The following is a 1,153,433-nucleotide window of genomic DNA, read 5'->3' as shown; positions in this document are numbered from 1 at the left end:
GAGTGGAAGAAGGGGGGTGTATGTGTGTGTGTATGCGTGTGTATGTGGTTTGAAGTTGTGAGTTTTCTGTATGTGCAGAGTAAAACACCTAATAAAAGGAAAGGGAAGGTAAATTCAATAAGAAAACCAAGCATTTTCTTAAATAATTTAAGACTAATTTTCTTAAATAATATCAATATTATTTTAATATTTTATATATTATAAAATAGTCCTAGGTACAAATGTTTTATGGAAGCAAATTATATTATAAATTTCACATGTGAATGAATATATATTTAATTACTTGAAAAATTAAAATGTAAAGAACATACAAATTATGGATATATTTATCTATCTTTTAATTCTAGTTTTGAGCCTGAATTAATTGACTAATTCAGCTGATGTGTTTTAATTATATTTACTCTGAAACCTTTGGCACATGCTTCTACTGTGAGATCTATCCAATTTAAGATGTTAAAATAAACTAGGAGTTTTTTAAAATAATATTTTCATATAAGTATGTGCTACTGGTAATGGGAGTGTATGATTTTGATATTTCTATAGAAAAAAAGATATGAAAGGAGTAATGTGAAAATATAAATAAGCTATAAGAAAAGATGTTTATTAAGCAGCCTCCCTGAGGACCTAGAACAAGGATATTTGATGAATTGTCACCATCTCTTTTTATATCTTTAATCAATACTCTATTAAGCAGTGCTTCCTTTTATATATTAAATTTAAGTCAATCAACTTTATTTTGCATTTCATTTTCACATTCACTAGCCAGAAAATAATATTATTTTCTTTTTGTAGATGTAGTTCTTTTAGGTACCATCTACATAAAATCCTCATTAATCACAAATTCATTTCATGTTATAAAAACTCATCAAGGTAATAAATGGAATAATTGGAGCCTTTTCAATTTTCCCTTTCAATTCAGCAGAATGGGCCAAAGAGCCCAGAGCACTGTGCTCTGCATTTTTCATTTGCATCAAGTAATAGCCTCTACAGAAGAACTCCAGAGTCCGTCTTTCTGTTATTAACATTCTCTACAATTTCAATCTTTATCAGGGAATGCGTGTCTGAATAGGCAGTGTGTGACACATGCTCTCATCACTCAGCCAGGCAACCAGGCACATTTCTGTTTTACAGCTTGGGTATGATTTAGGAAAAGAAAATAATGGGGAATCAGTGATTTAAATTTCTGATATTTTATAATGAATATTGTTGCCTATCTATGATAATTTAAATTCATTTTTCCACATGATGTCACAATCTTATTCTCCATTCCTCTCCAAATCAAAGCATAATCACAGTCAAAGGCATTGGGTATTTTGGATGATGGAGAGAGATGTTTTTGTAGGGTTGGTAAACTTACATGGGAAGTCTCAGGGGATTAATTATTTTGCTCAAAAATATATGTGTAGATAAAATACAGTAATATATAATGTATATATTTGTACTTATAAATAGCTATTTAATTTTTAAAAAGGAAATAAGTAAGTAGTGATCTAATTTTAATGTATGCCAAATAAAACAAATTCTAGGAGTACATCAGAAATCATTTTACACATTAAAAAAGATTTTTTTTCAGGCTATCTTGAATTTGAGTACATAATGGGACATCCTGAAGATGCTTAAATTTAATAATTGGATATATTTTTTAATTTAGTGAGATAAATAATAATTTAATAATTCTGTTTAGTCTGGAGAAATTTGCAGAGCAGCTATTCTGTTACAGCTATTGATAAATCCAGGAACTAACTTTACAGAAAAGATGGACTATAAGTAGGAAGGGAAATCTTTCACTCATTAGTGTTCCTTATATGCTTAAATCATTCACTGTGTTCCTCTGATAATAACAAGGGTTGAGCTGTTATCCAGATACTGTTGTCACATTGTATCTTTAGTAGGTTCCATGGCCCAGAAATGAAGGCCCTCCAGATACTTATCTGCAGAAGGTATTGCTGCCACCATAGTAACACTAAGGTAGTGTTTTAGTGATAGTCATTGCTTGTAAACTCCATAGTGACAATCAAGGATATAGGAAATAACACGTCTGACCATTCACTTATAATTTTATTTAATTAAAAAAATAGAATAAATGAATAGCTAAGCTTGGCAATATTAGTCAGCATTGCTGAAACTCTGTTTTACAAAAGTAATACGCCTACTCCCAATTTCATCCCTTTAATTTGTTTTCTCCTAAATGGAGCGTGAGGCAAAAAAGATGTTTCCTAAAATAACTCTTACCAGAAAGCACATTCTGTTTAGAAGTACAGTGTTGCTTGTAGCAAATTCAAACCTTAAAAGTAAGCATTCTCTCGCCATAACTTATACACCAAAAACTGGATGTTCCAGTTGCTGCTTTCTCATATTGTCACTCACTTTTGCTGAGCTTTTCTGAATCACTTTCAAAGACAATGTTTCTTTGAGCTCTATCTGAAGCACTTGAGCCTTTTTTAAATCTCCTTTTGGAACCATTTTCATGGAAGATGGAAAAAAATTGAGATATAACACCTCACAAAGAGACAACCTCATATATGTTTACATTCTTAAGCACAAATAGAAGAATGCAATGCATGGGAGGTGATGCTGAATCCTAGCACTACTGTAGGGAACTTCTCTGAATGCTGGCTGAGCAAAGGAGTGAGTATCATGGCTGGATTCAGAACTAAGGTTTTTTCCTGCTTTGTTATTGAGAAAAAAAAATTTAAATGGATACAGGGTGTAATTATTCAGCAGTGCTATTCCCAAAATATCAATGCTTGTAAAGAAAGGGAAATTTATAGAGCTAAATGCCTAGGTTCAACTAGACAATTTTTTTTTCACTAATAATTGCTTTTCATTGTCTTAGTCATTTCAACTTCTGGATATAGACGGTAAATTGAACATTCACAATCACCTTTATTCTCTGTAAAGTCCCATTAAAAATAGCAAAGGGATTTATAACAAGATATGAAACCATTTCTCTTGAGAGCATGGAAACCTGGAAAGTTGTGATTAAGTAGTTACTAAGTTACAAGCTCAGAGCATATGATTGCTAGCCAGATACAAGGAAATCTGAGAAATGACCTAAATGAAAAAATTTGTTTTAAAAGGAACTTGGTCATACAGATCTTCTCCCTAATTTAGCTCATCCCTAACAGGTTGAATACTGGAGTTTATTTTCCTGAAAGCATAAAGCAGTGTAATGGGTAGGAAATAATCTTAAGGAAAGGCTTAAGTAAAAATTTTCACTGACAGTTGGAAAACTCAGCCATCTCCTTTTGTCTGGCAGATAGGTGTGCACTATTCATGCAGGGGAACTGATAAGCCCAAGATATGAACATATTTTTTTATGGCTACACCCAGGGCAGATGGAAATTCCTAGTCCAGGAACTGAATCCGAGGCACAGCTTATGCCCCAGCTGCACCAATGCTGGATCCTTTAACCCACTGTACCAGGCCAGGGATCCAACATGAGCCTCCCCAGTGACCTGAGTCACGGCAGTCAGATTCTTAACCCATTGCACCACGGCTGGGACTCTGATATGAACATATTGATGTTCAGGGCTCCTCACTAAACAGCCTATGGTGAAGAATGCAAATTAAAAGACCCTTGGCAGGCACAGTTTTCAATCATCTCTTTAGTACTCTAGAAATAGACCTGAGCTTACAGGTGGACATGACAATATATTTAAAGAAATGGTGTATGAGTGGCAAAGTCCAAAACTAAAAAATGGGAAAATAAATTCTCAGCTTCTTATATCACATAACACATAAAGAGTTTACTTTAGGGAAAGCATTGTTGTGAGTACTTTGTATGTATCAGTCTCTTAACTTTCAGAACAACTCGATTATATGTAATTTTTACAGATAAAGAAACTGATATTGAAGTGTTAGCTAATTTTCCCAAGGTCACTTAACTAATAAGTAGTGTGGCCTGGACTTGAATGCAGGCACATAGTTACTGGTGTCCATGCTGATAACCACTATATTATATGGCCTCTCAATTTAGAATAAATATAGACTTTTAAAGCCAAAGAAAATATTTAAAATATCATTACTATTTGTAGAACAATAAGAAAATGTACTGTATCAATTGCATAAGAAAAAAATGTCATAAAAGGAACATCTAGCTCTAAAAGTACGCTCTTGGAATTTAAGATCTCATAGAAATAAAAAACAAATAAAAGAATAAGAAGATAAGGTTGGAAAAATCTCCAGAAAATAGGACAAAGAGATAGGAATATGAAAAGCAAGAAAGAAAAGAGAAAAAGATTAAAGAACTAATCTAGATCATCCACCTCAGAATAGTACAATAGCTAGAATGAGAGAAAATAGAAAGCATAGAATAGAAAACCATCTAAGAAACAACTGAAGAAAAATATGCAGAAATGAATATTACTTCCATGATCTCTCCTGCAGGTGGATAGCATGTTGGATGAAAAACACACACTGGCCCATAAAACTCTGAAATTCTGAAATGCTACCAACAAGATGATCCAGTATGTCCATAATCAGAATGTCATTAGATAATCTTAATAGTTACACTGGAAATTGGGAAGTAATAGAGCAATGGCTTAATTCTGATGGAAAAATATTTCCTATCTAGAATTTTTATTTCCATATACAGGAAAATATGGAATGAAAAAACACAGTGCTCCAAAAAGAAGAAAAGCAAAGAAAATGTCAAGATACCAGCAAGAGAGGTTCTCAGGAAAACAATGATGCCTCTGATTCAGAGAACAACCAGGCTAATGCAGGGCAAATGGTGTTGGAAAAGATGTCTTTAAAAACATGAAAGTAATGTAATAACTAATTGTTTCAGTGTATTGAGGAGAGGCTTACACATCTTGTTAGGTTTAGGGGGTTAAATCAGTGGTAAGTACACAGAAAGCTAAGCAAAAAAGTGGAAAAAATTAACCTTGGGGAAAACAAAATCTTGTCCAGGAAAGCAAAAATAATCTGGTAAAGAATAGGTCAGCAGCGACAACCATGTATCGAGTAAAGAAAAACTGAGAATATTTATCTTAACTAAATTCAGAAGTTAGAGGGTTGGGAAATGTGAATGTGGGTGTGATGGCAAGAGCATTATCTACTTACTTCATAGTGCCTGATAATGGAAATAAAATTTAAAAGTATCACTATGAGCAACTATTTAGGGATAAGGAAGTGCATTTGAAAAGCTTTAGTTAAAATGAATCCTTTGGGGAGAGGAAATGGGGCACAAAAAGATTGCTTTTTTGTTTTTGTTTTTGTTTGTTTTTTTTTTTAAATCCTTTAGAACTACTTGATGCCTTAAATTACCAGTATACTTATCTTTGATAAAAAAATAAAAGCCAAATTAATAAAAAAAACTGTACTCTTGAGTTGTGATTCCTAAAAGATGAGAACTGTTTGAATATTTTCATCATCAGTTCATAACAATAAGAATTCCCTAGGCATATCTACTATTCGGTGACTTATTTTTCTTGGAATTAATATAACTATTTCTTGCACTTTATTGTCAAAATCTTTTTCAGATCTTAAAGAGGTCTCTGGAGCTTTAGTTTGATAAAACATCAGAAGTTTTTGCAGTTTCTTGTAGCTGGACGCATAAGTACTTTAGCTTGAAAAATAGCTTATGATTATTTTCTGTGACATGCAGATGCTCTAATAATTTCACACGTGTCCCAATTCTTTTGTCTTTATGATTTTATTTTTTCCTTTTATATAGTTAAATGAGCAGAGTATGCAGTATTTCAGGGTACAGATGATAGTTTGAGTTTCTCTTAAACAGGAGGAAATCTCACCTGCTTTTCTTCTTCTCTCCAAGAATTTTCCCTCTCTGTAGATCAAAATTTTAATAGGGTTTATTGTGAACTAAAATTTAATTATATTCATAGCAAATGAAACTTTTATAATTTTCTTATGGCATTGCTAAAAATGACAAATGATTTACCTTACGGAAATAAATAGCATTCTTGAAAGAACAAAATAGCATCCTTTTTTGGTAAATCTTAAGAGCAATATAAAATTATTAAAATATTAGCAAAATAGACTATTTCTAATCCCAGCCTCTTAACATGATTTTCAGTTTTACAAATTAACTGCCAGTCTTTTGAACTGTATATATTATGTAACTGGTCACAGTGTAAATTCCTCTTTTTGTTTATTTTTTCATTTACTTTACAATGTAAACTGCCTGAGTTTCTTCATGGTCTTCAAAATTATGATTCTAATGCACAGCATAATATTTCTTACAAGGTTTATGCTATGTATTATTCAGAAAATGTAGGAAGCATGCCTGTGTGTATTTGTAGTTAGCATTTGACAACCCCATGATGAGTTTCTTTTTTACCTAATGAGTTTTTTCCTTCCATTCAATTATCTTTATGATAAATTTCTGAGGTGACTTTTCCAGGACAAAATGAACATTTTTTTGTTCTTGGTATATATTATTATATTGCTTACCTTTAGGGTTTTTCAACTCAAACTTCAACAAACATTGTATAAGCCTATCTATTTAGTTCCTATATAAATAGCTCTGAGTGCAACTCCTTTCCCTGCAACTCGGTAGGATTAAAATGGTATTTTAATTGATTTTATATGCATTTCTAAGTTTAGCAGTAAGGATGAACTATTTTCATCTTTTCAGAATTTGTTTTTCCTTGGTTGCTAATGATCCATTCATAATTCTTGCCTTCATATCCTTTGGGATAAAGTATGATATTTAAAAAAAAATCATATTTTTTTAAAAACATGATGTTTAAAAAATATGATATTTTTCTCATAAATTCAAATGTAACCTATGCAGAATATGAACATTAATTCTTTGTCATACATGAACACTTCCATATAGCAGGCTGGTGCTTTCCTATGTCACTCAGTTTCACTGATCTTCATTGTAAAATGCTTTTGAAATTTTGAAACTGCTAGTCTTTCCTTTGTGACTTTTTCTTCCAAAAGCCAAGAAAATTATCACTGGTCTCCCAATCTGAAAAATATTTTACTGTATTTTCCACCAACTTTTCTATAATTTTATATTTATATTTCAATATTTTAATATATTAGTAACCACCTTTGGCACATGAGCAGTAAGAAACTAGGGTACTAGATCCTTTATTGACTGTACGTGAAAAAGAGAGCTAATTTTGGGGGGAATTAGGATATTTGTTATCTCAGTTGCAGATAAAGAGAGTGTTGTACATCCCTCGATGCAAATGTTTATTCAGGTATGGGGAGAACTTCTAAACTACTCTCAGTATAAATATCTAACCCACTCAATCATTTGAGGAATGTCTTTGGCCCAAGTGAGAGACCAGGACAAAAAATGGACTTTGTTGGGGCCCAGACCAAGCCACCCCAAAATATGCTTCAATGGCATAGTGATTATTTGAATTAAAATTACTGAAGGAACAGTTGATGTAGAAGTACATTTTGACTCTCTTCTTTGTCTCCTTAAAGCAGGAAATAAATCTCTCATGTGAAAGTTGCTCTCCTTACATCTGGAAGTAGAAGGACATTCATCACCAGAGGTAGGGAATTTGGGGCCAAGGACCCTGTATAAACAATTCTTGTGTCTTTAATTTTCTGCTCAAAGCCCAAACTCTGTTTAGATTCTTCACTAATCAAGCACCCAAACCTGAATTTCTTTGTCTTCTCAATTCCTCTCAAAATTATGTACCTGTGCCTGCTTTGACCACTTTTGAGGTCTCATTTCTATGAGGCTTCCAGGAAACACAAATTAAAATTTGCTGCTTTTTCTCCTGTTAATCTGTCTTGTGTCAATTTGATTATTAATCCAATCACAAGATCTTAAGAGAGGAAGAAGAGGGAATTTCCCCCTCCCTAACAGCTCTCTGTGGAAGGTCTCATGAAAATGCTGGAACAGATACATCCAACTTGAGATAATGGGACAAACTGGGTTTGGGGGAAGGAGAGCAGAGAAGAAATTGAAGGACCTAGCCCAAGTCCTGGATTCAAGGGACCAAAATCTCCAGACCAAGAAAAGCAGAAATAACTTGCGCATTGCAAGAACTGGTGGTCATTTTCATTCCCGTGGTGTCTAAAGATAAGTTTCTCCTAAAACTCTTTTTAGAGAGTTTGCAGAAGCCTACTTCATCATATATGAAACTCTTTCACAGAATTGGGTAATTTCCTGAACTTTTCATTTTCCAACATAAACAAATTAAAATAGATGCAGAGATAGTCAAAATTTTTTAAATATTTAAAATGGCTTAACCCTAGATTATTTTTTAAAATATGAAAATTCTCTGTAATGATGCATTTTGAAAATAAGTAGTGTTTGTAGTCACAGGGTATATGAGTTGTCAATTTATTAACTCTCAGCTCAAAACCCACCCCCTTTCTGCATTTTGTGACAGAGGAGCTGGATTTTGTGTGTGCTTCTCATTTTCCATCAAGCACAGTGTTTGCCTAATGGATAGACGGTCTTGGAGGAACAACGCAAGAGAAAGGAGCTGTTTTCCTCTTTCCAAAGTTTCTGGTTTCCCTCTTGGTCATAAGGCATGGCTCCCAACACACATACAAATTTCACAATTATTTGTTCTCATTCTGTGAGAAACATCACTGGTATTTTGTTAAGAACTGCACTGAATCCATGGATTGCCTTAGGGAGTAAGGTCATTTTAACATTTTAATTTTTCCAATCCATGAGCACAGCACATCTTTCCATTTGTTTGTGTTGTCTTCAGTTTCTTTCATCAGTGTCATACCTTTCTGAGTACAGGCCTTTTGCCTTCTTAAATTTATTCCTAGGTATTTTATTCTTTTTGATGCAATGTAAATGGGATTGTTAATTTCTCTTTCTGATAGTTTGTTATTAGTGTATAGAAACTCAACAGATTTCTATCTATTAATTTTGTATCTTGTCACTTTACTGACTTCATTTATTTATTTGAATAATATTTTGGTGGAATCTTTAGGATTTTCTAAATATAGTATCAGGGTGTCTGCAAACAGTGACGGTTTTACCTCTTCCTTTCCAACCTGGATTCCTTTTATTTCTCTTTCTTTTCTGATTGCTGTGGCTAGGACTTCCTGAATATTGAATAAAAGTGGCAAGAGTGGGTATCCTTGTCTTATTCCTGATCTTAGAAGAAATACCTTCAGTTCTTTACTGCTGAGTATGATGTCGGCTGTGGGACTGTCACAAATGATCTTAATTATGTTGAGGCATGTTCCCTCTATAGTTTTGTGAGGAGATTTTTGGTTACTGATTCAATTTAGTCCTCTTAATATTTTCTACACCTTCCTGATTCAGTCTTGAGAGATTTGGTGGGTTGTAGTAATGTATCCAATTTCTTCCCTGTTGCCCATTTCATTGCTGAATAATTGTCCATAGTTATCTCTTATGGTCCTTTTTATTCCTGTGGTGTCAGTTGTAACTTCTCCTCTTCCACTTGACTTTATTTATTTGGGGTCTTTCTCTTTCTTGATAAGTCTGGCTAAACATTTATCACTTATCTTACAGTAGATTCTTAGAATAATGTACAAGACCACTAGGAGAATTTGCTCCTAATTTTAATCTTTTGGTTTTTCATAAACTCTTCTGTGAACCAGACCATGGGCATTTAAAAGATCCAGTTTGTCGTTGACAAAACAAAGGGGAACATGTTCTTTTGCTCATTGCCCTCTTAATCGTGAATGGCTTCCTCAGCTCTTCAAGGATGACAGCTAAGATAGGAAACTTACATTTCTGTGATTTAAGAATGTTTCCTCTTTTCTTTTTTCTTTTTTTTTCTTTTTGTCTTTTTTTGCTATTTCTTGGGCCGCTCCCGTGGCATATGGAGGTTCCCAGGCTAGGGGTGGAATTGGAGCCGTAGCCACCGGCCTACGCCAGAGCCACAGCAACACGGGATCCGAGCCGCGTCTGCGACCTACACCACAGCTCACGGCAACGCCGGATCGTTAACCCACTGAGCAAGGGCAGGGACCGAACCCGCAACCTCATGGTTCCTAGTCGGATTCGTTAACCACTGCACCATGACAGGAACTCCTGTTTCCTCTTTTTCTCAGCTGTGTTTCTTCTCTACTGTGGCGAAAATTGTGAGTTTCATATGATCATCAATTCTTTAATATATAAACCATGCCCTGAAAAATTAATGATTTAAATACTTTTCCTTTAAAAAAACAAACAAACAAACAAACAAAAACTGGCTGACAATGCATGGTGATAGCTTCCCTCTACCATTTGGATGGAATGTCAAAGAAAATTTGAATTGATGAATATTTTTGAGCTTCAAGGTGCCACAAACACAGTAGCAGAAATGCCTTTGACATGTTTATTGCTTAAATGACATGACATATTAATCAATCAGCTGTGGTCCTGGTTAAAAATCGAAATTCAATCGCATGTATCAAGAGCCAATTTGTTTTATTCACTGACTCATAAAGCAGGCAGCATCCCATCTAGCCAACAGGGGGCTCCCTGAGAGGTTGTACCAAAGGGAGTTTTTATAGGAAGAAGGGTGGCACAAGGGAGCTATTAGCAAAATAAAGAGGATTTTCTTTAGGCCAGGACACTTTCTTTTGTTGCTCCTGTGTTTGGAGGAAGAGGGAAGGGACTGGGAAGGGTCTTAATATGCAGATTGCCTCTTCTTCCTCTGGGAAGGAGGATGTAGAGGCTCCTTGTGACAGATTACCTCATTGGTTCTGAGTGGAAATTTCCAAACTGGTTAAGATTACATTTCGGAGGAAGGCTGAAACCGCAATTAGGGTAGGTGTTAAATCTAGGATTGGTATCATGGGCTTTAGCACAAGGGACAGCATTTTAGGCCTGTGACTTTTCTCTTTGACCTCCTTCAGGGAGAGGAATCATTGACAGAGGTCTGTAGAAATCAGCCTTTCTAAAGGAAACAATCAGGGTAACCAGATGTAAGGTCTGGAGACTTTTAGTCATTCTTCTCCCAAATTGGCCCACACTTTTGTCTCTGTAGCGCCTCCTGTTTTACCGGTTTTGACCTCATTTACTTCTGTTTTCTTTTTATCATTTCTTGTAGGATGATTTTATGCCTTCCTCATTCTCTGTTCAGAATCTTGCAAGTTGCTGCAGTGGTTTCATTCCTTTTATGCTGCATTTTGCACTGAAACAGCATCCCATGTGCATATATTAAAAAAGTCTGTCTCAGGAAAAGAAAAATTCATTATTAATAATACACAGAGGAAATAGATATTTAGGACAGTTTTATAAGCATAGAGAACTGGCTGTGCTTCAGATGCCAGCATCATGGTTTCAGACCTAATAACATTATAAACCAGTTTGCCATTTAATAAACAGAAGAAGTGTAACTATTTTAAACTCTTGAAGTACTTGAAATGTAAAACTGAAATAACTTGCAATGAAAATTTAATGACCAGGTCCACTTATGAAGTGACACACTTTCTTTCTCTCTTTTTTTTCCCTCCTCTTTTCCTGCCTTTATCCTTCCATTTCCTACTCTCTTATCTCTCACTTTGTTTTCATATGTAAGTTATGAATATTAATGTATGAGAAAGAAAAAACAAACGTGGAGAGTCATTAATTGATGTCAGTTTGCATATATTCAGAATGCTGATGTTTCCTTTGAATTATAGTTACTACTGCTTATTAGTAAAAGAAAGAAAAAGAGAAAGAAAGAAAGGAAGAAAGAAAGAAAAAAGAAAGAAAAAGAAAAAAATAACAACAAAAAAGGAATATAAACTTTATCCAGTCTCTTATTTCTTAGCCAAGGTCTATCTTAAAATTAACTTCATAGAATGACAGAGAGAGATGGAGTAAGAATAAATGTTGATTCACATTTTTAGGGCTAATACACAAATAATCTTTTGATGTTGGATTTAAAACAGGTCTGTACCCACTTGAAACTTCAAGTAGTTTGGATATGTACTTTGTGAGATTTCAGGGATTATTGCATAATTCACCTTGATTTTGATGATTATTTTTTCCCTTTTTTTCTTTATTTTCTATTTTGGCTCCTTTGACTCAATTGTTCTGTGTTGAGCTCTTGTCATCTTTTCCTCTTCTCACTTCCCGTCATTTCTCTCCCTTCTGTCAGATGCTCTTTCCTCTGGGATTTTTTCAGAGGATGAGTGTGCATCATGTTCCTGTAATATTTAATTGCAAATTTAAGCATGTCTATCTCTGACGTATGAGCCAAAAAAATAGAAATCCGGATAGATTTGTCCATGAGGGATTGGTCTCAATGTAGTATTTCCATATCAGGTCCGTTTTAATTAAGGGAATCAATAGCTCCTGATTTTGGCATGGCGAGTAGAGATGTAGTGATGGGAATTCTGATTCTAATCAGATCTCCTTCATCTCTGCTTTAGATGATAGACATTCTTTGTTTGACTTCAAGGTGATTTTCTCTTTGACTGAAAGAATTGTGAGACTGCTTTGCCTTTCTTAATGTTTCTAGGCCAGATTTTTAAAACTAAGGAAGAGGAAGAAGAAATAAGTTACAATTGATTTCCTCTTTGATATATTATGTGAGAAGATGATAGGGTTAATTTTCATACTATATTGTGAAATGATACATATTCTGAAAAGAATATGAATAAAACTTTTTTTTTTGGTCTCCCTCTGATATGCACTTTCCGTTTTATTTCATGGTGATTTAGAAGAGAAGAGTATTCCTTTTATTCCTTCCACACCTCCTTTTCTCAAGATAAGTGTTGGCAGTTATCAGATTACGAGTGTCCTGAAATCCTTGAAGCTCAGCATGGGATGTGGGTTCTGTGACTTTCATAGGACACCCTGAGACATAAGAGTATAGTAAGGACAGATGCAATTCGACAAATGTTAACAAGCATATTCCTAATTTCTGTGCTTGCCTTCTCATCAGCACTTGCCAGCCGTGCTGTCTTTTTGTCCCTGGGGGGATCTCCTGTTAAGCCCTTCTCAGGCTGGCTGCTGGGGGTGTGATTTCAGTGAGTCTAGCCCTCAGATTTGACTCTAAACCCTAGACTCAAGCATGCTGGCTCTATTTACTGCAATATCTGAGATACGTCAGACTGCTTTTCACTCTACTACTTCAGTGTGGGCTTAGAAATTGTGAGGAAGCCCAACCAAAGACTTAGCACAAAGCAGGAAGGGATGAATTGTTCAATACAGATCATCCCTTTCCCTCTGCATAAAACTATGGGAAATGTGGTTTATGTAAGGCTGCTCTGCTGTCCAAATATTACACATTTTTAATAATATAGTTCTTAATAAAAATGCTCTGGTTTTTCCATTCTAGCATTTTCTTTCATGTAGTAAATATTTAATAGGGTTCTAGTAAATACCATGCACTGTGCAAAGTGATACATACCCAGTGGGGAACTAAACAGGTAACTTTTTCACTTCATTAGTGATTTCTTTTCCTTTTTGTAAGCTCTTCCTTCTAACCTAATTGATGCTAGTTGGAGAATTACTACATATAGAGAGCTTTGCTCTTCACAACACTGGCCACAATTGTAATTAAATAATTCATTGTATAATTCAGAGTAGTTTCACATCTCTGTCTCCTGGTAAAACATTAAGTTTATCTAGATAAGACTACATCAGTCTTTATTTCCCTTGAATCCCCACTTGTTAGCCCATGGCCTTGAAGAAAGCAGTTTTCAACAAATGTGTGCTGAATGGCTAGATGAATCCCTCAGCCTATAACTAATGAGGCTTAAATTCAGGATCAGTATAAAAGCTACTAAAGAAATGCTGCTCTCCAGTCCACGATACAGACATGGCACCTGAATTTTCTCAATAGCAATGTCTAGTCAGGATAAGCTTTAATTTGATGACCAAATAGTAAAATCTCTATTATCAAAGTTGTTAAAATTAACTTCTAAAGAGAACACTGAAAACAGGTTGTTTTGCTCTTAATCCAGTGAGGCTTATTGCTCACAAGACAGAGTCAAGAGGTGTACTTCCTAAGAACACAGAATCCCTAACTCATGTGAAAATAAAAGTTTCCAGTACTCACCCTGAGTGGGAAGTCATAGTGCTGAATTTTCTAAGGGCAGAGGGAGTATCCTGTCCTGTTTCCACTCTCTGTAGAACCCTGGAAAGTTTGTTCTGTCTTGTCTGATCAGAACAGGGCAGATATTTTCTGAGCACCATGCTAGAGATAATAGAGGTCTTCCAAAGATATCCATGTTCTAATCCCCAGATTTAAAAAGTTAGGCAACATGGAGTTCCCGTCGTGGCTCAGTGGTTAACGAATCTGACTAGGAACCATGAGGTTGTGGGTTCGATCTCTGGCCTTGCTCAGTGGGCTAAGGATCCTGCGTTGTTGTGGCTCTGGCGTAGGCCGGTGGCTACAGCTCCGATTAGACCCTTAGCCTGGGGACCTCCGTATGCCGCAGGAGCGGCCCTAAAAATGGCCAAGAAAAAAAAAAAAGTTAGGCAACATGGCAAAGGGGAATCGAGGTAGCTGATGGAATTGTTTGCTAATCAGGTGACTTTGAAATGAGGAGATTACCCTGGCCTCCAAAGGTGGGCTCCATGTAATCACCAGGGAAGAGTAGAAGAAGAGGCAGGTGGAAGAGAGAGAACCAGAGAGTATGCACTGTGAGAAGGACTCTGTTTAACACTGCTGGTTTGAAGACTGAAGAATGGGGCCATTAGCCAGAGAAGGTGGCTAATCTCTAGACCTGGAAGAGATAAGGAAACAAATCTCCCCTAGAACCACCAGAAGCAACTCAGGCTTACTGACATGTGCTTTTTTTAGCCCATTAAGACCCATTTTTGTCTCTGACATCCCAAACTGAAAGATGATAATTTGTGTTGTTTTAAACCACTAAATTTGAAGTAATTTGTTACAGCAGCAATAGGAAACTGATATAACCACATTTTAGGAGGTGCAAGAAAATTGTTACAACATAGGATGTATCCTGTTATCTCAGGTTGCCTTCATAAAGAACTATAAATCTCTCTCTCTCTCTCTCTTTTTTTTTTTTTAGAGCGAAACTGGTCTAGTAGTCAGGCGCTCGGCATTTTGGCTCCATATGGACATGTAGCCAGCTGATTTCTCCTCATCATAATCCTAAATGGGGCTACATAATTATTTTTCAAAGTTCAAATTTGCATTCATGTTCAAACTACTGCATGTTAATCAATTTGCATCATCTTAGAGATTTTTAACAATTTAGAGGAATGCAGGGGAATTCTAGAGAAAAAAAAATGGATGTGGGAAAAAGCTAACAGACTCTGAGAACAAGATTCAAAATAATTAAGAGGGGAAATACATATGGAATGAATGGGAACTTGAGTAATACACAAATATGACTTTTCTTTAAACAGACATAGTAGTGTTATTTTTAAAATGTTTTTAAATTTTATGTTTAAAGAAAAATTACAAAGACATTGTTATTTTTTCATGAAAATACATTCAAACATTCTACTCATCTGACCAATAGATGTTCAGTGTTATAGTGTCTTCTATGAGCCAGGAGGCAAAGAAGAAATGCATGAAAGCATACATAGCACATGAAAACAACTAAATAAAAATAGAATATGACTAAACCAACTACTCTAGCCTCTGTTTTCCTAATGGCATTTCTTGAATATGTTTAAAAAAAGCACTTTCCACTGTAATTTTTTCCATGTCTCTCTCACTGATTAGACAGTGAGCAATTTGAGAGAAGTCATTAAGCTTCATCTATTATTGACTTCCCTGCTACCTAGCACATAATAGGCACTACTCAGTCACTGTTTGAGGAACAATGCCAAAATGCATAGTATTAATAACGTGGTCCTTCAGAGGATGGGAGGATTGATAGGGGTTAGATTGCTACCAAAAAGCTTCACGAAGAAGAAGAGCTTGAAGAGGCTCTTGATGGAGGTGAGTCAACACATCAACCACTGAACCTATATAAATAAAGGAATGGAGGCAGTGTGAGCCTGGCTATTTGCAGGGAGGACATAGAGGACAAAAGTGTATTGACAATAGTTTATATTGAGAATGTAAGGCTTTGCTACAGAGAACACAAATGTACTTAGTATTATTGATATTATTTTAATTACTTAGTACTTTTGTGCCAAAAAGAGTTTTGCCCTCTCTGAACCTTTTGAAATCTTGACTTTTTTCTGCAAGCTCTGCATATTAAATATTTTAGTACATGCTGAAATTATAAGTATATCAATTCTATTTCAGCTTATCTCATCTGGAAGAAAATATTCTTCATTGAAACCTTGGTTATTCAGTAGGAGTCATATCGATTCATTCTTTGGCGGTGAATTCTTAAAATCTTGAATAAACTATTACATTGCTCCAGTGTCTTTAAATGCTTTAAAGATAAAAAAATAGGAAATTATAAATCAAAGATGTTTTGAAGTTCATATAATAGAAATTAAAGCTTTTGGTATGTTAAGAATTGATAACTATAGTTATATCTGTTCTGTCAACAGACATTTCATTAATAGATACTGAAGATAAACTTATTTTTTTTAACATTTGCAAGTATTATATGTACAATGTAGGTATTATTGGATTTTATTTACTATTTCCTGGGTTAAAAAAGTAACAAACGACAGCAAAGTCAAATATACACTTTCTTTGGTCTACTGCGAATAGATGTCTGAACCTACCACATTCACAGTGAAGTATCTATCCAGAACGCTTTTTTCACTTCTGCATATTAACCCCTACTCCTCTTTAATTCTCAACTTAAATATCATTTCTCAGAAGCCTTCCCTAAAATACCACATTCCCCGTCTCACCAAAACCTTGAACAGTTGAGGTGTCTGTCATGCACCCTGGGCTTATGACCAAAGCAGTAAATGGTACATCCTGTGTCGTATTTGCTGATTTACTTTATGTATGCTCCACTGATTTACTTTATGTGTGCTCAGAATCTACCACATTTCCTAGCACACATTAAGTATTCAAAACTGTTGTTGAATAAATGATTGGTTAAGCATTTGTTGAATAAATTTTGCTTTGCAGCAAAAAAAAAAAAAAGAAAGAAAAGAAAAGAAAAACAAGAAAATTCACAATAATTTATTGGTTTTGGATATAATACTATTCTAATTATACCATACTATCATTCTTTGCTTTTGGATTTTAAAAATATTTTAAAATTTTAGATACTTATCTTGGAATCTATCTCAAATATGGACAAAGGCATTTAAAAATGTTCATCTTATATATAAAACACTATAACCCAATAAACTATAAATTGAGAAATAAATTCTATTTAGACATTTTCCAAATATCTTAACAAAAATTGTGATTGCCGTCAGTTCCATGCTCTTTTCCCGCATATATATTGAAAAATTATTAGTATGAGGTAAGACAGGATAAAGGATAAAACTAAAAAACATAGAACTTGGAATAAAGCATTGTTTATTAATTGTAAGGACATGGACTATATTTCACATTAAGAACCACTTCCAAACACTGAATTCTGTTTATAGCCACTGAAGTGTGTTTGTTAGGTTCCTGAATTATTTGGGCTAAAGAGTGAACTTAGTTTTTTTATCAACTAAGGCTGAATCAAATAGCTTATTTCATAGTTGCATAATACATTCACAGATAAAAAATGTGCAGAACTGATAGGAAGAAAACAAAACTTTTTCTGATGTCCTGAAAAAAATACTTAAATAAAAATACTTTTTGAGAAAGAGCTATTGATTATAGTGAAATATTAATTTTCCCTAAACAAAACTGTAAATTAGACATAATCCTCATCAAATGTTGACTGGAAATTTTTGGAATTTGACAAAATGTTATACAACTTTATATGGCAAAATTCACATATGATAATATCTAACAAAATTACAATAGAGAATAATGATAGTTTTTCTATATAACAGACTGTTTTACAAAGCTACAGAAATTAAAGCAGTGTAATAGTAGTACAGAATGAGATGAATCAATGTGGATATTTATAAAAATAATATTTCAAACGAGTGAGTGAAAAGATGGGATATTTAAAAAATGGTGCTCAGACAACTAACTAACCTTGGAGAAAATAAATTGAAGTTTGATTCCAATTTCATTACTTACACTAAAATAAATGCCAAGAAGAGAAATGCTATGTTTTCTATTAAATATTTACGTTTAAGGTTTTGCTTTATTAAATTATTTTCTCAAGTTGGAAATGGATTTTGTATTCGAACTCTCATTCCTCTGTGCAGAATTACCAATTTTAGTGGCCTGGTCCATATGCTACTTCCCCATGCTTATATAAACATACACAAACATATAAACCCATATAAACTATGCTCTTATTTTTGCAATTGTTTGTTTTTATTAAAACTAGACCATTTAGTACACATTATATTGCAGCTTATTTTTCATTTTAACAGTATATTCTGGGTACCCTTCCATTTAATAGCTATTAATTAGGTACATACTTTTAAAATAACTGTTGACTATCCTATTGAAGGAAAGCAAGATCATTCGATGCAATCATTTACTTACTGTTCTCTATTTTGGTTGCTCTCTGTATTAATTTTTTCCTACGTATCATACTACAATATATGTCCATGTGTGTGTATGGGTATTCTTATATACCAATTCTTTTATTTCTATAGAAATGCTTCTTAAGCTGGGCAGGTTCAAAATATGCATTTAATATTAATTTTAATAGATATTCAAAGATTAATTTTCAAAGTATCTGCAGCAATTTATACTTGGACTACTAGTAAATTAGGATGTAAATTTATTTGTATTAGTACTGGATTGTGTATCTTACATTTCTGCCAATCTGATAGTTTTAAAATAGCATCTTATTGTTCTTTTATTTGCATTTCCCAGGCTAGGAATAAACTTAGAAATTCATAGAGTTATTGAATATTTGGATTTCTACTTCTATGAAATTCTTACTCATATCATTTTTTGATTTTTCTTTAGGTTGTTTATCTTTTTCTTCTCCATGTATAGCCATTTGGTGGTGGTTGGATTATTGACTGTTTATCTGCCCCACATTTTGCCAATATTTTTCTCAATCTATCACATATCTTTGGACTTTGTTTATAATATATAATAATCATACCCCTTTTTATTCCTTTTTATTTTGTATTTACATATTTTGGGTTTATTATTTTCATAGGAAGATTTTCTTCATTCCAAATTTACACTGATTATCTCCTGCCTTTTCTTTTAACATAGGAGAAGACCTCAGTGAAACAAACAATTGCTTCAAGAAGTAAATAATTTTCTCATTCCTTCAATTAAAAAAAAACAATGAACTAACCAATCCATTTATTAAATTAAACTTGTCTTAATTTTATTTTAATATTTTGTATACTGTAAAACACATTTATTAATGATATTATATATCTGATTCTAGTAAATGTTCATAACAACTCTCTAAGACAAAATAGTATCTTTTTCTTTTTTCTTTTTTCAGCTGCACCCTGTGGCACATGGAAGTTCCTGGGCTAGGGATCCAATCCAAGCCGCAGCTACAGTCTATGTCACAGCTGTGGCCATGCTGGATGCTTAACCCACTGCACCCTGCCAGGGATTGAACCTGCACTGCCGCAGAGACAACACTGGATCTTTAACCACCTGTACCACAGCAGGGACTTCAGCATCTTATTCTTCAAGCCTACTAAAAAATGTTTTCAGTAACATTTATCTTGCTAATTATTAAGTTGACCAATTCTCAAATGATAATACACAAACATCCATAATTAATGTATAGAGAGATAAGCAGAAATACAAAGAAATGTATTACAGAAGAGCTTGTTGGAATTTGTTTAGGAGACCAAGCTTTGAATTCCTATCACCTACTGCTGTGTATATAAAAGGAAGTTAATTTTACATGAGAATATTTAAATATAGTTTCTCTGAGATCTGCCATTCAGAATTTTCACAGGGTTCATTTTAAATTGAGAGCACCACTGTTATAGCTCTTCTCGATCTAGGCCACAGCTGTTCACTCAGCTACAATTTGGCACCGTTCCTTTACTTTTCATGTTGTGCTTCTCTTGATTCTTGAAACATTATCTGCTTTAAGCCTATACAGTCAGTGCTAAGCATTAAGAACTAAAAGCTCCTACTTAACTTTTAAAGACTATGAAGAATGTTATTTTCTGCATGGTTAAAAATATACATATATATATCTGAGGACATTCATAGCTCACTAAAAGGTGGTTGAGATAGAGGAGAATTAGTGGCAATGGATTCAGTGTACATTGATGAGAGGCACATATTGGGCTGGGTTTCAGGTGTGATAGTGAGAGTTAAAGGTTTCGAACCAAGTAAGTGGGTGTAAAGGAATGTATTTCCAGTTCTGAAGTTCAGTAAGGTTTGGAGCATCCACAAGGAGGTTAAGAATGCATTTCATTGTAAATCCCCCCAAAACTGGAAAAGCTTAAAATATAAGTACCTAAAGTTAGACTAGGAATTAAATCAAATTAGCAGAATGTTTGAAATAAACAAAACCAAATTAAACAATAATGACAACAACCCTAAGTTCAGATACACTATTGATGCAGAGATTACCAGGCTGGATGAATGGTAATGGTTCAAAGGGAGAAAAATGCTCTACTGTGTTGACAGGGTGCTTGGGGGAGAGTGGACCAATAGCAAAACGACCTTCCTTAATGGTAGTCAACCTGTTTGCTTCAACTTAGGAGACAGCAATAGGGATTTTATGTAATTCCTGGTAGAGCAGAATCCAGTTTAAAGTGTGACTTCCCTGGAGCCTAGAGCCGGAGGTAAGGAAGTAGCAATAACTCAATGGAGGCGGAATAAATAGGTGGAGGACAGTTAGATGTTCATCAATTACTTCTAATGGCAGGTCCTCAGAAATTTATTTTACCTATGGTAAAAATGTATTCAATGGTTCCTGCTTTAATAGAAACATTTCCAAAGAATATCGGATTTAAGAATGATAGTGTAAAGCTGGCATTTCTTCTTTTCGTACCCGAGAATTACCCAAAAGCATCAAGGAATACCAAAAGATACAAAATTAACAAATCAATTTTTGTGAAGGTAGGAGACAGCTAAACCCACAAAATAAAAAATGATAAAAGGGTTGACAAAGCCTGAGAGGGCATGTGGGAAGAAGAGGAGAAAGGATACTATCTCTGCAAGTTTTCAGAACAAGTGGTACACATGGTTCTGGAAGCTAGGGGCATCCCTGAGTTGCAAAACCAAGATCCTTTGTTTACAACAGCATGGGCAAGATGCTTGTTGGCTCTTGTAGTTGAAATTCCCCTAAACCAAGTCAAACTTCTAAGAACAGATGAAAAGAGACTTTTTGAGAAATTGTGTAAGCCATGCCTGTGAGAGTCTATCTGTATGCTTGACAACAGGGGAGAGGATAGTCTGGTGTCATGCACAGATCCACAGTAGAGGTTGTGGGTCATGAGGAAAAAAAATCTAGCTAGCTGGTAGAAAAAAAATCTAGCCTTAGCTGATGCCCAAATATTTAGTTGTGGCTTATTATGTGCTTTATATTAAGAAAGAACCCAAAATAAAGAGTCACAATATTTGGTAGACTCAGTCAAATGATTTTGAACAGGTCAAATGCCAGATGTCTGAAATTATTTTAATTATAACTTCTAATCCACTATTTTTCAAAATACAAATATAGTACTAGGTCCAAATGAATGTAAGTATTCACGCAATAATATTGAATTTGGATTTTAACCATAATAAAGAAAAATGTGTATATATATACACAAACATGGATGCATACTCCTTGAAAAATACCTATATAGTTAGTAATCGAAGGAAATGAATCCTTACAAGGTATCTGTTATTTGTGGAATACAAATGTAAATTAAATGGGAGAAAGAGGAAAAATGCTTCCTTTTGTAGCTCAAGTCTCAATGATCATGTCTCCATTCATGCGTAATGATTGCCTATTCTTCACATGTCTGAGGAAAGAGAAAAGTACGATATCATCCTTGGCTTCAAGTAGCTCACGACTTGAGAAATCAAAGTGTTTGCACACATAAACATTATTAAAAGCACAAAAGGTAAATGCCAGTATAGGATGTCTCACACAGTGGCATAAGAAAAAGGATCAAAGGATCAATTGTTTGTATATTTTTTAGATTAATCCCTTGTCAGTTGCTTTGTTTGCAAATATTTTCTCCCATTCTATGGGTTGTCTTTTAAGTTTAATTAGGCCCCATTTGTTTATTTTTGTTTTTATTGTCATTACTCTAGGAACAGATCAACATAAAAAAAAACCAAAAAACCCAAACAATCCAATCAAGAAATGGGCAGAAGATCTAAAGACACACTTCTCCAAAGAAGCCATACAGATGGTCAAAGAGCACATGAAAAAATGCTCAATATTGCTAATACTAATAATATTACTTAATAATAATTAATATTAATAACTACCATATGATCCAGCAATCCTACTCCTCGGCATACATCTGGAGAAAACCATAATTTGCAAAGATACATGTACCTCAATATTCACTGCAGCACTATTGACAATAGCCAAGACATGGAAGCAACCTAAATGTCCATCCACAGAGGATTGGACAAAGAAGATGTGGTACATGTATACAATGGAACATGACTCAGCCATAAATAAGAATGAAATAATGCCATTTGAAGCAACATGAATGGACTTAGAAATTATCATACTAAATCCCTAATGAAGTAAGACAGAGCAAGACAAATATGTGACATCGCTTATATGTGGAATCTAAAAAAATGATAAAATGAACTTATTTACAAAACAGAAACAGATTCATAGACATAGAAAACGAGCCTAGGGTCGCCAAAGAGGAAATGTGGGAGGAGGGATAGATTGGGAGTTGAAGATTGGCATATGCAAACTAATGTATAAGAAATAGATGGTCGGAGTTCCCCGTCGTGGCACAGCAGAAAAGAATCCGACTAGGAACCATGAAGTTGTGGGTTCGATCCCTGGCCTCGAGCAGTGGCTTAAGGATCAGGTGCTGCTGTGAGTTGTGGTGTAGGTTGCAGATGTGGCTCGGATCCTGCATTGTTGTGGCTCTGGCATAGGGCAGCAGCTATAGCTCGGATTAGACCCCTAGCCTGGGAACCTCCATATGCTGCAGGTTCGGCCCTAAAAAGACAAAAAAAAAAAAAGACAAAAAAAGAAAGAAATGGATGGTCAACGGGGACCTGTTGTATGGCACAAGGAACTCTACTCATTATCCTGTGATAACCTACATAGGAAAAAATCTGAAAAAGAACAGATAAATGTACATGTATAACTGAATCACTCTATTGTACAGCAGAAATTAACACAACATTGTAAATCAACTATACTTGAATAAAACTTAAAAGTATTACGATTCACTCATATATTTAACCTCTATTCTCTTCACTTCAAGGCAGTTTAGTTCTACCTATTGTCCTTTAAAAAATTCTATTTTAGTACAGGGAATTAGAATGACTGTTTAATTGAAGATATGAAGCCATTTGTTTGCTGCAACAGGGACTGCAATGTCAGAGATGGTAAAATGTGAAAAACATGCATCTTAGAATACAGCATTAGGCTCTTGGTCACCTGGCACATTACCCAATGTAGGTGTGGTGCCCAGCCTATAGTGGGTCCTGAGAGCATTGTTGACTGAGTGAGATTATCTGTTTTTTAAGCTGATCCCAGCCCCACTTTTCTACACTACCTTTATTTTATTTTTTTTAAAGACTGTTCATTTTTTTTTTTTTTTGTCTTTTTGCCTTTTCTCCAGGCTAGGAGTCTAATTGGAGCTGTAGCCACCGGCCTACGCCAGGGCCACAGCAACTCGGGATCCGAGCCGCATCTGCGACCTACACCACAGCTCAGGGCAAGGCCGGATCTTTAACCCACTGAATGAGGCCAGGGATCAAACCTGCAACCTCATGGTTCCTAGTCGGATTCATTAACCACTGCGCCACGACGGGAACTCCTTTACACTATCTTTAAATGGACCAGGTATTGTTGTCTGCATTTTACATGAGTCACTCAACCTGTATGAGACAGAGGACTTACCTAAAGTTCTTGACACAGTGCTTAGACAGAAACCAGATTGTTTTTGAATAAGTAATGTCTTGTTATAAATAGTCTTTCCTCTAAATATACACATGTATTTCCTGAAAGTCTTTTAAAAGATGAATAATAATAAAACAGCTAAGCTCTCATTTCACAAGTAAATTTTTGATAGTGCATGCATTTTCTGTGACTTCCTATTGTCTTGAAGTATCATATAATTTAACACTTTCCATCAAGTATGTGGTTCAGAAAGATATAAATAATATATATTAGTAGGGACTAATATAAAAGGAAGAAAATTTTGTAAGACTTATTTTTAAAATGTCAAAACAAATGGGAAAATCATATTAGTTCTAAAACATTTTGCAGTTGGATTTATTTAAAAACCCTAGTAGATGAATTTCCATTTGTTTTACTTGAAGGTCAAATTGTTCAACAGTATTGCTTATTTACTTAAACTGACAGTCTAGTAATAACCTTCCTGTAACAACTTAAAACTCTGCCTAACTAATAACGCATTATAATCAAGCTGCTTTCTCTAACTTGCATATGCAGCTCATTATGAAAATAAACATTTTTAAAAATAAAATGGAGGAGTTTCCATCATTGCTCAGTGGAAACAAATCTGACTAGTATCCATGAGGATACAGGTTTGATCCCTGGCCTCGTTCAGTGGGTTAAGTATCCAGCATTGCTTTGAGCTGCAGTGTAGGTCTCAGATGCGGCTTGGGTCTGGTATTGCTGTGGCTGTGGTGTAGGCTAATAGCTACAGCTCTGATTCTACCCTTAGCCTAGGAACTTCCACATGCCATAAGTGTGGCCCTAAAAAGACCAAAATAAATAAATAAAATAAAATAGATTTAAAAGTGATACGAAAGATGGTTTCTTCTTGTGATTTTTACCTACATAGCTTTATTCCCCCCCATCCAAAGTGTATAATTTATAACAAATAAATACCTGTAATGGTTTTCTTGAGTATACCATATAGAATCACAGGACTGTGAATTACTGACTTGGTTCTCTTCGACTTCATAATGAGTGTATGGGTATTCCAACATCAACGTTAATTGTTAATAGCATGTTTTTCAGTTCTAGCTTATAACATTGGATATTTATACTTTAAAGTTAGATAGGAGGACTCAGGGGGACCCGTAAGAAAGACAAACACATTTTTTTTTTAGATAGAGAAACCAAAAAAAAATATATTGGTTATGATTTTATTTCAAAATAAATTCTATTTGTAACCTAGCTAAGGTCAATCTCTATTACTAGTAATTTGGGAAGAATCAAATCTCTAGTTTCTACTAATTCCTTCGCTATATAGAGGGTCGGAGATCAATACAAATTAAACAACCTCGTTATTATGAGAAGATTGAAAAACTGTAAAAGACAAAGTTCTTTGGAAGATGCTTACATATGAGGGGTGATAGAAATAACAAATGACATTTTCTACAGCGTACATTATCAGTTTGGACCTGAATACGCCTGTGAATGAATTTGGAATGGCAGAAATTAATATCCTAATTCCATCACTGGAAAGGGGGAGATTAAGAAAGGTCCTCATTTGCATAAGGTCAAAGTATTCAATATTACTGTTTAGACTAAACTCAGAACACTTACCCCAGAATAAATTACTCAAAAAACATTTTAACTTATGATAGAGGAAGTCTAAACGGTAATATCCCTGTCCTTGAAATTTGTGAAATGTATGTTGTCAGATGTCAGAAATGAACAGAAGGTAATTTGAGGGAATGTAGGGGAGGTGAAATATAGTGAGTGTTTGTCTTTTGTCTTCATCTTGAGAACTAAATGAGAGTCATGTGCAGCAGTCAGAGAAAGGGACATTAAAATATCACTTTGGTAACTGACGCTTTTGGCTCTACCTTCAAAATGCATCCAGAATCCAACCTCTTTTCACCACTCATCTGCCACCACTCTAGAGTCCAAGCCATCCGCATTTCATGCCTGTGTTGTTGTAATAGCCTCCTCGCTAGTCTACCTGCCCAATATTTTCTCCCATGTTGAACATAAGAGCAAGAGCAAGGCTTTTAAAGTGTCATTGGTGGCTTCCTTTCTCACTTGGTGTAAAAACACATCCTCACAATGCTCTCATTCACTTTGTGCAGTCAACATGGCCCTCTAGACCATTCCCGATGAGTTTCTGTCCCAGGGTACTTGTGTTTGTGTTTGTCAAACAGTGCCTGGAATGTTTCAGTCATTCACATAACTTGATTCCTCATCGCTTGTCTCTTTATTCACCTTTTAAGAAAGGCCTTCCCTGTCAGCCCATCTAACACTGTAGCCCTCCTTCTTCCTATTGCCATGCTTTTTCTCCTTAGCATTTACCACCATTTATCATGCTGTCTAGTTCACTAATTTATCTTGCTCATTATTATTCTCCTACTTAACCAAAACTCCATGAGGGCAGACGTTTTGGCTGTTTAATCTGGTGATTTTATTCATTTTTATTCAGAGCCTAGGATAGTACTTGCCTTATACAGGCTGCTAAATATATCTCAATTGAGCATTAAAGCTTTATGAATACAAGAGTGTATGGAGAAAGAATGAGTTGAAAGCTATAAAACAATTGGTGTTTTAGCCTACTATATTTGAAGAATGGCATTACTGGTCTCCCCATGTCATTCAGCAAAATCCTAATGCCATGCAACACATCTTGAAGTCAAGCACCATCCCAAATCCCCATCCCTCTCTCTGAACCTTCATCATGTAGTTGACTTCTTTAGTGCCATTGGAAATTGTCTCTTTCTTTTCCTAAAGGAAATAAAGCTTCTAACATGAATTGAGCACTTATTATGCAATGCATTAATCACTTGATAAAAGTTTTCCCCATTAATTCCATATTACCCCATTTTTTTCAAATAGGGAAATAAGCTTGAAAAGACCTAAGCAACTTTTCAAAGTGATGTGACTGGGGTTTGAACCCCATACTGTCTTTTTCATAGCCTCAGCTTATAGCAATAATATTATTCTGCCTCCTGATAGAGATCATTTGGCATAAAATCCCACATGTTTCCTGATAATCTCTCCTATCTTTCTTTCCTGATATCTTAACAGAGATAGTATTCCTTCTGTTCCAGGGTAATAAATCACTCATCTTTTACAAGCCCATTCTTCTCATTATTTCTTCTGCTACCATGGACCTTCCATCTCTCTCTGTACACTGAAGCCTTTTAAGCAAAATATAAGCTGAAATGTTTCCCATTCCAAAATAAAACAAGAGAAAACATAAATAAACACTTTCGTTTCATTCTGCGTCTACACACTCTGCATCTCCCTGTGGTTGCAGGTTTTATTCACTAACTTCTTTTCACATCAAGCTTGAGCTTTATGTCTGGATCATGTCTGAACCATATGCCTCACTCTGTCATTGGGTTTTCCTTATCAATTCACTCGACTTATTCTGAGCCCAACATTCGATGAAACTATTCATATTTCCTAAGTATAAATGAATGACTTTATTTTACTCTTTCTGCACCCACTGTCTGCTACTGCTTACGGCTTTCTCTTCTGAGATCTTATCCTCCTTTTTATCTTGTGATCTCAATCTTTCCTAATCCCTTTTCTCTCTTTTTTTGACAGTTTATTCTTCATTATTCCAGCGTTATTATTCCAACATTTGCCCCATTCACACAGGGTAACCAGGGTTCAATCATCAGCTTGAAACTGTTCTCATATTATCTAACCTTCTTTGGCAGTCTCTTTGCTACCACTGTAGTTTTGAGTTCAAATTTTATGACTTCTATTTATGACTTCAAATTTTATGACTCAAATTTATGTCTCCAATATTCCTCACTCAGACCTTTCCCCTCAGGCCCACATCTATATTTCTCATTGCCTGTTGGACATCATAAACTAGATGGCAACAGACATCTCAGAATCAACAAGTCTAACAATAAACACATGATCTAGCCTGTCCTCCTTCCTCTAGTCAAAAAAAAAAAAAATGCACTTTTTCCTGTTGTTCCTGAATCTGAGAATGTCCCTGTATTTCCTGAATCTAAGAATGTCCACCTTTCCCATTCACCACAGACTCCTTCTTTTTATTCATACCCACATTAAGTTGATCCTAAAATAAATCCTGCCTCTCAAATATTTCTTTTCTTTTTCTTTTTTTCTTTTTAGGGCTGTAAGTATGGCACATGGAAGTTCCCAGTCTAGGGGTCGAATCCAAGCTGCAGCTGCCAGTCTATACCACAGCCACTGCAACACCAGATCTGAGCCGCATCTAAGACCTATTCTGAAGCTTGCAGCAATGCCAGATCCTTAACCCCGCTGAGCAAGGCCAGGAATTGAAATTGCATCTTCATGGATACTGTGGGGTTTTTAACCTGAGGAGCCGCAACAGGAACTCCTTCAAATATTTCTATATACTTTCATTTTCCCTTTTTTTCTCTGCTTTTCTCATTGTGATAAAGACACATAATATAAAATTTACTGTCTTAACCATTGTAAGTGACGGTTCAGTGGTAAGTATGTTCACATTGTTGTACAACTCACCACCAAGCATCTGCATGACTCTTTTCATCTTATTTCATTTCCTCTCAATGCTATCAGTGATAATTGAAGTACAATTATCTCTTGATTGAATTATTGCAATATCCAAGACCTCCTTACTGGTCTGCTTAATTTCATTTAGATCCATTCCCAATTTATCCATCCTTCACTGAGGTGTCAAAGTAAATTTTCCAGAAACCATCATTCTCCCTCCATACTTGCTCTTGATTGATCTCTACCTAATCTCTAGGATAAGGTCCAAATACCCTCTTGGCTATATAAGGCTAGTTTAACAGGTCATTTCCCTACTTACCTCTATAGATTTGTGTTTCATCACTTTGCTACTTCTATTCAATGCACAGAGCATAAAACCCACATAAGAACATATGTTAGCACACAAGTATATACTTCACATTCTAGCCATATTGAAATGAAATACAGATATCTGTATTTATCAGGTTATCTTTTTACATATAATTCTATTAGGGCTGTAACATTTCTGTTAAACCCGTTTCAAATCCTGAGCCCACAAATACATGCACACAATCCAAAAATAGAAATTTGGTATTATAAATTCTTAGGTTGCAGTACAACTCTGCTGTTTGCCCTAGAAAGAGTGAGCATTTATATTCTTGCTAGCCTGATTTTCAGTCCAACTTAATGTTGAGGATATGTCTTAGCCAATGATAATGGAACTGTATTGTTTATATAATCCTTTTGCTCTATGATAATCTTAACATGTGCAGTTGTTTTTTTTTTCCCCTGTCCTTTTAGAATATCAATTAATTTTGCAATGGATACTCCAATTCCAGACTTTTCCTGCTATCATAAATTCTGTCAGCAAACTGATTCACCACATAAAGCAAGGACATTTTTAGTGATTGTCCTCCGCTTCCGTAGAAACCATGATACTAATTCAAACTAATAAACAATAGGGGACACCAGAATCAGAAACAATAGATGACTTGTGTGTTGCTTCAACACAAATTCACCAGCCTTTGATTTCTTTTTTGTCTAAGCTATAGAAGGGCCAGATAGAAGACCTTAGAAGCCCTCCAACAGTGTCAAGGAGAGAGCAAAAACTGACAGTCTGCTAAGCTTTCCAAATAAAGAAGAGCTTTATTTATTTATTTATTTATTTATTTTTAAATGCAGGCATGGTATTCTCTTGCAACAAGTATCTTACTAGTTAAAGGTAGCATTAGTTAAATATAAATGTGCATTCTTAATTAAGAGATAGACAGTAGGAGTCACATTTCCTTCCAGGAAATCCAAAAAACGAAAATTTATTCACTTGATGGTTTGATGTTGGAATAAGTCAAATATGATGCTTTGCCATGGGCCATGGACACATGTACCCTCTCTCTCCAGATCTTTCTGAATAGACTTCTAAAATGCTCAGGTTCTGTATCATCCTGGCTTCTAGATATCCTTCTCTGACTCATATGAATTAGAAGACATCTTTTTATGATGCCTTTGTACATGTCTATCATAACATTTACTATACTGTGCCAGAAATTTTCATCAACTTTTCTCCTTTCTCCACCAGAATATGAAAAGATCAGGTATATTTAATTTGGGCCACCAGGTTCAAGCAGTATATAATTTTATACTGAGCACATGTACAATTGTTAGTAAGATTAAAAAGAGAGAATGATGCAGGAAAATGGGGAGAGAAGAAGGAGAGAAGGAGGACTGGAAAACAAAGTGAGAGTGAAGGAAGTTAGGAAAATGGATTTAATTCATTAAGGGTACAGCAATTCTCAAACTTAAGTTCCAAAGGCATCCTGACAGTAAATTCATTCCTGTTGTGATATCCTGACGTTACAATGTTGAAAATTACTCCATGGAACAAGGGTGAGCTCTTACTTCTGTTCTTCTGTGGACAGTTGATAGTTGTGATTATTTACCTTTATGTAACAGTACAATGAAGAGTAATAATTGTAGTTTCAAAAAAGTATTTAAGTAGATATTAGATGTCATACCATTACTCCACCAAAGTAACTGTATGGTCAATTAGATGAATAATCATTCCTTTAAAAAGTCGTCAAATATCTTTAATGATGACATTAATAGCTCCTTTGGAGCTGTTAGTTGGATCAATAATTTATATTTTAAAAACAGTCAAAGTACATATTTTTACATTAGATTATTAGGGCTTTCTCAGTCAATATCTTCTAAAGAAATAGATTTACATAGTTAGCAGTTTTGCAAGTAATTCAATATATTTCTATGTCAATCAAATAGACTATGATAATTAAGCAGCTCACTTCCTCTAAACTTCTCTGATTGATTATGAAAATAATAAATATGAAGAAACTCAAAAAGTAGAAAATTCTTATTGTATTTTATAAATAATTTTTAATGTTTAATCATTTTAAATAATCATAAGAACTCACAATATTGCTAGGTTTTAGTCAAATATTTCTTGAAGTAAATCTTTTAAAATAACTGATAGAAAAAGGTAATCAATGAAAAATACTTTACATTTTCTTTATAGGAATTTTCAAAGATGTTTTCAGTTATATATGATCTGTATTGATTCAATAATATGATTTTTATGAATAAGAGATGGAATCAAATTAGAGTCAAATAATTTGGATAGTTCTTATTTTTAGAGTTGTAAAAATACCTTTGCCTCCTTCCTTATTAATTACCATTGGTTTACATATTTTTTTCTGAGTGGTTTCTATTGTATTTCTAAGGATTATAGTCTTCTTACATTCAGCCAGCATTTGATTGCTTACTATGTGGAATATATTATGCAAATCTTTTTTCTTCAAAAATTATATACTTAACTAGTGTAATAACTCAGAATGTTCCATAGTATCTTGTTAATTTTCCTACTGAAGAAATCTTGGTTGGGAGGGCTCTAAATGACTCTCTCATCATCACTTAGTAGGTAATACCAGAACTTGGATCTAGTCTTCTGACCCCAGGTTAAATATTTTCTCACTAGTCCAAAGTTGCCTGGAATTACCCTTTCAGTACACCAGAAATTTCAACAAACCACTGTAAATCACTGCCAAGTGGATGAAGGATTTGGGGCTCAGCATTACCCCAAGTTCCCCTCTCTTTTCCATTTGAACAATGACATTAATGCAAAAGGTAGACTTTACAGAAGATTTTTCAAATATCTATATTGCACATCTTAACACAGATGACTTATAAAAGCTTTTATTTTCCCATCCAAATGTCCTCATTATCTGTGCCAATCCTACTTTGCTTCTTAAATTTACCATTCTTGCTGTTTTATGACTACTTGCCTATGTTCGCACTCCCTCTCTCTCTCTTTCTCTGTCCCCTCCCTTTCTCCTCCCCGACTTTCTCTGTCTCCTCCCTTTCCCCTCCCCGACCCTTTTTTTATCTCTCTTCTCCCGTGTGTTCCCTTCTGATCCAGTGTGCATTCTTCCTCTTTCTCCTTTGCTTTTGTTCTTTCTTCTCACTTTCCTCTTCTGCTTTCCAGATCTCACACTAACTCTGAGAATTTCATAATTCTTTATTTACTCCTATATGAAGCAATCGGTTCAGCTTCATCTTTTATTTCCAAATATCAATATCCAAATTTATCAGGGCCATTAACAAAGATTTTAAAGGACACTCCATTTAAAAAACCAGACACCTAAGAAAGCAGTTCAGTGGTATTCTTCTATTATTGAAATATCCTAGGGTAGCTAAGAACTAAATAAAAAATAAACAGAAAGAGAAGGAGGGGTAGATTTCCCCAAGGAAAGCATTATTAGATGAAATTCTTCTGTTCTTATTACACAATGTCAGTAAATATATCAAGAAATGTTAGTGCCAATGCAAACTAGGGTAATAGTTCATGAGGTGATTGCATATGTATCTAAGGTTTTTAAAAGGATGTATCCTTTGGCCTATTAAGTTCAATTTTAGTCCTATGTTCTTAGAGAATTATCAGACAAATCACACATTATCTAGATATCAGTGAAGCATTGTTTATAAGTGAAATTGGAAGCATTATCAATAAATAATTGGATAAATTATGATATAATCCAGAGAACGTAGTAATTAAGGTAAAAAAGTGTGTCTATATGTGTGTGTGTGTGTATATATATATATATGTATATATATATATATATTTTTTTTTAATGGCTATACCTGAGATGTATGACATTCCCAGGCCAGGGATTAAATCTAAGCCACCACTGCAACCTACACTGCAGCTATGGCAACACATGATCCTTCAACACACTGCACCATCTGGGGATGAAACCGGCACCTTCACAGCAATCTGAGCTATTACAAGCAGATTCTTATGCTATTGTGCCATAGCAGAAACTCTGATTTATATATTTGGATATGAAATTTATAAGAATTTATTTCCAGAAGGTTTTTTAAAATTATACTTCAAAAGAGTAACTGTGGTACAGTCCATTTCCAATGTCAAGATCATTAAAGACTATATTTTGACAGAGCAGGAAAATGAATATAATCATGGGCCAAAGAGACTATATGTGTTTTCTCATGCAGTAATAAAGAACTGCTTTTGATCCTCTTTATTGATAAAGATTTAGAAGAGTGCATTGATCAGATCAATATCTGCTTACCTAGTACCATGTGCCTCATTATTCTGTCCACTGAAGATACTTCGTTTTGCATGGCAGTGGTGAATGGGGCTGCCACTTGGCAAAATTTATGGAGCTCAATGTCATTATTCTTTTAGTTTTTGCAGGGCCCAACAAACGTATGGATTGAGGATATAATAGACAACTCACCTAAATCTTTTAAATTTTTGATGTTGGTATTAATTTCCACACTTTGGGATGTATATTGTTTCTGATTTACAATACTGCTGAGTGAGGGAAGTTTTAGGGACTTCATAAAAGGGGTTTCATGTTCTTTTTAGGTCAGAATTGCTGCATTCATAGTTACAGCGGAATAAGAGAATATTGAGAGGCACCCAAGTGGATCATTTGTATTTGATTCGTATTCTTTCCTGCCTCCATTTTGCAGAAAGGGCACTATGTCCTCCTGTTGGTTATGGTAAATTACTCCCCAAAAGAAGATGACTTCTCCTTTTGGTTCCTAGACACAAGGAGTACAAAGTATCCCCATGGCTTATAGTTCAACAGGACCTGCATTGTGTTCCCTGGCAACATAGCACCTCTTTTGGAAACAAGAATCTCTAACTTGGCAGAGCCGAGAGTTGTGAGACTAGAAAATATTGGGTTCCTCATTAAGGATAATATCCCTCTCCTACTTCTATTCTTTTGTTCCTGGACCCATGTTTTTTCCCTGTTGCGAAAATAGCACATGCAATGGTCTCTGATTGAGTGTATATCTCCCATCTTAAAGAATAGCAGACCATCCTTCCAGAATGTGGTACTGACCTAGCACTTCAGCCGTGTGTTTGGAAAGGCATTAATTACAGTGCTCTGTGAGGCTAGCTTCTTTAGTATGTGTAGTATGTAGTATGTGATACAATCATTTGATCCCATGGCAATGGGGTCACTCTCATGCTTTCTTTGCTGTGAAGTGCATGTCCTGTTGGGTGCTGTGTTGTACAGGATTACATGTTTGTGGATCAGGTGTTCCACAAGCCCTCAGACCATGGTGTTGGCTAAGATACTGAGGGAAAGAAGAGAAAGCACATGCCTGGAATAGGTAACTCTGCCTCCATGAGATTGAGCTTTTAGCCTTTCCAAACAGAAGAGAACCAATTTAATGTATCTTCCACTATAGCAAAGGCTCTATAGTGGTTTCTATTCTTGGTAGATTGAACACTGAGAACCAGCAGCATTAGTTACTTATTCCTAGGAGCATTAGAGTCCTTTCTGTTGGGCCCATATGTGGCCCCTGCATCTGCCACCAAGGGGCTCTTCATTCATCTACCCATTGCGCCATTTCTAGGATGCTTATGATGAAAGCAGCCTAATCATTCTGTCTATTTGGTGTTTATTGCATCTCCCTGATGTCTGCTTTCTGATTTTACAGAAGTCTGCCCATGATTTTCCAACTCCTGTTCATTCATTCTATTTCTTTACCAGCCCTCCTTATCTCCAATTTTTTAGCCTCCTCCTTTCAAGCAAATGCTCAGATGGCCATACCTCTGGTCACTTCTCAAGACAATGTTTATTCCTCTCTTCACAAGTTTCTTCTTCTACCCCAAAGAGCCTTTCTCACATATGGATGCCAAGAAGGTTTAGTACATGTCCTGTAGTGAAGCATTCTGGAGTTTCAGGACAGAAAATGAAAAGGTCATGGTATGGAGCTGAGGAAAGGAACTTCAAAATTTCATCTGATCAAAGCTTGCCAATTTCACAGAACTTGTGTTTGCTCCAGTGGCTGGAATAAAAGGTGGGGCTGAGAAGATCTGAAACAGTTCACAAGAAGTGTCCTGAGATATCACATGGAACAACCAACACCAAAATTAAACTGAAGTGTTATAATGCAAATGCATTTCTGAAAAAATTTGAATTTTGCCATTATTGGCTAAACTGGAAATTAACCACTGCCATGGCTAGTTTAGTTTGCTGAGAACAAGATTCTATTAATGAAATCTAGAAAGGTACTTGGTGAGAAAAAGAGAGCAGTATAAAGATGAAAAAGTCATATATTGGGAGAAAACAAGTAATGGCCTTTATCAACATTGGCATCATCTTGCCAGATTTACCTGTCACTGATTGTGGCCACTCTTTTCTATGCCTTATGTGTTTGTGTGACTGAGGTTGGTACACAGATTTTATGCAAACAGACAGAAAAATCTTTTTAAAATAGTTCTAATGGCAATTAAAGTTTTCTTTTTTTTTTTTTAATCCTGGGAGCATTTTTTTAATATAGCAATTGAAGAGAGATGGGTAAGGTCTCCAGGAATTAGTTCCTTCATAAACTAACCCTTACGCAGCCAAGAGTGGCTTGCATTTCCACATTACTCAGATAGTCATTTAATCGATGTGAGAGTGTCAGGGTTTTCAGAAAGTTTGAGGTGATTGGTCTTGACAATGACTTCCAGACTTTCCACATTGTAAATGGGATCATGTAAGTGAAATGACAGTTTTCACTGGGTTTGGAGAGAATCTTTCCATCATTTTGCTCTGCCTTGGGATGGCATAATTCCCATATCATTTAGGTCGCACTGCTTCACAAAAATTCAGTTAATTAGTTGTGATTGGTTGGGATTTGAACATTCACTAGAATTTGCATTTTTTTTTTTTTTTTTTTTTTTTTTTTTTTTTTTGCATTTAGAAGACAGTATCAGAACTGATTCCTTGGGCTTTGTAACGAGAGAAGAAATATCTCCGGGGGACTCAGAATTGCAATCGACATTCACCTAAAATGGTTCTACACGTATGTCCTTTTATCAAGTAGAGTTTCCAGCAGAAGCACTGTCAGAGATTTTTATGGTATGTTCAAAGGAAAATAATTCTCCATGAAGATGGTAGCAAATGTTTCTCTGAGATAAGCACATATGCGTCAGCGGTCCCTGAAGGGAGGTAGACAGATTCAGGGTTTTGATGCCACTTCCTCTTTATATAAACAGCTTACAGATATTTGCCACAAATATGGAAGGAAAATGCGACTGGCCTGACCCCTATGAAGTGACCTTCACTTCATGATACACCATTACTGGTGCTGTGTGGAGCCAGTTCACAGGCAACTGGGCCTGTGTCTCTTTCTGAAGGCTGGTGCTAGGTAGAGTCCATTGCTCCATGGGGGCTCTACGCAGTGTGGATCTGTCCTTTCTCCTGCTTGTTTGGCCTCTTGGATTTTATACTCAGTGGAAACCTGGACCCTGTGTTTATTCAATTTATAGAATACATGAGATCATCTATTGGCATGCACTTTGCATATTGTGAGGGAATGTGCTATAAAAGAGAACCATTTTTTTTTTTTTTTTCCCCGTCTTTTTGCCATTTCTTGGGCCGCTTCCGTGGCATATGGAGGTTCCCAGGCTAGGGGTTGAATCGGAGCTGTAGCTGCCGGCCTACGCCAGAACCACAGCAACGCGGGATCCAAGCTGCATCTGTGACCTACACCACAGCTCACAGCAACGCTGGATCGTTAACCCACTGAGCAAGGGCAGGGATCGAACCCGCAACTTCAAGGTTCCTAGTCGGATTCGTTAACCACAGCGCCACGACGGGAACTCCAAAAGAGAACCAATTTTATCAAAGGTTTTATTTGCTGTAGATTCAAGCCCTCCTCGTTTTTTCTACCCTTTTGTACACAATCCATGTAGAGCCTAATGACATGAAAGAAGAGTGGGCAGTTATACTCAGTACAAATAATCCCCGTGTTTTGCAGTACATTTATATACATGTTTATGTTGAAATTTTTTTATAAACAAGATAGAGTACAGTACTTTGGTCTATTATAGATTCCATTATCATTTCAAATATTGAGCAGGAAAATAATTCTCTTTTATCAAGTGGGCCAGTTGTGAAACAAATAATGTCATTTAGGTTCATTTGTTTAGATGTGTTTGATGAGTAACATGATGGTATTAAATTGAGTTCAATGGAAAGATTACTAGGAAGGTTGACTCTTTTTTGTGACCTGGAGGTTGTTTGCTTTTAGTCATCTTGTCCTGACAGAGCTGTGGTAAAGGTCTATATTTCTGTAAAATTAAATATTCACATTTAAGTAGTGCCAGAGACGTCTAGAAATGCATTTGTCTTGTCAGTCATTCTATATTCCAAATAAAGAGTATTTGCAACTGAAACTATAAGAAAAAAGAAAATTTAGAAAAGCAGGTGATTTTTTTTTTCTTTAAATGTTATTTTATTCAGTGACTTTTTAAAAAAGCATTAAATTCATCTACTGCTTTAAGTATATTTCTGCAAATATTTTGGGTTGGGAAAAAGACGACTTTTAGCAAAAATTATGTATTTTAAAATTCACATGGGAATTATTCGAAATTAGAGTGAATTAGTTTCATTCCACCTAGTTACATATTAGATGAGAAAAAAAATTAATGTTGTTACTGTCAATCTTTAATGCATTGATAGATAATGGAAGTACTAAGTATTACACTAAGTCTTACCCTCAAAGTATCCAAGAAAAATTAACTATGAATTGATCGTTGTAATTGATATTTTTGGAAAGCTACTGAAGTTCTGAGTTTCTAAATTTATTAGACACTGATCTTGAAAGAGAAGTAGTTGCTAGATATAGATCATGTTGTAACAAACTTATATCAGAATTAGTCATGAAAGGCCTTTTAGCATTGTACTCATTTATACAAAAATAGAACTCCAGTGGCTCAGTGGTTAACAAACCCGACTGGTATCCATGAGGACACAGGTTCGATACCTGGCCTCACTCAGTGGGTTAAAAAGGATCCAACATTGCCATGAGCTGTCGTGTAGGTCGCAGATACGGCTCAGATCTGGTGTTTCTACAGCTGTGGTGTAGGCTGACAGCTGTAGCTCTGATTCTGCCCCTAGCCTGGGAACCTCTATATGCTGAGGGCATGGCCCTAAAAAGACAAAAGACAAAAAAAATATATATATATATATATATATATATATATATAAATATATATATATATATATAGAACTCCAAACCACTGCTAGTTTGACATGAACAGTATTAAAAATTTGGTGAGGGGGTGGTGTGTCGGATATCAATGTATTGCCTCTCAGCTCTAAATTTACCCTTCATTGCCCTGCTTGTGGTACTGTATTTCTTCCTGGCCAGCTGGCCCAGTGTTAAGCTTTGCCAGTTGAGGGAGTAGGAGGGATGCAGCAGGAGGAAGGGAGTTCTCTTACTTTTTCTGCTGTGATGGGCTTCCTACTGACTGATCCTAAGTGGGCATGCAGAGCACCCCGCGGAAGAAGCGTCTCTGGGGAAGCCTTCCTGCAGGTTCCTCAGGTCCCACATCTGGTTTCCTGGTTGGCATCCCACACGGGCATCTTTCCTAGTTCCTCAGAACCCCTTTCCCCACCTTCTACCCCAGGGTGATTTCCAGGAGTTCCACGGTGTCCCACATGGCTTTCTGATAAGTTCAACATTTTCTTACTCCCTCCCATCCCTGCAGCTACTACAAATTCTGTGGAATTCCAAGCAGCCCCCTGGGGTGTCAGTCAGTGAACTTCATTAACACTGTCCGGAAGTTCCCCACCTACCAGCCTCAGAGCAGTGACTATGATGAGCCCTGGCTTTGGGGAATGCCATTAAATGTTCTTCAGTGTGTTTTAATCATACTCTTCCAAACAACAACTAAACCAGCCTTGGGAAAGGGTCCCCTCTCCTAGCCCCTTTTACCTTAGGTACTCTTTTTCAGCTCCAGTGTATTCTTTAGAATTTTCTTCTTATGCCTCTGAGTAGCTAATTATCTAGAAGTCGTTTATATTTTTTAATATTAAACCTTCCTTGTTCAAATTATTGTGTGATTTCTGTCTCCTGATTAGACCCTAACTGATAAGGGGTTGAAAAAAATTTAGTGGTAATTATGATAGTTCACTGAAAGCTTTATTAAAGATATGATGTGATTGTCTTGTTGGAAGAATTCAATTTCTTAATATAAAGGCATGATTTGGAAATAAGACTATATTTTAAAATGCTTTCAAAAACTAGGGGGAGCTAGATGTATTCAAACTGGAAAATCTGGCTATTTTACCATGATTGAAATCTTACTTTCTTATTTTCACATTGTCTATTACAATATCTTCCTGTTTTCTTCTTCTAACCTTTGATGTAAATCTGTATACTTTATGGTTCCTTTGTATATTTCACTATAACTTGCCTTCAAATGTAACAAAACTTTCTCATATATGAATTTTTCTCCTGCTAGGAAGACATATTCCCATTTCCAAAAGGATATTCTTGGTACTGTAGAAAAAAACTATCATGTAATGTACATGCTTTGAGAGCTCAAGGTTTTTTCTATGCAACTATATTAAAAAGTTATTCCTGACCTGCAGTCAGTCGTTTACTTAATATTAAAATTATTTTGATGTAATAAAAATGTAAGTAGTTTGTTCAACTCATTTTAGTAATACCTATTTTTTTTTAACAATGACCAATGATCTAGACTGATTCTAAATAATAAAAGCCAAAGGGTAAAGACAGGATAAACAGTCTGTTTACTGAAATAAAAAATTAACTCTGAACATATGTGTATTATGTAGACAAAGTAATTAAATGAAGACTTTCTTTTGTTTTGTTTTTCTCCTTTCACTGCTATACTTTCTTTTCAAAGCTGTCGAAACTGAATGAATAGACTCTTGCTGCAATAAGACCAGGTCGTGTCCACATCCAAATGAAGCTGCAGATACGACACAGCCCACATCATATTCAGGGTGTCTAAAGCTTCAGTTTATTTTGTTCTTTTTCAAAGCCATGTATTTGATCTTTTTTTTTTCCTTTCATTATTATTATTATTATTTTTTTTAAGTTTAGGGCCACACTTGCAGCATGCCAAAGTTCCCAGGCTAGGGGTCTAATCAGAGGTGTAGCTGCTGGCCTATGCCTCAACCACAGCAACGTAGGATCAGCAATGCTGGATCCTTAACCCACTGAGTGAGGCCAGAGATGGAAGCCACATCTTTGTGAATACTAGTCAGATTCATTACTGCTGAGCCACAACAGAAACTCCCCAATGCACTTGATCTTATTGGCTGTCCCCTTGTTACTTATCCTCCCACTTTGAGCCTGGTTTTTGACTCCTCATCCCATCCTTCAAATATTTGGTTCCTCCTTGACCAGGAGGTTATCTCAGAAGCAAACATTCCTGCACACTTTGCAACCTATACTAGAGACTAGATGCCACCCCTGTAGTTGGCACTTGGCTTTTAGCATTCCAGCTATAAAAGAAGGGGCTTTTGGCCAGGAGGCTATGTCTTAGAATACTTAAAAAATCATGAAGTCATGCAAACCAAACAAATGTCATGGTACTTGGATAAACGACCAAATTATCTAACTGTGCCATGTGTCTTTTGAACAAATCCAAAAGTGTGTTTCAAATACTTAGGATAGACACACATTCTTCCTTCCTTTCTTTTTCTCCCTCCCTCCTTCCTCCTTCTCTCAGAGATAGGCACACTCACAGACATACTCTCTTATACTTGTAGATACACACACACTGACAAAAACCCACAGACATTTGCCACTAACATAAATGCCTAGAATCATAAGTTTTCCCTGCTCCTTGCTTGGGAAAGTTGAGCTTTGAAGCCAAGAAAGTGGCCGTAATTTTTGGCCTATGGGTATATTGAAGAAATGCCTCAGCAAAAGTCAAAGAACAAGAACGGGGTGAATTGTTCTTCTGTGTCCATGGTTCTCATCCCTGGTTGCACATAGATATCACCCAAGGAGCTTTTAAAAATTAATGTCTGGACCCAACTCTAGACCAGTTAAATTAGATTCTCTGGTGGCAGGGCCTGGATATTAGCCATATTTTCCTTAAGAGCTCTCCAGGTACTACTAATTTGCAGCCAGTGTTGAAGACCACTGCTCTATTACCTTATAATTTTAATTCCATTCCCTCCAATTTTAACTTCAGCCAGCCCGCAGCAGCAGCAACCACCTTGTGTGTGGACTACCGCATATCTAATTTTGCCATTGTGTTCTTGCTTGCTAACAACTGGTCAGCAAATATCATCAAGCAGGTTTATGTGTGCACTTGCATGTCTGTGGCTTTCATTCACACAGATGAATGAAATAGCAAAAACTCTCTCTTTTTCAGCAGCGGGAGAAGGCAGGCAATAAACACACACATAGTGTGAAGGTAGTAATAACTGCTCATGAAGAAAAATCAGCAAGATTAAGGAGTGAGGGGAAGAAAAATTAGGTGAACTATGTTACATGGATGATGTCTTTCATAAGACGCCATTCAACAGAGATCTCAAAGAAGTGTATTATGAATCTTGCGGGAAAGGGAACTTCACACAAAGAGAGGTAGGAAATTAAAAGACCTTGAGGGAATAGACAATTTTTAAGGGATGCTAAGTGAAAAATGTTTAAATGGTAAGTCCACTAGGAATGTATGTTGTCTTTGTAGAAACTTTTGCCAATTTCACTTTCTTTTCTTCATCAACTTTATTGAGATATAGTTTATAATAACAAAACTCATATTAAGTGCATATTTTGATACATTTTGACAAGTGTATTTACCTACTTAATCATTACCAAAATAAAGTTCTCTCATATCCCTTCTTACTCAAATTCCCCAGCTTTACCCTAGGTTACCACTGATCTTTGCTCATTTACTAGAGATTCATGTCGTCTGTCTTAGAGCTTCACTGAAATGAACTCATTTTTGGGTCCCTGGTTTCTTTTAGGAAGCATAAATATCTGAAATTCATCTATGTTAATGTGTGCATAAATACTTGTTTCTTTCATTGCTGAGTAGGATTCCATTTCATAAGTATATCACAAATTTGTTTATCCATCCACATGTTGATGGATATTTGAGCTATTTTTGCTTTTGACAGTTATGACTAACACTGCTATGGCTGTTTGTGTATAAGTTGTTTTGTTAAGTTTTCATTTCTTTTGGGTAAATACATAGGAGTGGAACTGCTGAGTCATATGATAAATGTACATTTAATTTAATGGATATGTTTGGAATGGTTGTACTAAACTATATTCCCACCGCCAATGTATGAGTGGTCCACTTGCTCTTTATCAACAATTGGTATTGTTTTTGTTTTCAGGTTTAGCCATTGTATATTATTGTAGAGTTTTCTAGACTCCTAGGAAACTTAGTGGGCCTTAAGTCTTATATTGGTGGCAGAAACAGGTCCCTCGCCATTTCCACAGTAACTGTAGTGGCCTTATTTACATTGATTGCCTTAAGAATGATATTATTTCTGGAGTTCCCATCACGGCTCAGTGGTTAATGAATCCGACTAGGAACCATGAGGTTGTGGGTTCGATCCCTGGCCTTGCTCAGTGGGTTAAGGATCTGGTGTTGCCATGAGCTGTGATGTAGGTCACAGACATGGCTCAGATCTCACATTGCTGTGGCTGTGGCGTAGGCCAGCGGCTACTGTCCCAATTAGATCCCTAGCCTGGGAACCTCCATATGCCATGGGAGTAGCCCTAGAAAAGGCAAAAAGACAAAAAAAAAAAAAAGAATGATATTATTTCTGATTACAATTGCTTTTATAAGAGTACAGTCAGAATAAGAATGAGGGTAACAGTCTTAGCGTTCAACTTTTTGAATTTTGTTAAAGTTCAAAAAGAGATGAGGTCCATTCAGTCTCTGCAACTAACTGGTTATTAAGTTTTGTGTAAGTCCCTCAACACGTGTGAACTTAATTTTTTTCAACTGAAAAATTGAATTGATAAATAGCAGCTTGATGGTTTTTTTGTTCATATTACTTGTAATATATATGGCTCACATATAATGAAGAGTTTCTATGTTCCAGACATTATACAAAGTATTTAAAGTATATTAACTTGTGCCATTCTCAAAACAACTCTTTGAAGTATGGTGTATGATTATTTTTGTTTTCAGGCAGTAAGGCTGATGCACCAAGAGATGGTATGCTCAAAGTCATTTGGGGTGCAAGTGGTAGAACAGGTGAGAGCTGAAACCAAGCAGTTTAATTCCATAACTTGAACACCTGATCACTATATTTACTATCTCAACCTTTGACATAATCATTTTATTTAGTGAAAGAACAACTACCTTTGTTTATAAAGTAATGTCTAGAGAGCCTGAGTGAAGGGTGAAAAGCAAAATCTGCAAAGAAAAGATCAAAATCATTACACATGCAATTTAGGAGAGGACTGTTGTCTTTATCTTTCCACGGAGGTAAATGCGAAGAGAAGAGACAGAAGAGGGGAGAACGGATGACTGGAAGTGTGAATTGATTAAATGAGAGCATTTCTGGGATGATGTGGGTGAAGGGTCAGTGAGCCAATGCAATGTCACTGGATAGATGGCTGAAAGACATGTTGAAAGCAATGGTATTTTCCCGACTGGAGTTGTGATGCTAATACACATGCACTTATATCCTCACTTACTTAGTGCAATGTCACACATTAAGAGCTAGATAAGATTCAAGGTAAAGTACCTTTATTAATAATAGCTTACAAAATTTATGCTGTTAGCCAAGAGGGTGAACAGTGACCAGATTACCTCTTCTACCTAGAAATAGCTAAGATATTGGAAAACAATATATGAGACATTTGTTTTCAGATATTGGTGCTTTTCCTGAGTTGAGGAGATTGAGTTGCAAGCACAGTAAGGCCAAGGTAATTGCTATTCACATATCAGAGTAAAGTGTTTCATAGAGAATGAGAGAGAAGAGAGAGAAGAAGTTTCAGAGGTCTTCAGAGTCTCCCTAGAGTCTCCAGTCGAGCACCGATTACATGTCAGGAAACAACACAAAGGCTGGAGAAAGAACCACTTGAGAAGAACAGGAGGAACAAACAATACAAACTCACATAGGGCCATGGATGGTGATCCCACTTGCCAGAGTATAAACTCCTGAAATCAAGGTGCATTATGTAGAGTACTCCAAATGGTATCACCTCAGTAGTGAAGTAAAATCATCCCAAATAAAAGATTGCTCTGGTTCTTCCTAACAAAACTGAAAAACAAGCCTAGAAAGGACGAAACTGTTTCTGTACAGCATAAACTGTACCCTAGAAAATAGCTTAACAATCTGTAAAAATGCACTATTTCTAGACCAAGTCAAATATTAGCAGGTATAAAATGAAATAGGTAAATAAAACCCATAATGAGGATAAAAATCCATCAGTGGATACAGACCCAGAAATAACACTGATTTATAGCATTAACAGACATGGGCATTAACCCAATTTTATACTATGTCCCGTATGTTCAAAAAGGTAGACGAAAGATGAATTGCATTAAGTAAAAATGTGAAAGATATATATTTAAAAAAGATCAATGTTGAACTTCTAGAGATGAAAATTACAATGTCTGGAATGAAAAATATACTAGAAGAGATCAGTAGCCTATTAGACATTGCAGAAGAAAAGATGGATACATTTGCAAAATCAGCAATGGGAAACTATTCCAAAATGAAATACGAATTGAGAAAAAAAAAAAAGGAACATTCCATGTTCTTTCTAGACTCCTCTTTGGGGATTTTGCATATATTACCTCATTTAATCTTAACAAAATACAAAGAAGGCATTATTATTTTCCTCATTTTTACACATGAACACACTGTTAATTCATCATACAAATTCAGAGAGCAAATAAATGCCTGAGCTAGTGTCAGAACACACAGAGTTGGTGGTAGAATATGTAGCCTCACACCACAAAGGCAGAATCAGGCAGGGAAGAGTTAGTCTTAAAATAGAAATTGGAGTCCTGGAAGCTTCATTTAAATTCCTAAGCCAGTGGGTAACACCTAAACTCAGTGCAGGATGGTGCTGTAGGTTTGGAGTGGATTTTACAGACAGCAGTTTGCAGAGCTGTGTTCCGGGTGTGCTATATTTCCATTCACTAATTCTCTTGACTGTGCAAGTGTAAAGTTTTCCTAATTACTTCTAAATCAATAGCTTTATTTTCATTTCTGTGATTTTTATGGATTCTCTGTCACTTCTACTTATTGGTTTGTATCATTCATGACTTTGTTTCTGTTTTATGATCACCAGTGTTTCTTTATCACTACTACTTTTTCATATTAAATTCACTCAAAGGCAGAGTCTCCTGCTGTGGTGCAGTGGAAACGAATCCGACTAGGAACCATGAGGTTGCGGGTTCGATACCTGGCCTCACTCAGTGGGTTAAAGATCCAGTGTCGCCCTGAGCTGTGGTGTAGGTCGCAGACGTGGCTCAGATCTTGAATTACTGTGGCTGTGGCATAGGCTGGCAGCTAGAGCTCCAATTCGACTGCTAGCCTGGGAATCTCCATATGCTGCGAGCATGGCCCTAAAAAGCAAAAAAGAAAGAAAAGAAAAATTCATTCAATGGAATCATTATATTTAAGAAATGATAACACCTAAATACTCACCTCTCACTATAATTCCATTGGATGTCCTTCACTTTTGGAAGGCAAGGACATACATTAGCCATATGGATCATTACACCATGACTACATACATGCTTATATATGTCCTAGTGTGCACATTTATGGGCTTGTTTAGGGTATGTGCCTAAAAGTGGAATTTCTTGGTATATGGGATGTGAATCTTCAACTTTAATAGACAATACCAAAATGTCTTACAAACTCGTTGATCAAGTTACTCCCCCAGCGTATGTAACAATTCCTGATAATCCACATCCTCCACAGAACTTACCATTTTTATACTCTTCATTTTTTTCCACGAGTGAGAAATGGTGTCTGATTATAATTTTTGTTTGCAAGTTGTCTCTTCTTACCTTTGTATTCGCAGAGTCTAGAACAGTTCCACTGAGATTCAGTTGGCAGTCCCTGGGTATCTATTTGTTGAATGGATAAATGAAGTTCAGAATTCAGTCTGGTTGATGAAGAGAATGGTAATGCTGTTAATAGAAATGAAGGGGGAGAAATACGATGAGATTTTTTCTTTGAAGGTCAGGTTAAGATTTTTAAAATGAAATAAACTGAAAACTAGATTGTCAGTTGGAAGGCAGTGGCCAAATCAATTGAAAAAAGTCATATATTACTGCAGTCTCTTCATATGTTACTGGTAGTTATTACTGACTACCAAAATTGAATTCAGTAAGGATAGAATTATTTGCTACAACTTAGTTTTTAAGACAAATTGTTTTTTTCATAGTAGATGAAAAAAATCATCTTGTCTTACTTAAATATTTTAAAAATTGGCAAGAAAGCATAAGTAAATTAGATGTGTGTGTCTTTTTAGCCATCACTGATATTAAGTCATTGAATATTTTTTACGATTAAGACTGCATGCTGAGATAAATGAGTCATTTGTAAGAAATCTGTCCTGATGATGAATTACACGTTATTTCAAGGAGAAGATGTAAGCATTGTTAATGTTTCAATGTAAGAACTGTTTCACTATTAAAAAAGAAAGGGCCTTATGAGTAGAAAACAAAAGCAAAACCAAAACCCCTGAAGCTATAATAAGGTGACCTAGTCATTATGGCTTATAAGCAAAGCTGAGTTGTATGATCACCAGTGGGCTAATAAATGCTTGTGTAACTGGATATTTTAATTCACTTAATATATTTAAACTGGTTATGTGATGAACTCTGTGTTCAATGAATATTTGCTCAGACTTTCACTTTAATTTGGTTATGCCTGCCTGAGTCCACCAGCATGTCAGTATGTCATTTAGATTGTCATTTTCACACATTTACCTGTTTTATTATTGTTTTATTATTAAGTAATGGTTTAATACTTGTACTTGTCAGTGATGTTGTACTTGCCACTGTTAGTCAAAAGGATTCTCCAAACATACTCTGTGTGTTTTGTATAATCTTGAACCAAAATTGTCATCGCTTTAAATTTTTAGGCAAGAACTAAAGTCCTGTGTAGAATGAAGTTTGTGTTTTGCACAAAAAAATGATAAGCATTTATTGTGTATAGTTAAATTTGAGAAATGAAAAACAGCTTTGTAAGGTTCTTAAATAGCTGAATCTATTTGTATATTTGCAGAGTTGGCTTATTAGATCCATTAGTGCTAGAAAAGTGAATCTGAATTTCAGAGGATAAATCATAGGATCGGCAAAATAATGGAAAAAGGAAGTAGGAAAATAGAAAAAAAAACTAGTAGCATTCATACTTTCACTTATTCACATATTTTCTGATTCACTTTTTAATATCTCTCTTATGAATTTATTAAGTTTCTATTGCATTCAAAGTTTTCCATTAGGCATTACTATGGGTTGAATTATGTTCACCCCAAATTCATATGTTAAAGTCTTAATTTCTAGGAACTCAAAATGTAACCTTGTTTGGAATTAGGTCATTGCAGGTATAATTAGTTAAATTAAGATGAGGCCATACTGGAGTGGGCCCATATTCCTATATAACCGGCATCTTTATAAAATGAGGGAAATATGAACACAGACACATATGCAGGGAGAATGCCCTCTATTAGACTGGAATGCTAGCATAAGCCAAGGGACAATCAGTAGCTAGGAGAGACGTCTGGAACAGTTCTCTCCCTGGTACCTTTAGAGGCAGCGTAACCCTTCTGACACCTTGATTTCAGACTTCTGGTCTCCAGAACTATGAGAAAATGTTTCTGTTGTCTAAGCCATTTACTTTGTTGTACTTTGTTACAGTGGCCCTAGCAATACAAGTAGCTTTCTGACATAGAATTAAGGTCAACCAAAGCTGGTAGGTCCAGGTTTATAGACAAGATGAAACTTCATTTTGATCTGTGCTAAGATGAATGAGGGAAGCGCAGAACATGGAGAACGTATAGGGTTAGGGTGAGAAATCCATTTACCTAATACATGCAGTGTTAATTAATGAGAAAAATTAAATTGGAGAATTAAAAGCATTCATAAATATCCTGAGCATTTTATTTTAAACTGAAATATAAATGTATTCTTATCAATTTTTTGGTGCCTAACCAAGACTTTTCTTTTTCACTCACTGACATTCAACATCATTCTTTTCAACCACACTCATAAGGCCTTACCAAAGATTTCCAGTTTGAACATGTTTAAAATAGAACAAGGTCATAAGTATACAAAAAAAAAAAAAAATACTTGAGTGACTCATCTGGATATTTATGACCTTTTTTCCCTCCATCTTTTATGGTTAACAGCAAATAGCAATGTTTTTAAATATAAATGCCATTATCAAGTCTTTCCATATTATTCAAATTAGTTTTCACAGAAAAAACAGTTTTTCCCTTTCACACTCATATCATATTTATTTACATAAGAATAAATTACTTTATGTAATGACTCTGACTAGTCCAACTGATAGAAACAGATTGGAAACCAATGCTATTGATTTACAGGTAGAAGAAGTAAATAAAAATGCTAGCAAGTAGTCTAAACAGCTGGGAGATTTCAGTATTCTCTGGACAGCTGAATTTATAGAGGGAACAAATGGCATTGGTTAATCTGGAAAGTTGAGTTAGTAGAGATTTAATCAGAGAACTTCCACTAGTATTTAAAGAGGGCAGAGGTCTAAGAGAAAGGGAAACTGGTGAGCAGAAGTTCTGAACAAAATCTATAGTCAACTCACAAGTATGAATTAAGTGCATACTATGTTCCATGCATTAGAGTAACATGAGGAAAGGAAATGAGCTTATACTTTTTTTTGGCTAAGTCTGCAGCATGTGGAAGTTCCCTGGGCTCCAACTGGAGATGCAGTTGAGACCTAGCCATAGCCACGGCAACACCAGATCTAAGCCACACCTGTGACCTATACCACAGCTTAAGGCAATGCCACTGAGCAAGGTCAAGGATCAAACCCTCATCCTCATAGAGACAATGTCGGGTCCTAAACTTGCTGAGCCACGACGGGTACTCCTGAGTTTTTATTCTTAATAAACATATTACCACATAAATTAAACAATATGTGATGAAGCCTGAAAAGAAAAATAAAAGAGTAGGGAAAGAATGAAAGAGTGTTTTTTAGATGTTTCTGAATGAAGGCTTTTCTGATATTGTGAGATTTTAGTAGAGACATTAATAAAGTAATGGAGTTATTCATGAGGATAACTGGAGGATAGTCTTTCTAGGCAGAGATAGGAATTATTGGGCATTAATCATAGACAAGTAAGGAAACCACTGGAATAGAGGAAAGTGAGCAAGATGGGGACTAAGAGGAAACTGAGGTTGTGACTGCAGAGGCTGAGAATGAGGGTAGAATATGCAGATCATGAGTTTCTTTTCAGGAGGATGAGAATTCACTGGAGGGATTTTATCAGATAGTGAAATGTTCCACTTATATTTCAAAAGGGTCATTCTGTTGGCTGTGTGGAAAATAAACTGGAGATGAGAGCTAGCAATAGTGGAATTAGTATTTATGAACTTACTGTTAAGCCCAGATCATGCCTGTTTGTTCCCCATTCACAGCCATCATTAAGCTTCTCTGCCTCTCTCTTAGAATCCTCCAAACCTTTAATTCCAATGAATCCTATGTCCCTTACACGGCTTTCTCAATCTCCTTAGGTGTTGATAACATCAACCTAAAATTCATCCCTGACTTATCACTATCTCTCATTGCCCACATCATAAGTCCTGTTCTCTTCTGTCCACGACCGCTGAACAAACTGGTCTAAACTATGTAGAAGGCCCCTGACCTCCCAACATCCATGCTTGCCTCACTCTAACACATTTTCAACTCAGCTGCCAAGTGAAACCTCACAAATATAAGTCAAGGATTTTCCTAAAATGGATTCATTCTCCTGCTTAAAATGCTTCTCTGGCTTGCCATTTCTTGAACTATAGAGACCAAACTCTTTCAATGAGCCACATTTGTTCCTGCCTATTCATGCACTTCTGAAGTCTCATAGCCAACTACTCTTCTCTTTTTGTTTAGCATATAGCTACTATTTTTCTTTTAATAAACTTTCTAAATTCTTCCTTGAGTTATACCGTTCCACTTTAGCACAGAAGCATTCACTCCCCTAATCTCCTTTTCATCTCTCATTTATTCCATTTCTTAACCTCAGTTTTATGTTGGCAAGACTCCACTGACTTCTTATGTGGATCTGGAGTGCAACTGGGTGTTTCCATCATACCCTGTAGATGAACCTTTTTTCAGTGTGAGCTACATAAAACAAGGGCTCTATTTCTCTTGTTCCCCAGAATCTGTCAATGTACAGAATGTGACAGAGTGGTACTATGTGAATGAATGAATAAATGAATGTGGTTCCCCCTTAATCCTAAATCATCGGTGTTTATTGATAATCTCTATGATTGGATATGTCTATGATACTGTTTGGTAGCAATAATTTCTTTCCTCCATGAAGAGAACAGACTTTATCTGGCTTTATTATTTCTGAACGTTTTCAATACAAAATCAAATCCTGAATTCATGATTAGAGTAGACTGGGGGAAGAAATACAAGTATAATCATCATTATCATGCAATGAAATTTCCTCCTCATTAGCAGAACACTGAAGGAAGAAGGAAGGACCTAGACCTTATTCCTATAGTACCTTGCTAAAATGGCACCTTCTAGTGAATCTTTCCCTACCACATTATTTAAAATTGCCACTCCTGACATATCATCATATTCTGGCCAGCCCTAGACTTTTCCCTAAGTCCTTTTCTTCACTTAAGTGGAATTCCTAGGGTACTCTGGGCTCTACCTGGCAATTCCTGTATCCCTTGTGTACTTCTAAACCCTCTTCTCCTAGTTTCCTTGATCAGCTCTCTTTTTAGAACCCAAAACCAAGCCAGGACTTTTCCTCTATATGTTGGATTCTTTTTTCACACATGATCTTTGACTGTTCATGATAAGCTAGAGAGAGTATAGTGGCTCTGCCCCACAAAACTGTGTTTTTCCTGGCTTCCAGCTAACACCTATCTCCTAGTTCTAATGTTCATGGATGATTCACTGCACGGTCAGCACACTGATGCTAGGTGGTCTATGCACCAGAAGCCCTGCCAGGGGTAAATCCTTACAAACATTGGTATGCTTGCTCTGTGGTGCCTTTTCTAGCCATTCTAGCCATACCTGTAGGTTCCAACTTGCATCTAGTATATATTACTCAGTGGATTTATTGTGTGATCCAAAATATATCGTGCAATCAAAAAACCACTGGGGAAGGTTAGTTGGAGTTGATTGTGGGATGTTCACTGGGGTATATTATGAATCAATTGTGGAGATGCCTGTTTGTAAAAGGTGAGCATCTGTAGTTAGACAGAAGCAAATGAGGTCCCTGTAATAAGAATTGAGGGAAAAGTTACTGGGATATCCTACCGGGAGGAATCAAATCTTTAGCCTTGAGTAGCTTTTAATGAGCCAGATCTCCACTGTCACGTGGTTTCTTAATTAGTCAGTCATTCCAGCTTAGAGTAATCTCTTTCTCTTCTAAGCAGTCTATTGTTGGTTGAGTTATTTTACTATTTAATTTATATTACAAGTTTTATGGAATTGTATCTTGCCTCTTCAACTGTAACTTTTTAAAAGTAGGGACACTTCTAGCAGCAGAGTACATTTCACCTTATAATAATCAATAAGTACACTCTAACTTAATTCAGTACACTTTTGTGACAATCATGACTAGAGTATGCCCTTGAGAGGGGTAGTTGGGGGTAGGACGTAAAAGAGATGTCAAAGATTCACACTGCATACTATTACAGTTCACATAATTTTATTCCCATATTCGTGCATGCCTGCTAAGAAAGGCTATTCAGGAAATGCCACAAGGTCATTCAAAGCAATTCAGGGCTACTTGAGGGAATAAATGATTAAACCATTTTAAAGAGACAGTACTTAACGTCAATGCTTTCCTTAAGCACAATTTATGATTTTTTAAAAAAATTCACAAATAGAAAATGATGAAAGTAGACCAGTTTCACGTCTCATCATTTTAGCAAAAAAAAATATGCATATATATAAAAATGCCAAATCTAAATTTAATATATTACGTAAGAAATTATGACTTGTCCTACAGTAAACCTCTGACCTCTACTTCAGCCAAGCTACAAAATATAAAACACAGGATTTGCCAGTTCAAATTAAAGAAGCCCCGTTTCACTGAAAGGTTGCAAAGAGGTAATCGATTGAGTGCACAGGTTTTTAAATAAGAGTTTACTCATCTTTCTTTTTTCCTCATTGATTTTTTTTCTTTCTTTTTTTTTTGGCTGCCCTGCAGGCACATGGAGGTCCCAGGTCAGGGATCAGATCCAAGCCACAGCTGCAACCTAAGCTGCAGCCACAGCTGCAACCTAAGCTGCAGCCACAGCAATGCCAGATCCCTAACCTCCTAAGTCAGGGATCGAACCTGCATCCCAGTGCTCCCAAGATGCCACTGATCCTGTTGCACCACAGTGGGAACGCCCATTGATTTTTGTTTTTTTAATACCAGGAATGCTTTCAAACTTCTGCCAAAAATGAGTTTCTCTAAAGGGCCAGAGATCTCCTTCAAGTAGCATATAAAAGATATTCAACCAAGGTGGTATCGGTGGCCACAGAAGCATGGTTTTAATTAGACATACGTACATTTGCTTTTTACCATTCTTGCCAGTTATAATGTTTCTGTGCTTTTAGGTACATGTCTTAAAAATTAAAATAATACCTAAAGAAATTACACTGTAACATAATGCCTTAATGTAAGTAATGCTCCGGTAGGCTACAGCCTTAAAGGATTCTTGGATTCTTAACCTACAAAGTGGGCGCTAGTTGATACAAACTTGGTAACTAACATTTTAGCAAATACCTTGACTCCTGTTATATTTGCTTATATTCCCCCACCTCCCTGGGTAATAGCTTTAATCACTGGCCTGCTGTTCTTTGCCCCGTATATACTCCTTCCCTTAAATACCTCTTTTTGCCCCCAAAGCTTTGATCTCCTTTCTATACATAAGGTTCCAAAACCTTCATTAACAAAACTCTCTTCAATGCTCTAGACATATAAATATACTTGACATTTCTTATTACAAAACTACTCACCCCCTCAATTTCAAATGTCAAGACCCAAAGTACATATTGTATCTACCAATCTTCATTCCTTTTAAAATGGACTAATTACTGTTGATAATAATATCAAGGTGTGCTGTGGATCGAGATGGTGATAATAAGAGACAGTATTCTGGGGCCAGCCCAGTGTAATCAATCTGGAGTTCAAGGAACAATGGAAGTTCTAAAGATGCCCACCTTTTTGATCTGTGTCAGGAACATATCCATTCTCCTTATTCAACCAAGAAGTTAGTAATACACTTTCCCAATGACATCATCTCTATTTCTATCTCCTTTTATCTGAATCCATATGGTCACTCGTGGTTTCAACCATCAATTTTTGTATCTTCTAGAAGATGACGTTTTCAGAAAGAAAGGTCAAGAACTTACCAGATAATATTTTTAGCTAAAAAAGCCCCAAAACTTTTAATAAGTGTCCAAAAAATTAAAAGTTCCCCGTTACTCTTATGTAATGTCTTAGAACCCTGAGTACAATGCTCCTGGGTGGTTTTTTTTTTTTTTTTTTTTTTTTTCATTTAGGTAGAAATGGCTGTAGTATTTTCTCATGGAAATAGATATTTTAATAGGGAATATTCCTCTAAAGACATTCCAATTCCATCCCTTCCAGGTCAATGATCGCAAAGGAAGAATATTCACTATATTTTATGATTTCAAATTCAAATAATTTTATATATATATATACACACATGTACATATATACGTACATACATACATACACACACACACACACACATATATTTGTCTTCTGGGGCTGCACCCACAGCATATGGAGGCTCCCAGGCTAGGGGTCTAATCAGAGCTGCTGCCACCAGCCTATGCTAGAGCCACAGAAATGTTGGATCCGAGACCCGTCTACGACCTACACCAAAGCTCAGGGCAACGCTGGATCCTTAACTTACTGAGTGAGGCCAGGTATTGAACCCGCAATCTCATGGTTCCTAGTCGGATTCGTTAACCACTGAGCCATGATGGGAACTCCCGGTGAATAATTCTTAGTATTTCTTCTGTTATGATTTTTTATCCTATAGCATATGAGATGTTATCCATTTCTATTCACTTATTCGTTGAACCAATATTTACTGGGTTCAAGTGAGTGCCAGGAGCTAGGCTAGGTAATGGATAAAAAAAAAATGCAACTTCTTCAATCTAAAAAAAGATGCCCCAAGTTTAAGTAACAAAGTAAACAAGTAAAATAAACATTTAGGAAAAATATGATAAATACTTTAAGGTATCCATGAAGTTACCACACCATTTACAATAATATATTGCCCAGACCTATGTATTACCTTGTGATTAGTCAGGTCTCCTATAGAGTCCTTATTCCCAGGCTTCAAGAGATGCCGCCCATCTGAGTCATACTCCTTCCCTCTGAGATCTTAAGAAACGGCTGAGAAATGTCAATTTGGTTTTTTATTAGTGAGTTCCATGACTCACACGAAAACAAGGTTTACAGAGGACATCTATCACCCAGCAAACTGTTGGAGGCTAAGTTGAAACTGAAAGATTTATCTGAAATATCTTTTAAAGCAACTTTATCAAAGTGTAATTGACACACAATAAACTGTGCAAATTTAAAGTGTATAATTTGATAATTTTGAAATATGTATGTATTTGTGAAATACATACCATAGGCACAATAATGAGCACATCAACCTCTTTCAAATTTCCTTATGCTCTTTTGTGATTCTTCTCTTCTGCCTCTTCCTGTCCATCTCTTCTCATCCCACTCAACATGATTATTCTGAGATTAATCTGTGTATTTTCATGTATTAGTGTATTTTCATATATTTCATTTATTTTAATTAATAATATTCCAACATGTGAATATACCACAATTTATTTATCCATTCTGGGTTGTTCCAGTTTTAGGTGATTATATAAATAAAGCTGCTATAAATATTCATGTAGTTACCTTTGTATAGATATATGCTTTTCTTTCTTTTTTTTTTTTTTTTGGTCTTTTTTAGGGCTGCACCCACAGCATATGGAGGCTCCCAGGCTAGGGGTCTAATAGGAGTTGTAGCCGCAGGCCAATGCCAGAGCCACAGCAACGCGGGATCCAAGCTGCATCTGTGACCTACACCACAGCTCACAGCAACGCCAGATCCTTAACCCACTGATCGAGGCCAGGCATTGAAGCTGCAACTTCATGGTTCCTACTCGGATTCGTTAACCATTGCGCCGTCAAGACAGGAACTCCTGCTTTTATTTCTTTTAGATAAATATCTATGGAGTGCAATGCATATGGTATTTATGTTTAATTTTGTTAAGTTGCTGTCACACTGTGGTTGTACCATTTTACACTTCCACTAGCAGTATATGAGTGTTCCAATTTGTCTACATCCTTAACAATAGTTGATATGGTCAGCCTTTTTCATTTTAGTTGTTATAATAGATTTGCATTGGTATCTCATGTAGCTTTAACTTGCTTTTTCCTAATGGTTAATGATGTTAAGCATCTTTTCAAGTGATTATTTTCCAGCTATTTATTTGGTGAAGTATCTTTTAAAATCATTTGACTAGATAAGCAATGAGATCCTGCTGTGTAGCACTGGGAACTATATCTAGTCACTTATGATGGAGCATGATAATGTGAGAAAAAAGAGTGTATACATGTATGTGTGACTGGGTCACCTTGCTATACAGTAGAAAACTGACAAAACACTGTAAATCAGCTATAATGGAAAAAAATAAAAATCATTAAAAAAATAAAATTGACTACTTATTATGTCTTTTCTTTTTGGGTACAAGTCCTTTATTAGATATGTGATTTGTAATTATTTTCTCCCTATTGTTTGAATATGTGATTTTTTTTTTTTTTTGGTCTTTTCAGGGAAAGGAAAGACTGGGAACCTCTATGGCATATCTAGGGGTCAAATCAGAGCTATAGCCACTGGCCTACACCACAGCCATAGCAATGTCAGATCCAAGCCACATCTGTGACCTACACCACAGCTCCCAGCAATGCTAGATCTTTAACCCACTCTGTAAGGCCAGGGATCAAACCTGTGTCCTCATGGATGCTAGTCAGAGTTGTTTCCACTGAGCCATGATGGGAACCCCAAATACGTGATTTTTGAAAAAAAAATAGCATCTTAATTTTAATTATGGTTAACTCATTGGGTTTTTGTTTTGGGTTGGTTTTTTCTTTTTTTTTTTTTTTTTTTTTTTTTGCTTCTGATGTTGTATATAAGATACTAACTCCTCACCCAATTCCCCAGAGATTTTTTCTTATGCTTTCATTTAGCTGTTTTATAGCTTTAAATTTTATATTTAGGTCTATTGTCTTTTAATTTTTGTACATCATGTTTGAGGCCAGAATTCCTAACACATTTGACCTTTGAACAACACTGGTTTGAACAGCGAGAGTCTACTCATTCCCATAATTTTTTCAATGCGAGGTGTACCACTATACGATCTACAGTCTGCCTGGTTGGGTGAATCTGTAGATGCAGATTCAAGGGTACAGATTTGAAATTATACACAGATTTTCCACTGTGTGGAGGGCCACAGCCCTTAACCCTTATGTTGTTCAAGGGTTAATTTACTGTCTTCTAACCACTACCTTCATGTTAAAACACAATAAGCAAATTTAGGGAGCATGGGAAAATGGGAAGGTAAGAGAAACGTATAATAGAATCCTGATAGGAAAAAACCAGTAACATGCGTGACTGATGACTTTTATGTCGGATCCAATGAATTAAGCGCTTCAATGAAGGTTGGGTAAAATGTAGCTTGGTAGCAGAAATAAATATGGGCAAAATAAATGAGTGATTTTAGTGATCTTAAGAACAATAATAATAAGCCATTTCATGAACAGATACGTTATTTTGCTACAATATTAGCATATTACATGGAGTATTCAGTCTGTTTTCATCTTCTTTGCCAACTTTGTTTTCCAATCTTATTTTTCACAAACTCATCCCTCATGGATTCGCAGTTTTTCTTTAGCGTGCTGTATTGTTTTCCCCCCACATTCTGAACATTGAAAGATATGGTCTGATGTCATTCTCTTCCAACTCAGATATTACTAACCATCCAAGTTCAGATATTATATCCTATGGTGAGGATTTCTGTTTCACAAAAGTCATTCCTCTCTAGGCCGACTGAGTTGATGTTTTTCTATCTCTAGAACATTAAGTACATTTCTGTTACAACACTGTGTGTACCAAAGGGTTTAGCTTCCCTCCCCTACTCTACTTTAACGTAGAGGGGCCATATATTGAGCTCCACTCTTTAAAAGAGGATGTGACAGACCAAAGCTCAGTAAGAGGAGCAATGATAGTGAGAGGATTAAAAAACTCAGCTTTGTTCCTTTTTTTTTTTTAATGAATGGATCAAGAAGATACGGTGTTTATCTATATGCAATGGAATACCACTCAGCCTTATAAAAGATGAAATATTTTCATTTCTGAGAGCATCGATGGACATTGAAGGTATTTATGCCAAGTGAAATAAATCAGATCGATAAAGAAAATTACCATATGATTTCTCTCATAGGTAGACTATTTAAAAAAAAAAAAAAGGACAAACAAAAACAAACACATAGGCATGGAGAACAGAGTGGTGATTACCAGAGGGGGAAGGGTAGAAGGAGGGTGAAATGAGCAAAGGGGGTCAACTGTATAGCAATGAATGGAAACTGAATTTTTGGTAGTGAGCCCATTGTTAGTATCAACGGAAGTAGAAATATAACGTACACATGATGGGAGTTCCCATTTGGCTCAGCGGTAACAAACCCGACTAGGATCCATTAGGATGCGGGTTCAATTCCTGGCCTCACTCAGTGGGTTGAGGACCTGGTATTGCCACAGGCTGTGGCATAGGTTGCAGATGCAGCTCGGCTCTGGCATTGTTGTGGCTGTGGCATAGGCCAGCAGCTATAGCTCTAGTTCAACCCCTATCCTGGGAACTTCCACATAACATGGGTGCAGCCCTAAAAAAAGGCCCCAAAAAGGGAAGAAATATAATGTATACTTACATGATGTTATAAACCAATGTCAGCACAGTAAAAAAATAAAATAAAAAGCCCCTCAGCCTGCAAACAATTGAATGGGTTGAGGAACTTAATTTGTAGAAAATTTAGCAGAGGCTAGATTATCTGGAGGACACCGTGTATGGAAATGGGATCAGACTACACAGATTCAGACACAAATAAACATGAAATATTCCAAGTCCCTATAATGAGGAGTTTGCTTTTATACAGTTAAAGTTGCTTGAAGTAATGATATATTTTAAGAGGCTGTCAGTATTTTGTTCAATGAATATTCTAAAACTATTTGGCAGGAATGTAACAGAGGAAATTAAAACATTTGGTGAGTCTAGATGTAAGTCCACCTATTAAAATTTGTGATTATTTAAATTTGGAGACTTGAACTCTATTCAGAACTTGTCCAAGACTGGCAGATGTTTCACAAATGTATTTCCTTTCCTTGAGTTTCCCCCCGCTTACTTTCCATTATATTCCATTTCACTGCCATTACCAGGCCCTAAAAGAAAGAATTCTAGCAATCAATGCAGTTTAGCTTTTTAACAGGCATTTCTCCACCCAACGTATGTCTTTTCTAATTTATTATTTACAACAAAGAGATGTCCTGAAGACCTCGGCAACATGGTTTCCTCTTTCTATAGAATCAGATCAATGATGAAATTACTGAGCATGTACTAACAGCTTCCACCATCCATTGTCTCATTCATCTCATTTAATCTTCAGAACAATCCTGTGATGTATTAGTAATATCCTTATTTTACACTTAAGGAAATTTGCCCAAGGTCATGTAATCACTAAATGATGAAGATGGGACTCTTTGTGGTCTGATTCCAAAATTAAGCTGTTAAACACTCTTTACTTTCTCTCAAAATATCTTATTTGAACTCTCAAGAACTATATTTTCTTAAAACTGTTTACACACCCTTATTTTCCACTTACTATTGTCCTATATCAACTTATTTCAGACAAGTTGTTTAGTTCACTATCTCCTGAATGTTTCTCATGTATTCTTCATATGATAGCTTTCTTAGTTTTTCTGAACTTTAGTTTCCTTTTATGTTAAAGAAGTATAATAATACTACTTATTTCATAAGATCCTTGTGAGTTATTATTATTTTGTCTTTTTGCCTTTTCTAGGGCCACTCCCATGGCATATGGAGGCTCCCAGGTTAGGGGTCGAATCAGAGCTATAGCTGCTGGCCTACACCACAGGCACAGCAACTTGGGATCCGAGCCGTGTCTGAGACCTACACCACCACCACAACTCACGGCTACGCCGTATCCTCAACCCACTGAGTGAGGCAAGGGATTGAACCCACAACCTCATGGTTCCTAGTTGGATTCATTAACCACTGAACCACGATGGGAACTCCCCTTGTGAGAGTCAGATGAAAAAAAAAAAAAACCTGCATAAAGTACAGATCAGGCACATATAAGCTTTCAATAAATATTAGCCATTATTCTTATGATTATTATTCTTACATATTCTACTAACAATATGGGGAATGAATTGTATTTTAAAAATATATAGTAACAAGTACAATGCAAACTCACATTTGAACATGATAGGTGTTCATAAATACATTGTAGTCCAACTGTGAAGATTCCTGAATGTAGATCCATTGAGTTATTGCTAGTCTATCTTACACAGGTGCCTTCTACAAAAATTCCTTTGAGTGGCATTTACTTAAATTAGCCTCCATTAAAATACTGTCTTTTCACATTTATCGCTTAAGGTAGTATTAGCCTAACTTGTAGTAGATTTAAATATTGTGTATTGAATTTTAATTAGAAATTTAATTTCAAGATAATTTGACACTTCTTTCACTTGGTTTTAAGGCATATTGAAAAGAAATTGGTGAATCTTAATATTATAAAAATAAATGACAAAGGTATCTAATTCTAGAAGAATTAGAAAAATGTTAAGTAAACATGTATTCTGAATTAAAGAGTATAAATGACTTATTTAAACATTGTTTTCTTTTCTTTTTAGGGCTGAGCCCATGGCATATGGAGGTTCCCAGGCTAGGGGCTGAATCGGAGCTGCAGCCGCCTGCCTATGCCACAGCCACAGCAATGCCAGATCTGAGCCGCATCTGTGACCTACACCACAGCTCACAGCAATGCCAGATCCTTAACCCACTGAGTGAGGCCAGGGATCCAACTTGTGACCTCATGGATACTAGTCAGATTTGTTTCGACTGCGCCACTATGGGAACTCCAAACATTGTTATCTTTAAAGAAATCTAGGCTTTGGGTTAAAATGAAAGGGAAAGATAGTAACTTAGAAGTTTATATTGTCGAATTTTTTCTTTCCCCATTATGAGGCTTAAACCATGAAACACTAACCTACAAATAACAGGAAATACAAAGATATATCAAGTAGTTACAAAATGCAATGGAGCAAGATGTTGAGGTAAAATTGGCTGGAGACTGAAGTGGGAAAGATCAAAAGCAGAAAGATTCAGTCCTTAGAAAGTACATCAGAAGACTGTCAAATTTCACTGATATCTCAATTCAGCTTGTAGATTGATGGATGCTACTAACAATATATCAATGGAAATGTCTGCGGCAATACTGGATATGTTTTTATCAGTGTAAGAGAGGATGTCTGTAAAGATTGATATAAATATTTTGCAGTCTTCTCTCATTGCTCATAAGTGCTTTTGATCATCAATTACAGAGTTTAGACCTTACTCCCTTTGTGACTTTTCATTTGGAAATGGTATATGAACATGCTTAACCTGCTTTTTTTCTATTTCCCATACTTATTGTTTCAAGTTACATTGCAAGTGGTGTGTGAATGGTGTGTGTGCACATTAATGTGTATGCTTGTGCACATGTATGTGATATACACATATATGCACACTTTTTTTCATGTTCTTATTGGAGTCATTACCTGCAATTACTGGTTTCCATACAAGTGACCATGGCTTGATCTAGCCTTTGGCCAGATACATTGAAACTATTAGCAATGAAAGAAATTATTGTCATTCATGTGTTACATGTTGAAAAAAACATCTATAATACCTATGTGTCATAATACAACATGAGGATTTTATATGCTCAACTCAATAATCAACTGGGAAACAAAATAAGAAAACACTTTCAAGTCTTTTTTTTAAAGTAAAGTCCTACTCATAAAAAAATAACTCTCTGAATTGGAAGAAATCTTTAAGGCAATACTCAATGCTGTCAAAATCTTGCAGCAATCTGAATATACGTACATGGGATTTCCTGAATTTATACATTTACCTTTGGTGGACAGACTCAATTCTAAGAAACATTCATCATGTTGAGCTACTTCCATTTGGGCTGACAGTAAATTTTTCCTCTGAGAACTGTTTGAATGGATGAAATGAGCTCTTTTTTCATTCTTTATATTTAAGTGATGTTCACATGACACAACATATTTTAGAGAAAAAATGATCTTGAGTTTGTTGAATAGAAATAGAAGAAGGAGATTTCTGTTCAGTCTGATTTTCTAGTGAAAAACAGGATATTTTCCTTCTTAGAAAGGGCGGTGTAGCTCTTGCAGATAAGATTTTTCTATACATATTTATTATTAGGTAAAAAATATTTCATTTAAAGTAAATAATGGATGATAGAATGCATAAGTATTTTAGCATATTCAATAAATTGGTTTACACATTACAGCAAAAAGTTAAAAAATAACAGGATAGGAGTTCCCGTTGTGGTGCAGTGGTTAAAGAATCTGACTAGGAACCATGAGGTTGAGGGTTCTATCCCTTGCCTCGTTCAGTGGGTTGAGGATCCAGCATTGCCGTGGGCTGTGGTGTAGGTCGCAGACACGCCTGGGATCTGGCATTTCTGTGGCTGTGGTGTAGGCCAGCAGCTACAGCCCCAATTCCACCCCTAGCCTGGGAACCTCCATATGCCACGGGAGCGGCCCAAGAAAAGGCAAAAATACAAAAAAAAAAAAAAAAAAAAACCCAGGATAAATAACATTTAAAAATACTTGAAATTTGCTCAATTAATCTACAAAATTTTAATTAACTTTCTTGTGGGTTGAGCAAGGTGAAACAGATAATCCTGAAGATATTCTTCAAGTAAAATTAAAATTAGTATAAATCACATATTAATTTATCCCACCAAACAACTGGTTTTATTCCAATTTTACCAAACTAAAGGCAGGAGTTCCCATCATGGTGTGGCAGAAACAAATCTGACTAGGAACCATGAGGTTGCGGGTTCCATCCATGGCCTTGCTCAGTGGGTTAAGGATCCGGCGTCGCCGTGAGCTGTGGTGTAGGTCACAGATGCGGCTCAGATCTGGCATTGCTGTGGCTCTTGCATTGCTGTAGGCCAGCAGCTACAACTCCAATTAGACCCCTAGCCTGGGAGCCTCCATATGCTGTGGGTGTGGCCCTAAAATGACAAAAGACAAAAAAAAAATTAAAAAAATACAGGCAGAAAATACCGAAAATTCTTCCAAATAATATATTGAAATAATGCATAAAATACTAAAATTGGACTGCATGTTAAAGTCAAGTTCCTCAATAATGTATTCGTTAAATGAATCTGAATGAGAAAATAATTTACAAAATGTGAGGGATATTAACTAATTTTTTAAACACAGCTATTTAGTCTTGGCTGTGTTTACACTATGATTACTAAGACCTGCCCTTAGTTGAGAGATGTATCTGGAAACCCATTTAGGGAGTTTAGGAAAAAGGATTAGTCATCATGCTCATAAAGGCAGTGATGCCAGGTTAAAACTCCATGTACTCAAACAAGCAGAAATTCAATATAACACACAAAATGTCAGTGGTTATATGCACATCCTTTCATTTCTAAGTAAAATCTAAGCATTCAGTTTTGCTGGCGATATACTTAGCTGTTGGGAAAAAAAAAAATTATTTTTCCTGAAATTGTGAGGAAGGTTTTTTATTGAATAAAAATTCTAGGCTTGTAGTTTTCTTTCTTAGGCTCATTAATACTATTCCAATTATTTTTGGCTTGCTCTTTCTCATGAGAAATGTGTGACTATTATCTTTGTTTCACTGTGCATGGACAATGAAATACTTTTGTGGCTTCTGTCCAATTTTTTGTTTTATTTTACTTTTCAGCAATTTGATAATGATATTTTTAGTATGGTCTTTGTGTTTTTTGTATCTATTTATACTTTGCATTGAATTAGAAAGGTTTTCAGTAAGTATTTTTCCATATAATATAGTATCTATTATATATATATTTTTCCCCAAATTCTTCTCTATTTCCCAAATATTAAACTACATAATTCAGAATGCTTGATACTGTCACTTGGATCACTGAAAGTTTTCAATTTTTTCAGTCTTTTTCTTCCCTGTGCTTCATTTTGGATGGTTTCTTTTGCTATATTGTCAAGCTCACTTATCTTTTTCTCCTACAGTATCTACATAGCTGGTTAAAACTTTCATACATGAAATCTCTTATCTCTAAAAGATGCATTTAGTTTTTTTGTTATTTCTCTTTTCATTATGTGCAAACTTTCCTTTGTATTACATAGTTGTAATAACTTTTTTGAAATTCTTGTCTGGACACGAGCAAACTACCGGCACAGGGATTTCTACCCCTCAGCAACCCCCGCCCCCCAATCCCCCACCTATCTGCTCAGAAAATACCTTCACAAGAGCCAAAGATTCCAGGTGAAGGTCAGCAATAAGAAAGCACAGCAACAAGAGAAAGCACAGCAATAAGAAAGGCCCCTTTAAGGAGTGAAGGACAGCAATAAAAAACGGCCCGTTGCGGAGGATGGGAAAGGCAGATTCACGTGGGTTCCATCCCGCACCCCTCCGCCAAATCCTGGCAGTCCGCATGCTCATGCGCATGTGTAAGCGGAGAGACACCTGGCCCAGGGCGCCGAGTTAGGTGAGCTCTGGTCTTCCCTGCTGACCCAGCCGCTGCACATTCCGCCTACTCCCAACACCATGCCCACTGCCACAGCCTTAGGTGGCTCCCTCTGGGCTCCCAAGAACCTAGCCCAGCGCTTGCAAGCTCCATGACCCCCATGGATTTCACAGTAGAGCTCTCTCGGGGCTCCTGGAAAACCAGGCCCCATTTTCACCTGGCGCCTGCGGTCTGCAACCGCCCTAGGAGGCTCCCATCACACCAGGTCTCCAGCGGGCATCTATGAATCCAGAAACTGTCTAGCCCTGCGTCTCCCTCCCCCCGCCACCCCCGCCAGGCCTCGCCCCTTGCGTACCTGTCACTCCAGCAGGTGGCTCCTTGGCTCTATCAGGCCCCAGCAAATAGAGGCCACCGGCTCATCTCAAAGGAGGTGGGCTCCAGCAAGCCTAGGCCACTCGAAGGCACTAAGCCCGTGGTGGGCATCCACCAGCGCTTCAGCTCACCCTGACGCCTGCTGACCCTGTGGCCCCGTGAGTCTCGCGTGGATCAGGTGGTTACCCTCGAGGAGGGTGTGTTTTCACACCTGCGCCTGCTTCTTCAGCAGCCCCAGAAGCTCCGGACGCCGCTCCACGCAGTTCCTATGTAAGTTGAAGCTTCTTTTTTTAAGTCTCATAATGGAGAAAGTACAAAAGATCCAAGAAAATAAAGCTCCACTTAGTTACTGTTTTTCTCTTTCACTCTACCCCAAAGTTTAGATTTCTTTAAAGAAAGCAGCATTCAAAATAAAGACAATACGTCCTTCATATTCTTTAATTCAGAATGGGTTTACTAAACATTTTTCTATTTTCTCTACTTGTGCCATTCATTTTCATAATATTAAGACTTCAATTTTAATATGCATTTTTGTTTTAATATGTTTTAAAACTAAATGGAAAAAGTGCCGAATTATCTTGAAATTTAATTTTTTAGTTAAAATTCAATACACAATATTGTGAATCTACTACAGGTTACATTAATACTACCTTAAGCAATAAACATAATAGGGCAGCCTTTTAATGGAGGCTAATTTAAATAAATGCCACACAGAGGAATTTTTGTAGAAGGCACCTGCGCAAGGTAGAATAGCAAAAACTCAGTGGATCTACATTCAGGAATCTCTTTCAAAGTGAGATTACAGTGAATTTGTGAATGCCTACCAGGTTCAAATGTGATTTTACATGGTACTTTTTACTTTCTAACATGTACTACTTACCCCATTTGTGAGTTGTTAAGAGACGTGCAAGAATATTGTAGGAATGCTTTTTATTAGTGATAAGTACAAATCTATGTCTTATTGGAGTATGCTGAAAAGGCACATAATTTGTTTTGAGTTTATGATAAATTTTCCAGTCAGAATTTTATAGCATGCCTGTAGAAAAGCCCATTTTCTACCTTTTTCTCCTCTAGTTCTTTATTCTGCAGTAACTACATTCCTAAAATGTAATCTTTTTCAAGGTTGAGAGCAACCTTACATTTCATTCATTGTCATTAATGGGGAGTATGGGTGAAGGGTCTGTGGGTGGAGTGTTAATAGCAGTGTCGTTTGCTCAAAGGATGACCGTTCTTCATCTGGAACAACATAAAGCCAACCCAGTAAAGCATACCCTCAGCATATAGATTGGAGTCAAGAGAGGGCATAAGCAGAAGAGCAATGGTTTGAAAATTTTTGGAGGTTGGGGCAGGGTCACACCTAGAGGACTGCCTGACAGATGATCCTGTAGACATGATGAAGTAACTTCATTGGGAGCCAGAGTTAATGGTAGGATGAAGAGGGTCAGGGATACCTAATTCCACCTTACTACCCTCAGGTGCTGATGACTATCCACTACCTCACAGAGCTTCTCAAGCCCAAGGGTTGGTGGCAGCATTTCATCAGCCAGGAGATGATTGAACTCACCCTGTGTTCACCATGAGTGAGAATCACAACACATCAACACATAGGTACCACCTCGATGACTCAGTCTCATACAGGCTTGTGAAAGAAGGCTGTGTCCGTCTTTCAGGAGCAGCCCTCGGATAATTCCGTGAACATGAGTGTCAGAACTCCTTGTGGCATTTAGTGGATCCCACTCATGGCAAGGTTCTGAGAGCCCTGAACGGGAGACACAGAGACTGAGGCTCACACAATTTATGGCAAGGCTCAAGGGAACTTGACTTATATATTGCTATTAGTTTCAGCTGTTCCCGGGCAATGGAGGAAACCTTCCTTTGAAAAAGCAAAACATGGGAACCCCCTGAGGTTCCACATGTAAGGACGGTAATTCTACGCTGCTACAGAATTTCTAAGCTCACCACTATTGATTTTTTAGATGGATAATACTTTGCTGTGGAGGACTGTCCCATGCATTGCAGGATTTTTATCAGCATCCCTGGTCTCTCCTTTCCCAAATGGGAAAACCAAACATGTTTCCAGACAGTAGCAAAGGTCTCTGGGGAAATAAAATCATCCCTAATTGAGAACCACTGTTACAAAATTTGTTGCGCACCACTAATAAAGTATCACCCTTTTAGTGTTTCTCCTAAATCGTTTGGTATTGGAAGAATTCTCTCCTTTTTATTGGCCAGAACTTTATTGTATTCCAGTATTATATTAGCTCTGGAAGTTGTTTTACTTTCTTTCTTTTTTTAAATGCATTTTTTTTTAGAGTATAGTTGACTTCCAAAGTTGTGTTAGTTTCAGGTGTACAGCAAAGTGAATCAGCCATACATATACATTTATATCCATTCTTTTTCAGATTCTTTACCAATATGGGCCATCACCGAGTATTGAATAGATTTCCCTGAGCTATGTAATAGGTCCTTTTTTTTTACCAATCTATTTTGTGTATATTTGTGTGTATATGCCAGTCCCAACCTCCCAATCCATCCCTCCAGCCTAAGTTTCCCCTTTGGTAAATATGAGTTTGGTTTTGAAATCTTTGAGTCTGTTTATACTTTATGAATAAATTATTTTCTGTCATTTTTATTAGATTCCACATGTTAATCATCTCATATGATATTTGTCTTTGATTTACTTCACTTACTGTGATCTCTAGGTCCATCCATGTTGCTAAAAATGGCATTATTCATTCTTTTTATTGCAGAGCCATATTTCATTGTATATATGTACCACATCTTCTTTATCCAGTCCTCTGTTAATGGACATTTAGGCTGTTTCCATGTCTTAGCCATTTTATGTATTGCTGCAGTGAACATCAGGGTGCATGTATTCTTTTGAATTACGGTTTTCTCTGGGTTTTATGCCCAGGAGTGGGGTTGCTGGATCATATGGTAGTTCTGTATTTATTTTTTTAAAGAATCTTCACACTGCTCTCCACAGTGGTTGTACCAATTACATTCCCACCAGCAGTTTAGGGAGGTTCCCTTTTCTCCACACCCTCTCCAGCATTTATCGTTTGTAGACTTTTTGATGATGGTCAGTCTGACTGGTATGAGGTGATACCTCATTGTAGTTTTGATTTACATCTCTCTAATAATTAGTGATGTTGAGCATCTTTACATGTGTTTTTTTGGCCACCCCTATGTCTTCTTTGGAGAAATGTCTATTTAGGTCCTTTTTGATGGGTGGTTTTTTTGTTTGTTTGTTTGTTTGTTTTGATATGGTGCTTCATGAGCTATTTGTGTATTTGGAGATTAATCCCTTCTTGTTTGCTTTGTTCGAAAAGACTTTCTCTCATTCTGTGGGTCGTATTTTTGTTTTTGTTTTAAATGGTTTCCTTTGCTGTGAAAAAGCTTTTAAGTTTAATTAGGTCCCATTGTTTATTTTCATTTTTATTTTCATTACTCTGGGAGGTGGATCCAAAAAGTTATTGCTCTGGTTTACCTCAAAGAGTGTTTTGCCTATATTTTCCTCTATGAGTTTTATAGTATCTGGCCTTACATTTAAGTTTCTGGAAGTTAATTTTCTTAAAGTTCCCTGGCAATTTTTTTCAGTTAACTTCATGGAGTTTCTACCTATGCATCTGTGGCTTAATAGTCATCAGAAGGTTTGAGGAAAGCCCTATGCAGATTTCTTGAACTTTTCCCTTGTGTAGCTTCTTCCTCCACCCTCTCTCTCTTTGTTAATTTGTCCTGCACATTTCACCACCATCCTTTGCTGATTGCTCATCTCTATCTCCTCATCTCTGCCAGATTTTTTTTTTTTTTTGTCTTTTTGCCCTTTTTAGGGCTGAACTTGCAGCATATGGAGGTTCCCAGGCTAGGGGTCTAATGGCAGCTGTAGCCTCCAGCCTACGCCAGAGCCACAGCAACACAGGATCCGAGCCCCATCTGCGACCTACAGCACAGCTCATGGCTTCGCCGGATCCTTAACCCACTGAGCAAGGCCAGGGATAGAGCCCCCAACCTCATGGTTCCTAGTCAGGCTCATTTCTGCTGCACCATGATGGGAACTCCATCATCTCTGCCAGAATTTCATGAACACGCAGGATAGCTGTTTCTGCCAAGGAATGTCTAGTTTGAAAAGGAAGGTAAATACAGGTGTACCTCATTTTCTTCTGGGCTCACAGTGTCTCCTTGCCTCCTCACCAATATCTTAAAATGGTTGTTCCATATTCTATGTCTGGTGTTCTAGTTGTTTATGTTGGAAGAGTGTGTTCAATTCCATTTACTTCATAGTGGCTGGAAGAAGGGTCCCTTCCCCCACATCTTCTCTTAAGATGAACTTCTTGACCAAGTTATTAATGTTTTCAATGTCTGTTTTCTCACCTCCTACTTTGAGTTCAACCTACTCTAATCTATTTTTACTCTTACCACTCTGCTGAATAGTTTTGAGATTATTAAATGACTTCTATATCCCCCAAGCCATCTTGCATTTTTTCACTTCTTAATTTATTTGACCATTCAGCAGGGATAAGCATTTTTTATTGCAGTCTCCCTCTTTGGAAAAAACAAAAACAAAAGCAAAAATGAAATGGAGCAAAACCAAACCTTCCTTCCCTTGTTTACGTGCTATTTGGTGTCCTGGACTACCTACTACTTTGGTGACCACATCTTTGCAGTTGTATTCTTCTCCATCCTGTTATTAGAAACCTCACAGCCTAGACCTAGACCCTTCCACTGAGCTCAGAACAGAATATTCATTTGCTAATTTGACACTGCCACCAAGAAGTCTCAAGGGAATATCAGATGTGATATCTCACAGATAAAGCACTTGAGTTCACTTGCTCCAAAACAGGGTGTTCTTCCTGAGTTCCCTATCCCAATAAATGAGACCATTACTCATCTAGCTGTACCAAAAAAAGATATCCTTGACAACTTCCTCACCTTTACTTCCATGCCATTCATCACCGAGTCCTGTCAGTCAGTTGAACCTCCTAAATTTCCTATAAATTCATCAACTTCTCCCCCCTTCCAACCCTTGATTCAATCAGCTTTATATCTTCTGGTCTATTGCAATATCTTATTAAGTAATCTTTATTTGCACTGGCTTCTATATAACCTCTTTCCCACCCTGCAGCCAGAATGATCTTAATGCAATCTACTTATGACAACTCCTGTTTATGTGAGTTGCTTAGTATCCAAATGCCTTTAGAATAAAGGCTAAAATATTTAATATAGAAATACGGCATATAGAAACCTGCTGTATCCCCCTGCCTGTCTGTTTCTGTGTTCTAATAGTACGGGACTGTTTTCAGTTCCTGAAATGAAATGTTTGGCATATGCCTTTTTCTCTTACATTCACAGGTGTTTGCATACAGTGTCTTGCATACATAATTGCTTATGACCACCCTCTCTCTCCTATCCCTAACAAACATACACATATGCATTTATTACTTGCTCACCTGCATTTATCATGTGTCAAGTGCTATTTCCTAAGGAATGTTCTCATTGACTAGTCAGCTTCTTTTGTCTTAAGCTCTCATGGCAACTTTGTATATTCTATCCCTGTTTATGATCATTTAGTTTGTGTTTATCTCTGTAACTGTATAGTAAACTATATGGCAACCACATCTGTATCCTATTGTAGACATTTTTCTGGAGTAGTGCTTTGAATATGGAACATACTCAACTGCTAAATGGATGAAAGAATGAGTAAATGAATTATGGCATCTTGTTAACTGATGACAGTGGAAATCAAAACCGTGCATAAGCCCAGGATTATCTAATATATTTTATTTAAAAGAAGTAAATCATGTAATTGTGATATGTTTTAAAAATTGTCTTTAATGTACTCTGTAGAAAGAATTGATCTGACTATCCCCTGCTCTTTGTGTGCTTCTGATCCATGGTTTGGTCTGATATCTTGTTTCTGCTAAAAAACAGGAGAAAATATGTTTTAATAATCTGTTACTTAATGCCCTTAATGCAAAGATTTCTAGCTTCAATTCCTAAGCATCATCTAACTTACCTTTAAAGAGTCACTCCCAATGTTCCTTTGACTTCTCCCATTTCTTTCTCACTTGTTGATTCAGTTTTCTATCTGATTTTGTTTTCCCTGTACTCGTCTGCCTTTCTTAGTCCATCACTTTGTTTGCCTTTTGTTTCTATACCTAGCCATGATTAGCACTTTCATGATGGCCCTGCTATAAGTATCTAAGTTACTTTATGGCAGAATAGCCACCATTTCTGCTTTGTGACACAGCCCTGGTACTCATTCTGCCGTTGCTTTCTGTATTCCTCTCATCTCCCTGGCAGGTAAGTATAACTAGAAGTCATAAAATAGTGAGAAATATATATATTGTATTATGTCCTCACTGCATTTGAATAATTCTTTTATTTAGCTCATGTTGCTTTTGACCAACATGAGGAATTAAATGTATTCCCTTGAGCTTACTCTCTATTATTCAAGCCCATAATTACTCCAATCTTAAGCTCTTGTTTTAGGAAGTAGGTTCATGTCTTGTTCCACTGTATCCTCCCTTACAAAAATATTAAATTTGTCTTACTGTTACTGCCATTTTCCTAAAATATCTCTAAATTCCTATTCTCTCAATCTTTTATTTTTGAGAGCAAGCAGACTTGATACTTTCCAAATCATCCCTGCCATATGAAATTCTTTCCTAATCTTTTATGATTCTTTATTGTTCATGGCTTTCCATCATTTTTACAACATATATGTGTTGTGTATGTATATATCCACCCATTTGCCTAAACATTTGTCAGATTTCACTCTTTTGAAATAGGTATAGGTAGTGAGGGGCAATCTCTCCCTTATGGGAAAAAATTGCTTTTATTTCTGTGACTCTGTACTCACCTAGCATCATTGCCACCCTTCATTCTTGCCCATAAGATTTTATTCCTTCCTGTTGGCTCTTTTTTGGTATAGCTTTGAGGTCTCTGGTCTCCTCTATAGGCAACCAAAAAATCCTGTTGATTTGACTTGCATAATGTCATTTATTTCTGCCCCCCCCCCAATATTCCCCTATGCATTGATTAGGTTCTCATTATTCCTTATGTAGACTGATATTTGTATATAAGAGTGCTCTATTTGAGTGCCTTCCTTTTATTTTTTAAAACAGTTTTAATTCAAATATAACTTTCTGAAATATAGTTTTGATAGGCTGTTTCCATTGCTCAAAAAAGAAAAAAAAAAAAGAATGTTAACAATTCCCCCTTATCACTGAGAAAATACAGACGCCTCATCCCAGTGCATAAAGCTTCAAGTGAATGATCCTTCCTCACTTACCCTCAGCCCATTATACATGCCCTTTGCTTCCAATTACCCTACTCCCAGGTCTACGGACACACTCTGCTTCATACGTTGTCCTTATCAAGCTAACACTTTAAAGTCCATCTTAACGAGTGTCAGTAAATTCGTTTTATTACAGAACTACAAAACCCACATGGACAAAATTAATAACTTCCCCCTTTACTATTCCAGGGCCTTTGTTTTGTAGTAGTACTTATAATATGGTATTGAGTATCATTGTATAATTATTTGTCTTCCTAAATAAACTGTAAAGTTTTGAAGGCTGAAATTAATATTTACTCATTTTTGTTTTTCAGTTACTATCCAGCTCAATAACTGCTACAAAGAAAGCATTTAATAAATATTTTTAAAGTTTATTTAGTTGAAGCCATTGGGTACAATATTTTAGCTTCTAGACTCTTATGCTTATAATTAGCTAAGAACTAGAACTGATATATTTTGCTGCTTTATACCTAAAAAGGTATTGCTAAAATATTTGAGGATTCTACCTACAGGTTATTTTTAAAAATGATAATTATTATACAAAGGTTTTATTAGCCCTTACTTTTCTTAGTGCTTGAAACATATTCACTCATTTACTCTTAACAATAACCTGATGAAAGAAGGATTATCTCTATTGTAAATTGGAACCCGAGGTACAGAGACATTGAAGAACTTATATATGGTCATAGAATTAATAAGTAATGAATTTAGGATTCAAATAATTTTAATATTCATGCATTTACTTTAAATCTGTGTGCTTCTCTCCTATATTTAGAGTGAATGACATTTTTCACTAGTAAAATAAATCCATTCACAGAACTTTTCTTGCCATTGAAATGTTGCTATTAGATTGATTAATTTCTAAAAATATTTGACCAGAACACTTGGGTCCACTGGAGTAATACCCTCTGTTAATTGTGTTCTTATTTGCTTAATTAAATCATAAAATTAAGGTTACATTAATTACCACATTTTAAAAGTAACAGTTATTTTACAAACACAGTACTCTCGTATTTTGGGGATTTGGTACTGACCACTATAATGGGCTTTTTTTCTATTGGTATTTAGATTATTCACATAAAATTTAATTTACAAACATTCATTTGATTACGGACTTTTGGCCTACAGAACTATGAGAAACTAAATTTATATTATTTTCACCGAGTTTACAGTAATTCTTTATGGCAGCCATGGGAAACTAATGCAAAGAGCTGCGTTTATAAGATACCATGCAAAATTGAGGACTCCTTTTATCTGTTATTGTAATTTTTGTTTTTGCCCTTTTAATCTGGATCTCTGTTTTATGTTCATATCCTTCTTCATATAAAATGAACTTATATTACTTGTTTAAATCATCTCAGTCGATGTAAAACAAATTGTGCAGTTCACTAAATAGTATTTTGGTTTTGGGAAGGTTCTTCAAATTTTCTTTTGAGGCAAGCATTTTACACTTTGCTGTCTTGTCTGTTAAAATGGAAAACAGGAGGAGAACTAGTCACGACATCTGAGCTCTAAGTCATCCCTCACTGCCAGCTTATCGCCTCTAGGCCAAATGCTCCCAATTACTTTAAGCTATTCTAATTGGCATTATTTTCTGAGTATTTACTCATTATTCTGCTCTTCTTTTACCAATTGATTGGCTCTTTAGAGAGAGCATTCCCCAATCCATATTCATAGAGAGACAGGCATTTCAGAAACCATTCTAATTGCTGTCTTTGATATGCCCTTACCTAATCTTAGTTTTTCTATTCTGTGTAAATATACCATATGTTATCTAAAATATGTTTTTACTGGTTATGTGGATTGACCACATATGTTTCTCTTAGTTTACCCAGTGCTCACTAAATATAACCATAGAAAAGATGAAAATCCACAAAGATAAAATGGGAACAACATCTATAGATAAGAGACTTTATAAACTTTTGTACAGATAAGTGCAGCTATATAGAGGAGAAAGGCACAGAATATTCTCACACTGATATGAATGAGAAGAAAGTTGATTAGACTCACTGACTCCGAGAGATGTTCCCATCTCAAAGATGCTGCTCGATTCCACATTAGGTGATATTATTTGGTATTTGTCTTTCTCTTTCTGACTTATTTCACTTAGTATGCGAATCTCTAGCTGAATCCATGTTGATGCAAATGCCATTATTTCGCTTTTTATGGCTGAGTAGTATGCCATTGTATATATGTACCAAATCTTCTTAACCCATCATCTGTCAGTGGACATTTAGGTTGTTTCCACGTCTTGGCTATCTAAAATATGGCACAAGTGAATCTATTTACAAAACAGAAACAGACTCAGAAACGTAGAGAACCACTTGTGGTTGCCAAGGGGGAGGGGAAAAGGGGTGGGATGTATAACAAGAAGTTTGGGGTTGGTAGATGTAAGCTATTATATGTAGAATGGATAAGCAGTAGGGCCCTACTGTACAGCACAAGGAACTATATCCAATTTCCTATATCCAAGGGATACAACATGATAGTATGGGAAAAAGAATGTATATACATGTCATTATATGTATATATATATATGTGGGTCATTATACTGTACAGCTGAAATCAGCAAAACACTGTAAATCAACTATATATTAATAAAATAGTAAAAATAAAACAGATCAAGCTCAAAAACAATCCAAGAACAATGTGTACAGCTTGATAGCATTTATGTAGAATTTATAAAATTTATAAAAATAATACTATATTTTAGGCATATTCTAAATCTAGTAAAAATGTAAACAGTATGCCAATATACATACTATATGTATTTTAGACATGTTCTATATCTAGTAAAAATATGAACAATATACCCAATATACATCGTAATAGTCTGTTCCTCTGAGAAGGAACAGAAAGAAAGAAATAAGAATGAGAAAGGAAGATATCAAAGATATCAAGAAAGCATTACTTCTTTCATTAAAATAACTCTGAAACAAAGATGTTGCTTGAAACAGAGGGCAGGGACAAGTTAAATGAGTTAACATTGGAAGTAAATATTTGAAAGAACCAATATTTTCTCTCCCTTCACCTTCTCACTGAGTGACTGGACGCAGTTGACTACATTCCCACTCTGATGAAAATAAAGAAGGCAGTTCTCTAATCAGAGATGCCAGGTAGAGACCTGAAGGCAGAATATGGCATCTGGAGGTGAAAATAGAGACTTAAGTGAACGTATCAATATCAAATAGTTAACATATAAGATCTACACTCTCAACCCTCAAACAAAATGCCAGACACCTGGTATCTACTCTTTCCAGAGTGTCTGAAAAAATTGACATCTGAAAATTTGCTTAGTGAAAAAAACTTTTCCCGAACACACTTTACATAGGCCTTTTCTTTCTTCCTCAGAACTTCTGATCAGCTTTTTTTTTGTTTGACTATTTTAATATTAAATATAATGGATGAATCAGTGGTTACCAGATGTGAATAAACCCTTGAACATGAGCAATGGAGATTTAACAAAAAAATAGCAAAATGTGAACCTGGAAGAAATATTGTTATTTTTCAGAATAAAAGAAAACTTGCATCCTCTCTACCCTGCAAAAATTTAAGAAAATCCAATCCTAATGTTCCTTAGAGGTATATGAAGTAATTCCATATATAGGAAATATTATAACCTTATTTAAAATAACAAAGAGCAATTGGGAGTTTAAACTGTGATGGCTAAAAATGAAAAAAAATAGATAAAATCAAATAAATCTCTTAGAAAATAAAATAGATGGCAACTATGAGAGGAAAAATAATGACTGAGAAGATGAGATTCTGTGAGATTCAGATCAGAAGGGTAAAACAGAAAATGGAACAAGGGTAATTATCAAATATAGAAAAAATTACAGAACTGGTGCATGTCAGTCATTTGAATGATTTGACCCATTGAGAGCTTAGTGAATTGAATGAAATACACTAATTATTAAATGCATCCTGTAAAATTTCAAAGCATATAAAAATTCTAGGAGGAAAAGCTGCATGAAAATTAAGTAAGCATTTATCTTAATTTTGTTCATGATAGTTTAAAGGCTGATAATTTCAATAAGAATGATATAACCATATTGGAAAGATAGAGAGGAATGTGGGATTGGATATGAGCCAAATTGTCATCCATAATGATGGAAAATTGGTAATGTCTAATATTTATAAATCAAGAAATAGAAATATATTTTGTAGAAATATGGAGGAAAGAAGCAGGAAAAAAAAAAGAAAAGAAAAAGGGATTTCTTCAGAGTAGCTGGTCAGGGAATTGCAATCTTTGCATTATAAGTATTTCTGTGCTATTCTCTTTATATATTATTTTAATTTAGAATTTAAATAATGTGTGTAGAGGGAGGAATAGGAACACAAAAGGAAATGAAATGGGTTATTTGGAGGAAATATAAGTATTCAGGTTTGTAACTCTTATGTGAATGTCCATAGATTTTTATTTCTTACAGCAGCATTACTTCCTCCAGTTTCTCACTTGCCCTGGCACAAATTTGAATGATGAGTTACATAGCAGTACATTCAGCAAATACCAGAAAACCAGTCAAGCATCTTAAAAATGGACTTATGTTTTCTCATATAACAAGAATTCTGGGAGAGGGTAATGCAAGAATGGTATAGAAAATTGGTCATTCTCTTAGAGATCGAAGGCTGGTATTTTTTGCTCTTTTTGTTTTGTTTTGTTTTTTTTGTCTCTTTAGGGCCACACCCGAAGCACATGGAGGTTCACAGTCTAGGGGTCCAATGGGAGCTATAGCTGCTGGCCTACACCACAGCCACAGCAATACATGATCTGAGCTGCATTTCGACCTACACCACAGCTCACAGCAATGCCACATCCTTAATCCAGTGAGTGAGGCCCGGTATTGAACCCACATCCTTATGGATGCTAGTTAGGTTCGTTAACTGCTGAGCCATGATGGGAACTCCTCAAAACCTTTTTAAAAAGTCTTTTTGGGGTTCCTGTTGTGGCCCAGCAGGTTAAGGAAGGATGCAACATTGTCTTTATGAGGCTGTAGTTTCAATCCCTGGCCTCTGTCAATGGGTTAAGGATCCGGTGTTGCCATAAGCTGTGGTGTGGGTCACAGATGCAGCTTGGATCTCATGTTGCTGTGGCTTAGGCTGGCAGCTGCAGCTCTGATTCAGCCTCTAGCCTGGGAACTTCCATATGCTGCAGGTGTGGCCCTAAAAAGAAAAATAAATCTCGTTTCATCTTCTTCAGGATTTTAGCTTGTTGCCTAGTGATTGAAAGATGGCTGTCTATCCCTAGGTGTCACATCCATGTTTCAGGTGACAAGAAAGAAGGAAGGGGAGAGGCCTAGGCAGACTTACTCATACATTTCATTAGCCAGAACTGTGTCACATGGCCACTCCTAGTTGCATGAGAAGTTATAAAACTGAATTTTTCCCTCTTACAGCCTTAACAAAAAGTTGGACACGAGGGAAGGGATTTGGAGGAGGTTGAATCAGGTAATTACTTGTCTGCTATAGATTTCATGGTTGAAATATTTTATACTGGAGGATGAAGATGATAATGAATAAATTTTAAAAGGCATTATGCTATTGAGGTCAGCCAATGATTAGGATGGTTTTTCATTGGAAGTTGAAAATAGACTTCTTAAAGATAGAGGAAAACATAAAGTAAATTTTACATTAGTAAACTTATCAAATCCTTATATATATACATATATATATCCTCTTTTAACAGTGTAGTTACACAATATTATATCTTCATTTTAGAGATAAAAACATTTTAGAGTCAAATTATGTTAGGGAATACATCTAAAGTCACACAGTCAGTAAGTGCTATGGTCAGTGAGAAAACAAGTGTCTTCTTCCAGTATCTGAGCCTTTACTACTATAGTAGCAAATAACCGATACTTCAGGAATTATAGGGGGAATTTACTTATGGCTGTAGAAACTTCCATTTTCCATCCTATAAAGTAAAAACATAGAGCTTGCTGATTTGCTGTTTAGGAGTGTATATTCAGTGATAAATTCAGAGGTGCCTGTTATTCAGGGAGATCATATCCAACAAAAGGGTGAAGTGTCACAAGGAACATCAAAACTTCTGACTCTTAACCATTCTTCTGACACATGGTGGATAAGCACTGATAATCACGAAAGAGCGTGAATATAGTTCCAGTAAATTGAGAAGCCTGAGTATAAACTGAGGGATTTGAATTTAATGGTGTTATTTTCATCTTTTCCCAGCTGAAGTTCATTATTTTCAGTGGATGGTGGTTCATGAGGTAGAGAGGTGGTTATAAGTATGTAAATAATGAAAATAATTAATATTGAGTAGACTCTATGATTAAACACTCATTTATTCTCGGCTAAACTCTTTTGTGATAATACTGTTCTTCATTTTATATAATAGACTGAAAGTTCTTAAAGGATAAATGATTAGTTATAATTGGTAAGACATGATCTTAGGTCTCTAATGTCCAAGCTGTTGCCTTTAACCACTTAGCTATTTTTATATCAAAAACCTTCACTTTACTAGACCACAGATGAAACTCAGTTTGGTAAAATATTGCTAGGATATGAAGGAATGCCCGATGCCAATATGGTTGAAAGGAAGAACAGAGCGCAAAATTAGCAGCCTGTGGATGTTTTTTACTTTGAAATGGTGCACTGTTTTTTATAATCTCAGAAGAATAGAGTCTGAAACTATTAAAACTGATACAGACGAGTATCTCTGTGCCACTTATAGGACCAAAGCACAAAGTGACACACAGGGCTAAAGCCAAGGAATGCTCCTCCTGCTGATGGGGAACTGCTAGGAGGTGTGTTCATATAGGGCAGGAGAGCAGAGCAAGTCTCGTGGGTAGGAAGCAAGGGCTGGACTGAGATTTCAGTGTTTGAGAAAGATGAAGAAACAGCTAAGACTTAGAACTCTCACTACAGATTGTTTAACAATCCCCTCCCCCCGCCACCCCCACGCTTCTTGGAGGATGGGAGGAAGAAGACACAATGCAATCATCAGGATTTGGGTCAAGCCTCCAATACAGGAGGAGTTAAAGAAAGGTTCAGCATTGTTAAGACAATGAAGAATGAACACCAGAGAGAAAACAAACCAATAAACTCTCGCCTCAGTTCAACATACAGAGTCATTATTTTGATATACATGAAGGAAATTGACACTAAAAATGGTCATCACCAGTTTCAAAAGTCAGGAGAAGGATGTAACCAGATAAATGAAAAAGAAATTAGGGCCATCCGAAAGTGACGTGAAAGTCAATCTGCCAAGGATGGCTCAAGAGAAAACATAAACTGGTCAGAAATCTTAGACTAGGAAGAATCATTTACAATTACTAGAAGTTAAGCAAACGTTCTTTAAATGAAGAGAGAAATTTTAGGGGGTTTCTGCTGTGGCTCAGTGTGTTAAAGGATCCATTGTTGCTGCAGCTGTGGCATAGGTCCCCCAGCCATGTCTTGAATTCATTCCCTGGCCTGGGAATGTCCATATACTGTGGGTGCAGCCATTAAAAAAAAAAAAAAAGAAAAAAGAAAAAAAAGTACATAGAAGGCACAATTTAAATATATCAACATTGTAGTGAAAAAAAACCCCCTCATTTTAAATGTTTTGTTCTTTGGCAGGGCAAGAACATTTTGTTAATGAATTAAAATAGGCATGAATGATCAAGGCCCTCATTCATGCAGAATAAAAATAACTAAAATTTTAACCCTCCAATTTTTGCTTTTTCCTATTCTTTATTAAACAAGAAGATTAATAATGTAACAGTGTGCTTGTAACTTTTTTTTCTTTTTAGGGCCACAGCTACAGCATATGGAGGTTCTCAGGCTAGCGGTCCAATCAGAGCTGTAGCTGCTGGCCAGAGCCACAGCCACGCCAGATCCAGTCCGAATCTGTGACCTACACCACAGCGCATGGCAATGCCAGATCCCCATCCCACTGAGTGAGGCCAGGAATCAAACCCGCATCCTCATGGATGCTAGTCAGGTTCCTTAACTGCTGAGTCATGACGGGAACTACTGTACTTGTAACTTTTTATGGATAACTGACAGCATTTCTCCATAAACTTTTTTCCCCATATATTTGAAAGCTTTACTTTTTATGATGTTTTAGAAAAGAAATATTTTGCTAGATTAAAAAATTATTTATTTTTCCTTTCTGAAGGTTCTTGTTTTCTCTATTTCAGAATATTGTTGGCTTTTATCAGCTAGTATCTTAGAAATTCTAGCAGTGGTAATGGAAGAGGGAAGGTCTTTTGATAAGGGTTAGATTGTAGTTGTTTTTCCACCTTTTCCTTCTTGCATTGTGAATGCCTATTCAGTAAAGCCTAGTGAATGTGTCAACATATTTCTTGGAACACTTGAAACCGCTATTATTATCTATCCCTGAATTAAATATTTTTCTGTTTGTAATAGAAAACATTTTAATTACAATACAAATTACAGGGTACCTCCATGTAGCAGTAAACAAAGAACTAATTTGTGTTCTTTCTGTATTTATCATTTGTTGACTAATTAGTTTCTCTATGAGACACCAAGTGACTCTTATAAATGCAAACCTCCTGAGGATATAAAGGTTAATTTTGAAGTGATTACAAATATTCCAGTAACATTATAATTAATAGTTACATTTGTGATTCAGAAGTCTTCTAAAGCATCAGTGAGTAAGCTCTGTAAATTAGTACACATAGTTAGCATCATTTAGGATGTCTGCATTATTCCTTTCATTCAGTCGAGTTCCCGGGTAAAGTGGAATCAGATATTAAAACCATCATTAGTCTCAAACCATGACCCTATGTGTTTGCATCTGTGTGTGCCTGTGTGAGAGGTACATACACACCTGTCTCTGTGCATGCTATCAATTAATATTCTTAAGCTGAATTTGAACTATGACTGGACATGTTTTAGAATGATTTACTAAGTCCAGGACAAGAAGTCCATTTCTATAAAGGACTCAGATAGCTCTTGAGAGTGAGTTTGACCTATGGAATTGAGAGGGTTACAGAGCTTCTTTAACAAAACATGAATGGAAGGATGATTCTGAGAACAAATAGGTATCTAACATTCAGCTACGATTCTTATTCCAGCTTATGCATTTATAAATAGATCTTAGGAAGTAAAAGAGTCTATGATGTTAAAATTGAAGTGTTTTTTCCCCACTAAAATTTTTGAAAATTCTTGCAGTTCTAAAGCACCACTGATTGGATTTCACCTTATCTTTTCAGTTCTTGAGGTAATTGTTAAAGATGTCAAATGGAATATTTTTTTAATAATAGGTTTATTATTATTAAAAGTTTGGCACTGATTTAAGTCAAGTATTTCAAATTATTTTTACATTCATCTGATATTACATATTAGTAACCTTTCTTGAGTGGGAAAGAAAGGTGTCAGTCGACAAAAGTCATCAGAAATTTGGCATAATCTACAGCCTGTCTTGTCACTACTATAGCCTGTATTGATATATCATTAATATAGGCAATGATTACATAAAATTGCTGGGCTTTCTAGTAGTGATTCTAGGCTTACATCTCTTTTGTTAGTGGGTAGATTATAAATAAGAGAGAGCAAAGAGACTCAAAATGCATGATTTAATTAAATCTCTCCTGACCTGTTCCATTGGCATCTCAAACCTAATGAATCCAACTGACTTTCTGAGAATTGCCATCAAATCTGCTTCTCCTGCAATCTTCTCCATCTTAGCTGTTGGCAACCCCATTCTTCTAGATGTTCAGGTCAAAGACCTGAGACAAATTGGGTTCTTTCTTTGTTTCAACACATTTTTCTGTTATGTCAGGTAATGCTCACCCCTCTAACTTACAGATACATTTAAGAATCGAACCACTATTCCACCTTTTGGTCAGGCTTCCTTCACTCTTATCTAGATTATGGCAATCACCTCCTAATGGTTCTCACCGTTTGTATCTTTGCTCTTTTCCAAACTATACTCAGTATAGCAACCTGGGTGAACTTTTAAAATATAAGTTTGATTATATTTCTTCTTAGCTCAAAATCCTTCATATTTTAAAAATTCATTTAAAACTAAAAGCCAAACCCCTTTACTTTGTCCTAAAAGGCCCTATATGATATTTTCTCTCATTACTTCTTTGAACTCTTCTCCTACTTCACTCTTCTTTGTTCCAAGTGTTCTAGTCATCTTGCTCTTTAAAAAACCACCCAGGCATATTCCTCTCTGAAGTTAATTTTTTCAAGTGACCACCTTATGTAAAATTGTATCTGCCTCCCCTTCAACCCAGTAATTGATACTCACTTTCTCAGCTTTATTTTCCCTTGATACTTATCCCCAGTAGGGTATGTATTTTTATTTGTCTTGTTTTCTTCTGTCTCTTCCCATAAAACATAATATTTATGAGGGTAGGGGGTTGTGTGCATGTTCTTTCCCTATAAGCAGTGCTTCCCACAGAGTCAATGTTCAACAATTTTTTTAAATGAAAATATGTCCATCTTACACAGAGGATCGCTGTTAAAATGATTCCCTTAAATACAAATAATAATAATATTGGCTAAATCAAAGTGATCATGCACGATGCAGGTGAAAGCAGAAATAGCACTGTTACAGTTTAAAAAATTAATGAAATCTATGTGTTGTAATTTTGAGCAATAGTATGTTTTTAACATTTGTTCTTCAACTGTCAATACTTAGTCACTTTACTGGTCCTAGATGTGGAGTCATGAAAACATTAAAACTTACTGAAATGAATTTTAAAACTGTATAACTGAGATTAGCTACCCTTATTTATTTTTATTCACAGAATATCACTTTTTCTATCTCTCAACTTTTTAGTTATTTTCATGCTCATAAAATTAATTTTACAAGTAAAGGCCAAACGAGTAGTTTTTTACTTTCCCACCAAAAGTATCTTATTGTTTGATCAGAATGTGGTTATGTCCATAGGAGTATGTCATGTATTTGAGTATAATCTGCTATTTATATCACATGGTAAAGAATTACACAGAGCATTCTTCCCCCACCACCACAATTTGAAAGCAGGAAATCATGCCATTATCACTATTTTAAACTGTAAGTTTAGGGTGTACAGCATAATGATTCACATGCATCATTAAATTATCACAATAAACTTAGTGAACATCTGTCATCTCATATAGATACAAAATAAAAGAAAAATATATTTTTGAAAGATTTGCTCTTTTGATTCTCTTTTCTCTTTTTATTAATAGGAAATAAACATTATGCTATGTTGAATTTGAAAATATAATTAAATGTCACTGTCCATATAATGTGAAACTAATTGCTTTCCTTGGTTTTACCTTTCTTATATGTAAAGGGACCCCTCCTTTCTTTTTGTCATTCCCTTTTATTATTAGACTGGACATAGTTGTAATGAGGCTTAAGTAATACATTTATAACACTTAGAAAATTATAAAATCATACGTGAATGCAATAGATCATTCTGGATTAATTGGGGTTTTAGTACTTCTTCCAGGCAAGGCAATTGTGAGGAATGCAATTTTTTCATTAGGAAAAAAATTCTTAGGTGTTTTAGATAATTCAAACTCTTATTCCAAAGTATAACCTCTTTTATCTCCCCCTGCAAAAAAAATAAAAAAATAAAAATAAAGCAATCGAGTTTGTCATAATCCGCTGTGATGCTGATGGCCTGTGTAAGGGAAAGGATTATCTAGAGCTTGTTTAGCTTCAGAATCCTGTCTCAAGAAATCAGTCAGCAGACATATCCACAGTTTGCAGCTCTTTTTAAAACAGCAGTCATGTATGCTTTTTGTTGATAACTTCAGTGTTTAATTCTGCTCTTAAAAGTGCTCTGTTGGTTGCTTGATGTCATAATTTTGCTACCAGGGCAACTCCCATTTCAGTTACTTTAGGTGAATGTTTTGTCTGAAGAGTATTCGCAGTTGTAAGGGTGAAAGGAAGAATAGAAAGGTTTTATTTTATGAGAGTAAATTAGAGGTAGACTTTCTCTTGCGATTTACAGGCCAGTTGGAAGTAGCGGTGATCTCCATTATGCTACATAATAACTCAGGAGTGAAAGTAATCCTAAATACAAGAGGGAATGAGGCAGTTTAACTCAACATCCTGGTGAGGCTGAAAGTGAAAATAACACTTTCTCTCAAAGTGGCTGCCAGGGGGACATTCACTGGTAGCCACAATAAACAACCATACAGTACAATGATTTTTTGTGATGGAAGAACACTTTTCTTGTAGTTCTCAGGCTTCACGTTATTTTATTTAAAACGCAGGGCATCTTACAAAATTCCGTGGACTATAGTATCTCAGAGAACTAGGCTTTAGTAGATCATACCTACCACAGGGGAGGGCAAACCTCCCACCTTTCATTATTGTCTATTATTTGTTGATTGTTTGCTTGTGTGTGTGTGTGTGTTTTGGTGACTAATCAGAACATATATCACTAAAGCCATATAATTCATATTAATGTAATTATATTAATCATATAGATGCAGAATTGAGCCACTGTAAATAGCTTATATGTAAAAACAGAAGTTGAATCTAGGCAAATGCATTTTGATATTTCACAGCCACTGCAATTATAACTTCCCAAACTCAGATGACTTCTCCCTAACCCCTAAAAAAAAAAAAAACCTCTGGAAAATTCTAGATTCTCTATGCAGTATTTTATAATTATGTACTTGGGGTTCATTGAGGTTCTTCACTCCTGGACATCCCTGGAGAACCTCATGATGGCACGGTGGTTGGTTCCCACAAAGTTATCTCTGGCTTGCTGTGTGTCATGTTAGCAATGTGGTCCTACTTCAGACTTTTTCTCCTCTTGGGGTCACCCTGAGCCCTCAGTATCTCTTAGCTTCCCAGCTCTCTCTCTGAGATTTGATAGCAGATGGCTCTCTCTGAGCCTGTGTTTCTCTTTGTCTCTTAGACCCCAAAGTGATATTGAGTGTGAAGCCAGCTCCTTTAGCATCTTCTCTAACTGGACTTATTCTATAGTAACTTAAAGATTCCTGCCCCTTGGCGAACATGCCCTATTTAATCTCCCCTTGAGAGTGGAACCTGTGAATAGTATTCAATAATCATTCTCATGACCAGGTTATGTTATATGACAAAAGTGAGGAGATTTTTGCAGAGGTAGTTGAAGTCCCAAATCTGTTAATTTTGAGTTAATCAAAAGGGTAATTAGTCTGAGTGGGCCTAACCTAATCAGATAAGACATTTAAGAAAGAGTCTAGAAGTCGGTGATTCTCCTGTTGGCCTACAGTCCTCCATGAGTTCCAAGGATGCAAGGTAATGAGTTGTAGAAACAATAACATGGTCTTAGAATAGGACCCCCAGTCTCAGATGAAACCCTAAACCTGGCCAACACCTTGAACTCATTTAAGCTGTGTCAGACATTTCACCTCCTGAGATACAATTAATGGATGTTGTTTAATATTCTAAATTTGTGGTAATTTGTTATGCATCAATAGAAAGCAGAGATATCCCTTTTCATTTATAGCAACCTTAAAACCGACGAAAGGGGCCATGCCTTCTTAATTTTCTGTTCTTGCAACGTTCCTTTTCAGGTCTCTTCACAAAACATCTATTTTAGCCCTTGGTCTTCAGGCTCAGTCTTTCTCACTTTGCACTTAATAGAAATGGAAACTGGGACTGCTTCAATTTAAGTACCACTGCTGTCAACTAGTACGAAATACTTGTTATGTGCATTGTTGTCATAGATGCAGTACGGAAATGAGGACCCTATTTAAAAACAAGAGCTAGAAAGATCACTTGTTATTCTGAACAGGGTTAGTAAGCGGTGCTGCCACTGCCCATTCTTACACTCATGTCACACATTGGTAGTTGTCTTCACCTGTTTTCCCCAGTAAGCCTCAATACAGTCTCAGAATTTTTCTCATGATATCATTCCAGTTATCGTCTACTAATTAGGAAAGTAAGAAGGAATAAAATTTATATCAAAGATTTCACGTATATCCTAGTAAAGAAAAGAGTAGTCAATAATGCCATACATTTGTTTTATCCCCTCCCCAAATATTTGTTGAACACCTAGTACCTAACATGTGATAATGATGTATTAGGTACTAAGAGTACCATTATGAATAATATATCCTGAATTATTCTGTCCTTAAGGATGCATGTTATTTTATTTGCCTCATATATGAATATTAATTATTTAGTACTCAAATATATTTTATTTTCACAGAGTGTGAATAATTCCCAACTAATATTTTTTTTCTGTCTAGAATGTAACTTAAAAGGAGTCCTTGAGGAACTATGCCTGAATTTCTTAGACTATACATTATCCCTAATAAACCACTTGATAGGGAAACTTAAACTGCTTAAAATCATATGGGCCTCAAATTCAGTGTTCTGAGAGCTTATACAAGGTATAAAACTTTGAGGGCATATATCTTTAGGATAGGTCTCTGGTTTGGTCTCTAAAATAAATGGAAGCTATTGAAATATCACTAAATAATATTGATTTTCAAATGACAAATTTAATGTAAAAAGAGATGAAGTAAACTTGCTGATTTCAAACAGCCTTGTCCAAAACAGAGATGGAAGATCTCCACATTCTAGGTTCTGTAGAAGAGAGAAAGTAAATAGGACATCTCATTTGGCAAATTAAAATTCAGCCACTTTTTAAAAAGACCTCAATATTCGTAATGAAAGATGATCATACTGACAATCCTGAAATAAAAGCAAGCAAGAGAAGAAATGGCACAGCTGAAGGAAAGCCCTTGCCATGGCAGAAAGAAGTGATGCAAGTTGATGGAAAGAATGCAGGGTCACACAACAGTAGAGACAGTGGTATTCTCTGCACTTTTGACATTTTGGGCCCCCTGATTCTTACTTGTGGGGAGCTGCAGCTCCAATTTGACCTCTAGAGGTCAGCCCTGAAAAACAAAAAAGAAGAAATGTTTTAGATGAGTTAAATTTGCAGAGGCAAGAGGTACATTGAAGATGTTTCACAACATCCCTGCCCTCTACTCACCAGATACCAATGTCATCCCCCACTCCAAGCTGTGATAGCTATAAATATCTCCAGATATTGCCAAATGTCCCTGGGGAACAGAATCCCTGTTGAGAACCACTGCTATAGTTGTGTGATGTAATTAATTAACTAAGGTGGCAGTCAGTGTTGTCAGAGACAGAACTTTTGAACAAGACATTTTGTGATTAATTTATTTTGGAAGTATATATTCATTCCTTTATCATAAGAGATATTTGTTAAATGTGTGCTATGTACCAGGAGCTGTTTTTAGTGATCAGAACTTATCAGTCAGCAAAAGAGACAAAAATCCCCTCTCTCAATGGACCTAATATTAAATGAATCTTATAGTCTATGAAATGGTTAGAGGCACTAAGGGGGGAACAAAAAGAGTGAGCAGGATTAGGAGTGTTGGAGTGGTGGGGGAAGAGTTTGTGGTTTTAAATATGGAAATGATTAGACTATAACACTAGTAGATGAAAAAAAACTTGCAGGAAAGAACTTAGCATTTTTCTTCATTTTTTTTTTCATAAAGTTAATAGAATGGACAATACATGGTAGGACCACAAGATATTTACATCTTCATTAAGCAATTATTTATTGAATAGCTGTTGATTTTCTAGGCCCTGAGCTGAGGAGATAATGATGAGCAAAATAGACATGGTTTCTCCCCTCCTTACATGTACATACATGTAAAAGAGATAATGAAAACAGTCACAAAATAAGATAGAAGACTGTAGCTTGGATATTTCCATGAAGAAAAGACACATGGAGTTATGAAATATTAATCAAATGGATTTGATCTAGGTTGTGTGTAAGTAAAGACTTCCTTGAAGAAATGATATTTTAGGGAGTCCCCTTTGTGACTCAGTGGCAATGAAACTGACTAGTGTTCAGGAGGATATGGATTTGATCCCTGGCCCTTGCTCAGTGGGTTAAGGATCCAGCATTGCTGTGAACTGTGGTGTAGGTTGAAGGTGTGGCTTGAATCCCATGTTTCTGTGGTTGTGGTGTTGGCCTGCAGTGGCAGCTCCAAATCGACCTCTAGAGGTCAGCCCTAAAAAAAAAAAAAAAAAAAGAAATGTTTTAGATGAGTTAAATTTGCAGAGGCGAAAGAGGTACAGACAAAAGGTGTAAGCAGAAAGAAAAGCATATGCAAATAATCAGTGATAACTGGAGCTCAGATAATAAGTGGAAGAAATCCGGGAATAATATGAGGAATGAGTGGTAAACTTCAGCTACATCTTGTAGCACATGTTGTAAATTTATGTTAAGAGCTGTGAAAAGCCAATGACATAGTTTAAGTGGGGATGGGGAGGTCATGTGATTAGATTTGCATATTGAAAACAAACTCTAGCTGTAGGGAAAGAATTAGCATGGGAGGGATGAGATGGGATGGAGTATGAATTTAAAAGGCCTTTAGTGCTGCTACGAACATAGGGGTTCATGTATCTTTTTAAATCAGTTTTTTTCTGAATATATACCCAGCAGTGGGATTGTTGGATCATATGGTAATTTTATGTGTAGTAGAAGGTTTTCTGGGGAACCTTCCTACTGTTTTCTATCTTGGATGTATCAATTTACATTCCCACCAACAGTGTAGGATGGTTACCTTTCCTCCACACCCTCTCCAGCATTTGTTATTTGTAGACTTATTAATGATGGCCATTCTGACTGGTGTGAGGTGCTACCTCATTATAGTTTTTATTTGCATTTCTTTAATAATTAGTGATTTTGCAGTAGCCAAGATGTTGAAATAACCTAATTGTCCATCGACAGATGAATGAGTTAAGAAAATGTGGTACACATATATGGTGGAATACTACTAAGCCATAAAAAGAACAAGATAATGCCATTTGCAGCAACATGGATGTACCTAAAAATTATCATACCAAGTGAAGTAAGTCAGAAATAGAAAGGCAAATATCATATGATATCACTAATATGTAGAATCTAAAATAAGGCACAATGAACCTGTCCACAAACAGACTCACAGACATAAACGCACTTGTGGTTGCCAATGGAGAGAGGTGAGGGAGTGTGGTGGATTGAGAGTTTGGGGTTAGTAGATGCAAACTATTACATTTAGAGTAGATAAACAATAAGGTCCTACTGTATAGCATAGGGTACTCTATCCAGTTTCCTGGGATATACCATGATGGAAAATAATGTATCTATCTGAGTCACTTTCCTGTGAGGCAGAAATTGGCACAACATTGTAAATCAACTATACTTAAATTTATTAAAAAAGATTAAATTTTTTAAAAAGCATTTAGAGAGCTTGAAGAATGAAAACCGTTTGGGTTAGTGAGCTGGCATTTGTGCTTGGAAGAGATACTTGGTTTCTAAAGAAATTTAGAAGGCAAAATTGGTCAGACTTGGTGACCCAACTAGATGCGATTCTAAGGGACGCAAGAATAACTCTTTGACACCAACTACAAGTATCTTGGTGATTCCACTGCAAAGTACCAGATTTGGAGAAATAGTTCATGAGTTAAGTTTCGGTTCCATTCATCTTAAGGTGTTTTTTGAGACATTCTTAAAAGAAATGCTTAGAAAGTGCTACAGGAGTTCTCTCTGTGGCTCAGCAGTTAACCATCCTGACTAGGATCTATAAGGATGCGGGTTTGATCCCTGGCCTTGCCCAGTGGGTTAAGGATCCAGCATTGCCATGAGCTGTGGTATGTAGGTCACAGATGTGGTTTGGATCCTGCATTGCTGTGGTTGTGGCTATGGCTGTGGCTGGCAGCTGTGGCTCTGATTTGACCCCTAGCCTGGGAACTTCCATATGCTGTGGGTACAGCCCTAAAAAGCCAAAAAAAAAAAAAAAAAAAAAGAACTACTTATTATGTAAGAAACTGAAGCTCAAAGATAGTATTTTTAATTGAATTTAAAAATTATTAAAATAGATGATAAAAAAAATAATATCAGTTCCAGTAGTCTCATTTAAAAAGTTGTAAAACAGTCCTTTTGGAAGATGGCCAAAGGATGTATCTTATTTTGCCTGGGGAAATGTTTGTCTCGGGTACAACTTAGACCACTGGTCTTATGGCTGTATTAGTATCAACAGCATTACACTCTGCTTTCATGTGGTCCCCAGTGGCTTTTATTAAGGCCAGTGGTAGAGGAGAACCCAGAAACTGCAGTCTGAACCCACAGTTAACCTTTGCTATCAGCACTCAGATCATGAAGGCAGAACCAGCCTTTTTTTTCCTCAAGCCGCACATAAATGAATTGGCTGTCATATTTTTAACCAGTTGAAAACCAAATATACAAACATGTTTAGTTTTGAACACTTACTAGAATTTTGTGTAATAAATATTCCATAAGGGTCGGTAGTACTCATTACACTGTCGGTAGCCTATACATAATGCACTCTTTGCCGTGTGTTTATTTTTTGTTAACAATATTAAATTTTATTTATCCTACCCTTTGACGAGAATATAAAAGATTGTTAGAATTTGATAAACTTGACCAAAATGGAAATCATACCAAAGTCTGTAGGGAAATTATTTCACATGTGGAGAAACTAGGGAAGGAAACCATTTGTAAATAGTTTCCAGGAAGTAGTGAGAGAGGAAGAACTGGACGAAGATGCATGTGATAAACACACACGCACACAAGACTAGCAGTAACACGGAGTCACTTACGTGGCTTTTCAAACAATACTTATAAAGACATGACAACCTCAGGATAATTTGAATGGGAAAAATCCAAGTTTGAAATAAAATGTCAAAGCCTCATGTGTTGGGAGAATCTGAAACATGCATACTTCATTTCAGTGAAGTGTGTGAATTAAGAAAAGCTCTGAGTCAACAAAACAAGTTGAATTGTTATGTCACATATAACTTTGACCTCCATACCTGTCTACATAAGTAATAACTTTATTACATTTTAAAAATTGTTATTCTTTTGAACTTCAATCTATATGCTTTTATTAACTCTAGTCTTATAATTCAATTTAGCTACTTCATAATCACAAAAGATATTCAATAAGGTACAAAAGCAAGATTTTTCCATGACAGGTATGCTTTAACATTTAATGTTTAACTTTTTCTTGCTTTTACATAATACATAATAATTTATGTAGCTCTTTACAATTGTAAAAAAGTTCTTATGTGTATAGAGTGTATTTTTTCTTGAAGGCTTTATTTTTATTAGAAAATATGTTTTCCTTAATAATTTTATGAATTCAAATGAATCCTAAGCCAATTTTCAATGGATATTAAATGGATCTTACAAATTCAATTCATAGGTCCTTTAGACACAATGAGACTGATGAGGAAGAACAGTGAGAAGAGCTTTGCCTTGCCACAAAGCCAACTGTTATAAATTAGTTTCCCTATTTTTTCTTTAATTCTATCTTACTCTGTCTTCCCACCCATAATCTTATTCTATCTTTCCATACATAATAACGTATTTTGACAGATCATGTGAGAATAGAAAAATGGAGTAGGTCAGTGGAATGGAAGAAAAGGTTAAGAACGGTTTTGGTGTAAATTGGGAGTTAGGAATATGAAAACGTTGGTATTTATAAATCCTTAGGGAAAAATAGACTATTCTGTACATAAGTGAAGTTTGAGATAATTGGCTCTCTCTTTGGAAAAAATGCAGTCCTGCCTTAAACATAATAAATTAGAAGTTGATTAGAAATCTAAACTTAATACCATAAAAGGAAACAATTTCCTCTGGAAGTACACCACACCGAACTGATAAATGTGTTTTCCCCTAGGGAAGGGAACTCCAAGACTGAGGGTCAGGATGTCAGGGATCTTAATTGCCATTTTATAGCTTTTTGCATGGTTTAAATTATTTACCATTATTTGTATGTTAAAACAATAAATGCACTCTCAGCAGTGCCACTTTCAGAAACTAATCCCATAGAAATAAGACAAATATAAACACCATGAACATACACAAATACTAGAATACATTTTTTTTTTGTCTTTTTTTTTAGGGGCACACCTGTGGTATATGGAGGTTACCAGGCTAGGGATCAAATCGGAGCTTAAGCTTCCAGCCTACACCAGAGCTACAGCCACAGCAATGCCAGATCTGAGCCGCGTCTGCGACATACGCCACAGCTCACGCCACGCTGGATCCTTAACCCACTGAGCAAGGCCAGGGATTGAATGTGTGTACTCATGGATACTAACTAGTCAGATTCGTTTCCACTGAGCCATGACGGGAAGTCCATTTTTTAATCATGGAAATGGTCAGGATTTCCTAAGCATGCTATTAATATCAAAAGTGATAAAATAATAGTCAGATTTGACTTAAAAAATTAAGGTTTTATTTTAGTTGAAAAATATCATAAGCAAAGTTAAAAGAAAAGCAGCTCATTGGAAGAAGACCTTTTCAACTTAAGTAGAATTTCTTTGCCTTATTATATATTAGGGAACCTGAAAGAATTTAGGGAATTGCTAAACACTCATACTTTGCAAAGGCCAGTAAATCAGGACATCTCACACCCCGTATCAGAAGTCTGTGGCATTCTTTCTAAGGTCTTAGTAACAATGGGGCTTATAACTAACTGCTTCTGGGCTCCACATTCCTTCACTCAGAAGTCAGGCTGCCATGATAGAGAATGTGATTGGCCCAGCTTAAAGTTGTATCTCTCTCTCTTACAGCTATGAAAACTTTTTGTGACAATTCAGTATGGTAATCATTAACAACCCATGAATATTGAGCATGTGAAAGATGGCAAGTAAAACTGAAAAGAATTTTAAATTTTATGCAACTTCATTTATTTAAATTTAAAGAGCCATGTATGATGATTGGCATAGTGAATCCTGACTCTATAGGCAGCAGGGTAGTGATGTAGAGTTTTGTCCAAAATCTACACTACTACCTTTGTGCCTACATATATAGGATGGATAAGGCCACTAAGGAAATTCCAAAAAATGGGAAATTATTGTAAGCTTGGTCTATAAATAGATTTATTTCTTACTGATAGGTGGTAATACCAATATTTACCAGTTATTGACCAATACCCTCTGTCAAATATTTTATATGGATTAATTGAATTAATCCTTAAAGCAACTAGGACTTAAGGAGTATTATAAGAATTTTTATTATAAAACTGAGCCTTCGAGAACCTTAGTGACTAAGTCAAGGTAATACAGCCACTATGAGGCAAAGTCATTATTTTAAATCAGGCAGTCCTTAAGTGTAGATGACAGCTCTCTTTTTCCTGCTCGACCTGCAGTTCCTATTCAGTTCAACAAGCCTGCTACAAAGCTTTCATTCTGAGACACTGCTTTTCTACTCTTCTCTGTATTTTTCAGATGACTTTAACTGTCTTTACATATTTTAAAGCTGATTGGAAAGTCAGTTGCTTTTCTTTTTGGATTATCAGGTTCTAGGTTTCTTTTTTTCTTTTTATTTTAAGGATCATATGTGTAAGAAGCATTATGATAAAAGTTCAAAATATCACATGAATGAAAATCTGACACCCTAAATGTAGGTTTGGAATGTGAATTTATATTATCTACTGATAGGGTACCTTTAAAAAGAAGCTGGCCACTGAAGTGCTCTGCACTTTTCCCATGCCTGCAAAAAAGTACATGAAAAAAGGAATGGATTAAAAAATGTCCTTTATAATAAAGTACCAAAATGCTGCATCTGGCTAAGCACAGAAATGAAGAGAGTACTTTATTTTACTTATTTCCATCTTACTCTGTAAATTCTGTAAACTTAAAAGAAAATTTAAACAATAATATGTACTTTTAAATGAAAGAAAACAAAAAAATTAAAAATTAATAAGCTAAACGTGTAACTTAAGAATTTTGAAGAGAAAAAAGTCCAGCAGAATAATCTGAAGAGGAGTTCCCATTGTGGCGCAGTGGTTAACGAATCGGACTAAGAACCATGAGGTTGTGGGTTTGATCCCTGGCCTTGCTCAGTGGGTTAACGATCTGGCATTGCCGTGAGCTGTGGTGTAGGTCGTAGACGCGGCTTGGATCCCGCGTTGCTGTGGCTTTGGCACAGACTGGCGTCTGTCTACAGCTCTGATTTGACCCCTAGCCTGGGAACCTCCATATGCCGCGGGAGCAGCCCTAGAAAAGGCAAAAAGACCGAAAAAAAAAAAAAAAAAAAGAATAATCTGAAAAAAGTAGAAAAGTGGAAATAAAAACATAAGAAGGAATAATGATATAAAAATAAGGTAAATGGCATCAGTAATAAACATTTTTTGTTTTTTTAATGGCTAATGATATAGACAGAACTTTGGGAACATTAAGAAAAAAATATAATTTATCAACAATCATATTGAAAACTAAAGCAACTTTTCAGATATAATACATTTTTTAGAAATACATAGGAATACTATGACCAATTTTGGGTCAATGCATTTGAAATCTTGACAAAATAGATATGGGGAATGATTCTCTTGCTATAACAATCTCTGAGTAGTCATATTTTCTTGTCATTTAGATAGTTTTCATTTATTTCTACAGAAATGTTGAACTTTAATGACTGCTAGTTTCTTCTATTCCTTTTTTTGAAACCAAAGATTTATAATTTGTTATTTGGTTTCACACATAGCAATTTTTGGTTATTCTTTAAAACATGAATGTGAAAGTTCCCGTTGTGCCTCAGCAGTAGCAGGCCTGACTAGTATCCATGAGGGTTCTATTCCTGGCCTTGTTCAGTGGGTTAAAGGATCTGGCATTGCTTCGAGCTGTGGTATAGGTTGCAGATGCGGCTTGGATCCCACATTTGCTGTGGCTGTGGTGTAGGCAGGCAGCTATAGCTCTGATTCAACCCCTAGCCATGGAATTGCCATATGCTGCAGGTCCAGCCCTAAAAAGCAAAATAATAATTTTTAAAGATTTAAAATTTAATGTGTAATTTAAATTTGTGATATTGAAATTTTGCTTTTTCATAGTTTTTTTGTGGCTTAGAATATAATCTCTTTTTGTTAATTTTCTATGTGTACTTGAAATGGATGTGCATTCTCTGGCTATTGGGTGTAGAATTCTATAAACCTCTGAGAGCTTAGTCTCATCTGTTTGCGTTTTTTGCATTTTTTTTTTCTTGTTGCTTTCTAAGAGCATTGTGGTTGGAAAAAATGCTTGATAGGATTTCAGTTTTCTTATATTTACTGAGACTTGACTTGTTGTCCAGAATGTGACCTATTCTGGAGAATGTTCTGTGTGTGCATGAGAAGAACCTATATTCTGCTGGTTTCAGATGGACCTTTCTATAAATATCAGTTAACTCCGTCTTGTCTAATGCATCATTTAAGGCCTGTGTTTCCTTATTATTTTTTGTCTTGATGATCTGTCCATTGCTGTAAGTGGGGTGTTAAAGTCCCCCACTATTATTGTGTTATTGTAAATTTCTCCTTTGACAATAATGGCTGTTAGCAGTTGCTTTATATATTAAGGTGCTTTCATGTTGGGTGCATATATTTACAATTGTTATATCCTCTTCTTGGACTAATCATTTTATCATTATATAATGTCCTTCTTTGTCTCTTGTAACTGTCTTTATTTTAAAATCTATTTTATTTGATATGAATATTGCTATTCTAGCATTCTTTCAGAATGGGAAAAAAAATTTGCAAATGAAGTGACTGACAAAAGATTAATCTCCAGAATACACAAACAGCTCATACAGTTCAATATCAAAAAAGAAACAGCCCAATCAAAAAAATGAACAGACGTGGAATTTCCCATCATGGCTCAGGGGTAACGAACCCAACTAGTATCCATGAGGATGCGTGTTTGATCCTCGGCCCCAGTCAGTGGGTTAAGGATCTGGCATTGCCAGAGCTGTGGTATGGGTCACAGATGCGGCTCAGATCTGGCATTGCTGTGGCTGTGCCAAAGCTCTGATTTGACCCCTAGCCTGGGACACTCCATATGCCACAGTTGCAGCCTAAAAAGACAAAAAAAAAAAAAAAAAAAAAAAAAAAAAAAAGGCAGTCCTAACTAGATATTTCTCCAAAGAAGACATACAGATGGCCAAAAAGACACATGAAAAGATGCTCAACATCAGCAATTATTATGGAAATTCAGATCCAGCAATCCCACTCCTGGACATCTATCCAGAGAAAATCGTACTTTGTAAAGGTACATGCACCCCAGCATTTATTGCAGCACTATTTATGATAGCCAAGACATGGAAGCAACCTGAATGCCCATTGATGAGGAATGGATAAAGAAGCTGTGGTACATATATCCAGTAGAATATTACTCAACCATAAAAAAGAATGAAATAATGTCATTTGCAGCAACACGGATGGACCTAGAGATTATCATACTAAGTGAAGTTAGTCAGATAATGAAAGGCAAACATCATATGGTATCACTTATATGTGGAATCTGAAAAAGGGATACAATGAACTTAGTTGCAGAACAGAAACAGAACCATTTGAAACAAATGTGTGGTTACCAAAGGGGACAGGTTAGAGGGAGGGATGGACTGGGATTGGGATTGGCATATGCACACTGTGGTATATGGAATGATTGTAACTGCTGTATAGCACAGGGAACTCTACCCAATATTCTATGATAATATTTACGGGAAAGAATCTGAAAAAGAATAGACGTATGTAATGTATAACTGAATCACTTTGTGCAGCAGAAATTATCACAACACTGTAAATCAGCTCTACTTGGATAAAACTTAAAAAAAAAGAATCCATGATGAAACACAAAAGAACAAATATATATATGAGCTTAAAATTAATACTTGTACAGTTTTTATCAAAGATTGACAAACTTTTTCTGTGAAGATCCAGACAATAAATATTTTTGGCTTTGTGGGAGAAATTATTACACATTCTCAACTCTGTCATTATGCTTTAGTATCCATAAACAATTTATGAACGCATGAGTGTGGCTGTGTCCCAACAAAGTATTATTTACAAAAATATGTGTCAGGCAGGATTTGGCTCATGGTTTGCCAAACTTTGATCTACATTTATTAAAATTGCTCTACAGTGCCAGCTGTTGCTTGATATATTTTGAGGCTAATTTTTAGTTGCTTATATGATTATGGTAGTTATATTATTCTGCTGCACTCTTCCATTCAGAAGTATATGATGTCTGTCTTTTGTGATGTTTTGTCTTTTTTAAGATAGTAAGATTTCTTTTCTGGTGTGATTTTGGTTCATTTTTGCCTGTGTCTTTTTTTTTTTTTTTCATGACTTCATTTTTCAGTCCCAATATATATATATGGCTATGGTGTAGTTTGACAGCCAAAGCTTTGACGTGTGTGTGTGTGTGTCAAAACCACATACAGTTCAGCGTTCTTTTTCTTTTTTTAAAAAGGAAGAAACCATATGCAGTTCAGTGTTCTTCTTTTTTTTTTTTAATTTCAATTTTTTAAAATGATTTTAATTTTTTCCATTATAGTTGGTTTGCAGTGTTCTGTCAAGTTCTTACTGTATAGCAAAGTGACCCAGTCACACATATATATAAGAAATTTCAATTATTTTTACTTCTGTCTAGGAGTCTCTAGATTTTTTATGATGTTATTACAGTTAATTTACAAGGCTGTGATAATTTCTGCTGTACAACAAAGTGACGCAGTTATACATATACACATATCCATTCTCTCTCAGATTATTTTTCCTACGTAGATTATCACAGAGCTTCTAGATTTAATGGGTGAATTTAATTGATAGATAGCAATTACTCTTATATTGGAACTTATTTTTATCCCTTATTTGCAGATTTACTTACCTAATGTTTCTCTGCTATTGTTTCTATTTCTACTTACCATTGAATAGATGAAGTTTTATTCTACTAGCTTAAAATTATAAATGCTCGAATTTTATAGTAATTGTCCTTAAATTAAAAGTCAGGGCTTATTTTTTACTCTTCTATAACTTATCTTTCCTTATATTTCTGGATTTTTTTTTCCTTATCTCTAAACTTCACCAGAAGTATATTCAATGTAGGTCTTCATAAAACGAATCCTCTGAAATCATGAATGTATGAAGATACTTTTCTTATCTGACTTTCAAATAATAATTTAGCCAGATGAGAAGTTTTAGATTCAAAGTTCCTTTTATTCTTCAAAAATTATGCTCCATGATCATATTGCATCCTAAATTTTTATTGAAAAATATGTCACACATTATGATTACTTGTCCTTTCCAGTGTTTCTTTTTAATGTTTTTGGAATTATAAGCTACCACATGTCATGTTTTCTTAGCTGTTTATCTAGTAATAATTTGTTCCCATCTCTTTGCCAGAGAGATAAACTCTCTATACAGGCCAAACATATCAGACAACACAGGATGTTGATTTTTTTCTCTCATGAACATCTTTCCAGGAATCTTTTTCTGTCTGCACTAAGTCCATCATGCGCAATTCTCATCCTTGTGTTTCTCTTTACCTGTATCCTGATGATTTTCTCGAGTCACCTGTGTATTGAATTTCTATATCCCAGATATTATATCCTTTTGCTTTATTCACTCATTCTGAGGAGCACATTTCAAGCTTTTGTTTCATCATTTCTTTCTTATAATTCTTTTCTATAATACTGAGACACATGGTTCTCATTATGCATTACATTCGAACTTACTTGCCCAAACCTAGAGTATGTATGTATAAAATAGATTCAAAATTGTTAATCATACTGTTAAAAAAACAACTAGAGTATAATACTTTTGTATAGTTTTGTTTTTATGTTTAGAGAGTATATTCAAAATTCCAAGTTTATTTATATTGATTCTTCCCCTGCCCCTTCAATGAGTTATATTATTCATTTACAATACAGCCAGGTTCATTTGTTTTTCTGTTCCATGTTGGCCTCCAAACTCCAACCATATTGATTTTATTTATTTATTTACTTACTTATTTAAATCTATAAGATGTTAACATAGTTATGAGAAAGATTTATTTAGGTTAGTCAGTATGCCTCCTATGATTCCATCTAACCTGTTTTATTCTCCCATTCTTTCAACACAGTTTCTGTGCAAAAACCTGTAGACCCATATGAATCCCTTGACATATAACCTTCATTAGTTTCTAAATTACTTCCTGTGTTTCTATTTGCATAATTGAACAGATGCCTGCATGTGCATTTTATTATTTGCCTTTATTTCTTGCATTAAAATACCTTTCTTTTGCTTTATTAATATAGTAATTAAATCTAATGGAGTTCTCATTGTGGCTCAGTGGTAACAAATCTGACTAGCATTCAAGAGGATATGGGTTCCATCCTTGGCCTCACTCAGTGAGTTAAGGATCCAGTGTTGTTGTTACCTGTGATATAGGTTGCAGATGTGGCTCGGATCTGGCCTTGCTGTGGGTGGCTAGGCTGGCAGCTACAGCTCTGATTTGACCTCTAGCCTGGGAACTTCCATATGCTGTGAATGTGGTCCTAAAAAGACTAAATAAATATACAAACAAACAAAGAAACCTGAAATCACTCCCTACATGCTCATATAGATTGTCTTCTTTTCTTTTTCTACAACTATACAGTTCTTCATTATATATATTTATATATATATATATATATACACATACATATATACTTATATATGTGAATGTCTGAGTCACTTTGCTGTACAACAGAAATTAGCCCAATGTTGTACCACAGCTATAATTTTAAAAAGGTAAATGGATATGTGATTTCGATAGATTTTGCTAAATTGTACTCCAAATTTTTGCACCACTTTGCATTCTCACCAGCAATAGTCATATTTCTTTCTACCCCAAACCCTACACAACAGGTTATATTGTCAGACTATCATTGTTTTTGAATTGAGAATCAGACAGTCTGTGTAAGTTTTAGTTCAAATTATGAGTGTAATCAAATAAATTTTCTTTTTTAAGAATAAAGAATAATTTATTTTTAAAACTGTTTATATGTCTTTTTCTATTAAATTTTGGCCATTTCCTGCTGATTATTTTTATTGAAGTATAGTTGATTAACAGCATGATATTAGTTTCAGGTGTACAGCATAGTTCTACAGATTAGTTTCACAAATTATATTCCGTTGAAGGCTATTAGAAGATAAAGACTATTCACTGTACTGTACAGTATATATTTGTTGCCTGTCTACTTTATACTTAGTAGCTTGTATCTCTTAATCCCTTACTCATATCTTGCCACTCCTCCTTCCCTCTCCAAGCTGTTATCTACTAGTTGGTTAATCTATATTTGTCTGTCTGTTTCTGTTTATATACTCATTTGTTTTTTTAGATTCCACATATAAGTGATATCATGCAGTATTTCTCTTGCTCTAACATAGATCCATCAATGTAGCTGCTAATGACTCAGATTTCCTTCTGTTTGATGGCTGAGTGGTGTGTGTGTGTGTGTGTGTGTGTGTGTGTGTGTGTGTATAGATTAACTCTTAACTCTTCTTTGTCTGTTGGTGCTCATGTGGGTTGCTTCTGACTTGGATTGATTATTCTAAATAGTGCTGCTATGTATATTGGGGTGCATGTTCCTTTTTGAAGTAGTGTTTTACTTTTTTCCAGATATATACCCAGGAGTGGAATTGTTAGATCATATGATCTATTTTCAGTTTTTTGAGGAACCTCCATACTGTTTTCCATAGTGGCTGCACTAATTTACATTCCCAGCCACAGCATAAAAGAGTTTTCTTCTCCCCATCCTCGCCAACATTTTGATAATAGCCACTTTGGGTGGTGTGAGGTGATACATCATTGTGGTTTTTGTCTGCATTTCCTTCATGATATCAATGTTGAGCATCTTTTCATGTGTCTATTGGCCATCTGCATATCCTCCTTGGAGAAATGTCTATTCAGATCTTTTGACCATTCCTTGATCAGGTTTTGTTTTTGGTATTGAGCTGTTTATATATTTTGGATATTAACCCATGCCTGTCATATCATTTGCAAGTATTTTCTCTTATTCTGTAGGTTGTCATTGTGCTTTGTCAATGGAAATCACATTTTGCTGTGCAAAAGCCTTTTAAGTTTAGTTAGATTACATTTATTTATTTTTGCCCTTATTTCTTTTGTCTTTGGAGACAGATCAAAATAAATATTGCTACATTTTATGTCAGTGCTTTCCTTCTCTCCTGGGAATTACATGGTTTCAGTCTCACATGTAGATCTTTAACTCATTTTGAGTTATTTTTGAATAATGGTGTGAGGAAATGTTCCAATTTATTCTTACCAGTGCAAATTATTAAAGAGACTCTCTTTTCTTCATTGTGTATTCTTGCCTCTTTTGTCATGGATTAATTGACCATAAGTGCATGAATTTATTTGTAGACTCTCTATTCTATTTATTCTATTCCATTCATTTATCTGTTTTTTGACAGTATGGTGCTATTTTGATTACTGTAGCTTTCTACAATAGTCTTAAGTCTGGGAGGGTGATACCTCTAGCTTCTTTCTTTTTTTTCTCAAGATTATTTCAGCAATTCTGGGTCTTTTGTGGTTCCATATAAATTTTAGGATTATTCTCTTATATTTTTATTTATGAAAAATATCACGGATATTTTGATATGGATCACATTTAATTTGTAGATTGAGGAGTTCTCTCTGTGGTGCAGTGTGTTAAGAATCCAGTGTTGGAGTTCCCGTCGTGGCGCAGTGGTTAACGAATCCGACTAGGAACCATGAGGTTCCGGGTTTGGTCCCTGCCCTTGCTCAGTGGGTTAACGATCCGGCGTTGCCGTGAGCTGCGGTGTAGGTTGCAGATGTGGCTCGGATCCCGTGTTGCTGTGGCTCTGGTGTAGGCCGGTGGCTACAGCTCCGATTCAACCCCTAGCCTGGGAACCTCCATATGCCGCTGGAGCAGCCCAAGAAATAGCAACAACAACAACAACAACAACAAAGACAAAAGACAAAAAAAAAAAAAAAAAAAAAAAAAAGAATCCAGTGTTAAGGATCCACAGCTGTGGTGTAGGTTGTACTGTGATTCAGATTCGGTCCCCAACTCAGGAACTTCCAAATGCTGAAGATATGGCTGAAAAAGAAAAAAAGAAATGTAGATTGACTTGGAGAGTCTGATCATTTTAACAGTATTAATTCTTCTAATCCAAGAGCATGGGATACCTTTCCATATCATTGTGTCATATCTTTCTTCAGGGTGCTAACAACCTTCACTTGATAGGGGTTGGGGTTAGAGGTGAAGAGCTGACAGCTGGTGCCAGATGTGAGGCATGTCCTTCACTGCCCTCTTGGGGACAGGGTCTGAACCTAAATTACTGGAGCTGAAGTTTTGATTGTGGGCCATGTTGGTTCTGTTCCCTTTAAGTCTGTGTTTTCTCCTCTCTTATCACCAGGACATTTGCCCCAGTGTCAGGGAGTGCTGAAGCAAGTGGAGCCCATGCAGGCTCTCAGCTCATCTTGGCCACAGAGGTCTGAGCTGAGCTGTTCTTGATGTGCTGCCTGTGCATGTGCTCATAGTTGTTTCCCTTGGTTTGTTCTGATGCAAATTCCGTGCAAGTTCCCTTTGTCCCTCACAGCTGATGACTAACTCCAGCTGCCTTGTTGACTGTGACAGAGCAACCACTGTCGGAGATCTAGGCTGCTTTTGATGCATTGATTAAGCATCAGCAGTTGCCACCACCACTCCAACCATGCTCTGCCAGGGCCTGTTACCTCTGCATCCCAAAGCCAAGTCTTCTCCCTGGTTGTGGCTACCCCAGATCCAGTGCCACATTGTGGTGTGAAGTGAATGGGGCCAGAACATTTGCTCAGTTCCAGCTTGGTCATGTGCTGAAGTGGGTGTGGGGAAACTGGCAGTCACTAGAGCAGTCCTCTAATAGCCCTCTCCTTCCTACCACATTAAATCTTGGCACAGGAAAGATGGTAATATGGACTCCCTAGGGGCATAGCTTTAATACACATACATGAATTAGCTGATCATCCTATAACATAATCATCAGAAACTAGTCATGATTTCATCAATAAAACTGCAGCTCAATTTGTTTAGGACTCTTAATTTAGTGGAAGGTTTTATCCAAAGCTTGTGTAATTGAAAAGGTTGAGTTCAGGGTGAATTTTGCTACAGAAGGCAATTTTGGCCATGGGGGAAACTCTCATATGGTCAGGAAGTGAGTCGAATCCCATGACTTATTTGGCTTGGGTACTTCTTGCACTTTATATCTTAAATAGGTCAAGTCGCTGAACACCTGCTGTATACTTAATTGAATCCATATTAGTTAAAGTCAGGTTAAAAAAATTAATATGCTTCAATGAAGATGCTCTTTAAAATTTAGATATTACTATTTTTTCTTTTTAAAACTTCGAATTATACTTTTGAGAATATGTGCTTTGAATTAAAAAAAGACAATGTAATAATATGAATTTTGATTTTTACATATCTATTTTAACCATAAATAGCTCTATTATACTAAATTCTGTAATTGAAAATATTAGGGAGATCCCATTTTGGCTCATCAGGTTAAGAACCCCTGGCTAGTATCCATGAGGATGGAGATTTGATCCCTGCCCTCACTCAGTGTGTTAAGGATCCGACATTGCTTCAGGTTGTGGTATAGGTCGCAGATTTGGTTCAGATCCCATGATGCTGTGCTGACGGCTGCAGTTCCTTTTCAACACCTAGTGCGAGAGCTCCATATGCCACAGGTGTGGCCCTGAAAAAAAAAAATAAGAAAATACTAGTTGAATTTATAAAATAAGATTAATGAATAGATATTTTGCAGTGACTTCAGGCACATAACCTAAATTTATTTTTGTAAAAATTACACAGTTTTCTTTTATTCAAAACAATCTGTGAAAATATTGGGACTCCAATGATTTTCTTAGGTATTTAAGAAACTTTTGATAATAGTGAATAAGTGTAAGTGGAAGGCAATATGAAGTAACTTCTTGCAAATCGAAGAAATGAATAATCAGGTTCATTGTTTTGTGTGTTACTCATTGAAACTGAGGGTTAGATATCACATAGGTCCCTAGATCATTAATTATGAATAGACTTTTTACAAGTTGACTACTTTCAACTAATAAGAGATAAAGTAGTTATTTTCTTTTTTAAAAAAGTATTTCTTCAATTACAGGTGATTTTCAATGTTGTATTAGGTGTACAGCCAAGTGATGCAGACATGTATATATATCTGAATTATGTAATTATATATAATATATACTTTCTCAGATTTTTTTTCCATTATCGTTATTACAAGCTATTGAGTATAGTTCCCTGCACTGTAAAGTGGGTCTTTTGTTGTTATTCTGTTTTATATATGGTAGTGTGTATCTGTTAATACTAAACTCCAATGTATCCTTTCCTCCCTTGCCTTTGGTAACCATAAGATATTTTTCTATGTAAGTCTGTTTTCTTTTGTGAATAAGTTCATTTGTATTATTTTTGAATTCCACAGATAAATGATAGCCTATGATATGTCTTGAGCTTTCTCTCTCTTTGACTTCACTTAGTATGATGATCTCTGAGTCTATCCTTGTTGCTGCAGATAGCATTATTTCATTCTTTTTTATGGCCACACCCATGGCATATAAAATTTTCTGGACCAGGGACTGAACCAGTGCCTCCACAGACACCTGAGCCACTGCAGTTGGATCCTTAACCCACTGCACTAGAGCAGTAACTCCTATTTCATTCTTTTTTATGGATGAATAATATTCCATTGTGTATGTGTATACACAAACATATACTCACACACACACACCCCAAAGCTTTTTTATCCATCCGTTGATGGGTACTTAGGATAATTCCATGTCTTAGCTATTGTCAGTATTGTTGCTATGACCATGGGGGCAAATATATCTTTTCTAATTAAGAGTTTTCATCTTTTCCAGATAGATGCTGTAGAGTGAAATTGTTAGATCATATGGCAACTCTGTTTTTAGTTTCTTAAGGAACCTCCATACTCTTCTCCATAGCAGCTGTACCACTGTACATTTTCAAAAAATAGGGATCCCTTTTGTGTACATTCTCTTTAGCATTTATTATTTGTCTACTTTTTGTTGATGGCCATTCTGACCTGTGTGAGATGATACCCCATTATAGTTTTGATTTGTATTTCTCTAATAATTAGACAATTTTGAGCTCTTTTTTTCATGTTAGACCACATGTATGTCTTTTTTGGAGAAATGTCTATTTAGGTCTTCCGCCCATTTTTTGATTGGGTTGTTTGGTTTTTTTGATACTGAGCTGTATGAGCAGTTTGTATTATCTTGAAATTAAGCCCTTGTCAGTTGTGTGGTTTGTGAATATTTTCTCCCATTCCATAGGTTGTTTTTTCATTTTGTTTATAGTTTCTTTTGCTGTGCAAAAGCTTATAAGTTTTATTAGGTTCCATTTGTTTATTTGCACTTTTAAAGTCACAGATGTGGCTCAGATCCTGTGTTGCTCTGGCTGTGGCATAGGCTGGCAGCTACAGCTCCAATTTGACCGCAACCTGGGAATTTCCATATGCTATGGGTGCAGCCCTGAAAAAAAAAAAAAAAGACACTATTCTGTTGTGTCATTTATGGTCTCTGTTGTCTTAATGATTTTCCATAAGAAAGATCTGTTTGTTGATGTCATTGGGATTTTACAGCCTCCTACTATTATTGTATTCTTATAAATTTCTCCATTTATGTCTGTTAGTATTTTTTTGTGTGTATTTAGGTGCTGGTATATTGGGTCTATATGTTGACAAGTTTAATATCCTCTTCTTGATCTTTTCATCATTATATAGTATCCTTTGTCCTTCTTTATGGCTTTTGTTTTAAAGTCTATTTTGTCTGATACTAGTATTACTACCTCCATTTTCCTGTTATTTTCATTTGTAAGAAATATCTTTCCTATCCCCTCACTTTCAATCTATGTATATCCTTTGCCCTGAAGTGAGTCTCTTGTAGGCAGCATATTGTAGGCTTTTGTTTTATTATCCCTCTGCCACTTTATGTCTTTTGTTTGGAGCATTTAGTGCATTGATATTTAAAGTAATTATTGATAGGTATTATTTATTGTCATTTTATACCTTTTTTCCAAATAATTTTGTGTTTCTTCTTTGTTCCTTTCTTTCTCTTTTTGTGATTTGATGGTTTTATTTTGTATTGTGCTTGAGTTGTCTTCTTTTTGTTTTCGTAATCTATTGTATGGTTTTTATTTGTGTTTTCTCTTGGTTTTCAAACATGATAACCTATTGATACAGATACTTGCTTTAGACTGGTAGTCATATAACCTCAAACACATTCCAAAAAATCTACATTTTTTTACTTTCCTCCCTCACATTTTGATTTTGATGTCCTGTTTTAAAAGTTCATGTTTATCCTTTTGCTCTTATTGTAGTTATTTTATAGACTGTTTTTTTATTTTACAAAAAAATATGTATTGGGTTATTTAAGTGATCTACAATCCTTTTATATATTTGCTTTTCCTTTCATGTAGACTCTTGTTTCTTTTCTCTTTAGAGAACTTTTCAAGATTTCTTTTAGGATAGGGTTAGTATTGGTATATTCTTTTAGTTTCTTCATATCTGAGAAATTCTTTATCTCTCCTTTTATTCTGAGTGATAATTTTGTTAGGTAGAGTATCCTAGGTTGCAGGTATTTGCAGCTGTGGATGTATGAGATCTTTTGCCTATGTTCTGTGAGAATTCTGAGAAAATTGTACCACACATGTATTTTGGATGTATTTGTGGGAGGAGGTGAACTCCATGTCCTATTCTGCCATCTTGATTGCCAGTAAATAATTTGTTTTTACATTTTGTGAAGGTTCCAACAAATAAACATATATTTCCTGACAATTAGGTTTATATGAAGAATTAAGTTTACATGGCATGTCTAAAAAGATAGTATAGAATTTCATTTTGAAATTACCTTGATTGAGCAGAATCAAAATTCTTATGATAATGATATGTATATATAATGGTAGTTATTAAAATTTCAGATTATTATTTAAGCAAAAATAATATGAGAAATTCATGTAATTAAATATTATGAAAACATTTTACATATTATTTTTCTTTATCAATAACACTCCTTTATGGAGGTAATCCTCTCTTACATGGACCTCCTATTTTCTCCTCTCAAAGAGCAATGAGCATCTTTGGTTCTTTATCTCCTATACGTGGTTGCCTCTTTTCTCTGGGTGAGGTTTTCTTGACTCCTCCTAAGGCCACCGTGAATGCCTTTTCTCATCTATTTACAGGGTTATTGCTTGCCATCAATCAACTTTTTAGTATATAGAATTTACATGAATTTGTTTCTTGTTTCAAGTGTAGAAATTCATAACAGTGTTGTAAAAATTGCCGTTTTCAAATATTGGTTTATTATGAATTTACTTTGGTTGACTAGAACAGAATTTTACTGTGACATATTTGAAAAATATAGGTATCCCCCACTTTTCAAAAGTTTGCTTTTTGCCACTTCACTTTTAGAAAGAAACTATGTTACTACCTCTTTTTGCTAACTGAAAGAAATCCAGAGATTTTCACTTTTACTAAAAAAGGTAATTGCTTTTTTTCTTTATGCCATTTTGGCTTAAGCCAGGTTTCATAGGAACATTCTGCTCTACTTTTGGATAGTGGGGGAAACATGTAATAAAATTAAATTAAAATACATTCCCATTTGTTTCCAAGTTTCTGATTCTGAAGGAACAAATCTACTGAAGGAAAAAAAGCAGTTCTTAAGAACTGAATTATAAACTCCATATCTTCTAAAGTAATCATATACCTAGAGCAGAGTGTAGTAGTTGCTATTTAAATTCATCATGAGTCATCGGTAGAAGTTGATTTTGCTTAATATATTCTGTTTACCTGGAAAGAAGTATGTGTTAGAGCTAAGATTTTTATCAGATAATGTGAAAATTAATATTTTCATCAATTGGAAAATTCTCTCCTCTGAAACAAGGCATCGGGTCTTGATAGTCAAGGTCGGTGTTTTGATCAGATTTTTCTATGAATTCTGATGTGAACTGCCTAACTCATGTGGTAGAAGGCATATTATTTAATAATGCCCTTCAGCCAATCAAAGATCCACTTATTGATGCATCATAGATGCTCTTGGGATTGAAACAAAATGGTCTATTTAATACTTCCTTGCCATGATGCACTCATTAGTGGTCAAAAATAGAAAGTGTGTTTCAGTTAATACATTTAGTAATTTATCTATAAAATATGTTCCTGGTCAGACCACTCTGACTTTTAATATCAGATTTTCAGAAAATAAAATAAGATTCAAGATTAAATATTTTTTGAGGGATGTAGTTATATATCAAGGAGTTTATGACTGTCTTTTTCTTCTGTTTGTCATCTCCCTTCTGATAGTAGCAATTTAGTGTAATTTAAAAATGAAAAAAGGAAAAGAGCCTTATGTTTGGATTCTTGAATTCTGCTGCAGTATCAGCAGGGCCGCAGTTAGAAACTTTGAGGGGTGCTTTTAAGTTTGGTTTGTGTCCTCCTAAAATAAGTCTCCTGTAGAAGAGTTCTTGTTTTTGCTACTTTTAATGATAGTTTTAGAAAAATGGCAAAATGAATTAAGTCATTTAATGCTAGAGTAGACTGTTATATTGTAATTGAGATAAAATGATAATAAATATATTTTATTCTTAAAGAATTGTTTTATTGTTATTGACAGGCAAATTAACTACCAGTTACATAAGTATGGCAGGAATAGCTTAGTGAGACCCAAGAACCAAATTAAGTGCCTGGGTTTTATAGCTTCTTTAATAGCTTCCACTTCTTTTGAAACATGATTACCATGCTAAGAAAATGCAATTATTATGTCTAGAAAAATTAAAAATCAGAGTTCCTCCATTGATAGACTTTTATCATTAGTTTCAAAACAGAGGGCTTGGTTATCTCTAGCTAGGAATGAAGGAATTTCGGTCTACTCTATTCCTTTAGAACTTTTTAAATAAAAATTATAATAACATAGATTAGTTTGATTTGGATTCCAACAAATTTTCCTTTCCTAAACTACCCTCTGGAGGAAATTTTAGGTACATGAAAAAAAAAAAAAAAAAGGCCAATAAATAAGAGCAAGAACAGTGAGAAAAAAGAGCTTCAAGGAGCCTAGATCATTTATGTAATGTACAGCCCGACAGCCCCTAGGTGAACGAATATGGAAGATTTTGTGTTTCAAGCAGTGTTAAGGAGAAATAAACAACTTTTAGTTAAGAGCAAAACATTTACCATGAAGGGATTCTCAAAAACTTTGATGAAATATGAGGGCTTGGTTGTTGTGGTAGGAAGTTTAAGAAAAGGTTTAAAGCATAGAATATAAAATTGTAGATGATAATTTATGTTTTATATTGTAGTACATACAATATTAATTTCATATTGTTATAATTTATGTAATAAATTACTATTACTGCTATATTTTAAAAAAGGATTTAACAGTTAAAGAAAAAAATGGACTTGGCTTTAGCTGCATAGTAGCACAAATATCAGAGATGACTTTGAAGAAAGGCTGGGTCAAGTCACTGATTCAAAAGAATCAGTGACACCAGAATAGTTGTTCTTTAAAGCAAATATGATTTGGGGTCTAAGTCATATTTTAAAAACATTATTTTTTTGCATTTTATGGGAGTACATTTTATATGCAATATTGTATTTGTTTCAGATGTACAACGCAGTGATTCAACATTTATATACATTACAAATTGATAACCACATTACATGTAGTAACCATCTATCACCATACCAAACTATACAATATTATTTACTATATTCCATATGATGTGCATTTCATTATGTTATAATGAAACTTATGTTATAATTGGAAGTTTGTGCTTAATCCCCTGCACCCATTTTCTCCAGCCCTTATCCCCTTCCCTCTGGTAATCACCAATGTGTTCTCTGTATCTTTGGATCTGTTTCTGTTTTGTTTGTTCATTTGTTATGTTTTGTAGATTCCACACGTAAATCAAGTTATATGGTATTTATCTTTCTCTGTCTAACTTATTTCACTTGATGAAATACCCTCTATGTCCATTCATGTTGTTGCATAATGGCAAGATTTTATTCTTTCTTATGCTGAGTGATATTCCATTGTCCATATATCACATCTTTAGTTTAGAAATCATGAGGTTTGGCTTGGTAAAAGGGTGGGGAGGGCACCATTTTTCTGGAATAGTAAATGCTTCATCATTTATGTCCTTTTTGGGAATGCTAAATCCCACTGAGATTAATGGGGTAACATGGTATGGGTTGAAAGTCTGATGACAAGGGGTCAGTCAATTTAAGTTCCTAAGAAGGAAAGAGTAGATCTGTAGTAGTCCTCCAGGGAAGCTGGATACTGGATTAATGCAAAGAACCAGAAGTCAAGAAAAGAAAATGCCACCTGAGCTCCCACCCTCTGGAAGCTAACAGCAGTTTCAGCAACTTAGATTACAGTGTAGTTTTCTGAAATTGCCACACAATATAGCAAGAAGAGTAGCTCTCAGGAGCTGTTTGTAAGATTAATAAACCAGAGATTGTTTGCCAGGAGAGATTCTGTTAAGAATCTAATGGGACCAAAATAGTCGCTGGATACCAGACCCCATTTTTTGAAAGTAAGTACTTTGCTGGGAACTGGAAGCTTGTATGTGGATCTTACTTGCAAGTGATGATGCTACTACGTTTATTTGGGGTGGTGTGCACTGATCATTATATGTATTACTTTAGCGTTTATCGAAGCAGATAATAGGTTTATATTATATCATTGTTGATTTTTTTTTTCTTTTTGCCTTTTGTAGGGCTGCTCCTGCATCATATGGAGGTTCCCAGGCTAGAGGTCTAATCAGAGCTGTAGCCTCCAGCCTATGCCAGAGTCACAGCGATGCCAGATCCAAGCCACATCTGTGACCTATACCACAGCTCACAGCAACGCTGGATCTTTAACCCACTGATCAAGGCCAGAGATCAAACCCACAACCTCATAGTTCCTAGTCAGATTCGTTAACCACTGGGCCACAGTGGGAACTCCTTGAATTATTTTTAATACTGAAGTGAAAGACACTCTGAAATAAATTCAGAATAGAGAGATATATTTTAAAAAGTAAAACTGTCCCAAATCCATCTCCCTTCAGCTTGCCAACCAATTCTATTGGCATCACCATGGTTAATATTTTAAAGTGTATTCTTCCAGAGATTTTCTAAGCATATTTAATTTATTATCTCTGACTACTCATATACAATTTAAAAATATAGTCTTTTCAGCTGTTTGCTAGGTCTTTTTCTTTCAGTTGAAATTATACTAAGCACAGATTTTCCATGTCATTATAGACACACCTACTTTGGTTTTTTTTAACCACTACACGTTACTCCATTGCTTGGATATACTTGCATATATGTAACCAGAATTGCTTCCTTTGGGTTTAGGTTATTTCCAGTTTTTTTCCTTTTATGAAAAATTATGTCTTGAACATCATTTATTTATGTCACTTTTGCACACACATGAGAGTGCATTGATTAGCTCTTGTCAAATTTCCCTTCAGTTTACACTCCCAGTCTTAGTGTACAAAGTTCCTGTTTGTCAGCCCTTGCAACTCTGTTAGTTTGAGTTGAAATGTGGTACCTATTTTTGCTTAATTTACATTTTTCATTATGAATAAGGTGGACCAGTTTTCTTGTATTTATTTTCTTAGAACAATATTGAATGGCGGTTAAATGTTCAGGCTTTGGAGCTAGATTGTCTGAATCTCAGCTCTACTATAAAATAGAGATGTCACCATATCCTGGTAACTTTCCTGTGCCTCACTTTTTTCCTCTGTAAAATCCAATGATAGAGATACTACTTACCACTTGCTGTGATAAGTAACATATGTAAATCATTTGTAATTGTTTTTAAGATACAATAAACATATTAAACATTTGTCACTATTAATCATGCTTTTAAGGAAATTGGATACTTTTTTTCTCATTTCTTCCTGTTCAATTTGATTTATCTTTTTATTAATATGTTAAGTGCTTACTTGAAAGGGGCTGCTTTAAAATATTAATTTCCTCAAGAGTTATCTATCTCTGGATTTTAAATAACCAGCATATTTAAGTATTTTAGAAAAAAATTTCACTTATTCACTAATTCAGAATTTATTGATCCAGAGTATTTATTTTTCAGAAATTTGATAGCATCAAGAAATACAAGTGAAAAAATAAAGATAGGTGATCCTTGCTTTCCTGAAGGCATAGTGTGGAGACAGAGAGAAGTTGTTGCAATTTGGAAACAATGAGGTGAATGCTACCACAGAACTAATAGGAGAAACAAAATGCTGGATAGGCCAAAGAAGAGCCCTTAGGAAATCAGGGCATGGATGACATTCTAGCGCAATGGTAGTTTTTTGAGGAAGTATTAAGTTACTCCCTGATGATGACAGAAACACTGTCCTTTTGACCCTCAAGAATAAAATAGTTCAGAAGGACTCAATCCAGGGTGATTTCTATGTTCAGGTTACCATAGATTCAAATTCTCTCAAGTACAAAAACTCTTAACATCATTACTTGATGAGACATGGTCAAAGAAATGGAAATTCCCTTAGGAAAAATGAGGAGGAGATAGTGGCTAACACCATGAGAACTCGAAATCACTACCTGTCATTCTGTGAGGGGTGGAGTTGGTTGGATGTTCATAGGAACATTTGAATTTTCTTATTTTGGGGAAGAATTATTTTATTGATGACTTTTTATAGTTTATCATCTCATATCATTTTTTTACCATGATTTCAGAGTTTAGCTTTTGAAAAAGAAAAATAACATATCCAAATTAGTGCATGCAGCTTATGTAAATCACTAAACACTTGAAATTTTGGACTAGGTCAATGTTGAAGTAAACTTTCTTCAGTCTTGAAAAGTTTCTCTTAGGCTTACAGTCTTTATAAACTACAGGTACTCTTATGAGGAGTACCTGGATATATGGTTACAGGTACTTTAATTTTGAAATACTCCAGAATTAAAATGTTTTAGGATCAAATCTTCTTATACTTGGAAAGATTAAAAAAATGAATAGTTGGTCAAATATATAATTCATGTTATGATTTATAAAATATGTAGCAAATAACTATACAAATACAGAGCTTGAATTTACACATACCCATGTGTATATGCACATATCCAAATTCTACATTGTTTTATTTGGATTATTCTTTTGTAGTTGTTGAGAATAGTGTTTTCTTTTAGTCATTCCATTTCTATGGGATGAGGGGTGAAGGTCCGTCTTGTGTAACTGCTTCATGCTGACAAAAGGGTGCCATGTCCTCTGAGTGGAAGATGAACCACTCAGAGAGTGTCAGCCTGGATCTGTATCATCTCTTTGCTGACAAGTTTAGCTGCCTGCTTATGTATATGGACAGAGAAAGCTACAATTATTTTAATGTCCACAACGATAGATTATTATGAACAATCGTGTTATTCCCATTCTCTTGGAATTGTCAGTTCTTGGAATTGTGTTAGCCATAAACTCAGTACTGCTCAAGTTAGAGCAGTTTATGTCACAGCTACAGTCTGGTCATTGTGCAGTTAGCTTTTTCCCTCTGGTGGCAGTTATAGTATCTGTAATTTAGGAATGTGCTTCAGACACTGAGTTTGTGAGTCTGTTGTCCTAATCATTAACTGCTAGGCTTTGTACTGGGTTGGGGGGTATGGCCTGTAGGCTTCTGCTTGTTTCCAGTGGAATAATAAAGTCACTTGCAGGTTGCCAAATCTCAGAGGGACATCTGTAAAATTATTTCATTTTATAATATTTTAGGAGGTATATTTGTCATCAAAGGTATATTCCTATTAAAGTTTTCATTTAGTTGAAAAAATTATCCTTTCCCACTGCACTGTTCTTCCAAAATTACCTTTTTGGGAATGTCCTTTACTTCTTATCTACTAAGGGGAAGAAAAAGAAAAATATCTGCATAAATTTGTCACAGAAATCAATAAGTACATGGTTATAATCCAATATACAGCTTCAGCATGCTTGCTTTTGTTAGTTCTTCATTCATTTTTGTGTGCACAATGGCTATTAGCACCTCAATGATTCTGAAATTCCATTCCTTTAAATTCCTTATTTTCTCATGTTAGGATTTCCAATCCTCAAGGAGACTGCTCCTTATTTTAAGTTTATAGTGCTTATTTTTTTTTCTTTCTGTCTGGTAGATACCATTATATACTAGTTAACTTTCTGCAGTGTGTGATTTCTGGTTGAGCACTCAAGTTAGGAGGATCACAGGACACAAAGCTTCCCATTGTTGCCTATTCTGTCCTCTGATACAGATGTAGTAACAAAAATTATGACCAGTACCATACAACAAAATTGAGGAAGTATTGACAGTTAATATGCTACAGGCTATGAAATTATTTATTGTCTCCCTGACATTGTAAGAAGTTTATAGAGAAACCATGGTGTAATTTTGCTTATACAGGTGAACCCTGGCCCTCCAATATATAAATATATAAATTTTGTATGGGTTATAAAACAGAAAACAATATTCCTTTTAAAGGAGAAGCTAGAAGATACTTTTGTAGCCTCATGGATAGGCAAACATGGATAAAGTGATTGTGGTGTATTTATACAAAGAAAAATTGAACAGCAATGCAAAGGAATGAACTATGGTTATATGCAATGACACAGACAAGACTTAGAGATAAATTAGTCTTGAGCAAAATAAACCAGATACAAAAGAGTTATCTATTTTATAATTCCATTTATATGAAGCTCTAGAATAGGCAAAACTTATCCATGATGATAGAAGTTAGAATAGTAGTTACCTTTAGATGCTAGAGACATGGGAGGAACATGGGAGGGACCAACAAGGTGTGGCTAGGTATTCTTTTTTTGATCCAGAAGACATTACATGGAACCATCCACTTCATGAAAATTTCCCAAAAAGTGGACACTCATGCTTTTTGCACTCTTTATGGATGTTACCAAAAAAAAAAAAAAAATTACTTGCAGGTTTTTTCAGTCTCCTTTTCTTGACTGTGGAACTTTATTTGCACCAGAAATGAGAAGTCTATCAAAGAAAATATCTCATGTCTTCAGGCATGCTTGTAAGAACATGCTTCCTGTGTGACCTTGAACTCTAAGTACCCTATTCTAGACCTAGTGAGAGCTATGTACTTCAGCGTTGTATGGCAGTATGGTATGTCCAGTCCCAAGAAAATTTACAGTTCTTTCCCTAAACTTCCTTTTTTTTTTTTTTAAAAAAAAAAAAAAAGCTATGTTAACCCCCTCCACCTGTATTTCTGAGAGCTTCTTTTAACTCTCTTTTGGGTGATGCAGCACTGCCTTGCCTGGCAAGTAACAAATTGGCTTTTGCATTCCCAGCTCTAGCAGTCTAGTATTTTGATTGGCTAATTCACACATTTAGGTTCCCAAAACATTTTGTGGATCAGAAGTGTTCCTTAAAGCATTTTTAGTAACTGGCACGATATACTTCCAGGTTTTTTTTTATTAGTAGGTACTGACTTCATAAGCTAAATTGACTTAATCATTTGATGAGCTTGTTTTTGTTCAGGTATAGTTTGGAGGAAGTAAACGTCTTATCAGAAAATTTTAGTATTAGAAAATATTCAATAGCACCTGTTTACAAACTTAAAGTGGCTTTAATCGTGTTACATATGCTAACAATAGTTGATATAAAGTGAATAATATATTCTAGTTTCACCTGTACAAGTCTTACAACTTATACCACTGTTATACAAATTTAACATTTTCCTCACATTGATACATTTTTCTTATTATGCCAGGGCCACTAAAAAATATACTCATACCCACACAAATATAGTGTAAGAATAGTAGTATTGCTGATTTTGGCTACATTCCTACTCAAAAATGATGCCAAATATTAAAGAATTTGAGAATTCTGTTAATGAAAATTCATAGGGAATGAAGATTTGCTTAATTTTAAATACATTTTCTATAATATTGATTAAAATGACAAGTAGGATTGCTTTTTTTTGAAGCAAGTTGTGTCAAGGGCCTGCACTAACATATTATCTGATTTCAAGCAACAGTAACAAAAGATAAAGAGGAAAAAAGTCAATAGAGTAGTTGTTTAATCATCAAAAAAAGTTAATTTGCATTTTTATAGAGCCATTTGATTTTTTAAAACAGCAATTGATTATCTCCATTGATAATTGTAGCTTACGGGCCAACAGCTATTGGCTTTAGTTCATGGCAATTAAAAAGAGATAAAACTTAAATAACAATGGTTTATCTTCATTGGAATCAGTTAAGAGATATAAATTATTTTAGAATTTATTATTACTGTGGCATCATATAATTTAAACATTTCTATTATTGTATTTGAATGTTCCCTAATTTTACTGCTGTAAAATGATTGCACATGTCAATGAGAATTTTTCTGTGTTAAATAATCCCATATTAATTAATTAATATATTTCTTAAAAGACCTGAATAAAAAAATACATGAGCAGAATATGTTGCAGGATAGAGTGGCTTTAAAGACTCAGTGGTGTTTATTTTTAAAAACACAGCGTAACATTAGAAATGTTTATTTCATATTTCAAAGAAATGCTTTGGCCAAAAGAATTCTACAACCTTGATTTTACATAAATGTTGTTTTCCGATAATTTCACATAAATTTTTCTAATAGACCCTCATGAAAATGCTTATATCAAATTGTAAGATCCCTGACCTCTGTTAAATGAAATAATGCTAATTATGCTGTGAACCATTGAGCTTCCTCAGAGCATTTCTTGGAAAAGTCATGCTTTTTGCTTTGTCTTGTAGTTAACATTTCAAATCAGTTATAGAAATAAATGTTCCTTATTTAGCTTAAGGCTGTTTATGTGAATTCTGGACACATTTCAAAAAAAAAAATGTAAATTTTTTTTTTTTTTTTTTTTTGTCTTTTGTTGTTGTTGTTGTTGCTATTTCTTGGGCCGCTCCCACGGCATATGGAGGTTCCCAGGCTAGGGGTTGAATCGGAGCTGTAGCCACCGGCCTACGCCAGAGCCACAGCAACGCGGGATCCGAGCCGCGTCTGCAACCTACACCACAGCTCACGGCAACGCCGGATCGTCGACCCACTGAGCAAGGGCAGGGACCGAACCCGCAACCTCATGGTTCCTAGTCGGATTCGTTAACCACTGCACCACGACGGGAACTCCTAAAATGTTTTTAATGTAGTCCATTCTTATAAAACAGAGTCATTGTATTTTCTTTATTAACACAAATAGAAATTCCTGTTCACTAGAATTATTTGAATCTCTAAATGTTGAGTGACAATTGGCTGCCTAGCTTACAAACATACAAGCTGAGTTAACTTACAAGAGGTTATACCTAGAAATATCTTTCTAGTGCCAAAATGAGAGCTACTACTCTCCTGAGAAATGTGGAAAAAGCTTTACCCCATGTGGTCAAAATCAAGGAAAGGAGAAACACAAAAATTTGGAAGCACCACAGAGAGTTGACGTCAAAATTCTTCTCATAAGAAGAAACATACTTTCTTGTTTCTAACTCATAACCCCCAATGCATTTTTTTTCTCACATTACCTTAAAAATTAAAATTAAAAAAATTAAAAATTACTTTAGGGAAAATCTAATTAATTTATTTATGTGAAATAGAGTGTTCCTATAAGAACACAAATAAATATTACAGGGTTAAATAATATCAGTCATGTACATCTTAGTGTGAATTTTCTCCAATCAGATGATTTCTCTTCTAAAATTAGTATCAAGTCCACTCTATGTTCTTAATGTGGCTATAAGGGGCTCAGCATCTTTATGCCTTCCACTTGCAGTGCCACATGATTCCCTGCTTCTAACACTAAAATCTGAGTATTTATAGTAATTACTATAGTTAAACTATATTTTTGAGTTAAAAAGGCAATATTTCATTATGTACAACTTAGCTTTTATGAAAGAATATTTTACAGGATTATCTGCAGTTTTTTGAAACATAACACATTTTTACAGAGAGGGGTTCCTGTAGTGTCATGGATATATGTATTTTATTCAAAACTGTTTCGTTAGGGTACTATATAATAAAAACATTCAAAGATAAAATTATTTTTGTTGGGTAATAATGTATATGTTTACCTAATGATTTTACCTTCATATATTTTAATGAAAATTTGAAGGTTCTTAAGGAGAAAATTTAGATGCTTATGTTTAATGTATAAGTTTGCTTAAAATTCCTAAAGAGTTTCTGATAGGCATTAATAATACTTTCAGATGCTCAAGTCACTATTTTTTGAGAAAGATTACACCAGCTCACTCCTTAAATTAAGTGTGCCATGTATACATTTTTAGTTAATGTGGAAGAATTTCATAAGAGCAGAGGAAGCAGCCATCATTTCCAGAATTTTTTAGTCCTGTTCCTTCAATAACAAAATATTGAATCTATTTTAACAATAGGGAATAGCCCTGTACTGCAAATCTGTTGTTCTAACAATAAAACTTAATTGAAGTACATACAGTATTGTGATAGTTATATATTGTCATTATTTTAAAAAATTGTGACTATTTTATATCAATTGTTTCTAAGCCACATATTCAATTAAAGTAGCAATTAAATATATTGTAAGCACAAGGGAAAAATCTCTAGTATTGAGATTTTGTTACTTAAGTGAAAGAAACCTTGGGCTGTTCACAAACGGATAAATGCTCAGTTTACATCTCTTTTAAAATGGAGTTTAATACTTGCCTCACATAGCTGTTTGAAGGATTGAAAAAAAAGAGAATTTGTATATGTAAGGACTTGCATATTGTGTAGCACTATTATACAAGTGTGAAGCCTTTGTTTTCACTGCTTTTGTACAGCTTTTTAAGTAGGAATCAGAATTAATGTGTTAAAATTAACATTGTTAGTATAATTGATTAGTATAAGTTCAAAATTATCAGAATATTAAATTTTAGATATTTTGTAACATTTTAATTCTATCTCTTTAAATAAAATATGCATAAGTTTAGAAAAAATACCTAATGAGATGAAAATATAAAGACATCTATCAGCACTTTGAGATAATTTTCAGCTTTTATCAGCAGATTTTTCTTTATATGTGATTGTACTGGTTATGATAGCAGAATTCTTTTCTTTAGATGTGTAGCTATTGAAAACAACTTTTTTTTTTTTTATTGAGATCTTGATCCAAAATATGTCAGCACTTCTAAAAATAAGACTTTTTTTGGCTCTTAATTTTGGAGCAGAATAAATTGCTCTTGTTAGATGGAAGATAGATGAATAATGTCTTTGGTAATAAGTATATATTTCTAACATATTCATACAATGAATATAAGAACTTGGGGCATAACACAACATACAGTTCTATTCTGCTATCGAAAAACATGCCTTTTTTTGTTCTGAAGTTTTTTGTTTTTGTTTTTTTTTTTATCTTACTTTTTTTTTTCTCACTGCCTTTCTTCTTCCTTTGCACTTTGTAGAACAAATGAGCAGGGCATACTTTTCCTTAATAAAAAAAAGTTACTTGAATATTGGGTCATCACAGCAACACTGACTAGTATAACTGCCCAAGAGCATGGAATCCAGCTGCTAAAAGTCTTTTATTTATAGTTGTCACTTAGCAGATAAAGTCTCACTAGATGTTTTATTTATTTGAGAATCTTAAGATTTCTACAAATCTTAATGCTGTGAATTTTTTTGTTACCAGATGTTATGCCAGTAATACAAGTTATATAGTACAATTGGGGATATTTGAATTGTATTATGAAGACAATATATATTTTATATCATGCTCTTAGCTTTATACCAAGATTTTTTTTTCTGAGATGTCAAAATATTTTCTGAATATTGTTTGAAAGAATAAAGAATTGGAGTTTTTATGCTACTCCTATAAATATGTGACCTGATGTATATATATAAATATATATATATTACATGTAACATATATATATTGATTTACTCCATAAACAAATGCAGCTATTATTTTGGTGCTCTTTGTGGATTTTATGAAATGGAAAACTTAAAACAACACTGATAATGTGAACTGGAATCATCACTGCATTGTAAGAGGAGTCTAAAGCATACTATTTAGGATAATAATTATCTTTTAATATTTGGATGTCTTTTCCAAGGAAGACATAAACATGAGGGCAACAATCAGTATTATAATGTTGGCATTGCCCGTTCACTTTTATCACAGTTATTTTCCAAATGTAAGAAAGTGCACACTATGTTAACCTAAGATTATTTTTTTCAGTTTATTTATTTTATTTAATTATTTTATTTTTATTTTTTTAATTATTTTTTATTACTCAAAGAATTTATTACATTTACAGTTGTACAATGGTCATCACAATCCAGTTTTATAGTATTTCCATCTCATACCCCCAGCGTAACCCCCCACCTCCGCCAAACTGTCTCCTTTGGAAACCATAAGTTTTTCAAAGTCTGTGGGTCAATATCTGTTCTGCAAAGAAGTTCGTTCTGTCCTTTGTTCAGATTCCACATAAAAGTGATAGCATGTGATGTTGGTGTCTCATTGTCTGACTGACATCATTTAGCATGATAATTTCTAGGTCCATACGCGTTGCTAAAAATGCCAGTATTTTGTTCCTTTTAATGGCTGAGCGATATTCCATTGTGTATATGTACCACCTCTTCTTGATGCACTCCTCTGTCAATGGACATTTAGGTTGTTTCCATGTTTTGGCTATTGTATACAGTGCTGCAGTGAACATTGAAGTACATGTGTCTTGGCAAGTCGTGGTTTTCTCTGGGTAGATGCCCAGGAGTGGGATTGCTGGATCAAACGGTAGTTCTATGTTTAGTTTTCTGAGGAATCTCCATACTGCTTTCCACAGTGGTTGCACCAATTTACAATCCCACCAACAGTGTACTAGGGTTCCTTTTTCTCCACACCCTCTCCAGCACTTATTGTTTGTAGACTTTTGCATGGTGGCCATTCAGGCTGGTGTAAGGTGGTACCTCAGAGTGGTTTTGATTTGCCTTTCTCTAATAGTGAGTGATATTGAACATCTTTTCATGTGTTTTTTGGCCATCTGTCTGTCTTCTTTGGAGAACTGTCTATTTAGATCTTCTTCCCATTTTGTGATGGGGTTGTTTGTTTTTTTTGTTGTTGAGCTGCAGAAGGTGTTTATAAATGTTGGAGATTAATCCCTTTTCAGTCGACTCACTTGCAAAGATTTTCTCCTACTCTGTGGGTTGTCTTTTTGTGTTGTTTGGGGTTTCCTTTGCTGTGCAGAAACTTTGAAGTTTGATTAAGTCCCATTTGTTTATTTTTGTTTTTATTGTCAATACTCTAAGAGGTGAATCTGAGAAGATATTGCTGTCATTTATGTCAGAGAGTGTTTGGCTTATAGTTTTCAGAGTGTAGGTCTTTTTTCTCTTTAGGTAGGTTTACTGCTAGGTATTTTATTCTTTTGGATGTGATGGCAAATGGGATTGCTTCCCTAATTTCTCTTTCTGCTCTTTCATTGTTAGTATATAGAAATGCAGTCAATTTCTGTGTATTAATTTTGTATCCTGAGACTGCCAAATTCACGGATGAGGTCTAACCATTTTCTGGTAGAGTCTTTAGGATTCTTTAGGTATAATATCATGTCATATGCAAATAGGGATAGTTTTACCTCTTCCTTTCCAATTTGGATTCCTTTTATTTCTTTTACTCCTCTGATTTCTGTGGCTAGGACTTCCAAAACTATGTCGAAGAGTAGTGGTGAGAGCGGACATCCTTGTCTTGTTCCTGATCTCAGCAGGAATTCTTTCAGCTTTTCACCATTGAGAATGATGTTAGTGTGGGTTTGTCATATATGGGCCTTTATCATGTTGAGGTAGGTTCCCTCTATGCCCACTTTCTGAAGGGTTTTTATCAGAAATGGGTGTTGGATTTTGTCAAAGGCTTTTCTCACGTCTATTGAGAGGTTCATATGGGTTTTATTCTTCAGTTTGTTAATGTGGTGTATCACACTGATAGATTTGCAGATATTGAAGAATCCTTGCCTCCCTGGGATAAATCCCATTTGATCATGATGTACAATCCTTTTAATGTATTGTTTGATGCAGTTTGCTAGTATTTTGTTGAGGATTTTTGCATCGATGTTCATTAGTGAAATTGGCCTGTAATTTTCTTTTTTTGTGGAGTCTTTGTCTGGTTTTGGTATCAGGGTGATGGTGGCCTCATAGAATGAGTTTGGGAGTATTCCTTCCTCTGCAATTTTTTGAAATAGTTTCAGAAGGGTAGGTATTAGCTCTTCTCTAAATGTTTGATAGAATTCGCCTATGAAGCCATCTGGTCCTGGACTTTTGTTTGTTGGAAGTTTTTTAATCACAGTTTCAATTTCAGTTCTTGTGATGGGTCCATTCATCTTTTCTATTTCATCTTGGTTTAGTCTTGGAAGATTGTACTTTTCTAAGAAATTGTCCATTTCTTCTAGTGATCAAAGGATCAATCCAAGAAGGAGATATAATAATTTTAATTACCTATGCACCCAACCTAGGTTCACCACAATATATGAGGCAACTTATCAGCAAAATTTGGGAACCTCAAGCAAAGAAGTTAATGAGCTTATCTTGCAGTTTTACATTGTGCTACTCTTGACTAGGAAATGTGTTTTTGGATGGAATATACATTTGTGTTTATAGGATAACAATAGCTGGAAGTGATTTGTGTTTTAATCTTCTAAAAATGTGATATATTAATATTTTATAAACATTATTAATTGCTTAGACTTAATGGTAGACATGAAATGCAAGGAAAAATCAAAGTACTCATGTTTTTCATTATGATGGAAGTTTTAGTTCTTCCCATTCCACTTTCTCCTCAGGAGTTCTGTGGTGTGCTGTGCTATCTGAATATCTCAGGATTTCTGAATTTATGGCATGTCTTCTGTGCAATGTTTTGTTTGGATACCTCTCCTACCCCATCATCAGACATTCATAATAACATTCCAGGTGATTTGCACTTGGTTGGAGTAAAGATAATTTGGCAGATGCTCTGGTTGTTGTAAATTGGCTATGATTACTGAAACATTTGCTGTTTGGCCAATGCACGTTTGAGTGTTGACAGTTAAGAGATGTTGAAATGAAAAGAACAAAAGCACAAAGGAAATGAAACTACACAGGTGTCAAAGCAGAGTATAAAACATCAAGTTAGGAAAATAGGGCTTCCACAATAACCAGTTTATTTTTGTTTATTTTTTATTTTGTCTTCTTAGGGCCACACCAGCAGCATATGGAAGTTCCCAGGCTAGGGGTCGAATTGGAGCTGTAGCCGCCAGCCTACACCACAGCCATATCAAAGCGAGATCCGAGCCACATGTGCAAACTACACCACAGCTCATGGCAGCACCGGATTCTTAACCCACTGAGCAAGGCCAAGGGTCAAACCTGCATCCTCATGGTTACTAGTCAGATTCCTTACCACTGAGCCGCAATGGTAACTCTGACATTAACCAGTTTAAATGTAACTACTTAAACTTAAATTTATTAATATTTATTAAAATTAAAGGTTCAGTTCCTTGGTCATGCTAGCTACATTTCAAGCGTTTGGTAGCTTAATAGTCATCAGACAAATAGCTGTTACAGTGGACATCACAGTTATAGACCATTTCCATCAACACAAAATCTATAAGACAGCAGTGGTAGAACCCAACTAATCATGCAGAATAAGAAACGGCTAGGATGATAGTCTGTGTTAGACCACTTGCCTTTGTTAATGATACACAGTTCAATCAGAAAATTTAATCAAGTTTGTTTGAATGTTAATAACATTTTGAAGTCTAATAGTGAATGTTTTGAAATGATGATGGTGATGATAATAATGATAACAAAGGAGTAATAATATGCTCACTCTTTGTGTTCTACATTTTTTTAGATTTTATTATATAACTGACTTGTTTTGTCCACACACTTCACATCTTTGTGTGCGGCAATCTTTTCCATTGCTCTGTAGTTTAATATTTATTCCATTGTTAATGGACAGTTTGGACAGTTGGGTTAGAGTAGTCTAAAGATAATGATAATGTGAGTTGAAAGTAACTGTAGATGCAGACTGTTGCATTTGGACTGGATGCATAATGAGATCCTGCTGTACAGCACAGGGAACTATATCTAGTCACTTGTGATGAAGCATGGTTGAAGATAATGTGAGAAAAAGAATGTACATATATGTATGACTGGGTCACTTGGCTGTATAGCAGAAATTGACAGAGCATTGTAAATCAACAATAATAAAAAGATCTTTAAAAAGTAAAAAGAAATATGCTGCAAATCATATGCATAAGATTGCAGGAGTAACTATATTAAAATCAGACAAAATAGACATCATTAGAAAAAATAATTATCAAAGATAATGAGAGAAATTACCTAATGATTAAGGGGACAAATTAGGAGAAAGGTATATCACTCAGAGGTTTTATGCACCTAATTACAGAGCCTCAAACATAGGAAGTGAATATTTTTAAGAATTAAAGGGAGGAATAGATAATTCTACAATCATAGTTTGAGATTTTAATACTCATTTCAGAGAAATTGACATGACAACTTGTCAAAGAATCAGAAAATAATTGGAAGATTTGAAGAATTCTATCAATCACCCTGATAGAGAACAAATGCAGAATATACGATATCTTCACATGCATGGGGCATTTCTAACAATGGGAACCACCTGGCCATAATACAAACCTTTATAAATTTTAAAAGTTAAGCCATTAAAATTATTAGAACTTTGTTCTGTAATCATAACATCAATTAGAAATCAGTAACAATAAGATTTCTAGAAAAATTCAGTCCAAAATGGATAGTTAAAAATACTTTTAGGGAGTTCCCATCATGGCACAGTGCTTAACGAATCCAACTAGAAACCATGAGGTTACAGGTTTGATCCCTGGCCTTGCTCAGTGGGTTAAAGATCTGGCGTTCCTGGGAGCTGTGGTGTAGGTTGCAGATGCTGCTCACATCCTGCGTTGCTGTGGCTCTGGCATAGACCTGCGGCTACAGCTCTGACTAAACCCCTAGCCTGGGAACCTCCATATGCCCCGAGTGTGGCCCTAGAAAAAAGACGAAAAGACAAAAAAAAAAGCTTTTAAATATCTATAGCTCAAATATGAAAATTAGAGGGACATTAAAAATTCAAATCAAATAATTGTTAAAAAATAAAGTATAAAACTTTGTGGGATACAGTTAGAGCAGTGCTTAGAAAATAGTTTAGAGCTGTAGCTGCTTTAATTGGAAGGGAGGAAATGTCTAAAGTCAGTGGCCTAAGGTTGAATCCTAGTGATTAAGAAAATTAAAGCAAATTTAAATCAAAGTTAATGGAAAGAACATAAGAATAAAATCAGAGAAAGTAATGAAAGAGAAAATATACAAACTTTAGAAAAACTTAATAAAACCAACCTTTGGTTCTTTAAAAAAAATATTTATAAAAATGATAAAGCTTGAACTAGATTCATCATGGTAAAGAGAAGATACAAATTATCAGAATCAAGAATGAAAGAGGGATTAGCACTAAAGATCCTCAAAAAGATAAGAAAATATTATCAATATTATCAACAATTTTGTTTTATGAAAACTTGACAACTTAGATGAAATGGAATAACTTCTTCAACTATATACCACTTAAACTGACGTTCGGTGACAAAAATCTATTGTCCTTATGTCTAATAAATAAATACATCTTGTTATCACTTTCCTGTGAAGTAAACTTTGGATATAAACAGTTACATTTATAAGTGTTCTGATGTTTACAGCTTACTCTGAAATGCGGAAAAAAAAACCCATGAAGTTAAAAAAATTTAATGGATCAGGAGATTCTGTCATGGCTCAAGAAGAAACAAATCTGACTAGTATCCATGAGAACGCAGGTTTGACCCCTGACCTTACTGGTTAAGTACCTGGTATTACTGTGAGCTGTGGTATAGGTTGCAGACACACCTCAGATCAGATGTTGCTGCGGTTGTGGTGTAGGCCAGCAGGTGGAGCTCGCATTTGACCCCTAGCTTGGGAATGTTCATATTCCGCAGGTGCGGCCCTAAAAAGACAAAAAGATAAAATCAAAATTTTTAAAAATTAATGGATCCCAGTAGAAGGATGGATAGCTGGATAGATATGTGCTAAACATGTGTAGTAAAGTTTTAATTACAGAATATAGGTAGAGGACATATGAGTGTTTCCTGTAAAAATCCTTTTAGTTTTTCTATATTTTTGAAGTTTTTCATAATAAAACGTTGAAACAAACAATGGGAATAGTCTAGGTAAGTGAATTTCAAACTATTCAAATCTGACACCTTTTGTCAAATCTTCAAATCTTTTGCAGAACCATGATATATAAAGCATAGATTTTTTTTGACCAGCGATAGGAAATAATTAAGAATAATTCCTGTTCCTCTATTATTTCTCTCCATATACTGACATGCAAACATCTCTGAGACTTCCTTAAGATATTGCAAAATATCATTTTAAAACAATTTTAATGATTAGTCTCATCTCAGTGCCTCATTTGCTCCAAAATGTGCTCTTATATTTTCATCTGAGGAAAACTTTTGAGAACTGAGGCTTTATATTTTTATGTTACACATCTCTGAACATGTAAATTTTCATGTTCAGTAAAAATAAAACTGCTTTGTGTGTGTGTGTCCATGCATGTACTCATGTGTATCTATACATGCCCATACATTAGTTCCTTTTTAAGGTTATGGGGAAAATTTTGAAATCTGAAATAATGACATATTACCCACAAAGGATTTTCTTAAACACAGAAAACATTACTCTCTTCTGTTGATGATCTTTTCAGGGATTGCAGTCCTGGGAGTTTGGAAACAAAATCGGTGAATCTTTGCATTTCATGTTTTTTAAAAATAAATGTGTTAGTACCATAAATATTATGTGCTTTGGGCTTGTGCAGTAAGTCTTTATTGGGGAAAGCTGTATACAACTGAATTCTTATGGGATGGCCAACAAATTCTGCTCTTAAATATCTTGGATGTTCTTTTTTTCCACTTCCATACTCTTCCTTTTGCAATTGTCCTATTCATTTTCCAGTTCCATACTCTTCCTTTTGCGGTTGTCCCAGTCATTTTCTCTCATGCCCTTGACAGCAAGAAATCAAGAAGCAATAACAACCTTAATTGTTTTGTACATCATCATAAAAACCAGAGGGTGTTTTGGAAGGTTTTCTTACTTTGATCTTTCTCCTTTCATGAAACAAACAACTCTAAGAAACAAATCTGGAGTTCCCGTCGTGGCTCAGTGGTTAACGAATCCGACTAGGATCCATGAGGTTGCGGGTTCGGTCCCTGCCCTTGCTCAGTGGGTTAATGATCCGGCGTTGCCGTGAGCTGTGGTGTAGGTTGCAGACGTGCCTTGGATCCCGCATTGCTGTGGCTCTGGCGTAGGCCGGTGGCTACAGCTCCGATTCGACCCCTAGCCTGGGAACCTCCATGTGCCGTGGGAGCGGCCCAAAGAAATAACAAAAAGACAAAAAAAAAAAAAAAAAACAAAAAGAAACAAATCCTATGATTCAATATAGAATAATTTTCAAATTTAAAATGTAGAACCATATTGTGTATAGTATTTTACACAACAATTTACCCTGCACTTTAAAAAATCCCCTATTGTTAAAGATATCACTTTTAAAAACTGTGTTGTCATCCAAGTCTTCCTTATTTCATAGTATATGGTTTATGCAAATTTTTGCCTTCCACATATTGTTAAAATACTAAGATTACTGCCCATAACAATGTTCCTGTTTTTCTTAAGCTACCTGATTTCTGACTGATATTTTTGTATCTTGATCTCCATTGCTTATATGTTCCTGCACTTCTTCTGGGACTTTCTCTTCTCTCAAAATTAAAGCTTTTGCATGTTCAGCTCTATGCTATTCCTCACCCCCACTTAAAAAAATAATGAAATTTCACTCTACCAATGGACGCTCTCTTCTTCCCTGATTTTGAAACAGTGGAGAAACTTGATTCTTTCTGACCCTTTTCCATTTAACTCACAGAGTTTTCCTCTTTTCACATATTTAAACTATATAAAAGTATGCGTACACTATTGGCTGTCATACTTGTTTTAACTCTTTTTAGTGGTTATCCTGTCATTTCTATTCATTTGCTGATGTTGTCCTTTTGTTGAAGTACACAGAATCTTGGAATGCAAATTTGGAGAGCCATTTAAATATTATATTATTCTTCCAGCTTCTCTTCTAAAACAGGAATTCAGGCACAGGGCAGTTGGGCAAGTTGCCCAAACCTCTAGAATACTAGTTTCTTGACTGAAGCGCCTGGACAACATATGGGAAACAGTAGAAGCAATGATTGATTGGGATATAAAGTGTTATAACAGTTTTGGAAAACAATATGGCAGTTTCCTAAAATGTCAAATATGCATCTGCCATACAACACAGCCCTTCCACTCCTAGATGTTTACTAAAGGTAGATGAAAACAAGCATCTACACCAAGCCTTCTAAACAAATATTTATAGAAGCTTTATTTATAATAACCAAAACTGTAAACAACCTCAATGTACGTAAATAGGTGAATGCATAAATATGTTTTGGTACTTTAAAACATGGAATAATACTCAGGAATAAAAATAAATTATTGACCGTTTCAATTATATAGCTGAATTTCAGAATTATTAGGCTAAGTGAAAGAGGTAAGACAAAAAATAGTAAATACTATATGAGTCCATTTATTAAAATTTTAAATATTCAAACTAATCTATAGTGACATAAAACAGATCAATAGTTGCATAAAGAATAGGGGTATTTTACAATGTGGAGTGATAGGGAGAAGAACACAGAAACTTACAGAAATGAAGAGTTCATTGTCTTTAGTATGGTTATGATTTCAAGTTAGTATACATATTTCAAAAGTGATCAAATTGTTTTCTTTCAGTATGTGCTTTATTATATATCAGTTATACTGCAATAAAGCTATCAAAAATACTGGTACAAAAGAAGAAGCAAAAGTGGAATGGAGACTTTTGAAAGCATATATAATATTGTGAAGAGCCTTACAAATCATTCTGAGCAATTTCAATTTTATTCTTGGAGTAGTATGGTGGAAGCATTTTATTGAGAAACTGTTTTAGGTGTCTGAATAAGAGATAATGTTGGCCTTTCTTGGGTAATGATAGTGAAAATTAAGTAAATCAGATGTAGGTGAGATATTGCTTTCTACATAATTTATTTTACCTTTATTTTTTTAGAGTATGTCTTCTGAAATGACTTGGTCTTCATTTCCTAAGACACAGATAACGTGTAAGATTATGTGCTAAACTCTGCTGGATGTTAAACAGCAATTAAATATATTTCTTTCCAGTTGGGAACTGGTACAAAAATTGGTACAAAAATTATCTGAGTCCTCTGAATTATTTATTTTGCTGTCTTGACATGCTTCTTCATTATTAATATCTCTTGATATCAGTGTCAGTATTGATTTAGCTTTATTTGAGAGTATTATCATGTTGATGAGTGCCTTTTCTCAGGTATACTATTTTTGTAATAATATACACTGACATTCATTCAATAAATTCTACCGCATAAAATAATGAATTATGGAATTCCACTGTTTAGAACTTAACACTATATTTCACTATATTGTTATTCAGACATATGTACATGTGTATGTGTATATAATTCCCATGATATACAAGTTATCAGCAGTTTTCTAAGTACTTATATGTGCCAATATTTGTGTGAAGCAATGAATTTTTAATGTTATAAATATCTTATTCTACTCTCTTTATACATTTTACATTGAATGACTGGTATGCTCAGTAAATGCATGTTTTCCTACATTTTCATGTACTAACAAATGGAAAAGTGGAAAACCTGCCAAGATATTATAGACACATCAGGTCTTATCAAGAAGAAATCTGTCAGGCACCTCTATAAATTAGAAAGTGCTTTCTTAGAGACAACCATGCCATTACAATGCACGTGATAAGAACTTGAAACCCTTGAAATTATGACTGAGTAACCTTTTTATTTTTGTTGCCCTGAGAGATTGAAATTTGTGTTTTCCTGAATTTCATTTTCAAGTGGAACATCAGAATTAAAATATTAATTTAGATCATCTTAATCTCTTATATAGTTATTACACAACTCCGCTTTCATCTTGTTTTCTATTTCCTATTCTCCACTCTGTAACCAGAGAATTCTTTCTAGTACATTGCAACTATGTCCTTCCTGTGTAAATATCTTCAATTCTTTATTTTCTTTTTTCATTTTTGTCTTTTTCTTTTCTAGTGCCACACCCACAGCATATGGAGGATCCCAGGCTAGGGGTCTAATTGGAGCTGTAGCTGCCAGCCTATGCCAGAGCCACAGTAATGCGGGATCCGAGCCGCATCTGCGACCCACACCAATGCTGGATCCTTAACCCACTGAGCGAGGCCAGGGATCGAACCTCGCTCAGTGGTTCGTAGTCAGATTCATTAACCACTGAACCATGATGGGAACTCCCAATTCTTTATTTTCTTAGAAAAAAGTCCAACATAACTGAATTCATTTTCTATTGTCTTCTTTTCTGATTTCTTTTTACTCCTCTTCTCCCAGTTTTCACCATTTGTCACAGATGCTGTAGCTGTGCTTTAAGGTGCCTGAGTGCTTCATGTTTTCTCTCTCTTTTGCCAAAACTTTATCCCATTTATTTGCTCTGTACTTCTGCATGGATGAGTTGTCTATCTTTTTTTATTTCAGTTTTCTTTGGCTTAATTCAGTTTTGTTATTTTCCTCTGCTTACACTGCCTTTATGAAGTTCCTTTGACACTTCCCACATGACTGAGTTTGGTACCACTCTGTGCTCCCCCAAAGTTCTGTAGTAATACTTACACTGCCTTTAAATTGCCTGTCAAAATAGAGGTCTCTTTAATAGACCGTCACTTCCTTGAAAACTCAACTTTGTCTCAATAATCCAGTAACCATTTTTAATGCTTATTAGAACACAAAGCGTGTATAATCTAAGTTCTCTCTGTTCACTATTTTTTTTCTTGTGATTCTTCTTTATGCTCATTAATGCTGCTTTTGTTATATTTATATAATGAATTTTTTTTTCTGGGCTGGGCTTCTTTGATCAGTAATTTGCCTTACATAATTTTTATCACCTCTTTATTTTCAAAATTTTTATGTACTTTTGTGTACTCATTGTTAGGAGTATACATCTATATTTGTTCACAGTTCTACCTTTAATTTCTTATTTGTTTTACTTGTTTGTTTAATCTTAGGCTGTCTTTAAATTTGATTTTAACCTATTTATATTTTTGCTTTTACTAATATATTTTGGTATATTACTTTAATGTTATTTTGGGCTTTCTGATTAACACAATTTGCTTTGCTTACATTTTCTTTATTTTATTGAATTTGTAAAGTTTCATAAATTCTCCTTTCTCTACAGTGACAATATGAAAGCTATGTACTGTAGTTACATTTTTCATATATATGTTTAAAATAGCTAAAGGTATAAAGTGTCATACATGAAAGATGAATAAATTCTGGAGATTCAGGGTAAGGCATGATGATTATAATTAATAGCTCTGTATTTTATACCAGAAATTTGCAAAGCAAGTAGATTTTCAGGTGTTGTCACCACAAAAAAATTTTAAAAAATAAAAATAGGTTTCTGTGAGGAGATGGATGTCATTAGCTTGATTGTAGTAATCATTTCATTATGCCTATTATATCAAAACCATGTTGTATATTTTAAGCACATACAGTTTTATTGAAAATAAAAGAATTATACAAAGAAAACATAGACTAAAGTAATTCTCAAAAAAATGTATATTATAATGTCTGAAGTTACTAAGTATCTCTGTTCTCTTCTTAACATATATAGGCTTTGTCCCACTTTACCCAGTGAAAATTTTACTAATTATTGCAGCTTAGAGATTTAGTTTTAATTTTTACAAATCACATTTTTTTATTCTTGTGTCAGGAGTTGATTAATTTTTCCAAAATATCTCATAAATTATGTCCTTCTTAGGGCTTAATTTTTGTCTTGGTGAAATTAATTCTTGATTTTTTTAAATTTTAGTGCATATGTGATGATGGTCAAGTCTCTAGGTTTTTTGTTTTTTTTTTTTTTTTTGGTCTTTTTTTTTTTTTTTTTTTTTTTAGGGCCACACCCACGGCACATGGAGGTTCCCAGGCTAGGGGTCGAATCCTAGCTGAAGCTGCTGGCCTATGCCATAGGCACAGTAATGCAGGATCCGAGCCATGTCCGCAACCTACACCACAGCTCATGGCAACACCAGATCCTTAACTTTTTTTTTTTTTTTTTTTTGTCTTTTTGCTATTTCTTTGGGCCACTCCCACGGCATATGGAGGTTCCCAGTTTAGGGGTTGAATCGGAGCTGTAGCCACCAGCCTACGCCAGAGCCACAGCAACGCTGGATCCGAGCCGTGTCTGCAACCTACACCACAGCTCACGGCAAGGCCGCATCCTTAACCCACTGAGCAAGGGCAGGGACGGAACCCTCAACCTCATGGTTCCTAGTCGGATTCGTTAACCACTGCGCCACGACGGGAACTCCCTTTTTTTTTTTTTTTTTTCTTAACTTTTTTTTGTCTTTTTTGTTTTTTGTCTGCAATATTTCTTATGCCTTTACTCTTAAACAGTAATTATTGTTATTTGATGGGCATTATTTAAATAATAGAATGAATATAAAAATGTCAACCTGCAAATATCTTGACCAGAAGTCCTCATAGTCATCTTTTGTAGGTTCAGTAGTCTTTACCTCAACTATACGATGAGCTTTTCTCGAGCACGGGTGGGGAAAAGGACTTGTGAATCAGATATTCTTAAAACTGACATTTGGAATATTTTTTGAGTCAAGATAATAGGTAATGAAAATTGTTCATGGGATTTTTGTGTATATGTGTCAAAGTACAAATAAAACATACTTTTGTGACTTCTTTTTGAAATCCACCTTTCTTTTCCTTAACCATATGAACTTTTTCCCCTTGCTTCTCAAAATAATCATCTCAGATTTAAAACATATTGGAGAATACTTTAAAAAGAAACCTTAAAAAAATATGTTTCAGGTAATATACTAATAGACAAGGAAGAGAAGAAAGAGATAAGTAACATTAAAAAAATTAAACCTTCAATCACATGTTAAAAGTGATGAGCATAAGAAATTGTGTAGTTCTTGCAACCATAAATTGAACTTGATTGATAATCCTGATCATTCCAATCAAGAACTTTTGTTAGCTTGATATAAACAGATTTTTAAACAGCAGACAATTGGAATGCTTTGATTTCTCTTCAGGAATGAAATAAAGTTGAAACACATTAAAATAATCGCAACTGGGGCATTACTTGGATAACAATTTTAAATTGCCTTTGTTGCTGACAAGTTCAAATGGGCCAGTGTGACCAGTTCTTTTTGCATTGTCAGTTTTTAATACAATGAAGCGTCAGGGTTAGAGTAATATTAAATGGCTCTTATCTTATCTCTGTACTTAATGATGCTTTAAAGAGCCTAAGGCAGATGAAATGATTAGATTTTGTGTAAGTGCTGTAAAAAGTGACCATATATTTCTATTGCCTAGAGAACAAAAGAAAAGCTAAAACGTATTGGATTAATTTTACTATATATGATTTGATCAAACTATTTAGTTTTATACTGATAGTAGTTTGAATTTATTTGCTCTTTAATGGATCATTTTATTTATTGTAGAAGAACTAGAAAACTCATTCATAGAGCCATTTCCTCCAGATTTTATGTTTTTTTTTTCCTCAAAGTGCTATCATCTCATATAGAATCTTGTAAACAGCTCATCAAGTCATGTAGTGTATCTTGCCCAAGCTGTTTTATTATATTAATAAGTCGGTTTCTTGATTTTGAATAAGGAATAAGGAGTCAAGCTTGGGAGCAGCATGAAGTATATTACGAAGATTCTTGAAGCTTACAAATACAACATACATTGTCTGAGATTAAAAAGACAGTTTTTGCCAGAGCTGGCAAATGAATCCAAGTCTTCCTGACTCCATGTGCTTAACTTCCATCACAGTCCATGTTTTCATCAGCATTGTATTTGTCCAGGATGGTCTCTTCAAATATATTGCAAAATGTATTTGATGTCTTGGCTGGGTTTTATTAATCTATTCAACTCTTCATGTACACAGGATGCTCATAACATACTGCTTTCACATACTTGGTACTTTTGCCCTTTTTCCATCTCTGTGTGTATATTTACTGACAACCACCACAAACAAAAACAACCACCTCTGTTGTGCTCATATGATAAAACACCTTAGGTTTGAAGTCAGTGCAATTGCAGAGGTACAACGAAGAAAATTTCTCTGAAAGTCTACTGCCTGAATACATGTTGTTTAATAGCCTACTCTTCACTTGCTGTTGCCAACTTGTGTCCTCACTGGCAGTGAAAACTGATACTGCTGATATGAGTAAAGCTTAAATAATAAGTATAATACAGGTTTATACAACACATTGTAACTACTAAAGTGCACTGAAATACCTTATCTGTTCTATCCTCAACATCAAAAGGGTATGTAAGACTATTAATTTTATTCTCATTTACAAATATGCAAATCAAGTTTCAAGAAAAATTAAAAACTTATCAAAGGTTATGTGACTGGAGAATGGCAGATTCTGGATGAAATCCTTTGGCACCCATGTCAGAAATCTTTTAATTTCTTTTGTTCTTCAGGGGAAATTAAAGTTAATGATTTTTAATATGATATTAATATTAGATATTATAAACATTATGAGTTGCCTTAGGTGAAGACATAATACTTTTATTTAAATATTTTATTCTTGGAGTTCCTATCATGGCTCAATGGTTAACAAACCTGACTAGTATCCATGAGGACACGCGTTTGATCCCTGGCCTCGCTCAGTGGGTTAAGGATCCAGCATTTCCGTGAACTGTGGTGTAGGTCACAGACGTGGCTCAGATCCGCATTGCTCTGGCTATGGTGTAGGCTGGCAGCTGTAGCTTTGATTTGACCCCTAGCCTGGGAACCTTCATGTGCCGCAGGTATGGCACTAAAAAGTCAAAAGACAAAAATAATAATAATAAAATTAGAAAATTAAAAAACAATAAATATTTTATTCTTTTAAAATAGAAACCCAGCTGGGATGAAGTTGACTTCATTCTTCATCAGGGCTAAAGCCTATTTTTTTTGTTTGTTTGTTTTTGTTTTTGTTTTGAAGGGCCGCACCTGTGGCATATGGAGGTTCCCTGGCTAGGATTCGATTCGGAGCTACAGCTGCCAGCCTACGCCACAACAATGCTGGATCCAAGCTACGTCTGTGACCTACACCACAGCTCACAGCAACGCTGGATCCTTAACCCACTGAGCAAGGCCAGGGATCGAATTCGCAACCTCATGGTTACTAAGTCGGATTCGTTTCTACTGAGCCACAATGGGAACTCCATAAAGCCTCATCTTAAATGAGCTTTTGGAGTTGAGTTATATTTAAAGGTGGCCTATGATAAAATTTGGTTAATAATTCATGAGAAAATTGTACAGTGGGTGGGAAGTATTTTATGAATCATTCACTCACATCTAAAATCAGACATATAAGATGAAACAGCTTCTTTAGAATAATGTTGTGTCCAAATATAATGCTTGGAAGTTCTGCATCTTGTGATGATGAAAGGCAGCCTGACCATTCAGGATAAAAGAAGTTATGTTTTCAACAGTGTCTTTGAGTCCTCAAATTAACCAATCCTGTACTGACCTTACCTTAGATTCTATATTATATGAGAAAAGAAACAACCCTTAGACACACCTAAAAAGATGAGTGAGCCCTGTGTACCTGGAATAGTTCCTAGAAGTAAAGTTTTGTTTATTTTATAGAATATCTATGTAATTCAGTAATATGAATTGTTGTTTATTGACTGAAGCCTCAATGCTATTATGTTGGTATAAGTTGCTATTATGTTGCCATAAATATCTATATCTTCCCAGGTTAGTCAGACAATTACTATGTTTAATTTGAGTTTGGTTTCCTGAAGTACAACCTCAGTGGGATTCAGGAATGAGATGCTTAGGATTTTTTTAAAGATATTTATTATTTATGTGACTGAAATAGCTATGTGTAGCAAATATTGACTGACAGTTATATTCCTTAAAATATAGTCAATTATGAAAACCTGAAAGTCTCCCAAAGGGAAAAATGAAGCATGTTGGAAAAATTACATTTGTTTCATTCTCCCTAATTTTTATTTTAATTTATCATTTGGCTGGTTCAAACGTGATATTGTTCATAGTGAAGTCTTCCTATGACAAGCTTTTTTTTTTTTTTTTTTTGACGCATTTTGACTGAATTGGATTCAATTAGATTGCTAGTTAAAATATTTTTCCGTTGATTTTTAATGTGTGGGAATGTATGTAGAAGGTGAATCTTTCTTAGAAAAACTGACAGGTGAAGGGGCGTGGGTGGAAAGATAAAAAGAGTTTTTTACTGTATGTTGAAGTTTGTGTCGTTGTGATTAGAGGGTGTGGCTTTTAGTTCCATGTACTCTAGTACTTGGTAATGTTGCTGAAGATACGTAACTATTTCTCTATAAAACCTTACATATTTTAACCATTACCTTCTACTTTTTTGTGCCCCTTGGATAATTAATGGTCATAATTTCATTCTTAATTTAATAACAAACTGAAAACAGATTATTTTCAAATGTTTAGATATTATTTGGTGTTATCCTAAGTTACAGCCATCTATGTATCTCATTTCATGCCATTTCTTCAAATTGGTCTATTTTTATGCATCTTTTCTTACATTCATTATGATCACTTTGCTAAGATCTTTATGTGATCTTATCCAATTTTTTATAAATTTTTAAATTAAATTACCCAGTTGGTTGTTTCTTTTTCTGCGTGGAAGCTTTTTAATTTGATGTATTCCCATTGGTCTGTTTTTGCTTGTTGGAGGAGGTCATCAAAAGGACATGGCAGAAAGATGACCTGCAAGCTAGACCCAGGCAATTGGAAGCTCCTTATCTCCTCACCTGTTCTCGGAACGTATGTTCCACACACCATTCCAGTAGGAGCTGTTTCAAGGACATAGCCTTGAAAGAGTAGGTCTTTTTAACCTGGCCTGAATACATGACTGAATCCAGTTAAGGCTTCTCTATAAGCTTTTAAGATTCTGGTGGACAGATGCAGAGATCTATTCATCTTGTGGCCTTCCGAGACAAGGCTCCTCTGTAAGAGCCCTTGATGGGAATCCCAATTAGTGCAGCCATTGCAGAAAACAGTATGAAGGTAAAGATTCCTCAAGAGATTACAAATAGAACCACTGTGTGATCAGCAGTCCCACTTCTGGTTATACACTGGAGGGAAATGAAATAAAAATCTGTAGCAGATATTTGCATTTCCATGTTCATTGCAGCATTATCCACACTGGCCATAACATGGAAAAAGACTCTGTCTCCATATAGATGAATTGGTTTTATATATATGTAATGTGTGTGTTTATGTGTATGTATATATATATAATTGATATTTTATGTATTGAATATCTGAATGTAACATATGAGCATGTTATTTAGCCATAAGAATGGAGGAAATCCTACCATTTGGAACAACATGGGTGGATCTTGAGGGCATTATGCTCAATGAAATAAGTCAGACAGAGAAAGATAGTGTATGATCTCACTTATATTTGGAGTCTAAAAAAACACTATTCACAGATATGGTGTATTGAATGACAGTTGCCGGAGGCTGGGGTGTGTGTGTGGGAAATGGAAAGCTGTTAGTCAAAGGGTATAAAGTTGAAGGTATAGGATGAATAGATTCTGGGAATCTAATTACCGCATGGTGACTGTAGTCAACCATACTGTATTATATACTCGAAAGTCGTCAAGGGAGAACATCATAAATATTGACAATCCAAAAATAAAAGGTAATTATATGAGGAGATCGTAGGTTAACTAATCCTATTTTGGGTCATAAATTCAATAAAGGTGGAAAATTATATAGTTGCTTATTACTTCTTTGTACAAAAGCTCTGTGTTTTCATATTTTATCCTGTGATCTTATTGAATTCTCTTGTTATACATAATCATTTTTTAGCTGAGTCTCTCAAATGGACAGTTTTGTCCTCTACTAATAATAATGTTTCTCGTCTCATATACCTGGGCATCACTTCCCATCTTGTCAATGGAGACCTATCTATACTCCTTTTTTAATTACATCTCTTGATACACTGCATCCCTGCCACTCTCTCTCTCACTGCTCTTGGTTCTCTGACTAGAGTAGTTGATTCTGTCAGATAGACCCAGGTGGTGGAAAGTAAAAATTAGCCACACTGACTTAAGCATATGAGATTTTTTATTTTGGCACTTACTGTACTTTATAGTTCATATCACCCTCAGATTATATTACTTTTCAAAGCCTAATATTTTAGGCTTTAAATGGAACTCAGAGCCCAATTCTACTTCTAGTCCATGCTCACCACAACATAAAATATGTTGGTTTAGAATCCTCAGAAGTAAATTCTAGCAAAAAAAAAAAAAAAAAAAAAAAAAATGCAACCCACAGGTTTCAGGCTTAATCGAGTCTTTTCTGCCTTCTCTGAACCAAAACTTTATTGTGATATCTTTGTCAATCTCTATAGCTAGTGCAGAGTTTCTCCTATTTTAAAATTTAGTAGGTCATTTCCTTTAAAGGGTGATTCTGGGGTGGGAGGGAGAGGAGAATCAAATATTTATATTTGTATGTAGGTTACTTGTTTTCTCTAGAAACCTTCCTATGCATTTTGGAAAATAAAAACACTTTTAGGCCTAAGATGTTGTTTTCTCAGTTCAAATGTTTTATTAAAATACAGTTTCCCATTTGTTATCAAGCCATTTCATTTATCCTTCTTTTCTCCCTATCTCTTGAAAATACTATAAAAAAGTTTATAGTATTTTCTGTTAGTGGTGTATGCATAAATTCTGTATTCTCAGAAAATTATTTGAAAAGCCGTTGCTTTCAGACATTATTTTTAGAAATTCTCCCACTCAAACTTTTGAAATGCTCTCTCAATGCAGAGACCTCTAAACCCTGAAAAGGCTTTTGGGGCATCATTCTATCTATATTTTAAGCATTGACTTTTTTGTTTGCTTGAATTCATTTCAAATACATTTAGTGACAAACACAGAGAATTTTAATTCAACCAATTCAATAAAATATAATGATAATTTTAGCTCCTCACACTCATTCCAGTGTCTAGTGCAAAAAACTATAGTTTTTCAACTTTGCTTTGATTTAATACATTGAAAAATGATTTTTACAACTTAGAACAATTTCAGTAGAATTGCTGTTTTGACTTTTGTAATAGATCCACCATGATCTGAATAAAATATTATATGATAATCATTAAAGAGTCATTGGCTACTACAAAGTCTGAGGCATAATAGGAAGAATATTAACAAGGTAACCCATGACTATGATCAGAAATGGCTTGCATATCTGAATATGCTTATGTGAAATAAAAATAATTACAGTATCTTTTTTTTTTGTATTTGGGTTAGAAAAATGTGGAATGGATATCATTTGAGGCAGTACTTTATATGCATTTTGTCTGTCAAGGCAATAGGTATTTCATTCTATTCTCCCCCTCTTATTTTTCTGAATAAAGGAAAATAAATCGGATTCTACCTACAAGGATTTATAGTATTTTAGAGAATGTAAAGCACCAAGACATACAGATATCCATGTAGATAAATAACTTGTATATTTAAGGTAAAATACAGAAAATATTATTTATTATTTGGAGATGGGTGAAGGACATCCAGTTGAAGACAGATGATGGCTAAAATACAAAGGTGGGGACATGAGATACGTATTTTTAGCCACCAAAAAATTTAGTTTAATTGAACAAAAAAGAGAATAAAGTAGTGATATGTGTTTGTTATTGCTTTTTTTAGGGCCACACCCGGGGCATATGGATGTTCCTAGACTAGGGGTCGAATCCAAGCTACAGTCTCCAGAATACGCCACAGCCCAGCAACATGGGATCCAAGCTGCATTTGAAATCTATACCACAGCTCAGGGCAACGCAGGATCCCAGACCATTGAACAAGGTCAGAGATCAAACCCGCATCCTCACGGATACCAGTTGGATTCATTTCTGCTTGCCACGAGAACTCCATAAAGTGGTGATATTTGAAAGAGGTTTGCAAGGATAGCTCATGATCAGAGTGTGAAAGGCTTTGGGAAACTTCTATCTGCTGTTTATGTTTTTATTTCTTTTTTTCCCTTACTTTCAGTTTTACTTCAGCATTGTGGACATTTGTCACTCCATTGATAGTATTTAAACATAAATACCTGCTGGTTCTGATCTATGGTGATAGCATCTAGATCGAAGTTTTCACTCTAGGGATTTATGAAGGAATGCATTGGAATGAATAAATAATAGTTGTATAATTTTTAAAAGCTGGTATCTCCCTTTGTGGCTCAGGAGGTTAAGAATCTGACTAGTATCCAAGGAGGATGTGGGTTAAAGGACCTGGCATTGCCCTGAGCCGTGGTGTAGGTTTCAGATGCGGCTGGGATCCCATGTTGCTGTTGTGGCTGTGGCTCTGATTCAACCCCTAGCGTGCGAATTTACATGTGCCCCAGGAGCAGCAGTAAAAAAGCAAAAATAAAATAAAAAGTTGTAGGATTGCACATACAAAAATAATAAGCTTGCTAATGTGGTTGCTGCTCTCAATTCCAGGGCTTAATACATGGGCTAGATTCATTCCAGCTGATTTCTCTGTTAAATTTAGATGTTCAAAATTTTCTTTAGTGCCAAGCCACAGAGGTAGTTGTTCATAAATTTGGGGAAAAAATTTGAAGACGACAAATCAGTCTATTTCTAAGTTCCTAAAGCAGGACATCTTGCTATTTCTGGCAGCTATGCTCTGGCCCTGAAGTCTGGTCTGCTTTGGTGTTTGCCTTTCTTCTTCCTAAACCTGTTGAGAAGCTGTCCTTTTTTGTTAAGCATATAAGTCTTTAGGAAGTGTTCTCAGGAGTCCTTTCATTTGCATTTATCATTTTATTTGTTTGTTTGTTTTAGCAACATAGTTCATCTTGATTCAGATAAGCTGTGGACTGTGATTAATATTACTTTTAAAAGTTAAGGTATAAAGATACTGGCAAGAAAAACTGGGATTAATGTGTCTGTCAAAGTAGTTTACTATTGATTGAATACATAAATAAAGCCTATGATTATTGGAAATTCTTCTCTGTTCAGTGCGCAGGACATTGTCATTTTATAAGGCTCACGTCAGGGCCTTTCTCTCATGAAAGTATCAGAGGTGCTAAAATGGGACTTTTTTCAATAATATTGATTTTATTTATTTTTTCTATAACCTTTAGGTTATAAATTATCAAAGGAGATACTCTTGCTTGTGCTAAAGCTTGTTGAGGAAAATAATTAAAAACAAAATATTCCACTCCAGAAATCCTCGCCACAAAGGTAGTAGAGAAAGGAACACTTTTATTATTGAATATGCCTTAAAGCAGAATGTGACATATATCAAGGCAGTCTGCTAAGAGAGTGTAAAAACAGAAGGAAACCTCACACATTTATACAGCCAAGGAGACATAACCTGTTACGTATATGCTCTCAAGATAAACAATAAGTAATCCTCAAGTAAGAGGAATTGACAGCACCATTTGTCACACATACTTCCTCCTAAATTTACCTGGTAATTGAGGTGGCCATCTGTGTGAGCTAATTGGCTTAACCCAGAGGAGAAATCAACTTGTTATATCTTTATGACAGGAGGTAGTTTTGCAATTTGGAGAAAGGTATCTACCAAAATCCAGCCCCTATCCTCCCACAGACACAGAATATAAGAGTTCTGTCAACCTCAGTGTTTACATTTCGAAAGATGGTGCCCACGTCCTATGAAATACCAAAGACCAGATGACAAAAGTCCTCTCTCGTCTTCAGAAGTACTTACAAACACTTCAAAGATATGAGAAAGTATGTAAAATTACAAATTTTCTAAGGAAAAAATCTCTGAGAAAATGAAGGGGAAGTAATCTCTTCTCCCATTTTCATAGGGAGAATTAAGCCTCATTTTAAATTTATATTTGTCCTTATATTATTAATTCATCCATTCATTTATATGTTGTGATAAATATTGAGTTTAAAATAATTTTAAGCAGATTTTTTGAAAAAAATGAAAAAAAATATTTCTTTGTAAATTGTGGCCTTAAATGGAATAGGCATTCTTCCAGATGCAGAAAATAAATTGTGAATTAGTTTTATAGGAAGTTAAAAGAGCAGCAAAGATTAAAATATAAACAAAGACTTTAACCTGATATTGGCATTTATGACAATGCTTACTATGATCTTCAGTTTGCCTTTCAGTGATTCAATCAGGTTTGACCAAAACAATATATGAAGCTGACGTGAAATTCCTTTATTCTTCCTAAAGTTAAAAATAGTAAAAGGAATATAAATGCACCAGGCAACAGTGATTCGTAATACTGGAAGTAGTCACTGTTGAGAAAAATTAACAGGTAAGTGAAGAAAGAAAAAATTAGCAAGTTCAAAAGTAGCAATTTCTGTAGCTCTCTGAAGCGGAGCTAGCAGCGACATGTAGAACATGACTATCTAATTAACACTGCATCAGCAGGTGCATTTTTTTGTGCAGTTATGTTTTGCTGAACATACTGAACCTTACTACTGAGACTTCTCTATATAGATCAAATTATCTTGGAATCTATTACCATATTATATTTGTAATGTCATTGTTGAAGATATGCCGATAAACAAAAAATTAGATTTCATAAATTAAAAGATATTTTCTTAGCATAGAATTCAATGTAACATTTATAAAGCAATAGAATCCAAAATATGTTGCAAGCATTTATACTATTTATCTATATCATGTATGTCCTCAGTACTAAACAATACTGTTGTTAGTACTGTTACTAACTTGCTCAAAATTTATTTACTATTAACATCAGAATATGTAGTAATAGACAAATATTTTGAAATATTTCTTTAGGAGACTGAGTTTATGCTATTGGTACAAGTTTAAAAACAAAGTAAAAAGAGTTTGGAAATACAAAAACTGTTTCATGAGAAAATTCTTTCATAAATTAAGTTTCCTGATGGCCAGAATTATGTCTATTTCACTGTCATCTTCCAGCACCAAGTGCAATGTCTTGAACCAACAGACTCTCAATAAATATTGTTAAAAACTCAAGAATGTATCAAGTACTAAAGTGTAAAAAGGATATCTGTGAAATGTTTACAGTTTTATTGAAGAAAAATTTGAGAGTTATAAATTTACTTAACATAATATTAAACTTATTCCTATGCTAAAACTTATTTCTATCCTAGGCAAAGGATACATTTGAAAAATAAAACAATAATCTGAGAATAACATTTTTAATCTAAAGCTTCAACACTGTTTTGTGTTTCAAAACCTACATTATTTTTCAATATAATTTATTTAATGTAACTCTTTTGACTCACAACCAAATACATTATTTTCCAAAGGCTAATTATGACGTTGAATTTTTGAGCTAAAAGAATAGATGATAATAAAATCAGAAAATCTCTTTTTTTTTTTTTTTTTTTTGTCTTTTTTTATGGACTGCCCCCTCAGCATATGGAGGTTTGCAGGCTAGGGGTCCAGTTGGAACTGCAGCTGCTGGCCTACACCACAGCCACAGCAACGCCAGATCCAAGCAGTATTTGTGACCTACAGCACAGCTTACGGCAACACCATATCCCTAACCGACTGAGCGAGGCCGGGGATCGAACCTGCAACCCCATGGTTCATCGTTGGATTCATTTCTGCCGTGCCACGACGGGAACTCCTATCAGAAATTCTTTGAATCAGGGGTTGTGGCCTCAAATGCTTGAACTCCTAGAAGACCAGTGGATGAACTTCAGTAAATTTGTGAAATATGTAAAATTATTTGTAATATATTGAGTGTATATTATACATTATTAAAGTATAGGTCATGCCAGTAGCATTCTAATATTTAAAAAAAAAATGTTCTATCACTTTCAAAAGTTAAGATTTACTGGGAGTTCCTGTTGTGGCTCAGCGGGTTATGAACCCAATCAATATCCAAGAGGAAGTGGGTTCGATCCCTGGCCTTACTCAGTGGATTAAGGATCTGGAGTTACCAAGAGCTGTGGTATAGGCCAGCAGCTGTAGCTCCGATTCAACCCCTAGCCTGGGAACTTCAATATGCCTCAGGTGTGGGCTGCAAAAGAAAAAAAATTTATTCATTCAGTTCTGTGGTGTTCTTCAAAGCATGGTCTCTAGACCAACAGCATAAGCATACCTGGTGTTAGAAATTTAACATCTTGGGTCCCACCTCAGACTTAGTGAATAACCCAACAATGTGTATTTTAATTGCCTTCTTACTAGTAACTTATACTAATGTTTCAACACTGCTGGTTGGTCTCTAGCCCAGTAATTCGTAAGCCTGGATTCAAATTCCAATAACCCAGAGTTAAACCAGAAATCCCAAATCCTAGAACTTATCCTGAACTGGTAAAATCAGTATTCAGAGAGATGAGAGAGGTAGGGCCCACACATTGGTATTTTTTAAAAACTCCCCAGTGATTTAATATGCAGTAAATGTTGAGAATCACTGGCCTAGTTAAGTGTCTTTTTTTGTTATAACTGCTAATGTTTAAATATTGCTTTCAAATTAGCAAAATGATTTCAACCAGCAACAGGCCACCTGTGCACCCCACATTAGTAGTCTTAGGTTAAGACTATAAATATTCAAAATGTCTAAATATCCAGAAGTTATAAATCATCTAACTAATTATAAAATGCTATTTTTCTTTCTTGACAAACATACCTTCATAATGACAAAAACAAAATGCATAAACCCATATATATATTTTTAAATATTTTACTGACACTTTTTGAGCACTTACTTCTTATCTGGAGTTTACAAATACCATCACAATCACTCTTTACAATTATGAAGAGTGAATAATAGCCCCATTTAACATTTAAGGAAGCTGAAGCTCAGGCAAAGTTAGGAAATTGGCTCAAAGTAAAACAGCTAATAATCAAGCTCTAATTGATGTGATTGACCTTATCTCTCCATTTCACTTCCCATTCTTCAATATTAATAAAATAATATCATTTGACATTCATTGAGGGTCTGCCTATGGCAAGTACCATGTTAAGTTTTTTACGTACATTGAATTATCATGTAATAATCAGAATGAGTTCATTATCCCCATTTTACATATGAGAACACTGAGACAGAAGTTGGCTTGCTCAAGGTCACACAACAAGTTTTCCTTGGCTTGCTCAAATTTGAATCCAGGCAACATTAACCCTGCACTTGGGAAGAAATTACTAGAGATTTGTTACTGTAGGAAGTGAGAATGCTCTTAAAAACAGACCTGGAACTAACCCTTCAGATTTGCCATGACATATCTATCATCCTGTCCTACCTGAAATATGCCACAGGTGACAGCCAGATCACAGATCCTTTAGAACCCAGCTTTATGCTTGTCTCTTCACTTGGTTTTGAGCTCTGAGATTCTTCTTTTGATCCCCACCCAGTTCAGGGCTTCTCTTAGAATAAGAAAAGATACATCAGACTGCTTCATTGGCAATACTGTCTAACAAGCCTCTGCTGTTTTGCCCTAATTCTCTCCTAATATGATTTAGACCAGACCATGATGACAGCTTTTTCAGTGTTAAAGGATTCACTGGACTGTATATTATTTTAGGGTCAGTAGAATCAAATAGTGAGATATTTTGGGCCATTGAGGCACTTTTAATTGTATATTTGTCTTTTGTACCATAGATGGGAAGTAGTTACTGGCTTCCAGTTTCCATATTAGAATTTTTTTTTTTTTTTTTTTGCTGAGTAATATCCTTTGAAAGGAGTTTCTCTGTTTTTGATTCAAATTTAAGTTAGGCTTTAAATATTTTTGTCAACTCTAGAATGTTGCTTTGAAGTTGCTCTGAAGTAATTTAATTTGCTCAGCTGGTATTTATTGATACTTTTGGGGTATGAGGTAGAGAGGGATGGTGTGGAGTCCCTGCTGCCAGAGTTTATGGTCTGGTGGGCCAAGGATTGAGATGAGGTCGGTGAAGATGCAGTGCCAGAGGCTGGGCTAGAGTGTTCGAGAAATACAGAGTTCAGATCCCTTTCAGACTTGTGTTTATCACTGGCATTTATTCTTCCCCTTCTGTCATAAAAATTTGTCTTCTTAATTAATTTTTGGTTTTAACATTAGTTTCTCCACCCATTCCCCACCTGCGTCAAGCACCCATTGACTACTGGTAGGAGGAAAATTGGGCAGTTGGGGAGCACAGTCAGTTCCAAGCTTCTACTCTTTAGTTTCCTCTTCTGTAGGAAATGTTACCCACTTTCTAGGATTGTTTCCTTTGTCTGCTTAATCTTTTCTCATAAGGTCTGTTTTGTATGATCTTATTGAAGACATACATTCTCTGTTTTGCATTTGCTTGGAAGATCTTCTTTCATTTTTTCATGTTCAACTTAATCATATCCTTAGATCCAATGTAAATCTCCTGTAGATGGTACATAATTGGATTGTGTCTCTTCAAATCTCTTCTGGGAGTTCCTGTTGTGGCTCACTGGTAATGAACCTGACTAGTATTCATGAGGATGCAGGTTCCATCCCTGGCCTTGCTCAGTGGGTTAAAGAATACCGTGTTGCTGTGATTTGTGTTATAGGTCACAGACATAGTTCGGATCCAATGTTTCTCTGGCTGTGGCATAGTCTGGCAGACAGCAGCTGCAGCTCCTATTTGACCCTTAGCCCAGGAACTTCCATATGCTGCAAGTGTGGCCCTAAACAGCCAAAAAAAAAAAAAAAATTAATTAATAATAATAAATCTCTTCTGTCAATCTCTATCTTTTGTTTGGAAAGTTTAATTCATTTACATTTAGAGTAATTACTGATAAGGAGGAACTTATTTCTGTCATTTTGCTATATATTATTTTTTGTCTTTTTAGGGCTGCATCTGCAGCATATGGAGGTTCCCAGGCTAGGGGTTGAATTGGAACTGTAGCTGCTGCCTTACACCACAGTCACAGAAATGCCAGATCCAAGCCATGTCTGCCACCTACACTACAGCTCACAGCAAATGCTGGATCCTTAACCCACTGAGCAAGGCCAGCAATCAAACCTGCGTCCTCATGGATGCTAGTCAGATTCATTTCCGCTAAGCCACGATGGGAACTCCCCATTTTGCTATTTGTTTTCTTTATGTTGATAACTTTCCATTTTATGTATATAACACACTTTCTTTATCCATTTATTGGTGGACATTTGGGTTTCTTCCACCCTCTTAGTTTTAGCAAATAAAGCTACTATGAACATGAGTGTGCAAATAGTTCTTTGAGATCCTGTTTTTAATTATTTTGGATACATTCCCAGAAATGGGATCGCTGAATCATAATTCTATTTTCAACTTTTTAAAGAACCTCCATACTGCTTTCCAGAGTGGCTGCATCATTTTGCATTCCCATCAACTAACTGCACAAATTATCTTATTTTTCCACATCCTTGCTAATATTTCTTTTTTTTTTTTTTTTAGCAGTAACTATCCTAATAGGTATGAGGTGGAATCTCATTGTGTTTTGATTTGTATTTCCTTAATGATTAGTGACATGATCAGCTTTTCATATGCTTGTTTGCTGCTTATCTTTTTTGGAAAAACGTCTTTTCAAGTCCTTTGTCCATTTTAAAATTGCATTTTTAAAAAAATTGTTGAGTTGTAGGAGTTATTTATATATTTTGGATGTTAACCATTTATCAGATATGTAGTTTGCAAATCTTTTCTCCCGTTACGCTGGTTGTCTTTCACTCAGTCAATTGTTTGCTTCACAAAAGTTTTAAATTTTGATTTAGTTTTGTTTGCCTATGTTTGCTTTTGTTGCCTGTGCTTTTGGTGTCTTATCCAAGAAGCCAATGCCAAATCCAGTGTCATATTTCCCTATGTCAAATCATAGATGTATATCTCTAATCCATTTTGAGTTAATTTCTTTATGTGGTATAAGGCAAGGGTCCATTTTCATTCCTTTGCATGTGGATATCCAATTTTCCTTCAAGTTATAGAATCTGTATGGAAGAAACTGGCTTGCAATTTTCTTTTCTATACCTATATCATTTTAGTGGTTTATAAAAGTTATTTAATGTAATATTCTTAGAGTTCCCCAGTGGCTTGGAAGATTAAGGACCCAGAGTTATCACTGCTATGTTTCGGGTTGCTGCTGTGGTGCAGATTTGATCAGTGGCTTGGGAATTTCTGCATGCTGTGGTCATGGCCAAAAAAGGGAATATTTGAGAAAAGATGCCTTATTTTATTTTTTGGCATACCCTTCCTAATCAAATCTCATTGACATGTAGCTAAGGCAGACAACCAATTATTTACTAAGGAAAGTGAAATCTCAAAGAAAAAAGTCTGTTATAAAGGGAATTAAAACATTTGCTATTGCAAAACACACTTGCCTAAAGATTTTTTATTATCGAAATATAGTTGATTACAATATTAGCTTCGGATGTACAACATAGTGATTTAATAGTTTTATAGATCATAATCTATTTAGAGTTACATATAATATTGGCTATATATACCCAGTGCTCTACAGTATATCCTTGTATTTATTTTATACCTACTAGTTTGTATCTCTTAATCCCCTTCCCATATCTTGCCTCTCTTCTTAACCCTTACCCTACTGCTAACCGCTAGTTTATTCTCTGTATCTGTGAGTCTGTTTTGTTTTATTATATTCACAGTGGCTGCACCAATTTACATTCCACACTGACAGTGCACAAGGCATTCTCTTCTCCCACACCTTGCTAACATTTGTTGTCTTTTTGAGATTAACTGTTCCTACAGGTGTGAGGTGATATCTCCTAGTGGTTTTGATTTGCATGTCCCTGATGAGTAATGATGTTGAGCATCTTTTCATGTGCTTGTTGGACATCTGTATATTTCTTTGGCAACATGTCTCTTCAAGTCTTCTCCCCATTTTTACATCAGAGGGTTCGTTTTTTTGATGTTAAGTTGTATGAGTTCTTTCTATATTCTGGATATTAACCCCTTATCAGACATAGCATTCGAAAATATATTCTTCCATTCAGTAGCTTGTCTTCCTGTTTTGTTGATGGTTTCCTTCACATGAAAAAGTTTTTAAGAGGTCCCATTTGTTTATTTTTGCTTTTGTTGTCCTATCCTGAGAAAATTGAGCTCAAAAATTATTTCTAAGACTTATGTTAAGGAATGAACATCCTGTGTTTTCTTCTGGGATTTTTCTGACTGCTGATCTTACACTTAGATCTTTCATTCATTCGGGGTTTACTTTTGCATATGGTGTGAGAAAGTGTTCTAATATCATTCTTTTATAGCTATCTCATTGTTTGTAGATGACATGATACTATACATCAAAAACCCTAAAATCTCTATTAAAAAACTATTAGAACTAGTAAATGAATTAAGTAAAAGTGTTGGCTAACAGATTAATCTACAGAAATACATTGCCTTTATATAAACTAATAATGAACTATTAGAAAATCTAAGAAAAAGCAATCCCATTTGTAGTGTGTGAAAAAGAATATAATACCTAGGAGTTAACTTAACAAGGAAGATGAAAGACTTATAGTCTGAAAAGTATAAGACATTGATTCAGAAAACTGAAGATGATACAAATAAATAGGAAGATATTCTGTGTTCATGGATGAGAAGAACTACCCAAATAAGTTTACAAATTTAATGCAGTCCCTATCAAAATACCTACAGATTTTGAGGAAAAAAAAAAACAGTAAACACAGTTTGCTTTCCATTTGAATATTTACAAAACAAAGCATACAAAGTCAACAGTGAGTGTCATGATGGGCATATTAGGATTCTGTTGGACAAAATTTTAGGCAGTTTTCTTTCAGTGTGAGGTTAGAGTTTTAAATTGATGTAACTGTATAAACAATTTTATTTTTAAAATTGACAAAGGTTATGATGAAGATGTTAAATAAATAATTTTGGCTTTACTTAGTTTTTTTACTCTATAAAGCAAGCATTACGGTAAAATCAACTAAAGATTAATAATTACTAACACTGAGCACTTACTGCATGCCAGACACAGCCTGAACCTTTATAACTCTGATTCACACAACAACCCCACAGCATTGCTGCTGTTATCATTCCTGTTCTACAGATGATAAAACTGATAGAAAGAGAGAGTAGACACTTGATAGTAAGTGATGGAGCTGAGAAGTAATTGTCTGTCTGGAAAGAATAAATTTTCCTCTATCCTTTTAAGTTCTGACTTATCTAAGAATTAAATTGACATGAGACAGATTAGTAGAAGAAAATCAAACAAAAGTTTAATGACATGCATACATGGGAGAGATCCAGAAAAATGGAGTAACTTGCCGAAATGGGCAAAGCCCTCACCTTATGTACTATCTTCGGCTAAAGACAAAACAAGATGTTGAGAGTATTGGTTTGGGACTGCAAAGAGGAGGGTAGTTGACATAGAGATGGGAAAGCTAGTGTTTGGTAAACAAATATTTGCTGGGAGACAGTGGGACGCAAAGTGGACTGGACTCTGATCCCCCTCCCCCCGCCCCGCCAACCCCCAGAGCACCTGGTTCATATCCTTTGCAGATATCTCTGGTGACAGCTCTATTCTGGGAACAGGTCCTTTCTCCTAATTCTTTAGGCAGCTAAGGAGGAGAAAAAAAGAAAGACTTTCTCAGTCTTCTGTTCTCTTAAAAATAACTAGCCTAAATTAATCCTCATGCCAAAGAGACTCAGGGTGACAGACCTTGGTCCCCTATGTAATCTGCATAATTGAGTCTGTGTAGCTCATTAGTGATTGCTCCTAGCCTCCGTGCTATATTACATAACATTATTTAAGAAACTAAGAATTTTAAGTTCCTCTTGATGGGATATTTTTCTATGATCATACTCATGTTATTGTCTGAAAAGGATGAGGGTACTGTCAGCTCTTCAGACAAATCATTCAGGTAAATCACTAGTAGAATATGTACCACTGGAAAAAAATGTATCTAATTTCAGAAATTAGAAATTTTCTGATTCCAGAAATCGGTATAAAAATACTGTTTCTCATATTGTTTTATCTCTGTTACAATCTTTTAAATTCACTATGTAAAAGGCACAAATAAAAGAGAAGGTGTGTAACTAAGGAAGGTATTAATGCCAAGGAAGCTATTAACCCAATTCTCAACAGTTTGTTCTTCATATTCGTTCAGGACTTAGAGATAATGGAAGTAATCCTTCAGCTTTTAAATCACATAATGCTTTCAGTTTCAGAACAGTTTAGAAAATCTTTGCCAATTGTGTTTGATATTGTTGACTAAAGAAAATGTAACACCTAAAAAAAAAAAAAAAGAAAAAAGAAAATAAAGAAAATGTAACACCTACAAGTTGAAAACAAAGTGCTTTGGTTGTATTTTGTTTTTTATTTGGGGCATCACTGAGGACTATAGTCTGGCATTATTGAATCTCTGGACATCGTGAAGATTTGTTTATGAGATTCTTCTTTCAGGTTTTGTTGGCTTTTTGAGCAGTTACACATCCCTTGGAGGGTTAGTCAAGGATGTCTTAACACATGTAATGGATTTTACATGGGCAGGCAATTGCTAGGAAATGAAAGAAAACAGTAAAATACTCTTTTAGAATTAAACTTTTCTTTGAGATATGATCCTTTTCCCTGAGCATAGGGGTAATATGCTTTTAGGAAGTTTAAAATCAGTTACTTAGCTAAATCAAACAAAGTGTAACTATGTCTTAAATCTGTTTGAGGGAATTTATACTAGAATGTTATCTGGATAGCTGTCATACTTTTGAAGTTTCTCATAATTACGAGGATTTGGTAACCCTTGTTAGTGTGTTACTAAAATCCAGATCAAGATATTTTGTTCTGGGGTAGAGGATATAAGGAACTGCCAACAAATCCTGTATTAATTTCTTTGTGAAGAGAAAGTACTCATCCTGGGCATCTCTTTTGAGCCAGGAATGTTGCTAAAAAGATTTTAAGTGTTATCAAAACTACCTCTCAATAAATTTATGAGGCCCATTTTACAAGTTAGAAACCTGAGCCTTTAATTCCATAGCTGACAGCAAGACGTAGAATGTTTGATTCCAAAGGGCAATCCCTTTTTATTCCAAATCACAAAATCAGTTATCTTTATCACCCCATCATTTTTCTTGGATAGTTTTCATTACCTACTCTCTCTCTTATGGAACTTTCTCTTTTAATAAGCAATAAGAGTATTCTCTCTGTCTCTCTCTTCTACTCTTCTCCTAAAGTAAATTATTAAATTTCTTTTTTTTTTCTTGCTAGGCAACTTTGAAGTTATTTATACCCTTTTCCATTCTATTCATTTACTTTAAGTAGTCCATTTTCTTACATTTTCCTCTTTACCATAGGAAATTATCTTTTTTTTTTCTTCACTTAGGTAGCTCTGTAGCTTTCATTAAGATATCATTCCTTTCCTGTTATTTTTCTGTCAAAATAATTGGTTATTCTAGGATAAATAAGTATATTATTCTAACAAAGTTAAAATAATATCTGAATATAATATCTATGAAAATAATGACACATGAACACGCAGAACAATTATCCAGGGCCTATATTGTCCATGATTTCTCTAACCCCTTAAATTCTTGGGAAGATAAAATTTTTAATCTAGGAGATAATTTCCTATGTAAATGACCCTGATAAGCTTTTGATAAAAGTAGAAGTTCTGCCCTAGTCAACTTTACTATTTAAAGTATTATTCTATGATTCTATCCATCTATCAGTCCATCCATTTGTTTATTGTTCTATCAGTCTATCATTCTGTCATTTATGAAGTTCAGTGAATCTCAAATTGTTCATACTGTTATTTATAAAAAACTTTGAAAATGTGTCAAAATTTTGTTTTTTACATGATTACAGGTCACAGCTTCCATTTAGTAAGCAAAATCTAAGAATGCTAGAAGCTGCAATATATATTATAATATTTTTTATTACTCAATGAATTTATTACATTTATAGCTGTACAATGGTCATCACAATCCAGTTTTATAGTATTTCCACCCCACACCCCCAGCGTATCCCCCCACTCCCCAAAATGTCTCCTTTGGAAACTGTAAGTTTTTCAAAGTCTGTGAGTAAATATCTGTTCTGCAAAGAAGTTCATTCTGTCCTTTTTTCAGATTCCACATATAAGTGATAGCACTTGATGTTGGTGTCTCATTGTCTGACTGACTTTACTTAGCATGATAATTTCTAGGTCCATCCATGTTACTAAAAATGCTGGTATTTCATTCCTTTTGATGGCTGAATCATATTCCATTGTGTATATGTACCACCTCTTCTTGATCCACTCCTCTTTCAATGGACATTTAGGTGGTTTCCATGTCTTGGCTATTGCAAAGAGTGCTGCAATGAACATTAGAGTACATGTGTCTTTGCGAGTCATGGTTTTCTCTGGATAGATGCCCAGGAGTGGGGTTGCTGGATCAAACGGTAGTTCTATGTTTAGTTTTCTGAGGCATCTCCATACTGTTTTCCACAGTGGTTGCACCAATTTACAATCCCACTAACAGTGTAATAGGGTTCCTTTTTCTCCATACCCTCTCTAGCACTTACTGTTTGTAGACTTTTGGATGATGGCCGTTCTGGCTGGTGTAGGGTGGTACCTCATAGTAGTTTTGATTTGCATCTCTCTAATAATGAGTGATGTTGAACATCTTTTCATGTGTTTCTAGGCCATCTGTATGTCTTCGTTGGTGAATTGTCTGTTCAGATCTTCTGCCCATTTATTGATGGGGTTGTTTTTTTGGTATTGAGCAGTAGGAGGTATTTATAAGTTTTGGAGATGAGTCCCTTGTCAGTAGATTCATTTGCAAAGATCTTCTCTGATATTGTGGGTTGTCTTTTTGTTTTGTGTAGGGTTTCCTTTGCTGTGCAGAAACTTTTCAGTTTACTTAAGTCCCATTTATTTTGTTTTGTTTTGTTTTTACTGTCATTACTCTAAGAGGTGGATTTGAGAGGATGTAGCTGTCGTTTATGTCAGAGAGTGTTTGGCCTATGTTTTCCTCTAAGAGTTTTATAGTATCTGGTCTTATATCTAGGTCTTTAACCCATTTTGAGTTTATTTTTGTGTCTGGTGTTAGGGAGTGTTCTAATTTCATTCTTTTCCATGTGGCTGTCCAGTTTTCCCAGCCCTACTTATTGAACAGGCTGTCTTTTCTCCATTGTATATTCTTGCCTCCTTTGTCATAGATTAGTTGACTATAGATGTGTGGGTTTAATTCTGGGCTTTCTATCCTGTTCCACTGATCTATATTTCTGTCTTTGTGCCAGCACCATACAGTTTTGATGACTGTTGCTTTGTAGTACAATCCGAAGTCACATTATACTAATTTTTAATTTCTATTTTAAAATGTCAGGTAGAGAAAAAATGTTGACTTTTCTGTTAATTTGTTTAAAATTTTTAGTTTTTCTCAGTTATCACTGTTATAACCATAATGTTTTAAAAATAGAACATCTGTATTAAATAAATATTTTATATGGAGTTATACTGGAAAGCAGGAAAATGTTTATTGTATCTTGAAAAATTAAGCAAAATATTTAAACCCAGAATTTTTCACTAGAATGTTCATGAAACCTCCTGTAAAAAATACACATGATTATTTCTTATGGAAAGTGCACATTCCTATAAAGTGTTATAATCTATTCAGTTATGGGAAAAAATCTTGTCAAGATTATTAGAACTATTCTAGTATCATTATTTAAAAAAATCAAGTGGAAATTAATGAAAGATTACAACAATCACTGAAGTTTTCAGTAGATGCTATTATAAAATTAAGTGTAATCCTTTGAATAAATTACCTCTTGAGGTACACGCTGGCCATGGAGACTAATTTAAGTATCTCATCTCAGAGTCTAAGGACTTTCCCAAAAAAATGGCTTAAAAGTATTTTATTTGCTATTTGGTATTTGATGACATTTAAAATAAATCAATGAAATGTAAATAACAAGATTGAAATATTGCATAATATTATATCTCTCAGTTAAATATATTTAAAAATTTTTTAAATGTCTGTAAGAAAGAAAAAAAAACAGATAAACCTCATTAAAGTGAAAGGAAATCAGTGTATAACATCAGTATTAAAATGTCTTAATTTTATGTTGTCTTTACCACTTTTGAATTTCTGAATAATTTCTTTGATCAAAGCAATGTAAATTGCTTACATATTTATAAATGATTATAACTAGTGAGTAGAGGTACATAAAATGAAGTGTTTCACTGAATTTCATTAGTAAAGGTTGTTTTAAAACTATTTCATAAGGCCACAAATATTTTTTAAATGTTGATCAAAATATTATTAAAATTATATGCTAAAACTAGTTTTATAATATCTTTTGTTTCTCTAAATATTTTAAAATGTTTTTCATGCTATGAAAATTACCTGTTAAAACTATTTTGGGTTGCCTGATTTTCTAAATCTAATGTCTACTGAAAAACTTCTTTCTGGACACTGATAAACAATTTGCATTTTAAAAATTCATTCTGTAGTCCATTAGATGAGGGTTATGTATTAAAGTCTTTTAAATGTGGGAAACCTATGGAGTTCCTATCGTGGCGCAGCAGTAATGTACCTGACTAGTATCCATGAGGATGCGGGTTGCATCCCTGGCCTTGCTCAGTGGGTTAAAGGATATGGTGTTGCTGTGAGCTATGGTGTAGGTTGCAGATGAGGCTTGGATCTGGTGGTGCTGCGGCTGTGGCATAGGTTGGCAGCTGTTGCTCTTGACCCCTAGCCTGGGAACCTCCATATGCTGCAGGTGCAGCCCTAAAACAAAAACAAAAAACAAAAAAAAACAAAGATAAATAAATAAGTATGAGAAACTTAATGCATGCTTAGATTTCAAGATAGCAGATATGATGGGAGAGATGATAATCTAGGATTATCCTTCATTATCCCATGTCATAAACTAGTAAATTATTTTCACATTAGGCATAGAGATTAGACTTAGCTAATTTGTGAACTTAATTTTCTCATTTTCTCCAATTGTAATTGGTATGTTTTCCTTGACTGATATCATCTCTTTCACTTGTATTCAAGTATTTCATTATTTATTAATAATACTTATTCTAGTTTTTACCCTTAACCTGTTTTCATTTTCTTATACTTATTTCAAGGTAAGTTACTGATGTTAAATTTTTTTGTAGCCAAACTTGTTAAATATGAGTAGATGGAGGCACTTGACTACTATACTGTCTAGTAGTCATATTTAAATATTGATACATTGGAATAGGTAACTTTTATTATAAAGTATTCCTACTTTCTCCTTTATGTTAGATTTAAGATTTGTATTGATTTTTTTAAAGTTATATGTGTAGGTATTACTAATAAATTTTGTTTCAGATAGTAAAAGGGATATTACAAATACTTGTTTTAAAAAGATGGTGACCAAGAAGCACTGATCTCTTATGCATATACTTTAGTACTACTCAGCCTTAGAATCTAGCTGTAGGAGTTTCTGTCGTGGCTCAGCGGAAAGGAATCTGACTAGGAACCATGAGGTTGCAGGTTCGATCCCTGGCCTCACTCAGTGGCTTAAGGATCCAGTGTTGCCATGAACTGTGGTGTAGGTCGCAGATGCGGCTCGGATCTGGCATTGCTGTGGCTCTGGTGTAGGCCGGCAGCAGCAGCTCTGATTAGACCCCTAGCCTGGGAATCTCCATACGCTGCAAGTGGGGCCCTCAAAAAAAGACAAAAGACACACACACACAAAAGTGTAGCTGTAATCTCTGCACAAGGCCCACTATCATATGTTTAAACTCCATCCTTTGGAATTTATGTTGACCTTCTTGATAACCTTTCTCTTGGATTTTCTTGTTTTATGAATGAAAAATTCACTTAGAGTGTATTTATAAGGAGTAAAAATAACAGGAAAATTTATAGGGTATATTTAAAAGTACCTAATAATCTGATAATTTTAAAGGAAGTGCAGTTGCCTCAAGGAAGAAAATATTATGAAATGGTTTAAAATTTAACCATTTCTCTGACTCACATTTTAGCACCAGGCATGTCATAATAGTGGAGTTACATCTGATTATGTTAAAGGGAAATATGGAGCCTGTTCTCACAGCATGTGAATTAAGAAACCAAGTATTTTATTGTAGTCACTTGGTTGAAATAACTCTTCAGGTGAAAGAAATAAAATAGCATCTTTTCTGCTCCCATTTATCTTTACCAACTAAAGCAATTTTGGCTGAGATGCCAATACTACTTAACTTCTATTTGCAAATGATTATAATGTAATTTGGACTACTTGAGAAATAGAAGAGCCCATTTGATGAACTTTCTGCTTTTTCATTAAAATGTATCTTAGAGCAAATAAAAAAAAGAATAATGTTTTCACATGCACCAATCAGCTGTTCAAAAGACGAAGGGGAACTTTCTTCCTTCTCACAGTCATAACCCTTTCACAGTTCTGTGAAATAGTTTTTAGATCATCTTATATGCCAAGGGGCTTTGTGTTGTTCCTTTTTGTCCTTTGTGATCCTCAAATAAAATGGAAACTTTCTATGTTCATGACTTTCTTTTCATGTAGAGCTCATGGGGGCAGGGGGTCATGCTATCAATATATTTTTAAGCTTCACACAATTACCCTCAACCCCAGTAAAGCATAGAGCAGCAGGACAGTATTTATGACCTGTCCCAATGAAAACCACTGTCTCAGGCAGCCCCATGGGAGACCAAACATTATGCAGTGCTTATAAAAAAATATGAAGGGACAACATAGGGCTAACATATTTAAACATCCCATTACTGCACCTTTGAATATCAGTTCTTCCAGCCTGGATTTTCTGCTCTGAAGCTAAGCTGCATGGTTCCTCAGCTGGTGGCTGAAGTGGAAATTATTTCTCTATTTGTCTATCGCCTATTAATGTCTAAACAAAATTACCATCCTGCATTATATAAAATTGAGGGGTGGTTATTTAACCACACAGATCCAAGGACACTTCACAATATATTGCCACTTTGTTTCACTAAGCCATGCCATTTTGAGTAGTTTTGAAAAAACACAATCACATGTTAATGCACAGTTTTGACAGGAAATTTTTAGTTTCCAAGCCATTGTTCTCTGTGCCCTATTACATTAAAACTTCAATCTTTATGATTTTTCAAAAATAAAACTAACATAGCAAAACAAAAATAATCATTAACTGGCAAATAATATTTAAAATGTTTGAATTTCAACTCTTGAAAGTCTATTTCTGGAAAAATTCAGTTATTTCTCCAGGATATTATACCAAGTGTGGTTTTAGGCATGATAAGTAGCATGTACTTTCTACTCTGCCATTTGTCAGATGTGTTTTTTAGCTCAGCTGTTAGAGTAACCGTATGCCTTTAACAGGTGCACTTGACTAGTATCTGTCAAGTCAGTGTGGGTGTCATCAAGTTTTATGCAAATAATAGGCTCAATGTGATGCCTTTTCTTTTTCTTTTTCTTTTCCTTTTTTATTTCCCCAATACAATTTTTTTTCTACTGTACAACACAGTAACCCATACACATACATGTATACAGTCTTTTTTCTCACATTATCATGCTCCATCATAAGTGACTAGACATAGTTCTCAGTGCTACACAGCAGGATCTCATTGCTAAGACAGGTTTTTAGAGTGTCTGAAACTTAGAGCTTACTTTGAGGTCTCCTATGATGCTAAATATTCTCCTTTGCATCTAAGACATGGGATCTTTTCACGGCTGTCTCTGCTGGCTTACACTTTTGGATCAGTGTCACCCGAAGCTTTATTGGTTATGTATATGAAATGTCTGATCAAGAGGACTTTTTTCATTCCTCCTCAGCATTTGCATATATATATATATATACGTGTATATATATATATATATCTCACAATTAGAATAATTCAAGCACCCGTTATCAGGAATTCAGCATCTCTGAAGAATAGAATTTATGAAAATGAGGACACTGGGGTAGATAAATGACAATCCAGATTTGGAGCCTTGGTGGTTCCCCATCATTTTACTGTTATCAGAATGAAAATATTACAGTTCTTGATATAATTGTATCAAACTTAAAAATCACTCTTTTAATAAGAAAATGTTGTATACTATTGAATGGACCAGAATTCTGTTGTGATAGCTTTAAGAGATGGCAGTCTTGATTTTCAGTGTTACATGGTTAGAAGATTAATTGTAGCATATGGATGATTTCTGTGGAACTGATACATACTAGAAAATATTATCAGAACACATAACAATATTTTCCTTTAACTTTAGGTATTAAATGTGACTTGATCTTTTTAGTTATAAATAGATAATTCAATATTTTATACTAAGTAAAAGGAGGTGTTATGGAAAAACTAAGGATTTTGTCTTCAAATGATTTCCCTATTGTGGAAACAATGAAACAAAACCAATTAAAATATGCATACAGACATATACTATTTATCGTTTCTTGAAATAATTTGTAACTGGATTTAATATAAAAAAATTCGTTTTTCTTTCTTCTTTTTTTTTAGGGCTATACCCACAGTATATGGATGTTCCCAGGCTAGGGGTCAAATGAGAGCTGCAGCTGTCACCTTATGCCACAGCCACAGCAAGGCCAGATCTGAGCCACATTTGTGGCTACACCACAGCTCATGGCAAGGACAGATCCCCTACCCACTGAGCAGGGCCAGGGCTCAAACCCACATCCTCATGGATACAAGTCGGGTTCATTACTGATGAGCCACAAGAGGAACTCCAAGAAATATTCTTATGTAAAGGAATATCATCATTTGAAAATTGAAATTTAACTTAATTACAAAATGTTTATGCTAAAAACTTCTAAAAATATTAAATAAGCACAAATTTTAAAATGTCACCTATAATGCCAAACCCAGTGTATGTACTACTGATATCTTGATGTATTTGTGCCCAGTTTTTTATTCACATGCATATATAATAAACAGTATTTAGAAAAATAGGATCATACTTTGCAAACGGATCAAAACTTCAGCATCCTATGGATATTGTAAGTATGTTTTTTAGCCAAATGTAGAAGTAAATGGCTAAATTGAGAGATTTTCTTTCAGAAAAATTGTACCCATGATGAATGAATTTATATTTCTGCATCATCATCAGAAATGGATCATGTGGGTGCCACATGAGTGTGCATATATGTATTTGTATGTTCAGGAGCAAAAACTATATATACAGATATTTGCCAGTTGCAAAGGAGGAAAATATTTGCCTTTGTGTTTCAGGGCACATTTCCTTGATTGAACTTTTGATCACTTCTGAGGTTTCTCATTTTTTTATATGTTTATTGGTCATTTATAGTTATTCTGTGTTTGTCTTTTGCCAGATTTCCCCATTTTTCTTTTGGGGCTGCCCACTTATAAAAAATGGCTTGTAAGAGCATGTTATATATTAAGGGCATCACCCTTTCATCTATCATGCTTTAATTATTTGGCATATTTTCTTTTTGTTTTGCTTTACACTTGTTTTAAAGATAAAAAATTTAATTATTGCGTGCTAATGTTAGCTTTTGATTTATGAATTTTTCTTTTGCAGTTATATTCTGAAAGTTTTCCTCCAGGCTGATAGGAGGTAAGAATCCAGAAATTTTGGACTCAAAATTTTTTGTTTTTGTTAGATTTAAAGTCATTTCTAGGGTAGATAATATTGTGAGTTCATGATTGAAATTTCTCTCTTTGGCCCCAAATACATAACTGTGACAAAGATTAAATTAATCAAATATAATCTACATGTAATTATTAAGCATGTAATTTAATGTGTTGCATGGTGTTATTTCTGTCAATGATAGAAAAATCCATCTCTACCCCATTAATTATAAAATGCCTTTTTATCACGTCTTGGCTCTGGGTTTGAACATTTGCTCACATTCAAGTTTACATCATTGCATGGTTTTGATTAGTAAACATTTATAGTAGGATTATTATTTTGTAAAGAATATCCCTCCTCACATTTTTATGAGTGGGCAGAAAAAAACATAATTCAGACAGTAAGTTGGAAGAAAATTCAAAGAGAATAATTATTGTCATGTTTCAGCCTGTACAATTATTAGACAGTTGATTTTAGAAAAGAGACCTAATAGGCCCAAGGAAAAGTTTAGAAAGGTGTCTATACAATATTATATGTAAATATTTATAATCTTTACAAGAATTTAATGGCTTAACACTTATTAATGTCTTGGATTGCCAAGAAGTCTATGGAACTCGAGGCATTCTTTTTATATTTTAATATTCATAATTCTTGTTCTGGATATTGACTGGGCTACATGATCCAGCCATTTGATAAAATAATATAGCAGAAAAAAAGTCATATAAATTTTTTTTGACTATTTAGTTGGTATATTCTTGTTTTGGTAGCAAATTGAGTTTGAAATTATTCTATAAGTGCATTAGGCTCTTGTAAGTATAAATTTAGAAGACTAATTGAATAAGTGATAATTATTATTTATTTATCCTATTTTCTAGTAACAGTCTTCCCATACATTGGATTTTCTGTGCAGTATCTAGTTTATCATTTAATCATTAAAAAACCTCATATATTATGGTATTTCTGCCTGCACCTTCCTTCTCTGTGTTTTATTTATCTGTAAGTGGCACAAGACACTTTTCCAAGAATATGAGTTCATCATATATATAAAAATTGTGAAAATCAAAAACAAATAGTGAAAACTCCTGCCTCCAAATAAGGAATCATTTGTGACTTAATGCAGCATTTGAAAGTCATTCACAGAAGATAACTTGATGTTACTGTTTTTCAGTAAGCTTGACATGATAGGACTACGAAGTTTTAAAGTCTCAACTTGTGTAGTAGTCTAAGTACTACTACATGGAAATAGTAACACATGGAAATTACAGTTACAGCATGAGTTAAATTAATTTTCTAAAAAATAATTGGAAATTTTAAGCTACTAATTGCTGAAAAATTTCCTGATGTTTATATAGTTGTTTTGGCTAAGGTACTTAAAAGTAGTGATTCTTGACTTACGGGGCCACAGATGGCATATTTGACTTGTAATTCTAATGCTCACCATGTGGAATTTAATAATTATGTGTTTGTTCTAAAATCAGAGGTGGAGAGTGGATTACTGTGATACTGAGGCACAAAATAGCTGTGTGATTTAAATGTGAAATATCCTACAAATTAATGCCTAAATATATTTACACTTTTTAATAAATGTACCTTTATGCATTTATTTGTTACTTCTCTTTAAGGATAAAAGTACAGTTTGGAGGGCCATTTTAAATGCATGTTTATTCTAATGGCAACATGGAACTGTTAATTTATAGGCATGTGGAACTATGTGGAAATAACCTTTTGATAATGGAGTACTTTTCTTCTTTTAAAGTTTACCCCACATGTGAACTTTCCAGATATTTTAATTCAAGCAGTTTCTTTTACACTGTATATCAGAGCACTTAAAATGCCACTATTCAAAAAATTGATAATGGAAAGAATGGTGGCAAAATTACTTTCGGTTAAGATAAAGGAACTATGAGAACAAAGAGTGGCTTTTTGGGAGGTTATCTATGTGCTATTTTGCTATAGAGAGTTAAGGTTAAATAAAACCAACAGTAAAAAGCCTAATGTAGTATCTAAAATGCAAATTCTCTTAAATCTAAGCATTATACTTATAGGGGCTGTGACCTTGCACTTGTTAGAGTACAAGTAAAAACATACAAGTATTGTTATTCATTTTTATAGAAATGATGCAATATTTATGGTAATAGGTTTGCAGCATTTTCAAATCCAAATCAATGTACTATATTTCCCTTTCATACTTTTATTTCGGTCTGCCAAAAAATACTGACTAAGCAGCATTATTAAAACAACAATCTCATGATTGACTGGTAGTATATCAGAGGTGGAGACAGCCTGTTTTATTTTTTCAGTTGATTTTTAACTTTCCTGAAGATAAAAAGTGGAGGGACCAAAATTTGTGTGTGTGTGTGTGTGTGTGTGTAGATAGCTCAAACATGAAGTTTACAAATATGTGAGAGCCTAATTTATGTTCAAAATAGGAAAGTGTTGTTAATAAGTATATAGTTTCATAAGAAAGAATTATTTTGGAATAGAAAATTGAAACATACTCTTTCTGTATTCTTTATGTAGGGATGGAATACTTGGGGAAATTTTTAGAAATTATTTTTTTGACTTGGGTTCGTTCCTATCCTAAATTACATTAATGCTTTAACCTCACTTCCTCTTGCTTCCACCTATTTATACAATGACATCTTTTCAGTTCTCCCACACAAGTTGATAGGAAACAAACAAAAAAATATGGTACAAACAATTTATATATAAGATTAATAAAAATATGAGTGCACACTGCCAGCAGACATGTAAGTATGTTTTACCCCAGGATGTGTATTTCTTTAGTAAATTTGTTGATTTTGGTAGAATGGTAAAATATTTTAAATTGTCTAACTTTCAAATAATTCTAAAATCAGTAGAAAGGTACTATATCTAAAACTTTCCAGACTGTAATTTCTTTGAAAGTAGCAATAGGCAAAATAAATAATACTTTGCACAGAAAAGACTGATGAAGGCTTGCTGGATAAGATCAAAACAGAGAAGAAGTAAGAACTTTGAAAGAGAAGAAGAGGGAAGTCAAGGACTGATAAAAATACAATAATAGAATATATAAAGCTTGCAGGAGAAAGATAAGAACAACAAACTTAAGTTAATGTTAGAATCAGAGTAAGAAAATGAAGACGTTTATTGAGAAAAATCAGTAGAGCATTATAGGATAATCTAGTAAAAAATATCTAATTTCTAAATAATGATGAACAGTTATTTTTGTGCTATTTCCTTTATTTGTTGACTTAAAAGAAAAAAAATAGTGACTGCCTAACTGAATTTTAAAAAGTGCATATAACAAAAATAAAAATTATTGGAGATGAGATAGTATGTTTTTATTGTTAACGAAAAGGAAGTTTATCTAACAAAAAAGGGCTGTATTTAACTGGCTATTGGATAACAGTCTTCTTAAAAGAAATAGTGTATTTTAATTATCACAAGAAATATCAAAAGGTAACTATGGTAAGGCAGATAAGTAGACATGTAAATAATATATGTATGGTTTGAGATTACATTAAGTCCTTCTGAATAAGTGGTGCTAGAGCTTATTCGGTAAAGAAGAATTTGGGGGTGCAAAAGGTTTTTGGAGGGTGAACTCCTAAAAATTTGCAGAAATCCACATAGGATTTATAGATGATTAATGTATAGTTTTCACTTAGACAAATGAGCTTCAGGGTTCAAATCAACATCTGTTCTTCTTTTATCTGAATATATCACTGCAGCTCATCTCCATTTCATTCATCTTCCTTTTTAACAACTTTGAGATATAACTCACAAACCACATGCTTCACCAATTTAAGTGTAAATTTCAATTTTTTTTGTATTTTCACAGAGTTGTAAGTTATCATTGGAGTATAATTTAGAACATTTCCTTACCTCTAAAAGAAACGCTGTGCCCCTTACCAGTCATTCCTATTTCCCTTCAGTATCCACCCAACCAAAGTCAACCACTGATCTACACTCTACCCTTACATATGGGCATCTTCTGGATATGTTGCATAAATGGAATAATCCAACATATTTATTAAGGGGTGTGATTGACTTTTTTACTTAGCATAATTTTTTTGTTGTTTTCTTTTTAGGGCCGCACCTGTGGCATATGGAAGTTCCCAGGCAAGGGGTTGAATCGGAGCTGCAGCTGCTGGCCTACACCACAGCCATGGCAATGCTGGATCTGAGCTGTGTCTGTGACCTACACCACAGCTCACGGCAATGCCAGATCCTTAACCCACTGAACGAGGCCTGAGATCAAACCCACATCCTCATGGATACTAGTCGGGTTCGTTGCTATTTAGCCACAGTGGGAACTCCCCACTTTGTACAATGTTTTGAAGTATAACCTATGTTGTACTTCATTGTTTATTTCTTTTTATTGACAAATAATAAGTAATTTTACACATCACCTTTTGCTTATCCATTAACCAGTTGATAGACATTTGTATTATCTCTACTTTTTGAATATGGTAAATAATTATGCTTTGGACATTTGTGTACAGCATTGTGTACATTTATTTGTTTTATTTCTCTTGGGCATAACCTAGGAATGGAGTTCATTGGTATGGTAAATCTACATGTCACATTTTGAGGAACTGCCAAACTATTTTCCAAAGTTGATTCACCATTTAATATTCCCACCAGAAATGCATAAAAGTTCAAATTTCTCTGTATTTTTGTCCACAGTCATTATTGTCTGCCTGTTTGATTACAGCCACCTCAGTGGGTATGAAAGACATCATATTGTGGCTTTGATTGAATTTGACTGTTGAACATCTTTCATGTGCTTATTGGTCATAAACATCTCTGTGTAGAGAAATTTCTGTTCAAATACCATGCCATTTAAAAAATGTTATTTCTCTTTTTTTTTGACTTTGTGAAATGTAACTTGGTATTTGTTCTTTTTTTTATATATAATGATTTTTTTTTCTGATTATAGCTTGTTTACAGTGTTCTGTCAATTTTCTACTGTACAGCATTTTGTAAGAGTTCTTTATATATTCTGGATACAAGTTTCTTATTAGATATATAATTTGTAAATATATGTATTTCATTTTATCAGTTACTTTTTCACTTTCATGATGTTATCATTTGCAACATAGAAATTTTTCATTTTAATATTATCTCATGTATAATTTTCACTTTTGCCTTGTGCTTTTAGTGTCATGTCTAAGAAACTGTTGAATACTCCAGAGTCACCAAGAGTTATTACTCTTGTTTTCTAAGCATTTTATAGTGTTAGTCCTTAAATTTAGGTCTTGGATCCATTAAAAAATATTTTGTAAATGATTTTTAAAGATTATATTTACATTTATTGCAAAATATTGACTATATTCCTTGTGTTGTACAATACATCTTTGGGTCTATCTTTTACCCAACAGTTGGTACCTCTCACTCCCTCACCCCTTTATTGCCTCCCCACCCATCAACTGGTAACCACTAGTTTGTTCTCTGTATCTGAGAGCCTGCTTCTTTTTTTGTTAAGTTTACTGGCTTGTTTATTTTTAGATTCCACATATAAGTGATATATTGTCTTTCTCTGTGTGACTTATTCTACTTAGCATAATTCCCTTCAAGTCCATCCATGTTGCTAAAAATAGCAAAACTTCATTCTTTTTATGGCTGAGTAGTACCCCATTGTATGAGTATGTGTGTCTACTCACCACATATTCTTTATCTGTTCACCTGTTGATGGACAGCTAAATTATTTCCATGTCTTGGCAATTGTAAATAATGCTACTGTGAACATTGAGGTGCATGTATCTTTGCAAATCAGGGTTTTTTTGGGTTTTTTTGTTTGTTTGTTTGTTTTTTGTTTTTCCCCAAATATATACCCAGGCATAGAAATGCTGGGTGATATTATAATCCCATTTTTAGTTTTTTGGGAAAAACCTCCATAGTGGCTTCCCCAATTTACATTCTCATCAACAGTGTACTGAAGAGTGCCTTTTCACCACATTTGTTTTCTTTTGTTTTTTGCTTTTTAGGGCCACACTTGTTGCATATGGACTTTCCCAGGCTAGGGGTCAAATCAGAGCTACAGTTGCCGGCCTATGCCACAGCCACAGCATGTGCTATCCCCAACCCACTGAGCAAGGTCAGGAATTGAACCCACATCCTCGTGGATTCTAGTCAGGATGCATTTCCACTGCACCACAATAGGAACTCCTCCCCACATTTGTTAGTGTTCTTTTTGATGATAGCCATTCATATAGGTGTGAGGTGATATCTCATTGTGGTCTTGATTTGCATTTCCCTGATGATTAGCAATGTTGAGCATCTTTTCACATGCCTTTTGGCCATCTGCATTTCCTTTCTGGAAAAATGTCTGTTCAGTTCTTTTGACCATTTAATCAGGTCGTTGCTTTCTTAATTTCAATTTTGGAATGTTCATTGCTATTGCATAGAAAAAAAGTGTTTTGTTTTTTCTTTCTATATTGATTTTGTGTCTTTCCATCTTCCTGAATTTATTTATTAGTTCTAGGTTTTAAATTTTTTTTAGATTTTCTGTATAAAAGATGATTTTCTTTCTTTCTTTCCAATCAGTACGCTTTTTATTTATTTTTCTTGCTTAAATGCCCTTTCTATCACCTTTAGTGCCATGTTGAGTTAAATAGAATTAGTGAGAGAAAACCTCCATGTCTGGTTCTCGATCTTAGGGTAAAAGTTTTCACACTTTCACCCTTAATAATGTTAGCTGTGGGATTTAGATAGCCTTTTCAGAGTAAGGAAGTTCCATTCTACTATGGATTTGTCAAGTGCGTTTATCATAAAGGATGTTGGATTTTGTCAAATGCTTTTCTCTGCCTCTGTTGAAATGGCCATATTTTTTTTCTTTCATTCTATTAATTTTGTGTAACTCTTGGTTGATTTTTGTACATGAAAATAACCTTTCATACATTTCTGCGGTAAATCCCACTTGGTAATGGTACATAATTTTTTACATGTTGCTGGATTCTGTTTGCTGATATTTTTTGAAGACTTCACATCTATATTCATTAGAGGTTATAGACCATAGTTTTGTTTTCTTGTGATACTTTAACTGGCCTTGGCATCATGACAATACTGGCCTTAAAGAACAAGTTGAGAAAGATTTTCTTCTCATGCTTTTTTTTTTTGAAAATCTGTAATGGATTTATATTAGTTTCTCTTTATATTTTGGTAGAATTAACCATCAGTTATCTGGGCCTAAACCTTTCTTTTTGGATAGTTAGATTTTGTTTGTTTTCCGGTTTTTTGTCTCTTTAGGTCTACAACCACAGCATATGGCAGTTCCCAGGCTAAGGGTTGAATCAGAGCTATAGCTGTTGGCCTCTGCCACAGCTACAGTAATGCCAGATCCGAGCTGCATCTGTGACCTACACCACAGCTCATGGCAACACCAGATCCTTTAACCCACTGAACAAGGCCAGGGATTGAACCCCTGTCCTCATGGATATTAGTCAAGTTCGTTATCACTGAGCCATAATGGGAACCCTAATAGTTTTTAAATTACTAGTTTAATCTCAACTTGTAATCAAAATGTTTACATTTTCTATTTTATCTTAGATAAGTTTTAGTACTTTGTGTCTTTGTAGGAATTTATCCACTTCATCTTAGTTACTAATTTATTGGCATGTACCAATAAATAGTATTCTCTTATAATTTTTATTTCTCTAATGTCAATAGTGATACCTCTGAGTCATTAATTATCATTCTAATTAGAATCACCTCTTTTTTCTTATTTAGGTGAGGTAAAGTTTTGTCAGTATTGTTCATCTTTTTTAAAGAACTAGCTTTTCATTTTGTTGGCTTTCTTTATTGTTCTTTCGTTATCTATTTATTTTTATTTCCCCTCTGTTCTTTAATGTGCCTTTCCTTATCCTTGCTTCTTTTAACTTTGGATTAGTAAGTTTTTCTATTTTATGTTTTCCTAAAATGGAAGTTTATTGAGGTTGATACACCTTTTTAAAAAATTAATATAGAGATTTACAGGTATAAAGTTTCCTCTGAGCACTGCTTTTACTGCATCTGATAAGCTTTAATGTGCTGCATTTTTGTTTTCATCTCAAAGAATTTTCTGGTTTTGCTTGAAAATTCTCCTGATATTGGTTAGAGTGTATTAAGTTCTATGTAGCTGTCAGTTCCTAGTTTTCTATCTGTCATTGATTTCTAATTTAATTTCTTTGTGGCCCAGAAACATTTTTATATGATTTACATTCTTTTATATATATTGAGACTTATTTCATGCCCTAGCATCTAGACTACCCTGGAGAATTTCAATGTACATTTGAAAAAAAAAATGTATATATACACATACAGCTATTTCCTGTGTAGAGTGCTATAAAAATCTGTTAGTACTGTTTTCTGCATATGATATTTTTCAAGTCTTCTGTTTATTTGTTGACGTTTTACCTCTACCTTTTACTAAAGGTAGAATATTAACATCTTTGCTATTGAATTATCTATTTCTTCTTCCTCTCCTTTGAGTTTTATTACATGTAGTTTGGCCTTTGTTGTTAGGGGCATATGAATTTTTCAGTACTCCATATTGTGATATAATTGATACACAGTTAACTGCACATATTTAATGTATAAAACTTTATGAGTTTGGGCATATGCATATACTCATGGAACCATCACCAGTGTAGCAAGGAAATATACATATCAACCAAAATTTCCTTGTTTCCCTTTTTGGGTTTTTGTTACTTTATTTTTTGTTTGGAGGCTGTGGGTGGTTAATAACATTTAACATATTATCTATGCTCTTAAATTTTAAGTGCATAATGCCACAATATAATTATTGGCTATAGACACTATACTATGTAGCATTTCTCTAGAACTGATTTATAGCATATCACCAAAATTTTATACAAACAACTCCCAATTTCCCCCTTCCTCTGGCCCCTGATTACTACTATTCTATTTTCCATGAATTTGACTATTTTAGGTAACTCATATTTCACTTAGCATAATGCCATACAGGTTCATCCATGTTGTTGCAAATCACAGAATTTCTTACTCAGTGTATTCCATTGCATGAATATACCAGGCTTTCAGTGTCCATTCATCTGTCAATAGAAATTTGGGTTGTTTCAGCCCTATGTTGATTGATGTGTGTACAGATGGGAGAATGCCTCAAGTCTTCCTGTATCATGCTATGAATACTCCCAAGTAGTTGTAGTTTGACATATGCACACAGCCTTCCCACATTCTTCTTGGACATACCTTTCCTGGTTCTCTCTATGAAACTTCAACCTGCTTTGATACTTGCTCCTGTCTTGGAACTACATCTTTTTATGTGCTTTCAACAGCACCCTTAAGCAATGTGTTCTCGACTCTGTTCCAATTAAAGTCAGTCCCATCAGACAGAGACATGGAGCTCTTCATTTAAATGGCTCGCATTCTGCCTTGGGCAGATCCATGCACCCCTGTACCAGAACTGGAGGTGGTGACTCATTTTCCTTAAAGCAATATCCCCATTCTATAAGCTGTCATGGGAGGGAATGCCAAGCCCTGGTCTTCTGGGTTTGTCTCTCCTGGAGTGGATGCTTACTCTGTGAGCATGCTAGGGTAGGGGCAGTTGAAGTTGTTTTATTCTCAACCTTCCACATCTAAGGAGGGAGCATTGGTCTGTTTGGCTCTACATGCCTAGAGTGAAGTTTCAAGGACACAGAACTGGAGAAATAAGTATGATGGTCTGCTCTTCCCAGAGTGAAATATTAGCTCCAGTTTGGGGGTCTTGGAGGAACCCTATTTTCTTGGTTGCACTTGCACAGAGTAGAATGCCCTGAGTAGCTTCTATAAGATGGCACTGCGTGGGGGAGTGGTCAAACACTGATTCTCACTGTTCCTACTGAGATTTAGCATATTTTCTTCAATGATTATTTCTACATTTGTTCTTTCTTCATAGGACAATTTCCAGAGACTTAAATAGTTATTGATGCAAAAATTATATTAATCTGTTAAATTTGTTTTTGGTGGAAAAGTGTCTTCGTATCTCTTCACCACTTTGGAAGTTCTATCCTTTTCTAATTCTTACTCCAAATATACATGTTCCTCTTTTCAGTAATGAACATTCATTCTTCCTTCATTGTTATTCAGATAAAGCCAGTACAGCTAATGCCCCAAATGTGTTAGTTGGGTCATTGATTGTGGAGATTCACAACTGAATGAGATTATTTTTACTTCCTGTGTCAGAGTGTAGAACCATCTGGGAGACAGGCATGCCTGCATACTATACAAATACTATTACTACAAGTCTTCAACATTCCAATGGCTCAAATTGGGTAAATACAGACCAGAGACTTTAATAGACCCTCGAGTCAAACGTGACAAACTTGCAAGTTAGAGTGAAATAGTTCCTAAACATTAAAAAACAAATTAAAATTTCCCTCCATGAATTAACTTGAAAACAACAAGTATATATTACAAATAGACAGGAATATGCAAAGATACCATCAATAGAAAATAGATACCCAAACACAAAACTACATTTTCAGCATATTTAAATTTATTAATATAGCAATAAAATGCATATGAAATAATATTTTAAAGAGACCATAGGAATATAGAGGAAGTGACTCTTGGTGATGATGATTATTAGCAAGTAGATCCCATGTATGTCGACAATGCCATTCCCTGAGTTAACATGAACTGTGAAGAGATATGATAAAGTTTTAGTCACCTAGCTTTTATTATTTTCATTTTATTAACAAGAACATGTTTATTGTGTGATGGACAGTGTGTCTTTCTCAGCCTAATTAACTATTTGATTCAGTTAAATATCTGCTTGTATTTGGTTTCTCTGTTCATGAAGGAAATTATGATTATGGTCTAAATCCCTGTGTAGTTTTATCTACCAGGTGTGAGCAGACTTTTCTTGTATAAAGATACCATAATACATGCTAATTTTATTTCTGTTTTTTAATTATAGATTTATATTCAGGTTTTGTGTATCATTCATGCAATTATGGATAATGTAGGCATGCCTCTGAGAGATGAAAGTATATCCATTATGATGATAAAATTAGGTTTCTGTTCATGTAGAGTTGCATGTTAGATACTGAATTATGATGAGTGAATCGTGGTAAATTAAAGGCATTCTGCAAGGTCTCTTGGGAGAAAGTGAACTGCTAGAATTCCTTGAGAAAACACACTTCTTCACTTGCCACAAGGAAGGTGTTCAGTATACCTTTCTTAAAATTTTTATACAAATTAAATTGATAAATTAGGTGAAGGTGATGGTGATGACTGTTACTTTGAATGTGGTTGGGTCCCAGGTTATATGACAACACTTTTGTATCTCTCCCTATAAGAGAGTTAAACCCTATAAACTGATAAGATAGTTGATGATGAGGTATGTATTAATTTCAGTTATTGCAAAAATATAGCATTTTTTTATTTGTTTATGTTTGTCAGATTATGACATTAGCGGATTTAGTTTCCATTGAACTTTCAGTTTCTGTTTTAAAGCTTTCCGTATTTTGAGCTGCTCTGGTTTAGTTCCTTAGTGGATAAATAATGAAAGCATTAGGATGTTAGTATAAGCCAGGTTTGAAAACTTCACATTCAAGTTAGGGGAACATGCCATGGAGGATACTTCCTGATATTTACCCTTGGACACATGTGAAAATATACAACATACAGAAAAAATCACCGGCAAATATGGATCCCACCTGCAGGTAGAAAAAGACACACATATATGACACCTTCAAACTCACATAGATATAAAAACAAACTCAGACATGTACATCAAACACAAACCTAGATACACATATGGGCACACACAAACACAGAAACATATATACTTGCATATACTCAAAAACACATCCCTAGATGTATAACCACACACAAACACAAATACATACACACACACATATACACAGACACATGCACATACACACTTAAAATTCACCGTAAATACTTTCTCAAAGTAATTCAAAAATAATTTAAATAATTTTGAAATATGTAATAGGGTTTGCCTACTTAAATATACTTCATTAGTTCATGTTTTCTCTGAGATTATAATTTGAATAGTCACTTAGAAGCTGCAACTTCTTACAGAAATATTTGTGTTACCAGATGATAACTTTCACTTTAGGAGTTAACTCCAGTCATTTCTAGACTCAAGCCAAAATGATGACTGTCAGAAAACAGTTATTTCCTTCTGTAGGATCTGGTAAGATAGGTCTATCCAAGCATTTTTTTCCTGTATATAACCAGCAACCAAAAAGTAATTAAATAGCAAAATGAACAGCAAAGTTCTCAAAAAAATGATTATATTTTATGTTTATAACTGCACTATGTATAACTGTATGTAATTTTATGTCATGCGAAAAGTTTTACTTATATCAGAAGCACGTGAAAAGGGCAGAAATAGACATAAAAGAAAAAAGAAACCCTGTCTATGGGAGGACTGAAATTTGGTTCTTGATTGCAACTAACCAGCCTGTGATGCTTTGTAAAGACACATGCTTATTCCTTATGGTCCTCTTCTCTTAATTAGGGTGCTGAATTAGAATAATTTTTAAAATCTCACATTTTTGCCCACTTTACCAGAAAGTACATAAAATCAGCCATGGACTCCACGTAAAGAACCGCTAAGTTAGAGCTGGAAACCTGTTTTTCTCCTCTCAGCAGTGTTAAGCTACAATTGAAGCATAAACAAAGAGCATTAGCAGCAGTGAGGCTAGTGGAAAATGAGGCAGAAGATAATATTTTATATAATTTCAGGAGTTAACACATTTGGAGAAGTATATTCTATTCACAGTATACTTTTGCCTTTAATACTGAAATAACTAATCTTATTTCTCTTAGAAAATACTTCAGTGAAGATGATCTGGTAAACAGGAGAGTTAGATATTCTAGGCTTAAAATAACTGTGACACTGCTGGGTAACTCATTGTTCTATGGAGTAATTATTTTTCGTGCACTTTCAGAGTATAATTTCTGAAGAGTATTTGAATAAAATAAGGCACAGTGAAATTATAATTCCCATCCAAATCAGACTGTCATTAATATAAGAATCAGCAATTATTCAGATGAGAGGTAAATAGTAGCAGTTTGAGTCACTGTAGGTCTACATGGATGTGATATTTAGTATAACTGTTTATGTAAAATTCTTCTATACAACAGTACAACAATACAAAACACAACAAAAAACAACCTAATACGTGTCTAGACAGATAGAACATGCATCTGTGATATTGTATTTGTGCTAGTGTTGTGCTACCTCTGAAAATGACTGCAGTTCATTATATTATCTCAGTTCAAAATATGGACTCATGTATAAGTACATTTCTAGTTTAGGATAAGTAGTATTTTTATTCCACACTGTCCCAATACTTTTTGGTAACTAATCTTTCTAATGAATTTTGCTACTTTGAAATGATTTTTATGATGACCTCAATGAAGTTTCCCACCAAATTTAGAAACATAACATTTTCTGATCATTCCAAGAAAACTGCTTTTGCTGAGTGCCGGTGGTCACTTAGCTGCCAAACTCAAGAAGACATTTTAGTCCTGACTCTCTGAGTATTTATGCTCTGTTTTGATACTTATAGTACTTCTTAGCTCCTTAAAACTCACCTACTTTCCTTGGAACGACATCTTTCTAGTTTGTCCTGTGTTTACAGGATTCTCTTTCTTCAGTATGTATCATTTTCTGAGTTACTTTTAATATTGGTATTTCACAAGCCTTATTTCTTAGTCTGCTGGTATCTTACTCTCCCTGAGTAATCTTAACCATTCAGTTTTCCTTTCCTTTACTATATTTTATGGTAATGGTAATTGTCTTCATAATTTTATAGCTTTTTGGTCTGAAAATATATACCTAAATAGTTTATTATTTATTTAAAAAATAAATCTTCATATATACCCAATAACTCCACACACATTCATTCTGTCCATCAATTGTTATCTTCTATAATTGGCTCAGATTTAATGTGTTAGTTATTTTCCACATCATATTTTTATAAGCTGTGGAGCCAGTCTCCAGGTCTGCCTCAAGGAGATGGTAGTGAATGGGGCTTTCAGCTTGAGGAACAAAGGGGTGAAAGAACAAATGAATGTAGAGAAGCTCCCTTCCCTGTGGATCCCTGTGGCCAGAATAGTGATGAGGCTGGATACTCACTTTTTGAGAAGTCTCCCTCTCTCTCCCCCTCATCCTCTTTCTCTCTTTTTCCCTCCCTCTCTCTCTCTCTCTCTCCTGTTATATTTAAAATGGAGAAAATCCAGTCTCCAACCTGCAGCCTGCTTGCTCTAGATTCTCTAGAATACTCAGGGGGCATCAGAGAAGGAAGATGTGGAATGGATGGAGAGAGAAGGAATAACAAATTAGTGGGAAACAGCATGGCAAAGCTCATTAATAATCCCCCAAACTATAGTGGCTTAAGTGAGGTAAGGCTCTGTTTTCCTCATATAAAATAGTCCAAAATTGGAAGCTTCAGGGCTAGTAGGGAAATTCTGTCATCTCCAAGGTCATGCTACTCACCTTCATTTCCCAGCCACTGGGAAGCAAGGAAGATAGAACTACTCTTAAGGAGATGGTGAACAAGTTGTACACATCACTGTCAATTATATCTCATTTGTCTTAAATGGAGCCACATCAGCATAGCTAGCTACAAGAGAGTCCATGAAATATATTTTTTTCATAGGTAGTCATGTGTCCAGTCTAAACCCAGGAGTTTCTATTACCAAGAATACATGTGAAGGTGGTTAGCCATTATCATCTGAGCAAGGAAATTCAGAGTCAGTATATAGTCAGGAAAATATAAATTATCAAAATTTCAAATAGAGAAGGAGTTAACATGGGGAATTTATATGAAATACTTGAAAAATCTGGAGGACCCACAGAGGGGAAAAAAATCTTATTTTAAGATTAGGAAGCTCCTATCAGACCTGGGATATAGTGCAAAAGGGGGAAGTTATGTTTAAGAAATTACTGTTGTCTTGTGATAAAGGTGCAAAATGGGAAGAGAATGCTACCCTGAGAAGAGAAAGCTGCTGTTGTCCCTGAGTTGGCAACAACAAGCCCACACGCACTATAGAAGATGCTAGAAAATGGCACCAGTGCACCACTGTCATGATTTCTGGAGCTCCAGCCCATGCTTCTAACTCTGGCAGTTCTGTCATCAACACTGCTGAAATCACAGCGCTGTGGGCTGTTAGAAGGATCTCTCTGCTGTTAATGAACAGAAGCCATTGGTATTGCTGAGGCTACTGCTATCACTGGAAGCACCATCCAATGCAAAGTGGTCTCTACCTTTCCACCTTCTAATGGAGCACAAGTTGCCTTCCAGTAGAAGAAACAACTGAGGAATGAGCTGGCTGTGGACTGAGAAACATGGTTTGGAGATACCATAGATGTGTAGAGGAAAAAAGAAAGCCTTAGAGCTACACTCAGAGCTAACAGTTAACTCTGACACAGAACAATAGCACTCTTACATATTTGGTGGCCAGGAAAAACTTCTGTGATTAAATGACATTTGAGAAGACACCTGAAAGAAATTAAGGCCAGAATCATGTGAACAACTAAAGAAAATTAGTAAATGAAAGAAAGTAAATTTCACGAAGTACAAATATACATGGCATAGAGGACCTTGTGGCTGTCCCACAGTGAATAAGGTATTAAAGTCAGAGAGGCAGTTGAGGGCACAAACTTATAGGACATTGTGGTTGATGGCAAGGACTTTGGATTTTATTCCAAGTAAAATGGGGAGCAGTTTCAGGAAGGTAAAGAAACTTTTTAAAAAAATTATTGCTGTGAGGAGATGAATCATCATAGGGTATCAACTTAGATATTCAAGTATGTTACAAAGATTCAATGAATAATAACTGTCCATGTTATAAAATATAACATGTAAATGGAAAAGGTAAAAATATTAAAAAAAAAAAAACACATGAGAACCTAATACACAACAGATTAAAAAATTATAGGATAGTAGCTTTAAAATGGGAAATTTTCTCAATATGGATACTTTCTAAATTTATATCATTCTAATGGCTAACTTGTCAATTTGACTAGACTTTGATGGTTAGTTATTTGGCCAAACAGTAGTCTGGATGTTTCTGTGAAAGCATTTGTGGATGTGATTAACATTTACAATCAATTGACTTTAAGTAAGTAGATTACCCTCTGGGATGTGTGTGGCCTCATTCAATCAGTTGAGGGTTTTAAGAAAAAAAGATTTCCTGAAGAAGTAATTCTGTCTCAAGACTAAAACATCAAAGAGGAAATAAAAAAAATTAACTATAAACAAGTTACAAGGAATATACAAGGATCCAAAACATGTGATGCAGCAAAAGCAGTTCTGAGAGGGAAGTTTATAGCAATACAAGCCTACATCAAGAAACAATAAAAATCTCAAACAACCTAACCTTATACCTAGAGCAACTAGAGAAAGAAGAACAAACAAAACCCTGAATAAAAGGAAAATTATAAAGATCAGAGCATAAATAAATGAAATAGAAACAAAGGAAACAATAGAAAAGATCAGTGAAACAAAAATCTGGTTCTTTGAAAAGATAAATAACATTAATAAACTCTTAGACTCATCCAGAAATAAAAAGGGCTTAAATCAAATAAAATTAGAAATGTAAAAGAAGTTACAAAAGACATCACAGAAGTACAAAGGATTTTAAGAGACTACTATAAGCAACTATATATGCCAATAAATTGGACAACCTAGAAAAATGGACAAATTCTTAGAACAGTACAATCTTCCAAGACTTAACAAGGAAGAAATATAAAATATTAATATACCAATCACAAGTACTGAAATTGAAAAGGTGATTAAATAACTTCCAACAAATATAACTGTAGAGAGGGTTTGGCCTATGTTTTCCTCTAAGAGTTTTATGGTGTCTGGTCTTATTTCTAGGTCTTTAATCCATTTCGAGTTTATTTTTGTGTATGGTGTTAGAGAGTGTTCTAATTACATTCTTTTCTATGTGGCTGTCCAGTTTTCACAGCACCACTTATTGAAAAGGCTGTCTTTTCTCCATTGTATATTCTTGCCTCCTTTGTCATAGATTAGTTGACTATAGATGACTATAGTTGACTATAGATACACTGATAGATACTTCTTTGTGCCAGTACCATATGGTTTTGATGATTGTTGCTTTTTAGTATAGTCTGAAGTCAGGGAGCCTGACTCCTCCAGCTCCATTTTTCTTTTTCAGGAAGTCTTTGGCTATTCTTAATCTTTTGTGCTTCCAAACAAACTTTAAAATATTTTGTTCAAGTTCTGTAAAAAATGTCCTTGATAATTTGGTAGGGATTGCATTGCAGCTCAATACCAAAAAAACAAACAACCCCATCAAAAAATGGGCAGAAGATCTAAATAGACAGTTCTCCAAAGAAGACATATGGATGGCCAAAAAAACACATGAAAAGATGTTCAACATCACTTATTATTAGAGAAAGGCAAATCAAAACTACTATGAGGTACCACCTTACACCAGCCAGAATGGCCATCATCAAAAAGTCTACAAACAATAAGTGCTAGAGAGGGTGTAGAGAAAAAAGAACCCTAGTACACTGTTGGTGGGATTGTAAATTGGTGCAACCACTGTGGAAAACAGTATGGAGATGCCTCAGAAAACTAAACATAGAACTACCATTTGATCCAGCAATCCCACTCTCGGGCATCTATCTAGAGAAAACCATGACTCGCAAAGACACATGTATTCCAATGTTCATTGCAGCACTGTTTTCAATAGCCAAGACATGGAAACCACCTAAATGTCCATTGACAGAGGAGTGGATCAAGAAGAGGTGGTACATATACACAATGGAATATGATTCAGCCATCAAAAGGAATGAAAGACCGGCATTTTTAGCAACATGGATGGACCTAGAAATTATCATGCTAAATGAAGTCAGTCAGACAATGAAACACCAATATCACATGCTATTACTTATATGTGGAATCTGAAAAAAGGACAGAATGAACTTCTTTGCAGAACAGATATTGACTCACAGACATTGAAAAACTTATGGTCTCTGGAGGAGACAGTTTGGGGAATGGGGGGATGCGCTGGGGTTGTGGGTTGGAAATCCTATAAAATTAGGTTGTGATCATTGTACAGCTATAAATGTAATAAATTCATTGAGTAATAAAAAAACAAAAAATGAAAAACAAATATGTGCAGAACCAGACAATCTTGCAAATTCTATCAAACATTTCGAGAAGAGTTAACACTTATCCTTTTAATGCTTTTTCAAAAAAAATGGAGAGGAAGGAATACTCCAAAACTCATTCAATAAGGCCACCATCACCATTACCCTGACACCAAAACCAGTCAAAGATACCACAAACAAAAAAGGAAATTATAGGCCAGTATCGCTAATGAACACAGATGCAAAAATCCTCATCAAAATACTAGCAAACTGAACCCAGCAATACATTAAAAGGATCATACACTGTGATGAAGTGAGTTTATCCCAGGGATGCCAAGATTTTTAAGTATCCACAAATCAGTCAGTGTGATATACCACATTAACACACTGAAGAATAAAAACCATATGATCCTCTCAATAGATGCAGAAAAATATTTTGACAAAAGCCAACATGCATTTCTGATAAAAAAAAAAAAAAAACTTCCAAAAAGGGGTCATAGAGGGAACCTACCTCAGCATAATAAAGACTATATATGACCAAGTCATAGCTAACATCATTCTCACTGGTGAAAAGCTGAAATAATTCCCTCTAAGATCAGGAACAAGATATGGATGATGGATGTCCACTCAGCACAGGTTTTTTATTTTTTGTCTTTTTAGGGCTGCACCATGGCATATGGAGATTGCCAGGCAAGGGGTCCAATCAGAGCTGTAGCCACCTCCCTATGCCAGAGCCACAGCAATGCCAGATCCAAGCCGTGTCTGTGATCTACACCACAGCTCACAGCAAAACTGGATCCTTAACCCACTGAGTGAGGCCAGGGATTGAACCTGCAACCCTATGGTTCCTAGTCAGATTCGTTTCTGCTGCACCATGAGAGGAACTCCTTTTATTGTTTGTTTTTGTTTTGTTGTGTTTTGTTTTTTTCACTCACCGTTTTTATTCGCCATGGGTTTGAAAGTCCTAGCCATGCAATCAGAGAAGAAAAAGAAATAAAAGGAATCCAAATTGGAAAAGAAGTAAAATTATCACTATTTGCAAATGACATGATACTATATGTAGAAAATACCAGATGCTATCAGAAGAATGTTGGAGCTTATCAATGAATTCAGTAAATTTTCAGAAATACCCAGAAATCTATTGTGTTTCTGTATACCAACATTGAAAAATCAAGAAAGAGAAATTAGGGTAAAAAATTCCCATTTACCATCACATCAAAAATAATAAAATACCTAGGAATAAACCTACCTAAAGAGACAAAAGACCTGTACTCTGAAAACTGCAATATGATGATGAAATAAGTCAAATATGACACAAACAGATGTAAAGATATCCCCTGCTCTATAACAAATTTTTTAAAAATTTGTATAGAAACAAATAAGACCCCAAGTAGCCAAAGCAATCCTGAGAAAGAAAAATGGAGCTGGAGGAATTAGGCTACCTAAATTCAGACTATACTACAAAGCTACAGTCATCAAAACTGTATGGTACTGGCACAAAAACAGAAATATAGATCAGTGGAGCAGGATAAAAAGCCCAGAAATAAACCCATGCACCTATGGTCAACTAATCTATGACAAAGGAGACAAGAATATACAGTGGAGAAAAGACAGTCTCTTCAAAAAGTGGTGCTGGGAAAACTGTACAGCTATATGTAAAATAAAATCAGAACACTCTCTAATGCCATACACAAAAATAAACTCACAATGGATTAAAGACGTAAATATAAGTCTGGATACTGTAAAACTCTCTTAGAGGAAAATGTAGGCCGAACACTCTCTGACATAAATTGTAACAGTATCTTCTCAGATATACCTCCTAGAAAATGAAAATAAAAATAAAGTAGTGGGACCTAATTAATCTTTAAAATTTTGCCCATTAAAGGTAACCATAAATAAAACAAAGAGACAACCCACAGAATAGGCTAAAATATTTGCAAATGAAGTGACTGGCAAGGGATTAATCTCCAAAATATACCAACAACTTATACAGTTCAAAATAAAAAAAAACAACCCAATGAAAAAATGGGCAGAAGGCCTAAATAGACATTTTCCCAAAGAAGACATACAGATGACCAAAAAACACATAAGATGCTCAACATCACTAATTATAAGAGAATTGCAAATCAAAACTTCAATGAGGTATCACTTCACACCAGTCAGAATGATGATCATCAAAAAGTCTACAAATAGTAAATGCTAGAGAGGGTGTGGAGAAAAGGGAACCCTCCAGCACTGGTGGTGGGAGTATAAATTGGTACCACTACTATGTAATATAGTATGGAGGTCCCTCAAAAAATCAAAAATAGAACCATTTGATCCAGCAATCCTACTCCTGAGCATCTATCTAGAGAAAACTATGACTCAAAAGGACGCATGCACCTCTGTGTTCATTGCATTACTATTTACAATAGCCAAGACATGGAGGCAATCTAAATGTCCATTTGCAGAAAAATGGATAAAGATGTGATACATATATACAATGGAATATTACTCAGCCACAAAAAAATGAAATAATGCTCTTTGCTGAAACTTGCATAGACTTAGAGATTATCATACTAAGTGAAGTTAAATAGTGAAAGACGAACACTGTGTGATATCACTTATATGTGGAATCTAAATAAAAGGATACACATGAACTCATTTGCAGAATAGAAACAGAATTTAAAAACAAACTACTAGTTACCAAAGGGATGACAGGGGAGGGATGGACAGGGGGCTTGGGATTGGCATATACACACTGTTGTATATGGAATACCTGGCCAACAGGGACCTGCTATATAGCACAGGGAACTCTACCCAATATTCTGTGATAATCTTTATGGGAAAAGAATCTGAAAAAAAATGCTTGTATGTTTATGTATAACTGAATCACTTTGCTGTACAGCAGTTTTCATGACAGTAAATTAATTATACTTCAATAAAACTTTAAAAAATGAAAAAGAAATTCACAAACAAAAAAGACTTACCTGAATAAATATTCAGACTATCAGCCAGCCCCATAAATTTCAGACTTACTAGCCCCCACAACTGTGTGAGCCAGTCTTTAAAATTCTGTCTTACTCTTCTCCTATATATATATATATCCTATTGATTCTATATCTCTGGAGAACTCTATCTGCTACATTCTTCTTGTTATACACAAAAATTTTAGGGGGTTCCTTGTAGCACATCTGGTTAAGGACAGCAATGTCATTGCTGTGGCTTGGGTTTGATCTCTGGCCTGGAAACTTCCACATGCTGCAGGGCACAGACAAAAAAAAAAAAATTCCGATGGATTAACTGTTATATGTAAAAATATAAAATTGGAAAACAGTTATTCAGATTCTTCATATACAAAGTTTCAATGTAGTTTTAACAAGTAATTTAAATCCCAAGTAAAAAGATTAATGTATTTGATTCAATTTAAAAGAGAAAAACATTCTATATATGATCATTATAAATGTAAAGCTAACAAACACCTAGAAAAAATGATTAACATTTTTAATATGTTAAGAACTTCTAAAAGTTCCAATATACTAATATAAAAGTTACAGTATACAAATAGAAAGGCTTACAGGCACAAACATAAACTCTCCAAAAATAAAAAGATAAATTATTAATAAAGATGTAATAAAAATGGACTGTCATCTAAGCATTTATATGAATTATAAAATTCTTGACATACACTATTGGTTGGGAATTAAATGGTTGCCAATTTTTTGAGAAGCCATTTGGTAATATGTATTAAGGGTCATTGGCACAATAAATCTTTTAGAAATATATCCTAAGGAAATATACAGAGATATAGACAAAGACTTATGTATTGTGACATTCATGATAGAATTATTTATAATAGTACAAAATTGGAAGCAACTTGAAATAACCAACAACACAGAGAATGTTAAATAAATCATTATACTTTCAAGTAAGGGAATATTATAAAGACATTAAAAATCATGCCTTGAGGAATATGTAATGATATGGGAAATGCACAAAATGTAATGTTAATCAAAGTTCCTTCTTAAAAAACGATTCAGAAATTGTCTGGGTCAAGATTGTGATTTATGCTAACACATTTAATTGCCCTTCACCAAATTCAGACTGAAATGGGCAAAGAATAAAAACAGGTAATAACTTATTCCAGTATTGCAAAGTAGGTAAGAGAGAGAAATTGAACATTTTGTAGCAGGACATAAACATTCAGCATGAGAAGCTTAAGTCCTTTTTCTTCAGTTTTGCTGAAGAAAATATTTAGTTCAGATATTGTGCTTGCATGGTGGATGGGGTTAGAAGTTCCATCCTTTACTAGGATGGAGTATAAATATATCCCCAGATCGAAAAATGGTGTTTCTCAATGAATGCTTTCTCTGGACTTAAGGAAATAGGACTCTTTTTTTTTTTCTTTCCCCAATATTACCTATCATGCTACAGGTTATTATGTGATTTTTCCGCTTCCTGAATATGCGCTGTGAGTTAGTATGAAAGAAAAAAACACAGTAGAATGAAACGTGAAAGGGAGGGGATGCAAGTGTGCTAAGACACAGACACCTTTAAACGCCTTTGTACCAGTGTGGACTGAAGTTTCCCCAAACCCCTTTTAACTGGGTCTGTGTCTATCCAGTGGTCACTCAAGTCATCTAAAACCTTCCAGTTTCTTTGGCTCCCTCCAGAGTCTTAAATGTGTGGATATCTGATACCTCAATCTAATATAGAAACTCAGTGATCTATGAAATAGTGGGAAACTTTAAAAAATTGATCCTAGCTTAGAGCCTAGTACCACATAAAGCCAAAAGTGGAATCTCAGCTATTACCCCACTCCTTTTCTCCCCAATTCCAGCCCCATATTCTGGCAATGAAGAAGAAACAGCCCAGGGCACATTTGCAAGCACATGTTGCACAATAAACAGCCAGATCGTGTGCTATAATGCCTAAGGCCTTGAAATGGGTCCTTTCCTGACCTTAGAGTTGATTTCCCCTTCAAAGCTACTTGGAAAAGATGCTATCCTAAGAGCAATCTATCACTCACTTACTCAATCATTCAGTATTTATTATTATTGCTATGTGCCCCATGCTGCCAGATACTATTACATATATAATAGCGAATAAAACAAATATAAACCCTGCTCTCCCAGGGCCTACAGGGTAGTCTAAGCAGTGAGTAGAGCAGGCGGTAATGGTGGTGTGATAGAACTTTGGAGTCATACAAAAGACCTATAGGAAATGTGAAACCACTTGGATTTTATTTTAAATGAAGCAGGAAGGTATTGCCTTCATGGAGTTTTATTCAATAGGGTATGAAGAGACTTTCATTTTCAAAAGACCCCTCAGGCTTCTATGAGCAGAACGGATTAGAGTGTGGCAAAATCGAGCCAGTGAACAAGGAGGAAACCACAGTAATCCAGAAGCGGTAATGGATTGATTTAAGAAAGCGGCAGTCAAAGTGGAGAGAAATAGCTTTGTATAATCGACATAGAATCATCAGGACTTGGCAATAGGCTCATGTGAGAAGGAGAGGAAGGGTCAAAAGATGTCTTCCAGGTTTTTGACTTTGATGAAAAGAAAGAATGGTAGAACAGGATATAGGGGACAGATCAATACTTCATGGGAGCCATGTTAAAATGAGAGGTCTGCAGAGTAAGTGTATTTGTATATATACTGTCTAAAGCTCAGGAAAGAGGTTGGAGTTGGAAATAAAAGTGGGAGGCTACTGTCATATAGTTAGTGTTGAGAATAGATGTGATCATCTAGTGAGAGACTAGACCAGCAGGTAGGTTATACCTCTATCCTCCCTAAAAAACATTAGAAAAATCTTATCTCTAATTTAAGAAAACAAGCAATACTTTGTGAGGCTGTGAACATGGTTAAAAGTAACGGAAGAGAATTCAGTTATATTTCCTTAGGGAACATTTATTAATTCTGTTTTTCAGATTTTTATTATTTTTTTATTATTTTATATAATAAAATATATTATAAAAATTTATATTATAAAATTTATTTTATATATAAAATATAAAATTTTTTATAAAATAAATTTTATTGTTATTTTTATTATTTTGTATAATAATATATAAATATATATATAGGTCCTTTTGTCTTTTTAGGGCCACACCTATGGCATATAGAAATTCCCAGGCTAGGGGTCCAATTGGAGCTGTAGCCACCAGCCTACACCAGAGGCACAGCAGTGTGACATCCAAGATGTGTCTGTCTGCGACCTACACCACAGCTCACCACAACACCGGATCTTTAACCCACTCAGTGAGTCCAGGGACCGAATCTGCATCCTCATGGATGCTAGTCGGGTTCGCTAACTGCTGAACCACGATGGGAACTCCAGATTCTCTCAATATTTATTTCGGTTGTATCATTGCTTCAGAATTGGTAGAATATTTTACAGTCTTCTACTACTGCAAGGTTTCTATTAATTTTCTTGGTACTTCCCCACAATTTGATTTTAAATATTCTGAGATCGTGTTATCTATCCCTTAAGTCATCCTAGCTCTTCTGTCCTTCTTCTTAGCTGATGACAATCCCTATATCTATGCATTGGATTCTCACCTCTTTATATTTTCTCAGGGACTTAGAGCTAACATTCCTCTTCTTTAGCTTTAGCTTCCTCTCTGTACTTCAGCAATTAAATATCTTCAAGTTTTTGTAGCCCACAAAAATAAACAAGTTTGAAAGTAAATTCCTCCCACGGATCCCACATTCCATTCCTGCTTGAACTCTTTTCCTTTACAGCCATAATTCTTCACTCTAACACCTTTTCTCTGTCATTTGCCCCAACCACTTTACTAAACTGTGCTTGCTGTGTCACTCCAGATATTGCTGTTCCTAAATCCAGTGGACACATATCTTACTTGACATCTGTAAACCAATTCATAACTTCATTTCTTTGGTTTCAGTTCCATTAAACTGCCAATTTTATTTTTTCTGCTCAGTCTCTCCTGAATTTCAAACCCATATATTTAGAGAAAATGCACACTTTTCCCAAAATTTCCATAAAATCTCAAAAGATCATCATTGGAGCTCTGTGTTTATAGTATTATCTTTCTTGAAAGTCAACAAAAGTCAGTAAGAAAATTCACATCTTATGCAAATAGCTTTAGACAGATAATTCGTATTAGCTTATTTTGAAAAACTTTTGTAGATGCTACACAAAATTATAAATCAGTGTTTATTAATGAAAATGAGTTCAGCCTGAAATAATACATGCATGTGAGGTAGCTCTGGGTTATGACAGCAACTAATGTTCATTTTCATTATCTTATCTTGATAGAAACATTTACGTAAAATTAAATTTTACTTGGATTAATGGTTTGGAAGTAGCTGGTTATTGTTGTGCTTCCTGGTTTAGTGTAAATTATTTGAAGATGATGACCTCAAAGTATTATGGAATTCAGTAATTGCTCCCTGCAGAGTGATTGCTCGTTTCTCCTTTGCAGTAGCTTGTCTTAGAAAAGTGTATCATGCAGAATGCATGATCATTTCCTTTTATTTTACTCATGAGTTTTTAAGTCTGTGCAGTAAACTTAAAAATTATGTATTTATTCCACAGCAAAATGTTTTTTTAAAAAATACAGGAATTTCACAGTTCCCATTGTGGCTTAGTTGGTTAAGGATCTGATGTCTCTGTGAGAATGCAGATTTGATCCTTGGCCTTGCTCAGTGGGTTAAGGATCTGGCATTGCCACAGGCTAAGGCTCAGATCCAGTGTTGCTGTGTCTGTGGTGTAGGCTACCAGCTGCAGCTCCAATATGATCCCCAGCCCAGTATTCCATATACCACAGGTGCCGCCATAAAAAAAAAAAAAATTACAGGTATTCCAGTTATCACTGTTTGAAAGAGGGCCTGATTTTCCTTCTGAAATTGTGAATCATTGATATAAAATATACAAATAATTGTATTTTTCTCAGTTTCTTAACTGTTTGCTTTTGATCGTATTTTCAGTACCTCTAGTTTTATGATTTACTCCTCATACTTTTAATTATTAATGCATGCTTAAATTTAGCCTCAAATTCTTTGTTTTAATGTAATTTTTTTTTCATAATCTAAACTATGTTTTTTTGAATATTGAACATAATTTTTCTTTATTTAAAATACAATTATAAATAATATTACTATAGAACACCCAGATTATCTGCACCCTGTCAGGATCTATCACATTCCAACCATAAATATTGTGAATACAATAAAGAACAATCTATCCACTATAATCCTATTGGAAATAGCATAGTTTAGAGTAGAAGTTATTATCATATATGAAAAACTACTTGTGAATATGGAAACATTTTAATAAATTACTGTGACCAGATCTCATACCATTGAATCAGAATCTTTGCTGGGCGGGATCTAGACATTATTTTGCAAAATAAAATCCTACTGACAGTTTAAAAGTTTGCAGCACTTCCGAAACATGCACAGATTCACTTTAACAATAGAAAAATTAAATATTAAATTCAGCTTCTAGAGCACAGTTGCTGTTTAATACATGGTAAGTGGTATTATTGTCATCATTGTTGTCATCATCATCCTATCATCATTTTAAACTTTTAAATTACAAAAAGAAAAAGAAATACTAACTGTGCCAAATAAATAATGTGTGAATTTATTATAAAAATGAGACTTATATATGGAATTATTTATATATGTGAAAATAATAGCATACCTCAATGGAAAATACCTGGAATAAATATATACCCATTAGATGTATACTTTATTCAGTATTCTTTTGATTGTTCTCTGTGTGTATTCTAAGATCTGAAAGCATAAGAATTTTATTTCTCTCGAGCATTTTAGTTTTCAAATCTTATCTATATTCAGTATGACATAAGATATCAAACTTAAGCATTTGTGATTTTTCATTGGTGAATGTAATGACACATCCTATAATCTGTTATTGTCACATTAAACTTAGGTTTCATTTGGGGTGAAGCGGATATTAAAACATTTAGATTTAAGGATGTGAGGCCAATAAATGTATAATGGCTGAATAAAATAAACAAATTTATTTTAGGAAATTATTTTATGCATGGGAGGAAGACAGTTCTTTCTCTCCTTAATCCATCATGTATACAAATGACAAGGAAGATTCAATTAACACACCTCCACTGGGTAGACATTAAAATCTGGAGAGGGGATGGTGTCATTGTGATCTCTAACCAGAATGAAGCCTTATTTTCGGAAATTAATATTGATTTTCATGTTTAGTGGCATAGTGATGAAATCTTCAAAACATATAAGCCGAAGAGTTCATCTCAATTGTGGAATATTATGTTTTTCAAGAAATGCATTAGTGTCCTCCAGCTTTACCAATTATTAGTAAGGAATCAAAATCAAATACTTTATAACAGATATCAAGACACAAAATGAGGATGATACTTAAAGAACTGTTGTAAAATCTCCTTAATTTGGAACTAAAGGGTGATTCATGGTACATAGAAGTTTTGAAGAATTGGAATAGATTGTCACTAAAATCAGTATCATTAGGGAAACACAATTACTTAGAAGGTACTTTTTTATATTTAAGGGAATAAAAATATGTAGTGCCTATCAGAGTGCTTGCATCATCTATATTGTCAAATTTTTAATATAGTTAACTATGGAATCACTAATATTTAAATAAATGTAAATATCTTTCGTGTAAGGTTTTCAATAAGGTTTTCAAATCATGGCTACTGATTAGTTCACATTTCTTTAATTTATAAGCCTAGTTTTCCTTAGTTGTAAAACAGGATTGAGAATAACTAGCACATATGGTTTTTCAGATGATTAAATAAATGAAGGGAAAAATACAGACATTAATTTTAAATGTTTACTTTTTCGTCTGTTACACCACCCACAATTATGCTACCACCATTAACAGTCTGAAAAATTGTCAGAATGTATGAAACAACTGTGTCCAGAACAGCAGATATTGCAGAACTATGATCCCAAAGAGCAGAGAATCAAATGAACCAAGCCCCGTGATTGCTCCTACCTTTTGTCCAGAGCATTTTTCAGAATGGTGTCTAGAGAACAGTAATCAGAACATCTCAGTGACCTTACAGGCTTTAAGAGAGAGAGAGAGCCAAGTTAGAGAAGCAAGCTAGAGGGGAGAATACTAGAGGCAGCTAAACTAAAATGAAGGTTAACTCCAGAGACCTTCAGAGGGGTCTTAAAGTGAATACTGATATGTGCAGTCTTGGACTGATAACTTGATTAAGCAGAGAGAGAAACATCAGGAGGTGATAGGAAGAACAATTCACGTAGGGCTGGAAATAATAAATATTCCTACCAGCCAGAGTAAAGTAATTTCATAATAAACAGACCATTGGGTAGAATTCTCAGAAGGGTGTCTTAGACTATGTAGACTAGTCTAGGTAAGACTAAATTAAGCTTGTGGTAAATGCACTCCAATAGTTTTATTCTATAATAGTCTTTGCTGTAAAGAGAAAAGTTCGTGAAAGACTAAAGAACAATTCATCTGTGTGTATGTGTGTTTGTACACATACAAGAGAGAGGAGGAGTCATTATTTATGACTCTCTTCAGAGTTAAGAGCTAACGACGTCACAATCCAAAGTTGTATGTCTCAATGTGATCTAGGGTCAGGAACTGTATTAACTAGAATCATTTGAGGTACCGGATAAAAAAATACAGAATTCTGTACCCCACTTTTGATCTATTGATGCATTGGCTCTTAATGTCAAGCAAAAGGATATAACTTTTACAAAGTAAAAGTATAATGTCCCATAAAATTCTAGAACCCTCAATTTATCTTTATATTTTTATTTTACTTCCTATATACCTTCTGTTTCCATATAGCTTCCTTATTTAACTTTCTGTAATTGTTCTGTAGTTTGCATAGATTTTCCCATATATTATCAAATGTTATCCTTATAACAATGAGATAGGTAGCAGTAGTGTTAATTCCAATTTACTGATGAAAGACATAAAACTATGAACCTTATTTTATTCATACCATTATTCCGGTAGAACAGATCATTAGAGCCTGGAGAAGAAATGGACTCCCATCAACAGACCTTATCTAATACATGTACAGCAAGTTGTGTTTGACCCACTTCCTATCCTGATAGGCTATTTTACCTGGGGCTTATTATTTAGGAATAACTAACCATTTGAATTATTTCTTTTTTTTTAATATATATATTTTTTTTATTTTCCCACTGTACAGCAAGGGGGTCAGGTTATCCTTACATGTATACATTACAATTACTTTTTTTTCCCCCACCCTTTCTTCTGTTGCAACATGAGTATCTAGACAAAGTTCTCAATGCTATTCAGCAGGATCTCCTTGTAAATCTATTCTAAGTTGTGTCTGATAAGCCCAAGCTCCTGATCCCTCCCACTCCCTCCCCCTCCCATCAGGCAGCCACAAGTCTCTTCTCCAAGTCCATGATTTTCTTTTCTGAGGAGATGTTCATTTGTGCTGGATATTAGATTCCAGTTATAAGTGATATCATATGGTATTTGTCTTTGTCTTTCTGAATTATTTCTCGAATGATGTCTTTTTATAATTCTCCAATTTGATGTAGAGAGACCTAAGAGTATTCTGGCTCCAAAGAGCCAATTATTTCAAATTAGCCCCTGAAAGTGAAGTTTTGTGATATGTTTCAATCTTGCCTGTATTTGGTTCATCTGATAGCTAATCACTTCTTTTGGCTATAGTATGTTGGTCAACTTATTGCATGTAATCCATTATAATATTTTGATATATAGGTTCTTCTCTCAACTTTGATTCCACAGGAAAATATGAAATTCCTAGACTGAAAAAATTTTTCTCAAAATTACACTCAACCAATGATTCTTCTACTATTACTTGAAAACTTATACACATATGGGACATTTACTCTCTTTTCAGTTTTTTTTTGTGGTATTAATAAAAGTAAAACTAAATTTTACATAGAATAATGGCGTTTATAAAGAAATATATTCATATATATTAATTCATTTAGCTCTTATAATTCTTATAATAACCTTGTTAAGTTATATCATTACCACTGTTTCAAGATGAGTGACTGAAACTCAGAGTTGAGACGTGCACCACTGTGCTGGTAACTTGTATGGTTATGTCTTACGTCTGTTTGCTCTAATGAGTGTGTATTTGGCTGATGCTTGGCTAATGTAAGTCTGTCATTTATTTTGGAAACTATATACCACTTCTGATTTCTGTTGTTAAAAGAAACAGAGAATGTATTTAGTTGTCATGTAATGTAGTAAGTTACTATTTTATAACTTTAAGTGGCATGGCCAGGGCCTAGTGTAGATTATCCCCTGGAGGACGCTACTACATACAAAATGGAAATTCAAAAGTGGGAGAATCTGAATTATTGTTTCCTGATATCATGATTCAAAATATAAATCAGGTAAATGAATATATAGGAGTAGAAATATTGCTTATTAAAAAGTAAGAATTGGAGTTCCTGTTGTATCTCAGTGGGTTAAGAACCTGGCTAGTATCCATGAGGATGTGGGTTTGATCCCTGACCTCGCTCTGATAAGGATCTGGCTTGGCTGTGATATGTGGTATAGGTCGCAGATGCAGCTCAGATCCCACGTTGCTGTGGCAGTGGTGTAGACTGGCAGCTGCAGCTCCAATTAAACCCCTAGTCTGGAAACTTCCCTATGCCACAGGTGCAACCCTAAAAAGAAGAAAAGGTAAGAATTAATGCAAATAATGTATAAGATAAACTATTATGTTAGGACCTTAGAAACTTTGTTCTATTTTGTTTTAATTGATATGCAGACTTTAGAAAGAAGCCCTTTACTCATGTTTACTAATTATTTGTGAAAACAAATTTAATATTGTAGGGATTTAATTCATATTCCTAGGTAATTGTAAGTGCAGCTAGTAGTATCTTTCTAAGAATCCTAAAGTCTTTTTCCAACACTGAGTTTGCCTGCAAATATAAAATACTTCCTTTGGATAACTACTTGAAGGATACAAAAGAAATTTAAAGTAACTATTCCTCCTCCCCCATCACATGCATGTGTACACACACATATACTTGCCTATATACAGATTAATTTTTAAAGGCTTGATGTAATGAGAAGTTATCAAACTCTTGGATAATTGAGGAATAAATGAACTTGAGAAGACTAATTCTATTAATTGCCAGAGTTCGAGAGCCAGGAGAAATTCAGGTCAGTGGATTTATTACAGTACTTCTCTCTAATTGTGTGGTCCAATTTAATTGCACTCATCAATTTGGACACAGGCATGAAGAAGAAAGAGATGATCTCATCCATGTTTTGGGATTTTCATTAGTGGGTAAAGAAAGTTCTATGTATTTGTAAGATAGTGTTTGAAATGATGTGAAGAAGAGATGGAGTAAGGACTGGAGGGCCTGCCTGATGTATTTTAAAATTTAGAGGAGATGAGTACACTGGGAGAGTCAATGAGGATGAGCAACACAGAAATGTAAAGGAAGTTGTTTCAGAGAGCGGCATGCCTCAATCAGTGCTTTTAAGGTGAAACTGTGTGTTTGTGATGTGCCCATGTGTGTACATGTTTAGGTGGGTTGGAGATATTATTAAGTGGACCAAAAATTCATAACATCACATGAGGTGTAGATATGCAGATGCACACAGAGAGCCAAGTGCAAATACTTTAGTTAATGAAGATTTAAAAAAACAATGAGAAGCATTAATTAGACAGTGATAAAAACAAGTGGTATGGGCCTCTAAAAAAACAGGGACTTTCACTGAAAGGTGATGAAGGGAAGTTTTAAAAGTGGCATTGGGGATGCAGACTGAAAGCCTGATTTTAACTCATAGCTTACTACACATGGGTCTGAGAAAATAAGCTCATTGTGCTTAAGAAATCTAAAGGGGAATGTGGTTTTACACTTAAAGAGATGAAAGGATGCTCATAGAAAACAATTATGGTCTGTTGGGCAGATCACTCATTCCTCCCTCATGTTCCCAAGGAAAGGGTCATCTTTCAAAATAATAGTTCCGGTATTTCTATCTTATTTACTTTTGTTAAGGACCAAATTGACTTTAGTGGTGAATTTGGGAGAATAAGCTGTACATATGTGTCCTGGGCAGCCCCTCCAAACCGCTTGCTTCAGAGATCATCCCGGGCACACAGGACATATGACGGTCTTATTTTTCTGTGTAGTTAGTCTCACAAGGTAGGCCCTTGGGGAGAGGCATGCAGTTGTTTGGTTCAAAGTATGAGTAGGGTGTGTAATGCTAATTCTGGGGTGAAAAATTAGCAAGCTCACTTGCCTGAAGATCTAAGCAACAAATTCTCCAAACTTACTCTACTATTTGGATTTCCCAGCTATATTACTCATGTTTGTTTCATAATCTTTCACATATTTGAATATGAGAAGAGGGTTATTTGTTACTGTTCTGAAATTCTGAGGAGGACGAAGACTAAGGAAAAGATAACTGAAGACAAGCCAATCAATAGGCACCTTGTGAGAAATGGGGAAAGGGGTTCCGGAAAATGCGGGACAGTATTATCAGGTTGAGCTTATAGGAGAAAAAAAGGAGACTAAAGATGAGAATAAGGCATGTCCTAGAAGCAAGTGGCCTCTTGGGCCTCAAAAGAATTCAGTAAAGACTTAGGAGGAGCAGGGATCAACCTGGCTGAGAACACAGGCCTTTCTTTCTTTTTCCTCTTTGGACTGCAGTGGTGGTGGCACTTGCCAGTGAACCTTGCCCCTGCCATGGGCCTTTGTGCATTAGAAGTGAGGGTGGGAAGGAGGGCAAAGCTGAACATATTGGCCCGTTCTCTGCAAGGCAGGGAGTTGGGAAAAAGTGATCCCCAGCTTCTGAAAGTTTGGTGTCTGTGAATACTCCAGGTCCAATCAGTGCTCTGAGTTAAGTCAGTATTCCTTAGGGACCAGGATAGCACCTTTAGAATGAAGTCTAAACCCTTTAATGCATGAAAACCTATGAAACTATCTATACCTTAGCTTTTTTTCCTCTTCCTCTCTGTACCTATCCATAAACTCTAACCCAATCAATTGTGTTGTCCTTTATCAGAACCCACGTAGAAGATAATATATGCCATGCAGAAACTTCTCTATTGATTACTGCATAGATAGAATATCTGGGTTTGATGATGCATTGTGAGTATGTTACTTCTCTGGAACTGAATTTTGACAATTTGCATTTGGGGCATGGGGGGAGGATAAATTTCTTTTGAAGGTTTCTTAGCAAATATTGAGATTCCATGCATTCATTTTCTTCTTTCCCTAGTACCTCTGCCTAGAAACTAGTCATTTTTCTTATCAACCAAATTCCTCTTATTTATTTATTCAACTGTTTATTAAGCACCTCTTATCAGCCAGCTCTCATGAAAGATACTGAAGATGCAACACTAAGTACATATCTATTCTAGTGTAAATACCTACGTAAGAATCACCCAGGTGCTTTCAAAATGTACATTCTTGAGCTCTGTCCCAACCCATGACATCAAAACATCCTGGGATGAAGTTGAAGAAAAAAAAAACAAAAAAAAAACCCTGGACTTAAGTTTTCTAGATGATTGCTTTTAACTCCCAAGCTGGATAATCACTAAGCCAATGTGAAAGACAAACTGGCAATTAAAATTCAGCGACATGTGTCATGATAAGGGTGCATTTCATAACACCACGGTAGCTTATCTTGTTCAGTGAGATGAAATGAGACTTAAAATGGTATGTCAAGTATGTATGGTTCAACCTGATGAAGAGGCTAGGAGAGAAGAGAAAATGTCCAAAGCAAATTTGATTGAGTATGCAGTCTTAGCGATGAGAAAAAAGCATGGCTACCAATTAGAGGATCTGACAGTAGATCAGCATGGATAAGGTACAGGTTTGTGGAGATGTCGGGGAAAAACATTACAGAATAGCAAGAGATCCACCTGAAGAAATGGGCAGGGAGTAGCCAGCTCATAAAGGGGCCTTACAAAGCATCTTAAGGTCTTTGTATGTCACCCTATCAAGCAAAGGAAGACATAGAACTGTCTGAATTGAAAGAGGCTATGAACATGTTTACATTTTAGAAAGGCCCTTGTGTAGGGAGGATACAATCAAAAGCTATTTAACCTGGCAGGTGACTGTTTTAAGACTGTAGGCTAGTGGTTCTCCAAGTATGGCACGGCTTCCCAGGATCATTGCCTCCCTTGCAGAAAGAGTATTTGAGCTCATTTTTAACTTATTCTTGTGTACTTTCTGTTTTATAGTTTCTAACATTTAAACACTGAATCATGTAAGGTTACCTCATATGGTTTATAAACAAAGTAAATGTATACATTTTACAAGTAGTTGTGTAATATTTTTACCAATATATTCTCATGATCAATAAAGATTTGGTAAACGCTGCTCTAGAAAAGCGGTGATGTCAACTTGAACTAGAATAAAAGCATAAGGAATCGATATATAGATGATTTGAGAGGTGTTTACAAAGTACAGTTGGCAAGATACAGTAATTTATTGAAGTACGAATTAAGAGAGAAGGAGGAATCAAGCATAAATAAATCAAGCTTCCATAACTAAAAGAGGAATGAGAGGTGGTCATTTTGGACATGGGAAAAATACAAACCAGAAGTAGAAAAAATGTTCCAGATAGATGTGTCTTCAGGGAAAAGTGGGAAAATTAAGTTGTAATAGTTACTGGAATGGTGACTCTCACTAAATTTTGTTTTATGGTAATGTATCCAGCATTAAAAGTTTCAAATGCCTTTATAAGAAACTCAGGGCAGTTTGGGTATTTGTTCTAGTCTAATTACTAAGAAGCCCTGTTATACTCTGAATGTTGATTAATTGGAGTCTTATTGGAATAGAGTAACAGCCAATCACCACCCCCACCAACTCAGCATTTTCCTTGAATGTAATGAAACTAGGCTTTCATGTAAAATGACAGATGTCAGTTATTTATAAATTCGTATGTGAAAAACTGGGACCCAAACTCTTATTCTTGTTTACTTATAAAAACATATAGTGAACGACAGTAAAACTACAATAAGGGCATATGAGTGTATTTGTTTATATAATGTGCATATGCAAATTAAAATAACTCCTTAACCTGCTTATTTTTCTTTACCTCAACTAATAGATATTATACATCTAATATGTGAGAAGATTATTTACTCCAAATCAACACATTGTAGAGTTGTGGATCATCTTTCCAATTTTCTTTCCTGCCCACAGCATGATTTCTTTTAGGCTCTGAGCTGTGCTAATTTGCATGCCGAATTAAACTGCTTTATCACTTTGACTTTCTGTCTACAGGAGCATAGCTAGAGAGGAGTGAAAAAAGTGGACAGTGCAGCTAGGTGCTGGAGGCATGTCCTCCTGCTTTCATTGAGTTATGATAGTCTCTAGTGAATCGTGAAATTATAGAATGTTAGAGTTAGGCACAACCTTAGAGTTCATGACGGCCAACTTTTTCCTTTACCGGAAAATAGCCTGCATTCAGAATGGAGAAGTGACTTGTTCAGGCTCGTATAATCTCCTGACTTTTCCCCTGTTCTTTTCTTTATTGTCTTCAGACTTATTTCATAGACCTTTTTATTTCTGTTATCTATGTTTTGAACAACTTCATAGGTATATTTTATAGTAATTATTCACTCATTTGACAAATGCGTTAATATCCTGTTGTTACCCCACTCAGGTCTCGCTACTTGCGGCTTGAAAATCAATACCTGAGAGAGGCACATGTTGGGAACCAGGAAAGTTGCTTTTAATCAGAATGCTGGCAACCCCGGGAGATTGTGGACTCAGTGACCCCCCTAAAACTAAGTCTGAAGATTCTGCTTGGCCATGAAAGTTTTTAAAGGGAAAACAAGGAAGTAATCTCAGTTAATCACTGAGATAAGGGTCAGAGTCATACCATCCTCCACCGTGTGCAGGCTTGTTGTGCAGCCTTGTCAGCTTCCTGTGACCTTTCTTTCCATTTTGTCTTGTTCATACAGTTTGTTCAGTTTGTTTGGGAGGTTACTAAAGGAAAGCCGGAGAAGAGATCTGGTCATCTGTAGTCTTCGTTAGTCTTTGATCTGTGGAAAGAACCAACAGTGTAGGCAAGCTATTGTTGATCAAAAGATTTGAAAAGTGTGTTAGGACTGGAGATAAGTCATGAGTGTGCCTGGTTTAAGGTTAGTGACAAGACAGGGGGGGGCCTCCTGCAGAGAGCTCTTTCCTACCAAGAGCTCTTTCCCACCAAAAGCTGCTTACTTTATGAAGTACAAAGTATTTGGAGGGGTGATTGTGATATATAATGCCCCGTATTGTCATTGCATACCTTGCATTTCAATAGAAGAGGCAAAATACAAACAACTGTACAAACATGTGTGAACTGTGCTGTAAGCAAAGTACCTCAAGGTACTGAAGGGGTTTGGGGTTTAGCGAATATCATGATTATCTTGGGCTTGGAAAAATATTGAAAAATGAAATTTGAGTAAGGCTTTCTGGTATGGTGATGTAATAATAACTATATATTTGGTCTTCATTTCTGGTTCCTGGACAAAAGCTTCCCAAATCCTTGCGATTTCTTGAATGATAGGGATGATAGGAGAGCATCTTTTGGTATAATATTTGGCCTTAATTCTTGGTTCCTGGCACAAGAGCTTCTGACATCTTTGGAATCTGGCACTGTAAGAGTGTCCTTTTGTATGTTAATGAGATGACTTCTGCCTAGAAGCATTACATAGCTTTAGGATGGGGACCAGGTGTGATTAGCAGGTTGGAACTTTCAGCCCTATCTCCTGACCTTTGGAAAGTGGAGAAGGGCTGGAGATTGAATTAGTCAACAGTGGTCAGTGATTTAATCAATCATGCCTATGTAATGAGACCTCAAATCTACTAACTGTTGCATTCAGAGATCTTTTGATTTGGTGAACTCATCCCTGTACTGTGAAAGTAGGGCATCTCAACTCCATGGAGACAGAAGCTGTTATGCTTGTGACCCCTTTTGAACCTTGCCCTCTTCATCTTTATTATACCTCTTTATCTAGCTGTTCATTTGTATCCTTTATCTTATCCTTTATAATAAACTGGTAAATGTAGGTACAGCATTTCACTGAGTTCTATGAGCTGTTGTAGCAAATTACCAAAACTGAAAAGAGGAATAAGGGAAACCCCAATTTATAGCTGGTTGGTCACAAGTACAACTGACAGCTTGGGATTTAAGACTGGCATCTAAAAGATAAGCAGTCTTGTGGAACTAAGCCCTTAACCTGTGGGGTCTGGGCTAAATCTGGATAATTAGTTTCCGAATTGAATTTAATTGTAGGATACCCAGCTGATGTGTCTACACAGAGTTGGAGGATTGCTTGGTATGGAAAATTTACACATTTGGTACAGAAGTGTTGGTAGTAAAAACAAATCTCCATCTCAAAGAATAGTTACGATATCAACTGGCATGTCAGGAAGAAAAATCAATGTTATGAATAAAGATAACGAGATGGGGAAGGAACTGGCATGTTTAAGAAATATAACTGGAACATCTTCTGGAGCATATGGAAGTAAAGGAGTAACCCTGGAAAAGATAGATTAGGGCAGATTTTTGGAAAGCTTGACAGTATCCGTTTGACAGAGGAATGGTATGAGAATGAGTATCATACATGAAAGTGAAATTGATCTCTTAATTTCAAAAATAATGAAATTTGTAGTAGGGATTCTGGTAGGCAGGCTATGGAAAAGGCAGAGTTTGAGAACAAGGGCTCCTGATTCAGGATGGTGATAAAAGAGGCCAAATGAGACAGAAGAGAAGAACCTGATGGATATCTAGTTGACAGGAATTGAGGCTTTATTCTATGTAAGCAGGGAGGTAAAGAGAATACCTAGTATTACCACAGGATTTTGATCTGGAGACTGAAGAAATGTATTTGGCAGAGAAGGAGGAGGAAGAAAGTTTTAAAGAGGAATATGATTGAATTAAAATCTAGAAAGGTTGAGTTTAAGAAGTAAATGAGAAATTAATGTGTTTGTATCCAATAGGCAGATGACAGTCCAAGGCTTGTACTTGAGAAAGTTTGGAGTTATAATTTGAAGTCTTCTGCAGAGAGGTGTTGCCTAAAGTTATGGTAAGAGTGGAAGAAGACAGTGTAGAGAGTCAGTGGATGCACTCAAGCTTGGTGGGTAAAAGACCAGAGAGAGAACAACAAGGGAGATCAAAATAAAAAATACCCTGAAAGAGAGCTGGCTGCAGAGTGACAAATGAAGATATGGATTAATTACAAAGGCTGTTAATGATTTGAAAGCCATTGTTGACCTATGGTGAGTATTTTCACTTCTTTTCAATTCCTATGTATTTTTATCCAGTGGGCTAACTTATTTTCTGTTGTATTTACCAAACAACGGTCAGTTATACTGCTAAAGTTAGCTTCAAACTACTATGTTAAGGTATATCTGTCTCTAATATGCATTTATTCAATTTTAAAACTATATTGAGCGCATACTATGTATCAGTGCTCTAAGTGCTACGGATACCGCAGTGTACAAGGCACAGTGAATTCCTATACTTCTCTTTGTTTAGGTGATGCAAAAGTTCATCAACAAAATTATATTTTTTATGTGAGCTGATAAGAAGTGTTGGGGAGGGAAGGTATTTTTGCTTCAGTAGAACATTGCATTTCAATATACATATATGAGTATTTCAGTAGATTATGGATGATTTCAAAACCTTCAGAAATCAGGAAAATTATCAGTCAATAATCATAATGTTTCAGATATTTTTATTTAACTGAGAAATGATGTAAGGCCAGGACCTTCCTTGCATCCCTCTAATCAGACCGTGGAAGTGACATTAATTTTACCCTTTGCTTGCAAATTTCTTCACAAGTTGCAAAATGGAGTATCAAGAATTCAAGTATTTTGAATCCCACACTGAAATATACATTCATGACCTTTCCTTATAAGCAGTGCAGTCAAAGATTCCCAGGAAGTTGTTTATTTTGGTAACACTATCAATGTCGTATATAACGCCTCCAGTGAATAATGTATTATAATTTGGGGGTTTATTTTGGCCAATTACTCATTGATGCTCTTTATAAACAAGGAACAATTTTCCTTTTTAAACATAAGTACATATCTAAATATCATAATGTATACCATATTTAACCTAGGAAGTTAATTATTTAATGATTATTTGTCATTAGTGATGAAGGGTTTATTCTTATAATGTATGATTAATGAGGAATATTATTATTGACAATACAATCACAGTGCTGTAATTTTATTATGAAAACATTCACTATGAATGTTCACAAGTTATTCTTATATGCCAGCACACATATATGTATGTATGCATGTATGTATTTCTTTAAGTACTGATGTATTTTTTATGGAGATGTGAAGCCTCTCATGTACTTTCCTGGAAAAGGCAGGCATTTGATTAAAAAACAAGTTACTTGTTATATAGGAGATTTGCCTGTGCCTATTAGTTTCCATTTGTATGAAGCCTGCCTATATAAGGATTAAATCTAATATTTTGGCTTCTCATTGCATTGTATAGCAATACAATCTAATGACCCCAATTGATTTTTTTACAAAAGAATACTCATAACCATGCCATGAAGATTTGGTCCATCCTGACTGATTGCTAGTTAAGTTCCCTCTTGGTTACTTTGTAGTATTCTACATTAGAATCAGGAAGACTTTACAATGTTGATTTTTGCTTACTGTGAGATGTGAGGGGAGAGTGTGTGTGTGTGTGTGTGTGTGTGTGTGTGTGTAAGATTTTCCTAGGGAAATAATCTTTAAGTAGCCACATACAATAATTTGCCAACTTTATGACCTATTCTTGGACTTTGTGTCATGGGTAGGAAATAGTATACTGCAGAATAATATAAGGTATAAGGGTTCTATAAATGAATAATGCTAGTATATTCATGCTGATACAGACCATTATTACATGATCTTGCATTTCCATCATAGGTATATTTGGAAAGTCTCTTTTCACATATCTTTTCTGAGAAAATGAAAACTCATAAGAAAAGATATCTTGTGCCTCTTGACTGGAAAAATAGTGCAGCTACTGTGCAACTAGTTTTTTGTTTTGTTTTGTTTTTAGGCACTTTAGACCATGCATTGTTGTTTTTATGTGGTAATGTAGCAAGAGAGGCAAAATTACAGATAATGTGAAGGCAACTTTGGTTTGTTTTCCTCACGGGTGATAATTTGAAACATGTAAAATGTTGGAACTGTATACATTATGAAGGAGAAGACAAAATTTATAGGAATCTTCAAGATACATATGAGATAATTTTTTTCTTGCTTCTGCCTCTTAGCATCACTGAAACAGTATAAACACTCTTCAGTGGAGAATTACAAAAAAAAGTGATGAAACTGTTTTGTTTGCTTCCTTCATTTTAATTTAAAAAATAGCCCAGAAGTTTGAGCTATGAAAAATTTACACAAGAATTTTGACTACTAAATCTTAACCTTAGTTTCATCTTATATCTCCTTTTTGCTTTTCTTCAGATTCTTACTTTCATTTTATCTCATAATAACATATATATTATAAACTACTTCAAATACATATTTTTAAAGATAAGATGTAAAGAAAAAAAACCAAATATTTAGTTCGTTAAGAATATATAGCCAAAAAAAAAAAAAAAATGCAGGGTCAGAAAGAGTTAAAAGTTTGGTTCCTAGGATTGTAGCTGATGTTGTCAGTGATAAGGAAAAGGTGATGATGGTGTGGGAAACACACTTTCATTACTAATAAAATTACACTTGTTCTTATATGTAGTACCATGCTCTGGGGGTTGCAGCTACATGGGTGTTGGTGAAAGGATGCAGTTACCCTTTCACTCTCAGATTGTTAAACTCAATGAAATGGTATTAAAGTTGAGGGAGGATAATAGGATTATTGTAGCATCATCAATTCTTACAGCCCATCTTTCACAAATTCAACCTTTGCTACACCTCATTATTCCAAAATTGATATCAGGTTCACAGAACAAAATGATTTTGAATATCTGGGGCTATATTGTTATTTATACAAACAACTACATTTGTTCATTTTTAAAGATATTTTCTTCCTTTAGCCCCAAACTCTTATGAAATTTTGTCCTTGGTATTAATTTCCACTCTCTGCAGTTAGAGAATCTCTCTCAAATGGACATAAGTAAATAAATTCTAGGCTTTTAACCTACTTAACTAGAAATTTACAGTGGGGTTTTAGAATCACATTGGAATAAATTCTTGTGGAAAATAATAATGGGAGTTATTAATGCCCCTCATTCTAAATAGGTACATAAACACAACACACCTGAAACAAGAAAGTATATATTTTGCATTTCTTATGTCTTAATTTCTGTGAAAAAAACTTGTTTTATGTGAAAACATTTTATCATACATTCTATAAAAGCTCAACCTATTTATTGTCCAGGGAAAAGGTAACTATTGATATTGTCAACTAATTTGGATTTTTGTTTCAGTTTCCTGATTGTATAAGGACTAAGATCTCATTGTAATTATGGTTAACATTGGCTTTATCAGGGAAATTATGGGAAATAGTGAGAAACATTAACCTACAGAAAAGTTAACTAATATTTTTACTAGTAATATTTTATTATTAGATACTACTATCGAGTCCACTTGTTTTTCATTACCTATGAAAATAATCTTTTGTCTCCATTTGCAAACATAAGTTTCAAATGTATAATCATTTGTCTCATGCTTTTGGTATGCCAATGTAGTGGGGCGTCAAGTCAAATTTTCCCTCAAATTCTGGTATCTAGTAGTCAGCTACGTTCCTCTCTTTGCCCAGTAAGTCAGGCCAATTCACTCTGTCTCCTCTTCTGGTTAGTTTATATAAAATAATATAAAAATATCCTTTCTTGAATCATTTGAATTGTTCTCCCCCCTCTTTGATGAGTTGTATAAAACTATCTTTTACATATTGTCATGAGCCTACATTTAACTGCTGGCTTCCAAACTTGATGTACTTCATTTGGACACTTTCAGTTTTGGCAGCTTCCCCCTGACTTCTCGTTTTCGGCAGCTTTAAAATAAATTTGACATTGCTTATTTTTACTTTCAGTATCAGTCCTCAGCTCAATTTAATTCTATACTCTTCTGGAAGTTTATTCTTGGTTATACTAATCCCTATTTCTTCTCTTTCGCACTGGCTCCCTCTCCCTTACCCCAACCACAAAACATTGGGTAGAGGAGAATTTACTGGTAGGCAAAACCTCCCTGTCAGACTGAAGTTTAAAAGCAAAAATAATCATGAAAAATCCAACTTCTGAAGTTTCATGTGTAATCTAATAATGTTATCACTTTTAGGAGGAATAATATTTTCCAATAATGTACCTTTCCTCCAGCTGCCAAATATACCCCAACTCCGTAAGCTAGGAATATTAGGTAGGTGTTTTTCAATCTATGTTTGTTCCATGTCTGTGTCACAGATATGAAATCTCTTACCTTGAATAAATATTATTCTGTCTTCTTAAATCCTACTCCCACATTCTATCAAGCAGTTACATTAAAAATAAAAAGCAATAACAAAACAAACATCTTGATAAAATATTCTCATAACCCAAAGATCTTACTAATAAAAACTCAAGAAGTAACTTGAGTCAATAAACTCGCACAGAACCCAGCTTCAGTACGACATGGATCAAAGACATATGGGAAATTAGGGTGAGTCAGTACAGCTCTTTTAAGGGTATGTAAATAGGGGGAAAAATCATAACATCTTAGAGAAGATCCTGGTGCTTAGAAAGAGGAGAACCACTTTAGGAAGTTGAAAAGTATCCATTTGAACTAAATTTCTCTTTTAAAAGAGGATGTATTAGACTTATGTTCTCAACAAATTTTGAGACGATGTTGCATAAATGAGGCTAAAGTATATATCAAGTGTACATGAAGAATATAATATTTTGAGGTTAGCCAAAAGTTTCAAATCAGAAAAAAAATGTATGGATTAAAAATCACAATGATAGCATTAGGCAGAAGTTTGAATGGCATAGAGAATCAAATGACAATACTAGGAGATATATTAGAAAAATAGTCTAAAAACACAGATGAAAAGGATAAAGTAATATTATAATGGGAGAAAAGATAACTACCTTGAGAACAGACTAAGAACAAATAGAGAAGAAAGTATAATTGAGAAATAACAGAAGAAAGCATTACTGATTTAAAAAAAAAAAAATGACCATAGCATGAAAATGTAGAGTTTGCATATGTTTCAGGAAATCATAGTGAAAACAAACCTGTTCTAAAAACAAATAAACAAGCAAACAGATAAAAATCTCAGTTGGACTTACCAACTCTCCAGATAAGGGAAAAGATACCACAATAGTCTATGAATTAAAACTACTATTATATAAAAAGAGCAAAACTGGATTTGCCATTAACTTCTCCCATGCAATCGTGAATGGTATATCATAATGAAATAACACTTAGGAAGTAGCAAAGGAAAAAAAAAAGTAGACTTTTTTTATAATGGCCATTTTGACCAGTTTGAGGAAATAGCTCATTGTGGTTTTAATTTTCATTTCTCTAATGATTAGCGATCTTGAGCATCTTTTCATGTGCCTGTTGGCCATATGTATGTCTTTTTGGGGGGAATGTCTATTTAGGTTTTCTGCCCATTTTTGATTGGGTTGTTTTTTTTTTTTTTGACGTTGAATTTATGAGCTGTTTGTATATTTTGGATATCCGTCCCTTGTTGGTTGCATGGTTTGGGAGTATTTTATCCCATTCGATAGGTTGTCTTTTTGTTTTCTGGTGGTTTCCTTTGCTCTGCAAAAGCTTATACGTTTGATTAAGTCCCATTTGTTTATTTTTACTTTTATTTCTTTGGCCTTGGGAGACCTAAGAAAATATTGTATGGTTTATGTCAGAGAATGTTTTGCCTATGTTCTCTTCCAGGAGTTTTATGGTATCATGTCTTATTTTTAAGTGTTTAAGCCATTTCAGATTTATTTTTGTGTATGGTATGAGGGAGTGTTCTAACTTCATTGGTTTACATGTGTCTGTCTGGCTTTCCCAACACAACTTGCTGAAAGAATGTCATTTCTCCATGTCTATTCCTGCCCTTCCTTTTCAAAGATTAATTGACTCTACATATATGACATTATATCTAGGCCATCTTTTCTTTTCCATTGATCCTTATATCTGGTTTTGTGCCAATACCATACTATTTTTTTTTTTTTTATTTTCCCACTGTACAGCAAGGGGGTCAGGTTATCCTTAGATGTATACATTGCAGTTACAGTTTTTTCCCCCACCCTTTCTTCTGTTGAGACATGAGTATCTAGACATAGTTCTCAATGCTATTCAGCAGGATCTCCTTGTAAATCTATTCTAGGTTGTGTCTGATAAGCCCAAGCTCCTGATCCCTCCCACTCCCTCCCCCTCCCATCAGGCAACCACAAGTCTCTTCTCCAAGTCCATGATTTTCTTTTCTGAACCATACTATTTTGATTACTGTAGCTTTATAGTATTGTGTGAAGACTGAGGGGGTTATACCTCCAGCTTTGTTCCTTTTCCTCAGGATTGCTTTGGCAATTCTGGGTCTTTTGTGGTTCTGTATAAATTTTAGGATATTTTGTTCTAGTTTTTTGAAAAATAACATGGGTTATTTGAAAGGGATTGCATTAAATCCATGGATTACTTTGTGTAATGTGGCCCATTGTGACAATATTAATTCTTCCAATCCAAGAGCATGAGATATTTTCACATTTCTTTGAATCATCTTCAGTTTCATTTATCAATATTTTATAGTTCTCAGCATGTAAGTTAGAAGTGGGTATTAAAAACATTAATTCTTAACAAAATATGATAGCAAAACCCCAATCATTGACATAAAACTGCAAGATGTTTTGAACACTAAGTGCATTTTTTAGAGAGTACAGAAGAAAAGGTATTTCTCCTGTTATTTTGCTATTTTTTTTAATTTTTTGGTTAATATCAAATGTGATGTAATAAAAATTTTTGAACTTTAGGTCCAGACAGTATAAATACTTCATTACCATTTAATGGATTTGCACAAATCCTTCTCTAAAATTTAGAGGATTTCTCACTTGAGTCAGTCACTTTAATTCTCTCTGACTCAGTTTATTTGCTTGTAAAACAGTCAGTGAAAATATTTACTTTCCACTTGCTCTAGGAATTTAATTTAGGTAACGAAAGGGAAGAAAAAAATAAGGCAGGAAGGGAGAAAGGCAGGAAGAAATGGAAGCAGGAAGGAAAGAGAAAGAAGAAAAGAAAGAATTGAGCACCTATTTTTAATGGGCACTCGTGTTTTCTCCTTACCCATTTTACTGATTTTCTTAAGGAAAAATAAACATTTATTTAACAACTATTAAGAACTTTCCATAAGCTGAACATCGTTCTAGGTACTGTTAATATAAATAAGAATAGATGTGTGCTGTATATCAATCTAGTCAGCAAAATAAAAACCACATTAAGTTCTTCAACAGAGAGAATTTACTTTGGGGAGCTGGGCCATGAGTGTTGGAAGGCTGTAAAAGCAAAATGGGAAACTGTGTTTACAAAGAAAGCAAGCAGCAGCTGTAACTCCTGGGGCTGAATGAACAAAAGGAAAAGTAAGGCACTGTGGAGATGACATCCAGCCTTCTAAGGAGAGGATACAGCCCAGTTTTGGCTGGCACTACAAGGAAGTGGTGCCATAGAGTTCGAGCTGAGACTTCTGAGGAGAGGAGACTGCTTTGCAGCTACTGATGGCCTTGAGGGATGCAGTACGCCTAGCTTTGGGAGTGCAAAAATAAGCTGGTGGCTGGACCAAGAATGAAAGGTCATTGCCAGGGTCCTAATCACTAAAACAGGAAGTAAGTAGTTCTCCCCCCTCTCTTTCTACGTTACAATCTTCCTCTAGTGTTCCCTGCTAGCAGAACCCATCAAGAATGTAGCTGAGAAAAGAGAAATCTAACAACCGCAGGGTAACAACCACAGCATCATCAAAGTGTAAAAAGGTAGATTTGGAGTTGAGAGACAATACCCTGATAACTGATACCATTCTCACTCTCAAAATATTCACCATTTACACAGACTATGTAATTATTATAATTAAGCTATTGTTCAGGATATTTCCCCGAAACTGTAAGAGAAAGATGTTGGGTATTTGACTGGATTAACTTACTGAAGGTGCCAAGTTTTGCTACTCCTGAAAAACAATGCATAGTAATTTTTAAAATTTCATATGTAAACAAATGCTGTATTTACCTATACTTCAAATGAAATTGATTGTATTGCCAACTGTCATATGTTCAACATTCAGTATTTAAAGATCAAAAATTATTTGAGCATGGGTTAAATTTTGATTGCATATAAAAGTCTGATAATGACTTTTAAAAATTAACTTAATTCAAATCCTCTTTTAAATATTAATCAACCTGAAATCGATATCCTTACAGTGCCCAAATCACTACTGCTTAATGCTCTTAAAACTTGTTGCACAAAAACTAAAAATCAGAGATACATGTATTTTTGTTCCACTAACAGTATGTGATACCTTGCTTTTTGATCTTATGTATGTTGACTCAGCTTTCAAATTAAAGTATTTTGACAAATATCACTTTAATATTTAAAGTACATTACATTGAGTCTATAGTAAAAATGTAAAAACAAGCCTCAATTTATCTGTGTTATTTATTAATAATAAATAATAAAAAATACATAAGGTTGACACGTTTTTAAAGCCCGTAAAGCTGTACATTCATTTTAATAGTACTGTCAGATGTAATTAGGTTATACATTGCTGTGTTATTGAATCTGATTATGCATTATGTAAGAAATCAGAATACCAAGAATAGGCAGTGTTTTTGGTGATTGATTTCTTATATTTCACAGCTGCTTCTTTGAGTCATGAATACAAAATGTAATGGGCCAGTGAGTGTATAAAGAATTAAGTGTGACAATAAACTGTGTAACTAGAGTTACTTGACCACCCACAGCCCTTTCAGAAAACTTGAGGATCCTCTTCCTTCCAGCAAAGCCTGCAGAGGAGAACAGTCTGCTTCTGTCTCCTGTTGTAGTTACCAACACAGATTGCTGAGTGATTACCACAGCTCCTATCCAGAGAGAGAAAAAGTGAGGACAGTTACAAAAGACTATCATTATTGACTTTCAGCTTCTATTTGCCAGCTTAGTGACATTTAAGTTTCTTTCTCCTTAAGAACAGATACAGTTTTGCAGTAAAGTCCCAAGTTTCTTTCTCCTTAAGAACAGATACAGTTTTGCAGTAAAGTCCCAAGGAAAATACTTTAAAATCAGTTAACTGTTTATTCAAGGAAAAAAAAAATTATTATAAGACTTACTTAAATTTCATTTAAAGAATTTTCACCTTGTTATGCTGACAGAGTGTACCAAATCAACCTCAATGAAAGGCAGCTTAGCTTTACAACACTGATCAAAAGTTGAAAACAGAACAGTGAATGATACTGCTGAGTGGTCAGTCTGCTCTGGTTAAAATGGCTGTTGACCATCTGATTATTTTGGTTCTCCAAGAGAGTCTTTTGGCCAGAAAGGATATTTATTTCTGTGATCAATAAATCACCTTTCAACCTGGAAAACGGTCAAGTCAGTTAAGTGACAAGTCCCTGCTTTATGATGGCATAAGTCCCAACTAATTCCTATATAGCAAGCTGGAAAATTCTGCCCAGATCAGATTAATTATAGAATAGCCAATCATGACCATCTGCTTTAAAAAGCACAAAGTACTTTATTATACACCTTACAGAGAAAGTGTCCAATGGCTGTCCTTATTGGCTTAATTTTGACGTTTATGTTGACATATGAAGTATTTTGATTAGAGACGTGTGAATATTTGAAAGTAGGTACAATTGTGCAAAAAAATTAATTCCAAAAATACATAAATGTGTCTGTTTTGAGAATTATCTAGAACACTGAAGCAAAGTATAAAGATTTGTTGGAACTACTTTATTTGCTTTTTTGCTAGAGTTATCAAGCAGGTTTAAATTTCTCAATTTATAACTAATGTGTGCTTTCAATTTTGTGCTAGAAACACCATATCTGTTGATGAAGATATCTGCAAAACTTCATAAAATGCAGACGCATTTTCACAATTGTTTTTATAAATAATTGTTTTATCTGAATACACTTATAAAATGTCATAAATGCAACTACCTCTATGTTAAGATATGTGTTGTACATTTATTTTCTCTTTGTAATTGAATTTAATATAGTTCCACAGTTAAAAATTACCTCGAATCCTTTTTTTTTTTTTAACTGTGCATCATGGTGACCCAGTTACACATACACGTATATATTCTATTTTCTCACACTATCATGATTCATCGTAAGTGACTAGACATAGTTCCCAGGGCTACACAGCAGGATCTTATTGCTAATCAATTCCAAAGGCAATAGTTTGCCTCTATTAACCCCAAGCTCTCAATCCACTTCTCCCTCCCCATGCCCCTTGGCAACCATAAGTCTATTCTCCAAGTGCATAATTTTCTTTTCTGTGGAAAGGTTCATTTGTGCCCTATATTAGATTCCAGATATAAGTGATATCATATGGTATTTGTCTTTTTCTTTCTGACTTACTTCACTTAGTATGAGAGTCTCTAGTTCCATCCATGTTGCTGCAAATGGCATTATTTTGTTCTTTTCTATGGCTGAGTAGTATTCCATTGTATATATACATATATACCACATCTTCCTAATCCAATCATCTGTCAATGGACATTTGGGTTGTTTCCGTGTCTTGGCTATTGTGAATAGTGCTGCAATGAACATGCAGGTGCATGTGGTTTTTTTTTTGTTTTTTTTTTTTTTTTGTCTTTTTGCCTTTTTGCCTTTTCTAGGGCTGCTCCCATGGCATATGGAGGTTCCAAGGCTAGAGGTCTAATCGGAGCTGTAGCCACTGGCCTACACCAGAGACACAGCAATGCCAGATCCGAACAGCATGTCTACAACCTACACCATGGCTCATGGCAACGCCAGATCCATAACCCACTGAGCAAGGCCAGGAATCAAACCCACAATTTCATGGTTCCTAGTTGGATTCGTTAACCACTGAGCCACAGTGGGAACTCTGCATGTCTGTTCTTTAAGGAAGGTTTTGTCCAGATATATGCCCAAGAGTGGGGTTGCTGTGTCATATGGTAGTTTTAAGATTTAGTGTTCTGACGTACCTCCACACCATTTTCCATAGTGGTTGTGCCAATTTTTATAGACATCAAAAGGGGCATCGTATAGCCACAATCCAGTCACAGGAAATATTTACTTCTATGCTAAAGCTTACTCAGTAACTGTCCAGCACTTGTCAGTATAGCACTCCCAGATTCCTCCGAGTCATTCCTACCTGTTCTTTTAGTTACTCTCTCATGATAGAAAGCCCAATGGAAACATCATTTTGGCTGAGTCTAGATGAAATTCCCACTCCTTACTTGCCAAGTCACACGGAGAATGAATGTTCCTTGACCTCATATGGAAGTCTTAGTGGCAACTTGCCTCTCTCTGTTACTGTTCTCCTCTCAGAAGAAGGCTGTTCTCATTCTATCAGCCTAAAGATATAAATGTCCAAGTTACCCTCTGAATACTCTTCCATCCTAGTCTTTTAACACCATCAGTGATCTTCCTGTTGCCAAATAGGTGCATAATTTTCCATTCTCATCTTACTTGATTTTTCAGCTGTATTCCAGATGCCAGTTGTTCCATTCTTGAGATACACCTTCATATATATTTCGTTGAGACCAGGCTGTTCTAAGTGGACCAGCGAGTAGGCCATTGTTATTCTGCTGCTCCATCTTAGTTTCACTTGACTTGTTATCCTCTTCTATCCCATGTCTAAATGTTGAAATTTCTAGGCTTTGCCCTAACTCTCCACATCTTTCTTAACCATCCCTTTCTAATGGTTCTTTTCAATTTCTGTTTATTTTTTAAATACTATATGTGTGTGTATGATAAAGCTCCCTCACTTTTTACTTAAAGCTGTGTTTCTAACCACTAAATAAACGCTTATTTCCAGTTACTTCTCAGTGTCTTTTTAAACATCCCACAAGCATCTCAAGCTAATATATATGAAGCTTCATTCTTCCCTCATTAACCTGTGTCAGCCTAATTTCCCCCTGCTCAGGAGGTTGCATCACCACCACCATCCATTCAGATGTTTAGACCAAAATCTGGGAAATCCTAGGATTCTGCTTGTACACACCATGAAATCTGACTCTGGCTAATCGAAATGTGAAATTATCCTAAGTAAGCTTAGGCTTTCCAAATCAACTCAGTATTAGAAAACCAGACTTCTATCCAGTCTGGAAACAAGAACCACAGCATCAGTCTCAGGGTTAAGACTGCCCTCTAGTCAGTGAACTCTACTCCAGTCTTTACTACTCCTTCAAGATGAAGATTTCTGTGAAATTGCCCAGTGGGCTATGCTTCCTGAACCTAATCCCTGACGAATAAATTTGCGAGAAAGGATCTCATCCCTGACCAATCAATTTGGACAAAAGGAGCTTACAGGAATATATTCAATTTTCACACAAAATAGAATACATAGCTTTATTGTCCTATAAGTTCTGTACATTGTGGGAGTGTCATAATACTGTGAAAGGGAATTGGATGCTGTTAGAAAACAGGGATGAATCTTGCATGATCACAAAAAATGGCATCTACTACAAAACTCCAATATAATTTAGCACTGCATTCTCTTGAGTCTAAAAACTATGTGTTATAGCTCCAAACAAACTAATTTCTCTATTCTCATTTTCAAGTCACTATAATTCTTTACCAAGTCAACTGCAGTGGCCTAATAAATGATACATGTACTTTCCCTCTTACTTATTACTCCATCAACAGTCCACCTAGCGTGAAAGTGAACATGGAGGAGTTCCCCTTGTGGCTCAGAGGAAAGGAATCTGACTAGCAAGGGGACACAGGTTTGATCTCTTGCCTTTCTCAGTAGGTTAAGGATCCAGCATTGCCATGAGCTGTAATATAGGTCGCAGATGTGGCTCAGATCCCGCATTGCTATAGCATTGGTGTAGGCCAGCAACAACAGCTCCTATTTAACCACTAGCCTGGGAACTTCCATATGCCTCAAGTGCTGCCCTAAAAAGACCAAAAAAAAAAGGAAAGTGAACATGTAAGAATCTAAAATGGATTATGGCCCTTCTTAAAACTCTTTTGTGTCTTCAAATTGCTCTCACATAGTGTCTGAATTTCTTAGCATCACCTTTAAGATACTGAATGGTCCTCTATGAACTCGTGCCATTCTAGCCATTGCAGTATTCAGACGTTTTGATCATTTCTTTTTTTCTTTTTTTGGATCATTTCTTAAATTCTAATGTACTGGGGATTGGGACTTCAGATTTTCTTCTTTGGGGACACAATTCAACCAATAAAAATGAATGACAGTTAATGTATAAACTCACCTTATACTGATAACTGTTTTCTAAAGCAGAGTGAATCTTACCTATCCCAAGTCCTGGGGTGAAGTTATCATCCAGGAATGTTGATGAGCAATAAAAAATAGACTATGGGAGAAATAAGACAAGCAGGATTTCACTTGTCTTTCTCTATCAAAAACAGGAAATTGTGGTCAGAACATGGACCTTCCACCTTCCTAAGATTTTTAAACCTGGGTGTCATGTACAGAAGCATTTGCTGTATTATTTCCTATATTTTTCTCTTTGTCTGATATATTCTATGATAAAGGAAATGTCTGGGGAAAAATGGTAGCTGTGCCACATGCACTCAAGTGATAGGAGCATAGGGTCTGGTGGGAGTAAGGGGTCAAGCAGTTAGCTGAATTGGAATTGTAGAAGTATCAGGAAAGTTTAATAAATCTGTGACACTTTTCTTGTTTATCTATTAATCGATGATAGGTAATATTAAATATATCTCAGTTTGTTAAGAGTTCAAATAGTAGGATTTAGTCTAGCTCAATCTAAAAATCTGTTTTCTAGTACAGAAAGATTGATGATCAACCTATCGACTAATAAAAATTAGCCCAGTTTATTTAAACCTGTGGAGCCTTGGTAAAAATGAACCTTTCTATGGTAGCACCTTTATTCTATCATTTGTCCATAAATTTTTTTTTGGTTTTTTTAGGGCCATACCCTCATCATATGTAGGTTCCCAGGCTAGGGGTCAAATTGGAGCTGTAGACATTGGCCTATACCACAGCCACAGCAATGCCAGATCCAGGCTGCATCTGCAACCTACACCACAGCTCACGGCAATGCCAAATCCTTAACCCACTGAGTGAGGCCAGGGATTGAACCTGCATCCTCATGGATGCTAGTCAGATTCATTTCCTCTGAGCCATAAGAGGAACTCCCATAAATTTTAAAACATGTTTATTGAGGAGTTCCCGCTGTGGCTCAGAGGGTTAAGGACTTGATGTTTTCTCTGTGAGGATGCGAGTTTGATCCCTGGCCTGACTCAGTGGGTTAAGGATCTGGCATTGCCATAAGCTGCCGCATAGGTCACAGATTCAGCTCAGATCTGGTTTTGCTGTGGCTGTGGCATATGCCACAGCTGCAGCTACAATTTGATTTCTAGCCTGGGAATTTCCGTGTGCTACAGGAGTGACCCTAAAAAGAAAAAAGCAAAACAAAACATTTATTTAAAGTACACTAACCACTGTTTAAAAATTTCAATTCTCAACATTACCTTGAAAGCTGACTATACATTATTATACCAAAGTAATTTTTGTTAAGACCATTGCCAGTATTTCAATATTTACACATATCAGTAAAGATGGTTCCATTTTTAATTGTGTTTGTCTTCTCTGAGACACTCATCATTATTGCTTACATGCTCCTTTGAAACACTCATCTCGCTTTGATCCATAACACCTACTCTTCTAATTTCTCTTCTACTCTCTGACCAGTTTTCTTCACCAAGCTTCTTTTACTCTACTGATTTTAATATGTCCATGTTATATAATGTTTTAGACTAAATTTTCTTCTTTTCATCTACAAGTTATTAGTGAGAAAAAGCTTATGCTTTCTCATGGTTTCATGTTCCACCTACATGCTGATGTTTCCCAGATCTTTATTCCCAATCCAGATCTGTGTCCTGAGCTCCTGCTCCATTTAACCAGAGTTTCACTACGCTTGGTCTTGTAATCAGTATAGAAAATCTCAACTGGATAAATTATAATTCATCATTTTCCCTGTAAACTTTGTCATCCTGTAATATTTCAGAGAAATGCATAACCAACCAAATGACAAGTTACAATATCATTTTCTGTATCTTCTTCCTGATTCAGTTATTCATAAAATTTTGTCAACTTAAAATCTCTCTAGACTCTCTATTTTCATTGCCTCTGTCTTAGTTGTGACTCTTATTATCTTGAATTATTTCAAATTTTTTAATGCCTCAAATATAGATAGCCTCCAACCATCCACATAGCCTGAGATGTTCTCAAAATTAAAAAAAATTAAAACACAAATATGATAATATTTCTTTTTAGCTACATATTTTTCTATGTCTTTTATAATTTACTCAAAAGGTTTTGTGTGTGTGTGTATATATATATTAACATGGTGCTCACGTTCATTGTGTGACTTTTCTTTGGCCATTACTTCTTAATGCTTGCTGCTTATGAAAATCACTATTTAGTTTTGTAATACGAACTACTTGGAGTTTATTGCAACATTTCTTTTCTACCATAAATATATTCCATATTTTTACATAGAGAATTCCTTTTACTTGAACAACCCTTAACTTCCATTCCATCTTTCTTTACCAACAAGAGCTTGTGTTCAAAGCTCAAGAATCTCCTGATATACCCATTTCCACTATTGCTCCAGACTGGTTTACGTTTACTTCATTTTTGTTTCCCAAGAAGTCCAACCTTGTCTCCATCAAAGTCTTTAGCATTCGTCATAATCTACCCTCTGCATTAGATTATGAGTTCATGAGTAGTAGGAAGTATTTATTTTCGTTCCTTATCCTAAGCCATTTTCACTTCTGTAGCATTTTTCCAAAAAGTCAATATTTATTGACTTAAAGCTTAAACATAGTCTAACTTAAATGTGATCATGTTGTGATGTATCTCATATATAGGAAAGCGTTGTTAATGATGCTTATCGTTGAACAAATTTCTATTGAAGTTACAATGAATAAGAATATATAAAGCCTATTTCTATTACAAAAAAGTTAATAATTTTCCTGTTTTGTATATCTAATAATTATGTCATAAAAGAAACATTTGACCACAAGGAAATATTTTACTTGACAAAAAGTAACTAAGAGATTATTTGAGAACTGTTTCAAGTTTCTGAAGAGCCGTCATGGGAAAGAATGATTGAAATTGTTTAGTAGATTGCTTTTAAATTTCAGAAAAAAAATCAGCATTAATAGATGAAAGTAAGCTTACTTTGTTTCAATGGAGATCATAACTTTGTGAACGCCAAGACTATGTAACAATGAGGTGAGTATCATAGAGAAGGTGATGATAGTACAAGAATAGAATTGTGAAAATTGTAGGCCAGAGATACTATAGAATAAACTTCTACTATGGCTTGTAATTTGAATTAAATAACCCTTAGGTATTCTTATGCCTCTCTTACTTTATAACCTATAACTCAGAAAAGTTAAAACTGAAAGTGGTTTCAATATTTGTTAATGTTGTCATAAACATAAACTACAGAACCATTGATAGTAGAATTCCTCTTAATTCTTTACATTATTCTCCAAAATGTCATGAAATTGTATAATTTTCAGACACTGACAGGATATGTATGTATCCATGTATATATATTCTATATATATTTAAAATTCTGGGAGAGATAATAGAAAATTAATAAAAATTTTCTAAGTGATTTAAATGATAGAATTCTTTGTCTTACAGTAGAAAAAATTCAAGCAGGCGCATTAGAATTTTGACTTCAGAAACTACTCAACTTAACATATAGGTTAATTAGAAAGGTGATCAGAGGAGTTCCCGTCGTGGCGCAATGGTTAACGAATCCGACTAAGAACCATGAGGTTGCGGGTTCGATCCCTGCCCTTGCTCAGTGGGTTAACGATCCGGCGTTGCCGTGAGCTGTGGTGTAGGTTGCAGACGCGGCTCGGATCCCGCGTTGCTGTGGCTCTGGCGTAGGCCGGTGGCTACAGCTCCGATTGGACCCCTAGCCTGGGAAACTCCATATGCCGCGGGAGCGGCCCAAGAGATAGCAAAAAGACAAAAAAAAAAAAAAAAAAAAAAAAAAAAAAAAAAAAAAAAGAAAGGTGATCAGAAAAGGTATGCATGAGAGTGAGGTAAATTTTAGAGGTGTTGATTTTGATGGAGTTTGATACCAATGTGCCAGTGTTGATTGACTTGCAGACAGAACGAATATTCCATTTTGAGTGCAAATCATCAAATTAGAAAGAATTGCTAAATGTTTTATTCACCTTCGTGAGGCCAGAATAAAAAATTAATATTTGAAGATTTTTATTATTTAAAGATAGTAGAAAGGCTATTTTGCTTTGCATATTACTTCGATATCCAAAGTAATAGAACATAATAGAAGAATATAGTATATGTAATTTTGTATATTATATATATATCATATATGTCAATTATGTATCAGTTATGTATATCATAAAATATTATATCATAAAAACATTGTAAACATATAACATTATAAGCATATATATATAAACATATATACAAACATATATAATATATGTATATATCATTTTGAGGTCTATGTGTACAAGCAGCAAATTTAAATTTGAATTTTCCTCATTTCATAAATAGCAATTTAAGTGAATTAAAAATTTTTCTCCTTCTAAATGGAAAAATGTTCTAAACTGTTATGGAATTAGATTGTAATCTCATGAAGGCAGGTATCACTGTATGCACACACGCGCATGTGCGCATGTGTGTGTATGTGTGTGTGTAATCCCCATACCTAGCATAGACTTTTTAAAAATAGAGTAGATATTCAATAATAACAATGTTTGCTGTTCAGAGCAATTTTAATGAATGTCGTAATAATTATGTTAATATTTTGGTGGTCTTATAATTATTTTACTCTTTCATTTATTCTCTATCTTTGAAAAAACTTTTTAATTTGTATCTTTTGATTTGCCACCTACTGGAATATAAGTAACTCTTTGATTTTGTTTCAAGTCCAATCATCTAAAGGTGAATAATGTACTTACCAGGGGGATCAAAATAACTTTCTTCTAAGCATGTTCTTACCGAATTGAGCACTAGTAATTTTAACAAAGATAGAATGATATTTTCTCCTACATTGAAGTTTTGTGCTGTGAATATGATTTCTAATTCATAAAATTTAGCTTTAGTCATTTGGTTTTATCCTTAAGCGTTTCTTGGGGAGTCCAATAATATTCCAGTAGGAAATTATTTTACACTTGATTTTATGTTTTTCCTTTTTAGAATATTATTTATTGTTTGATGCTCACTGTCAAATATTTGACTCTTGCATCGTACTTATAGCTTTCAAATTGTAATTGTTATTTATTTATTGCACATGTATTTTTCTCAGAACCCACAGTCTTGCTTCACAATTTATATCTTTATTTACTTTTTCCTTTTTAATCTACTCTTTTTTACTCAAAACTCTTTTAATCTGTGATCAAACATATATGCATATATTTTATTCTCTTTTAACAAAATTATTTTTTCTAACATTTGAGAATTGATAAAACTTGTCATAATAACATAGCTATTCTTCGCTGCAAATTTTATTCTTAAAATTAAAATTTGTGTAATAAAGTAAAGTGCTGAAAATTCTGAAAATATTTCTTTGGGCATTTCAAAAACTCTCTAGTCTATTTGGAGATTATTTGAATTATTTTCAAATGTTCTTATAATCTTTTATAATTTAGCCCTTACAGGGAATAGGAAGAAATATTTACATGTAGGATATGTGTTCTAATTTAAAATTAATATTAAGGAGTTCCCTTGTGGCACAGCAGTTTAAGGATCCAGCATTATCATTGCAATGGCTTGGGTCATTGCTGTGGAATGGGTTTGATCCCTGGCCCAGGAACTTCCACGTACTGTGGTTGTGGCTGAAAAAAATAAAATTAATATTAAAAGTATGAATCAATACATGTAATTAAAATATATATATATTAAGTAGCACTTTAGCCAAAGTGTAATTAATCCATAGGTTGTAACATGTGCACAAAAAGAATAGCAAATTTCACTGTCATCAGTTTGTTGATTAATTTTTTTTCCACTGTAATAATTTCCTCCATTAGCAACACTCACTGTTTCAGTATCTGCCCCCTCAGAGGTTTTGCTAGTATCCATTATCTTACCTTCACTTATGAAAGGAGCTTTGGAGAAGATTTCCTCATGGTATTTATACTGATTTTGTGTCTATATTCAGACTCTTGGCTTCATTGTAGCTATTTTTTTTTTTTTAAGTTCAACACATTTCTTTTCCTTTTTTAAAAAAAGCCAGAGTCGCTCCTCTTCCGTATTCAGTTTTACTTTATTAGATAATTATAAGGTGGAAGGCTCTGCTTTGTATAAAATAAAGCAGAAATGTTGACTAGCTAGATTCTCCCATAAATTCTTTCCTCTCACAAGCTCAATAAGGGGAATGTGTTGAGGAATAATTCTGGCAACTCCCCCGGGCTAAGTACTCAAAATAGCCTTTGCCTGAAAGTATAGGTGGAGCAGGGGAGAATATTGTCTATGATAGATTACCCAATTCCTTCAAAGGAACCCATTTTCTAGTGGTAAAGTGAGAACTCCAAAGCAGTATTTCTGGGTTTAGTTCTTGGTTTTGCTATTTACTGAGTATTGGCAATTGACTTAACTCCTTTGTGCTAAAATATTAAAGAACATTATACCACTTTAAAAAAAGTTTCCTTTTAGCGATAATTTATCTCTTCCTGATCTTTACAAGTAGAAAAATATTAATCTCCAAATAACCTGATTTTGCTTTTTAAAATTCTGATGAACTCTTTCCTGCTCCAGTATCTAAGCTCATGATAAAGGAAATTGTGCCTTATCATAATACTTTGCATAGTATATTTGCAATAGATTAAATGTTTATTCTTCCCAAAGTTGATGTGTTGAAACCCTAATCCCAATTTGATGGGCTTGATAGTGGGCATGTTGGGAAGTAATTAGATAATAAAACTGGAGCTCTAATGAATGGGATTGGTATCTTTATAGCAAGAGACCTGAGAGAAAGCTTATCCTCCTTGCGTCATGTAAGCATACAAAAAGAAGTCTTCAGCCAGAAAGTGTGCTCTCACCTGAGCTAGTATGAGAGGTTTCACCTGATCTCCAACTTCCAGCCTCCAAAAGTGTGAGGAGGTAAATTTCTGTTGTTTATAAGCCATCCAGTCTATGGTACTTTGTTATAGTAGCCTGAACTAAAATAATATTTATTTGTATAACATATTAAGTACTTCATAATTTCTTAAGTATTTGCCTAACAAATTTATTAACAACACCTAAAAGATGTTAAGGTTCTTGACAGGCATCATTGAACACATTATCTCCTTCACTTTTTCCTGTAACAGTGGTAGTAACCGTGGTATTGGTTTCCGATGTACTACACTATGTCTTTCTGCTTATTCTCAGGTGTGCACAATGAGACTTAAAAGCAAAAATGTGAAAGATAAAAACTTTAGTTAGAACGAACTTTAAAAATCTGTGCCTAACTTAAGAACATATTTAAAGTTATAAAATTCTCCAGACTGCTAATGGAAATGATAGTCATTATAGCCTATCAATTCATGTAACAAAAGCAAGTCAAAATGCAAAGAAAATAATGTATTTAGAGTTTATAAAAATAGAAAGGGGCTTGGCTGTAAAAGAGGGTTTTGATTTCATTCTGGATATATAACATATAGAACAAAAGTGCATGCATTTAGTTAATATATCCCATTTTAGACAAGAATAATTGCATTTTAATTATAGCGTTTAGGAAAAGATCACGTTTTACAGAATCAGGTTCCCCAAGTAAAGGTTTTAACAAATGTCTCAGTTTAGAATTGAGTAAATGAGGGTTATTTCTAGGCAGAAGGAAGATCCCAGATGGCCAGCTTTGAAACAAATACAAAATAATATGGGGCTAAATCTTTAAACATCTTTTATGGCTCAAGTTTTATGCAGCTATAAATTTGAGATCATCTTATAAATACATGAAATTGTTGATGCAAGTCCAAAATAGCTCCATGGTTATGGTGCATTTTAGCTCTTATCTATAAAAATGGCCCTATATAATGTTAGTGATCAAGTGTATCCATCTGTTGGAGAGACCCTGGGAGGTCCAGATAATATGAACCTAAGGAGCCTGGAGGAAATGAAGAAAAATTGATTAAAAATTCTTAGGGAAAAAGAAAATCTCCATTAAGAAGAGTATGGATGAATCCTCATAGCCTGAGAGAAAATACACAAGTTCTACATGTTTGCTTGGGCAGCATCCAGAAGGACATTGTGGATGAAACAAACTTTAAGGGAGTCATTATACACTGAGTTCAATCCTAGCTACTTTGCAAGGGAGGAATAGCAATAGTAATGAAGATGATGATGATGATAATAATGTAATAACTTACGTAGAGCTTTTAATGGGCCATGTAGTATTCTAGGTGATTTATAGTGAATGTTCACAACAATCTTAGGAGGTGAAATTACTGCTTTAATTTACATATGATAAAAAATACAGTATGAAAGTAATTTGCCCTCGGACATACAGCCAATGCATAGTGGGAACAGAATATACATACTACTATATATAAAATAGATAACCACAAAGGATCTATCACATTTCTGTATCCTAAAGACATTGATTTTATTTTATTTTTTTTATGGTCACACCTGCAGGATATGGAAGTTCCTGGGCTGAGGTTATCTCCTTTTCCACAGCAACCCCAGCTGCTGCAGTCACATTCTTAATCCTCTGGACCACACAGGGAAAGCCTTAAAGACATTGATTTTTAAAGTTTGTCAAAAATAAAATTTTGGCCAGGAAGTTCTTTTTTGTTTGTTTTTGGTTTGCTTAAAATCTTTTGCTTGAGAATATTTAAATTTGCAATTTCCTTCTTTAAAATGTGCAGAGTAGGGCAGTTGTTAAAAACATGGGCTGGAGCCAAATAACCACAGTTGGAATCTAGATTCCACCTATGAATTGTCTAAAGCTTTTGCAAGTTAAACACTCTAAACATCAGTTTCCTTAGAGACAAAAATGGTACCTGTCTCATGCGGGTATTACCAGGATTGGAGGAATAAATAAATGTAATGTGCTTATTGAAATGCTTGACATATATCAAGACCTTTATAAATAATAGATATAATTATTTTAATAACATTTTACTTAAAGGCAGAGTCATTAAAATATTAGAAGCAGGTGATAGAAGTCATTTTTATTTTCTTTGAATTCAGTTTGAATTACCTTAAAATAATACTTTGACCTATTTTCTTTAAGAAATCACTAGCATCTTATAAAAATTACTTGAAGTTCAAGCCTGTAACTGCTGGAAATATATATTTGCTCCATATTTTTTTAATCTCTCCATTATTAGCACTTTCGCTTTCTTCCTTGTCTAAATTATCTTTTATGTTATTCATTGCTTTTTCTATGGGAGCTCAAATTGCTTTTTCAGTTCTCTCATTCTTTGTATAGCTACGGCTAGTCAACAATTCAAACCACACCTTGAGGTTTTATTTTATTTTTATTGTAAATTTTAGTGATTACAGTTTTCATTTCTGTATTTTGTTTTCCAAATCTGCCTGCATTTTTCTTTCTCTTTGAACATAGTAAGCTACTTATTTTTAAGTCCCCTTCATATTTTTTCTAATGTTTAGCTTCTGAGGGTCAAGTTAACCATTGTTTTCATCCTTCACTCTGCGATAATTCATTTCTTTGCAGTGTTTTAAAGTCTCAGAGTCTGAGTTTAACCTCGGCAAGCATTGCTTTCCATGGAATTGCTGTGTGCGCTCAACTGTGAGATGAACTCTAGAAGACAGTTTAGCATTCACCATGGCCAGGGCCATAGTGCTCTGGACTGGTGCTTGTACTAATTTCTTAGTTTTCATCATGTGAATTTAGACCCTGTAGTGAGAGGCTGCAATGAAGTTCCAGTTTTTCAGAGCTGGTAGATTTCACCTAAAGTCATAAAAAGATGCCAAGCACTCCTGCTACTTTCTAAGGTGGTAGATAGAAGTTGGTTTTTATGTTTTCATTTTTCTTGCTGCTGTTTTTAAGTCCCCATTCTTCATCACTTTGGTCTTTGTAGATAATTAAGCTCTATCTCACCAACGTGTCTACAACCTAAAGCCCTGACTTTTCCATGTCTCTGGCGGGCTTTTGTAACACTGTTAGGTGACGAAGTACTGGCTGTTAATCTCCTCTTCATTTCTGACACAATGATATTTTTTTCTCCTGCTATCAGATCCAGTTATGCATACACACTTTCCAAATTTTCTTTTGGCCAACATCTGTATTATTTAAAGCATAAGGTGGTTTCTTCACATCGGCTCACTCCATCATATTGACTGGAATTCTATAACCAGTTTCTAAGATTAGTTATAATAGGACTAAATTTATTTAAGGGTTATGGAAATGGAATTTACAGAGGTAGTTTAAGTGCTCATTTAACTTACCTATTGTCAAGTATTTAGAAGACTTTGTATTTTGAATTTGGAGAATAAACCTGATACCCGTTGAAGAGCTCTATGAAAAGGGACACTTTGTCCTTTAAAAATGTGCTGAATCTGTCCCTATTATGATCCTCCATCAGAAGTCAATGCAGTTCCTATGAATCTTAGAATGGTCTTCTCACTCTGTCTCTCTCTATATAATTTTATAATACAAATATGGGGGAATTATAAGTTTTTGTGATTGTAATGCTGCTCTCATCTGTTTTTGAGTTTATTATATATATTTTATTAATATAGTTATTCGTGTTTCATCTTTTTAAGATAGATTTTTAAGTAAATGGGTAGTATTATTCTTTGTTTAAAAGTTCTTATGTGATAGCAGAGGAGAGATTGATGGTAGCCAGAGATGGAGAATGGATGATAGACAAAAGAGGTGAAAGGAGTCAAAAGATAGAAGCTTCCAAATATAAAATAAGTAAGTTATAAAATAAGATGTAATAGGAATTCCCATTGTGGCGCAGAGGTTAATGAATCTGACTAGGAACCATGAGGTTGCAGGTTCAGTCCCTGGCCTTGCTCAGTGGGTTAAGGATCTGGCATTGCTGTGACCTGTGGTGTAGGTCACAGACATGGTTCGAATCCCGCATTGCTGTGGCTCTGGCGTAGGTCGGTGGCTATAGCTCCTATTAGACCCCTAGCCTGGGAACCTCCATATGCCACGGGAGCAGCCCTAGAAAAGGCAAAAAGACAAAAAAAAAAAAAAAAAAAAAAAGATGTATATCATGGAAACTGTAATTAATATTACCATATTGCGTATTTGAAAGTTGCTAAGAGGAGTTCCCATTGTGGCGCTATAGGATCCGGGAGTGGGAGCGTTGGGACACAGGTTTGATCCCTGGCTTAGCACAGTGGGATAAGGATCCGGCATTGCCGCAGCTGTGGCTTGCAGCTTGGATAGGATCCCTGGCCAAGGAATTCTGTATGCCTTGGGGCAGCTAAAAAAGAAAAAAAAAAAAAAAAAAGAGTAGATCTAAAAGTTCTTATCAAAAGGAAAAAACATTCTTTAAGTATGGGTGGTGAAAGATGTTAACTAGACTTATTTTTGTGATCATTTTGCAATACATGCAAATATCAAATCATTATGTTGGACATCTAAAACAAACATAATGCTGTCTGTCAGTTATACCTCAACGTAAAAAAGTTCTTGTTAATTCATTAACATCAAAGGCACAACATTTGCCTAAAACTGAGTGAAGTTTCATGGGACATAAGTCTGCATTAAATATTAAAACTGGAGTTCCCATTGTGGCACAGCAGAAATAAATCCGACTAGGAACCATGAGGTTATGTGTTCGATCCCTGGCCTCGCTCAGTGGATTAAGGATCTGGCTTTGCTGTGAGCTGTGGTGTAGGTCTCAGACACAGCCCGGATCTGGCTTTGCTGTGGCTCTGGTGTAGGCTGGCAGCAACAGCTCTGATTAGACTCCCTAGCCTAGGAACCTCCATATGCCGCGGGTGCAGCCCTAAAAAGACAAAAGACAAAAAAATAAAATAAAACAAAACCTAATTTCAACTTTAAAAAATTAAAAAATTTATATTATTCAATTTCTGTAGCTATTGAGTTGTTTTGAGTACTCACTATTCCAATTACATTTGCCTGAAATGTTTAAAATGATGCTTTCTCGGATGCCATTCAACATGCAGTGTCAGAGTATTCAGTGTTCCTTTCACATCATCCTATATTTAATAGAATTACAGAATAAAATTCTTCTTGTGCATAATTATATAATTTTCAGTTACCAAAAAAAAAAATGTGCGCTTTTTCAGCAACTAGGTATGAGGAGAAAAGACTCAGGAAAATAATAACTTTTCATGCATATGCTATGCTCTTATATCTCTTCTTGTGTCCCAAAGCAAAAGATCTGGAGGTGAAACCATCTTCTAAATCATATTATTTTGAAGAAGTGTATGCCCCAAGTCTTTTCTGACTCTTGTAGTTTCATATTGTGCTTTGAAAAATTTGTTTTTTGTCACCGGGAGTTCTACAAATTTTGGATCTGTAAACCATATGTCTGTAATTTTCTGAACTTTGAGAAATGACAAAAATGTTTATTCTCTAGCCCAGCATTGCTTTAGGTATAGAGTTTATTAGATTATTCTTTGTTTAATCTTGGTCAGGTAAATAGCTTGCTTTCTTTTTCAAAATTAGCACAAAAAACTGCTGTCCACCTTTTTTTTTTTTTTTTCTGTTGTACTCCCAAAAGCTAGTTTGATGGATGTTTAAGTAAATGGCTTAAGCTCCTTATAGTGCAATAAGGAAATGTTTCTAAAGATACAATACTTTACATTGTGACAAGACTAATCAGTATCTTTGCCACTATAAAATTCTGTGCTACTCTGACTACAGGTGTTGTAGCACAGCCGTTTGTATATAGAGATACAGTAGATGCTTCAATTCCACATTATTTCCTTTATAAATTCCATTCTGTTTCCTTAATATAGTAGAAGTAATATTGCAGGAAAATAATATAATGTAAATTAATTACAATAAAGACAAGAGGGTAATGAAATTACATTTTATTAATCTATATATCATGCAGGAATATATTGGTCAGCTCATGTAGGTGATGAGTAATTGCTTGTTTCCTTTGCATGGTATCTGTTATATGGTAAAAATCCTGAGAAGGAACTTTGTTTTATTTAAAGCTGTAATCTCATAGTCTGGCTCAGTGCCCAGTAGGCTTTCTATAATGAAGCAGTGACTCAATGGTAGAATGTTGAGATTAATTAATACCTGACATGCTCCTAACTTTTAATAACCATACCAGAGCTTTTAGGAGCATTTGAGATTCCAGATTTGGATATAATTTTGATCTCTCATCAAGCCCCTGTCCCATAAATATACAAATAGATGTTTAAACAAACTAGATAACTAAGCAATTAATTAACTAACTTTTGTTGTTCCTAGTTAGGGAATTATTAACATTTAACATGGGACCACCATGTTACCGTGTTATAGTTGCAGTGCTATAGGGTTACCCAAAAGGAGTGGGTCTTTGATAGCTATAAATCCTAAAGGTTTGTCTCTTATCTGTGAAAGAATTAAATTACCTGTAGCTCTCAGATACACTTCAAGCCACCTCAGGTGCCATGACAGCAGAGCCAGAAGGTCACAGAGTACAGGTGAACCCTCAACCAAGATGGCATTTTACTTCATTGATACTGCAGGCTTTTCCATAAAGTGATAGGCATACAGCAATGTGCCTCAAATCTCTTCCAGCATTCCCCATCTAAGCCTTTTACTGTACATTTCTTTTAACCACTTTTCCCCATAGAATTTTAATACCGTAGTTATAGTGTGTGTGTATACACGTGTGCATGTGTGTGTTTTTATATTATAAATATATTTGCGCTTTATCCCTAAAAAGGAATATTTTTTTAAACATGACAAGAACTCTTTTTTCCCCCTTTGAGACAAATCATCCTTGAGGATAAATGGTTAATATTCTAAAGTGCTGGCTTTTAGCAGTGTCAAAATGTTGTAGGTACCATTCTAAGACTGATGAAAACTGTGGCAGAGGGGCAAGAGCTTCTCTGTAAATGTATATTTATTTGAATGTAAGTGTTTATGTGGGTGTATGTCTGCACATGGAACTTTAATGGTTCATAGTGAAACTCTGGATGTGGTGGACAGGATTCTAAAAGCTTGAGGGCAGAGCATTGCTCTGTTTCAGTTGTTTATCAATCATGTAATATGCTATTTTAATATTATTCACTCATTAATTCACTGAAGAGATTTTGAATAATTTGCCAAGCCCTTTGCCCAGATGATGAGTATATAGAGGTAAATAAAATAAGTACCTATATCCTCAGAATGCACAATCTGTCAGGGAGGCAGAATCTCATATATTCTTAAAAGGAAAATACCTATTAATAGTGTGAAAGAAAGGACTGATATTTTTTAGGTGCTATGAATTTGATCCTTTACATAAGTCATTTCATTTTATTCCCACAAGAACCTGTGAAACAAGAATTGATTTATTTGTTAAACAAACATAAATATCTCTTTCTACATATAGGTAATATTCTAGGCCATTGACATAAAGCTATTGGCAAAGCAGACAGAAATGCCTTTTCTCATAAAGTTTACATCTCTTTGGGGGAGAGAAACCAAAAAAAAAAAAAAAACAGAATAAGTAAGCAGACTATTTATTGAATGTAGTGATGATAAGAGATTTGGAGATAAGGAGGATGAGAAAATTGAATTTTGAGAAGGTTGCAGGTTTAGCAGGGTGAAAGGGATAATTTTTGTTGTGCAGTATTTCATAATTTATTAGGTTATTATTATTAAATATAGAAGCCATGGCTCAAAGCAGATAAGTTAATTTGTCAAAGGTCACACAGGATCTAGAAGAGCCCAGATTTTAACTCAGATGGCTTGTTCCCATGACTGCCTGTTGTCGTTGCGACTTGTAACCTCTTTGGTGCCTTTTCATTGCCATGACACCAATTTTACATAGAATTTCATTCTAAAAACATGAAATCTATATCCCCTTAAATATCCTTTCATCAATTGTATTGAAAATGGGAATAACCCAGTGAATTGACTTTCCTATCAGCAGTGGAAAAATCTAGAGACCTTGGAGAGCATCAGAGCAAGAGCTCCTGATGCTTTTTTCTGATGTCCTTCTGTCAGTTAAGTGACTGATGTTAGGGTAACTTGCGGAAGTCCTAGTGTAGCATTGTGCTTCTGACATCTTGTGATTGCCTGCCTTTTCTAAGTAGAGCACAGCACATTGTAAGGCATTTCAAGCTTTCTACTTCCCTCTAAGTCACAACACATCCGGCAGCAAGACCAGTAAACTTGGCAGTCATCCAGCAAGTCAGACAGCAAATCCTTTTTGAGAGGCAGCCTGGTGGAGCGTGGATAAAGGAAGTTCACCGTTATGCGTATTTACCGAGTAACCTGCATCACCTTGATGTCCACTTCCTCAGCCCTCCTTATCCTGTCTTTATAAATTGGACAATGACTTCAAGTACCTCAGGATTTCTCCAACAGCTCTTATTCAACACTAGAGGATTAGCATTTTATTCTGACCAAAGCTAGTTGCCAGGTCACTCCTTAAGCCCCTCAGAGACCTCCTACCTGATTATTACTGCTGTTTTCCTCATATTATTGAAGGATCGGCACTCCCTTTTTGGCTTCCTTTTCCCCTATCCAGATTGAATGAAATCTGTTGGCCCAGGATCCCTCCTGTGAATTTTTCAGGTACTACACAGTGCCACATTGTCTTGAGTTAGTTAATCCTATAGAACACTTTTGGAAACCATTTGAAAAACTGTTATGGGGAAGGCCATGTAAAAACAAAGTGTACATTGTCATGTTTTCCAAAACATTGCTTAAGACCACCTCTGGTATTTCAAGTTGTGAACACTCTAAATGGGCTTATAATGGAAGAGAAAATCCTACTAATCCATTCCATCTTATGTTTTTTTCCCTGGTGGAACTTATACTTTCCGGAATTTGCTAAAGAACGGTCCATGTCTGGCACCACTGCTAAACTTTCTCTAGAGGAAGTTTGTTGCATTTATGTTCTATGTATTTTTGCATCTTCCTAATATTAATATACTACTACTAATATATTTCAAGTCAGGTTTTATAAACCATTTTATTAGCTTGGAAATACAATTTTATAATATGACAGATTACACAGCAATATAAGCTTGTCATTTCAGATGAGGGGCCATTAAAGTTACCTCAACTTTTAGAGTTTTAGTCAGTTTTACTGCCTGCTATGTCAAACCTCTCAAATTTCTAAATTTCCATAATGATTATAGTTCAATGACGACTTTAATGTTCCATGTTATGCTTTGAATCCCATCACAGTTGCATGAAGAGGTGATTGGCAATAAATGTGTGCCCTGAATTCATTTAAAAACTTGGTCTTGATGTCTTTATTTACTCACTTATCTACACCTTTCTGAATCCAGGGCAAGCTCCTGAAACTGTTGCCAATCAGAGAGCTGCTAGAAATCTGTGTGTGTCTGTCCTTTATCATTGGTCATAATTTTGGAGTCTCTCCCCATCATAGAATTTTAGAATGTCAAAGCTAGAAGTTTCCTAGAGGGATTATTTAATACAATTACTTGAATTTACAGATGAAGAGAGAAGTAAATTGCTCAAAGTTACACAAATAAAACATAATGGATATTGGACTGTATGTTAAGCAGAATTCTAAGGTGGTTTCCAAGATTCATACCTGCTGATATACATGCTTTGTGTATATAATTCCTGCATTTGAGTGCCAGTGAGTGAAATAATAAATTATCACTTCCTTTTTTCCCCTGCTTTTTCTTTAGGGCCGCACCTGCAGCATATGGAAGTTCCCACACCTAGGGGTCAAATTGGAGCTGTAGCTGCTGGCCTGCATCACAGCCATAGCAACGTGGAATCCAAGATTCATCTGCAACCTACCACAGCTCATGGCAATGCCAGATCCCCGACCCACTGAGTGAGACCAGGGTTAAAATTCACATTCTCAAGGATACTAGTTAGATTTGATTCCGCAGCACCACAAAGAAACTCCCAGTTATCACCTTCTTGATGAGGTTACAATATATGGCAAAAGTGAAGAGATTTTTGGAGATAAAATTCAGATCCCTAATAAGTTGACTTCAAGTTAATCAAGTGGAAGATTAGCCTTGTTGGTCCTGACTAAATCAGATGAATACTTTGAAAGAAAATCTAGAGGTTAGAGGTAAAATAAGCCAGAGAGATCAGAAGCAACAGAAATTCCTCTACTGTCATTGAAGAATCAAACGACTATATTGTAAACTGACCGTGGGGCATCTGTGTGGCCAGAACCTGAAGGTGGCCTGAGGGAACTGAAAGTGGTGCCCAACAATTGACAGCAGTTAAGATTAAGTGGGAAATTCAGTCCTGCAGGAAGCTGAATTCCGCCAACAATCAAGTAGTTTGGAAGAGCATCCTTAGCCCCAGATGAGTTTGCAGCCAGAATGACACTTTTACTTCAGACTGGTGAAACTCTGGGTGGGGCACCAGGTAACCTATCCCTGGATGCCTAACTCATGAAAGCTGTGAGATAATGCATCCGTATAAGTGTAAGCAAGTAAATGTTTGTTACTAATTACACAGCAATAGAAAAGTAATACAAAGTATAACACAAGTTTTTGTTTGTTTGTTTGTTTGTTTTAATTCCAAAATCAGTGGCTTTTCCTCTGTATGACCCAGGTTTGGTAATATCACATGTGTAAAAAAATGAGGGGCCACATAAATCAAATCTAGGTATTACTTCTTTTGGTGCAATTAACCATTATCTTCATGTTTTTGGAAATTTACTTCATATATCCAGGTTGTAACAGAATACAATCTGTCACAATCAGTGGATCCATATACCTTCTGATTCATTAATTTATTACTTAAAAGCAAAAATTATAATATGTATATTTTCTATATTTTCTAATTCTATGTTTTCTTTGCAGTGAAGTCAAAAGAATATTTGGTTTCCATTCAAGAGATAAATTTTATTCTTAAGAATAAATATAAAGTGAAAGGAAAGTATGACAGTTAATAAATTGATATATTGAACTCAGAAAAGGAAATCTTCCTTATTGCTCTCAATGTGAAAGCCTGATTCTTGTTTCAAGCAATACAGATCTGTACTGTTTTTCCAAATTTACCAGATACACCTTTAGGGAAATTAGGTCAGTTGCTTTTGACTTTGCTGGATTCTCTCTGTATACTGTATAAAAAATATTGCTTAATCTTTTTCTACCATACTAGTAAGCTTCAACAGACATGAAACTGAAACAATTTCCTATCGCTATAAACAATGTTTCTTTGAAAACATAACTAGGCCTAGACCCAATTCTAATTCATTTAAATACTAGGAGAAAAGCTATTTTACACAATACCTATACTTATGTAAAATTCGACCATGGTTGAAATCATTGCACCTGGAGTTGACATTCATATAGGAAGTAAAACTTAAAAGGAACGTGGGAGATTTATTCAGAAATTAAATCTACCTTTAACAAATGAGATCTTCAATTTAGTCAGAGGAAAATATGTGAAAATTCACTGATCTAAAAATAACTGTACTTTTGTAATGATAGCCATATAATCTTTACCTTTGTTTCGAAATTTATTTAGTGTTTTTCAAAACTCAGGATGTTATATATTAGTCTGAGACAAATAAGAATAAAAAAATTCAAGCCATTATATTCAAAAATATTAATCCTCATTTTAATTTTCCTTTTAATATAATCATTATATATTTATATATAATATAAATATTTTTAAAAGAAAACTTTTTATGTTGCAAGTGTGTCTCTTCTAGATATCATTTAAATAGAATGATATAAGACGTATACATCAGGAAATAGGAGTCTTTGATACCATCTGAGAATTCTGCTTACCATACCATCCAATATCCATTATGTAGCTTTGATCAGTTTATTCTTCTTGCCTTCTGTCTTCCCATCTGTAAAAATTAGGTAATTCAGTGAGTCTTATAATCAAACTCAAATCATTAGGAAATGTCGATGTGTCTAAAAGCTATAAATTTACAAGTTCGTCATCATAATGTAATATGCAGACCTGGATAGTAGTGTCCTGGAGCCCAGTTTTATTGGCTTGTGTGAGAGCTGGCTGTGTACATACACCATTATCCAAGTCTGCATTCAGTGATGTCATCCCAGCGGCTTCCAACTGGCCATAATGAAAGTATGTATGGTAAGTGGTAAATGTGACAAATCAGAATGTTGTTTCCTTTTTTTTTCTTTTAAATATCACATTCAAAACAAAACAAAACAAAAGAAGCAAATTAGAGGATTAGTAGGAAAGAAAATGAGAGCTACATCATGGTTCACTTAAACACTAATAGACCAATCTGCTCAAAAGAAACCCTAATACCATTCAAGAAGTATAAGAACTTATCTAAAAACAAAATGTGTGATGCTATTTTTAGTTACATTTTATTGTAGGGAACTATTTAACTCTTTTTAAAATAGACTGCTTTTACCAAAGTGAATTTATGGCCTATTTAGTATGTCTTTTCTTTCTTTTCCTCATTTTTTTCAAGCGCAGAAAAAAAAAAATGGTCTTTGACCAAAAAAAAAAAAGGAAAAAAAAGGTGGAGGTATATTCTGTCTTTCCATAATGTTGTTGCATTTTTATCCATAATGACCATTTCTCTCTCTCTCTCTCTCTCTCTTTTTTTTCTTTTTTTTTTTGTCTTTTCTTAGGGCCTCACCCATGGCTTATGGAAGTTCCCAGGTGAGGGGTAGAACTGGAGCTGCAGCTCCCAGCCACAGCCATAGCCACAGCATTGTGGGATCTGAGCCACGTCTTGACGTACACTGCAGCTCACAGCAATGCTAGATTGTTATTAACCCACTGAGTAGGGATTGAACCTGCGTCCTCATGGATACTAGTCAGGTTTGTTACTACTGAGCCACAATGGGAACTCCTCTTTCTTTTAAATGGAGTACATCTTCTTACTGGTATGTTTGTGTTTAATTTTTTAAATTTTGTGTTATGATTGATTTATAGCGTTCTGTCAATTTCTGCTGTACAGCACAGTAACTCAGTCATACATATATACACATTCTTTTTCTCACATTATCCTCTATCATGTTCCATCACAAGTGATTAGAAATATAGTTCCCTGTGCTATACAGCAAGATCTCATTGCCCTTCCACTGCAAATGCAAGAGTTTTCATCTACTAACCCCAGACTCCCAATCCATCCCACTTCCTCCTCCTCCCCCTGACAAGCATGAGTCTGTTCTACATGTCCATGACATGTTTTGTAGATAGATCAGGTGTGCCGTTATTTTAGACTCCACATGTAAGTGATATCATATGGTGTCTGTTTTTCTCTTTCTGACTTATTTCACTCAGTATGAGAGTCTCTAGTTCCATCCATGTTGCTGCAAATGGCATTATTTTGTCTTTTTATGGCTGAGTAGTATTCCATTATATATATATATAATGGTGTATATATATATATATATATACACCACATCTTCTAATCCATTCATCCATCGATGGCATTTAGATTGTTTCAATGTGTTGGCTATTGTGAATAGTGCTGTGATGAACATACAGGTGCATGCAGCTTTTTCAATGAACTTTTTGTCCAGATATATGCCCAGTACTGGGATTGCTGGATCATATAGTAGTTCTATATTTACTTTTCTGAGGTATTTCCATGAGTTTTCCATAGCAGTTGTATAAATTTACATTCCCACTGACAGTGTAGGAGTGTTCCCTTTTCTCCGCATCCTCTCCATTTGTTATTGGTTGACTTGTTAATGATGGCCACTCTCACTGGTGTGAGGTGGTACATTTTACTTTTGATTCGCATTTATCTAATAATTAGTGATTTTGAGCATTTTTTCATGTGCCTGCTGGCCATTTGTATGTCTTCTTTGATGAAATGTTTATCTAAGTCTCTTGCCCATTTTTCTTTTTTTTTTTTTTCTTTTTTTGTCTTTTTAGGGCTGCAACCACAGCAGATAGAGGTTCCCAGGCTAGGGTTGGATTCATTTCTGCTGCACCATGATGGGAATTCCATCTTGCTCTTTTTTTCAATTAGGTTGTTTTTTGTTGTTTTTGAGTTGTTATGAGTTGTTTGTATATTTTGGAGATTAAACCTTTGTAAGTTGAGTCATTTGCAAAAAATTTCTCCCATTCTATGGGTTGTCTTTTCATTTTTTAATGGTTTCCTTTTCTGTGCAGAAGCTTTTGAGTCTAATTAGGTACCATTGATTTATTTGTCTCTTTATTCTAGGAGGTGGATCAAACATGATGTTACTGTGATTTATGTCAAAGAGCATTCTGCCTATGTTTTCCTCTGGAATTTTTATAATGTCTGGTCTTACATTTAAGTCTTTGATCCATTTTGAGTTTATTTTTTTTTTGTATGGTGTTAAACAGTATTCTAATTTCATTCTCTTACATGCAGTTATCCAGTTTTCCCAGCAGCATTTACTGAAGAGACAATCTTTTGTCCATTGTATGTTCTTGCCTCCTCTGTTATAGCTTAATTGACCATAAGTATTTGGGTTTATTTCTGGACTTTTTATCCTGTTCCATGGATCTATATTTCTGGCTTTGTGCTAATAGCATACTGTTTTTTTTTTTTTTTTTTTTTTGTCTTTTGTCTTTTTTTTTGTTGTTGTTGTTGTTGTTGTTGTTTGTTGCTATTTCTTGGGCCGCTCCCACGGCATATGGAGGTTCCCAGGCTAGGGATCGAATCGGAGCTGTAGCCACTGGCCTACACCAGAGCCACAGCAACGCGGGATCCGAGCTGTGTCTGCAACCTACACTACAGCTCACAGCAACGCCGGATCGTTAACCCACTAAGCAAGGGCAGGGACCGAACCCACAACCTCATGGTTCCTAGTCGGATTCGTTAACCACTGCGCCACGACGGGAACTCCCAGCATACTGTTTTGATGACTGTAGCTTTATAGTAGAGTTTAAAGTCAGGGAGCCTGATTCCTCCAGTTCTGTTTTTTCTTTTCAATATTGCTTTGGCTTTGAGGTCTTTTGTGTATCCATACAAATTTTAAATTATTTTATTCTAGTTCTATAAACAATATCTTTGGTAAGTTGATAGGGATTGCATTGAATCTGTAGATTGCCTTAGGTAGTATTGTCTTTTTGGCTATATTGATTCTTCCAATCCAAGAGCAGGTATATTTTTCCATCTATTTGTGCATTCTTTGATTTCTTTTATCAGTGTCTTAGTCTTCAGAGTACAGGTGTATTGGCACTTTAGGTAGATTTATTCTTAGGTATTTTATTCTTTTTAATGCAATGGTAAATGGGATTGTTTCCTTAATTTCTCTCTCTGATCTTTTATTGTTAGTATATAGAAATGCAATTGATTTCTGTGTATTAATTTTGTATCCTGCAACTTTACCAAATTCATTGATGAGTTCTAATAGTTTTCTGGTAGTTTCTTTAGGATTTTCTAGGTATAGAATCATGTCATCTGCAGACAGTGATAGTTTTATTTCTTCTTTTCCAACTTGGAGTCCTTTTATTTCTTTTCATTCTCTGATTGGCATGGCTAGGACTTCCAAGTCCATGTTGAATAACATTGGTGAAAGAGGACGTCTTTGTCTTGTTCCTGATCTTAATGGAAATGCTTTCAGTTTCTCACCATTGAGAATGATGTTAACTGTGGGTTTGTCATGAATGGCTTTTATTATTTTGAGGTAATTCCCCTTCATGCCCTCTCTCTGGAGAGTTTTTATCAGGAATGGGTGTTGAATTTTGTCAGGGACTTTTTCTGAATCTATTGAGATGATCGTTTGGTTTTTATTTTTCAGTTTGTTGATGTGGTGTATCACATTGACAGATTTGCAGATATTGAAGAATTCTGGCATCCCTGGGATAAATCCTACTTGATCATGGTGTATGGTCTTTTTAACGTATATTTCTGTGTGTTTTGCTAATATTTTGTTGAGGATTTTTGCATTCATGTTCATCAATGTTAGTAGAACTCAGCTGTGAAGCCATCAGGTCCTGGACTTTTGTTTTTTCTAAGTTTTTAAATCACGTTCTCAATTTCAGTACTTGTTATTGGTCTATTCATATTTTCTATTTCTTCTTGGTTCCATCTTAGCAGGTTGTACCTTTGTAAGAATCTGTCCATTTCTTCTAGGTTGTCCATTTTATGGCATATAGTTCTATTTCTGCAGTGTAAGTTGTAACTTCTCCTTTTTCATTTCTAATTTTATTGATTTGGACACTTTCCCTTTTTTTCCTGATTAGTCTGGCTAACATTTATCAATTTTGTTGATCTTTTCAAAGAACCAACTTTTGGTTTCATTCATTTTCTCTATTGTTTTCATTGTCTCTGCTATTAATTTCTGTTCTAATCTTTATGATTTCTTTCCTTCTACTATTTTTGGGCTTTGTTCTTCCTTCTCGAGATGTTTAAGATGTAATTTTTTTATTTGCATTTTTTTCTTCTTTCCTGAGATAAGATTCTATTACTATAAACTTCCCTCTCAGAACTGCCTTTGCTGTGTTCCATAGGTTTTGGATTGTTGTATCTTCATTGTCATTTGTCTCTGTGTATCTTTTGATTTCTTCAATGGTCCATTGATTATTTAGTAGCATATTTTTTAGCTTACAAGAGTGTTTTTTTTTTCCTTTTCTTTTTCTCCTTTTTTTCTTGTTGTTTATTTCTAGTCTCATAGCATTGTGATTGGAGAAATGCTTGAAATAATTTCAATTTTTTAAAATTTATCAAGGCTTGATCTATGCCCCAAGATGTGATCTATCTTGGAGAATGTTCCATGTGCACTTGAAAATAAAGTATATTCTGCTGCTTTGGGGTGAAAAGGCCTATAGATATCAGTTAAGTCTATTTAGTCTAGTGTATCATTTAAGGCCTGTGTTTCCTTGCTGATTTTCTGTCTGGATGGTCTGTCCATTGCTATAAATGATGTCCCCCACTATTATTATGTTACTGTCAATTTCCCCTTTTATGGCTGTTAGTAGTTGCCTTATATATTGTGCTGTTCCTATGTTGGGTGCACGTATATTTAAAATTGTTATTTCTTTTTCTTGTATTAATCCTTTGATCGTTATGTAATGTCTTTCTTTGTCTCTTGTGACCTTCTTTATTTTAAAATCTATTTTGTCTGATATGAGTATTTCTATGCCTGCTTTTCCATAATTTTCATTTGCATGTAATATTTTATTCCATCCCCTCATTTTAAGTGTGTATATGTCCTTAGATATGAAGGGGGTCTCCTGTAGACAACATATATTTGGGTCTGGCTTTTGAATACATTCAGCTAGTCTTTTTCTTTTAGTTGAATCATTTAATCCATTTACATTCAATGTAATTATGAATACATATGTATTTATTGTCATTTACTTAATTGTTTTTTGGATTACCATTTTGGGTCTTTTTTCTTCCCTTCCTCCTCTCTTTGTTGTCTTTTCTTGCAATTTGTTGACCATGTTTAATGTTATGTTTAGCTTGGTTTTTCCTTATTATGTGTATGACCATTATAGTTACTTGACTAGTGGTTACCCTTATATTTTGATATGTCCATCTATATATGTGCAGAAATGTTTCATCTCTTGCTGGTATCCTTAATTTCAAATGTGTTTTCAATGTTCTTCATTTGTCCTCTCCTCTTCTCTTGCTTACTAGTTTAGACATCATACTTGTCAATGGGTGATTTCCTACTTTTAAATTATCTTTGCCTTTACCAGTGAGCATCTTCATTTTTAATATTCTAGTTTTTAATTGTGACTTTTCTTTTTCTGCTTAGAGAAGTTCCTTTAGTAGTTGATGTAGAACTGGCTTGGAGGTGCTGAATTTTCTTAGATTTTCCTTGTCTGCAAAGCTTTTGATTTCTCCATCAAATCTGAATGAGAACTTTGCTGGGTAAAGTATTCTTGGTTCTAGGTTCTTCCTCTTCATGAACCTAAAAAATATATTATCATTGTTCTAGGTTCTTCCTCTTCATGAACCTAAAAAATATATTATCATGCCCTCTGGCTTGTAGAGTTTCTACTGAGAGATCAGCTGTTATCCTTATGGGAATTCCCTTATGTGTGACTTGTTGCTTTTCCCTTGTGGTTCTTAATATTTTTTCTTTGAACTTAATTTTTGTTGGTTTGATTAGTATGTGTCTTGCTGCATTTCTTCTGTGGGTTATTTTGTATGGAAATCTCTGTGCTCCTTCCACTTCAGTCAGTGTTTCCTTTCCCATACTTGGGAAATTTTCAGTTATAATCTCTTCAAATATTTTCTCTGACCCTTTCTGTCTCTCTCCTTCTGGAACCAACATGATGCGATTGTCGATATGTTTAATGTTGTCCCAGATGTCTCTCAGATGCTCCTCACTTTTTTCATTCTTTTTTTCTTTATTCATTTCTGTAGCAGTGATTACTACCACTCCTTCACCACCCCCCTTATTCGTTCTTCTGCCTCCATTAACCTGCTATTGGTTCCTTCTAGATTATTTTTCATTCTGGCCATTGCACTATTCATTTTGCTCTTCAAATCCTCTAGCTCTTTGTTATACATCTCTTTTAAGTTCTCGATCTGTGTCTTCATTCTTTTTCCAGGATCTTGGATCATCTTTACTATCATCGCTCTGAATTCTTTTTCAGGTAAATTGCCCATCTCCTCATCATTTGGTGGGTTTTGTATGTTTTTGTTTTGTTCCTTAGTCTGAAAACTGCTTTTTTGTCATCTCATAATGCCTACCTTTCTGTTTATTGTCCCCTCGATAGGTGGTATGTAGATGTTGAAGCAGGTGCCCAGTCCTGGAGTTCTCAGGAGTGATAGTGGTTGACGTGTACCTTTTTGCTGGATGGGCTCTAGGGACTATACTCTGTAGATTTAGGAACAGGTGCTGTTGTTCTGCTGGCACTCTCCTTGCTTGGCCACTCTAGGGATCTCTCTGTAAAGCCCAGGGTGGGGGGCTTCTCCCTAATTGCTGCTTACAGGCTCTCTCTGTAGCTGCAGGATGTATGTTTCTGGCAGTCCCTCCCCCTGCCTTGCTGCTGGTGGGCATGCTCTCTGTCGCCCTGCAGATTGGAATGTTGGTTAATGGGCCTCCCCTGGCTCCCTTGGTGGGGAAAGTGTGCCACTGACGTGAGCCTTCACAGGGCCAGTGGCAAGGGTCCTGTATCTTGTGCTTTTCACCAATTGGACAGCCCACAGCTCCATCAGAGAGTGGGCGCTGGCAGTCACCTTGTGGAAATGGGCATTGCCACCAGCAGCTTTTCTGGTGCTGCTTTGCTGGCGCAAGCTTCTGCAGATTCTCTGCGTGGAGCCAAGGTGCCTGTGTTTTCCCTGATTGACAGGGAGCATGCACTGGCAGCCTTCTCACAGGAATGAGTGCTGCCATGCTGGCATGAGCCTCTGCAGATTCTCTGGGCGGAGCTGAGATGGCTGTGTTTGCCTGTGTTTTGCCTGCTCAAGCAGGTCATTGTTTTTGCAGGAAGTGGGCACTTCCGCCAGCAGTTTGCTGACACAAGCCTCTGTAGATTTTCTGGGTGGAGCCAAGATGCCTATGTTTTCCCTGATTGGCAGAGAGGGGCACTGGAGGCCCTTTTGAAGGAATGGGTGCTGCCTCTCTGGGCAGAGCTGAGATGCCCATGTTTTCCCTGCTCAAGCAGGTCATTGCTTTTGCAGGAAGCTGATGCTGCTGCCAGCAGTTTTTCTGGCATGTCCTGCTGGTCAGAGCCTCTGCACATTCTCTGGGTGGAGCCAAAGCACCTGTGTTTTCCCTCATCTCTCAGAAGATGAGCGCCTCCACTGCTGGCAGGTCTTCTGGCACAGGTTGGGCTCCATTAGTGCTGGCCCTCCACCAGCAGGAGCCTGGAACTTGTGTTATTTCCCCCAGGGCAGTTACTCTACCTGCTCCAAGAAGTCTGTAGCCCTAAGGGTGGGACTGCTTCCCAGAATTGCTAGGCAGTCACCATGGCCAAGTGGTCCCTGAGCTGAGGCAGGTGGTGTCCTGCAGCTTGAGAAAGCAGGCGTAGGGAACAAGGATGTAGTGGTGGATCCCACACCTTCCTCCAATACCCCCAAACAATGGCATCTAGTCTCTAAGCCTGACTGGATTTCCTCTGCTTAGATTCTGTCCACTGTGTTTGCCCTGTACTCTAGTCCCTCCAGGCTGTTTCCACACAGCCAACGCAGGTTTTTTCCCTCCATGTAGCCAACCCCAGCTTCCTATTTGGGTCTGATCTCTAAGACCAAAGTTTTAGTTGTCATCACCTGCTGGTACCCACCTATGGTTGCCCATTGCCAGTAGTACTGACCGTTTGTGGGGAACTGTCTCCTTTTTAACTGCTTCAGACCTTTTCCCTAGAGTTCCTCCTCCATTTTTGGCTGATCTCGTTGCTGGTAGGGGAATTTCCCGGGGTGCAGGCGCTGTTTCTTCCAGCTCCCTCCTGGGAGAGCAGGTCCCATCTCATTTCTTTTTGCTTCTTTTTCTCTTGTTCTCATTCTTTTTCTTTCTTATGTCCTATCTGGTTTTGTAATGTTTTTCTTATTCTGTCATAATCTTGAGGTCTTTTGTCTGTTTTTCACAAATTTTCTGTGTGAATAGTTCCGCATATAGTTGTATTTTCAATGTATTTGTGGGAGTAGATGAGTCTTACATCCTGCTACTCCATGATCTTAGACTTCCTCTGGCCAATATGATTGTGTTTAGATAACTATTTTACTGTTTAATTGCTGCTTGTGCATTTTTATGTCCCTCTCTCATTTTTTTCTGTCTTTTTTGGATTATTTCAATATATTTAAAAATTTATCAAATGATCTTTGGCTATATATATTTTTAACTATAATGGTAGCTTCAAGGAAAATTTTTGAAGTCTGTACTGTAAGTATCTTCTGATAAGTTCATTTCTTAATTTATCCAACTCTTACATATAAATATATGTATTTTTCTTTTTTTTTTGTCTTTTTGCCTTTTCTAGGGCCACTCCCACGGCATATGGAGGTTCCCAGGCTAGATGTCTAATTGGAGCTGTAGCCACTGGCCTATACCACAGCCACAGCAGCGTGGGATCCAAACTGCATCTGCAACCTACACCACAGCTCATGGCAATGCTGGATCCTAAACCCACTGAGCAAGGTCAGGGATCGACCCTGCAACCTCATGGTTCCTAGTCGGATTTGTTAACCACTGAGCCATGATGGGAACTCCAATATATGTATTTTTCTTGAAGAAAGCAGTATTTTCTTTAGAATAATTTAGATATTTATTTAGAACCTACCTCTATCATATAAATTACTGATAAGCAGATTTCTTAATCTCTACAAATCCTTAATCCCTATAAATATTCAATTCCTCAGTGGTAAAAGTGAGTTTGAAATAGCTCCTTCCTGACAATTGGAAGGAATTTTCAATAATTAAAAATTCTACTTTCTTCAAGAAAAATAGTACACGTGTATATATACTCAGAGAGTGTAACTCAGGACCATCAATTCAGAGTTGCCAGATTTAGTGGTATTGGGGGTGCCTAGTTAAATTTAAATTATCAGGAGTTCCCCCTGTGGGTTAAGAATATGACATCAGTGGCTTTGGTCACTGTGGAGGAGCAGTTTCGATTCCTGGCACAGCACAGTGTGTTAAAGGATCTGGCATTGCTGCAGCTTGTGGTGTAGGTCAGAGCTACAGCTGAGATTCAGTCCCTGGCCTGAGAACTTCCATATTCCATAAGTGTGGCCATAAAAGAAAAATCTGAAATATAAACAAAGAAATATTTTATAGGACATACATTCATATATTGTCTTTGGTAAGTTTACTTTTGGATTAAATTCTTTCATTTAGGTTTATGATCCATTTGAGTTAATTTCTGTGTATTATATGAGATGAATGTTCAATTTTGTTTTCTCTCAAATGAATATACTATTGTTAACAGCATTTCATTGAAAAGGCATTCTCTCTTGCATTGGATTGTCTTGGAAACATTTTCAAAGATCAGTTGACCATATATGACTGTCTTTCAAAACACCTCGGAATACTCCGCCATTATTAAGATTAAACTTACAAAATTTCCACATAGTTTTCATTATTATAGCTCTATATTTAATCTTTAAATACCCTTCAAATCCCCATGGGTCAGTGGGGAAATCAAAGAGAAAATCAGAAAAATACTGTGAGATAAATGAAAATAAAAACACAACTTCCTGGAGTTTCCATGGTGGCTGAGCAGGTTAAGAACCTGATGTAGTAGTCTCTTTGAGGATCCAGGTTCAATCCCTGGACTCACACAGTGGGATAAGGATCCGACAGTGTGACAAGCTGCTGCAGAATAGGTCAGAGATGCAGCTTGGATCTGGTATTTCAGTGGCTGTGGCTTAGATCTGCAGCTCTGATTCTACCCCTAACCTGAGAACTTGAATATGCTGCAGCTGTAGCCATGTAAAGGGAAAAAAAAATAGAGACCAAAAAAATAAAAAAGAAAAAGAAAACAAAGAGGAAAAAAGATCAATAAAACCAAAGGCTGGGTTTTGTTTTGTTGTTTTGTTTTGTTTGGAAAAATAAAATTAAAAACCTTTAGCCAAATTCAATGAGAAAAAGAGATTACAGAAATAAAGAAATTAAAGAAGGAAAATAAAGTCAGATATCACAGAGATACAAAAAAGCATAAGAAAATACCAAAGAATTATATGCTAACATACTGGACAAGCTAGAAGAAATGGGCACATTTCTAAAAGTATACAAATTCCAAGACCGAATCAGGAAGAAAAAGACAGTCTAAACAAACCAGTTCACTATTAGTGAAGTTGAGTTTGTAATACAAAAATTCCCAACAAACACAAGTCTAGGATCAGACAGCTTCACAGGGCAATCCTACCAAACATATAAATAAGAGCTAATACCTATCTTTTTCAAATTATTCCAAAAAATTTAAGAGGATGAAACATGACCAAATTCATTCTATGAAGCCATCATCACACTGATATCAAAACCAGAAAAGACACTAAAAAAAGAAAAGATTACAGGCTTATATCTCTGACAAATATAGATGAAATCCTTAACAAAATTTTAGCAACCCAAATTCAACAGTATATAAAAAAATGATACAAACATGATCATGTGAGATTTATTCCAGGGATGCAAGAATAGTTTAATATCTGAAAATCAACATGATAGAAAGGGCAAAAATTACATGATCATATCAATAGATGCAGAAAAAGCATTTGGCAAAATTAAACATTAAGTCAAGATAAAAACTCTCATCAAAGTTGGTATACAGGGAACATATTTTAATATAATAAAGGCCATTTACAACAAGCACACAACCAACATCTTACCCAATGGTGAAAATCTGAAAGCTTTTCCTCTAAAATCAGGACAGAGGCAGGGATGCATACTCTCACCACTTCTATTTGGCACAGTATTTATATAAGTCCTAGACATGCCAGTCAGATAAAAAGAAAACACATCCAAATGAAAGAGAAGTAGTGAAACTGTCACTGTTTGCAGATGGCATAATATTATATAGATAAAACTTCAAATATTCCAAAAGAAATATTAGAACTAATAAATGATTCTAGTAAAGATTCAGATACAAAAACAATATAGAAATCTGATGCTTTTCTCTACACTAATAATGAACCATAAGAGAAAGGTAGAAAACAATCCTGCTTAAAATTACATCAAAAAGCATAAAATATCTAATAGTAAACTTAACCAAGGAGGTGAAGGACCTATACTCTGATGAAAGTTTAAGGCATTGATGAAGGTAACTGACGATGGTAAAAAGGAATGTGAAGATATCTTGAGTTTATGGATTGGAGAAATTGTCAAAATATTGCTGTTTCTCAAAGCAATACACAGATTTAATGCAATCCCTATTTTTTTAAAAGACATTTTTTCACAGAACTAGAGCGAATAACCCCAAAATGTATATGGAACCACAAAGATGATAAATTGCAAATGCGTAACTGAGGAAAAAAATGTTCCTTGACTTCAGACTATCCTACAGAGTTAGCATTATCAAAATAGCGTGGTACTGGCACAAAAATAGACACATAGACCAGCAGACCAGAATAAAACGCTCAGATATAAACCTGTGCACTTATGATTAATTAATCTATAACAAAGAAGGCAAGAATATACGATAGAGAAAAGTCCGTCTTTTCAGTAAGTGGTGCTCGGAAAACTGGACAACTACATGAAAAAGAATGAGATTTGATCATTTTTTCATATCATATAAAAAAATAAACTCAAAACAGATTAAAGACGAAAATGTAAGACCTGAAACCATTAAACTACTAGACGAGACCATGGACAGAATGCTCTTTGACATTACTTGTAACAAATTTTTCGGATTTGTCTCCTAAATCAAAAGAAATAAAAGCAAAAATAGACAAATGGAACCTATTTACATTTAAAAGTTTTTGCTCAGCAGAGGAAACCATCAACAAAACAAAAAGACAACTTACTGAATGGGATAAAATGTTTTCACATGATATGACCAATGAGGGATTAATATCCTAAGTATATAAACAATCATACAATTCAACATAAAAAAAAAAAACTGATTAAAAACTGGGCAAACTAAATAGACATTTTTCCAAAGAAGGCATACAGATGGCCATCAGGCACATGAAAAAATGCTTAGCATCATTATCATCAGAGAAATGTAAATTAAAACCATAATGAAATATCATATCACACCTGTCAGAATGGCTATCAAGAAAATGACCACATATAACCAGAAAATGTGGAAAAAAGGCAACCCTTATGCACTGTAATATGGTGTAGGCATTAAAGAAAATAGTATGGAGTTTTCTCAAAAGAGTACAATTGAATTACCATACAACCCAGAAATTCCACTACCGAGTGTTTATCTGAAAAAAAAAATGAAAACATTAATTTCAAAAGATAATTACCCCCAATGCTCATAGCAGCACAATTATCAGGATATGGGAGCAACCTAAATGCCCATCAATAGATGAATGGATAAAGAAGACATACACACACAAGCATGTGCACATGCACATGTGTATGTGTGCACACATGCACGTGCTCGCGTGCGCGCGCGCGCGCGCACACACACACACACAGAAATATTATTCAGCCATGAAAAAGAATGAACTTTTGCTATTTGCAACAACATAGATAGACTTGGTGGGCATTATGCTAAGTGAAATAAGCTCAAAAGAGAAAGTTAAATACTAGGTAAAGAACCTGTGGCATATATATATATATATATATATATGGAATGTTTTATGTATATATATACATGGAATGTTATATATATATATATATACGGAATGTTATATATATATTTATATATATATAAATGGAATGTTCCTCAGATATTAGAATGAATAAAATTTTGCCATTTACAGCAATGTGGGTGGACCCAGAGAATACTGTTTAGTGAAATAAGTCAAACAGAGAAAGATGAACACCATATGAAACCACTTGTATATGGAGTCTAAAAAAAGGAAACCAACAAATGTATTGCAAGACAGAAACAAACTTACACATATAGAGAACAAACTAGTGATTTCCAAGTATGGAGAGGGAAGGGAAGAAAGGAACAATAGGGTCAGGGGATTGTCATTAAAAAAAATGCTCAGGAGTTCCCACTTTGTTGCAGCAGCTCAGGTTGCTGTGGAGGTGTGGGTTCCATCCCAGCCCTGCAAGGTGGGTAGAGGATCTCACATTTTGTCATAAGTCACAGCTATAGCTTACATTCAATTTCCATATTGTGGACTTCCGTATGCCACGGGTGTGCATTAAAAAAAAGCACAATGTGAGTACGAGGACTACAGCCCAGGAGGCAGGATTTCAGATAGCTCTGAGAAATTGCTTGCAAGTGGGCAGGGGGGGGGGGGCAAGAATATACAGGAGTTTTGTGATAACAGTCAGGTTATAGGAACAAAAGATAACTGTTTAATAAAAGAAAACCAGATATTTGAAGTTAAGGAATTTAGTAGATTTTCTGTTTGAGAAGATGCAAGGTTTTGGACTCACTGAACCTTTGACAGGCACCTCAGCTCTTTGAGGCCAGAAACCTGTGCTTTTTACATTCTGAGAGCTCACCATCTGGAGTTGCTACAATCTTATGGCTGCTAGATGGCACTTTGTTTCCTTTCTTAGTTCCCTTAAGGCTCAGTGGCTCAGAGGTGGCTGCAGTCAGTGATGACTGTGACGTCTTTTGTTTACTGATATAGCAGGCAGTATTTTATTTCTCAGGATTAAGAGATACAAACTTATTTGTATAAAATAAGCAGCAATTATATACTTTACAGCACATGGAAATATAGCCATTATTTTGTATAGCCATTATTTTGTATTAAAAATTAAAATATGACCTCTACCTTATCACAGAATGCCTTCAAATAAGATATTACATCCTTTTTATTCATTCCTCTGTTGATGGGCTTCCATGTCTTGGCTATTATAAATAATGCTGCAGTGAACATTGGGGTGCATGTATCTTTTCAAATTATGTATTTCTCCAGATATATGTCTGGGAGTGGGATTGCTGGATCATATTTTAGTTCTATATTTAGTTTTTTGAGATATACCATACTGTTTTCCATAGTGGTTGTACTCATTTACATTCCCACCAACAGTGTAAGAGGGTTACCTTTTCTCCACATCCTTTCCGGCATTTATTGTGTGTAGACTATTTGATAATAGCTGTCCTGACTGGTGTGAGGTGATACCTTATTGCAGTTTTGATTTGCGTTTCTCTAATAATTAGTGATGTTGGGCATCTTTTTATGTGCTTTTTGGCCATCTGTCTTCTTTGAAGAAATGTCTATTTAAGTCTTTTGCCTATTTTTTTTTTTGATAGGGTTCTTTTTAATACATGGAGTAAATGAGATATTTATGTATTTTAGAAATTAATCCCTTGTTGATCACTTCATTTGGAAATATTTTCTCCCATTTGTGGGTTGTCTTTTTAATGGTTTTCTTTGCTGTGCAAAAGCATCTAAATTGAATTAGGTCCCATTTGTTTATTTTTTTTATTTTCCTTACTCTAGGAAATGGATATGAAAATATATTGCTGTGATATATGTCAAAAAGTGTTCTGCCTATGTTTTCCTGTAAGAGATTTTAAAGTGTCCAGCCTTATGTTTAGGTCTTCAATCTGTTTTGACTTTATTTTTGTGTATTGTGTTAGAGAGTGTTCTACTTTATTTGTTTTACATGTAGCTGTCCAGTTTTCCCAGCACCACTTATTGAAGAGACTGTCTTTTCTCAATTTTATATTCTTGCCTCCTTTATTGTAGATTAGTTGACAGTAGGTGCATGGGTTTATCTCTGGCATTTTTATCCTGTTCCCTCTGATCTATATTTCTGGTTTTGTGCCAGTAACTTACTGTTTCAATGACTGCCGCTTTGTAGTATAGTCTGAAGTCAGGGATCCTGATTCATCCATTTCCGTTTTCTTTTTAACGATTGCTTTGTCTATTGGGGTACTTTCATGTTTCCATACAAATTTAATTTTTTTATTCTAGTTCTGCGAAAATTCCAATTATTTTGATAAAGATTGCATCAAAACTATAGATTTCCTTGGGTGATATAGTCATTTTGAAAATAGTGATTCTTATAATCAAGAACATGGTATATTTTTACTTCAGTTTGTGTCTCCTTTGATGTCTTTCATCAGTGTCTTATAGTTTTCAGATTATAGGTCTTTTGCCTCCTTGGGTAGCTTTATTCCTAGGTATTTTATTTTTTTGATGCAATGGTAAAGGGGATCTTTCTGTAATTTCTCTTTCTGATCTTTCATTGTTAGTGTATAGGAATGCAAGATATTTCTGTGTATTAATTTTGTATTCTTCAACTTCACTGAATTCATTGATGAGCTCTAACAGTTTTCTGGTAGCATCTTTAGTATTTTCTGTGTATAGTATCTTGTCATCTGCAAACAGTGATTTTTTTTACTTCTTTTCCAATTTGGATTACTTTTATTTCTTTTTCTTTTCTGATAGCCATGGCTAGGACTTCCAAAACTATATTGAATAAGAGTAGTGAGGGAGGATATCCTTGTCTTGTTCCTGATCTTAGAGGGAATGCTTTCAGCCTCCACTGTTGCAGCACTATTAACAATAGCCAAGACATGGAAACAACCTAAATGTCCATCAATAGAGGAATGGATAAATATGTACAATGAAATATTACTTAGCCATAAAAAGAATGAAATAATGCTATTTGCAGCAACATGGATGGACATAAAAGATTATCATACTAAGTGAAGTAAGGCAGAGAAAGACAAATATCATATGATATCACTTATATGTTTAATTTAAATTGACGCAAAAGAATCTATTTACAAAACAGAAACAGACTCATAGATTTCAAAATCAAATTTAAGATTACCAGAGGGGAAACATGGGGGAAGGAGGGAGTAAATTAGGAGTTTGGGATTAACATATAATACCACTATATATAAAATAGATAACTCACAAGGACCAATTGTATAGCACAGGAAAGTCTACTCATTATCCTGTAATAACCTATATGGGAAAAGAATCTGAAAAAGAATAGATATATGCATGTGCTTTTCTGATTCACTTTGCTGAACACCTGAAACTAACAGCAATGTTTTCAGTCAACTCTCCTCCAATAAATTAAAAAAATAATGTATCACTTTTTGAAAATGATGAACCTCCATTTCCTCCTTCTGTCTTCTGTGCAATTATTTTTGTATATTTTACATGCATATTAGAAACCGCATGTTAATTATTGATCAAATAATCCATTACTTCTTAATGGAATTTTGAAAGAGCATAAAGTCCTTTGTATTATCCATATATTTATTATTTTCTAATAGTTTTTATTCCTTCCTATTATTTATGTTTATATCTGATATTATGCATCATCATAAAGAATGTTCTTTTAATATTTCTTGTAGTACAGTATATACAGTGATTAATTTTCTCAGCTTTGGTTTTTCTTAAAATTTATTTTCATTTTTTTTTGGACATAGGTCTATGTTATTTTTTTTTCTCATCAGTGCTTTAAAATATTGTTCTATTGTTTATGACAAAAGTTATATTTTGTTTATTCTCTTGTGTGACTATTTTTGTATGTATCTTGTTTTGCATTTGTTGAGCAGTTTATATACATAAATTTATGGTTTTCTTAAATTTGATCAGTACAGAAATTTCTTAGATACAGTTTCTGTTACCTTCATTTCCGTCTTGAACTTGAACTATGCATATGTTAGATTTGATGATACTGTCTTACGAATCACCAAAACTCTATTAATACCTATAGTATTTTCCCTTACCATGCTTTCTTTTTGTTATTTTCTATTGGAAGATCTCTAAATTCATTGATCTTTTAAAGTGTTCAACCTGTGATTAAGCGCATCCAGTTATTTCTCTTTTAAGTTATAGATATTTTATCTCTCTCAGCTTTATTTTTCCTGTTCATATTTCCATTTCTCTTCTTTATTTTTATATTTCTTTTAAGTGTTTGACCATGTGTGTAATAACTTTTTGAAAGTTCTTGTCTGCTAATTCCATCTTTTTTTTAATTTGATAATTTAATTTAAATTTAAATTTAAATTAATTTAAATTTAATAATTTAATCTATTATTTCTATTATTTTTTAGAATTTTGTCTTATTTGCTTTCTTGGTTAATGGCAAATTTTCTTCCTTATTCACATATCTCGTAATTTTTATTCAGTGTTAGACACTGTGTGAGTCATTATATGACTGAATTTTTTTAAGATCATTATATTTTACTTCAGTGGGTAGTGTAATTACTTATGAACTGATATTTCCTTTTAACACTTGATTTTAGAAGTTTAATCGTTTATTCTAGGATTAATTTAAATCTATTAAGATATGACCTTCCTGCAGTTTCTGTTGACTTTCACAGGTATTCAACAATGTTTCTGTATTTTGGCTTCTCACCATTTGAATATCTCTCAGCCATGTGTTTACTCTGAGACTGTTAAAAATTAATTAACTTTAGTAGCCTTTTGGGGTTCACTCAATACATACACAATTTAGTATTGAGCAGAGTATTCAAGAGAATTCCTCTGTAGGTATTTGGAGCATTTTCTCTTCATACCTCCCTTAACCTGTTGTTTTCTCCCCCTCCATAAATTTTCTTCAGCTTTACCACATTGTGATCTCTATCTTCAACTCAGCAATTCTTCATGCTTTTTATGGTTCCTTCTTTCTCACTGCAGTATGTAAAATTCATTCTGACATAAAACTTAATGATGAGTTTATCTTGCTTATTTTCCTTCTCACACCAATCATAATCCTATGCACCCAGTTTGTAATGCCTTTACTTAGTATTATTAGTACATTTTTGTCCAATTTTTGGTAATGGTAAGAGGTTAGTCAATCATGGCCATATATGTCTTATTGGCAACAGCTGGTTAGAGTAGAAAATAACATTTTATTATAAACAAGTCATTGTTTGAATTTCTTCCTTGAGTTATTATTTTAGTGCTCATAAGCTGCACAATAGAACAGTTCATTCAATTAACATAAGTGTATTGAGTGCCAGTTAAATGTTTCAAACTCTTCTAAATGCATTAGACACACTACTGAGTGAAGCAGGCAGAGATTTCTCATGTTGTGGGTCTTTCCGTCAGGAGATAGAGAAAGTAAAAAGTGACCATAGTAGATAAATCATTGCATATGTTAAAATGTTAAATAGATATTATGGAAAAGCTTAAAGCGAAGTTAATTAAGGCATGTTGGGATGTGCAGACATGGGATGGTAGGAGCAAGTTTCAATCCTGAATAGAATGATTCATAGTAAACCTCATTGGGAAAATGAAATTTGGGCAGGTGAGGAATTTCGATGAGACACTATCAGCAAGTAGGAGAGAAAGGAGAGCATATTAGCGGTGATAACCTTCTGAAAGCTTCTAAATGAGGTAAATATCATACATGCTAGAGTTGTATGACCAGAGTGAGTTTTATGGAAAATAGAAGAAACAGAAAGACTAAATATAAATTACTCTTTCAAAGAATTTTGCTGATAAGAGAAGTGAGAAAGCGAATTAAAACAGTGCTTTTTAAAATATGGCAGCAAGTCCTCATTGGCCAATTATTCTATATACCACAGTGTGTTCATTGACTCTCTCTTGTGAGAAAAGTAAGCTTATGCTCAGTATTGGTTCAGTGTCGATCCCTTCTGATGAACCATCTGAAAGATTTCTGGGAACATGTGAGTGAATTAGACACCCGATATTTTGTATTCTAGGCCTGTCACTTACTAGGTGTGTAATTTGAAATACTCTTTCTTCTCTACTAAAATATGAAAGTAGTGATATTTGCCCCCTCAGAAAGTTATGAAGAATCACTTGCTATGGTAATATGGCATATATTAGGCGTGAACTAAAGTTCTATTTCCCATTTTATTCAGTTCACCTGTGGATTGCAGTGTTGCCTATAGGAAGTCTTAAACTTTTTTCAGAAGTCTGGGTGTCCTCAAGTGTAAACTTCACTGTTCATGGCATTAAAGATATGCCCTTGATTTGGAAGATGTTTGAAAAGTGCAGTTACCTATTGCCCACTTGTACTAACTCTTATGTCATTTAGTATTAAGCATTACTTCCCAGAAGTGTGTCTATTAGGAAAATATATCTGCAAGATTAAATACAAATATTAAATTTGTGAACATGTTAAATATGATATAAAACATAGCTGTGAATATGATATTTTGGACTTTGGCATGCTTAATATTCATTGCCTCATATTTTAAGTGAATTGTAATATTTCAGTAAATACTTACTGGATACATAATATACCTTAGACCTTGTTAACCTGTTACTGCAAAAATTATAAATGCTATATACTCTGTGCCCTTTAGAAGTTAACAATATAGTTGTTTTCTGGATGAAATTGAACCGCAGCTTGAACTATTTCATGAGACCATTCCTAGAACAAGATCAAAAGGCTATGGTATCAGAATATAAAAGTGTACTTATCTCCTGGTTTGCTAAGATATAAGGACATGCATTTAAATTGTTCACATATGAGGGCAAAATAAATAGAATGGATTAGTTAACCACCTCCCCTGTTCTAAAAATGGTAATTTTCTTAATATAGTGTAAGGTGACATTAGCTGCTCTGAGAAGAATATATCACCATGTTAGTCACTGTGTTAACTGTTGCTTAAAATCCCAAAGGTGATTTTTTTTCTTTTCTTTTCACACATGCTGCTGCTAAGCAACTTTTCCCCATTTTCTTCCTGTGCAATTGGATTTCGATACATTGAACTCTACCACAGCTTCATTCTTAGACCAAAAAAAACCCAAATAGATCACTGAATATAAGATTTCAACATATGTCATTAGATAGGTCACACAAATGAATTAATAGTCACAGAAAAGAAAAACAATGTTATTGCTAACATTGTATATCTGATGAAAATATGGACATATGATCTTGAAGAAGAGTACATTCCAGGGTCATTTTCTGAATTGCTGTGCTTTTACTACTTAAGCTTGAAGTTAATTCATATTAAAGTGAGAGAGCAGTCTTACTGAGACATATCTGGGTAATTGATTTTTTTTTATGAAATGTAGGTTATCCCTGAATATTCTGATATACTAACTAAGATGATAGACACACAGGCAAATAGATAATTGCTATTTGGTAATTTAGCAAACCCTGACACCTTTCTCTTGAAATGTCTTTGATTAATTTTGATACACTGAGTGATGCCCGTTTCTCAGGCAAAGCAATAGCAATCATTGGCTATAGGTTTAAAAAAATAAAACTTTAAATCATATTCTAGATCAAAGGTACATGTTTATTTCGTTTTATTCTTTGAAACATGGGTTTTAATGTGAAACTACATCTGGACAATGTTAGAGACTTAACTTGAAACAAAACCCAGAAAATATCTTTATTTTAAATTTTGATTTTGTCTAATATGGAAATCCCCCATATTTAACGTATCTGTTTAAATGAGAAAATAGTATGATCCAGACTGTTAATTCACTATACCCTTTCCTCTGTGTGCATTTGTGCGTTTGTGTGTATTTCAGTGCATTCACAGAATTGAACTAACTAAATACGTTTATTGCATGTTTTATTCTATGCTCCATATATGTCCTTCAACATATCTAGAGAGTATGCATTACATATACATTCTGAGACTATAACTATGTATAATAAAAATATCTTCAGAGAGGAATAAAATTTTCAGATGTTAATAATCAAGTTTTAATCCATTGATTAAATATATTACATTAAAGGTTAACTTCCTATTAAATGTATGACTATTTCAAGTTGACAAACACTGTATGTATCAGCTTCTTAATCCTTCTTAGCCATCATTTCCCTTGAATCTGTATCACCAATTCCTCCTGTTTGGATCTATTGATTTTTCTTGCCTGAAGACACATCTCATCTTAACCTGTTTGAGGTACAACAAACTTACTTAATTTTCTTTAGCCTTCCCTACCCCAAGCCTTTTTATAACTAGTCAGTAAGTATAGGTGAGGCCATAATTTGTTTTAATACTCCAAACCCTGATACTCCAAGTTCCTAATGTTTGATTTTGAAATCTCATTCTGCCTATGCAGCCCTGCTGTCATTAGAGTTTTACCTCGCTGTTTCTGTAGAAGGTTATTCACCTCCAGTTCCTTATCAGAGTTTTTGCACCCTATACTGCCTGGGTCTGAGCACGCCTCAGTCAATAGGAGTATGCAAAACTTGTCTCTAATTTCAGAAACCCGTTTGGGTTGCTACCATCTGGTCTCAGGGTGCTTCAGGTCTTCGATTAACTCAAACTGAAGCAGAATTTTTTTCTTCAGTTCTCCATAGTATATCTGGGATCAGAGTATGTTTTAAAATGAAGTAAAGAAAACCTTTTACTTTGTTAATTCTTTTTAGTTACTTTAATTTTGTTCTTTTTCTTCATTTTGTGTTTGAATACTTGAACACTTATTCTTTTATATTTGCAGATCAGGTCAGTGGTATTGTGGGAGGGAGTCTGGATCATATATTTTAATTATGTGTTTTGAGCCAGAAGAGTCTAAGTTCTGTTTTAAAAACCTTTAATGTAGAGAGAGGTCCTTATACATCTCCATCTCTCTTTTGGATTCTCATCTCCTATGAGAAATAGCTCAAACAAAAATACATATCTCCACAGAAGCAAACAGCTCTTTGTAGGCTCAGTAAAGTCCAAGTCAGTTCTTATAAAAAACACATATCTCTAAAGAAAACATGATATGCAGAGCTGCGTTTCTGCCTTCCACATCATTGGAAGATAGCAGAAGTTCTTGATCTGGTTTTATCAGCCCCATCCACCCTGTGAGGTTAATAAGTGAGAAGGTGCTTGTTTGACTCTGATGATAACTAAGTTGGAATCAGAAATCTCAGAGCTTGGTGTTCCCATCATGGCTCAGCGGAAACAAATCTGACTAGCATCCATGAGGATGCAGGTTCTATTCCTGGCTTTGCTCAGTGGGTTAAGGATCTGACGTTGCCATGAGCTATGGTATAGGTCACAGACACGGCTTAGATCTGGTGTTGCTGTGGCTGTGGCATAGGCCAGCGGCTACAGCTGGGCTTCATCCCCTAGCCTAGGAATTCCATATGCTGCATGTGTGGCCCTACAAATAGAAGAAAATCTCAGAGCTACTGGCATGTTGTGGTAAGATGGGGACATAGGAGAACTTACACTCCCTGTGACATTTGCAGTGATCTTACTCAATGCAGAAGGTGCCAGTATTGTCCCCGTTGGAATGCACTCTAAGACAGAAACTCTTCACAGTTTTGTTCATCATCCTATTGGTTTGTTTGCCTGCTTTTTTTGTTTGTTTGTTTGTTTACTGGTTTGTTTATTTTTGTGGTGGGCTCTGTTTGCTTATACTCTCCCAGACACATGGAGTTTTCAGAGACATCAGAGTGAGGTTTCAGTCAAGGCATTAGTTACACAGTTAATCCATCCTTCCTGTCTGATCCAGTAAGAAGTTCTGATAAGCAAGGTATTCAGGCCATAAATTTAGGGACACAAAAAATATTCTATTAAAAAACATCTGTTAAGTCAAAATAATTCTGACTCTCAACTCAAATACTGGCAGCAAGCAGAAAACTTAACCTGTCATGTTTTTGAGCCTACATCCCCAGAGTAGTACAAATCTCCCTGGATCTTAAACATATTGCCTTAAGTTTGGCAGAGCCATTCTAGTTAAAGATTTTGAACCTAAACTTACTACTTGAGGTCTATCCATGACTCTAGGCAGCATCATTAGTTTATTATTCAGTCCTGTGGCTCTGATTTGATGTGATAGGCTTGAGGGAAGAGAATCTGTGAGACTGAGAACTGCATAGATAATCGACTCATATACATTAATATTGTCGGTTTCTTTTTTCATTTGTGTGGTTTTGTTTTTCATTCTTCCCACATTCTCTACGTAGCCAATTGCTGAATTTTCCTACAAGTGTTGTTTATAGGACGTGTTTACAGTGATATACAACACTTAAAATAATGAGGTCATACTCTTGGGAATAATGACTTAGTAAATGTTGCATTAAAAAAAAATCTCCTATTTTTACTGACTCTACAACTCATTTCAGTATATATATTTTCTCAAAATAGTATTTTGTTGTGGAAAATAAAGTATTATACCATAGACAATATCCTTTGGTATGGTAAATATTCACTATAAGGTCACTTCTATTTTTTTCTAAAATCTAATTTAGTGGGAGGACTAGGCTGGCATTTGGTTATTAAAATACTGTATAAGATGCTTACCTAAAGTCTCCTTTTTAGGGTAAACTGATTTTATTGCATTTCCTGAAAGATGCAGCATTAGTTCACAACATCTCTTTAAGAGACTTCCCAAAGTACTTTATATGATTTTCAGCTATTTTCTGTTATTTTGGGCTCATACATTGATTTCAGTTTATATTGCTTTATAAGTATGTATTGCAGTGCATCCTAAAGTTCTCTCCTAAGTTACTTTTCTTTTAATAATAAAATTATTGTGAATAATCATTGTCAACATTGACTGGGTGCATTAATACTCTGTTCCAGGCACTAATGTAAATGCTTTATACATATGCAGTTCTCATTCAGTTTTTACAACTACCTATGAAGTAGCTGTTATCATTTTCACTATTTTATAAATCAGGAAGCAAACATGGAAGAGATTAAGCCATAAAATATTAAAGATGCGTTACAGGTCACTAGGTCCCCAACTGCATCTTCCACCATGACTGTTTGTTTCCACTCCTGATGTGAGAGTTTCACTGTGACTCAGATGCCTCCATTCTCAACGGCATTCACTCTTTATAAGCCTTCCTCCCAGTCCTGCTCCCATTCTTGCCTTCCCTTCTCCATCCCTAGGGTTCCATGTTCCTGGCTTTTGTATACTAGCTGGGTACCTTGGGGACGTACATGGATTCTAACAGCTTTCATTGTTGAATGTCCAGTATCTACCCTTAGATCTCTGTTCAACAAGTCCATGTTGTACCCTACAGTGTTCTGAGAACTACTGTCAATACAGGGGATGTAGCAGTGAATAAGACAACTATCTTGCCCCTTTAGATCTTGTGTTCTAGTGGAGAAGAAAGTCAGCAAAGAGTTGATGCGAAGGATAGATTTTTTTAAAAAATTAACCCATTATTAATGGAAAATCTGTTGAAAAACTATCTTGAAATTACCTTCCTTAAGAAAGGAAATAATTTTCTTCGTTTCTTCAGCCTCTATTAAAATGTCAAAGTATAAATCTGTCTTACTATATTAAAACAAAAATTCCATAGATAGGACACAAAATCTTTGATGCAGAATGTGTCTTAGCCGCTCTATGCTGTTTTATATAGTACTTCAGTAACTTTTTGTTGTTTATTTGATTGTAACAAGGTGGTGGATTTGGTATTACCTTAAACATTGAGAATTATCATTAGTTTTATTCACATATTCATTCAGGGCTTTATCCTCATCCTTCCCAGGAGTAAGGAAAGAAACAGGCTGAGAACACAGGCTGGTAGAAGCATAGAAAAGGTAGCTGAGTAACTCTAAGTTGCTGTTATAGATATCTAGAGAGCTACTGAATGATCAAGCAAGCAAATGCAATATAAACACAAGAAGGGCCAAGGGAGTCACTCAACACTCCTAAAAACCTGTTGAGTCTGGGTCAGCAATTGCCATCCTGAAAAATGCTCTCATCTGGAAACTTTATTTTGATGTTTTTATCCATCTCCTGGATTTGTCATGCATTACATATATAAGAATTAAAATATCTTCATGTTCTCAGTGTGTACTTTTGTGATATGGGAGACATAAGAGGAGATCCAGGGAAATTTGAGGCAATATATGATGTTCTCTGCTATTTAGGTGTTATGAAGTCGAGTACTGTCCCATGCCTCCTCCAGCTACATTCTAGGAAGGTTCAAAGTAAATGGTTCCAGGACCCTTCCTTGTCCTTTAATTTTGTTGGTTGCTCACAAAGATCTATAACCCAGTGAAGATGGAAGTGGTCCCAATAGGATGACTTAGTGTGCTCTAATTGTTTACTTAGATTTGTACTCATTTCTTCAGGCTGCTGTAACAAATTATCACACATTTGGCAGCTTAAAACACATACATTGATTCTTCAATTCTTTCACAATTCTGGAGGTCAGAAATTCAAAATCAATATGTCTGTCAGGTTTGGTTCCTCTTGGAGGCTCTCAAGAAAAATCTGTTCCATGCTTTTCTTCTTGTTTCTCACGGTAACCAGCAATCCTTGGTACCCCTTGGCTTATAGCAGCACAACTTCAATCTCTGCCTTTGTCTTTATAAACCCTTCTTCTATGTGTATCTTTCTGTCAAATCTCTCTCACCTTTATGTATAAATATATAGGGGAGACTATGGCTTATCCTAAATCTATCATAATCTCACCTCAAGATTCTTAATTTAATTGCATCTGCAAAGGTTCTTTCCAAATAATGTCATATTCATAGATAAATTGGGTTACTATTTAGACATCATTGGGGGGGGGTCACAATTAATATAATGCAGGAGTATCCTGATTTTCTTTTTAATTATTAATGGAAAATCTGGAGCTGAGGAAGGGACCAGCTTAAATTAAGATTTGGGATTGTGACTTTCCAAATGAATGAGAAAGAAAAATACTATTTTTTTTTCTGATGGTACATGAAAAAGAAACCCTGGATTCCAACTAGTGACTTCCCAGGAGTCACTCATAGGAAACAGCTACGTATTCCTTACACTGATTCTTTTTTATCTGCTTACTAGTTCTTCCTTCCTCCTTTCCTTCCTCTCTCTCTCTCTCAGTCTCTCTCTGTTTCTTTTTCTTTTTTTTTTCACTTCCATTATCTTAATCCTCTTTATTAATTTTTAACATTACCAGTGGGTTTACATAAGACACATTTTGTGATGCATTCCACATGTCCCATGGCAGGTATAATGGAGCCCATTCATGAACTCCTCATTCTGCATCCATTAAATTCCCATATTGTACACATTTTTTCCTGTCTTCCACACTCTGTTTCCTCCCATCACCTTTAGGGTTTAAAATATTAATGTCTTTCATTCCCGTTTCATCAGCTTCATCTTTATCTATTAGCTCATTTCTTTCAACATGCCCTAGTTTCTTCCATCTTAAAATTAAACTGTACAGGGTTGTTTTTTTTTTTTTTTTTTTCATCTTTCTCTTTCCCTTCACAACTAACATTTTTGAAAAAAAAATAGTTTACACATTTTCTTCTGATTCTGTGCCCTCCCCCAGTCATTCACTATTTCATTGCAGTCTCTGTTATGGTTCCCTCTACTCTGCAAACCTGCAACCACTGAAGTCATTACCAGTATGTTCCTTAATCCAATAGCTATTTTCTCATCCTCATCTTACTGTATTTCATGAAACAAAGAATGTTAGTATTCTTTTTTGAACACTCTCCTTCCTCAGTTTCAATGGCATTTTTATAATCATTATAAAAAATGTTATTTTTCTCCTTTTCTCTCATACTGGCTTTTAATTGTCTACTCTTCTGTTTGACTTATGAAATAATACAATTCATCTCAACTGGATACAAGGTGCTCTATTCTTTTCCTCCGTTCTCTATATTAGCAACATTTTCAACTCCTTTGGACTTACATGCCATTTATACATTGACAAGTATCGTATCTATTGTTTTCATCTCATTATCCACTTCTGCAATGTATGTGTATATTAAACGACCTCCTTGTAATCTCTGTTGGAATGTTGAATTCATATTTCCCACATCTGTTTTTTCCTTCTCCAGTCTTCTCCCTTTACAGTAAAGGGCACTACCATGAACCTTGTGGTCATAGCAGTAACCTAGAAGTCATACTTAGCATCTTCCTTTTGCTGTTGGCATTCAGTTCATTACCAAGTCTTATCATGATGTACTCTGAAATAAATTGAGATCCATTCAGATCACTATATCATTGCAGACAATACATCTTAGTTCCAGCCCCTTATCTTCTCTTACCAGCATACTGCAGTAGCTTACTAAAAGATCTATCAAGTGCTCCCTTATCATAACAGAATGATTTTTTAATCATAAAAGTTTTGTTTTGTCGTCTTTTTTTCTTTTTTTGTCTTTTTAGGGCCACACCTGAGGCATATGGAGATTCCCAGGCTAATCGGAGCTGTAGCCGCCGGTCTGCACCACAGCCACAGCAATGCCAGATACAAGCCACATCTGCGACCTACACCACAGCTCACGGCAATGCTGGATCCTTGACACACTGAGCAAGGCCAGGGATCAAACCTGTAACCTCATGGTTCCTAGTCAGATTTGTTTCCGCTGTGCCATGATGGGAACTCCTGTCATTTTTTAATTTAAATCTCTTCCATTGTTTCTTTCTTCTTCTTTTTTTTTTTTTTTTTTTTGTCTTTTTGCCATTTCTTGGGCCACTCCTGCAGCATATGGAGGTTCCCAGGCTAGGGGTCCAATCGGAGCTGTAGCCACAGGCCTACGCCAGAGCCACAGCAACGCGGGATCCGAGCCACATCTGCGATCTACACCACAGCTCATGGCAACGCCAGATCCTTAACCCACTGAGCAAGGGCAGGGATCGAACCCACAACCTCATGGTTCCTAGTCAGATTCATTAACCACTGCGCCACGACAGGAACTCCTTTTCCTTCTTTTAATATAAAATGAAAAGTCCCCAACATGGCTAATGAGGTCTTGCATCCTGTGGAGCTCAGCTCCTTTTCCATAATAGTCCTCCCTTACTGCAAGTTTGTTTACTACATTGCAGCCACATTGGCCTTATCTCTGCTCCTGAAGTGTGCCTTGTTCTTTTTCACCTCAGGGCCTTTGCTTGTGTTCTTTGCTCACATTGGCACATAATTATACCATTTATTCTTTGAGTGTGAACTCCCTCTTAATCCCCTTAGTTCTCAACATTTACTCCAAAAGACTATTCTTGAACACTTTTTGCCCCCTACCCTTAATTTCTTCCAACCCAGCTCACGCCAAGGTTTACCACATGACAAAAATAAACAACAACAACAACAACAAACCAAAGCAGTAAGAGAGAATAATTTGTGTTGACATATTTTAAGTGGATTAGGTCCACAGCAGTCAAATTCCATATTTTGATATTGTTGCTAAAGTTCGCATCTACTTATATACATTTCTCTATACCTTGTTATACACAGAGCATTTGTTACTCTTAGGCATACAAACAATGTCGTAACAATAAATAGAAGGCATATTTAATTGGTTAGTACATTATATAGAAAAAGCCATGGGCACAGATTTGATCCTTTAAGCCTGTCAGGTGGAGCTGCTTTAATTCATCATCACAGACTGAATATCCAAAATGGGTCACCTTCCCTAAGAATTCTTGACAGAGAACACTACAGAGACTTGTGGCTTCAGCAATATAATTTGGTTTTATGCAATGATTATACAACAGAGGGAACCACAAATGAACATATGGCTAGACAAATGATCAGTGTAAATCCACTATAAATGTAGAAGTAATATCTTAGGATAAAAATTATTTCAAGCAGATAGTTTGGTGCAGGAAATGATGCTGTAAGAATATGACTCTGCTGTGATCTAAAATAATCATACACATCTGTGATTAAAAGGATGTTTATTGCTAATTAGGGAATATATCATTTTCAACTCAAATAACTTAAAGATTTTAAGAAAATCCATGAACAATTTTACCAAATAGCTGGAATTCTTGATTTTGTGAATAAGAATGATGCATGTGTGTATTTGTGTGTTTGTGTGTGGGCAGGAGGTGGTGTTGGGCCAATTAAAAATGCAGTTTAGGAGATAGCATTTTGTAATTTAGTAGGTAGGTAGTTCTGAAGTACTTCTGTATGTTCATGCCTCACAGACTAGGAACTGTACTGTCCAATATGGATCAATAGTCACAGGCCACAAGTGGATATTTAAGATTGTATTTGAGTGAACTAACAATAAAAAAGTTAAAAGTCAATTCTCATCTCATTAGCCACATTTCAAGTGCTCAGTAGCCACCTCCGACTAGAGGTTGCAGTGTCAGCACAGGTGGAGAATGATTCTATCATCTGTCATCACTAAAACTTCTATTGGACTGCACTTCCTTGGAGGTTATTAATGCAGGATAATTGTGTAAAATATACCCAGTGCTGTCTTGTCATATCAACACCTTTGATTTATATAGAATATCTCAGACTGAAAATATTCTAGGAAGTGTAAAGCCACACGTGTAATTCAACTATTTTTTCAAACACATTTAAGCATGAGAAATGCCCATCATGTAGAAAAGCAAATACAAATTTGCATTCCCAAACCTCATTTTAACCTAATAATAGATTTCAAACTATAAAAGTCATTCTCGGAGTTCCCATCATGGCGCAGTGGTTAACGAATCCGACTAGGAACCTAGAGGTTGCGGGTTCGGTCCCTGCCCTTGCTCAGTGGGTTAACGATCCGGCGTTGCCGTGAGCTGTGGTGTAGGTTGCAGACACGGCTTGGATCCAGCATTGCTGTGGCTCTGGTGTAGGCCGGAGGCTACAGCTCAGATTAGACCCCTAGCCTGGGAACCTCCATATGCCGCCGAAGCGGCCCAAAGAAATAGCAAAAAGGCAAAAAAATAAAAAAATAAGAATAAGTAAAAGTCATTCTCTGAAGAGGCAGTGCCTATGATTGATTGTGAATTTATCATCTTTCTAACAATGACACTTTGGCTCCTTGAAATCTAAAAAAAAAAAAAAATCCCTTTGTCCTATTTCCCATATTAATTTTCATTGAGGAAATATTGAAGTTTGGATACTCAGGATCTTTCTTACGCTTTGTTATATTTTTCATCTCACTGTCAGTGTAGCTTTGGCTCACAGCTCACCAAACATAAGGTTTCATATATTTTATAATTCTTTGATGAATTGCAGATACACAAAGAGTTACTCTAAGGTGATTTAAAATATCAGAAATAATATATTCATATATATGAATTTACTTCATGAACATATTTGTCACCATTTTAAGGTACAATATACACATAATACATACAAGGGGAAACAACTTCCCCTTTCATTCAAGCAGTTCTGGGTCTGTAAACTGTCTCAGTCTGGGACTTGATTAAGGAAACGTGTTACTCTGTTTTGGTGACTCAAGTAAACTTCTGCTCATGGCACCTAGAACTCTTCTGCTTATACAGATCAAGTAAACTTTTAGAAGACTATTTCTCATGAGGAACACCATGATCAACTAGCCAATACCACAGATCTCTGATCAGATTATTTTGATTATTGCTTTGACTTCATTGTCCATTTTGGTAAGGACACCCACCTTACCATTGCTGATCAAGTCATGCTACTTGGTCCCTACCACTCCAGGATCCCATTATCTCCACTGAATTTAGAGATTCCCAGTTCCGTGATCGCAATTCTGACTGTAATTCAGACCTACAGAAAATAGTGACCATAGAACTTTTCAGAGATGCTGAGACTCCCCTCACAAAATTATTTCTTACATTCATGGTAAAAGGTGTATCCTCTGGACCCTCCCAGGATGGATAGGAAGGTCTTATATGATAAATACACTCCAACACATCAATTTCCTTAAGCCTTTGGATAACTTCTTATACCAAGGCAGTTCTAACATCTCAATTTCATTTAGTTTAAGCCATCTTTGGATACATGTTTCAGTTCACCAACCAAATATTTTTAGCCCTTTCTAATTTCCTGAACTAAAACCTTAAATGTATAATCTCTTCTTAGTTGGCTCGTATCAATACATTCAACTCATACTGATTTTATTTTCTTTCCACCAAGATCACGCAATTTTAAGATCCATTCCCATACACATTACCCAGATTTCTGTCTTTATAAATTGAAGACAAATATTGAAATGCTATTCTTGGCTGTGCACTTCCATACAGGTCATCACAGTTTCTTTAGGCAAAGCTGGACCAACTAACTCACAGATGGACAAGGGCATCTTCAACTGACAGTGAAAACCTGGCCATGGATTACCAGTGTCCTATTTATCACTGGAAATAGAATCATTAGTCCTTCATCTTTTTTGGGGGGGTTGTTTTTTAGGGCCGAATCCATGGCATATGGAAGTTCCCAGGCTAGGGGTCTAATCATAGCTGCAACCACTGGCCTACACCACAGCCACAGCAATACTGGATTTGAGCCGCATCTGCGACCTATACCCTAGCTCATGGCAATGCCAGATCCTTAACCTATTGAGCGAGGCCAGGGATAGAACCCACATCTTCCTGGATACTAGTCAGGTTCGTTGACTGCTGAGCCATGAAGGGAACTCCCAGAAGCATTAGTCCTTTAAACTGACCTTATTAGAGAATCAACTCCAGAAGACAAGATCCAATTCAGAAAATGTATCCTTAAGATCCTATTCGTTTAGAACCATCTCCAATATAAAAATTTAAACCATCTCCAGTATCAGCCAGCATTCTACACTAGAGGGGGAAAAAAAAAAAACCTACAAAAATATAGATATGTATATGGATACAGATATCTATTGCAAATAATTGGTTTATGCTATCGTGGAATCTGGCAAGGTGAGTCCTAAATCCTTAGAACAAATCAATAGGAAGAGCAGGCTGGAACTCTCCAGGAGGAGCAGAAGCTATTAACCACGGGTGAAATTTCTTCCAAGAAGCTCAATTTTGCTTTAAAAACCTGTCACCTGATTGAAGCAGGTCCATCCCACATTATCTTCCAAAATCTCCTTTGCATAAAGTAACCTGGTTGTGGACTTTAATCACATCTGCAATATAACTTCACAAAACCATCTAGAGTAATGTTTGATTGAATAACTGGAATCTAGAGCTCTAGGAATTTGACCCATAAAACTGACCACTGCAGAATATTTGACAAAAATCATTTGGCTTTGTATGGAAGGGACTGCTTCTGATCTCTTCATTAGGTTACTTGGTATGTTATTTAATATGACTATGTTTTTGCCATTATCATACTCTCTTGATTAATGTAGATTTATGTGAAGTCTTGAAAAATGGTAGTGCAGATTCTCTGATTTTTTTCGTTTTTTATAAAATTTCTTTTTTATTACTCAAGTTTTATTATATTTTCATAGTACTTTTAAAATCAGTCTACAAGTTTTAAAAAATCTTACTAAGTTTCTGATTGGGATTACATTGAAAAAAATTGATCAGTTTGGAGAAGCTTGACCTTTTAACAGTATTGAGTCATTTGCTCCCTAAACATGCCATATCTTTGAATTTATTCAAGTATTTAACTCCTTTCATCAGTATGTATAGTTTTAATTGTACAGATTTTGCACATATTTTGTTTAATGTGTCCATAAGTATCACTCTTTTTTTTGGTGCAATTGCAGTGATCTTGAATTTTCAAATTTCAAGTTTTCATTGTAAGTACATGGAAGTAGAATTTTTTAAAAATATGAATTTGTGTTTGGAGACATTATGAACTCACTAATTAATTAAATAGGTTTTATTGTAGTTTCTCCTAGGCTTTTTTACATAATCATGCTGTCTATAAATAAATTTATGTGTGTGTATATATATATGTGCAAATAAAGTTACATATGTACACACACACACATTTTATCCAACTACCTGACATTTTATTTCTCTTTTTTGACCATTTTTTACTTTCCCTTTTTTAGAACATTCAGGGAAATGTATAAAAATGAGGATCACTACTTGTTTCCAGTATTAGAGGAAAAGCATTCAGTCTTTCACCATTCAGTATGATAGTTGCTGTAATATTTTTGTAAATACTTTTTATCAAGCTGAGAAATTTCCTTTCTGTTCCATAGTTGAAGGTTTTTATCATGGTTAACTGATTTTTCAAATGCTTTTCTGTATATATAAAGATAACTACATATATATAAAAGATAATTGTTTTAGCTACCTTATGGTTAATTGCACTTGATTGATACTTGAGTGGTGGAATAGCTTTCATTTGTGAAATAACTTCCTTATGATATATTTTCCTTTTTTATATTGTTTTAATTTTATAACATTTGGTTAGGGATGTTTGTGTCTGTGTTCATGAGGGATATTGAACTGTGATTCTATTTTCTGTTACTATTTTCATCTGGTTTCTGTCATCATGGTGATGCTGGCCTCAATTAATTGAGAAATGTTTCATTCATTTCTATTTTCTGGCAGATTCCATGTAGAATGGGTACCTTTCCTCCCCAAATGTTGGTAATTCTCTGGGAAAACCATTTTAGGAAGTTTTATAACTAAACATTGAGTTAATTTGTGTGTGTATGTGTGTCTGTGTGTTTTCAGGTTATCTTGTTGCTTCATGAGTTTTCATACTTTTTCACCTTTCAAGTATTTTTTTTCCATTTCATCTAAGTTATCAAATTTATTGGTCCAAGTACTTTATTAGCTTTTTAAGGTCTTTAGGATCTGTATCAATGCCCCTTCAAATTATTTATGTGTGGGTTTTGTTTTGTTTTGTTGTCTTTTCTAGGGCTGCACCCACGGCATATGGAGGTTCCCAGGCTAGGGGTCTAATCGGAGCTGCAGCCACGGGCCTACGCCAGAGCCACAGCAACGTGCAGATCGGAGCTGCATCTGCAGCCTACACCACAGCCCATAGCAATGCTGGATCCTTAACCCACTGAGTGAGGCCAGGGATCAAACCCACAACCTCATGGTTCCTAGTCGGATTTATTAACCACTGAGCCACAATAGGAATTCTATGTGTGGGTTTTTTAATTCCATTTTTCTTCTGGTGATTCTAGTTACAATTTTGTTAGTTTTATTGCTAATTTCAAATAACTAGGTTTGGATTCCATTTTTTCCTGTTGCTTTTATGTTTTTGATTTCATCTGATATTTTCTCTTTATTTTCTTTCATATTTAAATGAAAAAGTTTTAAGTATTGCAAGGGAAAATTTAAAAACTGTCATTATTCACAGGTGACATTAATACTTACATGATATATTTGTCTAAACCAAAGATTTAAAAAAAGAGCATACAGTTCAGTTGTTGAAACTTATGGGAGTTGAACAAGATTATTACAGGGAAAATTAATATATAAACTTTAGTTGTATTTTGCATGTCAACCACAAAAAGAAAACTGCAATTTATAAATACTTTATACAGTAACCAAAAAAAAAAAAAAATGGGGTATGGAGGAACAATTGCAACAAAAATATGTGCATGAACTTTATGCAGAAAATTTTTAAAACTGCTAACGTTCAAAAGAACTACATAGGTAGAAATTCATAACATTTTCATGGCTAGTGGACAAAATACTGTAAAGGTACTATTACCTAACTAAATTATTCATTGGTATGATGCCATTTCAATCAAGGTTTCTTCAAAAATATAATAGAAATTTTCTTAAAAGTTAGAAGTATGATTCAAATACTGCCTAAAAGATAAAAAATACAAAGAGTAGCCAAAAAACTTTGTGAAAAGGAATACCTTTTAGAGTGAAATGTCTCCCAATAGATATTGAAATATATTTATTTAAATTTCCTCTCCCAGTTTTTGGTAGCTTAATTGTATCTATTCAGTAGAGCATATAATATTTACATACTATTCTAGCATATTTACCTCTATTATTTAGTCTTAAGGCTACCTTTATATATGTTTACCTTTTACCATCTATTCTTCTTTTGTAATTTTTGGTTATCTAAAGCTGATTTCTTTAGTAGCTTGTTTTATAATATTGGGTTAATTTTTTTCTCAATTACCATCCTGTTTTTCTGGCAATGTACCTTTATCATTTAAAAATTTTCTTTTTTTCTTATTATGTTTCTGTATTAGCAATTCTTTTATGTTACTTCTGTTTAAATCAGTTCTCTAGGTGGGAGCTGAAGCATGTCTGGGTGGATCTTTTAACTATTTACACCCCAGGGCACTTAAAAATATAGCTGTTTTTGCAGCCTCCTCCACTGTTCTGAAATCTGTGTCTTCTGAAACTCTCTCCATTTTTTTTAACCACCAATAATTCTGCCTATTAAAGTTGTATTCACCTTCTAGCAGATTTTCCTCAGGGAAATCCTCACCCCTGAAAATTTATCTTGTGTTTTTTTCCTGAAGTCATCAGGACTTTTTGCTGTGCCCTTGAAGTCTTTTGGCCAAGTTGGAGTAATCCAATTTATCTTAGTTTCACCCTTTGTTCTTAGGTCTACTTGCTGAATATTGAATTCAGAAAGAGAGAGGTCTGCTCCTTTTAGCATTGACTTTTTTGGGAGAAATTTCTGTTATTCAGTGTATGATTTACCATCAGAAGTTATTTCTCCTTTCTTTTCCATCTCTATTTGGCTACTAAATAAACCAGATATTTTCTGTCTCCAAACAAAGAGAACTTGCAATTTATTTAATTTAATTGTAATACATTAAATCAAATTCTTCAAATATACTTTCCAATTTATTAATTTTAGCATTAATTATCTTTAAGTTGTATATAAATATAAGTTTTTCAGCTCTAAGATTTCTATTAAGTGTTTTTTTCATTTCCAGTTTTTTATTGTAGCTTGGCCTGCTTATTTTAATCTGTATTTTTTATTTGAAAAAATATTTGATACTCAATTATTTTATATTCTATATATTATTAGAATATCTAAAGTCTATAAGAGTCTACACCTAAACATTTTTATCTTTGATTGCTAGCTAGTATTTGACTTATTTAGCAGATATTTTTGGTAGTGTCTTCACCCAAGAGGATTTGCCTTTGTGTGTATTGGGGGCCAGGGTCACTGCATTCTGAGAAGAGTTGACTATCTTTCCAGCCAGTATTCAGCAAGTGTTTTCATTAGGCTTCCCTACCATTTGGAAATTATTACAAATCATTATGCCTCCACTTTTAATTTTTATATCATTTTAATGGGGGAACTGATCTTGATAATTTTCCTTAATTACATCGTGAGAGCTCATCAATAAATTAAAATGTTTGGTTCATTTTTGTCCCATTTCTCTTTAACAGAAGGCTCTAAAGTCTATCTGGTGTGCCAAACTTCTCTATAAATGCTCTTTAATGTTTTTTTTCCTCTTATTGGATCACTTGATAACGTGGTTTATTCATACATAAGTGAATAAGTGAAGGATTCATATGATAACCTGGTTTATCTTCCTTGTATTGATATATTCAAGTAACTGAAAGTCAATGTCTACTGGCTCTTTTACTCAATGCATAGGATGAATTGAATAGATTTTACTGAACCTGAATTCTCTTAACTATTTTTACTGTTAACTGTCACAAAATCCCTGTGATTTATCATTACTTCTTTCAAAAAAGTGCTTTTTCATATTAGACATGTATTGCTCTAAAGAACCATTCTGTTAAATTCACTTTTGCACATCTCTAATATAAGTCATTTTAAGTTAATGAAATTTATTTTTAGAGAAGTTTTAGGATTACAGAAAAATTGAGCAGAAAGTACAGAAAGTGCTCATATACTCCTGCACCCCCTGACTCCCCTCTGTTACTCCTATTATTAACATGGTGCATTAATGTGATATACTTGTTACAGTGATGAAGCATTATTGATGCATTATTATTAACTCAAGTTTGTAGTTTTGGGTTCATGTTTGTGTTGTAGCCAATATAAAAATGTCCTGTGTCAACTATTAAAGTTATCATACAAAGAAGTTTCATTGACATAAAAATTCTCTGTGTACCACCTTTTCTTTCCTCCCTCTTCTAAACTTCTTAGAACCACTGAGCTTTTTACTCTCTCTAGTTTTGCTCTCTCCAGAATGCTGTTTATTTGGAATAATACAGTATGTAGCCTTTTCAGAGTGGCTTATTTCATTTAGCAATATGCGTTTAAGTTTCTTCCATGTCATTTTGTGCCTTTATAGGTCATTTATTTTTATCACTGAAAAATGTTTCATCACTTATATGCATGTACCACTGTTTGTTTATCCATTCTCCTATTGAGGCTATATGGTTTGCTTCCAAGTTTTTCAATAATGAATAAATTATTATAAGCATTCGTTTGCAGGTTTTTGTGAGGACATAAGTTTCTAGCTCATTTGGGTAAATACCGAAGAATGTCATTGCTGAATTGTGTGGTCAGACAGTTTAGCTTTGTAAGAAGCTGCCAAATTGTCTTCAAAGTGGCTGTACTATTTTGTATTCCCACCAGTGATAAATGAGAATTTGTATGGTTCCATATTCTCACCAGTGTTTGATCCTGTCAGTGTTGTATATTTTGTTCTAATAGATGTACAGTAGTGTCTCATTGTTTTACTTTCCAATTCCCTAATGATATATGATATTGGGCATCTTTTCATATGCTTATACCATCTGTTCAGCTTCAGTAAGGTGTCTATTCAGATCTATTGCTCATTTTTTACAGTTAGGTTGTTTGTTTTTGATTGTTGAGCTTAATGAATTCTTTTATATTTTGGATGTATACTTATCATCAGATGTGTGTTTTGCAATATTTTCTCCCAGGCTCTTGCATGTTTTTTATTCTCTTATCAGTATCTTTTACAGAACTTAAGTTTTTTAATTTAATATAGTCTCACCAATTATTTTCTTTCATGGGTTGTGCTTTGGTTGTTGCATCAAAAAACTCATTGCCAAAACCAAGGTCACTTGGATTTTTCTCCAGTGCTATTCTCCTAGAATTTTTGTGATTTTGTCATTTTCTTTTAGGACTGTTATCCTCTCTGAAATAAATTTTGTGGGAGATTAAAGGTCTACATCTAGACTGATTTTTTTTTTGGATGTTGATGTTCATGATTTCAGCAACATTTGTGTTGTTCATATATGAATATATATTTTTCTAAAAAATAGCTCCAGTATTAATTCCTCCAAGTAGTTTTATTTGTACAAAGGAAGAAAACAAAATTGTCTCATCAGTATCATTTCTCATAATGTTACATTTTTTGCCAGCAATAAGATATGTTACCACATGAAGAAAGGTCTTTACTGAAGTACCCCAAACTGTAAAACAGTTAAAGCTGCAAGCTTAAGTGACTTTCAATTTTTAATGTTTTTTTTAAGTTAAAATTTAATTTGTTATTTTATATTGAAGTAGTTGATGTACAATGCTACCTGAGTTTCAGATGTGCAGCAGAGTGAATCAGTTATACATATACATACATCCATTCTTTTTCAGATTCTTTTCCCATGCAGGTTATTATAGAATATTGAACAGAATTCCCTGTGCTATACAGTAGGTCCTGGTTAATTATCTACTTTATATATAGTAATGTGTATACATTAATCCCTAACTCCTAATTTATCCCTCCTCCCCATTTTACCCCTTTGGTAACCATAAATTATTTTCTATGTCTATATTTTGTTTCTATCTTATAAATTCATTTGTATCATTTTTATAGCTTACACATATAAGTGACATCGTATGATATTTGTCTTTCTCTGTCAAAATGACTTCACTTAGTGTGATAATCTAGGTCCATCCATATTGCTGCAAATGGCATTATTTCATCCTTTTTATGGCTAATATTCCATTGTATTTGTTTATGACATCTTCTTTATCAATTCCTCTGTCAGTGGACATTCAGGTTTCTTCTGTGTCTTGGCTATTATAAATAGTGCTGCAGTGAACACTGAGGTTCGTGTACATTTTCAAATTATTATTTTCTCTCGATATATGCCCAGGAATGAAATTGTTGGATCATATGGTAGTTCTATATTTAGTTTTTTAAGGAACTTCAATATTGTTCTCCATAGTAGTTGCATCAATTTACATTCTCACAAACAGTGCAGGAGGGCTCCCTTTTCTCCGACCCTCTTCAGCATTTATTGTTTGAAGACTTTTTGAAGTATCATGTGAAGTGATACTTTATTGTAGTTTTGATTTCCATTTCACTAATAATCAGCGATATTTAGTATCTTTTCATGTGCTTTTTGCCCATTTGTATGTCTTTTTTGGAGATATGTCTGTTTAGATCTTTGGCCTGTTTTTTGATTTGGGTGTGTTTATTTGTTTCTTCATGTGGAGCTGCATGAGATGTTTATATATTTTGGATATTAATCCTGTGTTGGTTGCCTCATTTGCAAAGATTTTCTTCCCTTCTGTGGATTGTCTTTTCGTATTGTTTATGGATTCCTTTGCTGCTCAAAAGCTTTTAAGTTTAATTAGATCCCCTTTGTCTATTTCTGTTTTAGTTTCATTACTCTAGGAGCGGAATCCAAAAAGAAGTTGATGCAATTTATGTCAGAGAGTGTTCTGCCTATTTTCCTCTAAGGGTTTTGTAGTATCTGGCCCTAAATTTAGGTCTTTAATCCATTTTGAGTTTATTTTTCTGTATGGTGTTAGAGAATTTTCTAATTTCGTTATTTTCTATGAGGGTGTCCAATTTTCCTAGCACCACTTATTGAAGTGACTATCTTTTCTCTATTGTATAATCTTGCCTCCTTTGTCATAGTTTAATTGACAATAGGTCGTTAGGTTTATTTACGGACTTTTTATCCTTGTCAGTGATCTGTATTTCTTTTTTTGTTCCAGTACCATACTGTTTCAATGACTCTAGCTTTATAGTATAGCCTAAAAACTGTGAGCTTGTTCCTCCAGCTTTGTTTTTCTTATTTAGGATTGCTTTGGCTATTTGGGATCTTTTGTGTTTCCAAACAAATTTTAATTTTTTTTCTACTTCTTTGAAAAGTGCCGTGGTAATTTAATAGGGAGTACATTGAATCTGTATATTGCTTTAGATAGTATAGTCATTTTGACAGTATACATTCTTCCAATCCAGGAGCATGGTGTATTTTTACTTCATTGTCATCTTTGATTTCTTTCATCAGCATCTTACAGTTGTTAGAGTGTAGCTCTTTTGTCTCTTTAGGTAGTTTTACTCCTAGGTATTTTACTATTTTTGATGCAATGGTAAACGCAATGGTTTCTCTGATTTCTCTTTCTGATTTTTCATTGTTAGTATATAGAAATGCAATGGATTTCTGTGTATTAATTGTTTTCTTTGTCTCAATTTCATTTATTTCTTATATGATCTTTATAGTTCCTTTCCTTCTGTTAATTTTGGGCTTTGTGTGTTCTTCCTTATCAAGTTGTTTTAGGTGTAATGTTAGGTGGTTGATTTGAGCCTTTTCTTCTCTCCTGAGATAAGATTGTGAGGCTATAAACTTCCCTCTCAGAACTGCTTTTAACATATCCCATATATTTTGGGTTGTTGTAACTTCATTGTCATTTGTCTCTAAGTATCTTTTGATTTCTTCAGTGATCCATCGGTTGTTCAGTAGCTTATTGTTTTGCTTCCAGGCATTTGTGTTTTTTGCTGTTTTTTTCCCTTGTAGTTTATTTCTAGTCTCATAGCATTGCTATTAGAGAAGATGCATGGGATAATTTAAACTTTTTAAAGGTTACCAAGGTTTGGTCTGTGGCCACAAATGTGGTCTATCCTGATGAATGTTGCATGTGCACTTGAGAAGAATGCATAATCTGCTGCTTTGGGATGGAAAGTTCTCTAAATATCATTTAAATCTGTCCAGTCTAGGGGGTCATTTATGGCCTATATTTCCTTGTTTATTCTTTGTGTAAATGATCTTCCCTTCATATAAGTGAGGTGTTAAAGTGCCCCACTATTAGCAATTTGTCCTTTTATGGCTGTAAGCAGTTTTCCTATATATTGAGGTGCTCCTGTGTTAGGTGCATATGTATTTACAATTGTTACATCTTTCTTCTTGGATTGATCCTTTGATCATTACATAGTATTTGTATTTGTCTCATGATTTTCTTTATGTTACAGTCTATTTTGTCTGATATGAGTATTGCTGCTTGCTTTCCTTTGATTTCCATTTGCATGTAATAGTGTCTTCCATTCCCTCACTTTCAGTGTGTATGTGTCCTTGAGTATGAAGTGGATCTCTTTTAAACAGCATATATATGGATTCTGTTTTATATGCACTCTGCCAGTCTGTATCTTTTGATTGGAGCATTTAATCCATTTACATTCAGTGTAATTGTGGATAAGTATGTATTTATTGCCATTTTGTTAATTGCTTTGAATTGTTACTTTGAGTTTTTTTTTCTTCCCTTTTTTGTTGTCTTCTCTTGATTTGTTGACTGTCTTTAGTGTTATGTTTGGATTGCTTTTTCTTTTTTATGTGTGTGTCTGTAATAGTTTTTGGTTTTTGGTTCCTATTAGATTTGGATATGACAAGCTATGTGTGTACAGAATTGTTTTGAGTTGTGATTCTCTTATTTTCTAAAGCATTTTCAGTGTTCTACATTTGTCTTCTCTTCTCATGCTTGCTAGTTTTGATATCATATTTGTCAATGGGTGATTTTCTACATTCATATTATTTTTATCCTTACCAGTGAGTTTTCTCATTAGAAATTTTCTTGTTTCTAATTGCAGCTTTTTTTTTTCCTTTTGCTGCTTCAAGAAGTTCCTTTAGTAGTTGTTCTGGAGCTGGTTTGGAGATGCTGATTTCTTCTAGCTTTTGCTTGTCTGAAAAGCTTTTGATCTCTCCATCAAATCTGAATGAGAGCCTTGCTGGGTGTAGTATTCTTGGTTCTGGGTTCCTCCCCTTCATCACCTTAAATTTATCTTTCCACTCCCTTCTAGCTTGCAGAGTCTCTGATGAAAGATCAGCTGTTATCCTTATGGGGTATCCTTTGTGGCTTTTAATATTTTTAATATTTTTTCTTTGTATTTCATTTTTGTCACTTTGATTAGTGTGTGTCTGCTATGTTTCTCTTGGGTTTATTCTGTGTGAGATTCTCTGTTTCCTCAACTTGATGATAGTTTTCTTTCCCATATTAGGGATGTTTTAGTCTATAATCTCTTCAAATATTTTCTCTCACCCTTTCTCTCTCTTTTCTGCTTCTGGAGCCCCTTTGATGTGAATGCTGGTGTGTTTAATTTTGTCCCACAGATCTCTTAGACTCGCTTCAGTTCTTTTCATTCTTTTTACTTTGTTTTTTCCTGTTGCAGTGATTTCCACCACTCTGTCTTCCACCTCACTTATTCATTCCTCTTGCATTATCCTGCTGTTGATTCCTTCTAGTGTATTCTTCATTTCAGATACTGTGCTATCCATCTTGTTCTTGTTCTGTGCTATCCATCTGCTTGTTCTTTAGGTCCTCTAGGTCTTTGTTAAATATCTCTGGTGACTTCTCTATCTCCATTTCTTCCCCAAGGTTTTAGGTCATCTTTCCTACCATCACTCTGAATTCTTTTTAGGTAGATTACCTATCTTCTCTTTATTTAGTTGTTTTTGTGTGTTTTTGTCTTATTCCTCTGTCTGAAAGCTATTTTTTTTTGTCATAGCATAGTGTCTAACTTTCTGTATTTATTGTACCCTTGATGAAATGTATGTAAATGCTGGTGCCTCATCTTGGAGTTCTTCGGGGCAGTAGTGGCTCATGTGTACCTAGAGCACTTGGTGGGAGCAGTGGTATTATGCTATTTTCCCTGAAGATGGGTGGCTATTAGGAATGGGGTCCATGAGAGTGTTGGCAGTGGTTCAGAGTTCACAGGATTGGTTTTGTGGTTGGGGGCTGTCAAGACTGCCTCCTGTGACCCCTCCTGCTTCCAGGTAGCTATCAGTATGTATTCCTATAATTGACAATATCAGCAGTTGATCCTGAAGTCCCTCCTTTTGTCGTGGAGGCTCTATGGACTGCTCTCTGTAGCTGGGGGTGGGGGTGGGGGAGGTGGTGCCCTAAGGAAGCATCTTCTGTAGCTCCAGAGGCAAGGGATGCTCCCTAACTGTTGTTAAGAGGCTTTCTCTACAGCTGTAAGGCCTTCCCCATTACAGTCGTCCCTCTTCTAACTGGTTTAATAGTAGAGTATTCTTTGTAGCCATTGTGATGTAAAAACATGCAGCAGTGGGCCCCTCTCAACTCCGTTGGTTAGTCATGCACCACACACTGCTTCTGCGGTCCCCTGCTTGATTGTTCACAGGGATCATGGAGCTTGTGCTATTCCCAGGATCACTCCACCAATCTGCTGAGCTGTTTGTATCTCCCAGGCTTTACGTATTGTTTCCAGGTTCACTTTGCCCCTTCACTGGGCATTTTGGGGCTTTCCACCTGCCCACCTAGCCTCTTGTGACTTTCAGAATCCTTTGTGCTGTTTCCAAGTTCAGTTTCTCTGCCTCCTATGCAGGTTCCTGCTCTTTGCCCACCCATTAGGCCTTTTGTGACTTCTAGGAACTTTTTCACTGTTTCTGAAATAGTTTTAACAGTTTAGTACACTTTTCACAGCTCTCCATTTGCCCAGAAGGCCCCTTGCAGATTTCCAGGATGTTTTGCACTGCTTCTGTGATGTCTTTCCTTATCCCCTGGGGAAATCATGGCTCTGTGCCCACCCAGGAGGTGCCTCATAGAATCCTGGACAGTCCACACTGATTCCCAAATCACCCTCTGTCCCCTAGGCAAATTGTGGCTCTGTGCCCACCCAAAAGGCACCTTGTAGCCTCCCAGGATCTTTCCCTGTTTCTGAGGTAACTTTTTCCACCTTGTAGGGAGATCACACCTTTGTGCCTGCCCAGGAGGCCCTATAGAATCCCACCCATCTGTGTTGCTTCAAACATACCTTTATCCATCCTCTAGTCAAATTTCAGCTCTGCACCTGCCCTGAAGGCCCTTTGCGGACTCACATGACCCAGAATCTTTTGTGCTATTTCCAAAATAACTTACTCTGCCCCCTATGCAAATTGAAACTCACCATCTGCTCAGGGGCCCCTTACAGAATCCTGCCTGCCCACACTGTTTCCAAAATCACCTTCTGTACCCTAGGGAAAGTGGGGCTCTCCACCCATACACTGGGTCATCTACATTCCCCTGAGCCTTCTGCATTGTTACAGCAGTTGCTTCAGTGTTTCCGTGCCCAGCTGCTGGCTGGGGTCCTCTGGACTGTGCTATTCCCTGGTTCCCTCTGTCTGCCTCAAGTGTTCCCTCCACTCGTTTCACATTTTCTGTAGCCTATGTGGGCTGCTCCACAACTGTTGCTAAGTAGCTACTGCCCGAGAGTAGATCCCAGAGCTGGGGCATTTGGGGTCTTGCAGTCTGAGAGTGCTTGCATGAGGTAAGGCTATAGTGGTGGATCCCACCCCTTCTCTCCAGCACCCCCTAACAATGGCACCTAGCCTCCAAGCCTGACCTGGATTCCTCAGCTTCAAATGTGGTCACTGTAGACTCCAGTCCCTCCAGGCTGTCTCCATCCTACCAATCCTAGTTTTTCTTGAGTCTGACTCCAAAGCTGGAGTTTCAGTTCTTGGCCCCTGTCAACCCCAACTTATTTTGGGGGAAGCACAGGGCAGTGACACTGACCATTTGTAGTGGACCATTTCCATTTTAACTGCTGTACACCAATGCTGTGTTCTCCTCCAATACTCCAAAGTTCTTCCTCTTGTTTCATCTGATCACATCACTGGTGTGGGGAACATCCCGGGGTGCAGTTTTTTTTTTTTTTTCTTTATCAGCTCCATCCCAGGGGTACAATTCCTGACCTGCTTTGTTTCTCCTTTTCTCTCCTCCTCCCTGCCACTTCTTTCTTTAGCCCTATGCAGTTTCATGAAGTTTGTGGGGTTTTTTTTTTTTCCTATTGGAATTCTAGGTTCTTTTGTTAGCATTCCGCAAATTTTCTGGGAAAATAGTTCCACAGATAGAAGGATTTGCAATGAATTTGTGGGAGTAGGTGAGCCTTGTGTCTTAATTCTCCACCACCATCTTTTTCTCTACATTCTTCAGGTTCATTTTGTGATATATCACACTGATTGATTTGAACAAATTTTTTTAAATTTGATTTGAAAAATCCTATGTCTCTGGGATAAATCCCACTTGATCATGGTATATGATCCTTTTATTGTATTGCTGGATTTGGTTTCCTAGTATTTTATTGAGGATTTTTGCATCTATGTTCATCAGTGATATTGGCTTGTAAGTTTTATGTGTTGTGTATATGTGGTATCTTTTTCTGCTTTGGTATCAAGGTGATGGTGGCCTCATAGAATGAGTTTGAGAGTGTCATTTTTGGAGTAAATCAGAGGAATATAGGATTTCTCTGAGTGATAGAATTTGCCTATGACGACATCTGGTCTTGGACTTTTGTTTGTTGGAGGTTTTTTAGTCACGTTTTTTATTTCAGTGCTTGTGATTGGTCTATTAATCTTTCGTATTTCCTCCTGGTTTAATCTTGGAAGATTGCACCTCACTAGGAATTTCTCCATTTCTTCTAGGTTGTCCATTTTATTGGCATATGTTGTTTGTAGTCGTCTCTTATGATACTTTGTATTTCCATGGTTCAGTTGTAACTTCTCCCTTTTCATTTCTAATATTCTTGATTTTAGTCTGCTCCCTCTTTTTTCTTGATGCCTCTAGCTAAAGGTTTATCAAGTTTTTAGATCTTTTCAAAGAATCAGCCTTTAGTTTCATTGATCTTTTCTATTGTTTTCTTTATCTCTAAGTCATTTATTTCTTCTCTGTTCTTTTTGATTTCTTTCCTTCTACTAACTTTCGATTTTGTTCTTTTTCTCTCTAGTTATTTTACATTTAAGGTTAGGCTATTTGTTTGAGATTTTTCTTGTTTCCTGATATAGGATTATATTGCTATAAATTTACTTCTTAAAACTTCTTTTGCTGAGTTCAGCATTATTGTGTTTTCATTGTCATTTGTTTCTAGGTATTTTTTTTTATTTTTCTCTTTGATTTCTTCAGTCATTTAGAAATGTCTTGTTCAGCCTCCACGTTTGTGGTTTTTTTCAGGTATTTTTTCTTGTAATTGATTTCTAATCTCATAGTGTTGTGGTTAAGCATCTTTTGATGTTTGATATGATTGCAATTTTCTTAAATTTACCAAGGCTTGCTTTGTGGCCTAGAATGTGATTTTTCCTGGAGAATGTTCAATGAACACTTGATAAGGATGTGTATTCTCCTACTTTAGGATGTAATATTTTACAAATATCAATTAAGTCCATCTGGTCTAATTTAAAGCCTGTGTTTCTGTTGATTCAAAACCTGTTTATTTTCTGTCTGGATGATCTGTCCCTTGATATAAATGGGATGTTAAAGTCCCCCACTATTATCATGTTGCTGTTGATTTCTCCTTTTATGTCTGTAGCATTTGTTTTATATATTGAGGTGCCCCTATGTTGACTGCATATATTTACAATTGTTATAGTTTCTTCTTGGATTGATCCCTTGATCACTGTGTAGTTTCCTTCTTTGTCTCTTGTAACAGTCTTTATTTTAAAGTTTATTTTATCTCATATAAGTATTGCTACTCCAGCTTTCTTTTGGTTTCCATTTCCATGTTATACCCTCTTCCATCCCTTCACTTTCAGTTTCTTTGTGTCCCTAGATCTGAGGTAGATTATTGATGACATATATATGAAGCTTATTCTTATTTGGTTGGAGTGTTTAATCCATTTACATTTAAGTTAATTATCGATATGTATGTTCTTATTGCCATTTTGTTGATTGTTTCAGGTTTTTTTTTGTCTTTTTTCCTCCCTTCCTCTTTTGTTCTCTCTCTTGTGTTTTGATGACTATCTTTAGTATTGTGTTTGAATTGCTTTTTCTTTTTGTGTATCTTTATCTATTGTAGATTTTTATTTGCACTTACCATGAGATTTTAATGTAGCTATCTATCTATCTATCTATCTATCTATCTATCTATCTATCTATAAGATTGTCTTAAAGTGCTTATCTCTTAATTTCAAATGCATTTCCAAGACCTTCATATTTTATTCTCCTTTTCTCACTATTGCTGGTTTTTGTGCAGATAATTTCCTGCCTTTGCTGTGTGTTTGCCTATTCTAGTGAGTTTTCCCATTTTAATTTAATTAATTAATTAATTAATTGCTTTTTAGGGCCAGCCCCATGGCGTGGAAGTTCCCAGGCTAGGGGTTGAATCAGAGCTACAGCTGCCAGCGTATGCCACAGCAACATGGGATTTGAGCTGAGTCTGTGACCTACACCACAGCTCATAGCAATGCAAGATCCTTAACCCACTGAGTGAGGGCAGGGAATGAACCTGCATCCTCATTGATATAGTTGGGTTTGTTTCTTCTGAACCACAATGGAAACTCCTTCCCATTTTTTATTTTCTTGTTTCTAGTTATTGCCTTTTCTTTTCTACATAGAGAAGTCCCTTTAGCATTTGTTAAGGCTGGTTTGGTGGTGCTGAGTTTTCTTAGCTTTTGTTTGTGTGTAGATCTTTTGATTTCTCCATCATATCTAAGTGATAGCCTGTGTAGAGTATTCTTACTTACAGATTTTTCCCTTTCATCATTTTAAATATACATGCCATTTCCTTCTGGCCTGCAGAGTTTCTGCTGAAAAACAGGTTGCAAACCTTGTGAGGATTCCATTGCGTGTTACTTATTGCTTTTCCCTTGTTGCTTTTAATATTTTCTCTTTAATTTTCACCAATTTGATTAACACATGTTTGAGTATGTTCCTCCTTGGTTTTACCCTGTATGGAACTCTCTGTGCTTTCTTGACTTGTGTAAGTGTTTCCTCTCCATTTTAGGAAGTTTTAAGCTATAATTTTTTTCAAATATTTCAAGTCCTTTCTGTCGCTCTTCTCATTTTGAAATCCCTATGGTATGAATGTTGGTGTGTTTAATGTTGTCCCAGATGTCTCTTATAGTGTCTTCATTTATTTTTATCATTTTTTTTATTTATTCTGTTCTGCAGCAGTGATTTCCACCAGCTCACTTTTTTATTCTTTTGCTTCATTTATTCTAATTTTGATCCCTTCTAGTTTATTTTTCATTTCAGTTATTGTTTTGTTCATCTCTAATTTTTTGCTTTTTAAATGTTCTAGCTCCTTGCTAAACATTTCTTACATGTTTTTGGTCTATGGCTCAATTCATGTTTCAGGATCTTGGATCATCTTTACTAGACTGATTGATTGCCTATTCCACTTCACTCAGTTGTTCTTATGGGGTTTTATGTTATTTCTTCATCTGAAACATACTATTCTGCTATATCAATTTTTCTAACTTTCTGTTTGTGGTCTTCATTTCTCAGTCTGTAGGACTGAAGTTCCTATTTCTACTGGTGTCTGCCCTCTTGTGATGAATTTGGTCTAGGGATTTGTTCAAGCTTTCTTAAAATTATTTGATCAAAATCAGTAAAGTGGATCCTGAGTGATGGTTTTTCATATGCAAGTTTTGAATCTTTAGTCCTTTTTCCTTTTCTTAGTGCTTCATCTAGTTTCATTTGCTCACAGGGGTTCCATGTGCAGAGGCCTTGCACTGAGCAATTCAGACCAGAGTTCCTCTTGCAAAATGGCTGCCTAACACCTCAGCTGAGCTGGTCGTGTGCAGAGATGCTGAACTTGGCCTGTGGATCTCTTAAGTGACTTTCATGTTGCCAAAATTTAGGGTTTCTATATTTCAAATTATGGTTCATAATTTGTCTTTTGGGGGGAGAGGGCTTTCCTTAAATTAATAATTAAGTAACATCTAATATATGGAGTTGAAATACGTACTGCACAGAATCTTTCCCCCTAAACTGGGTAGATTGCAAGGCATGTTAATATAGAGAATTACGTGAAAAATATTGCTTAATATACCACTTTTTATTTAGTTATGCAAGGAAATAATGTACTTTCATTTCTCTTCCCAAACTTTATTATTCCAACTAGTGGACTGAAAAAATTGCTTCTCTCTCTTGGGTCCAGTAACAGTTTAGTTCTTTAATTGGTCTTGTTAGATTTAAAAACCATGCCTTTTTAGGATAATGATTTTGTTTTCTTAATAATAATTTTTTTGCATTAGTCGTATACTGCCTGCTGAGTCATCAGCACAGAAACCAGAGGTTAATTTCATTCTTACTAAATGAAGCAGATAATCAGCCATCAGAGGATGGCTCCTATCCTGTAAATAAGTCTGGACAAGCTGAGGGATAGCCCAGTGCATTACTCAGGCCTATTCATGCCATCTGTTCACAAATTAAATCAAAGTAAGGATTTTAATTTGTTAATTTCAAAGGCTGTACTGACAAACCCATGTGGACATTTTAAATGGCAATAGATAACTGAAACACTTTACTAATATTCCACCGAGTCATGGGTTATTGTTTCTGTAAACTTCCTCTCCAGCAACCTACATGTGGAGAGTGTTTTTGACCAGATGCACAGCTAATGACTATCAAAGCAGATGCTTCTCAAAGCATTACACAAAGGAATTTTTTAAAAATCTAAGTTTTATCAACTTCATGGCATTAAAATTATATAATTTTATTAAAAGCAAGTTATACAGATGATTGGGATTGCTCTCAGCTTACTAGGAAATTATATTTATGAAATAATATTATCTCCCCCAAAGAGTTATGTATCATAAGCTAGCACTAGTACAGTGTAGGGTTGTCTCCTTCTGTGTAGGGAAAGTGTTTCAGATAATAGCGAGGTAGGGAGCTAATAATTCATTTTCTTGGAAAGAAGAACTTAGTGGATGTGTTACAGGAAATAGTCATGGCCATAGTAATGTTAGCTTCTGTTTGTCTAAAATTAAAAATAAATATGTATCTGTGTACATGTGTATATTTCACACAAATTTTATAACATGTTGCTGAAAGTTCTTTTTAATTCCAGTCCTTGAGAAAGGGTGACATTAATACAAAACTTATTCTTATTTGAAAAGCTTCAATAATTTATCTGTACAATTAATGTGATAACTGGTGAGATATATTTTTATCCTTCCTTAGAATATCTTTTATTCTCCCACCTCCTTTTTTTTTGGTAACTTTACTGGAAATATGTAAATCGAGAAAGATAATAGTTTATTCTTTTTGCTCTTATTTGGAATAGAGAGGAACATCTCTTACAAAATACAATTACATGTGCAGTGAGGTCTAGTAATACTTACAGACATATTTGCAGAATAGTTTCAATGAATTATCTGGCATGTCACACAATCTATTTACAGTTTGTCATTTGGGATGGTTCTCATAAAGTATAATCTGTATTATTTTCATCCAGTGCCTTTAAAACCTCTTTTCTTGATTTCTTAATAATGAAATTGATCCAGATAGAACATCCAATATCTGTATTTTACAGATGACTCACCTGAACCTCAGAAAGTTTTCCTTAATAATTATCTTTTTAAGTCTGATTTATTTTTCTTTACTTATTCCTATGAATCAACCAATGGATGTCCTGGCATATAGTAATTTTAATAAATTTTTCATAGGTTGGTTTGGTTTTTCCCTGTGTCATGTTAAGGACTCTAACAGATACCTAATTTCCAACCTAAATCTGTCCCTATTTTATTATTTTTATTTTATAGCCACTCCCATGGCATATGGAAGTTCTCAGGCCAGGGACTGAAAACCAGCCACAGTTGCAAACTATGCCACAGCTGTAGCAATGCTGGATTTTTTAACTCACTGCACCAGGCCAGGAGTCAAACCTTCACCTCTGCAGTGACCCAAGCCACTATAGTTAGATTCTTAACCTAATGTGCCATGGTGGGAACTCCTTTCCCTATTTTTAAAAACTTATTTATATATTTTATTCTTTATTTTTACAGCTACACCTGTGGCATATGGATGTTTATGGGCTAGAGGTCAAATCAGAGCTGAGGCTTCAGGCCTGTGCCACAGCAATGGCAACACCAGATCTGAGCTATATCTGCATCCTATTCCACAGCTTGTGGCAATCCTGGATCCTTAACCCACTGAGTGAGGCCAGGGATTGAACCCATATCCTCACAGACACCATGTGAGGCAGGGTTCTTAACCTGATGAGCCTTCATAGGTGCTCCCCCATTCCTATTTTAAAATGTTACCTTGTAGTAAAGAAAATGGGATTCTTCTGAGTTTTTTTTTTTTCAGAGTAAAAGAAAAATTTGATTTTTATTTATTTTAATACCTACTACTATCACCTCTTGTTAGAATATGGAAGAACTATATATACCTTAAGTTAACATCAGCAAATCTGTGATATAATTCAAGTTGAAGGGGGATTTAATTCCATATCATCAATCTAAAAGTATTCTTCTTTACCACTCTTATATTCCTTTGTTAACTTTTCTTTTGAAATTGTAGGAGAGTATGGAGCTTTGCGAGCAATTAGTACCAGAATTTACTGATATTGGGTCAGTTTAACATGTTGGTCAAACCTTAATTTACCAGACTCAAGTAAGAAATAGGGTGAGCAAGAAGATGAGGAAAAATTAAGTCAATCTTTAGAACTCACTTAAGGTCAAAGCTAGTAAGCAGAGTTCAGATTTGAAGTGGAAATGAAGTTAAACCCAAGAGGCCAGGCACTAGGTAAGACAGAAGTTTTAACTGTACAGAGTTGGAGCAAATCTTCCTTCCATTCTTTGCTTATAATGACAACTATGTATGAAAATATTTTAAAATTAAGTTTCAACAATTCCATTTCCTTAAATTGAGAGGATTTGAAATCATGAGAGAAAAAATAAAATTTTCTATAACCAGGAATTCCATGACTATCTGGACTTACCCTATAGAAATATTCAAGAAAAACTGGTTTGATTGGATATGGCTTTGTTTGTTTTTCAGATCTCTTATTTAGTGCAATAGGTGTGACTACTAAAATTTAAATTCTGTGCTTGGTTTGTTAACATTCCTTAAGCCTTAGCCTTGTTGTATAGAGTGTCAATCACAATGCAGTAGCTAAGAAAGATAAACATTAATGACACTGATATAAGTGAAATTCACAGGACTTTTCACTTTGAGAATTAAGTAACCCAAGGCAATTTATACCTTTTCCTTCCTCATGTGTTCTTGTTTTTAACTATCTACAGAGCCTTAGGGGCGGGTGGCCAAGAAAGATTTATTCCTGTAATTTTCTTCAAACTGTTCATATATCTTTCTTAAGCTATAACAAGAGCCTACGCTGAAGTTGGCTTTATGAACAAAGCCGTATTCTTGTCATGCTACATTTTATTGTTAATATATAAAAGTTTAATAAAGAGGTATTGTAATTTTTTTTGCTAGACTCCAAGATTTACTAATTGTGTATTATATTTTTGTGAGGCTGTGTTTTGTCTGATTTCTTTTTAATATCACATCATCAGTAGGCTATTCAAATGGAAAAGCTGGCCTTTGATCTAGAAGCAACAGGCAGGTGATACAACTTCATATTTTAATCAGCCCCTTAGCCTCTATTAAGTATTTATCCTAAATTTCACCTATAACAGCAGTATTAAACTAATATATTTTAATACAAAAATATATTTTTTTGGAAATTTCATGCAAAGATGATTATTAGAAAACTATATTTTTTTATATTTTATAAGTATAAACTATACACGAGTTTAAAAAATAACAGAAATGAATTCATAGACGTAGTAGAAGCATATGACAGGATTATTTATAGTTTTACTTTCTATTGTGTACTTTTGGTGTTCAAAATTTTTCTGCACTGTACATATATCATTCATTATATGCCTAAACAGAAATTCTATTATGTAAAATAACATTTCCACTTATGCAGTAAGAATTTTACCATCAGAATTGGTTTTTAATTGTTCCATTATTTTGAATAGGTTTTTCAAATCAACTTCACACTATTCCATTGTATGTTTAGAAGTTTTGTTGGCTCTAAAGATAGAGAAAGCACTTACATGACTTCTTTATATTATTTTTGACAGGTATCATATTGTTCTGGTAAACATGAAATTACCTTGTACGATGTGATTTCTCCCTCTCCACATTATGAATTTCTTGAGTCCAAGGAGTCTAAAATATGACACTCCTAATATATTTCCCCAAAGCTCTTAACACTCCTAATTTATTGCCTATAGTAGGCATTCACTAGCTTTCATTCTTAGGTAAACTACTCTAAGCCTGTTTGCTTTGTTGAACAGAATGTTTAGGATAATGGAAATAATGATGTAGCAAACTGATACAGTTGAGTGAGAAAATATAAAATAAATATTATGCATAAAGCACAGCATTTGGCACATATTAAAAATTCTTCCATGTGTAACAACATGGATGAGCTTAAAGAGTGTTATTTTTATGAAATAAGTTAAGAACAAAATGCTCTATGTTATCACTTATATGTGGAATCTAAAGTATAAAATAAATGTATATAATAAAACAACATTAGGTGTAGAGAACAAACTACTGGTTACCAGTGGGGAAAGGATAAGGGGGAAGGGCAAGATAGGAGTATGGGATTAAAAGATACAAACTACTGTATGTGAAATAGATAAACAACAAGGATGCATTTTAGTGAACAGAGAAATGCAGTGATTATTTTGTAACAACTTTAAATGGAGTATAATCTGTAAAAATATTGAGTCTAGTACTCTGTGCAAGGAACTAACATAATACTATAAATCACTATGCTTCAATTTAAAAAAAAATTATGGCAGCTGATAATAATTCAACCTGGTAATTGAATGTGTTAGAAAGATAGCTGTCTTTTATATGCAAACATTTTATTCATTTTATTTCTATAATAATTATTTTACATTTTTACAATTATTTTATTTCACCACAGTAGAATTAATAACATAAATTCAGTCCCCCTTATAATATGTAATTGACATATAACAATGTATAAGTTTAAGGTGTACATGTAAGTTTGATACACATACACATTGCAGTATGATTACCACAGCTAGCTAATACCTCTTCTCACCATTTAATTACTGTTTTGTTTCTTTTTTGTAGTGAGTAGCTTTAAGATCAGCTCTTTGAGCAAGTTTGAAGTATATAAGTCTTGTTGACTATAATCTGTCTCCTGTGCATAAGATCTCCAGAACTTATTCATCCTCTAGTTACAAGTTTGTACACTTTAACCAGCATCTCCACAGTCCCTGGTAACAGGCGTTCTACTCCCTGTTTCCACAAGTTCAGCTATTTTAGACCCTCTGTATAAGTGATATCATGCAAACTCATATGCTGAAGCCCTATCACCTAAACCTCAGAATGTTACTGTGTTTAGAGATAGACCTTACAGCGGTGTGATTAAGTTAGTACAAGGTCTTTAGGGTGGACCCTAATCCAATCTGACTGGTGTCCTAATATGAGGAGGAAATTGGGACACACTCACACAAAGGAAAGGGCCACCTGAGGACCCAGGGAAAGGCAAGAGGAGAGGAAGCCTCAGAAGAAATTAAACACGCAGACACCTTGTTCTTGGACCTCTAGCCTCCAGATTGTGAGAAATACATTTCTGTTGCTTAAGTCCCCCAGTCTATGTACTTTACGACAAACCCAGTAAACTAACACAGTGGTAGAACAAAATGATATGCCCCTGTCCCTACAGCACTTCAACATTATACTGTCCGCTGTCCAAGGTGCCATAACTGATGCAAAGGGGCAGACGTTTTAGAAAGGAAAAAAAGATGTTTCTTTTTATCTAGACAAAATGATTGTTTAGTAAGACTCTAATCTATTAATATGGCTGACTACAGCATCAACATATGAATAGCATTCCTGCATCCCAGCCACAACTTCTTAGAAAAACTATTAGTAAAATATGTGTAATAAAAACTACATGACATGGAAGAATAGATCTAACCAGAGATTTTTTTTAATCTTTAAGAGAAAATTTCAATTATTGAAACTCATGTAAAAATGGGCATGAATAAATGCAAGAGAACACAACCTATTAAAGGATGAAACTATATTAAAGATTCCAATTCTCACTGTGTTAAAATGTATGTTCAGTGCTATCCCAATAAAAGTACCAAAAGTTTTTGTTTTTAACAGAAGTTGATTAATTGATTCTAAATTTCATGTGAAATTAAAAGTAAAAGAATAATAAAGGGAATTTTGAAGGCTAAGAACAAGGGGACAAAGTTGCTTAAGAGATAAAATTTTATTTTCAAGTTGTAGGAGTATAACTGTAGCACTGGTAAAATAATAAAGGACATGTTCAGAAACAAGCATGTATATGGAATTTCTGCATACCATAAGTAGCATAATAAAAAAATCAAAAAAGGATCTAGTTCATAGTTGGTGTTGGTTCAATTGGCTTTACATATATAAAAAATAAAATCTGATTAGAACTATGGGGTACTACTATTTCACATCTCATCACTAAAAATCCCTCTTTGCTGTAAAAGAACAGGAGTTCCTGTGGATGGCTCAGTGGTAAAGAACCTGGCTAGTGTCCATGAGGATGCGGATTCCATCCCTGGCCTCACTCAGTGCATTAAGGACTCGGCATTGCTGTTGAGCTGTAGTGTGGATCACAAATGTGGCTCGAATCCCGTGTTGGTGACTGTGGTATATAGGCTGGCAGCTGTAGCTCCGATTCCACCCCTAGCCTGGGAACTTCCATATGCCATAGGTGCAGCCATAAAAAGAAAAAAAAAAAAAAAAAGAGAATAGAGACCTAGACTAGAAACAATCAAAAATAGATGTATTAATGGAGGGGGAAGGAGTGGGATGGACTGGGAGTTTGGGGTTAGTAGATGCAAACTATTACATTTAGAGTGGATAAGCAATGAGGTCTGACTCTGTAGCACAGGGAACTATAATATATCCAATCACTTGTGATAGAACATAATAGAAGATAATATGAAAAAGAATGTATCTATATGTATAACTGGGTCACTTTGCTCTGCAGCAGAAATTGACAGAATATTGTAAATCAACTGTATGATAAAAATATTTTAAAAATGTATTAGTGAAAATAAGAAACTACTTTTTTTAAAGCAAGCTGTATGAGTCTAACATTTTAGCCAGAAGCTGAATAATTTTTCATTTATATATTGCATCTATGGTGAGACATTGCAGTATTACAATTATCTGTTTCAGATGACTATAATTGTCAAAAATTAGATTCTCCCATTACATTTTCTAAATTGGTGTTAAACGGAAACATAAAATGCTTAATTCATTTTTCTGTAGGAGTAAAGACTTTCAATTATTAACTGTTTAAGAGAAATAGATCTAGTTGTAGGTAATCTTTTCACTTCATTCTATTTTCATATTATTTCATTTCACAGAGGTTTCTTAGGTCTCCTTGCTGATCCAATCATATTATGGTCTTTAAAATGAATGAATAGTGGGGATTCTGTTTTGTTATTAACTTTTGAACTTCTTTCTGAACTCCTCTCTCTATCTTCCAAACTGTTGAAGATAGTAAAATAGATGAATTCCTTTCTCTTCCCTACAGTCTACTGACAAAAATCATTGCTTCTATAGAGTGATTGTCACAATTTAAAAAATGAACTTATCTAAACTATTCTCTTAAACCTTCAAGAGAAACAGTGAATCAGTTGTAATGGGACCTAAAAGTTTATTTTTATTTATTTATTTATTTAAATTATGAAGATAAAAGTGTGACGTTCAATTTTAGATAACATGCCATTAGCTAATTATCTGATATATCAGATATTATCTGGGTAAATATATATAATATAGATCTAGATACTGGCATTTTTAAGACAACAGAAGTATCTGGAAACCCAAAGGAGGTAAAGTATCCTCAAAAGAGAAAAAAAAAAAAGGTTCTTTGGCATGTAGGCAATGCGTCTCTGTTAGTTCCTATAGCAACAAGCATTTCTAAATGCTCAAGGCTCATCTCTTGGAAATTGTGTCAACTTCAGTCAGTTGCAGCAATTACAGCAATAGGGAAAAAAAGGAGGAAGAACTCTTCTATAAACATAAGAACAAAAGAGTTAAGTAAACAAAATAAAGAACTAAAAAGCTGTCAATCTCTTCGAAATTTTTGGATTTAAAATTTTAAAAAATATGCTACTATACAAGTAATTGAGTATAAAAAGATCATAATTGACTAAATAAAACTGAATAACATTAAATTAATACAAATCAAAACTTGTGAGATGCAAATTTATTACCTTAAATACTTGGTTTAGACATAATAAAGCTTGGAAATTAATGAGAAATATTGATGTGATTAACCTGAGAATTTTAAAGTAATCAAAAAGATGTAAAATCAAAAATATGAGGAAATCATATCAGCAAAAGCAGAAAATTGTAATTTAGTGATCAACAAAATTAAAGGTTAGTTGTTTGAAAAAAATTGTTTAGTAAAATGGAAAACCATTTCATGAGATCTAAATGATATTGAAGATATTAAAGTATAATTTTAAAAGATAAAACCATTACTCTAGTACACATATAAAATGAATACATATAAAAGATTATATGCAACTCAATAATTAATGATGGAATTATTAAGATGTTAAATTTTCCAAAGTATTTTTGAGGAACTAGGTATGTATAGATAATTTGATATAGGAATATAGGTGAAGATTTCTGGTTATTGTCTTATAGGAACATAAATTATAAACTTTGGAGTTATCTTCCTGCCAGACAGAAGTTCTTTTTAACTACTAGATAGAAGTCTGCAAATTAGTTCTGCCTATTCAGAATGGCTAAAGAGCACATTAAATGCACAATGTATAAAAAGTACAAATCTTAAAGATGAAAGGACATTAATTTCTCATATAGTTTCAACTTTCAGATTATTTTATGATAAAGGTAGAAATTTTATTAAAGATTAAAAAGGTTATCCCTATAGAGAGCTGAAAAAATAATTTAATAAAAGATGAGAAGTAAAAATATATTTTTAAAGTAAATATATTGAGAAATGTTATCAAAATTGAGTCAAGATGATTAGGTAGCTTTTCACCTAGTAAACACATGCAACCATGTATTACATGAGGAGAAATATATTCATTAAAAATGTCAATCATTATTCAATCTGAAAATTTATTTTCCTATATGTTATGATACAATATTGAGTACACATATAAAATGAATACATATACTGTACAGCAGTTCACTCTGTGCTATACAGTAGGTCCTGGTTACTTACCTCTTTTATATATAGTGGTATGTATATGTTGATCCCAACCTGCTAGTTAATCCCTCCCAGCTCGCTTTTCCCCTCTGGTAACCATAAATTTGAAATATTTGAGACTGTTTCTATTTTGTAAGTTCTTTTGTATCAGTTTTGTTAGATTCCACATATTAGTTATCTCATATGATATTTATCTTTCTCTGACTTACTTCACCTAGTGTGATAATTTCTAGTTCTGCCCACATTGCTGCAGATGGCATTATTTCATACTTTTTATGGCCAAGTAATATTCCATTCTATATATGTACCACATCTTCTTTACCCATTCTATTTGCAGACTTTTTGATGACTGACATTCAGATTTTTATGATTGCCATTCAAAACTACATACCTCATTATAGTTTTGATTTGCATTTTTCTAAGAGTTAGCAATATTGAGTGTATTTTCATGTGCCTTTACCATCTGTATGTCTCTTTTGAGAAATGTCAATTTAGAGGAAAAGTATGAATAGAAACCTGAAAAAGGAACCCTGGGATGATTACTAACACAGTTGATTTTAATGGTAGTGTTCAAATAAATTGCTAACTCTGTATAACAAAAACTTTTATATTCATACATATTTAGTAAATATATGAAAATCTACATGAGAATGATAAACAGACATCAATGAGCTAGCTACCTTGAGAGAGAAAGAACAGGAAATGGATCATGGAAGATAGTGGGCCTCATCTATGTTTCCTTTGCTTTAATGTTTAAAAAGAAAAAATATTTTTGAACATATAGTAGAATCTTGTTAAGATTTGATGAAGTCAAATTCTGGATATGTGGGTATTTATGTTCTCTATTCCTGTATCTCTGGAATAAAACCATAAGGGATATAGGATATCTGAATGAGAAAAATTGAGAAAAGATAAGAGGCTACTGTGTAAAAATCTAAACTAAAATTATATTTTATGTTTTAAAAGGTTGATTCAGATTGCAATACAAACTAATCTGAACTTACAATGTAAGATCATAAAAAAGGCAGAAAATACATTTTCTGAGTTAAAAACTAACCTGAGGAGAAAAATTAAATTAGTATATATCAATTTCCTTGTCTTTAAAATAGATATTTAAGTCTTATTTTATGGAGTTTTGGTATGGTTTGTACATAATTAGAAGTGGATGGTCACGTGTAAACATTTTAGTGTGACTAAATATATTATTGGAAATCTAAATTTCCTTATTACTTGATTATCTGTGAATTTACTGTGTTTTCTTTTTATCTATATCTATACTATACTTTTATATTTATACTTTTATATTTATGTCTGCCTTACTTTCATTTTTTTCTGAGATAGATTTAATAACTGCCATTTGTTTGACTTAAACTGTCTAGTTCGTTGAAATATTTTACACAGTTTTGATTGTATTTAAAATTTAGGTTTTGCTGATTTGTAGCAATATGTACCTAGGAAACCTAAATTAAACCTCTTCATATATATCTATGTAGGCTTATAATTTCATCTATTTATATACCTATTTTGTGACACTAAAGCAAACCAAGTATTAATTTCCTTAGCTTATAGCTGTTGAATTATATGTACACCATTGATTTTACATAAGCATGCACTTGCTAGATACTGTAAGCATGATTTGAAATAGGTTCTGAAGTATCTTCAGCAGAACCAACTCAGAATAAATCCATGGAATGCAGGTAAACATCACTGTGTTTTTGCTTTTTTCCTAGACAGATACTCAGACCAAAGTAATCTTTGTAAAACAAACAATTTTAATTTAAAATGGGGAAAAGGTAGAAGGCACATGATTGCATATATTTTTGAAAGGAAAGAAATTTCTTTATCAAGAAGACTGGAAGACTAATGAACTTTTTAAAAAGTTTTCAATGTGACTTTCAAATAATTTTAATCCATTGCCAGTTTTACTGTGCTTATTTTAAATAATTTCTGACTCTCCATCTAGAACTAATCAAATTCCCTAAAGCAGTTGTCTTCAATTTTGAATTGTGAAAAAATATTTTCATTAACAACAAACATGAAAATAGAGATTTTGATTAAATAGGTAATCAAATTTAATTCCTTGCTTCAGGTTTCTGGGAATCATATCCTCTACCACAAATGATATAACTCTCCTTTTATATCAATTGAAGTTCTCCATTGACTCACATTATATATTACAATGGTTTTTTCCCCTATATTCTTAATTATTTTCAGCCTCACTAACCATTATTATGTTCCTTTCCCTTAAAGGTTAATTAGGTGCTTAATAAGTATTTCTTCAATAGACAAATTTTAGATAAAAATATCAAAAGATAAACAGATCATCTTATCCCTTCCTTTTATCCTTTACACTTGTTCCTCTTATATTTGAATACCGTTAATACGTATATCAATTTGTCCCAATGTAGCAAACACTTATTGCACATTTATTATGGACCATATTCTTCTTTGCACAGAGTAAAAGAATTTAAAAAGTGCATATTACCTTGTGCAAGTCATGTTTTAGGAAGGGAAATATATGAAAACTAATTAGCATGTATTCTAATAACCTAATTGTTAAGCATATTCATACATTTATTTTAATATCTTGCTCTAGACCTTGTTCTTCCTAGGTGGTCCATCCAACTTTATGAAAAAAGGAAACATGCTGTTTGCATGAGAATGTTAATAAAGATCATGTAGTCAAGAAGGTGTGGATACTTACACTTTTAGTACTCTAGTTTTCCATTTCTTTTATAAAACCATTACTTTCTTCAGGCTATAAAAATATTTTGTTTGTGTCCCAGAAAATAGCCCAGCGTATCACACATAAAAGCCTCCTGTAAATAATTTGTTGAAGAAATTTCGAGAAGTAGCTGACTACATACACATGAAAAAAAGTCACTGGAAAGGGTTGGGAACCCAGTTGAGGTTCATTCTACCTCAAATTTGGGAAATCAAATGCCATTAAATGGTAGTGAAACAAATTACAAGTGGAAAAAAAAAGATGGATGCGATATCTAGTTCTATTTAGCATTATTTGTAATTCCTAAAGTATAATAATATTGAGCTATGCTTCAGTTGATTACTGTAGTTCCTTAACTATCTAATTAGAAAAGTGTCATTAAATTTTAAATTTAAAGGACAGTAAGACTGAAAGACAAGGAGGCACATGTTCTGAATGATTTTGTCTTGGCTTTTGCATTTCTACATCCTTTTCTCCCTGTGTCTTTTTCCCTTTTCTGCCACTTTCAAATTAGCTTAAATGTGATCTAGAAGATTATTCATTCTGTTAACTGAACATCACTTGAACACCCTGCCCCCTACTTTTCCAATTTCCTCACACTTGATGAGGGGTTGCTAAGGAAATCTGCAAATGTGAGCTCATTTCCTCAAATTTTGTAATTGCCTTTCAGGGAGATATTGAAGGTGTGAAAATTTAATCTTAAAAGATAAGTATAGAGCGACTTGAAATGAGGTTCTAAGGAGATTCTAGATTCTTGTTATCTATCCTTGTAATAACTCCTCTTTATTATTCCTTCACCCAAAGGTTTTTTTTTTCTAAATGAGTGCCTCATCTGTAGCAAGCAATGTACTATGTGCTAACACAAGAATAAGACAACTTAACTTTCCAAATTCTTTGTAAATGAATGTGATACATACTTGATATATTTATTATCATATTTTTAAAAATTGCCTTCCATTTATTTCACTTACTTTTTCATTGTAAGCATTTTTGTGTTGATTCTTATTCCTTCCTCTAAAGGAGGAATAAACATGTGTCACTCTGGGCCACTCTCTGACACTTTTCTTAATATAGCTCTCATCATTTATGAGTAAATTTAATAGAAGTGCCTGTGTTCTCAGTTCAGTTCCATTTTTTTTTTTTTTCATGCTTTTGCGAATGATTCATTCATGGAGAAAAGGAGTTCTCTGTTTCCCTTATGTTTTAGGTTGTTGGAGGCTTAATCCTTTCCGAAAGTGTGCCAGTTCTGGTGCTATCTCAAACTTGCTGGCTCAGTCTACCTAATCTGGGACTTGAAAAGCAAGCTGAGCTGCTTTTCACATTAAGCATCATCCTCAAAGATGGCCTTTATCAATAGAAAGGATGTTCTATTTCCTCATGAAATAAGCTGCCAACTTTTAGGGTGAGGTGCATGTATGCCGTCATGTTCTATAAATATACATGGATTCCTAGTTGTTTCCTTAGTTTTTTTAATGTATTGGTGTTGAATTTTGTTGAAATATTTTTACTGTGTATCAAGATTTTTTTTTGACATTTCTCCGTCATCTGATGTAATTGGAATTGATGCTAGTACATTTGCTAATATTGAACCAATCAAATTCATTAAGGAACATGCTTGATTTTGACATGTTACCTTTTACTGGGATTTCAGAATCTGTCTCCTAATATTTTGTTAACTTTATTAAAAAATATATGTGGGAAAATGCACAGATCAAACCTATACAGACTGATTATGAATGTATAAAAACCAAAGAAACACATGTACTTGCAACCAGATTAAAAAATAATAACATTATCCCATAGTGGTCCTCATTATAATCTTTCACATCACTAACCCTTTCCCTGACTTAATTCAAGGATGATCATAACATAATTTGGTTTTGTCTTATATAAATGTAAGTGATATTCATGATTGGTTTTTTCACTCGGCATTCTGTTTTTGATATCTAATCATGTTGCATATAGTTTTAATAAATTCCTATAATCACTATTTGAAAGTCATATAAATATTCCACAAAATATTAATCAATTCAGTTGATTTATGGACACTCTGTTACCAGTTCGGGTTGGAATTAAAAAGGGCTAGGGAAAAAAGAGTGAGAGACAGAGGGTGCTATGAAACTTCTAGTAAACAATTTAGGTGAATATACAGCATGTCTTTTGAATTATGTACCTAGAATTTCTGTATCATGTGATGTCTCTTTGACTTGCATAAGTAATATCAAAGAGCCATATAAAGTAGTTGTACCAATTTATAGTTCATCACAATATCTGAGAGTACTAGTTGCTAATCAAAATCTGTACTTTTCTTTTTTGCCATACTGAAAAGTGTGTAGCGGTAATCATTGTTTTATGTAACTTTCCCTTGATGAATAACAAAGGTAAGTGCTGGTTCATGATATAGTAGCCATTTGTATATCCTCTTCTGAAATGATTGTTAAGGTCTTTTGCAATTTTCCTCCTAGGTATTCAGTATTTTTCTTATTGATGTGTAGGAATCTGTTATATATTCTGGGTGCAAGCCATTTGTTGGGTATATGTATTATAGTAACTTCTCTAATTTTGTTTGTCTTTTCAAAAACTGTTGTATTTCATTAATTTTTCTCCTTTTTTGATTTTGTTTTCAATTTCATTGAATCCTGCTATGATTGTTTTTATATTTTTCTTTCTGCTTCTGCTTTATTTGGGTTTGTTTTATTCCTCTTTTGTAGTTTCTTATGATCAAAACTTAGGTTATTAATTTGAGAATATTTCAATTTCTGATGAAAGAATTTAGTACTATATATTTCTCTCAGAGTACTCTTCTAATTATATATGGCATAAGTTGTTTTCATTCAGTTCATTTAATTTTTTTAGACTTCCTCTTTAACATGGATGGTTTATAAGTGTGCTGTTTAATTTCCAAATAAGTTGGAGATTTTCCTGTTATCTTTCTGTTATTGATAATCCAGCTTATTTCCATTATGGTCAGAAAACATACATGTTCTGTGCGATTTCAATTATTTAAAATATATTAATAATGTTGTTATGGCCCAAGATAGGAGCAGGTTTGGCAAGTGTCCCATGGGAACTTGAAGACAATGTGTATTCTGCTGTGGTTGTAGAGAGTATTCTATAATAATCCAATAGAATCTGTTGGTTAATGGTGCTGTTTAGTTGTTCTATATGCTTGCTACCCAGAGCCCAGTCTGAAACCTGGGCAGAATTGTATACTGAAGTTCACTTCTAAAACTTCTCACATGGTTAACTATTGTTGGTTCATACATTATTGAAATTGTTGTTCTGCTCAGGACTTAATGTTCAGTCTTGAAAATCTTTTTCTTTTTCTGGGCTTCTCTTTCTCATCTTCCGTCACTCATTGGTTGGAGGAGAAGACCTGATGTCTCGTTACTGAACGGTGTGGCTGATATTCAGGTCTCCATCCACATTCTCTGTGGTCAGGTTCCATGATGTATTTATTTAATTAAAAAAAATTATAATCACTAAGGTATAATGTAATGTTTTCAATACTTTGTAATATTACATAATATGAATACTAAAGTTTTTACACCAAATTGAGGTTAACTTGTTATTTTATGGGAAACTATAGTAAAAGCATAGTTGTTCTTAAGGTATTACTCATTTATTTCTTATGTAAAAGGAAAATTTTCTAATCAAAAAGTTACTACTAGCAACTGTTGAAAGATATTTTGTTACATGGAGAAGACTTAACATCAAATGTCCAGAAATATTTCCACTTTAAATTTATTGGCAAAATAAGTATAATTAACAAATTTTGAACATCTGCACACTTTAAGAATTAAAGATTCTTCCAAGTAGAGAGCTTTAATAGAATTTGAATTGAATTTTTAAAATATCAAATATCATATGATATCATTTATCATATGGAATGTAATATATGGCACAAATGAACCTATCTACAGAAAAGCAACTAACTCATGGACATGGAGGGCAGACTTGTGGTTGCCAAACAGGAGAGGGATGGACTGGGATGGACTGGGAGTTTGTGGTTGGTAAATGCAAACTATTGTATTTGGAGTGGATAAGCAATGAGATCCTGCTGTATATCACAGGGAACCATAGTTAATCACTTGTGTTGGAATATGATGGAGGATAATGTAAAAAAAAAAAGATGTATATAAATATATAACTAGGTCACTTTTCTGTGCAGCAAAAATTGACAGAACATTATAAATCAACTATAACTAAAAATTTTTAAAATACAAAAAAAGAATTTGGATTTTTAAGAATAAAAAAGACAGTAACTTAATGTAATTTTGAAATATTTTATGATCCAATTTGGTTCTTACTAATAATCTTTGGGTGGATAAACCAAGTAAGAGTTGATTTTTTTAAAGTAAACTATGATTAGGGCCATATGGGTGAAAACATGTTGAAGTAGGCTTTAATATTTCTAAATCCTAAAAGTACAGAATTGTGGCATTTAGAACCCTGTGATCCTCCTAAGAAACTGATTTGGGAATTCCCTGGTGGACTAGTAGCTTAAGATTCCAGTGTTGTCACTGCTGTGGCTCAGGTCATTGCTGTGGTGCAGTTTTGGTTCCTGGCCTAGAAACTTCAGCATGTCATAGACATGGTCAAAAAATAAAAACAAAAATATAATCTGTTCTGGGTAAACTCTTACTTATTTTTAGGCAAAAAACTTAAATGTAAGATTTGAATCCTTCAGAAACATTTAAACAATTTATTTACATATTATATAATTTATTATTGTGTAGTATACTGATGTATTTATTTTCTTATCTGATTTTCCACTAAAGTGTAAACTTCTCCAGGGCAAGCACATTGTCTTACTCATCTTTAAATTTCTATTACCTTACAAATTGCCTGGAAAAACAACTATGGAAGAATGAATAAATGCATACAAATAATGGGATTTCCTTCTTTTTTTTTTTTGTCTTTTTGCTATTTCTTTGGGCCACTCCCACGGCATATGGAGGTTCCCAGGCTAGGGGTCTAATCGGAGCTGTAGCCACCAGCCTATGCCAGAGCCACAGCAATGCGGGATCCAAGGCGCGTCTGCAACCTACACCACAGCTCATGGCAACGCTGGATCGTTAACCCACTAGGAAAGGGCAGGGACCAAACCCGCAACCTCATGGTTTCTAGTCGGATTTGTTAACCACTGCGCCACAACGGGAACTCCTGGGATTTCCTTCTTTTTAAGGCTAAATAATATTTGATATATTCTTTATCCTTTTATCAATTTTTGGGGAAATCACCATACTATTTTAATATCAGCTGCAACATTTTAAATTCTTACCTACATTGTACAAGCAGTCTTAATTTTTTATACATCTTGGCCAGTGTATTTTATCCTTTGATTCTTTTGACAATAGCCGTCTTAACAGATGTAGGGGATATCTCGTGGTTTCGATTTACATTCGCCTGATGTTTAGTGATGTTGAGCCCGTTTTTATAAAACCTCCCAACAAAGACAAGCCCAGGCCCAGGTGGCTTCACCAGATAACTTTTTAAAAAAAATTAATGCCATCTGGAGTTCCCATTGTGGCTCAGCAGGTTAAGAACATGACTAGTATCCATGAGGATGAGGGTTCGATCAATGGCCTTGCTAAGAGAGTTAAGGATCAGGTGTTGCCACAAGCTGCAGTGTAGGTCGCAGATGTGGCTGTGGTGTTGCTTTGGCTGTGGTGCAGGCTGGCAGCTGCAGCTCCAATTTGAACCTTAGCCTGGGAAATTTATACGCCATGGGTGCATCCCGAAAAAAATAAATAAACAATAAAGTAAATCTTCTCAAACCTTTCAAAAAAGTGAAGAAGAGAACTAGTTCTTCCAAAATAGTGAAGAGGAGAACTAGCCCTTCCAAAGTCATTTTTGCAAGGCCAACATTGCCCTGATAACAAAGACAAAGGTATTATAAGACAAAAAAAATTATAGGCCAATATCCCTGATGAACATAGATACCAAAAATGCTCAGCAAAGTACTATTAAAGAGAATTCAGTAGTACCTTAAAGGGTTTATCCACCATGACTGGGGGATTTATATCTGGAATGCAAAGATGGTTCAGCATAGGTAAATCAGTTTCTGTAATACCCCACAAGAAGGATAAAAATCATGGACTTCCCATCGTGGCACAGAGGAAATGAATCCAACTAGGAACCATGAGGTTGCGGGTTCCATTCCTGGCCTCATTAAGTGGGTTAAGGATCCAGTGTTTTCATGAGCTGTGGTGTAGGTTGCAGATGTGGCTCGGATCTGGTATTGCTGTAGCTGTGGCTGTGGCGGGCAGCAATAGCTCCAATTAGACCCGTAGCCTCAGAACCTCCATATGCTGCAGGTGCAGCCCTAAAAGGACAAAAGACAAAAAAAAAAAAAAAATGTGGTCATCTCATTAGATAGCAAAAAAAAGCATATGAAAGAATTCAATATAATTTTATAATAAAAATGTTCAACTAGCTGGGTATAAAAGGAATATACATCAATATAATAAGGAATATATTCATGTATATATCCAAAGGTAACATCATACCTGAAAAACTAAAATCCAGAAAGAAAAGTAAAGAAAAACAATAGGATGTAAACACAGTCTATGGAATGGGAGAAACTATTTGCAAACCACATATCTAATGAGGAGTTAGTATCAAAAATATATAAGAAACTCTTACATCTAGTAGCAACAAAAACATATGACCTGACTTGAAAAGGGCAAGGAAATTGAATAGACAGATCTCTTAAGTTTACATTGACTTGTGAATTGTCCAAGAATATGCTTGGACCAAAAAGCTACATATTTCAAGAAGAGACTTGAAAAGTACACATGCTTTGGGGCTTGCCCACTTCCTGTTTCTGGGAGTATTGCACCTGCCCTCATATAAATAAGCCCAGAGAAGCTTGTTGAATATATGTGGCCCATTCAACTCTGTCAACTCAGATGAAAACCAGTAACAACTAAGAGCACTAACTAACAGATACATGAGTGAGGCCATACTAAATCAATCAGCCCCCTGCTGACCCACTAGCTAGAGTCTGATGTGTGTTTTATACAGATACACACATACACATATAACTTCTGTATAGCACATATGTAACATATATAACCATTATAATACTTAACATCATGTCTATAAACCACTAACTGCTCAATTTTAGTCATTGCTCCTGCTACCTTTATATCACTATGTAATAATATCTGTGTTTTTTTAAAAACCAGAAACCTAATGAAAATGGAAAAGATTAGCTGAGAATAATATGGTTTCTATTTTTAATTATAAATATTTAATTATTATAAGTACCATAATATTTTTATTATGTCATCTATAGATATCTTAATGCATGTGTTTTGTATGTGTGTGAATATTTATATACATTACCATATAAATGAACATTTTTATGGTGTACAAATAACTATTTTTATTGAGGTACAATTGACATATTAATTTTGAATATACAGTGTAACATTCTCATATTTGTATATAATGTGAAATGATTACTGCAATAAGTCTATTTAACATGTCACCATACGGAGAAAAAAATTTTTGTGTGTTGATGAGAACTTTTAAGATCTATTCCCTCAAGAACTCTTAGCTTGTAAACCTATGCCAATATTTTTGATACTGCTTGAATTCTTTTATATGTATTCAGCATTGTTTTAATTAAAAGAAATTCTCCCTTCAAGTTATTTTATTGCAATCTCCAGTAATAGCCTCTTCCTAACCCCCAGCAATATTAGTGCACCAAATACAGAAGGTCACTATTTTAAATCTCCACTTCTTACTGAAGTCTAAAATGCTCATTATGAGCAGTATAATCTGAATTATATCATAGCACCTTGTCTTAATTTAACAGACAGAGGATGGCTTTCTTTAATTAGCACTAAATTAATTAGGCATCACAAGAAAAAAGTATTAATTGAATTATATCTCTGCCACCAATAAATGTGTCATGGTAGGTTGGGATATATCCAAGCTTTCCTTTCCAAGGCAAGGTCAGCGTAATTTTTACAGAAGTTAAAAATTTATTTGAACTAAAAAAGCATGAAGAGGATCTTTCATTCAACAAAGAGTGGAGTCAGTATATTTCAGGCAAAAAAAAAAAAAAAAATCCCTGCACAAAGGCTGGGATCAAATAGAAAATGATCCAGTTTGACCTATTGGTGATTTTCATTTGTTAATATACTTACTATGTTTTGGTAAATGCATTTCTTTTTTTAAAATATGTATACTTTCAGCCTATCCAGGCTATTGATAAAGTTGTACTGAAGAGAAATCTGATCACTGGTCATATAGGATATAAAGTATTTGAGAGTAAAATGATTAAATATTCCTGTAAATATGCCTGCCTCTTTTTTGGAAGAGGGTGGATTGAGAGTTTGATGGATCTTGAACAAGGAAGCCCAGCTGTTAATATCTGGTGTTTATTCACTGAAGTAGCTTAGAGCAAAAAGCATGTGCCAGAAGTTACATGCTTCTGGGGCACCACAAAGGAGGTCATTTAATTTGTATTATTTAGAATTTAATTACAGAATCACTTGTTTTGAAAGGAAAAAAAAATCCCAGTATTTCCAAAGCTGAATGTAGAATTTTCTGTTACAGTGGTCAAGCCTTATTACTGAAAGTCACCCACAAACTTCCAAAAAGTGCTAAATAAAGTGAGTTTGGGTTGATTATACTTCGACAGCTAGAACCAAGAGATATTATTTCTCAGCTTCTTGAACCATTTCAGTATTGCTGAGCCCATGCTGTCCATGGTGAATTATTAGAAATTATACCATGCTCGGTTTCAAAGAAAAATGTTCATTTCACCCAACCTCGGTACTATTGCTTTGTCTGGTTTTTATAGCATATAACAGATTTTGTCATCTGGAAATTTATATTGCTGCAAAACTGGCAGAAAAGTACTGAGGAAAGAGTATATGAGGCAGTTTAAAGCAACTCTGAATGATGCTAAGCTCTGTCAAAGGCAGACGCCCTAAACACCACTCATTTACCACTACCTTAGTTTCAGCTATTTAAAACTTACATCCACAGATCCTACATCTTATACACACACACAATTACTTTCTCTCATAATATCAATAGTAGTGTTTAACATAATTTAAATATATATATTAAAATATATGTGATATATAGCATTGAAATATATATCATATATATGTAGTTGGAAAGATGAACGACTGAATTTACCAACAAAAAGATTATCATCCCATATTTTAGTAAAAATGCATATAATTTCACACAGCTCCACTGTTATGTGTTAATATTCAGGATACATTTCAAGTAGGCATACTTCATTCTTTCCTTCAACTAAATGATGTGTTATGTACAGCTGCTTCATGCTATGTACTGTGCCAAACACAGAAGACACTTTAGTGAATGGAACATAGCCTGATCCTTGCACTGCTTATGGTTCAATACAAAGATGAAAGGATGCCATACTTCATTGCCAAATTAGAGCAATTGTCAGTGATGTCTAGGTTAACAGCAATATCCCATCCCTAGTTTAGTAACTTAATAAAAAATAAAAGAAAGAGGAAGAAGATGGAGTGGAATAGAAAAAGGAAAAGAGGAAGAATCCAAGGATGCTATATTTGAATTGTAGGTAACCAAATAAATTAATGATCCTTAGCTTCTCTATATTTAAGTGAAGAAAAATCATACTTGATTTCAGAAATTTAGTAAAATACATGAAAAGTTTACACAAAAATCTCTCTACTCCATTTAGATAGTATTTTGATATTTTGCAAGTGAACAGAGATACATGTTGGCTGGCTACAATGCATTAATTCCTGTGTTTGATCTAAAATGCATTATTCCTTTTTCTAGTGAGTGATTGTGCTTCCCCTAAGTTTAGACTTTCACGAAGAGCAATTTCCATATTTTATAACCACAGGGGTGGGGGGGAAGGTGCATAAACAAAATAAGGTACAGTAAAAATTTTTAATGACCTATTTTCTCTTTATTTTTTCCAATTAGAAAAGCCTAGTGTTTTATGCAAAAAACACTAGGTTTGAAAATGTGAGCCCATTTAGATGCCTCAAACATTTTTCAGTGCATTAGTTTAGTCTGTCATTTATTAAATAAACATGTATTGCAAACCAACTGTGTTAGTAGATAAGTAAAAGTCAAAATAAATTTTAAAAATTGTCTTGCTGTCAAGAAGTTTGCTATCCAACCCAGATTTTTATGTCAGTCATCCAAATCCAAACTGTGGCCTACTGGTATAGGATTATGATCGCAGGTTGGCATGCAGACAAAAGATATTTGAGCTATCATAGCATGGCAATGTAAAGGCGCAATCTCTCACAGGTTATTCCATCTCTGTAGGACTCAGACTCTTCTACATGGAGGACAAATACAAATGTCAAAGGAGAATAATAGTAATATATATCTTAAAACGTTATTGTCAAATTAAACGAGGTAATGGATGTAAAGTACTTTACACAGTATTTGACTTACACTAAGTATTTGATAAATGGTAGTATTTTTATATTATGTCAAGCACATATTTAATCATTTGTTCTACTTTATAGAAAGGAACGCTTCTAAAATAAAGAATAATAAATGGAGACAAAGAATTTCTGGATAATATGAAATGTTAGAAAAATTTTATATAGGTTCATTTTTGTCTTTCAGTCAGCTGTGAAAACTTGGAAAATTAACACGATTTTGCTAACATCATAAAATTGATGTCTTAAGGTTGCAGAAAAAAATCAGCGATGTAATGTAGGGAACCAGAAATCCTCTTAAGGAAAAAAAAGTGATCTTTGGGAAAATGTTTAAATAAATACTTTGAAGTAGCAGACGAGATGCTGAAAATGGGAATCCTTTTCCCAAATTTTCTTTGTGAGAAAACGAGAACTGTATTTATTCCTGAGAAACATTTGTATTTAATTCTGAGAAAAGACAAAATGGAGGACACAGAACTGATGGGCGGAAGAGAGGGACCTGATGTAACTATTTTCCGTAGTATTTTACATCATCAGATAATGCCGCTGCCTACTCGTTATTGTTGCTGTTAGTAAGATTGATTCAGTTTCCTCAGCGCTCCCATTTTAGTGCTGATGGCTCTGCACAACTTTGCTGCAAACTAAAAATTTTAAAACACTTAGCTTGATTAACATATGCAGCAAAATCTAGCTTATCTAATGACAAGGTAGTGCCTTGAAAAGGAATATTCAATCAGTTTTTGTTTGTCTTTATATTGTCAAATCAGCTTTCCTTCCTGGGGGAGAAATTCCCAAATAGACATTTTAATTGTAAGACAGTTCTGATTTCTTGTAATAATGCTTATGACAGTTATTAAGACCACTGTCAAGTCACTGAAATAAAATACGTGCAGAGAACTTTGGATGTTAACTTGTTCGAATTTTCCCACCATCTCAAAGAAGACTGGTAGAGCTGACCCTCCCTTCTGTCCCAAACAGCTTCATGTAGCTTAAAATTGCCTCCAAAAATAAATAAATAAATAAATAAAAGACCATCTCTGAAAACAATCTTCCTTTTCCAACTGATAACTTTTGGCTTTATACTCTTGAATTAATAATGAAATGAATAATTTGATGTATAAACACACAGAGCAAGGAATGAAGACATAGTATTTTGACTACACATTTATAATTTTCATGACAAAATGTTGCATTGTATTGAATAGTTTTATTAGCCAATACTATTGGGTATTATTTAAGGTGTAGGTCATTGAATGAAACAAATCAAATTATAATACTGTTATTAAGAATCAAGATTTTCCATATATTAGAAATTAAGGTATACTATAACATCAACGAAATAGAGGGGCTGCTGTCATAGAACAAAATTGAAAACACCAGCATTCACTTATGATTTTAATGTGAATATTTTTAGCTCTGAACAATAAAATCACCCTGTAAAGATGTTATCCTACCAGCATAAATATATATATGCTGATATAATGCCTTTGTTACGCAGATTATTATTTGCCGCCAAAAGGGACCGTGACTTTCTCATTTAGATGTAATGGTTGATTTTGTGTTTGGGACAGGATAGATACAGATAATGCTAGCATATCTCATTTTAGCAGAAAGCAAGGAATGTTAAGGTGATTGTGTCAAGAAACCTAGGAACCAGGTTGAAAGGGCTCATAGTAGTCAGGTGGTGATAAGGATGAAAATGAGAATAATGATTGCAACTGATGGAGAAATATTGAATCAATAAACTGTCATGAGTCCATAATCATACCACAAACATAAAAGATACCTCCAATATTTACTGCTAATATTTTTAATTTAAATAAATCTCTAGATTTAACTTTCAGCTGAATATATATTGAAATTTGATTTCAGTGTTATCTGGTGAGACAGTTATAAGGGAAGACAGCCTTAGCTCTTACACCATATATCAGTTTGATGGGCAGCAAATTAAGCACATACCAAAAAAAGTCAACGTTCTGTGAGTTTGATAACATCTCAGATTTTTCTCCTCTCCTTCTAAAAAGCTCCAAAAGGAGCTTCTATGAAAGTTTCTCTAGAAGCTTATTCCAATGGTAAGATTTAAGTATTTATTTTCCATTTGGAGTCCAATGAAACAGAATCATCCAAAAATCAGCTCCAGACGGGATCTCCTCAGAATCCCAACTGAGGTGCTATTGGGCTGTATATGCAGTTGGATGTAAGGTATCTTAAGGTCTTGTTCATAAGCAAATGACAATCTGTTAATGTATTTAGTCAATCCATCAGTATTCATTATCTCAAGTTTCATCAGTGAAAAAGAAAGTTTAATATCTACAATCATTCTTCATAAAGCCTCTGATTATAGCCAGTGATGCAAATTTTTATGCTACCTATCAAAAAGATTTTTCCAAAAAGAACCTAATAATTACAAATGACCAAATCACCTTAGCTTTGTTTATAGTATCTAGAAGATACTAATGAGCCTACACTCAAATTTTGCTAGGTTTCAGTCAAACTAGGTTTAACATCTAATCTTACTTCCAAGTGTTCCTTGCTATGCTGCATGAGATCCCCAGGCCACTGGTAACTGATAGGCAAGCTTCCTTTTTAAAAAGTCCGCTCTCCTGTTCATGGCCTTGGTTTTGGAGTTCCAGAGTACTCGGAATCTCTCCAGTCCCTAACATCACGATCTTTCATGATCTAGTTCAGAAAACTCTGAGGAAGCAGCCTTTGTGGCTCGCCAGGTGAAGCCATTGCCAGCTCTGTCCTGTGTGGTCACTACCAGGTTCCAGAACTCCCCTCTCCTTCCCAGGCTGCCCACTCCTCCCATAAATGAGGGAGGCTGTAGCAGGCAGAACAGTTTGGGTTCTTTAATGTCGAAACATTAAAACACCAAATGGGAATTTAAGAGAACCTCACTCTTTACTACTTAAGCCACTAGTGAGCCTTATTGACACCCCCTAAGTGTGTGCCTTGCACCCAGTATAAAATTAACTCCAAGTGGCCAGCAAAACGGAAACACCCTCCACCCCAACAAACAAACAAACGAAACAACGAGGCCCATTCTGGGCAAATGATACAGTACAGTCTCTTGCCGGTTATTACAAATAGGTCCTAAGTTACATTATTCCCTGGCAAACATGGAATTCCAATTATGTATTTATTGCATTGTAACATATAACCACCTAAGTTGGTGGTTAAAAGTCATTTTATTGTCTCTCATGGTTTCTGTGGGTCAGGAATATAGGAAGAATCTGATTGAGTGGTTCTAGCTTGGGTTTCTTTTATGATTGTGGTCAAGCATCAGTTACAGCTGGGACAGCTAAGAGCTGAAGCACTCAGGCCGGGTGGACATTTTTCTCTCTCTCTTCCTGTAGTATCAGGATTTCTCCATGAAGTCTCTTAGTTGAATTAGTTTGGGCTTCTTCATAACATAACAACCTCAAAGCAGGAAGACTCTTTAGAGTTTTAATACAATATCTGATGTTATTTTCATTCTGAGCAGCAAACAGTAATATTTGGGTGTGTAATTTTTAGTTTGTATTTAAAACTCTATAAGAGCAGCAGTTTAAAAATCTTTAATTAGAGTTGTATATTGTTGTCTGCTACTTTAAGACAGAAACCCTCAGCTCCACTCCACCTTTTTTGCTTGTATAACCTTGAAAAGTTTATCTAACTTCATTAAGCCTAAATTTCCTCACTTGTAAATTGCAAATAAAAAAGTATCTCATAGGAGTTCCCGTCGTGGCGCAGTGGTTAACGAATCCGACTAGGAACCATGAGGTTGCGGGTTCGGTCCCTGCCCTTGCTCACTGGGTTAACGATCCAGCGTTGCCGTGAGCTGTGGTGCAGGTTACAGACGCAGCTCGCTTCCCGAGTTGCTGTGGCTCTGGTGTAGGCCGGTGGCTACAGCTCCGATTCCACCCCTAGCCTGGGAACCTCCATATGCCGTGGGAGCAGCCCAAAGAAATAGCAAAAAGACAAAAAAAAAAGTATCTCGGAGAGCTACTGTGAATGTGATGCATGTCTCTCTTAACAATGACATCAGATAGCAGATCTCTGAATGTACAGGTAAGGAATTCAAGGTTCACAATAATGTGTTCTTGTGTAGGAATTTAATAAATGAGGCTCAGAAAGATTAAATAATTTGGCCAGATCATATAGAGAGCAACTGAAAGAGCCAGTAATGAATGATTGTTTTATTTATTTGCCTGTTTGTTCACTTTTAAAGCTTAGGTTTTTGGACTTCGGAAAACCTGTTTGTAACTTGGTACATTAATAATAGAGCTGGGAAGATTGGGGAGAGATTGTTAAAGAGTGTAAACTTGCAACTAGATGTTGAATAAGTTCTGGAGAGTTAATGTACAGCTTAGAGATTACATTCAATAACACTGTGTGTGTATATATATATACACACACACACTAATATATATTTGAACATATATAAAATGTAGTGTTTTATAAAACACTAGATATTAAATATTCTTACTGTAAACATAAATGATAATTATGTAAAATATTGAAGGTATTAGCTAAACCTCTGTTGGTAACCATACTGCTGTATACAAAGTTATCTAATCAGCATGTTTACATGTAAACAACATTATATGTCAGTTTACATCTCACTAAACATAATAGGGCTGGGGATGGGAATGAGAAACCATAAAGGGAGGATTTTGTAGAAATGGGCCATATGCATGGTAACATAATAATTATCCTTTGATCAAGCCAAATAGTGAAAAAATCTGTGTTATTTAGGCAGCACTGACCAGATCAAAACCTCATAGAAATGAGTCCCAGTAACAACAACAACAACAACAGCTAAAAATCATCAAACATTTCCAAGTTACTCTTTTTCAGCATTATTCCAATAGTATTGCATGTTTTAACTCACTTTACCATAACTCTATTAGGTAGGTTACAGTAATTATTCAAATTTTATAGATGAGGGAAACTGGAACCTAGATCTCTTAAGTAATGTACCAATGTCACAAAGTTAATAAGGAATGTGTTTCAAGTCTAAACCATTCAGCTCTAGTCCATTACATAAGAAATTACTGCCAGATACAACAGAAGCATCTTCAAGCATGAACAAAGAATAAGACTCTTCTTTAGTCTTCCTTCTATCCTTCGAGGCAAAAGTTAATGAAAGAATCACTCCTTATAAATTTAGAGATGACTACTAACATGGTTCCTTGCACCTGACCATGCCTGAACTGCTTTACAATGTGCTCCATCAGTGTGCGTTGCCGTCTTACCTAATCACTGGCTCAGGAGCCTTCTTACTGATTCAGTGCACATGCTTTCTTTATCTGAAATCTCCCAGTGTCTGTGTAGACTCAAGTTAAATAAATCTTAGGTCTCTCTCAGTGAATGATCATGGTTAGAAAAATGAGCTTAAACTCTGTTTCCAGACACGTTTATAAACTTAAGACTCATAATATTATGGTATTAGTATTTCTGTGTGATGGTATAACTGCCTGCTTGATTGCATAATTACTCTGTGGTACATCTAAAAGGTTTCCAAGTTAATTATGTCCACACAATATCTAGGGTAGAGATGGAAATCCACATGCTTGCACCCTTAGTGTCTAGCTACTTTGTTATTGCTCAAGGACTTTAAAATGTTTCTTCTGATGGTGAGTAGTACAGTATTCATAAAATTGCATAATAATTAATTCAGCAGCACAGAGTAGCCAAAAATAATAGTATTAGGACAGATTAATAGTTTTAAAAGTGAGACAAAACTTTCCCCAAGAGTAACATGGAATAAAAAACTCATTTTGAAATTTCTGTAGTGGCTCAGCAGAAATGAATCTGACTAGTATCCAAGAGGACACAGGTTCGATCCCTGGCTTCACTCAGTGGGTTAAGGATCCAGTGTTGCCATGAGCTATGGTGTGGGTTGCAGACATGGCTCAGATCTGGCGTTGCTGTGGCTGGGGCATAGACCAGCAACTGTGGCTCTGATTCTACCCCTAGCCTGGGAAACTCCATATTGCCGCTGGTGCAGCCCTAAAAAGACAAAAAAAAAAAAAAAAAAAAAAAAAAATTCATCTGTTACTAAAATTGAGTTTAAATATGAGTTAGTTCTTTAGAACAACATAACTGAAATGTTCATATATGATCTAATATTAGCCCTTCTCATATTATTTAAAATTTCTCTGGAGACTTAGTAATATAAATCCAAAATGTCAAAGATAAAATATATTTAGTGATTTTTTTCTCTTTTTTTTCCTCCTAGAGACCAAATTCCCCTCCTTCCATTTTTTTTCCTGCAAAGAATATTTACTTTGAGAAATAATGAAACAGTGGCTATTTTTTTTTGTTTTTTGGTTTTTTTTGTTTGGTTTTTTTTTGTTTGTTTGTCTTTTTGTCTTTTCTAGGGCCGCTCTCATGGCATGTGAAGATTCCCAGGCTAGGGGTCCAATCGGAGATGAAGCCACTGGCCTACCCCAGAGCCACAGCAACTAGGGATCTGAGCCACGTCTGCAACCTACACTACAGCTCATGGCAATGCTGGATCCTTAACCCACTGAGCAAGGCTAGGGATCGAACTCACAACCTCATGGTTCCTCATTAACCACTGCGCCACAACGGGAACTCCACAATGGCTAGATTTTTGAAGCTATAAGTTTTCTATAAATTATTTATCTTGAATGTGAAAAATTTAAAAAGCTGAGAATTTTTAAATTGGAGGAATTTTAGGGATAATGATAATCCTAGTGAGAACTATATAAACAATAATAAGAGAAGGTTTTACAGTTTCCATGAAATCTAAATAAGAATATACCTTACATGATAGTTGAAGTACCCAAAAGTTAATACCGTTTGAGTGTTGCTAAATGTTGGAAAGGATGTCTGAAACAGTTTGTAGAATTTACCTTTTGGATAATTAAAAAAAAAAAAAACTAGATCTGGTTAACATTCAATTCAAAGATTCCCTCTATCATCCTTTATTTGGGGTCATAGTCATATTGCTAGTATAACTCACTGATTGACTCTTACTTCATCCACTGCTAGTCCTTCTTTGGAAGTGAAAGATTCTTAAGTTAATGAATGTGTTCTTAAACTTTCAAAGCACAGGTTCTCAATAATTAACTTTTACTTAGGTATATAAGATAAAATCATTCTGCTTTACTGTCAGCTTTCTGGGTATACCATCATGATAATGAGTTGTGATAAAAACAATATTCAGTAACTGCTAAAAAGAAAGCTATATTATCATTCCCTCAATGTAATAATTTAACCTTATGTAGAGAGAGGTCCAGCCATTATCTTGGCTCTTGGGACCTAATCTCTTCTCCTGAGAAAAGTATTCTTGTCTGTCTGGGAGTCTTGAGTCAACTAGAGACTTAATGACATGAATTAGGGTGGAGGTCTTAGGTCACATGGTATCAGCTCAAATTACAGAGGGGTTAGAGATGGAAGTTAGCCACCTGGCCAGCCAACCAGGTTAATATGATCAAGCCCCAATACAGACTCTGGACAACAAGGCTCAGGAGAACTTTCCTGCTCGGAAATCCTTCATGCACTTTGTTACAAATCAGTGCTGCGAATTTAATGCTGTTTATGATTCTGATGTAAGAGGACACTAGGAAGCTCCACAACTGAAAATTTGCTAGATTCTGCTCCATATATCCCTTCTCTTAGCTGATCTTAATGTTCCTTTCTTTTCAGTAAACTGTTAAGTGCAAGTATTAAAGCTTTCAATGAGTTCTGTGAGTCCTTCTGGCAAATTATTGAACCTGTAGTTTTGGGTGAGCTTGAGCTTGCACCTGGTGTGAGAAATGAGGGTAGTCTTGAAGACTATGCTTTCTCAAACTCTGCAGCTTCCTACTCACAAAGGATCAAAGATTCTAACAACAAATGTTTCTTATTATGCCGATGCAATCCTACAGTGAAATCCCTTTTACCAGGTGGCTGTGAAAATATTCTTTGGAGAGACTTATTCATAGCCAAGGAATGAAAGAAATGGCTTTTCTCTTTTTCTTCTGATTCCATTAACTGAAACCACATGGAGATTATTTTTTAAAGGCTGTGATCAATATAGTTTAAAGAAACACATAGTAAGTTCCTAATTAGCTCTAAAATGAAACTGTAATGAAAATAAAAATGTGGTTAATATCTTGCCATAAAGAATTTATAAACATCTTAGATGATATGACATATACAAAGATCTGTTATTCTAGATAGAAATACAAGGCACAGGTGTGCGTGCCTTTTCTCCTCCTCAACACCAATACTTGCTTTCTCTTATCACATCTTTTTGATTATAGACATTCTAACAGTTGTAAGTGATATCTCATTGTGGTTTTAATTTACCTTTTCCTGATTATTAGTGACATTGTGCACCTTTTCATATACTTGTTGGCTGTTTGTATGTCTCTTAAAGAGTCAAGTTTCTCTGCCCATTTTTTATTCAGATTATTTATTTTTTGCTTTTGAATTGTTTGAGTTCTTTATATATTTTATAAACCAATGTCTTATCAGATGTATGGTATGTGAATATTTTCTACCATTCTATAGATTGTATTTTTATTTTGTTGATAGTTTTTTCCTATGAGGAAGATTTATCCTAATAAAGATAACCCTGGGATCTGATAGCTTTACTGATCCAACTTCCAGAAATTTGAAGAAGAATTAATACCACTTCTTCTAAAACTCCTCCAATAAAAAAGTGGACACTTCCAAACTCATTTTTATGAGGCCAGCATTACCTTAACACCAAAGCCAGTTAAGGACATTACAGGAAAAGAAAATTCCAGGCCAACATCCCTTATGAACATACATGCAAAGTTCTTAACAGATATTAGAAAACGAAATTCAGTGGTACATTAAAAGGATCATATGCCACGATCAAGTGTGGTTTATCCCAAGGATACCAGGATATTTCAGCATATGCAAATAATTCAGTGTGATATACTACATTAATGAAATGAAAGCTATAAATCATATAATGATCTTAATAGATGTACAAAAAGCATTTGGCAGAGATCCTGTTGTGGCACAACAGAAACAAATACAACTAGTATTCATGAGCATGTGGGTTTGATATGTGGCCTCGCTCAGTGGGTTAGGGATCTGGCTTTGCTGTGAACTGTGGTGTAGTTCTTGGACTTGGCTTGGATCCTGTATTGCTATGGCTATGACATGGGTTGGCAGCTGTAGCTCTGATTTGACCCCTAGCCTGGGAAACTTCTATAAGTCTAAAAAGCAAAAAAGAAAATAAAAGAATTTTTCAAAATTCAACATCCATTCACTATAAAAACTCTAAATAAACTTGATATAGAGGAACATATTTCAAAATAATAAAGTCTGTATGTGATAAGCCCAGAGCTAAAATCATACTTTTTTGTGAAAAGGTGAAAGTATTTCCAGTGAGATCAGGAATAAGACAAGGATGCTCACTTTTGCCACTTTTACTCAACATAGTACTAGAAGTCCTAGCCAAAGTAATTAGGCAAGAAAAAGAAGTAAAAACATCCATGTTGGAAAGGAAGACATAAAACTTTCTTTTTGTAGATGATGTAATCTTATATATAGAAAACCCTAATAAGCCAACCCCAAAACTATTAGAACTAGTAAACAAATTTAGTGAAGTTGCAAGATGCAAAATTGATATCCAAAAATTAGTTGTGATTCTACACACTAAAAATGAAGTATCAGAGAACATAAGAAAAAATATCATTTATAATTTTGTCAAAGAAGAATAAAATATCTAGGATAAATCTAACTGAGGAGGCGAAAGACCTTTACACTAAAACTCTAAGACATCAATGAAAATAATTGAGAAAAACACAAATAAATGGAAAGCTATTTAGTGCTAAAAGATTAGAAGAATAAATATTGTTAAAATGTCCATACTACCCAAAGTGATCTCCAGATTCAATGAAATTCATATCAAAATTACAAAGGCATTTTTCATAGAGATAGAAAAAAAAAAATCGTAAAATTTCATGGAACCACTAAAGACTCTGAATAGCCAAAGCAGTCTTGAGAAAGAAGAGCAAAGCTGGAGATATCCCAGTACTCATTCCATACTATATTCCAAATGTATAGTAATCAAAACAGTATGATATTGGCATAAAAATAGATATATTGATCAATGAAATAGAATATGGAACCCAGAAATAAACCCACTCATTTCTGATCAATTAATTTATGACAGAGGGAGCCAGAATTAGATGATAGGGAAATAATAATTTGTCTCTTCAGTAAATGGTATTGGGAAAACTGGACAGCCACATGCAAAATAATGAAACTGGGCCCTTCTTTTGTATCATACACAAAAGCCCACTCAGAATAGAGTAAATTCTTGAACATAAGATCTGAAAGTATAAAATACCCAGAATAAAACACAGTGGTAAACTTCTGAGATTTGCATTAGTAATGATATTTGAATTTGGGACCAAAAACAAAGGCAGTAAAAACAAAAAAAACCAAGTGGGACTAAGTCAAATTTAAATGATTTTACACAGCAAAGGATTGGAAATACTTTTAACTGAATGGATTTGCAAATAAATTGTCAGCAAGTAAGCTAAGAAGACTCAAATCTTCTAAATCCTCACTGTCCTTACAGAGAAGCCAAGCTTCTATGTAGGGTCATAAGGTGTGGCTTTGCCATCCATTTAAGGAACTCTACCACCCATACCTCCCATGAGGTGAGAGTGAATATCTATGACAGTGAAGGAAAAAAAAACCACTTGGTACACAGTTGTCAAAATTTGGTGTATCAGCTGCACACTGGATATGCTCAGTACATACAGATGCTCAGCACCTGGGGATGTTGGTAACCACAGTGCCAGGTTCTCTAATGGAAAGTAGGTATCCCTCCATAGGAGAACATAATCTTTACTTAATAATAATCTTTACATAATTCTTCCAGATGCTGTGTTTTCCATTATCTTCTCTCTCTTAAATATATTATTTCCTAAATAATTGTTTATTTCTCCACTATCACTATTTATTGCCTCTTGGAAAAATTTTTATGGCATTCTCTCAGGTCTGTGTTTTTATTTAAATGCATTAGCTTTCTGTATCTATGACTGCTGTCAAAGTTCTTAGAAGTCTGGCCTATTCATATCTCTAAAACCTTATATCGAAAAGAGAGATTTTCCCATTAAAGCAGGCTGTAGTCTCTGTAGGAATGTTGCATTTTGAATTTAGCCACTATCCACACACCCATTTTATGAATGTGTTAAACGTGTCTTTCTTCTTCAGATTACCCACTGTGGTACTCTTTGTAAAATAAGATACCCAATTAACCTTCTTTTAATGTCTTATGTTAGGCCTCACTCAGCTGTGTGGTGAAAAACAGCCAAGCTTCTGGTAATTTCTCCAACCAAGGAAGTATCAATATATCAACTTATTCCTTACTCAGACATTGTGATATTGTATATCTACCTGATTAAAAAAAAAATTCTGCACAGTACATTACTCAGCCCAGCCAGTCATATGGTGCCAAGACCAGCTCAGCAGGATGGGGCTGAAGAATGGGTGCTGTGAACATTAAGGAAAAAAGTTAACATAAAACAAGACACAGAGACATTTATCTTAAGTAAAGGTGGGAACTGGGGGGCTCAAGGTCTCAGAGACCAAGAGCTCTGCCTCAGGAAACCACACTGCTTTTATTGTGTTCTTTAGGATTACATCAAGTGAGAAGGGGGTTGTAGGTGTGGGGTGTAGGTTTTTTTAAGTTATTTTAAAAGTCACATAGCCAGTTGCTGATTAAGCTTTTATTCTGATCTTTAGGCGTTTAACAATCATTAGCATTTGAGGAAGCTTGGTGTCAGCTATCTATGCATAGCATCTAGAGAATCACCATTGTGCTTCTGCAGATGGCATGGCTAGCTTTTGCACCTAGGTTCTCCTGGCTAATGCATATCCTGCTAATGACCCCTCATAAACCCCTTGGGGCCATGAGGCTCCTCTTTCTTTTATTCTTAAGAGGACTTATCATGCTGTGCAAAGGGCGTGCTAATCTGCACAGGTTCATGTGCCTAGACCAACTCATTAAGTCCTCGTTCAGCTGACCCTATGAATAACTTATGCCTTTAGGTCTTTGTTCTTAAGCTTAAATCATTTACCAGCACTGTGACTGTTTTCCAAGCAGGAAGATGGGGTAAAGTAAAGCAGGACAAGATGGAGTTTTCAGCAAAGGGGCTAAGGAAATATTGTAGAAACATGTCTCGTGACCATATGGTATTCCATGGGGTGCTCTTTAATGTCCTTGTAGTTTTAGTCACTAGCACACAGCAAGATACATGGATTCGTAAGGAGAAGTCAGGAGTGAAATTAGGAGCAGCCTTCCCTTCCTCCAGGAAGGTAGACAGCTTAACAAGTCTAATACTGTTCAATAACGAGACAGCGCATATGAGTCTCTCTCTGAGAATGAATAAAAATATCTGTTGATTATGTATAGATCCCATATCTGAACCCCAAGAAAAATGGAGTGCAAATAATCACTCTTCATTAACGACTCTTTTTTATTTCGGGATAATTACCCAGATGAAGTTGTTTTTATTTGATAAATTCTGGGCAGCAGGGAATGCATTGTTACAAACACTAGATTGAAAGTGACCTTGGAATCTTCACTCTGATTTAGCTCTTAACAAAATACTTGGGACTGGGAATTCTACTTCTACATCAGGATGAATTTCATGGAAACTTAGTTTCTTACTAGACTAGCAGCCTTATCTCCATAACAGGAAGTAATATGTCTGATTTTTAACTACCCATTGACTCCAAGTTCTATAGGCATGGGGCAACTGGCTTACCTATAAACTCTTGGCAAATGATTTGGTACCAAGCAATGTGCTTATAGACTGATGGCAAGGTTGTAGTTGTTCTTGCCTCATGAAACGAAATCAACATGGTTAAATATAGTGTCTTCCTTTAGAAAAATAACCAATAGTATGTGCAGAAGTGTTCACTGGGCCCAGCAAAAGTCACTGTGGGGATTATGGTATGATTTCCCACCTATCTTATTAACTATATTTTCATCATTCATTTACACTTCTTTGCTTTTTCCCCCTTTCTCTGATATCCTAAATTAACAGCAATCACATTGTTAAATACCCCCTTAAAAAATCGATGTACCAAATGGAAGCTGAATGAAAAATGCACACCTAGAACTAAGCTGAGGATTACAGTTAAGGATGTACTTAAACCTCAATTGCTGTTGAATTCAGGTACTAGTTGGAATTTTTTAAATACTTATTTCTAGACTACCAGATAATTTAGTGAGGCATGTAAAATTCTTTTCAATCTGATCCTGTAATTACTGTACACTCAATATACATGTGATTAGAATATAATAAAATTAGGTCCTAGGTGTTTTTCCAGTAATGATTTTATTTTCTTGGCTATGGTATATTTTAAGGTGTTTTTAATATGTTGTCTTAATGTTTTTATTCAAAAATAAACATCATTACTCTCATAGTTTTAAATAGTATATTATTAAATATGTTATTTTTAAATATAGACTTTCCAAACTTAGAGTTTTTCAAGGGGTTTTGAGAAACAGTTTTAGATGCTTTTGGTCAACACAAAGCGATACCAGTGTTGACTAATTTCACCTTGACCAATAAAAAAAAATCATCAATGTCCCCGAAAGACTTTTATCTTCAATCTTCACCACACAAAACGATCTTTGTAGTCTACCCTTTCCAACTTTAAAGAGTTGTTCTTTAATTTATTTATTGAAGGATTAGGATCACTTTAGGCATTCAGGTCACAAATATTATCTACATAGCCAAAGTATTTTTAGATACTTTTAAATACATCAGATTAAATATGCTTCTAAGAAACCACCGCTAACAATAAAAAGGTTAGACCACTTTCTCATCATCTTCCTTTCTTCTCTATTAAAAAAAATATGGGTAATAAGTCATTTAGGTTCTAGTCCTAGGTATGCTGCTTAAAAATTTTATTACCTTGAAAAAAAATCACTTAATTTCATTTGGCTTTAATATCTCAACAATAATTTGATGCTTCTCTACTACATAATATTAACAAAGATAAAAGCAGTATTTTTGAGTTATTAATGTGAGGAAGCCACTAGTCTATATTTTATTTACCTTAATAACTGTATGAAGTAAGTAATATTATAATTCTCAATTTACAGAGGAAATTGAAGCAGATGTTTAGTACTTTGTTCACAGTTACGCATGTGTCAAAACTGGGAATCTTAAGCTCTCTGAATTCAGTGTCCATGCATTTCACCAGTGCCCCAGAGGAGTCTAAAGCCTTTTTCAATCTTAACATGTAGTCTTTCTAAATTCACCACTTAATCTATTAGAATTTAGATATAAATTTATAGCATAAACTTAAAGTGAAGCATTATTTTCTCTGAAGACCAAGTGTAAAAAGTGAGTTTTTTTTCTTATTTACATATTGAAAAGAAAGGTCACAGAGACCTAGAGATTTTTATTTTAGCAGGGGTGTGTGTGTGTGTGTGTGTGTGTGTATGTGTGTGTGTGTAGTTATTACCTCACAATAGAAGCTAATAAGACAGGAAATCACTAAAGATGTTTGAAACTAATTTTCTTGTTTACTACTTCTTAAATGCAATAACAGCCATACCTTTATTATTTTTTCTGCTTTTGAAATCTATAATTAGCTATGGCACTTGCTCAGTTAAAAGCATACCCTAATGAATGAAAATATAGAGTATATACTCTTTATTGGATTTAATATAATATGTATGTGGACTTTTCTGAAGTTGCTTTCTTTTCCCCATGCAAACTCATTAAACATTTCCAGATAGAAAGAAATGACTTGATGGACTTATCATTTGTTGGAATGAAAACTTTGGGATTGTTAATTAGGTTCTAGGTACAAATCAACATTGTATATACTTTACTTCATATGAAATAATGTTCTAAAATCTTGTGGGTAAGAAATGGGTAGATGTTCAATATATTGGTTTCCCTGTTATCTTTCTTATCTCTGGTCATGTACGTCTCCCAAGTCAGTGTCTAAGGGTTAATGATTTTCTTACAAAGCTTATAGAATTATTTCTATATCATTTAAAATTTCCCAATATTAAAAAAAATTAAACATGAGATACTGGTCTTCAATATAGTAAAATTATGAAAGACATGAAAGAAAGTAAATTAGGAAGTTACATCTCCCCCAGCAATCATAACTCAGCCCCTGTGCACAGATGGAACATTTTGGCAGGGCATATGTACTATAACGTGTATGTATTTTTATATATACTATATGTAGCCTGCCAGAGATATTTTCACTCTGGGAACTATGAACTGAAAATTTCTGACCCATGTATATTAATATTCAAGGTCTTAAAATCATAGTAATATAGTTTTTGGCAAATACTTTCTTTTTCTTGTTCTATTTTCAAAGTATATGCAGAAAATCATGGTATTGATTCTCAGAGAAATAAATTTATGAGATAGTTTTGGATAATGTTAGATACATAAACTTACATTTTATAACTGCCCAACTTAAGACCTAGGTTCAGTCAAGGGTCCAATAACTTGTTTTAATAAAGCAATAGTAAAACTACATGCTTTATGACAACAATTCCTTTTTCTCTAATATTTTGAGCCCAAATCGCAGCATTGATAATAATCTTACTCTCTAGCTAAGAGAGAAGTGGTAAAATTTGATCTACAGAAATATTTATCCCTGAAATTTGTCTACTCTTCTTTTTTTTTTTAATCTTTGTGAATATGAAGTGGATGTATCAGAATCAAGGAGAAGAGTTCTCCTTTATTGAGAGTTCTGTTTCTTAGAAACACAGATTTATTTCCTAAAGTGTAATATACCCCTAATATATAATCTGGAATGGTTCATTCTCCTTTACTGAAAACCATTATCCTTTTGGCTGGCCACGATTATAGCTTTACCATGCAACCCGAAAAAGGGACATGATACTGAGTGTTGAACTAAGTGGTCCTGTCTTATGTGCTCACAAATTTAAGACTAGAAGCATTGCTGCAGTGGTATTCTGGCAACTGATTAACTGCTGTTTCTTTGTGAAGGATTTTTAAAATTCATGACTTGTCAATTTCTATGGTATAAATACTCCCACCACTGTTAATTTCAAGGCAAACCAATTTACAAAATTCTTTAAAATTTAGCAATTAGCTCTTGTGACCCAGTAAGTGCTGGTTCTAGCATGCCATTGAATTGCCATCTCATGCAAAGACCCGTTTTGAATAATATAATTTTAAATCCACTTGCTGCCATAAAGAACATCTGCTGAAAGCAAGACAGTATTTAATTTGGCCTAATGGGTCTTTTGTATCCAATATTAATGAATCATAGGTTTCTTCATTTAACATAGTGCAATATTTAAAACTCTAAGAAAATGTCGTTTGTATGTCTCTTGGGACTTTAAAGGTGCTAGAGTATAGTATCTGGGGATAATTTTTATCTAAATTCTACCTGAGTGAACATTTTAGTAAATAAATAATGAATTCTCAGGTAATCACTACAAATTATGGACATTATTTTTAAGAGTGTAAACTTTCTGGATGTAGAACCTAGATCAGATTCATTCCTTTGATTTAGTTGATAATAGCGTATGTTTTTAAAAATAATGTGCTCAACAAATTCATTCAATTCTGAATGAATGAGTAAACAAAGGAATGAGTAAAAAATTGATCATGCTCTTTGGCCTTCTGACAAGCAAACATATGATAAGGAATAAGAATATGTTACTTGTGCAATAAACCTGAAATAATTGATTTTTTTCATCACTCTGACAGGAGAACAAATTTAATCTCTGATCTTTTATTTGTTTTAAAAATGAAGAATAATTTGAAGTCTGTAGACACTGTAGTGGTAAAGACATTTGTAAATAGAATTTGAGCAGTCTAAGAACTTATTGATTTAATAATTACAGCTTTGTTACAGTAGGTGGAACTGAAGGTCTCCACACTAACGCTGTTTGATGAAGAACAATGGAAAAGTGGACACAAACATTGTTGTATGGTAGTGTATCTTTCAGCCCTTCATGTATATGGTATCCTATTAAAAATTCAATCAACTATGCACATAATTAGACATTCCTGCTGTCACAATCAATCTCCTTTATCAACACTCTGATGCACCTTGACATGGAGACCTCAAGCTGGCTGGCTTGCCTCTAAATAAGGATCTGCTGACTAATTCACATAAACTTCTCTTGCATTTCTAATAGGTTCAGAGAAATGACTTTTCAACACAACATCTTCCGAAAATAAGAAGTGCCCTGATTTCAGATATTGCTTCTCAATGGAGGGATTTTGAAAATGTCAGGTGGAATGTCTTATTTTCACAATGGCTGTCATTTCATTCCATGTAGTGGGGCCCAGAGATGGGGTGGGTAGGAATGCTCAACATCCATGAATGCACAGATAGTTCCTGCTCAGTAAATAAATGTCCAACCCAAAAGGTAGACAAGGTCTGTGGTAGGCAGCCTCCACGATGGCCCCACAGATCTCCACCTCATGTTATTCATACGTTTGTGCCCATCTCACACTATACCAGGATTGATCTGTGTAATCAATAGACTATGGCAGAAAAATTGGTACTTCACTTCCAAGATTAGGTTATAATGAACTCTGCCTTCTGTCTTGGTTGCACTTTCATTTTCTCCTTCTCTCTCAGATATCTCACTCTGGAGGAAACCAGTTGTTCTGCCATTGGATATTCAGGCTGCCTAAGGTGAGGTCCACAAGTTGAAGAACTAATGCCTTTAGCCAATAGCCAGTGAGGAATTAAGGTCTGCCAATAGTAACATGAATGAGCTGGGAAAATTACCTTCTGGTCCCACTGGAGCATTCATAGGTATGCCATCCCATCCAAAAGATTTATAGCATTTTCATGCAAGACTATGAACCAGAAATTCAGCTAAGCTGCTCCCAGATTCCTGACTCTTAGAAACTCTGTGAGATAAATGATTCTTTATTTAAGCTGATAACTTTTGAGATGATTTATTATGCAACATTAAATAACTGATACAATGTCCCTACTGACAGGTCTGGTGGCAAATATTTTATTGATTTATCTGAAAAATCTCATACATATGGATAATTAGTCTAATTATATTCTGTATAAAACTAAAAATACTTCCTCCTGACAAGTAAGATTTTGATTCTTTTAATGTGGTCTTTAGCATAGTTTAGAAATGATGTCAAATGTAATATTTTATAGATAAGATAAAGATGTGATTTAGCATGTTCAGTGGTTTGAACAGTGTCTCCCCAAAACCCATATCTATCTGGAATCTTGAGCTGTGACCTTACTTGGAAATCAGGTCTTTGCAGATGTAATTAAGTAAAGATGAGATCGTATTAGAGTAAGTTTGCCCTAAATTCAGTAGCGTGTGTCCTTAGAAGAAAAGAAGATACACAGCAACATAGAGAAGGGATGATGTGAAGATGGGGAGAGACTGAAGTATTTCAGCCAAGGAAAGGAACACCAGGGATTGCCAGGAGCCACCTAGAAAGAGGCATGGAAGAATTTTTTTCCCTAGAGGCTTCAGAGGGAGCATAGCCTTGCTGACACCTTGATTTCATACTTCTAGCCTCCAGAATTAGGAGAGAATAAATTGCTGTTGCTTTAAGCCATCCAGTTTGTAGCACTTTGTTAAGGGAACTCTAAGAAAATAATACAGGTGTTAATGAGAATTATAGAGTAAAATAAAACAAGGAATGTACTTACGGAGTACTGGAGTTAGGAAGTGCTGCTAGTTTAAACAGTCATGGAAAGGCATTGATGATGAAATAACACTTAGTAAAATTATTGGTTGATTTGTCTTTTTTCTAAGTCTGGGCATTACACATTCAGTCTGTATTAACACCCTTTTCTTCCACCAGTAACCAGGGCAGTTTGAGAAGATAGGACCTCTCATCCACTGTCTGGGTTTCTAGTCATCTCAATTACACAGGATACAAGAGAAAGTATAAATCAGTTTTAACAGTTACAGCATTTTAAAAGAGTTGCAAAAGATGACATTCTTTTATTTCAAAAGATAATTATCTGATACAGTTGAAGTATACGCTAGTTTAAAAAAAATTTGTGATCTCATGCATGGTATTTAAAAAAAAAAAAAAAAAAAAAAAAAAAAAAAGCCTAGCAAATAGAGGCTGAGCCCCATGCAGAGCTGATCTGCTGAGAAGAAATAGTGGATAATAAGAGCACATGGAGGTAATGATAAAGTACCCATTGCCCATTTAGTGCAGACACACATAGCTATGTGTATCCATAAAGAGCCTGAGAACAACACTTGATTAAAGTTATATGTAAATTTTATATATAAAGATATACATGTGTGTATCTATGTTTACTCACTGTTTCTTTCTTTCATTTCCTCCTTATTTTCTTCATTCAAAATATCCCTAGCAAATCAAATGTCTAATATATAACACCTTATGGTTTTATGTTCATGGGTTTACTGGGCTAGAGATATTCATGAGAGGTTGGGATACTATAATGCATTCTTTATTATTTAAAGTGCCATGAGAAAAGAAAAGAGTAAATAATGTAGCCTGTATTGTTCTTGGAAGGAATCACAAAGTACTGATATTTGACCTGAACTTCTTGGAATATGTGAATTAAGCCATAGGACTGTGTATACACAAATCAAAAAAAAAAAAAAAAAGAGAAAAAGAAAAAATACAAGGATTCAAAAAATTCTGGGATGTACATAAGCAAAATTTTTCTCTCATTAGCTAGAACAGTTGTTCTCATCTCTGGCTGGACATTATAATTTCCAGGGGATCATTTAAAAGAAATTTATGCTTGTCCTACTGGGGACCAATTAAATTGGGAAATGCTCTGATGATGAGCCCTGAGTTTGTTTGTTTGTTTTTTAAAGCTCTCTAGGTGATTTAAATGCAAAGCCAGCATTAAATTCACTGGCTAGAAGGAAGTCTAAAATTGAGGACTCATGGAAGTTGATGTGAAAAGCTAGGTTGAAAGTGGAGGGCGAGTTACCTAGTGTCTCATAATAATGCATTTGGACATGATGTTTAAAATTATAAGCCTAGATGATTGAGGAAACTTACTAGGCAAGATGGCAGAAGAGTAGGGGAACGTGTTTGCCCTCTCCCACAAACACACAGACAAAAAAACCACATCTACATGTTAAACGACTTGCACAGAACAGAAAATGAATGCTGGCAGAAGAACTTAAACCTCCAAAAATGGCAAGAATCTCGTGACAAACAAGAGAAAAGAGGAGAGTGAGAGAAGGGAATCAGGACCAGACTAGCACCCCAAAAGGGAACTGTGAAGGAGAAAGGGAACCCACACCCTAAAAAGTCACCTAATTGACAGAAGGATCAACCGAGTTGGAGGTATCTCTAGATGCCAAGAAAAGTGCAGCAGAAGGTCTGAGATCTGAAAAGCAGAGAGCTGAACAGATCATTTGAACTACTGGCACAGTCACCAAAAACTGAGATGCTCAGGTGGGGGCTGGGCACAGAGACCTTGGCTCCGGAGGTTAGTCCCCAGGAGTGGGCTGGGGTTGGCAGTGCAGAGTCAGCCTGGGGGACTAGGAAGTGGTGCCTCACAGGTGGAGGGAGCAATGTGCTAAGGGCTGGGGAGTGGAAAGCCACGACAGAGGGAACCTGCGAGAAGGTCTGGACCTGCAGGAGAGACAAGGCACCAGTGTTGGGGAGGGGAAATGAGGGGGGTGGGCTGACATGAAAACCCCTTGTGTCCCAGTGAGCACACTTGCCCACCACCTAGCAGAGAGTATCCTCTGACTCCCCAACCTAAGGCCACCTGCCATCCTGGAGGACTGGCCTCACCACTTACGGGAAGCTAACCACCTCCTGGGCTTTCCCTGGCCTGACCTGCCCACCCTTTGGAGGTGCTGCACTCCTACAGAGAAGCTGCCCAGCACCACTCACCCCCTGGAAGAGCTCCATGGCCCATAAGCTCCAGGGTAAGCCCTGCCTGGCCACGGGAAGTCTGCCTCCATTGAGTGCGGACCTGCCAGTCCCATCTCCTTCAGGAAGTGCTTCTTTGTCTTAGAGCAAGCCAGCCAGCCCTGCCCACCCTAGGGAAGCACTGTACTCCAGCAGAGCAAGCCACCTAGCACCACCCATCCTCAGGGGAGCTCCACAGCACAGGAGCGCCAGGGCAATCACTGCCTTGCCCAGGAAGTGTGCCACCACCACTGTGGTCCTGCCAGTCCTGCCATCCCTTGGGAAGTCCTCCTTTGCTCCTACTAGCCCTTTCCCACCCTCGGGAAATGCCCCGCTGCTTCAAAGAAGGCCAGCCAACACTGCCAGCCCTCAGGCAAACCCTGCCTGGCCACGGGGAGTGCACTTCCACCACGAAAAAGAAAATAAAAAGCAAGATGAAGCTCAGAAACCATTCCCAGTTAAACCAATAGGAGAACTCACCTAAAGCAGTTAACAATGAAACAGACCTCTGCAATCTGTTTTGAACTTGGGGTTCAAAAGGGAGATGGTGAAAATACTGAAGGAATTAGGAGAAGATATGAACAGTAATGCAGATGCCCTCAGAAAGTAACTAGAAAATATAAGGAGGAGCCAAGAAAAACCAAAAAATTCATTTGCAGAGATACAAACTGAGCTAAGGGCAGTAAAAACCAGAATGAATAATGCAGAAGAACGAATTACTGACATGGAAGATATTTTAATAGAAATCACCCAAACAGGACATCAGACAGAAAACCAAATGAAAAAACATGAAAGCAATATAAGACACCTATGGGATAATATAAAGCAGGTCAATCTACACATAATAGGAATTCCAGAAGAAGAGAAAGAAAAGGGGATAAAAAATATATTTGAAGAAATTATTGCTGGAAACTTACCAAATCTAAAGGATACTGATTTCAAAATACAGATATTGAAAGGGCTTATCAAAATCAAAAAAAAAAAAGGGGGGGGGAAGAACTAGGATGAAGGAAACCACAATCAGAGAGCAGTCACTCAAATAAGTAAGCATACAGATCTAATCATGAAGATGTTTAAAACAAAATAAAATAAAAAAAGACATCAAAATCATAAAATGTGGGCAAGGGAAGTAAGGAAATAATAGATTATTTTTTAATTTTTTTTTAATTTTATTATGGTAATGAAATGTTTGAACTTACAGGACTATCAGGCTATGTTTTAGGAAGGGGTTAACATACTTAAAAAACAGGGCAACCAAAAATCAAAACCAAACATTACATTCACAAAAAATGAAAAGAAAAATACTCAAGCAGAAAATAATTGGAGACCATCCAACCAAAAAAATGAAAGGAAGAATGGAGAATCATAAAATCAACTGGAAAACAAGGTTTAAAATGGCAATAAATAATCATGTATCAATTATCACCTTAAGTGTCAATGGATTGAATGTTCCAATCAAAAGACACAGAGTGGCGAATTGGATAAAAAACAAAAACATTCAACACTTACTTTTTAGGAAAGAAATATATATACACACATATATTTTTAAATAGAAATAATTCTATTTAAAGGTAATTTAATATATATGTATCAGGTTTTAAATTTTTTAAATATGTATAACAAGTTTTAAAATACTGCTTTAGAGGTGGGGTACTAGAATGGAAGTAAAACAGAAGATGAAGACTCTGGGTAGTAATCAGCTCCATCATTTGTTAATTTTGTAAACTACAAAACAGTTAACTTCTATGAGACTTGGTATTTGGTCTGCAATATGAGATTAAGTATGCATATCCTGCAGGGTTATGCCAGTGATTTTGTGACTATTAAATGGGATCACTTACATTAAAGGAGGCAGAAATTAATAAATGCTAGATAACCATTTCTGGCTTCTTAATGATGGAAAAAATATGATTTTGGGGGAAATCTCATAAACACTATGAAACTGTAGTAACTTTCTGGATGTGCGTGTGTGGATGTGTGTGTGTGTGTTCATGTGTGTTTGTGTCTATGTTCAATGTGGTGGCCAAATGACATGCTAGGAAAGCTTCCAATGCCTTAAAGCACTTACCTTCTGTAATCTACAGACTATGAATCTCCTGACAATACCGAGAATAAATGAGAAGAGGTAGTGATTGACTGGGGAATACTCAGGCAAGAGGGCTGGGGCCAAAGCCTGCACATGGTGTTGGTTTTAATATTGTTCCATTACACACACTTCCTTTGGCACCAGTGAAACAAGGTTTGATTTATTTTTGATGGATCTTCTCCACATTGGAACTCTATTGCTTTCAAAGCTGTTGCTACAGCAACACCTGAAGTGATTTTTATCACTGCCATGAAAACATTAAATGATTTTAGATGCCAGAGACCTTTTTCAAGTTCTGCTGTTTGATAAGTGGAGTCAGTTGTTAAAAATGTTTTTCAGCTGCTTTACCTTTTGACATGCCCCTAGAAAATCTATATTCTATACATACTAGGTTGTTTCTTGCTTTGTAAATGTTTGGAAATACTGATAGATTGAGATTTGTGAGATATCTGTGATATGGTACATAGAATAACAAAGGCATTTAACCAAAATGTGGTCGCTGTTGTTTGTTGTTATTTTGTTTGGGGTTCTTTTGTTGGCTTTCCTGCAATTTTAGTAGATAAGAGTCTGTTTGTGAGAAAGTTGTGTGAAGATCGTGCGTTCTCTTTTCTTGCTCCCAATGTAGAGAACTAAAGGCTAATTATACAAGCATATCCCTCATTCATTAGGCAATTATAACTAAGTCAGCTAGGCAGAGGAATTTTAGTTGACTCTAATTTTAATGTCCTCTGGCACTGCTTGTTCAGTGTCCTACTGAGGTGGATTATAGTGTCTCTTCAAATCAGGTCACCTTCTAGAGAGTCATAGTACAAATGAGGGCCAGAGGTGTGTAGCTAGAGAAAACTATAAGGACCACACAAGAATTATGGCAGTCCCTTCTAAACTCATTTGAGGCTCAGATTTAAAACATTGAGAGCTAGTATTTAAAGGATTTGTCTAGAATACAATTAAATAATCAACTTTGTGGTAACAACAGCTTTCTCCAAAGATGGAATATGTTTCTCTTTTAAGATATAAATGCTAGCCTGAAGTCTACAGGCTTCCATGAGTAATTGAAACTATTTCTTAAAATTCTAGTAATTTAAAAAGGGAACATAAAGTAACTGAAAAATTACATCATAGTCTATACCCATGCCTGCATCTTCCTGTTTTCTCCTCTCAAATTTCCAAATCCAAAAGATAACTAATACCAACAAAAAAATCTATGTAGCTGTGATATCTCGGTTTATCTCTTTTGGAGTAATTCTTTGAGAATTTGTGTGGAAGTTCTGTCCATTGTGTATATGTGTGTGATTAATTACCTGGGCATTCGATCCAGTCATATGTGTATGCATACAAGAGGATAATGTGGGCAAAATGTTGGAAAAAGGAGCTGTCCTGGGAAATAAAAACTTTAAGGTAACTAGAGGTCTAATAACATAGTTGAGCACATTTTGACTTATATGTAGCTTCTGAGAGTTTGGGAATTCTAGAGGAATGCTCTCCATTTCTTCATGCAAAAAGATACTGTTCTTTTCCCTTCTTCCATTTTGCTCTCCTCATAGAGCATGAAAAATAAATAAATAAACCTAACTTCTATTATTTAAATGATTTCTTTTTCAAGGAACTGTTGAGTACATGGCAAAAATACACCAAAAAGTATTAGGTTCTAAAAAGAAAATAACTACAATGAAACCAAACAGGTTAAATCATAAAAGGGCTTTATTTTCCACACACAAAAAATTTGTCAACTTTTAAAAAACTTATAATGTTCTTAATGTACTTATTATAGAGTTATAAAGAAATACATGCCTTCTACATCAGAGGACACAAACATATAATACATCGAGAGAGATTTTGCTATACAAATTTCCAATGAATGTCTGAGGAAGAATGGTTGGCTTCTGAAGATAAAGGGTTTAGGAGATATCCATTAATTCATTCATACCTAATGAATGGAAACCCTGACTTGATAGACTACCCTATGCTTTCACCAACCACTGAAATGGACTGTATCCTATATTAGAGCTCCTTTCTGATGTGGCTATAGTGTAAAATCTCCCCTACTGATAGTTATAGAATACAGTGGTTTTGGTAGTAAATGATCAGTTGAGTAGAAAATGTTGCTGTATATATGGGGATATGATCCAGCAGTGAATGGAAAGTATATGAGCCTGCAAAAAAAATACATGTGTTGTATGTATGCTAGAAATTATAATTTTTCATTCCCCTCCTTTGACAATGTACAAGTTTGCAAGACACAAGACATGTAAAAAAATAAAAGAAGTAATCAATATGAGAATTTAAATCATTATAAAAACAGTAAGTAGCTAAACACTGCAGGATATTTAATCAATAATATGTAAGATAATTTGTATATTCTCTCAGAATGCAAAATGAAGGAGCAAAAGGAAAAATGGTACTGAGGTAAGTTAGGTACTTAAATTGTAAAATAGAAGGAAAAATTCATGTTTTTAAAGTAACTGTAACAATAAGGACAGAAGAAAAATTAGAATTGTATTAGCATACAATTTCACAGTGAAAGGTTGAAATGACTCAAAATAAAGCAGGAAAATAGTTAATTAAAAGAAACACATAATAAAGTGACATTTAAAAATCTCATGAATAAAGATTAATCCCATAGGAATTCAGGACTTGAAAAGTTGAAAGAAAAAAAGCCTCTCATGCTAAAGTATAAAAATTAGGAAGAGATTAACATATTCAGTGACATGAAATGCCTTCAGAAAAGGGAGTAATGGCTTCAGAATTCTGAGGAAAAATATTGTCAACAATAATTCCATACCCAGTCTAATTGTTATTATTCTTTCTTGGTCATAATGAAGAAGAACATATATGCATAAATATATACATATGTAAAGATAAATATAACAAAATATTCAGAATCAAAAGCTAAGATGTATACTCGCCATATATGTTTTTTCTGAAAAAATACACCTAGTTATCTATTTTGGTATTGCCGATTAATGGATTCAAAGGTCTTGGCGCGGTGGTCACTTGAAGGTCTTTCATGAAGTAGTAATTAAATATCAGCAGAGTACAGCATGGCTCAGCTGGGTGTTCAAAATGGCTCATTGATATGGCTGGCAATTTATTCTCCCTGTCAGTTCTAAGCTCATCTGGACTGTCAATCATAGCTACAACAGATGACTTCATTAGGTGGCTTGAGCTTCTGGCAGCCTGACATCTTGCTTCAAAGTGGGGACATCCCCAAATGAAGCATCCAGAGAATCAGCATTCTAAGAGGCTCAAGCAAAAACAATAAATATTTATCTAAACTGGCCTTGGAAATCATCTAGCATCAGTTGAACCACTCAGAAGTCAATAAATTCATTTTAAAAATACCCATTCACCCAGTGTTCATAGCAGCATCATTCACAATTGCTGAGATGTGGAAGCAACCTAAGTATCCATGAATAAATAATTGGGTTAAGGAGATATAGTACACTACTTAGCCATAAAAAAAGAATGAAACTTTGCCATTTGCAGCAACATGGATGGACTTGGAGGGCATTATGCTAAGCGAAATACGTCAGACAGAGAAAGACAAATACTGTATAATATCACATATGTACGATCTAAAAAAAATACCACAAACTAGTGAATATAACAAAAAAGAAGCAGACTCATAGATTCAGAGAAAAACTGGTGGTTACCAGTGAGAAGGGTGGAGCAATGTAGGGATGCAGAAATAGAAGGCACAAACTTTTGGATGTAAGATAGGCCCGTGAATGTATTGTACAACATGGGGAAGAAAACAAATATTTTGTAGTAAATGTAAATTAATGTTTACAAATAGTGAAATTTTTGAAAAGGAAAATAGGAGTCCCCATCGTGTCTCAGCAGATACGAATCTGCTAGTATTCATGAGGAAGGACCCAGGTTCAATCCCTGACCTTTCTCAGTGGGTTAAGAATCCAGTGTTGCCACGAGCAGTAGTATAGGTCACAGGTGCAGCTTGGATCGCATGTTGCTATAGCTTTGATTCAACCCTATGGTTCAACCCCTAGCCTGGGAATGTCCATATGCCATGGTATAGCCCTAAAATAAATAAATAGGAAAATAAAGTCCCTTTATCCATGTGTAAAATACCAAAGAATTTGAAACCAATTTTAATTCACACAGTATCCTTATTATTTAGGCTAATTGAGAGATAACTGTATCTTACCATACATGAATTAAAATTAAGCAACTGTAAACAAAGATTTGAGAGTCAAAAAAGGAAATTAAGATAGTTATCATAGATTGTTTAGGGAAAAGCTTCCATGTCAACAATATATCTCAACACTTGGAGAGGTTGCTAAAACAGTACCCAATGAAAAATGTAGATGAGTAGCTTTATTTCACTTTTAAATGAAAAACAAAAATAAGCGAATCAAATAAACAAAGTGGGACTACATCAAACTAACAAGTTTCTGCACAGCAAAAGTAATAATCAACAAAATGAAAAAGCAGCCTTTGGGATGGGAGAAAAAAAATTGCAAACATCTGATAAGGGGTCAATATCCAAAATAAGAAACTTGTAAAACTCAGAAAAAAAATACAAATAACCCAGTTAAAATGGCCAACAGGTACATGAAAAAAAATGCTTAACATCACTGATCCAGTAATTGTCAGGGAATTGCAAATCAAAACTACAGTAAGATATCACCTCACCCATGTAAGAATGGCTGTTATCAAAAAGTCAAAAGATAACTAGGGTTGGCAAGGATGTAGAGAAAAGGGAACACTTGTACACCCTTAATGAGTATGTAAATTGGTACAACAGCCATTATGGAAAATAGTAGGGGATTTATTTAAACTAAAAATAGGGAGTTCCCATCATGGCTCAGTGGTTAACGGATCTGACTAGGAACCATGAGGTTGCGGGTTTGATCCCTGGCCTCGCTCAGTGGGTTAAGGATTTGGCATTGCTGTGAGCTGTGGTGTAGGTTGCAGATACAGCTCAGATCTGGTGTTGCTGTGGCTCTGGCATAGGCTGGAGGCTACAGCTCCAATTGGACCCCTAACCTGGGAACCTCCACATGCTGTGGGTGCAGCCCTAGAAAAGACAGGAAGCAAAAAAATAAATAAATAAACTAAAAATAGGACTACCATATAAAAGAGATATCTGCAATGCCATGTTCGTTGTGGAATTATTCAGAGTAGCCAAAATATGGAAACAACCATAGTGTCCACTGAGAGGTGAATGAATAAAGATGTGATATATATGAAAGTAATAGAATACTACTCAGCCATTGAGAAAAGAGATCCTGCCCTTTGCAACCATACAGATGAACCTGAAGCACATTAGGTTAGATGATGTAAACCAGACCCAGAAAGACAAATATTACATGATCTAACTTATATATGAAACCACACACACACACACAAAGTCAAAAACTTAAAATAACAGTCGATGGGGTTACCAAGGGCTGGAGGGTGGGGCGATAATAGTCAGAAGGTACAAACTTTCAGTCATAAGCTGAGTATATTATGGAAACCTAATGTACAACATGATGGCCAGAGTTAATGGTAATGTATTTATACTTTAAATTTTCTCAGAGTAGATTTTAACTGTTCTTGCCCTTCCTCAAAAAAAGAAAGAGTGTACCTATGTGAGGTGATGGCAGCCATTATTTCATGATGTATACGTATATCAAAAACTTACATTGAACACCCTAACTTTATGTAATTTTTACATGTCAATAAAACGGAAGAAAAATAGAAATAGGAAAGTCTCTGTCAAAATCAAAATCAAATCTAAACAAAAGGAAAATATCTCTGAAAAACATCTCCAGTTCTGGATAGTTTTACTGATCTCTTCATTTTTTTTTCAAGCCTTCATTGCCTGCAATATAGATTGTACCAGTACGAAAGTAATATAAAAATCTCCAATATTAGTTTCTGAATATCGTAACTATTCCAAATCCTGATAAGCTTAAGATGAAATACTGTTTATAAAGATGTATTAGGTATTTTCAATAAAATAATGAAAATCAAGTCCAGCACAAAAGAACCATCATCAACGTAGGAGTACAGATTGATTTGGTATATAAAACATAAACCTTAAACATGTTTTTATTTATGGTAGTTTCTTCACTTTTAGAATTTTAACCTAAGCTACTAATGAGACACCCTTAATTAATAAATATAACTAATTTTATTGTATATTTATAATAATTGCAATGAATTAGTGATAAATTGGAGAAAATCAAGATATCCCACAGGGTATTTCTCACCCTGTCTGCAATGAGCCTGTTTTGATTGTAAACATTAGAAATAATCAGATAACTCATATATTAGAAAATATGTAATTTGTTATAATTAGAAAAATATTAAAATATTTTCTATTTCAATTACAATAGCTTTATCCTTAAGGGGGAATAATGATAATAGGGAGAAGATGGAAATTATCTCAATTATAATACATTAATTTTAGGCTTATTTTGGTGTTTCTGGAAAAAAAATACAGTAACATTTCTAAAAGGTAAGGCAGCTGACCAGTTGGAGACTACTTTAGCTCTTTGGAGCAAAAATAAACTGTTGTAGTGGCTATTCGCCAAATAAGCCTTGAACTTTCCCCACTCTGCTCTTTGTTCAAACTGTACTGAACACCTACCTGCTCATATCTACTCATCAAAATTGTACCTACTCTTCTACTCACAAAACACCTTGCTCTGCCTACACAGACACAAGCAGTCTGTTTTGTTCATCACTGTCTCTCTCATAACAGCATATAGCACAGTGCCTGACATTTAGCACGTGCTTGATAAATATGTGACATACAAATAAACATTGACTAATCTGGGTTTCTTGTCAGGATCTTGGCTTTTTAAAAAATTCCAGTATTCTAAAATTGTCAGAGAACTCAGCAATTCAGTAAAAGGATTAGAATTTGCAGTGAAAGGATGAGAATTCCTGGGGATGAAAGCCTGTCACAGATATTGCTAAATCACAGGGCATACTACACGAAGATGCTGTACTTATATTTACTCTATTTTTTCCCCCTTTTGTCTGTTTCCCATCAGCTCCGTTTCTGCCCTGTTGGATTCAGCTCCGTATTACGGGGGCTAGAATCCCGTGTGCTCCTATTTATGTTCTGCCCATGGGACTCACTGTCAAGAAGTTGAAATTGCAGAAGGAAAATTTGTATTTCTATTATTTTTCTGTTTTGACAACAGTTCTGATAAGACTGGAATACTAAGCCTAGCAGCAGAAGGCTGAGGAATCCAGCAGCACCAATGTTTGGGGCGATGCTAATGGTGTCAGTTATCTGTGGGCTTCCAGTGCTTTTGGAGATCCTGTTAGAAGCACGGGTGGTTTCATCAGTGGCATGATGTCTTATTCTGAATATTATCTCAGTGTAGAAACCTGTCTTTGTTTGGTCTGCTTTAACAAAATAACATAGATTGGGTGGTTTATAAACAATGTAAATTTGGAGTTCCTGTCGTGGCTCAGTGGTTAACAATCCAACTAGGAACCATGAGGTTATGGGTTCGATCCCTGGCCTTGCTCAGTGGGTTGAGGATCTGGCGTTGCCGCGAGTTGTGGCGTAGGTCACAGACGCAGCCTGGATCCCATGTTGCTGTGGCTCTGGCGTAGGCCGGGGCCTATGGCTCCGATTCAACCCCTAGCCTGGGAACCTCCATATGCCATGGGAGCAGCCCAAGAAATGGCAAAAAAACAAAAGAAAAAAAGAAAGAAAAGAAAAAAAGAAAAAGAAAAAAGTAAATTTATTCCATGTAGTTCTGGAGGCTGAGAAGCCCAAGATTGAGGGATTGGCTAGTTCATTGCCTCATGAGGGCCTGCTTCCTAGTTCACAAATGGCTGTCCTTTCCTTCACCCTCATATGGCTGAAGGGGTGAAGGAACTCATTGTGGGTTTTTTTTTTATTTTGTTTTTGTTTTTTTTCATCAGGGCACCAATCCTATCACCTCCCACACACCTCATCTCCATAATTATATCTTATTGGGGATTAGGTTTCAACATAGAAAGCCTGAGTTGCCACAGACATTCAGTTTATAGCAAAATCTAAGATCTGGATGTCAAAAGTAGGCAATGCCAAGAAAAATTAATGATGACCTAGGCATACTTGGTTAGTGCAGTATTGCCATTTATTTCCAGCAGTGGGCCAAGGAGGAAGTGATCTAGTGGATCTGAGGAGGGATGACAAGTATACACACTGCTTAGTTAGAGTCAATGAGTCTCTCTCTCCATCACGGCCACCACTGACTCATAGTTGCTGTTTCTCTGACCTTGACAAGATACCTTCCTGTCTGCCCAAGGAAACTGCACTTGCCTCACAGCACACTGGTACATAAATAAAATGAATCAGTGTTCCAGAGAATTGTGGGGAGATCAATGCTCGGAGATATAGGGTGGCCTGGAGTTTCCTGCTGAAATGATTATTCAGGGGTTGGTTATCCATTAGGCAAGGTACTAACAAACATGAATGCCTTTTTCTCAATCACAAACACATGTTTACATTGCTCATTGTTTAGGGTAAAGATGTATTTTTCAGAAAATAGTCCTCAAAAACATGTTCAAAAACAAGTGTCACATAAATATATTTATAGCATTTCCTAATAACAACTTCCTGGGAGTTCCCATTGTGGCTCAGTGGTCATGAACCCAACTAGGATCCATGAGGATACAGGTTTGATCCCTGGCCTTGCTAAGTGGGTTCAAGATCCAGTGTCACCCTGGGCTGTGGTGTAGGTCACAGAGGCAACTCAGATCTTGCATTGCTGTGGCTGTGACTGTGGCTGTGGCTGGCACCTGCCTGCAGCTCAGATGCAACCCATAGACTGCAAACTTCCATATGCTGTGGTGAAAAAAAAACTTCCTTACAGTTTGACAAATCTGGGCAAAAACACTGCATCCAAACAAGTTTCCTTTTGGTGGAGGTGAAGCAAATATTTTGTATACTGCTCACATCACAGGATGGTTCCTACCACGGGAGAATACCTCCCATAGTGTCGTTTTTGAGACTGCTGGGGGGTTTCCTTCAAGACCATCTTCTCTCTTTTGTTTTCCTTCCATCCAGAAAGTTGAGAGCTGCTTTCTGCACTTGCCTGTCTCTGGCCTTCCTCTCAGAATACCCAATTACTCCTTTAGTCCTTCCATCATTTTGATACCTAAATCTTTATAGTAATTCTCTCTGCTTCTTGACTTTAGAATGGTTCTTTCCTTCCTTCCTTTTTTCCTCCCTTTTTTCCTTCCCTCCATCCTTTTTTTAATTTTTTTTTATTGAACTAGGACAAATATGGATGAAGTATCTCACATATTTTAAATTCTTCTCAGTGATAACACTTAGGAGATAAGGAAAAGCAAATTAAAATAATGAAATGATTTGAGAGTTTAACTGACAATAGATTGAATACATTGAGCTAATATTTGAGACATTCCCATGAATTAGATACTGAAATGAGCATTTGACATAAACTTTACCATACCTCTATGATGATGGTGCTCGGAGAATATGTATTTTACATATGTAGTACTGGGAAATAAATAAGCTGAGGAAGTTCCCCAAAGTTGCACAGTTGGAGTAACATAACCATAACTCAGATTATTGATTAATCATTAGTCGATACTCTTAAATATCAATGTGTAATAAACATTAAGTTATTGATAAGAGCATATTTATTAGTTAATATATATTTATTAAATGCCTATTTTCAGACACCAAGTATGATTGTATTACAGCCCTGATGAAATTGAAGAAAAAATGGAAATGCAGCACCTAGCCCCTTAAAAATAATTTTATACTACTTTTCAAAGTAGGGAAAGAAAAGGTATAGTTATCTGCTCTTATCTCAGTCCTATTCTGATGATAATATATTTTTCAGAATTATTAGGTGTAGAAAAAATATTTATCATAGTAGCATTCCTTAAGGACTATGAGGTCATCTCATATTTGACTGTCCATTGGTAATACTGTATTTTAGATTTTATTTCCCTATGATATGAGTGCCCAAAGGGTGTTTTGTAGACCTGTGGTAATACCTATACCACTTTTAGAGTGTCTTCAATGTCCAAATTGTTTTTATAGTAATTTTATGACATTATATTACCTTTTATCTATGCCTTTTTCACTGTGTGGTAATTTCCATTGATACTACAACAACAATGGTGGAAAAACTTGCTGCAAAATTAGGACCAAACAAGGCAGTGACCCCCAAATATACTAGTATCATTATATTTTTTCTTTACTAGTATCATTATATTTTTTCTTTCTTTCTTTTCTTTCTTTCTTCATTCTTCCCTCCCTCCCTCCCTTTCTTCCTTCCTTCCTTCTTTCCTCTCTCCCTCCCTTCCTCTCTCTCTCCCTCTCCCTTCTTTCCTTCCTTTCTTTCTTTCCTTACTTTCTTTTTTCCATACCCATGGTATATGGAAGTTCCTGGGCCAAGGATTTAATGCCAGTCACAACTGAGGCATTGCCGGATCCATAACCTACTGCATTGAGTAAGGGATCAAACCCATGCTCAGCAGTGACCCGAGTTGTGCAGAAACAGTGCCAGATCCTCAACCCGAAGCACAGCAGGAACTACCTAGTATCATTATATTCCTTATCACCATAAACTTGAAGTAGATAAATTAAAAGCTCAGTTTCACTTAAGATTGTCCTTGAAGATATAGTAAGAACACTTAATTTTATTACATCTCAATATTTTATGTATATGTCTTTTTAATGCTTTGTGTGACAAAATGAGAAATATGCACACCGGAGTTCCCTTCATGGCTCAACAGTTAAGGAACCTGACTAGGATCCAGGAGGATGCGAGTTTGATCCCTGGCCTTGCTCATTGGGTTAAGGATCCGGCATTGCTGTGAACTGTGGTGTAGCTCACAGACGCAACTTGGATCCTGTGTTGCTGTGGCTGTGGTGTAGTCTGGTAGCTGCAGCTCTGATTTGACCCCTAGTCTGGGAACCTCCATATGCCACAGGTGCAGCCCTAAAATAGCAAAAAAAAAAAAAAAAAAAAAAAAAGAGAGAGAAATATGCATAAATCATTTCTACTCTATAATAAAGTATGATGACTAACTCAAGGAAAAGCACTTGTGCAGTTGTGCTACTAGCTGGGCTAGCTGCTTTTTTCATGAAAAATTGATTTTACTGGAAAAGAGAAAATCAGCAGACAACCTGTGGTTAACTAGAGTTGAGTATTTGACATACATTTTCTCAATGATGAATAAAAAGTCTGTAACATCAAGGAAAATAACTGACAGTACTTTTTTTTTCAGTGATAACAATGTGGGCCTTCAAGTGAAAATTAGAATTATAGAAAACTTGTATTAGTCCCTGGGGGTTTTGAAAGCTTCCAGATACTTAAAATGCTTTACAAATAAGATTGGTTGTAATATTAAAAATATGGCTTTTTGTTGCTGTGTAATGAAATGTGTCAGACATTTAGAAGATTTGCATAACTCAATGAACCAATATTTCTAAAATAATCAATGCCTGATGTTACCAAAATCATGCATGAATAAAAGACCCATGTAAAGTGCAAGACAGATCAATCAATTTTATGGACTGAAATGTGTGCTCTGTTTTAGATTGCTGACTTTTGCTGTGGTATCAATTATCACATTTCCTCAATTTTCACATCTCTAAGCATCTGTGCAAGGCTGGTTTCTGTATTTACCACAACCAAGACACAAGTTGAATAGAGAAGCAGATATGAGACAGCTACTATCTTCTATTAAATCAATCATTACAGATATTAGAAAGTATTTAATGCAATGCCAGTCTTCTCATTAAAGGTTTTGTTTGAGAAGTAGTTATTTTTTAAATTATTTATGCAAATGTGTAACATTTATTATTTTATAAGTAAATATTTCCCTCACTGTTAATTTCTAATATGATAAATATTAATAGATAGAGCCCACATGAACCCCTTCTCCTTATAGTCCTCGATAATTTTGAAACAGTTTAAAGAGGTGTTATTTTGCAACTTTGGGAGTTCTTTGGGTGAAATCTGAAACTAACCCCCATACACAGAGGGCAAGGACAGACCTGAGGAAGAGGCAGACCACTCCAGACTGGAGATGGCAGGTTTAACAAGCAAGGGAACTTACATATGAGGCTTGTCTTGGGTGATACAAGTAGATCTCTGCCCCTCAAGCCAGAATCTTACAGGTTATTTAGAGGCCTGGCCAGAGTTCGGTCATGTTTTCAGTCCAAATGGTCTCAACAGCACCTTACTTTCTCAAAGCTGTGTCCTTGAAACTGCTCCTCGTGTGGGAATGTTGGGCGGAACATACCTCCCAAGGACCAGAGTGCATGAGGCACCTTCAAGTGCCTGGGTCCAGCTTATGGATCAACTGGCAATTGCATCCTCTAGATGACTTCTTTTAACAAGGGTCCCAAGAACAAAAGTTTTGAGAATTGCTTCACTAAGCATTTATTAATAAAGTTATTAGTAGATTGTAGAATTAGCATTTGCCTGAAGTTTTCCTCAATTTAGTTCTTGGGCTAGAACATCACTCCATGTGTTTGCTAAATAGCAGAGCCATAATCCCTCTTTCTACAGATGGAATGAAATAAGCTATGTTTGCTTATTGAAAATTAACACATATAATGAGTTTCACATGGCTTCCAGAAGGAAGAACTGTTTAAAATAGGAATTCTTTTCTTCCTGTGGAACGTGGACTCAGCTCACCTTCTAGCCCCTGGCTATTTCTGCTTCCCTGTATTTATCCCTTTCGCCTCTTTCTTTTTAATTTTATTTGCAGCAGTTCTCTCCCTTCTTCCCTCCCTCCCCTATGCTACCCCTGCTCCAGACTTTCAAAATTTATTGAAGTATTGACAGAACCAGTTTAAAATCGCTTATGTGTATGATCAGTCTTTTAGGGAGCATTGCTCTTTGGAGAATTTTTAATTATATTATAGCCAAGATTATCTTTGTGTTTTAACCAATCCTATTTAATGGTGGAATAGGCAACCCAGTTTGCAATAACCGTATCATATAGTAAGTGTTTGACAGGAAAATCACAATCTTTTTGAGACATATAGTAGACTCCCAGGTGTAAACACTCAAGAGATAAGAAAATTCTTCTAAGCCTAATTTATAATAGGACAGTATACAATTAGAGCTTAAATTAAAATGCATTCATGTAACATGACTCAACGTGACCATTAAAATATATTAAAAACATAGCCAAGACTAATGCAATATTTGCATTATATGCAAGTGGCAAAATGATATGAATATTCAGAATGTATTTACATGCATAAAAAGGCACTAAAACGTGTAGAAAATATACTAAAATGTGCTGCTCTGGAGTTTGAATATTTACAAATGTGATAAATCTGAGTGAAAAGTGATCATGAATCCCTCTAAAAGAGAGCAAGGTACATGGCAGGATACTTCACTGCCCACTTGGCTCTGAAACAGAGTTCTAAAAATAGGGAAGCTACTTTCCCAGTTTTACTAGGTAGTCTATCGGAGTTATAAACTTATCTTGTTTTTACCAATCAATGAATTTATTACATTTATAGTTGTACATTGATCATCATAATCCAATTTTGTAGGATTTCCATCCCACACCATCAGTGCATCCCGCCATCCCCTAAACTGTCTCCTTTGGAAACCATAAGTTTTTCAAAGTCTATGAGTCAGTATCTGTTCTGCAAAGAAGTTCATTCTGTCCTTTCTTCAGATTCCACATGTCAGTGATAGCATTTTGATGTCTCATTGTCTGACTGACTTCACTTAGCATAATTTCTAGGTCCATCCATGTTGCTAAAAATGCTGGCATTTGTTTCTTTTAATGGCTGAGTGATATTCCATTGTGTATATGTACCACCTCTTCTTGATCCACTCCTCTGTCAATGGACATTTAGGTGGTTTCCATGTCTTGGCTATTGAAAACAGTGCTGCAATAAATATTGGAAAACCTGTGTCTTTGCAAGTCGTGGTTTTCTCTGGATAGATGCCCAGGGGTGTGATTGCTGGATCAAATGGCAGTTGTATGTTTAGTTTTCTGAGGCATCTCCATACTGTTTTCCACAGTGGTTGCACCAAATTACAATCCCACCAACAGTGTCATAGGGTTCCTTTTTCTCCACACCCTCTCTAGCACTTATTGTGTGTAGCCTTTTTGATGATGGCCATTCTGGCTGGTGTAAGGTAGTACCTCATAGTGGGTTTGACTTGCATTTCTCTAATGATGAGTGATGTTGAACATCTTTTCATGTGTTTTTTGGCTATCTGTATATTATCTTCATTGGAGAACTGTCTGTTTAGATCTTCTGCCCATTTTTTGATGGGGCTGTTTGTTTTTTTGGTATTGAGCAGTAGGAGGTGTTTATAAATTTTGGAGATTAATCCCTTGTCAGTCAATTCATTTGCAAAGATTTTCTCTGATTCTGGGTTGTCTTTTTGTTTTGTGTAGGGTTTCCTTTGCTTTGCTGTGCAGAAACTTTTCAGTTTACTTTAGTCTCATTTGTTTATTTTTGTTTTTATTGTCATTACTCTAAGAGATAGATCTGAGAAGATGTTGCTATTGTTTGTGTCGGAGAGTGTTTGGCTTATGTTTTCCTCAAGAATTTCGTAGTGTCTGGTCTCATATCTAGGGCTTTAAACCATTTTGAGTTTATTTTTGTGTCTGGTGTTAGGGAGTGTTCTAACTTCATTCTTTTCCATGTGGCTGTCCAATTTTCCCAGCATCACTTATTGAACAGGCTGTCTTTTCTCCATTGTATATTCTTGCATTCTTTGTCATAGATTAGCTGGTTGTAGGTGCGTGGGTTTACTTCTGGGCTGCCTATCCTGTTCCACTGATGTACATGTCTGTCTTTGTGCCAGGTTTTGATGACTGTTGCTTTGTAGTATAGTCTGCAGTCAGGGGGCCTGATTCCTCCAGCTCCATTTTTTTTTTTTTTTTTTCAGGATGTCTTTGGCTATTCTGGGTCTGTTGTGCTTCCAAACAAATTTTAAAATATTTTGTTTGAGTTCTGTGAAAAATTTCCTTGTTAATGGGATAACAGTTTTCAGGTAGAGTCTTTAGGATTCTCTAGGTATAGTATCATGTTATCTACAAGTAGTGATAGTTGTACTTCTTCCTTTCCAATTTGGATTCCTTTTATTTCTTTTACTTCTCTGATGCTGTGGCTAGGACTTCCAAAACTATATTGAAGAGTAGTGGCAAGAGCAGACATCCTTGTCTTGCTCCTGACCTCAGCAGGAACTTTTTCAGCTTTTCACCATTGAGAATTATGATAGCTGTGGGTTTGTCATATGTGGCCTTTATTATGTTGAGATAGGTTCCCTCTATACCCACTTCCTGAAGGGTTTTTATCAGAAATGGGTGTTGGATTTTGTCAAAGGCTTTTTCCACGTCTATTGAGAGGTTCACATGGTTTTTATTCTTCAGTTTGTTAATGTGGTGTATCACACTGATTGATTTACAGATATTGAAGAACCCTTGCATTCCTGGGATAAATCCCATTTGATCATGATGTACAATCCTTTTAATGTATTGTTGGATGTGGTTTGCTAGTATTTTGTTGAGGATTTTTGCATCTATGTTCATCAGTGAAATTGATCTGTAGTTTTCTTTTTTTGGTGATGTCTTTGTCTGGTTTGGTATCAGGGTGATGGTGGCCTCATAGAATGAGTTTGGGAGTGTCCCTTGCTCTGTGATTTTTTTGGAATAGTTTCAGAAGGAGAGGTGTTAGCTCTTCTCTAAATGTTTGATAGAATTCGCCTGTGAAGCCATTTGGTCCTGGACTTTTGTTTGTTGGAAGTTTTTTCATCACAGTTTCAATTTCAGTTCTTGTGATGGGTCCATTCATCTTTTCCATCTCATCTTGGTTTAGTCTTGGAAGATTGTACTTTTCTAAGAATTTGTCCATTTCTTCTAGGTTTTCCGTTTTATTGGCATGTAGTTGCATATGGTATATGATATTATGATCCTTTGTATTTCTGTGATATCCGTTGTTACTTCTCCTTTTTCATTTCTAATTTTATTGATTTGAGTTCTCTCTCTTTTTTTCTTGATAAGTCTGTCTCAGGGCTTACCAATTTTGTTGATCCTTTCAAATAACCAGCTTTTCGTTTCATTGATCCTTTCTATGGTTTTCTTCATTTGTATTTCATTGATTTCTGCTCTGATCTTTATGATTGCTTTCCTTCTACTAACTTTAGGTCTTGTCTGTTCTCTCTCAAGCTGCTTTAGATGTAAAGTTAGCTTGTTTATTTGAGCTTTTTCTTGTTTCCTGAGGTGGACTTGTATTGCTATAAACTTTCCTCTTAGAATGGCTTTTGCTGCGTCCCATAGGTTTTGGAGTGTTGTATCTTTGTTGTCATTTGCTGCTAGGTATTTTTTAATTTCCTCTTTGATTTCCTCAGTGATCCATTGGTTGCTTAGTAGCATGTTGTATAGTCTCCACCTGTTTGTGTTTTTTGCAGTTTTTTTCTTGTTGTTGATTTCCAATCATACAGCATTGTGGTTGGAAAAGATGCCTGCTATGATTTCAATTTTCTTACAGTTACCGAGGATTGATTTGTAGCCCAGGATGTGATCAATGTCAGAGAATGTTCCATTTGCACATGAGAAGAATGTGTATTCTGTTGCTTTCAGATGAAATGTCCTATAAATATCTATTAAGTCCATCTGGTTTAATGCTTCATTCAGGGCCTGTGTTTCCTTATTGATTTTCTGTCTGGATGATCTGTCCATTGCTGTAAGTGGGGTGTTAAGGTTCCCCACTATTATTGTGTCATTGTTGATTTGTCCTTTCAAGGTTGTTAGCAGTTGCCTTATATATTGTGGTGAACCTATGTTGGGTGAGTAGATATTTAAAATTGTTATATCTTCTTCTTGGATTGATTCTTTGATCATTATGTAGTGGCCTTCCTTGTCCCTTAAAATATTCTTCATTTTAAAGTCTATTTTGTCTGATATGAGTATTGCTACTCCAGCTTTCTTTTGATCCCCGTTTGTATGAAATATTTTCCTCCATCCTCACTTTCAATTTGTATGTGTCCCTAGAAGTGAAGTGGACCTCTTGAAGACAGCATATATATGGGTCTTGTTTTTGTATCCATTCAGCCAGTCTATGTCTTTTGGTTAGAGTGTTTAGTCCATTAACTTTTAAGGTAATTGTTGATATGTATGTTCTTAATGACATTTTATTAACTGCTTTGGATTTGTTTTTGTTGCTCTTTTTTCTTCCCTTCTTATCTTGTTCTCTCCTCTTGTGGTTTGATGACCATCTTCAGTGTTGTATTTGAGTTGATTTTTCTTATTGTTTGTATATCAATTGTAGATTTTTGGTTTGCAGTTATTCCGAAGTTTTGATTTAAGAGTCCATGTATATATGAGATTGCTTTAAGTTGTTGGTCTCTTAATTGCAAGTTCATCTCCAGTCTCCTGCATCTATACCCTCTTCTTCTCACGATTTCTGATTTTGGTGGCATAATTGTACATGGATGATTTTGTATCTTTACTGTATGTGTACCTTTACTGGTGAGCCTTGTCATTTGTGGTATTTTTGTTTCTGGTTGTGGCCTTTTCTTTCTTTTCTGCCTAGAGAAGTTCCTTTAGTATTTGTGATAAGGCTGGTTTAGTGTTGCTGAATTCTCTTAGCTTTTGCTTGTCATGAAGGTTTTGATTTCTCCTTCAAATATGAATGAGAGCCTTGCTGGGTAGAGTAATCTTGGTTGGAGGATTTTTCCTTTCATCACATTAAGTATATCAGGCCTGCAGAGTTGCTGCTGAAAAATCTGCCGATAACCTTATCGGGGTTCCCTTGTATGTTATTTGTTTCTTTTCCCTAGCTGCTTTCAAGATTTTTTCTTTGTCTTTAATTTCGGTCAGTTTGATTAATACGTGTCTCGGGGTGTTCCTCCTTGGGTTTATTTTATATGGTACTCGTTGTGCTTCCTGGATTGGAGTAAGTGGTTCCTTTCCCATGTTAGGGAAGTTTTTGGCTATTATCTCTTGGAATATTTTTTCTGTCCCCTTCTCTCTCTTTTCTCCTTCTGGCACCCTTATAATATGGATGTTGGTGCGTTTAACGTTGTCCCAGAGTTCTTTGAGACTCTCTTCATTTGTTTTCAATCTTTTTTCTCTTTTCTGTTCTGCACCCATAATTTCTACTAATCTGTCCTCCACCTATGTCTTATTCATTCTTCTGCCTCCTGTATTCTGCTGTCAGCTGCTTCTAGTGAATTTTTTATTTCAGTTATTGTATTTTGCATCTCTTCTTGTTTAAGTTTTATATCTTGTATCTCTTTGGTCAGTGTTTCTTGTAAGTTATCCATCTTTGCCTCCAGTTTATTTCCAATGTCTTGCATCATTTTCAGCATCAACAGTCTAAAGTCTTTTTTCTGGATGCTGAGAATCTCCTCATCACTTAGCTGATTTTCTGGGGTTTTTCCTTTCTCCCTCATCTGAGTTATAGTTCTCTGTCTTTTCATTTTTATAGGTTTTTGGTGTGGTGACCTTTTTGTAGATACTAGAGTTATAGCCTCTCTTACTTCTGGTGTCTGTCCCCCTTGTGGCTGAAGTCAGTGTGGGGGCTTGCTGTAGGCTTCCTGATGGGAGGGGCTGGTGCCTGCCCACTGGCAGGTGGAGCTGATTCTAATCCCTCTGTTGGGTGGGGCTTAGTCTCTGGATGGGATTAGAGGCAGCTGTGTGCCTGAGGGGTCTTTAGGTAGCCAGTTTACTGAGGGCTGGGGCTGTGATCCAACCTAGATTGGTGTTTGGCTTGGGGCTTCTCAGAGCTGAAGGCTCGGGGCCAGATTTTCCCAAGATGGCCACCTCCAAAGAAAGGCACCTCCAGAGAAAATCCCAAGAGATTTTCTTCCAATGTCCTACCCTCACAACAAGCCACATTCACCCCTGTTTTCCCAGGATGTCCTCCAAGAACTGCAGTCAGGATTGACCCAGATTCCTATGGAGACTTTGCTTTTCCCTGGGACCCAGTGCTTGTGAAAGTCTTTAAGAATGGGGCCTCCATCTCCCCCAGTCCCGTGGAGCTCTGCATACAAGTCCCACTGGCCTTCAATGCCAGATGCTCCAGGGGCTCTTTCTCCCAGTGCTAGGTCCCCATGCTTGGGGTTTGATGTGGGGCTCAAAACTCTTGTAGGTGAGTCTCTGTGATAGAGTTAGTTTCCAGTCTATGGGGCTTCCCACCTGGGAGTTATGGGGTTGCTTATATCATGTAATCACCCCTTCTATCTCTTGTTGTGGCCTCCTCTTTGACTTCTGGAGTTGGATATTTTTTGAAAGTTTGTTGGTCCATTTGGTTGAATATTGCTTAGCATTTGGTTGTAAATTTTGTTGTTTTTAGGGGAGCAGTTGAGCTCCAGTCCTTCTATTCCACCGTCTTAATCCCATCTCCCACAGGTATAAATGGATTAGGCTTACTTGCTCTTATTCTTCTACTGCATCAACTATTCCACCAATCTTGCGAGGAAGTTAATAGCAATTTGGAGAATAATTGTTTTCAAATAAGTTGTTTCTGTCAAGCCCAACCTGGTGCCTCCTGGGACGTCAGACTTTAGTACCAAACTTCAGTTCTTTTCCAGCAGCCTCCATCCCACTCTTACCCCGGGAGCTCTCTAAATTTATCTTGTGTAAGCTATCATTATTTTTCAAGAAGCCCCATCTTTCTTTAATGGGAAATGGTACTTGAAATCACAATCTTCAGGTGACATATGCTCATCACTGTGGGTGGTCATTGCTTATACATCTTTGTATATCATCTGCTCTTTTTGCCTAGAGATAGAAACAAATTTTTTTTCTTTTAGTACCCAGGAGTTTTGCTACATTAACAATGTCTTGTTCATTCTAAATTTTTATTTTCATGTACAGAGTGTGCTTTTTTGATGTGTACTTTCAAATCTTCAGTATTTCAGGAAAGTCTATGTTTTTATAATGGTTTTTAGTATTAACTCTGGTCCTTGCCTTGAATCTCTTCTTTTTTTTTTTTTTTTTTTTTTTTTTTTTTTGGCTTTTTGCCTTTTCTTGAGCCACTCCCATAGCTTATGGAGATTCCCAGGTTAGGGATCTAATCAGAGCTGTAGCCACTGGCCTATGCCAGAGCCACACAACGCAGGATCCAAGCCAAGTCTGCGACCCACACCACAGCTCATGGCAACACCAGATCCTTAACCCACTGAACAAGGCCAGGGATTGAACCCACAACCTCATGGTTCCTAGTCAGATTCGTTAACCACTGCATCATGACGGGAACTCCTTGAATCTCTCCTTGTATCTCCATGTTGTTGGTATTCAGTATTTCACTTTCTCTATTTTTATCTCTATATTCTTCATTTTTATATATAGTTATTCCTTCCTACCTTCTAGTTCTTTCAAAGCATTAACATTTTTGTTGTATTTATTTACTCTCTTGGTTCTTTTTCCATTTTCATTTATGGAATGAATTTTATTTTTAATCATATGAGTTCTGTTACCCTCCTTTCACTCTTTTTCTCCTATATTTATTTAGTTTTGATTACACTCCTAGAAGTTTCTTCCCAGTGTTGTGTCTTATCTTGGAAGGAGCCTGAAAACTCAGTTTAAGGATTTTTAAGGGTTAGGTGGGTCCAGCCCTCTTAAAAATCACTGGACACCTTCACACTTAGCATCTAAACAATGCAAGAACCCTTCTCATTTGCAGCTTCATTTCCTGAATCCTCCTGTCATGTTTTACCAGCAAATGCCTATTGTCTGCTTTAGGGTCTCCTGCTCTGAAGCACATAAGGTGTTAGCTTGCTTCTCCCTACCTCTTCCTGCACAGTGGCTGAGAACATTGCCTCTGCTGCTTTGGGTACTTCTCCCTACCTACCTGCATTTTGGACTTTCTATGGGACTTATTGTCATCTAGTTCTATATTGAAAAAAGAAAACCTCATCAATTTTGGGGTTTTTTTTATTTTATTAAAGACTCTGGAATCATATTATAGTTTTACCCCAATCGACTATGTAGTTTTTAGATTCACAGTTACTTGAGAAAGAAAAATTTAACCACTGGCTCTTACTTAGAACATTTGTTTTTATGGAGACAACATATGAAAATAATTATTCAAATTCATCCAATCAGATTCAGTTGATTTTGTCTTATTTTTCTCCTACCAAATGTAACAGTATTCTTTCCATCATACAAAATGAGCTATTGTGACAGTTGATTGTATTTGTCTTTTTTTGCAAATAATATTAAGAATTAGTGTGGTCATATTCTAGGATCCAAGTATAAAGTATGTATTTTCTATATAAAATTAGCAGATGCTGCCTAGCTCTATAGAAACTTTCTATAGATAGTCAACCTCAACACAGAATAAAACATCTTGTCATAACAAAAAAGAAAGAGAGAGAGAAGTATGGTTGGCAATGGTTTTGTGTTTTGTAGTGACCCATGACAGTGCTACTCTGATCCTTTTATTAGTCACTGAGATGACTGTCATGGTGTTTGGTTCCACACACAATACATAAAGTCAGTGTCATTTAGTTTCTCTTGAAGTGCAGAAATATAGAAATATTCACAAGGATAAAAATGTTATTCTTTATTTCTGGTATATTTTTGAAGTAAGTAGCTGCTTATATTCTACTTATTTCAGCTTATTTTTCTGTAGGCACTTAAAAGAATCTTAGCAAACTATAAATACTTTTATTCTTCTTCCACTTTTTTTGTTGTAATTTTGAAAATACATGAAGTATGGTGTTTTAGAAAAATTACCTCCCCTAACATATCTTATTTTTTCCTTAAAGTTGAGAAGTTTCTTTATATGTTGCTTTCTATATTAATTTGTTGTCTTTCTCCTCGAGTCAACTCCTTCCTTGGCATCAGAGCTAATCTTTTTGCATAACCACTTTAATGTATAAAATAGCACTAGGAATTATGAGAACAATGCATTACATTTATATATAACTGTAATCACATAGTACAGTTGGGCATATAGTATTTTGGTATTTGCAGACAAGCTATATCTACTTATTTTGGGAATTTTTAATGCTAGTAAAATTGTCAAGTTAGAGATCATGTTTCACGTTTTACTCTCTTACCATATATATTTAACTTTTAAAAATATAACTTTATTACAATTTCATTTTAAAGTTATATATCTAAATCCTTATTTAATGTTCCTTGGACACTCATGAACATAATACATATGTCCATCTCATCACTTACTTTTGTGCTTTTTAGAGTACCTAATAGTGCATGAAAAATATGAATGAATACATACATGAGTGAAAAATATTTTTAAGGTTTAGTTTCTGTAATTCTAAATACACATATAGTATTTGGGTGTTCTAATACACTTTTCTATAACAGATAAAACTTTACTTTTAGTGAAGTATTTTTAAACCTCTAAATAAGGAGTTTTCTGTATTTATTAATACTCAGTTAGATAAACTAATCATTGTAGGAGATTTGCACTTTGCTGACCTTCAGGAAATCAAGTGTCCCAGGTGGAAGCCTTTATGTTGTCCCTTCCCATGATGACTTTGGCCTTAGTTACGTGATTTGTTTTGGCCAAATTTTTTCCCATTTACTAAATGTATGAACTAGAAGAAATTACTTAAATTTGCTGAAGTTCAGGTACTCGATTATTCAAAAGAGCAGATAGTGTCCACCTTAGAAGTTTGGCCTAATGATTATACCTAGTTACTCCTATAATAATCTAATACTTCTGCCCTCAGTGCCTGAATTACTGGTAACTATGTTACAGACATTGGGAAGAATTGTGTCCAACATTTTAAAATAATTAAATAATTTTGACTTGCTAGAAAATACTTAGCTTACTATATAAATACTAGTAAATCAAAGCATTTAAGTTGAATGTGATAAATGGCATGATTATTACTTTTATATAATATACAGTATTGGTCTAAGCTACATTGGGGTTCTCATACATATATGTTTCCTGAATGTATACAGTAGTTTAGAAAAGTACCTCCGTTTTTTGTTTTGTAACTCTACAGAGAATTATGTTTGATAACATCAGTATGAAATAGGCCTGAAAGAGTGACCCAGTCTCATTGACCTTTTAAAATGAATTCTGAATTTCTCAGGAGTTCCCGTCGTGGCTCAGTGGTTAACGAATCTGACCAGGAACCATGAGCTTGCAGGTTTGATCCCTGGCCTTGCTCGGTGGGTTAAGGATCCGGCATTGCCATGAGCTGTAGTGTAGGTTGCAGACATGGCTCGGATCCCACATTGCTGTGGCTCTGGTGTAGGCCGGCGGCTATAGCTCCAATTCAACCCCTAGCCTGGGAACCTCCATATGCCATGGGAGCAGCCCTAGAAAAGGCAAAAAGACAAAAAATAAAATAAAATAAAGTGAATTCTGAGTTTCTGGTTGAAGCCATGGTGTCCTTGTAGGTAGGCAGGGTTACTAAAGGAGACTGCCGAGATGAAGAATAAGAAAGACAGTGTGTTCTTCAAAGAAAGCCTGGCTAAGTTTTGGTGGGAGCTAAGTGGCAGGAATCTAGTATCATTTTACAGTGATACTGGATATTTAATGGGGCTTTCACTAAAATTGTCATGCTGTCCTGGACTTATATTAAAAATAAAACAGGTATTCTTAGGATAGGTAATTAGAGGGGTATAACTTGTTTTTAAGGCACATAGCACTTTCCACCTTTAATATAGCTGTTTATATATATGCGTGTGTATTTGTCTAAGACACATAATCTGTTTGTCTTGGTTCAGACTACTATAACAGAATACCATAGATTGAGTGGCTTGTATTCAACAGAAATTTATTTCTCATGGTTGTGAAGGCTAAAGTTGAAGATCAGAGTGCCAACATGGTGGGGTTCTTATGAGAGTCCTCTTCCAGGTTATGTATATAGGTGGTTATTTTCTCATTATGTCACATAGCAGGGAGAGAATCCGAAAGATCTCTGGGATCACTTTTTTTTTTTTTTCCATTGGCACAAATTTTATTTTTTTATTTTTTATTTTTTTCATTTTTTTATTACTCAAATGAATTTATCACATCTGTAGTTGTATAATGATCATAACAATCTGATTTCACAGGATTTCCATCCCACAGCCCAAGCACGTCGGGATCACTTTTTAAAAGCCACTAGTCCTATTCATGAGGACTCTACCTTCTTGACCAATTACCTCTCAAAGGCCCCATCACTTCTGCTTTCACATTGTATTAGAATTTAAGCATATGAATTTTGGGGAGATACATTCAGTCCATGCAACTATTTTTCTTCATATATTAGACAAGTAGCAATTTGAAGGCAAGTATTATTAATTTTGTAATCTTCTAAGAATTATAAATATTGTACATATTCAGTAAATATAAAATATTATGAAAATAAATGTGTAAAGAACTAGGAAAAGAAAGTTATGAATGAGGGAGGGAAGAGAAAAGGAATGTGCATGTGAGTGTGTGTGTGTGTGTATATGTATATATTTTCTTTTATGGAAAAATATTCCTAGGATGACAAAGAGGTACATGTAACATCTTGCTGAATTCATTGAATCTTTGAAATGCTGCCTATGGCCAAGCAATTAGGACTGAAACACTTTAAATTCATGCATATTTTATAAAAATTTTGCCTTATTTAAAAAAACTTGGCATATTCATATCCATTGATCCTATAATGCCACTTCTAGAAATTTGCCCTGTGAAAATTGTATAAAATACATTTAATGATGCCAGTCCAATAATGTTTATTGTAACATTTTTAAGTAGCGAGGAATGAAAACTGCATACCCAACAATAAGTGATCAGTTTTACCACAAAAGGGCAAGAAGTATACAGTTGGGTCATATGTGGTCGTAAAATCATGTCTTAGATGAATACTTGATGATATGGTAAAAAAAGACTTGTAACATAGTAATTGAGGGAAATAAAGATCAGTGAGGTTGAATAGTTTTAAGGTCACACAATGTATATATGAAGAACTGGAAATAAAATCACATTTATTTAATAGTACATGTACATATGAAATCAGAATTCAATGGCAAGTATTTTCTATCTACTTGTTTTCAAGTTCATTCCATTCTTAAATTCAAAATGCCCTATGGGAGATATAGATATATATCTATCTACATAAAATCACCACATCATATACTTTAATTATGTGCAATTTTATATGTCAGTTATTCATCAATAAAGTTAAAAAAATACAGGGAGTTCCCATCATGGTGTAGTGGAAACAAATCCAGCTAGGGAATCATGAGGTTGTGGGTTTGATCCCTGGCCTCGCTCAGTGGGTTAAGGATCTGGCATTGCCATGAGCTGTGGTGTAGGTTGCAGAGGTGGCTGGGATCCCGTGTTGCTGTGGCTCTGGAATAGGCCAGCAGCTTCAGTTCTGATTAGACTCCTAGCCTGGGAACCTCCATGTGCCTCGAGTGCAGCCCTAAAAAGATAAAAGACAAAACAAAAAAAAAGTTAAAAAATACAAAAAAGTAAAAATTTAAGGTAGGAAAAGTAAAACCAATATACTGCATATCAAATTAAATAATGTGTAAATAAGGATATTTTAGCATATAAACTATCCAAATGTATACCATAAATCTTGCAAATTTTAGATAGTAAATTTGCTTAACAATCTGCAAAAAAAAAAAAAAAAAGCCCCATGGAAAAAACATTAGGAATATAAAATATCAATGAAAATGGTCGTTGATGTCATGAGAAGGAAACTGAAGTGACTAAACAAAATCTCCCACATATTTTACATAATGAATTATATAATTTTAGTGAAAAGTAATGAGAAAAAAACAGTAGAGTGATTTTGCTCTTAAATTACAGCCATTCTTTGAGAAAAATAAAGGCTATTACACTGGGTATTTGAAAAACAAAAACCAAAATCTATGGCTATGTCAGTAAACAACACACAGTTAAAAATATGTCCCATATATTAAACAATTTACTTTTATTTTGATGTTTATTTTTATCAAAATATTCTGTCACAGAGTTCCCTGGTGGCTCAGCTGGTTAAGGATCTGACACTGCCACTGTTGTGGCTCAGATCACTGCAGTGGTGTAGGTCGTCCCCTGGAACTTCTGTATCCCACAGGCACAGCCAAGAAAAATAAATGAATGAATAAATAAATAAATATTCTCTTACCCGATGTCTCTTTATACAGTATCTTATGATTTGGACCTTCCTGCCAAGAAGGCTTGAGGGTCACTTTGGAATCAAGCCTAGACCTTGTTATACAGCTGAGCTATAAATTAAAACTTGCTCCCCAGGAGTTCCCATCATGGCATAGCAGAAATGAATCTGACTAGGAATCATGAGGTTGCAGGTTCGATCCCTGACCTCGGCTTTAAGGATCTGGCATTGCTGTGACCTGCTGTGGTGTAGGTTGCAGATGCAACTGGGATCTGGCGTTGCTGTGGCTCTGGCATAGGCAGGTACAGCTCCGATTAGACCCCTAGCCTGGGAACCTCCATGTGCCCTGGGTGCGGCCCTAAAAGGACAAAAGACAAAACAAACAAACAAAAAACTTGCTTCCCAAAGTACAAAGTCAGCATATTGTTTAAGTCATGCCTGAGGGTGACCGAGCCAATAAAAGCTGAATTTGTAACTGTGTGTTTATATTTCTTCTTATGCAAATGCCGTCCATAATCTGCATCTACGTAGACTTTATTTAGGGCCAGCCTTGCGCTGTGCTGTAACTATGTCAATATTCCTCATATTTTTCAGTCTTCCAACAAAGTCATTTACTTCCTTCCAGGTAGCACAGCTTTAGACCTAAGTAATCTATATGTTTTCTTTTTTTCTTCTTTGAAAGGTAAATGATATAGGAATCTTTAGGAATACTCTGAAGACTCAGTATCCCTGGCATGATAATCTGATATAAAATACTAATTCAAATCAGTTTTTGACTAGTCAACCTTAAATACCATGAAGCAAGACATAATATCCTCGTAATCTTTATTTAGCACCATTCCACATTGTTATTTGTGTGGGTTCCTTGTTCAGGGCCTAGCTGTCAGCAATAAATAAATTACTCCCTAGCTAGTAAATCACAAAACTCTCCTGAGCTTCTCAGAGAAACAGAGCAAAATGATAAATCTGTAGCCCTAAGAGGTTTATTCATAAATATCCATTTTGTTTAAGGCACTTTGGGTCTACTCGTTGGAAGATCCTTTTTCTCCCATAAACCACTGGAAAAGTGTTTATCTAGAAAGAAACGCAAATGAAATAGTGTTCATTCTCTGATCTCCACCAAATTTCAGGATTTCCTTATGGCTTTAATAGAATGGAAAAATATTTTGACTTGTTTTGTTTTTTAAGTGAGGACAGATGTTTTAAAAACCAAAGAAAAGAAATAAAACCCCTCCCCCAACAAAAATTGAGTGATCATTGATTTTATTTCTCTCTCAGCCTTTCCCACCTTCAAGAAACAAACATTCCTAGATTTTTGGGGAAAACAATAGCTCTCATTTGTTCATATTTGAAGTGAAAAATAGAGAAAGTACTTGTAGTCAGGGCCATATATCTTAAGTGACTCAGATAATAGTTTTAGTAAGTGCCTTTTTCTTTAGAGATTCAAGCCCAGACCAGGAGCGACTAAAAGCCTTTCCTCACTGACAGTGTCTGGACTCACAAGGGAAATATATTCTGTCACTGTGAACTTATTCCTAAGTGGGATAAAATTTTCTGACTAGCATTTAGCTGTTTAAAATTCAGTTGACTAGATACAATATTTTATGATTGCAAAGCATAAATCATGTCAGTGAGGCAGCCCTATGTATTACTATATTAACTATTTTCTAAATTTTTAGGGAGGAGAGACCTACAGGAAAAATTATAGAAGATATTTTTGCATATAGTTTTCTCTAGGTCCACACTATCTATAGGTATGAATGCATAGAAGAAAGTAGCTAGCTGTATAATATAAAGATGAGTTAATTTGATATATTATGTAGACCAGTGACAATCTATAGCTGTCTTCTAGCTCTAGTTTTATCTTGAGACCTTTTGCCCAAGAATACTTAACCAATTAAAATCAGTACATTCTTTTCAAGTGATTTTGAAAAATCTCAAATATTAACATTTTATTTCAAATTAGGTTAAAATTGGTATTTCACTTACCTTAAAAAAGGATAGCGAGAAAGGAAGCAAAGACCTACATGTAACTTTTGTTGGGCATGTTGATAGTATTATCAAGAATGAGGAAAGCCCATGTATGAATTAAGGAAAAGAGACACAGCTTTGGGCCCTTATAAAAACAGAGTTCTTGGAGTTCCTGTCCCGGCTCTCAGCAGAAATGAATCTGACTAGCATCCATGAGGATGCAAGTTCCATCCATGGCCTCGCTCAGTGGATTAAGGATCTGGTGTTACCATGAGCTGTGGTGTAGGTCACAGACATGGCTTGTATCCTACATTGCTATGGCTGTGGCATAAGCCAGCAGCTACAGCTCCAATTCAACCCCTAGCCTGGGAACTTCCATATGCTGCAGGTGCAGCCCTAAAAAGCAAAAACAAACGAACAAAAAAATAGAGTTCTATAGATTTTAGTTCTGTTTTCTGTGGTCAGAATAAACTTTGCAGAACAATATTGATGAGGTAGTTGTTTTGTTCTTACATGAAAAACGTTTTTTATTTGCAGAATCCTGAGTTATTTGTTTGTTTGATTTCACCTCATAAGGTGAATGACAAAAGCTATTATTTTCATAAAGAAAAGGCCACTATCAGCTTTAACTCAGTGTCAGTGTGCTTTATTCATGGTCACTGGGGTTTATGTTTCCATTATTGCATCTGCTTTAGAACATAACTGAGGAAGGCATTTCAGAATTGAAACCCCAGAATTCAGTTAACCACTTGTAAGTTGTGTTGTATCAAATCTTATCTTTGGAGTGTAGGAAATGACATTCTGGGTCTGACAAAGATGCACTAATATACACCAAGATATTTTATGGAGCCCTTGAGAAAGTCATAAAATTAACTAACACGTGGTCTTGCCCTCAAGGAGTTTATCTGCAGGAGATTCACACCTGGCCATATATTAGAATCACCTAAATAACTTACAAAAATTACTAATGCCCAGCTACAAACAAGGATTCTGATTTATCTTGCATGCGGACTGGGTTGAGAACTACTCTTCTAAAGTATCTTAACCTTTAGTGCACACAAGAATCGTTGATGGATATGTTTAAAACAGAAAATCTGTTTGTAGGTCTGGGGTGGCCCCTAATATTCTGAATTTCTAACAAGCTACTAAGTGATGTTAGTTTAGATATAATTTATAAAAATAAATAAATGTAAATGAATGTTTCAGGCTCCCACTCCAAATAAATATAAGCAAAACTACATTGAATGTATTTGGGTCCTTAGCAGTGAAATATTTTTTTTTAAATTTAGTAACTTCTTTATTAGCCAGTGATTAACATCAGAATAAAGGGTCACAAAGGGAATGCAGAGTAATCTGAAAAATAGAGAAAATGATCAAAAAACAAAAGATGGAAAAGGAAGATAAGCAAATGGAAATTTTTTTAAGTATTGGGAATTTACATTAAACAAGTATAAATTAAGACATTTATCTTTATAAAGTCAACATTATAACTAGAAACTGATCTTTAACACAAACAGTAAGCTAGTAATAGATTTTTTGTGGTAGTATTTCTTTGCAAAATTTATAAGAGTATGATCATGGATAGAATGGTAAATTTGCAAGGTTGATTTTTACACTTTAATGTCAGTTTGATCAATTTTGTAAAATTATTTCACAATTTTATCAACGAATTCCCTTAATTTTTTGAAAGTCAAACCATCTTCTTTTGAAAAGACATCCTCATTTATATTTATTTTTTTCTACTTCAATTTTTAGCTGGTTTCATCATCAAACCTTCATTTGCCAAAATCTCTGTGTGTTATAATCTGTTCTCTTAGACCATTTCAGCAAATTTTAAGTTAATCCTAATTTTTTTGCAGGTATTTGCAGTTTCCTTTTGTTGCTATTTTCTGTTGGTATACTTTTTTTTTTTTTCCTATTTCTATAGTTTCCCCAAATCAAATAGAGAATGACACATACATTTTTTGGAAAGGGAGGTTATATTTTGGTTTAAGTGAGAAGAGAAATAATTGATAAATGATCGATTCTATAAGTGGTCCAAATTTTAGTAAATATTTTAGTGCTGTGACAACTTTGATTTCATCAGCACACCGAGGCTTGGCATATCGCCACTTAAGTAATGAAGGCCTTTCTGCTCTAGAGTTCCCTTATTCATATTCATCATTAATCCGACTACACTGTGAGTCTACTCATGGCATTCAGCCAAGTAGAAGGAACTAGTGCATTAAGACTCTGCCAGGTAACAGAAATTTGAGAGTCAAAAAAGAAGAAATCGGCCCAGTCCAAACACCTTTGCTTCTGTTTCATTCATCTACCCTGCATTTGCTCTCCTTACATAATCAGGCTTATTTCAGAAATGCTTTGTCTTTGCTTTTCATTTTCTGTTGATATCTTCTCAACTGGGTAAACTTTCACCTCTATTCTGTGGATTATACACATTGCTCTGACAGTGGGTAGTTGTTCCTAAAGGCTACTTATTAGTGCCTCATCGTGAGAGGAATGTTACAGCCAATTCCTCATGTAAGCGGCAAGGTTCCCAGAGGCCTCCACATCTACATTTTGGCATTACTGACCATTGCCATGTACTGTTTACTTCCTTAAAGGGTGAAGAGCATTGATCCTGCTGTTCATCCATCCCAGATAGAAATATCTGTAGTTTTTTCCTGCCCCTCTATAATATATATTCTGTTTCAAGACCTCATTCACATTCATAGCTTGAGAACATATACCTATATTCTAAATAGCCTAGATTTCAAGTTGAATCTGAAAGAGAACAGAGTCTAAAAACATAGCATCATTGTTTTTATTTATTTATGTTTTATTTTCTAACTTATGTATGTGTCAACATCTCATTGAACCAATAATTTTCACTTTTCTCATCACCTTTAAATGTTATGAAGACTAACTAAATTATGTACCAAAGCACTTTATTTAATTTTGTAAACACAACAGGCTATTTATAAGTACATTTCTGGAAGAATATGTACTTAGCTATGTATGCATCTCAATTTCTCTTCATTGTTTTGTGTTTTTGGAAAATGGGTTCAGAACATGTTTGCATAATCTTGGATTTAAATAATAGAAGAGATTTAGTAAGATAAATGGTAGTGCTAAATTAAGAAAATATTCCAGACATTTCAAGTTTCATAGCAGGTTTAGTTTTTGCTAACTACTTTAAACAAATGAAAACTTTTTTCTAATTACCCTGAACATTTCCTTATATCTTTGTTTCTACAAAATATCAATATCATATTATACATTTGAGAAGTAATAAATGCATTCTTGAATTTCAGAACTGGATAGATAGTCTTCCTTTCAGGAGTTCCCGTCTTGGCTCAGCAGTTAATGAACCCGACTATCATCCATGAGGACGCGGGTTCAATCCCTGGCCTTGCACAGTGGGTTAAGGATCCAGCGTTGCCGTGAGCTGTGGTGTAGATTGCAGACGTGGCTTGGATCCCACATTGCTGTGACTCTGGTGTGGGCTGGAAGCTACAGCTCCAATTCAGCCCCTAGCCTGGGAACCTCCATATGCCATGGCTGCAGCCCTAAAGAGACAAAAAAAAAAAAAAAAAAAAAAAAAAAGATAGTCTTCATTTCAGTTTGTAGTAATAAAAATGAAGTGTTCTGAAGAAAGCAGAAAGACTAGCAATTATCTATAACCATGTCTAGCCCTAGAGATGAGTTTTATAATGTACCAGGAATACTTTAAAAGTAGTATTTTAATAAACCTTTGCTGAAAGAAGAGTTATATGCATTCACATGTAAAAAAATAAAATTATGCAGTGTTAAAATATTGCTTACCTTTTGAATCATGTACATGTTATACTATGCTTTGACTTTTTTCTCATTAGAAATAATGTTTTTCTTTTAAGAATATCACTTTTTTCCAAGGGCTCCATACAAGGATAATTTTTTCAAAGATTTATTTTATTTTCAAAATTGTTATTTATGAAATATTTATCTAAATTTGATATATTTAGATTTCTACATTTATCTTTTGTTATTAGTTGAGATGACTGCAGAAGTTTCTAAGCTCATGATTTGGACATATTTCCATCTCATTGTCTGTTTTTCATTTATTTAAAAAAAATCCACATATCTAAAGTTTGCACAGTTTTATAGTACTATGTTTAATTATATCCATATCCATAGTTGTCTTCTGAATGTAACTCTTAGCTTTCACTGAATAACTCAGAGAATTTTTATTCCTCTGTATTCTATTTTCTTGTTTCATCACTTTATGAGTTTAAATTTTGGGAGTTCCCGTCGTGGCGCAGTGGTTAATGAATCCGACTAGGAACCATGAGGTTGAGGGTTCGATCCCTGCCCTAGCTCAGTGGGTTAAGGATCCGGCATTGCTGTGAGCTATGGTGTAGGTTGCAGATGCAGCTCAGATCCCACTTTGCTGTGGCTCTGGCGTAGATCAGTGGCTACAGCTCCAATTAGACCCCTAGCCTGGGAACCTCCATGTGTCGCAGGAGCGGCCCCAGAAAAGGCAAAAAGACCAAAAAAAAAAAAAAAAAAAAAAGAGTTTAAATTTTGAATCCTAAAGAGTTCCTGAATTCTCAGAAACCCATCAACAAGCAGAGACATCTGAATGCAATAGATCGCCTGTTGACTGAATCTCAAGGGTGTTTCTTCATCTGATGGACCTGTTCATGAGGCCTGCATTTGTTGTTAAGCTATCAACTATATATGTGGTTCTCCATCTTTAAAATTGCAGGAGATGGATTTAGTGCCTGAGAGTCATGATTAGATTCAGAAGTTGGGAGGCAGAGGGCCAGAACAGAGTTTTTACAGCAGTGAATGGTGTCTGCTGACTCAGCCACAATCCATCCACTTTTTCTGCCTGGCTTCATCTAATCCCATTCGGTTTGGGCACAAAGGGATTTCCTTTAGATGAACTAACGGAGTAACAAAGTCTCTTTATTCTTTTCAAGCTAGCTAAGTATTAGGAAATAAACCAAGATAATAGGAGTGATATTTCACTTTAAGCCTTTAATAACTAAAATCATATTGTTTTCAATTTCTGTTGCTACAGTTATATTTGAACTATATATGATCAAGTGGAAGATTCTAGGTAGATTTGTGCAGCTGGTTTCCTTTATTGCTCTAGTCTTATGCATTAAAATAGGTCTAAGATTAGAATTATTGACAAGAGGGGTATTAGTACTTAAATGTAGCTCAATATTATTGTAAGAAATATTGATGTCAACACTTAAAAGGCTGAATCTTAATCCCAGTTACAAAATAAGCCTTTACTCAGGGAAAAGTAATTAGTTAACTTTAACATAATCAGTACCTGAAACACAATTAGAAAATTGGGGGGGGGGTGATAATAACACTCTGATAAAGGTCAAGTTTCTATTAATAAGTTTTTGGACTGAGCCTCAAATTACCTATTAGATGACAATATCATGGGACACTTTCTTCTGGCATTGAAATAAAAACTAGGTATTATTATTCCATAATTGGATAAAAATGAGAGCTAATAATAATACTTTATAACCCATGCACATTTTTTGAAGCTTTAAAAATAGTGCTTTCTTCAAATTGTGTATTTTTGGATAGAACCTGCATTTTTAATGTAAATTCTCTAGGTATAATTTTCCCTCAATTTTGTTTTCACAGAAAGACAAAGTTGATTAATATTAGTTTTAGGCGATAGTACTTAAACATACCACTTAAGTCACTACACACTGATTTTTTTTTCCTGAAATTGTGTTATGTAATACTGATTTGTCTGAAATCTAAGTAAACAAAAGTGAAACTTATTTCTAATATTATCTGGACATCTTATTTTAAAATACTAAAATATTTTGATGCATTCATCATATGTTCACAGAGCATAAGCAATTTTAAGTGATGATTCAGTTTTCTATTAGAAATGTCACCAAAATTGATTTGATGGAGAAAACTTGATGATTCTTTTAGGGAATTGTTTTTAAAATTATTGTATGAAGATACAGTTTTAGCTAAGGGTTAGAGAAATGATCAAGGATAGGGTTAAATTTAGGGTTATGTTTATTTTTATTTTTTTATTTTTTATTTTTCTGTCTTTTTCTAGGGCCACACCCACGGCACATGGAGGCTCCCAGTGTAGGGGTCCAGTCGGAGCTGTAGCCGCCAGCCTACACCACAGCCACAGCAACACAGGATCTGAGCCATGTATGCCACCTACATTGTGGCTCAAAGCAACACTGGATCCTCAACCCACTGAGTGTGGCCAGGGATCAAACCCACAACCTCATTGTTCCTAGTCAGGTTCGTTAACCACTGAGCCACGACAGGAACTCCAAGTTTAGTTTTATGATTGAATGGGTTAATTTACTCAACACCCTATATTAAGAATGTTCTTTGAGCCTTATTCACATCATCTTTGGTCCTCACTTTCTTTCTTAGAAAAATAAAGAGTAGGATATAATTATTTATTTATTTCCAATTTATATAATAAAGTGAATTTCAAGAGCCCAAGCTCTTATCAGCATTACAAAATATAAGTTCATAGGATTTAGTGTGAAAAAAAATCTGGATGTATGTCCTGATTTTATTGCAAAATCACTATTTGAACCAAAGTAAGGTCTCTGTTTGAGTCTCCTTTGCTTCACCTTTAAAATGAGGATAACAAGTGATCTTTCATGCATATTTCTGAGATTATACTCCATGCATTTAGACATATTTTGCTTAAGTATTAGTCGCATTTTGGCCCCATTTGTCCTTATTGTGATTTTATCATATTGATATAGTTCACCATTTTATGAACAGAAATAATCTTTGTTATTTCATATATTAGATAAAGATCTACCCCATTCCAGTTTAAAAATATAAAAACAAATTAATAATAAAGGCTATGGGAGGAATCAGAGTATATATACAAGATGGTTGTGATAGTATCTTAAGGCTTTATTTCTATGTCAGTTTTAATGTTATATTTTTCATCAACTCCTCAAACAGTGGAAAATTAGATGTTACAGTTACCTAATATAGTGGAAATTTGTTGTTGAGGCATATCCCTTTTTGTTTTCTGCATTTGAGGATCTTGTAAGTATAACATATGATTTTTCTGGATTATATTGCTTTCAGTATGTGTTGGCCATACCCAGACCCAGATTAAAACTTTTCTTTATAAACAAAATAAATACTATTAGTGTAGTGTTAATCACTAGGAATATACATATCTACACACACACATACCTTAAATATTTATATTTATATTTAAGGTATATTTATAAGATATATATACATGTGTCTATAGTCCTCATGGTTAACAATAAACTAATATTATTATACATATATTATGTGTATATATATTTCATAAAAATACATGAATAAGTAAAGACATAAAGAAAACTAGTGTATAGAGAACATTTACCAATGCCAAATAAACTTCTCCATGGTCCCATCTGCCTGCCAGAAGTTTAAGATGAAGGGAATGACTTCTGTGCTCTACACAGAACGTAATCATAGGAAATCTACCTCACAAATAGGAACATCTGTTTTGGACTTGATATGAATCAAAATAAAATGGTATTGTGATAGTTGAGACTTTGTTTCATAGTATAAATTCTTTTTTTAAATTTCAGTTGGATATCAGAAGGAAACAAAAACTAATAGATATTCTCAATTCCACTTTCCGAATCCAGTACCTTTCTCACTTTGAGAAAATAGTCCCCTGCATTTCAGTTTATTTATCCATAATAAAAAATGCTTATATTAAATGATATAAATGGCTCCTTCCCGAACTGGTATTCTTTGATTCTATTGTTTAAATTTAAACAACATTATTTTAATGGATAGAATCTGTGGACAAAATAATCTTTTTGTTATTGAAGTATAGTTGCATACAGCATTATGTTATTTCAGGTGTATAGCATAGTGATTCAACAGTCAAATATATTACAAAATGATCACCACAAGTCCAGTCATCTCTGCAGTCATCTCTGCCACCATACAAAATTACTATAGTGCATTTGACTATATTTCCTTGCTGCATATTACATTCCTATGAGTTATTTATCTTATAAATGGAAGTTTGTATCTCCTAATCCCCTTTACTTATTTGCCCAGTCCCCTTTTGTCTTTCCCTCAGGCACCCACCGATTTTCTCTAAGACTGTTAATATTTTGTGATTCATTTATTTTGATTTTAGATTCCACACCCAAGTGAGATCATATGGTATTTGTCTTTCTCTACCTGACTTATTTAACTTAGCATAATACTCCCTAGGTCCAACTATATCATCACATATGGCAAGATTTCATTCTTTTTCATGCCTGAATAACATTGCATTGTATATATGCACTACATTTCTTTAACCTATTCATGTATTGATGGGCACTTAGGTTACTTCCATATCTTAGCTATTACATAGTGCTGCAGTGAACATAGAAGTGCATATTTCTTTTCAAATTAGTATTTTCATTTTCTTCAGAAAAATACACAGAAGTGGATTTGCCTGATTGTATGGTAGTTCTATTTTTAATTTTTTGAGGAAACCCCATACTATTTTCATAGGATCTGCACAAGTTTACATTTTCACTTACAGTGCACAGGAGTTCCTGATCCTCCTTATTCCCACTAATGCTTGTTATTTTCTGTCTTTTTGATAAGAGCCATTCTGACAGGTGTCAGGTGATATCTCATTGTGGTTTTTGATTTGAATTTCTCTGATGATCAGTGGTGTTGTGTATCTTTTCATGTGTCTGTTGGCCATCAGTATGTCATTTTTGGGAAAATGTCCATATAAGTCCTTATTCAGGGTCTTTCAAGGTTCCATACAAATTCTAGAATTATTTGTTCTAGTTCTATAAAAAAAATGCCATTGGTATTTTGATAAGGATTATATTGAATCTGTAGGCAGCTTTGTGAAGAATAGACATTTCAACATTATTAATTCTTCCAATCCATGACTACAGCATAATCTTTCTGTTTATTTTTGATATCTTTAATTTCCTTTTATCAGTTTCTTATGTTTTTAAGAGTTATAGATCTTTCACATACTTGGTGAAATTTATCCAAATAGTTTATAATTTTTGAAATAATTGTAAGTGGAACTATTTACTTAATTTCTTTCTAATAGATTGTTATAGAAATGCTACAAATTTCTCTATATTAATTTTGCATTCTGAAGCTTTACAGAATGCATTTATTCTACTAGTTTTTTGGTGGAGTCTGTAGGGTTTTCAGTGTAAAGCATCATGTCATCTGTAAATAGTAACAATTGTACTTCTTCCTTTCCAATTTGGATGCTTTTCATTTCTTTTTTCTTGTCTGATTGCTGTGGCTAGGACTTCTAAAATTATTTTGAATAAAATTGGAAAGAGAGGGTATCCTTGCCTTGTTTCTGGTCTTAGAAGAAATACTTTCAGCTTTTCACTGTAGAGTATGATATTAGCTGTGTTTGTCATATACTGTCTTTCTTATGTTAAGATATATCCACTTGATGCCCACTTTCTTGAGTTTTTATTGTAAATCGATATTGAATTTTTTTCAAAAGCTCTTTTTGCATCCGTGGATATGATCATATGATTTTATTCTTTGGTTTGTTGATATGAAAAACTCTGGTACCTATAGCTACAAGAAACAATAAATATAGCTCAACTCCTAGCCAGAATTAACGTAAATCCTTTAGTTCCCTACTACCCTAAAAACATGTCTATTTTTCAACAAAAATTACAAGTCATACCAAAAGAACACAATATGAAAGACAAAAGCAATCATAAGAACCAGAATTACACTTGATTTTTGATGTTAGAATTATTAAAAGGGAGTTTAAAATAAATATAAATATGTTAAGAATGCTAATGAAAAAAGTAGATAGCATACAAGAACAGATGAATAATATAAGCAGAAAAATAGAAACTCTAAGGAAGAATGAAAAGAAAATCTTAGAAATCAAAAGCTCTCCCAGAAATTAAGAATACCTTCAAGGGACTCCTTGCTAGATAACACATGACAAAGAAAAGAATGAGCAAACTGAAAAACATGTCAATAGAAACTTCCAAAACTGAAATTGAAAGAGGAAAAAAAGAATTAAAAACACAACAGCATATTCAGAAATAGTAGACCAGTTTCAAAAAAATGTAGCATATGTATATTAGAATATAAGAAAGAGAGAATGAAGAAGAAGAAACATTTGCAAAAACAGTGGGAAAGAACTTTTTTAAATTAATAGTAGAAATCACCGGGCAGAATAAATACCAGTAAATGATGTCTAGGCATATCATTGAATACTGCAGAAAAAAGACCAAAAAAATATGTTGAAAGAGGAGGAATAAAAAACATCTTACTCATAGAATGAAAGGAGTAAAAATTATAATTGACTTTGCATCAGAAATCATGTGAATGAAAAAGAGAGTGAAAGTTGAACAAATACCCCCCAACACACACACACACACACACACACACACACACTAACCTAGAAGTCTATATTTAGTGAAGTTATACTTAAAAAGTGAAAGAGACAAACAAAAATTGGTGGATTATATAACTTACATATGCAGCCTGCAATAAATAATCACACATATTTTTTAGGCAGAAGGAACGTAATATAGGTCAATAATGAATCTGCATAAAGAAAAGAGCATCAAAAAATAAAGTATAAAATATAAACTATAAATATAAAAATTTTAAAAGTATAAAATAAGTATACTATCATTTATTTTTCTTATTCTTAATCTGCAATATACTTGATTTTTAAAGCACTAAGTATAACAGGATATTTGGTTAATATATCATGTGGCTATGTCAAATAAAAAGCATCAATGTTAGAATATATTGTTACAAGATACCTACACTGTAGGTGAAGTGGTATAGTTATTTGAAAGTGGACTTAGATTAGCTGAAAAATGTATATTATAAATTCTTGAGAATCCTCTAATTTAAAAGATTAATAATTTTTACAAGTGTGATTGGTATGTGATTGGAGAGGAGATAACATGGAATCATATAAAATTTCAGTTAAAAATAGGGAAGTAAAGGAATCTATTAATCCAACTATGTCTATAATTAATTGCGAATGGTATAAATACATCAATTAAAGAGAGAAATTTTCATGGCGTCCCGGTGTGGTGCAGTGGAAACAAATACAGCTAGTAACCATGAAGATGCAGTTCCATCCCTGGCCTCACTTGGTGGGTTAAGGATCTAGTGTTGCCTTGAGCTGTGGTATAGGACACAGACACAGCTCAGATCCTGTGTTGCTGTGGCTGAGGTGTAGACGGGCAGCTACAGCTCTGATTCAATCCCTACCCTGGGAACCTCCATATGCCATCGGTGCAGACCTAAAAAGCAAAAACAAACAAACAAACAAACAAACAAACAAAAAAAACCCAGAAATTTTCAGAGTAGATAAAAAACACAGGAATTCCCTTTGGAGCTCAGCAAGGTAAGAATAGGACTAATATCCATGAAGCTGCAGGTTTGCTCCCTGGCCTGGCTCAGTGGGTTAAGGATCCGGCATTGCTGTGAGCTATGGTGAAGGTTGCAGACATGACTTGGATCCTGCGTTGTTGTGGCTTTAGAATAGGAAGGCAGCTATAGCTCTGATTCAGCCCCTAGCCTGGGAACTTGTATATGCCACAGGTGCTGCCCTAAAAAGCAAAAAAAGGCCAGAACCAGTTATATGCTATCTACAAGAACCATATTTTAACTGTAAGGCTCAGGTTAAAAGCAAAGGGATGGTAAAAATTAGCTATACTCTCATGAATCAAAAGAAGCTGGACTAGCTATATTTATTTTAGATAATGCAGGCTTCAGAAGAAGTAAGAGTATCAGGAATAAGAGGGACATTATATAATACAAAAAAATGATCAAGGAGTCATTTTTCCAAAAGGGCAAACAATGTAAAACCTTTGTGCATCTAAAGAATGTCAAATAGGTGTGGCAAAAGCTGATATAACTGAAATTATATTATTTTTATATCATATTATTGTTAGAAACTTCAACATCCCTCTGTCAATAATTGATAGGTCAAGAAGAAGAAAAATAGTATAGATGACTAGAACAGGACTGTCAATGAACTTGATCTAATTGAGACTTAATAGAATGCACCATCTAACAGCAACAAAATACATATTTATCTGAATCTATAAAAACATTCTGAACATTCAAGATAAATCACACTGGGGGCCAAAAAATCAAAAACATACCTTAACAAATTTAAAAGAGTAGAAATTACATAAGATATATTCTCAGACCACAATGGACTTAATCTAATAATCAATAACAGATAGATAGCTGGAATGTCACCAAATATATGAAAAATTTTAAAACATGCTTCACATATTCTATGAGTTTAACAACAGTATCAAGAGAAATTAATAAAACATTTATAACTAAATGAAAATTAAATACAACTTATAAGAATTTGTAGGATCCACCAAAGAAATAGAGGGAAATTATAGCATTACATGCATATATTAGAAAAAATTTACAAGATGTGACATCCATAACCTGAGCTTCCAATTTAGGAAACTAAAGGAAAAAGAGCAAATTAAGCCTTAAGCAATTAGATGGGAAGAACAAAAATTAATGCAGAAATCAGTGAAAATGAAAGAACAAATTTTTTAAAAATCAATAAAACCAAAATCTACTTTTTAAAAAATATCAATAAAATTAATAAGCTTCTAGTCTGGCTAAGTAATAATTAAAGAGAAAATACACATTGCCAATATTAGAAAGTAAAGGTTGTTCATCACTACTGATTCCATGGACATTTGTAGTGTAATATAGAAATACTATGAGGAACTCTTTGCCTACAAATTTGGAAACTTAGGCAATATGGACTAATTTCTTGATAAAGACAACCTACCTGAATAGTCCTATGTCTATAAAAAAGAATTATAATCAGTAATTAATAACCTTCCAAAAACAAAAGCACCAATATCAGATGATTTCACTCTATAACTTTAGCAAATATTTAAAGAAGACATAATACCATTTGTCTAGTATCTCTTCTAGAAAACAGAAGCAGAGGGAACACATTCTGTTTGTTTTCAGGAAGCCAGTACTGTCCCAGTATCAAAACCAGATAATAATATTATAGGAAAAGAAAAATACAGACAAATGTCTCTCATGAAGAGACATGCACAAATCCTCCACAGAATTTGCGCATTAAACCCAACAATGTATAAAAATTATACATTACAACCAAGCAGAATTTTTTATAGGTATGCGGTGGTTCAACATCTGAAAATGAAATCAATACACTATATTAACAGTATAATGAAGGGAAACCATATGATCAAATCAGTTGATGCAGGAAAACTATTTGATAAAATCTGACACCCATTCATGATAATAAAAATCTCTCATCAAACTAGAATAGAGTATGAATAGTGTCCCCCAAATATTTATATCCACTCACTAAAACTTTATTTGTAAATAGAATTTTTGCAAATCTAATCAGTTAAGTTAAAATGTAGTCAAACTGGATGGGGGGGGGGCAGAGTGCTAAATTTTCTTTATAGAAAGTGGGAAATTTGAACAAAAGGAAGAGACCACTTGAGGACAAAAGCAGAGACTGGAGTGACACAAATGCAAGCCAAGGAAAGCCAAGAATTGCAAGCAACCACCAGACGTCAAGAAGAAGAAAGGAAAGATTCTTTCCTAGATCTCTCATGGGTAGCATGGCGTTACTAACACCTTGATCTTGGGCTTCTTGCCTGCAGAATAGTGAAAGAATAAAGTGGTGTTTTTAAGCCACTTAATTTATGGTAATTTGTTACCATAGCTTTAAGAAACTAATAACAGAAAGGAACTCCCTCAACTTGATAAAAGATTATCTATAAAACAACCACACCTACACTACATGTAATGATGAGAACCTGGGTTTATTTATCTTAATATATTTTAAGAACAGGCAATGGATGTCTTTTCTTACCACTCTTTTCATTCTTTCTTTCTTTTATTACTCAATGAATTTATTACATTTATAGTTCTACAATGATCATCACAACCCAATTTTATATTCCATCCCATACCCCCAGTGCATCCCGCCATCCCCTAAACTGTCTCCTTTGGAAACCATAAGTTTTTCAAAGTCTGTGAGTCAGTATCTGTTCTGCAAAGAAGTTCCGTCTGTCCTTTCTTCAGATTCCACATGTCAGTGATAGCATTTTGATGTCTCATTGTCTGACTGACTTCGCTTAGCATGATAATTTCTAGGTCCATCCATGTTGCTAAAAAGGCTGGCATTTCATTCCTTTTAATGGCTGAGTGATATTCCATTATGTATATGTACCACCTCTTCTTGATCCACTCCTCTGTCGATGGACATTTAGGTGGTTTCCATGTCTTGGCTATTGAAAATAGTGCTGCAATGAATATTGGAAAACCTGTGTCTTTGCGAGTCATGGTTTTCTCTGGATAGATGCCCAGGGGTGTGATTGCTGGATCAAATGGCAGTTGTATGTTTAGTTTTCTGAGGCATCTCCATACTGTTTTCCACAGTGGTTGCACCAAATTACAATCCCACCAGCAGTGTCATAGGGTTCCTTTTTCTCCACACCCTCTCTAGCACTTATTGTGTGTAGCCTTTTTGATGATGGCCGTTCTGGCTGGTGTAAGGTAGTACCTCATAGTGGGTTTGACTTGCATTTCTCTAATGATGAGTGATGTTGAACATCTTTTCATGTGTTTTTTGGCTATCTGTATATTATCTTCTTTGGAGAACTGTCTGTTTAGAAACTGCCCATTTTTTGATGGGGTTGTTTGTTTTTTTGGTATTGAGCAGTAGGAGGTATTTATAAATTTTGGAGATTAATCCCTTGCCAGTCGATTCATTTGCAAAGATTTTCTCTGATTCTGTGGGTTGTCTTTTTGTTTTGTGTAGGGTTTCCTTTGCTTTGCTGTGCAGAAACTTTTCAGTTTACTTTGGTCTCATTTGTTTATTTTTGTTTTTATTGTCATTACTCTAAGAGGTAGATCTGAGAAGATGCTGCTGTCATTTATGTCAGAGAGTGTTTGACCTATCTTTTCCTCTAGAAGTTTTATAGTATCTGGTCTTATATCTAGGTCTTTGATCCAGTTTGAGTTTATTTTTGTGTCTGGTGTTAGGGAGTGTTCTAACTTCATTCTTTTCCATGTGGCTGTCCAATTTTCCCAGCATCACTTATTAAACAGGCTGTCTTTACTTCATTGTATATTCTTGCCTCCTTTGTCATAGATTAGTTGACTGTAAGTGCATGGGCTTAATTCTGGGCTTTCTATCCTGTTCCACTGATCTATATGTCTGTCTTTGTGCCAGGACCATATGGTTTTGATGACTGTTGCTTTGTAGTATACTGTGCAGTCAGGGGGCCTGATTCCTCCAGATCCATTTTTTTTTTTTCAGAATGTCTTTGGCTATTCTGGGTCTGTTGTGCTTCCAAACAAACTTTAAAATATTTTGTTCGAGTTCTGTGAAAAATGTCCTTGGTAATTTGATAGGGATTACATTGCATCTGTAGATTGCCTTAGGTGGTATTGTCATTTTGATGATATTGACTCTTCCAATCCAAGAGCATGGTATGTCTTTCCATCAGTTTGTGACATCTTTGATTTCTTTCATCAGTGTCTTATAGTTTTCAGAGTACAGGTCTTTTGTCTCTTTAGATAGGTTTACCTAGGTATTTTATTCTTTTGGATGCAATGACTTACCACTCTTTTACCATTGAACTCCAATTCTGAGCTAGTACAATGAGGCTTTAAAAATGAATACAAAGCATACAGATTAGGAAAAAAAGAACAAAAATGGTTTTATTCCAAGTCGACATAAATGTCTATGTATTCAAATCCCAAAAATCTAAAAGATGGAATAAAAAATTTCTGAAATAATAAGTAAGTATGGCAAGGTAATAGGATACAAGGTCAATACATAAAAGTCTACTGCTTTCTCACCTACAAGCCCAAAAATTGGAATTAGAAATTCCAATTAAAATGGCAATACCAGTTGTAATAATCCAAACCCAATGTATGAAATACTTAGGTATAAATATAACAGAATATATGTGAGGTCTTCATGTAGAAAAATGAAAAAAAAAAGAAGCAATGAAATAACTCAAAGATGGAAATAAATGGATATCAGTATCATTATGATGTCAACTCTTCTGAAAGTGATCTATAGTTTTCATGCAATACCAATCAAAAGCTCAGCAAGATCTTCTATGGATATCAATTAAATGACTTTAATTTTTTTTTGGTCTTTTTAAGGCCACACATGCAGCATATGCAAGTTCCCAGATTGAGCTAGAATCAGAGCTATAGCTGCTGGCCTGTTCCACAGCCACAGCAACATGGGATCCAACCCGAAGGTGCAACCTCCATCACAGATCATGGCAATGCCGGATCCTTGATCCACTGAGTAAGGCCAGGGATTAAACCCGTGTCCTCATGGATATTAGTCTAGTTTGATACCCCTGAGCTATGACAGGAACTCCCGATTTTAAATTTTTATGAAAATACAAAAATCTAGAATATCCATCACAATATTAAAGCAATTTTTTGTAAACCTAAATCTGATGTAAAATTAAAAGTTTACTAAAACACACACACACACACACCAATACTCTGACAATACACTAATTATCTGGAGGAGATTAAATCAATATTTATTCCACACACACACACACACACACACACACAAAAAAAACTGAAAACAAATGTTTCTCCATCGGGGCATATAAGTTTATCAGTTACTGCCATGAGACTGGATTCTCTTTCTGTGTTCTCTATGTTTCTGTTTCCCGAACTCTACATATTTTATAATAACATTTTAGTAGATGTTTGATGGATTATGCCTAATGTAACTGAGCTGGGCCCTGTGGGGCTCCTGGGCACAAAGGCCTTTCTCTGTCCCGCATTTCTTGTTCTTAGGCAATGGGCCTCATTCAGCCTCCATAACTTCCCTGAGTTCCGAGGGGAAGATTCAGACAGTTGCTCATCAGAGAATGAAGGGCATGCAAAGACAAGGAAGAACAGTCAAGCAAAAGTAGTACAGCCTTGAAGCAGGAACCTGGTTCCCTCTTAAGGGATATGCATGATGATGTAGGCATCTTATACATGTAAGAGAAAAGTTATATTCCTTAAACTTCTTTTAGAAATGAATACCTTAAAATCGAACAGCTTGGGGTCCTTCCTTATCCTTCTCCCTGGCTTAATTGAACCCTACACACAATCTCCCGTAAGCTAAAGTTCAGGTGCCCTGAGCACAGTTGCCTATGGGTTAAAGGTTATTAGCACATGATGTTATTCAGGAACTTTCCTAGTTTGTTCTAATCTCTGATCAAGGTGCCTTTTCACATGTACAGTTATTCTGTGAAATAACCCAGAAGACTGCCCTCATGTTCATGCTGAGATCTCCTGATTCGGCTTTGATGACTAAGATTCCCCCAAAAGAAAGAATGCATATCTGTCCCAATCCTGACTCCTATCTGACAACCTGTTTTTCTCTTTTTTATTATAAAATTCCTAGCAATTCTTCCCAATGGGCAGTCTTTAAGACATTAGGAAAAAAAAAAAAAAGACATTAGACTGCTGTGGCATCCTTTGCCTGGCAAAGCAATAAAAGCCATCTTCTTCTTCACCCAAAACTCTGTCTCCGCATTTCTATTCAGCACCAGTGGACAGTGGCCAAGTTTCAGCAACACTATTAGTGCGTTGGTTTATGATTTGCAAATTTTTAAAAGTACAGTTTTACATCTTTTTAGATTAACAGTTCGTATTAATAGCCAAAGAAATCCCAGAGAAGAAGTGAAGTTCAGCTGACTGACATCAGAGAAGTGACTGCTGGGAGCACTGAAAGGTTTACAGTTGTCTCAGACTTCAAAGGAAGGGTGTGCCACTAAGGACCAAATTAAAAATCTGCACTTACTGCAAGTGCATGATAATCTCTTTCAAAGGCGAGGAACCAACCTATCTGTTGTGACTCTAATAATTCTTAAAGTAATTGCTGATGTTTCTGGGAGTTTAACTCATTTCCGAGACAAATATATATCAGTGAAGGTAAGACTACTGTAAACTTTTGTTATATACTTCAGATGTAATGCTGAAAAAAAGTCATTCCCAAATTCGATATTAACATTTCTGTATCCTTCTTAAGACATTTGAGAGGAAATAGAGCTCTGCTCAAGGACCCCCCAGAATGTTTAATTAACATATTTTTTAAAGGGACTTCTTCCTTATTTTCAAGACATTTTCAAACTAGAATCCAATAATATCAAATCAATAAAACGTAGTTTGAGAATGAAGGGGATCAGGATATGGCACCTCAAAATACAGCACTTTGTTCTTGATTTTTTGGAGAAACTTCCATACAATTTTCCATAGTATCTGTACCAATTTATATTCCCACCAACAGTGCACAAGTGTTCTCTTTTCTCCACATTCCTGTCAACGCTTTTTATCTTTTCTGAATATATATACAAAGGAAATAAAATTAGGGTCTTGAAATTATATTTATACTCCCCTGTTGATTGCAGCACTATTCACAAGAGCCAATATGGAAAGAATCTGTGTATTCACTGACAAATGAATGGATAATGAAGATGTGGAATACACACCACACACACACACACACACACACACACACACACACACACACACACAGAGGAATATTATTCAGCAATGAGAAAGAAGGAAATCCTGCCATTTGCAACATGGATGGAATTTGAAGGCATTATGCTAAGTGCAATAAGTCAGAGAATGACAAATACTCTGTGATATCACTTACATGTAGAATCTAAAAAAAATCTAAACTCATAGAAGCAGAAAATGTAATGCTGTCTTTCAGAGACTAGAGGTTTGGTGAAATAGGAAGATGTTGGTCAGAGGGTACAAATTTTCAGTTATAAGAGACATAAATTTGGGAGATGTAAGGCACAGAATGGTGATTATAGTTAACAATACTATGTTGTATATGTGACACTTACTAAGAAAGTAAATCTTAAATGTCCTCACTACAAAATAAGAAATGATAATTATGTGAGGTGATGGAGGCTTTACTTATTGCTATAGTAGTAATCATTTTGCAGTATAAAAGCATATCAGGAATTCCTGTCATGGCTCCGTGGAAACGAATTTGATTAGCATCCATGAGGATCCATGTTCAATCCCTGGCCTTGCTCAGTGGGTTAAGGATCTGGCATTGCTGTGGCTGTGGTGTAGTCCTGCAGCTGCAGCTCCAATTCAACCCCTAGCCTGGGAACCTCCATATGCCACGGGTGCAGCCCTAAAAAAAAAGCATATCAAATCAACACATTGTATAGCTTAAATTTATATAATATCAATTATACCTCAATAAAGCTGGAAAAAATAAGGCCAATTGCATTAACTATACATTGCATTAAATATATACATATAAAATATGTTGGCTTAAGAACTACTTTGGGCTAAAGGTACTTGAGTTTCTGAAACTCCTTATCTGCCTAAAAACAGCCTCTGAAAATATATCAGTTGCTATAAACTCCCTACCCAAAAGCAGCTCTTAATTTTCTTCATCTCAGAGATAAGACGTCTGTACCACCCAGACAGACATTGTCACAAACTATCATATCTCCCATCTAGTCTCCTAAGGACCTGTTCATATTTCCAAAAGTCATTTGTTTTTCTTTAAGTGTCCTTTTCCCCTCAAAAGTTAGGTAAATAGATCCCAAATTCTAAGCCCTCCTTTGAGTTACTCATCACTGGGTATTCCTATGTGTATGCACTTTGCACATACTTTGTTTTTCTCTTGTTACTGTCTTCTGACAGTCAAAACTACAGGAACAAGCACATCTGACATACACATTTTCTCTCTCTAAACTTTAGAAGTGGACATTCTGGTAGAAAATGAAGGTGAGAGATGCTGTTACCTCCTAATTTCCTAGAGCTGCAGTAACCACAAACTCTGTGGCTTAAAAAATTAGAAATTTGTTCTCTCACAGTTTTGGAAGCTAGTAATCAAAAGTCAAAGTCTCTATAAGGCTGTGCTCTCTCTGAAGCTCCCAGTAAAAATCCTTCCTTGCCCTTTCCCAGCTTTTAGTGTTTACCAGTAATCCTTGGCATGTGTTTGTATGTAAAAGCACCGCTTCAACCTCTGCCTCTGTTGTTACATGGTATCATTCCTGTCTCTATCTTTTTCCTTTTCTTATAAGGATGCCAGTCATATTGGATTAGGACCCACTCTGATGACCTCACATTAATATGATTACATGTGCAAAGGTCCTATTTACAAATAAAGTCATATTCACAGGTACGGGGAGTTAGGACCGCCTTATATTTTGGGGTGGACACAATTCAATCCGTAACAGAGATTATAGCTGTAAGGGATAGGAAATCCCAAAAAGAGAGAGGAGAATTTTCTCTCCTATTGTGGAAGCCAAATAATCAGCTTGAGAGATACCTTGAAAAATGACTTTGTTCCCATGGTTCCCTAGAGAATGTTCAGACTTTGAAGACTTTTGAATCCCCTCAGGAAACAAAGCATTTGGTTGTGAGAATCTTTGAATAACATGTTGGGGACAGTACTGGTAGACAATAAATTATTCTTGGTCCTTAAGGTTGGAAAAAAGTAATTATAGACTACAGTACCTAGAGAGATTTTGAAGGGGGAAAAAAAAAAGCTTCCTCCCAAGGCACAACAAAAGGTCCAGTGATTTTTCAGTCTGTTTGTTGTATTAAAGAGGAATAACTTTTATTAAATAAAATCATTAAATAAGCGTCACTGGCTGATTTGAAGTTATTTGAAAGAGCCCAACAGATGGACTTGAGCATTGATCCTAAAAATCAATGCTTTGGAGGCCTACTAGTAATGACTGACTTAAGGAGACATTTATGTGAATGAGAGGAGTAGAATGATAAAGTAGATGCATTTCCACAGAAATAAAACTGTTGAAAGAGTTAGAACTAAAGTGTAGGCTCTTGAATAATACAAATTTCAGTGAGATACTGAACAATTTGATGATGGTTATTGAAAAATTATTTTTTTCCAAAAGATCAAATGAAAGGAATGTTTTAAAACACAGAGCAAAGTTAGAATAAACAATCATAACAGAAAAGATTGAAGGATGTATTCCAGATAAAACATACATACTCTAGAGACTTCAGAAGAAGGAAAAAGAAATACATGGAATAAATAGTATAACTAAATGAGAATTAGAAAAAGGTTTACCTTATCAAAAAAGAGTTAAGTGGAATTTAATTACTAAATATTCTTGGCACAGTTGACTCTTCACCTAAAAGATAAGTTTAGAGCTTTATCACACATAAAATTCAAAATTAAATCCCAGTTGAAATAAAGGTTAAAATGTAAAGTAAATGTTAAAAAGCTAGAAATTAAATTACAACTGAAGCAAGAAAAATTTTTAACAAAAACATTAAAATTAGAGAGAAATTATAAAATTTACGCAATCCAAATATAGTTTGGAGTTTCCTTTGTTAAAAAAATAATGAAGTATAAAGAAAAATATAAATGTATTTGTATAAAAAACATTTTTATGACAAAAAGTCAAAAGGCATACAGAAGTCAAAGCCTGATTTAATAATTAATGATGGAAATAATGTCCATAAATGCAGAAATTCCAGAAATTGATAAGGTTTCCCTGAGAATCAAGATTTTTAACTGTTGAAATATTTTGAAAAAAAATCATTTGCATATTTACCAAAATGTAAATTGGCAAAATTAAGATTTAATTTTAAGTAGGGAATTCCAGTTTATTGATATTGTTTCATTAATAAGAATCCAGTGTTAATGTGGACAAAAAATTATGTTCAAAAAAGGCTAGTAAAAACATAAATTGGTATAGTTTTCTGGGAAAATAACCTAGCAAAACCAAATAATATTTAAAAGGTACATCTCCTAAATTTACCCAACACCCTTCTGTATATTCTATGAAATAATGTACAATATACCTGTTATGTAACCAAACTTGGTTCTGCTCACCCACATGCAATAAAGCCAGTCTACTGACACCAGGTTGTAGTGAAGGAAAGTACAGTGTTTATTGCAGGGCACCAAGCAAAGAGTTCACGGTAGGTACTCCTCAAAACACCTGAACTTCTGGATGGGCTTTAGAAAAGCATTGTTAAAGCCCAGATGAAGAAGGGGAGTCTCAGGGTATGTGATCAGTTTGTGCACAATTCTCTGATTGATTGATGATGAAATAAGTAACAGGGTGGTGTCACATTATTGGTCCTCAGGCTCTAGTACATCTGAGGGCTAAATGCTCATGGTCATCAGGTAGTTAATTTCTACCATATGGTAGGGGTTTTAGCATATGTAAAACAACTCAGGAAATGTACATCAGATAATTATTTAGTTATTTCAAAGAGAGCTAAAACAGGGGAGAGCTCTGTCCTGGAAGGCCTCACAGGGTCCTGTTCGGTTACATACACAGCATCCTATATAATTATGGATGCTTTATAAGAAGATAATGAGACACATACACACACAAGCACACAAATACAAGATGGCGTAGTCAATTTTATACTTGTTCATAGGCTTGAAGTTAAAAAGCAAGATGTCTTGAAGAAATGAATGTGTCAGAGTAATAAGAAAATAAGAAATCAAACAAAAATATTTCTAAAAAATTGCAAAAATATGGGATTAATTGAAACTATGAAATACAATTTTTGAGAATATGAGAAATAAGATTAAATATCCTTATGTACAAAGACTAAAAGATTTCATGAATTATTGAAAGATATATTTTAAGTAATGGCTTATGAAGAACTTGTTTTTGGGTTTGAGAGAAGAAGCATTCTGATGTTAATTTTACCATAATACTGAAGTAAATATTAGAGTTTTTTAATGTATATTTGTAGTCACTTGTCCCCAAATCTAAAGGCTGTATAAAATATAATCTTTTTTATGAATGAGAAAATCAGATCTATATGTGTATGTAAACAACTACCTACATTTTGGGGATAATAGTGTATGATATAATCATATAGGGTGGTGATATTAAGTAATAAAGGGAATTTGGGCTTTTTGCTGGAGAAATGTCCATGTCTGAGAAAATCAAGCACTGCAGTTGAGATTGCTTTTCAGTGCTCAAAAGCCATTACTTAAGAGGCAGATGTTGGAAAGTACTGGTTGCTTTATTCAGAAGGCCAAAGTAGGGAGAAGGTGGACTCATGTCCAAAAACCAACTCAGAAAATTGTGCTCAACCATGAAAGTTTTTAAACAGAGAAAGGGACGTTAATCATTTGGGGAGAAGGTCCGTTATCTTCCACTGTGTCCAGACTTTCTTCTGATTGATTGATGGTGAGATAAGGCAGTGTTACAAGAATATTGTACTCAGCTTGAAGTTATCATCCTCCACTTGGGAGGGGGCCTTAGTTTCTGCAGAAGAGCTCAATGATATTGTTGTATGTACCCCCTGAGGAGGAACCAGGACCGTTTTTTGTTGCTGCACTATTGTTTCTTCACCGTTCCTCCTTTCTTTTGCATTTTCTCCCTTCCCTAATTAACAACTGTTTGAATCTGCCCTTTGGGACTCAGGTAAGGTCAAGGAGGCTGAATGAAGCCTGTTTCCTACAAACAAGAAAAGGGGGCAGAGAAAGGATTTGTTCTTGGGAAGGCCTCATAGGTTCCTGCTGAATTTCAAGTTGTCAAGAAAATTTTTAATGCCAAAGAAAAATTGCACATGACACAGTTAAACAAGCAAAAGTGTCCTTGTTTGGTGCTATTAAACAGGAATCCAACCTATTCTACTAGGGAAAAGAGTTTGAAGTCAATTCCCTATATAACCAAAAGGCAGGATGGGATTAAAACTTAATTCCAGATGCTTTTGATTCACTTAGCAATCCTTCTCAGAACAGTATATGTATGGGTGCTTTCATGGGGTTAAATAGCTAACAGATCTCCCGTTGCTAAGAAGGAACAAAACAATTACAGTAAAAATTAATATAACAAAATTTTACCTAATACATCTTCTTGAGGAAGCAATAGCTTCATCATTAATGGATATGGTCTGTGTTGTTTAAACATTTTTGAGATTATAGTAGCTATAGTTGATGGAAACAGGAATGACTCATTTGGATCCTTCATTTATATATGCATGTGTGTGCATGTGCTAATAACTATAGAGTCATAACCATTTATACCTTTCCCCCCACTGCTTAGCATGGACACTGTGAAATGCATGATTGGCCATTCAATTGTATTCATTAACATTATTTCACTTTTATAAGAGGTTCCTTCCTCTGAAATGGCTTAATTGTTCATTATAGGAAATTACAGGATGCTCCATCAGCACTTCAATGGAAAGCATCAACAGATGCCATCATGCCCTAACATTATTTGAATATTTCCTGTCAAAATCCTCTCCTTGCAGTCTCTGCCAATCCCATTGTTGATCAGGATTGATTGTCCAGTCCTAATCAAATTCACCCCATTCCTACCAATGAAAGATCTTCCTTGCCAAGCTCTTAATTCTCAATAAATTCAGAACTTGCTTTTCTCCCACCCTTCCCAAACATATCTAAAGCTCTCCAGAGGTGAAATTCTCACTTATCACAGTAAGCAATAAGCTCAGCTAAGTATTATAGAAAGGTTATGCTGAGATATTTTGGGGAGCCAGTATTTGACAACCATGTGGCTATCTGGAAAACAAACAAATACGTTCTTGTAGAATACTTATCAGAGGCAAAAAACAAACAAATAAACAAAAAAGCCGACCAAATAAACAAACAAAAACAAAGAATAGCTGAAATATGAGGATTAGAGGGAATGAAGGAGACAATGAACATTTTCCCCTAAACTGGAGTCAGGACTTCACTGACTTTACAGCAGAACTAATTGTAAAAGATTTAATAATTTATAAGTGTCAAAGACTTTTAGAGCATATATTAAGGTCTTAAAAATGATCACTTTTGTTAGTTTCACTTCACTTAGCTCCAGATTTTGTTCCCACAAACAAGTTTATTGATTAACTTAGACAAAATGTGCTCTTTATTTAAAGTGAATACCGAAACATAATAGGCCAGCTCCATGTGAAAAAAAATTATTTTGCTTTTTATGGCCACACCTACCACATAAGGAAGTTTCCAGGCTAGGGGTCCAATCAGAGCTGCAGCTGGTGACCTACGTCAAAGCTACAGAAATGCCAGATCCTTAACCCACTAAGAGAGGCCAGGGATCGAACCCACATCCTCATGGACACTATGTCAGGCTCTCAACCCACTGAATGGCAATGGGAACTCCTATGTGAAAATTAAATTGCTCCCCCTGGAGTTCCCATCATGGCTCAGTGGTTAACAAACCCCAACTGGTATCCTTGAGAACGCAGGTTTGATCCCTGGCCTTGCCAGTGGGTTAAAGATCCGGGGTTGTGATGAGCTATGGTGTAGGTCTCAGATGTGGCTCAGATCCCAAGTTGCTGTGGTGTAGGCCAGTGGCTACAGCTCTGATTAGACCCCTAGCCTGGGAACTTCCATATGCCACAGATGTGGCCCTTAAAAACATAAATAAATAAATAAATAAAATCAATTGCTCCCCTAATATGGTTGTTTTCAAATCCCATGAAGCCTATAAGGTTTTTGTTATTGTTGTTGTTTACCAAAATATTAAGCATTGGTTTTACAATATAGAGGCATTTTATCGGGTATTTAATCATAGCTTTTTTTAAAAAAGAAAGTCTCTCTGTGGGTACATAATTTAAAGTGACTGACTGGAGTTCCTGTCGTGGCTCAGGGGTTAACAAACCCAACTAGTGTCCATGAGGATGCAAGTTCAATCCCTTGCCTCACTCAGTGGGTTAAGGATCCAGTGTTGCAGTGAGCTGTGAGCTGTGGTGTTGTAGGGGAAAATGTCCTGACAAAAAGGTCGAACGGAGACACCCCGGCCATGATGACTAAGCAAAATCTGGCCAAACTGCCCCAACCCAGCCAACTACCTCTAACCACCCTTCCCCCACACATCTGCTTCTTTAAAACTCACTCCCGCATCTATTACTTTGCCAGTTCTCACTCCGGTCCGCCAAGCACAGACCTGGAAGAACTAGCCCATAAAAGCCTTGTGAAACCCCTCTTCGGGGCTCAGACTTTGGAGAGGGATCTCCTTAGAGCCCGCCTGTGTAGTAAACCTGAGTTCTCCAGCTCTCTGAGTGCTTGCTTGGTTTCTCACCAGGTGAAAGAGCTGCTGGAGCTGGTACACTGCGGCCACAGAGCCGCTGGAGCTGGTACACTGGCCATAGGACTGCCACCAGAGCTGATACACTCCGGCTGTGGGCTGCTGACAGCCTCCACAACAGTGTAGGTCACAGACATGGCTTGGATCTTGCGTTGTTGTGACTGTGACATAGGCCGGCAGCTACAGCTCTGATTCACCCCCTAGCCTGGGAACCTCCATATGCCACGAGTGCAGCCCTAAAAAGACAAAATAAAATAAATAAATAAATAAAGTGAATGACTGACAAGTTATAAATAAGTTTTTACAAAAGTTTTCTAATTCACTTGTTCCTTGTTTTGATTAGATCTGTCTGTTTTTAAATATAGAATCATACAAAACACCTATGCTGCTTCCTAGAGTGCCTTTCTCATAGGGGAAATAGAGTGAGCAAATTCACAAATGGTATTCACATAAATATGGTAGGAGGTTTTGGGATTAGAGGCAAGAGCCTTAACTTTTATCACTGGCAATTAGTAGGCATTGTGAATTGAGGCTACCCAGTTAATGCTTTTTTGTTCTCAGGAAATTACATCTCAGAAGGAATGCTGGCACTTTTGGTTTGCTAATCTGCATGGCTTTGTGCTCTAGTCTTTCTGCCACAATCAAATAATCATTTCCTCTTGTTTGTCTTCATTCATTTCCTGCCTGCCTCCTCCTTGGATTTAACTACCAAATGTCCTTTGCTTTTGACCAGAGGCTCTTCAACAAAAGCCCCCTAGTTCCTGACATCATTATTCTTTTGCTTAAAAAAAAAAAAAAAAAAAAAGAGTGCTTGAGCATATGGTTTCTTTTTCTTGGTCAAAGTTAAGTATTCAGCTTATCGCCCTGGTATTACTATATACTATGCAGCAGTCTTCATTCCATAACCATATCAGAAAGTGATTAGGAAAACAGGAGTTGTGAACAGACAATTGCATTGTGAATAACATTTTGATATCTCATCAAATCTGAAGTCCTCATTTTGTTTTAGGTTTATTTGTTTTAAAACAAACTATAAAATATAAAGGTATATATTATTTGTCTATCATCTATCTATCCATTTAATTTCTATTATATCTATCATCAATCTCTTTAAAATTACCGTTTTGGTTAAAATATTTCTGTGTTGGTAGCAAGGTTTTTGTTTTACAAATACCCACTTCCTACCAAGTCACAGTGCCTCCTGCCCAAGACAGCAATCTATAAACCAGAAAGGGGTGCATTTTAGAAGGGGTGTGTAGGAGGTATTAGAACAAATGCTGTTATACACGAACAGACTTTTTGCACATAACTCCCTCGCAGTTCTTTAAAAATGTACCCTTTCATATAAAAATATCTGCTTGAAAGCTAACAAACCAGAAAAAAAAAAAAACACCTTTTTTTTGCCTTTTTAGGTGCAATCTTGTCAATGCAACTCAAGCTGACGTTTCAAGTTACTCCAGAAAAATCTGCAAGTGTCCCAAGATTGTGTGTCTGTGTTCAAGACTTCAAAATATGCCACCCCAAAATAATTCACTTTGGCATATTGACAATTTGAGCTGAAGACACTTGAGAAACAGCAGATACAGGAAGGACTACTTGACCTCCTCTTTTCTACTTAAAAGTAGGTCATAAAATTTCCTAAGAGAAAGTTGTTCTTCCTGCACTAGGAAGACAGGAACATTCCTATTACAAGAGTTTGGAGGTCAATGCTGAAATGGATGTGTATAAACTAACCTACTGAAATAACCTTTGTCTTCCATTAGTTTTCCCCAAATATTTCTTAGTCAATTTCTCAGAATTTCCTCTCTCTCAGAACTGTAACCCACTTTTCCTTTGTATGGCCACTCGTTCATAATTTTAGCATTCTTTGCTAAAAGGTTATGTAAGCCTTAGTCCTAATCGCTTCTAAGAGTCTTCATTTTCCCCATAAAAGCCTTTCTATATGCATGTAAAAGTATTAAATAAATGTGTATATTTTTCTACTGTTAATATATCATTTGTAATTTCAATTCATAGGACCCAGGACCAAGGAAGGAGGAGAAAATTATTTTTCATGCTCTATTATAATGGTAACGAGGATGAAATAGCATTAGCTGGGACTCCCTACTCAGGAAGCTGTTGCTGAGATTTGGGGAACACCTGAAATACTCAGCAAAAGGTAAGTGACTCTTTCACTTTTTGTTTTGTGTACTTTTGGTTTTAATTGATATTTTCCCTCCCAAAGATGGACATTGTTTTCCTTTGTCTATCTTTTGTCTTATTTTTTGGAAGAATGACAAGCACAGGATGGAAGACAGGCATGGTTCTTCTAAGTCTATTGTTTGAGATGGTCTCACAGACCAGTGAGTTAATGGTTCTTGTTGGGCTATTGCCAGAATTCGGCCTCTTTCTGCCAGTGCTGAATTGAAACACAGAGGCAGAGTTTGGGGTAAAGGAGAGAAAAAAAATAGCTTTATTGCTTTGCCGGGCAAAAGAGGGTCACAGCAGGCTAATGCCCTAAAGACTGTGCCCCCCACTAGAAAGAATTGCAAGGAATTTTATAGCAAAAAGGAGAAAAACAGGTTTTCAGACAGGAATCAGGATTGGGACACACATATATATTCTTCTTTCTTTGGGGGAATCTTAGACATCAAAGTTGGAGGCAGGAGATCTCAGTATGATCATGATGGTGGTCTTCCGGGTTATTGCCTAGAATAACAGGACTTGCAAAAAGGGCATATTGATCAGGGATTCGAACAAAGTTCCTAAAAAACATCATGTGCTAATAATCTTTAACCCAAAGGCATTTATGCTCATGGTGCCTAATCTTTAGCTTATGAGTGATTGTGTTTAGGATGCAAATAAATCAGAGAGAAGGACAAGGAAGGACCCTAAGCAGTTGAATTTTAAAGTATTCATTTCTAAAAGAAGCGTAAGGAATATCGCTTTCCTCTTAGGTGTATAAGATACCTGTATTATTATGTGTATTTCTTGAGAGGGAACCAGGATCCTGTCTCAAGGCTGTACTGTTGTTGCTTAACTGTTCCCCTCATCCCTGATCAGCAGCTGTCTGAACCTGTCCCTAGGAACTCAGGGAAGGTCATGGAGGCTGAATGAGGCTCATTTCCTAGGAACAAGAAATGGGGGACCCAGAAAGGCTCTTGTGCCCAGGAGCCCCACAGGGCCATGTCTGGTTTCAGGACTGGAGTCTGTTTGGACAAGCTTTGCTCTGATTCACCAATAAAACTACTGGCTGAGTTTCTCCTTTCACCTTGTTTTGTATTCTGAGAGCTTGCCTTGTAACCTGCCTTCTGCTAGATAGGAGGTATCTGGTAGCTTGCCATCAGATTAAGAACATAGAACACAAAGTGTGCTAGAGGCATTTTATGTGTTGGACACTTCTGGCTCTAGGAGATTATGTCTAAATAAGGGGGTCTCAGCTCTTAAAGGCCCTTTGTTATCTCTACACTTATTGCCTGTCAGTGCTGGAAAAGTTGCATATCAGTGTGTTTCCCAGAATCAGATTATCAGATCCGGGCCTAGAGGTGTCTTGCTTTTGTGGGAAACTGGACATACAACTTCTCACAAACACTGTTCTTAACATTTGTGACAGCAGAGTTTTTGCTTTCTTTTTTTAAAAAATGGAGATAGAGTTGATTTATAGTATATTATTTTCAGGTGTGTATAATGTAGTTCTTCAAAAATTTTACAGATTATACTCCATTTACAGTTATTATAGAATATTGGTTATATTCCCTGTGCTATATAATGTATCTTTGTAGCATATGTATTTTATGCATGGTAGGTTGTACCTCTTAATCCCCTAACCCATTATTGCCCCTTCCCTCTTAGCTCTCCTCACTTGTAACCACTAGCTTGTTCTTTGTACCTTTGAGTCTGTTTTTGTTTTGTTATATTCATTGACTTATTTTATTTTTTAGGTTCCATCATATAAGTAATAACATACAGTATTTGTCTTTTTCTGTATGACTTATTTCACTTAGCAAGAGACCCTCTAGTTCCATGCATGTTGTCACAAATGGCAAAATGTCACTCTTTTGTGACTGAGTAGTATTCCATTACGTGTGCGCATGTGTGTGTGTGTGTGTGTGTGTGTGTACATTTTCTTTATCCATTTCTCTGTTGATGGACACTTGGGTTGTTTGCATATGTTGGATATTATAAATAATGCTGCAATGAACATCGGAGTGCATGTATCTTTTGAGTTAGCATTCTTGATGTTTTTGGATATATACCCAGGGTTAGAATTGTTGCATCATATGATAGTTCTATTTTTATTTTTTGAAGAAACGATTGTTTTCCATGATGACTGTACCAATTTACATTCTTTCCAACAGTCTGCTAAGGTTGCCTTTTGTCTACATCCTTGCCAACTTGTGCTATTTGTCATCTCTTTGGTGATAGCCATTCTTACAAGTATGAGGTGATATCTCTATGTGGTTTTGATTTGTATTTCTCTGATAACTAGCGATATTGAGCATTTTTTCATTTGCCTGTTGGCCATCTGTATGTCTTCTTTGGAAAAATGTTTATTCAGTCCTTCTGCCCATTTTTCAGTAGGGTTTTTGGGGTTTTTTGATATTGAGTTGTATGAATTGTTTATATATTTTGAATATTAATATCTTATTGATAATAAACATTTGCAGATATTGTCTCACATTCAGTAGGTTGTCTTCCATTTTTTTCAGTGATTTCCTTTGCTGTGCAAAAGCTTTTAAGTTTAATTAGGTCCCATTTGTTTATTTTTGCTTTTTTCCCTTTGCTTTAGGAGATGGATCCAAAAAATTATTGCTACGATGTATGTCAAAAAGTGTTGCACCTATGTTTTCTTACAGTGTGTTTATGGTTTCTGGTTTTACACTTAGATCTTTAATCCACTTTGAGTTTATTTTGCATACAGTGTGAGAATATTTTATAATTTCATTCTTTTATGTGTAGCCGTCCAGTTTTCTCAGCCTAATTATTGAAGGCATTGTCTTTTCTTTGTTGTTTATTCTCACTTGCTTTGTTGTGGATTAATGGAACATAAGTTTATGGGTTTATTTCTGAGCTCTCTAAGCTCTTCTGTTGATCTTGGTGTCTATTTTTGTTCCAGTACCGTACTGTTTTTTTTTTTTTTTTACTATAGCTTGATAGTATAGTCTTAAGTCAGATAATGTCTTTGCTTTCTTAAGCTATATTTGAGTGACTTTTTGAATCATGAGAGCTGTACCCACCCCCATGAGTTTCTCTTGTATTCATAATAAAAATTTATTATACTTCTAGAAAGTTACCTTTAGGTCTTTCTATGCAAAGGTTTATTGGATTTAGTCACAACTGAAAAGAGTATACATTTAAAAATTCTACTTGTCAATGGCAAAATGATGGATCCTTTTGATTTGAAAACAAAATTTTTTATTTGAAAAAAAAAGTTAAAAAGCTCTCATCCTAAACAAATGTCCTGTTGTAACTATAGAATGATCAAATTGAAGGAAAGACAGAAAAGAACATTATGGATAGCCTTATGGACTCTTAACAAGATTATAGAAAGGAAAAAGAACAAAAGTTAAATTTCACACCCACATTGAATTATTCTTCTTTATGCTCTTATATTCTCATTTATCCCTAACTCCCAGTTCCAACCCCCTAGAAGATCTTTTGGGTCTCCTGACCCTTGTCCTAAATCCCATGCTATCTCTTCAACAAATACCTTTAATCCCTAGAATTCCTTCTTCTTGCATAGAAAATCCCTTCAGTACCCAACTGACCATTTTCTTCTCTTACCCTGCAAAAATTACAAAAAATAATCCATCCTGTTCTCAAGGACTGGCATACAGGTTGCTTTTGTAAATACCGATGTGGGCCAAGAAATAACTGCAGCAGAGTTCCCAGGGCTGTGCAGTAGGGTTCATTTTGCTGTCCCTTATAATTTTACCTGTGTTCTGGGTATCTGTCTGGACTTCCTCTGCACTGTCCTTTGCGGGTGTATCCTGGACCCTCACTGCAAACAAGTCATGTCTCTTGGGCAGCAACAAATCTTTTAAACTACAAAGTCCTTTACTTTCACTTTTGAAAGAGTCTATCAAATTTATGAAGGAGTTGGAAGGTTTAGTGGCCATTCAACTGCCCCACTCATGGTGACCTCAACGGCTGCTAAGAGACATTCTTCTCAATCATGCTTACACTGTAGTTATAAGACAAACCAGATAGCCCCCAGGAAGTCTCTGTGCCCCTAACAGAGAAAACAGATGGTCGGAACCTCCTCTAAGGATCAGGAAATGGATCATAGGTATACCAATATTTGAGACCTGAAAAGCAATTATAGGTACCTTTCCTTCAAGGTGAATTGATCTAAGGTTGAGTTGCACTCAGAAAAAAAAGGAGAACATTCCAAGGTCTTTGTTGAATGCTTTTATATAGACTTTCCAAATGCACTCATTAAATCCCAATAACATAGAAATATTTTCATTTCCACCTTAGTAAAATATCTTCTCCCTAATACAAAAAAGACAAATCCAAAACAGTGTGGTGGGCTGTGCAGGATGATCTCTGTGTTATTATTTAAGTTGCTATTTAATTCTTTGATAATAGCTTGTAGGAACACAGAGGGAAAAATGAATTGAAATCAACAATCCTTGTCTTGCAAATTGAGTCTTTAAAAAACAGAAGTATGACTCTAAGGGTAAGCCAGTAGCCACCTATTTTTCTTGTCAACCACAGAGCCTGTCCTGTTCATCTCAAGATATTTACAGATGTTGTAAAAGGCCAGGACATTGGAAAGGCAGTTGTTTTGCATATAAAACAAAAGCTTAAATACACTATCCCTAGATCCCAGCAGCCTCATAGGATCTGTTTTTTTCTCTTTTGGGGGACAATTTCCCATCGATGGATGTCAGTCAATTCTTATTTGCACCCTAGAACCCAGCATTAAACTTTAAAAAAAGAATATTAGGAACTACACTTCTTAACTGGTGTGGGTGCACCTTTTTCTACCATTGGCTTAGAGGATTTATCTGTTTGTTGCCTCTAATTCTGTTCAGATTGTGGGAGAGTCTGAACAACCTCTTTCATTGTCAAATATCAGGCCACAGCAAAATCTTAAGGCCCTCTAACCACCCATCATATCTTTTGAGTTTCTGATTCTTCATCAGCAAATCTTTTAGGTAGAACCTTATTGAGTAAATTTAATGGCACCATACAATGTAATGAGAAAGATATTTTTATCCCTGCCCTCAGACCAAATCTCAAACTTTCTACTTTCCCTAATGGAGATTTATCTCAATTTAAAATCCTCTGAAGAGAATGCAACCTTAAAAGATGTCCTAATTAATCTCTGATCCTCACTTGCAGATGAGGTTGGATTGCTTGTCATTGTAGAGCCTTTGTGCATTTTCTGGAAAAGGAATAAACCTGTCCTAACAGTACCCCAATACTCTCCTTCTCAAGAAGCAAAATAAGGAATTGAACTTAGAACAGAGCCACGTGTTCTTATATTTTCTTCCTCACCCTGCACTACTTCAATCTTGTCAGTAATGAAAGAAGGGAACTTTGATTCAGTTGAGAATCAAAGTATTGATTTGCATAAAATGTAAGAGCCATAAATGCTTTCGTAATTCCTTGTCACACTATAGTCCCTATTCCAACTACTATTCTTACCTCCATTCCTGTTAACATAGTTTGATTTACAGTAACTGACTCCTGAACAACTTCCTAATTCTTTTGCACTTGACTCAAAATTTCTTTCTGCATCTACATTTTGAGGAAGATAATTAAAATGGACTAGTATACCTCAGAGATAGTGTAAGTCTCCCTCAATATTTTCCCATGTCCTTCAAGCTAGCTTAGACTTTTTTGTCTTTACCTAAGGCTCTGCTCTTGTTCAGTATGTTGATGGCCTCTTACTTTATAGCCAAACCAAGCAAAGTGTTTTTATAGATTCCCTCATTCTCCTAAAGGCATTAGCTAAACAAGGCTTTAAAGCCTCCCGATATAGACTTCAATAGGTACAGACCACCATTGCCTACTTAGAACATGACCTATGTCGGGGCACTCACAACTCACACCAAAGTGCCTTCAGTTAATATTGCCCATCTCACTCCTGAAAACAAAAACACAACTATGTAAATTTTTCAGGGCAGCTGATTTTGTTGCCAATGTGTTCCTAGTTTTGCTGCCCTTGCTAAACCTCTGCAGCCTGTCCCATTGCCCCTGCTCTTGGCTTACCAAGTTTTGACCTTTTCACCTATGTTGCCAAGAAAGTAATGGAATTGCTATGGGTCTTTTGGGACAAACTTTCCTTCTTAGGTACGTCCTGTAGTATATTTCTTATGTCAGTTAGACATTGTAGTGTCAGACATGCCCCCATGCCTGTGCATTGTAGCCACAGCTTCTACCTTAATTGACAAAACCCATTGCTCTTACATTAGGCTCCCATTCACCTCTAGGTTCCCCATCTCTTGCTTTTCCCTTACGAGTTCATAAGATACAGATCCTCTCTACATGGAGGCAGACTATGAACAAGCCCTGTTGACCAGTCCCTTCCTCATTTCACATTGTTTTAATACTTTAAATCTGGCTACTTTCATAACCCCTCCCAGATGATGGACAGCCCCACTCCATGCAATTAGAGAAATAATTTCAAAGACACAAAGAAGATCTCTTTTTGTGATATCCCCTTAGACAACCCAGACTTACCTTAGTTTTGTAATGACTCTTTTAAACAAAATTCTCAGGAAAACATAACTCTTTATAACACAGTTTTCCCACATGAAACTCCTGGGGCATACGTTTTACAAGCCCAAACTACTGAACCTTGGTAGAGCTTACATATTAGAAAAAAGGAAAACTACCAATATTTACACTAACTCCAGATCTGCCTTTGAAGTCTTCCGTGCTATTAGTACAATCTGTAAACCCTATAGATTCTTAACCTCTACTGATACTGCTATTGCAGATGGGCATGTAATTGTTACTCTTAGGGCTCTTCTCCCTAAGACAATGACTGCTATTCACACTCCAGCCTGTACTAAGAAAACTGATACTGTGATAGGGAAATATAAAACGGAGCCCACCTGTCCTTTGTCTAGCCACTTTATAAACTTGCCTTCCTCCTTGACTGATACCCCTCGACATGCCACCCAGCAATATACCACTTTGGCATCTCAGAAGGGCTCCCTGACCTCCCTTTTCTACCTAAAAGCAGGGCATAAAATTTCTTTTGATAAAGATGCTCTTCCTACACTGGGAAGAAAAGAATGTTCTTATCATTGGAGCCTGGGAATTGATACTGGGATGAATCTGTACAGAGACCTACTAAAATAACTCCTTTCTTCCGTTAGTTTCCTCCACATATTTGAGTCATTTTTTCACAACTTATCACCCCTAGAGACTTAACACTCTTTCCCTTTGTCTTGTCACTTCTCTACAAACTTACCATTCTTTGTTGAAAAGCATATAAGCTCTCAGTCCTATCTCCTTTGTATTTTCATTTTTCCTATGACTGCTCTTGTGTGTTTGTAAAAATATTACATAAAATTTGTATACTTGTCTCTTGTTAATACACCTTTTGTCAGTTCAGTAGATAGAGCACAGCCACAGAACCTAAGACAGTGAAAGAAAGCCCTTTTTCATCCCCTACATATGATTGTTTATGTCATATTTTATTAGATATGAAATGAAATTTAGATTAAAAATAAATGCAAATGTATACTCTTTTTTCTCCAGTTTTACTGAGATCAATTGACATACAGCACTACATAAGTTTAAGGTATAAAGCACAAAGATTTGACCTATGTACATCATGAAATGATTATTAAGTAAGTTTAAGAACATTCATCTCATGTACGTACAAAACTAAAGAAATGGAAAAAAGTTTTGTGTGTGATGAGAGGGTTTACTCTCTTAACAATTTTTCATATATAAGAACTTTCATATATAACATATAGCACTGTTAATTATATTTATCATGTTGTACACTAAATCCCTAGTACTCTTTTTTATCTTATAAAGTTTGTAGCATTTTCCAGTGTTACATCCAATCCCTCCTTCCCCTGCTCCCCACCTCTAGGAAAACAAATTATGATCTGTTTTTCTATGAGTTTTTTGTTTGTTTATTTTGAACTACAAATGACCTATAATACTTGTCGGTTCCTATTGCACAACAGTGATTTTTTTTCTATACATTTCAAAATGATCACCACACTTTCTGCTGACTCTGTCACCTTACAAAGACATTACTTTGTTATTGACTATATTCCCCACCCTGTACATTTCATACTCATGACTAGATTTATTTTACAACTGAAAGTTTGTACCTCTTAATCTCCCTCATCTGTGTCTTCCTTCCCCACAATGCCTTCTCCTCTGGTAACCACCTGATTGTGCTATTCATAATTCCATTTCTGTTTTGGTATATTTGTTCATTTGTATTTTATATTCCACATTTAAGTGAAATCATACAGTATTTTTCCTATTTCTGTCTGACTTATTTTACTTAGCATAATAGTTTCTAGGTCCATCCCTGTTGTCTCAGATGGGAAGATTTCACTCTGTTATATGGCTGAGTAATATTCTATTGTGTGTGTGTGTGTGTGTGTATATACATACATATATGTATTTATATATGTATGCCAAATCTTCTTTAATATTTATTTATTGAAGGGCACTTGGGCCATATCTTGGCTACTATAAATAATATCATTGTGAATATTGGGTTGCATAGTGTTTTCATTTTCTTTGGGTATATACCCAGGAGTAGAATCACTGGATCATATGGTATTTTTTTTTAATTGTTATTTCCCCAACATAATTTTTTTTTCTACCGTATAGCATGGTGACCCAGTTACACATACATGTACACATTCTATTTTCTCACATTATCATGCTCCATCATAAGTGACCAGATATAGTTCCCAGTGCTACACACCAGGATCTCATTGCTAATCCATTCCAAAGGCAATAGTTTGCATCTTTTAAACCCCAAGCTCCCAGTCCACCCCATTCCCTCCCCCTCCTCCTTGGCAACTACAAGTCTATTCTGCAAGTCCATGACTTTTTCCTGTGGAAAGGTTCATTTGTGCCATATATTAGAGAGAATAAAATAATGCCATTTGCAGCAACATGGATGGAACTAGAGACTCTCATACTGAGTGAAGTAAGTCAGAAAGAGAAAGACAAATACCATATGATATCACTTATATCTGAGTCAATGGTATTTTTAGTTTTTTAAGGAGTTTACAGCCTTCTTTCCATAATACTTGCACGAATTTACATTTCCACCAACAGTGCACAAGAGTTCCCTTTTCTTTACATCCTTGCCAACACTTATTTGTTGACATTTTGGTGATAGTCATTCTTACAGGTATGAGGTCATATCTCAGTATGGTTTTGATTTTCATTTCTCTGGTGATGAGTGATATTGAGCATCTCCTTGTGTGCCTATTGGCCATCTATATATTTTATTTGAAAGCTGTCTCTCCATTTTTTAATTTTTTTGGATGTTGAGTTGTATGTGTTCTTTGCATATTTTGGATATTAACCCTTTATTGGATAAGTTGTTTACAAATATCTTCTCCCATTGAGTAGGTGGCTTTTTCATTTTGTTTATAGTTTCCCTCACTATGCAGAAGCTTTTTAGTTTGCTATAGTCCCATTTGGTTATTTTTTCTTTCATTTTCCCTTGCCACATATTACAAAGGCTGATGTCAAAGAGAGTACTGCCTATATTTTCTTCTGTAAGTTTTGTGGTTTCAGGTCTTAACATTTAAGTTTTTTTTTAATCCAATTTTAGTTTATTTTTGTGCATGATATGAGAAAGTAGTCCAGTTCATTCTATTGTGTGTAGTTGTCCAGTTTTCCTAATACCATCTGTGGAAGAAGTTTTTTCCTATTGTATATTCTTGTCTCTTTTTTCTTTCTTCTTTTATTTATTTAATTTAATTTAATTTAATTTAATTTTTATTTTATTTTATTTTTTTCAGTGCCACACCACCCATAGCATGTGAAGGTTCCCAGACTAGGGGTTGAATCAGAGCCACAGCTGCCAGCCTATGCCCCAGCCACAGCAATGCTGGATCCCTAACCCACTGAGCAAGGCCAGGTATTGAACCTGCATCCTCATGGATACCCGTAGGGTTTGTTAACCACTGAGCCATGATGAGAACTCTTGTTTCATCCTTTTTCTATATTAATTGACCATATAAGTGTAGGTTCATTCTGGGATCTCTGTTCTGTTCCATTAATCTGTATGTCTGTCTTTTGTGTCCATACTGTTTTTGTAACTGTGGCTTTGTAGTTTGAAATCAAGGAGCATGGTATTTCCAGCTTTATTCTTTTTTCTTAATATTGTTTTGGCTACTTGGGGTCTTTTATGTTTCCATACAAATTTTAGAATTATTTGTTGTAGTTTTGTGAAAAATAACATTGTAGAGATTGCACTGAATCTATAGATTGCTTTGGGTGGCATGATCATCTTAATAATATTAATTCTTCCAATTCATGAACATGGTATATCTTGCCATCTGTTTGCGCCATCTTCAGCTTCTTTTGTCAGTGTCTTATAGCTTTGCAAGTGCAAGTATTTTACCCTTTAGTTAGACTTATTCCTGAGTAGTTTATTCTTTTTGATACAACTATAACATTGATTGCTTTTTAAATTTTTCTTTCTGATAGTTCACTGTTAGTGTATAGAAATGCAACAGGTTTCTGTATATTAATTCTGTATAAATTCATTGATAAGCTCTAGTAGTTTTTTAACTGGCCTCCCTGGTGGGTGGATCTAGTCCCAGAGCTTCTGACTGCAGGGCCCTGGGGGCCCTGGGAAAAGTGCTGGCATATTTTGTATGAGGTCCAGTCTTGGGCTCTTTGGTGGATAGGGCTGGGTCCTGGGGCAGCTGTGGGCTCAAAGGGTCTTAAGGAAGTGGTCTGGTGATGGGTTGGGCTATGTCTCTGCCCAGGTAGCTCCTTGTCTGATCCAGCCCAGTACTGGGTGCTGAAAGGCTAGTTAGTGGAGTTGTGTGTCATAGGTAATAAGTTAAAGGTAGGATTCCAGAATGGTGCTTGCCTGCACTAGTGTCCATGTGATTAAATGGGCTATGCTAAATGGCTCCCATTAGTATCTGTGTCCCCATAGTGAGTCCCAGCTGCTTTCTACCTCTCTGAGAGGCTCTCCAAGATCAGCAGGTGAGTCTGACCCAGGCTTCTTTCAAATTACTGCTTCTGCCCTGGGTCATGGAGTGTGTGAGATTTTGTGTGCACCCTTTAGGAGTGGAGTCTCTATTTTCCATAGCCCTCTGACTCTCCCAGCAGTAAGACGTGTTGGCCATCAAAGCCGAAGGTTCTAAGGGCTCATCTTTCCTCTTCAGGACCCCCAGGCTGGTGAGCCCAGTGTGGTGCTCAGACCACTTTTTCCTTGTAGAGAACCTCTGTAGTTGTAATTATCTTCCTGTTTTGGGGTCACACACCCAGGGGTGTTGGTCTTGACTATATGGTGTCTCTATTCCTCCTACCTATCGCCTAGTGGTTCATTTTAATATCTTTAGTTGTATAAGATCTCTTCTGCTAGTCTTCTGGTTTTTCTCATCAATACTTTTTTGTAAAAAGTTGTAATTTTGGTGTTCCCATGGGAGGAGGTAAACTCAGGGTCTTCTGCTCCATCGTCTTTGTCACAAGGTCTATAGTCTTTTATCACATAAAAATGTTTTCTTGGGATTTTTGGTATCATATCTTATAATGTTTTTAAATTAACTGATCAATAAACACCACAGCATTTCTTGTATTTTAGACCATGAGAAAACATTTATTTTCTTCCTTTTGAAATTCCTTTGAGAAATTAAGACATTTAACCATGATATAGATCAGTCTAATCTTTTGTATGTTATCAGAGTCTCAAAGGATATATTTCCCCAAGATATTTCAATTTTCAGCAACAAGTGACATTAAAATATCAGAGGTTATGGTATATGTATCCAAGACTGTAGGTTTCAGTGTTGAAAAAGAATGATCTAGGTTAGCTCTTAATATTGTGTAATACTGTTATTATGAAAGAATAACCCAGCTGATAGTAAGAGTAAATGAACAAGATATTTGCCACCTGAAAAACAGAGGGGTAAAATATCCCCATAGCAATACTACAAATGGTAGAGACTTTTGCAACCAACAGCTAAGTTAGGTATACACATGTAAGTATGAGCCATACTATAAATAAAAAGTAGCCTTGCTATGATCAAATAAATGAGGTATAGAATCTTTTAAAAGCTAATATTAAAAATGAAAAATCTCAAATGATTGTAAGATGAATAATGAGTCTCCAAAAGGTACCTGCATCAAATCCCTGAAATCTGTGAATATTACCTTATTTGGGGGGAAAAAAAAGACTATTTGAAGACATACTTAAGAATCTTGAGGTCCAGTCATCCTAGATTATAAGGATGGGTTGTGAATCCAATAGTATGTACCCTTCTAAGAGTGTTACAGAGATCAGGCACACAGAGGAGAAGATGATATGAAAAGAGAAACAGAGATTTGGGTCTATGGCCACAAACCAGAGCAGGAATGTTGACAGCCACCAGAAGCTGGGAGAGGCTGAGAAGGATTCTCCGCAGAGCCTCCTGAGAAAGTGCAGTTCCACTGACATCTTGGTTTTGGATTTTGGCCTCCAGAATGATATAAGAATAAATATCTGTTGCTTTAAGCCACATTGTTTTGGCGTTTGTTATAGCAGCCACAGGAAACAAATACAAGTAGAGAAACTGACGAAGAATCATAAAGATTACTAAAATCCATTTAAATATATTCTGTTGACAGTTCTGGTGGGATTTTTAGTCTTTTAGGGCCCGCTATCATAAAATTCCTTGATTTTTTTATTAGCTGCACATGATATCCTCTTTATTCTTACTGTTTAATAATGATGATGAATAAACATTAACTGTAATTTATAAATTAATGATTCTCACAATACAAAAGTACTATTACTAGCTTTGTCCTTTCTATTATGATTAACTTTTGGGATAGGAAATAAGACTTGGAAATGCTTTCTGTGGATCGCAAAAGTGCTCACTTTGTCTTGAACAGATGTTCCAAAATGCAGGCCATAGGATATGAGGAAAGGGTTACCAGGTCATGAAATGCCTCTTAGGCACGTAACTTCCTGACAGAACTTGGCAGTGCTGATGCTGAACTCCCTCAGCTCAGTCAGGAGCAGTGATGTAATGTGCAGTCTATAGCCTCTTACATACATATCTGTTATTTTTTCTCTCTCTCAGAAAATGATGGAAAGGGGGATGGTATGAGGGGAAAATAAGAAAAGTGGTTGCTGAAGCTATTTTTCAGTTTTTCCAGAGTATTACAAATGAAATGAAACAAGGTTAACTGAGGGCTTTTCAACCTTGGTACTGTTGGATAGACCAGATGTTATGTCAGTTTGGATGAAGCATGTCTTCATGTTGGGGTTATCTGTGCATTGTAGCATGTTTAGCAAAATTCCTGTCTAAAGGACAGCAGTATCTCCCCCCCCCCATTGTGATCATCAAAAATGTCTCCTGACATGGCCAATTATCCCCTGGGTGGGATTGGCAGGGGGGAGGGGGATTTCCTAGTAAAGACACTTGGTTTAAGCATATTGTTTTTATTCCTGTGTAAAATTTGAATTTTCATAGTGACTGTTTTAGGAGATCATTTGTGTTTCACTTTTATATTGTTACATACCAGGGTGGGGCGGGGGGAAGTGGTGAGCAAGTCATCTCCAGTTCCTGACTTCATGGAGCTTAGAGTGTCAGTGGAAAAAGCACACAGAAAGCAACTTATTATGAAAATAGGTACATACTAATAATGACGGCAAACACAGTTACTTTAACTCATAGCTGGTTCTCTCATCTTTACTGAGACCTTGACTTTGTTCTGGGTGACAAAATACTCACTTAGATGATGATGCATGTTGCTCTTTTCCAGAAGCTCACTTTATGTACTCCCTTCCGTTTGTCAAATGCAAGGGTAGTCATTTGTTGAATTCCATTGAATGAAGTGAAAGAAGTTGTTTTCTGGGCATTTAATACAAAATATTCTCATCTGTGCTATAAAGAAAGCTAATATTTTGCCCAATCCTCTACCTCCTTTTTTCCCCAAACTTTGGAGTTGTAGAAGGATGTGAGGCTGCATTGCAAGAGAGCCAGCTTGTTACCCTGAGGAATAAACCAAGAAAGTCAAAGCAATGTTGAGCTAGAGGCCTGACGTAATTTGATGCTAACCCCAAAATATTAACTACTACTATAACACAACTCAAGTCTTGTAAAAGTTGTATTTAATCAACTACTGTATCTCATGAAGCAAAAATATTCCTAACTAATTTGCAAATTGTGATAATTGTGGTGAAATATGAGGAGTAAGTAGGCATTAACTAAGAGAAAGTTAGGATAAGTTACAGTATGCTGGTCAGAGAAAGGAAAGGATGGTGCAAAGTCCCTGAGGTATAATTCCAAGGATAGAAGAAGACACTAATGAGCAGAGTTTGAACAACAGGAGTGAGAAATATGCGTCATTGGCTGGAAAAATCTAGGCAGGGCCTTGAAAGACATGGAGCATAGAAGAGCAAAGCAAAAGCAGATAAAGAGATACCAGTTTGAAAGATGTTACAAGGAATCAGGATGCTGGTGGCTGAGACTAGAAGACTGGAAGTGGTAATGGAGCTGACTTTTGTTTCATTTTCCTTTTATGGCTGCACCTGCAACGTACAGAGGTTCCCAGGCTAGGGGTCAGATCAGAGCTGCAGGCCTATGCCATCGCCACAGCAACACCAGATCCGAGCTGTATCTATGACCCATGCTGCAGCTTGCAGCAACACCAGATCCTCCACCCACTGAGCAAGGCCAGGGATTGCACCCACAGTGTGTTCTGCTCTTAACCTTCTGAGCCACAGTGGGAAATCCGCACTTCTGGTTTTAATCTGAAAAAATAGCTTGTTTAAAAAATAAAGCCTCGGAGTTCCCATCATGGCGCAGTGGTTAATGAATCCGACTAGGAACCATGGGGTTGCGGGTTTGATCCCTGGCCTTGCTCAGTGGGTTAAGGATCTGGTGTTGCCGTGAGCTGTGGTGCAGGTTGCAGATGCGGCTCGGATCCCGCGTTGCTGTGGCTCTGGCGTAGGCCGGCGGCTACAGCGCTGATTCGACCCCTAGTCTGGGAACCTCCATATGCCGCAGGAAGCGGCCCTCGAAAAGGCAAAAAGACAAAATAAATAAATAAATAAAATAAAGCCTCATTTTTTTTGGGGGGGCAGTTTTTTGCAAAGCCAGTTTTGCATAAACTCCATAGTCATCTACCAGTATAAAATTACTGAAACAGAAAATACAAGTTATGTTGCAGTTGATTAATACTCTTTTATTCATTCCTTCAGGTAAAGAAACCTTGCCCAATGCCATTCTGCCTAATATTGACATCACACCTCAATTACATGAAGATTGTGTCTATCTTTTCATCACTCTCTCTGCATAATTTTTAGTAGAAAAAAGATGAGGATAGATAACTAAATTAATAATACAAGTGTTACTCATGGAAAAGACAAAAATGTTTGGTGACTTAAAAAAAGAAAAAAAACTTTTGTGGAGGTAAAATTTACATACCAAAAATGCATTCTTTTTTCAGTGTGTGTCTTTTTATAGCAACACCTGCAGCATATGGAAGTTCCTGGGTTAGGGGTCGAATCAGATCTGCAGTTGCTGGCCACAGCCACAGCAATGCCAGATCCGAGCCACATTGGCAACCCACATAGCAGCTTGCTGCAGTGCCGGATCTTTAATCCACTGAGCTAGTCCAGGGAGTGCACATGCATTCTAATGGGTAATAGTTGGCTTCTTAACCCACTGAGCCACATCGGGAACTCCAAAATGCATTCATTTTAAGTGCACAGCTCAGTGATTTTTGGTAGATTTATACAGACTCCCATTTAAAAATATTATCAAGATGTTGTTTTTCCACAAATCTCTGAGATTCTGTTCATTTTTCTTTCATTTTTTTTCTCTCTATTCTTCAGATAGCTTAATTTCTATTCTATCTTCAGTTCACTGGTTATTCTGCTCTCTCAAGTTGTCTTTGAGCCCATCTAGTCAAGTTTTTATTTGTTATACTTTTCAATTCTAGGGTCTATTTTCTTTAGTTTTATTTGTTTACTGAGATTCTCCATTTGTTGTGTCATCATATTTTTTTTTCAGTGTTTAAACAGTTGCTATAAATCTTTGAATGTATTTATAGTAGCTTCTTTGAAGTCCTTGTTTGCTAAATCCAACATCTGGACTCAGAGTCTGTTTATATTGACAGCTTTTTTTTTTTTTTCCCCTGATTATAAGTCACAGTTTCCTGGAGTTTTTTTCTTTGTTTGTATGGATTTCTTGTAGTTTTTGGTTGAAATTTGTTTATTTTAACTTGAGTTAGTTATATACTGTGGCAAATCTAGACTATGATTTCTTTTGTTTCACTTGCCTGGTGTTAATCTCTAAAATATATCCCTTCTGTCATAGTCACTGATATCTATGCTCAGATTTATATTTCTTATTTTTCTGATTTTAGCTAATATCCTAAGGAGTGTCCCATGCCTTAATATCCAGCAAACAATTAAGGCAGAGGTTGTGCTCAAACACTGTGACCCCGTAAATCTTTCATTCTCTGCTGATCTATCCATCTGTGGGCTGGGAGACCTTTCACAGTTCAACCAGGTCTCAGGTTTGACCCTCTCAGGGTTCCTAGTACACAGATATAACTTAGTCAAACTGAGATGTATGGAGAGTTTGTAAAGCTAATAATTCTTTTGGGCCCCCTTATTTTCAGGCTCTCCCATTTGACTGTTTTCACCCTTCACCTCAATATGGACTGAAACTTTAGGCTCATGGAGAGCTGCGTATTTTGTCCATCCTTTCCTGTAGTATTTTCTGCTTTATTGAAAATTCTGCCTGTCGTGGTTTTTTTCGCCTTGTATCCCAAGTCAAGTCTATCCCTCTGGCAATAACACTGCTGGTTCTCATAGCAAAACCATGAAACTACGGCAGCAATTGAGTTTGGGTGGACTGCAGTAGCCTAGGCAAGAATACTGCAGACTCAGCTTTTTTTCCCTCAAAGTTCTAACAGTTTTCTAACTTGTTGATTTCTTTTCATCAACAGTGAGAGCCTTGAAATGCTTTTGGAGGACAGTTTTGTTTTGTGTATCATTTTTGGAAAAGAGTATTTTCCAAGCTCATCATATACTATCAGGTTGTTGCTTTGTAATATTCTGCCTCAAATACACATTCATTCTTGAGTGGCATATTTGGTATATCCATAATAATTGGATAACATATAGTAGTCTCTTTTGAATTTATTTGTTTTTATCTTATAGGCAAAAACTTTTTCAAGCACTATGTGAATGATTCTAATGTTTAGCACTAAGGAAATTACCTATTACTCTTTTTGGAATACTTATGTTTTTCTATTTGTTTAAATTATTTTTCCTACCATGCTTAAACTTTTTGACCTTATCAATGAGTTAGAAATCTACATGATCAGTTTAAAAGGTCTATTCTTCCTCTTGTAATAGCACTTCTTTCTTTGTTTCTGTATTTTTATCCTTTCATTTGAAAAACTGGCAATAATGGGCTTTCACTTTGATATATCCCAGGATTCCAGATAATAATGGATGTAGTAGCCATTGGCCATTTTATTACTACCCTGCAACTGAACATATCGATTTCAGTGGAATCATCCATTGTGTGGGTCTTGATAAGAGGCAAGACCTAGCTCTATCTAATTCTTAAAATCTAAGACATATGTATCAGTCCTGGTCTCTGCTGATTATCTGTTTCCATCCAAGAACTTGAATCCAGGGGAGTGATACAAAGATGCAAGGAGATTTAAAAATTACTTATCGGAGAGTCTAGTAATGAATTATTCAATGTTAAAATGATAATGATCACACAGTGATCAAATGGATATAGTAGTACTTTCCTTGTTGCCTAAAATTTTCATTTTATACCTATTAGTCTGTTTTTTTCCTCTCTCTCTCTTTTTTTTCTTTAAGTATAGTTGATTTATAGGTCTAGTTCTTTACATTCCTAACCATTTTGTGAGCCACTTAATATTATTCTAATGAAATATAAGTTAGCCAGAGTTCAGACTAATGCAATAAGTAGTTTTGAGATATGCTGCATTGAGCTATACTGGAACCTGAGGCAAAAGGAAATCTCAGTAATACTAATAATGTATTTGATGTTTTGTTCATCATGAATCTTTACACTAACTTTATTTCTTAAAACTTTTTCATTAAAATATTATTCATCTTGATTATTTGAGTTTTTTGGTAGGTCGTTAACATTTGTGCCCAGAATAAGTACTTCATCTCACCCTAAGCCCAGCCGTGGTGAGGTCAGCTCAATACCAATGCACTATATGCAAGAGGCCTGAGGAGCTGGACAAGCCCATCGAAGAATGATCCATAACAAATTTGATGTAGTTGTAGAGCCTTGGAGATTGTTACACACCAAAACATGGAAATACAAAATAGTGACTATTCTTTGGCTGAGTGTATATTATTATACTAGAACCCATTTCTTATCCTACATTTATTATTAATTTAATTGTATTAGAAATTAAGACCTACTCTCTGTAATATTTCTGTCATTTGGAGCAAATTAATCTGTTTATCATGGTCCCCAGATAAAGTATCACAGAATTATCATGTTGCCTCAATTTGTGACAATAGCAACAAACATCCAAATCTCATAATGTTCTTGATAGAATCCTGATTTAAAGGTTAAAAAAGGTTTTTTCAGTGGCCTGTTTAATAAACACAGGCTGTACAGTGTCATTGTTAATGAGAGTCTAACATAGATTCTTATTACATCTTAGTCATATTAGGGACACCGACTCATTATTTCAACATGAAAGGAAGTCTTCACAGTGGACTAGGATATGTCCTCACTAGGAGACATAGAACAAATTCTGCCTAGAAAACTCAAAAAGATGAGCAATTTATACGCATATACACTCACTCACACACACACTCACATTCAGAATGCTAACTTCTAAAGTTTCAGTGAGAAATATTATTATCATGGGACTGTTACCAGATGTACACTACCAGTCAAACCATAATAAGTTTGTGTGTAATCATGAACCACCCCTACCCTCCCTAAAGGCCAGGGGACAGGTGGTTGATCACCAGGGGGATTATAATGCAGTTAAGTTCCCTTCCTCCAGGTCAGTGATTGGATGGGCACCAACAGCGTTTGCCTATGATTATTTTCAATTATGTGCATAAAGACTCATCTACTTCTTATCTGACTCATGCAATCTTACTCATACAGGGTAATGTGTTCATTTTGGCCTCAGGCAAGTCTTGCTGGCCAGGATGGGTTTAGGCCTCTCTATTTGACTTTACCTGATTTTTATGATATGTAAGGAGAACTGTTATAATGTCTTAGAAAAAGAAAAACTATATTGTAACAGCCATGATTTGAAAATATAAAACAAGTCTAACTATAAATATTTTTTTATCTTTGTAATGTTTCTTTATTATTTTTTAATAGTTATTTCCCCAATACAATTTTTTTTCTACTGTACAGCATGGTGACCCAGTTACACATACATGTACCCATTGTATTTTCGCACATTATCATGCTCCATCGTAAGTGACTAGACATAGTTCCCAGTGCTATAAAACTTCAAAAAACAATTTGTAAGAGGATTAACCTAAAGTTATATATTGTGTGCACAAACTGTAAAAACTTTGTTTGTCATGTTGTTTATAGTTTTTAAAAAATAGACTTACTAGTGATCAACAGGGAATTATTTTTTTTAAAGGTTTTTTTTTTTTTTTAAAAAAAAAGGTTTTTTAAAAGGTTTTACAGGTGCTATCATTTCAGGGAAAATCCAATGAGCTTATCATTTTTTTTTAAGTTTATCATATTTAAAGCTGGATTTTTAATTTTTTTCCCTTAAAGATTAAATTTTACCTCAAACCCCAAATTACTTCCTGTTGGGCTAGTCAATATTTCTAGTGTTTTAGAATCATATTCTACAGTCATCAGTGAGTTCTGTGTTTAGATTGTTTAGTAGGACTCTGGATCACACGCATTCTTGAGTCACTTCTCTCTTCCCTCCTTTGTTCTTTCCGTCTTCCTTCCATTCTTCTCTCTTTTTACTTTCTTTCCCTCTCTTTCCTTTCTGTTCTGTAAGCCACCACTGTAATTTAGTAATCTCCTGTCTGCACAAAACTTTTTTTATGTTTGTGGCCTTAACTATTTGGGCTATTACTATTGGCTAGATAGAGTATGGAAGTAGTATTATACTATAGTATATCTTTAAGTATAATATATTTTTTCTTAAAAATGGAATACTTTTAAACAAAATTGAGTTGTGGCGATGGTGTAGGCTGGCATCCACGGATCCAATTCCCCCTAGCCTTGGAACCTCCATATGCCAAGGGTGTGGCCCTAAAAAGACAGGAAGAAAAAAAAAAAAAAAAAAAAAAAAAAAAAACTTTCAAAATATTATTTACCTCGTGATGAAAACAATAGCTAATATTTGTAACATGCCAGGCTAGGTGCTTAAGTTCTCTGTGTGTAATACTTCATTCTAATTTACTTTAGTTTTCCTGTGTGTACGATAGACTGCTATTATTGCTGTTAGAGGGAAAAGGAACCTAAGATTTAGTGGCTTATGTAAATTACTGAAGGTAATGTATCAAGGAAAGGGACCAATACTTGATTCAAGTTTTAATTCAAATCTAATGGTATTACTGCTCAGTGGAGAGGATCTACCAACCAACCGTATGTTCCCCTGGCACCTAGTGCATAACATTCGATGTAGAATAAAGAAAGCCTTCACTTAATGTCCTAGTGGGGGTATGAAATGTCAGTGTGCTCTTCAACTGTGCCCTCTTTAGAATGAGAGAAATTTCATAATTAAAAATAATCACAAGAAGTTACCTTCCTGACACCTAATGGGTTTGGATCCCAAAGAATAGGCTATCCTCCTTTAAACTAGGATAAGATATCACTGGATAAAGTTCTGATTAATAAGTGTAGTAGTCACTATTCAGTCCCCTCTCTAAGAATGTCGCCAGCTAACCTCTTCATCAAGAAGTACATATTATTTAAACTAAGAAAACCTTAGCATGAAGTCTCAGGAAAGATCTTTTGGGGTTTTTTGGGGTTTTTTTTGATTCAGATAATTTTGGTTTACTAGTTTGATAATTCTTGTCCATTAAGCCCTCACAACAGCTAAGGGAAAGAGTAAGAGTGCTCTGAACAGATTTCTTATTCAGTACAACTATTACCCTGGCATAAACATTAAATAGCAATTAAATAATTACCTATGCTATTAGTAATCATACCTTTACTCACAACTTCTGATTACTTTCTTGGTGTAATAAAAATATGACCTAATGTTTGCTATCAAGTTTAATAAATGGACTCAAATTTAGAGAATATGATAAATATAACCCAATTTGAATACTATGATACTTATAGCCAAAATTTTCTAATTATTGCTGCAAAGTACTAACCTTCTTCATATATCTAAGTCTTGGCCCCTAATATTATCTGTTTTGGTGACTATACTCCTCAGAAGACTAACTTAGCTTCCAGCTTCTTCACTTCTACTGTGGTGACCTTTCCTTCTAATTTATCTTGTTTATCTCCTTATATAGTTAAATCATGGGTCTAGTCACTAGAAACAGTAGAATTTAAAAATAACTTAAAAACTCTGCCCTCCTACTACGGTGTTCCATCCCTTGGAATTATTTACTCCAATAACTGATTGCTATAGTGTCAAAACCTTTAATCCACTGAAACCACCAAATTCTCATTACCCATAGCCTCTTCCTGGCTGATTTTTGTTTGTACAGTTAGATTTCCATAATATATTATTGTTACTATTATCATTCGGGACATCAGAATATACTCAATTCCTTTCCTCATTCTCTTTCCATCCTCCTCTCTAGCAATATCAAATCTTAGAAAGAATAAACAATTTCCATATATTTGCATTGGAACAGCTGATGGAAAGAGAAATTATACACATAATTTCATATTGTTCTCAAGTCAGTTTCAGATTTTGACTGTGCTTCCACATCACTTTTTCTTACAAATGTTAACTGTGTATCCTGTCTCCTCTTCCTCATTTTATAATTCATACTAATTTCATCCCAATAGGACTTCTGTTTCCAAAGTTCTACTACCCTGCCAAGGTCTCAGAGACTTTACTCTTTGAATTCTCTATTTTTAGCTTACTTGCATTCAACTCTTTACTTAGAATGAAATTCAAACTCCTTCTCTGGCTTTCCAAGTCCTACATAATCTGGGTCCTTCTTTCTCATTCAATATTGTCTTAGTCTTCAATCTTATGCCTTTTTCCAACTATTCACCCACATTGGTCTTCATTTCTTAAAAAACGTAAAGCCTTTCCCAGCTTAGGAACCTAATGTCTGTTTGACTTCTGCTAACTTGTTGACTCCTTCTTGTTTTTAGATTATAGCTTAAATATTATCCTTTCATAAAGGGTTTCCCTGAAGGTCAAACATGTAGTATCCACTTAGTTACTCTTTATAATATTAAGTAATTTTATTTTTACAGATAGCATAGAGTTTTCTTGGCTTTTTGTTGGTTAAGTATTGTCTTAACTGCCTTAGTCAAAATAGAGGATCCATAAGAACAGATATTTATCTTACACTTTATACCAAGAATCTAGTATATAGGAGGCCCAATATGTAAGACCATTAGATAACTCTCCACATTCATGCTGTTTCCCCCAAATCCCCATATTTTCTATTTTTAAAACAAATTGACAGTCTTTGTTATCCTTTTTTTTTTTTTTTTTTTTTTTTTTTATTGGTCGCATCCATGGCACATGGAAGTTCCCAGCCCAGTGATTGAATCCAAGCCACGTCTGAGGCCTACACTGCAGACTTATGCCACAGCCATGGTAACAGCAGGTCCTTTAACCCACTGTGCTGGGGATCAAACCTGCACCTCTGCAGTGACTCGAGTCATTGCAGTCAGCTTCTTTTTTTTTTTTGTCTTTTGTCCGTTTAGGGCCGCACCCACAGCATATGGAGGTTCCCAGGCTAGAGGTCTAATCAGAACTGTTGCTGCCAGCCTATGCCAGAGCCATAGCAATGGAGGATCCAAGCCATGTCTGTAACCTACACCACAGCTCCCAGCAACGCCAGATCCTTAACCCACTGAGCAAGGCCAGGGATCAAACCCGCAACTTTATGGTTCCTAGTTGGATTCATTTCCACTGTGCCATGACGGGAACTCCACAGTCAGCTTCTTAACAACTGTGCCACAGCAGGAAGTCCTAGTCTTTATTTTTCTATTTATATTTTTATTGAAGTATAGTATTTTATTGGTTTCAGGTATACAACATAGTGATTCAATATTTTTATAGATTATACTCCATTTAAAGTTATTATAAAATGTTGTCTATATTCCCTATGCTATATATTACATCATTCTATCTTACTATTTTTATACCTGGTAATTTGGACCTCTTAATCCCTTATGCCCATTTTGCCCCTCCCCTCTTTCCTGCCTCCACTGCTAATCACTAGTTTGCTCTCTGTGAGTCTATTTCTATATTTTTGTTTTATTTGTTAGATTCCACATATAAGTTATAAAATACAGTATTTGTCTTTCTCTCCTTGAATTATTTCACCAAGCATAATATCCTCCAGGTGCATCCATGTTGTTGCAAGTGATAAAAATTCATTCTTTTTATGGCTGAGTAATATTTCATTACACACAGACATATACACACACACCATGTCCTCTATTCATTCATCAATCAATGGACATTCAGAATGCTTTCATATCTTGGCTGTTGTTAATAATGCTCTTATGAATATTGAGGTGCACATAGCTTTCTGGGTTGTTTTTTTTTTCCTTTTAGATATATACCCATGAGTGGAATTACTGGATCATATGGGAGTTCTATTTTTAGTTTTTGAGACACCTCTATACTGTTTTCCATAGTGGTTACACCAATTTACATTCCCACCAACAAGGAATTGGTTGTCTTTTCTCTAAATCCTCACCAAAATTTTTATTTTTTGTCTTTTTGGTGATAGCCTTTATCACAGGTATGAAGTGATATGCTTTTGATTTGCATATCCCTGATAACTAGTGATTCTGAGCATCCTTTGATATGTTTGTAGGACATCTGTATGTCTTCTTTGTCAAAATGTCTCTTCAGCTCTTCTCCCCATTTTTTTAATCAGATTGGATTTTTTTGATATTGAGTTATATGAAATGTTTATATATTTTGAATATCAACCCCTTATCAGACCTATCCTTTGCAAATATTTTCATTCAATAGATTCTTTTCATTTTGTCAGTGGTTTCATTTGTTATGCAAAATATTTTAAGTTTAATTAGGTCCTATTTGTCTCTTATTTCTTTTGTTTCCCTTGTCTAATGAGACAGATCAAAACAAAAAGTATTGCTAAGACTTATGTCATAGAGTGTACTGTCTATGTTTTCTCCCAGGCATTTTATGGTTTCTGGTATAGCATTTAGGTCTTTAATCCATTTTGAGTTTATTTTTTGTGTATAGTGTAAGAAAATGTTCTAGTTTCACTCTTGTACATCTATATAGTACCATGTCACCTGCAGAAATGACAGTTTTACTTCTTCCTGTCCAATTGGATGCATTTTTTTTTCCTTGTCTGATTGCTATAGCTAGGATATCAAATACTCTGTTAAATAGAAGTAGCAAGAGTGGGCATACTTGTTACTTTCTTGATCTTTTCTGTTGTTCTTTGGTATCCAGTTTATTTATTTATTTTCAGTTCTTGATCTTTTCTGTTGTTCTTTGGTATCCAGTTTATTTATTTATTTTCAGTTCTTTATTATTTCATGCTTTGTTTGTTCTTTCTCTAATTCCCTTTATTTCTTGAGGGGTAGTTTTTTACTTATTTATTTTTTAAAATTAAAGTATAGTTGATTTACAGTGTTTTGCCAATTTCTGCTGTACACGCACACACATATATATATATATGTTCTTTTTTTATATTATTTTCCATCATGGTCTGTCCCTGGAGATTATAGTTCCCTGTGTTAAACAGTAAGATCTTATCATTTATCGATTCTAATTGTAATAGTTTGCATCTACTGATCCCAAACTCTCCCAGTCCATCCCACTCCTTCCTCCCTTCCCCTTTGGCAACCACAAGACCGTTCTCTATGGCTGTGAATCTATTTCTCTTTTATTGATAAGTTCATTTGTGCCATATTTTAGATTCCATATATAAGTGATATATGGTTTGTCTTCCTCATTCTGACTTCACTTAGTATGATATTTTCTAGCTGCATCCATGTTGCTACAAATGACATTGTTTCATTCTTTTTTTTGCCCGAGTAGTATTCCATTGTATATAAGTAATTAATATTCAACAAAGGAGGCAAAAATATAAAATGGAAAAAAGACAGTGATGATGGGAAAATTGGACAACTTCATATAAATTGACGAAATTAGAACATACCTCACACCATACACAAAAATAAAATGACTTAAAGAATTAAACATAAGATATGACACAATAAAACTCCTAGAAAAGAACATAGGCAAAACAATCTCTAACATAAATCATACAAATGATTTATTAGGTCAGTCTCCCAAGGCAATAGAAATAAAAACAAAAATAAACAAATGGGACCTAACCAAACTTACAAGCTTTTGCACAGTGAAGGAAACCCATAAACAAAATGAAAACACGACCTACGGAAAGGGATAAAATAGTTGCAAATGATGCAACTCCAAAATTTATATACAACTCAACAACAACAACAACAAACAATCCAGTTGAAAAGGGAGAAGAAGACATTTCTCCAAAGAAGACATACAGATGGTCAGTAGGCACCTGAAAAGATGCTCAAGATTGCTAATTATTAAAGAAATGCTAATCAAAACTTTGATGAGGTACTGCCTCATACAGGCCAGAATGGCCATCATTAATAAGCCTACTAATAACAAATACTAGAGCAGGTATAGAGGAAAGAGAACCCTCCTACACTGTTGGTGGGAATGTAATTTGGTACAATCACTATGGAAAACTCTATGGAGGTTCCTCAGAAAACTAAAAATAAAATTAACATATGATCCAGCAATCCCGCTTCTGGGCATGTATCTGGACAAAACTCTAATTTAAAAAGATGCATGCACCCTTATGTTCATAGCAGCACTATTCACAATAGACAAAACAAGGAAACAACATAAATGTCCATCAACAGATAAATAGACTAATTCACTTCAGATGGTAGGCTATGTTGTTTATTGCAAGTTTTTCTTGCTTCTTGAGGTAGGCCTGTAATGTTATCAACTTCCTTCTTAGGTGTTATGTTTCCATATTCCATAGGTTTTGGAAAGCTGCAGTTTTATTTTCACTTGTCTCAAGGTATTTTCTGGTTTTCTCTTTGACTTCTTAGTTGATCCATTATTTTCTTTGTAGCACATTTGTTTTTCCTGTTTTTATTTTTATAATTGATTTCTAATTTCATATTATTGTGAGAATTGATCCTTGATATAATCTCTATTTGCTTCAATTTATTGAGACTTATTTGTGGCCTAGCATGTGATCTACACAGGATAATGTTCCACTTGCACTAAGTTCTCTGCTTTTTTTGGGTGTAATGTCCTGTAGATACCCATTAATTCCAACTGGCCAAATGTATAATTTAAGGTCACTATTCCTCATTGATTTTCTGTCTGGATTATCTGTTTATTTATGTAAGTGGAGTGTTATAGTCCTCTATGATTGTATTCATGTCATTTTTCCCCTTTATACTGTTAACATTTACTTTGTACATTTAAATTATTTTATATTATGTGCATGTATAACTTTGAACATTATATCATTTTTGTATATTGATCCCTTTATAATTATAATGCCCTTCTTTGTCCTTTATTATAAATTTTGTTTTAAAATCTACTTTGTCTGATATGAGTATTGCTACCTTAGCTTTCTTCTCATTTCTGTTTGCATGGAATATATTTTCCATCCCTTACTTTTATTCTGTGGGTGTTCTAGCTTTGAAGTAAGTCCCTTGTATTCAGCATGTACATGGATCTTGTTTCCTTTATCAAGCCAACCACCCCATGTCTTTTAATTTGAGCATTTAGTCTGTTTATATTTAAAGAGATTATTAGTATGTTCTTATTGCCATTTTAAAAATTATTAATAGTTTTTCTCTGTTCTTTTCTTTGTAGACAATATATAGCCTCTTCCTTTGTGGGTCAAATATTTTCTTTAGTGTTATGCTTATGTTTCTTCCTCCCTAGTTTTTATGTATCTATTGTAAGTTTTTGATTTGTGGTTACCATGGAGTTCATGTATGTCAACCTATATTTCAAACTGTTAGTCATTTAAGTTCAAAAACATTCTAAAAGTTCTACATGTTGTTACTCCTCTCCCCCATGTTTTGTGTTTTTGCTATCATATTTTACATTTTTATCTCTCTCTTAAGTGTTCATTACAGTTACAGTTGGTTTTATTATTTTTGTTTTTCAACCATTCTACTATCTTATTTAAGTGGTTTATTTAAGACTTTACTAAGTATTTGCCTAACATGTGACACCCTCACTTTCCAGGGAGGATGTCCAGCCCATGATACATTCCTCTTCTGGGTCCCCTGCTAGGGTTGTGGGTCGCAACCAGATTATGTCTCCTTTCCTACCAGACACTGTGATGTTTCTTTACAGTCTTGGTTGTATGTGAGCCTTTCTGTAGTTTCCAGTTGTTTTCAGTTAGAATCTCTCCACATGTAGTTGTATTTTATTTGATGTGTTTATGTGGACATGTGAGTTCAGTGTCCTCCTCCTCTGCCATCTTGAGCTCTCCCCTTTGTTTTCTATTTTTAAAATATTGGTCTTTTTTCACTTTCTTGAACATACCAAGACTTTGCTATATTAGGGCTTGTACATATTGTATCTCTCTTCCTCGAATGTTCTCTTTCTAACAGATATCCCATTCTCAACATCAAGGATTTTCTTTATAAATTACCATCTTAGTAAGAGTTGGTCATCCTATCCAGCATAGAATTGCTCTTCCTCCAAGGCTTCATTCTTTTATGTCCTCTCTTGTTTCATTCATACCACTAATGACAACCTTTAGTTTTTGGATTTTTTTCTCTTATTTATATTTGTTTATGTTATTGTAAGTTTCCACTAGAGCATTTACCATGTTTATCTAACTCAACTTTTACTTTTAAAATTATGGTATAAATACATAACAATTTACCGTTGCTGTCATTTTTAAGTGTACAGTTCAGTAATTAGCTTAACTTTTTTTAATCACCTCTTTCTAGTTGCCTAACACAGAGAGGTTACTCAATAAATGATTATTAAAATAATGGATAAAACACTTCACAATTGGACCATGTCCTTGTTTGTTTTTTAATTTAGTATTTTGTACAGCCCTAAACCTCAGTTTTTTTCATATTGCCCAATAAAAATAAGTTAGACACTAGTTCCTGCTGTGGAACAATGGTATTGATGGTGTCTCTGCAGCACCAGGATGCAGGTTCAATCCCCATCCTGGCACAGTGTGTAAAAGGATCTGGCATTGCCACACCATGGATTGGATCTGATCTCTGGCCTGGGAGCTCAAGATGCTTCAGGATGGCAAAAAAAAAAAAAAAAAAAAAAAAAAAACAGAAAGAAAAAGAAAAAAAAATGTAACCCAAGTTGTCTGTTCCCATTTCAATCCTTGAATTCAGTCCTTGAGTCAGTCTGTGTTTATCTATTATATTGTCAAAAATTCTTTGGATCCCATGTCTCTCTATTTTCTAGGCCAGCCTTATATACTCTTAGAGGACAAAACAAGTTTTGTAGGGTTTATTTTTCTTTATTTTAAAATAAAACTTTTTCTAGGTCAAATTCATAGTTTCTTTTGTGCTTCTAAATTTATTTGAGCTTGATACTATTATTTCAGCCATTTATCCAATACACATATAGTGATTATTTACTATCAAATGGGTTCTGAGTATACGTTGTTAAAAAGACAGTACCTGTTGGATGGACTTAGAAATTATCATAGTAATTGAAGTTAGTCGTACAGTGAGACACCAACATCATATGCTATCACCTACATGTGGAATCTAAAAAAAGGACACAATGAACTTCTTTGCAGAACAGACTCACAGATTTTGAAAATATATATGGTTTCCAAAGGAGAAAGGTTGGGAGGTAGGGGGATGGACTGGGAGTTTGGCTTGGAAATCCTGTAAAATTGGGTTGTGAGATTGTTGTACAACTATAAGTGTAATAAAACTTCATTGAGTAATAAAAAAAGACAGTGTCTGAAAACAGAAGCTGTTTTTCAGGTAGTGGTTACCGAGAAATAAATGGGCAGTGTAGCCTATTTTGTGGTAAAACATAAACCCAGAGCTATGGTGAGACACACAGGAGGGAAAGTTCCTGAGTCTTGTGACTCCATTTCACAGATGAGGAAAATGACGCTCAGAGAAGTTAAATACAAGTTGAAATGTGTTAAAAGATTCCAAAAAGTGGCAAAGCCAGTATTTAAATCTTACTTTATCTAATTCAGTAATTTAATTATTTAATAATGTTATCATATTACCTTTCCATATATATTGAGTACCTATTTCAGATACTAAGTTTTCCATACATTATCTTATCTAAATGTCAAAAAACTCTTTGAAATAGAAGCTTTAATTTTTATCACCTTGTATATTAGGGTACTTACCTCTGGGGAGGATACATATGCTTGAAATGATAAAATGCAAGAATGACTGGCACACAGATTTTTCTGACTTCAAAATAAATGATTTAAAAAATTTGGTATTCACACAGAATATTTCATGGCACTCACTATTTTTTTGAGTTCTGTTACAATATTGGTTCACTATATCCTGAAATTGAGTGATTTTTTGGTTTGCAAGCATTACAGCAAAGTGTGTAGGCACCATGGGGTTAAATATTCCATAGATGTATATATTCTCTAGTTACATTTATTGATGGCCAAATTTATTGTGTGTGTATATGCATATACACACACACAAGCACAAACACACATATGCATATATTAACTGTTTTTTTTCTCATTTTCCTAGTTAATTTTGGAATTTCTTACTGGTTGGATCATGTTATTCTAGCTTGTTTTTTCACTCATTTGCATTGCTCAATACAGTGCTTTATACGTAGCAGGTGTTCTAGAACATTGGTGGGAAGAATAAATACCTTTGTGTCTGTGTATGTGTGTGTCCATTTATCACACTATACGCAGGGATTGAAGATATCTATGAAAATGAGTATAATTTAGACAGCAATTCTGTCTGCATATTAATTCACTAGTCTATTACTAGGGAATTTTATTTGAAAAGATTTGTGGAGAGGTCTGTGGGTTTTACCCTTCCACCCATATTTTCTACCACATATGTGACTGATTATCCATCTAGACTCAGCCTTTGTCTCTTTGAGGTCAGCATGAGGATATATTAACTTAATGCAGAAGGGAATGAAAAGAGGTTTGTTTCTAATGAATTGATAACCTTATAGTATATTTTTATTATCTGGAGAATATAGTGCTCATCAAACAGGACACTATTGAGACTAAGTACCTCCGAATCCATGGTCATGTTTGCCATCTTTCCTCAGAGGAAAGTGGGTACATTTTTATTCTTAATGTAAGAAAAAACCTCAAGGGAGGGGAAAAAAACTGTGCTGGAATAGCAATGAAGAAGTAGTTGCTCTACATGACATTTTATTTCTGGATAGCTAGAAAGATCAATGTACTTGCCTGCAGCTCATGAATTAATATCCTCAGCTATCAAGGAATGAGACATTGTGCACAGCAACTTGTTCTTCATTGCTAACATCTTGTCCTTCATTGCTAACATCTTGTCGTAAGTAATAATAAGGTGGCTCCAGAATAGGTGTCACCCTTGGGATATAGCATTACTGTATCTTACAAATCACTAATAACTGTAATACATGTACTTACAGTTCCTGTATAAATGAGATAATTTCTGTTAGGCATATGAAAAGCAGAGGATCTGAGTAATTCAGCCATTAAGAGATGTATTTTTATTTTCTCCATAGGTCATCATAGCTCCATCTGGTTTCATGAGGGTTAGGCCAGGATTCCTGAATCTGAATTTCACTATTACTTTACTTTGGTAAACAATTAGTTTCTAATTCTGATTAAACATTTACAAAATGTCAGTAGCAGTATCTTTAACAAACATTAGATATGTATTGTGGCTAAATCCATTAATTCACGTATCTGTTTATTTAGCAAGTATTCATTAAATGTTTAAGGGCCCAAAATTGTGCTGGTCATGATGTATGTAAATATAATCTGATGTCATTTTAGAGTGCAATAGGTATTATAGCAATAAAAATATTTCTGTGTGACAAGTGTAATGAGAAAATACAAATAGCAAATTGGAGAAAACAGAGTTTTTATTTCACAAAGATAAAACCAGACCCATTGAATGTAGGATGGCTAAAGTGAGGGTATATGACTTTGTAACTCAATAATGTTAGAAGTGGGACGTTTGTGGGACCTCATAAATAGGATGGTGCTCTAGGTTTATGAATTTTCCTAAAATCCTTTCTGAGCCCCCAGTGATATAACAATTTAAAATTAAAGGCTACTGAAAATTTCAATAGCTTTGTTGAAGAATTAACCATAGGAGGGTTGCCAGATGCAGTTGGAACAGTAACAGTCTTGAATATGGTATGAAGGTGCCTCCGAGGAGGTGTTAGTCATTCTGCACTTTATAGAATAATATATTTGAATAGTTTTCCAGTGGTAAGATACTTTCCTATTACTGTCTCCTTAAATTTTCACAGTTGTTTTATAAGGTAAGGATAATGGTTCCATTTTAGAAGTGTGAAATCTGAGATTTAAGGCCATATGAATTAGTGAGCAAAAAAGTTCAAAGATGAGTGGAAATCATCTGTCATTTCTTTGACTTGCCCTTCATTTAGCAGATATTTATTGAGCACTTATAAAATCATGAACACTGTTCTACAAAGTGGAAATGTTATAATGACTAAGGTAAATACTATTTCCCCTCTCACTGACTTTATAATTTTCTGACTTTAATGTAAATATTTATTGTAAAGTGGAAGTCAAGAAAAGAGAGGAGAAATATCAGGATAAATTGATGTGTAAATGTTTAGAGTATAAACATTTATAGTATAAAATGTACACAGATTTATTTCACTATGTCTCAGCTGAAGGCTTTGTAGATTGTATTGAAAAAGAAGACTAGGGAGTTCCCGTCATGGCTCAGCAGTTAACAAATCTGACTAGCATCCATGAGGACTCAGATTCAATCCCTGGCCTTACTCAGTGGATTAAGGATCCGGCATTGCCGTGAGCTGTGGTATAGGTCTCAGACCCAGCTCAGATCCTGCATTGCTATGACTGTGGCGTAGGCCAGCAGGTATAGCTCCAATTCAACCCCTAGCCTGGGAACTTCCATATGCCATAGGTGCAGCCCTAAAAAGCAAAAAAAGAAAAAAAGTCATAATAGATTTGCATCAGGTCCCATTTGGGTTAAAAACATGTAGACAAACATTTGTAAGACCAAATTTGTTTATACATGGTATCTTCCATGTTTGTTTATAATTAGCCTCATTTTCATGTATAGATTAGATTAAACTCAGTAACTAAAAGAGGGCATCTGTGTAATTTTAAATGACATTATTTGGATTTGTTGACCTTGTGAACTGCAATTTCTTTCCTTCCATTTTCTCTTGGACCCAGTTCAATCACTTATTTGCTCCCACCATTCCTTTGAAACTATTCTTAAAATATTTATCAGTGATCTTATTTTAGCTTAAAGATAGTAATTCCAACACCCCCATCTTAATTTAAACTTGTGATAGTCCTTTTTCAAATTTTTTAAAGTTTTATTGAAGTATAGTTGAATTATAATGTTATGATTATTTCTGCTGAACAATGAAGTAATTCAGTTATACATAGATGCACATTCATCCTTTTTCAGATTTTTTTACCCATATAGATTATTACAGAATATTGGGTAGAATCCCCTGTGGCCAGTCATTTCATATAGCACAATGTACATGTGCCAATCCCAAACCCCCACTCCATCCCTCTCCCCAACCTGTCCTCTTTGGAAACTATAAGTTTGTTTTCAGACTGAGTCTGTTTCTGTTCTGAAAATAAGTTCATTTATATCCTTTTTATATATTACACATATTTGTGATCTCATATCATATTTTTCTTTTTCTGCCTAACTTCACTTATGATGATAATTTCTGGGTCCATCCATGTTGCTGCAAATGGAGTTATTTCATTCTTTGAGAAGTAATATTCCATTTATATCTATACCACATCTTCTTTATCCATTCTTCTGTCAGTGGACATTTAGGTAGCTTCCATGTCTTAGCTATTGTAAACAGTGCTGCAATGAACATTGGGATGCATATATCTTTTTGAATTAGGGTTTTCTCTGGATAGATGCCCAGGAGTTAGATTGCTAGATCATATGGTAGTTCTATTTTCATTTTTTTTGAGGAACCACCATACTATTTCCCATTGTAGTTATACCAGTTTACATTCCCCCCACCAATGTAAGAGCATTTCCTTTTCTCCATATCCTCTCCAGCATTTGTTGTTTGTAGATTTTTTTTTTTTTCTATTTATGGCTGAACCTGTGTCATATGGCACTTTGAATTGAAGCTACACCTGCAGCCTATACCAGCCAGGGCAACATTGGATCAGAGCTGCATCTGTGACTAGGGGTTGAATTAGAGCTACAGCGGCTGGCCTGTGCTACTGCCAGGGTAACACTGGATCTGAACTGAATCTGCGACCTGTACCATAGCTTGCAGCAACACTGGATCATTAACCCATATAGAGAGGCCAGGGATCAAACCTGCATCCTCAGAGACATTATGTTGGATCGTGAAGCCACTGAGCTACAATGAGAATTCCTGAGATAGACATTTTTTTTTTTTTTTTTTTTTTTTTTGGCTTTTTAGGGCTACACCTATGGCATATGGAAGTTCCCAGGCTAGGGGTCTAATCAGAGCAGTAGCTGCCAGCCTACGCCACAGCCACAGCAACGCAGGATCCAAGCTGCATCTGCAACCTACACCACAGCTCATGGCAACGCTGGATCCTTAGCCCACTGAGCAAGGCCAGGGATCGAACCCGCAACCTCATGGTTCTTATGGTAACCTCATGGTAACTCCCAGTAGTTTTGATTTGCTTTTCTCTGATAATTACTGATATTGAGCATTTTTTTATATGCGTTTTGGCCATCTGTATGTCCTTTTTAGAGAAATATCTGTTTAGAGCTTCTACCCATTTCCTGATTTTTTTTTCTTTGATTTTGAGATGCAGAGTTGTTTATATATTTTGGAGATTAATCCCTGTCAGTTGCTTTATTTGTAAAGATTTTCTCCTATTCTGTGGGTTGTCTTTCATTTCGTTTATGGTTTCCTTTGCTGTGCAAAAATTTCCATGTTTTTTATTTCTTTTTTTTAAATTAATATAGGAGGTGGCTCTGAAAAGATATTCCTGCAATTTATGTCAGATAATGTTCTGCCTGTGTTTTCCCTATAAAAATTTTAAAGTATCTGTTCTTATATTTAAAGTATCTGTTCTTTAATCCATTTTGAGTTTATTTTTATATATATTGTTAGAGAATATTCTAATTTCATTCTTTTACATGTAGCTGTCTAGTTTTCCCAACACCACTTTTTAAAGATACCATCTTTCCTCCATTGTATCTGCTTGCCTCCTTTGTCATAGATTAGTTGACCATCAGTGCATGGGTTTATTTCTGGGCTTTCTATCCAATTCCTTTGATATATATTTCTGTTTTTGTGCCAGTAGCATACTCTTTTGATGATGGTAGCTTTATTGTATAGTCTGGTGTCAGGGAGCCTGATTATTCCAACTGTTTTTTTCTTTCTTAGGGTTACCTGGCTATCTGGGGTCTTTTTGTGTTTCCACACAAACTGTAAAATTTTTTGTTCTCGTTCTGTGAAAATGCCATTTGTATTTTCATAGGGATTGCATTAAATCTATAGATTGCCTTGCTTTCTCTTCTGTCCATGGGTAAAAGCCTTTCTTCTTCTTCTTACCTAATTACACTTAGATATAAGAACCATCTTGATAATCCAGGATAACATCACCATCTAAAAATCCTTAATTTAATCGCACCTGCAAAGATCTTTTTTCCATATAAGGTGATAATCATGTTTTTCAGGGAGGCACTTTTCAACCTACAGCAGCCTCCTTCAGGTCTCTACTGAAATATCAATGCCTTTGCACTTGCTTTTCTGACTGCCTTTTTTAAAATCTCTCTCTCTCATCATCAGTGTCTCCACTCTCCCTATCTCCCTTTCCTTTATTTTTTGTCCTCATAGCCATTATCACCATTTAAATGAATCATGACATATAGATGATGTATTAAAACCATATATGTTTAGCTTATATATATATAATATAAATTTAATTATTGGATATTTAAGTCTCCTTTTTACTGCAATCATGAACTCAGTGTGGATAGGCATTTGTTAGTTATTTTTGCTGATAGAGATTAATACCTTGTACATTGTAGCTCAATAAATGCTGGGGGAGCTCTAATTTGTTAAAAGATTTGTTGTCATCAACTAGTATTTACAAATAAATTTTTTGTACTACTGTTACATGAGTAGCAGTTTCTTTCTTTGATTTTCAGATAAATGATTTAGATCCCTAGCAGTATTAGAAATCTTTGTGATAACCCACGGAAGTATTCGCACCTGAATACTTATCTAAATAATTAGTGAAGATTACTCTTTATTTTTAGTAATTTTTCTTATTTAATCTTTAAATAAATAACCATAAGGAAAACCTTTATAGTAGAGGGCATGGGTAAATTTGATTAAAACATATTATTTTACTATAATTATTCTGACTATATTACGGTAGGATAGAAATAAATTTTAAGGTACTTTAAAAACTATTAAAAATTACAAAACACTTCCAAAAGGCCATTTTTTAGACACTTCATTTGCACAAATAATTGATTAAATCACAACTTTGTATTTATAGCTATTTTCTTTTTATCTTAATTAATTAAATATTTGCATCATTTCTATCCCCTAATTTTTCTGGCATTGCCATTATTAGCATTTAATCAATAACAAACTTAATAGATATACTCTTTTAAATTTTAATTATTGCTTCCAGACTGTTTTCTAGATGACTGTATCAATTCATATTCCCATCAACAATGTGTAAAAACAAGTTTTTACCCACATTACCATGATATTTTATTATGCTCTTTAATTTGATCTATGTTAATTTTTTTGTGAACTGTGTTTTATATTTTAGTTTTTGTCATTATTCCCCAACAATGTTAATTTTGGTACCCAAATGGAAAGGATGCTCTTGGTAGCTTTTAGTCATTGCTAAATTTTGGTTGCTTCTCTCATAGGTCTTCATTACCAGTCTTCCATTCTTGTTGTTCATTTATTGTCCCCATTGTTTTTTTCCAACTACATTGAGAAAGAGTTTATTACTTTGTTTTCTACTTCCTGCTACAGAATATGACAAGAAGAATAGCATTTTTAATTGAGCCCCTTCCTATATGTCTACCCCCTCTATTATTGCTTGTCATCATTTTATACTACCTTTCATTATCATCATCAAAATTTTGCCAAACACATCTTTTAAAACATTTCGTAAATCCATGAAAATGGAGTTACAATATTTTGCATGATCTTCACTAAACCAGAAATAATGTAACAAATCTCTGTCAGTTGTCGACCTATCCAGTTGCACTCATTTTATTGTCTCTTATTGCTTATCATTGTTCAGGTGACAGTAAACTCAATTTTTCTGTATTTTCCTGTATCTCTCTTATAAGAGATAGGAAATGTGTAGGTAGAATGTATGAAATATAAATGAAGAGAGATGAAACTGCATGCCAAATCTGAGATTTTCTTTAAGGAAAAAAACGATAGATCTAGAAGCAATGACGAAATTCTCATCTAAAAGTTTCAGCATTCTGTGTTCTGCATTTTTAGGCTTATATCCTCTTGCATGATTCTAAACTGATGGAAAATTGAGCCTTTCCATCTTATAAAGCAGAAACATTCGTATTCTAAATTTGTACTTCCTTTGTCCTTTTGATTTCATTTTTGTACTAATAATTGGTTAATAGAATTCCTTATTTTGGTAAATATAGATAGATTATCATTTTAAATTAATAACATTTAAAAAGTATTTATATATACCCACAGAAAATGAGTAGGAATGTGTTTTTGCTAGATTTTAGCTTTCACATAAACAGAGAATGAACATTATCAGTCACTATATATAGACTAAAAAAAAGACTGTCAACAGAAATTAAAAAATTTGATGCATAAAGAATATTACTTAATCTTCATGATCTATTCACCACCCATCAAGATATGGTAATAAAAATACATTAAACTCGGAGTTCCCATCGTGGCTCAGCAGAAACGAATCTGACTAGGAACTGTGAGGTTGTGGGATTGATCCTTGGCCTCGCTCAGTGGGTTAAGGCTCTGACGTTGTTGTGGCTGTTGTGTAGGCCAGCAGCTGTAGCTTGGGTTAGACCCCTAGCCTTGGAACTTTAGGGCCATGGGTGCGGCCCTAAAAAAATAATAAAATAAAAAAATAAAAAATAAAATACAGCACGATTAAAAAAAATACATTAAACTAATTTACTAAGTAAATTTGACTTTCACATCTTACATATTAAAGCACTTAAGAGTTTTTCAACTTTGGCATCATTGGTATTCTGGGCTACGTAATTACTTTTTTAAGGGAGGCGGACTTTGTCCTTTGCATTGTAGGGTATTTAGCAGCCTAAACTTCATGGCCTTAGCCCAGTAGTTGCTAGTAGCAATCCCCACCCCCTTTCACCATCATGATAATAAAAGCTTTCCTAGACATTGTCTCCTGGGCTGGGATGGGAAGAAGAAGGATATTGCTCCCTGTGAAAAAAATATATCATGTAATATCATTACGTAGCATTCCTTTAATCTGGGTACTTTTAGATTAGATTTTTAAATTATTATCTGAGGTCACGTTAGTTTCTTATATACTACTAGATCACTTATATATGTAGATAATTAAAACAGTATACCTCATATTACCTGCAATAGCTACTATAAATCGTGGGTTGTGTTTTGTTTTGTTACTATTTAAAATTCATTTATTACTGTAGGTTCTAATCCCAAAAAAATTTAATGCATTATACTAGTACAATAGTTCTTAACTATGGGACATTTTTATAATCTTGTCAAAGAACTTCTCACAAGCATTATTTCACTCTATCTTCTATGATTCCATACAGTATATCTTGCCTCGTTTAAGTATGTATAAAATTAAATGAATAGGTTGTTTGTACAATCACTGATAACTCATTATGGCTTGTAAATATTTAATGAGTCCAGAATATGTGTTATATATGTTTCATGACTTATGCTTAAATGAGGATGTCACTCTTGAATAATATTTTACTATTATACTCCTGCAAATTTATTAAACAGGAAAGGATGTTGTCTCTGCTGTGTTCATTTTAATCTGGGTATTTGTATCTTTATCAGGGTTCTGTTTTAATATCTTGATTATTAATAATTTAAATACTGTTGCTTCTGGGTACATTGTAGTAGATTATAAAGCAAGTCAGTAATGAAAAATCTAGTACAAAATAATATATAAAGAGTTATAGTATGCATAAGTTGTTGCTGATTTGATTCAGAATAAGTGAAGAATTCATAATGGAATGAAACTGTAATTTAATATCATATTGGTTTCATGCTTTTATTTTTTCCCCTTTTAAGTACTTTCTCCTTAAACTGAATACAACTACTTCTTCACTACTTTAAAACTTTCTGTTTCATCTGCTTCCTTTCCGTCTTTATTCTAATTATTTCTGTTGTGACCAGAATGATTACCCTTAAGTACTATTTGATTATATCATTCTCTTCAGGAGAACTCTTCAGTGGGTCCCAGCGGTCTGTTATATTGACCTTCAAACTGAATCATTTAAAACTCCTAGCGTTCTTGGTAGAATGCTAGCTCATACTGGTAGATTATATAAAAGCTTAAACATGGGTCATCATGTATGAGTTTCTTTGTATGGGTATTGAAAACAAACAGACAGAAACATAGGATGAAAAATGACCAAGATAGTCTCACTCATTTATACATTGTAGAGAACTGATAAAATACCTACATTGTTCTAAGTGGTAAGACATTTCGTTTTGGGGCAGAAACACAGATTCAGTAACTTTTAAGATGAAGCGAAAACTGCCACATCCTTAGCTTTCATTCATAATTTATCTTAGTCTTCTTTGTAAATGTGTAATATCCTCAAGTCATGTATCTGAAATTCCTTGGAAATTTCCTTTTGGCTTCCAATGCTTTGCTGCCTGAAGCCCTGTGTCTGCCAGATGCTTTGTCTCAACCTGTTGAATCTCACTGTTCATCCACGACCCAAGTTAGACTTGCCTCCACTATTTATTAGGAACCTCTCCCTTCTGTGCTCTAGTAGACTTTTTCCACCAGTTTCCTTAGAATACCACTCACAGTCTTAACTAAGCATTTTCATGATTCACCCAGATTATAAACTTCTTAGTGCAAAAGACATTTTTGTTCATTTTTCAACCTTCCCTTACTACCCTGCACATAGTAAATATTCATTATTACTTATTGACTTAAGAAATGAACTTACTTAACAATTAGAGGATCTTACTTTCTGAACAAATAATCAGAAATTTTATAAAATATCTTTCTAATATGTGAATTTCTTTGTGTCAAAATATCTGACAAAATTTTAAGTATGTCTGTTATTAAAAAATTGCCATTATTTAAAATAACATCATATGAAATCACAATTTAGAGAGCCCTAAATATATATTATTTTGCTAATTGTGGAAAGCTAATGTCTCTTTTCTATGTTGTCAATTCTGGTTAAAAAAATTATATTTTATTTAATCTAGAACCTTTATTCATCTCAGATGAAGGCAATGCATGTAGGCTATTGTTAATTATGCTAAAAAAGCTTTATTGTTATAGGAGTGAACTATATTCATTAAAAGAAGGAATTAAAATGTTAAGAAAAATTATTCAAAACAAGGAAATAAAGGAAAAGATTGTCTTTGTACATTTCAGTAACTGCCATTTCAGAAAATTATCAAATAGGCCCACTCAAAAGATTTTTTTTCATATACTCGCACAAAAAAGGGAGTTCTCTTGTGACATAGTGAGTTAAGGATTCAGCGTTGTTACTACAGTGACTTGCGTCACTGCTGTGGTATGGGTTTGATCCATGGCCCAGGAATTTCTACATGCCAGAGGTGGGGCCAAAAACTTTTGTTTTTGTTTTTTTTCCCCAGGGAAATTTAGCTTTGTTTGATAAGCCATTTACTATTGATTAGCAGCCCTATACTATGCCGTTGAATCTCATCAACATTCAAATGATTTCTATCACGAATTAAAAGTAACCCCAAAACTTATGATTGTATTTCCCTGAAGCTAATAACTGCTTATTATTCTAACATAGTAGTCTCCTTCCAACATTTTTTCTTGGGTAACTAAATATTCTTCAGTTTGGCCATCTTTTAGATGTAACTTTGAAAGTTACAATACTTTTACAATACTTACCTTTGTGTTTCAAAAACACTGGTATCCCAACTATATTGGCTTGAGAAATGGGTTGATAACAGGATTAATTTGGTTGTAAATTATAATCTTGAAGAAAGCATTGAAACAATGACCATTTTTAAAAGGGCTTTTGGTTCCTGAGAGGAATGTGGGTCAATTAACATTGATTGGGATAAGGAGAGGGGAAGAAGAGGGGGTGGGAGGATTATGAAATGCAGATTCGGATTTATTTATAATTTTTACAGGGATAGATTCTGATAAATTTAAACTTTAAAAAAGCAAAAAAAAAATCACTGCAATTTATGTGGCTTTAAGTTATTCATGTACATTAGGTCGAACTTTAGAAAAAAAAGTCAAGATTCAATAGATATAAGAACATTCTTATAACTCTCCTGAGGGTAGAAATTTCTTGTAACTGTGAGAAAAAATATCCATACTTATATTCATACATTTATATACTTACACTTGCCTCTTTGGGGACTATTTCACTTAAGAGAAAATATTTGTGTACTTAGTTTAAGATTTCAAGGACATATGTTTGCCTTATATTTGTGAAAGAAATGCTATTTCTCCAGTAGTATTGAATGAAACCAAGTTAAGCATTTTAATACACAACAATTTAGGGCTATTATGAAAAACAAACTTTTGCAAAAAATAAAAAGAGCAAGAACCAAAAGATATCTAGTTGAAAAATTCTCCCTTGTGCAAAAGAGTCTAGATAATTTAGAGATCTTATAATGGCTTAAAAGTTTTGTTTGTTTTATTTTTTTTTTGGCCACACCTGTGGCATATGGAAGTTCCCAGGCTAAGGGTCGAATTGGAGCTGCAGCTGCTGACCTATGCCACAGCCCCAGCAATGTAGTATCTGAGCTAAGACTGCAACATACACCACAGCTCATGGCAACAACAGATCCTTAATCCACTGAGTGAGGCCAGGGATTGAACCCTCATTCTCATGGACAAGAGTCTGGTTTGTCACCTACTGAGCCACAATGGGAACTCCCTAGAAAGTTTTTAGAAGTCACCTCTGAGCTTAGAAATTTGAACCTTAAACTTTATATTTTGAGGCCCATTAATGAATAAAAGAATGACTTTACACTGATTTTGTTAGTATAATTTGTTAAATGACCTGTATTTAACTAGCTAATTCAACTCTCAATGGGGTATGAATATAAGGAAGTTGATATTAGAAATAAGAAAAATTATATTCTTCCACATCCATAGAGTTTGCATTAAACTTGTTTCTTGGAGTTTTTTGGTAGCTTAGCAGATTGAGGATCCTGTGTTGTTAATGCTGTGGTTTGGGTCACTGCTGTGGTACGTATTTGATCCCTTAAACTTCAGCATGTCATGTCCATATGTGCATGGGTCTAATTCTGGGCTTTCTGTCCTGTTCCATTGATCTATATTTTTGTTTTTGTGCCAGTACCATACTGTTTTGATGACCATAGCTTTGTAATATAATCTTAAGTCAGGGAGCCTGATTCCTCCAGCTCCATTTTTCTTTCTCAGAATGGCTTTGGATATTCTAGGTCTTTTGTGCTTCTAAACAAACTTTAAAATATTTTGTTTGAGTTCTGTGAAAAATGCCTTTGGTAATTTGATAGGGATTGCATTGAATCTGTAGATTACCTTGGTTAGCAGTCATTTTGACAATGTTGACACTTCCAATGCAAGAATAGGGTATACCTTTGCATCTATTTTCATCATCTTTGATTTATTTCATCAGTGACTTATAGTTTTCAGGGTGCAGGTATTTTGTCTCTCTAGGTAGAATTATTCCTAGACATTTTATTCTTTTTGATGCGAGGGTAAATGGGATTATTTCTCTAAATTTCTTTTTCTGATCTTTCATTGTTAGTATATAGAAATACAGTCAATTTCTGCATATTAACTATGTATCCTGCAACTTTACCAAATTCATCAATAAGCTCTGTTTTATGGTAGTGTCTTCAGGATTTTCTAGGTATAGTATCATGGCATCTGCAAACAGTGATAGGTGACTTCTTCCTTTTATTTTTTTTTATTCTGTGATTGTCATGGCTAGGACTTCTAAAGTTATGCTGAATAGTAGTGGTGAGAGCAGACATCCTTGTCTTCTTCCTGATCTTAGTGGGAATTCTTTCAGTTTTTCGCTATTAAGAATGGTGTTAGCTGTCATATATGGCCTTTATGTTGAGGTAGGTTCCCTTTGTGCCCACTTTCTGGAGGCTTTTTATCAGAAATAGTTGTTGGATTTTGTCAAAAGCATCTATTGAAATGATCCTATGGTTTTCATTCTTCAGTTTGATAATATGGTATATCACAGTGATTGATTTGTGGATATTGAAAAATCCTAGCATCCCTGGAATAAATCCCTCTTGACCATGGTGTATGATCCTTTTAATGTTTTGCTGGATTCAGTTTGCTAGTATTTTGTTGAGGATTTTTGCATCTGTGTTCATCAGTGATATTGACCTGTGATTTTCTTTTTTTTTTGTGGTATATTTGTCTGATTTTTGCAGCAGGGTGATAGTGGCCTCCCAGGATGAGTTTGGGAGTGTTCCTTCCTCTGCAATATTTTGGAATAGTTTCAGAAGGACGGGTGTTAATTCTTCTCTAAATTTTTGGTAGAATTCACCTGTGAAGCCGTCTGGTCCTGGACTTTTGTTTGTTGGAAGGTTTTTTAAAAAATTAATTTTATCAAGTTATTTGCATACAAAAAAATGCAACAATTTTAAGCCTACGTTTTGACACGTGTACAAACTTTATTAAACACTATCTCAATTAATATGAAGAACATTTCTGTTATTCCAAAAGTTCCTACATGATCTTATACAGTCAGTCCCCCCCCCCCCCCCAAGAACCTCATACTAGGTCACCACTAGTATTAGTTTTGACTGTTCTAGAATTTCACATCAATGGATTCATACAGCATGTGCTCTTTTATTATAGATTTCTTTCACATAGTGTAGTACCTTTGAGATTAATTGATATAGCTGTATTCATTGGTAATTTATTCACTATATTACTAAGTAGTGTTCTACTCTATGGGTATGCCACAGTCTGTTTATCCATTCATCTGCAGTGTACACTTTGTTTCCAATTCGGGGCTATTATGAACAAATCTTTACATTAGTGTACAAGTCTTTGGATGAACATGTGTTTTTTATTTCTCTGTGTAAATGCTTAGGAGTAGAATGGCTGGATTATATGGTATGTCGATTTTTGTGTTTTTTTAACATTTTTTATTATAGTTGATTTACAATGTTCTGTCAATTTCTGCTGTACAGCAAAGTAACCCATGTATATATACCTTTTTTTTCCTCACATTATCCTCCACATGTTCCATCAGAAGTGATTAGATATAATTCCCTGTGCTATATAGCAAAATCTCATTGCTTATCCATTCCAAATCCAATAGTTTGCATCTATTAACCCCAAACTCCCAGTCCATCCCACTTCCTCCCCCTCCCCCTTGGAACCACAAGTCTTTTCTCCATGTGCATGAGTTTGTTTCTGTTCTGTAGACAGGTTCATTTGTGCCTTATATTAGATTCTAGATGTAAGTGATATCATATGGTATTTGTCTTACTCTTTCTGACTTACTTCTCTTAGTATGAGAATCTCTACTTCCATCTGTATTGTTTCAAATGGCATTATTTTCTTCTTTTTATGGCTGAGTAGTATCTCCACACCCTCTCTAGCATTTGTTATTTGTAGACTTACTAATGATGGCCAATCTGACAGGTGTGTGGTGGTACCTCATTGTACTTTTCATTTGCATTTCTCTAATAATTAGTGATGTGGAACATTTTTTCATGTGCTTGTTGGCCATCTGTATATCTTCTTTGAAGAAATGTCTGTTCAGGTCTTCTGGGTTTTCAGTTGGGTTATTTGTTTTTTTTGCTATTGAGTTGTATGAGGTGTTTGTATATTTTGGAGATTAAGCCCTTATCGGTATAATCATTTGCAACTATTTTCTCCCATCCCATAGGTTGTCTTTGTTTTTTTTATTCCCTGCTGTGCAAAAGCTTATAATTTTGATTAGATCTGGGTGGTTTATTTTTGTTTTTATTTCTATTGCCTTGGGAGACTGAATTAAGAAAACATCTGTATGGTCGATCTGAGACAATGTTTTGCCTATGCCCTCTTCTGGATGGATTATTCTATAAATATCCATTGAGTCCATCTGGTGTAATGTATCATCTAAGGCATGTGGTTTGTTGTTGATTTTCTGTCTGGATGATCTGTCCATTGCCGTAAGTGGGGTGTTAAAGTCCCCCACTATTATTGTGTTATTGTCAATTTCTCCTTTAAGGTTGTTATCAGTTGTCTTATATATTGAGTTGATCCTATGTTGGGTGTGTAGATATTTACAATTGTTATATCTTCTTAGATTGACCCTTTGATCATTATGTAATGTCCTTCTTTGTCTCTTACAGTATTCTTTATTTTAAGGTGTATTTTGTCTGATGTGACTATTGCTACTCCAGCCTTCTTTTGATGTCTGTTTGCATGGAACATTTTTTACCATCCTCGCAGTTTCAATTTGTATGTATCTCTGGAACTGAAGTGGGTCTCTTGAAGATAGCATAGATGTGGGGCTTGTTTTTGTATCTGTTCAGCCAATCTGTGGCTTTTGGTTGGGTCATTTAGTACATTTAAGGTAATTATTGATATGCATGTTCTTATTGCCATTTTATTAATTGTTTTTGATTTGTTTTTGTTGGTCTTTTCCTTCCCTTATCCTCTTGTTCTCTTCTCTTGTGGTTTTATGACTATCTTTAATATTTTTCTTTGGATTGTTTTTTCTTATTTGTGTGTATATTGCAGATTTTCCTTTTCAGTTACTGTGAAGTTTTAATATAGGGGTCTATATATATATATAATTGTTCTCTTAATTGCAAATGTATCTACAGTATCCTACATTTGTACCCTCCTCTTCTCACGATTTCTGGGTTTGGTAGCATATTTGTGTGTGGATGATTTCCTACCATCAATATATGTATGCCTTTACTGGTGAGCCTAGCCATTTGTAATATTTTTGTTTCTAGTTGTGGCCTTTTCTTTTCCATCTAGATAATTTCCTTTAGTATTTGTCGTAAAACTGGTTTAGTGGTGAATTCTCTTAGCTTTCGCTTATCTGTAAAGCTTTTGACTTCTCCTTCAAATATGAATGAGAGCCTTGCTGGGTAGAGTATTCTTGGTTGGAGATTTTATCCTTTCATCACTTTAAGTATATTATGCCCCTCCCTTCTGGCCTGCAGGATTTCTGATGAAAAATCAGCTGATAACCTTATCAGGGCTCCCTTGTATATTAATTGTTTCTTTCCCTAGCTGCTTTCAATATTTTCTCTTTGTCTTTAATTTGGGTCAGTTTGAATAATATTTGTCTCATGTGTTCTCCCTTGGGTTTATTTTATATGATACTCATTGTGCTTCCTGGATTTGAGTGAGTAATTCCTTCCCCATGTTAGGAAAGGTTTTGGCTATTATCTCTTTAAATATTTTCTTTGGCTCTTTCTCTTTTCACCTCTTGGTATGCCTATAATAGAGATATTGGTGTATTTAACATTGCCCCAGATTTCTCTTAGGCAGTCTTCATTTCTTTTCAATCTTTTTTCTCTTTCTGTTCCACATCAGTGATTTCCACCAGTCTGTCTTCACCTCACTTATTTATTCTTCTGCCCCCTGTATTCTGCTGTTGGTTCCTTCTAGTGAATTTTTAAAATTTCATTATTTGTATTTTGCATCTGTGCTCACTTAATCTTTACATCTTATATTTCTTTGTTCTGTGTTTCTTGTAATTTATGAATCTTTTACTCCAGTTTATTTCCAGGATCTTGAATAATCTTTATTCTCATGGGTCTAAAGTCTTTTTCCTGGAGGTTGGTAATTTCCAGTTCACTTAACTGCTTTTCTGGGGTTTTTTTTTCTTGTTCCTTTATCTGAGTCATAATTCTCTGCCTTTTCATTTTGTGTAGATTTTTAGTGTGATTTCATTTTTGCAGACAATAGTGTTGTAACCTTTCTTGCTTTTAATGTTTGCATCTGCCCCTCTTGTGGCTGAATTTGGTACTGGGGCTTGCTGCAGGCTTTCTGATGGGAGGGACTGGTGCCTGCCTGCTGGTAGGTGGAGCTGATTCTTATCCCTCTACTGGGTAGGGCTTTGTCTCTGGGTGTAATTAGAGGCAGCTGTGTGCCTGGGAGGACTTTAGGCATGTTATTTGCTGACGGGTGAGGCTGTGTTCCCACCCTGTTTGTTGTTTGGCATGGGGCTTCTTACCACTGATTGGTGGGTCCAGCTTTTTCTAAAATGGCCACCTCTAGAGAACACACTGATGATTATTCCCTACACCTTTCCCTCCAATGTTTTTACCTCTCAATGAGCCATAGTCATCCTTTGTTTTCCCAGAAGATCTTCCAAGAACCACTGGCAGGTCTGACCCACATTTCTATGGAGTCTCTGTTTTGCCCTGGAACCAGTGCACATGAAAACCAGTGTGCTCTTTCAAGAGTGGAATCTGTTTTCCTCAGTCCCATGGAGCACCTGGGCTGATCCTCAATGCCAAATGCTCTGGGGCCTCCTTCTCCTAATACTACATCCTCAGGCACAGGATCCTGACATGGGGCTTGGAACTCCCATTCACATGGGTGAGCCTCTTCGATATAGTTACTCCCCAGTCTGTGTGCAGCTAGCTTGGAAGTTATGGGGTTGCTTATATTGCATAATCGCTCCTCCTGCTGCCTCTATGTGGCCTCCTGTTTGTCTTTTGTTGGAGTAGGATATCTTTTTGTAGAGTTTTCCATCTATTCCCTTGAAGGTTGTTCAGCATTTGGTTGTAATTTTGTTGTTTTCATGAGAGAAGGTGAACTCCAGTCCTTCTACTTTGCCATCTTAATTCCCCCTCCTCCTTCTTCATTTCTGTTTCTAGCCTGCATCTTAACAGATCATCTCTTTCTGTCTCCTCTTTCCTAACAGTAGATTAAAGATAATTAGCTTACTTGTAGGGCTGTTATCAAAAGAGAACATATTCTAGGTTGTGTCTGATAAGCCCAAGCTCCCGATCCCTCCCACTCCCTCCCCCTCCCATCAGGCAGCCACAAGTCTCTTCTCCAAGTCCATGATTTTCTTTTCTGAGGAGATGTTCATTTGTGCTGGATATTAGATTCCAGTTATAAGTGATATCATATGGTATTTGTCTTTGTCTTTCTGGCTCATTTCACTCAGTATGAGATTCTCTAGTTCCACCCATGTTGCTGCAAATGGCATGATGTCATCCTTTTTTATGGCTGAGTAGTATTCCATTGTGTATATATACCACCTCTTCCGAGTCCAATCATCTGTCGATGGACATTTGGATTGTTTCCATGTCCTGGCTATTGTGAATAGTGCTGCAATGAACATGCGGGTGCATGTGTCTCTTTTAAGTAGAGCTTTGTCCGGATAGATGCCCAAGAGTGGGATTGCGGGGTCATATGGAAGTTCTATGTATAGATTTCTAAGGTATCTCCAAACTGTTCTCCATAGTGGCTGTACCAGTTTACATTCCCACCAGCAGTGCAGGAGGGTTCCCTTTTCTCCACAGCCCCTCCAGCACTTGTTATTTGTGGATTTATGAATGATGGCCATTCTGACTGGTGTGAGGTGGTATCTCATGGTAGTTTTGATTTGCATTTCTCTTATAATCAGCGATGTTGAGCATTTTTTCATGTGTTTGCTGGCCATCTGTGTATCTTCTTTGGAGAAATGTCTATTCAGGTCTTTTGCCCATTTTTCCATTGATTGATTGGTTTTTTTTGCTGTTGAGTTGTATAAGTTGCTTATATATTCTAGAGATTAAGCTCTTGTCCGTTGCATCATTTGAAACGATTTTCTCCCATTCTGTAAGTTGTCTTTTTGTTTTCTTTTTACAAGGAGATCCCGCTGAATAGCATTGAGAACTATGTCTAGATACTCATGTTGCAACAGAAGAAATGGTGGGGGAAAAACTGTAATTGTAATGTATACATGTAAGGATAACCTGACCCCCTTGCTGTACAGTGGGAAAATAAAATAAAATAAAATAAATAAATAAATAAATAAAAAAGAGAACATATAAGAAAAATGTTTAACATAGAAGTTGGCATATTATGTTACATTATTTGACTCTTTCTGTATATAAAATATTTTTCACATTTCCTTTCTTTTCTGAAGGCTTTTCAGTCTTTCCAATTGAATCTCCAAAAACAGTGTAAATAAAATTGTCAACTACACTATATGTGACATTATGTTGTATGAATTTGAAAGATCATGTAATCCATTTTTTTTTTTTTTTCTTTTTAGGGCCATACCTAAAGCATATGGAAGTTCCCAGGCTAGGGGCTGAATTGGAGCTGTAGCTGCTTGCCTACACCACAGCCATAACAATGTGGGATCCAAGCCATGTCTACAACCTACACCATAGCTCACAGCAACACTGGATCCTTAACCCACTGAGCGAGGCCAAGAATTGAACCTGCATCTTCGTGGATACTAGTCAGATTTGTTTCCACTGCACCACAGAGGAACTCCCTGGTCCATTTCCAATAAATGATTTTTGAAAAGAACATTTTTGGTTGAATCAGCTTAAAACATTCTATAAACAATTTGCTCCACCATCTTCCTTTTGAAATATGCAGTTCTCGTTACTTATTAAGGTCTGAAAAAATGCCACAAAAAGAAGACTACTTTACTATTTGATTCATTATGTGGCAAAGATAATGCTTGATCTATAAACACTTTTTCTTTCTGTAACACGAACTAACACCACATAGAAGAGTATTATTAGGAACATAGCTTAAGAAATGATTATTCAGTTCAGTAGACATTTGGAATTGTGTGGAAACATTTTGTTTTTCTGTTTGTCACAGTGAACGGGTAGTTGCAATGACATTTAGTGAGCGAACGTTAGGGACCCTTAACATGCTATAAGAGAGACTTTCTCTTATATCAACCCTCCCATCCCCAATACGTGTCCATTGAAAAACACTGAATTTTTTCGGTCCACTTCTTTTAAGGAATTTGTAGACAGTTGAAGGGTATGCTATTAATAAAACACATGTATTGGACCTCAAGACTGAACCCAGATCAGACTCCTTGTTTAACATGCTCTGTGAGGTGAGATTTTTCTGATATCACAATGCTAAGCAGTCATGAGAACATTCAAAGATTCCTTATGATATGGGTTCATATTTTAACAAAGTTCTGATAATCTTTCCTATTAGGAACTTCCTTGGTATTTATTTTAAAAATAGTATTAAGCATGAGGTCTGATATTAAATAAAGGTAGAGATGAAATCAGAGGAAGCAAAAAATCTCAAGTGTTATTCCTTTGCCTGTTCACTGCCAGAGACACTTTGAAGGCAAAATGCTTCTGAATGCCTAGACATCTTTAATTTCTTTGTTTTTTACCTCATTTTATCTAAGTGTGCTATAAACATGATAGAATTCAGCATTCCTGAGTTTCAGGATTGAGGGTCAGAAAGTCTCTGAGGCTCAGGTCTTTAGTATTTAGGAAGAAAAATGATGAAGATCTCATAGTATCGATAGCCTATGGAAAGATCCTACAACCTCTCAGCACTGGGCAAAGCAGGCAACAGAAAACTGTCTTTAATTATTCTTGTCTGGAATACTTTCCCTCAGTATTTTTTATTCTCATCATCGAGATTTCAACTAAATGTTATGTTGGAAAGATCTTCTATGACCTTGTCCCTTCCTCCAGGGGAGGAGAATGGGTGGCTTGAGCTCACAAACCCCCAAAATCCCTGAAGAGTTTTAGCAAAACATTTTTAAAGGCAAGGTGAAGGAGGGGTTTCCCAGGGTTTGTGATCAGCTTATGCACAATTCTCTGGTTGATGGTGACTAGTCTTAGGCATAAGACTATCTTGGAACTTCCATGCTAATGTTCATCAATAAGTTAATTTCTTGGAGTTCCTGTCGTGGCGCAGTGGTTAATGAATCCAATTAGGAACCATGAGGTTGTGGGTTTGATCCATGGTCTCGCTTGGTATGTCAAAGATCCAGTGTTGCGTAGCTATGGTGTAGGTTGCAGACGTGGCTCAGATCTGGTGTTGCTGTGGCTGTGGCATAGGCCAGTGGCTACAGTTCTGATTCAACCCCTAGCCTGGGAACCTCCATGTGCCAAGAGTGTGGCCCTAGAGAAGACAAAAAGACAAAAAACAAAAGTTAATTTCTTCCTTTCGGTGATATCTTAGCATCTGAAAAATTCAGTAAATATGCATCAAATATTATTGCCTAGGTACTTCTGAAGCAGAGGCCATAGGGTCTGTCCCTGGAAGGTTTCATGGGGTCCTTCTTGACTATATTTTCACCAACCAGCAGTAATGTCAATTAATGAAAAATTTGCCCATAAAATTCCTAATTTTGCAGACAAAGTTGATGTACCTATTTTTAAATGGAACAAAATACTTTACATATTTGCATTTAATTTCCCTTGTATGATATCATTATATAAACTGGTACTAACATTTATATATAAATAGTTTTATAAACCCTTAGATGGCAAATGATAACTTTATAATAATTCCTTAGACAGCAGTGACTTGCTATGACTGAATGACAAAATGAAATGGCTTGTCTGATAAGGCATCAGATTCGTCACCTTCCATAATGTTATATATGCCTGCAAGCTTGGTTCACCCCATCACCCTCCTCTTTATAACATAAAACCAACTGACAAGTTCAAGGAATGATGCGCCCATAAAATGTCCCGAAACCCTGCTTACCATTATTAATAGCAAACGATCCCTTTTGAAATAAAAGAGGATGTCAGGCTATTATTGGCTATCTTTAAGTCTTTTCAGTACTCTTCTAGAAAGATGGTTTTCCAGGGCAGGTTATTAATTAAAGGGCTTGAGTTTTTCCCCTTTCATAAAGCATAACAGAGAAAATTTCGATGAGCTATACTCTCTAAAATTATGAATTAGTGACACTTTTACACTTCTATCATTTATAAATCACAATTTCATGTAATAAGGCATATCATAATTTTAAGCAAGGATTAAAGATTAGTAATGGGATCTATAAAGTAACTAACGTTAATAGAGACCGTTCTTTTGACCTAGGGCCTCAAGCCATTCCAAAGTCAAAAAGCTAATCAGTTTTTTTTTCTTTTGAGTTGTATGAATAAAAATTTTTATTATAGAAAGTGGAAAGTTGGAGGTGTTCCCTTTGCTGTATAGCTTAACTTCATAATGAGGCCCTACTTGCCCCCAAATGACAATCCTCAGAGTACCACAGTTGTGCAGGTTGACAGATGTATGGCACTCAGACTTGATGCATCATCTCTGCAGCCCTTGGTGAGATTTGCTTTCAGTGTCTGCACTCTGATTATTTTCCCATCTCAGTTGGGTTGATGGGGATCAGGTTTGTGGTGCACTGTATACTAAACAACAACTCAATTACTGATTAGGTAGGAAAACGCAGGCTCTCATTAAGTATATAAAGAGCTGTGTAATTGAATAGGTATGAAGAAAAATAAAAATACAATTAATCAGTCATTTTCCTGTACTAAGAAGCATGATTTTATTACCCAAAACCACCACCTTCCTTTTTCTGTGCTTCTTAAATGTCTGGCATTAAGGTGGAAAATAGATACTTACAGTTTCACTTATGATTCTTTAATTTGTAGAGTCCCTTGACAGCTGGAAAATTTTTTACATAGAAAATGAAGCTTAACTATGATTAAGAGAATCAAGAAGGCATTTGCCATATCTACCTTCTCTTATTATGGCCATTTATTTTTGTCCCCTTTCTTCATAGTTTATCATTATGTTGGATGGATGCCTCTAAATGACATGCAAGAACTATTATAAAACTGACAGCAATTGGAATAAATAAATCCTGTTCTACAAAATGAAGCTATTAAAGGATGCTGGAAAATAGCATTCCACTAAATATGAGTGCATAATATATTATACACAAGTTTATAAAACTGCAATATGTACACTAAGCAGAAGTGTCTATAAATTTCTTCAGTTCAGGAAACTGAAATATTAAAAATACTCTTTATTAAGCAATATATTCCTTGCCTTCATATTTCTATTAAGTCATTTGTTTTGAGCTTCTTAGTTGGATATGCTTAACATTTGAATAAAAATAGTAGGGAGAGCAGTAGAAATGGAAGGATTCAGATATTTAAATGGTTTATTAAATGGTTAATATTGGTTATAAATGGTTTATTTAAATCATTATAAGGTGGAAGGGGGTCTGAATACAGCCATTATAAGGAATTTAAATGGCATGAAAAGTCTTTCCTCTGTTGTAAATTCGATCTTAAAACAAAAATTTTATGACATGTATACATTCTTTTTTTCTCACATTATCATGCTCCATCATAATGTGAGAAAAAAGAATGTATACATGTACGTGTAACTGGGTCACTATGCTGTACAGAAGAAAATTGACATAACACTGTAAACCAGCTATAATGGGAAAAAATAAAAATCACAAAAATAAAAAAATAATTAAAAAAAAACAAATTTTATGACAGAGGTGAGTAGTCGAGGAATTGAGCTTTGGGCAAGAATCCTATGCTTCGCTGCTGTACAAATAACAGCATGTAAGGTAAAGTGTTTAAATACAAATACCATGTTTATTTGAAATGTGATGAAAATTTTTACTGTAATCATTTGATGAAAAACAGTCTGTTACTAATTTATATATTAAAAATCTAAAGGAAAAATTCAGTTTAAAAATCAATTTATAAGAAAGCTAGGGAGTTCATGCTGTGTCACAGCAGGTTAAGGATCTAGCACTGGGAGCTCCTGCTATGTCTCAGAGGGTTTTGAACTCACCTAGTATCCATGAGTATGCAGGTTCTATCCCAGACCCTTCTCAGTGGGTTAATGATCTGGCGTTGCTGTGAGCTGTGGTGTAGGTCGCAGATGCAGCTTGGATCCCTCGTTGCTGTGGCTATGGTGTAGGCCATCAGCTGCAGCTGCAATTAGACCCCTAGCCTGGGAACTTCCATATGCTGCAGATGAGGCCCTAAAAAGAAAAAAAAAGGGGGTGGGATCTGGCATTGTCTCTGAGGTGGCCTGGGTTGCTGTTGAGGCACAGGTTTGATGTCTGACCCAGGAACTTCCACAAAATGTGGATGTGGCCAAAATAAAAGAAAGCTACATTGTCCTAAGGATTATATATACATATATCATATATATTTACTACGTGTATTTATATACATAATGTATTATATAATTACTATGTGTGTATATATAGGGTGTGTGTATATATTTATGTATATATGTATGTGTGTATACATAGATAGATATAGTAACCTGTGATTAACTACTGGGAAGCATTCATTTCATATAAATATACTTTCAAAGGTATAGTTCATTCATTTACTTTTAATATTCATATAGTCTCTTGATCACGGAGACGTCTACTTTATCTCCACACATGGTTGAAGCATATGGTGGTAGTTATTCAAAATAACATGGTCAATGAAGGACACAATGGTAAGTTGCCATCTGACTGATCAGAAAGAAGTGAGAGTATAAGCTGTGTCTACTGGGGGAAGAGCATTTCAGCCAGAAGTTACAACAGTGCTCTCAGGTAGAACAAGCTGGAGTATAAAGAAAAGAAATGAAAAAGAATCAGGCTGGAGTCAAGTGAGCTAGTGGAAAGCAGAAGTAAATGAGAGGGAAGATAATAGGGGATCAGACTGTGTACTGTCTTTGAAGCCATTTCGAAGACTTTGGTTTTTACCGAAAGGAAAAACCAAAGAGAACCAAGAGACTTTGTGAAGTTGTGAGCAGAGTGGAATTTTTATCTGACTTGAATTTCAGCAGTTTTAGTCTAACTGCTTTGTTAGAGGCAGAGGCTATGGTGGGAGGAAAAGGGGCAAGGGCAGGGAGATCAGTAAGGAGATTATTAGAGCAATTCAGGAAAAAGATGACTGTGTCTTTCATCAAAGTTGTGGCAGTGAGATTGTAGAGTTGACTAGATGAGTATAAAAACTTAAAGGCAAGAGAGGGTCTGAGTTGTGAAAATTTGAAAGAGCCTTAAATAACTGGTTCCTGTGCAGCAAGAGAGACACTGTTAAGAGAGACAGCTGGAAGGCTGGAGAGAGGAGCAAAGTCCTCTGAAGGGAGCATCTTATAATTTTACCCTGAGGTTCCCTGGAAACCCATTTAAATATTTTAAACAAAGGAGTTAAATAACTTAGCCCCATAGAACACAAATACTTTATTATTTCACAGCTTTCACAAGTCAGGAGTCCAGGCACTGCTTTACTAGTTCCTCTGATCAAGGTCTTACAAGACTGAAATCAGAATGTCGGCCAGGCTGTGATCCTTTCAGGAGCTAGGGATCCTCTAAGTTCATTTAGGCAGGATTGAGTTTCTTACAGCTTTAGAACTGAGACTACCAATTCCTAGAGGCTCCTCCTCCCTGTTAGTGTTCACATCATAGCTGTTTGCTTCTCCTTGGCCAGCAAGAGGACCTATCGCTTTTAAAGAACATCTGATTAGGTCAGGTCCATCCAGGATGATATACCTTTTATTAATCTACAGTAAATTGATTAAAGACATAAGTTACACCTACACAATCTTCTCCTCCTTGTCATATAATGTAACATAATCTTGGAGTGATATCCCATTACTTTTATCATAGTCAAAGGAAAGTTATAAGTATCATTCACACTTCAAGGGAAAGAAATTGTACAAGGCATATACAGCAGATTGTGGAAATCCTGGGGGCCACCTTAGTAAGGCAGATAGATATAGATCCATGCACAGGTTATATATTGAGGTGAACACCATGGTCTTTTCAGTCATTCTGGTTTCTGAGTATTTTGTGTAGAGTAGACTGAACGGGGCAATACAGGGAAAATAAGACAAGCTAAGCAGGTAATGCCAATTGGGACGGATCAGCATTGGAAATTGTCATCCATTTAGTAGACCAACAATGAGACTTGGAGGGTAAAAAGAAGTCAGAATAAATAATGACCACTAGACTTTTGACACTGGCTACCAAGTGAATATATATGTCCTTTTACAATGCAGGGAATATGAAGGAAATGTAGATACAATGGAATGGAGGGAATGGGAAAAATAATGTTAATTTATATATTAGGTCATAAAAGGTCTTGCAAGCTTACTCTTAACTTTCTAGAAACACTTGGTTGAGTTGCCATCTGAGTAGTTGACTTTCCAGCTGCCCAGACCATAGTGAGTGGCCTGTGACCACATGGAGAGGAAGATCCAGCAAAGATCTAGCTGTCACCACTGAGGAGTCATGTATATGTAAGCAAAGATTTCCTGGACCTTTCAGATCAAACCAACCATCATCTGAATACCACTGATGGACCCTTAGTTGACATAGCATGAAAGCCAAGAATGACTCAGCCAAACTTTGCCCAAAATATTGAGCCACACAAAATATAATTAAATAATTCTTGTTTTAATCCACTAAGGTTTGAGGGAGATGATTCCCAAAGTAATAGCAACAGAACATTGTTTTCCAAGTAGGACACCATTTGTTCTACTAAGCTACCAAGTTTTTATCTCACTGAGCAGTATAATGGTAGATAAACAGAATTTAAGTAATTTTGTGGGATACATGTTTTTGCATGAGGAAAAATTGTTCATGAGCAAAAGCTATAGAGAAAGAGAGGCAAAGGCATGGGAGGAGCAAGGAGATCTGAAATAGAGTGCAAGACAGGAAGTTTTAATGAGTGGAACAGACAGGGAAGAGAGATTTAAGAGGCTGCTGTGATGAGTGGAACTTGAGTGAGAAGAAGAAATATTTAGTGATGTTTTAAAAGAAACCTTGCAGTATGTTACAGTGTGTCGTTTTCTCCTTGACGTTCTGACAAAAGCTTCACCAAAGATTTCCACAGTTCTTCAATGCTTTTGGAAGACAGCACTTTTTTTTCTAATATGAAGATGTGCTAAAACTAGATTTTACACAGGAAGAAGACAGTTTTATCTGGGATACACTTAGAATCGTGAACCAGGTTCATAAATAATCAAAAACTCAACACTCTTATGGAAAATAGAATTTTAAAGTGATACTGGAACTTAGAATCAGAGCCACTTACAGCAGTTATTATTTACATTTAATTGATTCACCAACAGTTCTTAGCTCCCTGCCATACACTTATATATGGAAATGTAAAATATATATGTATACATTTCTTATGTGCATATACATTTATATATGTGCATTACGTATGAACACATTTTCTATTGCATTTTTTCTTTAAAAATTTCCTCTTTCTTATGTTCATACTGAATTATGAATTTCAACAGTATCAATTTCAAAATACAATATGTAAGATGCCTTTATATTTTGAGATTTGTCTTTAACTTAATCATTTCTCTGTCTTCTAAGTTTTTAACATCACTTTTGCTTTCCTGTGCTCTACTTTGTTTTTGACCTACCTTTTCCTTTTGATTGTGAACACATGAAACTAATCATGGCAAATGAGCAAAGGGAAATAGATTTCACCTAGTTTTCCATTAGTTAAAACCCTGTTGCCCTTGTTCATCTCTCCTGTTCAACTGTCATGATCCATCCTTCTTCTAACACACGTTCATCTGCTGCCAGCTTATCTCCCAAAGCACCTTACCTCTCCTTATCTCACCTACAAACCTACCTTTGGGCTGTTTTCTCCCCTCTCCCCATTTAGTCACATGTCTAATCAGCAGAAAGGACATCGATTTAAATCAGTTTTTTTTTTAAGAATATATAAATCATATACACATACAACCTGACAAAAATAGCTCAAACCATAAGAATCAAGAAAAGAAACACAAACACACACACACACATAATCCTGCATATTGTTATTTTCATACAAGATTATTTATCTTCTAGATTTAACTTCCTTTAGTTTTAAAACTTGAATATCTGTTTGTTTTGATGGCTGGAACATGTCTTATGCTTTTTCACCCATGGAAATTGGAAATAGAGTGTTTCCAACATAGCTACTCATTAACCTATCTGGTGACGGATAGATTAAGATTTCCCTTTTGAGGAAAAGGGAATCTGTTGGGAATTTCTAAAAAAAAGAAAAACGTGTGCACAAAAATATTTATGAGATTTATGTTAGAAAAAATAATTTTGGAATACAATACAGTACTTACAGTGTCATGTATTACTCATTCTGAATAACTCCAGGCAAGGAGGTTATCCATGCATATCTTAAATATATCTGGTAAAATCCTATACAGGTAAACTATCTGGAGGGTCTATTTCCTGAGGGTGCTTCTGGGACCAACCACTGTTTCAGTCAGAATTCAGGCAGGTTCAGTGATGGAAGAGGCAGAACACTTGGCAAAGAAGTAGGCAGGATGAAGAGAACAGCAAAAATCACCATGTCTAGGATTGAAGAAGCCACGGCAGAAACTTGTATACAAAAGTCCACCGAGACCTACTAGTGAAAAGGGGCCGCCTGGTGGCAATTGTTCTCAGGGAATACAGCTACTACTTTAAAAAAGTTACTGTAACAGGTATATTGAGATATTTGATTATTTTTTCCATTTTTAACCTCCTTAAATTACCCCCCTTATAACTGATCTATATTTAGATATAACTGAAAGATAGCTTTTTTGATATAACTAATTATTATTTCATGTAATTCATAAAGAGACTTATAATACAATCAGTACCTGAGATGCCATTTCCTTTCCTAGAAAAAAATTGATAAAAATTTCAAAAATATGCAAATTTTTTGAGGTAGGATTGTGTTATAACTTTATCAAAACATAAGAGGAAAGCATAATATTTCAATTAGCATATAAAAGGGAATAGAATTTCCAGGTTGACCCTCTGTTGATTGCCAAAATCATTGTGTTAGAATGGAATGAATGCACATTATCTCCTAAAGACTCTTTTAACTCTCTTCCACAGAGGACTTTAAAAAGGAAGATCAAAATAACTGTCCCTCCCTTCTCTTTTGGACAATAATAGGTGCACTGTAGAGAAATAAGGAATAGTTAGAGGAAGCAAAGTTCAAAATATAAATTGCCATGACTGTCAAAATTTAAATGTTTCAATATTCTTAATTTGTTAAATTTACCTCTCATGTCTTTTTTTTTAAATGTGAGTACCTATATTTTTCCATTAAATAAAAAAAAGAGAGCTCTTATTTCTGAGCTATAAAATAAATGTAGCAATATATTCTAGAAAAATAGTATTCATCCTGAAAAGTCTAAGTTAAGTTTTAGCTCACCTAACTTAGTTAACTTAGTAATGAGAAGGAAAAAAAAAATAATTTGGTCAATAGGCAGACTTGTTTAGCAGACAAAAACCTGCTAGCTGATAATTAACAGGGAGTATTTTATACAATCTTAAAAGTTAATTTCCTGACCCAACCTTCTCTTTAGTCTCTTTATAACACACACACACACACACATATATACATACACACAAACACACTCTAATTCATAAGTCTTATTTAATCTAATTACTTGGTGATTTGTCCAGTATTTCACATGGAAATAGAAATGATCAATTATTATATTGGCCTTAATTAACAAATAATTTTGAGCTTCTTTCATATACCAAGTACTAAACTAGTCATTAAAAGAAAAAAATAAATCTGTGTAGAAGTTAATTTAATTATCATAAGTGAATTTAGGTTTGTGTGTCTAGTGTCTCCTGGTATATTAAAATCTGCCGAATAACAGTTTTCTTACAGGTTTACATTCTCCAGGTTTCTAAGAGCTGATGCAAATCTTCTGTTACTCCCATATTCTAGCACTTAACGTTTATCAGAGTCTGTTTTGATAGGCCTCTTGACAAAAACATAGCTTTTAGTTCAGTATACTTTTTAAAGAAACTTTCTTACACAGGTATCTTAGCAGTCCTGAAAGCCATAGGAATAAAATCATGTTCGATTTTTCACTCGCTCCTTTGACTTTGTCATTCAGTCCATCACTAGCTTGTCACTTTGCCCTTTGGGACATTGCTGAGACCCACTCATTATTCACACTGCCACAGTCTTTATCTAGAATTCATTTACCTTGTGCCAGGGCTACAGAGACAGCCTTCAGGGTAGAGACCTGGCTTCAACATCTCTCCTATCCAATTTATTCAGCCCTCAGCAACTGGAATTATTTCCCTCAAAGCAACATGACCTTCTCTCTCATTATCCTGAAGTAGCTGCCAGTCGTGTCCCTCCTCAAGTCTAATCTTTTGATCCTTGCTTCAAGGGGGCTGAACTTTTAGTTCACTATTCCCTTATCCACTTCACTCTTGCTTATACGGTTAGATCTTTCAGGACAGACTATGTACCAACCTCGAGGCACCTACCCCACTTAGTAAGGTGTTTGGGTGTTCTTCTTCCTTTGGAATTAGCTCTTGACTATTTTCCTGTCTTCTTTCCCCCTCTTTCCAAGTTCTGTCCCACACTGTTTCTTCATGGTGCTTTCCTCCAAAAGGTTTGTGTAGTTTAATAAGTTATTTGCTTTTTCAAATTTTATTCTATGTGTCTCTAAACAGCTGATTATTAGTTTTCTTTTATATATACCAAAGAAATGTATCAATAAATGGGAGTGGGCCTAGCATGGGTGATCCAGTCAGATTTTCAGGATTCTAAGCATCTACCCATATTGCTCCAAAAAATGATTTGTAGGATCCCATCTGACTCTAAGTCGGGTCTGTACCAACTAATGTTTGAATACTTAATCTAAGTTTTTGTGTTTTTGGTTTTTTTTTGCCTATTAGCCGTTTGTTAGGAAACCATTCTTTAAATTTAGGACTTTAATCCTAATATATTACCTAGCAAACATTAACACATTTTGATTGACATGGCATAGGTTGGGCACTTTGTTTTGATTATTAAGCTTCAGACATAAAATTTATATTTTACATATTAGCTCATAGCATAGCTTATTTCAGGAATACTTGTCAGCTAGTGTTTTTCAGGGATGGAACATGTGAAAAAAATAGGCAGAATTTCCCTGGCCTACTTTCATCTTCCTACTTTTATGTGCTGGGTTAGACGCAAATCCACTAAAACTGTCCTGATTCAGACTAGATATTTTAAGTCTTCCACAAATTTGAGCGACTTACTTGGCAACCCATTACTGCCTCACCTCTGCCTCTGATTTTAGGTTTCCAAAGCAGCCTAGAAATTAAATAAAAATGCTTTCCTTTTCTCTGCAGTTGTATAATGTGATCATATAGTCTCAAGCAAACCTTAAAAAATGTTCCTCTTAAAGCATTGTATGTTATGTCTGGCTGTGAGCAGCTGAGCAGAGTGTTTTGAATAATAATGATCCTGATGATAAGAACAATAACTACCATTTATCACATACTTTCTGTACATGGCTAACTTCCCATGTAGAGTTTTGCAATGAAGGTTTCTGGCATTGCACTATGTGCTTTGCACAGATTACAACATCTTAATCCTTATAAAACCTTAATGAGGCCATTTAACAGGCAAAAGAACTGGAGTGCTAAAAGCTTAAGTAACTTAGAAAAGATCACAAAGTACATGACTGAAACAGGTTTAAGTGACTCCAAACCCTAAGTTCCTAAATGGCACCCTAGAAAGCCAAAACATTGTACTTCTTGGACATGATAATTTATGGGGAAAAATAGGAAAAAAAATTCTCGGAATTTAATTCTTCTGGAAATTCTGAACACTTAGTAACATTATCCGAATAGCAAAGCAATAAATATTGAAATTAGTCCCGAAATAATTATGAGTTTGTGGGGCGGAGCTGTAGTAGAATGACATAAAATAAAACTGATGGTTTAATTGATCATCGTTTTTTAGGAATGGGGCTGCCTTATGTGACATAAATACACACATGCAGCTGGCAAAATATATACATCCCCAAATAGGTGTTCCTTTTAGGAAAGTAGTCATGTGTACTGCTTCTTTGAAACAATGACCATATGTCTGCCACTTATTGAGGACTCAGACATATTGTGCAAATATTTTAGTGCACATAAATGACTGACGCCAGATATACAATTTAGGAGAATGTGAGACTATCTTATATCTATATGTGTGTATTACTAAGTGTCTGCTGCCAATAGTTACTGATGAAATAATCTGTATCCTTAGTTATTTGAAAGACTGAGTCTTTTATTAAAACCAAGTTAAATAAGCATCTCAAAAAAATGACTGAGAAGTAAAAATGAAGGAAAAAGAGTAATAATGCTTACTGTTATTACTTTTTATATCCTATTATGAGAAATAAAATTAATCATTGAGTATAATTAGTAATTACTCAAATCTGCTCTACATGAGTGAATATGACCTATTCAGGAATAGAGCATAGCTTTTGTGTTATGCTTCACTCTCTTATGTCAGACTTTAAAAATGAACCAAAACCTCTAAGTGCACAATCAATGACTTTGTATTCTTGGACTCTGAAACTTAGCGGTAATGTAGGACAAAATTATTTGTAAGCTTGAGATCAGTAATCACTCTTTTCATTTCATCTGAGTATTCATTTATACATGGACATTTAAAAAGTTATATTCATCCAAATATTATCTCACCTATCATAGAAATAGAACTTAAGTTTTTTTTTTTTTTTTTTTTTGTCTTTTGTCTTTTTGTTGTTGTTGTTGTTCCTATTTCTTGGGCCGCTCCCGCGGCATATGGAGGTTCCCAGGCTAGGGGTCTAGTCGGAGCTGTAGCCACCGGCCTATGCCAGAGCCACAGCAACGCGGGATCCGAGCCGCGTCTGCAACCTACACCACAGCTCAGGGCAACGCCGGATCGTTAACCCCCTTAGCAAGGGCAGGGACCGAACCCGCAACCTCATGGTTCCTAGTCGGATTCGTTAACCACTGCGCCATGACGGGAACTCCTGTTTTTACATCTATTAGTTGGGATCTGTTTCTACTTCTTGCTAGCTAAATAAAAGTTTTAAAGTTTAAAAAAGTCTAACTCATAATTGATAATTTTCCTTTTTTTGCATTGAATTTTTTTATAATGATTTTTATTTTTTCCATTACAGCTAGTTTAAAGTGTTCTTTCAATTTTCTGCTGTACAGCAAGGTGACCCAGTAACACATACATGCATACATTCTTTTTTCTCACGTTATCATGCTCCATCATAAGTGACTAGACATAGTTCCCAGTGCTATATAGGGGGATCCCATTGCTTATCCATTCCAAAGGCAATAGATTGCATCTATTAACCCCAAGCTCCCAATCCACCCCACTCCTCCCCCTCCCCCTCCCTCTTGGCAACCACAAGTCTGTTCTCCATGTCCATGATTTTCTTTTCTAAGGAAATGTTCATTTGTGCCATATGTTAGATTTCAGATATAAGTGATATCATATGGTATTTGTCTTTCTCTCTCTGACTTCCTTCACTCAGTATGAGAGTCTCTAGTTCCATCCATGTTGCTGCAAATGGCATTATTTTGTTTTTTTGTGGCTGAGTAGTAGTCCATTGTGTATATATACCACATCTTCTTAATCCAATCATCTGTGGGAAACAGTATGGAGGTACCTTAGAAAGCTATATATAGATAATTTTCCTTTCTAACATACTAATCTATTATAATGGAAATGTCTCTTTATATTTGCCTCTTCCTATGTATATCTGTATATGTGTATTTAAATAAGAACAAGACGCATATAGTCATAAAAATAATTTCTTAAGGAGTTCCTTCATGGCTCAGTGGGTTTAAGATATATTGTTATCACTGCTGTGGCTCTTGTTACAGCTGTGGTGCAGGTTCAGTCACTTGCCTGGGAACTTCTGCATGATACAGGTGCAGCCAAAAGAATAATAATTTCTTCATAGTAAGATTAAAAAACTTACCTATACTGGTAGACATATGTCAAATGGACATAGGAACCAATAAAAGAGCTTCCAATAGCCAAAGCCAGACTAATTTCAGCGAGAAAATGGAGTCTTGATAGTTTACAACCCATAGTATAAAATAAATGCTGCAAATCTATTTATATCTATTTCTGATATAAATATATTGTTGAACAAATTAATAAATGCGGAAGGAGAGACGAATCTCTAGTGCCAAAAGATTCCAAGTAAATTATATGGATACTCCATCCTAATTGAGAAGGAGTATAACTCCCCATTCTTTAAATGTGGGCCTTACATAGTGACTTTTTTCCAAAGACTACAGGATGGAAAGGGAGGAAAGGAGTAACTTTATAGTAAAGAAAACAGACAAGCACTGTGTCAGCCAGATATCAAGGTCAACATCAGCCATCACAAGTTTGTGTTGATATCGTGTGTCCTTGACATGATGTGATGAAATGGCACTTTACTGCTGTGATCTTCCACTGTGAAACCCACAACTCTACTCTAATCATGAGACAAACATCAGAAAAATACCAACAGAGGGTCCTGCACAATATACTTCACCTAGTGGTTCCTCAAAACTGTCAAGATCAACAATGAAAGTCTGAGAAAATATCACAGCCAAAAGGAGATAGGGAGATAAAACAACTAAATATGTCATATCCTAGATAGGATCTTGGAACAGTGAAAAAGGAACTTTGAATGAACTATGAACTTTAAGTAATAAAAATTAGGAAATACTGGCTCATTAATTATAATAAATATTGTCTATCGATGTAATATATTATTGATAAGAAAAAACTGTTTAGATTGAGGGAGTTAAATGGGAACTCTTTGTATTACCTAATTTTTCTGTAAATATTAAACCATTCTAAGAAAGAAAGTCTATTAATATAAAAAAGATATTTCTTAGTAAATTAAGGCTACATTTGAATCCAGATTTTATTTGCATTTTAACTTTTATAATTTTATGGTTTTGCCACTAAAAAGAAAAATATTTTTTAATAAATGTGAAATTTATGTAATTCATAAACTCAGATCATCAGAGTTTAAGGAAACCTGCTGTGTCATTCATCTAGGTCAGAGTTTCTTAATGTAGAGTCCATACTGCATGCCTGTAGCTTTCATTAGATCCTTAAAAAGATTTTATTGACCTATAAACTGATAGGAACTATTGAATTAACTAGTATTTCTAAGATTTGCTTTCATATTTTCTTAATAAGTTATTATGAAACCCAAATTTGAATAAAAGCACCGAATCTCCCAAAGCAATTTGTGTAATTTATGGGCCATTCCAGTCATTTTACAAAATACCATGGAAATACAATTCTTTTTTAAAACTGGAGCTAGCCGTCTTCTTACTGAGAAAACACTTAATGGCAGAAAGTGTCCTTGATAAAACTCCTGGGAATGGCTGTTGCTGTGGAAAACAAGATATTTGCACTCCCACTGAGGACATGGACTTGAAGAAAATGAAAAACTAGGTATCACATTACTCTGAACAACCCATCAGGCCAACTGAAACCTTGGCATTAAGAGAAGAACAGCAAATGGAGAGAAAGGAGAAAGAGAAGAGTGAAAACAAGAGATAGAAAGAGACTAAAGTCCTGGACTGTAGCCTACATTAAATGCTAACTGAGAAACATCCATGGCAGGGTAGACAAAAATTGTTCCAGAAAAGCAATGCTCTTTGTACCACCATGGGAAATATCTTCTGTTTTCATGAATCTTCAACACAGGTCTTATATTTGGGGAAATGTAATGTAGCCATTGGGACATGGCTAGTAGCAGACAGTCTGTAATGGCATGTGGACAACATATTGAACTAATTCAGCAGAAATTGGTAAGTAGAGTTAGAGAATTACAAATTCACTCTGAAAATCATTCATTGGAGAGATTGAGTCTCCCAAAGTTTGGGATAGAATTTTAAGATACTTTTATTTGACTCGCAAAGGAGACAGCAACACCAGGTGGCAGGACACCCAGGCTACATTTATAGAATTCTTTCATAAAGACTTTAATTTTTATACCTTGTACCTAGGTACATACGAGACTAACTTCAACTTCATAAATTTTTCTGAGCTAAAGCTCTATGGCAGATACCGTTCTGAGTTTTATGTTTACAAATGAATGAAGTAAAATTTCTACCTTCCAAGAATGTAAAAAATGTCAAGTAGTCTTTTGTCCTGCCGTGACTCCTGAGGGCCAAATGGATCACTAGCATCTGCACTGCAGCCACATGCTAAAATTTTCTCCTTTTTTGCATCTGCTGAAACCTGTAGAATCTCCTCTGGCAATGCTACTTCTGTTTGTGCTGTTAATGTATGTGAATGACATAGGCTTCATCAAGTTGGACTAAGCAATCTTTTTTGAATGAATGAATTATCCAAGATAGCTACCTTATCAAAGAAACAGTGCTCTTTGTACATAAAATTAAAAATCTTCAATTAAAAAAAATTTTTAAGTAGCATATATTTTTAAAGAAAATATAAAATAACTGTGGGCCCTCGGTGTTATGTAATAATGTTTATCCTAGTGTCACTTTAATATAAAAAAATATAAAGTAAGGCATAAACCTTCCATGTTTAGAACTCCTACATGCAGCTATAAAATCAAACAAATTTATGAATTAAAAACAAAGTACCAAAATCAATATGTTTAAATTTACCACACTGACTGTATCATTGATACTAACTAAATGACCTATGAAGAGGTATTTCTTCAATGACTGCCGTTTGTTCAGATTTGCCTATTTGCAATGCAACGTGATAGTTCTGCATTGCCCACAGAGGTTCTGTTTTGTAGACTGTAATTAAAAATACTTCTTTGTAATCTCAGAATGGAGCACAAATATAATTTTCTTAACATCATTTAATTTCAATGCCATGAAAACCTTTAAAGATAAAATGATTGAATATATTATTTTAAAAGACACAAGCCATATTCCACAAACATAATTACCCAATGGTATGCAACATACTGGTACCTGTTAGAATTTCTTTTAAAATTCAACTCATTTTAATAACATGATAATGAAGGGAAACTTCGGACTTTATATTTTCTTTATTCTTATATACAGATTGATATTTTTCTGAATGTAATCAAATTTTAGGATATTTTTTATATAGCTATTACTTTAAGAACTTTAAGACTTGTTATTTTAACAGACTTGAGATTCTTTAAAATTGAAAGCACTTGTTACAAGAAAAATACGGATTTTTTTCTGATTATATTCTTCCACTTTTTAGAATTGTACATGATGTTCAGAAACATGGATAGTTGAAAACTATGAAAAGGGCAAAGGGGAGTTCCCATCATGGCTTAGTTTGGTTAATGAACCCAACTAGCATCCGTAAGGATGTGGGTTCGATCCCTGGCTTCACTCAGTTGGTTAAGGATCTGGTGCTGCCCTGAGCTGTGGTGTAGGTTGCAGATGCAGCTTGGATCCCGAGTTGCTGTGGTGCAGGCCAGCTGCTACAGCTCTGATTGGACACCTAGCCTGGGACCCTCCATATGCTAGGGGTGTGGCCTTAACAGACAAAAAGGCAAAAAAGCAGGGAGGGCAAAGGGACACCTTAAGTCCTCTTTCTGAGATTTGCCTCCCTACCTCCCTACTAATTTTTCATGAAAGAAGAACATATAACACTTTCTAATCATGTATCCTTTTTTTTTTTTTTTTTTTTTTTTTCTTTAGGGCCACACTGTGGCATATTGAAGTTCTCGGGCAAGGGGTCCAATCCTAGCTGCAGCAGCTGGTCTACACCACAGCCATAGCAACACCAAATCCTTAATCCACTAAGCAGGACCAGGGATCCAACCCCATTCTCATGGATACTAGTAGAGTTCATAACCCATTGAGTCACAACAGGAAATCCTAATGTATCCATTTTAACTGCTCTAACTCCATGATTAGTAGCTGTTATAAAATTATAGGACATTCAGTGTGTTCTTTATGGGAGAAAAAACCTGCATGCTGATTTTACGTATTCCTAGGTTAGTCTTGCATATATATTTTTTTCCTACTTGAATCTCAACTGTTATTGCAAAGGTGTGAAATTACATACATCTGGTTTATGTTTAATGATGAAAATAATTCGACTTTCCTTAATGAGCGCTCTGTAGTAAGGGAAATAAATTATAGAAGATAGAGATGGAAAAGACTTTCAGTTAAATAGCTGTTTTATTTTTTTTATTTTCAGCATAAAATATGATACTTTATTAGCATCCGCATTCCATTCAGGGTCTTTGAATCATGACCTGGCACTAAGTATACCTTTCTAGGTTTTTAGAAAGCTTTTTTAATTTATTTTTTATTTATTTATTTTTTTTGTCTTTTTGCCTTTTCTAGGGCCGCTCCCGAGGCATATGGGGGTTCCCAGGCTAGGGGTCCAATCGGAGCTGCAGCCACCGGCCTACGCCAGAGCCACAGCAACGCAGGATCCAGCCGCGTCTGCAACCTACACCACAGCTCAGGGCAACGCCGGATCGTTAACCCCCTTAGCAAGGGCAGGGACCGAACCCGCAACCTCATGGTTCCTAGTCGGATTCGTTAACCACTGCGCCACGACGGGAACTCCTAGAAAGCTTTTTTTATGCAGGCATATTCAAAAGTATAGATACTTAGACATATCTGAAATCTTATAAATCAAGTACCAGTGGCATACATGCATCAGCACTCTGACTCACCTTTAATACAAGGAGCCAAGTCTTGTTTTATATAGTCTTTTTATATTTTTTGCTTTTTGGGGGCCACACCTGCAGCATATGGATGTTCCCTGGCTAGGAGTCAAATGGGAGCTACAGCTGCTGGCCTACACCACAGCCGCAGCAACATCAGATCTGAGCCGTGTCTGTGACCTACACCACAGCTCACAGCAACACCAGATCCTTAACCCACTGAGCAAGGCCAGGGATTAAACCCACAACCTCATGTTTCCTAGTCAGATCATTTCTGCTGTGCCACAAAGAGAACTCCTTGTTTTGTATCTTTAATGTAATTTTCAATAACTCAGAATCTGGTGTTTTGCAAAATGTTATTAACCTTTCTATGAGTCATGGATTTTCTTTATTCATATTGTAACCTATCTGTACTTTCTTTGTGTTTAACTGATTTTTAAAATCCTTTTCAAAATGATGACAAGTATGTACTAAAAAGTACATACATTTCAAGTGTGAAGCTTGATGAATAGCAAACGCTCTTTAGTTTGATGCAGTCCCATTTATTTATTTTAGCTTTTGTTTCCCTTGCCTGAAGAGACAGTTCCAAAAATAATATTGCTAAGACCAATGACAAAGGGTGTACTGTGTGTTTTCTTTTGGAAGTTTTATGATTCAGACTTCATGTTTAAGTCTTTAATCCACTTTGAGTTTATTTCTGTGTATGATGTAAGAAGTAGTCCAGTTTGATTCTTACACATGTGCTGTCTAGTTTTCCCAGTACCATTTATTAAAGAGGTCACTTTTTCCCATAGCATATTCTTGCCTACTTTGTCATAGATTAATTGACCATATCGGCATAGGTTTATTTCTTGGCTCTCAATTCTGTTTCATTGAGCTATGTGTCTGCTTTTGTGCCAGTACCATACTGTTTTGCTTACTGTAGCTTTTTACTAAATTTTGAAATCAGGGTGCATGATGTCTCCAGCTTTGTTCTTGTTTCTTAAGGTTGTTTTGTCTATTCAGGGTCTCCATTAAAATTTTAGAGTTACTTTTTCTAGTTCTGTGAAAAATGTCCTTGGTGTTTTGATAGGGATTTCACTGAATCTATAAACTGCCTTGGGAAATACAGCCATTTAGCAGTATTAATCCTTCCAATTCATAGGCACAATTTATCTTTCCACTTGTTTGTACTGTCTTCACTTTCTTTCATCAAGTCTTATAATTTTCAGAGTACAGATCTTTTACTTTCTTGATTTGATTTATTCATAGGCATTTTATTCTTTTGATGCAATTGTAAATGGAATTATTTTCTTAATTTCTCTTTCAGATAGTTCATTGTTAGTGTATAGAAACACTACTAATTTTTATATATCAATTTTGGATCCTAAAACTTTGCCAAATTCATTTATTAGTTCTAATAGTTTTTTTGGTCATGTCTTCAGGGATTTCTATATCTAGAATGATGCCATCGAAGATAACAGTTTTACTTGTTCCTTTTTCATTTGAATTCCTTTTTATTTCTTGTTCTTTTCCTATTGCCATAGCTAGGAATTATGACCCATTCTACTGTTGATGGGCGTTGAGTTTGGACTATTAGTGGTGTTATGAAAATACTTTTTTTGTGTATATCTTTTGTCTTCTGGTTAATACATGGATACATTTTTCTAGTGTGTGTGTGTGTGTGTGTGTGTGTGTGTAAAATCTGGTTCTTATGAAATCCAAAGATTCTGCTTTAGTAGATACTACTAAAAACTTCTCCAAAGTGATTGCACCAGTTTATAGTCTTATAAATAGTATGATAATTTAAATTGCTCCACAAGCTTGCCAATACTTGTTATATTTTAATTTTTGTCACATGGGTAGGTATTTTGAATATTCATTATTTATGCTTGTATATTTTCTCTTATGACTAAACAGATTCTTAGTATTTTATATATACTTATTGAATATTAGTATATCCTTTTTAATAAAGTATTCATACAAATATTTTGTTCAATTTTTAGATTTTCCTGAAATGTTCTTATTGATGTGTAGGAGTTACTTATATATTCTTTATATTATCCTTTCTCATATATATATATGTGTATATATATATATATATTACAAATATCTTCACACCTGAAACATCTTCTCTTTTGTATGCATTTTCAATTCTTTTGCTATTTACTCTTTTTTCAAAATTGTGATTCTGCTCATCAAATAGTCTATTCAGCTCATCAAGTAATAAAAATAACTTTATGTTTTAAAAATCTAGCTATGTCAGAGTTCCTGTTGTGGCTCAGTGGTAACAAACTGAGCTAGAGTCCATGAGGATGTGGGTTTGATCCCTGGCCCTGCTCACTGGGTTAAGGATCTGGCATTGCCAGATCAACTGCTGATTCAACCCCTAGGAACCTCCATAAGCCATGGATGGCTTTAAAAAAAAAAAAAAAAAAAATCTAGAAGTTGTCGTCATGGCTCAGTGGTTAACGAATCCAACTAGGAACCATGAGGTTGCAGGGTTGATCCCTGGCCTCACTCAGTGGGTTAAGGATCTGGCGTTGCCCTGAGTGGTATCGGTCATAGACACGGCTCAAATCCCACATTGCTGTGGCCTAGGCCGGTGGCTACAGCTCTGATTAGACCCCTAGCCCTAGGAACCTCCATATGCTGAAGGTACAGCTCTAAAAAGAAAAGAAAAAAATATCTAGTAATGTATAGTTTATGTCAAACATTTAAAGTGATGTAACTTTAGCAGCCATTAAAAAGGAATGTTGTCCTTTGTTTTCATGAGAAAAGAATTGCTAAGCACTATGACTAAATTGATAAGGATAGGAGTTCCTGTTGTGGCTCAGGGGGCTAAGAACCCGACACAGTATCCCTGAAGATGCAGGTTTGATCCCACGCCTCATTCAATTTGTTAAAGAACCCGCATTGCCACAAGCTGCTGCCAGGTTGCACATGCAACTTGGATCCGGTGTTGCCATAGTTATGGCTTAGGCCTCAGCTGTAGCTCTAATATGCCCTGGGTGCAGCTGTAAAAAGAAACAAAAAAACAAAAACAAAAAATAAATAAAGAGGAAAAAATAATTTACTAGGGCATATAGGGAAACGTAAGACTTGTGAGCGTCATACTTCTTTGCCATCTCAGTTGTGAAACCAAAATAATTTAGTACTCCGGCCATTCCATGCTGTATTAGACATAATGGTAAAGGTGTTGTGACCTTTTCTACTTGCCTTAGGATAAAACATCATCTCTTAATGATTTTTTTGATGAAAGGAAGTTCTTAACTTTAATAAAGTTAAATTAATCAATAGATTTCATTATGGTGAGGATATTTTGTATAATTCTTAAATGCTTTCTTACCCTAACAACATAAAGATACAAATGTTGCTTAACTTATGATGGGGCTACATCCTCATAAACCCATCATAAATCAAAAATCTCATATATTGAAAAAACATCATAGCCTTGTCTACCTTAAAGTGCTCAGAACACCTACATCAGCCTACAACTATCTACCATGAAGCCTATTTTATAATCGAATGTTGACTGTCCCATGTAATTTGTTGAATACTGCACTGAAAGTGCAAAACAGGATGGGTGATATTCTATTGGTTCTTTACTGTCTTGGTCGTATGCCTGACTGGGACTGACTAGGACTGTCAGTATTCTCCTACTTTTTTCTAGAGGATTTTTTTTACCTTTTATATTTATATTTATTATTCATCTGGATTGATATTTTTAATGTATGTCAAAGATCGAAATTTCTATCTGCTCTTCAGATATCCAGTTGATTCAACAAGATCTAATTAATGATCATACTTTTCTATCCTGTAGTCATAAATCAAGTGACCATATATGTATGGGTTCATTTTTATATCCTCTATTTGTTCGTATGCCCATATTTTTATTCCCAAATAGTAATACATTGTCACTGTTACCATACATTTTTAGTGTATATCTCCTGAGTTTGTTACGCTTCTCTAAGACTAACTTGTCTATTTTTGTCCTGTGTTATATAAATATTCAATTTATTTGCCAACTTTCATTCATTGTAAAATTTGAAAAGACTTTTATTGGGGGTGTGTTGATTATATAGTTCAATTTGAGATAAGTGATCATTTTTGCAATACTGTCTTCTAGTACATAAACTCAAAGTATACCACTACTTATTTGCATCAATTTTAGTGTTTTTATCTCATTTAGTTTCCTATTAAGAGGTCTTATGTGTTATCTCTTAGATGTTTTCCTAAATATTTGGTGTTTTCATATACTGCTTTAAATATTTGATGTTTTAGGATATTTTATTATTATACATTTTATTTTCTGATATTTTGTGTTAGTATATAGAGTATAATTATTTTCCAATATTTTATTATAAAAATTTCAAATAAATGGGAAAGTTGAAAGAATTTTGCCACATACCTACAGTTTCTACCTTTAACACTTTATAATATTTGCTCTCACCCATCATTTAGATTATACCCACCTAGATTCTGAAGATTTAAAAAAAAAAGGAATACTGAAATATTTCAATAGGATAAATAAAAGGGAAACCTATCTGTACATACATCATGGTGAAACTGAAATTTTAAACAAAACAACGATCTTCAAATTAGAAAAAAAAACAAAAAACAAAACAAGTGATGTTACTTTAAGTCATTGTCAAAATAAAAACTCATTCTTCATCAGAAACAATGGAAGCTATTATGTGACATGATGTATTCAGTGCGCTCAAGGAAAATAATACAAGCAGTCATTTTCAGACCAAAAAAAAAAAAAAGGAGAGAGACTTTGCCACAAGTAAATTCTTACAAAGGACAATTACAAACATGTAATTCACAAAGAAAATAAAGTAATTCCATAGCAGAGGCCTAAAATGCAAAAAGAAGTAAAGGGCAAGAGAGTGATAAATGGTACATCTAAATAAAATTAACCAGTTTGGCTGAATAAAACAATAACAATAGTGTTCAGTGGGTATTATGGGCTACGTCGTGTTCCCTTCAAATTTTTATGTTGAAGTTCTAACCCCCATCATCTCAGACTGTGACTCTGTTTAGCAGTAGGGCCTTTAAAGAGGTAATTAAGTTAAAATGAGATAATTTGGGTGGGCCCTAATCAAGTATGACTGGCATTCATATAGGAAGAGGTGATTAGGACACAGCACAGTCAGAGGGATGAGCTTAAATGACTCAGCAAGAGGTGGCCATCAGCAAGCCAGATGAATTGGTATCAGAAGAAACAAACCTGCCAACACCTTGATCTTAAACTTATAGCTTCCAGAATTGTGAGAAAATAAATTTCTGTTATTTAAACCACCTAGTCTGTGGTACTTTGTTAGGGACGCCAAGCAAACTTATACTCAGTGAGATTTAAAAAGTGAGAATTAAAAATACAGTAGTAGCACAAAGTGAAATGGAATAAATGGAGTGTTTTAACATCTTTTTTATTATTCCAAAAAAAATGCTAATTATCTCAAATTTTGATGTTAGATATTCATGTTTAAATACAATAGAAACAACTTCTAAAAGAAATAGTGTCTATCCCCCAAAGGAATCATGTCGTGATTTTAAAAATACAAAAGGAAACTAACAAAGGAGTGAAGAACAAAAGAAAGAGCATTAGCAGACACCAAATAATGTATTGGTGTTATAATCCAGTTATATCAATGAGTAAATAGGTATTAAAAAGTTGTAACATTCCATTTTAAAGACAGAGATTGTCGGTCTGGCTAAAACAATCCATCAATATAAAAGAAACATTGTCAAAATAAAAACTTAATCAATAATATTAAGAACAAGTTTCAGCTAAAAATAGAATCTGTTTTGTTCATTAAATAAGCAGGTAAAAAAAATCAGCATTGATATGGGATATTTGAACCTATAGCTAATATATTTGACTGAATTGACATATAAAATACTGCACAGACTATGTGCATGCCAAGTATACATAGAATTCTTACAAAACTGTACCAATAATGAATCATTAGAAAATCTCAAGCAATTTCAAGAATTTTAATTATATAGAGCACATCTTTTGACCAAAATAGACCTGTCATAAACTAGTAACATAAAAAAAAAAAAAAAAAACTTTAGAAAAGCTGCAGGTCAGACATTTAAAAAAATATTCTTTTAGGTAAATTGTGGGTCAAAAGTTACCATAAAGTTTAGAACATATTTTATATTAACAGATAATAAAATATAATTCATAAAAAACTATTTTGATGCTAAGCAATATGGGATAGATTAAAATAGAATAGCCATTCCATTGAGAACAAATAGGAATATCCGGAATGATTATATACATCGTACATTTAAAGGCAACATATTGCTGAAATGATGAGGACTAAAAGGACTAAAACTCCGTAGAGGTGATGAACTTTCAGAGATGAGCTGATGTTCTACAACTGTTCTTGAAAGCATCTGCCTTTTCTGGTTGCTAATCTCGTTATGATCTAGAAGGTCTGACTCTAAGCCTGACCTAGACATAGGGCCACTGAGATGGACAGAGAAACCAGCCAAGTATTTTATGGTTGAGCAAGGCTGGAGTGGAATGTTGAAGACACAAGGAGCCTAAACCCCACAACTGATTTCCATCTCATTTAGGGATGTCAGGAAAAACATAGGATACTCAATTAAATTTGAAGTTTATAAACAGTGAATACTTTTTTAATGTAAATATGTCAACTATTGAATAGGACACACTTGTACTAAGTATTTACTCATTATTTATTGGAAATTCAAATGTAACGGGGCATTCTATCTTTTTTGCAAAAATCTTTTGATTAATCTGGCAACCTTAATCTTAAAACATTTGCTGAATCCCCTAGAACTGGGGACAGAGACACTGATGGACAAATTGAAAGCACCCAGTAATACACTAGTTGTGAGATAGTCATTCATATTATTTTTGTAATGTCTGAAATTCTGAAATTACTTCAAAAGTGAGTTTTAGAAAGTGCAAGAAGAGATTGTTAATCATTTCAAAGGCAAAAATTTATGGCAACACATCCATCTTAATAAACACACTCCAGAAAATGTCAAAAATTAAGTACAACAAAGAAGAGAAGTAGAGTGAATAAAACTGAAGAAAATAAGCCCTCCATGCTGCTAATAATAAAACTAATGCACAAAAATAAATACTTGGAATTCCTGCTGTTGCTCAGTATCCATGAGATGTGGGTTTGATCCCTGGCGCCTGCTCAGAGGGATAAGGATCCGGCGTTGACATGAGCTGTGGTGTAGGTCACAGGGGCAGCTCGGATCTGGCATTGCTGTGACTGGTGGAGGCTGGAAGCTGTAGCTTGGATTCAGCCCCAAGCCTGGGAACTTCCATATACCACAGGTGTGGCCCTAAAAAGCAAGAAATAAATTAATTAATTAAAATAAATTTTAAAAAATTAAAAATTAAAAAATAGTTTCATATTTTTGTAGAATATGATTTATATGGAAATAAAATGAGGATTATTTTGCTTTTTATATAAGCCTCCATTGCAATGTATATAAAATATTAAATACAGAGGAGTTCACTTGTGGTACAGTGGATTAAGGATCAAGCACTGTCACTGCAATGGTCCATGTTGCTGCTTTGACATAGGTTCAATCCCTGGCCCAGGAACTTCCATGTGCCACAATTGTGGGGAAAAAAATATCAAATATTGATATATCTTTATTTGAATTTAACTTTTAGCATAGAAAACAACTAAAGGGATGTTAATATATATTTGGAAGCTGAAAATATTTGATTTTTCTTATCAAGGAAGGCAAGTTATCTTCATAGTATTTGATATTTTTTCACTCCCTAAACACCTTAAATGTAGGTAGGAATATTTTTCCCTTTGCAAAAGAAGCAAGAGTATAATATTCAGGTAGTTATAATTATGCTTATATCCTATCTGGCATATTCTTGTGTACACACACAGAGGAAGAAAATTACAATGGCACATAAATTGATGGTTAAGAATACGCTAATCCTAGTGACCTTTGAACTACCTTTTAACTGTGTTTGTAGTCATAAATTTACACAGATAGGCTACTAAAATTCCTAGTGATACCTCAAAGAAAGAAGAACGTAGCTTGACTTGTTTCTTGGCATTTTATGGGGTTTTACATCTTAAACCAAAAATAGGTGTGTAACAAACATTATGTGCTAACTCAATTTTTGAGAACCGTTTTATAACATTTGGCACCAGAAATTGATAGGAAAGATGTCAAGTCAAAGAGTAAGTTAAATTGACAGATTAGATTGAAAACTGGTGGACAGCCAAAGAACAAGAGGTGAAGAAAAGATCAAGTTTCTTAAAAATTGTCCTTGAGCATAGTTTGGCTAAGGGACTGATAGAGCATACAGTATGTAACTTTAAGACCACAAGTGGCATTGATATCAATTAGCCCTGATTTATGCAATGTAAGAATAATTAGCTATAATATTCTTTAACAATATTCTGTAATAACACATTTTATTAAACTAATTTTGCGTTTCTCTCCTCAGCCAGGCACTATTGTGGGTCTTGAGGTCACAACAGAGACTAAATCAAGTACTCCTGCCTCTGCAGGACCCCTTCCCAATAGGAAGATATATGTATTAAACCTTTTGTTTCTGAAGGTATATATATTAAACCTTTTGTTTTCTTTTCACCGAAAAAAGAAAATAAGGAACTAAAGGAAAGTGCCCTGGAGGTGGGGCAGGGGTGAGACATTTATTTAGATAGTGTGTTCACGAAACTCTGAAGAAGTGACTTTGGAGTGCAGTCCTGAATAACAATGGGTGCTGATGGGGGGAGGGGAATAAAATCAAAGGAAGAATTGAGAGGATGGCAAAAAACAACTGATCCTTAGGTGTTGGCGTGGGAATGATCTTGCTGTGGAATCATAACTGTTTCACCTTTTCACTCGTATTTTTGATGCCGGAAAGATGTGTTCACGAAGTTCATTCTTCGACTGCATCAACAAGAACCTGGATTCCGGCAACATCTTTCCAGCATCAAAAATACTAGTGAACAGTTAGCAAGCAAGCAAAGTCTTTATTACAGGAAAGCAAATAGTTCCCAAGAAGAGACCCCCACCCCCACCCCGCCACTCTCTACTGTCCTATAGGCGTTTTTAATCCCTTAAAGATGGAGGGGTACCAATGTGAGGTGCAGAAAGATGTGGTTTTCTACCATTGGCCTTGCTCAATTACCTGTATCAGTCCTTATCCAATAGGGGTTTTAGGGGTGGAAATGTCCCAGAAGTCTCATGGTTTCTTTGCCCTTTTCTTCTGGTTAACTGAGTCACAGCACGTTAGAGATTAATGCCCACCTAGGGGTAGGTACACTCCCTATAGTAAACAAGGGCTGTGGGGATGTTACTCCCTGGAGCCCTTAAGCCACAAATGTTAATCAGTAGCCATATCAATGAATGCATTGAAGCCCAGGCTCCAACACTGAATACCTGGGTTATTATTCTGCCTCATTTTCACCTAATAATATTTGCTCATGATAGTTATTGCTACTTGATTTCATAAAAATTTTGTGGACTTGTGACTAAAAATGCATGTATATCTCTCACAGTGACAGCTGCCTTCTCTGTCTTGCTATTCATCAGCCAGCATGTCTTGACTTGATGACTGCTTGCACTGAGCAATTATGGGGAAGATTTTCTGTTCTAAAGAATCATTAATTCAGTTCCCGTCATGGCACAGTGGTTAACGAATCCGATGAGGAACCATGAGGTCGCAGGTTCGATCCCTGGCCTCGCTCAGTGGGTTGAGGATCTGGTGTTGCCAGGAGCTGTGGTGTAGGTCACAGACGAGGCTCGGTTTCCACATCACTGTGGCTGTGGTGTAGGCCATCAGCTACAGCTCTGATTCAACCCCTACCCTGGGCCTTAGGGGGGAAAAGAAAAAATTGGACTTCCCATCGTGGCACAGTGGTTACTGAATCTGACTAGGAACCATGAGGTTGCGGGTTCGATCCCTGGCCTTGATCAGTGGGTTAAGGATCCAGCGTTGCCATGAGCTGTGGTGTAGGTTGCAGACACGGCTTGGGTTCCGCATTGCTGTGGCTCTGGCGTAGGCTGGTGGCTACAGCTCCGATTAGACCCCTAGCCTGGGAACCTCCATATAGTGTGGACGTGGTCCTAGAAAAGGCAAAAAGACAAAAAGAAAAAAGAATCATTACTTCATTAAAATTCATTTCTCGTTTCTTTATGAAAACATTTAGACTTGAGACAAAAAGGAAATATTTAGATTTATAAAAATGAGGGAGATTTTGTTAAATAATATGTACTTTAAAAAAAGTGGCTAAATGTTTTTTCTAAACATCACTTACTACCACATAGTCACACATACAGGAAATAGCAACAACTGACAGTGTGTGTATTCGAGAAGTTCATTCTTCAACTGCATGAACAAGAACCTGGATTCTGGTAACATCTTTATTTAAGAACTTATCTCTCATCTATCAGTCACTATGCTTTTAGCAGTGTCATCTTACCTTCCAACACTAAATCTTTTCCATCGTCCCTCCATATGAAAAATATTATGTCCCATTCTGTCTTAAATTCTGTCATGTAGTTCCACAAACTCTATAAATTAAAAACAAGCCCTTTAATGTGGCATGCAAGGCTAGCATTTTCTAGATGAGTTATTTTTCTCAAATTAAGGCCTACAACTCCTTAAATATTCAAAAGGGGAATAATCAAGAGATCTCCAAGGCAAGTTAGGAATTTTCTAGTTGACGCCATAAATGTGTAATATATTGACTAGAAAATTCACTGTCACTATCTGTGTGCTAGAAAATATACCAGTGATAGGGCTGGCTATTAGGGGAGCACAATTCTTCAACTGATATTTCAGATTGAAGCTATCAGAGAAGGCTTTTGGAGAAGTCATGTTTAAGCTGTAATCAAAAATATATATAGGAACTATTTAGAGATAGTTGTATAACAGAGCAGATTTTAGATAAAAGGAAGCATATTTTCAAATAAATAAGAATTTAATCTTTATGTGCATAAGTTGTTCTAAATATACTTCCATAAACTTTTCACCTTATATAATTTAAATTACTGTTCACATAAGTATAATTAAATGTAATTAAATGTTTGTAATTTCAAGCATTGTTTAAAGAAAGGATACACAGATTTTAGCTCAAGTCCAAAAGATAGCTTTTGAGCTTTCTTACATTGTTCATGTTATGAAATATATTTTTAAATAAAATCCCATAACAAAATAAGACAATATATTTGAAAACATTCAAATATTAAGATTTTCTTTTAAAAAGTCACATTAATAAGCATGGTAGCCACATTTAAAAATATGTAAAAACAAATTATTTTATTATGGATTATTAAATAAATACTCCTTTATCTTTGATTTTTAGTCTCTTATTTTTCTTTCCACAAATTTTTGAAACTTTACTATGGTTTTTCAGTAACAAAATTTTTAGTAAATATTTAGAAAGACAGGCAATTTAGGGAAAAGAAATGTAAAATATAAAAATATCTGTGGTGGAAAGATATCTTCTAAAATAGAAAATGAACAGAAGTATAAAAAAAAAGTTTTTGTAAGTGAACTTTACCTTTGAAGGGACAGAGGGTTTGAGAAGAATGGTAAAAATACAGAGAAGCACAAATAGAGAAAAAAAAAGATTTGTAAATCAACTAATTTACTTTTCAAATGGAAACTAATTTATTTTATTTAAAGTGCTCAGGCCTCTTTCTTCTACTGGTATTTGTTTTTCCAGCTCATTAAGTTTCTGAATGATTAATCTTTGCTCTCAGAGGAAAGAGAATGAGATTATTTGGTGAAGTGTGGGAGAGCTGAACCCCTCAAGACATAACTTAATCCAACAAGAGGCAATCAGAACTAAGGTTGTCATGGCATTCTTAATAACAAAAACATTGATAATATTTCTCAGTTATTTGTAGTACCCTATAAACTTGGAATAAGACACGCCATTTAGTAGTCTGGAATATACATTTTTTTCAACATGATATGCTCTATTGGTTCATTTTGGAACTGGAAAACCAATGCAAACTGCTTAAAGAAAATACACCAGAATTAAGATAACTTCTTACAGTTAACGCCTCATTTGTAAGAAAACATTAAAAAGTTAGGTTTTTGACATGTTCATGTATTTAAGGCCTATATCTGCAAGTGGCATATAAAAATGCCATTTTAAAAAGGAATTCTTCCTAATATAATTAGCATGCCTTCTCTGATACATCATAGTGAATATGTTTAAAATGTATGGAATTACCAGAGGTTGAGCTCACTCTACATACAGCCGAAGCTCATTTACTCCTTGTTATTTTCTTATTATGGAGATAATACAGCAATGGAGAAACCCTTATCTAAATACATTTATCTGCTACCTTTAGGGTGTTCAAACTGAGAGCTTTTATCTTTTCTTACTTCAGTATTCTCCATAAACAACAAAATTCTTTAGGACCTCTCCCTCCGCCCTCCAGAATTGCTGTACATAATAGAATAGCCCTAAGCAGCTATTTTTGCTTCCTTTTCTCTGCCCTCTGTAATGATTACTGTGAGTTCTTTAAGTCAAAGACCTCTCTCAAGAGCATTCTATCCAAAATGTAGCACTTAAAATATTTTGGCTCAAGCACCTTGATGTCATAGGAAGTGGAGATTCTTTCCCCCAAGCTCATTCTCACAGAACCTCAGTTTTTGATGTTTATAATAGAAGATTGTATGTTTTTTGAAAAATTGGTGTGCCAGACACTGGATCAATTATTTCATGCCATTAACTCATTTAGGAGTCACAAATATTCTATGATGTAGGTATAAATGATTCTCAACATATTTACAACTGGTATGAAATCAGATTAATGCATCAGAATTGAGGTAGATACAGGCCCCTCAGAATAGACCGTGACTGTAAATGACTGGCAAGGATGTGCTGGTTTATTGGCTGGGTATCATCCTCATGATAGTTACTGCTGTTTTCCCTCATTTTATAGATGAGAAGACAGAAGCACAGGTAAATGTATTTTGCCCCAAATCAGAAATCTGGAGAGAAGTGGAGCAGGAACTCAAATTAAGCAGTTTGATTCTAGAGCCTATGCTAGAAATCTCAACGTTAGCCTTTAATTCACTCCTCTAGACCTAGCTCACAGAAGCAGACGCTAGAGGGTTGGGCACTGCTTAATATCCTAATTAGTATAAAATGTTTTTTCCATGTTAGTTTTGCTGCTTGATGGCACCTTTCCTTACTGAAGAAATTGAATTAACAAGCTTAAAGAATGAATTGGGGGCAGGATTATAAGGTGTATTGCTTGTACGGTGTAACTGTTTTCCTGAATTATTGAAATAAACAATTATTGAATTATTGAAATAGATAAAATATATATGGATGCAAGTATATATGAGAATAAGTATGCAAAATTTATATCCCCATACTTAAAAAAAATCTTTCTTGATTTTATTCCTCTAAAAAGCTTATTTATGAATATTAAGCGATCAAAAAAAGCATGATGTATTGAAGCTACCTGTTCCCCATCTTTCAGGCCAATGGTAGGAAGTTTTTCCTGGATGAAATTCTGCAGAGTAGTAAATCTCTTTCATCCAGATAAGAATTGTGGATATATTAAGATTTAATCAGCTCAGTTCATCTATCTGATCACCACTATATCACAATAGTGTAAATTTGTATGTCCAAGAAAAGCATTTAAAGACATCTTTATACCTACTAGGTGACCTTGAGACATTACAAAATAAATATCCCCCATAATGGAGCCTGTTTCCTGACTTGTTATGGATGATTTATTATTTTTTACATTCATTTTATGGTACTTGACACGTTATTGTTGCCATTGTCAATAGTTTCACTCAGCAGGATAGCATATATAATAATCTGAGAGACAAAATATAAGTGACTTAAACTTTTCCTGTAGTGCTAAGTAACAGGTAAACAGTTTTGAGGGTTCCACAGTTATTTTTAGGCTTTGGGCAACATTTTGGATTCTTTAAAATTTGTAAATGTGAACTGAGTTTCCTTTTATGACTGCATTAATAAATTCTAAACTTTTTAAATCTTACCCTTAGGGGGAAAAGTTTCTTTATTTGTTTAGTAGGTTATAAACCTGGAATCAGGATTCATTAGAATAATTCACAGGCATCATTGAAATTCAGGATTAAAACGAAATGGATGCCATACTTTATTCAGATTTCCTTAGTTTGTCCCTAATATCCTTTTTTTCTATTTCAGGGTCCCATCCAGAATTCCACATTTCATATAAACAACAGGTGTCCTTGGGCTCCTCTTGATTGTGACAGTTTCTCATATTTTCCTAGTTTAGGATGACATTAACAGTTTTAAGGAGATATTTAACAGTTTTGGTGAGATATTTTGTAGAAAGCCTCTAAATTGGGATTCTAGTATCTTTATCATGATGTGACTGCAGTCATGGGTTTCTGGAAGGAAGACCACAGAGGCAGACTGACATTTTTATCACATAAAAAGGGAATATACTATCAGCATGCCTTTTCACCATTGATGTGAAAATCGATCACCTCTCTTGGTTTCTTCAGGTGAGATTGGTTAGGCTTTTTTTATTATACAGTTTTCATTATGAAAGGGAGCCTCTGTTTAATGAGGAGAAGTAGGCAATGTTCCCTCTCACTGAGGACCCAGAATCTAGATAATTCATTTAAGTTTTTTTTCATGAGAGTTTGTCTCTTCTCCCTCATGTATTTATTTATTCATTCATTCATTTGTATCAGCATGGGCTTGAGAAAATGTATTTCGTACTTTGGGCTTTGATGAATATTATTTATGTTTTTACTCAGATTGTTCCTACTTGGCCATTAGGAGGTCTTTCAGTTGGCTCATTTGTCCCTTTGACATACACCTATCATGCTTTCTTTGTGTTTGTTTTGATTTTTCTTTTAGTATTGCCTTATTTTTCTGGCGCTAAATGTGATCCAGATTCATCTTGTATGTTTCCTGCCCAGGACTAAAATCATGCATTCGACTAAGGTGCCCCTATTTCTTTTTTTGAAATGTTATTTGCAGTCAAGATCCAGGATATCTCAGCTAACAGAGCAAGGAAACATGTGCATACAAATCTGCCCGCGTGTGTGTGTATTTGTGTCTGTGTGTCTGTCTGTCTGTGTGTCTGTCTGTCTGTCTCTCTATATGTAACAGTCTGCAATCTGTATCTATGTTAAGCTAAATATGAGTTTATAATGATGTCTTTTACTCTAATTCATTGCTATTTATAACCTCCTTACCTTCCTTGTATGCAAATCCACACTACAGTAGTGAGAAACCTTGTTTCAGCTATTCTCCATTGGTTTACTTAATTGTTCACTTCCAATATACATGCGTATAGGTGCCAAAATTATTAACTCATGCTGCCATGGAAAAAAAAATTACCATCTAGACTGTCATGGTTATATACAGTTTGTCTTCAACCTTACAGATTCCGCTCATTTCAAAAGTTACTTAGGTTAGCACTTTTTTACCCCACATCTTTCAGTGAAGTAGTTTCATATGTTTGAATAACAGATTGTTTTGTCACTTTTTCCGTATGGTACTGGTGTCCTTTTACCTCCTAAATGATTTTTTAGTATTTGCTTACATTAGGGTTCACTCTTTGTGCTGAAAAGTTCTATGGGTTTTGACTGAATAGTGGCATGTCAAGTTACCACTGTTACTGTATAAAAAATTAATAAACAGAAGCCTCAATTAAGTACGGTAGGGAGACCAAAAGGGGGAGCTCTCATGCCCTGCGATGATAGCACCTAACTGGAAGAAGACTTCTGCTCTTTTCTGGTAAGGATGCAGCCACTGAAAAGGTAAAGTCTTTATTTACCATAGCCCTCCCAACTTCCTTTTCTTCCTATAAAAGTATTCTTCCCTTGCCATTAGAGAACTTGAGGTTCCTGTGGCTGCAGACTGCAGTTTTCTGCTGATCCTGAAAAAATTCCATCTTTGCTGGAGAAACATTGGTAGTCTATTTGCTTCAGGTCAACAGGTGTCATAGAAAATAGTTTCACTAGCCTAAAAAAAAAAAAAAAAAAAAGTCTGAGCTTGGTCCATCCAGTTCCCCTGTCCCTGATAGCTTCTAATTTTGCCTATACAGAATCAATTAGAAAGTGTTCCCTTTGCTTCCCTTTTCTGGGAGAAGTTGTAAGAGAATTGGTATGATTTCTTTCTTAAATATTTGGCGGAATTCACCAGTGAACTCATCTAGGTCTGTGCTTTCTTTATTAAAAGATTATTTATCATTGATTCAATTTTTAACAGATATAGGGCTATTAAGGTTGTCAGTTTCTCCTTATGTGAGTTTTGATAGTCAGTGCCTTTTAAGGAATTGGTATATTTCATCTAAGTTAAATTTGTGGGGATAGAGATGTCATAATATTCTTTTTACAGCCATTTAATGTCTGTGAAATCGGTGGTGATGGTCAACTCTTTCATTTCTGATATTAATGATTTGTATCTTCTTTTTCTTTTCTTTTTTTTTTTTTTTTTTTTTTTTTGATCTTTTTATGGCCACTCCTGCAGCATATGGAAGTTCCCAGGCTAGGGGTTGAATCAGAGCTATAGCTGCCAACCTATGCCACAGCCACAGCAATGCAGGATCCAAGCTACATCTGTGACATACACCACAGCTCACAGCAACAGTGGATCCTTAACCCACTGAATGAGGCCAGGGATTGAACCCACATCCTCATGGATACTACTTGGATCCATTACTGCTGAACCATGACAGGAACTCTGGTATTTTTTTTTTTTTTTTTCTTGTTTAGTCTGGCTAAAGGTTTAATGATTATACTGATTTCTTTTCAAAAAACCAGGCTTTGGTTTTGTGGAATTTCCCTAACTTTTTTTCATTTTCATCACTTTCTGCTCTAATTTTTATTTTGTCTTTTCTTTAATTACTTTACCTTTAAGTTTCTCTTCTTTTTTCTAAGGTTGAAATTTAAGTTATTGAATTAACATATTTCTTCTTTTCTAGTATATGCATTTAATGCTATAAATTTCCCTCTGAGTCCTCCTTTTACTACATTCCACATATATTAACAGTATTTTCATTTTTTTAGTCAAAATATTTATAAAATTCTTGAGATTTCTGCTTTCACTTGTGTGATATTTCCAATTGTGTTATTTAATTTCCAAATAATTATAATTATGTACATAGCATATTATTGATTTTGTTTAATTTTATTGTGCCCTGAGAACATGCTTTCTGTGTTGTATTTTCTTTTGAATTAATTAAAGTTTGTTTTATGGTCCAGAAAGTGGTTTATCTTAGTGAGTGTTCCATTTGGACTTGAGAAAAATATGTATTCTGGTGGTTTTGGATGAAGCATCCTATAGATGTCAGTTAAATCAAGGTAATTAATGGTGTTGCCCAAGTCATCAGCCTTACTGATTTTCTGACTGGCTCTATAAATTATTGAGAGAAAAGTGTTGAAGTCTGTCCAACTATAATAGTGAATATTTCTTCTTCCTGTTCTATTAGTTTTTGCCTTACCACAGTTTTATTTTCTTTTGTTATGTGCACCAACATTTAAAGATTATATCTTCCTAAAGGATTGACTCTATTATTATTTTTTTAATGTCTGTCTTTATTCCTGATAATCTTTCTTATTCTGAGAATGGCTTTATCTGAAATTAATGTAGCTGTAGCTAACCCAACTACATTAGTGTTAGCATGGTATACCTTTTTTTATCCCTTTACTTTTAAGCTATCTAGATTTTTTAATATTTAAAGTGGACTTCTTAATATAGTTGGACCTTTTTATTTTCCAATTCACTCTGAATAATCTTTGTATTTCAATTGATATATTTAGACCATTCACCTTTAAAGTGATTATTGATGTATTTAGATGAATAACTACCATGTTGTTTGTAACTGTTTGCATTTGTTGCCTTTCTTTGTTATCTTCCCTCATCTCTCATTTTAAGTATTTTATATGACTCTATTTTCCTTTCTTAGTTTTCCAGTTTTTTACACAATTTTTTATGTTAGTTACCATTTGTACGTATTACAAAATATTGATGCTCTTCCACATGTTGTACATCTTTGACCCTATATTACTCCCAATAGATTGTACCTCCCACTCCCCTACCCTCTATTGACCCTAGTTTGTTCTCTGTATCTGTGAGCCTGCTTTTTTTTTTTTTGTAACTAGTTTGTTATATTTTTTAGATTTCATCTGTAGGTGATATCATACAGTATTTATCATTCTTTGTCTGACTTATTTTAATTAGCATAATACCCTCCAAGTCCACCCATGTTTCTGCAAATGGAAAATTTTCTTTCTTTTTTAGGTCTGAGTAGTATCCTATTGTATATGGATTCATCTGTTGATGAAGTCCTAGGTTGCTTCTGCATCTTGGCAATTGTAAATAATGCTATTAGTAATGTTGGGGTGAATGTGTATTTTTGAATTAGTGTTTCTGTTTTTTGGTTTTTGTTTTTTTGATATATACCTGGGAGTGGAATTGCTGGACCATATGGACTTAATTGATATATAGAGCGTATTTCATCTGAAAGCAGCAGAATACACATTCAGTCTTCCTGATGGGTTGAGGTGGTATCTCCCTGTAGTTTTGACTTACAATTCCCTAATATTTAGTAATCTTGCACATCTTTTCTTATGCTTATTGACCACTTATATATCTCATTTGAAGAAATGTCTATTCAAGTCCATAATCTATTTTTCATCAAAGTTTTCTTTGTTGTAGTTATTGAGTTTTGTTGTTGTTATTGAGTTATCTGTATACTCTGGAAATTGATCCCTTATCAATTGTGTATTTTGCAATATGGTATCTTTTGATATACTAAATTTGAAAATTTTTCATGACTCCCAGTTTGTCTATGTTTTCTTTTATTGTTTGTGCCTTTAACTATCCAAGTAACCATTTCCAAGTACACTGTCACTCCATTTTTTCTGTTTTTTTCTAAGATTTTTATTGTTTTAGTCTTACATTTAAGTATTTACTACATTTTGAGCTAATTTCTGTACATGGAATTGTTTAAGAATCCAAATTCATTCTTTTGCCTGTAGATAGGCATGTTTACCCAGCACCATTTCTTTAAATGACTGTTCTTTCCCCCTTTGAGAGGTTTGTCACCCTTATCAAAAATCCTTTCACCATGTATGTAAGGGATTATTTATGATATCTCTATTGTATTCCATTTATCTATATGTCTGTGTTTTATGCCAGTACCTGTTTTGATTACTGTATCTAAATTTTGAAGTCACAAAGTGTGAGCCTTCCAATATTGTTCTTTTCCAAGATTGTTTTGGATACTTGGGGTCACTTGAGAATCCATATGTATTTTCTGGATGGTTTTCTCCATTTATTTTTTAAAAAGCGCCACTGGGATCTTGATAGCAGTTACACTGAATCTGAAAATAGTTTGAGTAGTTTTGCAAAATTGATCTATGAGATTTACTTATAGAGGTAACAATAGTATCATTCACTGTGGCAGCTTCCAGCACCCAGTGATTTTGTTGGTTGTGTGAGTATGTAATGCCTATACCCAATGAAAGTGTCAACCACTAGACCAATTCTACATTCTGATTTTGGACCTGCTTGCTATTCACAGAGTACACTCCAGCCAGTTTCCTTGAGACTTGAAACAATTCTAAGCCTCTCCCAAATCCTCTAAAAAACTTCATTCTTTTAGAGTTGCTTTCTGTTGTTTGAACTGATATATCCATATTGCTATAGAAAATGTCATGTAGATTGTTTGCAGGCAACAGCGGGGGAGATTCTATGATTGATTTTCTGGATGTTTTAAGGCTGGGGGTAGTGAAAACATAGCTACTCTTACAGGTTAAAATTTTGGAAAGACTGTCATAATAGTATACAATAATCCTATTTTCATATCGGTCGTTTGGAAGGAAACATCCACCTAATGCAAAGCTCTGGGGGCTGGCAGGAACTGTTGTTACAAAATAAATGAAGATCAAGATGAATTTCAATAATTGGGGGGAGGAACTTTGATTTTTCTGTCTTCTAAAGACTATAGGGAGCTTAAACATATAGAAAATAAAAGTCCAAATTTTCAGTCTTATCTCAGGTCATGTTCTGATAATTAGACACTTTATATTATAGTACTGTAATTTTTTCCCTTGAAGCCACAGTGTTTAGGCAAACTAAAATCAAACTCACATTTTGATCCTGTGCATTGTTGATTTTCAAAGACATTTAAATCCAGACTATCCAGGTCGCTGATATGGTCTGATTGCATCAATTGGCAAAAAAAAGGAGCAAGAAATAAAATAGAGATGTTTAAGTTCTAAGCCCTCAAACTTTACTTTACTTGACAGCTGAAGCAGCCCTTTCTTTCTTTTTTTCTTTGATATGACTTTCCCGTTGCAGTTTGAAGATGCTGGTATTTTGAAAGAAAAAGACAATTCTCTTCATAACTAAAACCAGCCATCCTTTGTAATCTCCATGTAATTAAAGTTGTATTCGTTGCTACCTAGAAGTGGGAGGGATAATCGTAATGTTAAACCTTGGACAAATATGCAAAATGTATTAGTATACAAAATATATGTTAAATATGTATAAGACAAAATATATTTTGATAAATTATAGAGAAATTAAAATTATGAGAATACACAGTGGTATTGATGCTGGGAATGAATGTTCAACCAAATTTGGAAATGTATAGTTTTAGAAAAAAAGTGAATTTATCAGCATGATATGTCTGTGAAATATACTAGATTCCATGTGCCAGCAAAAGTAGCTGGAAGAATTTGCACTTGTTCCATTTGGTTGATTGATGGAAATCTGGATATATAGTCGATAAAATTAATTCAAGCCGCCAGAATACTTGGGTAAGTTATAGGATGGAATTTAGAGACTTAGGTAAGACTATTTTAGTGGTATGGTTAAATGTAATCTGTGCACACACTTTTAAACTTTATTATAAGAGGGTCCATAGTCATATTCTTCAACTAAACAATGGAAAACACATTGGTAAAGGTAGAAGCTATCTCTTTAAAAAGCAGGGGCTGAGAGTCATAGGCCATGGATGATGGTGAATGACACTATAAATGGGTTCTCTGTTTTCTGTGGCAATATTGCATTCACAGTGAGGCCAAGTAATGGCTTTTCAGTGCTGAATGCAAAAGTTAATTTGGTTTCCACAGTAAAATGTAGGACTTATTCGTTCGTCAGAATAGTCTGACCTGAAAAAGTATTTGATTCTGTGGTCTCTAGGACTGATATAGTTTGGCAACTCACTAAGTTACTATTAATTTTTGCATTGGAAAAAGCAAAATTTAAATGTGAAAACACTGGCCTGATTTGAGCAACTGCAATAGAGGATTACAGCCTTTTGCCAAATTTCCAAATGTCAGTTCACAGGCCTCATATTTTGGAAGAAAGGAAAGCCCAAGTGCTTTTTAAATATGACCTCAAAATAATATGACAAGTGCATCATGTGTATCTTTTCCTTAGCAGTTTCAAAAGGGAATCTATGACAAGAAACTGCACTCTGGAAAAGAAAATCGAGATACCCTCAGCGGTTGTTTAGTACTCTATATAAGTGAATACTAATTCCTGGAAAACTGTGATTTGACAATCATGGTGATAAGAGGTGATTAATGAAATTTTAATCGGAGTCTCAAAAGATCTGAGTGGAAACCTTGATTCCTTCTCTTAATTATTTTCTGAGTTTCTGGATGTTAAATGCAAAATAATCTATTTATGTGTCTATGTACCTATCTACCTATTTTTAATATACAACAAAAGTCAGAAGTCACAGTCCTACCATGACACTTGACTCATGAACTATGAATTGCTATGATAAAAATGACCAAGTAGAAGATTCTAAAATGCTTCCTGACCAAAAGAGTAAACAAAAGTAATAGCAACTCCAGAGAAATCACAAGGATTAATGTTTACACGTAAGACTTGAAGCTATGGTAGTGGGATTTCAGTTATTTGGTAGGTTTAAAAACATAAGTGTCTTGTTTATTATAAACTTGATATGCTGGTTACTTCTATTGTACTTTTCCATAGGGAAAAAATATAAAGTAAAATAACAAAGGGGACTCATCATATGCCTAAATTATTTAAACATATTTAATGACTATTTACAAACTAAGAAAATGCAATAAACTCAAAATTATAAATGTGCATGGATTTAGATCTACATAGGGAAAACAGCTACCAGGCCAGTAGTTATGACATGATTGACCATTTTATAACCTTTTACATGAATATTTACTTTTCCACTGAGAAGAAGTGGTAGAGGCTGAAGCAAGTTATCTATAATTTAGCAAGGAACTTTCTTTGCTTATGTTTTTGGATAGATTGTGAAGCTAATAAAGCCAATTTGAGTTCTTTTGTTCTGTTATACCTGCATGTTTATCTTGCTACCTGTAGGAATTAAGAATAGCCTTCCTTTCTAGTAAAGATGGGTATATTAGTTTTAGGCATAAAGTCAGGGAATTTTTATTTAGGCAAGTCACATTGTAACTAAAGCTCAGGCAGTGAGCAACTGGATACATTTAAATAATGGAAAACTATTTCTACTGAAAAAAGCTAATCATCTACCATCTTTTGAAAATATGTTCCTAATAAAAATTGATTCTTTTTAAAATTAGAAGCAAAAAAATATTTTTTAGGTTTGATTTCTGAGCCTTTTAACATTAAAAAAAAACTGGTATCTGATCATAATTGTATCTTTTCTGATGGTCATGGGACATCTTTTGTCATTAACATATTATAGGTGGTATATACAACATAAGTTGTATAAGCCAATTTGAACTATGAAGTATGTGTGTGTGTGTGTGTGTGAACTATATGTAGTAAGGTAACATAAATGTGACATACATTCAAATAATCAATCAGTACCTTTCTGAACCTCTCAATCAAAAAATAACTCAGGAGAGAGGACAAGATGGCGGAGGAGTAGGAAGACACGCTCGCCCTCTCCCACAAACACAACAAAAAAAGCACATCTACAGAATAAATGACTCGCACAGAACAGCAACCAATCGCTGGCAGAGGAACCTAAACTCCAATAACGGCAAGAAGTTCGTGACATTATTGGGCAGAACAGGAGAAAAGAGGAGAGTGAGAGAAGGCGAATCCGAGCAAGACGGGGGCTCCCGAAAGGTAACTGCAGAGGAGAAAGGGATCCCGCACCCTGGAAAGTCACCTACCGGGCGAAAGATCAAACGAACCGGAGGAATCTCCAGATGCAGAGAAGAGTGTAGCAGTAAGTTGGAGTACGGAAAAGCCGATCAAGAACCCAACGGACCATCTGAACTACGGGCAGAGTCACCAAAAATTGAGACGCCTGGGTGGGGGCTGGGCACCGAGACCTCGCCGCCGAAGGTTAGTCCCCGAGAGGGGGCCGGGGGACGCCTGGGTGGGGGCTGAACACCGAGACCTGGCCTCCGAAGGTTAATCCCTGAGAAAGGGCCGGGGGACGCCTGGGTGGGGGCTGAACACCGAGACCTCGCCTCCGAAGGTTAATCCCTGAGAAAGGGCCGGGGGACGCCTGGGTGGGGGCTGGGCACCGAGACCTCGCTGCCGAAGGTTAATTCCTGAGAAAGGGCCGGGGGACGCCTGGGAGGGGGGCTGGGCACCGAGACCTTGCCGCAGAAGGTTAGTCCCCGAGAAAGGGCCGGGGGGCGCCGCCTGGGTGGGGGCTGGGCACCGAGACCTCAGCTCCAGAGATTAGTCCCCGGGCTAGGGGGGCGGGGCAGAGCGGAAACTGCTTGGGAGGTCTAGAAACCAGTTGACGGGGCAGAGACTGCCTGGGAGACTAGAAAACAAAGCTGTCGCAGAGGAAGGGAGCAATACTCCAGGAGTGGGGAAGGGGAAAGCCACGTCAGAGGGAACCTGGGAGAAGAGCCTGGTCTGCGCCCGTGCTGGGGAGGGGAGAGAAGAAGGGGTGGGTCCCCATAGAATACCCCCCACGCCACAGCAAGCTTACAGGCCCGCTAGCTAGCTGAAAACTCTGCTTCCCAGTGCATTCCCTCCCCCCACCCCCGCCACGCCCTACGCTCTCACGGACCTGGGGCTGCCTGCCATCCAGGAGGGCTGGCCTCAACAATTGCCTGAAGCCTACCACCGCAGGGGCTGTCCCTGCACAGGCCTGCTTGCCCTTTGGAGGGGCTACACTTCCGCAGAGCAGCACCAAACAGCACCAGCCCCTGAGAAAAGGCCTGCAGCCTAGAAAAGCTAGAACAAGCTTAGCCAGGCTGTGAATAGATCGGCCTAATTCTCGGACAGGTTTTTCTGAGTCGGGGTGCCCCGGGGAGGAGCCTCTTCGGTTTCCAACGGCCCTGCTACCCGCCCAAGCCCCCAGGGGATGCTCTAGTGGACCAGCTGCATAGGACTGCCAGCTCCAGGCAGGACCCCCTGCAGCCCAGAAAAGCTGCAACAAGCTCAGCCAGACTGTGAAAAGATCCGCCTACATTCTCAGGCTGTCCTTCTGAGTTGGGCTGCCCTAGGGAAGAGCCTCTCAGGTTCTCAGTGCCCCAGATAGCTGCTCCAGCCCCCAGGGGGTGATGCACCCCTAAAAAGCAGCTGCCCAACACCGCCAACCCCCTGCAAGAACCCCACAGCCTAAAAACACCAGAGCAAGCTCTTCATGGCCAAGTGAAATCTGCTACCATCGCGGTGTGGACCTCTCAGTCCTGTCTGCCCTCAGGAAGTCCTCCTTTGCTTCAAAGAAACACTGTTAGCCCCATCAACACTCCAGAAAAGCCACACTGCCTCAAAAAAGATTGACCAACAACGCCAGCCCTCAGGAAATATTCCACGGCAGTGACAAGGCAAACACTGCCCGATCACGGAGAGTACAACTCCCTCAGGAGAAAGAAAACAACAAGCAAGATGAAGAAGCTGAGAAACCACTCCCAGTCAAACCAACAGGAGAACTCACCTAAAACAGTCAACAATGAAACAGATCTCGGCAGTCTGACAGACCTGGAGTTCAAAAGAGAAATAGTGAAAATACTGAAGGAATTAAGAGAAGATATGAACAGTAATGCAGATACCCTCAGAAAGGAACTAGAAAATATAAGGAGGAGCCAAGAAAAACTAGAACATTCATTTGCAGAGATGCAAACTGAACTAGGGGCAGTAAAAACCAGAATGAATAATGCAGAAGAACGAATCAGTGATATGGAAGATAGAATAATGGAAATCACTCAATCTGGTCAACAGACAGAAAACCGAATCAAAAAACTGGAAAGCAATAGAAGAGACCTATGGGATAATATAAAGCGGGCCAATCTACGCATAATAGGAATTCCAGAAGGAGTAGAAAATGATAAGGGAATGGAAAATATATTTGAAGAAATTATTGCTGGAAACTTCCCAAATCTAAAGGATACTGGATTCAAGATACAAGAAGCACAGAGGGCCCCAAACAAACTGAACCCAAACAGACCCACACCAAGACACATCATAATAAAAATGGCAAAAGTTAGTGATAAAGAGAGGATCCTCAAGGCAGCAAGAGAAAAACAGAATGTTACCTACAAGGGAACCCCCATAAGAATATCAGCTGATTTCTCTACAGAAACACTACAGGCCAGGAGGGAATGGCAAGAGATATTTAAAGTGCTCAAAGGAAAAAATATGCAACTTAGAATACTCTATCCAGCAAGAATATCATTTAAAATAGAAGGGGAAATAAAAATTTTTCCCAACAAACAAAAACTTAAAGAATACAGCAACACAAAACCCAGGTTAAAGGAAATATTGAAAGGGCTTCTCTAAACCAAAAAGAAAGGAAGGAAAGGGAAGAAAAAAGAAAAAAAAAAAAAAAAAAAAAAACGAAGAAGAAGAAGAGGAAGAACTAGGACTGAGGAAACTGCAATCAGAGAGCAGTCACTCAAATAAGCCAGCATACAGATTTAATCATGAACATGCTTCAAACAAAATAAAATTAAAAAGAAAAAAATAAAAAAGAGTCATCAAAACCATAAAATGTGGGCAAGGGATGTCAGGAGGTAAATAACCCTTTTTGTTTATATGTATGTCTCTCTTCTTAATTTTAATATAGTAATGAAGTGTTTGAACTTACAGGACCATCAGGCTAAAACACACATTTATGGGAAGGGGTTAGCATACTTAAAAAACAGGGCAATCACAAGCCAAAACCAAATATTGCATTTGCAAAAAATGAAAAAAAAAAAAAACACTCAAGCAGATAATAACAGGAGACCATCCAACCAAAAAAAAAAAAAAAAAAAAAAAATGGAGAACCATAGAATCAACTGGAACACGAGGTTCAAATGGCAATAAATAATCATCTATCAATTATCACCTTAAATGTCAATGGACTGAATGCCCCAATCAAAAGACACAGAGTGGCTGAGTGGATAAAAAGGCAAAAACCTTCAATATGCTGCCTACAAGAAACTCACCTTAGGACAAAAGATACGTATAGATTGAAAGTGAAAGGGTGGGGAAAAATATTTCACGCCAATAGACATGACAGAAAAGCAGGAGTCGCAACGCTCATATCAGACAAAATAGACTTTAAAACAAAAGGCATAAAGAAAGACAAAGAAGGACACTATTTAATGATTAAGGGATCCATCCAAGGAGAGGATGTTACTATTGTCAACATATATGCCCCAAATACAGGAGCACCCAGATACACACAACAAATATTAACAGACATAAAGGGAGATATTGATGAGAATACAATCATAGTAGGAGACCTAAATACCCCCCTCACATCAATGGACAGATCCTCTAGACAGAAAACCAATAAAGCAACAGAGATCCTAAAGGAAACAATAGAAAAGTTAGACTTAATTGATATCTTCAGGACACTACATCCAAAAAAAGCAGAATACACATTCTTCTCAAATGCTCATGGAACATTCTCAAGAATCGACCACATATTGGGACACAAAGCGAATCTCAATAAATTTAGGAGCGTAGAAATTATCTCAAGTATCTTCTCTGACCACAATGCCATGAAATTAGAAATCAACCATGGGAAAAGGAAAGAGAAAAAACCTACTCCATGGAGACTAAACAACATGCTACTAAAAAACCAATGGGTCAATGAGGAAATCAAGAAGGAAATTAAAAACTACCTTGAAACAAATGATAATGAAGACACAATCTCTCAAAATCTATGGGATGCTGTGAAAACAGTGCTCAGAGGGAAATTTATAGCAATCCAGGCCTTTCTCAAAAAAGAAGAAAGATCCCAAATGGACAACTTAACCCTCCACCTAAACGAATTAGAAAAAGAAGAACAAAAAAGTCCTAAAGTCAGCAGAAGGAAGGAAATGATAAAGATCAAAGAAGAAATCAATAAAATAGAGACTCAAAAAACAAGAGAGAAAATTAATAAAACCAAGAGCTGGTTCTTTGAAAAGGTCAACAAAATTGACAAACCCCTGGCCAGACTCACTAAAAAGAAGAGAGAAAGAACCCAAATCACCAAAATTATAAATGAAAAAGGAGAAATCACAACGGATACAGCAGAAATACAAAAAACCATAAGAGAATACTATGAACAACTGTATGGCAACAAGTTTGACAATCTGGAAGAAATGGACAATTTTCTAGAATCTTACAGCTTGCCAAAACTGAATCAAGCAGAAACAGACCAACTGAACAGACCGATCACTAGAAATGAAATTGAAGAGGACACAAAATCACTCCCTACAAATAAAAGTCCAGGACCAGATGGCTTCACAGGTGAATTTTATCAAACATATAAAGAGGAATTGGTGCCCATCCTCCTTAAACTCTTTCAAAAGGTTGAAGAAGAAGGAATACTCCCAAAGACATTCTATGAGGCCACCATCACCCTCATTCCAAAACCAGGCAGAGATACCACCAAAAAAGAAAACTATCGGCCAATATCATTGATGAATATAGATGCAAAAATTCTCAACAAAATCTTAGCCAACCGAATCCAACAACATATCAAAAAAATTATACACCATGACCAGGTTGGGTTCATCCCAGGTTCACAAGGATGGTTCAACATACGCAAATCAATCAGCATCATACACCACATTAACAAAAAAAAGGTCAAAAATCATATGATCATCTCAATAGACGCAGAAAAAGCATTTGACAAAGTTCAACATCCATTCATGATCAAGACCCTCGCCAAACTGGGTATAGAGGGAACATTCCTGAACATAATCAAAGCCATTTATGATAAACCCACAGCAAATATAATCCTCAATGGGGAAAAACTGAAAGCCTTCTCACTCCAATCTGGAACAAGACAGGGATGCCCACTCTCACCACTGCTCTTCAACATAGTTTTGGAAGTCTTAGCCACAGCAATTAGACAAACAAAAGAAATCAAAGGCATCCATATAGGAAGAGAAGAGATCAAACTGTCACTGTATGCAGATGATATGATACTATACCTAGAAAACCCTAAGGACTCAACCCCAAAACTCCTTGAACTGATTAATAAATTCAGCAAAGTGGCAGGATATAAGATGAACATTCAGAAGTCAGTTGCATTTCTGTATACCAGCAATGAAACATTAGAAAAGGAATACAAAAAAATGATACCTTTTAAAATTGTACCTCACAAAATCAAATACCTCGGAATACACCTGACCAAGGAGGTAAAGGACCTATATGCCGAGAACTATAAAACCTTAATCAAAGAAATCAAAGAAGATGTAAAGAAATGGAAAGATATTCCATGTTCCTGGATTGGAAAAATCAATATTGTGAAAATGGCCATCCTACCCAAAGCAATCTACAGATTCAATGCAATCCCTATCAAATTACCCATGACATTGTTCACAGAACTAGAACAAACAATCCAAACATTTATATGGAACCACAAAAGACCCAGAATCGCCAAAGCAATCCTGAGAAACAAAAACCAAGCAGGAGGCATAACTCTCCCAGACTTCAAGAAATACTACAAAGCCACAGTCATCAAAACAGTGTGGTACTGGTATCAAAACAGACAGACAGACCAATGGAACAGAATAGAGAATCTGGAAATTAACCCTGACACCTATGGTCAATTAATCTTTGACAAGGGAGGCAGGAACATCAAATGGGAAAAGGAAAGTCTATTCAGCAAGCATTGCTGGGAAACCTGGACAGCTGTATGCAAAGCAATGAAACTAGAACACACCCTCACACCATGCACAAAAATAAACTCCAAATGGCTGAAAGACTTAAATATACGACAGGACACCATCAAACTCCTAGAAGAAAACATAGGCAAAACACTCTCTGACATCAACATCATGAATATTTTCTCAGGTCAGTCTCCCAAAGCAATAGAAATTAGAGCAAAAATAAACCCATGGGACCTCATCAAACTGAAAAGCTTTTGCACAGCAAAGGAAACCAAAAAGAAAACAAAAAGACAACTTACAGAATGGGAGAAAATAGTTTCAAATGATGCAACTGACAAGGGCTTAATCTCTAGAATATACAAGCAACTTATACAACTCAACAGCAAAAAAGCCAATCAATCAATGGAAAAATGGGCAAAAGACCTGAATAGACATTTCTCCAAGGAAGATATACAGATGGCCAACAAACACATGAAAAAATGCTCAACATCGCTGATTATAAGAGAAATGCAAATCAAAACTACCATGAGATACCACCTCACACCAGTCAGAATGGCCATCATTCATAAATCCACAAATAACAAGTGCTGGAGGGGCTGTGGAGAAAAGGGAACCCTCCAGCACTGCTGGTGGGAATGTAAACTGGTACAGCCACTATGGAGAACAGTTTGGAGATACCTTAGAAATCTATACATAGAACTTCCATATGACCCTGCAATCCCACTCTTGGGCATCTATCCGGACAAAGCTCTACTTAAAAGAGACACATGCACCTGCATGTTCATTGCAGCACTATTCACAATAGCCAGGACATGGAAACAATCCAAATGTCCATCGACAGATGATTGGATTCGGAAGAGGTGGTATATATACACAATGGAATACTACTCAGCCATAAAAAAGAATGACATAATGCCATTTGCAGCAACATGGATGGAACTAGAGAATCTCATCCTGAGTGAAATGAGCCAGAAAGACAAAGACAAATACCATATGATATCACTTATAACTGGAATCTAATATCCAGCACAAATGAACATCTCCTCAGAAAAGAAAATCATGGACTTGGAGAAGAGACTTGTGGCTGCCTGATGGGAGGGGGAGGGAGTGGGAGGGATCGGGAGCTTGGGCTTATCAGACACAACCTAGAATAGATTTATAAGGAGATCCTGCTGAATAGCATTGAGAACTATGTCTAGATACTCATGTCGCAACAGAAGAAAGGGTGGGGGAAAAAACTGTAACTGCAATGTATACATCTAAGGATGACCTGACCCCCATGCTGTACAGTGGGAAAATAAAAAAAAAAAAAAAAAAAAAAAATCTCAGGATGTGAAAGATAAACCAAAATTGCCTTATCTTTAATTATCTGATTTTTATGAACACAAATGTTTGAATACTGGTAAAGAATAAAAATATTAAAAAAGATAATGACTCTTAACAATGTAAAATAAACACACATAAAATATACTATTTTAATATTAAGATCCATAAAATCTTTCAACAGGTCAAAGGAAAATAAAAATATCACATATATGTAGACAGAAAAGTGATACCGAAATGAATTTACATGTAGATACAAATAGATCTATCCATAGGGCAATAATTAGTACACCTGACACAGAAAATTTAGTTTTCTGTGAATACAGCTAATTTGTATTATTTTCAGTGTTCTATAACTTATAGAGTCGTAAAATAGATCGAAGACAATGAAAGGTGGACATAATCCAGAAAGGTATCCTAGAAAGCATTTAGTTTTCCAATGAAAGACATCAAATTATCTTTTTGGACTATTACCAGTCTTTCACAATTTTTGCTGACAATAAACAAATAATATTTAATTAAAAAAACATACTCTTATACTAAGCACCATCTCTTTCTCCAAATCTTTTTTATCCCTGGACTTTGTAATTCAGGTTTTGCATCCGTTTCTCATAGATCTAGATTTGAATCTCTCCATCATCAGATCTTGTCGACAAGTAAAATTCTGATGAAGACAAACACCTTTTCTCTTGAATACGTCTTAGTTTCAAATGCTACTGCAATAACCAGGCTTGCTTTCCAATGTATATAAGAAAGTAGATTTTTTTTTGTTGTTTTTTGTTTTTGTCTTTTTGCTCTTTCTTGGGCCGCTCCCGTGGCATATGGAGGTTCCCAGGCTAGGGGTCGAATCAGAGCTATAGCCTCTAGCCTACGCCAGAGCCACAGCAACGCGGGATCCGAGCCACGTCTGCATCCTACACCACAGCTCACGGCAACGCCGGATCGTTAACCCACTGAGCAAGGCCAGGGACCGAACCTGCAACCTCATGGTTCCTAGTCGGATTCGTTAACCACTGCGCCACCACGGGAACTCCGAGAAAGTAGATGTTTAAAAGATAAGAATTAAAACAGGAATCAGATTTAGCTTATAATTAAGGTAAGGCTTTTATTGGTAAACATATCTGCAAAATGTGTAGGTAAAACGCAGCCTTTGTACACCACCACTAATTAAGTCTGAGAAGCTTTGGGTGAAGCAGAAAGAACACTTTATTGCTTTGCCAGGCAAAGGAGGCCGCAGCAGGCTAATACCTCCAAACTTTGTCTTCCCTTGAGAGGGCATATCAAGGGGTTTTACAAGTTTAGCTGTTGATAAGGATTAGGCTACCTGCCTTCTTCTCCCTCCATAGATCATTTCAAAATTGTTAAGGCTGGAGTCACATAGTCCGGTGACAGTTGCTGGTGGCCTTCAGGACTATTGCACCTTGACCTTCTCTCTGTGGTGAAGATTGCTCACAGATGGAAGAGCGTGTTAGGGAGTGTTCCAATTCCAAAAGAAAACACAGGTGCAGTCTAACTCTAACTAGAAAGTAACCATTAGTAAAAGAAAGCAATTCAGCAAGGAAGAAATCATTTGTGAAAAGCCGGTTAGAGTAACTTCCTGAGCCAAGGTAGGGCATGATGTCTTAGAGACTGTTTTAACAAGTTTTTAGCTGTAACAGTATTTCCTGCTCATTAACTCTTGAATCAGTTTTTTGAGACTGAGAGGAAGCCTGGGAGTCTAAAGGGAAAGCCTTTTACTTCAAAACACAAGGACTTAGGGGCCTATTCACAGTTTTAGTCTCTGTGAGATTTCAAAATTTTAATGGCATTCAGAAATTTCACAGTTGAGAAGTAATGCATTGATAATTCTGTCGTGCGGTTTGGGGGCTCTTTTATAATCACTCTACTCAAGCAGATCTTCAAAATTTCTTGATTACTGCTTAGGTACATCTCTTAAAGCCACATTTAAATTTACCTTAAGGTTGTTCATTTTAGAGATTTTTAAGATGGTCAAAGTTAGGCTGTTCCAATACACACTGCCCAGATTTAGAGTTGTTTCATCAGAATAGCTTCAGGAATTTGATTTGGGAAAGAGTTTTATACATCACCTACTTTAATGGACATATTAATAGAGGAAAAGCCATGGCCAGGATAACATAAATGTCTGACCTCATGTCTTGCGAATGTCTTACCTCAAATTTTCTAAATTCCAGTTTAAGAGCCACTATACTAAATTGGAAGAGCACTCCTTTGAATAACTATAGAGGATTCTACAAGAAGTGGGTAAAAGAAATTCCAAATTGATACTAAATTTTTCCAGTTTAAAGATAACTTGGATCTCATAGAATACTTGTCTTTGCGAGACCTTAAAATATTAATTTTAAAATTAATAATTTAAATATGTTAGCTAAGATTATGAAGTGACCATGATATTTTATAGGTAGAATAAAAATCTTATTATTACCAGAGTCTACATTTTTTTCAGATATATTTCTATAGCTTGAATAAATCACTTTTTGAAATTTATCTATGCCTAAAATGCGGGAATATTATTTAATGGCACTGGATTAAATGTCTGGATCTCTATGATGTCATTAATTCCTTGTGTTTGTTTTCCTTCCTTAAACTTTGCTGTGGAACTTACTCGAGTATGTTGGTTAATAATTTTGAAAACTTAAAGGCATAATTAAATTTTGAAGAGGAAAGTCAGTAAACATAGAGAACTCTGAGAATAATGAAATTACTTTTTTATTTTCTGTCCTTTTAGAATCTAAAATCCACTTGAAGTAGGAATTTTTGATAAGTTAATTCACAATTCTCTTCCCATACTTAGAAAATTTCCCAGAACAATCACATGCTCAATAAAATTTTGCTGTATTAGTAACTGGGTTTTTAAATGCTTTGAGCAATCAATTGACTTATTCCTACCTACATTTCTGCTGTATATCTACATTTCAAAATATAAATAATACTGAAAATCTGAGATATTATAAAGTATTTTAGTTCCTTAAAACAAAAGCAATATTTGAATTTCATTTACTATAAATGAAATCTTACAGTGTCACATTCTGCCAACTGAATTTATCTAAATTAACTTCAAGTGAAAGCAGTCTGATGTAATGAAAAAACTGTATCCAGAAACCTCATCCTATTTTCATCAAACAAAATAGTAAATAGCCTTTTATACTAGCATTTCTCCTGGAAACATAGTGAACACTCCTAAAACATACAGATATTCAATTCAGATGTGGCAAGTACAAGTCACATAACATGAAGTAGGGCCAGAAGTGCAGTGATTTCCACTGTGCCCAAGGAAAGCAGCATTATGACAGAAAGGAGGACAGCTATGGTTGTCAGGCTAAGCAGATTTTCTAGAAGGTCAAACTTCAAAAGGAATTGTTTTGAGGTTTACTGGCCATTAATAGATAGAAAGGTTTTGAACGGGAAAGAGACAAGAAGAAAAAAGGCCAGGTCATCCAGTTCTAACCTTCATCTTTAAAAAAAAAAAAAAAAATTAAGATAATAAAACTGTGAAGTTATGTTTAAAATATAATATATAGCTTATTCAATAACTATTTGAAAGGCCTCTTTACTTCCACAAGGAGAAATATTCTTAGAAAGTAAAACGAACTAGTGTCCTATAACTAGAAAAAATAAAAAGATTGATTAAATTATTTTAGTAGCAGGTAGGGTCTGATGTAGATGATATATTTACGTGTTTTCCCACCACACAGTTAAAAACATGAATTTACTCTCACACACAATAACACATAAGTACTGAGGGATTACACATATGTAACTTCAATTCTTTTATTTTAAATTTTAAACCAATTGCTTATATCTCATTGAACAGAAGAACTTTCTGCCATTACTAGGACACTGGCTGTAGAGACACAAACATTCTGTTCATTATTCAAGGATGTTGTATTAGAACCCTGTGCATTAGAACAGAGGAAATAAGAACAAGTTAGAATATCAGAGATAATGCAATATTCAAGAAAAGTGATGCACTTATGACTTCATAAATTGATGAGGGAAAAATCTTTTACAAGCAAGGTAATAAATGTCAAAATTTGCTATTAAACAAAGGCTGCCCTTTATGGGTCTAATAAGATTAACAAAAAGTGGTGTGTCTACTAGCATCTCTAGAAGGATGACTGCAATGTAATTTCTGTCTACAGACTTCGTTATATTTTGTTGGATACCTAATTTTATTTCTATAATTGAATTTGAGGTAAAATAATATTACAATAAAAGATAAAGAAAAAATTAATTCCTAGTAATCTGGAAAACTCATACAAATCAAATATCTCTTTCTCTTTCCATAGTCTTTAGAAAATTCTGTTGCAACATCTAATATTTAGAATGGACATACAAGCTACACATTGATTTTAGCAATCTCTTTTCAGCAAAATATAAGTATTTGTTTGGAAAAATATAAACTTTTTTATATGATTATGTTTTTTAATCTTCCTTTCAATGGAAATCAGATTAAAACTTTATTTCTGGGCATGTATTCATACCTTCTTTTGAAGTTTAAGAATGTTTATATGTACAGTTTTATTCAATAATGATTTGGTGAAATCTTATAAAGAAAAGATACTTTCATTCTTGACTCAAAAAATTACCAAAAGGATTGAGACTTTGGGGTTAGAAATGCAACTTAAAAAGTTATTAATATTTTAGTCTATCTGTGTCTTGATTTTCATTTGATGTAGGTAGTGATAGAAAATCTAGGAGTTCCTGTTGTGGCTCAGTGGTAAGGAACCCAACTAGTATTCATGAGGATGCGAGTTTGATCCTTGACCTCTCTCAGTGGGTTAGAGAGCCTGCATTGTTGTGAGCTGTGGTGAAGGTCGAAGATGTGGCTTGAATCCTTTGTTGCTGTGGCTTTGGCAGAGGTCAGCAACTGTAGTTCCAATTCAGCCCATAGCCTGGGAACTTCCATATGTCTTGGATGTGGACCTAAAAAGAGAAAGAAGGAAGGAAGGAAGGAAGGAAGGAAGGAGGGGAGGAAAGTAGGAAGGAGGGAGGGAAGGAAGGAAAGAAGGGGAGAGAGAGGGAGAGAGGGAAGGAAGGAAGGGAGAAAGAGAGAGAGAAAGAAAGAAAATTGAATAACTAATGAACCATTCAGAATTGTTAGTACTCAATTTATTTTTAAATTATTAAAATTTCTCACCAATGTTTGTACTAATAGTTAATCTTCAAACTTTAATTTTAAACATCTAGAGACATGGCATGATTAATGTTACTTGAATATATAATCAGATTTGACCCATGGGTTTCTTGCCTGTGATATTTCTATAAATGTTTTACTTAGAGAAAGGCTTGTCAACATTTTGGACAGTATAGAATGGATCATGCAATTGTTCCTGTGATATCAAATTATATTAGCCTTGGCATTATGTCCTATCAAAATCACTGTTGTTTCTCCACTTCTCCATTGAACTAATTGATATATCTATTTTTATAGGATAATAGAATAGGTAATAAACTCTAGTAATGTCCATATATGACAAAACTGTTCATTAAATGACAGCTGGCTGGTGTCTGCCATTCTGCAAATTTGATAATTTGGAGCCAGACTTATGTGGGGGTTTGTTTTCAAAATAAACAATAGTAACTTGAAAGATTTATTTAAAATGTTTCCATTTATAATGTATTGCGGACATGACCTAACTTCCCCATTTGCTGGAATAGTATTTTGATTATGAGATACTAATATCAAGTCATTTTTATTTAAATTCTTAAGAAGAAGTATGAATCACTAAATAGTTCTGCAAATTATATGGAGAACTCCAGTACTTGTAGAACAAAATCCTGGTGTCAATAGAAACCAGTTGGTTTATTTTCTTTCTAGTAGATATTGTCTATAAACATAGAGTGAAATAGTGTCTCATCACTGATAATGAAAAGTTACTAAGGGAAAATGACCTATGGATGTCTTACCACTATATACAAATTTATTAGATACTGATTGTGTTCCTAAGAGGCCTTGGATATGTGATTAAAGACTAATAGAAAATGCAAGAGATAAAATAACGTGACTGAGAAAAGTATGGAACACTGAAAAAAGTTTAAAACTGATAATAGTCACATGCCCCGGAAGTCAGCGCTGTCTTGCTCTCTTTCTGTGAGGATGCTTAGCCATTTAAAAAATTTAAATAATTTTTTACTTAGAATAGTTTTAGATTTTAGTACAGAAAGTTCCCATAACCATACCCATACACAGTTTGCCCAGTAATTATTTAGTGTGTAATTATCCCTTAGTACATTTATCCTGATTGAGTCATGCGGGATACGTTATTGTTAATTAAAGTCCATAGTTTATTGAGATGTCCTTGGTTTTTACCTAATATCTTTTTTCTATTTCAGGATCTCATCCAGTGTGTCATATTACATTTAGTTGTCATGTTTTCTTAGCTCTTTTGGATGTGATATTTTTTTCAGATTTTCCTTGTTTTCTGATTACCTTCACAGTTTTTCTATTGATATTGATAGAGTATTGTATACTCTGTAAATGGGATCATATTGTACGTACTATTTTGTGTCTGACTTCTATCACACAACATACTGTCTTTGAGAATGCTCCAAATTGTCAGGCTTTTCAGTTCTTTAATTTTTATAACCATGTAATTATAACTATAGTACACATTGTGTAGATATACTACAACAGTCTTTTAATCTGTTCTCCTTTAAATAAGTACTTTGTTTCCAGAGTTTACTCTTTAACCAATAATACAGCTACGACCTTTCTCTTACCTATATTTTACTGGACATAGACACTGCCAAAAACTGTATAGATCTGAGACGTCATCCTTCTTAGAGGCTCACAAGATAGCCAGCCACAGTTACATGGGTCAGAGAATGACAGTTTATTATTCACAACATCAACAGTACCTAGAATATTAGCCTTTTTATGTTAATTCCCTGAGTCCCAGTTCCTATAGAATAGCATGAAGAGGGCCAATTGACAACAGTACATGCAATGTATTGTGCTTTAGAGAGAGCCCTAAGCTTAGGGAACTCAAATTTTTTATAATGGGCATTAAGATTGCCGGCACTTTATTTCAGAAGGAGATTTATATTATTATTATTATTATTATTATTATTATTATTATTATTATTATTATTATTATTACTATTGTATTATTATTATTATACTGAAAAGGAAGAATGCCTATCCTTGCTTTGGAAGAAGACATCACCTCTATCTTCCAAGGCTGTTTATAATACAAATAACCTTGTATATATAGTCTAGAACAAATGTCTGTCAATGCCTATTCTTCCAAGATAAAGAGAAATACAAATACACCCTTGGAAAATTGTTTTCCTCAACTATATGCACCCTTGTTCCTATATCACCTTGGCTGGTGAATATATTCTGGTGAATTTTCTGATGATTAATCTGACCAATGTAAAATGAGACCAATTCTAGCATTTAATTTTAAACCTACTATTTACTGGATGAGCAGCAGGATCAGACCCAAATGTAGTATTAACTTCAACTAGGAGAGTCTATGACACAACTAGCAGAGCAGTTCTCGTAAATCATCAGTGTCTACCTTAGAATTCCAAGTGGTGTTCTCCTTAAGTTTTTGTACTACCTTTTTCATTTGGTCCATCCATGCATTAAAGCCTAAGACACAGTAGGATGTACTAATGATTGCAGAAACTCTACCTGGGCCTGCAGGAAAGCAATCTAGGCCAATTCTATCATGTATAACAACACCAGACAGTGAGTTGAGACTGGCATGAATTTCTTCAGGTCCGTTGTGATCACTTTAAAAATTTTCTACCACCTTTCCTAATTGGAGACTTTCCTAATTGAAGTTTGGATAATATAAACAACACAGCTATCTTAGTTTTCCCTTTAGAAAGGTCCTTGCAAAGGGTAGCCTCATTTTGGTGAGATTTTTGTAGTCTGAGGGCTAGTTCTACCAATATTGTCTTCTCAAATTATTGAAGATGCTATTATGACTACTTCTAAGAGGAAAGTCACTGTGTTTTCTGAATGTCTGACTTCCCCCCAAGAAGTACAGCCCCAGAGCACAGATGATGCCAAGGGGAAAAAAAATGTTATTTACAATTGTAGGAGTCTCTCAAACAGGGCCTACCCTGGGAAGGGGTGGTGGTGACAGGTCTGCAGTATCTTTAATGTATGCTGCTAGTAAGCTTTTCAGTAAGCCTTTCAGTTCCCAGTTCAGTTCAAATAATTGAGTGCAGACCTTGTTTTTGAAAGAACCTGCAGAGGGCAATGAGTCCAAATTGGTGTCCGTGCTACCAGCCACATGACATTCCTTTGTCCCATAGCATTACTGAGCAGTGATTGTGGAAATGGGGGAAATACAGCACATAATCTGACAAAATATGTGTAAGGGGGAAAAGATATTGAAAAGTCACTTTGTTATAGAAAACATAAAAATGACTAAGAACTACTTGGAAAGATTTTCAAAGAAATTATTTCTTAGCAAAGTCCATTTAATACATAATGAAATACTACTTCTTATCCATTAGAATGGATAAAATACAAAGACTAGCAATTTCAAGTGTTGTCAAGAATATAATTTGACTTAAAAACTCATATATTGCTGGCAAAAATGCAAAATTAAAACTACTTGGAAGATATTTTGGCATTGTCTCATAAAGCTAAACACCCACTGACCCGACAAGTCCATGCTTAGGATTTTATTAAATAAAATCAATGTATGAGTTTACATAAAAGTCTATACTGGTGACCATAGTTTTATTAATAAGAACCAAACCTGAAGGAGTTCCAACTGTGGCACAGTGGGTTAAGGGTTGGGTGTTGCTATAGCTATGGCCTAGGTGGCAGCTCTGGCCTGGGAACTTCTAAACTTCCATATGCTGTGGATGCGGCTAAAAAAATGGAAACAAAAAAAGAAAAGAAAAAGAGCCAAAAACAAAGAGCTAAACCTGAAAATGATACAAATGTCCATTAAGAGGTATTTAGTTAAACAAACTGTTTTCTATTTGTATGTTGGAATATCATTCAGCAATAAAAGGCAATAAGCTACTGCCACATGCAGTAACATGCATGAATCTCACACACCTTATTTGTGCAAAAGACACCAAATGCAAAAGAAGACATAGAAACGAATTTCATTTATATGGCATTTGTTTTACAGAATAGGCAAATATGGTTAGTGTTGTGTTGCGTTGGCTCATACCAGCTTCCCAGTAACTTGTGGTAAAATTTTCAAGATTTTTGTGAGCCAGTTGAGCAAAACAAATACTAAAAAATATATAAATTTATAATTGAGTAATATGTAATAAATAAAATTCATCAGTTCTTATCTATGTTAAGTTTATTAATTTATATTGTATTTTAAAGATGGAAATACTAGAGTAATATAAAATGATACTAGTATATAGTGCTAATTTACATTTATTTCCAAATCTACATTTAGTGATGTCACCTTGGTAGTTTAAATCAGCCATGGTGCCATAGTAGGAATATTTACATTCTCAAAATTGGCAGACTTCATAAAATAGTTTTTTGAGGGTTTTTTGTTTTTTTTGGTTTGGGTTTGGTTTTGACACAGTTTTTAAACCAACGAATCACAGAATCTAGTTTGTAATGACAGAAATCAGTTAGATGGCTGAGAAAGTGATAGGTGAATGTTAACTGGTAAGTGAAATAAGAACTTTTGGTTCATGGAAGTGTCCTTAATCTTATTCATATGTTTAAATGAATATATTCATTTATCAAAACTGATCAAAATAAGGAGGGTATAGAGAAGAACTGTGATACAGGAATAAAATAAATGACCAGAGAAGTGTAGGTTTTTGGAAATTTATCCAGATGTGGTTTGATGGACACTGAAAGTATAACTGGTTTGGCAAGGCATTTAGGAAACACATAAATATTAGTATGTGTTTTAAAACAAGTTATTTTGAGAGTCATATCCCTCAGTATACAGTGAGATCCTCCAGAGTTGAAACCCATGACTGAATTATTGCTAGTGTTTTACTTAAATAGATATACATTATTGTGATATTTTTCTTCAGAGGTCAGCAGCTGGGGAAGTGGACTTAGTTTTCAGAATTATGCTTGAAAGCAAGAGAGGAAATGCATTTTAAAATAATCTAATAATGGACATGGAGAACAAACTTGTGGTTGCCAAGGGGGTGAGGGAGGGAGTGGGGTGGATTTGGAATTTGGGGTTAATAAATACAAGCTATTACATTTGGAATGGATAAGCGATGAGATCCTGCTGGATAGCGCTTGGAACTATATCTAGTCACTTATGATGGAGCATGATAATGTGAGAAAAAAGAATGTATACATGTATGTGTGACTGGGTCACCTTGCTATACAGTGGAAAATTGACAGAACACTTTAAACCAGCTGTAATGGAAAAAATAAAAATCATTATAAAATAAAAAATAAAATAATTGAATAAATATTAGAAGAGAGAGTAAAGGCAAAAATCCTAGTCACTTCAAACAAAGGATGGAAGATTTAGTTCGATTCCAAGGGAAATTAGGAAAGTTCACATTCATTCCTAAAATATAATATGCAAGGAATTCAATGAGAAAATTATATCCCACAATATTCTTAGACTGAGGCTGTCTGTATAATGCTAACTCTGAGTCTGCAAAGATGGTAAGAGCTAGATTTTCAGTGAACTTGTCATTGATTAAAGCAGAGATGGCAAATTAGGTGGAGATTTATATTACTTATTTTTACTGAATGATAGTTATTACTTTGATGGCAGTCAATGAACCATACCCCCTATATTCACGCCCATCTGTAGTCTTCACCCACATTGTTCTGGGTTTGACCATGTAACCAGCACTGGCCAAAGAAATGAGCAAGCCTGATGAATGTGAAAGCTGGGTAAGAGTTCATATGTTGGTGTTTATACACTTGGAATGTTCTTTCTTGGAAATAAACCATTATGATGTGAGGAAGTCCAAGAAGCTGTGTTGAGAGGTTCATATGCAGGAGTATTGATGCCACTGATCAATGGTCCCCACTAATTTCCCAACTGCCAGCCTTGTGAGTAAAGACATGTTTAACTTTGTAGCCATCCTGACACCCCATTAGATGCCAAGTGAATCTGGTCAACACACCAAAACCTGGGAAATAAAGAATTTCTATTATTTAAGGCCACTAATTTTTGATGTTATTTAGCAGTATAAAACAGAAATGGCATATCTCTATTTGAGAATTATTATTATTATTATTATTTTTGTCTTTTGTCTTTTGTTGTTGTTGTTGTTGTTGCTATTTCTTGGGCCGCTCCCACGGCATATGGAGGTTCCCAGGCTAGGGGTCCAATCGGAGCTGTAGCCACCGGCCTACACCACAGCCACAGCAACGCGGGATCCGAGCCGCGTCTGCAACCTACACCACAGCTCACGGCAATGCCGGATCGTTAACCCACTGAGCAAGGGCAGGGACCGAACCCGCAACCTCATGGTTCCTAGTCGGATTCATTAACCACTGCGCCACGACGGGAACTCCTGAGAATTATTTTTATCCATACTCCTATTATTGCTATACCTGTCATGATTCAAATAGTGTTCCATACAGCAAATAATAATGTTACTTGCCTAAGACTGTTAAAAATATTTCAATATTTACCTCATTTCAGTTTATATTTTAGGAAAAATATATTGACCTAGGGGCACTAATTGAACAATTTCCTACAAGCATTTCCTTCAAACTCTAAAAACAGGTATTGCATGATTTCCTGCAAGTTTAGAAATAGTTTTCTTTAAAGGTGTACAAATGAATGTTTTTCAGGTGAAAGAAACATTTGTTATGGATTAGTGTTTAGCTTATGAGAAAATGCAAACATTTTAAAAATAAAGCTCCATTGATGCCTATCTATTTTTGAGACATCCCAAATATACTTTAAAAAACTCTTCTGTTCCTTATTCTTGTCATTTACATAGAGCTGTGTTGTAGAATACTAAGTGCATATTGCTTTGAAAAATAATCTTTGGTTTGAATCTTGGCTCTGCTTTTACTAGGCGAGTTACCTCAAATTATGTAACCTCTCTGTCTCATTTTTCTCATCTATAAAATGGTAATAAGGGAGATCCTGTCTTGGCTCAGTGGTTAATGAATCTGACTAGGAACCATGAGGTTGCAGGTTCGATTCTTGGCCTTGCTCAGTGGGTTAAAGTTCCGGAATTGCAGTGAGCTGTGGTGTAGGTAGCAGACAGGGCTCTGGAGTAGGCTGGCAGCTATAGCTCCAATTAGACCCCTAGCCTGGGAACCTCCATATGCCGTGGGTGCAGCCCTAGAAAAGACAAAAAGATTTGAAAAAGAAATGGTAATAAGGGTTTTACATGCTATATAGTGTTGTTACAAAGTCAAAAAAAGTTAACATGGAGTTCCTTTTGTGGCTCAGTGGGTTGAAAACCCAACGTAGCTTCTGTAAGGATGCTGCTTCATTCTATGGCATCACTCAGTGGGTTAAGGATCCAGCATAGGTTACAAATGCAGCTTAGATCCTGTGTGGCTGTGGCTGTGGTGTAGACCTGCAGCTGCAGCTCCAGTTCAACCCCTAGCCCAGGAACTTCCATATGCCACAGGTTTGGCCATGAAAAGAAAAAAAAGTTAACATGAGGAAACTGCTTATAATAGTAAACATATTAATATCACATATACTTCAAAATTATGTGTGATATATGCAAATATTTTAATGACTGTAGGATTGCTAAGTATCAAGTGCTGAGACTGACTGAGTCAAAAATCCATCAGTCCATTAGGAAATTAGGATTAAAAAAAAACCTTCTTAAAAACAAAGAAAATTAACTCAAGATATCATAAGCAATGATATTAATTTCATGTAGTTTTTAAAATGCAGATAATCTGAGTAACTCATATAAAAACTTAATATCCCATTTAATTATTCAGAAGTAGATCATGATCATGATGTCAATTGTTAATTTATTGTCTACAAGTTAACATGCTTTTAAATTATGTAATTTGTTTTTAATAAAATTTAGTTTGTTAGTATACCCCAGTTAAATGTGGGGAATTAAAATTTTTAATTACACTTTTTTTATCCTCAATAGTTCTTACCTGTGACCTAATTTCTTCACATCACTGATAATAACTGTACAGTTTCTCTTCTAAGAACTGAAATAATTACAATATAAGACATTTATTTGATGCAGTGGATACCAACAAATATTTAATAATAAAGTTATAATTCACATATTCCTATAGCAGTGGAATAATTACTTTGTTGAGCAACGGGCCAAGTAGCATTTACTGTTATCTAAAGCTATAAATATAAACCTGTACACATGAAAGGCTATTTAACATACTTCTCTTTAGAAGGGTTTTCTTAAACCTCTAGGTTTTTAAATTCAGAGGAATATCCCTTGAATTATTCCGTGTACCTCTCAGGGTTTGATCTTTTTTCATACACACTGGAAAAATATTAGGAAACAGCTGGAAATAATGAAAGCAGGAAGAAGAAACCAGAGATGGAAAAGACCCATTAAAGCAAGTGCTTTGTTCCCCTGCCACCGCAGGGAATGTAACCGATCAAGGATGAGGAGCAGAAAGAGAAGCAGGACAGGGTGGAGATAATAAAGCTTTACACAAAGCCTAGTCAGCTGGCAAAGTATTCAATATGGCACACTCCAGAGCTGAAACCCATGTTCATACAGGTTGATTGGCATAACAGACGTTAGGGATCTAAACCACCACTGGAGACAGGATCAGAGTACATTCGGCTTTAGGTTTTTAAGACACAGTGGTTTCACTTGCAGGCGGATAAATAAGCCCTGTGAAAGTCTACTGGAGGAAATGATTAGGGTGTTAATTTAGTTGGGTATACCTGTGTATTTATTTTCAAATATCTGGCCAAAGGCAGGAACTAGAAATTCACTAAATCTTTATTGTTCAGATATACTGAAATCGAGGCATTTAAACAATCATTTTCTTGTTTCCATCCTTTAAAATTATTCAAATTGCACATATTTTAAAGAGCCACCATGGGATTCATTTATACCATATAATTATTTTCTTTAACTGAGAATTCTTGAAGAAAAATGTATTAATTTTCTAACTACTAACTCAAACCACCCTTTATTGTGTAATCTAATAAATACTTTCAAATATCTATTATGAGCACAGCAATGTGTTAGGAGCTGGGAATACATAATGACTAGCATAGACAATTCACCTACCCACACTATATTTAAAATATAAGGGTGAAAGAAATAAAACCAGTGTTAAAAAGAAATTATTGTGAATATAACAACATGCAGGGAGTAAGAAAACTCTAACTAGGGGGACCTAGCTCAGTCAAGAGTAGGGCTCCATAAGTGAGTTATTAACCATCACTTAGGCTTATTTTTTAAGATTAAATTTTATTAGTAAAGTAATAAAAGTTGTTTCTAGAACACAGTAGAGCTCAATTAATGTTTATTTGTATTAGTATTACTATTTTTCAAGCTCTGAAGTATTTATAAAGATGGAAGTGTTGGTGGGGCATATCAGAATTATGTTAAGAGGGGGAAATATAATATTTTCACTTGGTTTCCAAAGGCAGTGTTTAAGAAAACATGTGATATTTTCATTTAGAAAGTAGGAAGAGCATATGTGATTTTTGATCCCAAGCTTACCACTTTGGTGTATATAGGTCCATCACAAGTCTTAGCATAAGTCTGTTGATGTGGTTCTGAGTCATACTTTTAAATGTGATGTTCTCATACACCTTTAGTAACCTCCTACAGGTCTCTTTGAATGTTTATAAATGAAGCACTCTCAGTAAGCCATTTTCTGGATGCCTAACTACTCTTCTTGCTGAATTTACTCAATGTTTCAATTCAGAGAGCATTACTAAAATGTCCAGTGATGTATCTGCCCAGGCATTTTGTTTCAACTCCAGCAATCAGAAACCCACACTCATAAAACCTGAATTACCAGAGCTAGCAGAACTAGTATTGCAATTTAGAAAGTAAATTCAAAATATCACATTTTTAGAAAGCTATAACCTAATTTTATTAATTTAATATCCATGAGAGGCATGTGAGGAGAAATACCTTCTCTTTTTTTATCTTAAAGACTGAAATCTCAAAGGTAGACAGAATTTATGGTCTAGGAATGCCACAGGCAAAATATGTATTACATGCATGGATCTGTAATTAAAATTAAGAAGGGGGTCCATTAGGTTTAATCTGGGAGACCAGTGCTTAAGTTTCACCATAGTTCTACTTCTCATATCCAATGCAAAAGTCTTATTCTGAGAAAATGAAACAACTGTGTTTTTAAAAGAGAAAAATAGTAAGTTAATGGGATAGCTCCAATTATGGAAATGAGCCAATTAAATTTCATATCTTACCAGGGCCCAATCATGTTTGTTATATAAGACCAATTATATTAATGAGTTGTTAAAACATAATTTAGGTTATCACAATATATTCTTTGATGATTAAATTGAGTTATTATCATTTTATGATTTAATGGAATATTCAGCTCTGAAATATAAAATTATATCACTCTGTACCTCAAAAAGAAATACTTCAAATTGATAACAAAACATCTGTATGTAATAAAATGGTTCAACTCAATCTGCTTTGCACACTGCATATGTTTTATTTCATTATTAAAATATCAAAATGTACTCTCCATATTCAAATACATGAATTAGTAAATAAGAGAATAGGAGAGGTTTCATTCACTAGATTAAATTATAGGTATAGGAGAAGTTTCACTGAAAGGAATTAGTTGTAAAATTTTGCTGGTAATTTCCTTAAAAATGTATTCAGATAACTACAAAGATTGATTTGCTTAAAAATACTGCCTTTTTTATCCTTTTTTATAATGTTAAATAGGATTTTGGGGATTACCATTTTTAGTCAACTAAATTAATTCAATCAATGTACTTTTTTAATCAGTCTCCTGCAAGAGACCTGAGAGATCATGTAATTTAATATGAATACTTTACTTTTTTACTCCATAATTCAACTTCTCAGAAACCTCATTGAGGTTGTAGGCTGTTGAGCTTAATAACTACCCTTTGTTATTGATGCATCTTACTATTCAGAAGCATACATTCTTGCTCTACAAGTTTTTTGGGGTTTGTTTTTTTTTTTTGCTTTTTTTTTTGCCTTTTTTTAGGGCTGCACCCCCACATGTGGAGGTTTCCAGGATCAGAGCTATAGCTGCTGAACTATACCACAACCACAGCAACACCAGAACTGAACTGCATCTGCAACCTACACCACAGCTGACAGCAAGGCCGATCCTGAACCCACTGAGCAAGGCCAGGGATCAAACCTGTGTCCTAATGGATACTAGTTGGATTCATTACAACTGAACCACAACAGGAACTCCACTCTACAAGTTGCCATCAGTGCCATCAATGTAGGGCTGCCTCTGTTTGATGGCTGTTGTACAAAACTGGCAATTATTCAGGGATCAGCCTAAACCACAGGCAGAGATGGCTATAGGGGAAGTGGTAATTTCCTATATAATAACTGGAATACTTTTATCAAGGGAAGACTGCTTTCTGGAGCAAGAGAGACTGAGTAGAAAGAGTTTCAGACGTGCTTTGCAGTCCAGGATGCTTAGAGTTGCCTAAAACCTCTAAGTTTTATGTGAGAGATAGACATCATATTTTACTGATTATTATCTCTCTTGTTTAACAACTGGCTGTCTTAGTAAATCAAAAACGTTTTGCTATGTGTTAATAATGAAAAATCAGAAAGAGAAATTTGGGAAACAATCCCATTTACCATTGCATCAAAAATAATAAAATACCTGGGAATAAACCTACCTAAAGAGACAAAAGACCTGAACTCTGAAAACAATAAGATACTGATGACAGAAATCAAAGTTGACATAAACAGATGGAAAGACATACCGTGCTCTTGGATTGGAAGAATCAATATTGTCAAAATGACTGAACAAGGCAATCTACAGATTCAATGCAATCCCTATCAAATTACCAAGAACATTTTTCACAGAACTAGATCGAAATATTTTAAAGTTGTTTTGGAAGCACAGAAGACCCATAATAGCCCAAACCATCCTGAAAAAGAAAAATGGAGCTGGAGGAATCAGGCTCCCTGACTTCAGACTATACTACAAAGCTATGGTCATTAAACCATATGGTACTGGCACAAAAAACAGAAATACAGATCAGTGAAACAGGATAGCAAGCACAGAATTAAACCCATACACATGCAGTCAACTAATGTATGACAAAGAAGGGAACTATAGACAATGGAGAACAGATGGTCCCTTCAATAAATGGTGCTGAGAAAACTGAACAGCCACATGGAAAAGAATGAAATTAGAACACTCCCTAACACCAGACACAAAAAGAAACTCAAAATGGATTAAAGATAAATATAAGACCAGAAACTATAAAACTCTTAGAGGAAAACATAGGCCAAACTCTCTCTGACGTAAAATGACAGCAACATCTTCTCAGATCCACCTCTTAGAGTCATGACAATAAAAACAAAAATAAGCAAATGAAACTTCATTAAACCTAAAAGTTTCTGCACAGCAAAGGAAACCCTAAACAAAATGAAAAGGCAACCCACAGAATGGGAGAAAATGTTTGCAAATGAAGCGATGACAAGGGATTAGTCTCTAAAATTTATAAACACCTTCCTGCAGCTCAATACCAAAAAACCAACCCCCTCAAAAAATGGGCAGAAGATCTAAACAGACAATTCCAAAAAAGACATGTATATGGCCAAAAAACACATGAAAAGATGTTCAGCATCACTAGTTAATAGATAAATGCAAATCAAAGCACTACGAGGTGCCACCTTACACCAGCCAGAATGACCATTATCAAAAAGCCAACAACCCAGTTGAAAAATGGGCAAAGGACCTGAATAGACATTTCTCTAAGAAAGATATACAGATGGCCAATAAGCACATGCTCAGCATCCCTGATTATTATAGAAATGCAAATCAAAACTACCATGAGATACCACCTCACACCAGTCAGAATAGATGTCATGAATAAGTCCACAAATAACAAAGGCTGGAGAGGGTGTGGAGAATGTAAGCTGGTACAACCACTATGGAGAACAGTATGGAGGTACCTTAGAAAACTATATATAGAACTACCATATGACCCAGCAATCCCACTCCTGGGCATATATCCAGACAAAACTCTTCTTGAAAAAGACAAATGCACCCACATGTTCATTGCAGCACTATTCACAATAGCCAAGACATGGAAAAAACCCAAATGTCCAACAACAGATGATTGGATTAGGAAGATGTGGTATATATACACAATGGAATACTACTCAGCCATGACAAAGAATGACAAATTGCCATTTGCAGCAACATGTATGGAACTAGAGACTCTCATACTGAGTGAAGGAAGTCAGAAAGAGAAAGACAAATACCATATGATTTTACTTATATCTGGAATCTAATAAGGGCACAAATGAACCTTTCCATAGAAAAGAAAATCATGGACTTGGAGAACAGACTTGTGGTTGCCAAAGGGGAGAAGGATGGAGTAGAGTGGATTGGGAGCTTGGGGTTAATAGATGAAAACTATTGCCTTTGGAATGGATTAGCAATGAGATCCTGCTGTGTAGCCCTGGGAACTATGTCTAGTCACTTATGATGGAGCATGATAATGAGAGAGAAAAGAATGTATACATGTATGTGTAACTGGGTCACTATGCTGTACAGTGGGAAAAAAAATGTATTGGGGAAATAACAAAATAAAATAAAATAAAAGTCTACAAACAATAAATGATGGTGAGGGTGTGGAGAAAAGGGAACCTATTATGCTGTTAAAGGGAATGAAAATTGGTGCAACTACTATAGAAAACAGTATGGAGATTCTTCAAAAAACTAAAAATAGAACTACCATTTGATCCAGCAATCCCACTCCTGGGCATCTATCCAGAGAAAACCACAACTCAAAAATATACGTGTACTCCAGTGTTCATTGCAGCAGTATATACAATAGCCAAGACATGGAAGCAACCTAAATGTCCATTGGCAGAGGAGTAGATAAAGAAAATGTGGTACATATACATGATGAAGTATTACTCAGCCATAAAAAGGAAAGAAATAAAGGCATTTGCAGCAACATGGATGGACCTAGAAATTATCATGCTAAGTGATTTAGTTATACAGTAAGACACAGATGTCTTATGTCTGAATTCTCTAATACTCTTAAGTGATCTTTCTTCTATGTTCTACAGTAAATACATGATTTAATTTTTAATTTTTTAATTTTTTTAGCTTTTTAAAATGTCACTTTTTTTAGATTTGAGTTCTTCAGAGTTGAAGACAGAGTATGAAAGTTTAATTTTTATCCTTAGCCTGAGCAAATTATGTACTCTTTAGTACATGCCTAATAGTATTTTGCTGAATGAAGGGATAGATAAAGTAGAAACTTAACAACATATTTTTTCTCAAGAAAGAAGTGTCATTATCTTTTATCAGCATATGTTTCATAATCATAATAATAGATTTGTTTGTTGTTTTATTCTCATTGTCATCATGACAATGCATCCTATCACATATTCTGATGTGTTATTTTATAATTTTCTAATAACACACTGAATTACTTATGCTAACTTGTATTATTTATTAAAACATTATCAAAGTAGGGTTGATTTACAATGTGTTAGTTTCATGTGTACAGCAAAGTGAAACAGTTATGAATGGACATATATCCATTCTTTCTCAGATTCTTCTCCTACATAGTTATTACAGAATATTGAATATATTTCCCTGTGCTCTACAGGATCCTCATTAGCTGTCTATTTTGTGTGTATTAATATGTACATGTTAATCTCAAATTCCAAATTTATCCCCCTCCCAACTTCCCTTTTGGTAACCAAGACTTAATCAACCATAAGCTTGATTTTGAAATCTGTGTCTGTTTATGTTTTGTAAATAAGTTCTTTTGTATAATTATTAGATTACGCATAAAAGTACTATTATATGATATTTGTCTTTCTCTCTGACTTCACTTAGTATGATAATTTCTACGTCCATTCATATTGCCAAAAATGACATTATTTTATTTTTTTTAATGGCTGATTACTTCCATTGTATGTATGTACCACAACTTCTTTATTCATTCCTCTGTCTATGGAATTTAGGTTGCTTCCATGTCTTGGCTGTTGTAAATAGTGCTGCTATGAATATAGGGCCATGTGTATCTTTTCAAATAATTAATTTCTCCAGATATATGACTAAAAGTGAGATTACTGGATCATATGGTAGTTCTATTTCAGGTTTTTTTAAGGAAATGTATGCTAACTTTTAATTTGGAGTTATTTTTCAATAATTATTTTGTGCTTATTTTGAAATGCAAATAGAAAAAAATGAAAAATAGAGTATCTAAGAACTGTGAAGCAGTTTCAGTGTATGCATACCTCATATCATTGTGCTTTACTTTACTGCACTCTGTATATACTGCTTTTTTAATTTTTTTACAAATTGAAGTTTTATTGCAACCTTGCCCTAAGCAGATCTGTGGGTGCCATTTTTCCAACAGCATTTGCTCCTTTCTTGTCTCTGTATCACATTTTGGTAATTCTCCTGATATAGCAAACCCTCCACCATCAAAAAGATTTTGACATGCTGAAGGCTCATGTTAGGATTTTCTTTTAGCAAGAAAGTATTTCTTAAATTAAGGTATGTACATTGTTTTTTTAGATATGATGTTGTTGTACACTTAACAGACTACAGTATAATGTAAACATAACTTTTATATGCACCAGGGAATCAAAAAATTCTTGTGGCTCCCTTTATTGTGATATTAGCTTTACTGCAGTGGTCTGGACCTGAAGCGGCAGAATCTCAAAGGTGTGCCTGTATGTGTAATAGGAATATCAGAAGCAGAAAATGAGAACAGAGCAGAAGAGATATTGAAATAATAATGGTCAAGAATTTTTCAAAATTAATGACAGATATAAAACCATAGTTCCAGGAAACTCAGAGAACACCAAGCAGAATAAATACCTACCCCTGCCCCCAAAAAACCCACTCATCCAACCAACCAACCAAACAAAAAACAACCCACCTAAAACAAGCATATCATATTAAAACTGCAGAAAACCAAAGACAAAGGTAAAATCTTGAAAGAAATCAGAAAGGGAAAACAACCACCTTACCTATAGAGTAACAGGGATAAGGATTATGTTGGACTTTCATCAATCAGAAACCATACAAAGAAGATATTACTTAATGAAATATCAAAAAGTATTCAAAAGAAAAAATGATTACCTATTATAAATCTTGCAGAATTAACCATGAAAAGTAAAGGAGAAATACTTTATCAGACAAATCAAAACTGACAGAATTAATAGCTAACTTCCCCTGCAAAAAAAAAAAAAAAATGAAATTGACCAGGGAGAAGGAAAATTATATAGTTTAGAACATATATAAAGACAGGAAGAGTGTTCCATACTGATATAAATGAATAATTTAATAAGTGAAGAAAAAACAAATTTTCTGTATAGAAACATTGCAAATTATGTTGATACTGCACCTTAAAAAGGAGCATAACTCTTTACTTCCTAAATGTGGGGCGTGCTTAGTGATTTGCATTCAAAGAGTCAGTGTGGAAAGTGGGGAGGAACAAGTTTAAAGTGGAGAAAACTGACAAATATTGCCTCAGCCAGGTGATCAAGGTCAACATTAGTTTTAAGTCATGTTGATAGTGTGTACTCTTCATACGGTGTGATAAAAATGACACTTCCCTCTGTGGTCCTCCTCCCTAAGTCCCATAAACCCAACCTAATGATAAGAATAGAATCAGAAAATTTCAGTAGAGGGTATTCTACAACATTCTTAATTAATCCTCCAAACTGTCAAAATCATGAAGAACAAGAACTTTTTGTATAAAATATCTCAGCTTACAGTAGCCTATGGAGACATGAAAACAAAATACAATATGGATTTCTAAATAGGGTTCTGGAGGAGAAAAAGGACATTGGGTGTAAACAAAGGAAGTCTACATAATTAATGGATTTTTGTTAATAATGCATCAGTTATGGTTCATTAATTATAAGTGTACTATGCTAATTTAAGATATTGATTACAGAGGAATCTGGGTACGGGTAGATGGAAACCATCTATGGTACCTTTGTATGTTCATGAAAATTGAAATCTGTTCTAAAAACAAATTCTTAAAAAAAATTAAATCCTGTCCTGACCCCATATCATTTTCTTTTTAAAATTTTCGTTTCAAATCAAGGCTTGGCAGTTATCAAGTGCTCAACATATATCATTGATCATTTGCCATTGACCATGCTTTTCCTGCACTTGGGTCTATATTTCAGTAAGAAGGTGTTCCTGAGTGACTGCTAGAGTTAATGCAAACTTTGGCAGAAATATTAAATACCAATTTGACAATATCTGAAGAAACTTGAGGTCTGCAGAACTTCTGATTGTCACTATTCTCAGTTGAAGTATTTATCTTTCTGTTAAACTAGTAGCAGGGTGAGTGATTTTACTTTCATCCTCATGAGAAGGAACAGATTATTTTTTGTTTCTAAATTCATTCGGTGAGTGTTATTTAATAGCTATAACTGGGGAAGTCATGTCTTAGGCAATTAATATTAAGTAATAATTTTATGGTTTGTGTCAATATCACAAGAGAGTTACTGTCCTTATAATTTAAAATACTAAAACATATACAAGTATTTTTGTGCAAAAACATATTGTGATGTTGATCTGATCACAGGAAACAAAAAATCAATAGACATCTAGGAATAGAAGCAGTACTGGGGAAGTTCTGAAAATGGGAAGGTGCTATCAAAGAGAAGTTTTGCAGACAGCTCATCTCAAAGGCTTGATAAGTTATGTTCTTGACCTTAAAATGAATTCTATTTAATATATCAGAGTCTTAAGAGTTCAATTTCCTATATCCCAAGAATTTTGTTAATTTTTTTAACAGTGATGTATATCTTTTCCAGGCTAGCTTATGGGTTACTTATATGAAGAGACGGTTTTAATGCTCTTAGAATTTCTTTTTTTTTAATTGTTATTTCCCCAATACAGTTTTTTTCTACTGTACAGCATGGTGACCCAGTTATACATAACATGTACACTTTCTATTTTCTCACATTATCATGTTCCATCATAAGTGATTAGACATAGTTCCAGTGCTACACACAGGATCTCATTGCTAATCTATTCCAAAGGCAGTAGTTTGTATCTTTAGAATTTCTCATAATACCTATGCTGTCAACTGACAAAGAATTTTTAAAAAATCATCACATTGAGGTTATTGCTTTTTATTTTTTCACACCTGTATTTTTCATCCTATCCAGGTGTTTTCAAACAATGCTTTTATTTGAAGAATCTAATCTCACTTTCCAAGTTATTTTGCCAGTGAATAAATTTCCTCATAGATGTGTAACTTAACTAATAGACTCCTTACCTAGTAATGTAGATAGATACTCCATCACTGTACTTTTCCTATGTCTTTGCTCCTATTTGAGTGCCATTTGGCAGCTTTAAAATCTTATGGCTAAAACTCCTATCATTATTGCCTCAACCATTTCTTCTGGCTAGATTGTTTCCCAGAGGTGGCTTAACTAAAAATCCTGGGTTTATGAAGTAGTAGTATTACAAATGGTCAATATTCTAGTTTCTAGATTAATATTTCCTGCATTTAAATTCTAGCTCCACTTCTAGCTGTATAACTGGAATAAGCTTCTGAATGTACCTGAGCCTAGTTTCCTAATCTGTGCGGTGGGGGCAATAAAAGTGCCTACTTCATAGGCTGATGAGATTGAATGGTATTATGCATGTAAAGTGTTCCAAACACCTCCTGGGACATAGAGATTCTATCTTACATATGAACATCATCCACATCAAATCCTCATTGTTCTAAGAACCGTGCCTACAGCATCTTATATTGATAAGTGTTCCTTCTTCTTTTTTCCTTTTTCTTATTAGGGCTGCACCCATGGCATATGGAAATTTCTGGGCTAGGGGTCAAATAAGAGCTGCAGCTGCTAGCCTATACCACAGCCACGTGGGATCCTAGCTGCATCTACAACCTACACTGTGGCTTGCAGCAACGCGGGATCCTTAACCCACGGAGGGAGGCCAGAGATCAAACCCACATTCTCATGGGTACTAGTCAAATGCTTAAACCCTCTGAGCCACACTGGGAACTCAGGATAAATGTTCCTTCTCACTATATCTTTCTTTAAACACCTGGACTATGACTACCCACAACCCTAAATGTCTCTTGTCTTAAACTCTTTGTGTGTTGCTTATTGCTGTACTGCATTTATTCCAAATAATGCTATTTTTCTATGTTATATTGTTAGCTTTTGTCTTTTGTCACTGTTTTAAAACTCACAATACTGTCATATGCTCTGGTGATGACACATTCAAACATTCAACAAATGGTGTCTCAACCATGTGCCATGTAAAAATTTAGATATTTAACTATATATGTTTAATGTCATTAAGCAAACATGACTTTGATCAATCCCTTGCATCATACACTTTTATCCTGGGGAGACTACTCCATAGATAGTGAGCCTATACAATCTTTTGTCATTCAGTACTTACATTAAAATTCATAGAAGGTGTTTACAAAACTGTTTATTGTACAATTTCTTCATTGTTTTGGCTTAACTCTAGAGAGAAATATTCTTATGGTACATGATATATCATTTAATAATACATGTTCTCCAATCTCACTTATATGTGAAATCTAAAATAGTTCATCACAAAGGAGAGAGTAGAATGGTGGTTTTCATAGGCTGAGGAAAGGGGGAAATGTGGAGTCATTGCTCAGTAGTTATAAAGTTTTAGTAGAACAATATGAGTAAGTTCTAGAGATCTTCTGTACAACATAGTACCTATAATTAATAATACTGTGGTGCACTTAAAATTTTTGCTAGCATAGGTAGTTCTCATAGTAAGTGCTCTTACCACAAATGTGGAAATAACAACACCAAAAGCCTTTGGTGGTGACAGATGTGTTTATTACCTTGATTGTAGTGGTGGTTTCACAGGTATAGTCATATGTCCAAACTCACCAAATTATATACATCAATTATGTGTAGTTTTTTTATGTCAGTTATACCTCAATAAGGCTGTTAAAAACAAAAACAGAAACAAAAACAAGATACAACCCATTCCTTAGACAACCTATATCAGGGACACAAACATTCAGATCATAATTTATAAATGAGAGAGATGAAAGAAAATGAGATAATGGGTAATGTGTTAAATCTCAGAGATAACCTGTTGCTTCTTTCCTATGTGGTACCAAAACAATAAAGTTCAGTTAAATGTTAAGTCCTTAAGGATTTCACTGTACCATAGTACACAGTATTTTATTCATTGCTTCATTGTATTTTTTTTCTAGCTATGAATTTCTTCCCAGAAATCAAAAGTCTTCTAGGAGACTAATGACTATAAACCCTGAGATGTAGAAATACATTTGCAAACAGCACTGTCAATGCATTTATATCACATAAGTTAGGTGCATGGGTAGCAAAGAACAAATTGTGCACGAATATGTGATTTCTACAATGCGTAATATTTGAAAATACTCATACAGTTCTGAAAACAACATTGTCATATTCTCCTGGGTCATGAAAATACCCTATAGCCAGCCTCACATTAATCCATAGAAAGAATAAGCCTATTTAACAAGGGCAGACAAAAATTAGTATTCTCTAGTAATGTCAAGCTGCTTTGCATATAATACTTTGAATTAGATGCAAAGGGGAAAACCTTAATGTTTTTACTGTTATTAGTATGTTTCTATGGGTATCCCCACTCTTTTTCCAGAATGGTTATTACTATAGCCCTAAAAAATTTTATAGTATAACTAAATATAAACATTTTAGGAATTTTCAAATTGGCTGGTCTTATTACATTAGAATATTCTTTGTAATATTTAAAATACATGCAGTCTTTTATTCTTCCACATCACTATATCAATTCCACATTGAGAAAAGCATCTGATATTTATACATTTTTATTTTATTAATATACATGTTAATTTTTTAATTTTTATAATGATTTTTATTTTTTCTACTATAACTGGTTTAAAGTGTTCTGTCAATTTTCTATTGTACAGCAAGATGACACAGTCACACATACATGTATACATTCTTTTTTCTCACATTATCATGCTCCATCACAAGTGACCAGACATAGTTCCCAGTGCTATATAGGGGGATCCCATTGCTTATCCATTCCAAAGGGAATAGTTTGCATCTATTAACCCCCAGCTCCCAATCCATCTACGCCCTTCCCCTCCCTCTTGGCAACCACGAGTCTATTCTCCAAGTCCATGATTTTCTTTTCTGTGGAAAGGTTCATTTGTGCCATATATTAGATTCCAGATATATGTGAAATCATATGGTGTTCATTTTTCTCTTTCTGACGTATTTCACTTAGTATGAGAGTCTCTAGTTCCATCCATGTTGCTGCAAATGGCATTATTTTGTTCTTTTTTATGGCTGAGTAGTATTCCATTGTGTATATATACTACATCTTCTTAATCCAATCATCTGTTGATGGACATTTGGGTTTTTTCCATGTCTTGGCTATTATGATAGTGCTGCAATGAACATGTGGGTGCATTTGTCTTTTTCAGGAAGAGTTTTGTCTGGATATATGCCCAGGAGTGGGATTGCTGGGTCATATGGTAGTTCTATATATAGTTTTCTAAGGTACCTCTGTACTGTTTTCCTGAGGTACTTCTATACTGTTTTCCATAGTGCTTGTACCAATTTACATTCCCACCAACAGTGCAGGAGGGTTCCCTTTTCTCCACACCCTCTCCAGCATTTGTTATTTGTGGACTTATTAATGATGGCCATTCTGACTGGTGTGACGTGGTACCTCATTGTAGTTTTGATTTGCATTTCTCTAATAATCAGTGATATTGAGCATTTTTTCATGTGCTTGTTGGTCATCTGCATGTCTTCTTTGGAGAAATGTCTATTTGGGTCTTTTGCCCAATTTTTCAATTGGGTTAAGGGCTTTTTGCTGTTGGGTTGTATAAGTTGTTTGTATATTGTATAGACTAAGCCCTTGTCAGTTGCACCGTTTGAAACTATTTTCTCCCATTCTGTAAGTTGTCTTTTTTTAATTGTATACATGTTAATTTTAAGTAATTACTTAATACATAGTTTTCTGAAAAATAGTTTCATGTTTTAAACTTTGTAATATGACTCTTTCTGCAAATTAGAAAATGACAGATTCCAGGATAATGTGATTAAAATATGACAAGTCAAGTAGAAGAATAGAAAAAAGCTAGTGTTTGTGACTATAACCCTTTCCAATAGATGTTGCTTTAAACCTATATTTGATTGTTTTATTATTTAATTGTATCATACTAATACCTAGCATTTTGATTTTCAAAAGTAAGATGGCATGAGTCACTGTTAGTTTCATGGTGCCCCTTCATATCACACAATTTTTAGAAAATGTTCTTTGGGGGCTTCACTTTACAGTGCTTTCCAAATTTAAATAAGGAAAGAATGCATGGATAGATAAATAGATCAGTAGATATCATGCCTTTCTATTTTAAGAAATGTTCTTGGAGACCTTGTTGCAGGGCGGTTTGCTTAGTTAACTCAAATATTTTTCTTCCAAAAATTCCTCGGTATAGTGTTAATACAGTAGCATGTAAATCAATCCTTTTAAGATAGGTTAAATGCCATCTTATAGAGCAAAGCTATAGACCAAATTGGAAACTTACTGCACTGTGTTTTAACAAGCTGATAATTATAATGTGTGTGTGTGTTTTCACATTTTGCAGTGCCTCATTGCTCTGGAAGGTGGTTTCAGAATATTGTGGAAAACTCTGGGTATCTAATGTTTAGTGTAAAAAAAGTAAATAAACTGAAGTTTACAAAAATGACATTTATTTGGATTCTATAATCCATTATTTTTTCATATTTATTTTGGTCTGATTCTTTATCATTTTATTTGCAGCCCATGTGCCATTTCAAATGGTTAGATATCTACGCACCCCCAAAAAACTTAGAATTTTAACTGTACTTTATGGAAGATCTGTTTATTGGTCTATTTCCTTTGTCGTCTATATATAGGTCAAGGCATCATTCATGTAACAAATGCACATGTATGTCCTTTTTTATTTTTAAAAGTAGGAGACAAACCTTGGGCTATAGATATTTACTGAAGGGAGGTCAGAGTAAGCTTTGTTTCTCACAAAACTATGCATTTTTTTTTCCACAAATGACTATAATTTCAGTGATAGAAAAGAAATTCTATGTTTTTACCCTTCTTTTATCAGGGAAATGGACTTCATTTTACCATTATTTAAAAAAATAGGATGGAAATGAAAGTGAATTATTTAGGCAATACCCCTTTCAAAATAGCATGCCCCACAGTGTAATATATTTTAGTAAAAAGACATAATTTAGTGAAGAAAGCATTCATCCTTTGATGGAACTGGTAAATCTACTGATTGTGAACTTTATTCAGGAAGATGCCTCTGAAGCTAACATAAAAGCTTCCCTATATAAATGTAATCATTACTTTTTTTGGGGGGGGGGTCTTTTGGTTTTTTTCAGGCTGCACCCATGGCATATAGAGGTTCCCAGGCTAGGGGTCTAATCGGAGCTGAAGCTGCTGGCCTAAGCCACAGCCCCAGCAATGTGGGATCTGAGCCATGTCTGCGACCTATACCACCACAGCTCATGATGATGACAGATTCTTACTTAACCCACTGAGCAAGGCCAGGGACTGTTAACTGCCGAGCCATGACAGGAACTCCAATGTAATCATTTCTAATTTTTAGGGAGAAAAAACTTCTCATGTTTATTACTGGAATATGATTTTCTTTGGGGAGGTAGAAGTAACTTTTATTCCAAATAAAACTTCACCTGAGTTTACAAATAGATGTGTGTTTAATGATGTTCACTTTAGCATTGTTGGATTTGTGGTAAATTATAGACATTTTTAAAAGTTTACAATTTAATTAGAAACATGACTAAATATCTTTGGGTAGGGATTCTTTACACAAAGCATTATATATTACATAGCATTGAAAATTGATGCAACTCTCAGAATAGATTTTTAAAATAATATTAAATGAAAAACATTGTAAAATATATTTATAGTGTAATATAATTATATAATTCATCAGATATCACAAAACCATGTTATATATCGGTATATATACGTATGTACTTATGTCTCTTTCTTTCTATGTATATATTTCTGGGCTTGTTGTCCTGTTCCACTGATCTCTACTTCTGTTTTTGTGCCAGTACCATACTATATAATGCAGATTTTAATTATATTAGAAGAAAATCCCACAGATGGATGAAATATGTAATTAGCTTTAAGAGGACAAAGTTGCAAGTGCATGTCCTAGGAGATGTAAGCAATATAAAATTTGTGCCCATAGAAGGGAAATTAGCAACAGCTTAAGGATGAGTTTTGGCAGCTGAATGTGTACTTGGCTTATTTTTATGCTTAGTATTTGTTCTGAGATTGAGGGCATGAATATCAGTATTTGTCTTTACATTTTATTATTTATATCTTCTTATTTCTAAAATTAATATGTTTTCTTGTTTTCTCCATTGTTCATCTGTCCAGGAAGCAATTGAATATATAATTTCTCAAAATATGAAGAAATACTAAAAAAAATAAAACCCTATGTTTAATTTTCATGTATATAACTTTTTGACTGAAATATATTACAGCGTGAAATACTTTAAAACAGAATAATGACTTTTGTTCGAATACTTTTGGAACAGAAGCTGATAAAATAAAATTCTTTGAAGGGATAGAAGACTTGCCCACTTTTCTCATATGATGTAAAAACACTTTTTCACTTATGTTCAAAAAGTAAATATAAATGTATTTTAATATTTTATTAAATTATCATTGTTAAAGAACACAATGTTCATTTTTATCATTGCTCCCTGGAATTAATTCAATGTCTTTGTTTTACCTCTATGCCTTTAAGGTTTTTCTTTATATCATTGATTTTTTGCAATTTGATTGTAATGTGCTTTGGCATTATTTTCTGTCTTTATTCCACTTGAAGTTAAATCGAGCATCCTGGAACTTTGAGCCTATAATTTTCCTGAAGAAAAATTTTAACTACTAGTTCTTCACATTGTTATGAACGATTCTCCCTATTCACTTATTGGACACTTCAATTACGTGTACATTCTACCCCTTGATATTGTTCCATAGATCATGTTTTCCATTTCTTATTCAACCTCTGTACGTTCATTTTTTAAAATTTCTGTTGCCCTTCTTTCAGGTTTATTCATCTTTTTATCTGAAGTGTATAATCTGCCATTAGCTGCAGCTAGTATATTTGTCTTTTAAGACATTATATTTTTCATCTCTTAAATCTCCCATTGATTATTGTACCTTCAGTTTCTCTGTCTATATTTTTGTTAGTTTCCTCATTATGTTCAGGTTTTCCTTTAAATCTTTGAATATATTCTTAATAGAATATGTTAAGAGGTCACATTTTCCCCATCTTCCATTGTTTAATAATTTTTATGGACCTTATGGGTGTAACACTCTTTGTTTTTCAAGATTTTACTTTCTCGTTAAATTAGGGAATTCATTTACTTGAAGATCAGCCTGATCCAATATAGGCTTGTTTTTAAGCTTTATTAGGATGGATCTAGAATAGTTTTTATCCTAGTTATAGATTATCCTTATTCTAAAGACATTGCCTTTCTGAGATATAACTGAGAATTCTTGGCATGCTCAAGAGATCTCTCTAAATTTATTATTTGAAATCAAATATCTTATAACCACATGCGAGCTCTAGTAGTTATTCAGTTGATAGATTTCCAACAGTTGTTCTTTCTGTGGCAAACTTTGTTTATATGATGAGTTTGTCTTAGTTGGGCCTCTTGAAGCCTTGCTTATGATGAGAGATTCAGAAGAATATCTATGAAATTTCCAGAATTTTTTAAAAGAAACCTTCTCTTTTTCTAGTAGTCTGTTCCACAAATCTCTGCTTGACTCAATGGCTTCAACTCTAACATATTTCTCTCGTGACAAAAACCATCATGCCCTGTACTTTCTCTCCTTGTACCACAATCTGGACAGAACTTTGGTAGAGAGCCAAAGAGTGGTATGTCTTACTGTCAAAAACTTTGATGAATCCAGGATTTACCCTACATGCAAGTTAAATAGTTAACCTGCCACAGTTACAGGGTTGCTAGTAGAAAATACCAGACTCCTAGTCAGTATGAGAAACAAAATATGTATTACTTATGGTACAGCAGGCATAACAAACTTTATGTTCATGTGAGTTCCCCTTGTACTCTGGGTTTTATGGGTGTGATGCGGAGGTGGGCTGAGGTGGATGCTTCATAAGCTGTGAGTTTGTGTTATAGCTGAAGAGCCCTGAACCTATCAAATCACAATTTTTTATATGGGGTTTGTAAGAAAACTTGCCCAACCTTTGCCTAGAAGGGAGATAACTACCTCACTACTCCACATCTATTTGTTATACAAATGTACTTAAGAAGAATAAGGACAAGAGCCATCAATATCCATGTTGAAAATATGTGCAGAAATGTGGGACACTCATGAAGGACTGATTCCCTACACTTGTCTCATTTGTTTCACTCATATTAAAGATCACCATCCTGTGCTGCTTCTTGTTCAAAATCTGAAAGCAATTATTTCATAACTTATAATTGACCCACTTTTATAACTGTTTCCACAGAGAAAACACTTTGGGTGATAGTCACATCAAAGAGGAAGGCTGAGTTTGTATTGTTTTGAGGTTGGCAATTTAAAATAAGGTAAAATGTCATATAATGATAAATCTTTTGAAAAATACAACATGTTGCAAGATGTTCCCAGGTATAGTATTTTTGCATAAATTAAAGAATTAAACTATTTCTTTCAATTTCTTGTTTTATAAATGTATAGGTCTGTGTGTGTTTATGCACACACATAGACATGCATTTGGTTTATTAGACATCTGCTAATTATGATTAGAAATAGGAAATCTGCTATAGGTCTATTCTAATTTTTTAAAAAATATTTCCTTTCAAAGAAGTGTGTTTTATACCTGGAATATTCTTTTCTGCTTTTTCTACCTAGCTGATATCTTTTGTTCTTAAAGATCAAAATTAAATGTGACTTTGTTTATTCTATACATAGTTTTGAGTCTTTAGTCTCAGGTAGAATATAAGACTCTTAAGTGAATCTCAGAGAAACTAACATCTGAGAACACCAATCTTCATGATGCAAAATCTCTCTTGGATATTAATAAGCAATGTTGCATATTAGAATCAATACAGAGAATAGTTTGAACAGAAGATTAAAGGCAGCAAGATAAATTTGAAGGCAAGGGTTGATAAGGCACAGCCATAATGGGAAATAGGTCAGCAGTACTGGGAGTGTAGTTGGAGGTGAGTGACAATGTGAATGACTCGTGAGAAAGGAGAATCATCCGGGCTTAGAGATTGCTTAGATGTGGGCAATGAATGAGAGAAAGAACTACAGGGTGTTATTTATGAGGTTTTATTTAGTTGACAAGGCAGAATACTACTTTGTGCAGACATAATCTTTTCTGGACATCTGTTACAAAATAATATTTTAATTTAAAACATTTTATATTTTTCTTTTCCCATTCAATTTTAAGATGATAGTAATCCTCAGTACATGCTGATTCAACCTTCACACATCATGAGTGGGAATAAACAGGTCAGAGACAACCAAGTAACATGTTGACTCCCTCTTTATTCTCAACGGGCAACCATGCCAGTTGAAGCAACTTGATATGGGCAGGCATCACCGAGTTACTTATAAATATAATGAATCTATCATCTCTCATACTGTTGCCCTTGTTCCTAGCTTCCTAAAACTCAGCACTATATACTTTCCTCTTTTTTTCCTTTTGTTCCTCAATCTTCACTTCCTAGCATTTCTGCTCTTCACACCCACAGGATAATAGACTCTGTTAAATTGGAGTTCCCATTGTGGCTCAGTGGTTAACGAATCCGACTAGGAACCATGAGGTTGTGTGTTTGATCCCTGGCCTTGCTCAGTGGGTTAAGGATCTGGCGTTGCTGTGAGCTGTGGTATGGGTTGAAGACGCAGCTCGGATCTGGTGTTGCTGTGGCTCTGGTGTAGGCAGGTGGCTGTAGCTCCAGTTGGATCCCTAGCCTAGGAACCTCCATGTGCCACAGGTGCAGCCCTAGAAAAAAGACCAAAAAAAAAAAAAAAAATAGACTGAGTTAAATTGCTTTAATCCTTCTTTCAATGAAACGTAAATCTTAACTACCTCTCTTACACTGGTGGTAGATATTCCAAATTAATGCTGCCTACTGGAAATTTCTAGAAGTCTTATATAATGTGTATGAAATGACAAGGAATTCGCTGACAAACAAGCTTTTATAATGCCAGATTGATGAATACAATTGCCAGGAAGTTAAAAGTTCCCTCTATACATGACATCACTTATTTTCTTCTTAAAACATCCACCATATTTCCCATACTCCCTCGTCCTTAATTAAAAGATAAAAAACCAATTATCCCTCAGTGTCTGCTAGGGTACTAATCCCAGGAGTCCTGGGTTAATAACAGACCCCAAGGATAGTCAATAAAATGGTGCAGTACAATAAACACAGTGAACCTTTCCTATCTGTGTGTTTCACATCCAGAGATTCATCCAACCACAGATTGAAATTTGGCTGAATCTACAAATGTAAAATCCACAGACAGAGGGCCAAATGTATTTCTATTTGCCTCAAAGATTTTGGTCAAGTTACCAGTTTTTCCTTAAACATTGATTATAATATAAAGATCAAACAAGTGCCTGAAGTTAGTGATTTTCAAAGTACTTTAAGTAAGATAGGAAAGCCCAAAGTGAAAAATTATGAAATAGGTAAATACGGAACATTACTTGGTATAATATCGAAAGCAATGCTCTTACTATGCAGAAATTGATTGCATTCCTATATACTAACAACGAAAGATCAGAAAGAAATCAGAGACATGATCCATTTACCATCACATCAAAAAGAATAAAATGCCTAGGAATAAACCTACGTAAAGAGACAAAAGACCTATACTCTGAAAACTATAAGATTCTGATGAAAGCAATCAAATATAACACAAACAGATGGAAAGATACACCATGCTCTTGGATTAGAAGAATCAATATCGTCAAAATGACTATTCTACCCAAGGCAATCCACAGGTTCATTGCAATCACTATGAAACTAACACATTCTTCACAGAACTAGAACAGAATATTTTAAAATTTGTATGGAAACACAAAAGACCCCAACTAGCCAAAGCAATATTGAAAAAGAAAAGCAGAAATGGAAGAATCAGGCTCCCTGACTTCAGACAATATTACAGTGTTACAGTTATCAAAGCAATACGGTATTGGCACAAAAACAGAAATATAGATCAACAGAACAGAACAGAAAGCCTAGAAATAAATCCATACATCCACGGTCAACTAATCTATGACAAGGTAGGCAAAAACATACAATGAAAGAAAGATCATGTCTTCAATAAGTGGTGCTGGGAAAACTGGAAAGCTACATGTAAAAGAATGAAAGTAGAACACTATCTAACACCATATACAAAAATAAACTCAAAATGGATTAAAAACCTAAATATAAGGCCAGATACTTTAAAACCCCTGGAATAAAACATAGGCAGAATGCTCTTTGACATAAATCACAGCAATATCTTATTTGATCCACCTCCTAGAACATAATGACAATAAACATAAAAATAAACCCATGGGACCTAATTAAACTCAAAAGCTTTTGCACAGCAAAGGAAACCATTAAAAAAACAAAAAGACCACGCACAGAATGGGAGGAAATCTTTGCAAATGATGCAGCAGAAAAAGGCCTAATCTCAAAAATATCTGAACAACCCATATAACTCAACAACAAAAAACCAAACAACCCAATTGAAAAATGGACAGAAGATCTAAGTAGACAAACATTTCTCTGAAGAAGACATATGGATGGCCAACAGGCACATGAAAAATGCTTAATGTCACTAATTATTAGAGAAATGCAAATCAAAACTACAGTCAGAATGGCCATCATTAACAAGTCAACAAATAACAAGTGCTGGAGAGAGTGTGGAGAAAAGAGTACCCTCCTTCATTGTTGATGGGAATGTAAATCGGTACAACCTCCATGGAAAACAGTATGTAGGTACCTCCAAAAGCTAAATATAGAACTACCATATGACCCAGCAATCCCACTCCTGAGCATATATCCAGACAAAATATTCATTCAAAAAGTTACATGCAACTCTATATTCATCACTGCACTGTTCATAATAGCCAACACATAGAAACAACCTAAATGTCCATTGACAGATGAATGGATTAAGAAGATGTGATACATGTATACAATGGAATACTACTCAGCCATAAAAAAACAAAATAATGTCATTTGTGGCAACTTGGATGAAACTAGAGATTCTCATTAAGTGAAGTCAGAGAGAGAAAGACAAATACCATATATGATATCACTTATATGTGGAATCTAAACTATGGCACAAATGATCCTATTTACGAAACTGAAACAGATCACAGACATGGAGATCAGAATTTTCATTGCCCAGAGGGAGGGTGGGAGGGAGTGTGATGGTTGGGGAGTTTGGTGTTGGTGGATGCAAACTGTTACATTTGGAATGGATTGGCAATGGGGTCCTATTGTACAGCACAGGGAACTGTGTATGATTGGGTCACTTTGCTGTACAACAGTAATTAAAGAAACATTGTAAATCAACTATACTTTAATTAAAAAAATAAATGCAATGTTGGGACAGAGAGGCTTTCCTCAAACCTGTAGTAAGTAGGCTTTGGTTACAAGGCCCAGGCACTAATTTTCCAGGAGTCAAAAATTCTCTGTGTTTAGTAGGAAACAAACAAGCCCCCAAAGCTATTAAATCTTTTCCCAGTTGTAAAGATAATACTATTAAAAACTGCATTAGAATTGCATGCCCAAATGTTATGTCTTGTCTTAAAACTGAAATACCAATTTTCTCAACAGCATAATAGCACCAAAGGGGAAAAAATGTCTGAGGATGACTAATAAATAACAGAAAAAAAAAAAAAAAAGGAGAGAAACAAGAAAAGCAGTAGTGAACTTGAAAGGCTAAAAGTTAGTCATGAGTTGTAAGACATGCATACCTCACTTTGTTTTTCTGAATCGCAGTCTCCTCAGAGCTTCAGTGAAGGGTTTAATCCAGATAAGCCTTAGTTTTTTTCTGAAGGATTGATATGCATTGATACTGCTTGACTAGATTGTTTCAGTTGGAAAATAAATTCAGATTAAGGCACAATTTAAGCTATGACTTCATTTTAATTTACTAAAATTTTGACAGTCTTTCATGAGGTTTGGTTTGGTTTGGTTTTGTGTTTTCCTCATGCTGAGGAATCGAACCCAAGCCATGGCAGTTACTACACCGAATCCTTAACACTAGACCACCAGGGAACTCCATGAGTTGTCTTAACTGACATTCTTATTCTGAGTTAATGTACTTTCCTTAAGTAAATTATGAACAAGAATAATTAAATAATTTAATGATACATGATATTAAGTTTAATCTTTCTGTTTTCAACAAGAATCCCTTTAACTACCATCCACTTTCTTACTCCCGTCTTTGGCTACTTTAGTTATTTTCTAAGAAGAAAAACTGTGCCATATAACAACATCACTTTATAAACAACTTTAACACAGTTTTTAAAATATATTGCTTTGATTCAAACACAAAACTTGCTTTACACATACACTGCTTTGTTTTATGATGAAGTGTCAAATTTAAGCACTCCCTGGAGAAATGTAAATAAACGTTATCAGGGAAGTATTACTTAATCATATGAATGCATAATGTCCTTCCTTTTATGTTCACTTAGATATCAGAAATATTTCAAGCAGTTGTCACTTTTAACTTGAGTAAACAGAGTCCTGGAAGACAAGGGATGGAAATATTTTCTTATGTACCTGAAACGGCTATTGAAAATACACATGGATCACAAAAAACAGATGAAGTAATTTGCATTGTTTTATTAATTAAGAAGTAGATTTGCTGCTATTTTGGTTTATCTACAATTCTTTAAAAATTACGGTGTCACTTATTTTCTAATAGGAAACATTGTTTTAAAAATCAATAATTATATTTCCTACAAAATATATTACCATTAGATAATAGCATAAAGCTGTAAAAGAAAAAAAATTCATGCAGAAACAGATGGCTAAGCTTGGAGAGTCATATATATGTACAGATCAGAACAAGTTTGGAGTCCATCGTGCACGGAGTCCAGAAAAAAAGAAAAACCCTAAAAAAAGGAAAACTCTAAAATAGAGTAGATAACATTAAAAGGAGATAGGATTCAGAATCTAAATATGCTAGATAGACTGCTCATGGTAAAGCTATTCATGTAACACAGTATGGCACAATAACTCTATTAAAAATGCTAAACATTGAAAAATATTTTATAAGATATAACTCTGGGTACACAATGCATATTTGCAACCTAATAGGTAGCTAAAATTATTTAAATTAAAAGGAGCAATGAACCCTTTTTCTCATATGCTATAAAAACAAAACACAAAACAAACCTTAGACTCCAAACAAGCTAAGAAATAAATGCATGATAACATTGAATAAAGAGGTTAGTCTCAGTAATTTTTATAGATTTAGTTTTAGAAAAAAATGGAAAAATAGGGAACAAAAGGTAAATAAACATCCACATAGAATAGAATTTTCATGGGAAAAGTAGATAGAATCATCTTTAGTAGTCTGCTGGAGAGATGCTATTCTGTTGTTGCTAATGGTGCTAATATATGCAAACACTGTATTAGTATAGACTAGACAACTTCACAGTAAATAATTATTCCTTAACCCCAGTTGCTTAACCCAACAGATTCATTTTTTGCCTACATAACATTGTGTCCAGGGTCAGTGGAACCTCTGCAATACTTGGTGATTCAGATGTACAGGATACGAAAGTTTTATGTCTTGAAACTGTACCACCTAGATATGTGACCTCTGTGGTTTCTAGAGGCTCTTGTATTAGCAATAAAACACTTTGACCTAAGGACACACTATTTTTACACACTTTTCATTGCTAAAACTAATCATTTGATTGTACATACATGAAAACAAGCAAATATAATCTTCCCCTGTGCTCAGAAGAAAATAATGGTGTATATTAAGATCTCTACCATGATGCTCAGGGTGACTTTTGTTAGTGGGGTAAAAGCATATTCAATCCCAAAAGCTGTGCCTGTGGGCTGATAAATCAGGAAACTAGGAATCTAGTTTGTTTCCAATCATGGTTTTCAACATAGCCACATTTTAAACACAAATAAGAAATATTTGGAACCCACTGTTCTTCAAATACTCAGAAGTTTCATCTTCTCTATGAACCTCATTAATTTGAGGAACTCTTAATCTCACCAGGTCTTACTCAAGATGGAATATTACAGCACAAGCATTTCTACATATGACTAATGCTTTACAGTTACATAAATTTACTGTCTATTATTTTAATAATTTTTCTAATGCAATTTTGGTTAGAAATGATTTATAATGTTTGGTTCAAACAAAATAAAATCTTATGGTGAATATTTAAGTTATATATAATTTATTAGAAACAACTGTAACAGAAACAACATAGATTTTATTTTATTTATTTTTTTGCCAACAGAAATTTCATTTTCTTATTACTTGGTGAATTTTATTACATTTATAGTTGTACAATGATCATCACAACCAAATTTTATAGCATTTCCATCCCAAACCCCCAGCGAATCCTCCACCTCACAATCTGTCTCATTTGGAAACCATAGTTTTTTCAAAGTCTGTGAGTCAGTATCTGTTCTGCAAAGTTCATTGTGTTCTTTTTTAAGATTCCACATGTAAGTGATAATATTTGATGTTGGTGTCTCACGTCTCACTGTCTCACTGACCTCACTTAGCATGATAATTTCTGTGTCCACCCATGTTGCGGCAAATGCCATTATTTCTTTCCTTTTTATGGCTGAGTAATATTCCATTGTGTATATGTACCACATCTTCAACCACTCCTTTGTCGGTGGGCATTTGGATTGTTTCCATGTCTCGGCTATTAAAAATAGTGCTGCAATGAATATTGGAGTTCATGTATCTTTTCAAGTCATGGTTTTCTCTTGATAGATGCTTAGGAATGGGAAAAAATAATATAGATTTCAATTAAACCAAGTACTTTAGGCAGTGGCTTTCAGATCTTGGGAAAAAAAAAAAAAAAACTGATTCAGAACAACCAAGACAAATGTTGTTAAAAATTAAACAGACTTTAAGTATACATCAGGTTTTGAAGTTCCTGTTGTGACTCAGTAGGTTAAGCACCTGACATTGTCTCTATGAAGATATGGGTTCCATCTCTGGCCTTACTCAGTGGGTTAAGAATCCAGCATTGCCACAAACTGTGGTGTAGGTTGCAGGTACGGCTTGGATCTGGTATTGCTGTGGCTGTGGTATACACCTGAAGCTGCAGCTCTTATTCAGCTTGTAGCCTGAGAACTTCCATATGCTGTAGATGCAGACATTAAAATATACATATATAATCAGTATAATCTGGATAAGAGGCATACATTTCAATGTTATGCTAATGAAGGAAATAAACCAAATTTCCTTAATCTTCCATAGGCAGAAAGAAATTTAACAGTTAAAATAATTTAATATATTTCTATTATTTGTTTTTTCAAATTTTTAAACATAATTTTGATGACAAAATACTTAAAACTAAATGTTTTTTACTGTTACATTTTATATATAGATACTGCAAAAAAAGTCTCTGAAAATAAAAAGAAAGGAATAACCTAATGTTCCTGTGAAACAGATATATTTTCAGATTAAATTTTAGGTTTGATTACAGGAAAATAGTTTTAATTTCTTCCTCTAATCTTAACTTCAAACAATGGTTCGTATTGTCATAAAATCTCCTCCACGTTAAGGGATTTTATTAGATGAATCCATTTGTTTATATATATAAAATTTATATTCCAAACTGATCTTTTTGGTACAAAATAAGCTACTTTTCCTTCCCCATTTTCCCTGGATGATCTGAGCAGGAGTGTTGCTGCTGTTTGTGAATGGTTACGTTTTGACAGGAGTCGTTGCTGCCCATATTCTAATTGGAGGATTTGCAAATCCTCCCAGGCATAAGTTCTAGAAGGGAACGTAGGTGGTAGGTACTGATTCGGATATGATCATTTTAATGTCCTGAAACCCTCCCACATGACATTTACAGATTCCTATCAGAGTTGTCACAGACTGGTTATCAAGCAATCTGGCAGCCCCTAGGTGGCAGCGTGATGACTAGCACTGCTGTAGTTGCCACACTTTTCAGGGATACAGATGGTAAGGCTACAATAAGGCCAAATAGATGTAGTAAGTTCATTACCTTCACAGTAGTTACACTTACTGCTTTGCAGTTTCCTCCCCAAGTAGAACATAATCACCTTCAGAATTGAGACTTAGCCTGAGTCACGGCCGTAATGTCATCGAGTTTATTAGCAGCCATATCTCTGAAAGCTTATGAAATTGTCACCTCTGGATTAGCCTATTATGATGATTATTCTTATGGTGCCCAGATGTTGGGTTAAACATCATCCTGCATGTATCTGGGAGTGTATTTCTGGATGAGAGTAACTTTTGAATCAGTAGGTGAGTAAAGCAGCTTCCCCTCCCTATTATGAGGGAGTCTCTTCCCATTATTTGAAGACTTGGATTAAACAAAAGGGCTGAGTAAGAGAGAACTTCTCCTGTCTGACTGCTTTAGGTGGGTCATTGGTCTTTTCCTGCCTTTTTACTCAAATAGAAGTTGGTTCTTTGTGGTTTTTGAGCTTGCCAGCTTTTGTACTGGTTATCCTGGGTCTTCAGCTTGCCCACCTCAGATTTTGAGGTTTAAGGATTTCTCAGCCTTCATAATCAAATGAACATTTTTAAAAGTAATATATCCTGACACATATCACATATATATTGGCTCCATTTCTTTGGAGAATACTAATTCCTATATATGTCACTATACATACATACATACATACATACACACACACACACACACACACACACACACACACACATATATATATATAAAATGTCAGTGTAGGGACTCTGACAAATAAGAGAGCATATGCCTGTACAAAGTGTACGGGCACACTCAAACCCTTTTGATACCTGACAGGTAGGACTGTGGGCCTGTTAAGAGGACGAGAGTTCCATAATAGTCTCCAAATATGGTTTTTTATGCAAAATATTCTGTCTTAAAATGTTTGCCAAAATTTTAAAAAAATTGTGCTAAACCTAGATTTGGCATATTGATCATAGGCTTGGGATCTCTAATTATTTGTTTGAACCTAAAGTCTAATTTTTATATTCTGATTCTTCCCCATGGTTCAATAAATGTGCATGCCTTTTGGAGGATTTCCCTTGTTGTTTACCATAAATGCCAAGGAAAGCTTAAAGGATAAATTCTGATATGATCACTGGCTGCTCTGGCAACATACAGAGGGGCAAAGATGACGTGACATCCTCTGATGTGACAGAGGGGCAAAGAGATGAAGTGCCAAAAATTGGTCATAGTTTCACATCTGAGGAACCAAGTACAGCCCAGGATGAAATCATGAAGCGAGTACCCAGTGTACTGGAGACCTCTTTTTATCCTCTGGAATGACTACCTTCACATCCTTTATTTATGATCAGGTCATCAGAACTGGTCTCCTTAAGGTACAAGGTTCTTTCTTACTCAGGGACCCAAAGATCCTATACCAGAGCTTTGAAAATGATTAGAGTGTACAAGGGGCTAGGTCGTAGAAAATAGATCACTCCATGGAGTTGTTTGTATTGAGCAAGTAGGGAAGCTTAGTTTGTAACACGTTCAAACATCATCTGGGAATCTACTAAATTAGTTAAAAATAAAAATTAAAAAAGGAGCAGAGAGGAGGTGAATCAAGGGCAGGCAATTTAATCTATAATTATTTAAATTAAAAATATGCCCTCTTATTTATGTCTTTGTGTCTCTTCTTGGACCAACCGACCTGAGAGTGTTGTGAGTCACTGAGAAAAGGGGGAGTATACTGGATTTCCTCTCATTTCCTCCTTTCATTCCTGAAAAGCTGCTGTTTCTGATTTCCACACTGTTGGGCAAAGGAAGAGAGAAAATTAAAGGAAAAGGGTTCAACATACATGGAAAGTGCTATTAGCTCTCTCATCAGAGCTTTCTGTGTATCACAAATCCAGGTATTGGTTATTTTGTAGGTGTTTTAATAACGAGGTTTCCATCATAAAATCTCCCATTTGCTCTTCCCTTCTCTGTCTGGCTACTTATTACTCCTCATCAGGACATTTTATAATGAAACTTCCAAAATCTTTTTTAACAGGATCATTCACAACTCATTATACCATCCCAAACAAGAATAAAACTCCTGAAGAGTCACCCAGTAATACTGCAAGGTCATAAATTAGTGTGCAATTAATTGTCTACTGATGAAATTAGTTATAAATGGAAGGTTAATTGATAGATTTTAAAGCACAAATACTATAAATACTTAGCACCTGATATGCGACTCACATTCTGTGTAACATATAACATTTTGTTTCGGTTTATTTTTTTATCTCGCTGATTTTGTTGAAATTAGTGGCTGAAAATCTTAGACACAAATTAGTTTGGAATCTGTATTGTAATAAGATAAACCATTAAACCATGCTATGCACAGAATGTTTGAAAGCTGCTATTAGAAAAAATATAACTGTGATGGTAGAAATAGTAAACCATAGTTACAGATCCAGTGTATAATTCATTTGCTAATTAAAAGAATGTTCAATGATTGTTGACAGTGATTTAAAATTATCAAATTAAAAATAATTTCTATTTAAAAAATATTTAAGAAAAGAGTTATAAAAAAGTTACAGATGTGAATTCCCATTGTGGCACAGCAGAAATGAATCTGACTAGTATCTATAAGGATACAGGTTCGATCCCTGGCCTTGCTCACTTGGTCAGGGATCCAGAGTTGCTGAGAGCTGTGGTGTAGGTCATAGATGTGGCAGGGATCCTGCATTGCAATGGCTGTGGCTGTAGCATAGGCTGGCAGCTGTAGCTCAGATTCGATCCCTAGCTTGGGAATTTCCATATGCCACAAGTGTGGCCCTAAAAGGCAAAAAAAAAAAAAAAAAAAGAAAGAAAGAAAGAAAGAAAGAAAGAAAAAAAGTTGCAAATTACTGATAATAAATCAAGCTGATTTATATATAAAGTGGATAAAAATTATGGGCACAGAAAAATTAGGCCAAGATTAAGCTTTCCATAGCTCTGCCAAGATCAAACATACTTGGGTACTGGGTGTTAAAAATGACCATCATTTTGCACCACCTTAATTCTTTCCTAGAAAATTTGCTTTGGAGTGCTATACACCTTTTGTTCTGTTTTGTTTTATTTTGTTTTCCTTTTTTTTTAAGGGCTGCACCTGTGGCATATGGAAGTTCCCAGACTAGGGGTTGAATTGGAGCTGTAGCCTCCTACTTACACCACAGCCACAGCAACATGGGGTCCGAGCCACGTCTGCAACCTACATCACTGCTCACGGCAATGTCACATCCTTAACCAGGAATCTGCCGTGGGCCAGGAATCGAACCCACATCCTCAGGGATCCTAGTCAGATTTGTTACCATTGAGCCACAATGGTAACTCCATCTTTGAATAAAGTTATAGCAAGTGGATTTTTTTATCTAGGAAGTGGAATTTAAGAATGGGACTTGAATTTGTCAAACTGTTAAGCACTGGATTCACAGAATCATATAATTCTGAGACAAAGAGATACCTCATGATAATCCCAAATAATGCATGAGAGGAATATATGAAAAACCAAAGATTTATACCTTATAGAAGAAGGTAGGTGGTCTGCAGAAAAGAGAATAGAGCAGCCTTAAAAAAAAAGACAGAGAAAGAAAGACTGAGAGACTTCTTGTTGTATGGATTTCTAATTCTGGTGAAATCAAAATATAATTTTTAACAGACATTTTGAAACTTTATTGCTTTTCTTAAGTGAGTTTGAGAGTATTTCTTGCAGGTAATATATCCTACGACATCTCAAAAGATAAAACAGAAGATTGTAAGGTAGTTAAGGAATTAGACTCTTCATGGATTTTATGTAAAGGAATAATAAAATTAATTTCATAAGAATGTTCTCACCAAGCCCCATTTAATATGACTTCTCCTTCATTGGCACTGAATTTGACTCCTTTGAATAGATTTTGGTAACTAAATACCCTGGACTTGATACATGTAGAATTATTTGAAATTAAATGGTTTTTTTTAAATCATTAAAAAGTTTGAATATTCTATACTTTAGTACTTGCTAAGAAAATTCCATAAAACTTCACATTTTTTGAGAGAAAAATTGTCTTTTTAATTTGACTTTTAATGTTCTACATTGTGTTTATTTAACTCTCTGAGTTAAAATCTATTTGTGGAATAAAGTCATGTTAAAATTCTTGGTATATGAAGTTCTTGTGGGTTGTTTTAAAATTTTCTATTGAAATCTACATATTTGGATGTGTTCTATCTGCATGCTCTCAATCATTTCATGTAAAGTCATGTGATTTAACACAATGTGACTGATGAAATCTCTCAGGAGCAGATGTAACTGACAGAACCTAAATTGATGTTTTATGAAAATGTACTCTGGATATGCCTGAAAAGATGTCTTTGATATGGCATCAGGCATTAACAAGCTATCTTTATAACTTATGACTTAAAAGGTTAAAAAGTTCAAATATATCTCTAGAGAAGGCAAGATCTCAAAATAACAGGAATGATTTAATTTTTTCCTGATGCTCCCATTTTGACATTTATTAAGTTCTTTTTTTCTACAGAAGAAAATGTTGCTCTATAAAACCAGTCATTTGAATTCACCTAATCCTTAGTAGTATGTATTACTCCTTTTCCTTTGGCTTCTGTTACTTATATGATAATCTAGATATTATATGCCTCAAGCCTATTAAAATATTGTTCTACTATGATCCTGGCTTTACCAAGGAGAAAGGTAGAAAGTATTTCCCTCTCATTCAGTGTTGTGTCAAGGGCTTTACTGTGACCTGTTATAGATATTGAGATGCTATTTCCTGAATTTGGGGCAACTTGTGGGCCATCTGAGAAACCAAAGCATGAGGCAAGAGCACAGTAAGTGCTGATGGATGAGCCAAAGGAGAGGTGGTTGTGTTTCAAGGCTTGTTTTCTTAGAATTTGACAGGGTAAGGAATGCATGAGTGCTTCCTGTTGGCCAGACATGGAGTACTCTTGAGAAAATGGAAATGAGGGAGAATTTAACACAACGCTGAAGTTTGACTATGTCATGGAGTTGTGCATTTTAATTACAGATTGAGTCAGTGTAACATAAGTGATGAGAAAAATCTGTCTACTTGAGTGTTTCAGTTATGTTTAGAAGAACCAGCAATAGTGTATATATAGGGTAAAACAGAGTTCTTTAACCAGTGGGGGAAAAAAGTAAATTAGTATCCTAATTGTTTGACTCCAGCAAATTTCTTCTCTTATATATTCCATTTAGTAGATACATACATTTAATAATACCCTGATTATACCTTCCATCACAAAACCTACAGAGATATTTTCTCCATGTTTCCATGCCTAAAATAAAAGAATCTATCCTCTTGAGAAGACATGCACATATCCTAGCAAATGGCTAAGATGACAGGGAAGGAAGGATGTATCTGTGTGTATTTTGAAACTGAATTAAGCCATGGTTGTATAACAGATAGGCAACTCCTCTTTTAGGCAGGTGGATATGATTTTAAAAAATGGGATTTACAATTTTTTTTCTTGAGAATCTCGATGGATTTGGATAAGAAATTGTGGCTCTGGATATGAGTATGAGAATTGAGAGAGCTGAATTTTAGATGTTAGATTTGGAAGTCAAAGTTCATAAAGCATCTCAGGAAGAAAGGCATGAGACTGAGGCTGAGAAACATGGCAGGAGGCTATAACCCAAAGTGTAGGAAAAAAAAAAAAAGGCAGGGGTGTAAACATTAGGGGTATATGGATATTTTTGTAAATTCACTCATGTTGTAAAATGGCTCATTTGTTTTCATTGTGTAGTATCACAATGTGTAGTATCCATTTTATAAACTCTATTACAAATTATTCACCCATCTTGCCATTGATGGATATTTAGTTTTTTTCCAACACAGCAGTGGAACTGCTAGGGACGTTCTTGTTCATGTATTTTATGGACATTACTACTCCCTATTTTTGGAAATATATTTCTAATAGTACTCAGAAGGTACTTAAAAACAGCTGTCCAAAGTTGTTTTAGTAATTTATACCTACCCTAACAACATAAAAATGTTTAATCTGTTGTATATCCTCATCAACACTTAGTAGTATCAGGATTTTCAGATTGAGATGTTTTAGTGGTTGCATTTCTCACATGAATAGTGAGGTGAACCACTTTTTGTTGGGAATGACCATTTTGAAACCCACATTTTCCAAGTGCCTGTTGAAGTCTGTGGTCTATTTAATGGGGTTGACTATATTTTTCTTGTAAATAATTCATTAGAATTTTAAATATATTTTGGATATGAGATATTTTTCAGATAAGGGTTGTACTGAGATCTTCTCCCAGAATGTAATCTGTGTTTATGTTAACTTACTTAATTGTTATTTTAATTGACAAATGTCCTTCATTTTACTGAAGGCTCATTTATCATACTTCTTTTATTATTGACTCCTACATCTTATTTAAGAAATCTTCATCTATATCAAAGACATAAGGGTATTTTCATATATATTCATTTAAAAGTTTTCTATTTTTCCTCTTAGAGTTGATCTTTGAGGCAGATAAAGTCAGTTTTTGTTTGTTATGAGTACTAAATATATTGTCAGTCCAGCACCAATTTTGGGAAATATCAGCTTTCCACATTAAATTGCAGTCATAAATCAAGTGATTATACATATGTTTGGATCTGTTTAAATGCACGCTATTCTATGTCATTGCTTTATTTTCTCTGAATTTGTGTTTTTATCTATGACAATATATACTGTCTTAATGATTATAGCTTAAGAGTAAGTCTTAAATCTTAGCCGGTATACTAATAGCTACATTCTTCTTCAGTGTTATCTTGATCATTCTAGGCTTTTGAGTTTACTTACACACACACACACACACACACACACACACACAGCTGTCAATATTTCACTAATATTACACAGACTAAATAGTGTTATTAGAGTAGAAATGAGACTCAAACATATTCACTTTCTACATCCCAAAACATGGTAAATTCCTCTTTTTGTTTAGTTCATCACTGATTTCTTATGCTAATATTTTATGATTATCAATGTGGAAGTTTTCACACCTGTTATTATACTTATTGTTAGTAGTAAATACATATGAACAATATATTGTTCATATATCTATATTTTTAAGATTCACTTTTTATTTTTTATTGCTGATGTACAAAAAATCTATTTTATTTATTTTTTTAAATTTTCTTTTTTCTTTTTTTGCTTTTTTGGGTCGCACCTGCAGTACATGGAGCTTCCCAGGCTAAAGGTCCAATCAGAACTGCAGCTGCCAATCTATGCCACAGCCGTAGCAATGTGGGATCCAAGATGCATCTGTGATCTACACCACAGCTTATGGCAATGGTGGATCCCTGACCCAATAAGTGAGGCCAGAGATCGAACCCACATCCTCATGGATACCAGTCAGATTCATTTCTACTGTGTCACAATGGGAACTCCATACAAAAATCCATTTTAAAATATTGACCTTATACCTAGGTACATTGCCAAATCTACTGATTATTTCTAAGTGTTTGTCTTTGATCCTTATGGTTTTCCACATACACAATCATACATACCATCTATAAGTAATGAGAGCATATTTTGCATATGGGGAGAAAACCATATATATTTTCCTTTTTTTTTTCCTACTTTAGAGAATCCCATTAAATGATTTGTGAAGTGTGAAACAGTGTTCATTCCTAGAATAAATGTGATTTGGTCATGATATATTATCCTCTTTATGTATCTTTATTCTGCTTATTAATGGTTAATTGATGATATTTGTGACAGATGCATGCTGTTTTATTTCTTTCCTTTAATGTCTGTTTAAGAATTTGGTATCACATTTATGCTATCCTCATGATTGTTCTTACTTTTTGTATGCTCTGGAAAATGTGCAAATTTTTAAAATTTATCCTTTATATTTTAATAGACTCCCTATTGAAGGTACGTTATCCTGAACTTTCCCTTTAGAGAATGTTTGCAATTATGGATTCATTGCTTTAGCAGATATATGATCATTTGTTTTCTATTTCTTCATGTGCCAGTTTTATTAAAATATTTTTCAGTGATTCACTTTTTATATTTACCATTCACTTTTCCTTTTGCTTATAATTAGATTTCCTAAGGATTCATCAATTTTGATAATTTTTCAAAGAACAAATTTGCCTTTATTTCTCTGTCTTATTTAAATTGATTCATTCCTTTATTTGCTGTTATTTTTGCCTTCTTTTAATTTTGTCTTAAATTCCTTTTATTTTTCTAGCTCACTGCGTTGGAAGCTTAGATTATTCATTTTAAAATTCTTTTTTTCTAATATATGCATTTAAAGCTATTTATTTTTAGCACTACTTCAGTTGCAGTCTACAAGTTTTGATATGTTGTATTTTCTTTATTGTTTACCTGTTCAGTATTTTTAATATCAATTTATTTTTTCTTCAAAATATGGATTGTATAGAAACATATCACTCAATTTTCAAACATTTTCTAGAACATTTTATGTAATTGAGATCTAATTAAAGTCAGCAGTGGTCAGAGAACATATCCTATATAAATTTCATTCTTTGAAAACTGTCAAAATTTTGTTTATAGTCAGTATATGATTTGTTCTGGAAAATATCCCATGTACATTTGGAAAGAGGTCATCTTTACTTTAGATGTGTATGAACTTTAGTATTTTTTCAGCCTTGCGTAATCTCTGAAATCTCTGGTAGTTACTCTGGAAATGTAGTGGCTTTGTTAAGCCTCTTACAGTTTTGTCATATATATATATATGGGACCAACCAAGGAACTGCAAGAATTTTTGTACAGATTTATGGGGTTGCTTTTCTATAAATCCCCCTTCTATGCATCTTCACCCCAGAGAGGGCCCAAAACAGCAAGGCCGCTCTTGACTTCCAGTCCCTGTTTTCTTCATTCAGAAAGATAGTTGTGATTTGAAATCTCTGTCTCACTCTTATTTCCTCTTCCATGATTGCGTGAAAAATGCTCTCCTGAATAAAGCCTGGATTAATATGGGGAATCACTGACTTTGTTCCTCTTCTTCCTTTGCTTCACTGATTGTAGACTTGCCAGTTGTCATCCACATTTTGTAAGCCATTGTTTCTGTATTATGATGACCTTTTACAATTAATAACAGTAAGAACTTAAGTATAAATCCAGTTACTCCATATTGGTCATAATTGGAAAGATGTGCAAATTTTAAGGTAGGAATATAATAACACGCTTATATGCTGACAGGAATGATCCAAAGAGCCATACATATTAATGATTTAGGAAAAAGAGAAAGTTTTCCAATTCAATAGCAAACTTTGAATAAGTGAGAAAATTTGAGATGTTTTGTACAGGTAAAGTGGTTAGCCTTAGCTATGAGAAAGGGAAGTTCAAAAAGAGTAAATGGACTGAACATAGATAGATGGGTGGTGGGAGATTCAGTGAAATAAGCAACAATGTCATCAGTTTAATGTGATGATGGGAAAGGCAGTACTGATAGTTGATTTAAGTGGATAAATTACAAAATAATTAACTAAGAAAGTGGAAATGTGAATGCTTAAATTCAATACAGTCTAATTTCCAGCAACATAAGGACTTGTTTGAGGTTTTTGTCAAGAACCTAAGATGATAGCAATTCACATGTTTTCTCATTTATGTTCACCTGTGTAAGGACATATGAGGAGAGATTAGAATTTTAGGTTTAACTTGTTTTGTGATCTAAGCCAGTATTAGAAGCTAGATTTGATTTAAGAGCTTTATGTGAGGGGTGACAATGATGTTTTTCCTTGTGGTGTAAGGTGGGCAAGGGGAAGTAAGAGTATGGAGCAGGTCATAGACAGTAAAAACCAAAAAGGATCTAAGGATTGAAGAAGATCCAGATTTATTTTTAGGATTGTTTGAATTGGGCTCTTAGAGGAAATGATCTGGAAAATAGGAGGTAATGATCAGACACTTTAAATTGAGATAATACACACTCTGTATCTTTCCTATCTCTTGACAGTCACAGTAGCGCACTGTGTATACAATCAACTTAAAACATTGTTGTGTACATGTGTGTGGGTGTGTGTGTACATAAAAATTTAATTAAAGGCAAAGTGTTATAGCTGGGCAAATGTGGTAGAGAGCAAGAACAGCCCAAATGTAATGGCATATGATTGCCAAATTGAACTAATTTAGCAGAAGCAGGATTTATGAACCATACATGATTATAAGGACATATGCCTTTTGGGAATTTTTAGAAAGCCTGTGGAGGGCAATGCATTTTTCAATATCGTTGCAATAAAAGTTTGAGGACTTTTTTTTTTAATTTCAAAGATCAATTTAGGTGATACCTAGGGTATATTGAAGATCCAACTGATCCATCAAAGTGAGTTATAGTCCTTTTTAGCAATAAAGCCCAGATGACAAAATGCAGATATAATTAAAATAGTGCTTTATACATAGTAATTACATTATCTGTTTTCTTAAAAAAACTCATTGAGAAGGTAGCTTAGCTTCACCTACTATCCTGCTTATGTCTTCACTAACCCAAAACATAAAATCAGTGCTGAATAATACCAAGGGAAGTTGTCATCATGAATAGTTTGGCCAGATTTTATTAAATATATTTTCAAAATTTCATAATTCACTAAGATATTTTCATGATGTTTTTACATTAATGTTCTTTGTTATAACATTATTGTTCTTTGTTGTTTGTGTAACGTAGGAAGATACCTTTCCCAGCTTACTTGACATGTCATTAAAATACCATCCATGCATGGACTCCTATTTCTATTCTGTGGTTCCATTTATCTCTTCCTGTACCTTACGATACTGTCTTAATTAGAATAGGTTTATAAAGGTCTTGGCATATTATAGGGCAAGTCTAACTCCCTATTCTTTATTTTAAAAGAGTAATATTTTGCCAAGAAAAACTGAAATGCCTATCAAAGATTACACATACAAAATTTTTAAGAAAGATGCTATGTACAATAGCAAAAAACAAATAACCTAATTGAACAAAAATGGATGAAGAATAGGCTGGAAAATTCAGTCATACAGCGGTCAGAATGAATGAATGAGAGACAGTGCAAACAGGATGGTTAACTTTATGTGTCATCTTGGCTTAGCCATGTTGGCCAGTTATTTTGTCAAACACGATGATAGATGTTATTGTGAAGGTGTTTTGTATCTACGGTTAGTGTTCAAAATCAACTTATTTTAAGTGAAGCATATTAACCCCCACAAGGTGAATGAGCCTTGTTCAATCAGTTAAAGCCCTTAAAAGCAAATACTGGAATTTTCCAGAGAAGGAATTATATCTTAAAGCTATAACATAGAAGTTCTGCCTGAGTTCCCAGCCTGCTGGCTGCCCTATGAATTTGACTCAGTACTGCAGATTTGAGCACTATCTCAATTTCTGGCCAGCTGACTTGCCTTACAGATTTCAGACTTGTCTGCCCCCATAATCACAGGAGCCAGTTCCTTAAAATAAATCTCTCCCTCTTTATATAGACATCCTATTGGTTTTGTGTCTCTGGAGAACACTACAAAAATATAAAAATCTTGCAATATATGTTAATAAAAAGGGGAAAAAGGACAGAATTTAATGAGTACAAAAGAATAAATGCAAATGATTAATAAACTTTAAAAAATATGCCCCATTAATGGCTAAAAAATAATTATTTCCATACATTTGAAGGATAAAACAAAATAAAACATGACCAATGTCATCTACTAGTGTTAGGAAATCAGGATAATAGGGAGAAGAAATATTTCCTTAAATTTCTAGGGATACTGTGAATTATTATAATTTTATTGGGAATAATTTTGAAATGATCTATTAACATTAGAAACTGACTTATCCTTTGAACCATTGATTCCAATCCTGAAAATATATGGAAAAAAAAAGACAATGATTGAATAAAGTAAGTTTACTCCGTCTACTCTGTTATTTTATGCCACTGTTAAAGACACCTGCAAAGTGGTGACTAGAGTGGTGAAACAAGTGATAGATTATACATGTTTTTTTTTAATACAAGTGTATATTTTAGATAAGTAGCAGTAATGAAATAATTTGAAGAGTTCCCATTGTGGCTCAGCAGAAACGAAACTGACTAGTATCTATGAGGATGCAAGTTCCATCCCTGGCCTTGCTCAGTGCATTAAGGATCTGGCATTGCCATGAGCTGTGGTGTAGGTCACAGATGCAGCTCAGATCTAGAGTTGCTATGGCTGTGGCACAGGCCAGAGGCTACAGCTCCAATTAGACTTCTAGCCTGGGAACCTCCATACGCCATGGGTATGCTCTTAAAAAGACAAAAAAAAAAAAAAATTGAAAGTAATAATAATTACAGAAATACTGAAATATGTAAAATGCATATTTATGGTAATTGGTCTAATTAACTATTATTAAAGAAAAACATGTTCACATATGTTCAAATAAATTCATTATTTTCTCTATCAATAAAACCTGTAAAAAATATTGTCATCTTGACTATGTATTTACCTTTTCTATTTTTATTTCTTCCTTACTTAACATTATTTCCTTATTTCTTACATTATTTAAAAGTTGTTAATTTCTTTGAACATTCCATTTTTGTTTTTTATTGTCATTTTTAGAATAAAACAGTCCATGAACTGAGGAGAAAGGAGCAGAAGTAAAATGAAAAATTATAAGTTGCTCAGATTGGGTAACACAGCTACAAATAGGCACCTTATCATTTGGAGGTATTCTGTTTTCTCTAAATCAACACAAAATATTTTCTTTTCATGACACTGTGTCTTTAGTACTCATCCACCTAAATGTGGAGTCTTTTGGCTATATCTATTTGAATAATATTTAGGAAAATACTTATTTTTAAAAAAATCTGGATTTTGCTGGGGCGTAAGCAGAAAATACTTAGGTTTCTTATTTTAAAAAATTTATTCAAATTTTCCTTTGAATAGCCTCGAGTGATGGGTTACTTTTATGTTTTAATTTATAAATACTGTATTTCAGGTATTGGGGAAATAACTCTCCAGGTTGTCATGTTAAAACCTTATAAGCACTGACCTTTACTGCTAGTGACTAAAAGAAAAAGAATCTCAAAAAAAATTATATTTCTTTTTAAATTTAAAAACCTTTTTAAATATGGAAAATATGAACATGATCATCATATTTTTCTAAGCCCTTACAGCTACTAAAACACACTGCATATGGTAAGATAAGCAAGGTCCTACTTTAAACAAAGTATGCATACTTTAAACAATTTTCGAAAACTGTGGCTTATAATGTAATATTGTTAAATAAAGCAACCCACTTTTGAATTAGCAACAGATTAAAGAATATATTTGCAACATCTATCTACATCATTGTTTTAACCAAACATGCTTTTCACTATGGTAATGTTCATGATAAGGAGATCTATAGATGAGTAAATAAATAAATGACGCATATTAGATGTAAAATTCTAACAGCTTGATAAAGAAAACATTGTGCTGTGACTTTTTAGTGTTATTTACCAGCTGAAATTGTTTACTAGTATAAATAACTAAGCTTTTAAAAACTAGAAATGAGAAAACTATAATAGGAACCTTTTATTTAGAGTTGCAATATTGATAACCAAAGACAACATTGAACCTGTAATTCTGCATTAGCATTTACGGGAATTTTCTCTTATCTGCTCTAATTATCTGATGGACAATTTGCTGTGCATAATTATGCTCCCTTTCTGCAAAAAATATAGATTCTTCTTCAATACTTCAAAATCATACTTATGATAATATGTTTGCATTTACATTAAGAAGATTAAATTTAAAATGGTTATATAATGATTTAGAAGACTTTTGGAGTAAGGGCTATATAAACATAAAGCAATGTGAAAAATTACAAACTTGATTTTCTTTTCATCTCACATATTCCCTCCAGCCCCAAGATAGTCAATTTCAGAAATTGAACTATTAGATTCATATATTGATAAATAGATGGCTGAATTTGCCTTACAGAAAAAAAAGTTGTTTTTTGTGCTTTGTTTCAACTTAATACACCAGAGTCCGTAGCATGAAATGCTATGAAATTTTATCCTGAAGGTCACATACCAACCTTTTATGAAATTAAACAAGTCATTCAAATGGAGAAAAGTAGGTTTGGGAAGAAATAGCTTTGTCTTCCTGCAAACCTCATGAGAATTTGTTCATGCTGACTCCTTATCTTAACATGTAACACAATCACCAATTAGTGTCAGAGTTACTGGAGCCATCACATTCCCAACTGCATTAACCTTATGTACTGGTTCAAGGAAAATGCAATTATTCTTCTTCTAAACTAATCACTAATTTCAAAGTTATTATTAACTAATTTAATCTTTAAATTGGCATAACCTATCAAGCTCCATATCAGATTTATTGCTGAAAGGGAAGACAGAGTATTTGGATATATGTGTTAAAAACCAAAGCAAGTGGAAAATAGGATTTTTTTTTTTAAATTCAGTTGCAGAGAAACCATGCTTTTAACCTTGTCCAGGTCAGAACCATTGTAAGGAAAAAAAAAGAGACATTATTCATGTCACTGAAGACTAGGGGCAATTTTTCTAATTCCCTGGCATATTAATGACCAACAATGAGTTGAGCCCCTTAAGTACCTCATTTATTGTCTTAAATATGAAAATGTTTTAGAGATTAGAGAGGAAATTGTTTGAATTAATTAACTGAACTGGTGCTCAAGGGATCTAGTACAAGATTTTCAGACAAAAGCTGGGAATTTACAGTAATGACATTTCTTTCATGGTTAGAAAATATAGCACCAGTGGGATTTGGAGGCACTCTTAACATTTTAGCTGATGTCTGTTGAGGGCTTAAGAACCCTCTGAAACCATTTATTTTATTCATTGGAGACTTCTCTCAATTACATTATAAAAGGCATCACATTAAAATGGCCACGAGGCCCACAAATTCCACCATATAAGTGGAATCGGATAACTGGCACAATGAAAATTCAAAATGCAAATGGAAGCTATTAAAGTAATAGCATCATTTTAAAAAATTCTTTTTGCAGGAAAGGTAATGCATAGATAGATAAAAACGGAACTGTGATGTACATAGTTAGTTAGCTTAATCACATTTTCTCACATTTCTCTTGTGGGTTATCAGTTGCAAATGAGACGCCTCTGTGCTTAAGAATCCATCCATATGGTGATGCTGCAAAGAATTTGAAAAAGCATTTAGCTTAACCTGGATTATATAAACATCCAGAGATACAAACTTCAAGGTTAGACTAAAGTATGCACTTACTGATTGATTTATGTGGTTATTACCCCATTACTACTTTCAGCTATCACTTTATTCATCCATCCAATTATTCATCCATCCATCCTTTTCATCCTCTATCTAATCTACCTAGACTGATCTGTTACATAAAACTACATCTGATATCTGCATTATTTCTAAAAAATGAACTATTTAAAAATGCTAAATGTTAAAGCTGAATCTGCCTTATTGGACCCAATTTGGTGGGCAATACTCAAGCATTTACATGTGTCATTCCCCACCCTGTAACGATAACTTTATTAGCTTTCTTTATGTACAAAAATCTAAAATTCAAAAACTTTCAGGCTCCAAACATTAAATTTGTTCCAATTTTAACAGTTTCTGATTATACAATTTACATAAGTTTCACATTTTTAATTTGTAAACTTTAAGTATTGACATGTGTAAGTATCCATGAAAACATCAGCATGATCAAATAAGGAACATATACGTCACCCCAAAGTTTCTTCAGTCCCTGTCTTTGCTAGAATCTTATCACATCCCATCCCCAGGCAACTTCTGATTTGCTTTCTGTCACTATAAATTATTTTTTTCTAGAAATTTATTTAAATAGAATTTTACAGTGTGCACTCTTTTATTTCTTTCAGTCAGCATAATTTCCTTGAAATAGATACATGTAATTTGTATCAATAGTTTATCTTCATTACTGACTAGATTTTATTATGCATATATCATTTATCCATTCTTTTATTGATAGGAATGGTGCTATGATCAGTTTTTGGCTATGACTATTCATATGAAGTTTTATAAGATTGTATGCTTTTATTTTTCTCATAATGTTATGTTTTCTATTTAGGTACAAAATTAATTTTTAATTGTCTTTTGAATGTGGTACCAGGCATAAGTCAAATTTTTGTGGGTTTTCTTCTTACATGTCCAGTTTTGCATGAGCCAGTTGTTTCAACAATATTTTTAAAAAGACTCTTCTTTTGTGACTTCCCTGGTGGAGCAGCAGGTTAAAGATCCAGCATTGTCACTTCAGTGGCTCAGGTCACTTCTGTGGCATAGGTTCAATCCCTGCTGGACAGGGAACTTCCACAAGCTGTGGACACAGCCAAAAAAAAAAAGGACAATCCTTTCTCTGCTTAATCACCTTTTCACCTTTTTTTAAAATCATTTGATAACATATGCATAATCTGATTCTATTCAATTTGTTTATTTACCAATATCACACTGTTATACACAGTGTAGCTTTATAATAAATCTAGAAGGCTAATAATTCTAATTCTTTTTTTGTTTTTAATTTTCAAAGTGTTTTGGCTATGTGTATTTTGCTTTCAATAGTACTTTTAGAATCAGTTTGAAAATTTCTACCAAAATGTCTGCTAATTTGAGTAATATTGCTCTGAATCTTTAGATTGCCCCGAGGAGAATTCACATCGTAAAGTTACTGCATCCTCTAATCCGTGAATATGTATTTACCACCTTTTATTTAGGTGTTCTTTAATTTATTTAAGCAATGTTTTATAATTTTCAGCTTTTAGGTTTTTTACATCTTTTTAGGTCTTTTATTTTTATCAAAATAGAGTCCTGAATACCTCATATTTTTTGGTACTCTTGTAAGTGGCATTATTTTTAATTTGAATTTTCAGTCATTGCTAAGAGAATTGTAATTCATTTTATATGTTAATTCCTACAACTTTGCCAAATTCATTTATTAATTCTAGAAGCATTTTATGGATTCCAATGGATTTTCTATATAATAATTATTTCATCTGTGAATAAAGATACATTTACATCTTTACAAAATGGGTATTTTAAAATTATTTTTCTTATTTAACAGTGCTGAGATGATCAGCCAGTACACTGTTGAATGGAAGTGTTAAGAACAGACTCTCTTGGCTTGTTTCTGGTTAAAGGGAAAACATTCCTCATTTTCATCATTAAGTATGATGTTAACTATAGGTTTTTCACAGAAGACCTTTAGCAGGTTAAGGAAGTTCTTCTCTATTCTTACTTTGCTGAGAGGTATTTGTTTGAATCATGAGTGGATATTGGATTATTTTACATGCTTTTCTGCATAAAATGTCATGACTGTACAGCTTTCCTCTTGTAATTCGTTGATGTATCAAATTACATAGATTCTGCTTTAGACATAAAATCTAACCTGCATCTCTGGAATAAAGCACTCAATCATGCTACAATATTCTTTTTATATATTGCTGAGTTCAGCTAACATTTTGTATAGGATTTCCCTCTACATTCAATAGAAATATTTTCTTGTATTATCTTCATCTGGTTTTGGTATCAGGATAATGCTGGCTTTACAGAATAAGCTGAGATGTACTCTCTTCTTCAGTTTTCATGAAAATTGTTGTAGAAACCATCAGTACCTAGAATTTTCTTTGAGGAGAAGTTTTTAAATACAGATAAATTATACGATAGATATTTAGCTAAGTGGATGATTTATTTCTTTTAGAGTGATCATTGATAGTTTGTGGATCTAATTAGAGTTGTCATATTTGTAGGCATGACGTTGTTCTCAATATCCACTCACTATCCTTTAAGTAGCTATAGAATTTGCAAATCTGCAATGGTATCACCTCTGTAATTATTAATATTGGTAATTTGTGTTTTGTCTTTTTTTTTCCTGATCCATCTACATCTATGCTGTCAATTTTATTGATAGTCTCAAATCATCAGCTTTTGATTTCATTGGTTTTTTTGTACTCAGGTAGTCAGCCCCCCTTCTTCCCTCTGTTTCTATTGTTATATTTTTATATATTTTGCATATTTCATGTATATATAGTAATATTACATTTACCCTTTTGTGTCTGGCTTTTCTCACTTAGCATAATGTTTTCAAAGTTCATCTGTGTTGTGGCTTGTGTCAATAATCCAGTACTCTTCATGGCTGGATAATAATCCATTATATGGATATACCATATTTTGTTTTTACATTCTTCCACTTACAGAGATCTGGGTTCTTTCCACTTTTGCACTGTTTAAAACAATGCCTCTTTTGTACAGAGGAACTTGTTTGAATACCTGGCTTCAATTCTTTCAGGAATATACCTAAAAGTAGTATTTCTAAGTCATAAGCTTATTCTATGTTTGGCTGTCAGAGGAAACATCAACCTGTTTTCACAGTGGCTGTACTATTATACATTTCCACTTGCAATGTATAGAAGTTCAAATTTCTCCAAATTCTTGTTGATACTTGTTATTATCCACTTAAAATTGTCACTATACCCACTTTAGTGGGGGCGAAGTAATAATTCATTGTGGGTTTTAAATTGCATTTTGCTAATGATTAATGCTGTTCTTTTCACATGCCTCTTGGCATTTATGTGTCTTCTTTGGAGAAGGGTCTCCTCAATCCTTTGTCCATTTTTAAATTGGGTTGTTTGTCTTTTTGTTATTGAGTTGTTAAGTGCTCTTCATATAACCTGGATACTCAATCCTTATCACATATATGGCTTACAAATACTTCCTTCCATTCTGCACACTGCCATTTCATGTTTGTGATACTGTCCTTTGGTGTACACATGTTTTTCATTTTACTGAAGTACAATTTGACTCTACTTTCTTTTTTTTTGTTCATGCTTTTGTGTCATATTTAAGACTTAATTGACAAATCCGAGACTTTATACATCTCTATTTTACTTAAATTTTCTGGAGTGGATTTTCTTCCTCGTGTTTGTTTTTCATTTTTCTACAAAATAGCATGGCCTGTTCACAAGCTCTGTAATCCATAACATGTCTATGACAGTATTGACACTATTTCTGGGAGAAAGCAGTTATGATATAGAATCTGGAAGCTGAATTGAAGAGAAAACTAATAAAATAATATACCTTTAATTATTTACTATTTTAAATTGTAAATACCCATTCTTTGTAATCAGAAAATCCCACCTTTAGAGTTCTGTAAATGGTATAAAACCTCACTTTTAGAGACTCTGTAAAGAATATAAAAATCCCAGTCCATAAAGGTATGTATAGATGGTATTTATTTTACTAGTCTTTTGCATAGAGCAATAACAAATGGAGACTGCATGAGTGGTGGATATAGTGGAATAAAGTGCACTAAAAATTTTTAAGTAGCATATTTTCAAGTAGAATTTATAGAACTACATGTTTTGAAATGGAAATATATCAAGAATTATTGACAAGTTAAGAAAAAACAATTTTCACACCGCTTTTCAGAAACCATAAAACTACCTAAAGTAAAAATCTTCTAGAAAATCTTTCATGTCAAAACATGACAAAATTTTGGATAAGACACATAAAAACTTAATTTAAAAAAAATTATTCAGGCTAACAATTACATAAAGCTCTTCAGGAATCAAATCAAAAAGTAAAGTAAAAATTAAAGAAGTTAAGAAAGAACTGGTGTCCAAAGGGATGTGATAGTGTTAGTAGAGAAGAAACTGGGACTTTATATATTGTACATAGGGTCAGTCATCAGACAGTAAAAATAGCAAAATTAGGTTTCCAAGAAATTCATATAATATGATGAATAAACAGAATCTATAACTATGTTAAAGTATTCAAAATCTTGAAGTAAACATAAAAACTGAGAACAAGTTTTTATCAGGAGTTCCTGTCATGGCTCAGTAGTTAATGAATCCAACTAGGAACCATGATGTTGCAGGTTCGACCCATGGCCTTGCTCAGTGTGTTAAGGATCCAGTGTTGCCATGAGCTCCGCTGTTGGTTGCAGATGCAGCTGGGATCCCACATTGCTGTGCCTGGCATAGGCCGGTGGCTAAAGCTCTGATTAGACCCCTAAACTGGGAACTTCCATATGCTGCAGGTGTGGACCTAGAAAAGTTAAAAAAAAAAAAAGTTATTATCAAAAAATGCCAACAGATATTAAATAGTACAAAATGAATCAAAAATCAAAATTAAGGGAAAATAAGTGAACTGGAAGAAAAATGAAAAATGTGTGTGTATTATACATGATATAATACAGAGTTTAAAAGTATTAAATGTCTAAAGAAAAGAATTAAAGGACATTACAAGCAAACAAACGTGTCCAGGAAAAAGAAAAAAAGATACCTTTAGAGGGGAAAATAAGACTGATAGATGACCTAACTGAAGTGATAGAAGCCAGAAGATAGCAGAAGGATATTACTAAAATAGCGAAAGAAAAACGAAAACAAAAACTGCCAACCTAGAATTCTTTGGTAGGGACCCTGACAAGAATCCCAAGAGAAAATTCTAAGATACTAGTAAGATGTCTCTTTAAAGATTGGGAGAATTGATGTCCTATGCTAAGTTAATTAACAATTCTAGAAATACAGTATTAAGTATCAGAGAAAGGAGTTTAAAAAGTCGAGAAAGGTTATAGTAGTAAAATAGGAAGCCAGAACATTAATGAACCAACTATGTTCTGGAAAATCTATTGTCAAAGCGGTAAGGGATAATCTGGTGAGATGGCACCAGAGTAAGTCAGAGCTAAGTGGTGGTCCTAGTTTGCATGCCAGGGTTAATAGAAGATGCTTTTATAATGGGATCTGTAACTACAGTGGTGGGATTCAAGTTACAGAATCCAGGCGGTGTTGCTTTAAACATCAGAATCAAGGTACGTGAAGTTATAGTAATGGGCAGCAAGATTGGAGGGGCAGTCATGGACTTGTCTGCAGACAACAGTGGGTTGGTTAATTGTACAAAGTGTTCTCAAGGCAAGATATAAGTGAAGTTGCTAAGGATATTGCACAACTCATTCAATCAGAAGAAATCAGGGATGCATGATGAGAAAGCTGAGCCAGTTCTCAGACCATTAAGCCTTCAGTTAAATAGAAAGACATGTTCTGATGAGGAAGGACCCTATAATTTGATAGTAAGAGGATCAATATTAATCTCTCCAGTCATTCATAGATGGGACTGATTTACTTGACAAGGTGGTAGTTTATATGCCAACTTTGCCATAGTACCCAGACTACAATTAAATATTATTCTAAGTAATAAGCCAATTGTCAATTCCTTTAAACATCTAAATAAATAAATCTGTTTCTCTGGAGAACCCTATTTAGAGACCTGTTCACTGAGAGAATGCTTATTGGACATGAGATCTGAATTGATATTCAGGGATCAAAAGTGCTCCCATGGCCACTCAGGGAAATATGTAGACAAGGTGGCAAATAAAATGATGGGTCAGGATCTGAATCAGAGATGGTCTACTAGGTCCTCAGAGTTGGTCTGCTAGGTCTAATCAGTCCATTGGGTCTATCGGGTCTACTAGTGGTCATTTCCTAAGGATCACATACTCGATTGTTATGGACATACTTGGTAGTTGGCAGAATCTTCAAATTGATTCCAGAGTCCTTGGAATGGGAAAAGCCAGGCAAAAAACTTCTGAAACTACTCCCCCTACCCTCTGCCTGTTGATAAAACAATACTAGGATAATCATTATGTTGGTGATGAGAAAGGTATACATTTGTTCCTCCAAAGACACGTGAACGAATATTCTCAGGAGCATTATTCTTAAGAACCCCAAACTGGAATCAATCTAAATGTTCATCAGCTGAATAGTTGATTCACACATTGAATATATATATATATATATATATATATACAACAGAATTCTGTACAGCAAGGAGAATGAATGAACTCTACGAAACCTTGATGACTCTCAACAACTTAACTATTGAGTAAAGTAAGTTGTACTCAGTAAAGTATATACTACTGATGCCAGTGACATAAATATCAAAATCAGGAAAGATTTTAGTGTTAAAAGTCATTATACTGGTTGCCTTGTCAGGGGGTATGAACTAGATTAGGAATACTGATGTACGGGCAATTTTTTTTTTTTTTTTTCCTTTTCTAGGGCCGCTCCCGCGGCATATGGAGGTTCCCAGGCTAGGGGTCTAATCGGAGCTGTAGCTGCCGGCCTACGCCGGAGACACAGGAATGCGGGATCCGAGCCGCGTCTGCGACCTACACACAGCTCATGGAGACACCGGAGCTTTTAACCCACTGAGCAAGGCCATGGATCGAACCCGCAACCTCATGGTTCCTAGTCGGATTCGCTAACCACTGAGCCATAACGGGAACTCCCTGGCAATATTCTTTGTGTTGCCCTATAATGTAGAGAACGGTGTCTGTTTATGAAAATGTACACAGCCATATACTTAGGATGTGCTGTGCCACTTTAATACAATTTTACATACTTGCTTTATAACAGAAGTGTAGAAGATGGATTTTTTTTTTAGTGTGTATCTAATAGGTATTATAGAAAGAGTCAGACCATAGAAGTAATATTTACAAGTTAATAGCAGAAATATTACAAGAATTTTTGAAAGGCATGAATTCCTGGATTCAAGAAACAAATAAGCCACTGGGTGGCACATATCAACAGAAGTGTACATAAACTTTTGATGTGAAGCTTCAGGGAAATAAAAGACAAAAAGAAGATTTTTTAAAGATGAATTTCAAAAACTATACAGATTGCCAATAAAAACAATATGGAATAAACAGATTTATTAACCTTAGTAATCAAATTTTAAATGAAATAAAAAGACTTATGCAAAAAATTATTTAAATTTCGTATTCTTTATTCACTCACCTGTTTCTCAGGCCCAACCCTCAACTGATGACTCTTACTTAATTGGCACAGTTTAAAATTGTTAAATTTTAGTACTGGAAGGGACCTTAGAGATCATGTAGTCTTATCCTTTCATTTTAGGACTTAGCCTAGAGATTGAAATGTTGGTTCATAATCTCATTGTTAACTTGCTGTATAGTGAAGACCATGAAAAATGCAGGTCATCTGACATCCAGTGCTGTACTCTTTCATCTACACCACATTGTAGGTCATTATGGGATTTGTCCTATCAGATTCTTGCTGAAAACCAGAAGAATAACCATTATAACAAGAGCGATCCCAAAAATTAAGATGAACAAAAAATGAGGCTGCCACCAACTGATAAATAATTGAAGCTTAAGAAGAAAAATATTGAAGCCTAGATGGAATGGAATGTACGAGTAAATATTGGGGTGAAAGATAAATAAATAAATCAGTCAGTCAGTCAGTAAAATATGTACTGTGTTAGGTGGTGATAAGTACAATGGAAGAAAATAAAGAAGGAGAAGAAGATACCAAAGGAGTATTTTGCAATTTTAAATAAAATAAACAGGTAAGGACACACTTTGAAGAGAATGTTTAAGAAAATAAAATGATTATGATAATAAAGGAACAGAGAAACTATGTGGATAGTTGAAGAAAGAACATTCCATGAAGAAGGTCGTGCAGACCAGGGAGAAAGCCCTAAAGCCCACACACCTGTCTCTGGTGTGTCTCTGGAACTTGCACGATGCCAAACTGGGAGAAAAGCACTGGGAAATGAGGTGGGAGAATTAAAGGTACATCAGATCTTGTAGGAGCTTATAGACCAAAGTAACGATTCACTTTTTAGTAAGACTAGAATGGGAAGAGATTTTAACACCTTTGAGAATATCAAGGGCAAGGCCTGAGGAAAGATCCCAGTTAAGGGGCACTGTCACATTCCAGGGAGGACATAATGATGGCTGAGAATCAGGTCGTGGCCATGAGGAGGTAAGAAGAGGTTGAAGACATACTAGATGGGTTTTTCAAGTCGGGTTGATAGTATTTGCAGGAGTGTGCGTAAGGTCTCAAAGATGATTCCATGAAGTTAGCTCTTGGGAACAGGAAAGAAAAGATGGAGTGGACACTATCTGAAATGAAGAAATCCACAGGATGAGCACTTTGGGGAATAAATATCAGAAGCTCAGTTTGGGGCATTTTCATATTGACATGTCTGCTAGACACTCAAGTAGAGATTTTGAGCAGGCGCAATGATAATTAGACAAGTCACTAAAGAGGAAACCCAATTAAAATATCATTGAGATAGCAGTTCCACTCTAGAGAATTGAAAAAAAAAATCTGACAATTCCACATATTATCAAGAATGTGAAAGAGATTATTTGACTTATTTGAAATATAAATTATTATAACCCCTAAGTTAGGAATTTGGCAGAATTCAGAAAGTTAAAGAAACTTGTCCATCATGATCCAGGATTCCATTATTTTGTGTGAAATATTTTGTAGTGATATAAAACTGGGGCAACTTTGGGAAAGAACAAGTTTTATAATGTTAATATAATCAAACATCTCTTAACTAGAGTTTCTGTAAGAGAAAAGTAAAAAGGTACTTCAGGAGTTCCCGTCGTGGCGCAGTGGTTAACGAATCCGACTGGGAACCATGAGGTTGCGGGTTCGGTCCCTGCCCCTGCTCAGTGGGTTAACGATCCGGCGTTGCCGTGAGCTGTGGTGTAGGTTGCAGACGCGGCTCGGATCCCGCGTTGCTGTGGCTCTGGCGTAGGCCGGTGGCTACAGCTCCGATTCAACCCCTAGCCTGGGAACCTCCATATGCCGCGGGAGCGGCCCAAGAAATAGCAACAACAACAAAAAGACAAAAAAAAAAAAAAAAAAAAAAAAAAAAATTAAAAAAAAAAAAAAAGGTACTTCAAATACTATATTATTTGAACAAAGAGAAATGTTTGAGAGGATACACTTGAAATGTTCATTTTTGGTTAACGTCATGATGGTAGGATTATGAAATTAGAGATTGTAACATTGAATTTTTATATGTCACAATAGTAATAGAAAATTTATTTAGGAACATTTTGGAATAAAATATAGATTTTAAAACACTGTATTTGCAACATAATCACTTAATTAAAAAAATTTTTATATTTACTTTACACTTTTTTTTTTTAGGGCCACACCCACAACCTATGGAGGTTCCCAGGCCAGGGATCTTATCAGAGCTGCAGCCACTGGCCTCCGCCATGGTCACAGCAACATCAGATCCAAGTCAGGTCTGTGCCCTACACCACAGTTCATAGCAGCGCCGAATCCTTAACCCACTGAGTGGGGCCAGGGATCCAACCTGCATCCTCATGGATGCTAGTCAAATTCGTTTCTGCTGAGCCATGGCAGGAACTCTTACTTTGCATTTTGTATGTATTATTTATTTAATTTTAATATTTATTTTTATATTTGTTACTTTTAATTTTATATATTATTTATTTTAATTATATATTTTGTATTACATACTTTTAATGTTTAGATTTAATTTTTATATTTTTCATTCACAAAAATATGGCTGATGCAAGCATTGAAATAAATTACAAACTAAACCATATGAAATATTGCTTGTAAATCTGCTAAATTTATTTCATATGACTAACAAAACTCACTTCCAAAAATATATTCATTACTAGAAGTGGGATAGATTATTATTTATTTGACATGTTTATGCGACAAAGATGATGGTTATAAAGATCTATCAAGAGTTTTGTTTCATATTATTTTCCCAATTAAGTCAGATTTAGATTTCAATGAGCATGTAGATCCTAAGGGATGTTTTTGTAAATAATCTTTTCTATTTGAAAAGAACTAAATTAGTTATAAGAAGACAAATCCCATAATATCATACATTATATTTCAAAAGGAAACAGAGTTTACTGTCTTTATCTTCATGTAGACATGGCTAAAGCATTCCATGGCCAGAGCTGATAGAGATTTACTCTGCTGCTACCAGGAAAAATTTTGGTTCATAGCACTTAAAATTGAATAAAACATCATAGTCTGAGCAATATCTATACATGAAAGAATAAGTCAGGCAAACTTTACATTTACTTCTAGGGAGTCTGCTGGTCAACACCAAATGCACACCAGGTAAGATGTGACTGAAGCTCAATGAAATGGTGGCCCACTTTTAGTTTAGCTTTTTTCTTTATTTAAAGAGGCATGACTGAACTTCGTGTTCATGTTTTCATAAAATGATGGCTAAATAGCACCAGCTAGAGCCAAGAACAGGGAAGGCAAGCATCCCTATGTGTCCCTGTGTGTTTCTGTCAGCAATGCCTCTGCTATTCCAGTCTTGGACCTATTTTTGATAAATCCTGCCAAATATTCCAAACTGTGCCAAACTAGATAGAGGCTCTTTTATGAACCACTGACCTCTCAAGCTCAGGATTATATCCATGAATGACTAGACCTCTAAGGCAATATCCCTCCAGTACTATAGTGAGTGAAAAGAAATGCTGTCATATCTAGGAGTCAGCAAACTGGAAGGAAGTCAAAAAGTCATTCAGTTCAATCACACTCTAATTTACATTTAAAGACCCCATGAAGGAAAATATCATACTAGTGTCAAATTATATTCTTTTGCTCTGAAAATAGTCATTCTGATTTCTCATAAATAAGAGAAATTTTCTTATTTTTGGTTAGGACATTGGTTATAGATTCTCTTCTTAATTATGATTTATTTCTTCTAGTCAGTATTGAAGGATTTGATTCTTTGATCAAATCTATTTTCTAAATGAGTCTCATAAAATCATGGACTTATTCATTAGTATGTTTAATTTATTTTTTAAAAATACATCAATAGCCTAGCTCACATTTAAATACTATGCAGTAATTTTTAAAGAATGGTAACATTTTATTTTAAGCACATTGAAATACTTTATTTTTCACCAACCTTCTAGGTAAAATGAAACATTAAATTAATGATGAATCTTGGTTTTTTTATATTTATAGAAGTTGTCTCTTTTTATATCTTTTTCTTTTTGTGTCTTTTACATTATTTCCATTCCTTTATAAATTCTAAAGTGTGAACCTCAGAGTGTAGATTAACCTAAGATTTTCCTTCAGTAGCATTTAATTGAGTGACTGCACTTTGTTACACTGGGCTATGCAATAGAGTTGCAACCTCTTATAAATTATAATCATTGCATTTTAGGGAAGAATAGTCTGAAAAGAGAGAGAAACATATAACTAAGTGGTCAATATCTCTCTTGGTTCAGTGAACAGTGAAGGATCATAAAATGAGTAGAATATATCACTTTCGTTTGCTTGAAAAATTTTTTGAGGATCCTAAATATATTCATGTTTTCTTCCTTTAGAATAAAAGAAAATTAAGTTCATTCACTTTTTTTTTTTTTCTTTTAGAGTGCCATTTTGCTTTGAAGTTTGTGGTGAAACAAATCAAATAAGGCTTTTCAATATTATTCAAATTGAAGTAGTCTTTAGATCGCAGGATGGCTGGCAGTCATATGAACCAAACATAAAAATACTGAAACTCAGGCATGTTAAAAGCATCATCATGATGGTTTGTGGATAAGCTAACCAAGAGAAGTTCTTGGGATTCAGACTGATATATGTGTATAAATACTAATCTTATACATCTAAACTGAATTTGTGTCTGCTTTGTGACCTGCTGAAATATGGTGGTGGGGGGGTGACAATAAGAGTAAAATTGAGTTACCCTGAAAAAAATTCGAAAAAGAAATTGCTTAAGGGGAAATAAAGAAAGACTGGGCTTGCTCTTAACACATCAGCATTTTTTACAGCAGCGTTTTCCAAGATATACTCTAACACAAGTTAAGAAATGTTACAAAAATGTTACTACATGTAGTTTCATGGTCAAGTAACTTAAGCCTGCATTAAACAATCTTGAATAGGTTTCTTTAGAGCAAGATTGTAATAGATATTTGTTGCTGTAATTTGAAAGAGAGTGATGGCTTGGACCATGGGGGCAAAATAAAATAATGGTAAGAAATATTAAAATCAACATATACTTTGAAGTGAAAAAGAATTTCTGATGGGTTTTCAGGAGTCTCAGAAAAAAGATGCGTGTAAAGGATGACTCCAAGAATGTTCCTCCTGAACAGAGGGAAGGATGGTATGCGTTCACTAGGCGGGGGGATAGAACAAAAGAGTTCAGTTTAGAACATACTAGGTATAAATTGTGTATAAGGCACCCAGGTGGAGGTGTCAAGTTGTCATGGATGTGAGTCTGATGGTTTGAGAGAAGCTTGTGCCAGGGACATAAATTCTGATGTCACTGGCATGTACACAGTAATTAAAGCCATTAGGTGGATGGGCTCTCTGTCTTTCCAGAAATGAATATGGACAGAAAAGGGGAGAACAGGGACTGAAAAGGCAAAGCTATGTTTACAAGCTGGAGAGGAGGAACCTGGGAAGAAAACTGAGGAGAATCAAAGAGAGCTGCCTCCCAACAGCCAGATAAAGAAAGATTAAAAAAAAAAAAAAAAAAAAAGAATAGAGGGAGTTCCTGTTGAAGTTCAGCAGATTATGAACCCAACTAGTATCTATGAGGATGCAGGTTCAACCACTCAGTGGGTTTAGGATCTGGTGTTGCCATGAGCTTTGGTGTAGGTTGCAGATGCAGCTTGGATCTCGTGAGGCTGTGGCTATAGTTTAGGTGGGCAGCTGTAGCTCTGATTTGACCCCTTGACCCCTAGCCTGGGAACTTGCATATGCTGCAGGTGTGCCCCTAAAAAGCAAAAAAAAAAAAAAAAAAAAAGTAATGTTGAGCCAAATATTTGGTAGGGTTAATAATTTATGGAACAAAATATAAAGTCTTCTATACTGCAAGAAGAAAGCTGGTTAGTAAAGCGATTATGCCAGCTTGATGAGAAGAAGGAGGATTTTGTAGGAAATGCTGGGCAACACTGTTGGGAAAGTAGCCACATAAAAATCTTTCCCTTGTGGTCAGGGTGGGTGCAGTGGAGCTAGTAGAAGGAATCGGGAGCTCAGAAATCAGTCAGTAACAATGATTGTGTTGAAAGGGACCCAGAGAGCATCTATTAAGCTTTCAGAACATGTGTGTTTACATAACATTTTCCCTGTGGGCATTGTGACACCTACACTTACCCCATTGGATTTTGTTGATTTATCCCTTTCTGCCATTATCAGGAAGGAACTGTTCCATGGGCTATAATTAGGAAGTCTGTGTAAACTTTTTCAATCTTTCTTGCAAGATCCCTTCACTCCCTCTGCCCAAACACACACACCTGATAAAGGATCTAAGTTTCTTGGGAGATGTACTCAACTGTGATACAGTTATGAGGGTTATATAATTCATATTTTATTTTGCCAAGGAGAAGGATGAGCTCTTTCATGTATAATCAACATTAAGATTATAGAAATTAAGAATTATATATAATCAGTAATTACATATCATGCAATAACTGTATGTCACTTACTTTGGGTCTCCTGAAAGATCATTTACTTGAGTAACACAATTGCGTAGTCTGAACTTTTTCTCCATGATATACATGAAGATGTGAAAATGCAAAGATGACAAAAGATTTCTATTAAAACAAGTAATAGTTGTATTTTGTGATGTTAAAAAAAAAGAAAAAGAAAATAGTATTTTATATGCAGATCAGGTAGTCTTTTCCTCTATGGATATTTATGGTATATCAAGGAAACTCAATTCTAAAACAGTAGTGCTTTCTGTAAATACCGGGATTTTTTTTTTTTCCTAAACAATTTTAAGTGTGAAGCTACCTCACTTTGAGTACCATCCTTCAGGCTGTGTTTCGAAGTGTAACAAGTAGAATTATTTATATTCTATAAAACAGCAAATAATACTTTAGTTAATTTAAGATATATTAGAAGGATATCAGCATACCAAGAATCAGGCTACCTCCCAGAATGGAAAAGCCAATTCAGTTCCTATTTTTTTCTTGCGTTCTTATAAACATGGCAGCTATTTACAATATATGATCTTGGAAGTAATCAACATTGTTCTAATATTTGCTTTGTTTGACAATTGTACTTTCCTTGCCTTTTTATTGCTAGGTAAATTTTAAAGCTTAATTTGTTAAACACAGTGAAATAAGCATGTGTTTGTTGAATCATTAGATGAAAAATATTAATGAGGAAAAAGTGAGCCCTTCCAAAAAGAACTTTGCTCTGTCTACTCTTTCAACTCATAGCCATATTCTCTTGCTATTTGGATGTTCTTTCTTCTGGCAAGTAGTCACTCTGAAAGTGGGTGAAACATCAGATGTCAAGAGTTCCTCATGTAGGAGGTTTCCCCCTTGATTTGTTGTAGCTTTCTCCAGACTGTGAGCTGACAGTGACTTGATAAGTTCTTTATTCCTTATAGATTTCAAATACTTCCCCCAAGAAAAATGAGTTTTTATTACTTTGTCAAAGTTGGTAGGGCTGTCGTTTTGAATCTCAAAATTAAAAAAGATAGTAAAATGAAAGAAAATACAAACTCAGAACCCCATGGAGAGTCAGCTTGCGTTAATCACATCTAGGTAGGGACAAATGTGAATTCCGTATCTTTAAGGAAATGCTCTTTTTTTTCCCCCTATCTCTCCAAAACCTTGTAAATATTATTATAAAAGTGATCCTTTAAGCAGATATTCATGCTTGCATACCCCTCTTTGCCTTCCCTTCTCCCCATCATAGATTATGGCACTCCCAAACAATGTTTAAAAAAAAAGAATGCATGCAAGTATGTGAGTATGGAAACTAACAAATTCCTTTTTTAATCTTCCTTTTTACACTATTCTCTTAAAACAAATTCTGCATTAAGAAAACTGTTTCATACACTCTTGCATTTGAATCTTATTAAATCCAGACGATCACACTAAATCTGCACATGGACTCTGGTCCTGGAGCGCTTGTGATGGAGTAAGATTTCCAGAAAATCAGGCCGAGTTTAGTATCACTGACACCATTGTTTGTGATACTTAGGCATTCACTTGTTGAGATAGTGATTAATCCTGTTGTTCATTCCAGATAAGAGGTTGACTCATTGTGTTCTAAAACACATTAAGAGTTCTTAAATATTTTTAAACTTTTGAGATATTTCTGGGACAGTGATTTTGTAGGTTGACCCTAAGTTATAAGTGTAAAATCAATATATATATAAGAATATTACCTTCTCTGGCTTTTCAGATAGCCTACATACCTTGTTATCTAGCTGTGATGTGGTAGCATAAACAGTGTCTTAGCATTAGAAGTACTAACTCTTGCTTTGTGATACTGGGTATACTATTTGCATTTTATTTAGATCCTGTTTCCCTTACTCTGCACTGATGACAAAATAATGACCTCACATGGAGGCTGTGAGGATTGAGTCAGAAAATATATGTAAAAGAAAAGGTCTGAATAACTAGCATATAGAAGCTAATAAATACATTTTATTGTATGAATATTAAATTAAAGCTTTATAATATTTTCAAATTTCCCTTTACCATCACAAAAATATTAGCCAATATAATACATATTATCTTGTGCAGGTTACTCTTTCATTCTTAAATGTCTCTGATTAAACAGATAAGGTGCAGGAGTTCCCATTGTGGCTCAGCGGTTAACAAACCCAACTACCATCCATGAGGATGTGGGTTCGATCCCTGGCCTCACTCAGTGGGTTAGGGATCTGGCATTGCCATGCTCTGTGGTGTAGGTCACAGATGTAGTGCAGATCCCACACTGCTGTGGCTGTGTCATAGACCAGTGGCTACAGCTCCAATTAGACCCCTAGCCTGGGAACCTCCATATGCTATGGGTGTGGCCCTAAAAGACAAAGACAAAAAAAAAATAGATAAGGTGCAAAACATTATTAACTTTGCACCTATAATATGGTACAACCTAAATAAACTTGGATAGTAATTTATTGATTGAACAAATATTTCTTTAGGACATGCCATTTATTAAGTTTTCCAGATACTGGATCTACAAAGCCCCAGCTACCCATTAAATTTACACTTAAGAGTGGAGATTAGATAATAAATAAATAATCAAATGAGCAGTTATAATAATTTCAGTGAGCATTAGATACTGTGTGGTGAATCAAAGTAACTAATAATCCAGGTAGAAACTAGAAATGGTAGTTTCTTAAACTCTTTGGTTTAAGTAACCTTCAAAGGCATCTGACAAAGTGACATTTGAAGTGAGAGTTTAATGGTGATTTTAAGATTTGTAGCACTACTACTATTCCTACAGTTTTTATTATAGAGTTATTCATTGAGATTGTGAACAATGGAAATTTTATACTAGCCTTTTAAGCGCCAAAGAATCTGAAAGTCATATTTTGGAATAAGCAAAATATGTTTTGTGACCAGAGTGTGTTCTGGTAAAGTGGCCATGACTTTTCCTACTTGTTTGACTAGATTTATTTAAGATCTCCACAATTATATTTTCATGACCTTGGTTCCCAAATTTCAGCTTTGGGAATACAGTATTTGGTTGTTGTTTCTTTTGTATAATATTATGTATTTTGTATAGTTTTACTTTCAAGAAACTCTTGCAGAACTTGGAAGTCTACAAAAGGGAATCATCCTCTGGGGACACAGCAGTATTTTTGCATCCAGCACTGAGTCTCACATCATATTATTGAGCCCCTAATCTTTTTCTTAACATCTACGCTTTTCAAAATAACCATTCCAGTGCACTGAGTTGTAATATTTATAATTTTGATGGCTTTAACTGACTGTTTAATGTGGGGTATGCCATATGGGAATCATAGATGAAACTGCCGTTTGGCATCAATTCAAGTTCAAATAGCAAACTACTAATGGTGAGGCATCTTTCACCCACAAATCTTTTCTTGGCCATAGATAGGTACACTCATGATAAAGCGTTCTGTTTACTGGCCTTGGCAACGTTGTATTAGCTCTCTAGGTATCATTTTTATGTTTTCTTACTGTAACACATAATTCAAAAGCATATTGTGGGATGAGGGCAATCCATTTACAATTTGAAACTTAGTATGTGGAGTGATAATTTTAAATGTTATCATTGGTTGAAAAAGTTGATTTTTCAAATGTTTATAAATATATAAGTACTCAGATTAGCTATTAAGTTTTAAAATAATCTTTTTATAGTCATATCTTCATTGTTTTGTACAATGTGGTGGCTGAAACAATAAATACATCTAGATATTATTAGTAGTGTTTCTGTCATAATCTAACTTAATAATATATGGTCCAAAATATTTTTACATCTTTAATTTCAAATCTATAAGACTGCTGAATAACCATTGTCTTTCTCTCTCCCCTCCTCTCCTCATCCTTCTCTTTCTCATCCTTTTCTTCTACTCCTTTCTTCCTCTTTGCTTTACGTCTGATATTCAGATTCTTCCTATCGACCTTCGCTGATTAGTGGCCTAATATTTGTATAATAATTTTTTTTTGTCTTTTGTCTTTTTAAGGTCACACTTGTGGTATATGGAGATTCCCAGACAAGGGGTTGAATCCAAGCTGTAACTGCTGGCCTACTCCACAGTCACAGCAACGCCAGATCCGAGCCACATCTATGTCCTACACCACAGCTCACGGCAACACTGGATCCTTAACCCACTGAGCGAGGCCAGGGATTGAACCCGAATCCTCATGGATACTAGTTGGGTTCCTTAACCACTGTGCCAATGGCAGGAACTCCCATAATATTTATATAATTTAAAACACATACAAAGTAAGTCTGAATGAACAGAAGCATGTTATCGGGAGCTCTGTTCACCTGGATTATTTTTACCTTTATAGTCTTGGCTGTAATAATACTTATGTGCTGTGCATATACACATTACACATTATTGGTGAGGGTCAATGCATTTAAATAGTGTGCTCAAAACTATATATATATATTTATATGTGTTACATATATATATGTGTGTGTGTATGTATTAACATGCATTGATTAGAAGTGATAAAAAGTACAGTACTAATTCCATATATTCTGAAATCAAATGCATAAACTATGGAGATAAATTGATTAATTATAAAATTTTTATATAAATTTCCAGTTTTTCTCATCGGAGAAACTGAGAAAACTCTTGGGATAAGTAAGAAAATACTATCTTTCATGATAATTTCTTTTATTATCTGCCTTCTGCTTTGTCACAGAAGATTGTGAAACAAACATCTATAGTTTCTTAGGCTGCAACAAAGGCAAATCCTTTGCTGTATGTCACAGACATTCTTATCCCACATTCTTTTCTTCCAGAATTGCGTGTTTTTATTTTTAGGTCATATATTTTACTTTGCTTTTAATCTTTGTGACTGCAGATACTCAATGTTTTCTTTTGGTATAGTCTTAAACAATGGACTCTCTAGAAAAGTTTCTTTCTACAACTCTGTACCTTAAAATAGTTACAGTTACTCCTTGAGTGAGTCAGTTATCATTTCTTACCATTGGTTCCCTCATCTATATGATAAAAACAGCATATTTAACCAGGGGTGAGTTTTAGAGAAATTTCCCAGAATATAGAAGACATTCAATAAATAGTTACTATCTCAATTACTAAAAGAAGCAAAAGATGTGGAAAATGGAAATTGAGTTTTACATAAATGACTTTGAGGCAAGTTAACTTGCATTATAAATGAAGAGGGTTTTTAGTATGCAGATTGTGAAACAAACATCTATAGTTTCTTAGGCTGCAACAAAGGCAAACTATTTCAGGATGAAGAATTTTTGCTGTTCAAAGATGACTTTTAAAACATTTAAATATTGACATTAGTTCAGGAGCACTGGATAGAAGCATCCCTCTGGAGACATCATTGGTGCCATCATTTCCTCCAAAGAGGCTAAGCCTTAAATATTTAAATGCAGTTAAAGGATTTAAAATTTGAAGAAGAAAGGATTTTAATTTTTTTATGATGCCTACCACTTAGTTTACTCTATTTTTGAATTACTCCTTATTGCACATTCCCCAAACAATTATCATTTCTGGATCTTTTCTCTGGTGATTTATAAAAGTGATTTCCAAGAGATCTCTAGAGATAACTTAATTTTCCTATAGGGCACAGTGTCTGTGTGTGTATTTATTTATTTATTTGTGCAAGGGTAATTCTCAGTGAAATATATCCAATTGAGGTGATATTTTTTAAAATTTACCTTTTTTTTTGTAGTCCAAGGAACTCTCATTGAGGAGCTGTTTGAGGTCTGTTCAGCATGGGAGGTGCCTTGGATCTGGAGTCCTTTATTGACTACCTGTTATGTGGCACAATACTTGGGTCATTGTATAAAAGCCACATGACATAAAGCTGCCATCTATTTGAATGGAAGAAACAAACAGGTAGTCTGAACATTCATACAGTAAGTGTTTGGAGAGGAATCTGCAGAGTGTATTATGAGAACCTATAGAAAAACCATCTAATCAAGATTGAGGGAAAGGATGAACAAAGGTAGACCTGAAAGCTTTTATGGAAATAACCCTCAGTTACATCTTAAATAGTGAATAGAGCTCACTTAACAGACAGGGGATTTGTTGAGGCAGTGGAAACAATAAAAATTTGATTTAGTTAAATGATGGTTTGTAAATAGAAAACAATGATAAAAAAAAAAGAATACACGAGTATGCAAAGCCTAAATTAGGAAAGATTTTAGAGTCCATGGCAAGAACATCTATTTTATCTTGTTGCAGATGATGGTAAATCACATTGTAATATTTAAAGAAGGTTGAATGCAAAAATTTGTCTCCGATTCCTAACACAGGATGCATGGCTGCCCTTATTAACACGCAGGCAAATCCTTTTGGGAAATATCTTCTTAAACTGTCCCCTGTGTGAAATTACTAATGGGATATTTCTTCTTTTAGAGATATTTGTAATTTAACAGGAGGTTCCCAGAGATACATTGCCTTTGCTCAAAGAAACAAACTCTGTTGGGGGATAATAAACATACCATAAACAAAATATAGAATTATCATTTGAGATAAAACAAACTCTTTTTCATTCTTCAACTTAAACCCACCCCTACATCATTCTATTTCATCCTCTGTGATCTGAATGAAATCCATATGCATGTATTCTGCTGACTACCAGGAGTCCTTCACTGACTGTAGGAAATGTTGTGTTCTGTGTGCATGAATCCCTGATATCTTCCTACCTCTAGCTACATCACAAGGACTTGGTTCGTGCTGTGTCAGTGCTGGGAGGGGAAAGACAAGCATCCCAGGATGATGCCCCTGCATAGCAGAATTCTCCGCTGAGCATCCAGCCAGAGCAAGTTCAAAATAGGTGGGAGCTATATTACTGTCACATTTCAGGTGGCCCTGAAAGATAGCTAAGATGGGAAAATTTCCTAGTGGGCAGAGCTGTCACTGGTATACCTGGTAATCCATATTGTGTGCAAAGAAAAATGGGCTAAGAGAAATGGGCTAATAGTACAGATTCCTGGAAAGTGGTTAATGGCAGGAAGCCAGGAAGAAGAATGGCTGGACATTAGAGATAAGGGGATTAGAGTTAGGCATGTGAGCAGACATGGGCATGAAGTATGAATATACTGTATTTACATGCTAATGTCTTCCAGTTTACATCAGATAATAGACACTCAACATCCAAGAATAATTAACATTAGTTTATCTTCACTGGCTACTTCAGGTTGGAGATAATGGTACATAAAGTGGCCACAGCTGTGGCAGATATGGAGGGTATGTGTGGGGTCAGTATTGTTGACTCATTTACTGTCATGAATATGGCTAATAATCTAATGACTATTGAACCTACAAGCTATAGAGATGAATGGTGATCCCCTGACAGCATCATTTCTTAAGGATGAATCAGGTACCATATTTTACTATATTAAACACCTTATGTCACAGAAGGGCCATCAGTTTGTCTTCAGACAGGTAGATACCTCTTCTGGGTATGGGTTTGCCTTTTAAATCCATAGAACCTAAGTTAGAATTTCTACTGAGGGACTTATTAATTAATGCTTTACAAAGAATCCCATATAACACAGTATCTTATCAAGTGATCCAGTACACAGAGAAAGAGATATGAGAATAGACCATGACTACAAGATGGTCTGGTTTTATACATCACCCCATATAGATGCTCCTACCCTAATAGAGTGCTAGAGCACCCAACTAGGGACATGGATAAAGCACCTACCTGGAGGCAATATTTTGAAAGATGAGCTGCCTTCAGAATTCAGTATATTTATTAAACCAAACGTGTTGATAGTATGCTGTATCTCAAGAAGAATCCATGCATTTAGGAACTAAGTGGCAAGAGGAGTGCTGGCTGTAGTCACTAACATTCTTCATGATCACTGTCTGGGAGGAATGGATCTGCATGGGACAAGTGGTAGACTATGGCAGCAATGGAAATGTGCCATTCAGTGTTCATCAAGAGAAATGGCTACAGGAACCATTGTTGACTGACAGCCCTGTTACCATTCTTATGAAACTGCCACAATGTTGACACCAAGACCACACTTGCTGTCAGCCAATGACTGAGCGTGGCAGAGTACCAATGCCGGCCCATGTCTATGGGGCATGATACTCCTGTAACATGACCTTTGACTTTGGAACTCTCATTAATCTGGCCAGAACCATCTTAGAACTTGTCGGTAGTCTGAGACTTTCTTGCCCAAACCTATCTTACACTGTTGTCAGATCTGCATCATAGTATTAAGGTTCCCCCTGTGTTCTCCCTCCACTTTATTCTTAACAGAATAACACCCAGTGAATCTTTTGCATTTCTTACCCAGTCTTGGTGTCTGGTTTTCACAGGACTTGAATAAATACAGTGATAGACTTCTGAGTGTGTTGATCATCTGTTATGTGTCAAAAGAAGTTTATAAAGCATGCCCCATCTTACATTTTAATATATGAGTGTAAATATGTTCACTGAGACTATTAAAACTGTCATCTTTCTCAGAAGTTTTTACATGCTATAAAGTACTTTTTTCTTTTAAAATTAACCACTTTTAAAGTTACAGTAAATATGTTTTAGAAAGTGCCAGATGTGGGGATCAAGATGGAAGAGGAGTAAGATGTGATGCTCACCTTCTCCCACAGACACATCAAAAAAAAAAAAAAAAAATCTGGAGTTCCTGTCGTGGCGCAGTGGTTGACGAATCCGACTAGGAACCATGAGGTTGCGGGTTCGGTCCCTGCCCTTGCTCAGTGGGTTAACGATCCGGCATTGCTGTGAACTGTGGTGTAGGTTGCAGACGCGGCTCGGATCCCATGTTGCTGTGGCTTTGGCGTAGGCCGGTGGCTACAGCTCCGATTAGACCCCTAGCCTGGGAACCTCCATATGCCGCGGGAGCGGCCCAAGAAATAGCAAAAAGACAAAAAAAAAAAAAAAAAATCTACATGTAGAATGATTCATGTAGAATATCTACTGAATACTAACAGAAGACTTTAAACCTCCAAAAAGGGCAAGATACCCTCCACATAATGGGATAGAAAAAAAGAAAAAAAAGAGAAGAGGCAAAAAAGGGGAATCTGGATGGGACCAGCACTCCTGAGAGGAAAGACGAAAGGAATCCACACCCTGGGAGGCCACCTAACTGATAGGGCAATCAGCCTAGACAGAGAGGGAACATCAAAGCCTCAGAGAAAAGCACAGCAGCAGGACTGAAGAGGGAAAAGCAGAGAGAGAGCTACACAAAACATCAGTACCACTGTCCCCAGACACCACAGACTGAGACACTTGGGCAGTGGCAGGGCATTGAGACTCAAGCTTTGGAGGTCAGTTCAGGGGAGAGGATTAGAGTTGGCTGTGTGGAAACACCCTGAGGGACTAAGGAGTGGAACACCACAGCTGAGGGAATGAGAGAGAAAGCCTGGGCCCACAGGAGAAGCAAGGCACCATTGTTGGGGAGGGAGAGAGGAGGAGGTGCGGGATTGACATAGGAATATCTTTCTCTGCAAATGTGTGGGCTCTTGGGTGGCGGAGTGCCTCTTGTGCAGGCTACAGGTGGTGGGGCATCTCTTGCACAGATTATGGGCATCAGGGGCAAACCTTCACAGCCATCTCAGACTCCAGAGGTGGGTTTGGCACACCACCACTAAGGGTACATGAACAGGTGCCACTTGCAGCCCCAGTCATCTCAGGGGTCCTTGCAGAGGAGGACACTGCAACCAAGCACCACTGTTGTTTTTCTCACTCCCCTGGGATGCACATGCCCTATTGTTGCCACTGCCAAAGGCTCCAGGCACCACCTATACCTGCATGAGGGTCACTGCCACTTCCCAGGGCCCTGCAACAAGGAGCAGCCTTTGCCACCTACCCATGGGTCCTCACCACTGTCAAGAGCCCAGCAACTGGGCATTGGGTACAGGCCCTGCCCATTGCCTCCATCTCCCTGGAAGTACATCCAGGCTGTACACCAGTATACCCTCTATCAAAGGGATAAAAGACTGCACACACTGAGGAAAGAGATAGCAGCATCCAAACCAAAAGCAGCCCTGATGTTAAAAGAAAAGAGAAAAGAAAGCCCTCACAAACTACTCAGGGGCACTCTTACATATAAATAGCCTTCCAAGACTGCAAGTTTTGTTTTCCCTAAATTCACAGAATAAGAAAAATGTGAGCAAAATGAAGTAGCTCAGGAACCATTCCCAGGTAAAAGAATAGGACAATTCCCCTGAAGGAGCAAACAATGAAACAGACCTCTGCAGTCTAAGGGAATAGTGAAAATTCTCCCCCCCCCCTTTTTTTTGGTCTTTTCTAGGGCAACACTCATGGCATATGGGGGTTCCCAGACTAGGGGTTTAATCAGAGCTGTAGCCACCAGCCTATACCAGAGCCACAGCAATGCTGGATCTCATCTGCAACATACACCACAGCTCACAGAAATGCTAGATCCTTAACCCACTGAGCGAGGCTAGGGATCGAACCTGTAACCTCATGATTCCTAGTTGGATTCATTAACCATTGAGCCATGATGGGAACTCCCAAAATTCTGAAGGAATTAAGAGTAAATATGAAGTAATTAAGAACAGATATCAACAGTAATGGAGATTACATTAGAAAAGAACTAGAAAATATAAGGAGGAGACAAGAAAAATTAGAAAATTCACTTGCAGAGATACAAGCTGGGTTAACGGCATTGAAGAGTAGACTGAATAATGCAGGGGAATGAGTAAGTAACTTAAAAGATAGAATAATGGAAATCACTCAGTCAAGACAGCAGACAGAAAACCAAATGAAAAAAAAAAAAAAGGAAGCAATATAAAAGATCTGTAGGAAAAGGAGTTCCTATTGCAGCTCAGTGGTAATGAACCCAACTAGTATCCATGAGGATGCAGGTTCAATTCCTGGCCTTGCTCAATGGGTTAAGGATTTGGTGTTGCTCTGAGCTGTGGTGCAGGTCACAGATATGGCTCAGATCCTGAGTTGTTGTGACTGTGGTGTACACTGGCAGCTACAACTCCAATTCAACCCCTAGCCTAGGAATTTCCATATGCTGTGGGTGCAGCCCTAAAAAAGACGGAGAGAGAGAGAGACGGGATAATATAATTCTGAACAAAATTGTAGCCAGCTGAACCCAACAATATATAAAAAAGATCATACACCATGACCAAGTGGGATTCATCCCAGGTTCACAAGGGTGGTTCAACATATGCAAATCAATCAATGTCATATACCACATTAACCAAAAAAGTCAAAAACCACACGATCATTTCAATAGGTTTAGAAAAAGCATTTACAAAATCCAACATCTACTAATGATAAGACCTCTTACTAAAGTGGGTATAGAGGGAACATACCTTAACATAATAAAGTCACTTATGAAAAACCCACAGCCAATATGATACTCAATGGAGAAAAGCTGAAAGCCTTCCTGCTAGAATCTGGAACAAGAAAAGGATGTCTACTCTCACCACTCTTATTCAATATAGTATTAAAAATTCTAGCCACAGTAATCAGACAAAAAAAGAAATAAAAGGTATCCAAATTGCAAGAGGTGAAATTTTCACTGAAGGCAGATGACATGATACTATATATAGAAAACCCTAAGGAGTCAAAACAAAAACCACTGGAACTGATGAAATGAATTCATCAAAGTAGCGGGACACAGGATTAACAATCAGAAATTGGTTGCATTTCTGTATACTGACAGTGAAATATTAGAAAAGGAATATGAAAATACCTTTTAAAATTTCACCCCAAAAAATCAAATACCTGGGAATAAATCTGACCAAGGAGGTGAAAGACTTAGATGCCGAGAACTATAAAACATTAATCAAGGAAATTAAAGAGGATTCAAAGAAATGGGAAAATGCATCTCAATTGGAAGAATTAATAGTGTTAAAATTGGCATACTACCCAAAGCAATCTACAGATTTAATGCAGTCCCTATCAAATTAGCCATGACATTTTTCACAGAACCAGAACAAATAACCCCAAAATTTATATGGAACCATAAAAGACTCAGAATTGCCAAAGCAATCCTGAGGGGGGGAAAAAAATCAAGCAGGAGGCATAACTCTTCCAGATTTCAGACAATATTACAATGCTATAGTAGTCAAGACAGAGTGGTAATGGTATGAAAGCAGACACACAGACCAACTGAATAGAATAGAGAACCCAGAAATAAACCTAAATGCCTATGGTCACTTTATCTTCAACAAAGGAGGCAAGAATTTAAAATGGGCAATAGATATTACCTCTTCAGCAGGTGGTTCTGGGAACACTAGATAGCTTCATGTAAATCAATGAAACTAGAACACACCCTTACACATGCACAAAAATAAACTCAGAATGGCCTAAAGACTTAAAGGTAAGACAAGACACCATCAAATTCCTAAAAGAGAACATAGGCAAAACATTTTCTGACATCATCCATACAAATGTCTTCTTAGGTCAGTCTCCCAAAGCAACAGAAATAAAAACAAAAATAAACCAATGGGACCTAATCAAACTTAAAACTCTTGCACAGCAAAGGAAACCATAAAAAAAGGACAACCTACAGAATGGGAGAAAATAATTTCAACTGATGCAACCAACAAGGGCTTAATCTCCAAAATATACAAACAACATATGCAACTCAACAGCAAAAAAACAAACAACCCAATTGAGAAATGGGCAGAAGATCTAAATAGACATTTCTCCAAAGAAGACATACAGATGGCCAACAGGCACATGAAAAAATGCTCAACATAACTAATTATTAGAGAAACGCAAATTAAGACTACAATGAGGTAGTACCTTACACTGCTCAGAATGGCTATCATTAGTAAGTCTACAAATAACAAATGCTGGAGTGGGTGTGGAGAAAAGGAACATCCTACACTGTTGGTGGGAATGTAAACTGGTACAACCACTATGGAAAACAGCATGGAAGCACCTCAGAAAACTAAATATAGAACTACCATATGATCCAGCAATCTCACTCCTGGGTGTATATATATATACACTATAATAAAAAATGCACAAAACTTTCATTAAAAATCATAGGGGCAGTATTTACAATAGCCAAGACATGGAAACAACCTAAATGTCCATCAACATATAAATGGATTAAGATACGGTACACAATGGAATACTAGCCAGCCATAAAAATAAACAAAATAATGCCACTTGAAGCCACATAGATGAAACCAGAGATTCTTATACTAAGTGAAGTTAATCATAAAGAGAAAGACAAATGCCACATGATATCACTTCTATGTGGAATCTAAAATATGGCACAGATGAACTTATCTACAGAACAGAAACAAACTCATGGCCGTAGAGAACAGACTTTTGGCTGCCAAGGGGGAGAGGGAGAGAGTGGTATGGACTGGGAGTTTGGGGTTAGTAGATGGAAACTATTGCAAGTGGGTAAGTAATGAGGTCCTGTTGTATAGCACAGGGAAATATATCCAATCACTTGTAATGGAACATGATGGATGGTAATGTGAAAAAAAGAATATGGGTCACTTTGCTATACAACGGAAATTGACAGAACATTGTAAATAAACTATAATAAAAAATTTTTTAAAAATAGAAAGCGCCAGATATTTCTGGAATATATTTTTGAAGTGTTAAATGACTTATGTATTATGTAAATCTGTCTAATATTAGTTAGGTAAGGCATTATATAACACAGAGTATAATGGATCAGAACATGTCTGATGCAACTACAGACCAATAAAATGTTAGTTGTACTCAAAATGCCTGGGACTCTTCCAATTGGCATTTAAGCTAACCATACTAATTAACACTAAACATTTACTCTCTGAGTCCAGAAGCCACTGATCCTAAGACTACTCTATCCCCTTGTGTTGACAACGACAAGAGGCAGTCATTTGATGCACTTGGTAGGACTGAGCAGTAGTCAAGATTAGGAGTTTGGAGAGATGGAGGGACAGAGCGAGAGAGACAAATCAATCCATTCCTTGAGCCAAGCTGTGCCTACCAACCACTCCTTTTTCCATGGTTTTTTAGAGTCACTGCTTAGCACCTGCAGAAAAAGCAAATGAAAGGTGTGTTAGCTCACAACCTGGGAGTTTCCCAGGAGTAATCTAAAACCAGCCTCACAGAGGGCAAGGAGAGTCCAAAGAAAGAGGCAGCCCACTCCAGATTAGTAGGTGGCAGGTTTAATAAGCATGGGAACTTGCTTAGGAAGCTTGTCTTGGGCAGCTGTAGGACAAGTAGTTTTCTGCATCTTCCTGCCAGAATCTTCAAAGTTTATAGAGAGGCCTTAACTGGATTCAGTCAATTTGGTCCACATGGTCTCAACAACATCTTACTCTCTTAAGGTTGTGTCCTTGGAAAGCTCCCACTGTGGGAACAGTAGACAGACTGCACATTCCCAGGATGGGGAGGGGATGAGGAGCCTCTGATTACGGGCCCAGCTTGCAGGTCAAACCGGTGGCCATGTTTTTTCAGTGACCTCCTCCAACAAAGTGTTCCACGGAATTAGTGTTTGTTGATTGCTTCTCAAGGTGCTGTCTGCTTCTTGACATCCTAACCTCCATCCTTCTGTTGACCTTGAGGTGTGGTTAATCTTAGTAATGCAAGTGGATACATGACATATAGTATATTCCTATAATAGGATACTAATCCACAAATAAAGTTAAATATAATTACACACATTACATTATATAAATTTCACAACATTAAAGTCACAAAAGAAAGCATGATTGTATTTATTTATATAAAATTTAAAATAGGCAAAAACCAATTTTTTTTCCATTAATTAGAAAAGCTTTTAAAAATCAAGGCAAAGATCGTGACAAAAGTCAAAATGGTGATGAACTCCAGAGACAGAGTGACGTGACTGTTTACCTACATGTTCATTTCATAAATATTCTTTGGCTGTGCCTACATATATATGCACTCTGTGTGGGATTACTTCTCAATAAAAATTACATTAGAATTACATGAAAATTGATGACAACATTTTATAGTCCCTCTGTTCTCAGCCATAAGAATGCTTGAAATGTGATATTGAAGGAAAATATCTAAGTAACAAAAAAGTTTTAGGAAGCACTTTATTCAAGTATTTGTAAGATGAAAATGATCTCAATCACTTTATTGGGTAGTATACACAACTCTATATTATATACAGAACAATACATTTGAAAAGCAAATTGAAGGGGATTTAATGGAAGTACAGTCTCAACAAAAGTTCAAAATAGGAAAGGCACTATTAAAATATTAATAGTGCAGTTATATATTTACTTCCCTGTTCTTAAAAATGAAATATTGGACACTTTTTTCTTGTATTTTTTTATTTCCTAATAATAATCATGCTCTATGTTCATTCATTGTCATAGCTTTCACAAACCAAAACTATGCAATGATGTAAAGTGGCATCAGCCACGGTCTCATGTGATGATGTCTTGGGGCAGGTGGCTGAAATGTGGGCACTTTGGGAATTGGATCATTTGATGGGACAATTGTGCAATTTTTGAGGTAATCCCCTCTCAGAAGAGTACAGGGAAATTTTTCACTATGGATATAATAAGCCGATGGGCTCCCTAGAGGTGAGAACCCATCGGGAAGATTTAGGTTTTTAAAAAGTTTAATAAAATCAAACTTTATCCATTGCCTAGTGTTGCTGGAAACCGTTTTCTATTGACCATCTGACTCTGAACTAGTAGATGGCTTAAAATCTACTCTACCTTAATTCTTTTCAACACATTCAGGTCTCTTAACTAGACTTGGAACCTTAAAACGCTGGGTTTTAAAAAAAATATAGCAACAATGAAAGAAGCACATTTATTGGGTCACTGGACAAAGAAGAAAACAAAGTAAATGACATGAACTGATAATCCATCATGTTTATTCTCATGTTTGCACCTGACGAATGTTGACTCAGATATCTTCCTTGAAAAAGAGATAGAGACAGTAGCTATGGAATTAGAGATCCATTTTTGACCAAGACTGTGACCTGACTTCTGCTTGCTTCTTCTATACATTTCTCAGGAAATCTGTAAAGTGCAACTTATCACCGGGGAAGATGTGCAAGATCTTATCCATAAACTCAATCAGTGCTCTACCCACTTATTATGCTTCTGCCTCTACCCTTCTCTCTGAAAATTTCCATTTCTAAGAGCATAGAGCCTCAGTAGCTCATTTCTCCAAGATGAATTCAGAAATAATTCTTTATGTTAGCTTATTTTTCTCTAAGACCCACTAAAACTGTAAACAGCAATAATAAGAAATGAGATTCTTTCCCCCCCCCCTTTTTTAGTACCTGCTCTGCATGGATGTGTGACAATCATATCTGTAGTAGACAACACAGCATAATCTTCTCATTACATCTGCCAGAGGCTCTATCCCAGGCATGGCTGACTGATCCAGGGATGGATATCAGATCTGGGGTGGTACATCATATCCAAGCCTAGTAATTAGATTATTTCCTCTCAGAATTCGAAATTCAGAGGCCCTGCCATTGAGTCACTCTAAGGCTGGCATTTTTGGAATGTCAGCATTAGGGAAATAGCATTTCTAAGAGCCAACCTCAGAGTGACTCTAACCTTGACCTAGTTCTAAGAGATTACAAACCCCTTTATTAGGTAACTTTGCTTAGAGATTTTTCAGTAACCTCACTGAGACATTCCCAGAACTCTGAATAAATCAAGACTGACTCTAATTCAAATTTTTGCTAAGATATCACAGTAGCTTACATATATAAAACTTTGTATGCACAAAGTCTTCTATGGGCTTAATGTAAAAATCAATCCGTTTAATTCTCAAAAAGTACTCTATCAGTTGGATATAGCAATTCATATTTTATAGATGAAAACATTGAGATACTGAGACATTAAGTTATTTTCCAAAGCTTGTAAACTAGCAAATGGTGAGGCAGAAAGTTAAACTGATATATCAGCCTATAGTCTGTGCTCCTTGTCCAGGACAATACTCACACTCTACACTGTATTTCTTTTGTTCTTTTCTTTCTTTCTTTTTTTTTTCTTTTTTTTCTTTTTAGGGCCGTACCTATCGCAGATGGAAGTTCCCAGGCTAGGGGTCAAATCTGAGCTTCAAGTCCAGGCCCACACCATAGCCACAGCAACGCAGGATCCAAGCTGCATATGCACCCTCTGCCACAGTTTGTGGCCTTGCCAGATCCTTAACCCACTGAGGGAGGCCAGGATTAAAACCTGTATCCTCATGGATACTAGTCAGGTTCTTAACCTGCTGAGCCACAACAGGAACTCCCTAACCTGTGTTTCTTGATCCCTCTTCATAAACAGTTTGTGTACTTTTTGTGCCTGCTTAAGCCTGGTGTGGGATTCCTCAATCCTCAGGTCTGCCTGTTGAGATCTCATAGGTAGCCGTGGCTTGGTAAGCAGTAAAAGAGGCAGAGCTTTGTTCTTAAGTTTTATGGAATTCAGCTTAGGAAGCTCTGACCTCTAGTTCAAGGTTTATAGGGGACAACATGTCTATATTTAGAAAACAAAAGACAATAGGAAGACTTCTCAGCACAAACCACAAATACATTCAATCCTGCCAGCCTTGGTAGGAACTATATAGGGTCCACATGAACAATTTAGCCCTGGCAGTCCATCCCAGTTCATAGGCATTAATGAAAATCATCTGAGTAATTCCTCCAAACCCTACTACTAATGTGGGATCAGTGGTATACGCACCTAGCTCCATTCTGAAACTTTATCCGTGTGAAGAATGATGTATTTCTTTCCCTGGCCTGTCTACCCTTTACACACAATTGTCCCCTATACCGTCATTTTCACCTAGAATGACAATCACAGCACTATCATGGGTTTCTTCAGGTCTCCTCTGTGGTTTACTATATAGTTGTTTTTTTTTTTTTTTTTTTTTTGCCTCCAGCGGGATAAGAGAAGAGGTTTATTTAGGTTTTTGCATTCCTCCCGGATCCTCCATCACTCATCAGTTTTCACATATGGTTTAGATGTAACATCTTTGAATTCTTTAAAATTGCATAAGGCTTTGTAACTTAACTTATTTTGCAGGAACATTTTATTTTTACTGTATGCTGGCTATGAAGACTAAGCCCCAAGCATTGTATTACACTTCTAAGGAGTAATATAGTTTCCTCATTAAAATAAAGTTATTCATTTTGTAAAAATTTACTGCAAATAGTGGCTACGTAAATCCAAGGCAACAGGAAAAAGTGCAGTCTCAAACTGTTCTCTGGTTCTAGGTGCATAATATTTCCACTTGATTGTGAAAGGTGCATTTTTATTTACTTTGATGTTCCGTGTCTCAGGAGGCCCTATTCCTCCCTGAGGTTACATTTAGCATAACAAGGAAAGAAAAAATCTTCTTCCTTTCCAAGCATATGACTTGCTGTGCTTGACTATCTATCAGTCTCAGGAGCTTTAGTGCTCGAGCTTCATTGGTGTGAGTCTGAGGTTTTTAGTAGCATCCGGTAACTTCCATACATCCTAGTATGTGATGTCTCTGGTGTTTTAGCAGTATTTTAGAGAAGAAATCTACTACCCATCCCTCATGAAGAGCTCTAGAGACCACACTTTTCATTCTTTATTGAAGGATGCTTTTAAAATGATTTTCGTCTTGCTCTGAACACACATTTTGGGTATCAAGAACCATTTTGTTGTCTGGGTTTGACACAAAGCTCTCAGAGGCTTCTATGTATAGTAAGTGAATAATTAGTGTAACTTTTGTCAGTTTCTCTGTTGTTACTACTGCTCTTATTCACGTTAAATTTGTTCCCAAATATCTGACCAGCGCTGATGACTAGTTTTAACATATACAGTACCAGAAGTATTCATTTTTTAATCTACATTTAGTACTTCCTATTCTCTTTTGGCCTCATATTTTTTCATCTGAAAAAGAATAAAATCACTCAGTTTACTGTTTTTGAAGTTTTCTGTTTCTGGTGTTAACTTTCTGCCTAGTGTTTATTTAGTGTGTATTTATGACTATCTAAATATTAGGGAGAAATTCTATTGAATCAACACAGACATGACAACATTATTTGGCTCTGGAAAAGCAAAGTCAAAAATGATGTAACCTTGCTACAAGGAAAGGAACTAGCATTAAAAAATGGGAGGTAGATTAGTTAGTTTAGGTTTGCATAAAAATTATATTATAAATTTGTATTTAAATATATATATGATATATATATGATATATATATATGATATGTGCTACATGATATATATAATATATAACATACAGTATATAGTATATAATATATACAAGCATTATAATATAGTGGAATATATTGTATATGTTACATAGTCAATATATAACTATACTGGTGCTTGAAATTTGAAATAATATATTGGGCTTTTCACAAACAAAACTATACATGGTAAGTGCAGGCTAAATATAAATGGGAAAGCAAAGCCAAAAGAAAAAAAAAAGAATCAGGGTTTTAATAGAATTTTTGAGAATGAATAGAACTATGGACATGGACAAGAATGGGGAATGTTCCAAGCGAAGGAAAGGCAAATTCAAGACACTGACAAGTGAAATGGCATCAGTTACAAACTTGTGAGGTGATAGCCCTTAAAAAATAGTCTGGTTAAGCTGGGCCACTGAACAGTTTGCTGTTTCTGTTTCATATTCCATACAGGATGCATCCTGGGATAGAACCAGGATGATATAAATAGATGGTTTACTCAGGTCAAGTCATGTCAGCTCCTTGTTACAGCAGATACTTTTAAGTTAAAGTTTTATGAAAATTTTTTTCTGGTAATAAGTGAATTTTATTGATTGAAAACTATATTTATGTTAATTTTAAGTATAAAGATCTGTGCATCTGGGAGTTCCATTGTGGCTCAGTGGGTTAAGAACCCAACTAGTATCCACGAGAATACGGGTTCTATCCCTGGCCTCGCTCAGTGTGTTAAAGGATCCAGCATTGCCACAAGCTGTGGGGTAGGTCATGGATGTGGCTGAGATTTGGCATTGCTGTGGCTGTGGCACAGGCCAGCAGCTGTAGCTTGGATTCAACCCCTAGCCTGGGAACCTCCATATGCTGCAAGCATGGCTCTAAAAAGCAAACAAACAAAATAAACAAACAACAACAACAAAAACCCAAAGACTATGCATCTGCTTTTAATACTAAAATTGGGGACTTTGTTATCGTCTTAACTTCCTCTTAGTAATTGATGAAGTAAATGACCTAACTCCAAGGCCAAGACAGTTTCTTAATGCAAAATGAAGACATGAACTGAAAATGATTAATATGATTTCTGGCTACATTTATTGGGGTTCCTCTATTCTAATATTTTATACTTTTGTGGCTCCTTATCAGGGTTCATATTCTTAATTTTCTCTTAATGTGTTTGGTCAGAGTTGAATTTAACTACACACTACTGTTATATTGTTAGGTGCTACTTGCTCCAAAACCTTAAAATTTTGATGGCCTCTTTATTAATTACATTAGGAATCAAGTGTATCTTTTCTGTGTGGTGCTGTGGTACCTGGACATCAAAGGAAATCTTTGCTTCTCCACATAAGCACACAGCCAAAGCAGAGACCAGTGAGTATCCCTGGTCATCTGTGGTCAGCTGGTTTTCTATATAAATATAGGAGCTGCCACTGATTTAAACTCTTATCTGTCCCATATAAACTCTGTCTACATGGGCTTAAATGTCTGTGTGTTTTATTAGAGAGCCATGTGTTTTATCCACAATCATAATAATATTCTTTTGGGGGAAACATTACTCTTTAAAAGTTTGTTTCTTTTTTATTAAAGTATAGTTGATTTACAATGTTGAGTCAATTTCTGCTATCCAGCAAATGTTTAATTTATTATTGTTCATTTATAATGTATCCATTTCAAAACAAAATCACTTTTTAATTGGAATCCAATTGCAAAGTTTCATTGGGCAGAGAAATAAAAGCTTTGATACCTTCTATGCAACTGCCTAATTAAGTAAGCAATTTATCTACAGAAACTCAGGCATTTTGATTGCTTATTTCAGTTCACTGTCATTTATTCAGTATTAACATTGTCTTGGAAATATTTAAATGAGTTAATATTGCTTTGTCTTGCTCATTGAATGCACAAATTGACACTACAATAAATTTTCAGTAGCTGCCAATATTGATATGTACTACACTTGCAGTAGTAATATCCAAACTGCAGGGTAACTACAGTAATTAGACACAATTTCTAAACTTTTAATTAAAAAAAATTAATACAAGTATCTTAAATGCAATGCTATTTCTAATGCTAATACTGTAGTGGTTGACTCCTCAGTGGAAAAGGTAATGGGTAAATCAACTTGAGATACCTTTAAATAGAGTGGAATAATTACTTCCAGGGGAACCATGACACAGAAAAGAGGTAAAATAATCAAAAAGACAATTTATAAGTTCCAAGTATGAGATATCATTTATCTTACAGTAACATGTGTATTCATACCTACTCATTTATTAAAGAGTTTATCTCCTGTATATTATAATTCTTTAAAATAGAATGCGAGGTTTTTGCCTGTGTAGAAGTATGTGGCCACCATATTTTTTCCAAGCTTGAAAAATCACTGGGTACTGAAGGCACTTTGACTGATTATAGTTTTGTTTGAAGTTCATTTCCTTTTTTTACTAAATTTCTTACCACTGATTCAGAATATTGATTTTTTATTTCATTATCATTTTGTCACTTAAAATATATAAATTTATCTATATGCCTATGCTCTATAAATACCCACCCTGTTATTTTTCTCTACAACTCTTATATATCAAAGATTCCTAGAAAATGTGTTATTGTTGCACAGTAAAGCCTTACATTTTAGAATTATACTTTCAATTCAGAGTTAGAGAGCTTTTTTCCCTGTTCTGACAGGGTAGCCAGTTAAGGATGTCCAATGGAAAATTATAGCCATTCATCAATGAAGGCGAGGGAGTCATCTTTTATTGTAAAACCTTAGGCTTCTGGATGATTGTAAACTATCACAGACAGAATTACTCCCCTTGTACTCCTCGGGGGCTTCTCACTTCTCAGAGAAAGAAAAAAGAGATAGTAAAGTTTGTTTTTCTCTTAACCACCACCTACCTGGAGACTCCAAATATGTTCTTGCTTCAGACTTCTAGATGTGAGGCCCTTTTCTCTTAGAAGGGACTTGTGAGCTTCAAATCAGTATAACTTATAATGTGGCCTAGTTGACTGTTGAATCTGCTAGGTGGTTTATGCCCAGGGAAGGCACTGGTTTATGCATAGATGTGGCAGTTTGTTTCTGGGAGAACGAAGAGGCAAGACAGCGGGTTTTGTTTTTGTGTTATTTTCTTCTTTTCTCAGTAGGTGGACTCATATAGGACAGCTGTTTTGGTTAGCTAACTGAGAACCATGATTAAGCATGCGATTACCTCTACTTGCAACATAGAAGATATTTCTCATTTTCTATAGAAGCTCCTGTGTGACAACTGAGTGCTTCTATGCCTTTAATTTGTCTGGCAAAGTAAAAGGGAAAGTTAATGGTTTTGTTAAGACTGATCAATGTATTAGAGCCTAGTGTGCTACCTTTCTTACCTTACTTCCTGTCCTCATCACATCTATTTTTGTTCCCAAATCTTTGCAAGTCTAGAGTTTTAAGACTTGTAGAAACAAACTAGTTGTGCCATCATGGTTTAAAGTAAAGATGAGTTATTCATAAGTAAGTAAATGATAACTAATAATTTAAAAATTGATGCCTTGAAGGGATGCGCCCTCTTTTAACAGCAAGTTTTGAAAATTGTATAAACACTAATTTTGTCTCAGGTTAGAAAATTTCTAAAGTCAAGGGCCAACTAATTTTATTTTATTAAGATAATGGAATATAATTTTACTGCTAATAACAATAATACCATAGTAATAGATAATATCTTAAATTTTAATAGTAAAGTTTTTTCACTCCCTTCACATGGGCAAGTAAAGTACATGTTGATTCCATATGTAAAGGACCATATCTTCATGTTAGGTGATATTTTTACACATAATATAGCTGAAATAGGAGTTCCCTTCCTGGCTTAGTGGAAACGAACCTGACTAGCATCCACGAGGATGCAGGTTCAATCACTGGCCTCGCTCAGTGGGCAAAGGATCTGGCATTGCTGTGGCTGTCGTGTAGGCCAGTGGCTACAGCTCTGATTCGACCCCTAGCCTAGAAACCTTCATATGCTGTGGGTGTGGCCTTAAAAATACAAAACAAACCCAATAGCGAAATAGAGCAGTTGCATTTGAAAAATTCCAGAATGACAAACATTCATACTGATATTTAAGATCCTGTGGAAGATAGATTTCAAATCTCTCTTGGTAATATATACTAGGAAATAAAACTGTTTTATTATTTAGAAAAGGCTTGAATTTCAATTTTATATAATTTTATATCAAATTTTGGAATTTTTGAGCTGGAGAAAGTTTGAAGATAATCACAGTTCTATAATTTTGCATATGAGGATATGGAGGCATGGGAATTGTGCATGTAAAGTTTATTTTTCCAATTTTTGAAAGATTTAGGGGATAATTTTTTACATTCAAAAATCTATTTTTTGGAGTTCCCACTGTGGCACAGCAGAAACAAATCCAACTAGTAACCATGAGGTTGCAAGATCCATGCCTGGCCTTGCTCAGTGGATTAAGGATCCAGCATTGCCACGAGCTATGGTGTAGGCCGCAGACACGGCTCGGATCCTGCGCTGCTGTGGCTGTGGTGTAGGCCAGTAGCTATAGCTCTCATTCGACCCCTAGCCTCGGAACCCCAAAAAGCAAACAAACAAACTAAAAAACCCTACTTTTCCTTAGTATCCATATTTATGTTCAATAGGTTGTACAGAGAACTACAACCCCAAGCTCATACATGGCTTCTCTGCACATGGATTTAGACTGATTATAGAATCTAATGCTAAAGAAAAGTGTGAACCTGAATTCTACCAGAAAAAGCTATTATAATGATTTATTATGAACATGATTCATTATATCTTTACTAAGATGGTAACAACAACCTGTATTACAAGGGCTACATGACCTCCACTTCTCACACCATATTTTAGAAACCTTAAACCCAAAGTGTGACAGGTATGTTTAAAGGGAATTGATTTAGACTCCCTTAAAAATGCAAATGCATTCATGACTTCAAATCTGTACATATATTCTACCACTGACTTGGACTTCTAAACAGTTTCAATTTTCTTACAAATCTCTTTTTTAATGGTGCTTACTTTATATAAGGGGTTCAATTCTGTCATTACAGACACAATGTATCCTCAGGAAGATTGCATATATATCAGGAGAGCTTAGTAAATCATCTTTGATAGAAAATAAAATCTTTATAAAATGACAATGAAAAGACTGACGTTATCAACATACTTTTTTTGTCTTAGTCTTCCTCATAGCACCAATAACAAACCCAACACATATCATTTATTCTTTCCTCCGATTTATACATGGAATGGGTACTGGAGAAAGTTAGGGCACAGCATTCCATCTCAAGGGTTCCTAAACCTCACTGTTCCTATTAGTTAATTTGACATAAAACTGGATTGAAATTCAGCTATAAATCACTTCTACACTCATAACTGCATACTTTTTGAGAGAATTGGGTCAGGAAAAACACTTAATGATAATTGAGGTTCAAAGACCATGGTGTCATGATCAAAGTCACTATAAACCTATATAATTGCCTATTTGAGGCAGTATTTCTCTTGAAAAGAAGTACTGCGTTGTTTTTTTTTTTTAATTAATCACAGTGATTTATAGATACTGTGCATTATCTCTGCAACTTAATTAGATAGTGACTTTACAGTGACATTTGATATTTCCAAAAATTTTTAGAGTAGTCCATAAATCAAATAACCTCATAAATTTTTAGCATTTAAAATCACAGTATTGTTAAATATATCATAGAACTTATTTATTTCTCTGTTATAGCATTTGTTTATTTCTCTATTATTATTATTTTTGTATAGTCAACTAATCATCAAAATGTTTTTCAGGAGAGAGAGAAAACATGAGAGAGAAAGAAACTCAGTTTATTACAAAAGAGATCTGTCATTAGATCTGTCACTTTTATAATTGGTGAATGAATTCAAAATCAGTTTGTGGCTTGAGAAATTTTGATGTTGCTTCTGATTGTAGTGTCATTTAATGATGATGACAGTAAAAGCAACAGATATTATTTATGAAATGCCTGTGTAAGGCCAGGCTTTTCATGCTTTAATTTTCACTTGGTAGAGAATTCAGCAATGAGAAAATATGGTATAAAAGAATATCAGTTACAGAGATAAAACTATGAAAATAATATCAAAATTTCATTAAAAATTGAGGCAATATAGATGCTAAAAATAACTCCTGAAAGCAATTCCATTAATATAAAACCATATGGTTAATCATAGTTTTGCTTCTAAAACAAAGCTATTGGTAAAGAAAAAAAAAGAAGTTAAATCATGTTAAAAATTTTATCTTAAAGTAATCAGAAGTAATGCATTTTTTAAGTAGTCTGGTAAATCATGGTGATAAAATCTAATGTTTTCACCAATAGTAGGAAAGCATGCATATTTTTCAAGTCATTGCTTAAAAGGCAAATTTGAGGGATATAAAAGCAAGCAAAGAGGCATGAAAAGTAGACAGGAACCTAGGATGGAGACTTGATACCATAGCAGATCCTTCTGGATCTTTTTGCCTGAACAACTAAGAAGCAAAGATGATAAGCACACATGAAACATCTATTTATCAGACACTGCACAGCAACAGACTGTGATGCTTAAGAGAAAGGAACATGAGAAGTGACCTCCACATCCACATTTGTTTTCTATGGAGTCACTACCCAAATTGTGACACAAGGAATTGGAGCCTAAACAGAGCAGAGACCTAACTAGAAGATACATGGTTGGGAGTTCCCATTGTGGCTCAGCAGTAAGAAACCCAACTAGGATCCATTAGGACGTGGGTTCTGTCCCTGGCCTCACTCAGTGGGTTAAGGATCTGGCATTGCCGTGAGCTGTGGTGTAGGTCGCAGACTCAGCTTGGATCTGGCATGGCTGTGGCTGTGGCTGTGGTCAGCAGCTGTAGCTCTGATTAGACTCCTAGCCTGGGAACATCCATATGCCATGGGTGCAGCCCTCAAAAGTACAAAAAAAAAAAAAAAAAAAAAAAAAAAAAGAAGATATATGGTTCAGAGGCTTGGAGGCTGGGGCTCCTGAATCAGTTGGAATTTGTACTACAGGAAATCAGTGATGAAGGCTTAGCACAGATGAGCAGATCTGGATTTCTCCATAGACTCCTCCTTGAGCATTTGCCTGGAGACTAAGCTGTATATGCACTGAGACACACTGCAAGGCCAGGCAGAGAACATCTAATGGACAACAGTGAAAATACCTCACTGAACATCCAGGTATTCTACTGTAACCCAAGAAAGATGTTTTAAGTAGGATGTCTCTAGCCCTTAAATGAGGAATTGTCTGGATCCTGCCTAACAATACATGAAACTAAGGTGTTTTAATTTTTATTTTCTAATTCTATTATAATAATTCAATGAATTTTATTATATTTATGTTTCACAAGAGCAAGCTGATTTGCCTGTTTGCCAGAACATAACTCCATAGAATTTATATGGACACAAAAAATAAAAATATAGCATCTACCTTGCTTGGAATAGAATTTAAATGAGCAGATATTGCATCTTATCAGAGTAGATGCCAAAATAGACTCAGGGGTACCCACTTGAAGTTTCTGTGACAAAGACAGTATATTGAGAATTTAAGTTCCTGTAGGAGAGTCAATACAGATCAGTCCCTCCAGCCTCTCTGTCTTTCTAGATTGATTCATAGACAGATGGGTGATAGATAGATAGACAGACAGACACATACATACAGACAGACAGACAGACAGATGGTCTAAGTATTTCTTGTCAATTACCCTGAAAGTTTTCTCCTAATTTTTATAATTGGCTATTCAAAATATATAAAACAACATTTGTCTTTGTTTTTCTAAGGTCTAAATTCAGAAATGATCTACAATATAAAAGATTTCTGTATTTTCTTATTTAAACCACTCCTTTTCTGAAGTACTTACAGGGCTGTACAATAAATAGAAATTTACCAAAAACTTAATGATACTGTTTAAAGAAATTAGTCCTTTTTGGGGTCCTCCTTCTTCTCTGGCCATGGTATTTTGTGATAAAAATTAACCCCCTTATTATGTATATTCATTTTCTCAGAGTATCGTCCACAGTAACAGTAAATATAAAGAAGTAACCATCTGAATTTAACACAAACTTAAGCTTCCTGGCAACTCTGGCATACAGATGAGAGGCAGTGTGGTAGGGTCCTGTCCAATTGGGCATGAAGCAATTGGACTCTTGCACCCGTGCTCCTTAACTGATCATTTTGAAGATCAGAGGAAGGCAGAATTTTATAAAGATACAGATTTAAATATGCTATCCTTCAAAAGATAAATACTGAAATTTATTCTTTCTAATACCTTACTACTTTGTTTCTTTGGGATGTGTGCTATTCACACTGATGGACTGATCTGGTTCAATACTGAAGAAAGAATCAACATATGTGTGGTAGTCTCTGGAGTACATCATTGTACATGTTCCTTCCTTGAGCTGCACCTGAGATGATGAGGTTTAAATAGAATTGCCAAAGTTACTGGGAACCAAATTTTTCTTTGTCTGCACTCTGCTACTCCCAGGAATCTAGGGAGGATCAGTTGATGCATGAATACATGTGAGTGTTGCATCTGTGTGTATGTGTGCATACGTGTATTTGTAGTTATAGGGTTAGGGAAGCAAAGGAAGAATGTAAATTAGTAGTGGATATCAACATATGGAAGAGGCAAACATTTTTTGCCAATGTATATGATTATTTTCTTTAAAATAGTCAACTTCTTTATAAAGGGGTTAAACATTCAGAGGATTCATTAACTGAGGAACCCTAATGAAGTCTGATTACTTTTTCATTACATGAGCTTTGTTTAAGCACATTTAGAAATCCATCAAGTGCAAAGATTTATCTTGAAGTATGGTGGACTTGTGATCATAAGATATTTTCTGAATGTCAAAGACTGCTCCTGTGGGGATCATTTGGGATGTGCATGTCTGCTTCCCGGCTGTTGCCAGTAACACTCCTGCAGGGCTGTCCCCAAGTAAAAACAACAACTTAAAAAGGAAGCAAACTTAGGTAGAATTGAAAAGAATAAAATCTTCACTGAAGCCTCCATTGTGCATTTGAAACAAAAACAGCAGCTTGGCGACTTCTTCATACTTATATTAAACCTGTCGAAGTTACTATGTCCTTAGTAAACAGGACATCCCACCAGGTTAGGTGAAGAAAAAAGGCTTTCTGCTTTCACTTTCAACTTCACAATAAATGCTTTCACTTGTTAACACAGACTTGTATTCCTTTAAGTTCTATGTGGTTTGGATACTGAACATTTTTTATTTCTTGACAGTTGGAAATAAAATATGCAGTATCAAACACTGCTGAACATGCAAAATACATCCAACCACAATATGCCTGATTTTTATAGTTGTACATAAATCATCTTTAAAATACACCAAATTGCTTCTCCAATATTTAATTAATCATGTTAATTTGTATTAACTGTATATATAGTATAAATATATGTATAGTATATAGTTCTTTCCATGCAAAAGACTAAAGACATTTGAATTGAAGAATATTAATATATTTTAATTCATTGCTAACTTTATAATGTTTCAAAGTATCAGGTAAGAGTACAGCCTACCTTGTTTTTGAGACCTGAGAATTGATAAACATATTCAGAGTGTTTTTATTATACTCTTTTATTAATACGAGATAAACTTATTTGATGATTACCCATACCTTTACAGATTTTGAACAAATTTTTTTGCGAATGGTTCATTTAATTTTTCTAGCTCTGTCTTTAATTAAAGCTGCTTCTTTTAGCTCTATCCTTAATAAAGGCAATATCATTTTCCAAATAAACAAACAAATGCATAGATTAGAAGTGTAGACCAACCATGGGGGAATAAAAAAGAAAATACTGGCTTAGTAAAAATATGAACATTTAAAAAATTGAGTTACTTTGATATTCATCATTCATACTTAATCTAACTTGCTTATTTGCCACATGCCAGTGAACTAACCCAGAGGTGTCACAAATTACCAATGATCCATAGTTTGAAATTACAGAATCTGAGTTGTAACCTTTAATTTTGCAGTCTTAACACTCTGTGTTCCAACATTAGTTTTTATGAACTTATTCACTCTAGAATTAGATCAATATTGTTCAGACTCTTGTAGAATTTAAAAAGCAAACCATTTTAATTTACAGGGATCCTAGAAACAGAAGGAAACTATATTTTGGGTTACAGTAAGCAAATTCCCCTTTATTTACAGTGAGGGGTGTTGAGGGACTTGGCAAAATTATAGAATGTGGACTATTCAGATTCTTGGATATTTACTACTTCATTCTGATGAAATAGGACAAAAGACTCTGCAGCGGCTACAGTTTTTTGGGTCAGTCCTCCATAGCAGAGAACACTGAATGTGCCATGTCGAGATTGCTAAGTGTTGTAAGAAATCTATCACCAATTTTTGGTGAATAATTAACTGACTCGAACTTTAGTTTGCTTAATTAAAAGTATTGGCCTTTCTTTAAGACACTTTTTAACTCTGAAATTCTAGGCGCCTTGCTAGCAATTTATCATAGAGACTTGAAACTACTGACTTTAATTTTCTGACCTGTGTAAGTAATCTTTCAAGTGCATATTATTTAGGTGACAATTCAGTGCAAACGCATATAAGCTTCCTTTGAGTCAGCCCAACAACAGATGTGTCTAACAGAGTGGTACAGTAATCCTCCTCTTCTCCTGGAGCAACACATGTCATGCTGTATGGGATACATAGGATGCTGCATGGAATAGCTGTATGGAACACAGAATGGTTGGTTTTCTCTGTTGTTTTTCAATTTACAATGAAGAACCCGAGGTCTAATTTTTGGAACCATGCTGGGAATTCTTAAAGGGCTCATCCTTATAATACATGGATTATAATGTAAAAAAAACCTGTTTACAGAATATAAGACCCCTGATGTAGTGTACTTCAAAGAGATTCCAGATATAGATAGACCTCCAACTATTCCAGAGACATAGGCATGTTTCTCTCTAAATAGGATGATCATAAGTTCTGGTTTACCCAGGGCCAGCCTCACTGTATGCCTGTTGTCCTGTGAAATTCTTAATAATAACCCCTTTTCAGTCTCAAAATTTCATTTTTGGTTGATAAAAAATATTTATTTGCAGCCTATCTCTAAGTAATTTGAGGGAAGTTACAGGTATTTGAAAAGTATATTAAATGTAGGCCTGAATGGGTTAGAAATACTGTGTGAGAAACTAAAATGACAGGTTCTCATGAAGAAAGGGGAACTCTGGATAGATGAAAAGCTATCAATTAACAAATACCCTGTGTCTTCTAATTTAAGAGATGGATGATCTGACAACTACTATGACATTGGATTTGTCCCTCAATAAAGAAATAGGTGTAGTGGTAAGAGCTTAATATTGGAATAGAGACAATTAATTCGAATCTTGCCTCAGTCACTTTTAAGCTATTTGGTTTTGTGCATATTATTAAAAAATATTCATATGACTTGGTTTCCTCATTTTAAAAAATTGAAGTAATAAAGGTAATTAATGATAATAATAATTAGCCAAAAGGGGTATAGTAAAAATGACATAGTACATGTAATCCACTGAGCATAGTGCCTGATGTAAATTATTGCTAATACATAATTATTGCTAATAAATTATTAATGATAAAGCATAAATACATTGATAACAAATAATTTATTTTTAATAAATACATGATAAATTCTTAATAAGTTGGTTATTCTGGGGTCTGAAAGAAAACATTTTTAAAAGGTGGGCTCTTGGGAAGGGGGATGACTAGGTAGAGCCCAGAGGACGCCATAATGATGAATACTTGTCACTGCATGTTTGTCCAAACCCATAGAATGTCATCACCAAGAGTGACCCTAATATAAACTATGGACTTTGGGTGATCATGTTGGGTCTTTGTGGGTTCATCAGAATTACTGCTTTGGTGGGACATGGTGATAATGGGAAGGCAAAACATGTGTAGGGATAGGGGTTATATGGGAAATCTCTGTATCTCCCTCTCAATTTGGTTTTAAACCTAAAGGCTCTAAAAAAAGTAGTCGATTTTACAAAAGGCAGGTACTAAATAAAAAACTGTTTTTTTATTAATATGTTTTCATTAATTAACAAGAAAAATGGAATGTATGAAGTGGTTTTATGAAGAAAGAAGGTACATAATTTTTTTAATTTTTTTTTTTGTCTTTTTGCCATTTCTTGGGCCACTCCCACGGCATATGGAGGTTCCCAGGTTAGGGGTCTAATCAGAGCTGTAGCCACCAGCCTACGCCAGAGCCACAGATCCGAGCCAAATGTGTAACCTACACCTCAATTCATGGCAACGCCAGATCCTTAACCCACTGAGCAAGGCCAGGGATCGAACCCACAACCTCATGGTTCCTAGTCGGATTCGTTAACCACTGCGCCATGATGGGAACTCCAAAGGTACATAAATTTTATAAAATTAACTAACTTTTAAAGTAATTGTGGTTATTTATAAATCGAACAATGCTTCTTTTACTATGCTGGAGAGAATGTGATCTTTATGAATGGCCATTCAACAAAATATTTAGAACTATAAGTGTATGTTTTTAACTTCTTTTGCTAGTGTTACTGGTCTGAATAATACAGTATGTATATCATGTTTACATTTAAATTTTATTCCTATGACATATACATTTTAACATGTCTGAGTTTATTTATTATATATATAGTATGTTGAATAAAAAAATACAACCTGAAAGTAGAGAGTTTAGTTTTATTTGGGGTGAAATTAGGACGTAAGCCCAGGAGACAGCATCTCAGGTAGCCCTGAGAAACCACTCTGAGAAGGCCAGTGGGGAAGGTAGGATATATGAGTTTCTGCAACAAAGGGAAGGTAGTAGGAACAAAAGTTTTACAGATAACCATTTTCACAGAAGATGTATAGACAATGAGTTTCCATGGGAAAATGCAAAGTCTGGGTTTACTGGAATCACTCCTTTGAAATGCTTTCCTGAGTTCCTTCAGGGCTCACTGGCCCACCCTTGGGAGCGGCTGTTCTCACAGATGACACCTTTTGTTTTTCCACTGACTGCAGCTCGGGGAGTAGTATTTCAGGTAGTTTCCTCCAAAGAGGAAAGGGGAAATATATATCATAAATATATATCATAAAGGTGAAAAGGAAGATGCATGCAGCCATGCACACATTTTCCAGGTTTGCTGCTGGTCTGGTGAAAGTTACTACTAGTCACAGACATCAGTCATCATTGAAGGATTTTAGAGTTTTTCTAGCTATGAGGACATGCAAGAATTGGGCTCATAAAATCTTCTCCTAAACATATCTCACTATCTGAAGACCTGCTTCCAGTCTGCCCAGAGCAAAGAGTGCCTCACTCCTGGTCTCCACCCTGAGCTCCACTGAAGGGGTATTTCAGGTCAGCAACTACAGTGGCTCACGGTTTACTCCATGTAGAGGCTGATGGCAAGAGCCAAACTTCTGTTCACAAGTATATTACATTGGTGTTTGTTTCTTACTATCCCTACTAATGTAGACATTTTTGTAAATACTGGCCTTTAGGCTTGCAGTCTGTGGCAGTAGGTAATGTGACAGTGCTTGAAATATTATATCAAAGATCTTAAAATAGAAATAATATAATTTTCTGTGTATATTCACCAAAAGTACATATATTGAATTTAGCTATAGTAGTACACACTTTGATATATCAAGTAGATATGACATTTACCTTTTTTAACATATTTGATTATTTTATAACAATATACTTTATATTGAAAGCATTTACATACATCTCTCTCAATCTATGTTTATAACACTTGAAATTAGATTTATTATTGGACTTTTTCACGTGAGACATGAAATCCTATTTGAAAATGTAATATTGAATCTCCAGCCAGCAAATTCTATAGGGAAATTGTTGTGATTAGTACTGGGCTTTTGAAGTCAACTGATTTCTTCCAGATTGGGCACTGTAAAGAAAGAAGAACATGCAGGAAAAAGTAGAGTCGTGATAGTCTGAAGGAGGAACAACACAAGTTATTAATGGTGCCAATCACATGAGTCATTACTTTAGTTCCTCCTAGCCTGCAGCCTCAAAGTACCCATATTTCATATAAGTTTAACATGCTTCAAAACAACATTATTGAGGAAATGTTTACCCCCGAAGAGAAAATATTTCCCTTTTTCTACAAAATTTTATTTATCAAATGTTACAATGGAAACAAAAATAGGTAGAATTAGCTGGTTAAAAGTCAAATTGTTAAAACATACTAAACAACATAAAAGAGCTATTTTTAAAAACTAGAGCTACATCAAGTAAATTAGGATAGTCAAACTCTGCTTATATTATTTACATGTATATACTTGTATTAAATTATTTACATTTTTTTTCATGCCTGTACTTGTAGCATATGGAAGTTCCTGGGCCAGGGATTGAATCCAAGCCAAAGGTGTGACCTATGCAGGATCCTTTAACCCACTGCGCTGGGCTGGGAGTCAAACCCACATCTCTGCAGCAACCTAAGCCACTGCAGCTGGATTCTTAACCCACTGTGCCACAGCAGAAACTCTATTTATTTACAATATTGAAATAAAATATTAGTTCTAGGCATGTTAAATCTTGGTTACATGGGCTGGGCATCATAGATGTCTAAAAACACCCTGGTGAGAGTAGGTGTAACAGTAAACTTATAGAATTATTGCAAGGATTAGGTGACAAACAGAGCTAATATTGAGACAATATTTTTATTTTAAATATCAGTTATTTTATATTATAGTCTCATGTTCTGAGACTCCTATTCTTAGTGCACAGAGCATTATAATTGTTGTCCTCTTTCTTACTTTATTTTATGCCTTTCTTTTATTTCACTTCTTTCCATGCTCTTTTATGTATGGGCCTACTTAGAGTATATGCCCTTAAAAAAGTAAATATATTTGTAATATATACATGCTGCTTATCTCTGTATTTCCCATGTAATTATTATCAAGCAATAGAGTATCTTTGACTTCAGTTTGATTCACTCAGTGCTGGCTTTATGATAACTGCCTACTTTGGTGTGCATATTAGTTTATTCTCCTCCAATTGCTTCTTAGGTACGTGCCCTCAATATCCTACCTACCTTTTCTCATGGTAGATGACTCATTTTCAACTTCCCACTACCCTCCTCTTATGTTCCATCACTCTTATAGATCCTCTTACATAAACATTACTCTGGGTTATTTACTCTGGGTTACTTACATAAAAATTACTCTGGGTTACATACTGAAGAATAGACTGCTAAATCATAGGTTATAAAAATATTAACATCGGTGAGAAAAACTGGCTTATTCTACAGGCAGATTACAGTTGTTTAAACCATCATCGGTATGAGGGTTTAATCTCTCTATATCCTCACTAGTATATGGTATTGGGTTAACTACCTCATTTTTAAGTGGTCTATTCCTCTGGTTTTTGTTTCTACCAAACCTCTTGATATCTGTTGACAAGGCAAGAAACTTGCGCATTGATTCTAGTATATTTAGTACTTGATCTAGCCATGCTAAATACTGACAATTTATTCCTTCTCTTGCAATATTTGAATCTTATTTTCATAATTATCATTTGTGTGTACCCTGAACTACACTCTATAATAGGAACACACTCACTTTATTTCCTTAAAGAAAATATATCTCAGATAAATATGACTTTGATATGGTGGCTTGTTTTTAATGGTAGAGAAACAGTCTGTCAAGTTAAGAAAGTTCTCATAGATTCTAATTAATTTGAGGTTTTATCATGAAAAGATATTCAACATTTTAACAATTCTTATTCATTTGGTTAAGCAAATTTTACCTTTTTTATTCTTTTATTTTTTTCTATGTTATGGTAAGTTATTCTGATAGACTTTTTGAAGTTAAACCATTCTTTTATTCCTGAGATGAAGTCTGCCTAAATTCACCATTGAACGTGTTGTAGTGCTGCCTTATTTAAGATATTTAAAACTATCATTACGAGAAAAAGAGTTCCATAACTTTTCCTTTTTGTCCTATTCTCATTAAGTTTTGGAATCAAAACTATGTTACCCATATTAAATTGATTGGGAACCATTCTTCAGTTTCTCATTATACACACACACACACACACACATACATATACATACACACACACAGAATTGGATGATTTAGTAAAATTTACCAGAAATTCATCTAGATCTAAGATTTTTTGAATTAACATATTATCAAGTTTCTTTTTATTTTTTGTCTTTTTTTAGGATCACACCTGTGGCATATGGAAATTCCCTGACTAGAGGTCTAATTGGAGCTACAGCGTCTGACCTATGCCACAGCCACAGCAGTGCTGCAGCAATGCCAAATCTGAGTTGTGTCTATAACCTACACCATGGCTTATGACATCAGTTCCTTAACCCACTGAGGGGGCCAGGGATCAAACCTCTGTCCTCATGGATACCAGTTGGGTTCATTACTGCTGAATCACGATGGGAACTCCCTATTTGTTTTTTTATAGTGAAGGAAAGTACAGTATTTATTGCAAGGCCAAGAAAGGAGAGTGGGTACCTGCTGCTCAAAAGTCTCAATGGTGTCAGGTAAGCATTTTTTTTTTTATTTTTTTTTATTTTCCCATTGTACAGCAAGGGGGTCAGGTTATCCTTACATGTATACATTACAATTACATTTTTTCCCCCACCCTTTCTTCTGTTGCAACATGAGTATTTAGACAAAGTTCTCAATGCTATTCAGCAGGATCTCCTTGTAAATCTATTCTAAGTTGTGTCTGATAAGCCCAAGCTCCCCATCCCTCCCACTCCCTCCCCCTCCCATCAGGCAGCCACAAGTCTCTTCTCCAAGTCCATGATTTTCTTTTCTAAGGAGATGTTCATTTGTGCTGGATATTAGATTCCAGTTATAAGTGATATCATATGGTATTTGTCTTTGTCTTTCTGGCTCATGTCACTCACTATGAGATTCTCTAGTTCCATCCATGTTGCTGCAAATGGCATTATGTCGTTCTTTTTTATGGCTGAGTAGTATTCCATTGTGTATATATACCACCTCTTCCGAATCCAATCATCTGTCGATGGACATTTGGGTTGTTTCCATGTCCTGGCTATTGTGAATAGTGCTGCAATGAACATGTGGGTGCACGTGTCTCTTTTAAGGAGAGTTTTGTCTGGATAGATGCTCAAGAGTGGGATTGCGGGGTCATATGGAAGTTCTATGTATAGATTTCTAAGGTATCTCCAAACTGTTCTCCATAGTGGCTGTACCAGTTCAGGTAAACATTTTTAAAGGCAAGATGAAAGACAGGGTTACAGGATGCCTGATCTGCTCAAGGATATCCCTGTTGTTCTTTTTTGTTTCTGTTATTGAAGTAGTTGATTTATAATGTTGCACTATTTTCTGGTATACTGCAAAGTGATTGAGTTACATCTCTATAGATATAACATATAATGTAAGTTATATATGTATATATACACACACACATGTTACTATAAGACACTGAATATACTTCCCTATGTTTATACAGTAAATCTTATTTATCTATTTTGTATATAGTAGTTTCTATCTGGTAATCCCAAAAGCCTAATTTATCCCCCCACCCATTTGCCCTTTGATAACCATAACCTAGGTCTGTGAGTCTGTTTCTGTTTTGTAGATAAGTTCATTTGTATCATATTTGAGATTCCATATATGTGATATCATATGGTGTTTGTTTTTATCTGACTTATGTCACTTAGTATGATAAACTCTAGGTCCAAAGGGCATTATTTCATTCTTTTTTAGGGGTGCATAATATACTATCGTGTATTTTATATACCACACTCTTCTTAAGCTAAGAGTCTATTGATGGACATTTTATTTTCTTCCATGACTTGGCTATTGTCAGTAGTGCTGCTGTGAACATTGGGATGCCTGTATCTTTTTGAATTAGCATTTTCTCCAGATATATGCCCATAAATGAGATTGCTGGATCATAAGGTAACTCTATTTTTAGTTTTTTAAGGAAGCTCCATACTGTTTTCCCTAATGGCTGCACCAATTTATATTCCCACCAACAGTGCAGGAGGCATCCCTTTTTTCTACACCTTCTCCAAAATTTATTGTTTGTGGTCTTTTTGATGATGGCCATTCTGACCAGTGTGAGATGATATGTGATTGTAATTTGATTTGCATTTGTCTAATAGTGATATTGAGCATATTTTCATGTTCCTATTGACCATCTGTATGTCTTCATTGGAGAAATGTCTGTTTACATGGAAACAACCCAAATGTCCATCGACAGATGATTGGATTCGGAAGAGGTGGTATATATACACAATGGAATACTACTCAGCCATAAAAAAGAACGACATAATGCCATTTGCAGCAACATGGATGGAACTAGAGAATCTCATAGTGAGTGACATGAGCCAGAAAGACAAAGACAAATACCATATGATATCACTTATAACTGGAATCTAATATCCAGCACAAATGAACATCTCCTTAGAAAAGAAAATCATGGACTTGGAGAAGAGACTTGTGGCTGCCTGATGGGAGGGGGAGGGAGTGGGAGGGATGGGGAGCTTGGGCTTATCAGACACAACTTAGAATAGATTTACAAGGAGATCCTGCTGAATAGCATTGAGAACTTTGTCTAAATACTCATGTTGCAACAGAAGAAAGGGTGGGGGAAAAAATGTAATTGTAATGTATACATGTAAGGATAACCTGACCCCCTTGCTGTACAATGGGAAAATAAAAAAAAATAAAAAAAAGAGAGAAATTCTGTTTAGCAATTCTGCCCATTTTTTATTGTTTATGTTTGATATTGAGTTGTATAAGCTGTTTACATATTTTGGAAATTAAGCCCTTTTCAGTTGCACAATTTGCAAGTATTTTCTCCCAGCCTCTAGGTTATCTTCTAGTTTTATTTATGGTTTTCTTTGCTGTACAAAAGTTTTATTAGACCCTGTTTGTTTATTTTTTCTTTTATTTCTTTTGCCTTGGGAGACTGACCTAAGAACCCATTGCTATGATTTATGTTAGAGAATGTTTTGCCTATATTTTCTCCTAGGAGTTTTATGGTACCCTGCCTTATATTTAAGTCTTTAAGCCATTTTGAGTTTATTTTTGTGTATGGTGTGAGGGAGTTTTCTAACTTCATTGATTTATATTGGGCTGTTTAGTTTTCCCAGTATCATTTGCTGAAGAGACTGTCTTCTCTCTATTGTTGAAGAGTAATTGAGCACAGGTGTTCAAGTTTTCTATTTGACTGCTTTTCTATAAGCAAGTTACATTTTCTCATCTCAACTATGATGCTTTTGATGCCTTAGATTTTTCCAGAATGTTTCATAAAGATTTCAGTGTACTTTTCCATTCTGTATTTTGTTCATTTTTGTCTTCATGTTTTATTCTTCACTCTCACAAAAATATTGCCTAGCTTCTTCGTCTTTGTAAAGTCCTAATCCCCTCCAATTTTTTCTTTATAATTATTGATTACTGATCATAATTATTCATATCTTGTTATTGACTCTATTATGGCACTGAATACTAATTCATTTGTGTCCATATAAGTTCAAACTTGGTGTTCAAATAAAATTTAAAGCTACAATGTTCTTCTAAATTCTGCTTTAGCTATGCTCCACAAATTTTAACATGTATTGACTTAATCGTTATGATTTGTCTTATGAATTTCTCTTTAAATCACTATTTTTTATCTAGACTAATAGGATTTCTTAAGATATATTTTCATTAGTGGTTTTCTAACTTTATTTTTGTGATTAGAAAATGTATTGTGTTAACACTGCAGAACTCAAAGTCATTTGAGAAATTTAATTTTGGAAAATGTATTTTACAATATACTGCTATAGGAAAATTTAAATATATACTGTCAAAAATATGCAAACTCATATATGCTCATAAAATTAATACTAAAATGTATTGCAATATATTAATGGAGAAACTACATTTCTAAATAACTTAAGGTCTTAATACCTTAAATAGTATAGCATATTTTATTAGTTGTAGAAAATTTCAATAATCCATCATAAATCTAGAAATTGTTCAGTCTGTGTATTTACTATACTAAAAAGACCATAATGCTCTTTAGTAGGCCATTTTTTTGTTTTGTTTGGCTCAAGATGATGTTGTATCTAATATGGAAAATATGAAGTAATTTATGTACAATTTTGAGACCAATTATGAGATGAAACAATTGTGTTGCTCACAAATAAGTCACCCTCTTCTCTTTCCCTAGAGAAAAGTTTCTTGATTGGATAAGTTAGTATTAATGCTATTTTTTGTTTTCCTTCTTTTCTTTTTTTGAAACATCAAAACTTTGGGTAGCCTCAGAGAGTGTTTCAATATCTGAAAATTTCAAAGACATTGTGTTCATTAAATATTTAGTTCTTCATCATTTTACTTATTATATTAATATCTATGAGTTGCCAAATAGTACTCAGAAATAAACATACAAGTGGATACTTTTAAAATTATATATAGCTTGCATTCTAGGTTCCATGTCTTTAATCATTTCACTAACAGTCCATCTTTTTAAATGCATATTTACCTAATTGTATTGTTGACAACATAGCACTGACTCACCTTTTGATTTAGATTTTTCTAAGACTATTATGATACAATAATGTTTATTTTGCATTAATATTTGAGTTCCTGTATGCCTGATAATGCATTTTATAGTGGCCATGGATCATAAAATATTGTATTGTAATACAGCAATGTATTATACTTCTATCAATCATCTGTTTTTAGTAGCCTTACTAAAGCTCTGCATCTCTTAGAATCTCACAGAAGCAATATTTCTATAATTTTTTTCAAAGTTATTTCAGAAGCATTTTGTTGGACATTTGTGTAACTGCTGCTTTCTGCAGCTATAGCACCGATACAGAGTCACCGAGTTTTTTCAACCCTGCCCTTTGTAATAATAATGCAAATGATTCAACTAGTTGTACAAATAATTGAACTATTTCACAAAAATTAATGATAATTCTTTTTTTAAACCACTTTACTGAGATATGATTAACTTATAAAAATATCTTCATATTTAATGCATACAAATTGAAGAGTTCAGAGACAAAATGATTCTTTAGGATTTTTACTTTATTCAGGTTATCTAATTTCTCCTGTAAGTAGTAAGAATTCAAATTCATTACAGTCCACAGTAGAATTTTTTTCTAGTTAATTTGCTTAAACCACTAATAAGGTTAGGACATGGGCTTTTACTTGTGTTTTCAGTGGCATTGTTCTATTTCCATTAACAACATTTCTAAGCAAACTTCTCACAAATATATGCCTGATTTACAGCACAATTTGGTGATAAAATAGATTATTCATTTTTTTCTTCAAACAATATTATACCTCTTCTATATATCTGGAAGCAATTAAGACACATGGTATATGCAAATATGAATGAGACTGAATCTGTGAGCAGCCTTCAAAAATTTCTTCAATAATAAATGGACTTTATTATACCTAACTATATTTCCATTCCATGTTCTCTATAACTAGTATAAATGTATCCCAGGGTTTAACTGAGTGACATTTTGTTATCCTGGATTTTTCATTTTTAAATAAGTATTTTTAATAAATGTTGACGTTAAGATAGCTAGGCTGACCTTGATAGACTTTTTAGTTTTTTTAAGGAACCCCCATACTATTTACTATAGCGGCTGCACCAATTTACATTCCCACCACCAGTGTAGGAGGGGTCTTTTCTCCATACCTTCTGTAGCATTTATCATTTGTAGACTTTTTGATAATGGCCATTCTGACCAGTGTGAACTGATACTTCATTGTAGTTTTTATTTTCATTTGTCTAATAGTTAGCAGTGTTGAACATCTTTTCATGTGCCTATTGGCCATCTGTATGTCTTCTCTGGAGAAATGTCTCTTTAGCTCGTCTGCCCATTTTTTATTGACTTGTTTTTGATATTGAGTTGTATAAGCTATTTGTATATTTGGAAATTAAGCCCTGTCATTCACATAATTTGCAAATATTTTCTCCCAGTCCATAGGTTATCTTCTTTGGTTTATGGTTTCCTTTGCTGTACACAATTTTTATTAGGCACCATTTATTTATTTTTGCTTTTATTTTTATTGCCTTGGGAGACTGACATAAAAAACCATTGCTATAATCTATGTTAGAGTATGTTTTGCCTACATTCTCTTCTAGGAATTTCAAGGTATCTTGTCTTATATTTAAGTCTTTAAGCCATTCTGAGTTTATTTTTGTGTTTGGTGTGAGGAAGTATTCAAACTTCATTGATTTACATGTCGTCGTGCATAATTGCTGAAGAGACTCTCTTTTCCCCATCGAATATTCTTGCTTCTTGTCCATGGTTAATAGACTAGGTCTGAGGGCTTATTTCTGGGCTGGCTATTATGTTCCATTGATCTATATACCTTTGTGTTGATACCATGATGTTTTGACTATTACAGCTTTGTAGTGTTGTCTGAAGTCTAAAAGGCTTATACCTCTGCTTTGTTCTATTTCCTTAGGATTGCTTGGCAATCTGGGTCTTTTGTGGTTATATATAACTTTTAGGATTATTTGTTCTAGTTCTATGAAAATGTCATAGGTAAATTAATAGCATTATATTTTTAATTATTTTAAAAATTTCTTTATTTATTCTTTCTTGGCTATACCCTAGGCATGTGGAAGTTCCTGGGCCAGGGATCAAACTCATGCCGCAGCAGTGATGCAAGCAGTTGCAGTGACAACACTGGATCTTTAACCTACTGCACCCCAAGAAAACTCCAAGATTGCATTAAATGTATAGATTGCTTTGTATAGTATGGTCATTTTAACTAAAAATTCATCCAATCCAAGAGCATGGGATATCTTTCCATGTCCTGAATCACCTTCAGTTTTCTTTATTAATGTTTTATAGTTCTCAATGTATAAGTCTTTCACTTTCTTGGTTAGGTTTATTCCTAGATATTTTATCTTTTGATGTGGTTTTATTTTTTTATATTTTATAATGATTTTTATTTTTTACATCATAACTGGTTTAATTTTCTGTCAATTTTCTACTGTACAGCAAGGTGACCCAGTTACACATCCATGTATACATTCTTTTTTCTCACACTATCATGCTCCCTCATAAGTGACTAGACATAGTTCCTAGTGCTATACAGCAGGCTCTTATTGCTTCACCATTCCAAAGGCAATAGTTTGCATCTGTTAACCCCAAGTTCCCAATCTATCCCACTCCCTCCCCCTCCCCCTGGGCAACCACGAGTCTGTTCTCCATGTCCATGATTTTCTTTTCTGTGGCAAGGTTCATTTGTGCCATGTATTAGATTCCAGATATAAGTGATGTGATATGGTATTTGTCTTTCTCTTTCTGACATACTTCACCTGGTATGAGAGTCTCTAGCTCCGTCCATGTTGCTGCAAATGGCATTATTTTGTTTTTTATGGCTGAGTAGTATTCCATCATGTATATATATACCACATCTTCTTAATCCACTCATCTGTCAGTGGGTGTTTCCATGTCTTAAAAATATGGAATGCTTTACGAATTTGCATGTCATCCTTGATCAGGGGCCATGCTGATCTTCTCTATATCATTCCAATTTTAGTATATGTGCTGCCAAAGTGAGCACTTGATGTGGTTTTAAACAGGATTACTTTTGGAATTCCCATCGTAGTGCAGTGGTTAACAAATCCAACTAGGAACCATGAGGTTGTGGGTTCGATCCCTGGCCTTGCTCAGTGGATTAAGGATCCGGTGTTGCCATAAGCTGTGGTGTAGGTTGCAGACGCAGCTTGGATCCCACATTGCTGTGGCTTTGGTGTAGGCCAATGGCTACAGCTCCAATTAGACCCCTAGCCTGGGAACCTCCATATGCCATGGAGCGGCCCTATAAAAGGCAAAAAAACAAAACAAGAAAACAAAACCCCCCAAAACAGGATAACTTTTTACTTTCTTTTCTGATATGTCATTGTTAGTATAAAGAAGTACAAGTTTTCTGTATATTAATCTTATATCTTGCCATCTTGCCGAATTCATCAGTTCTAATAGGTTTTGTATGGATTCATTAGAGTTTTCTGTATAGAGTATCACGTCATCTGAAGATAATGATGATATTACTTCTTCCATTCTGATTTGGATTCCTTTTATTTCTTTCTCTTGTCTGACTGCTGTGGCTAGAACTTCTACCCCTAGGTTGAATGGAAGTGGTGAGAGTGGGCATCTTGCTTGCCTCCAGATTTTAGCAAGAAAGCTTTCAGCTTTTCAATATGGAGTATTATGTTGACTGTGGTCATAATACACAGTCTTATTCTTTTATTATGATATGTTCTCTCTATATCCACTTTTACAAGAGATCTTTAGCATGAATATATATTGAATTTTATCAAATGGTTTTTCTACATCTATTGAGATGATTATGTAGTTTTTGTCTTTTCTTGGTTGGGTGTATTTCATTGATTGATTTGCATATATTGAACTGTCCTTGTGACTCTGGGATGACTCTGCCTCGATTGTGGTGTATGACACTTTTTATGTGTTGCACTGATTTGCTAATGCTTTGTTTAGGATTTTTATATCTATATTCATCAAACATATTGGCCTGCAAATTTCATTTTGGGTAGTGTCTTTACTTTTTGTTATCAGGGTGATAGTGGCTTAATAGAATGATTTTTGGAGTGATCTTTCCTTTTCAATCTTTTGGAAGAGTTTGAGACTTATCAGTATAAATTCTTCTATGTATATTTGGTAGAATTCCCCAGCGAAGTCATGTGGTCCTAGGTCTTTGTAGGGAGTTTTTGTAAGTTTCAGGTTCTATTTCACTTCTGGTGATTGGTCTTCAAGTTTTATGTTTTTCCTTGATTCAGTCTTGAATCAAGGCTCTATTTTTCTAGAAACTTGTCCATTATTTTAGACTGTCCATTTTCATGGCATATATCTTCATAATATTTTATTATTTTTGTATCTATGTGGTATTGCTTGTTACTTCTCCTCTTTATTATTTTGTCTATTTGGGTCCTCTCTTTTTTCTTGGTGATCCTAGCCAGAGGTTGGTCAATTTTGTTTATCCTTTCAAAGAACCAGCTCTTGGGTTTCTTGATTTTTTTTTTCTGATTTTTAAATCTCTTCTTTCCTTATTGATCTTTATTATTTACCTCCTTCTACTGACTGCAGGTTTTGTTTGTTCTTATTATGATTCTTTTAGGTGGTAGGTTAATTTGTTTACCTGGCATTTTTTTAGTATTTTTTTTAAGAGGCCCATATTGCTATGATCTTTGCTCTAAGGATGTTTTTCCTGCATCATATAGATTTTTATAGGATGGGTTTATAGAATGGTTGGGTTTTCATCATTGTTTGTCTCAATTTGTAAAAAATTTCTTCTTTGATTTCATTGTTAACCCCTTGGATTTTTAGTAGCATGCTATTTAATTTCCATGTAATCATTTATTTTCTCATTTCTCTATGGTTGATTTTTAGTTTCATGCCATTGTCAGAAAAGATATTTAATACTTTCTTTCCTATTAAATTTGTTAAGCCTTGTTTTGTGTCCTAGTATGTAGTCTGCTCTAGAGAAAGTTCCATGTGCATTTCAAAAGAATGTGTATTCCATTTTTTGGGCAGGATGTAGTGTCCTGTAGGTATCAGTTAATTCTACCTGTCCTATGGTGTCATGTAGAGTCTCTGCTGCCTTCTTGATTTTCTGAGAGAACTGTCCTTTGATGTCAGTGGAGTGTTTAAGTTCTCTTACTATTATAGTATTTCTGTCAGTTTCTCCCTTTATGTCTGTTAGTATTTTATTTATTTAGGTGCTCCTATATTGAGTGCTTATTTGGTAACAATTTTAATGTCCTCTTCTTGTATTGATTCTTTTATCATTATAAAGTGTCCTCTTTGTTTTTCTTTTTAGACTTTGTTTTAAAGTCTATTTTGTCTGATATGAATATTGATACCCCTACTTTGTCATTTCCATTTCCACCAAATATCATTTTCTATCCCCTCAGTTTCAATCAATATGTGTCTTCTGCCCTAAAGTGGGTCTGTTATAGGTAGAATTTTTTAGGATCTTAGTTTACTATCCAATATGTCACTCTATATCTTTTGATCTGTAAATTTAGTCCATTGATATGTAAAGTAATTCTTGATAAGTATTATTTATTGCCATTTAAACCTCATTTTGCAATTGACTTTGTATTTTTTTCTTGTTCTTTTTTGATTTTCCTTTGGTGGTTTGATGGTTTTCTTTTGTATTATGCTTGCAATTTGCTGGGGTTTTTAAAAAAATATTGTATGCTTTCAATTTGTGGTTACTCTGATTTTTAAGTATGTTAACCAATAATTATGTATACTTGCTTTAGACTGGTAGTCACATAAGCTCAAACACATTCTAAAAGATCTAAGTTTTCTTACTCCCCTCCTCCATTTTGTTAGTTTTGATGTCCTGTTATACAAGTTCATGTTCATTATTTTGTTCTTCATTGTAACTATAATTGCTTTCCTAGAGTTCCCATCGTTGCTCAGCAGTAACAAACCTGACTAGTATCCATAAGGATATGGGTTCAATCTCTGGCCTCACTCAGTGGGTTAAGGATCTGGCATTGCCATGAGCTGTGGTGTGCATCACAGGCACAGCTCAGATCCAGCATTGCTGTGGCTTTGGCATAGGCCAGCAGCTGCAGTTCTGATTTGATCTCTAGCCTGGAAACTTCCATGTGCCATGGGTGTAGCCCTGAAAAGACTAAATACATAAATAAATATATAAAGTAATTGTTTTCCCAGACTTTTTATTGTTTTTTCATCTATTTAAGTGATCTTCAATTTTTTTTTTTTTTCTTTTTGAGGCTGCAACTATGGCACATGGAAGTTCCTGGGTCAAATCGGAGCTGTAGCTACTGGCCTATGCCACAGTGACAGCAATGCCCAATCCAAGGCATATCTGCAACCAGTATTGCAGGTTGCAGCATCGCTGGATCCTTAACCCATTGATCAAGACCAAGGATCAAATCTGCATCCTCACAGAGACAACACCATGTCCTAACCCACTGAGCCACAATGGGAATGCCCAATCTTCAATACTTTTATATATTTGCCTTTGCTATTATGACTTTTCCCTTTTTTATAGATTCTTGCTTCTTTTATACTTAGAGAGGACCTTTTAGGATTCTTTTTTCTTTGTCTTTTTAGGGCCACACCCATGGCATATGGAACTTCCCAGCTAAGAGTTTAATCAGAGTTGTAGCTACCAGCCTACACCACAGCCATAGCAACACAGGATCTGAGCCATGTCTGTGACCTATACCACAGCTCATGGCAACCCTGGATCCTTTAACCCACTGAGTGAGGCCAGGGATCAATCCCCATCCTCACAGATACTAGTTGTGTTCATTAACACTGAGTCACAAAAGGAATTCCCCAGTATTTCTTTTAATATAGGTTTGCTTTATTCTTTGTTTTTACTTCTCTGAGAAACTCTTTATATCTCCTTCTATTCTAAATGATAACCTTGCTAAGTAGTGTCTTTGGTACACATCTTCCCCTTTCAGAACATTGAATATATCTTGCTACTCACTTCTGGCTTGAAAAGTTTCTGTAAATTAAAAAAAAAAACAACAAACTGCTAGCCCTAGGGCAATTCTCTTTCTGTCATTCAAATCTTTATTTTTTACTTTTACCATTTTAATATGATATGTCTTAGAGTAAGTTTTGTTTGAGTTCATCTTGTTTGGGATCTTTTGTGCTTCTTATACCTGTATATCTGTTTTCTTCTTTAGGTTTGGGAATTTTTCAACTATAATTTCTTCAAATATATTTTTTGATTCCCCCCTTTTTTCTTTCTTCTCCTTCTGGAATTTCCTATTATGTGTAGATTTATATGCTTTATATTATGCCACGTATCTTGTATGTTGCTTTAATTTTTTTTTTTTTTGGTCTTTTTGTTTGCTGTTGTCATTGGGTGGTTTCTGTTATTTTTATCTTCCAGATAACTTACTCATTCTTCTGCATTATTTATTTACTATTTATTGCCTTTAGCTCATTTTTATCTCAGCAATTGTCTAATTTTGATCTGTTCCTTTTTGTAGTTTTTTGTTCCTTGTTACAGTGATATGCATTTCCCACAGTAGACTTTTTTAATTCCTTCAGCATTTTTATTACCTCCTTTTTGAACTCGGAGTCTAGTAAACTAGATAGGTTGATGCTGTTGTTCATTCAGGAGATTTCTCTTGTTCTTTTAACTGAAAGTGGTTGTTCTTCTTTTTCATTTTATTAACACTCTTCTGACTATAAATTTAGGAGAAATAGCCACTGTAGTCTTGAAGACTGTTTTTATGTGGAAGTGACCCTGTGTAGACTGTGTGAGTCCAATATTTTTGGTGTGAGGGTTCTTTCTGCTAAGGATTCTTGCAACATCTTTCCTCAGGATGTACTGGCCCTTGTCCCATTGATAAAGGGTGTATCTGGTGTGATGACTAGAGGCTGCACTGGATGTTAGGCACAGCCTCCTCTTTGTGTTCTAGTTGTCACATCTTTGTTGAGGACAGGGTCAACAACCCAGTGGTTGGACTAGAAGCTCCTGGATCCAGTTATAAGCTACAGTGTGAGGTAAGCAGGACTGGAGTGCTCCCTCTGGAACAGAAGCCATTGCATATTCTTCCCTCAGAGGTATCCACAGGGGTATGCAAGTCTGTGATGCCAGTGGCCACCTGGTATGTGTGCTCACAAAGATCACTGTTTCTGGTGATTCCCTCAGGGGCCACATTCCTCACAAAGCCACCTGTTTGAAAGCCCACTGAAGCTTGTCCCTGTGTCTGTTGTGGGAGGGCTGGCAATTATCTCAGATTTAAGCCCCACCTCCATGTGTGCACACTCACAAAGTTGGAAAAAACCCAGGTGACCAGAGACACACCCCACTGTGAGCATACTGCCAGTGAGGCTGCTGTGGAAAACATATGCCCCTCCCTTCCCACGTTGACAATGAGGCTCCTCTGGCAAACCTGTGCTATATCTTGTGTACACCCCGAGTCACAGCCCTAGCTATACTCCAAGATTTTGGGGCTGTCTTCCAAGCAGCCAGACTGTGTCATCTCTCTGTATCTGACTGCCAAAGCCCAGTTTCAGCACCTAGTCACTAAGCACACCAGCACATGCACATCTTGGGCTGGAAAGTGCAGTGATGTGGAGAGAACTATATGTGCTGGTCATTCTCACTACCCTGAAGGTGCAGGCCAGCTCCCACATTTTCCTCTTGTGCCTCTGAAGCTCCCTATCTGTCCTGGCAGACACCCCCCCCGTCCCCCTCAGCCAATGAAGGTGGTTCTCAGGATGAGAGAACCTTTCACCCCTCACAGCTTCATCTCAAGGGCACAGGTTCCATCCTGATTCCTACTCTTCTTCCTTTTCCTTTGGTCCTACGTGGTTAAGTGGGGATCTTACAGCTTTGTTTGTATGAGCTCTTCTGCAAGCTTTCAATAGGAATTCTGTGAAAACTGTTCCACATGTAGATATGTTTTTGATGTATTTGTGGAAGGAGGTGAGCTCCATGTCCCTCTATTCTGCCATCTTGATCTCCTCTCATCATCTAACTCTGTTAGTTTCAGGTGGTGGTGAGAGAAGTTGTCAAAAAAATTAAACTGAAACCTCAGTTTAAGAGAGTTGGGAGCCCAGAAGGAGGAACTCTCATGTCCTGTGACAATAGCAGAGCTCAATAAAAAGAAAGATTACTCTTCTTTTCTGTCAAGGATTCAGTCATTGAAAACCCAGGACCCTTTGCTATAGCTGCCCAACTTCCTTTCTCCACTGTAATTGTGTTCTCTCTCCTTTGCTATGTGGGAGCTTGCTTGTGACTTGCCATAGTTGCAAACCCTAAATACAGTTCTCTGCTGGTCCCAAATAAACCCCTCTTTGTGGAGCAATGTTTGGCACTCTGCTTGCTTTAGGTCAATCACGTATTTCATAATGCTGCTGTCCTTCTGATCACATGGAGTACAGCTTATGCTATGATCTGTGAGATACATGTAGCATATTAAGCCATGTGTCAGTGGAAAAATGAGAACGTATAGGTAAGGTAAAATGTGCAACATATTTTGTATTCTGCAAAAATAAACTCAAAAAGAATCAAGCAACCAAAGCTAAAATAACAGAAAATGTAAAATAAATTAAGAAGATATAACCCACCTCCACTTAGCCAACTCAGAATTCATAAATTCACTCTGCTACTGAAAATGACCAGAAAATTTATAGCTTGTAGGCTACTTCCTTTACACCCACAAATTGAGGAGTATGCTTAACAAGAGTTGGTTTTGACTCAAATTTATGTTGGTAGTACTTATTTATGAAAATTTATTACATAAAATTACTATTAAGCAATTTGGATTTAATACTAAAGGTTTTTCAAGTCAATACTGAGTAAAATATTTACAAAGGTTAATGACATGTTATCTTAAAAAGTTAATAAATATAGCACAATGGCAAATTTTAAAACCAGAGAAAATGATTATAAAAATATAAAGTCTGCAGTGAGTCTAAATTTTCACTCCATTAAAAAATAAGAAGAACCAATATCATATGTAAGTAATTTATGTAAGAAAGAATAGAAAATTCCAGGCATCTAAAACATTTTTAAGGAAAGGCCTTAAGTCAGAAGTTTTCAAATGCAGGTACAGTGCTTACATCATTCATTCTTCCATCACTTTAAAGACAATGTTCCATAGACTACATCAAACTAAAAAGCTTCTGCACAGCAGAATAAGAAATCAACAAAAACAAAAGACAACCTGTGATCCTTAAAAAGCAACACATAAATTGATCACACATATTTGAAATGTACTTACATTTCAAAAATTATGCTATAAAACATTGGTAATTTGTATTTTTTGTTTCCATCCCCTCCTATAGTCAACCATCCTCACTGCATGCTATTTTCCATATTACTACATCAAATAAACCTAATCATCAGTCAATAGGATTTTGACTCAGTAGTTTCTTATGATGTTTTACTCAAAGAAAATAATCATTTTTAAAAGTTTGTAATAGAAGAAAAATAGAGTGTGTTGATTTACTCTAATCTATGTCTGTAGTTCCTCCGTAAGATTTCTATTACAATTTTAGAATAGTGCTTTTTATACTTCACTCTGTATATAATAGAGATCTTGCTCACATGCAGATTCTAATATACTAAATCTGAGGTGACTCTGAGAATTCTACATTTTTCACAAGTTCCCAAAGAAAGGGCTGATGCTATTGATCTGAGAACCATACCTCAAGCAGCAGGGTTCACTTCTAAAATGGCTATGTATTTTTCATTTTAATATTATGATGTTTTAAGTTATGTTTACAATTGTAAATGTCATATAGAAGCTATTAGAAGAGTAATATGCCAACATATACAATCAATAATGGGGGAACATGAGAACAATGCATAGTTAGAATATAAAAGGCCATTTCTTTATGGTCTAATAAACATATAGAGGAAATTTATATAGATCACATTATTGTCAGGTATTTTACTTTCCTAAAGTTCCTTGGCTTATGGAGTGCATCAGAGAAAAAGCACAGATGAAGCTTGAAAGACATACTTACTAACTAGGCAGTTTTCCTGGATTTTTCAGGCCACATTGGCAGAGTCTGAAAATCATAGCTATTTGAGTTATTTCATTCTTTGTTGTTACAAATCTCTTTGGACAATTACAATAAGTTGGAAATTATAATAAAGACTCTAAAAAGGCATGAGGCCAAGGGAATTATTTGTATGGTGAGAACTCATTCTAGCTGTGACATTCACCTTGTTGGTCTTGGTAGTCTGAATAATACTTCTCAAATACTGGTCACATGGTACCCTCCAAGTAGGTGATATATTATAGGAGATGATGTAAGTTCCAAAGAGCAGTGTCTTCCATAGGAATGAAAATAAAACTATCAAGGATGATAGACTGTTACATAGCACATTCAATACATAAAGTTCAATTGTCCTTTTATGTAAAGTATTTATGATTCATTGAAAGTGAAGAGTATGCTACCATTTCTTTTCATCCATATGCTCTTTCACTACACAGAGGATAAGTAGAGGACCACAGAAACTGATATTGAACTGTAATTTCCAGGGACATATTGCTGTCAACAAATTGTAACTGGTGTTTCAACTGTTTCAATTAGTCTTAAAACCAAGGATTCACTTTATACAGGTACCTTGGATATGTTAACCCTACTTATTACATTTAATGTTATGTTTCTTTTTAGTATAAGAACATAATATGCAGTAAATATATGAGAGTATTTTAAGAGAACCATAACAAGACCAGGGTTAGACAAAAGTAAATAAAATAGGAATATGTCAGGAATAATTCTACAAAGAGAATAGGGCTCCTTTATATGTATTAAGTTGCATTCAGAAAAGCGCAGTGTTGACAGTGGGTTGGAGGAGTTCCCAACATAGCAGCTATATCTTTGCAAAATCTGGGTATTACTGCTATTGTAAACAACCAGGGCTTAGGACAGTAATCGTAAAACAATTCAATTTTTGCTTCCACCGTCCCTTTAAGTTACTCATCTAATTTTCTTTGCCTCCAATGATAAGAAAAGTAGTCCTTAAGACTTTTCTAATCTTTTATTTTAAAAAAACAAATAGGCAAACAAAACAAAAAAACTAAGTCCAGAAGTACAATCTATGTTCAGTATTTACTAAGTCCAGATCAATACTAATAATAAAAACTGCAAAATTAATTTAAGAGTAAGTTTCTCCCTTCCTTCAGCTCTAGCCATCTGTGAGCTGGTACCTACAGTAATCAGAGAAGCATTCTTCACTCTTTCCTGAGAGAAAAGTACCTTCCTGAAGGGTAAATAGCTAAAGATGTGAATCCAAGCAGTCTATGTCTAAAATCCATCAACTTAAGTGCTCTACTATACTATCTACTAAAAAGACTAAAAAGGATTTTCTTAAAGTTTTCAGTAACTGAATCAGGATTTAAACCTAAGTATCCCAAGTACTCCAACCTCATTATATCATTCTATAATATGTAGTTTTTAGTGTAGCCATAACAGGAATTCTTAATTATTTAGCTATGGTCTCACAAGAGATCAGAGACACACAAAAAAGTTCCCCAAGTTTTACAGTAAAAATGGATTTGACAAAGAATTCACAGTCCACTTGGAAAATGGCAAGTAACTGAGGTTTAGAGCTTGCCTAATTTTTATGTGGCTTAATGCATAAGAAACATTTGTTTGTACTAGAGAAGTAAAAATAACAGATTTCAAAACAATCATACAGAATGAATAAGAATTGGTATAAGAATTGCAAAAGGGACAGAGTTACTAGTTCCCCTCATCTTTCAAAATTTTCTTCTTTCTTTACTTTGATGTTTGGATGACACCAGGCTAGACTGTCACTCAATTTGAACCTTAGCATTGATCAAATTCCAATCTTGATATAATGCTTAAATATCTCTTTCAACTTCTACTCAACTTATAACCAATAACAGAAATGTCAGTTTGGCCTGGCAATCCCACAGTGCAACATTCTGAATGCATTGCTGCTTTCCATTTATTGCTGTTTACCCATTTTGGGTGGCCCAGTGCCCTAGGTGATAATTATAAGAACTGCCAATCAAAACACTTTTATCCATGGTGCAACCAATGAATACAATTTTTTTAGTGAATTCATGCTGCTTTATCACAAATTTCCTTGTATTCCTATTTGCATAATTTAGGACTGGTCCATTATGGTTTTTGTTTTCTTATTTACTTCTCAAATGAGATTCCAAAAGCTAGGGAGATCACAATAGCCTTACTAATCCAACTGGAATATGGAATACAAAATATGGGACACATTTCATACCAAAATGTTTTATACCTGGAAATGATGGAGTAGAGAAACACAGTTCTAAGTGACATGAAAATTACTAGTTATTTTGTAGCCCATTATCTTAAGAACAGATTCATAGTAAGAATTATAATTTACTTTTAATTTGATAGTTTTGTAAAAACAATATAAGGAAGATCTATAAAACAAAAAGACTTAGATTTATGGGGACAACAGTGAACAAAAGTTGAATAAATGCCAATAAGACAGAAAGGAATTTATTTACATGATAAACAAAACTTAGTTTCAAGTAAATAACAAAATGAAAACATGCTTACATTTTCTTTAAATATATTCTGAAATAGATTTTACTTAATAAACTGCATTTGTTTCTGCTAATAATGATTATATAACAGAGAAATGTAAAGTAACTCAACAATAAAAAAATAGATTTGATTAACAGAATCAAAAGAAGAGTTATACAAGGTAAGTGAATTAGAAAGAGATCACATAGCAAATAAAATTCTTAAATAATGGTATGCTTTGAAAATAAAGACCCATACATCTTTATTAAGTCATTGTTCATATTTTTGATTTGCAGCACTATCAAACTAAGACTACAAATAATAACTTGTAAAAGAATCTACAGCATTCCATTTACCTTGCTTCAGTTGCTTGAAAACACAAATATGTAAGAAATGAAAATTTAAAGATAATACAAAAGTTTGCTCTTTAAACACTAATCAAAGAGTCAAAGAGAAAAGCTATAAAGTTATCAGATTAAAAATTAAAATTAATGAAAGCAATCGCCAAGTTTTTTAAAAAGCAACACAAAATCCAAAAGGGATATAATTCAAATCAAGTCATCATAAGAAATATTTTAAAAGTTTTACGTATATATAAAAAGTAAAGTTTAGGTAGAAATAAAAATCAGATATATTTTACTGAACTTTGTCAATATATACATGTATATAACCATAGAGAATGAAATAGTGAAATTGTTCTTATTTATTTCACCTTTTTAATACCCCAAAAGATGAAACTGACCTTGCCAGAAGCCAAACATAAAAAATACTAAAAGTACTACTATTTTTTGAATAGGGAAGAAACACTACTAGAGCAATGCCATTTTTAATACTGTTTTATTATGTTTCATCACATTGTGTTTAAAAGAGAGAGTTTATACCTCAAGTAAAGACAGTTTATGGATTACTTTTAATTCTATTAGGATTTAATTTAGCATTTGTTTAGTCAATTGGTTTTGACAAGCAACTTCCTAAATTTAAAATTTGTTATTTGTTGACAAAATTTGCATATTTGAAATTTTTCCTCTTTTGCAATTTTGCTATATTTTATTGTTAATTTTCATCTCTGTGTTGGATTTATTATACAATAAAAAGTTTAGGAGATAATAAAAAAATCATCAATGTCTAAAAGGAAAAATAAAGTGCACATGTTATCACCTTGAAGAGATAATGAACTATATTCTCATAAAATAAAGAGACATACGAGGCAAAAAGATGGATTCTATACATAAGCATCTCCTATGCATCATGCATGTCAGAGTGTCTTTGTCCATTCATCTTAGTCACTAGATATAACTGCTTTAAATACAAGTTTTTTGATAACAGTATTTCAAGATATTCTATCAGAAAGAATTGCAAACCAAAGACCATAGCTTTTTTTAACTAATGTTGCCAATTCCAAATAAAATCTTCATTAGTTTATTTTCCAATGTAGTGTAACACAGAATAAATTGAAGATACAGTAAGAATCTTAAAGAGATTTAGTTTTAGGTTTTTAAAATCCATTTAAGATGCTATTTGGGGTTGGAATTGGCCATTGTAAGAATGAGGCCAAATTACTGCTGTGGTAATTCAGACTTGAAAAATTGAAAGATAACTAGAGATATGCCAAATGGAATAACTGGCTGTGGTATTTTAGGAACTTTACTCTTCCTCAAACTCCTCCCCCATTATCTGCTAAAACCTAAATAGTTTATTTCACCAGCTCCTGAAAGCTAATGCTGTTTTGCCAATCATAACTGATGCATTTTTGCTCTCATCACACCCTACACATTTTTCCATCATAACAATTATTATAATGCCATGTACTTTAGTCCATTTGGGCTGCTAAAACAAAATACCACAGACTGGTTAGATTATAAATAACAAAAAATTAATTCTCACAGTTCTGGAGATTGCAAGTCCAAGATCAGAGCACCAGCATGGTCAGGTGAGACTCTCTTCCAGATTTTAGGCTGCTGACCTCTTGCTGTGTCCTTCCATGGTGGAAGGGGTAAGGGAGCTCTGTGGGGTCTCTTTATAAATCCAATCATGAGAGTTCCACTCTCATGAACTATGCATCTGCTAAAGACCCTTAGTCCTAACTCCATCATGTTATGAAGATTTTTTAACATATGAATTTGAGCAGGACACAAACATCTGGACAACAGTACCATGTCAAGGCATGTAACTATGCCTATATGCAAATGCTTTTAATTTACCAAATAGCAACTTCATATAGTTCACCCTGATATATTTTATGGTCATGGTCAATTAACTTTTCTATATATCCACTAGACTAAATCCTACTTGAAGCCATGATCATTGTCTCATTTGTCTTTCTATATCTGCATCACAAAATATGCACAGAGATAAACTATATAATTGAAAATTTAATAAAGGAATATCTTCTACCAAAATGTTTAACTGTAATTTAGAAATTGAATACGTTTTTTTCCCTAAAAACAAACACCCTAATACTTGAACATACATATTTGTGCACAAGGATGTTGATTCAAACATTACTGTGTAATAATAGTGAAAATGAAAAGCTCTAAAGATACTGTATTATACAGTATAGTGGCTAGGTGAATCTTTACATTTTAAGAAGTTAAATATGTTATCTTGCAAATGCTATGAAGTTTCTATTGAGGGACAGAGATGCTTATGATATTAAATGAAAAAGCAGGGTAAGCGGAGTTCCCATTATGGCGCAGTGGTTAACGAATCCGACTAGGAACCATGAGGTTGCGGGTTCGGTCCCTGCCCTTGCTTAATGGGTAAACAATCCGGCGTTGCGGTGAGCTGTGGTGTAGGTTGCAGACGCGGCTCGGATCCCGCGTTGCTGTGGCTCTGGCGTAGGCTGGTGGCTACAGCTCCGATTCGACCCCTAGTCTGGGAACCTCCATATGCCATGGGAGCGGCCCAAGATATAGCTAAAAAAGACAAAAAAAAAAAAAAAAAAAAAGAAAAAGCAGGGTGAAATTTTCTGTATATAATATCATATTCTCTTATATTATTAGCTGATGTATAATATTGTGTTAGTTTCAGGTATACAGAAAAGTGATTCATTATATATTTCAGGTTATAGTCCATTATAGGTTATTATAAGATATTGAATATAATTCTCTGTGTTATCTATTAAATCCTTGTTGCTCATCGGTTTTATGTGTAGTAGTTTGTATCTGTTAATCTCATCCTTCTAATCTGTCCCTCCTTCCTTCCCTCTCCCCTTTGGTAACTATAAATTTGTTTTCTATGTCTGTAAGTCTGTTTCTATTTTATATATAAATTCATTTGTATTTTTTTTGATTCCACATATGTGACATCATATAGTAGTTGACTTTCTCTTTTTTCATTAAGTATTCTCTTGATCCATCCATATTGCTGCAAATGGTATTTCATTCGTTATGTGTGAGTAATATATATATATATTATATATACACACACACGCATACATGCATATAGTAGAATATTAGTCAGACATAAAAAAGAATGAAATAATACCACTTATATGTCACATCTTCTTAAAACAATCATCTATTGATGGGCACTTGGGTTGTTTCCATGTCTTGGCTATTGTAAGTAGTGCTGTGACACTGGGGTGCATCTATCTTTTCATATTAGAGTTTTCTTTTTTTTTCCATATATTTACCCAGGAATGAGATTGCTGGATCATATGGTTACTCTATTTTTAGTTTTTAAAGGAAGTTTCATACTTTTTTCCATAGTGACTGCACCAGGTTACTTTCCCACCAACAGTGTAGAAGTGTTCCCTTTTCTACATGCCCTCACCAGCATTTACTATTTTTAGTTTTATTTTTCATGACAGCCATTTTGAATAATGTGAGGTGACCTCATTGTGATTTGGATTTGCGTTTCATGTACCTTTTGGCTATCTGTATGTCTATTTCTGTCTCCTACTCATTTTTTGATTGGCTTTTTTTGGTGTTATTATAAGCTTTATATATTTTGGATATTAACCCCTTGTGAGTCACATCATTTGCAGATATTTTCTCCTGTTTTGTAGCTTGTCTTTTTGTTTTGTTTATAGCTTCCTTTACTGTGTAAAATCTTTTAAGTTTTATTAGGTTCCTTTGTTTATTTTTGCTTTTATTTCTACTGCCTTGGAAGACTGACCTAAGAAAATATTGGCACAACTTATGTCAGAGAATGTTTTGCGTATGTTCTCTTCTAGAAATTTTATGGTGTCATGTCTTATCTTTAGGTCTTTAAAACATTTTGAGTTTATTTTTGTATATGGTATGAGGGAGTATTTTAATTTCATTGGTTAACATGCAGCTGCCCAGCTTTCCGAACATCTCTTGCTAAAAAGACTGTCTTTTCTCCATTGTGTATTCTTCCCTTCTTTGTCATACATTTGTCTGTAGATGTATGCGGTTTATTTCTGGACTGTCTATGCTAGTCCATTGATGCACATATCTGTTTTTAATGACCAATACCACACTATTCTGATTACTGCAGTTTTGTAGTATTGTCTGAAGTCAGAAAGGGTTATGCCTCCATCTTTTTGTCCTCAGGATTGCTTAAGCAATTCTGGGTCATTTGTGGTTACATATAAATTTTAGGATTATTTGTTCTAGTTCTGTGAAAAATGTCATAGGTATTTTTACAGATATTTCATTAAATCTACAGATTGTTTTGGGCACTATAGCCATTTTAGCTACATTAATTCTTCCAATACAAGAGCATGACATATTTCTATTTCTTTAAATTATTTTTAATTTCCCTTATCAATGTTTCACCTCCTTGATTAAGTTTATTTCTAGGTATTATTTATTTATTTTTGACATTACATGATTTTATTTTTTTAGTCTTTTTAGGGTCACACCTGTGGCATATGGAGGTTCCCAGGCTAGGGGTCCAATTGGAGCTGTAGCCACTGGCCTAGACCACAGCTACAGCAACTCCAGATCCAAGCCATGTCCGTGACCTACACCACAGCTCACGGCAATGCCAGATCCTTGACCCTCTGAGCAAGGTCAGGGATCGAACTCACAACCTCATGGTCCCCAGTTGGACTTGTTTCCGCTGTGCCACCACAGGAACTCCAACATTACATAATTTTAAATGGGATTTTTTTAAACTTTCTTTTCTGTTGTTTTGTTTTTAAAGAAATGCAACAGATTTTTAATACTAATCTTGTGCCCTTGTATCCTACTACCTTGCTGACTTCATTTATTCTAATAGTTTTTGACTGAATACTTTAAGGTTCTCTATATAGAATATAATGTCATTTGCAAATAGTGTCAGTTTTACCTATTCTCTTCCAATTTTGGTATGTTTTATTTCTTTTCCTTGTCTGATTGCTGTGGTTAGGACTTTAAACACTGTTGAATACAAGTCATGAAATAGATGAAAATAGGCATCCTTATGTTTTTCTTGGATTTAGCAGGGAGACTTTGTCAGTTTTTCACCATTGAGTATTATGCTGGCTGTGGGGTTTCTACTTCTTTTGTTTTTGGTGTGTGTATATGTGTGTACTAAAACATTTAACATGATAGCTACCTTAACAAATTTTCAAGTGCAAATACTATATGTATTTTAACTATAGGCACTATATTGAATAAAAGATTTCTAGAACTTGTTCATATAGTGTAAGTGGAACTTTACACATGTTGAAAACAGTTCCTCATTTCTCCCCTCCCCCAACTTGCAGCAGTGAAGATTACTTTCTAATTTTGAATGATATTTCATATAAATGAAATCATGCAGTAACTGTTCTTCTGTGATTAACTTTTATCAGCATAATGTCCTCCAGGTTCATCCATGTTGTTGTAAATGGCAGGGCTTCCTTCTTTTATAAGGCTGAAAAATACTTCGCTGTATATATATTATACATTCTCTTTATCCATTCATCCATTGATGAACATTTAGGTTGTTGATGTCTTAGCAATTATAAATAATGCTTCCATTAACATGAGAGTACAAATATCTCTTCACAATCCTGACTTCAGTTACTTTGGATATATACCCAGAAGTGGGATTATTGGATCATATAGTAGTACTGTTTTTAATTTTTTTCCATACTGTTTTCCATACTGGCTATACCCTTTTTACATTCCCACCAACAGTGCATAATTTCTCCATATCCTTGCCAATACTTACTACCTTAAAAAAATCACTCTAATAGGTCATATGATACATGATGTCATAATTCATTGTAATTTTGATTTTGCATTTTCCTTATAATTAATGATGTTGAGCATCTTTTCATAGACTTGTTAGAAAATTTTGTGTCTTCTTTGGAGAAATGTATTGCTCAAGTCCTTTGTTTTTCAATTAAGTTATTTGTGGGTTTTTTGTTTTGGTTTTGCTATTAAGCCGAAGGGTCAATTATATATTTTAGATGTTAACCCCTTATCATATATATAGTTTACAAATATTTTTCTCATTCTGTAGGTTGCCTATACATTTTTGCTGATTGTTTTCGTTGTTGTGCAGAAGTTTTCTAGTTTGAAGACGTCCCATTTGTCTCTTTTAGCTTCTGCTCTCTCTGATGATGGTGTCATATCCAAGAAGTCATTGCCAACACCAATCTCAAGAACCTTCCCCCCGATATTTTCTTCTAGGAGTTTTACACTTTCATTTCTTATATTTAAGTCTTTAATCCATTTTGACTTTATTTTTTTATTTTTATTTTTTTATTATTTATTTATTTATTTATTATTACTCAAATGAATTTATCACATCCGTAGTTGTATAATGATCATAACAATCTGATTTCACAGAATTTCCATCCCACAGCTCAGGCACATCCCCCCACCCCCCAAACAGTCTCCTCCAGAGACCATAAGTTTTTCAATGTCTGTGAGTCAGCATCTGTTCTGCAAAGAAGTTCAGTCTGTCCTTTTTTCAGATTCCACATGTCAGTGAAAGCATTGGATGTTGGTGTCTCATTGTACGGCTGACCTCACTTAGCATGATAGTTTCTAGGTCCATCCATGTTGCTAAAAATGCTGGTATTTCATTCCTTTTAGTGGCTGAGTAATATTCCATTGTGTATATGTACCACCTCTTCTTGATCCACTCTGTCGATGGACAATTAGGTTGTTTCCATGTCTTGGCTATTGTAAATAGTGCTGCAATGAACATTGGAGTACACATGTCTTTGTGAGTCATGGTTTTCTCTGGGTAGATGCCCAGGAGTGGGATTGCTGGATCAAATGTTAGTTCTATGTTTAGTTTTCTGAGGAATCTCCATACTGCTTTCCACAGGGTTGCACCAATTTACAATCCCACCAACAGTGTACTAGGGTTCCTTTTTCTCCACACCCTCTCTAGCACTTATTGTTTGTAGACTTTTGGATGATGGCCATTAAGGCTGGTGTAAGGTGGTACCTCAGAGTGGTTTTGATTTGCCTTTCTCTAATAATGAGTGATGTTGAACATCTTTTCATGTGTTTCTTGGCCATCTGTATGTCTTCTTTGGAGAACTGTCTGTTTAGATCTTCTGCCCATTTTTTGATAGGCTTGTTTGTTTTTTTGGTATGGAGCTGCAGAAGGTGTTTATAAATTTTGGAGATTAATCCCTTGTCAGTTGATTCATTTGCAAAGATTTTCTCGCATTGTGTGGGTTGTCTTTTTGTGTTGTTTAGGGTTTCCTTTGCTGTGCAGAAACTTTGAAGTTTGGGTAGGTCCCATTTGTTTATTTTTGTTTTTGTTGTCAATACTCTGATAAGTGGATCTGAAAAGATGTTGCTGTTGTTTATGTCAGAGAATGTTTGGCCTATGTTTTCCTCTGCGAGTTTGATAGTGTCTGGTCTTATATCTAGGTCTTTAATCCATTTTGAGTTTATTTTTGTGTCTGGTGTTAGGGAGTGTTCTAATTTCATTCTTTTCCATGTGGCTGTCCAGTTTTCCCAGCACCACTTATTGAACATACTGTCTTTTCTCCATTGTATATTCTTGCCTCCTTTGTCACAGATTAGTTGGCTGTAGGTGCGTGGGTTTAATTCTGGGCTTTCTATCCTGTTCCACTGATCTCTATTTCTGTCTTTGTGCCAGTACCATGCCATTTTGATGACTGTTGCTTTGTAGTATAGTCTGAAGTCAGGGAGCCTGATTCCTCCAGCTCCATTTTTCTTTTTCAGGATGTCTTTGGCTATTCTGGGTCTTGTGTGCTTCCAAACAAACTTTAAAATATTTTTTTCGAGTTCTGTGAAAAATGGCCTTGGTAATTTGATAGGGATTGCATGGAATCTGTTTATTTTGAATATGGTGTAAGGAGTTCAGTTTCACTTTTTGTATGTTGATATCCAATTTTCCAAGAAAGAAAAATATAAAAAGAAAGTATAGAAAGTATTTTAACATAATAAAAGCTACTTATAACAAACTTACAGCTCACATTATACTCAAAAGTGAAAAGCTATAATAAGCTTCTTCTCTAAGATCAGGAATACAGGGATAAGTACTCCTAACACTTCCATTCAACATAATACTTGATGACTCTGCCAGAACATTAAGGTAAAAAATACATAAATAAAAGGAGTTCAAATCAGAAAGGAAAAAAATAAGATTATATCTCTTTTCAAATGACATGATCTTATATTTGAAAGCCCTAAAGAATGCACATACAAACCTGTAATGCACAATGCACAACAGAAGCTAATAAACAAATTCACTAAAGTTGCAGGATAAAAAAATCAACACACAAAAATAAGGTGTGTTTCTCTATATGAAAAACAAACCACACTGAAAGAAAAATTAAGAAAACAATCCTATATACAATAGTATCAAAAAGAATGGAATACTTAAGAACAACCTTAACCAATGACATGGGACTATGTTAAACAGAAAAATTATCTACAAAACCCCACAAAAATTTGAAAAAAAAAAATGGCACTATCAGAATGACAAAGACATAGTCACAATATGAGAGCTAAAACAAAAAGGTGGAACACTGCCATGTTCAACGATAGCAGAAAGTGTGTATATAAGCGAATTCAGATTTTGTGCTGCTATGTGCATATCTGCAAATGATCATAAAAGACTTGGTAGTATTAACTTTATGATTACAGATACATTTTAGCTAGTAGGCAAATTATCAAATATAGAACCTGCAAATAATGAGTATCACACCTGTATATTCTTGGGGCTTATGCTGTAGCATAATTTGTACTTAATAAGTTTTAAAGAGATTGTCAAATACTATTTAATCTATATAGAATTTGGAGCCAAAGTCAGTTGAATGCAAAATGTTCAAAGAGCGACCTACCTCTTCTTTCCTGGGACTTCCAGTACAATCTTTCTTGGTCTCCACACATCATGATGCCATTCTATACTCTTCCCCAAAAGAAACTCTTTAAAAACTAAAATGCTTGAGAATCCTAAAAAGAGGCTTTATAGATAAGAGTATCAGGCAAATTGATCATTGGTGGAGAAACATTCAGAGGAAAGGAGAGGAGAGCAGTTGTGGCTCTGCAGGTTAAGAGCCTGGCATAGTGTCGGAGAGGATGAGGGTCTAATTCCTGACCTGGCTCAGTTGGTTAAGGATCTGGTGTTGCTGCAAGCTGTGGTGTAGTTTGCAAATGCAGTTCAGATCTGGTGTTGCCATGGCTGTAGTGGAGACCTCAGCTGCAGTTCCAACTTGACCTCTAGTCTGGGAACTTCCATATGTCACAAGTGTGGCCCTAAAACACAGGAAAGAAAGAAAGAGAGAGAGAGAGAGAGGAAGAAGAGGGCCTGATATCTCTGAAATCAGAAACATTCTAATGACTTGGAAAATCACATTTGGGAACTATAGTTCTGGAGCAATTATTTTGTTTAATTCTCTACATTTAGGCAGCAATAGATTTAGAATGCCCTTGTTTCTTTAGTTGATTCCTCTATTTTCTTTTTTTCATTCCTGACATGGCAGGCATAAAATGTATTCTCTATTGAATACATACTGAATATAATACCTCATATTTTTTTCTGTTAACAAGAATGCTAAAAATTCAGAATGAGATTTAATTACGGTTTGAGAATCTTCCTTCCTAGATTTCACATGTAAACATTGTCAGTATATTCTGTTCCTCTAGTGCTTTTGAAAGAAAATAATGAATATGTATAGTTACCTTAAAAAATAGTCCTTCAGGAATAGTAGATGGGACAGTTGTAGACTAATGTAACATGTGGAATAAAATGTCAATATTTGGTGAATATGACCCTTAATGGTTAGAGATTGTGTAATATTTTCATTGAACATGCATAGTCAGACACACAATACAAAATGCATTTCCTTGGATCTAAATAATAATACATTTTATATACATAACTAATGCAGGTAGATATTTCCCTAAGAGTGTCATTTGCAAAAATATTTTTAAAGTGAACAGTGATTACTGGCTGACAGTGTTGCAGTTTATATTTTTAACTAAAATTTTAAGTATTCCAATCCCAGCTGTGTAAAATGCAAATTCACATTCAGTCTGATGATTTGGAAGCATTTTTTTTAAACATGATGCAATTTGAAGCAAATTTAATAAAGAATTTTCTTCCAAGTGTAGAACTTTGGAAAATTGCTCACATTGCCTGTGAAACAGCTGGCAAGCCTGTCAAATGAACTTTTATTTATTTATTTTTTCAGGTAGTTCAATGTATTTTCTAAAGACAAAACAAAGGGAAGCAACAGCCACACCATAATACAAGTCACTGAATGGATTATATCAAAATATTTATTTCTACACCAAAAACATAACAATGATTCTAAGCCATGAATATTTAATATGGATTCCAAACTATGAACTGAGTTTTTACATTCATTTTGTGTGATAATTTTTACTCTTTTTTTGTGTAATTCTGATATTTTAATTAGACTGTCGTTCTGTATAACTTAATATGGACTGAATGGGCCTAGCAATCAAAAATCATGGTTTTACAATCAAAACTTTTTCTTGAAACATACTTCATGGGTAAATTCTGAAAGTTTGCTACATAAGCCTTTTTCTCATTCTTTCATTTTTGTATTAAAAAAACTATGACTTAATAGATACTCTGAATAAGTCATAAATAATTGATTTATTTAATATTAAACGTGAAAACTCCAGTACAAATTGATGTTCCATTTGACATCTCTTCTAACAAAGGTAGGCTTATGTATTCCATCTGTAAAATGTTCAGTGATTTGCTGAACCATTACATTTGTATGTTCTTTTAACTACCTAAATAGGTATTTTCTGAGCATAGTATTACCATACCAACAAATTTGAAAAAAAACTTTTTCATTCAGTAGTTATCCTTCTGAATAATTTAAAATATTTCAAAATAATTAATTTCAGAAATGCTTTTATAAAATATTTTTCTTAAATATATGTGCATATAGTAGGCAAGAATCTTTAAATGGTGCTAAGGAATGTATAGGTAACTTGCATAGCATGTCTTGGTCACTGATGTATGTGTGTACAGCAAATGCAGTATAAGTAGATGTGACATTCCATTAGTGAATAAAAGAAAGTAGAAGCATGCTGATCGCTTGTATGGGGAATAGTTTCTACTACCTAAGCAGTCTTACTAAAGTTTCTGATTGTAGAAACCTGGGGAAAATTGTATGATGCTATGATATCTGATGCACAACATGATTACTGAAATTTGAGATACAGCAAGAATATTCATTGGTTGAATAAAGTTCATTGAAAGGTATATTCTTTGGGAAGCAAAACATCTCTAAAAAGTGTAAGAATATTTCAAAATTAGTTTATTTTGGAAAGATGACCAAATTTTTCACCAGCAAAGAATATCTAAATCAATAGTTTACTAATTTTAAAGTAAGTCTCATCAACATTTAAATTCTAGAAAAAGACTTGAGGATGATAAATAAGGTATGTAAACAACAATACATTTTAAAGTATAGAAGGCCATAGGTAGGTTTTTCTTCGTATATTCAAAGGCAAACATTAATTTTAACCAACAAGGAAATATTGCAGTGCATTACTAACTTGCAGTTCTAAATTTTCCTGCAGAAAAAAATGGATGAGTTTTTTACGGCTATTGAAGAAATAGAACGTTTATTCTTTAAATTCCAAATTTAGATTAGTATTTTTAGTCAATTTATTTTGAGTTTAGTTTCGAAAATCTATTTTGGTTTTTGCAAATCAAAACCAAAATGAGATACCACCTCACACCTGTTTAAAAAAAAAAAAAGATAACAAATGTTGGAGAGGATGCAGAGAAACTGAACATGTGTACCCTGTTAGTGGGAATGTAAAATGGTGCAACGGCTATGAAAATAATATGAAAATTCCTCAAAAAATTAAAAATAGAACTATCATATGATTTAGCAATTCTAATTCTGGATATATCTGAAAGTATTAAAATCAGGATATTCGTATTTGCATTCCCACATTCATTGTGATATTATTTATAATTGAAGACATGGCAGCAATTTAAAAACAGATGAAGGGATAAAGAAGGAAAGGCATTTGCAGCAAGAGAGATAAACTTGGAGGACATCATGCTCAGTTAAAAACCAGTCACAGAAGGACAAATATTACATGATTTCACTTGTATGAAATATGTAAAATAATACACACATAGAAGCCAAGAGTAGAATGCTGGTTGTGAAGGCCTGAGGAAGGGGAATATGGGAATTTATTGATAATAAGTATAAAGTTCTCTTTATGTAAGATAGGGTCTAGTGATCTGCTGTACAGCATAGTGCATACATTTAAAATGCTGAATTTTAAACTTAAAAATCTAACAGAATATATCTCATGATTAATATTCTTACAACCACAAGAAAACACTGTATCTGGAAAACAAATTTACCATAACCAAAATTTTTCTAGATATATTTTGATTACTAAATATAATATTGTAATTTTCAAAGTTGTCACTCTTTTCAATTTCTTGATGAATTTGAAGAGGTATGAGAAGACTGTTATAAGTTATAAGAGCTAGGACATCATCAAAAACTTAACTGAACCTCGTAAATTTTATTAGGGGATCACTTTTGGAGTAAAAGCTGCCTTGGCACTTTGATTTTCACTACCATTTTCAACATCTATAAAAATTAAGAACTCTAATTTGCCATTTGAAGTGTTAAGCATGAAACAAATTTTGTCATATCTTGCACCTCTGGTTTTATATTACCTACAGTTGGAAGAAAAAATGACCTTTAAATATGCCTTTGATTTTTTATATAAAATCACTTTACATCTGCATTAAATCATGAAATACAGCATGCAGCTAATCAATGCTTTTTTTCCCTAATAACCCTTGAAAATGTTTATTTTCTGTGCAGTTGAGGAATTCACATTTTTGAAAAGTTGACTGTCATGTATGTACAATATAGACTGCCAGAGTATGTTCTAAAAACCTAATTGTTTTTTAGACAATTGTTCCATCTTTCACCTCTACATACATACAGTGTAGTTTGGAAAAGTCTGAGGAATTGGATTCTTTACTGATAGAGTATATACACACAGGTACAGTTTATCCTTTTGTCTTTTTTTTTAAGGGCTGCACCCACGGCATATGGAGGTTCCTAGGCTAGGGGTCCAATTGGAGCTATAGCCACCGGCCTACGCCACAGCCACAGCAATGCCAGATCCGAGCTGCGTCTTCAACCTACACCACAGCTCACAGCAACGCCAGATCCTTAACCCACTGAGCACGGCCAGGGATCAAACCCGCAACCTCATGGTTCCTAGTTGGATTGGTTTCTACTGTGCCACAATGGGAACTCCACACAGGTACACAGTTTAAAAGAATGTACAAAGAGATAACAATTCTCATCTGACAATTTTAAAAACCTTTGCAGTTAATAAACATAACAATAACTTCTTTTCTATTTGGAAAAGTAAATGATGCAAAAAGAATGCTTTCCTGGGGCTAGATGTGTATATGAGTCTGTGCATACCGTTTTATGTCCAGGTCTGCATCACGCAGAAAAATGTTTTTCCCTTGAAATTATATAATTTTTGCATGACACAGTAAATGAATGTTGGGAAGCTCAAAAAAGCAATAAGTTTATATAGATTTATACTCTTAAAAAATACATTACAAACAGTGATGTAATTTTACCAATGTTAAAATTTCACTAGTAGTTCTTCCTAGTTAGTTCCTCCACCCAGTGGTCTGAGTTTTCTAGAGAATGTATAACTATTAAAGCTTCACCACCTCTGGGGTTACAGAAAATGTCTGGGTTATCCTAGTTATGCTCTTTAATTCTTCCCATTCCAATTATGATTATTATAATTTGGTATTATAATTTAGTATAGTTTGGAAATTCTAGATAGGATTTAGAATTTTCTCAATAGAAGAAACAAAAAAAGGCATTAGAGAAAAGCAAACAAAACTTGGGAATACTAATATCACTACTATAGGCCAAAAGGAAGATTAGAAATCATGCGATATTTAATATAACTACTTAAATATTAATATTTAGAGAATAGAGACTAGAACAGCTATACTACCTTGATATATGAAGATAAAGTATATTCAATTAGAGAGGGAAATGATTTATACAATCCAAATTAAAAAAAAACTTACTGACTGGAAACATTTCCCAACAAAATATCCTTGATATCAATAAATCTGGAATTCAGAAGCATCTGGTTGACATATTTTGGGCTGAAATTCTTTGGGGAAATTATTTGTTCCGTGAAGACCACCACCCCCTTCAGGGAGAAATAGGATTATGATGTTCATACAGCCATCATTATCATCATCCTCGTTTTTATACATGTACTTATGGCTACCAAATCTTTTTGCTTAGATAACATTACATTGTTTTCAAAGTGAAATTATAAATATCATGTTACACATATTAATTATACTAAAATTGAGTTTTGCATGGGATATATAAGATATATATATAGATGGATACATGCATAGATATATAGGTCATATTTATAATTAGAAAAGGCAAAAAATATGTAACCTTATTTTTTTTAAACCGAAGAATTGATCTAGTTACATCATTCATCAAAACTTCAGACCAGTCTCTTTAATTCTTGGTAAGCCACATTCAGTTAATGACTTCAGGGGAAAAAAATTGTCCAACGAATCAGAGATAGTCACTAGTTAAACTGAATTGAAATTGAGATGCCCAGGAGTTCCTGCTGTGGCACACTGGGTTAATGATTGCCTTGTCTCTGTGGTGTAGGCCTCAGATGTGGCACAGATTTGCTTCCTGGCCTGAGAACTTCTGTATACCATGGGCACAATCAAAAGAGAAGGGAAAAAAAAGAAAAAGAAACTGAGATGTTTCAAAAGGGCTTTAGAAATCAAGTGAAGACTGCATCCACCTATAGAACTGACTTTGATAAAGGTTGTCTGACACAATGAAATGTAGTTAAATAAATGGGTAGGCTGTTTTTATCTCAAAGATCAACTTTACATCAAAGAGCAATTTCTGTCTCCAGGTTACTCATATAGAAATGAAGCATATTGCTTGCCACGTGTTGAAATATTCTGAAGAGAAAATACACATATTTTTAAGAGTTATTTTATTTACTCTAGTGAATTTCTAAGCAAGTATGCATCAGAAAGAACAAGTCTTTCTTACCTCTCACTTGAATATCCCCTAACTCACATTTTTACTTCTCCAGCTTGGTTACATTAAGAAATGAACTTTCACTTTACTAACTGAAAGCTTTGTCATTCTTTCATGTATATGTATAAAAACAAAACAAAAAAATCATTATCTATCTATCTATCTATCACCTACAATGAAATTTCACTTCTCAAACATTTCCAACAGTTTCAGATCTCTGCGATATTTTTCCCCATTGGATGGGATACTTCTCCATTTCTTTAACTGTTATAAAAGTATGAATCTTTTAGAGATATCAACCCCAAATATTTCCTCCTACAAAATACTTTTCCACATTTTCCCTAGGTCAGATGACTACCCCTGGTAATGCTGGCACAACTACAACACACTTTAAAAGTATTTGGATGGACTTGGAGAAGAGACTTGTGGTTGCCTGATGGGAGGGGGAGGGAGTGGGAGGGATCGGGAGCTTGGGCTTATCAGACACAACCTAGAATAGATTTATAAGGAGATCCTGCTGAATAGCATTGAGAACTATGTCTAGATACTCATGTCGCAACAGAAGAAAGGGTGGGGGAAAAAACTGTAACTGCAATGTATACATCTAAGGATAACCTGACCCCCTTGCTGTACAGTGGGAAAATAAAAAATAAAAAAATAAAAAAATAAAAATAAAAAAAAGTATTTGGTATTTAGAACATTCCATAAGGAGTCACCCTAGACTCTGCTCCATTTCATACCTATCGTAGTCAGGCAATAGGCAAATCTTTGCTGCTCCATCTCTGAAATATGTACAGAATTTGACAACTCATGATGGTTTCCAACATCACCACTCTAACACAAGCAGCCATAATTTCACATGAATATTGTAGTAGTTTGCTTAAACCTGTGCTCTTCAACCCACACCTATCAATTTTGAAACTAGTAGCGAAGGTGACCTTTCAAAGATATAAATTGGATTATATCACTCCTCTGCTAACAACCCTCCAATAATTCTCACCTCCATATGAAACTATAGCTTGGTGTTCATTATATTTCTGAACTTGTCTATCAGTTCTCATTCCATTCCAGTCACATTGGATTCCTTGCTGTTTCTTAAATATGTCAAGAATGCTATCTTTTCAAGGTCCTTGCACCTGCTGGTCCCTTTTTCTGGAACAGTCTTCAAATAAATCAAGTATCAGCAAATAATAGACCATGGGCCATATTCAGCCTACCACCTGTTTTTGTGAACAAAGTTTGTTGGAACACAGCTACATTCATTTCCCCATGTACTATCTATGACTACTTTTGAATTACAATGGCAGAATTGAGTGGCTGTGGCAGACTTTATGGCCCACTAATCCTAAAATATTCACTGTCTGGCTTAGTATTGAAAAATATACTAAAACCTGGTGTAAATAAAGGCAGGAATCGTGAACACTTGCTACTCTGTAAATATATACACTCCTTCATGACTTTGCTTTCAGTTACTTATCCAAGAAGTTATTCCTGACCACTCTCAATCAAATTCAAGCCACCTCCACTCATGTTATCATTTACTATCTCCTTACTAAGTCCAACGTTTTAACTATTATATTTATCATCAGCCTAAATATTTGTTAGGGCTTATTTCTTTCCAGTAAGTGGCAAACTCAAAGAAATAAGGAACACTTCCTGTTTTTTTCAGCACTATATCTGCAGGGTCTAGAATAGATACTTATTATATCTGTTACATTACATTCAGAGTCACTATTGAACACAACACTTTAAGTTAGGCAGATCAGCAGAGACTACAAAGGTGAATAAACTATAGCACATATAATTCAATTATGCATTATTGCAAACTATGAAAAACATCTCACACACATATAAGTACACCATTATTTAACCAGGAATCAAATAATTATCACTGTATTTAAGAAATATTAAGTATTGTTCTGTGTACTCTGTGATTCGTTCTAAATAATACAGGTGTGGGTTGAAGAGCCCAAATATTAAGTATTGTTCTTTGTATTCTGTGATTAGTTCTGAATAATACAAACCCAAGTCCTTCTTATAGACACGAGTCCTTCTTACATGTTTATAGATCATAAATAGAGTTAGACAAAAATATCAAGTAGTCATTCAATGCAGTATGGGAAACAGATGTTGAAAACAGGGAATAAAGGGGTGGTGTTGACTATAGTGACAGTAGTTGGAGTTGGCTTCTTTTTAAAGGAGAATGTTAATAACTAAAATATTTTGAATGAAATTAGTAACTAGAGATCAAAATTATGTGAAGGATCCAGCCATGTTGGGGAAAGAGCACTTTAAACATATAGCATATATGAAGGTCTTAATGTGGCAAGGACTTGGAATATTCAAAACTCTTTATAAAGTTATTGCATGTGTAAAGTAAGAGGCAACAGAGAAAGAAAGCAGATTTGAGGAGTATATAGGTATTTGCTCATATAGGAGCCTAACATGATGTAGCAGGTGACTGATTTTATTTTACATATAGTTGAAGCCCACCAAGAGTTTATTAAAAAATAATGAAGCTATATTTTAAGAAGTTCATGTGATCAGAAATAAGATGATGGAGTAGAAGGACTCGAGCTCACCTCCTCTCATGAAAACACCAAAATTACAACTAAGTGCTGAACAACCATCAATAAAGTAGACTGGATCCTTCCAAAAAAGATATCCTTTACTCCAAGACAAAGAAGTAGCCACATCAAGATGGTATGAAGGGTGCTTTCACGATATAAACAATCTTAGACTTCCCAGGTGGGTGATCCACAGACTAGTAAATGTATCACGAGGTTTTCCCACAGGAATAAGAGTTCTGAACTCTACATCCGGTTCCCTAACTGGGGTCTGGCATTGGTAGGAGGAGCCCACAGAGCACTTGGCATTGAAGGCCAGCAAGGCATGAGCACAGGAGCTCCAGAGAAGTGGGGGAAACAGAAACTCCATTCTTGGAGGGTGCACAAAGGGTTTCATGTGCACTGGATCCCAGGGCAAAGCAGGGATTCTATAACAATCTGGGTCAGACCTACCCTCAGGTCTTGGGAGGGTCTCCTGGGAAAGCAGAGGGCAGCTGTGGTTCACTGTGGGGACAGGACACTGAGGGTGAGGTCCTGGGAAATAATCATCAGTGTGAGAAGCCCTAGAAGCTACCATTTTGGAAAAATCTGGCCCCGTGCACCAGTACTGAGAAGCCCCAGTCCAACAATAAACAGGGTGGGAACACAGCCCCACCCATCAGGAAATAGGCTGCCTAAAGTCTTCCCAGGCACACATCTTCCTTTAATCACACCCAGAGACAAAGCCACACCCACCAGAGGTTCAAGACTTAGCTCCACCCATCAGGAAGCAAGACACAAGTCCCTGTATCAACTTCACCCACAAGGGGGCAGACACCAGAAGCAAGAATGGCTATAATCCTTCTAGCCTGCAAAAAGGAGTCACACAAAGACTAGACAAAATGAAAAGACAGAGAAATATGAGCCAGATGAAGGAACAAGACGCAACCACATTAAAATAGCTAAGTGAAGTGGAGAGAAACATGAAAAAGATCTTAGAGTAATGACAGTAAGGATGATCCAAGATTTCAGGGAATAAAAAAGAAACTGCCATACAGTTTCTACCCAGTATTCTGTTGTAATTTATATGGGAAAAGAATTGAAAAAGAATGGATGAATGTATGTATATAGCTGAATCACTTTTTTTATAGCAGAAATTATCACAACATTGGAATTTAATGAAACTTTAAAAATGAAAAAAACAGCATATTTTTTTATCAACTACTACTAAAATATGGATCTCTCACATTTCTGCAAACTTTGTATTGTCTTTTGTTCTGGATTTTGTTTTTTTCAAAGATGTTTGTACAGAAAACAACTTTGAATGATGGAAATACTGTCCCACCAAAGACAGAGGGAAGATTTTGTTACAGGACAGCTACAGAGAAGAGAGAACTGGGCATTTAGAAAAATCCGGGGATCTTCAAAGAGTTCATTTTGGGTATGCAATTGAGTACCATTTGGTGCATGGATATGAAGAAAATATTACAGGTCAGGGAAATAACTCTATGAAAAAAAATTGGAGGAAACAGTATCTGGAGCTCACAGAGGAATGGGCATATTAATAGTTTCCACAGTCAGACTGGAAAAGTTCATACTTCTATAATGAGGAGAAGCAGCCATCAAGGAAACTAACCAAGAAATCAAACAGATGAGAGAATTTTGGACAGAGACACTTTACAAGAGTTTGATAACAATTCCACAGTTTAAAGAATTTAGAGATATCCCAAAGCAACAGAAATAAAAGCAAAAAAAAAAAAAAACCAAAACAATGGGACCTAATCAAACTGACAAGCTTTTGCACAGCAAAGGAAACCATAAAAAAAAAAAAAAAAGACAACTTACAGAATGGGAGAAAATAGTTTCAAATGATGCAGCTTACAAGGGCTTAGTCTCTAAAATATACAAACAACTTATACAACCCAACAGCAAAAAAGCCAACAACCCAATGGAAAAATGGGCAAAAGCCCTGAAGAGACATTTTGCCAAAGAAGATATACAGATGGCCAACAACGACATGAAAAAAATGCTCAACATCACTGATTATTAGAGAAATGCAAATCAAAACTACAATGAGATACCACCTCACACCTGTCAGAATGGCCATCATTAATAAGTCCACAAATAACAAATGCTGGAGAGGGTGTGGAGAAAAGGGAACCCTTCTGTACTGTTGGTGGGAATGTAAGCTGGTAACAACGACTATGGAAAACAGTATGGAGGTACCTTACAAAACTATACATAGAACTACCATATGACCCAGCAATCCCACTCTTGGGCATATATCTGGACAAAACATTCCTTGAAAAAGACACATGCACTCGCATGTTCACTGCAACACTATTCACAATAGCCAAGACATGGAAACAACCTAAATGTCCATCAACAGATGATTGGATTAGGAAGATGTGGCATATATACACAATGGAATACTACTCAGCCATAAAAAAGAACAAAATAATGCCATCTGTAGCAACCTGGATGGAACTAGAGACTCTCATACTAAGTGAAGTAAGTCAGAAAGAGAAAAGCAAATACCATATGGTATCACTTATATCTGGAATCTAATACATGGCACAAATGAACCTTTCCACAGAAAAGAAAATCATGGACATGGAGAACTGACTTGTGGTTGCCAAGGGGGAGGGGGAGGGAGTGGGAGGGAATGGGAATTTGGGGTTAGTAGATAAACTGTTGACTTTGGAATGGATAAGCAATGAGATCCTTCTGAATAGCACTGGGAACTATATCTAGTCACTTATGATGGAGCATGATAATGTGAGAAAAAAGAACATATATATGTATGTGTAACTGGGTCACCTTGCTGTACAGTAGAAAATTGACAGGACACTGTAAACCAGCTATAATGGAAAAATAAAAATCATTATAAATGAAAACAAAAGTTAGAGTACATTTTAAACATGTGAAAACATGGAAGATACCTTTAAAAACCCAAATCTAATTTCAATCATTTAAAACTACAATGTGTAATTTGAAAAATATACTGTGTAAAATTGAGATTAGACATTACAGAATAAAAGATTAGTAGTGATACTGAAAAGAGTGATATACACTACCCAAAATGATACACAGAGAAAGAAAACTTTTTAGAAAAAAATGAAAAACTTCAAGGATGTGTGGGATAAAAGTAAGTGGCCAAATATTTATGGTTGGAGTCAATAGAATGAGGAGATGATGAAAAAAATTAAAGAAATAATGGGCATTGTTTTCCAGAATGGATGAAAACCTACAGATGCAAGAAGCTCATCAAACCAAAAAGAGGAAATCATGGAGAAAACTACAGTTACTGATAGCAACTTCCCATTTCCTCCTTTCCCCAGACCCTTGCAACCACCATTTGACTCTCTGCTTCTGTGAGTTTGGCCATTTTGAATATGTCATGCATTTCTCTTTATGTGCCTGCCTTATTTGACTTAGCATGATGTCCTCCAGGTTCATCCACGCCATTGCAAATAACAGAATTCCCTTCTTCTTTTTTTTTTTTTTTAGTTAAGTAGCATTTTATTTATTTATTTATTTATTTATTTTTTTATTTTATTTTCCCACCGTACAGCAAGGGGGTCAGGTTATCCTTACATGTATACATTACAATTACAGTTTTTCCCCCACCATTTCTTCTGTTGCAACATGAGTATCTAGACATAGTTCTCAATGCTATTCAGCGGGATCTCCTTGTAAATCTATTCTAGGTTGTGTCTGATAAGCCCAAGCTCCCGAACCCTCCCACTCCCTCCCCCTCCCATCAGGCAGCCACAAGTCTCTTCTCCAAGTCCATGATTTTCTCTTCTGAGGAGATGTTCATTTGTGCTGGATATTAGATTCCAGTTATAAGTGATATCATATGGTATTTGTCTTTGTCTTTCTGGCTCATGTCACTCACTATGAGATTCTCTAGTTCCATCCATGTTGCTGCAAATGGCATGATGTCATCCTTTTTTATGGCTGAGTAATATTCCATTGTGTATATATACCACCTCTTCCAAATCCAATCATCTGTCAATGGACATTTGGATTGTTTCCATGTCCTGGCTATTGTGAATAGTGCTGCAATGAACATGCGGGTGCATGTGTCTCTTTTAAGTAGAGCTTTGTCCGGATAGATGCCCAAGAGTGGGATTGCAGGGTCATATGGAAGTTCTATGTATAGATTTCTAAGGTATCTCCAAACTGTTCTCCATAGTGGCTGTACCAGTTTACATTCCCACCAGCAGTGCAGGAGGGTTCCCTTTTCTCCACAGCCCCTCTAGCACTTGTTATTTGTGGATTTATTAATGATGGCCATTCTGACTGGTGTGAGGTCGTATCTCATGGTAGTTTTGATTTGCATTTCTCTTATAATCAGCGATGTTGAGCATTTTTTCATGTGTTTGCTGGCCATCTGTGTATCTTCTTTGGAGAAATGTCTATTCAGGTCTTTTGCCCATTTTTCCATTGATTGATTGGTTTTTTTGCTGTTGAGTTGTATAAGTTGCTTATATATTCTAGAGATTAAGCCCTTGTCAGTTGCATCATTTGAAACTATTTTCTCCCATTCTGTAAGTTGTCTTTTTGTTTTCTTTTTGGTTTCCTTTGCTGTGCAAAAGCTTTTCAGTTTGATGAGGTCCCATGGGTTTATTTTTGCTCTAATTTCTATTGCTTTGGGAGACTGACCTGAGAAAATATTCATGATGTTGATGTCAGAGAGTGTTTTGCCTATGTTTTCTTCTAGGAGTTTGATGGTGTCCTGTTGTATATTTAAGTCTTTCAGCCATTTGGAGTTTATTTTTGTGCATGGTGTGAGGGTGTGTTCTAGTTTCATTGCTTTGCATGCAGCTGTCCAGGTTTCCCAGCAATGCTTGCTGAATAGACTTTCCTTTTCCCATTTATATCACCCTCATTCCAAAACCAGACAGAGATACCACCAAAAAAGAAAACTATCGCCCAATACCATTGAGGAATATAGATGCAAAAATTCTCAACAAAATCTTAGCCAACCGAATCCAACAACATATCAAAAAAATTATACACCATGACCAGGTTGGGTTCATCCCAGGTTCATAAGGATGGTTCAACATATGCAAATCAATCAGCATCATACAACACATTAACAAAAAAAAAGTCAAAAATCATATGATCATCTCAATAGACGCAGAAAAAGCATTTGACAAAGTTCAACATCCATTCATGATCAAGACCCTCGCCAAAGTGGGTATAGAGGGAACATTCCTGAATATAATCAAAGCCATTTATGATAAACCCACAGCAAATATAATCCTCAATGGGGAAAAACTGAAAGCCTTCTCACTCAAATCTGGAACAAGACAGGGATGCCCACTCTCACCACTGCTCTTCAACATCGTTTTGGAAGTCTTAGCCACAGCAATTAGACAAACAAAAGAAATCAAAGGCATCCATATAGGAAGAGAAGAGATCAAACTGTCACTGTATGCAGATGATATGATACTATACCTAGAAAACCCTAAGGACTCAACCCCAAAACTCCTTGAACTGATTAATAAATTCAGCAAAGTGGCAGGATATAAGATGAACATTCAGAAGTCAGTTGCATTTCTGTATACCAGCAATGAAACATTAGAAAAGGAATACAAAAACACGATACCGTTTAAAATTGTACCTCACAAAATCAAATACCTCGGAATACACCTGACCAAAGAGGTAAAGGACCTATATGCCGAGAACTATAAAACCTTAATCAAAGAAATCAAAGAAGATGTAAAGAAATGGAAAGATATTCCATGTTCCTGGATTGGAAAAATCAATATTGTGAAAATGGCCGTCCTACCCAAAGCAATCTACAGATTCAATGCAATCCCTATCAAATTACCCATGACATTGTTCACAGAACTAGAACAAACAATCCAAACATTTATATGGAACCACAAAAGACCCAGAATCGCCAAAGCAATCCTGAGAAACAAAAACCAAGCAGGAGGCATAACTCTCCCAGACTTCAAGAAATACTACAAAGCCACAGTCATCAAAACAGTGTGGTACTGGTATCAAAACAGACAGACAGACCAATGGAACAGAATAGAGAATCCGGAAATTAACCCTGACACCTATGGTCAATTAATCTTTGACAAGGGAGGCAAGAATTCCCTTCTTTTTTAAAGCCACTATCTCTTTATCCATTCATCTATCAACAGACATTTAGATCATTTTCATATCTTGGTTACTGTTAATAATGCTTCAGTGAACATCAGAATGCAGGTATCTGCATCAGAATGCAGGTATTTCAAGTTTTTGAGGAATATCCATTCTGTTTTCTATTTTATATTCCCACCAACTGTGTACAAGTGTTCCAATTCTCCACATCATCTACCAACAGTTATCTTTTTTCTTAATAGCCATCCTAATAGGTGTGTACTAATATATTATTATGGCTTTGATTTGCATTTCCCTGAATAGTGAGGTTGAGCATCTTGTCATATGCCTTTTGACTATTTGTATATTTTCTTCAGAGTAATGCCTATTCAAGTTTATTTCAATCTACTTCATTGCTCAAATACTGTAAGACTCTCATTCTAGCACTTATCATATCAGATCACAAGGATTTGATACATGCATCTTTTTTCCTTTTATGAATTTCTCAAGATCAGATGCCATATCATAGGAACCTTTATATTTCTGGTTCTTCACTAATTGCCTGACACAAAAAATTGGTTAATAAAAATGTGCTGAATGAATGAATAGAATTGATTGTGGGTATGATTTATACTTACCTAAGATAAACTTGATATTTTGTATTAGCTTAACTATCATTTCCTTAATACTCAGTAACACCTTAATAATTACCATTCAAAATTTTATTTCAGGAGTTCCTGTGGCGGCTCAGCAGTAACAAACCCAGTTTGGACCCATGAGGAGGTAGGTTTAATCCCTGGCCTCACTCAGTGGATTGGGGATCTGTGTTGCTGTAAGCTGTGGTGTAGATCACAGATGCGGCTTGGATACCACGTTGCTGTGCCTACGGTGTAGGCCAGAAGCTATAGGATAGCTGCAGCTCTGATTCGACCCCTAGCTTGGCAACTTCCATGTGCCATGGGTGCAGCCCTAAAAAGACAAAACAAAACAACAAAAAACTTTATTTCCTCTCAGCCTGCATAAAATGATTACATACTATTTGACAATTTTTGTTATTGTGTTTAAAAATCTTCATTTGGCAGCATTATTTTAAATATTCATATAAGTTGCCTTTAGGGTTAGTTTCATTTAATCAGTGGCATTAACTTTGCTGCCAGATATCCTAAATTATGTAGCAAGTTAATTTTAAACATAGGACTGTCAGTCTTTCTAAATTAAGTTTAGGATCAAGGAGTGTGGTAAGGGTCAATCCAGTAGATTTACTTTAAGGTAGAGGAACTGCCTGTGGGGAACTAATTAAAGAAAAGATTTCCAATCTTCCTCCCTATACCCCACCCCACCTCATCCTAGGCCTAGGGCATCCTCATGTGTTTTATGAATAGTGTAATAAGCAAGGCTTTCAGATATATGCCCTGTTCTATCATTCACTTCCTGTGTGACCTAAAAGTACTGAGCCCTTCCAAACTACAGTTACCTACTTTTTAAAAGGAGATAACTTTCTCATAATACTTTTGAGAGAAAGAAATGAAATAGTGTATTTAACATACATGGCATAAAATGGCATTCAAAAAATGTATTTTAATTTTTTTGACCTTATTTTAAAACAGAAGTTAAATATTCCTGAGATACATATGCTCAGTCACTGATAAAAGAGGAAAGCTGTAAAAATCTGTATCTAAAATATTAATATAAAAGGGAAATGATTCAAATCTACCATACAGAGCTAGAGAAGGTCTTCCATTTAAATTAAAAGTAACTGAAAATAATTTTTTTTTTTTTTTGTCATTTTGCTATTTCTTGGGCCGCTCCCGCGGCATATGGAGGTTCCCAGGCTAGGGGTTGAATCGGAGCTGCAGCCACCGGCCTACGCCAGAGCCACAGCAACTCGGGATCCGAGCCGCGTCTGCAACCTACACCACAGCTCACGGCAACGCCGGATCCTTAACCCACTGAGCAAGGGCAGGGACCGAACCCGCAACCTCATGGTTCCTAGTCGGATTCGTTAACCACTGCGCCACGACGGGAACTCCTGAAAATAATTTTAAAAAAATCTAAAGTGGTATATTTTGAGAATCATTCCATGAAGCATTTCTTGCAAAGGTTAAAGAAAGAACTTTCTCTGAGAACAGTTCAGATATAGAATTAAAAAAAAATCTTAACGTCAGAAAACTAAAGTTCTCACTTTTAGTTCTGACTGAAATCTATGTGTTTGCATGAAGCAATTTCCTATTTTTAACAGCTTTGTACAGGTTGGAACTAGAAAATGAAAAGCAAAAGCTTGTCTTTTTCTCAAAAAAAGTTTTAATAATCTATTCAACAATCTTTAAATAGTTGTCTGAAAGATGTACCAGATAATATGCATATATATTTCTTTCTGTATGCCTGTATATACACGAGTACATGGGTATGCCATACATACACATGTATGTAAATATGTATAATACAATTTCATATATAATATCTTATTTACTTATGTTTAGAACATGAATAGAATGAGCTGGGCATTAAAAAATATGTTTCATGGTTGATATAGAAGTAGTTGATAAAATATCATTTTTGACTTAGTTGGGGAATTGTGAATCTAAATACATCTAAGCAAATTTAAAAGCTGAGGTTTTCTTTAATGTAGCCTATCTAGTTAATAGTTTAAGAATGAGTTTTCTTAGTCAATGCTAATTGACTTCCTATCAAGTACTAATATTTGAAAAGCCTGCAAATGATTACTAGAGCTCAACCTTCTTTTCCAATGATTTTAATGTGTGGAAAATTGGTTGGTAATCAGTCTGAAAGAGCTTTCAACTTAGTGTTGGTGGTATAGGCTGCCCTGATTAGTATTCCGCTATTCTTGTTTAAAAATAGTTTATGCTCAAACATTCATTTTCAAATGAGGACTATGACAATTTAATTAAAGTTTAAACCCTAGTAGCTGTTGAAGATCATACATAATCCAATTACTTTTTATTCAATTAATTTAATAGCAAACCATTTTGTGATAATTACTGTTAATCCCCTGCTTTTTTTCTTCTCAGCTGTTTATCAATGGCCTTTGAGATATCTTAGAGGAAATCATATTGGGACATAATTATCAGCAATCTGAGCTGGAATTAATGACTAAATAATATTTAATTACCACAAATTCTTTCTCTCTCCAATAGTCTGAAAAAGAGATAGTAATAATATACTTAAGAGCATTACATTTAAAGATTAGGAACTCCTTGATTTAACACCACTAGCCCAACTTCAAAACCAGTGAAAACGGAATTAAAATCACATGTCAAGATGTTGATTCATTTCTTTCCAGTTTTTGTGTACAAGTTTATTATTATGATTCAAAATAATTGAGGTCATGCATTATTTACAGTTCTATTTTTGCTTTTGCTCTTTATCAAAAACATTTATACCATTAAATATCATCCATAACATTACTTTAGTGGCTGCATAATATTTCACTTTACAGGTAATGATTTTACTGATCTTCTACTTTTGAATATTACACAGTTTCAGAATATTTTATTCTTATTTAAAATGACTATTCCACTGTGTATATTTTGAATATTTTGTTATTTTCTTTAAAATGGGATTACTGTATCAGATTGTATCTTTAGTACTTTTAACATATATTGAAAATTACCCTTTTGAAATGTGCCAATTTACACTCCTATAGCACTGTATGAAAAGCCAGATCTCTAAATATAGTCATTAATTTTACATTCAACAGTAATTTCTTTTACTACACTACATGACATTAAAATTACACAAGATTTTTGTGTTTTCTCTATCCCTAATGCCTTTGTGCTTGTCTAACAGAAACAACTGAATTATATCTTTGTGCTATATTGAGAAACATTTCTCTATAAATGTTTCTTAGACTAAGTTATGTGACGGTGGGAAAACACTGAGCCCCAAATCCTGATGGCTTGCACAATAGTGGATGTTTACCTCTGCTAAGTTTCTGTTCAATATCCACTTTGCTCCAGAACTAAGCTGATAGAACTGCTTGTATCTGGAATATTGCCAGGCCCATAAGTGAGGAAAAGGGAGATGGTGATATCACACAATGACTTGTAAAGCTACTGCTTGGAATTTTCACATGACACTTGCCCAGAGCTAATTCATTCATGCTCAGAGCTAATAATGTATCTATGCCTGATATCCATGAGATAGTAAATGTAATTCTCCCATAGGGAGGGTTCAGAAAGGAACAGTAATATTTTGACAATACTGGAACTTAGCACATGTAGTTCACTGAATCTAATAAAAAAAATCATTTAATACTATATATTTCAAAACCTAGACCATTTATAGATAGAGTTATGATACAATGGTTGACAACTTATCAAACATTCCAACTGAATAGAACTAGTAATTAAGAGAAATCAGCTAATTAAAGAGATGTCTGATTTGTGGATCTACATTAGGAATTTTCACAACAATATACTGCAATTATATTTCAATGGAAAAAAAATGAGAATCTATATTATAGAATGCCTGCTTTTATTAAATAAATCAGTTTTTAAAAGTAATTAACAAAAGCTAATTAACACTTATCCCCCAAGCCATAGATATATGTATATAATTAAAAATTTCATACATTATGTATACAATTAAATCATATACACATATATACACACTTTAATTTCCTACTACTAATACATCTGACTTACAAAGTCAGTCATTTGAACTGAGGAATAAATACTTCTCTTCTGAAGGAAGAACCTTAGGAGAGGAAGAAATTAAAAGCAACCCTACTCCTGATGGCAGAAGTAAGTAAGGCTGTTAAAAAAAAAAAAAAAAGAAAGAACTGCAAGAGGATTAAGCACTATAAATTGGGTCTAGGGTGGTTGTTTCAGTACATTCTACTTATTCATAGGATGTTCTGATGTCAAATACAACTTCCTCAGCTCTCCTGAAAACAACATTTTTTTAAAATATATATTTTGGAGTTCCTGTCACAGTACAGCAGAAATGTATCTGACTAGGATCCATGAGGACACAGGTTCAATCCCTGGCCTTGCTCAGGGGGTTAAGGATCCGGTATTGCCATGAACTCTGGTGTAGGTCTCAGACATGGCTTGCATCTGGCATTGCTGTAGCTCTGGTGTAGGCCAGTGGCTACAGCTTCAATTCGACCCCTAGCCTGGGAGCCTCCATGTGTCACAGGTGCAGGCCCTAAAAAGCAAAATTGGAATATAGTAGACTTACACTGTTGTATTATTTCTGGATATACAGCAAAGTGAATGTTATACATATATCCATTCTTTTTTCCCATACAGTATTACAGACTATTAAGTAGATTTCCCTGTGCTACAGAATAGGTCCTTGTTATCTATTTTGATATGGTAATGTATATATTTATTCCTATCCTCCTAATTAACTCACAGAATCTGTAAATAGAAGCCTTGATGGAACTTCTTCCCACCTGAATCAGGATCCATGACCATTATTGTTTCTTTTCAGCTCTCACTACCCTATACAAATCTAATAATGTTAGCACCCAGATGCAGCACTTGTTTTCCCCTACAGAGGGCTCTGAGTCACACATTTGCACATGATGGTTTTGTTCCTGATAAGAACAGCCTATATTGGATAGTGCTGACAAATTCTAACACATAATGAACCACATGAGAGAAAGAAGTCGACAACTGAGATTGAGGAGCTGTATCATGTAGAATAAAGAAATGTGTAATAGCAGTCTAGCCAGTGTATCTCTTATTCTTCTGATAAAATTTGACTGATCAGCTTAGACAGTATGCCACGGTTACCTTTTCTAAGCTTTCCAGGAAGATAAATATCATTTTTAGGCAAGGATATATGCATTTCTTTTATGTATGACCCAATACCTGGTACTAGCTGGTCAGTACCAGGCTTGGGCTAGCTAGTTCACCAATGATATAACTTAGATTCTATTTGCTACTCTGTTCTCTTATACCACTGATCCTAATATCTAGACTTCTTTCTAGACTACCAACTTTGTATCTTCAGAATTATCTATATCCACATCTTGATAACAATCTTGGACACTTCAGAGCAGGAACAAAATACACCACACCAGAATGTGTCACTTCGTCATGTGGATTATTTTGAGATTGAAGACAGCTGGGGCCCAGCAGAATTAGGAAGAGCTTTTTAACCTCCCTCTTAACTGGCTAAAAGAATTTAGATAGGGAGACTACCAGGAAGCCCTACTTCTGATGGACAGTGGTAAGGCTGTTAAAGGAATTTCAAGAGGATTAAGCACCATGTGTTGGGTCTAAGGTAGTTGTCTCACTGCATTCTACTTATTCAGAGGATAGCTATGTATTTAGAGCCATTACCACAGGTACTTAATGTATCAGAGTCTTACTTGAATGGCATGGAATACATTTATCTACCAAACATTTGCTTTTTTTTTTTTTTTTTTCTTTTTTCCTTTTAGGGCCACACCTGCAGCATATGGGGAGTTCTAGGCTGGGGGTTGAGTCAGAGCTGTAGCTGCTGGTCAACAGCACAGCCACAGCCATAGCAATGCTAGATCCAAGCCGAATCTGTGACCTCCACCACAGCTTGCAGAAACACTGGATCCTTAACCCACTGAGTGAGGCCAGTGACTAAGCCAGCATCCTCATGGATACTAGTAGGGTTCTTAACCCACTGAACCACAATGGGAACTCCCACAAACATTTGCTTTTCTCACTTTCCTGTGAATTGTCTTCTGCCCTTGAAGTCCCATACTGCTCCCTGCTTCTTCTTCACTCAATGTCCTGACTGCCAGTGACTCTCATATGCAATTTGTTTTTCTCCTGCTAATCTGTTTTATGAAAATTTAATTAGACCAGCCAGAGAACCTAGAGGGGAAGAAAGGAAAAGTTTTCTGGCCCTACCCCCCAGAAACTCTGGGGGAAAATTTCTGAACTTACTATTATTCTTTGAAGGATTATTTCAGTCCATATTAATGTCACCATTATAGATAAATGAACTGATGGCCCCTCATCTACATCACTGTTTATGAAACCTACATCTTCAAATTTTATACTGAGTCTAACCAGAAACCTTTGCCTTCAATATTATTATTTATCATTATTCTTAATTTTTAACGACATGTTATTTGGAGAAATACCCATGTAACGCTAACCTTAATCACCCTCTGACTTGGCAGAATTGACATCATCACCCCTCTTCCTAGGTGGCTTCTAATGTCCAATTGGTCACATAAAGATACATATAAAATAATAGTGCTTTCAGGTTATATTCTATATTATTAAAGTTAAAGTTTTCTAGCACTGAAATTTTATGGTTTACTTATTGTCATATTGGTTCTAAAGTCTCAGGTTTGATCATGGTAGATGCCTTGGCTGTTGTAACAAAATACCATAGACTAGGTGGCTTATAAACTTCTAAAATTTTTGGCAGTTCTTGAAACTAGAAATATAAGATTAGGGTACCAGCATGATCTGATGAGGACCCTCTTCCAGTTTACAGACTTCTAGTAGTAGTCTCCCCATGTGGTGGAAGGGACAAGGAATCTCTTTTTAGTGTCTTTTTAAGGGTGCTAATCCATTCATGAGAGCTTATCCTCATGACCTAATCACTTCCCAAAGGCCCCAGGTCCTAATGCCATCACACTGAGCATTAGAATTTCAACACATGAATTTTGGGGGAAAGAGTCAGACAATAGCAGTGGATGTAGTCATTACATTGTACGGTCAGTTGAGATTGCAGAATTAGGAGGATCAAGATGGCAGAAGAGTAAGACGTCACACTCACCTTCTCTCCCACAAAAACATCAAAAAAACACATCTACATGTAAAATGATTCACACAGAATATGTACTGAACACTGGCAGAAGAACTTAAACCTCTAAAAAGGGCAAGAGACTCTGGACATAACTGGGTAGAGCAAAATAAAAGAAAAAAACAAAAGAAAAAAAGAGAGAAAATGAATCAGGACAGGACTAGTATTGCTGAGAGCTGTAAAAGGGAAAAGGAACCCACATCCTGGGAAGCCACCTAACCAACAAGATCAGCTGAGATGGAGGGACTTGAAAGTTGCTGAGAAAAGTACAGCAGCTGGACTGAGGCAGGCAAAGCAGAGTGAGAGCCACACATATCATCTGCACCATGGCTCCAGACACCATAGCCTGAGATGCTTGGGTGGGGTCTGGGCACTGAGACTCAGGATCCAGAGACTAATTCTGAGGAGAGGTCTAGGGTTGGCTGTGTGGAGACAGTCTGAGGGACTAAGGAGCAGTGTGCCACAGGTGGGGGATCAGTGTGCTGCTGGCTGAGGAATGGAACACTATGATAGAGGGAACCACAGGAGAAGCAAGGCGCCATTGCTGGGGAGGGTGAGAGGCAGAAAGGTATACTGCCATAGGAATCTCCCTGTACATGCAAGGGCTCTCAAGGTGGGGGGGGGCGCCTCTGGTGAGAAGCCACTTCCTTGGGCTATGGGTAGCCAGGCACCTCTTCTGTGGGCTAAGGGCAGTGGGGGGGCTAAGTGTGACGTGGTACCTCTTGCTTGATCTATAGACAGCAGAGTCAGACTGTGACAGTTGTCTCAAAGGACAGGGGGAAGTGTGGCCTGCCACCACTAGGGGCCTTGAGAGGGCTCCACCTGTGACCCCAGTCACCTCAGGGGTCGGCAAAATAAAAGAGGGCACTGCAACAAAGCACCACCCATTGTTGCTCTCACTCCCCTGGGAACACACCCACCCTGCTGCTGCCACTGCCAAATGCTCTGGGAAGTCCCCAGACTCTTGATCACTGTCCCTTCCCAGGAACCTACAACTAGGAGCAGCCTTTGCAGTACCTCCTGTGAGGGCTAAGCAAGACAAGGTACTTCTTACATGTTCTACAGGTGGCAGGGGCAAACCACCACAGTTATCTCTGACTCCAGAGTTAAATGTGGCCCGCCACAACAAGGGTCTGTGAACAGGCACAATTTATGGCCCCCAAAACCTCAAGGGCACCACAGATGAGGGCATTGCGGCCAAACACCACGTGCTGTTGCTCTCGCACTCCTAGAAGCACACTGGCCCTGCTGCTGCCATAGCCAAATGCTCTGGGAAGTGCCAACATGCTTGATCATTGTCATTTCCTAGGATCCTGCAACTAGGAGCAAGCTGTGCAGCACCTCCTGTGTGGGCTAAATGGGATGGGTTACTTCTTGTGTGTTCTACATGTGGCGGGGGCAAACCACCTCAGTTATCACTGACTCCAGAGGTGGGAATGGCCCGCTACCACTAGGGCCCCAGCCACCTTAGAGGAGGGCACTACCTGTTGTTGCTCTCACTCCCTTGGGAACTCACACACCCTGCAGCTGCCACTTCCGAATGCTCTGGACACCTCAAACATCTGCCTAAGGTTTATTACCACTTCCCAGGGGCCTGCAACTAGGAGTAGCCTGCACCACCTTCTTGCAGGTCCTTGCTGGTGTTAAAAGCCCAGCAACCAGGCATTGACTACTAACTCTACCTATTGCCTCCTCCCTGGAAAGACACCCAGCACCCTGGGAATAACAGACAGCTCACACTGAAGAAAGAGACAGTGAATATCCAAACTCCCACACCAAAAATAAATAATAACTCCTCACAAAATACAAAGGGGTGTTCTTGCATAGAAGCAGCCCTCCAAGACTACACTTTGTCTTCTCTAAACTCACAGAAAAAGAAAAACATAAGCAAGGTAAAAAAGCTCAGGCACCATTACCAGTTAAAAGAATAAGAGAATTCACCTGAAGCAGCAAAACAATGAAACAGATCTCTGCCCTCTGACAGACACTGAGTTCAAAAGGGAGACACTGAAAATACTGATGGAATTAAGGCTGAATATAAAGGAATTAAGAGTGGATATTAACAGTAATGCAGATTTCTTTAGAAAGGAACTAGAAAATATAAGGAGGCGAGATCCCCTTGTGGTGCAGTGGTTAACGAATCTGACTAGGAGCCAAGAGGTCGCAGGTTCGATCCTTGGCCTCACTCAGTGGGTTAAGAATCTGGCATTGCCGTGAGCTGTGGTGTTATGTTGCAGATGTGGCTCAGATCCCGTGTTGCTGTGGCTATGGTATAGGCCGGTGGCTACAGCTGTGATTAGACCCCTAGCCTGGGAACCTCCATATGCCACAGGTACAGCCCTAGAAAAGATCAAAAAAAGAAAGAAAAGAAAAAGAAAATACAAGGAGGAACATAGAAAAATTATAAAATTCATTTGCAGAGATGCAAACTGAGCAAAAGGCACTAAAGAGTAGAATGAATAATGCAGAGGAACGAAATAGAGACTTGGAAGATGTGATAATGGAAATCACCCAATCAGGACAGCAGACAGAAAACCAAATGAAAAAGACATGAAAGCAATACAAGAGATCTATGGGATAATATAAAGCAGGCCAATCTACACATAATAGGAATTCCAGAAGGAGAAGAAAAAAGAAAAGGGGATTAAAAATATATTTGAAGAAATTATGCCTGAAAACGTTTCAAATAGAAAGGAAACAGATATCAAGAACAGGAAGCACAGAGGTCCCCAAACAAGTTGAACCCAAATAGGCCCACACCAAGACATATTGTAATACAAGTGGCAAAAGATAAAGATAGAGGATTTTAAAGGCAGCAAGAGAAAAACAAAACATTAATTATAAGGGAATCCCCATAAGGCTCTACAGAAACATTACAGGCCAGAAGGAAGTGGCAAGATATATTTAAAGTTCTGAAAGGAAAAAAATGCAGCCTAGAATACTCCATCCAGCAAGGATATCATTTAAAATTGAAAGGGAAATAAAGAATTTCTCCAACAAACAAAACTAAAAGAGTACAGCAATACTAAACCCATTCTAAAAGAAATAATGAAAGGGCTTCTCTAAATAAAAAAAGTAAGAAGAAATAGGATGGAGGAAACCACACTTGGAAAGCAATCGCTTAAATAAGCCAGCATACAGGTCTAAAAGTTGAAAAAAAAAAAAAAACTACTGTAAAATCAATGATAAATACAAGGAAAAGCAAAAGGACAAACATGAAGATGTTAAAAAAGGACTTCAAAATCACAGAATGTAGGGAAGGAAAGTAAGAAAATATAGACTACTTTTTAAATAGTGCGTTTGAGCCTATATGACCATCAGGCTAAAGCAAGCAGATACAGGGAGGGGTTAAGATACTTAAAAAACAGGGCAACCACAAATCAAAACCAAACATTACATAAAAACTAAAAAGAAAAGTACACAAGCATAAAATAAATGGAAATCATCCAACCAAAAAAAGAAAGGAACAAAGGAGAAACATAGAATAAATTGGAAAACAAGGTTTAAAATGGCAATAAACACATATCTATCAATAATTCCCTTAAATGTCAATGGACTGAATTCTCCAATCAAAAGGCACAGAGTGGCAGATTGGATAAAAAAACAAAAACCTATAATCTGCTGTCTAAAAGAGACTCGCCTTAGGGCAAAGGACACATATATATTGAAAGTGAGGGGATGGGAAAAGATATTTCATACCCACGGACAAGACAGGAAAGCAGGGGTTGCAATACTCATATGAGACAAAACAGACTTTAAAATGAAGACCATAAAGAAAGACAAAGAAGGACACTATTTAATGGTAAAGGGATCCATGCAAAAAAGAGGATATTACAATTGTCAATATATATGCACCCAGATAATAACAGACATTAAAGGAGAAATTGATGGGAATACAATCATAGTAGGAAAATGGACAGATCTTCTAGAAGAAAATCAATACAGCAACAGAGATCCTAAATGACACAATAGAAAAATTAGATGTAATTAACATTTTCAGGACATTACATCCCCAAAAATCAGAATATACATTTTTCTCAAGTGCACATGGAACATTCTCAATGATCAATCACATACTGGGGCATAAAGCTAATCTCAAAAAATTTAAGAGTATAGAAATTATTTCAAGTATCTTCTATAACCACAATGATATAAAACTAGAAATCAACCACAGGAAAAGAAATGAGGAAAAAACTTACTACATGGAGACTAAACAACATGCTACTAAAAAACCAGGAGTCAGGAGTTCCCATTGTGGCACACAGAAATGAATCCGACTAGGAACCATGAGGTTGTGGGTTTGATCCCTGGCCTCACTCAGTGGGTTAAGGATCTGTCATTGCTGTGAGCTGTGGTGTAGGTCGCAGACATGGCTCAGATCCTGCGTTGCTGTGGCTGTGGTGTAGGCCAGCACCTGTAGCTCTGATTGGACCCTAGCCTGGGAACCTCCATAAGTCATGGGTGTGGCCCTAAATAAAAAGCAAGCAAAACAAAACAAAACAAACCCCAATGGGTCAATGAGGAAATCAAGAAGGAAATTAAAAAATACCTCAAGACATAACAACCCTTCAAAATCTATGTGATGCTGCAAAAGCAGTTCTTAGAGGGAAATTCATAGCGATATAGGCCTTCCTCAAAGAAGAAAAATCTCAGATTGACAACTTAACCCCTCACCTAAATGAATTAGAAAAAGAAGAAAAAATGGACCCCAAAGTCAGCAGAAGGAGGGAAATCATAAAGATCAGAGAGGAAATCAATAAAATAGAGATTCAGGAGTTCCCATCGTGGCGCAGTGGTTAACGAATCCGACTAGGAACCATGAGGTTGCGGGTTCGGTTCCTGCGCTTGCTCAGTGGGTTAACAATCTGGCGTTGCCGTGACCTGTGGTGTAGGTTGCAGACGCGGCTTGGATCCCGCATTGCTGTGGCTCTGGCGTAGGCCAGAGACTACAGCTCGGATTCGACCCCTAGCCTGGGAACCTCCATATGCCGCAGGAGCGGCCCAAGAAATAGCAAAAAAGTTAAAAAAAAATTAAAAAAATAAAATAAAATAGAGATTCAAAAAACAATAGAAAAAATAAATAAAACCAAGAGCTGTTTCTTTGAAAAGGTAAGCAAAATTGACACACCTGGCCAGACTCACCAAGAAGAGGAGAGAAAAAAACCCAAATAAAATAAGAAATGAAAAAGGAGAAATCACAATGGATACTGCAGAAATACAGAAAACCATAAGAGAATATTATGAACAATTAGATGCCTACAAATTCGACAACCCAGAAGAAATGGACAAATTTCTAGAGACTTACAGCCCGCCAAAAATGAATCAAGAAGAAATAGAATGGAATACCACTCAGCCATAAAAAAGAACAAAATAATGCCATCTACAGCAACCTGGATGGAACTAGAGACTCTCATACTAAGTGAAGTAAGTCAGAAAGAGAAAGGCAAATACCATATAGTATCACTTATATCTGGAATCTAATACATGGCACAAATGAACCTTTCTACAGAAAAGAAAATCATGGACATGGAGAACTGACTTGTGGTTGCCAAGGGGGAGGGGGAGGGAGTGGGAGGGAATGGGAATTTGGGGTTAGTAGATGTAAACTGTTGACTCTGGAATGGATAAGCAATGAGATCCTGCTGAATAGCACTGGGAACTATATCTAGTCACTTATGATGGAGCATGATAATGTGAGAAAAAGCATGTATATATGTATGTGTAACTGGGTCACCTTACTGTACAGTAGAAAATTGATAAACACTGTAAACCAGCTATAATGGAAAAAAATAAAAACCAGTATAAAAAAAAGAAAATAGAAAAAAAAATTTCAGAATTATTTTAGAAAGAATGGTGATGGACACTCTTAAAGGAGAAAATCAAACTGCTAATCTCAGAGAATTAAAACAAACCTAACAACTACAGAGTGATCATGCAAGGGAAATGAGTTCGCACCATGTCATAAATGTATTATTGCTGCCTACATTTATTGCCACTTCCCCAGAGAAAATTATTTGTAAATAATTTTATGGAAGTCCCAATCACTTCAGACTTCATAAAGTGACGTGCTTTATGCACTGATATAGCAAGTGGCATGTATTTTGAGTAGTTTTAAAATCCAGCACATGTTTTATAATTTTTAGATTTCCTCTTCTGTGACAACCAATACAGTTCCAGAAAGAGGGTATTCATTTAGTCTAGGTCCCACAGTGAAGATGAAGTGGAACATAGCCTAAGCCAACCGAAGGCAGATGTGCATTTAGAAATAAGTATTTGTTGTTGCTCATCTTTGATATTTTAGCTTGCTATCCAATATAGAGCAATCTAGCCTCTTCTGATACAGAGGTGTGACAGCAATTAGTATAAAATATGAAATGTAAATATAGTTTTAAAAATTATATACTTATCAGAGATGTCTACTAAAATAGATCAAGTTCCATAAAAGAAAATGAGGGTGTCTTTTCAAATAATAATAACATTTATGTTGCAAATTTTTAGTAAGTATTGCTAAAGTACTTGAGGCTGGCTGAAACCTATTATTCTAAGAACTATCAATGCAACTCTTACAAGCATGCACTACTTAATTAATGAACCATTTACTGTGGCACAATTCAATGATTGGTTCACCACTGTTTGGTATGGATTACCAAAACTGTGAATAAATCAAGGCTAGAAATACCACAGATAAAACATACATTTTTGTTGATTTCCATCAAATATCTGATCTTTACAAACAGGAACACCTGAATAAGAGTCCTAGTTCTGCACTTGGTTATCAGTTGTATAATATTGTGGAACTTATTTCATTATATACCTCATTTTCCTCAACAAACCCAATTTATCCCATAGTAGCTGTGGTAATTGTAAGCTTTTGGCATTGTGCTAGGTTCTGAATAATCAATAGTAAATAAATCAAACTCTTGTCTTGACCTCACAGGGCTTAGTTTGTAGTAGAATGGACAGAAAACAAGTAAATAAATAAATAATTTAAAAACTGTATAAAGTCATAGCAAGTGATAAACAGAGAGTGACAGAGAGATCCTGTTTAGATGAGTTGTCAGAGTAGGTGTTTTTGAGATGCCTTTTAAGTTAAGACCTGAAGAGAGAGGAGCATGGAAAGAAAGTGGAGGACTATTCTTTCAGGAAGACACAACTTTTAAGAGGCTCCAAGAAAGAAGAGTTCTTAGGAAAAGGAAAAAGGCCCAGATGGCCTATGTATAGAAAAATATAGTATGATATCTTAGAGGTAGTTAAAATCCTCGTAATCTACGACAAGGAACTTAATTTTAGTCTAATGGTGATAGATGCCTTTGAAAGGTGCTTTGCAGGGGAAATGATATTACTAGACTCATGTTTTTTTAAAAAATCTACTTTAAATAACCTCTGGAAGAGTTTGAAGAGGGGAAGAGGTGCATTGGCTAGTCTTTACCACATTTTAAGTCACACAATCTCAGTGGCAAACCATTTATTTTTTTACTAATTAATAGATGTGTGCCTTATGTTGAGTCATATTTACTCCACATATCATTCTTGTGTCCTGTGTGTGGAGGCATCAGGTATGTCAGAGGGACATGTATTTTGCAAGGTGGAGAACAGGAGCTCCCAGAGAAATAAATATGAACAAGTGATTTTGCTTAAGGTGGAGGCTTGTAGTTTATACCAGATCATTTCAAGTTTTTTAAAAACTACTTTGAGTAACCTCTGGAAGAGTTTGAAGAGGGGAAGAGGTGCACTGGCTAGTCTTTATCACATTTTAAGGCACGCACACAATCTCAGTGGCAAACCATGCATTTTTTTTTTTTTTTTGTCTTTTTGCTATTTCTTAGGCCGCTCCCGCGGCATATGGAGGTTCCCAGGCTAGGGGTCAAATTGGAGCTGTAGCTACCAGCCTATGCCAGAGCCACAGCAACGCGGGATCCGAGCCGTGTCTGCAAACTACACCACAGCTCACAGCAATGCTAGATTCTCAACCTACTGAGCGAGGCCAGGGATAGAACCCACAACCTCATGGTTCCTAGTCAGATTCATCAACCACTGAGCTACAACGAGAACTCCCTGGTTTTGTTTTTAAAGGATGTATGACAGATGATAATAGAGCAAACTACACCACAGGTCACGGCAACGCCGGATCGTTAACCCACCGAGCAAGGGCAGGGACCGAACCCGCAACCTCATGGTTCCTAGTCGGATTCGTTAACCACTGCGCCATGATGGGAACTCCCAAACCATGCATTTTTAACTCACTAATAGATCTGTGTCAGCTGGACAGCTGGAATGGCTCTGGCACTTCCTACTATATTCCATTATCCAAATAACATCACATGGACAAGGCCATGTGTGTGGAAATTCACATGTGGTGTGGGAAAATACATTCTCTCCATAGAGAAAATGGATAGGAGAGGAGGCTGGGCTTATCTAGATGAGGTTAACGTTTGTTCCTTAAGAGTATTTATTGGATAAAAAGTCGAACTCCACAAAAGAGCAAAAAATGGACAGTAACAAACGTACCATAATAGTTCAAGTTAGAGGTGATAACGGTAAAAATAAGTATATTTACAAACAAAGCTATCTTATATTTAGTAACTTACTATACTCCAGGCAATATTTATGTACTTTACTTTTATTAATTCATCTAAGTCTCAAAACTACCTCTGATTAGATTTGAAAATTGATACTCAGAGAGGCTAAGTGGTTTTTCCAATATTATAGCTTGTAAGTAGAAGAGCTAAAATTTAAAGGCAGGCAGTCTCTGCAGAACTTGAAATCTTAACAACTGACTAGGGATATTGCAAAAATTAAATAAGTGAAGTATATAAAGTGGTTAATAGAGTGCCTACCATAGAGTAAACGCTAAATAAATGTTATCATTACCAGTATTTAGGAAAGGAGAACGATGATTTGAAAAGTATAATCTCTGATCTCAGTGGATATTCAGATTTAAATGAAACAAGATCATATCCTATGGAGCATAGTTAAAACAAAAGACTCCTATAATCTTTTTTTTTTTTTTTCTTTGTCTTTTTAGGGCTGTACCCACAGCACATGGAGAATCCCAGGCTTGGGGTCAAATCAGAGCTGGAGCCAGTAGCCTATGCCACAGCCACAGAAATGCAGGATCTGAGCCATGTCTGTGGCCTATATCACAGCTCATGGCAATGCTAGATCCCCAACCCATTGAACGAGACCTGGGATGGAACCTGCATCCTCATGGATAATAGTCAGGTTCGTTAACTGCTGACACAGAATGTGAACTCCCAAGACTCCTCTAATCTTGATCAAACAAGTGTATTAATTCTATGTTAGAAATGAAAACTTGAAGTTTATATAGCTTATTTAATGTGCTAGAGTCATATAGCTAAGCGTCAGACCTCGGATTTAACTACTTTAACCTGAATTCAAGTCCAGGATTCTTTCTCTAACTCCATGCTGGGCAATGTTGTTTCAACATTGGCAGATAGTCACAAAAGATGACAGAATAAAAAGCACAGACCCACACAAACTTAATTATTCACACTTATCTCTCTATCATACTAAGAAACTCTGAAGATTCAATATACTGTAAAAGTGTATATATGGGATATAATAGTGTTGGATTTTTTTTTTTTTTGATTACTTAGTATGTCATCAAGCAAGGAGGCTGCACTAGAAAACGGATATGTAGTGATGAGAACGATCCCAACAGTATACTGGGATATGGAAGATACCTTTTCCTGTCCCCGCACTTGCCTTTCTTTCCTTAAATGATGGCTCTCGGGTTTCTTGGAATTTTCCAGGTAGAAAGTCCTGGTGTGTTACCAAGGTAGATGATTTATGACTTTTACTTCTTGAGGATAGATCTTCTCAGTTGATATGGTAGTGACTATCATGGCACTAGAAGTCTGACAGATTTTAAGCTATTTAAAAGTAGCACCTATATTTGGTCTTGTTCCATTTCTAGAAGAATGCCAGGCCCAGAAATGTTCTCAATAAATAATTCTTAAATGAATAAACTCAGGAATGAATGAAACCATAGGTTCTCCATCTATAGAGGTAAGATCTGTTGATATGAAAGGAGGCTATGGGTGAATGCTTTGGATACAAAGATGTGGTGTGCATGGATAGAAAGCAGAGTGGTGTAGCTGAAGGTGCCCAGCTTTGATACATCAAAGGGTCTCAAGAAGGTGCTTTCCTGCTTGTAACCCAGGTAAGAAATTTCTAATTTTTTAACTGACCTGCATACTGCAGATCAGTTCTTACCTTGATGCATCCTTGGGATACCCAGAGCATACAGTAGAAATCATTCTGTTCACGATTTAGCTCTTACAAATAATGATCAACTGGGGGAGTTTTGATATCACTGTGTTCATGGAAGTTGTGAGAAATAGTGGAGTGAAAGCTATGGTTGCTAGAAATAATGACGTCCTCCTTTCAAAGGTAGAGAAAGTTATTAAAGTAAAATTCGCATATGGTGAATTTAAAATACCTGTTGTTCTTAATGTAAGACCTAACACAGAAATACATGGTTTTCATATATTGCTGATCCTTTTAAGTTGGCACTTGGTCACTTGGGGCTGACACACCTAGAATGACAGGACACACTGACCACGGGCACACTGTTGGTATTACAGTCAGATATCAGGCACTTCCCCATTCACACACTCAACCTGGGTAATTTTATGGGTCTTGGCAATAGCAGGAGCAGACCCTGAATTTACAAGACCCTGGGATAATATGCTTTTGGACTCCTCTTTGAGAAAAATAAAACTAAATCATGAATATAATAGAAAGAAAAGCAATTGTGGAAAATTATTATAAATATCTTACCATTTTATAGACACATCTGAGTATATATACACATTGTCAGAGTCCTTTCCAGGGCCACACTAAAGTTCCTTCCCAGGAGAACATGAGGTTTAAGTTTCATTTGCTCATAGTAAACCCATTTCTCTCAGTAAAGGATGTACATCAACAGTGTTCAACCAAACTCTTCTATTCCTGGGATGAGATAAGAAGTTCCACTAATTAGAACAGAATTTGAATCCTACAAATCTGACCAATTTTCCTGAGGTTGAAAAGAATTTTCAAGTGGATATATATTGACTACATAGGCTGTCTAATTAAGAGAAGAGCTTGGGAGGATGTAAGAAAAGGTGAAAATTTAAGCCTTTCTCAAAATATGTTTTATAAACCATGTACTTGAACAAACAAGAGTCATGACATTTGAGCAGTTTTGTAAAGCTATATTCCTGCTACTAATACAAGATTCCTTCTTTAAAAACACTCTGAGTAATTTTAGAAGTTATTGATTTGTCTATTGTCAATAAACCATACAACTCCAGAATTCAGAGTCATGCAGAGTCATTTGCATTGAGAGTTAGTAAAGATGTAATTGCTTTTACTTCTTGTGTCACATTATCAAATATTGCTCTTCATATTTGGCATCCTCTCTCTTCTCTCCTCTATACCCTAGATGTCTCAGGAGGATAAATGTATATTTTACATTGATTTTGATCAAATGGCTTTTGCTCTGGGTAGTATTAGATGGCTAGGTCATTGCAGCAATTATACAGCAGTATTCCCTGAGCGGACCTTTCATCTACTTGTAATATAAAATCAATAATGCCTAAACAAGGACTGAGATGGCATTTTAATGTTTTCCAGAGAGCATTTAGACATATGAGCTGCCTCAGAAGTGGTTTCAAGATCCATTTTGAAAATGGGGGCAAAAAAAAATGTTCTCTATGCCTTGTTTGTATACTGAAATTATACCTTTCCAGGTAAAGAAACAAATTTATCTAATTGTATGGTTTACAGCCTATGCTAATAAACTTCTAGCAAACTACTGTTTGTATTTGCTATTATAAATGGAAGACATGGCACAAATTTTGCAAAACAATATTCTTTACACAGAGAAATACATAATTAAAAATGCAAATTGTTCCACCACTAATTTTGAAATCTATTTCACTGAGATACAGTAAACTAATAGCATATTTATTAGTTTTGCATCACACAAAGTTCAAAATGTGGATTTTATTCAGTGACAACTTTTATACCATCCTAGCTACAAGGATATTTATAAACCTGAATTATTCTCTGCTATGTATTATAAAGAATCAGGTTATATATGAGATAAAAGGTTTTAATTTATTATTTCGTACAACAACAAAAAAAACCTGAGGAAATCATTTCCTTTGCTGTTTTCCTAATTACTTAAAGATAAATATTTTTAACAGAAAGCTCTTGAGACAACTTTCATTTCATCAGAACTATAGACCATTAGACATTAGTGATGAACGTATGCACCAGTTTCATCACAGGTTAGCAAATGTCCTGTACTATACACAGGAACCTGGAATGACGCCTAGGAAGTAAACTCGAAATAAGCTCAGAAGATATTTCAAGCTAGTGACCTTTCACTGAGTAGGGTTAAACTGACAAATGCTGTAAAAGGTACAGAATTCCTCTGAGAAGCCCATCATTTCAGTCTGTGCAATCAAATGACCCAATTAATTCTTTGACTCATGCAATATTTACAGATGCTATGTAAGCAGGTCAGCTTGTTAAACTAACTTACCTCTGTCAAGCACATCATTACATCACAGGCCAGTGAATAGATATAAATCAGCCACCTATTGCTCTAAGGAATTACTGAATCAACTAAACCCCTGGCATATCCCAAAGAAGTCGTTTATCTCTTTTCATAAAGAAATACTGTATGAAGTTTACTGCAATCCTCTACCATTGCCATACCACTCTATTTATGAAACTTAGAATGAATTACCTAAGTCCCTAATTACTTAAATTCCTAAAGCTGCTCAAAATCACCATTATTGATTCTTTCATACTATAAGGAGCCATCATATTATTAATGTTTGTTCACATTTGAATTTTCTGTCTATGTAGAGTAGAGATCAATGATTAAGACCTTCCAGACCTATAAGTTAGAAAATCTTGAACATGATATGGTAAAACTAAAAATGTCATTTTTAAGCTTTTAGTATTTCCAAAATACCTTATTATAATCTCAGCCAATAATTTAGGTAGTGAGAATATTTGTATCTGCATTATACATAATGGGTAACCTGAATTAATATTTTCATTATAAACCATCAAGTTAATTAGCATCTATCTACTATAAATCTTATTTTATAACCATCAAACTCTGATAAGTAATCTGGCTAAGGTTATACAATGAAGTTGATTTTTAGGCCTTTATTTCCCTGCCCAATCAGAAACATGACAACTTTGTAACTGAAAGTTTTTAGAACTGTCTTTTTAAAATTACCTTAGAAAACAGTTATTAAGATATCCCTTCATCCATCCATCCATCAACATTTATCCATTTACCATGTATTGATCATGCATTATAACTGATATGCTGGAATAAATTAATATATGTGTTCTTCCTTCTCCTTATTGCCTCTTTGTATGTATCTGTCTTACGGTCTTTGCAGGGTACTCTTAGTTAATCAGAAATGTAGATGTAATACTGTGCTTGATACAGGTACCCTAATTTTTGATAGACTTCAAAAAATATTCTAGAGCATAATAAAGTTCACATGTTGGAATTCATCTAATAAGCATGTAAAGAAATATTTCTAGGAAAACTAAGGGTAAGAGGAGACAAAAGCTAATTTAAAGATAGTAATTGAAGGGTCGTCATGTTAGAATGAACTTCAGCAGGGCTCAAAAACTTAATCAGAAGCTCTCAGTGTTACATAAGGGAAAAATGTGACTCAGTAAAAGATTAAAGGTTCAAAACTTTAATTATATAGAAATTTTTAAAATTTTATAAATGTTTGACTCAAGTTATTTCAAATTAAATTCAAATTTAATAATATTTAGAAGTGAGCCCAAACTCCCCAAATTTGAAAGAGACTGATGAAACTCTGCCTAGAAACCTACAGATAGTAAACATTCCCTACTTATGGAACTTATTCTATGCACACTAATGTTTCTACACTATTAAATGGTGTTATGCCATAAGTAGTTGCAATGTATGTAAAGGATATGTAGTTTTCAAGAAATACATTTTTCATTCTCTGTGCTCTTTTGAGTATGGCAAACTTCGAAAATGTTAGCAATGAACTTGCTGACTTGCAGGTGTATGACACACTACTTTCAACTTCAGAGTAATATTATATGTCATCAATTACTACACTATACATGGCACTTTGAAAGCTAGAAGCAGCAATGCATGGAGTACATATCAAAATACATTGGAATAAAAAGAATCCTGGAGTAACACTGCAAAAGGCATAGAATTTAATCTAGATATTAATGCATTCTTATCATCATTCAATTTGTCCTTCTAAAGACCAGTTCTAGCCATAAGGGATTTGAAGTAATAAGGTAACACAAAACTACTGGGAGAAGAGAGCTGGATCACATAAATCAGACAAAATCTAGTCAGTTTTCTCATGTAAAGATGAAGATGCTGGATAACATACTTGAAAAAGAGGGTAACCACAAATCAAAAACAAACAATGCATTCAGAAAAACCAAGAGGACATAAGCATAAAACAAAAGAAAGTCATCAAACCATAAAAATAAAAAGAAAGTAACAAAGGAGAAACTGGAAAACAAAGTTTAAAATAGCAATAAATACATATCTATCAATAATTACCTTAAATGTCAATGGACTGAATGCTCAAAGAGACCTAGAGGGACAGACTGGATTGAAAAAAAAAAAAAAGAGCCTACAATTTGATGCCTACAAGTGACTCACCATAGGGGAGAGGACACATATAAACTGGAAGTGAAGAGGTGGATAAAGATATTTCTTGTGAATGGAAATGACAGGAAAGCAGGAGTCACAATACTCATATTAGACAAAAAAGACTTAAAAGCAAAGGCCATAAAGAAAGATAAGGACACTAATGATAAAAGGATTAATTCAACAAGAGGATTCTACACATGTCAACATATGTGTCCCTAATATAGGGGTACCTAAATACATAAAATGAATACTAACAGATATAAAAGGAGAAATGGAGGGGAATACAATAATGGTAGGAAATTTAATATCCCACTCACATCAATAGAGAGATTCTCTAGGTAGAAAAACAATAAGGCAACAGAGATCCTAAATGACACAATAGAACACTTAGACTTAGTTGATACTTTCAGGACATTGCGTCCCCCCAAAAAGAATATACACTATTTTCAGGTACACATGGAATGTTCTTTAGGATTGACCAGACTGGGGTACAAAACTAACTTCAACAAATTTAAGAGTACAGAACCTTACAAATCTCTGGGATGCAGCAAAAGCATTTCTTAGAGGAAGGTTCACAGTGATACAGGCCTTCCTAAAAAAATAAAATAAAATAAAATAAAAAACAAGAAAAATCTCAAACAACCTAAACTACCACCTAAAAGAATTATAAAAAAGAGTAACAAACAGAACCTAAAGTCAGCAGAATGAAGGAAATCATAAAGCCCAGAGAGGAAATCAATTAAATAGAGATTTTAAAAAAATAGGAAAAAATCAATAAAACCAAGAGCGGTACTTTGAAACAGTAAACAAAACTGAGAAACCTGTGGCCAGAGTCACCAACAAGAAGAGAAAGAGAACCCAAATATAGAAAATAAAAATGAAAAAGGAGAAATCTCAACTGATACTGCAGAAATATGGAAAACCATAAGAGAATACTATGAACAATTATATACTAACAATTTGAAACCTAGAAGAAACAGACGACGTTCTAGAAACATACAGCCCACCAAAACTGAATCAAGAAAAGTAGATAATTTAAACAGACTGATCATTAGAAATGAAATTGAATATATAATTTTTTTAAAAAAACTCACTACAAATAAAACTCCAGGAATAGATGGCTTCATAGGCAAATTCTACCAAACATACAAAGAAGAACTTATACCATCCTTCTTAAACATTTTTGAAAGACTGAAGAAGGAACACTGCCAAAGACATTCTATGAAGCCAACATCATCCTAATACCAAAACCAGACAAAGATACTACCAAAAAATAAAATTATAGACCAATATCTTTGATGAATATAAATGCCAAAATTCTCAACATAATTTTAGCAAATGAAATCCAACAACACACAAAAAAGGTCATACACCTCAACCAAGTGAAATTCATCAGAAGTTCACAAAGATGGTTCAACATACACAAATCAGTGTCATTTACCATTAATAAGAGAAAAGTAAAAAAAAAAAAAAAAAATGACCATCTCAACAGATGCAGAAAAAGCATTTGACAAAATCCAACATCCATTCGTGCGAAAAACCCTTACCAAAGTGGGTATAGAGGGAACATATCTCAACATAATAAAAGCCATTATGAAAAACCCATAGCCATTATAATACTCAACAAAGAAAAGCTAAAAGCCTTCCCACTAAAATTGAGAACAAGACAAGGATGGCCACTCTCACCACTTCTATTCAACATGGTATTGGAAGTCCTAAACACAGCAGTCAGACAAACAAAAGAAAGAAAAAATCCACACTGGAAGAGAAGAGGTAAAATTGTGACCATATGCAAATGACATGATACAATGTATAGAAAACCTTAAGGACTCTACCAAAAAACTACTTGATCTGATCAATGAATTCAGCAAAGTAGCAGGATACATTAATATTCAGAAATTGGTTACATATCTTTTAAATAAATACCTTTTAAAATCACACCCCAAATAATTAAATACCTAGGAATAAAACTGACCAAGGAAATGAAAGACTTACATAGTGAGAACTATAAAACATTAATCAATGAAATTAAAGAGGATTCAAAGAAATGGAAAGATATTCCATGCTCCTGGATTGGAAGAATTAATATCGTTAAAGTGTCTTTTTAAAATATTAAAAAGCATTAATATCATACTACCAAAAATAATCTACACATTTAATGTGATCCCCATGAAATTACCCATGACATTTTTCAGAGAACTAAACAATCCAAAAATTTATATTGAACCATAAAAAACCCAAAATTGTCACCATGCTGTATAGTAGAAAATTGATAGAACACTGTAAACCAGGTACAATGGAAAAAAATAAAAATCATTACATATATATATATATAAAGGCCCCAAATTGCCAAAGCAATCCTGACAGGAAAAAAAAAAAAAAAGCAAGAGGCATAACTCTCCCAGACTTCAGTCAATATTACAAAGTTACAGTAATCAAGATAGTGGGATACTGGTACAAAGACAGATATACAGATCAAGGTAACAGAACACAGAGCCCAGAAATAAACACAGACAACTACAGTCAATGAATCTTCAACAAAGGAGGCAAGAAGGTAAAATGGTAAAAAGAAAGTTTCTTCAGCAAGTGATGTTGGGACAACTGAATGGCTAAAAGTAAATCAGTGAATCTAGAACATACCCTCATACTATGCATAAATTCCAAATGGCTTTAAGACTTAAGCATAAGATAGGGCCCCGTAAAACTCCTAGAAGAGGGCTAGGAACAATATCTGACATGAACTCTACAAGTATTTTATTAGATGAGTCTCCAAAGGCAATAGAAATAAAAACAAAAATAGGAATTTACACTGTGCCACAATGGAATCAGCAGTGTCTCTGGAGCACTGAGATGCAGGTTTAATCCCTGGCCCAGCAGTGTGTTAAGGATCTGGCATTGCTGCAGCTGTGACACAGGTTGCAACTATAGCTGATCTCTGGCCTGGGAATTCCATATGCCATGGGGAAGTCAAAAAGGAAAGGAAAGGAAAGATAAGAAAAAAGAAAAGAAAAAAAAAGAAAAGAAAAGGGAATATAATAAAACTTACACGTTTTTGCACAGTAACAGAAACCATAAAAAAAAGAAAAAAAAAAAAAACACAACCTATGGAATAGGAGAAAATAGTTGCGAATGATGCAACCAACAAGGGCTTAATCTCCAAAATACACAAACAACTCATATAATTCAAAAGCAAAAAAACAACCCAATCAAAAAATAGGCAGAATATCTAAACATACATTTCTTCAAACACACACAGATGGCCAGTGGACACATGAAAAGATGCTCAAGATCACTAATTATTAGAGAAATGCAAATCAAAACCATAATGAGGTACCATCTCACACCAGTAAGAATGGTCATCATTAATAAGTCTGCAAATAACAAATGCTGCAGAGGGTGTGGAGACAAGGGAACCCTCCTGCACTGTTGGTAGGACTGTAGATTGGTACAACCACTACGGAATACAGTATGGAGGTACTGCAGAAAACTAAATATAGAACTACTGTATGATCCAGCAATCCCATTCCTGGGCATATATCTGGACAAAACTATAATTCAAAGAGATACATGCACCCCTATTGTTTCATTATAGCACTATTTACTATAGCTAAGACATGGAAACAACCAAAACATCCACTGATTGATGAATGGCTTAAGATGTGGTATGTATGTGTGAGTGTTTATATATATGTAATGGAATACTATCCTGCCATAAGAAAGAATGAAATAATGTCATTTGCAACAACATAGATGCAACTAGAGATTATCATACTAAGTGATGTAAGGCAGAAAGAGAAAGTGATAACTAGGGAACATTTGTCCCTAGTTATCACTTAAATGTGGAATCTAAAATAAGGCACAAATGAACCTAACTACAACACAGAAATAGACTCACAGACATAGAAAACACATCTGTGGTTTCCAAGGGGGAGGATGTGGGAAGGACTGGGAGTTTGGGGTAAGTAGATGCAAACTGTTATGTTTAGAATGGACAGACAATAAGGTCTGACTGTATAGCAGAGGGAGGTATATCTAGTTTCTTAGGATAGACCATGACAGAAGATAAGAAAAATTATATCTATATGACTGGGTTACTTTTCTGTATGGCAGAATTTGGCACAACATTGTAAATCAAGTAAACTTCTACATAAAAAAGATGAGGATTCTCATAAAGTCATCCTTATATGCGGCATCACACAAAGGGGATGGAGTCCACATGTCCTTCGAAGGTAGGATGCACATAACTGGTACAAAATAATTTTTTTTCCTGATGAAATGCATGGATGAGTTGAACCAAAGACCAGATCTGGTTGATCACTGAACTGTAGGGTTTCCTAAGCAATTCCTTTCTGATCCGGAAACTGCAATTCTTGGCCAGATTAAGCTCTAACTATCAGTCAGAAAAGACACAGGCAGGAACTGTTGGCCTCTTTTACATTCTTATCAAGGTTTTATAATCTTTTGTCTTCTGAAGATGCTCTAGGAAGGACTTAGAGCATTTAAGAGAAAATAAAGCAAGTTTCTGTATCTTGTTTATAAAGATCCATATGGCTATAATTCCATCGAAACACCAAAATTACATCAAGAATGTTGTTTAGGGATCAAACACGCTAACAGTCTTAAAAGTATTAGAATATCATGAAATGCTTTCTAAAGAATGTTTACAGATAGTGAAATTATGATTTTGATTACGCTGAGCAGGAAATTGTTCCTCCTTGTGCAGTGTTTGATTGGAATGTCAAATAGAAAAATATGAGAATGCATCATGTGGCCACAAAATAATGACAAGATATTTAATATAGTACAAATTATAAAGAAAGTAGTGTATTATAAATAGCCTTCCTCATGTGGTACTATTTGTTCTATCCATGTGAAATGTGGCCCTTAGAGATCTTACAGTTTGGAGGATATAGAACAAAATGAGAGAGACTGATTGAATTTTTGGTACATCCAGGAAATGCCAACAGAGATCTGGCCTGGCTCTGTTCTTCCTGGATTTCTGATATATATCATTTCTAGATTGATAGATGACCATGATACACTTTGCTTCTAGGATATAAATGAATAAATTTATGTTACTGGCTAGCAGTTTTTGGATGCATTCTTCAGGATTTATCAGATTTAGCTACAAGTGTAAGTATAGAAACAGAGTTAAGAGCTATAAAACCCCTTGTATATATCTAATGCCATTTTCTCTAAATTTTTTTTCTTGATAGCTTTCCCTTTTGTCCACTCCCTAAGAATACTACTATCATTTCTACTTTCACTCAATTCATGTGAATTATGACTATGGTGCTTAATTATCTTCTGGTATGATATTCTTTCCTGCATCTCCTAATACTTGAAATCCCTTGAGTGTGGGTGACAGGCAACATATCTTTCTCTAATGTGTACTTTGAAGTGATGTTTTATGGACATCTTGCACATTTACTGAAGAATGTGAAAGGTGAGCAGTTGTACAACCTGATATTATCTAAATGCTGCATGGAATATATTACCTGATAATACAACCATAACTCCAAATATCTAAATAAAGTATAAACATTTTGATTAAAAACTGAGATATTTAGCTACATATAGCTGAGAAGGCATATTTTATATATTCAAACTATAAATTTTATGTATGGTTTTCAAATTCCTGTTCCCACATCTGTTGGGATGGACATTTAAAAAAAAAGGAAAAACAAACAAACAAAAAGAATGGAAGTTCCCATGTGGTGCATCAGGTTAAGAATTTGGCATTGCTGTAGCTGTGGCAGAGGTTGCAAATCTAGCATGGGTTTGATCCCTAGCCCAGGAAATTCTACATGCCACAGGTGCAGCCAAAAACAAAAACATCTTGTGATGTTACTAAACTCACTGGATATGAAGGGAGCAGGTCATAAAAGTGGTAAAGAGAGTGATATGATATAGGCAAGACTCAGCTCATCTCTGCTAAATCTGAAGATGAAGGAGAAAGGTTATGACCCAAAGAAGGCATATTCTTTAGAAGCTGGAAAAGGTAAGGAAATAAATCCTTCCCAGATCCCACAGAAAAGAAGAAGCCCTGGAAACACTTTGATTTGCTCCCAGTAAGATCTATGTCAGACTTCTACTCATAGAAATATAAAAAATAACAAACTGTGTTGTTTAAGCACAAAGTTGTGGTAATTACTTACAGAGGCCATAAAAAACTGGTACACAAGTCAAAGGACTAACCGGGAATCTGAGAAGTGACAGATAAGTACCTACAAGGAGCAAGAGAACTGAAGTATTAGTTGACCAGGGTAGATGCCACTGGACAACACAGAAGCAAGTAAAAGATTCAGCTATGTTTTTTAAAAACAAATTACTAAAGGCTGAGTTTGGGATAAAATGAGAATTTGCAGCCCGAGGGTGCTTTTGACATAAAGGGATGTATACCCTCTTATAGGCTTTTCCTCCACAAACTTTACAGGCAGTCATATGGAAGACCAAGAAGAATATTGATAAACTTGTTTTGTACTACTAGGTATGGGAGAGAAAAAGCTGCCATGCTGAAATTCTGCCAAAACCTAATTTTCCTATTTCTATTTGAAAGGAAAATTTTAATCTGTAGGAGGAAGATCAAGGAAACTTGCCACCTTAAAACACTGGTAGAAACCTCTTGGAACTATATGCTGTTTTCAAGTAACTTATTTCAAATAGAAAGATATAAGATACATAAAAGATATTATATATATATATATACACACACACACACCTGAATTAAAAGTAAAAAATGAGAAATATATGGTATACAAACAAAATAAAAACAGAATGGATATACAAAATTAAGATGGAGGAGTTCCCATCGTGGCACAGTGGTTAACGAATCCAACTAGGAACCATGAGGTTGCGGGTTCGGTCCCTGCCCTTGCTCAGTGGGTTAACGATCCGGCGTTGCCTTGAGCTGTGGTGTAGGTTGCAGACACGGCTCGGATCCAGTGTTGCTGTGGCTCTGGCATAGGCCTGTGGCTGCAGCTCCGATTGAACCCCTAGCCTGGGAACCTCCATATGCTGCGAGAGTGGCCCAAGAAATAGCAAAAAAAAAAAAAAAAAAAAAAAAGACAAAATTAAGATGGAGATTTCAGAACAAGGAATATAACAGAGAAAAAGAGATGTTAATAATGATAAACAAAAATTCTGCAAGCATACATGGCAACCATAAATGTCTACACACCCAAAAATACAGCCAAAAAACAAGTGAGGCAAATCTCACAGTTCTGAAAGAAAAAAGCAGACACATTCACAATTACAGCTGTAGGATTCTACAATGGGAATAATTGATAGAACCAGCATAAAGAAAATCAATAAGGATGTAGGTGATCTGAACAACACTATTCATAACATAACCTATTTTACAGTCATAGAAAACTCAGCTAAAGAATGTCCACCAGGGCAAATGCACATTCACCAAAATAGAACAAAAATAAATCTTAACGCACTTAATAGTAAAAAAAAAAAAAATCAACTATGTTCTCAGATCATAGAATTAAACTAAGAACAAGTATTGGAAATGAGTCTGGGCAATTAGCACAAACATTTAGATATACATAAATACTCTTTAAATAACACCTAAATAAATGAGGGAGCTATAAATAAATTAAAAATACTTTTGTATTCCTTTTCTAATATTTCATTGTTAGTATACAGAAATGCAACTGATTTCCGACTGTTAATCTTGTACCCTGCAACTTTGCTGAATTTGTTGATCAGTTTGTGTAGTTTTTGTGTGGAGTCCTTACAGTTTTCTGTATTTAGTATCATGACATCTGTATACAGTGACAGCTTTACCTCTTCTCTTCCAATTTGGATACCTTTTATTTCTTTTGTTTGTCTGATTGCTGCGGCTAGGATTTCCAATACTATGTTTGAATAAAAGTGGTGAGAGTGAGCATCCTTTTTTGTTCCAGATTTTAGTGGGAAGGCTTTCAGATTCTCTCCATTGAGTATTATATTTGCTGTGGGTTTGTCATAAGTGGCTTTGATTATATTAAAGTATGTTCCCTCTAGACCCACTTTGGTAAAAGTTTTTATCATGAATGGATGTTGGACTCTGTCAAATGCTTTTTCTGCGTTTATTGAGATGATCATGTGGTTTTGGACTTTTCTTTTGTTAATGTGGTATATGACAGATTGATTTGCTTATGTTGAACTCTTCTTGTGAACCTGAGATAAATCCCACTTGGTCATGTTATATGATCTTTTTTATATGTTGTTGGATTCAGATGGCTAAAATTTTGTTGGGAATTTTTGTGTGCATATTCATCAAAGATATTGGCCTATCATTTTCTTTTTTGGTAGTATCTTGGTCTGGTTTTGGTAAAGGGTGATAGTGGCTTCACAGAATGTCTTTGGGAGTGTTCCTTCTTCTTCAACCTTTTGGAAAGTTTAAGGAGGATGAGTATAAGTTCCTCTTTGTATGTTTGGTAGAATTTGCTTGGGAAGCCATCTGGTCCTGGACTTTTGTTTGTAGGGAGTGTTTTTATGACATAGTCAATTTCATTTCTAGTGATCCATCAGTTCAGTTGATCTATTTCTTCTTGATTCAGTTTTGGTGGGCTGTAAGTCTCTAGAAATTTGTCCATTTCTTCTGGGTTGTCGAATTTGTAGGCATCTAATTGTTCATAATATTCTCTTATGGTTTTCTGTATTTCTGCAGTATCCATTGTGATTTCTCCTTTTTCATTTCTTATTTTATTTGGGTTTTTTTCCTCTTCTCGGTGAGTCTGGCCAGGTGTGTCAATTTTGCTTACCTTTTCAAAGAAACAGCTCCTGGTTTTATTGATTTTTTTTCTTTTTCTCTTTTTGGGGGTGGGGTGGGGCACACCCGTGGCATTTGGAGGTTCCCAGTCTAGGGGACGAATCAGAGCTACAGCTGCCAGCCTATGCCAGAGCCACAGCAATGTCAGATCCAAGCTGCATCTGTGACCTACACCACAGCTCATGGCAACGCCGGATCCTTTACCCACTGAGTAAGGCCAGGGATGGAACCGACAACCTCATGGTTCGTAGTCAGATTCGTTTCTGCTGAACCATGACAGTGACTCATGTTTTTGAACCTCTACTTTATTATTTATTTATTTATTTTTTTTTCTAGGGACACATCCATGGCACATGGAGGTTCCCAGGCTAGGGGTCTAATTGGAGCTGTAGCCTCCAGCCTAGGCCAGAGCTACAGCAATGCCAGATCCGAGCCACGTCTGCGACCTATACCACAGCTCATGGCAATGCCGGATCCTTAACCCGCTGAGCGAGGCCAGGGATCAAAGCCACAACCTCATGGTTCCTGGTTGGATTTGTTAACCACTGAGCCAGGAGGGAACTCCAGAATCTCTATTTTATTGATTTCATGTCTGATTTTTATGATTTCCCTCCTTCTCCTGACTTTAGCTTCCTGTTCTTCTTTTTCTAATTCACTTAGGTGGTGGGTTAAGTGTCAATTTGAGATTTTTTTCTTTTTTGAGGAAGGCCTGTATTGCTATGAACTTCTCTCTCAGCACTGCTTTTGTGACATCCCATAAAATCTGAATGGTTGTGTCTTCATTATCATTTGTCTCAAGGTACTTTTTAATTTCCTTTTTAATTTCCTCATTGACCCATTTGTTTTTTAGTGGCGTGTCATTTAGTCTCCATGTAGTTATTTTTTCTCAATTTTTTTTCTTGCAGTTGATTTTTAGTTTCATTCCATTGTGGTCAGTTAAGATACTTGGAATAATTTCTGTACTCTTAAATTTGCTGAGGTTAGTTTTATGCCCCGTTATGTCGTCAATCCTTGAGAATGTTCTATGTGCACTTGAGAAGAATGTAGATTCTGATTCTTTTGGATGTATGTCCTAAAAATGTCAGTTAAGTCTAACTTTTCTACTGTGTCATTTAGGATCTCTGTTGCCTTATTGATGCAAAATGAAAATAAAATATTTCAAAATTGTTGTACGCAGCTGGAATATTTAGAGGGAAACTTAGAACACTGCATGTTTTGTTAAAAAAAAAAAAAAGGATAGATTTGTTACCATAGGGAGTACCTTAAAAAAAAATACAAAGAAAAAATAAACCAAAAAAACTGCCAAAATACATAAAACAATAACATATAATACAGAAATTAATGAAATTTAGAACAAACAACAATAAAAAAAAACAATGAAAACAATTTTTTTTTTTTTTTTTTTTTTGGCTGTGCCTGCAGCATGTGGAAGTTCCTAGGTCAAGGACTGAACTGGAGCCATAGCAGCAACCTGAGGTGCCACAGTAACAACATCAAATCCATAACTCATTGAGCCATATGGGAACTCCAAAAGATTTTTTTAAGTGAAAACAATTCATCTTTGACAAGATGAATAAAATTGACATAGCCACACTGATCAAGATAAAATAGACACATGGAGTTCCCATCATGGTGCAGTGGAAAAAAATCTGACTAGGAACCATGAGGTTGTGGGTTTGATCCCTGGCCTTGCTCAGTGGGTTAAGGATCCAGCATTGCCATGGGCTGTGGTGTAGGTCACAGATGCAGCTTGGATCTGGAAATTGCTATGGCTCTGGTGTAGGCTGGCAGCTGTAGCTCCAATTGGACCCCTAGCCTGGGAACCTCCATATGCTGCAGGTGTAGCCCTGAAAAGACAAAAGACAAAAGACAAAAAAAAAAAAAAAAGATAAAACAAGACACAAATTGCCAATAGTGGAATAAAAGTGAGGATATCACTACAGTCCCCACAGAAATTAAAAGAAAAAGGAATATCACTACCAACTCTATCTCCATAAATTTCAGAAATTACATAAAATTCTGTAATTCTTTGAAACACATGACTTTCCAAAAACTAACTCAAAGAAGTAAATAACCAGAAAGTAAATTAAAAGTGATTTAATTTTAATATAATTATTTGTATGAGGGCCATACAATCTCTCTGCAACTACTCATCTCTGACACTGCAGCATGAAAGCAGCCATAGGAAGGTCTACATGAAAATCCAATGAAATCTATTACTCTAAGTAATAAGTGAGTTTAGCAAGGCCACAGTCCTACAAAATAAACATACAAAGGTCCATGAACAGGTAGACTGTCCAAGATGGCAGAGTAGGAAGATCCTAGGCTCACCCCCTCCCTTGGGCACACCAAAATTATAACTATTTACAGAGTAATTATCAATGAGAATTTTGGAAGACTAGCTCTTCTACAACTATAGACATAAAGAAGGAACCATAATGAGATGATAGAAGGGGTGCACATGCATAACCAGATTCCAAAACCAGGCAAATAAAAGGGGGAAGATGAGAGAGAGAAAAGAAAGAGTGAAGGAAAGAGGAAGAGAGGAAGGGAAGGGAAGGAAGGGAGGGAGGAAGAAAGGATAGGAATAAAAACTAGAGGTCAGTATCAGACATGAACATAGATTTAAAAATCCTGAACAAAATATTAGCAAACAAAATTCATTAATACAGTAAAAGGATCATATACCATTATCAAGTGTGATTTTTCCCAGAGATGCCTGAATGATTTGATATACATGGTATGTATACATTTTAAATGCATTTTCCTAAGTGAAAGGAACCTGCCTAAAGTGTTCCATTTTGCACAATTTCGTTTATATGGCATTCTAATAAGACACAACTACAAGGATGGAAAATACATCAATCATTACTAAGAGTTATGGAGGAGAGAGTGGGTTACTACAAAGGGGCCATATATAAATGAATATGTAAGATAATACTGTGGCAGTTGATCCATGACTATGTATTCATTAAAGCCCATAAAAATGTATACCACACTAGATGACTTCTTTTGTCAGACAATAAAAATAATAAACCAGGATATCAGGGGAAATCAGGATATGATCAAGACTATGAAAAATGAATTAACTGTGATATAAATGTATGACATGACTGAAGGAGATTAGGAAAATGAAATTGACCAAAATCATTGTTGAACAGTGTTTTGTCTAGATACTATAAGGTTAAAGACAAACAGTATATTCTAGCATGTAATTATGTTTCTCAAAAAGCTATAATTTAGTGATTCTGAAAGTAATTTACATGTATATTATGGTTGGACAAATGAGTGAACAGGTGGTGAATAATGAGAGCCAAGATTCCCACTTTCCCGCTCTCGAAGAAAGAAGTTATTGTACAAGTAAGGAGGAATGCACCATGTAGTATTGGATTAGAGCTGGAGAGAAAACTATGAACTAATATTTAGTTATAGATAAAAACAGAAATGCATATAGATATGTATTTAGAAATGAGTTAACATACTTCCTGTGCTTGCTTTAATACATATCCACAAAATCTTTGATATACTTCCCTCTAAGAGATGTGTTTAATTTGTGTCCCCTTGTATATGGGCTGGAGTTAGTAACTCATTTCCAGAGAACAGAAAATAGAAAGGGAAAATAGTTAACTTTTCATTGGAGAAACTGGACAGACATCACTTTAACCAAATAATCAACTTTAACATCAAGTGTAATAACTCATGTTGATATGATGTACTCCTTGATATGATGTGATGAAAAGGGCACTTCCCTTCTATGATATTGTACCCCTAAACTCATAACTAAGTCCAATCATGTGAAAATATTAGACAAACTCAAATTTAACCCTAGTCTTTAAAAGTAATATGAAATACAAGCAAAGACTGGGCTGTCCCAAATTGGGGAAAAAAATGGTACAAATAAAGAAAATGCCCTCTAGAAGAGAAAAAAAATGAGTGGAAGACAGATGCAATTTTTAAAAAGTCTGAACTGAGTTAATAATATTGTATCAGGAGTTCTGACTATGGTGTAGTGGGTTAAGCATCCAGTGTTGCTGCAGCTGTAGCATAGGTCGCAGCTGCAGCTCAGATTTCATCCCTGGCCCAGGAACTTCCATGTGCTTCACATGCATTCACAAAAAGGAAAAATATAAAATAAAACAACATTATATTAATATTAATGTATCACTTTTGATAGAAGCACAATTGTTATGTAAGACAACAAGAGGAAGCTAGGTAAAAGGTATACACGAAACCTGTGTACTATCTTTACAACTCTACTGTAAATTTAATATTATTTCACAATAAAATTTTAGAAGAAAAAGGAGAAGATGATTTCAATAGTCCATAATGAAATTCATGTGTAAAGAGAAAGAGTAGTATCAAAATAACAAAACCAAAACAATAAATGCCTGTCCTTCCTAGGCAGTTACAAGTATCATCTCCTCACACTGCTAAACTACCTATTGCCACAGTAATAGCAAACATGCAGAGGATTTTAATTTAGTACGGAAAAAAAAAACTAATATTGTATAAAAAAAAGTTTTGTCAGTGTCATCAGACTATTTGGTTAATAGATTTGACAAGGTCAATTCATTTATATGCATGTGATCATCACCTCTTTAAACATTGAGAAAAAAGTAAGATTAGATCACTGACACACACACAAAATGTGTTGGCCTGTTTTCACAGTTAAATGCTAAACTTATTAAAATAGAGTAGATAGAGAAGACAATAATTATGATCTGAGGCAGTAATTTTGAGTTTATGTGGTACTCAAAAGGTAATTTCAAAAAAATACCTTATTTAATTTATAAAATATTTTACTGAATAGTTTAAAACTGGGCCACAAATACTGGTATTGAAACAAAGGAAAAATTTTAAATGCTTTATGTGAGGAGTTTGAAAGGGTTGGAAATAGCTAAGCTCAGACACATGACAATGCTTTAGCATATCAGAGTTTATAAATACAAGTGGGAGAATGATTTTACTGAATTTTCACTGAAAATATATAAATTATGTGTATAACTTAATTTTCTTCAGCAATTAAATAATGACCTTTTAAAATTAATCATGACCCACTTTTTTTAAAACTATGGACTTTTAATTTTTTTTCTTACTTTTTTTCTTTAATTTTTTTTTCTAACTAAATTACATGTAAAAGGATTACATATTAATTTTTGAAATACAGATATCTTGAGCTGACGGTTATTAAAGTAATTTATTTCATATTAAAGATAAATTTAAAAGATTATAATGTTAAATTTAAGATTAAAGTAAGTATAAAACTATGAATACATACCCAGTGTTTATTTAGTGACAAAAATAAATCAGTTTGTTTCAGAGAATGGAATCTCTCTTACCATGATAACTGAATCAGTATTAATGACTTGAAGATCCAGTATGAATATTGTTATAGGTTGAATTGTGTCCTCTCAAATTTAACATGTTGAAATCCCACCTCAGAACATGATCTTATTTGGAGATAGCGTCACTGCAGATGTAATTAGTTAAGATGAGGTCATAGTGGAGCAGGGTGCACCTCTAATCCATTACGAGTGATGTCCATATAAAAAGGGGGAAGTTGGAAACAGACATGTTTATAGGAAGAATGTCATGTATCTGAGGTGATACTTCTACAAGTCAAAGAATGCCAAAGATTGCCAGCAAACCACCAAAATCTAAAAGAGAGGCATGGAAAAGATTCTCATAGCTGTCAGAAGGCAGCAATGCTGTTGATACTTGATCTCCTCTAGAATCCAGAAATAAGGGACAGTACCTTTCTGTCATTTAAGTTACCCAATTAGTGGAGTCTATTACAGAAGCCCTAGTAAATACCTAGTAAATACCGTTATTTTCAGCCTTGCACTGTTTCTGAGCCAAGGCTGATCACAGCACAAAACAGATTACGACAATATCATCAGAAATTTTTTTTTTTCTTTTTTAGGGCCATACCTGCAGTATATGGAATTTCCCAGGCTGGGGGTCGAATTGGAGTTGCAGCTGCCAGCCTACACCACGGCCACAACGACACAATACCTGAGCCACAACTCTGACATACCCCACAGCTCATGGTAATGCTGGATCCTTAACCCACTGAGTGAGGCCAGGGATTGAACCTGCATCCTCATGGATACCAGTCAGGCTCGTAACACTGTGAGCCACAACAGGAACTACAAGGAAGCTTGTTTTTATTATATTTTATCTTACTTTGTTTTGTTTTATTTTATTTATGTATTTAGGTATTTATTTATGTATGTATGTATGTATTTATTTATTTATTTTTCTTTTTAGGGCTGCACCCATGGCATATAGAGGTTCCCAGGCTAGGGGTCCAATTGGAGCTACAGCTGCCAGCCTCCGCCACAGCCACACCAGATCTGAGTCACCACAGCTCACAGCAATGCCAGATCCTTAACCCACTGAGCAAGGCCAAGGATCAAACTCACAACCTTCATGGTTCCTAGTTGGATTTGTTTCAACTGCGCCATGACAGGAACTCTGGACGCTTGTTTTTAAAGAGATGTTCAACAGTCCCAGCCTCCCAAATACCTTGAGCATCAACTGAGACCTCTGGGGCAAAATTAAACCTACCAATATTAGCATCATAGGGGTTACAGAAGGAGAAGGGAGATAGAAAGGGCCAGAGAAAATATTTGAAGAGATTATAACGAAAATTACCCTAATGTGGGAAAGTAAACACTCAAGTTGAGGATGCACAGAGAATCCCATATAGGATAAACCCAAGGAGAAACACAGTGAGACACATGCTAATCAAACTGACAAAAATGAAATACAAAGAAAAAATATTAAAAGCCACAAGGGAAAAGCAATAAATAACATACAAGGGAGTCCCCATAGGATAAGAGGTGGTGATTTTTCAGCAGAGACTCTATAAGACAGAAAGGAGTGGAAAGATATATTTGAGGGGATGAAAAGGAGGAACCCAGAACCAAGAAAACTTTACTTAGCAAAACTCTCATTTGGATTTGATGGAGAGATCAAAAGCTTTTCAGACAAGCAAAAGCTAAAAGAATTCAGCACCTCCAAACTAGCTCTGCAACAAAAACTAAAGGAGCGCCTCTAAGCAGAAAAGTAAAAGCCACCCTTAGAAACAAGAATATTACAAATGAAGAAGCTCACTGATAAAGGCAAAAATAATATAAAAAGAGGAAATCACACAGCTCACTGATAAAGGCAAAAATAATATAAAAAGAGGAAATCACACATTGACAAATATGATATCAAAACTAGCAAACATGAGAAGAAAATGGAGCCTGTTGAGTGTTGGAAAGAATCCTAATGGTTTCTGACTTGTAAGCACCAACAAAGCCTTTCGAGTTTCCAGTTTCTCATGTGACTTTTTTTAATGTTCCTATTCCTGTGTTTATAATGAAAGAGGAAAGAAATAAAATGATATCAAGCAGAGTCCTTCTGAAAGGAGTTGAGAGAAGTCCCCAACCACTTGTCTTGAGGGTTCCCTTCTCTGTTAACCTCTGAATCAGACTCAGTAATTCTCAGCCAGTCATTAGAGTCCCCTGGGAAATTTTAAAAATATCTGTGCCACCAACCCACTCTAGAGATTGTGATTTAATTAGTCTGGGATGGAGCTGAGCATCTAGACATGGAGTCTAATGTGCAGGAAGATATGAGGAATTCAGCATTAGGCCAACCTTATAAGCCTTATAACTCTGGTTCAAACACATCCCCTTGGGCTTCATGTTCCCCTGTAGCCCCAACACCCCCAAAATAGATGTATGAAGCCTCAGTACAGAGGACCTAGAAGTGTGCCAGGCTAATTTAGATAACAAAAAGAAAAAAAGAAAAAAAAACTTGCAGGCATGAGAAGAGGAAAGGATGAATACAGAACATTGAAAATACATTTGAAATTAAGAGACCAGCAACCAGAAACAATTCTGCACACATATAAATGGTTCTTTCTAAATATAACTGGAATCACAAATCAAAGAGCTATAAGGGATGCACACATAAAAAAGAAAAAGCAATCCACACATAACACTAAAGATGGTCAGCAAATCACAAGAAAAGACAACAAAAGAGGAAGGGAAGAAAAAAGACCTGAATTATCCCCCCAAAAATTAAGAAAATGACAATAAGTACATACATATCCATAATTACATAGAATGTAAATGGATTAAATGCTCCAACTAAAAGACCCAGACAGGATGAAGGGATACTAAAACAAGACACATATATATGTTCTGCACTTCAGATCTAAGGACACATACAGACTTAAAGTGAGGGGATGGAAGAAAGTATTACATGCAAATGGAAATCACAGAAAAGTGGGAGTAGCAATATTCATATCAGACAAAATAGATTTTGAAATTAAGTTCACAAGAGACAAAGACGGACATTACATAATGATTAAAGTATCAATCCAATAAGATCTAACAATCGTAAATATATATGCACCTAACATAGAAGCACCTCAATATATAAGGCAGCTACTAACAACCATAAAAGGAGAAATCAACAGCAATACAATAATAGTAGGGGACTTTAACACCCCACTGATAGCAATGGACAGATCATCCAGACAGAAAATCAACAAGAAAACACAAGCCTTAAATGACACACTAGACAAAATAGACTTAACTGATATCTATAGAACTTACCACCCCAAAGCAGCAGAATATACTTTCTTCTCAAGGGCACATGGAACATTTTCCAGGATAGATCACATCTTAAGCCACAGATCAAGCCTAGCTAAATTTATTAAAAAATTAAATCATTTCAAGCATTTTCTCTGACCACAATGCTAAGACTAGAAATCAATTACATGACAAAAAAAAAAAAGACAAAAAACCTCCAGCAAAACCCACAAACTCCCAGAGCCTAAACAATATGCTACTAAACATCAATGGATCATTGAAGAAATCAAAGAGGATATTAAGAGACACTTAGAGACAAATGACAATGAAGATACAACAATCCAAAACCTATGGGACACGGCAAAAGCAGTTCTGAGAGGGAAGTTTATAGCAATAAATTGTTTCTCAAGAAAGAAGAAAAACTCAAATAAATTACCTAATCTTACACCTAAAACATCTGGAGAAGGAAGAACAGACAAAGCCCAAAATTAGTAGAAGTAATCATAAACTTTAGAGCAGAAATTAATGACATAGAGACAAAGCAAACAATAAAGACAGATTAAACCAAAAGTTGGTTCTTTAAAAAGATCATCAAAATTGATAAACCTTTAGCCACATTCATCAAGAAAAGAAGAGAGAGGGTTCAAATCAATAAAAGTAGAAATGAAAAAGAAGCTACAACTGACATCACAGAAATACCAAGGATCATAAAAGACTACTATGAGAAACTGTATGCCAATAAAATGGACAACCTATAAAAAATGGACTGATTCTTACAAAGGTACAACCTACCAAGAATGAACCATAAAGAAATAGAAAATATGAATGGTCCAATCACAAGACCTGAAATTGAAAATGTGATTGAAAAACTTCCAATAAACAAAACTCTAGGACCTGATGGCTTCACAGGTGAATTCCATCAAACATTGAGAGAAGAGTTAACACTTATTCTTCTGAAACTCTTGCAAAAAATTTCTAGGGAAGGAACACTCCCAAGCTTATTCTGTGAAGCCACCATTACCTGATACCAAAACCAGATAAAAAATGCAACAAAAAAGAAAATTATGGACCAATATCACTGATGAAGACAGATGCAAAAATCCTCAACAAAATGTTAGCAAATAGCATTCAAATATATATTAAAAAGATCATACACCATGATCAAGCAGTATTTATCCCAGGGATGCAAGTAGTCTTCAATATCTGCAAATCAATCAGTGTGATACACCACAGCATCAAAATGAAAAGTAAAAACCATATGATTATCTTAATAGATGAAGAAGAAGCTTTTGATAAAATTCAACACACTTCCTGATAAAAACTCTCCAGAGTGGCAATGGAGAGGAACTACCTCAGCGCAATAAAAGCCATTCATGACAAACCCACCGTTAACCTCCTTCTGGGTAGTGAAAAACTGAAAGCATTCATGCTAAGATCAGGAACAAGACAAGGATGTTCACTTTTATCAAAGTATTTCAACATAGTTTTGGAAGTCCTAGCCATGGAAATCAGAGAAGAAAAATAAATAAAAGGAATCTAAATTGGAAAAGAAGTAAAACCATCATTGTTTGCAGTATCATACTATTTGTATGATACTATACATAGAAAAACATAAAAACACTACCAGAAAACTGTTATAGCCTATCAATGAATTTGGTAAAGTTGCAGGATACAAAATTAATACACAGAAATGGGGAGTTCCCATTGTGGCTTAGTGGAAATGAATCTGACTAGCATCCATAAGGATACAGGTTCAATCCCTGGCCTTGCTCAGCAGGTTAAGAATCTGGTGTTGCTGTGAGCTGTGGTGTAGGTCACAGATGTGGCTCAGATCTGGCATTGTTGTGGTTGTGGCTGTGGTGTAGGCTGGTGGCTACAGCTATGATTTGACCCCCTAGCCTGGGAACCTCCATATGCTGTGGGTACAGCCCTAAAAAGACAAAAAACAAAAAAACAAAAAAAACCACAGAAACCGATTGCATTTCTATTTAGTAACAATGAAAGGTCAGAAAGAGAAATTAGGGAAACCATCCCATTTACCATCACATCAAAAAGAAAAAAATACATAGGGAATACACCTACCTAAAGAGACAAAAGACCTGTACACTGAAAACTATAAGACAGTGATGAAAGACATCAAAGATGACACAAATAGATGGAAAGGTATTTCATCCTGTTGGATTGGAAGAATCAATATTGTCAAAATGACTATACTACATAAGGCGGTCTATAGATTCAATGCAATCCCTATCAAATTACCAAGGACATTCTTCACCAAAATATAACAGAATATTTTAAAATTTATATGGAAACTCAAAAGATCCTGAATAGCCAAAGCAATATTGAAAGGAAAAAAAATGGAACTGGCAGAATTAAGCTTACTGACTTCAGACTATACTACAAAGCTATAGTCATCAAAACAGTATGGTACCAGCACAGAAATATAGATCAATGGAACAGGAGAGAAAGCCTAGAAATAAACCCAAGCACTTATGGTTAATTAATCTGTGACAAAGAAGGCAGGAACATACAGTGGAAGAAAGATGGTCTCTTCAATAAGTGGTACTGGGAAAATTGGAAAGCTACATGTAAAAGAAAGAAATTAGAACATTCTCTAACACCATACACAAAAATAAACTTGAAATGTATTAAAGACCTAACTGTAAGGCCAGATGCTATAAAACTCCTAGAGGAAAACATAGGCAGAATGCTCTTTGACATAAATCACAGCAACATCTTTTTGATCCACCTCATAGAATAATGACAGTAAAGACAAAAGTAAACCAAATGGGACCTAATTAACCTCAAAAGCTTTTTCACAGCAAAGGAAACCATTTTAAGAAAGGAAAGACAACCCACATAATGGGAGAAGATTTTTGCAAATAATAATCTCCGAGATATACAAACAGGAGTTCCCATCGTGGCTCAGTGGTTAATGAATTCGACTAGGAATGATGAGGTTGCGGGTTCGATCCCTGGCTTTCCTCAGTGGGTTGAGGATCCAGCTTTGCCATGATCTGTGGTGTAGGTTGCAGACTCGGCTCAGATCCCGAGTTGCTGTGGCTGTGGCGTACGCCGGTGGCTACAGCTCTGATTTGACCCCTAGCCTGGGAACCTCCATATGCCATGGGAGCAGCCAAAAAAATGGCAAAAAGACAAAATATAAAAAAATTTTAAAAAGTAAAAAAAAAAGATATACAAACAACTCATACAATTTAACAACAAAAAAAACAAACAACCCAATTGAAAAGACTGGCCAGTAGGTACATAAAAAAATGCTCAACATCGCTAATTATTAGTGAAATGCAAATCAAAACTTCAGTGATGTACCTCACACTGGTCAGAATGGCCATCTTTAACAAGTCAACAAATAACAAATACTAGAGAGGATGTGGAGAAAAGAGAACCCTCCTTCATTGTCAGTGTGAATGTAAATTGTTACAACCACTATGGAAAACACTAAGGACTTTCATCAGAAAACTAAATAAGAAACTACCATATGATTCAGCAGTCCCACTTCTGGGCGTATATATGGACAAAATGTTCATTCAAAAAGCTATATGCACCCTTATGTTCACAGCAGCACTCACTATTCACAACAAACAATGCAAATAACCCAAATGTTCATCAACAGATGAATGGATTAAGAAGATGTGATACATATATATATAATGGAATACTCTTCAGCCATTAAAAAGGACAAAAGAATGCCATTTGCAGCAACGGAGATGGAACTATTGTCATACTAAGTGAAGTAAGTCAGAGAGAGAAAGATAAGCACCATATAATATCACTTATATGGCACAGATGATCTATCTACAAAACAGAAACAGATCACAGACATGGAGATCAGATCTGTGTTTGCTGAGGGAGAGGGGGAGAGAAGGTGATGGGCAGGGAGTTTGGGGTTGATAGATGCAAACTATTACATCTATAATGGATAAGTAATGGGATCCTACCGTATAGCACAGGGAACTGCCCAGTCTCTTCAGTTAAAACATGATGAAAGATAGTATATTGAAAAAAATGGAAAAAAGATGATGGAAAAAAATGTATGTATGAGTATGTGTGGCTGGATCAGTTTGCTGTACATCAGAAATTGAAGGAAGAGTGTAAATCAATTATACTATTATATAATAATAATAATAATAATAATAAAAGATGCTCCTGGAGTTTCCATGGTGGCTCAGCAGAAACAAACTTAACTAGTATCCATGAGAATGTGAATTTGATCCCTGGCCTCACTGGTGGGTTAAGGATCTGGTGTTGCCATGAGCTGTGGTGTAGGTCACACACATGGCTTAAATCCTGTGTTGCTGTGCCTGTGGTGTAGGCTGGTGGCTGCAGCTCCAACTCAACCCCTAACCCGGGAACTTCCATATGCTGCAAGTGTGGCCAAAAAAAGAAAAAAAGAAAAAGAAAAGAAAAGCAGGCAAATTCATCCTGAATTCTCATTTATTATCAAAAATTTTATTGTGAGATAATATATAACCTAGAAACTCAAATTGTGTAATCCAATTGCTATTTGTTTCCAGTGCCTAATTCAATGCGACTACTTTTGGATATAGATCTTCATTCTACACTCATCTTAGAAGGCAGCCCTTAGAATCAACAATGCCTATCATGTAAATAATCTGAGCTGAAAATATGAAGAAAGGTTTCCAAAAAAATTAGTGGTAGCTAATTATGAAATCTGTCTATGACTGTTTGTAGAAAATAGATATTTATGATGCTAGAAATGTGTGTTGAATGAATGGCGTTAAGAGGAAAGGAAAATATTCACATAAGAACTTCAATGCTATTCTTTCGATATTTATCAAAAGCCTTATGTATAAGTTACACAGATGCATTATGTAGCTCTAAATATGTTTATGCACTCAGGACATGTAACCTTGGTTGTGTTGTGAAAACTTATTTCTGTGATGTAGAATATAAATAACTCTATTTATATATTATGTATTTTTTAAGTAGAATATTTTTGTTTGCTTTCTCTTGGCAGAATAAAATAATAACTAGCTGGGGCCATATATTATGGATTGGCAATCTATGGACCACTACTTGCTAAATTTGGGTCACTGCCTATTTTGTAATTAAAGGTTTGTTTGTTAGAAAATTGCCATGCCCATTTACATATTGTCTGTTTTCATGATACAACCAGAGTTGAATAGTTACCATAGAGACTGAATGGCTTGAAAAGCCTAAAATATGTACTATCTGTCTCTTTATCTATATATCTTATAGGATTAATATTGATTTTCTTATTCTATAGAACCAATTTTTGTCCTCTGCTTTAAAATATGGTAGTTAATAGAGAAGGATTTAAGTTATATTGACTTATAAAGTCTGACTAAGCAATATATGTTGCTGTGTGACCTTGATCAAATTATTATTTTTTAGTGTTTCATCATCTGAAAATTGAGAAAAAAATTATTAATAGTATTACTTACCTGGTCTTTGTAAAATTTAAAATATTCATGTAAAACCATTTCCCAAGGAGCTGACTCCCAGTATATACTCATTAAATATAGCTTTTAGGAATCAAATATTAACTCAATTCAATCTACTCCACGAAGCCTTCACTACCTATTTTCAGCTTCTAGGGTAGTTTTATAATTTTAACATTTATACATCTAGTTTTTTTTCCAATTATTCTGTTGAAAAAATAATGCCTTACTATGAAATGTTTAAATTCCTTGAAGGCATGATCTATATTCACAAATAATAAAAATCCAAACTCTCCATCAAAAATAATTAATGGAAAGAAGAAGGTCAATCAATGCAGTTTATTCCAGGAAAAAATATAGAGGAAGATCTCTTATTTTGGTTTGCCTGGCAATTGAACAAAGTCTGGTTGATGTTGGATAATTAAGGTGACATATTTACTAACGTCTGTGATAGAAATTCCAAGGGTATTATTTTAAAGGGTTGATAAAAAGTTAATAGGAAAAGGGAAATTTATTGTGTAAAGTTTAAGCTATTGGTATCATTTGCATTGCAAAAATCTTTTTAAAAAATTCAATATTGAAAACGTGCTGTGATAAAATAAAATATACTTTCTAATTAATCAGCTCAAAAACCAAACAAGAAAACACATTTTAAGCAAGCCTAAAAATTGGCTACTCTACAACTATATTTTAGCCTAATATTATTATCAATGTTGATCAAAGTATTAATGATGTTATAATTATATTGTTTCTAAAATTTTAATCAAAAATTGAAATATCAGCAATGAAAACTAATGATACAATATGTAAAAACTGATGCACTACTGAATTTCCTGATTAAAATGTTAATGTACCTGAAATATAAAATGTGTCACCAAAATATTACTTTCCCCAGAATGTGTAAAATATTATTTTCTCAGAAATTTTCTTACTCCAAAGGGGAGGGTACTCCATTTAACAAGAGAGTCTGACAATATGTTTAAACACATGTGTGGAAGTGCAGGCCAAACTTACATACATACAGATTTATTATAATAGCAAAAAAAAAAAGTAGAGGAATTTCAAATTTAGTGAACAGAGGGATATAATGTCCTTGAGGCAGTGCTCGTAAGCTTCTTGGCATCATAAATAACTTGAAAAATAACCGAATGCTACTTTATACATTTGTAAACAGTGCCATTTTAAATTTCATAAACACACATACACAATTAACTCTATAACTGGCATTTAAAACAATAGGTCTCCATTCCTCTCAATTCTTTACTACTTAAATATATTTTATCTCTCTCATACTGACAGGGGAATGCTTTGGTCATACTATATCTGTAACACATATTCCTAGTATTTCATTTCCTCTCTTTCTGGTTTGAAAAGAAAGATTAATAGCCACTTGGCCTCATTTACTTCCATTAAAACTGCCATGTCATATACAGAGCATACACTCAGTATGCTTAAGAGAAAGGAAAAGTTCATTGTTTTTTTTTTTTCTGCCTTGATCATTATATTAAATCTACAGCATAACAGAATACAAAGAGTTCAAAAACTCAAACATGCAGGAAAATAGGGCCTGTGTTACATTAAAGATTAATAAAACAGTTTGCAAAGACAGTGCCATGATTAGCTATATTGGAGCCACATTTCTCCTCCCAACTGTAGTAGGAGTTGTTTGATCCAGATAAAACAACAAGGAAAACCTACAATTTTATCCATAAGAAATACCTGGCTACTGAACTTATCCTCCCACCAAAAAACAAACAAACAAAAAACACCACAAAACTATAAAACTGTAAAAATATACAAAAGCAACTGCTTTCCAGGACTGGGCAACAAATAGCCAGGGCTGTTCCTGTATATCCTAACCGCACAGGTAAGATCCACATAAGCATTAGCTATGTGCCTTGAAATCCATTTCTAAATAGTGGCATAGAGAAATAAAGCCCATACAAAGAGCAATGGTATATATAAGTGGAGGATCAGAGACTGGCCAATGGTCATGGGAGACAAATGAACTCTAAGGGGCAAAGTGTCTAGCTGTGCCATCAGTAATGAAATTCACTACATGCACAAGGATAAATGACTCAGATTTTCAACAGTGGGGCATCTACTATGGCAAGGATAAAATCAAATTCATACTGTATACTAAAATGTTAAGGAAATTTGACCCATAGCCAGGAAAAGAAAACAGTCATACAAATATGATGAGGAAAACACAGATTTTAGAATTAGCAGTAATTAGAAGTAATTAATTAGAAGTAATTAAAACTAGGCATTATAAACAGGTGTAATTATTTAAACAAAAAAGATCAGTATCATGAGTGAATATGTGGTCAATATTAACAGAGAAGTGTAATCTTTAAGGTACCAAATGGAAATTCTAGATGGAAAAAAAATACAATATCTAAAATAAAAGTATCACTAAATAGATGAACTTAAGAGAAAATTAGAAACTGCATGAGAAATGAACAGTAAAACTTGATGACTGAAGGACATAAGTTTAAAGGATTTCAAAAGAGAAGAGGAAATAAAGGAACAAAGCCTCAGTGACCTGTGTAATTATATCAAGATGCTTAATATCTTGTAATTTGAGTCTCACGGAAAAGAGAGAGGAGAGAGACCGATGCAGAAAAATCACTGAAAGAAATAATGGCCCTAAAATATAATGTATAACTTCAAGAGTATAAAAGGTTAGAAAAAGCTATGTGGAAACAGACTGTTTTATGGTTCTGGCATTGCCTGTAAAATGATTAAAATGTTATATAAATATTTTTCTGTGATTATATCAAGTTGTATATTAAAATCCTTAGAACAATCACATGCATACATACAGACACACATGCAAAAATGTATAGGCAAACTGTCAGCAGAAAAATTAAAGGTAATATTAAAAATAACTAATAATAAGGCAGGGATGCAGGAACAGAGAAGAAAGCAAATACCAAGATGGGAGACTTAACTCCAGGCATATAATAAATATAGCAAATGTAAACTGACCAAACACTCAAAATCATAAATTAGAAAATGGAATAAAAAAAGCAGGAGGGCCTATATCTGTTCAAAAGAGATTTTTTTTGTTGTTGTAGGGACATTTAATGTATTATCCGCCCTCTTAAAAGACTTTTTTTAGTACACAAAAGAGGATTGTTAACTATAGGTATGATGTTGTACAGATGATTCTAGAATCTCTTTATCTTTTACCTGTATAATAAGATTTTGTACTCATTGAACAGCAACTCCCCATTTCCTTTTCTCTCTGAACCCTGTAAGCCAACATTCTATTATCTCCTTCTCTAAGTTTGACTATTTTGGATATATTTATAAGTGAAATCATTATTTTACTTAGCTTTATATCCTTGTGGCTTACATATTAAGGCAAGATTTCTTTCATTCTAAGGCTGAATAATATTCAATTGTTTGTATACAACACATATTTCTTATGCATTCATCAGCCAAGGGACATTTAGGTTGTTTTCAAATCCTGGCTATTCTGTATAATGTGGCAGTGAACATGGAAATACACATATTTCTTCAAAATTCTTTTGATTCCTCTGGTTATACACCCAGAAGTAAGATTGCTGGATCATAAAGTAGTTCTAGTTTTAGTTTTTTGACCATGTTTTCTATAGTGACTATGCATTTTACAAACCCAACAACAGCATAAAAGTATTCTATTTCTCCACATCCCATCAACACTGTTATCTGGGAGTTCCCTAGTAACCTAGTGGTTAAGGACTTGGCATTGCCACTGCTGTGGCTGAGGTTCAGTCTCTGGCCTGGGAACTTCCACATGCCATGGGCACAGCCAGAAAAAAAAACAACAACACCGTTACCTGTTTTTTTTTTTTTTTTTTAATAGTCATTCTAATAGGTTTGAGAAGATAACTTATTATAGTTTTGATTTGCATTTCCCTGATGAACTGTAATGCCATCTTTTCATATACCTGTTTGCCATCTGTATGTCTTCTTTGAAGAAATATTTTTTTTCAAGCTTTTTGATCACTTTTTAATTGGGTGATATATATATATATATTTGCTCTTGAGTTACAAGAGTACATTATATACTTTGGACACTAGCCTCTTATGTAGTTTCCAAATATTTTTTCCTATTCAAAAAGTTATCTTTTCATTCTGTTGACTGTTTCCTTTCCTGTGCAGAAGCTTTTAGGCTTGATGGAATCCCACTTGTTATGCAAAGGAATGAAACCGTACCCTTATTTTCTTCACACACAAAAATGAACTCAGAGTGGCCAAAAACTTAAATATAAGACTTAAAACTGTAAAAACATCTAGACTAAAAACAGGGAGAAAGACTCATGACAGTGATCTAAGCAGTGATTTCTTGAATATGACAACAAAAATACAGGCAGCAAAAGCAAACATAAGAGGCGCATTTTAAGAATTAAGGTACTGGAGTTCCCGTTGTGGCACAGCAGAAATGAATATGACTAGTATCCATGAGGATGCAGGTTTGATCCCTGGCCCTGCTCAGAGGGTTGGGGATCTGGCATTGCCATGACCTGTGGTGAAGGTCACAGATGCAGCTCAGATCCCACATTTCTGTGGCTGTGGTGTAGGATGGAAGCTGTAGCTCCAATTCGACCTCTTGCCTGGGAACTTCCATATGTCATAGGTGCAGCCATAAAAAACAAAACAAAACAAAAAAAAAAAAGAGAGAGAGAAAGAGAATTGAAGTACCAATCACATTGATATTATAAGGGTAAATAATTTGAACTATGGCAACCCTTAGCATTAGAAGTCTGTGACTTTATGGCAAACAGTCTTCAAACCAAGGATTTGATGGCAGTGATAAAAGGGATATCCAATAATAATAAAAGGTTGATTTATAAAAATGACATCACAAGTATAGAAATGTGTGCACATTATGGAAGTTTAGATTTATGAAACAAAACCCAGCAGAACTTTAGTTCTCCCTTTAGGGAGAAAGAGACATCCAAAATTTCAGTTAAACATACTAACATTTTTCTTGTAAGAATTTATAGAACATTTAGACAAAAAAAAAAAAAAAAACCAGTAAGGATGAAGACTTCAAAAACTTTATCATCAATTAATTGAAATTTGTACGCACTCTTCCAACACTTGCGGTATACACTCTTTCCTCTAGGAACACATTAACTATTAACCAAGATAGAATATATTCTTCATTGTAAAATGAGTCTCAATAAATTTTATGGGATTTCATCATAGCGAGTATGTTCATTTACAGTGACTGAACTAAAAATCAATAATATCTTTAAGTAAATCCCTAAATATTTGAAAATTAAGTAACATTTCTAGATAAAATGTACAAACTCCCTGAAATAAAAAATTTACAGGATGTAAAGGAAGAAATAGGAAATCTAAGTAGTACTATGTCTACTAAATAAATTTATTTTTCATTTAAAAAGCTTCTCACAAAGCTTCTCACACTTCAGACTAATGGCTTCACCTGTGAATTTTATTAACTATGCAAAAAATATATAATCCTAAACTTAAATTCTTACATATGTAATAAAATAAGACTTCCCTCAATTTTTTCAAGTCCACATGATCTGACAATCATAATAATCATAACATAGACAAGAACATTTCATGAGGAGAAAATTACAGACTAAAATGTTCAATGAATATATAAAAAGTATTTATCTAAATATCAGAATTAATTCATCAATATAAAAATGAATAGTACATCATGAATAAGAAGTATTTTTCCCAGGAAAGCAAGTTTGATTCTATATTTGAAAATCAATCAATATGTTTCATGACATTAGCAGAGTAAAAAAGAAAAGTCCTAAGTCATGCATTATCTTCAAACAGATGTAGAAATGACAACAAATTTAACAATCATGCAAAAAACAAAATCTCTCAGCAACTAGCATGAGAAGGAGACTTTCTTTATCTGGAAAAGGGCATCTGTTTAGAAAATCTATAACTATCATTCTAACCATCACAGGCTGACCATTGGCCACTGAGAGGTTCATCCTAATCTTGGGACCTTGCAATATTACCTTACATGGTGAAAGAGACATTGCAAATGTAATTAAGAACAATTAAGACTTGAAAATCCAAAAATTATCTTTGATAAGCTGGGTGAGAACAATCTAGAGACATGAATCCTCAAAAGTGGAATGTTTTTCCTAGCTGTAGACAGAAAGAGAACCAGAAAAATGATGGCATGTAAAGGATATGAACTGCCATTGCTGACTTTGAAGATGAAGGAAAGAGGCACAGTCAAGGAATGTGGATTACCTCCAGAATCTGAGAAAGGCAAAGACACAAATTCTCCCACAGAAGTTCAAGTAAGAATATGGCTTCTTGTCGCTTCGATTTAAACCCAGCAAGATCTGTACTGGGTTTCCAACCCACAAAACTATATGAGATAATAAATTTGCTTAGTTATAAGCAACTGACATTTGTGATAATCTGTTCTGGCAGCAACATAAAATGACTGCAATCATTATCCATAAATGTAAACTGCTGCATGCTTCTTCCTTACTTCCCTGAAAAAAAAGAAGCAAGGATTTGTGCTCTCACCATTTTTATTCAACATTTTATTTAGATCCCATATCCACTGCTTAAAGAAGGGGAAAGAAGTAAAATACATAATATTTGAAAAGGAAGAGGAAAAATTATCATTATTTCCTATGACATAATTGTGTACAGAGACATTCCTCAGGAATTCCCCACAAACGACTAGACATAGTAGGTGGTAGTAAGTAAATTTAGAAAAGGTCAGTATACAAAAATCAATTTTATTTCTATATAAAGCAAACAAATGGATAATGAAGTTAAAGTGACATTCATTAACAATCATATTATGTAACTTGAAATAATTATGGATACATTTAATGAAATATAGTCAATATGTATACATTAAAATAACAAGTTATTGCTGAGATATATTTAAAAGGGTCAAAGTAAATGGAAAGCTATAGAACATCCTCTGATTCAAAGCCCACATTTTTTAACATATCAGTTCTTCACAAAATAACTGATAGATTCAACACAATCCCAATCAAAATCTTAATGAGGTTTAATTATAAATATTATCAGAAACTTTTAAATTCTATATGGAAATTCAAAAGACCTAACACAATATTTGAGATCTTACATTTCCTTTTTAAAGAATTATTGTAATAATAGAGTAATCAGATAATGTGGTATTGATTAAGAATTAAGTTAATGGAACTAATAGACAATCCAGAGACAGATCTGCATTTACATGGTCAGTTGAGAGACAGATTACAAAAAGCACTAAACTTAATACAAAACAACAAAAAAAGACAAACCAGACTATATCAAATTATAAAATGTCTCATCAATAATATTGTTATAAAAGCCACACCTTAGGAAAAAATATATGTTGTAACTCTTATCAGAGTATATATAGCAAAAGATGTGAACAGATAACTTCTCGGAAGCAGATATATGAAAAGAAAATAGGCATATGAAACATTGCTAATAGTGTTCATCAGCAGGGAAATGCAAATTAAAAACAATGAGATATCATTACATACATTGTAGAATGGCTAAAATTGTCTTAGAAAACTACTGACAGCACTAAATGTCATTGAGGATGTGGACCATCTAGAACTCTCATAAACTGCTGGTGAGAGTGCAAAATGTTTGCATATTTTCCCACTTGGGAAAGGTTTGGCAGATTTGTGAGTCAAAAACATACATAATCTAAAGTACGGCCATTACCTCTGAGGTATTTACCCAGTAAAAATGAAACTATATGTTCCCAACATGTACAAAAAAATAAATACCATCTATATTCATAATAGTCACAATTTGGCAACAAAACAATTACCTACTGGATTAAAAATATATTTTTTAAATAAAGGAAAAGCAGTGAAAAACAATGAACAGTGGATACATAAAACATCATGAATGAATCTCAAAGACATTATACACACAGAGAAAGAAACACACACCTACATCTGCTTTGAGGAGAATGAGAAAAATGGTTTCCTTTGGATAAAAAAGAGAAAGGGCTTCCTGGTGAGTATTGCCAAGGGTCTTTTTTTGTTCATAGAAATACTTGTTGATGAGGGAATGGATTACACTGGTATATGGATTTTTCCAAACTCTTTAAGATCTGTTAATAATTAATTTGTAATTTTACTTCATTTTTAAAGATGGGAAATTATATCACTGGAGATGATATTAATTTCTGAGGCCAAAAGGAACTTCTAGGAGAACAGCAGTAATATCCATTTGGGGACACTTGCCAGAGTACTGATGAGAGAGACCCATCTTTTGCTTCTTTGTTTACTGAGGTAACAATGGATCACATTCCCTGTTTGGTATTTTTCTTCTTTAACCCCCTCCCTTGCTGAAGATAAGAAGAAGAGAGCCAGTAAGTTATTGACTTGTACTTAACATTTTGTGTCCTTCTCCTTAGTATTAATTCTAAAGAGAAACCAAGGCAAAGGTGATAGAAGCAGGCCAGCTCCTAATATCACTAAAGCCCAATTAATACTCAGCGACAAGAATCCAGACTAGAAGGACTTGAGCTCACCTCCTTTCATGAAAACACCAAAATCACAACTAACTGCTGAACAACAATTGACACAAAAGACTGGAACCTACCAAAAAGATATTCTACATTCAAAGACAAAGAAAAATCACAACAATATGGTAGGAGGGGTGATTTCATGATATAATCAAATCCCATACATGTCAGGTAGGTGACCACAAAGTAGAAAATAATGATATAGCAGAGTTTGTCCCCCAGGAGTGAGAATACTAAGTTCCAAGTCAGGATCCCCAGCCTGGGTGTCTGGTATTGGAAGGAGAAGCCCACCGGGCTTTTGGGTTTGAAGCCAGTGGGGCTTGAGTGCAGGAGCTCCATAGAACTGGAAGAAACAGAGACTCGACTCTTTGAGGGCGCACACAAGGTTCCATGTGCACAGGGACCCAGTGCAAAGAAGTGACTCCACAGAAGCCTATACCAAATGTACCTATAAGTCTTGGAGAGTGTCCTAGGGATGTGGGGGGTCAGATGTGGCTCACTGCAGGGGGAAGGATACTGGTGGTGGAGGCACCATAGACTATTCATTGGCATAAGCTCTCCCAAAGGCTGCCATTTTGGCACCAAGACCTGGGTCTACTCAACAGTCTCTAGGTTCCAGTGCTAGGACATATCAGGCCAAAAAACAACAGGCTAGAAATTCAGCCCCACACATGAGCAGACACACTGCTTAAATTTGCCTTGAGCCTATAGCTATCTCACTTCTAAAAACATACTTTGACATGGCCCTGCCCACCAGAAGGACAAGACCCAGCTCCACACCAACTCCCACCCAAATGTCTATTGACAGATGATTGGATTAGGAAAATGTATATATACACAATGAAATACTACTCAGCTATAAAAAATAACAAAATAATACCATTTGCAGCAACATGGATGGAACTAGAGACTCTCATACTGAGTGAAGTCAGAAAGAGAAAGACAAATACCATATGATATCACTTATATCTAGAATCTACTATATGGCGCAAATGAACCTTTCCACAGAAAAGAAAATCATGGATTTGGAGAGTAGACTTGTGGTTGCTAAGCAGGAGGGGGAGCGAGTGGGGAGGATTGGGAGCTTGGGGTTAATAGATGCAAACTATTGCTTTTGGAATGGATTAGCAATGAGATCCTTCTGTGTAGGACTGAGAACTCTGTCTAATCACTTATGATGGAGCATGGTAATGGGAGAAAAAAGAATGTGTACATGTATGTGTAGCTGGGTCACTATGCTGTACCATAGAAAGAAATTGTATTGGGGAAATAACAATAAAAAAAGAAACCAGTACCCTAAAATAATCTTGTATGAATATAGACTGCTATATCAAAACCTCATGGCAACCACTAACCAAAAATCTACAATAGACACATATACAAAAGAATAAGCAATCCAAACACAACACTAAAGATGGTCATAAAACCAGAAGAGAAAAAAAGATAAAGGGAAAAGAAGAGAGCTATAGAAACAAATCCAAAACAATTATCAAGTGGGATTTATCCCAAGGATACAAAGGTTTTTTAATATCTGAAAATTTATCACTGTGATACACCATATTAACAAATTAAAGAATAGAAACCATATTATCTCAATACAGAAAAAGCTTCAGATGAAACTCAATGCCCATTTATGATAAAAATTCTCCATAAAGTAGGAATAGAAGGAAACTATCTCAACATAATAAAGGCCATATATGACAAACCCACAGCTAACATCATACTTAATGGTAAAAACCTGAAAGCATTTCCTCTAAAATCAGGAACAAGTCAAAAATGTCCCCTCCTGCCATTTTTTTCAATATAGTTTTGGAAGTCTTTGGATAGGTAATCATTGAAGAAAAAGAAATGAAGGGAATTGAAATTGAAAAGGAAGAAATAAAACTGTCACTGTTTGCAGAAGACATGGTAATAGAAAATCCCAGCAATGCTAGCAGTACACTAATAGAGATCATCAACAAATTCAGCAAAGTTGCATGATACAAAATTAAAACACAGAAACCTCTTGCATTTCTTTACACTAACAATGAAAGATTATAAAGAGAAATTAAGGAAATAATCCCATTTAGCAGGGAATTAAAAAGAATAAAATACCTGGGAATAAACCTATTTAAAGAGGCAAAAGACTTGCAGTCATAAAACTGTAAGACACTGATGAAATAAACTGAAGATGGTGAACAAATGGAAAGGTATAAAATATTCTTGAATGAGAAGAATAAACATTCTCAAAATGGCTATGCTATCCAAGGAAATCTACAGATTCAACGTGATCCCTGTTAAATGACTGATGGTATTTTTCCACATAACTAGAAGAATAACAACAAAAATTTGTATAGAAACACAAGAGACTGCAAATGGCCAAAGCAATCTTCAGAAAGAAAAACAGCTAGAGGAATCATGCTCCCTGACACCAGACCATACTTCCAAGCTACAATCATCAAAACAGTATGATACTGACACAAAAACAGAAATATAATTTAACAGAACAGGATAGAAAGCCCAGAAATACACCCACACACCCATGGCCAATTAATTTACAACAAAGGAGTCAAAAATATGCAATGAAGAAGACAGTCTCTCCAATAAGTAGTGCTGGAAAAACTGGACAGCTACATGAAAAAGAATGAAATTAGACGACTCTCTAACAACATTTGCAAAAATAAATTCAAAATGGATTAGAGAACTAAATGTAAGGCTATATGCTTATCTATATATACACACACATATATAAATGCTATAAATAATACATTATATTATTATATATTTTACTACATATAAACATAATACTATAATATATAATAAAAATAATAATATAAATAAATAATACTATAAAACTCTTAGAGAATGACTCAGGCAGAACAATCTTTGACATAAATCACTGCAATATCTTTTTGGACCCACCTCCTTGAGTAATGAAACTAAAAATATATCAATGGGACCTAATTAAACTTAAAAGCTTTTACAAGCAAAGGAAACCATAAACAAAATGAAAAGATAACCAAGAATGGAAGAAAATATTTGCAAATGAAGTGACCTACAACAGATTAGTCTCTAAAACAGGCAAACAGCTCATGCAACTCAATATCAAACAAACCAGCCAATCGAAAAATGGGCAGAAGATCTAAACAGACATTTCTCTGAAGACAGATGACCAAAATGCACACAAAAAGATGCCCAACATCACTAAGTATAATTTTATACTGGTCGAAATGGGCATCACTAAAATGTCTACAAAGAATAAATACTAGAGAGGGTGTGAAGAAAAAGGAACCCTTTTACACTGCTGGTGGAAACATAAATTGTTACAACCAACAACTATGGAGAACAGTATGAAGCTTCCTTTAAAAACTAAAAACAGAACTACCATATGATCCAGCAGTTACACTCCTGAGTATATCGCTGGAAAAAAATACATAATTTGAAAAGATACCTGCACTGCAATGTTCACTAAAGTGTTATTAACAGGCAAAACATGGAAGCAACCTAAACATCAACAGAGGAATGGATAAAGACAATGTGGTACATATATGCAGAGGGCTCTTACTTGTCCATAGAAAAGAATGAAATAATGCCACTTGCATCAACATGGACTGACCTAGAGATTATCATACTAAGTGAAGTAAGTCAGAGCAAGATGAATATCATATAACTTACATGTAGAATATAAAAAAGAATACAAATGAAACTATTTACAAAACAAAAACAGACTCACAGACATAGAAAACAAATATATGGTTACCAAAGGAGAAAGGGGAGAGGCATAAATCAGGAGTTTTGGATTAACATATGCACACTACTATATATAAAATAGATAAAAACAAGGACCCACTGTATAGCACAGAGTAATTCCTTACTTTCACGCTATTGATAAACACACAAACAAGCTACTATCCTTATCCCCCTATTACTGCGAGTTGATCTACTTTATCTGGGTTAAGCTAGTAACTCTATTGAGAAGATGAAAGCTTGGTGCAGTTATATAAATGCATGCATAAAAATGAGATTATGGGTAATACACACTTTGAAAAACCTGAGATGATAAAATATATATACACATGTATGTGTGTGTGTGTGTGTATATATATATATATATATATATATCATTAAGGTGAATCAAAGGAAAATTTAAGACTTTTTCTTGAAATTGAAAATTATTAATAAGTTCCACAGTAGTTTATAATAAAATCTATTAGAATTTCCTTTTCTTTTCTGTAAATTATACTTACATAGGGTCAGTGTTTTTGTTACTCTGTTTTTTCTATTGTTGTTTTTGCTGTTTAAACATTATATTCTTGAAGATCCAATCAGGATTTGGCTACATAGGCATGTTTGTGTAATTTTGTTACTATTGAATTATGTATGGGTTTCCCCTAAGAAACCTTTCCTAAGCCAGAATAGTAAAAAGTAAAAAAGAAATACCTTAAGACAGACATATCTTGCTAATGAATGTACAAAGTAAATCAAGATAAAGCACAGATGTTCACAGACACAGTTCAAAGTTATGGAGGCTTGATGCTGAGATGTCAAATGTATTTCCCAGGAAAGAGCACAAAGGTGTAACTCTCCCAAGTCAGGGTATGTCCTGCTTCTGCAAGGATCTCGCTGCAAAACTAACAATGAATGCTATTCTCATTTTGGATTTCTTTTGGTTAGCGAAAGAAAGATCTAAGGAAGATCTTCTGTAAAAGCAAAGGGGCATAAAGCGAACTTTTAAAAAGTGGGAAATTCCTGTATTGTTTCTCTCTGTTTATGACTTTCTGACTGATTCCGTTTTAATTTAGTTTTACTTTGAATGCAAAATATTGAACTTGACCATGTGTAATCTATCACTAATCATTTTAAACCCCTCTCATCAAATACAACCCTTTTTTTTTCACTTCTTGAAATCAATAATTTGAGTATATTTATACACCAGTAATTTTCTCTCATTTGCAACGCCATTCAGATAGTTCTACCAAGCATTCTAAAACCACTGTATTTCCATCTAGCAGAGCTATAAAATTACTTTCATCGATACTAAGAAATACTGTTAAGAAGATTCATACAACTTTATTGTTTGCCTTGCTTAAAATTTTTCTCTAAGAGTAATCCACTATCAAGTTTTGTTAATTGGAATAACTTTTATCAAATCTTTGGATGCAAATTACTCAGCAGTAAATATGGTCAGCAATTTCCAAAGGCTTTTACTGTTTTAAGGATGGTTAAATTCTAAGCAAGGTCTACAAACAAACTATGAAAATATACTAGAGCACAATATTTGACTTCCACATTAAAAGAATGAACATCCATTACAGTGAATAACTCATTTGAGAAATTCTGCAAAACATAGTAGAAAACATTTTTACTAGCTTTTATTCAATTTAGAAATCACTAGATATTATATGATTTAATCATCCCATTCTTCACAGAGACAAGTGTAAATGACTTTGGCCATAAAATAATCCTTTTTCTTTAAAATCCCAGCTACCTGCTTGAATTTGATATTTTTCTCCATTAGTGAAATTAGATGTCAATGAAACATTATTTCTTTAAATTAATTTAAATAAATTACTACTACAATCAAAGCATGAATCCTTTTTATCCCACTGCTTTGTGGCTATCAGATGCAATTATTGGGATTGTGCCCATTATAAACAGAAAAAAAAGTAAATTACTCAATAAATTGAATATCAAATAGTTTTATTTTTTTATTTTTATTTTATTTTTTGTCTTTTTGCCTTTTCTAGGGCCGCTTCCCACAGCATTTGGAGGTTCTCAGGCTAGGGGTCGAATCAGAGCTGTAGCTGCCAGCCTACCCCAGAGCCACAGCAATGCGGGTCCGAACCGCGTCTGCGACCTTTACCACAGCTCACGGCAACACTGGATCCTTAACCCACTGAGCAAGGCCAGGAATCGAACCCGCAACCTCATGGTTCCTAGTCAGGTTCGTTAACCACTGTACCACAACGGGAACTCCTCAAATAGTTTTAAAAGCAACATTTTGATGATCACAAATACTCTCAATTATGATATGTTTCTTCTCGTTTTTTCTCTCTTAAAGTAAAATGACCCTTGTAAAATAATTTGTTTATATATCTCTAAACCCAGAAATTTTCTTCAGTATGCTTTTGATTATGAAAAGAGACAAATCTGATACCTTCAACTTCTTAAATGATTTTTCTGAGAGAGGTGAGGATATTTATAAGAGCCATAATATTCTCATGTGAAATTATGCCCATGTGAAGTCCTGCCAGTATCATATATTAGATTTTATAGGATGCAGTAAACCAATATGTGTGAAGTTATATTTTCATATGACGTTGACACTATTAGAAAGATATTTTCTTTATTCACAGAATATTTCCATGAACCATATACAAATCAATGCATTGGAAACAATGCACTCAGAGAACATCCTAAATATTAATGAAAATGCTTTGCATTTGTGAAAACATGATAGTTTACAAAATACTCTTATATGCAGAACTTTGTTTTAAAATCAGGATGTATGAGACATTTCAAAATAATCCAACATGGACATATGAAAGATAAAAATATAGAGTAACATTTTCAATGTTAGCTTGCTAGGGCTGTCATAACAAAATAATAGAGTGGGTGACTTAAACAACAGAAATTTATTTTCTTACAGTTCTGGAATCTGAAAGTGCAGGATCAAAGTATCAGCAGGTTTGGTTTCTTTTGCAGTTTTTCTCTCTTTGATGTGCAAATAAATACCTCCTCACTCTGTTCTTACATAGCCTTTCTTCTTTGCACACACTTTCTTGGTGTCTCTTCCTCTTAGGTATAGAGACATCAGTCACAATGGATTAGGGTTCACCTATATGATCTTATTTAAACTTGATTACCTCCTAAAGGTTCTACAAAAACCATCACATGTTCTGATACTGCAGGTCAGGACTTCAACATGTACATTTTGGAACGTCCAGTTCAGTCCATAACATGTTTGTAGTGACTGTCACAAGTATAAGGTAACTTCTTCTCTTTACAGGTAGTTGCGGTAACACAAGATTGAGTATTTCTGTCTTTGTGGGAGGATGCCTAGACCCTGCTGACACTTCATGGCAGGTGGTTTATGACAGCTGTGGTTTTGTCCTTAAGACTGTTGTTTACCTCTTTTGCACAGTAAAGGAAACCATAAATAAAATGAAAAGACAATTCTCTTTGGAAATGTATTAAAAAGATGCCAATTCCGGGATAATTTGAAAAAAAAAATAACTTCTTATACAAGGGACTGAGGTCAAAATCCTGTCCATATACCTTTAATTATAATAGAAATAATTTTTTCTGGGTTTTTCTCTCTGTACTGATAACAGAGCATGTAGATATGAGATACTGTTTAAGTGACAGTTTGTAATTTACAAACCACGTGACATTATATTAAAAATAATTTATCTCCACCACTTGATTTTACCATTTAAGGAATTGAAACTCAGAGCCTAGATCTAACTGCTCAATGTAGTTTTTAATAGAGTTGTTTCTGGAAAAGCTTTCTCATTCCACTTCATTATTTCTTCCCTTATACCATTTTGCCTACATTGAAAATTGTTTTTCTATGTACAATTCAACCATAGAGCTAAAAATCTTTTTCTAAAAATTTCATGCCCAACTCAGTGTTTCAAATTCCTTAATACCCTGCATTTTAACACATATAAGCATTCATCTTAGATTCATATGATTATAAAGCAACCTGTATCTGCAAGTCTATGGCTATTGTTTAGCTCCGATATCTCTAAATCATATATTGAGATTTGTTCTGCCCGAACCACCTGAATTGTCTATTAAGAAAACTTGAATTCAATGAATAATCTAAAACTTTGTGCTTCCTTTATTTGTCTAGAAATGACTTTTAACACATTCTTATATTTATTTAGACAAATGGAAATATTACAACATATTGATATCTGCTCTTCTAAGATTACTTTGTCATAGTTTTCATAGGATCTTTGTTTCTATATAGGATTTCAAGTGCAATTCCCATTGCATTTGTACTGAAGAACTGAAAGGATGATTTAGGTCATATCCTTGTTGATATTCTAATGGATTATAATTCAAGATAAAGTAATAGAGGACATAAGCTGGAAACATCATTTTTAAAATGCCACTGGTGGCTAAGGTATACAGTAGTGTTTTACCTTTTATTTTTTGGAGATTTAAATCATTGATTGAAGAATATAAATTATTTTTATTTTCCTTTCCATATGCCCATCCCATATTAAAATGTTTCTCTATGCAAATCCCCCCCCCCTTTTTTTCTTTTGCTTTTTAGGGCCACACCTGCAGCATATGGAAGTTTTCTGTGTAGGGGTCGAAATGAAACCAAAACTGCTAGTCTACACCACAATCACAGTAACATGGGATCCGAGATGTATCTGTGATCTACACCACAGCTGACGCCAATGCTGGATCCCTTAACCCAGTGAGCAAGGCCAGAGATTGAACCTACATCCTCATGGATAGTAGTTGGGCGCTGCTGAGCCACAATGAGAACATCCACAAATCCCCTTTAAAAAAAAAAATGAGTTAGGGATAGAGAGGTTGTAAGTTAATTGGATAAGGAACTTAGTTTTATATTTCTTGTATAAAAATAATTCTGCAAAAGGTGAATCCATCTAAAAGTTAAATATCTGGGAGTTCCTGTCGTGGTGCAGTGGAAACAAATCCACTAGGAACCATGAGGTTAGGCGTTTGATCCCTGGTCTCACTTAGTGGGTTAAGGATCTGGCGTTGCCGTGAGCTGTGGTGTAGGTCACAGATGCGCCTCAGATATGGTATTGCTGTGGCAAAGGAGGGCAGTTGTAGCACCAATTAGACCCCTAGCCTGGGAATCTCCATATGCCATGATGCGGCCCTAAAAAGCAAAAAAATAAATAAATAAAATTTTTTAAAAATCTGAAGAACATGAGGTTTAATTCTGTGTTATTTTGGGGCAGTCAGGCCAATGGAGCATATTTATTCAGCCTTTTAATATTTATTGGATGCCTACATTGTAAAGTACCCTATAAGCTAGTAAAGAGTATATAAAAATGAATTATAAGGAATCACTGCCTTCAAGGAAATAACATATATATAGTTTAAGTGATGTACTTAAAAACCTTTATTATTATTATTATTATTATTATTATTATTATTATATTATTTTGGAGAATGAATGAGTAGGAAATAAGAATGTGTGTTATCTAGAAACTCACTTTACACAAGTGATTAGCTAATATAAACTCAGTACTTATGAAGTGCCAAGATTTTTGCCTGTGTTTATTAGTATATTTTACTTTTTGATTAAAGATTTCACTTTTTTGGAGCAGTTTTGGATTTACAACTAGGCTGGGAGAAAGATAGAGACTTCCCATATGCCCTTTGCCCTCACACATGCATAGCCTTACCCCTTATCAATATCACTAACCAGAATAGTATATCTTTTACCAATGACCCTACCCCAACACATCATAATCACCTAAAATCCATAGTTTATCCTGAGATTCAACTATTTTGGTATTATACATTCTATAGGTTGTGACAAATTTCTAATTACATATATCTTTCATTATAATAGCATACTGAGCATTTTTACTGCATTAAAATTCTCTCTGCTCTGCTTATTTATCCCTTTCATAATTCCCCACAATCCTTGTAACCATTGATCATTTTATCTATATTTTTGTCTTTTCCAGAATGTCATATATTTGGAATTATATAGCATAGAGACATTTCTGATTTGTTTTTTTTTTTCATTCAGTAATATGCATTTGAGGTCCTTTTATGTCTTTTCTTGGATTGGTACCTCATTTCTTTCCAGTACTGGGTGGTATTTCATTTTCTGAATATACCACAGTTTATCCATTCACCTACTAAAGGATATCTTGATTGCTTCCAATTTGGGCATTTATGAATAAAGCTGCTATAAACATGTATGTGAAGGGTTTTGTGTGGATGTAAGTCTTAAGCTCCTCTGGGTAAATACAAGTCTTCAGCTCCTTTGGGTAAATACCAAGGGATATGACTGTCAGATCATATGCTAAGAGTATGTTTAGTTGTATAAGAAGTAAAAACTATTTTCCAAAGTGGCTTTACCATTTTGTATCCTTATCAGCAATGACTGAGACTCTGTTGCCCCACATCTTCAACAACATTTGGTGTTACCAGTATTCTGTATTTTGGCCAATAAAATAGGTATATAGTGATGTCTCTTTGTTATTTTCATTCGCATTTCCATGATGACATACAATGTGAAACATCTTTTCCAACTGTAAATCTTTCTTGGTGAGGTTTCTGTTAAGGTCTTTGGCCTATTTATTAATCAGGTTTTTTTTTAATTGTTGAGTTTTAAGAGAGCTTTGTATATTTTGGATAACAATCCTTTTCCAGATATGTGCTTTGCAAATACTTTTTCCATTCTGTGGCTTGTCTGATAAATGCCTTTATATTGTCTTTCATAAAGCAGAAATTTTTAATTTTAATGAGACCCAGGCCACCAATTATTTCTTTCATGGACTGTCTCTTTGGCGTTATAGCACCATACCTAAGGTCATATACCTTTTCTCCTATGTTATCTTCTGGGAGTTTTATAGTTTTATATTTTACACTTAGGTCCATGATAAATTTTGAGTTAATTTTTTAAAGTTTATAAGGTCTTTATTTGGTTCACGTTATTGCAGGAGGATATCCTGTTGTTCCAGGATTTTTGTTAAAGAGACTGTCTTTGCTCCATTGTATTGCCTTGCTTCTCTGTCAAAGATTAGTTGATTATATTTATGAGGGTTTATTTCTGGGCCCTTTATTATCCTCCATTGATCTGTCTATTCTTTGCCAATACCACATTTTATGACTAGAGCTTTATGGTAAGTCTTAAAGTAGGATAGTGTCAGTTCTCTAGTTTATTCTTCTCTTTTTATACTGTTTGCTATTCTTGGTCTTTTGCTTCTATTTATAAACTTTAAAATCAGTTTGTTAATATACATTAAAAAAACTTGCTAGGATTTTGACTGAGATTGCACTGAATCTATAGATCAGTTTGGGAAGAACTGACATGTTGACCATTTTGAGTCTTCCTATCAATGGACAAGGAATAACTCTGAATTTACTTAGCTCTTCTTTGATTTCTTACATCAAACTTTTGTAGTTTTCCCCATATAGATCTCATAAACATTTTGTTAGATTGATACCTGAGGATTTCATTTTTGGGGGTGCTAATGTAAATGTGTTATTAATTTCAAATTCCAATTTTTATTGTTGGTATATGAAAATAATTGTTTTTTATATATTAAGTTTATTTCCTAGGATCTTGCTATTTTGCTCATTAGTTACAGGAGATTTTTTTCTCTATTATTTTGGATTTTCTATATAGATGAGCATGTATATACATTTTATTTCCTTTCATTGTTAAATTGCATGAGAAAGAATATCCAGTATAATGAATACTGGGAGTATAATGTTAAAAAGGAGTGGGAAGAGTGAACATCTTTGCCTTGTCCTTGATCTTAGTGGGGAAGCTTCAAATTTCTCATCATTAAGTAAAATGTTATCTGTAGGTTTTGTGTACATAGTGTTTATGAAGTTGAAATAATTCCTCTCCATTCCTCATATACTGAGAGTTATTTAATTAACTTTTTGTCTTTTTAGGGCTGCACCCACAGCATATGAAGGGTCCCAGGCTGGGGGTCAAACTGAAGCCACAGCCATTGGCCTGTGCCACAGCTATAGCAACACTAGGTCGGAGCCACATCTGTGACCTACACTGCAGCTCATGGCAATGCTTGATACTTTAACCCACTGAGCAAGGATAGGGATTGACCCTGCATTTTCATGAATACTAGTTGAGCCACAACAGGAACTCCAGAGAGTTTAGCACCACTAAACTAGTTTTACAACAAACACTAAAGGAACTTCTCTAGGTAGAAAAGAAAAGGCCACAACTAGAAACAAAAATATTAAAAATGAAAAGGCATACGTATAGCTAAGGTAGGAAACCACCCACACAAAAATACGCTACCAAAACCAGAAATTGTGAGGAGAGGAGGGTACAAATGCAGGATAATGGAGATGCATTTGCAATTAAGAGACCAACAACTTTAAACAATCTGGTGTATAGACACAAACACACACACACAGACATGGAATACACATACACACGCACATATATATATACATACACATATATAATCCTTTAACAAAATTTCATTATAACTGAAAATCCAAAATGTACAATAGATATACACACAAATAAGAAAAGGAAACCCAACAGTTCCCATCATGGCTCAGCAGAAATGAATCTGACTAGCATTCATGAGAACACAGGATCGATCCCTGGCCTCATTCAGAGGGTTAAGGATCTGGCATTGCTGTGCACTGTGGTGTAGGTCACAGATGCAGCTTGGATCTGGCGTTGCTGTGGCTGTGGTCTAGGCTGGTTGCTAAAGCTCCAACTCAACCCCTAGCCTGGGAACCTCCACATGCTATGTGTGAGGCCCTAAAAAGACAGAGAAAAAAAAAAGACTGAATCCAGCAACACATTAAAAGGATCATACACCATGATCAAGTAGGATTTAGAAGTGTTACAAAGATTTTTCAGTATTCACAAGTCAATCAGTGTGATACACCACATTAACAAACTGAATGATAAAAACCATATGATCCTTTCAATAGATGCAGAAAAACGCTTTTGACAAAATCCAATACCCATTTCTGATAAAAACCCTCCAGAAAGTGGGCATAGAGGCAACCTACCTCAACATAATAAAGGCCATATATAACAAACCCATAGCTAACACAATTCTCAATGGTGAAAAGCTGAGAGAATTACTGCTAAGATCAAGACAAGGATGTTTGCTTTCACCACTACTTTTCAAGATATATTTAAGTCCTAGCCACAACAATAAGAGCAGAAAAATAAATAAAAGGAATCCAAATTGGAAAGGAAGAAGTAAAACTATCACTGTTTGCAGATAACATGATACCATACATAGAAAATCCTGAAGACACTACCATAAAACTGTTAGAGCTCATAAATGAATTTAGTAGAGTTGTACAACGCATAAAATACACAGAAATTGATTACATTTCTATATGCATAGCTGCATTTCTATGAAAGATCAGAAAAATAAATTAGAGAAATAATCCCGTTTACCCTTGCATCAAAAAGAATAAAATGTCTAGGAATAAACCTACCTAGAGAGTCAAAAGGCCTGTACTCTGAAAACTATAAGACAGTGATGAAAGAAACCAAACATGACACAAACAGATGGAAAGATATGCTATGCTCTTGGACTGGAAGAATCAATATTATTATAGTGACTATACTACCCAAGGCAATCTACAGATTCAATGCAATCCCCATCAAATTAACAAGGACATTTTTCACAGAAGTAGAACAAAATATTTTAAAGTTTGTTCAGAAGTACAAAAGACCCAGAATAGCCAAATAAATCCTGAGAAAGAAAAATGAAGCTGGAGGAGTTCCCATTGTGATTCAGCCATTAGTGAACTTGACTAGCATCCACGAGGATGTGGTTTCAATCCCTGGCCTGAGTGGGTTAAGGATCCGGCATTGCCTTGTCCTATGGTGTAGGTCGCAGACAAGGCTTGGATCCCCTGATGCTGTGGCTCTGGCATAGGCTGGTGGCTACAGCTCTGATTGGACCCTTAGCTTGGGAACCTCAATATGCCATGAGTGTGGCCCTAAAAAGAAAAAAAGACGAAAAAAAAAAAAAAGAAAAAGAAAAAGATAAATGGAGCTGGGAGAATCAGGCTCCCCGAGTTCTGACTATACTTAAAAGCTACTGTAATCAAAACACTATGGTACTGGCACAGAATATAAATCAATGGAACGGGATAAAAAGCCAAAAATTAAAAACATGTGCCTATACTCAATTAATCTGTGATGAAGGAGGTAAAAATATACAGTGGAGAAAAGACAGTCCCTTCAATAAGTGTGCTGGTAAAACTAGACAGCTACACAGAAAAGAATGAAATTAGAACACTGCCTAACACCATATACAAAAAATAAACTCAAAATGGATTAAAGACCTAAATATAAGACAGATACTAAAAACTCTTAGAGGAAAACACAGACCGACCCCTCTGACATAAACCACAGAAATATCTTCTCAGATCCATCTCCTAGAGTAATGACAACTAAAACAAAAATAAACAAACGGGACCCAGTCAAACCTAAATATTTTGCACAGGAAAGGAAACCTTAAAATAAAAAGATGACCCACAGCACTGGAGAAAATATTTGCAAATGAAGCCAACTGACAAGGTATTAATCTCCAAAATGTATAAAAACTACTGGCAGCTCAATACCAAAAAAAAAAAAAAAAAAAGAAACAAAAAAACAACCTCACCAATAAATGGGCAGAAGATCTAAACAGAAAATTCTCCAAGAATACATACAGATGGCCCAAAAACACATGAAAAGATATTCAACATCGGTAATTATTAGAGACATACAAATCAAAACTACTTTGAGGTATCACCTTACACCAGCCAGAATGGCCATCATCAAAAGTCTACAAAGAATAAATGCTGGAGAAGTTGTGGAGAAAAGGGAATCCTCTTACACTGTTGGTGGGAATGTTAACTGATGCAACCACTATGGAAAACAGCATAGAGATTCCACAAAAAACTAAAAATAGAATTACCATATGATCCAGCAATCCCACTCCTGGGCATCTATCCAGAGAAAACAAAGACTTGAAAAGATACGTGTACCCCCATTTTCATTGCAGCATCATATGCAACATCCAAGACATGGAAGCAACCTAAATGCCCACTGATAGTATTGGATAAAGAAGAAGTGGTACATATAAACAATGAAATATTACTCAGCCATAAAAAGGAATGAAATAATGGCATTTGCAGCAATATGGATGGACCTAGAAATCATCATGTCAAATAAGGTTAGGTAATGACAAACATCATGTGGTATCACTTATATGTGGAATCTAAAAAAAAAAAAAAAAGGATCCAATTAACTTATTTGCAGATCAGAAACTGACTCATAGACTTTGAAAAACTTATGGTTACCAAAGGAGACAGGTTGAGGGGATAGGGATCGGCTTGGGGTTTGGAATACAAATGTTCTAAAATGAGGTTGTGATGATGGTTGTACAACCATAAATATTATCAATTTCATTTAATTTAAAAAAAAAGAAACAAGAGAGAACACGACTACTAATCTTACAGAAATAAAAAGGATTATAATGGGGAAAAAAAGAAGTGTGTTATTTGATCTCCATGTATTTTCCTATTATCTTTCTATTTTTGATGTCTATCTTTATTTCACTGCAGTGTGAGAGTAGATACTGTATGATTTCTATTCTTCTAAATTTGCTGAGGTGTGTTTTGTGGCCCAGATTGTCCTTTACAATCATTACTATATCTGAATCTTGCAAGTCCCATAAAAATCATTTTGCAAATCTGAATTAACTTAATGAATAAAAAGGGTATCAAATATCAGTGATTGATATGTCTGAGTAGTACCTGGCTTACCCAGGACTTGACCCCAAGTCATCTGACTGCAGATGCTGTGTTATAATCTGGATATGAACAACTATACCCACTTTTACATGCCTTCTCTATTTTTTTTTTTTTGTCTTTTTGCCTTTGCTGGGGCCACTCCCCCAGCATATGGAGGTTCCCAGGCTAGGGGTCGAATCGGAGCTGTAGCTGCCGGCCTATGCCAGAGCCACAGCAACGCGGGATCCGAGTGGCGTCTGCAACCTACACCACAGCTCATGGCAACGCTGGATCCTTAACCCACTGAGCAAGGCCAGGGATCGAACCCGCAACCTCATGGTCCCTCATCAGATTCGTTAACCACTGAGCCACGACGGGAACTCCATTCTCTATTTTCTAATTACTGATATTTTCTTGAGACATACTATATTACTCTATGAAACCCATATATAAATATCTTAGATACCTCTGCAAGTTAAAATGTCCTCTTTTTATGCTGAATAGAAAGTTGTATCTAGGAAATAAAGAATCAAGAGGAATTACTGGAAAGTTTCAGTGGTGGACTTTACAGGAGATATTCTAACTAGCTAGGACTTTGCTTCTTGGCAAGATAGAATTATTGTAAAAGTGTGAGTCCTCCTTTGTCTGTGAGAAACTTCTGGAAAATAGTGTCTTGAAGAAAGAATGGTGTTGACATGCAGTGGCTAGATGATCTGTCTGCTTCACCAGGTGATATTTACTCTACTTCAAACATTTGTAAACATTCAAACTTATGGAACCTTCCATCTATAATGAATTTCAAGAATTTATTTATCAATGTGTAAAACAAATGAGAGTTGCTTTAGCCAAGGTTTAGAAAGGTGCTATTTTTACCACTTTCAAATATTTTATATTCAAATGCATGTTATAATTTCTAGATGAATAATAATTTATTGGCATTTTATCATTAAAGTTATAACAAATTTTAATTCATAGAGGAATAAACCCAACCATTTTTAATGCCTCATGAATATCTAAATATTTACCTTCCCACTTGATTTTTTTTCTTACAATTGGCAGAGTTTTAGTTCAGAAAGCTAAGGCATTTAGGAGTGTTCTATACCAAATATTTGTGGTTTTCCCCAGAAATATATTTACTAAGAAATTCCTTAATTATTCACATCCATGTTCCAAAGCCATAGATAACATAAGCATAGATAATGGAGTGGAATTGCTTTGAATTCACATTTATTTTGGGTCCCATATATTAGCTCTGTGGCATCAGAAAGGGTGGTGAATACATGCACTGGATGGATATTTACCATGTACTAAGCACTTTGTTAAGCATTCTACATATACTTTGTTTCCATCTTGAACACATTTTTAAAGCAAATATTATCTCATTGTATATCTGATGAGGATGAAACTCAGTAAAATCAAATGGCATGTCAAAACCATAAAATCAGCAGTAGGGCAATTTGGGATTTAGTTTATGTCTGAGACACTCTAGAGATTGCTTATTATTTACAATATGCAATTTCATAGTTACTTTATGAAATCTTCTATAAAAACAGAATTTGTCATAGCACTATTTTGTAGACTTAATAAATTAGCATATGTTCATATACATAGGTAATATGAGTTCAAAATTGATACCTCCTCATTCTTCTTCTTTTTCTCCCTCCTGTTGTATCCCCCTCCTTTTCAAACCCTCCTTTAAAATTGTTTCATATCCTAGAAGTTTCCGTTGTGGTGCAGTGGAAACAAATCTGACTAGTGTCCATGAGGATGCAGGTTTGATCCCTGGCCTCAATCAGTGGGTCGGGGATCTGGCATTGCCATGAGCTCTGATGTAGGTCACAGATACATAGACGTGGCTCAGATCCCATATTGCTGTGGTTGTAGCATACACCATCAGTTGCAGCTCTGATTTGACCCCTAGCCTGGGAACTTCCATATGCTGCAGGTGCAGCCCTAAAATATATAAGATATAGATATATATATATATACACACACACATCTCCAGTAATTAATAAAATTTTATAATATTTAATATTTGTCTCACATTGAGATGAAAACTAAGGGCTTAGATGATCATAGATATTTAAGTGTCTATGTCCAAGGCCATAAAATATACAAAATCAGATCTCTGGCATTTCCAGGATTAAGTACTATAATATTAATAATAATCACTTATACATTCAAAAAGAACATTTTTAATTTTCATTTTATATTGCTGAATAATAAAGGAATTATAAGAATGACCCATTTCCCACTGCCAACTAAGTTTTGTAGTTATAAAATAAGGACTCTATGTAAAACATATATTTTTGGACAAGAACATCAGAAAATCTGAAACAAATATAAGAATAGAAAAGAAAATTCCATTGTGTGAAATATGATTACTGGTAGCTTTTTCCTTACTTTCCTACTATTAATGTCAGTTTCTCATGTTAAAACCATTACTATAATCAAGTTTAGTAGAATTCTATTCCATTTTTTTATAAAACAGTGCTTTAGAGTTAATTTTGGAAGGGATTTTTCTTCTATTAAGGAGTGTTACACATACTTTTACGGTATCCAGTGGTGAAAAGGTTTGCATGGCAGCAAGATTTAAGACAAATACTGGTGATGTGTTTGGTCTGTCAGAATTTATTTTGCTCAAGCAGTTTCTGAAATTGCTTTTGTGAATTTATATTTCATTTTAATTGGGACAAAATGAGCCATGTCAGGTGAGATACTGATTGCTTTTTAATATGCTGTCAGGGAAATATATCTTATTAGATAGTTGCAGGGTTGACTTTTTAAATGGACTTGTGTCCTGAATAAAGCTTTGAAAATACATTGACTAAATATTAAATAACTATCAAGAACTTTTAAAATGTGTATTTATAACACCTCATTTTAGTTAAAATGTTTCTAACTTTACTTGAGAGAATCAAAAACTTTATTAGTTTCTCTCAATATTTCTCTTTGTGTGTTCATTTTCCTGTAATTGTAATAAGATACAGCTGTTCTCATTCAATTAGTCTACTCTTAGGAAAACATATATGACTCACATAAGCATCTAAATAAGAATAAACATATGAAATTTGCATTTCTGGCACTCTATTGAAAGTGATTTCTGTATATTAACGTATAACTTAGTTACAAAAAACTGATTTCTAATTCATGTTTTCAAGGAAGTTTTATTATACTGTATAAAGCTAGTATTTATCTTTACTACTTAAAACCTAGTGGCAAATATTGTAACAGGATTCAACTTTCTTAAATTCCAATTCTAAAAAAAGATGATCATACTTATTCAGTAAAGTAACTGCCTGATCAAATGCTGCTGAGGGCCGCCTTTGTTCCAAAAGGCTCTGAAGTAGTAACTTTATCCTATTGTGCTTCCACATCACAGATGAGATAAAAACCACAAAGATGAAATTAATGTCAACAAAGATCTCTTTTTAGATGTTACATATTTTTATTTTCTTTAAAATATATTTATAAAAGATTAACAATGAGGATTACCAAAGACAGTCCCTCGGAAGTCATTTGTTGTGGTCGCTAGGACCAGTGGCAGGGTTTTGTTGGTAGGGTTAGGTAAGAGTTTAGTCAAAGATATTTTAGCTCAATTCTAACTCTATATTCATTTTTTGGTTTTAATACATAATTTCTTAATAAGAATGTTTTTAGCTATTCTATTCTCTTGTTATTGATTTTCAGAGACTGACCTCTAGGAGGTAAAACCGTCTTCACTGTGTTTCTGAGGAGAGAATGAAAGTATTACCACCAAAGTGCTAAAATTTTAGATATTGTTTTGGTCAAAGAATCCCCCCCCCCAAAAAAAAACAATGCTATGCATGTTATGAAAGACTGAAGAGGTCTCTACTTAACTATTGTTTTTTATTTGTCACCTTTCTTCTCCACCTGTGTAATATTAAAACTTCTAGCATATGTATTTTTACCCAGAAAGCAGTGGTATAATTGTGCAACAGTGGTGCTTATACACATATAGATGGTCACACATAGAAAGTAAAAAACTGGACCACAGTATAAGAACAAAGTATGTCTTACTATACTTAGAACTGCTTCTTACATATGTCCATGGATATATTAACACCCCTTAAGGAATACAATAATGTTCAAATTCTCACAGAGGTGGAATTATGAATTAAATGGTGTGGTTCCTTTTTGTGCAATATTTATCTTCTATGACTCATCAATTGCCTAACATACTTTCCTCATTCAGGTGCCTGACTCCTTTCTACAAATGGCTTTGTCTTTATGGACAGTTATTTTAAAATATGGATCATTGACTCTTTTTCATGCCAGAAGGTGCTGTGTCTTGGCCTGGATGCATACTCCTACAAAGCTGGTACACTGCCAAAGTTTCCTTGAAGTCAGTAAAAGTGCCAAACTTGAAGCAGCTTGGAAAAGGTACTGAAAAGAGATGATAAATTGATGTAGAAAGAAAGGTTTCTTTTTGCGCATGACTCAGTTGGATAATCTCTTTGTCAGTCACATGTTGATTTCAGGAATTGTCTCTCTAAGTGAAGTGAAGTATATCAGCTATAGTACTGACTTCATTAATAAATCAGGATAGATAATCTAAGATATATATATATATATCAAGTAGTTGAAATAATATTTGATCTCTTAGAAATTGAGCATATGTAAAATTGGTTGTGACTTAAACCTAACAACCTAGAAAATAACTTATACTCTTGAGTTGTGTTCATCTAATTATTATTTTTTCAGCCTAATGTACTTTTTGAGGATTACCTTATTCCAAAACTTTTGGTCTGGCTATGACTTACCTTGAGTAAAAGCATCCCTAAAATATAATACATTGTGGATTGTTGTAGATTTGAGGACTTGAAGGTATCTTGAAAAATATTCCAGCTAAATCCTAAATTCATTTGCAAAGGAAAGAAACTCTGAAATATTTTAGATTGAAAGGTGTTTCATGGAGTTCCCGTTGTGGAGCAGTGGTTAACGAATCCGACTAGGAACCATGAGGTTGCGGGTTCGGTCCCTGCCCTTGCTCAGTGGGTTAACGATCTGGCGTTGCCCTGAGCTGTGGTGTAGGCTGCAGACGCGGCTCGGATCCTGTGTTGCTGTGGCTCTGGTGTAGGCCAGAGGCTACAGCTCCGATTCGACCCCTAGCCTGGGAACCTCCATATGCCTCAGAAGCGGCCAAAAGAAATAGCAAAAAAAAAAAAAAAAAAAAAAAAAAAAAAAAAGGTGTTTCATGGAAAATAATACATATTTAATAAAACACTGATCTACTTACATTCTATTAACAAATGCATTTATGCTTTTCTTTTATTACATTACTGTTGAATTACAATATTTTATTAGTTTCAGGTATATAATATAGTGATTTAAATTTTTTACATTATACAACATTTAAAGTTATTAGAAGATACTAGGTATATTACATATGCTGTAAAATATTATCTTATACCTTATTAATTTTATACAAAGTATTTTTTAACCTCCTAATCCCCTAACCCTATCCTGCCCATCCCCCTTCCTTCATCCACTGGTAATTGACATCTGTGAGTCTATTTCTGTTTTATTACATTCGTTTGTTTTATTTTTTAGATCCCACATATAAGTGGTAACAGCGTGATTGGTTTTTCTCAGCATGATTTATTTCACTAAGTATAATACCTTCAAGGTGCATTCATGTTGTTGGAAATGGAAAATTTTAATCTTTTTTTTTTTTTATGGCTGAGTAGCATCCGATTGTGTGTGTGTGTGTGTGTGTGTACATGCATATTTACCCTGGAGTGAAATTACTGGATCATATGATAGATCCATTTTTAGTTTTTTGAGAACCCTCTATACTGTTTTCCACAGTGACAGCACCAATTACATCCCCACCAGAACGATACAAGTGTTTCGCTCCTCCAAATCCTTGCCAACATTGGTTATGTACTGTCTTTTTAATGATAGCCTTTCTAACAGATGTGAAGTGGTATCTCATTGTGGTTGTGATTTGTTAACAATATTAAACATCTTTCCATGTGCCTATTGGCCATTTGTATGTACTCTTAAGAAAAAGGTCTACTCAGATCTTCTGTCAATTTTTAATTTTTTTTTTTTTTTTTTTTTTTTTTTTTTTTTACATTTAGCTGTATGAGCTCTTTATTTATTTTGGGAATTAACCCCTTATCAGTCATATCATTTGCAAATATTTTCTCCCATTTAGTAGGTTGTGGGTTTTTTTTTTTTTATTTCATCATTGGTTTCCTTTTCTGTGCAAAAGCTTTTAAGATTAATTAGACACTGTTTGTGTACTTTCGCTTTTGTTTCCTTTACCTTGAAAGACTGAAGACAGATGCAAAAAAATTTATAATTTATGGCAAAGAGCTTACTGCCTATATTTTCTTCTAGGGAGTTTTATGGTTTCCAGTCTTACACTAAGGTATTTAATCCATTTGAGTTTATTTTTGATTATGGTATAAGAAAATGTTCTAACTTCATTCTTTTACACATATTGATTTATCTAGATGATCTGTCCATTGATGCAAGATCTATCCATCTATCACTGCATGTATGTATATCTCTTGAAACTCTAGAAGGGTGCTTCACATTATATTTCCTGAATAAATATTTATTGAATAGAGTTAAATTAGATTTTGTTGCTTTCAAATATAGGAAGCATCAACTAATTGGGGTAGAAGTTTTAGTAACATCCTAATTTAACAGAGTTCTTTGGGAGCATGTAGGGTATATGTACATTCCATAAATTGTACTTTGTCAGTGGCAGCTACATAATTCTCCTTTCAGAAGATCATAAATCTGAATATTTAGTTGTGTGCAGTATATTATCAGAGGTATCAGGCTTATTTTTAAAGATATATAAGCAGATTAAAAAAACCTGTTTTTCTATACTTACTTTGAAAGGAAATTAAAACTTATAATGGATTTAAATATTCAGATGATACAAAAAGTGTTTTTTTAATCTGCTAATTTAATTTAAAGGTAAAGTTTTTAGGGTGTAATTTTATTTTACTGCAGCATGTGAATTTTTCAGTAGAGTTTTCTTTATGTTCAGATTTACAAAATTTGTACTATTTTTTAGTGGGACTTTTGTTAGACCTTAAGGCTGATTTTTTATCTCTATGACTACTGGAACAAATTTTTTCATGTACAGAACAGTCTTCAATAAATTATATGTTTTGCATAAATAATCACTGTGTTATTTTTAGAAAAAAAGCATTTTATTGAGGCACAACTTCATTAAATATGAATAATTCCCTGTACAGATTTTATGGTACTTAAAAAAAAAAGAATGCAAAGAATAATAAAAGCTAATACTTATGTTATACTTACAATGTTCCAAACATTTTAAAAAGTGTTTTATAATGTCTTATTTAATCTTAACATCTCTCTTAGACAGAGTTACCCTTATAATCTCCATTTTATTGCAAGGAAATAGAAAAACAGATTAAAAGGTATCTTTTAAAAAATTCCACTGCTAGACAGGAGTCCTAGCTATCACATTACAAAAAATAAGCTTATCCTCCTTCCAAGAAATAAGTATAATACTGCACAGTATGATTAAAACAATCATTTTAGAGCTATGTAAGTCAGATTAAGTTCAGGCAAGTTATTTTTTTTTTCAGGAAACAAAAGTGAATATAAAATTACTATAGTGTATTATTAAGAACCTCCATATGTCAACAAATACTTATGACACATGCAAAGAAACAAAGTATGACACATACTCAGTTAAAAAAAGTCATTAGAAACAATCATAAGTGGGCCCAGATGTTAAATTTACCATGCAAAGACCTCAAAGCAGCTATTATAAATATGTTCCAGGAATTAAAGGAAACTATATTTAAACAACTGAAGTAAAATAAGATTACAATGACATTAAAGAGGGACTCAATAGATATAGAAGCTATAAAAAAGAAACAAATGAAAATTACAAAGTTGAAAGGAAAATAAATGAAATGAAAAATTCAGTAGATGTACTCAGTATCAGATTTCTAATGGCAGTGAAAAGGATCAGTGAATTTGAGAGATTGATAGAAATTATACGATCTTAAAATCACAGAGAAAAAGAAGAAAAATAACAGAACCTTTATGATGTCTTATTTAATCTTCTCAACCTCTCTCGTAGACATGGTTACTCTTATAATCTCCATTATTTCAAGGAAATAGAAAAAAACAAATAAAAGGTAATTTTAAAAAAAAATTGCGCAGCGAGGCAGGAGTCCTCGCTATCACAATACAAAAAATAAGCCCTGCTAAAAAATAGTACAAATTTTGTAAATCTGAGGATAATGGAACAACATCAAGAAAATAGAGAAGAAAACCATTCCCAACTCATTTTATACGGCAATATTACTCTGATACCAAAAAAAGATAAAGCCAACACAAGAAAAAAAAAACAAAACTATAGATCAATAGCATTTATGAACATAAATCCAAAAATCTTTAACAAATATTAGCTAATCACATCCAGTCACATGGAAAAATGAATTATATATCATCACCAAGTAATATCTTACCCAAGGCTGTCTAACAGTCTTTAAACCTCCCCTGGCATCCTTTCTGATTTGTAATAGATCACTTTTAGATGTGAAAGGCTTTACCACTTTCATCACTTCATCCAAACCAACTCTTACTGCTCCTCTTCAAGTATTATAATGTGGAAGACCTTATAGACAACCAGTTCATAAATATGTGCACATAACGTCCTGCCTTCTTGCCTTTTCAGGAGGTTTGCTCATCAATCACTTCCTATCTATCATTCTTCCTATCACGTGTAGCTCCTTTCCTTCAGTCTTTAAACAAAAGCAAGCTATGCCCATTCTTAAAAATCCCTCCTTTATCCCCAAGCCTCTCTCTACTACTTAATTCTTTCTATACAAAATAAAGTGGCCCATCTGCTTCCAATAGTTTCATCCAAGCTCACTGGAGTGATGAAGAAAGAAAGGGGTTTGAAGGCATTTTTGTATCTCTTCTCCCACTCTCCCTTTACAAGCCCCTTCTTCCCTAATTTTTCCTCATCTAGGCATAGGATATCATCTACCCCATGGCTCAGACAAAACTCCAGGTGTTATTCTTGATCAATTTATGTCCCTCTGTTTCAATATTCAGTCATCAGCACTCCTGGTTTTACCTCTAAAATACATTTTTTCCTTAAACTGCCAAACCTTCAGCATATGGAAGTACCAGTGTTCAAACAGGAGCTGCAGATGAAGGCCTACACCATAGCCATAGCACTGCTGGATCTGAGCTGCATCTGTGACTTACACCACAGCTCATGGCAGTATCAGATCACTGAGAGAGGCTGAGGTCGAACCCGCATCCTCATGGACACTATGTTGGGTTCTTAACCCGCTGAGCCACAGTGAAAATTCCCCCAAAGTATACTGGTAATTTAGTCACATCTCATAGTTTCCACTGTTTCATTCCTAGACCAAGTATCGCAATTCCTTACCCAACCTACAGCAGTCCCTTGTTATCCATGCGGGGTGTGTTCTAAGACCCCCAGTGGATGCCTGAAACCATGCCTGAAACCTCCAAACCCTCTATGTACTATGGTTTTCCCTATACATCCATAACTATGTTAAAGTTTAATTCATAAATTAGGCACAGTTAAGCGATGAACAACCAATAATAAAATAGAACAATTATAACAAGATACTACAATTAAAGTTATGTGACTCTTCTTTCCCTCTCAAAATAGATTCTTTAGGGAATGAAAGAATGAATTAAACTGCAATGATGCCTATGTATCTATCACTATCCAAGTGAAGTGAGGCAATTTCATGGTAGAAGATTCAATATGTTTAAAATTCTTTCAGATTACAAAACAATGTACAGTGAACAAGCTTTCTCTATTTTGATAATTCCATAATTTATTTAGAATAGCAATGTGTAAATATTTCTTATTATCAGTTATTTAACCCAGAAAATGGTACTTAACAATGAAAATAAAACTGAAAATATATGACAGTTTGTTGATTTTAAAAATATCTATTAAATTATACCCTTCATTATAACTGTGTTTCTGGTGTAAGAGACTCGATTTGGTCTTAAGGACTCTGCTACTCAACCTCTACATTGTTAAATTTGAACTGCAGTGATACATTTTCACAAGGCCTAATTTATGTTTTTTGGACCGTTCAACTATTCCCTTGATATATGATGAGCTCCAGATTTATATCTTCAAAGTTTCACTTTCTCCTGAACTTTAGGCAGTTCTGTGTTTCCAATACCCTACTGTACATCTTTACATGGACGTCGCTAAGACACTTTAAATGAAACCCATAAGGCCTAACAGTGTGGTTCTTATGAGCCCTAAATTCAAATTCCAGCTCTGCTACATTCAGATTTCCTTACCTGTAAAACCATGATAACAACAGTACCTACCTCTTAGGCACGATTAACCCTAAAGTTTCCTTGAGCTAAACCATGCAAATTATTAGGCCAATGATAAGGGGTATATAACTGTTTAGTTATTGGCCATATAAACTGGCACTGGAATTTGTATTAATTGCTAATTTACTATCACACTATGTTTTTATGAAAATCTGGAAAATAAGTGGCATTTAAACATCTGCTTTTTAAAAGTAATAAACTCCTTCTCAAATGAGTAAACTGTAACTGTGAAATTTTTGTGAAGATATTGTGTGTTATTCAGAAACATTTATTTAACACTTATAATGTACCAAATGAGATATGATTAATATCTTATTCAAAAAATTAACCAATTATTACCTCTGTTCTTAAAAGTCAGTTTATAGGAGGGAATTCAGAGAAGAAAATACTCATTTGCATTATAATATGACAGTTATGTTGTACACATATTCAAGGTCACTGGTTTGAGTCAAAGATTGATAGATTTTCCACAAATACTTGAATTCCCAGCTTCAGTTTCCTCATTTTGTAAAATGAATGCTTGATTAAATCTAATAACCACTATAATTCTAAATATTATATATATAAATGACCCATAAATTAGTATTGTATACCTATCTAAAAAGTGCAAATAAACAAAGAGGATATGCTATTTATATATATATATATATATATATATATATATATATATATATATATATTCCCATTAATTCTTAAAAAATGTGGCAGGACTTTTGTTTGTGTAATATTTTTGTCATAAAGCTACAGGTGGAAAAGATTATCTATCAGGTCTTTTATTTTCACCATACCTCAAAAAATATCAATAATCTCTACAGTGGAGACACTGTAATTATGCTCTCATCTCTTTTCCAGGTCAAAGTATCTACCTCTTGTGAATATTTCTGTTTTTCTATGAAGGATTACAATAAGATGTCAATCTGTGAAATTTGGCAGTACATGAAATCACTGTAGGGAATCTCCTAGATTAAAGAGCAGGCTTTGTTTAATACCTTTGTTCCCTCAACAGTGCTATAGGACTAATTGGCAAATTTAATCATTCATAAAAGCCAAGATTTTTCAATATATTAATAGAAGGTTACAGATAAATCGTAACCTATATCTGAAATTTTCAAGTCAGTAGCCAAGAAAATTCTGACAGCTATTTAATTTTGGTGTCCATTCTCAATTTCGATCCTAGTAACTGGAACAAAGGCTTTGCTATTTCAAATCAATTTTTATCTGATTATAGATTTTAAAAAGCAAAATGTTTACTAGTTAAGATATTTTCAAGATAATAAATTCTATTTTTTTTCTTGACAGAAGAGCCCTTTACTATTTTTAATGGTAAATTCAATTTTGGTTTAAACTATGACTTCTTAAGAAAGTTCACAACACGGACTGGTTATTATTTTTTTTAACATTGATGACTTTCTTAGATGTTTTTAAATACTTTTAGTAATTATCCTGACCATAGAATATCAATAGCTTTACAACTATTACTCCTTAAAGATCAAACTGTGCAGTGTAAACATATACGTGAAAAAAGTACCTAAAGGAGAAATTTGTAAATTCTTTTTTGTTAAATATTTCCAGGGTGAGTAATATAAAGATACTTGGCAATCAAAGCCAAATGTATTCTGCCATTATTATGGATACAATAAGACAAATTGGTATTCAGCATGAAATTGTCATCTGCAAAGTAACTACTGTGTCTATCATTTATATTTCCTAGAGACTAAAACCAGTTTCATGGATAAAGCAAATAATCAATTAAAGAATTGAAACATCAATTTCATGAGTTTCAGTTCTTAAGTGTTCACACTGGTAACCACTGTGTATTCCTAGTGACAGTTTCATAGGCTGAAATGACTGTGGATCAGAGTAATATATTTATGTACCGGCCTAATAGTTCCTAGAACAGATTAATTCTGGGAGGTATACCATGAAAATTTATGATCTTTTCCTGTTGCATTAACCTTTTTTATTATTGTAAAGTGTTCTTTCTCTGCATTAAAGATCCCTTACTTAAAATCAACATTGTATGATAGAAATATATCAGCTTCTTTTAATTAACATTTGCACGCACTATTGCTTTAAATCATTCTGAGTAGTCTTATAGAAGTGTCTTTTAAGCTATATGAAAGTGAGTAAACTTTTCATCTGATTTTTGACAATTGTAAACTTTTACTTGGTGCATTTTTCTTTTTGATTTAATGCAATTAATGGTATTCTTTAGAACTACCATCTTAATATTCATTTTCTATTTGTGTGGGGTTTTTGAGTAATAATGTTTTTTCCTGTCTTGATTTTTAGATCATACAAATGCTATTGTTTTCTTTTTTCTACTTCCAACTTGCAAATCACATATTTTGAACCATATATTAGTGATTATTCTACTACAATATGTATTTGTGCCTCATTACGGATTAATATAAATTATTTGTTTCCCTTTTCTTCAATTCCGACAGAAATTTTGAACCTTTACACTGGACTTACTTGCTCCTATGTCCTATTTTTTTCATTATTTCATATATTTTTGTTTGGTTCTTCTTAATGTTTTCTTTTTGTTGAACTTCTCGTTTTGTTCCTGTATTGCTTTCCTGATTGTGTTACTTATCTGTGTTCTACTGTAGCTCTTCAATTGTGCCAGACGTAAGTATGTAAATAAATTTATTTGGTGTATGATATACCTCTGTAACTTTACTTTTTGTTTCTCTATTACTTTTACAACAGATGATATAGCACCAAAGGTTACAAACTAGTCAAAAATATATCCACTGATACTGGGTTTGTTAGACTTTCCATATTTTTCCCCCAATTTTTGTTAAATACGTGATCTTTTATTTATTTGCAAATTTTTTCTTAAAAACTATAACAAATTTTTGATGAACTCTATGTTAGAATAGTTATAGATTTACAAAAAAACTGCAAAAATAGTAACACAGTTCCTGTATATCCTACATGTAGCTTTTCCTAATAATAGTTATAGTACATTAGTTGCAATTAATGAACCAATAATATGTATAATTAACTAAAGTCCATATTTTCTTCAGATTTCATTAGTCCTTACCGAATATCATCTTTTCTAGTCCCCACTCTCACTCAGGGTATCTCTATCACATTGCATTTAGTCATCATGTCTCCTTGTATTTTTATTGACTGGGAAAGTTTATCAGAATTAACCTGTTTTTCATGACCTTGTCAGTTTGAAAGTAATGATAAGATATTTTGTAGCATGCCTATTGGGATGTGTCTGGTATTTTCTTATAATTAGATTGGGGTTATAAGTCTCTGGGTGAAAGACAATAGAGGTGAAGAAAATATTCCCAATATATCATAACAAGAGCACATTCTATCAACATAACTTATCACTGGTAATGTTTCCCTTTATTATATGGCAAAGGTATGCTGGGTTTTCCACTATAAATTTTGCCAGATTTCTTCATTTAAAGTTATTTTTTCTTCTTTTCATTACTTTACTCTTTGAAAATGAGTTACCTAAAATAGCCTACACTTAAGGGATGGGAAATTATGTTCCAACTCTTCAAGGAGGGGAGGGCTGTGTATCTACATAGCTTATTTAAATTCTTCTTTATAAAAGGTGTTTAAGAAAAAAATATTTTATCAATTGGACTGTGTTTTAAATCATTATCTGAAGACCTGTCCTAGTACCAGCATAGTCTTTATAAATAGCAGGTTGAACAATTAATATATATAAATTGAGGATTAAGAAAACTACCAGCCTTTGTAGGGATAAAGTCTGGTTCTTCTCTAGTAATTTAATAATAAGAAAACAGTACCAAATAGTTCCTCCATATAATACTGAATAATGGAAAACCTATGGTGGTCAAGTCCTTTTGCACTCTACTCTTTTTTTTTTTTTTTTTTTTTTTTTTGTGGCATTTTTAGGGCCACACCTGAAGCATATGGAAGTTCCCAGGCTAGGAGTTGAATTGGAGATATAGCCACTGACCTACACCACAGCCACAGTAACACAGGATCCAAGCCGCATCTCCAACCTACACCAAATCTCACAGCAATGCCGGATCCTTAAACCACTGAGCGAGGCCAGGGATTGAACCCACATCCTCATGTGTACTAGTCGGGGTTGTTACTGCTGAGCCACAGTGGGAACTCTTGCTATCAGGCAAAGCTTTCAGAAGGGCGGGCAACAATCCTGATGGCTCATTCATAATTTTTTATCTAGCCACTGTTTACAATCTAAGAACTGACTATTTGACATTTTGCTAACGAGTCAGACTATTTCATAAGACGCTAAGCAACATGGATAGTGGGTTAATGTGAGACAATAAAAATATACTTTCCTGTTTATAAATATGTTTCCTCTTACACAATAGTAAAAGGTGACAGAGACGTGATAGACAGGAGAGTCTTACATTTAGGATTTCCTAACTTTTATATACCTGTTTTAGAATGAATAGACTCAAGTTTTTGTGATTGATATTAACATCATTACTCCTTCCACAATTTCACTCCACTTAAGTGAATTTATACATATATATAATCATAAGGATTAATACCTTTTAAACTGTAGTAATCTCTAGGGAATTTATGATTAGAATTTTTTTCTCTTTTGAAATTTATAGTCAATCAGGTTTTCCAAAAAGACAGCAGCTGTCTGGCCCTGAATCATGAGACAATGAGTAAGTTTAAGTGGAGTATTGGCTTGAAAGCAAATTGGAAAAATCAAGATGTGCAAAGACTTAAGTACAGCTTTTTGCAAGAATGTTTTGTTAGGGCTGGTAAACTCTTCTATGATGGAACTAAAAATGGAGCAAAAAACAAAAACACCTTACCAAAAAATATATCACATACTTTAATCTTCCTTACAGGTTCAATCACAAATCTTCTCTTTATTAATTGCATCTTGCTTAACATTTACAATTTTTTTGTCTTTTGTCTTTTTAGGGCCACATCCATGGCATATGGAGGTTCCCAGGCTAGGGGTCTAATTGGAGCTACAGCTGCCAGCCTACACCTCAGCCACAGCAACGCCAGATCCGAGCCACATCTGTAATGTACACCACAGTTCACGGCAATGCCAGATCCTTAAGCCACTGAGCGAGGTCAGGGATCCACCCGCAACCTCAGGGTTTCTAGTCAGATTCATTTCCACTGTGCTAAGACAGGAATTCCCTTAACATTCACAATTATCATGTTTTCTATTCATGTTGAAATTGCCAAGATTTTTCAACCCATAGCAAACCTGAATTAAACCCTAGGTAAAGTAGTACTATGTAACAATTAACCAGATAACTACATTATTACATGAATGTCTACTCCCAAATCATTTGCTTTCATAGTCAGGAGGAAGAAGAAAAAAGGAAAAACAAAAACAGCTGCACTTTATTTAATCTTTTATTGAGCACCAATCTTTGCAGATCGGACTTTCACTTCTCTTGGCCTGTGCAGAGCTCCCCTGCATTAAAGATTCTCATTGATTTCAAAGGAACTAAACTGCAAGGTAGGAAGTGAAATGAAAAACTGAACCTTTCTGATTTTTCTGCTTTTGTCAGATATTTACTTCCTACATTTGCTCTTCTCTTTGTCAGGATATCTCCAAAGGAAACACATTATGTCAGAAGGGCCCTTTCTTGCTTCACCTCTCAAATGCCGGATTTTTCCAAATGAAGTAATTTGTGCTGGGAGTAACTAAAGGCAGATCTCAAGAATCTTAAGTTTCAAATAACATTTGATATTTCAAGCTCATCTACAGAGAGTAAATGGCCAGATCAGCCTGAATAAATAAAGGAAGAGCTGTCTGCATGCCCACTCTATTCAATTCATTCAGAACTCATGTCTTCCAACTCAGAGTTACCACCTGTCACATTTCTTCACTGGTACACATGTGCTAGGAAAATCTTCTACAGAGGTAGTAGAAGTGTATGTGTGTAGCTGCTGTCCTGTTATTTACACCGTCCTAGCTCCTCCTTCATCCACAGATATTTCAAACACAGACCTTACCTATTCCTGCCTCAGAGAAGAGCCTCAGCTAAAACTCAAAAAGAAAATAGTGTAATTATTGATGATTAAAAAATAAAATAATGTTTGAATAGCAATTAACACAGCAGCCTATGGGAGGAGAACTAAATATAAACATTTCTGGGTTGAGTTTCTTTGTTTAAATCAGGGTTCACCAAACTAAGTCCACAGGAAAAAGCTCATGTCCTGAGAATATTTCTTTTTATATTTTTACATGGTTGATAAAATTCAATATTTTTTTTCTGAAATATAAAAATTATGTGAAATTTACTGTCTAAAAACAAAGTTTTCTGGTGAACATATCCAGGTAAATTCATTCATATATTAACTCCAGATGTCTTTGTGTTTTAGGAACAGTGCTTGCTAGTTGTGACAAGGACTGTGTGTCTTATAAAGCCTAAAATATTTACTACCTGGACCTCTACAGAAGTAGTTGGCCAGCCCCTAGTATAAAACTCTTTACTCCAGTCTCTCTTTAACTGTGCCATATTTTCATGGCCACACCCATGGCAAAAAGAAGTTCCCGGGCAAGGATTGAATCCAAGCTGCAAAGGTGCTCTATGCCATACCTGCGGCAATGGTGGATCCTTTAGCCCACTGTGCTGGGCCAGGGATTGAACCCATGCCTCCGCAGCAACCCAGAGCTGCTGCAGTAGGTTTCTCAACCCACTGCACCACAGCAGGAACTCCAACTGTGCCAAATATTTTCTTAATCCACTCTCATGTATCATGAAAATGTGCTTAGTAGACCCCAGAACTCCTCTCTGACTGTAAACTTAAAGTATAAAAATACTTAACTTTATTATTCATGGGTCACTGTATATATAAGAAGCAATGCGAGTGAAGCAACTGGGTATAAAGATATGATAATTCTGGGGAAATAAAGGAAGACAAATTAAGTTAGAGAATTCTGGGAGATGATAAAAATAAGTTTATCACTCTTACTCCACAGTAAATGGTATTCTAAAATATTTTCTGTAACTGTTGATTTGCTGGACACTTAGAATAACTTATGAGGTATTTACTAGTACTGGTCCATTTATAGATGTGGAAATGGAGAAAAAACATCTATCATATCCATGTCACACAACCAACAGGTGATAAAGCTAGGAGTCAAATCCATGAAGTATGGGCTTGCCTGATTAAGGAGAAAATCTAGAAACACATTTACTAGTTGTGTGGTCTTAAAGAAGTTATACATTTTCTCTGAATACTATCAATATGGCTAGTATGTAGAATGGAAATAAGTAAAGCCATCTTGCAGGTTGAAAGAAAGTAATTTCTAAGAAATTAAAATAGTTAATGCACATGTAACACTTGTCTCAGGGTTTGTCAAACAGCAGATATTCAATATAATTATCATTTTCTTCATAGGTATCATCAGCATCAATGACATCACATTTTAAAGATAAATACTGATAGAAATGCAAAGTGACAGATATCAGACCCTAGAGATTGTATATATAGAGAGAGGGAGGAAGGAAAAAATGGTGGCAGAGGAGGACATGAGGCTCACCTATTCCCACAAATATATTGAAAATCTATCTATATGCAGAACTATTCTCACAGAAACTATTAGCTGAATGCTGACATAAGACCCCAGGATTCCCACAGAGCAGGAAAAACTTCACAAAACTGTGTAGGAAAAAAGAAAGAAGAAATGGAGAGAAGCGAGTCAGGTCCTGTGCCCCTGAGAGGGAGCTGGAAAGATGAATGACTCCTGCACCCTGGGAAGTTCCACACACCAGCAAGGAGACCACCCAAGACAGAGGAGGATATCTGGAGTAAAGTAGTTGAAACAGAAACCATCCTCAACAAATGGTCAGTCTGACCGCCCTGCACATAGGTTTAGGTGATCAGGGGCTGGGAACTGAAGCTCCAGCTTCAGAGATCAGACTCAGAGAGCTGGGGCTGGATACATGGGAAAAAAACTAAGTTTGGTGGCACAGAGACAGCCTAAAGGTACTAGAGTCTGGAGTGACCACATCTGAGACTGTAAACTGAGGGAAACTATTCAGGCTTGGAAGCTAGAAGCCATTGTTAGATGGTGCTGAACGGAAGGAGCAGGATCCACCACTACAGCCTTACACCCTGCAAGTGCTCTCAGGTTGCAAGTTGCCAACTGCTCCAGCTAAAGGATCAACCCCCAAGCAGTGGCTGCTTAGCAACAGCTGGGGAGCAGTACACTGCCCTTAATGCTACAAAGAAAGTGGAGCAAATGGAGGTATCCCTTGGGACAGGCAAAGGGATCTTAGGAATAGCACAGGCCCTGCAATGCCATCCAACAGCCAGGCAGGGGAACACTAAAGTGATTGCTGTAACAGTGCAGATAATTCTGGGGATCAGATGGGGATTCCTAAGTAAGCAGAAAGCTGTGATTTGTCTCAGAGGTAAAAGATGAATTTGGAAATAGTGTGGACCGTGCAGGAGTTCTCGTGGGGCCCCCTGGGTAGGTAGAGAGCCTCAATTTACCTACGGGGTGGGAAAATTATTCCTGAAACTAGGAAAATGATCCTGGGAGTCAGAAGGGGTCTCCTAAGTGGGTGGAAAGGTGTAATTTGTCTAGGAGGTGGAAGGTGAATTTGGAAGCAGCACAGATTGTGCAGGAGTCCACACAGAGCCCCCTAGGTGGGCAGAGAGGCTCAATTTGTCTAGGGGGTGAAGAAAGTTATTTTTGAAACAGCATGAAGGATCCTCTGAACTAGCACAAGTTCTGTGATCCCAGCCAATGATCAAGTACGAGACTGTGGAAGCAGCATACATTGCACAACTAGCCAAAGGAGTCAAGAGGGTCCTGCTGGCAAATGTTTTACTTTGCAGGGGCCTCAGAGAGCACTCCTCTATCAGCCCAGTATGTGAGGGACTACTGAAATGGTACAGGGTCTGTAGCAACAGAGAGCCTTTTACTAACAGATAGGGAGCAGCCCACACACTTGGGGCTACAGAGAACACTCCCTAGACCATCCAAAGGGATTGATTACAGAAAGGTCCCTTCTGCTGAAGCTGCAGAGAGTAACACCGAGAGCCTACTGACAAAGAGAGGGACTACAGGACCAGCTGCTGATATTTCCAACTGCAGGAAATTGTCCTGAGTTCTACCTGGAAACAAGACAGGTTGCAGGAAGCAGTGCTGCTACTTCTGCCACAAAAACAATCCCATGAACCATGAACTGCAGCCAACACACAGACCCAATTCCTAGCAGCCACCCATCTCTGGGGGAGGTAGTGTAATGTCACAGCTCCCATCATGAGATCTGGGTATATGTGAGCCACTACCACCCCTGAGAACACCAAGACTAGGCACCAGCTGCTGCATCTAGATAACCTGCTGTCAAGGATACAATAAACATAGAAAGTTAGACATTAAAAGATGATGAAGAACTAGCTATGGGACAAAGGAACAAGACAAAAATCACAGACATACAAAAAAACTAAATGAAGGGAGATAGGTAAACTACCTGAAAAACAATTCAAAGTGATGATAGTAAAGATGATCCAAGATTTTTTGGGGGAAAAAATGGAGGCACAGACTGAGAAGTTAAAAGAAATGTTTAACAAAGAGCTAGAAGACCTAAAGAACTAGCAAACTAAGATGGATAGCACAATATCTGAAATGAAAAATACATTAGAAGGAATTAACAGCAGGATAATGGAGGCAGAAAAATGAATAAGTGAGGTGAGAGAGAGATTGGTGGAAATCACTGCCACAGGGGAAAAAATAAAAGAAAAAAGAATGAAAAGAACTGAGGAGAGCCTAGGAGATCTCTGGGATAACATCAATCATACCAACATTTTATCATGGGGGTCCCAGAAGGAGAGGAGAGAGAGAAAGGGCCAGAGAAAATATTTGAAGAGATAACATCTGAAAACTTACTTAATATGGGAAATGAAACACTCATCAGGTTTGAGGAAACACAGAAAACCCCACACAAGATAAACACAAGGAGAAACACAGCAAGACACATACTAATCAAATGGACAAAAATTAAATACAAAGAAAAAAATATTAAAAGCCACAAGGGAAAAGCAAAAGATAACATACAAGGGAATCCCCATAAGAATAAGAGCTGATTGTTCAGCAGAAACTGTAAGCTGGAAGGGAGTGGCAAGATATATTTAAGGTGATGAGGGGGAGGAAGTTAGAACCATGAATACTGTAACCATCAAGGCTCTCATTCAGATTTGACAGAAAGATCAAAAGCTTTTCAGACAAGCAAAAGCTAAGATAATTCAGCACCTCAAAACCAGCTCTATGACAAACACTAAGGGAATTCTAGGCAGAAAAGTAAAAGCCAAAATTAGAAACAAGAAAATTTCTAATGAGAAAACTGACAGGTAAAGACAAAGATAATATAAAGGTAGAAAATCACCTTTTGACAAATATGATATCAAAAATAGTGAACATGAGAAGACAAATGCAGTACACTGAAAATGCATCTGGAAATAAGAGTACCACTACCAAAAAGAATTCTGTATACATATAGTTATTTATACCCAAATCGTATGGGAACAACAAACCAAAGAACTGTAATGGACCAAAACAATTTACAAAATGAAAATAAACACATACTTATCCAAAATTACACTAAATATAAATGGCTTAAATGATCCAACCAAAAGACACTGACTGGTTGAAAGGATGTGAAAACAAGAACCAGAAGTATGCTGTTTGTACAAAAACCCACTTGAGTCCAAAGGACACATACAGAATGAAAGTGAGAGGATAGAAGAAAATACTACATGCAAACAGAAATCAAAGGAAAGTGGGAGTAGCAATACTCATAATAGACAAAATAGACTTTAAAATAAAGTCACAGAGACAAAGGAGGACACTATGTACTGATCAAAAGATCTGTACAAGAAGATACAACAATTTAAATATATATGCACCTAACATAGGAGCACCTCAATATATAAGGCAACTGCTGACAGCTATAAAAAGAGAAATCAACAGCAACACAGCAAAAGTGGGTGACTTTAACACCCCATTTACAGCACTGGACAGATCATTCAGATAGAAAATCAACAAGGAAACACAGGCCTTAAATGATACTATAAACCAGATAGATTTAACTGATATTTTAGAACATTCAACCCCAAAGCAGCAGAAAATACATTCTTCTCAAGTGCACATGGAACTCCAGGACAGATCATGTCCTGGCCCACAGATCAAGCCTTGGTAAATTTTAAAAAGTTGAAATTATTTCAAGCATTTCCTCTGACCACAATGCTATGAGACTAGAAATCAACCACAAGAAAAAAAGAAAAAAAAAAAACAGTAAAAATAAAAAACTCCTGGAAGCTAAACAATATGCTACTGAACAACCAATGTATCACTGAAGAAATTCAAAGAGGAAATCATATGATACTTAAAGACAAATGACAATGAACATACAACAATCCAAAACCTATGGGATACAGCAAAAGCAGTTCTAAGAGAGATGCATATAGCAATATGATCTTATCTCAGGAAACAAGAAAAAGCTCAAAAACAACCTAACCCTACATCTAAAGCAAGCAGAGAAGGGAGAACAGACAAAACCCAAAATTAGTGGAAGGAAAGAAGTCATAAAGATTAAAGCAGAAATAAATGAATTAGAGACAAAGAAAACAATAGAGAAGATCAAGGAAACCAAAAGTTGGTTCTCTGAACAGATCAACAAAAGTAATACACCTTTAGCCAAACTCATCAGGAAAAAAAGGGATAGGGTTCAAATCAATAAAATCAGAAATGAAAAAGGAAAATTACAACTGACTCCACAGAAATGCAAAGGATCATAACAGACTACTATAAGCAACTTTATGCCTATTAAATGGACAACCCAGAAGAAATGGACAGATTCTTCCAAAAGTACAACCTACTAAAACTGAACCAGGAAGAAACTAAAAATATAATACACCAATCACAAGTACAGAAATAGAAAATGTAATTAAAATACTTCCAAAAAAACAAAAGTCCAGGACCCAATGGCTACAAGGCAAATTCTATCAAACATTAAGAGAAGAGGTATCCTTCTGAAACTCTTCCAAAAAACAGCAGAGGAATGGACAGTCCCCAGCACATTTATGAGGACACCACCACCCTGATACCAAAACCAGACAAGGATACCATAAAAAAAGAAAATTACAGGCCAATATCACTGATTAACATAGATGCAAATGTCCTCAACAAAATATCAGCAAAACAAATACAAATATATATTAAAAAGATCATAAACCATGATCAACTGGGATTTATCACAGGGATGCAAGGATAAAAACTCTCCAGAAAGTGGGCATAGAGGGAAACTACCTCAACATAAAAAAGCCATATATGATAAACACACAGCTAACATCATCCTCAATGGTGAAAAACTGAAAAATTTCCATGAATATCAGGAACAAGACAAGGATGTCCACTTTCACCACTGCTATTCAACATAGTTTTGGAAGTCTTAGCAAAGGCAATCAGAGAAGAAAAAGAAATAAAAGGAATCCAAATTGGAAAAGAAGAATACAACTATCACTGTTTGCACATGACATGATACTATACTTGGAAAACCCTAAAGACACTATCAGAAAACTGTTAGTACTCATCAATTAATTTGTCAAAGTTGTAGGATACAAAATCAATATAGAGAAATCAATTGCATTTCTATATATTAACAATGAGCGATCAGAAAAAGAAATCAGAGAAGCCATCGCCTTTACCATCATATCAAAAAGAATATAATACCTAGGAATAAACCTACCTAAAGAGACCAAAGACCTATACTCTGAAAACTATAAGACACTGATGAAAAAAATCAAAGACAAAACAAACAGATGGAAAGATATACCATGTTGTTGGATTGGAAGAAGCAATACTACCAAAATGACTATACTACCCAAGGCAATCTACAGATTCAATTCAATCCCATGAAATTACCAAGGACATTCTTCACAGAACTAAAACAGAATATTTTAAAATGTGTATGGAAACACAAAAGACCCCAAATAGCCAAAGCAATATTGAAAAAGAAAAATGGGGAGTTCCCATTGTGGCTCAGCAGAAACAAATCTAACTAGTAACCATGAGGTTGCAGGTTTGATCCCTGGCCTCCATCAGTGGGTTAAGGATCTGGCATTGCTGTGAGCTGTGGTGTAGGTGACAGATGAGACTTGGATCCTGCATTGCTGTGGCTGTGGCGTAGGCTGATGGCTACGGCTCCAATTCAACCCCAAGTCTGGGAACCTCCATATGCCATGGGTGTGGCCCTAAAAAGCAAAAAACAAAAAAGAGAAAAACAGAAATGGAAGAATCAAGCTTCCTGATTTCAGACAATATTACAAAGCTACAGTTATCAAAACAATATGGTACTGGCACAAAAATAGAAATGTAGATCAATGGAATAGGATAGAAAACCTAGAAATAAACCCAAGAACCTATGGTCAACTAATATATGACAAAGGAGGCAAGAACATACAGTAGAAGAAAGATAGTCTCTCCAATAAGTGGTGCTGGGAATACTGGAAAGCTACATGTAAAAGAATTAAATTAGAACACTATTTAACACCATACACAAAATAAACTCAAAATGGATTAAAAACCTAAATATAAGGCGAGATCCTATAAAACTCCTAGAGGAAAACATAGGCAGAATGCTCTTTCGCCTAAATCACGCAACATCTTGTTTGATCCACCTCCAAGAATAATGAAAATAAAAACAAAAATAAACCTATGGGACCTAATTAAACTCAAAAGCTTTTGCACAGAAAAGGAAACCATTAAAAAAATGAAAAGACCACACATGGAATGGTGGAAAATCTCTGCAAATGACACAACATTCAAAGGCCTAATCTCCAAAATATATAAGCAACTCATAAAACACAACAATAGAACAACAAAAAAACCCAATTGAAAAATGGGTAGAGGACCTAAATAGACATTTCACCAAAGAAGACATATGGATAGCCAATAAGGCACATGAAAAAATGCTCAAAATCACTAATTATTAGAGAAATGAAAATGAAAACTACAATGAAGTACCACCTTACTCCAGTCTGGATGGGCATAATTAAAAATTCAACAAATAACAAGTGCTAGAGAGGGTGTGGAGAAGAGAGGACCCTCCTTCACTGTTGGTGGGAATATCTATGGAAAACGTAAGGAGATTCCTCAGAAAACTAAATACAGAACTACCATATGATTCAGCAATCCCACTCCTGGGCATACATCCAGACAAAACATTCACTCAAAAAGAGACATGCACCCCTATGTTCATTGCAGCACTACTCACAATAACCAAGACATGGAAATAACCCAAATGTACACAGACAGATGAATGGATTAAGAAGATACCATAACCTATATACAATGGAATACTACTCAGCCATAAAAAACAACAAAATTATGTAATTTCCAGCAACATGGATGGAACTAGCAATTCTCATGTTAAGTGAAGCAAGTCAGAAAGAGAAAGACAAATACCATATGATTATCACTTATACATGGAATCTAAAATATGGCAGATGATGTTATCTACAAAGTAGAAACAGATCATGGACGTGAGCAGACTTGTGGTTTCCAGGGGCAGAGGGGACAGAGTGGGATGGAGGGGGAGTTTGAGGTTTGTGGATACAAACTATACCATTTGGAATGGATGGGCAATGGGCTCCTACTGTACAGCACAGGGAACTGGGTGTGATTGGGTCACTCTGTTGTACAAATAGAAATTGAAGAAACATTGTAAATCAATTATACTTTAATAAAAATTGTTTTAAAAATGAAATAATTTTAAAAGAGAAGTAAATATCAAAGACAGGAGGATAACTACGTGTATTTGATGAGACAGATGTGTATCCTTTAACCATGATAGCACACTGACAACACAGACATTTGCAAATTGGAATGGAAGAAAAAAAGCAAGGTCTTATTTTTGCCTTCAAACTAGAGAGAAAATTTCTCAGAGAACTTGAAACTGAAGAGTACTGAAGTTTGAATAAATGTTTGCCAGAAAGACAAGCTTGCAAGAATAATTTAGGCGGAAGAAATAAAAGTTTCTAATTTTCCTAATTTCCAAATGGATTAGGGCAAGAGTATGTGTTTAAAAGTGTGGAGCAGTGTGATCACCATATGGCTGGTGATCAGACAATGCAAGAGAAGCTGAGATGTTTCTTAGAATATGGATAAGTACATATTTTGAAGAATCAATGCTATGCTACATGACTTAGACTTTACGGGAGCTTCAGGAAGTCATTAAAGAAGTTTTGTCAGGGAGTAATATTATCAAATTTGTCATTTTTATAAAGAGCATTTTGTTGATGATAAGGAGGATGAATTATAGGATGGTATTTCTAGAAGAAAGAGATGTCATTGGAACATTCTGAAGAAAGCAGTGATAAAGCTTATATGGTGTGTGTTAGGAAGAAGGAGCTGGTTATGTCTCAGAACGTATTTAATTTTATTTTGACTGATGTGGTGTTCCTTTACCTTATAAGGTAGGGCCAGGGAAAGATGATTTTCTGGCTTGGGGAATATCCCAACTGTTTGGGAAGAACCTGGGGAACGTGAACATTATGGTAAACATTATTGAGTTTAAATGTCAGACCTAGGTAAGCAATCAGAAATTGTAGGAGTTCTTGTCATGGCTCAGTGGTTAACAAGTCCAACTAGGAACCAAGAGGTTGCGGGTTCAATCTCTGGCCTTGCTCAGTGGGTTAAGGATCCGGCATTGCCGTGAACTGTGGTGTTGGTTGCAGACACAGCTCAGATCCCGCATTGCTGTGGCTGTGGTTTACGCTGGCAGCTACAGCTCTGATTAGACCCCTAGCCTGGGAACCTGTGGCAGGAGCAGCCCTAGAAAAGGCAAAAAGACAAAGAAAAAAAAAGACAGAAAAAAAAAAAAAAAAGAAATTTACCAGAAGTAGAAGCCAAGTTAAAAAAGGTTAGAAGTGTAAGAGAGAGAAGAAAACATGAAATATCTGAACTGGCATTATCAACATTTCATAAAAATATGTGAAATAATTAACATGTGAATATAAGAAAAACATCCCTAGTTGAATGCAAACTTCTTGTTATTAAAATGTGTTTTGTCTACCTTTGTAATTTTTCTCTTTGGTAAGTACTAGGTGGAAGGGTTGGGACACTGGTGAATAACTAAACAGTGAGTTGAATATAATTAAACTAAATTTCATTTGGACTCAGAATGAATATAGCTTTTCATTTCTTTATAGGCCATGTCGTTATTCTATTTGCCTTATTTTAGGAGGACACCTGAGAGTCATGATTGGCCTTGCCATTGTGGAAGACTGGATTCAAAGGGTAAGCTAAAGAACTGATCCTGATAATCATACAATTAGCCCAATAACAATTTTTTTAAAACACCGTATCAAAAAGAAATTGAGGGTCATTATTTAAGGGAGTAAGAGCAAGGCTGCTGATCTTTTTCACCTGCCTGTATAAACATTTTGTTTCATGAATTCCTAACAACTATGAAGCCAAATGAACATATCTATGGAATATGTAACTGGGTTGACTGTCTTTTTAAGCATATACTATAGGTCCATATATCAAAGTGTAGAAAAGACTGTTATGAGTAGGTTTAGGTTGCCTTTCATATATAATATAAACTGTATCTCATTGTAAGAAACTGAAAATAATTACTGAACATGTTCATGTTAAACATTTTTTTCAAGATGAAAGATAATGTTCACAAGTTGCCATGGTGCAGTAAGCTTCATTAATTCTATTTTGAAAGAAATATTGTGTGTGAGCACTGCATGTTCACATATAATGGCAAGAAAAAAAATAATTTTGGTGAATTAGTCCATATTGGTCAATTGCTTTTCCAGTGTTGAATCCTAACAGGGCTTGAAAGTGTATTATAGGATCATATGTAGGAAGAACACCTGGAAGTTATCCTCAACTGTATTTTCACTGTATATGTAATAGCTTTATATATTGTAATAAAATCATATAATGTAAGATCCCATAATTTTAAAGAGTAAAATTCAGTGGCATCTAGTACTGTGTACTGTGTTGTGCAAATTTCACACTCTCTTATTTTAAAAAAAAACACTTTTCCTCCTAAAAGAAAACTATACCTATTATGTAGTCATTCCTCATCCCTCCCTCCCCAGCAAATGGAAACTACTAATTTGTTTTCTGTCTTATGGATTTGCCTATTCTAGATATTTCAAACAAGTGAAATTATAAAACATGTGACCTTTTGTGTCTGGCTTCTTTTACTTGCTTTAATGTTTTCAAGCTCCATCCATATTGTAACATGTATAAGTACTTCATTCATTATTTATGGCTGAATAATATTCTATTATATGGATATGCCATATATTGTGTATCCATTCATCAATTAACGGACACTGGGTTGATTCCATCTTTTGGCTATTGTAAATAGTTTTTCTTTCAACATTCTTATACAGGTTTTGGTTGAACATCTGTTTTCATGTATTTGGGATATATTCCTGGGAATGGAACTGATGGATCATATGGGAAGCTTATATTTAATTTATTGAAGAACTTCCAAACTGTTTTCCAAAGTGGTTATACTATTTTACATTCCAACCACAAAGGGGTTCTAATGTCTCCAAATTCTCAGCAACATTTGATATTTTCCTTTAAAACAATTATAGCTATCATATCAAATGGCAAGTGTAATTGCATTCCTCTAATGATTAATGATGTCAAACATATTTTTACATACTTACTGGTCATTTACATATCTTCTTTGGAGAAATGTCTATGCAAGCCCTTTGCCAGTTTTTTTTTAATTGGCAAACATCTTTTGTTGTTGTTGACTTGTGAGAGTTATATATTTTGGACAATAGACCCTTATAAAATTCATGATCTGTAAATATTTTTCCCCATTCAGTGGGCTTTTTTTTTTTTACTTTATTGAGTGTCCTGTGATTCACAAATATTTAAAATTTTTGTCAGTGAAAATTTATTTTTTTTGTTTCTGTTGTTTGTAGAGTCATATCTAAGAAACCATTGCTAAATCCAAACTCATGAAGATTTACTCCTGTTTTTTTCTAAATGCTATATACTTGTAGCTCTTATATTTTTAAGTATTTGATCCATATTGAATTAAATTTATGCATGGTGTAAGAATCCAGTTGCTTTCTTCTGCTCGTGAATATCCACTTGTTCAGGAGACATTTGTTAAAGAAACTAAACAATCTCCATTGAATGATCTTAGCAACTTGGTTCAGAATCTATTGGCCATAGATAGTATGGGTTTATTTTTGGAATCTAAACTCTATGCCATTAATCTGTATGCAAATCTTTATGCCAGTACTACATAGTTCTGATTACTGTAGCTTAGTAATAAGTTTTAAAATTGAGATGTGTGAGTCCTACACATCTGAGTGAACTGTGTTCTTCTTCAAAATTGTTTTGACTCTTCAGGTTCCCTAGAAATTCCATATGACTATTAGCACTGGCTTTTTAAAAATGAGGTAGAGTTGATTCACAATAAATATCAGGTATAAAACAGTGATTCACAATTTTTGAAAGATATAATCAATTTATAGCTGTTATAAAATATTGGCTATATTCCCTGTGGTATACTATATATCTTTGAGCTTTATTTATTTTATAATAGTAGTTTGTACCTCCTAATCATATACCTCTATCTTGTCCCTCCCCACTTCCCTCTCCTCACTGGTAACCATTAGTTTGCTCTTTAAATCTGTGAGCCTGTTTTTTTTTTTTTTTTTTTGTCATATTGACCAGTTTGTTTTATTTTTAAGATTCCACATATAAGCGATAACATACAGTGTTTGTCTTTCTCTGTCAGACTTATTTCACTAAGCATAATACCCTCCAAGTCAATTCATGTTGCTGCAAATGACAACATTTCATTCTTTTTTATGGCTGAGTAGTATCCCATTACATACATGTACCACATCTTCTTTATTAATTCATTTGCTGATGGACACTTAGATTGCTTCCATTATCTTGGCAATTGTAAACAATGCTGCTATGAACATGAGAGTGCATATATATCTTTCCAAATAATGTTTTTGTTTTTTTCAGATATAGGCCCACTAACAGTGTACAAGGGTCCCCTTTTCTCTGCATCCTCACCAACTTTTTTTTTTTTTTTGTAATCTTTTTGATGAAAACTATTCTGGCAGTATCTCACTGTGATTTTAATTTGCATTTCTCTGATGACTAGCAATGCTGAGCATCTTTTTATGTGTCTATTGACTATCTATATGCCTTCCTTAGAAAAATATCTATCCAGGTCTTCTTCCCATTTTTTTAAATCAGTTTATTTTTTTTAATTTTGAGTTTTATGAGCTGTTTTTATACATTTTGGATATTAACTCCTTATCATCATGTCATTTGCAAATATTTTCTCCCATTTGGTAGACTGTCTTTTAATTTTGTAGATGGCTTCCTTTGTTGCACAAAAGCTTTTAAGCATAGTTAGGTTCTGTTTGTTTATTTTTGCTTTTGTAAAATCAGAAATGAAAAAGGAGATGTTACATCTGACACTATAGAAATACAAAGGATCAAAAGAGACTTACTACGTATATGGCAATAAAATAGACAATCTAGGAAAAATTAAAAAATTTCCAGAATTGTATAATCTCCTAAGACTGAATCAGGAAGAAAATATGAATAGACCAGTTATCAGTAATGAAAAAAGCTCCCAACAAACAAAAGTCCAAGACCAGATGGCTTCACAGGTGAATTCTGACAAATATTTAGAGAGGAGTTACTACCTATGCTTCTCAAACTATTCCAAAAAATTGCAGAATAAATGATTTCAAATGCATTGTATGAGGCCAGCTTCACACTGACTCTAAGATAAGACAAAGATACATCCCACAAAAAATTACAGGTCAATATCTCTGATGAACATCTGATAGATGTAAAAATCCTCAAGAAAATACTAGCAGACCAAATTCAACAAAACATTAAAAGGATCATACACCATGATCAAGTGGGATTTATCTCAGGGATAAAGGATAGTTCAATATAAGCAATTAATCATTGTAATACACCACATTAACAAATTGAAGAATTGAAAACTATATGATTATCTCAATAAAGGCAAAGGAAGCATTTGAAAAAAATCAACATACATTTATGATAAAAAAAAAAACTCCTCATAACTAGGTATAGAGGGAAGATACCTCAACATAATAAAGACCATATATGATAGGCCCACAGCTAATAGCATGTTCAATGCTGAAAAACTGAAAGCATTTCCTCCAAGATCAGGAACAACTCAAGGATGCCCACAGTCACAACTTTTATTTAACACAGTATTAGAAGTCCTAGCTATACAAATCAGACAAGAAAAAAAAAATGATTAGCCTTTCACTCTGCGAAAAAAAAATTGGGATTTTGATAGGGATTTCATGCAGTCTGTAGGTCATTTTGGGGAGTATCACCATCTTTACAACATTAACTGGTTTAACCTATGTGCATAGGATATATTATATTTCATGTAGATCTTTATATACTTTCTTTTAGGAATGTTTTATAGTTTTCAAGATGTAAGTCTGCAAATCCAGGATTAATGAATTCCCAAGCATTATATTATTTTCCTTACAAATAAAATTTTCTTAATTACCACTCAGTTTCCTCCTTGCCATGGTATAGAAATACAACTGAATTTTGTTTGATCTTTTATACTGCATCATCACTAAACCCATTAATTAGTTCTGATGCTTTTTACATGAACTTTCATGATTTCCATGATACATATCATGTCAACTGAGAGAAGACACAGATTTATTTTATTTTTCAATTTGGATGCCTTTTGTTTCTTTTCAAGGCCAAATTACTCAGGGTAGAACTTTTAGCATAGTGCTTAATAGAAGAGGTAAAATAAGCATCATTATCTTATTTCTGATAATAGGGGGAACACGTTCCCTAACACTGGATGTGATATATGAGTTTTCACAAATGTCCTTTATCATTTTGAAAATGTTCCTTTATTTGCTAGCTTGATGAACTTTTTTTTCTTTTCTTTTTTTTTTTTTTTTTTTTTTTGCCTTTTAGGGCTGCACCCATGGCATATGGAGGTTCCCAGGCTAGGGATCGAATCAGAGCTGCAGCTGCTGGCCTATCCCACAGCCACAGCAACATGACATCCAAACTGCACCTGTGACCTATACCACAACTCACTCACGGCAATACTGGATCCTTAACCTACCAAGCGAGGCCAGGAATCCAACCTGCTATCCTCACCAATATTAATCAGATTCGTTTCCACTGAGCCATGGTGGGAACTCTCATGAATCACTTTTTATCACAAAATATTGATTTTTTTAAAAATGCTTTGTTAGTATCAATTGACATGATTATATATGGGTTTTTTCCCCTTCATTCTATTAATATGATGTATTAATATTATGTATTTGCAGTTTGATTTTTGTTTTTGTTTTTTACTTTTTAGCACCTTGCCCGTGGCAAATGGAGGTTCCCAGGCTAAGGGTTGAATCAGAGCTGTAGCAACACCATATCCAAGCTGCATCTGCAACCTACACCACAGCTCACAGCAAAGCCAAATCCTTAACCCACTGAGGAAGGCCAGGGATCAAACCCGTGTCCTCATGGATACCAGTCAGATTTGTTAACCGCTAAGGGAACTCCCAGACTGATTTCTATATGTAGAAACACTATTGCTGAGATAATCTCACTTGATAGTGATGTATAGTACTGCTGCTTGTTTTGATTTTTCAGTATTTTGTTGAGGATTTTTGTACTTAGATTCATAAGAAATAGTGGTGTGTAGTTTCCTTTTCCTTGTGATGTATTTGGCTTTGGTATATAATGCTGGTCTTATAAAATGAATTAGGAGAAATTCTTTCCTCTTCCAAATTTTTGTAAAATTTTGAGAATAACTGGCATTAAATCATCTTTAAATGTTTGTTAGAATTCACTTGTGAAGCCATATGGAGTTTATCTGGAAGTTTTTAATTACTTATTCGGTCTCAAGTTCCTTGATTGTGTTATGTGGTCTAATGGGTTATTATTTATAATAAATGACTTTATCAGAGCAAAATATAAATAAAAGAAATAAGTAATACAAAAACCATACACGTTTGTAATTGTTATGTTTTCTTGGAGAATTCACTTCTATGTCATTATGAATTATGCTAATTATTCCTTATAATTTTTTTGTTGTTCTGAAGCCAACTTTACTGAAATTATTATAACCCCTCCAGCTGTCTTTAAATTTGTCTGGATATGGTATACATTTATCCAGCCGTTTACTCTGGACCTAAGTGCTTATATTTAAGTCTGGATTCTTGTAGACAGTATATAGTTGGATTTTGCTTTTTTGTCTGCTCTAATAGACTTTGTCTTTTTATTGTTTTATTCACACTAAATGATTTTAATGTGACTGATAAAGATAAATTATTATTTATAATCTTTTAAAGTTTTTTATTCATTGTGTTTCTTGTTTCTTTTATTTTTTCACTTTTTTCTGGTTTTAATTGTGCATTTTATGTAATTTAATTTTAATTCTTTTAGGATAACACACATAATTATTTGAATTTTTCTGAATTTTTTTTTTTTACTACTGACCTAGAATTTGAAATATGCAAATTTAATTTAAGTTCACCTTCATGTAACACTAACTGCCTCATAGGTAGTGCAGTTACCTTACACAGATATTCTCAATTCTTTCCTGATGTTCCTTATGATACTGCTGCTTCATTTCAATTGTCCATATGTACTAGTCACCAATATATTGTTACCATTATTGCGTTAAACAAACTATTATCTTTAAATCTGTTAAGAAAAAGAAAATATTTTTATGGTACTTTCACTTGTTCCTTCTGCAATGCCCTTTTGTTCTTTATGAAGATCTGATTTTGCCCCTATCATTTTCTTTTTTCTTAACGAATTTCTTTTAATATTTCCTGAATGACAGGTCTGCTGACAACAAATTTCTTCAGTGTTTGTCTGAGAAAAATCTTTATTTCTCCTTCACTTTTGAAGAATAATTTCTCTAGACACATAATTCAAGGTTGGTGGGTTTATTCTTTCAATACTTTAAATATTTAACTCTGTTCTTTTCTTGCTTATATGTTTTCCGAGAAGTCCTCTATGATTCTTATCCTACTCTGCTATAGGTAAGGTATTTTGTTAAAATCATTTGACTTTTTTCAACATTTTCTTTTTCATGATTTTCTGCTGTTTGAATATGAAATGCCTGCATATATATTTATTTATAGATACATATCCTGCTTGACATTCTCTGAGTTTCCCAGATTGTGGCTTTGAGTATGCCATTAATTTTGGAAAATGCCTGGCCATTCTTTCTTTTTTCCCCTTCTGATATTCCAATTATATCGACATAACACCTCACGAAATCACCTCACAGATCTTGGATGTTCTGTTGCAGTTTTTCTTTTTACGCCCAGAGTTTTAGTTTGATTAAGTTTTTACTGACATGTCTTCAAGCTAATCAGTTCCTTCCTTGGATGTAACTGATCTACTGTGGATCTTACCAATGTTATTTTTCTCTTATTATTTCTTTTTTTCTTTGAGATTTCATATCCTCATTTATGTTATCTATCTATTCTTGCATGTCGTCCACTTTTTCTATGAGAGCCCTAAATATATTGTCACTGATATTTTAAATTCTCTGTCTGATAATTCCAATATCTTTGTCTTTATTTGAGTATGGTTCTGATCCTTGTCTTGTCTCTGGGCTGTTTTTTGTTATTGTTTGTATGCTTATTTTTGTCTTTTAGCATGTTTGTAAGTTTTTGTTGAAATCTGGATATAATGAATCAGGTAGCAGGAAGTAAGGTAAAAAGCCTTTAGTGTGAGGTTTTATGTTAATCAGGCCAAAATTTGGGCTGTGCTTAAATTTTGTAGTTTTACAGCTGTTAGAAGCTTAAAATTCTTCTAGTGTCTTTGTTTTATCTTCCCTTTTGACCTTAGGATTTTCTGAGAACTCACATGCAGATGCAATCTTGAAGCCCATTAACTGTAACCCACTCCTTATATGGGAAATCTGTTGTTATGTGAAAAAGTGTGGAGAAGATGAAAAAGCAAGAGGGTCTAGGTTAGGAGAAATGTCCTCCCCCAAATGGAGTAAGACTGGTAAATTCTTTCCCCTGGAGAGTGGCCCTTGTTATGAAGGACATTCTAGGTGTTCTTCATAATGTCTATTTTTCCTCTTCCCTCGTCAGAGCTGTGAAGGGATCCTTATTGGCTTTCACCATGAAACCTAGTAATTAGAATCACTACTAATTATGTAAGTGGTGAAAATGCAACCAAGCAGGACGCTGTGAAGGCCTTCTCCAGACAGATCCCTCCTCCATTCCCCTGCTTCAGCTCCTCTCTGAAGTACCTAGATAACAGTACCTGATGCACACTTCCTGAGCTGTTTTACAGATGCTAAAACCACCACCAAATGGAAGAAATTAACTACTTGATGACCATGAGCCCCCAGAACTACTGGCGCCTAAGGATAGATATTAACCACTCTGTCACTTCAACATCAATGAATCAGAAAACTGCACAAGGTGATCACGCATCTTGTGAACCCCTTCCCTCATCTGGACTTTAAAAAACGGCTTTGCTGAAACCCTTCTGGGAGTTCTAGGTGTTAGAGCACAAGCCACCCATCCTCCTTGTATTGGCACCTTTGCAATAAAAGCTACATTTTCCTTCACCACAACCCACTGTCAGTAGACTGGCTTTACTGCTCATGCGGGAGTGTTCCCAAGTTTGGTTTGGTAACAAAAATGCATGTGGTACAGGGCACTAGCTTAAAACCAGCACTTTAGTTAAAACTTTTGGAAATAGATAACTTTTCCCTTTATACCTGATACTGTAGAGAAAGAAGAAATTTTCCTCTATTCTTCTAAATTCATTGACTGGTCTAAGAATTAAATTGACATGGGACAACAGGAGAAAATCAAACAAAATTTTAATAACCTGTGTATGTGGGAAAGACTTTGGAAAACTGAGTAATTTCACAAAATGGATGAAACCCTCACTTTACCTTTTCAGCTAAAGAAAAAAAAAGGGGGAATGTTGGGGGTAGTGGTTTGAAGCAAAAGAAGAGGAAGGCAATTCATATGGAAATAGAAAAGCAAGTGTTTGGTAAACAAATGTTTACTGGTCCAAAAAGAAACAACACAGAGTGGACTGAAATGTCTCCAGACCCTGCTGAGTTTCCTCACCACACCTAGCCAAATATTCTTTATAGATATCTCTGGTGATAGTTATATTCTGGGAATCAACTCTGTTATCGAAATTCTTTTAGGCAGTTAAGGGGGAGGTGACACAAAAAAATTTAAGTCTTTTGCTTCTTAAAAATAATCAGCCTAAATTAATACTACATTTTGGAGTAGTAAACTTTGTTCCCATATAATATAAATACCAACATATTTCATCAATAAAGAAAAATGTATAAATAAAAATGGAAAAATCCTGAGTATCAGGCACCTCACACACAGAATGCCATGAAATTTCACCATTATCTTAAGAAAATGAAAGAAATTTATGACTAAAATCTGACAAGTATTCTTTATTTGAATTCAGACCTGTTCATCCATGGGGCATCATTTACTTTCAAAAGCCATTGAAAACCATCTTTCACCAATTCTGAAATCATGACAACTGGATACTAAAAGCATCAAACACAAACATTGTTTTTATAATTAAGCCTGAGAAAACCTAAAATTTACATTTGAATATATGTATGCATCTGTATAAAATTTTATGACTGCACCAATTTACTCTTTTCTATTTTTAAGGTAGGGTAAAAAAAGAGAGACCGAATTCTATTGTCTTCCTTTAATCCTCAGTAATAATAGGTGCTGGACAAAAAAAATGTGTGGAAATAGCACTCTCAAACAACATAGGCAATTTTTATCTGACTTTGCTATGGTTTAGACAGATAAGAATTTATATGCTATTTTATTTTCCTGTGTTCAGAGTGTTTAATGTAAACTATTTCTTCATTGTTAAATAAATTAAACTGCATAAACGAAGTGAAAAACTGATAAGGAAAAAAATCATCTCAGAGGTTTTTGGCAAGATAGGTTACACTTATGACCTCATCAGGGATTTAACATCTAAGACAGCCAGCAATACAAATCCAAGTGTCATTAAACTGAATTTTTAAGGCATATCCATGCTATATCCTTTGATGCTAATGCACTATATAAATTCACACTCCTCCTTAATGGTCTATCCATTTCTCATTTCCTTTACACAGTGGGGTAGCATTATTTTTGCAATTCTATTCTGAAATAGAGGTTCGGATAAAAGAAAAAATATGGACTTGTAATCTGCATTTTTGCTTTTATTTAAAATAAACACAGAATAGTTAAACTATTTTCTTGAAGTAGGAAAAAAAATATAGAACTGGTCTCCTATTTCTGTATTTTCTTCAAATGTAAGTCATGTTCCACCCAAACAGAGTGCCTGAATTTCTATTTTACTTTGTAGGTACCAATTCAAATGTTTCACTTTTTTATTCCTAACTTAATCAGAAGTATAAATTAAAGTGTCTTGAATTTTATCCAGATTATCATGATATAGGTCCTAAATTTCTAGCGGGCATTGTAGCCTATCAGTATCAAAATATTATTATCAAAACAAATCAAAAAGAAGTTATCAGTTTTTATTTATGAGGCTAGTGAGCCTGGGTGATTCAGTCAATAGAGGTCAGCCTCTTTGGGTAAATGCAGACAGAGAAGAGTAGGGAGTCAGTTTGTAGAAGCCATTGGAGAATATGCCTCACACAATGTTTGCTGATGTTGCCACACTGATGCACAGAACCAATGGATCAGGCTACTGACTTCCCAACTGCAGTCAGAAAGCTTCATTCCATTCATAGATCAAAAAACATTTTTTTCTGCTTCAAAGGTTTGAGAGATCTTAACAAATTTTCTTAAATATTTTTAAGGCCCCTTGTTTTTTAAGGATCTGCCACAATCTTTAAATGAGAATAGCATTAGAGCACAGCAGAGTGTAAACAAAATGCATTTCCCCAGAGTCTTCATTATTTCTGTCATGTCATGTAACAGATCCAGTGTGCTTTGCAGACAGTCCAGCAATGATCTGAAATTCATTCTACATGTTGATATCCTGCTGCGTATAATTTTAAGAGGAAGATTTTAATTCACATAAATGTGAAAGAAGTGAACAGGTCTATTAAGCAAGAATTTAAAGTTCACTAATATACAACATATGCACGTACACTATACAAAAGTTTAGTTTGGGCTTGAAAACTATTTTACTTCTATTTTCCAATAATTTAAAATACTATGTTTAAAATGAAATCAAGCTTATTGTGCCATGCTCTCTCTTGCACTTAACATTAAATATTAATGTTACGTTTTAACACCCTTTAATGTTAAGAATGTCACTGGATTAACTGAGATGTTCAGATTTAAACACCCATGGATCTGATTAGGAAACAGCTATATTCACTCCCTCCAGTGTGCTCCTCCAGTGTGCTCTACTTTTTGGATGATCCCAGAGAATCAGTTTTTATCTTTCTATCTTTACTCCGTTCTGCTATCTCTGAACAGCAAAAAAATCCAAGCAAACCAATGGCAGTTGTTTTTCCTCACTTCTAATTGCTGGGGCAGTCCAATCCTGGAAATAATATAGTGTCATACAATTTTTCCTCCATTGGCAAATGGTCTCTTTTTACTGCTGAATTGGAATCCATTCTTTTCTTGAGGGCCTATTCACATCTCTAATGCCAAAGTGTGAATGGTCTGTAATAAGCAAGGGCAGCATAGTTATCCTACAGCTGTTGTCATTTATTTAGGAATACTGTAACAAAAAATACCAACCTTGAACAATATCACTGCCTTCTCCACAGCCCCCAATCCATTATTACCAATGAGCTATTGTGCAGATTCTGCTATTGTAAGCAATCTGTTCTGGTTATAATTATGGGCATTCTGTTCAATAATAGGAATGCTATGTCCATTCCCTCCAGCAACTGGTTGTGCTTGCTATTCACTCTTGTTCTTTTTTTATGACGCCATCTCTTAAAAACATTGCTTGGTTAAACCAAGAAAATAAACAGATATTTAACTTGTAGATGCTTGTTTGCAGTTGCATCATGGATTAAAAATAAAATCAATATACTATTATATAGAAGCATCCTAGCAAAAGATACCAGAAGTGTGTAAACAAGTATGAATCAACTACCAAAAGATTACTTGAAACATGGAAAATATTACCTTATGATTACATGACAGTTTGTTTTGGATCATGATAAAATGGAAATCAAACAAATAAATGGTGTACCTTTTCAGAGGGAAGACAAATTCCATTTTTTTTTTCTTTTAGTCCAGAAAGAAGGAGCTGGAGGGGGAAAGGATATAAAGCAAACTGTTAATGATGTGCATAAATTTTTTTTTTTAACTTCAATGGAAGAATGTTTTGAAACTAAGGTTTCCCACAGACCCCAGAAGAGACTGCTTTGTATTTATGCACTAATGTGCAAATGCATTATTAAAATTGTTGTAATTTTTGAAGAAGTTAAAAAGTTAGCCAAGTTTCAAGGACTGGGTCAGTTTCCATAGGCTGCTGGCCTACACCACAGCCACAGCAACAGAGGAACTGAGTCTTGTCTGTGACCTATACCACAGGTCATAGCAATGCCAGATCCTTAACTCACTGAGTGAGGCCAGGGATTGAACCTGCAACCTCATGGTTACTAGTCGGATTCATCTCCACTGCACTATAAAAGTACCTCCTGGCCTTCTGTATTTCCGTATGTCTAGACAGCAAGACACTTTGTCATCTATTTAAGAATGACTACACAGCAAAGTTATATAGCTTCCAGAGCTAAGGACAGGCTACTCACTGCTCAGTGTAATAAAGATAATGTTTTCCCTGTGGAGCAAAGGACAAAATGCATATTGTCCATTGTAAACTATTTAAGTTTCTTAAGCTTACTGTTGCTCTCCTGTAATGTAACATGTTATAGTATACAGGTGTCATATGGACATTTCTTTCTATGTTGTACAGTAAGAACTGGAACTTAGGGAATCAATGCAAAATTGCTGATATTCTGGCTACTATTTCTATGACTAATACATTTGACTTGATTTTTGATTCAAGGTTCCTCTGTTTTCCACCAGCATCCATGAAAACGTGGCAGGCTGACTTGTGAGCTTGAAATGAGGATAAAATCTTAGAACCTATATAGTTCTTGATAGTTAATGCTCAGAAGGGGGAAGGTTTGGGATTAGGGTTATAACGAGGAGGTACAGTAGTGTCATATTTGGGAATTAAAGAGGAGGCGCCATAAAGATGTTATTGGTTCCTCAGGATGGGCAAGCTTAATCACATTTTTTCCCCACAGGAAAAGACATGTATGCAAATGATTGTTACGAACATATATTCTATTCCATTTTTTCTTTTTCCCTGCTATCCTCTAAACAGAGTTGCTTCATGTCATCTAGTAGCCAAAATGTAACCAATACAAATTCACTTTTGCTTTAGCCCTTTAGCCTTCCAGAATTAGGGGAAAATAGTAAAAATTCATAAAAAGATTATGAAAGAGAACCCTGGTATCCATACTTTAAGTAGAAGGAAAAGCCAGTGGTGATTAAATAATAGTCATCTACATTTATTCAGTTTATTTCTTGAGATATTAGACAATATAAGCTCTAAAGGGATGTTATACAAGCATAGATCCCTGTAACCCTGGAGTTGAGGAAATTTACAATTAAATATTTGCAGCAATACATAGATATCATATTGAGTCTGCATACTAATACTGCAAAGCACAAATTCCTATTTTATAAATGATCAAGTTGAGGCTCAGAAAGATTAAGGAAACATATTGAAGGCTTTGCTTATTTTTTGCAGGGAGGGGGCAAGATGTGGTCTTAGGTTAGTCATATTTCAGTTCTCGTGCCATTTTGTCACTATTGAATATCTTTACTATAAAAAGAGTAAGAGTGAAGTGCACCATTTGGCTGATTCAGAAGCCCTTTTGTCAGATTCACCGTCGTGCTGCAGTGACACAGCAGCTGTAACAAAGTCTCATAGGTATATTCAGCATCAATATAGACAGTGTCCCTGCATGTGGACATCTGGCTCCTCCAGGAAAAAATGGATAAGGAGTAAAATGCCCTTTCACTGTTATAACCTAGCAAACCAACTCAGGAGAATGCATGAGCAACTCTTAGGGATTCCCTAAAATACTTCCTTAAGAAACTAGCCTTTCTATAATTGACAGAGAAGAAACAGAGAGAGTGTTTTTTCCATCACTAGATTAAACGTTGCTATTATGACTATAGTGTTTGACCTAGTGCTCAATTCTGAAGGCTGGGAAAACAAGGAGTTATATATATGTTTTCTCCTGTCTTTTCTAATTGATTATAAGCTTTTAAAGGCAGGGTCCATGTCTTATTCATCTCTATTTCCCCAGACCTTATTTCAGTGATTGTCATGTAGCAGTGGTAAACAAATATTTAATACCCTAATGAACAAGTTAATGAATAATGATAAATGATATTTATAAAAATCAAAAGAGAAAGTAGATTGTGGAGAGAACATGCACTATACACTTAATATAAGTCCAAAACTAAAGTAAAAAACTCACTTCAAAGAATTTTAAAACTATTCAGCTTTTGCTTGAGAGAAAACACAAGAAGATAAAGGCCAAGGCAGAAAAGGAATATTAAATTACTGTATTTTCTTGCTTCATGAGTCACTGATCAGATAGTACAATGCAAAAGATACTCCTAATGATATGACTGTATTAGTAAATCAGTATATACATTATATAATATATAATTGGTATATGATTAGTATATAATAAAAAATAGCATATTTTTTCAATTAGTAAATCTTTCAGCAAGCATAGATTAGACTAAGAGCTGTGCTATGAGCTTCTTTGAAGAGGCTGTGCATTGATTATATAAAGATAAATAAAACAATTCCAGAAAAAATGATCACATAGTCTAATGGAGAACAAAAACACTTAAATAGTAATAATACCATATCTAGGGCGATGAGCAAATGAGCACAGAGGAAAGAAGTGGCACCAGTGCATCCTGGTAGAGGAGAACTGGGTCCCAGATGAGATGATGTTGGGGATAAGTCTCTGTCCTCACAACAGACAAAGTCTGTTTTGAGCTGACATAACTTGTCTACCTACACAGATTCAGGCCTAAATCTCTTCAGTGAGCCACTAGGGACCCTATTCAGAAAAATGGCAACCCCCTGGGAGTTCCCTGGTGGCGCAGTGGTTAAGGATTCAGCACTGTCACAGCTGTGGCTGGGGTTCAACTCCTGGCCTGTAACTTCTACATACTGTAGGCATATCTCGTTTCCCTGTCTCCCCCCGCCAAAAAAAATGACAACCCCTTTGGCCCATCTTCATCCTGTCAGGGAATGTTCACATCTATTTTATCTTTGTAATCCTCACAATAGTCTTACAAATGTGTATGTGATGGGAGGGGTCAGAGATGAAGTAGGGATTAGTACCTGAAAACAAAGAAAGAAAAATGCAGTAAGGTTAAATGATTTGCCTTAATTTGAACATCTACTAAATCCAAAAGAAATCCTTTTTCTTAAAAATTGGTGCATATAAATTCTATATAATAGGTTATGGAGTTCCCGTCATGGCTCAGTGGTTAACGAATCCGACTAGGAACCATGAGGTTGCAGGTTCGGTCCCTGGCCTTGCTCAGTGGGTTAAGGATCCGGCGTTGCCTGATCTGTGGTAAAGGTCACAGACGCGGCTTGGATCCCACGTTGCTGTGGCTCTGGCGTAGGCTGGTGGCTACAGTTCTGATTAGACCCCTAGCCTGGGAACCTCCATATGCCGCAGATGTGGCCCTCGAAAAAGCAAAAAGACAAAAAAAAAAAAAATTCTATATGATAGGCTAGACCATTGTTTTCTAATCTTTGGAAGTCTAGACCATTTATGTGTTTGAGAAGTTAAGGCTAAGAATAATGGGTAGGGAGAGCAGATAAAACCATATTCTCCTCATCTTCTTTGACCTGAACTGTCCCTCTTCTTCTCTGTTCTCTACATTGGTTTACTTTTTTAAGATTTCATAAAAATACACGTCAACTATAACCATAGATTAAAATCTATTTCAGTTTAGACAGAGGAACTTCTTACATTATCACACATTCCAGAAAAATTTTCTCCCCTTAACACTTTCCTATCCTGACTGAGGAATATGGATTTTTGATAAACTTTGTTAACTAACTTTGAGTAATTAAGCAGTGACAACAGTGAGATCTCAAACGCGCGTGTGTGTGTATAATGCTATGAAACTTCCATGTTTCTATCATTTTCAAATTCTCCTATAATATGCAGCGACTATATCTTCCCCCATGATAGACATGAGTTGTAATGGCAAGTAGACTACATTCAATTCAGTCATTATATTCAATTCTGACCATGTAGGACAATCTGGTATTTTGGTTCAGGAACCGCATGCATGACACACAAATTTTTCAACCTGGAAAATCTCAGAAGACTAGCAAGTCACATTAACTTGCAGGGGGAAAAAATTGTTTTCTCATTTCTGGTTAACATAATTATTGTCTTTATTTTTTTTTTTTCACTTAATAAAATTAATTATCAAAAATGTCTAACAAAAGGAAAAAACCTGTACCATTTAGTTTCTAGTGTAGTTTATTCACAGGTAAAAGAACTAGATGCAACAAAGTATAAAACTAAATTTATTTTTATTTTGTAAAACATTATTTAGGTTGAAATATTAACTTTTCTATTCTTAGTTACCATGTGATCTGACACCCTTTTGAGAATCACAACATTTCTTAATTCAATAGATTAAAATTTCCCTGTTAATATAAAAGAACAAATTTTTGTTGATTAAAGAAATGTATATTGGGGAGATTGAGAAAATATATCTTTTCTAAGATGCTGTCACTGAAAATATCTGAAAGGCTATGTGTAATTTTTATTTTGGAGAGAATAGTAAAATAATTCACCTTTATTCATGCATACCTGTCTTGATTCCCATGTACACATGGCTTTATAACAGAAGAAGCTGAATATTTTAAATATTAGGTTTATATTTCAGAGACAGTATCATGGTAAATGTTGCTATTCTTTGAAACACAAAATATAACTCTAACATCTTAATGATTCCTTACAGAGTCAGTCCAAGAAGACTAACGAATCCCCTTGATTTTCCACCAAAACTGTTGCATTAAAAGCCAGGGATTTCTCTTTTTATGAATGTTAGCATTTGCCTTATATATTGAGGTGCTTTTATGTTGAGTGCATATATATTTAAAATTGTTATATCTTCTTCTTGGATTGATCATTATGTAGTGTCATTCTTCGTCTCTTATAATAGTCTTTATTTTAAAATCTATTTTGTCTGATATGAGTATTGCTATTCCAGTTTTCTTTTGATTTCTATTTGCAGGAATTAACTTCTTCCACCCTCTATTTGCAGTTTGTATGTGTCCCTAATCTGAAGTGGGTCTCTTGTAGATAGCATTTAAATGGGTCTTGTTTTTTTTTGTATCCATTCAGCCAGTCTATGTCTTTTGCCTGCGGCCATTAATCTATTTACATTCACTGTAATTACAGACAAGTATATATTTATTGTCATGTTCTTAATTGGTTTGGATTAGTTATTTTAGGTCTTTTCTTCCTTTCCTCTTTTTTTTTCTCTTCTCTTGTGATGACTACATTTACTATTGGTTTCAACTTACTTTTTTGTGTTTATGTGTATCTATTATAGTTTTTTGGCTTGTGGTTCCAGGTAGATTTTGATAAGGCAGTTTGTAGATATAGATATAGATATAGATACATATAATTGACTTAGGTTGCTGGTATCCCACTTTCAAATGCATTTTCAATATTCTGCATTTGTACTTCCTCATAATTTCTAGTTTTGATATCTTATTTGTTTTTGGATGATTTCCTACTTTTATGTTTGCCTTTAACAATAAGCTTTCCATTTATAATTTTATTGTTTCTAGCTGTGGCCTTTTCTTTTCCACCTAGAGAAGTTCCTTTAGTAGTTGTTGTAGAGCTGATTTTGTATTGCTGAATTCTCTTTTCTGAAAGGTTATTGATTTCTCCATCAAATCTGAATGAGAGCTTGGCTGGGTAGAGTATTCTTGGTTTTAAGTTTTTCTCTTTCATTACTTGAAATGCATCAGGCCACTCCCTTCTGGACTGCAAAGTTTCTTCTGAAAAACATGTTAATAATCTTATGGGGGTTCCCTTGCATGTTATATGTTGCTTTTTCCTTGTTACTATCAATATTATTTTCTTTTTAATTTTTGTCAATTTGCTTTATATGTTTCTTGGCATGTTTCTCTATGGATTTACCCTGTATGGGACTCTCTGCACTTCTTGAACTTGAGTACTTTCTTCCCCAAATTAGGGAAACACAAAAGACACTTAACAGCCAAAGCAATCTTGAGAAAGAAAAATAGAACTAGAGAAATCAGGCCCCCTGATTTCAGACTATACTACAAAGTCACAGTAATCAAAATAATATGGTACTGACACAAAAACAAAAATATAGATCAGTGGAACAGGATAGAAATCCCAGAAATAAACCAAAGGACCTATGGTCAACTAATGTATGACAAAGAAAACAAGACTCTACGATGGAGAAAAGACAGTCTCTTCAATAAGTGGTACTAGGAAAACTGTACAGCTACATGTAAAAGAATGAAATTAGAACACTCTTTAATACCACACACAAAAATAAACTCAATTAAAGACCTAAATGTAAGGCCAGATACAATAAAACTATTAGAAGAAAACATAGGCAAAAAACTCTTTGACATAAACTGCAAGAATGTCTTTTCTGATAAGAAAATAAAAACAAAAATAAAAAAAATGGGATCTAATTAAACTTTAAAGCTTTTTCACAAAAAAGAAAACCATTTAAAAAAAGAGAGGACTCACAGAATGGAGGAAAATATTTGCAAAGGAAGTGACTGACCAAAGGATTAATTTCCAAAATATACAAACAACTCTGAAGCTTTATATTAAGAAAACAATCAACCCAGTACATAAACAAACAAACAAAAAAAAAATGAGCAGAAGATCTAAATAGACATTTCTCCAAAGAAAACAGACAGATGACCAAAAGGCACATGAAAAGATGCTCAATATCACTAATTATTAGAGAAATGCAAATCAAAACTACAATAAGGGAGTTCCTGCAGTGGCTCAGTGGTAATGGACCTGACTACTTATCCATGAGGATATGGGTTCAATACCTGGCCTCACTCACTGGATTAAGCTTCTGGCATTGCCACGAGCTCTGGTGTAGGTCACAGATGCAGCTCAGATCTGGCATTGCTTTGGGTGTGGTGTAGGCCAGCAGCTATAGCTCCATTTTGACCTCTAACCTGGGAATTTACATATGCTTCAGGTTTGATCTAAAGAGCAAAAAAAAAAAAAAAAGAAACTACAATGAGGTATCACCTCACACCAGCAAGAATGACCATCATCAAAATCTATGAACAATTAATGTGAGAGAAGGCATGGAGAAAGGGAACCCACTTATACTGCTGGTGGGAATATAAATTGGTACAACCACTGTGGAAAATAGCATGGAGATTCCTTAAGAAACGAAATATAGCATTACCATAGGATACAACAATTCCAATCCTGGATTCTATTTGGAGAAAACCATAATTCAAAAAGAAACATGCATCCCAATATTCACTGCAGCACTATTTACCATAGCCAAGACATGGAAGCAAGCAAATATCCATCGACAGTAGAATGGATAAAGAAGATGTGGTACATATATACAATGGAATACTACTCAGCTATTAAAAATAATAATAATAATGTTATTTGCAGCAAACTGAATGGACCTAGATATTATCATACTAAGTGAAGTCAGACAAAGAAAGTCAAATATAAAATACTTATATATGGAATCTACAAAAAATGATACCAAAGAACTCATTTATAAAACAGAAATAAATTCACAGATTTCAAACTCAAATTTACAGTTTCAAAAGGGAAAACTATGGGGAGGGGAGAGGGTGTATAAATTAGGAGGTTAGGATTAACATGTACACACTACTATATATAAAATAGATAACTGACAAGACTTAGTGTATAGCACAAGGATATCTTAATATTCTGTAATAACCTATATGGGAAAAAAGAATGGATATATATATATATATATATATATGTATAACTGAATCACTTTGCTGTACACCTGAAACTAAAACAATCATGTAAATTAAATATAATCCAATAAAATTTTAAAAAAGAAAAAATAATATAAAATAAAATAAAACCCAGGGACTGTTTATATAGATGTTAAAAATAAATAATAACTAAAATTAGCTTTTATCCATTCATCATTCATTCACAATAAAAATTTTCCAAATAATTATTAAATCTATAATTTTTAAATATGATATTATATTTTACCTGCATTAAAGTTCCACATTTTAATTTTGGATCTCTAGCTGTTTGACTTTAAGATAATATTCAAAAACTCTTCAAAGCTAGCATCTCCCATTTCTTAACTTCTTTCTAGGCAAATTGATCAGTAGTGTTTTGAGGATTGGCTGTGTGCCCAGTTTCTACAAATGCCAAAGACTTCTGTGCATCAAGTTAATTAAAATTGACTGCTTGTTTTAGGCAGAAGAAACAGGCAGAATGCCGGATGGTTCTAAAGAGTGATTGAACAATTTAAGTAAACAGAATAACCTGCCTTCAAGCCAAAGAATAAAAATTGTTTATTATGTTGTCTTTGCTTAAAACAAAACAAAAAGCTCTAAAAATGTTGGTTTTAGTTGAAAAAATATGAAATATATACCTGAATCAAACAGAAAATTTTATTCTAATCATAGAAAAACAATACAAAATATTCAACAATCATTTTTTCACAAAATGTATAAATTAGGCTGTTTGATAACTAATGTTTTAAGCAAAGGTTTGTTTAGACTACAAATAAGTACTAAATATCTTTTACCATTGTTTATTGTGAAGGTATATTTTTCAATATTATGCAGATATATGTCCCAATTAACATGTAATTCTGAAGCTTAGGAAAACTTACAGTAAATAAATATCTGAAGATGAAACTGATCTTCAAAACACTTTATCTAAATGCTTGTAGAGAGAGTTCCTGTATTACTCAGTGGGTTAAGGATTCCACACTGCCACTGTATTGACTCTGGTGGCTGCTGTGGCATGGGTTTGCTTATCAGTCTGGGAGTCTCCACGTGCCATGGTTGTGGTCAAAAAATGCTTATAGAAATTCTCTAGATTATACTGCGGTAAGGTTACCAGCTAAAATTGTAATGTGTAATATAAACATGATTTTATGAGCTGAGACTTGACTTCATAACCACAGTGTGATCACATTATAGGCAGGAAATGGAAAGCTGCTAACATGGATTAAAAGTCCATTAACTGGCAGGAACACTACAAGGTATAGCTTATTTAATGCATATTGGTTTTAATTCTCACCATACCACCATGAAATAGATATGTTTATACTTATATAGATGAAAAAAATGAGAAACAGAGAAGAAAATTTCTTAATGTAAGATGACCATTAGGATTAATTAATTAAAATTGATCAATTTTAATTTAATTATTTCATGTATTGTGAGTTCTGATGAGTCCCCAAAGTTTGCTCAATCTGTTCTTTTCAAATTGCCTGTTAGATATGTAAAGTAAATTCATATTTGGAATTCTGTCAAGATGCAAGGTGTCTAAAAATGAGCTTGAATCAAAGCTATAAAAATCACACAGTGCTACTCATGCATTTTCCTCAGCATACATTCAGTTTATGTACCTGTCTACCAAATTTGATTTTGATTTCTATTAGAAGATAAAATTAGACCTTATAAAAGGAAGACTCAAGATATGAAAGGAAGACTCAAGATAATTGGGTGCTTAAAATCGATGGTATTATAGGACAGTCCTATATCAATAGAAAAAAAATTGATAAAAGAAGTCAACAATCTCAGAAGTCATGGAATGTTGAGGTTCTTTTAATTCAAAGTTAATTGTCTAACATATTTGAACAGTGAGTATCTCAGCTTGTTCTCTCTATATTATATTCTTACTTTGAATGCCCCAAATTTTTGAGATAGGGTTAATGTGGTTAACAGATGGACAGTTGTGGTCTGCCAATCCTCATTATCTTTTCCTTTTCCGGTCACATTTCAGTCCACTGCAGCTCAATTTGCCTTACTTGAAGCCAAGTGCTTCTTAATTGGCCACTACCTTTTTCACTTATTCATCAAATATTTTTGAGCACTTTTTGATGCAAATATTATGTGCAGTAAAGAACATATATTTTTGAATAATGATGATGATAATAATTATGAAAATATTGATGTTCACTAGCCAAAATCTTTAGAAACACACCTGTAGTCATACAAATTCAGGTTTTTTTTTTTTCTTTTTTCTTTTAGGGCCACACTCATGGCGTGTGGAGTTTCTCAGGCTAGGAGTCCCACCAGAGCTGTAGCCACTGGCCTATGCCACAGCCACAGCCACGCCATGCCACATCCAAACCATGTCTGTGACTTATCTGGCTAATGGTAATGCCAGATCTTTAACCCACTGAGCGACGCCAGGGATTGAACCTGCATCCTCATGGATACTAGCAAGAATCATTTCTGCTGAGCCATGACAGAAACTCCCAGATTTGGTTTTAATTAATTTGATGCAATAAGAAAGAACTTAATCCAAGGAAATGTGAGGATTTCTCAATAAGGGAGACTTTGGTTCAACTTCTTATAGGGTTTGAAATTTTCTTCAAATGCTGTAAAGAGAAACTGAGGTATTAGAGGCCAGTATCAGATCTATTAAAAAGTGGGGGTCAATTTGGATATTTGGTATCTTAACAATTATTATCAAGGAGATGGGAGAACTAAAAAGGGACTGGAGTTACCTTTAGTAAAGAGCAATAATCACCCACTTTGTTCATAAGCAAGCTTGTCCTTTTTTTCAGACATGGAGGGCCTTGTCTTTGTCCTGTTATTATCAGGATCACAGAGCAACTTTGTCTATGTCTCATTTTGAGAAGGGATTATATTCTCCACCTATCACTTGAAAATTTCACAATAATAACTAATGCATTTTCTCCATTATTTATTATAAGCCTGGAATTATTCTGAGCACTTCACCTTTGTTAACTAATTTTGATCTTCATAAAAACTTGTAAGATTGGATTGGAAGAATCAGTGTTAAAATGAATATACTACCCAAATCAACCTAAAGATTCAATGCAATTCCTATTAAATTACAAGTGGCATTTATCACAGAACTAGAACAAAAAAAAATTTAATTTGTATGGAAACACAAAAGACCCTGAATAGTCAAATTAATCCTGAGAAAGAAAAACAGAGCTGGAGGAATCATGCTCCCTGACTTCAGGCTACACTACCAAGCCACAGTAATCAAACCAGTATGGTACTAATACAAAAACAAACTTATGGATCAATGGAACAGGAGAGAAAGCCCAGATATAAACCCACACACCTATGGTCAACTAATCTATGACAATGGAGGCAAGAATATACAATAGAGAAAAGAGAGTCTCTTCAATTAGTGGTGCTGGGAAAACTAGATACCTATTTGTAAAAGAATGAAATCAGAACATTTTCTAACACTAAATACAGAAATGAACTTAAAATGATTAAATATCTAAGTGTAAGACAAATTACTATAAAACTCCTAAAGGAAAAGATAGGCAAAATACTCTTTTAACATAAACCTCAGCAGTAATTACTCTAGGATCCATCTCCTAGAGTAATGGAAACAAAAGCAAAAAAAAACAAAAACAAATGGGACCTAATTAAATTTAAAATATTTTTCTCAGCAAAGAAAATCACACACACACACACATACAAAAGACAAACTATGGACTGAGCGAAAATATTTACAAATGATGTTACCTACAAGGGATTAATTTCTGAAATAGACAAAGAGCTAATTTAGCTCAATATCAAAAAAAAAAACAAACAAACAACCCTTTCAAAAAATTAGCAGAATACCTAAAGAATTCCAAAGAAAACATAAAGATGGCCAATAGGCACATGAAAAGAAGCTCAACATCACAAACTATTAGAGAAATGTAAATGGAAACTACAACAAAGTATCACCTCACATCTGTCAGAACTGCCTTCATCAAAAAGTCTACAAATAATAAATGCTGGAGAGGGTGTGGAGGAAAGGGAATCTTCCTACACTGTTGGTATGCAAATTGATGCTGCCACTATGGACAATAGTATGGCGGCTCCTCAGAAAACTAAAAATAGAGTTACTATATGATTTGTCAATTCCACTCCTGGGCATATACACAGAAAAGGTAAAAACTCAAATTTGAAAAGATACATGCACCCAATGTGTACTGCAGGACTACTTATAATAGCTAAGACATGGAAGGAATGCAAATGTCCATCGACAGATAAATGAATAAAGAAGATGTGGGATATATAGAATATGAAACCTATTCCATGATTAAAAGGAATGAAATATTGTCATTTTCAGCAACATGGGTGGATCTAGAGATTATCATACTAAGTGAAGAAAAATAAAGACAAATATTATATAACTTATATGTAGAATCTAAAACAATAAAGAAATGAACTCATTTACAGGGGGGAAAAAAAAACAGATGCACAGACATAGAAAACAAACTTATGGCTACCAAAAGGGTGAAGGAAAGGGGCATAAATTTGGCATTTGTGATTAATAGAGAAATAACAAAGATCTACTTTAGAGCACAAGGAACTATATTTAGTATTTTTTTTTTTTTTTTTTTTTTTTTTGCTGCACCTGTGGCATGGGAAGTTCCTGGGCCAGTGATCCAACCTGTTTTACAGCAGCCATCCCACCCCTAGCAGTGACCTTGCTAGATCCTTAACCTACTAAAAGCCACTAGGGAACACCTACATTCAGTATCTTGTAATAAGCTGTAAGGGAAAAGATCTGAATCATTTTGCTGTACACCTGAGACACTGCAAATCAACTGTACTTCAATAAAAAAAATAAAAATAAACTTATACATATAGCTATTTTTTATTTCATAAATAAAGAAGGTGAGATAGAGCATGGATAAGTAGTTTGCCCAAAGTCTCACAATAAGCCAATGACAGAGCTAGACCTGCAGTTCTAACTTATGAATGCTACAAACATCATGAAAACATCATGACCTGTGGCATATCACATCAGACTTTCAAGAAGCTGACTCTGCTCACTACTTTTTTTATTAAAATTTCTTTCCTTAGGTTTTGTGGCATCATCCTCCTCTGGTTCTTCCCCCATACCATACTACTCCTGATTAATCTCCTTGGCTGGCTTTTGTTTCACAGACTTTTTTTTAAAATACAGATCATACTATGATCAATTTCTCAGTTTTTGTCTTTCCTTATGCCTTTCCTTTTATGTTCTCCACAAGCAGAAGTATACACACAGTTTCAACTACTCTATAAATGCCAATGATATCCAAAGCTATATTTTTACTTCTATTGTCTTGCCTAATTCCAAACCATAATCTTAATTATCTAGACATTTCACAAGTGTTTCCACTTGCTGACATCAGAATCAACTTATCTCTGCTTCTACTACTACAAATGTAATACAGGCCATATAATGATCTCTCACTTAGAATATTACAAGATTCTTATTACTGATCTTCACACTTCCAGTTTTTCTCATTCCTTTCCTGTCTTTTTTGTTAGGCCTTCTTTATGTCATACACAATAGAAGCTATTTTAAATGTAAAGTCAAAAATATTCCTTTCACATAACATCATTTACAATAACTTCAAAGAAAATGAAATACTTGATGTAAATCTACCAAAACATGTACAGAATCTGTATGCTAGAAACTATAAAATACCATGAAAGAAATCTAAGAAGATTAAATAGAGAGACATATCCTGTACATATATTAGAAAATGCAATGCACTAAAGATATCAATTTTTCCAAGTTGATTTATAGGTATAATGCAACTCCCATAAAAGTCTTCAGCAAAGTTTTTTTGTAGAGGTAGAAAAGTTAATTCTACAATTTATATTAAAAGGCAAAGGACCTAGAATAGCTAAAGTAATTTTGAAAAAGGAGAGTAAAGTGAGAGGAATCATTCTTACAGATGTTAAGGCTTACTATATAGCTGGTCAAGACAGCATGGTAGTGGCAGAGGGATAGACAGTTAGATCAATCAAACCAATGAGAGGACCTAGACAGAGGCCCACAGAAATAGGCCCCACTGATTTTTGATAAAGCTGCAAAAGCAGTTCAATGAAGGCAGCATAGCCTGTTCAACAAAAGATGCTGCTGGAGCAATTAGACATCCAACAGTTAAAAAAAAAAATCTCAGCCTAAATGTCATATCTTATACAGTAAATATTTCAACATGTGTCATAGACTTTACTGTGAAACATAAAGCTCTAAGACTTTAGAAACAAAAATAGAAGATAATTCTTGGGACCTGGAGCTAAGTGAAGAGTTCTTAAACTTGACATTAAAAACCTTATCCATTAAAGGAAATAAAAAAAAACCTGATAACTTTAAACTCACCAAAAATTAAAAGCTTTTTTTCTCTCTCAAAGTGTATATAAAGAGGATTAAAAGACAAGATATAGATGAATAATTGTGAACTGTATCTGACAAAAGGTTAGAACCTTAAATACATAAGAGGCTCTCAAATATCAACAGTAAATATGTAACATTTTAATTTACATAGTCAATAGTAAATAGTCAACAGGAACTTCCACTGTAGTGTACTGGGATTGGTGGTGTCTTAGGAGTACCGGGATGCAAGTTCCATCCCCAGTCCAGCATAGTGGGTTGGGGATCTGGCATTGCTGCAGTTGCGGCTTAGGTTGCAACTGCAGCTCAGATTTGATCCCTGGCTTGGGAACTCCATATGCCTCAAGATAACCAAGAATGAAAAAAACAAAAGAGAAAATGGGGAGTTCCCATCGTGGCTCAGCAGTAATGAACCCAGCTATTATCCATGAGGACTTGGGTTCAATCCCTGGCTTCACTAAGTAAGTTAAAGGATCTGGCATTGCCGTGTGCTGGGGTGTACGTTGCAGATGTGGCTCGGATCTGGTGTTGCTGTAGTTGTGGTTTAGGCCGGCAGCTGCCGCTCTGATTCCACCCCTAGCCTGGGAACTTCCATATGCGGCAGGTGTAACTCTAAAATAAATTTTAAAATAAATAAAAATTTTAAAAAAGAAAAAAGAAAAACAAAACAAAACAGAAAATGGTCAATGTACATGAACAGATATTTCACCAAAAATATATATGAATAGAATACAAGCACATTTTAAGATATTCAACATCATTAGCCATTAGAGAGATAATTAAAATCACATTGATATATCAGTACACACCCATCAGAAATGTTTACATCTTTTCAGTTTACAGGCAAATATAGTTCCAGTTTTAGGAAAGAGAAGAACAATGCCGTTGGCATGGTCAACATTCTATCTTAGTATCTCCTTGTTGAAATCAAGAGTGTCTTAGAATATTTTTGACAGAAACATTTTGCCCAAACACTGAAAAAAAGTGGATATATCTTACAAAGTCTATGAGATGGGTTGCAATTTAGAAATCTTCAAATCCAGACCCTTTATTCTAATATGAGAATAAATAGATATATTCTGTCTCATTCTTACCTGAATTAAATGCAGCTTTGCTGTTCCATTTATAGAACACAGGCAGAGTAGATCAAACAAAATTCTTAAAGGCCCCAGGATTTTCATAATGGTAAATGAACATTAGTTTCAACATGGAGTCACCTGTTGCATTTGTCCCTAATAAGAGAGTCAACATGTCCTTTGAAGCTTTGAAGCCAGGCATTGACTTTTCCTCTCCAGCTATGAAAAGTCCTAGATGTCATCTTCTTCCAGTATAAAGCTGGCTTGTTTATGCTGAAAACCTGTTGTTTAGTGTAGCCACCTTCATTACCTTAGCTAGATCTTCTGAATAACTTGCTGCAGCTTCTACATCAGCATTTGTGGCTTTACTGTGCACTTTTATGTTATGGAGATGGCTTCTTTCCTTAAACTTCATGAACCAACCTCTGCCAGCTTTAAACTACTCTGCAGCTTCCTCAGGTCATTCAGCCTTCATAGCACAGAACTGAAGAGAGTTTGGTCTTTACTCTGGATTAGGCTTTTGCTTAAGGGAATGTTGTGGCTGGCTTGATCTTTTCTCCAGACCACTAAAACTCTGTCTTTATCAGACATAAGGATGTTTTGCTCTTATCATTGATGAATCCACTGGAGTAGCACTTTGAATTTCCTTCAATAACTTTTCCTTTGCATTCAACAACTTGGCTGTTTGGTGCAAGAGGCAAGTTTTTGGCCTATCTTGGCTTTCAATGTATTTTTCTCACTAAGCTTAATTACGTCTAGCTTTCGACTTAAAAGTGAAGATGTGCAACTCTTTAATGTTGTTGTGTCTTAGGGAATAAAGAGGCCCAAGGAGCAGGAGAATGAGAGATAGGGAACAGTTAGTCAGTGCAGCAGTGAGAACACACATTGTCCTATATGGGTGTAGTTTGTGATATGTGAAAACAATGACAACAGCAACATTAGAGATCACAGATCACAAATACAAAACACTCAGAAGGGTAAGCGTTGCATTTAGGATGAGAAATAATATAGTCAATTACTCTCTACATTTTATCCAGGAATATAAACTTTATAGTATTTGATTTTCCTCCTCAGAATGCATGAAGATGTTTGCAGAGGCCATGTACTTTCGTCACTTAGACTAAGACTTAACTTTGTCTTGGACATATCAGAGACGTATCCTTGCAATTGAGGATATTATTTTAAAAGAAAGCATTCTTCAAGGAATGTGATATCAGCTTTTTATAGAGAACTGCTGCTTTCTATCCACAGCAACAAGTAAAATTCTCTATTACCCAAGCCTATACCAGAAGAAGGGGAAGGAATGAATTAGGAATGATGTTTCATTTGTACATAATTACCTTTATTTCTTCGTGTGGCTCATTTAGAGAAGGAAAAACATTGTTATTTGCATCAACTCCTCTGTTTTTCTTTTGGTAAAACATTTTGCAGTGCTTAGTAATAAAGATGATGCTTTATCTAGGTGTCTTTGGGATTAGCAAGTGGTCTATTGCTCACATTCGTGTAACAATATATTTTATGACATAATACTTCTCATTCCGTGCAAGGGTATAGTGCCATCAACCACACTATCTGGAGCCTTTTCCATACCAGGATAATGTAGTTGCTATTAAAAATAGGACTTGAACATAAAGAATGCTTTAAGAAGATCACATCTACATCTGCCCATGTGGATATGCAGTCAGTTGTTCATCTCCTTGCTCAGTATCATCTCAGTGACCACCCAGAAGAGGTGCCCCATTTTTGTCAGGGTTTTCTTTAGTAAAATCCTCCTCAAACACAACCATGTCCTTCCTGCTGCTTTGCTGCTGGGCAATCATCCTCTCTGCCACGGTCTGCCAGTCTCTCCTGGCTTTCTCTTTGCTTCCCACCGTTATGAGAATTGTCAGATCTCAGAGGTCAGGTGGTGCAATTCCCCCTTACTCCTACTTATTTCTCACTAACAAAATCCCTGATCAGTCGTTTCCATGTGTCTTGTAGCCCTTGGAGCAAAAGAGGAAAATCTAAGAAACACCTATCTTTGTAACTGTAGGACGTAGAGTCTAATAATTATACCCTAATGCCCCCTGTAGTCCTTTGGGATTTTTTTTTTTTTCCCACAGCAGAATAGGGATATGGTTTAGTGACAGGGAATTCCAAGTGATGGATACATCTGTATAATACTTAGCATTTTGTATTATTTGATATCCATTTAACTGATTTGTTTAACTGTCCAATATGCCGGTTTTTCAGACTCTACAATCTGGGTTCAAATACGTGGACAGCAATAAACAAAATTTTAAGTAGTACTAGATTTTGTCTTTTTTTACATGTATTTTAATTTTTATTTATTTTTATTAAACGCATTCTTTTTAAATTGAGTTATATTTGAAATACAACATTGTGAAAGTTTAAGGTGTACAATACATGATTTAATATGTTTATATTGCAATAGGATTGCCATAGCAGGTGAGCTAACACCTCTATCATGCCACATGATTATCATTTCTTTTAGTACTGGGAACACTTAAAAATCTAGCCTCTTAGCAAGGTCAATGTTTGTAATACAGTGCTGTTGCCTATAATCATTGTACTAATGATCTCCAGGACTTATTTTATCTACTAGTTGCAAGCATTTACCTTTAAACACCATCTCTCTCATTCTCCCAAACCCCCAGTGCTTGTTAACTGCTATTTCACTCTCTCCTTTTATGATTTTGTTTTTTGTAGGTTCTGTCTTTTAAATGATTCTTCTATCAAAATTGAAATCAAGCTAAAAGAAAATTCTTTTGTGAATTAAAGGTTTTCAGAGGGTTAGGTTATAATCTAGCTGACTTCTTTAGGGATATTTTTCATGCTTTCATTCTGTACAATATCTGCTGTGTAGTATAATGAACTTAAAGTGCTCTACAAAAAAAAAAAAAAAAAAAAACCCATTCTGGCACAAGGTGGGCCTGTTTATTTAGTACTATCCTAAATATATCCATTCTTCTATTAAGTCTGAGCTTATTTGTTTAATGTAACATTGACCAATGACAGTTTATAGAATCAGCAGAGTGATAGAATCCAAGAACATTTTAAATCTGAATAACTTCTAATTAATCAGAAAACAGAACAAAACTAGTCAACACAGGCAGATAAAAGATACTGTTATATATGAATATATAAAATGAAGCCCTTTATTAGCCTAATTTTTTATTGAAATATATTTCTAGTATGCTGAATTGTCACCACGCTAGAGCATAAATGAGGCCCCTCTTAAAGATTCTGAACCCTCACCCAAATTAAACAGAAAACTTTTCTCAGGAACTACCTCCCCTGCTATTTCCCTAAAACTCAAAGTGTGTTTGCTGATACTCAGTTACCAGCCCTGGTTCCCCTCAGTGTTCGATAGGAACACAGTTATACATGTGGGCTAAACGACTGCTGAGCTTGATGACACATGTACTGAAAATTTCATGACATACATGGCCTCTATTACTATTCCCACTCTCACTGCTGCTAGTAGAGTCAATGTAGCCAAAAGTTACGAAGTGACGGTGGACTGTGCACACTGCTGGTGGACATATGCACACAGTTCATGGCACCATCACAGAGGAAAAAGGAGACGCCTCCTCTGTAGTACATGCCTTTAAAAGGAAGAAGATAAACTCTTTCAAGAAGTGGGTGATCCCAAGGTATCTGGAACTTGAAGGCTATGATCTCATATACAGTGCTCACCTTCACTCTTGTCGTATCTTTTGCCAAACACCCAGGCTGCTCAGAGTATCTGAGACCCTGACAAAGTCACCCATTCTCTAATGGAAGTTAGACCTATGGGGGTCACTCTTTGCTGAAGGCTGATGGATTCACTTAAGTTGATTGGCACAGAGTCACCACTGCCACTGGCGCATATCTCTGGTGGAAACAGAGATGTCAACCGTATAATAAATATGTGGTAAATGAATGAATTCCCTGTGATATAAGGAAAATGATACTTTCCTCAGGGGACATATATGCTCAGTCAACAATATTACATATGTGTGGACTCCAAAATTTGCCAGAATTTACATTCATTCTTACTCTACGGTGGAAGCTGCCATTGGGATAACTGGGTCCAAAAGTTTTCCAGCATCAGCCACCATGGGCCCTGAACAAAATGTTCCACTTGAGTACACCATAGCAACTAGTCTATTAACTCTAACTCTCTTTACCTTAATGGTGAACAGACTCTAGGTACAATTGAGATTTTGTCGGTGTAAATATTATTAGACCAAGAAGTTCATGGATAACAGGTCAGTGGTTACCAAGGCTTAGGGGAGAGGTGGTGTGTGGGGGGGTATAGTTTTATGAAGGGGCCTTGTGGCGATGGAGATATTCAATATCTTAAGTGAGATGGTGGATAATAACCCTACACATGTAACTGTATAGAACTAAATTTATAAACACACACAGATGCACAAATAGGGAACTCTAAATAAGATTGGTGTGTTGTATGAATGCCAATATCCTGGTTTCCGTATTATATTATAGATTTTGCAAATGTTCCATGTTAGGAACCCGGGTAAAGTATATTATTAGTAATACCTTTATTTAAAAGCTACATATGAACTTATAATTATCGCAGTAACGACTCTAATTAAAAATTAATCCTCAAAGAAAGGAGGCCAAGACCCTACCTCTAATGCTTCCCTGCCTCATATCTTTTAAGTAAATTCTTGTATGCAAATATATAAAACACATAGCCAAATCTATTAGCAACATCCAAACTCTAAAAGTTAAAGGGATATTAAAGGAAGAGTGTGAATCTAATTACCATATACAAGCCCAGCTCTTGGCTCAGATAAAATATTTTATTTTACATATTGGAGAACACTATGCTATGAAATATATCTAGAAAACTTAAGGGTAAGAGAAGACACATAAGAATAAAGTGGAATAATGATAAAAGATGGAGCAAGTCGTAATGCTTTGTAGTTAAATTACCTCTATAATTTTAATCACTGTCTAACTGTGAAAGTCATTAATCTTTCTGCTAATATGTTTCATATACAAAATAATATCTTCTTTTATAAATGTGCTGTCGATATTAAATAAAATGTTGCATGAGAAAGCACCTTGCACAATTCCCGACACTAGCAAGAAACCAATGCATGTTAGTTGGATTGAAATTGTATTGGTTGAGGAAAAAACAATCAAACTGACACTAAGGTAATGGAAAAAAAGAGAAGGAAGGCCAATGTTAATAAATAATATAAATCAAAATCATATTGGATTGCTATTAGAGAGTTAAAGAGAAAGCAAGCTCTAAGCGAAGCTGAAGCTAAAGAACAAAATGTTGTGAGATTTAAATATTAGACAGGCAGTTCCCGTCGTGGCTCAGTGGATATCGAATCTGACTAGGAACCATGAGGTTGCGGGTTAGATCCCTGGCATCACACACTGGGTTAAGGATCTGGCATTACCTTGAGTTGTGGTGTAGGTCACAGACGCAGCTCGGACCCCGCATTGCTGTGGTTGTGGCGTAGGCCAGCAGCTACAGCTCTGATTAGACCCCTAGCCTGGGAACCTCCATATGCCATGGGTGTGGCCCTAGACAAGGTAAAAAAGACAAAAATCTAAATAAATAAATATTAGACACAATATACACATTGAGTGGTACTTATCTTGGTAATTTAGATCTGATAAATTCTAAAATATGATGTTATATTAATATACCCAGTTATTACTATATTGCATGATACATAGGTTTGTTGATCAAACACATTAGGTATTTACTTCATAGCAGGCCAGTTGAAAAAAATTGATTGGCATTAATTACTACAAAAATGTACTGTAAAAGCAAATACGAGTGATGTAATTCATTTTATTCCTAGGTAAATATAAAGAAAGTCACAATAATGTGATATGCATTATTTGGGGAAAGAAATTCTGGGTTCTATAAAGTAAAGTGGGACAAAAATATTACAAATATTGTAAGCATTTATAAAATGTGGACATTTAATTTAAAAAAAAAGAAAACTTGCATTTAGTCTCTGTCTCTGACAATATATAACATTCTTTTATGATTCTACCTCCCGAAAGGCGAAAAGGAATATTTAAACACTCTCCAGGAGAGAGAATCTAGTTTTTTTTTTTTTTTTTTCTTATATGGTTCCACTAATCTGGTGGTCCTTTTAGTGAAATCAAAGATTATACTGGGTTTAAGCATAGAAAAGTTCTTTTATCTTTTGAGATTTGGAGTAAGATTTTACAGAAGAGGTGATATTTGAGCTGGATTTAAACTGAAATAATATGAAATAAGACATTCCATGAACAAATATAAAAGTTTTATGTTATTTTTGGACAAATCATTAGTGGAACCCTTTTATGGAGCTATTTCATTAACTGAGTACAATAGACCAAATATTACAATTAAAGATACGCTTATGGTTTCGTCATTTAGGAAATTATAAGGATTTCAGGAGCTGTACGCCAGGAATAGGGACATGACCAAATATGTTTTTCTCATTATAAATCATATCACACTAGGCCATATTTGTTTTTGTTTTCTTTTTAGGGCTATACCCACCCCACGGCATATGGAAGTTCCCAGGCTAAGGGTCAAATTGGAGCTGCAGCTGCCAGCCTATGCCACAGCAATGCAGGATCCAAGCCGCGTTTGTGACCTACATTGCAGCTCACTGCAATGCAAGTTCTTTAACCCAATGAGCAGGGCCAGGGGTCGAACCTGCAACCTCATGGATATTAGTCCGGCTTGTTACCACTGAGTCTCGATGGGAACTCTGACACTAGGCCCTGTTTGTATTAATGATTTGATAATTATAATGTACAGATTAATGAGGTAGAAGGAAGCACTAATGATCTAGATAGCACAAAGAAATAAATACATAATTCCTAAAGAGAGTTTGGAGTAGAAGGTACAATCAGGAAAGAGTGACCCAGAGGTCAGCGATGTTAACAGCCATACTATAAACAGATAGGGCAGGGATTCCCCAGAGAAAGAGAACCAGGCATGGCTTCCTGAACAGAAGAGAAGCCATTTTTGGCCTAAGCCATTCTGTGATCTAAGGGCAAGCCTGGCCACAGTGCTTGCCCTTCAACAGTTCTCAAGAACTAATGATCTTAAAGGGACAAAAGAATTTAAGAACAAACTACTGTTATCGGACAAGAGAAGTAAGAATAAAATCAGCTGTAAAGACTCCTAGTTCTGTCTTAATGGTGAATATTTACCTGAAGCACATTCTTGAGCTATACTGCAGAATTCAAAGCCCCTCCAGAGCTCAACTACAACATCAGCTGGAATCTAAGGAAGGAAGATATTGACATTTTCTGACCCCCAAGACTTTAATCAGCTAAAGCCTGGTCTCTGTCGACCTTTGCCCTAATTCTGTGCTGAATTCTCTTCTGCTCAAGATCCCTCATGAATATGCATACATCACCCATATCCCTTCTTGAATATGCATGCAACCTTAGCTTAAAACCCTCTCAATCCTGCTGTTCAGGGATCCACAGCTTTGGGAAAGATCCCTGGTGTTCTCCTTACTGGCTGCATGCAATAAATCCTTCCTTCTCCCAGTCATCAGCTTGGTTGTGTCTTTTGGCTAGATACCAAGTGGTGATCAGGTTTTTGGGTGTCAATGTTTCAACTGACCTTTATATTAATAGACTGTATGGTATTTTGGAAACTTTAAAAATAGCTCCAAACATGTAAAAATCAGGATATTTCAAATAATAATGCAGGTTTTTTTTAGCTTACTTGAAAAAAAACAAAAACAATATCACAGCTTAGAGAAGTCTGCTCACACACTCAACAAAATTAATATTAGTTACTCATCATTTAGTTAGTTCTGGGCATGTTCTGTGCTGACTTATTACCTACTCCTGTCTATTGAAATAAAAGTTTTGTGAAAATTTATCTCGTCTATGTTTGTTACTACTGATTCTCAGTACCTAGAGTTATTCTAGATGTATATCACTTCAACATATACATAAATATATTAAATATATGTAATTAAGAATGAGGAGACAAAAGCCCATTTTTTGTGGGTTAAAACCAAGGCAGTAAGAGTAGTGAGTATAGATTACTAAAAACAACAAAAAAGGCTTTGACTTTAAAGGAAAAAAATAGCCAAAACTGTATTACTATCTTATATGTGTATGAACTCTGATATATAAGGTATTTTACTATTTTTAAAAGTTAATAATTTATATTAAGTATGGAAAGATAAGTAATGAACATGAACTCTTGACTTTTAATAAATACTTTGGAAAGGAGTATCTGAGATTTCAAGATAATACCAGATTCTGGTAATGATTATTAATATTTTAGCAAAACAAACAAAACAAACAAAAAAACACAAAACCTGGAAAACACAAATAATCTACACAGACCATCAATTTTGGGTTAATGTTCTACCCAAATTACTACCCAAACTACCCAAACAAATGTCTCCTGTGTACGAAATCTGTCACGTCTTAGATCTGGCATTGCTGTGGCTGTGGTGTAGGCCAGCAGCTGTAGCTTCGATTCGACTCCTAGCCTGGGAACTGCTATATGCTGCAGGTGCAGCCCTTAAAATGGAAAAAAAAAAAAAAGAAAAAATCAAATGTTCCCTAGAGCTAAAGAACTTTTTAAAAAAATTTCAACTCTATTTCATTCTTGGATAATGCTACATGACTAAGTCTTACTATCTTTCTGAGCCTGTATAATATACTGTATCATATATATATATTTATATGTATATAAATATATAATATAGGTATAATACACTTCCAGCTCCCCCAGTTTAATAATCTTTTTACACTGTGAATCATATCACTCATTTTAATCTTACCAGTCTTCTTCATTAAAACCTTTTTGTCATATTCTGGAAACTTGGAACTCAATGCTTTCAAGGTAATATCTTAAAAATAAAAGATTATGTCATATGCCTCTTCTAAAAAGTGCTTCTGCATATCATGATGCTATTATTTATATAATATAAACTATAGTAATATGTAAGATATATGACCTTATTTATGTAAATATTTATATGAATTGTACATCTGATAAATGATATTCCTGATTTCTCAATTTATCTAAACAGATGAGTCCTTAAATATAGACATTTAGATCCTTATTCATGCCAGAAAGATTATTCATTGCCAAAGTTACTTCATGATCATGTGACATCTATTTTCTTCTCTAATGTTTTATTTTTTTTGAAAATTCAAATTTTTTATATAATCTCTCTTAATCTTATACTGTCCTGCCCATGTTTATTGTCTCATTTATATTATATCCTTCACTTTATCCTCTAATCCTTAGATTTTCAACCTACATTGACCTCTTTGAAATTTAGACTCATCTAATATTCACTTTTTTGGGAACAAATGTCTCCCGTGTAGTAACTATCCCAGCTCTTCCTTTTATTTCACCTGCTGCATAAAGGCTGTGTTTCCCTATGTTTGGGGAGAAAATACACTGTTGTGATTAACAAATGGAAAAGGCCTTAACTGAGGGGAGCTGAGGAGATGCAGGGACTCAAAAAAAGTCCTTGCCTGATGGCAGAAAAACCTGAAGACAGGTTCCTAACCAAGGAAGGGAGCTCACCTGAACGGTACAAGCCAAAGGTGGGCTTCTGGACAGGATAAAAGCCTGCCTGTACGGTACAAGCCGAGGGCAGGCCTCAGGTTACAAGCTCTCATATTGATGTTGATGGGGAAGAATTGGGGCTTTCCTGGGAAAACAATTTCCATGTTTGCACTGGAGAACATGGATTGCTTCTCCGGTGACCTAGTCTTTCCTGTTTTATTTGTTATTCAATTTTCCTCAGTCTTTCCTGATTATTTACTTATTATTCTTATTTTCCATTCTTATTTTCCTGTGGTGATTTGTGATTTAACAAAGTTACAACAATAATATAATAAAAATTTCATCCTGGAAAGACTTTTCCCTATTCATATCCAGCTTAATTAATATATAGTGTTTATCTACTAACTAGTTACAGTAGTTAGTTACTAGTTAGGATTTTAATGAGGTTTATAGAAGTTAGACATATATTATTCTTGATCAAAAGAAACCCAGCTGTGAATTTTGTCCTTGATTTTAGAAGCTTCTAAGTGGTAGCTAATTAAGTTGATTTATATTTTCTTATACTGTCTTCCTGCCATAACACTTAAAGATATACATTAGTCTAAAACAAGATTTGTAAATGCCAGAATTTTTGTGTCTGTAACCTCTTCAGCTTGTGGAAATTGGCTGGCCATGAGATGGTTTGTGCTGAGTCTCCTCTTTCCCACATGATATGCTACACCTGTTTGTCCTTGAATCGTACTCATTAAATTTAGTTAAGTTAAAGATTTTAGAATGTGATGTATTGCTACTGTACCATGTGATCAAAAAACAAAGCCTAATAGTTAACCAATGTACTTTTAACACTATGATGTAATCTGTAGTGAAAAACTGTCTATATAATCAACCACTTATGCCAATAAAATTTGAGCAGTCCAGTGCCCTGAAAGAAGGGACAAAGAGGCTCTCTCTGTACATTTGCCGACACCTTGTCCCTCTCCGATCGGGAAAAAGTGTACACTCCCTGGCCACCAGAGCTGGCCTCCGGCTCTTAACACCTTATAGTTTCTTAAATTTTGAGTTTATTGTGATTATCTTCCATGTGTTTTAATAATGGAATTTAATAATTTAATAACAGAATTATCTCTCGGCCTCAATCTAATATAACCAGAGAGATGCTAAGTGAGCTTTCAGTTCTTATCCTCCTTCTTATGAGTAAAAACAGGTTTAGAAATACTATACCTAATCTTTCTCATATTGTAAAATATGTAAAAGTACAAATTATTGGTAGTGTATAGATATACGCAGATGTCTATAATTGAATGTGCATAAATGTTTATAATGTACAGTTAAACGCATAGCCATATATAGAGCATAGAGTAAAATGTGTGTAATTATGGAATTATTAGAAAACTTCTAGAACATTTATTTTATTTTTTAAAATTTTATAGCATTTTTATGACTCTACATTTATAGTTGTACAACAATCAACTACTTTTATCGCATTTACTTTAAACCTAGGGTTTGTTTTTTTTTTTTAGGGCTGCACCTGCAGCATATGGGAGTTCCCGGACTAGGGGTCAGATTAGAGCTGCATCTGCTGGCCTACACCACAGCCACAGCAATGCTGGATATGAGCCTCATCTGTGACCAATGCCTCAGCTTGTGGCAAGGATGGATCCTTTACCCACTGAGTGAGGCCAAGAATCAAATCCACATCCTCACTCAGAGGGTTAAGGATCTAGTTGGGCTCTTAACCCACTGAGCCGCAACTGGAACTCCAAACCTAGTCTTATTTTAAGTGCTTTATGTGTATCTAGAAATTTAATCCTAGTAAAAACTCCATAAAGTAAGTACTCTTACTATTATACTTGAGTGAAAACTGAATGGGGCAATTAAGTAAATTGACCAAGGGCCCTCAGTAAATAAAATATGATGCTGAGATTCAAATTCAGGCAATTTTGACTCTAATACTTAAACACTATGCTATACCATGACATAATTCAGAAAATATAATTTCATTTTACTGACCAATGGAAGAAAAAAATCTTAGATATGAATAACAACTATAAAAATACTAACATGTACACTGAAGGATTACACAAATTTTCATAAAAGTTCTGTGTCTGTCATCCCTAAAGAACTTCAAATTTAGGATGAATAAAGATAGTTGTTGAACAAAGTTGAAGTTACAATATCAAAAATATAGTACAAATTATATGCTACTTCACTTCTGCTGAATAACTTAGAAAAAATAAGAGTTATTGCCACGCAGAGAGGACTAAAGGTAATTCCAAATTTGAGGGAAATTTTTCTACTACTTCACCATAAGAAAGGCCACAGCTGAGTTTTCATGCAGATTCTTTCCTGTGTTCTTGCAAAAAAGATGAATGAGATGCAAGTCAGTGTTACTTTCATTCATAGTTGAAAGGCAGAGATCAGTTGACCTACTTGCTCTAACATCATAAAGCAGAGATGAGAATTGTGATAGAATACGTGTCTTGGAGAGAGGTTTATGAGCCTTACTTCAAAGAAGGTTATGCTTTAGAGTAGACAGCAATGCGGAATATGAAACAAAGTAATATTCAACCTATCCCAATTCACTGCAAATATATCTTATTCCTTTACATTGGGTTCTGTTGTAAAGCATGGCATCCAGACTGTGTGTGAGGTGATAGAAAACAAATGGACTGGAGAGTACTTAGTAAACTTTCCATTCTTAAGTTTTACACCTCTGTTCTTTGCCTTCCACAGAAAACAGACTCTAAAATGCATTGACTATTTAATTTCCTAGCGTGAGCTTCAAATCCATATTTTAAGCTTTAAAATTCTTTTAGTTTATACCATCAAAATAGATGTCATAGATACCCAAAGATCTCTTTAAATCATTTACGAAATCAGACAGGGTAGGTTAGGTAACTTTTCAGTACTTGCATACGTACACACATAACATTTTCCACAGCAGACTTCTCTCCCCTCCTGCCATCTTCATGTTCTAATAGTTATATACCCTTTTTGCTATGTCTCTTATAAATCTTTAGTAATAAGAGCATTTTTAAAAAAAATATGTAATATACTGAAAGTTAAAAGTCATATGTGCACTGATAAAAGTACTTTTCCTAACATCAAAAGAGTGGTGAATGCATTATAAAGTAAATATTTACTCAGTGTTTCAGATAAGTTGTACATTCATTCTTGAATCATTCATTACTTAAAAGCAAGGTAACAGGCTCCTTGAACTTGATGGAAAGAAGCCTTTGTCTAATTCTAAGATTCTCTCTGTATTTAGGATTTGTGTTTTTTCCCATAGTAACTTCACTTATTTGTACAGTACTAATAAATACAACATGCATTGCATCTAAGTCAAAATTCCTATTCTACCATTTATCACTCATGATATTACTGAGAAAATTATTTAACTTTTCTGGAAATGTATTTTATTTTCCCTTAATAGGGTTTATGCAGCTTACCTCACAGAATTGTTGTGAAAATAAAAGAAGTTAAATTACTTAAAATATTTAGTAGAATATCTAGCACATATTGCACTTACTGTGTATAACAGTAAGTGCTACTGCTGTTTTTGATACACTCTCAAATGACTTAATCAATACCTAGCCCAATCTTAGGCAAAACAAAAAACAAGAAAGAAAGCTGAACTCTATTTCTTTTGATTTGGCTAGCTAACGTCCTAAAGGATACATTGAGGAAGGTATTTCTTTTTCAAAATCAGACAATTAAAGGAGTCATTTATAAATATAAATATGAAACCAATAATAATTCTAAAGTTTAAAGCGAATCTAGAATAGCATTATTTTCAAATATGATGACTGGGTGGAAGAGGCTACTAACTGTAAAAAAAAAAAAAAGGCATATTATAAAATAAATATCATTCACATAAGTAGTATTATAATTATTCATTCACTGGAAATATTTCAGAAGATGAGGACAACAGATAACCTATCCACACAAACAATTAAATATAGAGCTTACCTTGAGATTCTAAAAATGCAATTTCTACACTAAAATGCATATTTTTAAAGTTTGGTATTATGGGACCATAACTTTTTTTTTTTTTACTGTATATATGTCAACATGGTCACTGGGTGTTATCAAGTATTGAAAGACCAAAAAAAAAAAAAAAGGAAAAAAAAAAGAAAGAAAATCAGAATTTGGAATCCTGTCATTTTGCTTAGAGGAAGTTACGAAAACATGGTGAAAATCCATTTAACAAAAATATCAATTACCAAAAGAAAAGAAAGAAAACCCACACATTAGTTTTAAAGTGTCTAAAGAACTCGATTTTCAGCAGAATCCATTTACAATCCTCAAAGTGACACTGACTCCATTAGAGACTGAGTGTAAGTAAACGATCAAGCTTAAAAGAAGTGCTTAAAGAGCCATAAGTCAGGAAGAGTTTGAAAGTGAGGGGATTATTAAGGTTAACTGTTGTAAGATAAGAAGGTGAGAAGCCTTGACAGAGCAACAAGATAGTTATCACTGCTTTAAGGTAAAAATCGTTACTTTAGAAGGGCAATTTAATTTGTTCCTAAATAAAAGAAGATTGATTTTCGTTTTCATTTTGTAGGTTTTATTTTCCTATTGAAATTCCAAGCTAGGGATGGAGGAGGGTGGAAAGGACAAAAATACTGATGCTTTAAAAAAAAAAAAAAAAAAAAAAAACCACTTGTTAAATTCATAAATATATATTTATTTTTGTGACTATTAAGAATTGAAAAATAAAAATCCCCAAACAATTAGCAACCTATTTTCATTTAATTTACATCACTATTATGCTTGTAACACTAGAAATTTTCATGAAATGAAGAAAATTAATAGAAAAGAGATAAGCCTAGGGAATTGCCAACCTTTTGCATACAAGTTTAACTCAGTGATTTTACTAATGTAATGTAAGTAATTACTGATAATAGTAAAACGATAGTAATAAGATCTTCAGATGTGTTTTTTATCTATCTCTAAAAGACATTATGAGACAATTTTCAAGGTGGGGATCAGGATTCAAATAGCTCTTTCCTAATTGAGAACAGTTCCCAACTGCCTTTGGTAGAATCTGATCTTCAAAGTATAATGAAACTAAATTGACGGAAAAGCATATGCATAGAAAAAATATAAATACAGTGGGTAAATATTGAGATAGCAGAGTCTATGGTATAAATGGCTTTTTTTCCCCCTCTAATTGTTTTTGTTTTTGCTTTTTTAGGGCAATATGGGAGTTCCCAGGCTAGGGACTGAATTGAAGCCACAGCAGTGTTGGATCCGAGGCTGATCTGTGAACAATGCTGTGGCTTGAGGCTTGTAGCAACCTCAGATCCTTAACCCGCTAAGTGTAGCCCAGGGATGGAACCAGCATCCCCATGGATACTAGTCGGGTTTGTAACCCAGTGAGCCACAATAGGACCTCCCTCTCTCTAGTTTTTAAAGTGACTACTGTAATTTCAGGCAAGTTCCAGTTAAAGTTTTTGTTTCTTAAATTGTGCAATTAAAAATAATATCTCTTCTTCACCTACTATGGGCTGGGTGCTATATTAGGTACGAAAAGTTCAAATACACATTAAATGTACTTTTCGCTCTCAATAAAATCAGTTTACAAACATGTCAAATAATGAAGAACGTGCTAAAGAATGGTTGCTATAATTGTTGAAAATTAAGAAAATTCTGACTCGGGTCATCAGTGTCGGAAAATGATGAAATCTCTACAAGGCTCTTTACTTCTGCAGAAGGGCGTGGGTACTCCAAAAAGCACATGCTCCAAACAAAGGACCCTCCTCTATTTACCCCTAACAAAGGTGAAGTACCTGCCCCCTTCCCACTGGTCTGGTCAGGGCGCACGTTCTTTCCAGTTGGCTAATTTAAAACAAATTGTTACTGGGAGAAGAGGGAAAGAGGAAGGGGGTCACAGGGGGCGTTTCAGTCGAAACCAGAGCAAAAAGGAGGAACCAAGATTTCCTTTGATAGAAAAGACATTATGTTACTTTCCACATAATTGAAATAGAGTATTTGAGTTATCCTTTAAAAATGGACAGGAATAGGCAATTTATTTTCTTCATTTCTCTACTACCAAAACCACTGTCACAAAGTTTAATTGTAGCCGATAGTTAAGAAACTAATCTTAATGGAAATTGGTGGTTTTACAAAACTTCTGCAACTGTTCCAAACTTTCCTATGATAGAATCAATAAATCCTTCACCTTTCATAACTAAATTATCATTTCTTTCTGGTTAGTATCTCCCCTACCCAACATATGTTGTGTAGAGGAGACTGTTCTGCTAAGCTTTATATTCATTTCAAGGAGCATCACGACACTCTAGAGGCTTGACCATTGCTGCAGAAATGCTAGTTATTTCAACTGTCAAACATTACATGGTGTTTTCCTTTAAGTCATGACCTATCAGGGCTTTTGTATGCACCACCAAGTGAACTTCTTCAGAAAATACTTCACCCAAGGTTATAGCTAAATCCTGAAAGGCTTGAAATTCTGAGTCATAGCCTACAGGGGCTACCACATACCCTATCCTCAGATACCAGTGGTTTGGTGGGATGCTGAAATTAATTTTCCTGCTTAATTTATAAATCTCATTTATCTCCCATTCTTGTAATCTTTTATTTATTTATTTATTTATTTTTGTCTTTTTGCTATTTCTTGGGCTGCTCCCGCGGCATATGGAGATTCCCAGGCTAGGGGTCCAATCAGAGCTGTAGCCATTGGCCTACACCAGAGCCACAGCAACGCGGGATCCGCGGGATCCGAGCCGCGTCTGCAACCTACACCACAGCTCAGGGCAACGCCGGATCGTTAACCCACTGAGCAAGGGCAGGGACCGAACCCGCAACCTCATGGTTCCTAGTCAGATTCGTTAACCACTGCGCCACGACGGGAACTCCCCATTCTTATAATCTTTGATCATTCTCCAGTATGCGAGCCCTCAGACTATTGTCATAGTCTACCTTGTTCCTCTCCTCCTCTAACATTGCTCCTCTTTTTACCCAGTTCTATAATTCATGTTCTCCAAAAACTCCATTTATTGTTAATAATTTTCCCTAAATCCTCAGGTCTTCATTCTTGTCTTTAATTGAAAAATGCCTTGTTGATGAGGAACTGACTTTCTATGAAGTCTTTTCAAGTCCTATATCCAGTGAACACTAAAATTGTGACATGGAGTCCCCCTACTTTGATGCTTTCCAGGCTGTTTCTAGTATTTGCTCATTAGTAGGGGGTGGTTAAATTACATTTCTTTGATATTTAGTCTACTTGGCTAAAAATATTCTCTTATCTTTGTCTTGAATTTTGTCACTTCTAATATAGTAAAGACTTTGGAACTTAACTTACGGGCTTTCCACACCATGTTAGCTACCATCCTGACAATTTCTTTTCCAATAATCTCCAAATATGATTCAAATAATAATTTGAAAAAGTCATTTCAGACTCATATCTTTTTTGTTATCCAACTGTATTATTATCCAACCTCAATTTGCTAATACTTCTTTCCTAACAGATCTTTCACTTTCTTTTATAGATCAATTTCATATCCCAACAGCTTACCTAATCTCTTGTCAGTATTCTGAACTCACTTCCCCAAAACCTTCCAGTCTATCCATTTGGCAAAATCACCCACCTGTGAATTTGACCAGATTCTATTTTCCTGCTCTAGGTTACAATGGTAGCCAGCCTCAAATTGCCCTCCGTGATCCATGGCTCTTGGTGTGCAGCCTCCTCCCCCACTACACCAAGATTGTTTAGTGTGAAAAACAATATGGTAAAAGTGATGGTATGCAACTTCCAGGATTATGTTATAAAAAGGCACTGTAACTTCTGATTCTCTTTCTCTCTCATCACTTGCTCTACAAGAAGCCATGTTGTGACCAAACTTATGGAACCTCTTTGAAAAGCCTAGTGAATGAGTTTGGAAGTGAATCCTCCAGCCTTCACCAAGTCTTTGGAAACTATAGCTCATAAAACTCAGTACCCAAAAATAAAATAAAATAAAATAAAGTCGAATAAAATAAAAATTAAAAAATGGGCAGAAGACCTGGTTAGAGCATTTACTTGAGAAAATTTGCAATTGTAAATTATTTCTCTGCCCATTTGAGTTGTAAATCTTCCAGCTCTCACCAGTTTTATAACCCAGGGATGTCTTTCTCAAGTGAGAAAATGAGCCATCCCTTTGAAATGTAACCATCAAGAAAGACAGTGCCTCTATCTTCTAGTCTCTGTTGGGGGATATGAGCCTAACACCATTATGTGCTACTTAGAAAACACAGATGACCTAATTACTTTGACCAGCTGAGCCACTAATGTCCTTTAATACTTTTCCACTAGCTTATCCCAACACTTAAAAGGCTCTTCTGCTTTTTGTTCAGCAGATTTGAGTTCATTCTCTCTTCCCTCTTGCATTAGTACTGAGTAAAATCCAAGTACCTACCGCGTAGCACAGAGAAATGTATTCAATACTCTGTAGTGACCTTTATGAGGAAATAATTTAAAAAGGAATGGATATATGTATATGTATAGCTGATTCACTTTGCTGTACACCTGAAACTAACACACCATTATAAGTCAAATATACACCAATAAAGTAAAATAAAAAATAAGATAAAAAAATAAAATCTTCCTTGCCTGTTTAACTAATTTAGTACAATTTTCTTTGATAGCACCCCTGTGTATTTGCTGTGGTTCCCTAGGGGGACTTCAATGCATATTTGGGAAACTACATAATATACACTTACTTTAATCCCATGGATCTAAGAGGCAAGAAGAAGGAAGAATAGCAAAACAAACAAAAAACAAAACAACAATTTAGAAATATTATTTATAGAATACCTTGCTCTTTCTTTTCCATACCCCCCCTTTCTTTCTCTGTCTCTCTTCCCAAATTTTACCCCAGCTAACCTTGGTTTTAAAACAAACAGCTGTAGGCAAAAGTTAGTATTACTTACATTTTGTAATTTTATTAAAAACAAAGGAACTGTTTACTTCTGGTCACTTCTTAAAGTGCGCCCCATGATTCTCCTTGGCTCCTTTCTCATCCAACAAAATTTTTCTAAACAATTTCACCTACTGGAGTTCCCATAGTGGCACAGTGGTTAACGAATCCGACTAGGAACCATGAGGTTGCGGGTTCCATCCCCGGCCTTGCTCAGTGAGTCGACGATCCAGCGTTGCTGTGGTGTAGGTTGCAGACGCGGCTCGGATCCCGCGTTGCTATGGCTCTGGTGTAGGCCGGTGGCTACCGCTCCGATTAGACCCCTAGCCTGGGAATCTCCATATGCCGCGGAAGCGGCCCTAAAAAAGACAAAAAAAAGACAAAAACAAACAAACAAACACACAGAAAAAACCAAAATCGCCTAGTGCCACACCTTTAATTACTATCAATAAGTTATTTTAAATGGGGTAGTAAGATGAAACTTCCACTGGGAAGGGGGAAGCTTATGTCAAATCCATCAAGCGGCATTTAAAAATTACATGCCCCTCCGATCACCCAATACAATCCTCCACAGGGAATTATAGCCTTCTGTTTGGGTTCATTCCTTCCTTTCTTCCTTCCTTTCTTTTGCTTTTTAGGACCACACCTGCAGCACACAGAGGTTCCGAATGCTAGGGGTTGGTTCAGAGCTACAGCTGCCAGCCACAGCCATGCCACATGTGAGCCGCATCTGTGACTTACACCTCAGCTCACAGCAACGCCGATCCTTAACTCACTGAGCGAGCCCAGGGATCAAACCCACAGCCTCATGGTTCCTAGTCAGATTCATTTCTGCTGCACCACAATGGGAACTCCTTGTTTGGATATCATTTTTAATGTGAGTTATTGCCATAAAAAGAGGTACTGTATAAGAATACTAATGAGTGTTGAATTCTGGTGAACTCATCAGAATTTAATGTAATTTTATGCCTAAAACTTCTTTCCTGGGATCCAAACTTGTATTTCCAATGATCTGTGGACATCTGATATACACTTCAAAAGCAATATATCAGAAGTGGAATTATTATTTTCTTTCACAGATTAATTCTGCAGCTTATTTCCCCAAAACAATAAATAACATGTGGCAAATGATTCTACCTCTTAAAAAAATGAAAATTGAATATAACTACCTTCCTTCATGTACACTATTGCTACTCAAAGTCAGGTCACTGGGTTTCCTCACTTATCGTTGTTATAACAGCTTTTAATATTCAATTATGTTCCCGGTGGTAAACAAATACATAAAATTCCACACAAAACCCTGCTCAAAAAAAAAAAAAAAAAAAAAAAAAAAAAAAACAGCTTTATTCATAATTGCCAAAACTCGGAAGCAACCAAGATGCCTTTCAGTAGGTGAATGGGTAAATAAACTGTGGTGCATCTAGACCACAGAATACTTTTCAGAACCAAGTATAAATGAGCCATCAAGCTATGACAAGACATGGAAGAAACTTAAATGCATATTAATAGGGGAAAAAAGCCAATGTGAAAAGTCTACATATTGCATTATTCCAACTATATGACATTCTTTAAAAGGCAAAACTATGATGACAGTAAAAAGAGCAGTGGTTGCAGGAGTTGACTGGGGTGGGGATAAGTACACAGAGCACAGAGGGCTTTTAGGGCAGTAAAAATACCTTGTATGATGTTGTAATGATGGATACATGTAATTAGACATCTGTCCAAATTCAGAGAATCTACAACACCAAGAGTGAATTGTAATGGAAACTATGGTATTTGGGTGATTATGCTATATAGCACTGCAGCTTTATCAATTATAACAAGTATTCCTTTCTGGTGGGAGATGTTGATAATGGGGAGGCTACGCATATACAGGGACAGGAAATATATGAGAAATCTCTCTCACTTTTTCTATAAAACTCAAAAAAAATCAAGTCTTAAACCACATAACATAAACGTGACCATCTTAACCCTTTCTAAGTATTCAGTTAAGTATAGTCACATTGTTTTACCCAGATCTCTTTTTCATCTTGCAAAGCTGAAACTATTGTCTAACCATTATCTCCTTCTTTCTCTCTCACTCAGGCCCTAGTAACCACCATTCCACTTTCTGTTTCTATGAGTCTGACTACATTATATATTTCACAAAAGTGAAACCAACAGTATTTGACTTTTTGTGTCTGTCTTATTTCACTTGGCATAATGTCCTCAAGGTTCATCCATATTGTAGCATGTGACAGGATTTTCTTCCTTCTTAAGGTCAATGATCTGTTATATATTGTTTTTATTTTATTTCTAACACAGACAGGCAAACCAGTTTTGTAAAGTCTAAATGTAATGACATCATTCACTTCCTTAAACACCTTTAGTAGAAAGCTTTGACATCTGGATAATTTTCAATATGACTGGTATGTAATTTGTTAATAATTTGCTCTGCTCTTTTTTTTATACATACACTCTCATCTCTCACCATTCTCCCTGCCTTGCCTTCTTCCTTATAACCTACATTTATTTATAGTAAACTTATTTTAGAGTCTCAAACTCCTTAGATTATTTTCATTTATGGGCTTTGATTTAAACTGTCCTCTCTTGGGAGTTCCCGTTGTGGCGCAGCACAAGTGGATCCAACTAGAATCCATGAAGATGTGGGTTTGATCCAGTGGGTTGGGGATCTGGTGGTATAGGTTGCAGATGCAGCTTGGATCCTGAGTTTCTGTGGCTGTGGCATAGGCTGGAAGCTACAGCTACAATTTGACCCCTAACTTGGGAACTTCCACATGCCACGGGTGTGGTCCCTCCCCAAAAAAGCAAAAAACAAATAAATTGTTCTATCATGAACATTCTATTTTTGTTTAGCAAATTTCTATTTCATATTGTATACTAAATGTTAGTATCTTGTGAGGATGGCAACAGCACCTTTATTTTTCATTATCTTATTTCAAAAGCTAACAAAATACATGCTTAGTGAATGATTACTGAATAAATCGAATATCGAAGAAATTAAATAATGAATGAAGATTCAGCCCAGTCAGTCATTTTTCTCAAACTGCATTTTTAAAATAACAAAATAAATTGCTTTGTACTAATCAAGTAAGACAGGAGATATTAGAATGAATCTTTGCGATATAATCTAGGAAGTTGTTCAACAGTGTTAAGAGGCAAGTGTTTGCAATTAAATAGGAACTCAAATTAGCAGAACTCTCCATTCCACAAGCATTGAATTTGATTAAAAATTCATCAGTAATGCAAGGTTGAGATGATGCAGTAACAAATAATTGATGTCTAGCTACAATTCCCTGGCTCCTTAGGCTTTCAGAACAAATATTTCCTTAGCAGGTGACTACAAGGAGTAATGGAACTCAGACATGAGCACAAATTCAAGTTTATTTGATTCTGGCTTGATGAACTCATTTCACAATTGAATCCTTGATAGTCTTCTTTAAGTCAAAATATACTTCATATATTTTCAGCTACATTAGGTTACTTTTGAATTTCAGTCAGTTTTACTGAGCTCCTGGAAAATAAAATTCTATCCTAAATTCTAGATCCATTGCTGAAATTGTATGGTGTATTACTAGATCTCACTTATACTGAATCATTGCCTATTAACTGGGATTTCTATATATTCTCTAAGATAACCCATTACATGGATATGCCTATGCCTGCCTACCTTAAATACCACCTGCCCCTATATTCACCTGTATCCTTTTCTACTTACCTGTACAGATGTTTGCTTATTCAACAAATCTTTGAGTGCTTACCATGAGCAAAGCATAAACGTAAAACTGCAACTGTGAGAAGTGACATAAAAGAGCATAGGTATGAAGAAGAGTGAACCTCATAGAGCACAGATTGTGGAACTGTATGGCTTAGATTTATATACACTGTATATTTTGGAGATTAGGCCCTTGTCTGTTGCATTGTTTGCAGATTTGTTCCCATTCTATAGACTGTCTTTTCATTTTTTAAATGATGTCCTTTGCCACAAAAAAGCTTTTGAGTTTAATTTGCTCCCATTGATTTATTTTTGTTTTTATTGCCATTATGTGTATCAAACAAGATGTTGCTGTTATGTATGTCAAAGAGCATTCTGTTTTCCGCTAGGAGTTTTATAGTATCTGGCCTTACAGTTATGTATTTAATCCATTTTGAGTTTATTTTTGTATGGTGTTAGAGAATGTTCTAATTTCATTCTCTTACATGTAGCTGTCCTGCTTTCTCAGCATCACTTATTGAAGAGACTTTCTTCTAATGTACGTTCTTGACTCCTTTGTCATAGGTTAGTTGACCATAGGTGTTTGGATCTATATCTGGGCTTTCTATCCTGTTCCATTGATCTATATTTCTGTGCCAGCTCCATACTCAAATCATACTGTTTTGATGATTGTAGCTTTGTAGTACAGTCTGAAGCCAGGGAGCGTGATTCCTCCAGCTTTTCTTTTTCAATATTGCTTTGGCTATTTGTGGTCTTTTATGTTTCCATGAAAATGTTAAAATATTTTGTTCTGGTTCTGTGAAGAATGCCATTGGTAATATGATAGGAATTGCATGAATCTGCAGATTGCCTTGGGTGTATAGTCATTTTCATAATATTGATTCTTCTAATCCAACAGCATGGAAAAATATTTCCATCTGTTAGTGTTTTCTTTCACTCGTGCCTTAAAGTTTTCAGAATACAGGTCTTTTGTCTCTTTAGTTAGATTTATTCCTAGGTATTTCATTCTTTTTGATGGGATGGTAAGTGGGGTGGTTTCCCTAAGAAGGCACAGAGGGAACATACATCAGAATAATAAAAGACATATATGACAATGTACTACTAACATCATTCTCATTGGTGAAAAGCTGAAAGTATTTCTGTTAAGATCAGGAACAAGACAAGAGTGTCTACTTTCATCACTGTTATTCAACATAGTTTTGGAAGTCCTAGCCACAGCAATCAGAGAAACTAAACAAAGAACTACCATATGATCCAGAAATCCCACTCCTGGGAATACATCCAGACAAAACTATAATTCTAAAAGATACATGCACCACTATGTTCACTGCAGGACTATTCACAATAGCCAAGATATGGAAGCAACCTAAATGTCCAATGAAAGATGAATGGATTAAGAATATGTGGTAAATATTTACAATGGGATACCAATGAGCCATAAAAAAGGACAAAATAATGCCATTTGCAGCAATATGGCTGCAACCAGAGATTCTCATACTAAGTCAAATAAATCAGAATAAGAAAGACAAACACCATATGATATCATTTATATGTGGAATCTAAAATACGGCAAAAATGAACCTATCTACAAATCAGAACCAGACTCACGGACATAGAGAATAGATGTGTGGTTGCCAAGGGGAAGGGGTGGAAGTGGGATGGACAGAGAGTTTGAGGTTGTTAGATGCAAACTATTCATTTATAATGGGTAAGCAATGATGTCTTACTATACACTTGATGGAAGACAGTATAAGAAAGGGGAGTTCCTGTCGTGGTTCAGTGGTTAACGAATCTGACTAGGAACCACGAGGTTGCGAGTCCAATTCCTGGCCTTGCCCAGTGGGTTAACGATCTGGCATTGCCGTGAGCTGTAGTGTAGGTCTCAGGTGTGGCTCAGATCCTGCATTGCTGTGGCTGTGGTGTAGGTTGGAGGTTGTAGCTCGGAGTTGACCCCTAGCCTGGGAACTTCCATATGCCATGGGTGTGGCCCTAAAAAAGAAAAAAAGAAAAAAATGTATATATAGGTATGACTGGGTCACTATGATGTACAGCAGAAACTGACACAAAAGTGTAAATCAACTGTACTCTAATAAAAAATTTTAAAAGAAAAATAAAAGAAAAAAATAGAAAAAAGAAAAACGAAGTTGCAAGAAGATAAACATCAGAGAACAAAAATGACTAAATTTGAAAAATCGACACTATCTCTTGCAAAACAGGAATACTGCTACTAAGTATACAGAAAAATGTAAATATTTCAATTTATGAAAATGATTATTTATATCTTAATCCACTGTATTGCCTAAATTTCACACAGCCTTGGGTCTTTTTTTTTTATGGTTCCTCATTTCTTGTTAAAATTATCACTATACTCATCTATTCTTTTCCCTATTTCAGTTAACATTTTTATTATCAATGCTTCGAATTCTTATTTGGTAAACTGTTTATTTCTATTCATTTATTTTTTCAGAGTTTTTCTCATGCTCTTTCAATTGAGAATAGTTCCTCTATCTTTTCACTTTGCTTAACTTTCTCTGGCTTTATGAATTTAGATGAAACAGTTTCCTATTATGGTCTTGAAGAGGTATTCTTATGTTGGAGCATCCCTACACAGACTATGTGTGCTCAATGCCTTTGGAGAGAGAACTGGATTTGGTGTAGATGGAAGTCACATCTTTCCCTAGGGTGTGCAGGTACTATCACTTTGGTGTTGTAGATAGAGGGGCTAGAGCTTGAGCCAAGACTTCCCTCTACTTAGTGGTGGATATCACCCTCTGGGGGCTGAGATCTAATTCCAAGGTCGTGGAGCAGAAGCCCTAAGTGTCCAGACTAGTTGGCTCAGTTCCCTTTAAGTGTGAGTCTTCTTCTATTCCAGCACTAAGATCCTTGCCTCAGAGTAAGGGAAATGCTGAAGCAATGGGGGCCCATGTGGTATCTCAGTGCTTGCTGGCCATATACAGAGGTCCGGGCTGTCTCTGATTGACAGCATGTGTAGGCACTCACTATTGTTTCTCTCAATCTGAACAGATGCAACCTTGTCCAAAGGGACAAGTCCTCTTTGTCCCTCGTAGCTGACGCTACCCCCAGCCTCCACCACATCTGCTCTATTGTGGAGTCACACCACAGGGTAGGTGGGGCCCATGCATATATTAGAACAAGTTGCAGTAGAGCAGATGCTTCGAATGTGCTGCTTGAGTAAGTGCCAGCATTGACCACCATCACTTTATCCAAGCTCTACCCCAAAACTAGGTCCCTCTGCATCCCATGACCCAGTCTTTTTCATCCTGGCCACCCAAGATCCAGTGCTAAACTGTGATGGGAAGTGAGCAAGGCAAGAGCTTCCCTTTAGCTCAAGCTGGGGAGCATGCCAGATGGCGGTGAGAAACCTGGCAGCTGCCAGAGCAGCTCTCTCTCTACCCTGCCTCAGGGGCTATCCAGTAAACACACACTCTTCACAAGCATAGTCTGGGCTTCCCACAGCCTCCCTGTTAAGCCCTAGGAGTCCTCCAACCAGCCCAAGGGGCTCATCTCTCCTGCATGGGACCCGAGATCTGGTAGTCCAATCTGTATCTCACTACCTTCTCCTTACAGCAGGTCTCTACCCATGGATTCTCTCTTTTCCTCTGAGTTTCCATCCAGGGGTGCATGTACCCCCTGGATCACTTTTCGTTCCTTCCTACTGAATATGTGGATCTTTTATACAGCCTTGGTTGTACAGGATCCTTCTACCAGTTTTCTGTTAGTTTTTGGTGAGAATTATTGTGCACATAAATGTGCTTTTGATGTGTTCATGGGGAGACGTGAGTTTCATGTCCTGTTACTCCACCATCTTGATCCCCCTCTACTATAGCCTCCACATGGGTAGATGAGGTGAGGTGAGCATTAGCATAATGGAGTTAAAGTGATCTTTTGATAATCAGCTATGGAGTGTGAAAAAAATACTCTAAAATGGTAAGGAAAAAAATAGGGCATTTACACTATCTTCTTAAGGGTTAAAATGTCCTACAAGTTACCAAATATGTGCATGGCAGTGTATTCAAAAAAAGCTATATTTTCACATTCTTTAAAAAAAGAGATCAGTAACTTTAATGACATAGAAGTTATAGGTCTCAAGTGTCCATTACAGTTGTAGCTGATCTAATTTCTTTTTAAAAGTATACATGTGCCTAGTCTTTGTTAGACGCCCAAATAGATAAATGTTATCTTTTTCTGGAGGTCTGCTTTTTGCATATTATAATGTTCTATTTTAAAAGGCTTAAAGGGATTTCTTGGGGTAAATAAAACTTCCTAGCCCTAGTATAATTTGTTTTTAAGGACAATATTCCTGACAGGGGACAATGCACAAAATATTCTTTACACTGGGTGACATGAGTGTTATAATACCACAAAAGACAGTTTGAGGACAGAGATTTTCAAATCTCATGTCCTTAGACAAACATGATGCAATCTTTATAAAGTATTTTTTCAGAAACAGGGGTGAGGATTCACTAAATTAATTTAAAGGGGTGCACAAAATTCAACTTTGGCACTCTAGAAATCAATAATATTAAAAAGCACAAAACAAATTACTGTTATTTTGCTTGAAAATAAGAATGTTTTAAAGACTGGGATAACTACTTATTAATTTCTCAAAAATACCAAAAAAGGGGAGGAAGCTTGTCTTTGATTCATCACTAGTTATCCACTAAAACCGTATTATAGGTTCTTAGTAGTTTCATTACCACCCTTGTTTTTCCTGACCCATATTTCCCCAAATGATATTGCTTATTTTGCTTTCCTCCAAACCCTAAAGGCTGCTTTTGTTTGGCTTTCACATGTCAAAAAGGTAAATATACTAATTAGTACAAGAGATTTACACTTGATAAGACTGAGAATATATCCCTACCCTCAAAGGTAAATATCCCCATTCTCAAAGCTGTTTGCTTGCTTGCTTGCTTGCTTGCTTTCTTTCTTTGAAAGAAAACATTCATAGTTTTCATAGAAGAGTCCCTTTAGCCACAATTCTTCAATAATAGTTGAATAGAAGTGTTCTTGAAGTGTTTTAGACTCTGAAATCAGCAGTCTCACAAAGGAATACATGGTCAGGAGCAAAGAATTCCCCCTTAAGACGAGTTTGAATTTCTCTTGAGATTTATAGATTTATTAGGGTATAACATTCCCTATTTCTCCAGACAGGGCAGAAAAGTTAGGTAACATAGCTGGCGGGGGGAGGGGGGGGAGCCATGGTCTGAAGGTGATAGGGTTCACTCAAAAAAAAATGACCAGTGACAGAATTGGGACACCATTTACTAGATTTTGTTATCAGAAGCCAGTAGGAGAATCAGAGACACCACGGGGGAGGGAATCCTGAAAATCAAATCAATAGCCTATGTCTCAAAGAAGAGAATAGGTCTGATATAAGTTTAACCATTTCATAACATCTCCCACGATGTCACTGAACTGTTTTAGCCAGGCAATCAGAAATAACCCAGGGAAAAGAAGAGAGAGTGGGCTGGGAAGTTTTAAACCAAAAGAAGTGAAAAGAGTCTTGAATTTGATTTTGTTTTCTTAGATATGATTAAATTTTTGACAGCAGACTGAAGTAGAAATGTGAGATAAACATGAAGTTCAGTATAAATCAAAACTGACAGTTTGGTTTCTAAATATCAGAATGTGTGACTAATGAAAATCATAATCACTGAGCTTTGCATGTGAGTTAGCTAACTACCTTATGATATATCTCTTTGAACTAGAAGTTACCCTATTGGAGGTACTTTTAGAGTGCATATGAAATTTCTGGTAATCTTATTGCCTCTGGCTTAGAGTGAGCTTACAGTAAACTAAGCCCCCTAAACTTCCTTCAAATGACTTTTAATGCAAAATTCTACAGGTACTTGTATATTTTTAGAAATATAACATTTGTGAGCTTAGACTTCCCTCCACTAAAATGAACAAACAGAAACTTCCTATATGGTATGTAGTAGAAAGCACATGAGAATGAGAATTCAACCAACCTAGGTTTGCATCCAAACTGGTTACTTAAAGGAGAAAATGTGCATAAACTGTCTTGGACAAGTACACATAAAACGAAGGTTTTCCTTTCTTTTCATTCTTCATGCTATATTAAATTTGATTAATTATTCCTGTCTATAAGGTATTTGAAAATGTTGATTCTATTTGAGTTCAGTCCCTAAAATTTATAAATGTAATAAAGGCAGATGATCTGTGTTTTAATTATCTACTCATTATTCATTTCCTCAGTTTCTCTGAAGAGAGAATACATTGTTTCAGGGAAGCCACATCTTCATATTCACATTCAGTCTCCCTTATAGCAAAGAAGGCAGCCTAATTAGTGGAACACAGTGTGGGGTTTTGAGAAAGCTCTTTTTTTTCTGTTTAAGGAATACAATGTGGCTGTTATTACTGTTAGTTCCTTTTCACTCCTACTTCTGGTATTGAACATACACTTGGCATCTGAGGCTGCAGCAGCTATCTTTTGACCATGACATAACATAAAAGGGTAACATTTATAGGAAATGGAGTATAAAGACAGGTATAGCTTGCGTTATTATCAAGCTAAACAATTAAAACAACTCTAGTGCATTTTTCATGGAAATAGAAAAAAATAATCCTAAAATTTGCATAGAACCACAGAAGACTGAAAATAGCCAAAGCAATCTTGAAAGAAAAAAGCTGAAGGCATCACACATGCTGATTTCAAAATCTATTACAAAGCTATTGTACTCAAAACAGTATGGTATTGGCATAAAAATAGATACATCAATCAGTGGAACAGAACAGATATTCCAGAAATAAATACATGCTTACACAGTAAATTAATTTTCAACTAAGAAGTCAAGAATATACACTAGAGGAAGGATAGTCTCTTCAATAAATGGTATTAGGAAAACTGGATAATTACATGCAAAAGAATAAAACTGGAGCCTATCTTATATCATATAGAAAAATATTAATACTAAAATGTATTAAAGATTTTAATGAAAGAAATGAAACCATAAAACTCCTAGATGAAAACAGAAGAGGAGGTAATAAGCTCCTGAATACTGATCTTGGAAATGATTTTTTGGACTTGACAAAATGAGCAGAGACAACAAAAGCAAAAACAAAAAATGAAACTATATTAAACTAAAAAGCTTCTCCTCAGTAAAGGAAAACATCAATATGCTCATGCAATTTAAAATCAAAAACAAACAAACAGTAAGAAATTGGGCAAAAGAACTGAATAGCCATTTTCCCAAAGAAGACATGCAGATATCTAACAAGCACACAAAAAGATGATTAACACCACTAATCCTTAGGGAAATGAAAATCAAGACCACAATGAAAGACTTCACACCTGTCAGAATGGCTATCATCAAAAGGACACAAATAACAAATGTTAGTGGGATGTGGAAAAAAGGAAACCTTGTACATTTCTGGGGGGAATGTAAATTGGTACAGCCACTGTGGAAAACAGTATGGAGATTTCTCAAAAAAACTGAAAATGAAATACCATAGGACCCAGCAATTCCACTCAGGAGTATATATCCTAAAAAAACAAAAACAATAATTCAAAAAGAATTCAAAAGGAAACATGCATCTAAAGGCTCACAGCAGCATTATTTACAGTTGCCAAGATATGGAAGCAACCTAAGAGTCTATCAAGAGATGAATGGATAAAGAAGAAGTGGTACATATATGCAATAGAATATTAGGCAGTCATAAAAAGAATGAAATTTTGCTATTTGCAGTGAGATGAATGGACCTGGAGGGCATTAGGCTAAATGAAATACGTCAGAGAAAGACAAACACTGTACATTACCATTCATATGTGGAATCTAAAAAATACAACTACTGAATATAACAAAAAAGAAACAGACTCAAAAATAGAGAACAAATTAGTGGTTACCAGTGAAGAGAGGAAAGTAGGGAGTAACAAGATATGGATAGGGGATTAAGAGGTGTAGACTATTAGGTATAAAATACACTACAAGGATGTTTTATACAACTGTGTCATATAGCAAATATTTTATAATTATTAAAAAGGAACACATCCTTTAAAAAGTGTGACTCGCTATACTGTACACCTCTAAGATTAATATTCAAATATATAAGAAACTTATACAACTTGATAGCAAAATCCCAAATAAATAAATTAAAAACTAGGCAAAATACCTGAATAGACATTTTTCCAAAGAAGATTTACACTGTATAACAGATATATGAAAGATATTCAACATCATTAATCATTGGGGAAATGCAATTCAAAAGCATAACGAGATTTCACCTCATGCCTGTTAGAATGGCTTTTATTAAGGGGGGTGGGGCAGGAGTAGAAAAGTGATGGCCAGAGTGTGGAGAAACTTAAGAGAGGTTGGTAAAAGGTACAAACATTCAATTATAAGATGAGTAAGGTCTGAGTATCTAATGTATAACATGGTGACTAAAGTTGATAACACTGTATTGCATAATAGAAATTTGCCAGGAAAGCAGAACTTAAGGTAAATATGTGAGGTGACATATGTGTTAATTCAATGTGGGAAATCCTTTCACAATATAGACATATGTTAAACCATCATGTTATACACTTGAAATATCTTATAATTTTATTTGTCAATTATACTTCAATAAAGCTAGAAAATATGACCCAGCAATTCCACTCCTGGGTATATATATTAAAAAACAAAACAAAACAAAAACCCACTAATTCAATAAGACACAAGCACTCCACTGTTGCATCGGTTTAAATTTAGTATTATCACATTATTTTAAAATTAATATTCCCAGGTTCATTCAGATTATGTGGGGAATTAGTGACAAAGCATTAGAATTATCAAAATATGTATTGGCCTGTGCAAAGACAGGCAGAGCTGTCAGTTTCCTCATTATATACTGCAATGCAGTTTTTAATTATACATAGAGAAGCAGATGAGGTATAGACCTGACTTCCTTGGTCTGTACATGGAAATGTAACTTTTCATCTTCAGAATGAGAATAAATAGGGCATACTGTATGTCTGATGATCTGTTCAGCTGTCAAAATCATTTTCTGTGCAATTTCTGACTTAATATTGTTTTACCTTGATAGATGTAGTTATAGGATTTTTCTCTCAATGGTATGGGGATAAAGATCAATAGTTTAAACAAGAAAAAAAAAAAAAAAAACTCTGGCATATTCCTAACTCCATATTTTCGCAGTACAATGAAAATAAAATCCTATTTGTTTAAGCCACACTGAAATGTATTTTACCACAGCTGAGAACAATCCAGAGTAAGCGATAATATTCTATCTTTGCCTTAATCCAAGTAATTATTGTTAAATATTAAACCATATATAAATAATAGAGGTCTATGACATGCTTATAATCTTTTAGATTGATGGGAATTTATTATTCATCCTATGTACAAGTGTTAAATAATTTATAAATGCATGTTAACTCAAACCTACAATTGTTAAATTTTATTAGTGTCATATAAAACTATTATTTATAAAAGTACTTGAAAATATTTAATAATGAAAGTATATAAAAATTAAAGTTTCAAAAGAAACAGGTAGCTCCTAAAACATATTAAGTGCTTACTATCAAAAAAAAAGCCCGCAGAAAGTAACAAGTGTTGGTGAGGATGTGGAGAAACTAGAATGCTTACACACTAGTAATAAGAATATAAAGTGATGCAGCTACTATTGAAAGCAGCATGGTGGCCCATTAAATTTTTTTTAAAGAATTGTTATATGATCCAGCAATTCCACTTTGGAGTATATTCCCAAAGGAAATGAAAGCAGGATCTAGAAGAAATATTTATAAAGCTATATTCATAGTAGCACTCTTCACAAGAGTATAAAGGTAGAAATACTCTAAATGTCCTCTGGCAGATGAATGAATCAGCAAAATGTGGTATGCACATTCAATGGGATATTATTAAGCTGTAAAAAGGAAAAGAATTCTGAAGTATGCCACAACATGGGTAAACCTTGAAGACATGGAACTAAATAAAATCATCTAGTCACAAAAAGACAAATTCTGTATGATCTGACTTTATATGAAGTACCTAGAAAATAAAATTCATAGAAACAGTATTTTTGTACTTCTGATGTTAATAATTAACTTGATCTGTACATCTTTTGTTTTCTATATTTCCATCACTAATTATCTGCAATGAAATTATAAATACCTCTAAATAGCAGTCTCCATTTAAAACTACACATTAATTACACAGAAATCCCTTCCTTTTAACTACATCATGATAAATCCCTCATGAAACACTTTGTTTTCCTTCTTCAATCTGTACTGTTTCCTGTCTAGGTTTGATCAACAGCTATTTTCCTGAAATTCTTCTTTGCCTTTGTTCTGGTTAAACCCTGTTTCCCAGATTCCCTGCTAATTTATTTTCTGGTTGATTCTATCATTTAATGCCTCATATTATCCAAAGTTTCTTATGAAGGGGAATTGCACATGTTTTGAGAAATTCAGTTTGACAGAACACTGTAAACCGGCTATTACGCAAAAAAATTTAAATCATTTAAAAATAAATTCTGTTTATAAACAATCTCTTTTTATAGTCATTTTTCTGGGTATAGACTTTTAACTTACAGATTTTTAAATACATTTTTTCTCAGAACTTTAAAGAGATTTTTACATTGTTTTCTAGCATGCAGTGTTGTTAATAAGAAATCTTTTCAATTTGAATTTCTGATCTCTGGGAACTAATCTATTTTTTTTCCATTTCTTGGGCTTTTCTTTGGTTTCTGTGACTTTTGTGTTGAATTCTTTCTCAGATGTCTGACAACATTTGCTGTTCTGTCATATAAGTTTTGAAAGGAGTGTGTGTAGGGAAAGCCAGTCACCTGCTGTGCTTCACTATGTGGTGACCAATTAAGGAATAAATCATATTGTTAGGTAACCCCAAATAATGGAATATATAGTTTTTAAATTCTATTTCATCTGAGCCAGCTTAGTTTCTCCAAAGAAGGATCCTCTCACCTCCTTCCTTCCAGGGGGCTTAAACACTTAGCTGGACTTCAGTATTCTTAAAGTCTAACAATGCAAGAAGGTTGGAGGAATGAGTCCTTTCACTTATCCCTCTGTTTGTATTCATGGCCTTTATCAGCTTTTTACTCTGTCTTAATTTCCTAGGACTTTAACCTCTTTATTCCAATTTATGCATAGGAAATATATTAGTCTTTGTGGGAGGGGAGGTCCTTATGCAGATATGCAAACAAGAGAGGGGACATGAGGATCTCATTACATTTATGTGTGCCTTCACTTGCTCCCCTAGTCCTTAGTCACCTTGCCTTCTTCATGATACCTGCAAGCTCCAATCCCTGAGGCTTCTGGGAATATACGACTCAAATCATCTTCCTTACAAGAAGCCCCCTGTGCAAGCCCTTGGTATTTAGCTTTTTCAGCAATGCTAAATGCCTTTATTCATTTCCTCTACATGTTGACAATATTTATTCATTCATGTCTCCTTTTGTGCCCCATTAATCTCTATTTTTACAGGTTTATACATTTTGTTGTTCTCACATTAGCAAAGTTTCAGTATGGGAGAAGAGGTAAACATTTTTGTTTAAACTGCCACATGACAAACATTCTTTATACTATTTACAGGGCTGGTTAGGAAGGTCTAATGAAAAAAGAATATAAAACTATTAGGTAAACTTAAAAATATTATAAAATCTAATGCTATAATTATAAATAACATGCTCACTAGTCTAAAGCTTTATTTTCCTCTTTTATAAAACCTAATGCCACTGTGGAATCCTGAACAGAATCTGCCAGCACCTTGATCCTGGACTTCCTAGCTTCCGAAACTGTGAGAAACAGTTATCAGTTGTTTAAGCCACTCAGCCTGTTACAGTAGTCACAAATCAGACATCTGAAGACACACACTTTATGACTTGTACCACATAGAGACACGGATTTAAAATTTTCCATTTTCCATTACGAAAAAGTGAACAGTATAACATTTTAAGCCTCAGCCCCCTGCCCCTAAAAAAGTATTAGAGTAATCTCAGGTATCAGTGGCAGAAAATCAGGATTCTATTTCTAACTTTGCCATTTCTCTCTATGGTTTTCATGCAAATATTTCATCATTTATGATGAATTTATTAATTTTTATAATAATAGGATTGAAATGAGTATGTATACACACACACATCCTCCTAGTCTCCTTATAGAACAACCATTCCATAAATCTATCATGTTTTAAAAATTTCAGATGATTAAGTAGAGTATACATGATGATAATAGTATTAGGAATACTGGATTCATCTACAGATTTGCCTAAATTTTCCAATCATAACGCTTTTATTAAGAGGTAGGTGATACAACTCAGCCCAGAAATAAATTTAGCTTTATGTTTATGTGTTTTATACTCATACAATGATATTACTGATTTCCCCCCATGGTTCATCTCTTGAGTCTCATTAATCCCTTGGCTTCCCCCTGTCATTTTCCTATCACTTCTTAAACCACTGTATTCTAATAGATGCTCTTTGTTTTAGAGAGTAACTTGGACTGCACATTAAGATTATAGTAAATCTCTCACTGCTGTGCATGAGTTAACAGCTAGAATAGCAAAGAAGACGTTTCAACCAAATATACTCTAGGTAACAATAAAAACCTGGATAGAGGCCTTTTATATCTTACACATTTTTGAGAAAGACGAGTGGGTTTTTTTTTTTTTTTAGTTGATTTGCTTGTTTGTTTTATGAAAGAGGAAAAAAGAGATCTACCTATCAAGATGCTGCTTTAGAACACGGAGAGAGACTATTACTGAACCTATTATTTCTCTATGCTTATCTAAAATTGAGTAATGCTGCACATTAGAAAAAAAAGGTGAGCCATTAACTGAATATAAAAATAAACGTAAAACTTTCTACCTAGTAGGAGACAGCTATCTCTGCAAGTATCTCATTGGCTGCTTAAGTGATGGGGAAGATGTGAAGCATGACAGACACCAACTCAAGTTTCATACCTCTGAAAAGCACAAAGAATCAACTTGAGTTGGAATATTTAGCTTTAATTCTCAATTTTTTTCTAAAATATTTAATACAAAGAACTATGTGAGGTGTCTGCTGGGGGAAAATTAAAAGGCCTGAATTTCACTTAGGTATGAGCAGGACAACACAAGTGAAATACAATATCATTCTCAAATTTAATTACTTTAGAAAAGCAGGATCTCAGAGCCAGCAGTAATCATGAAAATGCTAGGCCCAGGGAATGTGAAGCAGACTTTGAGAAGGCACTGTTCTTAGGCAGAGATATAAAAAAGACACTTTAAATATTAAGAGACAAAGAGACTCTAGGTGGCATCTGGTTATAAGTGTGTGACTTTTGTCTTAAAAGTACTTTACAAGGTGTTTTAAGAAACTGAGAATTCTCAGATAAAATTAAATATTGAATATCAGTTCACTTTTTGCGTCTAGAGGGATGCTGAAATTTATTTTTCTGTGTGCGTGAAAGTATTCATCTTTTTTATCCAAAATACTTTTATTTGTTCAGAATCATATGTTCTTTAAGAGATAGGGAAAATAGAAATGCTGAATACTTTAGCGAAAATGTAAGTCATTAACTAAAATGAAAATACATTAAAATTTTATTTAGGAGTTCCCGTCATGGCTCAGTGGTTAACAAATCTGACTAGGAATTATGAGATTGTGGGTTCGATCCCTGGCCTCTCTCAGTGGGTTACGGAGCCGACATTGCTGTGAGCTATGGTGTAGGTCACAGATGTGGCTTGGATCTGGCATTGCTGTGGCCAGTGGCTACAGCTCCAATTAGACCCCTAGCCTGGGAACCTCAATATGCTGCGGGTGCAGCCCTAGAAAAGATAAAAATATATATATATTTACGTGGTAAGATTGTAATTTTATTGGAGGAGAGGGCTAAGATTTCAGTTAATGCCAGGAATGAAGCTCACAAGCCCAAACCATTGAGTTGGGAAATACTAGTCTGTTACAGTGCAGTCTTGGACTATCTGAAAGTAAACTGTTCCAAACATTCAAATATTTGAGAGTCATCATGATTTTTAGGGATCAGTTCTTCCTGAAAGGCAAAAAAAAAAAAAATCTTACTATTGGTAGAATAAAGAAACCGGTTGAAGAATAGCTCATTGCTTAGAGTTATACACGTATTACCAGGTCATTGACTATATTTCTTAATTTTTTTTCTTTATTTGGCTGTAGCTGCAGCACATAAAAATTCCTGAGCCAGAGGTCGAATTAGCTGCAGCTGCTGCTTATGCCACAGCAACACCAGAACTGAGCCACATCTGTGACCTACGCCACAGCGTGCAGCAATGCCAGATCCTTCTTAACCCAATGAGTGAGGCCAGAGATCAAACCTGCTTCCTCACAGAGATAACGTTGCATTCTTAATCCACTGAGCCACAATGGGAACTTCTCATATAGTTCTTAAATTTGTTTTGCATTTAATAATTATGGTTCATATAATACTAAATATTCTCTCAACCTATATATTTACATTTTGGTAACTTCTTTACATTGATTTACTGGAGATAATTGGTTATCATTGTTTTATTTAGACTAAGGTTATTTATAGGTTATACTTACATTTTTCGCAGAACCATGTTCCTAAAATGCAAGGCAAAAGCAAAAGCCTGTTCAAAGAAAATCAGTCATCTCCCTTTCTTTTAGGCACAAGCAATCTGAAGAAACTAATCTTAGTCTTTTGAGTATCGTCACTCTCATCAAAAAGATTGCATTGTCAAAAGTTCCTCCTGGTGGGAAAAGGGAAACAAAGCCAGGGTCCCTTCCTTCATGATTCAAAGAAACCTCTTCTTCTCTCCAAGATTGATGGCAGTACAAAAGAGGAGATAGGCCTAGGGCGATAATTAAAGGTAACAGAACAGGCTCTTCACCTGCTAATATGCTCTCCTTTCTAAAGACTTCTTTCTTGATTCCTCTCAACCTTTAACTTGCATTTCCAGTTGCCAGTGCTGGGTAAACTGTGAAGCTCCATTCAATATCTTAGCCCTGCTTCATGAAGAAATTTTAACTTTTTGATGGAAAATGCTACAAGTAAGTTCACTGACATTTATTTTAAACATTACTCCTAAATAGACAATATGTGAAATCAAAATACTCATTAAACATATAATGAAGTAGATATTTCAGCATTTTAGAAACTATAACTGTTTTAAAGATAACCATAGCCAAAACTTCCCTCAGAGAATTTTCTCTTCTTTCTTTTTTCATGTTAACCACCCTTAATTCTTCTCATATACACAGATATACATATTTTAAACTATCCTAAATACAGGAGACAAAGCTTTTTTTTTTACTTTCTGTTTTGTCTTTTTAGGGCTGCACTCGTAGCATATGGAGGTTCCCAGGCTAGGGGTACAATTGGAGCTCTAGCCGCTGACCTAGCCACGCCTGTGACCTACACCACAGCTCACTTCAGTGCTGGATCCTTAACCCACTGAGCGAGACCAGGGATGGAATCTGTGTCCTCACGGATGCAAGTTAGATTCGTTTCTGCTGAGCCAGGATGAGATTTCCTACTTTCCCCTTTTTTGATAGAAAAAACAAACTATGGCCAAAGGACAACAAAGTAAACTATACTGTCAAAAAACTTTTTCTCTAAAGACTAATTCCTCCAAGGACATATTTTAGCAGCAATTATACTAGGATGAAGGCATTAGTTCAAAAAAAATCGCTTTTAATTTGGAGATATAAAAAGAGAATATACATTCAGATGATATAAAACTTAGGTAGGTTGATTCAGGTTTCCAGAAGATCTAAAATTTATTCTTTTTTGATTAGTATTTCATGAGTATGGAGACCATTCCAATGTTAGGAAGATTAACTTTAGGATAATATAGCATATATCCTTTATTTATTATTCTGTGTATTCAAGAAGTTCTGATTGGAGCATCAGATTTTATGTTAAAATATTTTCTCCAATTATCTAGGTGAAGGTGCTAAATCAGAACCTGCTGAAATTCACAATTTCACAAGTTTAACAATTTTACTCTCCCTAAATATGATTTAAAAGTAACTATAGCATTTCAGTGCTTTTTTGATTTTCTATACAGAGATACCATAAACATAACTGACACTTTTTATTTAGCAATCAAAACAGTATAACTTCAAAATATCCTCATGAAAAAAGCACTATGAGTTGAATAAGTTTTCAGGATAAAGTAATATTAAAAACTTATATTTACTCATCTCAGAATCTTTACAAGGAACTAAAAAAATTATTTAACTGCTGGATGACTTATTTTTTGATAAGTATCAATAGAACATTATTATTGTAGCATTATTATGGCAGTTTTTGCTACAGAGGAAGATACAGCAAATATATTTCCTTCAGACATTTCCAATGGAAAGAATTTGAAATTTTATGTATCTAAATATGTACAGAGGAATACTTATACATACGTACATGCATGTGAATATGCATGTTCCTGTGTATATATATTTACATAAGTATAAATATTTTTGTGTGCATATATGTATGAATGTACGTGTGTGTGTATATATATATATAAATAAAATCAGAAACATTCACTGATTTTTTTTTGGCTGCACCCACAGAATATGGAAGTTTGCCAGCTAGGGATTGAATCCAAGCTGCAGCTGCAATCTATGCCACAGCTCTGGCAATGCCAGATTCTTAACCCCCTGTCCCAGGCTGGGGATCAAACTTGTGCAACCACAGAAACAATGCCAGATCATTAACTGCTGTGCCACAGAGGGAACTCCAATACCTGTATTTTAAATCAGATGTCAGTGAACTTTTCCTTTAAAGGGCCACATAGCAATATTCTAAACTTTGCAGGCCATTTGGTTTCTGTGGCAACTACTGAACCCTGCTATTTCAGCAGGAAGGCAGCCATAGACAGTACTTAAATGAATGAATTGGCTGCATTACAATACAATGTTATTTACAAAAACAGGTGGTAGGCTGGATTTGGCCTTGTATTAGCATCCCAGAGTTACCATAACAGGTCACCACACATTTGATGACTTAAAACAACAGGTTATATTCTCATGCTTCTGGTGTCTAGAGGTCTGAAATCAAGGTGTCAGTAGGGTTTATTCATTCTGGGTACTCTAAAGGAGAACTGGTCTCATGCTTCCATCCTAGCTTCTAGCAGTTGCTAGCAATTCTTTAGGTTTCTTTGCTCATAGATCAATCTTGCCAATCTCTGTCTCCACTGTTATATGGTATTCTCCCTTTATCTGTCTCTGTGTCTCTCCTCTTCTTATAAAGATACCACCCATATTGAGTTAGAACCCACCCTAATAGGATCCTAACTCCAAATAAGATCACTTTCACAAGTACCACAGGTTAAGTCTCCAAAACATCTTTTTAGGGAGTATAATCAACATATAAAAATTCCCTGGGCTATAGTCTCCTTATCCCTGGTTTAAATAATAAATAGTTTAGAATGACTGGTAGGAGGTAGATAACAGCAGAGGAATATAAATATATAAGATGACCTTCCAAATACTTTTTCCATAAAATTATTTCACTGCACTTTAAGTCAGAACTGCAATTTCATGACTTGTTTGGTTATCTACTGCTGTATGACAAGTCATTTGGAAACATAGCAGCTCAACTAATAGACATTTATTTCCTAAGGATTCTTATGATCAGGCAATTCTTAACTTCTCTTGGTTTTACGTTACTGGGATTTAAAAATGAACTCACTCCATTTGGTGCTAGCTGTTAATTGAGGGCTCAACTTAGATAGCCAGAGTCCTCTATTTTCTAACATGTCAGCCTCTTCTTGAGTCTGCTTGGGCTTCCTTAGAGGGAGATATATTGGGTTCCAAGAAGAAATGCTAGCAGATGAAAAGGCAGAACCTGAGATTCTCTTAAAATTTACCCTTTAAAGTTATATAGCATCCCTTCCACAATATACCATCTATCAAAATATGTCAAAAGGTCAGCTCATAGACAAGGAGAGAAGACATATTCTCCTTCTTTTGATGGGCTAAGTTATATCTCAAAACAGGAAGTGAGGTAAAAAATATGCTGACCAATCTTAGTAGATATTCCTCATATTCAATGTTCATATATTTTGTGTAAATATAAGTACTATAATATTCTTGCAATCTAGAATCTGGTATTTGGAAGTGGATTAATTATTTCTAACAGAATAAATCAATAAATATATATTGGGAACACCACATATTGTGCATATGTGTACAATATTTTAGATGCATAAGTAAAAATGCATATTTCCCTGTTATTTCCCACTATCTGCCAATCTCTCCTTCTTTCACACTTCTTTTCATGTATGATGGTGTTAGAATATTTAATACTTATTACATAATGAAAGGGATACTACCATAGAAAATAGACAAAACTGACTTTTAAGCTTCAAAAGGCTCTGTTCTGAAAGGGAACTCATAACCTTGGAGTTTGAGGACGTAGAACAGACCTTCAAGAAACCAGTGATGAGCCAGAGGTAGGCTTCTAGCTGTCAAAACTACAAAAAGATTTCTAAGGTTGAGAGTTTAACTTAGGTGGCCAAATTATTTAATGCTTTAATATTACATGGGTCCCAGAGTTATATCAGGCACTCAATAAATACTTGATAAATTAATTAACTTTCCTTCAGGAAATTCAGAGAAATAAAAAATCTATAGTAAAATCTGTACAGTGTAGACTCAAAGACAAAAATGTAAAAATCAACCCCACTCTGTGTATCCATATTGATCTTGAAATTTTAGGCAAAAGTACAATGTATTCATCTGAATTGCTTAGAGGAGTGTTTCTTATATATGCATTTTCTTACCTCCACAAAGTCCTTGAGCCTTTAAATTTACTGTATATTTTAAAAATTTTAATATTAATCCTAAAATTAATATAAGCACATTTGAATCATCTGGATAATCTCCCTAACAATGAATACTCAATTTTATTTTATTGACCAAAATTTTGTTTTTTCAATTGTCAGTTGACATCATTTTACTCTGCATGTATGAATAAAAATCTGCAGTATTTTTTTATTTATTTATTTTCAAAATTATGCCTGAGATCCTTTTATTTATTTATTTATTTATTTATTTATTTATTTTGTCTTTTTGCTATTTCTTTGGGCCGCTTCTGCGGCATATGGAGGTTCCCAGGCTAGGGGTCTAATCGGAGCTGTAGCCGCAGGCCTACACCACAGCCACAGCAACGCGGGATCCGAGCCGCGTCTGCGACCTACACCACAGCTCACGGCAACGCTGGATCGTTAACCCACTGAGCAAGGGCAGGGATCGAACCTGCAACCTCATGGTTCCTAGTCGGATTCGTTAACCACTGTGCCACAACGGGAACTCCTGCAGTATTTTAAAAGAGATATATAAAGGAAGAATTAAGAATGAGAAGTCATATTGTAAGACAGTAAAGATGTGTCAAATTCAAAAAAACCTTGTACTGTATTCCATCTTATGCTCTATATGTCCTTTAAGCAGATGTATGGTATAAGCACCATATTTCACTGAAGTAAGTTTATTAATAAGTGCAGTTGTAAATCAACAGGAAAAACATTTCATTTTTTATCAAAATTATATTTCTGGTATGAACTAGTAAACAGATTGAAAATAATGGATCTCAATCTAAAATTATCTTTTTAGGTGTTCCCATCGTGGCGCAGTGGTTAACAAATCCGACTAGGAACCATGAGGTTGTGGGTTCGGTCCCTGCCCTTGCTCAGTGGGTTAAGGATCTGGCATTGCCGTGAGCTGTAGTGTAGGTTGCAGACATGGCTTGGATCCTGCATTGCTGTGGCTCTGGCGTAGACCGGCAGGTACAGTCCTGACTGGACCCCTAGCCTGGGAACCTCCATATGCCACAGGAGCGGCCCAAGAAATGGCAAAAAGACAAAAAAAAAAGGAAAAAAAAATCTTTTTAAAATTAAAGTAATAATTTTTGGAATTATCTGTATGATACATGTTAAAAGAAGTCTATAAGTGAAACACAAACTATAAAATTCATATTTTATTACTGAACTAATGTTTAAGCATTAATACAATTTTAAATTATTTTCAATATATAAAAATAACATTTTATTTTGAATTGGAGTGGTTTATAAATGTTGTGTTTTTGCTGCAAATATTATAGTTTGTATTACTATATAGTAAGAATATCTCATTCCAACTTGTAAATGTTTCAACAGCGTATTTTTTTCTTGTTTTTGTTTATTTTTTAAAATGAATTCAGTACTGACAGTCCTCACGACTGTTTTCTGGAGAACATTTCAAATTTGAGATGAAACCTTTCGAGACAATTTCAACTATAGACATTATTTAGTATTTATAATTTGTTTTTAACTCTTAATTTCAGGCATACATATTGATATGATATACTCATCTCCGAAATTTGTGTAAGTAATTAGATAGATAAGAACTGCACTATTTTGGAGTTCCCATTGTGGCTCAGTGAAAACAAGTCTGACTAGTAACCATGAGGATATGGGTTCAATCCCTGACCTTGCACAGTAGGTTTAGGATATGATGTTGCCTTGAGCTGTGGTACAGGTCGCAGACATGGCTCAGCTTCTATTTGACCCCTAGCCTTACATCTTCCATACACCATGGGTGCAGCCCTTAAAAAAAAAAAAAAAAAAGAATTGAGCTATTTTGGGGGACCTAATCAAACTTAAGAGCTTTTGCATAGCAAAGGAAACCAAAAAAAAGAAAGAAAGAAAGAAAGAAAGAAAGAAAGAAAGAAAGAAAGAAAGAAAGAAAGAAAGAAAGAAAGAAAGAAAGAAAAGATAATCTAAAGAATGGGAAAAAATAGTTGCAAATGATGTGACTGACAAGGGCTTAACCTCCAAAATATAAAATCAACTCATACAACTCAACAATAAAAAGTTAAACAACCCATTTGAAAAACAGGCAGAAGATCTAAATAGACATTTCTCCAATGATAACAACAGCCAGCAAACAGGCACATGAAAACATGGTCAACATCACTTAATTATTAGAAAAATGCAAATCAAAATTGCAATAAGGTTTCACCTCACACCAGTCAGAATGGTCATCATCAACAAGTCTACAAAAAATAAATGCTAGAGCAGGTGTGGAGAAAAAAGAACCCTTCTACACTGTTGGTGGGAATGTAAATTGTTGCAACCACTGTGGAAAACAGTATGGAGGTTCCTCAGAAAACTAAAATTAGAATTACCCTATCATCCAACTATCCCACTCCTGGGCATATATCTGGACAAAACTATAATTCAAAACCACACATGCACCCCTATGTTCACAGTGGCACTATTCATAATAGCCAAGACATGGAAACAATCTAATGTCCATCAACACATGAGTGGACTAAGAAGATGTGGTGCATATGTACAATGGAATACCACACACCCATAAAAAGAATAATGCCATTCATAGCAAGATGGATGTAACTAGAGATTATTGTAATAAGTAATGAAGTCATAAAGAGAAAGAAAAATACCATATATGTCACTTACATGTGCAGTCTAAAATATAGCACAAATGAACCTATCTACAAAACAGGAACAGACTCATGGACTTAGAGAATAAGCTTGTGGCTGCTAACAGGGAAGCAGGGGAAATGGGATGAATGGAGAGTTTGGGGACAGCAGGTGTAAACTATCACATTTATAACTGATAAACAACAAGAACCTATTACATAGCACAGGGAACAATATCTAATCTCCTGGGCTAGACCATGATGTAAAAGGATATTTTTAAAAAATGAATATAAATATGCATACCTCAGTCAATCTGCTGAACAGCAGAAATTGGCACAGCACTATAAACCAACTATACTTTCATTCTAAAAATTTTTTAAAAATTGTTATTTGTTAAACATCTTACTACAATTATGCCAATAACTAAACTGCCACTCCAGGTTGGCAAGCCATCTACAGTCAAATGGTGGGATGTTAGCATTTTGTTCTATTGGGAAACCTTGATACCATTGTGTGGAGAATATTAATTGCCTCGATCACATGAATGATGTGATCACGTAGCTCATTCCCCCAAATTTATTTCCTCATTCTCCTCTGTAATGTCTCCTTCCCACCATTCCTTTCCTCCCCATTCCAATTCTGCAAGCAATAACCCATCTGCTGTCACTATAGATTTCTTTGCAATTACTAGAGATTTATACAAAATGAATCATATGGTATATATTCTTTTATATAAAAGAAGTATAAACAGTTTATAGTTCACTTACAAACAATCTTAAAATTACACCATTCCTAATCTTGGTTATTTGTTAGGATTCCCTTTACTGATATTTTCAATATATAAACATTTTAAAAATTTTATAACTTCAAACAATTGAATTTTTCATGAACAGTCCTATAAAAGTTCAAAATTCTCTCCTAAATATGTGTATGTACACTATATAGGAAATATTTTATTTATACATGATATTCTTAGGCAATTGTTAAGTTTAAAGGCATGATTCGTTGTATCACTTTTGATCTTGTGAGTGAAAAGACAAATTAAAACTGAAATATAAGAGAATGATGATGGATTATTTTCCTTTAGGTACTTTTCTAAAGAATTAACATCTTCTCAATAGAATATTTTTAAGTTCTTGTTGATTTTGTGAATAAAACCAATAATTTGTGAAGAAAAACTGAAATGGGAAACAGGGTGATAGTAGCACTGGGAATATAAAGCTCTGCACTCTATTTTCAGTATAGATTAGATTGCAAATCCATCATTTTGGTTCAGATTATACCTTTTATAATTGGTAACTGGAGAGCACTTATCTTTCAATTAAATATGCAAAAAAGAATTTTTTTTCATTTTCCAAGAGTTATCATACAGAACATATTTTATTATGCTTTTAAATGTCCTATCTGTCCTCTAAAATTGTGATACCAAGGGTAAATTGAATACTTCTGCCAAGATATTGGCTTATATGGTGAGGCTGAGGATACACTAGTAAACAATAAAGCCAAAACAAATTTCGTAAGATGAACTGGTTCAAGATTATGAACACATGAGAAAAACTCTTCATCAAAAAGAAATTTTAAACCAAAATAAAATAAAAACAGCATTTCAAAGCAGAATTTAAAGTAAACTAAGGTGATGTTTATTCAAATACAATGAGTTTTTTAAATGGTTCAACTGAATACTATTGCAAAATGTATGGAAAGTTTCTAAAGTTTCATAGGGAATGTCAACTTATTGACAATCACTAAATTAATTTGTCTACTTCATGCCTGGACTTGAATTGTTCAATTAAGTAATTTGAATGAATGAGCCAGAATCTGGTCAATAATGAGGTATTGAAGGTTAGACGTGATGCTTAGAGGAGTGGCTTTCCTTGACATCCTTTCCAATATTCACTGAAAACGTAGCTTTGCTTATGTACTAGAAACTGTTTCTTGAAATCAGTGACTAAGTGATGAAACTGTCACAAGATTCACGGTATCCATAATCATATCAGAAGTAATTATTCCAATCTAATGACTTTCTCCAACCTACTTATCCCCTTAGTGAGTACATTTTGGGTCATGGAAGAAAAAAATGTGTTCATGTGTATATATTTTGCATGGGTTAATTTGTTTTACGCTACATGAGCAGAAAAGTGAAAACACCATTATTTTTCAGGCACAAAGGCAATATATAGCAACAAGAATAAGTGCAACACAGAGCTAAGACAAAACAATCAAGAGTGTCCAAATAAAAATGCATTCTTCAAAAATGTTAATATTCTGCCCTGTAAAACTTCTAAAAATTACTTTACATTCTGTTTCTCTTTTAAGTAATTTCATTGTTACCTCTCTCCCTAAGGTATTTTGCATTTTAAGAACCTTCTCTAATTACATAAAAATGTGTTTGCAACCTATAATCATCAAAGCGGACATACCTTTGACTCCCTGAAATAGAATTATGTAGAAACATTAGTTTGAAGATTTGGAAAAGTATCTTTATTAGAAATTTGAGCAACACAGATTATCATAGGAGTGAAGGGAGCATCCATGGTTCACAATAAGACCTCATGTGTATGTAAAGAATGAATAAAATTTCCATGAGGCTTTAAATATGAACTATCAGAAAACAAAATTATTTCTGTTAAATATGATTATATGACTACATCCCTAAACCTCTATCGCATTTGGAAAATCCAAAACAGATGTAAATATTATTAATACGAATTTTATTTTTTTGCTTTTTAGGACCTAATCTGCAGCCTAGGGAAGTTCCCAGGTGAGGGGTCAAATCGGAGCTGCAGCTACCAGCCTACACCACGGCCACAAAGATGCCAGATCTGAGCCACATACTACAGCTCTTGGCAACACTGAATCCTTAACTCACTGAGTGAGCCAGGGATTGAACCTGCATCCTCATGGATACTGGTTGGGTTCGTTACCGCTGAGCCACAATGGGAACTCCCTATTAACACAAATTTTAATTAGGAGAAAAGGCTTAAAAAGACATAAGGCTTAAGAAGTCCCCATCATATTCTAGTGTTTAACTTGGTTTCCCAAATGTTATTAATTCTTTCTATTATTATCCAGTAATGAATTAATTTGTCATTAAAATATTTAACTATTTTAATAATTGCTTTCAAGTACTAGATCCTAGGAAAATTAAATTTTAAAATGTGACAAGATACCTGACTGCATTGAGATTTTTCAGAAACAAGACAACAAATATGTAGCACCATTTTAAACAGTTTTGAATTCAGTAGGGAGAATCACAACAGGATAAGATGCATGGGAAGGTAGATGAAAAAGTATAATACTTTAGTGGTGTTATGGACTGAATATCCGTGTTCCCCCAAATCCACATGTTGAAGTCTTAACCTCAAAAGAAATAATTAAGGTTAAATAAAATCAAAAGAGTGGGGCCTTGATTCAAACAGATTCATGTCCTTATAGGTAGAGACACCAGAGAACTTGTTCTTTCTCTCTCCGTGCCCAGATGCTGAGGTAAGGCCAGGTGAGAACAAAGCAAGAAGGTAATAAGATACATGTCATAAAGAGAGTCCCACCAGAAACCACATCTGCCAGTACTTTAAACTTGGACTTCCCAAAGTCCAGAACTAGGAGAATACAAGTTTCTATTGTTTAAGGCATCCAGGCTTGTGACATGCTGTGACAGCAGCCTGGAAAGACTACAACAAGGGATAAAGAAAACCTCTCTCTGAGATAAACATTATGTTTCTTACATGAATAAAGACTACAGGTAAGTGAAGAAGTAAGCCAGTGAGCAGATGGGAAAGCTGGACAGAATTTCATGTAAAGGAAACAATAGTAGTAAGGTTCTAAAGCCTGAATCAGATTGGTACGTTTGGCAAAGATTAACAAGTCCCATATAGCTCATCTGGAGTATACCAGAGGAACTTGTATGGAAATTACAAAAAAAATTGGAAGGGATCAAATCATATAAAATCTAACTTCTAAAATGATTACAAGGATTTTAGATTTGATTCCGAGAATGATGGGAAGCTCTTGAAATGTTGTGAGCAAAGTAGAGACCTGGTAAGATTTATGTTTTTAGAAGATCAACTACAGCAGTTGTAATTATGAATAGGCATAAGTAGATTTAAGGTGATTGATAAGGAAAATTCTGAAATACTTCATGTGCTATCTTAAATAAATACTCCATTAGGCTAAGTGGCAAAATAGACAACTGACTCTTACTTGAGTAGAATGTTGAGACCTATGGAGGAAGAGCAGTAGTGTCTTCAGTTAATGAGAAATATTTCTAGCATGTTTTATTATTTATTTTTGGTCACACCCACAGCGTGTGGAAGTTACCAGACCAGGGACCGAATCCACAGCACAGCAGTGACAACACTGGATCTTAACCCTGTTATCCCACCAGAGAACTCTCAGCATATTTTAAAAACGAAAACCTAATGTACCAACTTTAATACATTATTTGTTATGAATTCAGTGCTGCGTCAAATGTTAAGGCAGAGGGTAAAGACAGAAATAAATATATTTAATGTATATATATCTATAAAATTATATAGTTTTATAATAAAATATGCATGTGAAGAGAGATGATAAATCACAAAATTATGTTTTTATAATATGGATATATCCATAAAAATGGTATTATGATTTGGATAACGTGACTTTAGGAGATATAAAATCTTAGAGGTCTCCAGTATAAAAATAAGTTTATTCCAAAGAAATAGGGGAGAGACAGAAATTCTCAATTCTAAACTTTGTAGAAATAGGACCAGGTCATAAGAAAGTTATTAGCAGATGAAAAAAAGAGAAGATGAAAACCTTGAGTAATGAGAAGTTGAAATGAATTACTTTCTTTAATACAAGGTGATTTTTTTAAAGTATCAGTTTATCCATTAAGGGAAAAGGATAACTACTAGATTTCTGAAATTCATTTGTGGATGATGAGATCACCATAGACCTAAGATAAGAAGATCTATATTCATTTTCAAGTGGATAAGTGATAGGAAATAGGTAATGACATAGTTAAACAATGAAAAATATCTTGTGCAATTGAATATAGATTTATTTTTTCAATGGAAAAGGAAGACAGATGGCATTATGAAAACAGTTTCAATAAAAAGTAGACTTCCAAAAATGAGGATATGTTTTAGACAGAGAAATCAAAACAGAAAGTCCTCTGCAAAAGGAGGCTAGAGAAACTTGTTCAGACACTACAAACAGAAATGTGTCATAGAAACTCTTAATGCATGATAAAATCATCATTGTCTTCAGAGGAAGATGGCTTGCACAAGCAACCTCTTGTTTCATACCATTTAAGAGTAAATGTCAGACAATTTGACCTTGAAATGTTCATACTTTTCAGAAGAGCCTAGGATATACCATAGTAACAAATTCACACTCTCCTCTCAATGGCTTTCATGACAATCAATCTCACTCAAGGTTCAGGTCCAGTGCAAAGATTCTACATAAGTATCCAAGGAGCCAGACTCATAGAAATTCCGCAAAGCTTAGCTGTAGAATTTGAAACACATGCCATTTTCCACTTAAAGTTTATCTTAGTGTTAAATAAACAGGGCTTTATAAATATTCATAGAAAAAACAAATTAGATGAGATCAATAAATCATCCAGATCTAATGTTTTTTTGTCTCTTATTTTATAGTCATAGACCTTTAGACTGATAGAAACACCAACCTAATTCTGCCTATTGCCTTCTTTGGGCTGGTGATGTAACCAACTGATACTTTAGTTTTCTGTTTTTTTGGTTTTTTTTAAAGGCATTTTTGGTGCATTAGGTCTTTTTCCAGAGATGAATAAAAACCTCATTTTAATCTGAAGAATAAAAGAGGATGACTTCTGTCAAAACATTTATAAACTGTCATGATAGAGTTTTTTCACTATTGTTACAAATTGCATAATGCAATAATTTCATGATATTGACCAAAAGCAAGATTTCTACAACTTACACATTTGGGATGAAGTCATCAAAACTGACCCTGGATACACCAGGAAAATGTATAAGTGAATCAATTATTTATATTCCATATCAAGTCAACCTCATATTGTTTGCAGAATTGCTCTGAGAAATAACATTTCATAAAGCAAGTGAGTGTGATGTTTGCTGACCTTGATGTAGTTAAAAATGAGGAACACTATCCCCATGGCCTTAATCAACTCATGCTCAGCCCTATACCTTGGTTTCAGATGGCCTTATTTAGGGGATATGGTTATTTATTCAAGGGAATTTAAATCCACCTATTTCTTGGGCTGATAGCAGGAATAGCTATAACTTAGGGAAAAATATATTTTTTCTAATAAAATCATATATATTAACAAAATATATTTAAAAGAAGAAATAAATATACCTACACACAGAGAAAAAAAGCAGTATATATAATGATTAACTATAACTTTCTGCTCCAGCTTAATACAATAACATCAATGAAGCAATGCCTTAAAATACAAAATTCTTAATTTAAAATGTAAATCTTACATAAATATTTTAGCTGTACATTACTTGAAATACATGGGCTATAGGTTACTAATGCTATGTATTGCTCAAAATATTTTCTAATTCTTACCACTTTGTGTATGTGAATATAAACTTATTTGCTGAAAGTTATACCTCTTTGAGAACATTCTCTCAGTTGTACCTTATCTGAAAATGGATAAGGCTCTCTTGATATACTCGGAAATGGCTGGATACAGAATCACTTACATTAGCCAGATTTACATAAGACAAATGAATCATCCAGAATATCAACTTCCTGAAAGTAAATAAAAAACACAACTATTAAAAACTCTGGACCATTCATACCTTTCCTAGGAGTTAAGGTAGTAATGTCATATTTTGTTTTTCAGCATCCCCTAGACATGGTAACTGAGAGCATATTCATATTCTTCATTGTAATGAAGGTCATCGAGCATACTCCCCTAAATTTTAATTGATAAAAACATATTTGGGGTTTCAATGTCAGTTTGAAGCTATAGTTTAAAAAATAAATTATATATGTAAACACTTACACAAATGGATATTAAATCACAGGTTACAATTTTTTGTTGGTGTCTCTAAAAATAAATATGGATATGAATGTTAAGCATGGCATGTAATTATGTCATTTCTCCTGATTATTCATCACCAAAAATTACCTTCCAACTTGCAGATTTTCTCTTAATATTCAAAAACATTTTAGTGTTCAGATTTTTTAAGCATAAAGTAAGCTGAAGGATATTCATTAATAAGAAACTGCATTAATTCATTACACACAAAAAAATACTTATTGAGAAACTACCAAGTATTGATCATAATTACTGGCATGGGATTACAACTTTGAATAAAGCCAAGTGTTCATTTTCAAGTAGTACATGTTCCAATGGAGAATATGGACAATCAATAAGAAAATATATAAAATAATTTGACATGTAGTGTTAAGTTCCATTCTCTTTATAAAGTGGGATAAGGTCACTAGAGAATGACAGATGACTGAAAAAGGGTTACGCTTTTTTATACTGACAGTGATCAAGAAATATCTTTCTATAACATTACATTTGGTGGAGACAAGAAATTGGAAAAAAAATTAGACAAACAGCAATCTAGGGGAAGGGTAAAAGAGAATGATAATAAACAATCTTCAATGATAGAAAAAGCACATCATGAAATGGATGTATAATAAATTATTTGACAGTTTTGTTACATAAATATATGATTATTTAGAGGGTTTCTATTTCCCAATATGAAAGAATGAATAATGACCATCTTTGAAAAATCATCTATGATTTAGAGAAGTGGAATATGAAAATTTATTATTACCTCATCAGTGGGGAAAAATTAAAATTAAAAAATAGGCTTGTAAAGAAAATTTACACTTTCACTACCATTGTCTGTCTCTTCATTTCTACACTGAATTTTAGCCAGTGTTGATTATTTTTGAATATTATTTTTCTTTCTGTTTTTAGTAGGTGTTTATATGAAAAACACAAAATGGGAAATTCTATATTCTTCTGATTTCTAATAACATTAATTGGTTTAATTTTTTGAGAGGTTTATATTTCAAAACTTTTCAGCTATTATTTATATAGTAAAAAATCAATTAGCTCTTGCAGGAAAGTGGCCAAAATGGCAGAGTAGGAAAACTCTGAACTCGTCTCCTTTCATAGGCACACTAAAATTAAAACTACTAACAGCACAGCTATCTATGAGAATAACCTATATAGCATAAAATATTCTCCACAACTGAATGTACAAAAAAGGAACCCACACCAAGGTGGGTAGAAGGGGTAGAACATAGCATATTCAGGAATAACACCCCCAAGTCAGCAACCCACAAATGGGAGGAATATTACAACCTTAGAGGTCTCCCCCAGGGAGCAAGGGTTCCAAGACTCATATCAGGCTCCCCATCCTGAGGGTCTGACACTGGGAAGATGAGCAGACAGTAAGCCTGGATTTAAAAATCAGAAGGGCTTACATCTGGGAGATACAGGCTATAGGAAACACAGACTACTCATAAAGAGCATATACAGTCTCGCACATGCTCCAAGCTTCAGTACAGAAGTAGCAATTTGAAAAGAGCCTGGGAGTTCCCATCGTGGCACAGTGGTTAACGAATCCGACTAGGAACCATGAGGTTGCGGGTTCGGTCCCTGCCCTTGTTCAGTGAGTTAACGATCCGGCGTTGCCATGAGCTGTGGTATAGGTTGCAGATGCGGCTCGGATCCCGTGTTGCTGTGGCTCTGGCGTAGGCCAGTGGCTACAGCTCCGATTCAACCCCTAGCCTGGGAACCTCCATATGCCGTGGGAGCGGCCCAAAGAAATAGCAAAAAGACAAAAACAAAAAAAATGAAAAGAGCCTGAATCAGATCCACTTGCTGATCTTGAAGAACTTCTGACAGACACAGAAGGCAGTTGGCATTTCCAAATGGGTATAAAACTAATGGTAGGAGCACTTACCGAAGCTTGTTCTACTGTAACAACACTGGTCCTGGAAAGTGTCATTTTGGAATCTTCTCTCTGGTTTATTACTACCAGACATCTGGCCCTACCCACCCACTTAGCACCAGTCTGAGCCCCTCAAGGCTGCACAGTGTGCAGTAACACAGCCTCAGTCTTCAGTGGGCTGGCATCAGCCCTGAGATTCCTATGCTAGGAAGACAACCACGTGGGGAACCAGTCTTGCCCACCCACCAGCCTAATGGCAGCAACTCCATATCTCCTGGGCAACAGAGACAGCCATGTGGGGAGACAGCCATGTGGAGACCCAGCCACTATATACCAGCAGGCCAGCCCCAGCCTGGGGCCACTTAGGCCATGAAATAACTGTATAGAAAGTCTACCACATTTCCGATGACCCCACAGCCAACACATAAGGCAAAGCTTTATAGACAATATGATCAGGAGCCAGACCCACCTATCAGCCCAGAGTAGTCACACTGGGCACAGAAGGGTGCACTCAGTCCTCACGGGGAGGGGGGGGGGGCACACCTAGAAATACAGATCCCTGACCAGAGAGAAGTGTGCTACTGGTCCCACTGGATGCCTACATAAGGCTACTTCATGACTGAGGAATGTAGCTGACCTAATCAACACATAAGCACAGAGAATTTGGAAAATAAGGAGACAGTTCTAAATGATTTTTTTTTAAAAAAAGACAACCTGAACAGACATTTCTCCAAAGAAGATCCACAGATGACCAACAAACACATGAAAAAATGCTCAACATCACTGATTATGAGAGAAATGCAAATCAAAACTACCATGAGATACCACCTCACAGTAGTCAGAATGGCCATCATTAAGAAGTCCACAAATAACAAGTGCTGGAGCGGGTGTGGAGAAAAGGGAACCCTCCTATACTGTTGGTGGGAATGTAAGCTGGTACAACCACAATGGAGAACAGCATGGAGGTATCTTAGAAAACTACACACGAACTACCATATGACCCAGCAATCCCACTCTTGGGCATATATCCAGATAAAACTTTCCTTGAAAAAGACACATGCACCCACATGTTCACTGCAGCACTATTCCAATAGCCAAGACGTGGAAACAACCCAAATGTCCATCGACAGATGATTTGATTAGGATGATGTGGTATCCACACACTCACACACACAATGGAATACTACTCAGCCATAAAAAAGAACAATATAATGCCATTTGCAGCAACATGGATGAACTAGAGACTCTCATACCGAGTGAAGTCAGAAAGAGAAAGACAAACACCATATGATATCACTTATATCTGGAATCTAATATAATGCATAAACGAACCTTTCCACAAAAAAGAAAATCATGGACTTGGAGATTTGTGGTTGCCAAGGGGGAGGGGGAGGGAGTGGGATGGATGGGGTGCTTGGGGTTAACAGACACAGACTATTGCCTTTGGAATGGATTAGCAATGAGATCCTTCTGTGTAGCACTGGGAACTATGTCTGGTCACTTATGATGGAGCATGATAATGTGAGAAGAAAGAATGTATACATATGTGTAACTGAGTCACCATGCTGTACAGTAGAAAACTGACAGAACACTGTAAACCAGATATAATGGAAAAATAAAAATCATTATATATATATAAAAAGACAAACCTCAGAAAAAGAAGTAGATGAAGTGGAGATAAGCAAAAAGAGTTCATGGTAATGATCACCAATGTGCTCAAAAACTTGAAGAATGGATGAAGGTAGTGAGAATATCAACAAAATCATAATATATGAAGAAGAACCAAACAGAGCTAAAGAATATAATAACTGAAATTAAAAAATAATCTAGAACAAATCAAGAGTATATCATACCATACAAAGGAACAATCCAGTGATCTAGAACACAGGGTAGTGGATATCACTCAAGCTAAATAGAAAAAAAAGAGTTTTAAAAAATGAGGATAATTTTAGAGACCTCTTGGACAACATTAAGTGTAATAAACTTCATATTTTAAGGGTCCCAGAAGGGGAGAGAAAGAAAAGAATAGAGAACTTATTTGAAGAGGTAATAGCTGAAAATATCCCTACCCTGGGGAAAGAAACAGAAATCCAACTCCAGGAAGCCACTGTAATAACACAGAAGACCTAAAGTATAATGAAATAATTCAAACAGAGAAAGACAAATAATGTATGATTACCTCCCATTTATGTGTGGACTCCAAAAAACAAAACAAATCAACATAAAAAAAAAACAGAAAGAGAATCACAAAGAACAAACATATGGTTTCCAGAGGGGATGTGGTTGAAGGGAGGAGAGAAATATGTTAGAGAGATTAAGAGGTACAGTCTTTCTGGAGATTTGATCAAGGTGATGAAGGAGGAGGATGTAAAGTTTACTTTCTCCCACAAATATATCAAAAAAAAAAAATCTACATGTAGGACAATTCTCACAGAATGTCTTTTTTTTTTTTTTTTTTAGTTTTGTAATGGTTCATTGTTTGATACCAAATAAAAGCTGTTTGGAAGTAGACTTGTTTCCAAGAACATTTAAGAAGACAGATCATTTTTCTTGTTTACATTAAAAAATATATATTTTTTTGGCCATGTCCTTGGCAGTGACAAAGCCAGATCCTTAACCTACTAGGACATCAGGGAACTCCTAAATATTTTTAAGAGTTTTTTCTTGTTGTTGTTTTGGAGGTTTTTTTTTTTGTTTTTTGTTTTTTTTTTTTTTTGTCTTTTTTAGGGCTGCACCTACAGCATATGGAAGTTCCCAAGCTAGGGGGCGAATGTGATCCACAGCTTCCAGCCTACATCACAGCCACAGCCACAGCAATGCCAGATCCGAACAGCATCTGTGACCTATGCTAGGACTCATGGCAATGATGGATCCTTAACCCACGGAGCAAGGCCAGGGATCAAATCACATCTTCATGGATACTAGTCAGGTTCCTTATTGCTGAGCCATGATGGGAACTCCAAGATTATTTTCACAGAATGTCTACTGAACACTGGCAGAAGACCTCAGACTTCCAAAAGGGGAAAAAAAAATATCCACATAACTGTTTAGGACAAAAGGGAAATGAAAAAAGAGAGAGGAGAGAAACAGTAATCATGACAGGACCAGCACCTGGGAGGGAGGTGTGACAGAAGAAAGGTTTCTGCATACTACGAGGCCCTGTGACTGACAAGGAGATTAGCAGGGAGAGAGTGGGAGCTTCAAAATCCCAAAGAAAAGTACAGCAGCTGGTCTGAGAAACGTAAAGCAAAGAGGGAGCCACATAGATGGTCAGTGCCACTACCTCAAGCACCCCAGTCTGAGACACTCATCCACTGGGGCAAGGAAGGGAGGGTCTGGGTGCTGATACTTGGACTTCAGAGGTCAGTCCTGGTCAGAGGACTAGAATTGGCTGTGTGGAAATAGCCTCAGGGGGATAGGAGTGGTGTGCCATAGCCAACAGAGTGAGGGAGGAGGCATAGTACCACCAAAGGGGCAAGGCAACATTCTTGGGAAGTGAGAGAGGAGGAAGGCTAGGATGGCCATAGGAACACCCTTCTCTGAATACACAATCTCTCAGGTAGCAGGACACTACTTGTGTGGGCTATGGAGGTGGGCAAAGCTACTACAGCCACTTTGGACTCCAGAGATTGGCACAGCCCACTATCAAAGGACCTGCCACTGGACATGGCCTGACAGCCCCACCTCTCTGGGGGTCGCTGCCATTGCTGTGGGCTCTATTACTGGGCACTGTCTCCCTACCACCCCCCAGAAGTACACATGAGCTGTCCACATGCACAACCTCTATCAAGGAGACAATGCCTCCACATGAGGAAAGAGACAGTAAGCATCCAAGACAAAAGCAGCCCTCATGCCAAAAAATAAAATAAAATAAATAGTAAACCCCCACAAGCTACCCAGGGAATATCCCTCATATAAATAGCTCTCCAAGACTACAGTAGAAAACTGGTTCCCCCAAGTTCACAGAATAAGGGAAATATAAGCAAAATGAAGAGGTAGAGGAATCATTCCCAGTTTTTGGTTTTTTTTGTTTTTTGTTTTTTTAAAATAAGAGAGAGAGAGAGAAAGAGAGCACACAAAAGAGGATTCCCCTGAAGGAGCAAAGAATAAAACAGACCTCTGCAGTCTAACAGGCACCAAGTTCAAAAAGGATTTGATGAAAATACTAAAGGAATTAAGAAAGACTATGGACAGAAATAGAAATTAGAGTTAAAAAGAACTAGAAAGTATAAGGAGGAGCCACAAAAAATTAGAAAATTAACTTCCCAAGATGAAAGTAGAACTAAAGGCAATAAATAGCAGAATGAATAAGGCAGGGTATCAAATAAGTGGCTTGGAAGACAGAATAATGGAAATTATCGCATCAGGAAAACACATAGAAAACCAAATTTTTTTAAAAAGAAAGCAATATAAGCAATCTATGGGATAATAAAAAGTGTGTCAATTTATGCATAACAGGGACCCCAGAAGGAGAAGAAAGGCATTTGAAAATTTATTTGAAGAAATTATGGCTGAAAACTTCCCAAATCTAAAGAAAAAAGACATCCAGATACAGGAAGCATGTAGGGTCCTCCAAAAAGATGAAACCAAATGGACCTAACCGGAGACATATTATAATAAAAGTGGTAAAAGTTAAAACTAAAGAGAGTATTCTAAAGGCAGCAAAAGAAAAACAAAGAAGTAATTACAATGGAATCCCTATAAGGCTATTAGCTGATTTATCTACAGAAACACTGAAGTCCAGAAGGGAGTGGCAAAATATATTCAAAATTCTTAAGGGAAAAAAACCTGCAACCCAGAATACTCTACTCAGCAAAATTATCGTTTAGAACAGAAGAATAAAGAATTTCTGAGAAAAGCAAAAACTAAAAGAATCCAGTAATACTAAATCTATCCTAAAAGAAATATTGAGAAGTCTCCCCTAAATAGTAAAGAAGTGCGAAGATAGAGGATGGAGGAAATCACAATTGGAAAGTAATTACTTAAATCAGACAGTATATAGATCACAAAACAAAACCAAAAAAACCTATTTGTGAAACCAATGATACATACAAGAGCAAATGGATAAACAGGAAGATATAAAAAAAGGACATCAAAATCATAAAATGTGGGCAAGGAGAATAAGGAAATCTAGAGTTTTTTTTTAGAATGTGATTGAGTCTATAAGACTATTAGTCTAAAACAAGTAGATATACGAAGTTGTTAACATACTTGAAAAACAGGACAACCTACAAATCAAAACCAAACAATAGATGCACAAAAAAACCAAAAAGAGGACACAAGCATCAAATAAAAGGAAATCACCAAACCACACAATGAAAAAAAAAAAAAAAAAAAAAAAAGGGACAATGAAGAACATAGACTCACCTGGAAAACATGGTTTAAAATGGCAATACATACATATTTATCAATAATTAAAAGCCAATGGAATGAATGCTCCAATCGAAAGACATACAGTGGCACACTGGATTAAAAAAAACAAATTCGAACAATATGCTGTCTACCAGAGACCAATCTTAGGACAAAACACACAGAGATTGAAAGTGAGGGAATGGAAAAAGGTATTTCATGCAAATGGAAAGACAAAGAAGCAGGACTCAAAATACTCACATCTGACAAAACAAACTTTAAAACAAAGGCCATTGAGAAAGATAAAGAACAGTTTTTAATGATAAAAAGTTCAATACAAGAAGATTTACACTCATCAACCTAATAATACATGAACACTCAATTAATGCCCACTCACATCAAAGGATAGATATCCTAGGAAGAAAATTAATAAGGCAAAAGATCATAAATGACATAATATAGCAACTAGACTTAACTGATATTTTCAGGACATTATGTTAAAAAAAAAAGAATAAACTTTTTTTCAAGTGAACATGGAACATCATGGAACATTCTCTAGGATTGACCACATTCTGTGTAACAAAACTTACCTCAACAAAATTAAGAGTATAGAAATTATTTCAAACATGAAACCAGAAATTAACCACAGAAAAAGAAATGAGAAAAAACCAACTGCATGGAGATTAAACAAAGTGTTATTAAAAAAACAATGGGGAGGGGCGTGGTTTCTGTTGTGGCACAGTGAAAACAAACCTAACTAGTATCCATGAGGACATGGGTTTGATCTGGCCCTGCTCAGTGGGTTAAGGATCTGGCATTGCCATGAGTTGTGGTATAGTTGCAGATGTGGCTTGAATCTGGCATTGCTGTGGCTGTGGCATAGGCCAGCAACTGTAGTTCCAATTCAATGCCTAGCCTGGGAACTTTCATATGCTGTGGATGCAGCCTTAAAAAAAAAAAAAGGCAAAAAAAAAAAAAAAATCAATGGGTCAATGAGGAAATCAAAAAGGAAATCAAAAAAACGTAGAGACAAATGACAATAAAAACACAACAACACACTATCTGTGGAATGCAGCAAAAGCAGTTCTTAGAGATAAGTTCACAGTGATACAGACTTTCCTAAAAAGAACAAGAAATATCTCAAATAAATAACCTAATCTACCACCTAAAAAATTTAAAAAAGGAGAAAAAAACAAAATCTAAAATCAGCAGAGGAAGGAAATCAAAATATCAGAGAGGAAATCAATCCAAGAGAGATTTTTTTAAAAGTAGAAAAAAAAATCAATAAAACAAGAGCTGGTTCTTTGAAAGGGCAAACAAAATTGACAAACCTCTGGCTAGACTCACCAAGAAGAAAAGACAGAGAACCTCAAATAAAACAACAAATGAAAAAGGACAAATAATCAACTGATACTGCAGAAATACAAAAAAAAGTAAGAGAATACTGTGAACAATCACATACAAATAAATTTGACGACCTAGACGAAATATACAATTTTCTAGAAACACAGAGCTCACCAAAACTGAATCAAGAAGAAAAAGATAATTTGAACAGGCTGATAACTAGAAGTTAAAAAGAATATACGAAACAAACAAATAAAAAAACCTCCCTACAAACAAATGACCAGGACCAGACAGCTTTACAGCAAATTCCATCAAACATACAAAGAACTTATACCTACCCTTCGAAAGTTGTACCAAAGATTAAAGAGAAGAGAATACTTCCAAAGACATTCTATGAAGCCACACTCAAAACCAGACAAAGATATCCCAAAGAAGAAAATTATAGGCCAATGTCTTTAATTAATGTAAGTACAAAAATTCTCAAAAAAATTTAGCAAATCAAATCCAACAACATATAAAAAGATCATACATCAGGACCAAGTAGGGGTTTATCCCAAGTTCACAAGGATGGCTCAACACACACAAATCAATCAATGTCATACACCACATTAACAAAAGTAAAAAACCACACGATAATCTCAGTTGCAAAATTCAACATCCATTCATGATAAAAACTCTTACTGAAGTGGGTACAGAGCAAACATATCTCAATATAATAAAGGCCATTTATAACAAACCCATAGCCAATATAATACTCAATGAAGAAAAGCTGATTGTTTTCTCACAAAATCAGGAACAAGACAAGGATGCCTACTTGCATCACTTTTATTCAACATAGTACTGGAAGTCCTAGCCAAGGCAATAAGACAAGCAAAAGAAATAAATGTTATCTATTTTGGAGGGGAAGCGGTAAACTGACACTACATGCAGATGAAATGATAATGTATGTAGAAAACCCTAAGGACTCCACACAAAAACTACTTAATCTGATAAAGAAATTCAGCAAAGTAGTAGAATACAAGACTAACATTCAGAATTGGATGCCTTTCTGCATACTAGCAATGAAATATTAGAAATAGAATGTAAAAAATTTTTTAAATCATACAAAAACAATAAAATACCTAGGAATAAACCTGACCAAGGAAGTGAAAGATTTATACATTGAGAACTATAAAACACTAATAAAGGAAATTTTAAAAGATGCAAAGAAATGAAAAGATATCTCATGCTCATGAATTCAAAGAATTAGTATTTTTAAATGGCCATACTACCCAAAGCAATTTAAAGATTTAATGTGATCCCTATCAAATTATTCACGACAGGAGTTCCAGCTGCAGCACAGTGAGTTATGGATCCAAATGCACTGGCTTGGGGCACTCCAAAGGTTTGATCCCTCGCCTGGTGCAGTGGCCTAAAGGCTCTGGTATTGCCACAGTTGTGGCATAGGCCACAGCTATGGCTTGGATTCAATTCCTGGCTGGGAACTTCCATATGCCTTGGATACAGCCATAAAAATAAATAAATAAATACCACATGACACTTTTCACATAACTAGAACAAATAATCCACAAATTTATATGGAAACGAAAAGACCTATAATTGCCAAAGCAATCCTGAAGAATAAAACAAAGCAGGATGTGTAACCTTCCTAGACTTCTGACAATACTAAAAAGCTACAATAATCAAAATAGTATGGTGCTGGTACAAAAATAGACATATGGATCAATGGAACAGAATAGACAGCCCAGAAATCACACACATAATGTCAATTTATCTTCAACAAAGGAGGCAAGAATATACACTGGGGGAAAAGACAGTCTCTTCAGCAATTGGTGCTGGGAAAGTTGGAAAGCTGCATGTAACTCAGTGAAATTAGGACACACCCTCACATGATGCATAAAAATAAACTGAGGGGAGTTCCCGTCGTGGCGCAGTGGTTAACGAATCCGACTAGGAACCATGAGGTTGTGGGTTCGGTCCCTGCCCTTGCTCAGTGGGTTAACGATCCGGCGTTGCCGTGAGCTGTGGTGTAGGTTGCAGACGCGGCTCGGATCCCGCGTTGCTGTGGCTCTGGCATAGGCCGGTGGCTACAGCTCCGATTCAACCCCTAGCCTGGGAACCTCCATATGCTGCGGGAGCGGCCCAAGAAAATAGCAACAACAGCAACAACAACAACAACAACAAAAAAACCTGAAAGTGGCTGAAAGATTTAAACATAAAACATGACATTATAAAACGCTTAGAAGAGAACACAGGCAAAACATTCTGACATAAATCACACACATGTTTTTGTTAGGTCAATCTCCCAGGACAACAGAAATAACAAAAATAAACAAATGAGATCTAATCAAACTTATAAGCTTTTGCACAGCAAAGGAAATCATTAAAAAAATGAAAAGATGACCTATAGCATGGTAGAAAATATTTGCAAATGATGCAACTGATCCCTACTTAATCTCCAAAATACACAAACAACTCATACCACTCAGCAAGAGAAAAGCAAAACTACCCAATCTAAAAATGAGCAGAAGGCCTAAACAGACATTTGTCCAAAGAAGATAGGCAGATGGGCAACAGGCACATGAAAACATGCTAAATGTCACTAATTATTACAGAAATGCAAATCAAAACTACGACGCAGTACCACTTCATACCTGTCAGAATGGCCATCACTAAAAAGTCTACAAATAACAAATGCTGGAGAGAGCGTGGAGAGAAAGGGAACCCCCTGTACTACTGGTGGGTATATACGTTGGTACACCAGTATGGAAAACAGTGTAGAGGTTCCTCAGAAAACTAAAAATAGAATTACCATATGATCCAACAATGTCTCTCCTGGGAATAAATCCAGACAAAACTTTCATTCAAAAAGATACATGTACCCATATGTTCACAGAAGCATTATTCATAACAGTCAAGACATGCAAACAACCTAATTGTCTGTCAGCAGATGAATGGATTAAGAACATGTGGTGCAAAGTTACAATGGAATACTAATCAGCCATAAAAAAGAACAAAATAATGCCTTTCATAGTGACATGGATGCAACTAGAGATCATCACACTAGGTGAAGTTAGAATGAATAAGACAAATTCCATATGATATCACTTATACACTGAATCTAAAATATAGCACAAATGCATCTATCTACAAAACAGAAAAAGAACAGGCCTGTGGTTGTCAAGCGAGATGGAGAGGGAATGGAATGGACTGGGAGTTTGGTGTTAGTAGATGCAACCTATTACATTTTAAAAGGATAAACATTAAGATCCTACTGTATAGCACAAGGCACTATATTCTATCTCCTGGGATAGACCATGATGGAAAAGAATATAAAAAAGAATGCATATATTTGTGTATAACTGAGTCACTTTGCTATTCAAAAAAAATGGCATAATATTATAAAGCAATGACAGTTAATAAAAAGAATTAAAAGGAGGTACAACTTCCAGTTACAAATAAATGAACCATGGGTATGAAATGTACAATGTGGAGAATATAGCCAATAATTATGTAATATTTGCCTACAGTGACAAATGTTAACCAGTCTTACCGAGGTGATCATTCTGATATATGTAGATATACAAGAATCACTATGTTGTGCACCAGGAAGTAACACAGTATTCTGAGTCAATTATAATTCAAAAATAAACTCACAGAAAAATAGATCTGATTTGTGGTAACCAGAAGTCAAGGTGGAGGGAGGGGTGATTAGATATGGGTAGTCACAAGGTATAACCTGATTCTAAAATAAGTAAGTACCAGGTTTATAATGTACATTATGATAAATGTAATTAACTGCTATAGATTATATATGAAAGTAAAAGAGTAAATCCTAAGAGTTCATATTACAAGGAAAACTTTTTTTCTATTTTTTATTTTATATCTATATGAGCTGATGGATATTCACTAAACTTACTGTGGTAATCATTTCATGATATATGATATATGTAAGTCAAATCATTGTGCTGTACACCTTAAACTTATACGATGTTATATGTCAGTAATATCTCAATAATACCGGACAACAAAGAAAAATATTGTAATATGGGAGGTGATTCTCTGATTACTGTTCAATAAAATGATAGAGACGATGATTTATTATGAAAACATCTTCTATCTGTTCATTCTAGCCAAGCCTGTATTGAGGGCTAAACTTGGGATTTTATCCTTAGTAAGTAAAAATACTACATAGGTAACAAGATTAGTTTTATTTTTCTAGGTATGAGAAAAATGGTGTCAGCTGATCTACATGTTCACAGGAACTAAAATATTTTTCAAATGACTAATACACATATTGATTTTTTAACATCAGCTACCTTAGATGGTAACAGATATAATACTTTTTGAGATATTCATACCTTTCATTTTCTTTTGGTGCTTAAATAAACACAAATCTTTAATATTTACTTTTGTTGACGTATTTCAATATCTTAATTCAGATTGTGTTTTTTCTATTCTAAGAGTTTTAGAGCCCGATTTACTTGTATCCTTTATTAAATCATTCCTAGAGGTGCTGTCAAAAGTTACCTTGGTACTCAAACCATGTTGAATGCTGATTTCCTACGCATTAGATTTAAATGATTATTTCAGTTTGATTAGGACACTCTTTGCCTTAGGAATCATCCATATCTTTATGCTGCTCACTATAATTAAAATTAATCAGATCCTTCCCTTTCAAGGTCTTGAGATTTAATATAAAATATGCTGGAGGCTTGGGATTCTCTATGAAAGAAACTCTCATTATTACATTTTTCCCCCTTGGCAAGATGAAATATATTTTTAGGAACAACTCAAAATTTTAAATTAATAGAAAGTGCAATAGTAAACATTATGTGGTTTTGGTGTCAATCCTGGGCTTAAGGTCAGGATCTTCAGGCAAATATTACAGAAATAAATATATTACAAGCTGATAACTTATATGTCAGTGTAATACATATTCAAATTTACTATATACAAATATAAATTCTTATTTGTTCAAACTGGACTGCTTAAATAAATTTTTGGAACTGGAAGCCCTTGCTATGTAATTTAAGATACAGAAACACTTTAAAGCTAGTGCTAATCCTTTAATGTAACTGAAGAGACTCGTTTTTATGAAGACAATAAACTTTTAGAAATTAAGCTCAAGCTAGGGAACACGTTAACGAAGTTAGTAACCATGGAATTTTTATATATTATTATATAAAGTAGTATAGAAAACTATGTAGAAATCATCTTGTTGTGCTTCCAGCTATTTATTTCTTATCACTAAGAATACTTAAGAAACCGTAATAAACTGGATACTAAGTTCCTCTTCTATCCCAATTTCTATGGCAGACACTTTTTTCCCTGTTTTATAGCTAAACTTCTTTATTCTTAGATCAGTCCCCCCGCCCCCCCTTTTTTTTTTGCTATTTGGCTTTGCTCTAGGATTGTCTATGTCATATGAGAGAAAGCAACAAATCTAGAATATTAATCTGTTCACAATTTGCCAATGAGAGTAATACTGAAATCTTTCTGAAGTTATTACATCTTGAATTGTTCAAACTGACAATCATTAGAAATACCTTGAATTTGAGAACTTAAAATAGTACCAACAGGATTTACTGCATTCCCTTCAGAATGTCTGCTATATGAACCTGTTTCAGAGAAATTATAACAATTTTAAAAATAATAATTGATATTTACTGAGAGCTTCTTAAATGCTGAGCAAAGGTATTAGCTTTTTCACTTCACACCCTCAACCTTTGACTTGTGGTTATTTTAATACCCAATTTTACAGATGGGAAAAGTTAGATACAGACAGATTAAGTGGTGGATCCTTGTCTCTCAGACCCATGTCTCTGACTTTAGAGCCTGCAAAAATGGTCATTTTTCCACTTCTATATATACCTTTAAACAAAACTTTAAAAATTAGGGACAGGAATTATATATCCCCTTATTGTTTCAGCTATCATATTTGGAAATGCCATTTTAGTACCCTGACCATTCTGGCTATGGCCCTTGTCCTCTGCTTTGCTTCAGCCACTTATAAGATGCACATATGAGAGATGTCAATACCCACAACTCCACCATCTTCACTGCAAGCATCCCACACTGCAACCAGCACTTCTTAATGTTGCAGCTTGCTTCTGCTAGTATTTTGTCTCCAAAAATCATTTGACCTTCTGGGACTAAAAGTAAATCTATTATACCAACTTTTCACTATTGCTCAAGTGATTCATATCATCACTTCTCTTCCTTCCAAGCAAAAAATCTCACAAGCCACTGTCAATTTATTCCTTTCACTGTATCCTCACCTTCTTTGCTACTGTCTACTTTCATCACACTTACCTAGCAAAACCTCAAACCTACTTAATCCCCACCCTCTTCCTACTCTTCACCTGCATATGTATTGCACAGGATAATGTGCCTGAATTGAGGTAACAAAACCAAAACCCTACACTAAACAAAAATGTGCTCACAAACATGCCAACTACCCTCAGTGAGAACTGATAAACACTTCAGGTCATTCTAAGTGCTGCCCAGTAGTCACTCTCTATTTTCCCAGATGACTAATTTACAAAAATGCTTCACATCTTCTCATCTATGTTCAAGCTTCAAACACCTTTCCACTTTCAGCTGTGAACACTGCAACTCCATGTTCACAATATGGCCTTTGTTCTTCCTTGAATCTGTGACATTTTCTTACTTTTCTCTTGTTACTCCTTCATCAAGCATGTTAGCTACTACAATAAACCCCATCCTCTTCCACTTACTGAAGAGTCACTCCTGCTCATCTATATATGTTTAATTTTTCTCTAGTTAATTATTTTCCTGGGACTCAATACTCATCTAGCTACTACAATGCTTTTTCTGCTCCACTTCCAACTCCTCTCTGCCCATTCTTGCATCAGCTATTTGAAGCAGACTCTTAACTTACAACTTCACCTAAACCATCCTGGTCAAGGTTACCGATGATTTCAACATTGTTAAATCGAATTGTCCATTCTCAGTCTTCATCTTACTTGGTCAGCAGCAATTAACACAATTGATTACCTGATTTTTTTTTTTTTTTTCAATCTGGCTAAGGGACATTCCACTTTGATTTTATTCCTACTTCATTAATCACTCCCCTCAGTGCCTTTTGCTAGCTCCTTATCTCTTGATCTTTAAATGGTGTAATTTCCTCAGGCTTTAAGTTTTAGACTCTTGTCTTCTCTGACTGTTCATTCTTCAGTAATGATATTTAGACCTATGGCTTTAAAAATAATTTATATACGGATGACTTCCCCAAAGTAGGCCTTCAGCTATTCTTCCCTATATTTAAGATAAACATTATCTGTTCTTTCAGTATCTCCATGCGTATATCTAGTTGGCTTCTTATACCTCACACACAAAATTACAAACTCACTCTTTTTATCCAAAACCACTCTTCCCATCCCTTCCCTAGCAGTTAACTGAAATTCTTCGCAGTGGAGTAGGCAAAAAATGTTGTCTCTCTTGCCTCTTCCTATCTCCTACAGCCAACCTTTCAAAATAAACCTGCTTTTGAAAAAAAGTCTATAACATTATGTTATTTCCATTGCTTCCACCCATGTGTTCAAGCTACCATTATATCCCTGCTATGTCTTAATACTACAGTTACACTGATATTATTATTATTATTGTTATTATTTTTTTTTTGCTTTTTGCCGTTTCTAGGGCCGCTCTTACAGCATATGGAGGTTCCCAGGCTAGGGGATGAATCGGAGCTGTAGCCACCGGCCTACACCAGAGCCACAGCAATGCAGGATCCAAGCCGCATCTTCAACCTACACCACAACTGACGGCAACGCCAGATCCTTAACCCACTGAGCAAGGCCAGGGATCAAACCCACAACCTCATGGTTCCTAGTCAGATTCGCTAACCACTGAGCCATGATGGGAACCCCTGATATTATTTTAATTGAAATAAATTTATTTTGATAAATATATTCAACTTATTTTGATAAAATAATTTGATTTAATTGAAATATAGTTGACTTACAATATATAATAATTACAGGCGTACAGCGGAGTGATCTAGTATTTTTGTAGACTATAGTACCTTTAAAGTTATTACAAAATAATAGCTATATTTCTCTGAGTTGTAAAATATATCTTTGTTGCCTTACGTCATATTGATATTCTAAAAAATACGTGCGAGAATATCAAACCGCTTAATATCCTCTAAGGAGTTTTCATGTAATAGTAAAATAAAGTAAAAAACAAACAAACAAACAAACAAAAAAAACAGTGAGATGTAATGTCTTACAAAAGCAGGACATTGGCCATCTGGCAGATACTAATTACTACCACTTCCCTCCTGGCATACTCTTTCCTATCCAAACTTCCATATAATGCCAATATAGTGAGGATGTTCCTACCACAGGGTCTTTGCACTTGCTGCTGTCCTCTCACTCCTAGGTGCTCTTTTTTCATAATATGCATGATCCATTCATTGTCTTATCTTTTCTGCTTAAAGGTCAATATATTAGCAAAGCCTTCGGTACTACCTCTACTCCTCATGATTTGTCTTTTCTTCACAGGACTCATCATCACCTCACAAAATGTATATTTTACTTTTCATTAGTTTACTATCTTTCTCCCTCATGAGGATGAAACACTGTGAGGGCAGGGGATTTTGAAAGAGTTTTACTGTTACATGCTGTCACTAGAAAAATGCTGCCAAAACAGAAAGGCACAATACACATTGTTGAATTAATTAATTAATAATAAGAAAGACAGGTATCTTGGTAAATATCCAGATGAAGCAATACAGTATGGTAATTCCAGAGAACTGCCAAGGAACAAAACAGAAATGAACAAACAAAACGCCAATAAATACAGGGGAAACCTGACTAGATCAAGTGGAATAGAGAGAAAAACAAGAGTTTAGCTTGCTGATAGCTACCACACTTCCCCTCCAACCCCTAATACACATTCAACCTTGGGAGCTACTTAAGAAAAAAAAAAACACAAAAACAAACAAAAATAGTCAACTCAGTGTGCCTTGGTTTTTCAATTAATTTCAATGAATGTTTTTAATATTCCAAGATGGTCCTGGCAGATTTCTTCTCAAGAATCTTTAAAAGAAAAAAAAAGGAAATAAAATTTACCATGGGAAAGTATCAAGAAGCTTTTAACAACATGGTAGCTAATAATGCGGGTAAGTATTTCGAGTTATAATCCATTCCTGATTTATGGTAAATTTATAAATACTGTCCCCCTTTTGATTGAATGCAGTTATTATTGCTACTTCTAATCACTGAGGTGTTATCATACACCTGCCACTTTTGGGCAAAAATTTAATTATGGGTATAAGACCCCCAAGAGCTTTGTTTTCTTTCTGGCAAACTGATCAGCAGCATTTGAGACTCCTGAGTGCTTTGTTAACGACCTTGGTTTCTTACTGACTATGAGGAACAGTCATCCAATCCCTAACCTGAACTAACCTACAGGGCAAGTAGCATGACAGAGTGAAAAAAAATATATATATGAGTATGCCTATATCCTCTATATTTCTATATCTCTGTCTATCTCTACCTTTATTTCGACCTCTATACTTAGCCTATTCTGAATGTTCAAAAAGGAAGCCAAGAAAGCAGCCACATCTGTTAATACAGATATAGCTATACTTTACTGCAGGTAAAATATTCTTTAATTATACTAATTTTTGAATAACCATTCAAAATATATTTTGAAATCAACTGGGCTTTTCCTTATTGTAACAGTTACATGCTACTACATAACAAAATGTAGCAGCTTAAAGCAGCACACTATCTTAGAGTATCTGTGGGTTGGGAATTCAGGAGTGGTTTCACTGGGTTCTCTGTCTCTGTGATCAAGGGGTGTGGTCAGCTCAAGGTTTGACTTGGGGAAGACCCACGATTGAGATTATTTTTGCAGGCCTCAGGTTCTTGCTGACCCTTGGTAAGAGTCACCTGTGCCTTGTCTTATGGGCCTCTCTGTAGGGCAGCTCACACAGAGCATGGAAACTGGCTTCCTTTCAGAGCAAGCAAGAAAGATAATCAAAGAAGGTAAGACAAGAGACACAGACTTTATAACCTAATCTCTGATGTGACATATTTTTGCTATATTCTATTTGTTAAATACCAATCATTAGGTCTAGTGCACACTGGAGACAAGGAGACTCACACGAAGGGATAAATGCCAACGAGTGGAAATCCTTGGGGGCCATTCCAGAAGCTGCCTACCACATACGACTAGATCATTTCCTACTTCTGACTCAGTCATTTGGTCAGTCGGGGCTTAATTAGTTTTAAAAAGGTAACTTAAATCATAAATTATCTCTATTTTTAACCCCACTGGTTTTAAAAAATTAAACCAATATTCCAAACTTAAAAGAAAATACACTCTCTTGATCTTATTAAGAAATTTAAAAGACTAAATGTAAACTTTCTATACCTTGAACATTCCTGATCTATAAGAATTTGTGTGGTAGATGGTATGCCTTAGAGACCTGCCAATAAACTTGTAACTGCTTAATTTTTTCCCCCTCAAATCAAGTTATCTGACTTAACAAAAGTTGAAACGCTTGTTATGGGTCCACTGTTATAAGATCTATAATGTCTGAGTCAACATTCCTTTTATTTTACAATCTCTGTTTTCTATCATACTTTTAGTATAAAGTTTCTCCATATACATTTCAATTCTTTAGGGGAAAAAACCCTCAAGAATTGACAAAATTATATAAACTAAATAGACACAGGGAAGAGTGCAAAGAGACTGCTTTATGACAATTAGAACTCTGAGACATAGAGCAATTATTTAAAAACTGAAAGGGTTGATACTAGATATCTTTAACAATTCCACTGGTGAATTAAAAATAAAAACCTGTTCCTACCTCAGTTGAGGGATACTGTTGCTTCTCATAGGATTCCTTGGGCATCAGGAATTACCCCCAGGATCACAAGTAATATTCTCTCTGATGGAGTCATCCCTTATGAACACTGTTCCCTCACACTGTTTCCTATCAAATATAGAAAATTCACAGATCCTTCAAAGTCTAAGCATCAAAAATTTCAACATCTGGAGTTCCCCTTGTGGCGCAGTGGTTAACAAATCTGACTAGGAACCATGAGGTTGCGGGTTCGGTCCTTGCCCTTGCTCAGTGGGTTAAACGATCCGTGTAGGTCGCAGACACGGCTTGGATCCCATGTTGCTGTGGCTCTGGCGTAGGCCGGTGGCTACAGCTCCAATTCAACCCCTAGCCTGGGAACCTCCATATGCTGCGGGAGTGGCCCAAGAAATAGCAAAAAAAAAAAAAAAAAATTCAACATCTTTTAGTATGTTTTTCAATTCTATTTAGAAAACAAAAATCCATAAAAAAGCTTTCTCATATCCTAAAATTATCAACTTGTAGTTGAAGTGAGTAGAAAAGTTTTTTTTGTTTTTTCCACTTTTTGGAGATAAACATAGCAAATTTCCTTATAAATTATAAGATCACAATTGTTCTATTTTGAAAGTTTTTCTGCTAATTGGCACTGGATACTTCACAAGCCAGCTGTCACTTAATTACAGAACCCAAAAATATTTTAGGACGTTTTACTCTGAATTGAAAAATCCACATAAAAAGTGAAATTGCTATTATTTTTTAAAATCCTGAAGTCTAAAGTTTCATTTATTCCTTGGTTTCATATATAACAGGGTCTAAAAAAAGAAAATACAGTGTGAGTGACAGATGAGAAAGAAAAAAAAATCAATTTGGGGGGAGAGAGAAATGACACCGAAGTTCTGAGTGAATAAGCAATATTCTTAATGTTAATTCCCCACATGGTGCTCACTAGTTTCATTTAACCATGTTTAATTCTTGAATCTGGCAAGTGGCACAAAATACTCTAGTTTGCTTGAAAATAAACCACTTGTATTTGTTTATCATTAAATCAGTTATCTAAAGAGTAACATGAATATTTCCTTAAATTCTAGGTTTGTACTTGTCGTTTAAAAAAAGTAGATTTAGATTTTCCTCTGTAATAAAAAACAAATATTATTAGTAAGTTAGAATAGAATAACTTGCACACTGAATCAAAACTAAGCTGTGTGCCACCTTTACAAATGCAAGCCACCTTATACAAAAAAGCTATTACTTAACAAAATGTTACAATACTGAAAAAACTTTGTCATATCAGATATTTCAATATCCATAAAACAATTACAAAGCAAAGTCGTTTCTCTTCAGTGTTGGCACATTAAATGGATTAGCAATGATTTAGGATAGCAGAATAAAAAAAATAGTCTAATATAGGTAAATAACTCCCAGTTATTTATCGCTCAATATTGGCTGTATATTTTATTTTAGATTTGGCTGAAAATTTGAATGGATGGAAGGTAGTTCTTTACAGCACAGAAAGCAAATAACTGAATCATCTCGGCGTTTATGATTCATTTCTCTAGTGGATCTTCTGCAAATCTCTTACCCCAGGGCTACTCCACAAGCCCTCTTCATCTTCAACTGTTATTTTACAGATTCACCTGTGTGTTTAACTTACTCTTTCAAAAATCGCCAATATTGTTTTGTTATATTCCAAATACTGTGGTTTTTTTGTTTTTTTTTTGTTTTTGTTTTTTATACAGAACACTTTAGCTATCTGTTACATTGCTCCCTTGAAATCTGGGTCCTATGTCATAGATTTTATAGTTAAAAACAATTATCATGAATAGCATTGAGAACTATGTCTAGATACTCATGTTGCAACAGAAGAAAGGGTGGGGGAGAAACTGTAATTGTAATGTATACATGTAAGGATAACCTGACCCCCTTGCTGTACAGTGGGAAAAAAAAAATTAAAAAAAATTAAAAAAAACAATTATCAAGGTACTTTCAAAATCAAATGACAAGGATTCTCAAAATAAATTATAACACTGTCTTTACAAGTGGCTCCATGCTAATAAATTTAGCACATCCTCTTGTATTTTTATATTCTTAAAATTAATAAACTTTATATCTTAGTACATTTTTAGGTATATAGAATAACTTACCAGATGGAATATAAAATTCTATATTTCCACCTCCCACTTTCACTGTTTCCCCTTTTATTAACATCTTGCATTATGGTGGTATACTTGTTACAAATAAACAATCAATATTATTATTAAATATAACCCATAATTTACATTAGGGCTCACTCCTTGTTCTATGAGTTTTGACAAATGCATATTGCCATGTATCCACCATTACAGTTTCATACTGAATAGTTTCACCACCCAAAAATTCTCTGTTCTTCACCTACTCATCCTTTCTGAGATGGAACAAAATATAGCCTCCCAAAATATGGCATTTTGTCATACTGATTTGTCATATTGATTATTTTTAGCCAGATATTTTTAAGAAACAGTTAACATAGGAGAAGTTTTGAAACCTGAGTGGAAGTTACTGTGTTGTAGGATACATTTATAACATAAGGGAAATCTTTTTTTTCTTTTTTTCTTTTTAGGGCTGCACCTTTGGCATATGGAGATTCCCAGGCTAGGGGTTGAATCAGAGTTGTAGCTGCTGGCCTATACCACAGCCACAGCAATGTGGGATCAAATCCATGTCTGTGACCTACACCACAGCTCATGGCAACATTGGATCCTTAACCCACTGAGTGAGGCCAGAGATCAAACCAGCAACCTCTTGGATGCTAGTGAGATTCATTTCTGCTGAGCTATGATGCGAACTCCGAAATATCCATTTTTAAGTCTCTCCCCTTCAGTACCAGGAAGAGAAGGATGACCATAAATCTGCAGAAACTCTTACTAGTGCAGAAGGCAATGACAAATTTGCATATTAACCTTACCATTGCTTACTGTGCTACTCCTGGTAACCTCCTGTAAGTGGCCTGTCCTCACTCCCAAAATTTTCTGTCTTTAGCTGGAGATGGTATTTAAGGTGGGGGCTTGGGCCACTTGGGGAATTTACTCAGTTTTCCTGGTTAAATCCCACATATACAGGAGGTATACATGTTTTATCAAACTTGTTTGTTTTTCTCCTGTTAATCTTTTTTTTTTTTTTTTTTTTTTGTCTTTCTAGGGCCACACCCGCGGCATATGGAGGTTCCCAGGCTAGGGGTCCAATCGGAGCTGTAGCTGCTGGCCTATGCCAGAGCCACAGCAACACAGGATCCGAGCTGCATCTGTGACCTATACCACAGCTCATGGCAACGGCGGATCCTTAATCCACTGAGCGAGGCCAGGGATCAAACCCACAACCTCATGGTTCCTAGTCGGATTCGCTAACTCCTGCACCATGATGGGACTTCCCTGTTAATCTTTTATTACAGAGTGTGTCTCAGCCAAGAACCTAGAAAGGTGAAGGGAAAATTACTTTTCCTCCCCTACACTTCTCTCCCATTCAGAGAATATCAAGCAATCACCCATCTCTTTATTGTCTCTTTAGTTTTCCTTTTACTTAATTTATATAATTCAGAATATTCATTATTCCAAGGGACTTCTTTCACTCCAGATTAGGTATGTAATGTTCCTCCAGGTCTTACCATCACTTGATCGCTCATTTTTTTTTTTTATTACTGAATGATATTCCACTACAGATATACATAGGTTATCCTTTCATCTCCTAAAAGATGTCTTGGATGTTCCCAGTTGTGCATCATTATTTAATATTCATGTGCATATTACCGTGTGGACTTAAGTTTTCATCTCACTTAAAGTTCCTTAAGTGGCCTGTTCATATGGTAGCAAAGTGTGTGTGTGTATGTGTGTGTATGTGTCAGAGAGAGAGGCAAGCACTTTTTTAATCCTATGATTAAGTCTCAGTCTCAGAGCAAACCTATGGCCCTGGATCATGACTTCACAAGAGCTTCTCAGTATTTCTGGTCCCTTAGTTGATGAGGAAACCTAGAGGGAGCTGGACTGGGTAATTTCCTCTCCCTCAAGTCAGATACGGCTTAGTGAAGTCTTTTCTTTTACTTGATAGACATTTGTTGTGGAAGGCATTGGAGGCTTTTTTCGAAATACATTTTCTCTAGATGTATGTCAACATAGTGGCTTTTCCTTTCCCTTTGGCCATGCACCAGGGCATTTTTCTCTGATCTTCACCATGAGAACCTGGTGGGACTCCTAGAGGTAAAACCCACAAAGTGTGTGTGTGTGTGTGTAGGAGATGCTAACTCAAGGGCCCTAGGGGTTTTTAAACCTCAAGCTGATGACACTCAGCTTCCAGCAGGTTACTGAAATTACTCTGTTAGTATTCCAGCTCCAGCAACTTCTGCTTCAGATAAAACTGATGTATTTTCTCTGTATTCGCATTCTCTCCAGTTTTCAGAGTAGTGGTTTATATTATGACCTCAATTCTCTGCAAGATGTAGGAAATGTTGATTTTCAGTTACTTCAACTTTTTTTCCTATTGTGAGGGTGAAAGTGATGACTTACACCTATTTTACACATTTGGGTGGAAATCAAAAATCCTTCAAATGTAGTTTTAATAACAAAGTTTTTTGTTTTTTTTTCCCCTCTCTTACTCTTTGCTCAGAGCGGGAAAAAGCATATATACAGAAGCAAGAAGTAGATCAATATTGTCTGTAAAATTTATGTTTGGAATATAGGTCTAGGAAACTATTACAGTTTTTGTTTTTGTTTTTTTTTTAACTAGCGTCCTATATGGACTTTTATGTTCCCCTCAGCTTGACTAAACTTTTGACAAGTTCCTTCCTGACTAGATCCCTGACCTCCCATTTCTTAGAGCTTTTACTTTAGAAAACAGATCATTGTAAGTTTTTCTCTATCCCTTAGATATTTAAACCTTTTAATCAACAACTTAGGAATATCTTTCTTAAGGACCTGGGAGTATCTCATTGAAATGTAATCTCGAAGGGAGAGAACCCCCTATCTCCCAGTCTTTATGAAACAGCAGGAGTATAACTTCACTAGTGCTTTGCTCCAAGTCGCAAAGCTTATCACAAAAAGAAATTCAACTTTTCCTATGGGTAAAGTCGATTAACAAACATAAACAGCTGTTGTTGTTCCACTTGCTGCATTGCTTAAAAATCTCCTATCCTTTGTTTCAGTGGAGTCAAGTTCAGACTGAGTTCTGATCTCTTTTGCTATTGCAATCAAATGCTTACATGTGGGGGAGAGGGAGAAGATAGTGACTGACAGAAATAAAACTGGAGAATGTAATATAATTCACATGATCCTCTGTTTACATAAAAGGGAGATAATAGGATTGTAAGGAGAAGATTATATTATCTTTATGAAAGATCAGTTCACTCTACATATCTTCACAGAATCCAGTTTTCCAGAATTTATTCAACATCTAAAAATCTAAATGAATATTAAACTATCATGGATAAATTACATAATTACCTGCAATTGCTTTACTATCAAATGTAAAAGGTCATTTGCTAAATTTGAGACTGCTTCAGTTTCCTCATAACAGATTTAGCCATATAAAAATTGGCTTTTACGTGTGGGGAAAAAAATGGTTCCATATTGGAAATTTCATGTGCATCAACCTAAATACAATGTAATTAAAATAATGGTATTTCTTGAAGAATAATTTTGGCAACCTTTTCATGGAGCATTGTAAAATGTAATAATAATGACTGTAAAAAATAATTCTTTATTGTAAATTGGGGCTGAATTTCATTAGTGCTACAATTTTGTAAAAGGGAATCACCTTAAAAATAATTCCTACTTGTGACTCAGCAATCCCACTCCTGGGTATATAGCCAAGAAAAATGAAAACACTAATTCAGAAAGATACATGCACCCTAATGTTCATAGCTGCATTATTTATCATAGCCAAGATATGGAAGCAAGTTGTCTATCAAGAGATAAATGGATAAAGATATGATGTGTGGAATACCATGCAGTAATAAAAAAGAATGAAGTTTTGCCATTTACAACAACATGAATGGAGCATGTTACGCTAAGTGAAATGAGTTAGAGGAAGACAAATACCAAATTACATCACTTTACATGGAATATAAAAAATAAAACAGACTAACAAAAAGGAAACAGATCCACAGATACAGAGAACAAACCGGAGGTTACCGGTGAGGAGAGGGAAGGAGAGAGGGGCAAGACAGGGAGAGGGGATTAAGAGGTAAAAGCTATTATGTATAAAATATATAATATGTAAGGATATACTGTACAACTCAGGGAATATAGCCAATATTTTATAATAACTATAAATGGAGCATAAACTTTAAAAATTGTGAATCACTCTGTTGTACATCTGTAATTTATATAACATTGTACATCTACTATCTCCAAAAATTTTGTTTAAATACTAAAAAAAAAATTAATCCCTACTTTTATCCCTCTCTAAATCTATTCTCATATGTGAAGAGAGGAATTTTTCTCCCATTTAGCATCAATGTTACAGAGATAAACAGAACAGATGTATGTTCAGCTGAATATAGCACACAAATATGCATTTTAATCATTTTATCTCTTACCTACTTTTGGTATTGTAAATTATGGTCTTTTTAAATTAGAGTACACAACAGATGGTAAAGAGTTAGTTTAAAGTGATGTTTCCCTTAATATAAACTACTGTGCCAAGTGATCTCACACAACAACAGTTTATCCGTTCACTGCGCTAATTTAGATACCGCATTAAAATATATTGGATTACATGGGCATTTCAGCCACATTTGCCATATCGTGAGTCTGTAGTGTACTCACTTTATCTAAAGGCAAGAAAAATAAATGATAGTTACAGGGAACCTAGAAAGAAATCACACTCTGGGAAATTACAAGATTCAACATGATAAGAAATTCAATTTCTATCCCACTTTCCTTTATGGGAAAAGAAAGCTTACATAGCCATGATTATAATAATAATACAATTTTAACTAAAGCTCATTTCACAGACAGCAAACTATTAGCCTGCTGGAATACTTTAGCTTCTCGTGTATGTCATTATGTTTTTATTATAAATAATAAAAAATACATATATGATACATACTGCAAGTGATGTGAGTTCTGATTAATGTGTGTCTACAGATTTAATACAGGCATTCAGTACTTATATATACATGTGTGTGTGCACATATATGTTATCTTGTTCGTGCAAGAGTGTTTGGACCTTTTCTGACAAATAATCTGACTATATCATTACATTTTAGGACACACTCAATAAAACACCCCCAATTTAAAAATATTTTGAGTTCATTAATTATGCATCTGTAGAAAGGCTCAACTTATTTTGAATTCAATAATAGTCTTTTTCATGGTTATAAATACAATAAATTCAATATCCAGGAAATGAAAAATCAAAATACATTACAACACCTAAAGTAATTTGATCCTTATAAACTTTTACAAATCTTGATTTCTATTACATTAATGTATACAGGCTAAAAAGGTCCAATGTATGGAAATGGAGACAAAATTTAAATTTAGTTATTTGCCTAGTATTAGTCTTTTAAGTATAACCACTTCAAATTATTTTCCAGACCATGAAAATTGTCCCACGTCAACAGAGGTGTGTGAAATGAGGAACCAATGACTGCATCTTATAAAAGTATTACAACAGATATAAGTATTTCCACTGAAAATAGCACTATGAATCTTTCAGATTAATGCCTGGTGTATCCATTCTGAGTGGGCTGAATTTACTGAGGAAAACGCTCTAGGTAATGGACTATCAACTTTTTACCAAATAGCTCTCTTGGTATTTGTCCACAGTCATATGATCCCTAGCATCAAATGCTCCTCCTTTACATCATTTGCAGGGCACCTGATGTGTGGATCATTCATTGGCCCGGCCAGACCCTCTGAACTGTTCAGCTCTCAGATTCTGTGATGCGCTTCCCAGCTAACCTCTTTCAACCTCCTTAGCATTTGCCCACCCCTACCCCGTAACACGCTCTGTAAACACAGCTGCAGTTACTTTGTTCCAACAGACCTCCTTGGTTGGATCCCCTCCAAGATGGCAAACATCCCACTCCTATTCTGGATGTACACAGTGCCTACTAGAAACTTGGGATTTCTTGGCATGAAAATTAAAGGTAGTACAGACTTCTCTAATGCTTTTCTTTCTTCACCCTGGCCATGACAGGAAGTTCCAGCCATCTACTACCCTCAAAATTCTCCAGCATCTCTATATATATTTTATTACATGACATCCAGTTTCAGAAAACAGATGGTGACTTTTCCAAAGAACTCTCTCACTAATTTTCTCTCTAGCAGACTGATGTAATTATACAATTTTCTATTGCTCACTCAGCAAATATCTAGCCTGGAAGAAAGACACTAGTTTTCTCTTTGTGAAGATAACTCATTCTCCCAATGAGTTGTTTAAAGTGGGGCAGAAACATCTCTGGAGAGAAGAAGAGGGATTTGTAGTGATAATCCACCAGGGCAACACAGCACAGGTCCTGGACTCATTTTTTCATGAGGAATGGGTAATCAGTAAGTTATTACCAAGACTTTTTTTTTTTTTTTTTTTTTTTTTGCTTTTTTAGGGCTGTATTCATGGCGTACGGAGTTCCCAGGATAGGTGTATAATTGGAGCAATAGCTGCTGGCTTACACCACAGCCACAGCAATGCCAGATCCAAGCCGCATCTGTGAACTACACTTCAGCTCATGGCAACACAGGATCCTTAACCCACTGAGCGAGGTCAGGGATAGAACCCACAACCTCATGGTTCCTAGTTGGATTCGTTTTTGCTGAGCCAGGATGGGAATTCCACCAAGACCTTTTTTATTTCTTTATTTCTTGTTCATCCTTCACAAACTGGTCTAGCACTTCTCTTTAGAAAATGGAGATATTTATTACACATGATTCCAAGATAATAAAGAAAAAAATTAAAACCACCATCCTGCTGCACAGGTTTTTGTTGTGACTATTTTGATTGCTTAGGGTTACACCAGTTTTTAAGCATATTGTTAAGTTTTTTTTTTTATTACTCAAATGCATTTATCACATCTGTAGTTGTATAACGATCGTAACAATCCAATTTTACAGGATTTCCAGTTAGGTTGATTTTAAACATAAGCAAAATGTGTTAAATTATCTTTTGAAAAATTAAGACAGCAATATTTTATGCTAATCATTCCAAATCTGAAATATTAAGCATTTATCTTTTAAATGTTGATATACTTGCTACTTCCAAGATTCTGCCAAGTGAAATCCATTAAGTGGATAACATTTGAAAATGTGAATGGGATTTATGGTAAATATGGTTCATAACTATTAGGCCAAAATGCATATATATACTTGTAAGCATTTAAATTTACCTTTTTAAATGTCATTTTTACATTGAATCAAGTAAAAAATAATTAAGTCACAGTAGAATTTTATGTCTTGTAATATTTTTCCACAACCTGAGGTATTTTTAAAGAAATTATAGATTGGAATGCTTAGGGTTTTTTTTTTGGTTTTGTTTTGTTTTTGTTTTTTAAGCATCTGAACGAGGCTTAAATTACTTCTATTTCTTATTCTGTTCAGGCTGCTATAACAAAATACCATAGGCTGGGTGGCTTATAAACAATAAACACTTATTTCTAACGGTTCTGGAAGCTGGAAAGTCCAGCATCAAGGTACCAACAGATTCACTGCCTGGTGAAAGGCTACTTTCTGGTTTTCACCTGGTGGAAGGGATTAGCAATCTCTCTGGAGCCTCTGCTAAAGGCTCAAAATTCATTCATAAAAAGTCCCACCCTTAAGACCTAATACCCCATTAAAAACACTGCTGTCTAATCCTATCACCTTGAAGGTTAGAATTTCAACATATGAATTTTTCTTGGGACAAAAACAATCCAGTCTAAAGCAGTATAGTTATTTCACCTTTCTAGTTATTCTAATTTTCTCTTGCAAAGAAAAATGTAAAATGTAGTATTTGACATACATATATTTGTCGAGGTTTAAATTTGTGAGTTAATGTATAATATTCATGCCGTTTGAATGTGTGGGTGTGTATGTGTGTGAAAAATTACTAGCAAAGGGAGTCTGTATATTGGCTAAAATTTACTGAATTTTGTATATTATTTCACTTTTTAATACTTTTAATTTTTAAATTTATGCCTCCAATGCACAAAACACAGCTTTTAAGAAGTGTTTCTTTTTAATAGACCTCTTCAAGATCACACTATATATGATTCACTACCAAGTCATCAAAATGAAACAGCAAAGTCCAACTTTAGAGCAGTCCACCTTGATAAGTTAAAGAATAGACCTTAAATATGTTATGTTTTCTGCAATCAATGTACGAATGAAAAATATGGAAAAACAAAACAAATGGCTTTCTGAAAAATATATATATATAGCATAAAAAGGTTTAATTAAAATGCAAATCATAAAATAATATCTGCAAAGTAGCAAGTTTTGTCAGTATGATATTATTAGTAGCAAAGTATTTATATACATTGTTAATAAACAATTTTCAGGCTGACCATTTCTAAATTACATTTGAAAATAAATACTCTCACAAGGCAGTTTTCCCTCTAATGAAAAATACTAGAGTACTTAATCATGTATTATAAAAGTCAAGCCAATTTTATTTAAAAGCCAACACCTTCAGCAAAATTTCAAAATTTTAACAGTACATTACTTTCAAAACCAAAAATAAAAAAGTGATCATGAGAAAACAAAAATCTCTAATAGGAAATAAGTAACATTTCTGAGATTTTTTTCATTACTGCTGAGTGATTATAAATAATGGTTAGCAAATGGATATATAAATATTTATGATACCATTTTGATTGCTACAGTCCAATGATGATACAGTTTTATTGTAATTTCTCATTCTAGTTCCTCTATCTCTAATGAAAATCACTAATTGTTTCATTTTCAGGCAAAGCTAACAGGAATAGTAATAACTTGATGAGAATGTTAAGTTCTAGAAAGAGAAACTCAACCTGAAAAACACACAGGGGTAGGCTAAACTCAGGGCTGTGAGTCAGAATGATAAAATCAATCTAGATTCATGAAATCGGAAAATAAGCCAGGGTCAGGATGAAGATGAATAATGTGTCAGAAATGAGACATGTGAGAGTCAGACTTCATAAAACCAGAGAAAATAGGAAGCTGAAATACTTCAATATCAAAACAGCATTTAGTATGATTCAAGCAAATAACTGATTCAACGCATTATAAGCAATAAAAATTGTACATGTAGGAAAGAAAATGAGACACCATCATGACACAGATTATAAGAACTGAAGTTATTAGAGATGAGACTTAAGTAGAAGTTAAAGCATATACATGAAAGCCTTTGAGGACTATGCTAAAGAAGGTGAAGTTTTACCAAGCACTAAGAAGCTATTGGGAGTTTGAATAGAGTTAGGAAACTGTAAGGTAAAATTATTCCTATGATATCTGATGTTAAAGTACATAGGTTGAATCCTTGTTTGGTCACTTACTAGCTCTGTGATATTGGGCCAGGCAGTTAACCTCCCTGTGCCTCATATTTCTTTTCTGTAAAATAAGCGTAATAATTGTAACCACTTTATAATCTTATAAAAATTAAATAATTTAATATTTGTAAAGGTTTTAAAATAGGGCCTCTAGTACAGGATGTGCTAACTGCATTTGGATAAATAAAATATAAAAGTAAATAAAATGAGGAAAGAAAATGTTATTGGCTCTTAGAAAATGGTGAACATTTACCAACAAAGTACTAAGTGAAACCTTTTCCCTAGGAGATGGTGATAGTGGATTGCTAAAGCTTCTCATACAATTCCTCTGATACCTATTGAGTCAACTGATCATCCATTAGAAATTTCTATTGTCCACATTTACTCTAATAAAAAAGTGTCTTTCATTCCCAATTTTGGATTTGCCACAGTTACTCAAATATCAGGTAATATCTGCTGGATTATGAATCTCTACAGATTTCTGGAAATTTACCAGATTACCAGTCAAAACTTCTGATCATTTCTGGGAGAGACTCAATGATAATCAATGGTCTAAACATTATATAGAGATGATGAGGCTAGGTGGAAAGGCATGTCATGCTAGACACCGAGATAAAACTAGCAGACGTCAGTGGTAACACACCTCTCTCTCTTATTCTCTTTCTCTCTACATACACACATATCATGGTACTGCTCTTGTTTGTGACACACAAGAAAATAAGTCACAGATACCAATATTTCACGCTAAATATTTCCATTGCTTTGGCATAAAAACAGACAAATAAATCAAGGAAGGGAACAGAGAGCCTACAAATAAATCCACATATCAACTCATCTATAAGAGTGCCAAGACTACACAGTAAGAAAAGGATAGTCTCTTCAACAAACAGTGTTGGAAAAATTAGGTATCTACAAGCAAAAGAGTGAAACTGGACCTCTACCTTATACCATACACAAAAACCAACTCAAAAAGGCTTAAAGATTTAAACATAAGTACTGAAACTATGAAACACCTAGAAAAAACAGAGGAAAATCTTCTTGAGACTGGTCCTGGCAATGATTTTAAGGATATAACACCAAAAGCACAGGCAAGAGAAGAAAAAATAAACAAGTGGCACTATATGAAACTAAAAAAAAACTTTCGAATGGTAAAGGAAATAATCCATAGAATGAAAAGGAATGGGAGCAAATACCTGCATACCACATATCTGATAAGAAGTTAACTTTAACACATGCATAAGGAATTGCTACAACTCAGTGGCAAAAAACTAATATCCCAATTAAACATGGGCTAAGGATTTGAACAAACATTCTTTTAAATTATAAAAACAAACAGCCAACAGGAATGTGAACAGACGTTCAACAGCTCTCACCATCAGGAAATGAAAACCAAAAACACAATGAGATATCATCCCATATTTCTTAGGATGGCCATTATCAAAAAGGAAAAAAAAAATAGGGTGAAGACTGAGGGTTTGTAATTGCTGGCTGTAGTACAGAAAGGTGGGACCATGGCAGGCATGTCATGAGCTGGTGTGAATACTAGGTAGGGAGCAAATGCTCAGAAGTATGAGAGGGTGGAGTGAGCTCTTGAGGAAGGGCAGATCCCCCTCACTGCATGTGCGTGAGCTTGAAAGATTTCTGCAGTCCGTCAGGCTTCTGGACAGACGGAGTGCTTAGGTAGACTGCCCAAGATGGTGGAATAGAAGGACCCTAAGCTCACTTCCTCTCATGAGCACATCAAAAATACAACAATCTTCAGAACAACTATCAATGAAACAGTCTTAAACCTATCAGAAAAGATCTTCCATAACTAAAGACATAAAGAAAGAATCACAATGAAAGCAGGAGGGGTGCACTCAAAATATAATCAAATCCCTATACCCTCCAGGTGGGCAACCCACAATCAACCCATAATAATATTTTTCTTCCACAAAAGAAAATTTTGAGCCTTAAATCAGTCCTGCCAGCCTGGAGGTCCATCATGGAGAACAGAAGACCCCAGAGCATTTGGCTATGAGTGCCAGCATGTCTTGATGACAGGAGTTCCATGGGATTGAGATTAACAGAGACTTCACTCTTAAATCATGCACACAAAATCTCACATGCCATAGAACAAGAATAAAAACAGTATAGGAGACTGGGACTGACCTGTCTGCTGGTCTTAGAGGGTCTCCTAGAAAGTCAAGTGGTGGTTGTACCATACCCTGGGGTCACAGAAACTCCTTGTGGACAAAGGGGAGTGGGTGTTCATTGGCATGAGCTTTCCTAGAGGCTGATACCTTGTTTGGTTCATTAGCACCAAGACCTGGCCCACGCATTAGCCTCTAGTCTCCACTACTGAGATGCCTCAGCCCAAACAACTAACTGGTTGGGGACACAGCCCTGCTCACTAGCAAACATGCTGCCTAAAGACTCCCTGAGCCCACAGCTGCCTCTACACATGCCCCTAGACATAGTCATGCCCATCAGAGGGCCAAGACACATCTCCACACATCTGTGGGCAGGCACCTGTCCATCCCAACAGGAAGCCTGTAAAAGCCTCTAAACCAGCCTCATCTACCAGAGGGCAGAACCAGAACCAAGAACACTACAATCCTACAGCCTACAGTCAAAACCTACAAACACAGGCCAGATACTACTCTGGGACCATCAGGCCCTTTGCCCTTGAGTATTGAGAAGGAAGTGCACTGTTGGGATGCATAGGAGGTCTCCTACGGAGGGACGCTTCTCCAAGGTCTAGAACCTTAACTAACCTACCACATACATTTAAAAGTAAACAAATAATTAGAGAAAAAGACGTGACAGATTAATAAGTTTATGATAAAAGAACAAGATAAAACCCAAGAAAATCAACTAAGTAACATGGATATAAGCAACCTAACTGAAAAAAAGTTCAGAGCAACAAGTGTAAAGATGATCAAAGTACTCAGAATGAGGCTAAGTTCCCACTGTGGTGCAGTGAATTAAGGATCTGGCATTGTCTCTGCGGTGTCTTGGGTTGCTGCTGAGACATGGGTTTGATCCTTGGCCCGGTGCAATGGATTAAGGATCAGGTGTTGCCACAGCTTCAGTGTAGGTCACAGTAGTTGTGGACTGGATTTGACCCATGACCCAGGTACCCTACCTACTGAGGGTGTAGCCAAAAAAAAAGAAAAGAAAAGAAAAAGGAACTCAGGATGAGAATGGATACACAGAGCAAGTAATTAGAAGATTTTAAAAAGGACATGAAAATATACATATACAGAACTTCCAAAAAGAATTGAGAATATAATAACTGAAATGAAAAATACACTAGAAGGAAGGAAAAGTAGACTAAACGAAGCAGAAGAATGGCTTAATGAGAAGGAAGACAGAGTAGCGGCAAATGCCACTGAACAGAAAAACAAATGAAACGAAATGAGGACAGTTTAAGAGACCTCAGAGACAACATCACGCATGTAAATATTCACATTATAGGGATTCCAGAAGAAGAGGGAGAGAAAGGGCCTAAGAAAGTATTTGAAGAGAGAATAGCTGAAAACTTCCCTAATGCTGGAAAGGAGACAGTCACTCAAGTCCAAGAAGCATAGAGAGTCTCATATCCAATTAGCCTGCAAGGAACGTTCAAGACAAGCTATAATAAAAATGACACATATTAAAGATAAAGAGAATATCGGAAGCAACAAAGTGAAAAACAACAAATAACATATAAGGGAACTCCCATAAGGTTATCAGCTGATGTTTCAGCAGAAAAGCTATAGACCAGAAGGGAGTGGCAAGATATATTTAAAGTAAAGATAGAGAATAACCTACAGCCAAGAATACTCTACCCAGTAAAGCTCTAATTCAGATTTGACAGAGGAATCAAGAGCATTATGGACAAGCCAAAACTAAAAGAATTCAACATCAACAAACTAACTTTACAACAAATGATAAAGAAACTCAGGAGGCAGAAGAGAAAAGGCCACAACTAGAAATAATAAAATTAGGAAAGAGAAAAGTTCACAGGTAAAGGCAAATATACCTTAAAGGTAAGACACAATCCACATACAGAGCTAATAGGGATAATGAAAGACAAAAGTAGTAAAATCATTTGCACCCATAATAAGCAGTTAGAGGACTAAAAAAAAAATTAGATGTAAAATATGATATCTAAATCAATAACTGTGAATGGAGGAGAGTAGAAATACAGGATATTTGAAATGAAATTAAGAGATCAGTAAAGCAATCTACAGATTCAATTTCAACCCCTAGAGATTTAACATTGGAATTTTTCACAGAAATAGAAAAAAAAAACTTTTTTTTTTTTTTTTTTTTTTTTTTAGGGCCACACCTACAGCATATGGAGATTCCCAGGCTAGAGGTCTAATTGGAGCTGTTGCTGCCAGCCTACGCCAGAGCCACAGCAATGTCAGATCCGAGCCATATCTGTGACCTACACCAGAGCTCACAGCAGTGCCAGATCCTTAACCCACTGAGTGAGGCCAGGGATCAAACCCACAACTTCATGGTTCCTAGTCAGATTTGTTTCCACTGCACCATGACAGGAACTCCCCCCACCCAAAAAAAAAAAGTTTGAAATTTGTATGGAAACACAAAAGACCCCAAACAGCCTAAGTAATCCTGAGAAAGAAAAACAGAGTGTAGATATCAGCTGAATTCATACTACAAAACTACAAGAATCAAAACAGTATGGTCCTGGAATAAAAACAAACACAGAACAATGGAACAGGACAGAAAGCCCAAAATCAAACCCATACATGGGTAGACAATTAATCTACAACAAAGTAGGCACATAGATACAATGGCAAAAAGTCAATCTCTTCAAAAGTGGTGTGGGAAAAAAGAGCCACATCTGAAAGAATGAAATGAGAGTATACACTAACACCATTTATGAAAATAAGCTAAAAATGATTAATGACCAAATATAAGACCAGATAATATAAAAATCTTAGAGGAAAACAGAGGAAGAACATTCTTTTACATAACGCACAGCAATACCTTTTGGATACATCTATTTGAGTAAGGAAACTGAAAATAAACAAAATGGAATCTAATTAAACTTAAAAGCTTTTGCACAGCAAAGGAAACCATAAACAAAATGAAGACAACCCACAGAATGGGTCTACAAAAATAGCAACTGTCCAGGGATTAATCTCCAAAATATAAAAATAGCTCATGTACCTCAATATCAAAAAAACAAACAACCCAACCAAAAAATGGGCAGAAGACCTAAACTGACATTTCTCCAAAGAAGAGAGACAGATGGTTGTCATGGAAAGACACCTAATATCACTAATCATCAGAGAAGTGCAAATCAAAACTATGATGAGGTATCACCTCAAACCAGTTAGATGGGCTATCAACAAAATAAACTATCCAAAACAAACAAACAAACAAACAAACACAACACATATAAATTAAGAGTTCCTGTTGTGACTCAGCAGGTTAAGAACCCAAAATAGCAGTTTACATTGTGGCCCAGCAGAAATAAATCCGACCAGTATCCACGAGGATATGGGTTCAATCCTTGGCCCCACTCAGTAGGTTAAGGACCCAGCACTGCTGTGAGCTGTGGTGTAGGTCACAGACACTGCCGGGACCTGGCATGGCTGTAACTGTGGCTGTGGCTGGCAGCTGTAGCTCGGAATCGACCCCTAGACTGGGAAGTTTCACATGCTGCATCTGTAGCCCTAAAAATAAATAAATAACTAAATAAGAAAGAAAGAAAGAAAGAAAGAAAGAAAGAAAGAAAGAAAGAAAGAAAGAAAGAAAGAAAGAAAGAGAAAGAAAGAAAGACAGACAGACAGACAGACCGACCATAACCCCAAATAGTGTCTCTGAGGACGTGGGTTCAATCCTTGGCCTCAGTCAGTGGATTAAGGACAAAGTGTTGCTGCAAGCTGTAGTGTAGGTTCCAGATGCAGCCTGGATCCACTGTCGCCAAGGCTGTGGCATAGGCCTACAGGTTTAGCTCTGATTTGATCCCTAGTTCAGGAAATTCTATATGTCACATGTGTGGCCTTTAGGAAAAGAAAGAAAGAAAGAAAGAAAGAAAGAAAGAAAGAAAGAGAGAGAGAGAGAGAGAGAGAGAGAAAGAGAGAAAGAAAGAGAGAGAAAGAAAGAAAGAAAGAAAGAAAGAAAGAAAGAAAGAAAGAGAGAGAAAGAAAGAAAGAAAGGGAGCCCTCACATATTGTTGGTGGAAATGTAAACTGGTACAACCGCCATAGAGGACAGTATGAAGGCCCCGTGAAAACTAAAAATAGAACTACCATATGGTCCAACAATCCTACTCCTGGGCATCTATGCATAGAAAATCAAAATTAAAAAAGACATATGAACCTCAATGTTCATTGCAGCATTATTTACAATAGACAAGACATGGAAGCAACTTAAATTTCCATGAAAAGAAGAATGGATAAAAAAAGATGTGGTACATATGTACAGTGAAATATTAGCCATAAAAATAATGAAATAATGCCATCTGCAGCAACATGGGTGGACTTAGAGATTTTCATACTAACTGAAGCAAGTCAGACAGAGAAAGACAAATACCATATCACTTACATGTGGAATTTAAAAAAAAAATACAAATGAATTCATTTACAAAATATAAAGAGACTCATTGACTTAGAAACCAAACTTAGAGTTTGGTTACAAACTTATAGTCACCAAAGGGGAGAAGTTTAAGAGTTTAGGATTAACACATATCCATTATTATACATAAAAGAGATAATCAATAAGGACTTACTGTGTAGTATAAGGAACTCTAAATATTCTAAAGCAACCTATACAGGAAAAGAATCTGAGAAAGAATGGATACATATTTATGTATAAATGAATCACTTTGCTGTGTATGTGAAACTAACACAACATTATAAATCAACTATATCCTGGAATTCCCATTGTGGCTCAGCAAGTTTAGAGCCCAACATAATGTCCATGAAGATGTGGGTTCAATCCCAGGTATGGCTCAGTAGGTTAGGGATCCAGCACTGCTGCAAGCTATGTTGTAGATCACAGATGTGGCTTGGATCCAGTGTTGCTTTGACACAGGCCTGCAGCTACAGCTCCAGTTTTACTCATAAATGGGTTACTTCTATATGCTACAGGTTCGGCCATAAAAATGGAAAAAAAAATCAACTATACTCCAATTTATAATAAGAATTAAATAAAAAATTAAGAGATTGGCAACCTAAAACAATATAGATTGCCATACCAAAAACTCATGGGGACCACAAACCAAAAATCTACAATAGATACACATGCGAAAAGAAAAAGGAATGAAAATCTAACACTAAAGATATGTTTAATGTTAAACCTATCTCATCAAACCACAAAAGAGAATGAAACAAGAAAGAAGGGAAAAAAGAAATATGAAAACAAATCCAAAACAATTAACCAAATAGCAATAGCAACAAACATATTGATAATTACTGTAAATGTAAACATACTCCAACCAAAAGACATAGACTGGCTGAATGAATACAAAAACAGGACCTGTATATATGCTGCCTACCAGAGACTCACTTCAGGTCCAGAGACACATACAGACTGAGAGTGAGGGGTTGGAAAAAGGTATTCTATACCAGTGAACATTCAAAGGAAGACAGTAGCAATACTTACATAAGACAAAACAGACTTTTAAAATAAAGAATGTTACAAGGGACAGAGAAGGACATTCCATAATGATCAAGGGATCAATCCAAGAAGATATAATGACTGTAAATATGTATGCACACAGCAAAGGAGCATCATAAATACATAAGGCAAATATTAATAGACATAAAAAAGAAATCAACAGTGACACAATAATAGTATAGGACTTCAATACCCCACTTACATTAATGAACAGATCATCCAAATAAAAAATCACTAAGGAAACATAGTCCTCCAATAACACATTATACCAAATGGATGCGACTAATATTTATAGAGTATTCCAGTCAAAAGCAGCATAATACACGTTCTTTTCAAGGTATATGAGGCATTCTTCAGGATAGATGACAGGCTAGGCAAAAAAACAAGCCTCAATAAGTTTAAGACAATTGATGTCATATCAAACATCTTTCTGAACAACAATGTTAAGAGACTAGAAATTGACTATATGGAAAAAAAATTCTGCAAAAAAATACAAACCCATGGAGGCTAAATAGTATGTTACTAAACAACCAATGAATTACTGAAAGAAGCAAAGAGGAAATAAAAAAAATGTTTAGAGAAAATTAAACATAAACATGATGATCTAAAACCTATGGGACAGAGCAAAAGCACTTCTAGGAAGGAAGTTTACCTCAGGAAACAAGAAAAATCTCAGAAGTTCCCATTGCGGTGCATCGGAAATAAATCTGACTAGGAACCATGAGGTTGTGGTTTCTATCTCCAGTCTTAAGTGGGTTAAGGATCCAGTGGTACTGTGCCTGTGCCATAGGCCAGTGGCTACAGCTCCAATTTGACCCCTAGCCTGGGAACCTCCATATGCTGAGGGTGCAGCCCTATAAAGACAAAAAAAGAAAAAAGAAAAATCTCAAACAAGCAACCTAACTTTATACCTAAAGCCAAAAAGAGAAAGAATAAAACCCAAGTTTGAAGAATGAAAGATCACAGCAGAAATAGATGAAATAAAGTCTAAAAAAAATAATAATAATAAGATTGGAGTTTCCACTATGGCTCAGCAGTAATGAACCTGACTAGTTATCTATGAGGATGCAGGTTTGATCTCTGGCATCACTCAGTGGGTTATGTATCTAGCTTTGCCATGAATTGTAGTGTAGGTCACAGACACAGCTGGATCCTCTGTTGATGTGGCTGTGGAGTAGGCCAGCAGCTGAAGCTACAATTTGACCCCTCGCCTGGGAACCTCCATATGCCATAGGTGCGCCCCCCCCCCCAAAAAAAAGATACGATCAATGAAACTAAAAACTAGTTCTTTGTAAAGATAAACAAAATCAATAAACTTTTAGTCAGACTCTTAAAAAAAAGAAAGGGAAAAAATGACAATCCTCATCAATAAAATCTGAACTGAAAAAGGAGAGTTACAGTTGGCACCACAGAAATTCAGAGACTCATGAGCAATTACACCCAATAAAATGGGCAACTTACAAAAAAATGGACAAATTACTAGAAATGTACAATCTCCCAGTACTGAACCATGAAAAAAATAGAAAATATGAACAGACCAATTAAAAGTAATGAAATCGAATTAGTAATTAAAAACAAACAAAAGAAAAACCCCAAACAAAAATTTAGGACCAGATGGCTTCACAGTTAAATTTTACCAAACATTTAGAGAAATGTTAATATCTATCCTTCTGAAAATATTCCAAAAACTTGGCAGGGAAGGAACACTTTCAAATTCATTCTATGAGGCCACCATCACCTTGATACCAAAACCAGACAAAGATATTAAGAAAGAAAACTGCAGGCAATATCAGTGATGACCTATAGGCAAATAGCTCAAAGACAATACTAGAAAACTAAATGCCACAAATCATTAAAAATATCATACACTATAATCAAGTGGGATTTATCCTAGGGATTCAAGAATTTTTCATTATCTGTAAAGCAATCAATGTAATATAACACATTAACATATTGAAGAATGAAAACCATATGATCATCTCAATAAATGCAGAAAAGCTTCTGACAAAATTCAACTTCATTTATGATAAAAAAAAAAAACTTTTCAGAAAGTAGGCATAGGGAAAACAAACCTCAACATAATAAAGGCCATATATGACAAACCCACAGCTAAGATCATAATCAATGGTGAAAAGGTGAATGCATTTCCTCTAAGATTAGGAACATGACAAGGATGCTCACTCTTGACATTTTACTCAGCATAGTATTAGAAGTCCTAACCACAATTATTAAAGAAGAAAAGGAAAAAGGAAAAATGGAAAAGAAAATCCAGGTGACATGATACTATACATAAAAAGCCCTAAAGATGCTACCAGACAACTTACTAGCTGAGCTTTACCAGAGCTCATCAATGAATCTGGTAAAGTTGCATGATATGAAATTAATATAAAGAAATCTGTTGCATCTATATACCATATATTTCAATATTATAAATAAATATCAGAAAGAGAAATTAAGGAAACAATTCCATTGCATCAAAAAGAATGAAATACCTAGGATTAAACCTACCAAAGGAGACAAAGATGTACTCCTAAAAAGTATAAAATGCTAATAAAATAAAGTGAAGTGGACACAAATAGATGGAAAGATAGACCACAGTCCTCAACTGGGAGCATCAGTATTAAGACGGCTACACTACTGAAGGTAATTTACACATTCAATGCTGTCTTTATCAAACAACCAATGGCATTTTTCACAGTTTTGGAGCAAATGAACAAACAAAAAAAAAGTAAATTTGTGTGGAAACACAAAAGACCACAGATAGCCAATGAAATCTTGAGAAGGAAAAAGGTAGCTGGAGGAATCATGCTGACTTCAGACTATACATCAAAGCTACTGTCATCAAAACAGTATGGTACTAGCACAAAAACAGAGATAGAACAATTGAACAGAATAGAAAGCCCAGAAATAAACCTACACAATCATAGTCAATTAATCTACAATAAAGGAGGCCAGAATACACAGTGGAGAGAAAAGACAGTCTCTCCAATAAGTGGTGCTGGGAAAACTGGACAGCTATATGTAAAAGAATGTAATTAGAACATTTTCTAATGCCATTTACAAAAATTAACTCAAACTAATTACCTAAATCTAAGACTGGATAATATAAAATTCCTACAGAAAAATACAAGCAGAACTCTCTTTGACATAAATTGCAGCAATATATTTTTTTTGGGGGGGAATCTGTCTCCTAGAGTAATGGAAATAACAAAAATAATCAAATGGTCCATAATTAAACTTAAAAGCTTTTGAATATTAAGTGTAAACTATAAACAAACAACAAAAAGACAACATACAGACTGGGCGAAAATATTTGCTAATGATGGTACTGACAAGGGATTAATTCCTAAAATATATAAACAGTTCATATAGCTTAACGTTCAAAAAACTCCCACAAAAACCAATCAAAAAGTAGGCAGAAGACCCATAGAAACATTTATCCAAAGAAGACATACAGATGGTCAATAGGCACATGAAAAAATGCTCAATACCACTAATTAGAGAAATGTAAATCAAAACTACAATGAGATATCACCTTGCATAGGTCAGAATCACCATCATGTAAAAGTCAACAAATAATAAATGCTGGAGAGGGTATGGGGAAAAAGAGGCTTTCCTACACAGTTGATGGGCATATAAATTGGTATGGCCACTATGGGCATGTATCTGGAGAAAACTCTAATTCTAAAAGATACACACACCTGAATATTCACAGCCACACTATTTCGAAAGCCAAAACATGGCAACAAAAACTTAAGTGTCCATCAATGGATGAATGGATAAACAAGATGGATATATAAAGAATGAAATATTACTCAGTCATAAAAATAATGAATAATGCCATTTGCAGCAACATGGATGGAACTAGAGATTATCATATAACTTACATATAGAATCTAAAAAAATGTTATAAATGAACTCATTTACAAGGCAGAAATAGACTCACAGACTTAGAAAACAAACTTACGGTTACCAAAGGTGATATAAGGGTGGGGGAGATAAAAGAAGTTTTAGAGATAAACATATACATACTACTATATAAAACATATACATACTACTATATAAAAAAGAGATAAACAACAAGGACATACTGTATAGCACAGGGAACTATATTTAATATCTTGTAATAACCTATAATGGAAAGAATCTGGAAAAAAAATGGTACAGTTGCTGTGGAGAAGAGTATGGAGACTCTTTAAAAATTAAAAATAGAAGTGTGATATGGTCCAGCAATTCCACTTCTCAGTATTTATTGAAAAAAAAACTAAAATCAGAATCTCAGAGACATAGTATCACTCCTATGTTCAGTGCCTCTATTCATAATAGTCAGATTGGATATCAAAGGCAATCAGACATTAAGGATGGAGGGTTCTTGCTAAAAGTATATTTTATAAGGAAAAGATGAGCCTAGAAGAAGGTTCAGGAGTCAGGCTTAAGTTTGATCAAAGTTTTATTTTTTCATCAGTGAAATATAAACTTTAAATAGTTAAAAGATGTCTGGGACTAGCTGTTTCTACAATTTTGAGAATTGGAAGCAAACAAAAGATATAGCATCAACGAAGGAATCCTGATTTAGGTCGAAATAAGTAAAAATAGTACCACAAAACAAGATTGTGTAATAATGTAATTATTTATCTAAATAAAAATCTTGAAAAAGACCAAAAGGCCTTTCTGTGTCCATAATATAGAACATGTAAATTAATTTCACTAAGACCAAAATAAAATAGAAATGAGATTCACCACCATGGAAAATCAAGTGTGTGTGTTTTTCTGCAGGTAGAGTTACAGACTTTCTTCCCTCATATTACTGAATGATTGGTTTTATTTTTAAATGTTATTGTTTATTGGCTTCAGGACAGTTTATTGGCTTCGTAAGTTAAAAAGTGGTCCTTTGTAAGTTTGTTTTGACTCTCTGGAAGCTTTCATTTAAAATTGATATCATTACTTAAGTATCTCATATAATTTACCACTGAATATATTTTCTTTGTAGGAAAGGTTTTATTTACCTTTTAAATTGATTTAACAACTAAAGGATCATATGATTTTTACTACTTTTTTCACTTAAGTTATACTTTTCAAGACATATACCCATTTATCTAGATTTTTAAATTAATTTTCTTAGATGTGTGAATTGTGTACAATATAATTTTATTATTTTAATATTAAAAAAAACTAGTGTTAATCACTTTTTAAATTTCCAGTTGGCAATTTGTATTTCTCTTTTTTATCAGACTTGTAGAAGACTAATAATTTTATTTAATTTTCAAGGAATTTAAGCTTTGGTTTGCTCATCTTCACTTTGAACACTTTTTAATTTTGATTTCTAATTTTATCTCAATTACTTCCTTCTCACTGTATTTGTGCTTAATATCTCTTGTCTACATTATTAAGAGAGCTCCATTCAAGGAGTTTTTGCCTACCTTATTTTTATATATTATATATATATTACATATATATGTATATGCTACAGATTTCCCTTTAAGCACTGCTTTAGCTATCAAACAGTTGTTACTTTTTGTATTTCCATTTTCCATTTTGGATTACTTTCAAATTTTGTTTTATTTCTCTTTTAACCTATGGATTATTTAGAGGTACACTGCTTGCCTGCTTAATGGAGTTTCTATTACTTAATTTTAGCTAAACACATTATTGTCAAAGAATTTTTTTTTTTTCTAATTTTAGTCTGGCTTTTAAAATTTGTTGAGTGTTGATTTTTACAACCAGGACATGATCCATTTCATTAAGTGTTCCAAGTACAACTGAAAATACTTTTCATTGTGTAGGTGTTGCTGATACATTTTATATGTTCTTTTGTTCAAGTTTCTTTTACAAGTTGTTCAGTTAGTCTTTATTTATTTTTTTTGGTTTACATGGCCTATCAGTTACTAAGAGTCATTTTATTTTTGCTTCCAAATATGATTCTGAATTTATCCATTTCTCCTTTTTATTTCTGTCATGTTTGCCTTATATATTCTAAATTATATTAATGCATAAAGATGACGTTATTATATATAGAAGTTTAACTTAGTACTTTATTGTTATGAAAAGCCCCTCTCTAATTACATGAATGATTTTTGCCTGAAGTGCTACTTACAGATTGTTAGTACTACTAAATTGGCTTTACTAGTTTTAGTTTCCTTTCCTTTTACTTGTATCATTTCCATTTTCCAATACAGAAGGGGGATGGGGGAAATGATGCTCCTGGAGAAAACCTGATGTTTTCCCTCTGCATTTTTTTCCCTCATCCTTAATGTCATCCATGTAATGTTTATACTATGGTAAGTAACAAAGAAAAATAGCATTTGTTTAATAACTTATTTTTTAGGAGAAGAGTGAAAATACCATGGGATTTTTATATGATATTAAGAATTTACTTCACCCATATCACAGATCATTGCTTAAATAAACTGTTTCATAATACCATTAAGAGAAATTTAATCATCCTTTCAAATAATACACAGCTTAATACACCTTGACATTTAAAATAGGTAAATTATTTTTATTGTTAATTTAATTCATGTATGAGAAGGATGGTCAATGATGAATTGAGGAGAAAAAAATGCATGACTGAAGTAATCATAAAGTAATTTGACAGACAGATAGGGAACTGATGCAATTGAGCAGTTCAGGGAACTAACGCAATTGAGCAGTTCAGAGAATATGAAAGGTTTTAAGGTAGAATGGTTATAATTTAGACAACATGAATACACTGAAGTTGACAAGCATGATCTTTTACTACTTTCTTCTTTGATGCTGAGAATAAACCACTTTGCAGAAGCATGCCACGACTGACCTTACTACCTATAAGATGATAATACAATATTTTATTTGAAAAGCTGAAATAAATCAGGAGCCATTTACTTGGTGAAAAAGAATATCAAAAATATGCTCTTCAACCCTTTTTACAAATAAACTAAAACACCTTTTTGTCATCTCATTATTTCTCAAATGACCTGACATTTAGCAGATTAAAATGCAATTGGCACTGAATATTAAAAATTAATCAAAGAAAATTTAGATCAAATATTTATATTTCATACTTTAAAGGGAAAATGTTAATAGCACTAGTGATCTCAATTATCAAAGGAAATTCAGGAATGTTGGACTTAGAATGTTTACAAGACAACGTTTAGATGGTAAGTCCAGAAAAAAACCCAAGCACCTGTGGTGAACTAATCTATGAGAAAGGAGGCAAGAGCATACAGTGGAGGAAACAGTCTCTTCAATAAGTGATGCTGGGAAAACTGGACAGTTACATGCAAAAGAATGAAATTAAAACATTCTCTAACACCATTCACAAAAATAAACTCGAAATGGATTAGACCTAACCGTAAAGCCAGATACTATAAAACTCCTAAAGGAAAACATAAGCAGAATGTCTTTGACATTTATCATAGCAACACATTGTGGATCTATGTCCTAGAATAGGGTCAATAAAAATAAAATCAGTGGGACCTAATTAAAATCAAAAACTTTTGCACAGCAAAGGAGACCATTAAAAAAATAAAAAAAGATGACCATAGAATGGGAGAAAAATCTTTTCAAACGATGCAGCAGTAAAGGACCCAATCTCCAAAATATACAAACAGCTCATACAACTCAACAACAAAAAAATCCCAGTCAAAAAAATGGGCAGAAGACCAAAACAGACATTTCTCCAAAGACATACAATTAGCCAGTAGGCACATGAAAAAACATTCAACATCACTAATTTCTGGAGAAATTCAAAACAAAACTACCACCTCACACAGGTCAGAATGGCCATCATTAGTAAATTTACAAATAACAAATGCTGGAGAGGGTGTGAATAAAAGGGAACCCTCCTACACTCTTGGAGGTAATGTAAATTGGTTCAACCACTATGGAGAACAGTATGGAAGCACCTCAGAAAACTAAATACAGAATTTCCATATGATCCAGCAATCCCACTCCTGGGCATCTATCTGGAAAAACATACATGAGCCCCTATGTTCACTGCAGCCCTATTCAGAGTAGCCAAGATATGGAAACAACCTAAATGTCCATTGACAGATGGCTGGATTAAGATGATATTGTACACAGGTACAATGAAATACTACTCAGCTATAAAAGAGAACAAAATAATGCCATTTGCAGCAACATGGATGCAACTAGAGATTCTCATACTAAGTGAAGTAAGCCAGAAAGAGAAATACAAGTACCATATGATATCACTTATATGTGGAATCTAAAATACAGCACAAATGTGGGTTTCCATTGTGGCTCAGCAGTAACGAACCCAACAAGTGTACATAAGGATGCAGGTTTGATCCCTGGCCTCACTCAGTAGGTTAAGGATTAAACATTGCTGCCAGTTGTGGTTTAGGTTGCAGATGTAACTCAGGTCTGGCATTGCTGTGGCATGGGCCAGCAGCTGCAGCTCTGATTCAACCCCTAGCCTTTCCCAGGCTTCCATATGCCACAAGTGCAGCCCTAAAAATACAATAAATAAATAAATAAAATAAATAAACAAACAAGTATGGCACAAATGAACCTATCTACAAAACAGAAACAGCCTCACATAGTGAACAGACTTGTGGGTGCCAAGGGGGAGGAAGGAGGAAGTGGGATGGATTTGGTGTGTTTGGGGTTGGTATGCAAACTATTATATTTAGAATGGTTAAGAAATGAGGTCTTACTGTATAGCACTGGGAAGTCTATCCACTCTCTTGGACTAGACCATGATGGAGGATAACATGAGAAAAATAATTACATATATGTATATATATGACTGGATTACCATGCTGTACAGCAGAAATTGACAACACTATAAACCAAGTATAAAAAAATAAATCTTTTGGAGTTCCAGTCATGGCTCAGTGGTTAACGAACCCGACTAGCATCCATGAAGACATAGGTTTGATCCCTGGCCTCGCTCAGGGGGTTAAGGATCCAGCATTGCCCTGAGCTGCAGTGTAGGTTGCAGATGCGGCTCAGATCCCACATTGCTGTGGCTATGGTACAGGCCGGCAACAACAGCTCCAATTGGACTCCTAGCCTGGGAACCTCCATATGCTGTGAGTGTGGCCCTAAAAACACAAAAGCCAGAAAAAAAAAAAGAAAAAAAGAAAAGAAAAAAAAAAAGACTTTTGCTACATGGTTAAAAAAAAAAGAATGTTTACAAGAGAAGCTTTATATTTTCATCATGAATCGTGTTGTTCTTTCTTCTCTTCTGGTTGTTCACATTTTATTGAACACCAAATATCTGTGACAATTGTAAAATAATTTGGAGTATAACATTCAAAGTATATTCTTTGAGGAACTTATTGAGGCAGAATAATAACCCAGGTAGTCAGTGTAGGAACATGGGCTGCAATGCATGTTTTGATATGGCTATTGATTATATTGATTAACATCTGTGGCTTAAGGGCTCCAGGGAGTAACATTCCCACAGGCCTTGTTTACTAAAGGGTGTGTACCTAGCCCAGATGGACAGTAATCTCTAACCCCCTGTGACTCAGTTTACAGGAATAAAAGGGCAAAGAAACCATGAGACTTATGGGACATTTTTACCCCTAAGACCCCTATTGGACAAGGACTGATATAGGTAATTGGGCAAGGTCAATGGGAGAAAACCACCTCTGTCTGGATCCCACGTTGGTACTCCCCGATCTTTAAGGGATAAAAAACCCCTATATGACAATAGAGAAGAGGAGGGGGTCTTCTCACCCCCTCAGCAGTCCTGGGAGCTATTTGCTTTTCTGTAATAAAGACTTTGCTTGCTTGCTGCCTGTGTGTTCTCGAAGTTCATTCTTCGACTGCGTGAACAAGGACCCGGATTCTGGTAACATCTTTCCGGCATCATTATCTTTGATTCTTCCCTTGTTCAGAGCACATTAAGTCTGCAATCACTTAATCTAATTTCATGAATTGAGATTATTTGAACAAATGGGTTTGTCAGGGTTCTCTGTTGAACTCTTGATACAAACTTCTGTTGCCTTAGCCCAAAAATTATGTTAAAACTTTAGCTGATTCTTAACCTACTCATTCTCATCAAAAAGAAAAAAAAATGTACAAAACAGAGCAAAGGGGCATCACGTGCCCTTCTCATGGCACTGAACTTTGTCCAGATCTAGCCTATATTTCTACACTAAATTGTTAGGTATAAAGTGCCCTCAAACATATATATCACACACTTTTTCAAGTTGAATGGCTGGCCCAAATTATGTGGTCTACCATTACTCAAAGTCTGCATAGTACTTTCGACTCTCCAAAGAGATCTTTAATTACCTGAGAACACGGTTATAACATTTTTGGAAAAAGCTAAGTACAAAATTTAGCATTCCATTTAAGTAAATACAAATAGTTTATCACTATCATCTCTTTGGAACATTTTCTTTACATGGCTATCAGACCAATTCATTTCTCTCCTGTTTACCCTCCTACTTCAATGCCTTCTACACAGGCCCTTACGTCAGTTTCTCTATTTCCTTAACACGACAATTATTCAGGGCTCTGCCTCTTGACTTCTCTTTTACTTTTACAACCACTCACTTGATGAGCTCAGTCACATGCCTTTATCTGCATGCTATGTTTATGTATATTTTCACATATTTCAAATTTGTCTCCAGTCAGATTCTCTGAATTTTGAGCAGACTAATCTATCCAATTACCTACTAGGTATTTCTAAACTTACCCATTTCAAAATGCCCTGAATGGAACTACTAGATTTCTTCATCTTTAAACCTGCCTTTTGCACAACTTTTCCCTTCTCCATTAACAAAAATTCCATCTCCAGGTGAAAACATTAGCAACATGTTCAACATCAGTCTTTCTCTTACAGCTTCCACATGCTGTTTTTGGGGGTTTTTTTTGTTTTGTTTTTCATTTAATTAATTAATTTTATTATATTTATAGGTGTACAACAGTCATTGCAACCAAATTTTACAGCATTTCCTCTTTGAGCACATTCTTTTGCTTCTGTTTTAGAAAAAATAAAACATCCAGTCCCTTCTTGGCATATCCACTGCTATTTGCCTAATGCAAGCCACTATCATTTCTAACTTGGATTCATGAATTAGGTTTCAATGCTTCAATATATTCTCAGCACAACAGCCAAGTTATCTTATCAAAACATAAGCCAGATCATATCACTCTTTAAAATACTCTAAATGAAAAAAAAAAAAAAAAAAGCTCTTGCAGGGCTGCGACCAAGTCTGTGGGGCCGCCCAAGGAGCCGAAGCTGTCTTTCATCTTCCACCTCCAATTGCAAACAATAAAGGCCGGTCATACGATAGTAAAATAAAAAATAAATAAATAAATAAATACGCCAAATGTTTCCTCTGACACTTAGGGTAAATGCCAAAGTCCTTTCCATCATTTACCTTCTTGATCTCTTCAAGCACCATTTTTCCTCTTTTTCAAAGCCTCAGCTTCTTTTGTTTCATCAAACATTCAAATGGTTTTTAATTCAAAACCACTAATGAATAAATTTCATGAGGATCATGTAAACTATGAATATCTAAATACCTGACACAATTGCTAGCAAAAATGATAACCAATTTTTGTTGTTGTTTATCTTTCATTTTTATTACATTTAAAAGGACCATATTTAGGTCATGAAAGCACACACTATTTTAAGGATATATGTCTCCATATCCTTGAATCTGCCTTCCTAAATGCCTTATTTAGAGTGACTCTATAAAAATATTAACTTTCTAAAACTGTATGATTTTTATGATACTGTCTTTTTACCTAAATTAGTTTCCAGAAAGAAAAAAAAAATACTTCCTGGAATTTAAAGGATAAGCACTTAAACTTGTTAGGCAATTCACTGTGTCTATTTTGGCTTTTTCAATGTACTTATTTTAAAAAACAGTAGAGAGACTGCTGTTACAGAGTTTGTGATTTCCACTATCCACCATATTTTAAAATTCATCTGTAAAATATTAAGAGACAGTTATTCATTGATTTGTCCTTGTACAAAGTCCACAACCTGACCATGTTTTGACCCTTAAAGGGAATTTCTCCAAAGAAGAACACTAGGTGCCCATTACGATTATCTCAGCAATATAACAAATTGCTACCTCTGTGAACTTTTAGTCATTGATAGTGGCCTTCCAGATTTTACTGCCATTACAGTAATTTTACGAGAATTTTTACAAGATTATTCGGGCACGAGTTTTACAAAAGAAAACCATTGAGAGGTTTTAGGTTAAAATTCATGTAATATATGATTATTATATCATTGGTATTATACAAACAACAGCAGATGAAGTACTTTCTTAATTAGTGTAAACCTCAACTGTATCTCAGAAGGACTATTTCAATCTGTTCTTTATAATTTATCAGTAAATGTTTTACTATTTGCAGCATCTGAAAAGCATATTAGTAAAATGCATTTTACCTTCTGAATAAAATATCCAAGAACTCAAAGGAAAGAGGAATAGTGTACTTTTTACTATATAGATTCCAAGAAAATATAAATGAAACCACCATATATTCCCAATTAGTCACATGCCAATGCTAACTTTAAGTAAATAATAGTCATACACTAGTTTCATAGAACAATATTAAATAAAAATAAGTAAAATAAAATAAAACTACTAAGTTTAATAGATATAAATTTTTACTTAAAATAACAATGCCCATTTTCTTATCTTTTCCAAACCTCAATTATCATAGACACAATAAATTAGATACTGATTCTCCTGAAACTTTGAATCTTTCCTATTTCTACTTCTGAAATTTTAACAAGACACTATTGAGTTCTTTTGTATTTTCCCTAACCTCTCTTGGAATGTATGGACTTGGACATACTGCTGTCAGTTCTCTGGGACAAAAATGGTCACATTCTTAAAGATTAGATAAAAACTAAACCTGACCTTTTTTTTCAACTTTTCTTCAAATTTAATTGTTTCATAGAAGAAGGTACAGACGAATGTAGTTTACCATTGCTATATGCTTAAGCATTTCGTGTCCAGTCAATAATCACAAGTAATCCATTTCGTTAACAAGCCTCTTTAAAGTGCTACTAGATGCTGTATACCCAAGGGTAAATCATATTGTTTACCTTTAACATCTGCAGTCTAATGGAACAACCACCACTACTGCTATTGTTCCTTCTGTCTGCCAATACTACAAATTATTCCTTGCATAACAGTTAGCTTATGCCAGATAGCTTTAAATTCTTTACGTATATAATTTTATGTATCACACGTTACTTATTTGTATGAACAATTGTTCTAGTTAAGTCACCTTTCTAAAAGAGACACTAACAGTAACTATCTCATAATATAGTTGTCAATAATAAATGAGTTAACATATGTAAATTATATAACAGTACCTGGAATATTATACTATCTAAATTATAATCACTGACCTTATTACTAGTCATTATTAATCAGTACACATTATTACTCAATGTACAAAGATGATCTCTGCAAAATGAAAAAAATATGAAGAAGTCATATAATAAACTTCAAAAACTTGTCATTAATTTATTATAAAAGATTGCTTGGGCTATAGGCACTAAGCTGTACCATGTCCTTAACAAGAGGAGCTCAGAAATATTCTATATGGTCACAATACCAAAAATGATTTTGCTTCTCATTAGCAACTTTAACTGTTTTAAACAATGTTTAAAAATGGTATGGATATTGATAAGCATATAATGACAATGGGTATTTACTTTTTAGTATCAAGCCGGTTTTCACTCATTACTAAAAGGTAATTGTTTTCTTAAAACTAAAATTTAACCTGTCACAATATTTAATTTCCCATATTTATTTTTCTGATCATTAATTCTATCTCTTTTTCAATTTTTAACTGCATTGTATCCAAATTTTACCAATAATATGCACAACAAAAAGCACTAGCTAACAGTTGCAGATTACATACTTTGGAATAGACACTATGATAAATGCTATATGTATATTATTGTTTTCAAATATGTCAATCATTACAACCTTTGAAATAGGTTCTGTTATTATCATTAGGATAAAATAAGATATTTGATCTTGTGGGAGTCTTAACATGTCAAAATGACAACGCTTCTGTAGATTTTTTAATATTTAGAAAATCATGTTGCCTGCAAATAATTTTTAATTTTTCCTTTCCAATCTGTACTTTATTTATTTTACATATTGCATTGTTTAAGATTTTCACTAAAATGTTAAATACAAATGGTTAGAATGTACAACCATGCCTCATTCTCCATGTCAGAGAGAAATTCAGTCTTTCACTATTAAGTGTGCTGATGGCTGTGGGTTTTACACAGCTATCCATCATCAGGTTGAGAGGTTTTTTTTTAATCATGAAAGAAGACTGAATTCTGCCAAATTCTTTTCATGTTCCCACCTAGGGAATCATCTGGCTTTTCTTCTTTAGTCTGTGAATATAGTGAGTTACTCAGATTTTTGTGTTACTCGGTCATGATATATTAATCTTTTAATATATTACTGGATTGATATGCTAGCTTTATGTTAAGAACCTCTGTGTACAGGTCCATAGATATCATTCATTCATAGGTTTTTGGTGTTTTTAAAATGTTTTAATGTCTTCATCTAACTCAGTTATCAGAGTAACACTAGTCTCATAAGCTACATTTTGCAGTGTTCTTTCCTTTTCAATCTCCCAGAAGTATCTTTATAGAATTGGATTTAATTATTTCTTAAATGTTCAATATAATCAGCCATAAAGCAATCTAGGAGTAAAATTCTTTTTATGGAAAGATTTTTGATTTTTTGTTTGTTTTGTTTTTGCTGTGAAACCAATTCCTTTAATGGATATAGCACTAAATATATCTATTTTTTCTTCCATAAAGCTTAGATAATTTTTATTTTTCAAGGTATTTTTCCATTTTATTTAATTAATCAGCTTTCCTAGATGGCTGTTAATAATATTTTTTTATTATTCTCATTGCATATGTATGATTTGCAGTAATGTCATCTAAAGGAATCAGGATGGGACCAGAGCCCGTGGAGGGAGCTGTGAAAGAGGAAAGCTTTCCACACACTGGGAGGCCCCCTGACTGTTGGAGAGATCAGCTGGGGCAGGAGAGGAGCTCAAAGCCTCAGAGAAAAGGCAGCAGCCAGTCTGAGGAGGGCAAAACAGAGAAAGAGTGCTGCACAGATGGTCAGTGCTGCCTCCAGACTCACACCAGCCTGTCATCTGCTGGGGTGGACAGGGTCTGGATCCTGAGGGTGAGTTGGGCTTCAGGGGTCAGACCTGGGGAGAAAACTAGGGTTAGCTGGGTGGAAACAGCCTGAGGGGACTAGGGTGTGGTGGGTCACAACCAAGGGAGTGCAGAAGGCCTAGGTCCACCAGAGAAGAAAGGTGTCATTGCTGGAGAGTGCAAGAGAAGGGGACAGGACTTCCATAGGAACTTCTTTTTCCATGTTTTCAGGCTCTCAGGCATCAGGGCACCACTAGTGCAGACTACAGGAGCAGGCAAAAACCTCTGAAGCCAACTCAGTCTGCAGAAATGGGTGCAGTCTATTGACTGGCACCATCTGCCACCACTGCCTCTCCACTGCTGTTGCTCTTTAAGAGCCCTGTGACAAGGGGCCGCCCCTTGCCCCCCAGGTACCTGGGAGCACACACATTCCACCACCACCACTGCCAAGGGGTCTGCCACCAGGTGCCTTCCATCACCATCTTCCCCAGGTGTTGCAACCACTGCTGAGAGCCCCATAACCAGGCACCACCCACCTCTGCAGCCTCCCCAAGAAAACATACAGGCCACAGTCACTGCTGCCAAGGGCCCTGTGACTGGGTGCTGCTTGTTGCCTTCACCTCCCTCGGGGAATGCATGTCCCACCAATACTGCTGAAGGTCTGGTGACTAGAAACCACCTGTTGCCACAACTTCCCTGGGGGATGCCACTGCTGTGGAGGGTCGTGGGCCAGGCACCACCCACCACAACTACCTCCTCAACAGTGCGAGGAGCCCACAAGCAGCACCATCACTGTCAGGGACCACAGACCAGAAACAGGTTGTCACCAGCAACTCCCTGGGGGCTGTCACCCCTGCCAAGGGCCCATGCATGAAAAGGCACCACACATCATGCTTACCTCCCTGGGAATGCATACAGGGCATGCACTTGCAAACCCCTATCATGGGGATAACAGCCTGCACACACTAAGCAAAGAAATAGCAAGCATTCAAAACAAAAGCAGCCCTTACACCAAAAAATAGTAAACCCATACAAGCTACTCAGGGAGGTTCTAAGAGTAGATAATTGTTTCCCCTATACTCACAAAGTAGAAAAAATATAAGAGAAATGAAGAAGCCCAGGAATCACTCCCAGTTAAAAGAATAAGAGAATTTCTCCGAAGGAACAAGGAAACAGACATCTTTAGTTGAACAGACACCGACTTTAGGAAGAAGGTAATAAAAACCCTGAAGGAGTTAAGAACAGCTATTAACACAAATGGAGATTACTGTAAAAGCGAACTAGAAACTGTAAGGAGGAGCCAGGAAAAATTAGAAAATTCATTTGCAGAGATGAAAGCTGAGCTAACGGCAATGAACAGCAGAATGAATAATGTGGAGGAGCAATTAAATGACTTGGAACATAGACTAATGGAAATCACCCAATCAAGACAAGAGACAGAATGACAAAACAAAACAAAAAAATGAAAGCAATATAAGAGAGTTATGGGATAATATAAAGTGTACCAGTCTACACATAACAGGGATCCTAAAAGCACAGGAAAGAGAAAAAGGGATGGGAAAAACACTTGAAGAAATGGCTGAAAACTTTTCAAATCTAAAGAAAGAAACAGATACTCAGATATAGGAAGGATGATGGTACCAAACAAGATGAATCTAGACAAACCTACAGCAAGATATGTCATAATAAAAATGATGAAAGTTTAAAAAAAAGGTTAAAAATAAAGAGAAAATTCTAACAGCAGCAACAGAAAGAGTTAATTACCACGTGAAAGACCTAGTAAAAGAAAAAACACAACCTAAAGTCAGAAATAATGAAGATCAGAGAATAAATCAACCAAGTAGAGATTTAAAAAAATAGGAAAAAGAAAATCAATGAAACTGAGAGCTGGTTCTTTAAGAGTCAACAAAACTGAAAAAAAAAAATCTCTGGCCAGAATCACCAAGAAGAAAAGAGAGAAATGAAATAAGCAAAATAAGAAATGAAAAAGGAAAACTCCCAAAAGACATCACAGAAATACAAAAAACAAAAACAAAAACAAAAAAAACACACACACACAAGAAAATATCATGAATACTTATATGCCAACAAATTTGACAACCTAGAAGAAACAAACAAATGTCTAGAACCATACAGCAAACAATTTTGGATACAAAATTGAATCCAAAAGAAATAGATAACTTGTAAAGACCAATCACTAGAAGTGAAATTGAATGTGCAATAAACACACACATATACACATACACACACAAAACACTCACTACCAAAAAACATCTGGGATTAGATGGCCTCAAGGGAAAATTCCACCAAACAACAAAGAACTTAAACCCATCCTTCTTAAACTTGTCCAGAAGTGTAAAGAGGCGGAGACACTCCCAATGACATTCTATGAAGCCACTCTAATACCAAACAAAGTCTAATATCAGACAAAGGTACCCTCCAGAAAGAATATTATAGGTCCATGTCTTTGATGAATATAGATGCAAAAACTAACACAATTTTAGCAAATGTAATCCAACAAAACATAAAAAAGATGATACACCACAACCAAGTGAGATCATCCCAACTTCACAAGAAAGGTTCAACATTTGCAAATCAATCAAGTAAATACAGCATTAACAAAGGAAAGTCAAACACACTTGAACATCTCAATAGATGCAGAAAAAACATTTGATAAAATTCAACATTCATTCATTCATGATAAAAACTATCAAAGTGAGTACAGAGGGAACATATCTCAACAAAATGAAAACTATTTATGACAAACCCACAGCCAACATAAAACTGAATGCAAAAAATCTTAAAGCCTTCCTGCTAAAATGTGGAACAAGACAAGGACACCCACTCTCATCACTTCTATTCCACATGGTATTGAAATACCTAGTCATAGCAATCAGAAAAACAGAGGAAATCAAAGGTAGCAAAATTGGAAGAGGTAAAATTGTCACTATATGCAGATGACATGATACTACATATAGAAAACCCTAAGGACTGCTAGGTATGATAAAAGAATTCAACAAAGTAGCAGGATACAAGATTAACATTCAGAAATTTGTTGCATTTCTATACACTTACAATAAAATATCAGAAAAAGGAATGATGGAGTTCCCGTCGTGGTGCAGTTAACGAATCCAACTAGGAACCATGGGGTTGCGGGTTCGGTCCCTGCCCTTGCTCAGTGGGTTGACGATCCGGCGTTGCAGTGAGCTGTGGTGTAGGTTGCAGACGCAGCTCGGATCCCGCATTGCTGTGGCTCTGGCGTAGGCTGGTGGCTATAGCTCCGATTCGACCCCTAGCCTGGGAACCTCCATATGCCGTGGGAGCAGCCCAAGAAATGGCAAAAAGATAAAAAAAAAAAAAAGAAAAAGGACTGTTAAAAACAATACTTTTAAAATTGCACCAAAAAATACACCCAAAGAAACAAACAGCAATTTAGGAATAAACCTGGCCAAGGAGGTGAAAGATTAATATGCTGAGGAACTATGAGGCGTTCCCATTTTGGCTCAGTGATAAATAACCCAACTGGTATCCAAGAGAAGCAGGTTTGATCTCTTGCCTCACTCAGTGGGTTAAAGATCTGGCTTTGCCATGCACTTTGGTGTAGGTGGCAAATGCAGCTCAGATCTGCATTGCTGTGGCTGTAGAGTAGGCTGGCAGTTGTAGCTCTGATTCTACCCCTAACCTGGGAACTTCCATATGCTGTGGGTGTGGGCCTAAAAAGGGGGGAAAAAAAGAACATTAATCAGGGAAATTAGACAATTCAAATAAATGGGAAGATATCCCATGCTCAAGGATCAGAATAATTAACATTGTTAAACGGCCATACTACCCAAAGCAATCTACAGATTTAATGTGATCCCTATCAAATTACTCATGAAATCTGTCACAGAATCAGAACAAGTAATACAAAAATTTATATGGAACCATAAAAGACTCAGAATTTCCAAAGCAATCCTGAGGAATAGAAAACAAAGCAGGAGGTATAACTTTCCCAGACTTCAGACCATACTACAAAGCTAGAGTAATCAAAACAGTGTGATGCTAGTTAAATACAACAATGACAAAAAAAAAAACAGTCATGTAGATCATTGGAATGGAATAGATAGCCAGAAATCCACACACCTATCTATGGTCAACTAATCTTCAACAAAGGAAGCAAGATTATGAAATGGGAATAAGACAGTCTTTTCAGGAAGCTGTGCTGGGAAAGTTCTTCAGCTGCATGTAAATCTATGAAATTAAAGACTTAATTAAATCTATTAAAGACTTAAACATAAGACATGACACCATAAAGCTTCTACAAGAGAACATAGGAAAAACATTCTCTGGCATAATTTGAACAAACTTTTTATTAGGTCAGTCTCCAAAGGCAGTAGAGATAAAAACAAAAACAAAAAAAATGGGACCGAATCAATCTTACAGACTTTTGCACAGCAAAGGAAATCATAAAAACACATCAAAACAAAGCAAAAAACAAACAAAAAACTCTAAAAAGACAACCTATGGAATGGGAGAAAATATTTGCAAACAATGCAATCGATGAGGGCTTAATCTCCAAAATATATAAACAACTCATACAACTCAGCAACAACCAACAGCAAAAAACTCAATCAAAAATGGGCAGAAGACCTAAATAGCCATTTCTTTAAAGAAGACAGATAGCCAACAGGCACATGAGAAAATGTTCAACATCACTAATTATTAGAGAAACACAAATCAAAACTACAATACCACCTCATGCAGTTACAAATGGCCATTATTAATAAGTCTATAAATAACAAATGCTGGAGAGGGTGTGGTGAAAAGGGAATCCTCCTACACTGTTGGTGGGAATGTAAATTGGTAAAACCACTATGGAAAACAGTACAGAGGTTTCTCAGAAAACTAAAACTAGAACTACCATATGATCCATCTCCTGGGAATACATCCATACAAAACTATAATTCAAAAAGATCTAGGAGTTCCCATCATGGCGCAGTGGAAACGAATCCAACTAGGAACCATGAGGTTGTGGGTTCGATCCCTGGCCTTGCTCAGTGGGATAAGGATCAGGCGTTGCCGTGAGCTGTGGTGTAGGTCACAGACACGGCTCTGATCTGGCATTGCTGTGGCTCTGGCATAGACCAGTGGCTACAGCTCCAATTAGACCCCTAGCCTGGGAACTTCCACATTCCATGGGTGTGGCCCTACAAAGAAAAAAAGACAAAAAAAAAAAAAAAACAAAAGAAAGATCTATGTACTCCTATATTCATAGCAGCACTATCCACAATAGCCAACAAAAGAAAGATCTATGTACTCCTATATTCATAGCAGCACTATCCACAATAATCTAAATGTCCATTGATAGATGAATGGATCAAGATGATGTGGTACATATACACAATGGAATACTACTCAGCCATAAAAAGAACAAAATAAGGTCATTTGCAGCAACATAGATGGATCTAGAGATTATCATACTAAGTAAGTCAGAACAAGAAAGACAAATAGCATACAACATCACTTATATGTGAAATCTAAGATGTGGCATAAATAAACCTATCTATAAAGCATAAACAGACCAAGGGACATAGAGAATGGACTTGTGGTTGCTGAGGCGGGAAGGAGAGGTACAGGCTGGGAATTTGGGTTAGGCCATGCCAAGTATTACGTTTATAAAGCATAAACAAGGTCCTACTGCATAGCACAGGGAAATATGTCTACTCTCCTGGGATGGACTGTGATGTAAAGGAGTATAAAGGGAAGTGTATACATGTGCATAATTGAGTCACTTTGCTGTACAGCAGAGATTGGCACAACATTGTAAATCAAAAATACTTTCATAAATTTTCTTTTAAAAAAAGAGTATATATACTAAGTCAATAACCTGATCCAGTTAGAATATGAGAACCATCAAAAACTGAGTTTAACTTCAGTAGATGAAAAGATCAAGTTAAGTAGCATGATGGAGCTACATGTGAGATATTCTTATCTAGTCTTTCAAGTGTAATAACAAAACAAACTAAATATTTTTAAAGAACAATCTTATGTGGAGTTTACAATTCCTCACATATATGTACTCTGCATATAAGGTTTCCAAAAATGTACCTTTAAAATTACATAGGATTTTTAGACAATAATTTGAAGACTCCCACACATACTCATAACACAATTTTTACATATAAATGTTACTCAAGAAGTATTATATAACATGACATTATATTTCTATTTTTTTCTCTAATATAAAACAATTGATTAGAGAAGTGATAAAGGTTGTCTACTTCGGAATTCATCAGGTAAATATATACCCATATAGCATAAGACTTACAAATCTTACATGACAGCGCCATACGGAAAGAGTAAAAAAAAAAATTTATTTATTTATTTATTTTTTTGCTTTTTAGGGCCACACCCACTGCACATGGAGGTTCCTCGCCCTCTGTTGAATTGGAGCTGCAGCTACAGCCACAGCCACGCCGGATTCGAGCCACATCTGCAACCTACACCACAGCTAACAGCAATGCTAGATCCCCAACCCACTGAGCGAGGCCAGGGATCAAACTCACATTCTCATGGATCCTAGCTGGGTTCATTAACTGCTGAGCCACAAAGAGAACTCCTGAGAATTGAAAATCTTAAAAATTATTACCACTTTATTCAAAAATAAATGTATTATTGCTTGAAATAGAGGAATTCAATGTATTATGATTAACAATGTAGTCTCACCATATTATTTAACTATCCTTTCCTTTAAAACAATTTAACCTTATTTTCCCCTCATATTGTCTTTTTTCTTAATTAATACCCATTCCCTACTGGGACACAAATAACCCCCAAAATACTCTACTTATAAAGTTTTCAAATTATTAGATGTAATTTAAATTAAGATTAACCAGCTTGGGCAAAAGACTACAAAGGGAATATAATACTCTGATTACATATAAAAAACCCTGTTTGACTCAGCTATTTACCTGTTTCCCTGCAGTTTATTTCTCAACTCTTGTTCTCCAGCAAAATACCCCTAAGTATTTTCAGCAATTTTCTGTGAACATGAGAGAAGTAAGCAACTCCAAATACTGTGTCTCCAATATGCTGCTTATCCTCTATCTCCAGGTGAGTTTTAATCATTTACAAGTAATGTAAGTATGTATTTATCATAAATGTATATAAAGAACTAGGAACACAGTAAATGTTAAATTTGAAAATAAGGGGAAAATCATCTCTTGGAAATTTTCAAAGGGATTATTAAGAATTATTTTCACAACTATTAGACCCCTAAATTTGATGCAGTTAGAAAATAGGCAGATTTGGGAGAAAGACTTATTGACGCATAAGAGCTCTCACGATCTGTAAGAACTGCAGAGGGGTGGAGTCTGCTAATCCCCAGAAAGTGGTGAAGTGATGCAGCTGGAGCCTTCTGCAGAGGAAGACAAAGAGAACCCAGACCTATCTCAAACTAGCATAAGCTCAGGCAGGCTGAAGCAGCCCAACAGAGATGGTTCATGAGGGTAGGCCTGCATTCCTAGTATTCATCCACACAAGTCTTTCCTATAAACCAGATTCAGCCACAAAGGTTTGAGAAACAGAGTGTGTGTAGGGATTGCCCACCCCCCCACTCAGGTTCAATTAATTTGCAGAGTGATTCACAGACCTCAGAGAAACATTTTACTCACTAGATGACCAGTTCACTATAAAAGGACATAACTCAGGAACAGTTAGATGCCAGACATGCATAGGGCAAGGTATATGGGGAAGGGGCACAGAGCTTTCCTGCTCTCTGGGAGCACTGTTCCCTAGCATTCCCATGTGTTTGCCAACCCAGAAGCTCTAAACCCCACCCTTTGAGGGGGTTTCAGAGACTTTTTTCAACATAGGCATGACTGATTAAATCATTGACCCTTAGGTTCTTACTAAAACGTAACTCTTCTCTTCTCCCCAGAGGAGAGGGGGTGGACTAAAAGTCGCAACCCCCCAGTCACATGGTTGGTTCTCCAGGCAACAGCCCCTTCCTTAGGATGCCCCTTAGCATTCTCAGGTGCTTTCCAAAAGTCACCACATTAATATATACTCAGGTGTAGTTGAAAGGGGGTTGTAATGAGTATCAAGACATGTTTATTACTCTTGGCACCTAGGAAATGCCAATGGTTTCAGGAACTCTGTGTCAGAAATGGGAATGAAGACCAAGTACCTATTTCTTACTATAAATCACAATAGCACTGTGTGTATCTGTTAAAGGATGGCGGAATTCCACGAGAAAAGAACTGGGGTGATGCAAGATTCCTAAAGACTGGATTAAACTGTATCTGCCTAGATCAAAGAAATTGTAGGACAAAGAGGCCTACAAAAGGAAATTTTGAATGTCCGTAAAAAAAGACCACCTCACAAAGTTGGCTTTAAGCATCTGTCAATACCAATGATCTTCCAGTGGAAAATCCTTTCCTATTGCACTTCTTTTCCACATCTCTGGACATAAAGTGACTACTGAGAGAGATACTGGGTGGAGGGAGGGAGGAAGAGGAGAAGCACAATGAGAAGAAAGAGATAAAAATTAAGTCTTAGCCCACCCTCTTTCAATAAAGGGTTTATTGACAGCAAACCTGTGCTAGTTAAAAGGAAGTTTGCCATTAAAACAAGTTCAGAGTTTGGACTAATAATTTGTACTCAAAATTCTAATTTCTTAACCAAGATTATGTTTGTAATTTTTAGAAAATTCATCATGTTAGTTTGGGTACTTAAAGAAGCAAACATCAAGATGATATGCATATATTTGGGTAAATCTCTATGAAGAGTAAGTGATGGGAGACAGAGAAGGCCGGGAGAGCCTTCAGACTTGACAGAGGCCTTATGACCGTCTCCCTGAAGGAGACTGGGTAGAAAGTGTCTCAGACCACTGAACATGTCTAAGAAAGTTTTCCCAGGCAAACAGGGAATCTGAGTCAAAGTCGCCCATGAGAGGAAGCCTGCATCTTGCATAAACATCCCTTTCTCAAACACCTGCTGTGTGTTACCACTGTGAGCAATCCGTGGGATTCGGTGTTAAGTCCAAGATGGCTACAGCTGGTGGCCATTAGACTATTAAGTTGCCTTAACTACCAAAATTTCTTTGATAATTTTTATGATTATCAAAGTCATATACTTTCTTGAATTTTCACCCAAGGCACAGGAAATGATGCACACTAAATAGATGGTAGATACAATGATACAGTTCTTTTTTTTTTGTCTTTTTGTCTTTTCTAGGGCCGCTCCTGCGGCATATGGAAGTTCCCAGGCTAGGGGTCAAATCGGAGCTGTAGCCACCGGCCTACGCCACAGCAACGCAGGATCTGAGCTGTGTCTGTGACCTACACCACAGCTCACGGCTGATACAGTATTTTTAATAAATCAGGATGCCTGTGTAATTCAAATACCTGTGGCTTGGACAGCCCATGGTCCACCAGCATCCTGTGGTCCCTATTTCATTTAATACAAGAATAAAATGACTCAAGCCCCATTCCACCTAACAGCTCTGTGCTGTTAATTCTCATGTGTTGTCAGTGCCAGGCCCCCTGCCCTCCAGGAAAGGAGTAAAGTCAATTTCCTTGGTTAATTTGTTGAAAACTGTTTTGCTGCATGTGTGTTCCTGAGTCATAACATCCTATATACTGCTTTACATGTGCCATTTGGCTTTCATTTATGGTTCTTCCTCCTTAGAGTTCTTAGAACATGAAAATCTACAATAATCTACTAGAACAATTTATTTTCAAAAGTTGAAAAATGTTTCTAGGAGTTACTGCTTAACAAGTCCATGCAGCTGCAGAAACTTCCAATTTGGTAGATTTGTTTGGAAGACACAGTCATGCCAGGTAAGCAAACACTCGTTTGTCACAGCACAGCTATGACTTGATAGACGAAAGTGCAGTATTTGTTCCCGCCAACCTCATGTCATACCATAAAAATCACTAGACCTAGACCACAGGTTTTAGGACAAAGTAGAAGAAACCAAGTTCTTTTGGCCTCGTGTTCCCTTTGCTGTCCTTCTTCACTGGCCTTGTTTTCTTTCTCTAAGCTTCCAGCTGCCTTTTAACTAACAGAATGAATTTTCAATCTATGAAAATCTAACAATTCCAACTCATTTATTTCCAGACATAAGAAAGTATTTTCTCTAGTTTGAATTAATCTTTTGGGCTATCAGTCAGAGCATGTCTGGGGGGCGGGATGGAGTGTGGAGCTTCCCAGGAGGGAAAATAGGGCACAGCTGGAGCCCACAGGGTATACTGTGTGGCTGGGATTTTGTGGAGACATAAGGGCAGGTCCTGATGCGGAAGGAAAAGGAGAAGTTGGGATGTGCTGAGCTACAGATAAAATGGCTTCAGGGAATGGCATAACCACCTCCAAGTTGCTGCACCCTGCCCACCTTCCCAAAAGAAGCCCACAGGACAGATCCGTTACTATAGAATCAGGAGCCAAGTCCTGGGAAGAGAAAGCACCTGATTCCAGTGCCGCTGGTGCCGGGAATCCCTTCCTATCTTGCAAACACCAATCGACTGCTTCCACTTCTCCCCACAACGATCCAACTTTCAGACTCACCGTGCAGTAGCTCGCAGCCCCAGAGGCACAGGCAGGTGTGAGAGAAGGGCTGTCACTCGCAGACCAGCATCGGGGCTGGGAGGCAGCATCCCAACTCGCCAAAGGAACAAACTCCGCGTGCGCGGCATGCAAATCTCAAGCCTATCAGGAGCCGGAAGTGGTCTGGGCAGGAAGGTGGGCTTTTAGCGGGGAATGCTGGGGTAGCGATACCTAGTCGGCGGAGGTCCAAGGCTGCAGCAACTCCGAGAGGCTCTATTGCATGTCCTCAGGGCCAGTTATTTATATCCTGTTAGCAGCTGAAAGGTAAGAGAAAACTACCACCTGTTCCTTGAACTTTTCCGCTCTGCGGCAGGGTGTTGGGCTCTTTCCGACTCAGCTTATCTATCAACAGCCTGCCATGAGGTTACTGGCTTCTTCACTTTTTAATTTATTTTTGTTTGTTGGCTTGTAAAACTTTTATTCACTTAAAAACATTTATCAGGGACACTGTTCTAACCTGGAGTAGGAGATGTCCTTAACTTCCAGGGCGTCTCTGATCTTATCCCTTACCCACGAGGGACAAACGAGACATCTCCCTCCCCAGCAAAGAAATACAGACTGGAGGGGCCCTTAGGCATCCAAGTGGACACTCCAGACAAAAAGATTAGGGTAACTTCAACAGGTCAGGGGCTCTGCCTTCTAGGTGGGAAAGTGTCGGGAATTATTTGAGGTGAGGGAGAACCAAGCACCCAACTCTCCATCTGGCTGCAGGAAGCTGGGACTAAGGCCATGAGGGACCCACTTGTCACCTTCAGTCCTGTGGTGGTGGGACTGCTTTAGGAGAGTGGGAATTGGGGTGTTTTGTTTCAAGGTTTTTGATTTTTTTCTAATTCTTAAATGAGTACATAAAAATAAAGTAAAACACATATATGTATGTAAATAAGTTAATTAATTAAATAAATGTTTGCGAAGTGGGGTTGTGGATGGCCTGCCCGCCAATATTATTCTAACCAAAGTTCTGTTTAGGAGGAAATTACAGCCAAGTTCTCCGCTTTTTTTTCGCAATCAAAATAGTTCTGGAAGCCCAGGGCTTCCATCTTTCTGTAGCGTCTTTCTCCTGCATTGTCAGGTGAATGTAGTTGATATTCTGGGCCTCCTCTTCTAAAGACCCACCTCATGCTCCACATCAGAGATATCCACCAGCTCCCCAGTGTGCTCATTTCAGCATTTATATGAACTGCTCCTGTTGCTGGCTCATTTGCTGCAAAAGCTGAGGGTTCTCTTGGCCCACAGTTTAATAAAGGGGAGTGCGTGGATTTTAGCCTACATCTCACAGCAAAAATCAATTTAATAGAGTAGAGGGGTATAAATGAGCAATGTGAATTTCTCAGGCATGAATTTTTTTTTTTTTAATTTGCTCACCAACATTAGCAGGTATAAGATGATCTTTAGTGGGTAATATTTATACATTGTAAAAATATTCAGACTGAAAGTTTAAGTGCAAGGGATAGAACTAAGCACAGAGGAGACAGCAATTAAACAACAGCAAAAAAGAGAATCACAAATTCCTGTCTTTCTGTTTGCTTAAATTTGATTGGGAATAAAAACAAAAATTAAAATTATGGAAAGAGTACTATTATGTAATTAAATATAAATATACATGTAATTTACAAACACACACTTAAATACATATATCTATGTAAAATATTAACACTGGGCTTTGAGAAACAAACTTTAATATCATTATCAATAGGTACTGGAAAAATACAAAACATTCACACACAGTAATTCATTAGGAAAGTAGATTTTACTATTACATAAGGTAGATAAAACTAATTTTTAATTAAAATATAATTGATCTGCAACACATGTTAGTTTTAAGTGTACCACATATTTGATATTTCTACAAATTTCAAAATTATCACTATAATAACTTTAGTTGTCATTTATCACCATACAGCTATATTACAATGTTATTAACTATCTTCCCCATGCTGTGACTTTCATCCCTGTAAAGGGAAGCTTGTACCTCTTAATCCCCCTCACCTATTTTACTCATCCCTTTACCTACCAAACCTTCAGAACTGGTAACCACCAGTTCTGTGAATATCTATGAGCTTATTTCTGTTTTGTGTATTCCTTTCTTTTCTTTTCCAGATTCCACATAAAAATGAAATATGGAATTTGTCTCTCTCTGACTCATTTCACTTAGTATAATACTAACTAGCTCCATCCTTCTTGTCACATTTGTCAAAATTTCATTTTTTATGGCTAATATTCCATTGTGTATATACCATATCTTTTTATTTATTTATTTATTTATTCATTTTTGCTTTTTAGGACTGCACTCATGGCATATGAAGTGCCCAGGTTAGGGGTCAAATCGGAGCTACAGCTGCAGGCTACTCTACAGACACAGCAGTGTGGGATCTGAGCTGCATCTGGGAACTGCACCACAGCTCATGGCAATGCTGGATCCTTAACCCACTGAGCAAGGCCAGGGATCAAACCTGCATCCTCTTGGATGCTAGTCAGATTTGTTAACTGCTGAGCCACAACAGGAACTTTTGAATTAATGTTTTCTTCAGATAAATACTCAGGAGTGGAATTGTCAGATCATATGCCAGTTCTATTTTGATTTTTTTGAGCAATGTCTACACTGGTTTCCATAGTGGCTGCACTAATTTATATTCCCGCCAATAGTACTTTTCACATTCCTGTTGGCCATCTGTATGTCTTTGAAAAATTGTCCTCTGCCTATTTTTTAATTGGATTATTTGGGTTTTTCGATGTTGAATTTAATGAATTCTTTGTATATTTTGTCTATTTTACTCTGTATCCGATATATCGTTTTCAAATATCTTGTCTCATTCAGTAGATGGCCTTTTCATTTTGTGATAGTCTTTTGCTGTCCAAAAGCTTTTTATTTTATATTTATGTATTCTCATTTGTTTATTTTTGCTTTTGTCTAATTTGCCTGAGGAGACATATAAAAAAAATGTTTTGAAGACTAATTGCAAAGGGTTTACTGCCTATGATTTCTTCTAGAACTTTTATGGTCCCAGGTCTGATATTTAACTCTTTAGTCCATTTTGAGTTTATTTTGTATATGCTGTGAGAAAATAGTCCAGTTTTTTTTTTTTTTTCCATATTTCCACTTTTCCCAACTTGACTTATTAAAGAGGCTGTCTTTTCCCCATGGTATATAGCCTTGTCTCATATGTCATAGATTAATTGACCATATAAATATGAATTTATTTCTGGGCTCTTTTTCCTTTTCCATTGATCTATGTGTCTGTGTGCCAATATTATACTGTTTTGATTATGGTAGCTTCATAATATAGGTTGAAATCAAGGAACATGGTATCTCCAGCTTTGTTTTTCTTTCTCAGAAGCATTTTGGTTGTTGAAGGTATTTAGTGTTTCTATACAAATTTTAGAGTTACTCGTTCTAATTCTGTGAAAAAAATGCTTTTGTATCTTGATAGGAATTGCATTGAATCTGTAGATTACCTGGCATAGTATGATCATTTTGACAATATTAGTTCTTCCTTTCCATGAACAGTGTGCCTCTTTCCATTTGCTTAATTTATTTCAAAAATGTCTTATGGTTGGGCTGTGAGATGGAAATCCTGTGAAATCAGATTGTTACGATCATTATACAACTACAAATGTGATAAATTCATTTGAGTAATAAAAAAAATGAAAAATGTCTTACGGTTTTCTAAGCTTAGGTTTGTTATCTTCTTAGTTGGGTTTATTCTTTATGCTGCAATTATGAGATTGTTAATTTCTCTTTCTGATAGTTTGTTATTAGTGTATAGAAATTCAATTGGTTTCTGTATATTAATTTGTATATACCACAACTTTAATGAATTTATATCTTAGTTATACTAGGTTTTTGGCAGCATCTTTAGATTTTTTTGTATTTGACATGGGCAAAAAGTGATTTTTTTACTTCTTTTCAATTTGGATGCCTTTTATCTCTCTATCTTTTTTTTTTTTTTTTGGTTTCATTGCTATAATTAGGATGCCTGATACTATGTTGAATAAAAGTGGTATAGTGGGTGTTCTTGCCTTATTTCTCATCTTACAAGAAAAGCTTTCAGCTTTTTATCATTGTGTGTGATGCTAGCTATGGTCTTGTCATATCTGACCTTTATTTTTTTGAGGTGTGTTCCCTCCATAGCCACATTATTGAGAGTTTCTATCATTAGTGGATGCTAAGTTTTGCCAAAAACTTTTTCTGCATATATTGAGATAATCATAAGGTTTTTATTCTTCAATTGCCTAACAGGATGTATCACATTGACTGATTTGAAAATACTCATTCTTGAGCCGCTGGGGTAAATCCCAGCTTGTCATGGTGTATGATCCTTTTAAAGTATTATTAAATTTAGTTTCCTAATATTTCTTTGAGGACTTTGTATTTAAATTCGTTGGTGTTATTGCCCTATAATTTTCATTTTTTGGTGGTGTCTTTCTCTGATTTGGGGTTAAAAGTGATGATGGCCTTGTAGAATGAGTTCCCTCTTAGGATTGTTGTATAAAGATATTGCTCATACATTGAAAAGCATTAGTCTGGGTTAAGGACAGAGGAACTCTTTGATTAGTGAATCTAATGAATTTTATTTGAATTAGTTTATGCATTAAATTTTGAATGTTCAGAAGGCTCTTTGCTTTATTTTTAAAATTAAGTCAGTTTCAATGAAATGCTCAGAAAACACAGTAGATTTAAAAAATGAGTACTTGATAAGTCAGGGAAAATACTTAAAATATAACTTCTTTGTTTTATTTGTAGGCCCCAGGAGTAGTTAATTTGCAACTACTCAATAGAAAACTATGTTCAAATGTACCTATTCTAAAGGCATGAAAGAACTTTATAACAGCTAATGAAGATAAAAATTTATATGGAAATTATTAAAAGAACACTCAAAATCCATGCAATGACTCTTGCTAAGAATTAGCTGCTGAAGGATCATTGACAGTTGAGAAAATTGTGCAGAGTTCCTCAGGTGGTTGTGGCATTATTCTTACAGACCATGTGAATATGGTGAAAAAGGAATCATGGCTATAACTAAAGTTGTAAAAACTGCTTTGCTGCATGATGTTGGAGTGGCCTCTTTGTTAACTACAGCAGAAGATGCAGTCACAGAAAATTCTAAAGAAAAGGACCCTGTAATGAGTAGAATGGATGCTATGGGAGTTGTTATGGGACGTGGTATGCTATAGTTCCTAGCGTAGTTCTTTATAGTTACTAATGAACTGTGATAGGAAGCTCAAGGCAGTGTTCTTCACCAATAACTTCAGAGAAGTCAGTTGTAGGAAATGACTAGAGAAAAGCCAGCTTATTATGTAAGGAGATAACTGTAACCATCAGCTACTGGCTTCAGTGAAAAACATACAATGGTTTAATACTGTTGCTGTCTGTGCCTACTGATAATTTATTTTGTGTTTTTGACTGCAAAGACATTTGTACATTCCCAATAACTGAGTGCAAGAGCCATGTCCCAAGTTACTGCTTTCTAACTACATCCCTGAAGCATTTTCCTACACTTTTGTTAAAATAAAGATTTTAGTACTTGCCATCATCAGGTAAGTTAAAAAACAATATTCCTCTGGGGAATAAAATACTTTTGTACCATATGGAGAAATACTCAATTATGTGGAAACTTTTCTTTAATAAAAATTTGCTTAAAGTTAAAAAAAGATTTTATTTTATTTGTGAGGAAAAAATCATATTCAGCTTCTGGCATAAATATTTCCACAATAAATGTATATTTTACTAGGAAATGAAATAAGTGTTTTGTTTTTTTGTTTTGTTTTGTATTTTGGGGTTTTTTTTGGTCTTTTCAGGGCCACACTGGGGGTTCCTGAGCTAGGGGTCAAATCAGAGCTTTGGCCACTGTCCTACACGACAGTCATAGCAACGCCAGATCTGAGCTGTGTCAGCAACCTATGGCAGCTAACGGCAATGCTGGATCCCCAACCCACCGAGTGAGGCCAGGGATCAAACATGCGTCCTCGTGGATACTAGTCACATTTGTTTCCAGTGAGCCACTATGGAAACTCCAGAATAAGTATTCTTGATGATTAAAATTGTAAATAATATGGAAATACAATGTATTTTGGTATATGAAAAATACCAAAAATACCAAAAAAACTGGTTAGTTATTTCTAGGTATGTTAACTTTCTAGCAATTAATATGTTCCTTATGTTGATTACTAATGTAAAAATAGAAATCTTTATCTCATATTTAGATAGAGAAATCTTCATGAAGAAATGGAGAAGCCATATATGCACAATCCTCAATACAGTTAACCTACATGTATAAAAATAGGAGACTCTGCTTTGAACATTTTAATGCATTTAATATCTCAGAGCCATTTAATCCCTATTATGCCAGTGGGAAAATTAAAATATGGTGTATTTATTTTAGAAGAATTCAATTTCTTTTGACTGAAGCACCAAAAACCTGCCACATTTTCTTATTCATTTTTAATCAATTTTAGTGTATTGCAATTTTCCAATAATTATTTGGAAGGCATAATATCAGGGAAGCAGTAATCCAGAATTGAAGAATATGTAGTCTTTATCTTCTAGCTTGAAAAAATAGAAAATACATACAGAAAAGTTTAATAATAAACATTTCCTGAATGTCAGATCTGAGGAAATTACAATGAGAATACAAGGAAGGGAAAGATTGAATCTGACTGAAGGTTGTGAATTGGATTGTGCTGGTCTCTTTTGGTGAATGCAGATTATTTTAAAGGAAAAAATGCTTTTGGCTCATATAACAGAAAAGATAGAAAATCAGGATAAGTCTAGATGAGGATGCATCAAGAAACATAAAGATATAGCTAAAAGTCTGTTTCAGCTCACACTTCTCATTGCCTTATTATCAAGTAGCCTATTACCAAGTGATAGAAAAAGTGGATCTTGAAACTAGCTATCTCAGTTGATATGATTGAAAAATCCATAATATAAATTGTGTGTAAGAAAATATGGAGAATACTTAAGCAGTAATTGCAAGTTGAAGAACTGGAGTATATATATTGTCAGATGGGCAATATGATAGGGTTAAGTTAGTTGGTTAAGTTGAATTTTGGAGTCAGTAGACATGAGTTAAAATTTCACTTATGGGTTCCTAAATGGATGCTCTTGGGCAAATCACAGCCTTGCTAAGTCTGATTCTCCACATTTCTAAGAGGTGAGGTTGAGAGAGAGAGATGTCTCAGAGCACATGTATTGTCAAATAATAAAGGCTCAAATACCCTATACCAATGTTATTGTCATTATCATTTATTATAGAGGCATTGCTTGAGGAAGTAGGTCTTTTACTATGTCTAAAGGATTGCAGAGGTGGAGATTGGAAGCCAGGAAGAGAGATTATACTCATTTCTATGAAAATATTCTCTGAGCTCCTAAAACAATGTATTTCCATAAAATTTCTGTTAACATTCCCCATCACATCTACCTACCCACCAGTATTTGAATCCCATGCATGTCACCTGGATCATTCTATTCAGCATATAAAATGAGGTTATTTTTCCAATCTAAAAAAAAATTAAAAAACATCTTTCTTTTTGCAATTCAAAAGATTTGTTTATAAACAGTATTTCCAGTTTTCCTCCCTCCACTATGTTTTAATTCCACTCTGACATTATTATAATGTCTTCCTATAGTCATGTTAAATGACCATATCATAAATCCATGGCAGTAGAATTGCAAGGGTAAGAGAATATTCAACTTATTAAATATTGCCAAATAGTCCTTCAGAGTTAATTGTAATGATTTATGTTTCAATAGTAATTGATAAGGGATTATGATATTCTATATTCATGTCACACACAGGTGTTTATGTTTCTCCTTTTTTTTATGTTTCTGCTGTTTATTACCAATAACCAATTGAAAGCTGAAATCAAGTTACTTTTGTTCCAAAAATTAAGCAACGTTTGTCCAAAATATTAATATAATCTGTGAAGGATTTATATATTAAAAACTACGCAAAGCCGATAAAAGAAATCAAAGGTATAAATAAGTGGAGAGATACAATGTGTTCATGAATTTGAAGGCTCAATATAATGAAGATGTCATTTTCTTAAAATGTTCTATAGGTTGAAGAAATTCTAGTCAAGTTCCAGCAGGACTTTTTGTGGTATCTACATGCTGGGTCTAAATTGTTTATGGAACACAATGTTATTGGAATAGCCAAAATGATTTTGAAAGGAACAAAGCTGGAAGTCTCATTCTGCTTTTAAGTATAATTATTTTTTTCTTATTTTATTTTTATGGAATTATGGTAGATTTTCAATGTTGTGCTAGTTTTAAGTGTACAGCAAAGAGATTAATTTATACATGTACATATATCCATTCTTTGTCAGATTCCTTTCCCATATAGGTTATTACAGAACATTGAGCAGAGCTTCCTGTGCTATGGAGTAGATCCTTGTTAATTATCTATTTTTATATATGGTAGTGTGTTTATATTAATCCCAAACACCCCATTCATCCCTTCCCCCAGTCTTTTCCCTCTGGTAACGATAAGCTTGTTTTCTAAGTCTGTGAGTCTATTTCTGTTTTGTAAATAAGTTCATTTTTTTAGATTCCACATATAAGTGATATCATATGATGTTTATTTTTCTCTGTCTGCCTTACTTCACTTAGTATGATAATCTCTAGGCCCATCTGTGTTTCTGCAAATGGCATTATTTCATTCCTTTTTATGGCTGAGTATCTTCCATTGTATACATGTACCACACGTTTATCCTTTCTCCTGTCCATGGATATTTAGATTGCTTCTATGTCTTTATTATAAATAGTGCTGCAGTAAACATTGGGGTGCATATATCTTTTAGAATTATGGTTTTACCTGGATAGATGCCCAGGAGTGGGATTGATGGATCATATGGTAGTTCTATTTTTGTTTTTTGAGGGGCCTTCATACTGTTCTCCACAGTGGTTGTACCAATATGTATTCCTACCAGTAGTGTAACAATGTTCCCTTTTCTCCATACCCTCTCCAGTATATATATTGTTTTTAGACATTTTTTGATAGCCATTCTGACTGGTGTGAGGTGATACCCCATAGTAGTTTTGATTTGCATCAAAATCAGCATCATCTCTAATGATCAGCAAAGTTGAGCATCTTTTCATGTGCTTTTTGGCCATCTGTCTTTTTTAGAGAAATGTCTACTTAGATCTTCTGCCCATTTTTTGATTGGGTTGTTTGGTTTTTTTGATATTGAGCTACATGAACTATTTATATATTTTGGAGAGTAATCACTTTTTGGTCACTTTGTTTGCAAATATTTTCTCCCATTCTGTACACTTTTTTTTTTTTTCATTTTGTTTATGGTTTTCTTTCCTGTGCAAAAGCTTCTGTGTTTAATGAGGTCCCATTTGTTTATTTTATTTTTTGTTTTCATTACTCTAGAAGGTAGAAGTGTAACTATATTAAGCTATATTAATCAAACTAGTGTCATCTTTGTGAAAGGATAGACAGATGTATAAAATACAATACCGTACAGAAATAGATGCACACAAACATAGTCCATTGATTTTGACAAAGATAAAAAGGTAATTAATTGGAAAAGGATAGTCTTTGCAACAGATTGTGCTGTAACAACTGAATATCATTATACAAAATAATTTAACACTGGTCTTTGCCTTTGTAAGGGAGGAAAAAAATATTTTCCTCTACTCATCTCAGGTTATCATTAGGAGCCTTGTAAGGAAGACTGGGCAAAAGCAGTTTAATGAGAGAAAAACCGAGGTTTAATAGCATGTGCATAGCATTTACAAGTAGCATTTATCAATTCGAGTGAGAACTTGGGTTTATATATCATCTTAAGCTAAAACAAAGGAAAAGGGATTTTTGGTATCCAGGCAGGAAAAGTAAGTTATGGGAAGGTGACCAGGGGAAAAAAAATAATAAGCAAGTGTTCTAAAGAACACTAAAGTAAGGTTTGTTTTTCAACTTTAAGCCAGTGCCTTCTCCATTAATAAGAATTGTTAAGAGTCCTCCTCTTCCTGGTAAACATTTCTAAGGAAATGGAAACTTCCTTATAAGTATAAATTTCCTTTAAAAGGAAAACTTGTACCCTGATTTTAGAGCTTTTCTGGTGTCCGTTGATTCTCAGTAGACTTTAGCTCAAAATGTTTCATGTGCTAGAGAGGCATATTTTTGGATGGCACAATCTGATACCTTTCACCTTATACTTTATAGACAAATTAATTGAAAATGAATAATATATCTAAATATAAGTGTAACACTATAGTATTTTTCGAAGAAAACAAGAAAATTTTTAGGACTGTGGAACTCAACTGTTCTTTGTTAAAACATCAAAAACATGATTCATAAAGGAAAAATTTGATAATTGGGCTTCATCAAAATTAAAAAAATTTGCTCTGTGAAAAATACTGTTGATAGAATAAAAAAGCAAGCTAAAGTTGAAAGAAAATATTTTCTCCATATCTGTTGAAGGACTATGTTTAAAATATTTGAATAAATTTGAGTATTTGAATGATAATTTATCAGTGAAGATATATTAATGGTAAATATGCACAGTAAAAGATGGTAAACATCATTAGTTATTGGCGAAATGTAAAGTAAAACCCCAATGAAATACCACTCCACACCTATTAAAGTGCATACATACTTTAAAGTGACAATAGTAAATACTGAAGACCTGAGGTTCTCAGACAGGGGGTCAGATCCTAGCCACAGTTGGCATCTGTGTCAGATACATATCCTTGTTACCCACTATGCCAGGCCAGGGATAGAACCTGCATCCTGGTGCTAGAGAGACACCACAGATCCCGTTGAGCCACGCCAGGAACTCCTGAGCGAATGTAACTCTTATACATTGCTAGAGGGATTGCAAGATCATATTTCTTATAAATTAAACATACTATATGATCTAGCAATTCCATTCTTAATTATATATTCAGAGAAATAAAAACTTTGTTGACAACCTCCATATGAATGTTTGTAATAGTAGAGTTTATAATTGTCAGAATTTAGAAACAGATGTCTCTGGGTGTACTACTAAGCAATAAAAAGAACATGCAGCAATGTAAATGAGACTCAAATATATTATTCTTCCTTAAACAGTCCAAAATCAAGGTAGCTTTGTAGTATACTTTGAAGTTTGGCAGGGTGATACCTCTATCTTTGTTCTTTTTTCTCAAGATTGCTTTGGTAATTCAAGTTCCTTTATGATTACATATGAATTTTAGGATTATTCTACTTGTGTGAAAAACATCATGGATATTTTGTAGAGATTACATTAAATCTGTAGATTGCTTAGGGTAGTATGTCCATTTTAACAATACTAATTCTTACAATCCAAAAGCATAGGATGTCTTCCCACCCTTTTATCATCTTCACTTTCTGTTATCAGTGCTTTATAGTTTTTAGAGTATAAGCCTTTCACCTCCATGGTTTATTCTCTACGAGAGGAGATTTTATTTATTTATTTATTTATTTATTTATTCTTTTATTTTCCCACGGTACAGCAAGGGGGTCAGGTTATCCTTACATGTATACATTACAATTACAGTTTTTCCACCACCCTTTGTTCTGTTGCAACATGAGTATCTAGACAAAGTTCTCAATGCTATTCAGCAGGATCTCCTTGTAAATCTATTCTAGGTTGTGTCTGATAAGCCCAAGCTCCCGATCCCTCCCACTCCCTCCCCCTCCCATCAGACAACCACAAGTCTCTTCTCCAAGTCCATGATTTTCTTTTCTGAGGAGATGTTCATTTGTGCTGGATATTAGACTCCAGTTATAAGTGATATCATATGGCATTTGTCTTTGTCTTTCTGGCTCATTTCACTCAGTATGAGATTCTCTAGTTCCATCCATGTTGCTACAAATGGCATTACATCATTCTTTTTTATGGCTGAGTAGTATTCCATTGTGTATATATGCCACCTCTTCCGAATCCAATCATCTGTTGATGGACATTTGGGTTGTTTCCATGTCCTGGCTATTGTGAATAGTGCTGCAATGAACATGCAGGTGCACGTGTCTCTTTTAAGTAGAGCTTTGTCCGGATAGATGCCCAAGAGTGGGATTGCAGGGTCATATGGAAGTTCTATGTATAGATTTCTAAGGTATCTCCAAACTGTTCTCCATAGTGGCTGTACCAGTTTACATTCCCACCAGCAGTGCAGGAGGGTTCCCTTTTCTCCACAGCCCCTCCAGCACTTGTTATTTGTCGATTTATTAATGATGGCCATTCTGACTGGTGTGAGGTGGTATCTCATGGTAGTTTTGATTTGCATTTCTCTTATAATCAGCGATGTTGAGCATTTTTTCATGTGTTTGTTGGCCATCTTATTTATTTATTTTTGCTTCAACTAGAAATGCTATTGAATCAGTATACCTCTTTATGTAGTTGATATAACTAATTTTTTTCTTATTTATTCCAAAATAAGTATGTTGATCAGAGTCTGGGCTAGTGAGCCAGATTGAATATGTAGAGAGGGTATAGTTGGATATAGTTGATTTGCAATGTTGTGCTAATTTCTGCTGTACAGCCAAGTGATTCCATTATACAAATATATACATTCTTTTTTTTGTCAGTCTTTTTTTCAGTCACATTTAGAATTAAAGAAAGCCATTACAGAATATGGGTATATCTGAATATACTGTAGTTGATCAAGAAAAATAATTTAAATATTTACATAAATGATTATTTTAAAACATTAAAGCATAGACTTGCAGTTATCTCATTTGGTCACAAACCACATCTGGTTTATTTTTATCTGCTTCCCACCTACTCATTATAGTTGATGATAATATTGATTTTAATTAAGCAGACCACTTCAAAATTTTATGTAAACAGTTATAATTCCTCTATCAAAAGTCATAAATGTATGACTAAATAGTTCATACCTATGAAAATATTTTTTAAATGTGATAATTTTAAAACACATACAATCTAACACTGGAAAAAAATCAGCATTTTTCTCAAGCATTTTGCAATCTACCCAAGAGCACAAAGCAGGATCTTTACTAATTTTAAAAATATTGGAATGAAAAAACACTTATTCAAATGAGAATAAATAAACTCGGCATGATTATTTTAGGATATATAATTGCTAAGCTAATAATTTAAATATAGATATAATGCTTATGAAGCTATTGGCTCATTATTCTGTAAGGGAATGAAAGGAAAATAGCTATTGAAATTTCTTGTATATATCATTATGGTCTATCTTCACATATTTAAAATCCTTTATAGACTCTTGAATCTGCTGGTTCATTCACTAAAGTCTCTAGCTTTTCAGCCCACAGAAGTAATTCCATTGTATCTGCCAACATGAAAGTTCTAAGTCCTTTTATGTGTTGGTCTCTTATGTTTTTTATTGTCATTGACCCTGCCCTTCTACCTCAAAATACAGTGTTTGAATAAGTACTAAATAGGAAGAATAAACGGGGAACACTGGATCCTTGGAGTAGTAAAGCAGTTGTCTAGAATAAAAAGTACAAAATAGTGGGATTGAAAAGTTAGGTATCAATGTTATGAGGATACTGAAGTTTCCACCAGTCCAGGTTTTCTGGTATGTTGATGAGCAGAGTTTTAAAGAAAAAAAATTTATTAACGAAACACTCTTTGAGAGTAACTCTGTAAACTGCATCTGAAACTAGTCTTTAAGCCAAGACTTTTCTGTAGTTGTGTTCCAATGAAAACGAAGAATAAATGCCTCTCTGGAACATTACTCTTCATTCGCAGAATTCCATTGCTCTCTATAATCTTATATCCTTTCATCACACATTTTATATTACTTTCTGTTTCCTGTAGGATATGAATTTGAAATCCCTGCAAAATATACAGGTTGATTGAAAAGAAAAAATCATGCATGTGCTCTGAAAAATCAGTTTCTTCTCTTAAAATTTTAAAGCTTGCTCATAGATACTATGGCAATAATTTTAGTTACCTTGTACTATTTGATATTACTCAATCTTCTCATTTTTTTTCTAACAGCATTATATATAGTTACAAATGCTTCTACTCCAGATTAAGTAGAAAATGGTTACATGGCATTTACAAGGTCACACAGCTATATTTTAGAAATGCTAGTTTTCTAAGACTAAATAATAGAATGAAGAATCTATACTCAAAATGATAAACACTAGATAAAATATAATCTTTCTACAGCTGTATTAAAAATTATTATTTTCCATGTCTATAATATATATATATTTCCCTGAGTTATCCAGATTTCTTTTTTTCTTCTTATATAAATTTTTCAATGTCATCATTTGTTCTGTTATTAGTGAATAATTGTAAAATACAAAAATGCAGACAATTCAGGACACATAGCATTTATAAATTCAGTTGTTGAAGTAGTTCATGTGAAGCTCTATTAAAAAGTTGACTCTTTCCTCTACTAAATCATTTTTCTCTGGTCTGGCGTATCTTCTCTCTTGATCCATTATCTTCACTATCTTTTAGAGGATTCACCAGTGCCTCTAGATATACTTATATTCCTAGGTATTAAATTTATTTTCATCAGGTCAGTAGATTTAAGAAGATAATAGAAATGGAATTTAAAAGATAACTGTCACATTCTGTAGCATATGACTGAAATCTGTTTGTGATACTAAAGTTCTCCCCTGAAATAGACTTGGGTAAGGTCAGATTGTATTTAACTTCACCAATAACACTTGCTTTACAAAGATATAGTAATAATAAATGTCACTACTGGTACTTTTAAGATGATCCCTTCTAGATGAACTAAAGCAACACAATTTCCTGTTTTTCTGAAACAGCTAACATACAATGTTAAATAGAATGAATTGGCCAAGTAAACTGACAAGATTAATTTTAACGCGAAATAAGCTTCATCCTTTGGGAGAATAATATAGTAAGTACACTTCTTTTTTTCTGCCAAAAAATAAATGCACATGCATTATATGGTAAACTTATATAGAAAAGCCCCAAGTAAATAGAATTTGGTAAAACTAACCAAAATATGCAAACATGCATTTAAGTTGGTTACAAATTAAGAAATTAAATTTAATAAATTAATACTAAGAACCACCTTTACCATGTAAGGCAAATGTTCATAGTACCTTAAGGTAAAGAATCCCATTTCAAGAAGTTTAGATCATGGGTGGAATAAATCAGAGAAATTTTAGAGCCTCCATGCTATAGGTTGGGCTCTAACAGGTGTAGAAAGCCATTTCACACAGTATCTAAAGGTGAATGAAAATTAAGTTTCAGAAGAAATGAATTTCCATGAAGATCTAAGGTGGTGTGGGGAGACATGAGGGAGAATGGTGGGGAGAGTAATAGTCAAAGCCAGGTGGATTGCTAGGAGAGTAATCTATTTAAAGCCCATTTGTGTAAGTTAAATTGCTTAGCAGGAAGTTGAGCTATTTCTGGACACATAGATATCTATGTCTCCATATTGTCTAGTAAGAAATTTTCAGATACTCCAGATAAAAAGAATCTCAGTGTTAAGACAAATCTAGGACCCACTAATCTTGAGGGTAATGCAAGGCTAAACGCAAACTGGCTGAGCTTCACATCAGAAACAAAGTTTCTAAGTGGGAACCAGGAGAGAAAGGAAACACTGAGGTAATAAACATATAATTTAATTATATCATTTATAAATCTTAGTGTACTCTTTCATTTATTTTAATCAAAATTTTCATGCTTTTATCAACAAAGTATTTCATCTGATATAATTTCCATTAAATTATAAATTGAGGTTAAAAAAACTATAATTCTATATCGTTATCTCATTCTTAGTTAAAATAATCGATGAACTGATTATTCAGTACTGCTTAGTGATGTTTACAATGCTGATGATAATGGTGGTGATTCAGGAAGCAGTGCAAAACATAAGAAAGTAAAAGGTGTTTTTAAAAGAGGATGTAAGCATAAATACATCCGGTATTTATATTTCTTTGAGAGAAGCATATATATTTAGTTTTCTAAGAAGTTGTATTACATTGCACGTAAACATGTAACTATATTCTATGATCTTGATAGTGCATGAATAACTTAAAAAATCTCTACACATATATTTAAATAAAAACATTCATAACTTCTTTCATATTCCCTTTTATAGGTATATGAAAAACATTATTTTCCTAACAGGTATTTAGTCAAGTCTCAATTATCTGCCTTGAATGAAAGACAGAAGTAGCACATATATCCCCTAAAAAAAAGAAAAGTAAAAATCACATACACTGACTTTTGAATGAGTTATGTTTATAACATTTATAGCTTGCTATTAATGCCACACTTAAGAGAGTGTTAAAATGAGTTTATAAACCTGAAGCACAGACTTAATGGAGAGGAAATAGGAACAAGAAAATTGGTTAGTGGTGGCACAAGCCTTCCTGACATTAAACATATGGCATAAATCATGTCCTTACTAGATAGTCAATGAGAAAAATGGACTGATTTTATACTTCAGTTTGGTAATGAAGACAGTCCCTTGGAGACAATCATTTGATCCCTAGTTTATCTGCAATATGGTTAAAATTTTAGAATATTCTACAATAAAAGCAGTAATGTTGTAATACATTTTTTACTTATCGCAAAGGTGTGGTTAAGCATGGTGGAAAGTTCTAGTTGTTTCAGTGTCATTTTGAGACCAATTCCTTTCTTTTAATTAATTTATTTATTTATTTTGCTTTTTTAGGGTCACACCTGAGGGATATGGAGGTTCCCAGGCTAGGGGGCGAATCAGAGCTGCCACTGCTAGCATACACCGCAGCCATAGCAACACAGGATCCAAAATGCCTCTGCGATCTACACCACATCTCACAGAAATGCAGGATTCTTAACCCACTGAGCAGGACCAGGGATCGAACTTATTTCCTCATTGATACTAGTCAGGTTCATTTCTGCTGGGCCACAGTGGGAACTCCCGTGATCAGTTCTTTGCACTGTTGAAGTTCCCAATCTTTTATGACAACGGTTCTCATTCAGGCATAAAATAACAAACAAGATCCTTATTCAACAAACTCATATTAAGGCCTGAATGTCTGAATCTTAATATGTCTTCAGTACTCCTTTATATTCACATTTATGAGAAAAACATAAGGTAACATGTATTTTATAATTAACAAAATTTGAATTGTAGAACAAAATCACAGTGAAGAATTTTATCTTGTGGGAAATGTCGAGAGCATGATGTGGGTAGACCATCCGTATACTGCTTCTTAAATCTCTTATTATATGAAGGCAACTACTCTCTCTGCACATAAAGAGTTGAAGCCAGCATATTCCATTTCTCTGTTTCACTAACTAAAATAGCCGTGCATTATGCTCTTTTTTCTTTCTTCTTTCTACCTATGTTTCTCCCACACTTCAAATGCTATTTATGGGATTAATGCTATCTTATTATATAGCTTTAGTCCTTAGGGTCTAATGTGAATTCTATCCACTGCACTATTTCGAGTATCTGAAAGAATGCCAAGGTGTAACCACTTAATGATAAAGCAGAATCCTTATAAGAAAAGCAAACCGAAGGTTTTACTTCATCCAGAGGGTTTTTGAAATTTTTATTGATCTGTTTCTGAACAATGCTAAGAAGATTGCATTATTTATCTAGCAGTGATGTTAGCATCCCATATAAGCAAGAGGCCTATCCATTTTTAACTGTTATGTATTCACCTTGGACTTGGATACATTAAACAGCCACTAGTAATGTTACATTACCGCATGTGTAATAAAATGCTCCTGAGAGAGGAAGAATACATGTGGTTGATGTGTGAAGAATTACGTAATAGAACTAAAAAAACAAAAAACAAAAAACCCCACAACTCTTTGGAACTATTAAATACTACAGAATCTACCAATTTTCATAAAATGTCAAGAAAGGGAACACACACACAAACACATGCAGGTAAATGTTTTTGTAAAGGTATCTTCCACAAATTCTGAAGTTTTTTCCCTCTCATTAAAATTCAGAGAATTGCATCCCACCTTAGAAGAGCAAGAAGGGACATTGGTAATAGAGAAAGTGATTTCTTGAGATCACATCTGTGTGAACAGGGACTTCAGATTAGTACTCAAAGCTTCCTTATCAACCATGCTTCTAGGTGACTTCCACTCTGTTTTCTTAAGCAAAAAAATAGAACTTTGGGGCGGGTGGGGGAAAGAGGCTAGTGAGTGAGATTTATCAAGCGTAAAAAGTTATTCTAAGCCCTTTGCTATATAGAAAAGGAAATAAAACAGTTTGAAGTGATTTTTCTCAGATTTGCAAACAGAGGTTTCCTATCAGAGCTTGTAAGAGAATTAGTTCTCTGACCATTGATGAAGACTCCAGATCTACACTGTGATTAAAACTAAAAGGTGGGAAATATGTATAGAGTTAGGGGTTTGGATACTAAATACTGACAACAAATGATCTTCCAGGGACCATATTGAGTATTGTTGTTCAATAGAATAAGGCTACATCCTCATTCTTCCAAACCACCTTTAAAGGTTAACATTAGGAAATAAAGGTATTGACCAGATATAAATATTTGAGTTTTGATACCATGAGAAAGAATCTCTGTGCTTTCTCTTTTAAAATTATATTTTCTAAACTATTTTTGCCTTTTTTTATTTTTCCTTCATTTTTTAATTTTTACTTTTGATGGCACTGAAAAACCAAAAATGTCACTTTTTTTTCTTTTCATGGCCAACCTGCAGCATATGGAAATTCCTGGGCCAGGGGTCAAATCAGGGCTGCAACTGAACTGACGGCCTACATAGTAGCCATGGCAATGCCAGATCTGTACCATATCTGCAACCTATGCTGTACCTTGTGGCAACATCAGATCCTTAACCCACTGAGTGTGGTCAGGGATCAAACCTGCTTCCTCATGGATACTATGTTGGATTTTTTTTTTTTTTTTTTTTTTTTTGCTTTTTAGGGCCACACCTGGGGCATATGGAGGTTCCCAGGCTAGGGCTCTAATTGGAGGTACAGCTGCTGGCCCACACTACAGGCACAGCAATGCCAGATCCAAGCCACATCTGTGACCTACACCACAGCTCACGGCAACACTGGATCCTCAACCCACTGAGCGAGGCTAGGGATTGAACCTGCAACCTCATCGTTCCTAGTTGGATTCGTTTCCGCTGCGCCCTGATGGGAGCTCCCTATGTCAGATCTTTAACCCACTGAGCCCCAATGAGAACCTCAAGAAATGTCACTTTGTTTGAGGAATTCAGTTTTTTGGGAGCAAAGCAATAATCTGATAAATAATAATTCGAAGCAGTAAAGAGCTCTTAGCAGAGTAAGAAATGTTTCTTTTAGAATACAGACAGTACCAACCCAGTTCTTCAGGGAACTGAGAAGGCTTCACAGAGGAAGTGACTGGTCAATTGAAACTTAACCATTGAGTAGAATATTGCCAGTGGCAGCAAAATGGGCAGCAAGTTATGCTGTTGGTGAAGCTCAATACCAGAACCTAATAAACCCAACTGGCACAGTAGGTGACTAGTGTGCAATTTATGTGGCTTTCACTATCATTAAATCATAAAGCACTAATAGTCAAAGTGGTACTTTCAAGTATGTCAATGCATGGCACCTGTCCTTCAAGAATAAGTAGCAAGGAAAGAGCCTGGAAGCAGAATAGAAGAAACTATACTCTCTTTTATGCATGAGGAGGCATGCTTCTTTCCCAAGAGGAAATGACTACCATTCTCCATGCTGACCAGGAACATGTCTTTATTGTCCTCTGCAGCACTTAGCACACTGTGGATATTTAATTAATGAAGGCTTCTCTCACTACAGTGAGTGATGTTGAATTCTAACATACAGGCTTATGTTTCACTGGTCCTACAATGGAAATTTAGAGCTTCTTCTCAAGTGCAGAGTCAAGTGACAAGTTGATAATTGTTTTCTTTCAAATGTAGGGTCAATAACACTTAACAAAAAGTTCTTTTAAATTGTCTTGTTCAGTGGCTTCTATCCTGGTGTGTGTTTCTCATAGTTCTCCGTTATAACTTAATTCATTTATACTAGACCAACTACAATCTATTATGTGTGTATTTTAAGAATATTAAACAGAACACTTTAAATATGTTTGTCAGAAGAAGCTGTATGATTTGGCATTGGCTTTTAGTGAACTTTGGAACATTTTTCTACATTTAATAGACTTCAAAGCAAAAGAAAACAAAAGTGACTGGAACCTTTATAACTACGTTTCTGGTATTAAAAGAGGTTTGTTCTACCCCAGTAAAGAGCTGTATTAGTGTTGAGTATTTAAATGAGTATCAATTATAAAAAAACTCTTTACTGTTTTTTATTTTCTTATTGAAGTATAGTTGATTTATATGTTGTGCCAATTTATGCTGTAGTTTTTTTTTTTTTTTTTTTTTTTTGTCTTTTGTCTTTTTAGGGGCACACCCATGGCATATGGAGGTTTCCCAGGCTAGGGGTCTAATCAGAGCTGTTGCTGCTGGCCTACTCCAGAGGCACAGCAATGCCAAATCCGAGCCATGTCTGCGACCTACACCATAGCTCATGGCAATGCTGGATCCTTAACCCACTGAGTGAGGGCAGGGACCAAACCTGCAACCTCATGGTTCCTAGTCAGATTCGTTTCCACTGCGCCACTTCAGGAACTCCTCTGCTGTTGATTTTTATGTTGTGCCAATATATATATTCTTTTTCCATATTATCTTCCATTATTTTCTTTCATGAGAAATTGAATATAGTTCGCTGTGCTATTCAGTAGGGTCTCATTGCTTATCCATTCTAAATATAATAGTTTGCATCTGCTAACTCCAAACTCCTGGTCTGTCCCACTCCCCTGCCCCACCCTCTTGACATCCACAGGTCTGTTCTCTGTCTGTGAGTCTGTTTCTGTTCTGTGGGTAGGTTCATTTTGCCATATTTTAGATTTCACATATAAATGATATCATATGGTGTTTGACTTTCCCTTTCTGTCCTACTTCACTTAGCATGATAATCTCTAGGTGCATCCATGCTGTTAAATGGCATTAATTTGTTTTTTTTTATGACTGTATACTCCATTGTATACATTTACCACGTTTTCTTAATCCATTCATCTGTGTTGGGCATTTAGGTTGTCGCCATGTTTTGGTTATTGCGAATAGTGCTGTAATTAACATAGGATATTTTTCTAGTCATACTTTTGGTGTAAACTTCTATGAGGTGAATGCTAAGTAGCAAGCATGGTCATCTTAGAATATAAAATAGACCCATAGATTCCCATATAGATTTGGAATATTCACACATCTGACCTAGAAGTAGATGAAATTACATTTTTTGACCAGTGAAGACTAATTATGAAGTAGTGATTATTAACAACTGCAAGCATCGTAAAACATTTATAAACATATACACGTACATACCAGTGAACACACCCTAAACATGTTTCACCTTTGAATAGCAGTTGTGGGATATTTCATAAAGAGAGAAAAGGAACAAACAAAATCAATAAAAAACAATAACACAGAAAACCAAAATAGAAAATTCCAAGTAATATTGATATTGACCCAACATTTCTTAATATTTTTAGCAATTTGTAAGCTAGTTATAATAATTGAATAAAACGAAGGCCAAATTTCAGTTACATTGGGAATTTTTTCAGCAAACACAACGGCAATAAGTTACAATCTCTAGGAGTAAAGTGAGTTTTCGTCTTTAATCCTTGAATTTCGTGCTCTTTTTCCATTCTCTGCTGTAATGTCAACACTTCTGTTTTACTAAGATTTTCTTGCCTAAAAGAAGTGTGGCTATGGCTATGAGATATTTCTTAAATAGTTTTTTAAAACTTTTTTTTTAATTTAAAAATATGTGTAGATTTATAGAAAGACTGTAAATATATACAGAGAATTCTCATTTACCCTTCACTCAACTTTTCCTAAGGATAGCATTTTACATAAACATGATACAATGACAAAAATTTTAAAATTAGCATTACTATATAAACTATGGACTATATTCAGACTTCCTTAGTATTTTTTTTTTGACTAATGATTTTTTTTTTAATTCGAGGATTTAATCCAAAATCTCGCATTGCTTCTAGATGTTCATGTCTTACTCCTTAAATAGCTAAATGTGAAGGCTGTATCATATGTTTCATTCTTAAAGAATTGAAGGCTATTTTCCAAAGTGATTGAGCAATTTTGAGCATTGAGCATACCCACCTAAATGTACAAGTATTCCATTTCTTCCACATCATTGACAATAGGTAGCACAACTCATCTTCTTAAATTTAGTGATTCTTTTTTTTTTTTTTCCCGCTGTACAGCATGGGGACCAAGTTACACATACATGTGTACATACTTTTTCCTCCCATTATTGTGTTGCGATGTAAGTATCTAGAAATAGTTCTCAATGCCACACAGCAGGATCTCATTGTAAATCCATTCCAAGAGCAACAGTTTGCATCTGTTAACCCCAAGCTCCCGATTCCTCCCACTCCCTCCATCCCTCTCCCCTCAGGCAGCCACAAGTCTATCCTCCAAGTCTATGATTCTCCTTTCTGTGGAAATGTCCATTTGTGCTATATATTGTATTCCAGTTATAAGTGATACCATATGGTATTTGTATTCCTCTTTCTGACATTTCACTCAGTATGAGAGTTTCTAGTTCCATCCATGTTGCTCCAAATGGCATTATGTCGTTCTTTTTTTTTGGCTGAGTAGTATTCCATTGTGTTTATATACCACATCTTCCTAATCCAGTCATCTATCAGTGGACATTTGGGTTGTTTCCATGTCTTGGCTATTGTGAATAGAGCTGCAATGAACATGAAGGTGCATGTGTCTTTTTAAAGGAAAGTTTTGTCCAGATGTATGCCCAAGAGTAGGATTGCTGGATCATATGGTCGTTCTATGTATAGATTTCTAAGGTACTTCCATACTGTTCTCCATAGTAGCTGTACCAGCTTACATTCCCACCAACAGGGCAGGAGGGTTCCCTTTTCTCCACACCCCCTCCAGCATTTGTTATTTGTGGATTTATTAATGATGGCCATTCTGACTGGTGTGAGGTGGTGTCTTGTGGTAGTTTTGATTCGCATTTCTCTAATAATCAGGGATGTTGAGCATTTTATCATGTGCTTGTTGGCCATCTGTATATCTTCCTTGGAGAGGGTCTATTCAGGTCTTTTGCCCATTTTTCCATTGGGCTGTTGGCTTTTTTGCTGTTGTATTGTATAAGTTGCTTGTGTATTCTAGAGATTAAGCCCTTGTTGGTTGCATCATTTGAAACTATTTTCTCCCATTCTCTAAGTTGTCCTTTTGTTTTCTTTTTGGTTTCCTTTGCTGTGCAAAAGCTTGTCAGTTTGATTAGATCCCATTTGTTTATTTTTGCTTTTATTTCTGTTGTTTTGAGAGAATGACCTGAGAAAATATTCATGATGTTGATGTCAGAGAGTGTTTTGCCTATGTTCTCTTCCAGGAGTTTGATGGTGTCTTGTCTTATATTTAAGTCTTTCAGCCATTTTGAGCTTATTTTCATGCATGGTGTGAGGGTATGTTCCAATTGCATTGATTTGTATGCAGCTGTCCAGGTTTCCCAGCAATGCTTGTTGAATAGACTTTCTTTTTCCCATTTTATGCTCTTGCCTCCTTTGTCAAAGATTAATTGACCATAGGTGTCAAGGTTTATTTCTTGGTTCTCTATTCTGTTCCATTGGTCTGTATGTCTGTTTTGGCACCAGTACCACACTGTCTTGATGACTGTGGCTTTGTAACATTGCTTGAAGTCTGGGAAAGTTATGCCTCCTGCTTAGTTTTTGTTTCTCAGGATTGTTTTGGCAATTCTGGGTCTTTTGTGGTTCCATATGAATGTTTGGATTGTTTGTTCTAGTTCTGTGAAGAATATCATTGGTAAATTTAGTGACTCTAATATGTGTCTAGAGGTATCTTGCTGTTTTTACTTTGCATTTCTTTAATGACTAATAATATTGCTCATCTTTTCATGTACTTATGGGCAGACTTCTGAGATATCACAGGTTTGGTTCCAGATCATTACAATAAAGTGACTATCACTTGAAAGTCAAAATTACTTCTTCATCCATTGGCTCCAGAATGGATATTATATTAGTAGGTCTGAAAACAATATAAATCTTATTACACATCTCCATTTGAGCACTTGAGTGACCAGGTACATTGTCAATGAGCAATACTATTTTAAAGGATTGTTTTTTCTGAACAGTAGGTCTCAACAGTGGCCTTAAAATATTCAGGGAACCGTGTTGTTAAGAGACTTGATGTGATGCAATATTTGTTCTATTTATAGGGCACGGGCAGAATAGATTTTGCCTAATTCTTTAGAGCCATAGCATTTTCAGAGCAGTGAATAATCATTGGCTTCAACTTATTGTCACCAACTGCACTAGTCCCTAACAAGAGAGTCAGCCTATCCTGTGAAGCCAGGCATTGACTTCTCCTCTCTAGTTAAAAAAGTCCTAGATGACATCTTCTTCCAATAAAAGGCTGGTTCATCTACATTGAAAATTTGTTGTCTCATCTAGTCACCGTCATTAATTATCTTATCTAAATCTTCTGAATAACTTGGTGCAGCTTCTACATCAGTGCTTGCTGCTCCACTTTGTACTTTTATTTTATAGAGACCAATTCTTTCTTTAAACCTCATGAACCAGTCTCTGTTAGCTTCAGACTATTCTTCAGCATCCTCATCCCTCTTAGCCTTTGCAGAATTGAAGAGAGTTAGCTCCTTGCTCTGGATTAGGCTTTGGCTTAAAATATTGTGGCTGGTTTGGTCTTCTGCCCAGACCACTCAAACTTTCTCCATATCTGCAACAATGCTATTTTGCTTTCTTTTTTTTTTTTATTTTTTTTTATTTTTTTATTTTTTTTTTTATTTTCCCACTGTACAGCAAGGGGGTCAGGTTATCCTTACATGTATACATTGCAGTTACAGTTTTTTCCCCCACCCTTTCTTCTGTTGCAACATGAGTATCTAGACATAGTTCTCAATGCTATTCAGCAGGATTTCCTTGTAAATCTATTCTAGGTTGTGTCTGATAAGCCCAAGCTCCCGATCCCTCCCACTCCCTCCCCCTCCCATCAGACAACCACAAGTCTCTTCTCCAAGTCCATGATTTTCTTTTCTGAGGAGATGTTCATTTGTGCTGGATATTAGATTCCAGTTATAAGTGATATCATATGGCATTTGTCTTTGTCTTTCTAGCTCATTTCACTCAGTATGAGATTCTCTAGTTCCATCCATGTTGCTGCAAATGGCATGATGTCATCCTTTTTTATGGCTGAGTAGTATTCCATTGTGTATATATACCACCTCTTCCGAATCCAGTCATCTGTCGATGGACATTTAGATTGTTTCCACGTCCTGGCTATTGTGAATAGTGCTGCAATGAACATGCGGGTGCATGTGTCTCTTTTAAGTAGAGCTTTGTCCGGATAGATGCCCAAGAGTGGGATTGCAGGGTCATATGGAAGTTCTATGTCTATTTTGCTTTCTTACCTTGCCATTTATGTGTTCACTGGAGTAACACTTTTAATTTCCTTAGGTAACTTTTCCTTTGTATTCACACCTTTGCCAACTGTTTGGCTCAAGAGGCCTAGATTTTGGCCATTCTTGGCTTTCAACCTGCCCTCTTCACTAAACTTAATCATATACAGCTTGATTTGAAGTGAGAGATGTGAGACTCCATTTTACTTGAACACTTGGAATCCATCGTAGGATTATTAACTAGCCTAATTTCAATACTGTTGTTTCTCAGGGAACAAGGACCCCTGAATAAGGGAGAGAGACAAGGAACAGCAGATTGGTAGAGCAGTCAGAGCACACACATTTAAGTTCACTGTCTTACATATAAGGGTATGGTTCATGGTGCCCCAAAATAATCACAATAGTGACATCAGAGATCACAGATCACCATAATGGAAAAGTTTGAAATATTGCAAGAGTTACCAAAATGCGACACAGAGACACCAAGTAAGCAAATCTGTTGGAAAAAAGGCTCCAATAGACTTGCTTGATGCAGGAATGCGACAAAACTTTAATTTGTAAAAATCTCAATTATCTGTGAAGTATAATAAAGCAAAACACAAGAAAACAAGGTACATGTGTACTTGCCATACCTGTATCTTCCTTGGTGAAGAATCCTCCTTATTGGTATATGTTGATGTGCATTTCTGTCTACAACAATCAAAAATTCAGGATTAAAAATACGCAAAACAACAGATTTCAAGACAGTGGATATTAGGCAGCAAAAGATCATGATCTTGGGTGATGAAAAACAAATCACAAGCACGAAGATTACCCTAGTTTACTCCCTAGAGAGATTTAACATTCGCTTGCAAATAGGTAGATGGGCTTGGGCTCCTTGAGTTTAAGAAATGAACTAAGAACTTGGAGAATATAAGGCTAGATTTTACAAGAGAATTCCAGAGAGGAGAGAGATGGACTAAGGGTGGTGTCAGAAACCTGAAAAGTGAGAATTTGGTAGAAAACTAATTATAGATACTTCTCAACATTCTAGCTGGAAAACCGTACAATTCATGGGGCATTATTGATCATATCTGGTTTTAACTGAGTTTTTTTTTTTCCTATGATTTAGTTTTGTTTACTTCATTTTTTCATTTTCCTTTTTTTTTTTTTTTTTTTTTTTTTTTGGTGGTGGTGGCAGGGGGGCTCCAGGAATAAGATTAATCATCTTTAATTAATCAGACTCTACTTTGAGATACTCTTGTCTTTACCAGTAGTGTAATGTTCTTTACAACAGTGTATTTCCAAATCCCCCTCATCATTTGTATAACTCTTGTCGTATGTGTCACTTACACATGTGCAGTAAACATATAACACATTGCTAATACTTTTGTTCAGTCTATTTCAGAGAACAATAAAAAATTTGTATAAAAAAAGAGAGATTAATTTTACATTCACTTATTCCATTTCCAGTGTTCTTTATTTCTTTTGTAGAGCCAAGACTCTGTCCTCATTTGTATTCTTCCTCAAGAACTTCCTGTAACATTTACTCCTACAGTTTCTGTCTGGGGAAAAACAAAAACAAAAACACAGTATTTATTTTAAAGATTTCTAGTTATAAAATCCTGAGTTGATTTCTTTTTTTTTTTTTTTTTGCTCTGTAATAATAGAATTCCACTCTTTTCTAACTTGTATGATTTCTGAATTTAGAACATTTGAAAAATTTTCTTCTACTTTTCCACTTAACTGCAGTAAATTTATTACCCCTTCCTTCCCAAATTAAATTTTTATTCTATAGAGGAAATACGAAGGGGAGGATATTAGGAATTTTTAAAAAGTGTTTTCCGCTCTCCACAGCTGCTTTTCTTCCCTTCCTCTAATTCTGCACCATGAGACATGGCTCTGTTCTCTCAGTTTTTCCACTGAGGATTATGGAGAAAAGCCTACAAGGAGCTGCAAAGATAGTGGAAACTCCTCACTATATTTGTAGTCCCCAGAGGCTGTACTCTTGCATTTGATCCTTCTTCACCTGTATGCCCATAAAGCTAGCTGAACTCACAGCATTGGTATCTTGCTGTGTCTTGTTTAGATATGTCAGCCAGCACTCTGATGGGTTCAAGATAAGTTGTGAACTTGATTTTTCCCAGGTTTTTTCCAGGTTTTTTTCATTGCCAGTTTGGGAGTGATGCAAACCCATGATATCTCAGCTTCTGTAAGCACATGAAAAGATGAGCAATATTATTAGTCATTAAAGAAATTTCATATTGGAATATAGTTGATTTACAGTGTTGTCTTGGTTTCAGGTATATGAAGTGATTCAGTTATGTGTATATGTATGGCCATAGCACCCTGAATGCTCCAGATCTTGTCAGATATTGTTATTACTTGTCTGCTTCCTTTATTTTCTCTTTGCAGCATACCTTTAGAAAGGCTATATTAGTTAGATTTGCTATAGCAAGAAAATAATGCCTAAATCAGTGTATTTGAATAATAACAAATTCCTTTCGTGGGTCATTTCTTTCTGCTCTGACCAGCTTAGTTTTGTTGTGTTCAGCTCTGTTCCTCAAGTTACCTTCCTCCATGACCTATGACCTATGGCCTCTGAACTTGAGTAAGCTGTCCTCATGCAGGAAGAGAGGAGCAAGAAGCCCAACTGAACTGTGCAAGTACATTTACACCTTCCCTTCGTATATGGTGTACCCATTCTCTTGGTCAAAAAATGTCACATGTCTGAGTCTCCAAATAGGAGAAAATTTATTGCATCTAAAAGGAGACTTGGCAAAAATGGGGAGATAGGACCCTCCTACAGGAGAGAGTACATTACTGAGGACAATAATATAGGGATCTTGATGCATTTTTATGTTATCTGTTCTTAAAGATTCTGTAGGGTCTATTTATATGAATTTTACAATCTTCTGTCATGGTGGGCATGAACACCAGAATGTTATTTTCCAAAAGTTTTTAGATCCATTCTAGTTTCATATGAACAAATATTTGCCAGATTTACATATTATTTGAATTCTAAGAATGTGTTTTAAAAACATATTTGTTTACTAAATAAGAATGCTCCTTTCAGGATTCCCAATCTTCTTAGGATATAAATATTTATCATTATTTATCCAGGTGACATAGTCAATTGAAGCTCAAAAGCACAAAGTTTTTGGGACATAAATATAAACCTGTAAAAAACTTCCTAAAAATAAAATAAAAAGAGAACATTTCTAAAATATAAAAACATAGTTTTAACAAAGAACGTGTTCTACTGTTAAAATTAAAACATTTATTAAGTGAAATGAATAATAATAAGATACACTGGAAAGTATACCTTAGAGTTAAAAATCAAATGCCTTTAAATATGACTGTCCTGATTTAACTCTTTCTGGGATACCCAAGTTCATGGGTTTCCACAAATTTCATAAAATCTGAAGTATGAAATATAGTAGATAATTTACATTATGCTGACTAAAAGTTAAGAAATTTTACATACACCTATGAAAAGTGATAGAAAGGAGGTAAACAACTTTATATGATAATATAAAATTAATTTTTAAGTGAGCAGGGCAGTTTTCCTAACTTGATTGGATATGGACACAATATTGCCACTATATGAAGAGTCACAGAAAATTTTAAGAAGAAAAATTTTCCAGTAATATTGATGAGTATCCCTAACCTTCTTTAATGAATGACAGTTTAACTCTGTATAATAATGTTAGAACCACTCAAAACCACCTTAAAGACAAAGACAACTTCTATTTAAATAATCCTAATATTTCTATTCAATCAAAATTATTCCTACTATGTTGTATCAGACTGTCTATAGAGGTCATTAGAATAATTGGCAAGAGCAGATTAAATACAGCTTTTTTCCCCATGTAACAGTCTATTTATTTTGGAAGTAGCTTGTTGAACTGAGAACACACTTATTTAAAATCATTTGCTACTTCTTAGGAAAGTGAACCCTGGTAAATGATGACAAGAGCCAAGGTTTAAAAATGGAAATCCATGTTTTTCTTTTTTTTTTTTTTTTTTGGAAGAACTGGAGTCAAAGTAATACATTCTTTATTGAAGGTGTGGGAAATTTGGGCAGAAACAGGAGGAATCTAGGAACTAGCAGGGAAAACAAGAGACTGGGAAGCAGAAGACTGATCAAGGGCACTAGGAACGCTCAACCTCAGCTTCCACTCTTAGTTAGCAGTTAGATTTGGGAGTAGAGGCGTTTATAAAGTTGCATGTTCTGTGATATGTTAAGTCTTCTCCTGTCTCTTTCTTTCATTAAATGTCTAAGTATATTCTGTAAAATAGTGCTAAGAATATTAATAATGCTTCCATACAATGAAAGGATGCTGGCTTAATTACTATGTAATAGTAAGTTTTGTATGACAGCAGAGCCAACATATGAAGGAGCCCAGTATCTATTAGATGTTGGTTCTAACATTGACCCATCCATCCATTTATTTATTTAGAAATAGGTTAGGTATTTATTTACATAGAAAATAAGCATACAGTGTGCATGTGTACACTGTAGTATACGGAATAACTGGCTAAACAGAACCTGCTATATAGTGCAGGGAACTCTATCCAATATATTTGATAATCTATATGGGGAAAGAATCTGAATAAGAATGGGTAAGTGTATATGTATAACTGAATCACTTTGTCATACAGAAGAAATTCTCACAGCATAATCAACTCTACTTCAATAAAACTTTTAAAGATAAAAAAATAATAAAAATTATATTCAGATGTTAAAAAAATACAGCAAGTAAGTATACAGGTGTTCTCTTGTGGCTCAGTGGGTTAAGGTTCTGGCATTTTCACTACTCCAGCTCTGGTTCCTGCTGTGGTGAGTTTCATCCTTGGTCCAGGATATTTCACTTGCCACAGGTGTAGCCAAAAAAAGAAGAATGCCTTTAATGAAAATCACTAATTTATATATGGCACTTTAAAATTATAAAGTATTTTCATATATTTAGTCCTCATAATAACCTTCTGGAGTAAACATTTCTATTATCTTATTTTGTTGGAGTGTTATGCATTATATCCAGGAGATAGAGTAATCAGGACTGAAATGCACATCTCTGAAAAACCAAATTCTTACAAATCACTTAAGACAAAGAACAGTATTTGAGAAATACATAAGTGTTGATCCACTGTATAAATATTTCTAGTAGAGGATATTATGCCCAGACATCTGTCATTCTGACCTTTAAAGAGGTACTGGAAATGTCATGTCTAGCCTAAATAGCATACCCATTACATGCTGAAATGTTCAACAAAATACAAGCTGGGGACAAACAAGGACAGTCTGTCAAGCCAGCTGTTCCTGGCATTTGATAACACTCTCCTTCAGAAAAAGAAGCTTGTCACTGATACCATTTTCCACTTAGTGATGATAAATGCCAGTATGTCAGTTCTTCACATATTAAAAGATGTCCACATATCTAGTCTGACACAACATGTGGGGTCTCCACTCAACAGGGCAAAGAAAGCCCTAAGACACTTGCTTATAATGTAATTAGACTCTGAATTTATAGATCATTTGATATTTTTGCTAATGGGTCAAACAGAAGAAGTAGGGTAAAAATATTTCATACTTTTTCTTTTCCCAAATTCCTATCATTTATTATTTCTTATAACATTTTTTTTGGGGGGGTTGTTTTTTAAGAGCCTCGCACAGCATATGGAAGTTCCCAGACTAGGGTTCAAAGCGGAGCTACAGCTGCCAGCCTACACCATAGCCACAGCAATGTGGGATCTGAGCCATGGGATGACCTATACTGCAGCATGACCTATACCGCAGCTCATGGCAAGGCCAGATCCTTAACCCACTGAGCAAGGCCAGATATCAAACCCATGTGCTCATGAATGCTAGTGGGATTCATTTCAGCTGTGCTGCAATGGGAACTCCTAACATTGTTCTTTGTTCTTTTAATTTAAGATGAATGCTCAGAATGGCAACACTGCACATAATAGGAAAATACTGTTAAGTTAATCTTAGGGCACTTCAAGCCACTTTATGTCTTTTTTGTTAGAGAAAAACATTTAAAAAATGAAAATATGAAGATAAGTATGACTGCCTATTGAATAAAAATTTAGAAGGTCATTAAACCAGAAATTCAATTAAAATTGACTTTGGAAAATGTTTTATCAGATATTATTATAAAATTAAAGAGAAAATAAAAAGTAGTGATCAAAAATGGGACAGCATTTAATATCGTTAAAAAACTTAAAGTGGTCATCACAATGTAGTATTTTTGTTTTCTAACAGTTATGGAGTGTATAAAAACTAGCAAAACAGTAGGGAAGGAAAATAAAGTTCTATTGACTCAAAGTTGCGGTTATTGCCTGGATCGAAAAATACATCACATATTGGTGCCATTTCTTGGGATAAAGAAAACTTCAGGCAAAAATAGGTTTAGACAATATCTGAATCAAGTTTGAAGCATATTAAGATGCATGTGAAACTGGCTTATTTGACAGTAAAGAGACAGGAGATTTAAATTTGAGTATTTTTAGCATGAAGATATGATCGATAACTATAAGGAAAAAATAAAAATGGTGCTATCAATTAAAGTCACAGGGTAGACAGAGAAGGGGTCTAAGTCTAAATTAAACAATAGAAATATTTGGGAATCTTACATGTAAAATTACAACTCTAAGAAAATTAATAATAGTTTAAAAATGGATAAAGTTTATCTACATGTATTTCTACAATTTTGGCTCTGAAGGGAAATGAGAAATGAGGTGAAAAGTAAAGTTTAGTATTTAATAAAAGGAACATTTTTAAAAAAACCTGAGATTTTTTATTTACGTTTGAGGTTTTTCAGGTTGGTTAAAAACAAACCTTTAGTTTTTGCATTGTGCTAATTATTTTGCATTTATCTCATTTAATCTGTGAATAACTTTATGAAATATGAATTGAGGTATTAAACTATAATTAACTCAGTGGTTCAAATGAGAAAGATGAGGTTTCTAAAGTGGTAAGTGGGGAAGCCACAATTCAAACTTAGGATGATTGACCTTAAAGCCACATATTTAACCACTCTACTACCTTCATGTTGGTAATCTGGTGGGGATGACTCACCGGAGGAAGAAGTTTGATGATGCACAAAGGAGAGTAGAAAAGAAAAGGGCTGCACTTGAAAAAGGGAGGGCATATGTAGAGAGGTTGGCCTTTGATAGCGAAATAGTATGTCTTCCATGAATGAGATGCTAAGGTAGGTACATATTTAAGTAGATTTTTGGTTTTACAGTATTCATGTATGCCCATTTTTTAGAGTCATGAGGCAAAATGTTGAACTGGAAGATCCTACTAAAAAAAGTTGACATTGACACATAGTTTTCATACATGTAATTAAGTATTTTCAAAGAATGAAAATTTGATAGCTAGAAACAGGGACAACATGCATTTCAAAAATCAAGGGCATTGACGAATCATTTGTATAGAAAGGTATTTTAATGGACCAGTTGATTGCATGAAGTTAATACCAAAATCCTAATCAGAAATAGAGAAGTAATGAGACAAAGAGGAGCTAAATGCTCTATATCATGATGTAAAAAAATGTCTTTCTGAACTGCAGCGCTGCGTGTATCAGTCAAGCTGGAGACAGCTCTCAGAGAGGGGAAAACTTATATTTTCTCATCTAACACCAGGAAGTAGTTGAATACCTGATTTGGGAGTGTGAAATAGGCACTGGGGATGGTTTGAGAGTGAGAGATGGGGGAGATGGAGTATTGAATCCTTTCAACATTTTAGCATGCTTGGAAAGAGATTGGCAAGAAACCAGCCAAGAAAGAGCAAGATATAGGTAGCTACTCTAGAAAAAGCAGTATCAGCTGTCTCATTTTAGGAATTTATCATTGTATTTTTTGTGATATGTCTAAGCTTTCAGTCATGTTATTTCCAATTGTAATAATAGCTTTTAAAAGTTAATTAAGGACACTGGATTTCTAGACCATAAAAGCTCTCCTTTAGAATTCTTAAAAAATAAAAAAAAAATTAAAAAAAGAAAGAAAAAGAAAAAAAAAATACCTTGGGTGGAAAGTCCAATAAAAGAATGAAACTGCTGAAGTGTTGCTGGATGAGACTTTGCACTTTCATTGGGTTAGAGGAATGGATTACATTTTGAAAGATGGAATATTTGAGAATATTTATGTTTCCTTATAAGATCCTCTCTACAGTTTATTTTAAACTCTGGTACACCAATTAACTGTATTTTGAACTAATTTCTGTCTTTAATCTTGAACAAGGAGTACATTTCAGTCTCATCACAACTGCCAGTGTTAGATATCCAGGCCATGGATTAAAAACAGACCTTGGTCAGACATTTCTGGATATCAGGTTACAGCTAATGAAGTACGAGGTTATTTGTTAAAATTTTCCCACTATCACAGTTCCAGGTGGATGTATTATTTGAGAGTGACATTATTTTTTGAAGTAGTATCCACAGATCATAATCTATGCTCTGATAAAATGCAACAAAAAATACTCATTCTGATTTTTCTATTTAGAAGAAATTTAAAAATTGACTTTTGGCCTCTGTGGGGATTTCAGATTGTATTTTAATATTCTAAGCATATCTACATTGAGTTTCTGTAAATTACTCTCAACTAGACTTTCCTTCACCTCTAATATTATAACCTTTTCACTTTTCTCTGAAAATTCTCATACATGATTAAATTCTGCAAAGGTTAAAAAGAAGCTGAGTGTACTTCAGTCTTCACAAGGTACTTTTATGTTTATAAAGCACTGTCTTATGAGTAGTATAAAATTAATCTCATACATCATACAGGCTTTACCAGCTAATCAAATTATGTACAAAAATGAAACAGGAAATATTTTACCATAAAGAAACTAGGAAATGGCAAGATTACCAATAGATAATGAAAGGAATTTTAAGTAATTTTTTATTAATAATAGTTTATAAATCCTAGCAAACAGCTTATTATACTCATAAGAAAGTAGAAATTACATTTTCTCTGTCAAGGAGTTCCCATCATGGCACAGCAGAAACGAATCTGACTAGGAACCATGAGGTTGCATATTCAATCCCTGGCCTCACTAGCTCAGTGGGTTGAGGATCTGGTGTTGCAGTGAGCTGCAGTGTGGGTCGCGCACATGGCTCAGATCTGGCGTTTCTGTGGCTCTGGCATAGGCCAGTGGCTACAGCTCCAGTGAGACCCCTAGCCTTGTGGAACTTCCATATGCCGCGGGTACGGCCCTAAACAAAAAAAAAGGACAAAAAAGACAAAAAAATTTTTTTCTCTCTCAAGATTTTAACTTGTTTTAGAACATCATTTTCTAGTTAATTTATGACTGACCGTGTCAATATGAATTTTTGTTTTTTATGGCCACACCCACAACATATGGAGTTCCTGGGTCAGAGATTTAATCCAAGCCACAGCTGTGACCTACACCACAGCTGCATCAATGTGGATCCTTAACCCACTGCACCAGGAAGGCAATCAAACCCATGCCTCACAGCAACCATAGCTACTGCAGTTAGATTCCTTTTTTTTTTTTTTTTTTTTTTTTTTTTAATCTTTTTTGAGGGCTGCACTTGAGCCATATGGAAGTTCCCAGGCTAGGGGTCAAATCTGAGCCACAGCCACCAGCGTATGCCACAGCCACAGCAGTGCAGGATCTGAACCATGTCTATGAACTATATTGCAGCTCATGACAATGCTGGATCCTTAACCCACTGATGGAGGCCAGGAATAGAACCCAAGTCCTTACGGATACTCGTTGGGTTCATTACTGCTGAGCCATAATGGGGATTTCCTGCAATTAGATTCTCAACCCACAGTATCTCAGGCAGGAACTCTGTCAATGTGAATTTTTTTTCTGTAATTTATTTAAGTTATTAATTTTTTTTCCTACTGCAGTAGACAGTTTCCAAATTAGCTCCCATTTACCACCATTTCCTGATATTCACACTAAGTTTTCTAGCCTTGAGTGTTGTGTTTAACCTGGTTCTTCTTTCTGGCAAATATAATAGAGAAAAGGTGATGGAATGTCACTTTTGGGTTATAAAAGACTGTGACTTCCATCGTATTCACATTCTCTCTCATGCTCTTGTGACTTGTTCAGTTTGATGAACCAAACTACCACATTGTGAAATTTGAGGGTCATGTGGGGAAGCAAATCCTCCCTCAATCCAACTTGGAAAAACCTGTAGCCTTGGTGCAAATCTTGGTTACAACCCTTAGCCAGAGAACACAGCTAAGCATGATCTAGATTCCTGCCCACATAACTGTGTGATAAATATTGTTGTTCTAAGCTGCAAGTTTCAGGATATCTTTTATTAGGCAGTAGTATGTAATTACTGCACACATTATATGCTTTATACTGTTATATTTTGGAGAATTTTAAATTAACTTTTTTTTTTAACCAGTGAAATTTTCCCTAAAGAAGGGAAATTTTGCCTTAAAGAGTCTGAAATGGAAAAGTGAAAGGCAAAAAGAGAATTCTTTACCCTTTTTGGTTTATTAATATTATCCTTGTACTTTATTTCTATAGATTTTTGAAATGGGCTGTCAGATATAATATTCTGTTACTTGTTAATAAAATAGTTATCATCTACAAAACAAATATCTTCATGGATCTTGGTGGTGGCTTTCAGAATTGTTCATCTGAAAGAGAAATAAAAGAAGTTGAATGGGGGAGGACAGTTGGGGCAGGGCATGTAGGGTAGTAGTAGAACTACACAAGGAATAGTGAATTGTGTGTGTATTTTAAGTAAACTTTTGATTGAAGTAAGTCACATACACATAAAGTGCAGAAATCATAAGTGTACAACTCAATAATTTTACACAAAGTTAACACTCCTATATAAACAAGCATTCAAATCAAAAAAAGAACACCTTACCTGTACTTTAAAGGCTATGTTTAAACTCTGATCTAGTCATCACTTTAAAGGTTAAAAATGCTAATACATTATTTTTGCCTGATGTAAAATTCTGTGTACTGGAAATATACATGAAATACTCTGAGTCTGGATTATTCTCAATGCTATCTTTGTCTGGATTATTCTCAATGCTATGTTTGTGAGATCTATTTATGTTGTTGTGTACAGCTGTAGTTTGTTCATTCTCATTATAGCAGAGAATTGCGTTGACTAAATATGCCATAATTTATATATCCATTTTACAGTTAATTGACTTTGGGTTGTTTCTGGTTTGGGAAATTATGAACAGTGCTGGAATCAATATTTCTGTTAAGTGTCTTTTGGTACACGTTTATGTGCAGTTTTCTTGGTTATGGACTTAGAAGTAGAACTGCTGAGTCATCAGCATGAGACTGTTGTATACTGGTAGATAATACCCAAAGGTTTTTCAAAAGTTATTAGTCAGTTTATACTTAGATCAAATGAAAGCTTCAGTTGTTCCAAATGCTAAATAACATATAATATTCATCTTTAAAATTTTAATCATGGGGTAGAGGATGTAAGTAAAGGTAATTAATTATAATGTGCATTTTTCAGATGAAAAACAATGTTCAGTATTTTTCATGGTTATCGATCAATTTAGTATCCACATTTATGAAGTGTCTTTTTCACTCCTTTTGCTCATTTTTAATTGTGTTTCTTTTTAAATATATTTATTGTAATTTATTGTATATTTTGAATATGGTTTATTTTCTTTTTCTTTTCTTTTCTTTTTTTTTTGCCTTTTAGGGTTGCACCTGTGGCATATGGAAGTTCTCATGCTAGAGGTCGAATTGGAGCTACAGCTGCCGGCCTACACGCCAACCACAGCAACTCGGGATCCAAACCACACGTGTAACTTAAACCATAGAGCATGGCAACACCAGATCCTTAACCCACTGAGTGAGTCCAGGGATCAAACTGGCATCCTCATGAATCCTAGCTGGGTTCATTAACTGCTGAGCCACGAAGGGAACTCCCTGGTTTATTTTCTAATTTTTGTTTTCCCGTTTCTTCAAATGTGTGAAATAATTAAACAGTGATAGCTTAGGACTGTAAATTCTTATTTAAAATTATTTAATTGACATTCCTTCAAAAGATATAGTAATATTCAAATTTTCCATTTTTTTCTTGTATCTTTTGGAAAGTTGAAATTTCAAGAGATACAATCATTTCATCTTAATTGTAAAATTTTAACTAGGAAAAGGTACTTTTTAAAGCATAGAGAAAATACAGACACTATCACAGGCCTTGGTTTATATTTAAGAATATCACTGAAGTTGAATTGGAAAACAAGAAATGAAATGAATTATGATCAAACTGAATCTAATAAGTAAAAAAAAAGAAACAAATTTTTTAAAGTTTTGTAACTAAAAAGTAGTCATTTTGTGTGTTCAGATTTATAGAGTTCTGGCCAAGCTACATAGGACAGGTCAAGAGAATCATTAAAAACTCTAAAATAATAAATAAAAGCCAACAATCATCTAACTGTCCTTCTTGGTACCTGCTATAGAGGTACTCAAGGAATTATAATTGATTGCAAAATTGGTATGTGAATTTCAGAGTATCTGCTTTCCTGAATTTTGGAGGTTTATTTTTTAACCTTTCTTTCTTACCTCTGGCCATGGAGACAATGTATAACAGTGTGTCTTCTCTACTATGAATTTAAAGAATCCTTCATTTATGTCTTAAGTTTCAGAGAAATTTTGCAAATATGAATGTTGGAACATAAAAAAGAACAAGAAATAAGAAATACATATTTGGTTTTTGTCCCCAGTTCTTGACGCAGAACTTCTGAAAACTCTTGAAATCTCTGGAGTGATAAATGTGTCATTTTTATAATATTAAGATGACTGGTTACTGGGGATTCCTTAGATAGCTTCAGAATGGGTGTTGATCAGCTTGGCCCCTGGCTTCTGGGAAGGGGAGAGAGCTGGAATCACCAATGGCCTATAATTTAATAAGTCATGGCTATTTAATGTCCTAAACAATGAGGTTTGGAGAGTTTCTGGGTTGATGAACATGTCAAGGTCCTGGGAGGGTGGTGCCCCTGAAGACATCATGGAAGCCCTCTGCCTCCCCCACTATACCTTGCTTCGTGTATCTCTTCCATTTAACTGTTCCTGAATTGTATTCTTTATAATAAACTGGTAATAATAAGCAAAGCACTCTTTCTGAGTGTTGTGAACCATTCTAGCAAATTATAAAATCTGAGGAGTGAGTAGTGGGAACCCACAGCTTTATGGGTGTTTGATCAGAGGTATGGGTGGCCCAGACTTGTAATTGGCATCTGCATTGAGAGCAGTCTTTGGGGACTAAGTTCTTAACCTGTGAAGTCTGCATGAACTCTGGGAGTTAGAGTCGGAATTGGATTGCATTGTAGGACAACCAGTTGATATCCTGAGAGTTGGAGAATTGGTTGCTGCAAGAAAAAAAAAAAATCCATGTTTTGGTGTCAGAAGCATTGTGAATAAAAATAGTTCACATATTTATGGGCAGCTTCTCAGAGAAGACTAGTTTCTAGAGTCATTTTAATGGCTGCATTGAGAGAGAGAAACACAAACAAGGATTAAATAAAATTTCCAGGTATAGGAAGCTTCAGGGTCCAAAGTATGGGACCTTCAGAGGGAATCAAACGCTTAGAGAACACCCAACTTTCAGTATGGAAGCTTGAGATTATTTGTAGGGGGAAATCATCAAGTAGATATGAAACTTCAGTGTGTGGCCCTGGTGCAGTGATCTATAAGGGAATACAAGTGTCCTTTGCATTTAGAAGTGTACATACCCCTGGTGTTCATGGTGAGAGCTTTTATCATGAAGTTTTGAGGTCAACATTTTGAGCAGTACAAACTAGTGTTGTAGATGTTGTGATAGCTGTCTTGATTTAACTGACTAAAATCCCAAGGCTATAGGATATACATTTTTAGTTATTTCAGGCATATATAATTAAAAAGTATGTATACCTAGCAAATATACATATACTTATCTATCATATATTTAGTTATTTACCTATGAATTTCTTGATAGGTTGACATAAGGTTGTGATCAAATAAACTATTTCTAACCCTGAATGTTTCCTTCTAATGCAATAGATTTCCTCTTGAAGTGATTTATGATGAGGCAGTTTTCAAGTAGAATTTCAGATATTGTTGCTAGGTCAGCTGAGTTTGGTGAGAGCTTACATTTGCATGACTTTAAAAGATTCTCACTTGAAAATATCAGAATTATATTATTTTTTTCCTAATCCTTGAGAATTCTTCAATATTTAAGAGATTTCTAGGGAAGAAATGTGAGTGCCATTTCCTTGCTTTGTAATTAAGCATTGTTTAAAATGGTCAAGATTCTCGAAAGTCTTTTTATCTGCCTAGATAGCTATATGTTTATCCAGAGAATGATCAGAATATATTAACAGCATATTTAGAAGATTTTAAAATGCATATATATATGCAGAGACATAGAGGTAATGCTAACTGCAGCACTGTTAATGTGTTTCAGATATGACCACTAATTAGGCTATTTTATGGCTCATGAGAGTACATGTAAAAGAATGCCAGAAAATACTCAAAATCTTCCTCCATGTTACACACAGAAAACAGATGCAGTAAATTATATCTCACCCTTATATTTTATCCATGAAGCACCTAAAAGTTATTATTACATGGCAGGTGGCCAGTACACATTTGCTGAAGTTTTATTTAATCAACTACTCACAATTTGATTGAAATATGGTTTGGGATTTTCTTTCTTCCATGTTTAAGACTGAGTATTATTAGCAATCTCTTGGACAAGAAAGGAGAATAGAAACTAATAGGCATCTAATCCCAATTAGGTATAGCAAAAGTTTGTAAGATGATTTGTGATTGAAACCAAACAAAGCTTTAAGTAAAAATATATTTAATTGCTTTTCTTGAGAAATCTAATATAATGTTTATATTAATCAGCTTATTCATATTTGAATGTAAGGCATTCCTGTTCCTACAAACACAAAACATTTAGAGAGAAGATTTATAGATTAGAAACACAGTAATTCATATCAAGTTGAAAGTTTTAATATTGCGCCAGTGTTGTATTCATTACTTTTTATAACTCAGCATGACTTACGTACTCGCTTTCATATTTGATCGCTTATGATAATCCATTGCTAGTAAAAGCCAAGCATTTACTTCCATAATAGATAAATTCCGTAGCCATGGGCTTATGAATTGGCGAGTACTTTTTTCTAATCTCTTTACTGAACTGTATAAATTCACAAAGTTTTCTCAGAAGTTAAATATGAGTCAAATTCATTACAATGTGAATTCATTACATCTGAATTTTGACATTAAATACAATTAAATGTTCTATATGAAATTAGTTACTTCATACTTTTTATGTTTTAAAATCATTTTTATAATCTATTCATGATTTTTGCTACTTTATTCATACTAAATTTAATTTTTTTAATATTTTCCTATGTTTTTATATAATGTAGTTTTTACTTTTTTTGACATTTCATAATCAACTTATAATTGCAAAATTGGACCAAAATTGGACCAGGGATATATATTTTGTAAAACATGTTAAGGTTGAAATTTAGTTTATAGTCTGTCGGATGCATTTGGAATGAGGTTTTCCATTTAGATGATTTACATGAGACATAGAGATTGTTGTAAACACGTTTGATTCAGAGATAAGGTGGTGTCCTTATTCTGCCTGAATTATGAATTATTTTCTTTAGCTATATCATTACAGTGGTCATTTACATATATATTGGGAAACTACCACATTATCAGTGAAATTATATGCTACTGGTTTCTATAGTAATTTTAAGAATAATTTTTGGACTAATGCTAGCATATTATTAATATATATACTATATATACATATAAACATGGTATATTTTTAAAAGCACTCAGTAAATTCAAAAAATGAAATGTGTATGTATATTATAGCATAAAAACAGCTGATTCTGTCAGTTGCTTATTGAAATTAACTGCTGAAATATGATGTTTCACAACACCATCTCAGGTTTTCTAATTGGATTTTGTAATTTCTTTGCTGCTTTTTAAAATCATCCTGACTTTACTCAATCTGAAATTAACGTGCTAACACTGGACAATTCTAATTGTCTACTTGAATCTAAGTGTCTATACTTTGAGGATTCAAGATTATCTTTAAGTTTGATAATGTGGTAGCTTCCCATTATTTGGGGAGATGATTTAAATCTTTGAAAATGTCAGGTTCCTTGCACTTCTCAGTGAGGATACTTAGTAGGAAAGCATTGTGGAGCTCAGTAGAAACAGAGTTATTCGTTCTGTATGTAGTTGTATGTGGTGGTGGTATGTGTGTCTTAAACATTGTAATTTAATATGAAACCACACTGAGTAAATTAGGGTGAAAAGTAGAAAAATAACACTACAGAATCCAAGGAGTTGCGAACATTGGAAAGACTGCCCATAAAATTAGAATTTGAGAAGCAGTATTCATATGCCAAGAGAGAACTTCGTTGTAGAAGCCATGACACATGAGATTTCAAAAAGGAGAAAAATATAAGAACTGCTAAATACCTTACTGAGATCAAATATAATAATAAACTAAGAAGAGGTCATTAGTTTTAGTAATTGGAAGATACCTAGTGATTTTAGTCATCACAGAACAATTTGCAAACCAGATTTTGGTTGATTCTAGAATGAAAGGTATTTGAAGAACTTAAAATAGTAAATTTTTTGGATAATAGTAAACTTTTTAATCTTATTTTAATTAAAGTATAGTTAATTTATAATGGTGTATCAGTGTCTCCTGTGCAGCACAGTGACCCAATAATGCATATATCTACATTTTCTCATATTATTCTCCATCATGTTCCATCACAAGAAACTGGATATAGTTCCCTGTGCTATACAGTAGGACCTCACTGCTCATCTATTCTAAATGTAATAGTTTGCATCTACTAACCCCAAACTCCCAGTCCATTCCACTCCCTCACCTTCACCCTTGGCAACCACAAGTCTGTTCTCCATGTCTGTAAAATAGTAAATTTAATGTATTATTTTTACTTGATCTGCTTTGTGTCACAATTCTGTAATAATAGTCAAACTGTAAATAATGTAATATCTTTGTGCTATAAATTATATGGAGCTCTTTTAATGTATAATTTTATCATAGCTTCACAAATACCTTATGAGTTAGGTACTATACACTTTATTTATGTGAAAACGAAGAGGAATTTGGGTACTTGCCGAGGAATGTACAGTGAGGAATGAGGGAGATAGAGTATGAATCCATGAGCATAGTCCAGCTTCAGTGTCTTTGCCTGTTAATGCTAAACTCAGCTTTTCTTGGTATTCTGAATCTCCTCCACTGAGCTCTCCAATTTACCAGAATTCTGAGTTGTAAGATGTACCAGTCTGCCATGCTATTATTTTTTGAAAATATCTCTTTATTCTATATTTTCCCTAAAAAAGTCAATATCGGTGGCTTCCCTGGTTAATAATACTTGCATCCACTGAGTAGGAGGGCTCCCAGAATAATTTTGAAAATACTTAGCTCTTCTTTAGCCACTCCACTCCCTCCACAATATGAAAATACCCGTCTTTATATTATTCTAAGTTTTTGCCAACCCTCAGACTATGTATTATCCGCCTAGAACTTCTCAGTCTGTGCTTTCCTTCCTCTTTCATAATGTTCCTTGCTGTTTATGTTCTTAGTTCTGACACTGGAGTGTTTTGAATGTAGCTCATTATTTCACAGTCCCAAACTCCTTAAATATGATGCATTGCCTTGAGATATTTTGATGATCATTCTATCATTAACAATTTTCAAAACAGAAAGATTCAAAGAACTAACTCTGACCCAATGATTGGTCTCCCCTCACTGTATATTCTAATGTGAACCATGCAGGATCACAAGAAAGATAATGAATGAGAAATAGTTATGAACTAAATAGGGAAGGTGCAGGAAATGAACATCAGTGTATTTGCAGCCATGTGGTATAAGGCCCCATTAATGTCATTCATGGAATTTGTGTGCCTTTGGGGAGAGGGGCTTTAAAAGGAAGCATTGATTTCAACTAACTATGTAGAAATACGTATGATGGACAGAAAGAGCTGTGAAAAAAAAGGAAAGCCCAAACAAAACAAACTAGCCATTCCAAGTCTCCAGGATTTTCTCCAAGCTCTTGCTCTCTCTCAGAGAAGGTTGTATTTGTAATTGAACATGTCAGAGTGATAGTTTTGATGGTTTCACTATAAAAAGCTCTATGATCTTGTTGAATGGCCCTGGATTAGTGGAATTTGTAGAGTTTTTTTAAATTGTTCCTTACATTCTCTTTTCTATACAGTACTGTCATTATTTATGTAAGTTGACGTATAAGTATGAATATATTATTCATGTAAACATGAAGATTGATTCCATTACTTTTCCAGAACAAAGAAGATGTTAATTTTTGAAAGCAAGGAATAACCATTATTTACACGGTGATTTTCTATGTTGAGAAAACAAAAGCCTGTGGAAAAAACTATGTAAACTGTTTACCCACGTAGCATAATATATTTTAGTGAGATGATACTCATGAATACAGAAATGCCTGTACTTGAAAATATACCAGTCTAAACCCAGGCAACAAAGAGATGGTCTATTCAGATGTATAATTGAGAAGAATTTAATTGAGATATAATTTAATAAGACAAAAACTATTCACGAAGGACTTAGGAAAAGGAAGGTACAATATTAAAAGCTAATGACAATAGAAAGCTGCTGACACCCCTCAGCCTGAAATTATAAGGCTGAAGCATAGCTGAGCTTAGAGAGTTAGCTGTATGGATAAGGTAGCCTGCACACAGAACTGTTATTTATAGCAGAAACAACCCTTGTACAGGAACTCAGTGAAAGGGGTGGGTAACAAATACCCTGATCTTACTTTCTTCCCTTCTTAACTTCTGTTAATGTCCTTAACAGGGAAACCAACTTGAAAAACAGAGGGCAAGAAAACAACCCAGGGCACATATCAAAGCTGAGAAGTATGAGACGTGGGTGTGGGGAGAAAAAAAGATAGCTGGTACATAGGTAGAATGCATTTTCAGTGAGGGTTTACTCTTTCACACATCACGCAAGTGAGATTATATTTAAAAGTCTGAAAGGAACTTTCTCTAAACTATTTATAAAGCTTACTTTCTGGAAACAAAATTGTGCAGGGGGAAGAAAGAACTTTATTATTTGTACCTTTGATGTGAAGGAAATGGGTGGCAAGGGGATAAAAGTAAATTTTAACTTCTTTTTGATATTTCCTGTGTTTACCAAATTTACCTTATAAACAAGTATTGAGTTTGAAATAAAAGTTGAGATTTAATAAAATATTAAAATTATGCCTACACTGATGTTTTTGTAAATTCAGTTTAATTACAATATAGTAGAACAGACTATCACCACATTTATCATTTGGCGATTTAACTTTTTTTTTTTTAACCAGAGCTTTTAAAAACCAATAATACATAAATAATTCACAGCATACATCATATTCATTGATTGAAAGATTTAAGAGAAAAAAAGAGAATGTCACATTAAGTTCTTCCTGTATGCTAAGAAATTTGTTAAATGCTATTACATAAATTATCTTAATGTTTAAATCAATCTTGGAAGGCAGTTATTTAAGTGTTCCATTCAAATGGGTGAAAAAATTTATTGGCTAACATAGTAAGGGAAATAATAAGAACTCCTTTGTTAAGTTCTATTTAATACATATTTGGGAGAACTTACTTTTATCAAGTATGGTTCTAAACAGGGAATAATACTTCCAAAAGGATTAAAACCACATAAAATGATTTTCATCCCTGTGTGCATTTTTATTTTTAATAAGCAAAATATTTGAAATGAAAAAAGGCATAATGAGATAAAATACTAGAATATTACCACTGACATGATATGAATAGATTTTTGGAGAAACAACACTTTTGTAAAATCATGTTATTACTCTGTTGAATAATTGATAAATTATTTTGGAAAGTAGTGCAAGAATTGTGTTTGCTGAAGTTCATAGTATGTAGATACTAATGACTATGGGGGAAAAAGATATTTTGAAAATTTTTATATGACTTTTTCAAAACTTTTATGCGTAGATATCTTACAGAACATTGTATTAGAAAAGGAAACAAATTGGTCTTGAAGTGTGCATTTTAATATTTATAATATAGTTTAATTTTTTTATTTGTGTGATTTATAGACAACATAGAAGTGAGTGCATTTTATACAAGATTTTTCCAGCAATTCTGAAGATCAGAGAATCATTAGAGTATTTAAGGATGAAATTTAGGGAGACCACAAATGGTTTTTAAAAGTACAAAAACCATGTGTATAAATGTGTATGTTTCTGTGGAGGCGTGTGTTTGTGTATAAAATTATATGCATTTTACTAAGAAGGTGATTCGTAGTTTCTATGACACATTTTGTTGTAACCCCTGAGAGTTGATTTTTCTTTTTTGTAATGCCTATACTGAGGTTAGCTCTCTTGCCAAGGCATCCACTTCAAAGACAGCTATCTTGAATAATAACATTGCCATCCAAGGGAAGAGACAAAGAGATAGGCCCCCTGCCACCCAGACTTATTAGGTAACTGACCATTTATGCCTCTGGTTTTCTCTCCACAGTGTATATTTCTGCTCTTATATTTTAAATTCAGCAATAAAGAATGAGCCCGCCAAACCCTAGGTCACCAACCCATGACCCCCCATAAAAGCAGAAGCACAGGTCCATATGCTCTCAGTCTCTCTCTACCTATGAGCTTGATATGTGGCTCCAAGTATGTCTTGCAATTTCCAGGACTTTTCAATCATAAACTTTGTCTCTTTCGAAGTTTCCCAATGGTTTTTGCTGAGGACATCTTGCAGTCGTAAGAAGCAGTCCAACCACAACATTGGTTGAACCAGTCCAACCACAACATTGGTTATCAACAGGGTGAGATGGGCACGAAACACCTATTCAGATTGTTATAATATGCAAAAAAAATGTTTTAGAGCATGAGCTCTGAATTTTGGACATGTGTGTTAGCAACAAATAACTGATTCTGCCATATTCATATTTTAAAAGACATATAAACAAAAAGAGTATAAAATATATAAAGCAGTATCTCATGCTGAAGGTCAAGAGTCATTAAATATTATTAGATTTCTGAAAGTTTGAAGATAAACAATTTAGGCAATCTGGGACCAGATCAACAGCAGAGACACCTCTGGATGTTCTTCTTAAGCAAAGAGAATATCTGGTAAATGAAGGGTGCTCTGGAACAATTAGTATTCGTTATCTATAACTGACCTGCTGTGCGAATTATAAAGACCTGGTGATAGGTTGCAGTTGGAGTTTTAAATCAATTCATAGTGTATATTTTCTTACAAAATTTTCAAACTTTGATTAGTCAAATGTAGCAAAAAAAAAGTTGTCCTTATATTGTTTGGGATTTCTTCCCTTCTTTAATATAAAATATGTCATTTTTTTCCAAATTTTTTTCAATTTTTTGTTTCTATATATCTTTAAATCAATTAGTATTTATTTAAGTATATAGATATAGGAACCCTATGTTATCAAAATGTTCTGTAATCATTGACAGTACATATAGGATCATTCCACGTAAACAATTTTCATTATCTTTAGTGTAATTTTACTCTGCTTTGCTAGTATTTTTTTAAAAGAGGGAGGCAACCTAATGTCTTAAGATAATATCGAGAGGATTAACACACATAAGAACAGCTTGTCTATACTGAAGACTAGGACACATCTCTTTTATCAGAAAACATGCATAGAAAAATCAGGTCCAACTTCCTCCATCACTTTTCACTTTTGTGAATTATTAACTGTGTTATCCTTTAACTAATGCATTAGTTTCCTAAGGCTGCCATAACACTTTACTACAAAATCGGTGACTTAAATCAACAGGAGTTTATTATCTGACAGTGCTGGAGGCTAGAAGTCTGAAACCAAAGTATCAGCAAAACTGGCTTATTCTGGAAGTTCTGAGTAAGAGTCTTTTCTTTGACTCTCTTCTAGCTTCTGGTGGTTGCCAGTAACCTTTGGCATTTCTTTCCTTGAGGGTCCTTCTAATTGCCACCTCCATCATCATGTGTTCTTCTTTCCTATGTGCCTCTGTGTGTCCTCTCATTTTCTTAAAGGACACCAGTCATTGGTTTGTAGCCCAGCACTATTAAGTCTGACCTGTGCTACATGATTCACTTCTACAAAGACTCTTAATTCCATAGAGATCAAAATCTGAGGTGCCAGGTGAACGTGAATTCTGGGAGGACACTCTTCAACACATAATAATTAGGAATCATTAAATTTGGTCAATAATTGAATATTTATTTCTATCATTTGTACAGTTTGTAGAATAAAAATCAGGAGTGCAGTCATCATTCCCTGCTGTTGTTTCACTTTGTAACAGAGTTTCAGCATATGTATGTAATTTGATACCATTTAAAAAAATTACCTTTCTCAGAGTTATCATGGCTCAGAGGAAAGGAATCTGACTAGTATCCATGAAGACACAGGCCTTGCTCAGTGGGTTAAGGATCTAGAATTGCCATGACTTGTGGTGTAGGTCGCAAATGCAGCTCGGATTTGCAGTTGCTGTGGCTGTGGCATAGGCATTCGCTATAGCTCCAATTCAACCCCTAGCCCAGGAACCTGCATATGTTGCAGGTCCAGCTCTAAAAAGACAAAAAAAAAAAATATCCTTCAAACATAAGAACTTGTTTTCTAAACAAACCAATTATTATTTTCAAATTCATGCTTCAGAACCCTGAAGTGGCATAACAGAAATATTCATGGTTCTCTTACCCATTTAACTAAAACCCACAGAAACTCTGAAGTTATTTTTGGAGAGAGTAGGGCAATAGATTTGTATATAAATTTATAAGGAGCATTTGAACCTGGATCAGCTTTGTCATCCATTAAAATAGCAACCATATTCTACCTAGGTCTGAGCTTATTGTGTGAACGCTTTTTGAATGATTTCTTCAGTGATTTTCCACACTTAAATGAGAGTACCAACAGCATGTCTGATTCCTCATCTGTTCTCACTCTAACCCCATTTGTCAGTCTAGATGATGTTAATCTGAATATCAACACACATAAAAATAAACTAATGTGCAGTTAATTGGGGAATTTGCTGTCAGTCCGTAGTGGCTGAAATTTCACGTCAGAGGATATATCTGTGCCTTTTAATTTGAGATGCAATTCAATTCAGCATGCAGGCTGCAAAATCTCCTTGCTTCTCTGAAAAATTCCCACTTCTTTCAGGAATAGATAATTATTCACAAATTCTGAGCATATAACTGGAAAAATATGGCTATGGTTCCAAAAGGGAAAGGAGATGGTGAATGTATTCACGGCTACAGAGAGCTTCTCATGCTCTTCTTTCCCCATGTGAAGCAGTAGCATAATGTAGTGAGACCTCCAACTGTTCTAGTTTCTTGGGATATCAATTAAGCCATGTACTCGTGAAATGTTTTTATTCCTCACTTATGTGCATTTTGGGGGTACATATTTATTGCCCTCTAAATCATATTCCAGTTGGAGTTCCCATTGTGGCTCCATGGTTAACGAATCCAACTAGGAACCATGAGGTTGCAGGTTCGATCCCTGGGCTTGCTCAGTGGGTTAAGGATCTGGCGTTGCCACGAGCTGTGCTGTAGGTTGCAGACATGGCTCAGATCCCGCATTGCTGTGGCTCTTATGTAGGCCTGTGGCTACAGCTCTGATTTGACTCCTAGCCTGGGAACCTCCATATGCCACGGGAGCTGCCCAAGAAATGGTAAAATGACAAAAAAAAAAAAAATTACATTCCTATCATGCTGAGAATGGTGAAAGCATGAAATCTAAACCTAAGCTCCTTTTTGGTTGGGAAATAAATGACTCATACTATTAATGTTGATACTTCCATGAATATTGTACTAATTTAACATTGCTCTGGACCTTCAGTTTTGGTAATGACCCTTGTCAAGTTTCCACTTAAGTGGCATCATATTCAAGATTCCTAATATATATAATACCTAGAGGAAAGACTTCAATAACATATTTATGATATAAAATATAAAGGCAAGATCAAATATTAAAATGGTAATTAATTCTACACTTCAAATCTCATGAAATTTTAATTGAATATTAATAACTACAAGTGGCTTTAGGTCTGATGAAATAATTTAATTTTATGATTAAGAAAAATTATTTCCAGAAATAATGTTCTTTTTCACCGGGGTCAAACTAGTATAAGTACCTTAATAGTCACGGTGTTTAACTTGTCATTCTAGGCAGTCTAATAGCTATGTCAGAGCTCATATCTTCAAATAAAGATTGCATATAAGGTCTCATGAGAACATAGTTTGTAATTCCAGAAGGTATTCCTGTGAAATAGATAGCTCTTGTACAAAAAATAACTGGAAAAAAATATTGATGTGATTTTTTTTATCTACCACAACCAACTTGATTTTTTTGCTCCTGCAGTGACCTGTTAAATCCAAAGGGAAATGTATATGTTCCTTTTAAAAGAGACAGATGGAAGGAGAGAGCAAGAGAGAGAAAGGTGGGAGGCATTAGTTCAAATAAACCAAGAAGCACAATTGGTAAGCTTGATTTAGACCAATTCAGATAGTTCAAAGACTGAAGCTAGGTCAAAAGAGTGAAGTTTCAAATTTTGTACAGCCAAATCTCTTTGCATCTCTTCAGTGAGAGTCACTATACTACAGCACACTGATACTTTCCCTTGGTTCTTGAATCTCTTGGCACCTAGGAAGGCAAGCCACTTCCAGAGCTCAGGATCTAAACTTTAACTGAGGCTTGTTGTCATTAATTAGTACAGACATAATCAGATTAAATAATGAATTTTTTTAAAAATTGAGGTATAGTTGATTTAGAATATTATATATTTCAGGTATGCAATATACTGATTTAAAAATTTTGTATCTTATACCTTTTATAGTTTTTATACAATATTGGCTGTATTCTCTGTACAGTACAAAATATTCCTGTAGGGTATTTATTTTATACATAGTAGTTTGTTCTTAACACCCAGTTCATATCTTGCGCATGTCTTACCCATGTAAGAGAGAGAGAGATAGACAGAGAGACACTATGTCTTTATTGATTCTTTTGCTGACAGACACTTAGGCTTCTTCCACATCTTGGCTATTTAAATATCACTGCTGTGAACACTGGGGTGCATATATCTTTTTGAATTAATGTTTTCATTTTCTTCAGATATGTACCCAGGACCCAGCAATGGAATTGGTAGATCATACAGTAGTTCTATTTTTAGTTTTTTGAATAATTCCCTTACTATTTTCCACACTGGCTGCATCAATTTACATTCCCAAAAACAGTGTACAAGGGTTCCCTTTTCTCCACATCCTCACCAACATTTGTTCTTTGTGGTCTTTTTAATGATAGCCATTCTGACAGATGTGAGGTGATACTTTATTATAGTTTTCATTTCTCTGATGATTAGCATCAATTTTTCTTTTTTTCTTTTTTGGCCACATACACCATATAGAATTCCTAGGCTAGAGATCAGATCTGAATCACACTTGTGACCTATGCCACAGCTGTGGTGCAGCCAGATCCTTTAACCCACTGTGCCAGGTTGGGGATCAAACCTGCATCCTGGTACTATAGAGATGCTGCTGAGTGCCATTGTGCCAGAGTGGAAACTTCTGTTTTTTTTTTTTTTTTTTTAATATGTATAGGGATGTATTATCTGTTTATATATTTTGGACATTAACCCTTTATTGGACATATCATTTGCAAATATTTTCTCTTATTTAGTAATTTGTCTTTCCATTTTATTGAAGGTTTCCTTTGCTATACAAAGCTTTTAAATTTGATTAGGTCCCATTTGTTTAGTTCTGGTTTTGTTTCCTTTGCCTTGTGGGAGAGATCCAAATATATATTGCTGTTATATATGTCAAAGTATGTTTTGCTTATGTTCTATTCTAGAAGTATTATGGTTGCAGATTTACATTTAGATCTTTAATGCATTTTGAGCTCATTTTTTAATATGTTGTGAGAAAATGTTCTAATTTCATTCTTTGTAGCTATCTGGGTGTCCCACTGCCACTTATGGAAAAGACTGTCTTCTCTCCATTATATATTCCTGCCTACTTTGCCATAGAATAATTGACCATAGTGTCTGTGTTTATTTCTGGGCTCTCTATTCTGTTCCATTGATCTATGTGTTAGGTTTTGTGCCAATACCATACTGTTTTGATTACTGTAGCTTTGCAGTATAGTATGGAGTTACCTTAAGCTCTTTATTCTTTCTCGAGATTATTTTGTGTTGTCTATATAAATATTTTTTCTAGTTCTGTAAAAAATTATGTTGATGTTTAGATAGGAACTGCATTGAATCTTTATATCGCTTTGGGTGGTATGGTCATTTTAACAATATTGATTCTTCCAATACATAAACACTCTATCTTTCCACCTGTTTATGTCATCTTCAGTTCCTTTTATCAGTTTGTTAACAGTTTTCTGAATATAGGTTTTTACCTCTTTGGGTAGGTTTATTCCTCAGTATTTTATTCTGTTTGATGTGATTGCAAATGGGAGTGTTTCCTTAATTTATCTGATGGGGTGTTGTTAGTGTACAGAAAAGCAACAGGTTTATGTATATTATTTTTGTATTAGCAAATTACCAAATTTGTTGATTAGCTCTAGTAAATTTTTGGTGGTGTTTTTAGGATTTTGTATGTATAATGTCATGTTTCTGTGTATAATATCATGTAATCTGCAAACAGTGACAATTTTATTTTTTCCTTTCCAATTTCATTCATTCTATTTTTTTCTCTTCTCTGATAATTGTGGCTAGGACTCCCAATAAACATGAATAAAAGTGGCAAGAGTGAGCATTCTTGTCTTGTTTCTGATCTTAGAGCAAATGCTTTCAACTTTTCACCATTGAGTATGATGTTAGATGTTGGCCTATTGTATATGTCCTTTATTGTGCTGAGGTATGTTCCCTCTTTGCCCAGTTTTTGGAGAGTTTTAAAATTAATGTTGGATTTTGTCAGAAGTTTTTTTTGCATCTCTTGAGATGTTCATAAGGGTTTTATTCTGCAGTTCATTAATGTGGTGCATCCCATTGATTGATTTGTATATGTTGAACCATCCTCGCATCCCTGGGGTAATTCCCACTTGATCATAGTGTTTGATCCTTTTAATGTATGGTTAAATTTGGTTTGCTAGTATTTTGTTGAGTATTTTTGCATCTATATTCATCAGGGATATTAGCTTGTAATTTTATTTATTTGTAGTGTTTTTATCTGGTTTTGGTATAAGGATAACACTGGTCTGGTAGAATGAGTTTGGAATTGTTCCCCTCCTGTTCATTTTTTTTTTTTTTTTCAGAATGGTTTGAGGATAGGTGTTAACTCTTTAAATGTTTGGAGGAGTTCACCTGTGCAGCCATCTGGTCCTCGACTTTGGTTTGTTTAGAAGTTGGTTTTTTGTTTGTTTGTTTTTGTTTTAATTACTGATTCAGTTTCAGTGCTGGTAACTAATATGATCATATTATCTATTTCTTCCGAGTTTGGTCTTGGGAGATTGCACATTTCTAGGAATTTGTCCACTTTTTCTAGGTTCTCCATTTATTGGTGTATAGTTGCTTGTAATAGTCTCATGATTATTTGCATTTCTGTGGTGTTGATTGTCACTCAGCTTTTTAAGTTCTGATTTTATTGATTTGGGCCCTCTTTTTTTCTAGATGAATCTGGCTAAAGGCTTATCAATTTTTTTTATCTTTTCAAAGAACTAGATCTTAGTTTCATTGATCATTTCTATTTTTTTTTTTTTTGAGTCTATTTCACATCTTACAACCACTTGAAGTCCAGTCGTCTTAAGCACATAAAGCTAGAGAGAAGAAGAGAGAACTAGAATAAGAAAAACACAATCCAGGTATTGAATTGAAAGATTAAAAGTCAATTTTTATAAATTAAAAATTTTAAAAATAGTGCAGGTAGGGAAGATTAGACATTCTATAGTGAAACCAATCCTTACTATATCAAATAACTTTTAAACATATTTCTTAATAAAATTAAACAACTCTTTTATTGAGGATTTTTTTTTCCTTTTTTTTTTTTTGCTGCACCCACAGAATGCAGAAGTTCCAGGGCCAGGGATCAAAACTGCACCATGGCAGCAACCGTAGCCACAGCAGTTACAATGCCAGATCCTTAACCTCTTGAGCCACCAGGGAACTCTATGGATTTTATGTTAAATAGAGAAAAAAAGACAGTTATCTTCCATGTGTTATAAAATCTTTCTAAACCTAAAAATTGAAAAAAGTAAAGTACTCAGTTTTTTTTTTTAATTTGGCTATTGTTTATATATTCCTATCCATTAAAAGTATAGACAGTCTTGCATAGGAAAAATATCAGCCCCCAACTCTTAGTTGTTCAGAGTGGATATACAGAAAAGCAATGTCATACCTAATTAAATTAGCTAAATGTTGCTGTCTGGATTTATCTAGCTGCCGTAATTTAATCGGAACTAAATGAAATCATCATTTAATTAAAATTGAAACTAATTAATTGTACCAATTGTTGTTTCTATGAAAGATGCAGTTTCTTAAAAGCATTTTGATGAAGCGAGGATATCTCATGGAACATTGCCTTAGGACTATTGCTTGCTGTGAAATGAAGTTATTCACAATATTAGCATATTCTTACTTTGAATTAACATACAACATTGAAGAAAAAATTTTCACTTTAAGTATTGGGACACCCAACTGTATTTCTTAAAGCAAGTTATTTGTTTCTTTAAATAACTTTTTGAAGAAATAGAATAGGAACCAAAACAAATATGAGTTGGATTTTAAAAATTTACTCACCTCCTATTCATTGTCTGACCCAAATTGCTCTGATTTCCATTTATACTACACTGCTTATAAATATGTTTAAGTTTTAATTTTACAAAATACTTTAGTGTTAGTTGACTTGATTGATCTTTCTATCTGTCTTAACTGATTTGTTATAGTCCTCTCTCCTGAGTCTTCATATACAACTCTGCTTTGGTTAAGCACTACTCATCCTAATCCACTGAAAGTGTGATATTTCTTAGCATTTCTCCTTTTCAGTGATGATTTGCACCTAGTGTGTGGGCCAGAGAGGGGGCTGGTGTCCAGGTGCATTCCTGACATATGTAGCAGTTTGAGCAAAGCCATAGTGATGCTTGATGGCATGGTTAGATATCACTGTTTCAGCTAGATGAAAGCAAAAACAATAATTTTATTTTATGGTGCTTTTCCCCCTTTCTCAATAAATTGAAAGTATTAATAGCATTTCTATGACCCAAAAGGGAACCATACATTTCTTGCTTTATTATTCTCGACTGCATCTCATTATTTCTGTGTCATCCTTTTGCACTCAAATCCAGTATGTCCTTCCACATCACCAGGGTGACAAGGCAACCAAGAGAAGGACTCAAGACAGAATTGCCTCACTCTCTATCACACATGAGTACTCTAGTCCGGTGTACCTTGCTAGAAATGGTCTATGCTTTCTTAAGTTTAGCTCACCAAAGGGTCACTGTCCACAGTATGGATGAGAAAAATAGGGAGCTTGACTCATGAACCTTAAAGTCATGGTGGCACTATCTTTCTGTAATTATTCTTCCCATAGCTGAAACTAGGGCAATGTTAAAAATTACTTTTGGCCAAATGTCAGCCTGTCCAAGTGAGATAAGTTTTTTTTTTTTTTTTTTTTTAAGAAAAATAGTCAAACATAATATGCCCACATTCTCAAGGTAGAGAATGATTTAGAATGTGGTAGTATTTTCCCCCCACTTATTATACTTATTCGAGCTGCTGGGTGTTTTCATGGCTCAAGGGGGAGGAAGAAATATACTGATCTCAGGATTCTAAAAAGGCTTTTGTCCTTAATTCATATGCAGTCTTTGGAATATCATCATCCTTTCAGAAACACAACAGCTCCTCTCTTTTGTTCAAGTTGTGACTGCCTGAGGGTGAGAGGAGTTGAAACTATACATATACCTAAAAATACACTGAATGATGACAAAATCCATACATTGGCTATGGGAGAACCAGTGTAATCACATTTCTGACAGAAATTGGCTTTGTGCTCTTGGAAATGATTCTACATTTTAGAGCATTTCCTCATCTCTGAATGAATGGAATGATTGGCTCATTTTAAACACACCTTCCATTACTTAATATTACTTGCTTTCTATTCCAGAATGCATAGAAAGTTCTCATGTGCTCTAACATTGTGCATACCAGCAATAAGGAGAAAAATACAATTCACCTCCTGCTTCCAGAGTCTGCATTGTAATGGGAGAAGAACAGTGAATGAGAAAGGTCTTCTGAGAAGTTACTTTTAAACAGACTTCATGTTTAGTTGTTAAATGGTAACATCTTATGTGGGAAAAAAGTGAGAATACAAAGACAATTACAAAAAGTCCCTACCCTCAAGCAAGGTGTTACCCAGTGGAGGATACAATGTGTAAACACATCAATTCAGTGTGGTGGCATTTTCTAGGATGCTGGTATACACACATTGCAGTAACATGCACATGAAAGCTACATCACACAAATTAGAAAGTCAGGGAAGATGTTATCTGAAGCTGTGTCTTGAAACAAAGCATACATTTGTAATATCAATTATTTATTAAAGAAAAATTCTCTGGACAACCAAAGACAACTAACTAGTAATACCACCCATGATATCTCCTAGGCCAGTGAACCACACCTCAATGAACTAGAGCAGAAGAATCCAGGAGAGAGACTTGTGTCTTCTCAGGAACCATCTAAATGCACGGCCTAATATATACCTAGGTATTTTAATTTAGATATTGAATACTGTATTCCAGACATTGGGCATAGTGCACAAAAGTGGCATGAGCCTTTATTAAACTGACCGTTCTGGGGGAGACTAAGAAAAACCAAATAAGCAACTAATAAATATAAAGTTGCAAATTGCGATTATTGACATACAGAAATTAAATAAAATGTCATAAAATACAGAGAGCATCAGATTGATTTTAACTTGGTGGCCAGCAAATTCTACATTCAGAGAACTTATCTGTTTGCTGATCTATGACATAGCATTTGCTAATTAGGAAGCAGTCCGTCCATGGACAAATCCACTTTAGAGTATACCAGATATAGAAAATAAAATGTGAGAAGACCCTTAAAGAATTTGTCATGCGTCCTGAATGGATACTGAACCACTGAGTTCAGTGTAGAGTATGTTTGGCAGGGTAGCATATGAAATGATGAAGGGGTCAGATTTTTCAATACTTAATTAAAATTAAGAAGTCTGAGAGTTCCTGTTGTGGCTCAGTGAGTTAAAAACCCTACTAGATGCAGGTTTAATCCCTGGCCTTGCTCGGTGGGTCTGCTGCCAACTATGATGTAGGTCGCAGACTCAGCTCATACCCAGCATTGGCGTAGCCTGCCAGCTGCAGCTCTGATTCGACCTATAGCCTGGGAACTTCCATATGCCATGGGTGTGGCCCTAAAAAGCAAGAAAAAGAAAAAGGAAAGAATGTCAGTACTCATATTTCTCATAATCTGGAGAAAGAAACTGTATTAAGAATGAGGCTAATGAGCAGACAGAAATAGAGATGGAAACTAAATGGGGAATACTGTTTGGTCACCTGTTTCCTGTTTTCAGATGCTTGTTTGGTTTGACACAAATGTATTCCTCTAACTCAGAGGCTTGGCTGTCAACCTCTTTTGCTGTTAAGCATGCCTTGAAATGGCTTATGATAGCCAACTAGAAGGTAAAGATGAATATTCAGGTAAGTCTGAGTTAAACACACACAGACACACAGTTAAAAAGGCAAACCTCAGAGTTCCTGTTGTGGCTCAGTGGAGACAAACCCAACTAGCATCCATGAGGATGTGGGTTCTGTCCCTAGACTTGTTTTGTGGGTTAAGGATCCGGTGTTGGTGTGAACTGCTGTGCAGGTTACAGACACACCTTGGGTCTGGCATTGCTGTGGCTATACTATAGGCTGTCAGCTGTAGCTCTGCTCTGATTTGACCCCTAGCCTGGGACATTCCATAATGCTGTGGGTGCAGCCATAAGAAGACCAAAAAAAAAAAAAAAAAAAAAAAAAAAGGCAAACCTTTTCCCCTGCTGTTGTATAGTTGTAATTTACTCCTATGACTATGAATAGGTCTTGATTATTTTCCATTGAGGTTTTTTTCACTTCATTGCTTAACTCCATTGACACAAATAACCAAAAATTATCCAATCTTTATAAACTTGTGCCAAAAATAGATACGAGAAAAATGTTAATACATATCATATAGTAATAATTACTGTGAGTTAAAATTATTAGGCACATATTAAAGACAGAAAAAGCAAACTCTTCCACCATTCATAGCATATGTGTTCAACTTCAAATGAAGAAATCAAGAAATTTATACCTAGAGGAGCCTAATCTATATGTTTATTCTCAGAGATACTTATCCTAGCCACTAATTTTTGTGGAAATGTTTTCATGAGCAGTCTCAGACAGAGATATGATTAGAGAAAGAGACCAGGGCAGGCTCTGCTTGTGCTTTTGCTGTAAAATCTCTTTCTGAGGATTTTTTCGGGTAATGCCATGTCAAGGGAGAGTTAATCTCTCAAAGAGTATGTCAGTTGAATGATTTCAGACAAATATCAAAGTGAATTAAATAAGCAATTAAGTTAAATGAGTCAATGCTTATTTTATCATTAAAAGTTTAAAATAAAGCTTTACAAAGTGGTCAGGTTTCCAAGCTACTTGACTATAGGATTTGAAAGTAAGGAATGAAGGATTAGAAGGAAACACATTGATACCTAGCACTTAGGTTTCTGAAGATGTTTGTCAAATCACTTAATGCCTTCCAAGATTGTTCTTATTGAATGTAAAAAAAAAAAAATGATTATTTTTACATAGACAAATTCCACTAAAACAAGTAGCTTATTTTACTGAAATTTAAATTTTCTTTCAAAAGGTAGAAGAAACAAATGTTGTAACTGCTATTGGACATTATTAAAATTAATGAGAATAAACAAGTGAGCACTAGAAGAGGACATGGCAAAGAATATGTGCTGGTTAAATAAATGCTTGTTAAATTATTTAATTAGCTGGAGATAGAAAAGTTACTTGAATCATACACAGTGCAATGTAGAAATTTGTAGCAAGATAAGAAAGTATTGAAAAGTATGTTACAGTTTATTATTTTCATTTTTTTAGTATTTATTTTTTCCATCATAGTTGATTTACAGTGTTCTGTCAAATCTATTGTACAGCAAAGTGACCCAGTCACATGCATATATATATTCCTTTACTCACATTATCTTCCATCATGTTCCATCACAAGTGGCTAGATGTAGTTCCCTGTGCTAAACAGCAGGATCTCATTGCTTATCCACTCCAAATGCAAGAGTTTGCCTGTATTAATCCCAAACTCCCAGTCCATCCTACTCCCTCCACCTCCCTCGTGGCAACCACAAGTCTGTTCTCCAAGTCCATGATTTTCTTTTCTGCAGAAAGGTTCATTTGTGCCATATATTAGATTCCAGATGTTAATGATATCATATGGTATTTGTTTTTCTCTTTTTGACTTATTTCAGTTAGAATGAGAGTCCCTAGTTCCATCCATGTTGCTACAGATGGCATTATTTTGTTCTTTTTATGACTGAGTAGTATTCTGTTGTGTATGTATACTGCATCTTCCTAATCCACTCATCTATTCATGGACATTTAGGTTGTTTCCATCTCTTGGCTATTGTGAATAGTGCTGCAATGAACATGTGGGTGCGTGTATCTTTTTCAAGGAAAGATTTGTGCAGATACATGCCCAGAAGTGGGGTTTCTGGGTCATATGGTAATTCTGTATTTAGTTTTCTGAAGTATCTCCATACTGTTTTCCATAGTGGTTGTACCAATTTACTTTCCTACCAACAGTGTAGGAGGGTTCCCTTTACTCCACATGCTCTCTAGGATTTGCTATATGTTGAATTCTTAATGATGGCCGTTCTGACCAGTGCGAGGTGGTAGCTCATTGTAGTTTTGATTTGCATTTCTCTAATAAATAGTGATGTTGAGCATTTTTTCATGCACCTGTGGACCATGTATATATCTTCTTTGAAGAAAAGTCTATCAGGTCTTTAGCTCATTTTTCAATTGGGTTATTCATTTTGGTTTTTTTGGTTTGTTTTTGCTGTTGAGTTATGTAAGTTGTTTGTATATTTTAGAGATTAACCCTTGTATATTGCATTGTTTCAAACTATTTTCTCCCATTCTGTAGGTTTTTTTTTTTTTTTTTTAATTTCTAAAGCTTTGTCTCTTTATTTATTTATTTATTTATTGTCTTTTTTTTGCTATTTCTTGGGCCACTCCCTCGGCATATGGAGGTTCCCAGGCTAGGGGTTGAACGGAGCTGTAGCCACCGGCCTATGCCAGAGCCACAGCAACGCGGGATCCAAGCCGCGTCTGCAACCTACACCACAGCTCACGGCAATGCCGGATCCTCAACCCACTGAGCAAGGGCAGGGATCGAACCCGCAACCTCATGGTTCCTAGTCGGATACGTTAACCACTGCGCCACGACGGGAACTCTGTTTTTTTTTTTTTTTTTTTTTTTATGGTTTCCTTTGCTGTGCAAAAGTTTTTATTTGATTAGGTCCCAGTGGTATATTTTTGCTTTTTATTTTGTTGTCTTGAGAGATTGACCTGAGAAAACATTTGTAAAGTTGATATCAGAGAATATTTTGCCTATGTTCTCTTCTAGGTGTTTGAAGGTATCTTGTCTTATGTTTAAGTCTTTAAGCCATTTTGAGTTTATTTTTGTGCATGGTATGAAGGTGTGTTCCAGTTTCATTGATTTACATGTATGTGAGTGTCCAGTTTTCCCAGCACTACTTGCTGAAAAGACTGTATTTTTCCCATTTTATATTCTTGCCTTCTTTATCAAAGATTAATTGACCATAAGTGTCTGGGTTTATTTCTGGGTTCTGTATTTTCTTCTATTTGTCTGTATGTCTGTTTTGGTACCAGTAGCAAACTGTCTTGATTACTGTAGCTTTGTAGTATTACCTGAAGTCTGGGAGAGTTATGCCTCCTGCTTGATTTTTGTTCCTCAGGACTGCTTTGGCAATTCTGGTCTTATATGGTTCCATATAAATTTTTATTTATTTTATTTTATTTTATTTTATTTTTTTTTTGGTCTTTTTGCTATTTCTTTGGGCCGCTCCCGTGGCATATGGAGGTTCCCAGGCTAGGGGTCTGATCGGAGCTGTAGCCGCTGGCCTACGCCAGAGCCACAGCAACAAGGGATCCGAGCCGCATCTGCGACCTACACCACAGCTCACGGCAATGCCGGATTGTTATCCCACTGAGCAAGGGCAGGGACTGAACCCGCAACCTCATGGTTCCTAGTCGGATTCGTTAACCACTGCGCCACGACGAGAACTCCCATATAAATTTTTAGATTGTTGTAGTTCTGTGAAAAATGTCATGGGTAATTTGATAGGGATTGCACTGAATCTGTAGATTGCTTTGGGTCTCATGGCCATTTTACAATATTAATTTTTCCAACCCAGGAGCATGGAATATCTTTCCATTTCTTTGCATCTTCTTTAATTTCCTTGATTAATGTTTTATAATTCTCAGCATATAAGTCTTTCACCTCCTTGGTCAGGTTTATTCCTAGGTATTTAATTTTTGGGGTGCTATTTTAAAAGGTATTGTATTTTTTATTCCTTTTCTAATATTTCATTGTTAGAATACAGAAATGCAACCAATTTCTTTATGTTAATGTTATATCCTACTACTTTGCTGAATTCACTGATCAGTTGGAGTAGTTTTTGTGTGGAGTCCTTAGGGTTTTATATATATGGTATCGTGTCATCTGCATACAGTGACAATTTTACCTCTTCTTTTCCAGTTTGGATACCTTTTATTTCTTTTGTCTGTCTGATTGCTATGGATAGAATTTCCAGTACTATGTTGAATAAAAGTGGTGAGAGTGGACATCCTTTTTTGTTTCAGTTTTTAATGTCTGGGTTTATTTTTTTATTTATTTCTTTCAATTTTTGTCCATTGAGTATTATACTGGCTGTGTTTTTGCTATTAATGGCTTTAATTATGGTAAGGTTATGTTCCCTCTATACCCACTTTGGTAAGAGTTTTTATCATGAATGGATGTTGGACTTGTCAAATGCTTTTTTGACATCTCGAGATGATCATGAGGTTTTTGATTTTTTTCGTTAATGTGGTGTATGACATTGATTGATTTGCTTAAGTTGAACCATCCTTGTGGACCTGGGATGAATCCCACCTGGTTGTGGTGTATGATCTTTTTGACAGGTTGTTGGATTTGGTTGGCTAAAACTTTGTTGAGAACTTTTGCATCTATATTGATCAAACATATTGGCCTATACTTTTCTTTTTTGGTAGTATCTTTGTCTGGTTTTGGTATTAGGGTCATAGTGGCTTCATAGAATGTCTTTGGGAGTGTTCCTTCTTCTTCAATCTTTTTGAAAAGTTTAAGAAGAGTGGGTATAAGTTATTTCTATGTTTGGTAGAATTCTCCTTTGAAGTCATCTAGTCCTGCACTTTTGTTTGTAGGGAGTAATTTTATACATATTCAATTTCATTTCTAGTGATCAGTGCATTCACTTGATCTGTTTTTTCTTGATTCAGTTTTGGCAGGCTGTAAGTCTCTAGAAAGTTGTCCATTTCTTCTAGGTTGTAAAATTTGTTGGCATATAATTGTTCATAGTATTCTATTATTATTATTATTATTATTATTATTATTATTTTATTTCTGCAGTATTCATTGAGATTTCTTCTTTTTCATTTCTTATTTTGTTTATTTTGGTTCTTTTCTCTCCTCTTCTTGGTGAGTCTGGCCAGAGGTTTATCAATTTTGCTTATCCTTTCACAGAACCATCTCTTGGTTTTGTTGATCTTTTTCTTTTCTTTCTTAATCTCTATTTTATTGATTTCCTCTCTGATCTTTATGATTTCCTTCTGCTGACTTTAGGTTTTGTTTGTTCTTCTTTTTATAATTCTTCTAGTTGTTAGGTTAAATTGTTGATTTGATATTTTTCTTTTTTTCAGAGGAAGACTTGTATTGCTATGAACTTCTCTCTAAGCACTTCTTTTGTGGCATCCCATAGATTTTGAATGGTTGTGTCTTCATTATCTTTTATCTCAAGGTATTTTTTAATTTCCCTTTTGATTTCCTCATTGTCCCATTTGGTTTGTTTAAGTGTCATGTTGTTTAGTGTCCATGTAGTCAGTTTTTTCTCATTTCTTTTCCTGTGGTTGATTTCTAGTTTCATACCATTGTGGTGAGAGAAGATACTTGAAATAATTTCTATACTCTTAAATTTGTTGAGGTTAGTTTTGTGCCCCAGCATGTGGTCAATCCTTGAGAATGTTCCATGTGAACTTGAAAAAAAATGTATATTCTGATTTTTCAGTATGTAATGTCCTGAAAATATCTTTTAAGTCAAACTTTTCTATTGTGTCATTTAGGATCTCTGTTGCCTTATTGATTTTTCTGTCTAGAGGATCTGTCCATTGATGTGAGTGGAGTGTTAGTCTCCTGCTATTATTTTATTCCCATCAATTTCTTCTTTTATGTCTTTTAGTAATTGTTGTATGTATTTTGGTGCTTCTATATTCAGTGTGTATGTGTATATATATATATATATATATATATATACACACACATATATATATATATATACACATATATATATATATGATTGTAATATCTTCTACTTGAGTGGATCCTTTTATCATTAAATAGTCTCGGTCTTTCTTTATGGCTTTCATTTTAAAGTCTATTTTGTCTGATATGAGTATTGAAACTCCTACTTTCCTCTCTTTTTGATTGGCATGAAATATCTTTTCCCATCCCCTCACTTTCAATTAATATATGTCCCTGTCCCTAAGGTGATTCTCTTGTAGACAGCACATTGTAGGCTCTTGCTTTTTTTTCTTTTAATCCAATCTGCCACTCTGTGTCTTTTGATTGGAACATTCAATCTGTTAACATTAAAGGTAATTATTGATAAATATGTATTTATCACCATTTTAAACTTTGTTTTCCAGTTTATTCTATGTTTCTCCTTTGTTCCTTTATTTCTTTGGTTGGATGACTTCATTATTTTATGCTTGTGTCCTTTTCTGTTAGTTTTTGTGAATGTAATATTTGGTTTTGATTTGTAATTGCCCTGTTTTTTAAGTATGTTAACCCCTTCCTATATCTGCTTGCATTAGCCTGATAGTCATAAAGGCTCAAACACATTATAAAAAAAATAGTCTAGATTTTCTTACTTTCCTTCCCCACATTCTCTGATTTTGAAGTCCTTTTTTTAACATGTTCTTATTTGTCCTTTTGCTGTTCCTTGTGTTTATTGTCACTTTTTCTTTTTTTTTTATATATTCTTTTTTTTTTTTTTTATTTTCCCACTGTACAGCAAGGGTGTCAGGTTATCCTTACGTGTATACATTGCAATTACAGTTTTTCCCCCACCCTTTCTTCTGTTGCAACATGAGTATCTAGACATAGTTCTCAGTGCTGTTCAGCAGGATCTCCTTGTAAATCTATTCTAAGTTGTGTCTGATAAGCCCAAGCTCCCGATCCCTCCCACTCCCTCCCCCTCCCATCAGGCAGCCACAAGTCTCTTCTCCAAGTCCATGATTTTCTTTTCTGAGGAGATGTTCATTTGTGCTGGATATTAGATTCCAGTTAGAAGTGATATCATATGGTATTTGTCTTTGTCTTTCTGGCTCATTTCACTCAGTATGAGATTCTCTAGTTCCATCCATGTTGCTGCAAATGGCATGATGTCATCCTTTTTTATGGCTGAGTAGTATTCCATTGTGTATATATACCACCTCTTCCGAATCCAATCATCTGTCGATGGACATTTGGGTTGTTTCCATGTCCTGGCTATTGTGAATAGTGCTGCAATGAACATGCGGGTGCACGTGTCTCTTTTAAGTAGAGTCTTGTCCGGATAGATGCCCAAGAGTGGGATTGCGGGGTCATATGGAAGTTCTATGTATAGATTTCTAAGGTATCTCCAAACTGTTCTCCGTAGTGGCTGTACCAGTTGACATTCCCACCAGCAGTGCAGGAGGGTTCCCTTTTCTCCACAGCCCCTCCAGCACTTGTTATTTGTGGATTTATTAATGATGGCCATTCTGGCTGGTATGAGGTGGTATCTCATGGTAGTTTTGATTTGCATTTCTCTTATAACCAGCGATGTTGAGCATTTTTTCATGTGTTTGTTGGCCATCTGTATATCTTCTTTGGAGAACAGTCTATTCAGGTCTTTTGTCCATTTTTCCACTGATTGATTGGTTTTTTGCTGTTGAGTTATATAAGTTGCTTGTATACTCTAGAGATTAATCCCTTGTCCGTTGCATCATTTGAAACTATTTTCTCCCATTCTGTAAGTTGTCTTTTTGTTTTCTTTTGGGTTTCCTTTGCTGTGCAAAAGCTTTACAGTTTGTTGATGTCCCATGGGTTTATGTTTGCTCTAATTTCTATTGTTTTGGGAGACTGACCTGAGAAAATATTCATGATGTTGATGTCAGAGAGTGTTTTGCATATGTTTTCTACTAGGAGTTTGATGGGGTCCTGTCATATATTTAAGTCTTTCAGCCATTTTGAGTTTATTTTTGTGCATGGTGTGAGGGTGTGTTCTAGTTTCATTGCTTTGCATGCAGCTGTCCAGGTTTCCCAGCAATGCTTGCTGAATAGACTTTCTTTTTCCCATTTGATGTTCTTGCCTCCCTTGTCAAAGATTAATTGACCATAGGTGTCAGGGTTTATTTCCGGATTCTCTATTCTGTTCCATTGGTCTGTCTGTCTGTTTTGGTACCAGTACCACACTGTTTTGATGACTGTGGCTTCGTAGTATTGCTTGAAGTCTGGGAGAGTTATGCCTCCTGCTTGGTTTTTGTTTCTCAGGATTGCTTTGGCAATTCTGGGTCTTTTGTGGTTCCATATAAATGTTTGGATTGTTTGTTCTAGTTCTGTGAACAATGTCATGGGTAATTTGATAGGGATTGCATTGAATCTGTAGATTGCTTTGGGTAGGATGGCCATTTTTACAATATTGATTTTCCCAATCCAGGAACATGGAATATCTTTCCATTTCTTTCCATCTTCTTTGATTTCTTTGATTAAAGTTTTATAGTTCTCGGCATATAGGTCCTTTACCTCCTTGGTCAGGTGTATTCCGAGGTATTTGATTTTGTGAGGTGCAATTTTAAAAGGTATCATTTTTTTGTATTCCTTTTCTAATACTTCATTGCTGGTATACAGAAATGCCACTGACTTCTGAATGTTCATCTTATATCCTGCTACTTTGCTGAATTTATTAATCAGTTCAAGGAGTTTTGGGGTTGAGTCCTTAGGGTTTTCTAGGTATAGTATCATGTCATCTGCATACAGTGACAGTTTTATCTCTTCTCTTCCTATATGGATGCCTTTTATTTCTTTTGTTTGTCTAATTGCTGTGGCTTGGACTTCCAAAACTATGTTGAAGAGCAGTGGTGAGAGTGGGCATCCCTGTCTTGTTCCATATTTGAGTGAGAAGGCTTTCAGTTTTTCCCCATTGAGTATTATATTTGCTGTGGGTTTATCATAAATGGCTTTGATTATGTTCAGGAATGTTCCCTCTATACCCACTTTGGCGAGGGTCTTGATCATGAATGGATGTTGAACTTTGTCAAATGCTTTTTCTGTGTCTATTGAGATGATCATATGATTTTTGACTTTTTTTTTGGTTAATGTGGTGTATGATGCTGATTGATTTGCGTATGTCGAACCATCCTTGTGAACCTGGGATGAACCCAACCTGGTCATGGTGTATAATTTTTTTGGTATGTTGTTGGATTCGGTTGGCTAAAATTTTGTTGAGAATTTTTGCCTCTATATTCCTCAGTGGTATTGGGCGATAGTTTTCTTTTTTGGTGGTATCTCTGTCTGGTTTTGGAATGAGGGTGATGGTGGCCTCATAGAATGTCTTTGGGAGTATTCCTTCTTATTCAACCTTTTGAAAGAGTTTAAGGATGATGGGCATCAATTCCTCTTTATATGTTTGATAGAATTCACCTGTGAAGCCATCTGGTCCTGGACTTTTATTTGTAGGGAGTGATTTTATGACCTCTTCAATTTCATTTCTAGTGATCGGTCTGTTCAGTTGGTCTGTTTCTGCTTGATTCAGTTTTGTCAGGCTGTAAGATTCTAGAAAATTGTCCATTTCTTCCAGATTATCAAACTTGTTGCCGTATAGTTGTTCATAGTATTCTCTTATGGTTTTTTGTATTTCTGCTGTATCCGTTGTGATTTCTCCTTTTTCATTTATAATTTTGGTGATTTGGGTTCTTTCTCTCCTCTTTTTAGTGAGTCTGGCCAGGGGTTTGTCAATTTTGTTCACCTTTTCAAAGAACCAGCTCTTGGTTTTATTAATTTTCTCTATTGTTTTTTGAGTCTCTATTTTATTGATTTCTTCTTTGATCTTTATAATTTCCTTCCTTCTGCTGACTTTAGGACTTTTTTGTTCTTCTTTTTCTAATTCGTTTAGGTGGAGGGTTAAGTTGTCCATTTGGGATCTTTCTTCTTTTTTGAGAAAGGCCTGTATTGCTATAAATTTCCCTCTGAGTACTGCTTTCGCAGCATCCCATAGGTTTTGAGAGGTTGTGTCTTCATTATCATTTGTTTCAAGGTAGTTTTTAATTTCTTTCTTGATTTCCTCATTGACCCATTGGTTTTTTAGTAGCATGTTGTTTAGTCTCCATGGAGTAGGTTTTTTCTCTTTGCTTTTCCCATGGTTGATTTCTAATTTCATGGCATTGTGGTCAGAGAAGATACTTGAGATAATTTCTATGCTCCTAAATTTATTGAGATTCGCTTTGTGTCCCAATATGTGGTCGATTCTTGAGAATGTTCCATGAGCATTTGAGAAGAATGTGTATTCTGCTTTTTTTGGATGTAGTGTCCTGAAGATATCAATGAAGTCTAACTTTTCTATTGTTTCCTTTAGGATCTCTGTTGCTTTATTGGTTTTCTGTCTAGGGGATCTGTCCATTGATGTGAGGGGGGTATTAAGGTCTCCTAGTATGATTGTATTCTCATCAATATCTCCCTTTATGTCTGTTAATATTTGTTGTATGTATCTGGGTGCTCCTATGTTTGGGGCATATATGTTGATGATAGTAACATCCTCTCCTTGGATGGATCCCTTAATCATTAAATAGTGTCCTTCTTTGTCTTTCTTTATGTCTTTTGTTTTAAACTCTATTTTGTCTGATATGAGTGTTGCGACTTCTGCTTTTCTGTCTTGTCTATTGGCGTGAAATATTTTTCCCCTCCCTTTCACTTTCAGTCTATATGTATCTTTTGTCCTGAGGTGAGTTTCTTGTAGGCAGCATATTGAAGGTTTTTGCCTTTTTATCCACTCAGCCACTCTGTGTCTTTTGATTGGGGCATTCAGTCCATTGACATTTAAGGTGATAATTGATAGATGATTATTTATTGCCATTTGAAGCTCGTGTTCCAGTTGATTCTATGGTTCTCCATTCTTCCTTTCTTTTTTTTTTTTTTTTTTTGGTTGGATGGTCTCCTGTTGTTATCTGCTTGAGTGTATTTTTTTTTTTCATTTTTTGCAAATGCAATATTTCGTTTTGGCTTGTGGTTGCCTTGTTTTTTAAATATGCTAACCCCTTCCCATAATTGTGTGTTTTAGCCTGATGGTCCTGTAAGTTCAAACACTTCATTACTATATTAAAATTAAGAAGAGAGACATACATACAAACAAAAAGGGTTATTTACCTCCTAACATCCCTTGCCCACGTATTATCGTTTTTATGACTCTTTTTTATTTTTTTCTTTTTACTTTTATTTTGTTTGAAGCATGTTCATGATTAAATCTGTATGCTGGCTTATTTGAGTGACTGCTCTCTGATTGTGGTTTCCTCAGTCCTAGTTCTTCCTCTTCTTCTTCTTTTTTCTTTTCTTTCCTTTTTTCTTCCCTTTCCTTCCTTTCTTTTTGGTTTAGAGAAGCCCTTTCAATATTTCCTTTAACCTGGGTTTTGTGTTGCTGTATTCTTTAAGTTTTTGTTTGTTGGGAAAAATTTTTATTTCCCCTTCTATTTGAAATGATATTCTTGCTGGATAGAGTATTCTAGGTTGCATATTTTTTCCTTTGAGCACTTTAAATATCTCTTGCCATTCCCTCCTGGCCTGTAGTGTTTCTGTAGAGAAATCAGCTGATATTCTTATGGGGGTTCCCTTGTAGGTAACATTCTGTTTTTCTCTTGCTGCCTTGAGGATCCTCTCTTTATCACTAACTTTTGCCATTTTTATTATGATGTGTCTTGGTGTGGGTCTGTTTGGGTTCAGTTTGTTTGGGGCCCTCTGTGCTTCTTGTATCTTGAACCCAGTATCCTTTAGATTTGGGAAACTTCCATCGATAATTTCTTCAAATATATTTTCCATCCCCTTATCTTTTTCTACTCCTTCTGGAATTCCTATTATGCGTAGATTGGCCCACTTTATATTATCCCATAGGTCTCTTCTATTGCTTTCCAGTTTTTTGATTCAGTTTTCTGTCTGTTGACCGGATTGAGTGATTTCCATTATTCTATCTTCCATATCACTGATTCGTTCTTCTGCATTATTCATTCTGGTTTTTACTGACCCTAGTTCAGTTTGCATCTCTGCAAATGAATGTTCTAGTTTTTCTTGGCTCCTCCTTATATTTTCTAGTTCCTTTCTGAGGGTATCTGCATTACTGTTCATATCTTCTCTTAATTCCTTCAGTCTTTTCACTATTTCTCTTTTGAACTCCAGGTCTGTCTGACTGCAGAGATCTGTTTCATTGTTGACTGTTTTAGGTGAGTTCTCCTATTGGTTTGACTGGGGGTGGTTTCTCAGCTTCTTCATCTTGCTTGTTGTTTTCTGTCTCCTGAGGGAGTTGTACTCTCCGTTATCGGGCAGTGTTTGCCTTGTCACTGCCGTGGAATATTTCCTGAGGGCTGGTGTTGTTGGTCAATCTTTTTTGAGGCAGTGTGGCTTTTCTGGAGTGTTGATGGGGCTAACAGTGTTTCTTTGAAGCAAAGGAGGGCTTCCTGAGGGCAGACAGGACTGGGAGGTCCACACCACGATGGTAACAGATTTCACTTGGTCATGCAGAGCTTGCTCTGGTGTTTTTAGGCTGTGGGGTTCTTGCAGGGGGTTGGCGGTGTTGGGCAGCTGTTCCTCAGGAGTGCAGCACCCCTGGGTGCTGGAGCAGCTATCTGGGTCACTGAGAACCTAAGAGGCTCTTCCCTAGGGCAGCCCAACTCAGAAGGACAGCCTGAGGATGTAGGCGGATCTTTTCACAATCTGGCCGAGCTTGTTGCAGCTTTTCTGAGCTGCAGGGGCTCTTCCAGGGGGCTGGTGGTGCTGAGCAGCTATTCCGCGGGAATGGGGCTCCCCCTGGGGGCTTGGGCGGGTAGCAGGGCCACTGGAAACCCAAGAGGCTCCTCCCCAGGGCAGCCTGACTCAGAAAGACCGTCTGAGATCTTTTCCTGACTCGGCCAGGCTTGTTGCAGCTTTTCTGGGCTGCAGGGGGTCCTGCCTAGAGCTGGCAGTCCTATGCAGCTGGTCCACTAGGTCTCAGCACCCCCTGGGGGCTTGGGCGGGTAGCAGGGCCGTTGAAGACCCAAGAGGCTCCTCCCCGGGGCAGCCCGACTCAGAAAAACCGTCTGAGAATTAGGCCAATCTATTCACGGCCTGGCTAGGCTTGTTCTAGCTTTTCTGGGCCGCAGGCCTTTTCTCGGGGGCTGGTGGTGTTTGGTGCTGCTCTGTGGAAGTGTAGCCCCTCCAAAGGGCAAGCAGGCCTGTGCAGGGACAGCCCCTGTGGTGGTAGGCTTCAGGCAATTGTTGAGGCCAGCCCTCCTGGATGGCAGGCAGCCCCAGGTTCAGCGAGAGCGTAGGGGGTGGCGGGGGTGGGGGGAGGGAATGCACTGGGAAGCACAGCTTTCTGCTAGCTAGCGGGCCTGTAAGCTTGCTGTGGCGTGGGGGGTATTCTATAGGGACCCACCCCTTCTTCTCTCCCCTCCCCCGCACGGGCACAGACCAGGCTCTTCTCCCAGGTTCCCTCTGATGTGGCTTTCCACTTCCCCGCCCCTAGAGTATTGTTCCCTTCCTCTGGGACAGCTTTGTTTTCTAGTCTCCCAGGCAGTCTCTGCCCCGTCAAATGGTTTCTAGACCTCCCAAGCAGTTTCCGCTCTGCCCCGCCCCCCTAGCCCGGGGACTAACCTCTGGAGCTGAGGTCTTGGTGCCCAGCCCCCACCCAGGCGTCCCCCGGCCCTTTCTCAGGGACTAACCTTCGGAGGCGAGGTCTCGGTGCCCAGCCCCCACCCAGGCGTCCCCTGGCCCTTTCTCGGGGACTAACCTTCAGAGGCGAGGTCTCGGTGCCCAGCCCCCACCCAGGCGTCTCAATTTTTGGTGACTGTGCCCGTAGTTCAGATGGTCCGTTGTGTTCTAGATGGGCTTTTCCGTACTCCAACTTGCTGCTACACTCTTCTTTGCATCTGGAGATTCCTCCGGTTTGTTTGATCTTTCCCCGGTAGGTTACTTTCCAGGGTGCAGGATCCCTTTCTCCTCCGCAGTTCCCTTTCGGGAGCGCCCATCCCGCTCGGATTCACCTTCTCTCACTCTCCTTTTTTCTCCCAATAATGTCACGAACTTCTTGCCTTTATTGGAGTTTAGGTTCCTCTGCCAGCGATTGGTTGCTGTTCTGTGTGAGTCATTTCTTCTGTAGATGTGCTTTTTTTGTTGTGTTTGTGGGAGAGGGCGAGCGTGTCTCCCTACTCCTCCGCCATCTTGTCCTCTCCATCTATTGTCACTTTTTCAGTAGTTTTTTTTTTTTTTCTTTTAGATCTGTGCATTGGCTTATTTAAGTGATTGCTTTCCAATTTTGCTTTCCTCCACCCTGTTTATTCTTATTTCTTTTTCATTTAGAGAAGCTTTTCAGTATTTCTTTTAGAATGGGTTTGCTATTGCTGTACTCTTTTAGTTTTTGTTTGTTGGAGAAATTCTTTATTTCTCCTTCTACTTTAAATGACATTCTTGCTAAGTAGAGTATTCTAGGCTGCAAATTTTTCCCTTTTGGAACTTTGAATATATCTTGCCACTCTCTTCTGCCTGGTAGTGTTTCTGTAGAGAAATCAGCTGATAGCCTTATGGGGGTTCCCTTATAATCAATGTTTCATTTTTCTCTTGCTGCCTTTAGAATACTCTCTTTGATTTTTGCCATTTTTATTATATGTCTTGGAGTGGGTTTGTTTGGGTTCAACTTGTTTGGAGCCCTTTCTGCTTCCTGTATCTTGATATCTGTTTCCTTTAGATTTGAAAAGTTTTCAGACATAATTTCTTCAAATATATTTTCAATCCCCTTTTCATTTTCATTTTCTTCTCCTTCTGGAATTCCTATTTTGTGTAGATTGGCCCCCTTTCTGTTATTCCATAGATCTCTTATATTGCTTTCATGTTTTTTTCATTTGGTTTTCTGTCTGCTGTCCTGATTGGGTGATTTCCATTATTCTATCTTCCAAGTCACTAATTCTTTCCTCTGCATTATTCATTCTGCTCTTTAGTGCCTTTAACTTAGTTTGTGTCTCTATAAATGAATTTTCTAATTTTTTGTCCTCCTTATATTTTCCAGTTCCTATCTAAAGTAATCTGCATTACTGTTAATATCCACTCTTAATTCCTTCATATTGACCCTTAATTCCTTCAGAATTTTAACTTTCTGCTTTTTGAACTCAGTGTCCATTAGACTATAGAGGTCTGTTTCCTTGTTTGCTACTTCAGGTAGATTCTCCTGTTCGTTTAATTTGGAATGGTACATGAGGTTCTTCGTTTTGCTTATATTTTTCTTATTCTGTGAGTTTAGGGATGCCAACTGCTGTAGTCCTGGAGTTCCATTTCTATGCAAGAGTGCCCCTTTGTATTATGTGGGGGTTTACTATTTATTTTTGGTATGGTAGTTTGGATATTTGCTGTCTCTTTCCTCACTGTGAGCAGGATGTTATCCCTTGGTAGGGTGCTGTGTGTGTATACAGTGAGAAGGAGGCAGTGGGCAGGGCTAGTACTCATTATCTACTTGCTGGGCTCATGAGAGTAGCAAGAACCTGCAGGAAGATGGCACAGGCCACTCCTAGTTGAAGGTCCCTGGGGAGCACTAATGAGCCTCAGGCAGATTTAGGCTGTTCCCAGAGCATTTGGCAGTGGCAGCAGCAAGGTTTGAGAGTTCCCAGGGGAGAGAAAACAATGACAGGTGTTTTTTGGTCACAATGCCTTCCTCTGTGGTGCCCTATGAGGTGATTGGGGCCACAAATGGTGCCTGCTCATGGACCCCTAGTGGTGGTGGGCCCTTCCCACCTCTGGAATCACAGATAACTGTGGTGGTTTGCCCCCACCACCTGTAGACCACACAAGAAGCACCTTGTCCTGCTTACCCCATGCAGGGGGTACTGCACAGGCTGCTTCTAATTGCAAGGTCCTGTGAAGTGACAGTGATCAAGCATGTTTGGGTACTGCCCAGAGCATTTGGCAGAGGCAGCAGGAGGGCAGTGTGTTCCCAGGGGCATGAGAGCAGCAAGGGTGGTGCTTGGTTTCATCACCTTTTTTTTGTGTACCTCTGAGGTGACTGGGACCACAGGTGGTGCCTGTTCACAGACCCTTAGTGATGGTAGGCCATGCCTTCCTCTAGTTTATGAGATGACTGCTGTGGTTTGTCCCCATTGCCTATAGTTCATGAAAGAGGCACCATGTGATGCTTAGGCCCTCACTGCCCTTAGCCCACATAAGAGGCTCGCAGCCACCTGTAGCCCATAGTGCAGGCAAGTGGTACCTCGCCATCCAAGGCCTACCCCAGATGTGCTCCTCCCTCTGAGAGTCTGAGCATGCACAGGGAAAGATATTCCTATGGCAGTTCTCTTCTTGGACCCCTCTGCAATGGTGCCCTGCTTCTTCTGTGGGCCCAGACTTAACCCCAGGTTCCCTCAGCTATGGTGTTCTGCTCCCCAGCCCCTCAGGCTGTTTCCACACAGCCAAACCTAGTTGTCTCCCCAGAAGTGACCTCCAAAGCCTGAGTCTCTGCCCCCAGCCCCCAGCCCCTGCCCAAGTATCTCACTCTGTGGTGTCCAGGGCAGTGGCATGGATCCTCTGTGTGGCTCTCACTCTACCTTGCCCTCCTTAGTCCAGCTGCTGCACTTTTCTTGGCAGCTTTGAAGTCTCTCCATCAGTTAGGTAGCCTCCCAGGTGGTTTGGGTTCCTTTCCTCTTTCACAGCTCCTTCTGAGGAGTGCTAGTCCTGTCCTGATGCCTTTTCTCTCTCTCTCTCTCTCTTTTTTTTTGTTTTGTTTTGTTGTTGTTGTTGCTGTTGTTGTTCTTTTGTTCTACCCAGTCATGTGGAGGGTTTCTTGCCCTGTTGGAGGTTTGAGGTCTTCTGCCAGGGTTCAGTAGATGTTCTGTGTGAATCATTCTACATGTCGATTTTTTTTGTGTGTGTTTGTGACAGAAGGTGAGCACAACCTCTTACTCCTCCACCACTTGATCTTCTTCCCAGCCTGGAAATATTTCAGTTCAGCTGGGGCAGGTGCTAGGTAGCCAAAGACTGGCAGGATCCTTTCTCTTCCAGTTCTCAGTGTAAATTACTTCCTCATAATTGTTGTGTGCACACAGCAGCCAGAATAGAGGTCTATACTGAATGGCACAGCCCATGCCCCCAAAAGGAAAATCAGAAATAACAGTTTAAATGTGCAATAGATTTGTTTTGAGATTCAAACACATGAGTACATTATCCCAAAATGAATACATTTAACTTAAAAGTTGTAATATGTTTATACTTTTTTGTTTACACATAGACATCATACACACGTATACTGATCCTAGAAACGTACAAGTTCTTAACATATAAAACTACCACTTTTTAAAATTATAAACTCTAAATTGATAAATTAATTTTTTTACTGAGATGACTACTCTTGGCTTGAATCTGAAATGAAGTTTTGGCCATAAATCCAGTATTCAATTCCAATTTCTCAATTCATAACACATATTGGAGCAGAGATTTCTTAACCTCCACTGTGGATGGCCAGTTCCAAATGACTATTATTCTGCCCTAGTTAGCAGTTCACTTTCCCGTTCTCCACTATAATTACATCCCTGCCCTGAACACAAACACAGTTGATTAGAGGCCAGTTAATTTCCCTTGTACTAATAAATTCTTAGTCCCCAGAGATCAGATTTTATCTGTCTTTCCCAGCTACAGACTGGGCTCCTTCTTTAAAGTAAGATACTGACACTTACTGGATGAGTGATTTTTATTGGCAAAGATCCCAGCTAAAATTCTATTCTAAAATTTTATCTTCCTCTCTCATCTTCCTCCAGTAGGAGAGTGAATCTAGATTTTTTTTTGCATGGGAGTATCACTTGATGCAGGAAAGAATCCTTTTATCATCCTGAAAATATTTATTTGTAAATATCTAGATATATTCATCTAGTATATTTAGGGAATATTTACAGGTACCATCAAATGGAAAGAATTAATTGGGTAATAATTGGCTGTTTACTTAATCAACACTATTGCCAAGCTGTAAATAAGTGACTCTTTGATGGGATGACTGATTAGGATCAGGTTAATGTCAGGTAAATACAATAAAAATAGTAAAATCACTTGTGTAAACAGGTCTAATCTCAACTCTAAGCATTAGGTGTTCATTCATGCTCTCTATTTTCTACTGGACAGAATACATATTTCTATATTTTTGCTATGTTGAGAGGGCTAATTTTGTGTTTACAAGTGTATCTTCAATATTATACTAAAAAAAATAAATAGTTTTGTAAAGTCTTTATGTTCCTTAAAAGCAACAATCTTTATTATGATGAAAGGACTCCACATTCTCTGGGGATTAGAATACTAACTTATTTATCTCTGTATCTATGTCTTGTATAGAGCCCAGCATGTAGATGATACCCCATTAATTGGTGTTTTTCTTATTTTTTCCTGTGCTCTATTACACATGCATTTCTTATTAGATGTAATTATTTTAAAGTGTGGGAAACATGGCATGGAGATATTTATTGAGTTTATTCATTGAGTTACTAAATTCCTTTGCCTTTCTATCTCTTATACAGCACATATTTGAACATATGTAAAATTTAATTGAGCTTGAGATGAAGTTTTATATATCAGGTTTCTAAATTCTCAGTTTTCTAAATTCCAGATTATTGTCTAATTAAAGTAAATAAAACAACATTTATAAAGTACAATTTGATAAGGGAAAGAAGAGATTAATCCTTTTATGGTCTAAGAATGGCATGCTGTTTTTATTATCATGAAACAAATTTCCTAGTCAATAAGATTATTGAATATGATGAAGTTATAACATATTTATTAGGGAAACATAAAATATGTCTGATTTTGGTGCTGGGGTAATAGTCACCTCATAAAATAAGTTGCGAAATTTTTCTTCCTCTTCAAGTGTTTAGAAGAATTTGCGAAGCGTTAGTGTAAATTATTCTTTGTGTGTTTGGTAGAATTCATCAGTAAGGTCATCTGCACCTGGAATTTTCCTTGTAGGTAATTTTTTCCTGTTTTTTTTTTTTTTTTTTTGTCATTCCAGGAATCTGTTTATTTAATCTAAGTTGTCTCATTTGTTGACATTCAGTTGCTCATAGCATGCCCTCATATTCCTCTGTTGTTGCTGCAAGGTCAATGGCAATGCCTTGCCTTTTCATTTAATTTAATAACTTAAGTCTTTTCTTTTTTCCTCTTAGTGTAGCTGAAATTTGTCAATTTTGCTGATATTTTCAAAAAACTAATTTTGGGTTCTTTGATTTTCTCTTAGTTTTTTCCTTCTATAATTCATTAATTTATATTCAAATCCTTACTATTTTTTATTACTTTGGGTTTAGTTGCTGTTCTTTTTCAATTTATCAAGGTGAAAGTTAGGTTATTGATTTTAGATCTTTCTTCCTAATTGATGTAGATAAGTACAGCAATATATTTCCCTTTAAATACTGCCTTAATTGAATTCTCTAAGTTTTGGTATATTGTGTCTTTTCATGCATTTCAAGTCATTTTATAATTTCACTTGTGATTTGTTCTTGGCCAGTTGGTTATTTAGAAGCATATTGTTTAATTTTCACATATTTGAAAGTTCCCAAAGTTCTTTGTTTTTTTTGTTTTGTTTTGTTTTGTTTTTTGTTTTTTTTTTTTTTTTTGGTCTTTTCTAGGGCCGCTCCCGTGGCATACGGAGGTTCCCAGGCTAGGGATCAGCTACAGTTGCTGGCCTACGCCAGAGCCACAGCCACACCAGATCTGAGCTGTGTGTGCAAACTGCACCACAGCATGGCAACACCAGATCCTTAACCCACTGATCAAAGCCAGGGATGGAACCCACAACCTCATGGTTCCCAATCAGATTCGTTTCCGCTGCACCACAATGGGAACTCCCCAAAGTTCTTTTTGTAGTTAATTTATAATTTTATGGTCAGAGAACATATTGTGCATGATTTTATTATTTTTAAATTTATTGAAGCTTGTTTTATATTCTAGCACATCATCTATCCTGGAGAAAATCCCATGTACACTTAAGAAAATATATTCTGATGTTTTGGGTGTAGTGTTCTGTAGATATCTGTTAGATCTAGTTGGTTTGTAGTTACACATTTTTAGTATAAAGTTGTAGAGCTGCTATACCTTTTCATTCCCCAGAAGTATTATTTTGACATGTCTCTTTCAATTTTAATGTTTTCTTATATTCAGGGGATGCGTTTTATTCCATTTTGCATCCCTAGCTATCATAGTAAACAAATTTTTTAGGTTTAAGGAGATTATTTTATTTTTATGCCTCCCAAGTACTGTGATTCAGTACCTCCACTATAAAATCAGGGAACAATTTATATACACTGAAATGCAACTAAATTATTTAATGATAGTGTGGCTAGTTGGTATTAGGTTGAGCGTTCATGGTAAGTGGTTCTTTTTTTTTTTGTCTTATTTTTTGCCATTTCTTGGGCTGCTCCCATGGCATATGGAGGTTCCCAAGCTAGGGGTCAAATCGGAGCAATAGCTGTTATCCTACACCACAGCAACGCAGGACCCAAGCCACGCTGCAACCTACACCACAGATCACAGCAACGCCAGATCTTTAACCCACTGAGCAAGGCCAGGGATCGAACCCACAACCTCATGGTTCCTAGCCGGGTTCGTTAACCACTGAGCCACGATGAGAACTCCCATGGTAAATGGTTCTTATGCCTCGTATCTAAACCTCATTAACCTTCATGTCTATAGGACCAAATATTCTCATTCAATAACTTATGTCATATAATTGAAAATATATCTATATTAATTTGTTCTTTAACATTATACAAGTTAAATAATTCATTTATTTTCAGTATCTTCTAAATTAAATAATAGGCATATGAAAGTCATTTTCTTTGTGTTTAGTTGAAACTAATTTAGGAGTATATATTTATAATCTCTGTCCATCATATTATGTAGCTCCAGGATCTAGTTTTAAAAATGAAAATACTTCAGGAACTATAAAATTAAACAAACTACTAGAGACAGCAGAAAGTAAAAGAGCAAAGATAAAAAACGTGGTAAAATAGATTGGCAAGTCCCTGTAAAACTGCTGCATGCACAGAACTTTCCAAATTACAAGTCATAGTCTTAGGATAAAACATGTGCAGTAGCTGACTTACTAAAGGACATTAGTTCAGGGCTTTATGGATATTTATATCGTCTGTGAAAAATTATACTTCTGGAATCAAAAGTCAGTCATCAAACATACCACAGACATACTTCCTTTTGAAAAGTGAAGACCAATTATTTAAAATAGAATTCACTTCTTTTTTCAGTCTTCTTATAAGCAAAAGAAATTGTCTCAGTAAAAAGACATTTCTTGAGCATACTGAAAATAAGTTCTCTCTGAGAACAAATATCTTTCCTGAAGTATTAAAATCTTAGTAAATTAGTTTACTATAGGCAGTAAATAAGAATATGTAAGATTTTACAACATTTCTAAATGACCTTGAACAAATTTTAGGCAGGCTAAATAAAAGAAGGTATTCTTCCCTAAATCTTTGAATTAATGTTTAACTTTAAATGTGAACTTTTCTGTTGTACACAGAATAATGGCCCCCAAACAATTTCTATGACCTGTTCCCAGGGACCTGAGAATATGTCAGTCTCTATGGCAAAAGGGACTTGCAGATGAAATTAAAAGACATTGAGATAGGGAAATTATCCTGGGTTTTCCGAATGGACCCGATCTAATCATGTGACCTTTAAAAATAGAAGAAAGAGACAGAAGAGTGAGTCAGTGAGATAAGACATGAAAACCAGGGCCATGAGCCTAGAAACATGGCAGCCTTCAAATCTAGAGGTCCTCAACTAACAACAGCAAGAAAAGAGACCTCAATACTGCAACTGAAAGGAACTGAAATCTGCCAACAACTTCAGTCCCCTAGAGTTTCTAGAAAGGTTGCCAGCACCTTATTTTAGCCTGGTGAGACCTGTGTCAAACTTCTGACCTACTCTAAGATAATAAATTGGTGTTGCATTAATCCACTAACTGTGTTGTAATTTGCTGTGTCAGTAATGGAAAAGTAATTCAAAACTCTATTTGAGTAATGTGAAGCTTCTACTTGATTTTTTTTGTTTTTAGTAACCCTTGGCTTGCATGCCTGTTTATATCCATCAGATTCATTTTATAAAAGTGAGGTAGCTTTACACAGACATACACATCTCTTTATCTTCAGACTTATTCTAAATACTGTTTAAAAATCATTGGATTGCAGGACTTACTTTTGGTAATAATTCTATCAGGTCTTTACCTGTGAGGCATAACTGCCTTATCTGTAGATCTTTCAGAATAGTCTTAGTTGCTCTGGTAAAAACAAAACCAAAGGGAATTTGGTTATAAATAACAGACATTTATTTCCTCTTTGAAAACCTATCCCAACCCACAAATGATACAACACATTGAGTTAGAGAGGCTCAGTGAAATTATGTTATGAAGTCTCTGTTTTACTAGGTTATTCAGTTCAGCTTGAGAAAACAAAATACATAAGTCCTAATTATTGTAGGATCTTACTAGAATAGCACAGGTTTTAAAGCTTAAATGTCTAATTTGTATTTTCCATTTGTTTCATTTTCTGTTTTTAATTCAGTTGTCAATTTCAAGGTATATTTATAGTTCCATTAGTTGTCTTCTAAATTTTGTTGAAATGCTGCCTAGTTTTGAGTGATCTCCATTTACTCTTATTCTGACATGAGGTCCTCATAACTTGTTAAAAATATGCTTATGTAAAGGTAGGATATGTTTTTCTGTGCAAGTGCTAGGTATTTTACAGTTTTCCATCCCGGTAGAACCAAGAAAATTTTGAGGCTCACAAGGATTGAATGGCTAAAACAAAAACTCATTGCTTCAGTTGTTTTCTGATAATGCAAGATTGAAAGATAAGAAATATTTAAGGTTTTTGTACAGTGAACTACTAAGTCAAAGACTTGGACATCATGCTGGTGCTGCTTTCACTTCTCTCTTCCTTTCATTCAGAGTGTCTTTTCATGGACTGTCCTAAAAGAAGTTTGGAGATTGCAACTAAATCAAAATTATGTGGGAGTTTGGGGTATTTGAAGTGGAAAAGGAGGGAGTAGAGATTTAAAAGAGAATTGGTATTTGAAGTGAAAACGAGAAAATTCAGCGGAACCGTGTGAATGTACAATTTTCCTCTCATTTCCTACATTTCATAAAAGATCTGGAAGTGATCTTAGGGTTTTTCCAGTACACGTGTACCAAGCCACTGGGTGAGTAAGGAAATGATTCAAGAGCATGAACATAATTAGTACTAGAATGGAGTCTTATCACTCCTAGTTAAGCATCTCTTTTCTCAGTAAAAGATTAACTTTGTAAACAACATGTTACATCTTTCTTAAGAAAAGAGGAGGGTAACCAAGAAAAATATTCTTTATAAAAATGTGTGCAGTCATTCATTGTACCTGGAAGGATATAGAAATAGAAAGACTACAGAGAACAGTTCTTTAAAATCATATTCATTCTAATAGGAGTTTGACAAATGCCCTAATATTTCTTTCTCAATGCCCTCATCTAATTCAATTTGTATAATAATTCTTTTCTAAATGCCTTACCCTAAACAGTATAACTGACAGTGGCTCATAAAGTTTGTGAATTTAATAGCCATAAATTGCTATGTATGCATATTCCTTAAGGTAAGTTTAGATAAAAGAAGAATCTAGAGTAAAAAATTCACATATTTTAATAGATATTTAATTATAGCATACAGTTCACCCTTCTGATAAGGAAACCATGCTATTCAATGGCCTATTAACTTGAAGTTTCAGCTGGATAGAGACCGAAGAGTTGGAAAATCAGCTTGGCTAAGTTTGTGATAACATATGCATTCTAATATCCCTAAAAGCTCATAGTAGGAGTAAACTTGGGCTTCTCGTTTTCATGCTAGAGATATACTAAAATAAATGCATGCAGTGGACAAGAGAAAAAATACATGCGGGAGAGGTATACACTCATTTCTTGAGTTCATGCATGCAGCTGCTACTGAAGTGTTGAGCATTAGCATAAACACCAGCAAGTAAACCATCCTGAAGGTAAAATAAGGCAGGGTCTACATCCTTTGTGATTTTTCTAAGTTCTTTAACTATGTCCAGGGCCCTGAATTATCTGGTTGAGTTATTCCACATTCTTGTAGGGTGCTCTTTTGTAGCTGAGAACACTGGATGTAGGAATAGTGTCGATTTAAAGAAGAATTTCTGTTCTATATAGAAAGTCTCATAGTTCTCCACTAACCGTAGAAGAAAAGAAACTATCAGTATTAGCTCCCAATTTGCAGAGGAAATTTCAAACTATATTAACTATCAAAATGTATTTTTCAGATTTCCTATTTCCTGGGTCGTAGAGTACTAATTTGATATGTAACAAAGGTTTATTTCTCCCTGCACACATTCCATAATGAGGGTTGGCTGTGGAGGTGGGTAAGTGGCTCTGCTCCATGCAGTCATTTGGGACTCAGTTTGATTCCAGATAATGGTTTGGTCATTCTGTAAGACTCGAGTATACTATACTGGAAACTCTGCATCCCACTAGCTGAGGAACAAAGAGAGAGATCTTTTGGAGTCTTCAAGGGACATTTTAGGGACCAGCCTCTGTTCACTTTTTATTGGCAAAGAGTAGGTCACTTGTTCCCAATATAGGTGCAAGGACCTTGGGGGATGTAGTCTGGAAGTTTCGCTTTTTTGTGGGTTTTTTTTTTTTGTGTTTGTTTTTTTTTTTTTAATGAAGAGAGTTCATTGATATTGGTAAATAACTCTCTGTTGCAGTAAATATCATTAAATTTCATAGACACAAAATTAGCTCACAAATAGATTCCATACCCAGCACATTCTCCTCTGTAGTCTTGCATCCCACATGTACTTCATCACTGAAAAATTCTAGTGAATATAATTCTGTGCTGTCTACATTCACTAAACTTCAGTATTTATACTCCTTTTAGAGTCTGTAAAATCAGCTGCAATTTTGTTGTCTAAGATCTAAGATATTTGGTGATACCTTTAATCCACCTCTAGTTCAAATACTGTAAGTAGTTACTCCAGATATCCCTGAAGATTCAGTTGAACAATTAGCCATGATAAGCATATTTTTAATCAAGGAAATAGGCATCGTTAATTATGCACATAGGCTGTGCTTTAAATGATTTTTATTAATTGTGTGCTTCACCTCCTAGCACACAACCCAGGTGTGACATGGCAGCTCTTCCTTTAACTAATGCTGGCTGAGATTAAGGTTAGAGACAGACTTAATCCAATTAGCAAACCCGTCCTCATGTGAAAGGGAAAAAAATGCTGATGGTTGCAAAGACTCCCATTAGTGATTTTCTGTTGCTGTGTTCTCTAATTATGTTCCTCCACCACCACTAAGGTATCACACACAGCTAGCAAACAGACAATAAAATATGTATTTAAATATGAAAAAGATACTTTCTGATGGAAATAATGTAATCTCACAAGGATCTGTGGTACAGTATTAAAGATAGGTAATCCCTTGAAAATGGGATTTTACTTAAAATGTTTCAACTAACTTGCCTTTTTTTTTAAATTAAGCATTAGCTCTGTTGTGGAGAAAAAAAGTTATAAGAAAAACAAATCAATGGAAAATAAAAATCGGAAATAGCTTGGAGTTTTCCAAATTCTACTTGAATGAATTTCAGTGTGAGTACAGGGTATAATTTGGCATAATTTATTCTTAATGAGATTACTAGGTTAATTTTTTTAAAGGTAAGGTGTGTATGTGATATCTTATATCACTGAGCATTATGCCCCATTTCTAGAACAAAAGCAAAATAGGAAATGGAATAGTTTGGTTCCTCACATTATAGTCTTATGATGTGTTTCACAACTATTATCAGCCCAAGACAGGCTGGGAAATGAGAGTCCCTGCTTTGTATTTAATATGAAATATTGCTTGTTTAACCTGATTCTGTCACAGGTCCACCAGAAAATATAATCTACACATGGTATTTTTTTCAGATCTAAAAGACCGAATTTAATATCTGGAAAATGTGTTTGAGACTTCCAAAAAACTGAAAGTGGAGATGATGGCATCAGTTTCATGCTTGCATGATCCTAGTCTTGTCTTAGATAGTCTTTCACGTTAAAGTCATGAAAGTTATGAGGTACACGTCTTCATTTAATTTTATGTTTTCTCACTAAATGGTATGAGCATCTTGAATATATTCATTTTTGTATAAACTGTGTGTATTCTTCTGTGAAGATAAATGTGAATTCTTCTCAGAGTCTTTATTACATTTTCTCAGAAATATCAGTATCAGGTCCAGCTAATCAAAATGAGAGAAATACTGATTGATATTTTGTGAGATGTTAAAGGCAGGAAAGATAGAATGCATAGATAGAGTTTTAGATTGATAGATTGTATGTAGATAGATAATCATGTGGATATGACCATATATAATGACATATAAATGTATATTATATATACTGTGTAATGCTTACTATCCTTAAATATACAATAGTCACTTATATTCAGTCATACATAATAATATGTGATATCTAATATCTCAAAGCTAAAAGTGAGACTAGCAATATCCTTGAATTCTCAGCAGATTTTAGTACAACATTCAAGCTGTTAAATGCATCATTCTAGCACACTAAGGATTGGTAAGTTGGAATTGATGAGTATAGAACTGATAACTGAGATCAGAAATACAATTCAAGATGATGCAATTCACCAAAAATTATTCAGGGTGGTATAATGCTAAGTATGTAAAGAAAGTCTCTGTGAAGGCAGCAATTTTACAAACCTCATACAGGAAATAAAAATTCTGTCCTTTCTGGAGCTAATGGGTATGGTTTCCTTCTTCCATGGATGTCTAGTCTAATCAAATGATCCAGAGAATCACATAAAACTGTTACCTAGTCAAAATGCAAATATGTATTGATGTGAGATACAGTTAAGGAATATATTCTAGTCATTAAACAGGAGTTCAAAATAAATATAAATTTTAGGGTCAAGTGTTTCAAAACCTGAGTGACTACGAAAGTTGAATCTGTCAATGTTGCAATAATTTTTTAGCAGTTAAAATTCTCTGAAGTTCAAAATATTAATCTGCATATCCATTATATTCTCTTGATTGAGGAGAATGCTGCAAAACTTCTTCATTCTACTCACAAAGCAAAACAAACAAACAAAAAAACCCACTCATTCTATTTCCATGATGTTAAATCAATAAGGTCTAACTACATGTTATTGTTTTATGTAAGAGCTCAAAGGTTTATATGTTAGAACTTTCAGTTTTATTTATATGGTGACTTTTGTGGAGTGAAAAAAGTTATGTAAATGGTAAAGCTTTAAAAATTATAGAGCTAAGAATCTTAGCTTTCTTTGTTGAAAAAATTTCATGAGAAAAAAAAAACCTTTAAACTTGAACATGGTAGGTCTTATTTTATTCCAGTATATTTTATTCACTGCATAATACCATTGTATTACAAGAGATCAAATAATTCAAAGAAAATCCATCCATATATACAAATACTTAAATATATTAAAACAAAATTTTCTTCCCATGAACATTGGAGCATAATTTTAACACCACAGGAGCTACTTTGAATAGAGTAATATACATTGAAGGGTTTCTGTGTGACTGAGAAGAAGTATAGGCCCCCAAATTGGATGAAAATACACATACACACACATCACATCACATACATGATCATGATCTTAAAATCGTAAAATTCTTGGAGTTCCCATTGTGGTGCAGTGGCATCAGAGGCATCTCCCCAATACCAGAATGTGGGTTCCATCCCCAGCCCAGCACAGTGGATTGAAGTTCAAATCTGCTGCAGCTGCAGCCTAGGTCACAAATGTGGCTTGGATCTTATCCCTCACCTGGGAACTTAGTATGTCATGGGGTGGGCAAAAAAAAAATCTTAAAATTTTCCAAAGATATTCAGAAATCTTCCAGTGATTTTCAACTGTTATTTTTTTCAACGTTGGGGTATTTATTATTAAATGTATTAACGGATTTTAAATTTTCAACTTATAATAAACTATAAAGAAAATTTGAGAAACATTGGAATAAGACAGAGTAAAAAATGAGAAATAAAAAGAAATTAAAAATCTGAATACTTGTTTGTGATAGGAAGTTTTTTTAGTGTAATTTAAAAGAATATATTCAATAATTGGTACTTTCCTTTTAAAAATTATTTTGAAAGCTACAGATAACTAATTAAACTATTTTTCCTATTTGCATTGAAGTAGAAAAAAGATTAGTGATTTTGCTTATCCTAAATATATTTCCATCCTTAGCCATCTCATTTGGCTGAATATAGATTGACACATACATCACCAATTTTTGAGAATTTTACAGTAGAGCTTAGTAAAATAATATAACAATTTATTAATGAAAGGTGAAGATATATTGATGCTATACAAAAAGGTGAGATATGGAGATAGAAGCTAGAAAGAAAGAAAGTATAAGTTACTTGTTGGATGGAGGGGTAAGGCTGTGTGAGAAACCAGAATTTTCACTATAGGCAGTAACCTGTAGATAAAGCCAGTCCTGGGTTCCTGGGTCTCTGTTGATGCTTTCATGTGGTGATAGATGGAGGCTAATTTATGCCCCTCAGTTATCTGCTTGCTAAAATTTACTTAACCTATCTCTGAAGACATAGATCAAGTAGCACTTCTCTGTCTTTTTTCCCACAATAATAATCAAACTATTTATTTCAGTATTTACCACTCTTGGCCATCCATACGACTTCTATGGAGAAAAGTCTATTTAGATCCTCTGCCCCTTTTTTATTGGGTTGCTTTTTTTTTTTTGATATTGAACTACAGGAAATGTTTGTATACTTTGGAGATAAATCCCTTGTCGGCTGCTTCATTTGCAAATATTGTCTCCCATCTGTGGGTTGTCTTTTTGTTTTGTTTATGGTTTCCTTTGATGTGCAAAAAGTTTTAAGTTTAATTAGGCCCCAATTGTTCATTTTTTATTTTATTGTCATTACTCTAGGAGGTGGATCTGAGAAGATATTGCTGTGGTTTATGTCAGGTGTTTGGCCTATGTTTCCTCTAAGAGTTTTATAGTTTACAGTCTTACATTTAGTCTTTAATACTAAAGTTTTGAGTTTATTTCTGTGCATAGTTAGAGATGTTCTAATTTCATTCATTTGCATGTAGCTGTCCAGTTTCCCCAGCACCCACTTATTAAAGAAATTGGTTTTTTTTCCCATTGTATATTCTTGCCTTCTTTGTCATAGATTAATTGACCATAGGTGCTTGGGTTTATTTCTGGGCTTTGTATCCTGTTCCATTGATCTATATTTTTGTTTTTGTGCCAGTACCATACTGTTTTGATGAATGTAGCTTTGTAGTACAGTATGAAGTTGGGGAACCTGATTCCTCCAGCTCCATTTTTGTTTCTGAGAAGTGCTTTGGCTATTTGGGGCCTTTTGGTTTCCAAACAAATTTTAAAATATTTTGCTCTAGTTCTGTGGAAAATGCTTTTGGTAATTTGATAGGAATTACATTTAATCTGTAGATTGCCTTGGGTAATATAGTAATTTTGACAATACTGATTATAATTATTAGCAAAATGCAAGTCAAAACTAGTAAGAGGTACCACCTTAAACCAGATGGAATGACCATCATCAAAAAGTCTACAAATAATAAATGATGGAGAGGGTGTGGAGAAAAGGGAACCCCTGCTGGTGAGAATGTACACTGGTACAGCCACTATGGAAAAAAGCATGGAGGGTCTCAAAAAACTGGAATTAGAACTACAATACAATTCAGCAATCCCAATCCTGGGCATCTATCCAGAGAAAACCATAATTCTTTATTTTATTTTATTCATTTATTAACTGTTATTTCCCCAATACAATTTTTTTTCCCACTGTACAGCATGGTGACCCACTTACACATACATGTACACAATCTATTTTCACATATGATCATGCTCCGTCATAAGTGTCTAGACATAGTTCCCAGCACTACACAGCAAGATCTCATTGGTAATCCATTCCAGAGGCAATAGTTTGCCTCTATTAACCGCAAACTCCCCATCCACCCCACTCCCTCCCCCTCCCCTTTGGCAACCACAAGTCTATTCTCCAAGTCCATGATTTTCTTATATCTGTATATTAGATTCCAGATATAAGTGATATCATGTGGTATTTGTCTCTGTCTTTCTGAGTTACTTCACTCAGTATGAGAGTTTCTAGTTCCATCCATGTTGCTGTAAATGGCATTATGTTGTTCTTTTTATGGCTGAGTAGTATTCCATCTTCTTAATCCAATCATCTGTTGATGGACATTTGGGTTGTTCTGTGTCTTGACTATTGTGAGTAGAGCTGCAGTGAACATGTGGGTGCATGTGTCTTTTTTAAGGAAAGTTTTGTCTGGATATATGCCCAGGAGTGGGACTCTGGGTCATATGGTCATTCTATGTATAAATTTCTAAGGTACCTCCATACTGATCTCCGTACCGGTTGTACCAGCTTACATTCCCACCAACAGGGCAAGGTGGGTTCCCTTTTCTCCACACCCCCTCCAGCACTTGTTATCTTTGGATTTATTAATGATGGCCATTCTGACTGGTGTGAGGTGGTATCTTGTGGTAGTTTTGATTCACATTTCTTTAATAATCAGGAATGTTGAACATTTTTTCATGTGTTTGTTGGCCATCTGTATATTTTCCTTGGAGAAATATCTGTTCAGGTCTTTTGCCCATTTTTCCATTGGGCTGTTGGTTTTTTTGCTGTTGAGTTGTATAAGTTGCTTGTATACTCTAGAGATTAATCCCTTGTCCGTTGCATCATTTGAAACTATTTTCTCCCATTCTCTAAGTTGTCTTTTTGTTTTCTTTTTTGGTTTCCTTTGCTGTACAAAAGCTTGTCAGTTTGATTAGGTCCCATTTGTTTTTTTCTGCTTTTATTTCTTTTGTTTGGGGAGACTGACCTGGGAAAATATTCATAAGGTTGATGTCAGAGAGTGTTTTGCCTATGTTCTCTTCTGCGGGGAGCTGAGAAGATACAAGGAGCTGAGGAAGGGAGTTTTGCCTGAATGGTACAGTTCCGAGGGCAAGCCCATAAAAGGGGCCTGTCTAAATGGTACAATTCTGAGGGCAGGTTCCTAAACAAGGGGATGCCTGCCTGCACAGCAGAATTCCGAGGACAGGTCCCAGAAGACAATAAGGCTCTCCTGCTGACATAGGTGGAAAATAAGTACCCAGGAAATAATTTCCATTTTGTGTTGCTGAGTGGGGATTGTTCCATGATAATTTAGTCTTTTCTACTATTCACTTGTTATTCAGTTTTCCTCAGTCTTTCCTGGTTATTTACTTTCTTATTTTCCTGTGATGATTTGTGATTTAACAAAGTTAAACAATAATATAATAAGAATTTCATCCTGAAGGACTTTGCCCTATTTAAGTCCAACTTAGTTAAAACATAGTGTTTATCTATTAACTAGTTATATAGTAAACTTTAGAGTTAGGATCTTAATGAGGTTCATAAAAGTTAGACATATATTATCCAAAAAACCTAGCTGTTAGTTTTGTCCTTGATTTTAAAAGCTTTTAAGTGATAGCTAGTTTAGTTAAGTTGTTTTATATTTACTTACACTGTCTCCCTGCCATAACACTTTGAAGATAAGCACCAGTCTACAAACAAGGTTTGTGAATGCCAAATTCTTGTGTCTGTTGCCTCTTCAAATTATAAAGACTGGGTGGCCATGGGATGATTTGTACTGAGTCTCCTCCTTTCCACATGATGTATTGTACCTAATTGCCCTTAAATTGTACTAAGTTTAGTTAAGATAGAGATCTTAAAACATGATGTATTGTACCTAACTGCCCCTAAATTGTACCCACTAAGTTTAATTAAGATAAAGATCTTAAAACATGATGTATAGCTGCTATACCATGTAATAGTTAACCAGTGTACTTTTAACACTGTGATGTAATGTGTACTGAAAAACTGTCTATATAATCAACCACCTATGCCAATAAAATTTGAGCAGTCCAGCACCCTGAAAGAAGGGACAAGAGGCAGTCTCCAATGCAAAAGCCGACGTCTGTCCATCTTCTTCGGGAAAGTGTACACTCCCTGGCCGCCGGAGCTGGCCTCTGGCATTCTTCTAGGAGTTTGATAGTGTCTTGTCTTATATTTAAATCTTTCAGCCATTTTGAGTTTATTTTTGTACATGGTGTGAGGGTGTGTTCTAGTTTCATTGATTTGCATGCAGCTGTCTGGCAACACTTGATGAAAAGACTGTCTTTTTCCCATTTCATATTCTTGCCTCCTTTGTCAAAGATTAATTGACCATAGGTGTCTGGATTTATTTCTGGGTTCTCTATTCTGTTCCGTTGGTCTTTGTGTCTGTTTTGGTACCAGTACCACACTGTCTTGATGACCCTGGCTTTGTAACATTGCCTGAAGTCTGGGAGAGGTATGCCTCCTTGCCTCAGGATTTCTTTGGCAACTCTGGGTCTTTTGTGGTTCCATATGAATGTTTGGATTGTTTGTTCTAGTTCTGTGAAAAGTGTCGTGGGTAATTTGATAGGGATTGCATTGAATCTGTAGATTGCTTTGAGTAGTATGGCCATTTTTACAATATTGATTTTTCCAACACAGGAGCATAGAACATCTTTCCATTTCTTTGCATCTTTAATTTCCTTGATGAATGTTTTATAGTTTTGGCATGTAAGTCCTTTGCCTCCTTGGTCAGGTGTATTCCCAGGTATTTGATTTTTTGGGGTGCAATTTCAAAAGGTATTGTATTTTTGTATTCCTTTTCTAATATTTCATTGTTAGTATACAGAAATGTGATTGATTTCTGAATGGTAATCTTATATCCAGCTGCTTTGCTAAATTTGTTGATCAGTTCAAGTAGTTTTTGGGCTGAGTCCTTAGGGCTTCAGAGAAAACCATAATTGTAAAAGATACCTGCACTCCAGGGTTCATTGCAGAGATATTTATAATAGTGAAGACATGGAAGCAACCTAAATGCCCATCAACAGAGGAATGGATAAAGAAGATGTTGTATATATACACAATGGAATATTACTCAGCCATAAAGAGTAATGAAATAATGCCATTTGCAACAACATGGATGGACCTAGAAACTATCAGACAGTGAAAGACAAACATTATATGAAATCACCACTAGGTGGAATCTAAGGAAAAAAAAGAAAAAGAAAAAAAGGATGTAAATGAACTTATTTGCAGAACAAAAACAGACTTGCAGATTTTGCAAAACTTATGGTTACCAAAGGGGACAGGTCAGGCGATTTGGGGATGGACTGAGGGTTGGGTATTGGCATGTGCAAACTGAGGTACATTGAATGATTATCCAACAGGGACCTGCTGTATAGCACAGAGAACTTCTCCCCAGTATTTTGTGATAATCTATGTGAGAAAAGAATCTCAGAGACAATAGACATGTGTATATGTTTTACTGGGTCACTTTGTTGTACAACATCACTTATCATGGCTTTGTAAATTAACTGTACTTCAATAAAACTTAAAAAAATGAATTTACCACTCTTTAATCTATACTCTCCTAGTACTTTTCCCATTAATAATATTGGTAGCATATCATTTTTACTTGTTTTTCTACTTATTACTGTTGTTTGAGATCCTCAAGAACAGCGCAATGTTTTTTGAGGCAAAGGGAATTAGGCTCAAAATCATAGTCAAACTATTACTAGCTAGTTTACTTTTAACAAGTATGTTATAATTTCCTCCTTTCTTAAATTTGAATAATACAATCAAGTTCATGTGGTGATAGCAAAGACAGGTTTAGATAAAATGCTGCTTAACATATTGAATATCATAACATAGAAAGGCTCACACTTCCCTGTGCAATTCTCTTACCCTTATATGTTCAAATTTAAATGCCCAGACATCTACTACTTGTTAAGTGCTGAGTATACGGAACTTCCTTTCCAATTTTCATCCACCTATTTATCTTCAGATCTAGTCTGAGAATCAAGAAAGTACCTGACAAACAGCAAAAAAATAATTATATTGAACTGAATTATGTGTGGATATTTTTTGCTGATCTAATTTTAATAAATCTTATTGTAAAATAAATGCAGCAGCTAAAAAGGATGAAAAATAAAATAAGCAGTCATCCCATTGTCCTCAAACATCATACACACACATACACAGGTACGTGCATATACAAAATACCTTCTTCCTATCATAAAGTTGTGTTTAGGAGTGTCTGTTGTGGCTTGTCAGTTAATGAACCTGACTAGGTTCCATGAGGACGTGGGTTCGATCCCTGGCTTCGCTCAGTGGGTTAAGGATCTTGCGTTGCTGGGAGCTGTGGTGTAGGTTGCAGATGCGGCTTGGATCCCATGTTGCTATGGCGGTGGCATAGGCCGGTGGCTACAGTTCTGATTGGACCCCTAGCCCGGGAACCTCCATATGCTGTGGGTGTGGCCCTTAAAAAAAAGTCATGTTTAATTATATGTATTATGTATCACTTATTGTAATATGATAATTATATACTATGAATGGTATATACCATAATTCATGTATAATATAAAATATACTAGAATATGTATGCTATCCTGTAGAAATATATAAATATATTTAAGTGGACATTTTCACTCTAATATTATGTTTTAATCATCTACATATGCTTAAATATGGTAGAACATGTAATTTATAATGACTGAATACTATTCCTTCAAGTGATGAACTATCATTTATTTACTCTCTTGCTCAGTGAGATAAGTGCTTAACTTTTTCAAGTCCTATCTCTAAAATTTCGCATATTCACATTTTCTTTCAAAATTTATTTTCCCTTCATATAGTCATTTTTTTTCCTTTTTATGTTTATTTTATTATCTGGAGGTTTTTTGGAAAATGTGGAGTAACTAAAAACTTAAAGCAAGATACAATCTCTTTTGCTAAGTTAAAATAATGTCGATAGAGGTACACTGAGCAGATATATATATATATATGAAATATCAGATGTGTAGAAATACTTTTTATTTTAATTTTCGAGGAAACTGCTGTAATCACAGGAAAAGGAAGAAAGCCAGTCAATGAAGCTATCAAAATTATTTATCAAAATGATTAGTTTACGTACTGAAAACTTTATGAATTCAAAAAAACTATAGCTTTGTTACTAAAGAGGTATTATCTAAGTAATGTCACCCAGGACATAGATTTATCCTGCTATTTTATCAGCAGTTTTATAATTTGTTTTATTTTCCTCTTTTCTATTACTCTCTTCCTTTTAATTAGCCACTTTTAATACACTTTATTTCTCCTAATTTACAAAATGCCTCACTGAAATGTTTTTAAATAACAAAATCATTAACTGAATTGAGTAATTATATATGCATGTACCAACAACTGTGGATTTTCATTCCTACTATTAGCGTGATATTCTTGGTCTAATTTCCTCTTTGGTCATCTATTTAAACTAACATATTCAATATTTTTCTAATTTGTATCTGAATAAATCAACACTAAATAAGCTAGGGTGCTTGGGGTCTGTTAATGCCAAGTCAGACTAAGAACTCTAAAGTAGAAGAGTTTACTAAAACTTTCATTTATTTATTATGTTACAGCTGCTAGTTTTATTGTAAATGAAACAGATGTTGGTAACCAAAGCAGATCCTGTAACAATAAAAATAAAAAATCCCTGAAGTTCCCATTTTTGTGCAATGGATTAGAATCTAACATCGTGTTCGTGAGGACGTGCTTCGATCTTGGCCTTGCTCAGTGGCTTAAGGATCTGGTATTGGCACAAGCTCTGGCATAGGTTGCAGATGCAGCTTAGAACTGGGGTTGCTGTGGCTGTGATACAGGCCCGCAGTTGCAGCTCTGATTCAATCCTTAGCCAGGGAATTTCCATAGGCCATGGGCACAGCCATTAAAAAAAAATAAAATCCTAATATATGCCCAGGAGTGGGTTTGCTGGACCATATGATTGTTCTATATTTGGTTTTCTGAGGAACCTCCATACTGTTTTCCATAGTGATTGTACCAATTTATATTTCCACCTATGTACATTGCAGCACTATTCACAATAGCCAAGATATGGTATCAACCTAAATCCAAACAATAGATGGATTAAGAAGATGTGGTAGGAGTTCCTGTCGTGGCGCAGTGGTTAACGAATCCAACTAGGAACCATGAGGTTGCGGGTTCGGTCCCTGCCCTTGCTCAGTGGATTAGCGGTCCTGCGTTGCCGTGAGCTGTGGTGTAGGTTGCAGATGCGGCTCAGATCCCGCGTTGCTATGGCTCTGGCTTAGGCCAGTGGCCACAGCTTCGATTCGACCCCTAACCTGGGAACCTCCATGTGCCACGAGAGCGGCCCAAGAAATGGCAAAAAGACAAAAGAAAAAAAAGAAGATGTGGTAATATATACAATGAAATACTACCTAGCCGTTAAAAAAAAAAAAAAAAATGCCATTTTTAGCAACCTGGATGCACCTGGGGATTCTCAAACCAAGTGAAGTAAGTAAGAAGGAGAAAGACAAATACCACATGATATCACTTATATGTGGCATCTAAAATGTGGCACAAATGAACCTGTCTACAAGGCAGAAACAGATTCATGGACATAGAGTACAGACTTGTGGTTTCCAAGGGGGGAGGAATTGGGATGGATGAGGAGTTTTGGGGTTGGTAGAATGGATAAGCAACAAGGTCATATGATATAGCATTCTTAAGATGGACCATGATGGAAGGTAATATTAGAAAAAGAGCATATGTATATGTTTGACTGAGTCAGTGTGCTGTAGAGCAGAAATTGATACAACAAGGTAAATCAACTATACTCTAATAATAAACAAAACACTTTGATAGATCAAAAAAAAAAATCCTTAAAAAAAGTAGAATTTATTAGAGGTTGTTCATCGGGTATAGAGGAAACATAGCACAGATGGAAATTTGGAGACAGAAACTTCTCTTCGGTAAAAGTACAGGAGATTCAGAGTTGACCAGGTTTTACCTTCTGAGAATGAGGCTCTTTGGGAAAACATGAAGAGATGGAAAGTTGATGCTTGCATTTGCTATATCTGGCTGAATTCATCAAGGTATTAGAAGAAAGAGGTGAGCTCAGACAAGATTGGGTAAGTTTAAGAGAAAATAATGAAAACTAGTAGAAAGAATCTAAAATCTTGTGACATTCAGTATTTGAAAAGTCACCTGCTTCTTGTCCTCAAAAGTAAAAGATGTGATTGAAAAGGGATTTGAATGGCATAGGCCCATTATAATCTGTACCTGCAGAATCAGATTAAGAACAGGACCTTCCTTGTTCAAACTCACTCTTTCAGGCACCCTCAAGATATTCATTAAGTTGAAGTCCCTTTGTGACTCAGCAGGTTAAGAACTCGGCTAATATTCATGATAATGTGGGTTCGACCCCTGGCCTTTCTCAGGATCTGGTGTTGCCACGAGCTGCAGTTTGGGTCACAGACACAGCTTATATATCTGGCATTGCTGTGGCTGTGGTGGTGTAGGCCATATGCCGCACATGTGGCCCTAAAAAAAAAAAAAAAAAAAAGGAAAAAGAATAGATAGGTGATTAGACCAATAACCAAGGGAGTTCAAGACAAAGATGTAAATCAGTTTTAGAAGTTGCCTCTGGAAAAGATTTTTGTGTAGTTATTGGCTCCTAGAGCTAACTGGAAATAAACGAGTCTCAAGTCCACTAAGTTTTTGAGAAAATTATATTGTCAAATAAATTATTGATTTAAAAAGCTTTGAATATTTGTCTTTTTTTGTATTGAATGAAATACTCCTTAAATTCTAGAGTGTTTTACAATTTTCAAAAGTTTCACATGTCTAATTTTGTATAATGTGATGGTAACTCTTTTTTAAAATTCCTATCCCTATATTGCCCCTTCCCCTTTCCTTTCCCCACTGGTAACTATTAGTGTTTTCTCTGTGAGTCTGCTTCTTTTTTGTTTTATTCACTAGTTTTTTGTATTTCTTTAGATTCCACATATAAGTGATGATCATAGAGCATATGTCTTTTTCTGACTAATTTCACTGAACATAATGCCCTCCAAGTCCATCTATGTTGTTACAGATGGTTATATATATATACCACTACTTGCTTATCCACTCACCTGTTGATGAATGTTGCGATTGCTTCCATGTCTTTACCACAATGCTGCTATGAACAATGAGGTATCTTTTCAAAGTAATGTTTTTTTAATAACTTTTATTTTTTCCATTATTGTTGATTTACAGTGTTCTGTCAGTATATGTCAATATACAAAGAATATGCATATTCTTTTTCTCACATTATCCTCCATCATGTTCGATCACAAGTGACTAGGTATAGTTCCCTGTGCTATACTGCCGGATCCCACTCTTGGGCATATATCCAGACAAAACTTCCATTGAAAAAGAAACATGCACCATATGTTCCTTGCAGCGCTATTCACAATAGCCAAGACATGGAAGCAACCCAAATGTCCATCAAAAGATGAATGGATTAAAAAGATGTGATATGTATACACAATGTAATAGTGCTTAACTGTAAAAAAAGATCAAATTAGTGTTTTTGTTTTTCTTTTTTTTTCCTGCGTATAAACCCAGAATGGGATTGCTGGGTCATGTGGTCGTTCCATTTTTAGTTTTTAAAGAGATTTCTTTATTGTTTTCCACAGTGACTATACCACTTTACATTCCCAAAGACAGTGTAAGAGGGATCCCTTTTCTCCAAATCCTTGCTAACATTGTTTGGATATTTGAGTCTTAACCCTTGGATCCCCAAACTTAAAGAACCTAAGTCTCTCCAAGAGAGTTCCTCCCTGATACCCCCATCAAATATAGCTGTGGAAGAAAACGGAGAAGGAAAACCTCTCACTGTTGAGTCTGGAGCATGAAGGACGATGGAGAGGAATTCTTCCTAGAAAGTACAGTCAAGTGATTCACAGGGAACTTTACCACCTCCATAAAAGCAGGATCCACCCACAAGAGTTTATCATTGCCATGGACTAGTGATACTGTGTTTTTTCTTGTTTTTTTCTGATGAAAGTGTTTGCTTCAGTTACTGTTGGCCTGTGCCACCAATGGGGACTAGTATATTGTCTCTGTAGTGGGAAAAGATGGAGACAGATAAATCAACTTCCCAGCACCAGATTATATGCAGCTTCATTTAAACATGGAGAGTAGTTCACAAAATTCAGATTTCTTGATCTTTGAGTTGAATAAAATAACTAAGTGGGACTGTAGCTTATTTGTCTGGGGAAGAGTGTGAGGGTGCTCTGGGTGTGGGAAGTATCAGCACATTGGTTTTTGTTGGCCCGAGTGAGAAAATCCCAAGACAGCTTGCTGTCTGTGTTCTTTCTTCCACTGCAATATGTCTTGCTGGGGTGCAGCTTCCTAGAAAGATGTTACTTTTTTCAGTGTTCGTTGTCTTTTGGGGACCTGCAGGAATAATGCACTCATTTGTTAAGAAGAGAAAGCATAGGTGAGGAAAAATATTGGTGCAGAGGGAAAGTAAGTCAAGATAGTATCTTGGACAGGTTTATTTTGAAATGGCATTAGATATCTAGGTGGAAATTCCCATGTGAAATGTGCAGTTACAGATACTGTTTTGGAGTTTTTCCTATTAAGATCCTTTTGTCTTGTTTACACCAGGCATACTCCTTAGCCTGCTGTTAAAGAAGTACTTACAAAGGTCATGCTTCACTTCTTTCCTATTTTTAGAGCTAATATTAAAAATCTATCATTCCAGAAACCATTTGTCCTGATGGTAAAATCCATTTTTCCAAAAGGAAGAAAACATACAACAGAGTGACTCAAGATAATATAGTTAGGGTATTGGATTAATATTTCATTCTCCAAGTTTCTAGCTCCTTAACGAAATGACTTCATCTGTAAAAGTTCATGTTTCCTCCACCATAAAATAACAAACACTTGTCAACTTGATGAAGGATTAAATGAGCTAACATATTTAATATGTAAACCACAGAAAGTGTTTGAAATATTGTAAAAATATAATAATTATGGTAGGTATGTTTATAAATTCTCTGTCATGCAAATTTTTAATACTAAATTACCTTGTATACTTCTGGGGAAAATGATTCATAGTTTAAGGATTAATACCTTAATGCTACAATATTTTATTACAATATCCAATGACTTTTCTTTTTAGTAAAGTCATGATACCAAATTCCTAGTTCTGTTATTTCATTTATAAATGATATTTCAAAATTATAATTTTTAAAAACAGGGTAAATTATTACCATGTACTTGTCCTTGCCAAAAAAAGAATAAAATCTGTTACTTTCCATTTACATCATGTTGTAAACTATTTATGCAGTTTAGGCACATTAATTTTGATTAAAGGAATAGTAAGAAAAAGCACTTGCCTTTTTTTTTAAACTGTTAACTGCCATCACTCTCTAGCCTTTAATTCAAACTGAATTTTTTTTTCATAATTCTCTTGTAAAATATTGGCAGTTTTTCAATGTCTTTTCACAATGTGAGGAGTATAATCTGTGGGTTTCTACCTTAAAATCTAATATCATAACAAACATTTGCTTTTAATGACAAGTTAAACTAAAGGAAATTCTCACCTGACTTTTCTTTCCTGATGTCTGTTCTAAGATGCTCATTTTTAAGATGTAATTCTTTTTTACAATATGTCAGAGGTAACAGTACATTTTGCATGTACTTCAAATGGCATGTCACAAGTTATTAGCCCGTTAATTTAATTTTCTTACTAGTAGCAGAATAACTCAGTGCTTAAATCTGGCAATCTTGCCTGTAAATAGATTTTATGTGGCATATTTCCAATGATGAGAGATTAAAAATTATTTTCAGGTGTTATGTATCTTGCCCAGAAAGAGTACTCACCAGTATATAAAAATGGCAGGATGACACATTTAAAAGCAGTCCAGGTTCCAAAAGTGGACTACAAATGATCCATGTGTATATAACATTCCTAAAGTGTAATAAGTGGTGGTATTCACTGGGATAATTTTGCTACTTCACCTTTTGGCAAACAGAGGAAACAGTTTAAATCTAGTGCCTCTTAGCCATAATGGTTTTTGATGATTTTAAACTTGGATGAATTTTCTAAAGTCACTCAATAAACAAACTATTAAGATTATATTTCCTGCACATAATAAAAGGGAAGAATTCCAAAGCAAACAAACATGTGCTTTATTAGTCTGCTTATGTTCCAAATAGGATAGGTTATTGACAGTCAGACAATTTGGTTTTAATATTCTAACTGATATTCCTCCAAAGGCTTTTTCTCAACAGTTTGACATTCAAAACTATTGATAAGTATACTCACATATTAAAATCACTTTTATAATTGCTTTTAAGGAGGTTCCTTGTATTTGTCATTGTCCATTATATCCTCTCTATCTTAAGTCTAGAGAAGTTAAAATACCCCTCCTTTTACTGTTTTTTTTTAAATTTTTATATTTTTCAGTTTGCTTCTATATATATGTTATAATTTACTCTTCACAACATCCTATGAATGAACTAAGGTAAAATTTTACCCTCACTCATTTAATGAGTAGGAAACAAACATTGTGAAAAGTCAAGTGTCACAAGCTAGTTAATGATAGCTTCAGTATTGGAATGCAATTATAATTGTTCAAATTATGCCCCAATTTAAGGTTTCTTATATCAGAGAAATATAAGTAAATATCCTAGTGCGCTCCACCTCTTAACCCTTTCCTCTCCTATTATCTGCATAATTTCTCACATCAAGAAGCCACAGTAAGCATGGGGACCATCTCATCATAGTCCCACTATTTCACTAGTATATTTGCAAGCCCTTGTTATATCAGAGAATGAAAGTATTTGGAGTCATGAGGAAAACAAGTGAAATAAAAATAGTTCAAGCAGCATGACTGGTATTGTAAAATTCCAGTGATTGATAAAATTCATTTTCTTTTCATTTCATATTTATCTAAAATGTAAAAGTATACCCACATATTAAAATCACTTTTATAATTGTGAATTATATTTAAAACTTCAAGAATAAAACAGATCTCAAAATAAGTTTGTCACTAGTAACAACATTCAACTCTTTTTAAAAAGTCTTGACGGAATTATTTTGTGACATCTCTTTAAGGACAACCAGATTCTATTCCATAAAAGTTCATGGACTCAATTGCATCTTGTTTCTTCAATAACTACTTATTTTTTTAAGAATTATGACACATTTCTGTTAAGTTCATTTTCTTTTAAGTTCACTGCAGTCTTCTGTATAGCAAGGCACATGTTCCAAAGTCAATACTCAAAGAACTTCCCTTTAAGCCTATAATCAATAGTTGCCAATAATGAATAAGCATCAATTATTAACAATGGATGTGGTTTAGGCTGTTTTACTTATGTCTGCTTTTAAAGCACTTGTAATGGATTGCTGCTGTCAGGTGCATCCATTAAACAGTTCATTCCCCTGAAAGCACAGAGAAGGGTCAGAATTGTTGACAAGAGATGTTTAATAGTCCCAGATGCCCTCCTGTCCTTGAATCAAAAATTCACTGTCTGTGATATACTAAAAACAAGGCTTACAGATGAATTTCTGCTATATTATTTATAAAAAATAAATAAGATTATTACCTGTATTCAGATTTTACTGAACCTGCAACAAATTTACTACAAAATCAGAATTTATCAAAGATTAGACATACAAATTTTTCTATAACGCATTCCCAAATAAAAGGAATCTTTTCTAGAATAAAGGAATATTTACAAACTCAGTTGAGATAAAGTTTTGGCATGAATCGGTACATGGCAGCATTGTAGTATGGTGACAAAATACATTAAGTGATTTTTTTTTTTTAGAGGGAATTATCTAAAGACCCAGAGGAGATTATTGTGGAGCAAACTTCAGATTGAAATATATCCACAGTATCAGGCCCATGTGTGGAAAACTGAATTTTTAGTAGGACTCACTTAACATTCAAAACTAGAAACCCAATTAGAATAAAAGGCAGTCCAATGGTAAAAAAAATCACTCAACCCTTTGAATTTATGCTACAAGGGAAAATGGGTCAATAGTATAAAACCAACAAGAAAAAATACATAGATCTAAATAATTTTTCTGCAAAAAAAAAAAAAAAATGACGAGTTGGACCTATTCAAAGAGGAAGAAATGATGGTGAGATTAATTATAAATGGAGTATAACCTTTAAAAATTGTGAATTAGCTATATTGTACTTCTGTAACTTATATAATATTGTACATAAACTATAATTCCATAGAGATAAATAAAAAGTACATCATCACTAATTCATCATCAGTGATATGTAATAAGTATATATCTAGTTTCTGCTAGTTTCTCAAGTATAAAATGCTATATTTAATTCTTAAACTTATAGGGAAACCATTATAATATTTATTCCAAATGGGTAACTGAGGCTCAAAAGTGTTTTACAATGCGCCCAAGACAATATAGCTAAAAAATGTACAAATCACTGTTAATCCTCATCTGATTTATGGTCTATCATTGGTGTATTCTGTAGCAGACAGCTAAGATCAAGTGTAGAACTTAAAATGCAGTGTTTGATATGCCATTTCATTTGCAGTTTTCCCATCTCTTGCATGAACTCAATTGCCTAGAAATATATTAATGCATTAAATTAAGCTGAACAGCACTTAGCACTATTAATTTATGGATTGGTGAGTGACATCAGAATATATTTCCTCATTATCAAATTATAACTTTTCTGGGTTTCTACTAAGAATAGAATTTCTACTAACAGTAGCAGCTGAAGCTGTAGATTGTCTTTCCTTGACCGGAAGGATGCTTTCTTCCAAACTTTTCTGTGATAAGTGTTACGGTCTCTGACACATGGCTCTGGTTCTTCAAGGCTCAGTAGCCATTGGCTGCTCTCATGTCCTTCCTAGCTTACTTTCCTCTCTGAGACCTAATGAATATACACAGTAATTGGGAATTTCAAAAGGGAGATTTTCATCCTCCTTTCCGAGGGGAATTTTGTCTCTGTATTCTCTCAAAACATTAGATATTATAGGTTTCGGGCATCCATCCTTCTTCAAAGGCTTCCCACAATGCCTGTTCTCTGTAAGGGTTTTTATGTTGATTGGTTTAATCAATTAAACTGTAGAATCCTCCGAACATTTGCTATTTTTTCTGAATTACATAAAGTGAATCATTTACTTATAACTATTCATTGTCATGCAATATCATTGAAGTAAGCATTAAGGCAAAGATTAAATGTAACTGATAAGTAAAATGAAAAACATTTTTACGGTGTCATTACAATTTTTTTGAAGAGTTCAGATTTATAATGTTTTGAAACACTTGACTAAAATATGATTTTCTTTTATATATTTGAGTATCCATAATGTTTTTATTTCTTATTCGTCTGAATGCAAGTGTTGAGTCCTCTGAAGATATTTGAATAGGAATTTATCAAATAATAGTTTCACTGTCAAGTTGATTCTGGCCTCAAAAGTCTGCATAATTAAGGTTTAATTCTGTAATGTAGTGAGCCCAGTATTTCCCTTAGATTTTTATCAAACCTAGTCTAAACCAAATATTTGGAGAAGAAGCTTAGTTTAAAAACTAAAAAATCTGAATTTATTGTTTATGACATTCACTTACTTGAGCATCTGTGGAATAAAGAATGACAGCTAATATGGTTTTTAAAAAATCAGTTAATTTCTATAGATGAATCTGCTTTTTTTTCAAACGGTTTTGCAGTAAACTTTACTTATTTTATCAGGTTTTATATATATATATATACCAATCTACAAAGATTACAAACAAAAGGAAATCTAATGTCTCGATAAAATCACATTGAATGTGTATTTTCAAATGCCTTTGTTATATAGATTTTAGTTTGAAGGTTAAATCATCTCTCCAAGATTAGAGATCTAAAGTGTTTGCTTTCTGAAAATGGTGAAGAAAGTGCTTTACTATTTACTTCTGGGACTATTTAACGGGAGAGACTATGTATTACAAAGACTGAGAGTGCGTTATGTGAACCTTTCTTTTGTGGTCAAATGCTTTTTACCATAAACTGAAGTAATTCTATAAGACTCAATTTCACATCACTGTAATAAAATCAAACATGATCAGATTCCCATCTATTCCATTTTTTAAAATTAAGACTTTTAAAACATTCCTTAAATTGATGTAGACATTTTATTTGTTGTAAATCAAATGAGAACGGAAAATAGTTATTTTCTTTGAAGCACAAGTTATAAAAATTATGTAATATTTAGGAAAGAAAATTAAATCTACCTAACCATATGGCAAATTAATTAAAGTATAAATGGGTTATCATAATATATGATACCTTATTATGTTTTTCCAGTGTTAATTCATTACATTGAAACACTGTGTAAAAAGGAGGCACAGGGAATCAAACCTGGCACTTGAAGCAAAAAATAGTCTTGTGTTTTGGGAATGTTTAAGGGAAAACATTTCAGGATGTATATTACTAATTCCAGTTATTGTTATTTTAACTAATTAGTGAAAATACATACATTACCCCAAAAAATGATTCATTATTTTTTTCCACCAATATACTGCAGTATCTTTGTTCTTTTATGGCTAGGAAAACCTGCATAACATTTCAATTTTCTCAAATTATTCTCTGGCTATCTCTCTTTCTTTCTCTTTAATTTTTCACCCAGAATTCAGGATCTTTTTCTCAACTTCAGCTATATTTATTTGGTACCCAATACTGGGTTGGCATTACAGAGATCTTAAATCTTGTAAATAGAGAAAAAAAAATTAGTCAGTACTACTTCTTTTTTTTCTCCCAAACTACATAAGTGCAATCCAGAGGGCGAACATAATTTTAAAAATTAAAAGAACATTGAATATAGATCCATTTCTGTGAACAATTAAGAACCGCAAAATCTCCTTGAGAAGGTAGTCTTTTGAATTTCAACACATTTTACACTGCCAGTTTTTCAGAAATTAAAAAGAAGTTCCTCTTAATCAAGAGATGTTGAAACAAAATGATTCTCTGAATAAGAGGTAAATGGTAAAAAGAAAGGTTAGGTCTTTTTAGCAAAGAAATAGTAAGAAATTTCTTTGCAGGAAGCACATTCTCTTAGTTTTCCTTCTCTAACAATGTTGTGATTTCTTCTTCATTCCTGAGTATTTTCCTAGATATATAATTCTAGAGTAATTTTTTTTTTCCTTCAGCACTTGAAAAATGGTGTGCTAGCTCATTCTGATTGCTGTGGTTTCTTGTAAGAAATTTGGTGTTATTCAAACTATTTCTGCCCATATGTAAGGTACTGGCTCACTCTCAGTACTTTGAAAAATGTTTTCTTGGTCTTTAGTTTTTAGAATTTTGATAAATGATATGTTTTAGTGTGGTTTCTTTGAGTTTATTCTGTTTGGCATTTGTTCAGGTTCTTGGATCTGTGATATAAATGTCTGTTGCTAAATTTTGGAAGTTTTCAGGTCAGGGTTTACATACATATTCAGTCCTACCCTTTTGTTCTCTTTTTCAAGGACTCTGATGATACAGATGTAAAGTCCTACATGTTTCAGAGACTCTACGTTCTGTTTGTTTGTCTTCTGTCTGTCGTCTTACTTCTGTTTAAATTGGAAAATTTCTATTTTAGTTTCTCCTTCAAGTTCACCCATTCTTCTGCTTTTGAGCCAATCCATCATTTTTTTAAAAATTATCAAATTTTTTATTTCTAAAATTTCAATTTAGTTCTTTTACTTCTTTGCTAAAACTTGCTTTTTCATTTGTTTTAAGCATTTTAATAATAACCTGTTAAAAATTTTGGAATAGATGCTTTGGCATCCTTGAAAAGTAATTTTAACCTAACAGTGTTATCAACACATAAATATATAAGGAATTGTGGTATATGTGTATGGAGGTCCTGCCATTCATGACAGTATGGTTGTATGTCTGACCTGGAGGACATTTTGCTAAGTGAAGTAAGCCATTTACAGAAATTTAAAAAGTACTATATGATCTCATTTATACAGGGAATCTAAAATATCAAAGACATAGAAATAGAGATTTGAATGGTGGTGGGATAGGGAAATGGGATGATATTTTTCAAAGGGTGCAAATTTGTCATTATGTAGGATGAGTAAATCTAGAGAGCTAATGTTCATGATGAATATGTTTAGTAGGAGTCTCTTGAATATTAGAAATTTGTCATGGGCCTGGTTTTCAGATAAGAGGTATACCTGTGAAAATTGAGAGCTGACAGTGGACAGGATCATCCAGAGTTAGAAGAAAATGTTGTCCAGAAGAGAAGACCTACCTAAAAATAGAGAAAGATGAAATAATAAAGAGGTTTTTTTTGTTTGTTTGTTTGTTTTTGTTTGTTTATTTTAGTTTGGAAAGAAACTGTTCTTGAAACATTGGAGATGGTACCTGGCACCTAAACAAAAAATTTTTAGTAAAATATTCCACTATAGAATTTATCTTGGTAATCAGACATTTAAGTGTCCCATCACATATCCATGGTTTATTTTTTTCTTAAAATGTGGCATTTCTCCAATGCCGAGTAGACTCGTGTATCTTGAATAAAAGCTTTTAATTGAGAGCTGGTTTATATAGCTCTGTTTCTGAAGAATACAAAGCACAATCCTTGTAATTGGAGACACACGACTCATGACTAATCAGCACAGTAGATCCACATTTGAACTGGCTTACCAGTGACCCAGAAGCCTGTTAGAGCTAAGTCTATATAACAGTGTGTTAATTTTCCTGAAGCTCTTTGGAAATGAAGTGCCGTCCAGTAGTCATTAATTTTCATTATTCCTGATTAAGTAGTTCTATTGGGAAATGCATGGAAATTATGAGCTAAAATTAGACTTTGGGAATTCCCACAGATTTTCTTTACATGCTTTTCAACATTCTACATAGGCTAATTGAGACTTATTCTCTTTGATTCTCTTTATAGAGATAAAATTATTATCTTTTGTTCAGTTTTGTTTTCTGTAATTCATGCATGAAGAAATATCAAAATGACAGTTGCCCGCATTCATCGTGAGGGTGTTGGATGCTTTGTGGAAAACATTTTATCAAAGTGAAAGTCTTTTCTAATAACACAAGTCCCTGTCATTTTTTTTTTATGATGGTATGTGTCTAACATTTAGATTCCAAGAGGTGCAGAGCTATTAAACATTCTCCTTTCAACATCAAGTTTTTAGTTTTAGTTTGAGCTGTGGGTCAGCCTTACACATCAGCATGCCCATAGCAAGCACAGCTGGACCTCTCAGCCAGCCTGGTGAGGAGCCAGCTCTGTGTACCAATGTGCCCAAAGTCCAGGCCTCACAGCTGGCCCACCTGGGGGTCACTCTGCACACCCATAGCCATTGCAGCCCAATCACAACAGGAGGGTGCACACAGCCCACACCGGGGATAGTTTTGGAGCACCTCTGTCTGGTGACCAGAGGGAATTAGGCTGCTGGGCCCCATAGGACACCTTATATGTAAGTCCACACACTTTCAAGACCAGGAGATATAGCTGATATACCTAAATACATAGAAATAAACACAGAAAATTAGGCAAAATGAAGAGACAGAAGGATGCCTTACAAACACAAGAACAAGTCAGAACCTCAGAAAAAGAACCAAATGAAATGGAGATGAGCAGTTTATCACATAAAAGAGTTCAAGGTCATAATTCCCTTTTTACACAACTAACATGTGCTTAGAGTTGCTCTTTCTTTAAAGACTTCTCAGAAGCAAAAATTAATGCATAGTGTAACACTGAGAAATGAATAGTGGCTATAGGCCTGTGTTGAGAAGAATTCTAAGTCCCATCTATATTCAGAGCAATAGAGTTTTATAAAATTCTTCCAGTATTTGCCCTTAATACCTACAGGTGGAAAGTGTCACTTAAGGGTACATTCATTGAGACTATATGACTAAAGATTAAGATAGTATTGTCAGAGCTTTGAAATAGGACGATTTTAGTTTCTAAGCCTGGATCTGTGAAATACTGTCTGCCCTTAGGCAAGCTCATTTGACTCCTTGTCCCTTGCTTTCCTCATCCATTAAATTGAGTAGTAATGCCTGATGAGGAGTTTTAGTTTAGCCCCTAATGAGAGCCATGTAGAGAAAATTTAGTGAATGCTTTAGACGTGGTAAGATGGAAAATATATATATATGTATATGTATAGTTAATGTTCTTATGTCTACTGACCACTCACACCACTACCTCTCCTTCTTCTGTGCAGTCAGAGCAATTGAAACATAACTCTTATATATGTATTCTGCTCTCTCTGACTATATATCAAGGCACGGATTTCTATCATTAAACTCTGGACTTCTCTAGGATAGAGCCTACATCTCATCCATTAGTATATGTCCAGCATCCGTCTCAATGCCAGACATGTAGAAACACTCAATAAATCTTGAATGATTGACTAAATAAAGTAACAAAGGAACAACTGACTATATTCTTGAATCAGGCTTAAACCCTCTCTCACTCACAGGATTTTCCCCATGATGCACTGTATCCAAATGCATCTTTCTTCCTTCTCAGTGGTAGTACTTATAGATGTTCATTGCAATGTAAAAGCAAAGGTATATACTTTTCCTTTTTAAAGTAAAATCAAGGGGAAAAAAACCACATACTCATCTTGGCATCTGTTATTGTCTCACATATAGCATGTACTTAATGGGGGAGAAGGCATGGAAACAAATGAGTTTCAGAAATAAGAAATAAATTTCTACCAAAGAGAATTACACATGTATTATAGTAATAATATAAAAGCCAAGCAAAGTGCTCAGGAATAACAGAAGAAGGGGTCATTGATTTTCATTGGAGATTTTAGGGAAACTACACTTAATATTTAGTATTTGAAATAACTTTGAAGCAGGAGTAGAGTGTTGATAGCAGAAATGAAGGTAGTTCATTTCCTATTCCCTTTTTAAAAATGTATGATTATAATAAAAATGTCTTTAATTTTCCAAGACATTTATTATGATTTATATTAAAAATATTTCCCTCCCATAAATTCAGGTTGGTCCTTGGATGAAGAAGACAATAAAGGGATACTTGTCCCACATTTCCAACTTCTTTTCAGAAGTAAATGTCATGGTAGGATAGCACAGCATACAAGAACATATATTCTTGTATGTATACAAGAAATTTAGCCATTATTTGAATAACAGTAATTTCCTCAAAACAATACCAGAGAAATATTTCATTTCAAATATTCTATTGAAATGCAATGGGCAGAATAGAAACCATAGGCATGAAATGTGTATAGCTTCTTTAATTTTCATAATGTGAACACACCTGTGTAAGAAACATTGACATTGTAATCTAGAAAATCGGAGTTCCCACTTGTGGCTCAGCAGAAAGAAATCTGACTAGGATCCATAAGGATGCAGATTCAATCCCTGGCCTAGCTCAGTGGGTTAAGGATCCAGCGTTGCCTTAAGCTGTGGTGTAGGTTGCAGACATGGCTCGGATCTGGTGTTGCTGTGGCTGTGGCATAGGCCCGCAGCTGCAGCTCCAATTTGGCCCCAAGCCTGGAAACCTCCATATGCCATGGGTATGGCCCTAAAAAGACCAAAAAAAAAAAAAATCTAGAAAATCATCATGAAAGCCAGAAGCATTTCTTGTGCCCCATCCTTGACACTTTTCACCCAAAGAATGTTTTTTTCTGAATTCTATCAGCAAAGATGGTTTTTTTCCCTTGGTTTTGAAATTCACATAAATGAAATTATACTGTATATATTCTTGATTCTGGCTTTTTTTCATTGATGATGATAATTTCCTTTTTTTTTTTTTTTTTTTTTGTCTTTTTATAGCCATACCCACTGCATGTGGAGGTTCCCAGGCTAGAGGGATAATTGAAGCTGTAGCCACTGGCCTATGCCAGAGCCACAGCAACGCCAGATCCGAGCCACGTCTGCGACCCACACCACAGCTCACAGCAATGCCGAATCCCTAACCCACTGAAAAACGCCAGGAATCAAACCTGCAACCTCATAGTTCCTAGTCGGATTCATTTCCGCTGCACCACAACAGGAACTCCTGATGATTATAATTTCAATTTCATCTATGTCATTACATGTAGCCATAATTTGTGAGATTTATCAATGCTGTTGCATAGAATGGAGATTTATTAATTTCAATTGCTAAACAGTATCATATATAAACACATGCCACACTTTATTTGCTGATTCTTACTTCCAGTTTTTTTGTTTTTTTTTTCATGGAGTTTAGCCTGTTCCAGTTTGATGCTATTATAAAGCATGCTGCTTTATAGAATTTTATACATGTCTTTTGATGTGAAGTTAAACACATTTACTTTGAAAAAAATATATATATATGTAGGAATGAAATTGCTATAGGATGTACGTACATTTAGCTTTACTATTTTTTATTTTCTTAAATTTTTATTATAGTTGATTTATAAAGTTCTGTCAATTCCTGCTGTACAGCAAAGCGACCCAGTTATACATATATATGCATTCTTTTTTTCTTTTTTTTGGCTTTTTCTAGGGCTGCACCCATGGCATATGGAGGTTCCCAGGCTCGGGGTCTAACCGGAGCTGTAGCCACTGGCCTATGCCAGAGCCACAGCAACACGGGATCCTAGCTCATCTGCAACCTACACCACAGCTCATGGCAACACCGGATCCTTAACCCATTGAGCAAGGCCAGGGATCGAACCCGCAACCTCATGGTTCCTAGTCGGCTTTGTTAACCACGGGACCTCCTGTATGCATTCTTTTTCTCACATTATCCTCCGTTATGTTCTATCAGGAGTGATTAGATATAGTTCCCTGTGCTATGCAGCAGGATCTCATTGCTTATCCACGCCAAAAGCAATAGTTTGAATCCACTAACCCCAGACTCCCAGTCCATCCCACTTCCTCCCCCTATCCCTTGGCAACCACAAGTCTGTTCTCCATGTCCATGAGTTTGTTTCTTTTCTGTAGCTAGGTTCATCTGTGCTATATATTAGATTCCCACATAAGTGATATCACATGGCATGTCTTTCTCTTTCTGGCTTATTTTACTTATTATGAGGGTCTCTAGTTCCATCCATGTTGCTGCAAAGGCATTATTTGTCCTTTTTATGGCTAAGTAGTATTCCACTTTATATGTGTACCACATTTTCTTAATCCATTCATCTGTTGATGGACATTTAGATTGTTCCATGTCTTCGCTATTGTGAATAGTGCTGCAGTGAACACAGGAGTGCATGTATCTTTTTGAATGAAAGTTTTGTCTTGATATATGTCCAGGAGTGAGATTGCTGGTCATATGGTAGTCCTATATTTAGTTTTCTGAGGCACGACCATACTATTTTCCGTAGTGGTTGTACCAATTTACATTCCCACCAACAGTGAAGGAGGGTTCCCTTTTCTCCACACCTTCTTCAACATTTCTTATTTGTAGACTTACTAATGATGGCCATTCTGACTGGTGTGAGGTGGTACCTCACTGTAGTTTTGATTTGCATTTCTCTGATAATTAGTAATGTTGAACATTTTTTTTCATGCGCCTATTGTTCAAAATTTGTATGTATTCTTTGGAAAAATGTCTATTCAGCACTCCTGCTGATTTTTCAATCAGATTGTTTGGTTTTTTGCTATTGACTTGTATGAGTTGCTTGTATATTTTGGAGATTAAGCCCTTGTTGGTTACCTCGTTTGAAAGTATTTTCTCCCATTCTGTAAGTCATCTTTTTTGGGTTTTTTGGGTTTTTTTATGGTTTCCTTTGTTGTGCAAAAGTTTTTAAGTTTGATTAGCTCCAGTTGGTTTATTTTTGTTTTCATTTCTATTGTTTTGGGAGACTGACCTGAGAAGACATTTGTATAGCTCATGTCAGAGAATGTTTTGCCTATGTTCTCCTCTAGGAGTATGATGGTGTCTTCTCTTATGTTTAAGCTATTTTAAGCTATTTTGAGTTTATTTTTGTGCATGTCCTGAGGGTATATTCTGGTTTCTTTGATTTGCATGTGGCTGTCCAGTTTTCCCAGCACCACTTGCTGAAGAAACTTTTTCCCATTTTATATTTTTGCCTCCTTTGTTGAAGATTAATTGACTGGAGGTGTCTCAGTGTATTTCTGTACTCGCTATTCTGTTCCAGTCTGTATGTCTGTTTTTGTACCAGTACCACACTGTCTTGATTACTATAGCTTGTAATATTGTCTGAAAGTCTGGGAGGGTTATGCCTCCTGCTTGTTCCCCCTGCCACCAGGATTGCTTTGGCAATTCTGGGTCTTTTATGGTTCCATGAGAAATAGATCAATTGTACAGACCCATCATTAGAAATGAAACTGAATATTTCATAACACTCCCTACAAAGGTCCAAACCAGATAGCTTCACAAATGAATTCTACCACACATACAAAGAAGAATGTATACCCATCCTTCTTAAACTTTTCCAAAAGATTGAAGAAGAAGGAATAATTTCAAAGATATTCTGTGAAGCCACTGTCACCCTAATACCAAAACCAGATGAAGATGCTACCAAAAAAGAAAACTATAGGCCAACATCTTTGTTGAAGGTGGATGCAAAAATTCTCAAAAAGATTTTAGCACAACCAAGTAGGATTCATCCCAAGTTCACAAAGATGGTTCAATTTACACAAATCAATCAACATCATACACCACATTAACGAAAGAAAAGTCAAAAACCGCATGATCATTTCAATAGATGCAGAAAAAGCATTTGACAATGTCCAACATCCATTTGTAATAAAAACTGTTACCAAAGTGGGTATAGAGGAAACATACCTTAGCTTAATAAAAGACATTTATGACAAACCCACAGCCAATATAATACTTAATGGAGAAAAGCTGAAGGCCTTCCCGCTAAAGTCTGGAACAGCACAAGGATGCCCAGTCTCACTTTTATTCAACATAGTATTGGATGTCCTAGCCACAGCAATCAGACAAACAGAAAAAATTAAAAAGTATCCAAATTGGAAGAGAAGACGTAAAATTGTCACTCTGTGCTGATGCCGTGTCTTTACTTTATATAGAAAACCCTAAGGACTACACATAAAAATTAAACTGATCAATGAATTCAACAAAGTAGCAGCTTAGCAAGATTAGCAAGATTGATATTCAGAAATTGGTTGCATTTCTGTATACTAACAATGAAATATTCAAAAAGGGAGTTCCTGTCATGGTGCAGCAGGAACAAATCTGACTAAGAACCACGAGGTTGCTGTTTATATCCCTGGCTTCGCTCAGTGGATTAAGGATCTGGCATTGCCATGAGCTTTCGTGCAGGTAACAGATGCAGGCTGGATCTGGCATTGCTATGGCTGTGGCGTAGGCCAGCAGCTGTAGCTCCGATTAAAAAAAGAAAGAAAGAAATATTAGAAAAATGTAAAAAAAGTATCAAGATTAATATTCAGAGATTGGTTGTGTTTCTATATACTAACAATGAAATATTATAAAAGGAATACAGAAAACAATACATTTTAGGAGTTCCCGTCGTGGTGCAGTGGTTAACAAATCCGACTAGGAACCGTGAGGTTTTGGGTTTGATCCCTGGCCTTGTTCAGTAGGTTAGGGATCCAGCATTGCCGTGAGCTGTGGTGTGGGTTGCAGACATGGCTAGGATCCCACGTTGCTGTGGCTCTGGGGTAGCCCGGTGGCTACAACTCTGATTAGACCCCTGGACTGGGAACCACCATATGCCACAGGAGCGGCTCAAGAAAGGCAAAAAGCCCCCCCAAAAAAATGCATTTTAAAATTGCACCCCCAAAAATTAAATACCAAGGAATAAATTTGACCAAGGAGGTAAAAGACTTATAGGCTGAGAACTATAAAATATTAAGGAAATTAAAGAGGATTCAAAGAGAAGGAAAGATATTCCTTGCTCCTCGGTTGGAGGAATTAATATTAAAATGGTCGTAGTACCCAAAGCAATCTACAGATTCAGTGTAATCCCTATCAAATTGCCTATGACATTTTTCAAAGCTTTACTATTTTATTTTTATTTTTTTAATATAATGAGTTTTATTTTTTACCATTATAGCTGGTTTACAGTGTTCTGTCAATTTTCTACTGTACAGCATGGAGAGTAGACTTTATCGATATTGCCCTTCATAATTAATTTTTTGTTCGTTTATTGTTTTTATCTTAGAGAAATTGTTTATCCCAAGGTAAGCAGAAGATATTCTTTTATTATTTCTTCTGGAAAAATTATGTGCTTGTTCTGTCTAGGCCTACAATTAAGTGGAAATGATTTTTTTATATATGGCGTTAGATAAGAGTGAATGAAGTTTCATTTTTTATTTTGGCCACGCCCATGGAATGCAGAAGATCCTGGGCCATGGACTGAACGCACGACACAGCAGTGATCCAAGCTGTTGCAATGACAATGTTAGATCCTTAACCTGCTATACCACAAGAGAACTCCAAGATTCAATTTTCCCTATCTGAATATTCAGTTGATCCAGCATAAACAGAGAGACAATTATTGTTATAAAAGAACAGACTATATAGGTAGATTTGCAGCTGTAAAAGTAAGTCTACTTTTTTATTCTGTTCTATCTGCTTACTCTTTAATTTTTATTTCAAGAACACTTTTAATTGTCTCAAATTAGAAATAGGTCTCTACAACAGGTAATGCGATTGCTTCAACTCTATAGTTTCCTCACAAAAGTGTCTTCATTGTTCTTGTCATTTGCGTTTCTTTATGTCTTGTATTCATTTCGTCAGTTTTTTTTTTTTTTAAACTCTAGGAATTTTATTTTAAATTGCTTTGGATCCACAGATTAATTTTAAGAGAATTGACATTTTTACAATATTGTCTAATTCATAAAAAGGACAAACCTTTAATTTTAGTTTTTTAATGCTTCTCAGAAATGTATTTTAGTTTTATGAAAAGTTTTACAGATCTTAATTAGCTAATTCCAACTATTTTATAATTTTAATACTATTTCACATGTATTCTTTCATTCAATCTTCTAACAGCCTGTTTCTGATGTATAGAAATGCAATTAATTTGTGTATTGGCATTGTATCCAGTGATCATGCTAAAGTTTACCTAGTAGTTCAAATAGTTTACATGTGTACTCTTGGGATTTTCTATGTAAACAGTAATGCCTTGTGTTAAGACAGTTTTATTTCTCCTCTCTCTCATATCTGTCTTTATTTGTCTTGCCAGAATAACATATAAGTAGTGTTAATAAATAAGCCTCTCATATTTCCTGAGGCAAGATTCCACTATTTTACCTTGAAATATAATATGTGCTATGTATTTATTAAATGAAGGATGGTCCCTGCTATTTTTGGCTACCTAGATTTTTTGTATGAATTGTTTTTATTTTGTTTCTTGAACCATGATTGGGTGCTAAATTTTATCAAATATATTTATACATTAAATATAAATTTTGTCATTTACTCTCCTAAGTAGTGAGGTGCCTGATTGATTTTTAAACAAGTTTGCATCCTGAAATCAACTGTAGTTGACTCTTATTTTGAGGTACTGGTTCTTTAGGTTTTGGATGCCTTGATAACTCAGGGAGATTGTTACATACTCAACGTTTCTGCTTTCTGATGGCCAAAAGTACCAAGAAAAAAAATGGCTGCAAATATATAGGTCACCTCAATGTGTTTTTTTCCTTCTTAAATCTTGTCCTGCATATTGACTATTCTCCAGTGCCTTCAAGATATTTTTGCTTATTCATTTTTTTCTTTTCTCCTTTTGTTTTCCTTTCTTTAAAAAAAAATCTAGCATTTGTGGGCTGATTATAGCTACACTGTCAATGTGGAAAGCAAAGTCTTTAGTAACTATTTTCATTGTGAAAATTCATGAATTCTTGAGATCAGGAACTAAAATGTCCCAAATCTAATTTGTGACAGGCACAGTGACATTGTAAGGTATATTTTGTTCTTATCCATCCCAGAAATTTAAACTTTCTTAAGGGACCAATCATGTAGTATAAACTCGAAAGTATAAAAGCTTTATACTCAAACAGAATAAAGGGAATGATGAGCTTCTCTGACTCCAGGAAACTCTGCTTAAACCTGCATTCTGCAAAATTACCTCTTTTGGAACTGTTTACCATAAAATTGATCCATAGTTTTGGAGAAAAATTATGTGCTGGTCTTCCTAGAAAGTGCCTATGAATGATTCTGAATCAAGAGAATAGCCAGCCACTGCAGGGTGTCATCATTTCCTGATTTCAGAAGTAACAGCATTTACTTTACTTTGGGGTGTCCTTTTATACTTTTCGTACATTGGTTATGATATAAGGGAAAGCACAAGAGTCTTTTGTGATCATGCATAATTGCAGTATGTAAATGTAGTGTATTTGTGTAAAAGTTCTAGCACAAACACAGAATCTGAAACTGATAGAAATCATATTGATCTTATACCTACATTGCATTCATATTAATAATGAATGTGACAAGAGCATCATAAATATGCAAAAGAGTAACACACCAGCCTAAACATCACCAGTAATTTGTAGGCTTACACGCATAGGAAACCACTAATGGAACGTAGTGCATTTTCTTTTCTATGAATAGTCAAATGTCATGCATAATGTAACAGTGCAATTGCTAATAGCAGACTCAGGCAGGATCATTTAAACTTGTTATTATGGGCAGTATGAACTGATCTTTGAAGTGGCCAATAATAAAATACTTCTCTACCTTTACCTTGTCCTGATTGTTCTGTTATCCTTTCCCAGAGCTTGTATTTATAGGAAACACAAAAATGATTACTTTGATATTTGGGGACTACTTATCATAGTTCATCAAATGTAGGAGAATGGTGACCAGTGAATAACTAACAAATCAAAGTTAAAAGGCCCCGAAGCATCTGCTCAACCTTTTTTAATATCAGAGTATTAGAACATTCTTTCATAATATCCACTGTCACATTATACCCTCATGGTATATATTTTCAAAACAGCCTTTGTTTATGTAAAAGTTCTTACAGAAATGGTAATACTGAAGTCACCTATAAGTAAGTAGGAGCAGAGGCTTAGTTGTTGGAGCTCACAGGATAATTAACAACACCTAAACCTAGCATAAGTTTTGAAAGCTTCAGGAAAATGTTTACTAATAAAGGAATCCTGCTTAGTATAAATATCCTCAGGATTTCTCGTTAGTCACAGGTTATACGAGGTAACATAATAGTGAATAAACATAATGATCCTAGTAATTTATTATCTTTTATTTTATTTGTGTTTTATGGCCACACCCACAGCATATGGAAGTTCCCTGGGCCAGGGCTTGAATCTGAGACCTACACCACAGCTGTGGCAATGCCTGATCCTTTAACTACTGCCCTGGGCCAGCGATTGAACTTTCACCTTCTCAGTAACCTGAGCTGGTGCAGTTGGATTCTTAACCCACTGTGCCACAGTAGGAACTCTGATCCTAGTATATTACCTCTGCTTGGACCTCCTAAGAATTTTTGAGTTCTTAAGAGTTACGGAGTACAATTCCATACTACGTTCTCAAGGCTAAGAAGAGTATGTCTAGCATCTGTTTGTTCTTGCTATAGAAGTACTATAGCAGAAACTATTATAGAGGTATCCCAGCCTAGGATTTTTTAATACTTTGAATGGGAGATAAATAGTATTTTATTATATGGTCTTATGGTACAACATGAAATCATACTTTATTAAAAGCAATTAGTGAATGGTCTTAATATGTAATATCCAAGATAACTGACTAATTTAAAATTCTATAACATATCTTCATAAAATAGCTTCATAAATATTTATTGAAATATTAAATACATAATTTTAGTATTTGAGAGATAAAGCCCCCAAAGTAGTCTACTTAAATTCTATGAAAATATGCAAAATCCCATCTTTGATTAGAAACTCATTAAGATGTAATCATATAATGCATCAATATTAAATCAGAAAGCTACACCCCACTCCCAGAGTTTGTCTTTATGAAATGACTGACAGATGCAAAGGTGAAGTTGAGCTGCTGAGCCCCAGACAGGAACATACTAAAAAGAGAAATGGAATTTCCAAACTTTTGAAGATTATTAAACACGGGCTATGAATTGCCTAGATAATCAAATACCATTAATATTTCATACCAAGTCAAGGACCAGATGGCTTCACAGGTGAATTCTATCAAACATACAAAGAGGAAATTATACCCATCCTCCTTAAACTTTTTAAAAAGGTTGAAGAAGAAGGAACACTCCCAAAGACATTCCATGATGCCACCATCACCCTAATTCCAAAACCACACAAAGACACCACCAAAAAAGAAAACTATAGGCCAATATCTCTATGAATATAGATGCAAAAATTCTCAACAAAATTTTAGCCATCCAAATCCAACAACATATAAAAAAGATCATACACCACGACCAGGTGGGATTCACCCCAAGTGCACAAGGATGGTTCAACATACTCAAATCAATCAGTGTCATACATCACATTAACAAAAGAAAAGTCAAAAACCACATGATCATCTCAGTAGATGGAGAAAAGGTATTTGACAAAGTCCAGCATCCATTCATGACCAAAACTCTTACCAAAGTGAGTATAGAGGGAACATAACATAATAAAAGCCATTTATGACAAATCCACAGCAAATATAATACTCAATGGAGAAAAGCTGAAAGCCTTCCCACTAAAATCTGGAACAAGACAAGGGTGTCCACTCTCACCACTGCTGTTCAACATACTATTGGAAGTCCTAGCCACAGCAATTAGAAAAAAAAAAAATGAATCCCAATAGGAAAAGAAGAACAGAAACTGTCACTATATGAAGATGTCATGATACTACATATAGAAAACCCTAAGGACTCAACCCAGAAACTACTTGAACTGATCAAAAAATTCAGCAAAGTAGCAGGATATAAGATTACCATTCAGAAATCAGTCATGTTTCTGTATACTAACAATGAAATATTAGAAAAGGAATACAGGGAGTTCCCATCATGGCTCAGTGGTTAACGAATCCAATAGGAACCATGAGGTTGTGGGTTCGATCCATGGCCTTGCTCAGTGGGTTAGGGATCCAGCATTGCTGTGAGCTGTGGTGTGGGTTGCAGACATGGCTAGGATCCAACATTGATGTGTCTCTGGCATAGGCCGGCAGCTACAGCTCAGATTTGACCCCTAGCCTGGGAACCTCCACATGCCGTGGGAGCAGCCCTAGAAAAGGCAAAAGAAAAAAAAAAAAAAGAAGAAGAAGAAGAAGAAAAGGAACACAAAAATACAATACCTTTTGAAATTGCACCCCCAAAAGTAAAATACCTGGGAATATACCTGACCAAGGAGGTAAAGGACTTATATGCCAAGAACTGTAAAACATTAATCAAGGAAACTGAAGAAGATGCAAAGAAATGGAAAGATATTCTATGCTCCTGTATTAGAAAAATTAATATTGTAAAAATGGCCATACTACTCAAAGCAATCTACAGATTCAATGCAATCCCTATCAAATTACCCACGACGTTTTTCACAGAACTAGAACAAACAATCCAAAAATGCGTATGGAACCACAAAAGACCCAGAATTGCCAAAGCAATTCTGAGGAACCAAAAACCAAGCAAGAAGCATAACTCTCCCAGACTTCATGCAATGTTACAAAGCCACAGTCATCAAGACAGTGTGGTACTGGTGCCAAAACCGATAGACCAATGGAAAAGAATAGAGAACCGAGAAATAAATCCAGGCACCTATGGTCAATTAATCTTTGACAAAGGAGGCAAGAATATAAAATGGGAAAAAGACAGTCTTTTCAGCAAGCATTGCTGGGAAACCTGGACAGCTGCATGCAAATCAATGAAACTAGAACATACCCTCACACCATGCATGAAAGTAAACTCAAAATGGCTGAAAGATTTAAATATAAAACAAGACACCATCAAACTCCTGGAAGAGAACACAGGCAAAACATTCTCTGACATCAACCTGATAAATGTTTTCTCAGGTCAGTCTCCCAAGGCAACAGGAATAAAAGCAAAGCAAAAAAAAAAAAAAAAAAAAAAAAAAAGACAACCCATGGAATGGGAGAAAATAATTTCAAACGATGCAGCTGACAAGGGCTTAATCTCTATAATATACAAGCAATTTACCCAACTCAACAGCAAAAAAGCCAACAGCGCAATGGAAGAAATGGGCAAAAGACCTGCATAGACCGTTCTCCAAGGAAGATGCACACAGATGGCCAACAGGCACATGAAAAAATGCTCAGCATCCCTTATTATCGGAGAAATGCAAATCAAAACTACCATAAGGCACCACCTCACACCAGTCAGAATGGTCATCAGTAATAAGTGTACAAATAACAAATGCTGGAGGGGGTGTGGAGAAAAGGGAACCCTCCTGCACTGTTGGTGGCAATGTAAATTGGTACAACCACTATGGGAAAAGAATATGGAGGCACTTTAGAAAACTATACCTATAACTACCATATGACCTAGCAGTCCCACTCCTGGGCATATATCCGGACAAAACGTTCCTTGAAAAAGACACATGCACCTGCATGTTCATTGCAGCACTATTCCCAATAGCCGAGACATGGAACAACCCAAATGTCCATCAACAGATGATTGGATTAAGAAGATGTGGTGTATATATATACAATGGAATACTACTCAGCCATAGAAAAGAACGAAATAATGCCATTTGCAGCAACGTGGATGGAACTAGAGACTCTCATACTGAGTGAAGTCAGAAAGAGAAAGACAGATACCATATGATATCACTTACGTCTGGAATCTAATATATGGCACAAATGAACCTTCCCACAGAAAAGAAAATCATGGACATGGAGAACAGACTTATGGTTGCCAAGGGGGAGGGAGTGGAATGGACTGGGAATTTGGGGTTAATAGATGCAAACTATTGCCTTTGGAATGGATAAGCAATGAGATCCTGCTGTATAGCACTGGGAATTTTATCTAGTCACTTATGAAGGAGCATGATAATGTGAGAAAAAAGAATGTATTTGTGTATGTGTGATTGGGTCACCTTGCTTTACAGTAGAGAACTGACAGAATACTGTAAACCAGATATAATGGAAAAAAATTAAAATCATTAAATAAAAAAAATACATCACAGGAAGCAGGGTACTTGGGCATCTAAGAAGTCAGCTTACTACAATAAGATTTAGCAAATGATACCACAATATCTGGATGAAAATACACTATTGTAACAGTATATAAAAACAAACCAAGTGTTTCTGAATATTTGGTAACATGAAGCCAAAGATTCATATGACAGTCTTGAATATTCATTTTTACCATATATTTTTCTTGTACAACAAAACATAGCCACGAAGATAAATAAACTTACCTTGATACTTCCACAATTTATTTTTTAAATATGAGAGCATTTTGCATGTCATCTTATATAAATGACATTTTTTGAAAGATGTTCAAACTATCTGGTATTCTAAGAATTTGATTGCTTTATTATTGAATATCAATACTTTCTTCCAACAATTTGATATGCCATTAATCATGACTGTAAATCTGTGCTAGATCCTTGCAGAATTGTAATTGATGCCCAATAGTATCTAGCTAGTACCTTAAATTGTTTATCAATAAAATTAATTATGTCTTTGAATCATATACAGATGTATATGAAAGTATATAAATGTATGTATACACAATTTGTGAATACTGACACCAAATGGACCTTTTATTTTTAAGGAAAAAAGTGGTAAATCCTAAAACTGCTGCAGTTCTTAATAAAATAAAACATTTTTCATCCTGTATGTCCTCTACACTCTGATTAAACCGACTAATTTACTCATATTTCTTTAAGATTTAAAACAGACGTGTCTTAACTGCCTATCAAATGTCTGCACAGGCTCTAGAGTTAATTCCTTGAGTGCAAAACCTTGTTTCATTTTCTTTACTAACTTTGAATTTTGGGCCAATTTACTTAGTAGCCCTTGGCCTTGGTTTTCTTAGGAGAAAATCAGATTAATAACATTTTCTGCTAGATACAGATATCAGGAGGATTAAATCAGTTAATACTTACAGAAGTCCTTAAAAGAGTTCTATTATATCTCTATATAAATACATCTAGAGATAGATATAGATATGGAAGTGTAGAAGAATGATTGCTTACAGCAAAAATAAAATGTTGCAACAAATGTGTTTTTTATTTTCTCTATCTCCATTCCTTATTCTGGGAACTCCAGTTTTCAGCTTTGTATGGGGTGGAGGTAGGGATTAAAAGGTCAAAATAAGGTTGGTGAAAGACTTGGGCTTTCCAAATAAATATTAATAGTAGTTTCTGTTTTAAAACAAGCAACAAAAAAACATCCTTTTAAGTTAAGCAGTATCTTCTGGATAATTATCCAGTTCATTTAACATTTTCACTTCCTTTCAGGCTTATTTCTCTCTTCTAATTACTCCTCACTTTTTTTTCTTCTCAAATGTAACTTTTAAAAAATCTCTAAAAACAGCACTAAACCACTCAGTGAACAAAGTAATTAAAAAAAAACCTTACTGATATTCTGGTAAGGTAGAAAAGTTTAATGGGCTCCCGTTTAGTTTTTCTAATTTATTTTCCTCATGTGATGGTTCAGGGGTCTAAAATAGGAATTCTCCATTACCAAGTTTCTCTATCAACGGTGCATTGAGAGATAAAATAGTAACTGGTATGAAATATTATTTTTTATTTTATTTTTGTATTATTACTATTATTATTATTATTATTATTATTACTTTAAAATAGCTATTTCCCCAATACAATTTTTTTTCTACTGTACAGCATGGTGACCCAGCTACGCATACACAAATACATTCTTTTTTCTCACATTATCATGCTCCTTCATAAGTGACTAGATAAAATTCCCAGTGCTATACAGCAGGATCTCATTGCTTATCCATTCCAAAGGCAATAGTTTGCATCTATTAACCCCAAATTCCCAGTCCATTCCACTCCCTCCCCCTTGGCAACCATAAGTCTGTTCTCCATGTCCATGATTTTCTTTTCTGTGGGAAGGTTCATTTGTGCCATATATTAGATTCCAGACGTAAGTGATATCATATGGTATCTGTCTTTCTCTTTCTGACTTCACTCAGTATGAGAGTCTCTAGTTCCATCCACGTTGCTGCAAATGGCATTATTTCGTTCTTTTCTATGGCTGAGTAGTATTCCATTGTATATATATACACCACATCTTCTTAATCCAATCATCTGTTGATGGACATTTGGGTTGTTCCATGTCTCGGCTATTGGGAATAGTGCTGCAATGAACATGCAGGTGCATGTGTCTTTTTCAAGGAACGTTTTGTCCGGATATATGCCCAGGAGTGGGACTGCTAGGTCATATGGTAGTTATAGGTATAGTTTTCTAAAGTGCCTCCATATTCTTTTCCCATAGTGGTTGTACCAATTTACATTGCCACCAACAGTGCAGGAGGGTTCCCTTTTCTCCACACCCCCTCCAGCATTTGTTATTTGTACACTTATTACTGATGACCATTCTGACTGGTGTGAGGTGGTGCCTTATGGTAGTTTTGATTTGCATTTCTCCGATAATAAGGGATGCTGAGCATTTTTTCATGTGCCTGTTGGCCATCTGTGTGCATCTTCCTTGGAGAACGGTCTATGCAGGTCTTTTGCCCATTTCTTCCATTGCGCTGTTGGCTTTTTTGCTGTTGAGTTGGGTAAATTGCTTGTATATTATAGAGATTAAGCCCTTGTCAGCTGCATCGTTTGAAATTATTTTCTCCCATTCCATGGGTTGTCTTTTTTTTTTTTTTTTTTTTTTTTTTTGCTTTTATTCCTGTTGCCTTGGGAGACTGACCTGAGAAAACATTTATCAGGTTGATGTCAGAGAATGTTTTGCCTGTGTTCTCTTCCAGGAGTTTGATGGTGTCTTGTTTTATATTTAAATCTTTCAGCCATTTTGAGTTTACTTTCATGCATGGTGTGAGGGTATGTTCTAGTTTCATTGATTTGCATGCAGCTGTCCAGGTTTCCCAGCAATGCTTGCTGAAAAGACTGTCTTTTTCCCATTTTATATTCTTGCCTCCTTTGTCAAAGATTAATTGACCATAGGTGCCTGGATTTATTTCTCGGTTCTCTATTCTTTTCCATTGGTCTATCGGTTTTGGCACCAGTACCACACTGTCTTGATGACTGTGGCTTTGTAACATTGCATGAAGTCTGGGAGAGTTATGCTTCTTGCTTGGTTTTTGGTTCCTCAGAATTGCTTTGGCAATTCTGGGTCTTTTGTGGTTCCATACGCATTTTTGGATTGTTTGTTCTAGTTCTGTGAAAAACGTCGTGGGTAATTTGATAGGGATTGCATTGAATCTGTAGATTGCTTTGAGTAGTATGGCCATTTTTACAATATTAATTTTTCTAATACAGGAGCATAGAATATCTTTCCATTTCTTTGCATCTTCTTCAGTTTCCTTGATTAATGTTTTACAGTTCTTGGCATATAAGACTTTCACTTCTGGGTATTTTACTTTTGGGGGTGCAATTTCAAAAGGTATCATATTTTTGTATTCCTTTTCTAATATTTCATTGTTAATATACAGAAATATGACTGATTTCTGAATGGTAATCTTATATTCTTCTACTTTGTTGAATTTGTTGATCAGTTTGATTTTGGGGTTAAGTCCTTATGGTTTTCTATATGTAGTGTTATGTCATCTGCATGCAGTGACAGTTTTAGCTTTTCTCTTCCAGTTTGGATACCGTTTATTTCTTTTGTTTTTTTCATTGCTGTGGCGAGGATTTCCAATAATATGTTGAATAAAAGTGGTGAGAGTGGGCACTTATTCTGAATTTGTGTGGGAAGGCTTTCAGCTTTTCTCCATTGAGTATTATATTTGCTGTGGGTTTGTCTTAAATGGCTTTGATTATGTTAATGTATGTTCCCTCTATACCCACTTTGGTAAAATATTTGATCATGAATGGATGCTGGACTTTGTCAAATACCTTTTCTCCATCTATTGAGATGATCATGTGGTTTTTGACTTTTCTTTTTTTAGTGGTGTATGACGTTGATGGATTTGCATATGTTAAACCATCCTTGTGAATCCAGGATGAATCCTACCTTCCTTCATTCGATATTATGCTTGTGTAATCCTCTTCCTCTGAATTTATCTTAGTCACTTAATTTTAACCAATATAGTAAATATGACAAAGATAATGAGATGCCACTCATGTGATTAGGTAACAAAAGATTATGACTTCTGTTTTTCCAGCATACTCTTTGTTTCTCGCTTTGATGAAAGAATCAGCCATGTTGAAAAAACCATGTGGCAAGGAACTGAGAGTGAGCACTAATGAATGAGAAACTAAGCTTCTCAGTCTGACAACCCTCAAGTAACTGAACCAACCAACAACCGTACATGTGAGTATGAAAGCAGATTGTTATTCCCTAGTTAGAATCTTCAGATGAAACGTCAGTGCTGGATAGCACATTGAATGCAATATTATGAAAGACTCTGTAGTAGAAGGCTGAGCTAAGCTGGGCATGTATTCCTGACCCATAGAGATTGTGCTTATTATTGTTTTATTTTGGCAAAATATACATAATGTTTGTCATTTTAACCATTTGTAATTTCACACTTCAGTAGCCTTATATACATTAGCAGTGGTGTGTAACTATCATCACTATATATATCCAAAAATTTTTCGTCATAATTCAAAAGGTTTTAAACATTGAACAATAATACTTCTTCCCTCTGAGCCCAAGTAGCCACTATTCCTTCTGTGTCTCTGGATTTGTCAATTCTAGTACCTCAGGTAAGTGGCATCATACACTATTTGTTGTTCTAAATCTGGCTTATTTCACCTAGCACAGCGATTATAAGGCCTATATTGTAGCATACATCAAAATTTCATTCCTATTATGGTTGAATAGTATTCCAGTGAAGCATATGCCATATTTTGTTTATCCATTCATCTAAAGATGCTCAGAGGGTTGTTTCCATCTTTTGGCTGTTGTGAATAATGCTGCTCTGAACATTGATGTACAAACATCTCTTTGAGTCCCTACTTTCAATTCTTGTAGATATATATCTTGGAGCAAAACTTCTGGGTTCTGTGGTACTTCTGTATCTAATGTTTTAAGAAACTCCTGAAATGTTATGCAGTGGCTGCACCGTTTTACAGTCTCTACAACAATGTATGAGTGTTCCAATTTCTGCACATGCTGGCCAACACTGTGTTATTTTCTGGTTCTGTTTACTTTTTTTTTGTTTGCTTATATTATTTAGCCAAGGTAGTAGGTGTGAAGTCGTATTTCATTGTGGTTTTGGTTTGCATTTCTCTAATGACTGTTAATGATGAGTGTTCTTTCATAAGTAATTAGTCATTTGTATATTTTCTTTGAGGAACTATTTCTTCAAAGTCCATTGTCCATTTTTTATGTAGGCTGTCTATCATTGTTTGTGTTGGTGTTGTTTTGTTTGTTTTTTGGCCATGCCTGTGGCCTGTGGAAGTTCCTAGGCCATGGGTCTAATCTGCACCACAGCAGTGACAATACTAGATCCTTAACTCACTGAGCAACCAGGAAACTCATATCATTATTGAGTTTAGGGATTCTTTATATATTCTTTAATATTCTTTATATATTATACTTTTGCAATTAATTTGAAAATATTTTCTCTCATTCATTAGATCATATTTTTGTTTTCTTAATTTGGATAATTGTATTTCTTTTCACTGCCTAGCAGTTGTGTCTAAAACTTCCAGTACAATGTTGAATTGCAGTGGTGGAACTGGGTATCTGTGTTCATGATCTTGGAAGGAAAATTGTTCAGTCTTTCATCATTGTGCATGATGTCAGTTGTGGGTTTTTCATAAATACACTTTATCATGTTGGGGGATTTTATTTCTATTCTCAATATTCTGAAAATTCTTAAGAAATTTAGATGATCATGTAGTTTTTTTCCCCATACTTTTATTAATACAGTGCATTACCTTATTTTTCTCATGTTGAATCACCCTTTAATGTCCTTGATAATTCACATTTGATCATGGTTAATAATATTATTAATATGTTTTGGGATTTTATTTGCTAATATTTTGCTGAAGATTTTGCATCTTTATTCATGTAGGTATATTGTTCTGTAGTTTTATTTTCTCATGGTGTCTTTCTGGTTTTGGTTTCAGAGAATACTGGCATGGTGGAACGATGTAGTAACAGTTACCACCTCTTAAATTTTTTGGAAAGTATAAAAATGGTGTTAATAATTAGTTAAATATTTATTGGAATTCACTGGTGAAGCCATAGGGTCCACAGCTTTTCTTAGTAGGAAGGATTTGGGTTACTGATTCAATCTCGAGTTCTGGGTGTGTTGAGATTTTCTATTTTTTTCTTGAGTGTAAAGTTATAGATTTGAGATCTTTTTTCTTTTTAATGCAAATATTTATATATATAAATTTCCTTTGAGTACTGCTTTCACTGCATTCATATGCTTTGGTATATTGCATTTTTGCTTTCATTTATCTTTATTTTCTAACTTCCCTTATGATTTCTTCCTTGAATCATTGGGTATTTAAGAGTATATTGTTTAATTTCTATATGTTTATGAATTTTTAGTTTTCCTTTTGTTGATTTCTAACTTCATCCTACTGTAGGCAGATGATATGTGTGATTTTTAAATCTGTTGAGACTAGTTTTGTGACCTACCATGTAATCTGCCCTAGAGAATTTCCCATGAGCACTGAAGAAATAAATGTCTTCTGTTGTTGAGGAATATTTATATATGGCTGTTAAAACTATTTGGTAATTGTTTTATTTAGATCCTCTATTTCCTTACTTAAATTCTAAACATTGTCTTGATAATTACTTAGATTTTTATGCTCAACTACTTCCAGACTTCTTCCAGATGAGTGCACTTTAGCTACAAATTCTAATATATCTGTTTCTTGATCTTATTTTATCTATGATTCCCTATGTCAAATATTAGAAAATCATTCTGGCAGCAGCCTTGTGATATACAGATACAAAACTAAAAACGTAGAGACCACAACCTAGGTTCCTAGAAGGAGTCATAAGGGGGTAAGTGTGAAAATAAATTCTGGCCTTAATCGGAAATTACCAGCAATAGTCCAGTCATCTCCATTAAGTGTTATTAACATCAAGGCAGCTTAAGAGGTCTGCTGAGAAGAGGAATTAATGAATGATGATGGAAGAGGTATTTTAGCCGTAATCAGATAAGATAATATTAGATACTTCTTCCTCCAGAAGCACACACTTGGTATATTAGCTAAAATCTTTATTTTTTCCACATTATTCTCCTCCAAAAATAGTTTAAAATTGAAACACTGACAAGAGGTGTTGTCTTACAGAGGAACAACAAAAGGAATAATCAACATGATTGCCTGTATGGGACTCAGACTCACCCACGTCTTAACCTGTAAGCACAGTCTGTGTCTAGGTCTTTGACATTTTCCCAAGATTTATCACTCACAGGTGAACATGAACTCACAGGTCAGAGTGTTACCAACCAAGAAATTATCAGCCAAAACAAAATCAGCATTACAGAAAGGGGTGGATATCTGAAGGTACTCAAATACTTATCTCATAAAATATGAGAAATAGTCATCAATAAGTATAAGAAATTTAAATATAAGATTATGATTCTTAAGGAAAGTCACTGTAAGACCAAAATAGAATGTATGCATTTTTAAAAAAGTATAGAAACTGATATCTGCTCTCTACAATAAGGGAAAGACAGGAAAGTACTTTTTTTTTTTTTTTTTTTCTATTTTTAGGGCTGCACCTGGAAGTTTGGGCTAGGATAGCAGTTGAATTGGAGCTGCAGCTGCCAGCCTACACCACAGCTACAGCAATGACTGATCCAGGCCACATCTGTGATCTATGTCACATCTCACGGCAATGCCAATTCCACTGAATAAAGCCAGGGATCGAACCTACATCCTCATGGATGCTAGTTGGGTGCTTAACCTGCTGAGCCACAACAGGAAAGTATTTTTAATAAGAGAGAAAAGGAAAGTAACTTTAGAATATTTTTTAAAACATAGCAAGAATAAGTTCTAATGTATCAAAAAGCAATATAGGAGTTCCCGTTGTGGCTCAGTGGTTAACGAATCCGACTAGGAACCATGAGGTTGCGGGTTCGAGCCCTGACTTTGCTTAGTGGATTAAGGATCCGGCATTGCTGTGAGCTGTGGTGTGGGTTGCAGACGTGGCTTGGATCCCGCGTTGCTGTGGCTGTGGTGTAGACTGGTAGCTACAGCTCTGATTAGACCCCTAGCCTGGGAACCTCCATATGCCATGGGAGTGGCCCCAGAAAAGCTAAAAAGCCAAAAAAAAAAAAAAAAAAGAGCAATACATGTAGAGGGGCTATACTAAATAAATGAGTGCTTGAATTTTGTTTAAAATTAATAAAAAGCCAACATACATTTTTATAAGAAATAAACTCAATTCTGATATTCATAAATTTGTGGTAATTTACTGAAAGGAGATATTTAGAATCATGTGTAATGCAACTTGAAAGAGAGTGTCCCCAAGTTAATATGAGAAAAGGGACGTCAGAATCTGAATAAAGAAATAGGCAAACACATTACAGTCAAGTGGTACATAAAGAACCAACAAAGAAGAGTATTTATTCTCCCTCAAGTGTGTGTTGGAAGCATTGCATGTTACTTTAAATATAGAAGTTGTTTTAAAAATTCTAACGTTCAATACAAATATAGCAGTTATATTAATGAGTAAAATTCATTTTTTATTTTCTTAAAACTATGATCTCATTTTCTGGTTAGAAGAAAATTACAAATCACTGGACTTGTTCCTTTCCTAGCAAAAGACACCAAAATATTTACCTCCTGAGTAAGAATATGTGACTAATCACTCCACTTCAAAGAAATACTGTATAGTCCCAATCTATAATCATAATAAGACATAGAAATGTAGCATTCAAAGACATAAAATTTCTCCAAAGTCTGTGGTTTTCAGCTTTTCAAACATATAAAATGAATTAGGAAGTGGTTAAAAATGAGAAAATTAAGACACAGAGTAAATCTCAGCTCAAATTACTAGAGCCAAAAAGATGTTTCAAAAATAATTATAATTTTAATAATTTGAAATAATTTTTACTTCTTAATAATATTTTATTTTTATTTGTCTTTAGTTATATAGCTATTTGGACATTCATAAGGTGCTCAAAAATTTTCTTATAAGATGACCAAAAATTCAGAGTTCCCATTGTAGCACAGTGGAAACTAATCAGACTTACCATGAGGTTGTGGGTTCCATCCCTGCCCTCGCTCAGTGGGTTAAGGATCTGGTGTTGCCGTGAGCTGTGGTATAGGTCTCAGATGTGACTTGGATCTGGTATGGCTGTGGTGCAGGCCGCAGCTGTACTCCAATTCGATCGCTAGCCTGGAAACCTTGATAAGCCACAGATGTGGCTCTAAAAAGATAAAAGACAAAAAAAAGAATTACTTTTGACTAAATATTGTCATAAACAACATAAATTTCTATCCTATATTTTAAAAATAGCTATATATATATAATTAAATCCCATATTATCTAATATACCCATTTATACATAATACTCTTTTGCACTGATGAAATATGAAAAATTTTATCCAGATTCTTTACTCTCCTTTTGGCAATCTCCAGAACCATTTTTCTGAGTCATATAGTTTTGCTTTCTGGAATATAATACTTTCATTTCTGTATTAGTTTTTTGAAACATAGTAATGTTTCAATTATGTGTATGTTTTCAATGGAAATTAAACCTAAAGCCACAGTTTGAATAATGTTAAGGCAGTAAACTCATTTATACTGGAGGTGTATTCCTATGACCTTCTTTAGAAATACTTTATGATTTTTAAAACAAGATAATTAAAAAATACATTTTAAAGCCAGTCAGCATTTATGAAGTCATAATCAGGAGTATTTATTAGATTTGTATTAGTTATCTTTTGTTCTTTATAATTAATTCATCCTAGTAACCTAAAATAATCTAAAACTAGCATTGAGAGAGTATTCCATTTTTCTCGGTATTAAATATTTTAAAATAAATAATTAAAAGAATGTTCCATAATATGACATTCTAGGTGAATTCCCCAAAAAATAAGGTAACCTCTTCATTTCTGAAGGATAATTTTGAAAATGCCTTTTTGTTTCAGAGCATTTTTTTTTTTCTGATAAAGCTAAGTTTGGAACTTTCCATGTAATACTAATGATAAATTAATACCCAAAGAGGTTACTTTAAAAGATAGCATGATTAGAGTATATAATCGTTATAGACATTAATGGGGTCAACTGTTACAAATATTACACAAATATGAGTATGATTTGATCCTTCTAAAAATAGAAAAAAGAGCAACACACTCAAACACTGAAATATATCGAAAGTAATTATTTGTTTAAAGGAAATGAAACATAACTGTACTTTAAAATTCCTGGTAAATAAATTTTTTGTCCTTCAGTGTATATGGAGACAAGAAAATTGTTTTTACAGACATCATCTAATCATCTTGTGATAGTTATAAGAGAAATAGATAAATTGCCTCGACTTTAGTGTATATGTATCATGTGTAATGTTTGGTGATTATTCTTATTATAAGATACCTGAGTTATGACTAATGGTGTCCCAGAATTCTTCTGAAAATAGGCTGGAATATCATAATAGGTTTCTAAAAGCAAGCATTATTTTAGTGATTCTTTGAATTAAGTATTTTAAATAAGAACTGGATTGTAATACATTTACTCTGGAGAGCCACTTTTCCCCTGCAATTTAATAAAGGGGAGTTTATTTTAAAAATATATGACTGCTATGGCAGGCTCATTTACTTTTCTAGAATTTGTTCTTCGAAATCTTAATATGTGTTTTAATAATCAGTTATTGAACATTAAATTGATGTTATAAAATATTTTGGTCAATATCTATTATAATGTATGATGCGTTTACCTTACCTATGTATGATATTTTTATTATCTGATAGTTACTATAGAATTATATATTAAACCACAGAAATAAATATATGCTTCTTTCAGCTTTCCCATTACTAAGTTCTAAAAGTGCTTTTCTCCACAGTCCTTTTGTCAGTCAATCAATGATAAAAAATAAGGAAAAATATTTTCATCTCATAGGAAGTCTAGTTCCTGTGCTTGATTTCATTTTCTTCCCTTATCTACTGCTCTATATCTTTTCCAATATTATTGCTTTATAGATAATAATAAACAGAAAAAAGTTACAAAAGACAATATTGTGACAATACACCTACTGGCAACCAAGTAAAGCTTTTTTGGTAGCTTGATAATAATTTCTTTATCTGGATTTTCAGAAGTCAGCCTGACATAAAAATACTGAAGGGAATGACAATTGCCCAATAAATTGAAGCTATATGAATGATTAAAAATTTATATAACTTTCTGCTTTCAAATATAAGGAGTTTGGAGGTCAGCACTTTGTCCTAATAACATGTTAAAAACTGAACAGACTCAATAGTCAACAGCTCTTCTTGGATTCCTAAAAAAAGGGAGAATATAGGGCAAGCTCTTTAAGACTGGAGAGAAAGACAGGGAAATACAGAGAGTCACAGCTTCCTACAGCAGAGATTCAAATGCAGACATCACCACAGAAACCAGTGATGGGACAAGAAAATCTGAACTGTAATTGTCAGATTGCTGGAGGCTCAGTGTGAACGACTCAGAGTTAAAGATTTCACGGGGACTCAGTCATAAGGGGATTCCCCAAAATATTGTGAGCTATACTCCCAGGAGCTCATCCAGATTCCCAGAGTAATTACTGGAGAAAAATCTTATGCCTCCAGCAGAAGGAAAGGCAAAGGGATCCTCTTGAGATAACACCAAAGCACTCTTTTCTTTTTAAGAAGATCTGACTACACAGGAAACTAACTCACTAGACTCTAACCTAATGGGGTATTGTCAGAGCCTAACTGACCTGAAGGAGGGGAGATACATAACTCCAGGCCATTCTAGTCACCAATGAGGGGAGAAAAAAAAAAAAAAACAACTATGAAATTTACAATCCAGAGGCATGTACTCACTGAAAGAATGGGAACTAATCATAGGACTATGGCTTGTTTCCTCTCCCTTTATACCTAAGCGCCACATTACCAAGGTCTATTACAGTTGTACTACCCAGTATATCGTGTCTAGCTATCGAGAAAAATCACAAGCATACCATAGGCCAAAAAAACACAATTTGAAGAAACAGAGTAAGCATCAGAATCAGATATGTCAAAGAAGTTAGAATGATCAAATTAGAAATTTAAAACAATAACTGATATGCTGAGGATTCAGTGGATAAAGTAGACAGTATGCAGGTAAAGATGGGCATTATAAATCCTAAAAATGAACGAAAAAGTGATGTGCGACATAAGAAATGTGTAACAAAAATGAAGAATGTCTTTGATGGTTTTATTGGTAGACTGGCCACAGCTGAGGAAACAGTTTCTGAGGTAGTGGATGTATCAATAGAATCTTCTAAAATTAAAGAGCAATTGGTGAAGAAAAGGGAATCATATAAAATGTTCCATTAAATCCACAAAAGGGAGAAAAAGAGTGAAAGACAAAATAGGAACAGAGAAAAGGTTAACAAATAGAACAAAGTAATAAATGTGATAGATATATAACTAGATCAATAATCATTTTGAAAGTCAAACTGCATCAGGTAAAATAAAGAGATTGTCAGACTCGAATAAAAAAAAAATAGACTCAGCCATATGTTGTCTATAAGAAACTCTCTTTAACTATAAAGACAGAGAGAGTAAAAGAAAATGGATGGAGGAAAATATACAGTGCTAACACTGACCAAAAGAAAGGGGTGGTTGTGTGAATTTCAGACAAAGCAAACTTCAAAGCAGGCAGAGTTATCAGGGATAAAGAAGGGCATTCCATAATGAAAGAGGATTAGTCCTCCAAAGAAACTTTAACAGTTCTTAACATGCCTAACAACAGACCATCAAACTACCTGAGGCAAAAACCAATAGAAATGCAAGGGGGGAAAAAATGAAATCTACTAATAAATTTCAAGACTTCAACACCCCTCTGTCAGAAATGGGCAGATCTAGCAGGCAGAAAGTCAGTAAAGACATCGTGGAACTTAACAACACCATCAATCAACTGGACACAATTGACATATATGGACTATTTCATCCAGCAACAGCAGGGTTGCAGAGTTCGCATTCTCAGCATGCTTACATGGAACATTCAACAAGACAGACTACATTTGGGACCATAAAACACCTTCTCACAGATTTAAAATAATAGGATACATACGATGTCTTCTGTCATACCACCATGGAATTAAACTAAAAATCACTAATGGAAAAATAACTGGAAAAAAACAATCATGAAGATTTAACAGCACATTTCTAAATAATACAAGTCCAAGAAAAATTTAGAAGAATATTTTGAACTAAATGAAAATAAAAACACAACTTGCCAAAATATGTCAAATGCAACAAAACAATGCTTAGAAAGTTTTTTTCCTTCTCTCTCTTTTTCTTTCTTTCTTTTTTTTTCAGGTCCTCACCAGTGGCATATTTGACCACTAGTTCCCAGGTTAGGGATCAAATCTGAGCTGCAGCTGCCAGCCTATGCCACAGTCTGGGATCCAAGCTGCATCTCTCACCTACGCCACAGCTCACAGCAGTGCCAAATCCTTAACCCAGTGAGCCAGGCCAAGGATAGAACCTGCACCCTCATGGATTCTAGTCAGGTTTCATAACCTGCTGAGCCACAACAGGAATTTCCAGGAAGAAATTTATAGCATTGAATGCGTATATTAAAAAAGAAGAAAAATCTAAAGTCAGTAACTTATGTTTCCTCCATAGGAAAATAGAACAAGAAGAGCATATTAAATTCAAAGTAAGCAGAAGAAAAGAAACAATAAGAATAGAGTAGAAATAAATGAGGCCAAAAATAGGAAATCAATAGAGACAATCAACAAAACCAAAAAGTGGTTCTTTGAAAAATGGCCATAAATTATATAATCCTCCAGCCATGTTACGTAAGGGGGAAAAAAAAGAGATAGGACACACGTTACTAATGTCAGAAATGAAAGAAGGCACCTGCCTCCAGACCCTGTGGATATTCAAGAGTATAAAGGAATGCAGTAAACAACTACTTGCTCACAAATTAGATACCTAGATCAAGTGGATCAGTGCCTTGAATAGCAAAATCTGCAAAACTCACCCAAGATGAAATAGATAATCTGAAGAGCCCTTTATCTATTGAAGAAATCAAGTAAATAATTAATAACTTTCCAAAAAGTAAACAACCGACAAAAAATGTGTTCACGGGTGAATTCAACCAAACATTTGGTGAAAAAACTGTACCAATTCTCTACACTCTCTTCCAGAGCATAAAAACAAAATACTTTTTAACTTATTTTAACTTATTCTGAGGCCAGCATTACCTTAATACTAAAACCTGATAAAGACATTTTAAGAAAACAAAACCGTAGTCCAGTATTTCTCATGAACATAGATGCAGAAATTCACAACAATGTATTAACAAACTGAATTGAACAGTGTATGAAAATAATTACACAACATGACCGGGTGTCTACCCCAGGTATGTAAGACTGCTTTAACAGTCAGTAATGAATTAATGTAATCCATCACGTCAACACACTAAAGTAGAAAAATCATGGAATTATATCAATTGATACAGAAAAACTTTTGACAAAACAACATCCATTCTTGATTAAAAACTCTAAGAGTTCCCATTGTGGTTCAGTGGTTAACGAACCTGACCAGTAACCATGAGGTTGTGGGTTTGATCCCTGGCCTCACTCAGTGGGTTAAAGATCCGGCATTGCCATGAGCTGTGGTGTAGGTCGCAGATGTGGCTCAGATCCCATGTTGCTGTGGCTGTGGTGTAGGCCGGCAGCTAGAGCTCCAATTTGAGCCCTAGCCTGTAACCTCCATATGCCAGGTGTGGCCCTCAAAAGACAAAAGACAAAAAAAAATTTTGTTAATAAAAAATAAAAACTCAATGCTAAAATAGAGAGAAATGTCCTCAACTTGATCAAAGAATAATTACCAAAAACCTACAACTAACATCACAGTTAATAGTGAGAAACTTGAGGCTTTCCCACTGACTCAGGTACATAGCAAGATTTTACCTTCTCATTAGTTGGTGTTAACATCATACTGGAATTCTGGCTAATGTAAGAAAGGAAGAAAAGGAAATAAAATATATACAAAGTGGGCAATATAAAAAAAAAAACTGTCTTTGTTCACAGATGACATGTTTGCCTACATAAAGAAGTCCAAAAAATAAAAGAATTTCAGGAACCAGTAAGTGCTATTAGCAAAGTACAGGTATAAGGTTAACATACAAAAATAAATCACTTTTTTATATATCAATAATGAAGAAGTAGAATTTAAAATTAAAAACACAATACCATTTACATTGGCGCCCCCTAAAATGAAATATTTATACATAAATCTAAGAAGTATGGATAAGATCTCTATGAGGAAAACTGCAAAACCCAGATGCATTAACAAAGAACTACATATATGCAGAGATAACCCATGGTTGTGGATAGGAAAACTCAATATTGTCAAGATGTCAGTTTTTCCCAACTTGATCTATTCGTTCAATGATTTCTCCATCAACATCACAGCAAATTATTTTATGAGTATCAACCCAGTGATTCTAAAGTTTATGTGGAGAGGCAAAAGACACAGAATATTAAAAAAAAAAAAAAAATGGAGTTCCCGTCGTGGCGCAGTGGTTAACGAATCCGACTAGGAACCATGAGGTTGCGGGTTCGGTCCCTGCCCTTGCTCAGTGGGCTAACCATCCGCGTTGCCGGTGAGCTGTGGTGTAGGTTGCAGACGCGGCTTGGATCCCGCGTTGCTGTGGCTCTGGCATAGGCTGGCAGCTACAGCTCCGATTCGACCCCTAGCCTCGGAACCTCCATATGCCACGGGAGTGGCCCAAGAAATAGCAAAAAGACAAAAAAAAAAAAAAAAATTTAACACATACTAAATAGGAGAGGAGTGAAATTGAGGACTGCCACTGTCTGACTTCAAGACTTAATATAAAGCTAAGGATATCAGTATAGGATGGTATTGTAGATTAGACAGAGATCCATGAAACAATAGAAATTCAAGAAATAGACCAATATAAATATAGCCAACTCATCTTTGAAAAAGGAGCAAATGTAATGAAATGTATCAAATGTAATCTTTAAATTGATGGTGTTGAAACATTTGAGCATATACCTGCTAAAAATAAATCTAGATACAGCTTTTACATTTTTCACAAAAATTCATTAAAATTATAATTTAAAACTTCTGCTTTGTGAAACACACTATCAAAAGAATGAGAAAAAAGCCACATGCTTAGAGAAAATTTGCAAAAGACATACCTGATAAATGACTATTATCCAAAACATACAAAGAACCCTTAAAATTCAACAAGACAGCAACCTGAGTTTTAAATATGCCAAACACCTTAGCAGACATCTCATCAAAGAAAACATACATACTGCAAATGAGCATGTGAAAATATGTTCCCACATCATATGTCATCAGGGAAAGAACATTAAAACAAAAGTTCACTAGGAGTTCCCACAGTGGTCCAACAGGATTGATGGTGTCTCTGCAGGGGCAGAGACACGGGTTTGATTCCCACCTGGTGCAGTGGGTTAGGGATTTGGCATTTCCACAGCTGTGGTATAGATCACAGCTCTGGCTCAGATTCAATGCCTGGCCTGGCAACTACATACACTGAGAGGCAGCCACAAAACAAAACAAACAAACACCCAAAACAAGATGCCACTATCCACCTGTTAAAATGGCCAAAATCCAGAGCACAGACAGCACCAAATGATGGTGAGGATGTGGAGCAGCAGAAACTCTCATCCATTACTGGTGGAAATACAAAATGGTACAGCCACTTTGGAAGACAGTTTGACAGTATTTCACAAAATTGAATATAGTCTGATGATACAACCAAGCAGTTGTGCTCCTTGGTATTCATCCAAAGGTATTGAAATTGTTTGTATGCGCAAAGACCTGCATTTGGAGAATTATAGCAGTTTTACTTGTATTTACCAAAATGTGGAAGCAGCAAAGATGTTCTTCAATAGGTGAATGGAAAAGTAAACTGTAGTATATCTAGACAATGAGATATTCAGCACTAAAAAGAAATGAGTTGTCAAGCCATGAAAAGACAAGACAAGAAAGAACTTTAAATGTATATTGCTATATGAAAGAAGAATTTGTAAAATCTATATGCTGTATAGTTTTACCTATATGACATTCTGGAAAAGGTAAAAATATGGAGACAGAAAAAAGATCATTGTTTTCCAGAGGTTTGGTGGTACAGAGGGATGAATAGGCAGGGATGGGGCACACAGGATTTTTAGGGCAGTGAAACTATTCCCTGTGGTAGTATATTGCTGGATACATATCTTTATACATTTTTCCAAATCAGTAGAAGGTACAGTACCAAGGGTGGATTCTAATGTTCATTATGGACTTTGGGTGATAATGGAGGTTCATTAATTATAACACATCACATGTACCACTCTGGTGGAGGGATGTTGATAATGAAGATAGTTGTGTTAAGTATGTGGGCAGGTGTATATGGGAAACCTCTGTACCTTCCCCCTCAAGAACTTTGAACTGCTCTTAAAGAGAGATCCCGTCGTGGCTCAGTGGTTAACAAATCCACCTAGGAAACATGAGGTTGCGGGTTTGATCCCTGGCTTTGCTCAGTGGGTTAAGGATCTGGTATTGCCGTGAGATGTGGTGCAGGTCACAGACAAGGCTTGGATCCCGCGTTGCTGTGGTTCTGGCGTAGGCTGGTGGCTGCAGCTCTGATTAGACCCCTGGCCTGGGAACCTCCGTATGCCCGTGGGTGCAGCCCTAGAAAAGGCAAAAAGACAAAAATAAATAAATAAATAAAAATCAAGGTCTTAATTTAGAAAAAGAAACTGACCTTAAAATATTTACATAAATGGTCATCTCAGTTTTCTTTAATGTTATCTTATTTGTCAGGAAACTTTGGTCTGATGTCTTTCATTCCCCCATAGTCAATTATGTTATTTTAAAACTTCCTAGGAATTCCTGTCGTGGCTTAGTGATTAACAAATCCGACTAGGAACAGTGAAGTTGAGGGTTCGATCCCTGGCCTTGCTGAGTGGGTTAAGGATCCGGAGTTGCCGTGAGCTGTGGTGTAGGTCGTAGATGCGGCTCAGATCCCCTGTTGCTGTGGCTCTGGTGTAGGCCGGCGGCTACAGCTCCGATTCAACCCCTAGCCTGGGAACCTCCATATGCCACAGGTGTGGTCCTAGAAAAGACAAAAAACAAAAAAACTGTATAAAATAAAACTTTCCACATTAATTTGAAACCTGAAGCCAACCTGGCTGCAGGTTTCAAATTAATGTGGAAAGTTTTTAAATAACAATATAATATTGTTATATATATTGTATATACAATATATATACTAATATAACAAAAATGTAATAACTAAGAATAACATCTTACTCAATGCATGTGTCCTCATAGTTCTTAGTTGTAAATTATGGAAATATTTTCCAATTAATATAGAAGATGGACTGCTGAAGTATAACATGAATCTCACAGAATCTATGTAAAATCTGTTAAAAGAAGCAACTAGGAAATGGAAGCAAAGAGAAAACAGCTGAAAACAGTGATATCTCCCAAGGACCTCCAGAACAGCACTGTTTATGATGGGGCACAAAAGATTGGCTGTCACAGCTGGATAATCACCCTTGCTAGATACTTTATGCAGCACTGATAGGCTTTTAGATTCCAATGACACCATCTTCAATGTACAGCAGATTCTGGTAGTCAAAGCCATGATGGATGGAATGAGTCCTAAACTGTTACTGCTGTTTTGGGTTAGTAACACTAGTGTCAGAGTTGGCTATTCATTTTCGACTTTCTGTTCCAAGTGATACCATGTGACTGGCTTAGCTTTCGTCACATACTAGTGAACCGGATGCCAAGGTCTGAAGGAAGCAGAGAAAAGGTTCTAGCTACCAGCCAACATTTAGCAAAAACTCCCAGGATAGTGTACAATGTACCTACCCAACACCCATAGACATACTTCTTTGCTTAAATTAAAACTATACCTAATTTCATGCACCCATTCTGCATTTTGCCCAAAACACATGCACCCATTCATAAAGTATTTTAAGTTACTGACTCTAGTTCTGACATAGTATCAACTCAGTATTCTTCATATCATAAAATTAAGCATCACAGTATAACTTATATAACAAGATCAGTAAATATTTAGGCAGAAGGCAAAAAGAGTTAAATAGTTAAATACTCAGGCTGTAGCAATAAAGAAAATTAGGGTAGAGACGACAGTCTTTGTTTCTACAAGTCATACACCAATTATTTCACGGTGAATTGAGTTTCTTAATTACCCCTAGGTTTACCAGACTCACAGCTAGTAAGTTGTAGGGCTAGATTCTAGACTAGGTGGTCAAGTTTTAGAATCCATGTTGTTAATCTCAAAGTTTTATTATGTCTCAGCTCTACCAGCTTTCAGTCCTTTTTCTGGTTTCTGTAATAGTTTTCAGATGCTTATTTGTCTCAGGATCTTTAAAATGAGGTTTTCCAGTCATTCTTCTATGAAATTTTTAGTGTTCTTATATTCCTTCTAATTTATCCCTTTGTATTTACTGAAATTCAAAAATGCAAAATGGTATTTATGTTTACAGACTGGCATGATAAGCAGTATTCCCCCGCACCCTAATTTTTCCTCTTGCAACCTTCTCACCCTTTCCTGTGATCTTCCCTTTTGCTTTCTCCTCAGAAATAATCAGTGCTGTTTCTCTTGCAGACTTCCTAACCAAAGTAAGCCTATGTCAGGCAGCCTAAATCAGCCACACCCTTGACCCTGTGTCAACTCTCAATTCTTACACCACTTTATTCTTCTTAGTGGGAACATTTCTCCTGAATTAAGTATGCTTCCTTAAATATAACAGATATAAACAATTCTGGCCTGACATTTAGATGTGGACATTTTGGGGGAAAGTCATTTGGAATTCTGTAGGTTTTCAAGTTACTGAGTATGCATTTCTATTTGATAATGCTTCTCCAAATAATGCAGCCTAATTTATCATACAGTTTATTAGATTGCAACTGTAAATTCTTCCAAAATTAAGATTTTTCTTAAGATGTATTCCATGCACATATTTTCATTGGGAACATAAAGGAAGAATAGAAGGAAGTCATACAAGATTAAGATTCAAGGGCCTTAGATCTTGTACTGTACACATAACTCTCACCTATTTCTACATTACTATTCCTAATGGGTGTGTGAAGGATAAGAGTACTTTGAGTTTCTCAAGAAAAAATAGGCCTACATAGTAGAAGATTAATTACAAGAGTAACTAGTTTTGACCCGATTTAATTAGAGTGATTCTAGAATCTCGTAAGTATAATGTCAGTTGTTACTTTTAGATATATTTTATCATGTTGGTGATATATATAGTCATTCAGATATAATTTGTCATGAGATGTTTAAGTAAAGCATATTTTAAAATATTTTCTTTCTAATTTCCCCTTTGGTTGATTTTATTTCCCTCATTCTTTTTCACCCTCAGCTCTCAAGTCCTTTAGCATTTCCTTCTTAGCCTTTTTCACATCTGAACTTCCTAGAGTCTAGACCAGTCTTTTTCATCTCTTGACTGTACCATTTTAATGGTTTCTTGTTAGAAAGATTATTATTACTATGAAAATGGGGACAGTGTCTCACTGGTTGGCCTTTGTATCCTAAATGCTGAGAACAATGCCTGGGTATAGTAAGAAGGAAGCTTTTATATATCTGTCATAAATTGATAAATGAATGAATGAATAATGAAGATAAGTTTTCTAATTCATTCTTCCCTTCTCTCCAGTAAATCCTCAGTAAATAATCAGACTAATCAACTGCTTGCATGATGGCACTCTTTGAATTACATTCATTCTACATATGAGTAAATTTATTTACATTTATGCATGAATTACATTCATTCTACTCATGAATTCATTGCTCATGAATTCCATTCTACATGTGAGTAGAGTACATATGAGTATATATGTACATGAGTACATTCATTCTACTCATGAATTCATTACTCATGAATTACATTCATTCTACCTTTGAGTAAGTGACATCTGATCCACTAGTTTGAAAACTTACTGATTTTTAAAAATTATTTAGGAAATTAATTTCACCAAACTTACATTTTTCTCTTCATGATGATAGTAGGTCACAATATCAGAAAAAGTAAAAACTCCATGTGCAAAGAATGCAGAATGTGGCAAAATGTGCAAATATTTTTATTAATGGTTAATACTGATGTTTAGAAAATTATCTTCAGTATATTGCAAAAATCCTGGAACATTGCTGTTGCTTGTATGGGTTGAATTTCCCCTCAAATGTTGCTTTCAATTGTTTCCATATGGAAGCTATCCTCTTTAATTTTCTTCTCCACGTGTCCCAACATTGTTGAAAGCTCAATGTGAGAAAAGTTGTGGAATTCAAGCAAAGTTTTAGGGCAGCAAAGTATAGCGGCTAAGAGAGTGCACTTTGGAGTTCTCTTTGGCACAGTGGGTTAAGGATTCTGGGTTGTCCCTGCAGTGGTTTGGGTTACTGCCATGATGTGGGAACTTCCACATGCCATGGGTGTGGCCAAAAAAAAAAAAAGTATGTGAACTTTGGAGTCAGACCACATGAGCTTGAATTCTTGCTGGGTACCTTTGTTACTTAATATCTGTACCTCAGTTTCTCTCTCTGTGTAACGTGAATATCACAGCACTTGTTTTGTGGGGCTGATGTGAGGGGTACATAGGTACTAGTTTCTCACACACTTAATTATCACTGTTTTTTCATTCTAACCTTGGTTTTATCTTCATATGCAGAATGAAATTAGTCATTAAGTAACTAATCCATAGAATGTAGTAAAATTTAAAGGAAAGATCGACCTTTTAAAATACATATTTCAACAGAAATCTTTTTTAATGTGTAAAGTATCCAAATGATCACCTCAATGTGTATTGTTCTTTTTTAGCAGTAACAAACAGAACATAACTAATTCTGATTCTACTTTCTACAAATCAATTTATATTAAAAAAACACTATTCAATATAACTAATGTTTAATTTATGTATGAGTTTAATGTAAGTATACAATATTAATATACACATTCCTATATCTACATACTACTAATTTGCTTAAATAAATTCAGCGATTGTTCCTTTTTTCACCATAGTATAGCATCACATTGCGTGACTAGGGCTTCAGTGCTTCATGATGATATGCCTTCTGTTCTTCTGACTCACAGTTTGCTGTCATATACTGGGGCTGATGGGGAAACAGGCCTTGAAAGAGTTTTCTCTCACTCCTTTTGGTCTATTATCCACTGACCAATGGTGCTAGTCATATTTTGTTCTTCATATACAATGGAAAAGGAAAAAGAGCACCCTGAAATACCAGGACCAAAATATTCCTTGCTCTTGATCTCAGAAATCTATTTGAAGGGAGTCTACAAACAGGGAAATCTCAATAGGCAGAAACTATGTTTGCTCATATCCTATTCAACTGGAAGTAAGTTCCAGTGAGAACATTCAAGCACCTTGCCTCCTCTATGCATTATTCATTGCAAATCAACAAACATCTGCCCTAGTCTCCCAAATGTAGGTTCCAGGGCCCCAGTGGACATAATGGACGAGAGTTTAGATGTTCACTTTTTCCAATATTTGATGAAATTCAAGTTAACTGTGCTTTAGGCAGTGACCTTTTCTTTAAAGTGAGTGTACTATGTAATGCCATATTATTATCAATTTTTGTCTCCATGGAAATCGGTTTCTTCTATGTTGTTTGAGAGAAAAGTAAAAGTAGAAATGTTTTTGATAGATTAAAGCAAGATAACGTAATCTTTATGGGGTTGTTTGATGCCATTCTACTCGTAGTGGCAAAGAATTGACTGATTCAATTAAATATAAATTATATTTTTGATAAAGTAAGGTCAAATAATGATAGCAACATATTGTTCACATATAATCTTTGTTCCAAAATCATATACTAAATGGAGTTCATACACTTTGGTAGCAAGTATTATGTTGGTAGCAACATATTGTTCACATATACTCTTTGTTCCAAAATCATATACTAAATGGAGTTCATACACTTTGGTAGCAAGTATTTATAGAATTTCAGTGAACAGTTTTAGCTATCAAATTTGCTTCTGATGAGAAATCAAAAGAAAGATCAGTGACATTTCTGCAAGTTAATATAAATCCCTATAAAGAAAGTGTCAGGTCAGAGTTTTGGTAGATCGCACTATTTCATGTTGTTTTTGGTAAGACATACTAACATAGTCAAGACCTGATTACATGACGTCAGTCCTCTATGGCTGGAGGAAGGACAAAGTTGTCCTCTTTTGCAGTCATCCTAAAAAACTAGTAATGTGCGTGTCATCTAAAAAATGAAAACCATAACTTGTCTTAATAAATCATATCACCTATTGACTACCTAACAATGGGATGTGCTAAGTTAAGATTAAAAGATCATGTTTCTAACTTATAAAAGGAAAATCATAAAAATATGAAGAGAGGACTAGGGGTAATTTTTTCTTAAGGCTTTTATCCAGCTTAATATCTACTTAACAATGGTGGGAGAAATTTCATTTATATTTTTCTCTCAAACAGAATATTTATTAAAGCATACATGTTACAATAAATTTTACTTGGATTTATATGTCTTTATTTAAAAAGTAACTTAATTATTTGACTTGCTCTACAAATGCCAGTTATTTGCATAACTTTCTATCATTTCTATGTGGACTGGTTTTAGTAATAATAGAAATAATAGTAAAAATGGTTTATGTTTACTAGATACTTAACCACTTGCCATGCTCTGTACTAGGAAATCTACATTCATATTTTATGTTTCCTTATGAGGAAGGTAGTGTCTTTATTCTCCATATAAAGAAACACAAGAATAGAACAAAGTTAGTATGTTAGAGCTGTAGTTTATTTTTTCTCTTTTTTGTCCCCTCCCCCTTAGCATATGGAGTTCCTGGGCCAGGGATCAGACCCCAGCTGGAGTTGCAATCACGTCAGACCCCGCTGAAGCATTACCGTATCCTTTAACCCACTGTGCAGGGCCAGGGATTGAACCGGCATCCTGCCACTATAGAGACACTGCCAATGATCTTGTTGCACCACAGCAGGAACTCCGGAAGAGCTATAATTTGAACCCATACAGTTTTGAGACTAAATTATTTCATTAATTCAAGCATTTTTTTGCCACAGATTCGTGTTTGGTGCCATGCCTGAGTTATAGCTCTGCCTCTCTAGTCTCCTAGGGACTTGTAAGAATGAGGTGATATTCCTTGTAAGGCATTCTAGAGGGAGGCACTAATACTGAAATGGAATATTGAGCTCTTCCTAACATCTACCTTAGAAAGCACTTTCCCAGATCATATTTGTTAATACTTAGGATGAGGGCTGTCTTGGGGGAATCTTCATTCAGCTTTATTTTTCAACAAAATAACAGGCTGGCTTCATGAGGCTGTAGCAAAGTGTCTCTGGGCCGTCACCTGTAATCCTTCTCACTGCATTGCTCCAGTAGAGAACTTAATTCCTTATTTGAGTTTTCCTTTACATCTCTTGCTCCAACTTCTTCCTACTCCAATCCAATCCTTCCTGATTTGGGTTTTGTAAATTGTAAAGCCCATCATGCTACCCTATTGTTTAAAAATTTATGTGATACTTCGCTGCTTAACATAGTTGAAAACTGACTGGCTGGGTAAGTATGACCCTTAGACTCTTTCATTTAGCTAAGAAAATACTTTAATTTGAATGTCTCCTGATTTGGCACATATCCTTCAGTTCCACATCTCTTAACATTGCCCAAGGTCATATTCATATTCCAAGCTATTTTTAGATCATACATGTACACATGTAAGCAGTAGATTTTTTGACTTTTAATAAAGTAGATAAAATTGAGTATCCTTGGCAGCCTTTTATCCTTGGCTGGTCCAGGAGATGGTATGGTTTCTGAAGTTATGCTGCCTATTCAAATCCTGGCTTCATGGTAGACAAATTTGCTTTGTGCCTAGAGTAATTTTCTTGTGACAATGAAGTGAATGTAGACAAGTCGCTAAACTTGTTTTTCAATCTCTCATCCAATAAGTGGGATAATAATGTTACTACAGTGCCCTAAGGTCATTGAAATTTTGCAGGCTAAGAGCTTAACATAGCCCTTGGTCCATAGTAAATGTCCATTAGATAGTAATTAAAATTATTTGTTTTTATACCCTCCCTATTTCAAAGTAGTAAAACTGATCTCTACTCTTTAATCGATGCAATCATCTTGTGTTCTAGCAACAATGGAATACTGATCCTCACACACAAGGATATTTTTCAGCTTTTGTCTGTTCCAGTATCTTCTCTGGAATTATCTTTCCTGCTTTTTCTGCCCAACTGTATTCTCCAAGTTTCAAGTCAGGTGTCACCTCTTCTCTGTAGCTTTACCTGAGCCTTCTAGTGAGAATAATTTATGCTATGTTTTCAAAGTTCATTTTCGTACAGATCTCATGTTCCATTTATCATACTGAAATTTATTGAATTATTTATAATAGGAGCTAACATTTGCTGAACAGTTACTATGTGCCAAGTATTATCCTAAGTGCTTTACATGCATTACTTCAATTTAAGTTTCAAAGTACTTCACAATGTCATGTATTGTAATCGTTTCTCAGATTCATATACTTAGTTCAAATTTTATTTTATGTAAGGAAAAAAATAAATTGCTCAAGTACATACTCTTTGTAAGTAGCTGACCTAGGATTTAACTTGAGACTATATGACATCGGAGCACATCTCTTAATCACTATATCCTTAATGTATGAATAGTAAGTACCACATTCATTCTACAACCCTAGAGCAGGGATTATGTCTTGTTCATCATGTTTAAACCTCAGCATCCAGATGAGCTTCCAACTAGAGTAAGTGCTCAAATATGCTATAGATGTGTGCATCACTTGATTAACTTGTCTTTAGAGGTGCTGAAGTACCTGAAACTTGCTAGTAAAATATTTAGCATGCGAAGTCTTTAGCATCCCTAGAAGAAACTTGCCAGAAGACTATGGTGAGAGAAGTGATTATTAGAGAGGCCTAAGGATTAGCTCTGGGTGATCTTTGCCTCTAATGGGAATAACTTGAATTCCAAAAGCAGGATGTCAAGAGAAACAGTCATGAGGATATACTAATGGTAACTTTCAAAATAGATGAAATACAACTAATTTGGCTCATTAGAATGAACAGAGCTTACAAAGGCAGTCACCTGCTGGAGCAGTTAACTATTACTATAAGTTATCATACATATTTTATCTTAAACCAATAAGCTTTTTTCTCATTTGTCTATAAATTAGCTGGGTGGTTTGGTTGACCTTGTTGGGCTTTGCTGATCGTGGTTGGGCTAACTTATATACATGTGCACACCTGGTTGGTTGGATAGAAGCTGGCTTAAGATGGCCTTGGCTAAGACAAGATATGAAAGCACAAAGGTCTGCTTTCAAAGAAGTTACCAAATAGTAGAGTCTATACTACATAAAGAATCAATTCTAGGAGTTCCCACCGTGGTACAGTGGGTTAAAAATTCAATGCAGCAGCTCCAGTAGCTGCGAAAGCACAGGTTCCATCTCCAGCCAGGTGCTGTGGGTTAAGGATCCTGAATTCCCCCAGCTGGTATGGCTCAGATTCAGTCCCTGACCGAAGAACTTCCATATACTGCAGGTGTGGCCATAACACAAGGATCAATTCTAATTCAATACGCTATGTGATACATGATTCAGAAGTACACATAGTGCTATTGGAGTTAAAAGAAATTTTTTCATTATGATGATTGAAGATGATTTTATCAAAATCACATTACTGGAACTTGAAAAAAAAAGACTAGGTCTTTGGCAAATGGGTATTTTAACAGACAGGATGACAGTTGTAAACATACTGAGGCTAAAATGGGCAAGACATATTCAGGTAATGGCAAATTGTGCAATCTGAACAGAACATAGACACGTAATGGGAAGAGCTCAGTGGGAAGTGGAAAGCTGTGGTGTAGTTTATGCTGAATTATTTTGGATACATTTCATACCCCTTATATAGTCTCTTCTTCAAGTGTTTTATATTTAATCATGGAGCAAAAAAAAGTCAAAGGAAGGAGCAATTACTCATTCGACACTAGTAGAGAGACTGCTCATTAGCAGAATCATGCATAATAAATGGATAGTAGCTATATGCCAAATTTCAAAGTAACATTAAAACCTTGCCTAAACTTTTTCTCAAAGTTTTGGATAAAAATGTTTGAACCAAGTAGAGCTAAAATACTAACAAGTGTATATAAGTGCTCTTATTTCATAGAGTTTTCCTTAATAGAAAGCATAAATAATAATATTATAAAAACACCATGTAATTTCTCCTGTTCAGCTTTTCCTTCCTGCTGCAAAATTATTAGTGTTAAGATGTCAGGGACAATGTCTTCTTTGCTGATGGAGTGATTGAATGATGTGGAGCCTGTTTTCACTAGCACAGGTGATAATTGAATGGAGAAGAGTGACAAAAGTAACAGTACATATCCATGGAATTCTCCCTAGAACAGAAACATAATATAATAACAAAGATGCTTTCATAGACTCTAGACTGCTCTTCATCACTACTCACATCAGACATCTGAAATCGATCCCTTTCATCAACTATAATGAAATATAACAATCAATAATAAAGGTTGTCTGGGAATCTTGTTGTAACCAACTCCTTCCACTTTTGCCTTTTCTGGAGGTACTGAAATTAGCCACTTGAGGTACCATTAAATTAAGCTAAAATTTGAATCTGAATATTTTTACTCCAAAAGTAAACTGAATCACTTTATTGTATAGCATAAATTATCACAGCCTTGTAAATTAATTATACGTCACTTTAAAAAAAATGGGGGAATGAATTTTATGAGGGAAAAGTTTCATACATATACACACACCCATTCTCTCTCAGATTCTTTTCCCCCGTAAAATTCATAGCACTATTTAAGACACCAAATCATTTTCTTCTTAGGCTCAGTGGATGGCCTTAAAACCCAACTCACAAGAAAATGGAAAGCTAACAAATAATTCTTACCTCATTTTCCCAACACCGAACCCTAACAGAACAATCACTTTTCTTCTTATTGCTGTAGATCCTCTCACATTCAACTTTTCTTATTTAAATGCTATTTATTTATTTAGTTTTCATTTAGTGTTAGCTAGAAATATCACTTCTTTTTCCTGGAACATAGACATGTTTTCTAGATTAATTTCTATTCTTTAATACTTAAGCCAGTGAAAAAATTAAGCAAAACAAGAATTAAAAATTTTCAATGCCACAAAAAATATTAACGCCCTAAAAGTACTCTGCCAGATCCAGCTATCTTTTCATCACTTAGCTGTTGTTGTGTAACAGAATGACCTGGAAACTACTTAGTGGCCTAAAAGAGTAAACATTATTTTCACATTTCCCTAAATTGGTTGAGCAATTCTAGTCTGAGCAGTCTTCTCTGTGGCTGGATGGTCTAAGGTAACCTCATTCAAATGTCTGACCATCTGTAGCCTCAATGTTCTCACGGTTGGGTAGCTTGGTAGGGATGGCTCCTGACTGCCCTCTCATCTTGCAGTAGCTTTTCTTGACTCTTATAAACTATTTATGAATTTTAGCACTATCTTGAAGGCTTCATTTATACCCTCTCCAAAAGATATTTGATAAGAGGTACTGTACCATTTCTTGGTTATATCAGAGGTTCATAATATGACTCTGATATTTATACAAATAGAATTTAAACGGTCATGCACCATTTTACACCAGAGAACACTCAAGAAACATACTTGACAAGCCAAAAGCCAAATGTCACAAAGAATTTAGGCAAAGGATTGAAAGTTGAACCTAAAATTGAGCCACATGACAGCTGCTACTCAACATTCCAAGAACTCTAAATATTTATAATTAACATTCTTACAACTTAAGTTAACCTCTTTGTGGTAGAACAGGTCATGCCAGTTATAAAATACCTTAAGAAAGACTTTGCTTTAAGAACATTATTAATATCTCAGAAATAATATTCCCAAGTGCTCACATAATGCCCAAATCATGTGATCTAACCACAAGCGTAATTCAGGAAGTTCAGCCAGTGCTTTGGATGATACAGTTCAATTTGTTGTATCCTAAATATATTGGCAAAGTTCAGTAATCCAGAGAGAATTTTTTCCTCCCCTCAAAAATTAGAATGAATCTCTGAGTCTCAGGTATACAGAGAAATGCAATAGAAATACTTTATTATAATGGGAAGTAATACCAAGAGAGAATGATAGAATCACTAAAATATACATCAGTTTTCTCTCAACTCATTTTCACATTACTCTTATGACTTCCTCCTGGAGACCCAGATCTGTATCGAGTCATTCATTCTCTGATGGGTCTGACTCTCAAAATTCATTCTTCTAATTTGAATTTACATTTATCCCTGTCTGAACCTCCCATTTCCTCTTTGTTCAGTGTTAAACCAGAAAACAGATATATAATCACATTTAAAGCAAGTTTAGAATACCGTCAAATAAAAATCCAACATTTTGATTAGAAAAGGGACCTAGGAAATTTGAATTGCCCAAGAGTCAAGACCAAATCAAGACTTATAGACTATGTTCTTTTTCTTTCAATCAGCATGAACTTTGCTAATGGTGACTCCCAAAATATCCTTTCCTTCTGGACCTTTGGGCTAGTTTTACTTTGCAATGGCCCTCTGGAGTCTAGCACATAGGTAGCAAAGTGTCATTCATATAACACTGCATGAGGCTTTGCTTATTCACATGTAATAGCAGTTGCAGCCCCATGAAGTCTGTGAAACTATCTTCAGATAATCATTTTAAATATATTAAACACATAAAATTATATATATAATTTACTTATGTAAATACCCACACACAGACACTTGAGTTTCAGATTTTACAACTAGGTGTCCCTAATGGTTTCTATGCATGTTTTAAGGCTCAAAATATTCAGGAAGAACCTTTGGTCTTTCCGTTAACTTCCTAAAAGAATGTGGATAGAGTATATGTTCCAGGAAGGGAGCTCTCACCTTAGGTAACTTTGGTATAAACTAGGTGTGGTGGACAGGTGTTTTATAGTATATCTAATTTGAATGGAGCTATGACACATCATTAATCACATTAGGAGGAGGAAGAGGATGATGACACTCTGAATCCATTTTGATGAATTCCTGGATACTTTATTTCAGTCCTTTTCTATACCTGCTGCATGCAATGCATAGCATACCACACTAAAAGGCAACGACTGCAGCTGTATTCTTTGTGATTATAGTGATTATTGCCATAGGTCAGTTTACCCATTTACCATTCACAGAAAACTCAACTATATCATTTTAGTTAATTCCTTCTGCCTGTAACACCTAAATGTATTATGTTTATCCACATGATAAATTCTGCTATGTAAATGACTTGGGGACACCTGTATAGCACTGCTAAATGATAATTAGTGCCTTAACTTTTAAACATCTTCCTTCCCTATACACATCAGTGGGAAATAAATGTATCTGGAAATAAAATCAATATAAATCTGTAGATTTCATCTATAAGGAATATTGTCAACTTGCATCATAACCTTTAGAGCTACCTCTTCTCACATGCATAGAAAGCATTAGGAATACCTACTTGTAAGATTTGAAACTCAAGTTACTGGGTTATTTTTATCAAACACCAAAGACCAACATTTCTGATCTAATAAATTTTCAATTTATTGACCCTTCAAGCTATTTGAAGAATGAGCCCTGTTCTGTTTGAAAGCTCACTCATAAGCCATTCTTTTTATTTGCTCAGTGGCTTGCATTTGTGAACTTTCTTGAAGTTTTATGTTAGTTATAATTCGAAGACTTTAAATCTGCCACTGGCCTTTAGATAAAAATCCCTGTCTAGTGAATAAATTCCTTTAGCTAAAAATTACCAAAAAGGGAGGGGGGGACTTTTTCTATTGTTAACTATGATTGATATAAAGACAGTGGAGGAAAAGGACATTGGCTAATAGATTGATTGATTTTAATCTTAACCACAAGTGGAGCAACCACAAAACATTCTGGATCTCTTTTTAAAATGAGGATGTCAGCTCAAATAACCTTTAAAGTTCTTATCAGATTAACATTTTATCAGACCTTCATGAGACAGAAGTTATATCTGTGACTAAATCTGTCAGAATTTATGAGATTCAAATAAAAGAAATAATTTTATTCTTGCCTTTACAAAAACTTCTTTTCTACCCTTTTCCCCACTGAGTATCTCACTTTATTATTGGCATCAGGGCCCCGAATACCAACTTTAATGTTAGTTATTTTCTAAATGAATTTTGATGGCTCATTGCCTTTTGATCAAATAATTGTTAATGTATTCTTTTGATTGATGTTCAAAGTATACTAAATGTGTATATGGTGTGTGTGTGTATATATATGTGTGTACATATATATATATATATTAACTATAATATAAAGGCATGCCTTTTCTTTTTTTATTTCCTCTCCCTTATTAAAGTCATTGAACTTTGGCATCTATAACTTGATAATAACTGCAGGCCCTAGTTACCTTCTGTATCTGAGAGGTAAAAGGTAAATTGGCTCCCAGTAGAGACACTTGGCAAACTCACCAGCAATACACTTTTACACAGATCTCAACTAAAACAACAATAGTCAGCACTTAATGAATTGATATCACATTTTATGTCTTTCCAGACATCACTTGATGTTTCCTTGTTTGCTAATGCTTTTAGAGATTTCCCTGGTTGATAATGTTTTTGTGTTGCTACCAAGCTTAATTTGGCTTTTAGCAGAGCCTTTGAATTTTTTATAATAAAGTCATTTACAGATGCCAGTAGATAAATTAGCACCACAAATGCAGCTAAATTGCATAATCACACCAATTGATTTTGTGTTAGCCTTCAAGATGTATAGATAACTGGTGGCATCTCTGTCAAAGGAAAGCAGTGAAAGCCAAAGCCCTTCAGTTTCCAGAAAACAGAGAAAAGCATATCAAGGGACCAGAGAAAAACACAGTGCTACAAATGAAATTCCTACCTGTTTATAGATGCTCAAGAGAGTGATGTTATCTTGCCGTATTTATGTGAAGCCTAACACACACACACCCCACTGGTTCTTAAGGAAATACCTAACCATATGATTCTACTAGAGCTTCTATAATTGACCTTGACTTCTTTATCTTTGAACTATCAACTTAAAATTAACTTAAATTTTAATTACCTGTACTTATTTTTAATCTCCCCGAAGATCTGTGGTTCTTAGTATAAATAGAATTTTAGAGAATCAATGTAAACATTGCATAATATCTCTAAATTAAGCCAAAGTCCATAGTTTCTCCATTTTATATCTTGATTCCAAATAGTTGGACAATTGTAGACAATAGACTATAAAATTGTAGCTCTTTAATGGTATGGATGGTCATTGGAAATAATCACATTTGAAATCTCTTGAGAATAAAGAAAAATAGAATTCATGGTCCTGTTTTATAGAGAAAAACATATTATTAGTACATCTCATACTGGCTTGCCTTTGGGACTACCTATACTAAATAACCTTAAAGTCCTTTTGATTTGAGCTTCTAGAGTGCTTTTAAGTCATAGGATCACTTTCCTTCAGACTAAAATGAAACTGTTACCAGAATCTTTTATGTGTCATTTGTTCAGAAAAGAGTAACACAGAAAGATAAAGTAGATGGAAATAAACTAGAAAAATAACCTCTATGCTTAGTGTTTAAATATATAATTTTGTCATGAAATTCTCCTTAAAATTAATTTCTTGCTAGTCTAGAAATAGCTTTTCTAGAGGAAAGTTGGAAGTCTTGGAGTCGAATTAACTTAGGTTTGATTTCCAGCTTTAATATTTTCTTGTCACTTGCCTTTTTCAGATTCTCAATTTTCTCATCAATAAGAATGTGATAAGAATACATACTCATATGATTATAGTGAAAATCAGAGTAATGATGTTTGAGACAAATAAGCGCATCTAAGTGATGCCATTGTCTATTCTCTGTTCCTATACAAACAAAGCATGTGTAGTTGAGTCTCTTCTGTGCTCAAGTTTCTCTTTCAGGATTGAAGGAGGTATTCTCCCAGCAACTAGAAGTGATTTTGACTGTCAGTCCTCAACTGGTCAAGCTCCCTTCTCTATAAGGCCTACATTTGGCAACTGGTTGATGGAAAGTGCATAATTACTAGCCATCTCCCTTCAAATCCAGCAACTCTAAAGGGCTTTCTCAGCTTCATTCCATGCATGGAGTTGCTGGAGTCCCATCTTACTTCTTTCCAGTACCTGCTTCCTTTCTCTCCCAGTTGCTCATCTTAACAGTATTCTTCCTGGGGCTCCCAGTGTGGTGCAACTGCTTTGGCAGGCTCTTGGAAGTGCTGGGACACTGGTTGAATCCCGAGTCTGGCACAGTGGGATAAAGATCCCGCATTGCCACAGCTGTGGTTTAGTTAAGGATGACAGCTTGGATCTAAATCCTGGCCAATGAGCTCCATGTGCCACAAGGTGGTCAAAAAAAAAAAAAAAAAAAAAGTATTTTCCATCTTATTTGGCTATCCAGAGATGATAAGACCTATATCTTGTTGCAAAATCTTTTTATATTAGATTACTTGTGGGTAGATTTCATGGGTTACAATTTTTTCTATAATTTTACTTTTAACCTTCCTAGATTACAATACTTAAAAAATGTGTCTAGTAAGCAGTATATAATTGTTTTCTTTTATCCAATCTGATAATCTTTATCCATTAATATATCTGGTGCACTTACGTTTAAGGTGATTACAAATATCTTTGGTTTGACAACTGTCCTCTTAATATTTGTTTTTTATCTGATTCTACCAGTTTTTGTTTGTTTTGTTTTCTTTCTTTCTTTTGAATTGTTTTATTTATTATTTATTTTTCCACTCTTTGAATTTGCTGATTAAATATCATTTTCCTATTTTGACATTCCTGACTTTTAATCAATATAAATTAATCTTTCACCACATCCTACACAATGCAAAGCACTTAAAATACTTTCAGTCCAATCCTCTTACTCTTGCTTTTGTGATCTTATTCTTACGTACTATAGTTCTACACATTTTTGGAGTCCATGCTGTGGCTCTGCAGTAATGAACCCAGATAATATCCATGAGGATGCAGGTTCAATCCCTGGCCCTGCTCAGTGTGTTAAGGATGTGGTGTTGCCATGAGCAGCAGTGTAAGTCACAAATGTGGCTCGGATCTGGCATTGCTGTGGCCCTGGTGCCAGCCAGCCGCTGCAAGCTCTGATTTGACCCCTAGCCTGGGAACTTCCATATGCTGCCAGTGCAGCCCTAAAAAGAAGGCCCTGGGGAAAAAAAAAAAAAAAAACCTCAAAAGTCATTATTATTCTTTTTTATAAAGTCAGTTATCCTTTGTATTTGCCCACATATATATTGTTGCCTTTGTTCTTCATTCCTGCTTGCATTTACATGTTTCCATCTGGCATAAATATTTATCTGCTTGAAGAACTCCCTCTTATGTATTTTTCTCTTACCTAATCTCAGTTGTTTTGTTTTCAAAAGTTCTTTTTTGGCTTTTGTCTTTTTAGGTTGTTTTAAATGTCATTTTTGTTGGGTATAGAATTAAAAATTATCAATTATTTCCTTTTGTCCTATAAAAAGTCCATTTTGTTACACATTGTGATCCTTCATTTCTATTTAAAAGTTTATTAGCATTCTTATTCTTGTCCTTTTGAAGATAGTCTGTTCCCCCACCCACCTCCGTGCCTTTTGACTACTTTTAAGATTTTCTTTTCATTTTGATTTTCAATAATTTTACTCTCAGGTTCCTCACTGTAATCTTCTTCAAATTTATCTTGAGATTCCTACTTTTTTTTACTCCTTCTTAAAAATATATGCATTACATTGGTTTTTAAAAATTTCTCATACATTATGTCTTCCGTATGGCTTCTTCCCTATGTATTTTGCTTCAGCACCTGGGAATTGTATCATATGTGTGTTTGCCTGTTCTTTAGTTCCCATATTCTATAGTCTTATTTATACTTTCAGTCCTTCTTTTTTTTTTCTGTTAACCTTCCATCTTGTAATCTCTTTAAAAATAATTATATTTATATTTATTTTCTCTTAACTCCAGTATCTAGACCTCTTGTGAATCTATTTAGGTTATGTTGGGTTTTTTTTCTCCTTATTTAATTGGTGGTTTTTTTTTTTAATGTCTGATTATTTTTTTATTGGAAGACAATATTATAAGATGTAGAGATCATTTAAGATTCAGTATATTACCTTTCTGCATACAGGATTTACTTTTAACTTAATAGGAGCTAGAGTAAAGGAAGATCTCTTAATCCATTTAAGATTTAGCTGATTTGAAACTCAGTTTAGGTATTGTGCTATACACCTTTTTCCTAGAGCAATAGACTTTAAGGGTCAAAACTGAAAGCTTGGGGTTTTTAGTCATTCTTAATGGGTCTTGAACTATAATTTTTTTTCTCTCCTTGGCCTCTTTACTGTGTAAATTCTCTGCTCAACTTCTTTGCTTTTCAGCCTCTAAGCTACATAAAGCTTAATAAATTCAAATGTCGGAGGAGTTCCTGTTGTGGCTCAGTGGTTAACGGATCCAACTAGGAACCATGAAGTTGCGGGTTCGATCCCTGGCCTCGCTCAGTGGGTCAAGGATCTGGCGTTGCCATGAGCTGTGGTGTAGGTTGCAGATGTGGCTCGGGTCCTGAGTTGCTGTGGCTGTGGTGTAGGCCGGTGGCTACAGCTCCGATTGGACCCTTAGCCTGGGAACCTCCATATGCCATGGGTGCAGCCTTAAAAAGACAAAAAAAAAAATTAAAAATTAAATAAATAAATTCAAACGTCATAAATGAAAAAGAGGCACAGAATATCAGTATCATTTCCCTGCATTTCCCTTCTAGCTAGAATCTTGGCCCTTCAAGTCTTAACTAAATCGGTGGTTTTCCAAAGTCTTCAAAGAGATTGTTTTCTGTTGTTATGTTTTCATATTTTATTAAAATTTCCTAAATGTTTTCAGCAGGAGGAATAAGGTATACAAGCTGATCTACCATATTCAGAAGTGGAAGTTTCTGATTTAACTCATTTTTTTCCCTCAGAATCTAGTAAAATGCTTAATATTTCAGTAGTCATTCAATCAATATTTGTTACATAATTTAAGGCAAGAAATAGTACTTTGCTTTAAGAGAAAGGATAGTAATTGAGTTTTATTGTTGCTTAAATTGTTCGAGATATAGTTATCAGATATTAGGCTGGTATGATAATCAGAGGCTAAATTTTATTTTATTTATTTACTTTTTTTTTTTTTTTTTTTTTTTTTTTTTGCTATTTCTTTGGGCCGCTCCTGCGGCATATGGAGGTTCCTAGGCTAGGGGTCAAATCAAAGCTGTAGCCACCGGCCTACGCCAGAGCCACAGCAACGCGGGATCCAAGCCGCGTCTGCAACCTACACTACAGCTCAAGGCAACGCAAGATCCTTAACCCACTGAGCAAGGGCAGGGACCGAACCCGCAACCTCATGGTTCCTAGTCAGATTCGTTAACCACTGCGCCACCACGGGAACTCCAGAGGCTAAATTTTAAAGGGCTTTCCATGTGTTTGGACATTACTGTGAAAGTAATGGAAAACATTGCTTCCCTTTCTTCTATACATTGCAGTGGAATAACCAGTTATAGATCCCTTGGTCAACAAGCATTTAATTTGGGCCCATGATATATTGTGCATATGCAATAGTAGAAGCTAGAACCATAGATAGGATGTTAGTTCTATCTGTAAAGATTACAGCACTTAAACTGTAAGGGGTGAGGATTTTGATTTGTGTAGTAAAAAGTTTCGGTTCGTGTGTTGATATTCGTATTTGCTTGCATTTAGTGATAGCGATCCTGGATGACGTAAGGCAATTATGATCTATTAAAATGATATTGAATAACTTACGAATTTTCTAGGAGACCAAGGAATCAGCCTTGCTAATCAGCAAGGATTATTTTCTGTATCCTGCCGCATTACTGGTCTGATAAAAATTCAAATCTCTCATGGCCTCTTTCTTACAAAGACATTTGTTATTTATTTCTTTAAGGGCTCACGCAGATAATCCAGGACCATCTTCCTGTCTCAAGACACTTAATTATATTTGCAAAAACCTTTTTTTCATATACATATGTGTGTGTGTATATGGAAATTGTAATGGTAACACTTACAGGTTCTAGATATTAGTACCTAATCTAATTTGGATGGCCATTATTCAGCCTATTGCAAATGGTTTGTGAATGGGACTGACTTGTATTAAGACACAGATTAAAGAGATTTAAAAAATTTTAAAGCAGCACTGTTTCTACTATTTTTTAATTTGGAAAATATAATTATTTTTTAATTAAAATATGTTGTTGAGATTAACATGTTTTATACTTATTATTAAGTGAATTAATAAATAAATATTTTAAATGCCTTAGTATTAATCATTATAAATGGCATAAACCAAAAAGATTTTTAGAATCCTCAATAATTTAAAAGATGTAAACCAAAAAAAAAAAAAAAAAAAAATTGGAGAACTTCTTCATTACCAGTACTTAGGAGTAAACCAAGAGACCAAGAGTGAGTTCCTAGGAACCAAGTTGTATGGTTTCCCTTTGCTCTTTAATTGTGCTTTGTATGGTGTCTTGAGTTCAAAATATTAAATCAGTATTATTTACTATGAGACTTTATTTAATACATAATATTATAAATAGAAATGCTAGGTGGAGATTCCCTACATCCTTGAAACCAAATTCTTTGAGTGGCTTTTATAATTTCTCCAAGGATATTATGGAATTTCCTTTAGTTGAAAGTTTCTCATATTAGCTACCAGGCTGTTCTCAATCTCAGAATTGTCTAGTAATGTGCTTCTTAATTGCTGCCTAACTTTTAAATCACAACATCTTTAATTCTCTACCAAGGTAGTAAGCAATCAATACCCTCCTGAGATATCTTGGAAATTTCTTGTTAAATCAAGAGTATTTGGTGGGTGTTCTAAAGGAGTTGTAAAAATATGTAAATGTGAGCATTTTCTCTTTCAAATCCATGTCCTTCAGCTACAGAAAAAGTTCTGAAAATTATAGTGACATTGTAGAGATATCCTTTAGATTAATCAGGATTTTTAGTGGGGTTATCCATGACTATGTTCTTTGTGGACAGTCACTTAACAGGGTGTATGCTTAATTTATCTCTGAATAACACAAGTTAAACTAAGAACTAGTCTTTGGAGTTAAATAGGCCTTGATTCAAATCCTGTATCAGCAATTTCCCAATTGTGAACCTTAGTGAAATCACTCAACTTTGCAGCTTAGTTTCCTCTACTATAAAAGAGGGATAACAGTATCTGTCTACAAGGTGTGTATAAAATTAAGGAAGATACCATGAATAAATCAGTTGTTCATTAAGAAAGATCCTCATTACTATACTGAGACTTTTTTTTTCCCATCCTTTGCTTCCTGTTTCATATGTGCCTATTTTTCAGTCCATCAATATTTGGTCAATATCTTAGAGGAAAAAAAAGGAGAAATAACATTCTAGTCTTAGAAGCTAATATTTCTGACTCAAGGTATATCTTCAGTTAAAGCCAAAATGAAGGCAATGCACTTTATTCACCTGTAAGTAAATGCAAGTAAATGCTCTTCTTCCATCATTTTGATATTCATGCTTAGCTCACTCATTAATTGCCTTGCCTATGGGTCCTGATTGCTGCTTCAGTTTACCCATCTTTAGATACTGAAGACAAAAACCTTTGTTTAAGACACACATACGCCTAAGAATGGCATACATCGGCTAGCTGTCCTAAAGAGTTGTTTCCCAACATATATACATATTCCTAAATTTGAAGTGATTTATGGGATAGTAGAGTGCCTTGCTTGTATGTTTTTCTATGTTCTAGAGTGGCCTTAGAGTTTGGACTAAAGAGAGCTTTCAGCTGGGGCTACCAAGGAGTAGATACCAAAAAGCTTCTTTAGACCATAAGTTCATTAAGAACAGAGGGTATGCTTTCATCATATCAGTAAACTTCAAGAAGTTATTGTTGGGTGAAAATACAGGCTTGATTTCTCCTTGTGGGGACTGCTTAGCATTAAGTATTTCCACCTATCAGGAAAATTATTAAGGAATATGTTATAATATTAAATAATGAATCAGTCAGGACCATCCTATATCATGTCTAGATCTTTTATTCCAAGGAGTGTTTTGAACATCAAATATTCTTGCATGTATTTTTCTGATGCAAGCATGGAGACTCTCTGGAACTTCTGGGCCTTGTAAGATTATTAGATTCATATGCCAAACTGATTTATGCTGTCATATGTAGATGCTAATGGATAATTTTGTTAACTCCCCCAGGTTATATTCATTTGGTAAAGAGATTTTTAATATATTAATTTTTAATATATCAGATACCTTTTCAAAAAGATGAAACAAATTGTAAGGGAGGAGGAATTTTAGACTCTTTAAAAAAAATACAGATAGGAGTTCCCGTCGTGGTGCAGTGGTTCACGAATCCGACTAGGAACCATGAGGTTGCAGGTTCGGTCCCTGCCCTTGCTCAGTGGGTTAACGATCCTGCGTTGCCATGAGCTGTGGTGTAGGTTGCAGACGCAGCTTGGATCCCGCGTTGCTGTGGCTCTGGCATAGACTGGTGGCTACGGCTCCAATTAAACCCCTAGCCTGGGAACCTCCATATGCCGCGGAAGCGGCCCAAGAAATAGCAAAAAAAAAAAAAAAAAAAAAAAAAAAAAAATACAGATAATAACCAAATACTAATATTACTGTTGCTAAAAGGGTTCATAAATAAATAAATTGATATAATGATTAACATTTACAAATTTAAAATATTAAAGTTGAGAAAATTAAAAGGACATTAACACTAAAAATATAGCTAAACATCCCTTTCTACTATCTATCAAACCACCTATCTATCCATTCATTTACACATCCTTGCAGTCAATGAACTTTGTTTTGTATGGATAAATTCAAGAAATTAGACAAACCTTCAGCCTCTAGCCAACAAGAAACTGAAGTACTTGGCCTAAAAGTTTACAAGGAACCAAATTTAGGCAGCACCCATCTGAGCTTGGAAACAAATCTTTCCTCAATTGAGCCTTTAGATGAGAAGCCGGTTCCAGCCAATACTTTTCCACCTCACAAGGAACAAAACTAACTTAGCCACAGTGATTGTTACTATAGTATGTTGTCTTAAGTGTCTAAGTTTGTGGTAATTTGTTACATAATACTAGATAACTCTTAAGGATACTGACCTATTTCAATTTTTTATAAATATACACAATGGCAGGAAATAAGATGCCCTTGTGTTGGTCAAATTTGAACCCAGGAGTTCCCGTCGTGGCGCAGTGGTTAACGAATCCGACTAGGAACCATGAGGTTGCGGGTTCGGTCCCTGCCCTTGCTCAGTGGGTAAACGATCCGGCGTTGCCGTGAGCTGTGGTGTAGGTTGCAGACGCGGCTCGGATCCTGCGTTGCTGTGCCTCTGGCGTAGGCTGGCGGCTACAGCTCCGATTCAACCCCTAGCCTGGGAACCTCCATATGCCGCGGGAGCGGCCCAAGAAATAGCAACAACAACAACAACAACAACAACAAAAGACAAAAAGACAAAAGACAAAAAAAAAAAAATTTGAACCCATTAGTTCACATTTTGTATCTAGTATCTGTTCTTTGGCTCAGATTGAAATATTCTCCAGTGAATTATATATAATTTAGAGCAAAAAAGCCAAAGAACATTTTAACTCTTAGCCATACAACCAAAGAATATCAGTAAGTAATTTAATGGGAAATAACATATTTATGAGAAAATATTTCTAGTAAATGTCACTGGCTTTTGAAAAATATCAGTTAAACATATTGTCCTTTAACAATCATGCAGAATATTACCATGTACCACTGTGCTAGTCTTTCTCAATTTATGGGGAATTCTTGTATAAATTCAAGTCAAATGCTCTTTGTTTTCACCTGAGTATTTATTAAATTAGTCTTTCATTCTCAGGAAATGTTTGATTTATGCTTAAGTCTGTTCTCAGATGCTGGGAAGAAAAGCATGAGTTTTGTGACAATACTATGTGAACAATACATGTTTGACAGCATGCACCATGCTTCACCTGAAATGAAAGTTATTAGATTCTTGAAGTCAGTAATCAAAGTTCAATTGCATTTTCCTTAGGAAAAAAATTTCAGTGTTAATAAAAATTGTTTAGACATAAACATATCAAAGAAATAAATTTTCTATTTCATCATGTTTTGGAAATGCAGTCCACATAATGATTCCACTATTAAACTCTGAGGTATAAGCAGTTTTTGTCCAAGCCATTTAACTCTTTCCTGTTGAAGTATTGAATATTGTTACATTATTTTTCCAGCTTAGAAAAATGTTAGTTAAAAAAATACAACAAAGAAGGAAGAAGGTTCAAGATGACATGGAAAGTGAACTTGCTTCCACCCATGGACACAAAAATCTACAACTATCTCTTAAATAATTTCTTTGAAACAGGGCATGAAAACTGGATGAACAGAGCCTCCAAAACAAAAGGTAAAAGGCCACCAATGAGACAGGTAAGAGAGGCAAAAATAAGGTCTCACCAAGAACAAGGCACACATCAGCCATGGTGATCCATAATTGAATTCAAGCTACACATTTGGCACCTCATTCCCTGGATATTGTGCCAGAGAGATAAGTCCCCAAAACAACTGAATTTGGAAACAAATGGGGAAAACACTCCCCAAAACCAAAGAATTATTAGAAATGAAAAACCCGCTCTTAACAGCTTTCACATAGACTCACTTGATCCAAAAGCCAGCATACTTAACTAATCTCAAAGCATTTTCCAGATGCAGGAATCAGTTAGGACATTCCCTGGAAACTGAGACACTGGCAGGAACCACCTTTATGACATCACGCTTCCTTGATAATGCTGGTGCTGGTAGCACCATTTTGAAATTCTCCCTCTAACCTGTTAATATCAGTGGGCACCCAACAGAGAGACACCAAAATATATAAAGCAATATTAATGGATTTAAAGGGAGAACTTGAGGAGTTCTCATTGGGCACAGCAGAAATGAGTCTGAGTAGTAACCATGAGGTTGTGGGCTCGATCCTTGGTCTTGTTTAATAGGTTGGGGATTCAGTGTTGCTATGAACTGTGGATTAGGTCACAGATGTGGCTCAGATCCTGAGTTGCTATGGCTGTTTTGCAGGCAAACAGCTCTAGCTTCAATTAGACCCCTAGCCTGGGAACCTCCATATGCTGCAGGTATGGCCCTAAAAAAAGCAAAAAAACAATACAAACAAACAAAAAACAGGGAGAACTTGAAAGCAATACAATAATAATAGAGGACTTTCACATACCACTTACATGAATGGATAGATCATCCAGAAAGAAAATCAATAAGGATTCAATGAACTTAAATGACACATTAAACAAGAGAGACAGCAGTTATATACCAAGAATTCCATTGAAATACATCAGAATTCATATTCTTCTCAAATGCACATAAAACTCTACAATAGATCACACTTTAGGTAACAAAACAAGTCTCAGTAAATTCAGGAAGACTGAAATATCAAGCAGTTTATATGACCAAAATGTTTCAAACAATTTCAAGGAAAAAACTGCAAAAACATGAAGATTAAACAACATGCTAATAAAAAGCAAGTGGGTCATTGAAGATATCAAAGGAGAAATCAAAAAATACCAAGAGAGAAGTGAAAAACAGAAATTCAATCTTCCAAGACTGAGTCATTAATAAATATAAAATCTGAATAGACTGAGTACTAATAAGGAGCTAAAACCAGTAATCAGTAAAATCTCCTATCAAACACTGGCAAATTCTAAGAAAAATTCAAAGACTTAGTTTCTACTCAAACTGTTCAAAAAAAAAAAAAAATTGGAAAGAAGGGACATCTTCCAAACACATTTTATTAAACCAGGTTTACTCTGATACCAAAACCAGACAAAAACACCACACAAAAAAAGAAAATTATGATCTAATACATTAATGAACACTGATGCAAAAATCCTCAACAAAATGTTAACAAACCAAACCAAGGGTTGTACAGAACAATCAAGTGGGATTTATCCAGAGATACAAGAATGGTACAACAATTAAAATTGCAAGTCTATCAGCATGATACATCCCAGTAAAAAAAAAAAAAAAAAAAAAAAAAAAAGGAAGGCTAGAAATTATACAATCATTTCAATAGATACAGAAAAAGCTTTTGACAAAACTAGACATCGATTTATAATAAAAACTCTCAAAAAATTGGGTATAGAGGAAATAACCTCAACATGATAAAGGCCATATATGATGAACCCACAGCTGACATATACATAGAAATCTAAGGTATATCTAAACACTAATAACCAGGCTATGAGAAAAACAAATTAAAACAACCATATACAGTTGCATAAAAAAGAAAAAAAATACTGATCAATAAATTTAACCACATAAGGGAAAGACCTGTACACTGAAAACTAAAAGATACTGATGAAAGAAATTGAAAAAGACACAACTAAATGGAAAGATATCCCATGTTCATGGATTGGAAGAATTAAAATTGTTAAAATGGCTAAACTACACAAAATGATCTATAGAGTCTATGCAATCCCTATCAAAATTCCTGTGGCATATTTCATGTAGCAAGAACAAATAATCATAAAATTTGTATGGAGCCACAATAGATCCCAAATAGCCAAAGTAGTCTCGAAAGAGAACGAAGACCTGAGGCATCACGCTCCCTGATTTCAAACTATACTACAGAGCTAGTATAGTTCAAACTATACTAGCAGTCAAAACAATATGGTACTGACATAAACACAGAAACACAGATAAATGGAAAAGAAGAGAGTCCAGAAAAAACCCACACATGTATAGACAATTAACCTATAGCAAAGGAACTAAGAACATACAATGAAGAAATGATAGTGTTTTGTTTTTTTTTTTGTTGTTGTTGTTTTTTTTTTGTCTTTTGTCTTTTTGTCTTTTTGTTGTTGTTGTTGTTGCTATTTCTTGGGCCGCTCCCACGGCATATGGAGGTTCCCAGGCTAGGGGTTGAATCGGAGCTGTAGCCACCGGCCTACGCCATAGGCACAACAACGCAGGATCCGAGCCGCGTCTGCAACCTACACCACAGCTCACGGCAACGCCGGATCGTTTACCCACTGAGCAAGGGCAGGGACCGAACCCGCAACCTCATGGTTCCTAGTCGGATTCGTTAACCACTGCGCCACGACGGGAACTCCGATAGTGTTTTGAATATACGTTGTTAGGAAAACTGGAGAGCTACATGCAAAAAAAAAAAAAAAAAAAAAAAAAAAAAGAAACTAGACCACTGTCTTCCATTATACACAAAAATTAAAATAGATTAAATACTTGAATATAAAACCTGAAACCATAAAATTTCTAGAAGAAAACATAGGCTATAACCTCACTGACATCAGTCTTAGCAATGTTTTTTGTGGATGTGAAGCCAAAGGCAAGAGAAACAAAAGCAAAAATAGACAAATGGGATTGTATCAAACCACCATCAAAACAAAAAGGCAACCTTCTGAATCAGAGATCTTTGCAAATCATATGTCCATTAAGAGGTTAATATAAAAAATATATAAAAAACTCAAACAACTCAATGAGAAAGCAAACAACCCTGTTAAAAAATGTGTAGAAGATCTCAGTAGATATTTTTCCAAAGACTTAGTAGGCCAGCAAGCACATGAAAAGATGTCTAACATCACAAATATTAGGGAAATGCAAATCAAAATCACAATGGGATATCACCTCATACCTGTTAGAATGGCTTTATCAAAAAAGAGAAAAGTGAACCCTTTTACACTGTTGATGGGACCCTAAATTTCTGCATGCACTATAGGAAAAGAGTATGTATGTAGATTCCTCAAGAAATTAAGACTAGAACTACCATATAATCTAGCATTTCCATTTCTGAGTATTTATTCAAAGAACACAGAAACATTAATTTGAAAAGATACGCGCATACCTATATTCATTGGAGCATTATTTACAATAGCCAAGCTATGGAAATAACCTAAATGCCCACTGATGGATGGATGAATGAATAAAGAAGATGTGGTGTACACACACACACACACACACACACACAAAATATGGAATACTACTCAGTCATAAAAAAAAGAATAAAAGCCTTCCTTTTGCAAGAACATGAATGGATCTTGAAGGTATTATGCTAAGTAAAATATTTCAGAGAAAGACAAGTGCTGTATGATCTCACTTATATGTCAAATCTAAAAAAGCAAAATAAACAAAGTAAAACAAAGACAAACTGATAACAGAGATCAGACTTATAGTTACCAGAGGGGAAGGGGTAGGAGTGTCCACAAAATGAGTGAAGGGAGTCATCGCTATGGAAATGGATGGTAACTAGGATTGTGGTGATGATCACTTTTTAATGTATACAGATGTTGAGTTACATTGCTGCATACCTGTAATGTACATATTAAAAATAAAAAAGCAAACAGGGACTTGTTCTGTTATTACACATATGTTTGTACGAAGCTAACATGATCTCCATAACTGCCATAGAAAACTTCTCCTCTACCCTCTACTTTGGAGACTAAATTCCAAAATATCCAGCAGTGCTCTATTTCATCTTTTTCTTTAAAGGAATTTTGGAATTTCCCCTTGTGTCTCTGTGGTAATGAACCTGACTAGTATCCATGAGGATGTGAGTTTGATCCCTGGCCCTGCTTAATGGGTTAGGGATCCAGTGTTGCCATGAGTTGTGGTTTGGGTTACAAACATGCAGATCCTTCATTGCTGTGGCTATGGTGTAGTTCAGCAGCTGCAGCTGCGATTAGACCCCTAGCCTGGGAACTTCCATATGCTGCAGGTACAGACCTAAAAAGACAAAAAAAAAAAGAATTTTGCATTCAAACTCTCAGCAATACAAAGATATTCCTTACTGAAATAACATTTAATTCTGAATGAACATCTGGGTTTTAATGGTAATAATTTTAGATAATCCAAAAAAAATAAGTACTCAGTTATGGTTAGGTGTATTTTATCTTAATGATCTTAGACCATGCATTGTCAGAAAAGTTTGAATTTTTAAAAACTTTCTTTTTATAACATGCATGGTCTTGGGTAGCTTATGTCTTGAACCTCAGCTGAAGTGTGCCCTTCTCTTTTCCCTCAATGTTGTTTCCCTTCCCTGAGTTACTTAGTGCCTTCATCACCTACCTCTACCGTCATCTGATTCCTTCTAAAACTGCTCTTAGGAAAATACCTGAATTGTTTTCCGTCTCTTGAAGAGAAGCTGTAAGTGTTACCCTAACTTGTCCAGACTTCTCTTTTCTAGCTGTGGTTATCCCCAGGGCAAACTTTGTTCTTAAGTATTGAAACACAAAATTACCCTGCACCATTTAAGGAATGAAAACTCCTCAAAGCAAACTTTTTATTTCTTTTTCCTGACTGTAACATCTGAGAAGCTTAGGTGTCTTTCCATTAACTCTATAATTTATTATTAGAGTAAGATTTTATATATTTGTATATACATATATATGTGTGTATATATATATATATATGTATGTGATAACTGATTGTCTTTATTTTTAGTTGATTTCCCTGAAAACTTTGATCTCTTTATTAGTTCACCCTTTGAAATGTATGATAGTTTATGTATAGAAGTCCTCCCTAACGGAAACTCTTTTCCAAACACATAGAGAATTAGTCTCACAGATTATATTTCTACATTATAAATATGTGAGCTATCTATATTATACTTTTAATAAGAATTTTTACATGAAATGAAAAAAAAGAATCTCATAAACAAAAATGACAATTTTAATGTAAAGATTTGAATAAAATAAAACAATTTTTCTTTCACCTCCTAAAACTAAATACTGCATTTTGGTTCCCCCACTATATTCTTCTTTCCAAGTGAAGAATAAACTAAGTGTGAATGTGTGATAGTTGAAAGTTTCCACTTCTAAAACTCTAATTTTCTTGACAGAGATGTCCTATAGTCAGAAATTTGCTTGCAATACATTTAATAAATTGAAATAGCAATTGCTTTTTTTTTTTTTTTGATGTTCTGCCTGAAGCTAAACATGTAGATGTACGTAATTCACTCCTAGCAGGAGCTAAATTTTGGAGCTATAAGAACAAGATGAGCAAACCTCAAATTTCCAACTGCAGCAAACAGGAAGATTGTTTTGAAGGAAAATGTACTAAGGAAGAGTAAAATTCAAGCAAGTATGCTGCATAAAACACATATGCTGGCTAAGGTTTGATGAATTGCTCTTTACTCTATGCAGTTTTTATCCTTTCTCCTTGCAAATGAGGCTGTAGTTTTAAATTTTTAAATTTCCTTATTTACTAAGAAATGAAATGCTCTTTTTATCCCCCCCTCCAATGTCTTTAAACTAGCTTCTCCTTTTATATTTATTTACCAGCCAGGATACTTCATATGTCTGTTCTTTATACATGTTAAACTTTATACTTCTCACTTTGTGCATTCCTCTTCTCTTATGAACATGTACATATGTACACATGTACACATTTAGAAACACACACACACACACACACATATATATATATATATATATATATATATAGCCATAGGGAAAGTTACTAATATAACTTCTGTTGAATGTGTTAAATAGCCATGAAGGAATATAGACATCCTTAAATTCTTCAAAGATCCATGATCCTCCAGAGTTGTTGCAATAACCATGATATCGTTGCATTTCCCAGAGTTTTCAGATGGTCTCTAACTTTGCCTCATGCATCTTAAGGACATTACCTATCAAGTCAGGTGGGTACTCAAATGCCCCTAGACAATGCTGCAAATTTATATCAAGGCTCACGCAAGATACTTCCTTCAACTTTATTGCTAATATTTTAATTGAAAAACATAAAAGATAGTAAGATGTTCCAAAGGGAGTCTATTCTAAAATCTTGATGGGGAACAGGAGAAAGGAAGAGAGAACATGTATCTCTGAATAAGGTCTGACCACTTTATCATATTATTATTATGTTTCCTATAGGTTGGAAGGCTTACTCTTACCAGGTAATTAAGCAAGCAAATCTATACATGTTCCCTCAGAGGCTCGAAATGAAGTTTAAATGAATCATAGCTTTGGGATCATTTTAAAATTTTATAGCTGCACCCTCAATGTGAACTCTGGCCACATGGAGCTATTCACATCTAAATTTAATCAAATATAATAAAATTAAAATTATAATTTTTCAATTATACAAAAAAAAAATCTAAGTACCCAATAATAGTCCACATGGCTACTAGCTGTTCTCTTGAAGGATGGAAGCAGAAATTATCCATCTTTAATAATGTTCTCCTAGTCAGCATTATTTTATAGATATAAACTGTGTGTGATTGGATGTAAGTAGTGGTGATTTATAAATGCATGCATAAAGACCAAACCATCTCCCTGTGGATATGGTAGAGACTGTTAGCTATTTCTTAGGTTTCTTTTTCCTTTCACACAATTTTCACCTAGTCATTTAATTGTCCAGAATAATTGCCATGTCCTTCCACCTTATTTACAGCTAGTTAAAGATACATATAATTGAAAGTGTTAATGGGTCAAATTCCTGGGGTTTTCCCTAAAAGATAGTGCACTCTCATTTTTGTTCCATTTTCCTAGGCCCTTTCTTCCAATCTGCTGCCTGAATGTGGATAATGTGTTCCAATCTCTAATTGCTGTATTCAGTCATTAGAACAATGCTGCCCACTAGGGTTGTTGAAGCAATAAGTAGAGAAAAGCTTGAGGTCCTGGAAACTTCATGGAGCAGGGCCACCATGCTAGCCTAGAACTGCCTCCATCCTGACTTTTATATGAAAAAGAAATATGTTTCATTTAATTTAATTACATTTTACATTTAGGCCTTCAGCAGTGAAATATAAACCTAAGAAATAACTGCTCACAAATTAGTTTGTTTTTAGACTTCTGTTTTTATTTTTGGTAAGATGAAAAATAATTTTTGAAAATGGTTTTGTTTGAGTTTATAGAAACAGACAAAAACCACTGGAATTTCTACCTTATATAAATAAATATTTCTGGATAGACTTAATATTTCTCCCTTTCATGTTAGAGTAATTTATAGCAAATTCCTTTGTGCAGCCTTTCTATATGTTGTACATCGTCTATCACTGTGCTTTTTGATTTTAATACCTGTTTCCTCTTAGTTGGTTGTAGGCTCCAAAAGAATATAACTAATATTTCTTTGTCAAATCCTCTGACATATGTTGGCCATTTGGATACAGACAGGCAAAAAGGAAGGAAAGAAAGAAGGAAGGAATAACTAGGAGGGATTAGAATAGGCCATGATCTGACACAAGGAAACATGCTTATGAACAAATAGGAGGCTTATAATATCTTAAAGGAATTATAAGTCAGATTCTAACTTGGAAATTACATGGGAAATCCTTAAAGTAGCCTGGTTCTTCAGAATCACAGCTTGATAAGATCATGAATGAGAATTTTTCATTTGACTAATTTCACACAGCTCCTAATAAGAAGATAGTCTTAGAGATTTTTAAATAACATAATGATAATACTTGGACCTTTGCAGTTCATGTACAGACCTCTTTGAATTAGTTACATGATTTCAAAGGAAGCACAAGTCATCTAATTGACAACCTCAAAGGGATCCTGTGAGGACTAGGAACACATATAGGAATAAAAAATAATGAGACTAGATAGATAGATAGATAATCATGTAATTATAGTTATATAATTATATGATTAGTTATATAAATATATAGTTATAGCCCAAAATATAAAATAAATATCCATGAGTCTATTGATAATTTTGAATAATTTTTTAAAATTAAAATATTTTGAAAATTATTTTAAATAAAATTTTTATTTAAGAACAGTTTTAGGTTTACAGAAGATAGTATACAAAGTCCCCACATACCCCACATTCAACTTCTCTCATTAACATTTTATAGTAGAACAATGTGTTTGTCACAATTAATGAAGCAATATTGGTGAATTATTATTAAGGTCCGTGGTTTATTCTGATTTCCTTAGGTTGTACCCAGTGTCCTTTGTGTTTGGGGATGGCATCCAGAATATCACATTACATTTAGGAGTCATGTCTTTTTATGGCTTCTTTTGGTTGTGACAGTTTTTCAAACTTTTCCTGTTTTTCACAAATTTGACAGTTTTGAAGAATATAGCTCAGCTATTTTGAGGATGCATTCTTGGTCACTTAGGTGGGGCCATGTTCATCAAGTTTCTCTGCTTTCCAGTTAAACTTTTCCCCCCTTTCCATACTGTGCTCTTTTGGAAGGAAGTCGCAATGTGCAAACCATGCTTAAGGAGTAGGGGTTTATGTTTTTGATCAGATGGGGCAGAGGATCCCCATGCATTACTTGAAATTTTTCTGCATAGGAGACTTGTCTGTTCTCCTCCACTGATTTATTATTTAATCATTCGTTTATATCAATATGGACTCATGGATATTTATTTTATATTTTAGCTATACTCTATTACTACTTTATGTATTATTTTGTTGAATTCTTTTCAGTTTTGAAGGTTGTGGCTTTCTTCTTAAAATATATATATTTATTTATTTATTTATTATTTATTTATTTTAGCTCTTTCTTACTCTCTGGCACCACAAGAGGCTCATCTTGTATATCCACTATATATTTCCTCTTCGAAATCGTAAAATCAGCATTGTCTGCTCTCACTGGTTTCTTTATCAGGCTGGGTTGCTTTTTTTTCTTATTGTTATGTTTAAGAGTTTTTTTTGATATTTTAGACACAAGTCCATTTTTAGATACATGTTTTGCAAATATCTTCTGCCAATCTATACTAGTTGTTTTATTCTATTAAATTTTTTTTCCAGAGCAAATTTTTTAAAAATTTGATAAATGCAATTTATCAATATTTTCTTTTATAGCTTATGCTTTTGGTGGCATATTTGAAAACTTATTATCAAACCCAGAATCAAATATATTTTCTCCTAATATTCGCCTAGAAATTTTACAGTGTTATATTTATCATTTAGGTCTGTAAGCCACTCTGAGTTAATTTTTATATCTAGAAAGTTTTGTATCTAGATATATTTTTTTTTTGCATATGGTTGTCCAGTTATTGTAATTGGTTCTCCAATAATATCTATAAAGTTTTGTATCTAGATACATTTTTTTTTGGCATGTGGTTGTCCAGTTATTCTCACCATTTGTAGAAAAGACTATTCTTTCTTCACTGAATTATATTTGCTCCTTTATCAAAAATCACTTCAATATGTTTCTGTTAAGTCTATTTCTGGCCTCCTTACCATGTTCCATTGGTCTATGTGTCTGTTATTTCACCAGTAATGCTCTGTCATTACTGTAGCCTTATAGTAAATCTCAGTATATAATCTTTTTATATATTTTACACATTGTAGGATAGATTTGCTAATACATAGTTGAAAACTTTTGGATCCATGTTCATGAGCAGTATTTGTCTGTTTTTCCTTCTTTGTAATATCTTCATCTGGTTTTCAAGTTACGAAAATGCTTGCCTCGAAGACTGTGTTTGGAAGTGTAGTGTTTACTTGCCTTCTACATCCTGGAAGAAACTATGGAGAATTGGTAGCATTTCTTCCTTAAATATTTGATAAAAATAACCAGTGAGACAAACTGAGACTGATGCTTTTTTATGGATGTTATTAACTCTTATTTGATATATTTAATAGATAAACATCTTTTTAGATTATTTATTTCTCCTAGGTGTGTTTTGGTAATTTTCGTCTTCTAAGAAATTGTTCACTTTATCTAAGACATCAAATTCTAGGGCATATAATTCTATAGTCATCCTTATTCAGTTGTGGGATCAGTAGTGAAGATCTCTAGTTTATATCTGATATTAGTAATTGATGATTTTTTCTATGTTAATGTGTTTAGAGGTTTATCAATTTTACTGAGCTTTACAGATACCTTTTTTTATTTCATTGATTTTTCCCTACTGTTTTCTTATTTCCAAATTAATTTTCTACTCTAAATTATAGTATGTCTTTTCTTCTACATGCTTTAGTGGGTAATGGCTCTTTTTTCTTTAGTTCTCCAAAGTAGGAGGTTAGATTATTGATTTTAGACCTTCTTTTTCAAAATATGTATTTAGTGGTATAAATGGTCCTCTAAGAATTACCACAAATTTTGATAAAGTTGTATTTTTAATTTTGTTAAAAAATGCTTTAAAATTTGCCTTAAGATTCTTCTTTGACCTTGTGTTTTCTTTAAAATATATTGTTTAATCTCTTAAATATTAGCATATTTCTCATTTTTTTCTGTTATTAGTTTCTACTTTAATTTCATTGATATCTTAAAACATAATTTATATATGTTTTCTATACATTTAAATTTAAGATGTGTTTTTCTACTCAATTCTTAGCCATTATTATTTCAGATATTTCTTCTGCTCTACTCTCCTTCCTTCTGCTGGCATTCCAATTATGCATGTTACATTGGTAGTTTGCCTGTTAACTTAAAATACTTTTTGGCTCCAAGGGGAGTTCCTTGGTGACCTAGTAATTAAAGATCTGGCATTGTCCCTGCTGAGGCTTGGGTCACTGCTATGGCATCAGTTTAATCTCTGTCCTGGGATCTTCTGCACAACCAAGGAATATTATTGGAATATTCCAAGGAATGTTACTAACTCTAAGTTTCATGTTTTTTGTGTGGTAAATGTGGGACGATTACTTTTACATCGTGTACATCTCAGAGTTGAAACTGGAAGTCTTCTGAAAGTTTTTCAAATCAGTAATACAGAAAGCTGCACCAACCTTTGTACTCCTGTTCATTGCACAAGTATAGGTATAGAAAACCATAATGGCAGGTTGACAAAACTACAGTTCTGTCATTTTTAATTCTTTCAGTATGGTCCATAGTGAAATAGGAGGTATGTTAGGCAAATAGAAAAGTGCAATCATGAGGGATAATGTCCTGTGACTTGAACTTGCTTGGAACATATTTATTTGCATGAAGAATAGTATTCATGCAAGTTTTATTATGACAAACCTTAAAAGTTATTTAGATTTTCAAGAAACAAAATATCAAGTGCCAGTATATATAATCTGATGTTAAAAAAAAAAAACTGAACAAAACAAAAAATTATTGGACTATTGGGTCACTAAAAGACTCAGTATCCTCTTTTTTGTTGAACTTTTTAATAATAAAAGAGGGCAAATAATATAGCTCTTTTTAGTAGTTTTTGAAAATGCAATTAATCTTTGAGAAAGGAGGCAAGAACATAAAATGGGAAAAAGTCTTTTCAGCAAGCATTGCTGGGAAACCTGGACAGCTGCATGCAAATCAATGAAACTAGAACACACCCTCACACCACACATGAAAATAAACTCAAAATGGCTGAAAGACTTAAAGATAAGACACGACACCACCAAACTCCTGGAAGAGAACATAAGCAAAACACTCTCTAACATCAACCTTATGAATATTTTCTCAGGTCAGTCTCCCAAAGCAGCAAAAATAAACCAATGGGACCTAATCAAACTGACAAGTTTTTTCACAGCAAAGGAAACCAAAAAGGAAAACAAAAAGACAATTTAGAGAATGGGAGAAAATATTTTCAAATGATGCAACTGACAAGCAGCTTATACAACTCAACAGCAAAAAAGCCGCCAAAAACCCAATGGAAAAATGGGCAAAAGCCCTGAATAGACATTTCTCCAAAGAAGATATACAGATGGCTAACAAACACATGAAAAAATGTTCAACATTCCTGATTATTACAGAAATGCAAATCAAAACTACCATGAGATACCACCTCACACCAGTCAGAATGGCCATCATTAATAAATCCACAAATAACAAGTGTTGGAGGGGGTGTGGAGAAAAGGAAACCCTCCTGCACTATTGGTGGGAATGTAAGCTGGTACAACCAGTACGGAGATCAGTATGGAAGTACCTTAGAAATCTATACATAGAACTACCATGTGGCCCAGTAATCCCACTCTTGGGCATATACCCAAACAAAACTTTCCTTAAAAAAGACACATGCACCCACATGTTCATTGCAGCACTGTTCACAATAGCCAGGACATGGAAATGACCCAAATGTCCATGATAGATGTTTGGACTAGGAAGATGTGGTATATATATATATATATATATATATACACACAATGTAATACTACTCAGCCATAGAGAAGAACAAAATAGTGCCATCTGCAGCAACGTGGATGGAACTAGAGACTCATACTGAGTGAAGTCAGAAAGAAAGAGACAAATACCATATGATGTCATATATATCTGGAATCTAATATACAGCACAAATGAACCTTTCACAGAAAGGAAAATCATGGACTTGGAGAATAGACTTGTGGTTGCCCGGCAGGGGGCGGGGAGTGGATTGGTTGGGGAGCTTGGGGTTAATAGATGCAAACTATTGCCTTTGGAATGGATTAGCAATGAGATATCCTGCTATGTAGCACTGGGAACTATGTCTAGTCACTTATGATGGAGCATAATAGTGTGCAAAAATAGAATGTGTATATGTATGTGTAACTGGGTCACCATGCTGTACAGTAGAAAAAATTGTATTGGGGAAATAACTATTAAAAATAATAGTAATAAAATAAAGAAAATGTGCATGATACATAGAAATCACTCAATATTAACAATGATGATGGTGGTGATAAGATAATGGCAGAGTTTCTTTGTTGTTGTTTCTATAATATTTAGCACATATCAGTATCTTTAGATGTCACTGTGTCTCCTATAATTCTCTTTGGTTTATTATTAAGCATTATACAAAACTCAGAAGTACTCTTTACAGGACAAGACCAATTCTCACTGGTCTCTTTTGGGAATGATGAGCTAGAACACATCTGATTGTTAATGTAGCAAATGATCACAAAAGGCTCAAAACAATTAGGTCTGTCTTGTTGACAGAGACTTTCTTGAAGGCTTTCAGAGAGTTTGATTGTATTTTATTCCAGTACAGGTGTGTGTTAAATCATCTTATGATAAACAATGATCACTGTGTCACAAGCATTTGATAGGGAGTTTTCTGAAGCATATTTCATCTAATTAAGAGATGTTACTAGACAACTGTGTTTCCTTCAGGATAAATGGTGAGAATTTGAAGGGGGTAATAATTTCAAGAATCATTGGTGTTTAAGCCTAAATGTCACTTCCTTAGACGAGCCCTCATGAAACTCTAATCCAAATCAGGACCCTGACTATAATCTCCATTATACCTTTCACTTTTCATTCCTGCTACTTATCACAGTTTGCAATAATGTCACAAAACTAAATTTTAAATCTCTATGGACTGTAGTGTTTACTCCCAGCTTTAGAACCTATGCTTATAAAATTAAAAAATAATAATGCAGAGAGACACCAATATGCTAGCTATTTAGTAAGTCTTTAGTGGGCTTATGGCTTTCTTATAAGCATAGAACTGGCACACAACTGGCTGTGTGACTTCGAGGCTACTTTAGAGTAGGCAATGCAGTTTCCAAATTAGTTTACTCAAACACTCACAGGTAGAACTTTATGAGCAAGCCAAGCGTCACAGAAAAACTACGCATAGATGCACCAGTCAGCATACCTAGTTTTTAGCCTCTAAGCCTAGGTGCCAGACATGTAAGTGGATGAGCCTTCAGATGCTTCCAGGCCCTAGCCAGGAGCCACCCCCAGTCTTGGAGTATATGCAACAGAGGTTCCAGATATTGTAGACAGGCACTAAGCTGTATCCTTTCTAAATTTATAATCTTCAAAATTTGTGAATATACCATAGTTTTTTTAAATCACTAACTTTGGAGATAATTTGTTACACAGCATTAATATCTGAAACAAGGATAATAATGGAGATGTCACAACTCTTTTGAATTTAGATAAATAACTAATTGTAGAAATTTAGGATTCAAATGATAGGCTTGGCATTCAGAATCTAATTACATATAATGAGAACCCTCTAACAAGTGCTCAGTATATCCTAATACCATGCTGATGACTTTTATATGCATAGTATCATATGATTTTCATAATAACTATTTTCATATCATAACTATCTCTATTTAAAAAATAGTAGCTCAGAGAGGTAAAATAACTTGCTAAGTGTCACAGACACAGGCATCACAGGTGCCAATGGAATGCTATGAAGCTGGATGGCCCTTCCCAGTTGACCCAATTGTGAGCAGAGAGGGAGTTCAGCCCTTTATAGCCTGTGTCAACTAATCATAGCATGAAGGCTTCCCCAAAGAATCATCTTACATCATATAAAGTTAATAAATAAGACACATACTTTGTTTTTTTTATTATTATTTCCCCAACACAATTTTTTCCCCACTGTACAGCATGGGGACCCAGTTATACATACATGTATACATACTTTTTTCTCTCATTGTCATGCTCCGTTGTAAGTATCTAGACATAGATCTCAGTGCTACACAGCAGCATCTCATTGTTAATCCATTCCAAAAGCAGTAGTTTGCATTCCATTAACCCCAAGCTCCCAATCCATCCCACTCCCTCCCCCTCTCCCCGGGGAACCACAAGCCTATTCTCCAAGTCCATGATTTTCTTTTCTGTGGAAAGGTTCATTTGTGCTGTATATAGATACCAGATATGAGTGATATCATATGGTATTTGTCTTTCTCTTTCTGACTTAATTCACTCAGGATGAGAGTCTCTAGTTCCATCCATGTTGCTACAACCACTGTAGAGACCAGTATGGAGGTACCTTAGAAATCTATACATAGAATGGCCCAGTAATCCCACTCTTAGACATATATCTGGACAAAACTTTCCTTTAAAAAGACACATGCATCTGCATGTTCATTGCAGCTTTATTCACAATAGCCAAGACATGGAAACAACCCAAATGTCCATCGACAGACAACGGGGTTAGGAGGATGTGGTATATACACACAATGGGATACTACACAGCCATAAAAAAAGAACAAAATAATGCCATTTGCAAGACACATACTTTACGATGACAGAAATCAGGAGAAAGTTTCTAATTGATGGAAGCTATGAATGGAAGGAGAGGCTCAATATGTTTCTGAGGGTGCTTATTCATATATTCTATTTGCCAATCTTATTTTGGTTATAGGAGTGTGTTTTGATTTTGAATATTCATGGAGCTACACATTAATAACATGTTTGTATGTATTTTGCACATCAAAAAAATTTTAAATCTGCTATTCAAATCCTGATTACCCATCAAAACAAAGTAGAATTTATTCCAAGGATGCAAGACTGGTTTAAAATTTTAAAATAAATTATTGCCATTCACTAGACTGGCAGAAAGAAGGAGAAAAAACAGGTGATACATGTTATTATAGGAAAAAAATATTTGATAAAGCATTACCTTCTCACTAACAAGAACATTTGGGCCATCTCTTAGGTATGTTTTTCTCTAATTGCCTTTTAATCCTCTTTGTCTTCACTCAAGACTCAAATTTCCCTAGAGAAAATCTGACTGGCCTTGTTTTGGTTATGTCCATACTCCTCTGACAAAGGTAATAGAATCACTGTGATACCTGATGTACAAAAAGTAGGGATAAACCTAAAAAGTAGTCAAAAAAAAAAGATATTCATGTCAATGTTTATTTTAATAAATTTTTATTTAAATGAATCAATGGACTACCAACCTCAAAGGTAGAGTTAGATAAAACTATATTTCATATATTCTGAGCTATGAATGGTTCATTGAGAGTGGAAAGATGGATGCAAGTGAGAAAATTACTGTATATAAAACAGCAGAAGTAGACAAGAACCAGATCTCAGATGACCTGTTAGGTTAGCTCATGTAAGTAATATGGATTTAATTATAAAGAAATAAGAAATCATTGAAACATTTAAAGCAGAATGGACATGAGCTAATGTGTGCTTTAGTTAAGAAAGAGTGTGCTGGCATATATGATGAGAATAAACATGAGAAAAGCAAACTTCAACCACAGAGATTAATTGTAATGATCCAGGTGAGAAATAAAAAAAGACCTGAATTGATTGGTAATGGAATGAAGAGAAAGGAATAGATTTAATTGCAATTTATAAAATACCTTCTATAAGGCTGACTGTCTAGCTGAGTACAGAATTAAAAGGAAAATGAAGAGTCAAGGTTCAAAGGTGAACCTAATTACCAATAGAGGGGATATAAAAGAAGGATCAGTGAATGGGAAAACATAATCAATATGATGTATTTTGATATTAAGCTTCCTGTTGCTCATGATGCTGGAGGAATCTGAAAGGAATCTGGATGTATAGGACTTTTTTTATTATTATAGTTGATTTATAATGTTCTGGCAATTTCTGCTGTACAGCAAAGTGACCCAGTTATACATATATATACATTCTTCTGGGTATAAAGTATCAGAAAGTGGTGGACAACTATTTTAAGCGTTTCCTTTAGTTTAGAACTTCTTTTTCTAATCCTCTTTTCCTTGACTACAACCTCTTCCCTCTTAAAGGATATATTCAAGTGTCACTTCTAGAAAGCCTTACTTGTCATGAGACCCACACCATAAGAGACAAACAGCACTTGCTATTGCTCTCTATAGTATTTTCCTTCGTGCATCCAGAGCTGTCCATATTTAATTCTAACATGAAACTTAGCCAAATGATTTATATTCATCTAGAGTTTAAATTCTGTAACAGCAAGAATTTGATATACCTCCTCCAAATTCTATCTTTAAGGCATAGCACTCTTCTTTGTAGATATTGTGTATATGATAAATATTTGGTGAACAAAACAATGAAACAATGAATGGATCAATCTACAAACAAAAACAGAGACTCAATAGTATGTAGTCCCATTATCCCAAATACTTCTCCCAGTGCCTGGCACATAGTAGATACACAATAAAGAGTTTTAATTGTGAAAGACCAGAGAACTACAGAATTCCTTACATTCTGAAATGAATCCAAGAACATGTGAACAGCATGCATTTTCTTTTATTATCATTTCCAACATTGTCTCTCTTTTGCTAGAAACACTGTATATGGGGCTGGAAGAATACATTGATGTTTGTTCATATTTTAATAATATACATTATGTTAGGAATGTGCTTTAAATACTTCCTGACTTTATGTATAATTTGCCCATCACTTCAGGGCACAAGCATTTTGCATCATTCTTTTGCATTCTTTTGAAACTCTGGCCACTAATAGATATGCTGCTCTTTTCCTCAGTATTTTACACTGTGTCTATCAATAATATTGAGAAATAATGACAAGTAAAAAGCTAAATGACATTCTAATTCACTCTGGAAGTGGCTCTTTAAACACTCATTGTCTGGCTAATGCACAATGTACAGCAGGTATTGTATTTCCCAGACATGGTGAGCCATTTAATCTTGCTACATTTACATGCACAATCCTGATTTTATCTTCCTACATTCTGGTTGTGGTTGAAGACTGTTCACAAATGGGATTATATGAGAGTTTGTGTGTGTTTGTAGGTGTAGCATTGCTGAGAAAAAACATAGTGTAATGGGAAAAGGAAATGAAGTTTAGTTCTTTTAAAATTATTAATTTATTAATTAAATTATAAAGTATATCTATTAGTAATACTTTTGAAAGAGTAATTTATTATGACCTGCATCAAGTACATTACAAATGTAATGGTCTTTAAAACTAGAGAACACTATGTTTACCTTTTTTCATTTTGATGCCGTAAGTTCTATTTTGAGCATCATGTTTTGTACCACGTGTTTCTTTGTAAGATTTTATTTTTAAAATTCTCATGTTCTTTGTGTCAATCATTGAAAATTCAACAGTAATGACACTCATTTCAAATAGTCTTTATACCTTTTCTGCTGGCTTCAATCTCTTTGTGGCTAGTAAAAAATATATCAAAGTTTCTTATGAGTTATATTTAATATAAGAATCAATATAGCACAAAATGAGCCATGTGAGTAAAATTCAGGGCTTTAGTTGAGGAGCTTTGCAATAAAAAAAATTTGTTCCTAAACATTTTTTTTTTCTTTTCATGTGTTTTCAGAATCATTTGGTTTGTTCTTTGGGATTGATATCAAAAGATATGAAATCAAAGCTATGTAAAAGTAAGGCATTTCTGTGTTAAAAAAGAAGACATACATGAATAATTATTTCCAAATTGTTCTGTGGCAGAAGATTATGTTTTTTTCCTTAAACAGGAGATAAATTATCTCATGAAATTAGTGCCTGATTGGTGAAATGTGAATTTAAGCTACAGAACAGATGCTTCATTAATTATTTTAACTTATAAGAACTTAACCTGTGAACTTTAATTACTTATCTATAAAATGGGACCACAGTCACATTGTAAGAATTCAGTGAAAATATTATACAAGGCAATAAAACTACCGTAGTGTCTGTTATGTGCCAGAGTAGTTTCTATACCCTTCACATGTATTAATTTATGTAAATCATGTATATGTTATACATAGATGTGATTTTTAGGATAGAAGCTGATATACATAATAAGGATAAATTTTATCAGGCTAAAAATAAAACTTATCGGCAGTTTGAGAGTTCCAGTCACATGAGAAAAAAAAAATCTTCAGTGCTGTTTGGAGAATGAAACACCAAAGCTAATAGTTCTCTTTTGCAGTATTAGGCAGGCATGTAACATGTAATTCTTGCCATTTAAGAACCCTAGATAACATGAAAATGGACAATTGCTATTTCTTTGAAATAAAGCTCATCTACAGATCCTAAAGTCTCCACAATGGTTGACAATGCCCAGGATTAGGCAAAACAGATTAACACAGGATGAGCCACACACTCATTTTAAAGCAAATTTCCTGAATCCCTGTAATATTTACTCTGTGCAGAGCCCTGGGTAGTCAGGGTGTGGCTGCAAGAACACAAACAAAACACCTAACCTTCCCTGGTTAGAAGCTTTGTGAATTATGTGTGAGAAAAGTTCCTATCAGCATTTCAGGATGGGACCAGTGAAGATAATGGTGAATAATTAAGAAGATTATAGTTTTTGTGGTTGTGTTTTTTTGTTTTTTGGTTTTGTTTTTTTTTTTTTTTTTTTTTTTGAGAAAAGGACTCAAAGAATATGTGTGAAACTTGGAAAACATTTCTCCCAATTGTTTAAAAAACAGAATTTGGTTATCAAAATATCATAATTGTGGGGATTAGAAATTATCTTTTTTTACTCTGAGGAATTTCAAGATCTGGCTAAAGCAATACAATTTGTTCTAATACCGTTTTTCACAGTCTGTACCTTATTATTTATTATTAGGGATTAATATCTGCCCTTGGCCCATGTCTGGGAATTTCTTTGAATACTTGCTGAACAATTACCCTCTTTAGCAGTGGGGAAGAAATAATAGGGATGAGAGGTCTAACTCTAAGTAACTTTTTTTTTACACTAGTTTTTAACACTTTCCACAATTCCTGTTGCTAAATGGCCTGAGCTTATACTTAATGCTACAAATCAGTGCTATCTAGCAGATGTTAACCAAGATGGGGACAGTTAAAATGATGTAAATATAATGTTTCCATATGTCAAGAATCTTATTGCTCAATAGACTTTAAAAAACATAAATTGGAGTTCCCATTGTGGCTTAGCTGATTGGGAATCTGACTAGTATCCATGAGGAGGTGGCTTTGATCCCTTGCCTTGCTCTGTGGCTTAAAGGATCTGGTGTTGCCTAAAGCTGCAGTGTAGTTCACAGACAGGGCTCAGATCTGGAATTGCTGTGGGCTGTGGTGTAGGCCAGAAGCTGCAGCTCCAATTCAGCTCCTAGCCCAGGAACACCCATATGCTGCTGGTGCAGCCCTAAAAACCAAACCAAAACAACAAAAAAATCATAAATCAAGGAGCAGTTTTCTCACTCTGTTTCCAAATAGAACATGAGCATAGAATCTCAGGAATAAAAAATAAAAGTCAACTTAATGTGGCAGCGTTATGGAACCTGCAGGGAAGGGGGAAGGTCATGCCACAGAAGAATGAATTATCCACTCCTCAGACTTGTGATCAGTGATCCTGTGCTCTTCATGTGCTCACTAATCTCTTTGCCAAATGCCTTAATACTTCCAACATAGGACAGACATGAATTGAAAGGATAAAGGCCATAATCCTAGAAAGTAATGAGAAAAAAGGTAAAGTATCCTATGCTTTAAATCAGAATCAAATTGTCAAGAACTTTAACTGGAGGATTGTGATACAGAGGAAAACGAGCTCTGCAGCTTAGTGGTTATCCAATGGAAGAAAGTTCTGACTAAGCATCAATAAAGAAGGAAGTGTTACATGCAGATAACAGAAAGCAAGGGGAAATCTCTTACAATCCTAAGGAGGCAGAAGTCTTTGATATTATGAGGTAGGTAAATATTTAAGGAATATAGAGAAAGCTACCTTGAATTAACTGTGGATAATTTGGATAGATGTTATGCCTTTGGTATATGCAATCTAATTTTTTGGAACCTAAGTTTCTTTGTCTGTAAAATAGTGTAGATAATAATACACATTCTTTCCAGTTTTTGTGTAGTGGGCCACTGAGATAATGCAAGAGAAATAGCAGGAAAATATAAAAGGCAGTAACTATGGGATTGAGGCCAAATGTATAACGTCCATGTTTTAGTGATAACAGCATGAGAACACAAATCCCAATACAACTAAATCTGTAATAAATAAAGCACTATTTTCCTAAGTTTTGTTCTTAATTTATCAGGATTGTGAACAAAATCTGATCATTAAATTCCTACTATCCTATTGATCTGCAAGAAAATGGCATTTTCTATATATCAATTTTTAAATAAATATGGACACATTGTCACTATTTTTCTGTTATTTCCTTTTTAAAAAATATATTAATGATAAAGCTAGGATCCACCATTATTGAAGGATGCCATGAATTTATTTCAAAAAGAAAACTAAGTATGGATGAATAAACAACTGTAAAGTCAGTTAAATATCTAAAAATCATCACAAAATCAGATATTTCCCCCATTCTTGTATTTAACAGTCTTGTGTATGTGTGATTCAAAGAGCTAGAGAGAAAGAAATAAGGAATAAGTAGGCGTGGTCCCATTCAGTTGTAATGGACCACTTTCAATCTGTCATGACCCAGATTATATGTTATCAGCCAAACCAGTCAATTAATTGATATGAGGACTTATTGCCTATCTTAGTTTTACTTCCTTACACACCCTCTTTATTATCCATCAGTAATCCCTTTCCTGAGCAAATACTAAAATGTATACTTTTTTTTTTTTTTACACTGTGGGAGACAATCACATACATAGCATACGTAGCACACCATTATTTATTTGTGTTTGGTGTTTTGTTTGCCACAAAGCAGCAATCATAAATAACAGCCAAGAGAGGACACTCAGCCTTTAGTAATATTGTTTTGGGAATACGTCACCTAGCATCGAAAGTGTCATATAAAATTCATATCCATAGCTGTTTACAGAGGGAGAAAAAGAACAGTTGCACTTTGTAACGCTAGCACAATTCTCTAAGACATTGAGAAAGATGCCGTGTGCTCTGTCTTTTTTCACACTTATTTTTGGTATCTGGAGCTATGTTTCAGTGTTATATTGATTTTCATTCTGACTCTGGTTGATTAATGTTTCAGGAAGGAGTCAGGTGCATTAGAGCAGAGCTGAATAGAAATATCAGTGCTTTTTCTCAAGTCAAAGTAGGGCCAGGGTAAAAGAAATCCAACCCACCTACTTGTTTTATCTGGTAATGTATATGCACAGTAAAATGAATCTCTCAAATTGACAGCTGCATGGACTGGTTAACAGGAAGCTCCACATTCTTTTCAACACTAGCTATTGTTATTAATGACCTGTCAACAACTTCTGGCAACCAATAAAATGTTAGTGTTTTGTGAGAACATTAGTGATCTTTTTATTTTTTCTTCAGATTTAATCTCTAGGTTAAGTGTGTTCACCTTATAAATTTGCTTCCCAGAAGGTACATTCTTTTAGTAATTGCTTTTCCTTGATAAGGATTTCTCACTCATTACAGGAAAACTGCAAATGTAATAGTTAAGGGACAATTCCTTTGTAGTAACATTTTTCATCCTGACCCTGTCCCCAAGGTTGAGAAATTGCTCGTCAGTTTAATGTTTTCTATTTGCTTCTTTGCCAGCTGCATGTTTCTATTTTAATAGCTCAGTTTCCACCATCTACACTTCTCTTCTTCATATCATCTTGGCGTTTTCATTATATGACTGTTACATGATGCTCACAGATTTGTCTGAACCTATTAAATGTTCAACATATTGTCATCCAGATAAACAATCACACCTAATTAATGGGACTTGCAAACTTCCATTCATTTCTGAGAAGGAAATACATTTCGTAGAAATAGCAGGTAACCATTTAGACTCACTGGTTATTACTGGGCTTGAAATATTTTATATAAAGAATGTTAATGATTACAGTGAATGAAAATACATTTATTAAAAACGACTCAGTAATTCAATTCAGTTGTAATCAAAGCTTATCACAATTTGAATTTTGAAAGAAATCAATGCTTTTGTTATTTTTAGCAGTTCTCACATTTGCTAAAATTATACAGTTTACATGGAACATGATTAAAAATTCAATTTCAATGTGTCTTTAATATTGCCAAGGACTAATCAATTTCAGAAAGTCCAGCAGTCATATAATGAGGAACTGATTATGAAACTCTACATATAGTAAACAATGTCCCCTATCAAAGTCAGATGCGCTCCTTTGCCATATACTTCCGTTCTTTAAAACAGTGCCACATGTTAGTTTGTGCCATAAGTGAATCGTGTTTTTCTGTTTCCTTGAAATTACTGAAAAGCTTTCACTTCTTAGTCATGTCCAAAAAAAAAAGGCAAAAAAAAAAAAAAATCCCAGCAACAAATAATGTAACTTCTCACTCAGCTCATGTATATCTGGTCTTAATGTCATATTTTCTGTTTTCTCAAGCTCATTTATTTTCTCTGAAAAAAGTCTCTTCTGGTACCCTGAGATTTTAATCTGGACTAATGTCCTTCCTTAACACATTTCAAAATTCTTCACTTGAGTGTATCCTGGGTTTACTGGAGTCTCACTCTTCCTCTATATTGTTTTTGGTTTTGTTTTTTGCATTGTTTTGTCGTAGTTTATTGTCAACCATAATCCTCTGAAAGGAAGACAAGGAAGAAATTTTGTGTTCTTGCCTGAGAGTCTATTTATTTGACTTCATGCTTGATTGTTCTTTGGATTGGGATAGAGTAAATAAATAAATAATGTTATTAAGTAATTAAAAAATTTGCACATGTTTTTGTTCCATTAGCCTTTTTTTAGGGGTTCTGGGTTTTCTATTATTATTTTATTCAGATAATTACAGATTACACAAGGTTGTAGAAAGCAACACAGAGAAACCCTTTGTACACTTTATCTAGTTCCCCCAATTATAATATCTTGCAAAACTATGCTAGAATATCACATCCAGAATTTTAAAAATTTGAGATGAGATTAAGATGGTGGAATAGAAAGGTTAGCGTTCAACTTCTCTCCTAAAAACAATAACACAATATAAGCAACTCCATACCTCCCCAGTGGGAAGCCCACAGACTGGAAAATAACTGTATCACAGAGACTAACCTACAGAAGTGAGAGTTCTGAGCCCCACATCAGGTCCCCACACCTGGGCATCTGGCAGTGGGAGAAGGAGCCCCTAGAGCATCTGGCATTGAAAGCCAGTGGGGCTTGTGCACAGGAGCTCCACAGGACTGCGGGAAACGGAGACCCCATTCTTAAAAGGTGCACTCATAAACTTTCACATGCACTGGGTCCCAGGGCAAAGCAAAGTCTCCACAGGATCTGGGTCAGACCTGACTGCAGTTCTTAGAGGATCTCCTGGGAAAACACAGGGTGAGTGTGGCTTGTTGTGGGGCAAGGGCATTGGAAGCAAAGCTCTTGGGAATATTTAACAGGAATGTTTCTCTGGAGGTGGCCATTTTGGGAAAATCTGGCCCCACCCATCAGTGCGGAGAAGCCCCAGGCCAAACAACAATCCAGGTGGGATCACAACCCCACCCATCAGTAAATATGCTGCCTAAAGACCCCCCAGGCACACAGCTGCCTCTAATCCCACCCAGAGGGTTAGGAGTCAGGTCCACTCACCAGTGGGCAGGCATCAGTCCTTCCCATCAGGAAGCCTACAGCAAGCCCCTGTACCAACTTCAGCCACAAGAGGGGCAGACACCAGAAGTAAGAGAGGCTATAACTCTATTATCTGTAAAAAAGGTCACCACGCCAAAAACCCAGAATTTTAAAAAATTTTTGATAAGATCCAGTTTTTAATCAGTTTCTCCTTTCTGGATTATAATTCTTTTTTAAAATCTAAGAACTTGTTGCCAGTCCCGGATCAAAAACAATTATTGTGTTCTGTATTTTTGTATTTTACTATTAAGTCTGTGTTCTATTTAGAAATTGTTCTTGAAATATAATGACTTACAATATTATATAAGTTTCAGGTAAGGAACATAATGTTTTGATATTTTTATACATTACAAAATGATCATTGTGATAAGTCTGTTAGACTGTAAGTCTAGTCTAAGACATACAAAGTTATTCCAATATTATTGTTTATATTCCCTATGTGATACATTACATTCCTGTGACTTCTTCTATAACTAGAATTTTGTATCTCTTAATAGTTCTCACCTAATTTATTCATCCCATATGTACTACTCTCTGGCAACTACCGGTTCATTTTCTGTATCTATGAGTCTGTTTGTTTTGTTATGTTTGTTCCTTGGTTTTGTTTTTCAGATTCCACATGTAAATGAAATAATATAGTCTTTCTGTGTCTGACTTATTTAACTTAGCCTAATACTCTCTAAGTCCATCCATGTTGTCACAAATAGCAATATTTTATTCTTTTTTGTGGCTGAGTAATATTCCATGTGTGTGTATACCATAAGCACTTAAAATGAAGGTATATTCTGCTGCTATTTGTGGGACTGATATATATATTCATATATGTATATATATATATATATATTCATTCCATCTAATCTAATGTGTCATTTAAAGCCATTATTTCATATTGATTTTCTGTCTAGGTGGTCTGTCCATTGATATGAATGGCTAGTTAAAATCACCTACAATTATTGTGTTATTGCCAGTTTCTTTTTTTATGTTTGTTAGTATTTATTTTTATCCTCCCATGTTGGGTGCATGTATATTTGCAATTGTAATATCTTCTTGTTTGATTGATTCTTTTATCATTACATAATATCTTTCTTTGTCTCTTATTACATACCGTCTTTGTTTTAAAGTCTATATTGTCTGATATAAATACTGCTACCCCAGCTCTCTTTATTTCCACTCGTATGGAATACATTTTCCCATTGGATATAGTTTTTGTGTAGGGTATAAAAGTTTATTCTTTTTCTTATGTATATCTAATTGTTCCTGGACTGTTTGTTGAACAGAATGTTTTTCCTCATTTGAATTATTTTCTAATTTTGTCAAAAATAAACTGAGTATACTATGTGGGTCTATTTTGGCTTCATTGATCTGTTGTTTACCATTGCTTCACCAATAATATACTGTCAATTATTATAGCTATATATTAAGCTTTAATATTGTATAGAGGAATATTTCCTACTTTATTCTTCATTATGAGATATTTTAGCTATTCTTGGGCCTGTCCTCTTCCTTTTAAATTTCAAAATAAATCTATCCATATCTGTACAAAATCTTGCTAGAATTTTGTAGGACTTGCACTAAATGCTTATTAGGGAAGAATTGACATCTTTAGTGTATTGAGTCTTTCAATTCATTAATACCATTCATCCTTCAGTTCACTTGGATATTTATTTTATTCCATCAGAATTTGGTGATTTTTTGCACATGTATCTTGTATGTTTTAAATGTTTATCTAAGAATTTAATTTTCTTTGGAATGATTTTAAATAGTTTAGTGTTTTAATTTGTTTCTACATATTTATTGTTAGTATATAGAAATGCACTTGATATTTGTGTGTTTATCTTGCTTCCTGCAGCCTTGTTAAACTGACTTCTTAATACTAGGAGTTAGTTGCAGACTCTTTTAGTAGAATTTTCTATGTAGATAATTATATTATGCACAAATAGATATAGTTCTTAAATTAAAACTGTATTGGATTTCTTGCTCTGGCTCATTTGGTTAGGATTTCAGCATTGTCTCTGCAGTGGCTTGGGTTGCTGCTGAGGAATAGGTTCAATCCATAGCCGAGTGCAGTGGATGCTGCCACAGCTGTGGCATAGGTCACAGCTGTGGCTTGGATACTACCTCTGCCCCAGGAACTTCCATATGCCACGGGTACATTCCCCCAAAAAACTGTTTGCCTTCTTTTTATTGATTGCTATCACTAGAACTTCCCTTACTATGTCAAACAAGAGGGTAGGAGAGCAGACATTCTTGACTTGTTCCCAGTCTTCAGAGAAAGCATTGTCTTTCACCATTTAGTATAGTAAAACAAACACATAGAATTTTTTTTATGAGAGTTGCAATGTTTATTTCATGTTCTCATTTTTTTTTTTTCATTTTTTGCTACACCACAGCATGTGCAAGTTCCTGGGCTAGGGATCAAACCTGTGCCTTTTGTACTTGCAGCATAGAATCTTCAAATATTTCTGCCTAACACAGCAGCAACCAGAGCCACAGCAGTGAAAACGCTAAGCCATCAAAGAACTCCCTATGTGTAGAATTTTTCTAGCTTATTTCTTTCTAGTTGAATTAATTCTATTGTATTCCTAACTGGCAGAGAGTTCGTTTTATGGATGAGTATGAAATTTTGTCAGATTACTGCTATAACACATCATTAATTTATTTCATTAACAAGACGTAAATATATTACCTTACCATTCTAAAGTTCAGAGATCCTAAAACAATGTGTTGACAGGGCCATGTTCATTCCGGAGACTAGGAAATAAACTGTCACCTTGCATTTCCATCTTCTAGAGGCCAACTTCATTTCTTGGTTTATGGCTATTTCTGTATTTTCAAGATCAGCAGCAAAGAATCTTCAAATATTCCTGCCTAATACACTGCTTCTTCCACCTTTGCTTCCATCATCACATCTCATTTTCCAGTTCTGACTCTCTTGACTCTATTTCATAAGAACTTGTGTGTTTAAGTTAGTTCAATCATCTAGGATAATCTTTTCATCTCAAAATCCCTAACTTAATCTCACCTTCAAAGTCCATTTTGCCATATAAAGTAACATATTCATAAGTTTGTGAATTAGGACATGGATATCTTTAGAGAAGGGACATTACTCTGTTTACTGCAGATCATATTATTTCTCTCCCTTAGCGTTATTTATATAGTAGACGACGCTGATTAATTTTCAAAGTTGAACCTGACTTGCACACCTAGGATGTAATCTCACTTGGTCAGTTTGTATAATTCTTTTCAATTATGATTAGATTTTACTTGATAATATTTTTAAGTTCAAGTCCATGAGAAATGCTGAACTATAGGGTGGGGTTTTTTTGGCTTTTTTTTTTTTTTTTTTTTTCCTTTTTAGGGCCACTCATTTGACATATGGAAGTTCCTAGGCTAGGGATCAAATTGGAGCTGCAGCTGCCAGCCTACACCACAGTGGTGTGGGTTCCGAGATGTGTCTGCAACCTACACCACAGCTCCTGACAGTGACAGATCCTTAAACTACTGAGTGAGACCAGGGATCAAACCTGCATCCTCATGGATACTATTTGGATTCATTTCTGCTGTGCTGTAATGGGAACTCTGTGTGTGTGTGTGTGTGTGTGTGTGTGTGTGTGTGTGTGTGTGTGTGTGTGTGTGTGTGTGTTTTGTCTTGGTCTGGTTTTGGTATCAGGATAATAATACTTTATAAAATTTATTGGGAAGTATTCCCCCTTTCCTATTTTTAAGGTATTATTGTGAAAATGGCATTCATTCTTTTAAAGTTGGTTAGAACTCTCCAGTGATACAAAACTCAAATTACAAATTCAGTTTCTTTGTTGGGTACAAGCTGCTCAGTTCTCTAATTAGTCTTGCTTGAGATTTGGTAGTTTGTGGTTTTTAAGGAATTGTCTGTTATTGGGGAAGAGAGTTTTAAAAGTATGAATAATTCAATTTACTTAATAGTTTAGGGTAATCAAAAATATTCATTCAGCATTAGGTGAATGTGGCAGTTTGTGAATTTTTCCATGAATTAATCAATTTTATCTGTATTTTTATTTATTTTGTTTATTTAGAAGTTTTTATTATTCTCATAATCCTTTTTACTACTGTAAGTTCTCTAGATATATTTCATGTCATTCCTAATACTATTAATTTATGTTTTCCTTTTTTTCAGAAGTTTGTCAATTTTATTGATATTTTCAAAGAATAAGTCTTTGTTTAACTGATTTTACTTGTTATTTTATTGTTTTTTTATTTCATTGATTTCCAACTCTCATTATTTGCTTCTGTTTCCATACCGTCTCAAACTTTTCCAAAAATTAAAGAGGGGACATTTTTCCAGATTTATTTTTCAAGGTCGGCATTACCTTGCTACAGGCTAGGACATTGTTAGAAATAAAGGTACAGACCAATATCTCTATAGACAAAGATGCAAAAATCCTCAACAAAGTATTAGCAAACTGAATTAAACAGCATATAAGAGGAGTTATCTTGTGGCACAAAGGGTTAAGGATCTAGCATTGCCACTGCCAGGGCTTGGGTCACTGCTATAGCACAGGTTCACTCCCCAGCCTGGGAACTCTCACATTCAGTAGGTGAAGCCAAAAACAAACAAACAAACAAACAAACAAACCAGCATATAAGAAGGATCACATATCTTGATCAAGTGGGGTTTACCTGAGATTCAAGGATGGTTCAATATATGCAAATTAACAACTGTAATATAGCTACATTAACAGAATGAAAGATAAAAACCATACAGTCATCTTGATAAATTCAGAAAACACATTTGACAAAGTTCAGCGTACTTTCATGACAAAAACTCACAACAAACTGGGAGGAATATATCTCAACATCACAAAGTCTTGTATGATAAGTCCACAGTTAACATAGTACTCAGGGCATAAAAACCTAAATACTTGATCTCTACATCAGGAACATGACAAAGATGCCTACTTTTGCCACTTCTGTTCAGCATGGTGCTGAAAGTCCTAGCCAAATATTCGGGTAAGAAAAAAGAAATCATAAACAACCAAACTGGAAAGGACAAAGCAAAATTGTGCCACTCGAGGTCCTAGCCTCTTTCTGTGGGCTGTGGTTCCAGTGAGAGTTTAATTTTCTGGCTTTTGCATTTTATTTCATGCTGATTTATTTATCTGGTGCCACTAGGGTTTCCACCTGTCCTTCCAGATGTCTCTCAGTAGAGAAGAAATATGGTGGAATCTTCCTACCATTCATCCCCTGCCCTGCATCTGCCTTGGTCTCTCTGGGCATGAGAGGAGACTCTCTGGCCTAAGGGGATAAAGAAGCTTCGTAGTCAGTAGTGGATCTACCACTGAAGTATATCTCTCCTGTTGACACTGCCTACCTTCCCTGATACCTCTTCATGGAGAAGAGAAGTCTGGTGGAGAAGAGTGCTTCCTCTCTCTTACTTATTTCTAGCAGACCTCTCAGCCTATTCCCCTTTCTACTGGTATTAGGCTGGCCCGCTATTGTCAGGAGAACACACATTCTAGCAAGTGAAAGAATCAATCTACCTGAACGGTCTTCTGTTCCTAGGCAAGGGGTCAGTGGACAACAGGTCTGAGTGGTCTTCTTCTGTTGACTGGGAGCGTACTGACTTCATGCTGCTGTGCTTTTTCTCCTGTCCAAAGTCCCCAACCGGCTCACCTTCCTAGCATCTTGCAGGGTTCTCCTTGGGTTGTCTTTTGTGCCTTTTCCAAGGGATGATAACAGCCGAGCTTAGCAGGGAGGATTAGGGAAAAACAGGTCTATACTATCTCATCCAGACTGGAAGTCTTCATTTAAAAAAAACAAAAATCCCATCTTCCCTTGTTACTTTGAAATTTTACTAGTGTCTAGGTGACAATTTAAAAATTTTATCTTCATCTACACTGGGTAAACTCTCAATTAGAAGTTCATGTTTCTTTTCAGCAGTGGGAGTTTTCCTTCCGTCATTTCTTTGTTAGCTTTGTCCCATACATTTTACCCATTCTCTCATCCTGGAACTCTTATTACTTGCATATGTGTCCACCTGTATTGGTTATTTATAGTTCTTAATTTTTTTTTTTGTCTGAGGATTATTATATATTCATCCTTTTGCTACATGTTCTATATTATGTTCAAATAGTTGTTTATATTTTTTCAATTCAGCAACAATATTTTTAATTTCTAAGAACACAGTCCTTGTTCCCATTTTTCATAACATTATTACATTGTTTCTGAAAAGCAATAGCAATATCTTTTCAAAAGCTCTGAAAAACAATTATAGGTTTCATTTTTAAATTATTTCCTGTTCCCTGAATTATCTCTGATTTCTACATGACTTAATTTTTTGTTTATTCTCTTTATTTAGATTTTCATTTTTACTCTGTTTCTATTTTGAGTCTCCTCTGCTAAATGTGTATACATAGCCTTTGCTGATGGTTAACTTGAATATGGAAGGGGCATTTTCTCCTATTTACAGTGGGTTGGGATTGCTGTCTCTTGCTATGGCTTCTCAGATGCTGTGTTAGCAACTCCCCTCAGGTATGCTCAATTCCTCAGAGATTACCTCTGCCATTTTTTATCTTGGGGGTGAATGCTAGACTTGGAGGGTATTTTTCACTTAGATAATGTATAAAAAGATACTGCTGTTTTATTAAACTTCAATCAATTTCCTTGTTTTAAGCACCCTTTCTCACCTGGGCCCTACAACAAACTGCCAAAGAGAAACCTCAAGTCTTTCCTGGGTTTGGCCAGGCAGTCTGAATTTATGACATACTGACATCTTCCTCTCTGTTTCATTCATTAGCATTTTCCAGCGTTCAACTACAGACCATTTTTAAAACTCTCATCCATTTGTGAAGAGTCCATGTTAAATTGCAAGCCTATACATAACATTTAAGTGTTAAATTACATTTGTTTCAAAGATACACTTGCCAGCAGGAAAAATCTCTTGAGCATGGTATTTAGCAATAATTTCTAGAAAAAAGAGCTGTCTTTTGTTCTTTCCATGACAAATTATGTTTCCCCAGAGTTTTAAAAAGAGAAAATATGCATTAGATTCTCTTAAGTTTCTATAGATATTATAATATTTTTAAGGAAGTCTCCTATTTATCTGCATTACGCACATAAAGAATAAAATATTCTGAATTTCTGAATATTAGTTCTTTTCCTGATTTTATTGTGTTTACTTACATTTTTACAGTAAAACCTAAGAAGGTAAAAGAACACCACATTAAACAAATTAAATGATATTTGCTTGAATATCACGTCTGTAAAGCAAAAGAAAATTATATTCTCTTTTATACATATATCTACAGATTTTTAAACTAGACCCAGAATTTTTCTATTATTTGATCTGTCATTGACTAGAAGTGTGAGTTAGGAAAGTTATTTTATTTCCCTGGGTTCAGTTCTCCACATGAGAAAAGAATGGACTTGCTAGACAAGCATATATTTCTCTTGGGATTTTACATTTCATAGAATACCTTTTATAGTCTGTACATGCAACTTATGTTTGGAACATCAACAGTTATATTGATCAATTTCTTTTTTTTTTTTTTTTTTTTTTTTGCCATTGCTTGGGGCGCTCCCGCTGCATATGGAGGTTCCCAGACTAGGGGCCGAATCGGAGCTGTAGCCACCAGCCTGCGCCAGAGCCACAGCAACGCGGGATCCGAGCCGCATCTGCAACCTACACCACAGCTCACGGCAATTCTGGATCGTTAACCCACTGAGCAAGGGCAGGGATCGAACCCACAACCTCATTGTTCCCAGTCAGATTCGCCAACCACTGCGCCACGACGGGAACTCCAATATATTGATCAATTTCTAGTCTCAGTGTTCGACTTTATTTGCTAATATTTAAACGTCAGTGACATATTTTGACCATTCTGGCAAAAAAATTTAAGTGTTATTCAACTATTTCATTAACTCGAATAAATGTTATTAAGTGACTTCTGTCAAGCCTCTGAAATTATTTCACCACCTGAGCTAAAGGCAGTTTATAAGCCAACACAATTTATAGATCAAATATACACTGGGAACATATATATTTTTAAAAGTACATGTATTGCTGAAACCACTATGAAATTTACATACAAAGAAATTTTACAATGAATATATTTGTTTGACATGACTGTGTTTGATAGATTCATAGAAGTACCTACTACCTACCCATTCTCATTTTTTTTCTTTCTAATTTAATTGATATTTTCAAGATTATAATGCTCTAAGAAAATAGGTATTTGGCCTTCTAGATTCTCATGTAGTTACATTTGTATAACTGATTAATATATCTGATTAATTAGATATAAGATTCAGTCTACTTGGTAACGCTTCCAAAAAGCTGTTGCTCCTATTCTTTTGCCCTTTACTTTCTCCCTTTTATCTTTCTTTTTCCTCCTTTCCCTCCTTCCTTCATTCCTGTCATTTTTTTAATAGATATAGCAACCATCTTGCATAAGGCAATGAATGACAGAGTAAGAAGGCTGGGAAAAATAAACTAACCCCTGGAAACTGATTATATTATAGAAGTATCCACATCAACTCTGATTTATGTCTTAGAATTTCTGTTACATAAGAAAAATAGATCTCCTTTTAGATAAGTCTGTAGTCACATATTTCCATTATATGAAGCTGATTATTTAATTTTACAGTTTTTTCATTTTTCAATTGAACAGGCATGTGCTGATTTACTAAAACATGAATAGTATAATACAGTATTAAAAATGATCTGTATTTATTGAGAATAAGGGAAGTTAGATAATACATCTGTTAAGCAAATTCAAGTAAAAGCATAATTTAAACCACCTCAGATAGGCAGCATGTGCTTGTTAGGAGGCGTCATTTCTAAATATAGGTAACAGTATTATTGAATAAGTGAAATTCACAGTTTTAGAACAAAGAAAGCCAGACATCTGATCACCACACAGCTTGCCCTGAGGGATAGAGAAATTCAATAGATGATGTAAATATGGAAGGAGATTTAAAGCAAAAGAATCAACATGTCCAAATATGTAGGAACATAGACTCGTGTAGTATTTTTTAAAGAATTCCGAATAACACAATAACTGTAATTTATAAACTCTGAGGACAGTGGAGATCTTGTAAACTGAATACATCTGTAGCACTTAGAATTGTCCCTTCTACATGGTATGCACCCTAAAAGATTAATGAAATAAATGAGTAGATAAATGCATTCATTTGAAAAAGATCCCAAAAATTTAGAGGTGGTGGGGAGAAAAAACAGGAAATACATATTTATTCTTGTGTAATGAATTTTTCCTTGTTGTGTCTCTCATGGCCAAGTTTTCCCTATTTAACATGATGAGAATAATTGTCTTAAAAAGGCTATCTTTCTGTGAAATATAAAAGCAATATGCCTATACCCATGCAAAATTAATAAATAAGTATAACTTGAAAGGTTTACTAAACACTTAATATCAGCCATGTTAGACATTATAGAAAATGAAAGACAAAAGACACAGAATGACTGTTTAATTCACTAAATTAATTACATAAAGAAGGTTTCAGCGTTTTATGCAATTTTTAAAATAATGTGGGGGTGTTAGTAGTAAGATATATAAATTTGCAACATTTCAAGAAGATGCTTAATGGAGTTATATATATGTGACTAATACCAGGTCAGATGAGTTATTTAAAACAAATAATTTAGAGATCTGAATTTCTTAATTTATATGAATATTTCCTGCAAGATAACATATATTTTTAAAAATTAAATGTCTGTCTAGCCATTTTCCATTTTATTCTGAATTATAGCTTACTTTTACATAAAGTCATAAAAATTGCATTCTTCCAATTTCTGTTGGTAATCAACTGTGACATTAAATGGCATAAATCTTTGTTCAATTCATTTCCTGCTTCTTCGAAGAAATGAAAATAAAGTACATCTAAAAGTGGTGATTACAGCAAGCACAAGAGATTCTAACTTTTTTGCTAAGTTCTTGGAAGTTTCAATTTGAATTTAAACCATTCCTGCCATTCATCTGTAGCAGTAAAAGAAAACTTGCTTTATTTTTAAACTGAAGATGACAGCTTAAAACTTAAACTTTTTTATTATTTCAGATCAATTTGAAAAGTATCACTCAAACATAGTTCTGTGTTTTCTAGCTCAAACCTCAGGCTGTGTCAGTGAACAGAGCAGCATAATGTAAGGGTGGTTGGGCAGCAAGAGCAGATGAGTCCAGACAGATAACTCTCCTGAGACTGACTCATTCTGTTGCACTTGGCACATTTCTAGACCAATATGAACCTAAAGTTTTTCTTACCCATGAAAGTTGAATGTTTGATAATACTTATTACAAAGGCATGATCTGGAGATTTGTGACTTGATTTATAGATTACTTTTGAGTATAAAAGATACGTTAAAGTGGTTTTTTTAATGAAGAAAAATTTCAAACACAGCAAAGTGGCTAGAGTATAGTTAAATCCCAACACATGTCAAATGTTCAAAAATTATTAAGATCTCTCATCTTCTTTTTATTGTTATTAAAATGTCTTCACTAAAATTTTAAAAGAAATATCAGGACATATAATTTCATTCCTATATACTTCAGTTGCATTGTTAAAAAAATAGGCAGCTTGTTCCTAAAATGTTTTGCTCGTATAACATGCATACAAAAATACAAATCTTGGTAATCATCAAATACCTACTTTATTATAGGATATCCACTAATTTTTTAAAGTAATGTAACAGATATGCTAAGAAAGGAAACAAAATTGAATAATAAAAAAATCCTCAATTAAAACCACAAGAGTCTGAATAATGGAAGATAAAATTGGAACCAAGAACAAGGGTAAAAAAAAAATAGGAAAAAAGCAATGCATAGCTTAGATATTAGTCAAATTTATCAATAATCACTTTGAATATGAAAATCAAAATGCACCAATTAAAAAAGAGATTGTCAGGAAGAGCCAAAGTAAGTAAATGGAAGAAATATACCATGCTACCACTAATCAAAAGAAAGCAATAATAACTGTATTAATTTCAGTCAGAACAAACTTTCAACCATGGAAAGTTATAAGGATTAAAAAAAAAGCAGTATACTATGATAAAAGACTCAATTCCCCAGAAGACATACAATTATTAACATATATGAACCCAATAGAGAGACAAAATAAATGAGGCAAAAAACAATAGGACTGCTAGGAGAAATAGATGAATCTCCCACATACTTCAAGGCTTCAGTACCCAGCCCTTAGAAGTGAACAAATCCAGTAAACAGAAAATCAGTAGATACAGTGAAACTCACCATCAGTCAACCAGATATAAGTGACATCTATGGACTACTTCATCCAACAACAGCAGAGTTCACTTCCTCTCGGGTTCACATGGAACATTCAGCAAGGTAAACCACATCTGGGCCATAAAACACATCTTGACAAATTTAAAAGAGTAGAAATCATACAGTGTCTGCTCTTAAAACACCATGGAATTAAACTAGAAATTAATAACAAAAGATAACTGGAAACCCCAAAATACATGGAGATTAAATAAAATAATTCTAAATAAAACATGAGTAAAAGAAATGTCAAGAGAAGTTTCAAAATGAAACTAAAATTTAAATAAAATCAAAATGAAGGCACAAATTATCAAAATATGTGAGATGCAGTAAAAGCAGTGTTTGGAGGGATGTTTATAGTACTGCGTTCAAATATTTGAAAAGAAAAGAACCAAAATCAATAATCTAAGTCTTCATTTTAAGAAACCAGAAAAAGAAGAACAAATTAAATGCAAAGTAAACAGAAGAAAATAAATAATAGAAATTAGAGTAGGAATCAGTGAAATTGAAAACAGGAAATCAATAAAGAAAAAAAATCAACAAAACCAAAAGCTGCTTCTTTGAAAAGAGCAATAAAATTACTCAGGCTCAAGCCAGGCTACTTGAGGGGGCAGTGGAGGAAGAGGACACAAATCACAAATATCCAAACTAGAATGGAAAACATAACTCCAGGAAGTTATCTTCTGGCACAGTGGGTTAAGGATCCAGCATTATCACTGCAGCAGCTTGGGTTGCTGCTGTGGTTCGGGTTTGATCCCTGGGCCAGCTATTTCCTCATGACACAGGCATGGCAAAGAGTAAAAAAAATAAAAATGACATCACTACAGATCCTCTGGACATCCAAAAGAAACAAAATAGTATGAAAAATTGTATGTTCACAAATTCAATAACTTAGATTAAATTAACCAATTCATTGAAAGTCACAATCTACGAGTCCTTACACAGGAAAAAATATACAATCTTAATCGACTCATAGCCATCAAAGAAACTGAATCAGTAATTAAGCTCTTTTAACAGAAAGCACTGGTCCAGATGGATTCACTGGTGGATTTTACCAAATGATTAGTGAACATTTGATTAGTGAATATCCTCTCCAAATCATCCATTCATTCATTTGCTCCATGCCACGAGGTCCTTGAAATTTGGTCCTGTCCAAAATGTCCATTGAGACATTTGGCCCACATCAAAAGATCTTTGAAATTTGGTCCTATCAAAAATGTCCAGGATTGGAATTCCCATCATGGCTCAGAAGAAACAAATCTGACAAGTATCCTTGAAGACGTAGGTTCAATCCCTGGCCTTGATCAGTGGGTTAAGGATCTGGCATTGCCATGAGTTGTGGGTAGGTTGCAGACACACCTCGGATCCCGCATTGCTATAGCTGTGGTGTAGGCCAGCACCTACAACTCTGATTCAGCCCTTAGCCTGGGAACCTCCATATGCCATGGTTGTGGCCCTAAAAAGCCAAAAAAAAAAAAAAAAAAGGTCCGGGATCATATTTGTTTCATGCTAAATGGTATTCAGTATTTGGTTCTGTCAAAGACATCCACGCTTATAAAAAGTCCCTGGGTTCACATAGCCCATATGTTTATTTATACTTCTGGTTTTTAGGAGTAATACATAAAAATAGTCATATTTTATTGGTCTAGCAATTGTGTCATAGATTAATTGGCAATAAGATTCCTCCTTGCCTTAATAGACAAGCTGGTAATATCACATGAGGTTAATCAGATGGCTTGATGTTGAAATCTTGCATAAGGTAGGATTTATATTAACTCTGCATACCAAGGAAGGGTTCTACAGTTGAGAAATTCACAGAGAACAAGTCAAGGATGGAATCTCATGATGCGTAGTCTATTAAGTCATAAAACCATCAGTGAATGCACTGATGTAAACACTTCACAAAGCATCTCACTTGTTTGAGAAGAGTGATAACAGGTGTGGCTCTCCAACCAAATAGAGGCCAGGTGTAATAACTGCCATGAAGAAATACTGGGTATCCAATTAACCCCCCTACAACTATTCCATCACCCAGCGTTAATGGGCAATGTTTCCCTCAAATCAAAGTCCCATAGAAGTATGATCACAGTTGACCACAAGAAGTATCTGCCACTATCAGGAGAGATTTTAATTGGTGTGATTTTCACACTTACCTGTCTATTGGCATAGCCTGCCATGACCTCAGCTGGTACCTACCTGTTGGCTGATCCAACCTGGGAAAACTAGGTTTTGAGTCTATAAGACATTAATAAGATTTCTCCTACCAGTAAACCAGTGACCATTGGTTAGATGGCTACAAAATAAATAACTAAATAAATAACCCTTCTTCTGTTACTTGGCAATATGACATCTTTGAAAATGCTCAGTGGAATATGGAAATAATAATGTACTCACAAATGTAGAAGTCAATGCTAAATTATAATTTTGTCACCATTTCCATTCCTTTGAGATGGGGTAAAAGATACACTGTGAAGAAAAGAGAATCTGCAATGATCAGTGTACAACTGGTCAGGATTTGAATAACCTAATCATTCAAGATGGGGCAGAGAAACATCAGCACAACAGTGATGTTGAAAGAGAAGTAAGAAAAACTCTGAATAGGTTAAAGCAACAATTAGAACCAAACACAATACCATCACAGGTACTTCAAAGAACTCTCCATGATATTAATGATGAAGAGGTCCAATATTTGCTACCAAAAAGAAATTCATTCAAGAGGCAAGTAAATAGAATTCAAAACAGGCATTGACCTCCAAACCCAAATTTTTGCATAGAATTGAAATTGCAAAGGAGTATAAACTGATGAAATGGGAGAACCATTTCTTATGCATGATTCCACTAACCTGTTGCTCTAGATAACAAAAGAATTCATAAACAACTTATGACAGTATTCAGTATTTAAGTGCCAGTACCACAGTATTTAGTATTTAAATGCCAGTACCACATTATTCAGTGCTGGCCTCTTCAAAATGGTCCCAACACAATTCACTCAGTTATTTACTGTGCACAGTGCAGCATTGGGTTATACTATGTTGGTGATTTATGCACTAATAATAAAAAAAAACTTATATATATCTTTCTCATATATATATGAGAAAGTACTTGCACTTCAAGAAAGTACTTGAAGTATAAGAAGGAAATCTTGATACTAATCATTCATTCTGCCTGATAGATTTCAAGATTGCAAGTACGAATGCAATTTGACAAGCACTACCCAGATGCAAAAGGAAAAGGATGCTTGGCTCACTTTACACAATCACTGTGGCAAAAAATTGTTCTTTGGTTCTAACATGCACGTATATGACAATGGAAAGTAATACTCATAAGTGTGCATCTGTATTGTTTGGACTTCTATTTGTGCCTTCTATTGTATAAATGAAATTTTTGAGTACATAGTGGAGAATGCAAAAAAAAAAAAATTAGATGATCTAATGGATTTTGTTCAGACAGTGTATGTCTTTGAAAGATATGTCAGGGCAGAAGAGCAGAAAATCCAAGATTTCCACAAGAAACTTTGAATGTTTATACATCAGTACTTATTAGAGTTATACTGATTAGAGTACACAGTGAAGAGGAAGACCGGCATAGAAAATGTCAAGAGCTGATGATAGTTTATCATCTACAAGTTAGCGATTTATTGAACATAAACAGCAAAAATGATGAAGAGCAAAGTGATGAACAAGTTGTCTCCCAGGTTCTTGGTGGTCACATTCAAACGTGGCCATTAATTTCACGATGACATGGGCAAAATTAAATTTGTATAACAAATTTTTACAGATATAACAAATATAAAGCCAGTAATTACTTGATATATATCTGAGGGCGTCACCCTACCAAAATTCATGATGAGGAAGAACAAGAATAAATGTAAACCCCCAAATGGATTACAATAAAACTACTATAAATAAATTTAAACATTTAAAAGTTAAATGTTTTTATTATTTAACAAATCATGGACCAGATGTCTCAATGGACATTTTAGACAGAAGCAAATATCACGGACCTTTTAGTGAAGTTAAGTGTTTAATTACTTAATGAATCATGGACCGAATGTTTCAGTGGGTATTTTGGACAAGACTAAATATCCTGAAATGCTAACAAACATTTAACGAAGAAATTATACCAGTTTGCTTCAGTCTCTTTCTGAGGCTAGAAATTGAATTCATTCTGTAAAGTCAATATTACCTAATATAAAAAGCAGAAAGAATTTGGTTGCTGAATTAGAGCAGAATGACCTTGCTGATGACTCCATTTTGCAATTTATCACATGAACCTCAGGGTTTAGTATCACTATAAAATATTGCTAATTCAGCTAAATAGCAAAAAGTTCTATAAAGAAAAAATATGTGTGCTGTTCATTTCACAAAGAGCCAGTTTTTCATAATATATAAAGAGCTTCATATATCAATAAGATAAAAATCAATAACAATAGAAGAATGAACAGAAGCTATAGTCAGATTGTTCAAGGAAGGAAATGGCAAAGAAATTTTAAAGGATAAAAATACTTATCTTCATTCATAATAAAATAAATGTAAATTAAAATTACACCAGATGTTATTTTTCTGCTATAATGTTGATAAAGATCAGAAAGCTTGAGAACACATTGTATTGACAAAGTTTGGGTAAAATAGACTTTCATTTACTTTATTGGGAGATGAGAAATAGCAAAAAATGAAAACAGTTTAAATGTTTATCAGTAAGAGAATGGTTAAATAAATCATGGTCCATCAATGCATTAAAAATTTTTGCAGTTGTTTAATAAAATATGAGAAAGTTTTTCATACAATGAAATGATTTCCAACACATGCTAAGTAAAAGAGTCAAGGTATATAATAGTGTATATAGTATGTTATCAGTTTTGTGAAAGAGGATGATGAGTGCAATATTTATATGCACATTTGGTTGTATAAATATAAAATACATGTGGAGATTAACCATAGAAAACAATAGTATAGTTTGCGTTCAAGGAGAGAAAGTGTATAATTGAGATCAGGTATGGCAATTGGCATTTTTAACTATTTATTTTTTACACCTTTTGAATTTGAACCATGTGGATGTATTACATCAAGAAAACTACTAATTAAAATTTTAAACTTTCAAATATGTAGAAAATGCAACATACTAGCAATAATAAATGTTTCATCACATTGGGAATCTTTTTATTCAAGCAGGTGTATTGGTTTGCAATTCTGCCTCCCTCTTCGACACTTAAAAGATAGATAACTTGTGATTACATTGAACCAGTTCACATAATCCAGGATAATGTCCTGATTTTATGGTTAGCTGATTAGCCTTCCTTTTTTTTAGGTTTTCAATATAAATATTTTATTACATTCAAAGAAGGAATTGTTCCAAATCCAAATGCCTTTCTTGCCTCTTACATTACCCTCCCTACAGACCATCTATCTAAACATGAAAACATCTTTCAAGTGCTTATTCGTGTGTGTGTGTGTGTGTGTGTATAATTCTCATAGAATCATTATGTGAATTCTGTTGATTCTGTTTTTACAGCTGAACTCTGAGAAGGGTCTTGTCCAAGATGCTGCAGCAAAAAAGTAATAGTTCTTTTTTCCACTACCCGAGGCCCCTCTGTGTTCTTTTGGCTCTGACCATTCTATACCTTTTACCAGCACAAACCTAATCCTATAGGCAAACTCATGCCAGCTGCCATGATCCACCAAGACTTCTGTTTTTAGACATTGTATCTTCCTCTGCACCTATAGAAGAAAAGCAAGTTCTCCCCAAATACTTTGTGACCGTTCCTCTCTGGGATTTAGTCTCTACATCTTGAAAAAGAAGGATAACTGCTAGGAACCATCTTGCTTGTTACCTCATCTCTCCCTGCCTCACAGTCAGACCTGCCTCCTCACCAGGCACAATGAGGCTATCCTCCAGGGTAGAGACTACACACAAAGCCCAGGGTTCAGGAAGCTTTTGATCCTTATACTTGAACTCTTCTTTTGATGCCTTTATTGTCACTGTCCTAGGCTTGTCACTAGTCATTCCTGGCCATGGCCCCCAGCCTTCCATTGCTTTGTTCCTCTCCTGATCCCTAAATCTCATCTGGTCCAGTTGGCAGGTATGTGACCTTGGGTAAATAACATCTTGGGTAAATTACTGTCTTGAGCCTCACTCTTCTCATCTAAAAAAAAAAAAAAAAATGGGTTGATAATATCTATCTTGTATGAATTAGTTTTGAAGATTAAGGCTGTTAATATCTTACAGGAGAACACCTGGAAAATAGTTGGCACTTGGTTAAATTTAGTTTCCATCTTTCTTGATTTTGGTCTTAGAAGCAATAATATTCTACACAACAAATTGATTTGTACCCTTAATTCCATCAGCAACTTTAAGCCACACTTGTGTATCATAACATTTTCATAGATTCGGGAAATGCCTCCACTTTGCTCATGTGTAAAATAGTGATACTATAGCCTCACAAACAATTTAGCTTTGTGTATCCAATTATTCTGTATTAAACAGCATAGGGTTTGAAGTCAGAGAGGCATACTACCAACCACAGGTAGGTCTGTCACCTTCCTGAGATCTGACCTTGAGCTATTTTCTTCAGCTATTTCCTTCACTTTTCTTAGCTTTGATTTCTTACGCTCTAATATGAGAATGAAATTATGGACCTCATGGGCCTGTTATGAGAATTAAGTGAAATAATGTATATAAAGCTCAAAAGACCCAGTGTGGGATTATTTCAATTTAACAATATAGATGAATCTTAAAACTTAATGTTAAATTTTTCAAAATCGTAGAGTACACACCTTGTGCATGATTTTTATATACCCCCAAATCAAACAATACTTCTTTTGTTTAGAGAGACACATATATATGGTAAAACTATACAACAAAGCAAAGAAGTGTAATCACAAAACTTAGAATCATAATTGCTGTTGGAGCTATGTGGGAAAGAGATTCATAAAGAAGCACATATAGGCACGTCCATGTTACTGAAAAATATTCTAATGTTTAAGTCAGTGGGCAAATGGACAGAAAGTGAATTGATAGTTTTGGGGGTTTTTTGTTTGTTTGTTTTTGAGGACCATACCTGCAGGCATATGATGATGAAGTTCCCAGGCTAGGAGTTGAATCTGAGCTTTAGCTACTGGCCTACACCACAGCCACAGCAACATGGGATCTGAGTTGTGTCTATGACCTATACCACAGCTCACAGCAACACCGGCTTCTTAACCCTCTGAGTGAGGCCAGGGATCAGATCGAACCCATATCCTCACAGATCCTAGTTGGGGGTTCATTACCATTGAGTCACAATGGGAACGCTAATAGTTTTATTACGAAAATTCCAAAGTTATAAATAGGCTATCACTGCTATCTGTCCTCTGTGTTGAACACATGCTATGTAATAAAATACATTTAATTGATAAATTTTTTGGCTATGTCCATGGCATGCAGAAGTTCCAGGCCAAGGATTGAACCTGTGTCACAGCAGTGACAAGACCATATCCATAACTCACTGAACCACCATGGAATTCTGGTAAATTATTTTAAAAGTTCAAAATACCATGATTAGAATGAGTAATCATAAAATAATCTTGTAGAGGAGAAATATCCATTTATTAGGTAAAAATCATCATTTTATCACCTTCCTAGTAAAAAATTAACCTACTAGTTATTTAAATATAAGATCCTCTAATATGATAGCCATAGGAAATTTAATAAAGTCAAATATTCTTAGAGAAGTGTTGATTCCATTCATTTAAATCTTCTCAATTAATGTAGTTTTCATTAAATTATCAATATTTCTCATAATTCTAATTTTCTCTTTTGAATTGGATCCTACAGTTCAGTTCACTCTGGCGAATTTCATTGGGTTTACCCCACAGTAAATCCTTTTGAGTGAACTCAGCATACATTTCAAATGAGGAAAAGAAAAATGAACCTAAAGAAAATTGACCTGCATCCTTCAATTGACTTTGAAACAACCACTGAGCCTTTTAAAAATTAAGTTTAGAACTGTTTATCTTAGTGAGAAACCTAGAAAGAAAATGCTCTTTACACTAAAAGAAATAAAAAAAAAAAAAAAAACTGGCTCCAAAGAAACAGATTAAAAGCTTCTTATCAATAAAAAAGATCTAATTACCATTGTCAGGGTTGTCTTTTATGTAGTATCTCACACTCAAGAGAGGATACCATCTGGGTGGATTTCAGTCAGATGGTGAAGGTAACCTAGCTGAAATGTCAGCAATAAAATCTGCTTTCCAAATCTTTCTGATTAAATACCGTACCATAAATTCACTCAGTTTTTAGGAAAACCACAGAAGTTCATTCATTTGTTAATCCTTTCAAGTTTCATCCTGGAATCCACAAATTGGTTAAAGTCTTCTCTGTAATCTGACTCATGTCATACATCCTTAATTGAACTGTAAGTGCCTGCCTTTTTCAGTGATGTAATTAAATAAGAATGATTCAATTCTGTGATGACTGAAGAAGTATGTGGCTTCAGTTCCTTTAAGAAGTTGTTGGTTTGTCAATGAACTGAAATCTGTGTGACTGGATTAAGACAAATACATCTGACTTCCAAGAGGAAATGTGTTGTGAAATAAACTGGTTGCTTTTGCTGAGTCTTTCTCCAGAATAAAAATACTCTGAGATATTTCTGCCATATAAAGTTTGCTGATTTTATTACCAATAAAAAAGTCTTTTTGTGGAATTATTCCATCTTACTTCCTTCCAGAATCAGAGTTTGATTTGTAAGTATGCCAGTGATGATTTGGAAACTCCAACTGGGATCAGAATAGGATTGTGAATGTATAGGAATGACTACCAGAAGTCTTTAGCAATGATATTCTAATTCATGTTCACAGGAAAGAGTGAGAGAATCCTCCCTGTTTAGTCCATTCGGGAAAGAACTATTTTCCAAGCTTTTATTTTCCTTTTCATTTTGCTACCACACACACACATAATTCCACACTTCTGTCCTTATTAATATTTAGTTTTTAGCAAAATATGGACTTTTCTGAAATTGTATTAGTATTCTCATTAAACAAGTTGGCATTGAACTTGGTAATAGTCCTTAAGGTGTGCTTAGAAGATATAATCCAAACACAGATTTGACAAATGATCTCCATACACAGTCATTTACTATTTTTCATAAACTAAAATTGCCACAGTCTGGTTGCCTTGGCCTCCTTTACCTCCCCTAGTCATTTCTTTTCTGTTTGTCTTCATCTTGAGTTTCATCATGGTGTTGAATCAACTGTGTTTCTTAGTATACGAAGAAGATCTTTCCAATATTGAATAGGCTTTTTAAAATATAGTAAAAATCAACGTATCATGTCTTCATACCAGAAAGCAGACCTCTGCCTTCCTTCTACATTGTACATCAAAGTCTGAGGAACAGGGTCTCCACCTTTCCGGTCTTCCTCATGAAGGTCCTACCCTAAAACCCCATCTAGGGAGCCCCACTCCCTGCTCCATCCTTTCTTAGAATTAGCGTCCTGGCACTCTCTGTGCCTCTCTCACTCACACAGGCTGCTTTGTCCTCAGGCAGTTTTGCCTGCCGGCATCTACCTGTTCCTTCTTATTAAACCATAACACATCCACTGCTTTTATGAATCAAAAAGTCATCTGTCATATCTTTCTGGATATCAGCAGCCAAAATTGAATATCATCCCTGGCTTGCCCTTAATATCTTACTCCTTCTTAATATCTTACTCCCCTGACATGATCCACCCCATCACCGATAGAACTTTAAACACATTTCAAAAAAAAACACTGGATTGTCTAGATAACTGCCTAATTTTTAATTTTAATGCATGTCTAGTGATGACAACATAGATGCTATAAACAACCTCTAGAATGTGTATTGACATTAGTTTCATCTAACAGTTGTTCGTTCTGCATCAATACTTAATGCGTGTTGCCCCATACTAGCTACTGGAATTACATAAGCAATAAGAAAATGTCCCTGCTTTTAGAAACTTTATACAATGGCACAGACAATATAATAGCAAAATAAATTAACATTATTTTTTAGTAGTTTTTAATTCAATGAAGTAACAAACCAGGGAAAGATGAGAGAAACCACTAAGTATTAGCAGTCAACAAAGGGTTGAATGATGGCCGTCCACTAGCTGTAAGGCAATCCAGAAAGACTTTTCTAAGGGAGAGAACAGCAAATGCAACATTCCTGAAGGAAGGATAAAAAAAGTTAGATCACATATGTCATTAAAAAAAAGTTGATCTCAAAATAAGGAAATTGATGCTGAAATAAATTGATGCATCATTCTAGAAAAAAAGCATAAGATTATGTTAATATTAAATCTCCTTAATAATGTTAAGTAACAGAATCCTTTAGGAGGAGCAAAGGAAATTGGAGGTTTTCAGACTCACTCAGAATAATTATTGTTCTCCAGATGATGTTCAGACTTCCAAAGGTCCCTAAAAAGACAGTTTATTGTTGCTATTTTGATCACTTTTCAGTTGTATTTTTTTCTTCTTTATTTTGTTCTACAGTTAATTTTCTCTCCAGGAAAATGTGCACTCTGAAATATAAGAATAAGCTTCCATTTCAATAATTCCGCATTAAATGACATCCAGCTGAGGATAAACATGAATAAAGAGAAAGCTCCTAGTTCAAACTGTGGGAGTCCTTTGCTTTACTTTGTATGTATGACCCCAGAAATTTAGAGAGCAATGACTTAAGTTTGTTGAGATTAAACATTGATCATTGTCTTTCATTTCTGACCTCCTTCCTTGAAGCTACTGTACATTTATACTAAATGGACAAGATACTCCAGTATTATCTTCTTTAAAAGTTCCCTGAAAGAAATGTTTAAACTGAACACTGTGTCACGGAAGAAAGTGTTTGTGGACAGTGGTGGCAGCAGGAATGTCTTTAAAATACAGACTTCAAGCCATAAATCACCCTTTCTGTCTTTATCACAGCAAATGTAAGTGTATAAGTAGAATTAAGTGATGCTATATCAGTTTCATCACAATGGGTTAGGCAGACAAATCTAGGTTCAATTCCAACCTTTGCCATTTCTATCTATCTAGCTATCTATCCATTCATCCATTTATCTTTCAACCTATTGTAAATGTTCGGTTTTGATCATGACAATCACCTTAAAAATGTCTAGTTCGAACCTTTTATTTCACAAATGAGAATAGTTCATGACAAGGCCAAGGTCATAGGTCTTATTTATTGGTCATAATCCATAACCATCTTTACCCTTTACAATTTATCTAACTATACTGATGGGTACCCCATTCTCCCATCAAAACATGTGAAGAAATAATTTTTTTTTTCATTAATTATTTTGTTTTTTGATGTTGTTTCCTTAAATTTGCAAACAATCCTCTTTTTAGTATTATCACTATTTTCAGGTAAATTCTTAAATTGGGATTACACAGCAATTTGGCTTTCAAAAATCTATAATTTGTTTGCCTCCAAACGTACAGGGCAGGTAAAATTATGCAAGATATTTAAATATATAAAAATAATTGTCACATATTATCATTTATAGATGAACATGTTGCAACCTGACAAACTAAAGTTATTCATTTCAAGTTGTATAGAAAATTTCACACTTATACAAAACTAGAGTTATAATGAATCTCCATTACTCATCACCTTGATTCAGTGATCATAAAATTATGGTCAAACCTTTTCACATTATATCCTTCCATCCTCTCCAGATTATTTTGTAGCATATCTGTAGTCATATCATCAAATTTTAAATAAATATTCACATTTTCTAAATTGTATTACAAACACGTGTGTGTATATATATATATGTATATATATATACATATATATATCCTTAGCTCTATAGTTTATACATAAGATATATACACTGTGACTTGTTGACATGTTGCCTGTATCTATAGGTCTATAGACCGTAATTCTCTATCTTCTCTGTTATTTTTTACTTCCTGGAAAGATGTTATTGAAGAAATCAGGTTGTCATTACCACTATCTGAATTTTACTTATTTAAGCCTTATGGTATCCTTTAGCATCTCTCCTCTGTATTTCCCTCTTGTTAAACAAGGGCCTTAGCAAGGTTCAGATTTAATCATTAGAGAGACAATTTCTAAAGTCTGTCAGCCTTTTTCTTTAGTAATGTTAGTGCCTGTAGATTATCAATGCTCAAATCCGTGGATTTTTAGAGGCTCAAGAATATTATACTTTCAATCTATGATTTCTTCATTTCCTGGCTAGAATACTTTCATAAACATTTCATCAACTATTGCATTATCCCTGTGTAAATATTATGTTACAAAGAAGGTTAAGATCTGATTTCCCCTAATAGTTCACCAGTTTTAAAATAGTGAGTTGCAGGAGTTCCCATTGTGGCTAGCATTAACTAACTGACTACTATCCATCAGGATGTGGGTTTGATCCATGGCCTCGCTCAGTGGCTTAAGGATCCAGAGTTGTTGTGAGCTGTGGTGTAGGTCACAGATGAGGCTCGCATCTGGCATTGCTGTGGCTGTGGTGTAGGCCAGCAGCTGCAGATCCAGTTTCACCCCCAGCCTGGAAACTTCCACATGCCTGCAGATATAGCCCTAAAAGAAAAAGAAAAAAAATAGTGAATTGCTCCCTAGCATGCTCCAAAAGTAAAACTGAGTTCATTTTTTTGTTTGTTTGTTTTTTAGGGTTTTCTTTGCTTTTTGTTAAAACAATTAACCTTTGGTGTTAATGTGCTTTATTCATTTTAACTTCTTGCAGTAGTTATTCTTAGCAGTTCACAGATTTTGCTATTATAGTTTATTCTCATTGGCACTTGAGTTATTTTGTCATAATCTAGTTATCTTGTTTTCTAGTATAACAAGATATATTTTAAGCTCTTGTGAACATTTCTGGTCCCAGATATTTAATCAACCATTTCTTCAAGAAGCCCTGGTTCCTTTTAATGAAAAAATAGTATTTAAAGATCATAGTTTACTAGCCGGTGTACTCACTGCTACTGAGTTGGTCAGTTTTCAGGCTTTTCACTAATAAAAGTTAGGAAATATATGCTTTGGTTAAATTGAAGTATAGTTTGAGTTCATAGTCCTTATAGTTTCAAATCAAAACTTAATAAAGAATTTTTACTTAATCGGAATAAGTTTTTGATTGTATTTGGTATGATAGTTTTCAACCACTTAAACCTCTATTTTCTAAAAACTGCTCTGTGTTTACTTACCCTGGTTTAGTTATAGAACTCCGAACTGAGATCCATATGTAGTTAAATACTTCCTACCACTGCATATACTATAAGAAATGGCACAAAATCCCATGTGCTCGTTTCCTATTCTGGAATAATTGGGGAACTCCTCCTCCGTGATGTACCTGAAAGTGCACATCTCTCTTATAATAAATTCTAGTGAATCTTCATAGTCGAGTCAGAGCCTGGACCTTGTTAAGCAGATTGCTTTCACTGAGGATTTTATAAAAAGTCTTCTTGGAACGTCTTCACCAAGAAGCCTTTGATGCTAGAATAGAATGGAGTCTTATCCAGAATATTTAGGTGTACTTTGTTTATCCAGTTATTCCATTTTCCATATGAAACAGCTCTTCCTAACATGTTTTACCTGGGTTGGTAGCCATGGAGTGTGGAGTCATAAGCATACAAAGAAGACAAATATTTAATTACAATATTTGTAGATGAAGTAATATCTATCTTATGTGTCTTAGTCTTCAGTATATAAAGAAGGTATTTATGCAAAGAAACAAAGAGAATGGAGAAAACTAGGAAAAATGGAGCTTTCCTAGAAAGCATAGAAAATTAAATGTGGAAGAGACTTGAGTGATTATATTGTTCAGTGTTTCTTATGCCCAGCTGTACATAGACTCACTTAGGGAACTTAATAAATAAAAATCTGTGTCTGGGCTGTATGTTCAGAGCCTCTGACTGATTTGGAGTAAGATATCAGTTATTTTTTAAAGCTCTTCAGATAAATCTAACATGCAGCCTGAGAGCCAATAATGTACTCCAGTGACCTCATAAGATCGCTGAAGTCCAAAGTAGAATGTGAAGAACACACACCTGGTTAATAAGAGCCAGGCTTATGCACAGGCCCATGTATATCATAGGCCTGTTTGACAGATCTCCTTTTGGTGCTTTTTTAATTTCTCAGCTGGGTAAGCTACATTCTTTTCCTTTTGTGTTATTGTTCATGTACAGTCATGGTGTGTGCTGGATATTCATGCTATGAATAAGGAAACGTTTCCAGTAGGAAACACTGGACTGAACTTGGTGACAGTTATTTGGCTGATTTCCTCTGGCAGCCCTTGCTATCAGGCTCTGTGTTGGCAGGGTTGTACATGGAAGCAGCTTCAGAGATAACCAGCTTTTCCACTAATCAGGCTGTTCCCTACCCTTTGCACTGTAGGCACATCACATGTGATAAAAGGCTTTGTCTTTCTCACTCTTCTCTGCATCTCCTGGAAATATATTAGTTCCTGTTAACTTGCAGCATGTAGTAATAACCAAAGGAAATGACAATCTATATGAAATTATGGCATTCTCAGCAAGGATTTTCACAGCTTGCAAAAGAAGAAAAAGTAGCATAAACCTGTTCATTTCTTGTGGGCTCTTTTTCTTTTTTTTTTCTTTCTTGCTCTATATAAATATTTGCATAATGAATGTTATATAGCACAGGGCTTGTATTTGTCATCTTGCTAAAGTGAACTATATATATGCTGCAAATATTGGAATATTTTTTGGCTAAGAAATCATTTAATTTAACCAAATTTTTACCCTGACAGTTTTCCAGAATTATCTGAAGGATATTTGAACGTGTTATGTCAAACTGAATTCCCATGCCTGAAGTCTTTGACTAGAATTTTTATTTAATTGAAGTAAAGAGCTGGCAAGTCTCTTTTGAAAAACCAGATGTGGTATTTTCTTTAGCTATTATGATCTGGGACAAGAAAATTCAAATTTTATGGCTACTTGCATAGGCGAGAGTAACACTTTGCTAAAACCAAGGTTATTGTATCCAACAATGGTTTATCTGTATATTTTCCAGAAATCACTGTGTTCTAAGACAACAGTTCTTATAAACACTTAAGTGACTGTAAATCACCTGAGGTTCTTGGTTAAAGTCTTCCTCTAATTCAGAGCTTTCAAGGTGAGTTGTGAGAGTCTGCATTTCCAGCAAGCCTCCATGTGTTCCCTGCACTGCTCATACGCAGTGCCTTCAGAAACACAGGGCCTTCTTGAGTAAGAAGTTAACTTATAGAGTACTGAGGGAAGTACTGAGGGAAGTTAGAGACAAATCACTTTCACTGTCAAGGGAATGGAGTCAAATTCTCCAGCCTGTCTTTTCTTAACAATATTTCAAGCTACCTATTCTTATCTGGAGCTTGCAATACTTCTATTTTAAAAAATATCTGTATACATAGAGAGATGTATCTGTATATATATCCCATATATGTATTTATACTGTATAAACGACACTTGAAAGAAATGGAAAAACTGGAATGACAGTTTATAGGCTATGAGTTTTTCTTTTTTTATTTAGATATAATTGACATATTCAGGTGTACAACATAATTATATGATTGCATTATATATGTGTGTGTGTATAAAATTGATCACTGAAATATATATAAGTGATTACTGCAATGTCCAGTTCACATCCATCACCACCCAATTACAGCTGTTTTCCTTATGATGAACTTTTAAGATTTGCTCTCTTAACAACTTTCAAATATGCAATGCAGTGTTATTAGTTATAGTTGCCATGCTGTATGTTACATTCCTGGGACTTAGTTAACTTATAACTAGGAGTTTGCACCTTTTGGCTCCCTTCACTCACCAATCTATTTTCTGTATCTGTGAGTTCAGTTTTGTCTTGTTTTGTTTTTCAGACATTATATATAAGATCATTTGGTATTTGTCTTTCTCTATCTGAAACAGGTCTTTGTTGTGCTGTGGGTTTTTAAAAGAAAGGAAACAACCTACTTTTACTGCCTCTCCCTTCACCCTTATGATTAGAATCTTCTCTATGTTAGAAGTACATACATTTTGCTAACTGAAAACAAAAAGCTTATGTCAGTATTTTACATGTATTTACTTCACAGTGCATTACTTTAAAAAGAAAAGCTCAGACCATATCTATACATAGAATTCAGATATGCTGAGTCTACACTGCTTTTCCAAATGAAGAATGAAAATAATATTTGAGACCATTTTTGTCCAAGACTATAAACCAGTGACTGTCTAAAATCACATCTATTTCCCCAAACTCGGCACTAGTTTAGTGCACTTAACCCCTAAAGTTGTTTCTAGAAAACAAAATCCTGTTGGAAAGTGGGGGAGAGAGAAATCCACTCAATCTGGGTTCCCTCCCCCCATTTGTGCCCCTCTCTCTCTTTCCCTCTCTTCTCCCTCTCTCACACACATACACACACTCAGACACACTTTATGCATGCATGACTTGCTCTCCAAAGTTTCTGTTCACTTTAATTACATCACTTCCTTCAACATGGATGGATATTTGGAAGTCCCTGTAATTCCCTATAGAAAAAAAAAACTGTACTAAGTCTGTTATGGATGATGCTCTAGCTAATTTGAAAGTATTTCCAGTGAGGAAACTAGTAACAGTAAATATCCATCAGTGGTCTCATGAAAACTCGTGATTGTTGAAATAAAATCCAAAAGGAAGACTCAATCCAGATGTCAAGTCCTTTATATAACACATAAATTCTGCATAAGAAGTAATTTGATTTTGCATTTTTTAATAAATAAAAAGAACGCTACACTTGAGATTATGCTCCAAGTACATTTAGTTGAATCTAATTAAAGTAATGATCATCTATCAATGTGGAACTAGGAACTTTCTATTAGATTAACAGCTTTATTTTTCCAAGCAAAAGTACTCTGAGATACGATGCAAACCAGTGTTATCTATATCAATAAAGCCTGAAGAAATTGACTTCCCCAAATAATATTAAGTATCTTCTGATTTACTTCAAAAATAAATTATGAATATATTTGCTGTATTGACCAAATAAAAAGAAAGACAAAGAACAAGGAAAGTTATTTACATTTTTAATCTCTGAAAATATCTGCCAGGTTTTTTATAATGTGATACGCTCTGTTTGTCTGAACTCCTTACTAAATAAGCAAACTTCTAGGCTTCAGGCCTTAGGTTCCTCTATAGTACCAAGAGTTGAAATTTATAACCTCATAATTATAATCACCAATTTAGAAATAATCAGTATGTCTTGATAGTCATTACTCTGGCCTATCTTAATATCTGAGGGTATAATCTTTAACTTAAAAAAATTCTTAGACCCTCAGAGTTTTCTTATCTAAGTATCCTAAAATAAGCCAATCTTTCCATTTGTTTGTTTGTTTTTCTTAATGACAGAATGTTAGTTCTATTCCCTGCTTTCATGGTGTGAGATGAGTACTGATTTTGCAGTGTATGGAAATTTGAAAGACTAAACACGGGTTAAATGATTAGATATATAGATTACTTACTTTGGTATAAATCTTCATTTTGAATGCATATCATGAGTTTCACATTTTAAAACAGTAGGTAATTGTATCCTAAACAAAAAAAAAAATAAATTCAAAGAATGAGATCATTTCTTTTAAAGTATTTGATATCTCAGGGAAATGCAAAATCCATATCCTTTGTCACCAAAAATTGAACAACAGTGATAAAATATGAAATAAAATTATAAGCATAGAAGAGTCTTATATTTTGATTACCATTGCATTTTTTTGTATTCATTATTTTTCATGGATTTATGTGAAATGAAACTGTCACATATGCTAGTAGCACAAATGCATAGATAGAAAACAACACTATATATTTCCAAGTAAGCAATTATGAAGAAGAGGAGATGTTTATTTAGCTTGACAAAGCTTTTCATAAGTGCACAATGCTAAAACTATAAAATTATAAACAAAAACTGATAAGTGTCTTATTTTAAAACTAGTATAATTATCCATGGTACCTACTTAAATATGATTTGTAAGGTATATATCTTTGGGCTAATACAATTTTGTCTTTAAAACAGGTCTCAACGAAAATAACAAAGTGTTCGTAAAAGTACTGTGAAGTTTAACTAAAATTAATATAAATGATCTTCATTTATTTGATATATAAAATGACATATAAAATGAAATAGAAAGGGTAAACTGGATATGTTATTGTGTTCATGGATATTCAGCACATGTTTGCTAGCCACAGGAGAAGTGAAACCGTAAAGAAAGGAAAATAATTTTTAAGAGATAGCACTAGGATTGTTCATCTAAATTAGTGTTTCCTCCTTCAAAATAGTCATCTTGCTTGTCCAAAATATTTTTAACTATTCTATTAAAAATTGTCTTCTGTGCCATAAAAACAATTATATGAAAAGACTGAAAGACAGAAAAATTTTGTCCTTTGAGACTAAACTCAATTTTATGATAATAGTTGAACATAATAAAGCTAATACTCAAGCAAAGTATTATCATTGAGGACCAAAGATAAGGTATGACTGAAAAGATTGAAAGGATTTTTTAATGTGGAGTAAAAACTAATTCGGAGAGCACTTCCAAACAGTGTGAGGAAACTTTCTTTGGGAGAGGGATTGGAGGCATATTAAATTGCTTCTCAAATGCCTTCCTTAGTGGATATCAATTATAGGGGTATAAATGTTCTAGAATTACAAAGAGAGAAACACTTGCATTACTTAGAATCTCACAGAAGCATGTGCACAGAATAATTAATATTTTAATCTTTATTGGAGAGGATAGAACTATTTTTTCATACACATTACAGACATTTCTTTTCAAAATACTGACCAGGGATAGACAATTATTGCCAGCCTTGTTGTTTACCTCCTAATAGTTCCTTTCAGGACAATACAAATCAACAAAAGAAAAAAGTAATTCTGCATGGAATACAGGCCACAGAGAACACATCTCAAAGTATAGTTGATTCAAAGGGGCAGTTATACTTTAAAGGGAAGTACATAAAAATTTAGAGTCAGATGTAATCTAGGCTTTGAGACTCACAGATTCCAGGGAAGAAAAAGACAACAATAAGGGGAGAAGTGCCATTTTTTAACTCAATTAAGAAAGGGACAGGAAGAAATAAATGTATTTAAGAGCCTTAAATAAATCCATAAAATAAGAAGATCAACAACCATACCACCACCAAAATGAATAAAGAAACCCACCAAAGTACCAGGACTATTTCCTCTGATGGAAAGAATACTATAAAACTAGAAATCTTGTAAAATTCCTGGAAATGTTAAAAATGAACAATGGGCAGACAAGTTCATAATAATTACAGAAATTCAGGAAACACAACTAAGGAATTTTCCAATATAATAGGAAAATCCACACCCCTCACCAAAACTCCATGAAACAAGCATGAAGTAAATTATAAGTTAACAGTCCAAATAAAAGTAAATGTACTTTAACAAGCATTTAATGATACAACCTTGAATCAGAAATTTAAGAATTATAGACAGAAATGGACAAAAAAAGTGAGAAGAAAGGGAAAGATTGGAATGAACTCAGCAAAGAAATGTTTAAAAAGAGAAAATCAGCTCAAAAATAGATAATAAATTAGTATATGCCCCAAAGAAAAGACTCAATGATAAATTAATAAAGAACATTAAAGAAAGGCAGCAAAATAAACAAGCAAAAACAGTGACATAAAGAAGGAAGTAAAAATGATCAGCAAGAAAGAAGTAGAAAATGGAAGAAGAATGCTGGAAGTCTAAAAATGCAGGGAAGAAAAATATTTAAAATATCAGAGTCCCTTGAAGAAGTAAGGTAAGACAATGAAATACAGCTACTATTTAAAACTGTAATCTAAGAAAACATTCTAGTAACAGAAAAAAGCTGAATATAACATTGTAAATGTTCGCTGAGTACCTAAACAAGTTAACCCAAAATGATCAGCTCTGAGATCGAGCAGAGTGAATCTTTTAGATTTCAAAGATGAAGAATAAATCTTCTAAACCTTCAAACAAACAAAAAATAATTAACAAAAGCAAATGAATAAGAATGGCTTTAGGCTTTTCAGTCAACTTACAAAACTTCTTGTTTCAGCACCACTATATAAGAACTAGATGTTACTTAAGCCACTGAAGTACTTTGTTATGGCAGCCCTGCAAATGAACAGAACTGTTAAATTGAAAAGAATATGTCATCCTTAATGTGGAAAGAAGAGGACATAGGAGTTTCTGCTGTGGTGCAGAGGATTAAGGATCCAGTGTTGTCTCTGCAGTGCCATGGGTTTGATCCTTCACACCAAGCAGTGTAAATATCCGGTGTTGCCACAGTATCTGTGGCTTGGATTCAGTCCCTAGTCTGGGAACTTCCATATGCCACAAGTACAACCAAAATGAAAGAAGAAGAAAGAAGACGTAAGAAAATACGCATTTATCTTTCCATCTTTGCAAAAGAACTGCAGAAAAAATAAGCCAGAAAATTAAAATGTTGGTTACTTAGAGGGGCTGAAGGAAAAGGACTAGATAGAAGAGTGAAATGGAAATTGGGTCCTTGGGATTGGGAAAGAGTAACACTTTTTTTTTTTTTTGGCTGCATCTGAGGCATGTGAAAATTCCTGGACTGAGGGTTGAACCTGTGCCAAAGAAGTGACCTGAGCCACTGTAGCAACAGTGCTGGATCCTTAATCCACTGAACCACAAGAGAACTCCCAAGGAAATGTTTGTTTGTTTGTTTTTGTTAAGCATAATTTTTTATTTTTATTTTTTTTTACAGAATAAAATACATATATTTAAACACAGTTACATTCACACATATTATCATATCATGGATCTTAAGAAAGAGTTTAAGTGACTCCCTCTGGAGAAGTGGAATGGAAAATATGCTGAGACAAATAGGAAATTTATTCTATGCTTTATCCCATTTTGTATGGCTTTCATCTTTACTATTTAGTATTATCTATTACATTTCAATTTTTCTTTAAAAATTAGCATTATATTACAATTGTGTATATTATGCAACTAAAATTTATAAAGAAGAAAGCCTTATATACCATTAAATATTTTATATAGCATAATAAAAAGAATAATTTAATTGGTAGGAATTACAAAAATTATACACCCTCTGAAAAGAAGTAAAATATAAAATGCATAAATTGGTTAAAAAACAATGTAACTATATAAATATGTCCTCACAGTTTGTTACATCTTATTGATTCTTCAATATAGGCATTACACCATTCTAGGTGATGTGATAAACAAGACATTATAGACCTTACATTGTACCATGGAGAGAAATGGTTATTAAAAATACAATTGTAGAACTGTATTATTTAATTGTACAGTTGCATTATTTAATTATAATTATCATAAATTATTTTATGGAGAAGAAATCAGAATCAGATCTAAGAAGACTTCAGCATTCCAAGAATGATGTCAAATGACCCCCTTCATGGTGGATTATGCACTTATTTACTATGAGATGTATTTCTGCTTCAGAGATTCTTTGTTTGTGTATCAATTGTAGATTTTTGGTTTGCAGTTATTCTGAAGTTTTGATATAAGAGTCTATATGTATATGAGATTGTTTTAAGTTGTTGTTCTCTTCATTGCAAGTTCATCTCCAGTGTCCTGCATTTGTACCCACCTCTTCTCATGATTTCTGATTTTGGTGGTATAATTGTGCATGGATGATTTGGTATCTTCACTGTATATGTACCTTTACTGGTAAGCCATGTCATTTGTGGAATTTTTGTTTCCTGTTGCTGTCTTTTCTTTTCTGCCTGGAGAAGTTCCTTTAGTATTTGTTGTAAGGCTGGTTTAGTGTTGCTGAATTCTCTCAACTTTTGCTTATCTGTGAAGCTTTTGATTTCTCCTTCAAATCTGAATGAGAGCCTTGCTGGGTAGAGTAATCTTGGTTGAAGGTTTTTTCCTTTCATCACGTTAAGTATATGGTGACACTCCCTTCTGGCCTGCAGAGTTTCTGCTGAAAAATCTGCCAATAACCTTATTGGGGTTCCCTTGTATGTTACTTGTTTCTTCTCCCTAGCTGCTTTCAAGATTTTCTCTTTGTCTTTAATTTTGGTCAGTTTGATTAATATGTGTCTCAGTGTATTCCTCCTTGGGTTTATTTTATATGGTACTCGTTATGCTTCCTGGATTTGAGTGAGTGACTCCTTTCCCATGTGAGGGAAATTTTCGGCTATTATCTCTTAGAATATTTTTTCTGTCCCTTTCTCTCTCTCTTCTCCTTCTGGCACCCCTATAATATGGATGTTGGTGTGTTTAACATTGTCCCAGAGTTCTCTGAGACTCTCTTCATTTGTTTTCAATCTTTTTTCTCTTTTCTGTTCCACATCCATAATTTCCACTAAGCTGTCCTCAACCTCACTAATTCCTTCTTCTGCCTCCTGTATTCTGCTGTTAGCTGCTTCTAGTGAATTTTTTATTTCAGTTATTGTATTTTGCATCTCTTCTTGTTTAGGTTTTATATCTTGTATCTCTTTGCTCAGTGTTTCCTGTAAGTTACCCATCTTTGCCTCCAGTTTATTTCCAATGTCTTGCATCATCTTTAGCATCAACAGTCTAAAGTGTTTTTCCTTGAGGCTGAGAATCTCCTGATCACTTAGCTGATTTTCTGGGGTTTTTCCTTTCTCCTTCATCTGAGTTATAGTTCTCTGTCTTTTCATTTTTATAGGTTTTTGGTGTGGTGAACTTTTTACAGATAATAGGGTTATAGCCTGTCTTACTTCTGGTGTCTGCATCCCTTATGGCTGGGGGCTTGCTGTAGGCTTCCTGATGGGAGGGGCTGATGCCTGCCCCCTGTTAAGTGGAGCTGATTCTAATCCCTCTGGTGGGTGGGGCTTAGTCTCTGGATGGGATTAGAGGCAGCTGTGTTTCTGAGGGGTCTTTAGGTAGCCTGTTTACTGAGGGGCAGGGCTGTGATCCCACCTGCATTGTTGTTTGCCCTGAGGCTTCTCAGCACTAACTGACGGCTGGGGCCAGATTTTCCCAAAATGGCCACCTCCAGAGAAAGGCAAGCTGATGAATATTCCCAAGAGCTTTGCTTTCAATGCCCCTTCCTCACAACAAGCCACATTCACCCCTGTTTTCCCAGGATGTCCTCCAAGAACTGCAGTCAGGTTTGACCCAGATTCCTATGGAGACCTCACTCTACCCTGGGACCCAGTGCACGTGAATGTCCATGTGCCCTTTTAAGAATGGGGTCTCCGTTTCCCCCAGTCCTGTGGAGCTCCTGTGCATAATAAGCCCCACTGGCCTTCAATGCCAGACGCTCCAGGGGCTCTTTCTCCCAGTGCCAGATCCCCACACGTGAGGGTTTGATGTGGGGCTCAGAACTCTCATTCCTGTAGGTGAGTCTCTGTGAACCAGTTAGTTTTCAGTCTGTGGAGCTTCCCACGCAGGAGGTATGGGGTTGTTTACATCGTGAAATCGCCCCTCCTACCTCTTGATGTGGCCTCCTCTTTTTCTTCTGGAGTAGGGTATCTTTTTTAAGGTTTTTCGTTCCATTCAGGTGAAGATTGCTCAGCCTTTAGTTGTTTTTAGGAGAGAAGTTGAGCTCCAGTCCTTCTATTCCACCATCTTAATCCTCTCTCCTCCCAAGGATATGTTTTTATGTAGCCATTATTCTTAACATTACAGTACTGTTTCACAAATGTTTAAAAAATAAAAATAAAACATATGAGGATAGAGGGGGCAAAGTGGAATAAAAACAGTAACAAATGAACTAAACTATATTGCACATGAATATCATAACTACACTGAACAAGAAAAGAACTAATATTTTACTTAGGAAAATAGTACCTTGACTAGATATTGTAAGGCTAAAGAAAAAAGGAACTGTACAGAAGTACTGCATTCTAGTTGGTAAATTATTTTCTCATGTGGGTATGATCTAGTACTTCTGAAACGCCTTTGTGTATATACTAGAATTGATGATCTAAGATGTACATTGTACCTAATGAACTTAATTTTTTTTTAATGTTTGGAGAAAGAAGTTACTAACAAAAGAAGAAGGTAGGACAAACTTTGTGTTATCGGATTATAAACAAAGATAAATAAATTCCTGTTTTTAAATATATAGACAAATTGATACAGAAGTAAATATAGATGTGTACACATGGCTAGATTGATATAGACAGTTATAATTCCTAGTTCTGTCTTCTGAGGGAACATAGATCCAGCAGCAGTGAGCACTCATAGCAACACATCTTGGTTTCTAAACATCGTTCTCCAATAAAAACAATCAGGGCTCCCAATTGTAGCATCTATCAATAGACCTTATCTGCAGCAATTATTAGTGTGATATTTTCCTAAAGATGATTTTCTAGTTCCTTCTTTCTTTCTGCCTTTATTAATTGGAAAATTTTTGTAAGAATGAATATTCTTATCCCAATCATGAGGAAAATAGCAGATAAATCCAGGGACATTTTGCCAAATAACTAACTGGTAGTCTTCAGAAGTGCCAATGTCATGAAAGATAAAGAAAGAGTAAGAAACTGTGACAGATTGGAGGAGACTAAAGAGGCATAACAACTGAATGTAATGTAATATACCAGGTTGGATTCAAGAACATAAAAAGGGAATTAGTTATGTTGACCTGAAACAAATAGACTGCCAGATATTTCTCTAGCAAATATGGATTTATTTGGGATCAGAAGAGAATTGCAGTTATGGGTCTGCAACCATGGTGAGCCATATGCAAGTCCCTGAAGGGCATAGGAAGAACATTTTTATAAAGGAGAAAAGGAAGTAGGGAGGGCTATAGTAAATAAAGAACCCATGGCTTTTCAATGGCCGAGTCCTTTCCAGGAAAGAGAAGGAAAATTTCTCCTTCCTTTTGGGCTCTGCTAATGGTCACTTGAGAGCTTCCCCTTCTGGCCTCCTAACTTTTTAATTAAGATTTCTGTTTATCAGTTTTTTTACAATGAGAAATACAGATGAAATGTGAATAAGGTCTATAGTTTAATAATATTGCGCTAATGTTACTTTTTTGGTTTTGATCATTTTACTGTGGTTATGGAAGATGTTAATATTAGGGGAAGCTGGTGAAAATATGCATGAAATATCTGTACAATTATTGCAGACATTTCTGTAAGTCAAAATTATTTTAAAACAATAGAAATTTAAAGTCTATAAATTTAATGCTAAATTGGTCTCAGGATAGAAATTTAAGGTGTTAACTCATCTTTCACATAAACTTTGAAACTCACTGAAAGTCTTCACTAGAAACAAGAAGAGTACAGGATTCAAGTTATATACTATAATGGGAAAAGAAATATGATTATGGGAGAGGTTAAAAGGCATATCATAATTATTTTTAAATACTTGAAGTGTTGACCAGTGTTAATCACTTTGAACTAGTCTATGCAGTGCTTCTAAGGAAATGTTCATGTAGTTTTTAAGTCAATAATTCCAATAAGATTCTCACTATTCACTGATATCATCAATAAATTTTGCAAACCTTATCTGCTGTTCTAGTAATACATGGTTTCCAGTCTTCATTCAATCTGTATTGCAGGCAGTGACATTCTTACAGAAATTCTGCAAACTACACTAACTCTAAATCCCTTTTAAGGGAAAAAATTATGATAAGACCTTTCATCAGCAGTTTATTGCTTTGTGAATTTTTGTTGTTCAAAATCATACTAGGGATTCCTGAATTATGTGGGAAATTGGACTCAGTGACTTTTTAAATCTTCCAGCCTACAATTTTGAATTGTGATTTTCCACTTTGTGTAACTATAATATGAAAAAACATATTCATTAGAATAACAGGATTCCCACATTTAAACACTTTGCTTTTAAATTGTACAAATTCATAACTGTTCTATCCAAGAGTTATGCTTCAGTGATAATATATAATCAGGGAATATTGTTGACAACAAAAAAATAATAAATTTTAAGCATATTACCTTACTGGTAGGCATTTGAAGATTTATAAATCATTGGCATTAGTAATGAAGCTATATTGAGTATTTTAACAGTATTTTTGGCAATATAAACTAAATATTTAACAAATACAAAACATTTTTTTTTAAATGATAGTAGGAAATAGAATTTTTAGCTTTTTCTCTTGCTTTGGTTTATGGTGAAAGAATTAGACCCTGAATGCTTCAAGGACCACTATGTTCAGGCACTCTACTATAAACTACCATTATTTTTTCTCTGGTTCTGCACTTGCCATATCTAGATTTGATCAACAGCATCTTCTTTCTTTTCTCTGACAGTGTACACTGGAACTTCACCAATTGCATTACCCCTCCTTCTGACATGCCATTCTCAAATTTCCAGGGTAATAAAGTAGAGCTGTTGTAGGATATGTAATTACTTGATTTTGTTTTTCAACCTCCATTTCCATTCAACAAAATGTTAATAAGTGTTGGGCCAAGCAGAGAAAGGCTTGGCCCAAGGTACACAAAATATAAGCTCACTGTCCTGTCAAGATTCACAAGAGTTAAGAGACATAGGCACTGATTTCATGCCTCTTGATGTCTTTGGTATCTATTTTCTGATTCCACAGTTTGACCCAGAACATGCTATAACATTCAAATTATGTTTAAGTCATCAGTAGCTTGTCCCATTAAGGGTTCTTCTTGGCTAAATCTCAACAGGCAGCCTCAACTGGTAAGATTTACTATGGCACCAAAAATATTAAATAAGGCCATGCTACACAAAGCAGAACATAATTAGTGCCAAAGCCTAGTTCTGCCTGCACATTTACAGTCTATTTGAACTACTGAAAAATGCTAGACTGGTTCAAATAATCAAGTCCTGCTTGAAATTTCAGTGACCTAATTTCATGAAACAGAACTGTGCTCCAACTGCTATCAGCAAAATGTCTTCAGTTGATTTACAAAATATTGATAGAGCAAATGTTATAACTGTTATCAGGAATGCCCTGGGACATTTTTCTGAATTTATCCATTCTTCATCTTGTCATCCGTACTCAGGACAGAAATAGACATAGGTTCTGGGATGCATTGGAAAAATGTGTAATTTCTATGACTAAGCCAAATTTGAAGTATTTCACTTAAACTAAGTTTAAATTTGCTTAGGGTTGTTTACAAAGACTGAAAATGTTCTTAAAATTTCAAAGAAAATATTAAATTATTAAACTGTATCAATTTATTTTTATTTTAAAATTGGCACATGTAATCTGTACTTAACTTTATACAAATTCAGCAAATACATACAGCAAAAAGGAAAAAAATTTCTCACTCCTAAGAGATAAAAAGTATTAGAATTTGATATATATCAAACCAGAATTTTCTAAAAATATAATGCTTAAAAATATTAAACATGTGTTTCATTGGCTATACATTATTCTATTACACAGTTTTATCATTACATATAGCTTTTCATTGTATATTTTTCATTATAAACAGCTTTTAATTAAGCTTCCTTAAATATATTTGTCTGCTTAACTGATTATTACCTAACTCATAAAATTAGAAAACTTGGATTCAAAAGAAAAAGTCAAAGATTTCGACACAAATTAGTCCAATTTCTTAAAAATTATGTAATGTGAATCTTTCTATTCTCAAATATTCATCATAAATATCTAAAAATATTTATATTAATTAAATTATTTGCTAAGATTTTCCTCATCGTTCTTCTGGGAGAAATATTTTTAATATGTATTTTAGCATATGGTTTAAAACAATCCATAATAAATTAGTAAACATAATTTTCATGACTAGAAAAATGTGGAAAAAAGATACATCTCATAAAAGAAGAAAATAATAAGGAAATAGTATTCATTGAATGACTTTATTAAGGTCAAAAATAAGTTCTTTCATATGTATTATTCTGTTTTATTTAATTCTTCCTATTACAGCATGAGGAATCCATTGCTAGCTTTTTCTTTTCTTTCTTCCAGAAGAGGACAACATGACACAGAGATCTTAAATATTGACCCTTATTGACTTAATAATAGCAGAACAAAAATGTGAACTCATATTTCTGTGCCCCCATGAATTTCTCATTCCTTTATATTATTCCACAAGTGAAATTTTAACATGCCTTTTTTTTTCACGATAACAGTGAAAGATTTAGACATCTGTTCATATAAGGAAATTGGAACTTGAAGCCCAGAGAGTAAGAATATCTAACAAGATGAATAAAATTCTTTCCAAAAATCCAAAGGACTATTCCAAGTAAAGCAATAATTAAGATAGCCTTTCTCAAACTGTGTTGTGTTAGATGTAAAATCAGATCCTTCTACAAGTAAAATGGGAGGGGGGTATAAAGTCAGAGTTACACACGACAGTCATCTTTGTTTGCAGCAGGACTTTACAGAGCCTCTAAATATCTAATATGCTGTGAAGATTTCAATGTGAAAGAAATCATATGTAGAATTTCACGAATGTATTTATAAGGAAGATTGAAGGTCCAGTGCTCCAAGGAACATACTTTGCTAAAAGCTTTGGTTGTTTGAGTGAATGGGGGTTGTCTAATAGTATCAGGTTAAATTTCCAACCCAAAATAAAGGGAGATGGAGAAGAAGCCTTTATAGTTATAATCACAAGGGTAAAAATACATGATCAACCACAAATCCACAGTAGTTCTGCTAGGAACTCCTGTTATTTCTGTTGAACTTGCTTTTCTACTTATCTGCCTCTTCGTCCATGAAGAATAATCTGCCTTTAGTCAGGATAAATCTACCTGCTTCTATTCAATTCCCCCCACACACTTTTTTTTTTTTTTTTTGGCTCTATCCATTTCTTTATTTTACTCTTGTTATTATATCTGATAACATTTTGTTAACACCCTGTTTATTCTCTTTCCTGCCTTTATTTTCATTTTTCTTTTTTTTTTTTTTTTTTTGGGGGGGGGAGCCACATTCGCAGCCTATGGAGGTTCCCAGGCTATGGGTCAAATCGGAGCTGTAGGTGCTGGCCTACACCACAGCTCATGGCAACACCAGATTCTTAACCCACTGAGTGAAGCCAGGGATCGAAACCACAACCTCATGGTTCCTAGTCGGATTGGTTTCTGCTGCGCCATGACAGCAACGCCTATTTTCAACTTAATCCAGACCTCCCTCTGCCTCTACTCTATTGGTTCCTGCCTAGTCTCAATCCACTTCTGAAGCACATCTAAATATATAACTGATCTTTCCTAGCTATCCTTCTATCCTAAATTCCTTCAGCTCATGTATTCTCTCTTCCTGCCTTGGCAGACAATTAAAAGTATGTCAAGTTCTATATTTTTGCATGTTAACACAGCACATTACATCCTTCTAATTCAGTTTGAAGATATCCCAAATAGCATATGAAAGATTACATATAATCTTATTAAATTCACCTAAAATTAGATTAAAGCCATTAAATGGTAAAAGAATTCTGCATCTTGTTTTGTTTTGTTTTGTTTGCCATACCCATGGCATGTGAAAGTTCCTGGGGCCAGGGATCAACCCCATGCCACAACAGTGACAATGCTGGATCCTTAACCTGCTAGGGTGGCAGGGATTGCTTTACCTCTTAAAATACAACATGACTTTTGTAAATATATGTTATCTTTCTTAGTCTTAAGATGGCAAACACCGGATTGGAAAAAAAAAAAAAATACCACAAACATAGTTACTTTCTCTACAGAAGCTGAAAGCTTCAAGAAGCACTCATGATTTCCATTCCTGGAAAAATTAAGAATAACTCTCACACACTATTCTTGAGTGAATAGCCTTATGGTTTGCCACAAAAGCAGTTTTAGAAGGGTCTGAATAAGTGCTCTCTTAGCCTCAGGGTAAGGACCAGATCCACAACTAATTAAGTGAGCAGAGAGTTAGGAGCCTAAAGCAAGGAAGGATGAAGTATAGATTCAGGGGTGAATAAAAAGCTACATGACTTCACTTGAAAAATAGGAAGAACACTAAAATTGTCCAGTATATCCCTCTTACTAGAACTACAGATATACAATTATTTATATTTCCTTTTGTGAGGAAACAGTCCACTACTGCAGAACCAAGAATCCAAGGCAAGGAAAATGTCTCATTAAAACCAAGGGGGAGTTCCCATCGTGGCTCAGTGGTAACATACCCAACTAGTATCCATGAGGATATGGGTTCAATCTCTGGCCTGACTCAGTGGGTTAAGGGTATGGCATTGCAATGAGCTGTGGTGTAGGTCACAGATGCATCTTGGATCTCGCATTGCGGTAGCTATGGTGTAGGCCGGCAGCTACAGCTCCGATTTGCCCCCTAGCCTGGGAACCTCCATATGCTGCAGGTGTGGCCCCCAAAAAGACTAAATAAATAAATAAAACTGAGGGAATTTGAAAAGGAATCTATCTCTACTTTCTTCAAGTGGACTTTGACTGGATGTGAGGCATATAAGTAGAAACCCTGCAGACAGTAACATTAAAATTGTACAATAATTTTTATCTGGCTCTACTGCTGTTCCTCATAATAGGGTTATTCTCTGATTTTTCTTCTTTTGTCTTATAGCATCTTAAAAAATGTTGTTTAAAAAATTTTCAGGTCATAATTATTTGATCCAAGTACAGCTGGTTTACTGCAATTTCATGCACCCTGAGATTAATATCCAGACATTCTGTTTTTATGTGCTGTTTCTTTTCCTTTTACAAGAACATTTTATCCATTTCATGGAACTGCAATAGTTAGTTCAGTTTTTCATTACTATAAGCAATATTTATGAACAAACCACTTCAAATTACATCCAAGTACTTATTTTTGTCAAAATTGTACATGTAAAATAGGTGTTTAAACCTTGAAACACATGTTTTGCTGTGTTTTTGTCTTAATTTATATAGAATTATTTATATTTTTAGGTAACTTTTTTTTTTTCCATTTGGAAAGTAGTTTCTGTGTTTAGAAAAAAGATGGCATCTCTTACTCATAAATAAAAAAAAAACTACCTAATTTAGCCATAAGACTAAGTACTTTTCCACCCAATTAAAAAATTAACCAGCACAATATTAGAACATAAATGCTAGATACTTCAAAGTAAGAAGTGTGAATAGTGTAGTATAATATATGCTTAGAAAGTTTTCTTGATTATAAGTGACATGAAGAAATAAACCATTTATACTGAGAAAAAAAATCAAATTAAAAAACCGAGGGTTAAAAAAAATGTATACGTCTATGTGTGATGGATCACTATGCTGTGCAGCAGAAATTGACACAACATTACAAATCAACTATAATAAAAATAAAATTTTAAAAACTGCACAATAAGAAGTTATTGGCAACTGGTCTAAATTTAGGGACCTAACTAACTGTTGCTAAGGGTAAATAAATAAACAAATAATGAAGAAAAGCAATTTCCTTAATAAAATGTTCTCTGTTGACCTCTGAGGAATTTTCAGACTTGGATTCATCCAACTTTTATGACAACTAAACTTTCCAGTGAACAAAATAATGCTTTGGCTTGACACATCTTATAGTCTTCATATAAAATGCCTACTAATGTTAGATTAGAGTAATTATGATATTATAAATGAACTGCTTGAGATTTTAATTTATAGTTGATGACACACACTAGTACATTCTCTAAAGAAATTCCACCAAGAATTCCAAGAAAATTAATGTAAAAGGAAGGTTACAAATGCATAAATTCTGATGCTGTATTATTGTTTTGATTACTGTGAAAGAAAATTATAAAATACCATTATAGAATGAAAAGAAGATTTCCCCAAATTATAAATAAATTCTTTTAAAAACCTATGCCCCATGCCATATTGTATTTAAAAGTCTAATTTCAAACAACAATATGAAATATGCAAAGATATTGGTAAATGCTGCCCATATGGAAAAAAGATTAGTCAATCAAAACTGTCACTGAGGAAGCCCAGAAGTTAGATTTAGTAAACAAAGACTTTAAATTAACTATTATGAAATGTTAAAAAAAACTGAAAAATATGAGAACAATGTCCCACCAAAGATAGAATATCAATAAAGAAAAGATAATATTTTTAAAGAACCAAATAGAAATTCTGGAGCTGAAAAGCACAATAATTGAAGTAAAAAATTAATGACAGAGGCTAAACCAATTTCAACTGGCAGAAAAAAACAATCAGTAAATTTGAAAATTAGTAGAGAATATCCAGTTCATATAACAAAATGAAAAAGTAATAAAGAAAAATGTACAATTCCTCAATGATCTGTTGGAGATCATCAAACTTGCTAACATTTACATAACGGGAGTCTAAGAAGGAGAGGAGAGAGAGAGACAAAGAATATTTAAAGATATATTGTCAGAAAACATGTCAAATTTGTTGAAAAACATTAATAAACACATCCAAGAAGTTCAAAGAATTTCCAGTAGGGTTCTGACTCAAAGAGATAGACACATTGGACACATTGTAATCAAGCAGACAAATATAAAGGACAAAGTTATCTTGAAATCAGTAAGAGAGAAGCAACTCATCATGTATAAACAATCCCTAGTAGTAAAGCTGATTTCCCTGCAAAACTATGGAGGTCAAAAGAGGCAGGGATGTTATATTCAGATGTTGAAAGAAAAAGACTGTCAAGCAATAATCCTATATTTAGCAATACTATTTTTCAAAAATTAAAGACATTATATTTAGAGAAAAAATAAAAACAAATCATTGTAATCAGACCTGGACTTTAAGCCAATGGGCACATTATAAAATGTCCAATATTATTAGACACTGGAGAAGTACAAATTAAAATCACGAGATATTATAAAAATGACAGATGATAAAAAGTGTTGCTGAGCATGTAGAAAAATTGGAACATTTTTACATTTCTGATGGGAATGTAAAATGGTGCAGCTGCTTTGGAAAACAATCTGCCAGTTACTCAAAGAGTACAGAGTTACCGTATGAACCAGCAGTGCCACTCCTAGGCATATACTCAAGATAACTGAAAGACTATCTGTACACAAAGACTTATAAATGAATACTCAAAGCAGAATTATTTATGATAGCCAAAGAGTGGGAAACATCCAAATGTCCAGCAACTGATTAATGAATAAACAACATATTGTATGTCCATGCAATGAAATATTAGCAAAAAATATATAGAAGAAACTTGAAAACATTATCAAGTAAAAAAGGCATACAGGAAAGGACATGGATTATATGATTTTATTTATATGAAATGTCTAGAATAGACAAATCCATGGAAAAAGAAAGAACTGGTTACCAGGATTTGAGAGTGACAGGCTATGGGGGTGACTGCTAACAGGTACTGGATGTTTTTTCTAGGGTCATAAAAATATTCCAGAATAAGATAGTGTTGATGGTTGCACAACTTTGTAAATATATTAAAATCTAATTGTTCACTTTTGATAAAATAAATAACTTATAAAAAAGAAAAATTAATAAAAATAATAAAATCAATCAAATCCAAAGGTGACTGGTCGGAAATATCAATAAAATTGATAAATATCTAACTAGAATGACCAAAAAGAGAGAGAAGAAAAACTGCCGGCATTAGGAATGAAGAATGAGACGTCACTATGGACTCCACAGACATTAAATAGGATAAAGAGGGATTACCGCAAATTTATGCCTATACTGGACAATGTTAAATTAAAATGCATGAAATTCTTCAAAGACACATACCAAACCAAAGAACTTTCATTCAAGAAGGAATTAAATACAGTGGACCTTCTCACCATTTCCATGGGTTCTGTATCCCAGAACCAATCCACAGTTGGTTGAGTTCATGGATGTGAACTGTGAATATGTAGGACAGATTGTATTATATCATTTTATACAAGCGACTTGAGCATCCACAGATTTTGGTATCTGCAGAGGTCCTGGAGCCAATCCCCCACGGATATCTCAGAACAATATATCTATTAGAGATATTGAATTATGCCCAAAAACATTCCAAAAATATAAATGGTAAGTATAAATTCTTTTAATGGTGAATTGTCCCAAAGGTTAGGAATTCCACTACATATTAGTGGAGGAAATATAACAATTTCACAAATCTCTTTGAGAAAATAAAAGAGGCAGAAAAACTTCATAATTCTTTTTATAAATCCTTCATTATCATAATAGATAAACCAAAGACATTTCCTGACAAGTACTGACCAATATCTCTTCTGAATATAGATCCAAAAATTTTCAACAAAATCTTATTAAGTTGAATTCAAGAATATGTTATCACAACTAAATGAATTAATGCTAGGAATGCAAGTCTGAGTGAATAGTCAAAAATAAATCAATGAACTTCCATATGACCCTGCAATCCCACTCTTGGGCATCTATCCGGACAAAACTCTACTTAAAAGAGACACATGCACCCGCATGCTCATTGCAGCCCTATTCACAATAGCCAGGACATGGAAACAAGCCAAATGTCCATCGACAGATGAGTGGACTCGGAAGAGGTGGTATATATACACAATGGAATACTACTCAGCCATAAAAAAGAATGACATAATGCCATGTGCAGCAACATGGATGGAACTAGAGAATCTCATCCTGAGTGAAATGAGCCAGAAAGACAAAGGCAAATACCATATGATATCACTTATAACTGGAATCTAATATCCAGCACAAATGAACATCTCCTCAGAAAAGAAAATCATGGACTTGGAGAAGAGACTTGTGGTTGCCTGATGGGAGAGGGAGGGAGTGGGAGGGATCGGGAGCTTGGGCTTATCAGACACAACCTAGAATAGATTTACAAGGAGATCCTGCTGAATAGCATTGAGAACTATGTCTAGATACTCATGTTGCAACAGAAGAAAGGGTGGGGGAAAAACTGTAATTGCAATGTATACATGTAAGGATAACCTGACCCCCTTGCTGTACAGTGGGAAAATAAAAAAAAAAAAAAAATCAATGACATTAGATTAGTGGACTAAAATAAGAAAAAATATAATTAGCTCAATAAATGCAGGAAAAAGTGGTAACATTTCAATATCCATTCATGGTTAAAAACTCTAGTAGGATGAAACTTCCTTAACATAATAAAATGTGTTTATAAGAACCTATAGCTAACTACTTAATGACAAAACCCTGAGTGTTTTCCCCCAAGGTTGTTGAACATGGCAAAGATGTTCTTCTCATAAGCACTGCTTAAATTTATACTAGAATTCTTAATAAAGACAAGAGAGAAAAAAAAAATTTTACAAATGCAGATCAAAATGGATGGGGGAAAAAAAAGCTGCCTCTATTCATAGATAAAATGTATCTATATAGAAAATCTTAAAATCTTACAGAAAAGCTTCTAGAAATAACTAGTTTAACAAGCTGTCAGGATGCAAGATTACTACATAGCAGCAGTCAACAATTTGAATTGAAAATTACCCAAACATTACCATTTACAGTAACATCAAAAAAGTTAAAATTTTAGGAACACATTTAACAAAATATGAAAACTATGAAACACTTATGAAAGAAATTTAAAAATATATATGTGGAGAGTATATTCTGTTTATGAATTAAAAGACTCATTATCAAGAACAATTTCTCCCCAAATTAAATATATACATTTTTACTTTAAAAAGCAGTAGTAAACAAAACAATGTGATATTTTAAAAATAACAGACATATAGACTAATAGAACGGAATAGAGAACCCAGAAATAGATCCACACAAATACAGACACATGATTTTTAAAACAAAACCAAAACAATTTAATGGAAAGGGATAGTCTTTTCAGCAAAAAGTGCTGGAATGTAAACATCCATATATTTAAAAAAAAAACCCAACTCAGAACATATGTCACACACAAGTTAATTTTCATTGCTAATTATTATCAAATTTGATAATCCTAAATATAAAATTAATATTCAAAAAATTTTAGAAGAAAATATAGGAGAAGGCATATGCAAACTTGGGTTTGGCAAAAGAGTTTTTAGATGCCACAACAAAAGTATAATCCATTAAAAATACTGGTAAATGGGGCAGTTCCTGTTGTGGCTTTAGTAGGTTAGGAATCCAACTAGTATCCATGAGGATGCAGGTTTGATCTCTGGCCTCACTCAGTGAGTTAAGGATTCAGCATTTCTGTGAGCCGTGGTGTAGGTCACAGATGCAGCTCCAATCCCACGTTGCTTACCTGTGGTGTAGGCCGGGAGCTACAGCTCTGACTTGACCCCTAGGATGGGAACTTCCATATGCTGTGGGTACAGCCCTAAAAAGCAAAAAAAAAAAAACATGATAAATGGCACTTTTCAGTATTAAAAGCATTTACTCTTCAAGAGACATTGTTAACAGAATAAAAAGACAAGCATGGTTTGGGAGAAAATAACTGCATATCACACGCGATAAAAGACTTTTTTCCCCACTGTATATGAAAAACACAATACAAAATTTAATAAGAAAAAAAATCTATAGACATTTCACCAAAGAAGTAATACAGATGGCAAATATGCATGTGAAAAAGGCTAGATATCATTAGTCATTACAGAAATCTAAATTAAAAATATGCCTACTACTATATGCCTGTTAAAAATGACTAACATAAAACGTACTGACAATGCTAAGAATGGGTGGGAATTAAAACTGTCATACACTTCTTCCTAATGCAAAATGGTACAACTATTTTGGAAATCTATTTGGCAATAAACATAATTACCCAATTAACATAAGACCTAGCAATCTCACTTTTAGGGATTCATTCCAATGGATTTAAAATGTATGTTCACACACACAAAATCTGTATGCAAAAATTCATAGCAGTCTTATTCGTATTACCAAAATCTGTAGCCAGCCTAGTTGTTCTTCAATAGGTGAAGGGATAAACCATATTTAGTCCACACATATAATGTCATACTTCTCAGCAATGAACTGTTAATCCATGCAAAAACATGGATTGAATTTACTTTTACTTGTACTTTGTCATATGAGAGAAGCTAGCCCCACAAGTTTTCATACTGTAGTAGTGTTTTCTTACAAATAAAAAGTAGACCCAGAAAACTGAGACAGTTTAATCCAGGAAGCACACATTCAAAAGTCTTCCAGGAATGCTAAATTACACATATAAAGTAGGCCATGTAATAGTAAGTGCTAAACTGATTGTATTTTAACCCAATTCTTATAAGCATTATGCCCTTTTAAAACACAAATCAGATGTCAACAACAAAACTACATCTAATAAAATAACCCTTGTACACAAATTGGGTCTCAGATTCAACTTCTAATCCAGCCTAGAAGAGGGAAGACTTATATATCTCTGATATGAGAGGGGACACTAACTTCAGAACACATCCCTTCAGTTTCTACTCAGGTCAAGACAAAAATAAAAACATGAAAATATTTATGGGAAAATCTTTCTCTAAAACATTTTTGTCCACTGGAGGTGAGTTATCAAAGGATAAACATTTCCTCTGAAATGTTTCCAGCCATTTTAATACATTGTTTCTAAACCAAGCTCTAGGAAGTTGTATGTTCATTTCATCCTTCATCTTCTATGAATTTGACAATTAATTGAGATGGTCTAGCATGCATACTCTGTTGTTTAACCTAAATCAATTCTGGTATTGAATTTCTTTAAATATGCAACATGCAAGTCAGCATCAAAATCAATAGCACTGGCTCCTCATTGTCACCTGTCGAGAAAACATCTATGAAATACAGCCCAAATCTCATCTTCTTCTTTCATAGCCATAGATAGCACTCTGCACAGAACGCTCACCCTAACACTCTGAATAAATGTGTGCCAATCAGGTGATAATTTTTCAAGTGTAAGATCAGTTTGGACAGTTAAAAGAATATGTCATTCTTCAGAAAATAAAGTAATAAGGTCAAATAATGTTCTTTTCCCCCCCATTTGTCAACAAAATGATCATGTATTGTGGCATTTCAGATAAAAGAGCATCATTCATATAACCTAGATTTGATCCAAACCATGAAATGTTTTTAATGCATTGCATCAAAAGTATCAAAGCAGCAAGTATTAGGCTAGGTTTCTGAAAATATTTGACTTTGGGGCAGAGCTTGGTTATCTAGGATAATTATGCAAACACTGTAGCAATACACTATTAATTCTGTGTTTATACTCTCTTCACTGTGATGGCTAAAGCAATTGGTGGAGCTATTCACCATGCAGGAATCAGATTCCTTGCATAAGGCTGAAGTAATAACGTCAGTGGAGGCTTATATATAGCTATTTTATTTAAAAGTTCAAATTACTTTTTCTTCATATAATGACTATCCACAAAAGCCTTTAAACATTGTGTTTATAAAATTGAATAACTTTTCTAAATGACATTAGTCAAGCTGCAACAATCGTTTTTCTTCTCAAACCTTCTTTCGCATTTCTTTTCCCTCTGGTTCAAGATAAACATCAAACTTGAAGCCTGACAATAATTATGCTTGGTGACATTGGAGTGAATTTACCTGAGAGTAAGTTCTTTCACGAAGAAAATTCAGTGAAATTCAATAAAATACAATGCAATTCCTATATTAACTTTAATGAAGCTTTCCCAGTGCTCAGATGCTTGGAGAGGTTTTTAAAAGCAGGTAACTTGGATGCCAGCTGGGGTTTTCTCGGCTCCGTCAGATTAAGCAAAGAACACTTGTGCAGCTTTATTAACACACACAATTTAGCAGAGTAACAGCCAGGCTTCTCTATTTCATGGGTTGCTTGCTTACTGGTAATATCATTCCTGGGAGAATTCAGGACTTTTAATTATGCTGTGAATAGTTTACAGTATTGAGCTACGGAATGGAAATTAAACTGAGGACATTTTATTTGTGCACTTGTTAATTAAATAGCAGACAACAGCAAGCTAGACTTATAGAAACCTCAGCAGATTTGGTTTGTCGACCATGTGTAAAAATATTTTTTTTCTTTTCAATTTTAATTAGCAGCCAACTGTGCTAAAATAAAACTGAGTCAAAAGTGGGTTTTGAAGTTTTACCTAGGCACCCAAAATGACCCAAGGACTTTTAAATAACCAGTAGATATTCCCAATTCCCAATAAATGCACTCTACCTTTTCAAATTTATATTAAATGGGTAAATCATAACTCCTGAAAATACAACTCATTGCTAAGTCATAGTATATCAAAAAAATATGGAGTTCCCATCGTGGCTCAGTGGTTAACGGATCCGACTAGGAATGATGAGGTTGCGGGTTTGATCCCTGGCCTTGCTCAGTGGGTTAAGGATTTGGCATTGCCATGATCCATGGTGTAGGTTGCAGACTGGCTCGGATCTAGCATTGCTGGCGCTGTGGTGTAGGCTGGCGGTTACAGCTCTAATTCGACCCCTGGCCTGAGAACCTCCAATGTGCCACGGGTGCGGCCCTAAAAAGACAAAAGACAATAATAATAATAATGAGAGGGTTTATATGAAGTAATAAGATTTTAAAGAACTAATGAAAAGACTACTTTCCAGTGTTAGAAAGTAATAATAAAATTCTTTAAAACTTGATTTAACAAGTGATGTAGCTCTGAATAATTTCACATACATTCAAAGGGCATTTTTGAGCCTCTACTTTATACCATATGTCTTGCCAAATGCAGCAGATAAGTAAAATTTGATTTATGTTCTTAAGGATCTTTTCCAAATTAAACTATAATCATTCAGTGACCCCATGTAAAATTCTTCAGTCATCTTTTTATTGTTATTATGGTAAAGATCAAAATCTTTAACAGGGCCTACAGGGCTATCGAGGATCCTGAAGCTGCCCATTTAGAGAGTTGTATTTGCATCACTTTCTTTTTGTATGCTTACTTATGGCCACAATTACCTTTTTTCAATTGCTCAGTATGCTTGGATCCTTCTTGAGTTAGAGGGTTTTTGGGTTTTTTTCCTTAATTAAACATGGTGGGGGGGAACTCAGGGTCTCAAGGACCAGGAATGCTGCCTCAAGAAACCACACTACTTTTATTGTGCTCTTTAGGATTGCATCAAGTGTGGAGGGGGCTTTAGGTGCAGGATATAGGTTTTTTTTATTATTTTAAAAGTTCTTTTATTAAAAGTCACATAGCTGGTAGATGGTGAAGCTTGTACTCTGACCTTTAGACATTTAACAATCATTAGCATTTGAAGAAGCTTGGCATTAGCATCTAGAGAATCATCACGGTGCTTCAGCAAACAGCAGGCCTATCTGCAACCCTGTGCCTAGGTTTGCACCTTGGTTCTCTTTGCTAATGCATATCCTGCTAATGACTGCTCATAAACCACTTGGGGCCATGAGGTTCCTCTTTCTCTTATTCTTAAGAGGACATCATGCTGTGCAAATGGCATGCCGATCTGCACAGGTCCTGCATGCCTAGACTAATGCATTGTGTCCTCATTCAGCTGACCATATGAATAGCTTATGCCTTTAGGTCTTTGTTCTTAAGCTTTGGTCATTTACCAGCACTGCGACTGTTTTTCAAGCAGGAATATGGGGTAAAGTAAAGCAAGACAAGATGGAGTTTATGGCATAGAAAATAGAAGCAAAGAGGCTAAGAAAATATTGTAGAAACATGTCTCCTGACATCTCCCCCTTTTTGTTTTTGTAGAAGGACAAAAGTAGATCTTGCAACTTCTTTTTTCATTACTTCTTGAATTGCTTGCTTCATGCATCTATAGATTAAAGAGAAAATTATTAAGAATCCTAGAAACGCAATTAACGATCCGATCATTCCTCCACCAAAATCTTTAAACCATTCTAAAGGATTGATTATTTTTAAATCTTCCAGAATATTATCCAGTACCTCTTTAAGAGGTATATTTTGTAGAGAGGCCTTTTGAATACTCAGGATTCTAGGCTGCAGTTTTTTTATATCTAGAGTCAACTCATCCGAGTAACCTTGTAAATGCCTCTTAATTTGGTCCCATAATGTTTCACTAGAATTGTACTCATAGAGAGTAACACAATAAGAAGTAAAAATTAATCAATATTCCTTTTTTGACTTTTCATAAGTATAATTTCCATCCCAGATTCAAATATTTTCAGTTAAGAGGAATTTTCCACAAGTTAGCTTGAGGCCTGCTATTACCAAATTGAGGATAGGGAGGCACAAGGCCTGAATTTTTCCAACTTATGGGGCTTTTGGCTTTAGTCACTATTTTTTATTGGCCTGATTGACTGGAGACTGACCAAGAGAGTAATTCATTAACAGAACCCGGAAATTGATGGCCCATACAGGCAGGAATCGGCTTCCCCTTAGGGGACCAATCCCATACAGTTCCATAGGAACCATTAAGCAATATGACCCCCTCCCTTGTCCTGCATATATTCCAATGAGTTTGATTTTTTATTCTCTTGAAGGTATCTGTCCTTTTTAAGGAACATAAAAGCCTGTCAGGCATCCCCATATTAACTGGTTTCACTGATGGTATGCAAAACTCCAGCCTGTAACTAAATGTAAATCTTCACTGGGCATATCTAAATTTCCTGAAAACCACATTTGAGGTTCAGGAGTTAAACATAAGGTTTCTTTTCCAATACAAATCAGGCAATTTTTAAACCCTAAAATTTGGTTAAAAGGTGTCCCTTCTTCTTTTCTAAAATAGGGCAGTCTGTCATCCTCCAGCCCAGGGACCCAGGAGGAATCGTGTGTGTGTGTGTGTGTGTGTGTGTGTGAGTGTACCGGAGCCTTACCCCATTCCACAGGTCTCAGTAAAGGAGGACTGGGGACATAGGTCCAGTAGGTGTGTAATTACTTTCTCCCGGTGCTGCTAAGGGGATACTCACTGCGATAGAAACCAAAGTAAAGACAGCTAGGACCAAATTATTTGGAGTGAGAGGCTTTCCTTCTCTTCTTAGTAGATTTTCGGCTTCTTGGGTTAGATGTTTGATCTGGCCTCCAGTGGGAAGATGAGCCCTTCAGATCTGCAGCAGTGACACTCGAGTTGATGTCACAGCCATCGCTGCTGCTGTATCCATGGTGGGCAGCTTTGGATCCCAAATCATGAATCCGGGTCTCTTCAGTACGTTCTCATCCATCATCCTTCTTCTGGGGTCTGGAGTTGAGGGATGCTTCACGGGCTCACTCGTGATATGGTTTGATTCTTCTTGATGGAATCCAAACAGGTTGTAATCTATGACCTGGTGAAATACAAGCATATCCCCCTACCCCATGTAATAAGTTTTCCCAGGGACCAGACGTTTGTGAATGGATCCTGCCACCAAATCAAAGTCTGTTCAGCCTGAGGAAAGCTAATCTTATTTCATTCTGTATTAAAATCGACTTAGAGCTCTTGTTCACTCTGTTACTATTTCCCTGAAGGTTCTTTGATCCCGGCTCAACTTTAACTTTTCCCTGTCTTTATTCTTCAGAGTTTATTACAAATATTAATGGAAGCCTTCCCTGAACACCCTAGATTATAATCCCATTAATTTCTCTAAGAATGAATCATGCAATATGTTGTTGAGCAAGTAATTGGGTATATGAGAACCTACAGTTCTACGAAGAATCCAGGTTGGAAATGTAAATCTAGAGTCCTCAGTGTTTAAATGGTATTTAAAGCCACAAGGCTAAGTAATATCATCACACAGGAGTGAGTATAGGCAGAAAAAGGAAGTGTGCTAGAATACAGCAAGTTTTTATTACATTCGTCCATCTTTGTCTTTTAACTGCTGCGTTTAGTCTACTTACAGTAGTTGTTAATATATTTATATCTGCTTCAATAACATAATTCATCCTATAAGTTTATGTAGACTTTTTATATTTTTTCATCTTTCCTCACTTTAGAAATAGTTGGTATCTTTATTTTCAACCTAGGAATAAGATAAGTTTTATACATTCTTAAAAATTGTGGTCTCCACCCAACTTCATCATGCTGTTACCTCAATTTTGTAAGACTGGGTTATGATGATTGATAGATAGACAGACAGATGAGTCTAGATAAATGATACAGATGTACATATTTTAAAACAGTACCAAATATGACTAAGGCATCCATTCGTCTTTGCTTCAGATATCTCCTAAGTGGTGTCTCCTATTATTTACCTACTTTCTATACAACTCTATTCATTGTGGTTTTGTTTTGAAAACTTTCTAAAACTTTGTAAAGCCAACAATTCTTGTTAAGCACTCTATTTAAATGGAAATTTGATGGAAGAAAATTCTACATCCTTTTCCTTCAAATGCTAGAAATGCCATCCCATTGTCTCTCATTCATATTTTTAAAGCTATTGTCCATTTCCTTTGTCTTACTCTTTTATCTCTAATCTCTTTTTTCCTTAAAATATTTTTCCTTTGTCTTGGATATTTTAAATTTCACTTTATATGTAGGACCGATGTCTTTGCTGTCTCTGGTGATGCATGAGCAGACTGTTGGGTAGCAATAATTAGAAAGTAAGAGATCAAAAGAGACAGTAATGTTCCAGCTGAAGATGGTGATGATCAAAAAGAAGTAAGTCAATAACTAGATAGGGAAGTGGGATGCCAAAATGTGGCTGGTAAATTTGGAGAAAATACAGTACACACTCTGTCTGCCAGTATCCAAGTTCTTCTCCAGAATAACGAGCCAGTCATGTTAAGCTTCATTAGTTAATCATTTTATTTTAATTTGTGTTCGCAATATATTCCCTATAAGTTAGCATTGGAGATGCATTCTTTACTTTTAGAAAATTACCTAATTTTTTTAATTTCAAAAATACACATTTCATTAAAAAATGTCAAGCAACCTCAAAGATACATAATTTCATATTCCCTTTTGATTATAAAGTTTCTTATTAACTATCCATATGAATTTTGTAAATATTAATACCTTTTGTATCCTTATTCATAGCACCATTTCTGACTCTCATGGTTTTTAACGAACTGTTTGAGTAATTTAAGAGGCAAATCAGAAAATGTGTCAGGGCTTATTTAATTGCCATTCAACTTTAATACATGCTGATATATGCCTGTTTTGATTCTAGTTTAGCATGCCATTAGGAAATAATGTGCTTGTACATATTCATTGTTATAACTGTCCTCTTATAACAACTGGCTAGCAGTAATGCCAAAACAAAGATTCATTACAAATAAGCTAATTTATTTTAGTAAGTATCTCACTGTGTGACCCCATAATCATTCAATTTGACACGCCAGCTAAAAATGCCAAATAACTCTCCCACTACACTACTTAATATTTATAAATAAATACTGAGTGTGAGCAATCTTGCCTTCTCTGCCACTACTCTGCAATTCACTGTTATGCTTATATCGAGTCCTTAAATTTGTGGGCACAACTTATGGGTAAGTGGGTGTTTGTATGTCTCCAGAATAGCTGTGAAGACATATATTGATAGAAGCACTAATTAGTCAAGCATATTTCCAAAGAAATCGTTTAAAGTAGAGAACTTCAGCAAACTTTTCATCAGATATACATATAAATGTAATATAGATCACCAAATGTTGTTGTTTTCCCAAAATCACCCAGGTAATTCTAAACAATCACCTCTTAACTATATTTTGCATATTTTCATTTTTCTAAATAAATAATTTTACCAAACTAGTTTCATGCTATCAAGTAAAAGAACAAGAAAGGCAAGTTTGGCAATCTAGTAAAGGTAAACTTTGCCTTTGGATTCATAAAGACTTAACTCTAGAACTTGCCTCTGGCAAAAATTAAGTACATAATCTTAGGCAAATTATCTCTTCTCCCTGAGCCTTACCCTTTATCTTTTAAAATACAGTTTCAGGAGTTCCTGTTGTGGCTTAGTGGGTTGAGAATCTGACTAGCATCTATGAGGAGGTGAGTTCAATCCCTGGCCTTGCTCAGCGGGTTAAAGATCCTGCGTCGCTGCAACCCCTAGCCTGGGAACTTCCACATGCCACAGGTGTGGCCATAAGAAAAAATTTTTAAAAAGTACAGTTGCATACTTCAAAGAATTGTGATGCTTTATGAAAAGAATTGTAGTGATTTAACCAAGGGAAAAACTTCTAAGAGAGAGCATCTATATAATTCTTGTCACTTGAGAAACATTAGTATTTTATTATTATTTTGGTGTTTGATGGAATGAATGAAATAGGAACCAGGTAGAATTTGTTAATCTGTAGTTTATTTCTCTTCTTTATCCTCTTCTCTTTATACTTCTTCTCCTTCTCCTCTACCTCCTTTCTTTCTCTCCTTCTGCCTTTCCCTCTCCCCCTCTCTCCCTCTTGCCCAGAATTTACAAACTTTTGAATTCTACAAATTCTATAAATTTAAAATTTTTTTCTACATTTGTGGAATTCTCTTCTTTTGATGGTATTTGTTGCTGCTTAACAGTCTCAAAATACAGTGGCTAAACAATAATGTATGTAATCTCTCATGGCTGTGAATTTTGTGGGCTTCCTAGGCTCAGTTGACCAAGTCTTGCTCATGATTTCTCAGCGCATTGCAGTCATGTGTCAGCTGGGAATGCAGTGGTGTTAAAGGTTGACTGGGCTGGATATCTAAGTTGGTTCACTCATGTGGCTGACAACTGAAATTGGCTGTCAGTTGGAAATTCAGCTGAAGCCATCAATCAAGGCATCAACACATGGCCTCCTGGACTTATTCCTGTATGGCAGTGAGGTTTCAAAGTGAGCAACAATTCAACAATAAATGTTCCAGAAGACATAAGTGGAAGCCATAGGGATTTTTTAAAAATAATTTATTGGAGTTTAGTTGATGTAAAATATTGTGTTAGTTTCAGGTATGTAGCAATGTGATTTAGTTATACATCTATCCATTCTTTTTCAGATTCTTTCCCCACATAGGATATTACAGAATATTAAGTAGATTTGCCTGTCCTGTACAGTATGTCCTTGTTAGGCCTTTTTTTTTTTTTTTTTGCCTGGCCTCCATTGCATCTTGTTGATCAAGAACAGGTCACAGAGGAGTTCTCTTCTAACACAGCAAGTTAAGGATCTGATGGTGTCACTGCAGCAACTTATATACATGCTGAGGATGCAGCAAAAAAAAAAAAAAAAAAGAACAGGTTATAGAGTCAACTGAATTCAAAAGGGGGATTCTACAGATGGATAAATAAATAGATGGGATTGATGTCTTTTATATTGCCTGCCAGATCCCTTTTACCCATCTTGGGGAAAGAAACTCCAAGAGGTTGTTGAACATACAAAAAACTTATTTTCTTCGTCACATGCTGCTGGGACACAAACATGTCTTAGACTCAGCTGCACACAGACAGCTACCCTGGGCTTAGAATCTGTGGTCAGTGGCACAAGGAAGATGTGTCTATGGAAAGTCCTTTCAGGCAGTGGTTTCAGCAGTGGTTAATATCACTTAGTTGCCAAGGGCAACAGCACCTGGGTCAGTAGCAGTGCTAGTTTCCAATGAACAAAAAATAAGGTCAGGGTCAGGGCATGAGTCATTGTATCTAGTTGTGGGAGAGCAGGTTCAGCTTCTCTGTGTCTTGATATGAGATGTGATTCTTTGCCTATGTCTTCTGAGTCTCATCCAGTAGGCTTTTTAGTAATTCTTTTTCCCACCAGTAATCTTTTAATATATTTATTTTTGATTACTAAGTCAGGCTTATTTTTTATTTCTTGGATTTAATAATTTTTATTGATACAAAAAAATTATTATTTTTTTTCTTTTTATAGCCACACCTGCTGCATATGGAAGCTCCTAGGCTAGAGGTCGAATCAGAGCTGCAGCTGCCTACACCACAGCCACAGCAACACCAGATCTGAGCTGCATCTGCGACCTACACTGCAGCTTGTAGCAATGCCAGTTCGTTAACCCACTGAGTAAGGCCAGGGATCAAACTTACATCCTCATGGAGACTACAGTGGGTTCTTAACCTGTTGAGCCATTACAGGAACCCCCCCTCAAAAAAAAAAAAGTATTTTTAATTAATTTTTTTAATTAAGTGAGATACTTCTTTCGGGTCTAATACTAAACTATACCATCTAATCATATTTGAACAACCTCTGTGGAGTAAAACATAAATACTTCTATCATTGTAACATTTAAGGACTTAGAAATACACCATTGAATAATTTTTTAGTTTACCAAATAACTCTTTGTATAGTAGTCAACTTTAGCTTTTTCCAGTTTTGCCTCGAATTTTTTGCTTTTATTTTGTATTGCTAAATGTTAGAAGAACCTGTGAGGAAAAGCTGAGATAGTGCAACTCTTTTTTTTTTTTTTTTTTTTTTTTTTTGTCTTTTTGTCTTTTCTTGGGCTGCACCCGTGGCATATGAAGGTCTAATTGTCTAATTGGAGCTGTAGCAGCCGGCCTATGCCAGAGCCACAACAAACGCTGGATCAGAGCTGCGTCTGTAACCTACACAACAGCTCATGGCAACGCCAGATCCTTAACCCACTGAGCGAGACCAGGGATCGAACCTGCAACCTCATAGTTTCTAGTTGGATTCGTTAACCACTGAGCCATAACAGGAACTCCGAGATAGTGCAACTCTTAAGTAAAGTTCTGATAGAACTGTCATCTAACCTACCTACTGAAAGCTGGAACACAAAATATTCCCATGACTTGAGTTACCAGGAACAAGGAGTAAGGGTACAAACTGACCAACAGGGTTATAATAAGTAAAGCAAAAGGAAATGCTACAGAAAAAAATCACTTTTAAAATATCTATGGCAGGTTACTTATTGGGTACATCATATTTTTTTTTCTCACAGAACTAAAGATGTTGAAGTAAATGTATAGCAGACTGCTGATAGCAATGGCATATTGTAAGTTTAACTCTTGTTGTGATATTCAAAAAAATTACCAACAATATAAAAGCAGTTTGGAAAGCACAATGGACTGTAAAATAAAAAGGGCAAAAGGTATGAACAAATACTACCTGGTTAAGAATTAGAGCTAATTCTTAACAAATATCATATAAACACTGAATGTGCCTCACATTTGAATACATTTCTGGAGTGAGGAATTTTTCCTTATATTCTTACATAGCTCATTTCTCAATGAAGAGATGACTTAGATTCTCTGTTCAGAATACTTTACATCAGGTGTGTGTGTGTGTGTGCGCGCACACATGCATGAGTTGAGAAAAATGAAGAGAAAAAAAGGGAAGAATTAAGAGTAACATATTATGAAGAATCAAAGTAAATAATGCATGTCACTCATGTCAGTCCTTTTCTAAACCATTTACTGAAACATGAATATTAAGGCATTTATTAAAGGTCCAATGAGAGCATAATACATCCCCCCAAAAAACATTTATAAACAAGTAGTTTTTCCCCAAGAAGGTTGCTCACTAAGTTTTACTATGTTTTGGTTTCAGGAAGACATCTGAAAATTCATTAGTAAGTGAGAATAAATAATATAAAATACAACATTCATAATAACTGAGTTAATCTATGCCTGACTTCTGAAAAATATATTATGTTCTGAATATTGTTCTATCTCTTCAGGGACAATGACTATGTCATAAACATATTTTATGTCCTCTATCACTCCCTTCCCAGTACTTCTCTCCTTATTAGGCATGAAGTATGGTTAGTAAATATTTGCAGTGGTCATGTTAATATCACCATGGAAACATGTTAAAGGGTAGTTAAGGAAGGCAAGAATGTTTCATCAAGTCATCAGCAGAATATGGATAACTCATGACTCACATTAATAGTCTTTAAAAATTAACTCAGTGATACACATGTAAATTTTTATTTTAATGATTTGATTTCCATTATATAGTAATATTTCAAATGAACTGGCTAACATAAATGATCACAACAACCTCATATTTCCAAAATAATTGGCAAATCCCATAGAGATAATAACTATTTAAAAAAAAAAAAACCTTGTATATGCCTATAATGAGCCAGATTTTATGCTAAGTTAATTCCTAAGACAACCTCAATGTCTAAATATTATTATTAATGATGGGTCTCATTTATCAGGAAATTAAGACAGAAGGAGTTAACTTGCCAAAGATGACACAGTGAATGGTCAAGATTAGAATATGAGAGGTCTGGTTTTAAAGTCAATTTCTTCAAGCTTCGGTATCCTCTTTTTACACATATCACGGCATGTGGCACCTCTCCTGACATGGCCTCCGAATGCATTTCTGAGGATTTACTGACTTGAAGTTATCTTTATTTCCATTCATCATTAAACGTTGTTCAATTACTTAGCATTTCAAGCACTGAAGTGTGCTTTAGTGATTGAAACAAGAATTCTATATAGGAAATGAAGCGAAAACAGCACACTTAGAAACAAAAGCTATACTTTGATTTGAGAATGTGGTGAATCAATGGAATAATGTTTATAATAGTATTTACATACTTGAGATCCCATGATTATGATACTGTGCTTATAGAAAGTCAAGAGGGCTCTTTAATCTAAAAGGGTGGTCTCAAAGGCTTTGCTGTTTATGATGTATTTCCTTAGAGAGAAATACTACATGTTTTATTCTAAAGAAAGACCATAAAATATGAATATTTCAGAGTAGCTATTTGGGCATTAGCATTTTTTTTCTCATTTTGTTTACCCAACTCACATAACTTAAGAAGATGACAAAATAAGAAATCTCATTGTAGTGGCTTAAACCAAAATAACCTTTTAACTCAAAGAATGTCTGGTCGTCAGATAATCAGAACAGTTCTTACATTAATATTTAAATCAGGGAGTTTCTCTTGGTTCAGTGGGTTAAAAACCCTACATGGTGGCCATGAGGATGCAGGTTCGATGTCTGGCCTCTCTCAATGGGTTAAGGATCCAGCATTGCAGCAAGCTGTGGCATTGGTTGCAGATGAGGCTCAAATCCAGTGTTGCTGGCTGGCTGTAATGTAGACTGCAGCTGCAGCTCCAGTTCCACCCACCCCAGGAACTTCCTTATGCCACAGGTGCAGCCTTAAAAAGAAAAACAAAGATTTAAATCAAGTAAGATGCTATTTTCCCCTTGATTTCTAAATCTACTCATTCTCTTTAAAATGAAATAAAACTGGAGTTCCTGTTGTGGCTGAGCAGTGATGAATCCAGCTAGTATCCATGAGAATGTGGGTTCAATCCCTGGCCTTGCTCAGTGGGTTAAGGATCCAGTGTGGCCATGGGCTGTGATGTAGATTGCATATGCGGCTTAGATCCCATATTACTGTGGCTGTTGCACAGGCCACCAGCTGCAGCTCCAATTCAAACCCTAGCAATTCAAACCCAGCATATGGAACCTCCATATGCTGCAGGTATGGCCCTAAAAAAAAAAAATTCTCCAGTTTTTAGAGCAATTTTTATTTTTAATTTTTACTTTGGTGCTTACACATTGCCCCTTCTCAGTTGCTTAATAATTCATTGTTGATTATGAGTTCAGTTCTCCTGTAGGTATTGTCTATAAATACTTGAAAATTCTATGAATGGTGCTACAACTTCTTAAAATACATTAGGTTGAAATTGTCAGTTTACTTAATTACAATTTACAGAGTTACAAGATTTCTTTTTATTTTATTTTATGGCTGTACTCAAGGCATATGGAAGTTCCTGGGCCAGGGATTGAATCTGAACAGCAGCTGCAACCTACGCCCCAGCTGCAGCAACACTGGGCTGGGGATGAGCCCACACCTCTGCAGTGACTGGAGCCACTGCAGTTGGATCCTAAACTCACTGCACCACAGTGGGAATTCCCCAGGATTGTTTAAACAGATATTTTATCTGACTTTGGATAAATGTGTCAATTATATCCATTCAGCCATTTAATATACATTAACTGACTTCTTGGGGCAAGTGATATAAGAGTGAATGAACAAAGCTCATGCTTCTGTAAAATTATATTCTAGTAGGGGAAGATTAAAAAAAAATCACAGGTAAATATATGTTTTATGATGGAAGCTATTTAAAAATAACAACTTATACAATATAGAGTGATGGGAGGGTGATGCAATTGTAATGCATGTAGTTATTGGAACCCTCTCTAATGTGGGGGCATTTAAGCAGCTCTGAATTAAGTGAGGACAGTGGTCCTCTGGCAAGCCAGGTTACTAGGAAAAGAAGCTTAATGTATTCAAAGGAGAGTGCTGACACCCAGACAGCCTAGAGGCATGAGGTGAGGACGCAAGCTGTGAAAGATAAGCAAAGTGATTTGAAATTTTGTGCCTTTTATATTTAACTATAGTGAAAAGCAACCTTTCCAATGACAGGTAAGATGCTAATTTTGTAGTCCTAGAGCCTCTAAATTGGGGATTAATATCTCTTCTCATCAAGAGACACATAAAACACCCCAAAAACCTCACTATTAGAACGCTGTGATATGATATGCAGACATCATAATTAAAGCCTGACAGGGAGAAAAAAGACCAAACGATAATAGATGACTGCTTTTGATGTCTGTATGGTTCTCAGGCAGAGGTAAGATATGACTGAATATTCTAATATAATCTCATTCCAGAACTGCAATAAATTTTTAACTGGTCACCATATCTTCATTTTCCTCTTCTCAAACATCAACCATGCACACACCAATTCATCTTTTTAAAATTTATTTTTGGAGCTCCCGTTGTGGCTCAGTGGTTAACAAATCCGACTAGGAACCATGAGGTTGAGGGTTCAATCCCTAGCCTCGCTCAGTGGGTGAAGGATCCAGTGTCGTCGTGTAGGTCGCACAAGAGGCTTGGATCCCTGGTTGCTGTGACTCTGGCGTAGGCCAGGGACTGCAGCTCTGATTAGACCCCTAGCCTGTGAACCTCCATGTGCCCGGGTGTGGCCCTAGAAAAGACAAAAAAATAAATAAAATAAAATTTATTTTTGGTAACATCTTTCCTTTGCAGAATATACGAATAAAGATTAAAATTATAAGATACTGGTACATTCAAGTGTATTGTTATAAAATATCACTTTAATATTAGAGCCATGAAAATAACAACAGCAGGCTCTTAATATTATCTAAACACACTTTTAGACATTGTAGTTGGGAACACATCATTTAAATCTTACAGCAGTTCTATGAAAATAGTTCACAAAGACTGTTTTCATACCAATTTTCCAGATGAGAGAACTAAGAGAGATTATTCCTTTTCCAAGGTGACATACCTGGTGAGTGATTGGGTTAGAATCTGAACCCGAGCAATCAGACTTTAGAATCTATGCCTTAACATAATTTGCTTATTATTATTATATAATATACATCATTAGCCATATATTATATAGTTATAACATATTATATATAATATAGACTAACAGTTCTTACCATGGTGCTCACTCTTTTCTATTTCAAAACTCATTTAAGAACATCAATGTTAGTATCATTTTCAAAATGATTTTTTCGATATTTCTATAATAGCACATTGAGTAGTATACCAGTTTTAATCATTTGGAATGATTCCAGCATTGTAAAAAAAAATCATCTTTTTTGCATGAAGCTACCTTCACTCAGAATATTATCTTGAAGAGAGATTCAGACAGTGGGATTAGAGTATCTAAAGGAATAAACACATTTAGTGCTCTTGATGCATGTGCTGTTCACAAAGTTTTTTGGTTTTTTTTTTCCTGGCATCTAATGGGTATAAAACTAGGTGATAATTAATAACCACATCTCCTAACCATTCCAATAATATATTCTGTACGCTAAGACTCCATCCCTGAAGCGGGACCAGTCTGAGTATTCTGCCATAAGAAAACAGCAGTGCAGCTGGTAAACATGGAGTCAGCATTTAGGAATGAGTCAAACACTTAAGAGCTCAGAGGAGAGGAGTAAATAATAGTCCAAATTGAGAACTTGGTACCTCTCTAATGATTTTCTCACTTTAGAAAACATTTGCAGGTATACTGCCCATTATTAGATTATTTTCAAGCCAGCTAGATAAAAATGTAAAGATCAGTCCCATTCCAGATGACACTATTTTTAGACAACCTTGTTTTTCTTGGAATGCTCGACATAACAGTTAACTGGGAATACTTGATGTATTGCCAGAATTATTTTGCATCACTCAGACTAAAGATAATGGTCTGCACATCCTGGCATAAATATGACAAAACATGTGACTTTCCAGAATGTCAAAGTAAGTTATCGGTCTTTCCATAATTTTTGATATTTAATGTCTAGTGACTCATGTTGACTGATTTTTGTCATGATATATTATTGTATGTGTTAAAAATTAATAGTGGTGCTGTCAGGAAACTTCATGAGGCATTTAACATATGAGCTAATGTTTTCCATAAATATTTCCGTGCATTCATATTCACATCTTTACTTATCTCAGACGAAAGCCTATGGAAAGGACTTCATTAAAGCATTATGAAAAAGATATTTACTGAGAGAAAGACAAAATGATTAATACAGAGCAGTCACGCAACACATTTGAGCTGATGGTTTTGCCATTAAAAGGAGCTATGAACACTGCTAGAAATGGTGATCGTCATTAATGTAACAGCGCCCTCTATGTTCAAGAGTCTGCAATAGAAGAATAATCTTTGAATACTTAATAAAACCTGATTTTCTCATACCATTTTTTGTGAAGGATTACATTCACTTTTTAACTTGTTCATCAGTCAGTTTTGCAGTCCACCTCCATAAAACCAAAAGAATTCTGTTAAGATTTTTATAAGCAAAAAAAATAAAATAGAATTTTAAATCCACTGTTACTTTCTTTGGAGAATAGCCACTCACCTGTCATGCTTGAATATTAAAAGCAGAGATGATTTTGAGGGGGAAGATAATACAATTTTAATATTGACAATTAACATTGGAAAGTCTTCAGAATAATATTAAATATTTGAATTTGACAGAAACCATAAGCACAAATTATTGGTTTTGTTCGTAAGGCACCTTCTTGCAAATTGTGATGAAAACCTGCCTGGATTATATAGAAATCTTCTACAAGGGAAATTGATCATGGAACTAATGCCAGAGGAACAGATGAAATTTACTGTTTTAAAAACTACTGTCCAAAAGCAAGGCTTTACTTCTTCCTCATCCTATAGTATCTATTACATATCCATCAGTTTCCCAATGTAAAGCTTTGGATTATTTTACAAACTTTCCCCTTAGAGGGCAAAGGCAAGATGAAAATTGGAATAGAGAAACCCAGCTTTGTTGAGATCTTACTTAGGTAGGATTAATTCTAAACGTTGTTATTATAACTTTAAATGTTTGATCTTTTAAAGTACTTGTTAACTTACTATAATTGTTTCAGTCTATAAACACTTATAAATATTGAATTTTCTGATATGAAATGAAATGCATAAAATGGAGGCTTTGATTGAGAATTTTTACTCTGAATTTTTCATTTGTGCAACTCTGGTGCTAAATGTATTGCTAAAAAGGAAAAGGAAAAGGAGGTGGAAAAAAAAGTAGATTAGTCAGATAAAGTTGGGATTTTTTTTTTTTTTACAAAGAAAGTGTATCAAATTAGAAATCAGAATGGCCCTAGTATGTCAAAGAAATATTAAACATTATGTCATGTACTTTAATTTTTACATAGTTTGACATTAAAGTGCTATGACAATTTGAGGAAATATTTCTGTACTTTTTTTCTAAAACCATCAACTTATTTTACATAATTTATAATATGATGCTACTGAAGTTTGAGGGGATAACGCTTGAGAGAGAAGATTAGACGGTCCAACTAAGACAAATAAACTTTACGGAAGAAAAATTAAGCACAGCTATATTCATATTTAAACCTGTGACTTCCATCAAATACACTAACAAGCCATAAAACGAGCACTAAATATTAAGCACAAACATGTTCAAAATTGTCAGAGGGCTTAAAAACAGAATTTATTCTGAAATTTGTTTCTATCAGGTCTAAATATAAGATTGGAACCTTTCAAATCTCCAAATATCATTTTTTTAACAAAACTATAGGCCAGAAAAAAGCCACTAAGAATAAAGGGCCTATATTTTTGTTTCAAACCAGTTCTCTACAGTGGAAGAATGACCTGGTTTGAAAATTATAATTATATCCTACCTTTAATATTTAAGAAGTAAATAAATTGTTGAATATAGTTATTTTATAAAAATCAAAGATATAATTTTAAAAGCACACACTTTATAAACTTAATAGAAATTTAAAACCTAAAAAACAAAACACAAAACAAAATGAGTCAATTTACTTTTTTTAAGAGTAGGGAAGAAAAATCAACTATTTGAATATTAAATACTGTGAAGAAGAAATATTTACATATGAAATACTATAAAGCAAACCTGTCTATACAAGAACCAATTGCACAGTACAAAAAAAAATTCAAGTAGTTACTAAAGTAGGTTATCAATTTGAGCAGCAGATTGTAAATTTTTGACAAAATTAGATATTTATGAGAGAGATTGTAAATTTTTGACAAAATTAGATATTTATGAGAGAGGTTCACTCATTACCATGCTATGAACTGTTTAATCGAACATGACTATATCCCTATAATGCTGAAAAGAAAAAAGTCAATGTATTTGTTAGCCAGAAAATAGTAATTGTGAATTTAAAATACTATGGAAAAGGAGTGGAAACCACCAAATTCAGTCCCAGTTAGTAGGTTAGATAAGTGTTGAGCACACTTTAAAATCAAGAATGCTTGGAATCAATGACCTGGCAAAGACAATGATTCAGAGTCAAGGTTAAATTAGAAAGCAGGGGCTAGAAGTACAGTGATGAGGATATATAGTACCCACTCTCCATCTAGTTCCAATTTTACAAAAATGGGGTGTCTAAATGCCCCCTCCATCCAACATTTCCCCATCTCTGTCACTTCCTTATTACTAGATCCTGAGTCCTTAGCTCAGGCAAGCCTCCCTGTTTGCTTTCTACTCCAATTGCTTCTATCTGGTCTTCCTTTGTTACAATTTATTATTTATATTGCAAAAGATTGCCCTTTCAAAACCATTAATCCAGATAATAAGCTCCATGAGGGAAAGGACCCTGACAGTGATGAATTTACTGCAGTCTATTGCTCCTAACCCAGGAGCCAGGGCCCGGACACAGTACACAGAGCAAGGTATTAATGAATATTGTTCAATGAGTGAGTGAACAAATATAAAACCTACTCATGGCATTCCCTTCAGTGGCACCACATAAATTTCAACTTTATTAATGTGACCTAGAAGGCATAGCGCACACAAATCTCACCCTTTTAATCTCTTTCTCCATGTGCTCCTTTTCCCCCCAGTGCATTTTTTTCAATTCCTCAAAAAAAGGAAGCTCTTCTTTATTTTAAGACCTTTTCACTTGCTTTCCCTCAGTCTGGAATATTCCCACACTTCTGTCTTTTTCCCTCTACACTGTCCTTCTTAAGGCTAACACCAAGTGGTCTCTTAGCCTCAGCTGTCAGTGTATCACCTCACATCCCTCTTTCAAAGCTTCTAAAATACCAAGGACAAATCCCATGTTAAATTTTAGCCTAGAATGTGATATCAAGCACATGACGTACTCTCAGTTTAATGTGTACTGAAAGAAACAATAAGAAGTGTCAATTAGGAGTTCCTTTGAGTCACAGCAAGGTAAGGATTTAGCATTGTCATTGCATCAGTTCAGGTTTGATCCCCAGCCAAAAACTTCCACTTGCCCCTGGCTTGGCCAAAAAAAAAAGTGTCAATTAATTGGTAATTGGTCACTTTAAGCTTGTTCTTTCCTTTTGTAGACCAAGGTCAACTCACTTTTACTCTTTTTTTGCAATGACAAAAGTTCAGCCACCCTGTCTTTCTAACAAAGTTTCCAAGAGAAAATTGTTATCTAGGAAAATGACACTCATATCTTGCTCATATACAATAAATTTTGGTTACAAACATTGTGCAAATATTCAACCATGTATGCAAATTCATATTATGGATGCATTTAATAAACAAAGCATTCCTGACATTGTGGCAGAGTAGGACAAACATGGAACTTTGGTTATGCAACCAGCCACCTCTGCTAGAATCTTAGACTTACCAATTCAATTTTTCAGACCTTACATTCATTATCTAATATCTCCAAGGCTCACTTTCTTCATGTATAAAATAGAAGTAAACTCACCTTGTGGTCTAGTTGGAAGGAATATACATAATCTGAAAGATTGTAAATGTTCAAAAATTGGTATCATTTTTCAAAGTCCTTGTATTAAATCTATATCATAAAATGTTTTATTTTAGTGGAAAGACTTATTAACAAATAGAGAATACCACTCCAGAATACCATAGTAGATATCTTTATAAACCTGTTGTTTTCCTATTTAAGAAGATAATTAAGACTTGACCATGACTAATTACCTTAGAGATAGGTTTCCTGCCTCTATTGCAAATTAATTTGTGTCACATAAAGTGCACTAAAACATGCATTAAATTAAGTATTCAGTGTCTGGTAATCAATTCATCTTAAAAAAAAAAGATTTAAACACTTGTAAGTGAAACATTGATGCTTTTATAATTTTACTACAATTTTATCAGCTATTGTGTAAGAGTATTAAATGAACCCTCAAACTTTTAACCCTTAATCTTTTACTCAACTGAATTTACAGTTAAATATCTCGAGTGAGTCTACAGGATTAAGAAACAGCCTCATGTTATTCATAGTGTTTAGTTTAGCAGATTGATTTGGAATTATTTCTAAAATGATTCTTATGTGTCAGGCATAATTCTAGGTGTAAGGTTATAACAGTGAACAAAATGAGGAAAACATCTATAATTACAACTTAAAACAGCACCCATTTATTTTCTCAATTCTATAGGTTAGAAGTCTGACTGGTGTTGACTGGGTCCTCTGTTAAGGTTCTCACAAGGATGAAAAAACCAAGCTGTCAACAGGGATAGGCTATTTTATAGAGTCTGTGAGAAAGAATGTGCTTCCAAAATCATTCATATCATTGGTGGAGTTCATTTCCTTGCATTTGTAGAGTTGAGGTCCCATTTCCTTATCAGCTGTCAGCCAAGGGTCACTTTTAGCTCCTCCTGACTGTTCCTTGCACATAACGCATTCCATCTCCAAAACCAGCAATGAATATCAAGTTCTCTTAATTCAAATAACTGTCTTTCCTTTCTCCCTCCAGCTGGAGGAAACTTCTTTAAAAGGGCTTGTCTAATTGAGTCAATTCCACTTGGATGGATGGGTAATCTCTGTTATCTTAAGGTCAACAGTTTTGGGATTTTATTACATCTGCAAAATCCCTTCACAGCAGTACCTATATTAATGTTTGATTGAATAACCACTAGACTGAAATCTTGCAAAGAGGGCATCTTTAGAATTGTGCCTGCCACAACAGGCGGCACTGATATTTAAGAAAATAAGTGGGAGTTCCCATCCTGGTGCAGCAGAAATGAATCTGACTAGGAATCATGAGGTTGAGGGTTTGATTCCTGGCCTCGCTCAGTGGGTATGCTCTGACATAGGTTGCAGACATGGCTCGGATCTGGCGTTGCTGTGGCTTGGTGTAGGCTCCAATTAGACCCCTAACCTGGGAACCCCCATATGCTGTGGCTGTGGTGTAGGCTCCAATTAGACCCCTAGCCTGGGAACCTCCATATGCCATGGGTGTGGCCCTAAAAAGTTTAAAAAGAAAAAAAAAAGTGGAATACATATTATGTCAGAGGATGATAAATGCCATAGGGGAAAAAAATAAATAAATAAAGGCTTGCCAAGGAGGAGGGGGAGGGATTGGGTGGATTGGGAGCTTGGGGTTATTAGATGCAAACTATTGCCTTTGGAATGGATTAGCAATGAGATATCCTGCTGTGTAGCACTGGGAACTATGTCTAGTCACTTATGATGGAGCATGATAATGGGAGAAAATAGAATGTGTGCATGTATGTGTAACTGGGTCACCATGCTGTACAGCAGAAAGAAAAATCATATTGGGGAAATAACAATTTTTAAAACAAGTACACATTTGAAAAAAAATAAAGCAATTAGAGTAGAAGAAATGTTCATGTGGAAAAGTATGGTAAGCTCATAGTCTCTGATCAGAAACATAAGACACACCCAGGGAGACTGGGGCTTCTGGAGGTGATAGGCTAAAAGGAGCACTGAGAATCTCCCTGGAGTTTAAAGCAGAAAGTACTGGAATAAAGCTGAATTATGTCTGAGGAAGAAAGAGTGCAAGGGCTTGGCAGGAGCATCAAGAGTTTGACGAGTCCACGCTTAACCCTGATCAATGGTTGTCCATAGGCCAAGGGAGCATCTTGTTAAAAATATAATCTAAGCTGTATCCATTTAAGAGAAGTACAACTAGAAGCTGTACACATCCTCAGTTGCATCTTCTTCCCACAAACCTAAATGTGGCATTTATTACTCCACTGCATGTTATCCTTGAAACAGAAACTGTATTTTCAAAACGGTCAAAGGACTCACAGAACAGATAAACTGTACCAAAACATGACATGCAAGATAAACTATCTAAGTTCAAATCCTTCTAACACCAATTTATTCAGACTCATATGTTCTAAGTAAAACACAGACCAATCGACCAAATAGTAACTCGATAGAGATGCAACATACATACATACATATATACATATATATATACATACATACACACACACACACACACACACACACACATATACACATACACACACATTTATTGGTCTCTTAGAGCCACACCTGAGGCATATGAAGGTTCCCAGGCTAGGGGTCGAATTGGAGCTCCAGCTGCCGGCCTAAACCACAGCCACACCAGATCTGAGCTGCATCTGCGACCTACACCATAGCTCATGGCAACACCAGATCTTTAACCTGCTGAGCAAGGCCAGGGGTCGACCCTGTGTCTTCGTGGATACTAGTCAGATTCGTTTCTACTGAGCCATGATGGGAACTCCCAGACTCATATATTTTAAAGCTAAGGCCATGATCCTCCAGCAGCTCCTTACTTTACAAAATCAGTTCAGTCCCTGTGAATACTATCTTAGGACTAATTCTAGTATCCAAAGTGCTGTAAACAACTTTCCCTTAATCTCCATTTTGAGAACCCTCATGTTTCCTCATGGTTTGTATTTTCCTTTGCTGTACAGCAAACAGAAAAAACTACCATCAGAGTGACTTCGGTGGTCTTAGCAAGCAGAACCCCAGCCGGACTCGGCCACATTCCTTTTTGACATTGACAGGAATAGTATTCACATCTGAAGATACATCTGGAGAGTATTCACATCTGGAGTCTTCCCCTGCTGAGTCACCTGCCCATGAATGTGGCATAAGTGTTATGCTTAATCTGAGCTCCATTTGTTCCATAGCATCTTCAATATTATGTTTTCTTCTCCATTCTGAAAAAAGAGTCCCCCAGACTTGTTGGTCTTTGGTCAGATTTATTCACATTTTCCTTTTGGAGAATCTTCCAAAGCATTAATTTCCCACCGACATCATCTCTACCTGTCTAATGTCTATAAGGATGTATGTCTCTGACAAGGGTCAACAAATGTCTTTCTGTAAAAGGACAAATAGTAAATATTGAGGCTCTGTAGACCAGACAGTCTTTGCTGCAACTACTCAAATCTGTATTGCAGCCCTAAAACAACTGCAATTTTTAATGAAGTCACAAGCCTGTGTTCCAATAAAACTTTATTTACACAAACAGATATAGGTTCAGATTTAGACTTTTGACCCTAGTTTGCTGGCCCCTGGTTTATAAGATGAAGTTCAGAAGACAAGAGATAGATAGAGGTTGGAAAAATTGGCCTCTCAACTAGCTTGAAGCTGGCTGTTTCAAAATGTCATGTCACACCAGGGTCCTTTGGAGAAATGTTACATCAGTTCACCTTTGGAAAACCTTATAAGGACATGCCCCAGTATTGTGTTTCTGAGAATATTTTATTTAATTCCCTCTTCCAGGGCCGGGAGCTTCTTTGGGCTACTGTTTTGGGCCAGGTTCTGAAGACATGGTTTCACAACCATAATCCTTCCTAATTATTGCAGTTCTCATGAAGTTTCTTAGGTCTGTGTTCCCTCCAGACTAAAAATCTACTTTCTTTATAACTCTTGTTACAATATTAGTTAATATGCAAATCTCTTTAACTGGCATAATTTCACCAAGGGGTAATTTGGAACTGCCATGACAGTAAGAGGAACATCGGATATGTGCAAGGTTGTTCATTTTAAAGGCGCCATAAAAACAAGTGTTCAGTGAATCAAATTTTAAAGTCTCTTACAGTCTACTACAGCTCAGGTTCTAACTGATACAGATTTAGGATTTACATAAATTTAAAATGAAAAAATTCAGGATTTTTTTTAAAATGTTTAACTTATAGTGTAGTAAATGTTTTGACTCTCTAAAGGAACATTTTTCTCCCCAAAAATACCTCTGTTAAAGGACAAACAGTATGTTTTTTCTATTAAAAAGTTTTAAAATTCTGTGAATTCAAGTAATATCCTTGGTTGTGGTTAAAGATAAACAGAAGTGTGATACTCAGAACTTTTAAACATAATCTCAATAGTCTTTTAAAATATGATTTGCGAACACAGGGTTTAAAATTTGTGTTAAAGAAGTTAATATTTCTGATAAATAGGCTTTTTAAAAAAATTAGCATCGCTAATATTGGTTTTAAAACAACTCTTTATGTCTTCTTCCTAATTATATCACAGTGTAAACAATATTTTATTTTGTGTAGGACTAAAAGTTGTTTGAGTTCCTTACATATTTTGGATATTAAATCCTTATAAGATATGTGGTTTACAAATATTTTCTTGTATTCCATAGGTTTCCTTTTCATTTTGATGATTATTTGTTCTTGCTATGCAGAAGCTTTTTTAGGTTGCTTTGGTCCCATTTCTTTAGCTTTGCTTTTGTGGCCTGTGCTTTTGCCAATCATATCCATAAAATCATTTCCAAGACCAGTATCAAGAAGCTTGTTGCTTTTGTTTTCCTCTAGAAATGTTATGGTTTCAGGTTTTACACTTAAGTCTTTAGCTCATTTCAGAGTAATTTTTGTGAGTGATGTGAGAAATGGGTTTGGTTTCATTCTTTTGCATGTGACTCTCCAGTTTTCCCAATACTATCTATTGAATAGACTCTCTTTTTTTCTTTGAGTATTAGGCAAAGATCAATTGACCATACATACATGAGCTTGTTTCTGGACTCTCAATTCTGTTCCACTTGTCTATGTATCTGTTTTTATGCCAGCATACTTTTTTGGTTATTGTAGCATTGTAATATAGTTTGAAATTAGGAAGTATGATTCCTGCAGCTTCATTCTTTCTCAGGGTCACTTTAGTTATTTGCGGTCTTTTTGTCAGAATTTTTTCTGTTTCTATAAAAGGTGCCATCACACTCAATATCCAAACACCAAATAATTCACTTATACAGTAGGAAATTAACCAGAATCTTTTCCAAAGATATTCAGTTGGTCAACAGATATATCAAAAGGTGCTCACCACTACTAATAATCAAGGAAATGCAAATGAAAACTACAGTGAGGTATCACCTCATACCTGTTAGAATGGCTATTATCAAAAAGACAGAAGACAACAAGTGCTGATGAGGATATGGATAATAGGGGACCCTTTACACTGTTGGTGAGAATGTAAATTGGTGCAGCCACTATGGAAAACACTATAGAGGGTTCCTCAAAAAGTTAAAAATAGAACTGTGATATGATCCAGCAATCCCACTTATGGTTATGCATCTGAAAGTTAAATCACTGTCTCAAAGAGATATCTGCACTCTGATGTTCATTGCAGCATTATTTATAATAGCCAAGTCATAAAAACAGCCTAAGTGTCCATTAGTGGATGAATGGATAAAGGAAATTTTATATATATATAAATATATATGTATGTATGTATGTGTGTTTTCCTTTGACAATTCTCTTGATTTCTTCCTTTCTCAAATTTATGTCCAAAATCCAAAATAATGAAACATCTGTCTTCTCTACATAAAATAGCCATGTGTTTCCTAAATGACCATTTTTAACACAAAGCTTATGTTCCTTTATTAAAGGATGGAAAATTAGAATAATTCAGTTTGTTTATCTTGCTCTAAATTTTAATTAAAAATTAAGGTGAGGCTTTGGTGAGAAACATTTCTGGAGCTTCCAAATGCATAGCTAAGACTATGTTCTGGAAATTGTTACAGTGAGAAAACTGATGGGCAACATCAACCCAATAGCATGTGTGGTAACAACCAAAGAAATTGCAGGAGTCTTCAGTAGCTTTTGGATGAAATATTTCAATACTGTGTGGAGAAAATACAGTACCTCATGCTGTTGGTTTGCTTTTTCCAGATGTAACTGAAAATAGAGAGCTTTGAGGAAATGTCACAAGAGTAGGGAATCATCTTACTGAATTATCAAACAGAAGGCTACTTTGATAAGAGATATAATGGCATTGGCATTTTTATCAGGATTGACTTATTAGCTAAGGACCATCAGAAAAAGACTCCTTCCATAGCTGAAACTCAACTATCATCTACAGATGAAAGAAAAGTGAGTGGTCCTTAGTGCTGATGGACCCCTAGAAATGTGCTTAAAATAAAACCAAGTATGTGCCTCACTGAGGAAGATGCAAAACTTATGCGGGATCAACTGGTGGCAGTTTATTCGTTTTAGCAGAAGCCATTTGAGCCCAAACCAAAAGTTTGATCTCAGAGAATACTCCATGCAGAACAACACACCTAAGGAAGCACACTCAGAATTGCTTGGTGACAGCACCACTGACACCAGAGGAAATCCCAGCAGAAAGGGAAATAGATTGTGCACAGATAAGCATTCACTGCTCAGCAAGAGGCTCAAGGCATGAAAGATTACCATTTCAAAGCAAGATAAATGTCCAGAGTAACAGCAGGTGAGTGCATGTGTCTCTTCTGTTAAAAGCTCTGTTGTATATTTTGGGAGTTCCCATCGTGGTGCAGCAGAAACAAACCTGACTAGGAACCATGAGGTTGTGGGTTCAATCCCTGGCCTCACTTAGTGGGTTAAGGATGTGGCATTGCCAGGAGCTGTGGTGTAGGTCTCAGACATGGCTCAGATCTGGCATTGCTGTGACTGTGGCGTAGGCCAGCAGCTGTAGCTCTGATTAGACCCCTATCCTGTGTTGGAAATTAAGATAACTCTGGCTCGGGTCATCAGTGTTGGAAAGTAAGACATGTAGACAAGGAGAAATCTGGACAAGGCTCTTTACTTCTACAGAAGGGCGCAGGTACTCCCAAAAGTGCACATGCTGAGCCAAAGGACCCTCCCCTATTTATCCCTAACGCAGGTGATGTACCTGTCCCCTTCCCATTGGTCAGGTCAGGGTGCACATTCTTCCCAGTTGGCTAATTCAAACAAATTATTACTGGGAAAAGAGGTAAAGAGGAAGGGGGTCGCAGGGGACGTTTTGGCCGAAACCAGAGCAAAATGGAGTAACCAAGATTTCCTTTGATAGAAAAGACATTATGTTACTTTCCACAATTCCCCCCTTTCATTTTTTATCAAATATTCTTTTCTTCAATCTCTTTGAACATGGTTTGGCTCTCATGCCCTGTTGTGTCCATCAGGAGTATATTGGCTTGGTGGGGAAGGGGTCCCAGTTGCTTTGTTAGGGCAGTCTCTATTAATCTTTGAATAAGTCCCCTGGCACAAGGAATTACACAACATGCAACTAAGACAAGGACACTAATTACAGCAATTTGAGGGGTAAAGATTGAAGCTATTAGTCCCTTTTATTTATTTTTAAACCAATTTTTTAAAAGGTCTGTGAAGGGGTCATTAATACCAGAATTCTCTGAAAGCTTATCTGCTACAGTTATTAATCCACATAGGGCCTTGATAATGGTGCTGTCTGGGGCCGCGTTGTTGGGAATGAATGTGCAACACTGGATATCAATCATTACACAGACTCCGCCCCTTTCTGCTAGCATCATGTCTAAAGCAAGTCTATTTTCCCATGCCACTCGATTAGTTGGTCCTAGCTGGTCAGCTATTTCTTTAATGGCATCCTAGTGTAGTTAATGAATCGTTGTTGATTGTAAAAGATGTAGTTTATCCAATCAACGTTTTTGTTTATGGTTGACCACCAAAAGAGAGCAGATTCAAACACGGCAGCTACCTGATTTCTTGTCTTAAATTTGTTTGGAACACCCATTGAGTCAATATAGACCTGGGGTCAAAGGACCACCACCCCCGGTGGGGGTGATGTCTCATTTCCTCAGGATTGGCTGAGTTGAGATTGGGGCCTAAATGCCAGGGTGAAAGGGATGGCCAATTGCACCAAAGTACATGTGTCACTTTGATTTTTTGGAAGGATGCCCATTAGTGGACTCCCACAATACCACCAGACATCTGCCCAGGGCACTTGGAACTGGGATTTATTGTGGGGGTGATGTGGGACCTGCTCTCACTGCACCTGGTCAGGTTGCCTAAGAAAGTTGCCTTTGCCTCTTGTCATTTTAGACATGAGGAGAAGTTGATGTTTTCATTTGGCTGCTGAACAGTTCTTGGGGGCTGACCCACAGAACTTTTGACCTCAGGGGATAGCAGTGACAAAGTCCCACTTGTCTCATTATTTCAAGCTGTTTTGTCCTGGAAGAGGGCCACCACACATTCAAGACCCTGTGGGTCTGATGACCATCCCATAGGAAAGGGAACAACTTGGGCCTCTGGTCTCCCTGTGGCACAAGCATAACAGCTGTTTTTGTCTAGGGTGTCCACAGAATATTTTATCCATTTTAACCAGGCATTTGTGTCCCCATATCCTGTTTTTATACTCACAGTCAGCCTTCCTCGAAAGGTGAGTCTTTTGTTTCCTTCAGTTAATAGTGCAGTGGCAGCTACCAACTGGATATACTCAGCCATCCTCTGGCAACAGGTCCAGGAGGCAGGAAAGGAAGGCCACCAGCTGGTGGCTTTCCCCATGTTTCTGTGTGAGAACCCCTACAGCCGTCTCCCAATCCATGCTTACATCCCAGCCCATGCTTACAAATAAATGAAAAGGTTTTTCAAAAGAATGGTAGAGCCAGAAGAGGGGCACCTGTCAGCACCTCTCTTAAATCCCTAAATTGTTGTACCTCCTCCTGGCTCCATAGTAAGGGATTGGGGTCTTCCTCTACAAGCTTGGAAATAGTCTTTTTATATTATGTCCTTTTTAGTGTACATAGTCCCCTTGTTGTAGGTTTTGGGGCATCTAATTTTTATCCAAAAATAGATTACTGAAATAAACTTTAGAAACAAGCTTAGAATGTTCTTTTAGAAGTTCAGTTAAACTTTGCAGCAATATAACATAATAGGAAAGAACTATCTAGGAAGTAAGTCTTAGTGATACAGACCACAATTAGAAGAATGAGATTGACAGATTTAGCAAGTTTTCATTGAAACATCTCTTTCTCTAAAATTACTTTCATTTTTATCAAATATTAGCCAAACCAAGACTAATTTATTTGCCAATTAAGTTTGGTGTCAACAACCTTGGCCTGACGATTTACATGAATAAAATTGATCATATAGATTTTTTTTAATTGGCTTTGTTAGAACTTTATGGGGAATCTTAGACTAAGCTTTTAAAAGGCACCTCAGGGCTAGGAAAGTCATGCCAAGGATTTGTCTTAAAGATCTGTGTGAATTCCTTCCCTTTTAAAAACCCAGATACTTTGAGGGTTTTACAGGCTACATACAAGGTGGCCTTCCTAATTATCTGATAAAGCTTCTGAAAACCTGAGAGTTTCCATTCTCTGAAGAAATCAAGTAGAGAAGAGAGAAATGTTTCAGTTCTGCTTACAAAGGCGTAATTTACCAAATTGCTTGTTGGGAGAATTTCTTTATACCTGGAAAACCCAGATTAAAAGCCAGTTTATTTTAAATAGAAACCATAAATTTGTAACCATATTCACCAGTTCACACAGTTCAATGTAACCAATCCTTTTTAACTGTTTAGGAAATCATCAATTTCCCTTTTAGAATTTTTTTTTTTTCCTAAATTTCTTACTCAGCTCATCATTAAGGTCTGGAAGTTAGAAACTTGAATTTCTTTTAAAAAAAAAAGTTCTTTCTATAGATCTTCTAGAAAAGGAAACATTTTTGCAAAGGAATCAGAGTAAAGCCATTAACTACCAGTGACAAAAGACTTAAGGCACATTTTAAATCTGATTGCAATGCAAATTGACAATGAAATTTGGTAACCGTTGTGACATAACAATTTGAAATAACTAGAAAAAGAAAAGAATTATAACATAGTACCAGTATATATCCAAATTTCAGGAACTGTGAAAGTTCTAGAATATCTATATTAAAACATCTATTTATCTATATAATCTGAGGTTTATCACTCATTTGATAATACTCTGTGTATTTTAACATTTCAAATAATTTTCGTAAATTTAACTTTATTTTTTTGAAGGCCTCAAGGATCCCGTGAAGCATTTTAAAGTTAGCTGAGTTAAAAGCACCTTAATTAGATTTTGATAGTGTTTATAAATAAATCATTTTTTTTAATTTGGTCAGATAGAATCATGGCTCGCTGTGGATAATACTTCTTTCTTAACCAAAGTTATAAGAGATTTCAAAAGCAAATACAGCAGATCACTTAAAAGAACATTATATAATCTGTTATCAAAGTAGCATTCCAAGGAAACTTTGTTTTCTTAACAAAGAAAAGCCAAGTTCAAGTTTTGTACCAACTTATTTTAAAATGAATTTACTCAATTAAACTTATTTTAAACTGAGTTCTGACAATGTATAACCCTTCTCTCAATGCCTACTTCCCACAAACCTTCCAGCACTTTCTGTATCCATTAGTTTGTCCCCCATTTTCCATTTAAAACAAGCTAGAAGATAGATTTACTCTTCTTTTCCCTTGATAAAATAGAATTCCATTCCTCATTCCTTCTCACATATACCTTCTATGTCTCTCTTAGTAAGTTCTCTAATAGTTTATCTTTCCAATTCTTTATTTTATATATATTTTACTTATTATTTTATATTTATTTTTACTTATTATTTTCTCTTTTGAGGGCTGCACCTGCAGCACCTGGAGGTTCCAAGGCCAGGGGTCCAATTGAAGCTGCAGCCGCCAACCTACACCACAGGCACAGCGACGTGGGATCAGAGCTGCATCTGCAACTTACACCACAGCTCACGGCAACACTAGATCCTTAACCCACTGAGCGAGGCCAGGGACCCAATAGTCATCCTCATGGTTCCTAATCGGATTTGTTAACCGCTGAGCCACGACTGGAACTCCTGACATTGTTTTAACTCTCACCTAAGTCTGGAATAAGTCCCTGCCATATCCTTTGGTTTTGTTGAGGTGGTGGGCTTTGATCCCACAGGCTGGGGCAGCACACTTGTGGCTGCAGCCTAACCCTCCTGTTGTGACTCCGGGAGTGCTGACAGTGCACTTGTGCCTGCGTGGGCTCTGCGCCCTTCCTCTCCTGTGTTAACTCTGTGAGCAGAGGCAATGCCCTTGTGCCTGGGTGGTGGGCTCTGCACCCCTCCCACTCCTGCACTCCCTAGGCAGCGACAGCGGTGGTGGCTGTGGCTAGAGGGGGGGCCAGCACCATTTGGGGGATTGTAAGGTGTTGACAGCAAGCCAAGGGGGTGCCATGGAGGGGAGAAGGTCCCAGAATGTTCTTGGGTTTCCTTCTCATTTTCCTTTTGGTCCTGTGCTCTGAGGGGAAATAAGACCATTGGTGCCCCTGCCAACAGAAAGTATAATAAGTTTCCTTCTGAGACCCCAGTGACTTGTCCTGGACAAACTGAATGAGCAGCTGACAGACCAATCCTCATCTGATCTGAACTTTGGCCAGAAGATGGATGGGGTGAGAATAGGTGTCTGTGTCCAAATAAAACAACAACATTTAATCATTCTTCCCTTCTTTTTGTCCTTTGTCCATGGATACTTTAATATCAATCCCAAAGGATGGTCTGGAGGAATTGCATCCCCTCCCCCATTTGATCCTCCAAGTGGAGGTTCAGGTCAGGAAGACTTACTTCCCATTTCCCAGGATAGTGTTCTGATCCTCTGATTTCACCTGAAATCGCTGGTCTCACCCGCGACCTTTTGAGGATCGTGCTCTGATTTTATGATTTCATCCCAAATCGCAAGTTTCACCCAAAACTGCTGGTCTCACCCGAGACCCTTTGAGACTTACTGACCCCCATCCCCGACCACCAAGGAGGTACTCCAATGCACCTGTGATCTTTCCTATCTTGGTCCATTAACAGAAGTTGCCTGGTTGGTTGTGTGGTTTCCCACATTATCAAGAACACTCCACGGGTTTGAAGTTCACAGGCGTGGACTTTTCAATTTAGGGCCACTGCAACAGGCTGTGGGATGAGCCTCCCCTCCTTGAGAATCTGTGCTCCAGTGGACCCCAAATCCTGGACAAGCCCCCAAGTCTGTTGGAAATTAAGATTACTCTAGCTTGGGTCATCAGTGTTGGAAAGTGAGACACGTGGACAAGGAGAAATCTCCACAAGGCTCTTTACTTCTGCAGAAGGGCGCAGGTACTCCAAAGAGCGCATTGCCAAACAAAGGACCCTCCCCTATTTATCCCTAACGCAGGTGATGTACCTGTCACCTTCCCATTGGTCAGATCATGGCACACATTCTTCCCTGTTGGCTAATTTGAAACAAATTGTTGCTGGGAAAAGAGGTAAAGAGGAAGGAGGTCGCAGGGGGCGTTTCAGCTGAAACTGGAGCAAAATGGAGTAACCAAGATTTCCTTTGATAGAAAAGACATTATGTTACTTTCCACACCTGGGAACCTCCACATGCCGCTTGTGCGGCCCTTAAAGGACAAAAGAGAAAAGACCGAAAAAAAAAAAAAAAAAAAAAAAAAGCTCTGTTGTATATTTTAAAGGTAGAATTTTAATAAAAATAAAAATAAACTAAGTGATGATAAAACTACGTCAAGATTATTAGTTCAACTTCTAGCCTATTAATTCCTTACCTGGGATTTTTGATGTAATTTTTTTCTGTAAATATAAGCTTTAAATTTAATATCAAGGTGGCAGTTTTCCTTCTTATTCTTTAATATTTGAAATTAAAGAACAAAGTATAATAGGTTTCTTAATTTTAGAGATTCCCTGCCTTAAAATATGAATTCTAAAGTAATTTAATATGTATACATATTGCTTATAATAGATATAAGTATAATGTAATAAAAGAAAAGGTAATATAAACAAAAAATTAATGTGAAAATCTTTTTGGTTCCTTAATTTAGGGGAAATGAGCAAGCAGAACAAACCTGACAGATAAAAAAACACTTCAGTCTCTTTTTCAAGTCATTACTTGTCAGTGGTATGCAAAACCAGACATATTATCTTACCCTGAGAGTTCAAAGTCAAACATAGATAATACACACTATTTATATAATTAGACAGGTACAGAATAAGAATTATGATAAATGCTTTAAAAAACATAGTGATAGTATCAGAAGACTATATAATTAGGAATACTTGATTTATTTGGGGGAAGTGTGTCAGGGGAACTTTGAGGAAATGGCATTTGAACTGGAGTTTCCAGGGATTACAGAGAAAATATTCTATGAAGACAGAATAGCATTTATAGAGGCCCTGTGTTGGGAGTGAATGTGGCACATTCAAATAACTGAGAAGTAACAGATGAGGCTAGAGCTTAGAGAGTGAGAGGGTACTTTTACGGAAATGTGGGTGAAGGATATGTAGGGGCCAAATCATGTTATGGGCTTAATTGCTTTTCACAAAATCAAAAAGATAGCAGTCAAGGATTTTAGGCAGGTTGTTCATAACAGTAAGCATCACAGTAGTGAAACTGGCTATAGGTTGTGCCTTACTGTGTGTCAGGGATTGTCCTGAGGATTTTCTATCTCATTTAAGAATTATTAACTCAGATTAGTTAATCAAAACACAGAGAGGCTAAGCAAATTGCCTGTTTGAGTCAGGATTTGCAGATATGAGTCACTTTAAAAATGAATAGCTGTGTGGAATTCCCATTGTGACTCAGCGAGTTAAGAACCCAACTATTTTCCATAAAAATGAATAGCAGTGTTTTCCTAGTTCCAAGAGCTTCTGATTCAAGAAGCCTAAGAATAAGGCTCAGGAATTTGAATTTTAATAAAATCATTAGCAGTTGAGATACAGACTGTCCTTGGACCATATGTGGAGAAACCTTTGGTTTCTATTACTATATAATGTACTATATAATAATAATAATATATATAATATAATAATGTACTATATAATGTACTCTATATAATCCTATTACTTTATAATGCTTCTTATTTCACACACATACCAATGATCTGATCTCTTGGGAAAGATCGCAGAGTGTATATAACTGCTTTTATTTTTCACTACAAAATTCCTACATCCTGCCTTCAAAATAGGAATATACAGAAGACAGATGTTGCAGATTTCCAAGGAAATTATGCACATTAAGCTAAAACAATGTCCCTAGAATCTTAGCAAATATGAACCAAGAAGATGATGTTATACAAATTTCACAAACTTGTGACCTCACCACTTATAAAGTGTTCATTTCAGAGGTATTGAACTCTCTGAACTTTCTCTATGACAGAAAAATACATCCAAGTGCTGACCAAAATCAAAAGTGTGGTTGCCTGACATGGGGTGGGTGTGGAGTTTGAGATTGATAGAGAAATATGTGTGAGCAAACTTTGACACGGGATAGAAATATAAATCTTGAGAAAGTTTTTGTTTACCCCTTATACACATTTGAACTTATTGAACTTGCACTTAAGACCTGTGCCTTTCAGTGCATCTAAATTATACCTTAAGGAAACTGATCCATCAGTAGGTTATATTTACATTTATAATTGACCTATATTGACATCTCTATTGACCTATGACTTAATGTCCTACTTCTTGCCCCATCCTTAGACTGCCTCTCAATGCCAGTCAGTTTTCTTGGCATTTTCTAGTCCTATGACCTTCTCACATAGAAATTCAGGAAATCATCCACCCTTATCCTTTTGCACATTTTGTCCACATCATCACAGCACATCATTTCAATTTACATGTTTCCAGTTAGACCAGCTAACAAAGCAACATGAAGATTGAGAGAGGCTGAAACAGATTTTCAAGCATTCTTTAATTAAGCTTATGTTTGTTTAGAAACTTCATGAGAAGCAGGAAAAAACATAATGGTACTTCAGCAATAAAGGGGCTCAGGCTGTGAATGAACAGCACCTGAGAGTGAACACAGTCGACAGTGGGCAGGAATTTTTCATCACTTCTGCTGTTTTCAAGGTTGGGGAGAAATAATGCGATTATAATTTATCTTCTCTTCCACCTTTTCATGTAGGTTATATCAGAATTCACTGAGAGGGGCTCAGTTGAAGAAATCCAGCAAGATACCATGCAGCCTGAACTGAGTCACTAAAGAAAAATGTGTTCTACTCAATACAAAGAGAAACACAAATTATGATCAAATTACATCCAATTTAACTGTTTAAATATCAACTTTTCAGGAGTTTTCTTGTGGCGCAGCAGGCTAAGGACCTGGTGTTTTCACTGCAGCAGCTCCAGTTGCTGCTGTGGTGCTGATTCAGTCTCTGCCCCAGGAACTTCCACATGCTGTGGGTGCAGCCAAAAAAAAAAAAAAGAAAAGAAAAAAAAAATCAACTTTCCACTCTAGCCTTTGACTTTTAGAAATCTTCACTTTGCCACTTATTAAGTGTAAAATAGGAACTCAGTACTTCTTATTTAAGGGTCACATAAAATGCAAGATAATATAAAAACCCAATAACTGTTAAGTTACTGAATTGATGAGAACTTTAATCCAAGAAACTCAGAGAATTCACACTCTTAAATCCCTTTGTTTAATTACCATTTTAATTTACATATGTCCAAACTACAACAAAATATGATGGGTGACAACACTGGAAAAACACTCAGCTTTTATTAATTTTGTTAAGGTTTCCTTCCTTGTAATCAGTGTTGACCACTGAAATCTAGTGACTTCGTAAATCATAGCAATCAGTAGTAATGTCCTTTGAAATTCAGACTATATAGATTTGTTAACCTTTTATTTATTCTTAAAGAATGAAAATACATTTTCATGAAAAATAATTTATCACCAAAGAAAATAAAATGCATGTGATTGGAGTCCAGACATCCAAATGAATAAGCATGCCGTAACAGGATTCTTGAGGTTCTATTTATGGATGAAATAACTTATAAACTGATACTAGAGGCCAAGACAAGAGCTTGAAAATGTGAGAACAAAAATTTCAATGTGTTTATTATAAATGCTGTTACAACAACACATTTCAAATAATGAGCAAATACGGTATCTGTTACAGAAGAAAAACACATCAAAAGGTGAATGAAAAGCATGAATCTAACAGAATGTAACTCTATATAACAAAAAAAAATTGATGACAGGGAAACTAAGGATAGATTGATTCGTGAAAACAGCTTTACAAGAATTAAATTTGAAGTGACAGTTTCACTAATCTGGAATGTAAATGACATGAAAAGGCAGTATACAAGAGAACCAAAAAGAATATATGAGAAAACCCTCAAATATATGCAATACGTTTACAAAAAACAAAAGGGTAGATAGAAAACAATCATTAAAATGATGTTTGCTCCTTAAGAGTTACAAAGAACTTCTAATGATACTTTGTTAAATTCCCTACCTATACCTTCTAAAAAAGTGACCTGAGGCATTGTATTAATTTTTCTTTCAATATGGTTTGACTCTTTCAGATACAGTTTATCTGACCCCTATACTTTTTTTTTTTTTTTTTTTTTGTCTTTTTGCCATTTCTTGGGCCGCTCCCGCGGCATATGGAGGTTCCCAGGCTAGGGGTCTAATCGGAGCTGCAGCTGCCAGCCTACGCCAGAGCCACAGCAACGCAGGATCCGAGCCGCGTCTGCGACCTACACCACAGCTCACGGCAACGCCGGAACCTTGACCCACTGAGCAAGGGCAGGGATCGAACCCGCAATCTCATGGTTCCTAGTCGGATTCGTTAACCACTGCGCCACGACGGGAACTCCCTGACCCCTATACTTCTTAGAAGACTCTTACTTCACATGAACAAACTCATATGAGTCATGAGGCTACTTTTTATAGTAGCCACGCTATAGAAGCAGGATAGACTCCACCAAAAAGGATGGATGTCCAGACCAAAGATGCCTCTGTATACCAAGAGAATATGAAAAGGTTTTTCACTCACATAAGGAAACTTTCTGGGAAGGGAAAGCCAGACTTAATAAGTTGTCCTGAAAAATTGTTTAAGAAAGTAGGAAAAGGGGAGTTCTCATCATGGCTCAGCAGAAACAAATCTGACTAGAATCCATGAGAATGCAGGTTCTGTCGCGGGCCTCACTCAGGGGGTTAAGGTCCAGCGTTTTGAGTGAGCTGTGGTGTAGGTCACAGATGTGGCTCTGATGCCATATTTCTGTGTCTGTAGTGTAGACCGGCCGCTGTAGCTCTGATTCAACCTAGGGGAACCTCCACATGCTGAGGGTGTGGCCCTAGAAAGACCAAAAAAAAAAAAAAAAGTAGGAAAAGGAAATTGACTAAATGAATAAGTGGGAAAGGGTTCCAGTACAAGTTCATCTTTGAACTTCCTGCCAGGGCTAAAGGGGGTAGCACTGAGATTTCTTACCAGCTTGCTCAGAGGTGGGACAGAAAGGAAATTTGGAGGGATAGGGCTTAAAATCTGCCAGCAGTCAAACTTTAAAAATAGAGGCAAACTATTTAAAAATACTTTCAGACTATTGCACTGATAATGAGTACATTTTTATGAATAAATAACATTTCTCAGATCCTATGATAAAAAAAATTCTCATTTGAGCAACCCTAAGTCCCTATTTTTTACTATTGTACATAAAAATAAAAGATTTTAAAATTGTTCAAGGTGACATCAGGAATTCTAACCTATATCTAATGCAGTTTTCTTTGTCTCATATTCAGGTTGACCTTTCCCACAAGTGCTCACTTCAAAGTGACAAAAGTCTTGCCATGGAGAACAAGTGAGTACTACCATTTTAAATGTTCATGTATTTCTACTGACACAGCTCATGACAATAATATTAAGTAGGCTTTTCTGAACATGTAGTATGTATGTATGTGTTATTCTAAGTTTCTTACTTTGATTTTCTTCTCATTCAGTCAACACATTTATGAGGGAAATAGTTCATAATATTCACTTTACAAATGCTGAAACTGAAGCATTGAATGGTTAAGGAAGCTAGAAAGGTATAGAATTAGAATTAGAGAACACAGGCAGCCCTACTCTAGAATACAAATTCCTAACCACAATCCTATTTTGCTTCCTAGTAGACATTACTTTCTCCTTGGGGGGAGGGGGTCATACAAAGAAAGTTTGTTGCGATGTATGTGACTTTATGTGGTAACATTATAGTTCACCCTTCTTTGTTGTGTCATCTCCCCGAACTCAAATCTCAAGTACAGGTGGGATGTGCCTGTTCCCCATCTATAACCATGAGAGAAACAGTCCCACTAAAAATGACTAAAGTTAAATTTCTATATAATAAACATAAGGAATATAAAGGTATGATAAAGTAACCAAAGAAAATGTCTTGTCACTCAAAAAAGAGAGAATAATCTAAAGGTCAAAATATTTTTATTTATTTCCTCTAATTCAAGGAAAAGGATTTCTGATGAATGCTCACAGAATGTATTTGTAATAGGTAGAAGAGACAGAGTAGTACATATTCCTTTTTTTTTTTTCTAACAATGAATAAGCAGTTAGAAAAGAGATTAATTCTTAACTCTCCTAATTTTAGTCCCTTTCCTTAACATGTTTTCATTGGAAACAATTGCTAAATAAAAATGTGTCCCCTGCTATCAATTCATGTATTGGCAAAATGGTATATATATATAAATATATACATATTTCCTGTGTGGAACTTTTTTTTTTTTTTTTTTTTTTTTTTTTTGCCTTTTTAGGACCACATCTGTAGAATATGGAAGTTCTCAGGCTAGAGGTCCAATTGGATCTGTAGCTGCCAGCCTTTGCCACGGCCACAGCAATGTGGGATCCGAGCCATGTCTGTAACCTACACCACAACTTACAGCAACACCAGATCCCCGACCCACACTAGCAAGGCCAGGGATGGAACCCGCATCCTCATGGATACTAATCAGATTCGTTTTTGCTGTCCCACAACAGGAACTCCCTGAAACATTTATTTTTGTCTCTCTATTTACAAGTTTACCTCAACTATATGTGTGAAGTAGTTTCAATTTTTTGGTCACTATTTTTTCAGGAAAAATTATGAGGGTTTCTGCTCTTCCTTATGCCTTGAATTGCTTAGGCCAGTGCATATAATCTTTCTTCCTTCCTCATTTGCTTCATTCCTTCTGCCCTCCTCCTTTGTCCTTTTTTTTATTTGGCCTTCTTCTCTTTTTCCTTCTCCTTACTCATTCCCTCTCCCTCCTCAATTTCCCTCTCCCTCTGTTCTTTTTTTTTTTCCCCCTTTAGGAAACTTTTTAATAAAATAAATTGCAAGTACATCTAATATGCTTAATAAATAGAGCAATACTTCTGTAAATTACGGGAAGGAGGAGAGCAAGGAGCTTTCTCCTGCAGTGCCCACTGCTCCCTGCACATCAACCCAGGTCATTGACTTCATTGTGGTAATTTGAAAATCACTATTCTAGATGATTGGCTAAAACAATCAGTGGGCAATCCGCATAAATTTCATAATCAGAGCTTTAAGCACTTCACAGATACTCATATTTTGATGTCTAGGCTATTAATAATCAAGTAGAAAAATATGTCTCTTAATATGATTCTTCTGCTTGTTTCACCAAGTTGTCAGATGGATCAAGCTGTAGAATTTCTGGGAGGTGCCTCAGAAGCCAATCCAATTCTCCACCTGCTGATTAGGATCTCTATGCACATTTTAGCTGCAGGCCGTATCTACCTGAAAAGCTTGAGTTTGATAAAATTATTCCTTATGTCATCAAGAATTTTTTAAAACTAATAAACTGCATAGGGCTCTACAAGTATAAGATATGATTACTCTATTGTGTTGTGTATCACAGTGGATACAAAGATAGGCAGGATATAATCCCTAGGGTCTAGAAGCTTGTAAAGTTTTGGGTTTCCTTTGATGGGGAGAGCTTTTATGAACATGAAAATAACTAAAGGCAAATAGGATATTATTTTTGCCATATAAAGGATAACAATTAATTCTGGGTGTTTTCAAAAAGACATTTCAGATCCAGTCAAGAGAATCAGGAATTATTTTGTAAAACTGAAGTGGACCTTAGTTGCTAAGTAAAATTCTAGAAACTGAAACTCCTAGAGGTACAATGCATCATTTCAGTAATGGCATAGAGATGAGGAATAGTAAGATCTTTGAATAGTAAGTATGTCCACATTGGGGCATGTTGAAGAATCAGATGTAAGGCATTCACTGTCAGTCTGTAGTAATCATTTTCAATACAAATCTGATACCACAGGCATTGTAGAAGCATAAAGACATGGGTTCAAATCCCAGCGTAGCTACTTACTATGTACCATTGACAAAGAATTCACCACTAAGGTAAATTAAATTTCAATTTCTTAGTCGTCATTTTTCAGGAAAACTTATGAGGGTTTCTGCTCTTCCTTAGGCCTTGAGTTTCTTAGGTCAGTGCATTGTGGCTCAGCAGGTTAAGAACCCAGCTAGTATCCATGAGGATGCAGTTTCAATTCCGGGCCTCACTCAGCAAGTTAAGGATCCAGCATTGCTGTGAGCTGCAGTGTAAGTTGCAAACACAGCAAGAATCTGGCATTGCTGTGTCTGTGGTATAGGTCAGCAGCTATGGCTCTGATTTGACCCCTAGCATAGGAACTTCCATACATCACAGGTTCAGCCCTAAAAAGAAGGAAAAAAATTACTACTACTTTTTTCTTCTAAAAAGAGTAGGCTACAATTAGCCTACTGGGAAACTAGGAAATTAATATAAGCAAACTAGATGTTAGTTATTACCATCAACTTTATGGTTAATAATGACATGGATCATAGTTAATGATATTCTGTTTTTGGGTAGGTGAAAATTTAGTGAAATAATAGGTTTTATTTTTTTCTGTTCATTTTTGTCAACGTAACTGATGTTAATTTTCCTTTTAAAGGTTCATGAAATGCTAGCCGCCAACCCCTCTTAAATTTGTCTGAGAAACATTTATTAGAATAAAGATGAGTTTTAACTCAACATCTGTCAACCCAAATCATACTGTAATATATATAGCCTAACTTTTATTTATACTCTTGATCATGTCTTCCCAAATTAATCAACAATTTTGTATTTATAATACATCTAAAAGTTTTTAAAGTCACATGTAATGGCAAAATGTATCAGAGGAGTAGCATGAGTCCTACTGTTGCACATGGCAGTCTTACAATTCAAATAAGACTATATATTCATTCTACAAATGTGCATGGAGTCTATAGAATGGACCATGGCTTGTGTTCAGTACTGGACACTGAGAGATGAAGCAGGCACTCTTTATCCCTGAGAATAATAAACTAGAAATTGTGATAAGGGTTTTATAGTGATACTAGCTTGTGATGTAGAAGGACATAAACAGGCAGAATTAATTTTTATAGGCTTGGTAATAACTGTCATTTTTTGGCATTATATAACAAATCTATGCTTTTCAGATGTGGTGACGATTGTATCAAGCCTTATAATAACTTTACTTCAGTTTAGAATATTGACCTAAAATATATGCAGATGATTTCAGTAACTGCTTTCACCTCCCACCATCTTCCAGTTTTCTCCTACCGATGAAAATGAACTAATGAGGCAAAATATGTAATGTTTAGAGAGTTCCCATTTGGAGGCTGATGCACTTGCATGGAACCTTTTCAACAGAAATGCTGATTACCTTTATTTAAGCTTAAGATCTTAAAACCATTAGCTCTGATTTCAATGCAACTATTAGAAAGTATTTACTATGCATAGTGAACTAGCATATGGACTCATATGAGGAATTTAAAGCTGAATAAACCGTAGTCCATAGTGCACAGTATAATTTATAGGCATGTCCACAATAAGATAACTAGAAAGAATACAATATTCTACAATAAAGATAAAGATGTTCTATGATATGTTTAAAGATAGGGGATGGTTTATTCCAAACAAGAGTCTTAGGAAAATTTTCATAAAGAAGTAGACCTTGAAATAGAATTTCCACAGGTGGCGATAGGCTACATGCATGGTATGGATGAAGACAAAAATACTGTGATCTTATTAGAAGAAATCTATCAGAAGAAAACTATATATAGGAAAAAAAACAGCAATAGTAATACTTACTAAGAATGTTACCAAAAATATAGGCCTAAATATATAATACCTTATTACATCCCATCACAACAGGAAAAAGTTATTCTCTAAGAAAGCAGAAATAAGTATAACATAAATAGACATAGGAGTTCCCTGGTGGCTCAGCAGGTTAAAGATCCAGCAGTTTTCACTGCTATGGCATGGATTTGATCCCTGATCCAGGAACTACTGCATACTGTAAGCATAGCCAAATAAATAATTCTTTTTTAAAAAGTAGATATTAGATATGGGTAACTTAATAAAGAAACATAGCCATATTTGAAAATATTTCATTGTTTTCTCTTCAAAATTCTCTATATTACCGATTGAATATTAGCAGTATTTGATTTTTATGGAATGGGATCAAAATGCTTGGGTAAATATGTAGAATTTTTTTTTTTGTCTTTTGTTTTTGTTTTTGTTTTTTTTGCCTTTTCTAGGGCCACTTCCATGGCATATGGAGATTCCCAGGCTAGGGGTCTAATCGGAGCCGTAGCCACCAGCGTACGCCAGAGCCACAGCAACGCGGGATCCAAGCCGTGTCTGCAACCTACACCACAGCTCACGGCAACGCCGGATCCTTAACCCACTGAGCAAGGCCAGGTATCGAACCCGCAACCTCATGGTTCCCGGTCGGATTCGTTAACCACTGCGCCACGATGGGAACTAATATGGAGGATTTTGAAGAGCAAAGAAATCTTATTGGAGACAAAGATTATATATTTTCACTTCTCCCTGAGATTCTAAATTATAACAGTCCAGCTGTGATGGGAAGGATAATAAGCCCATATAATTAAGAAAACAAATCATTCTGGGGAGAGAAAGTAACAGGACCAATGGAACTACTACTGCACTGAGCAGAAAAAAATAATTGTTCTGGGTGAGAGACCTCATCTAATCCAGTTAGTGGACAGACTTTACTCTGAAAATGGGACAGTATGAGTAAATCCAGAGTTTGTTTTTAATAATAGGAATTTAAGGAAGTTTGGGCATGGGGTGCCACTTGGCTGAACATCATTATGAAGTAGGAGAAATCATTTTATTTCACATCTTGAAATACTTCTTTAGTCTGAGCATCATTTCACAGTAGAGGTGGAGCAAATGGCCTATGCAGGCAACCTGCGCAAGGACTTCATCTTACAACATGATTGTAGTTCCAACAGATGCGTGACCAACTGTCCTGCAGCAAGCAAATGTCATAGTCTGTATGGGTTTCAGCTGAATAAACATGGCTGTAGTACAAGAGGCTCAATGGCTCTTCAGAGAAGGAGTACATTCAAAGACAAGCTGCTTCTTGGAAAAACTGAGGAATCCTTTTAGTTCATATGAGTTCCTCTATCAGCAGAATGAGGCAAAAACAGCAGGACTATCTTTGTGGACACTAGTAGACACCCACTCATTCCTGCACATATTAGGGGAAGAGATACATAACTGGAAAATAATGTTAATTGCTTCACCTTGAGATTCCTTGGGTGGAGGTGGGGCTTTCTTCTTATCCTGATCTGTGGATCAAAACCTTCTAGTTGCTGCTGAAACATTGTATTTACCTTACTGACTTCATTGCGTTGTCTACATTGTTAAAAGTAAATTTCATTCGACTTTTTCTTGCCTTCTTTTTTACTATCAAGTTCCCATGGGTACCAGTTTATTAGCAATTATCTGGCTGCTGGAAATGATTCTAAATATAGACATGCAAATGATATGCTTACTTCTAAGGGTCAGAAATTTATTAATAGAAGTAATTGTGCAAGTATCATATTTGTACTCATTATAATAATTGGAAAGAAAAAATCCTTCTGAACTTTTTTTTTATAATTCATTTAGGACCAAAGTAAGCAACAAAATAAAAGTCAACCACTTTAATAATGTAGAACAGAACACCAGCAAACGTCTAGGCAACATTTTTGTAGTGCTTCAGAAGGACAATAACACTGTTGTTGTTATTGCTGTTGTTGTCCTCATCATTAAACATCTTATTTTATCCCTTTGGGTAAAAATACTCATCTATGACAACCATCAGTACTTCAGGTATGGAATCTTTGGAATTGTTGTGGTGATCAGATAGCCACGGAGTTTTCTGCTTTAAATGTTTTTGAGGATGCCAGTTTTATCCCTGTACTCTTTAATAGAATAACATTTGATGGACAATGTTTCTATTATAGCCACTCCATAAAAGCAGGATAGATCAACCTAATCAAAATTTGGTTCAGATGCTGATGTCAAGATACGTACATATGCCACATATTCACCATTGGGATATAAAAAGTATTGATAATGACATATGTCTTTCTGGGAAGAGCAGAGTGGCATTCAAAGCTGGCCTGAAAATAACTTCAAACAGTGGGGAAAGAACACCAGCTCACCTTTCATAGTGTTTAGGCTTGGCCTGATGCAAGATTTCCCACAAACCTTGCATAGCTTGCATGATTTGAACTGGCTGCTGTGCCAGAGGAGAGAGCAGCCAGGCTACTGTGTGAGATTGCCCAGATGGGGAGCAGAGAGTGAAGGAATAATTGTGAGGTTTGAAAGCTGTCAGTCATCAAACATCGAAAATTAAGTTAGACTCTTCATTGCAATTCATCTTGATGTTTAAGGACTAAAATGTTCCAGGTTTCATTTAATTAAATTTGAACCTGAGATATTTTGTTGCCTAATGAGACTTATAAACCAGTGTTCACAGGAGAGATAAAGGTCCCTTGCATGTCTTGCTTAAAAGCCCAGCAATATGTATTTTAACAGGTAAAATTGGAGTTACTGTGGTGGCGCAGGTAATAAACCCAACTGGTGTCCATGAGAATGTGTGTTCAACCCCTGGCCTTGCTCAGTGGGTTAAGGTTCAGTGTTGCCATGATGCTGCTTGGATCCCGAATGTCTGTGGCGTAGGCCAGTGGCTACAGCTCCGATTTGACCCCTGCCTAGCCTGGGAACTTCCATATGCCATGGGTGCAGCCTTAAAAAAAAGAAAAAAAAGAAAAATGAATGCCCTAGTCCCTCTTAATAGCATCTAAACTCAGAGGGGGTTAAGGAGTATATTGATGAGGACTTGCATAGTGGTTTTTGTGTGGGGAAGGATATATATGTGACCTGGAATTATATTTAGAGTATTTGTGAGGCAAAAATTTCCAAGAATTCTTTATCCCAATGCAATAATATTGGATAAGGAGTTTTTGTTGCTTCCATTGGCTGGACCAAATGGCCAGACCATTAGCAATGGACAAAGAGTCTATAAAAACATACAGGTTGGGGGTAGGCCAATCTAGTGCTATGATCACTGTCTGGATTGTGTTAGCCCTTATTCTATTATTGATCAGAGATGTTCTGGTTAAGGAATAAGAAGCAGCAGCTCTCCAGCAAGCTCCATCACATATGAGGACACTGAGCCATTCTTAAAAGCATAAAATTCCCATTGATTTTCATTCCTTTAACTCCAAGAGGCTCTCCAGATAGTGGACTGGGAGAGGAGTGACCTTCTTCTTTTTTTTTTTTTTTAATAATTTTTTTTTATTTTCACACTGTACAGCGAGGGTGTCAGGTTATCCTTACATGTATACATTACAATTACATTTTTTCCCCCACCCTTTCTTCTGTTGCAACATGAGTATCTAGACAAAGTTCTCAATGCTATTCAGCAGGATCTCCTTGTAAATCTATTCTAGGTTGTGTCTGATAAGCCCAAGCTCCCGATCCCTCCCACTCCCTCCCCCTCCCATCAGGCAGCCACAAGTCTCTTCTCCAAGTCCATGATTTTCTTTTCTGAGGAGATGCTCATTTGTGCTGGATATTAGATTCCAGTTATAAGTGATATCATATGGTATTTGTCTTTGTCTTTCTGTGGTATATATACACAAAGGAGTGACCTTCTTTAGCACCATGCATTTGACTATGGACTAGGGACAATGAGGCCATTCTGCTGCAACCAGGGTATGTCAGAGAACCCAGATTTAGCTCTATCTTGTAGGTACCTTTTTATCTTATGAAGGAGACTTTAGTGGCTGAACCAGGGTTGCAGGGTGCTGCTTTTATGACCAAAGGCATAATGAGCAGCTGAATATGAAGCATCGTAGACTAAGGGCCTATATGAGCTCTGTGTGCAGCCAGCAACTGATGCACTAATGCTTTGCAGTCCAGAAGTCCATGGACACTTTATGTTCCAGAGGTCCAAAGGAAATTTATTGACATCATGGTTGATTCAGTTACTCCAAGAGGTATGAGAGGAGATTCCTAAAGCTAAGGTGAAGGAGTGTCTAGAGGTATTAAAGAGAGTGCCTACTGTATTGTGATTTGGATGGATTCTAAGGCCTTTTCTAGTAAAGTACTCCAATCAAAGTGGATGATTAGCAAGTAGCTGCATAAATGGACTCTAGTAAAATTTATAAATTGAGACAGTATTAACCTTCAGAACATAAAAAGGCCTAAAATATGTCCAGCTCATGTTAACTTTGCTGGTGCTGAGCAGGTCAATATTTGTTTCTTGACAGAGTCAGCGACAGAGTAACCCTTGACTGATCAAATAATTTTTAGGAATTTAGCCTAAATGGTGGGGCCTTGTACTATGGGAGGGCCAATGGCCCACCCCCTTTTGGTAAGGGTTCTTTGTGAGTTTTTGTATACCCTGAATGACTTTGTCCAGTGAATCTCTTTGGAGAATGTCATTGATATGATGTCATACCTGTGCTCCTGGAGGAAGTTGAATGAGGTTAATTCTTTTCTATGAAGATTGTGTGAGATGGCAGGGAAGTTGAGGTACCCCAGGGTAGTTAGGTAAAAGTGCATTCTGTTTCTTTGAACTTAAAGCAAACTACAGCCAAGAGGTTGTTGAAACAGGCAATGAACAGAACATATCAGCCAAATCTGTAATTATAAAGTGTTCATTAGTTTCTGATTGGAAAGAGTCAGGAATTTCAATAGTATTAAAATAAGTGACTTAGTGGGGAACTCATGATCTAAAGATTGCTGAAATCTACAAGGAGGCTCCATTCATTTTTTTCCAAGTTTAAGAGCAGGCCTGGTTATGCTGCTAAATTGAGACATGGTCAGGGGAAATCAATCCTGATAAAAATAAGTTTTGTATAATGGGTTTCAATCCTTGAAGGCCAGTTTTGATTTATATGAATCATGTTAGATATTTTAATTGGATGGAAACAGGGGGAAGTCCATGGCAGATCCCATTTGTGTAGAGCTGATTGTTAAGTGTCAAGACTTAACAATTTAAATGTATTACTCATGGGTCAGAATGATCATGCCCACCATGGGATATTTTAGGGCCATATGTACTATGATCACAGGGTTTTTTCGGCAAAGCAGTAGCTACTTTGTAGTAGTAGCAGTTAAGTAAGTAGTAGTAGTTAAGATAAGACTTTTATGTTTGGTAATTTCTCAGAGAGAATAGGGGGGTTACCTTAATTAAATATGGTGAAATCCTAGATATGAATGTAGCTTGAATCTCAAGAATCAATTAAAATTGTTACAAAGAATATCAGTTTTTCCTCTGAGTACTCTGTCAAATGGGGGCCTATATCTGGTTTAGACACATAACCAGTAGTCACAGAGTGAGAGTTGTCTAGCATCAGGCATGGCTTACATTGTAATTGAGACACATGACTCAATCTGTGACATAAAGGTAATCTGGGTCATGACACTTGACTCAGGGCTACGTTAAGGAGGGCCAAGTCTCATACTCTTTTCCTTAATGGTCAGTTATTGAAATTTCCAACATGGTTCATTAATCTATAAGAGGCTCAATAGGACTCAGAAAATCGAGCACAGAGAGGCACAGCTAAAAGAGCATGCTCATCAGCAGGCAGCAAACCAAAGCAAAAGAACAATGACAGCTAGTTATAGTGATTATTGCCTTGACAAACTTCTTATAGTGCCAGCTGTTGTAACCAACTCACAAAGATGGGCTGGACACCCCACACAGCATTTGTTTAATGTATTGAAACTAATAATGCCAAACACACACACAGACACACACACATACACACACACACACCCCAAGAGGGTATGAAAATTTTTCTTACTTATATAGCAAGGCTTTCTGGGGTGAGAGCATGATAATGTCCCAAGCTGGTCTAAAAGAAGATTGGTTCTCCTTTATGATTAGGGAGTAGAGCTGGGTGAGGGTTCTTATACAAAGGCCAGGGATCACATGCTTTGAACATCCTATCAGCACAAAAAGAGAGAGCACCCAGACTTCCTTTATCAACCTCACCAAGTGCTTAGGAGAAGCAGTAGGATTTGAAAGCTGTCAAGAATCAAACATCAAAAATGGAGTCAGTCTTTATTACAACTCCAAACGGTCCCTGTGGTCTCTGATTATTATTCAGATTCCTTGTGAAAGGACATTATGGTAGTATTAAATACCTTTTGGGAATAAGGTAGGTAAAGTGCATGCCTATATAGCATTAATAGGAATATATGACAAAGGCCCACATTTAAAGTTGAGAAACTATTACAATGAATGTGGGAAACATTAAATGAGACAGACTAAATGAGAATTGTATGTAAAGGAGAATGTAACAATTTTGATAATAATATGAAATGATATACACATGTAATTAAAGTTTCAAGTTCCTTTATAAAGAATTATTTTATGGTTGTAGCAAGCTGCATATGATATTACCTTTCAATGGTCATGTAATCAGATTTCATTCTGAATAGCCTAATTTATCTGCTTAAATTATCACACATTAAAATTGAATTTAAATAATTTAGTATTGAATATGTATAAACATTAAGAGAGAAAAGAGTAGCTATTTATTACACCGCCAAGAAATTGAAGCCAGCTGAAATTCTAAAAACCAAGCAAACTCTAAAATGACCAAAATGACAATATTAAAGATAGGACTAGAAATGTACTTTTTTAACCTAAGATTTAGCTATCAATTTTACATACAGCCTATTAATCCCCTCTAAACATCTCAGATAGACATGGGTCATGCTTTGCATTAATAGCTTAAATAATGTGATCATTCATAACTGTCTTACCAGCTAAGTTAGGTGTTAAATGCCATTTATAGTAAATAATATTTTCTGAAAAAAAAATGCATTACAGATTTCCCTTTTTATTAAGAGGAAAATAAGTACTTTAACCTAAATGTCTGTATGTCTGAGTCTTTGAGGACAGCAGAAAGAAAAACTCATATTCTGCATAAATTCTGTGATGTGTCTTTGTAATCACACCGAATTCTATATATGATTTTAAATAATTACAAATTTATTATTTGACTATTTCATTAATTATGATTATATTATTTTGACTGTATTAATTTCAATTTCAAAAACATTTTAGTATATGCTTTTGTAAATGTTTTCTTTTTGCTTCTAAAGAGAAAATTATAAAGGTAAGAGTTAGAAAATCTGTGATGAAAATTTGTAAGCTATTTATTGAAATAGAGTCTTTTTTTTTGAGGGAAGCCTAGATATTGCAATGCTAGAGAAGCTTCAGCGTATATTTAAAAATTAAATATCCAAGGTATCATTTAAGACAGATTTATAAAGCTCTAATTAAATAACTTGCTTAGGATTAAGAGCTAATTAATTGTAAAATCAAACTTCAGCCCTCAAAGCAGTAATTCTAAGATGCCATTGTAATCAAGAGACTGATGAATACTAACCTTTGAAGATAAAAGACACAATATCTACTAGAAAAAAGTAAACAGTTTAATTAGAAATGTGAATTTTTCCATGCAATTGGTGACCAATATAAAATAATGAAAAATAAGCTTTCATAGATAAAAGCCACAGTACATTAAATATGGTCCGCACAAGAAATACATTGGACACAAAGCCTTAGGGCCAGTTTTATCTCTAAAGAAATATCTTCGGAGTCCCCATCATGGCTCAGTGGTTAATGAATCCGACAGGAATGATGAGGTTCTGGGTTCCATCCCTGGCCTTGTTCAGTGGGTTAAGGATCTGGCATTGCCGTGAGCTGTGGTGTAGGTCACAGACACAGCTCAGATCCTGTGTTGCTGTGGCTCTGGCGTAGGCTGGCAGCTGCAGCTCCTATTAGACCCCTAACCTGGGAACCTCCATATGCCCAGGTGTGGCCTTAGAAAAGACCAAAAAAAAAAAAAAGAAAAAGTAATATCATCAATTTTGTGTCGTCAGATTATTTCACTGTGTTTTCTAAAGTTTATATGAAACATTCTTTCTAATAAAATAATAAATAAGCACTATTTTTCATATGATTTCATGTTTACTATTTGTATCAGGAGAACAGTTTTGGTTTCAGTTGACAAAATATGTGGCCAATGGTGGCGTGAAATATAAGACATTTATTGCTAAATTAACAATTGTCATTAAACTAGTATTTATCCAGCTGTTAAACAGTATATTTAAGGAATTGAGATCTTTCTATATTACTGCCCTACTGTCCTAAACATGTTGATTTGTCTTTCAGTTTTACAAAATGATAGCCACTGCTCCACATGTACATTAAAGGCAGTATTAAAAGGAAAGGAGTAATGCCAGCTAGATTTTGAAATGTTTTATCAATTAAGCAAAAGTTTTCTCAAAATTCTATGACCCGTTAGACTTCCTATGATAACTTATTGGTTATATCCAGCACACAAGGCCATCTTTAACTCTAGAAGGTGAGAAAGCCCCAATAGTTGGAAGTAGCAAGAGAGAACTAGTTTGCAAATTAAGTCGTGCTATTTAACCCATGGGATCAGCCACCAGTTGTTTCATAAGAAACTGTGATAAGAAAGAACATACCAAATTCTGAGAAAGGAATATATTTAAGTTAGTACATTGGGATTATGTTTTTCATATATACATAACATATATATCTTATGAAAATTTTACTTATGTGAATCATTGCTAAAAGTGAACATGTGAAAAACAGAAAAAATCCAGTTTCTGCACTGCAGGGCCATACACCACTGCATGGAATAGCAACTCTAATGAAGGTGCTGCCTCTGTGTAACTTTTCTTGAGTTAAAAGCCAAAACACTTTGACTTCATTGTTCAGGCAATATGTCTATTGGGTTTTGAGGTTTGAAATTATCATTACTCTTCCTTTCATATAGATTGTGAATAAAGTGAGAAATAGATACATTTCAAATTAAGATGGTTGTATCAGCTTTGTGAATGGTAAATCTGGACTGAATAATATAACCTTCGTCAGGAGCTGAATTTTAGTCTTCCTCCTATTTCCCCAATTACAATCTACTCGTGTTCATGGAGGATTTAAATTTTATTAAAACTCAGTGTAGTTAAGAGAGAAAGAGAGAAGGCTCAGGGAGAAAGGGTGACAGAGAGAGGGAGGGGGAACTCCCTGTCTTCATTAAGATATTTGCTGTCGTGGAGGTTCTGATGCATGTGAAGAGATCTTTCTTTGTTATTTAAGCAATTCCTCAGTATGTGTTTTTGTTAAGAGCTTTTATCCTACCACAAATACCTACCCAGATATTTGCTTTCCAAATAACCTTGTGTCTGAGTGTAGAGGTCCTACACTCCTCTAACCATAAGCCTCTCTTCCAGGCACTGAATTGGGAACTACAGAAACATGAACTGTGTAACATCCATGATTGCAGTGTCTGTGGCAACAGCAAATCCTTTTTTTCTGGGATAAGGATGGCAGTGGTACCAGGATAGGGATTCAGTGTTGAGCAGCAATGGTGACAGCAGTACCAGCATTCAAATATATTTTACATGTAGAAAGAATCAGTATTCTCACTGAACTGACACCGTCGCATCATTTTGGATATGATTCTGTTCACTAGTAAGTGGCTTTTATAAAAGCCTTATAAATTTAAGTTAGATTATGTTGTTGAACAACCCAGAATCTCAGGGTCCGAAATAATAAGCATTTATTTCTGGGACTTATACCTTAGGAACAGTCCCTGCTGTTCCTATGTGGAACATGCTAAATTTGTGAGACAGATTTCAGAGAGAGATGTTAGAATCATGCAGTGCCTCTTAAAGTGTGTTTTCAGATGTAGTGGGAAAAAATACCTTTACATTTCATTGTCCAAAGCAAGTCACAGAACAAAGCTTGATGTCCACATTGGGTGTGGAACCATGTGTTGCTTCTTATCTCTTTTGTGCATTGTTTTAAAACTTGATTCTTAAAACTGTGAGCTATGCAATATCTTTTCGGTAAAATGCCATTCTGCAAGAGCTAGTTTCTGTTGCTTGCACCTTGATTGATGAATACCTCTAGAAGTTGGGGACTAAGCTCTGACTCAAGTCCTCTGACTATAAGCAAACAGAAGTGGAGAAAGGACCTGTTATTAGGAAGACAAAACAAGTCGGTAGAATCACTGGCAGAAAAATGTTTCCTCATTCTTCAGTAGAGCACAGTGGTTGAAAACTGGACTTTGCTGACATGATTTTGTTAGGATCTCAAATTTTGTGCTTATTATCTCTATGACTGTTGGCAAACTATTGAGCTAAGTCTCAATTTCCTTGTCTGCAGAAAGGGAATAAAGTACCCTCTTCCAAAGGCTGTTGTAGGGATTAAATGGATTAATATATGGATGTAGAATGGTGTGTGAACAATAAAAAACACTTGATTTTAGATATTATTTTAATTATTTTTGTTACTCCTAGAATATGGCTGAAGATAGTTATTAACCCCTATTTTATGAGATGTGGTGATAGTCCAGGAAAATGCAGAAAGCAGCTCTCCTCTCTAAAGTGAAATAAGAAGTCAGAGCAGGATGAGGTCAGTGTGAGCCTCAGTAATTACTTTAAATCAGATCTCACAGAAAAAGTTAATCTTGAGTTTATACTATGGCTGTATTTGCTTATCAGCCCCTCCAGTGGTTTGGAAAAGCAACCAACCAAAAACATGGTGTGGTACTCGTGATAAATTTCCACATATATATTATGTTTAGAAATAGCCTCTGACTGGAGTAGATTTGTTGGAGAAATTATTCCACTGGACAGAACTTAGTGCCACTCCATTTTAAAGGAATGGCTGATAATACAGTTCTTCCAATCTTGGCTGAAATATTGCCTTGTCACTATGTATATATGAATTTAATGGCAATACGAGTGAAGAAAAATTATATTCTGAACCTTCACACAGTCCATTGTGCTGACTGCACCTATGCATCAAGCAATGGTATTTGCATATGGACTTAATGTTGTCAGTTGGACCTAACATATTAAATTCCATTCAACACAAATACACAGAGAGAAAATAGAAAGGAATGAAACTCACTGTCATTAGGACCACATTTGATATTTCTTTTTGCAGTTTACCAATGGACTTTGTAATGAAGTGCTTCAGGAAGTAATGGAGAAATGTGGATGGTAGTCAGCACTTAAAATTCCTAAGTAGGAAAACTTCTGCTGACTTCATTTTTTAAAAAAGTAAAATAAAACAAAACAACTACATGAAAGAGAAAGTATTGTATATCTGTTTCCATTTTTCTTCACTTTCACTGGAAATTAAAAAAAGTTGTATTCGTAATAAAAGGGGAAGAGCTAATGATAAAATAAGATAGGTTGTTTAAAACTGGAAGTTGCAAATATATGAGAAGTACGTATGTAATAAATTTGTTCAAACACAGCACATAGCTATTATTATAAATTATTAGCTAGACAGCTAAATGAACTGTTGATTATGCATTATGTATAATTTTAGAAAATATGAGAAATAACATTTGCGTTTTTCTAACTTCTTATTTGGAAATTTCAGCTAGTCTTGTAAATTAGTTTTTTTTTGAGTTAGCTTCTTACATTTTAAGAGGAAAATATACAAAGCAGAGAAGACACACATATATATTTCAGGATAGTTCACAAATCTGTAATTATCTTTCATTAATATATTTTATTATGAAAACCCAAACGTTTAAAAAGACAGTCTTAAATCATGCTGACTTTCCAAGAGACTACATTTATGAAAATAGCCCAATGCAAGTTGTCTTTAATGGCAGAAGGGTAACCATGACAACACAGCTTTTACAAGCCAAAGAGCATATATAATATGCTATATATTGTTAATACGCACATGGATGGTAAAAAGTTCTCTGGCTGTTTTGAAATAGTCATAAAATGCAAGACTTTTCCAATTAAAACTTAAGGACAATATGTAATATTTTGATAGAAAATGTAAGTAATAAGAAAGGGATAGGAAAGTGAAATTATCTATTGCCTAAATAAGGCACATTCCTAGATGCTCTAAATGTGTAATATCATCCACACAACATTCCTGTGAGAGAATTAAAGAACCCTACTTTTGCAGTTGTGGAAACTCATGTTCAGAAAGATAAAATAATTTTCCCAATGTTGAATGAATGGCAAAGGGCAAAGCTGGACTGGAATGCATTCATCACTGTACATTGGAATAGGACTTTCAAACCAGTGACCAAAAGAAAGAGGCAAAATAAAATAAAACCAATGACAAAATCTACACATACAGACCTTATGAAAGAAGAAAAACAATATCAAACAAACTAGATATTCCACAGATATGTGGTCTAATTAAAGAGAAAGGAAAGGCAAGTAGATGCCTGAACTTGAAGTTCTTCCCCAAACACCTGCATTTGCATTATATGCATTCAGTCCAGTTGTGTGGTAAATGTCAATCATCACAGTTCATTTCCTTTGATAAACATATTGTTTCTATATATATGGCTACACTTAAAACTTAAAAGTTAGAAAATGCAAAGAAGATTAATGAAAGCACATTTTATATTTCAAAATGCATTTAAACTTATTGTAACAGTTTAGTTGAAGTATAATTGATATACAGAGAACTGTACATATTTAACATGTACAATTTGATGGTTTTAGTCACATGTAAATATGATATACCATACCATAATCAAGGCAATAGGTATACCCAACACCTACCAGAGTTGGAGGGAGTGAGGAGTAAGGACATTTAACATGAGATCTATCTATCCCCTTAGCAAATTTTGAAATGTGTAATACCAGATTGTTAATTGTAGGTGCTGTGTTATACAGCAGATCTCCAGAACTTCTTCAGCTGGCATAACTGAAACTTTATACTTCAGCTAGCATAACTGAAACTTTATAACAATTCCCCATTTTCCCCATCCCCAACCCCTGACAACCATTATTATATTATCTGCTTCTGTAGATTTGACTGTTTCAGATGCCTCATCTAAGTGGAATCATGCGTTATTTAAAATATAATGTTTTACGTATTAATTCTTGGCTACAGAGAATACCAGGCTTCCTCAATGACTTGTTTCAGAGTTGCAGGAAAACAATTTGCTCATATCCAGCCCAATATTTATAATTTTCAAAGTTTATAAATGGTTAAAAGTTATAGTAAAATATACTTGAATTCATGAAGCATTCAGTTAGATACTTTCAAGATCATATCGTTCAATAAGCATATTATTTTTTAAATTTTAAAGTGACACATGAACTCTTTTTGCAAAAACATCAAATAATACAGGCCAAGCAAAAGTACCCCTTACTGTTCATTCTCAGTGGCAATGACTGCTATTTACTATTATTGTTTTAGTGTATTTCTTTCAGAACTCTATGTTCATTATAGGCGATGTATGTGTGTATGTGTACCTATATATACGTATGCATATACATATATATACACACTGGGTTATATGTATACAAACATGCACATATATATGTATGCATGCATATAGTTTTTGCTTTGAGTTTTTGAGAGTGGAAATAAAATCAAATTGTATGTATTTTTCCATCAGCCTTTCACTCAGGAGGGAGATTTTCCATACCAACAATATAGATCCATCTTCCTCTTTCTAACTGCATCATGTTTAAGTTATTAGAGGTTAACACCATTACAAAACACTGCAGGGAATATTTTTGTGATAATTTTTCTACAGATTAAATTCTTGAAAGTGGAATTATTTGTTATGCACCTACCCAGTTATGCTTCAAAATATAGTAGGTACACTAAAACCAATACTGAACGTGAATACCTATTCACTCTAAAATTTAACAATGTGTGTATTATCATCTGTTAAAAATTTCTCAATTTGTTGAGGAAAAATATGTGTCAACCTATTAATTTGCAACATACACTTTACTTGTGAAGTTAATTTTATTGCTGTATTGGATAGATGGTATTTCTTTTTCTATAAAATAGTTATTATTTGACCACATAAAATTGGAGTTTTTCTTTTTTTAATGGTTTGTGGTTAATATTAATATTATTAAATTTAGTATTAAATATTATTATCTTCCTCTTAGAATGGAGAATATTTTTCTCCCAGACCATCACTTGTCTTTTAACTTGGTGTATGTTGTTTAAATGCCCTATCTTTTTGATGAGGTAGTAATGAACTGAGTTTTACTCAGCCCTCTATACTTGCAGAGTTAACAGCAAATATACTTTTTCCTTAAGTCTATTTCAGATGTTCCTAGTCCATATGAATTCTCAAATATATCTATATTAATCAATAACCTGCCAGTCTGGCAAATCAATCAATGGAAAATTTATATTGTAGCAATAACTAAAAGATGACATAAATATAAGTGCTTTTAAACCCTAGTCAAATCATTTGATAGCTTCATCCTTCTAAAGCTTTCTATTTGTGTGTGATTTCCAAGCTAACTACTGCGGAGAGGCAATATTGATAACAGAAGATTCTGCATCTCCAGCTGCTAAGAGCCACTCAGTTACTTTCTTAAGATCAAAGTGTGTCTACAACTTCCTTTTCGGTAACAGGCTATAAAAATAACTTTCTTTTAACTTGACTAACAGGTGTCAGGATAGGTGAAAATGCAGTCCTGAAAGTTTAACCAGACATACCCATATCAAATGAAGAGGATGGACAAGGAAAAGAGTTTGCTTTGTAATCTCCTTGTATCATTTTAGATTCTGTTTCCAGGTTAACTTAACCTTCATAAGTCACTGTTTTTCCTGCGCCTTGCACTAAAATTCTCATGGTTCTCTGTTGCCTAAGAGAAACTGCAGGATGCATTGAAATTCAAGGCTCTGCATTACCTGGTTTTACTGTCTCACATTCCTTCTTTTCCTTTCCTTTCCTTTCCTTTCCTTTCCTTTCCTTTCCTTTCCTTTCCCTCCCCTCCCTTTCCCTCCCCTCCCCTGCCCTCCCCTTTCCTTTCTTTTCCTTTCCTTTCCTTTCTTTCTGCCACACCCAGGCCAGGGACTGAACCCCCACCTCAGGGGCAACCTGGCAGCAACTCTGGATCCTTAACCCACCGAACTACACAGGGACTTCCTCACATTATTTTTTGTTCCTCTCTCCCTCTTAATTCAACAATGAATCTTACACTCCAGCTAGGGTTGAAACCTGACTCTACTTGGACTGGTCTTTTATATTTTCAACTCCTAAGATTTAGAACA

General features: G+C 35.0%; 2 long non-coding RNA genes and 1 other non-coding gene across 9 annotated transcripts; 1 reads left to right on the top strand and 2 right to left on the bottom strand.

Annotated features, from left to right (window-relative positions):
- Window positions 1-479,143: 479,143 nt before the first annotated feature.
- Window positions 479,144-863,224, bottom strand: LOC102167263 (uncharacterized). 7 transcript variants are annotated; one of them, XR_014803462.1, is made up of 5 exons: window positions 863,079-863,190; window positions 732,958-733,014; window positions 653,750-653,818; window positions 533,736-533,804; window positions 482,171-483,327 (listed from the first exon to the last, which is right to left on the bottom strand). It is a non-coding gene; the product is annotated as an uncharacterized LOC102167263 (long non-coding RNA). The 7 variants fall into 7 exon arrangements; XR_014803464.1 differs by lacking the exon at window positions 653,750-653,818 and having other exon boundaries at window positions 479,144-483,327; XR_014803463.1 differs by lacking the exons at window positions 482,171-483,327; window positions 533,736-533,804; window positions 653,750-653,818 and adding exons at window positions 517,344-520,491; window positions 522,230-522,275.
- LOC146403296 (U6 spliceosomal RNA) lies at window positions 590,425-590,531 on the bottom strand. Its single transcript, XR_014804663.1, has one exon. It is a non-coding gene; the product is annotated as a U6 spliceosomal RNA (small nuclear RNA).
- Window positions 863,225-863,248: 24 nt separating the features above from the next.
- On the top strand, window positions 863,249-1,152,230 carry LOC110260691 (uncharacterized). Its single transcript, XR_014803466.1, has 4 exons — window positions 863,249-863,381; window positions 986,093-986,241; window positions 1,133,780-1,133,838; window positions 1,147,637-1,152,230. It is a non-coding gene; the product is annotated as an uncharacterized LOC110260691 (long non-coding RNA).
- Window positions 1,152,231-1,153,433: the final 1,203 nt, after the last annotated feature.

Source organism: Sus scrofa, chromosome 5 (genome assembly GCF_054392235.1).
Source record: "Sus scrofa isolate SSC_HxYL_T2T_F1_AM1 chromosome 5, Sscrofa_HxYL_maternal_Yorkshire_Landrace_v2.0, whole genome shotgun sequence".
Lineage (NCBI taxonomy): Eukaryota > Metazoa > Chordata > Mammalia > Artiodactyla > Suidae > Sus > Sus scrofa.
Note: the sequence above shows the minus strand (reverse complement) of the source record. Positions and strands in the feature narration are given on the sequence as shown.